The sequence below is a fragment of the Geotrypetes seraphini genome, chromosome 10 (genome assembly GCF_902459505.1).
Source record: "Geotrypetes seraphini chromosome 10, aGeoSer1.1, whole genome shotgun sequence".
Taxonomy (NCBI): domain Eukaryota; kingdom Metazoa; phylum Chordata; class Amphibia; order Gymnophiona; family Dermophiidae; genus Geotrypetes; species Geotrypetes seraphini.
The window spans coordinates 15216162-16199423 of record NC_047093.1 but is presented as its reverse complement, the minus strand read 5'-3'; the positions used below and the strand labels follow the sequence as shown (position 1 = coordinate 16199423).

The following is a 983262-nucleotide window of genomic DNA, read 5'->3' as shown; positions in this document are numbered from 1 at the left end:
CTCTGACTTTAACCTTATCTTTCAGTTTTCCTCCATTTATTTTTCTGCATCTCTATCTGCTTCTATTTCTCCAGTTGTTTGTTTTTTGGGGAGTTTTTTGGGTTGTTGTTTTTTTGTTTGTTTGTTTTTGCTAACTCCTCCCTTCCAGCATCTTATCTTTCTCTCTCTTCCCCCTTTATTTTCAGTCTTCTAACCAGTATCTGTCTTGCTCCCTCCATCCAGCATATCCTCTCCCCTCTTTCCTCCAACACCTCATCTCTCTCTCTGCCCATCACCTTTTACTCTTTGCTTCTTCCAATGGAGTCACGAGTCAGGCCTGACATATAAAGCTGGAAGTCGATTCCTCCATGTTGTTTGCCGGCCGCTGGAAGGAGGGGGGAGGGTGTCAGGTCAAAAGCGCGCCGGGACAAAGGCGCAGCCAGACAATAGAGCGCAGCGCGGAGGCGCGCGCCGGGTTCCCCAACAACCCCCCCCCCCCGTCGGAGCCCCTAAAAACTGTAATTTTCTTCAGCGCGCGCCTCCGTCTTGCGCTCAGTTGTCGGTGCGCGCCTTTGTGAGCAGCCCTGCCTTCGGTCCTGTCTCGGTCCCACTAAACCGGCTGGCAATAACGAAGCCAGACATCACGGGGGCTTTCCCTCTTGCTAAATCGCTATAGGCTTTTCCAGTCTCGATCCCGCCCCTCAAAATCAGGAAGTAACTTCAGAGATGGACAGGATCGAGACCGGCAAAGCCTTTAGCAATTTGGCAAAAGGGAAGAACCCATGGCATCTGGCTTTGTTATTGGCAGCCGGTTTAACAGGGACAGGACTGAAGGCAGGACTGGTGAGGAGCAGAGGCTGGAGTCGGGCAAAGGAGGAGACTTACGTTTGAGGGACGGCAGGACTCCGCGTTCACTCCCTCTGTGACGGTTCGTCTTCTGACAGTGACATAGTAAGCACGCATGCGCACTCGTGCGGCCATATCCCGACAGAAAAGGGATCGGGGAACACGCTTGTCGCGAGTGCGTATGCGCGGGCTAGCATTTTATTATATAGATGACCAATCATACATGCTTTTTGAAAAAGAATACATCTTTCATGTCCAAAAACCCCACAAGCTGCTGCCTTACCAAACAACACCCCTTTTGGAGATTCCATAATGAGAAGGAAATAGTTCAATAGAATATAATACAAATACGGTAGATTTCATTTCAAATAGATTCACAATTATGATATTTTCATACATATTTCTATCATTCCTCCAAAATATATTTCCATAACACCCATATCAACTCCCCCTATCACCCCACCTCCCTTCCCCCACTTCCCCCTCTCCTTCCCCCCCCCTCCTATCACATTGTATTGAAGTAATTAATGAAATTATAATAAAATATCACATTTATCATTCCTTCAATATACATTTCTATATGACCTATTTCATCCTACCCCTGCAGCCCCCCTATTCAAACCCCCCCCCCCCCCGAATGGAAGATGACACATATTACCAGGTATTGCAAAGTTATATATGTTTCCAAAGCTTCAGTGTAAAATATTAATAATCATACTTCATGTTCTAGAGGAAAGATTTTGAATATATGGATCCCAAATTATCAAAAAGAAACTTGTACGTCTTGGAAACTTACAAACATCCCTAACCTCAAACAAAATGAAACGATGGAGTTGGTTCCTCCAATGCCAAAAACTAGGAGGATCTTTCTGTAATCAATATTGCAAAATACATTTGTGACCAATCATGCACGCCTTTTGAAATAAAATGCATCTACCGTATCCATATACGCCACAAGCAGCAGCTTGTCATTCTGGTCTGCCATCCTATTATATATAGGTTCATTATGGGATAGTCCATTGGTGGAATTCCCAAGGGGGGTGTTATTTGGTAAAGCTGCATTCGTTTAAATATTGCCATCCGCCGTGAACTGTAGCAGAAAGAGACTTGGGAGTGATTGTCAGGGAAGACATGAAGTCGGCAAACCAAGTGGAGCAAGCTTCCTCCAAAGCAAGGCAAATCATAGGTTGCATACGCAGGAGTTTCATCAGCCGTAAACCTGAAGTCATTATGCCACTATATAGATCCATGGTGAGACCGCACCTGGAGTACTGTGTGCAATTCTGGAGGCCGCATTACCGCAAGGATGTGCTGAGACTGGAGTCGGTCCAGAGGATGGCCACCAGGACGGTCTCGGGACTCAGGGAGCTCCCGTACGAGGAGCGGTTGGGGAATTTGCAGCTCTACTCACTCGAGGAGCGTCGAGAGAGGGGAGATATGATCGAGACATTCAAATATCTCACGGGCCGCATCGAGGTGGAAGAAGACATCTTCTTCTTCAAGGGTCCCGCGGCAACAAGGGGGCATTCGTGGAAAATCAGGGGCGGGAAACTGCACAGTGACACTAGGAAGTTCTTCTTCACTGAAAGGGTGGTTGATCGCTGGAATAGTCTTCCACTTCGGGTTATTGAGGCCACCAGTGTGGCGGATTTTAAGGCCAGATGGGATAGACATGTGGGATCTAATCACAGAGAAAGGTAGGGGAGGGTCATTGGGGTGGGCAGACTAGATGGGCCGTGGCCCTTATCTGCCGTCTATTTCTATGTTTCTATGTTTACCCAGTCTTTGCCCCTGGATTCTATGAACTTATGGGCCCAACGTTATGCTTACGGTGTAAAAGCTGTTTGCAAAAAGATCTCGTGCAAATTGCATGGGAAATCCTGAAAACCCGACGACGACAACAACAAGAATACTAGCCGATATTATCCAGGGATGCAGCATTGTCCTAGTGCTTGGCAAATAGATCCCAAGGCGTATTGCGCAACGATGCGCTATCGAAACTGAAACCGATCAAATACGGTGTTCCGCAAGGGGGCTCTACTATACCCCCTAGACGGTGTCAGGTCAAAAGCGCGCCGGGACAAAGACACGCCCAGACAATTGAGCGCAGCGCGGAGCTGCGTGCCGCTCTAAATTACTATTTTTAGGGCTCCGACGGGGGTGTGTGGGGGGGGAACCCCCCCACTTTACTTAATAGACATCGCGCCGTGTTGTGGGGGGTGTGGGGGGTTGTAACCCCCACACATTTTACTGAAAACTTAACTTTTTCCCTGTTTTTAGGGAAAAAGTTCAGTTTACAGTAAAATGTGGAGGGTTACAACCCCCCAAACCCCCCATAACGCTGGCGCGATATCTATTAAGTAAACTGGGGGGGTTCCCCAACAAAACCCCCCGTCGGAGCCCCTAAAAACTGTAATTTTGTGTGGCGCGCACCTCTGCGCTGCGCTCAATTGTCGGCGCGCGCTTTTGTATTTCGCGCCGTTGTCTATGGACCCCCCCCTAGACATAGCCCACAAATACCAAATACAGATTCGCTCCTTCGTGGATGGCATCCAACTATACCTACCGCTAGGAGAAAACCGTGGTGCCCAAATCAAGAAACTCCTAAACTGCCTATCAGAAATAGAAATCTGGATATCCGTCAACGAGTTGTGACTAAACGCCTCCAAAACGGAACTCCTTTCGATCCGCAAAGAACCATGCAACCATGCCCGTCCCTGCCTATGCTAGGACTCGACTACTATAACTGCAAAACACCAAGCGTGCAGCCTAGGACTCCAACCTATCGCATCCCAACCATATCTCTCAGGTGGTATCTTCCTCATTTTACTACCTGCGACAGCTCCAGAAAATAAGGAACTATTTTTCTGAATCTGACTTCATCGAACTGATGCTATCATTCAAATCCTATTGTATACACTTCCCCCTCCGTATTCGCGGTAGTGAGAGGCAAAGCCGGCCCGCGAATATTAAAAAAACGCAAATAATATTCGGGCTGGTTCTGCTCCTAACCACCGCTTCCCTTGGCTATTTTAAGCCCTGAAAGCCCCCCCTTAAGCCTTATCTGGTGGTCTAGCAGGTTTTCAGGCAGGAGCGATCTTCCCACACTCCTGCCCCGTGCAGATCGCTCACAGGAAATGGCTGCCTTGAGCTCCCGTAGTCTCTCGAGCCATTTCCTGTGAGCGATCTGCAGGGGGCAGGAGCGTGGGAAGATCGCTCCTGCCCTGAAAACCTGCTAGGCCACCAGGTAAGACTTAAAGGGGGGGGGGCTTACAGGGGTTTAAATAGCCCCAAAAAATGAAAAAGCATTTTTTTGTTTTAAAACCGCGAATAATCGAATCCATAGATATAGAAACCGCAAATATGGAGGGGGGAGTGTATAGGGGAAACCCAAAAAGCTTGGTACTCTACTAAAAAGAGTGATTAATGGAGAGCATGTGAAAATCTAATAGAATCACTCCAAAAGGTGAAGTGAGAAATATGCTCAGAGACACAGAGGTGAAAACAAGTAGCCGAAGCCCCAAGAATATCGCCTCACCCCCCAATCATCGCACATTGTGAAGTCAAGTGAAAAAAATCCAGATGCATTGCTGCAATCTAGCACAAAAAGTTTTGCTCATACTTTAAACTTTTTCAAGCGTAACACTTAGGGCTCCTTTTACGAAGGTGCGCTAAGCGTTTTAAGCGCACGCACCGGATTAGTGCGCGCTAGCCGAAAATCTACCGCCTGCTCAAAAGGAGGCGGTAGCGACTAGTGCGCGCTATTCCCTAACACGCCTTCGTAAAAGGAGCCCTTAGCTTGCTCAGAGGTTCCGACAGGGGCCCGTTTCGATCCCGCGTCAGGGAGCCGAATGGAGCGCTCAATAAGGTCGTAAAGGTGGTGGTGTCTCGAAAATTTTAAATGAAATTCTAACACACGAGCCTCCTCCTCCTCAAATACAATCACCTTTTGGAGTGATTCTATCTGATTTCCTCAGCTTTCAAATCCTTGCATGATACGACGCCAGGCTGCGTGACGGCCAAGCGTCCTCAATACATGCCAAACAGGTCCCTCTGCTCCCAAGATGAAATACGCCTCAAAACGCCCCCTGGTCATGCCCTGCAACTGCAAACGATGTTCTTACTCCCGCTTCATACCGAGCCACTGGAATCGACTGCACCTGCAGATCAGATCATATACCTGGGAGCCTATATAAACACCATCAAACGTTTAAGAATAGTTCAAAATGCTGCTGTCCGCCTCATTTTCGGCCTCAAAAAATATGACCACGTTAGCCCCTACTACACTAAACTCCACTGGCTGCCGGTGGAGGCAAGAATCATCTTTAAATTCGCTTGCCTCTGCTTCAAAACCTTAGCTGGCTCTTTACCAATTTACCTATCTGTTCTTTGCAGTTGAATTCATGGTAAAAACATTGTTTAATTGTGCTCAAAAATGTTATAAATTAATTGTGCTCAATCAAAACTCCTATAATTCTAAACAAAATCTATGAATAAGTCCTGTTTAAAAATGTATTTTGAAGGAATGATAAACATTTATTAGAAGTTAATATGGTCAATTTAAATGTAATGACTATTTTACTGTGTTATATTATTATGTATTTCTTCAATAAAAATGTTATAAAGTACCTATCTGAGCACCTTGAAATTGCTGGCCCCTCTCGTACACGAAACACTTACCTGTTTTCCTTTCCCTCCCTGAAGGACTGCCTCTACAAGAAATTCCTCGACAGATCCCTAGCATTCCAAGCGGGCAAATGGAACAAATGCCTCTCAACTCTCATCTCCAATTCCCCCCCCCCCTACCAAACATTCAGGAAGTCAATCAAAACCTACCTTTTTGATAAATTCCTCTAATGTATCCACCCTCTTCCTTGCCTCCTCCTCTGACCTCGACTCACCCCCCAGACTCATCACCGCCGTATTTGTAACACCGCTGTACGTAACTTACAGCAAATGTAACTACTCTATATATGTAACCTAGCTTCAAAAAATAACTTCACCGTAAATTTATCGTCTAAAATGTAAATGTAACATGACTGAAAATGTATAGTCTATTATGTAAATGTAACATTAACGAAACTGTAATTTCGCTGTAATGTACAGTCTCTTCATCTGTTAACTGCATAGAACTTCCATGGTAATGCGGTATACAAGAATAAAGTTATTATTATTATCCCTTGAAAGACTCCTCAGTTTGAGGAAAGCAATAAAAACATACCTCTTCACCTAACTCTCCCGCCACGACCGATGGAGCAAAAGAAATGTACTGTATGTTGGTACTGGATCCTCGGTATATGTCACATTAGGGATAAAACTTTTCTTGAAAAATCTTGAACTGTAACGATGGCAAAAATTCAGCCTGTAAATTATATACACTTCTCCCTCTGTATTCGCAGTTTCTGCACTCACGGTTTCGCTTATTCGCAATATGTCGCATGCTGACTCCGCCCCCCCCCCCCCCCCCATAAATTATGTCACGAGTAAAGTTCCTTTTCTTTTACTGTACCAATAAAAAGGTTTAGCGCTCCACGTCAGTTCTGGTTCTTCCCGTCCCTATGCTCTGGCGGTGGGGAGCAGGTGTGGAGAGGGGGATCTGGGTTGTGGTTTTTGTTTTGGGGGTTTTTTGGGGGGGAGAGGGTGTTTAGCCCCACTGACTGTCCTGGGGTCATCAGAGTCCAGACCCTGGGGGAATCGTGTGATCTTTTGTTCCCTTTTTGGGACTGCATCTCAAGGGACCCTCGGCCACAAGAGGGCACCCGCTCAAACTCAGGGGCGGAAAATTTCATGGCGACACCAGAAAGTATTTCTTCACAGAGAGAGTGGTTGATCATTGGAACAAGCTTCCAGTGCAGGTGATCGAGGCAGACAGCGTGCCAGACTTTAAGAATAAATGGGATACCCATGTGGGATCCCTACGAGGGTCAAGATAAGGAAATTGGGTCATTAGGGCATAGACAGGGGGTGGGTAAGCAGAGTGGGCAGACTTGATGGGCTGTAGCCCTTTTCTGCCGTCATCTTCTATGTTTCTATGATGGGTCATTTGGCCTTTATCTGCCATCATGTTTCTATGTTTCTATAATCAGAAAGTTCTATGACATCACAATGCAGGTGTAAAGAGCCTTAGCCTATAGGAAGAGGAGATGCAAATGTTAAGAGCCTTAGCCAATAGGGAGAGGAGGAGAGAGTGGCTGCTGCAGACACCAGAAAGTATTTCTTCACAGAGAGAGTGGTTGATCATTGGAACAAGCTTCCAGTGCAGGTGATCGAGGCAGACAGCGTGCCAGACTTTAAGAATAAATGGGATACCCATGTGGGATCCCTATGAGGATCAAGATAAGGAAATTGGGTCATTAGGGCATAGACAGGGGGTGGGTAAGCAGAGTGGGCAGACTTGATGGGCTGTAGCCCTTTTCTGCCGTCATCTTCTATGTTTCTATGTTTATATGCATCCCTCTCCCTGCTTGTAGGGTAAATGGGGGGTGGGGGATGGACAGGTGATTTGGAAGAGATTTCTGGGGTTTATGGGTGGGTATAAATGACACATGATTTTGTACTGTTCTGAGTTGTTCTAGCAGATATCCCGCCTCTGTTTGCTGTGTTTTGTATGCAACTGTTTTCCTTTGGTTCCACCTGTTTTCTGCCAATAAAAAATTGTTTACAATCAAAAAAAGTTTAGCGCTTACCAACATTCACTCTGAAAATCGCTGCTTCCATGCTTTCTCCCACAAAATCGCCGCTTCCCAGCTTCCCAGTGTGCACCAATAAAAGCGCTGCTTCCCAGCATCCATAAAACGCTGCTCCCCAGCATGCATGAAGAAAATCGCTATTACCCTAAAAATCGCTGGAAATCGCTGGGAATCGCTGCTTGCCTGCTATCAGCCTGAAAAGTTATTCGCAGTTTGAATAGTAAAAGCACTGGCTGTTACAAAAAAACCCCGCAAATAACATATAAAAAGTTATTTGCGGTTTTTCCATATTCACGTCTATGTTGCGCCCGTATCCACTGCAAATACGGAGAGAGAAGTATATTATGTATTGGTATTAGATCCCTAGTATGTATCAAGTTAGGATAAAAACTTGTATCGTAACTTTAGTAAACTATAACCTGTTAATTGTACGGTGCTCCCCCGTGAATTCACGGTCTGCAGTTCGCGGTCCCAGTCATTCGCGGTATTTTCTGACCGTGAAGGGGAGGCAGGAAAGGGAAGCTGGAGAGGCAGGAGAGGGCCGCCTCTTCCTGTGCTAAAGTCGGGCCTCACCAATCAGGAGCTGTGTGTCAAAGCAGTGATTTCCTTCACTCGCTGGCACTTCAGCTGCCCTTTCCTGCCTCTCCAGCTGCCCTCTCCTGTCTCCACTGCTTAAAAACCATATTCGCGTTTTTTTGACATTTGCAGGGGATCCTGGAACGGAACCCCCGCGTATATCAGGGGAGTACTGTATATTATGTCTGTTAACCTGTAACCCCTCCTGAGCTCTTTGGGGAAAACAAATTAAATAAATATTACTGCTCCACGCCAAGATCTCTCAGGCCTTGCCCACCTCTGAGAATAAGGTTAGTTGCATGCATAAATTAACAACGAACTACTGCTACTAATAATTATTTCTATAGCGCTACCAGGCATACATAGCACAGATAATTGGTTATTAATGAGCATCAAAAGACTACAGCTGACTGCAACCCAGTCACATTTTCAGGATTTCCCCAATGAATATGCATGAGATCTATTTGCATGAAATGCCTCCATTCTGTGCAAATAGATCTCATGCATATTCATTGGGGACATCCTGAAAACCGGATGGATGGTTGTAGCCTCGTACAGCTTGTGATAACAATAATAATAATAATAAATATATATCGGGGGAGGGAAGTTACAAGATGCAAGTGAAATTACGGTTTTTCAGGTGCTGGACAGGTAGTAACTCCAAACGCTTCGTGCCAAGTTCTCTCACACCTTGCCCACCCCTGTATATAAGGTTAGTGCATCTATATAATAAAACCGTAGGCGACGCATGCGCAGTCTTATCGGCGTGCTTCCGTGATCAGTATGTCCGTGGCCGCCAAGACTGCAGCATGCCCCGCGCTTACTACGGCCCCACGCGAAGCTGACAAATTCCAACTACCCCCTCCTCTCCCGCAACAAACGCTAACGCTCATGCTCTCCTGCAGGAAAAATAAAAACTCACTGCTTGCTCTCCTCGACACGGCGCTTTACCCGGCAGACATTCAACAAAAAAGGTTGCCTACCCCTGCCGCTCTGGCAGCCTGCACGTCGCCGACTCCAACCCACCCCCTCCTCTCCCGCAACAACCACTACCGCTCATACTCTCCTGCAGGAAAAAAAAAACTCACTGCTTGCTCACACATTCAAAACAAAATTGACTACGGCGCTGCAGAAGTCAGCTCTTTGCAACGGCCCCACACTCGCGGTCTCGCTGGGGTTTTTCGCGGTGGCGGCTCCTCTTGCGTCCGGCCCTGTGTACTTACTAGACTCCCCCCTTCCCGCAAAAAACGTTACCGCTCCTGTTCAAAGCGGCCTGCTGAGGTTCGCGGCCGGCTGTAACGAACCTCGCAGGCCGCTCTCCACATGGTAGCACGTTCCCTCTGACGTAATCGCGTCTGAGGGAACATGCTACCAAGTTGGAGAGCGGCCTGCGAGGTTCGTTACAGCCGGCCGCGAACCTCAGCAGGCCGCTTTGAACAGGAGGAACTGCCACCATGGGGATCGTGAGAAGAGCCGCCGAAAAAAAACCTTCAGCCACAGCAGGCCAGCACGCTGGAAAGGAAGTGGGAGGGGCCGAACGGAGCAGGGCAGCTCACGGTAAGAGAAGGGAATGGGGTGTGGGGGAAAATGCTTCTACTGCTTCAGCAGGGACCTGGAGGGGAAGGGAAATACCGCTGCTGCTTCTGCAAAGGAAAGTGGGGGAGGGGGGGGAAGAGAAGGGAATGGGGTGGTGGTGGGGGGAAATGCTGCTACTACTACACAGGGATTTGGAGGGGAAGGGAAATATCACTGCTGCTTCTGCAAAGGAAAGTGGGGGGGGGGAGGGGAGAGACAGAAAAAAATACAGACAGACAAAGGAGACTAGGGAAAAATTGCAGGAGGGAGAGAGACAGAAAGAAAGGAAGAAAGAGACAGGAGCAGGGAGAGAGACATAAATAAAGACAGACAGCCAGTCATATATTCTAGGACCCCGTTAATGTAACGGGCTTAAACACTAGTAAATTAATAATGAGCTGATAATTGTGGTCAATGAGCAATAATAGCCTACAATTGCCCTTAATTAGGGCTCACTGGCACCAATTAGCAGTTATATATGCAACCGCCGATAGTCAGGATTTTCACATGCATGTTATACAATACCATCATGAGCACCTAATAGGGTGTATGGACCTGGGCGGGGCAGGTGGGGAATGCTCAAAGTGGGCAGACTGAGCCCCCTAGCGGGGAAAAGGGGAATTAGCGGGAGCTCTATCTTGCCTCTCAGCACCGTGGGACGCCTCAGGCCAACCTTCAGTCACGATTGGTTTATTAGGAATTACGGTATCTCCATCATCGCCCCCTCCTGTACAAAATGCATTATTGCGCTGCATTCGTTTACATATTGCAATCTGCAATTAAGCACACATATAATAGAATACTGTAGTTAGACAGATGCACTTACACCAGCCTTCGATGTGGCATAAGCACTTGCACCTAAAGCTGGCCGTGTATATGCAACACCTAAGGTTGGCCGTGTATATGCAACACCTAAGGTTGGCCGTGTATATGCAACACCTAAAGCTGGCCGTGTATATGCAACACCTAAGGTTGGCCGTGTATATGCAACACCTAAGGTTGGCCGTGTATATGCAACACCTAAAGCTGGCCGTGTATATGCAACACCTAAAGCTGGCCGTGTATATGCAACACCTAAGGTTGGCCGTGTATATGCAACACCTAAGGTTGGCCGTGTATATGCAACACCTAAGGTTGGCCGTGTATATGCAACACCTAAAGCTGGCCGTGTATATGCAACACCTAAGGTTGGCCGTGTATATGCAACACCTAAGGTTGGCCGTGTATATGCAACACCTAAGGTTGGCCGTGTATATGCAACACCTAAAGCTGGCCGTGTATATGCAACACCTAAGGTTGGCCGTGTATATGCAACACCTAAGGTTGGCCGTGTATATGCAACACCTAAGGTTGGCCGTGTATATGCAACACCTAAGGTTGGCCGTGTATATGCAACATCTAAAGCTGGCCGTGTATATGCAACACCTAAGGTTGGCCGTGTATATGCAACACCTAAGGTTGGCTGTGTATATGCAACACCTAAGGTTGGCCGTGTATATGCAACACCTAAAGCTGGCCGTGTATATGCAACACCTAAGGTTGGCCGTGTATATGCAACACCTAAGGTTGGCCGTGTATATGCAACACCTAAAGCTGGCCGTGTATATGCAACACCTAAAGCTGGCCGTGTATATGCAGACCCACACTAGTATTCTATACTGGCAATTCATTACAGAATTCACATTCTGCACACTGTATCCCCAGTTGTGTAGTAAGGCGGGGCTGGGAGCGGTCTGCCCTGGGTGCCACATTGGCGGGGGCGCTGGCACTCCTCCTCCTTTCCAACCCTCCCGGCCTCTTCCGCCTCCTCCCTTCCCCCATACCTTTAGTTCACCACCGTGAGCAACAGCGTGCTCCTTGCAACTGCATCATCTCTCCCGCCGATGTCACGTCTGGGTGCCGCACACAGTAAGTGACATCAGAGGGAGAGCCAAGGGGGGTCGCGAGGAGCCTGTTGAAGTTCTCATTGCTTGCGGCGGCGAAGAGGTACGGGGGAAGGGAAGGGGGTGTGCATGCAGCGGGGGGGGGGGGGGGGGCGGGGGGGGGAGATGAGGGCGGGGGAGGGCGCCTTTCACCCTCGCTATCCCAGTGCCTAATTTAAGGCCCCTTTTCTTCAATCTACCCCTAAGTGACTCTCAGGAATCTCTTTGGCTTTGACCGCTGCTTCCACCCTAGGCAGGCCTTCTCAGCGGAGTGGGTGTCCTCCAGTAGGGGGGTGGTGTGTTTTCAATGGCTTTGGACAGGCAGAACTCGCCTCTCTCACAATTGAAAATGTGATACTAAAACAGCACCTTCCACGGTTCACAGTCGTAAGCGCGTGAGACAAACGTGTGCCGACATTTGAGAGCGGACAATTGAGTGCAAGACTTCAGCGCGCTGCTCTAAAAGCTTATTTTAAAGGGCTCCGACGGGGGGGGGGGGGCTTGGGGGGGGAACCCCTCACTTTACTTAATAATGTTGGCGCTGCCATTGGGGGTGGTTTTGGGGGGTTGTAACCCCCCCCCCCCATTATACAGAAAGCAACTTTTCCCTGAAAAAATAGGGAAAAAGTTGTTTTCTATATAATGTGGGGAGTTACACACCCCAACACGGCAGCCAACCCCTCTTGACACCAAAACCCCACTAGACATCAACAAACATAACTACCCCATACAGCCCACCATTAAAATACTGGGTGTAACTCTGGACCAATGCCTCACCATGAAAGATCAGGTGGACTCCCTAATCAAAAAGAGTTTTTTCACCCTCTGGAAACTTAAATCCATTAAAGCATACTTTGATAACTCTGCCTTCAGAATCTTGGTACAATCCCTCGTATTAAGTCAACTCGACTACTGTAACATCGCCTACTTAGCAATCCCCCCAAAGAATATGCGACAATTACAACTAATGCAAAACACTGCGGTCAGACTAATCTTCGGTCTAAAGAAGTTTGATCACGTGACGCCATACTTCAAACAGCTACACTGGCTGCCGATGGAAGCTCGTGTAAAGTTTAAGTTCACCTGCCTCTGTTTTAAAGTTTTCTACGGTCTAACCCCTAAATACATCACTGACCTCTTCTCCTTCTCAGCCAACAAACACAAGAGAAGCTCCCACTTCGTTTCTCCCCCGGTTAGAGGATGCAAACTAAAAAAACACCATGAGCATCTTCTCTCACATCAGGCTGCTCTATGGGGTAAAGACCTAGAACAACTCCTGTTGCCCACCACTTATGAGGTATTCAGGAAACGCCTCAAAACTCACCTATTCCTGAAATACCTAGACAGCTGACCCACTTCCCTCCTTCCCCTCTCTTGCCCTTTCTCCCCATTGTTCCCACATCCCTTAAGTTAACTCAACTTGTACGTCAACTCAACTTGTACCCCACTAATCTTCTGTAAACCGCATAGAACTTAACGGTATTGCGGTATATAAACTGTTATTATTATTATTATTATTAAGTAAAGTGGGAGTTTCCCCTCCCACACCCCCCATCAGAGCCCTTTAAAATAAGCTTTTAGAGCGGCGCGCTGAAGTCTTGCGCTCAATTGTCCGCTCTCAAATGTCGGCGCGCGCTTTTGTCCCGTCACCCCGCCCACGGCAGCAGCCCCTCCCCCCTCGTCTCCGCCCCCCCCCACACTCCTTCCACAATCCCCTCTGCCTTACGCGCACCCCCTTCCTCTAGTTTGCCGCGAACAACAACAACTTCAACGAACTCCTCCCGACCCTGTCATCTCTCCCGCCGATGTCACTTCACGTGCGCGGCACCCGGAAATGACGTCAGCGGGAGAGACGACGTGGCGGCGAGGAGCACGTTAAAGTTGTTGCTCGCGGCGGTGAACAACTAGAGGTGCGGGGGAAGGGAAGGAGGGGCGTGCGCGTGTCGCGGGGAGGAGTGGGAAGGGGCGGAGAGCAGGAGGGGTGCCAACACCCCACCAACATGGTGCCCGGGTTAGACCCCCCCCCCCGCTCCCCTTTACTACGCCACCGACTGGCAAGACTTTAGGTGTAGGAGTTGCAGTCTCAAAGCCCAGTGGGCTGAGACCCGGGAGAGCCCGATTCCATTCTCTCCACGGCTCATTGTGACATCGGGCAAAGACAATTCTATAAGGCATTCGTGGCCTAAGCAAAGGTGCCGATTTGCATGCCAAATAAATAGAACAGCTGCACTTAAGCATCTGATTGGTGACAGAAATGAGCAGTTACATGTGCAAATTCTATATAGGACACCTAGTCATGGCTAAATTCAGGATCCACCACTAACTTTTTTAAAAAAAAAATTGGCTTAATTGGTGTGGTAATTGACCACGCTGGTTTTCAGCCAATCAGTTAATCAATTTAAGAGTTTGGCGCCAAACTCTTAGGAAGCCTAGTGGCGCCCTTATGGAGGTGCCCTCCCATGCCTAATGGCACCTAATCACGCCTATCTGAAAAAGTAGGGAAAAGCTGGCCTAATGGTGTTTAATGTCTAGAACGTGTAACGTTTATGAATTTATTCAATTTTATATACTGTTCTCCCAGGAAAGCTCAGAAGGGTTTACTGTATTTAGGTGCTCTAGCATTTTTCCCTGTCTGTCCCGACGGGTTCACAATGTGTCTAATGTACCTGGGGCAACAAGAGGATTAAGTGACTTGCCAAGTAAAGGACAATCCAGCCATTGTGACATCACTGATGAGGTTGGCTCTTAGGCATTGGTGGAATGAGGCATTATGACATCACAATACCAGCTCTGGTGATCAGAGGCTAAAACTTTTCACACTATTTATTAATCCTCCCAAGGGAGCTCAGTTTCCATGAATTTATTCAGGTACTCAAGCGTTTTTCCCTGTCTGTCCTGGAGGGCTCACAATCAATCAAATGTACCTGGGGGCAATGGGGGAATTAAGTGACTTGCCCAGGGTCACAAGGAGCAGCGTGGGTTTTGAACCCACAACCCCAGGGTGCTGAGGCTGAAGCTTTAACCACTGCACCACGCTAGAAAACATAATGTAGTAAAAGTGATCCAAGCGTAGGACAATCCAGCCATTGTGACATCACTGATGAGGTTGGCTCTTAGGCATTGGTGGAATGAGGCATTATGACATCACAATACCTGCTCTGGTGATCAGAGGCTGAAACTTTTCACTTATTGAGCTTTCTATACCGCTCTCCCAGAGGAGCTCAGGATGGTTTACTTTATCTAGGGGCTCCAGCATTTTTCCCTGTCTGTGCCAGCGGGCTCGCAATCTCTCTAATGTACCTGGGGCAAGTCTGACAAAGATGGCAAAACAAAGTTTACAAAGCTGGGTAAAAATAAAATGCCCAAGTTTGCGTAGGCGCCGCCAAGTGTGATTCTATAAATGGCACCTACCGGTTGGTTGACAACCACACAGAACAGCACCTAAATGTAAGCGCCAGTGGGCACCGTTTATTCGGCCCTTGGTGCACATGTCACTTACCCTCAGATTCCATATATAGCGATCAAAATTGTGCATGCAAATTTGAGCGTATGTCTAATTTCTGTGCCCAATGTAATTAACAAGTCAATTAGCACCAGTTATTGGTGCTAATTGGCTACCGTTCGGATTTTACTTGCACATCATGCTAAGGACCATTCTATAAAGATGCGTATGTAAATCTACAGGAGATGTTAAAACCAACCTTCAGTTACATATACCTTATCGGTGATTTTGCAAAGTCCAAAATCAAGTCCTTTAAACAGGGCAGTTTAGAACGTCTCTAGTTAATACAGAATACAGCGGCCAAACTTATTTTTGGAAAGAGAAAGTACGACCGTGTTTCCCCATTGCTGAGAAAACTCCATTGGCTTCCGGCCCATCATAGGATACAGTTTAAGGGCTCCTTTTACAAAGGTGCGTTAGGGCCTTAACGCGTGGAATAGCACACGCTAAAATGCCCCGCGCGCTAGCCGCTACCGCCTCCTTTTAAGCAGGCAGTAATTTTTCGGCTAGCGCGCGCGCAAGATTATAGCACACGCTAGCCGAAAAATTACCGCCTGCTTAAAAGGAGGTGGTAACGGCTAATGCGCGGGGCATTTTAACGCGCGCTATTCCGTGCGTTAAGGCCCTAACGCACCTTTGTAAAAGGAGCCCTAAGTGTGCATGTGCGGTTTTCAAACTCCTTTATGGGATATTTGACTCTTTGATGCCCCTTAATGGGAATTCCTTTAGATCTTGCTATTCAAAAATTATAACAATTCACAAATTAGCATTTCCTTCTCTGAAAGGAATTAAAAGCACTGGGAAGCTAAGTAAATCTTTTACTTTTAAATTGGTGAGAATCTAGAATGGACTTCCAGGTTCTCTAAGACTGGTAGATCAATTATTTCAATTTCGAAAAAGTTTAAAAACCTGGTTGTTTTCACAATCGTTAATTTGATTTTAGCTGTCGTATAGTAATTTTAAGCAATTCAACATATTTTTTCTAACTTTTCCCATCCATCTAATCTAACCAATCTCTGATTATTTCCAGGCTAGACTATTGCAATACATTATATCATGGCATAACACAGAAAGAAATAAGAAGATTACAAATCATACAAAATACTGGAATAAAGATTATTACTCATTCCAAAAAATACGACCATGTTACACCTCTTCTGCGAAATGCACATTGGCTACCGATTTCATATAGAATAACATACAAAATTGCGCTACTTATATTTAAAATTCAGAAAACTAATACCCCAATATTTTTATATCGGTACTTAATACCCTATTCCCCTGCCAGATCTCTTCGATCAGCAGAACAAAATTTAATAACCATTCCAACGCTAAAAATAATAGGCACTAGAAGAAATACAACTTTTTCTATTTTTGGACCTCAGCTCTGGAACAAACTTCCTATCTTTCTACGCGCTGAAATCTCTCTAGAAAAATTTAAAAAGAACTTAAAAAGTTACCTTTATAGAGATGCATTTGATTCTTAAATTAGATAATCTTTTCTTTTTTTTCCCTTTTCTTCCCCTATCCATACCTTTCCTGATGTTGTTCTTCCCTAAAAATGTTGGTTTGACAAGGTGCCCCATGAACGCTTACTGAAGAAACTGTGGAGTCACGGGGTGGAAGGGGACGTGTACAGATGGATCAAAAATTGGCTGGCGGGCAGGAAACAGAGGGTAGGAATAAAGGGGCACTACTCTGACTGGATAGGGGTCACAAGTGGTGTTCCGCAAGGGTCAGTGCTGGGACCATTGCTGTTCAATATATTTATTAATGATCTAGAAACGGGGACAAAGTGCGAAGTTATCAAGTTCGCGGATGACACAAAACTCTCCAGCAGGGCCAGAACTGTTGAAGAATGCAAAGAATTGCAAAACGACCTGAACAAACTGAGTGAGTGGGCAAAAAAATGGCAGATGAGCTTCAATGTGGAGAAATGTAAGGTCTTGCACATAGGGAAGGGGAACTCCAGGTACAGCTATACGATGGGAGGGAGGGTACTCGGGGAAGGCAGCCAAGAAAAAGATCTGGGGGTATTGGTAGATAACACAATGAAGCCGGCGGCACAATGTGCAGCGGCCTCAAAAAAAGCGAACAGAATGTTGGGCATTATCAAAAAAGGTATCACTACCAGAACAAAAGAAGTTATCCTGCCACTGTATCGAGCAATGGTGCGCCCACATCTGGAATACTGCGTCCAATACTGGTCGCCATACCTCAAGAAGGACATGGCAATACTCGAAAGGGTCCAGAGGAGGGCAACGAGGATGATAAAGGGTATGGAGAACCTTTCATATGCCGAACGGTTAGACAGGCTGGGGCTCTTTACCCTGGAAAAGCGGAGACTGAGAGGGGACATGATAGAAACTTATAAAATCATGAAAGGCATAGAGAAGGTGGAGAGGGACAGATTCTTTAGACTAGCAGGGACAACTAAAACAAGAGGTCATTCAGAAAAACTGAGAGGAGACAGATTCACAACGAATGCAAGGCGGTTCTTCTTCACTCAGAGGGTGGTGGACACCTGGAACGCGCTTCCCGGAGAGGTAATAAGACAGAGTACAATTCTGGGGTTCAAAAAGGGACTGGATGACTTCCTGGAAGCAAAGGGGATAACAGGGTACAGATAAAGGTTTACCGTACATTGAGCGAATAGGGTATGGATATTTTAGGTTAGGTAGGGAACACTTTCAGGTCGTGGACCTGGGGGGCCGCCGCGGGAGCGGACTGCCGGGCACGATGGACCCCTGGTCTGACCCGGCAGAGGCAACACTTATGTTCTTATGTTCTTATGTAATTTTATCCTAGTAATCCTTATGTATTTTTTATTGTCTGTGGATATGTCTTTATGTCTATTGTTTAAATAATTTATTTCCCCAAATTTTAATTTTTGTAATACGCATTGAAAATATTTGATATTGCGTGTAAATCAAAATCTTAATAAACTTGAAACTTGAAACTTTTTATCCCACAGTTTTTACTTGTTATGTTTCATTTTTTAACGAACTGTAAACCAAGTCGAGCTCCTTAGGGAGTAGATTTGGTCTATAAAATGAAGATTAGATTAGAGATTAACATAGAAAATGAATATGGTCCCTACTCGGATCCAAGTTTTGGCGGCTGTGTCACCTTCCTCAGGGAACAATAAAGGGCTTGTGACGCACTGCGAAAATTGCACAGTTACACGTTTTCCGCACAAGAGATGCCGACGTATAACCGCGCAATTTTAGCAGAGCATCACAAGTCCTTTGTTGTCCCCTGAGGAAGGCGACACAGTTGCTGAAACTCGAATCCGAATTGGGACCACATTCTTTATGTATGTTAAGGACTTGATTTTGGACTTTGAAAAATCACCAGTAAGGTATATGTAACCAAAGGCTGGTTTTAACATCTCCCGTGCCTCTTTCGTTGTTCTGTTCTAACCTGAGGCTTGGTACTAGAGGTCTAAACGGGAACGGGGATCGCGGGAATCCCCCCTAACCCACAGGACTCCCACGGTGACCCCCCTCTGGCCCACCGGACTCCCACGAGGACCTCCCTCTAGCCAACGGGACTCCCACGGAGATGGAAGGCTTTGGAAGCAGGGTTTGTCCATATAATATAATGGACATGTCAGCCTTAGTAAAAGAGGGGGTTTATAAGTTAATTACCTGAACAGAAAACAAAAAAAGGGTTCCACCAAAGAGATTCCACAAGGAAAACAGCAACGCAAACACAAAAGAAACTGTGGAATTGATGATCCTGTCAGAAGTAATTGCTGCTTTTTATGGGGACGGGCGGGGATGGAGGTAATTCCTTGCGGGGATGGGTGGGGACGGAGAGGATCCTGACGGGGACGGGTGGGGGTGGGGACAGAGAGGATCTTGGCGGGGATGGGTGGGATTTCTGTCCCCGTGCAACTCTCTACTTGGTACCTTCTTTTCTGCTGTATGTAAATCTGTTAGCGTGCAATGGAATGCAGAGTGCGACCTTGGGAGTAGCGTGGCAGGCCAAGGGCGTTTCACTCAAAATGTGTGCACTCATAGAGTTTGTGACCGATTTATGCACAAGGAGTTACAGCTAGTGTAAATCCTCGTGCCCAAAGTTGGATGCCAGTTCCAGCGCTGCACGCTATTCTCTACGCAGTGCCCATCTCGGAGCGCTTTTCATAAAATAGCGCTCATTTTCTCAGCTCCCAAATGTCATCACCATTTACAGATTCCGGGCCTTTCCATGAAATCACAAGTGGGCCAGGTCGTGATTATTGCAACACTGAGGGGCATTTTCGACAGTGCCTCTAAGTCCGACTTTGGACGTTTCCCACAAGGCGTCCAAAAGTCAGGGCGGGGGAATATCCATTTTCAAAACTGCTAGATGTTCTTTTCTCTTTTTAATTACCTATTTGGATGTCTTTGGCCATCAGGACGTCCAACCTTAGGACCCCTAACTCTGTTCACCATTTTCGAACATGGGCTTTGTGTATTAATGCCTTTCTCTCACTCTGCATATACAGAGGATAAATTTTTAGTAAATCAGGTCTCAACCATTTTCAATTGTCTTTTATTTGGCAAAGATACACACAAGCAAGAGATTTCTGAATAAATATATTTGGGGCATACTTTTAATTCTCAGAGTGAAATGCAAAGGAGGTGAGATTAGCCCACGGAGTTTAGAGTTTAAATGAGGGGAAATCTCTGAGTGTGTGGAATATGACCCTGATCATTCCAATAAATGTCAAACGATCCTTTAACATAAAATAGAGCCTTACCTCATGGCATTGCACTCTTCTGGAGCTGTGTTTAATTCAAGCCAAGATTTTTGGCAGGAGTTGCTTTCCTTCATTATTAAGTTCCAGCCTCATGCTAGAAGAAATGCAGAAATAATGGATGTTCCTTTCTTTCCACCTTCACAGATACAATTTACAATAGTCCTCCTGTAGTTCAGATAAATCACTTTTTTTTTTTTGTATTCCCAGTTACTGAATGCTGGAAATAGTTCGATTTCACCGAGGCAGAGATTCACTGAGGGGCTGATGCAATAAAGTTCACGTGGCTTTCTGCACGGGTTAGCTTGATTAGAGCAACCACATTTTTGTGGGCGCACAATGCAAAAATGAGTTTTGCACACAAGCTAACTGGGTGCAGAGCCTCAGCTGATCATTAGCACATGGCAGATTTAAACCCGCGGTAATGAAGCTATTAGCTATTCAGCGAGATGCAGAGAAGCACGTTGGGGTTTTAATGCACTCTAACTAGGGCAAATTGGAACCTATAAACTGTATATTACACCGGATAACAAAGTTTTTGTTTCTTCAACACTTTTGGGTATATCTTACAGATTTTTGACTGCTGATCATGAAAATCTAAACTAAATTATAACTTGGCTTTATATACCGGGTCATCAACCTGAGGAAGCTCGAATCGGTTAACAATAATTTAAAAAGATACACTAAAGGAAAACAACAAGAATTAAGGGAGGATTCATTTCCAAAATGTTTAGCGAATAAACCAGTTTTTAAAGATTTTCGGAAGAGTAGGAAAGGGCTAGGGCATCTCAAAGCTTAAGGGAGTTTGTTCCATAATTGAGAAAATTTAAAAACCAAAGAAAGGCTGAAGTTCTTGATTCGTTTAATCCCTCTTTTAGATGGAAGAGAAAGTTTGAATTGTTGAGTACCTCTAGCATAGGAAAATCTGGAAATGCTCCATAGCAGAGGGACAAGAGGAGTGAAAATACCAAGTAGAACTTTGAAGGTAATGCACTCAACAAAAAAGCAGTATACAAGTCCTCATTCCCTTTCCCTTTCATCAAGCCCTGTATCCTTTGGCCAACCGAGGTCACAAGTACCAGAAAAAATCCTAAAGAGTAGCAACATTCCAGAGCTGAGATTGCGATGTCATAATGCCTCATTCCACCAATGCCTAAGAGCCAACCTCATCAGTGATGTCACAATGGCTGGATTGTCCTATACTTGGCTCACATAAGAACATAAGAATTACCACTCTGGGACAGACTGAAAGTGTGGCTAACTGGTAGAGCTGCTGCCTCGGCACCTAGAGGTTGTGAGATCAAATCCTGCTTCTACTCCTTGTGACCCTGGGCAAGTTAATCCTCCTGTGCCCACTTCTTTGATGTGATAAAAAGGTGGTAGATAAGTCCCCATTCCCTTTCCCTCAATCTGTAAAAATTGTGCATGTAATTTAATTGAATAACAAACAAATTAGTACCGATAATTGGCATTTTAACAAGCAATTATTGGTGCTAATTAGAAATCAATTACAAGTTACATGCATAACCATAGGCATGGGGTCTGCACCATCCAGGAAGTCAACAAGGAAGAACTCTGCATTGAACTGGATTGCATCCATCACATTTTGCCACCTGGGAAGCACTCTCCACTCACCATAATGCCAAGCTGAAGGGCACCGTGAGGGAGTGATGGGTACTCTCTCACTGGTACTGCAATTACACCACTGGACAGCAAGATTTTGCCATCCCTGAGCCTGTGAACTAATCAAGAGTGTTGTTGCACCTTTCGAGTGTGTCTGACTGTGTGCGCGCAGGCTTAAAGTCCGCTCAGGCTAGTACGGGCACTTTTCAGAATGTGTGGGAAGTACTGAGGATTCTTTTTGTGCTTCCGGGCACCATCGCAAGCCGTGAGTACAGCTCCTCAAAGTTCAGGCTCATCAAAGTATGTTTGCTCGATGGGAATGAAAGACTGCTGTGACTGGTTATTCGTATTGAATAAAAATGCTACTGCCTGGCCCGCCATCTTGCCATCAGGCCCTGGGCCCGATTTGAGCCATTCCCGCTCCTTCCTGCCACTTTTGGTTGCCATATCAGTGCTGTTTTTGAGCACAAATTTGTCCATAGACCTGAGAGCAGCAGTGGTCTAGCCCTTGGGTAAATCCACTCATAGAATTTAGTTCAAAAGGGCTGATTTGGAGGGAGAACTTTACTCTGTTATGTTATGTGTATACTGGTTTGCTCAATAAAGAAATATTATATATAAAAAAAAAAAAAATGCTACTGACCTGTCTTGGAGTTTGTAAGAGCAAAGGCTAGAAGAGCAACCGGCTGACCTAAAAGACTAGAAACATAGAAACATAGAAATAGACGGCAGATAAGGGCCCACGGCCCATCTAGTCTGCCCACCTTAATGTCCCTCCCCTACCTTTGCCCTGTGAAGAGATCCCATGTGCCGATCCCATTTGGCCTTAAAATCAGGCACGCTGCTGGCCTCAATCACCTGTAGTGGAAGACTATTCCAGCGATCAACCACTCTTTCAGTGAAAAAGAATTTCCTGGTGTCACCTCGTAGTTTCCCGCCCCTGATTTTCAACGGATGCCCTCTTGTTGTCGTGGGACTCTTGAAAAAGAAGATATCTTCCTCCGCCTCGATGCGGCCCGTAAGATACTTGAACGTCTCGATCATGTCCCCCCTCTCTCTGCGCTCCTCGAGCGAGTATAGCTGTAATTTGTCAAGCCGTTTTTCGTATGGTAGATCCTTGAGTCCCGAGACCATCCGGGTGGCCATTCTTTGCACTAGGATTTACATTTTATGTTCTGAAGATTACTAAACATTGTTCCACCCTGTGCTACCCAAAGGCTGCTAAGTTATTCTTAAAATTAAAGAAGCATCAGCTTGGCCTGGTGCCTCAGTTGTTGTTCGGTGCATTGCAATGCAGGTGGTTCCTAGTTTAATTCCAGAATTAGACCTTCTGAATTCTAGTTTAAGGGAAAGGGGGTTATACAATCACGCTCAAAGCTAGCACGAGCAACTTCTGCTTGTTGCTCGCACCAGCCCGGTTCCCCTCTGAATCACTTCTGGGTCATGGGGCCAGGAAGTGATGTCAGAGGGAATCCAATGCTGGTGTGAGGAGCATGCTTGCAGAAGCCACTCACGCTGGCGAAGATTACGAGGGAAGGAGGGGAGGGAGAGCGCAAGTGTGGAATGGGGGGCGCGGAAGGAGTGGGGGGGGTGCGGAGAGGAGGGCGCAGTGAGCGCAAGGGGGTGCCACCATCCTAGGCACCTTATATCCTTACTGCGCCACTGCATTAAAGCCTACGAGGGGCCACTGAAAAGTTCTCAGGCCAACCAACAAAGCTGGGGAGGTCTCCACTGAGGGCTCTACATTTAGCCCAGCAATTTTCCACTTTTTTCTTTCCGTATTTTTCTGACGGAAGGAAAAAAGTGGGAAATCACCGGACTTGCCCCCTGTTTTACTAAGGTGCGCTATGAATTTTAACGTGCGCAAACTGCTAACGTGTCCACAGACTAACATGCACGCCTTAGCATTTAGCGCATGGTTAGCACGCGCTAAAATGCTTAGTGCACCTTTGTAAAAGGAGCACTACATGTATAGCCCTCAATGGAGACTGTCCCGGATTTGTTGGTTGAGCTGTGAGCATTTCAACGGCCCCGCGTAAATTTCATAGTGCACAATTCAAAATGGGTGTAGCTATAGGAGGAGTGTGAGCAGATCAAGGGATGTTCCAAAAAGTTGGCCTCGCCATTACACCAGGCTCCATTAATCTCAAGACTTGCATGTGCCCTGTGCAGAATATTAGTTTCACCACCGATCTTTTCGGCACTTAAATCTGGGTGCCATCTATTGAATCCAGCCCTATTTGCATACAATGCAATGCCGTCCCTGTTCCTCTCAAATTATACCCCTGTGAATGCCTATGCACAGATTGCATGCAAGCAGACCGTATCGGTGTCAGGTCAAAAGCGCGCCGGGACAAAGGCGCGCCCAGACAATTGAACGCAGTGCGCGCCGCCGCGCCGCTCTAAATTACTGTTTTTAGTGCTCCGACGGGGGTGTGTGGAGGGGGAACCCCCCCCACTTTACTTAATAGATATCGCGCCGTGTTGTGGGGGCGTTGTGGGGGGTTGTAACCCCCCACATTTTACTAAAAACTTAACTTTTTCCCTGTTTTTAGGGAAAAAGTTCAGTTTACAGTAAAATGTGGAGGGTTACAACCCCCCAAACCCCTCATAATGCCGGCGTGATGTCTATTAAGTAAAGTGGGGGGGTTCCCCAACAAAACCCCCCGTCGGAGCCCCTAAAAACTGTAATTTAGAGCGGCGCGGCGGCGCGCGCTGCGCTCAATTGTCGGCGTGCGCTTTTGTCTTTCGCGCCGTTGTATATGAACCGACTGTATCATGCTCCCTGTACGGTCTCTTAAGAGCCACTTTCTGCATGTAAAGTATGTTTTATGGTTGAAAGTTTTATATAAAATTACACTCAGGAGAGATGCTATAAAAATGCACAGGGGAATATGTATTCTTGCTGAAAGATAGCACGAACTTTCATGGTAAATGTGCATAAAAGTTTCCAGGGGTATCGTCTGGATGGAGCAGAGTCAGAGTTGCAATGGTGCACTTTTTAAAAAATAGATCTTTGAAGCAGATATAAATTTGTATGAGAGATTTATCTGCAACTGAGTTTGGTTCTGGATGCCTAAGTTGCTTTATAAAATAGACTTGAAACAGATGCCTTTGTGGGTTCCATCCTCGAGTTGGGGGGGTTCTGGCTGGAGGGATTGGGCACCCTCCTGCCGGTGATCTTCGGGGGGTGGAGGGTGTTCTAAGCAGGAGGGATTGTGCATCCTTCCTGCCGCGTTTGTTTGCGGGGGAGGGACTGGGAGCTGCAGCTGCAGCCGCTAAACTTATCGCGGCAGGGAGATTCCTTGCTGCGATAAGCTTAGCAGCCGCGTCTACAATAACCCAATAACATGGACGTCGGCTAGAGAATCGGGTTTACTTTAGGCGGCCTTAGGCCCAATTCTATATCGGAGACCCGTCGGCTTCTGGGACCGGGCCTCCTATACAGAAACCCGGCCTCAATGCTCAAATATATTCATTGCACTAAGATTTAAACATCCACCTCCTCCGTAGCCTTTATATAATCTTTCAACCCTTTAAGCATAAATAATTTTTAGCATCAGCGATTTACAAATGCAAGTGACTTTGCAAACAAAGCTTGACTTAATTCAAACTTATCTCAAAGATTTTTTTTTGTCCAGGGGATGCATGTCCTGTCATCCCAACAGCATAGTCTTCCAGCTCAAAAAAGGAAAAAAAAAAAATGTTTCTCTGTACTTAGATTTGTTTATTGACAGTCTGCCAAGAACCAATGCAGCGCCAAACAAGCCCGGTACTATTAATATTTCACTTTATTTACTGTAAGCTGCTCCGATGTGAGGCGTGAGCATTCTATCTTTCTTGATATGAATGCAAAGTGAGCAGCCCGTCCTGTGCGCAGCAGCACGGAGGGGCTGCAGATTACACCTTAATGGGTGCTTATTACAGGTCCTTGGGAGAGATTGCGATCTGTATGACGAAGCAGAAACACTTTCAACCACTTGAGTACTATAATCACAATAAACGGATCGTGCTGAACTGCTTATTGTTTGCATCAATTCATGCCTGAGCATTTTGTGTGGCAGGTCCTCGGCTGGGGAATGCTCTTCCAAAATCGGCTCGTCAACTGAGCTTGTTGTTTTACTTTTTCGTAAGCGTTGAAGCCACGTAATTTAAGTGAAGCTTTTTGGAGTTTTTTTTAAAAACTATTTTGTGACATTCCAATATTAGGGTTTGATGGAAGCAATTTCAAAGGAGTGTTGTGAAGGGTGTATGTTTTGATGTAATCTGTGTAAGTCGTGTGGGTTTTGGTGCAACCCGCTCAGATTTTAAGATGTGCGGGATATAAATGTTTTAAATAAATGAATTAATGTCCAATAATTTTTATTGAGTTTTAAAAATAAATATACATAGCAAAAATCTATCATCTCAACTCAGTTAATACCAGGGGTCTCAAAGTCCCTCCTTGAGGGCTGCAATCCAGTCGGGTTTTCAAAATTTCCCCAATGAATATGCATGAGATCTATTAGCATACAATGAAAGTAGTGCATGCACACAGATCTCATGCATATTCATTGGGGAAATCCTGAAAACCCGACTGGATTGCGGCCCTCAAGGAGGGACTTTAAGATCCCTGGTTAATACATTGTAGATATATAAATTTTTTAAAAAAATCAACAATCTTATCATTACAATACAGACACGATAAAGTACCTCCCAATACTCCCTCCTCCCTCCTCCCTTCCCATCCCCCATCCCATTTCCAAATATTACTAATAAATGAATTAAATAGATAAAATCAAATTGCAGAAGGTGATGCGTTTCAAACACCCCCGTGTACATCCTGGATAGGTCTGGTATGCCCAAAGTCATCAATTTTAGTCAAGGCTCTTTGAATGGCTCTTAGACCCAGATTCTGTAAACGGCGCCACTCAGCGCAGTTCTCAAACAAACAGCACCGTTTGTAGAATCATGCCTAGCGGTGCCTAAGCGGACTTAGACGTTGCTCGGTGACCTAGACATAGACGGCTGCTCCATTAGGCCAGTTTTTCACTCTCCTAATGTGGCGGCGCCTATGTCGGTCGCCCAACCACGCCTAAGTCAACCACAGCTATTCTCCACCCATAACCACACTTACTTTGTAACATAGGCATCGGTGGAGCTCCCTACCAAAGAAATTACAACTAGAAAAAGATACCAACAAATTCAAGAAAGGAATGAAGACCTTCCTTTTCTCAGATTAAAATCAGAATCATCAATGGTGGGGGAAGGAGGTTAGAAATATGGTGGAAATAGCTCACTGCTTCACAGTTCATACTTGAAAAGGTGAAGCAGGAATACTAAGGAAGTTTAAATTAAGATACATTTAAATGGCAACCAAAAGTTTAGTATCTATATTTATAGAGGTATAAGATATAAATAGTATAATAAATGGATACAGAAACCTAGAAACATGATGGCAGATAAAGGCCAAATGGCCCATCTGTAGCATCCGCTATCTCCTCCTCTACCTATTGGCTAAGGCTCTTAACATTTGCATCTCCTCTTCCTATAGGCTAAGGTTCTTTACACCTGCATTGTGAGGTCATAGAGCTTTATGGTTATAGAAACATAGACATATAGATCAAATACTTCCCACTTTTATGAAAAAGTGCATAGCATACTATTTCTACAGGAGGAGGCCTCAGTAATGGAGCCTATGCGTAGTCTTATTCAATGACTTTTATTGTGGAAGTTTTCCCACTAGGGAACCTCAGTTTAGTGTGTTAACTATAGAAACATAGAAACATGATAGCAGATAAAGGCCAAATGGCCCATCCGCAGCATCCACTATCTCCTCCTCTCCCTATTGGCTAAGGCTCTTTACACCTGCATTGTGATGTCATAGAACTTTATGGTTATAGAAACATAGAAACGTGATGGCAGATAAAGGCCAAATGGCCCATCCACAGCATCTACTATCTCCTCCTCTCCCTATTGGTTAAGGCTCTTAACATTTGCATCTCCTCTTCCTATAGGCTAAGGCTATTTACACCCGCATTGTGAGGTCATAGAGTAACCGCTCTCTCTTCCTCTCTTTGAGATCCCACATGCCTATCCCAGGCCCTCTTGAATTCAGACACAGGCTCTGTCTCCACCACCTCTTCCGGGATACTGTTCCACGCATCTACCACCCTTTCCGTAAAAAAAAGTATTTCCTTAGATTACTCCTGAGCCTATCACCTCTTAACTTCATCCTATGCCCTCTCATTCCAGAGCTTCCTTTCAAATGAAAGCGACGCGACTCATGCGCATTTACGCCACATAGGTATTTAAACATCTCTATCATATCTCCCCTCTCCCGCCTTTCATCCAAAGTCTACAGATTGAGATCTTTAAGTCTGTCCCTATACTCTTTATCATGAAGACCACACACCATTTTAGTAGTCTTCCTCTGGACTGACTCCATCCTTTTTATAGGGTTATAGTATTCTTTATTGTTGAGTCACTCAAGGAATGATTAAGAGAAATGATTTGTGTATATAAACTGTATGTATATTGGACATCGCAGAAACAATCTAATTCTATATGTTACATCATTTCTAGGCTTTTTCTATTATCGTAACTCCTTATCTATAGTTCACATATTGTGTAGCTCGAGCTGTACCATCATTACTGGAGTTAATGTTCATATTTCCATCTTAGCTGCTCATACAAACTGCTCTGAATTGACTTCATAGTCATTAGTAGCGGGATAGAAGCTTTAAATAAACAATAATTCCTAGCATCTTGTTTGCTTTTTTGGGCAGAAGGGTTTAGCATATTGTCTACAATGACACCCAGATGCTTTTCTTTGGCGCTAACCCCCAAGGTAGACCCTAGCATCTGGTAACTGTGATTCAGGTTATTCTTCCCAAAGTGCATCACTGTGCGTTTGTCCACATTAAATTTCATCTGCCACTTGGATGCCCAGTCTTCCAATTTCCTAAGGTCTGCTTACAATTTTTCACAATCTGCATGCGTTTCAACAACGTTGAACAGTTTACTGTCATCTGCAAATTTAATCACCTCACTTGCCATTCCAGTTTCCAGATCATATATAAATAAGTTAAATAGCACTGGTCCCAGTACAGACTCCTGTGGCACTCTACTGTTTACTCTCCTCCATTAAGAAGAATGATCATTTAACCCTACCTCTGTTTTCTATCTGATAACCAATTCCTAATCCACAACTGAACTTTGCCACCTATCCCATGACACTTTAATTTTCTTAGGAGCCTCTCATGAGAAACTTTGTCAAAAGCTTTCCGAAAATGTATATCAACCGGCACACCTTAATCCATGTTTATTCACACCTTCAAAGAAGTCAAGCAAATTAGTGAGGCAAAATCTCCCATGGCTGAACCAGTGCTGATTCTTACCCATTAAATCATGTTTGTCTACGTGTTCCATAATTTTATTTTTTATAATTGTTTCCACTATTTTGCCCGGCACTGAAGTCAGACTTATTGGTTTTTAATTTACCAAATCTCCCCTAGAACCCTTTTTAAAAATCGGCGTAACATAGGCCACCCTCCAATCTTCAGGTACTACAGACGATTTTGGCAACAGGTTACAGATCACTAATAGCAGGTCAGCAATTTCATGTTTGAGTTTTAGTACCCTCGGATGTATACCATCCAGTCCAGGTGATTTATCAATTTTTAATTTATCAATTTGGCTTAGTACATCTTCCAGATTCACCGAGATTTCTTTCAGTTCCTCCATATCATCACCCTTGAAAACCATTAATGGTTCAGGTAGATCTCTTACATCTTCTTCCACAAAGACCGAAGCAAAAAATTATTCATTCTCTCCACTATGGCCTTATCCTCCCTGAGCGCCCCTTTTTCTGCTTGATCATTCAATGGTCTCATGGATTCCCTCACAGGTTTTCTACTTCTGATGCACCTAAAAAAAATTGTTTCTATGAGTTTTTGCTTCTTTGTCAAGTTTCTCTTCATACTCTTTCTTAGCATTCTTTATCAACGCTTTGCATCTAACTTGCCAGTGCTTATGTCTCTTATTATTTTCTTTATATAGATTCTTTTTCCATTCTTTAAAGGATGGGGCTTTTTTTTTTGTCTCTGATAGCCTCTTTCACTTCACCTTTTAACCATGCTGGCTCTTGCTTGCTCTTCATTCCAACTTTGTTAATACATGGAATGCATCTAGTCTGGGCTTCCACGATGGTATTTTTAAATTACACCAATTTATGTCCACTACTGTAGAGGAGTGAAGCACAAGATAGGATATGTGTTTCTAAATGGAGAAAAGACCTCAGTTTCTTCCAGGGAAAGAAAACATTCACCTGGAGGATCTCTATGTCTGCCGTATACAACTTAAAGCAGCATAGGAAAAAACATCCCTGGTCAAAAACTCCATTATCAAATAATATCTGAAAAAACTGTTAGCATACAGTCCATAACATCACAAATCACTTATCTTTTAGATTCATTGTGGACATAAATTGGAATAATTTTTGTGAACTTTAAATATATTCCTCTTGCTATTTTTTGAACTATTTTTAAATTACATCCATGTCTGATTTACAGTCCTAACCTTTGCCACCAATCCTTTTAGCTTCTTTCCAACCATTTTCCTCATTTTATCATAGTCATCCTTTTGAAAATTAAATGCCACTATAGTAGATTTCTTTAGTGATATCACTAAAGAAATCTACTGTAGTGGCATAAATAAAACTTTATTCCATATAATATTTCTCAAATAGAAGGGATTTCAACTACTTTCTAAAGCATATAAAGCTCATTTACATACTTAATTGAAAAGGAAGTGAATTGCAAAGCTCTGGGCTAATACTAATTACAAGTCTTTTATACCAAGTTTTCAATCTGAAAGATTTAGCAGAATGTACACCTGGTAATCATCTTCAGATCTTATCTTAAACTTCTAGTTGGAACATACCATGTTATCCACTTCTCCAGAATCTTGAACTTACCGGTAAATAGAAGCACCTGAAAATCTATTCTTCTCCAAATGGCTAACCAATGAAGTAACATCAGATTTGGAGTTAAGGGACTGGAGGAGTTGCCGTACAGTGAGAGATTGGAGAAACTGGGCCTCTTCTCCCTTGAAAAGAGGAGATTGAGAGGAGACATGATCGAAACATTCAAGATAATGAAGGGAATAGACTTAGTAGAGAAAGATAAACTGTTCACCCTCTCCAAGGTAAAGAGAACGAGAGGACACTCTCTAAAGTTAAAAGGGGATAGATTCCGTACAAACGTAAGGAAGTTCTTCTTCACCCAGAGAGTGGTAGAAAACTGGAACGCTCATCCGGAGTCTGTCATAGGGGAAAACACCCTCCAGGGATTCAAGACAAAGTTAGACAAGTTCCTGTTGAACCAAAATGTACGCAGGTAAGGCTAGACTCATTTAGGGCACTGGTCTTTGACCTGAGGGCTGCCCCGTGAGCGGACTGCTGGGCGCGATGAACCACTGGTCTGATCCAGCAGCGGCAATTCTTATGTTCTCATATTTGGATTTACCCTGTGGAAACTTCTACTGTTGTGGAGTCGGCGAGAAGATGACCAACGGATACCTTCACATTTTGTACAGCAGCAGCTTCTCTGCCACTGGATTCAGGCAGAAGCTCTTTTCCTGTGTACTCTTCAGGTGCCACTTTTCAAGATCCCGTGTCCTTGGTTAGGTAGCGTTTAAGAAAGGTTCAAGTATTTATTTCAAGTTGTTTCTCCCCTCCTGCACATACTCATTGCTCTCGTAACCTATAACAACAAGATCAACAACCCGAGGATAAAGAAAAACAAGCTCCTTGAACAGTAAAAGCATCCAGAAGAGGATGTAGCCTATCTCACCCTCTTCCTTATTCCCCTCTGCCATATTTCATGTTCCACCGTTCCTTCACCTTGGCCAGAGAAAGCACCAGAGAATGCGTCTTTCCTTGGTTTTAATTTTCTGTTCTGTAAATAAGTTATGATTTTGTTAGTTTCAGCGTGAACTGATTTGTTGTATGTGACACATAGTTGTTTATGATTGCTGTCATTAATGTATGTGTAGTGTGAAGGAGGGATGTGACTAAAGGACCCGGGAGAATCTCCCCTGGATATATTATTCTGAGTGTAAAGATATAACTCTATTTAGTACTGCTGTGTAATGTCATAAAAAGCCTTTGTGGGTGAGTCATGTTTCCTAATGCATTCTGGAAATCTTATAAGGATATTTGAATTTCATTCAGCCTCTGTGCTCGTCAACACATCTGTTATTTTAAAAAATGTTGTACCGTATGGACTATAGCGTCAAGAAGCCAAAATTAAGACATTTTTCCTGCTTATAAAGACAGTAACAGATTGGACATGGGATGTGCATTACCTAAAGAGAGAACAAAGAGCAAATGAAACCACAGTCATCCATAAAGACATGTGTCCTACTGTAATCACAACCTCTGATCATTTTAATCCTCACCATGCATATTTGAAAAAGCATTGCAGATTATTTGAATAAATACTATACAATCCCCAGTGCTCTAAAGCCATATTTGTGATTCTTTCCAAAGCAGGATTACTCTGCTCTGTAATTAAAATACAAGCTGGGCATCGCTTAGAAATCTGTCAATGTTTATGTTTAATAATGTATAGCGTGCATGTCCTGGGACTGTCTCGGAATGACAGTCTAACGATTTTCCTCATCTCCAAGGAGAATGAATTTACAGTTTCAGGGATTTGAACCTACACGTACTCACTAATGGCGACAATCTTAGAGATCAATGTTAGCATTTTTTTTTTTTTTAAATTGTTACAATGATGATGATTAAGTGCTGTCAAGCTGAAGCCAACTCCTGGCGACCATATAAATTGACTTTCTTCAGAATGTCCTGTTTCTGTGGAAAGGCCTTTTAATGGAGCCTTTGTTTTTGTTTTTTATTTTTATTTTTTTTAAATTTATTCATTTGTTACAAATTATATATATAATAAACTCAGGAAAATCTACAAGTATCATCATAAACATTTACAAAAAGGAAAATAAAATCATTCGACGATCTAGCCCACATTATCTGGCCGACAGTACCTTCCTTATAGCAACATAAATTTAGGGATCCTTTTACGAAGCCGCATTAACGGCTTTATCGCACGCAACATTTTAGTGTGCGCTAACCCCTGCGCAATCCGAAAAACTACCGCCTGCTCAAGAGGAGGTGGTAGCGGCTAGCACGGCTGGCAAATTATCACACGCTATTACGCGTGTTATACCGTTAATGCGGCTTCGTAAAAGGAGCCTTTAGTAAAGGAAAAACAACTAAGTAAGCAGAATGTGGCATCTATTTCTATACATTTCTTCAATTATCCAACCTTTCCTAGCGTAATTGCTTCTTCTAGGGCAGGGGTGGGCAATTCCGGTCCTCGAGAGCCACAGGCAGGTCAGGCTTTCAGGATCTCCACAATGAGTACATAGGATTTGCACGCACTGCCTCCTTGAGATGCAAATCTATCTCTTGCATGTTTATTCTGGATATCCTGAAAACCTGACCTGCCTGTGGCTCTCGAGGACCGGAATTGCCTATCTGGGATCCTACAAAACAATACTTGGAAGATTAAGATAAATTCAAAATACAGCAGTTCGCTTAATCTTCGGGCTGAGAAAACAAGAACATGTCAGCCCTTATTACCAGCAACTGCACTGGTTACCTGTTGAAGCTAGAATATGATTCAAATTTGCCTGCATTTGTTATAAACTGTTGTTTGGATTATCTCAGGTTACCTTATTTCTCATTTTGAATTGTGTAGATTGGCCAAGTTTACTCGTTGTACCAGCTTATTTATATTTCCAAATCCAAAAAACTGCCATTATGAAAAGTTCTTTGATAGAGCCTTGGCCTTTCAAGCAGGTAAAGCTCAATCTTAGCTAGATAGCTTGGTCCGTTAAACTGAATCATACTGTTCTTTCAGGAAACTAGTAAAGACCTATTTCGCGACCTTAGAATTACATGGTTCTAACTGTACCAAAATTCATCCTCGCACTTAGAACCTTGTAATCCCATGCATAGACTAATTTCTGTACATAGAACCATGTAATTTCTTATGAAATGAAGGAACAGTTAAGTTGCAATAAATCCTCGTGAGAACCCGGAAGTCATCGGACTTAAAAATACTGAAAATTGTCATTTAAAATCCTGTAATTCTAAGGTCGCAATTTGTTTTAAGAAATTCTTATCTGTCTAAGAACTCACTTAATTATATCTGAGTGGAGTAGAACGGGTACAAGTGGATCGATTTTTCACTCCGTCAAAAATTACAAAGACTAGGGGACACTCGATGAAGTTACAGGAAATATTTTTTTCATTCAGAGAATAGTTAAGCTCTGGAATGCATTGCCAGAGGTTGTGGTATGAGCGGATAGTGTAGCTGGTTTTAAGAAAGGTTTGGACAAGTTTATTGAGGAAAAGTCCATAGTCTGTTATTGAGAAAGACATGGGGGAAGCCACTGCTTGCCTTGGATCGGTAGCATAGAATGTGGCTACTATTTGGGATTCTAGAATCTTGTTACTCTCTGGAATTCTATAATCTTGCTATTCCTTGGGATTCTGTATGGAATGTGGCTACTCTTTGGGATTCTAGAATCTTGCTGTTCCTTGAGATTCTGTACGGAATGTTGCTACTCTTTGGGATTCTAAAATCTTGTTACTCTCTGGGATTCCAGAATCTTGAGATTCTGTATGGAATGTTGCTGTTCTTTGGGATTCTAGAATCTTGTTACTCTCTGGGATTCCGGAATCTTGCTGTTCTTTGAGATTCTGTATGGAATGTTGCTACTCCTTGGGTTTTGGCAGGTAGTAGGGACATGGATTGGCCACCATGAGAACGGGCTACTGGGCTTGATGGACCATTGGTCTGACCCAGTAAGGATATTCTTATGTTCTTTTGCTCACTGTATTTTTATCACTGATTGTCCAGTTTTTCTTATCTGTGTTGGTGGTATAGAAAATAAAGTTATTATTACCCCTGTTCTAGGGGTTCAAGCTGTTGCATAATATTGGGGAGAGTAAAAGGAAAGCTACCTACACACAATAGCATAGTAAGGAGTGGGGGCAGTCCATCCCGGGAACCATGTTGGTGGGGGCACTGGCAACCCTCCTCCTTCTGCCCCCCCTTTTCCCGTACCTATAGTTGTTCACCACCACGAGTAACAACGTCAACGTGGTCCTCGTGGCTACGTTATCTCATCCACTGACATCACTTCCAGGTGCCACGCATAGGAAGTGATGTCAGAAGGAGAGTTGACAGTGTTGCGAGGAGTAGAGAATGACACGGGGAAAAATTCTGTCCCCGTCACCGCCCCGTCCCTGGACCACCATCCTCTGCACCGCCCCATCCCCGCTGTCCCTTTCACTGCCCCGTCCCCATCCCCGCCCCGCTGACTCTTTCACCGCCCCGTTCCCGTCCTCATCTTCAGCGTCTTCTCCTCTCCATCCCCCCACCCCCAGCACCCTTCACGCGGTCCAGGAGCTCCCTCCCGCCTGCCAGCCATGCATTTCCCTCCTTTTCCCTTACCTTTTCTTCTTAAAATGGCGATTTCTATAAGGCTGTATTAGCTGTATTACAGCCGGAGCCCAAGTCACGTCGGGTTGTCTGCTAGAAGTCTCCTCTGATGCAAAAAGAAACAGGAAGTTGCGTCAGAGGAGACTTTTACCAGCAGGCAACGCAACGTGGCATCAAGGCTCCAGCTGTAATACAGCTCGTGGCCTTATAGAAATCACCATTTTAAGAAGAAAAGGTAAGGGAAAAGGAGGGAGGGAGATACATGGACGGCCAGCAGGAGAGAGTGGGCTGCCGGTTCGAACGCTCGGTCACTGTGCATTCAAGATTGTTCACCACCCCGTGCTACCATTCACCGTTCCACGGGGCGGTGAATGGCCTTGTCCCCGAACTTGCGGTGATCATTTTTTTTGGTTACCATTTTGGCGGGTTACCCGCGGCTAAACGCGGCTAGCTGCGGGTAACCGACACCGTGTCATTCTCTAGCGAGGAGCACGTTGAAGTTTTTGTTGCTAGCGGCAGTGAACAACTAGAGGTATGGGGGAAGGAATGGGGGCGCGCGCGTGGCAGGGGGGATCGGGGAGGGTGGAGGTGAGGGTGGGGGAGGGGCGCCACCATCCCTGGTGACTCTCACCCTCGCTACGCCACTGCCTACAGTACCCCATTTCTTCTCTGCTGCTACTACTACTACTATTTATCATTTCTATAATACAAAGATTTACACAGTGCTGTATATTAAACATTCATGACACAATCCCTGCTCTGTAGAGCTTACAATCAAATCAAGTAGATAAACAGGACAAGTAGAGGGTTAGGGAGTTTCTCAGAGAGGGAATGATAAAAGAGACATGGTTAGACATGGTTTGGGAGCCCCTCTCCAGCAGGGCACCTGGCCTCTGCTCCACCCCTCCCCCGATCCAGCAGGGGAGAAAACTTTAAAAAGAAGCAGCGTTTCAGCACTCGAGGCCAGTATCGGGAGCCCCTCTCCAGCAGGGCACCTGACCTCTGCTCCACCCCTCCCCCGATCCAGCAGGGGAAAAAACTTTAAAAAGAAGCAGCTCTAACGGTGCACAGCCGTTTGGCGCGCCGGCGAAGGCAGTGCGCCTTTGTGAAGCAACTGCCGGGAAGCCGACCGACCTGCTACAGACCAGATAGCTACCACTTCGCAGCGTATTTCGTCCCCCAGAAGCGGCTGGGAACCCTTACAACCACAGCAGCCAGAGCCGACCACCAGTTCCTACCCGCCTGCCTACTCCCACCAACAACAGAGACCTACTAAGATTTTTACCTAAGTTCCTCTGCAGGGCAGTCGGTCCTGCTACCTGCCCCCCACCCGCTCCAGCGCCCCATGCCGAGTCCAACAACTTCAGGGCTCCCAAGCCACCTCCCTCCTTACTAGGCCGGGCATGTGAGCATGTTCCACTCCCCCAGAAGCGACCCGGGTACCCTAATCCTGCAGCAGCTAGAGCTGACCACCTGCTACCACCCTCCTGCCTACTACTACCATTACCAACAGCCAGCTAAGATTTTCACCACCAGAGCAAGCTCCATTGCTATCGGGAGCTGCCCCAGCTAACCTCAACAGCGGCAGCTGCAAGGGAGGGAGTTGGAACTGGTGTGGGAGACGAACTCCGCCCCCCAACAGCCCTTGCGGCGTGAATTTTTCAAAGATCTCCATCTTCAAGGCAGCTCCACTGCCATCGGGAGCTGCCCCAGCTAACCTCAACGGCGGCAGCCGCAAGGGAGGGAGTTGGAGCCGGGGTGGGAGACGAACTCCGCCCCCAACAGCCCTTGCGGTGCGACTTTCCAAAGATTTTCACCACCAGGGCAGCTTCATTGCTATCGGGATCTGCCCCAGCTAACCTCAACAGCGGCAGCCGCAAGGGAGGGAGTTGGAGCCGGCATGGGAGACGAACTCCGCCCCCAACAGCCCTTGTGGCGCGACTTTCCAAAGATTTTCACCACCAGGGCAGCTCCATTGCTATCGGGAGCTGCCCAAGCTGACTTCATCGGCGACAGCCGCAAGGGAGGGAGTTGGATCTGGCGTGGGAGACGAACTCCGCCCCCCCCAACAGTCCTCGCAGTGTAAATTTTCAACAACTCCCTCCATGGACCGGGAGCACACAAGGACAAACACAATACACAATCAACTACTGAAAACCACACAGCCTCTATCATCTGCTCCCACTTTCATAATGAAGCTAATTCCACAAACAAACACCCAGATCATCCTATTAATGGCCAGTAGGAAAAAGGAGGTATTGATGCCCCCGTATAAGACTCTGGTGAGCCCTCATTTAGAATATTGTGTATAATTCTGGAGACCGCACCTTCAAAAAGATATAAAAAGGATGGAGTCGGTGCAGAGGAAGGCTACTAAAATGGTGTGTGGTCTTCATCATAAGGCGTATGGGGACAGATTTAGAGATCTCACTCTGTATACTTTGGAGGAAAGTGCAAAAGAAGAATTCTTCTAATTCCTCTCGGTCAACGCCATTAAAGGAACATACAACATTCTACTGGGAGACATAAATGTACACCTAGAACAAGTGGAAAAACCGGAAGTGATTGAAATCGACACATTCCTAACTACCCTGGGCTTCGAAATACCAGACAAAGAGGAAACACACGAAAAGGGACACCAACTGGACATCATCACTTTTTCCCACAAAGACCTCCCTACATCAAAGATTCAATACCACATAGGAAACTGGGAAAAATGCATTTGGACAGATCATTATATTTACAATTTCGAACTACGTTGGCAAAAGAAATACCCAATTGCAAAACACAAAAACAAAGCCAGACAGAAAAATATTGTCACCCGCAGAAGCATCATCAATCCAACAGAATTCTGGACCCACCACGAATCACACCCCAAACCAGAGGAAGAACAAGATTTCCCCACCAGATGGGAAAAATTTACCAAAGATATATTAAACCAAATAGCTCCTGTTCAAACTTATAAAAAGAACACAAGGGCATCAAAAGAATGGTATGATGCCGAATTACTAGCCCTCAAAAAAGAACTCAGAAAACTAGAAAGATTATGGCTAAAAACTGACAATGAGGGAGACAAATTCAATTGGAAACAAAAAATGAAAAACTACAAAAACTTGATAAAAGAAAAGCGTTACAATTGCTATGCACAGAAAATAGGAGCAGTCAATACAAACAGTAGAGAACTGTTCAAACTAGTGAACAAACTAACAGATTCTACACAGATCCTAAAAAATCACAACGAACTGATACCAGCGGTCAACACCCTCACCAACCACTTCAGCAAAAAAAATCATAGATTTAAGAGCAATACCTTCTCTTTCATCCAACTTCAAATTCCACTTCAAACCACAGGAAAAAGAGTCCAATGTCGACACGATCTGGAATCAATTCGAGCCCCCTGCTTGGAACAACTTCCTCACATTATTCAATAAATACGCCAAATCAAACTGTCTACTAGACGAATGCCCATCTCAGATCATGCAAGTTGCAGTTCCCGAATTTAAAAGGGATCTATTTAACTGGGCAACATCCACTCTTAAAAGTGGAATATACCAGGAAAATATGGGACACATTCTAATCACACCCATCCCCAAAGACCAGAAGACCTCACTCACACTGACGTCCAACTATAGACCCATCGCGAGCATCCCCTTCTTCACCAAAATGCTGGAAGGGTTGGTTAATCTGGAACTAGTAAACCACTTAGATAAATTCAATCTCTTAAATGATCACCAATCAGGCTTTAGAAAAGGATTCATTACCGAAACAGTCCTAGGCTCTCTCCTTAATCACCTATATGATCTCTTCAGTCAAGGCACCAGCGCCCTGATCTTACAATTAGACTTCAGTTGCGCTTTTGATCTAGTGGACCATGAAATAATGCTTACATGCCTAGACGCAATGGGACTATCGGGAAGAGTATTGACCTGGTTACAAGGCTTCTTAACTAAACGATCTTATCAAGTGGTCAATGACGGGAATTACTCTGAAACATGGAAAAGCCCCTCGGGAGTTCCTCAAGGTTCCCCCCTATCTCCCACCTTGTTTAACATATATATCACCCCCCTAGGTCACCTTCTACAAAAGTTAAACCTAATATATTACATATACGCAGATGACATCTCCATATTAATTCCAATAACAAATGTGACCAATTCCACCACCAAATACATCTCCTACATCATAACTGAAATCGAAGAATGGACTACAAATTTTAAACTGAAACTAAACTCAGAAAAGACAAAAATTTTCCTGGCAAGCCCAAAGGAAAAAATCACTACAACAACAATACATATTAAAGGTCACGATCACCCAATACTAAAAACTATAAGAATACTAGGAATCACCCTAGATACCCAATTGACCCTGACCAATCACACAAACTCGGTGACAAAAAAATGCTTCTCCACCCTATGGAAACTGAAAACCATAAAAAAATATTTCGACCCTCTATCTTTCAGATTATTGGTACAGTCATTGATTCTATCCACCCTGGACTACTGCAACATCATTTACTTGGGGGACACCTAAAAAAACCGTAAGAAAATTGAGATTAGTTCAAAACACGGCCGTCCACTTAATATTCGGACTAAAGAAAAATGATCATGTTAGTCCCTTCTACAGAATACTGCACTGGTTACCAATTGAGGAAAGAATTCTATTCAAATTCTCCTGCTTTTGCTACAAACTAATCTGGGGAATGGCCCCCAAGTACCTCCTACCCCACTTCGAATTCTACTCCTCCACTAGGTCTACCAGAAACCGCAACCTTTTTGCATACCCAAAAATCGCAGGCTGCAGATATCAAACCTTCCTGGACAGAACCTTCAAATTTCAAGCTGCCAGACAGCAATCTTGGCTAGGTTATTTCATGGATGTAGCTAGGCTGACCTACAGCGTCTTCCGGAAAGAATTAAAGACCACTTTGTTTAAGAAATTCATGTCCTAGCCAGAATTTCTGCCCGCAAACAAAACTACCACACCTTACCCTGAATTTCTTCCTTATATTAGGTATCCTATATTCTGTTTGTTAAAAATTTCATATTAGGTATCCTTTATTCTTTGTTTATTAAAAATTTCCTCTCCACAATTGTTATCCAGCTACTTGCTGGTGTCCGACCATTTCCAATGTAATATGTATAATAGTTAATTCTTATACTGCAACCTATGTTTAGTTTTTCTTCTAACCACCTTGCACCTGTAATCACTGATCGCTCAGTGACCTTTTATCTATTTATTTACTGTAATTCGCTGATTGTACAGCTATTCTTCATTGTGAACTGCCTAGAAGTCGCAAGATTGTGGCGGTATAGAAAAATAAAGTTATTATTATTATTATAGAGACGTTTAAAACTAACAAAATGAGTCGAGTCTCTCTCATTTGAAAGGAAACTCTGCAATAAGAGGGTATAGGATGAAATTAAGAGGCCCCGGAGTAATCTGAGGAAATACTTTTTTACAGAAAGGGTGGTAGATGCATGGAACAGTCTCCTGGAAGAGGTGGTGGAGACAGAGAGTGTGTCTCAATTCAAGAGGGCCTGGGACAGGCATGTGGGATCTCTTAGAGAGAGGAAGAGATAATGGTTACTGCGGATGGGCAGACTAGATAGGCCATTTGGCTTTTATCTACCATCATGTTACAATGTTTCTATAACCTTAAAGTTCTATGACATCACAATGCCAGTGTAAAGAGCCTTAGCCAATAGGAAGAGGAGATGCAAATGTTAAGAGCCTTAGCCAATAGGGAGAGGAGGAGATAGTGGATGCTGCGGATGGGCCATTTGGCCTTTATCTGCCATCATATTTCTATGTTTCTATAACCATAAAGCTCTATGACCTCACAATGCAGGTGTAAAGAGCCTTAGCCTATAGGAAGAGGAGGAGGTAGCGGATGCTGTGAATGGGCCATTTGGCCTTTATCTGCCATCATGTTTCTATGTTTGTACTGACTTACCCTTTCCAAAATGTAAGTCCATGCTCATCTTTTCATCCTGGCCTTTGGATTGAAGCAGTTGTATGCAGGGTTCTGGCAGGACCTGCTTTTCTGGCTTATTTGTCTCATTTTTTTCTTGCTCTAAGTGTGTATATCCATTTTTCTTATTTATTGATCATGTTTCTTTTCCACACTGTCTTTTATATTTTGTCATATTTATAAATCATATTGAGATGGTCTAATAAAGATGATATATCAACCCTCAATAAACCTTATGGCCAAGAGGAGAGGAAAATGTGAGATCACTGAATCATTTAGAAGCCTTGAATTCCTCAACTGAAAGTGTGAAAATGTGTAGCAAAATATTTTTGTTTGTGTGTGGGGGCTGCGCCCCAAGGCTTGCATATTCCAACTTTGTAACGTGTCTGATTTACAACAACCCTGTTCTTCTGTGCTAATGTAGAGTCATGAAATGGTTAACTGTTGTTTAAAATATTGCTCTGGCCTACATAGCTGAAAACAGTGTACAATCTACTGACCTCATCTGCCTAAAATGTATGTCACTACTTTACCACATTGTAAGCTGAATAGATAAGAGTTTGAACCATGATGTGCCCTGCCCTTCTGTACATGTAGCATTTAGACCTGTAAGATTTAGATAAGCAGAGAAATGAGCTAGTTTCCTATAGGACTATAAGTTGTACCCCTGAACCTATCATAAGTGCTGGCTTAGGACCAATAATAATTGTAGAAAGTTATAGAAGTAACAAATGAAAATTGTAGTTTTTGCATATATTAGTTTGCGAAAAGGGCATAAAAGTCCGTGTATTTCCTGTTTCTGACACTCTAGTAGGCAGGCTATTAACTGCACTAGAGTCCCGGCATGCTGTGAATAAAACTCTTGTACTGTACTTTCTTCACGCCTCTGACTTTGTGTATCCAAGTGACTTTTCACTTCTACTCTCTGCAGAGCCTCCAGTTGAATTCAGGTCTCTGATTGTGGACAAAAAACATCTCGATGCAAACAGATAAATGGTAATAGGATTTATACTGTAAGATCACCAGGCTATGGGGGCCTAGTAAGGAGAGGTATTTAATAACGTGGTGCGTGGCTGGCTGCAGGGCCTCAACAAGTGTAGCATACACATGCACAGGTCGAAAGTCAAAACACTTTTATTTATGGACATACAAGGAGAATAACTTGTCTAACTTTGTCTTGAATCCCTGGAGGGTGTTTTCCCCTATAACAGCCTCCAGAAGAGTGTTCCAGATTTCTACCACTCTCTGGGTGAAGAACTTCCTTACGTTTGTACAGAATCTATCCCCTTTCAACTTTAGAGAGGGCCCTCTCGTTCTCCCTACTGGTGTCAGGTCAAAACCGCGGAAGACAAAGGCGCGCGCCGACAACTGAGCGCAGCGCGGAGGCGTGCGCCGAAGAAAATAACTGTTTTTAGGGGCTCCGACGGGGGTGTGTGTGGGGGAACCCCCCCACTTTACTTTATACAGATTGCGCCGCATTGAGAGGGCGTTGTGGGGGGTTTGGGGGGTTGTAACCCCCCACATTTTACTGAAAATTTCACTTTTTCCCTAAAAACAGGGAAAAGGTTAAGTTTACAGTATAATGAGGGGGGTTACAACCCCCCAAACCACCCACAACGCCGCCGCAATCTGTATTAAGTAAAGTGGGGGGGCTCCCCAACAAAACCCCCCGTCGGAGCCCCTAAAAACTGTCATTTTCTTCGGCGCGCGCCTCCGTCTTGCGCTCAGTTGTCGGCACGCGCCTTTGTCTTCCGCGGTTTTCTCTATGAACCCTCCCTACCTTGGAGAGGGTGAACAACCTGTTTTTATCTGCTAAGTCTATTCCCTTCATTATCTTGAATGTTTCGATCATGTCCCCTCTCAGTCTCCTCTTTTCAAGGGAGAAGAGGCCCAGTTTCTCTAATCTGTCATTGTACGGCAACTCCTCCAGCCCCTTAATCATTTTAGTCACTCTTTTCTGGACCCTTTCGAGTAATACCGTGTCCTTCTTCATGTAAGGTGACCAGTGCTGGACGCAGTATTCCGGGTTGAGGGGGCGGGTCTGAGGGTGGGGCTGGGACAGGGATGGACTGGGGGTGGTACAGAGCGTGAGTTAGGTAGAACAGGACGTGACTCGGGTGGGGCAGGCCTGGGGGCGGGGCCATGGGTCCGGATTTTCATTCCTTTACCATATGTATGTTTCATTTTATGTAAACCGCTGAGGGTTAGACAATATAGAAATTTTAAAAATGAATAAATAATAAATAACCACAGTTCCAATAGCCAAAGGGATAATTAGCCTATCTTGGCAGTCTTCAGGCACCTCACTTGTGATCACGCAGTCCTGGAGGCAGAGACTTAAGGCTTCTTTTCACACAGGAGTGCAAAGTAGAGAATGACATGGGGACAAATTTTTCCCCATCCCCATGGGAACTCATTTTCCCATCCCGTCCTGTCCCTGTGAGTTCTTTCCCTGTTCTGCCCCATCCCTGCAAGCTCTGTCCTCATCTGCCCAAGCCTCAGACGCTTTAAAATCATAAGTAGCAATATTCTAGAGTTCAGACTGTGATGTCATAATGCCTCATTCCAGCAATGCCTAAGCTCCGTCCTCATCTGCCCAAGCCTCAGACGCTTTAAAATCATAAGTAGCAACATTCTAGAGTTCAGACTGTGATGTCATAATGCCTCATTCCAGCAATGCCTAAGCTCCGTCCTCATCTGCACAAGCCTCAGATGCTTTAAAATCATAAGTAGCAACATTCTAGAGCTCAGATTGTGATGTCATAATGCCTCATTCCACCAATGCCTAAGCTCCGTCCTCATCTACACAAACCTCGAATGCTTTAAAATCATAAGTATTCGAGGCTTGTGCGGTTAAGGCAGAGCTTACAGGAATGGGACAGGGACAGCGACAAAGCTCACGGAGAAGGGACGGGGAAATTGAGTTCCTGCGGGGACAGGGACAAATCTGTCCCAATGTCATTCTCTAATGCAAGGGTCTGAGCTAGGTTCACTCCTCTTCCCTGGGACTTCCTTCAGGTACTGCAGTTAAGCCAGAACTCCTCGGGAGGATCTTTGTTCAGGGCTCCCTCTGGAGACCTCTTCCCTTGGGAGCCACTCTGATCCACTCTGCTCCAGGGCATTTAACTACCTCCCAGTCTGAGCCACACCCCTCTGACTCAGCCTCTGACATGGCAGGCTAGTGCCATCCAGTGGCATACCTAGGGTATGCGACATCCGGGGCTGATGATTTTTTTTTTAATACCCACCCTATAAAAAGGGATCGGAAGAGCACCTCCTAGGAGCTGCACCTGGGACAGACAGCCCCTCCCCCCCTACTTTTGTACCCCACTGCCTGAGAAATGGGATTTTGGTCTCCAAAAGTTAGTTTTAAAAAGTATTAAAATTTGTCCAATAAAAAGATTATCTTATTTCCATTTTCTAGTTATAAGTTATAAGTTTTTATCAATACAGCTACAATACTACTTTATTCTAAAGCAACAAAATACATTTTTTTGCTACCTTTTGTCATCTCTGGTTTCTGCTTTCCTCATCTTCTCTTCACTCTCCATTCCATTCAGCGTCGTCTTCTTTCTCTGTCCCTTCCATTTTTCTCTTTCTGCCTCCACTCCTTTCCCCATGCTCTGGTATCTCTCTCTTCTCCTTTTAGTCCCTCCTTCCTACTCTAACTCACCCCATGGTCTGGCATCTGCTCCTCTTCCCCTATGCCCTGGAATCTCTCTCCTCTCTTCTCCTTCCATGTCTCCTTTTCCCTCCATTCTCTGGCATCTCCTTTCCATCCCTCCCTTCCTTCCCAATATTCTGGCATATCAGTCTCCTTCCCTTTCCTCCCCCATGCCCTGGCATCTCTCTCCTCTCCTTCCCTTCCATCTCTCCCTCCTCCTTCATGCTCTAGTATCTCCTCTCTTTCCTTTTCCTCCCTTCCTACTTTGTCCCTGGTCTGGGATTTCTGTCTCCTTCCCTTCCCATCACGCTTGCCCTGGCATCTCTTCTTCCCCCTCCATGATCTGGCATCTTCTTTCCTTCCTTCCTTTCCCTTCCTATCTTCCTTCCCCGTGGTCTGGCATCTCTCTTTCCTCTCATCTCTCTTCCCTGGTCTTCCTTCTCTCTCCCCTATTAGGTGAAGCATTTCTCTCCCCATCCCTCCTTCTATTTGTCACCCTTCAGAACTCACTGCTCTTACTGGCGTTGGGCCTTCCTCTCTGCCTGTCCTGCCTACTTCCTGTTTCCACAAAGGCAGGACCCGGCAGAGAGAAAGGCCTGATGCCAGCAGAGCAGCAAATTGTGAATGCTGCTGCTGCTGGAAGAAGTTCCCGGAGTCGGACCATGACGCCGGCCCTCTCGGAGCACCCTCTTATGGGCTGCCTGCACCTGGGACAGGCTGCCCCCCCTGCTTCCCCCCCCCCCCCTTGGTATGCCACTGGTGGTTAAACTACAACCTCAATGAGGGAGTGATCTTAGGGAAACTTGCTTTAACATTCACACCTTCACAAACCCCTTTTCCGAAGCAAGCCAGTAATATAAGTTACAGTATTTCCACCAAAACAGAACACGTTTTTCTGCTATGGCGTGTTCTGAGCTGGAAGCCTTGAAAAACATGAACTTTGCCTTGTCACTGTCTGTTTTCCAGTGATTCAGCAATTGTTTGCACAGAACATAACATCTGTTCTAGCATCTGTACTAAATTATCTCTGTCAAATGTGATATCTCAAGTGTCACCTGAGACGTAAGCAGTACAAGAATTGACAAACCAAAGCATATAGACCTGTTTAATATAAATATGACAGCTGCATTGCTAAGGTTAGGAATAGTTGAACTGCATAGATCTGGTTCTTGGTGAGTCATTTTAAGAAGGAAAAGCTCAGAACCACTGCGGAAAATATTTTCTCGCTGAGGAAGCCTGCCTGAAACAGGTTTCCAACAGAAGACACAGGAGCCAAAGCAATGGTAAAAATTCAAGTGTGCCTGGGAAATTCTAAAACTGGCAGCTAATATATGATGCCAGTAGATGCCCTACGGATGCCTAAATGAATTGAAAAATGCTGTTAGAAATAGCAAAACATGGCAAAGTTGCGCCGATCAGCACTTAAATAAAGGATGACGGAATTGCGCCTACCTAGGGCATTTTTTTTAAATGCTATATGTGTGATGATTTCGGATTGTTATGCTTTAGCGTTTGTGTTTTTTATGTATGTTATTTTGGAAACCGCTGAGACTTTTGGCGGGACAGAAATTTTGTAAATAAATAAAACTAGGCACTTTAGGCCACTGAACGCCAGAGTAGGTGTGGCCAGTGCTAGCAGCGGTGCCAGGCAAACTAAAGCGCTTGCGTTGCCAAACGACAGGCGCCAGAAATGTAGGCCCAGAAAACCCTGGCCTGCGTTTCTGGCGCCTATCTTTGCTGGGGGATCCAGACAGTAGCTTGCAGCCTGCCAACAGCTGATTGAGGCAGAGGAATCCCTGATCAGCGGGTTCCGCAGGACTCCCTGAAACTGCGGTTTCGGGGAATCCAGCCAACTCAGCTGATCTGGGATTCCCCAGCCAGCAAAGAATGCAGCAGCGGGCAGAAGACCCCCTCCCCCCAATTAGCAACAGGGATGCCCACTCCAGCCTGCCTGAACAACCCCCCCTGACTCTCCCACCCGAAATCAGCAGGAGAGATACCCATCCCTCCTGCCTGAACAATACCCACCCACCCCCATCCACCGGAAATTGACAGAAGGATTGCCCACTCCCTCCTGTCTGAATGATCCCCCCCATACCTTTCCTGGAAGACTGACAAGAGGGATGCCTACTCCCTCCTGCCGACAGGCCTGTCTCTTCAAAATGGTGGGCCTTCCCCTTCCTGATGCATCCTGGGATGCACTGGGCAGGGCCTAAGGCCCTGATTGGCTCAGGTGCCTAAAGCCTCATTACCTGTGTAAGAAGGGTTGATGGTGAGTAGTGGTTAGATTTCAGTGTTAGAGTTAAGATGAATTTTGATTGGTTGATGTTAAAATAAAGCTGTTTTAGGAAATTAGAATGGTTCCCTCCCCCCCCCCGCGGAGTTTTGAGTTGAGCCGGTCCACTAGGGGGTGGAGCGTGTCTCCCTTTGCTGCAGGATTGAGCTAGCGTTGGAGAGAGAATCTATGATGTTAGAAGGGTGGACCCATTGGGAATAGGAGGATTACTTTCAACTGGAGTGAGGGGGCTGGGGAGTGTTCCATAAGGTTTAAACACTCTTGCTTTTATTTGCAGTGTAATTGCAGTGTAACTGCACTGCGGAGAACCAGCTTTTGATCCGTACTGCTTTGGGAGATGCCCCTGATGAAGGACGCGAAACTGGGCTTTGTAGGGCAATCAGCTGGCACCCCACATGAAAAAACAAAACAGCGGTTTGCAGATAAGTTCCTGTTTTTCAGCCAAATTTATTAAGGGTTTAAAATTCACCAGGATTTATACTTCTCGGGAGCTTTTCACCAATGTCATTTAAAAGTGTTGTTGAATTGAATCCTATTTAAATTCAATTCTCCACACTATATAGACACCAGGGCTTTTGGGCAATTGATAACAATTCTTGCATTAATTTATAGCTTAAAGAGAAAAAGCAAAAAAGCAGATAAAAAAAAATTTTTGCACTACGAATTATAGATTTTTAGATTAGACCACAGAGTGTTTTAAAATGATGTGAGTGGGTAATGTCTGCCAAGCACGTTTGTGCATTTGGCGGTGTTGAACCCTGGTGAACTCGGACAAAACCTTTCACACGAGTTCCCACTTACTGATGTAACACTCTGCTTGTAACATCCAAACCAATATTTGGCATAAGGGGTTCAGTTAGCCCGAAACCCTTCAGGTGTCTGGAGAATAGAGAGCTGGTCTGGTTTTTGGAGTTTAAAATAAAGCTGTGACCAGGTTTTGGTCCGCGTTTGCAAGTTCGGGCGAGCATGTAAGCGAATGTGAGTGCCAGTGGTAGAGCTGAAGTCAGCACTTAACCACTTCAGTTAAGAGGCCAAATTGGACCACATACAACACAGTCCTATTGTTATGCAGTGTTGCTTAGGCGGTTAAGTGCAGTGGCACAGCGAGGGTCAGCAGCGCCCGGGGCGATGGTGCCCTTCCCCCTCCCGCTGCACGCACACCTCTTTCCTTCCCCTGTACCTTTTTAACTTGGGCGTGAGCAGCCACCAACTTACTGCCCGCGTTGGCTTCAGCTCTCTCTCTCTGACATCACTTCCTAGGTGCGGAACCCGGAAGTGATGCCACAGGGAGCGCCGAAGCCGACGCGAGCGGTAAATTGGTGGCTGCTCGCGCCCAAGTTAAAAAGGTACAGGGGAAGGAAAGAGGTGTGCGTGCAGCAGAGGGAGGCGTGGGAGGGGGCACTATGAGAAAGATGGTGCCTGGGGCAGACTGCCCCCCTCACCCCCCCCCACCCCCCTTTCTACGCCACTGGTTAAGTGCATAAGAAATAGCTGACTACAATTAATCCAAAATACCGCAATAAAAATCATAACAAACTCAATAAAATAGGATCATGTAAGACCACTTTTTAAAAACGCACACTGGCTCCCAAAGTCCCACCGTTTAACGTACAAAATTGCTTTATTATCATTCAAGATCCACCAGTCTAATCTTCCCACTTTCATAGATAGCGGATAGTGTAGCTGGTTTTAAGAAAGTTTTGGACAAGTTTCTAGAAGAAAAGTCCACAGTCTGTTATTGAGAAAGACATGGGGGGAAGCCACTGCTTGCCCTGGATCGGTAGCATGGAATGCTTCTACTCTTTGGGATTCTAGAACCTTGTTACTCTCTGGGATTCCGGAATCTTGCTATTCTTTGGGATTCTATATGGAATGTTGCTACTCTTTGGGGTTCTAGAATCTTGTTACACTCTGGGATTCTGGAATCTTGCTATTCTTTGAACATAAGAACATAAGAACATAAGAGTTGCCTCCACTGGGTCAGACCAGAGGTCCATCCCGCCCAGCGGTCCACTCCCGCGGTGGCCCATCAGGTCCGCGACCTATGAAGTGATTTCTGACCACTTCTATAACCTACCTCAAGTTCTATCTGTACCCCTCTATCCCTTTGTCTTCCAGGAACCTATCCAAACCCTCCTTGAACCCCTGTACAGAGTTCTGGACTATCACATCCTCCGGAAGCGCGTTCCATGTGTCCACCACCCTCTGGGTAAAAAAGAATTTTCTAGCATTTGTTCTAAACCTGTCCCCTTTCAATTTCTCCGAGTGACCCCTAGTGCTTGTGGCTCCCCACAGTTTGAAGAATCTGTCCTTATTCACTTTCTCTATGCCCTTTAGGATTTTGAAGGTTTCTATCATGTCCCCTCTAATTCTCCTCTTCTCCAGGGAGAACAGCCCCAGCATTTTTAACCTGTCAGCGTATGAAAAATTTTCCATACCTTTTATCAGCTTAGTCGCCCTCCTCTGCACTCCCTCGAGTACCGCCATGTCCTTCTTGAGGTACGGCGACCAGTATTCAACACAGTACTCCAGGTGCGGGCGCACCATTGCGCGATACAACGGCATGATGACTTCCTTCGTCCGGGTTGTGATACCCTTTTTGATGATGCCCAGCATTCTGTTTGCTTTCTTTGAGGCTGTTGCACATTGCGCCAATGGTTTCAGTGATGTGTCGACCATCACCCCCAGGTCCCTTTCCAGGTTACTCACCCCTAGCAGTGTTCCCCCCATTTTGTAGCTGAACATCGGGTTCTTTTTCCCTACATGCATGACCTTGCATTTCTCTACGTTAAAACTCATTTGCCACTTTTTTGCCCAGTCTTCCAGTCTCGTTAGGTCCCTTTGCAGGTCTTCACAGTCTTCCGTGTTTCTAACCCTGCTGCAGAGTTTGGTGTCATCAGCAAATTTGATAACCTCACATTTTGTCCCCGTCTCCAGATCGTTAATAAATATATTGAACAGTAGAGGTCCCAGCACCGACCCCTGTGGAACTCCACTCGTGACCCATTGCCAGTCTGAGTATTGGCCCTTTACACCAACCCTCTGTTTCCTGCCTGCCAACCAGTGTTTGATCCATCGGTAGATATCCCCTTGCACCCCGTGGTTCCACAGCTTTTTTAGTAGCCGTTCGTGAGGTACCTTGTCGAAGGCTTTTTGGAAGTCAAGGTAAATGATGTCTATGGATTCCCCCTTATCCATCTGGCTGTTTATTCCCTCAAAGAAGTACAGCAAGTTCGTGAGGCACGACCTTCCCTTGCAGAAGCCATGCTGGCTCGCCTTCAGTTGTCCATTGTTTTCTATGTGTTCGCAGAATGTGTCCTTTACCATTGCTTCCATCATCTTTCCTGGAACCGAGGTCAAGCTCACAGGCCTGTAGTTCCCCGGGTTACCCCTTGATCCCTTCTTAAAGATGGGTGTGACATTTGCTATTTTCCAGTCCTCTGGGATCTCCCCAGTTGTTAGGGAGAGGTTACATATTTGGCGAAGTGTCTCTGCTATTTCGTTTCTCAGTTCTTTTAGTACCCTTGGGTGGATGCCGTCCGGGCCTGGTGATTTGTCGCTCTTCAGTCTGTCTATCTGTCTGAGGACATCCTCTTTGCTTACCTCTAGTTGTGTCAGCCTTTCGTCGTGTTCTCCGTTTATAATCACCTCGGGTTCCGGGATATTGGATGTGTCCTCTCTGGTGAAGACTGACGAGAAGAATTTGTTTAACCTTTCAGCTATCTCTTTTTCCTCCTTTATCGCTCCTTTCCTGTCTCCGTCGTCCAGTGGTCCCACTTCCTCTCTGGCTGGTTGTTTCCCTTTCACATACCTGAAGAAGGGTTTGAAGTTTCTTGCTTCTCCTGCCAGTCTTTCCTCATATTCTCTCTTTGCCTTCCTGACTTCTTGATGGCATTCTTTCTGGTGTCTTTTGTGCTCTTCCTGGTTTTCCTTTGTTGGTTCCTTTTTCCATTTCTTGAAGGATGATTTCTTGTTGCTTATCGCCTTATTTACTGCAGTTGTTATCCATGCTGGGTTTCTAGTTCGATTTTTTTTGCACCCTTTCCTGAACCTTGGGACGCACAGGTCTTGTGCCTCGAGCAGTGTCCAGGCTTCCTTTACAGTCTTCACCTTCCCTGAGCTGCTGCTGAGCTTTTTTCCTACCATTTTCCTCATGTCCTTGTAGTTTCCTTTTCTGAAGTTGAGTGCTGTCGTTGTGGTTCTTTTCACCTTTGATGTTCCCATGTTTAATTTGTACTGTATCATGTTGTGATCGCTGTTTCCTAATGGTGCTAGTACCACCAGTTCCTTTGCGGGTCCCTCCAGCCCGTTGAGGATTAGGTCTAGAGTGGCCTCCCCTCGCGTTGGTTCCGTGACCAGCTGCTCCATGAAACAGTCCCTTACCGCCTCTAGGAATTTAGTTTCTTTCGTGCAATTTGAGTGTCCAATGTCCCAGTCTATTCCCGGATAGTTGAAATCCCCCATAACCACCACCCTTCCACTTTTGCACACCTGCCTCAGTTCGGCCTCCAGGTGCAGGTCGTTTGCTTCTGGCTGTCCTGGTGGGCGATAATACAGTCCCAATTTGATGTCAGCTCCTTCCCCTCCTGTCAGCTTAACCCATAATGACTCCAGACTTTCTGCCCTTATTGTTGTTTCTGTTCTGGATGAAGGAATGGAGTCTTTTATATACAGTGCTATTCCTCCCCCCTTCTTGTGTGCCCTGTCCCTCCTGTAGAGTTTGTACCCTGGCAGGGCCACATCCCATTTGTTGTCCTCTGACCACCATGTCTCTGTGATTCCTATTATGTCTAGGTCCTTACTTCTGGCTATAACTTCTAGCTCCCCCATTTTAGTCCTTAGGCTCCTAGCATTTGTATATAGGCAATTTAAGTCCTGGTTAGTTACCTTTCCTTTTGGGTCTACTCTTGATTTGATGCTCCTGCTGGTCTCCTCACGGGCTGCCTCCTGTGGTGTGTCTATCCCGTCCTCTGCCCGTTTCTTTGTTCTTTGATAGCCCTCTGGTTCCGGCTGTGTCCTCCTTGTCTTGCTCTTTAGCTCTAAATGCCTCTCTGGTCCCTGTACTGCATCAAAGGGTCGTGGACACTTGGAATGCGCTACCGGAGGAAGTGATCAGGCAGAGTACGGTACAGGGATTCAAACAGGGATTGGACGGATTCCTGAGGGATAAAGGGATCGTGGGATACTGAGAGAGGTGCTGGGATGTAACACAGGTATAGAAAGCTAACCAGGTAATAAGTATAGAAACCCAACAGGTCGTGCATGTGCAAGACCGGAGGGTTAGGACTACGATGGGAAGATAGGACTTCAATGAAAAACCAAGGTGGCAAGGGAGCCCCTTCTGGTGATTCAGACAGGTCGTGACCTGTTTGGGCCGCCGCGGGAGCGGACTGCTGGGCAGGATGGACCTATGGTCTGACCCGGCAGAGGCACTGCTTATGTTCTTATGTTCTTATGACCATAAAGTGTCCATTTTGTCTCTAGTCCACTATCTCCATTTCCTGTTTCAGTATCCTTGCTTGATACTGTGGTCCGATGTGTCGAGGTCAGATCGACTCTCGGCTTTCCCCTTGTTATCAGTTTAAAGTCATGTCTATGCAGGTCTGGATGTTACGTGCCAGCATCCTCGTCCCAGCCGTGCTCAAATGCAGTCCGTCTCTCCTGTAGAGCTTGTTTTTCCCCAGGAAGGTTGACCAGTTCCGTACAAAGAGGAAACCCTCCTCATCACACCATCGCCTCAGCCATCCATTTGTTGCTTGCAGCTCGGTCCGCCTCCTCACATCTGCCCTTGGTACTGGCAGGATCTCTGAAAAGGCTATCTTCCCTGTCCTCAGCTTCAGCTTTCTCCCCAGGATCTTGAACTGCTCGGTCAGTGTAGTCATGTTGAAATTCCTTCTGCTGACGTCATTGGTTCCGACGTGGATTATCACTGCTGTTTCCTCTGTCTCAGCTCCCTCCATGATTCTCTCGATTCTGTCGGAGATGTCCTTTGTCCTCGCCCCTGAGAGACATGTCACCAGGCGATCCGTTCTGCCTCCCGCTATGTGACTGTCCACCTCTCTCAGGATTGAGTCTCCCACCACGATAGCAGATTTTCCTCTCCTCAGCTTCCTCCTGGGTCTCAGGTCTGTGTCGATGATTGGGTCCTCCAATCCTTCTTTCTCCTGATTGGTTCCTCCGCAAGGTTCCTCTCCCTCGGCTCCTGGTGGGTCCCGGTGGCTCCTAGCGGGTCCTGTCCTCCATCTGTTTGTTCCCTTCTGAGGAGCGGGTGATCCTGTGTTTCTACCATCTTGCAGGCCTCCTCGATGAATCTTTCGAGCTCTCTGACCTGTTCGTTGATGTGGTATTCTCTGGTGGTGTCCTCAGTTGGTTCATATTCCCTTGGTTCCTCTATGGAGCGGAGTCCTTCTAGCTCTTGTACTTTGATCTGCAGTCTCCCGACCTCCTTCTTAAGACTAGCCAGTTCCTGACATCAACTGCATATGTAGGCCTGCCTCCCGGAAGGGAGGTAGTCATACATGTGACAATCAATGCAGTATACTGGAAAGCTTCGCTGGCCTTCTGCTGCCTCCATTATTCCTTCCTTGTGATTTAAAGTTCCTTGGTGTGCTGGAGTGTGCCTGACGTGTAGCTAGGTGGAGAAATAGAGAGAGAAAAAAAATAATGAGTATAGAAGAAAGGATTTTTTTTTTTTTTTTTAGAAGTTATTTAAGAAGATTGAAGATTGAATTTGCTGCTGAGCAGCCTGAACTCCTGGCTCCTTCTCTCGGCTCCTTCGCAAAGGCGCCCTCGCTAAGGCGAGCACCTTTGCCGTTCGCCGAACGGCCGCGCGCCGTTGGCTCGCCCCCTTTTAAGGGGGAGCCTGGGCACTGAAGCGACCTCTGACGCGGTGGGGGTGGACGGAGCTATCTCTCGCCGCTACCCCGATCAGCCTTCCTCCCTTCCTGGCTGCCCTTGCGTCTCTCCTCCCAGCCTTCTCAGCCCTGGCTTCCTCCCTTCTGCCTCCCGATCCTGCCCTGTAAGTACAAGAAAAAAAACAAGTAAGAGCAAGTTTGAACGCCGCCGCGGTCTGCCTCGTGAGATTCTGTATGGAATGTTGTTACTCTTTGGGATTCTAGAATCTTGCTATTCTTTGAGATTCTGTATGGAATGTTGCTACTCTTTTGGATTCTAGAATCTTGTTACTCTCTGGGATTCCGGAATCTTGCTATTCTTTGAGATTCTGTATGGAATGTTGCTGCTCTTTGGGTTTTGGCCAGGTACTAGTGACCTGGATTGGCCACCGTGAGAACGGGCTACTGGGCTTGATGTACCATTGGTCTGACCCAGTAAGACTAGTCTTATGTTCACCCTCTCCCGATGCCTGCGTTCATCTGATCAAAATCTCCTCTCTGTACCTTCCATAAAGATTATCAGCACGAGACGGGCCGATGTTTTTTCGGTCGTCGCTCCACATTTGTGGAAATCACTCCCTGGATGAATTAGAGAAGAATCTATACTAGTCAGGTTTAAAAGTTCATTAAAAACCTCTCTTTACAAAGATGCCTTTGATAACTAAATCTTTTTGTCTTTGATAACATTACGGCAGATATCCTTTGGATTTATTGATTTCAAACGTTCTATTCTTTTTTTCTTCCTCGACCTAGTGATTGGTTTGCGAGCCCCTTGCGACCCGATTTCCCTCCTGCAGTATTCACTAACCTGTTTTGCGATCCGATTCCGATCCGCACATGCAAATGAGGGGAACTGCATGCAAAGTAGACAGGGACGCGATTCACTGAACAAATTTGCCGATTCAACCCAAAAAGCGACTGCTGAGGACCAGTCGCTGAAGCCCTTTCCGACTGCCTTCTGCCGCCCTGCTCTCAGCCCTGTCGGCCCCGATCTCCTGCTTCTCCAATCTTCCTGCCTGCCCCGACTCTCCCGCCCTGCCCCGCAGTGTAAGCCTGTGGTTTTAACCCACAGGCTTTAAGCGGGTTAAAACCACGGGCTGTAAAAAAAGAAAGAAAATAAAAAGTGCCGGGCCGGAGATCCAGCGCATGCATAGGGATCGCTATAGAGCGATCCGTGCTGGCAGATGGGGGCGTTCCTCTGATCACCCCCATCTGCATGTTACAGTTTGGTGAATTTGTCGGACCTGGTCGGGCAGGTTAGTGAATCTAGCCCTATTTTATCCTTCATTGTTGCTTTTTCTAAAAGATTGTCGTTCTACCCTTTTTCCTTCTGTCTCTGTATGTCTGTCCTCAGAATTTGTCCTCGTACATATAATTCTGTGTCTTTTCTTACCCTGAATTCGCTTTGAAACTAATATTGTAAGCGTTTGCATCAAACTTTAATAAACATGAAACATAAACCCAGGTATTCAATGCTGATGTCTGCACATGCAGTGGCGGGGGGCACCAACACCCTCCTCCTCCCTGCCCCCGCCTCTTCCTATTTCCCCCTCCACACATGCCCCCCCTTCCCCCGTACCTCTAGTTGAAGTTGTTCATGGCGGTCAACAGCGTGCTCTTTGCCATCCCGTCGGCCCTCCCGCTGACATCACTTCCGGGTGCTGCGCGTAGCAAGTGACGTCAGAGGGAGAGCCGACGGGGTCATGAGGAGCGCGCCGTTGATTGCCGCGAGCAGCAACTTCAGCTAAAGGTAGGGGGGGAAGGGAAGGGGTGCGCATGGCGAGCGGGAGAGGGACACCAGCGCCCCGGGAGCCTCTCACCCTCGCTACGCCACTGGGTTCATGATCTGGCATTGAACGTCTGGAAATAATGCCAGCAACAGCTACAAAAAAATGCTAACCGTCGCTGGCTTTTTATCTACTTCTTTCTACTGTTAGAATCCAATTTTAATTGTCATCCCGGTGCTTTCCTCCTGCTCTTTTTGACTTCCACTGCAATAACAATCCGCGTTCTCTCTGCAGCTATAAAATCATAAAAGCCTTCCCCCTCTGTTTTATTTCCCACACAAAGAAAAGCCCGGAACTGTCTGGCTTTTCTACAAGCTACAAAGAACCAAAGAATGACTCATCCTTAGTGCTTGTCCTTGTTGATCAAACTTTTTTTTTTTTTTTTTTTTTTAATCTTATCTTCTGTTTACTTTGACTGCAGCTAGTTAATCTTTAGATAGACCACCTCTAATACCCTTCTCAGAGCAGAATCACTCGACCCTGGATTCTTTCTATAGGTAAAAGGTTTGTACAGGGCCCGTGATGTCATACTTTGTGTTACTCTGCGGAATTTCTTTCCTACACGGTGTCGTTGCAACAGCAGGTGAGTTAAATTAAACCGCACTAAGCTCAAGCTTGAATTTATAGAGCGTATCGTCTATACAAAAATAAAGCTCGACTCGGTTCACAGTAAGAAATGTAAGGGAAGAGACAGCAAAGAGGAAAAATTTACAGTTTGGTGAATAATAATAATAATTTTATTCTTATATACCACCATACCGAAAAAGTTCTAGGCAGTTCACAACAAGGTGAGCTAATACAGGGGATACTGATAAAATACAAATTAGAATAATAGACTTAAAAACGGATAAAGACAGAAAGCATTTACAATATAATGGCAAGGAAAGAAGAACAGATAAAATACATCAAGTTGAATATAAGGAACTTGATTGAAAAAACAAAGCAGAATGCATTAAGAAACCAGCCTATCAAAGAGCTGAGTCTTTAACAATTTTCTAAAATCAAGATAGGAAGAGACCTCGAACATCATTTTTCTAAGCCATACATTCAATTTAGCGGCTTGAAATGAGAGGGTTCTCTCGAGGAACTTCTTATAACGACAGGTTTTTATGGAGGGATATGAAAACAAATGCACGCTACGTGGGGTCTTTTTGGCGTGACTCGAAGAAAAATGAAACACAAGATAACCTGGTAATAAACCCGAAACTGATTTATAACAAATACAAGAAAATTTGAACAGAATAACCAAAGGGTCCTTTTACTAAGGCACGTTAGCCATTTTTGCACGCCTTAGTAAAAGGACCCCCAAGTTTTTAAGTGTTTATGGAAGATTTGATGTACAAAGGGATAATCCATAGCGCAGTTAATTTCAAGAAAAGAGACTTCCCCAATAGAAACTATGGGCTCCTTTTACAAAGGTGCGCTAGGGCCTTAACGTGTGGAATAGCGCGTGCTAAATTGCCACGCACGCTAGGCGCCACCGCCGCCTTTTGAGCAGGCGGTAGATTTTCAGTTAGCGCGCGCTAATCCGGTGCGTGCGATAAAACCGCTAGCGCACCTTTGTAAAAGGAGCCCTATGCCTTTCAGAGACGGAAAGGATCATTTAAGTCAGGGGTAGGCCATTCCGGTCCTCGAGAGCCGGAGCCAGGTCAGGTTTTCAAGATATCCCCAATAAATATGCATGAGATAGATTTGCCTCTCAAGGAGGCAGTGCGTGCAAATCCATCTCGTACACATTCATGGTGGAGATCCTGAAAACCTGACCTGGCTCCGGCTCTCGAGGACCGGAATTGCCTACCCCTGATTCAAGTTTTTGCATAGTTAATAACCAGCCCATAGTTTTTGGAGCTCCAAGGACAGATGCCGAGTAAGATTTTAAAGGCGAGACAAGGACATTTGTAATGTATTCTGAGGAATACAAACCAGAAGTTTCCAAACATCTGATATGCATTTTGAAAAGATCAGGCACCTTTTACACTGCTAAAAACAGAGTTAATGCTTCTAAATCAACATGTTCCAAGTTATTGAAGCTTGAACTGCCTGAAAGCCAGCTGGTGCTACTATTCATTATTTCTAGCAAGCTACCAGATGTATGCAGAGAACATAAGAACGTAAGAATTTTCGCTGCTGAGTCAGACTAGTGGTCCATCGTGCCCAGCAGTCCTCTCCCGCAGCGGCCCTTAAGTCAAAGACCGGTGCCCTAACTGAGACTGGCCTCACCTGCGTACGTTCCACTTTAGCAGGAACTTGTCCAACTTTGTCTTGAATCCCTGGAGGGCATTTTCCCCTATAACAGCCTCCGGGAGAGCGTTCCAGTTTTCTATCACTCTCTTGGTGAAGAAGAACTTCCTTGCGTTCATATGGAATCTATCCCCTTTCAACTTTAGAGAGTGCCCTCTCGTTCTCTCTACCTTGGAGAGGGTGAACAACCTGTCTTTATCTACTAAGTCTATTCACTTCATTATCTTGAATGTTTCGATCGTGTCCCCTCTCAGTCTCCTCTTTTCAAGGGAGAAGAGGCCCAGTTTCTCTAATCTCTCACTGTACGGCAACTCCTCTAGTCCCTTAACCATTTTAGTCGCTCTTCTCTGGACCCTCTCAAGAAGTACCGTGTCCTTCTTCATGTACAACACCAGTGCTAGACGCAGTATTCCAGGTGGGGGCGTACAGATTCACAAATGAGACGGTCCCTCTTTGAGAGAGCTTACATTAAGAACATAAGAACATAAGCAATGCCTCTGCTGGGTCAGACCTGAGGTCCATCATGCCCAGCAGTCCGCTCACGCGGCGGCCCAACAGGTCCAGGACCTGTGCAGTAATCCTCTATTTATACCCCTCTATCCCCTTTTCCAGCAGGAAATTGTCCAATCCTTTCTTAAACCCCTGTACTGTACTCTGCCCTATTACTCCCTCTGGAAGCGCATTCCAGGTGTCCACCACTCGTTGGGTAAAGAAGAACTTCCTAGCATTCGTTTTAAATCTGTCCCCTTTCAACTTTTCCAAGTGTCCTCTTGTTCTTTTATTTTTCGAAAGTTTGAAGAATCTGTCCTTCTCTACTCTCTCTATGCCCTTCATGATCTTATAAGTCTCTATCATATCCCCTCTAAGTCTCCTCTTCTCCAGGGAAAAGAGACCCAGTTTCTCCAATCTCTCAGCGTATGAGAGGTTTTCCATCCCTTTTATCAAGCGTGTCGCTCTCCTCTGAACCCTCTCGAGTAACGCCATATCCTTCCTAAGGTACGGAGACCAATATTGGACGCAGTATTCCAGATGCGGGCGCACCATCGCCCGATACAATGGCAGGATAACTTCTTTTGTCCTTGTTGTAATACCCTTCTTGATTATGCCTAGCATTCTATTTGCTTTCTTAGCGGCTGTTGCGCACTGTGCCGTCGGCTTCATTGTCATGTCCACCATTACCCCCAAGTCCCTTTCTTGGTTGCTCTCATTCAATAATATCCCTCCCATCGTATAGTTGTACCTCGGGTTTCTGTTTCCAACATGCAATACTTTACATTTCTCAACGTTGAACTTCATCTGCCATCTCGCCGCCCATTCCCCCAATTTGTTCAAGTTCCTTTGCAATTCTTCGCATTCCTCTTTAGTCCCAGCTCCACTAAATAGTTTTGTATCGTCCGCAAATTTTATTATCTCACACTTCGTGCCTGTTTCTAGATCATTTATGAATATATTAAATAGCAGCGGCCCGAGCACTGAGCCCTGCGGAACACCACTCGTGACCCCCATCCAGTCCGAGTAGTGGCCCTTCACCCCTACCCTCTGTTTCCTACCCGCCAACCAGTTTCTGATCCATCTATGTACGTCTCCGTCCACTCCATGGTTCTTCAGTTTCCGGAGTAGACGTTCGTGAGGCACCTTGTCAAAGGCTTTTTGGAAATCAAGGTATATGATGTCTATGGGGTCTCCTCTGTCCATCCGTTTGTTAATTCCTTCGAAGAAGTGCAATAAGTTCGTTAGGCACGATCTCCCCCTGCAGAAACCATGTTGGGTTGTTTTCAAAAGTTCGTTTCTTTCCAGATGTTCATCGATGTGTTCTTTAATCAGTGCTTCCGTCAGTTTCCCCGGAACCGAAGTCAAACTCACTGGTCTGTAGTTTCCCGGGTCACCTCTTGATCCCTTTTTAAAGATGGGCGTGACATTGGCTATCTTCCAATCCTCCGGGATCATGCCTGTTTTCAAGGATAGGTTGCAAATTTGCTGCATTAGTTCCGCTATCTCCTCCTTTAATTCCTTCAGAACCCTGGGATGGATTCCGTCCGGACCCGGGGATTTGTCAGTTTTAAGTTTTTCTATCTGCCTGTGTACATCATCAAGGCTCACTTCCATGGATGTTAATTTTTCTGCTTGATTTCCATTGAATATTTGTTCAGGTTCCGGTATGTTGGTTGTGTCTTCGTTTGTAAATACAGACGAGAAGAACATGTTGAGTCTTTCTGCGACTTCTTTCTCCTCCTTCACCGCTCCCTTCCTGTCTCCTTCGTCCAGCGGTCCTACCTCCTCCCTAGCTGGCTGTTTCCCTTTAACATATCTGAAGAACGGTTTGAAATTTCGTGCCTCCCTGGCTAGCCTCTCTTCATACTCTCTTTTGGCTTTTCGAACCACACGGTGACATTCTTTTTGATACTTCCTGTGCTCCTTCTGGTTCCCTTCAGTTTTGTCCTTTTTCCATTCCCTGAATGAATTTTTCTTATTGCCTATCGCTTCCTTCACTATTTTAGTCATCCATACTGGGTCTTTTGTTCGACCCTTTTTGCACCCCTTTCTGAATCTGGGGATGTGCAGATTTTGTGCCTCGCTCACTGTGTCTTTGAAAAAAGACCAGGCATGTTCTACTGTTTGCCATTTTTTGGAAGTGTTCCTAAGTTTCTTCCTTACCATTTCCCTCATTGCTTCATAGTTTCCTTTCCTGAAGTTGAAAGATGTCACTATGGTTCTCTTTCCGTTCGGTATGCCTACTTCAACCTTGAACTTGATCATATTATGATCACTGTTTCCCAACGGTCCCACTACTTCCACTTCCTTTGCAGGTCCCCTTAGTCCATTTAGGATTAAATCCAGAGTGGCATTTCCTCTCGTCGGTTCTCTAACAAGCTGCTCCATGAAGCAATCTTGTATAGCCTCCAGGAATTCTGTCTCCCTAGCGCATCTTGAGCTTCCAAGACTCCAGTCTATCCCAGGATAGTTGAAGTCTCCCATAACAACTGTGTAACCACTTTTGCATTCTCGCTTCATCTCGGCATCCATTTCTTTATCGCTATCTCCGGTTTGCCCGGGTGGACGATAGTATAGGCCCATCTTTATTTCATGCCCTTTCCTACCCGGTATTTTAACCCATAGCGATTCCAGTTTGTTGATCATCTCCGCTGTGTCCATTCTTGTCGATTGTATGCTTTCTTTTACGTATAGGGCTATTCCTCCTCCTTTCTGACCTGACCTATCCCGGCGATAGAGCTTGTACCCCGGCAGTGCTGTATCCCATTTGTTTTCCTCATTCCACCACGTTTCAGAGATTCCAATGATGTCTATGTCCTCTGCATTGGCCATGGCTTCTAGCTCCCCCATTTTGTTTCTTAAACTCCTTGCATTAGTATATATGCAGTTTAGATCCTGGCATTTTGTCGTCTTCATTTCTTTTCCCTGTGCTTCAGTCTTTGGTGTCTTCTCTTTTGCTACAATCTTTCTAACCTCCTCTTCTGGGTTAGTTGACTCCTGTAATTTGTCTCTTGTTTCTTCCCTGCCTTTTTTCCCCTTAGTATCTTCACGGGATACCTTCTTCCGAATCATCGACGCTAGGTCGACTGTCGGCTTTCCCCTTTCTCTTAGTTTAAAGCCTGTTCTATTCCTCTCTTGACGTTGTTTGCTAGAAGTCTTGTTCCCGCCACGCTCAGGTGCAGTCCATCTCTCCTGTAGAGCTTGCTCTTGCCCCAGAACGTTGTCCAGTTCCTCACGAAGTGGAACCCTTCTTCCTCACACCATCTCCTCATCCATGCATTTATTGATTGTAGTTCTTCCTGCCTTTTCACATCTGCCCTCGGTACCGGTAGGATCTCTGAGAATGCTATCTTCTGGGTCCTCATCTTCAGTTTCCTTCCTAGAATCTTGAACTGTTCTATCAGCGTGCCTCTTCTGTAGTCTCTCCTGCTGACATCATTCGTCCCGATGTGGATCATTACTGCGGTCTCTTCCGTCTCTGCTCCTTCCAAGACCTTCTCAATTTTGTCCACGATGTCCTTGGTTCTCGCTCCTGGGAGGCAGGTCACCAGTCGATCCTCTCTTCCTCCTGCTATGTAGCTGTCTACATGCCTCAATATCGAGTCTCCCACCAGGATCGCTGACTTTCCCTTCTTCAATTTTCTTATCGGTCTCAGGTCAATGTCCTCGGTGTGCTTAGCTCTCTCTTCTTCTGGGCATCGACTAGCCAATTCTTCCCCCTCGTGTGGTATTCTTCTGTGGGTGTCTTCTTTGAGGTCATCTGCTTCTTGCTCCCCCTTCCAAGTTGGTGTTGCATCATCTCTCATCTGGAGTTCGTTCTCTTCCACCCTCCTCCCATTCTAAACAGACAAACAGGATGCCGGGTTGGGGGATACTGTTAGGGGATTGGTTAATCTGCTGGCTAGGATGGTGAAAAGTGGGCAATTGGGAGTAGGGTTATGAATTGAAGGTAGGTTTTCAGTCTGCATAGCAGGTAAATAACTCCCATTGCATAAAATGGAACCTGTAAAATACTACTAGTGAATGCATGTTTGTGGGAAGTAATTTGGCACCAAGTTATAGTAATCTAGTCCTAAGCCTCTCTGTGGAATTTAAAAAGAATTTGCGTATTACATAGAAACATGATGGCAGATAAAGGCCAAATGGCCCATTCAGTCTGCCCTTCCGCAGCATCCACTATCTCCTCCTCTCCCTATTGGTTAAGACTCTTTACACTTGCATTGTGATGTCATAGAACTTTATGGTTATAGAAACATGATGGCAGATAAAGGCCAAATGGCCCACCCAGTCTGCCCTTCCGCAGCATCAACTATCTCATCCTCTCCCTATTGGCTAAGGCTCTTTACACCTGCATTGTGATGTGATAGAGCTTTATGGTTATAGAAATATGACAGTAGATAAAGGCCAAATGGGCCATCTGCAGCATCCACTATCTCCTCCTCTCTCTATTGGTTAAAGCTCTTTATACCTGCATTGTGAGATGATGCGGTATATAAACTTAAGGTTTAGATTAGATTGTGATGTCATAGAGCTTTATGGTTATAGAAACATGATGGCAGATAAAGGCCAAATGGCCCACCCAGTCTGCCCTTCCGCAGCATCAACTATCTCATCCTCTCCCTATTGGCTAAGGCTCTTTACACCTGCATTGTGATGTCATAGAGCTTTACGGTTATAGAAATATGACGGTAGATAAAGGCCAAATGGGCCATCTGCAGCATCCACTATCTCCTCCTCTCTCTATTGGTTAAAGCTCTTTATACCTGCATTGTGAGGTCATAGAGCTTTATGGTTATAGAAATATGACGGTAGATAAAGGCCAAATGGGCCATCCAGTCTGCCCATTCACTATCTCCTCCTTTCCCTAAGAGATCCCAAGTACCTGTCCCACGCTTTCTGGAATTTAGACAAAATGTCTTCACCACCTCTATCGGGAGACTATTCCACATTTCTACCCACCCTTTCTGTAAAAAAAATATTTCCTTAGATTACTCCTGAGCCTGTCACCTCTATAAGAATAAAATTATTATTATTAACTTCATCCTATGCCCTCTCATGATGGAGCTTTCTTTCAAATGAAAGAGACTCGCATATTTATGCTACTTGGGTCTCTGTCATATCCCCTTTCTCCCGCCTTTCTTCCAGAGTGTACATATTGTATTGAAGGTTAATTGTGCTATGTAATTACAGTATATTCATACTTACAATAGCGTTGCAGTCCAATTTTCAAACACAAAATATGCAGGTCTCTTGCACTGAAAAACGGATTTATTTTTCTGCCAGCGTAGAAGTATTCACAGACTGTTGCGTTCTCCTAGGACAAGCAGGATGAGTCAGCCACATATGGACTATCCTGCTGTCCACGGAGAACCTACGTTACAGGTAAGTAACTACACTGTTAGGAATCCGATTGAAAATGTATTCTTATGTTGTACTGGTTTCATTTCATGTAAAAAAGAAAAGGGTTGGGAATGATCTGTCTTGGTTCTTGTGTGATTTATAGGGGCAGCATTGTAAAAGCACAAATCCAGAGGTTGAAATTTTGTGTGACAAAACAATTTGGTCGACCCCTTTACACCTGTTGCTGCACTTCCCAATGGTCGTACCAACCTTTGGACACAGCAGATGATTCTTTCTCTTTAAAGCTCCTACATTTCACTCTGAGATGTAATTAGGAACCAACGTGCAAAAGACCAGTGATTGTACGAGATGATCTTAAGGTGGCCAAACGGGTTGAAAAGGTGACGGCGAAAGCTAGAGGGAGGCTAGGTTGCTTAGGGAGAGGTATGGCCAGTAGGAAAAAGGAGGTGTTACTGGGAAGGGGTAAAACACGGACCTCGCAGATCTAAAACCGCACGTCCTTAAAAATCTGAGGTCCGTGTCTGTGCCACTTGTAGTTTCTGTCTCTTACAGACCTCGATGACATTTTAGCGCTGACGGATCCGTCTCAGCATAGGGAGGGAAAAGTATTAGGATCCGTCAGCGCTAAAATGTCATCGAGGTCTGTCAGAGCCAGAGACTAGTGCTGGAGTGGCTCTAAAATGAATCCTTTAAAGCGGTTTCCTAAAATCTGAGGTCCGCGCCACTTTTAGGCTCTGGCTAAAAGTGAATTGCAGAAACCATACTTTACGCATATGTTATATGATGAGGTGGTTGTGGTTTTTTTTTAACGTAGGCACAGACATGTCAAGACTCCCACTTTTGCAGGTTATCTCCCGCACTCCTGCAGGGAAGCTGGAATCTCCCGCTGACTGGCTGCCCTGTCCAGCGGCAGCAGGAAACGCCTTCCTAAAACATCATTTCCTGCTACTGCTGGACAGGGTGGCCGCTTCTTTTGCCGCTGGCCATATATCGGCTGTACCAGGGGTGGAGCAATGGGCAGGGCTGGGCAGAGATGTGGATGGGCAGGGCTGTGAGCAGAGTGGGTGGGCTGGGGGTGAGCCCTAAATCTCCCACTGGGTGGGTCAGCCCTCTTAGCAGCTCTGTAAGCATAACATTTGTGCACGTCATAGGAGTGGGCATGCTATATGTGTAAAAATATGGTATAGAGCACACACACACACATTTGGGGGGGTCCATGCATTGGTATTTGCAAGCTATTAAACCTGGCTCATAAGCACCTAAGTTGCCTTTATAAAACAGACTTCAAATAAGAGGCTTTTTACCGTTTGGACATAGCTGTTCTGTTATGAAATTATCGGCCTGCTTTTCCATCCTATATTCATGGAGTCATCCAGCCTTGTGGTTTATTGAACGAATGCCATCTATAACATTGTACAATTGCAGCAGGAGCGTCATTAACGGCAACCGAAGCAGAGCAATTAAAGAACAAACGTTTATAGCATCTAATGCAAATCTCTTGCTCTTGATGCTGCAGTGTGCCCTGGGCCACCTCGAGTGGAGTTCGCTTCAGTTCAGCTTGAAAAAAGAGTGTATGAACCCGGAGAGGAAGTGACGTATGCATGCCAGCCTGGATACATACATGCCAGTGGTAGCAGGAGAGCGGTCTGCACTAATTCTGGCCGGTGGAGCGGCGTAGCATTCAGATGTATATGTGAGTATAGTCATATAATAATAATAATAACTTTATTTTTGTATACCGCAATACCACAAAACAGTTCAGAGCGGTTTACAGGAGAAGAGACTGAGTCAGATTAACCAGGGTAAAGTAACCAGTAACAATAACAATTAAAATTAAAAAGTAAGATAGGTATTTAGAAATTCCCTTACTGTCCCGAAGGCTCACAATCTAACTAAAGTACCTGGAGAATAACAAAGAAGTGAAAAATAGAGATAGAGGAAAAATAAGAAATAAACATTCAGACTTTATCCAGGCGCTGTTCCTTACAGATTGCACAAATAAAGTTTCATGATTTTGTATGCCTTACTTAAGATGATGCAGGACTGATAACGTTGCATTTTACAGATTTCATAAATAACGTTAACAATTTTGTATGTCTTGATAGGGATAAACCTCAGATCCTGTATTAGGGTACCCTAAAGGAATGCCTATGTTAAGGCAGGAGTTCATCAAGGGATGCTAACTAATTTAGTGCATGCTAACGATTAAGACTATAATGAGCATCATAGTGTGTAGTGTACGTTAACATGGCTAGAGCGTGTTAAATCAATTAGTGCCCCTTGATAAATTCCCCCGTAAGGGCTAGATTCACTAAGGGCACGGATTGGATCCGATCTGTGAGGGATCCGATCTGTGTCCGGGGGGCTGATTCACGAATTGCCCTCATGCAAATGAGGGTGATCAGAATCACGCCCCCAACTTTAAGCCCGCGGGTTAAAACCATGGGTTTGCACTGCAGAGAAGGGTGGGAGAGTCGGGGCAGGCAGGAGATCAGGGCAGGCGGGAGAGTCTGAAAGCAGGAAGCAGGGTTGAAAGCAGGAGTTTGGGGCAGAGATCAGGGCGGCAGAAGGCAAGTCGTCAGCAGTCGCTTATTTGTGATCGGCCAGCCCAGTCAGTGTTGCAGGGTTTTGGTTAGTGAATCGCTGCCTGCCATCACTTGAATGCCGTTCCCCCCGCATTTTCATGCGCGGATCGGAGGATGGTCGGGACACAGGTTGGTGAATCGGGTCGGAGGGAAATCGGGTCGCAAAGTGCTCGCAAACCGATCGGTTTCCTTAGTGAATCCAGCCCTTAGTCATCTAATGGTTAGATATATCATATATTTAAATGTAAAAAGAAAAGAAACAAAATACAAAATGATTACCGTCAATGGATCTATGAAAAAACAACCACTGCACAAAATGCAGCAGGAACATCATGTCGCCTCGTTTGATCTGCCCCCCAAAATGCTGATTCACGGTCCAACCAGCCAACTTTCTAAATTCTGAGCGTTATTTCGCCTCTGTAGCTGAAAAGAGTATCTTACCACCCTCTTCTACAAAGGTGCGCTAAATATCGTGTGCTAAACATAGAGTTTGACGGAAGAAAAGGGCCGGCAGCCCAACGAGTCTGCCCACACAATAACCCTCCCTCCCACAAGTCTACTCAAGACGAACCCTCCCTCCTTGAGGTATCCATCTTTTAAGTAAAACCCTGTCTTTTGTGTTTCATTGGTACTGAATATTTGGATGGAGGACCCGGGAGGGGGGGGGGGTTGTTTGGGTTTGTTTAGGGGTGGGGGGGGTTGTTTGGGGGGCATGCGATCTGTGGGATTTGGGTTTTGACTTCCTAAAATGTTGAGCTGTCTTGTCTTTTGTATCATTGCTTTGTTGCAGTTTTTGTTTGCTCAATCAAATATATTTGAATATTAAGTAAAACCCTGTGGTACCCCCACCTGTTGGTCCCATCGACACTTGAAGTCAAGCACGCTACAGGCCTCGACCACCTGGCGAGGAAGACCATTCCATCGATCGATCATCCGTGCGGTGAAGAAGTATTTCCTGGTGTCGCCATGAAATCTTCCCCCTTTAAGTTTTAACGGATGCCCTCGTGTCGCTCTGGGACCCTTCAGAAGAAAGATTTCTTCCTCCCCTTCAATGCGACCCGTGATGTATTTGAATGAACAAAATAAACTTGAACCCTCTTCTCTTGAACCCTCAGCCTCCTGTTACTAATAATAATAATAACTTTATTTTTCTATACCGCCACAATCTTGCGACTTCTAGGCAGTTTACATTCAAGAGAGCTGGACATTTAGCGAGTTACAATATGCAGATAGTTAGAAGAAATACAGAGTACATCAACTTTAAGAATGCGAAAGTATAAAGTGTACGGTACGCAAAGACATTTTCAAGAGGACCTGTTAGGAAAAAGGTCGCGAATTATAAAAATACATTGAAAAATTACAATATACTGTTTAGGAAATTTTCAGAGGGGAATATTAGAAGATATGTCCCAAATTGCAAAATACTAACCCAGCACTCAACCCTTGAGCCAGCCAGGCTTTCACTAAACGCTAACGCGTGCATGTTATCCTAAGGATGCGTTAGCGGTTAGCGCACGCATTGATTCAGCGCGCGCTAAAACGCCTAGCGCGCCTTTGTAAAAGAGGGCCTTAGCTTGTCAAGTGGCAATTTGTAGAAAAAAAAAAAATCCCGGGGTCCTTTTTATTAAGGCGCGCTAAAGACTGGCGCACGCGAAATGCTAAAGCGTCCATTATAGTCTAACGGGCGCCTTAGGATTTAGCGCGCGCTCATCTTTAGCGCGCGCTAAATCGGTTAGCGCGCCTTAATGAAAGGAGCCGTCTATGCTTTGACATGGTTTCAGATCATTCATTGAACCATAACCGCGTCCGTCTCGTCTTGGTTGGGCCGAGGACTTTTCAGCACCCCCTTCGTGTTATTGCCACCGTTTAAAAAAAACAAAAAACAATCTGACTTCTGCCACCTCCTATATGCGGTTCATAGACAGTAACGCGGAAGAAAAAGGTGCGCGCCGACAACTGAGCGCAAGACGGAGGCACGCGCCCAAGAAAAAGACTGTTTTTAGGGGCTGCGATGGGGGGTTTTGTTGGGGAGCCCCCCCCACTTTACTTAATACATATCGCGGCGGCGTTGTTGGGGGTTTGGGGGGTTGTAACCCCCACATTTTAGTGAAAACGTAACTTTTTCCCTAAAAACAGGGAAAAAGTTAAGTTTTCAGTAAAATGTGGGGGGTTACAACCCCCCACAACGCCCCCACAATGCGGCGCGATCTGTATTAAGTAAAGTGGGGGGTTCCCCCACACACACACCCCGTCGTAACCCCTAAAAACAGTCTTTTACTTCGGCGCGCGCCTCCGCGCTGCGCTCAGTTGTCTGCTTGCGCCTTTGTCCCGGCGCGCTTTTGACCTGACACCCCTATATGCGATTGGCAGATGACATTAAAAAAACGCTGGGTTTTAATATGTGATTTATTTAATGGTTGTTTATTAAATGTTACATTTTTGTACATCTTTTGCTGCTGTTTTTCCATTTGTGCTTTCTCGGCTAATAAACCTCCAGCCTCTCTTTGTTATTTATTTTGAAATGTATGCATAATAAAGCATTATTATTTATCTTTTCTGTCTGCAAAACACAGTAAAAACATGCACCTACCCTGGACCGCTTCATAATGGAGAAATATATCACACAGAGCTAACGTACCAAAGCGTTATAAGCTTCTCTTGCAATGAAGGGTAAGGTATCATTATGAGATATGTAAAGCGTCAGAGAATGGCATGGTAGATGCATGGAATAGTCTCCCTGTAGGGGTGACAAAGACTGTATCTAAATTTAAGATAGCGTGGGGCAAGTATGTGGGATTTCTTAGGGAGAGGAGGAGATAGTGAATGGGCAGACTGAACGGGCCATTTGGCCTTTATCTGCCATCATGTTTCTATGATTCTTTTCATTGACCGAGCTGGGAATTTGCTTATTGAGATATTTTGCAATGCAATAGGTTAGAGAGAACGTCCCAGAAAGTGAATCGTAAAGTCCTCCAGATGAACTAAGCAAGCTCGGTGAAAGATACAGCCTTTGGTTTGTGCTTTTGCAAGAATAAGCATTTAAAACCGGGATAAAATCAAAGGAAGCCCCCGATATATCTCATCACTTATCTCCCCTTATATTGCCACCGCCCCCCTCCCCGTAAAATCTATTCACCAGGTAAGTCCCTATTATCTGTACCCCTCTCCTCCACCATCAACTCCAAACTCTGTCCTTTCTTTCTTGCCACACCAAAAGCTTGGAACAGGCTGCCAGAGTCAATAGGTCATGCCTCCATCGACGGCCAATGCAGCAGTCGGTAGTAAGGTGTTGCATGATTGAACTTCTTCAGCCCGAAAATCAGTTTGACTGCTGCATTTTGCACCAGTTGTAATCGTCACATATTCTTTTGGAAAATTGCCCTATAGGCGATATTAGAGTAATCAAGTTGACTCAGTACGAGGGATTGTAGCAGGATTCTAAATGCTGACATGTCAAAATATGATCTAATGAACCGAAGCTTCCAGAGAGTGAAAAATCCCTTTCTGATAGGAGTCTACCTGGTCTTTCATGGTTAGGCTCCGGTCCAATGTTACACCCTAAACCTTCATAGTAGATTGAATAGGATAACTAAGTTTATTGATGCATAGTGATGTTTTGGCGAAAGACGTAAGAAGACTTGAGGCGGTCCAGAGGAGGGCGACGAAAATGATAGGAGGCTTGCGCCAGAAGACGTATGAGGAGAGACTGGAAGCCCTGAATACGTATACCCTAGAGGAAAGGAGAGACAGGGGAGATATGATTCAGACGTTCAAATACTTAAAGGGTATTAACGTAGAACAAAATCTTTTCCAGAGAAAGGAAAATGGTAAAACCAGAGGACATAATTTGAGGTTGAGGGGTGGTAGATTCAGGGGCAATGTTAGGAAATTCTACTTTACGGAGAGGGTGGTGGATGCCTGGAATGCGCTCCCGAGAGAGGTGGTGGAGAGTAAAACTGTGACTGAGTTCAAAGAAGCGTGGGATGAACACAGAAGATTTAGAATCAGAAAATAATATTAAATATTGAACTAGGCCAGTTACTGGGCAGACTTGTACGGTCTGTGTCTGTGTATGGCCGTTTGGTGGAGGATGGGCAGGGGAGGGCTTCAATGGCTGGGAGGGTGTAGATGGGCTGGAGTAAGTCTTAACAGAGATTTCGGCAGTTGGAACCCAAGCACAGTACCCGGTAAAGCTTTGGATTCTCGCCCAGAAATAGCTAAGAAGAAAAAAAAATAATAATAATTTAAATTGAATCAGATTGGGCAGACTGGATGGACCATTCGGGTCTTTATCTGCTGTCATCTACTATGTTACTATATTTGGTATCGAGTGAGTGTGGCGAAGCTACAAAAAATTTGTTTTTCCTGAACAAAAAATGTTGTTTTTTCTGAATTTTGTTTTTTTTTTCTGAATTAGTAAAAGAGGACCTTACTGTGTGGGAGTCACTAAGGCCTGGATTCTCTAAGCGGTGCCGATATCGGTGGCCGCCTTAAAAGCGGCCACCAATCACGTGTTAATCACGCCATGACACCCGTTTAGAGAATCACGCCTTCAGGAAAGATAGGCGTCAGACATGTAGGCCAGGGATTTCAAGGCCTACACTTCCTGGCGCTTATCTTTGCTGTGAATCGCACCTGTGTAGATATAGGGTTACCAGACGCCTGGATTTAGCCGGACATGTCCTCTTTCTAGAGGACGGCCCAGGCGTGGATGGCTTTTCAAAACCCGGCACTCTGTAAAGGTTTTAAAAAGCTCTGATTTTGGGGCCGCATCTGGAGGGCAACTGCGCATGGGCGGATGCAACACGGTGATCTCGCATGCATGCACGCGTGTCTGTGACGTCATCGCATCACATCTGCTCGTGCTCAGAGTCCCTCCAAACGCAGCTCTGAACTCGAGGAGAAGAGGTTCAGGGAGTGAGGCTGGGGCGGAAAAAGGGTGGGGTTGGGTGGACATGGGGGCGGGACCACGTGTCCGGATTTTTCAATCGTAAAATCTGGTAACCCTATGTAGGTGCTTTATGGTGCCTAACACCACGTCCAGCGTTAGCCACTCCTATAGTGGTGATAGGCACCTCCCGAGGTGCGATTCCGGCACCTTTTGTTCAGGTGCCAGTAAGACGCTTTATATTTAACGTCATTTGCCATTTCAAACATAAGAATTGCCATATTGGGTCAGAGCAAAGATCCATCAAGCCGAGGATTCTGTTCCCAACAGGAGCTAACCCAGGTCCCAAGTACTGGCAAACACCCAAACAGTAGCAACATTCCAAAGCTGAGATCGTGATGTCATAATGCCTCATTCCACCAATGCCTAAGAGCCAACCTCAGTGATGTCACAATGGCTGGATTGTCCCATCCTCGGCTCACAAAAGGACATAAGAATTGCTGTACTGGGACAGACCGAAGGTCCATCAAGCTCAGCATCCTTTTGCGAACCCAGGTCACAAGATCCCAAGGAGTAAATCAGAGTCTGACCCAAAGTCTCCGGGCCCAAAATTCCTGATAAAAGTCCTCCAGAGGGTTCACAATATTTTCCCCTGGTACTGCAGGCTGCAGCTACTTTTCTCTAGCACTGGGCTGGCAGTACCAAGAGGAGGGCAGAACCTCTCTTTCGACTGCGCTTCCAAATTGACTTAGGCGCCGTTTATAGACTTTCCCTCTAAGTGCTCCCGTTTATGCCTGTGTTATCCAGTTAACGATGCTAATGCAAACGCCCATTCTTCACCCATGACATGTCCCATGTTAAAAATACTCATATTTATAAAAAAAATATGTAGCCTGTGCTTTAGCATATGCAAACAAGCAAATTACTGTGAAAGGCTTTAACAAATTTTGTGGCATGCCTTACCCCCCCATCAGTGGTGCAGTAAGGGGGGAAGGGGCGGTGTGCCCCGGGCGCTGTCTTCGTAGGGTTGCATCACCAATCCTCCTCACCATCCCCCCCCCGACTCCCTCCCCCCCCCCCCCCCACTGCCATGCACATGCGCTGTTTCCCTTCCGTCCGTGCCTGGCGTGAACAACAACCCCCAACCTGCTGTCGCACCTTCTTCTGATACCACCTCCTGGACCCACACCTAGGAACTGCTATCAGAGAGAGAGCCCACACAGGTGCGACAGCAGGCTGGGGGTTGCTGTTTGCGCCAGGAATGTTCCAGAAGTACGGGGGAAGGGAAATGGCATGCGCACACGGCAGTAGGGGATGCGGGGAAGGAGTGTGTAGGGGTGGGGGGCGGAGAAGAGGGAGGGGAAAGGGTTCCACCGGCCCAGGCGCCTTTCACCCTCGCTACGCCACTGTCTCCCATGTTAAGCCCAAGTTAGGGTTTAGCGCGCTTTAGTGAAAGAGCCCCTAAGTCAGGAGGGCTATTTTTTGGGTGTCCTAAATTTATCTGAGAAGCTATTTCCATAAAACTGAACACTATGGTGGAATGTCCATGCTCCGCCCCTTATCTGCCTTTGCTCCGCCCCCATCGCTATCCCAATAGTGCTGGCGTAGACTGTAAGAACTGTCATGGCACTATCCGTATAGTAAAAGTTTGCTTTAGGATCTGGATAGCAGCTTCCACTCTCCAGATAAATGTTTTTGAATACTAGGCCACATAAAAATTAAACAAATTATTCCTCCCTCTCCTCAAGGACTCTCAAAGTAGGGTAACAACAAATATCAGCAACATAATCAATCATAGTTTACATGGCATGACTCTAAAATGATTGTGAAATTAGATTAAAGTCATAGCAGGATTAAAATTATTATGCAGAAAATGACTAGCAGGAAAGGCATAAATCAAATGAATTTAGTCTTAGGAAACAAGGCGTCTGGTGTCGCAAAGGGGACACATTTCAGGTTGGAAAATTTGGAAATGTCTTCAAAATTATGTCATGCCAGGGTAGAGAAAAAAATAGCTCTTGTTGCACAGGTTCAGTGGCATAGAGAGGGTGAGGGGCACCCCTCCCCCGCCCCCCCCCCCCCCCCCCCCCCCCCCCCGCTTCTTCCACGATCACCCCCTGCTGCACGTGCGCCCCCCTTCCCCGTACCTCTAGTTCAGTGATTCCCAACCCTGTCCTGGAGGAACACCAGGCCAATCGGGTTTTCAGGCTAGCCCTAATGAATATGCATGAGAGAGATTTGCATATGATGGAAGTGATAGGCATGCAAATTTGCTTCATGCATATTCATTAGGGCTAGCCTGAAAACCCAATTGGCCTGGTGTTCCTCCAGGACAGGGTTGGGAACCACTGCTCTAGTTGGTTCACTGCTGCAAGCAGAAAGAACGCCAACGTTCTCCTCACCACCCCATTGTCTCTCCCACTGACGTCACTTCCTACGCGCGGCCTCCGGAAGTGATGTCAGCAGAAGTGACGACGCGGTCGCAAGGAGCATGTTAAAGTTGTTGCTTGCAGCAGTGAAAAACTAGAGCAGGAGTAGGGAACTCTGGTCCTCGAGAGCCGTATTCCAGTCGGGTTTTCAGGATTTCCCCAATGAATGTGTATTGAAAGCAGTGCATGCAAATAGACCTCATGCATATTCATTGGGGAAATCCTGAAAACACGACTGGAATACGGCTCTCGAGGACCGGAGTTCCCTACCCCTGAACTAGAGGAACGGGGGGAAGAGAAGGGTGTGTGCCCTTGGCGAGGGGAGGAGTGGGAAGGGGCGGGGCAGATGAGGTATGCCGGCGCCCCCACTAATATGGCGCCTAGGGCGGACCGCCCACGCCCCCTTACTACGCCACTGCACAGGCTTGTGGGTATGAAAACTGTTCTACGATGATCCGCAATGGCTTGAGAGCCAAGGTACGTTGTCGTTCACATATATGGCCTAGGTCTATAAATCACACAAAAAAAATTGCACGTGCTCAATTTCTGTGTGCAATTAAATTGAACAAACCAATTAGTGCAATAACTAAAATTTACACGTGCATTTTTAGGTGCTGGGATCCACTCATAAATTTTCCACGTGGTTCCCAAAAAGGGGGCGTGGCCAACGCAAGGTCAGGGGAAGATCAGGGGCGTTCCTGCAATTTATGCGTGCTAAGGAGGATCCATGCCTAATTTAAGCGACAGGATTTACACCAAGGTTTAGTTGATATAAATCCTCACACCTAAAGTTAGGCGTGGATCCTCGTGCTGTTATTCTATAAATGGCGCCTAAATTTGAGTGTTGTGTATAGAAAAGTGCTTCATGCATTTTTTTTTTTGCATAGGAGCCAACTTTTCAAAATGATTGGGGGCACTAAACCCAATGCAAAATTACCCATCCCTTGACACAGTGAAAGAGTTTGCTTAATATTGGGGTTGCTCAAATCCCCTCAGCACTCACAGGGCTAGCTCCTCGTACCTGTTGTATTTGTGACTTCTTGTCACGATCACAGTCCTTATTCTGCTGTTTAAAACAAACCGGAAAAATATATTTCTTTCTCAATGTGTGATTAAACTCTGGAATTCATTACCGGAGAATGTACTCAAATCAGTTATCATAGCAGGGTTTAAAAAAAAAGAGAACCCCATAATCCATTATTGAGATGGCTTGGGGAAATCCACTGCTTACTCCTAGGATAAGCAGCATAAAATCTATTTTACTCCATGGGATCTAGTTAGATACTTCGGACCTGGGTTGGCAACAGTTGGAAGATGGATACTGGGCTTGATGGACCTTCGATCTGTCCCAGTATGGCAATTCTTATGTGAGCCAAGTATAGGACAATCCAGCCATTGTGACATCACTGATGAGGTTGGCTCTTAGCCATTGGTGGAATGAGGCATTATGACATCACAATCTCAGCTCTGGAATGTTGCTACTCTTTGGGTTTCTGCCTGGTACTTGGGACCTGGGTTAGAAACCGGATGCTGGGCTTGATGGACCTTTTGGTCCGTCGCAGTATGGCAGTTCTTGTGTTCTTATTCTTTGAGTCTTTTTATGGTCCTTGGATGGTTCTTTTCGTGGGTGGGAATTTTGTGAACGATGACATTTTTACATCAGCCTTAGGAGTTTTTGGAACAGGAAACAAACCTTGGCCAGGCTGTCAAAATGAGGAGACTGTAGTCTCAGTAGGCAGAAAATACCTGAATGCTTTCCAGTTCTTGCATAAGACAGTGAGGATTACAGTGTTGGTGGGCTAGCCGCTGTTTGATGAACTGTCACAGTCAGCTGTTAAAGCTGTTCTGATTAGAGGTCTGCATGGGAACGGGGATTGCGGGAATCCCATAGGAATCCCCCCTAACCCACGGGACTCCCACGGGAACCCCCCTCTAGCCAACGGGACTCCCACGGGGATGGAAGGCTTTGGAAGCAGGGTTCATCCATATAATATAATGGACACGTCAGCCTTAGTAAAAGAGGGGGTTTATAAGTTAATTACCTGAACAGAAAACAAAAAAAGGGTTCCACCAAAGAGATTCCACAAGGAAAACAGCAGCGCAAACACAAAAGAAACTGTGGAATTGATGATCCTGTCAGAAGGAATTGCTGCTTTTTATGGGGATGGGTGGGGACGGAGAGGATCCTGATGGGGCCGGGTGGGGACAGAGCGGATCTTGGCGGGGACGGGTGGGGAAGGAGAGGATCCTGGCGAGGACGGGTGGGGACGGAGAGGATCCTGGCAGGGACGGGTGGGGACGGAGAGGATCCTGGTGGGGATGGGTGGGGATGGAGAGGATCCTGATGGGGCCGGGTGGGGGTGGGAACAGAGCGGATCTTGGCGGGGACGGGTGGGGAAGGAGAGGATCCTGACGAGGACGGGTGGGGACGGAGAGGATCCTGGCAGGGACGGGTGGGGACGGAGAGGATCCTGGTGGGGATGGAGAGGATCCTGATGGGGCCGGGTGGGGGTGGGGACAGAGCGGATCTTGGCGGGGACGGGTGGGGAAGGAGAGGATCCTGGCGGGGATGGGTGGGGACGGAGAGGATCCTGGCGAGGACGGGTGGGGATGGAGAGGATCCTGGCAGGGACGGGTGGGGATGGAGAGGATCCTGGTGGGGATGGAGAGGATCCTGATGGGGCCGGGTGGGGGTGGGGACAGAGCGGATCTTGGCGGGGACGGGTGGGGACGGAGAGGATCCTGGTGGGGATGGGTGGGGATGGAGAGGATCCTGATGGGGCCGGGTGGGGGTGGGGACAGAGCGGATCTTGGCGGGGACGGGTGGGGAAGGAGAGGATCTTGACGAGGATGGGTGGGGACGGAGAGGATCCTGGCAGGGACGGGTGGGGACGGAGAGGATCCTGGTGGGGATGGAGAGGATCCTGATGGGGCCGGGTGGGGGTGGGGACAGAGCGGATCTTGGCGGGGACGGGTGGGGACGGAGAGGATCCTGGCGGGGACGGGTGGGGACGGAGAGGATCCTGGCGGGGATGGGTGGGGACGGAGAGGATCCTGATGGGGATGGGTGGGGACATAGAGGATCCTGGGGGGGGGGGGATGGGTGGGATTTCTGTTCCCGTGCAACTCTCTAGTTCTGATCTGTCCCTGAGCAGGTATATTCTGAAAGGAGCCGACAGCAGTCAGTGCACTGAGAGGGCAGAATGGACCGAAGAGCTCCCTGTCTGTGAACGTACGTATGTACAGTATGCATACAGGATGATTATTGTAATTTCGCTGTACCGACTAGCTTACGAGGCCGATTGTGACAGGAGTGGAAGAGTAGCCTCACGGTTACTACAGTGAGCTGAGACCCTGGAGAACTGGCTTTAACTGCCGCCGCAACTCCTTGTGATTCTGGGCAAGGCACTTAACCCTCCATCGGTGGCGTAGTAAGGCGGGGCGCCATCTTGGTGAGGGTACAGGCAACTGCCCTCCTCTCCGCTCCTTCCCCCTCCCCCACTGCCATGCGCGCACGACACTTCCCTTACCCCATGTGTGTAAATAAATGCAATACTGACATTTACCTCCATTCTTAGCATATAATAATAATAATAATTTTATTTTTATATACCGCCAAAGCCATAATAGTTCGAGGCAGTTTACAACAAGAAGAGTTGGACAGTCAGCGAAAGAAATATAAACCTAGGCGACTCCTTAGGGAATTATCTAATAATGTGGATTCATTTATAATAGAGAATGACACAGGGACAAATTTTCCCCCGTCCCTGTGGGAACTCATTTTCCCATCCTGTCCCCGTGAGTTCTTTTCCTGTCCCTGCCTCATTCCTGCAAGCTCCGTCCTCATCTGCACAAGCCTCAGACACTTTAAAATCAGAAGTAGCAACATTCTAGAGCTGAGATTGTGATGTCATAATGCCTCATTCCATCAATGCCTAAGCTCCGTCCTTATCTGCACAAGCCTCAGACACTTTAAAATCAGAAGTAGCAACATTCTAGAGCTCAGATTGTGATGTCATAATGCCTCATTCCACCAATGCCTATGCTCTGTCCTCATAGCTTACAGGAATGGGGCAGGGACATGGACAGCAACAAACTCGCGGGGGACGAGATGGGAAAATTGAGTTCCTGCGGGGATGGGGACAAATCTGTGCCCGTGTCATTTTCTAATTTATAACACGATCAATGGGCCCCAACATCTGTGTTTTATAGGATCTGCAGTGTATATTACATTATATTTCATATCAATATATGGGTAATCTTATTGACGAGTGATCAATGCTGTTTTTATCTTGCTATCTGGTATCATAGCCACAGGGAGGGGGGCCTCAGGACTCCTCTGTCTTCATGACTGGCAGAGATGCCAAGCCTCACCAGCCAAAGACACTACCTACTTGAATTGTACATGCACCAGCCTCTTAATTCACTCAGGTGCATTTTGGCCACTGCTAGCTCTCTCACGCATGCTCAGTTCAGGTTTGAGTATCGAGAAAGACATGGGGGAAGCCACTGCTTGACCTGGATTGGTGGCATGGAATGTTGCTACTCTTTGAGATTCTAGAATCTTGTTACTCTCTGGGATTCCAGAATCTTGCTATTCTTTGAGATTCTGTATGGAATGTTGCTACTCCTTGGGTTTTGGACAGGTACTAGTGACCTGGATTGGCCACCATGAGAGCAGGCTTCTGGGCTTGATGGACCATTGTTCTGACCCAGTAAGGCGGTTCTTATGCACCAGAGAGCCGGCATTAGCAGCCAAAGCACGCTTGAGTAAAATGCTGCTGCAGACATGTCCCAACCCCACCAGCAAAGGTAATATTGCGGTGGATGGCATATGGGACCCCCAGTCCATTTCTGGAAACCCCGCAAAATGCACTTCTGGATATGCTCCTATTTCTAACTGGTGTGGGTTAGAGTTCGTTCTTATTCTGTTGCACCCTTCGTGAATGCAGTAGGAGACATTTCCTACAGATCAGTCGGAGCATCTCTGCTTTGTAGTCACCAGGACTGACAATGTTCTGTTTCTCCAGCTGTGACTTGTCCATTTCCCCCTGTTCCTGAATCTGGAGAAATCATCTTCCATCTGCCAAGGAAAGGAAACCTGTCCATCTTCCAAGATGTGGTTAGATATGCATGTCTGCCAAATTACGCCTTGTTTGGAAATGAAACAGTTAGCTGCTTGGCGAATGGAAACTGGAGTGATTTTCCAGAATGCAAGGGTGAGTAATACATTAGAAAACACACAGTGGTAAAGTTTCTGTTCCCTTTGTTATATGCCACCTTTTTATTTCCCAAAAGGGGGTCCACAGTATTTATATTAAAAATGATATATATTGATTCTATCTAATATAATAAAGCCCTAAGCGCGCATGCGCACTCCCACCTGCATGCTCCTGTTTTCCGTGCGCTGTAGGGACCTGCAGGTAGGAGTGCGCATGTGTGCAGCGGCGTGGAGCCTGTCGGCCATGGTGACTCTTGCCGTCTGAAGGATAAAGCTAATTCCTGGCTCCCAGGCTTCTCCTCCTGCTCTGGCTGGGCCCGCGTAAAAAAAACCAAAAACCCCAGAGCTCGCTTCGGGTCCGGCAAGGGCTGCGGGTCCTGAAACCTTTCAATTCAAGCAGCGTCTGCAGCACTCTACACACGCTGCTTCGGGGCCTTCTACTGCCCTGATTTGCTGGGCAGCGTGTATAGAGTGCTGCAGATGCTGCTGGAATCGGAAGGTTTGTCGGGACCGCGGAAAGGGAAGGGGGGGCGATAAGGGACTAAGGGAGCTGTCCAGACCGCGGTAAGGGAAGGGGGGTAGGGGAAATGCTGATGCTGCACAGGGAAGTGGTGTGGGGGGAGGGAAATGGAGGGGGAGGGATGCTGCTGTGGCTGCTGCATAGGGAAGTGGTGGGAGAGAAATGCTGCTGCATAGGAGGCAGGGAGAGAGACAGATAGATAGAAAGAAAAGAAGAAAGACACAGGGGCAGAGAGAGAAACAGAAAGACAGACAGACAAAGGGGGCCAGGGAGAGAGACAGCGGGAGGGAGAGAGAGACAGAAATAAAGACACACAGACATATATTCTAGCACCTGTTAATGTAACGGGCTAAAATACTAGTTTAAATATATTACAATAAACAATACATTCAGCAATCAATTATCCTCATAAGAATGACACGGTTACTTAGAGGCAGGTTTTACTAAGTCGCAGTGCTACCGCAGCTTACAATGGCATACTGGGGACGTGCTTAGGCAAGGGTGCTCAAAAGGTCGATCACGATCAACTAGTACCTCACAAAGGCAATGCGAGTCGGTCGTGGAGCCCATCTCGAGCTCCGCGATAGACTCGCATTGCCTTTACATTCTGTTCTCCCTGCTTCCCCAACGCCAGGCCAGGTGAATACAAGCATTAGGCCCACAGCCTTCCCCCCCCCAAATGTCAATTCTGACGTCGGAAAGGAAAATCCGGGATAGCCAATTGCTGCCTGGCTGGATCAGAACTTCCTCTCTGATGTCAGAATTGACATCGGGGGAAGGTTGTGGGCCCCACGCTTGTACGCGCCTGACCTGGTGTCGGGGAAGCAGGGAGAAAATGGCGGCAGTGGTTTGGGAGGGTCAGGGAGAGAGAAAGACAGACAGAAAGAAAGAAAGGAAAGGGGCAGGGAGAAAGAAAAAGAAAGAAAGGGAGGGGGGAATTTGGGGTTGGATAGCATTGCCTTATATTGAAGAGTACCAGTATGACTGTTTATGTTTTGGGGTGGAGATTTGACTATCTGGTGTATTTGCCATTGTGAAAATTCAATAAAATTTGTCAAAATTAAAAAGAAAGAAAGAAGGGGGAGGGGGCAGGGAGAGAAAGAAAGGGGAGGGGCAGGGGGAGAGGAAGAAAAAGTTGGTCTCATGGAGGGACAGAGAGAGATGTTGGTTGGGGAATGGGATGAGGTCTGGAGGCAGAAAGAAAGAAATATTGGATTTACAGTCAGAAGAAGGAAGTGCAACCAGAGACTCACCAAATCACCAGACAGCAAAGGTAGGAAAAATGATTTTATTTTAAATTTAGTGATCAAAATGTGTCTGAATTTATATCTGCTGTCTATATTTTGCACTATGGCCCCCTTTTACTAAACCGCAATAGCAGTTTTTAGCGCAGGGAGCCTATGAGCGTCTGGTGCAGCGCAGGGCATTTAGCGCAGCTTCCTGTGCTAAAAACCGCTATCGCAATTTAGGGCTACCGATGGAAGCACGCGTAAAGTTTAAGTTCCCCTGCTTCTGCTTTAAAGTACTGTACGGACTTGCCCCTAAATACATAACTGACCTTTTCTCCTTCTCAGCCAACAGACACAAGAGAAGCTCACATTCCAACTTTGTTTCCCCCCCAGTTAGAGGTTGTAAACTTAAAAAACACTATGAACACCTTCTCTAACATCAAGCAGCATTATGGGGTAAAGATCTAGAACAATTGCTTTTGCTCGCTACTTATGAGGAATTCAGGAAGCGTCTAAAAACATACCTGTTCCTAAAGTATCTAGACAACTGACCCTTTCTTCTCTTTCTCCTCAATAATGGTTTTCTTGTCCTATTAATCACTCTCTTCCACCTCTCTTATGTTCAATCAATTTGTTCCTTCGTTTAATCTTTTATAAACCGCATAGAACTTCACGGTATTGCAGTATATAAACTGTTATTATTATTATTATTATTATTATTAAAAGGGGAGGGGGTATATTTGTCTATTTTTGTATAGTTGTTACTGAGGTGACATTGCATATTTTAAAGTCATCTGCCTTGACCTCTTTGAAAAAATCCCCGGAATATAAATGATAATGAACATTTTCTCTGCGTACAGTGTGCTTTATGTTTATTTTTTAATTTTATTGTTGGTAGATCATTTTGACTTGGTCATTTTAAAAGTAGCTCGCAAGCCCAAAAAGTTTGGGCACCCCTGGTCTAGGCATCATACAGTAATTCCAAATCTGAACACGCTAAAAAAAATAGTTTTAACATTTTTCTCGGAGGGGCTTGTCTAGGGCAGTGGTTCCCAACCCTGCCCTGGAGGACCACCAGGCCAATTGGGTTTTCAGGCTAGCCCTGATGAATATGCATGAGAGAAATTTGCATATAGTGGAAGTGACAGGCATGCAAATCTGCTCCATGCATATTCATTAGGGCTAGCCTGAAAACCCGATTGGCCTGGTGGACCTCCAGGACAGGGTTGGGAACCACTGGTCTAGGGGCAGACAGTAGGCATTCCTGCACGGTATTAGTACATGCCAATTAACGCAGGATTATCACATGAGCGACCTGCAAAATAACCCCCCCCCTTTTCAAAACCGCGATAGCGTTTTTTTAGTGCAGGCTGGTGCGTTGAATGCTCTGCGCTGCTCCCGATGCTCATAGAATTCCTGTGAGAATCGGGAGCTGCAGAGCATCCAGCGATCAAGCTTCTTACAGTGTCTTAGGGCTCCTTTTACTAAGCTGCGTGAGGGCATTAACGCGGGGAACAGCGTGCACTGAATTGCCACGCGCGCTAGACCTTAACGCCGGCATTGAGCCGGCGTTAGTTCTAGCCGCGCAGCGCGCGGTAATATCCTGCGTGCGCTAAAAACGCTAGCGCACCTTAGTAAAAGGAGCCCCTTGTTACCATCGATTGGTTGTGTTTTTTAAGATAAGATACATACGCGATGGTGGCCAACCAGATTTCATGAACAGGCGTCTAAGCCCTTGCTCTCCTCAAAGCTCTCTTCGGTCCGTTTTCATAAGAACATAAGAGCATAAGCAATGCCTCTGCTGGGTCAGACCTGAGGTCCATCTTGCCCAGCAATCCGCTCACGCAGCGGCCCAACAGGTCCAGGACCTGAGCAATAATCCTCTATTTATACCCTTCTATCCCCTTTTCCAGCAGGAAATTGTCCAATCCTTTCTTAAATCCCAGTACTGTATTCTGCCCTATAACATCCTCTGAAAGCGCATTCCAGGTGTCCACCACACGTTGGGTAAAGAAGAACTTCCTAGCATTCGTTTTGAATCTGTCCCCTTTCAACTTTTCCGAATGCCCTCTTGTTCTTTTATTTTTTGAAAGTTTGAAGAATCTGTCCCTCTCTACGCTCCTCATGATCTTATACGTCTCTATCATATCCCCTCTAAGTCTCCTCTTCTCCAGGGAAAAGAGCCCCAGTTTCTCCAATCTTTCTCTATCTCTCTCTCTCTCTCTATTTCTCTCTGTCTCCTTTTCTCTCTCTCTTTCTGTCCCTCTCTACTCTCTCTATGCCCTTCATGATCTTAAAAGTCTCTATCATATCCCCTCTAAGTCTCCTCTTCTCCAGGGAAAAGAGACCCAGTTTCTCCAATCTTTCTCTCTCTCTCTCTCTGTCTCCTTTTCTCTCTCTTTCTGTCCCTCTCTACTCTCTCTATGCCCTTCATGATCTTAAAAGTCTCTATCATATCCCCTCTAAGTCTCCTCTTCTCCAGGGAAAAGAGACCCAGTTTCTCCAATCTTTCTCTCTCTCTCTCTCTGTCTCCTTTTCTCTCTCTCTTTCTGTCCCTCTCTACTCTCTCTATGCCCCTCATGATCTTATAAGTCTCTATCATATCCCCTCTAAGTCTCCTCTTCTCCAGGGAAAAGAGACCCAGTTTCTCCAATCTCTCAGCGTATGAAAGGTTTTCTATCCCTTTTACCAGATGTGTCGCTCTTCTCTGAACTCTCTCAAGTAACGCCATATCCTTCTTAAGGTACGGCGACCAATATTGGACGCAGTATTCCAGATGCGGGCGCACCATCGCCCGATACAGCGGCAGGATAACTTCTTTCGTCCTGGTTGTAATACCCTTCTTGATTATACCTAGCATTCTATTCGCTCTCTTAGCACCGCTGCGCACTGTGCCGTCGGGCTTCATTGACCTGTCCACCATTACCCCCAAACCAAAACTTACTTTCAATTCCTTCACTGAAGTACATGAACACGATGCGTTCTTGTATCTTTTCTGTAACAGCCCCTCCCCCCCCACCTTTTGCCATTCTGCACCAAATTTTCTAAGAGAGGAAAATATTAGTATTAGTAAGACGAAGATTATCATCTTTCCAGTAAGAGAAGGCCATTCTTTACCTGCCCCAATTTCCGTTTCATCAATTCCCATGCAAACAGTCCCAACACTAAGGGCTCCTTTTAAGAAGGTACCCAAGAGGAGGTGGTAGCGGCTAGCATGCGCAATTCCACGCATTAAGGCCCTAACGTGCCTTCGTAAAAGCTCTAAAACAAGGTTGGATAAGTTCCTACTGGAACAGAACATACGCAAGTAAGTCTAGACTCAAATAGGGCATTGGTCTTTGACCAAACGACTGCCGCGTGAGCGGACTGCTGGGCACGATGGACCCCTGGTCTGACCCAGCAGTGGCAAATCTTATGTTCTAGGTGTCACATTCGACGCAAAACTAAGCTATCACAGCCAAATTAGCACGGTAGTTTGAAGTTTTTTTCCAAAGACTATGTATGATACATTCACTTTACAGATTACTCGATCCAGTATCCATCAATCATTCACTGATAATTTCACGCCTGGATTACTGCAATTCCCTCTATAAAAGGAATAACTCAGAAGGAAATAAAACACTTACAAATTGCACAAAATACCGCAATCAAAGTAAGAGCAATTTGAAAACCTTTTTCTTCAAAGATGCCTTTGGACTGTGATCGTCCTTTTAAGGGCGCTTCATTCTTTTTGGTGACATTTTAATCTTGTTTCACGTTCAGCTGCGTTGTTTACCCTCCCCTTTTGTTGCGCCCTTCTCCCATCTTTTCAAAATATTGTAATTCTTCCATTATCCTTAAGTTTCATATTTGTTTGATTTATTTTTGTCTATTGTTACTCATTTTTTTGTCTTTTGGGGGGGCACTTTTGTATTAAGATATGTTACCTTATTTTATCTTTGTAAACCCCCTTGTATGCTGATTTGACAGTATATCAAACTTGAAATACTTCATTGGCAACAAGACCCCTGAGTCAGTCCTCATGGCCGAAACACATACGTGTCGGTTCTTAGCAGTGAATAAACAGATTGAGCTTCACAGGTCAAGTTTCAAGTTTAATAAAATTTTGATATACTGCCTTATCAGAATTCAAAGCGGTTTTACTGAATTTAAAATGACAAACTACAGGGCAATAGCCATTAAACGAAGACAAACGAATAGACATGACTTACTGGAATGAGAGGAGATGTGGAAGAAATAACATATACAACCTTATAGCCAACCAAGGGACCCGACACGGTCCGTGTTTCGGGTAACGTGCCTTCTTCAGGGGTCCAATAACGATCAGATGGAGTCAAGCAAGTCTTTTTTGTCACTGTGCAAGACTTGCTTGACCTCATTTGATCGTTATTAGTGTGTGTTTATCTTTTATGCAGTTTGCTTTATACCTTAACCTCCATGGACCAATGTTATACCCAGGGGGTAATCAGCATAATACGTGACATGTCTCCTCAAGTCTGCTTATCTGACCTCCGTGTCCTGAGGGTTACCTTGACAACACCAAAAGGACACCTCCTGGCTTCCTTTGCCAACATGTCGCTTGGATAGCATCAAAGAGACAGCAAACTGCAACACCTGCTTGCTTATCTGACATCCTGACCTCATTGATCTTCAAAGGACAGTAAAACCAGATGATCATCAGTAAAGACAGATGGGAAACTACATCAAAAAGAAAGGGACAGTGACAAGTATCTGCTGTCTTGACCTTTTTGACCTAGGAGTTGCCAAAACAAATAACAAAGGACCAGTACCAGCTGTCTTACTAAGAGGCAAGCAGTTTTCCCAGCTTTTCACCCAATATAAAAGACGGGACTTGCCTCTAACCTTAGAATCCATGACGTTTGGAGGGAGAATCCACGTCTCAAGGGACAGTCCTTTGGTCCACCCATCTATCTATTGCAGGGATTCCCAATGATGAAGATGGTTGTTATATGGGGTCAAGGTGATGCTATTTTATATTTAATTCTTATATATGTATAATAAAGTGTTATTGTTTATGCTTTATATTGTCTGTGTGCTTTTCTGAGTGTCACTGATCATCCCACTTGGTTGGCAGAAATAAGTGGCGGAACAACCTCTGAGGAAGGCGCGTTATCTGAAACACGGACCGTGTCGGGCCCCTTGGTTGGCTATAAGGTTGTATATGTTACTGAATTTATTAACAAACTACGCCTGCATCTTGTACATTATCTGCAGTCTGTTCGTTGTTTTCCTGCTTACTGTTGTTCACTGCAGACCACGTTGGATTTTCTTTCTCCCTGATGTGGAAGAAGTACAATATTTGGATAGTAAAGAACAAATAAAGGGAAAAACAAAAGGAGGGGAAAATGAAGAGAGGCCAAAATGACCAAACTAGCATGAACTAAAAGCATCCTTAAAAGGACAGTCAAATATATTTGTCTTCTTTTGTTCTACCTTGAGGAGGTAGAATCTCCTGTGTAACGTTAGCGCTTGGCCATTAATTCAAAAACGAGAAAATCGGCAATTTTACTGCTGCAGTAAGTGACTTTAGTGCACGGGAGAAACCTGCGCAAGGCCACACTAAGGCCACATTTTGCCACAGCTTAGTAAAAGGGCGCCAGAGTTATGTGCCTTACTTCTATGCACTATATAGAAATGCCATGTAAATGTGGTGACCCGTCAAATGCGCGCAGGACATTGGCGAGCCTACAATTCTGCCCTGACATTTGCACGCAGGACAAATGAGCGCCGCCCAAAACCTTCACGTTTCCGCTCTAAGTGGGGGGGGGGTTTGGAGGGGATACTCGTGCTCTCGTTGAGGAGGGTTGTTGGGGGTGTGGGGTGTGAACCCCCGCTACACTTACTACTTCCGCTCTCCTCGCACTCTGACCACTTAGAACTCGCTCTGCTGCCTATTGCCTTCCTGTTTCCGCTCTGAGGGGAGGAACCCCCCCTACACTCACGCTCTTGTCAGGGGGGCTCTCATTTCAAACATTGCCGCAACCCCCCCACTACACTTACAATTGCACCTTGAAAATCCCGCTCCCTTCGTGCACGCACTTGTCAGTGCGCACATTTGTCGGAGAGGAATTGTTAGGGTGCAATTGTCCTACGCACTATTGACGGTGTACCCTAAATGTACAAAATGAAACATAACTGTATAAAAAAGACAGGCATCAAAATAATTCAGCTATAATTTTTATTTCATGTTTAATTTAACTTGGTTTTATTTTTTTCTAGCCTGTCATTCCGGGAGTAATCCTCAGTTCCAAGCTTCATTTGATCTCCTTTTAAAATCTTTATTGTATCTCCATGTTTCTTGTTCTTCAGATGTACAATGTCCACGTCCAACTGGAATAGAGAATGGATTCATGAATTTTCACCTGAAAAAGTCATTCCACTACATGGAAAAAGTCTCCTATGGCTGTTCGCCCAATTATGTGCTGGATGGGCCCCGAGATTCAAGATGTGAAAAGACAGGAAACTGGTCCATCAAGCCATCTTGCAAAGGTACAGAGTAGACCTTCATATCTAGGAAACCAACGCCCTTTTATCATTTCTCAAAGCAGAACTGGGTACTAAGAACATAAGAATAGCCTTACTGGGTCAGACCAATGGTAGATTTACACACACATTAGATGCATAACTATTTAGAACATTAACATAAACGCTTGAATGGGGGTATATATGCCCATATATGCTAATATTTCACTTAAGCATTATTCTGTAAATAGAAATATGATGGCAGATAAAGGCCAAATGGCCCATCTAGTCTGCCCATCCACAGTAACCATTATCTTTTCCTCTCTCCGAGAGATCTCACGTGTCTGTCCCACGCTTTCTTGAATTCAGACACAGTCTCTGTCTCCACCACCTCTTCTGGGAGACTGTTCCATGCATCTAATACCCTTTCTGTAAAAAAGCATTTCCTTAGATTACTCTGGATTACACCTCTTAACTTCATCCTATGCCCTCTCATTGCAGAGTTTCCTTTCAAATTAAAGAGACTCGACTCATGCGCATTTACATTACGTAGGTATTTAAACGTCTCTATCATATCCCCCCTCCCCATTCGCATGCACAATTTATTCCATCTACATTTCTGCCGGTGTGGGTTGGGGGAGGGTGCTGTTTCACTATCACATTTTCAGTAGTAAGGGACATACAACTCTGCAGGAATCCAGAGAACCTGCCTGTCCCTAGTTATTGAAAATATTACATTACATTACATTTGTGATTTCTATTCCGCCTGTGCCTTGCGGTTCTAAGCGGATTACAGTTAAAAGAGATCAGGACATTACCGAGAGAATTACATTACAACAATTTAAGTAAATTACATGTTGTGGTATAGAAATACAAGTATAAGATATCTGGATTTATCGATAGAATAACTTGACAGGGTTCAAGTAGTTACAAGGTTCAGTGGGGAAAACAATATAGACAACTGAAGAAAGATACCTAACTTTGAAGGAATCAGTTAAGTGGATACCTAAGGGAGATGCTTTTTTAGGAGAAGGTTAAATGGATACCTAAGGGAGATGCTTATTTAAGGAGTTTGGATATTTTTGGTAAATGAGGTTCAAGGGGATGACTAGTGTGTTATTTGCTGGGGAGAGTGCAATATTGAAGCACGCCCCCCCCCCCCCCCATTGGGGGCAATGCAGTTGGTAGACTTCTGCTCAGCTTAGATCAGGGGTCTCAAAGTCCCTCCTTGAGGGCCGCAATCCAGTCAGGTTTTCAGGATTTCCCCAATGAATATGCATGAGATCTGTTAGCATACAATGAAAGCAGCGCATGGAAATAGATCTCATGCATATTCATTGGGGAAATTCTGAAAACCCGACTGGATTGCGGCCCTCAAGGAGGGACTTTGAGATCCCTGACTTAGAGGGAACAGTTCTCCAACTTAAACACTACTCTTTGGATTTCTGCCTGGTACTTGTGACCTGGGCTAGCCACTGTTGGAAACAGGATAATGAGCTTGATGGACCTTTGGTCTGCCCCAGTGCGGCACTTTTTATGTTCTGAATATTGTAACGTTCATTGCTGCCACTTTAGGCACTCATGTTTATATCAGATCTATGGCTGGCATAGGTGCAGGCATACAGATGTTCGGCACACCCATTACAACTATGCGGGAGTGAAGGTGTCTAGGTTCCATTTTAGGCTTCTGCAGTGCAGCCTTGGGGTAACTAAATAAAGCACCAAGTTATTGTGTATTGTGAGCTTCTATGCTGCTACTAATGACTGGGATGCCATTTCAGAGTGGTTTGCATGAGCTTCTGTAAAGGTGTTACAATACATGGGCTCTAAACAGAGTTACAGGGGCTTCTGTAGTGGGGTTACAATACAGAGTTATTAATACCAGCATGATTATGCCATAATCAGTCATCCTTCTGTGACATCACTGATGAGGTTGGCTCTTAGGCATTGGTGGAATGAGGCATTATGACATCACAATCTCAGCTCTGGAATGTTGCTACTCTTTGGGTTTCTGTCAGGTACTTGGGACCTGGGTTGGCCACTGTTGAAAACAGGATCCTGGGCTTGATGGACCTTTGGTCTGTCCCAGTATGGCAATTCTTATGTTTTTATGTGAGCCAAGTATAGGACTATCAAGCTATTGTGATATCACTGATGAGGTTGGCTCTTAGGCATTGGTGAAATGAGGCATTATGACATCACAATCTCAGCTCTGGAATTTTGCTACTCTTTGGGTTTCTGCCAGGTACTTGGGACCTGGGTTGGCCACTGTTGGAAACAGGATACTGGGCTTGATGGACCTTTGATCTGTCCCAGTATGGGAGCTCTTATGTTCTTATGTGAGAAAAGTATAGGATAATGTTTATGTTTATTGAGAGCTTCTATACCGCCACTAATGACTGGGGAGTCAATTCAGAGCGGTTTACATGAGCTTCTATAAAGGTGTTACAATATATGGACTCTATACAGAGTTACAGGGGCTTCTGTAGCAGTGTTACAATACAGAGTTATTAAGACAGGTACTTGGTAATTATGCCATAATTAGGCTGAATTTCATTTTAGTTTGATGCACTGTAAACCGCTTAGGTCAATAAAATGCAGGAGCGGCATATCATATCTAAAATAAACATAAACATAATCAGTCATCCTACTTATGTTACCAGCACGTTGATCATCCTACTTATTTGCATAAGTTCATATCAAATCAATCGTCCTACACGTCTAATATTAGGTTTACTATTGTAGCTAAGTACACTATGGGCTCCTTTTACGAAGTCACATTAGTGGCTTCAGCGCACGTGACTTTTCATCCCGCGCTAACCCCCGCGCTAGCCTAAAAACTACCGCCTGCTCAAGAGGAGGCGGTAGCGGCTAGCATGGCCAGCGGTTTAGCTCACGCTATTACGCACGTTAAACCGCTACCGTGCCTTCGTAAAAGGAGCCCATAGTCTATATACAGTACTCCCCCGAAATTCGCAGGTGTTCCTCCACCTGCAAATTTTGAAAAACCGCATATGCAGGTTTGTGCCTGTCAAAAGGCAGGAGAGGGCAGCAGGGGCTCCGGCGAGTGCACAAAATCATTCGCGGTATGCTCCGACTGCCTCTTCCTGTTACTAAAGTCAAGCTACACCAATCAGGAGCTGCTTTGACACGCAGCTCCTGATTGGTGTAGCCTGACTTTAGTACAGGAAGAGGCGGTCGGAGCATACCGCAAATTAGAGAGTCTGCGATTCGCGATCCGCGAATTCGCAGGGGAACACTGTATCTGTATCTTGTTTTATGTTTATCTTTAAGTATTATATTCCTCAGAGCAGTGACATAACAAGTGGGGGGCGGGGGCGGCGGATGGCCCCAGGTGCACACCCTAGGAGGGTGCATAGCCATCCGGGTCCGGAACATCCTGCCATACTGTTGAAAAAGACCTGCACCTCAGCGCAACCGCTGATGCACCCCCTCCGATGTACTTGCTCTGGACCAGGTCGGCAGCCACGCTGAGGTGCAGGAAGGTCCCGCGATGAGTACGTCTGACGGCTCTGCTCCGGAAGAAGTAAGTTACGTCAGAGAGGGTGGACCTGGCAGACACAGTCATTGTGGGACCTTGCCGCAACTCCCTGTGTCTGCTGGGTCCACCCCTTCCAACGTAACTTACTTCTTCTGGAGCAGAGCCGGCAGACGTACTCATCGCGGGACCTTTCTGCACCTCAGCACGGCTGCCGACTCTGCTCCAGAGCAAGTACGTCGGTGTGGGGTGGACCGACAGCCGGCAGCTATAGTCATCGCGGGATCTTGCTGCATGAAGGGAGAGAAGGGAGCAGGACTTCTGATATGGAAGAGTGGTGAAGGGAAAGAAAGGGGGTAGGGTGGTATGGAAGGGTGGTACTGATGGAATTGGTGTGCAGGGAAAGGGGAGAGAGGCATAAGGGGAAAGGATACTGGTTGGAATTGGATTGGAGGGAAAGAAAGGGGCTAGATGCTAATTGAAGAGGGGTGGATGGAGAGAGAAAGGGCAGATATTGGATGGTAGTGGGGAGGGTAGAGGGGGAGCCTATGCTGGATGGAAGTGCAGATGGGAGAGATAAGGGAGCAAATGCGGGGAGAAAATGCAGGAGAGAAATAGGGGAACAGATGCTGGATAGAAGTGAACAGAGAGAGGAGAAGGTACTATATGGAAGTGGTAGAGAAAGAAGGCACATGATGGAATGAGGGGATAAATAAAAGAAGGGCACATGATGGGGAAAAGGATTGAGTTAGTGAAATACTGGAGGAGGTGAGGGAAAGAGGTGGCGAACTGTAGGTAGACAGTAAAAACGGAAATTATTGAGAGGGTAGACAGATGCAGATAATAAATTGAAAAGGAAAATGAGGGAAAAAAGGGAAAGGGATTGCAGAGGAGAGGTATGGGAGAGGGAAGGAGAGGAGAGAGATGCCAGACCAAAGGGGGATGGAAGGAAGAGAATAACAAGAAGATGAGGAAAGCAGAAACAAGAGAAGACAAAGGTAGAATTTTCTATTTATTTATTGGTTTAGGAGACATGTGTCACTGTTTCTGTGGTGTTGCATTGTATGCAGAGTCCAGCTTCTTGGTGGTTCAATTTAACCTTTGTCTATGTACAGTATTTCTATTTCATCCCCCTTTTACAAAACTGTGGAGCGTTTTTTAGCGCCAGCCGTGATGGTAGCCACTCTGATGCTCAGAATTCTATGAGCGTCAGAGCTGTTACCACCATGGCTAAAAACCACACTACAGTTTTGTAAAAGGGGGCGGGGTTAGTTTGTGATGACATATTCCATACTAGGCGAAAGTGTTTTCTGTGTTCTGTGTGTTCGAAAGACATGGTTTTCTGTTAGGATTGATGGTGTAGGATTGATCTGTACTAGTCTGGAATGTTTAGTTTTACAATGGGTGTATTGCAGTATGTAAGATGCTGCCTTTTCCTAGGTACACTCTTGTGTGACATTACTAAAAATCATGTTTTTCATACAGATGGGGGGAGGGGGGTCAAAAAAACGATGGGCCCCGGGTGCCACATACGCTAGGTACGCCACTGCCTCAGAGTCTAGTTTTCTGGGCTTCAGCCCTTGGTTTATAGAGCTATCCTTTTCATGTGCGACTCTTCCATGGCCATGAGACACAACTTGTCAAATTTATTCCACCCCACCCCCCTTACAGCGCCTTGTTCCATAAGTGTTAAAAGAGCAGAAGTCCTATACTATGGGCGGAGAGTGAAACTGCAGGATATGGCTGAAAGACTCTTACAGCACGCCGAGATCATGGCTTTCTTCTGCAAAAATGATGAAAGAAAATGTGGTTATCCGGTGCGAACCCAGTGTATAAACGGAGTGTTTACAATCCCTGAATGTTTCAAGGGTAAGAAATGAAGGCTTCTATTTTACAGCTGAACCTGGGATAGTCTAGTTTGAAGGAATAAGTACACAGGTTCAGGACAGTCTAGTTCATGGGTGTCCAACCTTTTGGCTTCCCTGGGCCGCATTGGCCGAAAAAAAAATTTCTGGGGCCGCACAAACGCTGCAGCAAGACAAAGGAGAGAGCCGGCAAGATAGTAAACACCCAGGGGTAGCAGAGGAAAACACAGCATCGCCCTTGACCGGGGCCGCACAAAATACTTCAGAGGGCCGCATGCGGCCCTCAGGCTGCAGGTTGGACACCCCTGGTCTAGTTTGAAAGGATAAGTGCACAGGTTAGGATACTTTATTTTGAAGCCTTTTTGGGCCAATTACATCGCTTTGAATATCACACCAGTTGATTACAAAACAGGCTAATTTACATGCTTATTTAAATAAGCTATTTCTGCTGCTTACAGTAGGTGCAAAAACATAGAACATGAACCCACTAGAGACAAAGTACCTGCATATACCCTCCCCCCTTTTATAAAACTGTGATAGCGTTTTTTTTAGTGCAGGACGTTGGGGGGGGGAAGCGCTGCTGCTGCTGGCAACTAGGGCTTATTTTGGGGGTATGTCTTATTTTCGGAGAAACACAATAACTGCATCCAAACTAATTCTTAAGTACCATCGTTTTTCAATTTAATAACCCATTTTTTCAATAAAGACATTACTTAACAACTGTTATATATTCACTTTAAAAAAAAAAAAAAGGCAGTGCAGATCTGCTGACAAGCAGTAAACAAAACTCACCAAGGAACGCCTAGTGGACCTAAAAAAACCTATAGAATCATTTAACACAGTTTGGGGCAAATTCTATAAGAAGCCCCCAAAAGATAGGCGCTGATATAGGTGCAAATCACAAAAAATTGGCCGCTCTTTATTGAATTGCACTAAGCGGCGCTGAATTAATTATAAAACGGCTATATTAGATTAGCGTGCTTAAGCAGCTATTTTGTAGGCACTCATAGGCATGCTTTAGTGAATCATCAAGATAGGCGCTCTACAGAGTGCATAGTGATGTCAGCGCGCCTGATGTCATGATGTCATCAGCGCAGAGACAGAAGCTGTAGCAATTTTCTCTGGCTGATTCAACACTCAATAAAGAGGTCAGCCTCTTTATTGAGAAAGACCACCACAGTGGAGAATGACACAGGGACAAATTTGTCCCCGCAGGAACTCAATTTCCACGTACCGTCCAGGTGGGTTTTGTCGCTATCCCTGTCCCATTCCTGTAAGCTCTTTCTTAACCACAGAAGCCTCGAATACTTATGATTTTAAAGCGTTCGAGGCTTGTGCAGATGAGGACGGAACTTAGGCATTGGTGGAATGAGGCATTATGACATCACAATCTGAGCTCTAGAATGTTGCTACTTATGATTTTAAAGCGTTTGAGGCTTGTGCAGATGAGGACAGAGCTTAGGCATTGGTGGAATAAGGCATTATGACATCACAATCTGAGCTCTAGAATGTTGCTACTTATGATTTTAAAGCGTTTGAGGCTTGTGCAGATGAGGACAGAGCTTAGGCATTGGTGGAATGAGGCATTATGACATCACAATCTGAGCTCTAGAATGTTGCTACTTATGATTTTAAAGTGTTTGAGGCTTGTGCAGATGAGGACAGAGCTTAGGCATTGGTGGAATGAGGCATTATGATATCACAATCTGAGCAGATGAGGACGGAGCTTGCAGGAATGGGGCAGAGACAGGAAAAGAACTCACCAGGACGGGACGAGAAAATAAGTTCACACGGGGACGGGGGAAAATTTGTCCTCGTGTCATTCTCTATACTACAGTGCAACATTTAGGTGTTTTCATTTTCACCTGCCATAGACATGGTGTAAGTGGGTGGGGCTTAAATGTTAGTGCGTAAATATGACTGACACTAGCATTTTACAATGGAATACGGGCTCCCAGATCTTGTTATAGAATTCATGTTTAGTGCAGAGCAATTTTGTCACCTAATATTTGAACCCCTTTACTGAATTTCCCTCTCTATGTCGCAAAAGACATAAGAGCTGCCATACTGGGACAGAGACAGATTGCAGGGCGATCAAGCCCAGTACCCTGTTTCCAATAGTGGCTCATCAAGGTCACAAGCACCTGGCAAGATCCCAAAGAGTAAAACAGATTTTAAGCTGCTTATCCAAGAACTAAGCAGTGGATTTTCCCAAATCCATCTTAATAATGGCTTATGGATTTCTCTTTTAGGAAGTTATCCAAACCTTTTTTAAAACCCTGCTAAGCTATCTGCTTTCACCACATTCTCCAGTAGCAAGCGGCTCAAGTAAATGTTGGTAATTTGCTTCTTTTTCAGAGTATAACAGCTTCACAGCGCTTTTTGTAACCGAAGCGTCCTCCATGAAAGAGTGCATAGCAATGCATTAATTCGCACCCATAGCACCTGCCACGACTAATGTACCAGTGGAGACCAACTCTGCAAAAACAGTGTGGCTGAACAGTATTTTGTTAAATTATACATATATTTGGCTTTATTTTCTGTGTTATTTTAAAAACATCAAGTTAATCCATTGCATAAGTTTTACCCTTTTTGAAACATCTGACTCTGTTACCTACATTAATGTTCAAATTCTCAAAGGCACATGCACACCACTGTGTTATGTTACATTATGTAGCCTTTGGAAATAAAAAAAATCATTTGAATGTTTTAGGTTAATTCTTTTTGTAATTTTGGGAGATGTTTTAGGATTTTTAAACTTTTTTTTTTTTTTTAAAGTTTTTGCTGGATTTGTGTCTTCCATCTTGCCAGATCGACGAGGCAGAAGCTCTCAGAATGCGGGTGTTGAACAGAGCTGTGTCAGGTGCTTGTTACCAATTAATCAGACTTTTTCATTTTGGACTGATCTGCTTTTTGGTTGGCTCCTCAATTTGTGGCAAATCTTTGCCTCTGGTTTGTGTGTTCTTCAAAACAATGTCATACATACATTATAATCTAGAAATCACTGGAACTGGGTGTCAGAAAAGGCCTTAATTGCTTTACAAGTTTTAAATGATTTTCCTTTACACTAGCGGTGGCTGGTTTGTACTGGCCTAAAAAATAATGTATAGAGTCTACAATGGTGGCAAAGTCTGTTCGTACTGGTTGTAAAGAAGCCTGTTGTGGAAAGGGAAGCATAGCAAACCAGCAAGGATTAGCAGAAAAGCAGCAAAGAACTCCAAGCTTCTAATCTAATCTTCCATTTGTGAGTCGCCAATACCTATACAGGTTCAAGGCGACAGATCAAAGAGGAAGGGGAAGTAGTGGGGGAAGGGGGCATGGAGAAGAAGAGGAGGGACCTAGAAGTAGGAGGTTCTATATAGAATTGAAGAAAGTTAATTGTCAAAGAGGTGAGTCTTCAGGTTTTTTCTGAAGGTGGTGTAGTTTGTTTCTTTCCTGATAGCTTCTCGTAGGTCATTCCAGGTTTTTACACCCAGATAAGTTAACATAGAGTGGAAAATTCACTTGTGAAGGTATTTTGTGGATGGCAGGTTAGTTGGATTCTGTTAAGGATTCTTTTTGATATCGACCAAGCAGTAGAGAATAATTGAATAAGAGGGGCTGCTGAGTTTCCATATAGAATCTGGTGTAGGATACATGATGATTTGAAAATTATCCGGGATGAAATTGGGAGCCAATGTAGTTGCCTGATGAAGGTTGTGATTGAGTCAAATTTCTTTAATTTGTAGATTAGTCTATCGGCTCTGTTCTGGATGAGAGTAGTGTTGAAGCCAAGGTAGGCAGAGTTGCAATAGTCCAGTGGAGGTAGGACCATCATCTGGATGATCAGAGCAAAATAGTGTGGGTGGAAGTATGGTCTTGTGAGTCTCAGTTGACGCATAGTGTAGATGGTCTTTTTCCGAAGGTTAGAAATTTGTGGTTCCATTGTGAGAGTATCGTCTAAGATGCATCCTAGTACAGGGGTGTCAAAGTCCCTCCTCGAGGGCCGGAATCCAGTCGGGTTTTCAGGATTTCCCCAATTAATATGCATGAGATCTATTTGCATGCACTGCTTTCATTGTATGCAAATAGATCTCATGCATATTAATTGGGGAAATCCTGAAAACCCGACTGGATTCCGGGCCTCGAGGAGGGACTTTGACACCCCTGTCTTAGTACATAAGAACATAAGCATTGCCTCTGCCGGGTCAGACCAGGGGTCCATCATGCCCAGCAGTCCGCTCCTGCGGCGGCCCCCCCCAGGTCCATGACCTGTAAGTGATCCTTTACCTAAACCTTTTATTCCCTAATCATTTATTATTCTGTATAGTAACCCTCTATCTATACCTTTCAATCCCCTTCTCCTTCAGGAAATCATCCAATCCCTTTTTGAAACCCAATATCGTACTCTGTCCTACCACCTCCTCTGGAATCGCATTCCAGGTGTCCATCACCCTCTGTGTGAAGAAGAACTTCCTAGCATTTGTTCTTAATCTGTCTCCTTTCAATTTTTCTGAGTGCCCTCTTGTTTTTGTTTTCCCCTTGGTGGATTTTTCCATGATGAGAGTGAGGCCTGCTGGAAGAGTGTGGTTAGAAATGACATTCTGTTGTGCGGTGCGGAAACCAATGGCTTTGGTCTTAGTGGTGTTCAGTTTCAGCTTGTTGTTCGTTGCCCAGGTTTGAATTTTATCTATATTGTTTGAGATTTTTTCGGCAATATTAGGATAGTTTTTGGTTATGGGGATGAGGAGGAGAATGTCATCGGCATAAGATAGTACAGTTCATCTTCCATTTTGATGTGTCCCAATGAGCTCATGAATACATTGAATAGGATTGGGGATAATGGGGAGCCTTGTGGGACGCCACAGAATGCCTTCAAAGGGTTGGAGTATGATTTTTGTCTCCCGCACTATGGGCAACCCTTCTAGGCGGCTTGACAATCTGAAAAAAGGAAAGGGAAATATTGTTTTGGTAGGGTTGCCAGATTTTCCAAACAAACAAAGTGCCGGGTTTTGAAAAGCCGTCTGGACTCCTGGACATGTCCGGGGAAATCCGAACATCTCGTAACCCTAGTTTTCGTGATTGGAGACAAACATGAAAGTGAGGTTAGGGGGTTGAACAGGAAAGAAGGGAAGGACCCATAATGCCCTGCTCCCTTCTCACTGTCCTGTTAATTTTTTACTTGCTTATGGAAAGCCGAGTTTCCATACAGCTTCCCACCCACGTCTGCCTTCAAATAACTTCTCCCCCTCCTTTCTCAATACCTAACAGCCTCTCTCTCCTCCGAGACTTTTATAAAAAGATCTCGATGGGCAACCAACTCAGGCAGACTTGATGGGCTCTAGCCCTTTTCTGCCGTCATCTTCTATGTTTCTATTGTTAATGGCGCCCATTGAGACCAGCTCTCGGGCTTTGTATTTCTGCAGCCTGTTGAGTCAAAAGGCAGAAAACTTAATTAAATAATAAGCCTTTCCAGTTTGTCTGTCTTGACTAGATTGTAAGCTCTTCTGAGCAGGGACTGTCTTCTGTGTTTTGATGTACAGCGCTTTGCATGTCTAGTAGCGCTATAGACATGATTAGTAGTAGTAGCATGGAATGTTGCTGCTCTTTGGGGATTCCAAATAATAGCAACATTCCAGAACCTGAAAGAACAATAACATTCTGGAATCTTGACTCAATATTGATTATTCAGATCCAGACTCAAAGCCCACTTCTTTGAAGCTGCTTCAATTCCAAACTCCAACCCACCTGCTAAGCCCCAATATCTGTCTTATCATTCCCCCTCCTAAGCACAGTGTATTGACACACCTTCTTGTCCAGTTTGTCTGTCTTGACTAGAATGTAAGCTCTTTTGAGTAGGGACTGTCTCTTCTCTGCCTATGTCTAGTAGCACTATAGAAATGATTAGTGGTAATAGTAGTAGGACAACTTTGTGTTTCTATCAGGCTCATCCATAATTGAAAACAGAGGAAAAGGCACCAAGACTCATCCATTAGATCAGGGGAAGGCAATTCCAGTCCTGGAGAGCCACAGGCAGATCAGGTTTTCAGGATATCCACAATGAATTTGTATGAGATGGATTTGAACGCACTGCCTCCTTGAGATGCAAATCTATCTCATGCATATTTATTGTGGATACCCTGAAAACCTGACCTGCCTATGGCTCTCGAGATGCAAATCCATCTCATGCATATTTATTGTGGATATCCCTGAAAACCTGACCTGCCTATGGCTCTCGAGATGCAAATCCATCTCATGCATATTTATTGTGGATATCCCTGAAAACCTGACCTGCCTATGGCTCTCGAGATGCAAATCCATCTCATGCATATTTATTGTGGATATCCCTGAAAACCTGACCTGCCTATGGCTCTCGAGATGCAAATCCATCTCATGCATATTTATTGTGGATATCCCTGAAAACCTGACCTGCCTATGGCTCTCGAGATACAAATCTATCTCATGCATATTTATTGTGGATATCCCTGAAAACCTGACCTGCCTATGGCTCTCGAGATACAAATCTATCTCATGCATATTTATTGTGGATATCCCTGAAAACCTGACCTGCCTATGGCTCTCGAGATACAAATCTATCTCATGCATATTTATTGTGGATATCCCTGAAAACCTGACCTGCCTACCCCCTGCATTAGATAGAAGACGAGAGGAGTGGTACTCCAACAGAGATTATAAGTAGGCATCTTTGAAAAGCAAGGTTCTTCAGGTCGGATTAGAAATGCTCCAAGGGTGTTTGATGTCAAGGAGAATTCCATAGTTGCGGGCCATGTACTGAGAATATTGCGAGAGCCTTCAGCCTCAGCATCATCCTTCTGTGTGAAACTCAAGTAACACTGTAGGGATTATATTTTACCACTGATGGCAGATGTTAAGTGCTGGTCCATGTCCAGGCACTGGAACTCAACATCCGGGTTTATGCAACCGGCTACCTCTGATGCAGTTATGTACAATGTGTAGCACTTAACCACCTAAGCCACGCTGCATTAAGATAGGGCTGTGTTTTACGCGGTCCGATATGTTTGTATAACTTAGATGGTGAAGTGCCTTGTCGGCACTTAACTGCATAGGTGCCGACTCTGCTCCTGGATAGGGTTACCAGATGTTCACGAAAACCCGGACATGTCCTCTTTTTAGAAAGCTCCGAGCTCCGGCCGCATCTGGAGGGCCTTCAAGCATGCGTGGATGATGTCGCACGCATCCGCGCAAGCTGGAGGCCCTCTAGACGCGACCCGGAGGTTGGGAAAGAAGGGAGAGGCTTTGTGGGGGCAGAGCTGGGGGCAAAACGGGGCAGGGATTGAGGCAGAATGGGGTGAGACTGGGGGCAGAACGGGGTGTGGCCATGCATCTGGGATTTTACAATGATAAATATGGTAACCCAACCCCTGGCACAAACCAAAGGAAATTGACCCTAAGAGATCCACAGAGATGAAAATCCAAGACAAACAAAAAAAAAAACGCTGGAGGAGGAGCGTGTGGCGCGGTGGTTGGAGCTACAGCCTCAGCACCCTGGGGGTGTGGGTTCAAATCCCACGCTGCTCCTTGTGACCCTGGGCAAGTCACTTAATCCTCCATAGCCCCAGGTACGTTAGATAGATTGTAAGCCCACCGGGACAGAGAGGGAAAATGCTTGAGTATCTGATTGTAAAACCGCTTAGATAACCTTGATAGGCGGTATATAAACACCTAATGAAGTCCAGAAGTCCTTTGGAGAGACGATGATCCTGAAATGGACTTTAATGACAGTCAAAGTTCCAAATCTACATTGAAAAACCAATTTCCAAATAAACAAAAATAATCCACCTAAAAAAGAAAATCCGCATACAAATCGAAAGGACCTAGTGAGCTAATGGAGCAGGACCCAACATGGCCCGCGTTTCGACAAGATGGACCCCTGGACCACCACAAAAAAGCTGGCTTTCGCTGAGCAGTCTGTGGTAATATTCAGTGGCACTAATCTGTTAACACGCCACTTCATATCAGCAGACATGATTTAACCAGCCAAGAGCCATTTCTGTCTGGTTCAATCACTTTCAATACTGACCCTGGCTTCATAAAATTGGACTCCAAATTGGACTTTTTTGCCTAAAGACACAACATGGGAGATAGACTTCTGTAGATCTGTCCAGACAGGCTTTAAAAACATACACAAGAAGTCTTAGCTGAAAATCCCTCCCCCTCCCCCCATTCTTCCCTTCCCTTGCTAATTGCAGTCTGTCTCGCCTCTGAGCTCTGTCATCCAGGATCTCCCAGTCGGACCTGCCCAAGACTCCAGCCAGCTCTGAAGTCTCCTCTTGCGCAGCAGGTAAACATAATAATTACACGTGGCAGCCTGAGTAACTGCGTACAGGAGCGGCTCTCAACAAAAGACCCCAAAGTGCCTGCACGCTGAGAGCAGACGCAAAATCTCTGGAGCGCAGTGCTTCCCTTCACTGGTCTCTGCGAGATGCTGTAACCATGGTGATGCAGGCCACTCTCTCAAAGGCGCAGTGACCCCTGCTGTTTGGAAGCCGGGCCTGCATCGTCCGTGCCAGTAATGAGGAGGCCAGTAAATAATTTAAGAAAATATTCTGAAGAACTCCAAAGAACGAAGCTGATCTTTTAAAGCGCAGTTCTGCGCAATTAATGAAACGATCAGTTATGGTTATCCAGTTCTTGTGGTTGTTCTTTAGATTAAAAATTAAAAAGTCAACTTTCTAGACACCACTGTTTACATCAATAATGGATATATCCAAACATCTATATACAGAAAACCTGCAGACCGATGCAGCTTTCTCCACAACTCCAGTTTCCATCCCTCACATCCGAAAAAATCCATCATACACAGCCAGGCTACACGAAACCACCATAATCTGCTCTGTCCCAAAAGACAGAGATAAACACCTCAAAACCCTGACTGATGCTTTTAAATAGAGAATGACACGGTGACAAAATTCATCACCATTCCCGTCCCCATTCCCGTCCCCGCGGATAACCGCGGGAAATAAACCCATGTAATTTTCTATTGTCTATTTCATCCTCTGTCCTTCTACACCAGTATTATTCAAAGCAAAGCTTGCGGGTCAGTGGTTGTGGCCATTCATACTCTGATTCTTATGTGAGCCAAGGATAATGAAGCCATTGTGACATCACTGATGTGATTGGCTCTTAGGCACTGGTGGAATGAGGCATTATGACATCATAATATCTGCTCTGGATACCAGAGACTGTCATTCTGTAGTGTCTGTTTCAACCTCAGTCCTTCTACACCAGCATTCTTCAAAGCAAAGCTTGCGGGTCAGTGGTTGTGGCCATTCATACTCTGATTCTTATGTGAGCCAAGGATAATGAAGCCATTGTGACATCACTGATGTGATTGGCTCTTAGGCACTGGTAGAATGAGGCATTATGACATCACAATATCTGCTCTGGATACCAGAGACTGTCATTCTGTAGTGTCTATCTCAACCTCAGTCCTTCTACACTAGCATTCTTCAAAGCAAAGCTTGAGGGTCAGTGGTTGTGGCCATTCATACTCTGATTCTTTCCTCTTTCCTTAAAGAATGACATGAAGATGGTTTCCCGCGGTTATCCACGGGGACGGGAACGGTGATGAATTTTGTCACCATGTCATTCCCTACTTTTAAACTAAAACTCCAAAATCATCTCCAAGAAAATTGCCTCCTCCCTTGTAAAACCCAGAGAAAACCTATTGCATGTACAAAGGCATGAAGACCACAGAGAGACCCCCCTGCTCTCCGATCGGGACATACAACCCACAGCTGGAAAAACGGAAGAAAATCGTAAAAGATCTGCAGCTACTACTTCAGGGGAACGAATTACTAAAAGACTGATTCCCAGCCCCTCCCATGTTGGCTTTCTGACAACCACCTAGTCTGAAGCAGAAACTGGTGAAAGACACACTCCCGAAACACAAGGAAGAGAATGGCACACTTCCCTGCCACCGAACTAGCTGCAAACTATGCCAGCTTATTTCACAAGACCCAACAGTCACCCACATGGGGAAAAAAAAACATTCAGCATAAGGGGATCCTTCACATGCTCATCTTCAAATGTAGTTTAGGTCATTCAATGCAAAAGGTGTAGAGAAGGATGAAATATCGGAGAAACAAGCCAGATGCTAACGACTAGGATTAATTTATGCAGATATCATATTAAAAATTGCAAGGACAACCAGGATATCACTTCCTTGGAACTCGGTTTCCCCGTCCTTGTGAGTTTTGTCGCTGTTCCTGTCCCTGCCCCATTCCTGCAAGATCTACCTTAACCGCAAAAGCCTCGAACACTTATTATTTTAAAGTGTTTGAGGCTTGTGCAGATGAGGACGGAGCTTAGACATTGGTGGAATGAGGCATTATGACATCACAATCTAAGTTCTAGAATGTTGCTACTTAGGATTTTAAAGCGTTTGAGGCTTGTGCAGATGAGGACGGAGCTTAGGCATTGGTGGAATGAGGCATTATGACATCACAATCTGAGTTCTACAATGTTGCTACTTAGGATTTTAAAGCGTTTGAGGCTTGTGCAGATGAGGACAGAACTTGCAGGGACAAGAAAAGAACTTGCGGGGATGGGATGGGAAAATGAGAGCCCGCGGGGACGGGGAAAAATTGGTCCCCGTGTCTTTCTCTACTGCTGCGGTCAGTCTTTGCTCCATTTGTCTTTAACAATTTTGCCAACAATATTGTACGAGGGAAAGGTTTGAATCTTTGGGGATGATACCAAAATCTTGAGTAGGGTAGACACCCTGGAAGGTGTGAATTGCACAGATCTGCCAAGTCTCCCACTTTTGCGGGTCTTCTCCCGCCCTCCCGCCAGTGGGCCAGATTCTCCTGCTGAGTTGACTCTCTGTACGCTGCATCAAGAAAGGCCTTCACTAAAGGTCGTGGCATGAGGTGGCAACTCTTTTTGCCTCTTGCTGCCAATCAGCTAGGCCAGGGATAGAGCCATAGGGCTGGACGGAGCAATGGACGTGATGGGTGCGGGATGTTGCAGTGGCATGGTAAGGGGAGGCAAGGGAGTGGTCCGCTGGCACCCATCCTCCTCTCCGCCCCTTCCCACTCTTTCCCTCGCCATGGACGTGTCCCCCTTGTCTTCTAGTTGTTCCCTGCCACGAGCAGTAACTTCAACGTGTTCCTTGCGACCGTGTCAGCTCTCCCGCTGATGTCACTTCCGGGTACCGCGCAAAGGAAGTGACATCAGAGGGAGAACTGCCGACGTCACAAGAAGCACGAGAAGTTGTTACTGGCAGTGGTGAACAACTAGAGGAGAAGGGAAGGGGGGGTGCGCATGGCAGGGGGTATCGGGGAAGGAGCGGGGGCGAAGATGAGGGCTGGGAGGGGCGCCTCAGCCCCAGGTGCCTCTCACTCTCATTACGCCACTGGGGTGTTGGATGGGTTGGGGCAGAGCGATATGTTGGTCTGGGCAGAGTGAGAGATATGACAGGGTAGGCTGGGGGCTGACCCTGAACCCCCCCCCTTGGCATCTCTAAAGATATGAGGGGTGATCTAGTGAAGCTTGAGGAATAATCAAGAGCAGGGGTGAGCAATTAGGAGATTTTCAAGATTTCCACCACGAATATGCATGAGGTCTATTTGCATACAATGGAAGCAAAAAATCAATCTCATGCATATTCGTTATGGAAATTTTGAAAACCTAACTGAGTTGTGGCCCACGAGGACGAAAATGAATCCCAGGGACATGGGCAGTGGGGTAGGGAGAGCAAGCAGTGCCTGGGACGGCGGCACCCCTGCCGAGTGCACATGCTCCTTCCCCATACCTTTGTAAGTTCAGCACCATCAGTCACCAACATACTGCCTGCGTTGATTTCGGTGTTCCCTCTGATGTCACTTCCTAGGTGCGGGTTCCGGAAGTGACGTCAGAGAGAGCGCAAAGCTGACGCGGGCAGTAAGTTGGTAGCTTCTTGAAGTTAAAAAGGTACGGGGGAAGGGGCGAGGCTGTGGCAGGGGAAAGAGTGGGAAGGGGGAGGGTTGCTGGCACCCTGAGGAAGATGGCGCCCAGGGCAGACCTCCCCCCTTACTACGCTACTGGACATGGGACAAGCACAGAGGAGCCTTGAGTGAGAGAAAGGGATTGTAGGGACTAGTAGTTGCTATGGGTGGATAGAATGTATGGTCTTAATGAGCTTTAATTTTCTCTATCTATATGAGATTACATAAGAATAGCCTTACTGGGTCAGACCAATGGTCCATCAAACCCAGTAGCCCGTTCTCATGGTGGCCAATCCAGGTCCCTAGTACGTGGCCAAAACCCAAGGAGCAGCAACATTCCATACAGAATCTCAAAGAATAGCAAGATTCCGGAATCCCAGAGAGTAACAAGATTCTAGAATCCCAAAGAGTAGCAACATTCCATACAGAATCTCAAAGAATAGCAAGATTCCGGAATCCCAGAGAGTAACAAGATTCTAGAATCCCAAAGAGTAGCAACATTCCATACAGAATCTCAAAGAATAGCAAGATTCCGGAATCCCAGAAAGTAAAAAGATTCTAGAATCCCAAAGAGTAGCAACATTCCATACAGAATCTCAAAGAATAACAAGATTCCGGAATCCCAGAGAGTAACAAGATTCTAGAATCCCAAAGAGTAGCAACATTCCATACAGAATCTCAAAGAATAGCAAGATTCCGGAATCCCAGAGAGTAACAAGATTCTAGAATCCCAAAGAGTAGCAACATTCCATACAGAATCTCAAAGAATAGCAAGATTCCGGAATCCCAGAGAGTAACAAGATTCTAGAATCCCAAAGAGTAGCAACATTCCATACAGAATCTCAAAGAATAGCAAGATTCCGGAATCCCAGAAAGTAAAAAGATTCTAGAATCCCAAAGAGTAGCAACATTCCATACAGAATCTCAAAGAATAGCAAGATTCCGGAATCCCAGAGAGTAACAAGATTCTAGAATCCCAAAGAGTAGCAACATTCCATACAGAATCTCAAAGAATAGCAAGATTCCGGAATCCCAGAAAGTAAAAAGATTCTAGAATCCCAAAGAGTAGCAACATTCCATACAGAATCTCAAAGAATAGCAAGATTCCGGAATCCCAGAGAGTAACAAAATTCTAGAATCCCTAAGAGTAGCAATATTCCATGCTACCAATCCAAGGCAAGCAGTGGCTTCCCCTGTGTCTTTCTTAATAACAGACTATGGACCTTTTCTCCAAGAACTTGTCCAAACCTTTCTTAAAACCAGCTACGTAATCCGCTCTTACCACAACCTCTGAGTGAAAGAAAATGTCCTCCTATTGATTTTAAAAGTATTTTCCTGTAACGTCATCGAGTGTCCCCTAGTCTTTGTAATTTTTGACGGAGTGAAAAATCGATCCACTTGTACCGGTTCTACTCCACTCAGGATTTTGTAGGCTTCAGTCATATCTCCCTTCAGCCATCTCTTTTCCAAGCTGAAGAGCCCTAACTAATCCAGAATACTGGCCAGGAATCCCTTGGTTCCTATCAAAATAGCTCACAGTATGAGAAAAGGAACAAAATGTACATGTTGTGACATTTTTTTTTTTATAAGCTGATTTAACTAGCCTCATCGTGGGCTCATTTGATGCCTATAATTAGTGCAGCAAACATCAAATAAGTCTTTTTCCACTGGAGTGTAACTTTGTCATACAGGTTCCCCGTGAGTCATGAAACAAAAATAATAATTAGCATATAAAAAGCACTTGTCGTCCAAGCAAAAGGACGTTTATAATTTTAGCCCCATAGAAACCTGCCTGAGCTTGCACCCAGTGACCTCCAGAGCTGATAGCGCTGCAACGGATTTCATTGGCTGAGCCCTGCGTGGCACCTTCAAAACTGAACAGGCCAGAAGAAGCAATGTTAGACTCTGTTCTAATTCTATTTGGTTAAACTATGGGCTAGATGCACTAAAGTCTCCGATCGCCTAACGATCGTCGTCGCTAAACCGGTTTGACTGGTTTAGCAACCGATCGAATTTGATGACCAGATGCACAAAGCAGCTCACCGTGCCATCGCACATTCTCCGATTCTGGCATGCAAAAGAGGTCATTAATATTAAAACCAGCCATCCGATCAGTGGCCTAACATTGCATGCCAGAATCGGATCGGAACTACTGACCTAAAAAAATTGACAGGTCTACCTCTTTTTTAAATTCTTTTCTATAGGCACAGATGTGTGTATGTAACACACACAGTATCTGGCCCATAAAATAATGCCGTGCCATGCCATGCCAACCCCCCTAGCCAGCCCCCCCCCCCCAATGACCCCCAGAACTAAATTAGAGGCAAAAGGAATGCCCACTCCCTCCTGCCAATGCAAATCCCCTGCACCAGCCAAATTGCCCCCCCCATACATCAATAAAAATCAGCAGGAGGGATGCCCACACCCTTCTGCCACCAGACATCCTATCTTCCTACCCCCCCCCCACACCAAAACTCCCCTGTACCTGGTCATGAAATCAACAGCAGGAGGGATGCCCAGTTCCTCCTGCTTGCAGGCCTGCCACTCCAAAATGGCGGGCCTTCCCCTTCCTGGTGCATGGGGAAGGGCCTAAGGCCCTGATTGGCTCAGCTCTATGCTTTTGTAAAATGTGTGTGTGTGTGTGTGTGGGGGTGGGGGGGTGGATTAATTATTCATTGCCCCAGGTACAAAATAAGCATCTGTATACATATAAATCTCTTTGAATGTGTAACCACAAAACCAACAGTATACAAGTCTCATCCCCTTTCACCTAATCAAGTCAAATTTCTTAAACAGTTTCTCCTTTAAATGTAGGAGAGACATAGTAACAATGCAGTTAAACGTCCAATAGTGAGGGGGATTTGCTGTTTCTAATAAAGAACAATGGATTTCTTGGGCTGTTTTGTTTCTATCTAGCACAGCTCTTCATCCCTCCCTGTCCACTTTCCCCAGCTCCCTCCGGTCCTGGTTGAGCTGCCTGTCTCCTGGCTCGCTGGTAGTATATCATTGCTCAGTGAATATCTGCCACCTGCTGGCTCTGCTCAGTACAGGCAGTCCCTGGGTTATGAGCGAGTTACGTTTTTAAAGCTGTTCTTAAGTCGGATTCGTATGTAACTCGGAACTTGTAGATTTTAAGATTCTTGCTGCTCACCTCTGCTCCCAGCTGACAAAAGGTGACAAAGTGTTCCCTCTAAGGTACAGCATGCGCAACCACACACTGTTCTTAATGTGGCCATGCATCATTCCTGGATCTGCTGCAGGAGAAGTGGAGGAGTCTGGGGCTGGGCCCTACTGGAAATACTGCTCAGTGCAAATCAAATGAAGCCACAACTGGGCTCTTAAGTAGCAACATTCCAAAGCTGAGATTGTGATGTCATAATGCCTCAACTTCATTAGTGATATCATAATGGCTTGATTAGTCCTATACAGGCAGTCCCTGGGTTAAGAATGAGTTATTTTCTTTAAAGCTGTTCTTAAGTCTAATTTGTTTGCCACTCAGAACTTGTAGATTTTCAGATTCTTGCTGCTCACCTCTGCTCCCAGCTGACAAAAGGACCAACCTCTGCTCCCAGCTGACAAAAAGGACCAACTGTCAGTGTTCCCTCTAAGGTACAGCATACATAACCACACACTGTTCTTAATGTGGCCCTGCATCGTTCCTGGATCTGCTGCAGGAGAAGTGGAGGAGACTATGTCACTGGAAATACTGCTCAGTGAAATCAAATGAAGCTGTGACCACGTTCTTAAGTATGAGTCATACTTAAGTTGGGTCCACCTCGTTCCGCCCCTGGGTCTGTCCCTTTCCGCCCCCAGCCCCGCCCCGTTCCACCTCCCCAACCCAGCCCTGCACATTCCTCGTCTCTTCGGGCCGGGGCATGCGCACGTGCACTCCAGCCCAGGCCCCGATCTCACCAGCTTTTCAAAACCAGGAAATCTGGATGTCTGGTAATCCTACCTTTGGCACATAATATAGAATTAGGGGGCTAATTTCTTGGGGGGGGGGGGGGAAACAGGGGATACAGTTCCCTCAGTCCTTTTCCTAGCAGAATGGTATCTATATTTAGATTCATGGTAAAGGAACGAACTGGTTGATATTCAATGCGGTTTAACTGGCCAGAAATAGCCGCTGACCAGTTAAGTCGCTTGGTCGGGGCCATCGACTAAGTTTCAGCGGCACTTAACTGGTTATGGATGCTGAAAATTAGCGGTTAGCACTTAAGAGAAAACCAGCTATTTGGGGGGCATTCCAGGGGTGAGGTCAGCACTTGGCTAGTTAGTTGAGTGCTGATATTTAGCAGTTGACCGGTCAGGGTGACCACATGTCTTTATGGTCAACCAGTGGCTGATTAAGTGCCGAATAGAGACATAACTGGCTATTTTTATAGCTGGCTCCACATAAACTGGATATTCAACACTGAAGTCCAGACCCAGCTGGACATTGAATATTCAGGAATAATGCCAGTGGCGGTCAGCAAAACACTCATCTCTGCCAGCTTAAAATCGGCCCTGATATTCTTTATTTGCACTCTGCCTCTCAAAATATCTGCGTCCTTTTCCTTTTGTTTTCTCATAAGATGGGCATAGCTTGAAAGAAGCCTCATTACCAGCTTTTCAGTATCCCAAAGTCATCTCTTAGGATCCCTGGCTCAGGCCTGGGCCGCATTATGTGCCAGATTTTACTCTTGTAAAATCTGGACCCATAGCCCCGCCTCGAGGCCTGCCCAGTCCCATCCAACCCCGTTCCCTTTTGCCCAAGCCACGCCCCATTCCCACCCAGCCCCGCCCCCTCAACCTGACCTCGCCCACGGGACTGCGTCGGCAGGTCATCTAGGCATACGCGGACGCAGCACAGAGATGTCACACGCGTGTGCACGACGTCACCACATCGCATCCGTGCACGTGCAGATGCCCTCCTGACGCGGTCTCGAGGCGGAAGCTTTCCCAAAACCCGGACAAGGTGCCGGGTTTTGAAAAGCCATCCGGATGCCCGGACACTGTCCTCCAAAAAGAGGCCATGTCCAGGAAAATCCAGACCGGAAAATCCAGACCAGTAGTGCAATGAAGCCCGCAGTACATTGGCAGTTTCTCTTCTGTCGGTGAATCAGCTCTCTTCTGTAATTGCGCAGATCAGTACTATAAATTCAGATATGACTTGGTTTCTCAGGCCTGTATAACTGTGAACCGAGTTATCATGTTAGGTCTGTAAATTCACATTTTAATTAAACCCTTGACTCCTCGTAAAGCCTGACATATTGCTGTTACTGTGTTCTACCCTGGCATGTCTAAGTGCCAGTTCAGTACTAAGTTGAATTTCAAACAGCTGCAGTTATAACACGAAAATATAAACTAATGCTAATTTGGGGAACGTACTATTAATGGACCAAACTTTAACCACCTCTCTTCCTGCCCCGGTCTTTCCCTTTCCTCCCCCCTCAATCCAATGTACTTCCTTTCCCCCGGCTTCTCCTTCCCCTCTCGGTACTCTCCTGTAACTGAAACTGATTACCATTATACCTGACAATTAATTATCTGTATCTTCGCTGTGTATGTACAGTCTCTTGCATTGTGAACCGCTCTGAACTGTTTGTGGTATTGCGGTATACAAAAATAAAGTTATTATTATTATTACAAGCCAGCACTGTACAATATTTCAGTGTTGATAACCAATTAAATGATGCTGAAACTAAGCTGATAGCCCCGACCAAGCGATTTAACTGGTTGGCGGCTGTTTCTGGGTAGAGAATGAGACAGGGAAAAAAAAATCTGTCCCCGTCACTGCCCCATCCCTGAACCCGCTGTCCCCTTCACTGCCCTGTCCCCGCAGCATCCACCCTTTCCTCGCCACCTCACCGCCCTTCAGCGGCCTGAAAATCTCCCGCCCTCCCCCTTACCTTCACGGCGTAAAGAAACTTAAGGGAGAGAAGGCGTGCGGTCCCTTCCCTCCCTCCGGCCAAATCTATCTCCCTCCCTCCCTCTTTCCTTCGTGGCGCTTTAGGAAAGAAACTGACGCTGGCGAAGCCTGTCTGTGCCGCCCTGCAATCACGTGTGTGTGGGCGGAAGCTTCTCCTCTGACAATTGTCATTTTATAAACACAAATAAAACAGAACAAGGTTCAACAAAGCCCGTCTCCCCTCCCTTTCACAAATATCCCCTTCACTATTGTGAAAATTGAACAAATCAAATTACTACAGAATGCTACATAGAAAAATCAAGGTAACAGAATACTTTAGTCACACATGGCAGGAATTGTGTTAGGGGACAGCAACTAGGGCAACGGCCCCCTGGTCAGAGAGAGAGCCCTAAGCCAGCTGGAAGCTAAAGAAGCACAGCCTGGGCTTTGCGGTTCCTAGTTATGTCTAATACCAGCTCTAGTAGGATACATATTTCAAATCTGAAATATTCTAATCACAAAATATAAAATAAGTTTGTTTTTTTTTTCTTTTTGTTGTCTGGTAATTTTATTCTTCAAATCACATTGGTCTCAGGCTTTGGTTTTAGGTTCCTTCTGTCTTCATCGTGGCATGGCTGGCTCCTGAAGGAAAAATAAGCACAAGAGGAGCTGGGGAGAAGATGCCGAGTCTGACAAGGGTGCAATTTTTTTTACCACAGGAGTAAGACTTTTCACCGCTCCCACGGGGCGATAAAAGGTCTTGTCCCCATTCCTGCGGTAAACCAGTTGCAAATGTCTCTATTCCTGTGGATTTACTGCGGTGACCCGCAGTTTACCGCGGTAAACGGTCCCCGTGTCATTCTCTATTTCTGGGCAGTTAAATTGTGTTGAATATCAACCAGTTTGTTCCTTTACAATGAATCTAAACATTGATACTGCTCTACTAGGAAAAGGACTGGGACGTTGCCTACTGCCTAACTACCTAACTGCTCAGTTCTTATTCTCATCGCCAAGCCGCTCCACACGTTCCCGATAATTTTTTACCTTCCCTTCAGTCAAAGGCTGTACTCAGAAAAAATGAATTAACTGATTCTCATCATACCAAGCTGAAAAGCTTCTAGCTGGGGATCGTGTCGGATGGCATCACGGCAGCCATTTTGGATGAGAGATCTGCACGGGGCAGGAACGTAGGAAGATCGCTCCTGCCCCGAAAGACCGCTAGCCCAACAGGTAAGGTCCGGTGCACTTGGCTGTAGATTTGGGTATTAATCAACTTAAGGAGGGAGGCGGGGGGTAGTCAGAACCAGTCCAAAAGTTATTTCCAAATTTTCAGTATTTGTGGGCCGGCTCTGCCCCTAACCCCCTGCGAATATTGAGGGATGAGTGTATATAAATAAAAATTTATGTTATGTTGCTAGATGCCAGATAAGTGTAGTTTCTGGTTGCTTGAGAGTTACTATTAAAAATAGGCCAAACTAATACTATACCCCCATACTGTGCCATACCATAAACCGTTCCAGATAATTTTGGACATATGGTACACAAAGCGTGGGCGTACTCAGGTGTGGCGTGCCAAGTTTACATTTAAATTTCTGCCAGAAATTGATTTTATTTTCATTTTTATTTAAAGTATTACAATATTTCTTAGATTTTTTTTGCTGGTTGCTTGAGTTCTGGTTCATTGAGTTCCGATTAACAGAGATTGTACTGTAGAATCTTATTCTACAGAGCAAGTTTATTTACAACTAGTGTTTAAGCCTGTTACATTAATGGGTGCTAGAATATATGTCTGTCTGTCTTTCTTTCTTTCTGTGTCTCTCCCTGCCCCTTCTTTCTCTTCCTTTCTCCCTCCCGCTGTCTGTCCTTCTTTCTTTCTGGTTCTCTCTCTGGCACCCTGTCTGTCTTTCTTTCTGTCTCTCTCCCTGCCCGCTGTCTTTCTGTGTGTCTGTCTTTTGTTCTAATGCGCTGCCTGCCTGCCTGTCTTTCTGTCTCTCCATGGCCCCCTTCTGTCTCCCCTCCCCCAAAGCAAACCAAGATTGCTCCCAGGCTCCCTTTCCCTCTCCGTCCCCTCCACTTCCCTGTGCAGCAACAGCATTTCCCTCCCACCCTTCCCTGTGCAGCAGCAGCATTTCCCCTCCCCACACACATTTCCCTGTGCAGCAGCAGCATTTCCCGGCCTTCCCTGTGCAGAAGCAGCATTTCCCCCCCCCACACACACACTTCCCTGTGCAGCAGCAGCATTTCTCCCCACACACACACACACACACTTCCCTGTGCAGCAGCAGCATTTCCCACCCTTCCCTGTGCAGAAGCAGCATTTCCCCCCACACATACACTTCCCTGTGCAGCAGCAGCATTTCCCTCCCACCCTTCCCTGTGCAGCAGCAGCATTTCCCCCCCACACTTCCCTGTGCAGCAGCAGCATTTCTCACCCTTCCTTGTGCAGCAACAGCATTTCCCACCCTTCCCTGTGCAGAAGCAGCATTTCCCTCCCCACACACACACACACTTCCCTGTGCAGCAGCAGCATTTCCCAGCCTTCCCTGTGCAGAAGCAGCATTCCCCCCCATACACACACTTCCCTGTGTAGCAGCAGCATTTCCCCCCCCCCCCACACACACACTACCTTGTGCAGCAGCAGCATTTACCAGCCTTCCCTGTGCAGCAGCAGCAGCATTTCTCGGCCTTCCCTGTGCAGCAGCAGCATTTCCCGTAGCCCCCTTCCCAGCCGCCGCGTTTAAATTCACAGAAAAGCGCTGCGCCGCGCTACCGCTGTCTTCGGCATCTTCTATCCACTGCGACCAACCCTAGCGGAAACAGGAACTATCAGAGAGGGTGGGCCGCAGTGGACAGAAGACGGCGAGGCCAGCTGTAGCGCGGTGCAGTGCTTTTCTCTGAATTTAAACGCGGGTGAGCCGGCAAGAAGGAGGAGGCTTAAAAGTAGCTGGTTTTGGCGGTGAGTGAGGGTGGGAGGGGGGAGTCACCGGCTGTGCTGTGTCTCTCCGTGTTCAAATTCGAAAATGGAATTCGGGACGGAAGGACACAGCACTTGTCAGGTACCCACAGCCTCTTAAGTGCGCATACGCGCTTTAGAGGATTATTATTATAGATAATATGCAGGCAATGCAATAATTTTAGCTATCAATTTAGGGGTCTTTAAACAAAGAGAATGTGCTACACGATAAACTATTGTTAGAGAGAAACACTGATTAATCACGCTCGAAGAAAGTAACACTCTGGTAATGGAGGTCTTGTATCTGCAGACGATAGCTTGAGGAGATGATGGTCCCTTGCTGAAAGAAAGGCTCTTCAGGTGCAGAATGGCTGGGAGCGGAACATGGAGACTTAGATGCAAAAGAGATGTCCAGCAAGGTGTGTTTGAAGTCCAGCAGCGATCCCAAGAGGAAGGGTGCTTAGGTGAATCTTACCTTTTATAGACTAGCAGCAGGAAGTAATGTGGTATGTAGCAGTCCAATCATAATTCAGAAGTTTAATTCAAAATTGAGTTGGTGATATCATCTGGTTTGGCTGGTCACATGCTTCATAGCTGGGCAGAGCCCTGATTAGATTTCAAGAGGGTCATTGTCTGGAAATATCCTGTGGCTTTTCTCTCATCCCAACCTCTGATTGCTAAGTATTGTCCATGGGGATTAGAGGTCGTTAATGCTTCTGCACCGTTGATTGTTGTGCATATTTTGGAGGATGAAAGTCTGTTGCAGGGGCTGATGTCCTTTTGTTGTGCATGTCTTGGAGGGTAGAATTCTGTTTGACACTGGTACACCAAACACCCCGCCATCCTTTGCCATCTATAGATTAGCCTAAAACAAAAGGTGTTAATTGCCCAGAGTCTTTCAGAGGTCAGTTTAAGGAATACCTTAATATAATTCTTAAATTCAGATATCCAGCCATACTTTTATAATTCTTAGATTATTTCAGAATTCAGTGCAAGAAATACATTTTATAATCTTTATATCCAGAGTTCAAGCCATTCTTTTCTAATTCTTAGATCCAGCTTCTACGTGGCTTTAAGGTATAAAATGATTTCTTAAGCTATTTTACCACAGGTCTCATTATGCAAAAACCTAGTTAGCCCACATTGATAACGTTGCCTCTTAGAAAATAAATGTCTTTGAAATCACTGCTTTATGTAATGAAAGTGAGCCGCATATAGGACAATCAAACCATTGTGACATCATCACCGATGAGGCTGGCTCTTAGGCACTGGTGAAATGAAGCATTATGACATCACAATACTGGCTTTAGCTACTAGAGACTGAAACTTTTCACACTAAGGGGGGAAGTTATCAATGTGGGATACAGTTAAGCTGGGTTATTTTATCATGAACTCGTGCTGTTTTGGAACAGGTGGGACAATCGTGCATGGACAAATGAGCTGAGACAATTGCGCACAGGACGTCAGTGCACCGGATTAAAAGTTAAATTTAAAGTGCTCCAAGTGGTGGTTTTGGGGGGGGAACCCCCCAGTTTACTTGGAAGTGTTGGTGCTGCCATTGGGGAGTTTGGGGGAAACCCCCCAATACAGTTTCCTCTGTAAGAGTGTGTGTGTGGGGGGGGGAGGGGGGGTTCCCTGATATATCCAGTCATTCAGTCAATAAGAAGATCCTACACAGAGAAATAATATGGTTTCATAAGATTTAAACTTAATGACATTTCACCATGAATTAGCTTTGGGGACAAAAAGGAATGTGCTGAATGATGGGTTGTTTCATGAGAAATAAATTTCAGACTAGGTAGGATTAACCGTTTAAAGTCAATACAGCATAATAAACAGGTTGACATGTAACGTATAATCAAACATGATGAATATAAAGGTTCATCAGCATAGTAAAAACTTTATGGGGTGCAATGAGAAGTTTGAACCAAATTTGATAGTTAATCGGAAGCCAGTGAAGATGGATGAATAATAGAGTAATATGATCAAGTTTTCTTGCTCTGCTGAGTAATCTGGTAGCAGTATTATGTAGGGTTTGTAAGCACTGTATTTGTGATTTGGGCAAACCAGTATAAATAACATTGTAATAGTTGACATGAGGGTTTTCAGGATTTCCCCAATGAATATGCATTGAAAACAGTGCATGCACATAGATCTCATGCATATTCATTGGGGAAATCCTGAAAACCTGACTGGATTCCGGCCCTTGAGGACTGGAGTTGCCCACCCCTGCTCTAGAGCAGTGGTTCCCAACCCTGTCCTGGAGGACCACCAGGCCAATCGGGTTTTCAGGATAGCCCTAATGAATATGCATGAGTGAGATTTGCATATAATGGAAGTGGCATGCATGCAAATCTGTTCCATGCATATTCAGTAAGGCTATCCTGAAAACCCGATTGGCCTGGTGGTCCTCCAGGACAGGGTTGGGAACCACTGCTCTAGAGCAGTGTTTTTCAACCTTTTTTGGGCAAAGGCACACTTGTTTCATGAAAAAAATCACGAGGCACACCACCATTAGAAAATGTTAAAAAATTTAACTCTGTGCCTATATTGACTATATATAAAGTAATTCTCTTGAATAGGAATCAAATAAACACAAAGAAAGTATTTTATAATGCTGCCACCGCCAACAACACCGTTGGCGGCGGTGGCACTCAAGTGGCTAAAGAGCCGCAGTTTGCCGGCCTAGGGACAACACTGGAGGGTGGCCAGCTGTGCACCCCCTTGGGACGTAAACCCGGGGTGGGGCAGACCGCCCCCCCCCCCCAACCTGGTATGCCACTATCTGTACCTCACTCCCTCCCTATGACCAAAAATTCTCCTTTCTTCTATTCCCCGTGTACACAACCATCTCTTTCCCTCCCTTCCTCTCTCCAAAGTCCATGCCTTCTGTGTCCAAACACTCATTCCCTCCCTTCCTCTCTCCCAAGTCCATTTCTTCTGTGTCCAAAAACGCATTCCCTCCCCCACCTCAGCATCTCTTTCCCTCCCTTCCTCTCTCCCAAGTTCATGCCTTGTGTCCAAAACGCACTCCCTCCCCCCTTTTGTGTTCCGTGTTTGCCTCCCAGCCCATCTTTGCAACTTTCTCAGCAAAACGAAGCTCAAGCCGCAAGGCTTGTCTTCTGCTTCCTGCCTGCCCTGCCGCGCACAAATAGCCGAACGGAAGTATTCTCCGACGTCAGCGCTGACGTCGGAGGGCAGGCTTTGCTTAAGCCCTCCCTCCGACGTCAGCGCTGACATTGGGGAACGCTTGCGATCGGCTATATGTTAGCTGCAGGGCAGGCAGGAACAGAAGACGAGCCTCGCGGCTCGAGATGTATTGAACTCCGCGGGTCCCCCGTCCAGCTCTCTCCTGTCCACGTGGGGCGGATCGCCCCTCTCCCTAGACTGGTGGTACTGCCCTGATGGCGGCCCTGACCGTACGGCACACCAGGCAACATCTCGCGGCACACTAGTGTGCCGCGGAACAGCGGTTGAAAAACACTGCTCTAGAGGCTCCAGTGGGAAAAAAGTGAGGATACTAACCCTCTTGATCCTCCCCTCTCTCTTTGCCAATACTTGAGTCTCTTCTAGTTCTCTATCCTCACACATTTACTGTAATTGTTTCCCTACCTCCTCATCTCACTTGTCAATAGGCATAGTATGGGGGGTATATTATTTTAATAAGAACTAGACCAGGGGTGGGAAACTCCGGTCCTCGAGGGCTGGAATCCAGTCGGGTTTTCCCCAATGAATATGCATTGAAAGCAGTGCATGCAAATAGATCGCATGCATATTCATTGAGGAAATCCTGAAAACACGACTGGATTCTGGCCCTCGAGGATCAGAGTTGCCCACCCCTGAACTAGAATATTGTTCAAGATGTTTTGCAAAGGGGCAACACCAGGACTGGATTAGTTGATTGTTCTCATAGAAGTGCCTGGGATTCAGTGGTATACCAAGGGGGGGAGGTCCGCCCCGGGTGCACGCTCCAAGGGGGTGCACAGCTGGCTGGTTCCGGAACCTCTGGCGCTGCTCCAAACTGCACCTCAGCGTGGCTGCCGTACTTATAACAGAGCAGAGTCAGCAGCCGCGCTGAAGCGAACAAAGGTCCCGCGATAACTGCGCCGTCTACCGCCTCTGTTCCGGAAGAGGTAAGTGACATCGAGGAGGGGTGGGGGGTGGACTGGCAGCTTCAGTCATCACGGGATCTTGCCGCAACTCCCTGCGTCTGCCGGCCCAGCCCCCTCCGACGTCACTTACCTCATCGCGGGACCTTGCTGATTTGGGGTGGAGAAAGAAAGGAGCATAATAGGGTGGTGAAGGGAGAGAAAGGAGGTCAGCGTGTTATGGAAGAGTGTGGAGGGTGTGAAAGGGGAGTCAGGGTGGTATGGAATCATGATGAAGGGTGAGAAAGAGGGTTAGGGTGGTATGGAAGGGTGAGGAGAGTGAGAAAGGGGGGTCAGGGTGGTATGGAAACATGGTGAAGGGTGAGAAAGGGGGTCAGGTTGATATGGAAACATGGTGAAGGGTGAGAAAGGGGGTCAGTGTGGTATGGAAGCGTGGTGGAGGGAGAGAAAGGGGCAGATGCTGATGGAATTGCGGGGAAAGAGACATAAGGGGGACGGATACTGCATGGAATTGGGTTGGAGGGAGAGAAAGGGGGCAGATGCTGATGGAATTGCGGGGAAAGAGACATAAGGGGGACGGATACTGCATGGAATTGGGTTGGAGGGAGAGAAAGGGGGCAGATGCTGATGGAAGTGGGGGGAAGGGAGAGGAGAGAGTGAAATGCCAGACCATGTGGGTGTGGGAGAGGGAAGGGAAGAAGAGGAGAGGATAGATGCCAGACCATTGGAGGAGGGAAGGGAAGAAGATGGATGCCAAACTAATGGGGGTGAAGGGAGAAATGGAAGGGGGATGTGCCAACGAAAATTAAATAATAGAGGAATTATTCCACTTATCGGTACTCCAATGGTGGCCAGCGTTTCACAAATTCATGCTGCCTCAGGGTGTATCCAGACCGATCAGGTTTCAGAACAGGACATCAAACCGCCTCTTGCTCCTAATTTTCGTTGGCACATTACAGCACAGCATAAGACTTTATCACATAATGAAGGTTTTTTGCCAGTGAGGTGAACGCTCGACCACCTCTTTGAGACGTTTTGGTGAGGTGGGAGGGCCCTTTCTGAGGCTTTTTCCTTCATTTTTTTGGATTGGAAATGGGATACACATGTGGTATCTCTAGGGGGGTAAATTCAAGGGGGTGGGGTCGTTAGAGTGGGCAGACTTGATGGGCTATGGCCCTTTTCTGCCGTCATCTTCTATGTTTCTATGAGTTAGGTCTAGGCTGTTCCTGGCTTACATTTTTGGACATCTTCACATTCAGTGTTGAAAGTGTTTACTCTAACATATGCTAGGTACACCACTCTGCTGGGATTGCCTTTCTTCCTAGTCCAGGAGGGAGACTTTTTGGCTAGCTGCTCTTGCATTTTTGCCAACTTCGTCCTGTTGCATTATGGAATCGTTACTTCTACAGCGCTACCAGATGCACACAGCACTGTACATACAAAGCAAGAGACGGTGCATACAGTCGAATTATTATGACAGCCATACCGAGTCATAGATTCCAAATGCTGTGCCAAAAGGTCTCCCTCGGCACCAGCTCTTGCCTCTAGTGCCCGGCGCTTCCATTAATCGCCGGAGCCTCGCTTGCAGTACCCCGTCCGACCGAGGCCGCCACGGGAGGCGCTGCTCCAGCGGCCAAGTGCGAAGCAGAAGCCAAGTAGAACTCCTCTTCCTCGGCGGTTGCCGCGGCAACCCCCGACGCCCGAGCGGCCGTTCCGGAAGCCGGAAGTGCGTCACTCTGTCAAGCCAGAGGGTGGAAGTTTAAACGGTTTGCAGGCGGGGCTGGGGCTCGGTTACTTCTTTATTTCTCGCTCTCTCCCTCTTTGACTCTCTCTATGCAGACTGGGGGGGGGTCGTGCCTGCTTTTCTTCTACGTGCAAATAAATGACCCATTGAAACCCGGAAGCCGACGCTCGAGCAGCCCCCAAGACTGAGCAAACGCCTTGTCTGCGGCCAGAGAGAGGTAATGGATGTCGGTCTTCCCCATAACGGTGTCCATGACATCCTGTTTGTCTGAGTAGACCAGGGGTGGGCCGGATTCCGATTGGGTTTTCGGGATTTCCCCAGTGAATATGCATTGAAAGCAGTGCATGCAAATAGATCTCATGCATATTCATTGAGGAAATCCTGAAAAACCAGGGACTATCTTCTTTTTTATGACTCTATTGCCCAGTGTACATCTGGTAACGCTATAGAAATAGTTCATAGTAGTAGTGTGAAGAGTTTCAGGCTTTGGGAAGCAGAGCTGAGATTGTGATGTCATAATGCCTCGTTCCACCAATAAGAGCCAACCTCATCAGTGATGTCTCAATGGCTTGATTGTCCTGCACTTCCCTCTGCCCTCCAACCCAGCCAGCTGATTAACTGTTCCCCTTAACTGTATCCATGACATCCTGTTTGTCTTCTCTGTTTAGATTGTAAGCTCTTTGGAGCAGGAACTGTCTTCTTTGTGTCTCTGTACAGTGCTGTGTGTGTCTTGTAGCGCTATAGAAATAATTCATAGTATTGTGAAGAGTTTCAGTTTGGGAAGCAGAGCTGAACTTGTGATATCATAATGCCTCATTCCACCAATAAGAGCCAACCTCGTCAGTGATGTCACAATGGCTTGATTGTCCTGGACTCCGCTCTGCCCTCCAACCCAGCCAGCAGATTAACCCTTCCCCTTAACTGTATCCATGACATCCTGTTTCTCTGTCTTGACTGTTTAGATTGTAAGCTCTCTCGAGCAGAGACTGTTTTCTTCTTCTTTGTGACTCTGTACAGTGCTATGTGCATCTGGTAACACTATAGAAATAATTTATAGTAGTAGTGTGAAGGGTTTCAGTCTTTGGGAAGCAGAGCTGAGATTGTGATGTCATAATGCCTCGTTCCACCAATAAGAGCCAACCTCATCAGTGATGTCACAATGGCTTGATTGCCCTGTACTCCCCTCTGCCCTCCAACCCAGCCAGCAGATTAACCCTTTCCCTAAACTGTATCCATGACATCCTGTTTGTCTGTCTTGGCTGTTTAGATTGTAAGCTCTTTTGAGCAGAGACTGTTTTCTTATTCTTTCTGACTCTGTGCAGCGCTGTGTACATCTGGTAGCGCTATAGAAATAATTAATAGTAGTAGTAGGGCTTAGCCCATCCATTCACTTGGAAAAATTGGCTCCTAAGGACTGAATTACAAAGTTGCAACTGGAGACATTAGCTGCAAAGGGGACTGGTCTGGGATATCAAGTGGTCCCAGACTCCAGCTGCCCCAGTGAAAGCTGTTCAAATGCACTTAAATTGTTGGAGAACCTGCCTGTAGCGAGGTTTGAATAGCTGCACTTGCTGTTCTCTTTTCTTGGCAGTATTCAAATCCAGGCTAAAAGCCCACTTTTTTGAAATTGCTTTTAATGCTTAACTCCCACTTGCTTGTAAAGCACCAATGTCTATTTTGCCATTCCTTCTCTGAGAAACTCCCTAACCTCCTACTTGTCCTGTTTGTTGGAGTAGGGACTATCTCTTGACTGTTTTAATGTACAACGTCTAGTAGCACTATAGAAATGATGATTGTAGTAGTAGTAGTAGTACATTGATCCTTGCTGCTGTCCAAAGCAAAGATGAAAAGTTTGATTGATGTGCAGAATTAATTCAGGAGTTATGCTCATTGACTTTGCAAAGCTTCCAGAGATCAACAGTCAAATAAATATAAGCATAACTATAACAGATCCTAGCGGAGACCATTTTGAGTCTGGGTATGCCTTTTAACCTTCTTCTGATAGGTTTTACAATTACATGACAATACTGGTCTGATCTGCACAATGTAAAGCACAGAGACAAAGTCCCAATGCTAGGGAACTTACCTTGTAAAGGCTGAATATATCCAGATAAATGGTTAATTTTATAGCCACACAGGAAGGTGGGACTGAATGTTAAGTCTGTAAGTCTGCTGGTAGCTTCTGTTGCAGTAAGCGTGGGAAGGACAGTTTTCAAAGCCCAGGGTAAGTTATCTGTTTGAAAGTTACCCTTCCTTAATGTGGTTAAAAGTACATGCATTGTTCTGCATCTTATATACTTTTTGCTGCATTTGGGTGAAGCATTCCTGGAGATGGAAGATAACGGACATGAATTTCATTTTCAAGTCTGCATGTTATTTTCTAAAAAAGAAAAAAAAAAAGTACCTGCAGAAAAGCATGTTTTGCCTTTCAAAATTAGTGCAAGATCTGTAGTAAAAACTACCAATGTGGGCAGTTAGAAAATTGCTGCCAAAGTGGTTGTCAGCCCTAAGAGATGAAGTTACTAGTAAATGTAAATTTTGGATATAGATTGAAATCCATCACTATTTCTACAAGTAACTAAAATATTATGACGTGATTATGATCTAAAACCTTTTCCGTTACTTGTATACTTTCTGTGGGGTTTAGGGAATTTTGATCCAAGATACAGAAAAACTGGGAAAAATTTAAAATGACCCCAATAATTTGCTTCTGGTGATTTCATGTAATTCATAGTATATATGTATTTCTGTGGCAAAGGAGAGCTATATGCCAAATTTCTATTCACGGGTACATTATTTTCTTCTTCTGTTTTGTTTTTCTTTTCTTTTAAAGTATCATAATGAGTACCTCGGAGGAAACGTGGGAAAAGTTGGATGCAGAGTTTGATCATTATCTGGTGGACATGAAACCATACGTTCTCAAACTGTCAAATAAACCAGGTAAGATTCTAATCATTCAAAGCAACCTTGTGCAAACCATTTTTCTTAACGGCTGCTATATTTTCTGAGGTGCAGAAAAATATTGTTAAATATTTTTGACACCTTTTAAGTATTTTTGCATTGTTTTATATATGAGGATGTGTACGATGAGGAAATAAGAGGATGTTTCTTCCTTATATCCAAGTGCATTTTTTCTTTATAAAATCAAATAGTTTCAATTTATTTATTTGGATTTATTAACTGCCTTCCCCCCCCCCCTTTTACAAATCGGCAAAAGTGGTTTTTAGCGCAAGCTGGCACACCGAATGTTCTGCGCTGCTCCCAATGCTCATAGAGTTCTGTGAGTGTCGGGAGCAGCGCAGAGCATTCAGCTCGCCAGCCTGTGCTAAAAACCACTCTTGTGATTTTATAAATGGGGGGGTGGGGTGGGGTTATATGAAGAAATTCAACCATACTCCAATAAAGCACAGTTACTTACCGTAACAGGTGTTATCCAGGGACAGCAGGCAGATATTCTCACATGTGGGTGACGTCATCCACGGAGCCCCAGCGCGGACAGCTTTTCAAGCAAACTTGATTGAAGTTTCAAGTTTGCACACTGCACCACGCATGTGTGTGCCTTCCTGATCCACTAGAGGGCGCATACCCTCCTCATGGTCCTCAGTTCAGATAGCTAGCAAAGAAGCCAACCTCGGGGAGGCGGGCGGGTTGTGAGAATATCTGCCTGCTGTCCCTGGATAACACCTGTTACGGTAAGTAACTGTGCTTTATCCCAGGACAAGCAGGCAGCATATTCTCACATGTGGGTGACCTCCAAGCTAACCAAAAAAGGGATGGAGGGAAGTTGGCAATTCAAGAAAACAGATTACTCAAAACCGACTGGCCAAACCGGCCATCGCTCCTGGACAGAGTATCCAGGCAGTAGTGGGAGGTGAAAGTATGAACCGAAGACCAAGGGGCAGCCTTGCAAATCTCCTCGATAGGCGTCGACCTGAGGAAAGCTACAGAAGCCGCCATCGCTCGGACATATGTCCCGCAACTTGACCATGCAGCTCGAGACCAGCCTGAGCGTAGCAAAAGGAAATACAAGCAGCCAACCAATTGGACAAGTTGCGCTTGGAACTGGGCGTCCCAACCGATTAGGGTCGAGGGACAAAAACAATTGAGGAACCGTCTGAGGAGACTGAGCGCGTTGAAGATAAAAAGTCAACGCCCTCTTACAGTCAAGTGTGTAAAGCGCCACCTCGCCCGGAGGCGAGTGGGGCTACAGGAAAGAGACCAGAAGAACAATGAAATGAGGGAGCGGAAAGCCCGAAACCACCTTGGGCAAGAACTGGGGTTGAGTACACAGAACCACCGTGCATGAAAAAATACAGGAAAAGACGGGTCTGCAAGCAAAGCTTGTAGCTCACTGACTCGCGAGCAGACGTGAGAGCAACCAGGAATACCACCTGCCTGGTGAAATAATTCAAAGAGCTCTAGCAATGGAATCAATAGAGGTAGCACCAATTGAGTCAGGACACACAAAGATCCCAAACCACCGGAGGGGCTTTGAGCGGAGGATGTACATTGAAGAGATCCTTCATAAAGCGGGGAACCGTCGGATGGACGGAGAGAAGCGTCCCATCAAGCGGCCGATGACCGGCAGCAAAAGCACAGAGGTGGGCTCGAATAGATGTCAATTCGAGACCAGACCGAGACAAGAGAAACAGATAAACCAGCACTGAAGGCAAGGAGACAGAGAGCGGATCCATGCGGTGCTCAGCACACCACGCAGCAAATCAGGACCATTTCCGGGAATAGCATTGCCGAGTGGAGATCTTTCGAGAGGCCTCGAAAACACCCCCACCGACTTGAAACAGAAGGAGGGAGGCACGTTGCGAGGAACGAAGCTGATAAGAGTAGAGACTGCAGAATGGAATGCAATAGAAACCTCAACTCTGAGACAGCAGAGAAGTGAGCAGAGGTAGGAACAGAGGCTCCCTGACATGCTGGAGGAGCCGGGAGAACCGCAGCTGCCAGGGCCACCGAGGAGCCATCAAGTCATGGTGGCGCAGACCGACAGGAGGAGTAACAAAGTAAGGGAAGGGAACCCATAGGGGAACCTGCCCATCCAATCGAGAAGGAAAGCATCCACCTCGATGCGAACCCTGGGAGACCATCCTCGAGCAAGATTGAGGCCACCAGTAAGTGAGGGGCAAAGCGAACAGAACTACCTGTGGGGTTCCCCACCAGGCAACCACATGCCGCAGAGTCTGAGAATGGAACGACCATTCATGCGGCTAAAAAGGGGTGACGCAACGTGTCCACCAGACAATGCTGCACGCCCCGAAAACACACCGCCCAAAGAAAGAAGTAGCGGGGTGACGCCCCCTGCCAAAGACGAAGGGCTCGCCTGCAAAGTAACAGGGAACCTTGTCCACCCTGGCTTGGTCACAGGATACATCGCCCCCGGGATGACGGGACTCACCAGGACCCCGCAATCCATTGACCAATAACGAAAATCCGTCCCGGCATTGAAAATGGCCCGGAGCTGCAGCAGATTGATGCAGCTGCGACGGTCCGCACCCGACCAAAGAATCCGATCCAAGCGCTGGGAAGCGGGATCCCTATCCTGCCATCACTGAAATGCTCGGGTGCAGTGGGGAACACGAAGAGGAAACCAGGCGAACATCGGGACATGAACCGTGGAGACCCAAGATCCCAAAGCATCAGCTCGGCCGAGGTCGAAAACCGCTGAGTCACCAGCTGACTCAGGCGCAGACAGGCGGCCTGCCGAGGCAGTGGCCGAAAAGACCGGAGGCGGACCGAGGACAGAGGGACCATCGTCTGGTATAAACAGACAAGGCCCTCTCCATGAGGTCGAGACAAGAAGGAGCGCAGACAAACTGGGTCCAGGTCCGCCCAGACGGACTCCAGAGACCGGGGCGGACAGAGACTGAAACGCTCCCAGATCAGAAACTAGTGCAGGTCCCAAAGGGCCCGGACCAGACGTAGCCCGGAGGATGGGAAAGCCCAACCGACAGAGGCGAGGCTAAACTCCCAGTGCGGAGACACGGTGACACCCCTCCCGAAGGGAGGGGAGAAATCCCCAGAAGAGAGCAGCCCGGAGGCTATGCGAGAATAGTCCAAAAGACGGCCAAGAGTCGCCGAAGCCGGCTGGACCCCAACCCGAAGCCGCTGCAGCTATAGCGACTGCCGCGCAGGAGGCCGAGATAACCCAAGAAAGGTATCCGGAGGGCCCCTCCGGAGAAAGAGTCAAAATCACCAAGTAAGAAGGGATTCAGCTGAAGGCGTCCCGATAGGCGAAGGACCGGTCGCGGTCTGAAAGGTGGTTAGTGGCATCGGCAAGAGAGGCCTCAAGGAACGCAGTACTCACGCAAGGGAAGGTGGTGAGACGAACCTGGAGGGTCCACAGCCCCACTCTGCCCCAAGCGAGATGACGCATGGCGGGAGCAATAGAGCGGGAGCAGGGAGAGAGTCTCCACCAGGAAACCAAACTCCGCACCACAACCAAATAGGAGCCGGAGACGCCGAGGCACAGAGCCACAGACGAAGTCGAGGCACGAAGCCCCTGTCGAAACCGGGGCGCAAGCCTCAGGTGACGTCGAGGCAGAAAGCCTCAGTCGACGGCGAGGCACAAAGCCTCAGTCGACCTCGAGGCACAAGCCTCAGGCGACGTCAAGGCCGAAAGCCTCAGTCGACGGCGAGGCACAAAACCTCAGTCGACCTCGAGGCACAAGCCTCCGGCGACGTCAAGGCAGAAAGCCTCAGTCGACGTCGAGGCACAAAGCCTCAGTCGACGGCGAGGCACAAGCCTCAGACGACGTCGGGGCACAAAGCCTCAGACAACGTCGGGGCACAAAACCTCAGACGACGTCGGGGCACAAAGCCTCCGTCGACGTCGAGGCACACAGCCTCAGACGACGTCGAGGCAGAAAGCCTCAGTCGACGTCGAGGCACAAAGCCTCAGTCGACCTCGAGGCACAAGCCTCAGGCGACGTCAAGGCCGAAAGCCTCAGTCGACGGCGAGGCACAAAACCTCAGTCGACCTCGAGGCACAAGCCTCCGGCGACGTCAAGGCAGAAAGCCTCAGTCGACGTCGAGGCACAAAGCCTCAGTCGACCTCGAGGCACAAGCCTCCGGCGACGTCAAGGCAGAAAGCCTCAGTCGACGGCGAGGCACAAGCCTCAGTCGACGTCGAGGCACAAAGCCCCCGTCGACGTCGAGGCACAAAGCCTCCGTCGACGTCGAGGCACAAAGCCTCCGTCGACGTCGAGGCACAAAGCCTCCGTCGACGTCGAGGCACAAAGCCTCCGTCGAGGCACAAAGCCTCCGTCGACGTACAAAGCCTCCGTCGACGTCGAGGCACAAAGCCTCGGTCGACGTCGAGGCACCAAACCTCAGTCGACGTCGAGGCACAAAGCCTCCGTCGACGAACGCAGCCTCAGTCGACGTCGAGGCACGAAGCCCCAGTCGACGTCGAGGCACACCGAAGTCGAGGTTCAGAAGTCGGCACCGTACCAATGAAACTGGTAAGAAAGGTGCAGCAGTACGCTCCATAAGGGCAACCTCGTGAAGAGTATTCCCATGAAAGGAGGCACGCATCGGAGGTCTCGTCGAGGCGGGCACGATCGCACTCGATGCCTGGAATGCCTGAGACTCAGCCGGTGGCGTTACCAAGGTAACGCACCTAGAAGAAGGAAAGAAAGAAAAACTTACCGGGGATCGAAGCTGCACAGTCCGATTCCAACGAAGGAAGAGGGTCCCGGCCATTCTGCTCACCCAAGGTGAGCCCAGAGAGAGGCCAGGGAAGAAGAAAATACAGCTGCAGGCAAATGAGGCCTAGCCGCATGGCTGAGGCCCCAGAAAGGCCTGCCGGAGGAAAAACACAATAAAAAGTCCTTTTTTTTTTTTTAAAACAAAGAAATACACGATCAATTAACAAACGCACAGCGACTCCTTAACAAAATAAAGAAGCCGCGGTGCCAGAAAGGCACTTAGAAGAACGCAGAGAAGAGAGACAGGGTCTTTCTGGCTCAGCGGAAAACTAAGAACTGAGGACCATGAGGAGGGTATGCGCCCTCTAGTGGATCAGGAAGGCACACACATGCGTGGTGCAGTGTGCAAACTTGAAACTTCAATCAAGTTTGCTTGAAAAGCTGTCCGCGCTGGGGCTCCGTGGATGACGTCACCCACATGTGAGAATATGCTGCCTGCTTGTCCTGGGATAATAAAATAATAATAATAACTTTTATTTTGTATACCGCCATACCCAGAGAGTTCTAGGCGGTTCACATCAGTTAAACAAAGTTACAAATGAAGAAGTCGTGGAAGTTAGGAAGTCAGTTAAACAGAGTTAGCTGACCGGAAGTCAGTTAAACAGAAGTTACAAACAATGAAGTCATTGGAGTTCAGAGAGTACAGTAAGAAGGAGTAGGTAGGGATTCCAGTACAAGGTGGGGGGGGGAGGTGGCGGAAGGTGTTAAGGGTTCTGTTCATGGAATAGGTGTGTTTTTAGTTGTTTTCTGAAGACAAGGTAGGTGGGGGCCTCGAGTATAATTTGAGCTAGCCAAGGGTTAAGTTTGGCTGCCTGGAAGGAGAAAGTTTTGTCAAGGAACCTTTTGAAGTGACATGATTTTAGAGAGGGAAAGGTGAACAAGTGAATTCTGCGGGAGTTCTTGTTGTTGTAATTTAAATTGAAGTGAGGGTTGAGGTAGCTTGGTGATATGCCAAATACTGTTTTGTAGCAAAAGCATGCAAACTTGAATAGGACTCTGGGTTCAAGTGGCAGCCAATGCAATTTGTGGTAGAAGGGGGGTGATGTGTTCCCATTTATTCAAGCCAAAGATAAGGCGGACTGCGGTGTTCTGGATCAGTTTCAGGCTCTTGATGGTTTTTCTTCGTGGAGCCCAGGTAGATGATGTTGCAGTAGTCCAGGATGCTGAGAATGGAGGTCTGAACTAACAGGCGAAAGGAGGTGTCGTCAAAGTATTTTTTTATTGTGCGGAGTTTCCAGAGCACCGAGATGCTTTTCTTAACTATGAGGTCTGTGTGTTTTTCGAGGGACAGATGTTTGTCTAAGGTGACTCCCAAAATTTTTAAGGTTTGTTCTAGGGGGAAATCCGATCCATTCACTTGTATTGTGGTGTCTTTGAGTTTGTCATTGGGGGTAACTAGGAAGTATTTAGTTTTTTCGGAGTTTAATTTTAATCTGTAGGATAGCATCAAGAGTTCTATCTGATTGAGTAAGTTTGATAGAGAGTTAGTCAGTTCTGGTGTGAAACTGGTTAGTGGGAGGACAATTATAATGTCATCTGCGTAGATGAAGAATTTGAGCTTAAGATTTTGTAGGAGGTTTCCTAATGATACGAGATAAATGTTGAATAGGGTGGGGGACAGGGGGGAGCCCTGTGGACTCCACAGGAGTTGGCCCAGCTGTAGGAGAGAGCATCGTTCTTGAACACCGAGTATGATCTATTTCTCAGGAATCCGCGGAACCAGTTAAGAACTTGGCCTGAGATGCCGATGTTAGCCAGGCAGTCTAGGAGAATAGTGTGGTCGACAAGGTCGAATGCACTGCTCAGGTCGAGTTGTAGGATCAGGGCGCTGGAGCCCTGGCTGAAGAGTGAGTGCAGGTGATCAAGTAGGGAGGCTATGATGGTTTCAGTGGTTGGAGCGAAAGCCCGATTGGTTGTCGTGTAGGATATTGAATTTTTCCAGATATGTAGAGTTCAGCATTTACCATCCCTTCTGCTATTTTGGTGACTAGCAGGATGTTGGCAATGGGTCTGTAATTAGATGGGGCGTTAGATGGTTCTTTTGTGTTTTTTATGATAGGAGTTATCATGATCTGGCCTTGCTCTACTGGGAAATTTCTTGTGGATAGTAAAAAGTTTATCCATGTCAACAATTTGGCTTTGAAGAGGAGCGGGGCAATTTTCATGAGGTTTGTTGTAGTATTTTTTAAAAGTTTGCCAGTCTGTGGTTGTGAAGTGGTTCCAATTTAGATCGGTTCTGGTTCCTAGGTCGGGTTTAGATATGTCGGTGTCGAGGAGAATTGGAAAGTGCCCGTGGGGGTTGGCCGGGGGGGGGGGGGGGGTTATCGATGCTTTTAGTTTTTGTATCTTGGAGTTAAAGAAATCTGCTAGGGCGGTTAGTGTAGATTCTTCTCGGACGTTGGTGAGTGTTTCGAGATTGTATAGGTCGTTGACTAGTTTAAAAAGGCTACTACTGTTGGTAGAGATGTTTCCAATTTTTTGAGCGTAGAATTTTTTTCGCTTTTCATTGGTGAGGTTTTTGTAATTTTTTACTTTTGTTCTCCAGGCAATTCTGTGTTCTTGAGTACCATATTTAATCCAGAGCCTTTCTGATTTTCTTAGGTCTCTCTTTACCAGCAGCAGTTCTGAGTCGAACCATCCCTCTAGGTTTGCAGTTCTTATTCTGCGGGTTTTAATGGGGGCTATTTCATTTAGAATGTTTGTGCTGTCTTTAGTCCAAGAGGTCATGAATTGATCCGTTTCTTTGTTTTGGTTTGCGATAGTCTCATAGTGGGACCAGAATTCGACCGGGTCAATTTTGCCTCTGGTCGTGTGAGATTTGTTGTTTCTTGTTTTATAATTTATGTTGGTCTTTTGTTGGCAGTTGATAGTAAAGTTACATAGTCTGTGATCAGACCATAGGGAGTCTGTCCAGTTGTCTTGTTCCCAGCAGAATTTGGGATTGGTTGGTTCTTTGGAGGAGAATGTTACCAGGTCTAACTGATGGCCTTTTTGATGGGTTATGACTGGAGGGGGTGTGAAATAGCCTAGTTGTGAGATAAGTAGCCAGAAATCTGATGTTTCTGGTTGGTCTGTTTGCTCTAGGTGAATGTTGATATCTCCGCATAGTAGGTTGTATGTGCTTGCTAATGAGCTAGTGAGTACTTATTCAGCAAAGTCTTCTTTGGCTAGGCTCCATTTTTTTGGTGGGACATAAAACAAGGTAGTTGTTAGGAAGGCGGATAGGGACTTTGCAGATATAGATAGTGATAGCAAGTCTAGGTTGGGGGAAGATTTGGTGTTTAGTATGGAGCAGTTTAGGGAGTCTCTAAAGATAATTGCTAATCTTCCCCCCTTACCCCAGGTTCTGGCTAGGGAGAGTATCTTGAAGCCTATGGGAAGACAGTCTTTGATGATAATGTCGTTGTCTGATAGCAGCCAGGTTTCTGTGAGTAAAACGAAATCGGGGTTAATTTCAGTCAGCCAATCTTTGATCAGTATGGATTTGTTTCTCATTGATCTTATGTTTAGGTAGAAACCTTGAAGGGTCTGGAATGGAGCATGGTCAGCTGGATAGTAATGGGAGTAGGCTAGTTTTTTTAGTGATTGTTGTTTTTTAGTGTGGAGCTGGGTTGATTTGTGGGGGGGGCGGTGGGGGTGGGCCCGGGAGAGGGCCAACCTCTGGGTAGTTGTATGGTGAATGGGGTGGGAAGGTTGGGTATTTGGTCTTTATCGTTCGGTATGAGGATATGGCAATACTTGAGAGGGTCCAGAGGAGAGCGACACGAATGATTAAGGGCACGGAAAACCTTTCATACACTGAAAGATTGGAGAGACTGGGGCTCTTCTCCCTGGAAAAGCGGAGACTCAGAGGAGACATGATAGAGACCTACAAGATCATGAAGGGCATAGAGAGAGTAGAGAGGGACAGATTCTTCAAACTTTCAAAACATAAAAGAACAAGAGGGCATTCGGAAAAATTGAAAGGCAGGGAAGTTTTTCTTTACCCAGCGTGTGGTGGACACCTGGAATGCGCTTCCAGAGGACGTAATAGGGCAGAGTACGGTACTGGGGTTTAAGAAAGGATTGGACAATTTCCTGCTGGAAAAGGGGATAGAGGGGTATAGATAGAGGATTACTGCGCAGGTCCTGGACCTGTTGGGCCGCCGCGTGAGCGGACTGCTGGGCACGATGGACCTCGGGTCTGACCCAGTGGAGGCATTGCTTATGTTCTTATGAGTAGTGAATAGGGATTGGAGCAGAATGTAGTGAGCTGATGGTGCAGATTCTGATGCAGATAAGGTAGAGTAGGAGTAGAAGTGCGCATCGATGAGAATTTGGCAGGTCCATGAAGCTATCAGGGGGGTTTGGAGGTGTTGAAGAGTATTTATGGTGCTCTGGGGGGGGGGGGTTAGTGGGGGAGGCAGAGAAATCATGCAAATCAGGCTTAGTGATGCTTAGTAGTGCTTAGCAATTCTTAACAATGCTTGATGGTGCTTATCAATGCTTATTAGTCTTGTCAGGCAGCACACCAGGCTGACAGACTACTAGACAGGTTATGCAATATTTCGCAGAGCTACACAGAATTGCTTATCGGATTTTACAATACTTAGCAGATTGGTCTGTAGGACCAGATCCGCAGTGCCGAGTGTGCTACTGCTTGAGGTGACCAAACTGCATCAAGACCAGTTTGTGAGGACTGGTCCTGCCGTGAGAGGTAGTCGCTAGTGGGGGAGTTAGAGGGTTTTGGATCCAGTCTGAGGTCTTTTGCGCAAAGTGACCAGTCTGCGTCCGGACCGGTCTGTGTGGTCTGGTTCTGCTGTGGATATTGGTCTCTGCTGTTTAGGGTCCCAGTGCTTCATGCAGACGCTTCACAAAAGCACGTGCTAAGGCGCACGCGCCTTTGTCGGCACACCGAACGGCAGCACGCCGTTGGTGCAGTGTCTTTTAAATTGTAGGTCTCCGGCTGGTTCAGGAGAGGGGCGGAGCAGTGCTCCCACGCTCCTCTCCTCTTGGGAGACGACGAGGGGCTCGGCAACCCGCAAGTATCAATGCGGGGGTCAAGGGAAAAAGGCCGCACTCCGCCGGTGCAGTGTCTTTTAAATTGTAGGTCTCCGGCTGGTTCAGGAGAGGGGCGGAGCAGTGCTCCCACGCTCCTCTCCTCTTGGGAGACGATGAGGGCTCGGCAACCCGCAAATATCAATGCGGGGGCCAAGAGAAAAAGGCCGCACTCTGCAGGTGCAGTGTCTTTTAAATTGTAGGTCTCCGGCTGGTTCGGGAGGGGGCGGAGCAGTGCTCCCACGCTCCTCTCCTCTCCTCTTGGGAGACGACGAGGGCTCGGCAACCCGCAAATATCAATGCGGGGGCCAAGAGAAAAGGCCGCACTCTGCAGGTGCAGTGTCTTTTAAATTGTAGGTCTCCGGCTGGTTCAGGAGAGGGGCGGAGCAGTGCTCCCACGCTCCTCTCCTCTCCTCTTGGGAGATGACGAGGGCTCGGCAACCCACAAATATCAATGCGGGGGCCAAGAGAAAAAGGCCGCACTCCGCAGGTGCAGTGTCTTTTAAATTGTAGGTCTCCGGCTGGTTCGGGAGGGGGCGGAGCAGTGCTCCCACGCTCCTCTCCTCTCCTCTTGGGAGACGACGAGGGCTCGGCAACCCGCAAGTATCAATGCGGGGGTCAAGGGAAAAAGGCCGCACTCCGCCGGTGCAGTGTCTTTTAAATTGTAGGTCTCCGGCTGGTTCGGGAGGGGGCGGAGCAGTGCTACCACGCTCCTCTCCTCTTGGGAGACGACGAGGGCTCGGCAACCCGCAAATATCAATGCGGGGGCCAAGAGAAAAAGGCCGCACTCCGCAGGTGCAATGTCTTTTAAATTGTAGATCTCCGGCTGGTTCGGGAGGGGGCGGAGCAGTGCTCCCACGCTCCTCTCCTCTCCTCTTGGGAGACGACGAGAGCTCGGCAACCCGCAAATATCAATGCGGGGGCCAAGAGAAAAAGGCCACACTCCGCAGGTGCAGTGTCTTTTAAATTGTAGGTCTCCGGCTGGTTCAGGAGAGGGGCGGAGCAGTGCTCCCACGCTCCTCTCCTCTCCTCTTGGGAGATGACGAGGGCTCGGCAACCCACAAATATCAATGCGGGGGCCAAGAGAAAAAGGCCGCACTCCGCAGGTGCAATGTCTTTTAAATTGTAGGTCTCCGGCTGGTTCAGGAGGGGGCGGAGCAGTGCTCCCACGCTCCTCTCCTCTCCTCTTGGGAGACGACGAGGGCTCGGCAACCCACAAATATCAATGCGGGGGCCAAGAGAAAAAGGCCACACTCCGCAGGTGCAGTGTCTTTTAAATTGTAGGTCTCCGGCTGGTTCGGGAGGGGGCGGAGCAGTGCTCCCACGCTCCTCTCCTCTCCTCTTGGGAGACGACGAGGGCTCGGCAACCCGCAAGTATCAATGCGGGGGTCAAGGGAAAAAGGCCGCACTCCGCCGGTGCAGTGTCTTTTAAATTGTAGGTCTCCGGCTGGTTCGGGAGGGGGCGGAGCAGTGCTCCCACGCTCCTCTCCTCTTGGGAGACGACGAGGGCTCGGCAACCCGCAAATATCAATGCGGGGGCCAAGAGAAAAAGGCCGCACTCCGCAGGTGCAGTGTCTTTTAAATTGTAGGTCTCCGGCTGGTTCAGGAGGGGGCGGAGCAGTGCTCCCATGCTCCTCTCCTCTCCTCTTCTCTTGGGAGACGACGAGGGCTCGGCAACCCACAAATATCAATGCGGGGGCCAAGAGAAAAAGGCCGCACTCCGCAGGTGCAGTGTCTTTTAAATTGTAGGTCTCCGGCTTGTTCGGGAGGGGGCGGAGCAGTGCTCCCACGCTCCTCTCCTCTCCTCTTGGGAGACGACGAGGGCTCGGCAACCCACAAATATCAATGCGGGGGCCAAGAGAAAAAGGCCGCACTCCGCAGGTGCAGTGTCTTTTAAATTGTAGGTCTCCGGCTGGTTCGGGAGGGGGCGGAGCAGTGCTCCCACGCTCCTCTCCTCTCCTCTTGGGAGACGACGAGGGCTCGGCAACCCGCAAGTATCAATGCGGGGGTCAAAGGAAAAAGGCCGCACTCCGCCGGTGCAGTGTCTTTTAAATTGTAGGTCTCCGGCTGGTTCGGGAGGGGGCGGAGCAGTGCTCCCACGCTCCTCTCCTCTCCTCTTGGGAGACGACGAGAGCTCGGCAACCCGCAAATATCAATGCGGGGGCCAAGAGAAAAGGCCGCACTCTGCAGGTGCAGTGTCTTTTAAATTGTAGGTCTCCGGCTGGTTCAGGAGAGGGGCGGAGCAGTGCTCCCACGCTCCTCTCCTCTCCTCTTGGGAGATGACGAGGGCTCGGCAACCCACAAATATCAATGCGGGGGCCAAGAGAAAAAGGCCGCACTCCGCAGGTGCAATGTCTTTTAAATTGTAGGTCTCCGGCTGGTTCAGGAGGGGGCGGAGCAGTGCTCCCACGCTCCTCTCCTCTCCTCTTGGGAGACGACGAGGGCTCGGCAACCCACAAATATCAATGCGGGGGCCAAGAGAAAAAGGCCGCACTCCGCAGGTGCAGTGTCTTTTAAATTGTAGGTCTCCGGCTGGTTCGGGAGGGGGCGGAGCAGTGCTCCCACGCTCCTCTCCTCTCCTCTTGGGAGACGACGAGGGCTCGGCAACCCGCAAGTATCAATGCGGGGGTCAAGGGAAAAAGGCCGCACTCCACCGGTGCAGTGTCTTTTAAATTGTAGGTCTCCGGCTGGTTCGGGAGGGGGCGGAGCAGTGCTCCCACGCTCCTCTCCTCTTGGGAGACGACGAGGGCTCGGCAACCCGCAAATATCAATGGGGGGCCAAGAGAAAAAGGCCGCACTCCGCAGGTGCAGTGTCTTTTAAATTGTAGGTCTCCGGCTGGTTCAGGAGGGGGCGGAGCAGTGCTCCCATGCTCCTCTCCTCTCCTCTTCTCTTGGGAGACGACGAGGGCTCGGCAACCCACAAATATCAATGCGGGGGCCAAGAGAAAAAGGCCGCACTCCGCAGGTGCAGTGTCTTTTAAATTGTAGGTCTCCGGCTTGTTCGGGAGGGGGCGGAGCAGTGCTCCCACGCTCCTCTCCTCTTGGGAGACGACGAGGGCTCGGCAACCCGCAAATATCAATGCGGGGGCCAAGAGAAAAAGGCCGCACTCCGCAGGTGCAGTGTCTTTTAAATTGTAGGTCTCCGGCTGGTTCAGGAGGGGGCGGAGCAGTGCTCCCATGCTCCTCTCCTCTCCTCTTGGGAGACGACGAGGGCTCGGCAACCCACAAATATCAATGCGGGGGCCAAGAGAAAAAGGCCGCACTCCGCAGGTGCAGTGTCTTTTAAATTGTAGGTCTCCGGCTTGTTCGGGAGGGGGCGGAGCAGTGCTCCCACGCTCCTCTCCTCTCCTCTTGGGAGACGACGAGGGCTCGGCAACCCACAAATATCAATGCGGGGGCCAAGAGAAAAAGGCCGCACTCCGCAGGTGCAATGTCTTTTAAATTGTAGGTCTCCGGCTGGTTCGGGAGGGGGTGGAGCAGTGCTCCCACGCTCCTCTCCTCTCCTCTCCTCTTGGGAGACGACAAGGGGCTCGGCAACCCGCAAGTATCAATGCGGGGGCCAAGAGAAAAAAAAGCAAACAGTGCCCAGTTTTTCATGTGGCTATAACAGAAGCAAAAGGGTATTTCCAGATGGCATTATGTAAATGAAGAAAGAAATATGGTTGTATAAATTCTCTTTGACCTCAACAATGTAAATAAAAAATCCAAACCTTTTGCTAAATTGGGCCTGGACTTTGTTTGACTATTGGCTTCATCTGGTTCACTTTCCCCTGGTTTTCCACTCAACTGACATTCATTTTTATATTCCATCAAGACCTTTAAAAGCCAGCCTTCTGGTAGTACCACCATCCAGGGTGTTGAGGTTTGCAGGCTTTTGCAGTTACTGATTTTATTATCTTGCCCTCACACTCTGGAATTCTATAGTAGATACTGTGATCTGAGAGTTTTGAATCAAGATTTAAAGCTGGCATTAAGATTTTTGTATTGATTTGTTTCTTTTTATATTGATATTTCTAATAAGTTCCAATTTAGGACAAAAACTTATTCTCCTTTAAACTTATGTTTGCCAACTAATTTGTTAGTAATATAGTGTGTTTTTTTAAACTAAAGATTAGCTCATGTTTTCTATCAAAGGATCCCTTTTATTCCTACCATGTACCATATTGTTAGTAAAAGACCCCCATAGTTTGTGCTACTCATTTTCCTTTCTTTGCTTATGATATATTTTTTGTTGTTTTGTTTTTTGGAAGCTTGATTAGTTTAGTTTTGCCATGCATTAAAATCCTGCGTTATAACACATTAAGCCCAAAATTTGATGTATTTTAGTAGAAAGGCCTCTTAATATCCAGGATCTCGAAGGGAAGGGATGATAGATGGTATTAATGTGCAAGGTGGATAGGTCCTATGGTCTCTACCTACCTTCGTTTACTATATTTCTATGTTTAATATGTTTGTTAGCACATAATGACCTCATGAAGTCGATTTTACAATAGAGTGCCTAGCTTAATGGGCAAGAACGTGCCTGTTTTTAGCCCCTTCTATAAAAACACATGGGCAACTAACTGTGGGGTCCTTTTATTAAGACGCGCGCTAAATGCTAAAGCATCCATTATATTCTATGGGCACCTTAGCATTTAGCAAGTGCTAAACCAGTTGGCATGCCTTAATAAAAGGACCTATATATGTTTTTATTAAATACTAGCACAAAACCCTGCAGAAATCACACCTGCATTGAAGATATGGACATTTGCACCCGCTCAGGAGCAGGCATAAATCTTAGTATTTTACAACAAACTAGTCTTTAAGCCCGTTACATTAACGGATGCTAGAATATATGTCTGTCTGTCTTTCTTTCTTTCTGTCTCTCTCTCTCTCTCTCTCCCGCTGTCTCTCTCTCTCCTTGGCTCCCTTTTTCTGTCTGTCTTTCTGTCCCTCTCCTGCCCCTGTGTCTTTCTTCCTTTCTGTCAGTCTCCCTCCCTCCTGGTGTCATTCTTTCCCTCCATTTCCCTGTGCAGTAGTATTTCCACCCCACTTCCCTGTAACAGCATTTCCCTCCCCCCTCCCCCACCGACTTCCCTGTGCAGCAGCAGCGGTATTTGTCTTCCCCTCCAGGTCCCTTTGCAGCAGTTGCAGCATTTCCCCCACCGTGTTCTGGCCTGCTGCGATCTGGCTGCTCCGTTTGGCTCCTCGTGGTTGGAGTCCTCTTCTTTGTCGGCCCCCCCTTCCCTTCCCTTCCATTCCCGTGGTCTTGAGCTTCGGTCTGGTCTGGCCTGCTCGCCTTGCCGTATTTTTTTTTTTAGTTGAAAGATGCGGCAGTGACTCCTCTCATGATCCCCACCTGCGTCGGAAGTCCGACGCAGGTGGGGATCGTGAGAGGAGCCACTGCTGCGTCTTTCAACTAAAAAATGCAATACGGCAGGGAGCAGGCCAGACCGAAAAACAGAACCATAAGCCGCGCATGCGCACTTCATATGGGTCGCTACAGCCCACGGAAAACCGGCGCACGCATAGGAAGTGCGCATGTGCGGCTTACCGTTTTATTATATTATAGATGTGCATTAAGTATGACTTTGCCCAGACTCCTTCCCTGAGCAGCACCATATGTACTTTTAATCTTGGCCTAATTTTGTAAGAGGCTTTTTACATGTGGAAATCAGCTTTCTAACCCCCCCCTCTATAAAACTTGAGAATGGTTTGTAGCACTGGTTGCAGCGGTAACAGCTCCGCTGCTCGTAGAATTCCTGTGAGCGTTGGAGCTGTTACCACCATGACTGGCACTAAACACCTCACTACAGTTTTGTAAAAGGCGGGGGGGAGGGGGGTGGTAAATGTGAAAAAAGGTTTTTAAACTTACCCTCTAAAACTGTGTTTTTTTTTTTGGGGTAATTGGCACCACTTATATGTATAAAATTTGGCCATGTAAGTTGCTGTTTGGACAGTTATTCTTTTTAAATTGAGGTGGGATTCGGGACATTTTGGAAACATCTTAATGTTTTATATAGAGTGGCAAAATTCAGCTGGCGTCTGTCTGAATTCAGGAATAGCTTTAAATGGATAATTTATCCATGTCAAGTTATGCGTTTGGTTAAGCTGCTGAATATTAATGTCCAAGTTAACCTGCGTTCGGTTGTTTAACAATTCCATAACAAGCTGATGTGGCATTTGTCGCCCTCAGAACGCCAGAGATGTGCACTTTGGATTAAAAAGTTGTGTGATCCTTCTGGAGCAGGCACAGGAATCATGGGAAGGAAAAATCGGAACATGCATTCTAAACTTCTGCTGCACATGCTGAAACGAGGGGTCCTGGATGGCCCTTTTACCCAGAGACCCGAAGCTGGGGTTCTTAAAACGTTACCTTCATACATGGTATGTATAAAGTTTATCATGAGGTCAATAGTTAGCATATAAAGGTAAATAGATGACTTTCACTTGTGGGGTTGTTTTCTGGACCTATTCATTAAGGGTTCAAACTGAAATGGATGCTGTCCATACATGTTAAAAAGCTACTGGTGTGGTCCTACTTAAAGGGATAATTTAATTCAGATAGCCTCCTTCCTCCTAAGTGCCCTGAATTTTGAAAAAAGAAAGTGTGATGTGTTTTTTTTTTTTTGTTGTTATTTTTTTTAATGCAGAATTGAAGTAGCAGTTTGCAAGTTTGTAAAATATATAATAATAATAATACAGTAGTACCTCGGTTTACGAGTGCACCGGTTTGCGAGTGTTTTGCAAGACGAGCAAAACATTTGCAAAATCGGTACCTCGGAAACCGAGCATGGCTCGATTTACGAGCACCCCCCCCCCCCCCCCCGCAATCCGGCACCCCTCCCCTGCCTCGAACCGGCACCCCCCCCGCCACAATCCGACCCCCCCTGACACGATTGGGCACCCCCCCGACACAATTGGGCATCTCCCCCCGCCGCTTCTTACCCTCATCTGGGCACTCTTGAAGATCGGCCCTCATCTGCTGGGCCTTGAGCATCTGAGCATGCTCAAGGCCTGCGAGTTCACATTCTGAACGTGAACGTGAATTCGCAGGCCTTGAGCATGCTCAGATGCTCAAGGCCCAGCAGACGAGGAGTCCGATCTTCTAGAGTGCCCAGATGAGGGTAAGAAGCGGCAGGGGGGTGCCCAATTGTGTCGGGGGGGATGTCAGATCGTGTCAGGGGGGTGCCCAATCGTGTTGGGGGGGGTCGGATCGTGTCGGGGGGGTGCCCAATCATGTTGGGGGGGTTCGGTTCGAGGCGGGGGGGTGCTGGTTCGAGGCAGGGGTGGTGCCGGATTGCAGGGGGGGTGCCTGATCGCAGGGGGGGGGGCCTTCGAGGGGAGCAATGCCGGTTCTCGGGGGGGGGGGGGGAACGCATCAAAGCGAGTTTCCATTATTTCCTATGGGGAAACTCGCTTTGATAAACGAGCATTTTGGATTACGAGCATGCTCCTGGAACGGATTATACTCGTAATCCAAGGTACTACTGTAATTTTATTTTTCTATACCGCCAATACCCAAAAGGTTCTAGGCGGTTCACAGAATAAAGAGGACTAGACATTGCAGTGATGATACAAAGCACACAGAAAAGCAGTACAATATTTCAATAGTGAAAAATACAATAAGAAACTATGATATAGTCATCAATTAAGTACCAATTTTTTAAACAAATAGCTCTTAACCAATTTTCTAATGGTGCAACAAGATGCAGATTGTTGAATCAGGCCGTCTAACCATACTTGAACTTTACCTGCTTGATAAGCCAAAGATCGATCAAAATATTTTTTATAACGGCAATTTTTGGGATTAGGAAAAGTAAATAAACCAGTAGCCCTAGTCGAACAGTACCATTCAAAATGCGAGAGGAGATATAGCGGAGCTAATCCAAATAACATCTTATAGCAAATCCAAGCAAATTTGAAAAGTACTCTTGCTTCCATTGGCAACCAGTGTTCCTCAACTGGTTAAAAGCCTTCACCTTTGCTTTGGAACAGCTTGTCTCTAAGTTTTGATACTTGCTTATTCCTGTACTGTGGTCTCCTTGTTTTCATTTCATTTTCTTACTTGCCATCTGTATGCATGACTCAGAGTGCTTCTCTAATGGGCAAGTAACCAGTTTTATAGATAAAATAAATAAGTGTGGCTCTTGTGGTTTCAGAGTACTTTCAGCAGCACTTCAACATCCTATGCCTTCCCATTCCAGAGTTTCCTTTCAATTGAAAGAGATTTGCCTCGTGCACATTTATGCTACGTAGGTATTTAAACATCTCTATCATATTTCCCCTCTCCCGTCTTTCCTCCAATTATGAGATCTTTTAATCTGTTCTCGTACGCCTTGTGACGAAGACCACTGACCATTTTAACAGCCTTCCTCTGGACCGCCTCCATCCTTTTAACGAAGTTCATTTTTTAAATAACGCACACTATTTTAAAAAATGTACATGTTTTATTTTTTTGCAAGTATTTCTTTGGTGTCAGGTTAAAAGCACGCCGGGACAAAGGTGCGCGCAGACAACTGAGCGCAATGTGGAGGCGCGCACCGAAGAAAATGACTGTTTTTTTTGTTTGTTTGTTTTTCAATGACTTCACATTTTATTTATACAAAATGACTTAGCTGGACACAGAAGCCAGGCGAATGTAAGTCTAGCGTGAGCCAATCCTAGCACTGTCGATCTACGATTTGGCCTGCTTTGCCATGTTTGCTTGCATTTTCTTCAACCCCTTCTTGTTGTGTTTCTTGGCAAAACGCATATTCCTCAGAAATTTGGGATCAACCCCCTTAAGAGACTCATTATCTCTGGGATCTCGGTTTCTTGATGCCATTTCTGTGCCATTTGCGGGATTGATTATGAGTAGTATGGTTCTTAGACTGCCATGGTCACACCTGCCGAGTCGACGGAAGCGGCGGCCTCTCTGAAAGCAGGATGGCGACCGATTCCCCTTCGCCCTTCCCAAAAAGCATGACTTTTAAAGGGCTCCGACAGGGGGTGTGGGGGGGAACCCCCACTTTACTTTATACAGATCGCGCCGCATTGTGGGGGCGTTGTGGGGGGTTGTAACCCCTCACATTTTACTGAAAACTTCACTTTTTCCCTAAAAAACAGGGAAATAGTTAAGTTTCCAGTATAATGAGGGCGGTTACAACCCCCCAAACCCCCCACAACACCGCCGCGATCTGTATTAAGTAAAGTGTGTGGGGGGGGGTTCCCCAACAAAACCTCCCGTCGGAGCCCCTAAAAACACTCTTTTTCTTCGGCGCATGCTTCCGTCTTGCGCTCAGTTGTCGGTGCGCGCCTTTGTCTTCGCCAGTTTTGTCTATGAACCATTTCTTTACAGTCTTTCAATATAGTCTCCCTGCTTTGCAATGACATGAGAGTCCCAACGTCCGGGAAGCTTCATTATTCCATCCAAGACACTGTTTTTGTTCAGTTGCCAAATGGCTCAGGTACCGGCGGAAAAAAGCTCTTCCCAAGATGCAAAACGATGTCCACGCATAGATTGTTTCACCTTTGGAAAAAGGTTGAAGTCTGGGGAACTCATGTCTGGACTGTAGGGAGCTTGAAGTGACACCTCCCAGCTGTATTTGCGTAGTTTTTCAATGATGACGTCCCCTATGTGCGGGCGAGTGTTGTCGTGAAGAATGAGTGGCCCAGCCAAGAGCAACTGAGGTTGGGTTTTGTGCATTTTTTGCAAAAAATCACAATAATACACTGCTGTGACACTTCACATTCATAAGCAAAAATCATCGTTTGTTTGACTTTTGATTGAGCTTGTCCAAATTTTTTTTGTTGTGGGGAAGATGGAGCTCTCCACTCGTCATTGAAAAACTACACAAATACAGCTGGAGGTGTTACCTCGTGCTCCCTACAGTCCAGACATGAGTCCACCAGACATTGACCTTTTTCCAAAGTTGAAACAACCTATGCGTGGACATTGTTTTGCATCTCTGGAAGAGCTTTCTTCCACCGGTACCGAGCCATTTGGCAACTGAACAAAAATGGTGTCTTGGATGGAATAATGAAGCTTCCTGGACGTTGGGACTCAGTCATTGCAAAGCAGGGAGACTATATTGAAGGTTTGTAAAGAAATACTTGAAAAAAAAAAATAAATAAAACATGTAAATTAAAAAAAAAAATAGTGTGCATTATTTATGAAATGACCCTCGCATATCTTTCTGAAGTTGCAGCCTCCAGAATTGCACACAATATTCTAAATCAGGTCTCACCAGTCAAATGGGGGAATTATCACCTCTCTTTTTCCTACTGGCCATTCCTCTCTCTGCATCTAGGCATCCTTCTAGCTTTTTTAGCTGTTACATTTTTACCCGTTTAATCATCACATATGATCATACACAATTTCCACTCTTCTTTCTTGGCCTCCTAAACTGTAACTTTCCATCGTGTTTTTGCAGCACAAAAGCATGATCTTGAATTGTTTAGCATTAAATCTTAGCTGCCAAATTCTGTCATTCTTCAATCTTTGTTAGATCCTTCCTCATGTTGTCCACACCATTGGAGGTGTCTACTCTATTGCAGGTTTTAGTATCATCCACAAAAAGGCAAACTTTACCAGGCAGTTCTTCAGCAATATTACCGACAAAAGTGTTAAAAAGAAGTGGCAAAACAGAGAACCAAAGAAAAATACTGCAGAGACGATGTACTTGATGCCAAGTCTTTATTTCATGTATCAAAAGTATGTCTAGATTTTATTATGGTGTTCAATTCTTGATAACCTGACGCCTCAGCCCCACCACTCCGCCGCAATGTTCAATTCAAAAAAGCGGGAAGTTTAATGTGGGAGCCTCATCATTGGCTGTCGGGTTTATAATGATTTTTACTTATTTGTTTTTTATTTACTTTTTCAATTCTATTAAATTTTAAGAACCTTTAAAGGATAAATATTATAAGACTCTTCAATTCTTAATTTTCATAGTGAGAGTAAATACTAACTTTTAATTTACTAGAGATTGGAGGGAGAGGTTATACAATTGTATGTGACAACTTTCTCTTTTTTATACTCGACAGGGAGACCCTTGATAAAACACATCTGTGTGAAACATGTCGGGTCTGACTCCCTGGGTTTATGCTGAGATGAGTATTTAAACAACTTTTAGAGTTTATACTATGAAAATTAAGAATTGAAGAGTCTTATAATATTTATCCTTTAAAGGTTCTTAAAATTTAATAGAATTGAAAAAGTAAATAAAAAACAAATAAGTAAAAATCATTATAAACCCGACAGCCAATGATGAGGCTCCCACATTAAACTTCCCGCTTTTTTGAATTGAACATTGCGGCGGAGTGGTGGGGCTGAGGCGTCAGGTTATCAAGAATTGAACACCATAATAAAATCTAGACATACTTTTGATACATTGAATACTATCAGTCTGGGTTACATCATATAACCATCTTTTTGCCACACGGTTTGTAAGCTGTAAGTCTTTATTTCAGACAGTAAACATTGGTGTTTCGATGTGGTCAGAATCGACAGCAGTTCAATTCTTGCAAGGTACACGCGTTCCTTGTCATTGAGCTCATTTGCCAATCAATAGTAATTTCAAAGTAGAACTCGATTTATGCTCACTGATTCATCGAACAGAAAATAATGTCACATTAACCATTAACGTCCTTTTGTCATGATTGATGCCATTTTCCTAATATTTCTATATTTAATATGTAAGATAAGGGTGGGGTGGGGGGAGGGTTTCTATTACATGTAAAATAAAAATTACTAAAAGGATTTCAGGATGGGAGAGGGAGGGTTATATTTACAACTATAAGTTATAATGATAAGATGTACAAGTGGTTAAATCTATGTTATTGTGTTGCAATTTTTGTACACTTGATGAAAGTTTTAAAATGAATAAAGAATTATAAAAAAAAAAAAAGAAAATAATGTCACACACTATATCACAGGCGTTGATTGCTTGGGACATTTCCTAATAATTCCTTTCCAGTCAGCTTTCAGACTCCTGAGGCAGGCGCTTTTGGCTGAAACACAATCGTGTCGAATCATATTATACAAGAAAGCGACTGAGCACCAAAGGTCACCTTCGTTGTTGTTTCTTGTTATACAACAGAATCATTGTGGACATTACTCCACCCATCAAGACTTAAGTTAACAATTTTACCCTCTAGACCTGTTGCCCATTACTCCAGCAGAGAGTGGTAGAAAACTGGAACGCTCTATAGGGGAAAACACCCTCCAGGGATTCAAGACAAAGTAAGACAAGTTCCTGCTGAACCGTACGCAGGTAAGGTTAATCTCAGTTAGGGCACTGGTCTTTAACCTGAGGGCCGCCGCTTGAGTGGACTCCTGGGCACAATGGACCTAGCAGCGGCAGTGCTTATGTTCTCTGCTGTGCCGGATGGACTGTATCCTGGTTTTGGTGACTGAAACATATTAATGAAGTGGTGGGTTTTCAATCAGATGGAAACAATTTTTTCAACAATTACCTCTTTTTTTTTTTCCTGCTGGTTTTTATCATAAACTTATCTTTGATGGTTCCTGGATGGTTGGATTTTTTTTTTTCTTTCTTTCTTTCTTTCTTTTAGGTGCCAAGTTTCTTCACTGTTTGATATATTCCGACCATTGACAACTATCTGGTCGGTTTACAATGCTAAAATTAGGTTAAAAATAAAACCCCCAAAAGGGGACTAATTATAAATAACATAGGTATTAGACGAGACGGACAAATTGTGATGTTGTCACACCCCCGGTACTAGGTTGTCAGAATGGCTACCGGGCAGTGTGCAAAATAATAGTCCCGAGCGTGCCTTCTTAATGTAGAAGGGTCCTGCTGGCATTAATAACAGTGCAATGAACATTCACCAAAACACCAAAAACAAACCAAGTGTTCTGAATGAGAGCAAGCTTCAATAAGGCAGCGTCATTGAATTAGCAGTGCTGCCAGAACAGATACTGCTTCTCAAAACAGGCTTGCTAACAAACCCAAAATGGGAGGCCTTGCAAAAGGCAGGCCTCTGCCTTTCCACAGGTAAGTGCAAAGACCCGGTTCATGAATAAATTCACAGTCCTTGCTTCACAGTTCAAAACAAAACTATAGCAATATTGAGAATCAATCTTTCACAGTCTTTAAATTCAGCTTGTCAAAAGAGTTCCTCTATTTCAGTCCAGAACACTGGACTCGCCTGGCCTGCAACAGGCTTTCCACACCAGCTCTATAAGCAGGTGGGGGAGGGGTGCAGCTGAGTCCACACAATTAACATTTGCCAAACTGGCCCCACAAACCCAACCCAAAGATCTTCGGGGACTCACCCCACACTACCCTCAGTTAAGTTCCAAGTCTCCTGCAAGCAGTAGCAAAAGAAAACATCAATGCTCTGGAAAGTTTAAAAAACACCAAAAATGCTGAGCTTCAGTAGCAAGCCCAGCCCTGCTCACTTATTGGCAGCAGCAAATCCAAACTGGCAAGAGAGAAAAACAACACTTAACTCTCGTCCATAAGTTCCTCAGCAGGTTCCATAGAAGTGTCCATATCTTCTGTAGAAGGAAGGCTGGATAATTGGCTTGCTCCAGGGAAGGTTTCTAGTTCTTCCATCTCAATCTCATTCTCCAGGTGAGAGGGAGGAGAACTGGCTCTGAAGACCTCCTCTTCCCTTGGCTCAGGAGCTACTAATTTAAGCTTCCTGGATTGCTGGGCTTTCTCCTGAGCCCTAATTAGTTTCAGCAGCTGAGCAATTCCAGCATTAGGCTGCCTTCTGGGCTGTTCCTTCCTACCGGCTATCTCAGGTTCTTTGAGGCTGTTCCTATGACATTCCCCCTCCCCCCTGAGTCCCTGCACAAAGTCAGACTTTTTATGCTCAGCAACTTTGGGGCTAACAGAACTACTGCACTGATCTGCTCTTTTTAGCTGCAGTCTAGTAGTTTGGGGATTCCTACCTGGGGCAAGCCTAGCTCTAGGGCTGGGGTTGTTACAATGTATATGGTATGACTGAAACTAGAGGTCCCCCTGGCTTTTCAAAACCTGGCACTTTGTCCAGGTTTTGAAAAGCTGTGTCGGGCAGAGAGGAAGTCCGTGCATGCATGGCCGTCACTTGATGACGTGTGCATGCGCGGACTTCCTTTCTGCCTGACAAGAGCGGGGGTGGGGGCGCGTCCGGATTTTCTGGAAGGAAAATCTGGCATCCCTAACAGAAGCACTAACTTGGACTGATAATTCTTAACCTGTAAAACAGGAGATGGGGGCGACAAGATTCCCCTAAACAAAAAAAGTCAATGCTGCTGCTGTGTTGTTTTTTTTTTTTTTTTAATTCTTTATTCATTTTTAAACTCATCAAGTGTACAAAAATTCATAATAAACACAATTAATTTAACTACTTGAACATCTTATCATTATGACCTATAAACACAAATGTAACCCCCCATCCTCCCTCAAAGCCCATAATCATAAGATCATATACTTGAAATCCTCCCCCCACCCAATACTAAGTGGTGTATAATTAATAGAAAAATGGCATTTTAATCATGACAAAAAGATGTTAATGGCTCCCATATTTTAATAAAATTTTTATAATTTCCCTTCTGTACCGCTAATGATCTTTCCATTCTATGTATGTGACATAATGAATTCCACCAAAAATTAAAATTAAGCCTCCTATAATCTTTCTAATTATTAGTACAGTGGTACCTTGGATTACGAGCATAATCCGTTCCAGGAGCATGCTTGTAATCCAAAATGTTCGTTTATCAAAGCGAGTTTCCCCATAGGAAATAATGGAAACTCACTTTGATAGGTTCCCCTCCCCCCCGAGGCCAGCAGTGCTGCCCCCCCCCCCCACGAGAACCGGCATTGCTCCCCCCGAAGGCCCCCCTGCAAACCGGCACCCTTCCCCCCCGCGATCTGCAACCCCACCCCCCCGCCACCGGGGGGGGGGGGGGGCGCTGGCAAATCGAAGCGTGCTCGGTTTCCGAGGTGCCGATTTTGCGAATGTTTTGCTCATCTTGCAAAACACTCGCAAACCGGTGCACTCGTAAACCGAGGTACCACTGTAATATGTTGGATGACAACTCCAGTCATGATCAATAAAAGTTTATTATTACACGATGATATCTGACTTTTTCCTCATAGACATTCCAAATATCACAGTATCATAAGATAACGCTACAAGGTTTTCCAATAAACAATTTATTTGATCCCAGATTGAGTACCAAAAGGCTAAGATATGGGGACAATAAAACAAAAGATGATCCAAAGTCCCTACATCTAGATTACAATGCCAGCATCTATTAGACAAGGAACTATTTAATTTTTGTAATCTATGTAACAAAAAAAACCAAGTTTGTCTGTAATCTATGTAACAAAAAAAAACCAAGTTTGTCTCATAGACGCTGACATCGTACATCTCATTCTCCAAGACCAAATTTGCTGCTATTTTATTGTTGATACCTTTTCTGTTTATTTGGTATTATTCAACATATTCATGGCCACTCAGTACTGCCCCCCAAAAGGAAAATTTGCTTGTTTCAACTTCTTTGTTTCTTCGTAACAACTGTATCAAAATGACGGCAATGCAGTAATAATAATAAATGTATTTTTGCTGAAATATGACAGTTCAATTCAATTTAAATTTTTTAAATAGCTAAGAAGAAAAAATTAAAAAATTTAAATTGAATCAGGTTGGGCAGACTGGATGGACCATTCGGGTCTTTATCTGCCGTCATCTACATTCAAAATTCAACAATCACATGAGCCGTTATTTCTGGACAGACTACTAATACCTTACTCTTCACTTAGGACGCTAAGATCGTCGCAACAAAACTTATTAACTATTCCTTCTTTGAAAATAATTGGGACTAGAAGAGCAACCATGTTTTCAGTACAAACACCCCAACAGTGGAATAATTTACCAATCTATTTACGTAACGAACCATCATTAGACAAATTCTTGAACGCGGCTTGAAAAGCATTCTTTATAAAGATGCATTCAATACATAGATAGAACATTCCAATAAACGCAGTAGCTAATCCCCAAAGAATTAAATGACTAGGACATCAATTTGAAATTATAAGTGCTTTTATAATCTTAATCTTCCTACTTTTCTCTTCTTTTAAAAGGTCATTAATATTAATCTTAGTCTTCTTACTTTTTTCATGTAAAAGGCCATTTACATTTAAACTAATCAATCATTCTTAACATTATCTCATATTTTGAATTATTTCAAAATAATTAAAGCTTTTTTAATAAATTCTTTTTATATTCTTTTTCAAATGACCCTGTCCTTATGTGCAAACCTTAAATGTTCCTTTTTTTTAATTTAATTTTATTTTATAAATTGTATTTCTACCCTTTACCTATTTGTTCCAGTTTGTATCAATAGAATATAATGATTAGTCTGTATAATTTTGTCTGTATAATTTTGTCTCATTTGTATTTGTCATCCCTGGCTTTTATTGTATATTAGAATTATGTAATACGCATTGAAATATTTGTAATTGCGTAAAATCAAAATTTATTAAACTTGAAACTTAGCTCCTCAAGGCAGTCAAGAAATACGATGAAATCAAAACATTTTCTAACCTGAAGGTCCTACCTCTTCAAACATGTTCCTTTTGTCATCTTCATCAAAGCACTTGCCATGTTTAATTTGGGTCACCAGGCCTAGGTTACCAGATGGCCAGGAAAACCCAGACATGTCCTCCTTTTAAGAGGACTGTCTGGGTGCTTTGGAGGTATTTCCAAAACTTGGCAGGTTGCCTGGGTTTTGGAATGCCCTGAGCTTGTAACCGTGTTTTGGAGGGCCTCCGTGCATGCACGGATTCTGCTCAAAAGGTTTCACTTTCATTTTTATTGGTTGGCCCTGCTTTACAAAGCCACGCTAGCGTTTTTAGCGCCTTCCGCTGCGGTAAGAACTCTGATGCTCATGAGTTTTTGAAGTTCTTACTGCCTCGGCCGGCACTAAAAATCCTAACGTGGCTTTGTAAAGGAGGGGGTTAGCTTCTTGTGCAGACATATAAACTTAGCACTTAAGAGGTAAGGGGTTTATTCTGTTTACATTGATTTGCAAAGAAACAATGGAGCTAAGATCTTTTTCTCAGCTCTGTATATTTGATATGTGTCATCTTCACATCAAAAATGTTATCCCTGCAGACACAAATTCACAGTTTTGAGAAATACAAAACTAAGAATCTGTGATAATATCTTCTAGATAGAAAAATTGTCTGTGACATTATGAATTCAGTTTCCAAAAGATTTAAACATTGCATGAATATACAACCTCATGCTACCTAATTAAAAACTAATCTTTATTTCATGATGAATAACCTTTGCACTGTAATGAATCTTAAATAATCTTTAGATAGATTTTCTTTTCTCAAAAAAGCTTTTTATTAAAAAAAAATCAGATTTTTTTTATTTTAAACATTGATTTTTATACACCCTGCATTTTACCTAAAATGTATGTTTTCTAGTGGCTTTTATGCTGTGTGGATTTCTTAAAAACTAATTGTATGTGGATGTTCTTTTTAAATTTAGTCTATCTACTTTGATGAACCTCCTTCAAAAGTGTGCAGCCCTAGCCCTGAGGGATTACCTGACTGGGTGTTGGGGGAATTGAGGTCAGGAGACCTGAAAGCAGAAGAATTATGGAGACTGTGCGAAGTTCCTGCAGTCGAGTTACCAATGCGCACTCACAGGTATATCCTTTGCATGGATGGTATAGTATGCATTATCTTGAGAAGAAATGTCTATGATAGGCAGAGTGTAGCATTGCTTTCTTTGCTGGGTCGGATAACAGCATTAATAATATGTCCCTAGTATTAACAACAGTGATAATATGTCCCTAGTACTTGGAAAACTGTAAAGGCAGTATTTCTGCCTGTGAGACGTGCCAGTATAATCTGCTGAGAGAGATGCTTGTAGGCGTACCAAAGGGTGGGGGGGGGTGGTCCACCCCGGGTGCCAGCCATGAGGGGGGTGTTCCCGGCCTGGGAGTCATGGTCCAGAAACTTCCATTCTCATGGCCTAGCATATTCCCAGCTTTCTCTCCCTTTACCTTCTGTGAAGCTGAAAAAACTACTGGCCTTGGCAGTGATTCAGCTACGTCGCCCGCGGCTGACCTTCCTGCTTTCCGTGTCCTCCTCTGCAATCCGCCTGGGCGGAAACAGGAAGTTGAGTCATTGGCAGGCATGGAAAGCAGGAAGGGGAGCCGCGGGCGACGTAGCTGAATCACTGTCGAGGCCGGCAGTTTTTTCAGCTTCACGGAAGGTAAAGGGAGAGAAGGCTGGGAACGTGCTGGGCCTCGGGGACTATCTAGAGCCTTGGCACCAGGCCGTGAGAAGGGAAGTTCCCGGACCATGACTCCTAGGCTGGGAACACTCCCTCATGGCTGGCACCTGGGGGGAACATTACTAAAAATATTTTTTTACATTGGGGGGTGTAAAAAAAAACCAATGGGCCCCGGGTGTCACATACCCTAGGTACGCCTCTGCTTGTAGTACTTTTGACTATATGTGCTCCATACTCTAATCTAGGTGCAGTACAGAAGTGAAGTACTGAAAAGTAAAGTTGCCGCTGCCAACTGATTATAGTCTTGGTCCAGTGAGTAGTCCTACTTAAACAGGAATGCATGTTCTAAAAACATCCTGATCGATGGCCCATTTGTCCCTTGTATGATATGAAAATTCTCTAAATAGCCACACAGAAGGGGTATTTAAGAAAATTTCAGGATGTTTGGGAGCCTTTAACAAATTATTGTAATGATTGAATACTATTTTTCCCCTTAATTATGCATGTCCAAGGTTGGGGAAGGGGGGGGGGGGGGTTAGATTTTGGTCTTTGTATAAATGTAAGGAATGTGCGAATGGGGACTATTATATATTTTTCTGTGTTCAAAGATTGTTATTGATTGGGGGGGAGATAAGTTCTAAACTGGATTATTGCAGAATATTAAGGACTCCTGTTACGAAGCTGCGGTAGCGTTTTTTTTTTTTTTTTGTTGTTGTTTTTTTGCTTTCTACCCTTTGGAAAGAAAAACAGCTCTTTTCCAAAGCTGATTTCTTTTATAATTTCTTTATTCATTTTTAAACTTATATCAAGTGTACAGTAAATATCAACCAAATATAATACAACATCACTTGAAAAATTTTCAATATCATACACCAAGAAGATTTAACCCCCATCCCCCTCCCAAATTCATATACAACTAATATATACCACATGAAAATAATATCTTACGACAATCATCTAAATATTCTTAATGGAAAAACAAGAATCCCTCCCCCCCGCAAATCCACATGTGCATTAAGATTGGGAAAAGTGTAACTTATTCATTACTATAATTTAATAAAGGTCCCCACACATCCTTAAATTTATTATAATATCCTTTTTGAACAGCCAACGCTCTTTCCATTTTATACACATGACAAACTGAAGACCACCAAAAACAATAATTCAGTCTTCTACAGTCTTTCCAATTATGTGTTATTTGTTGGATGGCAACTCCTGTTAATATCAATAAAAGCTTGTTATTATTAGCAGATATTTGACATTTAGCTCTCATAGACATGCCAAATAAAATTGCGGTAGTGGCTTTAACGCGTGCGACTTTTAATCACGCGCTAACCCCTGCGCTAGCCGAAAAACTACCGCCTGCTGAAGAGGAGGCGGTAGCGGCTAGCGTGGCCAGCAGTTTAGCTCATGCTATTACGTGCGTTAAACCGCTACCGCGGCTTTGAAAAGGAGCCCTAAGCGTTGTATCTAAGATAAAAATGTTTTTATTTGCTGATATACTTATTGTAAGTTTTTAAAAAATGAATAAAGAATTAAAAAAAAAAAATAAAATTCTCTCTGCCTGACAGTGTCGGGCCAGTCGTAATTAGCTCAGGACAATGGGCTGGCTATTCAAAACACCTGTTATCTGAATAGTGCTGGGTTTTACTAAATGCACTGGCGAGGTAAATGCTCCGACATTCATAGGAATTGCGTTAAAAACCTCGAGTGCCGTTAGTAAAAGTGCCTTATTGAGGAAATTTCAGCAGCATTGTCCTGCTGAAAGTTTCTTAACAGATCGCACCAGTGCTGTCCAGTTAGTGTCCGCTTAGAGCATGGATGTTCTGCCTAACTTTGAATAACCGGACAATATTCAGCCACTCTTCAGATAGCTATGCGTGGATGAAACTAGGACAGCAAACAGGCTTTATCCTTGAAGCCATCTGCACAATGTGCTACGGCGGCAGAAAGGGCGAACGGCGGTGAAATGTGCTACGGCAGCGAAAAGGGTGAACAGAGTGCTAGGAATGATCAAGAAGGGGATCACGAACAGATCCGAAAAGGTTATCATGCCGCTGTACTGGGCCATGGTGCGCCCTCACCTAGAGTACTGCGTCCAGCACTGGTCGCCGTACATGAAGAAGGACACGGTACTTCGCGAAAGGATCCAGAGAAGAGCGACTAAGATGGTTAAGGGGCTGGAGGAGCTGCCGTACAGCGAGAGATTAGAGAAACTGGGCCTCTTCTCCCTTGAAAAGAGGAGACTGAGAGGAGACATGATCGAAACATTCAAGATAATGAAGGGAATAGATTTAGCAGATAGACAGATTGTTCACCCTCTCCAAGGTAGAGAGAACGAGAGGGCACTCTCTAAAGTTGAAAGGGGATAGATTCCGTACAAACGTAACGAAGTTCTTCTTCACCCCGAGAGTGGTAGAAAAATGGAACGCTCTTCCGGAGGCTGTTATAGGAGAAAACACCCTCCAGGGATTCAAGACAAAGTTGTACAAGTTCATGGAAAACTGGTGAGACTGGACTCATTTGGAGCACTGGTCTTGACCTTGGGGCCGCCGCGTGAGCGGACTTCTGGGCAGGATAGACCATTGGTCTGACCCAGCAGCGGCAATTCTTATGTTCTTATGTTCTAGTTCTCAGGAGAGTGGCTGTTGACCTCTGAATGCATATATTTAATAATAATAATAATAATAACTTTATTCTTCTATACCGCCATAATCTTGCGACTTCTAGGCGGTTTACAACTGAAGAGAGCTGGACAATCAGTGATTTACAGTATGCAGATAGAGAAATTATAGTATACAGACTCTTAGAAATGCAGCAATTATAATTTAGCACTGCTGCTTCTGCAGATAGTGGCACTGAATATACGCAGAAAATATAAACACCATAGCTGATGTATAAAATCTGACTGCGGTGTTTAGGATGTTATTTTTACTACTGACCCCCCCCCCCCCCCGAGTTAAAATATGATGTAATATTTAGCAATACTATGTATCGTGCTATATGCAAAGAACCCATTGTTTCTTGAACTGGTGATGGGTGACAGAAAGGTGGGGAACATACTTTAGAGAGAGGAAGAATTGGGGAGAAGGATGCTTTTAAGAAGAAGTAATAATGGCTCAGCATGGTGTAGGATGGGAGAAGAGAAGTGGAAGTTCAGGGCAAATGAGTGCTTCGGCTGGGTTGGGCTGTGTGATGCTTGGAGAAGGCAGGAAGGGGCACTCGGGATTGTCAGGGCCTTGTATTGTGCTGTTTTCCAGCAGCTCACAGATTTTGCCCCCTTATCTGTGGAAGGAGGGTCATGTATATACTTGTGTGGAGGAGTGTGTGGCGCTGTTGTTGGCGCTGCAGTCTCAGCACCCTGAGGTTGTGGGTTCAAAACCCCACACTGCTCCTTGTGACCCTGGGCAAGTCACTTAATCCTCCACTGCCCCGGGTACATTAGACAGATTGTGAGCCCTCTGGGATAGAAAGAGAAAATGCCTGAAATACCTATATGTAAACCACTTTGAGTACAGTTGTAAAACTACAAAAAGGTGGTATACGAGTCCTAACCTCTTTCCCTGATGTCATAATGCCTGGCAGAAACCCAAATAGTAGTAACATTCCAGAGCTCATATTGTGATGTCATAATGCCTCATTCCACCAATGCCTAAGGGCCAACCTCATCAGTGATGTCACAATAATAATAATAATAATAATAACAACAACTTTATTTTTGTATACCGCCATACCCAGGGAGTTCTAGGCGGTTCACATCAGTTAATCGAAAGTTATAAACAGTGAGGTCTTTAGTTAACAGGATAGGAAGGAGCAAGTCCTTGAAGTTAACAAGTTAGGAATGTAAAATAAGAAGGAGTAGGTGGAGATTCCAGATCATTGGTGGGAGGGGTGGGAGGAGTAGAAGAAGGTGTGTTAAGGGTTCTATCTGTGAAATAAGTGTGTTTTTGAGTTGTTCTATTCTTGGCTCACTTCTGATATTGCATTGTAAGAGTATGTGGCACTGTAGTGAGAGCTGCAGCCTCAGCACCCTGTGATGCTCCTTGTGACCCTGGGCAAGTCACTTAATCCTCCAATGCCCCAGGTACATTAGATAAATTATGAGCCACTGAGACAGATAGGGAACCCTAATAGAAATAGTAGTAACATTCCAGAGCTCATATTGTGATGTCATGCTGCCTCATTCCACCAATGCCTAAGGGCCAACCTCATCAGTGATGTCACAATGGCATCATTGTTCTATACTTGGCTCACTTTTGATATTGCATTGTAGGAGTATGTGGTGCTGTAGTTAGAGTTGCAACCTCAGCACCCTGTGATGCTCCTTGTGACCCTGGGCAAGTCACTTAATCCTCCAATGCCCCAGGTACTTTTAGATAGATTATGAGCCACTGAGACAGATAGGGAAAATGCTTGCGTACCTTATTGTAAAACCGCTTAGATAACCTTGATAGGCGGTATCTAAAATCCTAATAAACTTGCAGCTGGATAGATAACGTTACGTGCTACGGGCTCGAATGCTGATAAGGTGACGCAGATATTCAACTGTCCAAGGTAGGTGAAATGAGAATCAATTGAACACTTTTCCGAAGCTCACTCGCACTTTTTTTGGGTCTGTTTTGATCTGTAGGAATTTTGCTCATCAAGGCAAGTTTCATTTACTGTGGCTTATTCCTGTGCCAAAACGCATGGACTTAGTAAATGTTGGCACAGGAATAAGCCGCAGTAAATGAATTTTGTTCATCAAGGCAGGATTTATCGCATAGGTCAAACCTGACAAACAAAGGGACTGAGTGAGTTTTGAAAAAGTGGTCTTCAGTTGTAATTGACTAGTAATAGTTGTAAACTAGTTTTGTAAAGGGTTTTGGACAAAAATGTCGTGTTAGAACAGTATTGTAATACCAGAGAATTAGAAGTGTATTTATAGTTACATATAGAAGTATTGACTATGAGGGCATGTGAGTACAACAGTGTCTAGATCAGGGGTAGGGAACTCCAGTCCTCGAGAGCTGTATTCCAGTCGGGTTTTCAGGATTTCCCCAATGAATATGCATGAGATCTATTTGCATGCACTGCTTTCAATGCATATTCATTGGGGAAATCCTGAAAATCCAACTGGAATACAGCTCTCAAGGACCGGAGTTCCCTACCCCTGATCTAGATTGTCCCGTTTACTTCTTGGTGCATTAGTTAATTTCTGGCTTCCCCTTGCTTCATCACAGCTAAGAACCCACTGTTCTTATCACAGGCTTTCTTGAATATCATTAATATTTAGGCTGCCACTATCTCCACTGGAAGTCATTCGCGGTCATTTTCTAACCACGAATAACCGGGCAGGAGATGGCAGCTGGAGAGGCAGGAGAGGACAGCTGGAGCGCCGGCGAGTGAAGGAAATCACTCGCTGTATGCTCCGACCGCCTCTTCCTGTGCTAAAGTCGGGCCTTACCAGTCAGGAGCTGCGTGTCAAAGCATCGGTGATTGGTGAGGTCTGACTTCAGTACAGGAAGAGGCGGTCGGAGCATACAGCGAGTGATTTCCTTCACTCACCTGCGCTCCGGCTGCCCTCTCCTGTCTCCCCTGCCTAAAAACTGTATTTGCGGTTTTTCGAAATTCGCGGGGGTTCCTGGAACAGAACCCCTATGAATTTCAGGGGAGTACTGTATACCGATTCTACTAAACATGTTCAATTTCCTGTCATCGCATAATCCTGGTTGTATCTTTTCAGACGACAGATACAGTGGCGTCAAGAAAAAGACGGTGACAGGGAGCGAGGCAGAGCCGAGGAAGAGTTATTTCAATTCACAGGGAAAGCAGAGAGTGAACTGGAGAGGCAGAGAAGGAAAAGGTGAAATTAAACTAAGATCTCCATCACCATTTTATTTCTTACACTCTTCTGCAAGTAAAAGAGCTCCAAGCGAGTTCAAGCAGATTAGAAACCACAATGAGGTACTTTTATTCAACAAAACAATAAGGTTAATATCTGAAAAAGCCAGTGGTATGGTGATGAAAAACCTCTGAGCAAGGGGTACAGTGAGGAAAGGGAATGAGATAGTTTGGCTGTTTTGTAAGGGCTTGGAAGCGCAGCTTGAGAGCTGGGTTTTGTTTCTAGTCTGGACGCTGCTTCAGAGAGTCTTGATCCTACTAGTTTTCTGAAGACTAGCAGGCTGATGCCAAATGGAAGTGAACTCCCGAGGGCTGGAACTGACCCTATGAAGGTTTTCTCTTCGGTGCTCCTGAGGCATTGTTCCTCAGGTGTTGGCACCAGTAGGCAGGCGTGTAATAAGGCATGAGAAACTCGGATAAAATAATGTAGCAAAGGGAAATATTTTGAGGTGGAAAATGAATTTTACCTGTCATGGTTTAGAATTGATTCAGGAGTAATGTTAGGGGGCCTTTTTTTCACAACAAAGACAGATGATAGATGACAATATTGAAGTTCAAGTGAAAAAAAAAAGGGGCAGAGGATCTTTGACAGTGGGTAAGCAAGCTACTGACCAAGACAACCGACTAGAAAACTTTCAGGAAAGAACGGAAAACTATCCTTTTCAAAAAATTTGTCAATTGATCTAACCAAAACCTTATAAACCCTTCCCCAGATCCCATCGCTCAAGCTAGTCATCAATTCTTGTAAGCTCATTCTATCAACTTTGTAAGCTCCCTGGGAATGCCCAGACCAATTCTGTTTATAAACTGCCTAGAACTGAAAGGTATTGGCAGGATAGAAAACACGAATGGAATGGAGTAGGTGTACAAAGGTGAGATGGCAGAGACATCTTTGAAGGCCTTATGGTTCAGCACCATGATTGGATTGGGCTCAAATGAGTATATTGGAAGCCAGTGCAGGGATTTTAGGATAGAGGTGATCCATTTGAATGTCCTTGCACAGCAGTGTTCGAGTTGTGGTGTATTGAAAGAGCATCTTGGTGTATAATGATTTGCAGCAATTCGGGGGGGGGGGGGGGGGGTGTGAAGCTTGTCTGGATGGCTGGCAAAGGCAGTGACATTAAAGAAGGGATGGAGATGGCACAGGCAGTGGGAAGCAGAAGAATGCCAATTTAGCTATAGCTTTCACAGTGAGCTTGGGATTTAGTATAAATTATAAGCTACATTTCTGATGGTTGGAAGGCTTGGATGTTCCTTTTGAGCATAAACCTTGGCTAGAGTGAGCTTGGACGGCAACTTCAGCATTTGGAACCTAGGACAATACCAGACTTTACAGTCTATGACCAAGAAATATCAAAGAAGAGACGAGTTAATTTAATCATATATTTTTTAATGAATATAACTTATGGGCAGACTGGATGGACCGTTCAGGTAAAATAAAGTTTAGACAAATTCCTGGAAGAAAAGTCCATAAACTGTTATTAACAAGCTAGACGTGGAGAAAGCTACTGGCTATCTCTGTGGGGTAAGTCATATGGAATCTCTCATTTTGGGGATCGCGTCAGGTATCTGTGGCTTGGACTGACCATTATTGGAAACCGTGCTGGTCTTGATGGTTCTTAGACTTATCATTATGGCAGCTCTTAGCTATCACTTGTGACCTGGATTGGACCCTGCTGGAAATGGGATACTGGGCTTGATGGATCTGTGGTCTGTTCCAGTATGGCGGCTCTCTTATTCTTAGTAAATCTCCATTGGCTAGTGCCTGGTCCAGTGTCATTATACAAAACGTAGGTTCTTTGGCTAGTCACTTGACTGCTTGTTCTGTCACTTGGCATGCTTCATTTGTATGTTTAGATCCAAATTAATTATACTTCGCTTCTAGCAATGATTTTTCTCCGTCTGCTCTTCACATCGATTTTCTTTCATATGCATTTAGCGAAAATTCAGCATAAATATCTAAAGAAGACCTTGGTGGCTACACTTGAACTTATTTCATTTTAGTTCAAGTTCACTGTAGCAAGTCTCCTCATTGGTCTATCCCATGAGTAGGCAATTCCGGTCCTCGAGAGCCGGAACCAGGTCAGGTTTTCAGGATGTCCACAATAAATATGCATGAGATAGATTTGCATCTCAAGGAGGCAGTGCATGCAAATCCATCTCATACATATTATTTATGGATACCCTGAAAACCTGACCTGGCTCCAGCTCTCGAGGACTGGAATTGCCTACCCCTGGTCTATCCAAAATTATTAAGCAAACTTTATTATATAGTCAAGACACTTATCTTGATTTTCATGCTGTTTGGGGCTCCGACATGAATTCACGTTTCGCTAGCTCAGTTTCATTCTAAATTGCTAGACGTGAAGTATAATTAATTTGGGTCTATACAACTGCTTCACTTGATTTTTTTTAAGAATAGCCATTAAAAGAGTGGTATTCGTTTGTATGTTTGACACATGTATGTTTTTATACTGACTTATTTATTTTCGCTTAGGTCTTAAATTTCATGCTGCCTCATAAATGTTACAACCTCTTCAGGTTGCCCTTTGGAAAACCCCTTTTGATCTTGAAAGATTTTTCCCCACAGTGTTCGATTAATTTGTAAAATCTTTCCGTACTTAATTCTATTTTAAGTTATGCTGTTTGTGCATTTTGGGGCGGATTCTATAAAAGACGCCTAAATCAGTTGGCACCAAGAAAAATGGCCAAAAGATGTGAAAAATGTGTTAACCATGCAACTACAGATCCTCACAAGGTTAACTAAATTGTTCAATGCCTAAAGTGAAGGAAAAGATCTCAGATGACCACCTCAAGGATCACATGACCATTCTCCTTTGGTGGTTCGGTGGTAGAGGTTATCTTTCATAGATCCAAAACCTTCACAATTAAATGACTGTATAATTTAAACAGTCTTATTTAAATTATCTTTTCTACTCACACAATCAAAATTTTTGTTTTTTTAAATTCTTACACCACCAATAGTGTGTGCCTCTATCCATATTTTTAGTTTAAAGACACAGAAAGCACAAAAACTTCACTTATCTTGTGCTTGAAGTTGCAGTGTGTAGGGCCAGAACTGCATGCACCGTCTAATCAAAACTGCTTATAGCCTTTACGGTTGGACAGCCTGTAATTGGGACAGTGTAATTCCCATTGGACAGCCTGTATGGACGTCGGCAGCTGGTGTGTGTTTGCTAAAATGCCGTAGGCTTCCGGGAACAGCTTTAGTAACTATTTGGCAGTGGTGATGTACGCTGTGCCTTTCAAATGTTTATCCTGGTGCAAGTTGCTCATAATGTTTATCCGAATATGGTAGCCTGAAGTTTTTTGGATATTATCTCTACCAGGCTATCAGATTTATTTTTTGGATGAGTGAGAGTGGAGTTTTTTTTCCTCAAATCCCATGAAGCTTAACTGAGGTTTTTTTCTCCTCTCCTCATTCTATTTTTGTTTTTTATTTTTTCGATTTTTCCTGTTTGGATGACTGGCATTTGATGCACGCAACTTTTGGAGCAGGCTTTCTGTCTTATAGTGATTATCGTGCTCTTTTCAACCAACGAAAAGATAAAAGAAAAGTCAATTCATGTGAGCAGGCAGGAATATAATATTGAACAATCTATAAAAATACGGGGCGTAACTTTCGATAAATATCTGACTCTGGAAAAACATATAGACCTACTGTATAAGAAAAGTATTTCGGTTTTATGGAAGCTTCGCACCATCAAGAAGTTTTTTGATGAACCTTCTTTTCGTTTGTTGGTGCAGACATTCATTCTGAGTATTTTAGACTATTGTAATATTATATATTTAGGGGCTTACAAAAAAATACTCAAAAAATTGAGACTGATGTAGAACACTGCGGTTCGCCTCATTTTTGGACTAAAATAAATGGGAACATATTACCCCCTTTTATCAAAAACTTCACTGGTTGCCAGTAGAGTCCAGAGTTCTGTTCAAGTTTTCCTGTATTTGTTACAAAGCAGTTTTTGGGATGCTACCAGATTATCTTGCTTCTCATCTTTCTTTCAACTATTCTAATAAGAGTACACGTAGAATAAATCTATTTAATTATCCTTCTATAAAATCCTGTCAATCTAAGAAGTTTTTTGACAGAATTTTCTGTATCTTACTGTAAACATCCTGTAACTGTCCTCTTGTTGCTATCTTGTACCCTTTGTAAACACCCCAGTACCCTGTACTTCATTGTAAACATACTGTAACTGTTTATCGTGTTAATATTTCGTACCTTATTGTATCACCCAGTACCTGCACACTTTGTATTATCCTGTATCCTTCTGTTAACACTGTACTCTCTCTAGACACGACTTCACTGTAAACCGCTTCGAACTTAGGGTATAGCGGTATATAAGAAATAAAATTATTATTATTATTATTTCAGGCCACTAAATTGAATACATGGCTTGGAAAACCAATATTAGAGGCTACTTCTTATTCTGATTTTAGAAAATCGTTAAAGACACGCCTGTTTGACATGTTTACATGTTTACATCTTAGTTGTGGAATTGTTTAACTTATCCTGCTTTTTAATTGATGTATTCCAATTTTAATTGATTGTTTTAATACGTATTTTATCTATACTGACTGTATGTATTTTTCCCTTTCTTGTGAACCGCTTTGAACCTTTGGTATAGCGGTATACAAAAATAAATTATTATTATTATTAAAGTGATTTCAATTACCCCAACATTGACTGGTTAAATGTTACATCAGGGAATGCTAGGGAGGTAAAATTCCTAGATGTCATAAATGATTGCTTCTTGGAGCAACTGGTCCAGGAACCAACAAGAGGAGATGCTATTTTAGATTTGGTCTTTAGTGGAATGCAAACATAGTACAGGAGTTAACTGTGTTGGGTCCGCTGGGAAACAGTGATCATAATGTAATCAAATTTGAGCTGATACCTGAAGTGACATCGCAAAAGAAATCTACTGTAGAGGCATTTAATTTTCAAAAGGGCAACTATTATAAAAGGAAAATTGTTAAAAAGAAGCTAAAAGGATCAGTTGCAAAGGATAAGATTGTAAACCAGGCATGGAAACCATTGAGGAGGCCCATACTAGATGTATTCCACGTATTATCAAAGGTGGAAAGACAAGGAAATGAGAGCCAGTGTGGTTAAAAGGTGATGTGAAAGAGGCTATTAAAGCCAAAAAAAAAAATCCAAGAATGGAAAAAGGATCTGAATGAAGAAAATAAGAAGAAACACAAGCACTGGCAAGTTAGATGCAAAGCATTGTTAAAGACATCTAAGAAAGAATATGAAGAGAAACTTGTAAAAGAGGCAAAAACTCATAACAATTTTTTTAGGTACATCAGAAGCAGAAAACCTGTGAGGGAATCTGTGGGACCGTTGGATGATCAAGGAGCAAAAGGATAAGGCCATAGCGGAGAGACTGAATGAATGAATTCTTTGCTTTGGACTTTATGGAAGAAGATGCAAGAGATCTACCTGAACCGGAAATGGTTTTCAAGGGTGGTGATGCAGAGGAACTGCAAGAAATTTCTGTGAATCTGGAAGATGTACAAAGCCAAATCGACAAGTTAAAAAGTGATAAATCACCTGGACCGGATAGTACTAAAAGATCTCAAACATGAAATTGCTACCTGCCATTAGTGATCTGTAATCTTTTGCTAAAATCGTCTGTAGTACCTGAAGGGTGGCCAATGTTATGCCGATTTTTAAAAAGGGTTCCAGGGGAGATCCAAGACATTAGACCGGTAAGCCTGACTTCAGTGCCTGACAAAATGGCGGAAGCAATTATAAAAAATAAAATAGTGGAACACTTAGACAAACATGATTTAATGAGACGGAGTCAGCATGGGTTCAGCCGAGGGAGATCTTGCCTCACCAATTTGCTTGACTTCTTTGAAGGTGTGAATAAACATGTGGATAAAGGTGAACCGACTGATGTAGTATATCTAGATTTTCAGAAAGCTTTTTATAAAGTTCCTCATGAGAGGCTCCTGAGAAAATTAAAGAGTCATGGGATAGGTGACAAAGTTCAGTTCTGAATTAAGAATTAGTTATCGGATAGAAAACAGAGGGTAGGGTTAAATGATCATTTTTCTCAATGGAGGAGAATAAACAGTGGGATGCCGCAGGGATCTGAACTGGGACCGGTGCTGTTTAACTTATTTATAAATGATATGGAAAATGGAACGAGGAGTGAGGTGATTAAATTTGCAGACGACAGTAAACTGTTCAAAGTTGTTAAAACGCATGCAGATTGTGAAAAATTGCAGACAGACCTTAGGAAATTGGAAGATTGGGCGACCGAATGGCAGATGAAATTTAATGTGGACAAATGCAAAGTGAAGCACATTGGGAAGAATAACCCAAATCACAGTTACTGGCTGCTAGGGTCCACCTTGGGGGGGTTAGTGCCCAAGAAAAGGATCTGGTTGTCATTGTAGACAATACGATGAAACATTCTGCCCAATGTGTGGCGGTGGCCAAAAAATGCAAACAGGATGCTAGGAATTATTAAAAAAAGGATGGTTAACAAGACTAAGAATGTTATAATACCCCTGTATCGTTCCATGGTACGACCTCATCTGGAGTATTGTGTTCAATTCTGGTCTCCTTATCTCAAGAAAGATATAGTGGCGTTAGAAAAGGTTCAAAGAAGAGCGACCGAGATGGTAAAGGGGATGGAACTCCTCTCATATTAGGAAAGACTAAAACGGTTAGGGCTCTTCAGCTTGGAAAAGAGACGACTGAAGGGAGATAGGATTGAAGTCTACAAAATCCTGAATGGAGTAGAACGGGTACAAGTGGATCAATTTTTCACTCTGTCAAAATTTACAAAGACTAGGGGACACTGGATGAAGTTTCAGGGAAATTCTTTTAAAACCAATAGGAGGAAATATTTTTTTCACTCAGTGAATAGTTAAGCTCTGGAATGCATTGCCAGAGGTTATGGTAAGAGCGGATAGTGTAGCTGGTTTTAAGAACGGGTTTGGACAATTTTGTGGAGGAGAAAATAAGAAGATTAACCCTACTCACAGTGGCTGTGGCTCAGAGCAAGTGGACATGTTTGACACATAAACTTGACATCATTGTGACATCATCAATATACACCTAGATGGCAGATTTGTCACAAAAAAATCCAGGAGTATGTGCTGGATTACCTGACCATCCTAGGCATTTGAACCCACCATCTTGGGAAGTTAGAAGAAGTGCCTTTAACCACTGAGCCACATCAGCTCTGGACCCCGGAAATGACGGAGTGCAAATGTAAATGCCAAAATCCTCTCTTATGACATCAAAAAGAGGATGTGAAAGTACCAGGCGGTTTTGCTCTGGATTTGAAATCACCAAGGCTCGCTCTGAACATTTTTGTTGGAGTCATATAGCATCAGGAGACTCACAGGGCAGAAAGCCGATGTGGCTCAATGGTTAAAGAACTCTCACGGCAGCCAATCAGCTAGCGGCTGTGCACGGGTAGGAGTGAAGGTAGGTCACTCTTGCCATGGTTTACCGCTGGACCATCAGGGATTCTAAAGGTACGTGGGGGAGGTAAAAAAATTCTTAGAATTGGCTGGGACAGGAGGTGGGAGGGAATCCCTCCGAGGGATCACTGATGTTATAATGCCTGGCTCTGCCCAACTCTACCTCTGGACTGCCCTGGCACTGCCTAGATAGTGCCAAAGCAGTCAGAGGATAATTCAGCAACTGTACCCAGTTAAGTGCCATTTAATATCCCCTCCTGACCCGCTCAGCACGATTTAACTGGGCAGAAGATTCCTCCTTGGTTAAAACCATCTTGAATATTAAGAGGAAATTATGGGAGAGCTTTCAGGGAAGAGAGAGCGAGACAGCTTCCATCTTGGATTGACCTGTCTGAACTAATAAGTGCCTGTTTCTACACAGAAATGGTTTCTTTTATGTGCAAAAGAGGCTTGCGAAGTTGCCTTACTGTTCACCAGATTGCACACCTTTAATATCACACTCACAAAAATCTTACTCCGTTTTTGTGGGTTTATAGTACAGGTTTCCAGGAAAGCACTGCAAGAGCAGAGCCCTCCATCAGTGACTTTACAGTGAGAATGCTAGAAGGAAATTTAAAGAAATTAAGACACTTTTGAAGTTTAGAACATAAGAATGCCTTACTGGGTCAGACCAATGGTCCATCAAGTCCAGTAGCCCATTCTCACTGTGGCCAATCCAGGTCCCTAGTACCAGGCCAAAGCACAAGGAGTAGCAATATTCCATGCTACCGATCCAGGGCAAGCAGTGGCGTCCCACACATGTCTTTCTCAGTAACAGACTATGAACTTTTCCAAACCTTTCTTAAAACCAGTTTAAAATGATGAAATTTTTTGACACCCACCAGAAAGGACTTAATGAAGATTTGGGTTTCTTATTGCATTATAAACCATACAATTACACTGTCTGTCACCATCTCATCACCCATCCGCCTTTCCATTTTTCTCCCTCCTACCCCCAACCTTTCACCCATGACTGTCATCGGAATGCACTTATATATTCTGATATTTGTCATTTGCTCATTTCAGGTATTGCTTTGAAAGCTCATAAAAAATGTATTATTAGTTCAATAAAAAGGCGTCATCTTAATTCTTTTTTTGTTCTGTTTCTATTTATTACATTTAAAAGTGGACTAGCACAGCTGCCCCACCATTTTATCCAAGAAAATCCTGAAGATTAATTCCCAACAGGTCTTTTTTCATCGTGCTAAATTGTAGTAAAGTAGTGTCGGTTTACTCACACCCAATATGTGTGCTGCAGTTGACTTAACATCACATAGAAGTCAAAACGGGAAAAAACTATATGATGGCCTCCTAGCCACACAAGCAGCAAAACTCGACAACCAGATCTCCAATCTACTAATTATGACCCCAGACTACAAAAGAAATAGTCTCTACTCTTCAAGAAATTCCTGCAAACGACTTAATACCGCTAGCTCCTTCCCAATTCCCCAAAGCAACCTCATCTAATAATAATAATAATAATTTTATTTCTTATATACCGCTAAACCATAAGTTCAAAGCGGTTTACAACAAGTTACATACAACGAGAGTAACAGATGTTTACAAGATACATACAATGAGTGTATGAGATGTAAGGGGAACAGAAAAAGTACTTTCTGGGATACAAATTGGAAATGGAAGAGAACCAAGATGGTTTGAATCAAAAGGAAGTATCTAGTCAGAGATTGGGATGCAGGGGAAAACAATTTGGGTGGAATACCTTTACAAATGGGAAGAAGGATGAGTTAATCTAAAATCAAGAGAATTGGGGAATGGAATGAGGATAACTCCGTATCTCCTCTAGAAATTACCAGATATCTTCTTCATGTAATACGTTTTTTTGTAATTCTTTTGTAATCCGTCTTGAACTGCAAGGCAATGGCAGAATAGAAATCTCTAATGTAATATAATACAACTTGTTTACTGAAACTGACAGTAGATGGCGATCTTGTATTGCTGAACAGTGAAAGGGCTCAAATGGGGATTCGAGTACAAGCTTGCAGTTTGAGCAGTGGCACCATTTCTTTGGTTTAGAAAATATGAACAGGGATGAAGTTTGGAAAAGGTCAAGAGGCAGCACTACTAACTGTAACTGTATTTATTCTTTCAGTGCATTATTTCCTTCGCTTATTCTATCAGTAAATGGACACGGTTAAATTTAGTAGCTGGAGATCTATTGTATATGGACATCTATGAGCCCTTTTTACTAACAAGCATTAAGCACTTCATGCGCGAATTAACATGTGCTAACTTTAGCACTGGGATGTGCTGACAGTTACCACGCTGCTTTGACATTTAAATGGCAGTTCTATAACTGGGCACCCGTGTCACCTGAGCATGTAAATGTACAGAATACCTCTCACATTAACAGATAAGTATATATTTACAGTGTAGCTACGGGCTGTTCTGTAAGAGCATGTGTAAGTGACACACTGTAAATACGAGGGGGCTTTGACAAAGACATACAGTACCTCTCAGTTCCGTGCATAAATTACAAGATATTGTAAGTTACACGTGCTTGCAGTCAGAGGCGTACCTAGGGTATGGGACACCCGAGGCCCATTGTTTTTTAACACCCCCCTGCCATCATTTTTGACACCCCCCAATGTAAAAAAATATTTTTAGTAATGTTCCCCCCCATAATGTTCCCCCCCAGGTGCCAGCCATGAGGGGGGTGTTTCCAGCCTGGGAGTCATGGTCTGGGAACTTCCTTTCTCACGGCCTGGCGCCAAGGCTCTGGATCGTCCCCGTGGCCCAGCACGTTCCCAGCCTTCTCTCCCTTGACCTTCTGTGAAGCTGAAAATACTGCCGGCCTCGGCAGTGATTCAGCTACGTCGCCCGCAGCTCCCCTTCTTGCTTTCCGTGTCTGCCTCTGCAATCCACCCGGGCGGAAACAGGAAGTTGCGTCATTGGCAGACGCGGAAAGCAGGAAGGGGAGCCGCGGACGACGGAGCTGAATCACTGCCGAAGCCGGCAGTTTTTTCAGCTTCACGGAAGGTAAAGGGAGAGAAGGCTGGGAACATGCTGGGCCACGGGGACTATCCAGAGCCTTGGCACCGGGCCGTGAGAAGGGAAGTTCCCGGACCATTACTCCCAGGCCGGGAACACCCCCCTCATGGCTGGCACCCGGGGCAGACCGCCCCCCCCCACCCTCCCCCTTGGTACGCCACTGCTTACAGTTAAACCTGTGGGTGCTTTAGGTTTTAGGTATGAAGATGCTGGATTATGCTAGTATTCTAATGGGATCTGGGCACCCAGGTGCATTATAGAATCAATCGACTGGCACCTTGCTGCCCACTTATGCAGTTGCCCCTTAGTTAAATGACATAATGTGTAAATGTTACTACCTGCATATGCTTTAATGCAATGGATTTTTTTATTTAGATGATATGGTTTTTGAAGAGCCAAAGTGTTCATTTTTTTATTGAACATGTATGTAATGTCCAATTTTATGTACGAGGGTCATTTCATAAATAATGCACAAGTTGGATGATGCAATTGCAGGAAATCTTGTTTCACTTTCACTTCAGTGCTTGAAGCAGCAGGACGTGTGCTTAGGAGCTCTGTAGTGGCTGTGAAAAGTGTGGGAAATGGAGGCTGCAGGTGTCTCGGGTACTGTGTCTGTTGACGATCAGAGTTCGTACATTAAGATTGAAACTCTACATGGCAAAAAACCAACAGAAATCCACAGTGCGTTACGTGAAGTTTGTGGTGAGTTAACAGTGGACCGTAGTACAGTTTCTCGGTGGCCAACTCGTTTTCATAGTGGTCATGTGAGCATAGATGATGATGCAAGACCAGGAAGGCCGAAATCAACAACTGATGAACAATGTGTGAAACAAATGATGATTTTTGCTTATGATCATGAAGGCATCATCATTACAGATAAAGTTCCATGTGGAAGAAGTGTCTGGACTGTAGGGAGCATGAGGTAACACCTCCCAGCCGTATTCGCGTAGTTTTTCAATGACGAGTGGAGAGTTCCATCTTTCCCACGACCAAAAATATTTTGACAAGCTCAATCAAAAGTCAAATAAATGATGATTTTTGCTTATGATCATGAAGGCATCATCATTACAGATAAAGTTCCATGTGGAAGAAGTGACGTGATGTTTTCCAAAAAATGCGCAGAAAAATGCACAAAACCCGGCCTCAGTTGGTCTTGGCTGGGCCACTCATTCTTCACAACGACGCTCGCCCGCACATAGGGAATGTCATCATTGAAAAACTACGCGAATACGGCTGGGAGGTGTTACCTCATGCTCCCTACAGTCCAGACATGAGTCTACCAGACTTCAACCTTTTTCCAAAGTTGAAACAACCTATGCGTGGACATCGTTTTGCATTTCTGGAAGAGATTTCTTCTGCCGGTACCCGAGCCATTTGGCAACTGAACAAAAATTGTGTATTGGATGGAATAATGAAGCTTCCCGGATGTTGGGACTCTAATGTCATTGCAAAGCAGGGAGACTATATTGAAGGTTTGTAAAGAACTACTTGAAAAAAACAACAACATGTAAATTGGGAACAACAGTGTGCATTATTTATGAAATGACCCTCATATGTTCTTATGTAAACCATATAGGCCTTATATGGTATATAATTTTTAAAAACTAAATAAATGCATTGCTTGGCATGGGGTGGGGGAATGCATGGTGGAACTGGCTATGTGTTATAGCTTAATATGAGCAGATGGCCGCAGCTAAGAAAGGTTCTATGACCATTTTCCATTCTACCGGCAGCCCTTTGAGGGACTATTGCGATGCATTATGATCCGGACTGGTCTAATTGTTTAGCTTGCAACAATTACTTCAGGTCTTTAGGCTGCTTTGTTGATAAATGATGATACATGGTTGAAGTCAATTTATACTACTGTTTTTACATTGCTGAACTTGTTATTTTCTGTTGTTTCGTTGTTATAAAAATACAAGCTTTTTAATTGGAAAAAAAACATTTACAAAGACTAGGGGACCCCCCCATGAAGTTACAGGGAAGTGCTTTTTAGAACTAATAGGATGAAATATTTTTTCACTCAAAGAATAGTTAAGCTCTGGAACGCATTGCCAGAGGATGTGGTAAGAGCGGTTAACGTAGCTGGATTTTTGGACAAGTTCCTGGAGGAAAAGACAGACATGGTATTGAGACAGACATGGGGGAAGCCACTGCTTGCCCTCGATTGGTAGCATGGAATGCTGCTACTCTTTGGGATTCTGCCTGGGCCACTAGGGAAACAGGATACTGGGCTAGATCCAGTATGGTTATTATGCTCCTATTCAGTAAATAGCGCTCAATTTAGGCACCGTAAAGCTCCGTGCTAAACTTGTATTCTATAATACCACGTCACCCCCGCCTATGTAGACTCTCCCTGGCTTCCGATAAAAGCAAGAACTCAATTCCAACTCTACTGCTTACTTTTCAAAGTAACCCATGGTATGGCCCCCAAATACCTGAACAACCGTCTTTGCCGCTACCGACTACCCAGATCAAGAAGAACTCAGAATCTTTTCACCTTCCCCCCTCATCATGGTACCCGACGTAAGAAACTTTACGACAGCCTTCTAGCAACTCAGGCAGCGAAAATGGACCCCACCATCACCAAACTGATGATCAAAACAACAGACATCAAAGTGTTTCTGAAAGAAATCAAAACATTTCTTTTCAAAAAACACGTCCTTACTTAATGTTCCCCTCCCCAATCGCACATGCACTCTCCCCAGCAAATAACACACTAGTCATCCCCTTGAACCTCATTTACCAAAAATATCCAAACTCCTAAATAAGCATCTCCCTTAGGCATCCACTTAACTGATTCCTTCAAAGTTAGGTATCTTTCTTCAGTTGTCTATATTGTTTTCCCCACTGAACCTTGTAACTACTTGAACCCTGTCAAGTTATTCTATCGATAAATCCAGATATCTTATACTTGTATTTCTATACCACAACATGTAATTTACTTAAATCGTTGTAATGTAATTCTCTCGGTAATGTCCTGATCTCTTTTAACTGTAATCCGCTTAGAACCGCAAGGCACAGGCGGAATAGAAATCACAAATGCAATGTAATGTAATGTAATGTAAAGGGTACTTCATGCCACGTGCCCTTTAGAGAATAGCATTTAGCACTGATTCCTGTACCCAGCCTCGGGCATGAGGACTTAATGCCTGCTGAAACCTAGTATAGCTACTGACACACAATTGTTGGGTATGGAAATTCAAATATTTTGTAACATTGCATCTAATTTCTGGGAACACCCCGAACCCACCTGTGGCCATGTCCTGTTTTGGGTTGTGTGCCAGTACCTTCGGTGCACCGCATTTTAGAATAGCATGTAGGTTAACGCCAGTGATTGCTGACAGCATGCCCAAATCTGGGGGTTAACATGCAGTCAGTTTTCTTCTGCGGTCACTGTAGGTGAAGATGTTGGGTATGCCCCCAACATTTAGTGCATATTAAATTTATACAAGTACAGTGGTACCTCGGTTTACGAGTGCACCGGTTTGCGAGTGTTTTGCAAGACGAGCAAAACATTTGCAAAATTGGTGCCTCGGAAACCGAGCATGGCTCGATTTACGAGCGCACCCCCCCTGCGATCCGGCACCCCACCTGCCTCGAACCAGCACCCCCCCGCCACGAACCGACCCCCGACACGATTGGGCACCCCCCACCGCTTCTTACCCTCATCTGGGCACTCTTGAAGATCAGCCCTCGTCTGCTGGGCCTTGAGCATCTGAGCATGCTCAAGGCCTGCGAGTTCACGTTCTGAACGTGAACGTGAACTCGCAGGCCTTGAGCATGCTCAGATGCTCAAGGCCCAGCAGACGAGGAGTCCGATCTTCTAGAGTGCCCAGATGAGGGTAAGAAGCGGCGGGGGCGTGCCCAATTGTGTCGGGGGGGGATGTCGGATCGTGTCGGGGGGGGTCAGATCATGGCGGGGGGGTGCCGGTTCGAGGCAGGGGGGGTGCCGGATCACAGGGGGGGTGCCTGATCGCAGGGGGGGGCCTTCGAGGGGAGCAATGCCGGTTCTCGGGGGGGGGGGGAATGCATCAAAGCGAGTTTCCATTATTTCCTATGGGGAAACTCGCTTTGATAAACGAGCATTTTGGATTATGAGCATGCTCCTGGAACGGATTATACTCGTAATCCAAGGTACCACTGTAATAGATTATCAAATGGCCCCTATGTCACTTAACATCTTTCAGAAATCCTCTTAGCTGGTCTAATATTTGGGTCTGTTGGCGCTGGCAGGATTTGCCATTTGGGAAATGGCTTCTGCTGGTCTGAGAACAGTGCTGAGAAGCTCACCCTTAGAGGAGACTGTCTTCCACGTCCAGCTGATCTACTACTACCTATCACTTCTATAGCGCTCAAAGGCGTACGCAGCGCTGTACATTTTGATATTTAATAGATGGCCCCTGCTCAGAAGAGCTTACAATCTAACTTGGACATACAGACATGTCATAGAGCAGTGGCTCCCAACCCTGTCCTGGAGGACCACCAGGCTAGTCGGGTTTTCAGGATAGCCCTAATGGAATATGCATGAGAGAGATCTTCATATAATGAAGGTGCCAGTCATGCAAATCTGCTCCATGCATATTCATTAGGGTTATCCTGAAAACCCGACTGGCCTGGTGGTCCTTCAGGACAGGTTTGGGAACCATTGTCATAGAGGGTAGGGGATGCAGAACCCAAGGTGAGAGGAGTTAGGAGTCAAAAGCACTCTCAAAGAGGTGGGCTTTTAAATGGGCCTGGAACACTGATCAAGGGACTTTTACGAGTTGTACGGGCAATTGTCCTGAGAGAGAGGCAAATTGAAAATGAACATAATTGTAACAGCAAGCAAAGTTATACTACAGATCCTTATGCTAATTAAAACGGCAAGCGTGACTTTACTTCTCCCTCCGTATCCATCAGGGTTAGGGGCAGAGCCGGCCCGCGAATATTAAAAAACCGCAAATAATATTCGGGCTGGTTCTGCCCCTAACCCCCGCATCCCCCAGGCTATTTTAAGCCCTGTAAGCCCCCCTGAAACCTTACCTGGTGGTCTAGCGGGTTTTCGGGGCAGGAGCGATCTTCCCACGCTCCTGCCCCGTGCAGATCACTCACAGGAAATGGCTGCCTTGAGTTCCCGTAGTCTCTCGAGCCATTTCCTGTGAGCGATCTGCACGAGGCAGGAGCGTGGGAAGATTGCTCCTGCCCCAAAAACCCACTAGACCACCAGGTAAGACTTAAGGGAGGCTTACAGGGCTTAAAACAGCCCAAAAAATTAAAATGGTTTTTTGGGTTTAAAACCACGAATAACTGAATCCGCGGGTTCGGAAGGGGAAATGTATACTGTAGAACTGTATTAGAATTTCGGTCATAGTCTGGCGAAACTTCTTATTTTCATGTGCTTTTTCTAGTAAACTTTTTTTTCTATCTTGACTGATTTGACTTAGAATCAGAAGCTGAAGCCCTATGTTTCATCCACAGCAGGAGCAGAGCCAGCACTGCATGAAGAAGTGTCTGTTGACTTCAGTTTTACTTGGGAGGGACCAATGTATAAATTGAGAGAGTTTAGTTCTTTTGATGTGCCAGTATGGAATCAGTTTATTTGTATATTAAAAAAAATTCTTAACCTCTTAACCATAAGCAGCTTACAAAATACGGTCATAAATAAGGTATCATTACATTAGGGATTTCTATTCCGCCATTACCTTGCAGTTCAAGGTGGATTACAAAAGAATTATCCAAGATGTATCACAACAAGAACTTACCAAAAAAAAAAAAAAAAAATTGGTCATTTTCAAAGAGAGTAAGAAATGGGTAAGGTTAATTGTTTGGGGTAGTTGGCTTTAGTGAGAGGTGGAGTTTTAAACTTTCAGTATTATTTCTTTTTTCTGAGTTTTCTTGAAGAGTATGGTCTTTATTTCTTTTCTAAAAGTCTTGTAGTCGAGGGATGCAGTCAGTAGATTGGCGATTTGGTTGTCTAGTTTGGCTGCTTGAGTGGCCAGGAGGCCATCATATAGTTTTTTTCCGTTTGACCTCCTTAATTGGGGGGTATGAGAATGGGGTGTGAGTTTTCCTATGTCTGGTTGCGGTGTTGTGGATGAGGCGGTTATTCAGGTAGTTTGGACTGTCTCCATATAAAGTCTTAAATAGTAGGCAGTAGAATTTAAATTGTATTCTTGCTGGGATCGGAAGCCAGTGCGATTGGAGATATGCTTCTGTAATGTGATCATGTTTCTTTAATGAGTAGATGAGTCTTAGTGCTGTGTTTTTGATAGTTTGTAGTTGTTTTGTTATGGTTGTAGGGCATGGGAGGTAGAGGATATTACAGTAGTCAAGTAGGCCTAGTATTAAGGACTGAACTATGAGCTGGAATTGTGTTTTCTCGAAGAATTTCCGAACTTGTCTTAAGTTTCTCATGACTAAGAATGACTTTTGTATTGTTTTATTGATTTGCGGTTGCATGGTGCAGCATCTGTCGATAGTTATTCCTAATAGTTTTAGGGTGGTTTGTATTCTCCAGGAATATCACCTACTTATTCATAAATAAATTTATCTTGAGTATCTTCTTGAAATTTTGCATATCCGAAAGTAATCTTAAGAATCCTTTCAGATTGTTCCATAAAGATGTCCCTACTATCGAGACCACAAATGTTCTTGTATTTTCGTAATGGATATGCAAGAACTCATTTGTAGATAATTGCATCATCCCGTCTGACCTGAAAGGTCTAGACGTTTGATACAATTTCATCACTTGCGATTCACTATAGTGATTCTATAGTGAATCACTTTGAAAACCAATACGAAGGTTTTGAAGACAATGCGGCATTTCCCAGGCAACCAGTGAAGTTTTTTAAGTAATGGTGTGATAGGGTCGAATTTATTTCTACCATATATCAAACGTGCCGCAGCATTTTGAATTGTTTGTAAGGCTTTGCGTCGTTTATGCTGCCAACTATCCAAATAATTAGAATCTCATACCAGTTCTGTTTTAAGTCTGTTTTTAGGTCAGACCCAGAAGTGTAAATGCATTTTTCCTTTATCAAATGCCACCTTCAGTATGAAGACTGGGAACTATGTTCTCTCTTTGATAGTGGGATATGTTTACCACAATAAAATCCAATCCAGTGGTCCAGATGAGTGGGGAAAAGATAGCTCACGTTTTATTATGTTTGTAAAGTTAGTCTTCAGTATGTTTTGTAAGGTTCAGTTTTTTGTTAGTTTTGTTTGTCCCCCCAATTTTGTAATTTTATTGATTTGTTCTTCGTTTAGAATTTTGAATAAGCGATTAATCAAATTTTATAATAAACTTGAAAGTAATAAACATTTGTAAGTAGGATCCAGACTAGTAGAGAGTTAAACTAGCACACATTTAAGATACTGAAGGGAATAGACTTAGCAGATAAAGACAGGTTGTTCACCCTCTCCAAGGTAGGGAGAACGAGAGGGCACTCTCTAAAGTTAAAAGGGGATAGATTCCGTACGAACGTAAGGAAGTTCTTCTTCACCCAGAGAGTGGTAGAAAGCTAGAACGCTCTTCCGGAGGCTGTTATAGGGAAAAACACCCTCCAGGGTTTCAAGACAAAGTTGGACAGGTTCCTGCTGAACCAGAACGTACGCAGGTGAAGCTGGACTCATTTAGAGCACTGGTCTTTGACCTGGGGGCCGCCGCATGAGCAGACTGCTGGGCAGGATGGAGCACTGGTCTGACCCAGCAGCGGCAGTTGTTATGTTCTTATGTACACAGCACATTTGAAAATAAATTCCCTTTCTGGGTACACCATAAGCCTATCTCTGCATATTTTTCTTTGCAGAGCAAAGGGGAGCCATATCTAAGGCATGACATGTTTTAGCCAAAAGAAATATAAAGTTAGCTTAAATCAGTGTCTTCTCTACTGGGTCTTACCCAAATATTAAAAGGAAATAATATTGTTCTTTATAGACTTTTAGGCCAAATTACATTCAGTTCTCTGAAGCAACAGTAAATCTGTAACTTAATCTTTTCTATTTACAATTCTCACTCTTATGTTTATTAAGTGCGGTTTCTCTCTCTCATGTGGTTTGGTGACAGGCAAAGATATGCATTCAGATCGCAGTCCTCAAGTCCCATTCGGCGCTTCGATGAAGAGAACCTCGCTACTCATCAGGTAAAATGGGGTTCAGCGGAGAATCCGCAAATTTTTCAAGAGCAGGGCCAGTGGGGTATCCCGCTTGAAATTTGCTGAGCAAGGTGGGGGAGGGGGGAGGTGTCGATCTATCCAGGAGTTTTCTATCATGTCTTTTTGTCTTCTTTGGCTGGCGGTTCTTCATCAGTCTTGCTGTTTTGTTACCATATGTGATAAAAGGAAACTTCTTTGTAGGCTGCATTCAGCCATAAACAGGAAAAGTGAGTTCAATGGGCCACAGTTTAAGAACATAAGAATCGCCATAAAGTATGCTGTACCCAGCTAGATCCCAAGTAGTATAACAGATTTTATGCTGCTTCTCCTAGTAATAAGCAGTGGGTTTCCCCAAGCCATCTCAATAATTGGCAATGGACTTCCCTTTTAGGATATCCAAACCTTTTCTTAAACCCCGCTAAGCTAACTGATTTCACCACATTCTCCGGCAATGAATTCCAGAGTTTAATTACACGCGTAATTTTTAAATCGGGCTGCATGTACAACAAAGTTGCCTTTAGCCAGGCTCCGTTTTACTTGGTTGCCTCATTTTCCATTGCCTCTCACAAGAATATTAGAAGATCTCGTGCCCTTTTTATATTTCCATCTGTTAAGGGCTGCAAAAGTAAAAAATATCATGATCGTACTCTTGCTTTTCAGGCAGCTTTTTATGATAAGGATTTTCAACCACTTCTATCGTCGTCTCATTTTTATCCACATTTTAGAAAACAATTAAAAACATTTCTTTTTTCTAGGTTTATAGCCAAATACATCTCACTTACATGATGTCCTCTTAATTTGTTTTTCTTTTATTAATCTTTGGTAAACCGCGTTGAACTTAATGACTATGCGGTTTAGAAAGCCTATGTTATGTTAGGTTGTGTGAAGAAATATTTTCTCCGATCTGTTTTAAATCTACTACTTAGTAGCTTCATGGCATGTCCCCTAGTCCTAGTATTTTTGGAAAGAGTGAACAAGCGTCTCGCATCTACCCTTTCCACTCCACTCAGTATTTTATAGACCTCTGTCATATCACCCCTGAGCTGTCTCTTTTCAAGTTTCAAGTTTAATCTTTATTTGATGAATCGCTTATAACAATATCTAAGCGATGTACAGTATAAAAACCATCAGAATGTGGTAATACATTTAGTTTACAGAAGTCAATTAAAAGACATACAATGTTGGACAAAACAGGAAGGGGTGGGAAGGAAGGGGAAAAGTTACAATTTTGTTATATGTTAGAAATTGACATCAAAAGGAAAGCACATTGGGTAGTAAAGGGTTAAGATGATATAAGAAAGATGTGAAAACCTAAAATGTTATGTTTTATGAATCAAATGCGTCTTGAAATAGATATGTTTTTAAAATTTTCTTAAACGCGACGAGGTCTGTTTCGTTTTTAATATAATTTGGAAGGGAGTTCCACAATGTAGGGGCTTTCACAGAGAACATATCATTACGTCTTGTGCCTATGATTCTTAGCGAAGGGATTGAGAGTAATTGTAATGAAGAGGATCTTAAAGAACGAGAGGAGTTAAAAAGAGACCTAGCTGCTTTAGCCTCTCATTTTCGTCACCCTTCTCTGTATCTTTTCTAATTCTGCTATATCTTTTTGAAATACGGTGACCAGAACTGCACTCGGTACAGTATTTAAGTTATAGATGTACTATGAAGTGATACAAAGCCCTGAGTTACAGTAAGAAAAATAAATATGCATGTACCGTATTTTCACGCATATAACGCGTGCGTTATACACGATTTTTACAAACCGAGTATAACCATGCGTGTTATATTCGTGAGCGCGTTATCCCCCTTTTTTTTTTTTACATAGTTCCCCCCCCCCGACGTCCGATTCACCCCGCAGGACCGCTCGCACCCCCACCCCAAAGGACCGCTCGCGCTCGAACACGCACCCGCACCCCCTGAAAGCCTGATGCCCCCCCCCCGACATCCGATTCACTCCCCCGCAGGACCGCTCGCACCCACACCCCGAAGGACCGCTCGCGCTCGCACACGCACCCCCACCCCGAAGGACCGCTCGCACCCCCACAGCGTCCCCACCCCCCCATCATGTAGAAGCTGCCTACCTTCGTCCTGCTGCTTCCTCTGCCGGCGGTCCTGCCCCTTTTCTTAGCCCTGCGTCTACGCTGCTTCCTCTTCCAGCGGTCCCGCCCTTTCTCTGACATCAGAGAAAGGGCAGGACCGCCAGAAGAGGAAGCAGCGTAGACCCAGGGCTAAGAGAAAGGGCAGGACCGCTGGCAGAGGAAGCAGCAGCACGATGGTAGGTAGCTTCTTCATGATGGGGGGGGTGGGGAGGCTGTGGGGGTGCGAGCGGTCCTTCGGGGTGGGGGTGCGTGTGCGAGCGCGAGCGGTCCTTCGGGGTGTGGGTGCGAGCGGTCCTGCGGGGGAGTGAATCGGACGTCGGGGGGGGGGGGCATCAGGCTTTCAGGGTGGGGACAGGACTTCAAGGGGGGACAGGACTTCAAGGGGGAGAGGAGAGTCGGGGTGGGCGAAAGGAGAGTCGGGCAGCGACGGGAGAGTTGGGGCGGCATGCGCGGTAAATAAAAATTTATTTACATAAATTACAGTTTCCCGCGCGCTATACCCGTTTTACACGGTTTTACACGGGTGCGCGGTATATGAGTGAAAATACGGTAAGTAACTTGGCTAAAGTTGGTAGCCCATCTCGGGGAGCTGTCCCTTTAAATTGGTGATAGAATTCTGATTTGGAGCCATAAAGTTCCCAAATCCATTAACTCACAAAGCATTTTATTTATTTACTGACATTGACCTTGAATGGTGAAATCCAACTTCAATCTGACTGCATGCTTATGTCTGTATTTTGTAGCTAGACTGAAAGCTTGTTCTCCTTTTCAGAGATTATAAATGACTTTTGCCTTTAGTGTGAACTGGTATTTCTTACTACATAAATTTCATTTGTGAGCTGAATCAGTTCAAAGGCCTTAGGCAGTGTTTATGCTCTTTTCTTTCCAAATTCTGAAATATTGTTTAGGTTGCAGCTGAAATCATGTCTCGGTAATAACTGGCCTTGGGAAACATTAGAGGTGTTTTAAGGCTGGCATTATTTTCATGGACTGATTTAGATAGATTTTTTTTTTTTTACTCACTTAGTAAATCATTTGATGTGAACAAAGCAAATAGCCTCATTTCATATCAGAACAGCATTTCCACAAACATCCTTAAAGGCCTCTGAATTTTATTTTCATGTAGAATTACTTACCCTTTGCACAATAATCCAGCATATTTTGGCTCTTGGGATGGTTAAAAGACCCATTTTTAATTGTAGTTTGAAGTTAATGCTCTGATTTTCTTTCCCCTAGCCTTTGCATATAATTTGGTTTGACTTTTGCGTACAATTTGGTTTGCCACCGTGGGCATCCTGTGTTTAAAATAAGTCCTCCGTTGAAATTATAAATAAATTAAAAAAAATAAAAATAAAATAAGTCCTCCGTACACTTACTGGGGACATGAAGTCACACTCTTTAAAAAGCACAAATTCACCAAGCTCCAGATCTATGTACAGTATATGGGGGTCAATATTCAAAGCAATTTAACTAGCCAGAAATGGCTCATGAGAGTTATATTGATCGTGCAGAACTATCTATTGATATTCAGTGGGCACAGACGGCTAAATGCAAAGTTTTTTAAAACATATTTATCAATGACCTAGAGGTGGGAATAGCTAGCGAGATAATTAAATTTGATGATGACACAAAGTTGTTCAATCGCAAGAGGATTGTGAAAAATTGCAAGAGGACCTTGGGAGTCTGGGCGTCAAAGTGCCAGATGACGTTTGATGTGAGCAAGAGCAAAGTGACGCATGTGTGAAAGAGGAACCCGAACTATAGCTACGTGATGCTGGGTTCTGTGTTTGGAGTCACCGCCCTGGAAAAGGATCTAGGTGTCATCGTTGAGGATACGTTGAAACCCTCAGCTCAATGTGCGGCGGTGGCTAAGAAATAGAATGTTAGGAATTATCAGGAAAGGAATGGAAAACAAAGATGAAAATGTTATAATGCTCTACGGTACGGCCGCACAATTCTGGTCGCAGCTCAACCTACCTGAACAACCGCCTCATCCAAACTACCTCAACCAGGCATAGAAAAATTCACACCCCATTCACACCCCCCCCTAATCAAAGAAGTTAAACGGAAAAAACTATATGACGGACTCCTTGCCACTCACGCAGCAAAACTAGATAATCAAATCTCCAATCTACTGATAACAACCCCAGACTACAAAACGTTCAGAAAAGAAATAAAGACTATACTCTTCAAGAAATCCCTGAAAAAATCTTAACACTATGAATACCTTCCTTCCTCCCATCTTCTTGACCCCCCCGAATCTTTACTTGCTCTGGAAATGACCAGAGATCTTCTTTTGTAACCCACCTTCTATATCTCTTTTGTAATCCGCCTTCAACTGCAAGGTAATGGTGGAAAAGAAATCTCTAATGTAATGTATCTCAGAAAAATATATAGCTGAATTAGGAAAGGTACAAAGAAGGGCGACGAAAATGATAAGAGATGGAGCAACTTCCCTATGAGGAAAGGCTAAAGCGGTTAGGGCTCTTCAGCTTGGAGAAGAGACGGCTCAGGGGTGATATGATAGAGGTCAATAAAATACTGGGTGAAGTGGAAAGGGTAGATGTTAAACACTTGTTCACTCTTTTTCCAAAAATACTAGGACTAGGGGGCACGTGATGAAGCTGCTAAATAGTAGATTTAAAACAGACCGGAGAAATATTTTTTCACACAATGTGTAATTAAACCCTGGAATTTGTTGCCAGAGAATGTGTTGAAATCAGTTAGCTTAGCAGGATTTAAAAAAGGTTTGGATAAATTCCAGGAACCCCTGCGAATATAAAAAAACAGCGAATAAGGTTTTTCATGGGGGAGCCTGAAGAGGGCAGCGGGAGAGGGTAGCAGGAAAGCAGCCAGAGCGCCGCGAGTGCAGGAAATCACTCACGGTACGCTCCGACCGCCTCTTCCTGCACTAAGTTGGGCCTTATCCAATCAGGAGCCGATTGTATAAGGGAACACTATATTGAGATGGCTTGGAGAAATCCACTGCTTATTCCTAGGATACGAGTAAAATAGCATAACTACTTGGAAGCTAGCTAGATACTTGGGACCTAGGTTGGCCATTGTTGGAAACAGGAGACTGGACTTGATGGACCAGTTGTCTGTGCCAGAATGGCAATTCTTTTGTTCTTATGTGAGCCAAGTATATGACAGTCAAGCCACTGTGACATCACTGATGAGGTTGGCTCTTAGGCACTGGTGGAATGAGGCATTATGACATCACAGTCTCAGCTCTGGATTGCTGCTACTCTTTGGGATTCTGCAAGGTACTTGTGACTTGGATTGGCCTCCGTGAAGATGGGATACTGGGCTAGATGGACCTTTAGTCTGTCCCAGTGTGGCAATTCTTATGTTCTTATGTGAGCCGAGTATAGGACAATCAAGCCATTGTGACATCACTGATGAGGCTGGCTCTTAGGCACTGGTGGAATGAGGCATTATGACATCACAGTCTCAGCGCTGGAATGTTTCTACTCTTTGGGTTTCTGCCTGGTACTTGTGACTTGGATTGGCCTTCGTGAAGACGGGATACTGGGCTAGATGGACCTTCAGTCTGTCCCAGTATGGCAGCTCTTATGTTCTTTCCGTATTCTGTGGACAGTTTGGGGAGAGGAGTTGGCACTTAAACAGAAAAGTGCTGATTTTAAGCATTTAACTGTCTAAGTTGAGCAGTTAAATAGGACTGACTTTTATGTGGTCCAATCTTCACGTGGCATCACTTAGGGTAGTTAAGAGTTGAATATTAACATTTCTATCATATCCCAGGCCCATTCCACCAATCTTCAGGCTTTTTCCAATGGCCTTTTAAGGGAAGGAGTGTGGCTGCTGGACCCACGAGGAGTGGGGGGGGGGGAGGTGCTGCTGCTGCATTCGTGATCGCAAGAGAGGCTGCTGACCTGGAGAGGTTGGTGGGAAGGAAGGCAACATGTGGCAAATCCTTTACTGTCGGGGCAAAGCCATTCACCACTAAATGGGGCGGTGAATGGCCTTGTCCCAGTACCTGCGGCAACCAGTTGATTTTATTTTTTTCCCCCGTTCCGGCGGGTTACACTTGGGTAACAGTCACCATGTCAGTCTCTACTCTGATCCTTCTCCCCCGCAGAACACCAAAACATTGGTACTTGTATGCAGGCATGAAAAGCCTAGGAGTAGGGTTGCCACATGGCTTCAGCAAAAAAAGAGGATGGATTAAAATATCCGGGTTTTATTTCTATTGATTGGGCGGTTCGCATTAATAAGACCTAATAAGGGAGAGGTATCTGTTTGTGTTTTTCTTTTTTTTTAATTTTTTTATCCACCATGATATGCTACAATTATATCTACTGTAAAATATCTTTACAAAGTTAGTATAGCCTAAGGGATAAGTCTAGAACAATTTAAACAGCTTAAAATATATTTGTTTGATGTTTGGAAAAATTGCAGTAGCTGCTGTTGTGAAAGACTCTCATAGCCTTGAGGAAGAGTATGGAAAGCATCTTTCCCTGGGCCAGCCTGAGTTCATTAAGCCCAATTACAGATAACATCAAAATGCAAAGCATTTAACCCAAAGTGAAAAGTAAGAAGACATGTAAAGGGCAGCTTTGCACGTCATACCTTTTGCAAATATCATGCGAGTGCCAGAATACCGTATTTTCACGCATATAACGCGCGCGTTATACACGGTTTTTACAAACCGTGCATAACCTTGCACTTTATACGCCTGAGCGCGTTGTACAATTTTTTTTCAATCCGATCGGCATCCCCCCTGCGAACCGGCATCCTCCCCCCCCCGCTTGCATCACCCCCCTCCCCCGCAATCCTACATCCCCCCCAGCACCACAAAACATGTCTTACCCAATTGGGCACCGGCACCAGCACCAATGCACAGGATGTGCCAGTGCCAGTGCCCGAAGATCCTCCCTCGTTGGTTTGGGTTGGTTTGGGCTGGGCTGGGCGGTGCGGTGCAGGAGAGATCCTCCTTCTTCCTGCGCCGGGCTGGACTAGGCTTTGAGCATTTGCGCATGCTCAAAGCCTTCTGGTCTCACTCTCTCGGAGATTAAGATTATCTCGGAGAGAGCGAGACCAGAAGGCTTTGAGCATGCGCAAATGCTCAAAGCCTAGTCCAGCCCGGCGCAGGAAGAAGGAGGATCTCTCCTGCACCGCACCGCCCAGCCCAGCCCAGCCCAACCCAAACCAACGAGGGAGGATCTTCGGGCACTGGCACTGGCACATCCTGTGCATTGGTGCTGGTGCCGGTGCCCAATCGGGTAAGACATGTTTTGCGGTGCTGGGGGGGATGTAGGATCGCGGGGGAGGGGGGGTGATGCGAGCGGGGGAGGGGAGAATGCCGGTTCGTAGGGGGGATGCCGGATCGGATTGAAAAAAAAAAGTTGTAAAACGCGGGTAAGCGAGCGGGGGGGGGGAGGATGCCGGTTCGGAGTAGGCGGGAGGAGGTTTTAGCATGCGCGGTATACATGTGTGCGCGCTATATTAAAATTTTTTTACATAGATTTGTGTTCCCCGCGCGCTATACCCGTGTGCGCGTTTTATACGGGTGCGCGTTATCTACGTGAAAATACGGTAGTCTTCATTTTCACACTTTACTGTTATGTTTGCCTTCTTTCTGGATGTTAAGTGCAGTGTATATTTATGGCTGTGTTGTAACTACAATAGTTTCCTTTTGGTTTTTTTTTATGATGGCATGAAAACTTTCCTGTTACAGTGCACATTTCTAAGAAAATGCATTTGAAAAAAATGCATGAAAGAAAGGGATCTTTTTTCTTTTTTACAAAATGGTTTATGCGTTTCCTGCTTTTATTTGGTCTCTAAGTCATGCTCCCAGACTAAAAGCTTCAGTCTCGGGAAATGATTCATTGCAATAGGCCTGTTCGTTTTAAATGAAAAGATCTCCCCTGCGGTGCATCCCTGTAACCAGGAAACCAGGGAGTGATTTACAGCCCCAGTGAACTTGTGGTACCGCACCACTCGGTGGACTGCATTTAAAGCAGTTTTGAAACTATGCTTTTCTTTTTTTGTTTTGGTTATTAAACTTGGTAACTGTGGGACTGGCCCCTTACTTCAGCCGTCCCACTGTGGTATATGAGCCTCCTGCCGGGCGAGAATGCAGCTTGGAGACTGTGTTCTCAGGCTCCAGGAGGGGAGGCGGTTGTTTGCTAATGACTCGGCTCCCGCTGCCACAAGTGATGTTACGAGTTTTAGTTTCATAGGAGCGGTGCCCTCTTGTCCTTGACCAGCGAGGGAGCCTGAGTCACCTGGGTCAGTTGTCTAGAGAAGAGCAAATCTGTCAGAAAGATTGTGGGGGAAGGGGAAGGCCAAAAAGTAAGCCCTGGATATTGGTTTGCTGGGTATTCATTTTGAAGGTCATTTTAAAAGTGATGTATGTGGATAAACCAAGTGGTTACAAAATTGCCTGGAGAATATGTCTAAAAATCTGCCCTGAACATCCTTTTACATTCCCAAGGGCGCTGTTATACTTGAGACGAGATTCAATTGGATTTTCAAAAGAAAGCAGTTACATTTTCCTGAACATTTTATTTGTACTCGATATAAACGCCTGATGTGGTAATTTTCAAAGCATGCACTAGCTTTTTCTTTGAAATTTGCTGCTGCTTGTGTGCATTACGTGCTGCAAAGGTTAGGTGATCTCTTGTGCATTATACTTTAAAAATAGAACAAAACATAAAACCCCCCCTCATCAGTACTGGGCAAGTTTCTCAAGTAATATCTTCATATAACATTTAAAGGTTTTTAAATATTGAAATGTGCTCATAAGCTCTTCAGCAAGGCACCACAGCAGCGGTACAACGTCGCTGGAAAGGTGCTTGAATTTTAATCATAACACATTGCCTGGAACAAGGAATCTTGCTTCTACTGGAGTGGCAAATGTTATGGCTCTACAAAAGTTGTTTAACAGTAGACCACTTATCTGAAAAGGTCAGTTCACGGCTCCAACACAGTCTGTGTTTCGCTACGCTACATCAGGAAGCTGGAAGGATGAGCTTTTTATATTGATTTTATTTGCAGTGTGCAGTGCCTGAGTCCTTTGGTCTACACCAGGGGTGCCCAATAGGTCGATCGCGATTGACCTGTAGCTCGCCAAAGCAAAGTGAGTCGATCGCCCAGGACTCACTTTGCCTTGGCGATCTCTTGGGCCGTTCAGTCTTCCTCTCCCCAACATCAATTCTGCCGTCGGAGAGGAAGTTCGGGCCAGCCAGTCGCTGCCTGGCTGGGCGGAATTTCCTCTCCGACGGCAGAATTGACGTCGGGGAGAGGAATGCTGGTCGGCCCGAAGCAGGGAGAGCTTGGGGTGGCGTCGGCTTTGGGGCCTGTTATCCATTGGTGGCAGATTGGGTCCTGTTCCCCGATGGCAGTGGCAGTGGCTTGGGGAAGGGCAGGGAGAAAGAAAGAAAGGGGCGCAGGCATGGAGACAGAAGGAAAGAAGAGAAACAGGAAAGAAAGAAAGGGGGCATGAAGAGAGAAAGAAAGAAAGAAAGAAAGGGCAGGGAGAGAGGAAGAAAAAGTTGAGGGAGGGAATGAGGTTTGGAGGAGAGGAAGCATACAGGCTGAAAGAAAGATTGGATGCACAGTCAGAAGATGAAAGTGCAACCAGAGACTCATGAATTCACCAGACAAGGTAGGAAAAATGATTTTATTTTAAATTTAGTGATCAAAATGTGTCTGAATTTATATCTGCTGTCTATATTTTACAATAAGGTCCCCTTTTACTAAACCGCAATAGCAGTTTGTAGCGCAGGGAGCCTATGAGCGTCGAGAGAGCGCTGGGCATTCAGCGCAGCTCCTTGCGCTAAAAACTGCTATTGTGGTTTAGTAAAAAGGGAGGGGGGTGGGTTTTGTCTATTTTTGTATGGTTGTTACTGAGGTGACATTGCATAGAGTCATCTGCTTTGACCTCTTTGAAAAACCCCCGGAATAGGAATGATAATTAACATTTTCTATGCGTACGGTGTGCGTTGTGTTTTTTTAAAATTTTATTGTTGGTAGATCATTTTGACTTGGTCATTTTAAAAGTAGCTCGCGAGTCAAAAAAGTGTGGGCACCCCTGGTCTACACACTTGATGTTGAAAAAAGACGCTCGGGAAAGAGAAAAAAATACCTAGATTTAAACTAGAATAACTTTCTGTTTCTGGTGGGAATCATTATGCCAGATTTATAAGTTTGAAAACATTAAGGGCTCCTTTTATGGTTAGCGGTTTTAGCACGCGCTAAACCCGCGCTACGCGGTTGGAACTAACGCCAGCTCAATGCTGGCGTTAGCTTCTAGCACGGCCGGCAGTTTAGCGCGCGCTATTACACGCGTTAAACCGCTAACGTGGCTTCGTAAAAGGAGCCCTAATTCTTCGCAGAGGGGATACCATAGCAAATTCAAGGAAATTCGGGGCCCGGTAACAAATTATTGTAAGTTATGAATGTGACTTATTAATATTATTATTAACATTATTTCCCTTTGATTCATGAAAGATTGTTATACACATCCAGGTGGGGTGGGGGGGGTTAGGTTGGGGGGGGGTTAAACAGCTATATATTATTTGTCGGAATAGAGTGCAGTACGTTATATTATTTGATCGTTCATATGCTTGCACTATGTATTTGATGTCAAAAACGAATAAAGAAAAAAAAATAAGAATGCACGTACATTTTCCTGAACATTTTATTTGTACTCGATATAAATGCGTGATGTGGTAATTTTCAAAGTATGCGCTAGCTTTTTCTTTGAAATTTGCTGCTGCTTGTGTGAATTACGTGCTGCAAAGGTTAGGTGATCTCTTTTTTTTAAATTACATTACATTACATTACATTAGGGACTTCTATTCCGCCTATACCTTGCAGTTCAAGGCGGATTACAAAAGAGCTAACTGGACATTTCCAGTGAAGTTACAACAGTTTTGGGTTTGTTTGTTTTTTTGTTACAAGGGAGGAGAGGTACCTGGATTAATTCTGGAAGAACTTGCAAATTGGATATTAAATTGACTGTATGTTACTGTGTGATATAACAAATAGATTACAGTTTTATAATTCTTTATTCATTTTTGACTCTTGCAATAAGTGTACAATATTCAATCAGATAATTTGTACAAATCACTTGACATTCTTAACAATTATTATCCATTACATATAAAAACAAAGACTCCCCTCCCCCCACCCAACCCAATCATCAATAATAAATTCATTAAATCACATAACATACCTCCCCATCCCCACACTAATTATATTCCTATGTAATAACAAGGTGTCCAAAGTGTCTAATCATTAGAATATGCAATCAATGGCCCCCAAATCTTTTTGAATCTATTATAACTTCCTTGCTGAAGAGCAAGCACTCTCTCCATTTTATAAATATGGTGGTTAGGTGATCTCTTGCTAAATCCTGTTCATGTGAAAGACCCAATGCCTGCTCTATACTTTAATTGTAACCTGTCTATAGAGGTGATCGGCTGAAAAACCTCCCTATGGTAAGAGTTCACCCTCCAGTCGTTGCAACTCAAAGACTTTGATGAATAGCTTAACTTGATATTAGTAATTCAAAACTAAAAATAGTAGTAATATCTTCTCTCTCTTCTCGTATCAATCGTGCGATCATCCCTGCAATTCACTTAGCTTGTAAATGGGGTTCACGGGGTCCCAACTTGGCCCCGTTTCGATCCCTGCTTCAGGAGACCCGAGTTGTACCTATTCAAAAGAGTTCCTGAATGCTGTTGACGGTGATACCTAATAACTTCGTGACATTCGATCAGTCAATTCCAACCGCCAGCTGTTCCCTTCAGAGTTTCATTTTATAAACATTTTTTTGATCACCCTCTATAGATAGGTTACCTTTAGAGGTCAATTCGCTTTATTTGTATTGAAACTTCTTTCTGACCTTGATCTTATATTTAGTACCCCTGAATTCTCTAAAGGAAACAAATTTGCTCTATATTCTAAGCAGAAATATCAGGAAAGAGAAAAAAATACCTAGATTTAAAATAGAGTAACTTTCTGGCCAGGAATAAGAAACGACATCCGTGTATCACTTCATTCTTAATGAGTCCAGTAGATAACCTTGAATTTTCACTTCAGTACTTTGTTTATTTACTGGTAAATTCTATATAGTCTGCCTAATTTTATTGGTTATTAGGCTTAATTGGCGCTGATGGCACTTAACCCCTCTAATTGCCGTTAATTGGACTTAATTGAAAGTTAGGTGCCTAACGCAAAAAATGTGATTCTATAAACAGTAGGCGCTTAGTCCAAAGTACAGTGGTACCTTGGTTTACGAGCATAATTTGTTCCAGAAGCATGCTCGTAATCCAAAGCAACTTTCCCCATGGGGGATAATGGAAACGCAAATGATTCGTTTCACAACCCACCTTGATGATGAAAAAGCACTAGCAGCCCACACTGTCTCTGTGTCCTCATCTTTCACTGGCAAGCCCGCACATCCTCGCGGGTTGGAGCACCCTGCCAGGCCCACTCCCGGGGCCCACAAGACGGCAATAACAGCAGGAAGCCACGTATAGGACCGTAAAGGCAGCCGACATGGACGCCGAAGCAGCAGGAGAGAAAGTGGCTCATGGGCCCAACCTCCTTCTCCTATGACCCGCACAGGATTGTCTTGCGAGCCTCTTGTCGCCCACCGGCGCAGCTCACTCCCCCTGTACGCGCGTCACCCTCCCGCTTAACTTGGAGTGCCACTTTCAATCTGCGCCGCCGTCTGGTACGCCTTGACTGCGCATGCACCCGCAGAGCCAACATCCAGGGACAGGCGCCGACTCTCGCTCTCCACCAATTGGAGGCTTCCGAACAGAAGAACGCGAGAATTTGGTGGTAGGTTTTGAAGGGAGGATGATGGGAAAGTTTTCTTTTGCAGATCATTATCTTTCGTGGTTTCTTTGGTTACGAGTTGACCATGTTGGGGAAATTCGGCGCATGCGTTTTTCAGAGAAGCTGTTCAGGTAGCCCTTGTAATGGTGGTTTGGAGGACTCGTGTATCGAGTCAACACTCGTCTTGCGAGTCACAGTTTGCTCGATTGTTTTGCTCGTCTTGCAAAACACTCGCACAACGCGTTATTCGCAAACCGAGGTTTGACTGTATTTAGTTAAAAGTGGGTATGAATTATGGGCGTGTTTTCGAGTTTGGCGCTGTTGCACGCCTAACTTAAGTATACGTATTTAGGCCAAAGAAATCCTAAATAAGGTGCACCTAAAAATTAGGACGTCTAGGTCTGCTTAGGCAGCGCCAAGCACGATTCTACACAGTGCGCCTAACTAATAGAATCGTGATTACTTTTTTAGATTAGCTATATAGAATCGGGCCATTACTTTTTTGCCTTTTGGGGGATAACATAATATAGATGAAAGTAATAAATCAATGGAGTAGCGAGGGGCATTTAGCGCGGTTTAGTAAAATAGGGCCAAAATAGAATAAAACAGACTCCACTCATGAGGAAAGTTAAGTGGACAGTTTGAAATTTTACAAAAATGTTCCTCCTAGATTCTCAAATTTTATTAAAATGTTGATATAACATCCAATAGAAGTAGTTTGCAGGGAGCAAACATTTTCAAATGGCAAATTTCATGGCTCAAGAGTTTAAATCCTATGCATGTCATTGTAGATCGCGGCATTGTGACACCGACCAGGGATTCAGGAGGCGGTGGGGGGATGTATGGGAAGTGGCCTAGTCTCGGCAAGGCTGCGGATTAGTCTTTGTCTTCCGAATGAAGACTAATGGTTAAGAGCCCTCGGCTATAGTATTGGGCAAAGCATCTGGAGGCAGCACCCGCGGGCAAGCCTCTTTTAGAAAGTAGAGAAGTCTTGTCATTGACTATTTTCTTTTAGCGAATTGTAATTGAATCCTCTGGTATCAGAAGTCAGTACTTCTTGACTTGGAATATAACACTTCAGATAAAAGGATCTAGACAATGTGAACGACTTGCTTTTATGGGTGAAATAGTTTGGCGACAGTGTGGTACAGTTTCATTTAATTACGGTCGTTTCAGGGCTGATACGGCAGTGGGCTAGAACCAATACAGCATAAAACTACTACTGCCACTACTATTAATTATTTCTATAGCGCTACCGGGCGTACGCAACACTGTACAGAGTCGCAAAGATGACAGTCCCTGCTCCAAAGAGCTTACAATATAAACAGACAAACAGGATGTCATGGATACAGTTAAGGGGAAGGGTTAATCTGCTGGCTGGGTTGGAGGACAGAGGGGACTACAGGACAATCAAGCCATTATGACATCACTGATGAGGTTGGCTCTTATTGGTGGAATGAGGCATTATGACATTACAATCTCAGCTCTGCTTCCCAAAGACTGAATCTCTTCACACAATTATTTCTATAGGGCTACCAGACGCACGCAGCACTGTACAGAGTCACAAAGAAGACAGTCCCTGCTCAAAAGAGCTTACAATCTAAACAGACAAACAGGATGCCATGGATACAGTTAAGGGGAACTGTTAATCTACTGGCTGGGTTGGAGGGCAGAGGGGAGTACAGGACAATGAAGCCATTATGACATCACTGATGAGGTTGGCTCTTATTGGTGGAATGAGGCATTATGATGTCACAAGCTCAACTCTGCTTCCCAAAGACTGAAACTCTTCACACTACTATTGCTACTATGAATTATTTCTATAGCGTTACCAGAGGCACATAGCACTGTACAGAGTCACAAAGAAGACAGTCCCTGCTCCAAAGAGATTACAATCTAAACACAAACAGGATGGATACAGTTAAGGGGATCAGTTAATCTGGTGGCTGGGTTGGTGGGCAATGGGGTGTAGGGTTATGGATTTGAAGGCTATATCAATCTGCTTTTAAACAAGGGAAGGGGCTTAGCATACCAACTTAAGTAATTTATTCCAGGCAGAGAGGACAGCTAGATGAAAAAGAAAGTGATTCTAAGATTGCCTTTCAAACTCATCTTCCAGGAGGACCATCGTAAAAGAGGTGCTGCTGTTTTGGATGACAGTGACATAGAAGTACGTCTCAACAGCTGGAACCTTGGGGTAAGGTAAACAAACTTAAAAAATGTGTTTATATCTTTTTTTTGGCCACAAGTTGAAAGCAGTCAGGCTATCATTTGCTTTGCCATTCGGTATGTGGAGGCCTCTTGCTGTTTTCCCAGGGTTGCGATAGCTGGCTACTTTTTAAGTACTTGGCATCTTAGAGGAATTTCATATGGGTTTTAAGTGTAAGCTCTTCAAATTTCTAAATGGGAAAGCAACTGGCCAAGAGCATATCTTTTTCAGAAGTAGGAGCGCAAAGTTTGTTTGTTTTTTCCATGCAGAAAAAAAAAAAATCTGAATAAAGTTTAACTTTTCCAGGGGGGGAAAAAAAAAGAAATTATGCACCTGAGAGATGATGAGAGCGTTTAGGATTATATGCAAAGGGGTACACTGAAAAAAATGGGATCACCTAACAATGAGGAATGTGTCTAGTGGTTCTGAACGCTAGGGTTTTGCATCTGAACCTGCAAGTTGCTTGCAGGGTGCTGTCTGTCATCTTTAGAACTCCGCCTCCTTCCCAGGGAGTTGCTTCTGCCCCCTCAGGTGGGTTTTTTTTTTGTTGTTGTTTTATTGCTATAAGCAAGTTGCTCAGAAGTGTTTGTACTCTGCTCATCGGTTTTATTATTTTCAGGTATTTTTTTTTTTCTAAGTGCTTGGTTGGAGGACCTCTGCCTGAGAGGAGACACAGACTCGCGCTTCAGGATCAGCCCTCGGGGACACTTAGCTAGTCAGCTTGCTGTTGTATTCTTTTGAGTTTAGGGGCCAACCCTTGCATAGCTGCTTGCATCCGTGATTTATCAGGAGCTTGAGTGCAGGCTGTTTGGCTCCTTCCTGGATTGGCTGGGATAAATTGTAGACCATCTGTGTGGTCCCCTCTCCTTTCGCAGCATGAGGTTTTCTAGGGGTTGAGGCTCAGTCTAACCTCAGTCCGACTGGCAACCTGAGGACCAAAATCTTCCAGCGAACTTGTGAGGCTGGTGTTCTCTATTTATTCCAGCTGCATTCCTGAACATCCACGTGGGATCCCTACGAAGGTCGAGCTAAGGAACTAAGTCATATGCACTCAGACTTAATGGGGTGGGTCAGTAGAGTGGGCAGACTTGATGGGCTGTAGCCCTTTTCTGCCGTCATCTTTCTATGTTTCTATGTTTCTATGAACTGAAGCTGGTAGGCACAGTGTATAAAGCTATTATAGCCTATGGGGAAAAATTGGGAGTGGGAGAGGTCTCCAAAAGTGAATTTTGAAGGTTTCTGCAGCCAGAGCCAAGGTCCCACACCTCTAAAACCCCTTTCCTTGTATTTTATGTTCTTCAGGGAAGTCTCCATGGGCCGTTTTTGGCATAATTTTACTGGAAGCAGCCATCTTGGATTTTAAACAAATTTTTTTCTAAAGCTTCCATCTGCCTCAAAACCCCTCGGTTTTACTTAAAATTGACAGGGTTGGACTCCTCAGACCTTCCTACCCCTATATCATGCCAGGTTTGCGCTGGATGGCTAGCCAAGGAGCGTCCATACCCGCATGCAACGGAGTGCATGGGAGAGAGGCGGAAGCCTTGGCCTCAGCCTACTTCGAGTCCTTCAGGGCTGGGAATGCACAGGAGGCACGTTTCCAAGGTGAGAGACCCTTTCCAGAGCCCCCTGAAGGTGTATTGGCCAAGTGCATATGTGTGGTGGCTGTGGCTCAGGAGGACCAGCAGGGTGACCCTGCTGTGGTCCTCGAGACCCCCGGTACTAAAGAATGACATGGGGACAAATTTTTCCACATCCCCACGGGAAGTCATTTTCCCATCCCATCCCCGCGAGTTCTTTTCCTGTCTCTGCCCCATTCTTGCATACTCTGTCCTCATCTATACAAGCCTCAAACACTTTAAAATCATAAGTGTTTGAGGCTTGTGCGGTTAAGGCAGAACTTACAGGAATGGGGCAGGGACAGCGACAAAACTTGTGGGGATGGGACGGGGAAATGAAGTTCTGCAGGGACGGGGAAAAATTTGTCCCCTTGTCATTCTCTACCCAGTGCAAAGTTTCAGCCCCAGATTTTGTGATAGAAACATGATGGCAGATAAAGGCCAAATGGCCCATCTAGTCTGCCCATCCACATTAACAATTATCTCTTTTTTGAATTCAGACACAGTTGAATGCATATTTGAACTGCTGAGGGTCCTCAGTGTCTATGTTCAGCGCGATGGAGGCAGTGGTGCAGGGATCTCCCCTCAACATGTGTCCCAACCAGACCAGGAGGTTCAGTCATAGACAAGAAGAGCAGATATGGTGGAACTCTCTACCACAACATATCACAAACGAAAGAGATCGTCATTCTTTTAAAAAAATTTTGAAAACTCACCTTTTTAAAGATGTAATGTAATGTAATTTATTTCTTATATACCGCTACATCCGTTAGGTTCTAAGCGGTTTACAGAAAATATACATTAAGATTAGAAATAAGAAAGGTACTTGAAAAATTCCCTTACTGTCCCGAAGGCTCACAATCTAACTAAAGTACCTGGAGGGTAATAGAGAAGTGAAAAGTAGAGTTAGAGGAAAAATAAAAATAAAATAAACATTTTAACAAGACAGCATTGATCTAAATACTTTGGAAGGTAGAAGAGAGGAGAGAAAGGAATAGAAGCAGAAGGGGGAGCCGTTGAACAGTAGAATTCTGCAGCATCCACTATCTCCTCCTCTCCCTATTGGCTAAGGCTCTTAACATTTGCATATCTTCTTCCCATTGGCTAAGGCTCTTTGCCTGCATTGTGATGTCATAGAGCTTTATGGTTATAGAAACCTAGAAACATGATGGCAGATGAAGGCCAAATGGTCCATGTAATGTAATGTAATGTAATTTATTTCTTATATACCGCTACATCCGTTAGGTTCTAAGCGGTTTACAGAAAATATACATTAAGATTAGAAATAAGAAAGGTACTTGAAAAATTCCCTTACTGTCCCGAAGGCTCACAATCTAACTAAAGTACCTGGAGGGTAATAGAGAAGTGAAAAGTAGAGTTAGAGGAAAAATAAAAATAAAATAAACATTTTAACAAGACAGCATTGATCTAAATACTTTGGAAGGTAGAAGAGAGGAGAGAAAGGAATAGAAGCAGAAGGGGGAGCCGTTGAATAGTAGAATTCTGGAGAAATTTTAATGATAGAAATAGAACAAAACAAAGACAAAAGGCAAAACAATAGATAAGATTAAAGATAAATCTTAAGCTGGAAAGAAAAATAAAATAAAACTTTGTCTTCAATCCACGGTTTCAGCGTCAGTGTTTTTAATACTCATTATTACAATTTTTTTTAATTTTTAATCTTTTACTTATCCCTGTTCCCTTATGTTTTTTTTCCCCGTATTTGTTTTTCTATATACAACAGATGCAATCTTTCCCCCATTTTTCCTCCCAATTCAAGTTTGTCTTGTCTTAAAACTGTTGTTACTGAGTTTTAATTTGTATCTTTATATTTTATTCTTTTACTTACGTACATCGCTTTGTGAACAGATTCAGCGATAAATCAAATATTAATAAACCTTGAACCTTGGAAAGTCCAATTCTAAGCCACTATTATCTCAAGATGCAGTTTCTCTGGCAGAATCTGGTTCTCTGCATGAGAGAAGCAGTCAAGAAGCAGTAATTGCCCTGGACTAGGGGGAAGATCCTATGGAACGCTGGCTGTTCAAAGCCTCTGCACTCTCAGGCATTATTTCTACTTTGCTATGAGAATTGAAGCTGAAAGTTCTTCCAGCCCCCTCGTCACAGTGCTCATTTAGGTGCGTCTCAGTTGCTCCAACTGCATTCTTTCCCTCGCATCTGGACATCACAAAGCTGGTCATGGATCACTGGGAGTCACCAGAAGGGTCCCTGAGAGTGGCTATGGCCGAGCTTTACCTGATGGTTGCGGATTTCCAGCAGCTGTTTGCTCAACTGAAGGTGGATTCCCTGGTGGTGCAGTTCACTAAATGAACCTCCTTGCCTAGTGAAGGAGGTGTGATGTTATAGGATACTTAGGACCATACAGTGGATGAGGTCCTCAAGCGGCAATTTGAAGCTTTGGCCCTAGGGATTAAGATGGCAGCTGAAGCTTCCTTTGTGGCACATGTTTACCACACCCGTCTGTCTTGAGTTCCGGCCTCAGAAGACAATGAAGATCCCCCAAATGCTCTTATCTGTGGTTGATTATAGTGCAGATGCTCTATATGATATCATCAGAATCAGAGTTATGAGCAAGATGTCTGACTGTGCTATCTCCACTTGGATGAAGCTCTGAATCAGACAGTGAGCAGGAGATTCAGCCTCTAAAGCCACTCTGAGCAGGCTTCCCTTTCAAGGGCAGATGCTATTTGGCATGAGTTTGGATGACCTGATGACCAGCATTAAGGACTGTCGCCTTAAGGCATGGTTGGACAGCAGATCCCAGATGACTCAGGGTACAGCATGGGAATTTTCAAGGCTCTTGAAGATTCCATCCTTATGCAGGAGGCCAAGTGACACAGAGGTCCTTTCAGGGGTCACAGCAGAGGCTCAGTTGGGATAGGAGACAGCAAGCCTCTGGCTCTCAACCTTCCTAACTTCCAAGAAAGTACACAAGAAGAGTGATCAAAGCCTCAGCTATGGGGCAGGCTGTCAACCTTTTGATCGGTCTGGGCCCAGATAGATGCAGACTGTTGAATCCTAGAAGTTGTTCAAGAAGGTTACAAAATCAACTTTTGTGCCCCCTTTCTAGATCTCTTTGTAGGTTCTCCAGCTTGTTGGCCTGCTGGAGAGAGCCCTCAGAATCCAGGTAATGATACAAAGGCTACTGGATCTTTGTGCCTTAGAACTGGTACCGGATGAAGAATGAGGTTCGGTCAGATACTCCATGTACTTAATTGTACCAAAGAAAGGCTCAGACGACTGGATGCCAGTTCTGGACCTCAAGTAGGTCAATGCTGCACTGAAGTCACATTTCCATATGGGGATCATTCAATTAGTCATAGTGGCAGTGGTGCCAGGGAAGTTTCTTGCCTCTCTCGATTTGATGGAGGCCTATCACATCCCATTTTTCTGGCCAATAGGAGATACTTAAGGTTTCATGTGCTGGAACAGCATTTCCAGTTCACAGTGCTCCCCTTCGACCCCGGGACAACACCTCGCACTTTTACCAAGATGATGGTGGTTGGATGATTTGGCTAATCAGAGCCCCATCCAAGAAGAAATGTGAACTGGAAGTTTCAAGAGTGGTTCAACTTCTCCAGGACTTGGGATGGATTGTCAACTTCAAGAAGAGCCAGCTGAAGCTGACTCAGCACCTGGAATACCTTAGAGTTTTGTTTGACATATCTTTGGTACAGGTTTTTCTTCCGGAGCCACACAGACTGAAGCTCTGGAAGCAAATTTTGAATCTTCTACAGAGTCTGACTCCCAAATCATGGCATCTGATTGATGGCGGCAGCCCCTTAGGCAAAGAGTTCACATGAGTCCTCACCAAGACTCTTCTCTCTCAATGGGTCTCCTCAGATGGACTCGCTTTAGCAACCGCCTCCTTGGGTATCATAAGCGACGAGCAGTCTGTGGTGGTGGCTGTAGCTGGCTGCTCTCTTGATGGGCATGCCTCTTCGAACATCCTCCTGGGAGATTCTAATGACCAAAGCCAACCTCTACGTTTTTTTTGTGTGTGTGTGTGTGTGTGGGGGGGGGAAATGTCTTTGCAACAGGCACTGGACACTGGCTCAGCAAAAGTGGTCCATAAATGAGCTAGAATTTGGAGCCATTCAACTAGCGCTTTAGGCATTGGAGATGCAGGGTTCTGAAGCTCCACCCTCTGTGTGCTTCACATACTTTCTGCCTTAAGATCAGTCCAAATTTGGAGAATTCTTTGTCTCTCATCTGAACTGAGAGGATATATTAAAAAAAAAAAAAAAAGAAAAATACATAAGAGCGTAAAGTTTGGGTTAAGTCTCTGCTTGATAGCAGGACATGCGAGTAGCTAGGAGCTCTATAAGATTAGTGCTGGTTGCACTGAGTATTTGTACCTGCTTTGATCAGTTACTTAAATGATATAATGTTAATGGATGTGTTTGTTACAGAGCAGAATAGAATTGTAGTGTCGGGGATTTTACCCCATTTCCCTCCTTCCGGTTATGTCTGTCATTTCAGTGCTACTTGATTGCTTTTGTACAAAATGAGGGGACAGGAGCAGCTCCCTGGGAAGGAGGCAGAGTTCAAAAGATGATTGACCACATTCTGTAAGCAACTTGCGGGTTCAGATGGAAAACCCTAGTGTTCAGGACCACTAGACACATCTACAACTCTGTGCAAGGTATACCAACTGACAAGATGCTTGAGGTCTGAAGATACAATGAGATTGACCTCAAGGAAGGAGAATACTGTTTGGTATGTTAAATCAAGAATAGCAATGGTATCCGTGGCAGGAGTAATACTATATAATCTCCTCCCTGGCATCTTGAGGACCTATTCGAATATTAAAAGAATGTTAAAAACACAATTTTATGTAGAGGCTTTCCTTTGAAGATAGGTGGAAGGGAGACACCTAAAGAGGAATTTGAATTATGACCTGGTGAGATCTCATTTAGAATATTGTGTACAATTCTGGAGGCTGCACCTTCAAAATAAAAAGGATGGAGTCAGTCCAGAGGAAGGCGACTAAAATGGTGTATGGTCTTCATGATAAGGTGTATGGGGACAGACTTAAAGATCTCAATCTGTAGACTTTGAAGGAAGAGGGGAGATATGATAGAGACGTTTACTGTAAATACCTGCGTAATAGAAATGTGCATGAGTCGAGTCTCATTTGAAAGGAAACTCTGCAATGAGAGGACATAGGATGAAGTTAAGAGGTGATAGGCTCAGGAGTAATCTGAGGAAATACTTTTGTACAGAAAGGGTGGTAGATGCGTGGAACAGTCTCCCAGAAGAGGTGGTGGAAACAGAGACTGTGTCTGAATTCAAGAGGGCCTGGGATAGGCACGTGGGGTCTCTTGGAGAGAGAAAGAGTTAATGGTTACTGCGGATGGGCAGACTAGATGGGCCATTTGGCCTTTATCTGTCATCAGGTTTTCTGCTATCTTTAGTGGGCTAAATGTATGTACTGAAAGCATTGTTATGTATGTTGTCCTCTGAGCCATTGTGAATGTTTTACATTGTAAGCCGCTTAGTTATAGGCAGTCAAGAAATTTTAGAAATAATAATAATAAAAAAATAATACAAGAAAGAAGATTATCGAGGTAAGAACTTAATCTTTCTTTTTTCACCTGTCAACTGATGTGAAAATAAAACATGTATGGATATCTCTAACATACAGAAGTGGTTCAGCTACTCATTATCCAACTTTTCTGTGTACTGCAGTGGTGAATTAGGCTTTTTATGTACTTTTTTTGTGTGGCTATACCTCCTAGACCTGTGCAATAACAGATTCTTATTAAAGATATAACTAACTTCTCCCCATGCAAATAATATCAAATGGAATACCATATTTCCCCATGTATAGGCAGTGGGTGTGGCTCCCTTATATGGGGCGGCCTTTCTAAAGGCATCGTAGATAAGCTGCCCCATTAGAAGATCAGCTGCGGAGCCCCCTTACCTGTAGCTCCCTCCTTGGATGGCTGGCTGCTTCCTGAAATGTCAGGGTCAGCGGTGCAGGGCAGAATCGATCTTTTCAGCATCCAGCCAGCCCGGCACTGCTTCCTCAATGAATACCTACATCAGTTCTCACGGGACTCGCGAGTCCTGACGCAGGCATTGAGGAAGCAGTGCCGGGCCAGCTGGATGCTGAAAAGATCACTCCTACCCTGCACCGCGGCTGTGACATGGCAGGAGGCAGCTGACGGAGGTATTTATAGGGGGGGGGGGGAGAGGGATGTATAGGTTGCCCCATTGTATAGGCTGTTTTAGGTTTTAAAACTCTTTGATAAGCCGCGGCTAGTAACATGGGACGGCTTATCTTAAGAATTTTAAAACCTAAAACGGCATTTCTTGCGGCCTATACATGGGGAAATATGGTAAAAGGAGGCAGGATGGGCAACTTTTTTGCTAACTGCTTAGTCCAGATTTCCACAGAAAGACTCATTATCTTGTAACATAGTAACATAGTAGATGACGGCAGATAAAGACCCGAATGGTCCATCCAGTCTGCCCAACCTGATTCAATTTAAATTTTTTTTTTTTGTGAACCCTTTTAGGAAGCTACAGCAAAAAGTGGCCTTAACGTGGGATTTTCCTGAGCATGAAGGCCATTTTTGTGCAGCTGTAAAGTGGCTAATTTTTCCTTTTTTGTATTAATGGCCATGTGCTAATGTTAACCCACACTGAAAAAAAGCCTCTCTTACCAAAGAAATACAAAATATCACAGCTGATTAAGGCTGGGGACAAAATACCTTGTAACGTACAGCTATCGGACTCAAAAAATTGTGTCAATTTAAATGTAACAAGTTAAAGAATACAATCATAAGAACATAAGAATTGCCGCTGTTCCTGAAGTATTTAGAAACTAACCTGTTCAATCCGGTGACGGGTCAATTGAGCGCAAGACAAACGCGCGCAGACAATTCAGCGCAAAGACTATAGCGCGCCAGACAATTATGTGCAAGGATAACTCAGCGCCAGACAATTGAGCGCAACGATAACTCAGCGCAATGACAATTCAGTGCGCGTCTAGATGGCGCCTGCCGAACGAAGGCCACGCGCACGTTCAGCACGTTAACACGTGATGACGTCACCACGTTGTCAGTATGGTTCCCTTGACTTTTTGCGTTTTCAATATAAGTCACGTGAATGCATTTTCGTTACTATGGTTACGTTTCCTCTTTATATATGTGCTCCGAACAGCCCGCCTTCTTTTCGCTGCCTGACTTTGTCCGTTATAGGTAAAGATCTGGTTTTGCTAGTACTTCATCTATAACGAATATTTGTCTTGCGCGGATTTTTATCACCTCTGGTGAGAGCGAACGTACTTCCCCATTTCTTCATTTACAGGTATGTTTATATTTTCGGTTCACGCGCACGCAGATCCCCTTTGCAAGCGATACAAGATGCGTGCTACACAATCGCAAGAAAAGCGAGGGTATAATAATAATAAAACTGAGCGCAATTAACTATGAACCGTTTATATTGGGTATGTTTATATTTGCGGTTTGCACGCGCACGCGGACCGTATTTGTTAATGTCGCTCTCTTTGCCAGCGATACAAGATGCGTGCTACATAATTGCAAGAAAAGCGAGGGTATAATAATAATAACTGATCTCTAGCGCTATTAATAACTAGCTTCTAACTTTGTTAATTCTACTTAATTTGTAACATCTTTTAACCATTGTAAACCGCATAGAACTTCACGGTCCTGCGATATATAAACTGTTATTATTATTATTATCGTGCCCAGCAGTCTGCTCACGCGGCGGCCCTTAGGTCAAAGACCAGTGCCCTAACTGAGTCTAGCCTTACCTGCATACGTTCTGGTTCAGCAGGAACTTGTCTAACTTTGTGTTGAATCCCTGGAAGGTGTTTTCCCCTATAACAGCCTCTGGAAGAGCGTTCCAGTTTTCCACCACTCTCTGGGTAAAGAAGAACTTCCTTACGTTTGTAAAAAATCTATCCCCTTTCAACTTTAGAGAGTGCCATCTTGTTCTCCCTACCTTGGAGAGGGTGAACAATCTCTTTATCTGCTAAGTCTATTCCCTTCAGAATTTTGAATGTTTCGATCATGTCCCCTCTCAGTCTCCTCTTTTCAAGGGAGAAGAGGCCCAATTTTTCTAATCAGAGTTAAGAGGAGGAAAAGACGTCAAGAGCTCATAGAGGCAGCACTTTAAAGCGTAATAGCTTTCATGTACTGCTCACATATATCGAGCCATCATTAGTCGGAAAAACCTCCTCGTCTTACAGTCATTGGAATTGGTATTGATTAAACAGAGGTTCATTTATCCTTATTTTCCTTTTTATATTTATTTTTTTCACGTTTCTCTTTACTCAATTACTATTTCTATGTCCGTTGAATGTCCTCTGGCTTCCACTTATTTCACAGACAGTCATACAATGCAGTCCATATATTTAATCTGACTAAAGTTCCCAAAAACCATTGAAAAAAACTCCAACTTAGCTTAATGTTGATCCAAAACTGGAAAAGCAATTCAATAAATACAGCGGCGTAATACACTCTATGGAGCTTCTCCGTTTCGCTGTAAAGAAACAGCTTTTTCAGGAGCAAAACTACTTTTCATCTTTAGATGACCGGACTTTCTGATAGCAAAGTCGGGCCGATATTCTTCTGCACCCAAAATCGATTGCGCTGTCCAGAAAGGAATTTACACTCTCCGTGCCGCTGAAGAAAAACATCCACATGCTAATGTTCATCCACATGCTAATGTTCATTCACGTGCTAATATTGCCATTGGCGCTCAGCCATGACAAATAATTACCATATGAGCCCTAACAACGACCCGTTTTGTAGGCAGTAAAGGCCCGATTTTATAAACAGCACTTAAAAATTTGGCATTGAGAAGTGTGGCGCTTAAGTGTGATTCTATAAAAGTTAACAAGTTGCTCACTCTCTCTTGATCACATCAGTCTTATTAATAAAGGTAATTTCTTTTTTTTTATAATTCTTTATTCATTTTCATATTTTACATGAAGTGTACAAAATATTGAGTTACAACTAATGAATACACAATATCACTTTTATATCTATTACATAATATTCTGAACAAATTTTTTTTATCCCCTCTCCCACCCCCCACCCTTCAAGTACTTTCCAATCACCTTATACATATTGTATACCATATTATAACATGTTATGTAAAATTATTTTCACTACCCCCCCTCCATGTGTGCCATAAAGAAGACAAGAAAAAGAAGAAAAGAAGAAGATAAATCCTATTATTCATTCAGTACAATACTTTGTCAATGGCCCCCATATTTTTATAAATTTAGGATATGTCCCTCTTTGTATTGCTATTACTCTTTCCATTTTGAATATATGACAAATTGTATTCCACCAAAATGTATAATTAAGGTTACTATGATTCTTCCAGTTATTGGTTATATGCTGAATGGCAACCCCTGTCATGACTAGTAAAAGCTTGTTATTTTCTGGTGAAATTTGACTTTTTTTTCTCATCATCATTCCAAATAACACTGTATCATATGATATTGCTACATGATTTTCCATCAATTTATTAATTTGTGGCCAAATTGCATTCCAAAAACTTTTAATAACAGCAGAGTAGCGTAATTCCAGCTGGCTGGACTCGTCGTTGTTTTGCAGTGAATCACTTCTAGCTTTCACCGTCACCTGTTCAACCTGTTGGGCCACCTTAATATCATCACATACGATCACACCCAAGTCCTGCTCTTCTGTCGTGCACATAAGCTCTTCACTCCCTAAACTACCTTCCCCTCGTGTTTTTTGAAGCCCAAATGGTTGACCTTGCATTTCTTAGCATTAAATTTTAGCTGCCAAATCTCAGACCATTCTTCAAGCTTCGCCAGGTCTTTCTTCATGTTATTCACACCATCCGGCGTGTCTACTCTATTGCAGATTTTCGTATCATCCGCAAAGAGGCAAATCTTACCCGACAGCCCTTCAGCAATATCGTTTTTAAACATGTTAAAAAAAATCAGGCCCAAGAGCTCTTATTTTGTGCAATGTATCATAATAGATTCTGAATAAGTTAATGATTTAAGATCTGTTACTTAGCTTTGCAATGCCACCTCTTCCAATGAGATATCGATTTCCATCACTTTCATCCGGGTCGAGGCGAATTAAAAAAATAACGTGCCTTTAGCACTGCTCGGTTTATTCGTTAGTTGCAAAGTCTGCCAGCTAAATGTAGTTGCATATGCTTATTGCAGTTCTCCCCACTTCCCCTATGTATAAGTCTGTAATATTTGTGTGTTTGTTGTAGTTAGTAATAGAGATTGACACGGTGACAAAATTCATCACCGTTCCCGTCCCCGTGGATAACCGCGGGAAATAATCCCATGTCATTTTTTAGTGTCTATTTCAACCTCAGTCCTTCTACACCAACATTCTTCAAAGCAAAGCTTGCGGGTCAGTGGTTGTGGCCATTCATACTCTGATTCTTATGTGAGCCAAGGAAATTAAGCCATTGTGACATCACTGATGAGGTTGGCTCTTAGGCACTGGTGGAATGAGGCATTATGACATCACAATATCTGCTCTGGATACCAGAGACTGTCATTCTGTAGTGTCTGTTTCAACCTCAGTCCTTCTACACCAGCATTCTTCAGAGCAAAGCTTGCGGGTCAGTGGTTGTGGCCATTCATACTCTGATTCTTATGTGAGCCAAGGATAATGAAGCCATTGTGACATCACTGATGTGATTGGCTCTTAGGCACTGGTGGAATGAGGCATTATGACATCACAATATCTGCTCTGGATACCAGAGACTGTCATTCTTCAGTGTCTATCTCAACCTCAGTCCTTCTACACCAGCATTCTTCAAAGCAAAGCTTGCGGGTCAGTGGTTGTGGCCATTCATACTCTGATTCTTATGTGAGCCAAGGATAATGAAGCCATTGTGACATCACTGATGTGATTGGCTCTTAGGCACTGGTGGAATGAGGCATTATGACATCACAATATCTGCTCTGGATACCAGAGACTGTCATTCTGTAGTGTCTGTTTCAACCTCAGTCCTTCTACACCAGCATTCTTCAAAGCAAAGCTTGCGGGTCAGTGGTTGTGGCCATTCATATTCTGATTCTTATGGGAGCCAAGGATAATGAAGCCATTGTGACATCACTGATGTGATTGGCTCTTAGGCACTGGTGGAATGAGGCATTATGACATCACAATATCTGCTCTGGATACCAGAGACTGTCATTCTGTAGTGTCTGTTTCAACCTCAGTCCTTCTACACCAGCATTCTTCAGAGCAAAGCTTGCGGGTCAGTGGTTGTGGCCATTCATACTCTGATTCTTATGGGAGCCAAGGATAATGAAGCCATTGTGACATCACTGATGTGATTGGCTCTTAGGCCCTGGTGGAATGAGGCATTATGACATCACAATATCTGCTCTGGATACCAGAGACTATCATTCTGTAGTGTCTGTTTCAACCTCAGTCCTTCTACACCAGCATTCTTCAATGCAAAGCTTTAGGGTCAGTGGTTGTGGCCATTCATACTCTGATTCTTATGTGAGCCAAGGATAATGAAGCCATTATGACATCACTGATGTGATTGGCTCTTAGACACTGGTGGAATGAGGCATTATGAAATCACAATATCTGCTCTGGATACCAGAGACTGTCATTCTTCAGTGTCTATCTCAACCTCAGTCCTTCTACACCAGCATTCTTCAAAGCAAAGCTTGAGGGCCAGTGGCTGTGGCCATTCATACTCTGATTCTTCCCTCTCTCCTTAAAGAATGACATGAAGATGGTTTCCCGCGGGGACGGGAACGGTGATGAATTTTGTCACCATGTCATTCTCTAGTTAATAACCGAGACCCTGTTTTTAATTGTAAATCGCTTTGAATTTATGATATTGCGATCCATCAGAATTTTAATAAAACTTGAAACTTAAAGTTAGGCCCACTTTATAGAATCACGTGAAGGTGGGCTTAGGCGTCGATAGGCGTCCTAACCTTAGGTGCACCCCATTTCTGCCAGTGTTTTCTTGGCCTAAATGAGTGTGCCTAAGTCTAGAGCAGAGCAGAGCCCCTAACTAGGCGCCTACCATCCAATTAAGTGCAATTTACATCAGTTATGAGGTATGATAAGATTGGCTGCAGATCTTATCATCAGCCCATAATAAAGACCTCGTGACAGTTACAATAAGATAGGTTTATTCGCAGTAAGCAAAAGGCAACTCACATGAAATAGCAATACAACAAATAACATACAATTGGAAAACATATGACAGGTTAAATTATAATTTTTGGTGGAATTCTGTATGTCATATATACAAAATGGAGCTCACAATAGCAACGCAAAAAGGTTATATTAGTAAATTTCAGAAAATCTGGGGACCGTTAACAGATTTTTGTAATGAATGATTAACTTTTCCCATGTTAAGGTATTTGATTAGGGGGGAAAAGGGTGGGTTTTACTTGTTATTATATAATACATGATTTCACAGTAAGAATAATTTTATGATTTATTGTTATTATATAATACAATAATTTCACAGTAAGAATAATTTTATGATTTATTGAATAGGGAGGGAGGGGGAGGGACTATTAGATTCAATAAGGATGATATAAATGTTAGATTTCTTTCATAGTATTTAAAATATTATAGAATTTAAATTTGTAATGAAATGTTAAATTTGATGCTTATATGAGAGTTAATCAAGTGTGTATCTTTAAGTTTTAAATGAGTTTATTTGCTACACTTATTGTAACAAACAAAAATGAATAAAGAATTAAAAAAAATAAAAAATTAAATAGCAAAGTACAGCATATTGGCTATAAGGATAACATACATACGAAATAGCAATCTGATGTTCTTTTGGGTCTGACTCCTCTCTCTTCTCTATCTGTTCTACCCGTCGGCGTAATATTTATAGCAGCCTAGGGAACCACCTAGTTACAGATTCCATCACATTCATCATTTTTATTGGCTATATGGTGTATACACTTATCAGGGAGCCATACTGAAACGTGACGTCTCCTGGTGCCAAAACTGACCTTTCTATATTTCCCTGACAAATGCATTCCCAATACCAAGGCTAATAACTTCCGAGAGTAAGCCCCCACCTTCCTGAGTTACACTGTCCTTCACTAGTACTTCTTAGGAGGACCTCTTATCATGTATTGGACTGTTCTGAAAAATCCCAAAACATTGATGTCACAGTCAGAAGATCTGACTGCTGGTTTCTGGAGCAAAGGTGAATCTAGCAGAGAGGAAAATGACTGCTTAGAAGTTTGAAGTTTGAAATCATTTGCACAATGTCTCTCTTAGAAAGACAGTGATATCTTGGAATCCGAACTTAATCCATTCCAGAACCCCGTTTGAGTTCCAAGACAATTTTTCCCATTGAAAATAATAGAAACGGGATTAATCTGTTCCTGGGTTCCATAAACTCAAATTTTAACAGGAAATACACTGGATTTTAAGGTAAAATATTAATAAATATTCCAAAGCAGCATTCAGATTCTGGGGCACAAACACACACATACAATGTGCAGGGTGTTCGGATTCCAAGACGAAATTTACCACAAAAAAAAGTCATTCGAGTTTTGGGGCGTTCAGATTCCGAGGTACCACTGTATAACTATTTGGGGTTCTCAGGGGTCTTCGCCTACAATATATGCAGGTCTTATGCTTGCGTCTTCTTCCGCCTACATTTTCATGCAGGTCTTATTCCTGATTCTCCCCTGATTCGTCCTCAAGTGGTAATTAATTATTAGTGCTAATTAAGTATATTAAAGAATTAAGTTAGATGCCTACATGGCTAGGTGCACCAATGTAGACATCAATTATAGAATCGGATCATAAAGGCTCATGTGGTAAGCCTGATGTAATAAAAGTTTCTTTTATTTGGGAGAGGGTGTCAGGATGGCTATAGTGTAGCTAAAACTGGCTAGCACAGGATTACCACATGAGCCTTTATGATCCGATTCTAAAATTGATGTCTATATCGGTGCACCTAGCCATGTAGGCATCTAACTTAATTCTTTAATATACGTAATTAGCACTAATAATTAATTACCACTTGAGGACGAATCAGGGGAGAATCAGGAATAAGACCTGCATGAACATGTAGGCGGAAGAAGACGCAAGCATAAGACCTGCATATATTGTAGGCGAAGACCCCTGAGAACCCCAAATAGTTATACAGTGGTACCTCGGAATCTGAACGCCCCAGAACTCGAATGACTTTTTTTTGTGGTAAATTTCGTCTTGGAATCCGAACACCCTGCACATTGTATGTGTGTGTTTGTGCCCCAGAATCTGAATCAGTGGATCAGTGCGCACTTAAAAGACACTTAAAAGAGACAGATACAGCATATAAAACCGTAGAAGCTAAAATAAATAAAAATTGGATTCTGTTAAAGGAACTTTTTTCCTTTCAAATAATAGACAATGCTTTGAAAAAATGTTGGAAGCTATTGAAAGTGTTTTTTTGGTGTTTTTTTTTTTTTTTTTAAAAGTAGCAGCAACTGCAAACAAAAAAAAAATCCTGGAAACCCTTAAAAGGCAGTTTCTTAAAAATATAGGCATGCACCTGCTCTTGTCAAAAAGTTGGAAGCCTTTAAAAAGCTTTTTGGGGGAGAATAACAAAAGTTTTAGCATAAATAACACTTCTTAAGTTGAAGTTTTGTAGTTTGGTTCTTGGTCAGCTGCGGTTGAGAGTTGGAATTAAAGGGCTTAAAAAGTGTTCTGCACGGAGTTACATTTATTGATTTATTCAATTTTCTATACTGTTCTCCCAAGGGAGCTCAGAACAGTTTCCATGAATTTATTCAGGTACTCAAGCGTTTTCCCCTGGGAAGGGGTAAAACGCGGACCTCACGGACCTGACGGACCTCGCAGATCTAAACCACTACGGCCTTAAAAATCTGAGGTCCGTGTCGGTCCGTGTCCGTGTCACTTGTAGTTTCTGTCGCTGACAGACCTTGATGAGCTTTTAGCGCTGACGGATCCGTCTCAGCATAGGGAGGGAAAAGTGTTAGGATCTGTCAGCGCTAAAAATCTCTTTGAGGTCTGTCAGAGCCAGAGACTAGTGCTGGAGTTTGGAGACTTCTTTTCCATAATGCACGTCCAAAATCTATGTCCCCGCTCTCTTGGCTTCTGCTCTGCCGCTCCAGCACGAGTCTCTGGCTCTGACAGACCTCGAAGAGATTTTAGCGCTGACGGATCCGTCTCAGCAGAGGGAGGGAAAAGTGTTAGGATCCGTCAGCGCTAAAAATCTCTTTGAGGTCTGTCAGAGCCAGAGACTAGTGCTGGAGTTTGGAGACTTCTTTTCCATAATGCACGTCCAAAATCTATGTCCCCGCTCTCTTGGCTTCTGCTCTGCCGCTCCAGCACGAGTCTCTGGCTCTGACAGACCTCGAAGAGATTTTAGCGCTGACGGATCCGTCTCAGCAGAGGGAGGGAAAAGTGTTAGGATCCGTCAGCGCTAAAAATCTCTTCGAGGTCTGTCAGAGCCAGAGGCTAGTGCTGGAGCGGCAGAGCAGAAGCCAAGAGAGCGGGGACATAGGTATCGGAAAAGAGGTCTCCAAACTCCAGCACTAGCCTTTGGCTCTGACAGACCTCGAAGAGATTTTTAGCGCTGACGGATCCTAACACTTTTCCCTCCCTATGCTGAGACTGATCCGTCAGCGCTAAAAGCTCATCAAGGTCTGTCAGCGACAGAAACTACAAGTAACACGGACACGGACCAACACGGACCTCAGATTTTTAAGGCCGTAGTGGTTTAGATCCGCGAGGTCTGTCAGGTCCGTGAGGTCCGCGTTTTACCCCTTCCCTTTTCCCCTGTCTGTCCTGGTGGGCTCACAATCAATCTAATGTACCTGGGGCAATGGGGGGATTAAGTGACTTGCCCAGGGTCACAAGGAGCACTGTGGGTTTGAACCCAAAATCCCAGGGGGCTGAAGCTGTAGCTTTAACCACTGCGCCACACTCCTCCAAATCATGTTTTAATCCTTTATTTTTGCTTTATAAACTTGTGCTCATCTTAAATAGTGGTGTTACTGGCACATGTCTAGATGCACCCATTTGCCCATTAAATGAGAAAACCAGTAGTAGGATTTTTATAAAGTACAGCAGACAGTGACATGAGCAGGGGGCATAATTCTAAACATCAGGGGTGCCCAATACGTCGATCGGGAAGGCAACTGGAGTTTTTTGTAAACCGCTTAGGTATATAAGAATTAGATTAAATTAAAATTAAATTAAATTGATCGCGGAACCCATCCCAGGCTCTGTGACAGACTCGCGTTACCTTCGCGATCTACCAGGCCGATCAGCCTTCCTCTCCCTGATGTCAATTCTGCCGTCGGAGAGGAAGTTCCGGGCCAGCCAATCTCTGCCTGGCTGGACTGGAACTTCTGACGGCAGAATTGACGTCAGGGAGAGGAATGCGGGTCGGCCCGACGCTTCTAATCTGCAGGGAGAGCTTGGGGCAGTGGTGGCTTGGGGGCCTGTTCCCCGATGGCGGCGGCAGTGGCTTGGGGAAGGGCAGGGAGAAAGAAAGGGGAGGGGGCAGGGAGAGATGAAGAAAAAGTTGGGGGAGGGAATGAGGTCTGGACAAGAGGAAGCATACAGGAGGCTGAAAGAAGGGAAAAAATATTGGATGCACAGTCAGAAGAAGAAAGTGCAACCAGAGACTCATGAAATCACCAGGCAAAGGTAGAAAAAAAGATTTTTTTTTTTTTTTAAATTTAGTGATCACAATGTGTCCATTTTGAGAATTTATATCTGCTGTCTATATTTTTGCTCTATGGCTCCCTTTTACTAAACCGCAGTAGCGGTTTTTAGCGCAGGGAGCCTATGAGCGTCGAGAGCAGTGCAGGGCATTCAGCGCAGCTCCCTGCACTAAAAACTGCTATCGCGGTTTAGTAAAAAGGGAGAGGGTATATTTGTCTATTTTTGTATAGCTGTTACTGAGGTGAAATTACATATTTTAAAGTCATCTGCCTTGACCTCTGATAAAAACCCCGAATACAAATGATAATTCACATTTTCTCTGTGTACAATGTGCTTTGTGTTTTTTTTTTTAAATTTTATTGTTGGTAGATCATTTTGACTTGGTCATTTTAAAAGTAGCTCGCAAGCCCAAAAAGTGTGGGCATATTCTATGTGACCAATGTAATAAGATAGACTAAGAAGCTTTGCCATGTTTACACACAGAATTGCTGTGAGATGCTCAAATTGAGCAGGGGTGTGATTTGAGGAGTCAGCAAATATAATGGTTAGTGCAGTGAGCTGAGAGCTGAATATTTTTTTTAAATTAATCATTATTTAATTACATATTTCAAATTAAATAAAGTAAATGAATGTACATAGTCCACATTCAATGAGAAGAAACCACAAGAAATTACTTAACCAAACATTAAGTATATGGACCAGCACTACCTTATGTATTTAACACATCCCATATATCCCCTATATGCATTACAGAAACTTATTTTTCAATCAACAATCTCTCAAGCTGAGAAGGGTCAAAATAAATATATCTAATAGATTGTAAAGTTATTACACATTTACAAGGAAATTGAAGGAAAAAAGTACCTCCTTCAATTTCAGAAATTCCTCACGAAGTAGTTGTGTAGACTTAGCCACATCCAGAAAAATCCGGATGGGCTGGCCACAAAACTGAGAATGTTTAATTCCGGAAATAATTTTTTAAAAACATCAACTTTCTCCTGTTCTGTTGAAAAGATTGTAAGGAAGGTTGCTCTAGTAGTAATTTCCTCCTGAGAGGATTCAAGGAAATCTGATAAACTGATCAATTCTTTTGGTCCCTTCTTCACATTTCCCTCAACAGCCTCAGCTTTTGACACAGAAACATACTGAATATACAGTGGTACCTCGGTTTACGAGTGCACCGGTTTGCGAGTGTTTTGCAAGACAAGCAAAACATTTGCAAAATCGGTGCCTCAGAAACCGAGCATGGCTCGATTTACGAGCACCCCCCCGCAATCCGGCACCCCCCCACCACGATCCGACCCCCCCCGACACGATTGGGCACCCCCCCGACATGATCCGACATCCCCCCCCCGACACAATTGTGCACCCCCTCGCCGCTTCTTACCCTCATCTGGGCTCTTGAAGATCGGCCTACTCGTCTGCTGGGCCTTGAGCATCTGAGCATGCTCAAGGCCTGCGAGTTCACGTTCTAAACGTGAACGTGAACTCGCAGGCCTTGAGCATGCTCAGATGCTCAAGGCCCAGCAGACGAGTAGGCCTATTTTCAAGAGTGCCCAGATGAGGGTAAGAAGCGGCGGGGGGGTGCCCAATTGTGTCGGGGGGGATGTCGGATCGTGTTGGGAGGGGTGCCCAATTGTGTCGGGGGGGGGTCGGATCATGGCGGGGGGGGGTGCCGGTTAGAGGCAGGGGGGTGCCTGATCGCAGGGGGGGCCTTCGAGGGGAGCAATGCCGGTTCTCGGGGGGGGGGGGGGGACGCATCAAAGCGAGTTTCCATCATTTCCTATGGGGAAACTCGCTTTGATAAACGAGCATTTTGGATTACGAGCATGATCCTGGAACGGATTATGCTCATAATCCAAGGTACCACTGTACTTAATTCTTCAACTTTATCCCAAAGCAATACTTCTTTCAAATATTTGCGTAACAGAATCTCAGGGAACAGTAGATAACAAATAGGAAAATTCAATAAACATAATGTTTTAGCTCTCATTCGATTTTCAAGACATTCTAATTGCCTATGTTTAATCAGACTGTCTTTAACAAAAGCTGAAGTAGCCAATTGGTCATTAGACGCATTTGACGGCATCTGAGACAGTCTGGTATCCAATTGGCCAATTTTAGTATCAACTTCATGAAATTTTTTTTACTGCTTCCTGAGAAAAAGTACACAACTGTGGTATAGTAGACTTTACGCATTCTTCAGTTCTAACAACCACATGTCAAATATCCTTCAGGATAATTTTATGAGGTTGGTCCAAATTTTTAACCAAATTGTGTCAAATTACTGCTACTGGAAAATTACCATTAGCATTAGGTTGTACCTACCAGGGATCTAATACCAATGGGGCGGTGGCTGACATTGTCCCCCCCACCCCACTGTTTCGGCAGGTTACCTGCGGCTAGCCGTGGGTAAATTTTTTTGTTTGCGTTTATCTATTGGCCTTAGGCAGGGGAGTTAGGTGAAGAGGTGCAGTGTGTTTTTATTGCTTTCTTTTTTACAGTCTGGATTTTCTTCCAATACTTCCCAGGCATTCACATTTTCTTTTGCTGCTTGTCAGTGTTTACAGCTAGATTTTCAAAAATTGTTTGCCTGGAGGGGGTTTTAGTTCCTGCTTCAAATTGCCACTGTGAATAATTTTTATGTTATCTAATATAATAAAACGGTAAGCCGGGCATGCGCACTTCCTATGTGTGCGTCTGTTTTCCATGAGCTGTAGCTAGGAAGTGCGCATGCGCGGCTTACGGTCTGCCCTTCCCTGCTCTCCACCTGCGGAGCGGCGGCTGCCGGCTGTTATCACCCCCTGCCCTCTCCGTCACCTGGCTCCCTTGCTGGGGTTTTTGCGGTGGCGGCTCCTCTTGCGTCCGGCCCTGTGTACTCTGCCGTTGCCGAAATTTGACCCACCGTTCCTTCCCTTCCTCCATCAGGTACAATTCAGCTCCGCCTATGTTAAAAGGAGCTGCTTTGAAATTGGAGTCCTGCCGCCACCGTAACACGTTCCCTATGTCCCATATGTCAGAGAAGGGGCGGGACCAAGGCAGAGGAGAAAGTGCTACGGCAGTGGCAGGCCTCCGATTTCGACGCGACTACTTTTAACATTGGTGGATTCACTGCACCTGATGGAGGGAGGGAAGGAAAGGTGGTTGTGCGCTGTTGAGCCCCTCTTTGCCCTCAGACCCTCTCCTAACTGCTACCTCCTGTCTCAGACCACTGGGGGGAGGTGCCTGTCTTCAGCTGCAGGGATGGAGGGAGGGAAGAAGAAAGAAGGGGCCCTGGCAAGCCAGTTATCAAAAGCCAACCATAGCTTGGGACCCCTACATGATATGAATAATGACCAGACAACAAAAGGTAAGGAAAATAATTTTATTTTGTTTTGTGATTACAATATGTCAGATTTGAAATGTGTCTTGAGGGGGAGGGGCTGCCACTGCGAAGGGCTTTGGTGGGGGAGCCAGCCAGACTGCGAGTGTGGGGCCGTTGTAAGCGCGGATTGGTCAAGGAGCCGCCCGCAAACAGCTTTGCTCTGGGGGGGAAGACAGAAGAGGGTCATGGAGAGACATTTGGGGGGGAGGTGGGTGCTAGGGGCAGACAGCTTTGCTCGGGGGGGGGGAGGGGGAGACAGAAGGATACAGACAGCGGCCAAGGAGAGAGAGATAAAGAAACTCAGACAGACAAACACATCTATTCTAGCACCCGTTAATGTATAGGGCTTAAAGACTAGTTTATAATAATGTACATTTATAGAAACATTCACACTACTAGTTTAATAAAAGCATTGGAAATGGGGAAATTTGGGGATAGTTTGAATCCTGCAAGCCAATATTCAGAGGGGAACTCCACAGTGAGTTTCCTTTTGAAAATCAGGCTGGCTGTGGTAATGTAGCATTTGCATGTGAATTTGTGTCCATGTTATAGGTTCTTTTGGAACTCTCAAAGTAAAATCCCCCCCTTTTTTTGGGGGGGGGGAAGGGTAGGGTTTTGGGGCTTTTTTTTTTCTTTTTTTGTAAGTGAATCCATGTTTTACCTATGGAAGCCCCTTTTGAAAACCGACCTCCTAGTGAATCTAAAGTACGCCTTCTGATTTTTGTTTTTGCTTTAAGAAGATTTTTTTTTTTTTTAATAAATTATTTATTCATTTTCAAAATTACATTAAATGAATATATATATTCAAACACATTAACAATAAATATATCATTTTACCTTCTTTCATTTGTACAGTACATACATTTTTATCCCTCCCCCTTCCCACCCCTCCCTACCATATATATTTTTTTATGTTGTTTTGTTCACCAGTTTTATAAGCAGCTCTCTTGGCCATAGAAAGTCCCCAGAGACACATGGCCCCTCTCTCCAGGCCTGACTCTTCCTGACAGGGGTCACGTGTAAGTGGGACGATGCTCATTAAAATGTGCATGTAGGTTGTGCATGCAAGTCAGGGTTGGACATGTTTGTCCAAACAGAGAACCGCTGTTCTCTTCTCTCAAGGCTAGTTTATCTGTATGCATAATAAACCATGTCTATACTGAGATGTTAACGTTCTCATACCATAACATGTAATGTCAAGATTATACCACCAGATATGGCCAATCTTCTCTCCAGCCCATATTCCATAATCATATACCTTTCTAGTGCGACAGACACATTATTCCTGAACCTATGGTCACAGTCTTCCAAGCCATCAGTGAAGCTTGCTCTGGAGATAACCACGCTTCCAGTGGAATGTACCTATATAGATATAAGCGGTTGCTTCCCACTTCAATATAGACTGAAGAAATGACCATATGGATCCATCTTGAAATGGCTTTGAAGCTGGTCGACCTGTATGTGTAGCACCCATCAGTATAAAGAAATGATCGACAGTCAAGATTAAGAGAAAGTGGAGAGGGACAGATTCTTCAAACTTTCGAAAACTACAAGAACGAAAGGGCATTCGGAAAAATTAAAAGGGGACAGATTCAAGACCAATGCTAGGAAGTTCTTCTTCACCAGAGGGTGGTGGACACCTGGAATGCGTTTCCAGAGGGCGTGATAGGACAGAGTACAGTTTTGGGGTTCAAGAAGGGATTGGATGATTTCCTGAAGGAAAAAGGGATAGATAGAGGATTACTATACAGGTCCTGGACTAGAGAGTTGCGCGGGGACAGAAATCCCACCCGTCCCCGCCAAAATCCCACCCATCCCCACCCGTCCCCGTGAGGAATCCCTCCGTCCCCACCCGTCCCCGTGAGGAATCCCTCCGTCCCCACCCGTCCCCGCGAGGAATCCCCTCCGTCCCCACCCGTCCCCGCGAGGAATCCCCTCCGTCCCCACCCGTCCCCGCGAGGAATCCCCTCCGTCACCATCCTTCCCTATAAACTTCAGAAATAGTTATTTTATTTAATTATGCTACTGAATTAAAGGCTCTGGTAGAGACCCATTTACAAATAAGCAAAGAGACTATTAATTTGGAAATATTAATTGGGAAGAATACATACTTTGTAAATGGGTTTCTACCAGAACCTCTAATGTAAATATAAATACTCAGCTGATGAGAACCCACAAACTGTCAGCTGAGGACTTCCTTTGCAGTTGGCCTGGGGTCCCTTTTGCCAAGCTTGGCAGGCAGCAGTAGCGTCCCTGAGTCACAGATGCTGGCACCTCAGTGGCTCATGGATGCTGCCAGCGACTGCTGCGCTTGGTGGAGGGGAGTTCTGACCATCTCTAGAGGAGGTCCTCTGCTGGCGGTGCTTGGGGATCCCCACCAGTCACAGCAAGGGCCAACAAGTACTTCAACACTGTAGAAATAAAACCAGAAATGCATTTCCTTTTCTTTTGAACACAAAACAAAGATATCTGCCATATACATTTCCCAAGGCAGATGACTCTATGCAATGTCACCTCGGTAACAAAATACAAAAATAGACAAATACACCCCCTCCCTTTTACTAAACCGCAATATTGTTTTTTAGCACAGGGAGTTACGCTGAATGCCTCGCGCTGCTCTCAATGCTCATAGGCTCCCTGCGCTAAAAAACAATATTGCGGTTTAGTAAAAGGGAGCCATAGTGCAAAATATAGACAGCAGATATAAATTCTCAAAACAGACACATTTTGATCACTAAATTGAAAATAAAATCATTTTTCCTATCTTTGCTGTTTGGTGATTTCATGAGTCTCTGGTTGCACTTTCTTCTTCTGACTGTGCATCCAATCTTTCTTCCTTTCTTTCAGCCTCCTGTATGTTTCCTCTCCTCCAGACCTCATTCTCTCCCCCAACTTTTTCTTTCTGTCTCCCTGTTCCCCCTTCTTTCTGTCTCTCTGTCTGCCCCCTTTCTTTCTTTCTCCGTGCCCTCCCCCAAGCCACTCGGTTTGCTGCCACCGCCATCGGGGAATAGTCCCCAAGCCACCGCTGTCCCAAGCTTTCCCTGCAGAAGCGTCGCGCTGACCAGCATTCCGCTCCCTGACGTCAATTCTGACGTAGGAGAGGAAGTTCCGGGCCAACAAGGCATTTCTCCTCATTCCATCCAGCCTGAGCCCCATCTCTCCTTGATCCAGCATTTCCCTTCTGTGTCTGTCAGAATTACCATTCCACCTATTTTCCAGCATCACCCTTCTTTGTGTCCATCTCACCTATATCCCTATCTCACCACTTTTTCAGAATCTTCATTTGTCTCTGTCCTTGTCTTTACCCCATATTCACCATTTGCCCTTTCAATGTCTTTATCTCCCCCCCCACACACACACTTTTTCAGCATTACTTCTATGTCTCTATTTCACCTCCTCTTCATGTCCCCTCTGTATCTCTATCCTTATTCAGAAGGTCCTGCTTACCCTTTCTCTTCTTTGTGTCACTATCTCCATTTTCAGCTTTCCCCCCTTTTCCTTTGTTACTGCACCCTGTAGCCAGAATCTTTCCACCCTCTCTCCACTCCGGCCCAGCCCAGTATGAAATATTTCCTTTTGTTTCTCTCCCCTCTCTCTTCTCCTCCCTCACCCACGAGTCCTGCATCTGGCCCTCTCCCTTCTACCTGCACCTGGCAACACCCCCCTGCTCCGCGGCTCTCTTAAGCAACTCGTCAGCAGCGGTGATCAAGACAAGCTGCCGACATCGAGGCCTTCCCTCTACGAGTCCCACCTTTGTGGAAAAAGGAAGTTGAAACAAGCGGGACTCGCAGAGGGTAGGCCCCGACGCCAGAAGCTTGTGTCGATCGTTGCTGCTGAGTTGCCGAAGAGAGCCACAGGTAGAAGGGAGAGGGAGATAGGAAGGCTGTAGAAGCTCCGGAGCATGACACCGAACCCGGCCAGGATGATTTCTTTTTCAGGCTGCTGCTGCCGCTGCCATCCCCCACCCGAAATGACAAAAAACAGCCTAATGCCCGCGTCGGGAAATAGCCATGCTGAGCAGTGAGCTCAGCACGTACACAGATGAAAGCCTTGCTTGCTGATTGGTCCGGCGGCACGGTGGGGCGGGGCCGCCGGACCAATCAGCAAGCAAGGCTTTCATCTGTGTACGTGCTGAGCTCACTGCTCAACATGGCTATTTCCCGACGCGACGCCAGACTTGTAAGCTGCATGCTTGCATCGCCAGAATTTAGGTAGGTTGTTTTCATCCCCGTGGGAGTCCCGTGGGCAAGGGGGCGTCCCCGTGGGAGTCCCGTGGGTCAGGGGGGCATCCCCGTGGGAGTCCCGTGGGCCAGGGGGCGTCCCCGTGGGAGTCCCGTGGGCCAGGGGGGGAACCCGCGGGATCCCCGCGGGACCCGCGGGATCCCCGCGATCCCCGTTCCCGTGCAGACCTCTATCCTGGACTTGATGGGCCGCCGCGTGAACGGACTGCTGGGCATGAGGCATGATGGACCTCTGGTCTGACCCAGCAGAGGCATTACTTATGTACTTATGATCTTATGTTCGTAACTTCCAGATACTGCAGTAAACACTCTGTGCACATCTCACAATTTCAGCACTTTGTCACTCTTCCTGGATCCTGAGTGCATGAAGACAGGCAAGCTCACTTCCTAAGTGACCTGAAAATTGGAGACTATTTTTGGTAAGAAAGATAGTACTGTATTAAGTACTACACCCGAATCTAAAATTCTGAGGAAGGGATCACTGCATGCCAATGCCTGCACTTCCGACACAAATCAAGTTGAGTGATCATCACCAAAAACACCATTTTAACTGAAAGATCCATCAGTGAAGTTTTCTTTAGAGGTTCATAGGGTACTCTAGGACCAGATGAAGACTCCATTCCGGGAAAAAGCTGTTATAACAGAGGACATAGGCCCAAAGCGCTCTTCAAAAACTTGGTCACATCTGTATGTGCTTTTATTAAACTTAGGCCCCAAACCCAAGGAATCTGAGGATAGCCTAGAGAGATGGGATGTGGAACAAAAGAACCAGAGATTCAGGAATAATGTGTCTGTCCACTAGAAAAAAGGTTACCGAGGTAAGAGCCTAATCTTTCCACACAAATATAAACCGAGAAATCTATGTCATGAACCCTATAAGACAAACCAGAAACTGCAGTCTATTTGCATACCCAAGCATTACCGGCTGTAAATACAAAACCTTTCTGGATAGAAGTTTTATGTACCAAGCAAACAAACGACAACACTGGCTGGACAACTGCATTAACGGAGCTAGATCAGGGGTCTCAAAGTCCCTCCTTGAGGGCCGCAATCCAGTCGGGTTTTCAGGATTTCCCCAATGAATATGCATGAGATCTATGTGCATGCACTGCTTTCAATGCATATTCATTGGGGAAATCCTGAAAACCCGACTGGATTGCGGCCCTCAAGGAGGGACTTTGAGATCCCTGAGCTAGACTGACCTACGTCGCTTTTAGAAAAGTCATAAAAACTGCCTTATTCGACAGATATATCACCTAAACAGTAACTACACCAAACACTAAATCCAATTCTATTATTTCTAATATGTCCCCTCTGAAAATTTTTAATAAACTGTATCTTGTAATTCGCTGCATTTTAAGATTTTGCATTCTGTAATTTCACTGACTGTCTGCATATTGTAACTCGCTGATTGTACAGCTCTCTTCAATGTGAACCGCCTAGAAGTCGCACGATTATGGCGGTATAGAAGAATAAAGTTATTATTAGTATTAGTGAAATAATGCAAATCCTGGACATGGCCAGGCTTTTCTTAATTGTAAATTGCATTGAATTCCTTCTGGGGCATATTAGTGATCCATAAATACTCATGCAATATATTGTATAAGACTCCAGTGAGATCTCATGTAGAAGATTGTGTATAATTCTGGACTCCGCATCTTAAAAAGATATAAACAGGATGGAGTTGGTCCAGAGGAAGGCTACTAAAATGGTCAGTGATCTTCATCATAACCGGTATGGAGACAGACTTAAAGATATAAATCTGCATACTTTGGAGGAAAGATGGGAGAGGGGAGATATGATAGAGACGTTTAAATACCTACGTGGCATAAATACGGGCGAGTCAAGTCTCATTTACAAGGAAGATCTGGAATTAGAGGGCATAGGATGACGTTAAGAGGTGATAGGTTTAGGAATAATCTGATGATATACTTTTTTACAGAAAGGGCTGTAGATGTGTGGAATAAGCTTCTGGTAGAGGTGGTGGAAACAAAGACTGTGTCTGAATTCAAGAAAGCATGGGACAGGCACGTAGGATCTCTTAGGGAGAGGAGGAGATAGTGGATGGGCAGACTGGATGGGCCATTTGACCTTTATCTGCCATCATATTTTTGTTTCTATAATGCAATGAATGCAGACTTCTTGGAAGCTGAAAATAACACAAGTTTAGACAGTGCTTTTCGCCACCCCAGGCATTTATTATAAATACAGTGGTAACTTGGATTACAAGCATAATCCGTTCCAGGAGCATGCTCGTAATCCAAAATGCTCGTTTATCAAAGCGAGTTTCCCCATAGGAAATAATGTAAACTCGTTCTGCTGGGCCTTGAGCAGAAGAGGAGGCCGATCTTCGGGCACCGGCACCAAGCACAGGACATGCCGGTGCCGGTGCCCAGATGAAGGTAAGAAGCGGCGTGGGGGTGCCCAATCGCGGCGGGAGGGGTGCCCAATCACGTCGGGGGGGGGGGGTGCCGGATCATGTCGGGGACGGTACCGGATCGCGGGGGGGAGGGTGCCGGATTGCGGAGGGGGGGCGCTCATAAATCGAGCTATGCTCGGTTTTTGAGGCAGCGATTTTGCAAATGTTTTGCTCGTCTTGCAAAACACTCGCAACCGGTGCACTCGTAAACCGAGGTACCACTGTATATATATATATATATATATACGATACAAAGCATTGACCTATCTTGTAAGACCATGCTTCACTCCTGTTAACATTCTACTCAACCAACTCTCTGATAATACGTGTTGCAGCCTACAATGTGCTCAAGTGGTCTCTTCTTTTGAGATGGAGGCTGGTTCTCATTCTACAAATGCTGCCAGTGTTGCTTTTTGCCCACTTCAGTCCTACACCTGCCTCTTGCTTCCTGCCCACAGACGTGGTGTTATTTAAGCTTCACCAACACCCACGCAAGCTTAAGGTGCAAGAGGCTAGGATGCAAATCAGCTCTGTTAGCCAGTTTGACAGCATGAAGTACAGACCGCTAAACCACAAAGTTGGCCCCAGGATAAGTGGTTTTTATTATTTTACTTTCAAACTAAACTCTTCCAGAAGGCATTTCAGCACATTCCACTCGGAATGGCATTTCCAGCTTTCAAAAATGCTTATTCCCACCATTTCAGAAGTAATATTAAACTGTGTATTCATGCACATTCTGATGGTAGATTAAAAAAAAAAAATCCCATCCTAGCACATTGCTCTTGACACTTCACAGAAGTATTTTCTGTATTAAAATAAGCTGAATCAGTTTGTTAGATCGAAACAAGATTATGGAATGAAGCAAAACCCAGTAAAGCTGTTTAACCCTCTCCAAATCTTAAAGGTGGTTTTTGCTTATTTCTTTTCTTAATCCATGTTTTGAAAACAAGTAGCCATTTCTCTTTGAAAAGCTTCCTGTTTCACTTGTGCAAATAATTTCCTGTATTCCAACACAAAACCAGTTCTGGAGTGTATTTAGTAAGCCATGTAAGCTGTTGATGTCAAAACATGTGCTAACATGTAGCCTGGTGCTTTAGTGGTTGGGGCAGAAATGACTGCACCCACAGAAAGGAAGTATGTCAAATCCCTGACCCTTTGTTAACAGCTAATGCAGAATGGGGTGGGGGCTGCACCTTACTGTTAATATTAGGTACAATGTAGAGAATGACACGGTGGTTGTTACCCACAGGTAACCCGCCAAAATTAGTGGTTGCTGCAGGGACGGGGACAAGGCCATTCACCGCCCCGTGGAGTGGTGAATGATCTTGTCTCCGCAGTGAAGCCAGCACAGATCACGCGGTCCAGCATCTCCACCCGATTGCCGCATCCCACATCCTCCATCTCACCTTAGGTGCCAAGTCTGACTTTAATTGTTCTTCTCCCCCCAGTCGCACGCTTTCAATAAGCCGCGCGTGCGCAGCTGCTTGAATTGTTGAATCTTCTCCTCTGATGCAACTGGAAACAGGAAGTTGGGTCAGAGGAGAAGATTCAACAGCTCAAGCAGCCGTGCGCGTGGCTTATCGAAAGCGTGCGGCTTTTTTTAAAATTTATGGGAAGGATGAGAAAAATGGAGCATCTTTTAAGACTTCACAGAGAAGCCACTAACGTGCCTTACCGCTAGTGCTTTAAGGTGTCATCTCGGTAGTTCTTTTGGATTTTCTTTTTAATACATAAGAGTTCAATGCACTTTTATCTGTCTTATGAAGGTTACATGACACCAGTAGCAGAAACCAAATAGTACAGCAGCATTTAGGGCAGGGGTGGGCAATCGCAGTCTTCAAGGATTCCAATCCAGTAGTGGACATGGGGGAAGCCACTGCTTGCCCTGGATCAGTAGCATGGAATATTGCTACACCTTCGGTTTTGGCCAGGCACTAATGACCTGGATTGGCCACCATGAGAATGGGCTACTGGGCTTGATGGACCATTGGTCTGACCCAATAAGACTGTTCTTATGTTCTTATTACTTCTGATCGTTTTAGATCTGCATATACTGAAAATACCAAGCTCATGCATATTCATTGTGTCCAGGTGTGTCCCAAGGACGGGGTTGAGAACCACTGTTGTAGCATCAAGTCTTTTCAATAGAGATGGGTAGGATTAAGCCATAAGCAAAGTAGGCACCTGTCTAGGGCCCTCATAGATGTGCTAGTTCAGGGGCTTCCAAGACAGATAATTTGCCATGGTAAGCCAGCTGCTGGCAGAAAGATGATTGGGGAGAACCAGAAGGTTGTCTGTCCTTTCTTCCTCCTTTGCATTAACCTCACAGTAGACAGGTGGGGTTAGCAGCACTTCTTACCATGTATTTGTATTACAGTCAAATGTACAGTAGTGTTTTCAAGATTTCCACAATGAATATGAATGAGATTGTTTCCATTGTATGCAAATAGATCTCGTGCATATTCATTGTGGAAATCTTAAAACCTCGACTGGGTTGTGGTCTTCAAGCACTGTGGTTCAGTGCTGGAAACATTATCCTGTGGAATTTTCACCCACAGCTCTATGAAACCCTCCGACCATCCTGTAACATTTTGTTAGCAAAAGCAATCACATGTTGAAAATTTTTTCTTCTCCTGAAGATGGACATCTCAGGTCTTTTGATTCATCTGTACTTCAACAGTCGGTGTTTACATTTATTCATTTACTACCCCCCCTTTTTCTTTTCTTTTTTTTTTTTTTTTTACAAAAGTGCAGAAGAGGTTCTTAGTAGAGAATGACATGGTGACAAAATTCATCACCGTTCCCGTCCCCGTGGATAACCGCGGGAAATAATCCCATGTCATTTTCTAGTTTCTATTTCAACCTCAGTCCTTCTACATCAGCATTCTTCAAAGCAAAGCTTGCGGGTCAGTGGTTGTGGCCATTCATACTCTGATTCTTATGGGAGCCAAGGATAATGAAGCCATTGTGACATCACTGATGTGATTGGCTCTTAGGCACTGGTGGAATGAGGCATTATGACATCACAATATCTGCTCTGGATACCAGAGACTGTCATTCTGTAGTGTCTGTTTCAACCTCGGTCCTTCTACACCAGCATTCTTCAAAGCAAAGCTTGTGGGTCAGTGGTTGTGGCCATTTATACTCTGATTCTTCCCTCTCTCCTTAAAGAATGACATGAAGATGGTTTCCTGCGGTTATCCACGGGGACGGGAACGGTGATGAATTTTGTCACCGTGTCATTCTCTAGTTCTTAGCGCTGGCCATGTGCTGCTCCGACAGTCATAGAGTTCCTATGAGCATCAGAGCAGCGTTGGCTGGTGGCTAAAAACTTCTTCTGCGCTTTTGTAAAAAGGGGGGGTTAATTTGTTTTTTTTTTAATCTAATTCTCCCCAACGAGCTCAGAATGAGTTATGGGTTAGCATGCATAATATACAGTCAATTTATAAATATAGCCAAAATATAAACTTATTTAAGGCTATGAAGCCACCTTGTATGTAATTTTCAAAAATATTTTTTTAGAATTTTTTACCAATTTTTTACCCGACCCTCAGTGGCACCACTCAGGACTCAAACTTCTCATTGTCCTAAGCTTTATGTGTCTACTCGTCATCGGGACATTTTTCATAGAGCTTTCCGCTATTTATATTTCTATTAATGCTTTTCTTATAAAGATACTTTCTTATAAAGATAAATACTTAGCTTAAAATATGGCTAAGTCTTCTTGGTTAGAGATGTCAGCACTAATAAGGGATGTCAAAGCCGACATGTTTCGCCTCGCTTGCTTTTTCAAGGCTCAATCCCCTTAGCCATCTACCTCCGCTGTAAAGGTAAAGGATAGATTGTTACAGCGGAGGTAGATGGCTAAGGGGATTGAGCCTTGAAAAAGCAAGCGAGGCGAAACATGTCGGCTTTGACATCCCTTATTAGTGCTGACATCTCTAACCAAGAAGACTTAGCCATATTTTAAGCTAAGTATTTATCTTTATAAGAAAGTATCTTTATAAGAAAAGCATTAATAGAAATATAAATAGCGGAAAGCTCTATGAAAAATGTCCCGATGACGAGTAGACACATAAAGCTTAGGACAATGAGAAGTTTGAGTCCTGAGTGGTGCCACTGAGGGTCGGGTAAAAAATTGGTAAAAAATTCTAAAAAAATATTTTTGAAAATTACATACAAGGTGGCTTCATAGCCTTAAATAAGTTTATATTTTGGCTATATTTATAAATTGAATGTTCTGGCACCTTGAGAATAATTTCAATATTTGTGCGTGGATTTGATTAATATACAGTCAAGACAGGTTACAATTTGATAGACGGACAGTACAATGTGTGCATCTTGACTCTCTTTTTTTCTCTCTCTCTCTATATCTATCTATCTATCTATCTGTCTATATTTATTTTTTAATAATGTCTGTATTGAAACCATCCCAGGAAACGCAAACTCCTGTATTGTAACACCTTTACAGAAGCTCATGTATTGTAACACCATTTCATAGCTCATATAAACCGCTCTTAATTGACTTCCCTTGTTCTTAGAAGCTTGCATAAAACATCCATACATACAGAGGATCTAATTCCAATATTCATTTCTTATTTTTCTCAAGACTGGTTACAATGTTTATTGAAAGCTTCTATACCGTTGCTAACGACGGGGGGAGTCAATTCAGAGCAGTTTTATGAGCTTCTGTAATGGTGTTACAATACAGAGTTAGCGTTTTCTGAATTGGTTCTCAATAAAGCCCTCTTAAGCCATAATCAATCCTCTTTCTTATTTCCACCTATAATATATAATTAATCTACCTGCTTATACATACCTACTTGTACATACCAATATAAAATATAATTTATTCATTATACCTTCCTATACACACAAACAAAGATATATATATATATATATATATATATATATATATATATATATTTAGTATCGTGTATTGTGTTCATACTATACTTCTCCCTCCGTATCCATGGGGGTTAGAGGCAGAGCTGGCCCGCAAATATTAAAAAAACTGCGAATAATATTCGGGCTGATTCTGCCCCTAACCCCCCCGCTTCCTTCTGGCTATTTTACACCGTGTAAGCCGCCCCCTAAGCCTTACCTGGTGGTCTAGTGGGTTTTCGGGGCAGGAGCAATCTTCCCACGCTACTGCTCCGTGCAGACCGTTCACAGGAAATGGCTCGAGAGACTACGGGAGCTGAAGGCAGCCATTTCCTATGAGCAATCTGCACGAGGCAGGAGCGTGGGAAGATCGCTCCTGCCCCCCAAAACCCACTAGACCATCAGGTAAGGCTTAAGGGGGGGCATACAGGGCTTAAAATAGCCCGAAAAATGAAAGTGATGCTTTTGTTTTAAAATCGCAAATAACTGAATCTGCGGATGCTGAAACCATGGATTCGGAGGGGGAAGTGTACTCCTATTTCAAGTCATGCTTAGTGTCTTTATTGTGATCTATGTTCACCTTGGAAGTACTAACTTCCTGATAAATCTGGTTATCTGCGCTATGTTTATCTTATCCTCTGTCCCTACTGTGTTTACCCTATAGAATAGATGTTCCTAGTAGGGACTTGCCAACTATCTCCTCTTTGTTGCATTATTGGCTATAATATTCTGTGACGAGGATGGTCTTCATCCCTTTCTTGAACTTTCCGGTGTCCTTTTCTAGTTTTAGCTTCTTAGGAAGGGTGTTCCACCACCTTGGAACCATCACTGAGAACATTTTTTCTGACGCTTCTGTATTTGATGTCTCTGAAGGAAGGTATTCCCAGCAGGTGATTTTGGCTCAAGTGTAGTGCGCATGCTTGTGTGTGGTGATGTACGGTAGTCTGTCTGCTAGTTATTGTGGACATAAGATGCACACATTGTAATTGTACCTAGCTCAACCTATACAGAGGAACTAGTTGCAATATACATTTCTTTTATTTTTCTCATACAGCAATGAGCAAGAGTTTACTTGAAGAGATAAGATTTGTATTGCTTTTCCGAAATTTAAGAGTCCTTCAAGGGATTATTGTTTCAATAAAAATATATAAAAAAAAATCCAAAACAAAAAGAAGAAGTGAAGTTCCAGAGAGCTGTAGTATGAAGGGAAAAAGGATGCTTGTAATTAATAAACCATTTACTTCCACTTGGATTGGTCTGCTCCCTGGGGTTGCAGCTTGTGCCTCTTTGACGATCATTACAAAGAGTAGGAGACACTCAATGAAGTTACAGGGAAATACTTTTAAAACCAATTGGAGGAAATTTTTTTTCACTCGGAGATAGTTAAGCTCTGGAACGCGTTGCCAGAGGTTGTGGTAAGAGCAGATAGCCCAGCTGGTTTTAAGAAAGGTTTGGACAAGTTCCTGGAGGAAAAGTCCATAGTCTGTTATTGAGAAAGACATGGGGGAAGCCACTGCTTGCCCTGGATCGGTAGCATGGAATATTGCTACACCTTCGGTTTTGGCCAGGCACTAATGACCTGGATTGGCCACCATGAGAATGGGCTACTGGGCTTGATGGACCATTGGTCTGACCCAATAAGGCTGTTCTTATGTTCTTATTACTTCTGATCGTTTTAGATCTGCATATACTGAAAATACCAAGCTCATGCGTATTCATTGTGTCCAGGTGTGTCCCAAGGACGGGGTTGAGAACCACTGCTGTAGCATCAAGTCTTTTCAATAGAGATGGGTAGGATTAAGCCATAAGCAAAGTAGGCACCTGTCTAGGGCCCTCATAGATGTGCTAGTTCAGGGGCTTCCAAGACAGATAATTTGCCACGGTAAGCCAGCTGCTGGCCGAAAGATGATTGGGGAGAACCAGAAGGTTGTCTGTCCTTTCTACCTCCTTTGCATTAACCTCCCAGTAGACAGGTGGGGTTAGCAGCACTTCTTACCATGTATTTGTATTACAGTCAAATGTCCAATATACTCATTTGCCTAGGGCCTACTAAAGGGTTAATGCCGCTTTGGGCAGAATAATCTTCACTTGGTGAGTTAATTGGATTGTAATTAGCAATCACAAGAATATGGATTCAGTGAGTCAGTCTGGATAAAGTTACAGTACACATATGCAGCCTATATACAGGTGTCTCTTTATATGTAATTTAATAAAAACCTGTTTCTGCAAATAAAACAGCTTTAGCCACACACATACTTTTGAAAATTACCCAGTTGTTGTCTCTATTGATGGCTCTTTACATCCTAGAAGTAATTGTCTCTTTCTTTTAGCTTAAATGATATCTTAACATGACAGCCCTTGGAAGGCTATTCTCTAGTGCTAGAATCTGATGCCTTATATTTCCCAAGAGCTATATACTCCATAATGGGAGTGGATTAATGGAAAAGATGCCAGTGGCCAAAACAGTATTTAGGAATGCTAGAGGGAATGGGAGCACGGAAAGCGTCTGGTGGGCAAGGTTAGGGAAAGCTAGAGATGGAGGATTATCTGTAGTGCGAAGGAGAGGATACTGTAGGTGGGCTTGATGACTTTTTTATTTTTTAAATCTGGCATTGATTTCTGTTTTCAGATTAATTGAAACCATATGTGATTATTAATCCCCATTGAGAAGTAAATTGCACTATTTATTTTACATTTCTGTACAAAGCATCTTGGTAAATGAATATATTTTGAAAACCAAACACTGCTAATAAAAATAATTGAGGTTATTTGTCATTAGGAGAGTTTCCAGAACGTTAAAAAAAAACCCAACCAACTCTCAGGTTAGCAGACATCTCTCTACTCCTTGGATTGTGCAGGCTTTAGAAAACAGACACCAGGAAAATCATGGGAAGTTTGGGAAAATGCTGGAAATGGTGAAAAATGGCAAAATAATAGTTTCCATGACTTCTGTGACAAACACGCTGTTTTAATTAGAGCCAACTTCATCAGAGTAAGAAAAGGAGGACTCTGGCAGCAGTGTTACTGTTAAACCAGAGAGTCAGAGACACCAAAATCATTCCCTTTCAGACCAGCCAGTACAAACAGCAAAGTCCACGAAAGTCAACTTGAAACAAGCTTTTTTTGGACAGATCATCTTATTTTTGATACAGTGTTACAAATATTTCTCCTTTTGGATGAGCAAGGCTACTACATGGCATCCTACCGTGTTTCCCCCATTATAGGACCTCCTCCTTTAGTAAGACACCCCCCTTTTTTTCCCCACCTGGGAAATATAAGGGCCCCCCCCCCCTGAAAATAAGGCACTATTTGGCAAGCATGTCTTGGCGATCCAGAGTACTGGTACAGTACCATATGCGTGGTCAAACAACTTCCTGCTTCCGCTGTCCAGGAAAACAAGCCCAGGAACAGCCTCTGTACACCGAGGCCCTGATTCTCCAAAAGTGCGTCCCGATTTTAGGCAGCTGTAGACGTCCTACAGCTGTCTAATCAGCCAATCGGGATGCACGTTTTTTAAAAAAAAATGCTCCCCAGGCAGGCCGCCCGGGAGAGGCGTCCTATACTAAACGCCGATTCTGTAACCGGCGTCTTTAGAGAATCGGGTTAAATTAGACGCGGCCGCTATACTTATGGCAGCAAGGGATCTCCCTGCTGCAATATGTATAGCGTCCGCGGTTGTTGCGGCTGCCTGTCCCATCACCGACAGAAGAATGCCTAACTCCTCCTGTCGGAACCCCGAGCCCCCTCCCCCCCAAACTCGTAATCGCCGACAGGAGGATGCCCAACTCCTTCTGTCAGAACCCCGGAACCCCCTCCCCCCCCAAACTCGTAATCGCCGACAGGAGGATGCCCAACTCCTCCTGCCGGAAAGCCCAACGACCCCCCGCCCCAACTAATCTCCCTCCCCCAACTAACCTTTCAATGTTGGTCAGCTGGACGGGTCTTGCTGCCGTTCAGCCGACGGGTCTGCCTCGTGGAAATGAGATGGCACGCCCCTTCCCGGCCCATCCCCGCTAAATCTAAGGCCTGATTGGCCCAGGCTGTAGAAGCCTGGACCAATCAGGCCTTAGGCATAGCGGGTCCGCCCATCCCCACTAATCCTAAGGCCTGATTGGCCAAGGTGCCTAGCCTGGGCCAATCAGGCCTTAGATTTAGCGGGGATGGGCCGGGAAGGGGCGTGCCGTCTCATTTCCACGAGGCAGACCCGTCGGCTGGACGGCAGCAAGACCCGTCCAGCTGACCAACATTGAAAGGTTAGTTGGGGGAGGGAGATTAGTTGGGGCGGGGGGTCGTTGGGCTTTCCGGCAGGAGGAGTTGGGCATCCTCCTGTCGGCGATTACGAGTTTGGGGGGGAGGGGGTTCCGGGGTTCCGACAGAAGGAGTTGGGCATCCTCCTGTCGGCGATTACGAGTTTGGGGGGGGGAGGGGGTTCCGGGGTTCCGACAGGAGGAGTTGGGCATCCTCCTGTCGGCGATTATGAGTTTGGGGGGGGGGAGGGGGGTCCGGGGTTCCGATAGGAGGAGTTGGGCATCCTCCTGTCGGCGATTACGAGTTTGGGGGGGAGGAGGCTCGGGGTTCCGACAGGAGGAGTTAGGCATTCTTCTGTCGGTGATGGGACAGGCAGCCGCAACAACCGCGGACGCTATACATATTGCAGCAGGGAGATCCCTTGCTGCCATAAGTATAGCGGCCGCGTCTAATTTAACCCGATTCTCTAAAGACGCCGGTTACAGAATCGGCGTTTAGTATAGGACGCCTCTCCCGGGCGGCCTGCCTGGGGAGCATTTTTTTTTAAAAAACGTGCATCCCGATTGGCTGATTAGACAGCTGTAGGATGTCTACAGCTGCCTAAAATCGGGATGCACTTTTGGAGAATCAGGGCCTTAAATGTTTTTCTAGTTTGTGATACAGCTTTTCTGGTTTGTGATGACCTGTACCATATACAGGTAATAAATGTCTTTTTTTCAGCAATAAATGTGTACTGTATTTTTCTTCATGGAAAAATAAGACATCCCCCTGAAAATAAGACCTTGTGCATATTTTGGAGTTTTTAAAAACATAAGACAGTGTCATATATTCGGGGAAACAGGGTACAAGATTATGAACCATTTTTTTTGAATGATGTGCTCGTTCTAAATGATACACTGAACATGGAGAGCGAAATCACTAGCGGAATCAATAGCTTCAAGTTGTTGTTATAAAAATATACAGAAGAACATGCATTGGTATATTCCTAAATGTTTCTTTTACTACTAACGTATGCACCGTCAATTTCATAGGGTCCTAATTAGAGTTCAATTTCAGAATTTTCCTTATGAAAAAGAATTTGCATAGATTCACTAAGCAAACCAATTGTGTACCGATCGATTTGCGACCCGATTTCCCTCTGACCTGATTCACTAACCTCTCCTGCGATCCGCTTCCGATCCGTGCATGCAAATTAGGGGAAATGGCATGCAAAATAGGCAGGGACGTGATTCACTAAACAGAAGAAGGAAGACCAATTGGGCTTGCCGATCCGAAGTGAAGCGACTGCTGAGGACCAGTCGCTTCACTTCTTACCGACTTTCTTGCCCTTTAAAACCACAGGCTGGCAATGCGCTTTTGCAGAATACATAAAAAAGGAATTCTTCCTTTTTTATATTTTTTGTAAAATACATTGCTATCCCCCCCCCCCGCACTTATCCCTGCATGCACCAATGCCCCCCGCACTGATGCCCACCCACGCCGATTCCCCGCCGAAGAACAAAGGCAGGAGGGATGCCAACTCCCTCCTGCCATCTCAAACCCATCCTGGCCGGGCACAGCCCACCTCCCTCCCTGTAGCTTAAGCTAGGCTTGGCCCACCTCCTCCCCGTAACATTAAAATTGTTGAGAGCAGGAGGGGTACTCAGTTCCCCTTGTTCCTCCAGCCTCCTATGCAGCAATGACGGCCTTAGGCCATGCCCCTATGCATCATCTGATGCACGGGGAGGGGCCTAAGGTCCTGATTGGCAGAGGCACCTCGGGCTTCTCCGCCAATCAGGGACTTCCTTAGGGAGGAGTCTAAGGAAGTCTCTGATTGGCTAAAAACAATTGCCAATCAGGGACTTCCTTAGACTCCTCCCTAAGGAAGTCCCTGATTGGCTGAGGCGCCCCAGGCCCCTCCCAAGGGTTAGTGAATCTAGATCTTTGCCTTGGAATCTGCTACTCAGCAACTAATAGATGAACATCAGGTCCCAGAGACCTCCTGAAAACGCTCATCTCCCTCGAAAGGTGCTGGATTTAATAGCACTGAATTTTGGTGTCTAGACTTATTGCTACATCCAACTTTTCAACACAACACTAATTGCTTTTCCCAAGACACAGTGAGGGAGTTTGCTTAATATTGGGGTACTCAATGCCTGTTGCACCCACAGAGCTGGCAGCTATGACTCCAGTGAAACCAAGTACATTGCAACACCGTTGTGAATATCTGCTGAAGTCGTGAACCCACAAATTCATTCAGTTGAATGTGTAAAAAGTAGTTGACAGTGAGCGAGGCTTGTTGACTAGTCCAGATTCAGCCCTCGTTCAGGTTGAGATACAAAGCAAATAAACGTCATGATAAGAAAAAAATGTACCTAAAAGCCGTATTTATCATTCCACAGCTGGTACTTTCACAACTTCTTACATATGCATTCTGATTGTTTCATTTGCATGTTTTGCTGAAATGTGCATGCTTTCTTTTTGTTTTTGGAAAGGGGGGGAGGGAGTCGGGCTTTATTGTGGGATTGCTTCTTTATTGTGGCTTTATTAAGAGAACAAGACGTTTTGTAGAAGACCAGCATGAAAGAAAAATATGTTAAGACATTTTAAATGTTTACAGACCAGAAGAAGTGGATGTTACTTGTTGTGGATTACAAAGTGGGAACATTGAGCTTCAAAGCACATCTGGCTGCTGTTAGAGAATCAACAAACACATGACTAAGGGCCTCATAAAATAGCAAAGCTTCATTTCCTCCCTTAAAAAAAAATGTATCTCACATTGAACACAAGCTAAATTCGCTTTTGAATGAAACCAGTTCTGTGGAATTAAGGTTTTTTCCTAAACCAACAAAAAAATGTAGTTGGGTTGGCCCTTTACTTTCAGGCGAAACTGCTACACATTTTGTCTGTTTTCAGAAGGCAAAGAAGAAGCCTGTGTGTTTTGTATGGGTGTCCTGCTAATAGCTTCTGTGCTTAGTGTCCTATCCACATCAAATTTTGAGATGCCAGGTGGTAGGGGTAGAGGTTCAAGGACTGGCAGAGTCTGTATTTGTATTTCTATATGGAGATCTGCAGAGACCAGGTTTGAAGGACCACTGATCTGTCCCAAGAAGAAAAGGGAAAACTGTGCACTCCCACATAAGCCAAAAGCACTCAAAAACTATTTCTCTGAACCGGACTTTACACAACTTCTCTATGCCTTTGTCCTCTCCCACATGGACTACTGCAACTCATTATTCAATGGCTTGACCCAGAGAGTGGTGGAAAACTGGAACGCTCTTCCAGAGGCTATTATAGGGGAAAACACCCTCCAGGGATTCAAGACAAAGTTAGACAAGTTCCTGCTGAACCAGAACGTACGCAGGTAAAGCTAGACTCATTTAGGGCACTGGTCTTTGACCTAAGGGCTGCCGCGGGAGCGGACTGCTGGGCATGATGGACCAATGGTCTGACCCAGCAGCGGCAATTCTTATGTTCTTATATTAAGGAGCTGGAGGAGTTGCCGTACAATGACAGATTAGAGAAACTGGGCCTCTTCTCCCTTGAAAAGAGGAGACTGAGAGGGGACATGATCGAAACATTCAAGATACTGAAGGGAATAGACTTAGTAGATAAGGACAGATTGTTCACCCTCTCCAAGGTAGGGAGAACGAGAGGGCACTCTCTAAAGTTGAAAGGGGACAGATTCCGTACAAACGTAAGGAAGTTCTTCTTCACCCAGAGAGTGGTGGAGAACTGGAATGCTCTTCTGGAGGCTGTTATAGGGGAAAACATCCTCCAGGAATTCAAGACAAAGTTAGACAAGTTCCTGCTAAACTGGAATGTATGCAGGTGAGGATAGACTCATTTAGAAAAGTGGTTCCCAACCCTGTCCTGGAGGGCCACCAGGCCAATCGGGTTTTCAGGCTAGCCCCAATGAATATGCATGAAAGAGATTTGCATATAATGGAAGTGACAGGCATGCAAATCTGCTCCATGCATATTCATTAGGGCTAGCCTGAAAACTCGATTGCCCTGGTGGTTCTCCAGGACAGGGTTGGGAACCACTGATTTAGAGCACTGGTCTTTGACCCGAGGGCCACCGCGCGAGCAGACTACTGGGCATGATGGACCACTGGTCTGACCCATCAGCGGCAATTCTTATGTTCTTGACAGCAAAAAATATTAATCATCTCCAATGTGTACAAAACACAGCAATCGGACCACTGAAGAACCTTTGCACCCACAATTCACTATCCCAAGCACTAGCATCAGCCCACTGACTACCCGTAGCCAACCGCTGCATCTTCAAAGTTTTAGTACTTGCGCTCGAGTCCTTACACAGCATGGCGTCCAGCTACATATCAGCCAAACTCCCACCTTATGTCCCAAACAGACCCCTCCGCTCCCAGAAGGAAACACGTCTTCAATTATGCCCTAGTCGCAGCCTCCAACTAGAAAGTGCCAGATGAAGCTCATACTCTCACTTCTTACCAAAGTACTGGAATTGGCTGCCTCTTAACTAGAGAATGACATGGGGACAAATTTTTCCTCGTCCCCGCAGGAACTCAATTTCCCCAGCCCGTGTCCGTGAGTTTTGTCACTGCCCCTGCCCCGCCTTAATCGCACAAGCCTTGAACACTTATGATTTTAAAGTAGTTGAGGTTTGTGCAGATGAGGATGGAGCTTGCAGGAATGGGGCAGGGACAGGAAAAGAATTCGCGGAGATGGGACGGGAAAATGAGTTCCCGCGGGGACGGGGAAAAATTTGTCCCTGTGTCATTCTTTACTCCTAACTAGAGAATGACACGGTGACAAAATTCATCACCGTTCCCGTCCCCACGGATAACCGCGGGAAACCATCTTCATGTCATTCTTTAAGGAGAGAGGGAAGAATCAGAGTATGAATGGTCACAACCACTGACCCGCAAGCTTTGCTTTGAAGAATGCTGGTGTAGAAGGACCGAGGTTGAAACAGACACTACAGAATGACAGTCTCTGGTATCCAGAGCAGATATTGTGATGTCATAATGCCTCATTCCACCAGTGCCTAAGAGCCAATCACATCAGTGATGTCACAATGGCTTCATTATCCTTGGCTCACATAAGAATCAGAGTATGAATGGCCACAACCACTGACCCGCAAGCTTTGCTTTGAAGAATGCTGGTGTAGAAGGACCGAGGTTGAAACAGACACTACAGAATGACAGTCTCTGGTATCCAGAGCAGATATTGTGATGTCATAATGCCTCATTCCACCAGTGCCTAAGAGCCAATCACATCAGTGATGTCAGAATGGCTTCATTATCCTTGGCTCACATAAGAATCAGAGTATGAATGGCCACAACCACTGACCCGCAAGCTTTGCTTTGAAGAATGCTGGTGTAGAAGGACTGAGGTTGAAATAGACACTAGAAAATGACAAGGGATTATTTCCCGCGGTAATTCGCGGGGACGGGGACGGTGATGAATTTTGTCACCGTGTCATTCTCTACTCTTAACATCAAATCCCTTGATGGACTTCTGAGCTTTAGAAAAGCAATAAAAACCTACCTCTTCACCTGACTCCTCAGGACAAGCTAGCATTCAGGCTGTTACTCCCAAACCACTGGACGCTTAATATAGTCGACTCCACCTAAGTGCATGTCGGTTAAGTGCACGCTTCGGTTACCGCACCCTACCACCAAGGTCCCATTTTTTTTTTCCATTAAAGTCAACGGACATAAACTCCGGATATTTGCACTTCTGATAAGCGCACAATCCGCTTATGCGCACTGACGTCATAGGTCCCGCCTCTATTCTTTCACGTTAACTTCACTCCGGTTAAATGCAATCACGGGTCCTCTGTATTTATTGCACCGCATTTACTATCTCCCCACCCCCCCCTCCCCGGAACGTCACAGCATCGTGAGCCGTTCTAGGCAGCAAGTAGACGGGAGACTTGCGCCAGCGCGCCAAACACTCACCAGCACCGCTTGCTGTTGCCGCCATCACCCCAGGTAGCTGCCGATACCGACTAAACAACCACCTGACTAAAAAGTGGTACTCCTATTAAGCGCACGTGGCGGACTGGACCGGAGGCCTTGCACTTAAATGGAGTCGACCGTAGATGTAATAGTAACATAGTAACATAGTAGATGACGGCAGATAAAGACCCGAATGGTCCATCCAGTCTGCCCAACCTGATTCAATTTAAAATTTTTTTTTTTTTTTTTTTAAATTTAATTTAATTTTTTTTCTTCTTAGCTATTTCTGGGCAAGAATCCAAAGCTTTACCCGGTACTATGCTTGGGTTCCAACTGCCGAAATCTCTGTTAAGACTTACTCCAGCCCATCTACACCCTCCCAGCCATTGAAGCCCTCCCCTGCCCATCCTCCACCAAACGGCCATACACAGACACAGACCGTACAAGTCTGCCCAGTAACTGGCCTAGTTCAATCTTTAATATTATTTTCTGATTCTAAATCTTCTGTGTTCATCCCACGCTTCTTTGAACTCAGTCACCGTTTTCCTCTCCACCACCTCTCTCGGGAGCGCATTCCAGGCATCCACCACCCTCTCCGTAAAGTAGAATTTCCTAACATTGCCCCTGAATCTACCACCCCTCAACCTCAAATTATGTCCTCTGGTTTTACCATTTTCCTTTCTCTGGAAAAGATTTTGTTCTACATTAATACCCTTTAAGTATTTGAACGTCTGAATCATATCTCCCCTGTCTCTCCTTTCCTCTAGGGTATACATATTCAGGGCTTCCAGTCTCTCCTCATACGTCTTCTGGCGCAAACCTCCTATCATTTTCGTCGCCCTCCTCTGGACCGCCTCAAGTCTTCTTATGTCTTTCGCTAGATACGGTCTCCAAAACTGAACACAATACTCCAAGTGGGGCCTCACCAATGACCTGTACAGGGGCATCAACACCTTCTTCCTTCTACTGACTAAGCCTCTCTTTATACAGCCCAGAATCCTTCTGGCAGCAGCCACTGCCTTGTCACACTGTTTTTTCGCCTTTAGATCTTCGGACTATCACCCCAAGGTCCCTCTCCCCGTCCGTGCATATCAGCTTCTCTCCTCCCAGCATGTTCAACTGACTCTCTCCCTGTGCGTGCTTCAGGCTTCATGCGTCTGCCAATCCAAAACAATTGAACTAGACGCATCTCCCTGTACCCCTATTGTCTTGGTCATCTGTGCCTTGTTAATTCTTCTGTACCTTGTTTGCTAACTGTTGTGTTTGTTACCATGTAACCCATTCTGAGCTCCTTGAGGAGGACGGGATATAAATCAAATCAAATCAAATTAAATTTATTTATTATTTAAAAAATTTATATAAGGCCTATATGGTTTACATAAACACGAACATAAGATTGGCCATTACATACATGTTCAATTAAAAGGAAAACTTTGCTCTTCAAAAACCACCTCACGCAAATCAAAAAAATCTGTTGCATTAAAGCATAAGCCGATAGTAATATTTACACATGATCTCATCATAAGAAAGCATTTACAAACAGTTGCATTTTCAACAGTTTCTCAAAACCTAACCTAACTGCACATAAGCGCAGAGCTCCCGGCAAAGTATTCCAAAGCTTTGCACCCCCTACTGACAACATAGGGCTCCTTTTACTAAGGTGTGCTAGCGTTTTTAGCGCACGTAGGATTTTAGCCCACGCTAAACCCGTGCTACGCTTCTAGAACTAATGCTCAATGCTGGCGTTAATGTCTAGTGCGCGGAGCAATTTAGTGCGCGCAATTCTGCGTGTTAAGGCCCTAACGCACCTTAGTAAAAGGAGCCCATAGTGTCGCCAATTCAGGAATAAATAAATAAAAGTTTGCAGGAGTGACCAACACAATGGATTGACTTCTGTCTTTCAAAGGCATCTTCTTCCTGGCTAAAGGATTTGTCGTGATCAGTTCTGGATCATTGTGTTGGTCATTTCTGCTGACTTTTGTGTGCCTCTGACCTGTCCCAACATGGCACTTATTTTCTCATGCGTGTGCATAATAATAATAATAACTTTATTTTTCTATACCACCATAGTCAGACGACTTCTAGCGGTTCACATCAAAAGAAGGCTGGACATTCAGCGAATTACAAATGCATGAGGGGAAAGTTACGGAAGAAAAAAGGGTTGTAAGGGGAGAGAAAGTGAGAGGTGTTGGAATTGCCTGAGAGATTGCTTCGGGTTTGTAGGGGGGAAATGCGTAGTGAGCGAAGGTCGGATTGTTTAGGTGATGAATTTGTCAAACAGAGCGGTTTTGATTGATTTTCGGAATGCGTTGTAGGAACACGAGGATACCGACAGAGGTGGGTTTTCGTGAATCCCTGCATTTATATCTTGGAATATAGAATTTGTTTAGTTTGGAATGGAAAATTTTGGGTTTTATTTCAAAATATAGTTCTAGCAAGAATCATCTTCAGAGGATTATTTATAAAAACCTTCTATTTTCTCTTGGCAGTGCTAAAATTGCACAAAAGGTTAATCAATAGAGCAAAAAACATCAAAATTTGATGATATTAATCAAAATGAAGGAAAAAGATCTCAGACTTGCCACTCCCAGGATCATAATAATATCATCCAAAAAGGAATTGTGGCGTGGATATCTTTCATTGATCAAAAAACCTTCATATTTTATATTATTAATATTTGACTTAATTTGTCAGTATTAAATGAATGTATTTTTATATATTTCTTAAACCCACTCCACATATAATTAATTTTTTGTAATTTTCTTTTTTTTAAAGTATAAATAAGTTATTTTTTAATTTTTTAATTCTAAGGACTGTGCAAACAAGCATGTAACAAAACTGTGCAAATAACAGTTGTCAAAATGGCTAGTACATTAGCTAGCCTGATGGTGCAAAAAAGCTATGCAATAAAGCCAAATACTAGCACTTATCTTTTGGCTTGATTAATCTTTTGGCGTGATGCCCGAAGATCTGCCTCCTGTGCTGGGCCTTGAGCATGCACACATGCTCAAGACCCAGCACAGGAGGCAGATGTTCGGGCACCGGCAGGACATGCTGGTGCCGGTGCGGAGGCTACACTGAAGTAAGAAGAGGGTTCGGGTGGGTTGGGGGACCTCAGGTCGTGGCGGAAGGGTGCCCGATGGCGGCGGGGGGGGGGGGTGCCGGATCGCGGGGGGGGGCCTTCGAGGGGAGAAATGCCAGTTCTCGTGGGGGGGAAGCAGTGCTGCTGGCCTCGGAGGGGGGTGGAGGGTGGGAACCTATCAAAGCGAGTTTCCATTATTTCCTATGGGGAAACTCGTTTTGATAAATGAGCATTTTGGATGCTCCTGGAACGGATTATGCTCGTAATCCAAGGTACCACTGTACAGTAAAACCTTGGTTTGCGAGCATAATTCGTTCCAGAAGCATGCTTGTAATCCAAAGCACTCGCATATCAAAGCAAATTTCCTCATAAGAAATAATGGAAACTCAGACGATTCATTCCACAACCCAAAAACTTTAATACAAAATACCATACGTACTTGTATTGCAAGACTGCGCTCGTTTAGAACAGTCACTACAATCCCGCAACGTCAGAGAGAGAAGAACCATCGGCTCAGTTGTGATGATGCGACGCATGTATACTGTATATACTCGTATTGCAAGACATTGCTTGTATATCAAGTTAAAAATTTAATCAAATGTTTCGCTTGTCTTGCAAAATACTTGCAATCCAAGGTTTTACTGTATTGGGTTTTTTTTCTGTTAAACATAATCTCAGTATGTGAGCTTTCCAGTACAAGAGCAAATCAAAAATTAAAGGCAATTGTTAAATTACATGATAACCGGAACAGAGCTAGCGAAATGCAACATATGCACTCGTGCATTGCGTTTTGGATAGTTTGTCCACGTATAGTGCAGCGCTTGGCCTTTAGTCATATGGCAACCATGAGGTCAGAAATATGGACACTCCATTGCAAGATTCCACCATCAAAGTAAAATCAGGGGGGGAGGGTAAGTGAAAATAAATATTTATTTAACATATAGGCTCCTTTTACAAAGCCACGCTAGGGCCTTAACGCGCGGAATAGCGCGCTATCCACTACCGCCTCCTTTTGAGCAGGCGATAGATTTTCGGCTAGCGCACGCTATTCCGGTGCGTGTGCTAAAACGCTTAGCGCACCTTCATAAAAGGAGCCCTGTGTCTATGTTCACTATAAAATCTAAGGGCTCCTTTTAGAAAGCTGCGGTAGCGATTCCCGGTGCGGCAAATGCGACGAGATCCATAGGAATTGAATGACCGTCATGGCGTTTGCCATGTGAGAATCACTACCGCAGCTTTGTAAAAGGAGCCCCAAGCAAGTTTACAACAAACAGCCATCAAAGTCAAGACATACTAGCACACCCGCCATCTATCTAAAAGTCATTTAAAATAAATATATAGGAAGATAAATGGACCCTCCTCCAGCATACACTGCCTTTTAAACAGACATTTATAAAGATTCTGTAAATCACAGTCAAAATGCTGATACGCAATGGAGTTAGAAAAATGACCTGCCCGATCGGTAAATCTGTCTTGTCGATGCTGGTGCCACTGGAGTTTTGTTCTACTGTCACCCCTTTGGAGAAGGCTCTTGCACTTGGTGTATGTTTTGTACTTTCAGTGCACAAGTCCTGCATGAGAAAGGAGAATGTGGTGCAGTGGTTAAAGCTACAGCCTCAGCACCCTGAGGTTGTGGGTTTGAACCCACGCTGCTCCTTGTGACCCTGGGCAAGTCACTTAATCCCCCCCCCCCCATTGCCCCAGATACATTAGTTAGATTGTGAGTCCGACAAGACAGACAGGGAAAAATGCTTCTGATCAATCCTGGGAGAACACTATAGAAAATTGAATAAATAAAGAGTATGAAAAGTTTCAGCCTCTGAAAACAAGAGCTAGTATTGTGATGTCATAATGCCTCATTCCACCAATGCCTAAGAGCCAACCTCGTCAGTGATGTCACAATGGCTTGATTGTCCTACACTTGGATCACTTTTACTACCTTTCAATTTCTAGAGAGGTGCAATGGTTCAAGCTACGGCCTCAGTACCCCAAGGTTGTGCTCCTTGTGACCCTGGGCAAGTCACTTAATCCCCCCATTGCCCCAGGTACATTAGATAGATTGTGAGCCCACCATGACAGACAGGGAAACATGCTTGAGAACCTGAATAAATCCATGTAAACCGTTCTGAGCTTCCCTGGCAGAACAGTATAGAAAATTGAATAAATAAATAGTGTGAAAAGTTTCAGCCTCTGATAACCAGAGCAGGTTTTGTGATGTCATAATGCCTCATTCCACCAATAAGAGTCAACCTCATCAATGATGTCACAAAAGCTGGATTGTCCTACACTTGGATCACTTTTGCTATATTTCAATTTCTAGAGTGGTGCAGTGGTTAAAGCTACAGCCTTAGCACCCTGAGGTTGTGGGTTCAAACTCACGTTGCTTATTGTGACCCTGGGCAAGTCACTTAATCCCCCCCATTGCCTCAGGTACATTAGATAGATTGTGAGCTCACCAGCACACACAGGGAACAATGCTTGAATACCTGAATAAATTCATGTCAACTGTTCTGAGCTCCCCTGGGAGAACGGTCTAGAAAATTGAATGACTGAATGAATACTTACGCAAAAAACTTACACTTACAGACTTTAAGTCAAAACTAAAGACATTTCTCTTTCTCGACGCGTTTTGACTCCTAATTGTCCTTTTAAGGACTACCCAGTATTTAGAAGGAATCTTAATACCTGTTCCCCTTCCTATTGTTCTTCTCCCTTTCATGTTCTCTTTTCTTTACATATTGTAGTTCCAGCCCTCCTTTCCCGCTTGTCTCTGTTTGTTAATTTTTTTGTTAGTTTATTAGTCCTTAAAAGCTAGCATTTACCCTAAGTGTTGTTGTGTGTTTTTTAAAACTGTATTTTAGTCAGTAGATGGTTTTTAACATTTTTGTACACTGCCTAGAACAGGGGTGTCCAATGTCGGTCCTCGAGGGCCGCAATCCAGTCGGGTTTTCAGGATTTCCCCAATGAATATGCATGATATCTATGTGCATGCACTGCTTTCAATGCATATTCATTGGGGAAATCCTGAAAACCCGACTGGATTGCGGCCCTCGAGGACCGACATTGGACACCCCTGGCCTAGAATAAGGATCTTAAAGTCCCTCCTTGAGGGCCGCAATCCAGTCGGGTTTTCAGGATTTCCCCAATGAATATGCATTGAAAGCAGATCATGCACATAGATCTCATGCATATTCATTGGGGAAATCCTGAAAACCCGACTGGATTGCGGCCCTCAAGGAGGGACTTTGAGACCCCTGAGTTTGATTAGGCGGTATAAGAAATTTTAAATAAACTTGAAACTTGAACTTGAAACTCAAATTATCTTTCAGATGAAGGGTAGTGTTGAATAATCTTAGAGAGAGGCCTTTTGGTCCTTGTTGCCATATTCTATGCTCATGGTTGAACTACATGGCGTGGTATAGGAAATACCAAAAGGCTAGATTTTTAAGAAACATATCTTTATATTTCAATATTTCAACACAAATCAGGGCTAATGCAAGAATGGCACACCGTTTTTTAATGCACTGCACAACATACAAAAGAGCATTATGTATAACCACTAACAAACATACAAACTAAAACCTCTCTCCCCACTCCATTGCTTTTATTTCAGCCCTTGCCAGGTTGGGTTTTGAGGATTTTCCCAAATTAATATGCATGAGCTGCATCTGCATACAATGGAAGAATTGGGGAAATCTTCTGTTGCAACCCTTGAGGACATTGAACAACCCTGCTCTATATGATACCAAGAAAAGGGAGAGCCACCCAAACCAGCCTTGTTGCAGGAGAAAGTCAATAGTGTGTCAGATCGACATCCACTTACAAATGGCTCCCAAACTTTCAGGAAGGTTGCCATTTGTATTACAGTGTTCCCCCGGTCATTCGCGGTATTTTCCAACCGCCGACCAAGAGAGGACAGCTGAAGAGGCAGGAGAGAGCAGCCGGAGCGCTGGCGAGTGAAGGAAATCACTCGCTGTATGCTCCAACCTCCTCTTCCTGAACTAAAGTTGGGCCTCACCAATCAGGAGCTGCTTTGACACGTAGCTCCTGACTGGTAAGGCCCGACTTTAGTACAGGAAGAGGCGGTCGGAGCATACAGCGAGTGATTTCCTTCACTCGCCGGCGCTCCTGCTGCTCTCTCCTGCTGCCCTCTCCAGTCTCCCCCACTAAAAACCGTATTTGCGGTTTTTCAAGATTCATGGGGGTTCCTGGAACAGAACCCCCCGCGAATATCGGGGGAGTACTGTATGCCTCTGGGCTGTCAATCTAGTCATCAAATATGATCCGGTCTGGTACGAATCTCATGCGGTTTCCTGTGTGCCACTAGAGCAGGGGTGTCAAAGTCCCTCCTCGAGGGCCGCAATCCAGTTGGGTTTTCAGGATTTCCCCAATGAATTTGCACGAGATCTATTAGCATACAATGAAAGTAATGCATGCAAATAGATCTCATGCATATTCATTGGGGAAATCCAGAAAACCCAACTGGATTGCGGCCCTCGAGGAGGGACTTTGACACCCCTGGCTGCACTAGGGCAAGTCTATTGGCCGTTACTACAGCAGCTTTCAGCTTCTGTTGTTTTGCTTAGAATCCTGGACTTCAACAGTTAAAAGCAAACACTTCATGCGTTTGTGATTGAGGGGTCCAGTATGTCTGAAATTAAACCAGTAATATTAGTCCAGTAAGCCTGCACTACTGTGCAATGTCACCAGATATCTTGGATTGGATTTGCCACCAAACCTTCAATCTGAAAATTCCTTAAATAAATTTAAGATATTCCTTTTCAAAGAAGCTTATCAAAACTCCAACTGAATCCCCAAACAAATATGGAAATATAAAAACACTTCTAGGAAGCGATATCCCATCCTTTCCTTCTGTTTTACCCTCCCCCTCTCCCCAAAATTTTATTTTTTATTTTCACATTGTAACTTACAAATCTTCCCTTCCCTCTCTTTGTATCCTACGTAATCAAGTCTTTGTCCTGACCCCCTTCCCCCTACTTTCATAAAGATTTTTTTTTTATATTTAGATTCAACTTTTATTAAAAAAAAAATTTTACAAAAATTTTTTATCTTCTTAATATTGTAAACCGACCAGATACATGTGATGGTCAGTATATCAAAATTCTAATAAACTTGAAATACCGCTTGAACATGAGTATTTAGTGGTTTACAATCCTAATGCATTAGAAATGAGGATTACATTTTCAATCATTAAAAAATTTTCCCTCTCTGGCCCAGCGGGCTCGCAATCTAATTATAGTATCTATGTAAGAAGTATTTAAATACATGCTAGAGAAATATGAAGAGAAGAAAGAGGTGTACTGCGAATTGGACAATTTCCTGCTGGAAAAGGAGATAGAGAGGATTACTGCAGACGTCCTGGACCTGTTGGCCGCCGCGTGAGCGGACTGCTGGGTACGATGGACCTCAGGTCTGACCCAGCTGAGGCATTGCTTATGTTCTTATGTACTAGAGGCCTACAAATAGGCAACATACGAGAAAACCTCAAAATTTCAGGGCTTCTTTTACTAAGCCACGTTAGGGCTTTAACGCGCGGAATAGCGCATGCTAAATTGCCGCCCGCGCTAGACCTTAATGCCAGCATTGAGCTGGTGTTAGTTCTAGCCACGTAGCGCGGATTTAGCACGCGCTAAAAACGCTAACAAGGCTTAGTCAAAGGAACCCTCAGTATCAAAGCGGAAAGAAAAGCCAGCAAGAAAAAAAAAAAAAAATAGCAAAATGAAGCAAACCCAGTAACAAAAAAAAAAAAAAAGAAAATTGGAAAACCGGCTTGGTATGGTAAAAGTCTTTCATGAATCTGGACACCAAGGGATGTTTAGATCATGGTTTCTTTTTCCAGAGGAGTATGAAAAGCCCTAATAGCACAGAGATGAAGCTTTGAGACCAGAGTTAGAAAAGTGCAGAAGAAATAGTCTTGAACCGATGGGACAGGAGACGTGATTAGGTCCAGGGAGTGGCGAGTACATCGATGTGTGAAGCGGGTCCTTTTGAAACGGTAGCAGTGCTGTGTAGAACCTCACCAGCATAGCTCTGACCCCAACCCATACATCTACTATAACATAAGAACATAAGAATTGCTGCTGCTGGGTCAGACTAGCGGTCCATCGTGTCCAGCAGTCCGCTCATGCAGCGGCCCTCTGGTCAAAGACCAGCGCCCTAACAGCGTACGTCCTTGTTCAGCAGGAACTTGTCTAACTTTGCCTTGAATCCCTGGAGGGTGTTTTCCCCTATGACAGACTCCGGAAGAGCGTTCCAGTTTTCCACCACTCTCTGGGTGAAGAAGAACTTCCTTATGTTTGTACGAAGTCTATCCCCTTTTAACTTTAGAGAGTGCCCTCTCGTTCGCTCTACCTTGGAGAGGGTAAACAACCTGTCTTTAGCTACTAAGTCTATCCCTTTCAGTACCTTGAATGTTTCGATCATGTCCCCTCTCAATCTCCTCTGTTCAAGGGAGAAGAGGCCCAGTTTCTCTAATCTTTCGCTGTACGGCAGCTCCTCCAACCCCTTAACCATCTTAGTCACTCTTCTCTGGACCCTTTCATGTAGTACCGTGCCCTTCTTCATGTATGGCGACCAGTGCTGTACGCAGTACTCCAGGTGAGGGCGCACCATGGCCCGCTACAGAGGCATGATAACCTTCTCCGATCTGTTCAGGAATGTAGCAGCGCTTCAGTAGGATGCTAGCAATTGATATGTTCAGTAAACCCCCGGAGTATATGGTCACATTGCCACACTCTCTCCCGTTGTGCTTGAAATGGTGACATATAAACACGAGATACTACTACTTATCATTTCTATAGCGCTGAAATGCGTACACAATGCTGTACATTTAAACATGCAATAGACGGTCCCTGCTCGGAAGAGCTTACAGTCTAATTTGGGCAGACATGCAAGACATCTCTGGGTTGGGGCCATTCTAGCAGAAGGAGTGATACAGTGGGTAAAGGTAACTGATGGTGAGTGAGTTAAGAGTTGAAAGCAGGTTCAAAAAAGTGGGCTTTTAGTTTGGATTTGAATATCGCTAGATACAGAGCATGACGTATTGATTCTGGCAGCCTGTTCCAGGCTTACAGCACGGCAAGAAAGAAGGGACAGAGTCTGAAGTTGGCAGTGGAGGAGAAGGGTACAGATAAGAGGGATTTACCTGACAAACGGAGTTTATTGGGGGGAGATAAGTGAGGAGGATATTGAGGGGCCACAGAACATAAGAATTGCTGCTGCTGGGTCAGAGCAGTGGTCCATCCTGCCTAGCAGTCCGCTGACGTGGCAGCCTCCAGGCTAAAGACCAGTGCTCTAAATGAGTCCAGCCTCACCTGTGTATGTCCCAGTTTAGCAGGAACTTGTCCAGAGATACATTCTGGAGACTGTCAAAGCTGTTTCAAAGGGAATCTTGTCCAGCACAAGTTCCCAAAATCTGCTCTTTGCATATAAGAGAACTCACGCTGGGGCAGTCCAGACTCTTCCATGAGCCTACTTCATCTTCTCCTAGTTGGGCCAATGTGTGTCACCCTTCCCTAACCCAGGATCTTTAGACTGTATTGGACTGCCTGGGCAAAAACCCCTGGGAGAACTGTATTGGAGTAGATGAGAAGAAGTTTGTTCCCCCACCAGTGTGAGCGCAAGATTAGAAAATGCGCGGAGAGGAATTCATTTGGGAAAATTTTGAAGACTCAACTATTTGTTGACGCATTTTTCTGAGCAATTGATTTTATGTAAGACTGAACTTGTCTGTTTTATTTTTTCTTTTGTATAGACTTTTAATATTTTATGTATGTAACTCCTTGTAAACTGGGAAAAAATGGTATAGAAATTTTAAAAATAAATAAATACTCTGAATCGAGTGTACCTCCTTTTCCAGGGCCCACAATACTGCCCATCCTAATTATCAACTTTTATTCCACAGTTTGGGAAAGTTACAATACTGTAAAGTAGAATACAGGTCCTTGTTGACTTACGACCGCAATTGGTTCCACAAGTCTTTCTGGACGTAAGTCGGCCTATACTAACTGCAGTATTTTTTTACCCCTCCCCACGTACCTTTTCCCTGGTGGTCCAGTGGTGAGGGGTAAAAAATAGTTAGTATGGGCTGAGATGGGGGAAACGCGTCGTAAAGTCGAACTGTCGTAAGTTGCATAGGTTCTAAGTCGACGAGGACCTGTACTTACTAAACTGCACTACAGTGTACCGTATTTTCTCGCATATAACGCGCGTGTTATACGTGGTTTTTACAAACCGCGCATACCCTTGCGTGTTATACGCGTGAGCGCGTTGTACAAAATTTTTTTTACATAGTTTCCCCCCCCACCGACGCCCGATTCATCACCCGGAAGGAGCGCTCGCACTCCCACCCCGAAGGACCGCTCGCACCCCCACCCGAAGAACCGCTCGCACCCCCACAGCCTTCCCCCCTCCCCCATGGAGAAGCTGTCTACCTTGTTTCCGGATGCCAGCCCAGCTGCTTCCTCTGCCGGTGGTCCTGCCCCTTCTCAGAGCCCTGTGCTGCGCTGCTTCCTCTTCAGGCGGTCCCGCCCTTTCTCTGATGTCAGAGAAAGGGCGGGACCGCCGGAAGAAAAAGCAGCACAGCAGGGCTCAGAGAAGGGGCGGGACCGTCGGCAGAGGAAACAGCTGGGCTCGCTGGCATCCGGAAACAAGGTAGACAGCTTCTCCATGGGGGAGGGGGGTGAGGCTGTGGGGGTGCGAGCGGTTCTTCGGGTGGGGGTGCGAGCGGTCCTTCGGGGTGGGAGTGCGAGCGCTCCTTCGGGGTGGGGGTGCGAGCGGTCCTTCAGGGTGGGGGTGCGGGTGCGTTCGAGCGGTCCTGCGGGGGGGTGAATCGTACGTCGGGAGGGGGCATCAGGCTTTCAGGGTAGGGACAGGACTTCAAGGAGGAAAGGAGAGTCGGGGCGGGCGAAAACAGAGTCAGGGTCTCCAGAGGAGAGTCGGGGCGGGCGAAAGGAGAGTCGGGCAGCATGCGCGGTATACGGGTGTGCGCGGTATATAAAAATTTATGTACATAAATATGTGTTTTTTGCGCGCTATACCCGTGTGCGCGTTTTACACGGGTGCGCGTTATCTATGTGAAAATACGGTAGTCCTTTTTTGGCAAGTGGTAGTACTCAAAACTACCACTGGGATCAAAGCTGCCATTTTGAATCTCAGCAGCAATGGGACAGCAGTGGAGGGGGGACTACAAGGGATAACTTGAGTAAAGCAAGGAACATGAAAATTGCCATGCTGGGACAGACTAAAGTTCCACCAAACCCAGTATCCTGTTTCCAACAGTGGCTAACCCAGGTCCCAAGTAGTAAAGCAGATTTTATGCTGCTTATCCTAGGACTTCTCATTTAGGAAATCATCCAAACCTTTTTTAAACCCGCTAAGTTAGCTGCTTTCATCACATATTCTGTCGGTGGATTCCAGAGTTTAATTACACATTGTGTGAAGCAATATTTTCTCTGGTTTGTTTTAAAGCTACTACTTAGTAGCTTCATCACATGCCCCCTAGTTCTAGTATTTTTAGCAAGAGTCAACAAGGAAGGGGGGAGGCCTCTTGAATTTTGGTGAAGGGGGTTGATTCTGGGGGGATCACACAAGGGGTCTTATTGACAGGTGCTTATCTTTGGGGAGCCTGAATTGGGTTTCAGTGTTCATATGGGAATGTTTTGCCAATGCATGTAATGCAGCCCCTTTGCAGTAAGTGTCTGTGCTGTGTGGTACATGTAGGACAGATAGGTTGTAGATGGGCTGGAGTAGATTTTGACGGAGATTTCGGCAGTTGGAACCCAAACACAGTACTGGGTAGAGCTTTGGATTCTTGCCCAGAAATAGCTAAGAAGCAAAAATTTAAATAGAATCGGTTTGGGCAGACTGGATGGACCATTCGGGTCTTTATCTGCCGTCATTTACATAAGAACATAAGCAGTGTCTCTGCTGGGTCAGCCCAAAGGTCCATCACGCCCAGCAGTCCGCTCACGCGGCGGCCCATCAGGTCCAGGCCTGTATAGTAATCCTCTATCTATTCCCTTCTATCCCCTTTTCCTTCAGGAAATCATCCAATCCCTTTTTGAACCCCAAAACCGTACTCTGTCCTATCACACCCTCTGGAAGCGCGTTCCAGGTGTCCACCACCCTTTGGGTGAAGAAGAACTTCCTAGCTTTGGTTCTGAATGTGTCCCCTCTTAATTTTTCCAAATGCCCTCTCGTTCTTGTAGTTTTCAAACGTTTGAAGAGTCTGTCCCTCTCCACTTTCTCCTTGCCCTTCATGATTTTGTAAGTCTCTATCATGTCCCCTCTAAGTCTCCGCTTCTCCAGGGAAAAGAGCCCCAGTTTCTCTAATCTTTCAGCCTATGAAAGGTTTTCCATACCTTTTGTCAATCGTGTCGCTCTTTTCTGAACCCTCTCGAGTATCGCCTTATCCTTCTATCTACTATGTTACTTTGTTATATGTTACTTACTGCACTTTAGTAAAGAGGCCCAAAAAAATAAATTTTGGGAGTAGTTTACTATTTTTGAGGAGGATAATAACATGGATATATATAAGTGACATGTTAAGCAATAAATTACCTTTAAAGCTGGAGATATTTCTCAGTTTTTGCTCTCTGACAACTTTGACAATGAAAACCTCGCCGTAATCAAGGAAAAAGGGGATGGATCTTTATACCGTCTTTCTATGGTTACAATCAAAGCAGTTTACATATATACAGATACTTATTTTGTACCTGGGGCAGTGGAGGGTTAAGTGACTTAGAATCACAAGGCCCTGGAGTGGGCATCAAACCCAGGTCCCCTAGAGGAGCCTGTAAAAAAATTAATAACTTTTCTCTCATAATCTTCCTGTGCAAGTGTCCCCCGGGGGGGGGGTCTTTTAAGGCAAACATTGGACTTAGGAGCAATCTAAACGTTAAATCAACAACTCAGCCTTAATTACTTGAGGCATGTCTAAATTTGTCCCCTTGAGCCTGTAACTGTTTTTAAAGAGAAATAACTCCCCGTACATTTTCATGCAACTATATAATTATGTATTTAAGGTTATTAACTGCCTTTATGAAGAGATTCACTTGAGGCAGTGTACAGCGAGTAAAGCTTGACATAAACAAGTTACATTATAATAACATCATAACCAAATGGAAGCATAATACAACTAATAGAACATTTAATCACGCAAGCCAGAAACCTAATGCCTCGTCAATGGAGGCGTTAGGGACTAGCGCGGCAGGTGGTTTAACGCGCGGTATTCTGCGCATTAAACCCCCTACCGCGGCTTTGTAAAAGGACCCCTTAGAAATGCTAGTAATCTTGTTCTAGAATCAGATATTCCCGTAACATATGAAGCCATAATTTGTGGTACTATGTTACACATTAAACCTCCCCTTGATAAATATAAAAGCCGTCTTCTCCTGGTTTTGACCGGAATGGCTGTTCAATTGATCACACAAAACTGGAAAAGCCATGATAGGTTAAACTACACATTTTGGTGGACGAACGTATGTACCACATACAAATTTGAAAGAATGAATGCAGAATGTTTAGGGTCCAGTGTTTCATTTAACAAAATGTGGGGGTCCATTGACTTTATTTGCTGCCTCGCATTAATGATTTATGTATCTTTCTTCTAAGTTATCCTTCCACATCCAGGATGATGGGGGGGGGGGGGGGAGGGAATTGTATTTGGGAAATTGATATTCATTCTTCATAAAAATGTAATCACTGAAGATGTCTTATATTATGAATAATTGAGAGGTGGGTGGGTGAAATGATGGTACTACAGTGGAACCTCGGTTTGCGAGTAACCCGGTTTGCGAGTGTTTTGCAAGACGAGCAAAACACTCAGCAAACTTTTGCCTCGCAAACCGAGCATGTTCTGGTGTACGAGCACCTCCCCCCGCTCTAACCAGCATCGCACCCTCCTCCCCCCTCCCGCGAGAACCGCAAAGCACCCCCGTGCTGAAATCGGCATCCGCCCGCCCTTCCTCCCAAGCATGGTCCTTACCCCTTCTGCTCGTTGTAAGGGTGAATGTGAACGAGATCTCCGAGAGAACGAGAGCCAGAAGGCCTTGAGCATGCGCAGATGCTCAAGGCCCAGCCCAGGCAAGAAGCGGGAGCTCGCATTCACCCTTACAATGAGCAGAAGGGGTAAGGACCGTGCTTGGGAGGAAGGGCGGGCGGATGCCGCTTTCAGCACGGGGGTGCTTTGCGGTTCTCGCGGGGGGGGGGCGTTCGCGGGGGTGGGGGGTGGTTGCGATGCCAGTTGGGGGGGTGCGATGCCGGTTAGAGCGGGGGGGAGGGGATGATGGAGCAGCGCCGGTAGCCTCGGGGGGGGGGGGGTTGGTGGAACGAATTGTTCAAGTTTCCATTATCTTCTATGGGGAAAGTTGCTTTGATATACGAGTGTTTTGGTTTAAGAGCATGCTTCTGGAACGAATTACGCTCTTAAACCAAGGTACCACTGTATATACTAATTATATAAAAATAGTGCAATCTCTGTAATATTTTTTTGTGTTTTGACTAAATGTATTACACTGTTTTAGTTTGTAAAACAATAAAATTTTTTAAAAATAAAAAAGAAATGCTAGTACTTTAGCAATATTTTGATAGGAGTGTTAATAATGTGTGTATTAAAACAGCACAGTAGAACGTCCACATCACCGAAATATGATGCAATGTCAGCATGATAGAACATTTATAGAAAGTCAATAGAGCATGGTGTTGGCACCTTGATGATTAGGTTTGTTTGTTTGAAGACTTGCTACTGCCTTTGCTGACATGCTCATCAAAGCAGTTTTACAGTTGGGACATCCAGACAATCCAACCAAAACAAGATCTGGTCCAAACTGCCGAAGATGCCAAATCATCTCTATATCCCAACATGCACTTGTACGGATGAAAAGACTTAGCCATGGCGAGAAAATCAGTGTAAATCTAGTTTCACTCACATTCTTAGGTTCCATGTTCTCTTTTATTGATCTAATCACTGAAACATTTTTCTTTAACTAACTACTGTGACTAATGTGCTTTTTTTTTAATATACCGTATTTTCACTCATATACTGCGCACACGGGTATAGCACGCGGGAAACTGTAATTTATGTAAAGAAATTTTTATATACCGCGCACACCCGTATACCGCGCATGCTGCCCCGACTCTCCCGTCACCACCCGACTCTCCTTTCGCCCACCCCGACTCTCCTCTGGCCACCCCGACTCTCCTTTCGCCCACCCCGACTCTCCTCTGGCCCTCCCCGACTCTCCTCTCCCCCTTGAAGTCCTGTCCCCACCCTGAAAGCCTGATGCCCCCCCCCCGACGTCCGATTCACCCCGCAGGACCGCTCGCACCCCCCCCCGACGTCCAATTCACCCCCCACCCCCGTAGGACTGCTCGCACCCCCACAGCCTCCCCACCCCCCCCCATCATGGAGAAGCTCCTACCGTTCTCCTGCTGCTTCCTCTGCTGGCGGTCCCGGCCCTTCTGTGAGCCCTGCGTCTGCGCTGCTTCCTCTTCCGGCGGTCCCGCCCTTTCTCTGACGTCAGAGCGGTCCTGCGGGGGGGGGGGGGGGTGAATCGGACGTCAGGGGGGTGGGGGTGCGAGCGGTCCTGCGGGGTGATTCGGACGTCAGGGGGGGGGGAACTATGTAAAAAAAACGTTGTAAAACGCGCTTACGCATATAACGCGCAAGGTTATGCACGGTTTGTAAAAATCGTGTATAACGTGCGCGTTATATGCATGAAAATACGGTAATTGATATTGACTTATCTCGTAAGGTCTGCACTTCTCACAGCCCAATGTGGACGGTTTCATCATACATACGTGGTTTCCTCAGGGGATTCACAAACGTGCTGCAATCGGTGCATTCATCTACAAGAGATATAGCTGCTTAAAAAATAATTCAGCATCCCTAAACATTAGTTTCTGACATTACACAGAAGCTTAGCTGACTTCAGCAGTCTCACATTTAGCTTCCTGCATGCTGACAGCCAAAGCGCAAAATGGCACTATTTATATAAAATGCCAGTGCATGTGTGAAATGTAGTGACATGCTCAAACTAGTGCTACCTATTGCAACACATGCATTCTTTATTGCCACAACAACCTTCATGCTTATTCTTCTCAAGTAATGTTTCCTGTGCAAACAGCTTATGGGAGTGGAACCCAGGATGCACCAGGAAGGGGAAGACCCACCATTTCAAAGAGGCGGGCCTGCAGACAAGAGGGACTGGGCATCCTTCCTGCTGCCATCTTTTTAAGGTATAGGGCAGGGCAGGAATGAGTGAGCATCCCTCATGCTGAGCATCTTCACGGGGGGGGAGGGGGGCTGGCTGCGATCTTAGCTGGGGGGAGGTTGCCTGGGTTGTGCAATTTTGGTGGAGGGGCCCCGTTTGCCGAGGCAGGAGAGAATGGGCATCCCTCCTGCTGAGAATTTTTGAAGGAGTGTGTGTGAGAGTGAGAGGGCCCGGATGGCTGAGGCAGGAGGGAGTTGGGCATCCCTCCTGCTTCTCTTTATTTTTGTTCCAGGGCATCATTGGGAGGTAGCCATCACCAATGGGACTGGCACGACTTTTTTTATGGGACAAATATTGTGCATGTGTAACACACACACAACATCTGTACCCATCAAAGAAAAAAAAAAGAAAAAGTATGGCAGACCTATTGGTAATCTCAGGCCCTTAGCAGCCATCGCTAGATTAAGGCATACGGGCATCGATCGGAAGGCTCATTTTAATATGAGTGACCTCATTTTAATACTAATGAGGTCATTTGCATGGCAGTGTCAGAGAATGTACAAACGCACGGAAAAGTACACAGTGAGCTATTGTGTACATCGGGTCGGCAAATTAGGACATCGCTAAACCAGTCAAACTGGTTTAGTGACGATTGTTAGGCAATCGGAAAATTTGGTGCATCCGGACCTAAGTCCTATGTGGGTAATTCTGTAAAGTGGCGCTGACTTCCTACCACCAAAAGTACTAGCACAGCTGTTTTGTCTTTGTGCCGTTAGTTGACATTTTGTACTTGTGTCTGATTAATGCTGCGGATTACAGAGAATCTCCATTACATGAGGTCAGCATCCATAATAGGCTCAGAAAAGGTTAGGATCATTATATATAGTAACATGGTAAATGATTATTTGGGAGTTTCTGTGGCATAAGCCAAACCAAGTATAGAGACAGTAACTTTTTATGTTTAAACGTTTATTCAAAAGAACAAGTCAAGAACAGGTACACTGGTACAAAATTTTACAATAACAGTGAAACTAAAACCCCAAGAAATACAACAGCATGAGCCCAGGTGTTGGTTCTTCAACCCTGACTTGGCCAACAAGAAAGCACCCCACAACCAGTCAACCCCTCCCACCCCACCAGCCCACTCTCCCTCTCAAGGATTAACAGCAGGCAAGGATGTTACTGCTGGCTTCTGCAGTCTGTTTATAATTTGATTCTTTACAGTGGGGGTTAGAGTATCTAGATAAGGGGACTAAACTGACAAAAAGACTTTACTCCGGCTTCTAGAGAAATGAGCTGACATAGATTCCCAAACTATTAAGAGGTGAAATTTATTTATCCAATACCAGATAGTGGGCAGTCCCATAACCAATAATTTAGAATGCATTTCTTCCCCAGGATATAACCTTTACTAAAGAGCAAATTATCCCCAGCAGAATGTTCCCTCCCCCCAATAACCCCTGGCCAGAAAAATAATCCCCTCAAAGTGACATGGGAAGGCACAGCCAACTACACTTCCCCCTCCGTATTTCCGGGGGTTAGGGGCAGAGCCAGCCCGCGAATATGGAAAAACCGCGAATAATATTCAGGCCGGTTCTGCCCTTATCCCCCGCTTTCTCCAGCTATTTTTAGCCCTGTGAGCCCCCCCCCCCCCCTTAAGCCTTACCTGGTGGTCTAGCGGGTTTTCAGGCAGGAGTGATCTTCCCACGCTCCTGCCCCGTGCAGATGCTCACAGGAAATGACTGTCTTGAGCTCCCGTAGTCTCGAGCCATTTCCTGTGAGCGATCTGCACGGAGCAGGAGCGTGGGAAGATCGCTCCTGCCCTGAAAACCCACTAGACCACCAGGTAAAGCTTAAGGAGGGCTTACAGGGCTTAAAATAGTCCGAAAAATGAAAGGAATTTTTTTGTTTAAAACCGCAAATAAGCGAATCCTTGGATTCGGAATTCGCGAATACGGAGGGGGAAGTATAGGGATTGGAGATACATACGTACTTCTTACTAAAAGGCACTGATCTTCAGACAGGACCATCGGCTATGTACTAGGGAGTTATCTAATCTGGTACACTTGATACATGAGACAGTAACTTTTTAATATTAATTTACTCCCTTTAAGGGTCTTCAGCCTTATCCTTGCCATGAAATTTTACTGTAGGTGGCTTCTCAGTGCTAATATGATTTCAATCATACTTTAAAATATATTCAGAAAGATCAAAACTAATTTTAAATGCCTTACTATATAATCTTTTGTGATGGTCTATCCATTTAGAGAACAGAGGTTTTAATCCAAACAAACGTTAAGAAATGCTTCAATGTTATTTTATATATATATAGGAAATGATTGTGGAAAAGTTTGTGTCACAATGATCAATAAGGTTTTATTGTGCTGTTTTGTTTTCAGATAGAAAACCCAAGGTATTTGCGAGAGAAACCTATCCCTCTGTCTCCGGTAGGTGTTAAATTCCCCTAGATGGGTCTTTGGATGCAAACCATAGACTGCCTTTCATAACTAAAGCAGTACCTTTAGATTTGAAAGGGATTCCTTGTGAAGTTGCTGCTCTGATCACTAAACCTCATCTTTCCTATTCAATAGATTTCCCCCAAAACAAGCCTGGGAAAAAGCTCCTTCCATGATGACCAAGCCCTGTTTCGCATACATGAAAAGGAGGTAAGGTGAAGAAGAGAGAGAGCCAAAATGTTGAGAATATGATATATACAAGTACAGATAACTAGAATTATCAGGGGTATATAAATCTAGGGTGAACATAAAACACGATACAGGTATTATGCATGTCTTGAGGGCTTGGAGCATGCGCGGATGTAGGTGACATCATCCACACAAGCTCAGAGGCCTTCCATATGCGGCCAGAGTTCATTGGGGCTTTCCAAAACCACGATCTCAGGCTGCTTTGAAGAGGAGCAGGTCAGAAGACGCCGGTTTGGAGGGAGGGTAAGAATGGGAACAATACAGGGGGAGAGGGAAAGTGGGCTGCTTTGGGGGGAGGGGTGTGCTGGGGACAAACAGCTTTGCTCTGGGGGAAGACAGAAGGGGCCATGGAGAGACAGTTAGGGAGAGGGAAAGGGGGCTGCTTTGGGGGGAGAGATGTGCTGGGGGCAGACAGCTTTGCTCTGGGGGAGAAGACAAGGGGTCATGGAGAGACAGTTAGGGAGAGGGAAAGGGGGCTACTTTGGGGGGAGGGGTGTACTGGGGGGGAGACAGAAGGGGCCATGGAGAGATAGGGAGAGGGAAAAGGGGCTGCTTTGGGGGGGGAGGTGTGCTGGAGACAGACAGTTTTGCTCTGGGGGGAAGACAGAAGGGGCCATGGAGAGACAGGGAGAGGGAAAGGGGGCTGCTTTGGGGGGAGAGATGTGCTGGGGACAGACAGCTTTGCTCTGGGGGAGAAGACAGAAGGGGTCATGAAGAGACAGGGAGAGGGAAAGGGGGCTGCTTTGGAGGGGGAGGTGTGCTGGGGACAGACAGCTTTGCTCTGGGGGGAATACAGAAGGGGGGCCAAGGAGAGACAGTCAGGGAGAGGGAAAGGGGGCTGCTTTGGGGGAGGGGTGTGCTGGGGGCAGACAGCTTTGCTGGGTGGGGGGGGGGAAGACAGAAGGACACAGACAGCGGCCAAGGAGAGAGAGAGAAAGAAACACAGACAGACAGACACATCTATTCTAGCACCCGTTAATGTAACGGGCTTAAAGACTAGTATGATATATATATAAGTATAGATAACTAGAATTATCAGGGGTATGTAAATCTAGGGTGAACATAAAACACAATACAGGTATTATGCATGTAAGTAAGTAGGTTTTAGAATGAATATAGGAAATGATATTAGTGTTATGTGTGTACATATGCATAGGATTAGGGTTATCATATTTTACAAAGGAAAACCTTGGACACATAACCCTGCTCTGTGCTGCCTCCAGCTCCGCCCAGTTCTGTCTCCAGTCCCACCCCTAGCCACGCCCCCGGCCAGCCTCTTCTCTTCTGTGATGAGCTTCATGTCTTGAGGGCCTGGAGCATGCGCGGATGTAGGTGACATCATGCGTCCAGAGTTCATTGGGGCTTTCCAAAACCTGGACAAATGCTGGGTTTTGAAAAGCCCATCCGGGAGCTTGGACAGTTCTCTAAAAAGAGGACATGTCTGGCGTTTCCCGGACGTGTGGTAACCCTACATAGGACGAGTGCATTAACCATCACTGGGACACTTAATCTTTGTTACAGAAGCTCATGTAATCCGCTCTGAATTGACCCTCCATTCATTAGTAGCGGTATAGAAGCTTTCAATAAACTAGATAAGTAATTCTTAACTGATGAAGTGCTGCTCATGTACTGATGCAAAGGATGGATGACATCTTACAAGAACCTTGAGCTAATATTAAGTGGAGCACAAGAGATTTAAGCTACGTGTTATTTGTTATAAAGTAAAGGGCAGATGAAGGCAGAAACTTCACCTTCACAGCAGCATGCTCTAATAGCCTAATCAGGAACGACTGATCGTGGCTTTTCAGAATAACTTATCCTTGCTTTTGCCAATGCTTCAGAAGTCATTTACATGTACATTCTAAATCTTTACATAACATAACAAATTCACGTATATACCACAGTAACCTCTCAGTTCAACACAGTTAACAACAATCAAAAGACTGTACAAGGCCAGTGTAATATAATCACATTTAAAAGAATTTGTTAAATAAGTAGGTCTTTAGCATTTTTCTAAAGGAAAAGATAGGAGTTGGAGTTTATCAGGACATAAAACGGTTTATCCCATGATCCAGCTTGAAAAGATAAAATTCTATGGAAAAATCTTTTGTATATGCAACCTATTATAAGACATTCTATAGACAAATCACATTCTATAGACATTCTATACACAAATCTCATGAATAAATACAGGATGTCCGGGGTGTTACTTGGAGAGATCTCCCAGGAAAGAGACTTGGGAGTTATGATCGACAAGTCGATGAAGCCGTCCACGCAATGTGCGGCGGCGGTGAAAAGGGCGAACAGAATGCTAGGAATGATAAAGAAGGGGATCTCGAACAGATCGGAGAAGGTTATCATGCCGCTGTACCGGGCCACGGTGCACCCTCACCTGGAGTACTGCATCCAGCACTGGTCACCGTACATGAAGAAGGACACGGCACTACTTAAAAGGGTCTAGAGAAGAGCGACTAAGATAGTTAAGGGGCTGGAGGAGGTGCTGTACAGAGAAAGATTAGAGAAACTGGGCCTCTTCTCCCTCGAGCAGCGAAGATTGAGAGGGGACATGATCGGAACATTCAAGGTACTGAAAGGAATAGACTTAGTAGATAAGGACAGGTTGTTCACCCTCTCCAAGGTAGGGAGAACGAGAGGGCACTTTCTAAAATTGAAAGGGGATAGATTCCGTACGAACATAAGGAAGTTCTTCTTCACCCAGAGAGTGGTAGAAAATTGGAATGCTCTTCCGGAGTCTGTCATAGGGGGAGGGGAAAACACCCTCCAGAGATTCAAGAGAAAGTTAGACAAGTTCCTGCTGAACCAGAACATACGCAGGTAGGGCTAGTCTCAGTTAGGGTGCTGGTCTTTGACCAGAGGGCTGCCGTGTGATCAGTTTGCTGGGCACGATGGACCACTGGTCTGACTCAGCGTAGGTAACTCTTATGTTCTTTCATTTTTTTTTATTTTTTTTTTAAATCTTTATTCATTTTTATATTTCCAACAAGTGTTTCATAATACAATACAATCATACAAACTTTAATATCTTATGTTCTTATGGCTGCTCTTTTCTGTGGAGATATATTCAGGGCTAGTAGAACATGGTAAGCATGATAGGAGGGTGCTGACTTTTAGGGGTGCCATGCTTACCTAGTGTACCATGGTGCTAGGTCCACACTCCAGCACTATATGTCTCATTCCTTCAGAAGGAGCGGGATGCAGCACTCGAATTGTGAAGGTAGGCCTTGGTCAGTGCTGTGGTGCAGACCAGAGAATGTCACGGGGACAAATTTTTCCCCGTTTCTGTGGGAAATCATTTTCCCGTCCCGTTCCTGAGAGTTCTTTTCCTGCTCCTGCCCCATTCCTGTAAGCTCTGTCTCATCTGCACAAGCCTCAAACACTTTAAAATCCTAAGTAGCAACATTCTAGAGCTCAGATTGTGATGTCATAATGCCTCATTCCACCAATGCCTAAGCTCCGTCCTCATCTGCACAAGCCTCAGACACTTTAAAATCCTAAGTAGCAACATTCTAGAGCTCAGATTGTGATGTCATAATGCCTCATTCCACCAATGCCTAAGCTCCGTCCTCATCTGCACAAGCCTCAAACACTTTAAAATCCTAAGTAGCAACATTCGAGAGCTCAGATTGTGATGTCATAATGCCTCATTCCACCAATGCCTAAGCTCCGTCCTCATCGGCACAAGCCTCAAACACTTTAAAATCATAAGTGTTCGAGGCTTGTGCAGTTAAGGCAGAGCTTGCAGGAATGGAGCAGGGACAGCGACAAAACTCATGGGGAAATTGAGTTCCTGCAGGGACGGGGACAAATTTGTCCCCATATCATTCTCTAGTGCAGACCCAGGAGAGAGGATTGTGGTAATGGTAGTGGCAGCAGCTAGGGGGAGGGTGATGAATGTGGCATCAGCATCAACAGTAGACCCAGTGGGGGGCAGTGCTGGGGTATAGTTGCACGGGGCTTTAGCAACCCTAACTCCATCCCTGTATCTCACCACATAGAAGGGCAGCCACCGTGATTTATCCTGTGTTGATATTATGAATGAGTTTCACTCCGTTTGCTTGCTGCGATTATTGGAGTGGAGGAGGGGCCTAGTGGTCAGAGCATCTGCCTCAACACCCTGAGGTTGTGAGTTCAATTCCCACTGCAGCTCCTTGTGACTCTGGGCAAGTCACTAAAACAGCTGACTAAAATACTCATATATAGACTCTCTTGACTGTGTAGCCACCTAGAAAAAGAGGTATATTGAGCCACATCTCCTTTACCCCTGTCATATAATTACTGATGCTCAACATTTTGATGTTATCCACCAAAGTTTGGGGTTTTCTTGAAGATTGGCAGGCTAGAAGATTTTCTAAATAAATATATTGGTATCGGCAGCACGCACAATTTATTACTTATGGGTTTTCAATCATACACTCTTTTATTGATTTTTCTTCTGTATCTTTTTTCTTATTGTCTTGATGGTGAGTTTAGAGTAAATTCCCTTGTTGAGCCAAGGAAGTCTCTTCTTCGCCTATAGATAAAGTGCCCTCTTTGGAACCAGGTCTCTCCTCTGTGATATTCAGCACTTCCTGCTTGGTATCTGTTAAGGGATTTGCTAATTCTGCAGTGAGTTCTCCTTGTGACCATCATTCTCTGCACCCAGATAAATTCTAGACTAGCATGTGGCGTTGAAAATGGGCCCAATTTTCTTTTTAGAACTGGGTTTTGTTTTCAGAGCACTTCAGAGTTCACCACAATTTATAAAAAGGAAAAATGCTATATTTGAAAGTCGTAATGGTAGGTCTTCTGTGACCAATCCTCCACCTTTTACAATTCTGGCTTGAATCGACTGTGTTGTTTTTTGCCTTTGTTGTCAAGTCCTTTTCCAGTTTATTCCCAGTTAGTCATTTCTGTTATTTTATCCTGTTTTACAGGAAACAATTAAAAGGACATTGTGGCTTTTGATGTCTTTGTCTTGTATGAAATAAAACATTTATTTTAAAAGATGAGAGAGAAGCAAGAGATCTTCAAGTTAATTATTGCTAGATTTATTAAAAGGCATTACCGCGTCTCCTTGTGTTAAAACACATTTAATGGACTGCCGGGCTCATTTTATGCAGTGGATCCTTTTTACTAATAGTTTGCATTGAGTGCATTAAACTAAACTAAACTAAAGCTTAATTTTGTCTACCGAGTCATCACTCTGAGAAGGCTCGACTCGGTTTACAGCAATTAAATAAACAGGGAATGATTTACAAATGACAAATAGAAGATAATAGCAAAATTTCAAAAGAATTAATTTTCAAAATGTTTGGCAAATAGAGTAGTTTTGAAAGATTTACGGAAAAATTGAAACGAACTGGAACTCCTTAAAAAAAAAAAGGGGAGATCATTCCAGAGTTGAGAGAGTTTAAAGACCAAAGATTGACTGAAGATCTCGACTCCTTTAATCTCGAGAGTTTAAATTGTTGGATACCTCTTGCAAAGGAGAATCGGTAAATGTTCCAAAATAAAAGAATAAGAGGATTAAAGATGCCATGTAGTACACTTCAGTAACCCCCTCTTCTACGAAACTGCGATAGCAGTTTCTAGCGCAGAGAGCCGCGCTGAATGGCCCGTGCTGCTCCCGATGCTCATTGAGTTCCTATGAGCGTCGGGAATTCCTATGAGCGTCGGGAGCGCTTCATTTGTGAAGTAGAGACGCCAACACGTTTGATACTGTCCCCTGAGGAAGGTGATGCTGTCGCCGAAACTTGGATCGTAGTCGGGACTTTCTTTGTTTTTACATATTTTAATTGTTTATTTTCAAATAAAAGACTCGTGACCATGGGTTGGCTGTTACATCTCCAGTGCCTCTTTTGTTCTCTTCACAATAATCCAAGGCTTTGTCTCTTCTTTTTTTTTTCTTCTCCAGTGTGTATATATGAAAAATGAATGGAAAAAATGGTGTTACAATTAGTACTATTATGGGGCGGAGATGGGCGGGGTCTGGCCCACGACTTAGCCTGTGTTTTGGATTTCGGCCCCTACACATTTTACATGGGGTCCAATGGTTAGGTACATGTGTCTCTCTCTGATCCTTTGTCTGAAGTTTCATGGGTGGAGGGATTGATTCTACAACTGGGCTACATGAATGCTGCTTTGTTTATTTATTTATTTATTTAATTTTACATCCCGTTCTCCCCAACAAACTCAGAATGGTTTACAGGATAGGATAGATCAAATTTAGACAACTGGGCTACAGCCTTCTTCACCGATTGCATGGCAGATCATAAGAGCCAGTCGGGGAAGAGATCAGTTGTGTAGCGATGCGCCTATGCTGGTAGAGAGATTGAACGAATGATGAGTAATATCAGCGGACAGGGATGAGGCAGTCACCTTGTGTGCAGTTGACTGTGTCTTACAGTAGCATGTGTACTAGAACACGTCATGTCTGAAGTTAGGCGCCTCAGTGCTGCCCGATCAACAGCAGTTCTATGACAGTATCTTGGCAGAAGCATCAGAAAAATAGTGAATGTCTTAATGGCGGGGTGGGGGAGGGGGTGTCAGTGATCACTGGGGCAGTGTGTTTAGGGGTCTGTACTTTGTCCCTGCAGTGGTTATCTGGTCACTTTGGATACCTTCTTGTGACTTAGACCTGGTTTTAGATGGCCTAAGTCACAACGTCCAAGTTCTGTCTAGTCAGTGTTGTTAAACTTTTGGTTATGCATGCAGTACGACTAAGTCATATAAACATAGAAAAGTGACGGCAGAAAAGGGCCAAGGCCCATCAAGTCTGCCCACTCTATTGACCCACCCACCCTCCTAACTACCCTGTGAGAGATCACACTCTGATGTCCCATTCCCTCTTAGAGATCCAACATGAGCATCCCATCTGTTCTTAAAATCTGGCACGCTACTGGCCTCGATAACCTGTGCTGGAAGCTCATTCCAATTGCCAACCACTCTTTCGGTGAAGAAGTACTTCCTGGTATCGCAATGAAACTTCCCGCTCTTTAATTTCAGCGGGTGCCCTCTTGTGGCCGAAGGTCCTCTCAGAAAGAAAATATCATCTTCTACCTCAGTACGACCAGTGATATACTTAAACGTCTCAATCATGTCTCCCCTCTCCCTACGTTCTTCGAGAGAGTATAGCCGCAATTTGTTTAGCCTTTCTTCGTACGATAGATCTTTGAGTCCCGAGACCATCCTGGTGGCCATTCGCTGAACCGACTCAACCTTCAGCACATCCTTACGGTAAATGTGGCCTCCAGAATTGTACGCAGTACTCCAGATGAGTCCTCACCATGGTTCTGTACAATGGCATTATGACATTGGGCTTCCGACTAACAAAGCTTCTCCAGATACAACCCAGCATTTGCCTGGCCTTGGATGAAGCCTTCTCCACTTGATTGGCAGCCCACGTCCCGCCCAAATCCCACCTCATCCTAAAACGCCCCTTTTTGCTCTGGGCGTACTGTGAAGGCCTAAGTCATTTTTAGATACGCCTAAAACCCGGTTCGATTATCAGCATTTGGTCGACTTGTCTCACTGATGGTCTAAGTGCCGATTTAGGCCAGTTTTTAGACGGATTTCCGTTTCGATTATGAGTCCCTTTATTTTTATGTATGACTTTTTATTCTTGTTATTACAATTTTTATATTTTGAAAATTTGAATTAATAAATAAAACTAAAAATAGCTGAATTTTTCTTGGTAATGCACATCCCTGAAACTCATCCTATGGTAGAAGAATGAATCTCAGTAGTCCTACAAAAACATTGGCCTTATTTATCCAAAATTTTTTCCTTAAACACAAAGGGTGTCTTTTACAAAGCATGATAGCAATGCTACTGAGGCAATTCCTATGGGCTTCAGTTCATTTACTGCGGCTTTGTATAAAGAGTCCAAAGTGGGATAAGAATGCCGAGGCAATTATGCATAGAAGGCCCAAAAGGGAGCAGTTTGAAAATGTGTAAGATAAAATGAGTTGATTTTTTTTTAGCTGTTGAGCCAGGTGGATATAATCTGACCATCCTACAGCAGCTGCAGAGTTTTATTTTTAGTCAATTTAATTACCAGAAGACAAATTTGAAAGGAAACATAGCACCATAGCTTCCCTTTTGACGCCGAAAGTCTTCTCTGGTAAGCTAAAGCAGTCAGAAAATGTTAAAGGAGAAGTAACTTAATAAATGAACAGCATAATTTCGAAGTTTCTTAGTTATAGAAATGTTTTGGCTTCTCAGTAATGAAATTGGGAGGACAAACAGATTAACTGTAGTTCCCTGTTCTTAACCTTTAGTCATTAGTCTATAAAACATTCTTGCACCTGTTTCGACTCTAGTGCCAAATTCACAACCAGTTTCAGTTGTAACCACATCACAGAGCTCAGCGAGTAGCCAAATCATCAGACAGTGGTTTTGAAGCTTCTATTCAGAGCTTGGGACATAGAGTAAACCACTCGGGAAACTGTCGTCATTGAAGAATCTTGGGTTCAAAAGAGGAAGAGGCATCAAAACAAGGGCAGATCAGTTTTCAGCAGTTCCTAACAATTGCAAACAGATGGTAGAAGAAATGACACTGCATGCTTTGAACTTCACCTCCACCCATCCAAAATGCCACCCACCCATAACCCAACAAAAGAGAATCAAGTTATTTATGTTTTTCAGAAATGCCAACCAACGTTTGTTTAAAGATTTTTTTTTTCCCCTCAGCTTGGAATGTAGAAAATAATAATTAAAACCATATTGGCTGTTCTAACACATTTGAACTTGTAGATCGGTATAAAATTCTTCATTTTAGACAATATTTGCTTTTTTTATACAGTTTTTCCGAACACAGACTCTCCTTTCAGTTTTACTGTGGAATAAGTTCTCACTTTTTGGACACTTCCCCGTCTTTATGCTTTTTATAGTACCATTTCAGTAAGATTTCATTTCTTTTTTTTTTTTTTTTACATTATAAAGCAGGGGTAAGGAACTCCGGTCCTCGAGAGCCATATTCCAGTCGGGTTTTCAGAATTTCCCCAATTAATATTCATGAGATCTATTTGCATGCACTGGTTTCAATGCATATTCATTGGGGAAAGCCTGAAAACCCGACTGGAATACGGCTCTCGAGGACCAGAGTTCCCTACCCCTGTTATAAAGCCAAGTTCTCCCCAGTTTTAACTCCCAGTAGCTTTCTTTTTTTTAAAATTTATTTATTAGATTTTCAATTTAACTCCCAGTAACTTTCTATTTACTGAAAGTACTTACGGATTATCCCAAGATGATAATGGGTTTAATTATTCTGCCATATATACTACTACTATTAATTATTTATTTTTATTTATTCTTTTTATTTATAAGATTCTCAATTTTACAAGCATGATATAACACTTGAATACAGATCAAGTAAATACAATTAAGCAAACAAAGCAGTAAGAAAATAAACTCTTATTTAGTCCACGATATGGGAGATCAAGAAAAGAAATTCACTTCAGTGGAAATTATCAAATAACTAATGCAATAGATACACCATCCTATTAATTATTTCGAGCTGTACAGAGTCACAAAGAAGACATTTCCTGCTCCAAAGAACTTGTATAAGAACATAAGAATTGCCGCTGCTGGGTCAGACCAGTGGTCCGTCGTGCCCAGCAGTCCGCTAACGCGGTGGCCCTTAGGTCAAAGACCAGTGCCCTATTTGAATCTAGCCTTACTTGCGTATGTTCTGTTCCAGTAGGAACTTATCCAACCTTGTCTTGAATCCCTGAAGGGTGTTTCCCCCTATAAGAGAAGAGCGTTCCAGATTTCTACCACTCTGGGTGAAGAAGAACTTCCTTACATTTGTACGGAATCTTTTCCCTTCTAACTTTAGCGAGTGTCCTCTCATTCTCTTCATCTTGGAGAGAGTGAACAGTCTCTCTTTCTCTACTAAGTTAATTCCCTTCAATATCTTGAATGTTTCGGTCATGTCCCCTCTCAGTCTTCTCTTCTCAAGGGAGAAGAGGCCCAGTTTCTCTAGCCTCTCGTTGTATGGCAACTCCCCCAGTCCCTTAATCATTATTGTCGCTTTTCTCTGGACCCTTTTTCATGTACGGCGACCAGTGTTGGATGCAGTATTCCAGGTGGGGGTGTACCATGGCCCGGATGTCATGGATACAGTTAAGGAGAATGGTTAATCTCCTGGCTGTGTTGGTGGGCAATGAGGAGTAGGGTTATGTTTTCCATTCCTTTCCTGATAATTCCTAACATCAAAAAGGTGGGTTTTCATTCTACTTTTAAACAAGGAAAGGGAAGGGGCTTAGCGGACAAACTCGGGTAATTTATTTCTGGCATGGGGGCAGAAGGATGAAAGTAACAAAGTCTGCAATTGGCAGTGGAGGAGAAGGGTACAACTAAGAGTGGCTTATCTGAGGAATGGAGTTCTCTGGGAGGTGTATAAGGAGAGAGAAGAGAGGAGAGATATTGAGGGGCAGCAGAGTGAACACACTTGTAGGTCAGCAATAGGAGCTTGCACTGTATGCAAAGGCAGATAGGAAGCCAATGAAGTGATTTAAGGAGAGTGGTGACATGACTGTAGCGAGGTTGGTAGAAGATGAGTCGTGCAGAAGAGTTTTGCACTGTTTGCAGGGGGGAGAAGCGGCACTGTGTGAGACCAGTTAGAAGTAGATTGCAGTAATATAAACGTGAGGTTACGAGAGTGTGGACAAGGGTCCGGGTAGTGTGCTCAGAGAGGAAGGGGTGAATTTTTGTGATGTAGAGACAGGCCTTAGCAGTTTGTTGGATGTGTGTAGAAAATGAGAGATCAGAATTGAAGACGACTCCAGCAGAGGAGTCTGGAATGATGACTATTATTTACAGAGATGGAGAAAGGAGGAAGAGGAACCGAGGGTTGAGGAGGAAAGAGGAGCAGCTCAGTCTTGGGACATGTTTAGTTTCAGATGACGGCAGGACATCCAGACAGCAATGTCACCCAAACAGGCAAAGACTTTTTCTTGGACTTTAGGTGACATTTCGGGTATAGAAAGGTAGATCTGGGAGTTATCAGCATATAGGTGATATACTGGAAGCCATGGAAGGAGATCAGGACACTGAGGGAAGAGGTGTAAAGAAAGAGAATCTCAAATGATCCATTGTTGGATGAGGGATAGGTGGAATGTGAAGGAGGTTAAAAAAAAGAAAAGAGGAGTATTTGTAAGACTTATAAAAACAGGAGGACTACGGTATAGACATAACTTTAAAAATGTGTGGTTTTGTGCCTTTCGATCACATTGGGCTCCTTTTACAAAGGTGCGCTAGCGTTTTTAGTGCACGCACAAGATTAGCGCACGCTAGCCGAAAAACTACCGCCTGCTTAAAAGGAGGCGGTAGCGGCTAGCGCGCGGGGCATTTTAGCGCGTGCTAAGTGAACGCTAAAACCGCTAGCGCACCTTTGTAAAAGGAGCCCATTGTATTTTTCTAGAATCTATTAAGCCACTCTAGTTGCCGATTGTAATCTGTTTCTCTCTCAAATACAGCGTGTACTCCTGTGGTTTAATTGGTGCCGCCAGAGGTGCTGATTGAATTTTGAATATCAAGCCACGTGATTTTGCTTGGTCATTTTTCCATCGGTATAGTACTCCTGGGGGAATTCTATTCAAAATTGGTTGTACAGTATTTAAAAATTCTGCATATTTTGTATAATTTTCTTGTGCAGATTTCCCCCTTTAAAAGGGCTGACATCTCCCCCTAAATACACACGTTCCCCAAACATCTTTTTCTAGCCCTCTACCTCATGACACACACTACTCCATTCACTTTGTTTCAGCGCCCTCCCCCCAACTCAAGCCCCGTCAAACACATATATGCACACTCCATCCACCTTTTTCCAGTCTGTTGATCTACCATTTAATTTTGTTCTCCCACAGATCTACATATTTAGGCTTTTCCAGTAAATTACATAGTAAATGACAGTAGATAAAGACCTGAACGGTCTATGCAGTTTGCCCTATAATTACATGCACTACAATTTCATGATTACATTGAAGTGTCTTTTTTCTTTGTTATTTCTGGGCCATAGACCTTAGAAGTCCGCCAGGTACTGTCCTTAGGTTCCAACTACTGGCGTTGCCATTGAAGCTCGCTCCATCCTATCCAAATCATCTCATCGTTTGCGGGATTCAGACTGTGAAAATCTGCCTAGCACCATCCTCATGTTCAAAATTGCTGGGGTTATCCCAGGACAAGCAGGCAGCATATTCTTTACGCATGGGTGACGTCACCGACGGAGCCCACGGTACGGACCTTTTTACTAGAAAGTTCTAGTTGGCCGCACCGCGCGTGCGCGAGTGCCTTCCCGCCCGACGGAGGAGTGCGTGGTCCCCAGTTTCTTCGTTTCCGCGGAGCGAAGAAGACGTGTGTTTTTCAACGTCGTTGAAATACTCCTTTTGCCTTCCCGCTCGCGTTCTTTTTTCGATTTTTTCACCTTCGGGTGCTTTTTTCTTTCTATTTAAAAAAAAAATCTACTTTTCGGTACCGGCCCGACTATGGATTCGACCTCTTCATCTGCGGCACCGTCGAAATCGACACCGACCACTTCGACACCGCCTGAGTCGACATCGGCGCCCCCGGCGCCAGGTAAGCCGGCTAAGAAGCCTTCCACCCTTGAGCGCCCTCCCACTTCGGGGACGACACCAGTCCTTTCGGCTCCACGCCGAGCCAAAAAACGCTCCACTCCGATTTCGGTGAGTGCCTCGTCATCGGCCCCCTCATCGCCGGAGTGTAGAGCGGCACCCATGGAACCAAAGAAGAAAAAAGTGGTTCCGGTGCCTCCCCTGGATGACCGCATTGCGGCCATCCTCCAGGACAAGTTGCAGGAACAACTCCACAAGCAACTTAAGCAGCTCTTACCCTCTATCTTGGCACCGCTGCTCTCGGTACCAGACCGGCCCGAGCCCCATACCGTCCAACCGGTATCCACTCCCTCGGTACCTATGGACTCCTCCATGCCCATTCTCTCGGCACCGCATCTCCATTCCCATGCCGAGGCTATGGCCTTGACGACGACCGATCCTCCTCGGGACCGGGCAGGGCACCGGTCTCCCCACGACTCTGACCGGCACCGTACTTCTCGGGACCGAGACAGACACAGGTCTACATCACCCGGTAATGTCTCGGTACGCTCAGGCAAGTCTTTGTCTAAAACTCACCATGCCGAGCCTTCCACTCCAGTCTCTCGACACGCACATACCGATGTCAGAGACCCGGACCTATGGGAACAATCCCCTACCGGTACCGAGGAGGATGCATCGTCGTCGGATGAAGAGCCTTCGGCACCCGATACCGCATCTAAACCTGAACAATCTTCCTTCTCAAAATTCCTCAGGGAGTTGTCGGGTGCTTTGTCTTTGCCTCTGGAATCTGACTCTAAGAAGTCACAAGCTTTCCTGGAGGCATTAGATTTCGATCAACCTCCCAAAGAGTTCCTAAAGTTGCCCGTGCATGATATCTTACGGGAAACTTTTTATAAAAATTGGGAGAACCCGCTGACTGTTCCTGGGGCCCCCCCGTAAATTGGACAGCCTCTATAGGGTTATACCAATCCCAGGATTTGATAAACCCCAACTCCCTCATGAGTCTCTCCTGGTAGAGTCCACTTTAAAAAAGACTCAGGGCTCCAGTGTCTATGCCTCCACCCCTCCTGGCAGAGAGGGCAAAACTATGGACAAGTTTGGCAAGCGGCTCTATCAGAATGCCATGCTTGCCAACAGGGCAAACAACTACTCGTTCCATTTTTCATTCTACCTCAAACATCTGGTAATGCAACTCTCCGCCATGCAAAAGTACATGCCAGAGCATAAGGTTCCACTTTTCCAACAGCACGTCTCTAGCCTGCTTCAACTTAGAAAATTTATGGTGCGCTCTATCTATGACTCTTTTGAGCTCACCTCCCGTGCATCTGCCATCGCCGTGGCCATGCGCCGCCTGGCCTGGCTCAGGGTCTCTGATCTGGACGTCAACCATCAAGACCGATTAGCCAACGCCCCATGCCTTGGTGATGAATTATTCGGAGAGTCCCTGGATACCACCACGCAAAAAACTCTCTGCCCATGAGACCAGATGGGACACTCTCATAAAACCTAAGAAAAAGGCTCCACCTGCTCGTCCTTACAGGCCACAAACCTCATATCAACGCAGGTTCTCCGCTAGGCCGCTCAATCCACCTCCACAGCAACCTAGGCGGGCCCGCCAACACCAGCACACCCAGGCTCGTGCCCAGTCTAATCAACCGGCCAAGGCTCTTCCTCCTGCCAAACCATCTCAGCCCTTTTGACTCCTCTCTCCAGGGCTTAGCCAGTCTTCCACCCTCATTGCCTCTTCCTCAGCCGATCGGAGGCAGGCTCCACATCTTCATCAGCCGTTGGGAGGTCATCACATCGGACCAGTGGGTCCTAAACATCATCCGCCACGGCTACTCTCTCAACTTCCAGACTCTTCCACCAGACAATCCTCCCGTAGAGTCTGCTTCTCTTTCAACTCAAACCCCCCTCCTCCTGAGGGAGGTCCAATCCCTCCTTCTACTCAATGCCATCGAAGAAGTACCTCTGGAACAAAGGGGCCGGGGATTCTACTCCCGTTACTTTCTAGTTCCAAAAAAGACAGGAGACCTACGTCCCATTCTCGACCTCCGGGACCTCAACAAGTGTCTCGTCAAGGAGAAGTTCAGAATGCTCTCCCTTGCCACGCTGTACCCTCATCTCTCTCGGAACGACTGGCTATGTTCCCTGGACCTCAAGGAGGCCTACACTCACATCCCAATCAATCCATCCTCACGTCGCTACCTACGATTCCAGGTGCACCATCGCCATTATCAGTACAAGGTGCTACCTTTTGGCCTGGCATCATCTCCCAGAGTGTTCACCAAATGCCTCATTGTGGCGGCGGCCTTCCTCAGGTCTCACAACCTCCTGGTGTTTCCCTACTTGGACGATTGGTTAGTGAAAGCACCTACGTCTCCACTTGTGCTACAAGCCACTCATCATACCATCTCTCTCCTCCATCTTCTGGGGTTCGAGATCAACTACCCCAAGTCGCATCTGTTTCCCACACAGCGACTTCAGTTCATCGGAGCGGTTCTCGACACCACACTAATGAGGGCGTTTCTCCCCTCCGATCGTCAGCGAACTCTGCTCCGCCTGTGTCGCCAGGTGCTCCTTCATCACTCCATTTCTGCCAGAAAAATGATGGTCCTCTTGGGCCACATGGCCTCGACGGTACATGTGCTTCCCCTGGCACGACTCCACCTCAGAACACCTCAATGGACTCTGGCCAACCAGTGGTCACAGACCTCGAATCTTCTTTCTCATCCCATCTCTGTGACATCGTCTCTTCAGCGATCTCTACAATGGTGGTTGGACTCCTCAAATCTTTCCAGGGGCCTTCTTTTTCATCTGCCCCCGCATTCCATGATCATCACCACGGATGCCTCCCCTTATGCATGGGGAGCTCACCTGGGAGACCTACGCACCCAAGGTCTTTGGACCCCGCAGGAGCGTCTCCATCACATCAATTTCCTGGAACTACGAGCCATGTTCTATGCTCTCAAGGCCTTCCAGCACCTTCTTTGCCCTCAGGTTCTGCTTCTGTGCACGGACAACCAAGTTGCCATGTACTACATCAACAAACAGGGCGGCACCGGATCTCGCCTCCTTTGTCAGGAGGCTCTTCGCATTTGGACCTGGGCCACGGCCCGCAGTCTCTTCCTCAAGGCTGTCTACATCCAGGGCGAACAGAACTCCCTGGCCGACAATCTCAGCCGCATCCTTCAACCTCACGAGTGGACTTTGGATCCTCCCACGCTCCACTCCATCTTTGCTCGCTGGGGCACTCCGCAGATGGACCTATTCGCAGCTCCTCACAACCATCAGCTGCCCCAGTTCTGCTCCAGACTCTTCTCTCCTCATCGTCTGGCCCCGGATGCATTCCTTCTCGACTGGACGGATCGGTTCCTCTATGCCTTTCCTCCTCTACCTCTGATGTTGCGGACTTTATCCAAACTCCGCAGGGACGGAGCCACCATGATCCTCATAGCTCCCCGGTGGCCTCGTCAACACTGGTTCTCCCTTCTACTTCAACTCAGCTCCAGGGAGCCCATTCCTCTACCTGTGTTTCCTACTCTACTTACACAGCAACATCAGTCTCTACTACATCCCAATCTGTCTTCCCTCCACCTGACAGCTTGGTTTCTCTCGGGCTGACCTCTTCAGGAAATCTGTCTCAGCCTGTCCGTCTCATTTTGGACGCCTCCAGGAAACCGGCCACCCTCCAATGTTACCATCAGAAGTGGACCAGGTTCTCCTCTTGGTGCCTCCGTCATCATCACAATCCCACCTCCTTAGCGGTGGAAACTGTTCTGGACTACTTACTCTCCCTGTCCAACGCAGGCCTCAAGTCTACCTCAATCAGAGTCCATCTCAGTGCCATCACGGCATTTCATGAGCCTGTCCTAGGAAAACCTCTCACGGCCCACCCTCTGGTTTCCTGATTCATGAGGGGCCTCTTCAACATCAAACCACCTCTGAAGCCTCCTCCGGTCGTCTGGGACCTGAATGTGGTTTTGTCTGCCCTCATGAAACCTCCCTTTGAGCCACTTGCCACAACTTCGCTCAAATTTCTGACATGGAACGTTCTTTTCCTCATTGCCATCACCTCTGCCAGGAGGGTTAGTGAGCTTCATGCACTGGTTGCCGATCCACCGTTCACTATTTTTCACCATGACAAGGTGGTTCTGCGCACCCATCCAAAGTTCCTTCCAAAGGTGGTCTCAGCCTTTCACCTCAACCAGTCCATTGTTTTGCCTGTGTTCTTCCCGAAACCTCATTCACATCCCGGAGAACAGGCATTGCACAGTCTTGACTGCAAGCGTGCCCTGGCTTACTATCTCGATCGTACAAGGGCTCACCGCTTGTCCCCTCAGCTCTTCCTGACCTTCGACCCGAATCGTTTGGGTCGACCGGTCTCTAAAAGGACGCTATCCAACTGGCTTGCAGCTTGCATCGCGTTCTGTTACGCTCGGGCCGGTCTGTCACTAGACGGTGCTGTCACGGCCCACAGGGTAAGAGCTATGGCCGCTTCTGTTGCTTTCCTCCGTTCCACACCCATTGAGGAAATCTGCAAGGCGGCCACCTGGTCCTCAGTTCACACATTCACTACTCACTACTGTCTGGATGCTTTCTCCAGACGGGATGGGCACTTCGGCCAATCTGTACTTCAGAATTTATTTGCATAATGGCCAACCATCCCTCCTCCCTCTGTGTTAGCTTGGAGGTCACCCATGCGTAAAGAATATGCTGCCTGCTTGTCCTGGGATAAAGCACAGTTACTTACCGTAACAGGTGTTATCCAGGGACAGCAGGCAGATATTCTTACGTCCCACCCTCCTCCCCGGGTTGGCTTCTTAGCTGGCTTATACTAACTGGGGACCACGCACTCCTCCGTCGGGCGGGAAGGCACTCGCGCACGCGCGGTGCGGCCAACTAGAACTTTCTAGTAAAAAGGTCCGTACCGTGGGCTCCGTCGGTGACGTCACCCATGCGTAAAGAATATCTGCCTGCTGTCCCTGGATAACACCTGTTACGGTAAGTAACTGTGCTTTCTCGTCGAAGCCCACCCTAGCTCATCCTAAACCAAATTACTATATACGGGACACAGCTTTAGTTCTTCAATTTTTACCATTCATTTTCTGATTCGAGATTCTCTGTGTTCATCCCACGCTTTTCTAAAAATTCTGTCACTGTATTCCTCTCTACCACCTCCCTCGGGAGGGCATTCCAGGCATCCACCACTCTCCCCAAGAAAAATAATTTCCTAACATTACTCCTAAGTCCCTGTAACCTGAATTTATGCCCTCTAGTTTGACCAATTTCCCTTCTCTGGAAAAGATTTGATTCTATTTTAACACCTTTCAAGTACTTAAATGTCTGTATCATATCACCTCTGTCCCTCCTCTCCTCTAGAGCAGGGGTAGGCAGCTCTGGTCCTCGAGAGCCGGAGTCAGGTCAGGTTTTCAGGATATCCACAATAAATATGCATGAGATAGATTTGCATCTCAAGGAGGCAGTGCACCTGTAAACTTGACCTGGCTCCGGCTTTTGAGGACCGGAATTGTGCCTGTCCCTGCTCTAGAGTATACATGTTCAGGTCTTCCAGTCTCTTGTACATCTTTTGGCGCAGACCCCCTATCATTTTTGTCACCTACCTCTGAAGCTTCAAGTCTTTTTATATCCTTAGCCTCAAATGACCTCCAAAACTGAACACAATGACCTGTACAGGGGCATCATCACCTCCTTTCTTCTGCTGGTTATGCCTCTCTCTGTACAGCCTAGCATCCTCCTATCTACAACCACCGCCTTGTCACACTATTTTGTCACCTTCAGATCCTCAGACACTATCATTCCATGGTCCCTCTCCCTCTCCATACATATCAGAATCTTGTCTCCTAGCACATACATCTCCCTTGGATTTCTACTCCCCAAATGCATCACTCTGCACTTCTTTGCATTGAATTCTAGTTGCCAGACATTAGACCATTCTTCCAACTTTTGCAGATCCTTTTTTATGTTTTCCACTCCCTCCGGAGTGTCCATTCTGTTACAAAGTCAAACCTTACCTCCTAACCCTTTGACAAAGTCTTTCACAAACATATTGAACAGAATCAGCCCCAGCACCAGTCCTTGAGGCACCTTTCCTTCTGAGCAAATTCCATTAACCACGACCCTCTGACATCTGTCTGTCAACCAATTTCTAATCCAGTTCACTACTTTGGGTCCTAGCTTCAGCCTGTTGAGTTTGTTCAAGAGCCTCCTATGAGGAACCATGTCAAAGGCTTTGCTAAAATCTAGCACACATCTTCAATCCAATTCTCTAGTCACCCAGTTAAAGAATTCAATCGGATTTGTTTAGCATGATTTACCAAGTTGTCTTGGATCTTGTAGAATCTGTTAGATTCTAGGAAATTCACTATCCTTTCCTTCAGTAGCGCTTACTGGCCTATAATTTCCCACTTCATCTCTGTGACCACTTTTGTGAAGAGCGATTACATCTTCTATTAGACAATCCCATGGAACCTCTCCCGTCTCCAGGGATTTATTGAACAAATCTTTAAGTGGACCCTCCAGAACCTCTTTAAGCTCCCTCTGTATCCTGGGATGGATCCTGTCCGGTCCCATGGCTTTGTCCACCTTTAATTTTTCTAGTTGTTCATAAACACTTTCTTCTGTGAACAGTGCGGTATCCACTCCATTCTCACATGTAGCTTTGCCAGCCAATTGCAGTCCTCCAGGATTTTCTTCCGTGAGCATAGAACAGAAGTATTTGTTTAACACATTGACTTTTTTCTCATTACTCTCTACATAACGGGTTCATAGTTTTTTTCAGTCTGGCAATTCCATTTTTCATCTTCATTCTATCACTAATATGCCTGAAAAAATTTTTGTCTCTTGAGCTACAGACCAATCGCCAACTCTCCATCCAAATCAAACTGGATTCAAAGCGCACAATTCAACGGAACATTCCCTCATTGGCCTTACTACAACAATCCTATACCATCTAGATCAGTGGTCTCAAACTCAAACCCTTAGTGGGGCCACATTTGTAGGCAGCGATTGGCTGGCCCGGAACTTCCTCCCCGACGTTAGAATTGACGTTGGGTGGCGAGAATTGGTTGGCTCCGAGCTGGGGAAGATATGCAGGGAGAGCTAAGACCTCGGGCGCTGACCTGTTTTCTGATTGCGGTGGCTTGGGGGAGGGCACTGGGAAGGGAAGCAGATCGGGGACCCCTGCTTTAGGCGAGGACAGATCGGGGGCCGCATGTGGCCTGTGGGCCACCTGTTTGAGACCGCTGATCTAGCTCAATGGTTCCCAACCCTGTCCTGGAGGACCACCAGCCAATCAGGTTTTCAGGATAGCCCTAATGAATATGCATGGGGCAGATCTGCATGCCTGCCACCTCCATTATATGCAAATCTCTCTCATGCATATTCATTAGGTCTATCCTGAAAACCTGACTGGCTGGTGGTCCTCCAGGACAGGGTTGGGAACCACTGATCTAGATCACCACAAACCTGTCATTCTAATATCAGATCTTTCTGCAGCATTTGATACAATAGACCACTCACTCCTTCTTAATAGATTAGCTACCATAGGCATTAATGATCAAGTACCCAGCTGGTTCAATTCATATTTCTCTGAATGCACTGCTAAGGTTAGCTTTAATAATTCTATATCGGATGCTGTCCCTTATAATTATGGAATTCCACAGGAATCCATACTCTCGCCATTTTTTTTCAACATTTTCCTTGCTCCATTAATAACACTGGCCCAATCTATTGGATTCACCCCATATGCTTATGCGGATGATATCCAACTTCTACATCCACTTAACACCGAGGATCCAAACGGAATTCATGATATAAATGGTAAATTAGACCAAATTAATCAATGGCTGAAGCTAAATATGTTAGCCCTAAATGTTACCAAGTCCAAGATTATCTTTTTCCCCTGGAAGGAAGATCAGAAACTACAAGAGCCAATTAAGATCAACAATATTCCCCTACAACAGGTTACAAGCATTAAAATTCTCGGGGTTATTATAGATTGCAAATTAATATACCAAGACCACATAACACAAACAGTGAAAAACTGTTTTTACAAATTGCGCATGATCAGGTCATTAGCAGAAGTGTTAGAACCATCAGCACTCAATATACTTATCCACTCTCTGGTTATTTTGAAACTCGATTATTGTAATTCTCTGCTAAAAGGCATCACCCAAAAACAAATAAGGAGACTTCAACTTAGCGAAAACATGGCAATAAAAATCATAACAAATTCAAAAAAGTGTGACCAAGTAACACCTCTTTTAAAAAATGCACATTGGTTGCCAATACCCCATCGTATTACCTATAAAATAGCATTACTTTCATTATTTTAATTCAATCTAATCTGCCTACCTTTTTGGACAGGTTACTGATCCCGTATACTCCATCCAGAACTTTGCAGTCCTCTGACCAAAACCTTTTTTCAGTCCCATCTCAAGTTATCGGCACGAGACGGGCAGAAATATTTTCAATACCTGCGCCTCAATTATGAAATTCTTTGACTGGATATATTGGAGGAGAATCCGCTCTAGATAAGTTTAAAAGTTTTTTGAAAACGTTTCTTTTTAAAGATGCTTTCGAAAATTAAAATTCACCAATCAAACTTATTGTAGGTCTTTTTAATCATTTTTTGCTTCTGTTCTTAGCCCCTCCACATTGTTTGACCCGTCATTGTCATCTTTATCAAAAAAAATTTTGGGGAGTTCCACCCCCTCTCCCATTGTTGTCTGTAAATCTGTCTATTCTTGTTAACATATGTGTGAAAATGTTCTTATTACCCCTTTTATATTTGTAATTCGCTTTGAAACTATGTTATAAGCATTTGCATCAAATTTTAATAAACATGAAACATGAAGGAGACCAGAATTTAACGCAATACTCCAGATGAGGTCACAGCATGAAGCGATACAAGGGCATTATAATAATAATGTATGGGAGAGTCTTAGATTGACATTTCACAAGTGTCTTATAGTAAACTAGTCTTATAGCCCGTTACATTAACGGGTGCTAGAATATATGTGTGTGTCTGTCTTTATTTCTTTCTCTCTCTCTCTCTCTCTCTCTCAGCCGCTTTCTGCATTTCTATCTTTCTGTCTTTCTTTCTTTCTGTCTTTTTTTTTCCTTGGCTGTCCACCACCACCCCTTCACTGCTCCCTTTATCCAGCAGCAGCCCATCTCCCTTTGTTTTACCTCCCCCTGTCCATCATCACCTGTTTCCTGCTCCCCCTGTCCAGCAGTAGGCCTCCCTTCCTTTTTCTTTCCCCCCTGTCCATCAGCACCTCTTCCCCTGTCCATCAACCCCTCTTTCCTGCTCCTCCTGTCCAGCAGTACCCTCCTTTCCTTTTTCTACCCCCCCTGTCCATCAGCACCTCTTCCCCTGTCCATCCCTGCTCCCCCTGTCCAGCAGTATGCCTCCCTTCCTTTTTCTGCCCCCCCTGTCCATCCCTGCTCCCCCTGTCCAGCAGTACGCCTCCCTTCCTTTTTCTGCCTCCCCTGTCCATCAGCACCCCTTACCTCCTTTCCTCACCTGCGCCGCTCCGTGAAGCCTCGGCACAAGGGGGAAAGGGCTTGGTGTGGGGGCGGGGTCTCTGTAACCCGTTAGAGCATTTAGAAGCGGCAGGAGGCCCCTGTTCCAGCAGGCAGTCCCCACAGGTGACAGCTACGGTGGCTTTCTGAGTCCCCAATTGCCGACACAAAGCGAACCAGTACCGAGCCGGAGACTCCAGGCAGCAGCGGTGAGTGTCTGCCGCAGGCTTGGGCAGAGGTGGAGCGAGCTGCACTTGTTTAGGGTTAGACGGGACGGTCTGGCTATCGCGGCCGGCAATCGGGACAGTGAGTACGTGGCTCAGGAGACCGGGAAGGCGTTAGCATCTGCCCTCCCCCAACAGTCGCCTCAAGCAGCCGCAGCCTGCAGGCGCCTCAAGCCACTGTGGCCTGCAGGCGCCTCAAGCCGCGGCGGCCTCCTACCGGCAGCCGTCGCTCCGCACCGCCTTTCATGCGCCTTAGCATGCATGCGCACTCTGCCGGCCACAGCCCGACAGATCAGGACTCAGGGAACACGGGATAAGAGTGCGCATGCGCGCTTAGCATATTATTATTATAGATAATAATAATAATTTTATTTTTATATACCGCCCTACCACATAGTTCTAGGTGGTTCACATACAATGCTAAAATTATACAATCAATGAATAAAAAAACAATATAGCATTCTTATTCTTATTAACCATCCCTTTTTAAATAATTCCTAACATCCTGTTTGCTTTTTTGGCCGCCGCCACACATTGGGCAGAAGGTTTCATCATATTGTATAAGATGACACCCAGATCCTTTTCTTGGGCGCTAATCCCCAAGGTGGACCCTAGCAGCCGGTAACTGTGATTTGGGTTATTCTTCCCAATTGCATCACTTTGCATTTGACAACATTAAATTTCCTCTGCCACTTGGACGCTCAGTCTTCCAATTTCCTAAGGGGGTGCTTTTCTTCTCGAGTTGCCTTCACTGGATCTAGTTCCTTCCCAATACTCTTTTCTTGAGCATCGCAGGGCACTAATGGATCTTCTACCTTCCAAAGTATTTAGATCAATGCTGTCTTGTTAAAATGTTTATTTTATTTTTATTTTTCCTCTAACTCTACTTTTCACTTCTCTATTACCCTCCAGGTACTTTAGTTAGATTGTGAGCCTTCGGGACAGTAAGGGAATTTTTCAAGTACCTTTCTTATTTCTAATCTTAATGTATATTTTCTGTAAACCGCTTAGAACCTAACGGATGTAGCGGTATATAAGAAATAAATTACATTACATTACATTACATTACATATCAAAAGAATTCTGTAGGGGCAACAATTGTGAGGGTGGATGCTTTTGTGTCACAGGTTGCAGTCTACCTGAGCCTACTGTGGTCCATTTATTCCTAGATTGCTATTCTTTGAGGCAGTGGTGGTAAATTGGTATGATTTTACGGAGTGATGGAAGCCACTTTGCCTCCAATTCCTGCTTAAGTTTACAAAGGTCCTGCTTTTTTTTTTTTTTATAATTCTTTATTCATTTTCATATTTTACATAAAGTGTACAAAATATTGAATTACAACTAAAGAATACACAATATCACTTTTATGTCTAGTACATAATATTCTAAACATATTTTTATCCCTTCCCCCACCCCCCACCCTTCAAGTACTTTTCAATCACCTTATACCTATTGTATACCATATTATAATATGTTGTGTAAAATTATTTTCACTACCCCCCCCCCTCTATATGTGTCATAAAGAAGACATCGAATAGAAGAAAAGAAGAAGAGAAATCTTACTATTCATTCACTACAATAAAGGTCCTACTTAATACCAGAAAGCTGAAGACAGATGGGGCGAACCTTAGTCCTCCAGATGGTGTACCTTGGAACTAAAGTATCACAATGATTGCACTGAATAAAAGTCATTCTGATTGGTTGATATGGGAATTGATTATTGGGTTGTCTATATATCAGTCGCAAACCCGTAGGTGGGGTGTGGGGTGGGACTATAAATCCCTAATTCAGCAGAGAACCAAGCAGAAGAAAGGGAAAAGGATTGGGACTTGGAAACCATACTCAAAGCGGTTGACATACAGGTACTTCAAGCATTTTCCCTGTCTGTCCCAGTGGCTCATAATCTATCTAATGTACCTGGGGCATTGGAGGATTAAGTGACTTGCCCAGGTTTGAACCCATAGCCTCAGGATGCTAAGTCTGAAGCTCTAACCACTATGCCACACACTCCAGAACATAAGAATTGCCGCAGCTGGGTCAGACCAGTGGTCCATCTTGCCCAGCAGTCTGCTCCCGTGGCGGCCCTTAGGTCAAAGACCAGTGCCCTAACTGAGACTTACCTGTGTATGTTCTGGTTCAGCAGGGACTTGTCTAACTTTGTCTTGAATCCCTGGAGGGTGTTTTCCCCTACAACAGACTCCGGAAGAGCATTTCAGTTTTCCACCATTCTCTGGGTGAAGAAGAACTTCCTTACATTGAATCCCTGGAGGGTGTTTTCCCCTATAACAGCCTCCAGGAGAGCATTCCAGTTTTCTACCACTCTCTGGGTGAAGAAGAACTTCCTTACATTGAATCCCTGGAGGGTGCTTTCCCCTACAACAGACTCCGGAAGAGCATTTCAGTTTTCCACCATTCTCTGGGTGAAGAAGAACTTCCTTACATTGAATCCCTGGAGGGTGTTTTCCCCTATAACAGCCTCCTGGAGAGCATTCCAGTTTTCTACCACTCTCTGGGTGAAGAAGAACTTCCTTACGTTTGTACGGAATCTATCCCCTTTCAACTTTAGAGAGTGCCCTCTCGTTCTCTCTACCTAAACTTTCCAAAATAGTAAAGGAACAGATTTTTTTTTTTTTTTTTTAAACCAGTGTAGAAGACTGAAGGGGACAAGGGAAAGTATAAGATTCTATGCCCAAAACAAAATCAGAGATATACAATTCAGGATTGCTTAGCTCTTAGAGATTTTCAGTGCTATAAGCACAAACCAGCAATATAAAAGGTTTGAATTGGGTCTACAACTGTTTTTCAATTTAAGCCATATAGGAGGAGTTTTCAGCATTTCAAACATCCTCCCATTTCATTCATTTTTTTCCCGGCATAGCCCTCCCCTCTGTCTTCACAAGCACTACTAACATCATGGCAAGACAGAGGCACTACACAATAGGCTGCTTTTTCCACCTCTGCCATCTGGGGGCCTGACAGTTCCTTTGAGAACCAGGGGCTTCCATAAAGCTGTGTGGCTTAAAGGAACAGCCAGGGACCAAGGCAGCAGAAAAGACGGAGCAGTCTGCTGTGCACCTTCCCCGTCTTGTCACACCTGTGTAAGTAGGCAGGGAGGGAAGGAGCCAGCTAGAAACAGAGGACAGAATTCCTCCAGGAGTAATATAACTGAGGAAAGGAACTTTCTGCAGCCTCAAGAAGTTCAGATTGTTTGCCTGGACCATATTAATTGCTGATACAAATAAATGGTGCCCTACATGCCTAGGGTCCATTCACAATTGCTTGAAATGCCATCTAGAGTACTTGGTGACCATGAGATTCAATCTATGTGCATGGGCGCTAGAGTCACTGACCTACATGAACCCAAGAGGTGTCCTTGCATTGAGAGGACATTGCTAATCTAATCTAAACCTTAAGTTTATATACCACATCCTCTCCATAGTTATAGAGCTTGGCACGATTTACAAGAGCTTAATAAAGGAAGGAACAACTTAATGAGGTTGGAAGATGAGTAGGGGGGAAAAGAGCATTACATTTTTGTGAATAGCCTAGTTTTCAGGTGCTTTCGGAATAGTTGGAAGGAGCCCAGATTCCGAAGGGGGACGGTAAGGTTATTCCACAGTTCAGTGATTCCGAGGAAGAGAGATTTCTGTAATTTTCCCGCATAGAGGATACCTTTTAGCGAGGGGAAGGATAGTTTAAGTTTTTGGGAGTATCTGGAGGTAGCAGGACTCAAGGAATTCCAAGAAAGTGGGATTAGGGGAGGGAGGATGCTGTGTAGGATCTTAAAAGCTAGGCAGTCGCATTTAAAATGGACCCTGGAAATTACTGGAAGCCAGTGAAGTTTGGACAGAAGTGGGGAAACATGATCAAATTTGCTTTTTGCGAAGATCATCTTGGCCGCGGTGTTCTGAATCCGCTGAAGTCTTTGAAGACTTTTGTTGCTGACCCTTGAGACTGTTGTGACCATCTGTTGATGAAGTCCCTTTCAAAGAAGTGGTGGGATTCTCACTTTTTTTTTTTTTAGCATTGAGGGATTCTGATGCTGTGCAACACACAGAGGCTAAGAAGCTTTGACATCAGTTTTTGTTAGAGTACAATGCCAGAAGCATGGAGATATTGGCAATTGCCAAAACTCTATCCAAGCATCTTAAGGAAGCACTATGATATATGTGTAACATTTTATAATTTGTGACTGAGTGTCCTTGGATATTAGCAGTTTTGTGTTTCCTATTCCTTGAATAGTACAATAATGACAGAAAGGTACACTTCCCCCTCTGTATTCGTGAATTCCCTCTACTCCCTCTAGATCACTTAGATCTATTGACCAGCATCTTTTGACAGTTCCTTCTCTTAAATCTATAAATACACGGCGACATTCTATTTTTTCTGTTACAGTCCCTCAAACGTGGATTCTACTTCCAATTTATATACGAGAAGAATCAGGTTTGGAGAGATTTAAGAGCAAACTAAAATGCTTTCTTTTTAAAGATGCATTTGATAGCTAATATAACTAGAATGTAGGACTAGATTAGGGTTTTCTACTAAGCCCTACGCTTTAAACTTTCTGTTTTTTATTTCTTCCCCCTCCCTAATGTTGTTTTGCCCTTATATGTTTCCTTTACTATTTTTTAAAATGGAATTTCTTTACCTACTCCCTTCCTTCTGTATCATTAATTTGTCTTGTCAGTCGTACTTACATTGTCTGTTTCCCTTCAACTATTGTAATTTAATATTTTATACTTTGTTCATCGCTTAGAATGTTAATAAGCGATTAATCAAATATTTAATAAACTTGGAAACTTTACTTGGAAACTTATTCACAGTTTTAAACAAAAAAAAAATCACTTTCATTTTTTGGGCTATTTTAAGCCCCCCCTTAAGCCTTATCTGATGGTCTAGCGGGTTTTCGGGGCAGGAGCGATCTTCCCACGCTCCTGCCCCGTGCAGATCGCTCACAGGTAATGGCTCGAGAGACTACGGGAGCTCAAGGCAGCCATTTCCTGTGAGCGATCTGCACGGGGCAGGCGCGTGGGAAGATCGCTCCTGCCTGAAAACCCGCTAGACCATCAGGTAAGGCTTAAGGGGGGGCTTTCAGGGCTTAAAATAGCCAGGGCAGAACCAGCCCGAATATTATTCACGTTTTTTTACTATTTGCGGGCCAGCTCTGCCCCGAACCCCCGCAAATACGGAGGGGGGGAGTGTATTGATACCCAGCATGTTATAGAACATGTTTGATTTGCTTGTATTATTTTGCTGAGAATCAGTGTATATGTAGATTTTTCTTTTTTGCCAAGCCAGATACAAAATGAGTCCATGTCTTCAGCTCCTCTTATATTATATATAGTGGTTTGTGGGAATACGGAGCTAGAGCTAATCCGTTTCAACCTTTGGAAGGAATGTAGTGCTTGCCCAAATGAAACATATTCCATGTTGCCTTGAATAGAAATCTAGACTCATCCCAAGGAAGTCTCCAACCTCTGTAACAGGTGCATTAACCAATAAAAGTGCTGGTGACCAGTTGCTTGGAGCCATCAGAGCACTTGAGAAGTGATAAAGCTTGACCTTAGCAATCCTTTTCATCACTGGAAGCCTTCAGCTGTGACTCCTCAAGAGAGAATCCTTTTGTAATAAAGAAATCTTCTATTTCCTGAGTTGCTGAATTGTTTGGCCAGTGAAGGGTTGCTTTGGGATAGCCAGCCATTTCTCTGCTTTTCTGACTAATGCATACTCCACATATTCCCTAAATGAGTTCTAGAAATAAGTATTCCGGAAAGATCTTTGAAGATGTTGCTGGTTAGATTTCATGCACAAAGAATTTCCCCGAGGACAAACTTCATGATGCATCATCTGCTCTTAAAGTGCCTTTTGTAATTTTTCTACTCCTTTTTACTTGTTGACTTATGCTACTGATTTAAACTCTCTTAGTCTAAATGCATGTCAGGATTACTTTGTAATCTTACGAAACAATATAACCTTGTGGTCACTTATTTCTGCCTTGGGTGCAAAATCTTCAGCTTCTGTTGATCCAGACAATACCATGTGTCTTTATACCTGACAGCCTTCCTTATACATTGGATTCCAATGCACTTTTCTAAGTTGCTGTTTCTTTTGTGAGGAACAGACTTTAGATCAAAATTGCCATGGGGATATAGTCACAAGGGGTGCTGAGCTGCTTTGGCTTCTTTCAGGGAAGGATTTCAGGCAAAAAGCATAAGTTATGATAGAATAGCACAACTTGACATTTGCCATTTCACTTCAGAAGTTCTGTAAATACTGGGAATTTGAAAGATTTCTACTGGTGTGACTTTAAATCTCAATACCAGTAGTATAAAGGGTGCATTAAATCTTGCTGAAATGCTAATTATAACCTAATGTCGTTAGGCAAAAGTCCTTGTTCTATTGCTTGCAGGTAGAAAGCAAACTGAGGCTGCACATGCCAATATTCTGAGCGTGTGATGGTATCCAATGTTCATGGTACTTCCTCAGGGCCTCATTTACTAAGCTTTGGCTCCTGGACTCACTGGCCCAGATTCTATAAGTGGCGCTGTTGTCCACCTAAAAAGCAGCTGCCGATTGCCTTGCAATCACACAACAGCGTAGTGTAAAGAAGCGTGGCTTCATGAAAGGTAGGTGACGGAAATGTAGGCTAGGGTTTTCAAGGCCTACCTTTCACGTGAATGACAGCTACAGAGGCACTGTACAATGCTTAATGCCACTTCCAGCATTAGCCATGCCTAAGTGGCGTTATGCATCGTAAAACACCTCTGTAGCCGTGATGCAGGCATCTACATTTTTTTTTTTAAACGCTGTTCTTTTTTTAAAGCACATTTCCACTTAAGTTAGGGGCTGGTAGGGCTTTTATGGAATATAGGTCACTAAAGAAAAGCACCTTCATAAATCAGGCTCTAAGGGCCAGATTCTATAAATGGTGCCCTATTCGCGGACGCCTAGCAATACCTAACTAAAATCCGTATGCAACTCAAATTGTTAATTAGCTTAAATGGTGTGGTAATTGACCACTCAAAGCAAAAAAAAAAAGTGCATTTCTGTTTTACTTTTCAATAGAAGCTTCTTTGGACTACCAGAGGTGTACAGATCCGGAAGTATTACTGCTTGACCCTTAAGTTCTTCATCAGTTCATCAAAATTTTCTTACTTTTATTAGAAAATCGACTTCATTTTAATTTAAATCTACTCGTATATGATTACTCTAATTTTTGCAGTTAACTTCTTAAGAAAAATACAAAAAATGCAAAAATATTTTTCAAGATTTACTGAGGCAGCATAAATATTTATCCTTGTTTACATCACACATACCTCACCACTGGCTCCCTCAAGCTGCATTTGTTGTGTTTACTGAAAATATGGCAACAACATTTTTAAAAAAACCTTCTCAATGTCATAATCACATGCAGGTTCTGTCCAATGATCTCAAACAGCTCAGACAAGCGCCATCCATTCTATCTCCCTGTTTAACCTGTAAGACTCAACTGCTTTCAATTTAAATATCCAATACTAGTTTTTTAGCCCATTACATTAACGGGTGCTAGAATAGATGTGTAGACTTGGGCATTTCTTTCTCTTTTGTCTTTCTCTCTCCCTGCCCCCTTTCTTTCTTTATGTCTGTCATTATTTCTGTCTCTCTCACTGGCCCCATGTCTGTCTGTATTTATTTATTTCTGTCTCTCCCCCCCCCTGTCCAGTAGGAACCCTTCCCTGCTCCCCCTGTCCAGCAGTAGCCCTTCTCCCTTCCTTGTAGCTCCCCCCTGTCCAGCAGCACCCCTTCCCTGCTCCAATTATCTAGCAGTAGCCCTTCTCCCTTCCTTTGACCTCCTCCCCTGTCCAGCAGTAGCCCTTCTCCCTTCCTTTGACCTCCCCCCTGTCCAGCAGTAGCCCTTCTCCCTTTCTTTTACCTCCCCCTGTTCATCAGCACCACTTCCCTGCTCCCCCTGTCCAGCAGTAGCCCTTCTCCCTTTCTTTTAGCTCCCCCCTGTGCAACAACAGCATTTTTCTTTCCCCCCCCCGTCCCTGGTCTTCCTTCTCCCTCATTCCCTCTGTCTCCCCAAAAGGTGCTGCTGCAGCATTCCCCCCACGGTCTCACACAGCCATCGGCAGCGTTTCTCATTCCACCCCTCCCCCGGGTCTCGCACAGCCATCGGCAGCGCAGCATTCAGAACTCGCTGCTCCTGCTTGCTTCGGTCCTTCGTCGCTGCCGTGTCCCACCTACTTTCTGTTTCCGCGAAGGCAGGACCCGTCAACGAGGAAGGCCCAAAGCAAGCAGGAGTAGCGAGTTGAAGCCTCCCTCCCTGCCCTATCTTTCTTCAACGCCACCTAGCCAGAAAGCAACTTCGGGCATGCTCCGGGGGCTCTAACACTGTGCTTGCCGGCTTCGCTTCTCCTCCCTCCCCCTGTCTCCGGTTTCGGAGGAACAGGGTCGGGAAGCACAGCGTAATCAAAAGTCAGCAGGCATCGGAGATCAGGAAATCAGCTGAGGCAGGCACTGCGCAAACATGGGCACGGCGCCATGGGTCATGGACCCACCAACTTTGAAGTGCGCATGCATGCTAAGGGAATTATTATAGCGGATTGTTCTTTAAAATTCAATTTGTTCTGTAAATCGCCTCCCACCCTCATACTTTCCACTACTTTTAAGATTCACCATCTCAAATCATTTAATGTATTGGCTTCAGTTAGCCAATATTGTACCATGGACCTTCTCCACTTTTGGTATGGTTATTAGATTTATGTTCAGTAAGTCTCACTTTTATGGCTCTACTACATCTCCCGGCTCTACTACAGACGGCCCGTCCACTTTGACTGTTCCTGTAATAAGCAAGCCTCCATTAGTGTCCCTCCCTGACGAAGAGACGAAATCCGGGTCGGAGGGACGGGAATTTAATCAGATAAGAAAAAACGATTAGTATTTAAGTTAAGCACTTTACACTTATTTTTTATTTTTATTTTTCATTGTTATTTCAATAAGTCACCAATGAGAGGCAACATCGTTAATTGCTCCCCAAAATAGATCAGCACCATAAATTGGATGCACTCACCAGATAGGCTCTACATAGGCCTTAAGATATAGGGAGGGCTGGGGACTGGTGAAGGCGATGATGGTCCCCTTGAAAACCTCATTGTAGTGACATCACTATTATATGGGTTTCTTGGTCTGAGCACTTCACAAATAATTTATAAACATATATTTTGTTTAATTATAAAAGAAAAAGAAAAATTTCTAATTAGAATATAGCTGTGATTACAAGAATATATATCTACTACATCTCCCAACATTTATGTCATGACATGGATATTGGATGGCATCCACAACATTTTCAGTAGTGCAGCTTGCTGATTTATTAATCCAAATCCTAAATCCAGTCTGTGGATCTCTCCATTCTGTTCCCGTTATAGTTGTAGGCAGTGGTGTAGTAGGCGAGAGGCACTTCCTGTAGGCAGTCAGCCAGCGCCAGCTCTTTTCTCTCCGCGCATCTTCCCTTTCAACAACTCCCACTGGCAACTCAGGGCCCGTCTGGAGGGCCTTCGCGCATGCCCGGATGTTGACGTGATGATGTCATACATGCGCATGATGTCATCGCGTCAATGCCCGTACATTTCTGGATGCCTAGAGCCCTGGCCACCTCATTTGGTGTGCTGCGGCTTGACAAAGTTTGTGAGACACTGCACTAAGGGGCTCTTTTCCTATGGGCTGCATGGCGTGTAGCACATGCTAATCATTAGCGTACGCTAAATCTGTTAGCCCACCTTAGTAAAAGGTGCGCTAGTGTTTTTAGTGCACGCAAGATATTACTGCACGCTACACCGTGCACTACGCGGCTAGAACTAATGCCAGCTCAGTGCTGGCATTAAGGTCTAGCGCGTGCTATTCCGCGCATTAATGCCCTAATGCAGCTTAGTAAAAGGAGCCCTAAATGTATCAAGATTCCAAAAAACATTTTATATACAGTGATACCTTGGATTACGAGCATAATCCATTCCAGGAGCATGCTCATAATCCAAAATGCTCGTTTATCAAAGTGAGTTTCCCCATAGAAAATAATGGAAACTCGCTTTGATATGTTCCCCCCCCCACGAGAACCGGCATTGCTCCCCCCAAAGGCCCCACTGCGATCCGGCACCCCTCCATGATTCGACACCTCCCCCACCACGATCCGGCATCCCCCCCACGCAATTGGGCACCCCCCCGCCACGATCCGGCACCCCCCGACGCTTCTTACACTCATCTGGGCACCGGCACCGGCATCGGCATGTCCTGTGCTTGGTGCCGGTGCCCGAAGATCGGCCTCCTCTTCTGCTAGGCCTTGAGCATCTGAGCATGCTCAAGGCCTGCGAGTTCACGTCCTAAACGTCTTGCCTATGATCCGGTGAGTCTTCCCCGCTATCTTCCTGCACAGTATTTTAAAAATTTCTATACTGCTTATAACCTAACTTACAGTATTCACACTCTAATGATCCAAACATTGACATTCAAGGTCACTCACTGAGTGCTAGATAAGGAAACAATCTATCTGCTGTATTAGAGCAGCTTTGTTATTGTCCTGAAGAAGGGGACCTGCGATGTCTCAGAAGCCCATGTTTGGCTGATCCAATAAGAGAGATTACAGTGCAGAAACTTCCCGGACCACTGCACTAACTGCCCCTTTTACGAAACTACGTTAGGCTTTTTTATCACCAGCCGCAGCAATATTAGCTCCGAGGCTCATAGAATTCCTGAGTATTGAGTGGTATTAGAATTGTGTAAATGTTTACCACATCTTAAATTTGTACTTTTTTATTAAAAGAATAATGAGATGCTTATTTTCAAAGCAGATAGATGCCTCAAAATACCTAGAAAAAAGGTCCAACTGCTAAAAACGTTCAAATTTCAATTTTGGAATGTCAAAATTGAGACATTTCACACTGCAGTTCATCCAAAGAGCGAGGGGATGTGTTGTGGGTGTGTTTTGGACAAGATTAGGGAGGGCCCAAAATAGGACATCCAATAGGGATTTTTGAATGGGAAGAAATGTCTAGACCTGTTTCAGTCATATCCATATTTTAAAAAGATGCTCTGACTGAGTAGCAGAGGAAAGGCTCTGGCAGTGCCTCTGTTTGTGGACCGCTGCTTTAGCTTTGGGAGAGTCCGCTTGTAAGAGATACCGGTTCTACACAGTGAGGGAGATCAGTCAGAGGCCAGGCCCGCACGGGGGAGGGAGGAGGATTGTCAGGTCAGGAGTAGGACGACAGGGAGATGCCATGGGGGGGAGGAGGAGGGCAGTCAGATAATGAGAGGGCAAACCTGCAGAAAATGGAGGGGAGATTGATGGTAGACTGCAGATGTGGGTGTGGAAAGGTTTGGGGTTTTTTTTTTTTGGGGGGGGAGAGAGATGCTGGACCCATAAGGGGGGGGGGAAGAAAATGACTCAGACTAGAAAGGAGTGTGGGAAGGGAGGAAAAGATGTGAGCAAGAGAGGGAGTGGAGTGGGGGTGAGGGGACATGGATGCTACAAGTAGGGGGGGGGTATGATAGAAAGAGGAAGAGACTCAGACCAGAAAGGAGTAGTGAGAAGGGAGGAAGAGATCCTTGGTCGTGGAGAGAGGGTGTGGGGGGATGGTAGAGAGAGGAAGAGTGTGACCCAGATCAGAAAGGGGGTGGGAAGGGAGGAAGAGATTCTTAGCTAGTGACAAGAGGGAGAGAGGGGTACCACACCATGGGGACCAGGGAGGGGATTCAGGGTGTAAGTGAGAGAGAGATGGGATTTAGAAGGAGACAAAACTGCAGTTGGAGTGAGAGAACAGAGGAGGCTGGAACCTAAGAAAGGAAAAAGTAGGAAGGAATTTCAGGCCTTAAGATAGGGGAATTCTATGCAAAACACTACAAATAAACTTTGCAGAATTTTGCACAGAATTTTCAAATATTGTGCGTGGAATTTTCAAAAATTTTCCACAGAATTTTCCATTTTTTTTGTGCAGAATTCCACTAGGAGTAACCCCTTCGCAGAATATTCTTAGATATCTTTTTCCAAAATATATTTCTTTTTTTCTATCGCCATGTAAACTTGGAAAATCCTGCTTCAGTTTATGCTCAAATTTACGTGCCCAGTGTATAGAACAGGATCAGTTGTGCGTGCCGCTTAATTTAATAATTGGCTGTGACTTGGCTTAAATTGGTGTTAATAAGTGCTATTTTATAAATTTTGTGCATCTCTTCAGGGGGATGTAAATGTGGGAGGGGCAGGTCAGGGTTGTGCCTCGGAGTTAAGCGTGCATGTCATAGAACACTAGGACTTATGCACATGACGGCCAATAGTCAAGTGCAAGCCTTTGACATGGCGTAAGTGATTGAACCTACAAAGGCGCGACACTAGTATTCTACATATAAACGCAGTTCCATGTGCAGTTGCTGATAAAGGAATCGTATGTATTTGAGTTTGCCTGAATTTTGTCACACTTTGAATGTACCCTATGTTGTTGTAAACCCAGGGCCAGTAATGTGAAGGTTTGATTATGAGAAAATCAATGCACTAAACTGAAATCAAGTATCTGACAGCATACAGTACTGGCTTCATTTGTAGTTCCTTCTATGGGCTAGAATTGACGGGAGCAAAAGTTTTTCTTTGCATGCAACAAATTTCAGTCATATTACTCTGTCAGCTCTACATACCACAGAAAAATTAAAATAGGAAGAGGTAGACTTTATTAATGCATTTCTGCTTCTACATCAGTGATGTGCATTTCCTAAAGCTCAAAATTATATAAGGAAAAACAACATAAGAACTTAAGAATTGCTGCTGCTGGGTCAGACCAGTGGTCCATTGTGCCCAGCAGTCCACTCATGTGGTGGCCCTCTGGTCAAAGACCAGTGCCCTAACTGAGACTAGCCCTACCTGCATACGTTCTGGTTCTTTGTCTTGAATCCCTGGAGGGTGTTTCCCCCTATAACAGCCTCTGGAAGAGCGTTCCAGTTTTCCACCATTCTCTTGGTGAAGAAGAACTTCCTTACATTCGTATAGAATCTATCCCCTTTTAACTTTAGAGAGTGCCCTCTTGTTCTCCCTACCTTGGAGAGGGTGAACAACCTGTCCTTATCTACTAAGTCTTTCCCCCTAAGGTGATGTTGTATAAACTCATAAAAAATAATCACCTTTTTCTCTTTCAACGATATACAACAAACTTATATGTGCATGTGAAAAGCTCAGACCCACAACCAAACCTCTAGTGATAAACTAAATTAAATTAAATTAAATCTTGGGTTTATATACCGCACCATCTCCACATTTGTGGAGCTCGGCACGGTTTACAAGAATTGTAATGAGAAAGGAACTCCGAGGGAGGGATGGGTGAGGATCAGAGGGCAGGGAGATCAGAAGAGGAGGGAGTGTTAGGTTTTTGAGAAAAGCCAGGTTTTCAGATGTTTACGGAAGGGTTTGAGGGTGCTCAGGTTCCGAAGAGGGGAGGCAAGGCTATTCCAGAGCTCAATGAATCTGAAGAGGAGGGAGGTCCCCAGTTTTCCTGGGTGGGAGATGTCTTTTAGTGAGGGGAAGGATAATTTTAGTTTTTGGGTGGGTCTGATGGTATTGAGATTTGAGAAATTCCAGGAGAGTGGAATTAATGGAGGAAGGGTGCCGTGGAGGATCTTGAAGGTTAGGCAGATGCATTTGAAGTGAACTCTGGAAATTATCGGGAGCTGGTTGTTAACTATCTCAAACCACCAACAGAGTTTAAACACTGCAAACATAATGCTGTTATATATATATTCAGTTCTTATCTGTACGGTGGACAAGCTGGGGCCCTTCTTTACCTGCTCCGTTTTATAGTGCTACGTGCTGTGCTTCTAAAAATGCTGTCTCAAACATCCCTCGACCTCCTCCCCCCAACTCGAGTTTCATAAATTGGAGCTTCTTCAGGAGGGGACACCGTTTGCGGTACTCCACCACCCGAACCTGCAGAGAGCACAAGCAACCGACGAATCCCAGGTGCAATGCGGTTCCTCTTCTGCCAGCAATGTGCTGACGTACAAACAGAACGTGGACTAAGCCCTCAAACTCTCCAACATTTCCTAAAGCTGACATATTCCAATTAATAAATTCAAAATAAATTGTATTCTTTTGTTGTATCACTGTTTTCTCTTCACTTTCCTCGGTCCTCTTCTTCAGTCCAGCATCTCCTCCTCTGCTCCTTCCTTCTACAGTTCATTCACCCCCTTGTTTTGCCCAGCACCTTCTTCTCCCCCTCCCCCCATGATACAGCATGTCCTCTATCAACCCTTATCTTTCATACAGTCTTAACAGCAACCAGGCCTTCTCTGTCCCCTCTCATACCCCCAATAATCTGCATATTTTTCTTCCCCCAAACATCTCTGACCTTCTTTTCTTCCATCATCTACCCTTAGTTCAGCATTTCTTCCTCTCTCTTTTGTAGTCCAATATCTCACTAACCCTCTCCAGCATTTCCCTATCCTCTCTCTTCCCCATACCATGGTCCAGCATCTCTTGATCCCCCCTCCTCCTCCTGTCTGATATCTCACCTTTTTCCTCCTCTAATTCCCCTGTACTGTGGCAGGTGCAACAAAGCGTCCTTTCCTGCTATGGGACAGCTGACCTGGGCTTGGAGTTTATCTCTGTGTCCATACTGGAGGCCTGCTGTATCCTTGCCCACTGCAAGAAGTTAGCATCAGAGTGGGAGGAGACATGACAGGTCTCACATGTGTGCATACAGATAAGCTCAGAGCCTAGATGCAGGCATCTTACCACAATGGCAGCACACAGCAGGAAAGAACAGAAGGGGGCAGTGGTGGCCTATGTGCCGTGTAAGAATATTGAGAAGTAAGGAAGTACAGAACTCCCCCGAAATACGCAGGGGTTCTGTCCAGGAACCCCTGCGAATTTCGAGAAACCGCAATTAGGTATTTCGCTTGTCAAGAGGCAGGAGAGGGCAGCTGGGGCGCCGATGGGTGCAGAAAATCACTCACAGTATGCTCCAACTGCCACTTCCTTGTACTAAAGCCATGGTTGTTACACCAGTCAGGAGTTGCTTTGACACGCCAGATAGTGTATCAAAGCAGCTCCTGATTGGTGTAACCATGACTTTAGTACAAGGAAGTGGTGGTCAGAAAATACCGCAAATTACTGAGTCCGCAATTCACGAACTGCAAATCCGCGGGGGTTTAGTGTATATGCCTATGCACTTACTCAACTTAGTTCCATTAGAACAAGAAGAAAAAATTTAAAAAATTTAAATTGAATCAAGTTGGGCAGACTGGATAGACCATTTGGGTCTTTATCTGCCGTCATCTACTATGTTGTGTTATGTTACTATCATAGCATTCTTTTATGGTAGAACCCAGGAGCAAAGTCTGACAAAACTCTCAAGACAGTGGTTTCCAAGTAAAATAGCAAGGCATCTTGGCAATCCTAACTCAATGTGAAAGATCTGTCCTTTGCAGTCTGGTTCCCTTTTTACGGGCGCTGCATAAGAAGTGAAAGGAAGATAATCTCGTTCATTTGCTGCACTGCATTTTGCATGCTTCATACCAGAACCATGACCTTTGATCATGGATTGATGTGGTCTAGATCAGTGTTTTTCAACCTTTTTACACCTATGGACAGGCAGAAATAAAATAATTATTCTGTGGACCGGCATCGGTCCGTGGACCGGCGGTTGAAGAACACTGGGCTAAGTCGTGAGCCAGACCCTGCCCCCATAATAGTACTAATTGTAACACTATTTTTTCCATTCATTTTTCACAGGTATACAATATAATATTATTAACAACACATAATGGTTAACCACAAAATTAAACTATATAAAGCACACTGACAGCAGATGTAAATTCTCAAAATTGACATAATTCAATCAATAAATTCAAAAATAAAATCATTCCCCCCTATCTTTGTTATCTCCCTCCCTCCATGCTATGCCTTACCTTCTGGCCTGTTCCTGCCTGGCCATTTTATGCCGCCCCCGGTATTATCTTCAGGCTGGCTCCCTCTTCCTCCCTGACGCAGTGCACAAAGCTGCGGGCAGCAGCTCCTTGCGCGTCCCATGCCTCATCTGGAAGCCTTCCCTCTGACGTTGCAACGTCAGAAAGAAGGCTTCCAGTTCAGGCGCAGGATGCGCGTAGGAGCCACTGCCTGTGGCTTTGTGCACTGAATCAGTGAGGAAGAGGGAGCTGGCTCGAAGATAACGCTGCATCAATCGCACCGTGGACCGGCGGTTGAAGAACACTGTTTTGGGTCTGATGCACGTGCTGGCCCTGTGGACCGGCAGAAAATTTCTGTGGACTGGCACCGGTCCATGGACAGGTGGTTGAAGAACACTGGTCTAGATGGACGGCGTATGACTGCTTAGGGACCTGGCCTTGAAAAAGCTCTTTCCAGCGAAACATGTTGGCAAAAAGAGTTCCTGTAAAATAGAGACCACAAACTGAAAGATAAGTGAAATAGTTTACACAAAATAATTATTTATTTATTAAGTTAAGAAAAAGAGAAATACAATATAAAATACTTATGATACAATATAGGATCCGGTGAAGACTTATGCACGTTAAGCTTAGCGTTATGAAATCTATTTGAACGTGGAGTGGTGCATCTGAGGATCGAGTCGACAATCTTGTTCAGTCTGTTTCAGAGGGGGAACAGTCTCGTTGTTTTGAATCATACCAGAACAAGGCATTTATTTTTAGAATTGCAATGGGATATCGTATTGATTGTGTTATAGTGAGATAACGCACATCCCATCTTGCTGATTGCTGACTGTTACCCTCCTGCGTCCCCCTGCTCAGCACATATGATCTCATGCCTACCACAAGCTTTGACATGTCCTGCAGCTTAATCTGTAATGAAGCACAGTGTACAGACCTCTTTCTAGATGAAATCCTAAAGAAAGTATCAATCTTTGAACTTTTAGTCATCTCTGTGTGATTAAATAATAATAACAGTTTATATACCGCAGGATCGTGAAGTTCTATGCGGTTTACAATGATTAAAAGGTATTACAGATCGAGTGGAATAAACAAAGTTCAGAGTTAGTGAATAAGAGTTCTAAAGATCATTTGTTGAGGACTAAGATTGTATAGGTCAGTTACCTAAGTGATTAAATGGAACATTGAGGTGTTAATATGATATCTGGCATCAATAGAATTGAATAGTATTTCAGTTTATAAGGCAGCATTTCATTGGTCTTTTAATGTGTAATTAATTAATTTTTGTGGATGCAGTAAATACGGTGACAATCACAGGTTCACGAGGAGGCAGGCTGCCCAACTTGTCGAAAAGAAATGCACATAAAATGATATTACTTTATGAATTCGCTTGTCCACACACTCATTTTCTCAGTGGTCAGTGCGAAAGCTGGACATTATGGAAACAAGATAGAGAGAAGACCGACTCATTTGAGCTTCGGTGCTAGAGAAGGATTTTAGCAAATTGATTCTGGAATGCCAAATGATAAAACTTACGACTGTCTTATTCTGGTCACACCATCAGAAGAGAGAGATCACTGGAGAAGGACATCATGTTTGGGAAGATCGAAGGAACCGGGCGAAGAGGGTGACCTGCAGTCAGGTGGCTGGACACATTGAAAGCAACCATGGGGATAAAGCTGGAGGACCTTTCCGGACTAGCGCAGAACCAATTCTTTTTAGATCCGCAATTCATTAAGTCGCTAGGACTCGAGCACGAGTCGATGGCACCTAACAACACAAATTTGCTCATCAATATGGAAGTCTGATATGCCCTGAAGAAGCGGCTGTATTACCGTGAAACGTTGGCTTCTAAATATATGGACTAAAGTTTAGCTGTAGTTCAGGGGTGTCAGTCCCTCCTCAAGGGCTGCAATCTAGTCGGGTTTTTGGGATTTCCCCAATGAATATGCATGAGATCTATTTGCATGCATTGCTTTCAATGCATATTCATTGGGGAAATCCTGAAAACCCGAATGGATTGCAGTCCTCGAGGAGGGACTTTGACACCTCTGCTGTAATTAGAAGTGATTTTTTTAAAATTCCCTCTTTTTGCTGTTGCCTTGATGCTCACCATTCAGACGAAAGGTTTTTTAATGCTGTTTTGGTGATTGGTAGAGCTTGTTTACACTCATCGGCAACCTGAGGCATTTTCTTTCGTCTAGGATAGGGTAGCTTGACTTGCGTGTCTTTTTTAGTTTAAGTAGAGAGTAGTAGTTTCGTGGACTGTTATGGTTCCCTCCACTCCTCGCTTTTTGTGATTTTGTTTAAAAAAAAGAATTCATGCATAAATGCAGTGGTAAAATTATTTCCCCTCCCCAGAAGCTGTTGCACAGCTATATGTGCTTTGAGGAATGCACTTCTTTTCTTGTTTAATAATAATAATAATTTATTCTTATATACCGCCATACCGAAAAAGTTCTAGGCGGTTCACAACAAGGTGAGCTAATCAATGGGATACAGATAAAATACAAATTAGAATAATGGCCTTAAAAACAGATAAAGACAGAAAGCATTTAATGCAGAAAATACCAGCATGGCAGGAAAAGAAGTAATACATAGAACAGATCAAATACATCAAGTTGAATATAAGGAACTTGATTGAAAAAATGAAGCAGAATGCATTAAGATGCCAGCCTATCAAGATTCCGGAATCCCAGAGAGTAACAAGATTCTAGAATCCCAAAGAGTAGCAACATTCCATACAGAATCTCAAAGAATAGCAAGATTCCAGAATCCCAGAGAGTAACAAGATTCTAGAATCCCAAAGAGTAGCAACATTCCATACAGAATCTCAAAGAATAGCAAGATTCCATAATCCCAGAGAGTAACAAGATTCTAGAATCCCAGAGTAGCAACATTCCATACAGAATCTCAAAGAATAGCAAGATTCCAGAATCCCAGAGAGTAACAAGATTCTAGAATCCCAAAGAGTAGCAACATTCCATACAGAATCTCAAAGAATTGCAAGATTCCATAATCCCAGAGAGTAACAAGATTCTAGAATCCCAGAGTAGCAACATTCCATACAGAATCTCAAAGAATAGCAAGATTCCAGAATCCCAGAGAGTAACAAGATTCTAGAATCCCAAAGAGTAGCAACATTCCATACAGAATCTCAAAGAATAGCAAGATTCCAGAATCCCAGAGAGTAACAAGATTCTAGAATCCCAAAGAGTAGCAACATTCCATACAGAATCTCAAAGAATAGCAAGATTCCATAATTCCAGAGAGTAACAAGATTCTAGAATCCCAAAGAGTAGTAACATTCCATACAGAATCTCAAAGAATAGCAAGATTCCATAATTCCAGAGAGTAACAAGATTCTAGAATCCCAAAGAGTAGCAACATTCCATACAGAATCTCAAAGAATAGCAAGATTCCAGAATCCCAGAGAGTAACAAGATTCTAGAATCCCAGAGAGTAGCAACATTCCATACAGAATCTCAAAGGATAATAATAATTTTATTCTTATAAACCGCCATACTGGAAAAGTTCTAGGCGGTTCACAACAAGGTGAGCTAATACATGGGATACAGATAAAATACAAATTAGAATAATGGACTTAAAAACAGATAAAGACAGAAAGCATTTACAATATAATGCAGAAAATACCGGCCTGGCAGGGAAAGAAGTAATACATAGAATAGATGAAATACATCAAGTTGACTATAAGGAACTTGATTGAAAAACATGAAGCAGAATGCATTACGATACCAGCCTATCAAAGAGTTTATTTCATGAATGCCTATTTCTGTGCATAGAACACTGTCTTTTTTATATTGTAAAATGGCTTACAAAGCTACTCCATTTTGTATGATCTGTATGTGTTTTATATTGGCTTTGAGAACATAAGAATAGCCATACTGGGTCAGACCAATGGTCCATCCAGCCCAGTATCCTGTTTCCACAGTGGCCAATCCAGGCCAAAAGTACCTGGGAGAATCCCAAAGTTTAGCAAGATTCAGGAATCCCAAAGATTAACAAAATTCCATGCTACCGATTCCAGGGCAAGCAGTGGCTTTTTCTCAATAGCATACTATGGACTTTAACTCCAGGAACTTGTCCAAACCCTTTTAAAATTTATCCACATTAACCGCTGTTAGCACATCCTCTGGCACAGAAATCTTTCGCAGTTATGAGAAATTTAAGACAAGTATGAAAATTCTTCGAAAGACCACAATTCCAGCTCATAGTTCAATCCCTTATACTAGGCCTACTGGACTACTGCAACATCCTCTACCTCCCCTGCCCTGCAGGAATGACTAAACAACTACAAACAATCCAAAATACAGCTCTGAGACTCATCTACTCACTGAAGAAATACGACCATATTACAGAAGCATACATTGACTCACACTGGCTACCAATTGAAGAAAGAATACTATTTAAATTCTACTGCATGCTATTTAAATCGTTAAACGGAGACAGCCCAATCTACCTAAACAACCACCTCTACCAAACTACATCTCCCAGACATAAAAAAACACACACCCTTTTCACACACCCTCCAATCAAAGAAGTCAAACGGAAAAAACTGTATGACGGCCTCCTAGCAACACAAGCAGCAAAACTGGATAACCAAATCTCCAACCTACTGATAACCACCCCCGAATACAAGATCTTCAGAAAAGAAATAAAAACGATACTCTTCAAGAAATCACTGAAACACTCTTAACATATCAATTACCTTCCATCATCCTGCCGTTACCCTGCCCCACAGATACTACCAGTTCTTCTCAACTTCTCTTGAATTCACCAATGATCTTCTACTGTAACTCACCATTTATATCTCTTCTGTAATCCGCCTTCTCAACTTCTCTTGAATTCACCAATGATCCTATATTGTAACCCACCATTTATAACTCTTTTGTAATCCGCCTTGAACCGCAAGGTAATGGCGGAATAAATATCTCTAATGTAATATTATCTTTTTTGACTTGACCCTCATTTAAAGGAGACTGGCTTCACAGACACAGAAGAGGGCAGATCATAGCTGCACAAGCACTTTGGCCCTGATTCTATAAAGTCCACTTAAAGCATTGATTGTATAACTCTTAGGTGCCCATTATAGAATCACACTCAGTGTCCTAATATTTAGGCGTATCTAAAGTTAGGCACTGATATCAGACCCTAACGGCAAATGATTCACAAAGAAGCACCTAACTCAAAGAAACGCCCATAATTCGCCCTTAATCACTCCCACTTTTAGTGGTAGGCGCTTTGATCTGGGGCGCCTACTTTTGATAGAATCAAGGTTTTCAAGTTAGGCACCTAACTTTCAAGTAAGACCAATTAAAACCTATTCTAAGTTTCAAGTTTTATTAAAATTTTGATGTATCGCAATATCATTAATTCAAAGTGATTTACAATTAAAACAGGGTCTTAATTATTAACTATTAACATAAGAACATAGGAACATAAACATCGCCTCTGCCGAGTCAGACCATAGTCCATCATGCCCAGCAGTCCGCTCCCGCGGTGGCCCCCCCAGGTCAATGACCTGTAAGTGATCTATTACTCTAAAGCATTTTGTACTGTATAGTAACCCTCTAATTGTACTCTAAGGTGTTTAATGCCAATTTCAATACCAATTAAGCCTATGTATCAATTAAGTTAAGTGCTGCCGTTGGTGCCTAACCTTTGGCGGCCTTTATAGAATCAGGGCCTTTCTACCCACAGTCTAGAAAGTTGATTGCAAAGGGAAGTGTTCTGCCAAGCTGCCCTTCAAAAATTCATTGCCAGTACTTTGACACCATAACGCATGGGGATTTCACAAATCAGATCCTCGTACACTCTTTTATTTCCTCCGCTCAGCAGAGCAGGGATGATACTGGATGCCTTCAGAAAATGTCCAGGACGCAAGACTAGTTTAGGCTTGTGCCAGAAGACGTATGAGGAGAGACTGGAAGCCCTGAATATGTATACCCTAGAGGAAAGGAGGGACAGGAGGGATATGATTCAGACGTTCAAATACTTGAAGGGTATTAACGTAGAACATAATCTTTTCCAGAGAAAGGAAAATGGTAAAACCAGAGGACATAATTTGAGGTTGAGGGGTGGTAGATTCAGGGGCAATGTTAGGAAATTCTACTTTACGGAGAGGGTGGTGGATGCCTGGAATGCGCTCCCGAGAGAGGTGGTGGAGAGGAAAACGGTGACTGAGTTCAAAGAAGCGTGGGATGAACACAGATGATTTAGAATCAGAAAATAATATTAAATATTGAACTAAGGCCAGTACTGGGCAGACTTGCACAGTAAAGCTAGACTCAGGGCATTGGTCTTTGACCTAAGGGCCACCGCGGGAGCGGGCTGCTGGGCATGATGGACCACTGGTATGACCCAGCAGCAGCAATTCTTATGTTCTTATGTCTGTGTCTGTATATGGCCATTTGGTGGAGGATGGGCTGGGGAGGGCTTCAGTGGCTGGGAGGGTGTAGATGGGCTGGAGTAGGTTTTAATGGAGATTTCGGCAGTAGGAACCCAAGCACAGTACCGGGTAGAGCTCTGGATTCTTGCCCAGAAATAGCTAAGAAGAAAAAATTAAGAAAAATTAAAATTAAATCAGGTTGGGCAGACTGGATGGACCATTCGGGTCTTTATCTGCCGTCATCTACTATGTTACTATGTTAGGATGTTCTTGTCCAGACATCTTCATTCTGGATACGGCACGATCCAAAATACAGTGAAAATAAAGGTTTCTAAGAAGTTTATCTTGAAAGCAAAAACGCTTAGGACATTAGGTTGGAAATTTAATACTCAAATCGTGAGGATTGTGATTTCTACCATGCTTTACAAATGCCCACTGAATGTGAAACTTTTTCTAAAATATATATAGTGCATCACCGAAATACATGTGCTATTTTAGACATGAAGAGGAAACATGCATTGTAGAAAAATCCACATGTAGAAAAATAGTGCCATCACTTAGGGCCCTTTTACTAAAGTATGGCACATGTATAAATAACTAATACCGCACTGTTCTAACTTTTATTATTACATAAGCATTCATTCAATAGAAGCCTTACACAGACCCAATCCCCCTCAGAATCAAGCCAACTGAATGCTAACTTTGATCCTCAGATGCACCACGCCACGTTCAAAACAATTTCATCACACTAAGCTTGATAAATACTTCTTTTAACTTTATAAATATTATTTCTTACTTAATGTGTTCTAATTTATAAGTACTTAGCTTTATTTTTGTGGTCAATGTTAGGGACTGCTTTTGCCAACATGTTTTGCGACAAACGCTTTTTCAAGGCTGGGTCCCTATAAGGAAACAGCTGAATTAATAGGGCACACTCAGTAAATTACTCCACCCACGAGGAGGACCTGTTATACATTAACTCAGCTCAGAGACATAAAACTCTGAAGAGGGGGAGGTAACCCCCTCTTGGGGCAAGAGTTTACCATCCAATCATAGCTTAATCAATGATAAAAGCGGGTCCAACTCAAAGGTGTAAAATTAATTGTATATATATCTTAATTGAAATACTATATTCAATGATTTCAAAAACTTTTGATTGCACGTTGCACGGACCTCTTTCACATTTTTGACCGATCACTATTTTTGAACTTAATATGGTGTGACTCCTTAGCAGAATTGATCTTTCAGTTGGCGGGGTCTCCTGAAGCAGACACCGAAACGGGGCCGCGTTGGGACCCTGATGAGCTTCCCCTGAAACTAAGTTAAATGAGGCTTTTTTAAGTTTCCAGTGTCAACCTGAGTGCAAAAGTTTTTGAAATCAAAAGTTTTTGAAATCATTGAATATAGTATTTCAATTAAGATATATATACAATTAATTTTACACCTTTGAGTTGGACCCGCTTTTATCATTGATTAAGCTATGATTGGATGGTAAACCCTTGCCCCAAGAGGGGGTTACCTCCCCCTCTTCAGAGTTTTATGTCTCTGAGCTGAGTTACTGTATAACGGGTCCTCCTCGTGGGTGGAGTAATATACTGAGTCTCTTATTTATAGCCAAGCGTCTTTTCTGACTCCTTTGATACATTGTCCCTGCTGTATTGGAAGCAGAATTAATAGGGCATACATAAAAACCTATAAAGCATGCATAGAAAACTCTTTTTTGTACCATATAAATATTATATCACCTAGAGAATGACACGGGGAAAAAATCTGTCCCCGTCACCGGCCCACCATCCTCTGCACCGCCCCGTCACCGCCGTTCCCTTCACCGCCCCGTCACCGTCACCGCCATCCCTTTCACCGCCCCGTCACCGCCACTGTCATCCCATTCACCGCCCCGTCACCGTCCCCGCTGCATCCATATAAGCCTTAGTACTGTAATATTTAGCTTATTCCTTTCTTATAAATCAAAGTTCCTGCTGCTGAACTAGAGAAAGAGATGTTCAGCTGGCAGGGCTTTGTTTATAAATTTTTATCAACACAACTAATATACTATTTTATCCTAAAGCAAAAAATAAATAAATAAATATAATTTTTTTTTCTACCTTTGTTGTCTGGTTTCTGCTTTCCACATCTTCTCATTGAATTCCTTCCATCCACTGTGTGTCTTCTCTCTGCGTCTTCCATTTGCTGTTACTGTGCCTCTCCCTTAACCCCCCCCCCCCAATTGGTCTAGCACCCATCTTCTTCCCTCCACTCCCGCATAGTCTGGCATCTGTCTTCTTCCCACTCTGTCTTCCACATTTCCCTTGGGGGTCTGTTCCTCTCCACCCTCCTTCAATGTCTGTTCTATTCCTTTCCACCACCACCCTTCCCTCCCTCCTTTACCATCTGTTCCTTTCTACTACCCTTCAGCTCCTCTCGCGTGGCCTATCTACCTTCCTTCCTCTTATTTTCATGGCACGTTACAATGTAATTTGTGCAAGCCACTGGAGCCTGCAAGCTCGGTCCCTGTCCCATCCCCACAAACCATCTCGCTTCTGTGCTCCTATTTTCTCCATTTCTAATATCTCCCCTATGTATCTGTCATTGCCCCCCCTGTGTCCATATACCATCCCCATGGCATGTCCCCTTTATGTCTCTGTCCCTATGCCCCATGCACATAATTTCCCCTCTTTCTGTTACCTTCCTGTGTCCAGATTTCCCCTATCTTCCTCTTCCATACCAGTGTGTCTCTTCTTTTCAACCCCATCTAGCTTTTTTCCCTCTTTCTTCCCCCCCCCCTGCTTCTAGCATCTGGCTCACCTGCCAGTCCTTCCCTTTCTTTCCTGCTGTGGGTTTTTCTTTCCGACTTCATCCCCTTGGCCCAGAATCCTTTTCCCTTTCACTCCCTCCTTCCAATTTGAGCCGGGAACACTAGCGATCGCACGGTCCCCGCAGCCACTACCTGCCTGCCCAATCGATCCTAGTGTTTAGCCAGCTCTCTCCCTTCTCCTCACCTTAGTTTATAGGTTTTCTTTTTCGGCGACCTGCACGCTTTCCCAAAGAGCCGCGCACGCGCGGCTGCTCAGTGTTCAATCTTCTGCAACTTCCTGTTTCCGGTTGCGTCAGAGCAGAAGATCGAAACTGAGCAGCAGCGGGTGCGCGGCTCTCTGATAGCGTGCGGGTCGCCGAAAAAGAAAATCTACAAACTAAGGTGAGGAGAAGGGAGAGAGCTGGCTAAACACTAGAATCGATTGGGCAGGCGGGTGTGAGCTGCGGGGACCGCGCGATCCTTCATGCCTCACTGCGGGGACAAGACCATTCACCGCCCCGCGGGCGGTGAATGGCCTTGTCCCCGTCGCCGCAGCGACTGCTAGTTTTCTTCCCCGTTTTCGGCGGGTGACCCGCGGCTAAAATGCGGTGGCCGCGGGTAAACCGCCACCGTGTCATTCTCTAATATCACCTACTATCACCTAATATCGAGGGGTGACCCCGGGAACTACAGGCCAGTGAGCCTGACTTCAATTATAGGGAAGATGGTGGAAGCTATGATCAAGGACGGCATTTGCGAGCACTTCGAGAAGAATGACCTATTGAGAACAAGCCAGCACGGATTCTGTAAGGGAAGGTCGTGCCTAACGAACCTTCTGTACTTCTTTGAGGGAATAAGCAGTCGGGTGGACAATGGGGAACCCATAGACATCATTTACCTCGATTTTCAAAAGGCTTTCGACAAGGTGCCACATGAAAGGCTGCTTAAGAAGCTGTGGAACCACAGGGTGGGAGGGGATGTGCACAGATGGATCAAGCACTGGTTGTCGGGCAGACTGCAGAGGGTCGGAGTAAAGGGTCAATATTCTGACTGGCGGGGAGTCACAAGCGGTGTACCACAGGGGTCGGTGCTGGGGCCGTTACTCTTTAACATATTTATCAATGACCTGGAAAAGGAGGCAAAGTGCGAGATTATAAAATTTGCAGACGATACCAAACTGTGCGGCAGAGTTAGGACCAGGGAGGAGTGTGAGGACCTACAAAGAGACCTGGACAAGCTAGAAGACTGGGCAAACAAATGGCAAATGCGCTTTAACGTGGACAAATGCAAGGTCATGCATATAGGGAAAAAGAACCCGTTGTTCAACTACAAATTGGGGGGGGGGGGTATTGTTGGGAGACAGCAGACTTGAGAGAGACTTGGGTGTGCTGGTGGATGCATCACTGAAGCCATCTGCACAGTGCGCAGCAGCCTCGAAAAAAGCCAACAGGATGCTTGGCATCATAAAGAAGGGCATAACAACCAGAACACGGGAAATCATCATGCCATTATATCGAGCGATGGTGCGTCCACATCTGGAATACTGCGTTCAGTATTGGTCGCCGCACCTCAAGAAGGACATGGCGGTACTTGAGAGAGTCCAAAGGAGAGCAACGAAAATGGTAAAAGGGCTGGAACACTGCCCATACGCCGAGAGGTTGGATAGGCTGGGGCTCTTCTCTCTGGAAAAGAGGAGGCTCAGGGGAGATATGATAGAGACCTTCAAGATCATGAGGGGCATAGAGAGGGTGGATAGGGACAGATTCTTCAGACTGAAGGGGACAACAGGTACGAGGGGGCATTCGGAGAAACTGAAGGGAGATAGGTTCAAAACAAACGCAAGGAAGTTTTTTTTCACCCAAAGGGTCGTGGACACTTGGAATGCGCTACCGGAGGAAGTGATCAGGCAGAGTACGGTACAGGGATTCAAACAGGGATTGGACGGATTCCTGAAGGATAAAGGGATCATGGGATACTGAGGGAGGAGCTGGGATGTAACACAAGTATAGAAAGCTAACCAGGTAATGAGTATAGAAACCAAACCAGGTCGTGCATGTGCAAGACCGGAGGGTTAGGACTTCGATAGGAAGACAGGACTTAAATGAGAAACCAAGGTGGCAAGGGAGCCTCTTCTGGTGATACAGACAGGTCGTGACCTGTTTGGGCCGCCGCGGGAGCGGACTGCTGGGCAGGATGGACCTGTGGTCTGACCCGGCAGAGGCACTGCTTATGTTCTTATGTTCTACCTAGTAGTGAAACGCCATCAGTCTTGACCATAACTGTACACAAGTAAAGATGGCGGCAGTTTGAAACAATTCCCTTTTAACACCCCACCCCTAAATAGGGTCTGTGTGAGTCATGTGTAAATAGCACAGCACAAAAATAACCTTCTTAATCCTATAAACTAAATTCTTTGTTCCATGAGGTGATCCAGAAAATTGCCGGACTAGTACCCAATGATTTACTTCCCAAATTCTATCCAGCAGCTTTGGATACTGGAAGTGGTAAAAATGCCAGTTCTTGAAATGAGGCTTTAACTACAGTTGGATTGGAGTTGACTTTGGTTATTATGATTTCTTGGAAATGTTACACTACTTATTTTTTTTAATTCTTACATCCAGATATTAGCCGCTGGGGAAAAAAATCATTTAAAAACAGATATGTCAAATAATTGGTGGCAGATGGCTATATTGAATGTGAAAATAACGGCAACCTCTTTCTCTCAAAGTTGGACATGAAAGCAAAATTGCTGGAGACCAAATTCCACGAAGAAAAGCTGATGCTACAACAGAAGCATGATACAGAGGTACAAAAGGTACAAAACCCTGTCGTGTGCTTTGCCTATGAAAGATCCCTTGTGATGAATGGATATATGCATGCTATCGTTAATCGAGGATTTCGAGAATCCAGGCTTTTATTTTTCTCTGCGGGGAGGGGCTTAGGGATTGGAGGAGCGGGGTTAATCAGATCAGGTTTTACACATTAATTTGTGCCATTTTTTTCATTGTTTCTTAAAATGTGATATACCATAACGCCTCCCATCATTGTTTGGCAAAGTCTCCTGTATTTTCAGTAATTCTTGTACTTTTCCTCTAGCCTTTTTACTTAGAGGCCCTTTTACAAAGGTGGGTTAACTGATTTAGCGTGCGCTAAATGCTAACACGCCCATAGAATATAGTGGGCGTGTTAGCATTCAGTGTGTGCTAAATCAGTTAACACGCCTTTGTAAAACTATCTATGTTCTGATAATCACTGCAGGTTCTCAGTGGATTCCTTATCTATATTGATAACTGGAACATCAAGATATCTAATCTAATCTAAACCTTAGGTTTGTATACCGCATCATCTCTACATTCGTAAAGCTCGACACAGTTAACAAGAGTTAGGGTAGAAAGGAACTCCAGTGGAGGGAAGAGGCAAAATGAAGAGAAAATTTAGAGGACTAGAATAACCAGAGAGGGAGGAGGAGTTACATTTTTAAGAATAACCAGGTTTTCAGATGTTTACGGAAGAGTTGGAGGAAGCTCAGATTCCTAAGAGGTTGTTCCAGAGCATATTACTCCATACCTTCGACAAGTACACTGGTTGCCAGTTGCATTTCAAATTCAATACAAAGCAATTGTGCAATGTCATCAATTCCTATATGGTACGATGCCTGAAATTTTAAAGAATATGATGTCTCGTTATTTATTTATTTATTTAGATTTTTATCCCGTCCTCCCAGTAGCTCAGAACGGTTTACAAGTAAACATTCACAATGGAGTGAATTGGACATACAAGATTATACAGTAGATTGAAATACTTGGACATAACAGACTGTGCAGCAGTTTAAGAATAGGGACTACACAGCAAATTAAGAACAGTAGTTTAAAAATAAGTAGTTTGGTTTAGATACAAGTTATTTGAGAGTGGACTATACAGAAATTTAGGCAGAAGATTAGAATGGAGAAAGAAAGGTAGAGGTGGGGTTAAAGGGGTTGGGTGTAGACTGAGGGTGACCTTTAGTTGAAGAGGAGGGTCTTTACCATTTCACGGAATGTCATTAGTAAGTTCTGTATTCTGAGTTGAGGGGGGAGTTGGTTCCAGAGTTGGGGAATGAAGTGGCTGTAGGAGTGTTTGCGGGCGGTTTCTGAGAGGAGGGACCTTCCGGGGGGAATGCATAGGTGTATCTCCGTTTCTGAGCGGAGGGTGCGGGTGGGGATGTAGATGGGTAGCTTGGATTTTATGTAGGAGGGGGTGGTGGCATAAATTCTTTTGTGTGCTATTGCCAGGGCCTTGAATGCACAGCGTTGGCTAATTGGGAGCCAGTGTTCAGTTATCAACCACAAAGATCCCTGCGTTCTGAAGGTGCCTCATTGCTGAAAACAAAGGCTAACCCTAAACATGTAGATACGAATGCCATGACTTTCACATGTGCAGGAGTCAAGCTATGGATGGCCTTGTTGGCCAGATATGAAAATGGGTAGAGAGGAATTCATTTAGGAAAATGTTGAAGAATCAACTATTTGTTGATGCATTTTTCTGAGCAATTGATTTTATATAAGACTGAATATGTCTGTTTTATTTTCTTATTTTGTATAGATTTTTAACATTTTATGTATGTAACTCCTTGTAAAATATATAACGTCAAGTGGAACATGAACAGTACTGCTTAGATTTAAATATGATGTGCCATTAAAAAAAATGGAGGAAAAAGCCTCAGACTGAGACCCTCCCACCTCCACAAAGGTGGTTAACAGGTGGTTAGGTGATAACCTCACTGGCAAAAAACCTCCATTGCACTCCCAAACGTCAAATCGTGCACTCAGCACTTGGTGCTCTACCCCCTGTCATGAAAACAAAGACAATACACAAGCGTTTTCAACTAGTGTGGGATTTTATTAGGCCGCAGCCATAACAGCACTATTACATCACAACTGTCATCAGCTGAGCAGAATAACTAATCAGGTATACCCACCACATGATCAGGTGCACAGCATATGCCTCGCCATCCTCTCCGAATGTGGGTTGCCGTAACAGCTTCCCCTGCTCGCTGGACCTATCCCGTTCAAGGATGTGTCCTCTCATCAGCAGTACGTTGCTGTGAAGATCATGGCCTGGCCTCCCTGCCGTCCAAGCAAGGTGACATGCCCAATTTCCTAAGCAATGTAAAGGTGTATGTCGTTGACTCATATGCTGTGCTTACCCTCCACTACCCGGGATAGCGAAACCTCGCTTATCGCGGGTTCCCCCCAAGTGCTGTAGCTGCGGCCTTATATGCAACCCACTGCATGGGTCTGCTAAAGTACTGATAACTTCATCGCCCCACTGCACGGGTAATGCGCACTAAATATATAAGCCAAAGTACTGATATCTGTCTCACCTCAGTGTACTGAATCGCCTCAGTGTACTGAAAATATACTGAAAATATATATATGCAACCCAATGCACGGGTACTGCGCTCCATAAACCAAGGTACAGATATATATGCCAAGGTACAGATAACTTCATCGTCTCAGCGTAATGAAAATAAATATATGCAACCCACTGCCAGGGTACAGCGCACTAAATATATATATATATATATATATATATATATATATATATATATATATATATATATATATATATATATATATATATATATATATAGCCTAGCCAAGTACAGAGGAGCATATCCAATGTACGGATGAGCCTAGCAATGTACAGAGAAGCATATCCAATGTACGGATGAGCCTAGCAATGTACAGAGGAGCATATCCAATGTACTGATGAGCCTAGCCCATGTACAGAGGAGCATATCCAATGTACTGATGAGCACAGGCCATGTACAGAGGAGCATATCCAATGTAATGATGAGCCTAGCAAAGTACAGAGGAGCATATCCAATGTACTGATGAGCCTAGCAATTATCTAATGTACTGATGAGCCTAGCAATGTACAGAGGAGCATTTTCAATGTACGGATGGGCCTAGCAATGAACAGAGGAGCATATCCAATGTACTGATGAGAGTAGCAATATACAGAGGAGCATATCCTAGCAATGTACAGAGGAGCCTATCCAATGTACTGGTGAGCCTAGCAATGTACAGAGGAGTATATCCAATGTACTGATAAGCCTAGCCAATGTAGTGATGAGCCTAGCTCATGTACAGAGGAGCATATCCAATGTACTGATGATCCTAGGCCATGAGGAGCATATCCCATGTATTGATGAGCCTATCCAATGTAATGCTGAGCAATTCAATGTGAGGAGCATATCAAATGTACTGATGAGTCTATCCAATGTAGTGAGGAGCATATCTGGATCAGTGTGTACCTATTACCCTACTTATCCCATGTTCCACATAATCCAAGAATGTGAGACCATTAAATATTCGGTCATAATATGTGTGTATAGTAGTTCTGGAAGGAATGTAAACCGTAAGGGAAGAGTCGGGCATAATGTCCCGTAGACGCTGTTGAGGTAAAGGAAACCCTCATTATGAAGGTCTTATAAAACCCCAATGGATAAAGCGAAAGTAGCCCTTTAAGGTAAAATAATATATTTTGTGAATTTATGAATTTATGTATTTATTTTTTTTTTTTTGTTATACATCCTTGACCTCAATGTAAAGCCCAAATCTAGCCAGCTTCCTTGTCAATATAGGACCCAGCTTCTAGTCTACATCCATTTACAACTTTCATGTAACCAGAGTAAAACTTGTTTCTAGCCACTATCTGTAGCCGATATATGAACACGCCGATTCCATCTATGTCCCTCTAAAGCCCTGTAAGGCTACGATTATAGACCCATGTATCGCATTTACCTCCCAGATGCTGATTATCGTACTGCCGATGCTTGTGAGTACAGGATTCCACAAGTCAGCTGTAGTGGGCTTGGTCTCTGGTAATGAGGTCGAAAGCAAGATGGTACATGATATCAATAGACTGTGTGGGAAAGAAAACCGTTAATACATGAGGTGTGCAGGAAGTGAGGTTAATCGAACTGGTGTGGTCAATGGAGCTCACATAGCATCCCCCGTATAAGGGGCCGGTAAGGTCAAGAAACAACATCAAGGAAGCTCAGTCGGATAACCCTGTCGACGGGCGATCTGGTCCCATCGGTTGTAGGGTTCGTGGAAGAGGACACCACCTGACGACCTGTGCTCTCGTATGGAGCAAGTGTTGTTCAGTAGTATGCATCGTACTCGTGAATCGAAGTCTAAGGGCAGGACCTGTAAATAGAAGTCCCCCCCGAGCTACCGAAGTCGTGAGGCATTTCCCCTAAGATGTGAATGCAGCCCAAATCTCGGGCGATCCTAGCCAGGGCTAAGCCACTGGACCATCTCATTGCCGAGCCTGATCATTTGCCCTCCTGATTAGTGGGGTTAAAGAGCGAGGGCAGTGATAATGCAGCTAAATTACTTCATAGCTGGAGTAATTACTTATGTGCTGGAAGAGTTTAGAACATAAGAAGTGAAGCATGTCAATAACAAATTTGATGCACGAGTATAGGATGTCAGTACTAGGAGAGACATCCCTAAGAGAGACTTGTGTATCGGCCACAAAGAGGGGAAATCAGATTGCTAGATCAAGGGGATCCGGAAGGTTAGCTTGCGGCTGTGGCAGGAGTCGGGTGTGTAGGGTCTGTTGTAGCTTGCCAGTAGCTTCTGGGGCGGGTGAAGACCCCGCTAATAAGCGTTGGGTCAGTGCGTGAACCGAGCATGGCTATCTGCTGTTGTACCACAGTCATGACGTCGGTGAGCTCCAGCTGAGCAGAGCGGCCGTAGCAGCCGCGGTAGTAGCGCGTGTGCAGAGGTGCTGGCAGCTTGGATGGCATGGCTACGAGAAATACTACAAGAATGAGACTGTAAGTACAGGCCTAAGTAGGGTGGAACACAATAAGCCTGTCATGTAAAAGAAAACCGAGCGGCCTCCACTTGTGGCTTCAGTGATTTATGAGGTTAAGTTCTATAGCAGAAAATGAATAAGGAAACCCAAATATTCTCCATCATTAAGTTGGTGAGGTCCTGCTGAGGCTGTGCGGCCGTAGAAGCCGCGGTAGTGCGTGTGCTGGCCGCAGGCTTCTTCAGCGCTGGCGGCTTGTATCGTGACTTGCGCTGTGATGGTATGGCAACGAGAAATACTAAGAGAATGAGACTGTAAGTGGTCATAAGTAGGGTGGAACATGATTGTTTATAAGCATGTCATGTAAAAGAAAAACCGAGCGGCCTCCAACTTGTGTCTTCTTTGTTTTATAAGGTTAAGTTATATAGCAGAAACTTAATAAGGAAAACACAGATAATGCAATCTGTCCCAATTGGTAATGCATAAAATGCTAATCCAGTTGAGGCTATTCCCATCCTGATCCTGATGTTTGAGATTTTGAAGATCTCAAAGCCAGATGCTCAAAAATTATTGCAAGTTATAGTTAAAGAAAATTCACGGAAATAAGAAATTTATAGATAAAGATAATTCCCGGAAATAAGAAAGTTATAGTTAAAGAAATTAATGGAAATAAGAAATGTGATGAATCCAGTGTCATAGCATAACTGGAAAGATAAATGCTGATCTAATTTGTAGCAATTGTAGCAATATTTCACATCCCGCGGATAAGAATTATAGGATCATTAAACATAGCTGATTGGACAGATGGCCAGACCAGAAATAACACAGTGAAGCATAACATACCCGTCTAACACAGCTCTGAAGGCAAGTTCCTATATTTTGTCCAGCACATTGTAGCAGAGAATTAGACTCAGATAGCAATAGGGAAATTACAAAATGCAGAGAATTAGACTCAGATAGTAATAGGGAAAGAACAGATTGTTCAGTGTGCTGAGTGCCTACCCTGCAAAATGCCACTGTATGGAGGCTGGGACAGCAACATGGAAGGTACCGGCTTAGCGGCCACGTGGGCGCTGTACCCTCACCCAGCAGCATGGCCCGCACTCTCCCGGCGACCCTCAACTTGCTAGCGAAAGAGGCAGCCGGGGCCGTCCCCATACACGAACCAGCAGTGCTGGCTAGGCGCCGAGACATGCGGCCGCGACTGGCAGCCCCCTGGGTGCCTGGAGCGCTATCTGGGTCGCTGGCCGCGTGAGGTAGGGGTAGGGCAGCCGGGAGACTGAGAGGGGGCTTTGGGCGGAGGCCATGGCGCGTGCCCGCCCGCCCCCCCCCTCATGCAGCGGAAGGGAATGCCGCGTGGCCTAGTGCGGCCGCGTGGAGTCGCAGGCCGCTATGGTGCCTGGTTCGGGGTAGAGGAGACGGCGATGGGCCATGTCGGAGGCCGCGGCCCGCTGCCGCGTGGCCGCTACAGCTCGGAGACCCAATTCCCTCTTCCCCCACCGCCGGATTGCTCACGCTGAGCGGGTGAGACGGCGCGGACAACCGCTGCCTCGTCGCGGCAGGAGATAGGCGCCTGGTTCGGGGTAGGAGTAGGGGGGCTGGGAGACAGTGATGGGCCCTGTTGGAGGACGCGGCCCGCTACCGCGTGGCCGCTAGAGGTCGGAGACACAAATCCCTCCTCCCCCACCGCCGGATTGCTCACGCTGAGCAGGTGAGACAGCGCTGACCATCGCTGCTGCGGCGCAGCAGGATGGGTGCTGGACGCGTTGGGGCAAGTAGTTGGCTGCCGCTGTAGCCGAAGACTACCCCCAATCTGCTCCCACGCGCCTGCGTCGGCTCGAGCCAGCGTTGCCTCCGTTGCAGCGTGCCTCGACCGAGAGAGTGCACGCTGCAACGGAGGCAATTTTTGGGATGGGCGCTCCCGGCCACAGCGGTTTGCGGCACAGACGGGCCAGCAACGCTCATAGGCTGCCTGTGCAGTGTTTAAGCCCCCCCAGCGCTGAGAAGCCGGCCCCCGGACAGAAGCCGGGCCTGGTCCACCAAGGGCACCCGGTCGGGATGGCCTCTCGCGTCGTCGGCATCGGAGGCAGAACGGCGGCCAAGCTGATCGCTCGTGCGCCACGTGGCCGATGGTGACCTGCCTCCCCGCTTCCCGGTCGGCACATGCTCACCAGTTGTACAGCCAAGCTCTGCAGGGGAACAGGAGCGCTCCAGCGCTACCCTGCCGGCGCCTCTGCAGGCCGGAGGAACATGAGCAATCCAGGATGCAGCAGCAAGGCTGTCCCCAAGAAGTCAGCATCGGGACTGGGCCAGCCACTGCTGTCCCACGTGGGGCGCACATGTAGGAAGCAACAGGAGAGCCGCTCCAGCCGCCGGAAAAACCCAAAGCCGGTAAGGGAAATTTGGTAAGGAAAAAAAAATTGGTGAGCAGAAGGGAAGCCGCGTCCACCTCGTGTGAAGCCGGATCCAAAGGGGCGACCTCCCCTCCGCTCACCCCTAATCTATCCTACCCCTCCCCCCCCCCTTACAGCTAGCCGATTGGCCCCAAGACTTCGGCCGATTTGTCATCGCTCCTCCCTATGTGGTTCGGAGCTTGTTCTAAAAACCTTAAACAGGGCTGTTAGTGCTGAACAATAAGAGAAATAACTTTCAACTTATCTTCTGTTGATCGGTACACCGACGGTGGCCAGCGTTTCACAAGTCTGCTGCCTCAGGGTGTAACATATCCGATCAAACTTCAAACGCATCTCCTATATCCTATATCCTTTGTGGAGTTGGGAGAGTCTCAGTTTGAGGCTTTTTCCTCCATTTTTTTAATGGCACATCACATTTAAACCTAAGCAATACTGTTCATGTTCCACTTGACATTATATATTTTTCTTTCTTTTTTTAAATAATTCTTTATTCATTTTCACAAATTACATTAAGTGTTAATATTTTCATTCACAGTAACAATAAATACATCACTTATAAACAATCATTGGTATATTACATATATTCTTATCCCTATCCCTCGCCCATCCCCCCAACCATATACTCCATTATTGTATGATATATGTAATAATAAAATACCCCCCTCCCTACCTCATAAACTAATAAACATAAGGGAAATAATTTTACTTAATCCTGACAATATTTTGTTAATGGTTTCCATACATCCTGAAATTTCTTAAAATATCCCTTTTGTAACGCAGTAAATCTTTCCATTTTATAGATATGGCATAAAGAATTCCACCAAAAGTTATAATTTAATCTCCTCCAGTCTTTCCAATTATATGTGATTTGTTGAATGGCAACCCCTGTCATTATAAGTAGCAATTTATTGTTGTTCGCAGAAATCTGACTTTTTGCTCTCATTTCCATACCAAATATCACAGTATCATAAGATAATGCCGCTGGGTTATCTAATAAATTATTAATTTGGTCCCAAATTGATTTCCAAAAATTCATAATATATGGGCAATGAAACAATAAATGATCTAAAGTTCCTGCTTCTAAATGACAATGCCAGCATCTATTAGACAAAGAACTATCTATTCTTTGCAACCTAACAGGGGTCCATAACGCTCTATGTAACAGAAAAAACCAAGTTTGTCTCATAGATGCAGACACCGTACATTTCATCCTCCAAGACCAAATTCGTGGCCATTGAGATGCAGTAATTTCATGCTTAATCTCAATGCTCCAAATATCTCTTAAACCAGTTTTTAATTTCTTCTTAGTAAATCCATTTAATAATTTATACCACTGGGCGGCCTGGTGACCCAAGAAGTCTGTCTGAAAACAAAGAAACTCCATACTATAATGATTATTAAGGTTTTTCCAATCAGGGAACCCCGCCTGATTGGCATGCTTCAGTTGCATCCATCTAAAACTTTCTGATTTATTAACTTATGTTGCAACTGTGAAAATTCAAGCATAGCACCATTAGAAATAACATTTTTCTTGTGAAAGTGTATTTTGGATATTACTTAGTTTTTCACAAAATCTGGGTTTCTTCAGCTGTAACTCCTTGTAAGCCATTTTGGGAAAAAAACGGTATAGAAATTTTAAAAATAAATAAATAAATTATACAAAGAGTAGTCCATTTTTAAGCAGATTTCATGTCTTAGGCTACTTTTTGAGTTCACGAAAAGTAAGATAATTCAAAATTCCCCTTTCCATAAAATACCTATAAGTATTACAGAGAATAAATGTATTTTTCCTGACTTTCACTAAACTTTTCCTGATTTGCATTTTCACTGAGTTTACTAGTTTTTCCCAAAGTTTTGTAAGAACTTAACAGGTCTCTCCTGTCAGAAACCGCACGCAAATGCTCCTACAGCCACTTCATCCCCCAACTCTGGAACCAACTCCCCCCACAAATCAGATTACAGAACTCATTAACGACCTTCAGGAAAGCCTTAAAGACCCTCCTCTTCAACTAAAATTACAACTGCAATCTACCCCTTCACCCCCTTAAATTCCTACCTTCCTTCTACCCTCTCTTCTCCATTCTTAACCTGTACTTAAACTACTGTATAGCCTTTGTATTCCACTGTGAATGTTTGCTTGTAGGCCGTTCTGAGCTACTGGGAGGATGGGATAGAAATCAAATGAAATAAATAAATAATAAATAAATAAGTAATTAAGTGCAGAAACACGAATGACTTACGAAAACCCATCTGCAATGCCTATTACCAATCTGGATTTATTTAGCACCTTTGATCCACACACACATCTTAAGGTATTTTCGGCCTCAGCACTTGCGGTCATACTTTTCTTGTTAAGAAAACAGGATTTGAAGCCCCAGAATTCTTTGTGATGAGAGACTTTAAAAAGGAGCGAGTCCTCATACTCGTGGTCATGTATGGGCCCATCCGACAACGCTAGGCAGCATTCTTTCATCCTCTTCTCTGCTACTCGCAAGCTGTGCACTTTGTAAGAAGACAGTCATAGAAACTTCTCCTTTCCTCTGCTTCTCAATAAAACTGTTTGTCATCTAAGGCTAGAAACGAAGTGCTTCGTCAAGCCATTCCAACCTAAAAGCAACCACATGGGCTCTTAGGATTCAAAGATTTGGCAATGCATCTCTTAACCAGAGGTGTCCAACCTTTTAGCTTCCCTGGGCTGCATTGGCAGAAAAAAATGTTTCTGGGGCCGCACAAACATGCAAACGCTGCCACAAGACAGAGAAGGGAGCCGGCAAGACGGTAAACACTTAGGGGCAGCAGAGGAAAACACTGCATCGCCCTCGACCGGGGCCGCACAAAATACTTCACGGGGCCACAGGTTGGACACCCCTGTCTTAGACATTTCTGGAGAAGAGGAAGGATGAGTAACAGTATTACTATTATCTTAATGCCAACAAATAAAATGAAATCAAAAGGTCTTGTCCAAAGGTCACACAGAGAATAGTCTTGGCAGAGGGGAATTTGAAGGAATATTTGAAGTGCACTGTCAGATGGAGCCATACGTTCCACTGTTCTCAGACCTAATTATTTTCCCCAATATTCTCAGAACCTTCTACAGGGCTGCAGTAAGCTCTAGCATGTGCTTACCACCGCTTACTATGACATACCGCAGGACAAATGCCAAATTAGTTCACACCCCAAAATATTATTTTTTTGTGCGGAGGGGGCATGTGTTAGAGGCAAATGGTAGATGTTTCTGCACTAAACGGTAAGTACAGCCATATTACCACACGTTAACTGATTTGCGCAGGATTACCACATGAGCCCGTAGGGCCAGATTCTGTAATTGGTGCCTAAAAAAAGATAAAATAAGATACCTGAAGCTAGGTGCTTCATGCATGTCAGTCACACTTAGGCGCCCATTACAGAATCACGCTTGGCGCCTAACTTAAAACGTAGCTAATGTAAGCCAGGGTTTTAAAGGTCTGCATGAATCAGCACATCTACGTTAGCACACGCCGTCTGATTAGTGCAGGATTACTGCGTGAGCCTTTACCGCCTAGAAAATAGGTGGCAGTATGAGCTTGCGCGGTCCTTTTTTTTAATAGCAATATTACTGCATGGACATTAATACAAATAAACAGAAATTTGGCCAGGGCAAGATTAACCAATAGGCCACGTAGGCACGTGCCTAGGGCCCGAAATGGTCTGGGGGGCCCGATGAAGGAGGGCATCAACATTGTTTTTTCCAAACGGTGATGGGCCCATCCAGAATCGATCGCCAACATGGGCCCCCCACCCCGATCGGCAACACGGCCCCCCCCCATCGACGGAAAGTAAGACAAGCAAGCAACGCAGATAAGAAAGGCAACGGGAACTGTAATTGTGCAAGCGGTGCTGCTTGCCCAAAGCTTCCCTCTGACACAGGTTCCTGTTTCCGCCTGGGTGCATGGTGGGGTGGGGCAGGGCAGGGGGCCCAGTGTACTTGTGTGCCTAGGGGCCCTCGATGAATTAATCCTGCCCTGAATTTGGCCATTTTGCTTCTGCAATGAAAATGGCTTTAGCACTTGGGAAAGACCTACATAAGGTGCCCTAAGGCCACTTTCTACTGCAGCTTAGTGAAAGGACCCCTTTCTGTTTATTTTATAAAGTCAAAAGAGTCTCCTATGCTCCCAGATTTACCCACAATGTTTTACCTACTCCCAGGCAAATCAGAATGCGTGCACCCACTTGTACTTTAGAAAATAGGCATCTGCATTGTAACACCGCCTCTGCTCTGCCCAAACTACTCCCCTGGGAATGCCATCATACCACTCGTGTATACCATATTTCCACATATATAGGTCACCCCATTGTATAAGCCGCAGAAAATGCCAATTTTCATTTTAAAACTCCTAGATAAGCCACCCCATTAGATAAGTCACGGTAGCTGAACTTTTTTAAAATCTTCCCCCCCCCTGGTACCTTTTTAAAATCCCCCTTAAATGCCTCCCTTGCTGGATGGCTGCCGGCTGCCTCCTCCAATTTCGCGGCCAGCGGTGCAGGGCAGAAGTGATCTTTTCGGCATCCAGCCTGACCCCATGCCACTTTCTGAATGGCGCTTCCTGAATCGTGAGAACTGACGGCAGCCATTCAGAAAGTGGCGCGGGGCCAGGCTGGATTCTGAAAAGATCGCTCCTGCTCTGCATCGCTGGCCGCGAGATTGGAGGAGGCAGTCATCCAGCGAGGGAGGTATTTAAGGGGGATTTAAAAAAGGTACGGGGGGGGATGATTTTAAAAGATTTAGATAGGCCGCCCCATTTAAGTAAGCCGCACCCCATAAGCAAGTTTGTAAAACCCATGTATAAGCTTCGGCCTATATATGGGGAAATACGGTAAATAGGTAAGCAAATGACTACACAATTTTATTCAAGCATTTTCCTGCTGTAAAACAACCCCTTAGGCAGGGGTAGGGAACTCCGGTCCTCGAGAGCCATATTCCAGTCGGGTTTTCAGGATTTCCTCAATGAATATGCATTGAAAGCAGTGCATGCAAATAGATCTCATTGGGGAAATCCTGAAAACCCGACTGGAATACATTTCTTGAGGACCGGAGTTCCCTACCCCTTCCTTAGGGGTAAAATGTGTTTCACCTGCATAAATCTCTTGTCTTCAAGTTGTCCCCAAAAGCAGTAGAACACTGAAGGCATTTTCAGGACAGGTTGATGTCGAGAAGAAGACTGTGTGCATAGTTTTGCTCGAAAGAAATAGCCACATGAAAGTGGATCCTTTTTCTAATGGTGATTTTACCCGCACACTCTCGTTTTCGTGGTGATGATGATTACAAATTACCTGTGAATTTTGCAACAGTGCATCCTGTTTTCTTTATCAGAAAGTGCTGTCACGACTTGGCATGGCATTTGCAAGACAAGATGAAGCAGAATTCGCCACAGAAGAGAAACAGTACTTAGATGCGATTCTTGTAGGAGTCTGATAAAGTGAATTTTTCATTGAGTTAAGCCTGATCATGTGATCTGAGCTCCTTTTTATTTAGATTAGCTTTTGAATATTCAGGTCTGTTATATTGCTTAGTTTATTTTGCTTTTCAGTGGACCGACTTGCGTTGATTGTACTGCTCTCTTCAACACTGCCATATGACTGTAAATGGTTACAAAAAGATTCTTCTTCGTGTGACCATATGGCTCCAGAAAAAAGGGGACGGATTGAGACATCCGGGTTTTACTTCCATTGAAAGCAACCAAGATGTCTCAATCTGTTCTCCTTACTTCCATTGCTTTCAATGGAAGTAAAACCCGGATGTCTCAATCCGTCCCCTTTTTTCTGGAGCCATATGGTCACACTATTATCTTGGGCCACGTTTCTATCCTGTGGTGTGTTGCTACAACACATGACAGCTTAATATAGACTCAGATATTACTGGCTGCTTCAGTTTTCATTTCCCAGACTGAATCACAGACAGGGAGGAAGTTGACACCACAGCATGACACATCAAAGGCTCGAGCAAAGGATGTTAATATTTGGTCAGGTGCGTATGTAACTCATCTGGTCACAACATATCCCCGTATCCCATCTCTGACAGAGATGGGAGCCTTAAGGGAACATCTTAGGAAAAATCAGAATTAGGTTAAAAAAAACCCCTTGGTTGTGCCTTCCGTTCTGCCAGCCAACATCTGTTAGCTGTCCCAACTTATCTCCAGATTCATTTACGTTCAGCTAAACCTTCTTGTTTTAGAAACATAGAAACATGAGGGCAGATAAAGGCCAAATGGCCCGTCTAGTCTGCCCATCCGCAGTAACCACTATCTCTTTCTCTCTCCAAGAGATCCCACGTGCCTATCCCTAGAAATATGAGGGCAGCTAAAAGATCTTGGTTCCGCACTCTCCAAAAAGTTTAAAACTTTCCTTAAAACATACGTTTTCTCCCCAGCACTTCCCAACTATTTCAAGTTTTGACCCCTGACACTGCCCTTGTGCAGCAGCTTCACTTGTATATGAGAACTTTTAATTCCTGCTTCTCCTTTTGTGTCCCAGATGTTAATAATCTCCCTGGAGAAAGTTGAGACTCGGGTGGCGGCTTCTCAAATCTGCCCTGGCCACTTGTGCTAAGGACAGCTCGATGATTCATTTGCAAATGGAATCATTAGAAAATGCCTCCAGGATTCTGATGTTATACAGCTATACGATGGGAGGGAGGGTACTCGGGGGAAGCAGCCAAGAAAAAGATCTGGGGGTATTGGTGGATAACACAATGAAGCAGGCGGCACAATGTGCAGCGGCCTCAAAAAAAGCGAACAGAATGTTGGGCATTATCAAAAAAGGTATCACTACCAGAACAAAAGAAGTTATCCTGCCACTGTATCGAGCAATGGTGCGCCCACATCTGGAATACTGCGTCCAATACTGGTCGCCATACCTCAAGAAGGACATGGCAATACTCGAGAGGGTCCAGAGGAGGGCAACGAGGATGATAAAGGGTATGGAGAACCTTTCATATGCCGAACGGTTGGACAGGCTGGGGCTCTTTACCCTGGAGAAGCGGAGACTGAGAGGGGACATGATAGAAACTTATAAAATCATGAAAGGCATAGAGAAGGTGGAGAGGGACAGATTCTTTAGACTAGCAGGGACAACTAAAACAAGAGGTCATTCAGAAAAACTGAGAGGAGACAAATTCATAACGAATGCAAGGAGGTTCTTCTTCACTCAGAGGGTGGTGGACACCTGGAACGCGCTTCCCGGAGAGGTGATAGGACAGAGTACAATTCTGGGGTTCAAAAAGGGACTGGATGATTTCCTGGAAGCAAAGGGAATAACAGGGTACAGATAGAGTTTTACCTTACAGGACATTGAGCGAATAGGGTATGGATATTTTAGGTTAGGTAGGGAACACTTTCAGGTCATGGACCTGGGGGGCCGCCGCGGGAGCGGACTGCCGGGCACGATGGACCCCTGGTCTGACCCGGCAGAGGCAACGCTTATGTTCTTATGTTCTTAAGATTATATTGAATTGTCCCGTTACTCATCTTTTGTCACCTATGGAATTCTTTAAAATTTATCTTGACAGTGATTAAGAGATTTCCATTTGTATATTATGTCCCTAGAGGAGTTAGACATGAAAATCAAGTGGGTGAACTGGTTAATTTGAATTCTTCAGGTAGTTCAGATCTCACTAAGTTCTTCGAATCCTCTCAAGAGAATATTGTTGAGGGCTACTTTTAAGTCTCTCTCAACAAATAAGAAAAGATGTTGATATTAAAAACTTGCTTTAAGAAGAAAAATGTACCTTTCTGTGGTCAATCTAATTTTGTGTTTCTTGGTGTCTCCAGACCAACTCAATTACGTCAAAAGGCCGCCTTATTGCTTAAGCCTAAGGTTTTGGCAATTGGGGGATCATTTTTTTCTCGTTTCCCTGTAAGTGTCTGGTCATATGGAGAAAATTCATATATTTTCTTAGATCCGCGGAGGGGCATAATCAAAAGAAACATCTAAGTCTGCTTTGGCCTAACTCACAAGTTGTCCAAAGTTGGACATAGGAAAAGGTCCATTTTCAAAAAATACGTCCAGCATATATATATATATTTTTTTTTTCTAAAATCGTCCAGCTGTACGTCCAGCCGTCTGATCGTCCAGACCGCTAGCTAAGTTGTCCATCTTTATACCCCATTTTCATCCAAAAATTCATCCAAGTCAAAAACGCCTAGAAAAAGACCTTTTGGACATGGGAGGGGGAAGAAAAGTAAGGGACTGGACACCCAGACATGGCAACAGAGTAGTGGGGCACCTTTCAGGGCACTGCTGTGAACTTTACAAAAAGGGTGCCACATAAACATCTCATAACAGCTCCCTTATAGCCCCTAAAACACCCCCAGAATCTACTAGACCCACCTATATACCACCCCAATAGCCCTTATGGCTGCAGGAGCCACTTATATGGCAGTGCAAAAGGGTTTGGGTTTTTTTTTTTTTTTTTAGGGGGTGCACATGTTTATCCATGAATGCAGTGATTAGAGTGGCTTATGGGCCTAGATCCTCCTCTCCAAGGTTCATTAACCCACTCCCAAGACCACTTAATCCACCTCTGTGCAGCTCTACTAGGCTTTCCTATGCCAGACTGCCAGGTGCTGATGTTCTGGAGGCAGATATGTAAAGTTGTTATTATGTTTTTTAGGGGGGGGGTCAGTGATCACTGGGGCAGTGTGTGGGGGTCTGTACTTTGTGTCTGCAGTGTTTATCTGGCCACTTTGGATACCTTTTGTGGACTTAGACCTGGTTTTAAATTGCCTAAGTCACAATGTCCAAGTTCCGTCTAGGCAGTGTTGCAAAACCTTTGCTTATACATGCAGTACAACTAAGTCTAGGACAGCCCACGTCCCGCCCAAATCCCGCCCTCACCGCTCCTCCTGAAACGCCCCTTTTAGCTCTGGTCGTTCAGCAGCGCTGTGAAGGCCTAAGTCGTTTTAAATCCGTCTAAAACCCTGTTCGATTATCAGCACTTGGACGTTTTTTGTTACGATGTAGTCCGATATTTAGACATTTTTCTGTTTCGATTATGAGCCCCATTACATTTAGAAAATTTTCTGACCGACAAGCTTTCAGTTTCAAAATAATATTCTATTGCAGGTTTATTAGGGTTTTATATTAGTTTGAACTCAACTCTATGAATCTGAATATTTTCTATTTCATTTTTCTGAGACTTGGTATCTCTCGATGACTTTATCCTTAATGTGGACTTGATACTGAATTTGCTTTTTCTTTCTAGATTGATATTTGTATTATGTTGTATTTCTTAATTTCTCTATTGATATCCTATCTCTTTATCTTATCTCTAGCTTTCCTATCTCTGATGGAATTCCTTTTCTAATTTGTCTATATTTTACTGTAAACCGCTTAGATCTGTAATATGCTTAAGTGGTATATAAAATGTTAATAAAACATAATTTTAAAAAAATCACCCTTCCTGCATCTCTTATTATATACTAGATATCATATAGTATCTTTAGGAAAGAACAAAAAACCACCTTGTTTAAGAAATTTATAACCTAACCAGACTTCTCCCCTAAAATCGGAGCCTCCTCCCATCCCAAGGAGTCCGTCTACCCTCTTCTGCCAAAATTTCTATCTTTAATTGTTACCAGTTTTTCCCACTGGTGCCCGTCCTTCGTTCAAATGTACCAAGTTAACAACTTACTTCTCATCAACATCTTATGTTATCTTTTGCACCTTTGTAACTCAAAGCGCAATCTCCTTTCTCTTCTCCTACTTATGCTCTGAATATCGTCGACTGTATAATGCTACTCATTGTGAAACCGTGTAATACACAGACCCTGTAACTCTCCTGTTACTATCACTAGATGTTCAATGCTATACTCTGTAATTCGCTGTCTGTACAGTTTCTCTTCATTGTAAACCGCCTAGAAGTCGCAAGATTGTTGGCGGTATATAAGAATAAAGTTATTATTATTATTATTAGTCTTTAAGCCCGTTACATAAACGGGTGCTAGAGATGTCTGTCTGTCTGGGTCTCCCCCCCCCTGTCTGCACCTCTCATAGTCCAGCATCTGCCTCCTCTCTTTCCCCTTTGGTCCAGACCTTTCTGTGTTTCTTCTGCTTACAACCCCCACCCCTTCTTTGCCTCTCTCTCCTTCCTTCCTCCCTATGTCCCCCTTACTGTCTTTCAGCATTTGTCCCACCCCTCCCCTGAAGCCAGCCTGCCTTCGTCCCTCCTGCGCCGAAGCCTGGCCTACCTGCTGGCGATACTTCCTCCCCCCGGTCCACTGCCACTCGCCACCCTTGACCGCCTTCCCGCCTCCTCCCAAGCAGACGTTGCCTCCGGCGTCACCCCGCCCTCTGGCGAGAAATCGACGGCTCGTTGATCGACCGCCGCGAGACTCGAGCCCTCTGCCATTTTAGGCGGGGACGTCAGGGGGCGGTGCTTGGGCAAAGTTAACTCTTGATCTGTCCGCGCGGAGCCTGCTTACGGAAGCCCTTTTATTTATTTTTCTAAGCGGCAGACATGGCCACACCACAGCGCTCGCGCCAGCTGAGAGGCCAAGGCGGGAAGATGCAGCCCGTCGCGAGCGCTGAATCCCTCTGTAGAGATGAAACTTTTTTGTCCTTCTCGCCTTGGGAGGACAGTTGAGCCGGGAGGAAGGAGGCACTGGCACACGCGCCTCAAGCTAGCGCAGGCGCTGTGAGGACTGGCACAGAAGCATACCTCATGGCGCCAGGAATCACGAAGTTTGAACAGCGCATGCGCGCTCTAGGGTTTTATTATTATAGATTGTAATTGTAAGTTGGACCCTTTTGTATTTTCCTCTGTTACCCTTTTATTTAATATTTTTTAGTTAATCCACTGCACCTTCTGTCTTAGTAATCTTTTTAAAACGTATCATAACCTGCAAAATAGAAAGCAGACATCCTTACTCCACACAGGACTTGTCTCCTAAATTGTGTTTGCTGTTTAGTGCATGAGAATACAAGAACTGGCAAAGTGGGTCAGAGCAAAAGTCCAGCAAGCCCCGTATCCTGTGTAGCCCCCACGTTTGCTGAATCCTTACATCAGCTCCCATTGTTATCATCAGTGGCCACATTTAGCCTCTTTTGATGTCGATCCTCAAACCGTCCGGCTTCACTTTCTAGTCTTACATCAAAAGAATATGCCAGATCATGGAGATAAGAAACAAATCCATTGAGTCCCACTGACATACATCATTATATGGAAGAAGCATGTGACGGGTAAAGCAGCTGCTCTTTAAACGGAAGCTCTCGTTGTTCACTTAGCAGAAATTACATCCTGAAAGTAAATAACATTTGTCCAGTGCTACAGAGCTTTGAGCACAGCTCCCGTGATGAGAGGGTTATTTTCTAACAGGAAAGGCACATAAGTACATCTAGTGCCTAGATTTTTTTTAGAATTTAGCTCATGCCTTTCCAGTGGCAGTTCATGGTGAATTAAATCCAGATATCCCCAGAGGGCCAGCAGTTTATGGGGTCCTTTTACTATACTTTTTTAAATAAGTCCACACGTAGAGTTTCTTTACATTTCCTTCTATTAAATTATGTTGTTATAAAAGATTTCTTGAGAGAACTCTCTCTTTTCAGGCTGCTACATTGAATGGTTGGTTTGGAAAAATTATGCTAGGAGCTTCCTCCTATCTTGATTTTAGAAAATTATTTCATAAATTTGTATCCTAATTGTATTCTGTCGTCTTTTTAAAATTTTATGCATTTCTTAGGTTTTATTATCTGATGTATTTCCATTTTAAATTGTATTCTTCAGTTTTTATTTGTTGTGAACCACCTAGAACCATTCCTGGTTAGGCGGTATCTAAAAAATAAAATTATTATTATTATTATCACTAAGCTATAGTAAGTACTAGTGTGCATTAACGCAACTTACAATACTTATCGCAGGATGCACTCAGGTGTCCTGTAGTAAGATCCAAACCGGTGCTAAAATGTTTGTTGGAGGCAGTGGCATACCTAGGATATGTAGCCGCTGGTAACCCAGATGTGATGAAAAACCAATGTATGATAGAGTAAACACTTTCAACACTGAATGTGAAGATGTCCAAAAATGTAAGCCAGGAACAGCCTAGACCAGGGGTCTCAAAGTCCCTCCTTGAGGGCCGCAATCCAGTCGGGTTTTCAGGATTTCCCCAATGAATATGCATGAGATCTATGTGCATGCCCTGCTTTCAATGCATATTCATTGGGGAAATCCTGAAAACCCGACTGGATTGCGGCCCTTAAGGAGGGACTTTGAGATCCCTGGTCTAGAACAGACATGGACAATTCCGGACCGGCTGGAATCCAGTCGGGTTTTCAGGATTTCCCCAATGAATATGCATGAGATCTATGTGCATGCACTGCTTTCAATGCATATTCATTGGGGGAAATCCTGAAAACCCGACTGGATTGCGGCCCTCAAGGAGGGACTTTGAGATCCCTGGCCTAGACCTAACTCAATCCAAAAAATGAAGGAAAAAGCCTCAGAAAGGGCCCTCCCACCTCACCAAAACGTCTCAAAGAGGTGGTCGAGCGTTCACCTCACTGGCAAAAAACCTTCATTATGTGATAAAGTCTTATGCTGTGCTGTAATGTGCCAACGAAAATTAAATAATAGAGGAATTATTCCACTTATCTTCACTGATCGGTACAGCAACGGTGGCCAGCATTTCACAAATTCATGTTGCCTCAGGATGTATCCCGACCGATCAGGTTTCATTCAGAACAGGACGCCAAACCGCCTCTTGCCAGTGAGGTGAACGCTCGACCACCTCTTTGAGCCGTTTTGGTGAGGTGGAAGGGTCCTTTATGAGGCTTTTTCCTTCATTTTTTGGATTGAGTTAGGTCTATGCTGTTCCTGGCTTACATTTTTGGACATTTTCACATTCAATGTTGAAAGTGTTTACTCTATCACACTCAAGGTCAACCATTTTTTAACATCCCCCCTCCCCCCCGATATAAAAAAATATTTTTTGTGATTTTATTTATTTATTTTTATAACCGGTCCTCCCCAAAGAGCTCGGAATGGGTTACAGTTTAACATCCACAGTATTACAATATAACATTACATAGGATTCCAAGCATACAGCGTAGCAAGGCTGAAAGGGCGGAGTCTGGAGTTGGCGGTTGAACAGATCACTGCGTTGCTGCCATTCCTAGAACACATTGTAATTAACTTTGCTGGGTATTAGCTGAATAGCAAAATGTCGGGACTCTTCCTAAGAGTTCAGTTGCCAACCCCTGGACTAATAATAATATTTATTTTTATATATCGCCATACTCAGGAGTTCTAGGCGGTTCACAACAATGGGATAAGATACAAACAGTACAAGTTATTTAAAAAGACAGCAATTGAAGGCAGCTGAAGAAAGAAATACATAATTTATGAAAAGCGTACTGGTTTATTTACTTTTCCTAATCCCAAAAATTGCCGTTATAAAAAATATTTTGATCGATCTTTGGCTTATCAAGCAGGTAAAGTTCAAGTATGGTTAGACGGCCTGATTCAACAATCGGCATCTTGTTGCACCTTTAGAAAATTGATTAAGACCTATTTGTTTAAAAAATTGGTACTTGATTGATGACTATATCATAGTTTCTTATTGTATTTTTCACTATTGAAATATTGTACTGCTTTTCTGTGTGCTTTGTATCATCACTGAAATGCCTAGTCCTCTTTATTCTGTGAACCGCCTAGAACCTTTTGGGTGCTGGCGGTATAGAAAAATAAAGTTGTTATTATTATTCATGCATTAATTCTGGCTGCTAATCTGCTTTGGTAAATCAGCTCCAAAGCTAAACTAAAGCATTAGCCATGTTCTTGTTGAAAAATTGTGTTTATATTATACTGAAGATTCAGCACAAGTTTTGCATTAACAAAATTAACAGTCTTCTAATTTCAGTTGATTCAGAACTGTTCAAGGTGTTACTTTGATATTCCATTTTATTTCTAATATTATCCTTCCTCTAATAATGGCTCATCCCTCCCCCTGTTTCAGCCTCAAAAACCCTGTAAATTTCATCTTCAAAACCAAATTTAGATTCCTCCAATAACAGACCATTTCCCAGAATTCACAGTAACTGACATGGTTCTCCTCTTCCTTCCCCACCCTCTCCCAACCCATGATGATCAGACTTCTCTTCTTTTTTTTTTTAAATTTATTTATCATTTTAATACATCCTATGGACAAAGATGTTTAAAGGCAAATACAGAAATATAATACTCTCTTAGTCATAACACAAACTAAGAACTAAAAATTAAACATACATAATAAGTCGTCTAATACAGTCCACAACCTGAAGAGAGGAGACAAGATGAAATAAAGCCCCTCGGGAAAGGGGACATATACAAAGGAAAATGAGAATATTAAAAAATAGAGCAGCTAGATCTTATCCTATCCAAAAAATTAAATACCGCATAAGTAACCTGTATCATTTGGAATGTATAGAGATTCCTTTACCTTCAAGGAAAAAGCCTAATGGGCAGGTTCAAAGAAAATATATTTACTCCCCTGATAGGAGACAAAACATTTACAAGGAAATCTCAACTGAAAACCTGCCCCCAAAGCAATCACCTTTGATCTATAAGACAAAAATTCTTTCCTCCTGGATTGCGTTCACCTCGAAACATCAGGAAATATATATACCCTTTCCCCCAAATAGGTAATTGCTTTAAATTAAAATATAATTTCAGCAACATCTCTTTATCTTGGAGAAATACCAACGAGACCAACAGTGTTGCTCTTCCCAGACTTCTCTTCTTACCTTTACTCATGTTTCTGGCGCTGAGCTACTGTGGGGCACAGACTCCACACTGGACCAGCGCCATAACCATGAGGAGAGCTGAGAAGAGAGATCCAGTCATCTTCAGGGGGAGTGTAGAGGAGAGCAGTGCCAGTTACCATGGGGAGCAGGGTGGAGGAAAGACTTGGTGATCTTTGAGGGGGGAGGAGAGAAATGGTTCCTCCATTAATGGCCCACCCTAGACTTCAGAAAAGTAGTTGAAACAATACAGTAGCTTTCTTTAAAATGTAGCTAGCTTTCAACGCAAGCTGTTTGCGCATGGGGCGTGCATGCTTATACGCTTTCAATTCTTCTTACAGATCTTGGACAGAAAAAATAATGAGATTGAGGAACTGAAGACCATGCACAGAAGTAAACAGAATGAATCGGGGGAGGTAATCCGGAAGCTTGAAAAAAAAGGTGACAAATGGATTTTTTTTTTTTTTTTTAAATAATGAAAATGTGCTGTGTACAACTGCTACAATTTGATGAGAGCCTAACTTACAAAAACAATGTGAAGGTTTAAACCCAATAGTATTAGAAATCGAAAACTTAAAACCTGTTTAAGAGTCATCGTATCCCAATGGTTAGGGCACAAAGTGACTTTGAAATCCAGCAAATTTTTCGAGATCACTGCAAGTTTTGGCGTCTCATAGTAAGGGCCAGATTCAGTAAACAGTGCTCAGATTTAGGCTCCTGGGAAAATCTGTGCAAAGCGCTATCTTATAAAGCAGGATCTGCCCGAGCACTAGTGCGGCTTTCTGCCTCCTGAAACCTGATGTAAATCCTGGCGTACAAGTTGGCCCTGTCACCTCAGTATTCTAAATTCTGACCTTGAGCTGTTCATGTCCCTCTTATGGCCACTCCCCCTGTTGGGTTGCACACGAGACAATTTAGGCGTACATAGATCTAAATTAGTGCCACGACATCAGTAATTGATTGCTGACACTTGCTTAACTCATTAATTTGTGTGCACATATGCCCTGTGTGCTCACCTATATAGAATCTGGGGACAAATATATTTTAACACAGATAATTATTTGTTAGAACTATGGGGTGGGGCTAATTTTATAAGTGATGCATTAGTAAAAAAGTGATTACATGCTGTCTGATATCAAATGCAAATAATGCATAATTTGCTCATCTATTTTGTTTTTAAAAATGACACTGAGGGCTTGATTCTCTAAAGGATGCCAATCTCGGCGGCCGTGCGTGTCAATCACACATTGGTGTCCTTTAGAGAATCGCGCCTTTTTTTTTTTTTTTCTAACAGCCGCCTTAAAAATAAAGGCCAGCATTTTATAGGCCTTCATTTAAGGCGTCTATCTCGTGCCTACGGAGACACATAGGGGTGCTTACGGACGCGCAAGGCCACTTCCGGTGGAAGCCACGTCCACGCCAGCTTTGGGTGTCAGTAGGCATGCCTAGACACATCCATAGGGGTGAGTCAGATGCCTGTATTGTAGGTGTCCTTTGCCGCATGGATTAAAAAAAATAAAACATGCATCCTGATTGGCTGGTGAGACAGCTTTAGGACATCTACCACCATCTACAATCATGACGCTGTTTGTAGAACCATTCCCTGATAGTATTTGGGCCAGGTTAAGGGCAGGACAGAGGCAGCCCTAAAAATTATTCAGTAGTGACAATATTCAGCCACTGTTTGGATAAGTTCATCTACCATGAGCTCTAAATTTCTCCTGGAATCTTCCAGTCTAACAATTGTAACTTGATACATTCCTGATTCTATGTACTGTAATATTCCTGAAATTGTCCAGTCTCTTAATTTGTAATCCGCTTAGAACCGCAAGGCACAAGCGGAATAGAAATCTGTAATGTAAATATAATGTAAATGTAAGTTCTCAGTTTTGTTTAGGCCTGTGGAATATTGGCTCAAAACTAGGTGGATAGTACCACACTATACGTATATTTGAGGCTGCTGTATGTATATATATATATATATATATATACACACTAAGGTAAGCACTGGTTTTGGCACTTAACTTGGTGACCTGTCATTCCCGCGACAATCACACGCAGGACTTAAAACAGTTACTGTTAGGGGTGTGTGTGGAGGAATCCCCCCAGTAAACTTACAAGTATTCGTGCTCCTGAGTGGGGAACCCCCCCCCCCCCCACTACACAAAAAACTGCCAAATACCCAAAAAACTAAGCAAAAAGGCAGTTTTCAGTGTAGGGGGAGGGATTCCAACTTCCCCAACGAAAGCACAAACACTTGTAAGTTTACAGGGGGGGTTCGCCCCCCACCCCCCTCACAGCGCTAACAGTAACTGTTTTAAGCCGGAGCACATAATTCCTGGGCGGGATTGTCGGCGTGCTTTTGTCCGGCGCGTTTCTGTTACGGTACCCTTAACTTTGTATGATCGCTGGGCAGTTCAATATGGACCCCAATTTCTGCTGTCCATGGACTTCTGCTGGATTTTCAAAGTAAAACTCTGTGCTTAATTTGAAAATTATCCTGGGAAAAATACCCCCACCCATGTAATACCCGCTGATTCAAGTGCATGCATGATTTGAAAGTCTGCAGGTGGTTCTAAATGCTTCCCTGGCGCCTCTTCCCAGGAAAATCTCCCCCTTTAGCAGGCAGAAGAACGCCTGTACTGTTAACCTGCACATAAAGAGGGTCTTTGTGAGACATCCAAAAAGAGGTACCTTTTGTCAAATAGGCAACCAGAACTAATTCACAAGGGCCCACACACAAAATTTATACCTGCTCTGAAAAAGGATTTACATATAAGGTAGACAAGCTCTCCCATACACTTGCATGGAAAACTATTAAACCTAAAAATAGGTTCTTACATGTTCCAGCTTAGGGGCCACCATATGTTCCAGTTTCTTTCATCTACATCTGCCCCTGAGATCACGTAAAAGCAGTTGCGCCCTTTCCATGCATCTGCTTTGAATGTGATTATGCATTGGGCAGTTTTATACAAGCCATTTCTTCATGTAAAAGAGGCTCTACATAGGCAACTTTATAAAGACCAGTTTCAGGCCAGTAAGGTGCTCTTTTATCCATGGTAATGACCCTTTGTAAGCAAATTTATATAGCAATTGCCAGTTTTAACAATTTTCTGTTATCTGGCTATTGCTATAGCCGGGCATAGCCTTTGTTTATTTGTAAGATAAGTTCTTCCATTGTCAACATTTCTCTTGTTGAGTTCATATTAATTATACTTTTTGTTACTGGCAGTGATTTAGGAAATCTTGTATGTAATTGTGTATTTTACCTGCTTCTATTTCCCTTATGTTTCAAGATCATTTCAGTTGATTGATCTTAGAGCTTCTGCTGATTTTACTAAATTTTTAGCAGAGAATTGCCTTGGCCTTTTTAGCCCATTTGAATATGTAAAAATGAGTCTATAAACAAATTGAAGATTATATCTTTTTATTGGACATATTTAATACATCTACAGTAAGCTTTTGGAAAGCTTCTCAGATATTTTAGTCCTGTAAAAAGATTTCACCTAATGTTGGTTGACCATTGTTATTGGTTTCACTAAAATTTATTAATTCTATTGAATTTGAATCCAACTTTGAAAAGTGAGAAAGAAAAATGTATTTGTATTGCAGCCAACTAGACCTGAAATAGCTGTTGTATAGAAAAATGTGAAGGCAAAAGGACTCTTTTTTTAATGTTTTGTTTTTGACCTCACAGTTTCTCACCACTCCTTTTGAGTTTTCAGCTCAGACAGCATAGACCTGTGGTGAGCTACAGTGTCACGAGCTTTCATTTGCAGTTCCCCAAGGTTTGGCCCATTTTCTGTCCTCGACCCAGTCTAATATTTGTAACAAATATCTTCAGCCAGGTATCCTAAATCATGGCTCCCTCCAGAATCTAGTTAATGTGGATCTTGAGTATGACCACTAGGTGCTGCTCTTGTGCAATGACAGAGACGCTTGATCTCCTGTGGTTCTGAACAGTGCCTCCTGTGGCTTCCCCAGCCATCCCAGAGAGTAGGGTTCTGATCCAGTAATTGAACTTAGGTTTTCTGCTCAACCACCATGTCAATTCCCCAGCATCTGGAATCTTCCGAAAAGTACAAATGTAACTTGAGCAGAAGATGGGCGTCTTTTTTCATGGCATCAAGTTTCATATACTTGATTCTGTTTAAGGCAAAATAACGAAGCCCATTTGCTCCAAACAGAGTGTGGTATGAATAGAAGCAAAAATGGTCTATGACACTGGAAGGAAAGGGCCAGATTTAATACTGGGGTTGTCTGAATATTTCACTAACACTGAAAGACTTCCTAGGGCACCCTGTTTCATTTTCTCATTCTGTGACAGTTCAGACCCTTGTACGAGAGTCGCAAGTGATCAGAGAGAGTAAAGAAAAGCAGATTTCAGAGTTAAAGAAGTTGTGTGATCAAAGCACAGATTCCCTCAAGAATGAGTGGGAGAAAAAGGTAAAAGAAAACACCTCATCTGATTTTGTCTTTGAAATAAAGCTTAATAAATAAGAGCAAAAACAAGAATATAAACTGGACTAACGTCATAACCTGTTTTTTTTTGTTTTTTTTTAATTAACATTCAGGAGCTGAATAGACTTCAATGCTGTTTCTAATTCCTTTAATGATATAGTGATTTGGTTAAAAAAAAGCCTAAAAATACTCTTAGGGATATTTGGAGCATTGATATTTCAGCATCTCAATGGCCACAAATTTGGTCTTGGAGAATGAGATGTACAATGTCGGCGTCTATGAAACAAACTTGTTTTTTTTTTGTTACATAGAGCTTTTTGGACTCCAGTTAGATTGCAAAAGTTAAATAGTTCTTTGTCTAATAGATGCTGGCATTGTAATCTGGATGTAGGGACTTTGGATCATCTTTTGTTTTATTGTCCCCATATCTTAGCCTTTTGGAACTCAATCTGGGATCAAGTAAATTGTTTATTGGAAAACCTTGTAGCGTTATCTTATGATACTGTGATATTTGGAATGTCTATGAGGAAAAAGAGTCAGATATCATTGTGTAATAATAAACTTTTATTGATTTTGACTGGAGTTGCCATCCAACATATTACTAATAACTGGAAAGATCATAGTAGGCTCAATTTTAAATTTTGGTGGAATTCAGTATGTCACATATATAGAATGGAAAGATCAATAGCGGTACAGAATGGAAATTATAAAAATTTTATTAAAATTTGGGAGCCATTAACGTCCTTTTGTCATGATTGATGCCATTTTTCTAATATTTTTCTATTAATTATGTAAGATTTAGGGTTGGGTGGGGGGTGGGTTACCATTATATGAAAATAAAATAAAATAAGTAGAGAGATTCGAGGGTGGGAGGGGGAGGGTTATATTTATAATTATAAGATATAATGATAAGATGCACAAGTGCTTAGATGTATTTTATTTATTATAAATTTTTGTACACTTGATGAAAGTTTTAAAATGAATAAAGAACTTTTAATAAAAAAAACCAAAAAAACATTCAGGAGCTGAAAGCCCTTTTCCTCAGGTCAGGATTTTTCATTGCAGAATAAAGTTACAAATAATTGCGCAAAGCCGTGCGTAAATTGGAATCTTGACCAAGCCAGCAGTTTGGAAAACGTTAGACCATTGGACATATTTTCAGATTGCAGCAGAATAATACAGAGTGATTTAAGTTCACTTTTTACAATATACGTCTCCATACCAGAAAGTCTCGTCATTGGCACATCTGATTCCCCTCCCTTGTCTTCTTAGAAGACGTACCATAACTTGATAACTGATTTTACAAGATAATCTCAGGTGTGCTCCAGCCCGCTGGAACAAACCTGTAACACATTCAGTGAAAATCCCAGAGAACCAAGTATTAATCTTTTATGGAATTCTGGAGACTGGGAAAGTTGCTATTGCCGATGGTAATGTGGCTTTTATCAAAGTAATAGTGAAAACAGGAGAGTAAAAGGATATGAGACACCCAGCATGATTTCAAAAAGTATATCTTTCCTCTCTTTTTTGGGGCTACCTATATTCTTGGCTTCACTATAAAAACTAATTTGACTGTCCTCACGCATAGCAAAATAGAAATTATTATCCTTATCACAAAACTCCTCCACAGACTTTTGGCCAATTTTTATTCCTATGAGGGTCTCACATCAAACTAGAGAGGAGGCTGGAACTAGTCTGGAACGGTTTGCATCGTTGCTAGACTTCAAGTCATGGGAAGCAAAGCTGCCAAGTTTATATTTGTTGGGTTATGAGCTTGAGAAGTTGAATTATACTGCGTTTTATCTATGCAGATGATATTACAGTGTTGATATCGTTTTCAGATCATTTAGAGCACAGGTGTCAAAGTCGATCCTCGAGGGCCGCAATTCAGTCAGGTTTTCAGGATTTCCCCAATGAACATGCATGAGATCTATTAACATACAATGAAAGCAGTGCATGCAAATAGATCTCATGCATATTCATTGGGGAAATTCTGAAAACCCGACTGAATTGTGGCCCTCGAGGACCGACTTTGACACCCCTGATTTAGAGCATGTGAGGTTCAAAGCGAGTCATTGTATAAATTTAATTGAGTAGTGGATGGTTGAGTTGGTTGAAATTAAATAGAGAAAACCAAAATTATTAATGGTAAACCATCCAAATTTAGGATCCTATGAAAGTTCCTTAAAGATCGATAATGTATAGATTATACAGTGAATTCAGTTATTAGGATCTTGGGGGTGCATCTTGACATTAATTTGTCATTGGCTCCACATGTCACAAAGTTGATGTAAAAAATCCATTGGGCTATTGTGGAGAATTAAGAATTATTTTGATCATTATCAATTTTGATTATTAGTTCAATCATTGTTTTTATCACTAATAGATTATTGCAATATCACTTTTTTGGAGCGTCCTAAAATAATATTGCGCAAATTACAAATGTTGAAAAATACAGCTATTAGGCTGATATTTGGGTTGATAAAAAGTGACAGAATTATACCATATACATTAGAGCTGCCCTGGCTCCCTGTTGAAGCTTTTCTGTATGGTGTTATATAAACTACCCCCTATTGCTGTGTTATTCAGATACAAGCAAAGTGGAGCACAAGTCTCTGGATGTCCAGGAAATCTTGTTTATTCAAATAGTCAGATTAAAGCCCAACTAAAATCAACTTCAGGATGTATTTAGATTCAAAATGTGTCACCTAGAACTGCAAGGTTAAGGCAGAATAAAAGTCACTAATGTAATGTAATGCTCACAAAAGTGAGACTGGGACCCTACATGGTCCATGTTTCGGCAAATTCTCAGCCTTCCTCAGGGGTCCTTAAAAATAAATTGACATTTAAAATAAGAAAAAAAATTAAGATAAAACTGATTATAAGATAGGAATAATAATAATAAAAGTGAAAATGCTAAAAAGATAAAGAGAGTGGTAAAACAAAACCTGAGGTGTGAAGAGTGAAAATGAACGAAAGAAAGTGAATGAAGGATAGTTGGTGGGTGCTATTTTGTGATGCGCTTATGGGGAAATTCTGAAACCCTAGTAAAATACTCAAAGAACTGTGATACATGGTGCACCGGGGAGGGGAAGTGCTGGGCCTCGGAGCTGGAGAGACTGTGCTTCCCTCCAGCTCTCAATGTCTACCAAAGGTACAGGGAGTTTAGGGAGTGGGGGTGGGGTTCGGGGGGAGCGTTCAGTGGCAGGAGGTAGTAGGCAATTTAGAGAATGACACGGTGACAAAATTCATCACCGTTCCCGTCCCCGTCCCCGCGGATAACCGCGGGAAATAATCCCATGTCATTTTCTAGTGTCTATTTCAACCTCGGTCTTTCTGCACCAGCATTCTTCAAAGCAAAGCTTGCGGGTCAGTGGTTGTGCCCAATTATACTCTGATTCTTCCCTCTCTCCTTAAAGAATGACATGAAGATGGTTTCCCGCGGTTATCCGCGGGGACGGGAACGGTGATGAATTTTGTCACCGTGTCATTCTCTAGTAGGCATCCCTTTTTTTTTTCCCGGGAGGAATGGGGGAGGGGAAGGGATGGGGGGGGGCGATGGTGTGTGGGAGGGGGGCATGGCACAGGGGTATTTGGCCAGGCAGGAGGGAGTAGGCATCCCTCCTGCTATTTCTGCTGCCATGGGGAGGGGGGGTCATTTGGGAGGGCCGTCATTGGCGGTTGGGGGACTTTTATTTTCTTTTTTTTAATGGGACAGATATTTTGCATGTGTAACACATGCAAAATATCTGTGCCATTGAAAAACCCGAAAAAAAAACAAACAGGCGGTCGTTTTTTTTTTAATAACTTAAACCCCTGTTTTTTTGCACAGCCAAGCGATGTTAGTGCATCAATTGCTTGGCTACTTTGCATGGCCAGATCGGAAAATGGGCGATGGAGGGGAAAAACACGCGGTGAGCCGTTTTATGCATCGGGTCGGTAAAAGCAATCATTGCTAAAGCTGTGAAAACAGGTTTAGCAACGATCACTATCTTTAGTGCATCTAGCCCTTTGAAGGGACAACACATCCATGTCGTGTCTGGTGCAATAGTCCTAGAAGTATGGCACTTTGAACCCAGATCCACATAGGCTGAACCACAGAGCTAGCCTAAAGAGTGTCATTTGATACTACTTGGTCCAGAAAATCCTGCAACTCCAATAACTCAAAAAGAAGCTATTCAATCCGTTCATTAAAGACCAAAATCGATATAATGTATTAACACTCAAAAGCTTCACATTTCATTTCACACCCCAATTTTGAACATTTCATAACAAAACATAAATAGTGTCCCCAAAAAACACCACAAAACTCATTCTCATTTATTAAAAAATAAAATAGGAAGAGATAATGGTTACTGTGGATGGGCAGACTGGATGGGCCATTTGGCCTTTATCTGCCATCATGTTTCTTTGTTTCTATAAAGAAATGGAAGGGCCTGACATTGTGTATTGCAATATAATACTATTTTAGTACTGTGAAATGTTAACAGTGATATCTGTTATACATGTGATATCTGTTGTAATATTATGCGTGCTTTTTATGGAAACTGCTTAGATTTACGCAGTTGATAAATTTTAAAAATAAATAAATCTCTCTAAATAACCTTTATACACCATTTTTGTCATCCACTCAACCTTTTTGCTGTATCAAACATACTTAAACTTGTAATTTATTATTAAATTGCACTTCTCTTCTGTTGCTTCCAATTGCGGCAGAGTTTATTAAACTATTTTTAAAGGGAGAGAACGCTTCCCCTTTTTTTTTGTAGATGCTGCCGCCATTTTCGGCTCAAAGAAAATAGGGGAGGATGGCGAATATGGCACAAAAGGATAAAGTTTAAAGGAATGGACAGGGTTACTTGAATAAGTTAATGCTTTTAGAAAGGATATACGACATTAGTAGTATTAATGTATTAAACAGCTTTTTTATGCTTCCAGGGCGTTGTCTTTGATAAAACCGGTATGAGCGAAACATGTGGCATATCGGACACTTTTGATTCCTCCTGGCCATTGGAAGCAACAAAAGAGAAGTGCAATTTAATAATAAATTCAAATAAGTTTACGTGTGTTTGATACAACAAAAAGGTTGAGTGAACTGATAATGGAGATGGTGTGTAAAGCGTAGGGCTACGAGAGATATTTGAGCCCTGAGTGACACCGCTGAAGTCCATAAGAGATTTGAGAAGAATGTATTGAATCCAGAGTTATATTTATCAGTGCCTATAATTATTAACACAACAAAGAAAAATGGGGAAACCCAATGATCCACAGTGAAAACAATCCACTGATGAAAACAAAAACAAAAAACTGTGGATACAGATGTTCTGGAGATAATTTATTATACACTAACATGTAAAAACATGAAAATTCAATGAAAAAGTACAATGATAAAATATATAGTGGTAAAAATCCAACTGGACTCTACATGGTCCATGTTTCGGAGAACATGCCTTCTTCAGGGGTCCAATTGTTTGCAAACTCACATATAAAGAATTGGACTGAAAACAATCTATTGCAGCGGTCTCAAACACGCGGCCCCTCCAGGGACTATTTTGCGGCCCACAATCTGTCCTCTCCACTTCACAAGTTTTCCGATTGTGGAGAGGACAATCGCGTACAGACCGCGACTGCGGCTCGCCTAAAACAGGGGTCCCCAATCTGCTTCCCTTCCCTTCTCACTGCCCTCCCTCAAGCCACCGCAATTGGGGAACAGGCCAGCGCCGAGGTCTTAGTCCGGAATTTCCTCTCCGACATTAGAATTGACGTTGGGTGGTGAGAATTGGTCGGCCCCACGCTAGGGAAGATAAGCAGGGAGAGCTAAGACCGCTGCGCTGGCCTGTTCCCAGATTGCGGCGGTGGCGGCCTGTTCCCCAATGGTGGTGGCTTGGGGGAGAGCAGGGAGAAATAAAGAAAGAAAGGGGAGGACAGGGAGACAGAAAGAAGGGAGATGGGACACAGACAGAAAGGGGCATGGAGAGAGAAAGAGAAAGAAAGGGGCATGAAGAAAGAAAGGGGGCACAGAGAGAGAGAGAAAGACAGACATATAGAAAGAAAGGGGGCATGGAGAGAGAGAAAGAAAGAAGGGGGCAGGGTGAAAAATAAAAAGTTGGGGGAGGGAAGGAGACAGATGCCAGACCAGGGGAAATAAAGAAGGAAGTAGGGAGGGAGAGAAAGGAAAGAAAGAAATGTCAGACCATGGAAATAGGAACGGAAGAAGAGAGAGATAGAAGGGAAGGTAAGACATGGAAATGTAGATTTTGAAAAGAAAGCAGAAAAATTTAATATTAAGTTAATGCCAAAGATGGATGCAAGGCAGAAAGTGAAGACGAAGAGAAAAACAGTCAAAGGATAAGAAGGTCCTGGAAACATAGTTAAAAGCACAGAAAAATAAAGTCACCAGCCAACAAAGGTAAGGAAAATGATTTTATTTTCAATATAGTGATTGAAATGTGTCAGATTTGAGAAAGGAAAGATATTAAACTTTAAATGTGAGGGCTGCAGAAAAAAAAAAGGGTACTTGGAGGGCCACAGAAAAAATATTTAATGATAATTTTGCATAAGGTAAAACTCTTTATAGTTTATAAATCTTTCCTTTAACTGTTAAAGGAAAGATTTATAAACTATAGTTTTACCTCATGCAAAGTTGTCATTTCTTTAATAAGACAGTAACTATTTTTTCTGCGGCCCTCCAAGTACCTACAAATCCAAAATGTGGCCCCACTAAGAGTTTGAGTTTGAGACCACTGGCCTATTGTTCTTTGTGAGAAAAGAACACTGCAGACAAGCTGAAGTAGCAAAAAAAGCCCACTATAGCTATAGTGCTGATTTTTTTTTGGCACCTAATTTTGAGTGACTATAAGATATTACATTATAATCGTGTAATGGTACGGAACACCTGTAGATGGAGACATTGTTGCCATATACGATATCCCATTCTAATCCAGGAATGCTATAGCTATAGCATTTTTTTGCTACTTCAGCTTGTCTGCGGTGTTCTTTGCTCACATGTTTAAAAACAATAGACTGTTTTCAGTCCAATTCTTTATATGTGAGGTTGCAATCCATTGGACCCCTGAGGAAGGCGTGTTCGCTGAAATACGGACCATGTAGGACCGGTTGGATTTTTAACACTGTATTTTTTTATCATTGTACTTTTTTCATTGAATTTTCATGTTTTTATATGTCAGTGTATAATAAATTATCTCCAGAACATCTGTATCCACAGTTTTTTGTTCCTATAACTATTAAGACATTTTAGCAGCAAAATATGTTGATCTTGTTCCATTTGCATTGTAAGATAGAAATAATGATTTATAATGAATAATGTTCTTGTGCACCTTCATCTTCCTGGGACAGTGACGGTGACCTGGTGTGCCGATCACTATTATAATTGTAGTTCTATATAATGCTTTCAGTGTTTTACTGAGATTGCTTGATCTGCGTTATGTATCCTAGCTCCACAGTGCAGTTGCAGACATGGAACAGGAAAAATTTGAGCTTCAGAAAAAGCACACGGAAAACATCCAGGAACTGCTGGATGACACAAATACGCGCCTTCTAAAAATGGAAGCGGAGTACGTATCGCAGACAAAAGCAACTGTAAGTGTTTAAATGTAGAATTGTACTGTTACCACTTTGGAGTTTTCCTGGGGAATATCATTTATTTTATTTTATTTCTTCCGTTTGTGCGTCGCGCAAACCTGTACAAGCTCTAGGCGACATTACAGAGGAAGGGGTTAGAAGAGGGTAGGGAGAACTATGGAGGGCAGAAAGGAGTGGAGAGGAGAGAAGCATGTCGAATATTTCATAGAAATTCCTAACTTTACAGATAGGAGCATCTAAATGAATTAAAGGAATGTGTAAAAAGGAATAGAAGGGCAAAACCGTTAAACAATAGAATTCAGTTAATAAAATAAAAAGAATAGGGGTAAAAACAATGGAATAAAATTTAAAATAATTCATAAACCGTGGTAAAAAAGAAATATCAAATACCGTATATGCTCGAATATAAGTTGAGACCTCCTTTTCCCCCCCAAAAGGAGGAAAAATGGTTGACTTGAATATAAGTCGGGGGCTTAATAGTCAAGTGCCCTGCCCTGTCAGGCTCTGCACCCAGCTCCCTTTCTGCCAGGCACTGCACCCAGCAGCCTTCCCTCCCTCCCCTGTCAGGCATTTCACCCAGCCCCCCATCTTTCCTTCCCTCCCTCCCCTTTCAGACTCTGCACCCAGTACCCTTCCTTCCTTCCTTTCCTCTCTCCCTCCCTCCTCTGTCAGGCTCTGCACCCAGCACCCTTCCTTCCCTTCCTCATTCCCCTGTCAGGCACTGCACCCAGCTCCCTTCCTGTCAGGCACTTCAACCAGCTCCCTTCCCTTCCTCCTCTGTCAGGCTCTGCACCCAGCACCCTTCCTTCCCTCCATTGTCAGACTCTGCATCCTCCCTCCCAGACTCTGTACCCTGCCGCCCTCCCTGTCCAAGCCTCATACCTCTACCTGATTGTCGGTGGAGGTGCAGCGGGCAGGAGCAAACTTTCCAAGTTCCTGTCCTGCTGTTAACTGGCTGCCGTGAGTTTCAAGTTTCAAGTTTCAAGTTTATTTACATAGGCAAATAGAATGTTGGGCATGATAAAGAAAGGAATCTCGAGTAGATCGGAGAAAGTTATAATGCCGCTTTATAGGGCAATGGTCAGACCACACTTGGAATACTGCGTCCAACATTGGTCTCCCTACCTAAAGAAGGATATAAAACTGCTGGAGAAAAGGAGACTGCGTGGGGATATGATCGAGACCTTCAAAATACTGAAAGGAATCGACAAAATAGAGCAGAGAAGATTATTTACATTGTCCAATTTGACACGGACAAGAGGACATAAAATGAAGCTAAGGGGGGGCAAGTTCAGGACTAATATCAGGAAGTTCTGCTTCACACAGAGAGTGGTTGACATCTGGAATACTCTCCCAGGGGAGATTATTGCAGAATCGACAGTCCTAGGCTTCAAGGGCAAACTAGATGCATATCTCCTTGAGAGAGGCATATAGAGATATGGTTGGCTATAGGGTAAGCCAGGTGTATACCTGGCAGGGCCTCCGCGTGTGCGGATCACCGGACTTGATGGACCGAAGGTCTGATCCGGAGATGGCGCTTCTTATGTTCTTATGTTCTTATGATGTATCGCTTATTACAAATTTCTAAGCGATGTACAATTTAAAAACCAGCAGATTGTGGTAATACATACAATTTTACTAATTTGGACAGTTGACAAAACAAATTTAGACAAACATGATTGAGAAGGAAGGAAGGGGAAAGTTACAGTTGCATTATTTGTTAAAATTTACATAGAGGGGAGAGTACAATAGGTATAAATAAGGGGTATAAATAAGAAAAAAATAGGAGAAGAGAATCTTAAAAACATATGAGTTTATAAAAAAGATCATTTCATAAGTCAAATGCATCTTGAAACAAGTAAGTTTTTAACAATTTTTTAAAAGAGACAAGATCTTTTTCATTTTTAATAAAGTTTGGGAGAGAGTTCCATAATGAGGGGGCCACCACTGAAAACATATCTTTACGTCTAGTGCCAATAATTCTTAATGAAGGGACTGAAAGTTGGTTAGATAAAGATGATCTTAAGGATCGCGGAGGATTATACGGAACTATCATTTTTGATATAAAGAGGGGTTCGTTTGATATTAAAGTTTTATAAACTAGGAATAAAGTTTTAAAGGTGATTCGGTGAGAGATTGGAAGCCAGTGAGATTTGATGAGTAAGGGGGTGACATGATCGTATTTCTTAGCTTTATGAATTAATTTAATGGCGGTATTTTGTATGATTTGTAGTCGTCTCCTTTCTTTCTGAGATATGTGAGTGTCTTTGGCCGCTGAGAAGCACGAGCAGGTGCGCGATTTGGCACTGCTGTTCAGTGCTGAGTGGCTTTCTTAATGGCTCCTGCGAATTCTCCATTAAGGAAGCCGCTTAGCAATGAGCAGCAGTGCCAAATTGTGCACCTGCTCGTGCTTCTCAGCAGCCGAAGACACTCACTGCAGCCAGTTAACAGCGGGGCAGGAACTTGGAAAGTTCGCTCATGCCCGCTGCACCTCCACCGACGATCGGCAGTAGAGGTATGAGGCTAAGTCGGGGAGAGCGGCAGGGTGCAGAGCCTGGTAGCGCCCTGCAATAATTTTGGAAGGTGGTGTATTGGCTCGAATATAAACCGGGACAAATCCCGGTTTATATTTGAGTATATACAGTAAGTCTGACAGAAGTCCAATTTCCTGAAGCAGCTCTGTTGCCTCAGCATATTTTAAATAATCCCAATGGCAAAAATCTAGACGGGACAGATATCAGTTCACATCAATGCAAACTATAAATAAATACCTTCTTCTCTTATTATTTCAAGGAAGTCATTTAGTAGCAAGTGTAAAAGAACTATAAACCATGATCCAGCATATTCTAGTTACTTACTTGGGTTAAAGCACATTAACTATACTGGATGCAGTTACACACATTAAGCAAATCACAAAGTGGCTCACATTTATGCATCAGTAAACAAGCTTGCAATATATCTTCACCCAGAGAGTGGTGGAAAACTGGAACGCTCTTCCAGAGTCTGTTATAGGGGAAAACACCCTCCAGGGTTTCAAGACAAAGTTGGACAAGTTCATGCTAAACTGGTGAGACTGGACTCATTTGGAGCACTGGTCTTGACCTAGGGGCTGCTGTGTGAGTGGACTGCTGGGCAGGATGGACTATTGGTCTGACCCAGCGGCGGCAATTCTTATGTTCTTATTTAACTGATTATGTTGCTGAGGTTTGATATTATCTAATAGTGCAATAAAATAGTTCTCATGTCAAAATGCTCATAATGCTTTACTGACGGACATCTTAAAGAGTGCCTCATTTGAATCTTATTAACTTCAGCTGTTAATATGTACCTCAAAGTGAGCATTCAAACTACATGCTCACTTTGGGGTAGTTTAGTCAATTACTCGCGGATTGGCAGCCATATGAGTACCGTGTACACTTGAATACAAACCAAGATTTTTGGGCTAAAAAAATGGTCCAAAAATTTGAATCTCGGTTTATATTTGAGTCTGCTGGTCTGCAGCCACCCCTCCACCCCCCGCTCAGACCTGTTGTGGGCTTGCCTTAAGCCCTGGTAGTCCAGCGGTGAGCCGGGACCGGAGCGATCCATCTCGCGTCCTACTCCATCCCACTTCCCGGATCCTGGGAACTCATGAGACTACCGCGGAAATTTATGGCAGCCATTTTTGATCATGAGGCAGGAGCACAGGTAGATCACTCCTGCCCCACTTCATTGCTAAACCACCAGGGTTTTAAAGGTAAGGTGTGAAGGGGTTTGGGAGGTGGGGTGGTTCAGAGTTGGCCGATACAGGAATCAGGAGGGATTGCTCCTGCCCCAGCTCATCGCTGGACCACCAGGGCTTAAGGCAAGCTTGCAATGGGGATTGTGAGCTGGTGCAGAGCTGGGAAGGAAGGAAGAAAGGAGGGAGAGAGGGAGAGAAGGAGGGCTGAGTACCAGGCAGGGCATTTCAATATAAACTCCTTGGTTTATTTTCGAGGCAACTATTTTCCACCCTATTTGGGGGAGAAAAAGGTTACCTTGGTTTATATCTGGATAGGTATATATTCAAGTACTAGTCTTTATGCCTGTTACATTGACGGGTGCTAGAATAGATGTGTCTGTCTGTCTTTCTTTCTGTCTCTCTCTCTCCCCCCTTGGCCACTGTCTGTCTGTCTTTTTTTCTTTGTCTCTCTCTCTCTCTCTCTCTTTGACTGCTGTCTGTCTGTCTGTCTCTCTGGCCCCCTGCCTGTCTGTCTTTCTTTCTTTCTTGCTCCTTGGCCGCTGTCTGTCTGTCTGTCTCTCTGGCTTCCTGTCTGTTTGTCATTCTTTCTGTCTGTGTCTCTCCCTGGCCCCCCTGCCTGCCTATCTCTCTCTGTTGCGTCTCTCCGTGGCCCCCTTCTGTCTCCCCCCCCCCCAAGCAAACCAAGATTGCTGCCTGCCCCCCAGCATACCCCTCCCCCCAAAGCAGCCCCCTTTCCCTCTCCCCCTCCATTTCCCTGTGCAGCAGCAGCAGTCGGACGCCTCGCAGCGCCCGCAGCCTGTCCGCTTCATCCAGTCCAAAGGACACCCTCCTGACTTTGCTCAAACCACCGCACGCGCCGCAAGCCAACACACGCCGCATGCAACGCAAATCGAACATGGCCACGGAGTCAGGGATCACTGCGTTATAAGTGCGCATGCACGCTTAGGGTTTTATTATAGAGGATATATGGTAAATGTGAGTAAAATACTGACCAGTGCCAAAGTACGCATGTGGGTGGAGATAGGGCAGAGCATGCAAGTATGTACATATGTATCCTTTTACAAAGCCCACTAAATACCAAACGACTCATACTATTCTTATGGGCAACTCAGCATTTAGCATGTGCTGCTCGGAAGCACGACTTTGTTAAACCCGCCATAGATTCTACAATATTATAATTTATGCATGTATTTGACAAATACTGGTGTACACATTTTCACCGGGTCTGCTGTAAATATCTGTTCCTGCCACCTACCGGTCTTTATAATTAGGCTCAAGATCAGGACCACCTTACGAATGTGCCCTGTCGCTGTCAGCAGAGGTAAACTGAAGACTCATCCAGGCCAATTAGACCTGCTAAGCAGCTACTGATTTAATTAAACCTGGCTTAAGATGAAAGACTAGACCGTCACTGAAAATTTGCTTCTCTTTATGAACCTTTCAAATGGCTTTTCCTTTTTTTAATGCCATTTCAAGCTGTCACTTCCTGTGAACGAGAATGAGCTGAAAGCTTTGCCTTTTGTGTGGATTACTGGCAGTGATTTTATTTTTATACTTGAAACAGAAAATAGTGTAGTGCGGTGACCACCACAGTTTGGAAACTCATTTGATTTATCGATTGTATTCATAAGTCATTAATATGCCAATTGTTTACTGACTCTGGAATATGTTTGCTAAAATAATCCCCTTTCATGTTGCTGTATAAAGAGAACAGCTGGTTTTATTTATTTATGTTTTCCTGCCCAGTATGAAATGTATTTTGCTACTAATAGACATACAGACCCATGCTCATATTTTTAGAATTACCGTATTTTCACGCATATAACGCGCACCCGTGTAAAACGCGCACACGGGTATAGCGCGCGGGGAACACAAATTTATGTTTAAAAAATTTAATATAGCGCGCACACGCGTATACCGCGCATGCTAAAACCTCCTCCCGCTTACTCTGAACCGGCATCCTCCCCCCCCCGCTCGCTTACCCGCGTTTTACAACTTTTTTTTTTCAATCCGATCCGGCATCCCCCCTGCGAACCGGCATCCTCCCCCCTCGCTCGCGTCACCCCCCCTCCCCCGCGATCCTACATCCCCCCAGCACCAAACATCTCTTACCCGATTGGGCACCGGCACCAGCACCAATGCACAGGACGTGCCAGTGCCCAAAGATCCTCCCTCGTTGGTTTGGGCTGGGCTGGGCTGGGCGGTGCGATGCAGGAGAGATAATCCTTCTTCCTGCGCCGGGCTGGACTAGGCTTTGAGCATTTGCGCATGTTCAAAGCCTTCTGGTCTCGCTCTCTCCGAGATCGAGAATCTCGGAGAGAGCGAGACCAGAAGGCTTTGAGCATGCGCAAATGCTCAAAGCCTAGTCCAGCCCGGCGCAGGAAGAAGGATTATCTCTCCTGCATCGCACCGCCCAGCCCAGCCCAAACCAACGAGGGAGGATCTTCGGGCACTGGCACGTCCTGTGCATTGGTGCTGGTGCCGGTGCCCAATCGGGTAAGAGATGTTTGGTGCTGGGGGGATGTAGGATCGCGGGGGAGGGGGGTTGATGCGAGCGGGGGGGGGGGGGGGGATGCCGGTGCGCAGGGGGGATGCCGATCGGATTGGAAAAAAAAAGTTGTAAAACGCGCTCACGCGTATAACGCGCAAGGTTATGCACGGTTTGTAAAATCGTGTATAACGCGCGCGTTATATGCGTGAAAATACGGTAGGTTTAAGTTAGAAGCCTGAATGGGCCTAGATACAAATTTGTGCTATATATTTTTTCTCCCTATCATTCTCCTAATACTCACCTTCCTTGCCCAGATGGTATGTTCCAGTGAAGAAAGGAGCCCCTCCCTGGCCCAGGGGTAGAGGGGTACCTCCTCCATGTAGCACCCTGGTCTAGCCAGCCCTGATGGAGAGTGTAAGCCTGGATCTCCCCGCTGCTTTGCTTTAGTCTCTCCCATAAGAACATAAGCAATGCCTCTGCTGGGTCAGACCTGAGGTCCATCGTGCCCAGCAGTCCGCTCATGCGGCAGCCCAACAGGTCCAGGACCTGTGCAGTAATCCTCTATCTATACCCCCCTATCCCCTTTTCCAGCAGGAAATTGTCCAATCCTTTCTTAAACCCCAGTACCGTACTCTGCCCTATTACGCCCTCTGGAAGTGCATTCCAGGTGTCCACCACACGCTGGGTAAAGAAGAACTTCCTAGCATTCGTTTTGAATCTGTCCCCTTTCAACTTTTCCGAATGCCCTCTTGTTCTCTTATTTTTTTGAAAGTTTGAAGAATCTGTCCCTCTCTACTCTCTCTATGCTCTTCATGATCTTGTAAGTCTCTATCATATCCCCTCTAAGTCTCCTCTTCTCCAGGGAAAAGAGACCCAGTTTCTCCAGTCTCTCAGCGTATGAAAGACGCGTCGCTCTCCTCTGAACCCTCTCGAGTAACGCCATGTCCTTCTTAAGGTACGGTGACCAATATTGGACGCAGTACTCCAGATGCGGATGCACCATCGTCCGATACAATGGCAGGATAACTTCTTTCGTTCTGGTTGTAATACCCTTCTTGATTATGCCTAGCATTCTATTTGCTTTCTTAGCGGCCGCTGCGCACTGTGCTCTCGGCTTCATTGTCATATCCACCATTACCCCCAAGTCCCTTTCTTGGGTACTCTCATTCAATAACATCCCTCCCATCGTATAGTTGTACCTCGGGTTTCTGTTTCCCACATGTAATACTTTACATTTCTCAACGTTGAACTTCATCTGCCATCTCGTCGCCCATATAAGTCCATGGGCCTGGTGCCAGTTCTGTGGTTGCTAACAGGAAATGATGTCCGTGCAGAACAGTTTCAGGCCTACTGGAGGTTCTTCAGAAGAGCAGAGCGGCCGCAGCAACAGCAGGTAGCGCTACCGGATGAAAGGAAAACCCCAAGGGTTCCCAAAATCTAGATGCTAAGCTAGTTCTCTACAACAGCGAATTTGTGTACCTGTTAAAGAATATTAACAACACTAAAGAATTGGCTAAGACGTCTGATGAAGTGAGACAAGCTTTTAAATAATGGACATATGATACTATATTATTTGGTACAGCAATGAGAACTCAGAGTCCGATTTCAGCAAAAAATAACAAACTATTATTAATATTGACAGGGGTCGCCATGCAACAAATAACTCAAAATTGGAAGGATTATACCAAATTAAACTATACATTTTGGTGGAATTCAGTCTGTCATATCTACAAAATGGAAAAAACAATAGCATTACAACAGGGAAATATTCACAATTTTAAGAAAATTTGGGAACCATTGACTCGTTATTCCAATGATCAGATTTCATAGCACATTAGTAATGGTTATATTAGAATGGGGAGGGGAGGGGAATGTATATTATATGGATTTAAGAAATGAAAAAAGGGGAGGGTTATATTTTATGTGATAAGATGAAATATTTGTAATCACAATTTTTCATGTATTAATTGAAGTTTATGTAAAATTAAATTATTGTAAGAATGAAAAATTTATAAATAAAATATTAAAAAAAAAAAAAAAAATAATGGGCATCAGTATGAGCCCTTGATGAATCATCGTGAACCTCTGGCTCAGGCGATATCTCAAAAGGAGTCTAAATGAGAATTGCCTCATACATCATATAGTCCATAAAGAAATTAATAAGTGTGTAAATCAAATCACACTCCCAATGAAGAATCAGACTTATATACCATGGAAAAGGGGTGGTAAAGGCACTCGACAGAGCTCCGTTTCGCTACTTCGTCAGGAGCAGAGATTATTTGAGAAAAAATAAAGAGGATGAAAAGAACCGGCATCAACTACTAGGTCTGTCGGTAAAAATCTCAAAGTTCCACAGCGTACTGCAGTCAAAAACGCTGGAACCAAAAAAATAGAACATGGCGCCTTCAGGATTTAAAGACGCCCTGGAGACCCTGCCTTTTCCTTGGTATATAAGTCTGATTCTTCATTGGGAGTGTGATTTGATTTACACACTTATTAATTTCTTTATGGACTATATGATGTATGAGGCAATTCTCATTTAGACTCCTTTTGAGATATCGCCTGAGCCAGAGGTTCACTATGATTCATCAAGGGCTCATACTGATATCCATTATTTAAAAGCTTGTCTCACTTCATCAGACGTGTTAGCCAATTCTTTAGTGTTGTTATATTTAGGATAATATTGGCTATTATCCAAAAGGGTTACATTATTGTGCTGTTTTGGTAAAGAATATTAACACCATTTAAAATGTCAAAAAAATGCAAAGTGATAATATGTGCCGGAATCACATCTACGGAGGCACTTTAAGCTGCTTAATGCCACTGTGGGCATGGCTAACGCCGGAAATGGCTTTAGGTGGCTTTAGATAACGAACCAGAACATCAGCCCCCTTTATAATACCACAACACACCCAAATCATTAAATTATAAACCCCAACCCAATCACCAACCATGAACACTATATTCAATTTAAGGAACATTTCTAATCATGTGTAAGCAGCACGGCACACAAACTGCTGTTAATATTTATTAATGTTGGAACTACCAGATGTACAATGTTATACCCTTTAATCCGCTGTATGTACAGTCTCTCTTTATTGTAACTACAGTTTATCTATATTGTAACTACAGTTTCTCTATATTGTAAACCACTTCTCTTTATTGTAAACCGCCTAGAAGTCGCAAGATAGTTGGCGGTATATAAAAATAAAGTTATTATTATTATTATTATTATTATAAAGTGCCTAATTAGGCTTGACTCAAGACAAAAATAGGCGTGGGTAATGTAGGCCTGGAAAACCTTGGCCTATATTTCCGGTGCCTGTCTTTTGCAGAGATGCCATTCTCTATAGGGTGCCGTTGCGTGTTTGACGTGCGATTGGTGGCTGCTGATATTGGCGGCCTAATGTAATGTAATGTAATTTATTTCTTATATACCGCTACATCCGTTAGGTTCTAAGCGGTTTGAAGAAAATATACATTAAGATTATAAATGAGAAGTAAGAAGGTACTTAAAAAATTCCCTTACTGTCCCGAAGGCTCACAATCTAACTAAAGTACCTGGAAATTAATAAAGAAGAGAAAATAAAGATGGTTGAAAAAAGAAAAATTCTATGTGAACTTATAGGATGGAAATTAAACTGACAGTGAAGAACTGTATGAAAAATACATATGGAATGCAGTTAGAGAGGGTAGGTTACAATCTATTTATGGTATTTGTTTAATTGGAAGGTGTTAAGGTGGGTAATTTGGGGGAAGGTTATCTGAAGGTAGGTGAATCTTCTGGAGGTAAAAGAGGAGGGGTTAAGATATTTGGATGAATTTTTTGAAAAGCAGGGTTTTGATTTCTTTTCTGAATGTTTTGAAGTTGTCTGATATTGTCATAAGATTGGAGATGGAATGGTTGATTTTTGCTGCTTGTGTTGCCAGAAGGTTGTCAAACATTTTCTTGCGTTGTGTGCCTTTGAGTGGGGGGGAAGGCGAAAGGGTTCGAGGTTCTTCTGTGTCTTGAGGTGGAGATTTAAGTACCTAAAATGAAGTGCGACTGCTTATTCTTGCCCTATGGCAGCAGGTGTCGATGTGACTTAACTGACAGTATTCGGTAAAGCCTGTGCTTACATGGTTGGAACATCCGTGCCCCCCCTCACCCACGGGCACACCCCCCCCTCCCCCGGCAGTTATTCCTGCCCTCGCAGAGCCATTAGCTGATTGGCTGCCACAAGTTCTCGCAGGACTGCGAGAAGCCACAGCAGCCAATCGCCTCATCCCCACTGCTGTCTCTCTAATTTAATCTAAGGCTTGGCTTTATATACCGAGACGTCAGTCCAAGAAAGCTCGACTCGGTTTACAATAGTTAACTTAACAAATAAAAACCATGAAGGATAAGACTAAGAGCTCCTTTTACGAAGGTGCGCTAAGCGTTTTAGCGCACGCACCGGATTAGTGCGCGCTAGCCGAAAATCTACCGCCTGCTCAAAAGTGGTTTTGGAAGATTAATTTTCAAAATGTTTGGAAAATAAACCTGGTTTTTTAAAGATTTACGAAAAAGTTGAAGTGAACCGGAACTCCTTAAAAGGAGGGGAAGATCATTCCGGACTTGAGAAAGCTTAAAAATCATAGATTGAGTGAAAATCTTGACTCCATTTATCCCTTTCTTGGAAGGAAGAGATAATTTGAATTGTTGATTACCTCTTGCAAAGGAGAATCTGTAAACATTCCAAGATAAAGGAAGGAGAAGAGTAAAGATACCATATAGGATTTTAAAAACAACGCAAGCATATTTGAATTGAACTCTAAAATAAACCGGGAGCCAATGGAGACTCTTTTCCACCTGAACCCTCTCGCTCTCTATTTCTCTCCGGGAGCCAATGGAGACTCTCTTCCACCTGAACCCTACCACGCTCTCTCTTTCTCTCCCTGTCTCCCTTTCTCTTTCTTTCCCACCCACAAGACTTTCTCTGTTGCTGTTTCTATTTCTGGCCACTTACAGGTTGCATTTTTTCATGCATCACAAGCATGAATATATTTCCTATTACAACACACACTGCATATTATTATATAGAGTAATACAGCCTGGTACTTTAGGAAAGTTGTTTGTTTGGTTTTGGGGGTTTTTTTGCTAAAATTTCTGACTCAGTAATAGTTAAAAGTATTTTTGGGTAAAAGAAATTATTGTTTGGCATCAAACAAAAACCAAAACAAAACTAGATTTTCTTTGTTGTATTAGTGAGAATAGGATTGTCTTCAAACGGGGTTTGTTGCTGGTAAATGTTTATTGTTAATAGAAACCGAATGTCGCAGTATATTTTTGCAAGCTTTGTTCTGTTAGAGAATTTGCCATCATGACTAATGCAACTTTGCTTTTATCGTTTTCCTCTAGCCCACCAGAGATTTCCAGTAGCTTTAGGCAGTGTAAGAACAATAGAAGTGAGCATTTGTTTATTAGCTGTATTTCTTAACAATGACCTGTTTTCACAGAGCCAGATGGTCCGAGATTTGGAAACTCGTGTCCAGCAGTTGACTCTGGAGGCAGAGAACAGTAATTTACTACGCCAAAAACTTTCTCAAGAAAAAGCAGAAGTGGAAAAGTATTATCAGACAACCTGTGCTGAACTGCAGGAATCTAGGACAAGGTGCAGTACGGTCCTAATTACACACCACCTCCTCCTTTGCTAGTTAAACCACTTTAGTAAATATACATAAAAGAAATCACTGTTTATTTTTTGAGGACTTGTCCAATAAAAGTACTTTATTTTTATAATGTTGACTTTCAACAGATTTTTAAGCACACCAAAGTATATGTAGATAACTCTAAAGGTGGAGGCATTGGCGGATGAAAGCTTTTGTGATCTGAAAACAGTTTCTTCTGCAAGTTTGGTTTACAATCTACTATAATAAAACCCTAAGCGCGCATATGCACTTCAAACTTCGTGATCCCTGCGTCCGTGATCCGTAGCTCTGTGCCAGTAAAATGAGCCTGTGGCGGTTTTCTGGCTCCTACTGCGCATGCGGAGTTTGAAATGGCGACCACGGACGCAAGGAGGCGGAGAGCATGCCAGCAGCTCCCCCCTCTCACCATCACTCACTCTAAAAGGAACACACAACGGAAGCAGCCGTGGTTTGGGAGCAGGGAAGAGGTGCTGCTGGACGGGGGGAGGTAAAACGAAGGGATAAGGGCTGCTGCTGGACAGGGGGAGCAGTGAAAGGGTGTTGCTGGACAGGTATTGATGGACAGGGGGAGCAGGGAAGAGGTGATGCTGGACAGCGGGGAGGTGAAATGAAGGGAGAAGGGCTGCTGCTGGACAGAGGGAGCAGGGAAGGGGTGCTGCTGGACAGTGGAAAGGTAAAAGGAAGGGAGAAGGGCTGCTGCTGGACAGGGGGAGCAGTGAAGGGGTGCTGCTGGACAGGGGTGAGGTAAAAGGAAGGGAGAAGGGCTACTGCTGGACAGGGGGAGCAGGGAAGGGGTGGTGGTGGACAGCCGAGGAAAGAGAGAAAGAAAGAAAGACAGACAGCGGCCAAGGAGAGAGAGAAAGAAAGACACACATCTGTTCTAGCACCCATTAAAGTAACGGGCTTAAAGATTAGTGAAGTATAACCATGCTGGAATCTCATTTGAAAACTATCAGTTGTCTCAATTTTATACCAAGAAAGTAATAATTGAACTCAAATATAAACGAACCCTTCAAATCATCCAATATTCAAAATTTATCAGACTAGTGTATGTTCACATTTAAGACCTCAGCAGTGTAACCCAGGACTGCTAAATTCAGCATTCAGTAGAAATGTCCATACTCCTCCGTCTTCATCTGTCTTATTTTAATTTCAAAAGTGCTTGAATTTTCTCCTTTACTTAAATATACTGACTCTTCTTTAATAAAAATTAGTTATATATGAAAAGAATAATATTAGAACTTAGCTTGATTTATGTCGGCAGGGACTTCATCCGACATATTTCACCATCAGGCTTTTCAAGAAAATGTCCCCTTACTTAATCCAACCATCATCTTGACCGCATAATCTCTAAAGCCATTTGCAGTTTTTGTGATATGTCAATGATATTATAGGCTTTAGTGTTTAATAAGTGCTTTACAAAATACAATCAAATCGAAACAAATAAAAGAACTCCATTGTTAAATAGAATAGACCTAACCCATACAAACAACAGGCACACAGGATAACATTCACTCCTAAAAAAACCCAATAATATAATATTAAGATTTCACAGGACTGCTGACTGAGGACCCCAAAATTCATTTAAAAGCCATGAGTTAGTTCAGATTGGATTGAATCTTGTCCAAATATGCCTTGACTATACATTTCCCTCTCCGTATTCGCGGTTTCGTTAACCGTGGTTTCGGTTAATCACGGTTTTTTTCCCCAGGCTCTGCCCCCAAATTTACATCACAGGAAATCGCTGCTCCCAGCGTTTCACAGAGAAAATTGATGCTCCTAGCATTGTACGGAGAAAATCACTACACTTGCAGGTCACGTTATTTGCGGTTTTGTGTCTTTTTTAGGGTTTTTTACTGAAAAACCGCAAATAACATACGAAAAGTTATTCGCTACCATGCTGTTCCCCTATCACCGTGAATGCGGAGGGGGAAGTGTACTGTGTATGTACTCCTGTAACCCGTTCTGGACTCTTTTGGGAGGACGGGCTAAACAAATGAATAAAAAAATAGTTAAACTCATATCTATAGGAAGCTGATGGTAATAAATAAATAAAGGTGTCATATGGTCCTTCCTATATGCCTTCCCTAGCAAAATAAGTGGCTGTAAAGTTTGTAATATTTTCATATTGGACCTGGTAATACCATCATATGTCACATCACCATAATCTATTTTTTTTTCCAAATCTTTATTCATTTTTATATCTCACAAGTGAACAATAATAAAACAATTGGTTCATACAAATCACTTGAAAATCTTTTCTATTATCATTGTAAATACATAAATTTAAGTCCCTCTCCCACCCTCCCCTTCCACCAATAATATAATTCAAGCATGAGATAGCATCAAACTGATCAAGGTATGTAGTGCTTCATCATGAAAAAGAGTCTAACTGATCAAAGCGCTCATAAGACAAAAAAAACCCTCAACTTTTCACTACAATAGAAATCTGTTCTGTGTAGAAAAGTTGAAAATCAACCACAATACCTAGGTATCTAAAAACATCTATCACTCTCACTGAAGTACCCTAGAGTACTGGAATCAAAGAAGTGTGAGTCAGCCAAACGCCCAGTAATCCATCAGGCATATTCAAGACAAATAAGAACATAAGAGCTGCCTTACTGGGACAGACCGAAGGCTCATCAAGTTTCCAATAGTGGCCAACCCAGGTCCCAAGTACCTTTCAGAAACTCAAATGGTAGCAACATTCCAGAGCTGAGATTGTGATGTCATAATGCCTCATTCCACCAATGCCTAAGAGCCAACCTCATCAGTGACGTCACAATGGCTTGACTTTCCTATAATTGGCTCACATAAGAACATAAGAATTGCCATACTGGGACAGACTGAAGGTCCATCAAGCCCAGCATCCTGTTTCCAACAGTGGCCAACCCAAGTCCCAAGTACCTGGCAATAACATTCCAGAGCTTCCAGAGCTGACTGTGATGTCATAAAGCCTTATCAGTGATGTCACAATACTTGGCTCACATAAGAATTTCTGTACTGGGACAGACTGAAAGTCCATCTAGCCCAGTATCCTGTTTCCAGCAGTGGCCAATCCAGGTCACAAGTACCTGGCAGAAACTCAGCTAGCAGTAACATTCCAGAGCTGATTGTGATGTCATAAAGCCTCATTCCACCAATGCCTAAGAGCCAGCCTCATCAGTGATGTCACAATACTTGGCTCACATAAGAACATAAGAATTTTTGTACTGGGACAGACTGAAGGCTCATGAAGCTCAGCATCCTGTTTCCAACAGTGGCCAACCCAGGTCCCAAGTACCTGGCAGTAACATTCCAGAGCTGATTGTGATGTCATAAAGCCTCATTCCACCAGTGCCTAAGAACCAGCCTCATCGGTGATGTCACAATACTTGGCTCACATAAGAATTTCTGTACTGGGACAGACTGAAGGTCCATCTAGCCCAGTATCCTGTTTCCAGCAGTGCCCAACCCAAGTATTAAAACAGATTTTATGCTGTTTATCCTAGGAATAAGCAGTGGATATCCCCAAGCCATCTCAATAATGGCCCATGGACTTTTCTTTTAGGAAATCATTCAAACCTTTTTAAAACCCTGCTAAGCTAACTGATTTCACCACATTATCTGGCAATGAATTCCAGAGTTTAATTACACGTGTGAAGAAATATTTTCTCTGGTTTGTTTTAAATCTACTACTTAGTAGCTTCATCGCATGTCCCCTGGTCCTAGTATTATTGTAAAGTGTGAACAAGCGATTCACATCTACCCTTTCCACTCCACTCGTTATTTTGTAGACCTCTATCATATCACCCCGAGCCATCTCTTCTCCAAGCTGAAGAGTCCTAGCCGCTTTAGCCAGTCCTCACAGGGAAGTTGTCCCATCCCTTTTATCATTTTCATCGCCCTTCTCTGTACCTTTTCTATTTCTGCTATAACTTTTTAGAGATACGGTGATCAGAATTGCACACAATATTCGAGGTGAAGTCGTACTATAGAGCGATACAAGGGCATTATAACATTTTTATCTTTGTTTTCCATTCCTTTCCTGATAATTCCTAACATTCTATTTGCTTTCTTAGCCGCCGCCGCACATTGAGCTGAGGATTTCAACATATCCTCAACAATGACACCCAGATCCATTTCCTGGGCAGCGACTCATAACATAGAACATAAGAACATAAGCAGTGCCTCTGTCGGGTCAGACCACAGGTCCATCCTGCCCAGCAGTCCGCTCCCGCGGTGGCCCAAAAACAGGTCAAGACCTGTCTGAATCATCAGAAGGGGCTCCCCTGCCACCTTGGTTTCCCATTTAAGTCCTGCCTTCCTATCGAAGTCCTAGCCCTCCGGTCTACACATGCACGACCAGTTTGGTTTACTCATTTCCTGGTTAACTTCCTACACCCGTGTTACATCCCAGCTCCTCTCTCAGTATCCCACGATCCCTCTATCCCTCAGGAATCCATCTAATCCCTGCTTGAATCCCTGTACCGTACTCTGCCTGATCACTTCCTCCGGTAGCGCATTCCAAGTGTCCACGACCCTTTGGGTGAAAAAAAACTTCCTTGCATTTGTTTTGAACCTGTCTCCCTTCAGTTTCTCAGAATGCCCCCTCGTATTTGCTGTCCCCTTCAGTCTGAAGAATCTGTCCCTATCCACCCTCTCTATGCCCCTCATGATCTTGAAGGTCTCTATCATATCTCCCCTGAGTCTCCTTTTCTCCAGAGAGAAGAGCCCCAGCCTATCCAGCCTCTCGGCGTATGAGCAGTGTTCCAGCCCTTTTACCATTTTCGTTGCTCTCCTTTGGACTCTCTCAAGTACCGCCATAGAACCCAGCTTCACTTAGGTATAGTCTGGGTTCACTAAACCAATTGGACACAGTTTATTTGAAGGTCTAAGATTTAATGTAGGTATTGAAACCTTTGTTGCCAATAAAATATGATCATGGCATAAGCACCCAAAATTTTGAATCACACACAGTGAAGAACTCAATAAGGCTGACCCTTGAGGGACACCATCTCTCAACCTCTATGTTTTTGACATACCTAGATTAAACTATGAGTGATCAGTTGGAGAGGAATGGTATAAACTAGTCCAATGCAGTAACACAAAGACCTTTTGATTGAAGATGAGACAAAAGAGGTTGATGGTTTACTAAGTCAAATGCAGGCAGCGTGTTCTGGGCTGCAGGATAGGGGCTGACAGGGCAGAGAGCAGGGCGGCAGAAGGCAGGCCAGCCCAGTCAGTGTTGCAGGGTTTTGTTTTGTGAATCACGTCCCTGCCTACTTTGCATGCCGTTGCCCTCATTTGCATGCGCGGATAGGAGGATGGTCAGAAGAGAGGTAAGTGAATCGGGCCGGGGTCGCTAAGGGGTCGCAACGATCGGTACACAATCGGTTTGCTTTGTGAATCTAGCCCATGATGTTCTCTTGAGAAGAGTTCATTATTGCACATTAAATACTAGATAATGCAATACAGATAGATACGGCTAGTATTAATTGCACCACATTAACATTTAAAATGCAGTAACTTATAACTTGCTAATTGTAAGGTGTACCGTATTTTCACGCATATAACGCGCACACGGGTATAGCACACGGGAACAAGGCATTTCTGTAAGAAAATTTTCTTATAGCGCGCCCACGCGTATACCGCGCTCCTCTCCCCTCCTCCATGTCCTGCCTGCTGCGGGGGCTGAGGCGAAGGGAGTCAGAGGAGCGGCGGTGGAGGCGGCTGAAGCCCGAATGTGCTGCCCAGCGCTGCCATAGGGGAAGGAAGGGAGGGAGGAGAGCAGGAGGCTGGAACTAGCCGCTGCTGCCACTGTTGCCTTGCCATAGCTGCTAACTCTCTTGTCAGGGCCGCCATGCCGGGACTCTCAGCAGCTTCCGGTTCCAAAGGCTGCTGCTTGTGTCCGGCCCGCGGGAAAGATGATGTTCGTGTGGGAAGCAGGACTCGCTGTCTCCAGCTCCGTAGCAGCAGAGCGGCACGCAAGGCTGCCTGCCTGGTTGGCTGACGTGGCTGCCTCTTCCCTTCTCTAGCGACAGAGTGGCAATGTAAAAAAAAAAATGTATAACGCGCTCATGGATATAACGCACATGGTTATTCCGTGTTTGTAAAATCTTGTATAGCGCGCGCGTTATATGCCTAAAAATACGGTAGTCCCCTCTGTCTGTTATCTATTCTCGACCTATTCCCCACCACAGTCCATGTTAGCTGTTAACGCAAAAAGTATCAGATGCTAAATGCTGTGCTACCTCTTTGCTTTCTACGTTAAATAAACTCCTTACTAAATTGCACAGGTAATGATGTCTATTGAAGATAATTCAGATTTATGTTCAATCATGTGTAATGAATGAGTTTTCTTTGCATGTAACAAGGTATTGAGCAACTAAGATGTGTTTACTTTATGACTGGCCTGCAGATGCAACTCAGTCCAGAAGGAGAAGGATCATTCCATACAAGACTATGAGAAGAAGCTTTATCACTTGCAAAAGAAATATGATTCAGACGTGAATTTTGTTAAGCAGGAACATGCATTGTCAGCAACTAAGGTACTGCATCTTTCCTAGCCAGCAAGTAATGGTACTCATGGTTCAGTAAAACATTTTCCGGTGTAATAGGTGAGACATTCTAGACCAGGGCTGTCAAAGTCCCTCCTCGAGGGCCGCAATCCAGTCGGGTTTTCAGGATTTCCCCAATGAATATGCACGAGATCTATTAGCATACAAATAGATCTTATGCATATTCATTAGGGAAATCCTGAAAACCCGACTGGACTACGGCCCTCGAGGAGGGACTTTGGGTTATTTCCCTATAGCCGTGTGCTGCTGCAAAAGGAATCCACTCCACATTTTTCACTCTGCTTCTGTTATACTTCACTGGGCTCTCTAGCTCCACCTTCAGTTCTTTCCTTCTGCACGCATGACTGCAGATGTGTTCTGCTCTCAGCAAACAAAAACAAAAACTGCAGAGATGATGTACAAAATACCAAGTCTTTAATCTTGATCAATAAAGTTTCAAGTTTTATTCAAATTTTGATGTATCGCAATATCATTGATTCAAAGCGATTTACAATTAAAAACAGGGTCTTAATTATTAACTACAACAGAAACACACGAACATGACATGCTGATACATAAGGGAAGTAGGGAGAACTACAATAAGCTTAGTAAAGGACACATGAAAGGAAAGTACAAAAGGAGGGTGAAAAAAATTGAAAAGAAAATTAAGAACTTTTTTAAAATAAAATTTCTCAAGTTTATTAAAAAATTTTATATACTGCCCAATCGGCCTTCTAGGCGGTGAACATTATTTTAAAAAAAATATGGAATAACTATACATCCTTTAAAACAATAATCATTATTAAAAACATTTAAAAACAATATAAAAACAAACAGAAACAAAAAAGGGAAGAAGGGTAGAACTACAATTTATCAAGTAAAAAGAGAGAACATATAGGGAAAAAACAAAAGGGAGGGTGTTTAAAAGTAGAATAAGACTATATGTAGCCCTAAAAAGGGCATTTAGATCTTGAAAGCATCAAGAAAAAGAAATGTTTTTAAATTCGTCTTAAAATGGTGAAGAGTTGATTCTTCCCGTAAGTGGACCGGAATATTATTCCAAAGAGATGGAGCGCTGACAGTGAAAATAGTAGACCTCATTGTGTTGATAAACTTCAGAGATGGAATAGATAAAAGATTTTTGGAAGAAGATCTTAGAGTCTTAGAACTATAGGGAATAAGAAGATTATTGATAATTCTGGTTGACTATTTTGTCTAGTTTTAAAGGTTAGTAAAAGAATTTTGTATGTGATTCTATATTCTACCGGCAACCAATGAGCTAAGACAGAGGACATGTGAGTTTATGCAGAGAATGGGATCAAAAGAGACTCCGATAATTAGGTCTCAAAAGCATCCTTGTACAACCAGCATTTTAACAGTCCTTTAAATTTACTTAGTGATTTTTCTTCCTTAATAAATGATGGTAAGGAGTTCCATATTCTGGGCGCTGTAACCGCAAAGATCGTATCTTGTCTTATATGTATTATACTAAGTGGTGGAATTACTAGAAGGTTTTTGTCTCTGATCTCAAACTTCTAGTAGGAATATATGGAATAATGTACCTTTCTAGGAATGATGGAGCTTTAGTTGTTAATAAACAGTTTGTATCCCCAAAATATAGTCCACTTTGGGCCCGTGTTTCGAAAAACACTTCACGTTTGAGTTAGGCTGCCTGGCACGTGTGCAAAGGTGAAGACTACAGTCAAAGGAGGGTATCGTGAAACCTGAGGGCTTTTTTGTAGATATTATAATAGAAATGTAAGATATTCTTCACAGTTCATTCAGGTGGTGGGAGAATTGCCCCAATACGAGTGAAAGAAGTTGCTAAAATGCTAAAATCAAGCTTTAGGAAAGAGAACCCCATACTGTTTAAATAATACAAACATCCTGTCTTTCTTCATTCCCTTCAGGCATCTAATGTGATTGAAGAACTGGAACAGTGTGCTGCCCAATTAAAACAGAAGCTACAAGAAACAGATCATCAAAGACTGCAACAGCTGAGGGTGAGGCCTGAATTCCTTTCGCAAGGAAAGTCCTTTCAACCTCTTTCCCGTGATTTATGCGAGGGAGCTCTCCTTGCTCAGCACACTTTGGATTTATTAGGAGAGGCTCTGTCCTGAAGGGCTCCCGTTTCCTGAGGGGGGCTTGTCCAGCTTAGCAAGCAGGGCTCTACACTTGTTGAAAAAGTTGCTCTGCCCTGCCCTAATATAATCTCTGGCTAAATTGTGCACATTTGTGATAGCTTCCTTCTATAGTATGTCCCAACCACTGCACAGTGGTAATGCTAATATGGTAGGCAAAGAAGACTAGGAGTTAGGCACTTGGAAGATCCACACTAAACTAGTATGTTCTGCAAAGGGCACTACTACTATTCATTATTTCTATAGCGCTGCCAGACTCCGCAGCACTGTACAGAGTCACAAAGAGTAAGAAAACAGTCCCTGCTCGAAAGAGCTTACAGTCTAAACAGGCAAGACAGACAAACAGGATGTCATGGATACAGTTAAAGGGAACGGTTAATCTGCTGGCTGGGTTGGAGGGCAGAGGGGAGTAAGGGCAATTAAGCCATTGTGACATCACTGACGAGGTTGGCTCTTATTGGTAGAATGAGGCATTATGATGTCACAATCTCAGCTCTGCTTCCCAAAGACTGAAACTCTTCACACTACTACTACTAATATGAATTATTTCTATAGGGCTACCAGACGCACGCAGCGCTGTACAGAGTCACAAAGAGTAAGAAAATAGTCCCTGTTCGAAAGAGCTTACAATCTAAACAGGCAAGACAGACAAACAAGATGTCATGGATACAATTAAGGGGAACGGTTAATCAGCTGGTTGGGTTGGAGGGCAGAGGAGTCGGGTTAAGGATTGAAACTATATCAAAAAGGTGGGTTTTCAGTCTTCTTTTAAACAAGGGAAGGGAAGGGGCTTGGAGGACAAACTCAGGTGATTTATTCCAGGCATAGGGGGCAGCGAGATGAAAGGAACGAAGTCTGGAATTGGCAGTGAAGGAGAAGGGTATAGCTAAGAGCGGCTTATCTGAGGTACGGAGTTCTCTGGGAAGTGTATAAGGCGAGAGAAGCGAAAAGAGATATTGAGGGGCAGCAGAGCACTCTTTATATAGAATACTATATGTACTGTATATATAGAATCTATATATAGAATACTAGTTTATTGTGGATCTTGCGTCTTGCTTTGGCCGTCACACTTACACCTGCTGAAATCTGGTGTACATGCTGGCATGCAGCTGATGACAGTTGAGCCTGTAAATGTCACCATTCTAGCTCCCCCCAGACATTCGAGCTTTAGAAGACCTACTATCTTTCCAAAGAGCAGTAAAAACCATCTTGCTCCCAAATCATGGGACTCCTGCACTGAAACCTTAGGGAATAAACCCTAACGCTAACCCAATAGCACACTACCAGGAACAAGGTGCTGATCGCTACGAATGCCTTCTATCCTCCTCACGTCAGTCCAATACGGACATTCCCTCTCCCCCTATAGCCATTGGCCTAAACTCATGGACCTGGCCTCGATGCTATCAACCGAGTACATGACATGACGTAAGTCCAGTCAGGATTAAATACCATGGCTACCTCCACTACTGCCCGAGCATCCTTGCTTCAAACCCAATGCCCCCAGCCAAGAGTGTGTGCTCAGCCCAACCCTCCCCCTGCAACATTTGATGTACAGTAAACTCCCGTGAATTTGCGGTTCGCAAATCACGGACTCAGTAATTTTGCAGTAGTTTCCGACCGCCTCTTCCTGGTACTAAAGTCATGGTTACATCAATCAGGAGCTGCTTTGACACGCTATCTGGCATATGAAAACAGCTCCCGATTGGTGTAACCCTGACTTTAGTACCAGGAAGAGGCGGTTGGAAAATGTGGCCGGCTTCGTAAGTACAATTTAAGCACCTGCCGGCACCCCAGCTGCCTTCTCATGCCTTCGATCAGCTGAAAAACTGTATTCACGTTTTTTTGACATTGGCAGGTGTTCCTGGAATGGAACTCCCGTAAATTTTGTGGGAGTACTGTATACACCCGATGCTTTACCCTTATACTGTAAATGTCCTCTCCCATCCCAGCAGTCCACTATACGCACATAAGAACATAAGCAATGCCTCTGCCGGGTCAGACCTGAGGTCCATCGTGCCCAGCAGTCCGCTCACGCGGCGGCCCAACAGGTCCAGGACCTGTGCAGTAATCCTCTATCTATACCCCTCTATCCCCTTTTCCAACAGGAAATTGTCCAATCCTTTCTTAAACCCCAGTACCGTACTCTGCCCTATTACGTCCTCTGGAAGCGCATTCCAGGTGTCCACCACCCGCTGAGTAAAGAAAAACTTCCTAGCATTTGTTTTGAAATATCCCCTTCCAATTTTTCCGAATGCCCTCTTGTTCTTTTATGTTTTGAAAATTTGAAGAATCTATCTCTCTCTACTTTCTCTATGCCCTTCATGATCTTGTAGGTTTCTATCATGTCTCCTCTGAGTCTCCGCTTTTCCAGGGAGAAGAGCTCCCGCCTCTCCAATCTTTCAGTGTATGAAAGGTTTTCCATGCCCTTAATCATTCGTGTCGCTCTCCTCTGGACCCTCTCAAGTATTGCCATATCCTTCTTAAGGTACAGTGACCAATACTGAACACAGTACTCCAGGTGCGGGCGCACCATTGCCCGATACAACAGCAGGATGACTTCTTTTGTTCTGGTTGAAATACCATTTTTAATAATACCCAACATTCTGTTTGCCTTCTTCGCGGCTGCTGCACATTGCGCATTACCTCTAAAACGTTAAGATTGTATTGTTTCTACCCTACAATATAGGATGTGCCGCTGCTCCTGTACCCCAAACACTGTGAATGCACTACTGTGACCCGTTCTGAGCTCCTGGGTAGGACAAGAACTGAAAATAAATAAATATTCCATAACATCGTATCTAATTTCTGGGAATGCCCCCTGACCCAGACCCTGCCCCTCCTATGGCCACGCCTCCTTTGGAATTGCCCGATATAAAATATTGGTGCACATTTTATAGACCAGGGGCAGGACAAATCTGCACACAAACCCAAATGTGTCAGTCAATACGGATTATTGATTGTTAATGACTCATTAACTAATTTGTTCGTGCATGGATATGCGATTTGTACCCAATTTTCCATACCCAACTTTGGGCAACCTACCTGGAATCCAGGGGATCATTTGCAAAGCCAAAAGTAAAACCATCCTCCTCTTCGTGAACAGGAGGAGTAACTGGGAAGCAGACTATCTCAGTGCTTGTTTTTGAAAGAGGATCTCATGGCTTTTATTGTAGGATTAACAGCAGGATTTCCAGGGTCGTTCTAAAGGTTTCTGTATGCAGGGGATCTGACTTTAGTTCCTGAGCGTGGGCCATAATGTTCACCAGCACCAGAAGAAGGAGTCTGACCTGTCCAGCATCAGTGATTTCCAGACTAAGGCAGCACGTGCGTGGAGTTGATGCCATTGGCTGCGCGTTCTATAAAATGGGGAGGGTTAAAAAACTGGGACAATACTCCTTGTGGTCATTATGTTGTAATTCCCCTCAATCAGAATCTGCTTTTATTTAGCTGAAATATCAAAGGAGTGGGAGGAAACTGCCTGTCCATAAGAAAAAGTTAATTTCTTCACCTGAAACAGAATCTCCTTGAGTTAAAACCCATTTCCTCTTTGCTATCCTTTTGGAAGCCAGTGTTTCTAGAAGTGTAAAGAAGACTAAACTAAACCTTAGGTTTGTATACCGCACCATCTCCGCAAGCGCAGAGCTCGGCACGGTTTACAGAAGTTAAGAGGAAAAGGAACTACAATGAAGGGATATGGGAGAGGGCTAAGAAGATAGAGAGGGACAGGGTACTAGAGAGCTATTTACATTATCTGCTGTGACATGAGTTACATATTCCGGCATCTCACATCCTGCATCTGATTGGGCTATATTTTGTTGCATTTGCAAATGATCTCTCTGATATCCCATAGGACTACACGAAAGGAGGTTGGCCCATGTTTAGAACTTGTAAGCAGACGTCAACCGTAGTTGTTCTGTGTTCATTCGTACCTTCCTGAGGCAGTCATTACAGAACGTTTTGTCTCAAGTGGACAGTGTGTCATCCATTTGCTTGTTCCATAGCCCCTTTTTTTTGACTTTTATGTTTTTATATTTAAGACAGCCAAGGACCAGCAGGCTAGCCCTAATGAATATGCATGGAGCAGATTTGCATGCCTGCCATGTCCATTACATGCAAATCTCTCTCATGCATTTTCATTAGGGCTAGCCTGAAAACCTGATTGGCCCGGGGGTCCTCCAGGACAGGGTTGGGTCCACTGCTATAGAAGATCCCTGAGGAAAGCATTTTTATTTTGCCGAAACACAGCCTATTTTGGGTCATTTTTATTGTATACATTATTTGGTTTCTGTCCTTCGGGTCATTTGTGGCTGTAGTGGATTTTTTATTTATTTATTTGGACGCTTCTTAAACTACGAACTGGTACATCCCATCTTCTGTTCCACAGGCGTTTTGTTGATTTCCAGTTACATTTTGTACATGATCTTCGCTGGACAAATTTCCTATATGTCTGCATGTGTAGGGGGAAAACTTTTACTACCTTTAATTTTACTTGATTTTATTTTTGTTCCATTGAATTTAAACATGTTGCTTCATTTTATTGCATATTTTTAAAATTTACACCTGAAATGAAACAAAACTGCACACCCTAGTCACTAGCACGATTTCTCTGAAGTGTTGGGCAAAACGAAAGATTTGCTTGGAGCAAATACAATAGACTGGCTGGATTTGAAATTGATCAGACTTGAATACTGATGTGGATTATATTCAGTGTGTTTAGAAAAGGTGCGGCTAATAGAAATAACATGTCTTTTTGTAGGATCAAGAAAATAAATTTCAGCAGCAGATTCTTCATCTAGAGCGTGCTCAGGAAAAAAAGGTAATGTTACAAAGGCAGCTTTCAGCTATATAGATTATTACCTACACTTTGAAATTGAACCGTTCTTGTTGAGATTTACAAATGACGGCAGAGAAAGACCTGAATGCTCCATCCAGTCTGCATTAGAAATGTATGATTAAATTGTCTTATATTTCTGGACTATATACTGTAGAAGTCTGCCCGATATAGTTTTTAGATTCAAACTACTGGAGTTGCCGTTGAAGCTCCCTCCAGCCTATCTAAACCAGGGCTGCCCAAGTCCAGTCCTCGAGATCTACTGGCAGGCCAGGTTTTCAGGATATCCACAATGAGTATGCATGAGAAAGATTTGCCTGCACTGCCTTCTTGGTATGCAAATCTCTCTCATGCATATTCATTGTGGATATCCTGAAAACCTGGCCTGCCAGTAGATCTCGAGGACTGGACTTGGGCAGCCCTGATCTAAACCATCTCAAATTACTGGAAGTCCCAAAGCCCTTCCCAGCCCATCCTAAGCTGATTATCCATATACAGGACATGGACCGTGTAAATCGGCCCTAGTTCTTCAATTTTTACCCTTCACTTTCTGATTAGAGATCCTCTGTGTTCGTCCAAAGTTGGTTTTTTTTTTTTTTTTAAATTCAATCCCCGTTTTGCTCTGCACCACCTCTCTAAGGAAGGCATTCCAGGCATCCACCATCCTTTCCGGGAAAAAGAATATCCTAACATTACTCTGGAGTCTACCACCCCACAATCTCAATTCATGCCCGCTGGTTCTACCCTTTCCCCTTCTCTGGAAAAGATTTGGTTCTGTATTAATAAAATATAAGTAGAAGATGGTTATTTAAATCCACAAGAATGAGAATTTAGCCATGTGAAAAGGTATTTATAACATAATAATAACTTTATTCTTCTATACCGCCACAGTCGAATGACTTCTAGGCGGCTCACATCGAAGAAGGCTGGATAATCAGCGAATTACAGAATGCAAGAAGTGAGGGTACAACTTATTACATAAGAAGTAGATAAAAGGACAGCATATTACACCGAGATTAACAGAGGGAAAACTAACATTGTAAGTGGTGAGGCTTCTGTTTAGGAGATGAATTTATCAAACAGTACGGTTTTGATTGATTTCCGGAATGCGCCGTAGGTCAGTCTGGCTCCATTGATGTAATTGCCCAGCCAGGACTGCTGTTTGTTTGCCTGGAACATGAAGGATCTGTCCAAAAAGGATCTGTATTTGCATCCTGTGATTTTTGAATATGTAAATATGTTTTGGTTTCTGGTTGGTCGTGTGGGATTGTGTAGTATGAAATGTGGTTGTAGGTAAGAAGGCACTAATCTCCAGACCTGCTTGTAACAAATACAGGCAAACTTGAACAGTACTCGCGCTTCCATTGGTAACCAGTGCAACCTTCTGTAGTAAGGGCTAATGTGGTCGTTTTTCCTCAATCCGAAGATCAAGCGAACTGCAGTGTTTTGCACTATTCTTTGGGATGCCTAGATAAACATGATAATAGGCAAATGACATCTATCACAAATAATTTTATAGAAAAATGGAAGATGCTGTTTATTTTGCCAAGCCATGTAAGTCTTAATAAGTATCTAAGATGGAAGATATTTTTGCTGTATCGTGTTAGCGGAAATACAGCAGTGACGTTTTATTTGTTGCTAGTTAATCTATAATAGGGTTTAATTTTTGGGAGAAAAGCAGTTATAGTCTGATTAGCTGCATATGTTGTTCAGCAGATTTTGCAAATCTGCTTAATGTTTAGTTTGGTTGGAAAAAAAAAAAAAAAAAAGACTGAGGCTATTGTTTGGGATCTAACAGATGCAGTGCCAGTGAGGACTGATTGAATGGAAAGGTGTGAAAGGAGTTACTTTTTCTTTCTAGAAAGGGAAAGAGGAGGGGCCTTAAGCAACCTGAGCCAATCAGAGCCCTAGGCCCCTTTCCGGCGCATCCCAGGATGCACTGGGGAGGGGAAAGCCCGCCATTTTGAAAAGGTGGGCCTGCTGGCTGGAGGGGTAGGCATCTCTCTAGCCAGACTTTGTACAAAAGGTAAGGGGGTGGTAGGTTGTTGGAGGCATGGGAGATTGTTAGGGACATGACGGCGTCGGGAGGGAGTGGGCATCTCTCCCGCTGCCAGGGGGTTGCATGGAGGTGGGAGGGAATGGGCATCTCTCAAAAGGCTGGGGGGAGGGGGGTGTTGGGGGGATGTTGCATGGCGCCAGGATTCAAGACAGGGTTGGACATGTTCCTGCTGAACCAGAACGAACACAGGTAGGACTGGTCTCGGTTAGGGCACTGGTCTTTGACTTGGGGGCCGCCGCGTGAGCGGACTGCTGGGCGCGATGGACCACTGGTCTGACCCATCAGCGACAAATTCTTATGTTCTTATGGCTGCTTGGGGGGGGTTGCTTGCCGTCGGTGACAGGTGGATGTGGTCATGCATCCCTCCTGCCGATCTTCGATTTGGGGTCTCTTTTTTATGCACGTGTTTATTCTGCACATGTGCCAATCGCTATTACATGCGATCGGCATATGCAAATTTAGCGAACCTCATTTGCATGCACGTTTTTAAAAGAATGACTCGTTACAGTAGCGTCCGAGACAGCTGCCCGACGGATTTTACCGCAAACATTTGAGAATCTTCCCCTGAGTATTTTGTAAAGTCAAGTCTGTGTCTACGTGACTCTTGCAACATGGGCTTGTAAAAATGCATGCGAAGACACAACGTTCGAAAATTACCCTCTTCAAATGCATTAGATTAGTACTTCTTCCTCACTTATGTCCCTTTGTTCTAGTAGATCAAAGTGATAGAAAGAGAGATGTTTAATTCATGAATTCATTGCAACATTTTATTGTTTTCTTTCATAATAAGTTCTTCCCACATTTGTTTGCTTTCCTTCCTTTCCATGTAGAGGACTTACAGCCATAATGTTCTCTGCAGACAACATTGGCTAGGAATTGAAGTAAACAGTATGCGTGGTATTACAAATTTCAAAATATGCCAAATGAAAAATGTCTGTGTGTGCAATGTTAAAAATAAGGCTATAAATATATATTAAATATGCTCAGTCAGAAAACAGCCACCTCACTCCAGCTGCTGGTGTTAATCAGAACTTCACGGCACCCACCTGCCTACCAATCGTCTGATGTTGGCATCCATGGCTAGTAAATATACTTCTTGAGAACATTCCAAGAAATCTTAAAGATAAGGTTGAAACGCTTATCTTTCAAATGATCAGCTGATCACCTTCCAAACTTTCATCCAGGCTGACGGGCGTATGGTGAGCCGTTATTGAATGAAACGCTGCCGGGATAATGTTTGTGTCAAATCAAATGTCCAATACCAAAAAACATGATGAAAAAACAGAAATATGTGCAATCATAAAAATGCCAAAATCGCTCCCTCAAGTCCGATTGCGTTTCTCATGACTTACTTCTTTAGGAGGAAGACTTGATATCTTCTGGGCTCAGACTGGATCGAAAACAAAAACGCGGGTCCTGACTAGAGAGTTGCACGGGGACAGAAATCCCACCCATCCCCGCCCATCCCCGCAAGGATCCTCTCCGTCCCCACCCGTCCCCATAAAAAGCAGCAATTACTTCTGACAGGATCATCAATTCCACAGTTTCTTTTGCTGTTTTCCTTGTGGAATCTCTTTGGTGGAACCCTTTTTTTGTTTTCTGTTCAGGTAATTAACTTATAAACCCCCTCTTTTACTAAGGCTGATGTGTCCATTATATTATATGGATGAACCCTGCTTCCAAAGCCTTCCATCCCCGTGGGAGTCCCGTTGGCTAGAGGGGGGTCCCCGTGGGAGTCCCGTGGGCCAGAGGAGGGTCTCTGTGGGAGTCCCATGGGTTAGGGGGGGATTCCCGCAATCCCCGTTCCCGTGCAAACCTCTAGTCCTGATATCTCCGTACACACCTGCCCCATAGTACAAATTTCAAAACTTACAGGAAAATGGGTAGCTCTTCCTACTTCAGAAAGCTTAAACTCTACTGAGAATCAAAGTGACATTCTCAGGTTTTACAGTTTAGCTTTCTAGCCATCATGCAGTACTTCTGGTCCTTATGGGAAAGTGCAACTGAAATTGCAAAGCACGTGCCACCGCTCTGGCACTCTTGAAATCAGCAGCGCGGCAGGTGCTTGAGTTTGCCGTCAGCTTTCTGAGTAGAAAACAAACGTTTCTTATTCTGTATGAGGAAAGACTAAAGCGGCTGGGGCTCTTCAGCTTGGAAAAGAGAAGGCTCAGGGGGGATATGATGGAGGTCTATAAAGTACTGATAGGAGCGGAAAGGGTAGATGTGGATCGCTTCTTCCCTCTTTCCAAAAATAGTAGGACTAGAGGGCATGTGATGAAGGTACAAAGTAGTAGATTTAAAACAGATCTGAAAAAATATTTCTTCACACAACGTGAAATTAAACTCTGGAATTCATTGCCAGAGAATGTGGTGAAATCAGTTAGCTTAGCAGGGTTTAAAAAAGGTTTGGATAATTTCCTAAAAGATAAGTCCATAGGCCATTATTGACATGGCTTGGGGAAATCCACTGCTTATTTCTAAAAGCAGCATAAAATCTGTTTTACTACTTGGGATCTAACTAGGTACTTGGGACCAGAGTTTGCCACTGTTGGAAACAGGATACTGGTCTTGATGGACCTTTTGGTCTGTCCCAGTATGGCAATTCTTATGTTCTTATAATCCTTAAATGTACTCATTAACACTTTTAAAAAAAAATTTTTTTTAGAGAGCTTTATTGAAATCTTAATCAAAAAATACAAGCTCAAAAGAAAGAATTATGAGATAATTACAATAACAAAGAGAACAATGAGAGCATGGGATTAAACTAGATATAACATAAGCAAATGCAAATTTTTATCAATTAAACAAGTTTTTAACCAGAATTCTAATAGCCCTTCCCCTCTCAAGTAGGAATCAAGTATCAAGATAAAAAAGTCTGTCCATGAATGCCGATACAGGTCCAAAAAAGGGAAACTCTTCAGTTGTCAAAAACAATTCTCCCCCCCAACCAAACAATTAATGGTAACACTTTAAAGAAATTGACATTTTTAACTATTATTTAAAGTTTCAAGTTTATATAACCCTAATACCACCAGATCCTCCCAGAAATTAAAACTATCCTTCCCCTCGCTAAAAGGCATTTCCCACACAGGAAAGCTAGGGACCTCCCTCCACTTCAAAATCACTGAGCTCTGGAACAACATTACCTCCCCTCTTCGGAACTTGAGCTCTCTCCAAGTTTTCCGCAAACATCTGAAAACCTGGCTTTTCTCAAAAAATGTAAGTCTCCCTCCAATTTAGGAATCAAAGAAACTCTTATATCTTGGCATCCCAAGTCCTCTAAATTTTCTTCACACTTCTACCTCTAACCCTCTGTTGTAGTTCCTTCCTATTTCTCCTACTGTAAACCGCGTCGAGCTCAACGAACGTGGAGATGATGCGGTATACAAACCTAAGGATTAGATTAGATTAGATTTAAAATGACTTATACCGCCCAATCAGTCTTCTAGGCGGTGTTCAAATTTGTAAAAAGAAAGGACAAACTTTAGCTAAAATAAAAGTTTGAAGTGTCACTACGTCACCAAACTATAACTATAAAAACTTTTAAAAACTATTAAAAACACAGACAAATAAGAACATAGGGTAAAAGGCAAGAACTACATTAGGCAAAGTTAAAGAAAACAATTAAGGGAAAAACAAGAGGAAGGGCTGCTGTAAGCTCAGTCAAATTGCCCTTAAAAGGACAGGTAGGCCTGGGTAATCATTTAAAAAATATTCCAGTGTTTGCCTACTTTAAGATAATTGGGCATCAACGCAGTCCTGTAAGGCAAAATGATCAAAGCTTCAGTGATTCGATTCTTATACATTATATACCGCCCTTTACACAAGATTTGAGAGCGGTTTACAATCACTCATTCTCTTAGAACAAAATTCACATACGATCAATGGTAAAGAAAAAACAAATACAAATAAGACTTAGGGCTCCCTTTACTAAGCTGCGCTAGCGTTTTTAGCGCGTGCTATATTGCCCCGTGCTGCAGGCCAAAAACTAACGCCAGCTCAATGGTGGCATTAGCGTCTAGCGCGTGCGGCAATGCAGCACGCGCTAGGCTCTAATGCCACCGTTGAGCTGGCGTTAGTTTTTGGCCTGTAGCGCGGGGTTAACGCGCGCTAAAAACGCTAGCGCACCTTAGTAAAAGGAGCCCTTAACCTTTTCCTATCGTGGTTCCCAGCTTACAGGACATTCCAAAAATGTCGTTGCCATCGTATGTCCCATGGCATGGGACATACAGTACACGACAGGAACACAAAATATTTCAATTTACAGACTTATGACTTATTTACATTATGTTTACAATAGCCGTAAATGATAACGGTGAATAATACAAAACTTTGCTAAAATATTTACGATTGGAACCAGCGTAACGTAAAATTTATTACGATAGGAAAAGGTTAAAATCCTAAGTAGCAACATTCTAGAGCTCAGACTGTGATGTCATAATGCCTCATTCCACCAATGCCTAAGCTCCGTCCTCATATACACAAGCCTCAGACACTTTAAAATCCTAAGTAGCAACATTCTGGAGCTCAGATTGTGATGTCATAATGCCTCATTCCAACAATGCCTAAGCTCCGTCCTCATATACACAAGCCTCAAACACTTTAAAATCCTGAGTAACAACATTCTAGAGCTCAGATTATGATGTCATAATGCCTCATTCCACCAATGCCTAAGCTCCATCCTCATCTGCACAAGCCTCAAACACTTTAAAATCCTAAGTAGCAACATTCTAGAGCTCAGATTGTGATGTCATAATGCCTCATTCCGCCAATGCCTAAGCTCCATCCTCATCTGCACAAGCCTCAAACACTAACCTTTTCCTATCGTGTGTCCCGGCTGACGGAACATTCCAAAAATGTTGTTGCCATCGTATGTCCCATGGCATGGGACATACAGTACACGACAGGAACACAAAATATTTGACTTTACAGACTTATGACTTATTTACATTATGTTTACAATAGCCGCAAATGATAACGGTGAATAATACAAAACTTTGCTAAAATAATTACGATTGGAACCAGCGTAACGTAAAATTTATTACGATAGGAAAAGGTTAATGATTGGTAGTATTAAATACTGAAGAAAAAAGCCAGGTTTTCATCATCTTTCGAAAAGTGAGACTTCCTAATGGATCAGAAATTACCAATGGCGCAAAAATGGGCCCTTTTCCTATTGGCTGTCAAGTGATTACTCTGTAATGAAGGAAGCTCGAACAAGCTGTATTGAGAAGATGGTAACACCTGACCCCGATTGAATTCCTTCAACGTCTCCCTGAGATCAGCTGGCTGTCGAAACCAAAATGCTTTGAAAACAAGACACAGTCATTTGAAAGCTATCCTTTCCTGAACTGGAAGCCGATGCAAATCTTTCAAAACGTGATCCGTCTTCGTCTTGAACGTAATGAATCTTGCCGCTGTGCTTGGGCTTAACTGAAGCCTTTTAAGATCGACCTCTGGAAGGCCAACGTACAATACATTCCAGTCGTCGAATCGACAAATTCCAAATGCAAAGATTAACTTAGCCAAATTCTCTGTTGTCAGGAGAGATTGTAACTGGCGACTGTTAACGCAGTTGAAAATAGCACGATTTAACTACCCCATTAAGTTGTTTCTCCAATTTTAGCTCTGAATCACAATGAACCCCCCCAGTGTAATCATTTTTGATTTTAAAAGTGGATACTGCTTTCTACATATCCAGAGGACTGACTACTTGTCTGTATTAAGAAATAAATCACGCTCATGAAACCAGGTCCCCGGTAAATCTGAACGACTCTTGATAAATACATGGTAATGCCTGCAGTGCTTTCTTCTTTCTAGTTGATTTTATCTTCCTTTATTTAGAGCCTCTAAAAATTAATCTAGTCCACCTGTTAAATTACCAGCCAATAAATCTTCAAAAGCAAACCTGCTGAAGACATCCTGGTAAGTTATTTTGAAGAGCTGCCTTTATAACACGAAAACAGTTCAGGTGTGTATAGAGTCACCACCACTGCGACATAAAAATGCATCTGAATTCTGTTATTGAAAGAGGCCGATGAAAGCGCGAGGAGGGTGCTGTGGCCGATCGTTCAAGTGAAGGAAATTGGCAGCATCAGTTAAACACATAAGAATGATCTAATAGCTTGTATAGATTTGCAGCGACTGTTCCCTGTCATTAAGAGCCTTCAACATCAAACAAATAATAGGTAATAAACCTAGATGTCACTGTTTGATGAAGTGGCTAATCTATTAAATCAGGAATCGGTTAGGCTAAATGGTTTTACTAGCAGAGAAAACACCTGCTTGGCACTGATAAGCTAGGAAAAGCGGCAGCACAGTTTCCAGAGAGTTGCCTTCAACACAGCTTGGCCGACATCTTGCTTAGAACATGACTGTAACAGACCACCTGGAGTGGCCGGCTGGCCTGTATTTTTAGGAGGGTCCACACACAAACAGACTTTTATTCTGGTTAGTTTGCCTCTTGAACCCCAATACTGTACTCTGCCCTATTACTCCCTCTGGAAGCGCATTCCAGGTGTCCACCACACGTTGGGTAAGAAAGAACTTCCTGGCATTTGTTTTGAACCTGTCCCCTTTCAACTTTTCCGAATGCCCTCTTGTTCTTTTATTTTTTGAAAGTTTGAAGAATCTGTCCCTCTCTACTCTCTCTATGCCCTTCATGATCTTATACGTCTCTATCATATCCCCTCTAAGTCTCCTTTTCTCCAGGGAAAAGAGCCCCAGTTTCTCCAATCTTTCTCTATCTCTCTCTCTCTCTCTTTCTCTTTCTCTCTCTCCCTTTCTCTCTCTCTTTCTTTCTCTCTCTGTCTCTCTCTCTCTCTATTTCTGTCTCTCTCCCTTTCTCTCTATCTCTTTCTATCCCTCTCCACTCTCTCTATGCCCTTCATGATCTTGTACGTCTCTATCATATCCCCTCTAAGTCTCCTTTTCTCCAGGGAAAAGAGACCCAGTTTCTCCAATCTCTCAGCATATGAAAGGTTTTCCATCCCCTTTATCAGACGCGTCGCTCTCCTCTGAACCCTCTCGAGTAACGCCATGCCCAATATTGGATGCAGTACTCCAGATGCGGATGCACCATCGCCCGATACAACGGCAGGATAACTTCTTTCGTTCTGCTTGTAATACCCTTCTTGATTATGCCTAGCATTCTATTTGCCTTCTTAGCGGCCGCTGCGCACTGTGCCATCGGCTTCATTGTCATGTCCACCATTACCCCCAAGTCCCTTTCTTGGGTACTCTCATTCAATAACATCCCTCCCATCGTATGGTTGTACCTCGGGTTTCTGTTTCCCACATGTAATACTTTACATTTCTCAACGTATTACATGTGGGAAACAGAAACCCGAGTTACAACCATACGATGGGAGGGATGTTATTGAATGAGAGTACCCAAGAAAGGGACTTGGGGGTAATGGTGGACATGACAATGAAGCCGACGGCACAGTGCTTACCTCGGCCAAATTGTGTCTACCTCAGACCTCTCCTTTCTCCTGGGACCTCTCTCCAACTGAGTTAAGCCTGGTCAGAAATACTCCTCCCTGAGACCCTTCTGACTCGGCACAGAGCCAAGCAGTACAGGGCACTCTGGGACCTGTAGTCCTTTTGCTGCCCAGTGACATAACAGCAGTCCCAGAGAGGGAAAATCCCTCAGTCTGCCACAGTGACACAATTGGAATACGTTTCCTTATCAAGCTTAGAGGGAAAGAAGTCCAAACCAAATAACTATGGAGTTTCAAAATATGAAAGAATTAGGGTAGATATGTTCCAAAGACATGAATTTCCTCCTAAAAGGTGATGGTTTTTATTTAGTTTGTTTATTAAACCATTTGGTATACCACCTACCATTTTCAGTATCCAGCGGTTTACAATCTACAATAACAGAAACAGAAATAAGAACTCCAAATTTATATCTAGAAGAGGCCTAAGGTCTCCCATGCCAGCCCACAAGGGCCATTTACTATCCCTTCACTGCAATTGTTTCCCAAAGGACATCTAGTGAATCCTACCATCCTGGGTTACATCAGCTCATTTGAGGCAGTAATAGAAATCATTTTTCTGGCTTTCGTGCCATCTATTCACTATAGATCCCTTGGCACCTGAAGAAACAAAACCCAGCTAGTCCTGAAGAGAGTAGCATCGTCTGTCTTGAGGCTCTGTATGACAGCTTCTCGAATGAAGAAGATGCCACTTGGAATGAGACATGATGTGCTCCCCCTCACCTCCCTCTCCCTCTTGGATCTCCATATCTACACCCGTACTGAGATCCTACCTCTGCCCATCCCTTGAGTTCTCCTTCCATTCTCCACTTGCTTTGTTCCTGACTCCGACCTTACCATGGTCCTTTGTTTTTTCCTATGTCACTTGTAATTGCATACTTATCTCTTAGGTACGATCTCTTCAGTTAGCTCCTGTTAACCGCATAGAACTTCACGGTGTATAAATAAAAATTTGTTATGTTAGAAATATGAGAGAGGCTAAAGGTGACCATAACCTTAGGAATGATCTGATATGGCAGTGTTTTTGGCAGATATGCTTGTGTCAGGCGTCTGAAAGATCTTTTTAAAGAAAGCAAAGCCTAGCAGAATGCGTTAATCAAAAGGATATTTAGGTGGAGACCACCCAATAAGGGAAAAATTCTCTTATATGGCAGTACATTCCAGGATGCAATGTGCTCATCCATTTTTCAAGATGGCGATGACCGAGGCAGGAGCAAGTTGACCTCGCTCCTGCCTCTTTTAAGGTACACCTCAGGGAGGCTTGGGGGAGGGATCGGGCAGATAGATGCACTAGACATCATTTGTTAATAATTGGTGGGAAAGATGAGGGAGATGTGAGGGATGCACTAAACACCCAGGGAAAGTTTTTTTGTTGTTGTTCTTGTTGTAGGTTTCCAGGTCTCACTGCGTCTTTGTCAGATAGAAACCGACATTTCTGCCATCATGCTGTGGCTTTCTTCAGGGTATGCTCTGAAGTCTGCAGTGTGACTTTGTAAACAGTGAGTTCGCTGACCCGATTGTGAACAGGGCAGTCCACCATTTTGAATTTTTGCGGGAAAGTCAGTTGGTCAGAAATTTGAATTTTGTTGTGAAAGTCCATAGAATGGAAAAAGCCTCTTGTAGGTTTAAAAATGTTCTCCCTGTGGAGCTGGGTTAGATGTTCTCTCTGGGTTTCCGCAGCTGGCATTGTGCTTGTTGCAGGTTTCCGGGTCTCGCTGCATCTTTGTCAGGTTGTTGCCTTTTTAAAAAATCATCGAGTGCAGAGAGGATGGTCCAGATAGGGGAGGTGTTTTGTCAGGGCATTAGTTTGGGAGGAGGCAATGAGGAATGCTTTTTGTTGCCTGCAACTTTCTTTGTTTATTTAAATGTCATATTACCTGTCAGTGCGTGAGCTGGTTCTTGTTCACGCACTGACAAGCAGGGTGGCATTTTGCAATGAGCTGTGGATCTGCTGCAGTAATTTGCAGGCCTGTGGCTTATATTTTGTGGCAAGGCTTTCTGCCCTCCACTCCTGCTGCCACTGCCAAAAAGGAGAGACTACATGCTCAGCAAACTCACTGAGGGCTCTCTCCCTAGTCCTTCCACTCAGCAGATTCTGAGGTGAGCGCCCAGTGAAGCCTTCTCACTGATCTGAAGTGTATAGTGTGGCCTGCCACTCACAAAATCTCTGCTATTTCATGGTGGATAGATTCTCTAATGAATTTCTCTATTTTTGCTTCAGATTGTTGAGGGGGTGGATGGGTTCTCATGTAATATGAAATAACAAGAAGAGAGGACACATTCATTTGGTTTTATAGATCTAATATAGAACAGCAAGCAGATCTTCATTGTTTGAATATCTTGACATTTTTGCCCTTGTTTGAACCTAAATCTATTTCACACCAGATTTACATACTTTCCCATTTGTCAATTTTTGGGAACATTAACCTTTTCCTATCGTAATAAATTTTACGTTACGCTGGTTCCAATCGTAATTATTTTAGCAAAGTTTTGTATTATTCACCGTTATCATTTACGGCTATTGTAAACATAATGTAAATAAGTCATAAGTCTGTAAATTCAAATACTTTGTGTTCCTGGCTCTTTATTAGTCCATACAGACTGCTTATCCACGATGGCAACACCATTTTTGGAATGTCCCGTCATCCGGGACACACGAAAGGAAAAGATTAAGGGCTCCTTTTATGAAGCCGTGGTAGCGGTTTAACGCACGTAATAGCGTGCGCTAAACTGCCGGCCGCGCTAGCCGCTACCGCCTCCTCTTGAGCAGGCGGTAGTTTTTCGGCTAGCGTGGGGGTTAGCGCGTTAAAGCCGTTACCGTGGCTTCATAAAAGAGCCCTAAATTTTGATATAACGATGTTTCGTGTTTATTAAAATTTGATGTAAACGCTAATAATGTAGTTTCAAAGCGAATCACAAATATAAAAAGGGGTAACAGGAACATTTTCACACATATTTAAAAAAATAGACAGACTTACAGACAATGGGAGAGGGGGTGGAACTCTAAAATTTTTTTAATAGATAACAATGAAGGGTCACATAAAAGGGAGGGGCTAAAAGTAGAAACAAAAATGTTTAAAAAACAAAAGATCTACAAAAATAAATTTGATTGGTGAATTTTAATTTTTGAAAGCATCTTTAAAAAGAAATCCCCTTTGGAGGTTTGCTGTTTATAGACTTGGGCCGTGATTCTCAAACCTATCCTGGGGCCTCCACAGCCTGTGAGGTTTTCAGGATATCCACAATGAATATTCATGAGAGAGATTTGCATGCACTGCCACCCCTGCATGCAAATTTTTCTCATGAATCTTCATTATGGATATCTTGAAAACCTGATTGGCTGGGGAGTCCCCAGGATAGGTTTGGGAGCCATTGGGCTAAGGTGTAGATCAGTCTGCGCAATTGCTAATTTGTGCTAATTAGAACTTGTTAAAGCCAATTAGTTTCCAGGCATAACTGTCCCTGCTCTTATAGGGGACAGATTCAGAACCAAGGCTAGGAAGTTCTTCACCCAACGGGTGGTGGACACCTTTAACGCGCTTCCAGAGGGAGTGATAGGACAGGGTACGGTATTGGAATTCAAGAAGGGATTGGACAATTTTCTGAAGGAAAAGGGGATAGAAGGGGATAGATACAGGGCTCTAGTATACAGATCCTGGACCTGATGGGCCGCCACGTGAGCGGACTGCTGGGCATGATGGACCTCAGGTCTGACCCAGCAGAGGCACGGCTTATGTTCTTTTTCATCTGCACCAGAAAAGTGTTTTGAAATAAGGGAAAAGATGATGTATGGGGCAGGGTTTATTTTGATCTTCGGTCTGGTGCTAGTCACCCATGAATACCTGCCCGGGGCTTTTGGTGATTCGAAGGGATAATTGAGCCCGTACTGAAATCCCCTTATTTGGATGTTTTAAATTTTAAATTTAAACTGCAGGTGTTATCCTTCGTTGGGAGTCAAAGGTTTTTTTTTTAAATCTATAAAAGGTACACACACCTTGTAGAATCGCTCTAAGTGCCATTATAGTCCGCACCAATTTTTTTGGGTGCTAAATATCAAATCAAGCCCTAAAGGCGATTCTATAAAAGTTATGTGCACTGTATGAAATTATACTTAGTGCAGCCATGTTTATGCCGGGGTTTTCTTCACCTAAATTCTTGCATCTAATTCAAAAAGAGGTGCCTAACTCAAAAACAAACCTATGATCTTCCCCTAACCATGCCCACTTTCAGATAGGTGCTTTGGACTGGGCGCCTACTTTCTATAGAATCACGATTTTCGAGTTACGTGCCTAAATTTCAATTAAGGCCAATTTATCTTCCCAGGCCAGTATGTGGAACATCACCTTAAGTGGTCTATTTGTGAACTCACTATCATACCAGATGAAATCTTACATGTATGATCAGCCATACAAATAACATAATTCGGAATGTATTCGTTTTGACAAATCTGTTTAAGAACTTCAGCCATGCAATTAATTTAATCTAATATGTAATTCATCTGCGTCTGGCAGATCTTGCTGTAACTGTCAAGGTATAGCGGGATATAATAAATTTGAATTTAGTGGCGATTATGAGGTATTAAAGGGCAAATTCTGTAAGAAGCGCCCAAAAGTTAGGTGCCTAATTAGGCCCTGTTCAGCGCGATTCAAGTCAAATCGGGCGCTGATTAATGAATCACGCTGAGCGGAACCTATTTTGGAGGCGCCCAATAAATAGGCCGGTTCTAGGCACAACTAAAAGTTAGGCGCTTAGCTGAGCGCCTAACATGCAGCCACGCCCACGCCTAACATGCATAGCGCCTAAATTTTTAGAGGCGCTTTGTTACAGAATCGCGCTTTCTTGATAGGCGCCTAGGTTTCAATCAGTGCTGATTAAAAAGCTTAATCGAGCTTGTCGTTCAATTTAGATAGGCGCCTACCTAGTTGGGCGCCTCCGAAATAGGTGCCTAGCTTTAGACGCTGGTTACAGAATTTGGGCCTAAGTGCCAGTTATTAGCACTGATTAAACCTATTGTTCAATTAAGTTTGGCGCTAATATCAGGTGCGCCGATGTAGCTGCCTATCTTTAAGGCAGGCTATATAGAATATGCCAGTGAGTGCCTAACACACTTTAGCACATTTGTACAGGGCAGCAAATTTCTTTAATTGTTAATTTCCAGTTGAATATTTTGTATATACAGTGGAACCTTGGTTCCAGAAGCATGCTCGTAAATCAAGCTACTCGTATATCAAAGCGAGTTTCCCCATAGGAACGAATGGAAACTCGCTTTGATTTGTTTTACCAACCCCCCCCCAACCGAGGCCACCGGCGCTGCTCCATCACCCCCTCACCCCCGCTCTAACCGGCATCGCACTGGCATCGCAACCCCCCCCCGTGAATGCCCCCCCCTCGTGAGAACCGCATCGCACCCCCGTGCTGAAAGCGGCATCCGCCCGCCCTTCCTCTCAAACACGCTCCTTACCCCTTCTGCTGGTTGTGAGAGTGAAAGCAAGCTCCCGCCTCTTGCCTGGGCCGGGCCTTGAGCATCTGCGCATGCTCAAGGCCTTCTGGCTCTCGAGAGAACGATGCCGGTTCGGGGGGTGCGATGCCGGTTAGAGCAGGGGGGGAGGGGCTCGCATATCGGAACATGCTCGGTGTGCGAGGCAAAAGTTTGCTGAGTGTTTTGCTCGTCTTGCAAAACCCTCGCAAACCGGGTTACTCGCAAACCGAGGTTCCACTGTATCATGTTTTTCTTGATATGTTGTAAATGTAAACTGTCTAATACCTTTCAAAGGGGCAGTATATTAAAGAAATAAATGGAACTGGAATGGTAAGTCTACAGTAACTGCCCCCTGTTACCTAAACAACCGCCTATACCGCTACCGCTCATCCAGATCAAGAAGAACTCAAAACCTATTCACCTTCCCACCTAATAATGGAACCCGTCTTAAGAAACTATACGACAGCCTTCTAGCGACACAGGCAGCAAAAATTGACCCCACAATCACCAAACTAATAATCAATACAACAGACATCAAAGTATTTCGAAAAGAAATCAAAACATTTCTATTCAGAAAACACGTCATTACCAACTAATATCCTCCCTTTATGCACAAGCTCTCCCTCGATAGAATAACACATTAATCAATTCTTAGAACCTTTCCTATCATACATACTCTGATTCCTATATAAACATTTTCCACACTATCCAATAAACTTCTTATGTCATTATTAGGTAACTTCCAATCTGTAAACCGTATATACTGATATTCTCCACTATATTCTCTTATCACCTGATTCCCTGATATGTAATTTTCATAATTGAATCCTCTACCACACCATGTAATGTACATGAATCACTGTTATGTAATTTATCTAGATAATCTTTATTACGCAATTCTTTTGGTAATGTCCAAATCTCCTATAATTTGTATTCCGACTTGAACAATATATAATGTATAATGTATTCAAAATTAATTTTCCTATGAACTGTTTTCCTACCTTCTTCTACTCTGTTTATAACCTAACTAATTTATTTTTCTCAAGTACTTTAGCAAGAATGTGAGCCTTTGGGACAGTCAGGGAACTCTAAGTACTTTCTCTTCATCTTAATTAATCTTACTTATTGCATTTCTTCTGTTTCTACTGTAAACCGCTTAGAACTTCACGGTACAGCGGTATATAAGAAATAAAATTATTATTATTACAGGTATCTCCTAAACTGTGAAATGTTTCCTTAAAATCACAGATACACGTACTGCAGAGTGAACTGGAGCAAGCGAAAGGCAATACTCAGAAGAAGATTCAGAAGCTAGAAGAAGTGTTCGTGTAAGTTACTAAATTAAATTCAGAGCTACTAGCTTTGGCTTTCCTTGGTCCATAGCCCCTACCACCTGTGTACCAGGGGCGTTAGAATGTGGGTTTAAACCGTTTTAACATCGGACTTTGCTGCACGCTAAGCTCATTTCTAGCACTGCAACATGTTAGACATTTTTCAATTATTTCTTTGCAGTCGTGCGCTAATGTTTGCAATAACCGTGTGAGCCGGGTTAATTCTGCGTGAACCAGTTAGCACGTGCTAATGCGAAAGGGCTAACTGGATAATACGTCCACGTCCATTATCTGCCCATGATATGCCCTTTCCTGAAAAAATTGCAAACAAAAACACACAATGTGAGCCGATAGGCAAAGTACCACAAAATGCCTTTTTTGCCCCACTCTAAGAGGCTTTTTACTAAGGGCTCCTTTTACGAAGGCACGTTAGCGGTTTAACGTGTGTAATAGCGTGCGCTGCGCTAGCCGCTATCGCTCCTCTTGAGCAGCGGTAGTTTTTCGGCTAACGCGGGGCTTAGCACATGATTAAAAGTCGCGCGCACTAAAGCCGCTAATGCGGCTTTGTAAAAGGAGCCCTAAATCTTAGAATGTACTAACGGACATTGGCATGTGCTCTAAATGCCAGGTGGCCCAGGTATAAAATGGGATGCGCAGCATTTAGCGTGCTAATGTCCGTAAGCTTTAGTAAAAGAGCCTGAAAGTGTGCGTTAATGCTTAACGTGGTTTTGTAAAAGTGCCCCTAAATTAACATCACAAATAAGAGCCCTAGTGTTAAAAAAAAAAAAGAAAAAGATACGTATTTGATTAATTCTGTCCATCAGCATGAAGCATAGTTCCAAGATTGCCAGTTAGCACCAAAGGAAAGGATTGCGAACATCTGCAAAGTGACATAATCAGGCTCGAGGAATGGGCATCGACATGGCAGATGAGGATCAACGTGGATAGGTGTAAAGTGATGCATGTTGGTAACAAAAATTTCATGCACGAATACAGGATGTCCGGGGTGGTACTTGGAGAGACCTACCAGGAAAGAGACTTGGAAGTTCTGATCGATAAGTCGATGAAACCGTCTGCGCAATGCGTGGCGGCGGCAAAAAGGGCGAACAGAATGCTAGGAATGATAAAGAAGGGGATCACGAACAGATCGGAGAAGGTTATCATGGCGCTGTACGGGGCCATGGTGCGCCCTCACCTGGAGTACTGCGTCCAGCACTGGTCGCCGTACATGAAGAAGGACACGGTACTACTCAAAAGGGTCCAGAGAAGAGCGACTAAGATGGTTAAGGGGCTGGAGGAGTTGCCGTACAGCGAGAGATTAGAGAAACTGGGCCTCTTCTCCCTTGAGCGGAGGAGATTGAGACGGGACATGATAGAAACATTCAAGGTACTAAAGGGAATAGACGTAGTAGATAAGGACAGGTTATTCACTCTCTCCAAGGTAGGGAGAACGAGAGGGCACTCTCTAAAATTGAAAGGGGATAGATTCCGTACAAATGTAAGGAAGTTCTTTTTCACCCAGAGAGTGGTAGAAAACTGGAACGCTTTTCCAGAGGCTGTTATAGGGAAAGCACCCTCCAGGGATTCAAGACAAAGTTAGACAAGTTCCTGCTGAACCGGAACGTATACAGGTAAGGCTGGACTCGGGGCACTGGTCTTTGACCAGAGGGCCACTGTGTGAGCGGACTGCTGGGCACGATGGACCACTAGTCTGACCCAGCAGCGGCAAATCTTATGTTCTTATGAGTATCTGACTGCCTGTGAAACGTTCACACATGAGCAAAAGAAGTAAATTAACCAGAACTAGCAGCGACGTCCACAAGCAAAACCTTTTTTTAAAAAAAATCTCAATCTCAGCATTAATTCATTTGTGCTGTATCACCTGTTTTTCCAATGAATTTGAAACCAAAAGATAATCAATTCTTGAAAAAGATTTATGAACTTGTGAAAAAAAAGAAAATTCCTGAACATATTACTAATAACTGGAAAGATCATAGTAGGCTCAATTTTAAGTTTTGGTGGAATTCAGTCTGTCACATATATAGAATGGAAAGATCAATAGCGATACAGAATGGAAATTATAAAAATTTTATTAAAATTTGGGAGCCATTAACGTCCTTTTGTCATGATTGATGCCATTTTTCTAATATTTTTCTATTAATTATGTAAGATTTAGGGTTAGGTGGGGGGTGGGTTTCCATTATATGAAAATAAAATAAGTACCGTGTTTGCCGGCATATAAGACGACTGGGCGTATAAGACGACCCCCCAACTTTTACAGTTAAAATATAGAGTTTGTTATATACTCGCCGTATAAGACTACCCCTTCTTCCGATTCGCGACCCCCCCCCCCCAAGCCGGCAAAAACAGCTTTGCACCGCAGGCCCAGCTGCCCAAGACGAGTTGGAGGCCCCTACCCGCCGCATCCTGCACGTGGGCAGACTCAGCACAAACGCTGCTGATGGCCCCAATCGACACGCTGACCTCCCCGCGCACGCTGACCATCTTCTCTCTGCCTGCACTTTCCCCGCGGCCCTCTTCGGCGACTCAGCAGGGGCAGCGATCAAGACAGGCTGCAAACGTCGGGACCTTCCCTCTCTGAGTCCCGCCTATTTTGTTTCAACTTCCTGTTTCCGCATAGGCGAGACTCACAGAGGGAATGACCGCCTGTCTTGATCGCCCGAGGCTGGGAGGAACAGAAGATTTCTGCAAACACCATCGGGGCAGAAAATTTAACGGGTCCATCTCGCCGGTCCTGTGCGGACCGGCAGGAATTTTCTGCGGACCGGCGGTTGAAGAACTGTGATGTAAACAGTACCCCGGCGTATAAGACGACCCCCGACTTTGGGGAGGATTTTAAGGTACTGAAAAGTCGTCTTATACGCCGGCAAATACGGTAGAGGGATTCGAGGGTGGGAGGGGGAGGGTTATATTTATAATTATAAGATATAATGATAAGATGCACAAGTGCTTAGATGTATTTTATTGATTATAAATTTTTGTACACTTGATGAAAGTTTTAAAATGAATAAAGAATTTAAAAAAAAAAAATTCATTTGTGCTGTAAAGCTAAGAGGGAAAGTGGTTTTGATGGGTTGACATTTGAATGTACAATGCTAAAGAATCCTTTTAAACAATGATGCAGGGCTTCCTTCGGGTTTTTGGTTTTTGACATTGTAATGAACAGGCAATAGCTGTTGCTTTGGAGTAACCCATGAGTTTTTATTTTTTAATAAATTATGACTGTCTCTGGCAAACATGACTGAAATGAGGTTGGAGCAAGTCACTTAATACTCCACTGCCTCAGGTACAAAACTAGATTGTTAACCCTCCGGGGACAGGGAAATACTTAAAGCCTCTTTTACAAAGCCGCGGGCTTCGGGGTCGTTACCACAGCAGCCGACGCTAAATGGCTTCGTAAAAGAGGCCCTTAGTGTGTCTGAGCGTAACTTACCTTGAGCTACTATTGAAAAGGGGGTGAGCAAAATCCCAATTCAAAAAGAATTAGAATAATAATAATGAATTCTATTAGAGCAAACAGTTTGTAATGCAAAACAGTCCTAACCCCATCCTTTTATGGGAGAAAATAAAAAAGTAATAGAAGTTGAAACGTGACCACTTTTGGACCCTAGACATAAAAATCGTCCCTTCTCAATATTTTGGATCACGACTTCAGTCATGTTTTCCCAGAGAGAGTCTCATTTAGGTGTAGCTGACAGAAATCCTGATCAATTGCTCGTGATGCTTCACATTGTGCTATAGCTTCCATGATGAGACATTTCGAAAGCTTTTCTCCTTTAGGACTAGATTTACTAAAGATAGCGACTCAATCGCCAATCAGGGATTTCCTTAGGCTCCTTCCAAAGGAAGTCCCTGATTGGCTCAGATGCCTCAGGCCCCTCCCAAGGGAGGAGCCCAAGGTGTCTGAGCCAATCAGGGCCTTAGGCCCCTCCCCATGCATCACATGATGCACCTGGGAGGGGCCTAAGGCCCAGTGTCATCGTGGAGGAGCAGGAGGTGTATTAAGTGCCTCCTGCTCCCAACATCAAGGTACGGGGGCATAGGGGCTGGGAGGGGGGCCTCTTGTGGCAGGAGTGAGTGGGCATCCCTCCTGCCTTTTTCTTCGGGGGGAGGTCTTTCCAGGCAGGAGGGAGTGGGCATCCCTCCTGCCGTTTTTTTGGAGGAGGGGGGAAAGTTGGGGGTGGAGTGAGCATGTGCCTTCATGGAAGGAGGAAGTGAACATTCCTCCTGCCTTTTTTGGGGGTCAGGGTAAGGGGGCAGTCCTTCATGGCAGGAAGGAGTAGGCATCCCTCATACCATTTGTTTTAGGTTAGGATGAGTTGCCGCAATTGGAGGGGGGTGCGCACAATTGTCGGGGGTTGTTGGGGAGGGCCGACAGTGGCAGTGGTTTTTTTTTTAAATTTTGCGTGTGTAATGTATGTAAAATATCAGTGCCATTGAAAAAAAAAAGAAACCCCAGGCAGACCTGGATCTCACAGAGGCATACTTGCACATTCCCATTTTCTGGCTCACTGCAAATTTTTATGGTTTCATGTTCTAGAACAGCATTACCAGTTCTTGGCTGTGCCCTTTGGGCTGGCGACAGCACCCCGGACCTTCACGAAGGTGATGGTGGTAGTGGTGGCTTACCTGTGGAAGATGGGTTTTCAGGTTCATCCTTACTTGGACGACTGGCTGATCAGAGCTCCCTCATTGGCCGAGGGATGGCACATGGTGGTGTGGGTGCTCCAGGTGCTGGAGTACCTGGACTGGATTGCCAACTTCAGGAAGAGCCATCTGACGCCCACACAATCGCTGGAATATCCAGGAGTCCATTTTAACACAGTGGTGGGCTGTATCTATCTTCCAGAAGCCTACAGGCAGAAACTGTGTGCCCAGATTTCTTCTTTTCTATAGCAGCTGGCTCCTTCGGCATGGGACTATCTTCAAGGTCTAGGCTCTGTGGTTGCCACACTGGATGTGGTTCCATGGGCGAGGGCACTCTTGCGTCCTCTTCAGCATGCTTTGTTCTCTTGCTAGGCTCCATACAGGGATGCTTTGCAGGCCTGTCTACCTTGAACTCTGGAAGAACAAGCAAGCATGGACTTGTGGCTTCTCCCGCAATCGCTCTGCAGGAACGTAATGCTACACATTACCTCCTGAATCGTGGTGATGACAGATGCCAACCTTCGGGACAGGGGAGCCCATTGCAATTATTGTTCTGTTCAGGGATGTTGGACGCCCTCTCAGCGAAAATGGTCAATCAACCGGTTGGAGCTCAGAGCCATATAACTAGCTCTGCCGAGACTGCAGAGGACTCTGGAGGGCCAAGTGGTCAGGATCTTCTCTGCCAAGGGTTTGTCAGATCACTGAAAGTGAAGATAGCAGGCCTTTCCTGTTTCCAAGCCCAGGGGGAAAGAGGCTCTATGGCCTCTCACCCAGTTGTCACCCAGTGCGTCTCCCATTCCCATCCTAGAAGCTTAACATCATATTGCAAGGTCTAAGTAGAGCTCTATGTGAGCCCTTACGAAAGACTTCCCTTCTGGATCTTATGATCAAGATGGTGTGGCAAATATATCGGAAGACGAGTTTCTGCATTATAAGTTTTGTCCTCTAGGAAGCCGTTTCTTAAGATTACAGAAGCAGGGCTTTCCTTAGATACGGTTCTGTCCTTACTAAAAGTAGTTTCTGCCTTTCACTTCAGTCAGGAAGTCCGTTTGCCCGCTTTTCATTCTGCGGGGTCTAAGAAATAAGATAAAGTATTGCGTTTACTGGATGTCAAGCGACTGCTTGTCTGGTACCTCGAAGTTACCAATGAGTTTTGCATATCGAATCTCCTTTTTGTTCTGACCAGTCATGCTACAATTTCCAGATGTATTAAAATGGCCATTACCTTCACGCAAGTGGGCTGCAATAAGCAGCCGCCGATTGTATTGAAAGCGCACTCCATCAGAGAAGTTGCTATACCATGGACAGATTTGCCCAAGGAAATCTGTAGAGCAGCTACATGGTCTACCCTTCATATCTTTACCAGGTTCTTTAGAGTAGACATAGCAGCCAGGAAAGATGTCGTTTTTAGGTCTTCTATTTTGAAGGCAGTCTCAGTAGGCCTGTCCTAGACTCAGGGGACTTCTTTGGTACATCCCTAGTATTCAGGACTACTAGACACATTACACTAGAAAGAAAGATTAGGTTCTTTCGTCAATATTCTTCTTTCTTGTAGATGTGGCTAGTGGTTCTGAAGCCCCGCCTTGTAAGTGGGCTTCGCCTGCCTTCTGCTTTGGGATCAATCTGCTTTGGAGACTTCTCTGTCTCTCAAGTAAGCTAAAAAAAAAAAAAAAAAACCCCAAACAAACCACAACATGCAAGAAAGTAAAGTCTGGTCCAAGTCTCTGCCTGACAGCAGGACATGCGAGTAGTTCTGAACTCTATATAATATTAGTGCCGGTTGCACATAGTTTTAATATCTGGTTTGATTAGTTAGTTGAATGTTATCTGAAAACCTGGCTTTTCTCAAAAATGTAAGCCTCTCTCCAACTTTGGTATCCCAAGTCCTCAAAAAACTCTTCATATCTGGCATCCCAAGTCCTCTAAATATTCTTCATACTTCGTCCTCTAACCCTTTATTGTAGTTCCTATCTCATCTCCTGTAAACCGTGCCGAGCTCTATGAACGTGGAGAAGCTGCGGTATACAAACCTAAGGATTAGATTAGATTAGATTAGGTTATAATGTTAATTGATATGTTTGTTATGAAGCAGCCATCCTTTACATACGTTTCGTGAAAAAACAAAACAAAAAGTGAACAACTAAACTTAAATACAAAAAGTGAGTGAAAAGCTCACGAGGTGGGGTGTCAGATATGACCAATCCAAGCAATAGTGCTTTCAGAGGTCTAGCAGTTCTTCATTCATCCCCCTCTGTCCTCATATATATAGAGTAATTTTTTTGAGTTTTTATATTCATATGTGTCTTCTTTTATATAACGATTTTTTATATATATATATATTCATGTGTGTATTCAAAAAGGTCTATCTTATAAGAACTTATCTTCAATTCATGATAGGCATTGATAGAGCATGTCTTATGTTCCGACATTCACTTAGTGCTCCCCTCTGCCGACGCGTTTCGCGGAGCTTTGTCAAGGCAGGGGCACTACAAGAAAACAATAAGACAAAACAGCCCATTAGAGAAAGAAGACCAGTCTTATACATAAGCAGAAATAAAACTATAAGAAGTACTAACCTGCATAATTGAAAATATCCTAAATGTATTGAAGAGCGGCTTCTGAAAAATGGCCGCGGCGTCTGATTTCACTCACTAATAAAGGTTACCCCCCCTGACGTCATGCCTAAAGGTTAGAAACTGAGGTCAACCTGCGCTAACCAATTTTTTCTGCTTATGTATAAGACTGGTCTTCTTTCTCTAATGGGCTGTTTTGTCTTATTGTTTTCTTGTAGTGCCCCTGCCTTGACAAAGCTCCGCGAAACGCGTCGGCAGAGGGGAGCACTAAGTGAATGTCGGAACATAAGACATGCTCTATCAATGCCTATCATGAATTGAAGATAAGTTCTTATAAGATAGACCTTTTTGAATACACACATGAATATATATATATATAAAAAATCGTTATATAAAAGAAGACACATATGAATATAAAAACTCAAAAAAATTACTCTATATATATGAGGACAGAGGGGGATGAATGAAGAACTGCTAGACCTCTGAAAGCACTATTGCTTGGATTGGTCATATCTGACACCCCACCTCGTGAGCTTTTCACTCACTTTTTGTATTTAAGTTTAGTTGTTCACTTTTTGTTATGAAGCAGAACAGAATCGTAGTGTCGGGGATTTTTTCCCTGTTTCCCTCCTTCCAGTTATGTCTGTTATTACAGTTCTCCTTGATTGCTGTTGTACAAACTGAGGGGGCAAGAGCAGCTGCCTGGGAAGGAGACAGAATTCAGAGATGATTGACAGCATTCTGCAAGCAACTTGCGGGTTCAGATACATAACCCTAGCATTCAGGATCACTAGACACGTCTACAAGAAAGAAGATTATTGAGGTAAGAACCTAATCTTTCTATATTGGAAACTTGGAGGACCTTGCCAATGTTCAGAACCCCATGGGTATTACCCATTTTAACCTCCATTTAATCCAGACCTTTGCAACAAAGTTAAGCAGAAGCGGAAACCAGCTATAATTGCTTAGCTATCATTGAAGAATGCTCTATAACAAATTCTATAAACCTTGCCAAGACATAACATGTCCTGTATTTGCAGAGAAATGAACAATTTACATTTACCAGATGGAAGTAAAACAAGGTTTGCCTTTTCCTTTTTTGATTATGAGGAATTGTAGAAAGTAGTTCCATATGATTTGGCCATGTTTATTTAGCTTTATAGCCATTTTAAAGTTCCAGAGAGAGATCTTGCTTTGAAAAGCTGAGGCTAACTCAAAAACAAGACAAGGAATATTTACTAAAAACTCGGACAAATGAGAGAGTCATTTCTCTAGATCAGTGGTTCTTAAACCTGTCCTGGGGGACCCCTAGACAGTCGGGTTTTCAAGATATCACTAATGAATATGCATGTGTGAGATTTTCCTATAAAGTTAGGCATACAAATTTCTCTCATGCATATTCATTAGGGACATCTTGAAAACCCGACCGGCGGGGGGGGGGAGGGGGGGAGGTGGTCATTCAGGACAGGTTTAAGGACCACTGCAGGACATTTGTGGCATTGAATCTCTGCTTTAATACAGGAAAAGAGCAGTTTGTTTATTCTGCATTTGACATATTGACGGCAGTTTCAAAGTTAAATTTATTAGTATGGCATTTCATTTCTCACAGGTGTTATTTAAAGCAGTGTTTCTCAACTCGGTTCTGGAGTTCCCCCCTTGCCGGTCAGGTTTTCAGGATATCCACAATGAATATGCATGAAAGATATTTGCATATAATGGAGGCAGTGTATGAATATTCATTGTGGATATCCTGAAAACCTGACCGGCAAGGGGGGAACTCCAGGACCGAGCTGAGAAACACTGATTTAAAGCTTATTTACTAAAGTGTGAGTGAGGAGCTACTTTCTCCCAGGGCAAACAATATGGCAATCACAAATGTGGGTGACATTGTCCAATGGGGCCAACATGAAGCATCTTCCGGATGTCATCCGGAAAAGCTTAAACTGTAGGAGCCAATTCTGAGGGAGACCGTGGGTGCTGAGGATCTCCTCTATTCAGCAAGCTCCTTCATCATGTTCAGGGAGGGGTAGTTTGCATTGTGTGTGGCACCCCCAATCCTTTTGACGTATCGGTGCCTATGGCTTAACAAATAAATATTTTCCAAGCGTGCATAGAATATCCGGCGAAGCCCGCTCAGTCTGTTTTTGTCTTTGATAGCTTTTGGATGCATCTTTTCTCTCTTTGCCATAGACCCCCCTCCTCTCTCCTTGCCATGAACTCGTCCTCTTGTTTTTTTCGGTTGGTCAGGCTTCCCCTGTCACCTTATTCTTCTACTGCTAAGATGCCGCTTTAAATGTTTACAGTTCATGCAGTTTAGTAAACAGGGGCCTTTGTCCCACCCAGGCAACCACTTGGGGCAGGAGAGGGTAATTTTAGAAACAGCATCTTAAGTTGAAAGTCCAAGAAGGAGCTTGTTTTATCACTGTTTAGGCAACATAAACTCTGGAATGCGTTGCCAGAGGATGTGGTAAGAGCGGGTAGCGTAGCTGGTTTTAAGAAAGGTTTGGACAAGTTCCTGGAGGAAAGGTCCATAGTCTGCTATTGAGAAAGACTGCTTGCCCTGGATTGGTAGCATGGAATGTTGCTACTCTTTGGGATTCTAGAATCTTGTTACTCTCTGGGATTACGGAATCTTGTCATTCTTTGAGATTCTGTATGGAATGTTGCTACTCTTGGGATTCTAGAATCTTGTTACTCTCTGGGATTCTGGAATTTTGCTATTGTTTGAGATTCTGTATGGAATGTTGCTACTCTTTGGGATTCTAGAATCTTGTTACTCTCTGGGATTCCGGAATCTTGCTATTCTTTGAGATTCTATATGGAATGTTGCTACTCCTTGGGTTTTGGCCAGGTACTAGGGACCTGGATTGGCCACCGTGAGAACAGGCTACTGGACGTGATGGACCATTGGTCTGGCCCAGTAAAGCTATTCTTATGTTCACCTAAGGGCTTTTATCAAATAGACAAGCAGATTCGGCTTCTGTAGAATGCAAATTCAAATGCCCAAATTTACACTTGCTACAATCATGGAGAAAATGTGTGCAAACCACACTGGGCGCACATCAGTCCTAAAATGACTGCTATTTTCATGAAAAACCAGCAGTGTGTGTGGGGGTGGGGGAAGGATGGAGAGTGCGCTGAAGAACAGTTGAGGTCAGCTAAGCAGAAGCTGTGGACACCAGTGGAGGGGTCACCACCTTGGGTGAATCTCTTCATAAAAGCGATTAAGAAATCCCAATAAATAGATCAACAAACAAGGATATCAAAAGGCAGAAAAAGTGACTTGTATGAGGAGGTATTGAGAAAGAGGTTGAGACAAGGGCACAGGCCTAGGAGGGGGGCACATGATGTGAGGAAATGTGGCCTGACTTACCTTTTTCATTGTGAAGGAAGAAGAAAAGAATGCAAGTCATGTGACGTGTCACTTCCTGTCCCCTGCGTGACGATTCATCACTGACATTTTCCCCCCACTCTCCCTTCCTCTTGCAAAATGACTTCATTGCAGTGGATAGGAGGGTACATCTCCTAAGATGGGTACATTTTGCTCCTGGGAACTGTCGCCCCCAACATTCACTGCGGACTAAATTGCAATATTATAATCATTAAGCATTACCATTTTGGTTGGCCTTGCTCATTTGAATATGCCATGGACTATGCCACTCAAGTACATTTTTTATGGCTACACAGCTTTAATTGTGTACATTTAAAAATTGCAGTATTTTTTGACCCACAATGAAATTTTATTTCATTTTTCATCCAAAAGTCTGAAATCAAATAACAAAATTGTAAAAGTAAAAAAATACATCGTCGAGGGTTTAGGACAGTTTCACTGCGGCTGTTTCAGCGTGATGAACAGTCCACAATGAATGATTCTCCTCCCTGCCCTCCCCATTGCAGCAATGCTCCCCACACCCCTCAAGATATAAAAAAAAAATAAATTTAAGAACATAAGAATAGCCTTACTGGGTCAGACCAATGGTCCATCAAGCCCAGTAGACCGTTCTCACGGTGGCCAATCCAGGTCACTAGTACCTGGCCAAAACCCAAGGAGTAGCAACATTCCACGCTACCGATCCAGGGCAAGCAGTGGCTTCCCCCATGTCTTTTTCAATAACAGACTATGGATTTTTCCTCCAGGAACTTGTCCAAACCTTTCTTAAAATCAGCTATGCTATCCACTCTTACTACATCCTCTGGCAACGCGTTCCAGAGCTTAACTATTCTCTGAGTGATGGGTGGTCAGTGCCCCCCCAAACTCCCAAGATATGAAAAATAAAATGTCATTGTGATGGGGGGGGGGCAAAGCCCCTCCCCCAATATATAAAAAATAAAATTTCATTGTGATTGGGGGGGGGGGGGTGCAATGCTCCCTAAACCCCCAAGATGTGAGAAATAGCATTTCATTGTGGTCTTATGAATGTGTCAAAAATTATAGGTCAAGTGAACAAAGATTATAATGACATATTCAGTTGAACCAAAATTTGCAAAATGAGAGGTCAATGCTAGGTAAGTAATGATTATGATATTACAATTTAGTACAGCGGGTAAAATTGAGGGGGGGTGTCCTTTTAGTGAAAGTAAACCTGGAAACCCATAGTAGGGAATTTGCCTCTCATTACTACGTCTGCCTTTAGAGGACCTACAAGGATGGAAGTTATTTCTGTACAACACTTAAAGGAAATGACCTACATATTCCAGTTGAATCGCTGAGCAGACGTATAATGTGTCTTTTCAGTGTTATTAAATATACTTGCAACACTAGACCAGCTGCTTGAATTCTGGCTTTCGGATACACTTTACTTGATGGTTTCCTGGAGCTTCGTTTCTGCTGCTTTCAAAGTGTGAGCTGGGAGCTTAAGTGTTTATCCATTAGTGCTTTTACCTAAGTACTCAAACCTGTCACTAAACTGATTTTGTTGAGGAATGCTATCCCTAGCCCAGATTGTCAGAGACTGAGAGGTGACATGATCGAAACATTCAAGATAATGACGGGAATAGACTTAGTAGAGAAAGAGAGATTGTTCACCCTCTCCAAGGTAGAGAGAACGAGAGGGCACTCTCTAAAGTTGAAAGGGGATAGATTCCGTATAGAATGACATGGTGACAAAATTCATCACCGTTCCCGTCCCCGCGGATAACCGCGGGAAATAATCCCATGTCATTTTCTAGTGTCTATTTCAACCTCTGTCCTTCTACATCAGCATTCTTCAAAGCAAAGCTTGCGGGTCAGTGGTTGTGGCCATTCATACTCTGATTCTTATGTGAGCCAAGGATAATGAAGCCATTGTGACATCACTGATGTGATTGGCTCTTAGGCACTGGTGGAATGAGGCATTATGACATCACAATATCTGCTCTGGATACCAGAGACTGTCATTCTTCAGTGTCTATCTCAACCTCAGTCCTTCTACACCAGCATTCTTCAAAGCAAAGCTTGCGGGTCAGTGGTTGTGCCCAATTATACTCTGATTTTTCCCACTCTCCTTAAAGAATGACATGAAGATCGTTTCCCGCGGTTATCCACGGGGACGGGGACGGTGATGAATTTTGTCACCGTGTCATTCTCTAATTCCGTACAAACGTAAGGAAGTTCTTCTTCACCCAGAGAGTGGTAGAAAACTGGAACGCTGTTCCGGAGTCTGTTGTAGGGGAAAACACCCTCCAGAGATTCAAGACAAAACTAGACAAGTTCCTGCTGAACCAGAACATACGCAGGTAAGGCTAGTCTCAGTCAGGGCACTGGTCTTTGACCTAAGGGCTGCTGCGGGAGCAGACTGCTGGGCACAATGGACCACTGGTGTTCTTCCAAATTATCTAGTGTATCTAAGAGAAATCTATAATATTTAAAAAAACTGAGTTTTTCCTGGAGGGAGTGTTGTAATTGACAATTCTAATCCATGGCTCATTCAGCCATTTCCCTTTTCTTCACACATGCTCCCAATTTATTTAGTCTGAAAAGCAAGCATGATATACGTGTGGCCTCCAAATAGCATGCCAGACCCTGGCTTTAGCGTAAGTGTTTAAACAGTTATCATCAACTAGAGTTGTAGGATGCGAAACATATCCTAACGCCATCTGCTATTGATATCAAAATGAGTAATTGTATTGGAAACAAGGTAATTGTCTAGTAGTCTTGTACTCGTAATTAGTGGGGATGCTGTCATTTGATCCCCTGAAAAGGACAATGATCCCCACACCAGACACCACCCGCAGTTTGCTGGCATATCTGCTAGAAGCGACTGAATGGTAAAAGCACAACCTGTTCTCTTTCATTAGTTTTATTTTAAGGTCAATTACAACTGCTCATACCTCTGTTCATCGAAAGCCAGTAATGCTCCAGGGTGGTTATAGTCCCACACTGGCTAACTTTTTTGGGGTTTTAAATAAATATTGAATATGACAGACAAAAGACCACTTGGGTCCACCCAGTTCACTTGATATACTTCCACAAATTATGCCCTTCTTTTCCCGCGTTTCTTCTTTAGTGCCGTAAGTCATATACGTAATGTAGGTCGCTCATGACACTTAGCAATCGAACTACTAGAGTATCCGTCTGATGATTTTCAGGTCACCCCTAGTGCAAGACTTGACCAGGCCAATAGTATTTAATGCAGTTTCCTGTTGAATTCTGGGGATGTCAGGAAATTCTCTTTGAAGAAAAGCATTTACTTATCTCTTTGCCAAATGATATCATATTTTTTATTCGCTCTGTAGATCTGATTTATGTAAGACCTTGCAAGTTCTGAGGCTGTTGCCTTCATTCAAAAGACTGCGGTTGAGTGATTCAGAGCTTGGAAGAGTAAACTGAAAAAACTAAAGCCTTGGAACTTCACCGCCTTGGTTATTCAGTTCAGTAATCTTCTTTTAGAGTCTGAGGAATGGTTATGTGAAGGTCTTCCAGCCTTTTTGAAATGGATTGACTTGGATAAATATTTTTGTAAGAACATAGAAGACAATTTTTGATCAGCTTCAGTTAAAATGGCCTTTAACTAGGGTAGGGGTGTTGGTCTGGATAAAATGACGCTTTAAAATCCTAAAAATTATAAAGGCTGCCTCTGAAATATAGAGATGAAGGGTCTTAAATGATAAGAGGCATTTAGATATACAGTATTTTAAAAATATCATACTGAAGTCTCAGCATACTGAGAAAATGATCACAAACACCAAATACTGAATTAAGAATGCTTTAGTCTTTTGAGATGCCGTTCAGTAGATTCCAGTAAAGCATCTTTCTAAGACTTTAAGATGAAGGTTAAGGTGATCTGTCTTTGTAGTTGTTTTAGATTCTGGAGAAGGATAGAAACATAGAAAATGATGGCAGAAAAAGGCCACGGCCCAACTAGTCTGCCCACACTAATGACTCACCCCCTAACTTCCTCGATGAAGGATGGGGGATGAGTGTCAAGAAGTTATGCTTAGATCAATGGGTGTTCCAGCAGTAGACTTCTACAGAAGGTGATGGTAGGATTAATAAATCAGAGGGAGAACTAGCTTAGAAGAGAAGGGAATAGGATTGGGGGCAGAATAATGGAGACTTTCTGTAGGGAGAGGTGGATTAGGGATTTCAAGGTGAGTTACATTCAGACAGAGTAGGTATTTCCATTTTTCCAGAAGGTTTACAATCTAACTTTGTACTTGAGAGGTAGGGGTAGATGTCTTTCCCAAAGTCACAAGGAGAATACAGCTCGTGTTCAACCCGTGGTAGCTTTCCGCAATGGCCTCTTATTGTGCCATGGTGAGACCTCATCTGGAATATTGTGTTCAATTCTGGAGACCACATTATCAAAAAGATGTGCGGAGAATTGAGTCGGTTCAACAAATGGCCACCAAGATGGTCTCGGGACTCAAGAACCTCCCATATAAGGAAAGACTGAATAAATTGCAGCTATACTCGCTCGAGGAACGTAGAGAGAGGGGGGACATGATTGAGACGTTTAAATATATCACGGGCCGCATCGAGGTAGAAGACGATATCTTCTTTCTTAAAGGACCTTCGACCACAAGAGGACATCCGTTGAAAATCAAGGGCGGGCAATTTCATGGCAACGCCAGGAAGTATTTCTTCACCGAAAGGGTGGTCGATCATTGGAATGAACTTCCACTGCAAGTGATTAAGGCCAGCAGCGTGCTAGATTTTAAAAAGAAATGGGATATGCATGTGGGATATCTAGCAGGTTGAAGTTCGGAGGGTGGGCCATTAGCGTGGGCAGAATTGATGGGCTATGGCCCTTTTCTGCCGTCATATTCTATGTTTCTATGAGTTGGACCAGGCACCTCCTTAGCATGGCCTCTTGTCCGGGTTTTCGGCCAAGAAGTATGTAGTATAACGTAGCAAACTTATAGAAAAGTAGCTTTATTATATTTTTGGCAAAATACAGACTGACTCAATCAATATAGCCAACATATGAGGAGGACAAGCACTGCTATCTTCAGAGCTCAGAGACTTGTAACTCTGAAGAGGGGAAATAAATCCTCTCTTAAGGTAAGAGTTTTTCATCCAATCATAGCTAGACATGCAGTAAGCAGGTCCAACTCAAGAAGGCAATAGGTTTGTGATGTTTGCAATACTAATATCTGAGATAATTCTTTGTTCAATTATTCTTTTTCAAAAATTGGAAGATTGCATTCAGGTTGTACAGAAAATGAACTTATCTTGTAAGCATAAAGCTATATTCAGGGTCCCGACGCGGCCCCGTTTCGGCGTCTGCTTCAGGAGACCCCGCCACACACACAAAATGCTTGCAAAAAAGACACACTGATAATGGAGTTCAAACTGCGGTCTGAAATACAAAAACCAAAAGGCAAAATGAAATGCTACAGATACAGCCTCTGACTCTCAAAAAGCTACTGGACCTGTGCAATTTTCATAAAAGTAAACGGCTGAAGTACATGAAAGGCACATAAAACATACATACCAGTCAAACAATAGAAAACTTCTGTGCAACAAGGAACGCCACCTCCCGCTCCAGTATTTAAAAGCAGGAGGGGGAGGGGTACCCCGTGCGCACGAACGTGATGACGTCATCGAATCACAGCTGATACAAAAGAGAACTGTCAAACGTACTTTTTTTGGACTTTTTTTGGACAATTCAGCGTTCCTAGACAAATGGAACGCGATACTTAATAAATGTTCCCTGGACCTGATGCTCCTTATCATAGAAACAACTAAAACAGAGCTAGATTCCTATCAGGAGGAATATCAATTAGCAAAAACTGCTTTACAGCAAGGTGTTAACCATGATGAATACACCAAATCATTACAAGAATTAAATCTTAAAATTGATGCATTTAAGGCAGACTTGAGGAAGACCAAAATCAAGAAGTTACGTAGAGATGAGACAGATTACACAAAAGGTTTTGTTTACATTTGGATGGACAAAGCTCGCAGTATCAAACGTCAGAAACGCCCCACTTACACCCATACATCGTCCGATTCTTCGGAGGATAATCAGAAAACACAGCAGGGTCCTGGTTCAAACCCAGCTCATAATGTCCATTTTCAAGGGGGCACCAAAATCACCAGCAAAAGACCAGTAAGGGCCCGACCCACGAAAGCACCTCCATAATTTCCAATATTTTCAATTTATCCCATCGTCCGTTGTCTCTTGTTGAGACTTCAGTATTAAATAAAGGCTTATCTTTTGTACCTACAAGTCTGTACGTTCCGTTTGATACCAGAGTAGCTCTGTTCAAATTCATTCGCTCCTGCAAACTCAAAAAATATTTTTACACAGATGAAGGTACACCTTCACAGCCTTATGACAGCTCACATACCCTACAGATTAAATCTTCTTGGTGCCCTCCAGGCACTGTTGACCCACACATTCAAACATTCGAAGATTTGGTTTTGAGGGATATTAGTACTTTGGAGCAGATGCCCCCATCTACCCGGTTCAACTTATCTAAACAACAATTTTTGGCAGTCTCTGCACTCGCTACGGATGCAAGTATAGTTATACGTTCAGCTGATAAGGGAGGGGGGGTGGTCATTCAAGATACTCAGGATTATGTTGTTGAAGCACAGCGTCAACTTAGTGACCCCACATATTATGAACTTTTACAGCAGGATCCAACACAATCCATACAGGATATCATTTCTCAGCTATTGTTGCAAGCATTAGAAACTGGGGTAATTACGGAGAGAGAATTCAGATTTTTGAGCTGTCCTCACCCTAGGATACCAGTAATCTATTTCGTCCCAAAAATTCACAAATCTGTGTCCCATCCTCCTGGTAGACCCATTGTTTCTGGCATTGGGTCTCTTCTTGAACCTTTATCTGCTTTTATAGATTTTCATCTCAAAGAAAGGGTGCCTCTGGCTCCCTCCTATGTTTTGGATTCCACCAGCATGATCCAGTTTTTGTCAGCTTTTCAGGATGTGCCTCATGATGCTGTATTACTTACCTTTGATATAGCAGCTCTTTACACCAACATTCCACAACGAGAAGCCATTGAAGTAATCCGTGCAGAGCTACAGCAGATGGATTTTTCAGCATCCAGGATTTCATTCTTGCTTGATGTGGCGCATGTGGCACTAAGTTTTAATTATTTCCAATTTGACCAGGATTTTTACAAACAGGTCAAAGGCACTGCTATGGGGTCAAAAATGGCTCCTTCCATAGCATGTTTGTATGTGTCACAATTTAAACATCGTTTTTTGTACCCTTCAGAGCATTGGCAGCACCCGTTATTGTGGAAAAGGTACATCGATGACATCTTTGCGGTTTGGACTGGTACAGAGCTTGAATTATCATCTTTTGTTGATTGGCTTAACAAATGTGACTCGAATCTCCAGTTCACTATGACCAGGGACTGTTTTCAGGTTGCTTTTTTGGATATTACTGTCACCCTACATCAGGGTATTTTTCAGACATCTATCTACCGTAAACCTACGGACAGAAACAATTTACTACAGTATGACAGTTTCCATCCTAAGCACTTAAGAGACAACATTCCCACTGGACAGTTCTTGCGTCTTAGGAGATTATGCTCATCAGTGGAAGAATATGTGTACAGGGCTGAGGAAGTAAGGAACAGATTTTTTCAGAAGGGTTATCCATCATCAGTCCTTAAGAAGGCCTACAAGCGAGGTTTATACGCCAACCGTTCTCTACTGTTACAGTCGCATCCTGCTCCTATATCACGTCCTTTGGTGTGTGTCTTACCATATTCTATACATGCGTTCCATATTAAAAAGATTATCAAAAGTCATTGGCCCATTTTGCAGTTTCATGATGCCTTTCATGAGATTCCCATGTTTGCATTTTCTAAAACCATGAACCTTAAACAGAGATTGACCCATTCTCAATTTTTGAGTCAACCCTCCCAGCTATCTCCTCTGGGACATCACTCTCCGTGTGGACATTGCAAGGTTTGTTTGTTCAGTGTACCAATTCATCAAATGTCATTACCTCCTCAATTGAAGTACACTCGTCTCAGCACTAATTGTAATTCACACCATGTAGTGTATGCAATTTCATGTCCGTGTCATCTGGTGTATGTGGGATGTACCACACGTCAACTGAAATTACGGATTGGGGAGCATATGAGTCGCATTCGTACAGGGGTGCAGGAAGCCCCTCTGGTTCAACACTGGCAACAAGCACACCATGTATTGGAAGATCTGACTTTTACAGTTTTGGACAGCATGGAGTGTCCTAGGGGTGGTGACATTGCTCGACTGTTGTGGAGGAGAGAACAGAAGTGGATCTTCAATCTAAATACGTTGCACCCTCATGGCCTTAATGGCGAAATCGAATGGGCTGCTTTTCTTTGACTTCAGCTGCCCGTGCAGTACGTTTGACAGTTCTCTTTTGTATCAGCTGTGATTCGATGACGTCATCACGTTCGTGCGCACGGGGTACCCCTCCCCCTCCTGCTTTTAAATACTGGAGCGGGAGGTGGCGTTCCTTGTTGCACAGAAGTTTTCTATTGTTTGACTGGTATGTATGTTTTATGTGCCTTTCATGTACTTCAGCCGTTTACTTTTATGAAAATTGCACAGGTCCAGTAGCTTTTTGAGAGTCAGAGGCTGTATCTGTAGCATTTCATTTTGCCTTTTGGTTTTTGTATTTCAGACCGCAGTTTGAACTCCATTATCAGTGTGTCTTTTTTGCAAGCATTTTGTGTGTGTGGCGGGGTCTCCTGAAGCAGACGCCGAAACGGGGCCGCGTCGGGACCCTGAATATAGCTTTATGCTTACAAGATAAGTTCATTTTCTGTACAACCTGAATGCAATCTTCCAATTTTTGAAAAAGAATAATTGAACAAAGAATTATCTCAGATATTAGTATTGCAAACATCACAAACCTATTGCCTTCTTGAGTTGGACCTGCTTACTGCATGTCTAGCTATGATTGGATGAAAAACTCTTACCTTAAGAGAGGATTTATTTCCCCTCTTCAGAGTTACAAGTCTCTGAGCTCTGAAGATAGCAGTGCTTGTCCTCCTCATATGTTGGCTATATTGATTGAGTCAGTCTGTATTTTGCCATTTAACACTTTTTCTGACTCTATTGTTACACAGTCCCTGCTATTGTGGAAACATTATTATATTTTTGGCCTATCTGCATACCAATCCTGCCTTTGACCATAGTTGTGCTGATTTGTTCTTGTAGAACAAGTTTGGGAACTACTTGGGGTACTGTATACTTTGAATTAAAATTTTTGAGGGATTAGGGACCTGTAAAATGTAATAGATCTACAGTCCACAGAGATAGGTCCTCCAAAATCTGAAGCCCTGAACAGGTGCCAGAAGACAACAAGCTTTTGTGAAATATTCTGAGTAGATAGATATGTCTAGAATAGATAAATGATGCCCTAATGCAGCTCATACTCTGTTCTTCCTCCATTGAAACAGAGACATGACGGCAGATGAAGGCCAAATGGCCCATCCAGCCCGCCCATCCGCAGCATCCACTATCTCCCCCTGATTCATTACATTACATTATTGACTTATATTCCGCCTTTACCTTGCAGTTCTAAGTGGATTACAGTGTAAGACAGCTGGACATATCCAGGAAGTTACAATTCAAGGGATGTATACAGATCAGGCGTAGAATAGAGGGGGATAGCTGGGGTTTTCTAGGAAGTTATAATTGGATGATGCTTATATAATAGATGCCGTAAATTACAATTTAGGAGAAGGGTTTAGGCTTGGTTCCTTGTTAGGTTCGGTTGGGAGGTTGTATAGTTTTTTTGAAAAGTAGGGTTTTGATTTCCTTTCGGAATGATTTAAAGTCGATAGTTGTTGACAGCAAATTGGAGATAAAGGGGTCCAGTTTTGCCGCCTGCGTTGCTAGGAGGCCATCATACATCTTCTTTCGCTGAGTTCCCTTGAGTGGGGGATAGGCGAATAGGTTCTTGGTTCTTCTTGTTCTGGGTGAGCAGTTGAAATTAAGGCGGTTGTTAAGGTAGGTGGGTGCGGATCCGTTTATTGCTTTGTAGAGTAGACAATAAAATTTGAATTGGATTCGGGCAAACTAGAGTTTGTGCAAAGACCTTTCTGTAGCTGTCATGTAAAGAAAATCACCCGATATAAAGAGTTTTACTTTTCATTATAAACGTTCTTGCATTTTGCAAACACCCCACAAGTTCAGTGTAGATTGCAGAGAAGTAAACCAGGCAATCTCTGAGAAGTAACAATTCAAATTTACCAAGAAAGCAACCAAAATATACAGATTACATGTGAGTGCTTTCCAACATTATCCCTAAGCATATGCGTCTACACATTAAGGGCTAGATTTACTAAAATTCAATTTGCAAGCATGTGCTAATACACCAAAGACTTGTTATTTGGGACTTGTGGTAAAAAGTACATGTTATTTCCGGCACTTGGACGCATATGACTTAATGAAACCCAGTCAACATGGATTCAGGAAAGGGAAATCATGTTTGACTAATTTACTCCAATTTTTTGAGACCGTGAACGAGCAAATCGATAGTGGGAAGCCGGTGGACATAATATATTTGGACTTCCAGAAAGCGTTTGACAAAGTTCCACACGAAAGACTTCTCAGGAAACTACATAGCCATGGCATAGAGGGGGATATACAAAGATGGATAGGCAAATGGCTGGAAAACCGAAAGCAGAGAGTGGGCATAAATGGGAAGTTCTCCGACTGGGAGAAAGTGACTAGTGGTGTGCCCCAGGGCTCGGTACTTGGGCCGATCCTTTTTAATATTTATATCAATGACCTAGAGGAAGGAACATCCAGTGAGATCATCAAGTTTGCAGACGATACAAAACTATGCCGGGCAATCAGATCGCAGGATGATAGAGAGAAACTCCAGAGCGACTTGTGTCAGTTAGAAACATGGGCGGAGAAATGGCAGATGAAATTCAATGTGGAGAAATGCAAGGTAATGCATTTAGGCAATAAAAATAAGGAATACGAGTATACAATGTCAGGTGCAACTCTGGGGAAGAGTGAACAAGAAAAGGACCTGGGTGTGCTGATAGACAGAACCCTGAAGCCGTCGGCACAATGCGCGGCAGCGGCAAAGAAGGCAAATAGAATGTTGGGCATGATAAAGAAAGGAATCTCGAGTAGATCGGAGAAAGTTATAATGCCGCTTTATAGGGCAATGGTCAGACCACACTTGGAATACTGCGTCCAACATTGGTCTCCCTACCTAAAGAAGGATATAAAACTGCTGGAGAGGGTGCAGAGACGAGCAACAAAACTGGTGAAGGGTATGGAGAAACTGGAATACGAGGACAGACTTATAACACTAGGATTGTTCTCCCTTGAGAAAAGGAGACTGCGTGGGGATATGATCGAGACCTTCAAAATACTGAAAGGAATCGACAAAATAGAGCAGAGAAGATTATTTACATTGTCCAATTTGACACGGACTAGAGGACATGTAATGAAGCTAAGGGGGGACAGGTTCAGGACTAATGTCAGGAAGTTCTGCTTCACTCAGAGAGTGGTTGACACCTGGAATGCTCTCCCAGAGGAGATTATTGCGGAATCTACCGTCCTATGCTTCAAGAGCAAACTAGATGCATATCTCCTTAAGAGAGGCATATAAGGATATGGTTGAATATAAATTACGCCAGGTGTACACCTGGCAGGGCCTCCGCGTGTGCGGATCGCCGGACTTGATGGACCGAAGGTCTGATCCGGAGAAGGCAGTTCTTATGTTCTTATTTAGTAACTGTTCAGTAGCCATTCTTTAAAGATTTCCAATTGTAACTTTTCTAATGTATGCATCAGATTTAAAAGTCCTACAACTTATGTCATATTCATTGGAAAAAAAAAAAAAAGAAGTTTAAAACTTTAAGCTGCTTCTTAATTCTGCATCTTGATAGTCTTCACATTTGGCTCTTCTGCTTGCAACCTCATTACCTCTGCTTCTGTGGATGGGGAGCAGGTCTCAGCAATATTAAGGAGCAATGTTTGCTGGACTGGGTCAATACAGAACCAATAAAATCTGCACATAAAACATCAGTCCAGAGAATGGCCACCCGGATGGTCTCGGGACTCAAGGATCTCCCGTACGAGGAACGGCTGGATAAGTTGCAGCTGTACTCACTCGAGGAATGCAGAGAGAGGGGTGGCATGATCGAGACATTCAAGTATCTCATGGGCTGCATCAAGGTGGAAGAAGATATCTTCTTTTTCAAGGGTCCCGCGGCAACAAGGGGGTATCCGTGGAAAATCAGGGGCGGGAAACTGCACGGGGACACCAGGAAATTCTTTTTCACTGAAAGGGTGGTTGATCGCTGGAATAGTCTTCCACTTCAGGTGATTGAGGCCTGCAGCGTGCCTGATTTTAAGGCCAAATGGGATAGACACGTGGGATCTATTCACAGAGAAAGGTAGGGGAGGGTCATTGGGGTGGGCAGACTAGATGGGCCGTGGCCCTTATCTGCCGTCTATTTCTATGTTTCTATGAGCTATGACACTTATCTTTCACTACAGCCTGCTGCAGAGAGGCTCTCAGCTCTAGAGGAAGTGGTCCCTGCAGGCCGGATCTGAGGTTGTTGGACCCTTCAGCTGTTGGACTTGAAGCTGGAATGCTTGGCAGAGGGAGGATTTCTGCTTGCTGGTCCTTGAACTTTCTGAAGAACACTTTTTTGTTTTCACCTGCTTGAAAAATGCAGCTGCAGCTTTGCTACAGTATAAAAAGTCAGCTTGTCTGTGAAATTATACACTGATGAAACCTAAAGGGTCCTGTTTGTTCCTCCAATACTCAGAGTAGAATAAGTGTATTAGCAGAAGCGATTATCGTATTGCTGGTCTGCAGTTCTTTGTAAAGTAATCACATTTTCGATATCCATTACCTATTGACATAAGTATTGTACACTTCTCCCTCCATGTCCACGGTGGTTAGGGGCAGAGCCGGCCTGCGAATATTTAAAAAAACTGCAAATAATATTCGGGCCGGTTCTGCCCCTAATCCCCGCTTTCCCCCCGGCTGTTTTAAGCCCTGTAAGCTCCCCCTTAAGCCTTACCTGGTGGTCTAGTGGGTTTTCGGGCAGGAACGATCTTCCCACGCTCCTGCCCCGTGCAGATCGCTCACAGGAAATGGCTGCCTTAAGCTCCCGTCGTCTCTCAAGACTACGACGGGAGCTCAAGGCAGCCATTTCCTGAGAGCAATCTGCACGGGGCAGGAGCGTGGGAAGATCGCTCCTGCCCCGAAAACCCGCTAGATCACCAGGGGGGGCTTACAGGACTTAAAATAGCTCGAAAAGTGAAAACGCATTTTTTGGTTTAAAATCGCGAATAAGCGAATCCGTAGATACGGAAACCGCGAATACAGAGGGAGAAGTGTATTGCTAGCTGTCACCATTCATCGTTGTGCACAGAGAAAGGTAATAAAAACGAACAAAGGGATGGATCCGCCTCCCTTATGAAGAAAGGCTCTTTGACTTGGAAAAGAGATGACTGAGAGGAGATATGACAGAAGTTTATAAAATCGTGGATGGGGTGAAATGGTTGTTTAAACTTTCAAATCGTCCTATAACAAGATAATACCCCATGAAGCTAATGACCAGCAGATTGAAAATACATCGTAGAAGATGTTTTCTAAGTCGTGCCTAATTAAGCTGTGGAATCTATGGCTGGAAGACATTGTCCGGGCAACTAACATAGTAGAGATTTTAAAAAGTTTGAACGTGTTTGAGGAAAAGTCCTTAAAAGAATTATGAGCCACATAGAAAGAGCTAAGAGAAAAAAAAAAATTTGCTCTATGAGATCTGCTACTACTAAAGTACTATAAATTATTTCCATAGCGCTACCAGACATACGCAGCGCTGCACAGAATCACAAAGAAGAAGAAAACAGTCCCTGCTCGAAAGAGCTTACAATCTAGACAGCCAAACAGGATGGCATGGATGCAGTTAAAGGGAAGGGTTAATCTGCTGGCTGGGTTGGAGAGCAGAAGGGAGTACAGGACAATCAAGCCATTGTGACATCACTGACGAGGTTGGCTCTTATTGGTGGAATGAGGCATTATGACATCACAAGCTCAGCTCTGCTTCCCAAAGACTGAAACTCTTCATACTACTACTACTATGAATTATTTCTATAGCGTTACCAGATGCACATAGCGCTGTACAGATTCACAAAGAAAACAGTCCCTGCTCAAAAGAGCTTACAATCTAAACAGGCAAGACAGACAAACAGGATGTCACAGATACAGTTAAGGGGAATGGTTAATCAGCTGGCTGGGTTGGAGGGCAGAGGAGTAGGGTTAAGGATTGAAAGCTATATCAAAAAGGTGGGTTTTCAGTCTGCTTTTAAACAAGGGAAGGGGCTTGACGGACAAACTCAGGCAATTTATTCTAGGCTTAAGGGGCAGCTAGATGAAAGGAACAAAGTCTGGAATTGGCAGTGGAGGAGAAGGGTAACGCTAAGAGCAGCTTATCTGAGGTACAGAGTTCTCTGGGAGGTGTATAAGGAGAGAGAAGAGAGGAGAGATATTGAGGGGCAGCAGAATGAACCCACTTGTAGGTCAGCAATAGGAGCTTGAATTGTCTGCGATTTAAGGAGAGGGGTGACATGAGCTTAGCGAGGTTGGTAAAAGATGAGTCGCGCAGCGGATTTTGCCTGGTAATTATAACTTAGACTGGATGCCGAGTTTGATGGACCTTAATGTGACTTAACATGGTTTTCTTATGTTCTTAACATATGCAGAAGCTTTGGTAAAAGGGGATTTTGCATACTAAAACGCACAAAGACACTGAATTATATTTTAGTTTGCAAAGCCCATTGTGCAAAAGTTTCTGCTGTTTTACACATCAGCTTCATAGTATGAATTTGTTGCTTCACTGTTAAGAAAATATTGTCTTAATAGATGAAGACAACTTGGTTCTGGCATGTCAGTTTTGAAAAAGTCAGTGCTACAAATAGCTATAGGCATTGAACCAGGATGAAGGAAGGGAGCCACACAGGTCCTGGCCCCACCTTGCAAGCTGGCAGATAGAAGGTGGAATCTGGGGCTTGAAGATGGCTCTGATAGAGGGAGTGGGAGCTGATGCAAAAGGGGGACTGATACTGGCAGATGGTGGGGATTGATGCAGGGGGCAGGTGGCAGAAGGGTCCTCAGACCTAACACAGGGACGGGGGACAGGAGAAAGACAGAGCTAAGAGTTGGAGAAAGGATCTCATTGAGCCTTGGAGCAGGGGCTGGGGCTGATAAAGGGCCCATGATGCCTTCAAATACAAAAAGCAATTAACGTACAAATTATCACAAGATACAAACTCCTTCCACACCTATACAAAAAGCAATTAATAACAACTGGATAAATACCACAAAGCCCCTTAATGCAGTTTTAAGCAGGCGTAGTGTGCTAAACGGCTCGTAAACTCCCAAATTCTATAAATAGCACCAACATTTGTGTGTAATCTTGAGATCTGCGTGCAAATAAATTAGTGTTAATAATCAGTAATGGGCTGTTAGCAATCAACTATTCACATTAAGTGGCTCTAATTCCGATTTGCCCGCAGATCTAGCTCAGTGATTCTGTAAAGATCCATGCCTGAATCCTCTCATGGCATTGCCATAGAAGGCATTCACACTAAAGATGGCACTATTTAACTTAGTTTCATTAATGGTTGGGAGTTATACAACACAAGTCTCCAATACTTCACCCAACCTCCACAATATCCAACATCCCTCTCCACAAAATTACAAGTTGTTCCACATGCTCTCATATAGTTCAAATCTGGCAAAATGCGGCCTAAGGTACATCTCCTCCACCCTTAGTAATGTTCAATAGAGGTAGGGATACCGGTGTTTTTATTCCTCATTGGCCCACATTCTTTTATTGCAGTTATTTAGGTAAACTTTTTAACTTTTTTATCCACCATAATCTTTTTAGAAGTTTCCTTGAGATTATTCTATTTAAACATATTCAAATAAATTGTATACTTAGCTTAGTATGCTACTGGATTACATGATCCGACATGTTTCGCAACAATTTGCTTTATCAAGGATCCACCAGAGCCATTATGTCCACCATCTTACTCAGAGGTTTTTTTTTTTTTTTGCAAAAAATAGGATCATGTAACCCAAAACACCAACCAAGTATTCAGATCCCTGAAATATAACGTAATCTTATTTGTACTCTAACTGTAATCTATTTGTTATATCACACAGTAACGTACAGTCAATTTAATATCCAATTTGCAAGTTCTTCCGGAATTAATCCAGGTACCTCTCCTCCCTTGTAACCAAAAAACAAACAAACCCCAAAACTGTTGTAACTTCACTGGAAATGTCCAGTTAGCTCTTTTGTAATCCGCCTTGAACTGCAAGGTATAGGCGGAATAGAAGTCCCTAATGTAATGTAATGTAATGTATCCCTATCTCTATTGAACATTACTAAGGGTGGAGGAGGTGTACCTGAGGCCACATTTTGCCAGATTTGAAGTTTCAAGTTTCAAGTTTTATTAGTGCTTGATAAATCGCTTATTGAATATCTAAGCGATGTACAATTCAAGTAAAATAGAGATACAAATACACTGACTTTAAATAAAAACATACTGGGTTAACATACATGAATCGTGAGGATTAATAATAATAATAATAATTTTATTCATATACCGCCATACCCAGCGAGTTCTAGGCAGTTTACATTAATTAGATTAAGATCCGCATAGACATGTAGATTTACAACAAATTTATCGGATTTACAACAAATTTAGCCAAACTTGGCAGATGAGGAAGGAAGAGGGTAGAAGAAGGGGAGGATAGGAGCTATCATGAAGGAGGAGATGAGCCGAGCAAGGGGCCCGGAGATTATCGGAAGGGTCGGTTAAGGGTCTTGTTTGCTGAAAAGGTAGGTTTTGAGTAATTTTCTGAAGCCGAGGTAGGTGGGGGCCTCGAGTATCATTTGGGCTAGCCATGGGTTCAGCTTGGCTGCTTGGAAGGCGAGGGTTTTATCTAGGAATCTTTTGAGATGACAAAGCTTTAGCGAAGGGAAGGCGAATTAAAGGGGAAGGCGATTAAAGGGGAAAGTTACAATATGTTTGTAGAAGAAGAAATACATTAAAGGGAAAAATAACTCGAGGAAGGGAGAGATTAAAAAAAGATGTAGGATGTCAAGCCTAGGGACAAAAAATTATAAGTCTGGGAGTCATATATTAAAAGAATCCTTGTAAAGATAAGTTTTTAAAGCTCTTTTAAAAGAAAAGAGGTCCTTTATGTCTCTAATGTACTGGGGCATAGAGTTCCACAAAATAGGGGCAATAATTGAAAACATGTCTTGTCTTCTAGTTCCAATTATTTTCAGGGATGGAACTGTTAATAGATTGTTTGAAGCTGATCGGAGGGTCCGTGAAACGTTGTATGGAATGAGCATTCTAGTAATGAACTGGGGTTCATTATAGGTCATAGATTTGAAAACTAGCAGTAATATTTTGAATGAAATTCGATGTGCAATAGGAAGCCATATATGAGAGCATGTGGAACAACTTGTAATTTTGTGGAGAGGGATGTTGGATATTGTGGAGGTTGGGTGAAGTATTGGATAATTGCTATAGAAGGGGCATGGTTGGGTCAGGAGCATGCCAGAGAATTATGTGCAGCGTTATAAAATTTGGAGGCTGCACGCACTAGGCTTTAGCTGATGCAAATTCTCATGCCCAAAATTGGGCACCGCAATAAACATAGTAACAGTAAATGAGAGCAGATAAAGACCTGAACGAACCATCCAGTTTGCCCAATATTTACACTCGTGCATTCAGGTTTAAATTGTCTTCTGGGCAACAGACCATAGAAGTCCGCCAGGTACCGTCTTTAGGTTCCAACTAGAGAATGACACGGGGACAAATTTTTCCCCGTCCTCGCTGGAACTCGTTTTCCTGTCCCATCCCTGCGAGTTCTTCTCCTGTCCCTGCCCCATTCCTGCAAGCTCTGTCCTCGCCTACACAAGCCTCAAACACTTTCAAATCATAAGTGTTTGAGGCTTGTGTGGTTAAGGCAGAGCTTACAGGAATGGAGCATAGACAAGGACAGCGACAAAACTCACAGGGATGGGGAAATTAAGTTCCTGCTGGGACGGAGACAAATTTGTCCCCGTGCCATTCTCTAGTTCTAACTGCTGGAGCTGCCATCGAAGCCCACTCCAGCCTATCCTGACCATCCTGCCACTGAAGCTTAGAACATAAGAGCATAAGCAGTGCCTCCGCCGGGTCAGACCATAGGTCCATCCTGCCCGGCAGTCCGCTCCCGCGGCGGCCCAAACAGGTCACGACCTGTCTGAATCACCAGAAGGGGCTCCCTTGCCACCTTGGTTTCACATTGAAGTCCTATCTTCCCATCAAAGTCCTAACCCTCCGGTCTTGCACATGCACGACCTGGTTGGGTTTCTATACTTATTACCTGGTTAGCTTTCTATACTTGTGTTACATCCCAGCTCCTCCCTCAGTATCCCACGATCCCTTTATCCCTCAGGAATCCGTCCAATCCCTGTTTGAATCCCTGTATCGTACTCTGCCTGATCACTTCCTCCGGTAGCGCATTCCAAGTGTCCACGACCCTTTGGGTGAAAAAAAACTTCCTTGCATTTGTTTTGAACCTATCTCCCTTCAGTTTCTCCGAATGCCCCCTCGTACTTGTTGTCCCCTTCAGTCTGAAGAATCTGTCCCTATCCACCCTCTCTATGCCCCTCATGATCTTGAAGGTCTCTATCATATCTCCCCTGAGCCTCCTTTTTTCCAGAGAGAAGAGCCCCAGCCTATCCAACCTCTCGTCGTATGGGCAGTGTTCCAGCCCTTTTACCATTTTCGTTGCTCTCCTTTGGACTCTCTCAAGTACCGCCATGTCCTTCTTGAGGTGCGGCGACCAATACTGAACGCAGTATTCCAGATGTGGATGCACCATCGCTCGATACAATGGCTTCTATCAAAGCCCTCCCCAGCTCATCCTAAACCAAATTACCATATACGGGACGCCCAGTACCGGTCTTAGTGTGTTTTAAACCATTTATTTTCTAATTAGAGATCCTCTGGGTTTATCCCACGCTTTTTTGAATCTCTACCACCTCCCTCAGGAGGGCATTCCAGGCATCTATCACCTTCTCCGTGAAAAAGAAATTGCTAACGTTACTCCTAAGTCTGCCACCCCACAACCTCAATACCATTTTCCTTTCTCTGGAAAAGATTTGTTTCTATATTAATACCGCTGCTATTCTATAAAGATCTTTCATCCTGTAGCGCCGTTTACCGAATAGCGCCGAGCGCAAATTTTTCACAGTGTCTGCTTTTCGGCCCCCCATTTACTGAATCCAGCCCTAAGGCCCTGATTCTATAAAGTCCACCTAAGGTTAGGTGCTGAAAGTGGCAGTGATTCTATAAAACGTAGGCAGCACTCGGCATCCTAATATTTAGGTGTTCCCAATTTATGCCAGAGTTTTTTTAGGCCTAAAGTTAGACGCTGATATCAGAGCCTAAAGATACTTGATTCACAAAGAAGCGCCTAACTCGAAAACAAACCTATGATCTGTCCCACACCCACTTTTAGTGTAGGCGCTTTGGGCTAGTCACCTACTTTTTATAGAATCGAGGCTTTCGAGTTAGGCATCCAACTTTCAGTGAAGTCCAATTCAAGCCAATTGAGTGGTGGTGAGTGCCAGTACCGGCACTGATTTAAGCCTATTGTTCAATTGACGCCTAAATTTAGGCAGACTTTATAGAATCAGGGCCTAAGTGCTTAACACAGTTTAGTAATTGTTTTAACAGATGTATAGTTACCCCATACATAAGAACATAAGAATTGCCGCTGCTGGGTCAGACCAGTGGTCCATCGTGCCCAGCAGTCCGCTCTCACGGCGGCCACTAGGTCAAAGACCAGTGCCCTAACCGAGACTAGCCCTACCAGCACCCATTCTTGTTCAACAGGAACTTGTCTAACTTTGTCTTGAATCCCTGGAGGGTGTTTTCCCCTATAACAGACTCCAGAAGAGCGTTCCAGCTTTCTACCACTCTCTGAGTGAAGAAGAACTTCCTTACGTTTGTACGGAATCTATCCCCTTTCAACTTTAGGGAGTGCCCTCTCGTTCTCTCTACCTTGGAGAGGGTGAACAACCTGCCTTTATCTACTAAGTCTATTCCCTTCAGTATCTTGAATGTTTCTATCATGTCCTCTCTCAATCTTCTCGGTTCTAGGGAGAAGAGGCCCAGTTTCTCTAATTTTTCGCTGTACGGTAGCTCCTCCAACCCCTTAACCATCTTAGTCGCTCTTCTCTGGACCCTTTCGAGTAGTACCGTGTCCTTCATGTACATGTTTTTAACGTAATGTTTACCGCCTAGAAGACCGATTGGGTGGTTTATAAAATTCCTAAATAAACTTGAAATTTGAAACCTTCATTTTATGAAATCTTATAAGGAAGTGCCACTATTTACAGATACAAAAATTGTTCTTTGTTGTTGTTTGTTCCCATTGTACATACTCGGATGCAAAAGTCCAACAGGAAGAAGACCCACAAGAAAAGATTCAATGAAGAAAGTGGGGTTGCATAATGGACTTCTGATGAGAGTTCTCTTTGGAAGTACATTGCTCAACCCCTTTGTGCATACTGTCAAATATATATATTTTCAGGCTTTATATGGATTTTACTAAAGGTTTCATGTTCACATTGCAAATTTCAATCATCTCGACTTTTCTGACCTAGACACCCTATGCAAAATTGGGCTGCATGCTTCTACATTTTTTTCATTGGCTTTCTTCCCCATCCTGGAGGGACAGGAAATGATAAAGCCTCGTGTGAATGATGTGCTGTTTCAAAGTTGTGCAAGCACGTTGACTTACAGGCACTTCGCACTTTGTTGGCCTTTTGGCAAAAAACTTAAGTCTGGCTTATTTTGCAGCTGCTGCTACAGGTGCAATTTTTTCAGCCACACTCTGTCAGAGAGAGAATGAGAGCTAGAGACTGTGTTTGAGTGATCTGATTCTTAAAGCCTCATGCACAACATTTGTCTCGTGTGTTACCTGCCTAGAGAGCCAAGTCAAGGCATTTTGACTTGCAGCTACAATGGAATAAATGTCCACCAGCTGCTTCCTTTATATTCACTCTATAAAATTGTTTGTTTATGCAAGAAAATAGCAACACCTCTCTTTTCTATCACCCATCCATCTAGCTCTGATGATCCCATCTGAAGGCGAGGGCTTTATTTAATCTCATTGTAGTTTTGGCTGTTCCATAAAGAAACCTACGGCTTGTTCCTGGTTTATGACTTTGTAATCTGTACAGCACTGTGTACAGTTATCCTGTTTCTGCTGAGAACCAGCATATGAAAATGAAGTTAGAATTATTGTCTTTTAATCTTGTTTTCTTTCTCAGCTTTAATTTTGGAGAAAAAATCCTGGGGGAATGTCTCAGACCATTCATGGTGCAGCTAGGGTAGAATGGGTCCACAGCAGAAAAATTAAGACGGGAGGGTTGGAAACAGGTCCCCTAAGGTAGACTGTTCAAGGGGGATTTGGAAATTGAGGGGGTATCTCTTCTCTCCTATCCAATATCCCTCATATCCAGTATCTCTATCCCCCTTCCACACCATCCCTTGTGGCCAACTTCTCTCCCTTTCTGTTCCTTCCCTCCCTCCATCCCATTGTCCACCATCTCTCTCCCTTTCCTCTGTTTTTAGACCCATTATTTCTTCCCCTCCCTCCTCCCCTTCAGTCCAGCATATGCACATCTCTTTGGACCCCTCCCTCTGTGTACTTCTACACCAGCCCCCCCCCCCAAAAAAAGTCTGCAAGTTTCCCTCGTCTCTCTAGTGTCCTCCGGCTTCACCCCCTGGCTTCCCGGTCTCACATTCAAAGCTAATTACGGCAGCCTATAGAGGACCGCCGGTGCTGTAGTGATCTTAACAGGCTGCCGTCAGCCTCCGCTGCACGTTCCCACCCCTGATGTTAGAGGAGGGGCGGGAGCGCAGCAGAGGGAACGTGCTGTGGAGGCCGATGGCAGCCTGTTAAGATCACTACAGCACCGGCGATCCTGTGCAGGCTGCCATAATTAGCTTTGAAGGTGAGAACGGGTGGTCAGGGGAGGAAGCTGGAGGATGCTAGAAAGAAGGGGGAAACATGTCGGCCTTTAGGGGGGGGCCCTAAATCCATGGAGCCGAGGGTACCCAACGCTGGTGCTTATGCATCACTTCCTGACTGACGCTCCCCCCTCGCACCCCTAAAGCAGGAGCAGCAATGATAGTGGATGGCCAGCAAGAGACAGCACTTAAGACAGGCTGTTCGCTGCCACTCCTGCTTTAGGAGGCCCAAAGGTACAGGGGAGGAAGGCTGGTCACCGAATCGGTGAGCATGATTTTTTTTAGAAAACAAATCAGTTCGAATTGATTCACCAAAGTGAATCAATGAATTGGGCAGCAGTAGTGGAGGGGAGAGCAGAAGGAGTGAAGTGTAGAAAGGGTGCAAGACTGGTCTATAGTAGAGGGGAGATGTCCTAGTCTACAGGGAGGAGTTGGGGGATGCCAAGAAGGATTCAGAGACGATTCCTCACTTCTTCCCCCTTCCCATGGGGCATAGGAAATATTTCTAAAAGTTGGAAGGAGGCGAGCACAGCACACACACTGTTTTTACCTCTATCCGTGCTGCTGCACTGCTTTCCGGACAATCATCAATTTCTCCATACAGCTGGGCACCTGATAAAGCCCTTTAACTCAGGCTTCTGTTAGGTTAATTCTCACTGTGTGAGCCACAAGATCTCACATTTTTTTATTGTGAGATTTTTGCACTACAGTTTTAGTATTTTACATGCTGCCCCGTTGCATGGGGATGAGTTTAAAGACTGATCAAAAGGTGGCCTGACAGCACAGCTTGAGGTAAAAGAATGGATGTTGTCCTTACCTGCCTCCCGCACTGCTATTGCTCAAGAGTGGCTCAAGGCAAAAGGAATGAGATGTGCCTCACCCCCGAGGCATCCAAAAGAAGTAGCAAAGAGGAGGAACCTCGTTTAAAACACTAGTCAGGTGGTTGCACCCCCCCATGAAAAAAAGAATGCAACTCTATGCAAAGAGTTATTGTATACTAGTGTTTAAGCCCATTACATTTGTTACAGTAATGGGTGCTAGAATAGCCCCACCTATATCCTGAAGCCACCCATGCCCCGCCTGTACCATAGCTGGATTGTGCCTCCCACTGATCTCAGTCCCACCACCTCACCTTTCACCATTTCCTTAGTCCTCTGTACCCTTTAGACCCTCATCATGCCCTTTCCCTCTCTCACACCCTCTACCATCTCTCTGACCCTGTTTCACCCCTTTTGCCATCTTTTCCCTTCAGGTCCCCTTTGTCCTTCCCCAAGGCCATATGTCTTTCTTCTGCAGCAGCAGCATTTCTCTCCCCACATTTCCCTGTGCAGCAATTGCAGCAGCATTCCCTCCCCCTCCATTTCCTTGTGCAGCAGCAGCATTTCACTCCCTCCACTTCCCTGTGCAGTAGCCGCAGCAGCATTCCCTCCCCCTCCATTTTTATGTGCAGCAGCATTTCCCTCCCCCCACCCCACTTCCCTGTGCAGAAGCCGCAGCAGCATTCCCTCCCCCTCCATTTCCCTGTGCAGCAGCAGCATTTCCCTCCCTCCACTTCCCTGTGCAGCAGCCGCAGCAGCATTCCCTCCCCTTCCATTTTTATGTGCAGCAGCATTTCCCTCCCCCCACCCCACTTCCCTGTGCAGCAGCCGCAGCAGCATTCCCTCCCCCTCCATTTTTATGTGCAGCGGCATTTCCCTCCCCCCACCCCACTTCCCTGTGCAGCAACAGCAGTTCCCTCCCTCCACTTCCCTTTAGAACAGCAGCCGCAGCAGCATTCACTCCCCGTCCATTTCCCTCCTCCCACACCACTTCCCTGTGCAGCAACAGCAGCAGTATTTCCCTCCCCCTGCACTTCTCTGTACAGCAGCATTTTCCCCTACCCCCCTTTCCCTTCCCGCGGTCCTGACAAACTTTCCGACTCCAGCAGCAGCCACAGCACTCTAAACAAGCTGCTTCACGACCTTCTACTGCCCTGATTTACTTTGGCAAGTCCCTGATGACATCATCAGAGATGTGGCAGAGCAAATCAGGGCAATAGAAAGCCACAAAGCAGCGTGTTTAGAGTGCTGCGGCCGCTGCTGAAGTCGGGAGGTTTGTCGGGACCCAGGGAAGGGAAGGGGGGAGTGCAGCAAGGGACTACGAGAGCCAGCCAGACCGTGGGAAGGGAGGGTTGGATGGGAGGGTCAGACTGCGGTGGGAGGGTTGGATGGGTTCGTTGGAGTAATTTGTGGGGCCGTTGTAAGCGCGGGAGTACTGTGTGAGGCCGCGATCCACTTTGGGTTCAGCTGCCAGGGCATTTCGCGCGTTGGAGTACTGTGTGGGGCCATTGTAAGCACGCATGCGCACTTGTGACTGCCATGGACATACGGATCACGGAACACGCAGGTAGGAGTGCGCATATACGCTTAGCGTTTTATTATAGTAGATTCAACAAAAATTGTTTAATTTACTCTGGAATTCATATATATTGTAACCGGCAGCCTCAAGGCAATGGGTCTTGGGCCACCGGTAAAAGAAAAACCTCTTGTGAGCCGCTGCGGGCAGCACAAGGAAAAATAATAAAGCGTTTAGATTAAGGACAACACCGCACCAGGTAAGTTTTTCTCCAAAATAAACTTGCACTTTATTCCTCAAAGTAAAAAATAAACGGAAAGCTTGTCAGGACTCAATGTTATATGGCAAACTGAATAAGTCCCTAGTCTCTGTGGGTGTATCGCAATAAAAATAGTCCCAAAACATCCAACAGGAATATTTCCCCAACAGAGTTGAGTTCACATTAGTTCACAGTTCAAAAGCATGTATAACAAAAGAAAGAAAAACTCCAAAACTCAAAACAAACAAACTTCAGGATTACACCAATTCAGCACAAGTCAGTGCAACGGCAACGGCTTCTTCAGCAACGGCGTGCTGGGCAGAGTGTGCTCCGTGTGGTATTATTCTGCCAAAATTGGCCCTCTATCCCACCACATGAACATGGGGCAAACCCCACTGTCTGGGACTGAAAACAGTTCATTTTCCCCCACAAGGGAAAACAACAAACTTCCAAAAAGAAAAAAAAAAACAGTATCAAAAATACAATTCTTGCACAGTTCAAAAGAAAACTTCTTTACTCTTCAGCTGGCTTAGAAATATCCAGCACTTGCAAGCAATTAGAAAAACAAACTTTCAGTACTCACTACAACAGAGTCAGTCACTTGGCTTTCATACAGCATACCTCCATAGGTTGGGCTTCACTAGGCAAATCAGCATTTGTCTTAGGGTTTACTTCCAGCTCCATGTCATGTGGTTCTTCCAGCAAACCAAGAGGCATGTCTTCACCAGCCTCTATCAACTCCATGGCCTCTGGAATTGGGCTGACATTTAGAGCTCTCAGCCCTGAGTGCTGTGGCCTGTCCTGCCTGAGTTCCTGCTGCTTCTGATTCTCAAGTAGCTTGGCTCACAAGGATAGCAGTCTACAGCCCCGCCCCAAACCCTCAGGTGGAGATGATTTCTGGTCAATCACCCTAGGCTTCAGTGGGGGATGGGAATTCTGCATTCCTGCTCTCCCGCTCCCTCTACAGGACAAAGAAGGTAAGTCAGGAATTGACTGAAATTGTGCTTTAAAAGGGGAAATTTGAGTGGAGCCTGAAATGGACTTGTGCACTGCTCTAGGGACACTCCTAGCAGGCATAGTCTGCATACCACAATATAAAAAAACACTGACTTCTGACCTTGCACCCTTATGGTGTTAAATGGCACCATAGTAGATGACGGCAGATAAAGGCTTGTACGGCCCATTCAGTCTGCTCAACAAGATAAATTCATAAACTTGATTTGTCCATGCTATTTTCGACTGCTGGAGTTGCCCTCAAAGCTAACTCCAGCCTATCCTGATCTGTCTTGCCCTATACTGGACACAAACATATATTCTTTATCCACAGAGGCTGTCCTCAAGCAACAATGGTTTGGCGCGAAAAACGACATTCAGCTCTTAACTGCATACGATAATTCATAAATTGAGTCGCAAAGAAAGCTGTTATATCTTTATGTGTTTAAGTATCGAATATTTCAGTTATTGTGCAAGTACTATCTGGCCACATATGCCTGGATCTTCATTGCCAGTGCCCAGATATGACCCAGCATTGAATATTTGGGAAGAAGATTTTAGCGACAGGTTCTCTTAGTACCCTTGAAGGTCTTTTGAACTTTAGAAAAGCAATAAAAACCTACCTCTTCACCTGACTCCTCAGGACAAGCTAACATTCAGGCTGTTACTCCCAAACCACTGGACGCTTAATATAGTCGACTCCACCTAAGTGCACGTCGGTTAAGCGCATGCTCTGGTTATCCGCACCCTACCACCAAGGTCCCGTTTTTTTCCCCATTAAAGTCAACGGACATAAACTCCGGATATTTGCACTTCTGATAAGCACACAATCCGCTTATGCGCACTGACGTCATAGGTCCCACCTCTATTCTTTCACGTTAACTTCACTCCGGTTAAATGCAATCACGGGTCCTCTGTATTTATTGCACCGCATTTTCTATCCCCCCCTCCCCGTAATGTCACAGCATCACGAGCCATCCTAGGCAGCAAGTAGATGGGAGACCTACACCAGCGCGCCGAGCACTCACCAGCTCCTTCCTCTCAGCACTGCTTGCTGTTGCCGCCATTACCCCAGGGAGCTGCCGATAATGACTAAACGACCGCCTGACTAAAAAGTGGTACTCCTGTTAAGCACACACTCCGCTTAAGCGCACATGGCGGTCCGGACCAGAGGCCTTGCACTTAAGCGAAGTCGACTGTAGATGTTCAACTGACTCTCTCCCTGTGCGTGCTTCAGGCTTCAAGTGTCTGCTAATCCAAAACAATTGAACTAGATGCATCTCCCTGTACCCATATTGCCTTGGTCTTCTGTGCCTTGTTAATTCTTCTGTACCTTGTTTGCTAACTGTTATGTATGTTAGTCTGTAACCCAGTGGTTCCCAACCCTGTCCTGGAGGCCAATCAGATTTTCAGGCTAGCTCTAATAAATATGGATGAGAGAGATTTGCATGTATTGGAAGTGACAGGCATGCAAATCTGCTCCATGCATATTCATTAGGGCTAGCCTGAAAACCCGATTGGCCTGGGGGTCCTCCAGGACAGGATTGGGAACCACTGATGTAACTCGTTCTGAGCTCCTCGGGGAGGACGGGATATAAATCAAATTAAATATCTAACTAAATAAAATGCTGGCAACAGCTAAAAAAATGCTGACTGCGGCCAGCTGAATATTGGCTGGACTGTCTTTCTATATCTATTGATCTTTCCTTTTTTGAGGATAGTTTATTCAGAAGGCTTGGGGAAATGATAAATTGCTTAGAAAAGTTTGTTTTGTGTTTTGTTGGTTGTTTTATAATTGCATATGCTACTTCATTCTGGTAGATTATAAATAATAAAATAGTGATTTCAGCATACGAGAAAGCATGAATTTTGAGTTGTAATTTTTTTTCCCCAAAGGACCTGTCGATAGGGTGGGGTTACTTTGTTACCATTTTTCTCTACAGTATCCAAGGAAATCATTTGCTTATGCAGGAATTCCTGTAGGAATGGAAAACCAATTATGACTTTTAAAGCAGGAAATCATTAAAGAAATATGATAGGATGCACCATCTTGAATGCAGCAATAAAGAACTTTACTGTATTGTACCATGATGATTTTGCCTTTGCTCTAGAACAATCTCCCTACCCCCACCCCCCATTTTCTTGCTTCGCTGCAGTAAACATTTGTGTTATTTTGTACAAAGTAATCCTTTTGTTTTTAAACATACTCTGGTGAATTGAAGTGACTGAGAAGTTTGAATTAATTTTATCTTTACAAGCATAGTTTTTGGAGTTTCAGTGTAAAACATAGCAGCTGTTCCCCACTTTATGCTCAGCTGGGCATCTGAAACCATTTAGAGTACTCACAGTCAAAGTTTCCATTATGTTGTAAACATTCCTTTAGCTCCATTGAATACGCTGACTTAACCCTCATTCTAGGGGGCATAATGTAAAGTAGGAGCAGAGGACAGAAAATGTGCAATAAATTTAGTTCCTGGTCTCTGGGAGATTAATAAGTGCTTCCTTATATGCTGCTGGTTGACTACGATTTTCTCACATTCATTCCCTTCCGTTTTTCCCTCCTTCCCATCTCCTCTGTCTTCCCCCACCCTGAGCAGAATGGTTTAATGGTTTTGCATTGAAACAAATAGGTACATTTTCTCATGGTCAGACAGTTGTATAAGGCTAGATTTCTCATTAAGGGATCCTGATGACATTATATTCTTTTATAAGGTCTATGAATTAAAGATATAGCCTGTTTTTGTTGAACGGATTTCACCTATCTTGTGGATAAGACAAGAAGATGTGGAGCCTGAATTTGTTTAGTGTCTGGAGTGCCGCAGGGTTCGGTGCTCGGGCCTGTGCTCTTCAACATATTTATAAACGACCTACAAATTGGCACGAAGAGTGAGGTGATTAAATTTGCGGACGATGCAAAGTTATTCAGAGTAGTGAGGACACAGAAGGATTGCGAAGACCTACAAAGAGACATAAATACGCTTGAGGAATGGGCCGCAAAATGGCAATTGAAGTTCAACGTGGATAAATGCAAGGTGATGCATATTGGTAACAAAAATCATATGCACGAATGCAAGAGGTCCGGTACTATACTCGGAGAGAGCCCCCAGGAAAGAGACTTGGGAGTACTTGTAGACAAGTCAATGAAACCGTCCGCGCAATGTGCGGCGGCGGGTGAAAAGGGCAAACAGAATGTTAGGAATGATTAAGAAGGGGATCACAAACAGATCTGAAAAGGTTATCATACCGTTATACTGGGCCATGGTATGCATCCAACACTGGTCGCCGTACATGAAAAAGGACATAGTACTACTTGAAAGGGTCCAGAGAAGAGTGACAAAATTGATTAAGGGACTGGGGGAGTAGCCGTACAATGAGAGGCTAGAGAAACTGGGCCTCTTCTCCCTTGAAAAGAGAAGACTGAGAGGGGACATGATCGAAACATTCAAGATATTGAAGGGAATTGACTTAGTAGAGAAAGAGAGATTGTTCACCCTCTCCAAGGTGAAGAGAACGAGAGGGCACTCGCTAAAGTTAGAAGGGAAAAGATTCCGTACAAACGTAAGGAAGTTCTTCTTCACCCAGAGAGTGGTAGAAATCTGGAACGCTCTTCTGGAGGCTGTTATAGGGGAAAGCACCCTCTAGGGATTCAAGACAAGGTTGGATAAGTTCCTACTGGAACAACATACACAAGTAAGGCTAAACTCAAATAGGGCACGATGGACCACTGGTCTGACCCAGCAGCGGCAAATTTTATGTTCTTATGTGTAAGTCAAGACATTCCAAAATTTGCAATCTATTTTACAAAAGGCTTACTGAATGCAGAGCCTTTTGTAAAATACATATAAGGTTATGGGGAAAATATGTGCATTTTGGTGCCTGTATAGCAGACATTTTGTAACAAAATTATATTTAAAAGAAACAATACTATATCACTTGGAGCTTTGTGGGCCTAATTTTATAACTGGTCACTTATGTGAAAAGATTCCTAAAATAAGAATAACATAGGCCCTACGGGCCAGATTCTGTAAACAGCACCTAAATCGGCAGCTGCCTACAGAAATAGCAATGGCCACATGTCAGTCATGCTTAGGTGCCATTTAAAGAATCGTGACTAATGGAACCTAACGCAAAATGTAGGTGTCCGCAATGTAGGCCAGTATTTTACTGGTCTACATTGCAGACTCCTAAGTCTAACGGCGCCCAAAGTCATCTCCATCTCTAACCACGCTTACTTTGACCTTAGGTTCCATTAGGCAGCTTGCTGTAGATGTGATTACAACGCCTACATTTTTAAAGAGTTTTTAATTGTTTTTTAATGGCACGGTCAATTACCGCCGCCTAACTTACAGCGCTATTTACAGAATCTGGCCCTATGGGGCTCATTTTCAAAAAAGGAAAATATCCAAAAAGTGATTATAATAGGGTAGGTAGATGTTTTTCTCACCATACCCTTCCAATTTGCTCTTTTCAAAACCCATTTTCTAGACTTATTTCTATGCTGTTCATCAATAGTGTGTCTAAAAATCTCAAGGGTGAGTGTTAGAGGTATGGTGTGGACGGGACTAGGGCGGACTTATGATTTGGATATTTTTCTGCAATAATCAAATGTTTTAGAACAGTGGTTCTCAACTCTGTCCTGGAGAACCACCAGGCCAGTTGTTTTTTTCAGGATCGCCCTAATGAATATGCATGAGAGAGATTTGCATATAATGGAAGTCACAGGCATGCAAATCTGCTTCATGCATATTCATTAGGACGATCCTGATCCTAAAAACCCGATTGGCCGGGTGGTCCTCCAGGACAGGGTTGGGAACCACTGTTTTAGAATATGTCCAGGGCACAGTTTGGACATTTGAGGCTAGACCAGGATTGGGCAACTCCGGTCCTCGAGGGCCGGAATCCAGTCGGGTTTTCAGACTTTCCCCAATGAGTATGTATGAGATCTATTTGCATGCATTGCTTTCAATGCATATTAATTGGGGAATCCTGAAAACCCGACTGGATTCCGGCCTTCGCGGACCAGAGTTGCCCACCCCTGGGCTAGACCTATTTTAACAATGAAAAAGTTCCAAAAAGTTACCCAGATGACAACTGGAGAACTAACCCCCCCCCCCTCCCCATGCTCCCTCAGTGGTCACTGATCACATCCTACTCTTACACAAACAGGGAAGAATGGTATTATAATTATCCCAGGACAAGCAGGCAGGTATTCTCACTAGTGGGTGATGTCATCCGACAGAGCCCCGATACGGACATCTTGCAAGCATGTCTTGCTTGAAGAAACTCAGAAGTTTCGAGATGCCCGCACCGCGCATGCGCCAGTGCCTTCCCGCCCGATGTACCGGGCGCGTCTCCTCAGTTCTTTTCTTTCCGCGGAGCTGAGAAGTTCTCTTCAATTCTGCGCTGACTGAAATTTCAGTATTTTGCCTTCTTTCCCCGCGTTTTATTGTTTTACTTACTTTCTTTGACTTTTATTTCTATTTAAAAAAAAAAAAAAAAAAAAAGTTACAATTATTTCGTCCGGCGGTTCGGCCGGGCCGGCCTCGTGGCTGCGACCTAGCTCCTTCGACCTAGCAACGTCACTTTTCCGGCCTATGTCCCGGCCTATCACCGGTTTTAAAAAGTGCAGCAAGTGCCAGCGTGCGATTTCGTTGACGGACCCACACCGGCGCTGTCTTCAGTGTCTTGGTCCAGAACACGTTCCGAAATCGTGCCGGCCTTGTTCCACGCTCACAGCGCGCTCTTTTAAACGGCGCTGCTTACTTTGGGAGTCCATGTTTAAGATGGAGTCTTCTAAGGAGCCATCTGCTTCGACCTCGACAGATGTTTCACCGGTCTGTTCGAAGCCTGCATCTGCGACTCATGCATCGAGCATCGTGAAGCCAGCATCGTTCACACCGGCTTCTGCATCGAGTTCAGCATCGGTTCCTGCTCCCGTCTCCTCGGTTCAGGTACCGCCTTCCACTGTTCCTCCCGTGGTCATAAAAGTGCCCAAAGCTACCAAGCAGAAGCACTCGACCACGAAGGAACGCGATGACCGTGCAGGAGGACCCCCTTTCGGTGCGGATCCCTCCATATCGGCATCGCTTAAATCCCTGCTCGAAGCTCAATTTGTTGAGCTCATGCGGACGATGGGACCGAGGCTTATCGCTAATATTCAGGGCGATACTACGGTCCCGGTCCCGGAGAGCGGTCCGCCCCCTCCTCCTCCTCCTCGTCGTTCGATTTCCCTGCTCGACGAGGGGGAGCGGCGGAGGGCGGCGGAACCCACTAGGCGGGCTTCCCTTTCTGACATGCCGCCTTTAGAGCCCATTACACCTCCACGTCACCAGGGTACTACATCGGCCCCTGATAATCGGAGTCCTGGGCATACTGCATCGCAGGAGGAGTTCTTTCGCACTCCATACCAGACTTGGGTGGCACTGCGTGAGTCGGCATCGTTGCCTCCCATGCGCTCCACTGCATCGAGTCCAATCCATTCCTTCGAGGCTTCAAGGGATCGATCGATGCATCGAAGATCACGTTCCCCATCCCGGCATCGGGAGGGGCATCGATCTCGACATTCTTCTAGACACTCCTCGCGTCATTCAGAGGTGTCTCCACAGAAGAAAATGCAGCGTATGGGATACTCATCCTCAGATTTATCCCAGCCAGAGGGACCGGAGTATGAAGAACCATCTATCTCATACTCTCCATGCCGCTCCCAGCTCTCCCTGGAACCGGAGGCTTCCACGTCTTCTAGTCCGTCTCGCCGGCCGGCCTTGGCGGACCAACTTTCCTTTTCATCCTTTCTCAGACAGATGGCGGATGACTTGGATGTGACCTTAGATACTGGGTCGAAGTACTCTAAGGAGTATCTGGACACCATGCATTTACCTCATCCTCCGGCGGAGACACTTCGGCTTCCCCTGCATAAGTTACTTGACCAGACTCTCATGCGGTGTTTGGAGACACCGTATTCCATACCTGCGGTACCTAGCAAGTTGGATGCTCGATACCGCATCGTGCACCACAAGGGGTTTGAGGGAGCTCAACTCTCTCATCAGTCCCTCCTAGTCGAGTCTTCCCTTAAACGTTCGCACCCCTCCCAAGTCTACGCTTCCGTGCCTCCTGGCAGGGAAGGGAGAACGATGGATAAGTTTGGTAGACGTATCTATCAAAATTCAATGATGGCGACTCGAGTGCTCAATTACAATTTTTTCTTCTCGTCCTATTTGGATTTTTTCTTGCCGGTACTCCGCAAGTTCACACCTTTCATCGATGCTGAGGCTCGGTTTGAGTTTGAGGAGGTGGTGGCGACCCTGTCCCAGTTGCGCCTCCAATTGATGCAATCCTCCTATGATGCTTTCGAGCTCTCGGCTCGTGCTGCGGCCTGCTCGGTCGCCATGCGTCGACTGGCTTGGCTTCGCACCATTGATATGGATCCGAATCTCCAAGACAGACTTGCAAATGTGCCTTGTGCGGGAGCGGATCTGTTCGATGAGTCTGTCGAGACTGTTACTAAAAAACTGTCAGACCACGAAAAATCTTTCCAGTCTATCATGAGGCCTAAGCCTAAACCACAACAGTCTCGTCCTTCTAGACCGCCTATAATCTACCAAAGGCGTTATCAACCGAGGCAGGCCCCTCCTGCGAGACAGCCTGCAAAGCGACAGCCGCCTCAGAAGACTCAGCAAAAGCCTCAGATGCCGGCTGCTCCCAAGGCTACTCAGCCTTTTTGACTCTCCTCCAGGGAGCATAACCGATCTCGTTCTGTCTACCCCATATTTTCCCATAGGGGGTCGCCTCCATCATTTTTGTCATCGATGGGAGGCGATCACCACGGACCTCTGGGTCCTCTCCATCGTAAGAGAGGGATACTCTCTTCATTTCCAACGGGTCCCCCCGGACCATCCTCCAAGAGAGTATCCTTCCAACTCCACACAGACCGCTCTTCTTCTCCAGGAAGCTCAGGCTTTGCTCCGGCTTCGGGCCGTCGAGCCGGTACCGGTGGATCAACAAAACCAGGGGTTTTACTCCCGGTACTTCCTGGTCCCGAAGAAGACGGGCGATCTGCGTCCCATTTTGGACCTTCGGGTCCTCAACAAGTTTTTGGTCAGGGAACGGTTCCGCATGCTGACCCTTGCCTCTCTTTATCCCCTAATCGAGCAGAACGATTGGTTATGCTCTCTGGATCTCAAGGAGGCCTACACTCACATCCCGATTCATCCGGCCTCCCGCAAGTTCCTCAGATTCCGGGTGGGACATCTGCATCTGCAGTATCGAGTGCTTCCCTTCGGCCTATCTTCGTCGCCCAGAGTCTTCACGAAGTGTCTGGTAGTGGTGGCCGCTGCACTCCGGAACATGGGTCTCCAGGTGTTCCCATACCTCGACGACTGGCTCATCAAGGCCCCGTCCGCTCCCAAGGTCATTTCGGCGACCTTGACTACCATTTGTTTTCTGCAGAGCTTGGGCTTCGAGATCAACTTTCCAAAGTCCCATCTTCAGCCCACCCAGTCTCTCCCCTTCATAGGGGCTGTCCTGGATACCATTCAACTTCGAGCATTCCTTCCTCCTCCACGCTTACATGCTCTCCTTCTACTCTGCCAGTCAGTGTCTTCTCGCCAATCCATCTCAGCGAGACACATGATGGTCCTTTTAGGCCACATGGCATCTACAGTTCATGTGACGCCTTTTGCCAGACTACATCTCAGGATCCCTCAATGGACTCTGGCATCTCAGTGGACTCAGGTGTCCGACCCGTTATCTCGTCACATTGTGGTCACTCCTGCTCTACGGCAGTCTCTTCTCTGGTGGATGACCTCTTCGAATCTATCCAGAGGTTTGCTGTTTCATTCTCCTCCCCATCAGAAAGTTCTAACGACCGATTCATCGAACTATGCATGGGGGGCCCATCTGGATGGTCTTCGCACTCAGGGGTTCTGGACCAGTGCGGAACGACTCCATCAAATCAATCTTCTGGAGCTCAGGGCCATCTTCAATGCTCTCCAAGCTTTTCAACATCTGCTTCACGACATGGTGGTCCTTATTCGCACAGACAATCAGGTCGCCATGTATTATGTCAACAAACAAGGGGGCACGGGCTCGGCCCCTCTTTGTCAGGAAGCTCTTCGAGTCTGGGATTGGGCGGTTCGCCACAACACCTTCCTCAGAGCAGTCTACATTCAGGGGAAGGACAACGTCTTGGCAGACAAATTGAGTCGTCTACTTCAACCTCACGAATGGACGCTCCACTCCGACCCCCTTCATCAGATCTTTGCTCAGTGGGGGACACCTCAGATAGACCTCTTTGCAGCCCCCCACAACTTCAAGCTGCCTCAATTTTGCTCCAGGATCTACACTCCTCATCGCCTAGAGGCAGATGCTTTTCTGCTGGATTGGAGCAAACGTTTCCTATATGCGTTTCCTCCTTTTCCTCTCATTCAAAAGACTCTAGTCAAATTGAGATTAGACCATGCCACCATGATTCTGATTGCTCCTCGGTGGCCCAGACAACCTTGGTTCTCCCTTCTACTTCAACTCAGCAACAGGGAGCCAGTACTTCTTCCAGTGTTTCCTTCACTACTCACTCAACATCAAGGTTCACTACTTCATCCCAATCTGCAGTCCCTCCACCTGACAGCTTGGTTCCTTTCAACATAACTCCTCACCAGTTCTCTCAAGCAGTGAGGGAGGTCTTGGAGGCTTCCAGGAAGCCTGCTACTCGACAATGCTATTCCCAAAAATGGACTAGATTCTCTTCCTGGTGTATTTCCAATGCCACGGAACCTCAGCGAGCTTCCCTATCTTCTGTATTGGATTATCTTCTACACCTGTCCCAGTCTGGCCTCAAGTCTACCTCTATACGAGTCCACCTGAGTGCTATTGCGGCTTTCCATCAGCCTCTACAAGGGAAACCTTTGTCTGCTCATCCTGTGGTTTCCAAATTTATGAAAGGACTTTTTCATGTCAACCCTCCTCTCAAACCTCCTCCTGTGGTTTGGGATCTCAATGTTGTCCTGTCTCATCTTATGAAGCCTCCGTTTGAACCTCTCAACACGGCTCCACTCAAGTATCTCACCTGGAAGGTGGTTTTTCTAGTGGCCCTCACGTCAGCTCGTCGGGTCAGTGAGCTTCAGGCCCTAGTGGCGGATCCACCGTTCACCGTATTCCATCATGACAAGGTGGTTCTCCGTACTCATCCAAAATTCTTACCTAAAGTGGTCTCTGAATTTCACATCAACCAATCCATCGTGCTTCCGGTGTTCTTTCCAAAGCCTCATTCTCATCCTGGGGAATCTGCTTTGCACACTCTGGACTGTAAACGTGCTCTAGCTTTCTACTTGGATCGCACAAAGCCACACAGAACTGCTCCTCAACTTTTCGTCTCCTTTGATCCAAACAAGTTGGGACGACCGGTATCGAAGCGCACCATCTCCAACTGGATGGCGGCTTGTATCTCTTCCTGCTATGCCCAGGCTGGATTATCCCTTCCCTGTAAGGTCACAGCCCATAAGGTCAGAGCAATGGCAGCCTCTGTAGCCTTCCTCAGATCGACACCGATTGAGGAGATTTGTAAGGCTGCCACTTGGTCCTCGGTTCATACATTCACCTCTCATTATTGTCTGGATACTTTCTCCAGACGGGATGGACAGTTTGGCCAAACAGTGTTACAAAATTTGTTCTCTTAAGTTGCCAACTCTCCCACCATCCCATTGGGGTTAGCTTGGAGGTCACCCACTAGTGAGAATACCTGCCTGCTTGTCCTGGGATAAAGCAATGTTACTTACCGTAACAGTTGTTATCCAGGGACAGCAGGCAGCTATTCTCACGTCCCACCCACCTCCCCTGGGTTGGCTTCTCAGGCTAGCTACCTGAACTGAGGAGACGCGCCCGGTACATCGGGCGGGAAGGCACTGGCGCATGCGCGGTGCGGGCATCTCGAAACTTCTGAGTTTCTTCAAGCAAGACATGCTTGCAAGATGTCCGTATCGGGGCTCTGTCGGATGACATCACCCACTAGTGAGAATAGCTGCCTGCTGTCCCTGGATAACAACTGTTACGGTAAGTAACATTGCTTTTTGAATAGTCCTATTCATTGTCTATACCTGATTAAAAATCCAACAGTGAGGTAAACTGACATTTTACTCCCTATCAAACTAGGTGACTAGGACACAAAAAACCACACACTTGTTCTTGATCTGTTCCTGCTATCCTTGGGTCACAGTCCATAGAACTCTGTCCTATATTGGTTCTACTTCCCAATCATTGCGGTTGTCATTATAGTCTAACCTGCCTATCCATAATCAGGACACAGTAAAAGTATGTTCTGTTTTGTCATATTTGGAAACAGATTTTAGAAAACTGCCCAGTACTGGTCTTACTTTCTGTAACAGCACAAGCAGGGGTTGGAATTTTGGGGTTGTAAACACACAGCCAGACACGACCAACAATATTGCAGAAAATTCTTTATTGACTAAAAAGAACAAAACTCCCTGAATCCTGTTGCTTCACAGAATCGGGCACACAGAAAACAGTCTCTTGATTTGACAAACAAAAGTCCTGAGCTGAGCCTGGAGCTGGTACTACGATGCCCCAAACACAGACTCCCAAAAGTCTTGTTCAGAGCAGATAGCAAGGTCTAGTCCTAGCCAGACCTTAGAACAAATCTCACATAAGAACATAAGAATTTCTGCTGCTGGGTCAGACCAGTGGTCCATCATGCCCAGCAGTCCGCTCATGCGGCGGCCCTCTGGTCAAAGACCAGCACCCTAACTGATTCTAGCCCTACCTGCGTATGTTCTGGTTCAGCAGGAACTTGTCTAACTTCATATTGAATCCCTGGAGGGTGTTTTCCCCTATGACAGATTCCGGAAGAGCGTACCAGTTTTCTGCCACTCTCTGGGTGAAGAAAAACTTCCTTACGTTTCTTACCTGGATGTTGAAGTCAAGGAGTATGCTGGGGCCACTTCTTCCTCCTACTCTCCTGGGCCTTCTCAACCTAGTTCTGGCCTTGCCTTATACTTCCTGGTAGTTGCTTCCCTGACTCCTCCTGCCCATGTCACTTCCCTCTAAGGAGGAGCTACCTATATTAAGGCAGTGCTGACATTGTGAGGGAATATCTAAAGGGGGAGTGGTAGCGTCCTGTAGACTCCTTCACTCTTCCCTACTACTGAAATTGCTATCTATGCACCAGCAAGTTTTGTTTTGATTCCATCATTTTTCTGTATAAGGATTTTTGAATTCTGTTACTCCAGAGCTGGCTTAGCCTAAGGATCTGGTGAGGTCTTGGCCCAGAGTGCCAAAATCCCAGTCCGAGTTACCTTCAAACTTCTAGAGGGATAGATGCAAGACTGGCACCCTTTATCGTCAGTGCCCTCAGCCAGTGCCTCATCTGGTCCAGCAGAAAAGTGAGACTTGAGAGAGAGGGAACGATACTCGATCACAGATGGGGTGGAGGGGGAAAGGAGAGAGATACCAGATTGAAGAGGTGGGGGTGAGGCAGGAACACCAATGCAAAAGTTGGCTGAGGGTGCCACAGTCCCTTGAACTGGCCTTGTGCCACTCCAAAATTGATGTAAATGTGTACATTTATCCATGACCCTTTATAAAATATACATATTCATTGTAATTGTTCCACCCAAGCTACAGTCCCAGACATATATACAATGCATATCTGAACATACATTACCTTGTCCTACAGCTGTAGAAGGTGTGAACCAAATAAATAAAAGTCAATATGAATCTTTCTAATATCATGAAAACCAGCCTAATTAGAACCTGCTCCTTTAAGGTGATGTTTTCCTCCCTATTACTGTATATACTCGAATATAAGTCGATCAGAATATAAGTCGAGACCCATTTTTCCCCCAAAAAGGAGGAACAATGGTTGACTTGAATATAAGTCAGGCGGCTTAATATTCAAGTGTCCTGCCCTGTCAAGCTCTGCACCCAGCCCCCTTCCCTCCATCCCTCCCCTGTCAGGAACTGCACCCAGCACCCTTCCTTCCTCCCCTTCCCTGTCAGGCTCTGCACACAGCACCCTTCCTTCCTCCCCTTCCCTGTCAGACTCTGTGCCCAGCACCCTTCCTTCTTCCCTTCCCCTGTCAGGCTCTGTATCCAGCACCCTTCCATCCTCCCCTACCCTGTCAGGCTCTGCTCCCAGCACCCTTCTTTCCTTCCCCTGTCAGGCTCTGCACCCAGCACCCTTCCTTCTTTCCCCCTGTCAGATTCTGCCCTCTCCCTCCCAGGCATAGTGCCCGCAAACTGGAAGTTGGTGGTCATCAGACCAATTTTGAAAAATTCCACGCTCGACTCTAATGTACCCGGCAACTTTAGACCTGTCTCCAACCTACCCTTCGTCTCCAAGATCCTTCAAAAAAACAGTGTTAACTCACCTTCCAAAATCGGGATTCAGGAAATTCCATAGTACTGAAACCGCCTTTCTTGACATCATCGACGATTGCTGGAAATTCATGGATAAGGGTAACGATGTCCTTCTGATGCTGCTGGATCTCGGCATGGCTTTTGACACTATTGATCATTGTCTCCTCATTGAGCGGCTCTCTGAAATCGGAATCCGAGACATTTGCGCTATGATGGTTCTCCTCTTTCCTCAATAACAGATCTCAGCATTCTGCTTAACAATGGGCTCTATAAACCAAAACCGATCAAATACGGTGTTTTGCAGGGGGCTCTGTTACCCCTCCCCCCATTATGCAATTTCTACGTTAGACCTGTCCTACACATAGCCAACAAATATCAAATACAGATTCACTCCTTCGTGGGTGACATCCAACTGTACCTACCGCTGGGAGAAACCCATGATGCCCAGATTGCGAAACTCCAAAACTGCTTCTCGGAAATAAAAAACTTGATGTCCGTCAACAAATTATAACTAAACGCCTCCAAGACGGAACGCCTTTAGATCTGCAAAGAACGGTGTCTCCCTTGCTGCATTGGAATCTGACTACTATAACTGCAAAATATCAAGTTTGCAGCCTAGGAATACTCCTCGATTGCAAACTCTCGCTTTTCGACCATATCTCTCAGGTGATATCTTCCTCATTTTACTACATGCGACAACTCCAAAAATCAGAGCCTGACTTTGCCCAACTACTCTATGCCTTAGTACTCTCCCGCATGGATTACTGCAATGAGCTATTCAAGGTCTCATGGCGAAGAATGTATGACATCTCCAGCGTGTTCAAAATGCAGCAATCAGGCTTCTAAAAACCCTCAGTGCCCGTGACCCTGACTCCCAGGATCTAGCATTGGCTCACTGACATGCCACTGTACCGGGCCATGGTGCACCCTCACCTGGAGTACTGCGTCCAGCACTGGTCGCTGTACATGAAGAAGGACACGATACTACTCGAAAGGGTCCAGAGAAGAGCGACTAAGATGGTTAAGGGGCTGGAGGAGTTGTCGTACAGTGAGAGATTAGAGAAACTGGGCCTTTTCTCCCTCGAACAGAGCAGATTGAGAGGGGACATGATCGATAAAGACAGATTGTTCACCCTCTCCAAGGCAGAGAGAACGAGAGGGCACTCTCTAAAATTGAAAGGGGATAGATTCCGTATAAATGTAAGGAAGTTCTTCTTCACCCAGAGAGTGATAGAGAACTGGAACGCTCTTCCAGAGTCTGTTGTAGGGGAAAATACCCTCCAGAGATTCAAGACAAAACTAGACAAGTTCCTGCTGAACCAGAACATACGCAGGTAAGGCTAGTCTCAGTTAGGGCACTGGTCTTTGACCTAAGGGCCGCCGCATGAGCAGACTGCTGGGCACGATGGACCACGGGTCTGACCCAGCAGCGGCAATTCTTATGTTCTTAAATGTTGTGTCTTCAAGGGCCTGATGCTAGTGTTCAAATCCTTGCATGACATGGTGCTGGGCTACATGACAGCTAAGCTTCCTCCATATGTGCCGAACTGGTCCCTCTGCTCCTAGGACGAAATACGCCTTGAAATACCCCCTTTGACTGCAAACCTCCAAGTGACGGTCCTACTCCCACTTCGTACCGAGCCACTGAAATCAACTGTCCCCGCAGATCAGATATCCCTTGAAGGACTCCTCAGCTTTAGGAAAGTAATAAAAACATACCTCTTCACCTAAACCTCTGCCCTTGACCAATAGACTGCAAAGAAATGTATATTGGTACCAGAACTTGTATTGTAAAATCTTGTACTGTAACTAAGGCAAATTTAACTTGTCCAACCTTTTGCCTTCCCTGGGCTGCATTGGCTGAAAAATTGTTTCTGGGGCCACACAAACGCTGCAGCAAGACAGGAAGGAGTCGGCAAGACAGTAAAGACCCGGGGGCAGCAGAGGAAAACACTGCATCGCCCTCGACCAGAGCTGCACAAAATACTTCACGGGGCCGCAGGTTGGACACCCCTGCTTGTAAACTATCTGTGTGCCAAATTAGGATAAAACTTGTACTGTAAAACTTGTACTTTTTTTGCTGGAGAAGCGGAGACTTAGAGGGGATATGATAGAGACTTACAAGATCATGAAGGGCATAGAGAGAGTAGAGAGGGACAGAAAGAGAGAAAGGGAGACAGAGAGAGATAGAAAGAGAGAGAGAAAGGGAGACAGAGAGAAATATATAGAGAGAAAGGGAGAGAAAGAGAGAGAGATAGAGAAAGATTGGAGAAACTGGGGCTCTTTTCCCTGGAGAAGAGGAGACTTAGAGGGGAAATGATAGAGACTTACAAGATCATGAGGGGCATAGAGAGAGTAGAGAGGGACAGAAAGAAAGGGAGACAGAGAGAAATAGAGAGAGAGAGAGAGAAAGAAAGAGAGAGAGAGAGATAGAGAAAGATTGGAGAAACTGGGACTCTTTTCCCTGGAGAAGAGGAGACTTAGAGGGGAAATGATAGAGACTTACAAGATCATGAGGGGCATAGAGAGAGTAGAGAGGGACAGAAAGAGAGAGAGAAAGGGAGACAGAGAGAAATAGAGAGAGAGAGAGAGAGAGAAAGAAAGAGAGAGAGAGAGATAGAGAAAGATTGGAGAAACTGGGACTCTTTTCCCTGGAGAAGAGGAGACTTAGAGGGGATATGATAGAGACAAGATCATGAAGGGCATAGAGAGAGTGGAGAGGGACAGATTCTTCAAACTTTCGACAACTACAAGAACGAAAAGGCATTCGGAAAAATTAAAAGGGGACAGATTCAGAACCAATGCTAAGAAGTTCTTCTTCACCCAACGGGTGCTGGACACCTGAATTGCGCTTCCAGAGGGCGTGATAGGGCAGAGTACGCTATTGGAGTTCAAGAAGGAATTGGACAATTTTCTGAAGGATAAGGGGATAGAAGGGTATAGATAGAGGGCTACTATACAGGTCCTGGACCTGATGGGCCGCTGCGTGAGCGGACTGCTGGGCATGATGGACCTCTGGTCTGACCCAGCAGAGGCACGGCTTATGTTCTTATGTAAGGATAACTATGGCAAATTGTAACCAGTAAACTGTATATTAATATTAGACCCTATTATGTATCAAGTTAGGACCTGTAACCCGTTCTGAGCTCTTTGGGGACAATGGAATAGAAAACAAAATAAATTCCATTTTGGGGTCCTTTTACTAAGGTACGCTAGCCATTTTAGCGTGCGCTAAATCGGCTAGGGCACCTTAGTAAAAGGACCCCTATGCTCAGTTTCATTCCAGGTAAAAGGCTCTAGTAGTCCCTAGTAGGCCTTTGGCTTTCTCTTCACAGGAGTCAAGCATCGTGGGTTTGGAATACCATCTTCCTGTGGTATAGCCAAAGTGGTTGACATATATTATATTTATTTGTTTAGATTTATATCCCGTCCTCCCCTAAGAGCTCAGAACGGGTTACAATTCACATTTACAGTGTTAAATCTGCTTAACTTATATTGTAGCCGGGCTCACAATCTAAGTAAAATGAGAGAAAACCATCAATTAGATAAAGATAAATAGAAAAGAAGGAAGAAGCCCCCCCCCCCACCGAGAAACTTAAAACATTGTTAACAAGGAACCCAGAAAATCCAAGAAGAATGAAGCGATGTGGGTAGAGTAATAAATCTAACAAAATAAATATAAATACAATATCAAGCAGAAATTAAACTGAGAAAGATAAAACAAGTTAAAATTAAAATAAATTTCAGGCTGTTTATAGATCCAGGTGTCGTTCCGGTCCAATGGAACATCACATCCACCTCATCTTCACCCATGGATGGCCAGCAGGGCAAGGAAGGATCCAAGGTAGAAGAGCCCAGTTGGAGGCTTAGGTGACTTGCCCAGGGTCACAAGGGGCTGGTTTCCCAGGTTCTCATCCTGCTGTTCCTCCACTCTTTGCAACTAAGGATCTTCTGTGCTGATTTCATGCTTGCTTCAATTCTGCTATGCTTTTCTGATCTTTAGCACTTCTACTGGGAAGCCATTCCATGCATCTACCACTCATCAGATTGCATTTTGAAACTCCTACAACTTTTCGGTCTAGTTTCATGTATCTCATGGATTCAGATGGTTTGAGGGGAGCTTGACATCTTGCAGGTTCTCTGTTTTAAAGAATGTGTTGAATTAAGGTTAATAATGAGATTATTTTTTGATGAACTACAGGTTAAAAAAAAAGCATCCACATTAAAATGTGTTTGTATTTTACTGTAGAAAAACCACAGCTCCCTGGGTGTGTTATATTTGCTTTGTACTCTTAACTACCCTGAAAGTGTGGTGGTTCCTGTTATCTCTGTGTGTTATATTTTAGTTATGCAATGTTTTTGTTCACAATTGCCATCTCCCAAAATAGGCGTAAGAATGACTGCTCTTTGTACTGTAATATTTACCCACATTGAGATTCTCATTAGCCAATCAGATTATTTTGTTTATTCAAGCTATTGTATAGATATCTTCCCTTCTCCTTCTTCCTCCTCCTCCTCCAATATAAATATGAAATACACAATAGTTTTTACATTAGACAAGGTTTATTCTTGTTGCTCACAAGTGTGAAAAGGGGCCAAAACGTATGAAAGGCCAAGTTGACTGTTCTCACCAAATTTATCAAAGACCCGTTAGTGTCATCACCATCTTTCATCTGTTTTAATGAATAAACAAAGTGTACGTGGGCTGACTGAAGCCTATGTATATATACATTAAAGAGAGCTTGAATCTGCAAGGCACAGAGTAGGAAACATTTCTTGCCCCACCAGTTTTTATTTAGTTGAAAAGATTATGGACTCCTTTTACAAAGGTGCGTCAGGGCCTTAACGCGCGCTATATTGCCCCGCGCGCAAGCAGGCGATAATTTTTCGGCTAGCGTGCACTAATCCGGTGTGTGCGCTAAAAAACGCTAGCGCACCTTTGTAAAAGGAGCTCAATGAGTTGATCTATAACAGATAATACTGATTTTCTGAGAACAAGCAGGATATACCGTCCTCATAAATGGGTAATTTCATTGGATGGAATTCAGGATAAAACAGTAATTCTGAGAAAGAGATGGCAAATGGAGAGGGGGGGGGGTAGACTGACTGCAACAGGGTGTGCGTTTGCCTTCAGGTGTAGCTGCTGATTGGGGGATGGTGTCTTTCCTCATTTGTTGTAGGCAACCAAGGGAAGAAGATGAACCCTGCTGGCCTTATCTAGATAGTAAGAGCTTGCCTTCTTTATTTGATACTGCAGCTAAAAAAAACCTGAAGCCCTCTAAGAATGTGAAAGGGAGTGGAGTCTCTCCTTTCCCCTCCTCTAGCTCAGTATCTCAGTTTCCTCCCTCCTAACTTTACTTCTCACATTTGTGTTAGTGGGGAAAGATGGAACTAGACAGCCTTTTTCTTTCTAAGAGAGAGTTCAGCTCATCAGCGCCAAAGAAGAGGGAGACAGGGCAGCTTCCCATGGAATCTGCTACTCAAGAGTGTTTGAGCACACTAGCAATGAGGTGGCTTTTAAAAAATCGACAGGCCACCACTACTGTCATACATTGCAACCTCAGTGCTGCCAAAGGATTTTCTGTCTATTATCCCCCTCTTTCTTCTTCAATTGCAGGTTGGGCTCCATTACACTGCTTAGCTCCCTGGCTATACTGCCAAGGGAAGTTGCTCCTGCTCTGGCTACCTCTGTGCTGCACTGTTGCAGTGTCGGGGGAAGAGATGCTACAGAATGTTCCCCTAGTGCAGCATGTGCAGTCTGGGTGAAAATTCAAAGGAAATAACATAGTAACATAGTAAATGACTGCAGAGAAAGACCTGAATGGTCCATCCAGTTTGCCCAAGCATACACTCTCTATAATAATTTAATGCTTTAATTTAAATTGTTCTTTTTCTTAGATATTTCTTGGCCAGAAACCAAGAGCTCTGCCTGGAACTGTGCATCTACTAAAGTCTCCGTCAAAGCTTTCTCCAGCTCATCTAAACCATCCCAGGCCATCCTCAACTGAATGGCCATATACTGACCTTAGTTCTTCAATGTACTCGTATACCCATTATTTTCTGACTAGAGATGCTCTGTGTTCATCCCACGCTTTTTTGAACTCTGTCACCACCTCCCTCAGGAGCGCATTCCAGGCATTAACCACCCTCTCCGTAAAGAAGAATTTCCTAACATTACTCTTGAGTCTACCACTCCTCAACCTCAGATTATGCCCTCCGCTCTGGTGTTTTCTGAGAACTGGTATGAGGAAATTATGCTCATCTGGATAAAGAAAGAGTGGTTTTGGGAAGGGAACAATCTCAATAATAGCTGGAGGAGGCACTTGATTGCTAGGGTTGGATGAAGGAGAAGCGGCTGAATTATCACCATTGCCTTCTAGCAGTATTGAACAGTTGAATGAAAGAGCCTTGCCAGCTTTGTTTGCCAACTCGTGCTCTAAAGCTTCCAGAGCTCTCTGATATGCTTCATTGATGATGGGCAGGAAGTCTTATATCAGTCTTCACATGAGACCCTTCATAGGTTGCCTTTATCTACAGAGCTCGTTCTTCATTGAAATAAGACATAAGAATTGTCATACTGGACCAGATTAAATGTCCATGTAGCCCAGTATCCTGATATTAACAGTAGCTAAGTACACACAGGAAATCTAATATAGTAGAATTTAACTTTGAAAAAGGAGGCTATAATAACCTGAGGAGAATGGTAAAAAAAGAAACTTAGAGGAACAGTTTCAAAGGTCAAAAATTTAAATCAGGCATGGATACTATTCAAAAAGACTATTCTGGAAGCCCAGATTAGATATATTCCATGTATTAAAAAAGAAGGAAGGAAGAGCAAATGTAGCCGGTGTGGTTAACAAGTGAGGTGAAGGAAGCTATTAGAGCTGAAAGAAAATCTTTCAGAAAATGAAAGAAGGATCAGACTCAAAATAATAGGAAACAACACAAGGAATGGCAAGTCACTGATAAGGAAGGCAGAGACTTTGAAAAGAAGATTGTGTTGCAGGCAAAAACACATAGGAGTTCTTTTATCAAGGCGTGGTAGGGGTTTAACATGCGGAATACCGCGTGTTAAGCCGCCTGCCGCGCTAGTCGCTAACGCCTCTATTGGCGAGGCGTTAGTATTTTGGCTTGCCACGGGGGTTAGCGCGTGATGAAATGTCCGACGCGCTAACCTTGATAAAAGGAGCCCATAGTAAAACTTTTAGGTATATTACAAGCAAGAAGTTGGAAAAAGAATAATTTGGACCACTAGATGACCAAGGAGTAAAAAGGACACTCAAGGAAGACAAGGCCATAGCAGAGAGATTAAATAAAATATTTGCTTTGATCTTCACCGAGGAAGATGTGGGGGAGCTACTGATGCCAGAAATGGTACTCAATGCTGATGAGTCATAGAAACTGAAACAAATCTCTGTAACACTGGAAGATGTAATAGGGAAATTTGACAAACTGAAGAGTAGCAAATCACCTGGACTTGAAGGTATATATCCCAGAGTACTTATAGAATTGAAAAATGAACTTGCGGAGCTATTGTTAATAATTAGTAATCTGTCTTTAAAATCCAGCATACTAAAGGAAGACTTGCAAGTAACCAACATAAAGCCAATTTTAAAAAGGGTTCCAGAGGGGATCTGGGAAATTAAAGACTGGTGAATCTGATGTCGGTACTGGGCAAAATGGTAGAGACTATTATAAAGATGCTTATCTATCGCATCTATCCTTATGTTGCTTGTCAGCTAAAGCTATTGAGAAATTAAATGCCCCCATTTCTGGTATAGAAATACAAAGAACTATATCACATTTAAAATGACATAAAGTTCCGGGTTCTGATAGTTTTAGTGGGGAGATTTTTTTAACTTCTGAAATCCTACCTAACAGGACCTTTGGAGGCCTATTATACCTTAACTATTGCAAGTGGAAAATTCCCAGACTTACAGAATCAAGCTCTTATAACTTGAAGGGCTGAAGTTAGGACCCAAAGTGGTGAACTGGGTCAGAAACTGGCTGTCGGACAGACGCCAGAGGGTGGTGGTTAATGGAAGTCGCTCGAAGGAAGGAAAGGTGACTAGTGGAGTCCCTCAGGGTTCGGTGCTGGGGCCAATCCTGTTCAATATGTATGTAAGTGACATTGCTGAAGGGTTAGAAGGAAAAGTGTGCCTTTTTGCAGATGATACCAAGATTTGTAACAGAGTAGAGGGAGTGGAAAATATGAAAAAGGATCTGCAAAAGTTAGAGGAATGGTCTAATGCCTGGCAACTAAAATTCAATGCAAAGAAATGCAGAGTAATGCATTTGGGGATTAATAATAGGAAGGAACCGTATATGCTGGGAGGAGAGAAGCTGATATGCACGGAAGGGGAGAGGGACCTTGGGGTGATAGTGTCCGAAGATCTAAAGGCGAAAAAACAGTGTGACAAGGCAGTGGCTGCTGCCAGAAGGATTCTGGGCTGTATAAAGAGAGGCGTAGTCAGTAGAAGAAAGAAGGTGTTGATGCCCCTGTACAGGTCATTGGTGAGGCCCCACTTGGAGTATTGTGTTCAGTTTTGGAGACCGTATCTGGCGAAAGACGTAAGAAGACTTGAGGCGGTCCAGAGGAGGGCGACGAAAATGATAGGAGGCTTGCACCAGAAGACATATGAGGAGAGACTGGAAGCCCTGAATATGTATACCCTAGAGGAAAGGAGAGACAGGGGAGATATGATTCAGACGTTCAAATACTTAAAGGGTATTAACGTAGAACAAAATCTTTTCCAGAGAAAGGAAAATGGTAAAACCAGAGGACATAATTTGAGGTTGAGGGGTGGTAGATTCAGGGGCAATGTTAGGAAATTCTACTTTACGGAGAGGGTGGTGGATGCCTGGAATGCGCTCCCGAGAGAGGTGGTGGAGAGTAAAACTGTGACTGAGTTCAAAGAAGCGTGGGATGAACACAGAAGATTTAGAATCAGAAAATAATATTAAAGATTGAACTAGGCCAGTTACTGGGCAGACTTGTACGGTCTGTGTCTGTGTATGGCCGTTTGGAGGAGGATGGGCAGGGGAGGGCTTCAATGGCTGGGAGGGTGTAGATGGGCTGGAGTAAGTCTTAACAGAGATTTCGGCAGTTGGAACCCAAGCACAGTACCGGGTAAAGCTTTGGATTCTCGCCCAGAAATAGCTAAGAAGAAAAAAAAAAAAAAAAAATTTTTAAATTGAATCAGGTTGGGCAGACTGGATGGACCATTCGGGTCTTTATCTGCCGTCATCTACTATGTTACTATGTTAACTAAACCAGGGATGGACCCTTATACCTATAATCTTATCAGCCCATCTCTGTTTTGCGAGGAGTTGCCACTAAAGGAGGTGCATGGGGTGGTTAGACATTTGGGAGCCAATGTGCCTGTTGCTCTGAACAATCTTTATGATATTAATGTCAAGCCATTACTTTATGTGACTTTGGACAAGTTGGGCACATGGGAGAAGTTACCCACCTCCCCGTCCGGGAGGATATTTCTCTATACTATTTTAATAGTACCAAGATGGCTCTATCTATACCAGACAGTATTTAAGAACATAAGAACATAAGAAGTGCCTCTGCTGGGTCAGACCAGAGGTTCATTGTGCCCAGTAGTCCGCTCATGCGGCAGCCCATCAGGTCCAGGACCTGTATAGTAATGCTCTATCTATACCCTTCTATCCCCTTTTCCTTCAGGAAATCATCCAATCCCTTCTTGAACCCCGATACCTTACTCTGTCCTATCACATCCTCTGGAAGCGCATTCCAGGTGTCCACCACCCTTTGAGTGAAGAAGAACTTCCTAACATTGGTTCTGAATTTGTCCCCTCTTAATTTTTCCGAATGCCCTTTCGTTCTTGTAGTTTTCGAAAGTTTGAAGAATCTGTCCCTCTCCACTTTCTCTATGCCCTTCATGATCTTGTAATTCTCTATCATGTCCCCTCTAAGTCTCCGCTTCTCCAGGGAAAAGAGCCCCAGTTTCTCTAATCTTTCAGCAAATGAAAGGTTTCCCATCTCTTTTATCAATTGCATCGCTGTTTCCTGAATCCTCTCGAGTATCGCCATATCCTTCTTAAGGTACGGCGACCAATACTGGACGCAGTATTCCAGATGCGGGCGCACCATCGCCCAATACAGCGGCAGGATAACTTCTTTGTTGATCTCAAGAAAAATACTAGTCAGCAAATACTGCATATGGAACCATGAGGAGGTTTTTGTGGAAGGGGAAGAAACCCAGGATTATTAGACCTGGTCAGATATAACTTAGCTTGTGGAGTCAGACATCTTAGTGATTGGGCCTGTGGGAATGATGTGTTCACTTCTCTGGCCTTTGATTCTGCAGTGCTGTTCCCATTATCAGGTTTCTATCTTTAACTCATTATAAAAACACGTTGTGTGAAAATACATGGCAGTGGGTGTGGCGACAGCTAAATGAGTGTGTGGTGATTTTACCTATTCACCCCTATTACCAATAGTGGGAAATCAGTGGGACATCCACTTTTGTCAAATAGGGGCAGGGAATCAGGCTTAATTTTCATAGGAGATTTTCTTGATGCTTAATCTTGGCCACTTTCATTTACAGCTCTTCAAGATACCCATTATATGGACTTTGCAGATGTTTATACCCACGCTCAGATAGTGGCATTATATATCTAGCTTGCTGGGGGACTCTATAACAGCAGAGTAGGGCACAGAAGATAGATGGATGTTTACAGGTGAGACAGGAGGACAGACTCCAGCTAAAATTTTTATTCTTTCTTGGGAGATAGGCTAGAGGAGCTTTCATATGTAGAAATGGCTTAAGCCTGAGGGACAGATCTCTCTTGTGATACTGAGCCAGAGATTATTAGTAACGGCATACTTTCTATTTTCCAAATTTCTGTTAATGCGCTTATCTAAGAGCTTGAATATAAATTCATGCTTAGAATACACATTCCACCTTGGAGAGCATATAAAGCACATTTTTGCATTAGCAGGTGAATGTCTTAAATGCCAAGAAATGAGGATGACTTTTGCCCACATGCTTTCGGAACTGCCCACCAATACTGCTTGTTTGGCAGAGGCTAATACGATTTTTGAAAAAGCTGGGGTTTGCTACACTGATGTTTCATCCTCTAGACCAGTGATTCCCAACCCTGTCCTGGAGGAACACCAGGCCAATTGGGTTTTCAGGCTAGCCCTAATGAATATGCATGAAGCAAATTTGCATGCCTATCACTTCCATCATATGCAAATCTCTCTCATGCATATTCATTAGGGCTAGCCTGAAAACCCGATTGGCCTGGTGTTCCTCCAGGACAGGGTTGGGAATCACTGCTCTAGACCAGGGCTGCCCAAGTCCGGTCCTCAAGATCTACTGGCAGGCCAGGTTTTCTGGATATCCACAATGAATATGCATGAGAGAGATTTGCCCGCACTGCCTTCTTGGTATGCAAATCTCTCTCACGCGTGTTCATTGTGGATATCCAGAAAACCTGGCCTGCCAGTAGATCTCGAGGACCGGACTTGGGCAGCCCTACTCTAGACATACTCAAGCCTGCTGAGGGGAGTGAACTATTCCTATCTAAGGCCATCCTGCTAGGGAAGAACACTATTCTGATATGGTGGAAGAGCAAACAGGCACCTAATATATCACTCTCACATGGCCAGATGTTTAATTTACTTATTTTTGAGTGCAGGGGTGCAGGAGTTTCTGATAAGAACATAAGAATAGCCTTACTGGATCAGACTAATGTTCCATCTAGCCCAGTATCGCGTCATCACAGAGGCCAATCCAAGTCACAAGTACCTAGCAAAAACCCAAATAATAGCAACATTCCAGAGCTGAGATTGTGATGTCATAATGCCTCATTCCACCAATGCTTAAGAGCCAACCTCATCAATGATGTCACAATTGTTCTATACTTGGCTCACATAAGAACGTAAGAATAGCCTTACTGGATCAGACTAATGGTCCATCAAGCCCAGTATCCCGTCTTCACAGAGGCCAATCTAAGTCACAAATACCTAGATCAGTGTCTCTCAAACTTTTTTTTTTTAGCTCCGGCACACTAAACGAAGCAAATGTTTTATGTGGCACCCTAAATGGAGCAAAAGGTTTTGCTGCCCATTGTAATTGAAATTATAAAATTGCAAAACCAACAAAAAAATTAAATTTGAGAGTTATTTATTTAAAGTTCTTTAAGCTATGTATGGGTAATTGTAACAACGGTGAAACTAAAGTAGATAAAATAGAATTGCTAATTGATGCGATGGATGTGCTTATTTTTGAGTGTAAATTAACTCAAAACGCGACTCGATAGTTGACAAGCACCATCCACCATCTGCAGTTGTTCCCTTTTTTTTCAATTTCATTTCTGTAAGAGCTGAAAATCCAAGTTCACAAAGATAAGAAGATCCAAATGATAACAAAGCCTTGATTGCTTTGTTGTTCAAGTTAAAATAACTACTGCAGAAAAAATAAAACTAAAATTACTTTGTCGTTAGTTTTCAAGGACCTATCACGTCAAAGAATGATGCTTATCCGTACGCACACAGACACTCATAACATTGACAGACTCTTGTGTACACAACGTCCATGTCATCTATTTTAGGGAAGTTTTAAAAATAAAGTAAAATTCTGGAATCTCTTGTGGCACACCCAGAATATCTTTGGGACACACCATTGTGTCATGGCACACAGTTTGAGAGACACTGACCTCGATGGACCTCTTTTCGATTGATATGGGAATCATACTGGTCCTCTCTTACCCACAAACAGCGAAGCCTAGTTGTGATTAGGTGAACTATAGTTGCACTTTTGGGAGGGAGGTTGGGGAAGGGGAAGAGAAGGGAGGATTGGGGGGGGTAGGCTTAGAGGGTTTGGAAAGAGTTAGTGGGGATTAAAATAATAAAATGGAGTCTTTTTTGTGAGTAGCATGTCCATGAGAACCCAACAGATATTATTGTTGCTTATTCTGGCGTTCTTTTCTAGAAAATATGTTCCCATATTGCGGATGAGTTAAATGTGAGGCTGGGGGTGTAGATGGGAATCCACTTACCTCAGCCTCTTTGTGTTTATTCTTGCCTTCTCCTTGACTGGAGGGGGCAATATATGTCTATGCCTTCCTATATTCTGTTTAGAATGGGCTGGGGAGGGCTTCGATGGAAACCCCAGTAATTTGGACGATAAGGATAGCAAATGACAGTCCCGCAAATGACAAGATGGTTTGGATAGGCTGGAGTGGGCTTTGGCAACTCCAGTAGTTGGAACCTGAGGATGTTACTTCTATGATCTGTGTCCCAGAAATATCAAAGACAAAATTCAATTTAATCATGAATTTCTATGCGTGTGACTACTGGCCAGACTGGATCATTCAGGTCTTTATCTGCTGTCATTTACTGTGTTACCATGTTACTATATGTGTTTCTATCTGATCATTTACAGCATGATGATATGTATATAAATTTTTACTTGACTGAATTCTGACACAGATGTTCTCTCGTTTAATATGTATAATTGATTGTGTTGGATTGGATTGTGCTTATTTGTTTAATGCCTACCGTATATACTCGAATATAAACCGGGATTTTGGGGCCAAAAAATTGGCCCAAAAATGGGGGTCCCGGTTTATATTCGGGCCATCCCCCAGTGACCGGACTTCCTGCAGGTCTGCCTTAGGCCTGGACAGGAGGGATTCCTCCTGTCTCCTGCCCCAGCCGACACTAATAATTACCACCCTCCCTCGCGTACCTGTTCCGTGGTGGTCCAGTGTGTATCCCACGCTGAAATACTCCCGAAGATTGTAAATGTAGTAGCCAGCGGCGCACCTGGGCAGGCACGCAGCAGCGAGCTTTTCATGCTACCGGCTGGCCCTGCACCGCTCCTTGATAGGCTGCCGCGAGAACTGCGAATCCTGTGAGAACTTATGGCAGCCTATCAAGAAGCGGTGCAGGGCCGGCCGGCAATACGAAAAGCTCGCTGCTGCATACCAGCCCGGGTGCACCGCAGGCTACTACATTTACAATCTTTGGGAGGATTTCAGTGCGGGATACATGCTGGACCACCAGAGAACAGGTACGCGAGGGAGGGAGGGAAGGAGGGAGGGTGGTAATTATTAGTGTCAGCTGGGGCAAGAGATGGGAGGGATCCCTCCTATCCCGGCCTACCACTAGGTGGTTTAAGTTAAGGGGAAGGGTTAATCTGCTGGCTGGGTTAGAGGGCAGAGGGGAGTATGGACAATCAAGCCATTGTGACATCACTGATGAGGTTGGTTCTTTTTAGGGGGAAGAGGGTACAGGGAAGGAAAGTGGGATAGTGTTCAGAGCCTGGCAGGGAGAGGGGCTTGATAGGGAATGGGACTGAGCGCAGGGCAGGGCAGGGAGGGAAGGGGGCTGGGTACAGAACTTGGCAGGGAGGGGGACTGAGTGCAGAACCTGACAGGGAAGGACACTTGAATATTAAGCTGCCCGATTTATATTCAAGTCAACCATTTTTCCTCCTTTTTGGGGGGAAAATTGGGGTCTCGGCTTATATTCGGATCAACTTATATTCGAGTATATATGGTATCTGGTAGAATGGTGCCAATTCAAAAGTAAATAAATACATCAAAGAATAACAAGACTCGTTCTGTTCCAGCCTAATGAAGGGAGTGTTAGCTCCTGAGAGCCAGCCGTGAAATGTTAGTCCGATAAAAGGGTTTCACGATAAATCTTTTTGTTTTGTTTTTGTTAACCTTTCTGTGCATTCAAGTGGACTGACATAGCAACCACACTACTGTATCCAAGAATATGAAATAAAATGTCAGTTCAATAGTCTACCCCTGAGCAATATTTATATAAAATTCTACCCATTTCCAGAGAGATGATCAAAGCCTAATACAACAATGGCACAATTCCAATACAGTAAAAAAATCAACAACAAACCATACTCCCCTCAATTCCCTTCTTCTCCAGTCTTTCCTAAAAAGCCCTGCATAGCAGCAGAGTCGATTCCCCTCATACAGATGCTCTCCCTATTTCAGGAAAAAGTTAGGTCTTTTACTATCTATGGCTTAGCCCATAATTTCATTTCTATCACAACTTCTCTGTTAAATTATTCCACAGCACTAGGACCATCCCTGAGAAAGCCTTTGCTCTCATCTTCCCTTGTCGAAACTGCTTAAATGATAGCACCGTGAGATTTGCTTCTGGACTAAATCATAAATACCTGTCAGGTATGCACCAGATCAGCTTAACCCAATAAGTATCCTGGGCCTTCTCCTCATAGGCATTTGAATGCCAGAGGCAGTAATTTAAAACAAATCCTTCTCAAAATCCATCTTGGTTACTTTGGAATTACTCTGGCTGCTTCATGCCGAAACACCTGCAGATGTGGAATCAAGCCATCCTGACAAGTTCTCATACATTGATACCAATGTAGACATCGAAGAAAGGAGAAGACACTACAGATGTACAAACGAGAGGAAATGTAGGATAAAGGGGATAGGACTTGATATACCCCTTTTTCTGTGTGGTTATAATCAAAGTGGTTTGCATATTTTAGACAGGTACTTTTGTACCTGGAACATTAAGTGATTTGCCCAGAGTGACAAGGAGCTGTAGTGAGAATGGCCACCAGGATGGTCTCAGGACTCAAGGATCTCCCGTATGAGGCACGACTGGGTAAGTTGCAGCTGTACTCACTCGAGGAACGCAGAGAGAGGGGAGACATGATCGAGACGTTCAAATATGTCACGGGCCGTATCGAGGTGGAAGAGGATCTCTTTTTCCTTAAAGGACCCACGGCAACAAGAGGGCATCCGTTGAAAATCAGGGGTGGGAAATTTCAAGGCGACACCAGAAAATATTTCTTCACCGAAAGGGTGGTTGATCGCTGGAATAATCTTCCACAGCAGGTAATTGAGGCCAGCAGCGTGCCAGATTTTAAGAAAAGATGGGATTGGCATGTGGGATCTCTTCATGGAGGTAGTTAGGGGGTGGGCCATTAGTGTGGGCAGACTGGATGGGCCGTGGCCCTTTTCTGCCGTCATGTTCTATGTTTCTATTTGGCATGTGGGATCTCTTCATGGAGGTAGTTAGGGGGTGGGCCATTAGTGTGGGCAGACTAGATGGGCCGTGGACCTTTTCCGCCGTCATGTTCTATGTTTCTAACCTCAGAGTGCTGAGGTAGCTGCTCTAACCACAAAATTAAGGGGGGCAGTTATCAAGCAGAGTTTAATAAGGAAGCATAAACAGTCCGATCTGGGGCAAAAGACCGTTCTGAAGCCATCCCCGCTATTCCCATCTCCTCACACCACTGAAACAGCTCACACTCAACCATGAATAGCACTTTAGAAAATGAGAGTGGGCAGTAAATATTACATGACAATAATTTGAGGTTGTGCCTTTCCTTATTTAGTGCTCCTTTTTACAACACTGCAGTACGTGGTAACGCAGACTTAACATAGCTTAAAAAGGCTTACCTTTGAGGCATCCTGCGGAAAAAGCCCAATGTGTGAATGCAAACCATGCGCTAAAACTTTTCCTTGATTTTTCCTGGAGTGGGAGTGTCCGGAGGGGGGGTTGGAGAGTGGACATTACAGAGTAAATTAATTAGCGGAGCCATTTGACCGGGCACTAACTGATTAGCGTGGGACTAGGTGGTGGTAAGAGCTCATGTGCTAATTTTCATTAATGGCCATATGCGAATGGCAACATTAGCGCATGGCCATTGATTCAGAAAATGGAAAATCAGCCATTTTCTAGTTGCGACAAGAATCCTTAGCACACGGGAAACATCCAAGTAAAGGCGCATTAAAGCCACTTTTTGCCGTAGCTTAGTAAAAGAACTCCTTAACATTCAATTGACATAAAATATAAAAATTTAGAACACACATTAAGCTCTTTTTGAATAGAAGTGTTATAAATAACACTCGGAGAAATTGAAAGGGGAAAGGTTTAGAACAAACGCCAGGAAGTTCTTTTTCACCCAGAGGGTGGTGGATACATGGAACGCGCTGCCGGAGGATGTGATAAGCAGAAGCACTCTACAGGGCTTCAAAGAAGGTCTGGACAGGTACCTGGAGGACAAAGGGATTGAGGGGTACAGATAGGAGTAGAGGTAGGTAATAGGGACAGGATTAGAGGTAAATTATAAAATTAGTCAGAGACCACTGTTCAGGCAGTGGGCCTGATGGCCGCCGCGGGAGCGGACCGCTGGGCAGGATGGACCTCTGGTCTGCCCCAGCGGAGGCAACTTCTTATGTTCTTCTTAGTGGAAAGAAATTAGTGCATTCTATGAGGGCTGATTCAAAAGTAATGAGACTGCCGCTGGTTTTCTTTCCAAGCAGTAGCCGTGTCAGCGCTGTGCTGGTTCTTATGAAGCTCATACATCGACTTTTCTGATCCTGCAGTTGGACTGCCCTGGTCTTCCTTGTTGGGCCACAGTGAGAGGGAGAACTTTGTACATTTCATCAAGGAAGATGCATCTGTGAGAGTACGCCAGAGGTGTGCGATTGAATTTTGTGTTAAACTTGGAAAGAGTGGTAATGAAACACTTGAAATGTTACCGCAGGCATATGGAACTGCACAGAAAGATGGTCTCTTCGGACGATGACGTGAAAAACGCCACAGCCTCAGCACTAACAGTGATGTCACAAAATGTCACGTCTCCAAATTGGTTTTGAAACACTGCAAAAAAAATGTATGGAATATGAAGGACGCAACTATGAAAAAGAAAAAATGTTCAGATCCTGTGGAGTCATCTGATTCTAAACAAAAAAACAACAACCCAGTCTCATTACTTTTCACTCAGCCCTCGTAGAATATTATCATAGCACATTTAGTAGAATAGAAATACTGCTACTCTTTCACGTAGACAAGCATTTATTATATTTAGTTTCATTGAATAACAATAAAATTGTTGTCTATTTAAATCCTGATTTATTTATCGGCCCTGATAAATTCTAACAAGAACACAGCTTGGAAATATTGAACTCCCCAGAGATAGGACAGGGATGATGTTTTGAAGGTAATAAATATTTCAGCTTCACATTTCAGCCTTTCTTCTCTGCTCCTTTGATCTGGATTTGGTTTACTTATCATTCTGCATGAATGACTTCAAACCGTCTTTCTTACCCTGCACACCAAACAGAGGTGGCTGGGTGCGCGTTCCATATGCTCGGACTTTACCATTGTGGAAAGATGGCCCCAGTTTCCCTCACTCTTTTGTGGGAGTTGCTGGTTTGAAAATAGTATCTTTTTTTTTGATGCATTTAAGAGGCACTCACTTTGTGTTTTGGTTCCAGTATATAAAAGTCAATCTTAAATAATGCATTCCTATACTATAACAAAAACAGACCCTAATATGTGGGCCTGTTTATTTATTCAATTTTTTATACTGTTCTTCCAGGGGCGCTCAGAATGGTTTACATGAATATATTCAGGTACTCAAGCATTTTTCCCTGTCTAATGTACCTGGGGCAATGGGGGGATTAAGTGACTTGCCCAGGGTCACTAGGAGCAGCGTCGGTTTGAACCCACAACCTGAGGATGCCTGAGGCTATAGCTTTAACTTCTGCTCCACACTCTCAGTGAGCGCTAAGTGTCGGTCGCAGAATCGCGGCCATGTGTAAAGTAGGTGCCGGAAATGTAGGCCAGATTTTAAGAGCTTTTCTTTCTTTTTTAATGGCATTTTAAACTTTAGTGAGATGCGGATAGGGTGCCTACCAGTGCCTAGGGTGCTGTTTGTGTCTGTATATGGCCGTTTGGTGGAGGATGGGCTGGGGAGGGCTTCAATGGCTGGGAGGGTGTAGATGGGCTGGAGTAAGTCTTAACAGAGATTTCGGCGGTTGGAACCCAAGCACAGTACCGGGTAAAGCTTTGGATTCTTGCCCAGAAATAGCTAAGAAGAAAAAATTAAAAAATTAAAATTGAATCAGGTTGGGCAGACTGGATGTACCATTCGGGTCTTTATCTGCCGTCATCTACTATGTTATAGAATCCGGGCCTTGGTGGACATTAAGCAAGGTTTGCCGTACTGTGCTCACCATGCTACGTCTCACCATACCATGTTTTGTCGTATTATGTTTTACCATGCTTTGCTACCTGTTTTGCCATCTCTGCCAGACAATGTTTGCCATGCTATCTTCTACCATACAACGTCTGAAAATATGGCTCAGGCATTCATGACCGCAGAAGGACTTTGGATCTTGGACTACTGTCTCAAAGCACTTCACTAGCCTGATGCAGGCCGGTGTGGCCGAAACATGTACATGTCAAGTCATTGAGCTATTGAATGAATAAAAGAGAGCCGTGAAACAGTGGACATCTCCACTGTTTGTGTGACTCTCCTGTTTTGCACGCAGGGGTTGGGGCTACAGGTGCATTAGATAGATTGGGAGCACAATGGGACAGACAGGGAAAAAATACTTGAATACCTATATAAATCCATGTAAACTGTTCTGAGCTCCCCTGAGAGAACAGTATAGAATAAATAAAAGGCCCTTTGTCTTTTATAGATAGAATTAAAAATAAAAATGTGGTTTTAGTAGTATTTGCTAACACAAGTTGTGTTTCTTAGCATGATTTAAATGGGAATATGTGATAAATTGTTAATGGTAATGTACACAAATATGGAAATTAGGGGGGGGAGAAGGAATTTAAAAATAGCTTACTAATTATTATCCTAGCACAAATGCAGATCCTTTAATACTGATAAATAACCAAAACTCTAGAGTTAATTAAGTATGAAAGAATTTTATCACTTCTGCCCTTCCTTTAAGGGAATTAAATCCGCTGGGAAGCTCAGTCGATCTTTTGTTTTCAAGTTTGTAGAGATCTGGAATGAATTTCCTGACTCCATTAGGCTTTTAGGCCAGCTGCAATTATTTTGTAAATTCCTGAAAACGTTGTTGTTCTCGCAGTTTTTAAATGGGTTAACTACATCCTCAATGGAATGATAATAACCCCAGACTACAAGACGTTCAGAAAATAAATACACTTCCCCCTCCCCATTCGCGGTTTCCCTACTCGCGATTTCACATAATTGCAATTTGGGGGGGGAGGAGGAAACCCCCCCCCCCCATATTTTTGTCTTTCCCTCGGCATCCCGGCCTTACCTGGCTGTGTCGTGCAAGATAGCTGGGTGAGTCATTTGGGCTTTGTGTTCCATTTTGTGCAGGCCTCATTGTTTGGGACAGTCGCTCCGCTGTAGACACAGAGGCATCGGCAGCACGGGGAACTAGGGAGCAATTGTTTTCTGGCCGTTTGAGTTCGGGCATCGGGAGTGCGCCTATTCGTGGTAGTGCTCAGGAGCTGAATTCCGGCCTGCAGGATAGTGCGCTTTGCTGGTTGCGAGTGCTGATTTTCGGGGCAGGAGCGATCTTCCTACGCTCCTGCCCCGTGCAGATAGCCATTAGGAAATGGCTGTGGGGAGTTCTCGTAGTCTCTCGAGAGACTACGGAAACTCCCCACAGCCATTTCCTAATGGCTATCTGCACGGGGCAGGAGCGTAGGAAGATCGCTCCTGCCCCGAAAACCAACTAGACCACCAGGTAAGGCCGGGATGCCGGGGGAAGGCGGAAGGGAGGCGGGGGTGGGTCAGAGCTGGATATTCGCGGTTTTTCGCCATTCGCGGTCCAACTCTTCCCGTATCCCCCGCGAATAAGGAGGGAGAAGTGTAAAGACTATACTCTTCAAGAAATCCCGGAAAAAGTCTTAACACTACACGTACCTTCCTTCCTCCCATCCCAAAGTGATGCATTTAGGCAGAAAAAATAAAGATCACAAGTATAGTATGTCAGGTGTATCTCTGGGAAAGACCGAACAGGAAAAGGACCTGGGTGTACTGATAGATAGGACCCTGAAACCGTCGGCGCAATGTGCGGCAGCAGCGAAGAAAGCAAATAGAATGCTAGGCATGATAAAGAAGGGAATTACAAGTAGATCAGAGAAAGTTATATACCTCTCTACAGAGCCATGGTCAGACCACACCTGGAATACCGCGTCTAGCATTGGTCTCCATACCTAAAGAAGGATATAAAACTGCTAGAGAGGGTGCAGAGACGAGCAACGAAGCTAGTGAAAGGTATGGAGAACTTGGACTATGAGGAACGACTTAGGAGCCTGGGGTTGTTCTCCCTTGAGAAGAGGAGACTGCGAGGGGATCTGATCAAGACTTTCAAAATACTGAAAGGATTCGACAAAATGGAGCAGGGAAAGCAGTTATTTACAATGTCCAGTGTGACACGGACAAGAGGACATAGACTGAAGCTGAGGGGGGACAGGTCCAGGACGAATATCAGGAAGTTCTGTTTCACGCAGCGAGTGGTGGACACCTGGAATGCTCTCCCAGAGGAAGTAATTGCAGAATCCACCGTTCTAGGATTTAAGGGTAAACTAGATGCATCTCCTTAAGAGGCATACAGTGATATGGGGACTAAAACTATGCCAGGGTACACCTGGGGGGGCCTCCGCGTGTGCGGATCACCGGATTTGATGGACCCAGGGTCTGATCCGGAGATGGCAATTCTTATGTTTTTATGTTCTTCCTGACCCCTCCCCGAATCAACCTGATCTACTCTTTACTCGCTCTGGAAATGACCAGAGATCTTCTTTTGTAACCCACCTTCTATAATCTCTTTTGTAATCTGCCTTGAACTGCAAGGTAATGGCAGAATAGAAATCTCTAATGTAATGTAATAATATTGTAGTTTTTTTTCTTATGCTTTTCTTATGTACTTTAGTTTTTAATTAGTTCTTCCTTCACCTATGTTTTCTGCTATGTACTCTAGTCTTAATTATATGTGAACTGAGTTGAGCTCCACTGGGAGATGACCCGGTATATAAACCAAAGATTAGATTAGAATTGTATATGACATCTCTTCTGCATTGATGAGTAAGTTGTTAAAAAGCTCCTACATCTACTACTGCTGTTTCAAGACCACTATTAGATGTACGAAGTGTTCTATAAATTCATAGAAGAAGCTGTCTCTGTTCTGTAGATTTTAAAAGCCATTAAAGGTAAACAGGACAAATAAACATGAGCTTGAAATGACAGTATGTGTACCAATAATCAGCATTAAAATACGGTTGGGTTTCAAGCGCAAGTTGGATATACACCTTCTTGCAAATCATATTGGGGGATACGGTAATTTCAGGTCTCCAAAATGGAGAACCTAAATGGGCCGCCGCGTGAGCGGATCGCCGGACTTGATGGACCTCGGTCTGATCTGGTGAAGGCATTTCTTATGTTCAAAACCATTTATCTGGATAAATGGTTTAGTTGGGCCTTTCTCTGGATATTCAGAAGCAAATACTGCCTCTGACCATCCTTACAGACCAACTCGGCACTCTCTGGATAGTTCTGGGGTGATCTGGCATCAGAACCTGGACAGAGTTAGGAGTTATCCGGATAGTGATGATATACTAAGATTTGTAACAGAGTGGACACCCTGGAGGGAATGGAAAACATGAAAAGAAGATCCGAAAAAATTAAGTCTAATGTTTGTCATCTAAAATTCAATGCGAAGAAGTGCAGAGTAATGCTCTTGGGAAGTAGAAATCCGAGGAAACCGTATGTGCTGAGAGGCTGATATGCACGGATGAGGAGAGGGACCTTGGGGTGATAGGTCTGAAGATCTAAAGGCAACGAAACAGGTGGCTGTAACCAAAAGGATGCTGGGCTGTATGAAAAGAGGGCATAACCAGCAGAAGAAAGGAGGTTTTGATGCCCCTGTACAGGTCATAGGTGAGGCTCCACCTGGAGTACTGTGTTTAGTTTTGGAGGCCATAACTGGCTAAGGATGTAAAGAAACTTGAAGCGGTCCAGAGAAAAGCACTGAAAATGGTATGGGGCTTAGTTTTAACGCTAAAAAATGCAAGGCCATGCACCTTGGCAACAATAATCCGTGCAGAACGTACACATTGAATGAAGAAACCTTGGCAAGGACTGAAGCAGAACGAGATTTGGGAGTAATCATTAGCGAAGACATGAAAACTGCCAATCAAGTGGAGAAGGCTTCTTCCAAGGCCAGGCAAATGCTGGGTTGTATCTGGAGAAGCTTTGTTAGTCGGAAACCCAATGTCATAATGCCATTGTACAGAACCATGGTGAGGCCTCATTTGGAGTACTGCGTACAGTTTTGGAGGCCACATTACCGTAAGGATGTGCTGAAGGTTGAGTCAGTTCAGCGAATGGCCACCAGGATGGTCTTGGGACTCAAAGATCTATCGTACGAAGAAAGGCTAAACAAATTGCGGCTATACTCTCTCGAAGAACGTAGGGAGAGGGGAGACATGATTGAGACGTTTAAGTATATCACTGGTCGTACTGAGGTTGAAGATGATATTTTCTTTCTGAGAGGACCTTCGGCCACAAGAGGGCACCCGCTGAAAATAAAAGGCGGGCAGTTCCATGGCGATACCAGGAAGTACTTCTTCACCGAAAGAGTGGTTGGTAATTGGAATGAGCTTCCAGCACAGGTTATCGAGGCCAGTAGCGTGCCAGATTTTAAGAACAGATGGGATGCTCACATTGGATCTCTAAGAGGGAATGGGACATCAGAGTGTGATCTCTCACAGGGTAGTTAGGATGGTGGGTGGGTCAATAGAGTGGGCAGACTTGATGAGCCTTGGCCCTTTTCTGCCGTCACTTTTCTATGTTTCTATGTTTCTAAGAAGAAATTGGAAGACCTGAATTTGTATACTCTAGAGGAGGGACAGGGGAGATATGATACAGACATTTATATACTTGAAAAATATTAATATAGAAACAGCTCTTTTCCAGAGAAAGGAAAATGGTAAAACTAGAGGGCGTGAATTGAGGTTGCGGGGTGGCAGGCTTAGGAATAATGTTAGGAAATTCTTTTTCACGGAGAGGGTGGTGGGTGCCTGGAATGCCCTCCCGAGGGAGGTGGTAGAGATTCAAAAAAGCATGGGATGAAGACAGAGGATCTCTCATAAGAAAATTAATGGAATAAATCAAACTAAGGCTGGTACTGGGAAATCCTGGACAGTCTGTGTCCCATTTATAGTGATTTGGTTTAGAATGAGCTTTGACACGCAGCTCCTGATTGGTGAGGCCCGACTTTAGTGCAGGAAGAGGTGGTCGGGGCATACCGTGAGTGATTTCCTTCACTCGCGGACACTCCGGCTGCTCTCTCCTGCCTCTCCGGCTGCCCTCTCCCACCTGGTCATTCGTGGTCGGAAAATACCGCAAATGACTGGGACCGCGAATCGCCGACCGCGAATGACCGGGGGAGCACTGTATTGCCTCAGACTGTATGTATAATTTAATAACAGTTTGATAACTTTATGTAGCATGCAGAATTCTTTGCTACATATTTAACTCTATACAAAATTCTGTGTAACGATATGTTGCCTGTAACCTGCCTAAAACTCTAATTAATGAGAATTCGATGAGATATAAAATTGAACATAACATCCTGACCTCCACTAGATAGATGGATATTTCCAGTGACCAGTGTATTCTGCGTCTACACAGTCTTTTATAAAATGCATGTTTCTCTATTTGATTTATTTATTGATTAATTAGGATTTATTCACTGCCTTTTTGAAGAAATTTACCCAAGGTGATGTAGAGCAAGAACAATCTAGCAATGAATAAGAACAATCTTGCAATAAACATAAGAACATAAGCAGTGCCTCTGCCGGGTCAGACCAGAGGTCCATCCCGCCCAGCAGTCCGCCCCCGCGGCGGCCCAACAGGTCATGACCTGCCTTAATCACCAGAAGGGGCCCCCTTGCCCCCTAGGTTTCTCATCGAAGTCCTATCTTCCCATCAATGTCCTAACCCTCCGGCCTTGCACCTGCACGACCTGGTGAGCTGTCTATACTTATGCAACACCCCAGCACCTCCCTCAGTACCCCACGATCCCCTTTTCCCTCAGGAATCTGTCCAATCCCTGTTTGAATCCCTGTACTGTACTGTAATGAACAAATACTTGAGAAAACACCAGAATGTCTATGTTCTTTTGTTTCTTTTGACGTCAGTGAACCTGGGATTGCCATAGCCAAGTACACAAGGGGTAACTCTTAACCCTTTCAGGACCATAAGGATCGTAGGCCAATTTTTGTGGTTTTGACGACATTTGTATGGTAAAAAGGGCTTGCAGATGCCAAAAAATTGATTTTTTTCGTGAAATATCATTATTTTTATTTAAAAAAATCACACTTCTGGCTTATGGACAGTGTGGCAAGTGAATCTTCTCGTCAATCTAGCAACGACGCTAATGAATGAATGTCGGAACCAGTTTGTTTACATAAAGGCAGTATCATATGGAATCCGTACATATCAAATTTAGAACTGTAGACTATCCCAATCAAAATTTATAGGATTTTAAAGTTATGGGACAAATATGTCCCTTGGTCCTGAAAGGGCTACAAGGAACTGCCTGCTTTTAGGCAGCAGGGGCACATGAAAACGGCTTCAATATATTATAACCCATTAATGGAAAGTTACGCACCATATTTTGATGGCGCGTACTTTGCCAGTGGGCATGTGCATGAGCAGAATTTCATCATAGCAAGGGAGGAGCATTTAATTACACTTCCAAATTGTAGTATTCTACAATTTTCACATGTAGGGCTGATATAATGCACGGTATATAATGATGATGTGCACGGAAACAGCGGGACGGGAGTCTTGTGTCGGACCCAGTTACATCGGAAACAGAACATGATGACTTTCAATATCGAGTGGCTGTCATCCGGATCTCTTCCATGAAGAAGCTCTTTATTAAAAGACAATGTATTATTTTATTTTCTTTCCCTACTTATTTATGAATTACCTTTAATCTTACTTATTGTTATGCCTTTTTTCTTCGTTTTGTAACATTTCTGTCATTTTAAATTTCGCCAGAATTCCATTGTTTAACGGTTTCCCCTTATGCATTAACTCTTTGATCCTCTCTCTTCTATCTACCAAAAAAAAAAAAAAAAAAATTTAATTCAATGCTGTCTTGTTAAAATGTTTATTTCTATTCCCTCTTCTATCTTTATTTTAATTAATTTATTAATCCACAGGTACTTTAGTTAGATTGTGAGCCTTCGGGACAGAAAGGGAATTTTTTTAAGTACCTTTATTATTTTCATATCTTTAATTTTAATGTATATTTTCTGTAAACCGCTTAGAACTTAACGGATGTAGCGGTATATAAGAAATAAATTACATTACATTACATATAAGTGCTCATATCTTAATTGTAAGCACCTTTCCTGCCACTTGTGCCAGTGGATGCCCACTTTTGTTGAGTAAGCTTGAACTAGGCCCCTGTTTCACTTCTTATCCTAATCGGATAATAGATCACATTTCTTTTGCTTATACTCAAGCAGGCTTGACCCTGGAAGTAGAGAATGACACAGGGACAAATTTTTTCCCATCCCCGGAGGAGCTCAATTTCACCGTCGCTGTTCCTGTCTCTGCCCCAATCCTGTAAGCTCTACCTTAACTGCACAAGCCTCGAACACTTATTATTTTAAAGTGGTTGAGGTTTGTTCAGATGAGGATAGAGTTTGCAGGAATGGGGCAGGGACAGAAAAAGAACCTGCAGGGATGGGAAAATGAGTTCCCACGGGGACGGGGAAAAACTTGTCCTCATGTCATTCTCTATCTGGAAGGACATGTATCAAGTATCATAGTATCAAGGCCTTGGCATCAGAAAAGTAGTTTTGGTCAATTTGTCCTACGGCATTACTTTGAACTTTAGGATCCAACCCCACCGCCCTCTCCCCAAACTCGTTTTTATTATTTCTAGATTGTCTTTGTTTTAAAAAAAAAAATTATATAAAGAGCTGGATATTCAAAGATGTTTGCATTTAGAGGATCTTGCGCTGCCATCCCATAATAAGATCAAATAAAAATACAGCGGTAGAATACAATGCAAGTTCCCCCAGTTCATCCATCACAACCCTCTTCTCCAAACATGATAATACCCCCACATTGGAAGAAAAGATACCAAGGGGTGTGCTAGCGTTTTTAGCGCACGCACAAAATTACTACGTGCTAAACCGCGTGGTACGCTTCTAGAATAACGCCTGCTCAATGCTGGCGTTAAGGCCCTGACGCACCTTTGTAAAAGGAGCTCCAAGTAATAAGGACCAGAAAATCTGGAACCAACGAAGAGAAAGGCCATAGTACTTTCAAACTCCAAATTCCAAAAGAGATTTGTATTCTGCAAGGGTTCCATAGTTGTACTACTGATTTTTGATGAAGGCCTGCGTTAAACTCTGACAGGTTAATATTCAGCTGACAGAGTGTTATTAACAAGAAGGTGCAGGAGTGTGTGGCGCAGTGGTTGTGGGTTGTGGGTTCAAACCCTGCGCTGCTCCTTGTGATCCTGGGCAAGGCACTTAATCTTCCATAGCCCCAGGTACATTAGATAGATTGTGAGCCCACCGGGACAGAGAGGGAAAATGCTTGAGTACCTTGATTGTAAAACCGCTTAGATAATCTTGATAAGCGGTATATAAAATCCTAATAAAACTTGAAACTTAATAAATCACAAAGTTTTAGGTGGCTGCAACTGAAGCAGGCCATTCAGGTAGGGTTCCCTGAATGGAAAAATCTGGAATTTCTATGCTTTCAGGCGGACTTTCTGGGACACCAGGCCGCTCAGTGGTATAAAATTATAAGTGAATCTGTTAAAAAGAAAAAAGATAACTGAGAGGGGATGTGACGGTAAAATGGAAATAGAGAAACTTGATGGCAAGTGACCCATCCAGTCTGCCCATTTGCAGCATCCCCTATCTCCTCCTCTTCCTATTGACTAAGGCTCTTTACACCTGCATTGTGAGGTCATAAAGCTTTATGGTTATAGAAACACAGAAGCATGATGGCAGATAAAGGCCAAATGGCCCATCCACAGTATCCTCTACCTCCTCCTCTCCCTATAGGCTAAGGCTCTTAACATTTGCATTGTGAGGTTATAGAGCTTTATGGTTATAGAAACATAGAATCTATTTTTGCTTAATTAATTTATGCATCAAAATAAAATAATAACATTAAAGCTAAGTACTTCTAACTATAATGGGAGAGTAATGCATAAGAAATTCAGATTACTAGATCACTAAATCATTTTAAAAAAGTATAAAAAGTAAAAAATTTATAAACAAATGTTACAGAGAGTGTACGGGACCGATGATAGCTCACTGTATAGTTACTAGCCTTGAGAAAAACATCGGGCTTTTAGCTGTGAGCGCTTGAGACCCCTAGTTCCTCTCTATACTACCTATTTTGGGTGGTTATAGACTGGTTCATAGACAACCCCGCGAAAGACAAAGGCGCGCGCCGACAACTGAGTGCAAGACGGAGGTGCGCGCTGAAGAAAATTACAGTTTTTAGGGGATCCGAGGGGGGGTTTTGTTGGGGAGCCCCCCCAGTTTACTTAATAGAGATCGCGCCGGCGTTATGGGGGGTTTGGGGGGTTGTAACTGTCCACATTTTACTGTAAACTTAACTTTTTCCCTAAAAACAGGGAAAAAGTGAAGTTTTCAGTAAAATGTGGGGGGCTACAACCCCCCAAACCCCCCACGCCCCCTCCCCCCCCGTCGGAGCCCTAAAAACAGTAATTTTCTGCGGTGTGCACCCCCGCGCTGCGCTCAATTGTCTGGGCGCGCCTTTGTCCTGGCGCGCTTTTGACCTGACACCTATAGACGTGTGGTAGCCAAGTCTTAAGGATTTCAGTATGAGGAAAAAGAGCCAAATATCATCACATAACAAACTTTTATTGATAATGACAGGAGTCGCCATTCAGCATATCATAAATAATTGGAAAAACTACAGTAGACTCAATTACAGTTTCTGGTGGAACTCATTATGTCACATATATAAAATGGAAAGAGCAATAGCTATACAACAAGGAAGCTATAAGAAATTTAATAAAATTTGGGAGCCATTAACTTCTTATTGTAATGAGTAAACACCATTTTCTATTGTAATATACACCGTCTAATGATTGGGGGGAGGGGGAGGTATATTTTACTTTTTTCTTATTGGGGAAATAATAGAGGAATGATGGGAGGGGAGGGTGGTAATTTGATGTATTGTAAGATAAATCAGAAAGATTGTCAAGTGATGTGTTTAATTGTATTGTTTTATTGTTTGGGCCACTTGATGTAAGATTGAAAACGAATAAAGAATTTGAAAAAAAAAAACCACCTTGAAACTTTGAAAGCTTGTCAAAAATGTATCATTAGTCTAATAAAAAAAAAGTATCACCTTTTTGCTTTTATTCCCTTTAGCATAGTATTTCATCATGTTACCGTACTTTAGGCTTTCACCCTGGGACTGTGGCTCACTAAGCCCTTGTTTCAAACTGGGCTTGTCACATTTTAATTAAAACAGTTTATACCCAGACAAACTATTCTAAACATCAGCAAGACATTTCTGTAACTCATTTTTAAAAAAAAACTTAGGGCTTCTTTTACAAAGATGCAAACGCTAACGCATGCATGTTAGTCTGTGGCCGCATTAGCAGTTAGCGTGCTAAAACGCATAGCGCACCTTATTAAAACGGGGGGGGGGGGGAAGTAAAACAGTTTAAATTTGACCCACCATGTCTTTAGCATCAAAGCTTTGTTTTTGGTGCTGCTTTGATGTGAGTTGCCGTCTTTTTTTTCAGACACCTCAGTGTAATTTCTAGACCACGAGAAAATAACACTGTCCATTCCGGCCAGAGGTTTGTTATTTCATGGTACCTATTTGTAAGCAGTCTCTAAAGATCTTTTTTAAAGGAAATTTTGCATAGCTGGGACAGGAAATTGAAGCTGGGAAACTGTTAAATTGACGGGGTTAAAGACCCTTTTCTTTTTACTGCGTGTTTGATTTTATGCTCGAGCTCTGAAGAATTTCTCTGCCTTTCTAGGGAGAAGGAGGAGCAGCTGACTCGGGTGGCAGAGATACAGAGACTTCAGGCCCAGCAGGCCGACGCTACCCTGGAGCAGTTTAAGCGGCAGGTGGAGCTGAGCTCAGAAAAAGCCTACTCTGAAATGAAACATCAGGTGAGGGAGGTCACAGTGCCAGCCTTTTAATGACTCTCTCGCTGATCTCGTAATGCCAGAAGCGCAGCTTTCAAACCTTTCCCGGGTAATAGCAATTCTCGAGTCAGAACAAGTTGTCAGTAGTTGATACATCTTGACTCGCCTTTAGATGGGACGGTCAGAACTGCATATAATAAAGGATACAACGGAACTAGAAGAGTTCAGAGAAGAACAGAAATGATAAAGGAGGTGGAACACCTCCCTTATGAGGAAAGGCTAAACAGGCTAGAGTCCCTCAGCTTGGAAAAAAGATAACTGAGAGGGGATGTGACGGTAAAATAGAAATAGAGAAACATGATGGCAAGTGGCCCATCCAGTCTGCCCATTTGCAGCATCCCCTATCTCCTCCTCTTCCTATTGGCTAAGGCTCTTTACACCTGCATTGTGAGGTCATAGAGCTTTGGGTTATAGAAACACGATGGCAGATAAAGGCCAAAGGGTCCATCCAGTCTGCCCATCCACAGCATCCAGTATCTCTTCCTCTCCCTATTGGCTAAGGTTCTTTGCACCTGCATTGTGAGGTCATAGAGCTTTTGGTTATAGAAACACGATGGTAGATAAATGGTCCATCCAGTCTGCCCATCCGCAGCATCCAGTATCTCCTCCTCTCCCTATTGGCTAAGGCTCTTTCCACCTGCATTGTGAGGCCATAGAGCTTTTGGTTATAGAAACACGATGGCAGATAAAGGCCAAATGGTCCATCCGCAGCATCCAGTATCTCCTCCTCTCCCTATTGGCTAAGGCTCTTTGCACCTGCATTGTGAGGTCATAGAGCGTTATTGTTATAAGCTTAAGGCTCTTTACACCTGCATTGTGAGGTCATAAAGCTTTTTGGTTATAGAAACACAGAAGCATGATGGCAGATAAAGGCCAAATGGCCCATCCACAGCATCCTCTACCTCCTCCTCTCCCTATAGGCTAAGGCTCTTAACGCTTGCATTGTGAGGTTATGGAGCTTTATGCTTATAGAAACATAGAATCTATTTTTGCTTAATTAATTTAGGTCTCAAAATAAAATAATAATTTATTCTTATATACTGCCAAACCAAAATATTTGAAAAATATATCTTAATGTGTCTTAATTTGTGTATTGTGCTCAGTACACCTCCACCCAGGTCATAAAGTAAAACTTGGACCATGAATTGGAATGAAGGGAACCATCATTGCAGAATATTGTTCCCACTTGATACAGATCCAGCAATATCCTGTGTTCTATGAGTGCTATTCGTAACCAAGCATTTCTGCTTATCTGAATTGCTTGGTTACGAATTGCAGTCCAATTCACGTCCTTGAATCATGCGCTTATCCCCCAATGTGTGTAAAAATATATGATAACAAAAATTTTCCTGTGATCAGCTCCCGGTTACACCGTGTATATTCACTCACTGTTCTCCTACTCCAGAGGAGTTTCGCTAACGTCTTCAAGGAGAAGAAGTGTGTACCGGAACTGTACACAAAATAAGCACTTTACCAATTCCTCACTTTTATGGGTATAAAATTGCTTAACAAAATTTGTAACTTTAAACAAAATTCTTCCCTAAGAACTTACCCATTAATCACTTCTGTGACTGCGTGCCTCTCTCAGGTAAGTTTCTAGGGAAGAATTTTGTTTAAAGTTACTTAGGGCTCCTTTTACTAAGCTGCGCTAGCGTTTTTAGCGCGTGCTGCAGATTAGTGTGCGCTAACCCTGTGCTGTGCGCCAAAAACGAACGCCAGCTCAATGGTGGCGTTAGTGTCTAGTACGCGCGCTAAAACCGCTAGCCAGCTTAGTAAAAGGAGCCCCTACTGCGATGATGGTTCCCTTCGTTCCAATTCATGGTCCAAGTTTTATTTTATGACCTGGGTGGAGGTGTACTGAGCACAATACACAAATTAAGACACATTAAGATATATTTTTCAAATATTTTATTTTGTGACATATTTTAATTAGGAAAAAATAGATTTGCATAAACAGAATTAAATAAAATAAAAAAATAACAGAATAAAATAAAAACTAAACTGCATTTAAATATAAATTTCACTAGTAGTTGAATGCTGATATATTCAGTTGTATTTATTCCGAGTGTTTGACTTATAGAAACATGATGGCAGATAAAGGCCAAATGGCCCATCTACAGCATCCACTATCTCATAGAAACATAGAATATGACGGCAGAAAAGGGCTGTAGCCCATCAAGTCTGCCCACGCTAATGACCCACCCCCAGACTTCACCCGGCTAGAGATCCCACATACATATCCCATTTCTTTTTGAAATCGAGCACGCTGCTGGCATTAATCACCTGCAATGGAAGTTCATTCCAATGATCGACTACCCTTTTGGTGAAGAAATACTTCCTGGCGTCGCCATGAAATTGCCCGCCTTTGATTTTCAGCGGATGACCTCTTGTGGTTGAAGGTCCTTTAAGAAAGAAGATATTGTCTTCCACCTCGATGCGGCCCGTGATATATTTAAACGTCTCAATCATGTCCCCCCTCTCTCTACGTTCCTCGAGCGAGTATAGTTGCAGTTTATTCAGTCTTTCCTCATATGGGAGGTTCTTGAGTCCCGAGACCATCCTGGTGGTCATTCGCTGAACCGACTCGATTCTCCGCACATCTTTTTGATAATGTGGTCTCCAGAATTGAACACAATATTCAAGAAGAGGTCTCACCATGGATCTGTACAGGGGCATTATGACTTCGGGCCTCCGGCTGACGAAACCTCTACGGATGCATCCCACCATATGTCTAGCCTCCTCTCCCTATTGGCTAAGGCTCTTTTCAACAGCATTGTGATGTCATAGACCTTTATGGTTATAGAAACATAGAATATATAAATAAATAGGAGAAAATATATAAATCTATTCACCGACTTAATAATATAACAAATAAAGTGAATTAAATTATTAAATTATGATTTAATTATGATTTAATTATGATATGATACTGAAAATAATTATAGAGTGTTCATCAATCAATCAATCAATATCTTCTAAATTCAGCTAAGTATTCATTTATATATATTCACCACTATATATCTGCTTGAACAGTTCATATCCAACAAAATATTTAGGGCTGGTAGGTAGGTGAGTGCAATGATGCAATGTTAATACATCTTTATTCTATTAACCTGCTGGTTTTGAATAAGATATCACACTGAGCACTCTATAATTATTTTCAGTATCATATCATGCATTTTATATAATTAAATAATTTAATTCACTTTATTTGTTATATAGAAACATAGAAACATGATGGCAGAAAAAGGCCAAATGGCCCATCCAGTCTGCCCATCCGCAACACCCACTATCTCCTCCTCTCCCTATTGGCTAAGGCTCTTAACATTTGCATCTCCTCTTCCTATAGGCTAAGGCTTTTCACATTTGCATTGTGAGTTCATAGAGCTTTATGGTTATAGAAACATAGAAACATGATGGCAGATAAAGGCCAAATGGCCCATCCAGTCTGCCCATCCGCAACATCCACTATCTCCTCCTCTCCCTATTGGCTAAGGCTCTTAACATTTGCATCTCCTCTTCCTATAGGCTAAGGCTTTTCACATTTGCATTGTGAGTTCATAGAGCTTTATGGTTCTAGAAACATGGAAACATGATGGCAGATAAAGGCCAAATGGCCCATCCAGTCTTCCCATCCGCAGCATCCACTATCTCCTACTGTCCCTATGAGTTCCCATGTGCCTGTCTCACACTGTTTAACTTTACAAACAACACAAAAACAAGAGGACCCGCCATGCAACAAATAATCTGAGGATAAAAACCAAAACCTTATAAAACATCTTTTCAAGCAGCATATAATTAAGCTGTGGAATCTGCTGCCAGAGAATGCGGTCAAGGCAACTAGACAGGTTCCTGGAGGAAAAGCCCTAAAAAATGATTAGCCAGGTACGGCTATTGCTTATCCCATGAAATGAGCCAGGAGAAATGTGATCCATGTTTTAGAATCTGCTGGGCCCTTGTGACCTACTCTGGCTACTGTTGCAGACTGTTGTTGGACTTGATTACCTTTGGCCTGACTGAGCACAGCTCTTAAAGCTAAAAGTGCAATTGTCATTCTACTGTCTGCATTTAATTATAACATACTGGAATCGCAGTTGACATGGTTAGTGTATATTCTAACAAATCCTATGCAATTTCAAGTCTCCTTTTCATGCTCATACTTTGTTTCTTTTAGAGACCTATTTTCAGTGTGAATAAATAAAAATACCCTAGCGTAAACTCTCTGAATGTTGCTGTCCCTAGTCCCCCTCAAGGCACACGTAAAGGCAATTTCACACGAACGTGGCTTCTTATGAAATAGCGGCTGGAGTAAAATTACAGTTTGGATGTGATGGTGCATAGTTTGCCAGAGTTTGGGCGGAGCAATCCCGCACTTACGTCAATTATAAAATGCGCTTGTAATTTCTGTTAATAATTGACTTGCAGAAAGAGCAAGACCAAAGCAAGCAGTCTGAAAATTGCCTTCGTAATGATCATTCCTCTTTCGTATATAAATAGTTGTGAAAAACATTTTATTACCTGAGCTGGAATACTCTCAGTGTAATTAATTGTGGACCAAAGAAACTTTTGAGGCTGTCTCTTTTAAAAGGTTATCTTGAAACAGCTTGCTTCTACCTGTCTGTTCCCTTCCATTGACTTAAAGAAAACTAGAATGTTTAGGGGCCTTTGTGGCTTTTGAATAAGCACATACGAATATTTGATCATGTAAAATAATTTCTGCTGCTAGCCATATTTTTGTTGTCTTTTAGTTTCTTGTGTTTCTCTAGTCATGTATTTTTCCACCAGAAACATCAAGATATTAGTGTTCAGGTTTTTTTTTTAATTTCATTTTTGCGACTGTATTAACAACCCTCTCTCTAGACCCAGTTGGCCATATTGTATGTAGAATTAACTCGTATGAACCAAATTCCCCTTTTGAAAACCCACTGTAGATACAATTTTGGGAATGATCTTTTAAAGTTCTTAGTTTAGATATCCAGCACTTCTTGTGAAGTAGCGGTGGGTGAAACTTGGCAGATAATTCTTCTGTACTCATATGGATTTGCAATTCCAGAACACTGCATGGATTGAAAATCAGAACTGGGGCCACAACAGTTTTCTCCTGCTTCTTTCAGTTTCTAATTCAATTGGACCTGGCTGCCATTGTGTCTTCATTCACAACTACTGGAATTTGAGTCCTTATTTTATATCCTCTTACAATTCATATAGCGCAGTCATTGTATTGATACCCTCTGTTGGATTCTTGCATTGAAACTGAAACTTCTCCCCCCAACTCAAAGCGTCAACCATTCTCTGTCCCCTGTCTCCCTCTGTTCCAGTCTCAAAATTACTGCCATGATTTCCAGAGGCAGTCTTGTGGCAGCCATTTTGAATGTACAGCTGGCATGAGTTTGGTGTCGAGTGTGATGTTACTCAGAAAGGCGAATAATAGAGTGCCCCTGGAGAAGAGAGAAGGGATGGGTTATAATTAAAATGATTTATTTCTCCATTTCTTTTAAAGAGTATCTATCATTGGCTTCCTGTCTTATGCATAAGGCTTTATAGCTTTTAAAGTGTTACAGTGAGGTAATTGGGGAAATTATTAGTTCCATATAGGCCAACTTGTAATTTGCGCTCAGTATCCGCTCACCAATTAACTTTATCTTCGATTCATTTAGTTTATTTGGCTTCAATTCATAATTCTGCCTTCTTTTGCCTCTGTTCCTAGCTTATGGAATTTTCTTCAGATTGAAATTCATTCTGAACTTTCTTACCCAAGATTTAGGTCTCTTGTGAAGACACATCTTTTTGGTTTAGCTTTCTGAGGCAACTATTAGACTACTGTATTTTTCACTCCATAAGATGTACTTTTTTCCCACCCAAATGTGGGTGGAAATGTCAGTGCATCTTATGCAGCAAACATTTCCACCCACCCTGTTGTACCTTTTATTAATGTCCCGTTTGTTGGGGATGCACGGACTGACTGCCGCACGCCCCTGCCGCTGCTCCCCGCTTGCCTGCCTGCCACTGCTGCTCACTGCTCGCCACCGTTGTGCCGCAACTCCAGGAAGGTAAGGTAAGGGTCAGCGCGCAGCAATTGCACGCCACCAGCCCACAAACCTTCTCTTGACATCAGGATGTTGGAGAGATGGTCTGGGCTATCCAATCGGCTGGCCCGGACCTTCTCTCCAATGTCCTGACATCGCTGGAAGGCTTGTGGGCTACCGGTGTGCAATCGCTGCACACTGGCCCTTCCCTTACCTTCCTGAAGTTGCAGTGAGCGACAGCGGACCGGGGACAAAGGATGAGGAATAACTGTTGCAAAGGAGAAAACGTTGAGCCAGGGGTGTGTGTGTGTGCCTAGGCACTGTGATTGACTCAGGCTGTCCGGGGACCAGGGGTAGTCTCATCTCACCGCTGAGCACACAAAAATCAGAATGGCTGCTCCTCGGAAAGTTTGTATAGTGGGCTCAGGAAACTGGTAGGTAACACTGGCCTAACTCGGAACAGATCGAGGATCGGGGACTGTGGGCTGGGACTGTCTTAAGTTTACGCAGCACCAAAGCTGATCCAGGAAGCAGCATCCAGAGTCAGCGATTTCTGTGCAGCGATTTTCAATAGTGCAGCGATTTTCACTTGCAGAGAAAAATCAACGAGGAAAAAAGTGGCATCTCTTTCAGAGGTGTATAACAATGTGGGTTGAGACTTAGGGAAGCTGAGGTTCAAATTCTGCTTCTCCCATTGATGCTTCTTGTGACCTCGGGCAAGTCACTTAACCCTCACGCTTTCCTTTCTGTGCCATTGCTGCTGCAGCTAGTGCTGCTGCACGCTGGCCCTTACCTTACCTTCCTGGCAAGCAGTGAGCAGCGGTGGCAGGCAGGCAAGCGGAGAGCAATGGCAGGGGGCGTGCGGCAGTCAGCCCGTGCATCCCCAACAACAGCTGAAAGGAAGGGCAGGACCGCCATACCACCGGAGGAACTAAAATAAGGTATGGGGGGCCTGGGGCCCTTCCTGCCTGCCTGCTTGCCTCGGGGTGGGGGCCTGTCTGCCTGCCACTAGGCCTGCCTGCCCTGTGCCCTGTCCTGGCCTACCACTAGACCATCAGAGGGGGACAGGGTACAGAGCCTGACAAGGAGTGTGAGGTTGGGTGCAGAGGCTGGCAGGGAGAATTTTGTTCAGAATGTTTTTTCTTGTTTTCCTCCTCTAAATCTAGGGTGCGTCTTATGGTCAGGTGTGTCTTATGGAGCGAAAACTACAGTACTTGAATAATTTTTTTATTTTATTTTCGTTTTTAATGGAATTCCTTTCTTTTTAAATATTTGTAAACCTTGCTGATGCTAAAATAAAGTGCAGTCAAAAAAAACTTCAATAAACATAAACATTTACATATTATATACAGGGGCAATAGAGCGTTATGTGACTTGCCCAGAGTCACAAGGAGCTAGAATCAAAGCCAGTTCCTTGGGTTCTCGGGGATATCTTTTGTGGCCAATTATGTTCAAAATTGTTTATTCAAAGCTTCTATACGCTACTAATGACTGGGAAGTCAATTCAGAGCGGTTTTACATGAACTTCTGTAATGGTGTTAACAATATAGAGTGTTTCTGTGATGGTTTTCAGTACAGCTTCATATAGTACCCACTGATGGTTTTGGTTTAGGCGTCATATTATGGTGCCTTTACATATCTTTAACTTTTAGGTTTTTTGACTGAGTATACAGTATTTACATACTATCTTCATCCTTATATACACCAGAGAATACTATATTCACCGTATATATATATATATCACATCTTACATTCACCCTATGTATATATAATACTATATTCACCCTATATATATATATATAATTTTTTCTTACATATTTATACCATATTACACTCATCCTATATATATACATGCACATAATACTAGTATCATGTACTATGTTCTTTATAAATCCTACGTATTTACACACATAATACCACTATCATGTACTATGCTCATCCTAGATTTACATACATCCTGGTAATTCTAATTATCTGTACTTTATTTATCACTAGCTGATTACCTGGCATTGCCCAGATATTTATTTATCCCAATCTTCCGGTATTAGATTGTTTATTTCGTGGACATCTTCATTTTTAGCAGCAAGAATGGCCCTCTGTATGGGGCTGAACTTGGATTTAAATGTCATTGGGAGTGTCAGCATTAATCTCAGAGAGCCCGAAAACTATGGATTATACACTAATATCTGTCGTTTTCAATTATTTTTCCATGTCACCCCCACATGTCCCACCCCCACATGTCCCCTCCCCCCATGTCCCTCCCCAACATGTCCCTGCCCTCACATGCCCCACCCCCCACATGTCCCACAGGAATGTCCCTCTCTATGCGCTGAACTTGGACTTAAATGGCATCAGAAGTGTCAGTATTTATCTCAGTAAGCCCGAAAACTATAGATTAAACACTAATATCTATCGTTTTAGATAATGTTTAAATGTCACCCCCTTCTCACCCGCACAGTATTTTTCCCCAGATAGTAAGTCATATGTGTACCAAGTTTGGTTGAAATCTATCCATGCATTTTAGAGTTATGCTGAGTATTCATCCCAGTGAGCCCGAAAACTATGGGGTAGACACCAAAATCTGTCATTTTTGAGAATTTTTCCATGTCACCCCCCACATGTCCCACCCCTCCCATGTCCCACATGTCCTTCCTCCCACCATGTCCCACATGCCTCACCCACCCCCCACCCCCCACACACAAACAGGGATGTCCCTCTCTATGGGGCTGAACTTGGACTTAAACATCATCAGAAGTGTCAGTATTCACCTCAGCAAACCTGAAAACTATGGATTACATTACATTACATTAGAGATTTCTATTCCGCCGTTGCCTTGCAGTTCAAGACGGATTACAAAAGAATTACAAAAAAGTATTACAAAAAGAAGATATCTGGTAATTTCTAGAGGAGATAAAGAGTAGATAAGGTTGCTTCGGGGAATCGGGAAGGTATTGGAAAGTGGTATTGGAAAGTGGGAAGGAGCTGGCGGTATTAAGTCGTTTGCAGGAATTTCTTGAAGAGTAGAGTCTTTTTCTTTTCTGAACGTTTTGTAGTCTGGGGTCATAATTATTAGATTGGAGATTTGGTTGTCGAGTTTTGCTACTTGTGTGGCTAGGAGGCCATTATATAGTTTTTTCCGTTTGACTTCTTTGATTGGAGGTTGCATGAATGGAGTATGAGTTTTCCTTTGTCTAGTAGATGTGGCTTGGATGAGGCGATTGTTCAGGTAGGTTGGGCTGTCGCCATTTATGGTTTTAAATAGTAAACAGTAGAATTTGAATAGTATTCTTGCCGGAATTAGAAGCCAGTGTGAGTTGAGGTATGCCTCTGTGATGTGGTCGTGTTTCCTTAATGAATAGATAAGTTTCAGTGCTGTGTTTTGGATTGTTTGTAGTTGTTTTATCATTGTTGCTGGGCAGGGGAGGTAGAGAATGTTGCAATAGTCTAAAAGACATAGGACTAGGGATTGCACTAAGAGCCAGAATTGTGTTCTATCGAAGAATTTTCAAAATTGTCTTAAATTTCTCATAACTGCAAATGATTTCTGTATTGTTTTATTGATTTGTGGTTGCATGGTGCAACATCTGTCTATCGTCATTCCTAGTAGTTTTAGGGTGGGTTGAATGGGGTAATTGATTGAGTTAATTTCTATATTGGTTATGGTTGGGACTTTGTTATTTTTGAGGAGAATGAATTTTGTTTTGTCTGGGTTCAGCTTCAGTTTATGATCTTTCATCCATGTTACTACTGTTTCTAGTGTTTGGTGTAGTGTGTCTGTCATGGAGGGCTTGGGTTGATCAAAAGATATGAGAATGGTGATATCATCTGCAAAGCTATATGAGGTTAGGCCTAGTTTGTCCAGGCAGGCGCCGAGGGAGGCAGTATAGAGATTGAAGAGAGTAGGGGATAGTGGGGATCCTTGGAGTACGCCGCAGGGGTTAGACCAAGGTTCTGATTTTTCTTTATCCGACTTTACTCTGTAGGTTCTGGATTTTAGGAATCCTTCAAACCATGAGTATATCTTATCAGTGATACCTATTGTGTCCAAAATTAGCAGTAGGTTGTTATGGTCTACCACAGTGTTTTTCAACCTTTTTACACCTATGGACCGGCTGAAATAAAATAATTATTCTGTGGACCGCCCCCATAATAGTACTAATTGCACCTTGCATGTCCCGTGCCTCATCTGGAAGCCTTCCCTTTGACGTTGCAACGTCAGAGAGAAGGCTTCCGGTTCAGGCGCAGGATGCCCGTAGGAGCCACTGCCTGTGGCTTTGTGCACTGAATCAGTTAGGAAGAGGGAGCTGGCTTGAAGATAACGCCGCATTGATCGCACCGTGGACTGGTGGTTGAAGAACACTGTTTTGGGCCTGATGCACGTGCTGGCCCTGTGGACCGGCAGGAATTTTCTGTGGACCGGCACTGGTCCATGGACCGGTGGTTGAAGAACACTGGTCTACCAGATCAAATGCTGCGGTCAGATCCAGTTGTATGAGCAGCATTTTTTTTTGCCTGTGCTGAGGACACTAATATCTGTTGTTTTTGATCATTTTTAAATGTCACCCCCTTCCCACCCACACAGAGTTTGTTGCCGGATAGTAAGTGCTATGTATAGCAAGTTTGGTTGAAATCTCTCCATGCGTTTCAGAGTTCTGCTGGAACATACACACATCCATCCATCCATGCGATTTTATATACGTATATAGATAGATAAGAAAGGATTTGAAAATAAGCTCAGCACAAGAATTGGCCGAGCCAAGAATGAGGTCTGCTGATATATTTGAGATCTCAGGTTGTACATCCATTTTTAGAGAAGAAGCATCATCAGAAATAGAAAAGAAAAAGAATTTCTACAATGAGATGCTTCTTTTTTATAACCTACTCGGTTTTGTTCTTCCTTAAACTTCCTCTGCTTATTGGTAGGAAAATCTTCTAATTGTTTTTCATTTAATGACAAACAGAATTGCAATTTTGGATCTCGTTGTACCCCTCCAGTCTGTAAACATGGGCCTGCATAATTTGGCAGGAGAAGAAACACCAGACTCTGAAATGATTCTTTCTAAAATCAGCATTATGCATGAAATGTGAACCAGATAACCATAGCAACCAAAGGTGCTGGAAACTCGCTTATGAATTCTGTCTGAAATGTGAAATCTTTCAACTTGCTCTGCAATCTGTATTATTTAACACTTGGTCCTTTTTCTGTTATGAACTGCTGGTTTGCTTCAGAACATATAAGAGCAGTAAAGCTAGAGGGTCTCCTTTTTGGATTTGGAAATCTTCTATATAGACAGCAGATCATTGAGTTTTTAAGCCTAAACCCAGATCATCCGATATGAAAGCGAGGCTCACCTGGACAGTAGCCCCCTAAGATTTCAAAGACATCTGCTGGCATTTTCTCTGCTTGGAGCCTTATTGGTAGCTTGTCAAAGACTTAGTTAAAATAACGATAGTCTTCTCTGTCTCCTACAGAAACATGAGCTCTATAGTATCTGGCGTATTGCTTTTTTCAGCAGGTCTATTGATGACAGTAAACTCTGTAGAAGCATCGCAAAGAGTCATAATGCAATGTCAGTTTATTGCATGTCAGTTTATTGCATGCCTTTTTGCGGGCTGTCAGTGTGATACACCATGAATTATTTACCATGGCAGCTTCCTTGCCTCTTTATTTACTGCATTGTTATAAGCACATAAGCATTGCCTCTGCCGAGTCAGACCATAGGTCCATCATGCCCAGCCGTCCGCTCCCGTGGCGGCCCCCCAGGTCAATGACCTGTAGTGATCTATTACTCAAGAGCATTTTGTCTTGTATAGTAACCCTCTAATTGTACCCCTGGATTCCCTTACCCTTCAGGAACTCGTCCAATTCCTTTTTGAAACCCAAAACCGTACTCTGCTCAACTACCCCCCTCTGGAATCGCATTCCAGGTGTCCACCACCCTCTGGGTGAAGAAGAACTTCCTAGCATTTGTTCTGAACCTATCTCCCTTCAATTTTTTTGAGTGTCCTCTAGTTTTTGTTGCCCCCGCCAGTCTGAAGAATCTGTCTCTCTCTACCTTCACTATACCCTTCATGATCTTATAAGTTTCTATCATATCCCCTCTAAGTCTCCGCTTTTCCAGGGAAAAGAGCCCCAGCTTCTCTAGCCTCTCAGCATACGAGAGGTTTTCCATGCCCTTTATCATTTTTGTTGCTCTTCTCTGGACCCTCTCGAGTATCACCATATCTTTCTTTAGGTACGGCGACCAGTACTGGACGCAGTACTCCAGATGCGGTCGCACCATTGCCCTGTACAGCGGGAGGATAACTTCCTTGGTTCTGGTAGTGATACCTTTTTTGATAATGCCCAACATTCTGTTCGCCTTTTTTGAGGCCGCTGCGCATTGTGCTGCTGGTTTCATTGTTTTATTGATAGATTTAATATGGCCTAAGGTAAGTTGCTTGAGAAGATGCCCAAAATACCACGCTGCCCCCCCCTATCCAAATACAGAAAAATAAACAAAACTTCATAGGCTCAGAGTGACACCAACTTTTCCTGGGTTTGCTGTCCATTATTTGTTCTCAAGACAGGACAAGGCTGAAAGACTCCAAAAGACGTTTTATGGGTGCTCATAGATTAACCCCCACCCCACCACCCCACCACCAGCACCACAGTTTAAGGCTTTTTGGGATGTCCAGGCTGTGAGATCTTGCTAAAGAGGGAACAGAGAAGTTGGTGAGAATGGAATAAGATAAAGAGGAATTTGTAAGATCTCCACTGCACGGGCAGTATAATTTGGATAGGCATTATAAGAAAAAATGTTTGCTGCTCCATGGCTTCCAGGCTATGTTTCTTCTTGTACATTTGCCTTACCATTTTGCCAAGTCGTGCCATGCTTTGCAATACTAACCCCCTCTTCTATTAAACTGCGCTAGCAGTTTTTAACGCAGAGAGCCATGCTGAATGGCCCGCGCTGCTCCCGATGCTCATAGGAACTCTTTGAGGGTTGGGAGCAGCGTGGGCCATTCAGCGCAGCTCCCTGCGCTAAAAACTGCTAGCTCGGTTTAATAAAAGAGGCCCTATGTTTGCCAACCTATACTGACCATGCTTTGTCTCACCATATCATTTTTTTTTACCATACTTTGTTAGCTGTGTTTTGCCATCTTTGTCTAATACTTGCCATTCTGTCTTTTACCATACTATGTCTGAAAATGCAGCACCGTGGTTGCCCCGGGATAGATTGTGAGCCCACCGGGACAGACAGGGAATTATGCTTGAGTACCTGAATAAATTTGTGTAAACCATTCTGAGCTCCTCTGAGAGAATGGGAATAGAAAACCGAATAAATAAATAATGGAGACTACAACAGGGGCAAGCAGTGGGATATGATTTACAGGATCCTGCTTAAAGTCTCAGTAGTGAAAATGGGTATATGTCACTGATATTACATGCCAGAAGAGGATTTACGGAGCACAGTCCAGTTTGCTGGCATGGTTGTGGACATCCTAAGACCTTTAAGTTCAGGTTTTCTGGAATGGCATAGCATTGTATTGTTTATTGTATTTATTGAATTTGATATACCACTTGTGTAATAATAATAATAATGTTTATTTTTCTATACTGCCAACACCCAAAGAGTTCTAGGTGGTTCACAAAATAAGAAAACTGAACAATTCAGTGATGAAATACAAAACATATGATAAGCAACAGTGCAATATAGAGTTTTATACTACTATAATATTAAGCGGTTTACAAAGCTAATAATATAAGAGGCACACAAGCAAAATTAAGGCCCAGATTCACTAAAAATAGCGACTCAATCCCTGTTGGCCGATTCTCTGGCCGATTTTCAAACAGCGATTGATTCACTATCAAGTTTGCAAGCAAATGATTTGTACGGAGGTGCAAATCATTTGCATGCAAACTCACCGACTCAGTCACTCAGGGAGCCCTGACAGTAGTGACAGAAGAAGCAGCTTCCTGTCACTGCTGTCAGGGCTTCTGCCGGGCTTATTTAATTTTTTTTTTTAAATGGCACAGATATTTTGCGTGTATTTACACACGCAAAATATCTGCCCAATAAAAAAATAGGGAAAAAAAGCACACACACCCCGACAAAGCACCCCTCCCAACCTCCCCAAACCCAAAAAAATGGCAGGAGGGATGCCCATTCCCTCCTGCCACCAGACACTACCCATGAAGATCCCCCCATCCCCCCCGCACGAATATGGCAGGAGGGATGCCCACTCCCCCCCAGTGTGAATATGGCAGGAGGGATGCCCAAGCCCTCCTGCTGTTGGATTGGGTCGCTCCCCACCACCCCCGTAACTTTAAGTTGGGAGCAGGAGGGGTGCTCAGTCTCTCATGCTCCTCTGCCGGCCGCCGTCAACAATGCGGGCCTTAGGCCCTGCCCCGGTGCATCATGTCATGCACAGGAAGGGGCCTAAGGTCCTGATTGGCTCAGGTGCCTCAGCCAATCAGGGACTTCCTTAGGGAGGAGCCTAAGGAAGTCTCTGATTGGCCATTGTAGTTGTACTTAACAGGTTGGTTCCTAACTACTCATGTACATGATATGTTGCTTTGTTAATTGTTCTTTGTTCTATTGCATAAGTTTCAGAGCAGAACAGACGAAGCTCCCCTGTGCCCCTCCTCCTCTTTTTTTCTCTTTTGGTAGAGTTCGATTGCTTTGGTACCAACTGAAGAGGGGAGCTGTTCTCCACTGCAGAAGGGGAAGATTTCAAGATCTAAAAGTGACACCCTTCTGCAGATTTGCGGTTAGTGGGAATCAACAGCTAAAGTATGGACTTTTGTGTGCATTAAAAGGAACAAGCTTATCGAGGTAAGAACTTAATCTTTTAATTGAAGATTCGAAGAAGACATACTTCACCGATTGGAACTTTTTAACACACTTGCAGGGGAATTTGAACAGGAAAGTAGCACCCAGTTGTAAAACCTCTAGATGCAACCTCTTCATCTCTCTTGACTACCTAGATAGATTTGTACCTTATAATAAAGAAACAACTTTTGTCTATGCTTAAAATATCCTATCAACTATGGATTTCCTTTCTTCTTTTCTAAAGGACAGGATATCAAATTATAATAAATTTGCAAGGACAGCTCAAGATCAAGTAGGCATATGTTATCATTATCAAATACCAGGAGTTTATCTTGCTGGGCAAACTGGATGGATCTGCCATCATCTACTAAAATTTTAGCTCTCAAGTCCAACTGTTTCACCATACCAGGCAAACTTTGAACTGGAGGAACCAGCACTTTGCTTAAGGCCACTGTCACTTCCCATTTGTTGTCCATCGTGATAGAGGCCAAGTAAGAAATCAAAAATTTAGGTAATTGTATCTCATCAGCTCCAGGGCTTACAGTCATTGATTCTGACTCGGCAGCACCAACTACTTGTGATGATTAAGAACATAACATAAGAATTGCCATACTCGGATAGACCGTAGGTCCATCAAGCCCAGTATCCTGTTCCAACAGTGGCCAACCCAGGTCCCAAGTACTTGGCAAAAACTGAAAGAGTAGCAACATTCCAGTGCTGAGACTGTGATGTCATAATGCCTAAGAGCCAACCTCCTCAGTGATGTCACAATGGCTTGATTGTCCTATACTTGGTTCACATAGGAACATAAGAGCTGCCTTACTAAAGGTCCATCAAGCCCAGTATCCTGTTCCAACAGTGGCCAACCCAGGTCCCAAGTACCTGGCAAAAACTGAAAGAGTGGCAACATTCCAGTGCTGAGACTGTGATGTCATAATGCCTAAGAGCCAACCTCCTCAGTGATGTCACAATGGCTTGATTGTCCTATACTTGGTTCACATAGGAACATAAGAGCTGCCTTACTAAAGGTCCATCAAGCCCAGCATCCTGTTTCCAAGAGTGGCCAACCCAGGTCCCAAGTACCTGGCAAAAACTGAAAGAGTAGCAACATTCCAGAGCTGAGACTGTGATGTCATAATGTCTCATTCCACCAATGCCTAAGAGCTAACCTCCTCAGTGATGTCACAATGGCTTGATTGTCCTATACTTGGTTCACATAGGAACATAAGAGCTGCCTTACTGAAGGCCCATCAAGCCCAGCATCCTGTTTCCAAGACAGGTCACAGGTTCCCGGCAAGATCCCAAGGAGTCAAACAGATTTTATGTTGGAACACTATTAAGTCCTTCACTGAGATTGTAGCACCCAATTCTTCCTCTTTGCAGGCTTCTTCACCACTGGCTCCTGAGAGCCCCTCCAGTAACATTGTGGGTTCAGAGGCTGACTGACCGCTCTGCAGTGATTACTTAGAGGTGCTTGAAGATCTGGGTTGAGAGTGTTTGTGTCCATGGGAGCCACTGAGAACTCACTTTCAAATCTAAGCATTTTTAGCAGCCAATGCTTCGCAGATTCTGATATACTCACCTGCTCTGATTTCCAGACTTCTTTTTATATTCTTTCTCTGTATGTTGGTCTTGAGCTAGAAATCAGTTTTTGAACTAAAACACTGCTATCGTTTACTCTTTTCCTATTGCACCCCCTTTCCTCACCATGCAGCTTATAGTCCTCTGTTAGCCTTTGTTAGATGAATTTGTAACATTGCGATGCCTCATAATGCAATGAAAGCCAGGATGAATCTAAGCCATCTATAAATTAAAATAACAGGCAGACATTGCCAGAAGCCTGAAATGATGTTGCAGAGTGAGAGAAGATTAAAACACAGGGGCAGTGATGTTGGAACGCTTTTTATTTATCTACAAATTGTATTTTAATTTAAAACAAGAAATTGCTCAAGGAAATCTTTACCGTTGTTGATACGGAGAAAGGTACATTTCCTTGCATCATATTAGAGAAGCAAAATAAAAGCAAAGGAGCATTAATGCAAACCATATGTGACTCTCCTTTTCTGAGAAACATTATCATTGAAATGGTAAGAAATTGTGGACAGAGGCATTGAAAACATGTTTATTTGAAGATTGGATTTCTCAAAGTGCTTCATTAAATTGTTGATTTTGAAGATGTCCCTGCTGCACATATGTGCTCTTACATCTGGAGTGTGTCTCTGTGAGGGGAGTGACATGAATTAATCGGGGTGAAGTGGAAAAAAAAAAAAAAATCTGCTCAACTGTTTCAAAGAGTTGCAAAGCAATTCATAAAAAGTTGCAAGACAGCAGGGAAATTATGAATGCCATGGTGATGACTGTGTTATGAATATTGTGCAGTATCCATTTAGAACATAGCATCAATAGATTTAAATAGTATAGAATGTTCTATTTCATAGGTTGACATTGGCGAATAAGATAACCACTGTTGACAAAATGAACATTTCAATTAAAGCTAAAGCAGAGCGCAGAAACTTCAAAAAGTGTTCCCTCATGAACATAACTCAAGGTTATAATTTGAGTTTCTTCAATTATGAAAATGTTTCCTCCATTGTGTTTTTTCTCGAGGAAAGTCAAGTTTACAAGAAAATACCTTATTACTTTGCCTGCATACAGGATGGTAATACGCATTGAAATATTTGATATTGCGTAAAATCAAAATTTAATAAACTTGAAACTTGATAGGCTGGAGTGAGCTTGGACGGCAACTTCAGCATTTGGAACCTAAGACAATACCAGGTGGACTTTACAGTCTATGACCCAGAAATAGCAAAGAAGAGACAAGTTAATTTAATCATGTATTTGTAATGGGTATAACTAATGGGCAGACTGGATGGACCGTTCGGGTTTTTATCTGCCGTCATTTATTATGTTAATATGTTACCTGGCAGAAACCCAAAGAGTAGCAACATTCCAGAGCTTAGACTGTGATGTCATAATGCCTCATTCCACCAATGCCTAAGAGCCAACCTCAGCAGTGATGTCACAATGGCTTGATTAGATGGCAACTTCAGTATTTGGAACCTAAGACAATATCAGGTGGACTTTACAGTCTATGACCCAGAAATAGCAAAGAAGAGACAAGTTAATTTAATCATGTATTTGTAATGGGTATAACTAATGGGCAGACTGGATGGACCGTTTGGGTCTTTACCTGCCGTCATTTACTATGTTACCTGGCAGAAACCCAAAGAGTAGCAACATTCCAGAGCTGAGATTGTGATGTCATAATGCCTCATTCCACCAGAGCTTAAGAGCCAGCCTCATTAGTGATGTCACAATGGCTGGATTGTCCTATATTGTCCTATACTTAGCTCACAAAAGAACATATGAGCTACCATACTGGGACAGACCAAAGGTCCATCAAGCCCTGGATCCTGTTTCCAACAGTGACCAACCCAGGTCCCAAGTATCTGGTACAAACCCAAAAAGTAGCAACATTCCAGAGCTCAGATTGTGATGTCATAATGCCTCATTCCACCAATGCCTAAGAGCCAACCTCAGCAGTGATGTCACAATGGCTTGATTAGATGGCAACTTCAGCATTTGGAACCTAAGACAATACCAGGTGGACTTTACAGTCTATGACCCAGAAATAGCAAAGAAGAGACAAGTTAATTTAATCATGTATTTGTAATGGGTATAACTAATGGGCAGACTGGATGGACCGTTCAGGTCTTTATCTGCCGTCATTTACTATGTTACTATAAGATAGCAGTAAAACACACAAGAAATTATTGTAGTAAAGGTCAGCTGTGATCAAAGGACCACTGTATAAGCTTATTCGAATATCACTGAAAAGCTTATGCAAAAAAATAGTAAAGAAAAAAAGAGACCTCAGATAACTAATTCACTCCTCATCTCAGTACATCACAGTCATTGGTCTTTCAAAAATACTCCACAAAAACCACCATCCTAGATATTGTTTCAAAACTTAATCAAACTGAGTAAAAATACAGCCAGGTACTTATCTTCATTGTTGTCCAAGATGATTAATCACTGGTGTACATGAAACTTCCTCAGTTCTGTTGCTTCAATCCTCTAACAAACTCGAAAAGAAACGCAAGAAGAGAAACTTCAGCCAGGTCCGACAGCGGCCCTGTTTCACGCCAAGCTATTTCAAGAGCCTGGCCTTTTTCTCAAAACATATAGTGACCAACATCTTAGGCCATGTCCGGTACCGGTGAGTCTTATATGCACTAAGTAAATGAATGGCAGATCTTAAGAACCCAACTTTTACTCCAAAAAACTAAGATTAATTTTCAGCTGTAAACTTAGGCTCTTAAGTTTGCCCAAATATGAGGCACAAATTTAGAAAGGTAATGAAGGGGCCTAAATTTAGGAGCTCAATATCAGGCCCTTAATATTCTTAAGTTTTCTTAATATTCTTAAGTTTTCAATATCAGGCCCTTAATATTCATACAGCTTCCCTGATAGAATCCCTTTATCCCAAATTTAAAATGTGTAAGTCTCGTACCCACTAAATCCATTTCTCTTTATAGAGGGCGAGGCAAAAAAGTAACCCTCTGTTTTCTCAGCAACTGTTTATGTTAGTATTTTATAAAGGCAGCACAACAAAGAAAAATGGGGGGACCCGATGATCCACAGTGAAAACAATCCACCGATGAAAACAAAAACTGTGGGTACAGATGTTCTGGAGATAATTTATTAAACACTGACCTATAAAACCATGAAAATTCAATTCAAAAAGTACAATGCTAAAAAATATAGTGATAAAATTCCACCCGGACCCTACACGTCCGTGTTTCGGCAAACACGCCTTCCTCGGGAGTCCAATGGTTTGCAAACTCACATATAAAGAATTGGACTGAAAACAGTCTATTGTCTTTAAACATGTGAGCGTTCTTTTTGCTACTTCAGCTTGTCTGCGGTGTTCTTTGCTCACATGTTTAAAGACAATAGATTGTTTTCAGTCCAATTCTTTATATGTGAGTTTGCAAACCATTGGACCCTGAGTAAGGCGTGTTCGCCGAAACACGGACCGTGTAGGATCCGGGAGGATTTTTAACACTATATTTTTTAGCATTGTACTTTTTTCATTGAATTTTCATGGTTTTATATGTCAATGTTTAATAAATTATCTCCAGAACATCTGTATCCACAGTTTTTGTTTTTGTTTTCATCGATGGATTGTTTTCACTGTGGATCATCGGGTCTCCTCATTTTTCTTTGTTGTGCTGCCTTTATAAAATACTAGCATAAATCCTACAGAGATACAATGCAGCTTCTTATACCCTGCAAACTTCAACATGGAATCATTGCGGCTTACAGCAAGTTGAGTTACATTTGCCTGTCTTGCAGAGGCAGGTATTGTGGCTGTCCGAGAGCAGGTGTAAATTTTTGTTTATAATCAATGAAGCACACAAGGAAATGAAAATATTTTAATAATCAATGTGTGTACATCATAACGCTGCTTGTGCTCTGCCATGCAGTAAAAGCCATTGTATGTATTTTTACGCCTGGCACAATTTTATAAGCGGGGATTGACGGCCTAACCTTATTGAAGGACCTGACACGGGCCCTGTTATGGTGGAATACCTGCATCTGAGGTCATCACTGTCAATAATACAGTCTGGATAATATCCTCTGTTCTTGCAATATCAGCAGGCAATATCACCACATATGAAGGTAAGAGAAATGTAGCTAATTCTGTAAATGTGAGGACAAAAACACTGCCAGGGCTCTCTACTGAGGCGATAGAGCTTTACGTGAGTTGTTTACCTCACCTAATGTTCTGTTGCCTCAATAGAGCGCCCTGGCAACATCTCACATTTAGAGAATTAACTACATCGCTCTTACTTTTATGTGTGACATTGACAACCTCTGATGCACAAAGCAACAAAGCCAATGGGAGAAGGGAGTTCCAACTTTGTCTGCAGTAAAAAAAACAACCAGGAACAAACAAACCAAAACTGCAGATATGTACAACGGTGTAGGCAAAATTTATTGTGACAACCAAATTATATCTAAAAACCTTTTTACCAAACAGGGGACCCAACACGGTCCGTGTTTCGGACAACCTTCATCAGGGGTCCATGGTAGAAAAGGGAAGAAAAATATGTCACAAAAAAATATATAGTAGAAAAAACGGATTATATAAATCGCCAAGGGTCACTGGATATTGCCGAAGCAGAGCCTATATTGGGTCCTTCAATAAAGTTAGCTAGCAACACATTCTTGGCGGCCCATCGTGCTCTTTTGCTAAGTTTTGTTTTCTGTGGTTGGATGTATCGTCGTCAACCTTCTCCTCTTTTTATCTGCCTCTAGACTCCCACGCCCTCCGGTACTTCAGCAGCTCTTGGGATCTTGGTGTTATAGCAGGATCCTGTACCGCTAATCCCCACCACACCTTGTGCTCCTCCTTCTACCTTCCCACGAGCCTGCGGCTGCGTGTCCTTCTCTAGTTTACCTAACAACTGCTGAGGCTGGTGGAGGTGGATACTATTGACTCGCCGATCGGGGCTCAGCTCGGGCGGCTAACTGGAATTTCACTGGCTCAGCTAGGGCACAATGGACCAATCAGAAACGACCACAGAGTTCCTAAGGTCTAGTACTACTATTAATTATTTCTATAGCGCTACCAGACGCACGCAGCGCTGTACAGAGTCACAAAGAGGAAGAAAACAGTTCCTGCTCGAAAGAGCTTACAATCTAAACAGGCAAGACAGACAAACAGGATGTCATGGATACAGTTAAAGGGAACGGTTAATCAGATCGTTTGTGATTGGCTCATTGTGCTGCAGCTGAATCAATGAAAAAAACCCCCAATAACTCAGCAATAGGAGGTCCGGAACCGTCACACCCCCAAAATAGCCCATTTGCCTCGAAAAGTAGCCCAAAAACCCTCCACCCCCCCGAAGCCCTTTATTTCCTGCCGAGGGCCTTAAAAAGTAGCCCAATTGGGTGGGAAAACTGCCCAACTGGCAACACTGGATGGATGTTCCCTATAATTTTATAAGAGTCATTTTACACCCACATATTGCAATATGCATATGAAAATGACGTCATAAAACTGCCTCCAGTGAGCCGTAGTGACAGTTTAAGGGTTAAGGTTAAATCAGAGAGATGAGTTGATAATAAAACTGTTTTCAGCAAAACATTATCGTAACAAGCTCTCGAGTACTTCAAAGACCTAACTGACACACTATTTGCCTTCCCTTTCTGTTACTGTTTTGGCAACTCATGATCTTTGGGGTCCCATATGTTCCTTTGAAGACCAGATGACCCAGGACTGGAGGAAATGCCTTTCTGGCTCCCAGTTGGATGGATGGAATGCGGAATGATCCACTGACATCATGAAAGCAGAACCTCTGGTTGTCATGGCAACCCTGCATTATCTACTCGCAAACCCCGATGACTTCCATTCTGTTTTCAATGTAACTTGAAACTAAAGGAAGTAAACCATGGAATGGACGCTCATATTTCCCGTTAGTATTGTGAATATGACATTTCTAAACTTGCATCCTTTGTGTTTTGCAATGCGGCTCCTGTTTAAGCTTATGGGTATTAGAAGCCAACTCACATGCTAAATGTGTAACAGATGCACCATAAGCATTGGTGCCGCACTTTTCAGCGACATGTGGGTGGGTCAGCAGAGTGGGCAGACTTGATGGGCTGTAGCCCTTTTCTGCCGTCATCTTCTATGTTTCTATGTTTCTATGTCTTGTGTATTCTGTTTGCTTGAAATGCTGCTTTAAATAATAGCGATAGTAGTATGTTTACCTATGTAAACGTTTGAAAATGCACGGCGTATTGAGAAGTGCAGACACGATGTCTCTATAATTATCCATCTAAATAAACGAGAAACAAGGCCTGGGCTTCCAGTGGTAGGTAGACTTTGCAAGCTGTTTGGAGTTGTTTTTTTTGTATGTATGTATGTCACATTGCATATATTTCTATGTGTTGGGTGGAATTGTGAAGAATCAAAAAGTGATTTAAACAGTTAGGAGAGGCTCCTGGCCGTTTAATAATAATAACTTTATTATATACTGCCAGACCATAACGGTTCTAGGCGGTTCACAATAGAGAATGACACGGTGAGAAAATTCATCACCGTTCCGTCCCCACGGATAACCGCGGGGAACCATCTCCATGTCATTCTTTAAGGAGAGAGGGAAGAATCAGAGTATGAATGGGCCCAGCCACTGGCCCTCAAGCCTTGCATTGAAGAACGCTGGTGTAGAAGGATTGAGTTTGAGATGGATACTAAAGAACGGCATGGAATGCTTTCCCACGGTTATCCGCGGGGACGGGAACGGTGATGAATTTTCTCACCGTGTCATTCTCTAGTTCACAACAAAGTAAGGCTGGTCATTCAGCAAATATGTACAAGTCATAAAAGATACATTAATTTTTTGACAAGTCATAAGACATATTAGTCTTCAATTCGTGTAAGCTCACTCTATCTATCAACTCTGTAAGCTCCCTGGGAATGCCCAGGCCAACTCTTTTTGTAAACTGCCTAGAACTGAAAGGTATTGGCGGGATGGAAAACACTAATGTAATAATTATAATTGAAAGACAGTAAAAAAAACTTAAGTTACGAATTTATCAAATAGCTGTGTCTTTACTAATTTCCTAAAGGAATAAAAAGATGAGACACCTGGCATAATTTTACCAAACCAGTCATTCATTTTGGCTGCCTGAAAAGAGAGAGTTTTCTCAAGAAATCTCTTAAAACGACAAGATTTTATGGTAGGATATCTCTACCATAAAAAAGGTGAACTCTGCGTGTAGGCTTATTAGAGTAGTTCAAGGAGAAATGAGAAACAAGGTAACCTTGAGACATGCCGAAGATTGATTTAAAATAGATACATGCAAATTTGAATAAAACTCTGGCCTCCATTGGCAGCCAATGTAGTTTTTGGTAATAGGGGCTAATATGCTCCCATTTTTTCAGGCCAAAGATCAACCAAACTGCAGTGTTTTGTACCACTCTTAATTTTTTAAAGATGTACTTTTAGGCGCCCAAGTAAATTATGTTACAGTAGTCAAGAATACTTAATATAGATGACTGAATAAATTTAATGATGTACATATGTATTTTGGTATATATTGTTTAAATGGGTTGCCCAGGATTAATGGCAGATTTTCAGCAGTGCTTAACTGGTTACTATTGCTTTAATATCCACAGTTGGGGCTAAATTATATATAAGGTGCCCAAAAAAGCACTATTCCATAAGTTATGCTTAGGCACAGTTTATAGAATAGCGCTTATTACATTACATTACATTAGTGATGTCTATTCCGCCATTACCTTGCAGTTCAAGGCGGATTACATAAGAATTGTCATGAAATTAGGTAATACATAATGGGTAATTTGAACATTTTAGATTTGATAAGGAGTAGATAGTATAGCAGTCGAAGCTTGGGATCTGGTTATGTTAAATAGGTTTTATGTATTTTTTGAAGAGTAGGGTTTTTGTTTCTTTTTTGAAGGTTTTGCAATCTGTGATCGAAGACAGCAGATTGGTGAGTTGTCTGTCTGGTTTTGCTGCTCTGGTGGCCATTAGGTTGTCATATAGTTTTCTTCGTTTGACGTTTTTGGTTGGCGGGTGTGTGAATAGTGAGTGGGTTCTCCTGTTGTGGTTGAGGTGGATTGAGTTAGTCGGTTGTTCCAGTAGGTTGGGCTGTCTATGTTTTGTTTTGTTTTTTTCAAAAACCTTTTATTAAATAGCCAAGTAAAAACCAAGACAGCAGCAGATATAACATTTTCAAAATACAACAAAATACAGTGCACAAAACACCAAACAGGCGAAGACAATCCGAGCCCAGGTTGGGTTCTTATACTCGGACTCAGCAAAACCCCACCCCACAGAATGCCCCCCCCCCCCGCCCACCCATCTACCCCCCGACCCACCCTTAACCCACTGGGACCACTGGCTTCCGCAGCCGGTTGAGTACTTGGCTTTTAATCAACGGGGGTAAAGTGTCCAATAAGATGCCCAAATGGACAAGAAGAGCTTACTAAGATGACAAGAAAACCGAGTGGACAAGGATTCCCAGACCATTAATTGATGGAATTTGTTACGCCAATACCAAATGGTGGGTGGGGAGTCCTGGAGCCAATGATTTAAGATACATTTCTTACCTATTATATAACCCTTGCTGATAAGTAAAGAATCACCAGCAGAGAGCCCACCCCAAAAAACCTTAGCTAAAAAGAGAATCCCCTCAACCAGAGATGGAAGAGCATAGCCCAACAGGGTCTGCAAGAAACAACGGACCTCTGACCAAAAGGTAGCAATAGTCGGACAAGACCAAAGACCATGCACCAGAGAATTATTCACCCGGTGGCATTTCAAACAGATAGGGGTAGAAACACACCCAAAATGAAAAGCCTGTGTCTGAGAAACATAACCCCCGATGAAGGACCCGAAACTGACATTCCTGAAGCTCAGCACTCTGCACCACCCGAGGGATCTGCTGCACCAGAGGAGACAGGGATGCCACCCGAAGGCAGCAGCCCAAGTCCCGAGTCCTCAGAGACAGAAGCTGAGAATAATCCCGCCTCGGCTGCAGAGCCACCAGCCGGCGATGACATTTAGACACCGCTGTACTTTTTGAATTGCACGGTGTTCTACTAACAGGCCCACTTGGAAATTTCTTCCAATCTGTATACCTTATCCTCTCGCTCAGCAAATTGTATATCTATAATTTTGCTTCCTTAATGTTTCTGCACTCTGTATTTCCTCTGACTATTTGCACATTGTAACTCGCTGAATGTCCAGCTCTCTTGATTGTAAACCGCCTAGAAGTCGCAAGATTGTGGCGGTATAGAAGAATAAAGTTATTATTATTATTATTATCCCAAGCAGCATCAAAAAAGAAATCTGGGCTGTCTCTGTTTATAGCTTTAAATAGTAGGCAGTAGAATTTGAAGTGTACTCTTGCTTGTATTGGGAGCCAGTGTGAGTAGTGGTATGCCTCTGTGATGTGGTCGCTTATGTCCAGGAAACGTGACTAAGTTTAGGTGCAGCCATTTGCGTAATTTAAAGGAACATCCCTGATTCGCCCATTTCCATGACTCCCTTTTCAGACTTGCCCGTAAAATTTAGATGCGGACCCCATGCCTAAATTTACGGGCGTAACAGTTAATTGATTCTTAAATGCCAGTAATTGTTTCTTCAAATGCCCATCAGCGCTAATTAGCTTGTTATTCAATTAAATTGCATGCGCAGTTTGGGTGCGTGACTAAAATTGTGTGCAGAATTTTTAACACTTTTTATAGAATTAGGGGGTTAGGAGCAAATTCTCAAAATGGCACCTACCAACTGCCTAACTTAATTGTTTTAATTGGTTCAATTGACGCAGCAATTGCATTGGTTAAAAAGCAATTATAATGTCATTTAAAAAAAATGGAGGCGCCCTTGTTTCAACTAAAGAGGCACCTAAGGATGCCTACAGCCACTGTAAGCGTGATTAATGCCGAAAGTGGCCTTAGGTGCCTCTGTCAATGTGATTCTTGTGGCAATCTAGGCCTTTAAAATTCTGGCCTACATTTACAGCGCCTACCTGCGATTCTCCAAACGGCGCCGTTGTACCTTTAGGGGCTGATTCTGTAAGTTGCGCCTGACGTGTGTCTGTCATGGCCAGGCGCTGCTTTCAGAATCTGTTTTCTTACGAAATAGATGAGTTTTTAACTTTTTCCTACATTTTTCCTAATTGATTTTTGATCATTAACATCCTTGGCAATGAATTCCATACTTAAAAACCATGTGATATGAAAATAAAAAATGAAATATATATCTTTTTGAATAAGTTTAATGATGTACATGTGTATTTGGTATATATTTGTTTTATTCCTGAGTTTTTAAATGACCAGCTAAAGGATTTTTCCATTATGTACTACACCCTATCTAAAGATTTAATGGCACTTTTTGAGCATGTCTGATGCTTTGGTTAATATTAGCAAAATTTCTTGAATGTTAGCTACCACAATGACAAATAGGAAGAGACAAAATTGGGCTCATAATGTGCTTCTGAGTTCACCATATAATTAAGAACATCATGTACCTCTTTTTGATCTGCATTCTGTAGCTAAATTTCTCAAGAGTAGTTTTGCACATTACCGCAAACTAGAGCTTTTACCTGGTTATGGTAATGTGCACAGAGTTTTAAAAACATATCTCTGTTTTGCATGGAGATCAAGGATTTAAAAGTCCTTCATGGCGGAGACCCTCTCACCTGCTGCCCAGGGGGTCTTCAGTCCCTCGTAGTGAAGCAGTCCCCTGTCAGGTGCCCAATCCTGACTTGGGGCATAAATGTTTGAAAAGTCATCCCAATCCCCCAAGTGATGGAGTAGCGTCTTAAACCCCCTTTTTCTGAGTTTTAATGTTACAAGAACCTCTGCTGTTAACCCCCCTCCCCTCTTAAGATAGTCAAAAACTGAGGATCAGCCCTGACTTCCCTTGTGACCCCACCTCACTTGAAGGGTCTGGAGTAGAGAATGACACAGGGACCGTTTACCGCGGTAAACCGCGGGTCACCGCAGTAAATCCACAGGAATGGGGACAAGACCTTTCACCGCCCCGTGGGAATGGGGAAAAGACCTTTTTACCGCCCCATGGGAGTGGTGAATAGTCTTACTCCTGTTGTAAAAAAAATTGCGCCCATGTCAGACTCGGCATCTTCTCCCCAGCTCCTCTTACGCCTATTTTACCTTCAGGAGCCAGCCATGCCACAATGAAGACAGAAGGAACGTAAAACCAAAGCCTGAGACCAATGTGATTTGAAGAATAAAATTACCAGACAACAAAAAGAAAAATAAATTTATTTTATATTTTGTGATTAGAATATTTCAAATTTGAAATATGTATCCTGCTAGAGCTGGTATTAGACATAACTGGGGACCGCAAAGTCCAGGCGGTACTTCTTTAGCTTCCAGCTGGCTTAGGGCTCTCTCTCTGACCAGGGGGCAGTTGCCTTAGTTGCACTCCCCTAACATTATTCTTGCCATGTGTTACTAAAGTATTCTGTTAGCTTGATTTTTCTATGTAGCATTCTGTAGTAATTTGATTTGTTCAATTTTCACAATAGTGAAGGGGATATTTGTGAAAGGGAGGGGAGACGGGTTTTGTTGATCCTTGCTCTGTATTATTTGTGTTTATAAAATGACAATTGTCAGAGGAGAAGCTTCCGCCCACACACATGCGACTGCAGGGCGGCACAGGCAGGCAGGCAGGCTTCGCTGGCATCAGTTTCTTTTCTAAAGCGCCGCGAAGGTAAGGGGGAGGGAGATAGATTTGGCCGGAGGGATGGAAGGGGCCGTGCGCATGATCGGTGACCGCGCGCCTTCCCTCCCTTAAGTTTCTTTAAGCTGCAAAGGTAAAGGGGAGGGAGATTCTTGGGCCGCTGAAGGGCGGTGAGGTAGCGAGAGGGAAGGGTGGATGCTGCGGTGAAGGGGACGGTGGGTTCAGGGACGGGGCAGTGAAGGTGATGGCGGAGACGGGGCGGTGAGGGGGACGGTGGTCCGGTGACAGGGCAATGACGGGGACAGATTTTTTCCCCGTGTCATTCTCTAGTCTGGAGGACATCAGGGGCAAGAGTGATCCTGTTTCAGCCGTTTCCATGGTCAAAATGGCACTGTCTAATCCACAGTAGCTGCAAATACTACACAGTAATTGTCAGGGGTCATTCCTGCACATGAAGATGGCAGCCGTGACTCTAATGATAGGTACTGGTGCGACCATGTATTAAACAGCATGGCTGCTAATACTGAATATGCTTTATCTGCTGGGTTAGAAGTTAATATACAAGGCTCCTTTTACGAAGGCGCGCTACGGGTTTTACCCCACGCACCAATTAGCGCACGCTAGCCAAAAATCTACCGCCTGCTCAAAAGGAGGCGGTAGCGGCTCGCGCACAAGGCATTATAGCGTGCGCTATTCTGCGCGTTCAGGCCCTAGCGCAGCTTTGTAAAAGGAGCTCTAACTGCAGTACATACTCCCTGCCGCTTCGGTACCCCCTAATAGGAAATCCATGTTTGGGACCCTGTTTCCTAAAGCTCAGCAATGTTTTGTATTGATTTGTATTATTTTTAGTTTTTGCTATTTTGATTATACTGATTTACTTATTTCCCCTCCCCCTTTTAATGTATTTATAACTGCTTAGATTTTTAATATGTTGGCAGTATATCAAAGAAAAGGAATCTGCACCTTGTGCAGTTGCCAAGTGGTATCCGTATGCTTGGAAAATAAGCAGCATTTTGCAGCAAATCATGTACTGAATGGAATTTGTTTTTAGGTTGTACCATTTATTGTAGATCTTCCACAGCTAGAGCCATCTTCAAGGCCTGGACCATATTTCAGAAATGAACTCTTCTTTTTACTTGATCTTGCAGATGGAAAAAGTTGAGGCAGATCTACTCAAATCAAAGGTTCTTCGTGAGAAGCAGTCCAAAGAATTTTCATTACAAATTGAGGAACTCAGACAAAGATATGAGCAGCAGGTCAGTTCAGGTGCTTATTGGCAGAGTATCCTTGTCTTATTGGGCTCCTTTCATTAATGCATTTCGTCTTTGTATCATATTTCTGTTTTTCTGAATGTTCTACACTAGGATTTAATTTGTTTATTCCCAAGTTTACTTCCTTGTTCTAATTGTTTTACATGGATATATGGATTGTATATATGTGGATATACACTCCCCCCTCCGAATCCGCAGGTTTAGTACCCGCAAATTCAGTTATTTGCCCCGGACCACCCCCTAGTTTTTAAAGGCTGGATCACTGCGTCCCGGACCTCCTCAGACCTTACCTGGTGGTCTAGTGGTGACGCAGCGTACAAGCAATCTTCCTACACTCCTGTCCCGTGCAGAGCCGTCATCAAAAATGGCTGCTGTGAGTTTCCATGGTCTCACGAGATTAATAATAATAATAATAACAACTTTATTTTTGTATACCGCAATACCACAAACAGTTCAGAGCGGTTTACAATGTAAGAGAGACTGTACATACACAGCGAAGATACAATGCAAGGGAATGTAATATGCAGTTGAGCGCAGTTTACAATGCAGGGGATTGTACATATTCAGTATGGGTGTTTATACAGCGAAGAACAATGCAGATTTACAATGCAAGATTTACAATGGGAACTCACTGCAGCCATTTTTGATGATGGCTCTGCATGGGGCAGGAGTGTAGGAAAATCGCTTCTGCCCCGCGTCACCACTAGACCACCAGTTAAGGTCTGGGGAGGTCCAGGACGCAGGAGGGAGGCAGGGGTGGGTCAGAGTCAGCCCTAAAAATTACCTGTGATTTTTCCATATTCGCGGGTCGGCTCTGCCCCTAACCCTTGCGGATTCAGAGGGAGAAGTGTATGATATTCAGCACTTCATCAGCCAAGATAACCACATAAATAGGACCACAGAAAAGTCAATCCTATCTTTATGCAGCAACCCATAGTTGAATATTGCTCTTAACTATCTATGGTGTAACCAATTCTGGAAATTGAATGCCAAAGCCTGGACATGGCCCAGCATTGAATTTCTAGACATAACACCAGCAGCAGTCAGCAAAACGCTGAGTGCTGCCAGCTGAATATCAGCCTAATTGTTGATAAAACTTACAGGTACACCTGCGGGAGTCTGGTTAAAAGACAGAAAACAGAGCGTAGGGTTAAATTCTCAGTATTCTCAATGGAAAGGGTAGATAGATAATGGGGGGTCTTCAGGATCTGTACTTGGATCATCTCTTTTTAACATATTTTATAAATGGGATTAACTAGTAAGGTAATTAAATTTGTTGAAGACACAAAAGTTATGTATTCAAAGTTGCTAAATCACAAGAGCATTGAGAAAAACAGCAAGAGGACCTTACGAGGCTGGGCATCCAAACGGCAGAGTAAGTGCAAAGTGATGAATGTAGGAAAAAGGAACCTAAACTATAACTTCGTGATTCAAGGTTCCATATTAGGAGTCATTGCCCAGGAAAAAGGTTTAGGTATCATCGTTTATCGTGTGTAGTGGTGATTAAGAAATCAAACCTGATAATATTTTAATGACTTTTGTATCATGCCATTGTGCGACCACACTTCAAATATTGTGTATAGTTTTGGTCACTGCACTCAAAAGAGATGTAGCAGAATTAGAAAACGTACACAGAAGGGCAATGAAAATGATAAGAACATAAGCATAGCCATACTGGGTCAAACAGTTTCCTGTTCCCAGCAGTGGCCAAACCAGGTCACAGTACTGGCAGAAATGATAAAGGGGATGAAAGGCTAAAGAGTCTAGAGCATTTCAGCTTGGAGAAAAGATGGCTCAGGGGAGATACGCTATAGGCCTATAAAATACTGAGTGGCTTGGTTCTAGTAGACTTGAATCACTTGTTTACTCTTTCCAAAAATATAAGAATTAGGGATCATGCAATGAAGCTACTAAGTAGTAAATTTAAAACAAATTGAAGAAAACATTTCTTCTCTCAGCATGTAATTAATTCGTGAAATTTGTTTCCAGAGAATATGGTAAAAGCAGTTAGCTTAGCAGGGTTTAAAAAAGGTTTGCCCAATTTTCTAAAAGCATTATTAAGATGGACTTGAAAAAATCCACTGTTTATTTCTGGGATAAACAGCATAAAATCTGTATTACTCTTTTGGGATCTTGCCAGGTACTTGTGACCTGGAATGGCTACTGCTAGAAACAGGATACTGGACTGTATGGATCTTTGGTCTGACTCAGTATAGAAGCTCTTATGTTCTAAAAATTGGCCTGAAAGATAGTCTCTCTCTGTACATTTCTTGTAATAAGGAATGAAAGGAACTGAAAACACCAAATGCCCAAAAAAGGACAAAAATTTCTGAAATTCATAAGAACATAAGAAGTTGCCTCCGCTGAGGCAGACCAGAGGTCCATCTTGCCCAGCAGTCCGCTCCCGTGGCGGCCCATCAGGCCTATTGCCTGAGCAGTGGTCCCTGACTATTCCTATAACCTACCTCTACTCCTATCTGTACCCCTCAATCCCTTTGTCCTCTAGGAACCTATCCAAACCTTCTTTGAAGCCCTGTAACGTGCTCCTGCCTACCACAGCCTCCGGAAGCGCATTCCATGTATCCACCACCCTCTGGGTGAAAAAGAACTTCCTAGCGTTTGTTCTAAACTTGTCCCCTTTCAATTTCTCCGAGTGCCCCCTTGTACTTGTGGTTCCCCATAATTTGAAAAATCTGTCCCTGTCTCCTTTTTCTATGCCCTTCATTAGAAAACAAACAAATGTATTCTACTAACAGTAGATTTTTTGACTAGTTTGGAAGCTAAAGTCTTAGATCAGGACAGAATTTTGTAGTTTTGTAGAACGGTACTTGTGAAAGTTTATTGTTAAAATTTAAAGGTAACCCAGAACTTTGATCATGATTATTGGCCCCCAGGAGATGTTGAAGGAGAGTTGTTGGCATGTACAGAAATTCTTAACAACCCTTTTCCATGTAGATGCAGTAGTATCTAAATTGGCAAAAGATTTCTTGGAAATTATAAAAAAACATTGGATTATTGCCAATTCCTATGTGGCCTAACACATAATGCAAAGCACACATTTGTTGTTCTTTTTCCATATAGAAGATGATGGGAAAGGTGCCGGGAGGAGCGATTAGTGGAAGCTGGTCACAAAGGAGGGGGGTGAGGACTCGCTGGAAACCAGGAGGAAATAAGAAGGGAGCGTGAGCAGAAAGGAAATGGGGTAGGGCAGGTCTGCGAGCCAGAGGGAAGGGGCTCAAGGGTCCATTAGGAAGAGGCAGGAAGGGTGTGTCACGGCCATTTTCCAAGGCACACCCGCCCGCCTTTATAGCCGGCTGCCCCGGGGCAGCTTTAACAGATTGTCATGGTAGGCAAAAAGGGGCGACCCAGGAGACCACAAGGGGGGAGCCATGTTAAGGAAGGGGTTAGTGGGGTACCACTCTAAAGTAAGGGCTCCTACCCCACAATTGTAACTGGGTAACCTCTCTTGAACTGAGGAGTTGGCCTGAGCCAAGAGCAACGGTGCCTTCTTGCTTGGACAGTGAGGACGGAGGCAGACAACAGAGTCCAGGAAGCTTGTATGGCAACTCGGGCCGACCTGCTTGTACGGCGGTGTTTACCTCTCTGTGGATTCAGGGGCACATTGATTGATGAATAAATGTTATGTTCACACTGGCCCCAACCCCCTAGTATGATCGTGGCTCCGGGGATACAGATCATTAGAGTTATTAGTAATGCATAGGTAGATGTGTATTCAGTGGCTTAGCAAGGGTGGGAGGCGCTCGGGTCTTTTTGTGCCAACCCCCGTGCCCTCCTCTCTTCCCCCTGCCACGCTCGCACCATCTCTTTCCACCCCTGTTCCTCTAAATCTTTGCAATTGTGAGCAGCTTCTCTGCCATTTTCCTCATGACATCACTTCCTGGCCCCTTGACCCAGAAGTGATTTCAGAGGGAGCCAGGCCTGTGCGAGCAACAGGCTAGAGTGGTTGCTCGAGCTAGTAAAGATTTTAAAGAGATATGGGGAGGGGACAGGGAAGGAAGGATGCAAGCGTGGCATGGGGGTGGGGGTAGAGAGGTGCCGGCATGCCCTCCAAGACAGCGACTGCAGCGGAAACACCCCACCCCCAAAACTACGCAAATGTATATATTTTATAAACATAAGAACATAAGCGATGCCTTCACTGGGTCAGACCTGAGGTCCATCGTGCCCAACAATCCGCCCACGCAGTGGCCCAACAGGTCCATGACCTGTGCAGTAGCCCTCTATCTATACCCCTCTATCCCTTTTTCCAGCAGGAAATTGTCCAATCCTTTCTTGAACCCCAGTACCGCACTCTGCCCTATTACGCCCTCTGGAAGCGCATTCCAGGTGTCCATCACACGCTGGGTAAAGAAAAACTTCCTAGCATTCGTTTTGAATCTGTCCCCTTTCAACTTTTCCGAATGCCCTCTTGTTCTTTTATGTTCTGAAAGTTTGAAGAATCTGTCCCTCTCTACTCTCTCTATGTCCTCCATGATCTTGTAGGTTTCTATCACGTCTCCTCTGAGTCTCCGCTTTTCCAGGGAGAAGAGCCCCAGTCTCTCCAATCTTTCAGTGCATGAAAGGTTTTCCATGCCCTTAATCATTCGTGTCGCTCTCCTCTGGACCCTCTCAAGTATTGCCATATCCTTCTTAAGGTACGGTGACAAATACTGGACACAGTACTCCAGGTGCGGGTGCACCATTGCCCGATACAATCATAAGTGCATATTCTCCATCTCTGGGAGCATCTAGGTGTGCATTTCACTAAAGTAGGTGCTATGTATTCTGGAATACCAGCAAAACCCAACCCCAGCAATTCTACCAGCCATAAAACTGTGGGCATGTAAATGCAGCAAGGATGCATGCAGTGTACTATGGGCAGGATTCACTAAAGTCCCGAAATCTATCCGATTCGTGTCCTATCCGTTTCCGAGTCATTGTAGCCGAACGATTCAGTAAAGCTTGTCCATGCAAATGATCCATTCGTAAACACGCCGCTATTAGCGCCGAAACATCGAACGATGCACGTGTGCATTGTATCCTTGTTGGTTTTGAAGCTCATAACGCATGCGCTAGCCCTTTAGGACTTCACTGCGTAGAAATTGGGCGTGGTTTAATGGCGGACGTCATTAGCGGGCTCCGAATGCGCCTACCGCAAAGCTTTGTTGTCGTAAAAAAGGAAATATAAGGAAGTTTTCTTACCAACCATTATTTTTCTGAAGTACTATTGCAAGCTGTACAAGCTGTGACCGTAGGCAGGGAAGTGCTCGCCTTCTCGTTTCTCTAGCTGTAGCCTCATCTTCCTCGGCATACTCGTGTTCCAAAAGAAGCAGATAGTGTAGCCGACGAGCACCGTCCATTTCTCTCTGGAAAACTACTGTTAAGTTGCTAGAAGGCACAACAGTTAACAGCTGTTGAATGCGCTGGGATCAGGCGCTGTTATATACAGCCTACAAATCCCAGGAGGCTGTGTGGCTCTAACTGCCATGAAGCACGTAGCAACCACTAACAACACCCTGACGTCACATGCACACGACAATCCAGCTGGAAGGGAGGGGGGAGGGATGGCTGGCCCATAAAAGTTTTATTTGATTTTGGATTTTTTTTTGTTATTTGGCATTGATATTTGAAATGTACAATGCGCAAGGAGAGTACAGGGTTAATCCGTGATTTTCTCGCCATGCGCATTCCAAATCCGATATTCACTCCCGCTATGCGCATTCCAAAAAAATTAAAAAATATTTCTAATGCTTAGGTACATGAAAGTTTACATATATTTAAAAGTTTTGATATATTTTGGATTTTTGGAGGGGTAGATATATATTTTTAATGGGGTACTTAATATGCACGCATCAGTTGCTAGGCAGAAATAGTCGGCGAGGATGTAAACGACTGGTCCTTAGCACTCGTAACTTTTTGGACAGGAAAGACCAGTCGGTTTGGACAAAATGGTTTCATGAATTGACGCGTTAAGAAATTTGCATGCCTTTTTGCTCATTTGCATGTGCAGATCGGATCGGGTGCGGATGGGGTCTGGAGGAAGGTTAGTGAATCGAGCCGGAGTCGGAAAGTGAGCACTAACCGATCGGTACACGATCGGTTTGCTTAGTGAATCTAGCCCTATATTCTGTAAGTGGTGCTGCTTTGCTACCACTTGCGTATATACTTACCTGCAAAAGTGCCAGCGTTTCATACATTAATGTGGTCGCTCAGTTCTAAAATTACTTGTTCTCTGTGCTGAAGTTGCTTATTCAAAATGCTGTGCCATGTCGTGTCTTTGTACCCCAATGAACCAGAGCCTTCAAGAAAGAACCATATGGCGCCATCTTCTTAAGCCAATCTGAAGTTTCTGATCATAATTGAGCTGGCGCAACAGTGCTGGTAATTCACATCCAATGGGATTCACGCCTGAAGAAATGAGTACTATAGCTTTAAGATAAGGTAGTCTGGGCTCTTTCCTTGCACAAACAAGATCGATTTTGAGCAGGCTCCTACTGTTAGCTTTTTCATCTTCTAGGAATAATTCTCACGCTTAAAATAGACCAACGTTTTCTTGCTAAACAGCGTGGGGTGTTTTTTCACGTTCCCAAAATCCACCAAAACTGAAGAAAAATCCAAGTGACTGTTCTTAGCAGCTGTGTGGCCCGGAGTTCACTGGGGGAAGCTGGCTTCCTGCGGTCTCTATTCAGTACCTGCTTCAAAGGCAGCCTAGCTTGCTATAGTTTGCAGGCCAGGTAGGGTGCCATTGTGCTCAGTCTGTGAGGATTAGTATCAAAGCTGCAGCAACCAGGCCCTTGGTCTCCGGCAGCCATTCAGTCCTAGCGGGAAGAGGCTAAAACTGGCCAAGGTCACAGTATCCAGTGTGGTGGGGACTGGGAAAGGTTCCTGAGAATTGAATGCTTTTTATGAAATCATGGCGCTAGCTTTCAGCCCAGCGGGTTTTCTCCTGGAACACGTACATCTGTTTATGTTGGTGTATCGCAGCTGGCAACAAGAGAATTCGGCTTTGGTTTTATGTAATTATATTTTTAAGAAAAGGACAACTGTACGTCACATAATACAGATGAGTACTGAGTTTTTGTTTCAGAGTTTATAAAGCAACGTTAAATTGAGATCATTGATGCCTTTTTTCTTCCATTTCTAGACATAAGCGAAGAGGAGATTAGACCGACTATATTAACCATTTGCAATCCTTACTGCTGCTGATTAACAGCCGCAGTATTCTTTGGGAAAATAGATAATGAATAATTCTTGGGGTTTAGATATTACGGAGAAATTGGTGAAGGAGGTGCAAAATTTGCTTAGCGTTTGTTTTTTTTTTTTTTAATGATGTAATTGGTTAGGGTAAATATATTTCAATATAGCGTTAATATTAGAAAAAAGATGAGGTAGCAATGACGTAAAAACGTCGGCAATCTAATCGAACTAATGTGAAAAAATTAAGCTGTGGATGAGTTGTCATGACGACAGGGATGTTCAAATTGATGAACTGTACTTCCTTCATTGTCCAATCAGATGGTGGAGCAGAAGCTGGAGCATGAACAGGAGAAGACATACCTCTTCCAGCAGCACAATACGGAGAAGGACAACCTAGTCCGAGACCATGAACGAGAAATTGAGAAACTGGACAAGCAGTTCCGCATTGCCATGGAGGAGAATGAAAATAAAGCTAAGGCTTGGAAAAAACAAGATTCCCAGGTAATTTCAACATCGTCTTGTAAGAATCATAGTTCCATTAAAAAATATATATATATATGAATATACACACACACATATAGAGATAATGTATTTTTTTAAAAAACATTTATTATGACTTGTTGATGTTCGCTGTTTCGTCGGTTGCAAAACTCATATAAATGCAACATTTTTTTCTTGCCTTTGCCCTCCCGTCATAGGACTGACTGAGGCTTATGCTGCAAAAGCCGCAGGTAGCCAGATTAAAAATCCCATGGTGCGCTATAACTTGGCCTCTTATTTTTAACCTTGTCTCATTCTCTTTCATGATGGATTTGTTAAAGAAAAAAGGTATTTCCCATGTTCCCCTCCCCCCACCACACACACACACACACACACATAATATATATACATTTTGCAGTTCTCTATGGAGCATATCTATTCATTTATCTTTATTTGCTATTAAAGCTCTGCAGGTGGCCACAAATTACTGCTCTTTCATCTCTCATCTTATTTTTCTCTCGCTGACTCTTTGGTCTTCATTAGTTCTGGATAAGAGCCATTTAATTTTATTTTCTTTTGCACATTCACAGATGTATTTTTATATACGCACAGATCTATCCGCCCCTCTCATCCTTTAAGTCTATGGTCACTGTTGAAAGCCATTTGGCAGAATAACCCCCAGCTGTGGTGGTATTTAATTCTTCAGACTTGCGGACGAAATGCATTTTGTCAGCATGGAAAATGATCTTTATTGGTTTATAGTTTGGAAAACACTCTGCTGCTGTCTTCTTTCTCTTCCCACTTGTGTATGATTGAGTGCTTGCCTGGGAAGGTGGAACAGCTACATGTGGCCTGCAATAAATCCACTTCAAAATGGTTGTCGCTGCTAAAATTATAAACATCATACAGATCTTATGTGAAGAAGCAAAGCAAAAGTCTCCTTGTTGGTGCTGATCCCCTCTAGAGTATTCCAAGACACACACGTTATGTCTGTAGGGAGGCATTTTTTGTCTCAAGACTGTGGGTTTTCTCGCCACGTTCTTTCTTAATGCATCTTACCCATTTTTGTTAAATTTAAGCTTAGCTATGTGGTGATGCCAGCAGAAGCTATGAATTCATTTCTGATCATTATCGCATTTTTATTCTAGCATAGCACAGACGAGACAAAAACTGACAAATGTCTATTAGAGTCAATTATGTCAAAAACCAGATTAGCGCTTTAATCAAGCTGTACGCTGTTATTTCCTAGAAAAGAATCTATTCATCACTGGGCATACTCCATTTGAAAGATCCCAGTCAGTTGCCATCGAAGTAAATTTCACGTTCTTGACTTGCATCGGTGGATCAAAAAGCTACCGTATCATCTGCTGTGGAATAAAATTCCAGATTGGTTAACTGAGAGGGAGGAGCAAGGATGAAATATGTATATATTGCTTTTATGTGTAGAGAATATATCATCCTGATTTGATTGATATTCCACTCCATGCTATAGGCATCTGTTTTAAGAACATAAGAATTACCACTGCTGGGTCAGACCAGTGGTCCATCATGCCCAGCAGTCTGCTCCCACGGCGGCCCTTAGGTCAAAGACCAGTGCCCTAACTGAGATTAGCCCTGCCAGCATACGTCCTTGTTCGGCAGGAAATGGTCTAACTTTGTCTTGAATCCCTGGAGGGTGTCTTCCCCTATGACAGACTCCGGAAGAGCGTTCCAGTTTTCTGCCAGTCTCTGGGTGAAGAAGAACTTCCTTACGTTTGTACGGAATCTATCCCCTTTTAACTTTACAGAGTGCCCTCTCATTCTCTCTACCTTGGAGAGGGTCAACAAACTGTCTTTATCCACTAAATGTTTCGATCATGTCCCCTCTCAGTCTCCTCTTTTCAAGGGAGAAGAGGCCCAGTTTCTCTAATCTCTCGCTGTACGGCAACTCCTTCAGCTCCTTAACCATTTTAGTCGCTCTTCTCTGACCCTTTCGAGTAGTACCGTGTCCTTCTTCATGTACGGCAATCAGTGCTAGACGCAGTATTCCAGGTGAGGGTGCACCATGGCCCGGTACAGCGGCAAGATAACCTTCTCCGATCTGTTCGTGATCCCCTTCTTAATCATTGCTAGCATTCTGTTCGCCCTTTTCACCGCCGCCTAAATTTGAATAAAACTTTCAATTATTCTCAGTAAATGTGTTCATGGTTTCAACATTATGTCATCTGGTCCTTCTACAATTAAAAACCTCCTTCTATTTACGGTGTCATCATCTCAGTTATGGTTGACGGTTTCAGCAAAGGAATTATTAAAGTTTATGTATTCTTCAGAAGGGATTTCTTCATCTTCATCTGGAGAAATAAAGGTGGGAAGCTTTCAACTAAGAGAGGAGGGCAATATTCAGACTGCAAGCATTTGTGAAACTCCATGGATATATCCAATAGGCCTTGCACCACTAATCACAGCAAATCTATTTCAGTCGTTTTGCTTTGTAGTCCCTGGAAAGAGTAAATGAGAGATCTGAATCCACTTTTAAATGTGGATATTTTTCAGGTTCAAATAATGTATACCGTTTTGAAAATCCAAACCTGCCCACCTGGTTGCTGCTGCCTCCTCCTCATGTAAGCCAATTTACCAAACACCTGCAGACAGTTTGGACAAAATGGCATGTGTCGTAGAACTCGGGGGCTCTGAGAGAGCATCGTGATAGGCTGTCAGTGTGACGCATTCTTTGGACAGATAGACAAGGAGGCTTGAGTGGTTGATGAAGGGGCAAGGAGGCATTGCAGCTGAAAATTTTACATGCGTCCTAGAGTCCTCCAGATCTGGGGCTACTTTTTTGCTTAGATATCCTTGCAAATGTATCTAATATAATAAAATGGTAAGCCGCGCACGCGCACTTCCTATGCGTGCGCCGCTTTTCCGTGAGCTGTAGCGACCCATAGGAAGTGCGCATGTGCGGCTTACGGTTCTGTTTTTCGGTCTGGCCTGCTCCCTGCCGTATTGCATTTTTTAGTTGAAAGATGCAGCGGTGGCTCCTCTCATGATCCCCGCCTGCGTTGGACTTCCGATGCAGGTGGGGATCGTGAGAGGAGCCACCGCCGCGTCTTTCAACTAAAAAAAAAAAATACGGCAAGGCGAGCAGGCCAGACCAGACCGAAGCTCAAGACCGCGGGAAGGGAAGGGAAGGGAAGGGAAGGGAAGGGAAGGGGGGGCCGACAAAGAAGAGGACTCCAGCCGCGAGGATTCGAACAGAGCAGCCAGATCGCGGTAAGAGAAGGGAAGGGGTGGGGGAAATGCTGCAACTGCTGCACAGGGACCTGGAGGGGAAGACAAATACCGCTGCTGCTGCACAGGGAAGTCGGGGGGGGGGAGGGAAATACTGTTCCAGGGAAGTGGGGTGGAAATACTACTGCACAGGGAAATGGAGGGAAAGAATGACAGACAGACAGCAGGAGGGAGGGAGACAGACAGACAGACAGACATATATTCTAGCACCTGTTAATGTAACGGGCTTAAAGACTAGTTATAAAATATAAGGATAAGAAATATGTTTGTTTTTAAAAAATAGCTTTCAATTATCTCTGTTTCTTGCCGACATGGTCCCCTTAGCTATATCAACTCCCCAGGCCTCCTCTTGACCCTAGATCGATATGTTCAGGATCTGCTGTTCATTAGTTAAGTAATCAGAAATCTGCCATCTCTTTTTTTCTCTGTTTATGGGAATGTTTGGATGTATTTGTAGTGCCTAATTTAATTTAATTATAATTTAATTATATTATGATTACTTAGAGTATTCAGTCATGTCTCACTTTCTTTAACAAGACGTATCTTGTAGCATATTTTAAATTACATAAATTAAAAATTTTACATGTACATTCATCAATGGTTGATGAATCTCAGTTTGCCAGAGTGGATGGGCCACGTTAGCCATCGTCTGCCATTATTAATGTATTCAAATTCTGCCCATATTGAGGACAGGCAGTTTTCAAAGAGCATATACGAAAATGAACACAGTTTAACCAGTGGAAAAGGCTTTGAAATATGTCCTCAAACTGCATATTCCTATCAATTTATTTACAGTATGCTTTGTGGTCTTAACAGTTTTGATTCAGTCCTCTTCCGGTTTCTGGAAAGGAGGGGAGCAATGCATATTGCTAAGAAGAAGTAAATGGTTAAAATGAGTCAGAAGACCATAAGCCCCTCATTCTATAACTTGGTGCCCAAATTTCAACGCCATTTACACTCTTTTTAAAAAAATTTTTATTAAGTTTTCAAAGCTAACAAAAAGTGCAAAACAATATACATACATATAGTAATAATCATAATAAGCCCTTATAATCCATCAGTAACAATACAGAAAGAATAAAAGCTCCTCTCCCATCCAACATTTTCAATCAGGGAATAAAACCAATCAAAAGAGCTACCCTCCACCCTCCCCTGGATGTGTGTTAAAACAATGGAAAATAAAGATAAAAGACGTCAATGAACCCCAAACTAATTTGAATACCTTATTACGCCCCAGCATGTCGGCATTCATCTTCTCCAACTTATAAGCATAAATTCGCCCACCAAAAAGCAAAACTAAGGCGATCCCAATTTTTCCAATTGCGAGTAACCATTTGCATGGCTACCCCGGTCATAATAAAGAAAAGCCGATATTTATATCGGTCCAATGGGGGTTTAATATGCGATATCATCCCACATATGACTACATTACATTACATTAGGGATTCTATTCCGCCATTACCTTGCAGTTCAAGGCGGATTACAAATGGATTGTCCGGAGATTAGAAGTATTTAGGGAGTAGTTTGTACATTTCTTTGAGTTGCAAAGGATTACATCTGAGTTATCATGATATTGGTAATAGATATGTTGTCATGGTATTGGAAGTACATATGGAGTAGTTGCAGGTGATGCTTGGGACATTCTTGATTGTGTTAGTTCGGTTTTATGTGTTTTTTGAATGGAAGGGTTTTTAGTTCTTTTCTGAAGGTTTTGTTGTCTGTGCTCGTGGTCAGTAGGATGTAGAGTTGTGGGTCAAGTGTTGCAGCTCAAGTGGCTAGGAGGTGGTCGTACAGTTTTTTTTCTTTTGACATTTTTGGTTGGATGGTGTGTGAATGGCGCGTGGGTTCTCCTATGTCTGGTTGAGGTGGATTGAACTAGTCGATTATTCCAATAGGCTGGGCTGTCTCCATTTATTGCTTTAAATAGTAGGCAGTAAAATTTGAAGTGTATTCCCCACATTGAGCCATTTACACTCTTAAATTTATAGAATACTAGCATTTGCACAGGTGAAGTGTACACATGAGTGCATAAGTGGTAGATCAGTGCTCAGCATTCTTCTATAAATGACATGTGTAACTTGCTTAAGGCTGGATTCTGTATCTGATGCCCGTATGATTGCTGCCGCTGGCGGCCTCGAAGACAAGTTTGAAGGTGCTTTCTATGACGGATTAGGTGGGCTTTATTTCTAGTTCACCGTATTAAGGACCCCTGAGGAAGGCAACTTCTTTGCCAAAACACGGACCATGTAGGGTCTGCTGCTTTGATATACAGTGTCTGCTGATTTTTTTTATATAGCACTGTTTTTGTTTGGTGCACTGTTGGCATTAGCCAGAATTGCAAAATGTGTTTTTTTGATAATGAATTTTATGATACACCAATAAACATTGATTTTTACTCCTGCTAGTCTAGGATTTGGTTCCACTTTTTGCTTCTTTCACTAGTTATCCTTATGGTACCAAGGTCCTTCGTTGTGTGTCGTTGGACCACCGTTTTTTGGTGGGTACCACCCCACAGCGTTTTTGTGGTTCTTCGTTGACAGTGCTGGTTACAGCATCGCTCCTCCGGGAACGGTAGGTGCTGGAAATGTAGGGCCAGGGTTTTCCAGGCCTACATTTCTGGCGCCTACTTTTGGTGTGAATCGCGCCTCCATAGGCGCTGTAGGCTGCCTAATGCCACTTCCGGCGTTAGCCATGCCCACAGTGACTTTAGGTAGCCTAAAGTGCCTACAGAAGCATGATTCCAGCGCCGAGTTTTCAGGCACCTTGAAACTCATTTAAAAATGTTTATTAAACTACGTTTTGTTTTTTGGTAAGCTTGGACGCCTAAAAAAATGGCGCCATTTAGAGAATCCATGCCTTGGTGTGTAAATGCAAGGGTGTTTCCAGGGGAGGAGTCTTGGCAGAGCATGGACAGGAATATTTGCACATGTAACGTACAGTGTACTGCAAGTTACGCACTAAGGTACCACATCTCTGCACGCATGTTTATGCCTGCTATTGACATGGTGCAAATGGACACCTCTCAATATAGGCAGGTTGATGCCAAAATGGGTTAATATTTGATAATGGAATCTTGGTGCCCAGATGTAGTTATAGAATTAGTAATTGGCGGGGGAGGGGGGGCAATGCAGAAAAGGACTGGGCTGCAGCGTGCAGATAACGAGCTCGTTCTGGGCTGCTTGATGCAGGTAGGGCATTAGTGGCAAAATTAACTCACGCGGTAGCTATCAGAGCACAGCATATTAAAATGCGTTAAAATGCATGGCAAATGGACAATTAGCTAATCCACAGCAATGCAAAAAAGCTAGCAGTGTGGAAAATTAGCCACTCGGTGAAAAATTTACCACCCTGCTGCTACATTATTCCCTGGTAGTTTAGTGCCTGTCTCTCCACCTCCAAACCAATACAACTCCTTCCCAGGTCCCCCAGCAACATAATCGAAATGTCCTAGTAGTCTAGTGAACCTCCTGCCCCCATCATTGCAAGCCCTGGTGTTGAGAATCTGACGAGACTTAGGGGGGGTCAGGATAGGAGACTAAGAGGGGGCCACTGGACACCAGGGATTGTAATATTGGGAGGTGGGAGGAGGGGGGTCAGTATTTATAAGTCAGGAGGAGTCAGTTGGTTCTTTCAGCGGGTGGGGGTGGACTGGGGCCTGGTGCCGGTCACTTTTGAGGGAGGCACTAGACATTAGGATTCTGTTCAGTTGGAAACGTGGTCAAGCTGAGTTACGCAGGAGTGGAGGAAGATCAGGGCTGATGCAGATTGCCACCATTTTTTTTATGTCACCCTTCTTGTCAGTGTTGCATTAATTTATGTATCAAAGAAGGTCTACAGAGCTCTGTGGTGTTTCTGTTTTTGATATTATGTGATGTTGCGGCCCTCTAGAGCAGTGGTCTCAAACTCGCGGCTCGGGGGCCACATGCAGCCCTTCAGGTACTATTTTGCAGCCCGCGGTCTGTACTAGTGCTACCCGCTCTTTGCAGCGCCCTCCGGCTTCCCCCCTGGCCTCCAGCTGTTACCTTCAGATAATTACAGTAGCATCATGCTCCCTCTGCTGCGATCCTGCCCCTGACGTTAAAGGAGGAGCAGGACCGCGGCAGAGGGAACATGCGAAGGCCGATGGCAGCCTGCAAGGAATGTTACAGCACCGGCGATCCTCTCTGCAGGCATGGTAATTAGCTGAAACTAAGACCGGAAGGCCAGGGGAGAAGCTGGGGGATGCTGCAAAGAAGGGGGGAACATGCAGGCCTTTGGGGGGGGGGAGATTTATCTAATATAATAAAACGCTAGCCGCGCATGCGCACGTCCATCTGCGTGTTCCGTTTTCCATGCACTGTAGGGCACCACAGGTAGGAGTGCGCATGCGCGCAAAGCTCTCTCTCCCCCCCCCCGAGGCGGATGTCGGCCGCCGCGGCTGTCGGCGGCCCAAGGCGGATGTTGGCGGTTGCAGGCCACGGCGGCTGAGCCCGGACGGCATTTCAAAATAAAACAGGCAAGTTTTTAAAGTCCTGAAAAGCCATCGGCCATGAAGTATGCAGGCGGCATACTTCACGGCCGATGGCTTTTCAACCCCCCCCTTGCACCACCGCTGTACGTTTTAAAACCCTCTACCCCTCCCCCCCCAGCTTTGTGGTTAAGGCCTGGCTTCTTCGGGCAGCAGCAGCGTTTAAAATTCGCTGCTGTTGCCAGCTTCAGGCCTTCCTCTCTGCCGGGTCCTGCCTACTTCATGTTTTCATGAAGACAGGACCCGCCAGAGAGGAAGACCTGAAGCCGGCAACAGCAATTAATTATAAATGCTGCTGCTGCTTCTGCCCGATGAAGTTGAAGGAGGAAAGGGAGCAGAGGGGGAGAGAATGGTAGGGCATGGAGGTAAGGAGGAATGTATGGGGGGGGGGGAGGAAAATGCTGCACAGGGAAGTGGGGTGGGAGGGAAATGCTGCAGCACAGGGAAAAGGAGGGACAGAAAAAGGAAGGGAGGTGTATTGCTGGGCAGGGGGAGCAGGAAAAAGGGGTTGATGGACAGGGGAAGAGGTGCTGATGGACAGAGGGGGGCAGAAAAATGAAGGGAGGCCTACTGCTGGACAGGGGGAGCAGGAAGGAGGTGATGATGGACAGGGGGGAGGTAAGGTGAGCAGTGATGGGGTGGTGGAGGACATGGGAGGTAAAAGGAAGAGAGAATGGATAGGGGGAGCAGGCAAGGGGTGGTGGTGAACAGCCAAGAAAAAAAAAGAAAGAAAGAAAGAAAGACAGAAATACAGAAAGCGGCTAAGGAGAGAGAAAAAAAATAAAGACAGACACACACACATATATTCTAGCACCCGTTAATGTAACGGGCTATAAGACTAGTAAACTATAAAGAGTTTTACCTCATGCAAAATTGTCATTTCTTTAATAAGACATTAACTATTTTTTTCTGAGGCCCTCCAAGTACCTACAAATCCAAAATGTGGCCCTGCAAAGGATTTGAGTTTGAGACCACTGCTCTAGAGGTAGTGCTCACATTCATGTGGTCTTCTCTGTTTAAAGGTTGCCCACCTTTGGCTTAGTGTAAAGATCAAAATCCCCAGATAAAAATTCAGAGAAGTTGACAGCACCAGTATGAATTAAGCCAAAATATGTGAAAAGATTAATTATATATATATATATACCGTGAAAATAAGACCTACCCCAAAAAACAAGCCCTAGCATGATTTTGAGGGTAGGTCTTAATATAAGCCCTACCCCAAAAATAAACCCTAGTCCTGGGATTCACGGGCAGCAACTCTTCAACCCGTCCCCGCCACCGCGCAGCGGAACCCCTGCTGACCCTCCATCCTTCTCTCCCCGCCGACCGCGAGCGAGCCCTACCTTCAACTGAAGCAGCGTCGGGCTGGCAGCACTCTAAACAGGCTGCTTCGGCCTTGTCTGTCGGAGAATTCACTCTGCTGCGTTACTGATGATGTCATCATTAACATGGCAGAGTGAATTCCCCCAACGGACAAGACTGAAGCAGCCAGAGTGCTGTCGGCCCGACGCTGCTTTGGATGAAGGTAGGGCTCACTCGCGGTTGGCAGGGAGGGAGGGAAGGATGGAGTGTCAGCGGGTGTTCAGTTGCGGGGCGGGGGAGTGCTCAAGGGTTCTGCACAAGGGATGGGAGGGTGGGAAGGATAGAAGCTGGGCAAGGGTTATGTTGCACATGGGAGGGAAGGAAGGAAAGATGCTGCACATGTGGGGGAGAGAAAGGAAAGTGGAAGAATTGGGGTGAAGGAGAGATTATCATGTGCATACCCTGAAAATAAGACCTAGTGCGTTTTTTGGGCCCAAAATTAAGACACTGTCTTATTTTCAGGGAAATACGGTATATATATATATATATATATACTAGTTTTTTAGCCCGTTACATTAACAGGTGCTAGTAAAGCCTACTTCCCTCACATGTCCCCTATGGAATTGGCAGTGGAGGAAAAGGGTAAATCTAAGAGTAGCTGGTTTTTGGCCTGAAAATGTATTTTGGTAGGGCAGTTTTGGAGGGGCCATCTCGACGGCAGGACTCTGCGATCGCTCCCTCTGCCACCATCCGTGTCTTCTTCAGACCGTCCTGGCCCGGCGTCTGCCCTCCGCCTCGCCTCGAAGCCCTCCTCAGGCAACCACCGCCAGCACCGCTCCTATAAGCCCTCCTCCTGTAGCACATGTGCACTCTTGCCGCCACATCCCGACAGATCAAGGATCAGGGAACACACGGCACGAGTGCACATGCGTGCTTAGCGTTTTATTATTATAGATATATATATGTAGCCTCAGTGCAATCATCAAAGCTAATGGAGACTTGGCGAATCTTATGTTCTTATGGTCTGGAATTGATAATAATAATAACTTTATTTTTATATACTGCAATATCACAAACAGTTCAGAGCGGTTTACAGAGGACGAGACCGTATACAGACAACAATATTACAAAAAATTTTCTAAATTACATTAGCATACTAAGATTAATCAAATTTTTCCTGGAAGTGTTTTAGAAGTACATCACGCCCCCAATGTCAATCTTTTAGTGACGTCGCAGCGAATCAAATGCGGCTGATGGTATTCACTGTCTTCCCCATCAATAGTAACGAAACGTGCACAACCTGGGAGACGACATTGATTAACATTTACCGTAATCAGTTTGTACTTGTACTTTGCTATTCTTGTTGTACGTTGTATGCCATAATATAACAATGATTTCAAATGTCGTGATTTTTGCTTCTCCCCTACCAGAGACCACCGCACTCATCTCTCATCTGGTGGCAACATTAAGAAGTACATGCCACACTCTTTCAAACGTATATACACTTCTCCCTCTGTATCCACGGTTTCTATATCTGCGGATTCGCTTATTTGTGATTTCTGGCTGCTGACTCCGCCCCCTAATTTTCGTCATTGAACCCGGCGTTTCACATTGGAAATCGCTGCTCCCGGCATTGTATGGTGCAAATCGCAAGTCGGGTTATTCACGGTTTATTATCTTTTTCAGGTCTATTTTACCGAAAACCCGCGAATAACATGCAAAAAGTTAATCACGGTTTTTCGGTATTCACGGCTATGCTCTGCCCGCATCCCCCGCGAATACGGAGGGAGAAGTGTATTAGATTTCCAGTGTTGGCGCTTTTTCAAGAGAAAAAAAAATGGTTGCCATGACTTATGCATCAACCCTTGTGTAGAAGTAAGGCTCTTGGTGCATTAGTATAACAGAAACTGCAAATAGGGTTAGTAGAGTGTCTCGACTCCTGTAAGGAGAGCAGTTGTTCGTAAAATCATACAAGATGGCATCCCCATTCTCGACTCAGACAAGTCTGACAAAAGGAGCTTCCAAATAATATGCTTTCTATTGAAGAACGGTAGCCAAGATAGTGGTTCTTTTCCAAACTTATCCATCACTTTCTTTTATTCTTTTAAAAATAAATTGATAAGTTTAGTTAAGGACAGGAAGTTAAAACAGTGGCATAGGTGCTTTAAACAGCCATTAAAATCTAATGGAAATAAGCTGATTTGAAAGAATGTGTCAGCCGACATACAAAGAAAGTGAGTTTCTTTGAAAAAAGATGCTCCAGTTCAATGAAAATAGTGAAATGGTCGTTTCTATGGAAACTACAGTTGCAGAATTCTGGCCTCTAGATTTGCTCCTAACTCGTAATATATTATCGTGTTTCTCCTCTCATTGTATGTTTCTTTTGGATGCTACCTTGGAAACAAAACGTGACCCTTTTTAATTAATCCTCTATAAGAGTAAGTAAATAAAAGATTCTTCGACACAAGGAGGTGAATAGGCTTTAGGTTAAGTAAAAAGAGGTGGGATGCATTAATGAACTTGCAACTAGGAAGAAATTCTCCTGGGGTTGAACTGCCCTTTCTGTGTGATCTGAGCAAGTCATTTGACGGAGGGGGGGGAACAAGTCAATACTCTGCAGCACAATTTAGATGCTGAGGGGCCGATGCTGAAAGCCTTGTGGTAGAGCCCATGGCTCGGCTATAAAACTACAGCTCGCTCCAAAAACCTTGTGGTGTGCTCTACGCCAAAGGTGGAAATTTCACACAATTGCAAATACTCAACGGGGAATATCAACATTAATGTAAAGATCAAAATCGCCAGATAAAAATTCAGAGAAGTTGGCAGCACCAGAATGAATTAAGCCAAAATATGTCAAAAGATTAATTATATAGATATATATGTAGCCTCAGCGCAATCATCAAAGCTAACGGAGCACTGGCGAACCAGTGTTCCAGGCTCCAACTGGCAGTTAACAGCGCCATGGGTGGAACTCATTAGTTGCCATTTGAACAACGCTGCAAAGGGCTATGAAATGAACCGAAGATAAGTACTGAGAAACACGCCGGTTTTGAGCAGTAATTCTGATTCGTTGACAGCACATTTATTGTGTTTGCACATATCTGAAACTTTTCACTGTATTTGGTTCACATTTATGAGTTAGTGCACGCATATATATGCCCATGATGGCAAAAATAGCCTGGAACATACAGTTGAAGCCTGGAACACTGGATTGTCACTGCTGGGTCAGACCAGTGGTCCATCATGCCAAGCAGTCCGCTCCTGCGGTGGCCCTTAGGTCAAAGACCAGTGCCCTAACTGAGACTAGCCTTACCTGCGTACGTTCTGGTTCAGCAGGAACTTGTCTAACTTTGCCTTGAAATCCTGGAGGGTGTTTTCCCATATAACAGCCTCTGGAAGAGCATTCCAGTTTTCCACCACCCTCTGGGTGAAGAAGAACTTTCTTACATTTGTACGGAATCTATCCCCTTTTAGCTTTAGAGAGTACCCTCTTGTTCTCCCTACCTTGGAGAGGGTGAACAACCTGTCTATATCCACTAAGTCTATTCCCTTCATTATCTTGAATGTTTCAATCGTGTTCCCTCTCAGTCTCCTCTTTTCAAGGGAGAAGAGGCCCAGTTTCTCTAATCTCTCACTGTACGACAACTCCTCCAGCCCCTTAACCATTTTAGTCGCTCTTCTTTGGACCCTTTCGAGTAGTACCATGTCCTTGTTTAAGTACGGCGACCAGTGCTGGACTCAGTATTCCAGGTGAGGTCGCACCATGGCCTGGTACAGGGGCATGATGACCTTCTACGATCTGTTCATGATCCCCTTCTTAATCATTCCTAGCATTCTATTCGCCCTTTTCACTGCCGCCGCACATTGCACGGATGGCTTCATCGACTTGTCAACCAGTACTCCCAGGTCTCTTTCCTTGGGGATCTCTCCAAGTACTGCCCCGGACATCGTGTATAAGATTTTTGTTACCGACATGCATCACCTTACACTTATCTACGTTAAACTTCATTTGCCATGTTGCAGCCCATTTCTCGAGCATGTTTATGTCATGTTGCAGTTCTTCTCAATCCTCCTGCGTCCTCACTACTCTGAATAACTTTGTATCGTCTGCAAATTTAATCACCTCACTCGTCGTTCCAGTTTCCAGGTCGTTTATAAATATGTTAAAGAGCACGGATCTAAGCACCGAACCCTGCGGCACTCCACTTGTGACGCCATTCCAGTCCTAATATAGTCCATTTACCCCCACTCTGTTTCCTATCCGCCAACCAGTTTTTAATTCACATGAGTATTTCACCCTCAATTCCACTACACTCATCTCTCATCTAATGACAACATTAAGGAGTTCGCGTCATAAACGTTCAAACATATATTAGATTTCCAGTCTTGGCTTATTTTCGAGGGGAAAAAATAGTTGCTAAGACTTATGAATCAACCCTTGGTAGTTCTAATCTAATCTAATTTTCAGTTTATATACCGGATCATTTCCCGAAGGAACTCAATTCGGTTTACAGTTCATTAAAAAATAGATAACATACTAATAGGCCATATAGAATTAATACGATTAGTTAAGATTAGATAGATATTAAAAGGGTTAAAAAGAACTCTTGCTTTCCAGGCAGGCAAATGGAATGATTGGCTTAGTAACGTCTTCGCACTCTCATCATCCTACTCCAATTTTAGAAAACTGGTAAAAACGAATTTGTTCAATCGATTTGTAAACTAAGAATCAACTCAGCTCTGCCTATTCAACCAGTAACCCTAAGATCTATATAGCTTTCATATTCATTCATTATGTAAGATTGTATTGCTGACTTTGATTGTAACCTCTTCGCTGATTGTCCAGCGCTTCTTGCTGTAAACCGCCTCTAACTTCTATGGCTTTGGCGGTATATAAGAATAAAATTATTATTATTACTAGTCTTTAAGCCCGTTACATTAACGGGTGCTAGAATATATGTATGTCTGTCTTTCATTCTTTCTTTCTCTCTCTCTCCCTTTGGCCGCTTTCTGTCTCTCTCTTTCCTCGGCTGTCAACCATCACCCCTTGCCTGTTCCACCTGTCCAGCAGTAGACCTTCTCCCTTCCTTTTACCTCCCCCTGTCCAGCATCACTCCTTATCTGCTCCCCCTGTCCAGCAGCACTTCTTCCCTGCTCCCCAGTCACTCTTCCCTGCTCCCCTTGTCCAGCAGCACTTCTTCCCTACTCCCCTGTTTCTCTTCCCTGCTCCCCTGTTCCTCTTCCCTGCTCCCCCTGTCCAGCAGCACTCCTTATCTGCTCCTATCAGCATTCCCTCCACCTCCATTTCCTTGTGCATCAGCATTTCCCCCTCCCTACTTCCCTGTGCAGCATTTTCCTCCCTCCCCACTTCCCTGTACTGCAGCTGCTGCAGCATTTCTTCCCCTGTCCATTTTCCTGTGAGAGCCGGGTGAGAGCTGCTATCTTCAGCTGTTTTGTTTTGTTTTTTTGTAGTTGAAAGCCGCCGCTGCAATTAGGGTTCGCCGGCCGCCAGCGCTCAGCTGCACCCTGAGAGCCGGGTGAGAGCGGCAACCTGCAGTTGTGTATTTTTTTTTTTTTAGTTGAAAGCCGCCGCCTCAGCTTCTCTCTCGATCGTGGCGTGCCATGGTGCAAGAGGAACAGAGATCGTTGGCGGCGCGAGGTGGAGAGCAAGTGACGTAAAACCCGCGCATGCGCACTCGTGTTTCCGCGACGGGATCAGGGAACACGATTTTTGACTGCGCATGCGCGGCCTATCATTTTATTATATTAGATTATTATTAGTTACTTAGTCTTGTGCAAATACAGTCAAACCTTGGATAGCAAGTAATGTGGTTTGCAATAAATGAGTGTTGTCTGGCAGTATGAGCACATATTACGCATCACGTCATCAGAACCCACAGTTGAAGCGCGCACATCTTACGCTGAGCACAGATGAACGTAATAAAAGTGTCGCGCCTAATTTACCCACAGTTCAAACGCTCACAGCATACAGTATTTTGTATTAAAGTTTTTGGGTTGTGGAACGAATCGTCTTGAGTTTCCATTATTTCCTATGGGGAAATTTGACATACAAGTGCTTTGGATTACGAGCATGCTTCCGGAAGGAATTATGCTTACAAACCAAGGTTTTACTGTATAAAAGTAAATGCACCACTCAAAAGAAACGCACAGATGGGGCAAATAAGAATCATGAGTCAGTTTTCTAGGGCCCCCCTTTCCTGTTCCTTGTGCAAAATTTAAGATGTGTAGCTAGAATGATGCTGATGCCAGTGCAGAGTCTCACAGCGGCTTGGCTCACCCGTTTGTCAGAGTTATGAATGGCCTCTAAGTTGGAAGCAAAGTTCATCTAGATTGGCAGTTCAGTGAATGTAAGTAGAGAAGTATTGGTTTAGAGCACTGGTCTGAGAACCAAGGTTGCTGGTGCTCCTCTTGGACCTAACCCCCTTAGATTGTAAGCCCTCTAGGGACAGTAAAATACCCGTGTACCTGAATGTAACTCACCTTGAGCTAATACTGACTGTGTCCTGAGGACTGGATCAAGAACCCCTGGACAGAGTTGGAAATACAGTGGTACCTTGGTTTGCGAGCATAATTCGTTCCGGAAGCATGCTCACAATCCAAAGCGCTTGCATGTCAAAGCAAATTTCCCCATAGGAAATAATGGAAACTCGGACGATTTGTTCCACATCCCAAAAACTTTACTAGAAAATACGGTACTATACGTACTGGTATTGTAAGATCTTACTCGTTTCGAACAGTCACTACCCTGCGTGTGTGATGCTTTTATTACGTTCAGCTGCGCTCAGCATGAGATGTGCGTATATTGTGCGCGCTTGAACTGCGGTGCATGTATTACGTTCAGACGCGATCCGTGATGCAACGCGCATATATTGTGCATATTTGACGTGACGCGCGTAAATGTGCTCGTACTGCAAGACAACGCTGGTTTATCGAGTTAAAATTTAAGAAAATGTTTTGCTCGTCTTGCAAAACACTCGTAAACCCAGGACAAGCAGGCAGCGTATTCTCAACATGTGGGTGACGTCACCGACGGAGCCCCCTAGCGAACTCGCTATCCAAGGTTTGACTGTACTCATCTTGCTGCTTTGCAAAGCTGGTGGCAGTAAATAGTGTGTTTTGGAAATAATAAAACAGAGGCCTACAGTGGTAGCAGACAGCCTAATGGCCCTAATCTGTTGATCAGAAATTGTTCAGAAGGTACTGATCCATGAATCGCGTTGTAGACACAATGAAAGACTCAGGAGCTGTGTTTTTGTCTTGGCATAAGTCTCTTCTCTCAAAAATTACATCTAATGCCAGAGTTTTGTAGTAAATTTTTTTAGTCACATTAGCCCTGTTTGTCCTACTCTTTCTCTCTGTTTTGCTTGGGCAACTATGATTAGCTTTGCAGTCACAGTACTTCTTTATCTCTTAACAAACTTTTTACTTCTGTAAGAATTTCACAATTATCGTTTTATACTTAAAGACTTCTAGCCTTGACAGAGAACAAAGGGGCCCTTTTATGAAAGCTTATCATGTGCTTAGGAAGAAAATCTAGAAATGGCGTCTATATATAGACACCTGAGTTAAGTAACAAATGCCGTTTAAAACGGCAGAATATTGGACCATTAAAGCATCTACCAGCGCCTAAATAATAAACGCCGGAAGTGATGCTAGGTGCAATTCACAACAAAGATACGTGCCGGAAATGTAGGCCTGGACAACTCTGGCATACATTTCCAGCACCTATCTTTTACGGACATGTGATTCTTTGTAGGGTGCCGTTGCGTGACTGACACGCGATCAGCAGCCGCTTTTTAGGTGCCCGTCGATATCAGCGCCCTGTAGAGAATCCAGGCCTAAGCGCCATGTGTAAGGTGACCATACGTCCCGTTTTCAATGGGACAGTCCCGTTTTCGGACCGACCATCCCGTTGTCCCGACCCACCGCTTCGGGACACTGAAATGTCCCGTTTGACATTTTCTCTGCGTATAGTGTGCTTTGTAGTTTTTTTTAATTTTACGATTACCATTATGAATTAATATGAAGATATTATGTGTACATGAAAAATGAATGGAAGAGAATGGGGGCAGGGCTAGGGCGGGGTTGAGGCGGGGCTAGGGTGGGATTGGGGCGGGGCTAGGGCGGGATTGACAATTAATAGATGTCCCCTTTTGATGAAAAAAATAAATGGTCACCTTAGCCATGTGGCCCATATAATAGATATAAAATTGAACATTCTCTAGCATTTAGCCATTTTGGGGCCCTTTTTCTAAAGCTCAGTGCACGTGAAATGCACTGTATCCTATCTATATTTCAAAGAGCAATAATAGCCATCAAATAGGAAAAATTGCTGCATTCTATATTTGGAGCTTTATTTTACTGAAAAAGACGTAGTTAGGTGGGCTGGTAAAGAATTAAGATGCCCTTTTACTAAGGTGAGCTAACTGATATAGTGCATGCCAACGAGTAGTGTGTGCTAAATGCTAAGATGTCCTTAGGAATATAACAGATGTCTTAATAGTAAACTTGCTAATTGTTAGTAAAAGGACCCCTAAATGATTACGGGCTAGATTCACTAAATGCCCCGATTGTCTGCCAACCAGTTTGCGGGCATTCTCCGACCCCGATCCGATTCACTAACCTTCTGCCCAATCCGATCCGCCCATGCAGGCATGCAAAGTAGGAAGGCCTCGATTCACTAAAGAGAAGAAGGAATACCAATTGGGCTGGCCGATCCAAACTGAAGCGACTGCTGAGGACCAGTCGCTCTTGTCCTTGCCGACTGTCCTGCTCTCTGCAGAACAGTAACTATCCAAATTAAGCATTTCCTTTGTGCTAAAAGCGCCCTGCTCTCTGCCTCTCTTATCTTCCACCCTGCCTCTCTGCGAACCCGTGTTTTTAACCCGCGGTTTTCCGGGGCTGCACTACGGCATTGTTCCAGTCTGATTTAAATGATTCTCGTGCAGCCACCCCCCCCCCCCCTTTTGTTTTGACCTCAAGCTTTGCAAACGCATGCGCGGATCGCATCTCCAGGAAGAGAGGATGGTCTGCGCATGCATATGGATTGCTCTGCAGCTTATGGGCGTGTGTCCGATCAGATCATTTACACGGGGATTGTGAATCGGTCGCCCGAAAAGACTCGGCCACGAATCACCCAGATCGGTGAGTTTAGTGAATCTGGTAAGCAAATTTCAGTGTCTTCTCTCCCATTCTTTCTGTCACTGTGACAGAAGGCAATTAGCTTTCGTGGGAATGCCATTTATAATAATAAAATGAAGAAAAACAGGTTCATAAAAATAACAAAAGAAGCATCATGAGCAAAGCGGGTGTAGCTCAAAGCCATTTTCTCAACTCAGTCTTTGGGGCACACCCAGTCAGTTGGGTTTTCAGGATATTCACAATGAATACATATATGCAAATCTATTTCATTCATATGCATTGTGCACATCCTGCAAACCTGTCTGGCTAGGTGTGCCCAGAGGACAGGGTTGAGAAGTCCTACACTAGGGTCCCAAAAAGTACCATATATATACAGTTGAGTATATTTTTGTGCAGAATGATACGGAGTGGGACATGATTATGACTTTTTCCAGATAACGGGAGTTTATTATAAAATAATTTCAGACAATGAGCATTTTTCTGGCTAATGGATCGCTTGAATGGAACCAATTTTCAGGTAACAGAAAGTTTTTATAAAAAAACAGATCAAGTTGCATGGATTACAATTTTTCTTTGACAGAGCTTTCAACTAATGCAGTGGTCTCAAACTCAAACCCTTTGCGGGGCCACATTTTGGATTTGTAGGTACTTGGAGGGCCGCAGAAAAAATAGTTAATGTCTTATTAAAGAAATGACAATTTTGCATGAGGTAAAACTATAGTTTATAAAACTTTCCTTTAACAGTTAAAAGGAAAGATATATAAACTATAAAGAGTTTTACCTCATGCAAAATTGTCATTTCTTTAATAAGACATTAACTATGTTTTCTGCGGCCCTCCAAGTACTCTATTTTTTTCTGCAGCACTCACATTTAAAGTTCAATATCTTTTCTTTCTCAAAACTGGCACATTTCAATCACTAAATTGAAAATAAAATAATTTTCCTACCTTTGTTTGGTAATTTCATTAGTCTCTGGTTGCACTTTATTCTGCTGACTGTGCATCCTATACTTCTTCCCTTCTTTCAGCCTCCTGTGAGCAATGGAGCATTTACCTCGCTGGCCCGTGCTAAAAACCTCTAGCACCATTTAGTAAAACCCAGCGTTAATTTCATCAGTAGCCCAACATTTCAGATCCTTACTAGAACATAACATAAAAATTTATATATGAATCACAATATCTTTCAGTTCAGTGATATGTAAAAAAAAATAAAAATATATCTTTAGGGATACAGGGTGGGCCACGGAAAAGTAGCCCACCTCCGGCGATAGTATGACAAGATGAACGAGCAAGTGGATTGTTTTTATTCACTTACCCACAAGTTACAACAGATGGTGAAAGTGGTCCCCGTTCACGCCTCTGCACCTTTGGGCACGTCGGATCACGTTGGCTTATACTGCTTGCACCTTTTCAACAGTGATGCTATGGATAGCGTTCCTGATGTTCTCCTTGAGTTCATCCAGGATGTGTGAATTGTTGGTGTACATTTTCTGTTTTAAATTTCCCCATAGATAAAAATCGCAAGTGGTCAAGTCCGGGGAACGTGGTGGCCCAACCCCCTTTTTCACAGTTCATGAACCCATGCCAGTGAGCCGCGTGACGTGTGGCATGTTGCCCCATCTTGTTGGAAAAAGCAGTACATTTTTTCTTCTACATAGAAACATAGAAACATAGAAATAGACGGCAGATAAGGGCCACGGCCCATCCAGTCTGCCCACCCTAATGACCCTCCCCTGCCTTTACCTTGTGAATAGATCCCACGTGTCGATCCTATTTGACCTTAAAATCAGGCACACAGCTGGCCTCAATCACCTGAAGTGGAAGACTATTCCAGCGATCAACTACCCTTTCAGTAAAAAAGAACTTCCTGGTGTCACCTCGCAGTTTCCCGCCCCTGATTTTCCACGGATGCCCTCTTGTTGCCGAGGGACCCTTGAAAAAGAAGACATCTTCCTCTGCCTCGATGCGGCCCGTGAGATATTTGAACGTCTCGATCATGTCTCCCCTCTCTCTGCGCTCCTCGAGTGAGTATAGCTGCAATTTTTCTAACCGTTCCTCGTACGGGAGATCCTTGAGTCCCGAGACCATCCAGGTGGTCATTCTCTGGACCGACTCCATTCTCAGCACATCCTTGCGATAATGCGGCCTCCAGAATTGCACACAGTATTCCAGGTGGGGCCTCACCATGGATTTATACAATGGCATAATGACCTCCGGCTTACGGCTGACGAAACCCCTGCGTATGCAACCCATGATTTGTCTTGCCTTGGATGAAGCTTTCTCCACCTGATTGGCAGCCTTCATGTCCTCACTGATGATCACCCCTAAGTCTCGCTCTGCTACCATTCTTGTAAGGATCTCACCATTAAGGGTATAAGTCCTGCATGGATTTTGGCTAGCCAGGTGCAACTAACTTTGTTAGTTGGTCGTAAAATTGTTCAAAGATGTCCAGGTAAACCACGGTATTCACAGTTGATTCGAAGAAAATTGGGCCCATTATTCGTGTTCCTGACACTGCGCACAAAACATCAATTTTCTGGTCGTGAAGTGGTGTTTCGTGAGTTAAGTGGGGGTTTTCAGCAGACCAGTACCTCATATTCTGGGAATTTACGTGACCTGATAAATGAAACCAAGCTTCGTCCGTCATGAAGTACAGCGATGGGTCCAAATGTCCATCAGCAATCAGAGTCAGCAGCCATGTACAGTAATTTACGTGTTTTGCTTTGTCGGTTCCTGTCACTAGTGTCATTCCCAGAAATTCAGTGCTGGGTCATTTCTAGGTTCCATCATTGAGTTTCCGGTTATATGGGAGTGGTGAAAGTGTAGTTGGTAATGTGCGATATTCAGTACTTAACCAGCTATGGCAGACTACATAAATATAAGACTGACGTTTATGTAGAGTCGCTACATCTCCACTTCGACTCAGACTCCTTTATTTATGTATCTGTATAGGCGTTGTACTAAGCTCAAGATATGGCTTCTTGGGATTTTGGTTTAAGTTTCTCATTTAGGTTCAGGTATTATGGATTTGGCATTTGTGTTCTGTGTGTGTGACTGAGGTATTCTGTTGTTACGATTTTTCTATGCAGCATAACAACATAAGAATAGCCTTACTGGGCCAGACCAATGGTCCATCAAGCCCAGTAGCCCATTCTCACGCTGACCAATCCAGGTCACTAGTACCTGGCCAAAACCCAAGGAGTAGCACCATTCCATACAGAATCCCAAAGAATAGCAAGATTCCGGAATCCCAGAGAGTAACAAGATTCTAAAATCCCAAAGAGTAGCATCATTCCATACAGAATCCCAAAGAATAGCAAGATTCCGGAATCCCAGAGAGTAACAAGATTCTAGAATCCCAAAGAGTAGCAACATTCCATACAGAATCCCAAAGAATAGCAAGATTCCGGAATCCCAGAGAGTAACAAGATTCTAGAATCCCAAAGAGTAGCAACATTCCATAGAGAATCTCAAAGAATAGCAAGATTCCGGAATCCCAGAGAGTAACAAGATTCTAAAATCCCAAAGAGTAGCAACATTCCATACAGAATCCCAAAGAATAGCAAGATTCCGGAATCCCAGAGAATAACAAGATTCTAGAATCCCAAAGAGTAGCAACATTCCATGTTGCTGATCCAGGGCAAGCAATGGCTTCCTCCATGTCTTTCTCAATAACAGACTATGGACTTTTCCTCCAGAAACTTGTCCAACCTTTCTTAAAACCAGCTACGCTATCTGCTCTTACCACAACCTCTGGCAACATGTTCCAGAGCTTAAATATTCTCTAAGTGAAAAAAAATTTCTTCCTATTGGTTTTAAAAGTATTTCCCTGTAACTTCATCGAGCATCCCCCCCCCCCCCCCGTCTTTGTAATTTTTGACGGAGTGGAAAATCGATCCACTTGTACCCGTTCTACTCCAGTTATTTATCGTGTTCAGTTGTCTCGATAGTGGAGGGGATATTTGTGAGGGGGAGGGGAGGCAGGGATTTTGTTGATCCTTGTTCTGTATTTGTGATTTATAAAATGACAGTTGCACTGGATATTGTTTGTTTTTATACTTTAATAAAATGATTTCAGTATCAAATCATAACTCTTCAAGGCTTGTGTGAATGGGATCAGACAGAGTTCACGGGAACGGAGACAGAGTTTGCAGGGATCAGGCGGGGATGGGAGCAAATTTTATCCCTGTGTCATTCTCTAGTTGCCACTTTCACCAATATAAATATCATAAAATATATTACATTTTGTAATCATCAAAGAACTTGATATCAAAATATATTCTAAAAGTAAAACATATCCTGAAAAAAAATGGGTTGATCAAATTATTATCTGTAAAATAACGCCCCCCCCACTCCCCACTCCTTTTAAGATGCCACGTTAGTGTTTTTCATCGACAGAATTCTATGAGCGTCAGAGCTTTTCCTCTTGCAGCCGGTGATAAAAAATGCTAACACGGCTTCGTAAAAGGGGGGGTAGGGGTTAAGAAATTTAGGGCTCCTTTTACGAAGCCGTGTTAGGCTTTTTTATCGCGGTATTAGCTTCAACGCTCATAGAGTTCCTATGAGCGTTTTACTAATACTGACGTGGCTGGTGATTAGAAAAAGCCTAATGCGGTTTCGTAAAAAAAAAAAAAAAAGGGGGGGGGGCTGTTTAAGCATTATAATACTTGCATGACATACACTTTAGCTCTATTAGGAGTCGGAGTTGGAATTGGCACATTTTTACTGACGCCAACTCCAGTAACCCAAGAATTGCATCTGATTCTGAGTCTGACTCTGCAGCCTTGGTCGTATCTATGCAGTTTTCTTAGCCGGTCAAGTGCTGAATTTCGGTACTTAATTGACCAAATGCTGACTCTGCTCTTGGAACGTTCCCAAAATAGCCATTCATAGCTTGGGCGCTATCTGGTTAAATGCCATCGACTAAGTCCAATTAGCTCTGGACAGATGATTTAAACCAGTGTTTTTCAACCACCGGTCCATGGACCAGTGCCGGTCCACAGAAATTTCCTGCCAGTCCACAGGGCCAGCACGTGTATCAGGCCCAAAACAGTGTTCTTCAACCGCCGGTCCACTGTGCGATCGATGAGGCGTTATCTTCGAGCCAGCTCCCTCTTCCTAACTGATTCAGTGCACAAAGCCATGGGCAGTGGCTCCTACAGGCATTCTGCACCTGAACCGGAAGCCTTCTCTCACACCAAGCAGCATCATGGGGTAAAGACCTAGAACAATTACTTTCACCCTCTACTTATGAGGAATTTAGGAAACGTCTAAAAACACACCTGTTCCTAAAACATCTTGACAACTGATCCACTTATCTCTTTCCTCTCAATAGGACCTACTGTCCTTTTGATCACTTTTCTCCTCAACAATGAATTTCCTGTCTAATTACTTCTCTTTCTTCTTCCCCTCTTGAAGTCAGTCAATTTGTACCTTTGCTTAATCTTTTGTAAACCGCATAGAACTTCACGGTATTGCGGTATATAAGCTGTTATTATTATTATTATTATTATTCTCAACGTCAGAGGGAAGGCTTCCAGATGAGGCACGGGACGTGCAAGGTGCAATTAGTACTATTATGGGGGCGGGGTCTGGGGTGGAGATTGGGTAGAGCTGGGCAGGGTCTGGCCCATGACTTAGCCCCGTGTTCCTCAACCGCCGGTCCACGGACCGATGCCGGTCCACAGAATAATTCTTTTATTTCTGCCGGTCCATAGGTGTAAAAAGGTTGAAAAACACTGATTTAAACAGTCAGGAACCTCTCCTGACCATCTAAATCATTTTAAATATCGGGCCCACTATGTATATAATTGAAGACTATTTTTGGTATTACTCCTTTAACTTATGAGAACACAAGATAAGTGAGGTGTAGTGTAAAGTTAATCATTCATTTTAAAAACTTATAGGCCACTACATCTGCCAGTTCTGTGCGGGGTACAATTAAAACACACTCAATTACATGACATTACATGTTTTGTAAGTTAAGAGCTTGGTAGAGCTTGATGAGAGACGTTTTAAAGAAATAATTAGTTTTATAGGAGAGATCTTGGAATGTCTTCATGCTTATAAAAGTTTATGTCTTTAGATCTTCTTTGTAATAGAAAGTAAAGGCTCAGAGCTTATAAACATTGAAATGGTGAGAGTAGATAGCTTAAAAGGTTGAGATGACTTTGCCAGATATGCCGTTGTTCGTTTGAAAAAAAAACAACAACAAAAAACTCTGGTATTCTCAGTCTCAGCACAGATGGATTCCTCTACTACACATTAGACTCAACGTCCAGGTAATAGTAATTTGAGGAAGTTATTTCAAGAGTTTTCACAGTTTTTCAACAAAATGTTCACCTGGCTAAGAGTACCGTATTTCCCTATGTATAGGCCTAGGCCTATACATGGGTTTTACAATCCTGTGTAGTGGATGCGGCTTCCTTATATGGGGCAGCCTATCTAAAGACATCATAGATAAGCCGCACCATTAGTACCGGTAGATCAGCAGCGAAGTCCCCTGTACCTGTAGCGCTCTCGCTGGATGGCTGCCAGCTGCCTTCTGCAATGCCGCAGCCAGCGGTGAAAGGCAGCAGCGATCTTTTCAGCATCCAGGCGGCCCCGCACTGCTTCCTCAATGCCTGCCGTCAGTTCTCGCATGTCCTGCGAGAACTGACGGCAGGCATTGAGGAAGCAGCGCAGGGCCAGGCTGGATGCTGAAAAGATCGCTCCTGCCCTGCACCACTGGCCGCAACATTGCAGGAGGCAGCCGGCGGAGGCTTTTACCGGGGGAGGGGGGGAGAGGGGATGATGTATAGGCTGCCCCATTGTATAGGCCAATTTAGGTTTTAAAACTCGTAACATGGGGTGGCTTATCTAAGAGTTTTAAAACTTAAATCGACATTTCCTGTGACCTATACATGGGGGCAGCCTATATAAAGGGGCGGCCTATACATGGGGAAATACGGTAATCCTGTTAAAATTTACTATGGATTTTGGACTGGATTTTGAAAAATGACATCTAGAGGGAAAGCCAAAAAAGACATATTAGGCAACATTGATTCCTATGTGCCTTTACAAAGTAGATAGAGTATATACTCAAATATAAACTGAGATTTGTGGACCAAAAATGGGGGTTTGGTTTACATTCGGGTTCTCTGGTCTGCTTCACCCCGACCCGGACCTGTTGCAGGCGTCCCATGGTCCAGCAGTGAGCCGGGACAGGAGCCTTCCTTCCCGCGTCCTGTTCTAGCTGACTTTAAACTACCCAGCCCCCAGTAGACCTTACCTTTTAAAGCCAGGGTGGTCTAGCAGTGAAGCAGGGCAGGAGCGATCTTCCTACAATCTTGCCACATGAGTGCCGCGATCAAAAATGCCTGCCACAAGTTCCTGTTGCAGTCTCGTGAGATCACAGGAACTCGTGAGACTACAATGGGAACTTGCAGCAGGCATTTTTGATCACAGCTGTCAAGAGGCAGGAACGTAGGAAGATCGCTCCTGCCTCACTTTACCATTAGACCACCAGGGCTTTAAAGGTAAGTCTGCAGGGGTCAGGGAGGTGGGATTGTGTAGAGTTGGCCGAGACAGAATGTGGAAAGGATCACTCTTGTCCTGGCTCACCACCGCACCACCAGTGCTTCAGGAAGGTCTGTTGTGGGCATCAGGGGCAGAGAAGGAAGGAGGAAGGAAAGGAAGGCTGGGTGCAAGGCAGGGCACTTGATTACATACCCTCGGTTTATATTCGAGTCAACCTTTTTACCTCCTTTTTAATGGGAAAGGGTTACCTCGGTTTATATTTGGGTCACTTTATATTCAAGTATATACGGTACTCAGAATCAACCCCACTACTGTGCGTTTAAACCTGCTCCAAGATATGTGTAAATATGTCCATGTACTCTGTAGCCTTAATTCTATAAACCAGCACACATAAATTATACAATAGTGTCAGTTACACACATAACAATATCATTAGCTACATTATATTACATTACATTAGTGATTTCTATTCCGCCATTACCTTGCGGTTCAAGGCGGATTGCATAAGGAGTTATCTGGACATTTCCCGTGGTATTATGGAGTGGAGTTGGTTGCTATTGGGGATTGAGATGATTCTTGCTGTGCTAGTTTGTCTTTTAGGATTTCTTGAATAGCCGGGTTTATATTTCTTTTCTGAAGGTTTTGTAGTCTGGGGTCGTGATCATTAAATTGGAGAATTGGTAGTCTAGTTTGGCTGCTTGAGTGGCCAGGAGGCCATCGTACATTTTTTTTCGTTTATGTTTCCTCAACCAGACATAGGAGAACCCACGCACTATTCACACACCCTCCAACCAAAAACGTCAAAAGAAAAAATTGAACAACAACCTCCTAGCCACCCGAGCTGCAACACTCGACCTCCAACTCTACAACCTATTGACCTCGGCCACAGACTATAAAACCTTCACAAAAGAAATAAAAACCCTTCTATTCAAAAAACACATAAAACTGAACTAACTCAATCAGAAATGTCCCACGCATCACCTGTAACCAGCGTTCCCGCTAAGCTGCGCTGGGGTGCGCTGGCGCTCAAAATATTACCTCGCAGCGCACAAGTTTCTCGTCACAGCGCACACAGTGTAGAGCACAGTTCTTCAACCGCCGGTCCGCAAACAAAATCTTGCCGGTCCGCGAAGGATTCGGTCCCCGCCGCAACGAAAGGCTGGCGTCAGCTGACTTGCAACTTCCTGTTGCAGTCGCTGTGCCGGGACTCCTGCCTTCCACCGCGTTTGCCTCCTGCCTTGTCTCCACACCTCCAGACCAGCAGCGGCAGCTGTGTATGCTTTTAACTTCGGCACAGAGCTGCCCCTAATCAATAGTTTAGCGCGGTTTCATAAGGCAGCCTCGGGGCCTTTGCTAGGCCGGCCCACATCGCATCATCGAAGCGGGCCGGCTATCAAAGGCCCCGAGGCTGCCTCATGAAACCGCGCTAAACTATTGATTAGGGGCAGCTCTGTGCCGAAGTTAAAAGCATACAGAGCTGCCGCTGCTGGTCTGAACTCTTGGGCCGCTGAAGGAGGGCAAAAAGCAGCTGTCCTGGAGGTTTCCCTTCCTCTCGCCTTTACAGGTTCCTTTTTTCCACCTTTTTTTTTTTCCTTCAAACGGCAACGGGCCCCAGCATCGACATCAATCAAGTAAGTTCCACTGTCAATCAAGCGGTTCTGCTCGGCCAAAGCTTCCCCTGTGACATGAGCCACCCTCAGGGGAAAGAAAGTGACCCACAAAGGTGAGGGGAAGGGGGGCAGATGATGGAAGTTGGGGGGGGGGGAGAGAGAGAGAGAGAGAGAAGGGGCAGATGATGGAATGGAGGAGATGAGAGAGAGAGAGAAGGGGACAGATGATGGAAGTGAGAAGAAGGGAGAGAGAGCAGAAGGCAGATGGATGTCAGTTGAGAAGGGAGAGCAGATGCTGAATGGAAGTGGGGAAAGAACACATACTGGATGGAAGGAGGAGATAAATAAAGGGGGAAGAAAATAGTAAGATAATGGAGGGGTGAGGGAAAGGGGTGACAAGCTGTGTGTAGACACAGTGAAAAGAGGGAAATGGGACTAAATAGTAAGAAAGAATTTAATTTAGATGGAGGCAGAAAATAGAGAAGGAAGACCAGAGAAGAAAAGGGAAGAGAGAGCAGAGAATGATCAGATCTGAGTGGAGGAAATGAGAAGAGAGATATGCTAAAAACCACAGGGGGGAGGGAAGGATAGAGATGCCAGACCATGAGGGGAACAGAAGGAAGATGATGGATGCTAGACCAAATTGGGGGGTGGGGGGGGGCAGGAGGAGAGATGGCAGGGAAAGACAGACAGTGAATGGAAGGGGCAGATGCTGGACTGAAGAGACAGAGAAGGTTATCATGCTGCTGTACCGGGCCATGGTACGCCCTCACCTGGAGTACTGCGTCCAGCACTGGTACTTTAAGAAGGACACGGTACTACTCGAAAGGATCCAGAGAAGAGCAACTAAAATGGTTAGGGGGCTGGAGGAGTTGCCGTACAGCGAAAGATTAGAGAAACTGGGCCTCTTCTCCCTTGAGCAGAGGAGATTGAGAGGGGACATGATAGAAACATTCAAGGTACTGAAGGGAATAGACTTAGTAGCTAAGGCAGGGAGAACGAGAGGGCACTCTCTAAAGTTGAAAGGGGATAGATTCCATACAAACGTAAGGAAGTTCTGTGGTAGAAAGCAACATATTTATTTGGCTCATAACTTGCTGGCGCCCGATATTTTTAGCTCACAGTGAAAAAAGTTTGCTCACAACACCCGCCCGCTTAGAGGGAACACTGCCTGTAACTACTCCATATGTACTTCTAATACCATGACAATTCAAATGTAATCCTTAGCAACTCAAAGAAATGTACAAACTACTCCCTAAATACTTTTAATGTTCTGACAAACCACTTGTAATCGCAAGGTAATGGCAGAATACAAATCCCTAATGTAATGTAATGTAATGTTTCTGATTGGAGGGCGCGTGAATGGAGTGTGGGTTCTCCTATGTCTGGTTGTGGTTGTTTGGATTAGTCGGTTGTTCAAGTAGGCTGGGCAGTCTCCGTTTATGGTCTTAAATAGTAGACAGTAGAATTTGAAACATATTCTTGCTTGTATTGGGAGCCAGTGTGAATCGAGGTCAGCCGCTATGATGTGGTCATGTTTCCTCAGTGAGCAGATAAGTCTCAGAGCTGTGTTTTGTACTGTTTGTAGTTATTTTATCATGGTTGTGGGGCAGGGGAGACAGAGGATGTTGCAGTAGTCTAGAAGACCCAGGACTAGGGACTGGACCATGAGCTGGAATTGTTTTCTGTCCAATAATTTTCGAACTTGCCTTAGGTTTCTCAAGACTGCAAATGATTTCTGTATTATTTTGGTGATTTGTGGCTGCATGGTACAGCCTCTGTCTATCAGCATTCCCAGAAGTTTTAGAGTGGGTTGAATGGGGTATGTGATTGAGTTTATTACTAGGTTTGTGATGGTTGGGGTTTTGTTATTTTCGAGGAGGATGAATTTTGTTTTGTCAGGATTCAGTTTCAGTTTGTGCTCTTTCATCCATGTTGCTTGTGTTTCTAGAGTTCTGTGTAGTGTGTCTTGTCATGAAGGGCACTGGTTGATCAAAAGGAAAGAGAATGGTGATATCGTCTGCATAGCTATAGGAGGTTAGGCCTAATTTGTCTAGGCAGGTGCTGAGGGATGCAATGTCGAGGTTGAAGAGTGTGGGAGATAAAGGTGATCCTTGGGGTACGCCGCAGGGGTTGGACCATGGTTCTGATTTTTCTTTGTTTGACTTTACTCTGTAAGTCCTGGATTGTAGGAATCCTTGAAACCATATGCGTACCTTACCTGTGATTCCTATTGAGTCTAGTATTTGTAGCAGGATGTCCTGGTCTACCAGGTCAAAAACTGCGGTGAGATCTAGTTGTATAATCAGTATTTTTCTGCCTGTGCTGAGGTGTTGTCTAGTTGTGTCCAGGAGGGATCCCAGTAGTGTCTCTGTGCTGTAATTGGCCAGTTGGCTAGAATTGCTATTAATTGACATTAATTAGCAGTTACACTCATAACTGTCCTTAGCTGGAATTCTTCAAATTACGTTCACAAAATCCATCATGCACGGTTCATAGTCTAAAGCGCGCGAGGACAAAGGCGCGCAGACAACTGAGCGCAGGACTTCATCGCGCCAAAGAAAAACCGTATTTTAAAGGGTTCCGACGGAAGGGGGTTGGTGGGGAACCCCCCCCACTTTACTTAATAGAGATCGCGCTGGCGTTGGGGGAGGGTGGGGGGGTGTAACCCCCCTCATTATATTTGAAACTTAACTTTTTCCCTGTTTTTTAGTTTTTAGTATAATGTGGGGGGTTACACCCCCCCACCCCCCAACATGGCAGCGTGAGGCAGCACGATCCCTATTAAGTAGAGTGGAGGGGTTCCCCCATACCCCCCGTCAGAGCCCTTTAAAATACAGGTTTCTTCGGCGCGATTAAGCCCTGCGCTCAGTTGTCTGCGCTCGGTTGTCGGCACGCCTTTGTCCTCGTGCGCTTTTGACCCGTCACCATCATGCACAGCTGTGGATCTGGGAGGGACATGCATCTCATTATTTAATTGCATACAGTAGTGCAATTATAGAAAACCCCTTTCTAAAATGACCTTCTTTGTATATTTCTTTAACAGAACTGTTGTACTCATGTAATTCATTTTATTGCTTCTTCATGTATCTTGAGCTCGGGATAGCTACGCCTAATGAAAAATCCGATCTTCTGGAGCTGTCAGGTTGGCTATTGATTTTCTGTCACCTAGTAAGTGCAAGAGGGCTCTGATCACGCGCTGCTTTCTCCCACTTCAAAGTACAAGAGAGAAATATTCAGGCCAGCAGCAAAATGCATATGGCAGCCAGCAGTTAAATCATGCAGGCCTTGGTCACAAGTAGACGGTGTCCTAGAAACATCAGAACTGCAGTTAAAAAAAATACACACATGTTGTTTGCATGAGTTTTGTAACATGGATATCTGTTAAACAAAATGAAAAAGCAGCTGAATAGAACAAAAAGCCAAATGTTTTTCCAGGCAGATCCCACTTTCTAGTATTAAATTCATCTTACTGGTACTTTATGCTGTTTTCTTCATATGAAGTATTCCATGGAGGTGTCTCGGTTGAATAATAGCAATGTCCACACAGCAGGCGTTTGATATAGTCGTGGCTTCAGCTTCCCCTACACCCGAGCTTCCAGCCATTTGGAACATGCTCAAATCTCGCTTATTGGCATGTAATGGTGAAAGGGGAGCCAAAGCTGAGGCACAATGGCTTTTCATTTGTGGCTACCAGGGAGTAACCGGCTTCTTTCTATATTTCCATCATATTGATAAAATTCACAGAATGTGAATGATCTGTTAATTCAAATCTGATCTATGGACCATGATAGAGAAGGACCTTAAGGGTCTTCGTAGATGTGGACAATGCTCTATATGTACCATCACTTTAGAGGGGAGAGAGTTTCAAGATTTTTGTACTCTTTAAAACATTCTACTTAAGTGATATGTTTAATTTATTGATCCTGTTTACATTTGTATATTGGACAAACTTCTTGAGCCTTCAAAACCCAGATGATTGAACAAAGGCATTGCATATGCCATTGTAAAATGGAGGATCTTGTATAACACTGTTTAGAATACACCCATATGTTTAATAGTTTACATAGTAGCATAGTAACATAGTAGATGACGGCAGATAAAGACCCAAATGGTCCATCCAGTCTGCCCAACCTGATTCAATTTAAATTTTTTTTTTTTTTAAATTTTTCTTCTTAGCTATTTCTGGGCAAGAATCCAAAGCTTTACCCGGTACTGTGCTTGGGTTCCAACTGCCAAAATCTCTGTTAAGACTTACTCCAGCCCATCTACCAGCCATACATAAGAACATAAGCAGTGCCTCTGCCGGGTCAGACCAGAGGTCCATCCCGCCCAGCAGTCCACCCCCGCGGCGGCCCAACAGGTCATGACCTGCCTTAATCACCAGAAGGGGCCCCCTTGCCCCCTAGGTTTCTCATCGAAGTCCTATCTTCCCATCAATGTCCTAACCCTCCGGCCTTGCACCTGCACGACCTGGTGAGCTGTCTATACTTATGCAACACCCCAGCACCTCCCTCAGTACCCCACGATCCCCTTTTCCCTCAGGAATCTGTCCAATCCCTGTTTGAATCCCTGTACTGTACTCTGCCGGATCACTTCCTCCGGGAGCGCATTCCATTTGTCCACGACCCTTTGGGTGAAGAAAAACTTCCTTGCATTTGATTTGAACCTATCTCCCTTCAGTTTCTCTGAGTGCCCCCTCGTACCTGTCGTCCCTTTTAGTCTGAAGAACCTGTCCCTGTCCACCCTCTCTATGCCCCTAAGTATTTTGAAGGTCTCTATCATATCCCCCCTGAGCCTCCTCTTTTCCAGAGAGAAGAGCCCCAGTTTATCCAGCCTCTCAGCATATGGGCAGTTTTCCAGCCCTCTTACCAGTTTCGTTGCCCTCCTTTGGACTCTCTCAAGATGCATTGTGATTGATCACATTTCTTTAGATAGGTGTTACGGAGACGCGAAAAGAAAACTTTGGATTTTAAATTAAATACAGTGGAATCTGTGAGTTTGAATACTTTCTTGGAATGGAAGGTTTTTTATTGAGATTATTATCCTCGGGCAGCTTTAGTTTTGATTTTCTGTGATATTACTGAGCTTTGTGACTAAAATTACGCCAGGTGTACACCTGGCTGGGCCTCCGCATGTGCGGATCGCCGGACTTGATGGACCGAAGGTCTGATCCGGAGATGGCGGTTCTTATGTAACTTATATTGGTGGATTTGAATCTGGGCATATTAGATAAGAAGTGATTACTCCTATCGTTTTCTTCTAGTATACCTACTACTATCTCCTAAAGTAAGGCCAACTTTAGATTAAGCAGATCCTTACCTAATCATATCAAGGGTAAGGACTATTTGATCTCAAGTGCCCGCAAGTGATTAGGTAAGGATCTGCTTAATCTAAAGTTAGCCTTACGTTAGGAGATAGTAGTAGATAAGAAGTGATAACATGTTTGAAGTTTTCTTAAGAAAGTAGATCGTGTCCCTGATTCAGCCTTGGTGAATCAAGTGGCATCTGTTGGGTTTATGAGGGCCTACCTATGTACCAATATTGGAAATCAACTGGATAAATCAAATAGGTCAATGACCCTTACTTATAATTCCACATATGTTGATAAGCTGCTGGCTGGACAATTCGCATTCTAACGCACTTTATGTTGGTGTGTGTTTAGATGCTGATGGCTTTTTTCTCCATTAATTTATGTGTGGCAGACCAATGACCTTTTACGAAGCCGCATCAGCGGCTTTATCTCACGCACCTTTTTAGCGCGCTAACCCCCATGCTTGCCGAAAAACTACCGGCTGCTCAAGAGAAGGCGATATGGGCTAGCGTGGACGGCAAATTAGCATATGCTATTACGCGCGGTAAACCGCTAAAGCGGCTTTGTAAAAGGAGCCCTAAATAATTGAACCCCTTTGCTAGGAATTTACTTTCTGTTAGGAACATTTAGCACTGAGGTCAGGATATATATTATATATATATCCTATATAATAAAACCCTAAGCGCGCATGCGCACTTAGGGTTTCGTGTTCCCTGTCGCTGTGGTGTGTGATCCGTGGCCGTGTTCCATTTTAGAACCCGGCAGCAGGGAATATTCTGGTCACTTACCTCCTCCCGCCCTCACTCACCATTTGGAAGCCAGGCAAGCTCTCTCCCTGCCCGCATCCTCGGCAGGGAACACACCTCCCGCCCTCACTCGCCGCTGCCGCCGCCGCCGCCACCGCTGATCCTCCTCTTTACAGCAGCCTGTCCCGCCCTCACTCGCCGCTGCTGCTGCCGCCGCTGCTGCTGATCCTCCTCTACAGAGCAGCCTGTGATGGTGGCCGGCTTTAAAGAACCTCGCAGGCTGCTTTCCAACCTCAGTAGCACGTTCCCTCTGACGCACGGGATCGCGTCAGAGGGAACGTGCTACTGAGTTGGAGAGCGGCCTGCGAGGTTCGCTAAAGCTGGCCACCACGATCGCAGGCTGCTTTGAAGAGGAGCAGGCCAGAAGACGCCGGGATGGAGGGAGGGTAAGAAGTGGATCAATACCAGGGGCCGGGGGAGAGGGAAAGGGGTCTGCTTTGGGGGGGGAGGGGTGTGCTGGGGGGAGACAGAAGGGGCCATGGAGAGATAGGGAGAGGGAAAGGGGGCTGCTTTGGGGGGGGAGGTGTGCTGGGGACAGAAAGCTTTGCTCTGGGGAGGAAGACAGAAGGGGCCATGGAGAGATAGGGAGAGGGAAAGGGGGCTGCTTTGGGAGGGAGGTGTGCTGGGGACAGACAGCTTTGCTCTGGGGGGAAGACAGAAGAGGGCCATGGAGAGACAGTTAGGGAGAGGGAAAGGGAGCTTTTATACAGCTCATGCTTTAACCAACATCTAGTGCACTACAGTATGTAGAATATTTGGTTGATTCTGTAGTTGGAATGAGTCAATTCTGCTGCCTTTATATTTAATGGATTTTGGCAACTGAAACCACCCAGTACTATAGTGTTGTCCAATTTTCTCTAAATTCTGTTAACATTTTATCATCTGTTTCAAGTAGTTATAATTATACATTTGATAAATCTCAATGGCACTGCAGAAATTCATGGATCGGGTAGGGGAGAGAGAAAAGTTGCATCATATTTGAGACATTCAAGCCAAACTACAATATCAAATTATTTATTTAAGTTCTTTCTATACTGCCTATCAATGGAGGTTGTCTAAGTGGTTTGCATTCAGATACTCAAGCAGTTTTCCCTATCTGTCCTGGTGAGCTCACAATCTATCTAACGTACCTGGGGCATTGGAGGATTAAGTGACTTGACCAAGGTCACAAGGAGCAGCGCAGGGCTTGAACCCACAACCTTAAAGTGCTGAGACTGGAGCTCTAACCACTACTTCCTCCATATGATATCATTGTCATATCTCTTATTGCTCCAGGGACTTAAAAAAGGTCTTCATCAGTTTTCCTATTAGTGAATAGTATTCTTTAATAGTCAAAGAATGTGCATATCATGGCTATATTGTGAATTGTCTAGTTGAGTGTCTCTTGTCTGAAAGTGAGACTTTATTGGTGAACATTTCTAAATAGTTTTCTCTGTGGGATTGGAAGAGTACCCCCTATAATGAAAGTGCATACTTGAGCATAATCTATTATGTTTCAAGAGTTTTCCCTAATGACTTTAAAGCTCATTATTCAAGTTGGCAACCAATTATTTTCCATGGAGAGGTGTTGACATCAGAGCTTTCCCTTCATGTCTTCAGGGCATCGGGTTTTGTATCTCCGTAGTGATTGACATCATTGATATCTTCAGTTATAGATTCGGAACGCTTTTCTTGGTGAAATGAAGAGAACGCCAACATGCAAGCAATGATTGGTGAAGTGATGATACATCACACGTTCAAAGAATTGGCAAATTGAAGCTTATTGAGGTGACATTTTGCTGTCTATTGTGCACTAATTGGACACATGCCTGGTTGTACAGTGCCAAAGATATCGAACGTCTGAATGCTTACCATTTACAAAACGAGAGCAGTGAATGTCTGGAAACCCTACTGTTTCAAGGAAGAAACAATGCACTTTAAGATGAAGTAGCCTTTTAAAAAATTATTTTCTAGAGGAACGTAGAAATATAAAAGCACTTTCTGAAATGTTTTCATAGAACTTAAAAATTTTTATTTTCTTTAAAAGGAAGAAAAAGAATTTCAGCTGATCGCAATCACTACTTTTGAAGTTTCAGAATAAGCTTTATCGGGTTTAGGAAAACAGCTCCATTTAGCTCTGAACCTGGCGTGATGTTTTCATTCGAAACAGGTTTGAAAATTCCCTGATAAGCAAACGCCATGCTTTCTCTTGATGAAGCGGTTCTTTCAACTTTTCTCTGACAACTTGCTTTCATTTGTTCTGTGTGCTTGCCACCGTGCTGGCCTCTGTTAAAAGAAAGATAGGAAATGCTTAAGAAAGGCAGCTCAAGCCTCCATTGGTAGATTTGATAACAGATGTACAGCGTTTTGCCTATTGGGGTCTGCAGCCGCTAGGCACATACCAGCTTTAACTGTCTGCCAGTTTCAGAGAGCAAAACGCATTCTATTGCTCAGTAGCTGTAAAAAGGTACATGGAAAAGATAAAGCAGGTACCATGAATTCTTGCCAGATTAATTTAAAAGTTTATATCTTATTCATTTATATCCCATTTTATACAAAGCAGGTTCCAAAACGTACATCCATAATATTATCACATCACATACAATTAACAAATCTAACAAACAAAACGTTTCAGTGACCAGCGCTTACAAATATATTAAAGCTTCAATTCCCATATTTCATCTTACAAACAATACTTTTTCAGTCATTTCTTAAAATTGCATAAATTTGTCTGCTCCTGGATTTATAGAGGGATCTCATTCCATACCTGTGGGCCTCTACAGAAACACAAAAATCAGGGGAATAACAAAACCACAAGCAAAAGTGCCAAAAATGAAAAGAATGGAATTGTCCAAAGATGAATGATGTGCATAAAAATAGTGTCCACAAACTTACATAGTAACATAGTAGATGACGGCAGATAAAGACCCGAATGGTCCATCCAGTCTGCCCAACCTGATTCAATTTAAATTTTTTTTTTTTATTTTTAAATTTTTCTTCTTAGCTATTTCTGGGCAAGAATCCAAAGCTTTACCCGGTACTGTGCTTGGGTTCCAACTGCCAAAATCTCTGTTAAGACTTACTCCAGCCCATCTACACCCTTCCAGCCATTGAAGCCCTCCCCTGCCCATCCTCCACCAAACGGTCATACACAGACACAGACCGTGCAAGTGTAAATATGCAAATCTTTATTCTTCAAATATCGGCATAGTCCAATCAATGATTCAATGACTCGACATGTACATGTTTCGGCCAACAGGCCTGCCTCAGGAGTCTTGAGAATCACAGAAAAATTAAATGCTGCGTAAAACATAGACGCTGTTAATATTCCAATAAGATCTGGAAAAATCTGAAATGAAGCCTCCTCAGATCTAAAAAGCAACTCTTGGTGTCTCACGTGCATAATTGATACATCCATAATATTATCAAATCACATACAATTAAATCTAACAAACAAAACGTTTCAGTGACCAGCGCCTACAAATATATTAAAGCTTCAATTCCCATATTTCATCTTACAAAACAATACTTTTCAGTCATTTCTTAAAATTGCATAAATTTCCCTGCTCCTGGATGTATAGAGGGATCTCATTCCATGCCTGTGGGCCTCTACACGAAAACATACCTGCCCTTGACATCTGCAAACGCAAGTGTTTAACAGGCGGAGCAAACAAATTATCATGTTCCACAGAGTGAAGATTTGGGAAAGGGAACATATGGCAGACTACTATCCATCAGATACCTTGGTGCTAACCCATGTATACACAAGTACACTTCCCCCTCCATATTCACGAATTCCTTATCTATGGATTCGCTTATTCGCGATTTTAAACCACAAAATTCATTTTAATTTTTCAGGCTATTTTAAGCCCTGTAAGCACCCCCCCCCCCCCACTTAAACCTTACCTGGTGGTCTAGCGGGTTTTAGGGGCAGGAGCGATTTTCCCACGCTCCTGCTCTGTGCAGATCGCTCATAGGTAATGGCTCGAGAGACTACAGGAGCTCAAGGCAGCCATTTCCTGTGAGCGATCTGCACGGGGCAGGAGCGTGGGAAGATTGCTCCTACCCCGAAAACCCGCTAGACCACCAGGTAGGATTAAGAGGGGGGGCTTTCAGGGCTTAAAATAGCCGGGGGAAGCAGGGGTTAGGGGCAGAACCGGCCCGAATATTATTTGCAGTTTTTTCATATTCACGGGCTGGCTCTGCCCCGAACCCCCGCAAATACGGATGGGGAACCAGTAACTTTTAACATACGTTAGAATCAAAGTAGCATTTGGGAAAGCAGATACAATGTTAGGTTTACACATTGAGGGCCCAATTCTATATATGCTACCTAAATAAATCAGGGCTGCCTAGTGTGGAGCTAGGTGCACTGTATAGAATCTTGCTCTACGCACCTAAGCCGCGTTAGGTGTTGCTATGTGTACTAACTTTGAGGTTCACCCAAGGTTTTCTTGGCTTAAAAACATGCGCCTCAGTAGTGCACCCAACAATGCCCGAGTCAAAAACAAGCATGAAAACATGCCCACTGTTAGGTGGACGCTTTGAACTAGGCGCATACCACTTTGGGCTCTGGGCCTACCAAGTCGTGCGCCTAACTTTTGATTAAGTCCAATTAACATCAATTAAGAGTGGATTGTCAGTTAACATAGCCAGTTAAGTCTAGTAATAATTAAGGGCTCCTTTTACTAAACCATGGAAGAGCTTCTTACCGCAGGTCAGCAAGGTAGATACTCCAACGCACATTAAATTCCTGTGAGCATCAGAGCACTTACTTTACGATGTATTTTAAACAACCTCTCCCTCCCCTACTATCCTTTTGTCTCATGTATGTTAATTTAAATTTGTCCAGTATTTTTAACATTTGATAAACTACCGTTTTTATTTGCTTCCTTTAATTGTTTTTATAATTTTTTATAATGTACACCGTCTAGACATGTATTTTTATAGACGGTATATCAAAAATAAAGAATCTTGAATCTCCTCAGCCCACAGTAAGAAGCTCTACCACGATATAGTAAAACCCAGCGTACATTAGGTGCCTAACTTTAGGCAGACTTTGTAGAATTTAGGAGTGAGCTGAGAAAAATTATGGCAGAAATTCTATAACTTATCATCTCATTTTAGGTTCCACAAAGGGGCGTGCTTAGCACTAGTTCTATAACTGCTTACATATACTCCTGAGCCATTATGGAATACTAACACAAAGCTGCATTGGTGTGCTAAAAGTCAGGCACGCCTATTGCAACGTCAGTGGGACCATCTAAATTTGCCTTGCAATATGCAGAGCTGATAGTATTGTATAAGTTGCATATAAGAGGTGTGATCAAAAAATAGGGTGAATGTTTAAATAAAAAAAAACCATTATTACAGTAAGAGACACATTGCCATTAACCCCCTTGCTTTAAACACACTTATCCTATCGTTCTTGCCACTTTCTGAAGCAGTTTTGGAAGTCCTCTTTCATGAGAGCCTTCAGATACGCTGTCATGGCTGTCTCAGTGTCCTGAAGCGATTCAAAAACGTTTACCTTTCATGGTCATTTTGACTTTGGAGAAGAGTCAGAAGTCGCATGGTGCCAGATCTGGTGAATCAGGTGGATGAGGACACAACGTAATGTTTTTATTTGATGGAAATTGCTGTAATAGAAGCGATGTGTGACACGGAGCGTTGTCATGATGGAGGATGAAACCGTTTGCCCATTTCTCAGGTCGCACTCACTCGCCTAATGTTCAAATCTGTTGATAAAATGTTTTGAATGGAACCATAAGAGATGTGCGGATCCTCAGAAATTTCCCTAATAGTCAATCGCCTGTTTGATCGAATCATTTCACTTACTATTTCAACATTCTCTTAGGTTTTTGATGTTGAAGGACATCCTGATTTCTCCTCATCTTCAACTGATTTGCAACTATCATGAAATCGCTCGAACCACTTATAAACCGTTTTCAATGGTCATTGCAGCATCACCATCAACTAATTCTAACTTTTTGTATGTTTTTTTAGCACTGTTTTATAGTTTGAAACAAAATTTCATATTGTTTGTGATCCATGATTTATGGCACACTTTAAAATGCACCTTCTCTCAATTTTAGCTCACAACCGACTAACTGCACTGAACAAGTTGTCACACATTGGGTTTTTGTTTTTTAAAAAAATATCTTTATTAGCAATTGCAAAGGAACATACAACCAAAAAGGAAAGCAGATAAAAGCAAGGCAAAACAACCAAGTAATTCAACAAGCGAAAGAACATGCTCTGATTCATCTAGGGGCGGTTGACGCTCCTTTCTTTCTCTCCTGGGTAGATGCACACATGAGTGTTTCGTTGTTTGGGGGGTATGACTGTTGGGATGCCTGGTGAGTGATTGTTGTGACTTGATGAGACTGGCTGTGTGGGGTTTGCCTGAGTTTGTCTGGGGTTTTTCTATTACTCAAAATGTTAATTGTGTTGGGCATCCAATTGAGGGGACTTCGTACTTTGTCTCATTGTTACCATGTTCTTTCGCTAGTTGTCACACACTGTTAACTAAGTTTCCAAGTTTATTTAATATTTGATATACCATTTATCAAAAACATACCTATGATTAAATATGATTAAAAATAAATATGATTAAAAATAAAATAAAAAGTTAAAAATAAAAAAATAGAGGGGGCGACAAAACATGCAGACTTACTGGTACCAAAAGGCTTAAGTGGGAAATGGTAAGAGATTAAATACAATGAGAAAATAAAATCATAAAAGGGAGGGAAGAGAGGGAGGGGCTTAGTACACTAGGATAGGGGTCGCTTCGAAAGAAGCATTTCGATTCTGTAATGCCGACCGCATAGAAGCTGTTAGGGCTCTTATTGAAAAGAAGAAAGTCAGAATGAGTAGGCGTCTTTAAAGAGAAATGTTTTTAGTTTAGATTTGAACTTTTCAAGGGATGTTTCTAGCCTAAGATCCGACGGTAGTTGAAGACGGCAAATTTCCTTTTGTGTAATGCCTCGATACAAGGCATTGCAGTAGTCAATGTTAGAGATAACAAAGGAATGAATCAAGATGTTGATGGAGGGGGGGGTCTAATAGGGAAAGGATAGAGCAGATGAGTCTTAGTTTGTAAAAACACTTCTGAGTGACATTGCTGATTTGATGATGAAAGTTAAGATCTTCGTCAATAATAACTCCTAGGAGTTTGATTTTATTGTCAAGTTGGATAGGGTAGGAATCAATGCTAATTGGATGGTTCAAAGTTACTTTTGGAAAAGTAGAGACAAATATGCCCTTGGATTTGAAATGTTCAGGGAAAGCTTGTTTTGTCGAAGCCAAGAGCTACTTCCCCTTTATCATTTTCATTGCCCTTCTCTGTACTTTTCTTTTTTTGAAATGGGTGACCAGAATTGCACAGAGTGTTTGAGGCGCGGTTGCACCATGGAGCAATACAAAGGCATTTTTATAAGCTCAGTTTTGTTATCCATTTCTTCCTAATAATTCCTAACATTCCATTTGGGGTTTTTAGCTACCACTGTACTCTGAGCAGAGGATTTCAATGTGACATTGGGGCTCATTTTCAAAAGAGAAAAAAAATCCAAAAAGTGGCATTTAGATGTTTGGTTTGCTAAAACATCCAAATTACGCTGTTTGTTTGAAGTGCGTCTAAATCTCAAGGGGGGCAGGATTAGTATGGACATGGTTTGGGTGCTTTTGCACAATAATGGAACATTGCAGAAAATGTCCAGAGCAAAACTTGGATTTTTGAAGCCAGACCTGTTTCAGTAATGAATAAATGCCAAAACGGTGGCCAAACTGATCATTTGACCTCTGGAGGCACGAAGATATGGCCCCCCCTTACTCCCACCCACCCCAGTATGTGATTGAAACAGTACATATCAGTCTATCAGATGTTATTCTCAATCCTATTAGAGCAACAAGCAGGTCTCTGGAGTAGCCTGGTGGCCAGTGCAGTAGATTGAAGAGAGGGGGACCCTTGCCCATATCCCACTCTAACTAGTACAGTTGTGGTAGAAAGTGTGAGTCCACCAAAAACCTACTCTACTGACATATAAGTGACACCTGCAGGCATAAGGGCTACTGGGAACATAAGAATAGCCATACTGGGACAGACCGAAGGTCCATCAAGCCTAGTATCCTGTTTCCAACAGTGGTCAACCCAAGTCCCAAGTACCTGGCAGAAACTCAAATAGTAGCAACATTCCAGAGCTGAGATTGTGATGTCATAATGCCTCATTCCACCAATGCCTAAGAGCCAACCTCATCAGTGATGTCACAATGGCTTGACTATCCTAAAATTGGCTCACATAAGAACATAAGAATAGCCATACTGGGACAGACCGAAGGTCCATCAAGCCTAGTATCCTGTTTCCAACAGTAGTCCACCCAGGTTCCAAGTACCTATCTAGATCCCAAGTAGTAAAACAGATATGCAGTATACAGTTGGGTACAGTAGGTTCTAGGTGAGTTTTGGAGGGCTCACCATACAATTTAAAAGGGGTTTTGATAAGATGTGTACCTGGGACTTTTTATGTGAACTTTACTGCTCTGCTGGGATGTCATGCTGACCCTTCCTATGTCCAAATGGTTGGGTTTTGTGTGTTTTCAGTTGGATGATTTTTTTTTTTTTTTTTTTCAAAAATGGTTCAAAAAGATAGATGGAGTGAGGACAAACACATCTAGGAAATGACAATTTTTTTGGGGGGAAAAGACTTTTTTTCTGGTTTGAAAATGGACATTTTCTCTACTGGATTTTGGACGTCATATTGAAAATGCTCCTCCATGACACCTAGATCCATTTCCTGGGCAGTGATTCCTAACGAGTCTCTTGAAGATCTCATATTGCCATCTTATATTGCTGATGGAACTTAGGAAGCTCTGGAAGAGATGCTGAAGTGCCCAAAGTGTTTCCAGTAAAGCTTCCAAGATTCACATCCATATAATTATGTGGACAGTATTACTGCCTGGTACACTTTGATCTTTAGTGGATAGTCTCCGCCCCTACCCTCTCACTTTCCATAGACAATGACGGAGTCTGCCAAAGGAAGAGCTTACCTTGACAAGGCTTTGTAGAATCTCATTGTCAATACTGGCATGAGTAGAAAAGACTACACCCAAGATAACAGAATTTGTCAGTTGCATTCATTCAGTTAAGTAACTTCAGCGACAAATGTACACACTTTAGTGATAGAGAAAAAGCATTAACTCAGTCACTGAAATCAATCACTAAATTTAAAATAAGAACATAAGAATAGCCTTACTGGATCAGACCAATGGTCCATCAAACCCAGTAGCCCATTCTCACGCTGACCAATCCAGATCACTAGTACCTGGCCAAAACCCAAAGAGTAGCAACATTCCATATAGAATCTCAAAGAATAGCAAGATTCCGGAATCCCAGATAGTAACAAGATTCTAGAATTCCAAAGAGTAGCAACATTCCATATAGAATCTCAAAGAATAGCAAGATCCCGGAATCCCAGAGAGTAACAAGATTCTGGAATTCCAAAGAGTAGCAACATTCCATATAGAATCTCAAAGAATAGCAAGATCCCGAAATCCCAGAGAGTAACAAGATTCTAGAATTCCAAAGAGTAGCAACATTCCATATAGAATCTCAAAGAATAGCAAGATTCCGGAATCCCAGAGAGTAACAAGATTCTAGAATCCCAAAGAGTAGCAACATTCCATACAGAATCTCAAAGAATAGCAAGATTCCGGAATCCCAGAGAGTAACAAGATTCTAGAACCCCAAAGAGTAGCAACATTCCATGCTATCGATCCAGGGCAAATACAATCCAAATATGAGTTTCTTGCCATAATGTAGAGAGTAGCCAATACACAAATATAGCAAATTTATTTATTTAATTCATTTTCTATCCCGTTCTCCCCAAAGCGCTCAGAATGGGTTACAGGTTAAACACACATAACATGCAATATACGGGTTACAATTTGTCATAGTTACGATATAAGTTTTTATTCTAATTCGATTCGTACTAGGGATCTAATACCAATATATATATCTATAATAATAATATGCTAAGCGCACATGCGCACTCTCGCCGCGTGTTCCTGAGATCTGGTCTGTCAGGATGTGCCAAGGCGAGAGTGCGCATGCGCGCTGGCAGCATGGCCCCGATCCCCCTGCGCCCGCTCACCGCCCCACTGCCGAGCTCTGGAGCGAAGAAGCCGCGGTCCGGCCCAGCCCGTTGAGAGGGAGAGCGGCGCTGGCACCAGGGAAGGGGGGACACACATGAGGGCTCTGCCGCCCGCTCAGTTCGGCCGCTCCGTCTCTGCCGGGGCTAACAGCAGCAGCCCCCGAAGCTCCTCACCAGCCTGTCCCGCCCCCTCGAGAAGGGTTGAAAAGCTGGCCTCTTGCGCTCTGCAATCAACTGCCGCTCGCCTACCCGTGCCAGGGTGATACGCAGGCGCGAGGGCTCCAGCAGTGTCCGGAAGCGGCGATGGCAGCGCTGCTCCCGCTACTGTGCGCGAGCGACGCACCGGAGCTGGACCCAGCCTGTCGGCAGCGGCTCGACGAGATGGCGAACGGCAGTGGCTGACAGGAGGAGACAGAGGGGAGATGCTTGATTGATGGGAGATAGAGAGAAGGGATATGCTGGACTGTTGGGGGGATAGAGAAAGGGGAGATGCTGGACTGATGGGGGGATAGACAGGGGAGATTCTGGTCTGGTGGGGGGGGGGGAGGAAGGGAGGCCTAATGCTGGACAGGGGGAGCAGGCTGATGGACAGGGGGGAAAAAAAGGAAGGGAGGCCTACTGCTGGACAGGGGGAGCAGGAAGAGGTGCTGATGGACAGGGGGGGGGGAAAAGGAAGGAGGCCTACTCCTGGACAGGGGGAGCAGGAAGAGGTGCTGATGGACAGGGGGGGAAAAAGGAAGGAAGGCCTACTGCTGGATAGGGGGAGCAAGAAGAGTTGCTGATGAACAGGGGGGAGGTAAAACAAAAGGAGAAGGGCTGCTGCTGGATAAGGGGAGCAGTGAAGGGGGGGGGGGGGTGGACACAGGGGAGGTAAAAGGAAGGGAGAATGGACAGGGGGAGCAGGCAAGGGGTGGTGGTGGATAGCCAAGGAAAAAGAAAGACAGAAATACAGAAAGCGGCTGAGAGCGAGAGAAAGCAATAAAGACAGACACACACACATATATTCTAGCGCCCGTTAATGTAACGGGCTATAAAGCTAGTATATATATAATATGCAAGTTACAGGTTAGGTTTGCCTTAGTTACAGTGTAAGATTTATATATATTTAAATTTTTATTTAGTACTTTTACACCGCCTTTTTTTAAAAAAAAATGAGATCCAAAGTAGTTTACGGACTCTAAGAAAATACAAAACAAAATCCCTTGTATAAGTTTTTCCAACTTTATCTTTCAGTTCTTACTGTCTCACTTGTTCAAATACATAACACTGCATGAGTGGCCCTTAAATTTCTAGAAAAATGAAAAATAAGTGAAATAAAAGTAGATTTTATTTGACTTTGTTCATGGTGCATACCAATGCTATAACACACTAGGACTACTAAATATGTAATGTCCCGAATATCATCGTTCCACCAAGTTACGAGCCATAAGAATATTGTTAGGGAATTCGCACAGAAAAGCATGTTTTATTCTTACCTGACTCTAAAGGAATGTGGAATTATACAAATATGTGCACAATGCAGTCCTAATCAGGTGCTGTTAATCAGAAAATAGTGCTGAAAGTAGCAAATTAAAAACATAAGGATATGTCTGAGAGGGTTTTCAGTCTTTAAAAAAAAACAAAAAACTGCTTCACTTCTCAGCAAACTATTTAATGACAAATTCTTGCTCAGTGCTCCGATGTCTTCAAAGGCTCTGACATCTGTTGGCCTTTGAACTACCTTTAAAAAATATTATCCTATTTCCATTCTTTTATGCCCATTTTTTTTAATTATAGCCCTCCTTTCAAGTTAGGAACATGTTTGGTTTTAAATGATGCTGTCCTTTTCGTTTTCAGCCACCCAGCTGCGGTTTGAATAAATTGATGTAGAATCAAAGGCGGGACTTTAAAGGGAGAAGGCTTGATGGACTTGGACTCCGAACCAGATGAGGCTTTATGATGAAAAGGGTTTAATCCCAGGCACAGGCATTGGTTCTATCAGTAGAACAGTACAAAGTGATTTCATGCATATAGGTTCACGAGAAATGATCTTTAAAAAAAAAAACAACACGCAGCATAGATCTCTTCAGGACTTGCAAATGTGGCATTAGCTAATATTCAGAGAGCTGATTTCTTTTCATCCGCCAGAAGCTTATGATTATAGCACAGTCCTCGAATTGGAAATGAGACCTGCAACCCAGACTTAAAGCCACGCCGTCTGATTTGTATTCAGGATACATGTCACTGCGGGACAAGCTAGTCGAGACCGAATTGGTTTAACAACAATGTCAAAAAAAAAAAGAAAAGAAACAATTTCATTGTTTTAAGGTTTCAACTCCTTATCCATCATATAAGCATGTACCGGTGAAGATCACCTTCTGGTTAGCCAAGGTTCCTGGTAAGGTTGTGACTGGCTAGTTTTACTAAAATCACACCCTTGTTGGATTGTGAAATAAGAAAAAACAAGGAAGGCAACCAAGTCACATCAAGGTCTGTGAGGGGGAAGCTCAAAGTGCCTAACTTGGCTCACAACTTGCAAACCAAATATAGTGTAATATGTCAAAGAACATGTCACATTATATGATGTTATAGGGCGCTCTCAGTGTGAACCCTCAGTGATAGGAGCACAGCTCCGACACTTCACTTCTGGGCCAAGGCCATAAGCCTCCACCCGCACACCATCATCGAGCGCCCTGTGTGTGCAGAAATCAAACCAATCAACAATCAAAGTGAGTAAATAAAACTCAACACAAGCAACCTGAGCGACCCCCACACAAACCCTGCCAGCCAAACCCCCTCAAAAAACTCACACAAAATCACAAACAAAGTCAAAAACCATACCAAAAAGTGAAAAACGTGTCCAAAAGAAACAATACTTATCCAAAACTGTCACACAAACGGAAAAACCGCGCCAGGAGGAGAGGTTCAACCGCGCTGGTTTCGGGAGGAGCCCTTCTTCAGGAACCTGGCCTCCAACAGAACACAAGCAGAGAGGAAGGCTGGAGGGCGCCCTCCAGCCTTCCTCTCTGCTTGTGTTCTGTTGGAGGCCAGGTTCCTGAAGAAGGGCTCCTCCCGAAACCAGCGCGGTTGAACCTCTCCTCCTGGCGCGGTTTTTCCGTTTGTGTGACAGTTTTGGATAAGTATTGTTTCTTTTGGACATGTTTTTCACTTTTTGGTATGGTTTTTGACTTTGTTTGTGATTTTGTGTGAGTTTTTTGAGGGGGTTTGGCTGGCAGGGTTTGTGTGGGGGTCGCTCAGGTTGCTTGTGTTGAGTTTTATTTACTCACTTTGATTGTTGATTGGTTTGATTTCTGCACACACAGGGCGCTCGATGATGGTGTGCGGGTGGAGGCTTATGGCCTTGGCCCAGAAGTGAAGTGTCGGAGCTGTGCTCCTATCACTGAGGGTTCACACTGAGAGCGCCCTATAACATCATATAATGTGACATGTTCTTTGACATATTACACTATATTTGGTTTGCAAGTTGTGAGCCAAGTTAGGCACTTTGAGCTTCCCCCTCACAGACCTTGATGTGACTTGGTTGCCTTCCTTGTTTTTTCTAGTTTAGGATTTGTTTGGCAAATTAGGAGTGTGTTGTTGTTGGGGATTGTGAAATAAGGCATCAGTGACACTGAGATCCCTATGAGGGTCAAGATAAGGAAATTGGGTCATTAGGGCATAGACAGGGGGTGGGTAAGCAGAGTGGGCAGACTTGATGGGCTGTAGCCCTTTTCTGCCGTCATCTTCTATGAGATGTATTTGGTTGTGATACGCTGTGTTTCTGTAGCAAGTTGGGAAAAATATTTTGATGTGCTAATTCATATAATGAACTACTTTCTTCCCATACACTAATAAACTGAGCTGATGTAGTCTAAACAAATTCTGGATAATGGTTGCCTGTTGGCCCAAACTTTTAAAAATGTTTATGAGAGGGAGATTATTTTAGCTATCATCACTTTCATTGTTTTTGCTTCTCTGTATGTGGGCCAGTGAATACCTAATTGTAGTATTTGAAAAGTAATATGGCATTATCGGATCGTTTAATTTGCTAAACTGCCTGATATTATTCATATAAATGTGGGGAGAGAGCACTTAAGGCAGCCCTAAAAAGTTTCTGGATAGCAATAATATTTAAATGCTAATCAAATAAATTATCTGTTTAGTTTAGATCAGGGCTTAATTTGTAGGGGAATGGCCTGGAAAGCAGTTCCACTGCTTCATTTCTAAATCCAATGCCACAGGGGCATTCTGCTGTAGTCCCTCCCATCCAAGCAGCCGGCAGGGAAGAGGAGGGTAGGTTGTGAGATGGAGCAAAGCAGAGAACGGCTATTGTAATCCCTAATTCATCCCATTTTCTCCTATTGCTCCTGCACCACTCAAGCCTTTCCCTGCTCCACAGTTCCACTTTCTTTTTATCTGCAAATTGGGCCCTGGTTTAGGGCTGCACCAAGCAACCATGCAACTTCAAATCAGCAAAACGGTTCAGAAGGCATTCGTAACCATGCGCAACTTAAGACAAGTCCGAAAATACTTCAACAATGAACAATTCAAACTCATAGTACAAGTGCTAATCCTAGGACTCCTAGACTACTGTAACATACTTTATCTGCCTTGCCCTGCCAACGTGCTAAAACAATTACGAGCAGTCCAAAATACAGCCCTAAGACTGATATACTCGCTGAAAAAATACGACCACATTACCTCAGCTTTCCAAGACTCACACTGGCTCCCAGTCCAAGCACGCATACAACACAAATTCTACTGCACCCCATTCAAAGCCCTAAATGGAAATGGACCAAGCTATCTGAACAACCGCCTAATCTGGAAAAACGCATCCAGATCAAGCACACTTTACCCACCCCCCAATCAAAGGCATGCAAAGCAAAAAAATACATGACGGTCTACTAGCCACCAGAGCAGCGAAAATAGACCACCACCTCTCAAATCTGTTGACCACGACGCCCAACTACAAAGCATTCAGGAAAGAACTGAAAACCCTACTATTCAAGAAATTTGTCAAATGATCTAACCAAACCGTATCGACCCTTCCCAGATCCCGACGCATACTATAGCTATCAACCTTGTGATCTCCCTGAGAATGCCCAGGCTAATTTCTTGTTGTAAACCGCCTAGAACTGAAAGGTATTGGCGGTATAGAAGACATTAATGTAATGTAATGTTTAGACCCAATGAAGAGCAGGCCAGCGTGATCAACAGCTGGTATATGCGTTCAGCACTGCTGCCCATACAAAGCAGCATGGAATATATGGATTCCGTTAAATGCTGGCCGTAAGAACGTGTATAAGTTCATGCACATTCACTCACCAACTTTACCCATTCAAAGATTGTGCATGAAATCAATTTTATGAGTGTAAGACCTCCAAATGAGTGCACATAAAGTTGATTAATGTATGTACCTTTAATTTGGTGCTCATCCACCAAATTGGTAAGAGTTTCTGAAATTCATTTGAAAGTAAGCTCAATAATTTGTATGCACATCTGTAAACTATATGGATTTATGGAAATTACATTATATTACATTAGGGACTTCTATTCCGCCTATACCTTGCAGTTCAAGGCGGATTAAGATTGAGAGAGAGAGTCATCTTTTGGTTAATTATGAGCCATCACAGGATCTCCAAACCACAGCGGCCAATCAAATAATGATTCCTTCTGTGAAATTAGTCAAATTGCAGTCTCTCAATGTCTCCCTTTTTTGTAGCAGGTTCTGTAATTCAAAATAAGCGTCTGATGGTTCTCAGAACAGAAACAGATACTAAGCGATTTGGAAAGAATTTTAAGACTTTTCCTTTAGTTCAGGCTTTGGTAGAGCACAACTGAATTATTTTTATTGAAGTTGATTTTATTCTGTTGGCCGAATTATGGTTTTTATGTTTTTGGTTTTGGTTTCACTTTTTGGTGATGTTTTGTAGTAGACTATGGCATGTTGGGGGCATGTTGTCCAGATTTTGGAAAGCCTTGAGCTTGGAGCCACGTCTGGCGGACCTACGAGCATGCGTGCGTGAGCTTGGAGCCACGTCTGGCGGGCCTATGAGCATGCGTGCAACGTCATGGAGTCGCATCTGCACATGCTCAGAGGCATTCCAGACATGGCCCCAAGCTCAGGGAAGGTTTGTGTGGGGGTGGGGCTGGGGGTATGACTGGGGGGCAGAATGGGGTGGGGGGGGCCATACGTCCTCCTTGTTTAACGAGGAAATCTGGTAACCCTAATTCTTCTAAAATGACAGGTATGCCCATGTATGTGCCCGCACATACCCGCATATTCGGACATGCCAACATACAGGTGAACGTTGCCAATTGCAAAATAAGTGCTGCTTCCACACGTATCTGGCACATTCAGATCCACTCCTGCAAGTGTTTGGGAAAGGCTCTGCGTTGGTATAAATGAATAGTTTCTGCTCTATTTTCCTTAAGTTGAAAAGTCTTTCATTCAAAATGGTGGAACGGCTTGCTTTGTGATGCAAATCAGCTCTTCGGGGATTTCTCAGAACATCAGTTAAATGACTTTCAGATTTCTTATTGAAGAGAGAGAGAAAAGGATATGAAAGCGGAATAGACTTTCTTTCTCAGGCATTAAGAAGCATTTTAATGTAGTCATCTTGTGTAGGGATACCAGACGTTCGGATTTCCCCAAACATGTCCTCCTGTCCGGACGGCTTTTCAAAACCCGGCACTTTGTCCAGGTTTTGAAAAGCTTCCAGCTAGCAGCGACGTCGGGACGGCATCTGTGCATGCACGGATGCAACGCGGTGACGTCACGTGCATGCGTGTGACATCATCGCGTCATACCAGTGCATGGGCGGATGCTCTTCCGACAAACAAACAGGTTGAGGGGGTGGGGCTGGGGGGTGGAACAGGGTGTGACTCAAGTGGGGCGGGCTATGTGGAACTGGGCGGGCCCAGGGCGGGGCCATGGGCCTAGATTTTCATTCCAGAAAATCTGATAACCCTAATCTTGTGTACAACTTTCACAACGTGTACCTTCAAAATGCATCCTGTATTCTCAGTTTGCTAAAAGTTGTTTTCAGAACTAACATGAATGATAAAAATAAACCCGGTCAATTCTGATCTGGTAGCAGGCAGTATTTCTTTAAATGCTGTTCATCTCCAGTTAATTTAGACCAGGGTGCCATCGCCGAATATCCAGGTCTTTGGCAGTGCCTGGAAGTTATGCGGGTATGATTGATAGTCAGTGCCGTGACTGCACTGCTAATTGGGCAAAGTTAGGATGGTCATATTTACAGTCCCACATGACTGGTTAGCTGAATTTCACCAATGGTCCATCAAACCCAGTAGCCCGTTCTCAGGGTGGCCAATCTAGGTCCCTAGTACCTGGTTAAAACCCAAGGAGTAGCAACATTCCATACAGAATCTCAAAGAATAGCAAGATTCCGGAATCCCAGAGAATAAGAAGATTGTAGAATCCCAAAGAGTAGCACCATTCCATACAGAATCTCAAAGAATAGCAAGATTCCGGAATCCAGAGAGTAAGAAGATTCTAGAATACCAAAGAGTAGCACCATTCCATACAGAATCTCAAAGAATAGCAAGATTCCGGAATCCCAGAGAGTAAGAAGATTCTAGAATCCCAAAGAGTAGCACCATTCCATACAGAATCTCAAAGAATAGCAAGAATCCGGAATCCAGAGAGTAAGAAGATTCTAGAATCCCAAAGAGTAGCAACATTCCATACAGAATCCCAAAGAATAGCAAGATTCCGGAATCCCAGAGATGAACAAGATTCTAGAATCCCAAAGAGTAGCAACATTCCATGCTGCCGATCCAGGGAAAGCAGTGGCTTCTTCCACATATGTCTCAATAACAGACGATGGACTTTTCCTCCAGGAAATTGTCCAAACCTTTCTTAAAACCAGCTACACTATCTGCTCTTACCACAACCTCTGGCAACGCGTTCCAGAGCTTAACTATTCTCTGAGTAAAAAAAATATTTCCTCCTATTGGTTTTAAAAGTATTTCCCTGGAACTTCACCACTGCTTGCATAACTCCTGGCTCCTCCTTGAATCTGCCTTTGGACCACCCTGGCACTAACCGCTGACTGCCACAAGGGTCAGAGCCAATATTCACCAAGACTGTCCTGGTAAGTGCTGCTGAATACCACTTCTGGGATGCCCAGCACAATCAGAACTGCTTTGAATATCAACTTCAAACACTATTATTTCTCCATCATGCATAAAAAAAAAGAAAGGAAAGTGTTTATCTAAGAAGTAGGCCTTATGGAAACGTTTTCTCCGGAAGTATATAATGTAAAAAAGTATTTAAAAAAAAAAAAAAAAAATAAGGCTCAGTGTTTCTTACTGGAAAAGAATAAACATAGCTTAGTTGTTTTGATATAGATTGAGTCCACATTGTTTGAGATGAAGAAAAGCAAAAGAGCTTTTCTCTTGTCCAGACACTACACTTGTAGGGTTTTCCTGTATCAGGTGCATAATGAAACTAGGGTTACCATATTTTTCTCCAAGAAACCCCACCCTGTTCCACCTCCAGCCCCGTCCAAGGCTGCCTCCAGCCCCGCCCTGTTCTACTCCCAGTCCCACCCCCACAAAGCCTCCTCTCCTCTTCTGTATGGCCTCCAGCCACTTCTGGAGGGTCTGGAGCATATGCGGATGTGTGTGGCATCATTTGCGCATGCTCAGAGGCCCTCCAGATGTGGCTGGAGCTTGTCGGGGCTTTCCAAAACCCAGACAAAGTCCATCCAGGACCTCGGACAGTCCTCTAAAAAGAGGACATGTCCAGATTTTCCTGGACGTCCGGTAACTCTTAAATGAAACCAACTAGAGTTCACGGTTTCACCAAGATTACACAGAGTAATGAATGGTTTGTCGTACTCGATCCATCTATATTTAGTTTGTTGAAGTAACCCCAGTTCTGCATGTTTGACTTGCTGACTCTTGTTGGAAAGTGATTCAAGCATTCAGCAGTGTTTCTGTCTGAAAGTTTATGAATTCATTGTGTTGGTTTTTAATGTGTAGCCAACTCAGTGAATAAAAATCTTCTGGAAGGCAAATACCGTATAAACTCGAATATAAACCGGGATTTGGGGGCCAGAAAATTGGCCCAAAAATGGGGGTCCAGGTTTATATTTGGGCCAGGAGAATTCACGGGAGCCAGTCAAGAAGCCGCTCGGTGCTGAGCAGCAGTGCCAAAGCATGCTCCTGCTTGGTGCTCCTCAGCAGCTGAAGAAACCCGATCTCACGGCAGCCACCACCGACCAGATTAGCAGTGGGGCAGGAGCGCAGAAAGCTCGCTCCTGCCCACTGCACCTCTGGACAACCAGGGATCGGCAGAGGAGATATGAGGACAGGGCAGGGAAGGGGGACAGGGTGCGGAGCCTGGAAGGGAGGGGGGCTGGGTGCAGAGTCTGATAGGAGAGGGAGGGAAGGCGGCTGGGTGCAGAGCCTGACAGGGAGGGAGGGAAGGGGGCTGTGTGCAGTGCCTGACAGGGGAGGGAGGGATGGGGGCTGGGTGCAGTGCCTGACAGGAAGGGGGCTGGGTGCAGTGCCCGACATGGAGGGAGGGAAGGGGGCTTGGTGCAATGCCTGGAGGGAGGGGGCTGGGTGCAGATCCTGGCAGGGCAGGGTACTTGAATATTAAGCCAGCCGACTTATATTTTTCCTTCTTTTTTTGGGGGGGGGGGAATGGGGGCCTCGACTTATATTCGTATCGACTTATAAAACCCCCCAAAATATTAGTGACTTTTATTTTGCCATTATCTTGCAGTTCAAGGCGGATTATATAAGAGGTTATCTGGACATTTCCAGAAGAGTTACAGAGTTGAATGGGTTACTTTGGGGGACTGAAGTGCTTCCTGCGGTATTGGTTTGTTTGATGGATTTCTTGAATAGCAGGGTTTTTATTTCTTTTCTTAAAGTTTTATAGTCTGGTGTCGTGATCAGTAGATTGGATAGTTGGCGGTCAAGTTTCGCTGCCTGCGTGGCCAGTAGGCCATCGTATATTTTTCTGCGTTTGACGCTTCTGATTGAGGGGGTGCTTGAATGGTGTCTGGGTTCTCCTTTGCCTGGTTGTGGTAGTTCGGATAAGGCGGTTGTTCATATAAGTTGGGCTGTCTCCATTCATGGCTTTAAATAATAGACAGTAAAATTTGAATCGTATTCTTGCTTGTATTGGGAGCCAGTGTGAGTCGAGGTATGTGGTGGTGGTGTGGTCATATTTCTTATATTCGAGTACATAGGGTAATATTGAAATGCTTTTATGATATCTGAAGTTTTAAGGAATTAGCAGATTGCATCTTTCAGTTAATATGTGCTAATTACTTAAAAAAATTTACATAGCAAAGTTGCACATTGGGGACTGAATTCTATATATTGGGCCTAAAAAAATCAGCACTGAAAAAACTCAGCCTAAGCTCTATTCTAGAAAGTTAGGCATGGTTTATAGAATGATACTTGCGCTTGTGAGCCATACTTATCTTTAGGCGTGACCTTTTGCACCAGTGGATACCCCTTATTCCAAAATTGTGAGTAACATAGTAGATGACGGCAGATAAAGACCCGAATGGTCCACCCAGTCTGCCCAACCTGATTCAATTTAAATTTTTTAATTTTTTTCTTCTTAGCTATTTCTGGGCAAGAATCCAAAGCTCTACCTGGTACTGTTCTTGGGTTCCAACTGCTGAAATCTCCGTTAAAACCTACTCCAGCCCATCTATACCCTCCAGCCACTGAAGCCCTACCCCAGCCCATCCCCCACCAAACGGCCATATACAGACACAGACCGTGCAAGTCTGCCCAGTACTGGCCTTAGTTCAATTTTTAATATTATTTTCTGATTCTAGATCCTCTGTGTTCATCCCACACTTCTTGAACTCCGTCACCGTTTTCCTCTCCACCACCTCTCTCGGGAGCGCATTCCAGGTATCCACCACCCTCTCCGTAAAGTAGAATTTCCTAACATTGCCTTTGAATCTACCACCCCTCAACCTCAAATTATATCCTCTGGTTTTACCATTTTCCTTTCTCTGGAAAAGATCTTGTTCTACATTAATATCTGTCAAGTATTTGAATGTCTGAATCATATCTCCCCTGTCCCTCCTTTCCTCTAGGGTATACATATTCAGGGCTTCCAGTCTCTTCTCATACGTCTTCTGGCGCAAGCCTCCTATCATTTTCGTTGCCCTCCTCTGGACCGCCTCAAGTCTTCCTACGTCCTTCGCCAGATATGGTCTCCAAAACTGAACACCAGATACGGTCTCTTTGAGGAATGCCCTCCCCCCCATATCCGCTCTTGATTCTTCCATTTCCATGCCCCCCTTTGTGGCATCATGTGTAAATTTTAGGTGTAGATCTCATGCTTGAATTTATGCACATAAATTTAAATTAAAACCAGTTAATGTTAATAATTGCATGTTAAGAAGCCAATTATCAGTACTAATTCGCTCCTTATTCAATTAAATTGCATGCACAAGTTATGCAACTGAAAACACCATTTATAGATTTTGAGGGCTGATACCCAGTTACTGTATTTTTTTACCTTGTATTTTTCTTAGCCTCCTTTGGACTTCAACCTCAGTCAGATCCAAGGCTGGGGTCTGCCAGCAGGGAGCCTTGATTCAGTGCTAAAACCTTTCCCCTGTTCAATATCCCTCACGAACCTTTTAGTCCAATCATTCATTGCAATGGCTTCTCTCAGCATGCACTATTTTGGAAACACTGCAATCAAAGGCTCTAAATCTGGCCACTAGGTGTCACCATTACAATGTATCTGGCTCCCTCCCCCATCGCCAGAAACTGTGTAAGCTCCACATCATTTCCCAGTGACGGGACAAAAGCGCGCGAGACATCAGCGCGCCGACAATTTGGCGCAAGACACCAGCGCGCCGGTGAAATACTTACTTTTAAAGAGCTCCGACCGGGGGGTGTGAGTGGGGAACCCCCCTCCCACTTTACTTCATACTCTTCGCACTGCCGTGGGGGGGGGGGGTGTAGGGGGTGCAACCCCCCACATTATAGAGAAAACAACTTTTTTCTGAAAAAATCAGGAAAAAGTTAAGTTTTCTCTATAATGGAAGGTTCCAACACCCCAACCCTCCCCCCCCAACGGCTGCGCGAAGACTATGAAGTAAACTGGAGGGGGGGTTCCCCACTCACACCCCGCATCGGAGCTCTTTAAAAGTAAGTTTTTCGCCGGCACGCAGGTGTCTTGCACCGAATTGTCAGCGCTGCAATGTCGGCGTGCTGATGTCTCACACACGAATGACTATGAACCTCATTTCCCAGCCCCACCCAAACACATCTCCCTCCAATGCTGTGAGACTACTGCTAGAAGTTGCAATTTTACAGCCAGAGCTTCCAGGGGTAGGAGTGAGTGGAGTTTGATCCTGCCCCAATAACTAGGGTTACCAGATGTCCAGTAGAGAATGACACGGTGACAAAATTCATCACCGTTCCCGTCCCCATCTTCATGTCATTCTTTAAGGAGAGAGGGAAGAATCAGAGTATGAATGGCCACAACCACTGACCCACAAGCTTTGCTTTGAAGAATGCTGGTGTAGAAGGACTGAGGTTGAGATAGACACTGAAGAATGACAGTCTCTGGTATCCAGAGCAGATATTGTGATGTCATAATGCCTCATTCCACCAGTGCCTAAGAGCCAATCATATCAGTGATGTCACAGTGGCTTCATTATCCTTGGCTCACATAAGAATCAGAGTATGAATGGCCACAACCACTGACCCGCAAGCTTTGCTTTGAAGAATGCTGGTGTAGAAGGATTGAGGTTGAAATAGACACTAGAAAATGACATGGGATTATTTCCCGCGGTTATCCGCGGGGACGGGAACGGTGATGACTGTCCAGGAAAGCCCAGACATGTCCTCTTTTTAGAGGGCTGTCTGGGTGCCCAGAGGGATTTCCAAAACCCAGCAGTTTGTCCTGGTTTTGGAAGACCCCGAGCTCAGGGCCTTGTCTGGAGGGCCTCTGCCTAGAAGGTGACATGATGATATCACACACATGTGCATGACATCATCGTGCTGATGGTTGCACATGCGCAGAGGTCCTCCAGACGCAGCCCCAAGCTCGGGGAAGGAGACAAGAAGTTCGTGTAGAGTGGAATGGGGCGGGGCCAGGTGTCCTCTTTTTTTTAAGAGAAAATAACCCTTCCATTAACCCATCAGACCACTAGGGGATTGTAAAATAGTCTGGGGGCCAATTGGGATGTAGGGAAGGGACTTGTCATGTTGGGAAGATTGGGAGGGGAATCAGAATTTGCTGGGGGCTTGTTACGTTAGGAGAGGTCTGGGAGGGGGAACTGGAATGAGGGTTGAAAGGACTGACGTCCCCTTATGTGAGTCGCTGCTGATATTCAGTGGGGACCCATATAAGTGTGTTTTGCAGTTTCCAGCTGAATATCAGGCAGGACCTGCATATAGGTAAGGTAAGCAACCCACATAAATTATCGTATTTTTTTTTTTTCTTTATTCATTTAATAACTTACATCAAGTGTACAGTAAATCTCAAACAATTATAGTACAACATCACTTGAAAATCTACAATATCCTACAACAAGAAGATTTAACCCCCACCCCCCTCCCAAATTCATATACAACTAAAATATACCACATGAAAATAATATCTTATGTCATTCATATATATATTAATATTGTAAAACCAAGAATCCCCCCCCAATCCACATGTGTATTAAAATTGGGAAAAGTGTAAATTATTCATTATAATAGTTTAATAATGGTCCCCACACATCCTTAAATTTATTATAATAACCTTTTTGAACTGCCAACGCTCTCTCCATTTTATACACGTGACAAACTGAATTCCACCAGAAACAATAATTCAGCCTTTTACAATCCTTCCAATTACATGTTATTTGTTGGATGGCAACTCCTGTCAATATCATCAAAAGCTTGTTATTATCGTATTTTATCATTTGTACTCAAATTGAGACTCTTTTTTCCCTTGTCTTTACTGGTTGGCTTTGCAACTCGTAAACTAAGAGAGAAGGGTTTATTATATTCAGCATGGTTAACGTGACCATTTTTTTTTTTCTCACTAAAACGGGATATCTACTGATTTTCAGTCCCACCCCCAATCCCCGCCCTGCCCCCAATTTCTTCCTTTCATTTTTCATGTACACACAATATCTTATTAATTCATAATGGTAACCATAAAATTTTAAAAACCACAAAACACACTGTATGCAGAGAAAATGTTGATTATCATTTATATTCGGGGTTTTTTCAAAGAGGTCAAGACAGATGACTTTAAAAAATGCAATATCATCTCAGTAACAACTATAGAAAAATAGACAAATACAGCAAACCCTCAATATTCGTGGGGGTTAAGAGCAGAGCTGGCCCGCGAATATGGAAAAATCACAAATAATTTTGGGGGCCGGCTCTGACCAACCCCCGCCTACCTCCTGCATCCCCGACCTTACCTGGTCGTCTAGCAGTGAAACAGGGCTGGAGCGATCTTCCTACGCTCCAGCCCCATGCAGAACCATCATCAAAATGGCTGCCGCGAGTTTCCGTTGTAGTCTCGAGATTACAACGGGAGCTCACAGCAGCCATTTTGATGATGGCTCTGCACAGGACAGGAGCAATGGAAGATCGCCCCTGCCCCGTGTCACCGCTAGACCACTAGGTAAGGTCTGGGGGATGTCCGGGGCAGCATTTCGCAATTAAAAAACATGGGGGAAAAATCGTGAATAACCGAATTTGCAAATGGGGAAACCGTGAATCGGGAGGGGGAGCTGTATAGTGCAAAATATAGACAGCAGATATAAATTCTAAAAACTGACACATTTTGATCACTAAATTGAAAATAAAATCATTTTTCCTACCTTTGTTGTTTGGTGATTTCCTGAGTTTGTTAATTTCTCACCCGCCCTTATCCAGGGCAAATTACATATTAACATACAAAATAAAAAATGTACACTTCCTTCTGACTGTACATCCGTTCTTTTTTTCTTTCTCTCTCTGTGCCCCCTTCTTTCTTTCTCCCTGCCCCCCCCCCCCAAGCCACTGCTGCCACACTCCCCTAACTTTTTCTTTCTTTCTTTCTCTCTCCCTGCCTCCCCCCATGCTGCCGCCGCAAATTTTCCCTGCTTCCCTGCCGCCGACGCAGCAACAGGGTGAGGCGAGCGCAACGACTGCACAATGGCCAGCCCAGAAGCCTTCCCCCAACGTCAATTCTGATGTCGGAGAGGACGTTCTGGGCCAGCCAATTACTGCCTGGCTGGCCCGGAACTTCCTCTCCACCATTAGAATTGACGTCGGGGAGAAGGCTTCTGGGCCGGCCGTTGTGCAATCGCTGCACTCGCCTCACCTGGCCCTGTTGCTGCGTTGGCGGTGGGGAAGCAGGGAGAGAGCCCAGGCTCCGCGATCGCCTATCCCGTTGTCCCCACGCACAGCTTCGGGACGCTCTCTCTGAAAACGGGACATTTCGGCGTCCCAGAGCTGTGCATGGGGACAACGGGACAGGGGATCTAAAGACACATTAAGCATGGTGGAAATGGCATATGGGCATTGGTAAGGACTTCAAACAGATTCCACATTATCCCTCCCCCCTTTCCTGCAAGGTTCTTAAGTAATGCAATTCATCTCAGTTTTTCCAGCCTCCTTGTAGGAATTAAGATTTATCGCACTGGTCTAGCATCAGTGTGCTAGACTGGGATGGTGCCTACACCCTCAGCTGACCGGAACTAAGAAGGTGTTGAGTTAGTATTGTAGTATGGAGGTGTGACGGGTGACGGGACTAAATCGCGCGAGACAACGGCGCATGAGCGCAAGGTTGATGGCGCGCCGAAGAAAAGCACTATTTTAAAGGGCTCCGACGGGGGTTGTGGGGGGGAACCCCCCCACTTTACTTAACAGACATTGCGCTGACGTGGGGGGTTTGAGGGGTTGTAACCCCCCACATTATACTTAAAACTGAACTTTTTCCCTAAAAAACAGGCAAAAAGTTCGGTTTCAAGTATAATGAGGGGGGTTACAACCCCCCAACCCCCCCACAACGTCAGCGCAATGTCTGTTAAGTAAACACCTCCCGTCGGAACCCTTTAAAATAGTGCTTTTCTTCGGCGCGCCGTCAACCTTAGTCCTTACTCCCCGCATACACTCCAACCCACCCCCACCCCCACCTTCCTCTCCCCCCCCTCTCCTGGTTTCCCACTCCCTCCTTTTTATCTCCTAACCCAACTATGATAAACCTGTGCTAAAACTACTTTGCCTCCTTCCGCGCTACCTGCAATTCCGACAAAATTTTTGTAAATCCGTGTTCAGACCGGATCCTAATGTAACGGATGTGAACCGCCTAGAACTCTTTGGGTATGGCGGGATATAAGAACCTAATAATAATAATAATAATAACCTTGCGCTCAGTTGTCAGCGCGCCGTTGTCTCGCGCGATTTTGTCTATGAACCGAGGTGGCGTGTACGCTGGGCTGTGCAAGAGGGTTTGATAATATCCTTTTAAACATGAAGAATGTTGCAGAAAACAAACAGATACAAATAGCTGCATTTGAAAGCATAATCTGGAATAATTTATCCCAGCTAGAACGAGCTGACCGATATAACCTTTGGAATTTACGTTGCATAATCTGCAGCTTGAACAAGAAAGGATTTGTCCAGTTCTGCAGGAAGCAATAACCAGAAAAGTATGGCAACAAGACAGTCCTGTGTAATAACAATGCTCTGAAGTGAGTGTTGCTAACATTAATCTATCCAGACAGATGATCAGGGACATGCCAGGATCCTGACTCAGTTATCAGCTTTAGCCAGGAGATTGTCAACTACTAGACTGGTGGGGAATAATTAGGCGTTTCCTTTTTCTTTCAAAGATGGCAGAAGATAACATAGGACTAGATTCACTAAGCTTTGCGAGCCTTCTCCGACCCCGACCCGATTCACTAACTTCCTGGCCGATCAACGTCCCACCCGATCCGATCCGCCACACAAATGATTGGAAATGGCATGCAAAGTAGGAAGGCAGCGATTCACTAAACCAGTGGTAGGCAAACTCATTAGTCGAAAGAGCCAAAGATCAGCAGTACAACGATTAAGATTTCTTTTGAGAGCCATACCCCGCGCCCGCTTGCGCTACGATGGCTACGTCAACCCGACTGACACCCTGCTCGCCCGCATGTAGTCGAAATCGATTCCTTGGCAGAGCCTAGAGAATGACACGGGGAAAAATTTGTCTCCCTCCCGTCCCCGCCTCCCCCATCACCTCTTTAAAATCTTCGCCAGCGCAAGCAACTACTCTAGCCTGTTGCTCCCTCTAAAATCACTTCCAGGTCGCGGGGCCAGGAAGTGACGTCAGAGGGAAAGCCAGTGTGGACAGCAGACCGGAGAAGCTGCTCGCGCTGGTGAAGATTTGAAGAGGTACGGGCATGAGTGCGGCGGAGAAGGTTAGCGTCGAGGAAGTGGGAAGGCACCACAGCCCCGGGTGCCTCCTACCCTCACGATGCCACTGGATACAACACTACTGTGTCTCAAGGAACACTGCTGTCTTCACCCTGAATATACGGTATATACTATGCAGTAATAATACGTGACATAACTAATAATGCCCTGGTTGTGACCACCCAAGACAACCAGGCCATTAAGAACAAATTATATCCAAATCTGTCATAATTCTCCCGCCAGAATCTTTATGTGAACACAAAACTAGAATAAAGTATTATTTTAATTTGCAGGACACTTCACAGCAACTACAGTAAACATTTTGGCCCGGATTCTATAAACGGTGCTGCCGGCCACCTAAAAAAATGGACGCCAATCACATGTCAGTCACGTAATGGCGCCATTTATACAATCATGCTTTCGGGAAAGGTAAGCGCTGGAAATGTAGGCCAGGGTTTTCAAGACCTACATTTCTGGTGCCTACCTTTCACATGAATCACTGCTACGGAGGCGTTTTACGATGCATAATACCACTTCCGGCATTAGCCACACCTACAGTGGCATTAGGCATCGTAAAGCACCTTTGTAGCTGAAAAGAAGGCACTGGATTTTAAGGTGTCGATAGGCACCTATATTTTTTTAAACAATATTAATTGGTTTTAAACAGCATTTTCCACTTAAATTAGGCGCCTAATGTAAGGGGCCATTTGTAGAATATGGGCCTCTGTAAGTTAGAAGTTCTTTAAGTGAGATAACGAATTTCTTAGTAAACCATATGGGTTGCCGTCCATTCTTAATGCAACAATTCTACCCCATCATACTAAGCTAAGATTTTGATGTTTATAAATTGTTTATTACCGTATTTTTCACTCCATAAGACGCACCTGACCATAAGACGCACCCTAGATTTAGAGGAGGAAAACAAGAAAAAAAACATTCTGACCCAAATTCTCCCATGCCAGGCTCTGCACCCTGTCCCCAGCCCCTCTGGTGGTCTAGTGGTAGGCCAAAACAGGGCACAGAGCAGGCAGGCCTAGTGGCAGGCAGCCCCATACCCCTTAGGTACCCCCCAGTACCTTAAAACATCCCCCCATACCCCCATGTGCCCCCAGTACCTTAAATTATCCCCCCATACAACCACATGCCCTCAGTACCTTAAATCATCCCCATATGCCTCGCAGTACCTTAAATTATCCCCCATACACCACGTGCCCCCAGTACCTTAAATCAACCCCCCATACAACCAGATGCCCCCCAATACCTTAAATCATCCCCATACCCCCACATGCCCCCAGTACTTTAAATCATCCCCCCATGTGCCCTCCAGTATCTTAAATTATCCCCATACAACCATGTGCCCCCAGTACCTTAAATCATCCCCCACGTACCACCCCAGTACCTTTTTCAATCATCCCCCCATACCTTTAATCATATCCCTTCGGTACCTTTTTAAACTTTTCCCTCCTTAGATGGCTCTCATTTTTTCCAGCCAGTAGGCGCACAAGCCAGAAGCGCAGAGATCAGGAGCAAGCCCTCCATGCTCCTGCCTGGGCCCACGCCGATCTCCGAATGGCTGCAGTCAGTTCTTGCGACTCTGTGCGCCACTGGCTGGGAAATACACTGGACCACCAGGTGCGTTGGCAGCGGGTAGGCGGGTTTTAAAGATGCAGCAGTGGCAGGGTTTAAAAAAAATGTGGCGGTGGGTGTTTAAAAGATGCGGCAGTGGCAGGGGGTGTTTAAAAGATGCGGCAGCTTCAGGGGGGATTTAAAAATATGCGGCGGTGGCTGCAGGGGGGGTTTAAAAATATGCGACGGCAGAGGGAGTTTAAAAGATGCAGCGGCGGCAGGGGGGTTTAAAAGCTATGGTGGCAGCGGGCTTAATTTGTATCTTTGTGTCATAAGACACACTTACATTTCCACCCCCGTTTTGGGGGTGGAAAAAGTGCGTCTTATGGAGTGAAAAATACGGCAGTTGTCTCAGTGTCTCTCAAACTGTGTGCCCTGAGAGATTCCAGAATTTTACTTTATTTTAAAAAATTCCCTTCATAAGTATACTCTAGACCAGTGTTTCTCAACTCGGTCCTGGTTTACCCCTTTGCCAGTCAGGTTTTCAGAATATCCACAATGAATATGCATTACCTTGATTTGTAAATACTGCCTCCATTATATGCAAATTTCTTTCATGCATATTCATTGGGATATCCTGAAGACCTGACTGGCAAGGGGGTACACCAGGATCGAGTTGATAAACCCTGCTCTAGAATAGATGACATGTAGATTGTGAGCCTTCGGGACAGTAAGGGAATTTTCCAAGTACCTTTCTTATTTCTAATCTTAATGTATATTTTCTGTAAACCGCTTAGAACCTAACGGATGTAGCGGTATATAAGAAATAAATTACATTACATTACATTACATTACATGTACGCTGCATATGCAAGAGTCTGTCAATGTTATGAGCGTCTGTGTGCGTAAGGATGCAACTGCCCAGACAAGCATCATCCTTTGACGTGATTGGTCCTTGAAAACTAACGGCAAGTCATTTTAGTTTTCTTTTTTTATGCAGTCGTTATCCTAACTTGAGCAACAAAGCATTCAAGACTTTGTTACCGTTTGAATCTTCTTATCTTTGCAAATTTAGGGCTCCTTTTACGAAGATGCGCTAGCGGTTTTATCATGCGCTAAAATGCCGCACACACTAGCCGCTACTGCCTCCTTTTAAGCCGGTGGTAATTTTCGGCTAGCGCACGCTAATCTTGTGCGTGCACTAAAAACCTTAGTGCACCTGTGTAAAAGGAGCCCTTAGATTTTCAGCTCTGACAGACATTTAATTTTTTTAAAAAAAGAGAACGACTGCAGATGGTGGATGATGAAATGTGTGTTTGCTTGTCAACTATCGAGCCGCATTTTGAGTTAATTTGCACTCAAAAACAAGCACATCTATCGCATTGATTAGCAATTCTATTCTATCTACTTTAGTTTCACCGTTGTTACAATTACCCATAAATAGCTTAAAGAACTTTAAATAAATACCTCTCAAATTTAATTTTTTGTTGGTTTTGCAATTTTATAAGTTCAATTATAATGTGCCGCACAAAACATTTGCTCTGTTTAGTGTGCTGGAGGTAAATAAGTTTGAGAGATGCTGGTTTCTCTCATCTTTAACAATAACTATAGCTGCCAGCAGCCTCGGCTTGGACTTTCAACATCTCAATAAAAGTCTTGGAAGCTCTCTATCTATTTGGAACTAGAAGAAAGTAAAGGGTAGAATGATACAGCTGGGATAGCAATTCTTGTATTGGAGAAGCCTAAATTGCATTATGCACAGAAGAGAATATGTGAAACAGAGAAAGGAAATGAAAGCAACAGGTAAAGTGTAGGCAAAAAGATTGCAGGACAGGAAGAAAAGATAGGAAGTAGAAGAAAAAGAAGAAAAGAAAAAAGAAAGGACAGAGAAAACCAAAATCAAGATTGTGAAGTGGAAAGAGAAATGACAAATCAGTAAATGGATAGCTCAACATCAAAGGAAGGGAGATGGAAGTCTATGAAACAATCGCTAGAGCAAGACACAAGGTAAAAGCGATAACCCCCCCCCCCCAAAACCCTTCAATTTGCAATTGAAAATTAATCGTAATTTAGGAGTTTAAAGGGCTCATTTTCAAAACAGAAAACCATCTAAAAATGGCAAAGTGGCAGATAGACATTTTTTCAAAAACATCCAAATTGCTATACGAAGCTTATTTTAAGACATTTTTCTCCGCAGACCGTCTGTATCTCAAGGGGAGGTATGTTTTGGGCGGGACTTAGGCGAGCTAAGAAGGGAATGTGACATACAAGGGCAGTTTGAAAAGTTTGGTTAAAAAACAAGTTAAATACCTATTTTTCCTACGGGATGGAAAAAGTGGACACTCGCCAGACTTTGTTGAAAAATATAACTGATTTTTGTTTTGTTTTTTTAATATTTAACTTGTTTTTTTACCAAACGTTTCAAACCACCTTCATACTAGGCTCTATAACAGCTGTAGATATAATGGGCATTCATGACAGAGCCGCAAGCAGGTTCCCGGAATAGCCTAGAGGTCTTTGTAGGGGACTGTCGACAGTGGTGACACCAGGAAGTATTTCTTCACAGAAAGGGTGGTAGATCACTGGAACAAACTTCCGGTGCAGGTGATCGAGGCCACCAGCGTGCTCGACTTTAAGAAAAAATGGGACATCCACGTGGGATCGAGGGTCGAGTTAAGGAACTAAGTCATTAGCACTCAGAATTAATGGGGTGGGTCAGTAGAGTGGGCAGACTTGATGGGCTGTAGCCCTTTTCTGCCGTCATCTTTCTATGTTTCTATGTTTCTATGCTAGACTTTTTCCGTTATTCCTGGGAGTATGTCCTGCTTTTCTTGGATTTGTAAAGTGCTTAGAACTATATTTATTTATTTAAAAATTTATATATCGCATATAACTATGCGTTGTACAAGCTACATACTCAATATCTTGAGCTCCCTACGATCCCTTCAAGTGTAACACAGATGACTGTAGCAGTGTACAAGTACCATTATTATGTTATGTTTTCCTTAATGGTAACTGTTACCCATAAGAACATAAGAATTGCCGCTGCTGGGTCAGACCAGTGGTCTATCCTGCCCAGCAGTCCACTCACGCGGTGGCCCCCCAGGTCAAAGACCAGTGCTCTAAATGAGTCCAGCCTCACCTGCGTACGTACCAGTTTAGCAGGAACTTGTCCAACTTTGTCCTGAAACCTTGGAGGTCCCATCTTTCTTTTCAAAACGGCTAGCCATTCCACCCGAACACTCACTCACATCTGAAACAGCCCGGAAATGCTCTTATTCCGACTTCTTAACCAGATCGTTAAACAGTCTATGGAACTTCAGGAAGGCCTTGAAAACCTTCCTCTTTACAAACCCAGCTTCTTAGCTTACATATACATCACTGACTGACCCTTACATCAGACCAAAAACCCACCATACTTCAATGACGCACAAACGTAACCTTATGTTAGGCTATGTCCATATGGAAAATGATATCATTTAAGCCACCACAGGCTATGTCTTTTCAGAAAATGCTGCAATTTTAAAACATCCTATGTCCACTAAGTCTATATTTCCAAATCTATATGTTATGACTATACTGTAAAAGCTGAAATTTATACCTCTTTGTCCACCAAGTTTGTTTTTCCCACCAAAGTTTGTCCTGCTTATACTGTGAATATACTCTTGTAACCTGTTCTGGGCTCCTTTGGGAAGAAGGGCTAAATAAATGACTAAAGAAAGAAATATACAGCACAAATAATAGCAAAAAAATTATTTTTTTCTTTCTGAATAATATATTTATGAAGTTGGCATCCTTATGAATTTGAAAGAGTGATATTCTGTTGGTGTTGTTTATCTTTCAGCCATAAGAACATAAGCATCGCCTCTGCCGAGTCAGACCACAGGTCCATCATGCCCAGCAGTCCGCTCCCGCGGCGGCCCCCCAGGTCAATGACCTGTAGTGGTCTATTACTCAAGGGCGTTTTGTATTGTAGAGTAACCCTCTTAATTATACCCCTGGATCCCCTTTCCCTTCAGGAACTCGTCCAATCCCCTTTTGAATCCCAAAGTCGTACTTTGCTCTACCACCTCCTCTGGAAGCACATTCCAGGTGTCCACCACCCTCTGGGTGAAGAAGAACTTCCTAGCATTTGTTCTGAATCTGTCTCCCCTCAATTTCTTTGAGTGCCCTCTAGTTTTTATTGCCCCCGCCAGTCTGAAGAATCTGTCTCTCTCTACCTTCACTATACCCTTCATTATAAGTTTCTATCATATCCCCTCTAAGTCTCCGCTTTTCCAGGGAAAAGAGCCCCAGCCTCTCAGCATATGAGAGGTTTTCCATGCCCTTTATCATTTTTGTTGCTCTTCTCTGGACCCTCTCGAGTATCGCCATATATTTCTTTAGATACGACGACCAGTACTGGACGCAGTATTCCAGATGCGGTCGCACCATTGCCCTGTACAGCGGGAGGATAACTTCCTTGGTTCTGGTAGTGATACCTTTTTTGATAATGCCCAACATTCTGTTCGCCTTTTTTGAGGCCGCTGCGCATTGTGCTGCCGGTTTCATTGTTTTATCCACCAAAACCCCCAAGTCCTTTTCTAGGTTGCCTTTTCCTAATGTCATAGCCCCATTGTGTAATTATACATCGGGTTCCCTTTCCCTATGTGCATATTCCTTCATATATTTTTTGGATCCTTATATTATCTTTTATCATGGAGACTTTGATAGCTATGTATGTGCCCTTGTTCTAGAGCAGTATCTCCCAAACGTTTTCGAGCCAGGGCACACTAAACCTAGTGTCCCTGGCGCAAGACACCTGGAAGTGCGCTGGCGTCAGCGTGATGATGTCATACGCATGCGTGACATCAGCGTGCCCGCGCATGCGCAAAGGCCCTTCAAACGGGTCTTGCGCCAAGAGAAGAATCTGTGCTCGAGAGTAGGGCCGGCAGAGAGAAGAGGTGCCGGCGTCGGGAGATTGCTTACAGGACGTGCCTCTCTTCGCGGTGCCGACATCTCTCCTCTTCCCCAGTGTACCGCAGTACACCTGAAATCTCAGGAGGCACACAGTTTGCGATACACTGTTCTTGAGGCTTCTACAGTGATCTAATCAATTTGGTAATCACTAAAACAAAAAAAATAAAAAAAATGTAGAAGATATAAAGTGAGGTAAATTGGAAATCTCCGCAATCCAAAATACCCTCACTCATCAGGGTTAAATCACCAAATCTTTAAAATTCTTATTCAGTCTGTAGATAACTTTCTTCTTTATAATTCAAAAGCCATAAAAACAATCCACAGCTCATAAGTCATTTTTTACTGCACCTGCCCCGCAAACGAGAGGATGCCAAAAATAAGTGCTCCCTACTGGAACCCATGAGGAAGCCTGTTTAGGCGAAACACGTCCCGTCGGGCATACAATTGTTGGGGCAAGCAAATTATACTACAACTAGTCATTAAGCCCGTTACATTAACGGGTGCTAGAATACTGTTCACCCTCTATGTTGTCCCTTCCATTAACTGCCCTCTCTCTCTCTGTCCCATATGGCCTCTCTCCATTTCCTCTTTCCTTTTCCCTTGGTCTGGCATACCTTCCTCCTTCCCTCCAAGCCATTCTCTCCCCCTCTGCTCACTTATATAATAAGACCCCAGCTTTTTTATTTAGGTTACTTATCCCTTATTCTGCAAAGAGAATTTTACGATCTAGCGAACAGAATCTTTTATCTATTCCCTCACTAAAAATTATTAATACGAGGAGACAATTTATCTTCTCTTGTACAGCACCGCAGACTTGGAACGCCCTCCCTATGTTTTTACGGGAGGAGAAGGAGTTTGCAAAATTTAAAAATGAGTTAAAAACTTTTCTTTTTAAAGATGCATTCGCAAATTAATCTTTTATCTTATTGCTTTGGTTTATTTTATTCCCCTCATATGTCTTATTACCCTTTTGTATTTTCCCTTGATCTCTCTCCTTTTCTTTACGAATTGTATTTCATCCCTCCTTACCTATTGTTTAGCAATGTTAATTTTTAGTATATTAAGCTTATTTATTAATTGTATGGACTGTTTTGTTCCCTAACATATGTAAATTTTAAGTGTACACTGCTTAGAAACTTGGATTAAGCGGTTAATCAAGTCATCTAATAAACTTGAAACTTAAACTTGAACTTTCCTCCTTCAACTACTTCATCGGGCAACAGCAGCATTCATTATTCATTGCTGTTGCTGGCTTCAGGTCTTCCTCTCTGGCGAGTCCTGTGTTCATGAAAACAGGAAGTAGGCAGGACCGGCCAGAGAGGAAGGCCTGAAGCCGCAACAGCAGCGAATTGTAAACGCTGCTGCTGCCTGAAGCGCCCGAGGCAGAGGCTTCTCTCCCCTCCCAGCCCAACCCCCGCTGACTCTGGGACCCTCCCGGCGAGATGACTTAAATAACAAACCTCCCTCCAGCGTTGGCAGCCGCAGCACGCTAAACAGGCTGGTTCACGGCTTTCTTCTGCCGTTGAGTCTCTGTGTCGCGTCATTGATGACATCATTAGTGACGCGGCAGAGGGACTCAACTGCAGGAGAAAGTCGTGAAGCAGCCTGTTTTAACGTCCTGCGGCTGCCAATGCTGGAGGGAGGTTTGTTATTTAAGTTATCTCGCCGGGAGGATATGTGCAGAAGCTCTCCCCCTCCAGTACCTGTGCAGCACTTTGTCTGTGTCAATGCCGTCTCTGAGTGGAGTCTGTTTCTCCCGCTTTGTCTAGCCGCCGCATACGCACTCTGGCCACGGACCTACAGATCAGGGATTACAGATCACGCAGGTCTGAGTGCGCATGCGCGGCTAGCGTTTTATTATATAGGATAAAGGATAAGTAAAAAATGACTTATGAGCTGTGGATTGTTTTTATGGCTTTTGAATTATAAAGAAGAAAGTTATCTACAGACTGAATAAGAATTTTACAGATTTGGTGCTTCTACAGTGATCCTCAGTAGCAAACACATTCTCTCACACAGATTTACGCCTATGCCAAAGAAGGCATAAATATGTTTGTCCTTTTCCAGTTGTAAAATATGCTTTTCAAGAAATCCCTGCAAACGACTTAATAACGCTAGCTCCTTCCCACTCCAAATACCCCAAAGCAGCCTCATCTACTCTTTATCTCCTCTAGAAATTGCCAGATATCTTCTTCTTGTAATATGTTTTTAGTAATTCTTTTGTAATCCGGTTTGAACCGCAAGGCAAGGGCGGAATGGAAATCTCTAATGTAATGTAAATACTTTATAAAATCAGCCCCATTGTGTCCAGCAGTTCGTATTAATTTTCCTTCACATTCTTTCACACCATCATTGTGCTATACACAACTCGGTATAACAGACTATTTCATATTTATGGCCTATTAAATTAACCTGCTGACCTGTAGGATCCTGCTGTGCAGTCTGGCAAGAAAACTGGGAGTTACGTTTTGGGGAAATCACGAACTGTTCAAAGGTGAAGAGAGAGATGAAGCTTTTCCCGCGGCTGTATGCATCACCCATCTGTCACCGAGAATGTTCATAACCTGCCTCTCGGTCCAGAAGACAAGGAGGTTAATATTTCAAAAGGGCTAACACAGCAAACAATTTACCCCACTCCCATAGCTGGATTTTGTGTCCAGGCAAACTGTTGCCTCCTTAAAAAGAGGAAAAACTGTGAGTGTGTACAGGGTATGTCTAAACCTAATTGGTCAGCGCCGGCTGGTTAATGAGAGTCTGGTTGTAAAAATCGCTCTCCTAACGGGAACAAATAATTTTATGTAGATATTTTCAGCAGCATTTACCCAGAAAACTACCATTGACTAACCCAAGAAAGAGACTTAAGGTCTTTAAATGTTAACTTCCGCAATTTATACAGATTGGAGCACGGTTTATCCTTATAGGAAGCTCTCATCAGGTCCTGCCTGAATTTTCTGTGTCACGTACCTGGATAGTAACAAGCAAAAAACAAAAGGAATTGACCCCAAAATATCCACAAGAAGAAAATCCAGAGAAAACCAAAAAAACTCTGTGGAGTGACGATGTTCCTAAATGGACTTTATTTGAAAATGTCAAAGTTCCAAAGGTACACTGAAATCATCCACATAAAATAATTTCATCCACATAAAAATAAATCATCCTCTTAAAAGCCTTAAAGGACCTAGTCCGCTAGGGATACAGGACCCAACACGGTCCGCGTTTCGACAAAAAGTCTTCTTCAGGGGTCCTATAAAGGTGAGTACGTGGGAAACAATTGTGTGGTGAGCCGTGTTGGGTCCTGTATCCCTAGCAGACTAGGTCCTTTAAGGCTGTTATGTGGATGATTTATTTTTATGTGGATGGAATTATTTTATGTGGATGATTTCAGTGTTCCTTTGGAACTTTGACACTTTCAAATAAAGTCCATTTAGGAACATCGTCACTCCACAGAGGTTTTTTTTTGGTTTTTGGTTTGTTTGTTTTTGTTTTCTACGTACCTGGATAGTGCCACTGAAAATCCAGCTGGCCCACCTCGGCAGGGCGGGCTGATGGCAGAGTCCTGGCTAGCCAGATAAAGTCAGGGGAGCAAAAGGGCACTCCCACAGTGATCTGGGGACCAGTCCAAATATCGCCAGTACTTGGACAAGCACCAGCAGCTGCATTATATCAGCTCTGGTATCTGTGGACAGTCTGCTTCTGAATGCCCTCAGTGAGAGCAACTTATTAGGAAATTGATAGCCCGGTACTGCCCACATCCTCATGAGATGTTGGTCCATCCCTGGATTTCCTTAAATGCATAGCACTGGGCTGCATTAAACCCAGACATAAATGCAAAATTACAGTGACCTGAAATTAAGTTGGGATTGACCCTTTTTCAGGTGAAGCTGGAAACATTCCAACAAGAGACCTTTTGTCTTATGTGACTCATTTGGTCTGTTAAAAAAATAACAAGTTAACTCTTTTAAACACTGATAATTAAGCCACCTTGGTTGTTGTATTATAACTGATGTCTTTTGAGAATCAGCTCTTTTCAATCAACACTGAGCATAAGTGGAAAATATATTCTAGAGCATTCCAAAAATATCAGACTTTGAACAGATGTGTCCTCAAGAGCCACATTTTTGTGGCATAGGGCGGAGCTTTATGTCCCCCCAGCTTGCTTTTGCTTTGTTAATGCAGTAAACCCAGATTTCTGGCCGCTCGCCTTGCAAACCCCGCCATGCTTCCTGCTTTCTCCATCCTAAGACTGTCTGTGACTCTGCCCTGTTTTTACGGTCTTCGTTTGAACATCACCACTGCAGAGTACGCTAGAAGCCCGCCTCTGGGAGAAGGATTTTTTTTAAGGAGGTCGAGGTGGTTTTGCATTTGGTGTTGGTGGTACTTGGCAATCCCAGTGGTGTACAGCACGCATCATTCACAAATTTCCTTCTCAAGACAGAGCTTTTGCTAGGCACATCATTATATTTGCAGAGAATGTGGTCTACCCGCTGCAACTGTCACTTGTTAATGGCTTTAATTATGGGATGATGATATACAGAGAGGCACATTCCTTGGATTGTGCAGAAAGAATCATTTTTAAGCCTTAACTTCACTAGTAAAATCAGATGAGATGAAAACCTTCTGCAGACTCTTCCCAGTTTCAACATACAAGGAGAGTATTCAAACTTCTAACTTTTCAAGGCTAGCATTCGGTTTATTATTTAATGCACAATACCTGAGACAAGTAATGTAGGATTAGAATATATATAAACCATATTGGTTGTTTGGCACTCTAAAAATAAATATTTTAGTCCATCAACAAATGAGGCTGGAGAGAGGAGATGTACAAGCGAACAGTAAACAAGCGTCTCCACACAGCTATGCTGTTTCAGTGCATTTTTCTAGAGAATGACACGGGGACAAATTTTACCCCGTCCCCGCAGGAACTCATTTTCCCGGTCTGTCCCGTCAAGTTCTTTTCCTGTCCCTGCCTCATTCCTGCCTCATTCCGTCCTCATCTGCACAAGCCTCAGACACTTTAAAATCCTAAGTAGCAACATTCTAGAGCTCAGATTGTGATGTCATAATGCCTCATTCCATCAATGCCTAAGCTCCACCCTCATCTGCACAAGCCTCAGACACTTTAAAATCCTAAGTAGCAACATTCTAGAGCTCAGATTGTGATGTCATAATGCCTCATTCCATCAATGCCTAAGCTCCACCCTCATCTGCACAAGCCTCAGACACTTTAAAATCCTAAGTAGCAACATTCTAGAGCTCAGATTGTGATGTCATAATGCCTCATTCCATCAATGCCTAAGCTCCACCCTCATCTGCACAAGCCTCAGACACTTTAAAATCCTAAGTAGCAACATTCTAGAACTCAAATTGTGATGTCATAATGCCTCATTCCACCAATGCCTAAGATCCGTCCTTTAAAATCCTAAGTAGGAACATTCTAGAGCTCAGATTGTGATGTCATAATGCCTCATTCCACCAATGCCTAAGCTCTGTCCTCATCTGCACAAGCCTCAGACACTTTAAAATCCTAAGTAGCAACATTCTAGAGCTCAGATTGTGATGTCATAATGCCTCATTCCACCAATGCCTAAGCTCCGTCCTTTAAAATCCTAAGTAGCAACATTCTAGAGCTCAGATTGTGATGTCATAATGCCTCATTCCACCAATGCCTAAGCTCCGTCCTTTAAAATCCTAAGTAGCAACATTCTAGAGCTCAGATTGTGATGTCATAATGCCTCATTCCACCAATGCTTAAGCTCCGTCCTTTAAAATCCTAAGTAGCAACATTCTAGAGCTCAGATTGTGATGTCATAATGCCTCATTCCACCAATGCCTAAGCTCCGTCCTTTAAAATCCTAAGTAGCAACATTCTAGAGCTCAGATTGTGATGTCATAATGCCTCATTCCACCAATGCCTAAGCTCCGTCCTTTAAAATCCTAAGTAGCAACATTCTAGAGCTCAGATTGTGATGTCATAATGCCTCATTTCACCAATGCCTGAGCTCTGTCCTCATCTGCACAAGCCTCAAACGCTTTAAAATCATAAGTGTTTGAGGCTTGTACGGTTAAGGCAGAGCTTACAGGAATGGGACAGGAACAGGGACAGGGACGAAACTCGTGGGAATGGGATGGAGAAATTGAGTTCCTGTGGGGACAGAGATAGATTTGCCCCCGTGTCATTCTCTAATTTCCAAGGCCGAGACGTGTGTTAAAGAATGCAATGGTTTGACATTGTGGAAAAGCATTGGCTAGGGAAGCAGCCGTTCAAGTTTCAGATCATCTCTAATGATTACTCAAGAGCGAGAATTGTGTCCATATTGTTTAATTTACTGTGGTATCTTATATACTGCTAAATCACGCAAAGGATTCGAAGTGGTATACAAAACAATTAAATTGACTTAAGTAATGGTACTTTGAATTTCCCTCACAATCTGACTATAGTACCTATGAAAGAAATAATTACTTGCATTTACCTATTATCTCTATTTTATTTATTTATTTTCTACCCCTGTTCTCCCCAAAGAGCTCAGAATGGGTTACAGGAGATCAATTGTTTTAAAATTCCAGTGTCGATTAATACTATGGGCTCGATTCACTAACCTTCCTCCAGACCCCCATCCGCACCCGATCCGATCTGCGCATGCAAATGAGTAAAAAGGCGTGTAAATTTCTTAAGGCCTAACCGACTGGCCTTTCCGTTCCAAAAAGTTTTGACTGCTGAGGACCAGTCGTTTACATCCTCGCCGACTATTCCTGCCTAGCAACTGCTGCGTGCATGTTAAGAACCCCATTAAACGTATATATATCTACCCCACAAAAAAATCCAAAATATATCTAAACTTTAAATATATGTAAACTTTCATGTACATAAGTGTTAGAAATATTTTTTTGATTTTGATTTTTTTGGAATGCGCATCGTGAGCGTGGGAATGAATCTCGGATTTCTAATGCGCATGTCATATTATATTTTTACCATGCTTTTGGTTTGCCATCTTTGTCAGACAGTATTTTCCATGCTATCGTATACCATACTATGTCTGAAAATGTGGTGTCAGGTCAAAAGCGCGCCAGGACAAAGGCGCGCGCAAACAACTGAGCGCAAGATGGAGCTGCGCACCGAAGAAAATGACTGTTTTAAAGGGCTCCGATGAGGGGCGTGGGGGGGAACCCCCCACTTTACTTTATACAGATCGCGCCGCATTGTGGGGGCATTGTGGGAGGTTTGGGGGGTTGTAACCCCCCACATTTTACTGAAAACTTCACTTTTTCCCTAAAAAACAGGGAAACAGTTAAGTTTCCAGTATAATGAGAGGGATTACAACCCCCCAAGCCCCCCACAACGCCGCCGCGATCTGTATTAAGTAAAGTGGGGGGGGGGTGTTCCCCAACAGAACCCCGCGTCGGAGCCCCTAAAAAGATTTTTTCTTCGGCGCGCGCTTCCGTCTTGCGCTCAGTTGTCGGCGCGCACCTTTGTCTTCGGCAGTTTTGTCTATGAACCGAAAATGTGGCAATGTTAGAACTGCAGGTTGTAGATTCCAACCAGAGAATGACACAGTGACAAAATTCATCACCGTTCCCGTCCCCGCGGATAACCGCGGGAAATAATTCCATGTCATTTTCTAGTGCCCATTTCAACCTCAGTCCTTCTACACCGGCATTCTTCAAAGCAAAGCTTGCGGGTCAGTGGTTGTGCCCAATTATACTCTGATTCTCCCCCTCTCCTTAAAGAATGACATGAAGATGGTTTCCCGCGGTTATCCGTGGGGACGGGAACGGTGATGAATTTTGTCACCGTGTCATTCTCTAATTCCAACCCACACTGTTCCTTGTGACCCTGGGCAAGTCACTTAATCTCCCCCATTGCCCCAGGTACATTAGAGAGATTGTGTGCTCAACGGGACAGACAGGGAAAAATGCTTGAGTACCTGAATAAATTCACGTAAACTGTTCTGAGCTCCCCTGGGAGAATGGTATAGAAAATTACACTTCTCCCTCTGTATCCGCGGTTTCCGTATCTGCAAATTTGCTTATTTGTGATTTTTCGGCTGCTGACTCCGCTCCCCCCTAATTTTCATCACTGAACCCGGCGTTTCACATTGGAAATCGCTGCTCCCGGCGTTGTACGGAGCAAATTGCAGATCGGGTTATTCATGGTTTATTATCTTTTTCAGGTCTATTTTACCGAAAAACCGCGAATAACATGCAAAAAGTTATTCGCAGTTTTTCGGTATTTACAGCTATGATCTGCCCACATCCCCTGCGAATACGGAGGGAGAAGTGTAAATGAATAAAGAAATAAATTGCATGGTAACTGCTTACCACACTTCAGTAAATAGGCTCCTCAATGTGTATTAGCTTGATAAAGTCATGGCTTTAGGGCAGTGGTCTGAAACTTGCGGCCCGGGGGCCGCATGTGGCCCACCAGATACTATTTTGTGGCCCACGGTCTGTACTAGTGCTGACTGCTCTTTGCAGCGTCCTACGGCTTCCCCCCTCCTGGCCTCCCGCTCTTACCTTCAGATGTTCCCCCCTTCTTTGCAGCATCCTCCAGCTTCCTCCCCGGCCTCCCAGTCTTAGTTCAGCTAATTACCGCTGCCTGCAGAGAGGATCGCCGGTTCTGTAGTGATCCTTGCAGGCTGCCGTCATCTCAGCAGCACATTCCCTCTGCTTCGATCTTGCCCCTGATGTCAGAGGAAGGGTGGGACCGCGACAGAGGGAACGTGCTGCTGAGACTGATGGCAGTCTGCAAGGAACGCTGCAGCACCGGCGATCCTCTCTGCAGGCTGCGGTAATTAGCTGAACTAAGACCGGGAGGCCGGGGAGGATGCTGCAAAGAAGGGGGGAACATTCAGGCCTTCGTTGGGGGGGGGAGATTTATAAACTATAAAGAGTTTTACCTCATACAAAATTGTCATTTCTTTAATAAGAAATTAACAATTTTTTCTGCGGCCCTCCAAGTACCGACAAATTGAAAATGTGGCCCTGCAAAGGGTTTGAGTTTGAGACCACTGCTCTAGGGTGAAGAAAGATGATATCATTTGGACGATGTTTCCATTTTGTTTTAGACTATCAGTGAATTGGAGAAGCAAGTCCAAATCCTAAAAGAAGAGCTGATACAAATGAACTCTCAACGAAAGCAACAGTTGGTGGAACTAGGCCTTTTGAGAGAAGACGAGAAGCAGAAAATTGCTCGGGATCACGAAGTTGCTATCAGCAAGATCAAGTCTGAGATGGAAAAGACAAAGCTAGACTTGCAGAAGACATATGCGTCAGAAACCGATATAGCAGTGGACAAGGTAGGTTGATTGCAAGGATGTCTTATGGTACCCTGCACCAGGCAATTCCAGTACTATGGGCTCCTTTTACTAAGGTGCGCTAGCGTTTTTAGCATGCGCTAACCCCCGCGCTATGCGTAAAATACTAACGCCAGCTTAGTAAAAGGAGCCCTATGTCTCTGGATGTAGAACTATATAATGTTTTGCAAACTGGAGTTTGGCCTTGAAGTCTGAGACTCCAGATGGTTTGATCTATGCTAGGAGAGTGCCTGCCTCTTTCTCCTTTGGCACGTTCTCTGGGATTTCTTTTGACTCTTTCTTCAGGTTTGTGGGTTCGGGACATCCACGGTCTGTTGTAACCTATTTCTTTGCTATCTTCCTTCAATTTTGCAAACTTGATTTTTATGGGACAGATCTGGAAGCTCATTAGTCATTTCTGTTCCTGTGCATGTGAGCTGTGTCTCTGTCAACTTGCCCATCCCTTTAAAATTTGGCTAAAAAAATTAAAACCATATAGTGAAAAGAGATAACAGGGCTTTCATTGGCTCGGATGTTTTTTTTTTTTTTTTTTTAATAACATAAGGATTTTATGAAAATGAGAACACCATCCATCTGGTGAAATTTTTCAAAAACCTAATAAAAAAGTACAATACATAACCACATAACTCTTTGTCAACATTTACGACAATCATTATCATCCCAACCTCCTTCCCTGTAACATTCTCCCTCTCCCCCCCCCCTTATTCATTCTTCTCCTGCTCTCTTCCTCCTTATTGCCCAACTCCTTCCCTTTCCCTGTTTTTTTCAGGAAAAAGTTTGCTCTTTCCATTGGACAATTAGCTGCTCTAGCAATGAAGGCTCTGTTATAGTATCTGGAAAAGATAATTAGTGATGCTTCTTGTTAAGCTATATAGCTACAGAGATCAACATTTAGCAGAATCTAGGCCTGAACAAATAATTCTAATGCCGTCTTCCTTAGAGGGGATAATTGGCCAAAACTCTATAAACATCTCTCTGGTGACTGTGACATGAAGAAACTTGAACAGGGGGAATGGCTGCCGGTTCATAGACAACAACGCGGAAGACAAAGGCGCGCGCCGACAACTGAGCGCAAGACGGAGGCGCGCGCCGAAGAAAATTACTGTTTTTAGGGGCTCCGACGGGGGTTTTTGTTGGGGAGCACCCCCAGTTTACTTAATACAAATTGCGCCGGCGTTGTGGGGGGTTTGGGGGGTTGTAACCCCCCACATTTTACTGTAAACTTAACTTTTTCCCTAAAAACAGGGAAAAAGTGAAGTTTTCAGTAAAATGTGGGGGGTTACAACCCCCCCACCCCCCCAAACCCCCCACAACGCCGCGCGATCTATATTAAGTAAAGTGGGGGGTTCCCCCCACACCCCCCCCTGTCGGAGCCCTAAAAACAGTCATTTTCTTTAGCGCGCGCCTCCACGCTGCGCTCAATTGTCTGCTCGCGCCTTTGTCCCGGTGCGCTTTTGACCTGACACCATGGCTGACGCTCCTCACTATTGCCTTTTCCACTATATGCCTAATAACCCCACAACCCCAATGTGAATATTGCATAACTTCGTCTCTTGAAGGAGGTTTGACCAACTCACGCCAACCACGTCCTCTTGTCATGCCATGTCATGTGGTGCTAGTTACTCTTTAAAAAGTAATTAATTACAGTTATTGGGATAGTGAATAAGTAGTTAACTATTTTATGGATTACTGCAAGAAAATATTTAACTGCAGTGACTACTGGTAAGTCAATATCTTGCAACGCTTTTTGTAACTTACAAGAGTAGATTCAGCTGGATAAGAGTGGTCTTATCCAGCCGAATCTGTTGCAAAGATAACAGGTCCGAAGGATCGTTTTGCCGCACTGAGGTGCCAAAAGGAGTCTGGGCATGAGGCCTTGCTGCAGGCAGAAATTACCCTTGGCTCGGACCCGTGGAGTCTGCTGTCAATGCCAGCGATCAAGGGCCAGATGTAGGAAGGTTCCCTTGTCTTCCGAGTGGCGAGAAGCTGGCCCTGCTGGTCACGTAGTCTCTCCAGATTTAGCTGTCCCATGGGAAGCAGCTCTTCCATCTGACGGTGTTTCACTGGCAATGGATGATGGTGGAGAGGGATTGCAGCAGAAGATTTCCCCCTTGGCCCTCATAGATCCATGTAAGCTGGATATTCATAAACCAAAGTTGATTACCTTAGATTCCCTCTGGGAACTTATGATAAAAATGAAGTGCTCCTTTACTCAAAAACTTGATTCTCTGTCCACTCAACTTAATGATTATTCTAATAAATTTATTGTTTTGGAACAGTTGCCTTCTATTAAAAAGAAGCTTGAGTGTATAGAGGCAGAGACTAAAAAAATCTTTGGAATTTCAAACAAATTTGATTAGAAGGGATTATTTAATGAATAGGAAAACTCAAAATTGTGAGAAATGTCCTAAGGTAGAAGACTTTCGGCTTCTTTTACAAAGCTGCGCTAATGGCCCCGAAGCCCATAGAGATTTAAAGGGCTTCAGGGCTGTTGCCGTGCGGCAGCCACTAGCGTGGCTTTGTAAAAGAGGCCGTTTGAGACTTCTGTGGCTTTCCTGATTACATTTAAATGTTACCTTTCTGAAATTTTAAGTGTGCTGGAAGAATCATATCGACCAATTTCACGTATTTGCTATTTATCTTCTGGTAGAATTGGACATTTCTTTTGATATGTTAAATCTAACTCAATGTTGACTATAAATTTTGTATCATGACTGTATTTTAAGTTAATTTTCATCATGGAAATGTTTTGTTTCTAAATAATAAGATGTGCCCATGCCATGCAGAAGAGACGGCAGCAATTTCTTAAGCTTAGGCTGAGGATTCAGCAATTGAGGGGGTTTTATTCTGGTTGAACCATAATATTTGATTCAGTTTTTGGATTCTAAAGCTTCTGTATTTTCCACTCCGCCTTTACCTATGCCAGTCATGTCTACTGTGTAATGAGAAGTTTAGCTGCTTTTTTTGTTGTTGTTTTGCTTTTTTCTGTATTTGTTGCAATTATTTTATAGAATTGTATCTGGTCTCCCTCCCTAACTTGAGGACTTTAAGAAGGAGTACAGTTGGTCCTCTGTATCCACAGGGATTGGTTCCAGGTCCACAATCCACGGATGCTCAAGTCTCTTAATTCTCTCACTCTTCCTCCTCTCCTGCTCCCCCCCCCCCCCCCCCCAGTGGTCTGGCATCTTGCAGCTCACTCTCAGGTCCTCTGTACCTTTCCTTCCAGTCTTCGACCCTGAATCAAGAGCAACAGCTGGATTGTTGCCTCTTCCGCTACTCCTAAATGTTTATCTGTACCTTCTTGATCAAGTTTCTTTTCCTTTTTTTTAATTTTCAAAAATTTCAAAAATAATTCAAAGAACTCTTTATACAGCGAAAAAAGGAAGTAACGTATGACTAATAATAAAAATAAGACAGGAAAAATCCCCTATCAGGGAAGTAATTACAGTCAGCCCTCCATATCCGCAGACTCAACCTACCACGGATCCGACTGCAACTCTCTCTCAGGTCCCCCGCATCCAGTGTACCTTTGTATACAGTCTTTGCCCCCCTCCCCCCCGCAAGAGCAGCAGCCGTACTCAAGGGCTGTGGCCTGCACTGGGCCTTTTCCTCTGACCCAGCCTACCCAGGAAGTTGCACTTCTGCAGCCACAGAGCTGGTGTAAGTGTTGGAGCCTAAGTACTCATTCCAATATAATAGGATCTGGATTCGTTCAAAATTCTCACTATATAATCTGCATCTTCAAGGACGCCTCAGCCCCACCACTCCACCGCTGTAATAGTTTGCTACTGCGGGAAGAATGATGTGGTGCTTCATCATTACCATATTAAGTAACGATATTTAAAGGGGCAGCCAATGATGAAGCACCACATAATTTGTCCCGCATTAGCAAACTATTACAGCGGCGGAGTGGTGGGCCTGAGGCGTCCTTGAAGATGCAGATTATATCGTGAGAATTTTGAACGAACCCAGATCCTATTATATTTGAATGAAGACTGATATTGAGGCGGATGCAAATATTGAAAGATAAAATCTGCCAGTTTGTTAAGCTTTTAGTGGAGCCTAAGTACTGGCATCTAACTTTTACCCACATATTTAAGCGGGCAGGCTATAAAGGAAAATAGGCACCAGTTCCTAGCAGGTGCCCTATGGGTGCTTAATTATAGGCAATTAATTATAGAATTGACCTCTATGTAACATCCCTGTGACCCACTGGAGAAGATACTAAGATAATGGCCCAATATTGACTTTTCCAATAATCATTCTTCTTTTATAACTTAGCAGGTCAGACCCTTTCCTACTACTGCTGCTTATCATATTTATAGTGCTGCTAGGCAGACACAGCGCTGCACATTAGAACATTCAAGAGACAGTCCCTTCTCAGAAGAGCTTCTAATCTAATCAACAAACAAACATGACAAGTAGGGGGTTGGGGAGTTGATTAGGCATGAATGCCCTACAGAGAGTGGGATTAGGAATTACAAGCAACCTCAAAGAAGTGGGCCTTGAGCCTGGATTTGAATACGGCCAGGGACGGAGTTTGATGTGATCCAGGGAGCCTGTTCCAGGCATAAGGTGCAGCAAGGGAGAAGGAATGGAGTCTGAAATTGGCATTAGTGGAGAAGGGTACTGATAGGAGAGATTTACCCGATGAACGGAGTTCCCGGGAAGGATGAGAGAGGAGAGATATCGAGGAGCTTCAGAATAAATTCATTTGTAAGTCAGTAAGAGGAATTTGAATTGTATGCAGCAATGGATCATATGGGGTATAGCGACTCTGGCAGAATATGTCATGCAGTGGAATTTTGGACAGATTAAAAGGGAAAAGTGTAGTTACTTACCTGTAACGTAGGTTCTCCGTGGACAGCAGGATAGTCAGCCACATATGGGTGTTGTCCCAACACCTCCCAATTTGCGGATAAGCTCTCCAATAGCTCAGAGAGATTTTTTTTTTTTTTTTTTCTCTGAGCACGTGCAGTGCCCGGGCCCCACTGGGCATGCCCGAGCCCTACCCATTTCCCCCTGCTTCCCCCTAATCCCCAGGATGTTCCTAGCTGTGGCCGGGTCGGCCGTATGGGGAGGCGGGTGGGTTGTGTGGCTGACTATCCTGCTGTCCACGGAGAACCTACATTACAGGTAAGTAACTACACTTTCTCCTAGGACAAGCAGGATGAGTCAGCCACATATGGGTGACTCCCTAGCCGAGGGATATACCGACTGGACCTGCGCCTTAGCGCTTTGTGCATCCCTCGCCTGGCTGTGGAGGCCGAGCCGGGCAGGGTAATCAGGCAAAGCAGGTAAGGTTGTGGAAACAAGGTTTTAGATAAAGTGCTGTGTTAACTGAGCAATAATACTCACAGAACAGTGAACTGGTCAATGACAATCAATGAACAGTGAGAGACCAACTGGTCCAAAGTGACAATTCGTACTTGCATGTGAGAATTCATACTTGCCTATTCCACATTCAGTCTAGACAGGAGTGCTGGAAGACCTACTTAACTCACAGAACAGCGAAACTGGTCAATGACAATCAATGAACAGTGAGAAAACCAACTGGTCAACAGTGACAATTCTTAACTGGTCAACAGTGACAATTCGTACTTGCATATGAGAATTCATACTTGCCTATTCCACATTCAGACTAGACAGGAGTGCTGGAAGACCTACTTAACTCACAGAACGGCGAAAACTGGTCAATGACAATGAATGAACAGTGAGAAAACCAACTGGTCAACGGTGACCATTCATAACTGGTCAATAGTGACAATTCGTACTTGCATATGAGAATTCATACTTGCCTATTCCACCTTCAGACTAGACAGGATTGCTGGAAGACCTACTTAACTCACAGAACAGTGAAATTGGTCAATGACAATCAATGAACAGTGAGAAACCAACTGGTCAACAGTGACAAATCGTACTTGCATGTGAGAATTCATACTTGCCTATTCCACATTCAGTCTAGAAGGAGTGCTGGAAGACCTACTTAATCAATATCTATAACACCCTACTTGAACAGTGTTTGTCGATATTTATAACACCCTACTTGATCAGTGTTTGTCAAGGCTGTGCTAGTGGTTGCTGTCCCTCCTGGGAGGGAACCTGTGCTTGGTGAAGGTGTGCATGGAGGACCAAGTGGCTGCATCGCAGATGTCCCCTATTGGTGTGTGGTGCAGATGTGCCGTTGTGTTGGCTATGGTTCTGCGCTGGTGGGCGTTGGCTCCCACCTGCAGTTGATGCTGCGCTTTTCTATAGGTGAAGGGGATGCACTCTTATATCCAGCGCGCGCGCCTGCGTTTGGTGGCTGGAAGTCCCGGTCTGTTTTGGTCGTAGGAGACGAACAATTGAGGCTTGTCTAATCTGCTGCATAGTCAGGGCCCGCACACAGTCCAGGAGGTGTTGCTGAGGTGGCAGTGTGCCTCCCTGTGGGGAGATGTAGAGTGCCGGGGGGCCCGTTGAAGCCGCCTTCGGCAAGAATCGGTGATGGGTACTGGGTACCACCCTGTTCTCATGAGGAAGTGTGTCGGTAGACACGATGATCAGGGTTTTCCCAGCCAGGAATACGGGATCTGCCTCCCCCAAAGGTTTGAAGGGGTCGAGGTGAGATGATGCGGCACCAAGTTGAGGTCCCATCCGGGCGGTGGTGGTCTGACCGGTGGGTGCAGATTGGACAGTCCCTTCATGAAATTTTGTGATTACTGGATGCCTCGACACTGGTTTGCTGTCTAGGCCAGCGTGGTATGCCGTGATTGCACTTAGGTGGACCTTGATGGAAGTGGGTTTTAGGTCCCCCTGAGATAAGCTCAGTATGTACTGCAGGATGTCCGGTATGGGGCAGTTGTAGGGGTCTCGCTGCGTGTCTGTGCACTGATAGCGGAACCTTCTCCCTTTCAACCCATAGCGTTTTCTGGTTGAAGGTCTTCTGGCTGCCATAAGAGTGTGCTCCACGTCTTGTGGTAGGTTCATCCTCTCATCATCCATGCGGTCAGGGCTAAGGAACGCAGGTCGTGGTGGAGGGGGCAATGAGAACTGCACTGATCTGGAGCAGGGAGAGGTTGGTGAACCGCTATCCCTTGCCAGAACGGGAACCATGGTTGCAGGAGCCCGATCAGGGCAATCATGATCACCGTTGCTCTGTCCTGAAGAATCTTCTGCAGGACTTAGGGTGTTCAAACTCACAGACAGACCGTCGGGGCTGAGACGGCGATGGGTTGATCTCTTTGCGCAGAAGGTCGAGTATTTTGAGTTTGGTTCAGTTGCAAACAGGTCGATGCTCGGTGTGCCCCAGGTGCTGAAGATCTTCTTAATCGCCGCTGGGTTGAGACACCACTCATCGGGATCCAGCTGGTGGCTGAGTCTTTCTGCCAGGTCGTTCTGCTCCCACAGGAGGTAAGTTGCCTGGATGGTGCATTGAATGGAGTTGGAGAACTCCCACATGTGGCAAGCTTCCTTGCATAGCGAGGTTGACCCTGTCCCTCCCTGTTTGCTGATATAGTGTGAGGCCACCTGGTTTTCTGTTTGGGTGAGGACTGCCCTGCCTGTTTGAAGGTTTCGAGGGCATTCCCTAAGGCCCTGAGCTCCAGTGGGTGGGTGGTCAGAGGTTGGGTACACTGGTCTCAGTGATGTCTGAGGTGCCCTTTCAGGGATCACATGAGTAGTCTGGTGTGCTGCACAACAAAGACCGGAGCGTGCTGACGATGAGCTGCTGGCAGGGAAGCACTGGGCCAGGGATGTCATGGCGTCGATCTGGTAGTCCCGTAGGACGGCCTTGGTCTGCGTGGTGTCGATGACTGCCCAGATGAACGATATCCCCTGGGTGGGTATCAGGTTGGGCTTCATGTAGTTGATGAGGAACCCCAGTTCTTGGAGGAGGGTTATGGTGGTTAATGGGGCTGCCAGCTGTCGAGATAAGATAGGACGCGCACCCCTTGAAGGCGAGGATGTGCCACTGCCACGCACTTTGTGAACGCTCTTGGAGCCGTTGAGAGTCCAAGGGGCAGGACCTTGTACTGGAGGCGTCTGTATTGGCTTTAGAAGCGACGATGCCTCCTGTGGGCTGGGTGCATGGGATACTAGCCAATACTCGGGCTGTAACAGGGCCAAGACTGTACCCCGAGAGTGCATCTGGACCTTGTGTATGTATCTGTTGAGCTTACAGAGATCCAGGGACGAGCGTTGTCCTTGTCCATGGTGACGCGGGGGTTCCCGGTGTAGAAACCCCTTGGTGATCTCCTCTGTTCGTCACCGCATCTATTGATTCTGCCGAAGCAGGTCCTCTCCTTGCTGCAGGAAAGTTGGGTCGTCAGATGGAGGGTGCCCCGCCCACTTGGGGGGGGGGGGCGGGAGTGGAGACGAATTCGGAATCCCTGCTTGATGATGCTGAGGGCCCACTGGTCGATGGTGATCCTGGGCCAAGCCTTCGCAGACAATCTGATCCTGCTGGGCCGGAGGGTGGTCAAGGTTCTATTTTTGTCTTGGGGAGAGGGCTGCCCTTGGATGCCCCTGCCCCTCGGGCGGTGCTTGTTTGCGTAGCAGTTATGTTACTGTTGCGAGTGCTGGGGCACAGACTGCTGTCAGTGTGGACTGGCTCAGTTGTGAGCTGGAGTCTCTATTTTATTTTATTTATTTATTTCCTCTCACTGGCCTCCTGATAAAGCCGCATCTGGAACTGGAGTGCAGCAATTCGTGCGCTCAGCATTGCGCCCTCGAAGGTCTTTTTCCCCGTGGAAACCAGGGTTTTTCAGGTCCTTCCCTGACGGGGGTTGGAGGGGGGGGGGGGGTTCGTGCTGCCCTGTTTCTCTTAAGCTACCGCAATGTCCATGTATGGCTGCTGCGGGTTGTCGAATCCCTGGGCTGGAAAGATCTGGTACTTCAATCCCAGTCTCCTTGATGTTGGTTGCCCTGAGGAGGGAGTCAGCCAAATCTTGTCTCTGCAGTCCAGGAGGTTCTTGTGGACTGGAATCGCCACTGCCTGCGTGAAGTACTGGTACTGGTAGTTCAGGCCTTGTAGTACTCTGTCTTGGGTACTTGTTGTCCCCCCACGTGGATTTTTTAGTAAATATTTATTTATTTTTGTGGGTGGTGACTCGGGGCGTGGCTGGAGGCTGGTGTGTAGCTTGTTCCTCCGTTGCTTGGGTGCATGGCCTTCCGCTGAACCGCGCCATGTTGTTGTGCGTGGCTCCCTCTAAAGGGGGGCATAGTGGGGAGTGTAGCCCGCTGAGAGAGGAGTGGGTCAGCAGGAGGATTAACTGTGGCTGCTGGTCCCACCCCTGGTGGTTCGCAGGTTCATGTGCTGCTCCACTTGACTGGTTGGGTGGCTCCATGTACCCCACCACCCTTCTCTGTCCTTCTTGAGAGGGGGGGAGAGCCTGCAGAGAGGGGGCAGGATGCACCCCTTCATCTGTGCCAGTGCTCCTGGCTGCGTTTCCCACTGTGCCTGGAGGCAGAGAAAGAGGAGTGATAATGCCTCTTGAGTGGGCTTCTGCTGCTGTACTGCCTATTGTATATTAAACTGTACAGCGCTGCATATGCCTTTCAGTGCTATAGAAATCATGAGTAGTACAGAGTCCCTCATGCTAGCTGGAAAAACACTCTGCCTAGGTTTTATGAAGAGCAAACAGCTTTTAGACTGAGGAGTTTCAAACCCCCACCCTTGGAGAGGCATGGTCTGACATGCCGCATCTCTGAAGATATCAGCACCCTGCTGAGAAAGGCAGACTCCTCTTCCCAACCTGAGAGGGGGAGGGGGAAAGGTGTGAATTGTAGACTCTGCAGGACCCCAAGAGGGAAAGAAACATCGAGTTGTTTTTTTTTTTTTTTTTTTTTTTCAGCATGTCCTTTATAAGCTGAACTCTGGGGCAGCATGTCTCCTACTGGGGGGAGAGGTCTGCAGGTCCCCTCCAAGGGAAAGAAGCATGGGAGATTCTTTCTCCTTAAATTCAGATTGGGAGGAGGGTGGGGCAGAGCCCTCGGGGCTGCAACAGATTATCAGAGGTTTTCCCAAAAACAAGCAGATAGGACTTACCTTTGAACCCCAATCGGCTCCCTTCAGAGGCCGGCTGTAAGAGGCAGCATGCCGTCTGGAGAGTGAAAGCCCCGATCTGTTGCTTGCAGAGGCTGTGGATTTACGCAGCAGCATGCAAGACTCCTGTCGGCTGCCCTGCAGAGGATGGCTGCGTGGCAACATGCAAGGATTCCTGGAGAGATCTCTCGGTCTGGCGAGACTCCTATCGGCTGCCCTGCAGAGGTTGGTTCTAAGCGGCAACATGCAGGGACTCCGGGAGATATTTCTCTACCGGGCCAAGTGCAGGCGGGGGGATTAGCTGAGCCAGGGCATCCTGGAGGCTCCTTGCCACTGTAGCATGTGGATCCCCCGCTGCTGCATTCTGATGAGGATGGCTGCTGGAGGAAGATTCTCGGGCCTCACTTCTCTTCATGCCTGGCTGTAAGCAGCAACATGCAGGAACTCCTGGAGAGATCTCTCGGTCTGGTGAGACTCCTATCGGCTTCCTGCAGGGGCCGACGGCTAGCGACAGCATGCAGGACTTCCGGGAGAGATTTCTCGACCGGGCAAGTTGCAGTCGGGGGGGTTGACTGAGCCAGGACGTCCTGGAGGCTCCTCACCGGATTCGTCTGTGGATCCCCCGCTGCTATGCTCCGATGAGGATGGCTGCTGGAGGGAGATTCTCGGGCCTCACTTCTCTTCATGAAGTCTCTCAGTGCCCTCTTCCTTAGCTTGCGTGCACGTGGTGACATGTGCGCACAATGCAAGCCACACGGAAACCTCGAGCGCCGGATCCAATCAGTGGGCGCACAATTCATGAGGATCCAGTGTATTCATCCTCCTCCTGCATCCCAGTTGTTTCTTTAGATGATTCAGGCATCTTCAAGTTGATGAGTAGAAAAGTTGTAATGGAGAGCTGTAGAAAATCCGACCGATGGGAACGGGCAGAAACTAAAGACTGGGGATTAGGGGGAAGCAGGGGGAAATGGGTAGGGCTCGGGCATGCCCAGTGGGGCCCGGGCACTGCACGTGCTCAGAGAAAAAAAAAAAAAAAAAAATCTCTCTGAGCTATTGGAGAGCTTATCCGCAAATTGGGAGGTGTTGGGACAACACCCATATGTGGCTGACTCATCCTGCTTGTCCTAGGAGAAAAGGTGGTTACAAGGAAGATCTGTGAGAAACAAGTTGGTTGTCAAAGCGAGGTGATAAGGACGTGGATGTGCTCAGAGAGGAGGGGTCAGATTTTTCATCTAGTACAGTGTCTCGCAAACTTTATGGCTGGTGGCACATTAAATCCAGTGGCCCACCCGGAAGCGCGCAGAGAACCATCTGGCTGGGATCCGCCAGTGGAGGGATCCGGGGGGTTCGGGGAGAGGAGGACAACACCGGCCAGGAGGAGAGTCATCTGCGCCGGCTGACTCCCTACAAGACGTGCCTCTCGCCTGTAGGAAGTCAGTCGGCATGGACGACTCTCCTCCTCGCTAGTGTGTCGTGGCACACCAGAAATCTCTGGAGGCACACAGTTTGCAATACAGTAGAATCTGTGTCCTAGTGCTCCCTGTTAGTGACACCAATGCAATAGCAGTGCTGGCACGTTAATGCTACGTGTTTGGGTTTTCTGGCTTCCATGTTATGGGTCTGATCTCCTGACTGACAAATCGCTCTGCTATCTCAAGCATAGACTATAACACCGACTTTGTTGGCAGATCGTATAATGCTTGGACTCTCAAATCAAAGCCAGATTCCTAATCTCTTTTGCCAGCACATAGCCATGGGAGTCTAATGTATAGACATGTACCATTTAGTATTTATTGATTTTATTTCTCCCAGAGGAGTTCAGAATGGTTTACATTAATTTATTCAGGTTCTGAAGCATTTTTCCTGTCTGTCCTGGTGGGTTCACAATCTATCGAATGTACCTGGGGCAATGGGGGGGGGGATTAAGTGACTTGCCCAGGGTCACAAGGAAAAGCGTGGGTTTGAACCCACAACCTCAGGATGCTGAGGCTGTAGCTTTAACCACTGCGCCACACTCTCCCCATGTATGTAAGTGTAAGCGACGGTATTGTTTAATCTAAGAAATTCACTCTGGCTACAGTTTTCATTAGAAGAGAGAAGACCCAACAAAACATATAGTATATTTATTTTGTAAGCTGGTTATAGGGCAGAGTTATTGGCCATGGAACCCCAAATTTCTAGTCTCCGAAAGAAATCCCTCTACATCCTGAGACAATTAAGATTAATCAGACCTTACTTTCACCAATACCACTTTGCCTTAATCGTAGAACTGATGATCCTACCACAACTGGATTACTGTAACTCCATCTACATGAATTAACACTGCTCTAATTCACAAACTGCAACTCATCTAAAACACTACCATAACAACTTGAGAAAATACGACTCAGTCACAACCTTCATCAAACAAATGCACTGGCTACCCATCCCATCACGAATAACATTCAAAATATCTTGCATCATTCACCACATACTTTATGGAAACTCTGCGGCCCCACTCATCCAACTCTTTTCAATAGCATGGTCCACATCCCAAAAACTTTAATAGAAAATTCAGTACTGTACATAGTTGTATTGCAAGATCTCACTCGTTTCGAACGGTCACTCCATTGCCCGCAATGCTTTTATTACGTTCAGCCACGCTCAGCGTGAGAGGTGCGTATGTTGTGCGCGCTTGAACTGCGGGTGCATGTATTAGGTTCAGACGCGCATATATGGTGCGTATTTGACCTGACGCACGTATATGTGCGTTTATCGAGTTAAAATTTAAGAAAATGTTTTGCTCGTCTTGCCACGTTACTCGCTATGCAAGGTTTGACTGTATTTGGCACTCATGACACGGCCTAAGCACGTCCCGCATTACTCCATTTTAAGCTGCGTTATGCGGTGTCAGGTCAAAAGCGCGCCGGGACAAAGGTGCGTGCAGACAATTGAGCGCAGCGCGGAGGTGCGCGCCACACAAAATTACTGTTTTTACGGCTCCGACGGGGGGCGTGGGGGGGAACCCCCCACTTTACTTAATAGAGATTGCGCCGCGTTGTGGGGGCATTGTGGAGGGTGTGGGGGGTTGTAACCCCCCACATTTTACCGAAAACTTCACTTTTTCCCTGTTTTTAGGGAAAAAGTTAAGTTTACAGTAAAATGTGGAGGGTTACAACCCCCCAAACCCTCCACAACGCTGGCACGATCTCTATTAAGTAAACTGGGGGGCTCCACAACAAAACCCCCCGTCGGAGCCCCTAAAAACTGTAATTTTCTTCGGCGCGCCCTCCATCTTGCGCTCAGTTGTCGGCGCGCGCCTTTGTCTTTCGCCGAGTTGTCTATGAACCGCATTATGCACATGTTAGCATGTAATGCAGCTTAGCAAAAGGGCCTCTATGTTGCCTTTGGAACACTGGAGAGGGTGTGATAAGTGCAGCTTTTATATATTTTGACAGCTATGAACACTGATATTCTTTAACAAAAAGAAATAATAAAATATAGTCCATAACAACATACACATGTTGTCTGAACAGTTTAGATGAAATTGGCATGACATTTACCTGCACTCGACTCCTGTAATTTTAAGCAGCATTCTAAGAATTATGTTGGCGGTCTTCCAAATCGAAACCATTAAGTGGCTTATGATCAACAGTTCTGCATTCAAACACCTCCACTTGGCATAATTATTTAAAGCCAAGGTCAAAGAAACTGCTTAAAGCTTTGAAATTCATAATTAAAGGTTTAATATTAACTTGTGAAGAAATATTATTATTATTTTTTTTTTTTTTTTGCAAAAAGAAGCAGAACTTGACTCTTATGTGATGGGGTTTCTTTCTACATTTATACCAGAAAACATGTTTTGCATCTATGGAAGAAAAGTTGCATATCCAGGAAAGCAGTTCTGGGATCGTTTTTTCCTTGCAGAACACAAACTCTGTGAGCAATGTGGATTCTGGAATCTGAGGGTTCCTTATTCAGCGGGACTTATCCAGGTAGGAATGGCTCCTAGCTGGATAAATCTCACTAAAAGGTCCATTTCAGTGGCACTGTCCGGATAATGCCACTGAAAAGCCAAGGCAGTCCAGGGGAAGAGCCAGTTGCCATTTATCTGATTAGGAGCAATACACAGTCTACCAAATGGTTATTTGCCTTATTATTTATAGAACTTGAAATAAAGCTGAGCGATTTACAGATAGAAGCTCAAGACAGAGCTGACAAGGAGAAAGGCAGAAGAGAATTCCACAGTTTGGATATAGCGGAATTAGAAAAGGGCGGCAAAAATTATAAAAGGGATGGGTTGACTTCCTATGAGGAGTGGCTAAAGTGGCTAGGGCTTTTCAACTTGGAGAAGAGACGGCTCAGGGGTGATATGTTATAGGTTTATAAAATAATATGTGGAGTGGAAAAGGTAGACATGAATCGCTTGTTTACTCTTTCCAAAAATACTAGGACTAGGGGACATGCAATAAAGCTACTAAATAGTAGATTTAAAACAAACCAGAGAAACTTTTTCTTCACACAACATGTAATTAAACTCTGGAATTCATTGCTGGAGAATGTGGTGAAATCAGTTAGCTTAGCGGGGTTTAAAAAAGGATTGGATAATTTCCTAAACGAGAAGTCCATAGGCCATTATTTAGATGGCTTGGGGAAATCCAATGCTTAGTCCTAGGATAAGCAGCATAAAATCTGTTTTACTACTTGGGATCTAGCTTGGTACTTGGGGCCTGTGTTGGCCACTGTTGGAAAGAGGATACTGGGCTTGATGGACCTTCGGTTTGTCCCAGGATGGCAATTCTTATGTTCACATATGAAAATGCAGTTTCTCGCGTAACTTCTAGTCTTATGTGGTATGGTAGGGGAAACTATAAAAGGACTTGTGATGTGTAGCCTGCAGGTGGTGGTGAACGGGCAGAGTAAAGTCGAAATGTAGTTAGGGGCAGAAGGTTATAAATCTTTGTATACAAGAATGATTAATTTGTATAGTATGCATGCTGATACAAAAGAAAACTTTCAGATCTTGGTTTATTTCTATACCATTTATAGCCTAAGTCAGTGTTTTTCAACCTTTTTACACCTATGGACCGGCAGAAATAAAAGAATTATTCTGTGGACCGGCATCTGTCCGTGGACCGGTGGCTTAGTCGTGGGCCAGACCCCGCCCATCTCTACCCAATCTCCACCCCAGACCCCGCCCCCATAATAGTACTAATTGCACCTTGCATGTCCCGTGCCTCATCTGGAAGCCTTCCCTCTGACGTTGCAACGTCAGAGAGAAGGCTTCCGGTTCAGGCGCAGGATGCCCGTAGGAGTCGCTGCCCATGGCTTTGTGCACTGAATCAGTTAGGAAGAGGGAGCTGGCTCAAAGATAACGCCGCATCGATCGCACCGTGGACTGGCGGTTGAAGAACACTGGGCTAAGTCGTGGGCCAAACTCCGCCAATCTCTACCCAATCTCCACCCCAGACCCCGCCCCCATAATAGTACTAATTGCACCTTGCACATCCCGTGCCTCATCTGGAAATCTTCCCTCTGACGTTGCAACGTCAGTGAGAAGGCTTCCGGTTCAGGCGCAGGATGCCCGTAGGAGCCGCTGCCCATGGCTTTGTGCACTGAATCAGTGAGTAAGAGGGAGCTGGCTCGAAGATAACGCCACATCGATCGCACCGTGGACTGGCGGTTGAAGAACAATGTTTTGGGCCTAATGCACGTGCTAGCCCTGTGGACCGGCAGGAAATTTCTGTGGACCGGCACTGGTCCATGGACTGGTGGTTGAAGAACACTGGCCTAAGTGGTTCACATGCACTCTGAGGATAAGGGTGTTAATAGTGGTGTGCTGCAAGGATTAAACCTTGGTCGGAAAGCTTTGTCTTTTGGTGGATGGTACCAAAATCTGCAACGGAGCAGACACCTGGAAGGCGTGGCAAAGACGAGGAGGGATCTAGTGAGCTAGAGGTGCAGTCTAGAGTTTGGTAGCTAAGATTTAAAGCTAAAAAACAACGCAGGGCCATGCATTTAGGGGCCGATTCTCAAAATGCCTGTAGATGGTCTGCGCATGCTCTCCTCGCAAGGAAGCCCCGCCGTGTAGTCTGGTTTTGCCTAAGAAGACCGTTGCCGGCAGCGCTCGCTCTCCCCGTCCCCCTTCACCGTTTTACTTAACATATCGGCAATAGATTCAAGTTTCAAGTTTATTAATTTTTAATATACCGACCATCTACGGGAATCTAGCCGGTTTACAAGAAAATATTAAAAGAAGAATAAAAATAATACTAGTAGGGAATAAGTTTAAAGAGAGCAAGGGAAGTGTACATTGAAGACATTGACAAGACGAAATGGAAAGTGATGATAAAGAAAAGAAAGGAGGGGGATAAAGTTACATTATTAGAAGTTAAAAACAAAAAAAAAAGGGATAAAACATTGGGGATGGGATCGCTTCTTAAAAGCTGTTGGCTGATTTGAAGATGAGAAGGATCAAGAGCAGTAGACTGCATCTTGAAATAAGAATGTTTTTAAATTTGTCTTGAATTTATCGATTAATTTTTCGTGGCGAAGTTGAGATGGCAGAGCATTCCATAAAGTTGGAGCTACTACTGAGAAATTAGATTTTCTGGTATAGAAAAATTCCTTTATAGAAGGAATAGAAAGTAAGTTCTGATCAGCTGATCTAAGAGACCGTGAAGGGCGAAAAGGGGTGAGAAGCTTATCAAGAAAAGAAGGTTGATGGGAATGTTTGATTTTGAAGACTAACATAACAGTTTTGTAGGTAATGCGATGTGTAATGGGTAACCAGTGAGCTTCTTTCCGAAGAGGGGTGACATGATCATATTTCCCTAACTTATAGATAAGTTTTATTGCCTGTCCTGCTGATTTCAAACATCTTGCCCCAGATCCCTGGAGAAAACATCTTTGCCATAGTGCAGCCCTGCTTTTAACCCGCGGGTTAAAAGCACGGGCTCACAAAGGGGGCTTCTGAGCAGGCAGCGGGGAGTTTGGTCGCCAGAGAGAATCCTGCACTATTAACGGAGCAGGGCAGCAGAAAACTGGGGAAGCAGAGAGCAGGGCGCTTTTGATTGGGTTTTTTTCAGGGCGGCACAGAGCAGGACAGTTGGCAAGTAGGTGAGCGACTGGTCCTCAGCAGTTGCTCACGTTTGGATCGGCCGGTGTCAGATCAAAAGCGCGCCGGGACAAAGGCGCGCGCAAACAATTGAGCGCAGCGCGGAGGCGCACGCCGCAGAAAATTACAGTTTTTGCGGCTCCGACAGGGGGGGGGGAGGCAACCCCCCACTTTACTTAATAGAGATCGCGCCACGTTGTGGGGGGTGTGGGGGGTTGTAACCCCCCACATTTTACTGAAAACTTCACTTTTTCTCTGTTTTTAGGGAAAAAGTTAAGTTTACAGTAAAATGTGGAGGGTTACAACCCCCTAAACCCTCCACAATGTCGGCGCGATCTCTATTAAGTAAACTGGGGGGGCTCCCCAACAAAACCCCCCGTCGGAGCCCCTAAAAACTGTAATTTTTTCGGCGCGCGCCTCCGTCTTGCGCTCAGTTGTCGGCGCGCGCCCTTGTCTTTCGCGGAGTTGTCTATGAACCGGATCGGCCAGCCCAATCGGTTTGTGTAGTGAATCGCTGCCGGATGCATTTCCCCTCATTTGCATGTGTGGATCGGATCGGGTGCGGACAGGATCGGCCAGAAGGTTAGTGATTCGGGTAGGGGTCGGGACACAATCGGTCAGCTTAGTGAATCTGGCCCAATGTATGTTCAAATGCAAGATAAAGGGAAGAAGTGTTTGGCAGAAAGTATTTGCTGTAATGTGAAGAACTTTACTGATGTGTCATTTCAAAGTTAGTTTAGAATCAAAGAGGACACCTAGAAATCTTATTTTTTCACTATAGGCAAGTGTAACTGGACAATGAACAGGAGGAAGTGGGACAACACAGAAAGGATTGGTCAAAAGAATAGATTCCAATTTGGTAGCATTGAAAGTCTTTGATCTCCGAGCCAAGATGAAACCTGATCTAAACGAGAGTTGAGTGGATAAGTTGTCAGAATTGGAAGAAAGAGAAAGTGTTTAGATTTCATTTGTGTAACAGTAAGGTCTGCAGCCACACGATTGAATAAAGGAAAGATAAAAAGATTTAAAGAGGATGTGGGCAAGAATGAGGAACACCTGAGTTGCAAAAGTACTGGTAAACAGAGTTCACTCTGAGGATAGGGGTGTGCTGCAAGGATTAGACCTTGGTCCAGTTCTTTTTCAACATTTGTGTAAGTATCATTGCAGAAGAGCCGTCGGGAAAGTGTGGATGATACTAAAATCTGCAACATAGCAGACACCTGGAAGGCGTGACAAACACGAGGAGGGATCTAGTGAGCTTGAGGTGCAGCCTAGAGTTTGGTAGCTAAGATTTAAAGCTAATAAAAGGCAGGACCTGATTCTCGAAATGCGTGTCCTGATTGCAGGCACCTGGCAGCCAATCGGGACACATATTTTTAGAAAAAATTGCGCGAGGAGGGATGCCTGCATTGTAGACGTCTAGCGCATCTAAGGAAACACGTAGAGACGCTTAAGCATGCCCAAGTTAAGCATGCCCAAGGCAGGGCGTGGGTGTGGTTGCACCTGGAAGTGATCTTGGGTGGGCTTAAGCGTCCCTATGTGTCTCTGTAGGCACGAGACAGATGCCTTAAAATGTAGGCCTGCAAAATACGTCTGTTCAGTGATGTAGATGCGATTCTCTTTAGGACGCCGATGCAAGATGCCGTCTCTTAGGTGTCTGCCGAGATTGGCGTCATATAGAGAATCAGTCCCTTGGTCTGTAAAAGCTAAGGAGCAGTACCATAAAGGGAGTAAACTTCTTCTGTGGATGAAAGGAAAGTTGGACCTGCTCATTTTATTAATGCAGCCAAACAGGTAGCTAAGGTAATAATAATTTTTTTAAAAACGGATATTTGGGTGTGTTGATAGAGGTCTAAGATGGTTAAGGGGCTGGAGGAGTTGCCGTACAGTGAAAGATTAGAGAAACTGGGCCTTTTCTCCCTCAAACAGAGGAGATTGAGAGGGGACATGATCGAAACATTCAAAGTACTGAAGGGAATAGACTTATTAGATAAGGACAGGTTGTTCACCCTCTCCAAGGTAGAGAGAACGAGAGGGCACTCTCTAAAGCTGAAAGGGGATAGATTCCGTACAAACATAAGGAAGTTCTTCTTCACCCAGAGAGTGGTGGAAAACCGGAGTCTGTCATAGGAGAAAACACCCTCCAGGGATTCAAATAGGGGAAAACACCCTCCAGGGATTCAAGACAAAGGTAGACAAGTTCCTGCTGAACCGGAACGTACCCAGGTAGGGCTAGTCTCAGTTAGGGCGCTGGTCTTTGACCAGAGGGCTGCTTCGTGAGCGGACTGCTGGGCACGATGGACCATGGGTCTGACCCAGCAGCGCCAATTCTTATATTCTTAAGTCTAGCAATCAGGTAAAAGGAGGTGAGAATATATCTGTACAAGTCTAAAGTGAGACCTAAGGAAATAGAACATTTCAAAAATACAGACTGGATGGAGTTGATCCAGAAGACATCCTCTAAAAAACATCTGGGGACTGAGTGCAGAATGCACAAAGCCATTTCAGCACAAATAGGCAAATCATCTGCATGCTATTTGGGTTGAGCACAAGATCTAAGCAGTAGGCACAACTCTTTTGAGCAGGCCCAGTCCAGTTTCCGATCTCGGGAGCTCCAGAGCATTTTGGTTTGTTTTCATTTCGGCTCCAATATGGACACAGCTGTTGTATATCTGTTATGTGAGTGTGTGTCCCTTGCTTAATAGCTGCGTTCTGACCATAGGCGTGAGACATCCACTCACACAACAGATGCACAAACAGCTACTGACAGCTCCAGACCTACTGGAAACTTTTGCCCAGTAAGAGGTGGGCATTCCAAGGAGTGCTCATTTTAATACCAAACAGACTAAGGACTTTTCCTCCAAACTTGTCTTAAACTTAGGGCTCCTTTTACTAAGGTGCGCTAGGGCTTTAACGAGCAGAATAGCGCGCGTTAGTTCTAGAAGCATAGCGTGCGGTAATTTCCTGTGTGTGCTAAAAACGCTAGCGCACCTTAGTAGAAAGAGCCCTTAGCTATGCTCACTACTGTAACCACCTCTTCTGGCAAGGAGTTCCAGAGCTTAACTATTCTTTGAGTAAAAAAAAAAATCTCTTATTTGTTTTACAAGTATTCCCATGTAATTTCATTGAGTGTCTCCTGGTTTTTGTACTTTTGGAAAGGGTGAAAAATCGATTTACTCTTACCCATTCTACACCACTCAGGACTTTATAGACCTGAATCGTATTTCCCCTTAACCATCTCTTTTCCAAGTTGAAGAGCCCCCAACCTCATTCTTGCAGCCACATCCACTCTGCAAACTTAGCAAAGACATGTAGAGTGGACCAAGTCACTGCCCTACAAACCTCCACAGGGGAGTCTGCCCTAGCTTCAGCCCACGATGAAGCTGCACTTCTGGTAGAATGTACCTTAACGGAAACAGGGAACTGTTCCCTAAACACAATATATGCTGACGAAATGACCCTACGGATCCATCTGGAAATTGTGGCTTTGGAAGCTGGCGCACCTCACCTACCTGGATTGGTCAGCACAAAAAGTTGGTCAGAGAGCCTAAACTCGTATGGTGACCTTGGGATATTGAAGCTTGGGATATTTTCACATCCAGCTTCTTCAGAATCCAGTCCTGCTTCCTGGAAACCGTGGACTGGAACGCTGGCAATCTGGCTTCCTGACTGATGTGAAATGCCGAAACCACCTTTGTCAGAAAAGAAGGAATGGTACGTAACGAGACTCTAGTCTTGGTGATCCTAAGGAAAATAGGAAAAAGCCTGGAGCTCTGAGACCCATCCTGCCGAGGTTACAATCACTAGAAAAACTGTCTTGAGCATCAGATCTATCAGATGCTTCCTTCAGTGGCTCATAAGGAGCCTGGCTGAGGCCTTGTAAAACCACATTAAAATCCCACGAAGGGAAAGAAGGTTTCACTGAAGGCCTGATACATAGAACTTCCTTCAGAAATCAGTGTAGATCTACGGTATCGAGCTCTGAAACAACAGAGACTTGCCACTTGGACTTGAAGAAAAGCCACTATAAGTCCTTTGTCTTGGCCTGCTCAAGAGGAAAGCCAACACCACAAAAACCATTGAAAAATCTCCCATGCTTTCTTCATACAAGAGAAGTTTCATCTTCTATATCATTTTGGCTGTTCTTCTTTGAACCTTTTCTAATTCCATTCTATCTTTTTTGATATGGTGATCAAAACTGTGCGCAATAATGAAGGTGAGGACACATCATGGAGCGATACAGAGACCTTATAATATTAGCTGTCCCTTTCCTAATAATTCCTAGCATTCTTCATCACCTCTGAAATGAGGATAGCATTAGAATTCAATAAAGTATGGGACAAGCACCAAGGATCCCTGAGGGAGAAACAAGGGTCATAGAGAGAGGCAGGCATGGACTTCTTCTGCCGCCATTTTCTATATATCCATGTTACAGGGGACAAACTTTCTTTTGATTAAGGTCTAGCCTGGCCCCAATGGAAGTGGGGTTGGAATCACAATTAACCACAGTATCAGGGTGAAGGTATTTGCAATATTCAAGGGTGTGTAAGCAGATATAATTCAAGGTGATTCTACACCATCCAGCTTCCATGAGAATGATAAGAAATAGCTTAAAAATGTGTGAAATCCAAGAGTACCTATATTAATGTGTACTGGTTCACAGATTTAGGAAAATATTTAACAGACAACACTAGAAAAACTACTCTCAATATAAAATTGCTGCATTTTAACTCAGTCATACACAGTTCTCACTTAGCATCCCTAATGGTGTCTTATATTTATTCATTCAATTTTCTATACTATTCTCTAAGGGGAGCTCAGAACGGTTTACATGAATTTATTCAGGAACTGTGCGTCCTGGCAGGCTCACAATCTATCTAATGTACCTAGGGCAATGGGGGGGGGGGGATTAAGTGACTTGTCCAGGGTCACGAGCAGTGTGGGTTTGAACCCACAACCTCAGGGTGCTGAGGCTGTAGCTTTAACCATCGTGCTACAAAGCAGTTTACAAAAGATTCATTTTTTCATCTAAAACACCCTTTGAGTTCTGAGATAGATGACAGGAGCCTATGGGAGAATTTTACAGGTTGTGAGACCTATTCCTGCATTTTGCTGAAGTTGCTGAAGTCATGGGCTTGTGCAAACTGGTTTCAGTTCAGTTGCCGAGATGCTAATGTGTGGCATGTGAGTGTGTGGATTTCTTGCTGTGAAGTTTCTCAAGGACACCAACCAGTGCTGGAAAGACAATGAGCTATTTAACAGTGCTGAAAGAAAATGCTAGTCAGCAAGACACTCCATCATCCGGGAACCTAAGAACTGATAAAGTGATGCCAGGCTAATGCACTCAGGCACTGATACTGATGTACCCGTGTGAAGAATGGAAACTTCAAGAAGAAGATAGTTCTAGAAGCTATGCCTGTCCAAGGCCCCCCAGGGAAGAATGGAGGCATGGACTAGGAGAGGGTTAGATAGGCATTTGGTCTCTCCAATAGGGTGATACATATTCCCAGCCAGGGGAATTGTCTAAGACTATGACACCTTCTGTATAAAACCCCCATGCTCTGGCAGAGTTTCTTTAGAGAAGCTGTGCCATACTTACAGAAATATGTTGGCACTGATTATATGAGGTTTTTTATCTCTCCGTTGTATATGTCCAAACTGATTTATTTTTGATTTGACAAATGCTGCTATAATACTTATTACTAGAATAAAAAATTATTTGCTTTGGAATATACAATGTAATCTTGTGGGTTTTATTTTTATTTTGGGTTTTTTTTCCCCTTCACGACGGATCCCCAGTGAGGTAAAGTAAGCAGCCTTTTACTTCAGTTCTTAGGGCTACACATCTAGAACAGCCTACCTGCAATCTGCGGCAACTTACCACATACTCCCACTTCAGGAAAAAGCTAAAGACATACCTTATCCCCTTGTAATTACTAAATGCTTTTCAAATACAGTGGTACCTTGGTTTACAAGCATAATTCGTAAACCAAGGTAGCATGCTCGTAAACCAAAATACTCGTATATCAAAGCGAGTTTCCCCATAGGAACTAAGGGAAACTCGCTTGATACGTTCCCACCCACCCCCCGAGGCCAGCGGCGCTGCTCTACCCCCCCCCCCCCCGAGAACCGGCATTGCTCCCCCCGAATGCCCATCCCCGCGTAATCCGGCAACCTTCCACCTGCGATCCGGCACCCTCCCTCCCCCCCTCCCCCGGCGATCCGGCACCCCCCTGCCACGATCTGAAATCCCCAAGACCCACCCGAACATGCTTCTTACTTCCATCTGGCCACCGGCACCGGCATATCCTGTGCATTGGTGTCGATGCCTGAAGATCTGCCTCCTCTTCTTTGCTGGGTCTTGAGCATCTGCGCATGTTCAAGGCCTGCGAGTTCACACTCACTCTGAGATTCTCGGAGATCTGGGTCTGAGGGATTTCAGATCGCAGCGGAGGGTGCCGGATCGCGGGGGGGTGCCGCTCGCAAATAGAGGCAAGCTCGGTTTCCGAGGCGCCGATTTTGCGAATGTTTTGCTCGTCTTGCAAAACACTCGCAAACCGGTGCACTCGTAAACCGAGGTACCACTGTACTTCATCCCCAACCCATCAATGTTATCTCAAACCTTAGGTATCCATGTTAGATTCGCTTATCTCTAACCTAGAGTCACTAATGTGAAACCCTGTTGCTGTGAGCCATGTTGATTCTATGTCGAAAACTGTATTGGGTTGTATACCTTATTTTAGTGTTCAGTGTTCATTCTGCTCAATTACTGTAACCGTAAAGCTTACGTCAACCTGTGCAAAGACCATTGGCCTGTCTATATGTATCCTGTTATTGAATCCGTAAAACTTACCGTATTTTTTGCTCCATAAGACGCACTTTTTCCCCCCCAAAAAGTGGGTGGGAAAAAGGGTGCATCCTATGGAGTGAATACCCCCCCCCCCGCCTGTTACCTTATTTAGACCGCAGACCGCCCCTCGCCCGCTGCTGCTACTGGTTGCTCACTGCTGCTGCAAGAAGATGAAGGGAAAGGCCAGGCGAGTGCAGCGATTGCACGCCGCCGGTTCAGAAGCCTTACCTCCGACGTCAATTCGGACAGAATTGACGTCGGGAATAGGTTTCTGGGCCGGCGGCGTTTTAGGGCTCATTATTTATAGTTTAACAGCTGAAAGACCAACCTCCTATGGTTCAATCTATTATTGGGAAAGCCCGCCTCCTGTTCCAAAACGCCACCGCCATCTTATAATTAAAACTGAACGTGTGGGTTGGATGATAGCAGCTAAGGTAAGGAGAAGGTGGTTGAGATGGGTATGGTTTTTTGTATGATGGTAATACGATATACGGAAAAGATTATAATTATCGTGGCATTTATTGTAGAGTAGATCCCTGACGAAACTACGCTGAAACATGTCGGGTCCAACCGCTTAATCTACTGAAATGTAAAGAAACAGTCGATTATTACCAAGATAAGTAAAACTATAACAATAACATTTAAAAAGTAAGAGGTTTAAATAAAAGGAAGTAAATTGTTAAAATGGAGCCTAGACCGGTGAGGAGCTAACACAAGAATCTCCCCGTAGAATGACACCTAGAGTGGGATGGAGGAGTGGTGTTTCTGAGGTCTTGGGGCTAAGCATTGCATGTACTATCTAAAGGAGGAAGGAGAAAGGAATGAAGAGTGCAAGAGTACCTTAGAAAAAGTGGATTCAAGTGATGTGTGGATAGTTCTCAGCTTTAAAATAGTAGCCATTAACGACTGGAATTAAAAATAATGCAAGCACATTTGAATTGTACCGGTAACAAGTGTAGATCGCATAGTACAGGAGTTATTCTGTCAAATTGTTTTAGCCCACTAATTAGTCTGGCTGCCTTATAATGTAAGAGCTGAATTCTATACTGAAGTTTCGTTGTGATGCCCTCATATAGTGAATTACAATAGTCAGTTAGAGGCAACAATATAGCTTCAGCTAATGTGATCTAAAGATGTTTTAATACTTCTTAACAGGTGCAAGTTATGGAAAACCTTCCTAAGAAGGAAATCTACCTGATTCTTCAGAGCTAGTCCCGAGTCTAGTAGAACACCTAATGCTTTAAAACCAAATACAACTAAAATGCTCCAAATGATTCTGTTATGGAATAAACTCTCCCCCCCTCCCCTCATACTCCCCTTACATTCAGTTACTGGACATTAGCGTTTTATAACTTCAGATATCTGAGCACCTTTGCTGGCTGTTGTTTATTTATTTATTTTTTTTTTTCAATTATCTTTATTAACAATTGCAAAGGGACCATACAACCAGGAGCAGAGTAAGCATAAAAACAGATCAACCAGAAAAACAGCACTGGAAAACTAGTACAGTGGTGCCTCACACAACGAACTTAATTCGTTCCAGGAGCAAGTTTGTTATGCGAAAAGTTCGTTGTGTGAAACGCGTTTTCCCATAAGAATACATGTAAAACAAAATAATTCGTTCTGCAGCCCTACATTTCCCTCCCTCCACCTCACCTTATATGCAGAGTTTGCCAGCTTTCTTTTTCACCCAGCCGCACGATTTCAAAAAGCTGTGCACGCGCAGCTGCTGGAGTTGATCAATGTTCTCCTCTCCTGCAACTTCCGGTTTCCGGTTGCGTCAGAGGAGAAGATTGAACAACAGAGCATGCGCGCATGTGCTGCTCTTTGAAAGTGTGTGGCTGGCCGAAAAAGAAAGCCGGAAAACTCGGTATCTAAGGTAAGGTGGAGGGAGATGATGGAACACTGCATTCAGACAGGAGGGTGCTGCTGTTCCCGGCTCACATTAGGAAGCGGCGAGAGTAGTTCCGCCCCCCCCCCGGGCCCCTCGGGCGACTTCGTTGTGTGAAACGAAGTTCGTTATAGGGAGCAAGACAAAAAGTTTGTTATGCGCAGCGTTCGCTGTGCGAGGCGTCCGTTATGCGAGGCACCACTGTACATCAAAAAGTGCACCGTACAAGAACCCAATGGGAGTATGCCCTTCACAAGTGACATTTTGAAATATCCAATCCCCCAATCAAAACCACCCAGACCTCAAGCATACGGCAGCAAATCCCAACTAACAGACAACAAACACTCCACAAGCTTACCTCCAGACAGCCAACCACCCAAAGACTCACACCCGCACACACACCAGTGCAGCCACCCTGTGGAAAAGCAAAAACCAAAAGAAAAAGAGCCAAAGGAGCGCAACAGCCCTATCAAGAAGAAATATCAGGGTAGGGACTCCGTAGCTACCGGCTACAAGCCGGAACAAACAGTTAACACCCGTTTCCACAAGGCTTGATAGCAGCGGAGGACCAGAGTCCCGGACCTAGGGATGCGTTGAAGCTCATACCGCCCCCACCTCAGCAAAACGAGCAAGCCACTGTGGAAAAGAGGCCACTGAGTCAGCCACCCAATGCTGCAACAAGAGCTTTTTTACCACCAAGACAGCCATGTAAAGAACCCTGCGCCTGGGAAGCGTAAGCCCTCCCTCAATCAAAGCACGTTGATCTCCCAAGAGCAAGAAACCATAAGACCGGGGCACATCTTGTTGAAGAATGCGCTCCAAAAATGGAAGGACTTGCAGCCACAAGTCAGAAGAAGGACATTCCAAAAAATGATGCGTGAGGGTACCTAAGAAACGATTGCATTTAGTGCAAACTGCTCCCTCCCAGAGAACCATATGAGCCCCCTGAGCCCAAGAAATATAGGCCCGATGCAGAATATTAAATTACATTTCCTTAAAGTCCGTGGAACCCCCCCAAGGCGTGCACATTGGCAAACAGATCAAGGAATGCCTTACGATCCAGGAGAGTGCCAAGCTCTGATTGCCACTGGGAAGCCAATCAATTAATAGATCCCATGTCCGAAGCACATGCTTAGAACTGCATTAAACAACAGCCAGCATTTAACAAATTAGCTACCTGGTATCGGATTCTGAAGAATGCTGGCTGTTGTTTAATGCAGTTCTAAGCATGTGCTTTTTGTGTGTGTGTGTGTGTATAGTAAGAAAAATACACTTCCTGGAAACCCTCATTATCAGGCGGTCAGACTGAACCCTATAAATCACATCGTAAAGAAATGCATAATGAAAGCTGCAGGAAAAATTACAGAACTTTCCATGGCCCCAGCTGATCTTTTTATTCCCAGTTCTGCTGTTTGAAAAACAAATTAATCAGATGTGGTAAAACCATTTTAAGGGGATTTCTCAATGGCTTTGAAACAAAGAATATTGTAAACAAGCAAAGAGAAGAGACATTGATCGATGCTGTCCACTTTCTTTCTCCATAGGCAAGCATGTGAAGTGTCAGTGGTTTTCCTTTTTCAATAACCTTTTTGCCAAACCCTGGAACTGTGGGAAGATGGTATCAACCAACTGCAGTGATCCTCTGCTGGCCAATGAGGAGAAGGGACGCCCAGCAGCGCCAGTGCTGACAAGATTAGAGAATGGCACGGGGACAAATTTGTCCCCGCGGGTTCTCAGTTTCCCTTCCAGTCCCTGTGGGCTCTGTCCCTGCTCCGTCCCTGCAAGCTCTCTCCTCTGCACAAGTTTCGAACACTTTACATTCCTAAGTGTTCAAGGCTTGTGCAGTTAAGGCAGAGCTACACAACAAAGAAAAATGGGGAGACCCAATGATCCACAGTGAAAACAATCCACCGATGAAAACAAAAACAAAAAACTGTGGATACAGATGTTCTGGAGATAATTTATAATACACAGACATATAAAAACATGAAAATTCAATGAAAACATACAATGATATCAATGAAAACATACAATGATAAAAAATACAGTGGTAAAAATCCAACCGGACCCTACATGGTCTGTGTTTTGGCGAACACGCCTTCCTCAGGGGTCCAATGGTTTGCAAACTCACATATAAAGAATTGGACTGAAAACAGTCTATTGTCTTTAAACATATGAGCAAAGAACACCACAGACAAGCTGAAGTAGCAAAAAAAAACAAAAACGCTATAGCTATAGTGCTGATTTTTTTGGGCACCTAATTTTTAGTGACTATAAGATATTACATTATAATCGTGTAATGGTACGGAACACCTGTAGATGGAGACATTGTTGTCATATACGATATCCCATTCTAACCCAGGAATGCTATAGCTATAGCGTTTTTTTGCTTCTTCAGCTTGTCTGTGTTGTTCTTTGCTCACATGTTTAAAGACAATAGACTGTTTTCAGTCCAATTCTTTATATGTGAGGTTGCAAACCATTGGACCCCTGAGGAAGGCGTGTTCGCCGAAACACGGACCGTGTAGGGTCCGGTTGGATTTTTAACACTATTTTTTAGCATTGTACTTTTTTCATTGAATTTTCATGGTTTTATATGTCAGTGTTTAATAAATTATCTCCAGAACATCTGTATCCACAGTTTTTGTTTTCATCGGTGGATTGTTTTCACTGTGGATCATTGGGTCTCTCCATTTTTCTTTGTTAGGCAGACTAGATGAGCCATTTGGCCTTTATCTGCCATCATGTTACAATGTTTCTATAACCATAAAGCCCTATGACCTCACAATGCAGGTGTAAAGAGCCTTAGCCTATAGGAAGAGGAGATGCAAATGTTAAGAGCCTTAGCCAATAAGGAGAGAGATAATGGTTACTGCAGCTGGGCATTTTTTTGCTTCTTCAGCTTGTCTGTGGTGTTCTTTGCTCACATGTTTAAAGACAATAGACTGTTTTTAGTTCAATTCTTTATATGTGAGGTTGCAATCCATTGGACCCCTGAGGAAGGCGTGTTCGCCGAAACACGGACCGTGTAGGGTCCGGTTGGATTTTTACCACTGTATTTTTTAGCATTGTACTTTTTTCATTGAATTTTCATGGTTTTATATGTCAGTGTTTAATAAATTATCTCCAGAACATCTGTATCCACAGTTTTTTGTTTTTGTTAAGGCAGAGCTTACAGGGCAGGAATAGAACGCGCGGGGACGGGACGGGGATACAGAGATCTTGTTTCTCCTTTGCTGTTTTCTATTTGTCTGACATGATCGAGACATTCAAGTATCTCAAAGGCCGCATCGAGGTGAAAGAAGATATCTTCTTTTTCAAGGGTCCCATGGCAACAAGGGGGCATCCGTGGAAAATCAGGGGCGGGAAACTGCACGGGGACACCAGGAAATTCTTTTTCACTGAAAGGGTGGTTGATCGCTGGAATAGTCTTCCAATTCAGGTTATTGAGGCCAGCAGCGTGCCTGATTTTAAGGCCAAATGGGATAGACACATGGGATCTATTCACAGAGAAAGGTAGGGGAGGGTCATTGGGGTGGGCAGACTAGATGGGCCGTGGCCCTTATCTGCCGTCTATTTCTATGTTTCTATGTATTTAGTGTGATTTTTTTGTTCCTCGCTTAGATTTGTGGATAAGCAGGTTAGAAATCATTTTAAATCCTATATAATAAAAGACTAAGCGCACATGCGCACTTAGGATTTCGTGTTGCCTGCCGCTGTGGTGTGTGATCCGTGGCAGCCAACCCAGCGGCAGGGAACATTCTGGCCACTCCCCTCCTCCCGCCCTCACTCACCGTGGAAGCCAGGCAAGCTCTCTCCCTGCCCGCGTCCTAGGCAGGGAACACACCTCGGCCCTCACTCGCCGCCGCTGCCGCCGCTGCTGATCCTCCTGTAAAGAGCAGCCTGCGATGGTGGCCGGCTTTAGCGAACCTCACAGGCCGCTCTCCAACTCGGTAGCACGTTCCCTCTGACGCGATCCCGTGCGTCAGAGGGAACGTGCTACCGAGGATGGAGAGTGGCCTGCGAGGTTCGCTAAAGCCGGCCACCATCGCAGGCTGTTCTTTACAGGAGGATCAGCAGCTGAGAGGAGCCGCTGCTGGCACTTTTAAAAACTTAAAACGAAATCTTCGGCCGCAGCAGGCCAGCCCACAGGAAGGGAAGGGTGAGGGGCCGAACGGAGCAGGCCAGATCACAGGGAGGGGCTGAAACGGAGCAGGACAGCTCAGGTAAGAGAAGGGAATTGCTTCAGCAGGGACCTGGAGGGGAAGGGAAATACGCTTCTGCTTCTGCAAAGGAAAGTGGGGGGGGAGAGAAGGGAATGGGGGGTGGGGGAAAATGCTGCTACTACTTCACAGGGACCTGGAGGGGAAAGGAAATACGCTGCTGCTTCTGCAAAGGAAAGTGGGGGGGGGAAATGCTGCTACTACTTCACAGGATCTGGAGGGGAAGGGAAATATCACTGCTGCTTCTGCAAAAGAAAGTGGGGGGGAGAGAAGGGAATGGGGGGGTGGGGGAAAATATTGCTACTATTTCACAGGGAGCTGGAGGGGAAGGGAAATACCACTGCTGCTTCTGCAAAGGAAAGTGTGTGGGGGGGGGAGAGACAGAAAGAAATACAGACAGACAAAAGAAGGCCAGGGAGAGAGACAGACAGAAAAAAAGACAGACAGGGAACCAGAGAGACAGACAGAAAGAAAGACAGACAGAGACAAAGGGTGCCGGGGAGAGAGAGAGAAAAATAGCAGGAGGGAGAGAGACAGAAAGAAAGGAAGAAAGAGACAGGAGCAGGGAGAGAGACATAAATAAAGAAAGACAGACAGGCATATATTCTAGCACCCGTTAATGTAACAGGCTTAAACACTAATAAATAAATAAAATGGGAACATTTGTCTCCATGTCAAGGAGGGTGTCAGTGACCACTGGGGAAGTGTGAGAAGGGTCATGCCTTCATCCTTCCAATAGTCATTTGGTCAGCTTAAGTGCCTTTTAGGCCCTTATTCGCTTTGAAAATAGGTCTAGCTCCAAATGTCTAAATCAGTGGTTCCCAACCCTGTCCTGGAGGACCATCAGCCAGTCAGGTTTTTAGAATAACCCTAATGAATATGCATGGAGCAGATATGCATGTCTGTCACCTCCATTATATGCAAATATCTCTCATACATATTCATTAGAGTTATCCCAAAAACCCAACTGGCTGGTGGTCCTCCAGGACAGGGTTGGGAACCACTGGTCTAAATGGTGTCCTAGACATCTTGGTAAATGTGTGATTATGGCTGCAAAATATCCAAATGCTAAGCACACCCTAAGCCCCCCCCCATAACACTCCTCCAACACCCCCCCTTTTAACTTTGGATGTAGTACAGGCAAAAAGCCTAGAGAGACATCTAGAACAGGCGTCTCAAAGTCCCTCCTTGAGGGCCGCAATCCAGTTGGGTTTTCAGGATTTCCCCAAAGAATATGCATGAGATTTATGTGCATGCACTGCTTTCAATGCATATTCATTGGGGAAATCCTGAAAACCCGACTGGATTCTGGCCCTTGAGGACCGGAGTTGCCCATCCCTGACATACACACTCTAATCCAGGAGTCTCAAAGTCCCTCTTTGAGGACCGTAATCCAGTCGGGTTTTCAGGATTTCCCCAATGAATATGCATGAGATCTATGTGCATGCACTGCTTTCAATGCATATTCATTAGGGAAATCCTGAAAACCCGACTGGATTGCAGCCCTCAAGGAGGGACTTTGAGATCCCTGGTCTAGAAAGTCTGTTTCAAAAATGACTGCCTGGATGTCTTGTCCAGAAAAACGTCCAAGTGACACTTTATGCCATTTTTCAAATGTCTTTTTTTTTTTTTTTTCCAGCCCCATAACCCCTAGGGTTGCTTTAAAATATAATTTCCCCTCGTCTTCTAAATTTAAGTGTCGTTTACCTACATAAGTGCACACAGGGGAGGTACATGGCATAGGCAGGGTGAACATTTACACATTTTCTTTACAAAATACTGTAATTTATGTGCATAAATGTCACATAGGCAATCGCCTATGTCACAAATTCAAGTGTCTAAATGTAGGCACATTGATCTGGGTTTATGCTAGTATTCTTTGAGGGCGCTTTGTTCTGTATTTATTTAATCCATTTGATATACCGCAAAAGCTCTTTCCAAGGTTTCTAAGCAGTTTACAGATAAAAAAATTGAAGGATTAAAGAAGGAAAGAAAAAAAAAGTAGGATAAAAGGGACATGAGCACAGGGGAAGGAAAGGGTGAGAGAAAGAACTGAATTATTGCTAAGGCTGAAGGTCTCAGGGAATAGGTGAGTTTTGAATTGTTTCTTAAATACAAAGATGGAGGGTTGGCTCCTTAAATGAGAAGGGGGAGATCTTTCGTTTCACCTGAGATCGTTAAGTGTAAGGTTGAGAGGGATGGAAGTGAAAGGAGGTTATTGTCTGCTGAGTGGAGGGAAGAAGGAGGTTATAGAGGTAGGAGGGAGCTGCAGGGGAAACAACATTTGAAAACTCTTGTGCGAATTGCACAGTACGCCACAGCCTCAAGGAAGGCAAACAGAATGTTGGGCATCATTAAGAAGGGTATCACGACCAGGATGAAGGAAGTCATCCTGCCACTGTATCGTGAAATGGTGCGCCCGCACCTGGAGTACTGTGTCCAGTACTGGTCGCCGTACCTCAGGAAGGACATGGCGGTACTTGAGAGAGTCCAGAAAAGAGCAAGTAAGCTAATAAAGGGTATGGAAGACCTCTCATATAATGACAGACTGAAGAAGCTGGGGCTTTTCTCCCTGGAAAAGCGGAGACTTAGAGGAGACATGATAGAAACCTTCAAGATCCTGAAGGGCATAGAAAGAGTAAACAGGGACAGATTTTTCAAATTACGGGGAACCACAAGTACAAGGGGGCACTCAGAGAAATTGAAAGGGGAAAGGTTTAGAACAAACGCCAGAAGTTCTTTTTCACTCAGAGGGTGGTGGATACATGGAACGCGCTACCGGAGGATGTGATAAACAGGAGCACGCTACAGGGCTTCAAAGAAGGTTTGGATAGGTACCTGGAAGACACAGGGATTGAGGGGTACAGATAGGAGTAGAGGCAGGTTATAGGGATAGGATTAGAGGATCAGAGGCAGTTACAAAATTAGTCAGGGACACTGTTCAGGCAATTAGATCTGATGGGCCGCCGCGGGAGCGGACCGCTGGGCAAGATGGACCTCTGGTCTGCCTCAGCGGAGGCAACTTCTTATGTTCTTAATTTTGTATTTGATTCGAGTGATCACCGGAAGCCAGAGAATAGGCTTGCCACCTTCCCCCCCTCCCCCCATGCAGAAAGAAGGCTCCAAGATTTTGGTGACCTGTTGTATAATTGCGTGAACATTCTTTATAAAATGGCCTCCTTTTATAGCTCAGGCTGGCTGTGACATGTCAACTCTACCCATGTACTCAGCACCAGCTGCTGTCCATATGGGTCTAGGAGGATTCAGTGCAACTGATTCAGCATGGCAATCCGATTGATTTTTGGGTTAAAAAAATGGGAACACCTACTCTCAAAAGCTCCACTGGCTGCCCCTCGAAGCGAGAGTGGTGTTCAAATTTGCCAGCCTCTGTTTTAAATCCATTCTAGGCTCGGTCCCCATATACTTGGTTCCCCACTTCAACTTAGAACGCCCATCCAGACCCACACGCAGACTACGCCTATTTAACCACCCAACACTAAAGGCCTACCGTTACAAAAGATACCTGAACAGAACACTCGCCTTCAGAAAACTTGTAAAAACAAACTTTTTAACCAATTTGTAACCAAGTCCTCTCAAGCCTTTCCTCTCCAACCCTAACCGAATTGTTCCCAAAATCGGAGATGCGGAAGAGGAAATTAGGCCAGTAGAAGACCGCGAAGCAGCATGTTTACTGTGCTTGGGACGCTGCTGGAGCTGCAAGGTTTGTTGGCCATCTAGCGGTGGGAGGGTCGGCTGGGAGGGACAAGAGGGGTTTCGGGTGTGCCGGTTAGGGTCGGCACGGGGAGGGGGGGGGGTTAAAAACATGCTGCTCAGGGGGATGGGAGGCAGGCAGGCTGGCATTGGGGGGGGGGTTCAATGGAAACATGCTGCTCAGGGGGATGGGAGGCTGGCAGGCTGGCATTGGGGGTGGGGGGGGACAAAGTCTGGAAGATAATGATGGGGACATAGGAAGGAGGCACTGGGGGCACTAAGGACATAGAAAGGGGCACTAAGGACACAGAAAGGGACACTAAGGACATAGGATGCACTGAGGGCACTAAGCAGGACAGAGGCACTGGGGGCACTAAGGACACGGGAAGGAGGCGCTGGTGGAACTAAGGACATAGGAAGGAGGCACTGGGGCATTAAGGACACTGACACTGGGGCACTAAGGACACAGTACAGAGGCACTAAGGACATGGGAAGGAGGCACTGGGGGCATTATGAACACAGGAAGGAGGTACTGGGGGCACTAAGGACATAGGAAGGAGGCACTGAGGGCACTATGGACATAGGGAAAGACACAGACAGAAAAAATGACTGACAGGCAGGGTGCAAGGAGAGAGAGACAAAGAAAAAACAAACCAGACAGACAGACATCTACTCTAGCACCCGTTAATGTAACGGGCTTAAAGACTAGTTAAAGAATAAATAGATAAAAATATCTGGATAACTGGATCGCTTTTTTGCTTTCCCATACGAACGCCTCCGCTTGGCCTGACTTAAATAGCACACACTGTGGAGTCCCGCAAATACTTTTAGCTGGGTAAAGGATTGGCTTTACGTGGACAGCTGGCTTTTGAAAATTGCCCTATAAATAACTTATTCTGAAGCCATATTGTTTAACTGCTGCAGTCCTTAGAAATGAAGGTTTGTTTGTAGAGTTATTTATTCTCGTCATTCTTCCCTTCCTCTAAAGCCAACCACAGGGGCCCACCTTCCTCAAAAAGAAGTTGCAACCCACGTTGGAACAGCTGATGTCAGCTGTCTAGCAAAGAGCTGTAATCCTCAATAGACCAGATTTTCAGGTGAAGCAACAAGATTGTGATTTAATTCTGCTCAGCTTTGTTTACAGGGATGTTTATTCAATCCACCGATAAGACCTTTTAGTTTAAGTATTTTCTGATCCAAGCTCTCAAGGAGCTAAGGTAATTTGTTCCCAGGGTTTGTTAGGTTTCATGGTAAAACACCTGTTTTTCTATCCTGAATCCCTTTGAAAGCTGTCAGAGGAATGAAGCCAAGTTAATTTTTTTTTCTAGGGTGAATAGAATAGAGGAGGAAGAAACATCCTGTAACTTGTAGACTTCCAGCTCAACTTGAGCCAGCCTTGGCCCTTAGCCCCATTCATTGCTGTGATGGGCGGAGGCTTCTGCTGCCCTGCCAAGTACCCAGCATCTACCTGCAGTTCAGACGTCACAATGCCAGTGCTGCAGCCAAGAGGCACGGATCACGATTCCTTGTGCAGCCAGCTTTTTTGGCATGCCTGCATAAATAGTTTACTGAAATCTTGCTTGTCAGGTACTGGCAGGAACGTGGGAGACCGACAAGGAAATAAGCATCCAACTAACTGTTCATAGGATCTAAGCAAATACCCTCCAGATTTGAGGTGGAATCCAAATAAATCAGCTGACTGCAGCTCTTTGCCATATGCCATACTTCGCTAAAAGTAAATTTGACCATGTCTCCCGCTCCTGGCCAAGCTCCACTGGCTTCTAATAATCGCCAGGGTCCACTATAAATGCGCCTGTTTAACTTTCAAAATCCTATATGGTATCCTCCCTCCCTTTATCCCTCTTTCTTGGAATTCCTCAAACCCTAATACCACCAGATCCTCCCACAAATTAAAACTATCCTTCCCCTCGCTAAAAGGCATTTCCCACACAGGAAAGCTAGGGACCTCCCTCCACTTCAAAATCACTGAGCTCTGGAACAACCTTACCTCCCCTCTTCGGAACTTGAGCTCTCTCCAAGTTTTCCGCAAACATCTGAAAACCTGGCTTTTCTCAAAAAAATGTAAGTCTCCCTCCAACTTAGGAATCAAGGAAACTCTTATATCTTGGCATCCCAAGTCCTCTAAATTTTCTTCACACTTCTACCTCTAACCCTCTGTTGTAGTTCCTTCCTATTTCTCCTACTGTAAACCGCGTCGAGCTCTACGAACGTGGAGATGATGCGGTATACAAACCTAAGGATTAGATTAGATCCAGATACCAGGAAACAATGGAGCCAAAGGCCCTGCGGATACTGGTCCAGGCGCTGTAGAACCACTATAGGACATCGGTGTGTTGGCCGTAGCTTAAAAACTATAGGAGAACGGTGCAGGAAAGTCTAGAATGCTTTTGTGTCACTGAGGAACATAAGAATTTACCAAATTAAACGTCCATAACAAATTTAGGATTAAACTAAAAACATTCCTATTCAAAGAAGCTTACCATAGCATTTAAATATTTCCTCTCCAACAGCTAGCAAACTAAATGCGAACCGCTTTTAAGAAGCGATCCCCTTTCCTGATGTTATATTCTTCCCCTCTCTTCCTCTTCTTTTGTTTTTTTTTAACGATATAATTATTAACTTTCCCTTCCCCCTTTACCCCCAAGCTCACGTTCGTTCTTGTAATTTGTCCATTTAATGTTTACACTTCCCCTCCCCTCATAATAATTTAATTTTAACTTTTTATTTTTTATCTTTTTAACATTGTAAACCGGCCAGCTGTCCTTCGATGGTCGGTATATTAAATTAATAAACTTGAACTTGAACTCAAACTCAATCAAGGGCAGTGTCTCTGTTGGCCATGGAAGGGACTCCTGTGAGAGTCTACAGTCTGCCGTTGAGAAGGGTGGTTCATAGACAAAACCGCGGAAGACAAAGGTGCGCGCCGACAACTGAGCGCAAGATGGAGGCGCGCGCCGAAGAAAATGACAGTTTTTAGGGGCTCCGACGGGGGATTTTGTTGGGAAGCCCCCCCACTTTACTTAATACAGATCGCGCCGCGTTGTGGGGGGTTTGGGGGGTTGTAACCCCCCTCATTATACTGTAAACTTAACTTTTTCCCTGTTTTTAGGAAAAAAGTGAAGTTTTCAGTAAATTGTGGGGGGTTACAACCCCCCAAACCCCCCACAATGCCCCCACAATGCGGCACGATCTGTATAAAGTAAAGTGGGGGGTTCCCCCCTCACACCCCCCAGTCGGAGCCCCTAAAAACAGTTATTTTCTTTGGCGTGCGCCTCTGTGCTGCGCTCAGTTGTCGGCGCGCGCCTTTGTCTTCCGCGGTTTTGACTTGACACCAAGAAGGGTTCCACTTTTATAGGTTCAGGAGACCTGTGACTCTCCTGGAGAGTCTCCTAGCCCCCTTGCCTTCGAGGTTGCCATTTTAATACTTCTGGTTCTGACCTTTCTGAACTTTCAAAGAATAGCATTTTACAGCGGCTCTCTGTTGCAGTGTTTTATAATTCTCAAGATATGTTTAACTCATTCAGTTCATGGTATCCACATTGAAAAGGCCAGCTGAGACCTTGAAACACATTAGTACCAAACCAGTTTAGTTAAGAGCGACAAAAAATCAGTAGGTATACAAGTCCCCATTCCCTTTGCAAAGCAAGTTTTAGGGAAATCTTAGCTTCTTCAGCATGGTGGCCATAAGATCAAATGGAAGGAAAGGTGTGCCATCGGCTCTGCCAGTCTGCCAGTGGATACTTCTGGACTCAAGGTGTGAATCATAAGCTTCGATGAATGGAAAACAATATGTATTTGGGTTTTGGCCAGGAGAACGGGCTATTGAACTTGATGGGCCATTGGTCTGGCCCAGTAAGGCTATTCTTATGTTCTTATTCTTCACTGAATCCTTTTGGAAACTGGAACACATCTTTCAAGTGAAGAACACTTTCCCAAAACTCACCCAGTCCATTTTCCCCCTGATTCTGTAAAAAGTGCTGAAAATCACACACAGAAATTTGAGCTTATACCAAATTTGTGCATGCAAATTATTTGAATAACAAGCTAATTAACACCCATAATTGGCATTTCAACAAGCAATTATTGCCACTAATTAAAATTAAATATAAATTATGTAACTAAATTTAGGTGTGAGTCAAAAAGAGAGCACAGAAATGGAGGAGTCATGGACATATCGGAGGTGGTCCTTTAAGTTACGTATGTGGTTATAGAATAAGTATCTGCGCCATGGAGCGGTTCCTGGGCGTAAGCAATTTGCATGCTAAGGAGGAAGTGCATGCCAGTCTATCTCATGAATATTCATGTGGAGATCCTGAAAACCTGATGGGATTTAATGGCCCAAAGGACTGGGCTGAGAATTGCTCTATGCAAAACTGACTCAATCCAAAAGCTGCTCCCTATTTTCCTCAAAACTGCTGCTGGTGGACTAAGTGAGTTTTGGGAAAATTGCCCTTCCGAAGGACTTACAGATCCTGTATTGTAAACGGTGGTAAAGATAGAACAGAGTTGTCTATCCGTCCTCGAGGGCCACAATCTAATCAGGTTTTCAGGATTTCCCCAATGAATTTGCATGAGATCTATTTGCATGCACTGCTTCCATTGTATGCAAATAGATCTCATGTATATTCATTTAAGAAATCCTGAAAACCCGACCTGGCGAGGGCCGAGGTTGGACACCCCTGATATAGAATAGTAGTATTGTGCAAACATTTTGTTTTGAATAGTTCAATTGACAGTTAAAACCATATTTAATTACTGAAAACATTGCCTTTAGATCTTTGAAAATTCCTATCTTCTAGTGCTCTGGATTTAAGTAGATTGGTACATGGGATATGCCACTTAAGTCATTTGATGCCATGTTGACACAGCAGTATATACAGTAAATAATGGTATTTTGAGAGATGCATAGAGTGCCTTTACATCTTCATGGAAGACCTCAAAGATGTTGACAGTCTTCATTGTTGAGCATACGTTAAAACCCTCAGCTCAGTGTGTGGCGGCGGCTAAGAAAGCAAATAGAATGTTAGGAATTATCAGAAAAATATTATAATGCCCTTGTATCGTTCTGTGGTATGGCTGCACCTTGAATACTGTGTGCAGATCTGGTCGCCATATCTTAAAAAAGATATAGTAGAATTAGAAAAGTACAGAGAAGGGCGAATGGAGTGGAAAGAGTAGATGTGAATGAGTGTGTGGTGCAGTGGTTAGAGCTACAGCCTAGGCACCCTGAGGTTGTGGGTTTGAATCCCACACTGTTCCTTGTGACCCTGGGCAAGTCCCATTGCCTCAGGTACATTAGATAGAGTGGTTGCCCGCCGGGACAGTTAGGGAAAATGCTTGAATACCTGAATAATTTGTAATCCGCATAGAATTGTGGGATATGCGGAATATAAATTATAAAAGTAGTAGATTTAAAACAAACCAGAGAAAATATTTCTTCACACAACGTGTAATTAAACTCTGGAACGTGTAATTAAACGTGTAATTTGTTGCCGGAGAATGTGGTGAGAAATCAGTTAGCTTAGCGGGGTTTAAAAAAGGATTGGGTAATTTCATAAGAACATAAGAATTGCCGCTGCTGGGTCAGACCAGTGGTCCATCCTGCCCAGCAGTCCGCTCACGCGGCGGCCCCAAGGTCAAGACCAGTTCTCCAAATGAGTCCAGTCTCACCAGTTTAGCATGAACTTGTCCAACTTTGTCTTGAAACCCTGGAGGTTGTTTTCCCCTATAACAGACTCCGGAAGAGCATTCCAATTTTCTACCACTCTCTGGGTGAAGAAGAATTTCCTTACGTTTGTACGGAATCTATCCCCTTTCAACTTTAGAGAGTGCCCTCTCGTTCTCCCTATCTTGGAGAGGGTGAACAACCTATCTTTCTCTACTAAGTCTATTCCCTTCAGTATTTTGAATGTTTCGATCATGTCCCCTCGCAGTCTCCTCTTTTCAAGGGAGAACAGGCCATGGGCCATTATTGTGATGGTTTGGGGAAATCCACTGCTTATTCCTAGGAGAAGCAGCATAAAATCTGTTTTACTACTTAGGATCTAGGTAGGTACTTGGGACCTGGGTTGGCCACTGTTGGAAACAGGATACTGGACTTGATGGACCTTTGGTCTGTCCCTGTATGGCAAGTCTTAGGTTCTTATAATAATAAGAATATGATTATTTTTATGATTGGTAAATGACAATGAGATATATTAAGGCAAAAAAAAATGAATAAATTGTCTGAGATGACGGTCTGCAGCAGATCCAACCTGCAGGTTTTGTCTGTACTGGTTTTATATCATATCCCATAGCAGCCATCTTCTACCCTTCTGTACACTTCCCCGGCTTTCAGGGCAGAAGCGATCTTCCTACGCTCCTGCCCCTTGTAGATCGCCAATACAAAATGGCTGTGGGGAGTTCCCGTCGTAGTCTCGAGAGACTACGGGAACTCACGGCAGCCATTTCCTATCCCCGAAAGCCCGCTAGACCACCAGGTAAGGCCAGGATGCCAGGGGGAAGGCGGGAGGGAGGCGAGGGTGGGTCAGAGCAGGACCAGAAGATATTCGCGGTATTTCACCATTCACGGTCCGGCTCTGCCCCTATACCCCGTGAATCCGGAGGGAAGTGTATTCTTATACTATTAAATTTGGTAAATTATACTGTGGCTCTTTAGTTTTGATGGGGAGAAAATCTTTAAGAATCACTAATAATAAAACCCTAAGCACGCATGCGCACTCCTACCTGCGTGATCCATGATCCGTAGCTCCGTGGCCGTCAGAATGTTAAAGAAGGCGCACGTGATAACATAGAGGAAGGTCAAGAATTCCTCGAGGCTAAAGATTTTGGGCGAAAAGTAGGCGCATCCAACAGGACCCCCCCTCCAAAAAAATCCCCATCGCAGACATTCTCTAATAATGAGAATGAGAAGGATCGAGGAAGAGGAGAGAGAAAAAGAGACCAAGAATAACCAAGACTCTCACGGGACTCACACACAATCTGCCACTACAACAGCCACAGCCTTTCCCTTCCCAGAGCCAACCAAAGCCGTGCGTCTACTTCCAGCCGCTCACGTCACGCTTGTGTCCCACATCTGGGAGGAGGTAGCTAGGCGCTCGCCACAGGCTGAGGGGGAGGCGTCATTCTGGCCGCAAGCGAATGGCTGGAGGAGCAGAGGACGACAGTTTGAGGTGAGGACGGATGAAATGGGGGAAGGAGTGGGCGGGGCTTAGGGACTGTTTCTTAGTTGGTGTTCTTGGTTTCCAGACAGATCACTTGATCCTAAGGATGTAGGTAAATTGTAATGGCATAAGTTCTAATACTGGACCATGCTCCCCCCCAAGTAACTAATATATAATCTACTATTTAGGCCACCATTGTTGGAATCAAGAAAGGAAATTAAATTTCATTAAATTAACACAATAAAGAGACAGAAAGACACACAGACAGTGGCCAAGGAGAGAGAGAGAGCCAGACAGACAGGCAGCAGCCAACGAGAGAGAGAGAAAGAGACAGAAAGACAGACAGCAGCCAAGGAGAGAGAGACACACACACAGAAAGACAGACACACACAGAGAGCAACAGAGGGAGACAGAAAGATAGACAGCGGCCAAGGAGAGAGAGAGACAGAAAGACAGACAGCGGCCCAAGGAGAGAAAGAGACAGAAAGAAAGATAGACAGGCACATCTATTCTAGCACCTGTTAATGTAACAGGCTTAAAGACTAGTTTGAAATAATTTTCTTGCAGTTGTAGTAAATGTTTCAGGTCTGAATAAATCTTTTCTTACAGATGGTTTTTGAAGTTCTTGGGATCTCCCAGTAAATTATTTTATTCTTTATGATAATATGACTTACAAATGCGTCATTTATGAGCTGTATATAGTGATTCCAAAACAGGGCTTTTCTCTATCACTGCAGTAGGAAATTCAGCCAGCTAGAAATACAGTAAATCACATTATATTTTGAAATGCATTGAAAAGAACAATAAATTTGGGAAGCAAGATCAAAGTCATTTCCCAATCATGTCTAAGTGCATGTGTTGTCGAAAATTGTTCCAGCTCTGTGAGAATGTGAAATTGAATGACGTCCATGTAAAAGAAGAAAAGTTTTCCTTTGGCTTTAATTTTTTAATGCCAATTTCACTTAGAAACGTGTAATGGAGGGCAGAAAACGAATAAGCCGTTGAGTATCCCAAAATCTAACACATTTCTGCATCAAACTATTTGTATGGTTTTTGTGTCATGGTTCCTTATTCTCAGGACCGAAGAAGCTACGAGTATCAGGGCAGTTCTGTAACTGGGCACCTGCAGTTTATATGCACCTGAAACAATTGTCACTTAACAGACGGAAATGCATTAGGTGCTATTCTGTAAAGTAGTACATAAGTGCGTTATTGCAGTGCTTCTTATAAGAATAGCCTTCCTGGGTCAGACCAATGGTCCATCAAGCCCAGTAGCCCGTTCTCACGGTGGCCAATCGAGGTCACTAGTACCTGCCCAAAACCCAGAGAGTAGCAACATTCCATTCAGAATCTCAAAGAATAGCCAGATTCCGGAATCCCAGAGAGTAACAAGATTCTAGAATCCCAAAGAGTAGCAACATTCCATACAGATCTCAAAGAATAGCAAAATTCCGGAATCCCAGAGAGTAACAAGATTCTAGAATCCCAAAGAGTAGCAACATTCCATACAGATCTCAAAGAATAGCAAAATTCCGGAATCCCAGAGAGTAACAAGATTCTAGAATCCCAAAGAGTAGCAACATTCCATGCTACCGATCCAGGGCTTCCCCCATGTCTTTCTCAAAAACAGACTATGGACTTTTCCTCCAGGAAATTGTCCAAACCTTTCTTAAAACCAGCTACGCTATCCGCTCTTACCACAACCTCTGGCAAAGTATTCCAGAACTTAACTATTCTCTGAGTGAAAAAAAAATTCCTCCTATTGGTTTTAAAAAGTATTTCCCTGTAACTTCATCGAGTGTCTCCTAGTCTTTGTCATTTTTGACGGAGTGAAAAATCAATCCGCTTGTACCCGTTCTACTCCACTCAGGATTTTGTAGACTTCAATCATATCTCCCCTCAGCCGTCTTTTTTCCAAACTGAAGAGCCCTAACATAAGAATTGCCGCTGCTGGGTCAGACTAGCGGTCCATCCTGCCCAGCAGTCCGCTCACGCGGCGGCCCTCAGGTCAAAGACCAGTGCTCTAAATGAGTCCAGCCTCACCTACGTGCATTCCAGTTTAGCAGGAACTTGTCCAACTTTGACTTGAATCCCTGGAGGGTGTTTTCCCCTATAACAGACTCCGGAAGAGCGTTCCAGTTGTCTACCACTCTCTGGGTGAAGAAGAACTTCCTCACGTTTGTACTGAATCTATCCCCTTTCAGCTTTAGAGAGTGCCCTCTCATTCTCCCTACCTTGGAGAAGGTGAACAACCTGTCTTTATCTACTAAGTCCTTTTTAGTCTTTCCTCATGCGAGGAGTTCCATCCCCTTTATCATTTTGGTCGCTCTTCTTGTCATATTGTTTGCATTCTGTAAAGTAATGCATAAGTGCGTTATCGCAGGGCTTCTCAACCTTCTCATAATGTTTGATGCATCAGTTTTTAGAAGCACAAGTATTTATGCAGTGGAGATAATTCCCAACATATAGTTGTGACCCCTGATGTAGCCTGTTTTGGCAGAACGTGGCCAGGTCTGGTCATCTGATCAGTAAATTTGGGGACTTTTGTATTTGGATGTCTAGTTTCTTCTTTTGGGGGTTGGGTGTTTTTTTGGTCTTCTGATGATTGTGAGCAAGAACCAAGAACCAGTCGTTTTCACCTCTTGATCCTTTCACTTCACCTATTTGACAAAACATCTTATAAGACGATATTCTTTGCAAGGTGTGATATTGACTTGCAGTTTCCCAGGAGAACATATTGTTACCTCTCTCATGTTATTTGAAAAGTTTCCTTTCAGATCATTTGCAGTAATGTCTACTCCACAAAGATCAAGTTTTACTGGGCTTTGAAATGTACTTTGAACTTCTGTGGATCTCATCTATATCTTAGAACATTCCAAATAATAAAGCTTTCTTTGAGATACTTTGTTTTCCTGAAGAGTCATTGGCAGAAAACCAGAGAACATGGAGATAGGGGTCAACTTTAAACATATTGAGCAATGAACAGAAAAATTGAGCTTTAAAGATAGAACATACAAAGGGAGTAATCCTATAAACTGGCATGCAGAGGCAGATGCTACTAATGTGCGTCAAAGATGTTGTTAAATGATAGGCACCCATGTGAACTAGGCATGATTCTACAGGATGGCACCTAAATGTTATAATACCTAAATGCAAGGGGGGGGGTCTACATATGGATGGGGCATGGGCATACATTCCAGTTAGGTGCATAGTTTATAGAATACTATAAGCTCCACATGTCACTTGGCGCAACAAGGTATGCCAGATTTGACATGGCATAAGAGGGCACACCTACAATTGGGAACTCCAATGCCCACCTGTGACAGGGTGAGGATCCTGTCACTGTCCAGCAGAGGGAAGCCTCAGCAGTAGGAATGGAACTCATATGCATAGAGATCCTGCAAAGGCACCTGGGAGCTGTCCACTCACTCTAAATGGGAAAGGGTGCTGAAAAGAACAGTTCCAGCATAGAGAGCTGAAGAAAGGAAGGGGAGGAATGCTGGCTTCAGCCTAACCCTTGTTAAGCTTGATTTAGACCGGCCTATCTGGTAGAGCTTGGAGTGCAGAGAGAGGGCTCAAGCTTGACAATCGGCAGAGGGCCTGATGGAGAGAAGAAGTCTGAGTGACAAAGAGGTCCTCAGGGAAAGTGAATGACTACAAGAGTCCTCACAGAGAGCATCTGAGTGTCCAGAAGAGTCCTCAGGGCATGTGTCCAGGAGAAGACGACTGAGCAACTGGGAGAGTCCTCAGGGCGTGTGTCCAGGAGAAGATGACTGAGTGACTGGGAGAGTTCTCAGGGCATGTGAAGACTGAGCAACTGGGAGAATCCTCGGGGAGTAGTGTCATTAGAGCTTGGAATGACCGTAGAGTAGCTGGCTGTGATCAGTGGAGAGTCTGGCTGAAGGTGACTGGCAAGTAATCGTCAGAGGGAATGGAGGAAGTGGCCAGAAGACCCAGAGAGAAGCAGCTAGAGGAGTCCGGGTTCTAGGCTAATGGGGACTGGCAAGTGACCAGCAGAGGGAGTGGCGGATCCAGTGGAGATCAGTGGAGAGACTGGTAATGATATGAGGAGCTGCTAGAAGACCCAGAAGGAAGCAGCCTGTAGAACCAGAGAGCACTGGCCAAAGGTGATTTGTGAGGGACTGGTGGGGCCGGTGGCAACCAGCTGAGACTGGAATGGTACTGGAAGCAGTCCGAAGACCCAGAGAGCCAATGAGGATTGGAGAAGACCCAGTGAAGCGTGAGAAAACCTGGACTGATAGTGCCTGGTGAAAGGACTGACAGGGCCAGTGGCAGCCAGCGGAGAGACTAGTAATGGAAGCTGCCCAAAAACCAAGAAGTCAATGTCTCCCTCCTCTCCTCAGTACATGGAATTTATGCCTTCCCTTATAGAATTTAAGGGGTAGTTTTGTTTATTATGTTCTACATAACTTTTGGTGTGTTTAAAGAAGTCTGTTCATTAATTTTTGTGTCTTTGTGCATTTCCTACATATCTGTGGTTGATGAGGATAAGCAGTCACATAATGATAAAGAGAATTGCTTGAACTCAATGACAGAAGAGGGATTAGAAAAGAGTCACAGAGAGGTAAAGTGGCTTCCATGAAGTCACGCCCAATGTTAGCTATGTTATGTTAAGGAGGGATTTATATCCCTTGGTAACCATCCATCTTTCATTGAGTGATCTAACACATTCTTTGCTGTCCTTTCGGTGCTATTAGATGAATGAGAAACTTTCTCGGTTGAAATATCGAAATAAATGCTAGACCTCTCTATAGCTGTATGTCCAAATACTGTAACATAACATAACTTTATTCTTCTATATCGCCACAATCAAATGAATTCTAGGCGGTTTACACAAAAGAGAAACTGGACAATCAGCAAAATACAAAATATTAATGGAGTAAATACAACATGTTAGCTAAAAAAAGACAGCAAAATTTTTAAGTTATGAATAAAACTTCAAATTAGGAGATAAATTTATCAAATAGTATAGTCTTGATTTCTTTTCGCAAATACAGCTGGGAGGTGTCACCTCAAGCTCCCTACAGTCCAGACATGAGTCCACCAGACTTTGACCTTTTTCCAGAGTTGAAACAACCTATGCGTTGACATCCTTTTGCATCTCTGGAAGAGCTTTCTTCCGCCGTTACCCGAGCCATTCGGCAACTGAACAAAAATGGTGTCTTGGATGGAATAATGAAGCTTCCCGGACGTTGGGACTCAGGTCATTGTAAAGCAGGGAGACTATATTGAAAGACTGTAAAGAAATGGTTCATAGACAAAACCGGCGAAGACAAAGGCGCGCACCGACAACTGAGCGCAAGACGGAAGCGTGCGCCGAAGAAAAAGAGTGTTTTTAGGGGCTCCGACGGGAGGTTTTGTTGGGGAACCCCCCCCACACACACTTTACTTAATACAGATCGCGGCGGTGTTGTGGGGGGTTTGGGGGGTTGTAACCGCCCTCATTATACTGGAAACTTAACTATTTCCCTGTTTTTTAGGGAAAAAGTGAAGTTTTCAGTAAAATGTGAGGGGTTACAACCCCCCACAACGCCCCCACAATGCGGCGCAATCTGTATAAAGTAAAGTGGGGGTTCCCCCCCACACCCCCTGTCGGAGCCCTTTAAAACAGTCATGCTTTTTGGGAAGGGCGAAGGGGAATCGGTCGCCATCCTGCTTTCAGAGAGGCCGCCGCTTCCGTCGACTCGGCAGGTGTGACCATGGCAAAGTCTAAGAACCATACTACTCATAATCAATCCCGCAAATGGCACAGAAATGGCATCAAGAAACCGAGATCCCAGAGATAACGAGTCTCTTAAGGGGGTTGATCCCAAATTTCTGAGGAATATGCGTTTTGCCAAGAAACACAACAAGAAGGGGTTGAAGAAAATGCAAGCAAACATGGCAAAGCAGGCCAAATCGTAGATCGACAGTGCTAGGATTGGCTCACGCTAGACTTACATTCGCCTGGCTTCTGTGTCCAGCTAAGTCATTTTGTATAAATAAAATGTGAAGTCACTGAAAAACAAACAAGCAAAAAAACAGTCATTTTCTTCGGCACGCACCTCCACGTTGCGCTCAGTTGTCTGCGCGCGCCTTTGTCCCGGCGTGCTTTTAACCTGACACCAAAGAAATACTTGAAAAAAAATAAAACATGCAAATTTTTTAAAAAATAGTGTGCATTATTTATGAAATGACCCTCGTATAACCAGTAAATTGTATAGTATATTAGTATTAGACCCTACATACGTGTCTAGTTATAAAAAAAAAAACTTGTTTCGGAAACAAGTACTAAAGGTATGGCTAATCTAGTGTAAATTGTAACCTGTTAACTATATACTATATATGTTACACCTGTAACCCATTCTGGGCTCTTTGGGGACAACGGGATAGAAATCGAAACAAATAAATTCTGAGTTAAGGAAGCAAAGAAGTTCCCCGAGCACATCATAAGACTTCCTCATGCATGCCCGCGTTTAACAAAATAGTGCTCTGACTGTTTATTTAATAAGGGAAAACTGCTAACCGTAGCTGTTCTCAACATCTGTCAGATTACACAACGTTCAATTCTGATGGAGAGTGAAACGCTGTCATCAGAGCCTTAGCAGTGCGCCTAAAAGTGGAGTCATGAGTAACATTGACATTAGCTGTTTGATGTTATACTCTGCACTCAACATCAGAGAAAAAAGTTCCTTTCCCTGCAGCTAGTTAAATATTTTTGTACTTGCTCGCCTGCCTGGCTAATTAGCAAATATCAGATGGCATGAAGAGTTGTCCACTGCTTCTCGGTGGCTATGGTTGTTTTTTTCAATCTGATTAACTTTCTTCGTTGCTTCGCCACATCCGCTTGACACCAAATCACCACTATGTATCAATCATCTTAATGACCCTATCCAACCTACCATAAAGATACTAGTGCCTAACCATGAGAGACCAGGTGGACTCCTTGATCAGAAAGGGATTTTTCACTCTTTGGAAACTCAGATCCATTAAAGCTTATTTCGATACATCGGCTTTCAGAACCCTAGTCCAATCCCTCGTACTGAGTCTACTTGACTACTGCAACATCGCCTATTTAGCAATTTCCCAAAAGAGCATGCAACGTTTACAATTGATGCAAAATGCAGTGGTCAAACTGATCTTTGGGATGAGCAAGTTTGACCACGTGACACCCTACTACTGGCGGCTGCATTGGCTGCCAATGGAGGCGCGCGTAAAGTTTAAATTTGCCTGCTTCTGCTTCAAAGCACTACACGGACTTGCCCCTAAATATATAACTGACCTTTTCGTCTTCTCAGCCAACAGACACAAGAGAAGCTCGCATTCCAACTTCGTTTCCCCCCCCCAGTGAGAGGTGGTAAACTGAAAAAACACCATGAACATCTTCTCTCGCACCAAGCAGCATCATGGGGTAAAGACCTAGAACAATTGCTTTCGCCCACTACTTATGAGGAATTTAGGAAACGTCTGAAAACACGCCTGTTCCTAAAGTATCTAGACAACTGATCCTCTCTTCTCTCTCCCCTCTATAGCGATTAACTTGTTCAATTGATCACTCTCTCCTCAAAAATGGATTTCCTGTCCTATTAACCCTCTTTCTTCCTCCCCTCTTAGAGTCAATCAATTTGTACCTTTGCTTAATCTTTGTAAACCGCATAGAACTTCACGGTATTGCGGTATATAAGCTGTTATTATTATTATTATTACTATTATTATTATTAGCTCTTATTTGGCAGATGGTTCCTCAATCCATGGAATGTTTTCTTGACTATACCTATTCTTTTTGAGGACAATTTAATAACAGGCAAGTACACACCTACTTGGGTCTATTTTTATAAAGGCATCATAGGCGTCTAAGCACTTTATTTAAAAAAATAGCCTCAGAAGCCTTGCAGAAATCCTTAAAGCTGATTGTCAGTAGATGCGAATGTACAGATAATGTATTTATTGTGTTTTATTAATGGCACACTTACTTTGTGATTCTGCCCATGTTCTGCCTAATGTGCTTACCCTTGGGGTGTGTAAAATTACACAATTCCTTGTCATTACACATATTTTACATGTGGACTAATTTCATAAGAGGCTTTTTTTCTCATGAAAATTCCTTTAGGTCCATATGTGCTGTGAGACTTGTCTTTTGCAACAGACTTCATATCAGGGGAGATACAGCTTTCTGGTTGCTGTATTGGACTTGGACGAATAGGTTACATAGAAAATGATGGCGAAAACCATACAGCCTGTCTACGAGAGAATGACACGGAGACAAATTTGTCCCCATCCCTGCAAACTCTGCCATAACCGCACAAGTCTCGAACACTTATGATTTTAAAGTGTTTGAGGCTTGTTGTGCAGATGAGGACGGAGCTTAGGCATTGGTGGAATGAGGCATTATGACATCATAATCTGAGCTCTAGAATGTTGCTACTTAGGATTCTAAAGTGTTTGAGGCTTGTGCAGATGAGGACGGAGCTTAGGCATTGGTGGAATGAGGCATTATGACATCATAATCTGAGCTCTAGAATGTTGCTACTTAGGATTTTAAAGTGTTTGAGGCTTGTGCAGATGAGGACAGAGCTTAGGCATTGGTGGAATGAGGCATTATGACATCACAATTTGAGCTCTCGAATGTTGCTACTTAGGATTTTAAAGTGTTTGAGGCTTGTGCAGATGAGGACGGAGCTTAGGCATTGGTGGAATGAGGCATTATGACATCACAATTTGAGCTCTCGAATGTTGCTACTTAGGATTTTAAAGTGTTTGAGGCTTATGCAGATGAGGACTAAGCGTGCAGGAATGGGGCAGGGGAAGGGACAGGAAAAGAACTCACAGGGATGGGACGGGAAAATTAGTTCCCAAGGGGGCGGGGAAAAATTTGTCCCTGTGTCATTCTCTAGTGTCTATTCTGCCCATTTATACTAACTACTAAGCTCTATAATCCCTTCCTCTCCTCCAGAGTTTCTCTGTGTTCTTCCTAAGCTTTATTGAATTCAGATACATTTCTCTATTGCATGCATCTACCCTCTCTGTAAAGAAATATCTCCTTCGATTACTCCTGAGCCTGTCCCCTTTCACCTTTATCCTATGACCCTCTTTCCGGAACTTCCTTTCAAATAACAGGCCTGCCTCCTGTTCATTTACACCAGAGATATATTTAAATGTCTCTCTCATATCTCTATTTTGCCCCCCCCCCGTGCTTTATTCTGTTTGTATCTTTTTGAAGGTTCAATCTCTACATAGAAACATAGAAATAGACGGCAGATAAGGGCCCACGGCCCATCTAGTCTGCCCACCTTAATGTCCCTCCCCTACCTTTGCTCTGTGAATAGATCCCATGTGCCTATCCCATTTGGCCTTAAAATCAGGCACGCTGCTGGCCTCAATCACCTGTAGTGGAAGACTATTCCAGCGATCAACCACTCTTTCAGTGAAAAAGAATTTCCTGGTGTCACCTCGTAGTTTCCCGCCCCTGATTTTCAACGGATGCCCTCTTGTTGTCGTGGGACCCTTGAAAAAGAAGATATCTTCCTCCGCCTCGATGCGGCCCGTAAGATACTTGAACGTCTCGATCATGTCCCCCCTCTCTCTGCGCTCCTCGAGCGAGTATAGCTGTAATTTGTCAAGCCGTTTTTCGTATGGTAGATCCTTGAGTCCCGAGATCATCCGGGTGGCCATTCTTTGCACCGACTCCAGTCTCAGCACATCCTTGCGATAATGCGGCCTCCAGAATTGCACACAGTATTCCAGGTGGGGCCTCACCATGGATCTATACAATGGCATAATGACTTCCGCCTTACGACTGACGAAACCCCTTCGTATGCAGCCCATGATTTGTCTTGCCTTGGACGAAGCCTGCTCCACTTGATTGGCAGACTTCATGTCCTCACTGACGATTACCCCCAAGTCTCGTTCTGCTACCGTTTTTGCTAGGATCTCGCCATTAAGGGTATAAGACTTGCATGGATTCTGGCTGCCCAGGTGCATAACTTTGCATTTTTTGGCATTGAAGTTGAGTTGCCATGTCCTAGACCATCGCTCCAGTAGGAGTAGGTCGTGCATCATGTTGTCGGGCACTGAATCTTCGTCTGTTGTGCATTTGCCCACTACATTACTCAGTTTGGCGTCATCGGCGAATAATGTTATTTTACCTCGAAGCCCTTCTGCCAAGTCTCTTATAAAGATGTTGAATAGGATTGGGCCCAAGACTGAGCCCTGTGGTACTCCACTAATCACCTCCGTCATTTCGGAGGGGGTGCCATTCACCACCACCCTTTGGAGCCTACCTCCAAACCAGCTCCCAACCCATTTCGTCAATGTGTCACCTATTCCTATAGAACTCATCTTGCTCAGTAACCTGCGGTGTGGTACGCTATCGAATGCTTTGCTAAAGTCCAGGTACACGATGTCCAGGGACTCCCCAATATCCAGCTTCCCCGTTACCCAGTCAAAGAAGCTGATCAGGTTGGATTGGCAGGATCTCCCCTTAGTAAATCCATGTTGTCGGGGATCCCGTAGATTCTCCTCATCCAGGATCTTATCTAATTGGTGTTTGATTAGAGTTTCCATTAGTTTGCTCACTATCGATGTTAGACTCACTGGTCTGTAGTTTGCTGTCTCCATCTTTGAGCCTTTCTTGTGGAGTGGAATGACGTTAGCCGTCCTCCAGTCCAACGGGACGCTGCCTGTACTAAGGGAGAGGTTGAAGAGCGTGGACAGTGGCTCCGCCAAGACATCACTCAGCTCCCTAAGCACCCTGGGGTGCAGGTTGTCCGGCCCCATTGCTTTGTTAACCTTGAGCTTTGACAGCTCACCGTAGACACTGCTGGGCGTAAACTCAAAGTTACTAAACGGGTCAACTGAGCCAACCCTTGTCTGTAGCTGAGGGCCGAGCCCTGGCGCTTCTCGGGTGAAGACTGAGCAGAAGTATTCATTTAATAGTTGGGCTTTTTCTGAATCCTTTTCCACATAGTCTCCGTCTGGTTTCCTAAGACGTACAATCCCGCCTGAGTTTTTTCTTCTATCACTGATATACCTGAAGAAGGATTTATCTCCCTTCTGGATGTTCTTTGCTAGAGACTCCTCCATGAGGAATTTAGCCTCCCTGACTGCTGTTTTGACGGCTTTTGATTTGGCCAGGTAGTCTGCTCTAGAGTCCTGCTTCCCTGATTGTTTGTAAGAGATGAATGCTTTTTTCTTCTCCTTGATCAGGTCTGAGATCTCCGCAGTAAACCACTGTGGCTTATTGTTCCTTCGCCGTTTACTTACTGATTTTACATAGCGGTTTGTTGCTTCTTGTATGGTTGCTTTCAAAGTCGACCACATGTCTTCCACGTTATCGGTTTCTTCTTGGCTTTGTAGCGCCTGGTGAACGAAGTCTCCCATTTCTTTGAAATTTGTGTCCTTGAATTTGAGGACTTTGGTTAGTGTAGTAGATTTAGAGAAACCTTTCCTGATATTGAACCATACCATGTTGTGGTCACTGGAGGCCAATGTGTCGCCCACCGAGACCTCTGTGACACTTTCTCCATTGGTAAGTATCAGGTCCAGTATTGCCTGATCCCTTGTCGGTTCCAACACCAGTTGCCTGAAGCTTGCTCCTTTCATAGAGTTTAATAGCCTCCTGCTGCTGCCGGAAGCAGAGGTAAGTGTAACCCAATCCACATCAGGCATGTTGAAGTCACCTAGCAATACTGTGTCCCCACGCAAGGTGATATTTTCTATATCTTCGATTATTTCCATATCCAGGTCATCCTGTTGTCTTGGGGGTCTGTAAATTACGCCAAGATACAAGCATTTGTCCTTCCCTCTGGCCAAATTAACCCAAAGGGATTCCCCAGTATACTGGACATCTGAGATTCTCGTGACCTTAATGTCATCTTTAGTATATAATGCTACACCCCCTCCCTTCCTACCCTCTCTGTCCCGGCGAAGCAAGTTGTAACCCGGTATGACCATGTCCCACCCGTGGGAGTCTGTGAGCCAGGTTTTGGATATCGCCACCACATCCAGGTCGGCATTCCTTATTTCTGTTTCCAATTCCAGGATCTTGTTTCCTAAACTGTGTGCGTTGACGTACATAGCCCTCCATGTTATATTTTTGTTATGTCTCAGTGGGGATATTCCTGTTTGAGCTATTTGAACACCTTTAGCATTGTTTGTGTTATTTGTGCTTTCCTGAGGCTCAAAACCACAATGTGTACTCCCCATATACCCAGAACTACAGTGTGTACTCCCCCTAGACCCGGAATTACAATGTGACCCATAAATATGATGTGACCCTACTCCCGACTCAAAAGTGTGTGCACTCACCCCTGACCCAGAATTTTGGTGTCTACTTTCCTCAGCCTCATAAATGTATTGGCATTTTAGTTCGCCTGGTATGTTGTTTGTGCCTGTACCCTCCCCCGACTTACCTAGTTTAAAGCCCTGTGGAGTAGGCGGGCTAGGCGGTGTCCAAGGACATTCTTCCCTCTTCTGGTTAGGTGTAGCCCGTCGTGTCCCTGTAGTCCTTGCAATGCTTCTCCATGGTGCAGAAACCCGAAGTTCATCTCCTTGCACCATCTCCAACACTGCTTTTCAGGATCGCAATATAGTTTGACTTTCAGTGATAGTCGCTTTATATTTTTTGCCTTCACACCTCAGAGCAGTTATAGTGCAAACATCAGAGATTGTTCAGTGCTTCTACATTAACACTCAGCCCTGTTGATACACACAAACTAGCTTGCAGTAGTTTAAATGGTAAATCTGTGCTAATAAGGTAATGAGATGCAAAAATATGTAAAATAGCTCATTACCAAAGAACACAGCAAAATAATGTGTCTTAAAAGGTGCAAAAGTCACAAAGGGATAACGACAACCACAAAATAGAAAACCATCGAAATGAAAGTGGAAGAAAGCCACAGGAGTGTGTTAAAAATAGTCAAATGTTTATTAAAACTATATGAAATACAACCACAAGTCACAGTTGGAATGATATCACTTCTTCAACACTTTCGGGTGTATCTTATTGATTTTTGGCTGCTGATCATGAAAATCATGTTTAAAATTATGTAGCGCGTTTGTTTTAACAAAAAAGTGCATGTTTACAATTTCTTGTTATACTTTCAGGCTAATGCAATTAATTCTTAGCCTAATTCTTAATATAGGCCTATTGCTCACGTTATACCTTGCTGGATATAGTGTAGGTATGTCCAGGCGTGCATTCAGGGAAGGCTGCATAACGTCCATGAAAATGATGCAGAACATGGGCTTGATGGAAGGGCCTGAAAAGCATATTAAAGCATATCCAGTACATCTGGAACATCTGCGTTGATCTCAAGGTAGAAGCCCTGCTACTTGGAATGCACCTTGGATATACCAAGTACTGTTGTTTTATTTCTGAATGGGACAGCCGTGTTAAGGAGTTGCATTGCATTCAAAAGAACGGTTCACGGAAGTTTCGCCCCCCACATTTCGCCCCCAGCAATTCGCCCCTCACATTTCGCCCCCGCACATTTCGCCCCCCGGATGTTTCGCCCCCACACATTTCGCCCCCCGCACATTTCGCCCCCCGGATGTTTCGCCCCCACACATTTCGCCCCCGCACATTTCGCCCCTGAGTGTCAGACTATTCCTCTCGCAGGCGATTTCTTTGCCGACACGACGGCAGGCTACAAATTCAAAGTGCACAGCTGGCTGTTCTCACTGCCTCTAATGTCGGCCCTGCAGCTCCGGACTTCCCCACACCTGCTCTCTCCCCCCCCCCCCCGATCACTATTATTTTAAATGTTATTGCAGCCACGGCGCTGTATCCATCGGAGGAGACTTCTAACCTCGGCCATGAAGTTGCTGTTGCAGGAAGAGTTCCGGGGCAGGCCGAGGTTAGAAGTCTCCTCCGATGGATACAGCGCCGTGGCTGCCATAACATTTAAAATAATAGTGATCGGGGGGGGGGGGGGAGAGAGCAGGTGTGGGGAAGTCCGGAGCTGCAGGGCCGCCAGCTGTGCACTTTGAATTTGTAGCGGTTTTTTTTTTTAAGGAGTCAGGGAGTATGCTGATGCGCCCCCGAACGCCGGCGCCACCCCCCAGCGCGAAGAGAGTCGCTCGGCGCCGCGAGCCGCCAGCCCAAACGCGGCCCGCGCAGAGGCGCGGCCCCCCCCCCAACGACCAGCCGACCCCGAACGCCACCGCGAGCAGACAACCCCAACGCGGCCCGCGGCCCGGCAGTAGGGGAGCGCCGGTCCGCTGCGGTCGGCGCCGCCAGCCGCTACAGGGGGAGCGCCGGCACGCGCGTTCTGCGCCGCGAGCTGCTGGCCCTAACGCGGCTCGCGGCCTGGGAGGAAGGGAGCGCCGGTCTAATGCGTTTTTTGCCGCGGGCCGCTGGCTCCTACGCGGCTCGCGGCCTGGGAGGAAGGAAGCGCCGGTCTGGTGCGGTCGGCCATTGGTGCCGGAGGGGGAGAAGGAGCCCCCAAGCGGCCCGGCCGGGAGGAGGGGAGCGCCGGTACGGTGCGTTTTTGCGCCGCGGGCCGCTGGCTCCAACGCGGCCCGCGGTATGAGAGGAGGGAAGACTACCGGCTAAGGGCAGGAATCCGATCCGACGCTCCCGGGCAGGCGGACCAGCCCGCACGTGTGGGGCGACCCGCCCCGCTCATATAGTTGCCAGGAAGAGAGTTGTTCGGTGCCGCGAGCCGCTAGCTCACACGCGGCACGCGGCCTGGGCAGAGGTGCCGCCCCCCCCCAACGATTAGCCGACCCCGAACGGCAAAGCAACCTGCGGCCAGGGAGGAGGGAGTCGGCGGCCCTGAAAGCCGGCGCGGCCGACGCCCCGACTCCTTGCAAGCCGCACCCCCCCTCCTGCACCAGCTCCATGCGGGGAGAGCCGGCAACAAGTTTAAAAAACGCCGAGGGCAGAAAGCCGATCGGCAAGAAGGCGCAGCGCTCTAAGGCGGGCGGACCCGCACGCAAGTTCCGGGCGGGCCGCCCCCACCGTCCTCTCCCTCATCGAGAGCGCCGTCGTGTCGGCAAAGAAATCGCCTGCGAGAGGAATAGTCTGACACTCAGGGGCGAAATGTGCGGGGGCGAAATGTGTGGGGGCGAAACATCCGGGGGGCGAAATGTGCGGGGGCGAAATGTGTGGGGGCGAAATGTGTCTGGGGGCGAAATGTGGGGGGCGAAATGTGAGGGGTGAATTGCTGGGGGCGAAATGTGGGGGGCGAACCTTCCGGATCCCCAAAAGAACTGGCTACTCCATAAGAATTTGATTCCAGGACAGAAAAATGTGGTAAATGAACCACTTGTTGACCTGACAAAGATATTTTTGTCTCCTCTTCACATAAAACTTGGACTGATGAAAAATTTTGTGAAAGCGATGAACAAGGAAGGTTTTCTTTATCTAAGACAGATGTTTCCGAGAATAACTGACGCCAAGATTAAGGAAGGCATTTTTGTCGGTCCACAGATCAGACACTTCATCAATGATGAGAGAGTTGAAGATCTGTTAGTCGGGCCAAAGAAAATCACCTGGAAAGCATTCAAGGATGTCACTGAGAATTTTCTTGGCAGTTGCAGAGCACCCAACTAGATTCAACTGGTTGACAAACTTCTTAGAGCGTGCAAAACCATGAAGTGCGACATGTCACTGAAGATGCCCTTTCTACATACACCTTGGCCGTCTTCCCCGCAAATCTCGGTGCGGTCAGCAACGAACATGGCGAAAGGTTTCACCGAGGCATTGCCACTATGGAAAAAAAGATATCGGGGCCACTGGAATCCATCAATGCTGGGCACTGCAACGAGATGCACTGAGTACAAACGAAAATCATCAGGAAAACACTTTTAGCCATGACGAACTATCAAAGCGTATCAGAAACTTTGTGCATTAAAACATGTTATAGGCAATTAAAGATACCATCGTGTTTCTCAAAATTCCTATGTGATACAGTCAGTGGGAAATTATATTTGTCTTTATTCTGAAGGGACCTATCATAATCACCGGTTTGTTTTAAGGAAGCAAAACATTTGGAAACATTTGTTGTTCATTGTATTTATCAGGATTATTTTATTTTTTAGTATTTATATACCACTTATAGCCTAAATGTTTTTACATTCAGGTACTCAATCATGTTTCCTTATCTGTCCCAATGAGCTCATACTCTATTTAATGTACCTGGGGCAATGGGAAATTAAGTGAGTTGCCCAGGGTCACAAGGAGCACCGTGAGATTTGAACCCACAATCTCAGGGTGCTGAGGCTGTAGCTCTAACCACTGTGCCACACACTTCCCACATGGTCCGTGTTTCGGCCATAATAGGGTGGCCTAAGGGATCTGACCAATCGGAATGTTAAGCCACTCCCAGTGCATCCCAGAATGCACTGCAAGAGAGGCCTAAGATTCTGGTTGGCCCAGGTGCCTAAGACCCCTCCTATGGGAGGTGCCTTAAGTGCCTGGGCTAATCAGGGTCTTAGGCCCTACCCTGGTGCATCCCATGATGCACCAGGAAGGGGAAGGCCTACCATTCAGTAGAGGCGGGCCTGCTGGCCAGAAGGAGTAAGCATCCCTTTGGCCGGCCAACTCAATAAGGTACTTGGGGGAGGGCATCCCTCCTCTAGAGGGTGTATCAGAGGGGTGGGGTTTTTTCCAGCTGGAGGGACTGGCCGATCAAGAGAAGAAGCGACTGCTGGGGACCAGTCGCACATGTCTCTGCCAACTCTCCTGCTCTATTGCCACCCTGCACTCTTCCCTGATCTTGCTGTCTGATGCCTGATCTTAGCTGTCACTCGGGCTTTTTTTTCTCTGCACACAACAAAATGGAAGCCTGTCCAGTCCCGATCTTCCAGCCCTGCTTTCTCCCCCATGTCCTCTCTGCTCCGAGCCCTGGATCTCTACCACCTTCCCTACAGTGCGAGCCCACAGTTTAAAAGTGGAGCTGCACGGCGCAGTGCAACCTCGCTTTAAACCCACGGGCTCGCACTGCAGGGAAGGTGGCAGAGAGCAGGGCATGCCCATCTGACAGTGTCGGCAAAAGGGAAGAGGCTGTTGCTACCGGGGAGAGCAGGAGAGTCATGGGCTTCACTCAGCGCTGGGACAGCCGGGAAAGTGAGTGCTTCACTTCCACTCAAGCTGTAGGGCAGAGCTTTCTTGCACTTTAGGCTCCAGCAGCCCATGCACCATATTTAAACTGAGCCGGCTTAACTACAGCCTCCCCCAACTCCTATTAAGTGCACACTCCGTTTAAGCGCACGTGGCGACCTGGTGCAAAGGCTGTACACTTAAGTGGAGTCGACTGTATGTGTTTTTGCGTGCTAATGAAAACACAAATGGACTCACTGTTCAAAACCTTTCCTCTTCATCCTTCTTAATATAAAAATCTTAACATTTTATTGTTATTGACAATTTCTCTAATCCCTTATTACAGGGGTGTCCAATGTCGGTCCTCGAGGGCCGCAGTCCAGTCGGGTTTTCAGGATTTCCCCAATGAATATGCATGAGATCTATTTTCATGCACTGCTTTCAATGCATATTCATTGAGGAAATCCTGAAAACCCGACTGGAATACGGCTCTCGAGGACCGGAGTTCCCTACCCCTGGTTTAGTAAAAGAGGGAGGGGGAAGTGTGTTGGCTTCTAGAGCAGGGGTAGGGAACTCCGGTCCTCGAGAGCCGTATTCCAGTCGGGTTTTCAGGATTTCCCCAAAGAATATGCATGAGATCTATGTGCATGCACTGCTTTCAATGCATATTCATTGGAAAAATCCTGAAAACCCAACTGGATTGCGGCCCTCAAGGAGGGACTTTGAGATCCCTGATCAAGAGGGTTAGTATCCTCACTTTTTTCCTCTAGAGCAGGGGTGGGCAACTCCGGTCCTTGAGGTCCGGAATCCAGTCGGGTTTTCAGGATTTCCCCAATGAATATGCATGAGATCTATGTGCGTGCACTGCTTTCAATGCATATTCATTGGGGAAATCCTGAAAACCCGACTGGACTGCGGCCCTCGAGGACCGACATTGGACACCCCTGCCTTATTACTATCAAATGAAAAAACTACCCCTGCACCTCCCAATATAGGCTCTATTCTGACATTATAGATAATGCCAAATTTTTAGGCCTGATTCTATAAATGACATCTAGAATGTCGTCGCTTAGGACTTTTTAGCTTCCATATTGAAAATTACAGAAGTGAATATACCACTTTTGCAAAAGATTTATTATTTGAAAAAGACAATAAAAGAGATTGATACAACTACTGAACAAGATTTATCAGCACTTTTGGAATCATCAAAGCTTGAATTGTCTGCTCGAGCTCCATTAATAGTATCTTTAGTATTCCATCAGGACTAAGAAATGATTTTGAGATTGTACTATAGTTTGAAACAAATTTTCTTTTTGGGGAGAAAGAATATATATATACCTGGATGTTTCAAAGTGGACTCAGTCAAGAAGGAAAGAATTTCTTACATATCGGGACAAAGTTGTTTCATTAGGTGCCTCTTTTCAGTTAAGATTTCCCTGTAAATGTTTCGTTGTATTTCAAAATAATAGGTATATTTTTTATGATTCAGACCAATTACGTTTCTTTTTAGAAGGGAAAGGAGTTTCATTTGCACCATAGTGATTTCCAGAATAATTCAAGTCCATCGTTGAACCATCAATTTCACTTTAATTTCCTGTTATTAATGATAATATGTGTTCGTCCCTGGAAGAATTTCCTTCTTTATTTTCCTCCTCTACTTTGCTTGAGGACTTTGTTTAAGTTAAATAATACTTTTTGATTTATTCTGTTTAAACCAATAGAAAATTGGATTTATTAATTTGTATTATTACCTTTTTGATTTATTTTGTTTATTCCAATAATTTATTGGATGTATCAATATCGGAATATTTCCTGTTAAGCACAATTCTGTACTTAAATAAAAATTAAATAAAGAGGGTGTAATAGGGCAGAGTACGGTACTGGGGTTCAAGAAAGGATTGGACAAGTTCCTGTTGGAAAAGGGATATAGATAGAGGATTACTGCACAGGTCCTGGACCTGTTGGGCCGCCGCGAGAGCGGACTGCTGGGCATGATGGACCTTAGGTCTGACCCAGCAGAGGCATTGCTTATATTCTTATGGGAGAGGAGGAGATAGTGGATGCTGCGGATGGGCCATTTGGCCTTTATCTGCCATCATGTTTTCTATGTTTCTATAACCATAAAACTCTGTGACCTCACAATGCAGGTGTAAAGAGCCTTAGCCTATAGGAACATGAGATGCAAATGTTAAGAGCCTTAGCCAATAGGGAGAGGAGGAGATAGTGGATGGGCCATTTGGCCTTTAACTGCCATCAGGTTTCTATGACCTCACAATGCAGGTGTAAAGAGCCTTAGCCTATAGGAAGAGGAGATGCAAATGTTAAGAGCCTTAGCCAATGCGCTTCCAGAGGACGTAATAGGGCAGAGTACGGTACTGGGGTTTAAGAAAGGATTGGACAATTTCCTGCTGGAAAAGGGGATAGAGGGGTATAGATAGAGGATTACTGCACAGGTCCTGGACCTGTTTGGCCGCCGCGAGAGCGGACTGCTGGGCATGATGGACCTTAGGTCTGACCCGGCGGAGGCATTGCTTATGTTCTTTTTTGCTTATTTTAGATGATCACTTTTCTGAAGAGGTAGTAAAAAAGTTTGCCTTCTGATAAATCTCCCATGGAGATCATTGTAACTTAGCATTAAATATTGCAGAAAATATATTTAACTTTATACCATGTAGAAGTTGTGTCAGCTTCTGTTCTGCTGGGGGGGGGGGAGGGGTTTCAGCATTTTTTAGGACCAGATCACTGCATCGATGACCTTATGGTCAGAATACTAAGAAGAAATTATGAAACAATCCAGGAACATAAGACTTTGGAAGTTCAAATGATAAAATACTTTGACACCAAGAAAAAGGGACTTAAAGATCTAGGCTTCTTATCACAGTATAAACCATAAAATTATACTGCTTTTCACCTTCTGATCACCCTCGATTTCACACCCCGCCCCCATGTTGAGATTATCATTGGAATGCTTTCATGTTTCACTTATTCTGATAGTGTTATCTTTTGCTCACGCTGTCCTAACTTGAGGAAGAAGGTTCTAGCCTTTGAGAGCTAGCCAAAAATGCATTGTTAGATAAAATGATACCATTTTATTGGACATGTTTTGGGGCATATATTAACCTTTAAAGTAGACTAACAGGACAACCACACCACTTTATCAAAGCTTTTCTGTTCCGATGGAAAGTCATTGTACACTTTGATCTAAACTTTTGCACAGAAATGCACGTGTTTGTACTGCATTGTGTATACGTAGTAACTCTTCAGAAATCAGTATCAGTTGCAGTGTCACATTAGGATAAAAACTTGTAATACAAAGTCTTGCACTGTAACTAAGGCACATTGTAACCTGTTAACTGTATATTTTGTATATTGGTATTAGATCCCTTGTATGTGTCATAAGAACTGCCGTTGGGTCAGACCAGTGGTCCATCTTGCCCAGCAGTCCACTCACGCGGCAGCCCTCTGGTCAAAGACCAGCGCCCTAACTGAGACTAGCCCTACCTGAATACGTTCTGGTTCAGCAGGAACTTGTCTAACTTTGTCTTGAATCCCTGGAAGGTGTTTTCCCCTATTTGAATCCCTGGAGGGTGTTTTCCCCTATTTCAATCCCTTGATGGTGTTTTCCCCTATAACAGCCTCCGGAAGAGCGTTCCAGTTTTCCACCGCTCTCTGGATGAAGAAGAACTTCCTTACATTGAATCCCTGGAGGGTGTTTTCCCCTATAACAGACTCCAGAAGAGCGTTCCAGTTTTCCACCACTTTCTGGGTGAAGAAGAACTTCCTTACATTGAATCTCTGGAGGGTGCTTTCCCCTATAACAGCCTCCGGAAGAGCGTTCCAGTTTTCCACCACTTTCTGGGTGAAGAAGAACTTCCTTACATTGAATCTCTGGAGGGTGCTTTCCCCTATAACAGACTCCAGAAGAGCTTTCCAGTTTTCCACCACTTTCTGGGTGAAGAAGAACTTCCTTACATTGAATCCCTGGAGGGTGTTTCCCCCTATTTGAATCCCTGGAGGGTGTTTTCTCCTATAACAGACTCCGGAAGAACGTTCCAGTTTTCTACCACTCTCTGGGTGAAGAAAAACTTCCTTATGTTTGTACGGAATCTATCCCCTTTTAACTTCAGAGAGTGTCCTCTCGTTCTCCCTACCTTGGAGAAGGTGAACAACCTGTCCTTATCTACCAAGTCTATTCCCTTCAGTACCTTGAATGTTTCGATCATGTCCCCTCTCAATCTCCTCTGTTCACGGGAGAAAAGGCCCAGTTTTTCTAATCTTTCAAATTAGGATAAAAACTTGTATTGGAAAAACTTGTACTGTAGCTATGGCAAATCGTAACTTGTACACTGTATATTATATATGTTAACCTGCAACCCATTCTGAACTCGGGGAGAATGGGATAGAAAACAAATAAAATAAAATAAATTCATTCAGGCTAAATTCGCTATATGGTGCCAATGTATAAGCACCAAGAAAACATGAGCACCAGGCACTGTTCTATAAAAGATGCTCTTGAGTTAGGCACCATTTATAAAACAGCCCAGTGTCTCTCAAACTATTTGCCACGGCACAACGGTGTGTCCCGAAGAGATTCCAGAATTTTACTTTAGTTTTCAAAATTCCCTTCATAAGTATACACTAGAATAGATGACATGTACGTCGTGTATGCAAGAATCAGTCAATGTTATGAGCGTCTGTGTGCGTAAGGAGACAACCGCCTAGACCAGTGTTCTTCAACCACCGGTCCACGGACCAGTGCCGGTCCACAGAAATTTCCTACCAGTCCACAGGGCCAGCACGTGCATCAAGCCCAAAACAGTGTTCTTCAACCACTGGTCGACGGTGCGATCGATGCGGCGTTATCTTCGAGCCAGCTCCCTCTTCCTAACTGATTCAGTGCACAAAGCCAAGGGCAGTGACTCCTACGAGCATCCTGCGCCTGAACCAGAAGCCTTCTCTCTGACGTTGTAATGTCAGAGGGAAGGCTTCCAGATGAGGCACGGGACGTGCAAGGTGCAATTTGTACTATTATGGGGGCGGGGTCTGGGGTGGAGATTGGGTAGAGATGGGCGGGGTCTGGCCCACGACTTAGCCCCGTGTTCTTCAACCGCCGGTCCACGGACCGATGCCGGTCCACAGAATAATTCTTTTATTTCTGCCTGTCCACAGGGCCAGCACGTGCATCAAGCCCAAAATAGTGTTATTCAACCGCCGGTCCACGGTGCGATCGATGCGGCGTTATCTTCGAGCCAGCTCCCTCTTCCTAACTGATTCAGTGCACAAAGCCACGGGCAGCGGCTCCTATGGGCATCCTGCGCCTGAACCGGAAGCCTTCTCTCTGATGTTGCAACGTCAGAGGGAAGGCTTTCAGATGAGGCACAGGACGTGCAAGATGCAATTAGTACTATTATGGGGGCGAGGTCTGGGGTGGACATTGGGTAGAGATGGGCAGGGTCTGGCCCACGACCTAGCCCTGTGTTCTTCAACCACCGGTGCAAGGACCAATGCCGGTCCACAGAATAATTCTTTTATTTCTGCTGGTCCATGGGTGTAAAAAGGTTGAAAAACACTGGCCTAGACAAGCATCATTCTTTGACGTGATTGGTCCTTGAAAAACTAACGGCAAGTTATTTAAGTTTTATTTTTTTATGACGTAGTTATCCTAACTTGAGCAACAAAGCAATCGAGGCTTTGTTACCATTTGGATCTTATCTTTGGATTTTCAGCTTTGACAGAAATTAAATCGAAAAGAAAAGAATGACTGCAGATGGTGGATGTTGAAATGTGTGTTTGCTTGTCAACTATCGAGCCGCGTTCTGAGTTAATTTGCACTCAAAAACAAGCTCATCCGTCACATTGATTAGCAATTCTATTCTATCTACTTTAGTTTTCACCTTTGTTACGATTACCCTTACATAGCTTAAAGGACAATAAATAAATAACTCTAAAATTTTAATTTTTTGTTGGTTTTGCAACTTTATAATTTCAATTGTAATGTGCTGCGAAAAAATTTACTCCATTTACTATGCCGTGAAAAACATTTGCTCTGTTTCGTGTGCCAGAGCTAAAAAAGTTTGAAAGACACTGGAATAGCACAAAAGTTTAGGCATAAAGTTTTGCACCAAGTGAAATCCTTTCTGTAGTCGCCCCAACCCTTTGGAACTCAGCACCGAACTCATTAAGAAAGATAACAAACCTCGAGAAATTCAAGTCATCTCTTAAGACATTTCTCTTTAAAGATGCTTTCCAAGTTTGAGTGTCCTTTTAAGGATTTTTAAACTTTTTTAGTCCATCTACATTGGACCATCTTGTCATAGCCCCACGCTCATGTTCTTTTCCTTCTATCTTTCCTTTTCTTTAACATTATTGTAGTTCTTCCCCCCTTTTCCATTTGTACCTGTTTGTCCAGTGGTGTGTATTGTTTTTTGTTCGTTTATGTTAATGGGTTTTTATGATGTATTATCTGTATTATCCTAATTTTTATTGTACAACCACCTTGATATAAATGATAAGGTGGTATATCAAATCAATAATAAGCTTGGAAACTTGGTGGGGGGGTGGCCAAGATGGTGGTGAGTGTTAGTCCAGAGCATTTTCCTCTCTGCAACGCTACCAGCTTTCCTCTGACGATGACTCACACTAAGCGCAAAGGTGCAGTCTGGTTGGGACCCTCACCGGCGGATGCTGCGACGCTCTTGCGCCAGATGACACTGGACTCCTATGATTGCCGGAGAGCGAGGCTCGTTAGCGCTGGCGCCTGGGGCCATGGCAGCCGCGCTGGAGCCGGAAGTTTCTCTGTCGCCTCCGGATCCGAATGCTCCTCCGTGTCCCGTGAGTGAGACGCCCGATTTGCAAAGTGAACCCGATGCCGAGGTGGCTGCGGGGAAGGCCTTTTCTGAAGGAGGTCGAGCAGACTTAGATCTCGCGGAGAAGGTGAAATCAGCTGGGGTGGCAGGTTCTGCTACAAACAAGATGAAGCATCTGGAAAATGCTCTACAAAATGGACAGAACAGTTCAAAAGTCTGCCCAAGAAACAGCGGATTTGGTAAGGAAAGTAGATTCTCTGTCTAAGATTGTTGAAGACTCTAACGGCCTTTTTAACAAAGCCGGCCCTGAAGCCCATAGAGATTTAAAGGGCTTCGGGGCTGTTGCTTTGACACGCAGCTCCTGATTGGTGAGGCTCGACTTTAGTACAGGAAGAGGCGGAGCATACTGCGAGTGATTTCCTTCACTCGCTGGCGCTCCAGCTGCCCTCTCCTGCCTCTCCAGCTGCCCTCTCCTGCCTGGTCATTAGTGGTCAGAAAATACCGCGAATGACCGGGACTGCGAACTGCCGACCATGAATTTGCGGGGGAGCAATGTACTTCTGAAAATCACAAATTTCGTTTTTGGGGCAACAAATATGGATATTCCCTGGCGTGAACAAAGAAACTCAGGAAAGAAAGAAACTTTTCCTTGTAATGAGGCAAGAAACCAAAGATATTGGAGCGGCCTTTCAATTGATGTACCCCTGTAAACGCCTTTTTATATATGCAGGATAACTGGAAGTAATAGTCGATAGTAGGAGCCACCATTAAGCCTTTAGTTTTTTTTGGTACCTTTTTTCTTTTTCTTCTTAATAAATTTGGTCCCTTGTTTGTGACCACTCCCTCCACAGACTGTTGAGGTCTAGGAAGGATAGAATTTGTTTTCTTATGTTTTATTAATCTTGAGATAGTTAATTAATAACTGTTTTCCTTTCCGTTTTTCCTGTTCAAGTTGTAATACTTGTATGTTATTTCAAACTCAATAAATAAAGATTAAAAAAACAAACTTGGAAACTTGGTATAAATCCTGGCAAGTATAATAAATTAGGCACGGATCAACTTTATGTGGTATAAAATCAGCCTTTTTTCAACTGCGGATCCTAACAAAGATAAAACCTATGCTATCTGGCCCTGATTTTCAATCTGTAATGCAGAGCCTGGTAATTTCTAGGATCGATTTTTATAATGCGCCATTGTTGGGTGTGACAAAAACAAGAATACGGGCGCTGCAGATAGTTCAAAATACAACTACAAGATTAATCACAGGGACATCGCAATATGAGCATACTAGTTGTTTAGCCCGTTACATTAACAGGTGCTAGCAGCCCTTCTCCCTTACTTTTACCTCCTCCCTGTCCAGCAGCACCTCCACCCATTCCCTGCTCCCCCTATATAGCAGTAGCCCTTCTCCTTTTATCTCCCCCTGTTCAGCATCACCCCATTTCCAGCTCCCCATATCCAGCAGTAGCTCTTCTCCTTTGCAGGAGCCCTTCTCCCTTCCTTTTACCTTCCCCCAACCCCCCGTCTAGCAGCACCTCTTCCCTGCTTCCCCTATCCAGCAGTAGGCCTCCCTTCCTGTTACCTCCCCCCCTGTCCAGAATCACCTCTTCCCTGCTCCTCCTGTACTGCAGCACCCCCTTACCTGCTCCCCCTGTCCAGTCCGGTGATCTCCAGCCATCAGGCTGGCTCCTGCAGGGTGTCTAGTTCCTGTCCGGTCCCCGCCAGGCGTGCGAGCCTGCTCCGCCCCCTCCCGACCTGCCGGGAGTATTTGAATTAGACCCGACGGTTCCTGTTGAGGGAAGCACTCCTCACCAGACTCAGCGGTGAACTCCAGCCATCGGGCCGACATCCGCCTTGTTTTTTTTTTTTTTTTTAGTTGAAAGACGCGGCGGTGGCTCCTCTCATGATCCCCGCCTGCGTCGGAAGTCCGACGCAGGCGGGGATTGTGAGAGGAGCCACCGCCGTGTCTTTCAAAGAATCGTAAGCCGCGCATGCGCACTTCCTATGTGTCGCTACAGCTCACGGAAAACCGGCACACACTTAGGAAGTGCGCATGCACGGCTTACCATTTTATTATATTAGATTACTCCTGTATTAAAGCAATTACATTGGCTTTCAGTGTTTATATATAGATTTATATTATATATATTTATATACATATTTATATTTATTGACTTCTATTCCGCCTTAACCCTTCAGTTCTAGGCAGATAACAGTAAGAAATGTCCGGCCATTTCCAGAGAATCACACTAAAATACCTAATGTTAACACGCTTTGTTTAAGAGTAATAACAATCAGAATTCCCTTCACGAAGACGATAGATCTCAAGTGTCTGCAGCTAAACCTCGGAGCTAATCATAAGGAATAACCCATATGCAGGCTATCATTGATCGTATTTGTCTCAAGGGGACTGTTGTATTAAGAAATTTTTATGATTGTTGCCCTATATAGATTTATTTCTCATCGTCCATTGATATTAAATGAAAGCGATACTTAGCTTGGGTGAAGATTCTCTACCCAGCCAACTCAATCCAAGTACAACGTTACGACTGAAGATCTCCATTTCGCCCAAGAATCATTACATCGGGCTTTATTATTATAGATAATATCCCCCCCCCCCCCTTTTACAAAACCACAATAGCATTGGGAAGGGAGCAGCGCAGAGCATTCAACGCACTGGCCTACACTAAAAAACACTTTCACAGTTTTGTAAAAGGGGGGGGGGAGATTGTGCGCAAATTCCATTGAACACTCCTGACCCACCCATAGCCATTCTCCCTTTTGAGATCTGCACAGAAAATTTACATATGAATTTTTATAGAATAGCAACTATAGAGATGTGTGCATATAATTTCAATTATGGCTAATTAGCACCAATAATTGATAGCCAATTATTAATAATAATAACTTTATTTTCTATACCGCCAATACCCGAAGAGTTCTAGGCAGTTCACAAAGTAAAAAGACTGAACAATTCAGTGATGAAACAAAGCAAATAAGAGGAGAGGGGAGGGGGGATGAGAAACGCTACTGATGGCTAGCCTACTACAGGACAGGGGGAGCAGGGAAGAGATGCTGCTGGACTGGAGGATGTAAAAGGAAGGGAAAAGGGCTACTGTAGGACAGGGAGAACGGAATGGGTGCTGCTGAATAGGGAGGAGGTAAAAGGAAGGGAGAAGAGCTACTGCAGGACTGGAGGAGCAGGCAAGGGGGGGTGCACAGGGAACGGGGGAGAATGCTGCTGCTACACAGGGAAGGGGGGGCAATGCTGCTGCTGCACAGGAAAGGGAGGAATGCTGCTGCTGCTGCTGCTGCTGCACAGGGAAATGGGGGGGGAAGAGGGAAAGGGGACGAGGGAGCAATCTTGGTTTGCTTTGGGGAGTGAGACAGAAGGGGGCCATAGAGAAAGACAGAAAGACAGGCAGGCAGCGCACAAGAATGAAAGACATCCACCCAGAAAGACAGCGGGCAAGGAGAGAGACAGAAAGAAAGAAAGACAGACAGACAAAGGGGGCCAGGGACAGAGAGAGATAGAAAGAAAGACAGATAGCGAGAGGGAGAGAAATAGAAAGAAAGATAGACAGCGGCAGGGGGCGAGAAAGGAAGAAAGAGGCAGGGGCAGGGAAAGACAAAGAAAGAAAGAAAGATAGACATATATTCTAGCACCTGTTAATGTAACGGGCTTAAACACTAGTGGGTCTATAATTTGTTTTAATAGATATAGGTTCTTTATGATTTTTTATAATAGGCTTAGCCAGAGTATGACCCAGCTCATTCAGAAATAGACCATTTATCAAAGAAAAACTAATCCATTTTAACAAATCTGCCTTAAAAGTAATTGGGGCTTTCTTCATAATTGTCAGGGAACCCATGTCGAATAAACAGCTCGTTTGTTGGTGCTAATTGGCGCTAATTGGCTCATTAAGCAATTAAATCATGCACGCAGTTTTGAGCACCATATATAGAATTAGGGGGTTGCTGCAGAATTTTATTGCTTACCAATTTTGAAATGTTAACAGAGTTCAGCGTACATAGAGTTTCTACCAGACTTTCCAACTTCTTATTGCTTTCAAAGAAGTATTGCCAGCATTGTGAAATGGATGTTCCAGTACATTTTCTACTAAATAAAAAAAAAACCTCACATCAGAAAGCAACAGATTCTTAATCAGTTTTTCTTAAGCAATCACTGGCATATCTTTAATTCTTGGTCATCTTTGCATGACCTACCATTTGTTTGGTTAAAACAAACATAAGTTCTATTCTGGTGTGTGCAGAGACCAATGTGAAGTGAAATGCTCCAATTTTACTGCCTCTGCAAGTTTCCAGAACTTACATGTGAGTGGTAGGTTTATGTGTCAAGTTAGCCTGTTGGCTGCCTTATTGGCATCATAAATGGGAATTTGTGTATGCGGGCACCGGGCCATCAAAAATTACAAAGACTAGGGGACTCTCCATGAAATTGCAGAGAAATACTTTTAAAACCAATAGGAGGAAATATTTTTTCACTCGGAGAATAGTTAAGCTGCCAGAGGTTGTGGTAAGAGCGGATAGCGTAGCTGGCTTTAAGAAAAGTTTGGACAAATTCCTGGAGCAAAAGTCCATAGTCTGTTACTAAGACATGGGGGAAGCCTCTGCTTGCCCTTGACTGGTAGCATGGAATGTTGCAACTCTTTGGGATTCTAGAATCTTGTTACTCTTTGGGATTCTGGAATCTTGCTATTCTATGAGATTTTGTATGGAATGTTGCTACTGTTTGGGTTTTGGCCAGGTACTAGTGACCTGGATTGGCCACCATGAGAACGGGCTACTGGGCTTGATGGACCATTGGTCTGACTCAATAAAGTTATTCTTATGTTACTTTAGGTATTGAATTCTTGGTAAATTGTTTAGGGCATAATGAACCCAACATCCCTTGGCATAAGAGTCAAGTTCATTCGCCACTCTTCTGCCATTTTAATTAGATCGTTTTTTGATTACTTTTGCTTATACCTTGACAGGAATGAACCTCTATCCTGATGCCCAGAGTATGTTGATGATTATCTCAGGCTCTCAAATTCATTGTTGATCCTTGCCTCAATACTTATTCCTTCTGCAGTCCATAAGATATAATATCCAAGTTTCAAGTTTATTAGGATTTTTATATACCGCCTATCAAGGTTATCTAAGCGGTTTTTACAATCAGGTACTCAAGCATTTTTCCCTATCTGTCCCGGCGGGCTCACAATCTATCTAATGTACCTGGGGCTCTGGAGGATTAAGTGACTTGCCCAGGGTCACAAGGAGCAGCGCGGGGTTTGAACCCACAACCCCAGGGTGCTGAGGCTGTAGCTTCAACCAAAATACACTTGAAAATTCTTTGTAATCCAGCCTGTAATACCCAATACAATTGGGGTAATGTGTCTGTATCATCTTTGTGGAAGGATGGTTTTCCTTTGTGGAAGGTTGGCTGCAGATAGTCAGCAATAAAAGCTTCTTTGTGGTAGTGGGTGGGGCTTTGACCTGAGCCACCTCTACCATGGTCCATTGAGGAACGTAAAGGTGAATTAGGAGTCTGTACCTTAAGAAACAAGTCAGTCCACTGGAAAAAGGAATTTGAAGACCTAGGTTTCTTTTCTTTCCTTTCCTGCATGGTCTCATCCTTATATGATACAGATTTTGGATTTAGGCCTTAGACGATATAGAAATTCTTAAAATAAATAATTAAATACTCAACTTTCCAAACCCAGGTTACAAATTCAGGCACCTTAGGCATTTCTCTTAAACTAAGCTAAACTAAAACTTAGTTTTATACACCGGGTCATCAACCAATTTGGGTCTCGACTTGGTTAACATTAAGAATAGAGTAATACAAAAGAACAGAACAAAGAAATCTAATTTGGAAAAAGTAGAATAATTAATTTCCAAAATGTTTGGCAAACAAGATTGTCTTCAGAGCCTTCTTGAAAGATAAGAAGGGGCCTAAGCTTCTTAGCGAAAGTGGCAAGTTATTCCAAAGCTTGGTTAGTTGAATAGAGGTTGCATTCCATGGGCTATATTTACTAGTTTGGTTTAATACGAGTACATTAAGGCATGATACTTACATTTAACTTAATTAATTTTGATGAATGCATGTTAATAATAGGCCCACTGATAATATGTATTTACAGTATATAACAAGAAACTACAAATTAAATGGTTTTCTATAGATTAAATATATATATCTCGGGAACCATTAAAAAAGTCAAAATGAACTGTAGAACATATTAATTTAAATTTTTAAATTTAACATATTGAATTAATAATATGTTCTACAGTTTAATTAATATGTTCTACAGTTCATTTTGACTTTTTTAATGGTTTACAGTATATAAGACACATCACCAACATACTAGGCCAAATCTGTTTGACTTTATATATTTAAATCTTTTTATTAAACAGTGACAACAGCAGGTACAACGAAAGCATAAGACAAGGTTTACAAGAGCAACCAGCTACTGTGGAGGACTGATATCCTCCACGATCATGATCAATACCCCTACCCCCTAGAAAGAACACCACCCTCCCTCCCCCACCAAGAGAAATACAACAGTACACAAATGGGGGTGGGGGTGGGGGGGATGGTTAGATGTCAAACAGGTATACCTGATTACATTTGGAGTCTATTCAGGATATGGCTATGACTCGCAGGGGACAAAATGTTCAAGTATGGAGTCCAAGTGTTGACAAAGTCTCTGCTCCAGCGACGAGAAGAACAGGCCAAACGGGCCTCCCAGCCCATAAGCTCATGAAGCCGATTCCTCCAAAGCCAAAAGGAGGGGGGTCAGAAGAGAGCCAACAACATAAGATACTTTTCTTCCCCAAAATGAAACATTTACTAAGAAATAGTTTTTCTGAAGAAGTATACACAGAGAGTAAGGAAAAATGAGCAAATAACACAGACAGCACCGATACAGGCATGGGAACCTGCAACAGGTCCTGCAAGAAGGAAGAAGGCGCCTTCCAAAAGGCCTGTATTCCCTCACAACTCCAGAGACCATGAAAATAAGAGTTAACCTCCACGCAGAGTTGAGTGTCAATACAGCCCATATAATAAGCCTGACTTTGGGAAACATATGCCCGCAGGACTGTACGATAGTGACATTCTCGCAATTCAGCACTATAGACCAGACCCACTGTACGTTTCAATACCTTTAACAAAAAATTCCCCCCCCCCCCCCAAGTCACACTGCCAAGCTTCCAAAACCCCAGGAAATGTGACTTTGCTTTTCAAAGGATATATTCTACTTTATGAAAAAAAATGTTTACTATATAGGCCATGGCACACTGCTAACACTCCTCCACAAACTAGTTGATAATTTAGCTCTTTCAGATGTGTTTAAATATTTTTTTAATACAGAGCCTGACGGTAAGACCTGGGAAGGGAAGTTGAGTGTTGGATGAAATGTGGGAATGTGTATGTTTGTCTGTCAAAAATGACATTGAAATAAAACAACAAACACTGCCTCGGATCCGAAGCAGTCACGTTCCTCTGGCTGGCAGATGGGATATATCTTTAGCAGCACGGTCCAGGAGAATAACTGAGCAGACTAAATAGGCCCAATTGAGTGTTATTTGCCAACAGCTACTTTGTAAAATCATTAGGATTTTGGAATAATATAAACTTGCCAATAATTCCATGTGTTTATAGACATAGATAGGGTCTTATTTCCTAAGACTTTTCCCATTCTGTATCCATGGAGAAAGTTTAGTAATTCCTGCTCCTCAGAGGGCAGGTTTACAACAGGGCACCGCGCGTTAAGGCCCTAACGCACCTTTGTAAAAGGAGACCTAAGTGTTTTTTTAATAAAATGATCATGGGGAAAATAGGTGCATATTATTCCACCTGCTCCGAGGCAGGTATATTATGCATGTTTGTGCTGGTAAGTGTTGCTACGTATTTACACATTTTACATGCTATGTTCATAAATGTCACTCCCTTCCCTCCACCACCTATATTCTGCTTCACACGGCATCACTTGGAAGTAGATACTATAACTTCCATGAAGAGAATGGCACGGGGACAAATTTTTCCTCGTCTCCATGGGAACTCATTTCCCTTCCCGTCCCGGCAAGTTCTTTTCCTGTCCCTGCCCCTGCCCCATTTCCGCAAGCTCCGTCCTCATCCGCACAAGCCTCAGCCACTTTAAAATCCTAAGTAGCAACATTCGAGAGCTCAGATTGTGATGTCATAATGCCTCATTCCACCAATGCCTGAGCTCTGTCCTCATCTGCACAAGCCTCAAACGCTTTAAAATCAAAAGTGTTCGAGGCTTGTGTGGTTAAGGCAGAGCTTACAGGAATGTGGCAGGGACAGAGAAATTGAGTTCCTGCAGGGATAGGGACAAATTTGTCCCCATGTCATTCTCTACCTCCATGTACCTACTGTTCACACGTATGTACATTGAGCAATTTTGAGTGTATGAACTGCTTTTGACAAACATTTGAGTTACCATATATACTCAAATATAAACCAAGATTTTTGGGCCAAAATAATGGCCCAAAAATGGGGGGTCTTGATTTATATTCGGGTCAGCGCTGACCCGCCTCCCTCCCAAACCTGTTGCAGACCTCTGCTGGGCCTGCCATGAGACCTGGGGGACCAGTGGTGAGCCGGGATAGGAAGGATCCCTTCTATCTCCTGTCCCAGCTGACTCTAATAACTTTTACCTCCCTCCCCCTCTCCGGCATACCTTTTAAATCCCTGGTAGTCCAACGGTGAGCTGAGAGAGCAAGGATCCCTCCCACCTCCTGTCCCAGCCGATTCTAAGAATTTTTATTTTCCTCCCACTTCCCCCGTGTACCTTTAAATCCATGATGGTCCAGTGAGAACTCGTGGCAGCCAATCAGCTAGCAGTTCTGCACAGGCAGGAGTGAAGTAACATAGTAACATAGTAGATGACGGCAGATAAAGACCCGAATGGTCCATCCAGTCTGCCCAACCTGATTCAATTTAAATTTTTTTTTTTCTTCTTCTTAGCTATTTCTGGGCGAGAATCCAAAGCTTTACCCGGTACTGTGCTTGGGTTCCAACTGCCGAATTCTCTGTTAAGACTTACTCCAGCCCATCTACACCCTCCCAGCCATTGAAGCCCTCCCCTGCCCATCCTCCTCCAAACGGCCATGCACAGACACAGACCGTACAAGTCTGCCCAGTAACTGGCCTAGTTCAACCTTTAATATTATTTTCTGATTCTAAATCTTCTGTGTTCATCCCACGCTTCTTTGAACTCAGTCACAGTTTTACTCTCCACCACCTCTCTCGGGAGCGCATTCCAGGCATCCACCACCCTCTCCGTAAAGTAGAATTTCCTAACATTGCCCCTGAATCTACCACCCCTCAACCTCAAATTATGTCCTCTAGTTTTACCATTTTCCTTTCTCTGGAAAAGATTTTGTTCTACGTTAATACCCTTTAAGTATTTGAACGTCTGAATCATATCTCCCCTGTCTCTCCTTTCCTCTAGGGTATACATATTCAGGGCTTCCAGTCTCTCCTCATACGTCTTCTGGCGCAAGCCTCCTATCATTTTCGTTGCCCTCCTCCAAAACTGAACACAATACTCCAAGTGGGGCCTCACCAATGACCTGTACAGGGGCATCAATACCTTCTTCCTTCTACTGACTACGCCTCTCTTTATACAGCCCAGAATCCTTCTGGCAGCAGCCACTGCCTTGTCACACTGTTTTTTCGCCTTTAGATCTTCGGACACTATCACCCCAAGGTCCCTCTCCCCGTCCGTGCATATCAGCTTCTCTCCTCCCAGCATATACGGTTCCTTCCTATTATTAATCCCCAAATGCATTACTCTGCATTTCTTTGCATTGAATTTTAGTTGCCAGGCATTAGACCATTCCTCTAACTTTTGCAGATCCTTTTTCATATTTTCCACTCCCTCTTCGGTGTCTACTCTGTTACAAATCTTGGTATCATCTGCAAAAAGGCACACTTTTCCTTCTAACCCTTCAGCAATGTCACTTACATACATATTGAACAGGATTGGCCCCAGCACCGAACCCTGAGGGACTCCACTAGTCACCTTTCCTTCCTTCGAGCGACTTCCATTAACCACCACCCTCTGGCGTCTGTCCGACAGCCAGTTTCTGACCCAGTTCACCACTTTGGGTCCTAACTTCAGCCCTTCAAGTTTGTTCAACAGCCTCCTATGAGGAACTGTATCAAAGGCTTTGCTGAAATCCAAGTAAATTACATCTAGCATATGTCCTCGATCCAGCTCTCTGGTCACCCAATCAAAAAATTCAATCAGGTTCGTTTGGCACGATTTACCTTTTGTAAAGCCATGTTGCCTCGGATCCTGTAACCCATTAGATTCAAGGAAATACACTATCCTTTCTTTCAGCAACACTTCCATTATTTTTCCAACAACTGAAGTGAGGCTCACTGGCCTGTAGTTTCCTGCTTCATCCCTGTGACCACTTTTATGAATAGGGACCACATCCGCTCTCCTCCAATCCCCAGGAATCACTCCCGTCTCCAGAGATTTGTTGAACAAGTCTTTAATAGGACTCGCCAGAACCTCTCTGAGCTCCCTTAGTATCCTGGGATGGATCCCGTCTGGTCCCATCGCTTTGTCCACCTTCAGTTTTTCAAGTTGCTCATAAACACCCTCCTCCGTGAACGGCGCAGAATCTACTCCATTTTCTCGTGTAACTTTGCCAGACAATCTCGGTCCTTCTCCAGGATTTTCTTCTGTGAACACAGAACAGAAGTATTTGTTTAGCACATTTGCTTTCTCCTCATCACTCTCCACATATTTGTTCCCAGCATCTTTTAGCCTAGCAATTCCATTTTTTATCTTCCTCCTTTCACTAATATATCTGAAAAAATTTTTATCTCCCTTTTTTACATTAAGGTTGCTCCTGCCACATTTCACTGCTGGACTACCAGGGATTCTAAAGGTACACGGCGGAGGCGGGAGGGAGGTAAAAATTCTTCAGCTGGGACAGGAAGCGGGAGGGATCCCTACTGTCCCGACCCACCGCTGGACCACCAGGACTTATGGCAGGCCTGGTGGAGGCCTGCAAGGCATAGAGAGGGATGGGGACAGGGTACAGAACCTGGGAGTGAGGAGGGCTGCGTGCAGAGACTGGTAGGGCAGGGGAAAGAGTGAATGAGGGGGCTGGAAGCAGTGCCAGGGAGGGAGTGGGAATAGGGTGCAGAGCCAGGCAAGGCACTGCACTTGAATATTAACCTCCCCAGTTTATATTCGAGTCAACCTTTTCTCCTCCTTTTTTTGGGGAAAAAAGGTTATCTCTGTTTATATTCGAGTATATATGGTATGTGGTAATGCTGTCATTCTCCTGGATTCTGTAGAGGTCGCCCAAATTTGGGTGTGGATCCCAGATCCATATATAAATTATGCAGTCAAGTAGGAGTCAATTCATGGAGTTAATTAGCACTAATTTGGAGTTATGCGCAGATCTGCCCTACACTCTATTGATAACACGTGCACCTAAATTTGATAGCACACAACTCCAAAAAGGGTGTGGCCATAGAAATACATTTCTCCCTCCGTATCCATGGTGATTAAGGGCAGAGCAGGCTCGTGAATATTTAAAAAATCGCGAATAATATTTGGGCTATTTCTGCCCCTAACCCCCACTTCCCCCCAGCTATTTTAAGCCCTGTAAGCCCCCCCCCCCCTTAAGCCTTACTTGGTGGTCTGGCGGGTATTCAGGCAGGAGCGATCTTCCCACGCTCCTGCCCCATGCAGATCACTCACAGGAAATGGCTGCCTTGAGCTCCCGTTGTCTCTCGAGACTATGACGGGAGCTCAAGGCAGCCATTTCCTGTGAGCGATCTGCACGGGGCAGGAGCGTGGGAAGATCGCTCCTTCCCGAAAACCCGCTAGACCACCAGGGAAGGCTTAAGGGGGGGGGGGCTCACAGGGCTTAAAATAGCTCGAAAAATGAAAATGATGTTTTTGGCATAAAATCGTGAATAATCGAAACCGTAGATACGGAAACCGCGAATATGGAGGGGGAAGTGTAGCATGGTCGAGTCAGGGGCATTCCCAGAAATTAGGTGCAATGTTACAGAATACAAGCATATGTGCACTAAACTGCCATTAGTTGGGTTCCCTTTCCATAAGCTTTTCACGATTCTCAGAGGGCTATAGAATCCCTTGGTTCGTGTGAATTCTATCACAGAACCCAATTGTCATAGGATCAATAGTTTATGTACTTTTTTAGTTTATAAATTAGTCATATTTTATTTATATATCAAAGCTATTTAAAACTTTTTCCTTAGTATTATACTTAGCTTGGTATTAGTAGCCAGTGTTAGGGAGCGCCTCTACCAACATGCACATGTTTCAAGTTAAACTTTTCATCAGGGCTCCCGTAGTTAATCTAGAACAATCAAAAATATCAAAAATATATTATCCTAAGCCATATGAGAATATCAAAATTCAATTCTAACAAAAATACCATACTAACAAGGACCTGTCTGCAGTTATTTTACTGTTATTGTTTAAAACTTACTATCGTGCTTTTTCAAGAACCGCTTCTCTCCATAAGGTATCATAGTTTTGGCGACATCAGTTCCGGTTTATACAAAAATTCAAACCGAAACTAAACGACCTTTCACCCTCACTACACCATTGGCCCCTCTTTTATCTCACTTAAACTATGGTACTTTGGTCCAACAATAAAGTTTTTCCCAAATTCCAGAGGGCCCTTGATGCTTTTTTTGTTCGTTTGTCTTGACCAAATGACCAAAGTTTTATGAAAGGAAGTTGCAAACTTTGCAGAATACTGCCCCCTTCAGATGGTTAGGCGTGCACAGAGGACTGATCCCATAACTCCACTTATGGCTTCTGATAATCTTCCTTCAACCTTTTGGGGCCTAAGATGGTTGTATGCGCCTGGGCAGCAAGTGAGGTTCGATTGGTTCTGCTGCCCTCTTGCCCCGAAGGCTAATGGGCCTCCGTATTTGCTGTGATAAGGGATTAACAGAACCGCGAATACAGAAAAACCGCAAATAACTTTTCATGTTATTCGCTGTTTTCTGTTAAAAACCATCGTGAATATGGTGAAACCGCGAATAACATGGTGGGAGACCTGGCCTGTTCCTGAAGGAGAGGCAAAACACGATGAAGAAAGTGCTGGGAATCGGCGATTTTCTCTGTAAACGCTTGGAATCAGCGATTTCTCTATGCGAGCTGATGTAATTGGGGGGGAGGAGTCAGCAAGCTAAAATCTGTGAATAATCTAAACCACAATTGCTGAAACCGCAAATACGGAGGGAGAAGTGTACTGCTTTTCTTAAATTTTGTGTTGTACACTACTGAAAGTCAAATTTTAAATAAACTATAAACGGGTTTAGAGTTGTCCCCTTACTGTTCAATAATTTGGGCCCTTACCATGTGGCAAGTGCAAAACCATGTTTCACTTTAGTAAAATGCCTCCTGATTACCCAGTAGCTATTTTCTATAAAGTGTCAAGAGCAGTAAAGGCCTCAGTTGTGGCTTGTTTTATTTCATAACTTTGCCTCATATTCAGAGGGAAAAATGAATTGAGGCTGGAGGAGCCAGGGGTGGGGAGAGGATACAGGCCTCAAAGGGACCTTGCAACATTGCTGAGTTTCAAAAATAAGGATGATAAGATTTTCACAAAAGGAAACTGCATACCAGCTGCTCCACGAAATTCATATACTGCCTCTATCACGCTGTACCCTCTTGGCCTTCAGTGAAGCATGCAGAGTTCCTTTTCCCTTTTCTTTGACTTAACTTAGGTGAAGTCATCCTGATAAACCTCTCTCTCTCTCTCTTTCTCTTTAATGCACAGAGGCCTTTATGTTTTTCCAATAATTGGCAGCAGAGGTAGAATTTTTTTCCCCCCTTTCAAGTGATGAATAGTTGGCAGGGGATCAAAGCTAAGCCCTTGTGCTTTTCTGGCTGCTACTAAAGGGCGTCGGAATTGGCACAGATCCCAGCTGCTTAGCAATAGGCATGCAGATGAGGTGCCAAGCGCAGGGGTCAGTGGCAAAGTGTCTGTACACGTTCTTCATCTCTGCTAATCTAGTTTTGTTTTCTCTCTTGTGTGTATATTTGTGTGTCTGTTTTTCCAGGCCAACAGTAGAATGAAGCTGGTGGAGAAGGAATACAGTCAGAAGCTCTCGAAATCCTCAGTGGTAAGACAATGCTAAAATCCTGCAAAAGTACCTTCATGTGCACATAAATTCTTTTTTTTTTTTTTTGTACTGTGGGCATGGAGCATATCTTGCCCGTGTGTATAAATATTTATACTTGTATAATCTGTCTGCTGCTATGACATGTCACCACCCTATACAGCTGGGAATTAAAAATCCCTATTGCCTGGAACCAAATGATCAACATTCCATCGGGGACCGTTCAGCATCCATCTTGGCAAAGCAATAGGTTGAGAGAAAAATCCAATTTCATGTGATTCCATTTTTACCAGGTTTTCTTTAAAATAAGTTTCATGGGTTTATATTTTCCTCATTTTTTTAAAGATGGATTTGATCCATTTTAGAGAGGTACGGCCATTTGAAATGAAACGATCCATTAGACCAGGGGTGTCAAAGTCCCTCCTCGAGGGTCACAATCCAGTCAGGTTTTCAGGATTTCCCCAATGAATATGCATGAGATCTATTTGCATGCACTGCTTTCCTTGTGTGCTGATAGATCTCATGAATATTCATTGGGGAAATCCTGAAAACCCGACTGGATTGAGGCCCTCGAGGAGGGACCTTGACACCCCTGCATTAGACAAAAGAAAAGAAAGTACAATTAGTTTTTCAGTCATTAAAACAAACAAACAAACAAAAAAAAAACCTCCTAAGTACTGCCAAAAGTATACACACACGTGCTCCTCTCCCTCAAAACAAAAGAAATCAGAAAAAATGGCCCTACGAAATATACAAAAGGAGGGATGGAAAACCAACAACTCTTAGGGAATGACCCCCAGTTACCTTCTACCTCACCTCAAATTCTATTCCCCCATTAGATCTACCAGAAACCACAACCTGTTTGCATACCCGAAAATCGCTGGCTGCAGATATCGAACCTTCCTGGACAGAACTTTCAAGTTTCAAGCTGGTAGACAGCAATCATGGCTAGGCTATTTCATCGATACCGCAAGGCTGACCTACAGCATCTTCCGGAAAGAATTAAAGACCACTTTGTTTAAGAAATTCTTGTCCTAGCCAGACACTCTCCCGCGAACATAACTTCCACACCTTACCCTGAATTTCTTCCTCACACTAGGTATCCACCTTCCCTGTCTGCTAAAATTCCCTCTTCATAATTGTATCCTGATATTCACTGGTGTTTGACTATTTTCAATTGTAAGATGTAAAATAGTTAATTTCTTATAATTCAACCTATGTATAATTTTCCTTTCAACCACCTTGTATTCATCTACTGTAATTTGCTGATTGTACAGCTCTTCTTCTTTGTGAACCGCCTAGAAGTCGCAAGATTGTGGCGGTATAGAAAAATAAAGTTGTTATTATTATTAAATGTCTAGATACAAAGGTTTATTGCAGCATACCAATTGGATCCAACACGGTCCATGGTTTGGCTTAAGAACGGCTGCCAGCCTAAATATTGTTTTTTTAGCACCCACCGCCGCCCCTGCAGCCCTCTCCCACCTCTGATCCGCTCCTTATCCGCATTCATGGGTGCTCCTGGAACCCCCGTGAATTTCGGGGGAGTACTGTATTGCTTTCCTAACATTTATGCAACTCTAATAGGGGTGTGCAGGCACATATATTTATTTATTCCATTTTCTAAACCGTTCTACCAAGGGAGCAAAATTTCCTCCTGCCGACCCTGATGACGCAGTGATAATGAATTGTCTGTAACGCTTTTTTTTAGTTTTGCTGCTGACAACATTATCCTAAACTGTGTGGCTTCTATGAACCTTTGTTTCCAACACCCGCATGGGGAAGATGTTCGGGGAAAATTCTGCCTCTGAGGTTTATACAAAATAAACAATTAGCTGTGTTCTCTGGAAATTACAGTCCCGAGCAGTCTGTCATCATAAGAACATACTGGGACAGACTGAAGGTCCATCAAGCCCAGTGTCTTGTCATCCCACGTTAAGGATCAACAGTCTCATTTCTTAAAGCTTTGTAAGGACTCGATTTCTGAATACAGTGAACCTCAGAAAGAGACATTCAATGCATGTAAAGTCAGGATCGCAGAAAATAACTTAGACAAGAAGAAAATGCATTTCTGCTATATTTCAGCACTACTGTTTTTCCAACCAAATTAGAAAGGCTGTTTACTTGCATTGTGCTTTCTGACTTCCTCCTTTTCTTCCCCCTTATAGTTCTAAACTTTTTAAGAACTCTTATTATTCTAGAAGAATGTAGAAATTTGTTTTCCATACAAGAGCACATGAAGAATGCATTTCAACTCAGATGTTGGCTTGGCCTCTACTTGCATTTCTGTGATAGAATCCTGATGCTGAAATATCCCAACATGCCTCTTGGTACACAGCTGGAGGAATTAGCGATGCCCCCGTGTAACAATGCCCAGATGCTCCTTTCATTGGGTTTGCTCTAGGGAAAGCCACAGGAAGATACGCGCTGCTTGACAAGTTGGTGTGTTGCAGGAAAACCGTAAGTCAGGCCAGGTGCAAAGGAAGCAAGAGCTCCCCTCGTTGCCAGCAAGCTCCTTGTTCCAGCCAGCCGGGAGATGTGCCGCTCTCCAGTTTATGGGAAAGTGGAAGAAAATAGAAGCCTGCGTGCGAATGGAATCCATCCAGTTTCTGCATGCTGCAGAAGGATTCTCACTGGCAGTCCTGGGGTTCTGTTCTGACATAACACTTTGATTTAAGCTCTGTTCCTACTAAGAGCAAAACATGTGGCCCCATTACTACCATGAATTCATATATCGTATGAAGTACTAGTTCTATTGAAAAAGTCTGTATTAAACGCGGTTCATAGACAACGGCGCGAAAGACAAAAGCGCGCGCCGACAATTGAGCGCAGTGCGGAGGTGCGCACCTCACAAAATTACAGTTTTTAGGGGCTCCGACAGGGGGTTTTGTTGGGGAACCCCCCCAGTTTACTTAATAGACATCGCGCCGGCGTTATGGGGGGTTGTAACCCTCCACATTTTACTGTAAACTGAACTTTTTCCCTAAAAACAGGGAAAAAGTGAAGTTTTCAGTAAAATGTGGGGGGTTACAATCCCCCACACCACCCACAACGCCCCCACAACGCGGCGCGATGTCTATTAAGTAAAGTGGGGGGGTTCCCCCCCACGCCCTCCCGTCGGAGCCCTAAAAACAGTAATTTAGAGCGGCGCGTGCCTCCGCGCTGCGCTCAATTGTCTGGGCGCGCCTTTGTCGCGGCGCGCTTTTGACCTGACACCATTAAACGCTCAAGGTTTGTGTATTATACTTCCCCCCTTCCTTCTCTAAACTGCCCTGGCTGGGATTCCAGGGTTCTGCTCTCTCCTGGTTTTCTTCCTATCTCTCCCATTGCACCTTCAGTGTACACAATGGTGGTTCCTCCTTGCAATCTCGGAGTCATCTTTGATTCCTCTCTCTCCTCCACCCAAAAACAACACACCGCTAAAACCTGCTGCTTCTTCCTCTTTAACAGGGGTGTCAAAGTCCATCCTCGAGGGCCGCAATCCAGTCGGGTTTTCAGGATTTCCCCAATGAATTTGCATGAGATCTATTAGCATACAACGAAAGCAGTGCATGCAAATAGATCTCATGCATATTCATTGAGAAAATCCTGAAAACCCGACTGGATTGTTGCCCTCGAGTCGGGACTTTGACACCCCTGCTCTATAATAATACCAAAATATGACCCCTCCTCTCCGAGCATAATACCAAAACCCTTATCCATACCCTCGTCACCTTGTGCTTAGATTACTGCAACTCTTAGGTCTTCCACTCAGACATTGTTCTCCCTTTCAATCTGTTCAAAATTCAGTTGCACAACTTATATTCCGCGAGAGCCGCTGTGCTCATGTTAGACCTCTCCTAAAGTCACTTCATTGGCTCCCCATCCATTTTCAAATACAATTCAAACTCATCTTACTGACCTACAAATGCATTAACACGGCAGCCCCTCATTATCTCCCTTTGCTTATCTCCTCCTATGTCCCCCCCCAGCCCCCATGAGCTCTATTCAGCTGGTAGGCCCCTTCTATCTGTGCCCTTCTCCACTGCCAACTCCAGACTCCGTCCCTTCAGTCTTGCTGCGTTGTATGCCCGGAACAAACTACCCGAATCCCTATGGTGGGATCCATCTCTGGCGGTGTTCAAATCCTAGTGCCCAACTCTTTGAGACTGTTTTCAACTCCTAACTCCTCCTACCCTATATGTCATGTCTTTCCAAGTTAGACTGTAAGCTCTTATGAGCAGGGACCATCTATTAAATGCCTTTCAGCGCTATAGAAGTGATAAATAGTAGTAGTAAGCTCCCTATTTTCCTTTTTTTCTGTTCCCCATGAATGGTACTAATAATAATAATAATTTATTTCTTATATACCGCCAAAGCTGTAGAAGTTCGAGGCGGTTTACAATAAAGAAGGGCTGGACAATCAGCGAATAGGTACAATCAGAGAAAGGGTACAATCAGCAAATACAATTGGTGAATGGGAACAATCCGCAAAATAGATACAAGTAGTAAATGTGAGCAGGGGAGCTGGTACAATATAAGGAGTTAGGAGTAGGTGAACGGGAAGGAAGTAGAAAAGGAGATCTAGGGGGCAAGGGTAGGGTAGGGGTCTTGGGCTACAAATCGGTTAAATAGATTAGTTTTTAATAATTTTCTGCAGTTTAGGTAGGATGAGGAGCGCGAGAAAATATTGCTCAGCCAGTCATTTAGATGACCTGCTTGGAAGGCTAGAGTTTTGTTACATAGTAACATAGTAGATGACGGCAGATAAAGACCCAAATGGTCCATCCAGTCTGCCCAACCTGATTCAATTTAAATTTTTTTATTTTTTCTTCTTAGCTATTTCTGGACAAGCATCAAAAGCTCTACCCGGTATTGTGCTTGGGTTCCAACTGGCGAAATCTCCGTTAAAAACTACTCCAGCCCATCTACACCCTCCCAACCATTGAAGCCCTCCCCAGCCCATCCCCCACCAAACGGCCATACACAGACACAGACCGTGCAAGTCTGCCCAGTACTGGCCTTAGTTCAATTTTTACTATTATTTTCTGATTCTAGATCCTCTGTGTTCATCCCACGCTTCTTTGAACTCAGTCACAGATTTACTCTCCACCACCTCTCTCTCTCTCTCTCTTTCTTTGTCTTTCTCTCTCTCTCTTTGTCTTTCTTTCTCTCTCTTTGTCTTTCTCTCTCTTTCTTTGTCTTTCTCTCTCTCTCTTTCTCTCTCTCTTTTTCTCTTTCTCTCTCTGTCTTTCTTTCTCTCTCTCTCTTTCTTTCTCTTTCTTTGTCTTTCTCTCTCTCTTTCGCTCTCTTTTTCTCTTTGTCTTTCTCTCTTTCTCTCTCTGTCTTTCTCTCTTTCTCTTTCTGTCTTTCTCTCTTTTTCTCTTTCTCTCTCTGTATTTCTTTCTCTCTCTTTGTCTTTCTCTCTCTCTCTGTCTTTCTTTCTCTTTCCCTTTCTCTCTCTCTCTTTCTTTGTCTTTCTCTCTCTCTTTCTCTCTCTTTGTCTTTCTTTCTCTCTCTCTGTTTCTCTCTTTCATAGTAACATAGTAGATGACAGCAGATAAAGACCCGAATGGTCCATCCAGTCTGCCCAACCTGATTCAATTTAAATTTTTTAATTTTTTCTTCTTAGCTATTTCTGGACAAGCATCCAAAGCTCTACCCGGTATTGTGCTTGGGTTCCAACTGGCGAAATCTCTGTTAAGACTTACTCCAGCCCATCTACACCCTCCCAGCCATTGAAGCCCTCCCCAGCCCATCCCCCACCAAACGGCCATACACAGACACAGACCGTGCAAGTCTGCTCAGTACTGGCCTTAGTTCAATTTTTATTATTTTCTGATTCTAGATCCTCTGTGTTCATCCCACGCTTCTTTGAACTCAGTCACAGATTTACTCTCCACCACCTCTCTCTCTCTCTCTTTCTTTGTCTTTCTCTCTCTCTCTTTGTCTTTCTTTCTCTCTCTTTGTCTTTCTCTCTCTTTCTTTGTCTTTCTCTCTCTCTCTTTCTCTCTCTCTCTTTTTCTCTTTCTCTCTCTGTCTTTCTTTCTCTCTCTCTCTTTCTTTCTCTTTCTTTGTCTTTCTCTCTCTCTCTCTTTCGCTCTCTTTTTCTCTCTTTGTCTTTCTCTCTTTCTCTCTCTGTCTTTCTCTCTTTCTCTTTCTGTCTTTCTCTCTTTTTCTCTTTCTCTCTCTGTATTTCTTTCTCTCTCTTTTTTTCTTTCTCTCTCTTTGTCTTTCTCTCTCTCTGTCTTTCTTTCTCTTTCCCTTTCTCTCTCTCTCTTTCTTTGTCTTTCTCTCTCTCTTTCTCTTTCTTTCTCTCTCTCTCTTTCTCTCTTTCATAGTAACATAGTAGATGACAGCAGATAAAGACCCGAATGGTCCATCCAGTCTGCCCAACCTGATTCAATTTAAATTTTTTAATTTTTTCTTCTTAGCTATTTCTGGACAAGCATCCAAAGCTCTACCCGGTATTGTGCTTGGGTTCCAACTGGCGAAATCTCTGTTAAGACTTACTCCAGCCCATCTACACCCTCCCAGCCATTGAAGCCCTCCCCAGCCCATCCTCCACCAAACGGCCATAGACAGACACAGACCGTGCAAGTCTGCCCAGTACTGGCCTTAGTTCAATTTTTACTATTATTTTCTGATTCTAGATCCTCTGTGTTCATCCCACGCTTCTTTGAACTCAGTCACAGATTTACTCTCCACCACCTCTCTCGGGAGCGCATTCCAGGCATCCACCACCCTCTCCGTTCAGGTGTCTTTTGTAACGGCAGGCCTTTAGAGTCGGATGGCTGAGGAGATGAGCTTTGTGAGTGGGCCTGGATGGACGATCCATGGTAAAGTGGGGGACCATGTATAAGGGGGCCAAACCATGGATGGATTGGTAGCCGAGGCAGGCAAACGAACAGCACTCTTGCTTCCAGGGATAGCCTGTGGAGTTTTTGGTAGTAGGGAGTAATATGTTCCCATTTTTTCAGCCCAACTAGACATGACAGACCCGATCTTCAGACCCCTAAATTTGTGCCCTATTCAGCTAATCTTAGGAGCATAACTTTTTAGCTGAAAATGTATCTTAATTTAAAAGCTTAAAGGTTCTGCTCATAAATTTAGTCCTCTTATTCATTTCCCTAGGATTTAAGAGCCTAATTTACGAGGCTAGTGTTGAAAATCAGTGCTAAGCTCCTAACTTTGTTCTACTCCCTAAATCCGCCCTTGTTCCCATCCACTGTTATGATCCTAAATTAAACAGCTTAGTGAAATTTTGAGTTAAAATGTTAACACTCAGTCCAATCGCCTATCTGGCAATTTCCCAGAAGAATATGCGGCAATTACAATTGGTGCAAAATGCGACAATCAAGCTAATTTTTGAGTTGAAGAAGTTCGATCGTGTAACACCTTCCTAACGACTTCTACATTGGCTACCGATGGAGGCACGCGTGAAGTTTAAGTTGGGATGCTTTTGCTTTAAGGCACTATTCGGTTTAATCCCTAAATATATAACTGTCCTCTTCTCTTTCTCAACCAACAGACATAAGAGAAGCTCACGCTCGAATTTTGTTTCCCCACCGGTTAAAGGATGTAGATTTAAAAAACACCATCAACATCTTCTCTCACATCAAGCGGCATTATGGGGCAAAGATCTGGAACAATTGCTCACGCCTACTACTTATGGGGAATTTAGGAAACACCTAAAAACATACCTGTTCCTGAAGTATTTAGGCAACTAACCTGTACAATCCTACTTCACAATAACTGATCTCTAGCGCTGTTAATAACTAGTTTCTAACCTTGTTAATTCTACTTAATTTGTAATATCTTTTAACCATTGTAAACCACATAGAACTTCACGGTCCTGCGGTATATAAACTGTTGTTATTATTAGTAGTAGGTTTTCGAAGAGGCCAATTTATGAGCATAACTCAAAAGGTTATGAGTGTTGAATATCTGGTCGGACACATTGTCTTAGATGAAGGCTGCACAGTTGGGTAAGCTACCTCCGATTTGGGAATCATTGAGTCTGGAATCGAATTCCATGTCTATGCTTTGCCGCCCTAAGGTTTGAGCACTTACGATTGAATAGCATAGAATGGGTCAGACAACATTCTTGGACTCGCTGCAATATCAGGAGCCCGTCTTTGCCAGGTGGTAAGAGAATAAAGACATACTGTGACAAAAAATTTTTTTTGAAAAACCCCCAAGGTCGAGCAAAGGACTATTCCACAAGCAACTAAAAACCTGGCTCTTCTCTAACATGTAATCTCTTTTCCCTTACTTCTCCACTCAATTTACAAACTTATGTAAACCTTTTCCTACCCTTTCTCATTTTAAGCTCTTGTAAACCGTGCCGAGCTCTACTTCCGTGGGGATGATGCGGTATATAAACTTAAGGTTTAGTTTAGTTTAGTTTAGAATCCAAAATCAACTCGCACTTTTTTGACTGTTCTCTGATCCTAAAACTAGTTCAGTGATTTCCATCTCATCCACAGAACAGAAAAGGACTTCAAGAGAATGGGGTTGGTTGAATTAGCGGCCTGCTTGAAGTGCCACTGTGGGGAGGGGACCTCTTTCATTGTTTTCTAACTTTCATAAGGATTTCAGGGTTTTGGAACGAGTTTCAAGTTTATTTTATTTGATATACCGCTTCTAAAGCCTAAGGGGCTCATAATAATAATAAAAAAAAAACAACAAACATTCAAAACGTGGCCTAAATCGGTACTTGGACGATCAGAAAGACAGATCGTCCAAGTACCGATAATCAAAGCTGATTTAGACGTATCTAAAACCAGCTTAGGCCTTTACCCTGCCTCTGAACACCTAGAGCGAAAAGAGGCGTTTTTAAAGGAGGGGAAAGGGCAGGAGGTGGGCCGACCTACACTTAGTAGTGCGCAAGTGTAACCAAAAGTCTAGGGAGATTGCCCAGTTGGAACTTATGTGATTTGACCTAGATCAAGTCAAAACAGGTCCGAATAGGGACCGCCGAACTGATTACGGCTGCCACGATCAGCTCAGCAACCTGACCACTCCCCACTGCAACGATTGTGTCAGGAGAGATGCCTAATCTCTCCTGCCGCAATCTCTATCCCCCCCCCCCGAATGGCCCCGAACCAGCAGGAGGGATCTCAAGCGGGTGGGGGTAGGCACTCCGACATAGAACTATGTTTCGCCCGTGAGGGCTTTTTCAAGGAAATCCCCCTAGCTAAAACGGATGAACGCGGGAAGCATGAGTCTGTTGCTCTAAGGGGGATTGCCTTGAAAAGGCCCTCACGGGCGAAACATAGTTCTATGTCGGAGTGCCTACCCCCACCCGCGTAGAGGAAGATGAGTATTTCATTAATTAAAAAATCTAAAAATCTAATTAATGTTTATAAGATATTTACATGAGACCGTATGACGATTTGGGTGCCACTACTCTGTATGTTTAAAAGTTTGGATACATGCAGAAGGTACCGCTGAGGTCTCTAAGATTCTCTATATGAAGATCTTTTGACTCTTTACATATAAGTTTATACCCATAAGACTCTGTTGTGTGTCTGTGATTCTATAAAAGGCATTTAACTTCCAGATGCTATTCGGTGTGTTTGTCATTTGTCCTCTAGGGGTGCTGTTTATAGAATCACACCTAGATGGTACCTAAGTGTTCTTAGACACCGGTAGGTGTTGAATGCATAATCACACTGCCTTTTAATGGCGCTTCCAATTGTCGGCATTGAATGAGCCAATTAAAAAATTATGTTAGGTGCCTAGATTGGCCAAATGTAGAAAGAGCAGTCAACTAGGAGCACCCTTTATAGAATGACGCAGACACGGAACATGATTTTTCTTTCCCAGCACCTAATTTTCAGTACCATGGGATTCTACGGGTAGGTTGAGGGGAGTGGGATCCCCCATTCTCTGCGCAAGTGTTATATACGATAGATCTGGGATTTGTTTGTTTGTGTTTTTCAGCTCATTACTGAACTTCAGTCCTCCATTTCCGCTCTCAGAGAGGAGAGCTCTCTGCAGCAACTCACTGCCGAAAAGCAGCAACATGATTCAACGCACAAGTTTGAAGAGGAGAAGAGATTGTTGATCAAAGATAACGACAGGGCAATTAAGGTGAGTGAGGATTTTGGTCATAACAGCGAACACATGAATGTAGGTAGGGAATTTGGATTTGCTTCATGCTTTTTCAGCGGTAGCTCAAAACGAGTTACACTAAAGAACGGGAAATAGTCGCCTGTCCCCAGAAGGGGCCATTTCACTAAAAGGGCACCAAGTGCTTAATGCAGCATGTGTGTGGGAAAATAGACTGCTGCCAAAATTGTTAAAGCGTTTTGTGGTGATTTGCTTGCTTTGGTGCGCTAAGGGCCAGATTCTGTAATAGGCGCCTATTACATTTCCATTTCTAGACCACAAATACCTTTCAGTTCATTACGGTGTACAGTGCTCCCCTGGTCATTCGCGGTCGGCAATTTGCGGTATTTTCCAACCGCGAATGACTGGGCAGGAGAGGGCAGCCGGAGAGCCAGTGAGTGAAGGAAATCACTCGCGGTATGCTCCGACTGCCTCTTCCTGCACTAAAGTCGGGCCTCACCAATCAGGAGCTGCATGTCAAAGCAGCTTCTGATTGGTGAGGCCCGACTCTAGTGCAGGAAGAGGCGGTCGGAACATACCGTGAGTGATTTCCTTCACTCGCCGGCGCTCCAGCTGCTCTCTCCTGCCTCTTCAGCTGCCCTCTCCTGTCTCCCCCGCTAAAAACTGTATTCGCGGTTTTTCAAGATTTGCAGGGGTTCCTGGAACGAAACCCCCGTGAATATTGGGGGAGTACTGTACAAAGAAATGAAGAGAGTGTAAAACAACGGTGACTTACAAACAAAATTTGCAGAAAACTATTTGTAGTTAAAATAGCAAGAGTTTTTAGTTATAGAATAAAAATTTACTGGATTTTCAATTACCAATAAATTTAGCAAACAATGATGATTTCAATAGCTTTCTAAATTGCAAATATGAAGATGACAATGATAGCAACGTACGAAATTCAGCGTCCCAACTAGCGGCCTAAAAAGAAATCAATCGATGTAGGAACCTCTTATAAATACATCCTCTTACCGATGGAAAAGTAAATAGAGAAGTAATCCGTAAAGAGCGATTTGTATTTTTTCAAAAACCCTGAATTGGGCCGTTCAGGGCTCCTTTTACAAAGCGTTTTTAACGCACACACCGGATTAGCGCATGCTATAGCGCGCGCTGGCCAAAAATCTACCGCCTGCTCAAAAGGAGGCAGTAGCGGCTAGCGCAGGCAGAAATGTAGCACCCGCTATTCCGCACGTTAAGGCCCTAGCGTGCCTTTGTAAAAGGAGCCCTAAGTATCCTGGAATTTGTCCCTGAAGAGATTTAGAACATAAAGTTCCAAATTTAAACATAACCCTTGCCGCTAAAGGAAGCCAGTGAAGATCTCTATAATATTGTGATGGATGGTCAGACGAACAGCAGCATTTTGGATTCTTTGTCAATCAAACTTAGGCAACCATTACAGAATCGTATTTAGGTGCCTATAATGTATTCCTTTAAAACCCTGGCCCACATTACAGGCGTCCAGGTCCTTTATCATATCAAGCTGCCATATGGGGTAAAGACCTAGAAAAACTAATTGCACACACAAACAACTATGAAGAATTCAGAAAACACCTAAAAACTTACCTATTCTTGAAATACCTAGGTAACGAACCGGAACATCAACCCCCCTCGTAACATCACCACCAGTGTTCCCTCTAAGCGGGCGGGTGTTGTGAGCAAACTTTTTTCACCGTGAGCCAAAAATATCGGGCGCCAGCAAGTTATGAGCCAACTCGCCCGATTCTCCTCTCGCCGCCCTGCCATCTGCCGTACGCCTCTTCCGATCGTGCGCTGTGACGAGAAACGTGTGCGCTGCGATGTAATATTTTGTGCGCCAGCGCACGCCAGCGCAGCTTAGCGGGAACACTGGTTCAAATGGTTTTATTTATTTCCCCAAATTTATTTTTGTTATACGCATTGAAAATATTTGATATTGCGTTTAAATCAAAATCTCAATAAACTTGAAACGAGTGCCCGTGAGATTGTGGGAGGGTTAAATACTCAAAACTTAGAAGTTTTTGCTACGCCAGCTTTCTGGTATCTTTACATACAGTGGCGTACCTAGCATATGTAACATCCGGGGCCCATCATTTTTTGGCACCCCCCCCATCTGTAAGAAAAACATGATTTTTAGTAACAAACCACACGTCACACATGAGTACCTAGGAAAAGGCAGCATCTTACATATTGCAGTGAGCAGTACATCAATACACCCATTGTAAAACTAAACAAGCCAGACCAGCACAGATCAATCCTACACCGTCAATCCTAACAGAAAACCATGTCTTTCGAACACACAGAACACAGAAAACACCTTCGCCTAGTAAGGAATATGTAATCACAAACTAACCCCTCCCTCTTTTACAAAACTGTAGTGTGGATTTTAGCTACGGAGGTAACAGCTCTGATGCTCATAAAATTCTGAGCATCAGAGCTGCTACCACCAAGGCTGGTGCTAAAAACGCTTCACAGTTTTGTAAAAGGGGGGATAAAATAAAAATACATAGACAAAGGTTAAATTGAACCAGCAAGAAGCTGGACTCTGCATACAATGCTTCACAGAAACAGTGACACATGTCTCCTAAAGCAATAAATAAATAGAAATTTTTTTCTACCTTTGTCTTCTGTGGTTTCTCCTTTCCTCATCTTCTTGTAACTCTCTTCCTTCCATCCACTGTCTGCCGTCTCTCTTCCCCTATATGGCATCTTCTCTCCTTCTATGCCCCTTCCAGAAACTGTATGCCTCCCCCTTCCATCTCTCCTTTCACCCCATTGGTCTGGCATCTCTCTCCTCGCCTTCCCTCTCCCACACCTCTCCTCATAGTCTGGTATCTCCCCTTCCCTGATTCTCTGGCATCTCTCTCCTTTCCTTTTCTTCCATCTTTCGCTCCCCCTCCCTGCTCTCACATCTCCCCCTTCCTTTTCCCTTAGACTGGCATACCTTCCTCCTACGCTCCAAGCCCTGGCATCTCCTTTAATTCCCTCCCTCATCTTCCTTCTCCCTCCAGCTGGGTACCGCAACACTCTTCCCTGCAGCTCTGCACTTCCCCACAATTGCCATGCTTCGGTTCCTCTTCTTCCTTCCTTCCTTCCTCCCCCCCCCCCCCCCCGCGGGACCCTGCGGCACCATCAACTCTTACTCCCTCTAATGTCGGCCCTGCAGCTCCAGACTTCCTCGCACCTTCTCCCCTCCCCCTTTGGATCGCTATTATTTTAAATGTTATAGCCGCGGAGCTGTATCCATCAGTGGAGATGTCTAACCTCGGCCTGCCCCGGAACTCTTACTGCAACAGTGACTTCCTGTTCCTGCCTAGACGGGCGTCTGCTGCAGTAAGAGTTCCGGGGCAGGCCGAGGTTAGACATCTCCACTGATGGATACAGCTCCGCGGCTATAACATTTAAAATAATAGCGATCCAAAGGGGGAGGGGAGAAGGTGCGAGGAAGTCTGGAGCTGCAGGGCCGACATTAGAGGGAGTAAGAGTTGATGGTGCCGCAGGGTCCCGCGGGGGGGGGGGGGGAGGAAGGAAGGAAGAAGAGGAACCGAAGCATGGCAATTGTGGGGAAGTGCAATCCCCCCAATGCGTCCCCTTACCTTACCGACGCGTGTGTGCGCTGTGAAGAGAAACTTTGCGCTGCGATGTAATATTTTGTGCGCGAGCGCAGGCCAACGCAGCTTAGCGGGAACACTGATCACCACACACCTGAATTTGCAACTGTTAACCCCAAACCCCCCTAATCACTAAACATGAACACTATACGAACCTACGGAATATTTCTACTTCTGTCTAAACAACTTGGCGCTTCCTGACACAAACTGACATTAACATTACTAATGTCATCAGATGTACAATGCTATACTCTTTAAGTAGTTGTACAAGAGATACACTGCCATACTCTCTAATTCGCTGTATGTAAAACTTCTCTTGATTGTATTTACAGTTTCTTTATTGTAAACCGCTATACTCTCTAACTCGCTGTATGTAAAACTTCTCTTGATTGTATTTACAGTTTAGTTTATTGTAAACCGCCTAGAAGTCGCAAGATTACAGGCGGGATATAAGAATAAAGTTATTATTATTATTATTACAGGATCGTGCTTAGCAGTGCCTAAGTCTTTCTCCACCCCTAAACACGCCTACCTTAAAGTTAGACGCCCCTAGGTACCATGCGATAGGCGCCTGTCTTTTGTGGAATCACACCTAAGAAGATAGGGCCCGATTCACTAAGCAAACCAATCGTGTACCGCTCAGTTTGCGCTCACTTTCCGACTACGGCTCGATTCACTAACCTTCCTCCAGACCCCATCCGTACCCGATCCGATCTGCGCATGCAAATGAGTAAAAAGGCGTGTCAATTTCTTAAGGCATCGATTCATGAAACCATTTCGTCCAAACCGACTGGCCTTTCCTTTCCAAAAAGTTTCGATTGCTGAGGACCAGTCGTTTACATCCTCGCCGACTATTCCTGCCTAGCAACTGCCGCGTGCTTATTAAGAACCCCATTAAAAATATATATCTACCCCACCAAAAAATCCAAAATATATCTAAACTTTAAATATATGTAAACTTTCAAGTGTTAGAAATATATATATATTTTTTTTGTAATGCGCATAGCGAGCGCGGGAGTGAATCTCAGATTTGAAGTGCGCATAGCGAGAAAATCGCAGATTAACCCGTGCTCTCTTTGCGCATTGTACATTTGATATATCAATGCCAAATTTAAAAAAAAATCCAAAATAACTTTTAAGGGCCAGCTAGATTGTCGCGTGTATCTGACGTCACGCAGTCGCCTTTGGTTGTTTCGTGCTTCACGGCAAGAAAGAACCGCACAGCCTCCTGGGATTCGTAGGCTGTATATAACAGTGTGTGATCCCAGCGCATTCAACTGCTGTTAACTGTTGTGCCTTCTAGCAACTTAACAGTTCTTTTCCTGAGAGAAATGTTAAGCTGTTCGGAAGCGGGCAATAAACTTCGAGATCGATCAGTAAAAAAAGGACAAACTTGAAGAATTCCACAGCTCGCTCACAAACCTCCGATGCTATTTCTCCTTAAACCTCTCCAACAAATTTTTCAAAAAGCAACGGTCACAGCTTAAACAGCTTGCAACAGCACTTAAGAAAAAAAAGAGAGGTTGCTAAAAACTACAGTTCTTATACTGCATTTTTTACGACAACAATGCTTTGCGGTAGGCGCATTTGGAGCCCACCAATGACGTCCGTGATTAAACCCCGCCCCATTTCTACGCAGTGAAGTCCTAAAGAGCTAGCACATGCGTTATGTGCTTCAAAACCAACAAGGAGACAGTGCGCACGCACAGTCGATCGATGTTACAGCGAGACATGTGGGCGTGTTTACGATTTGATCGTTTGCATGGACAAGCTTTACTTGAATCGATCAACTTTATTCTTCTATACCGCCATAATTGTGCGACTTCTAGGCGGTTCACAACTGAAGAGAGCTGGACAATCAGCGAGTTACAATATGCAGATAGTCAGTAAAATTACAGTATGCAGAATCTTAAAATTACAGCAAATTACAATATACAGTTTGTTTAAAGGGCCTTTTTAGAAAAAGTGGCGAATTACATAATACAATTTGTTAAGGATTTCAGGGAGGACATATTAGGAAAAAGAAATGGAAATTAGTGTTTGGTGTAGTTAATGTTTAGGTGATAAATCTGTCAAATAAGGCAGTTTTTATGACTTTTCTAAAGGCGTTATAGATCAGTCTAGCTCCGTTAATGCAGTTGTCCAGCCAGTGTTGTTCTTTGTTTGCTTGGTACATAAAAGTTCTATCCAGAAAGGTTTTGTATTTACAGCTGGTAATGCTTGGATATGCAAATAGATTGCAATTTCTGGTTTGCCTCATGGGACTGTATAATACAAAGTGTGATAACAAGTATGTAAGAGCCAGTCCCCAAACCAGCTTGAAGCATATGCAAGAGAACTTGAATATTATTCGTGCCTCGTCAGATCCAATTGAGTGCCAGTGTATTGTGTATTTCATCATTCACGTTTTTTAAGACTACCCGAGGCAGGCCTGAGGGCCGAAACATGTACATGTCGAGTCATTGAGTCGTTGAATGTGTTATTTTGATGTTTGAACAATAAAGACCTTCATATCACCAGACATATTGGAAGACATATTTTCCAGTGCACATCTTTCTTATTTGGACAATTCCACTCTGGTTTTTACATATCAGAAACGGATAGGATAATGATTAATGTTAATTTATTATTCTTTTTCCTTATATGATAATTGAAAGAATGGGTGGATGGGGGATGGGTGGGTTATGATAATTTAATATATATGTGCATAATTTAATTGATTAATATACATAGGAATTATATTATTCATGTATAGATATGAGATGGGGGTGGGATATAAATCTTTTAGTTATATATTGTTATGGAATTATCAAGTGATAATGTAATATGTTGTGTTCATATTTTAATGTACACTCGATGTATATGTTAAAATGAATAAAGATTTGGAAGAAAAAAAAAAGAAACGGATAGGACACGAATAGGATCGATTTGTGGACTTTAGTGAATCTAGCCCTTAGGTGCCTATCTCCCAATTAATTTATATAGTTTTTCAATTATGAGCTTGTTAAAGCTTATAATTGAAGCCAGTTTAATTAAGTTAGGGGCCTCTCATTAGGCACATCTTATAGAATTTCCCCCTAACTGTGCATTAACTTTTTTTTAAAGTATTTTTGTGGTGGGAGTGTGTTTGTGTGCTTAAAGTAAGAGCACTTTGCACCTCCGAAATTGGAGGCTGTAATAAGTGTTCCCACATTAATTTTTTGCAGATTTCACACCGTAATGGCAACATTAGCACACAACCTGCAAATAAAAAGACCTCAAAAGGGTCATCTTTAAATCTGAGCTTAGTGAATGGAAAAGTCCCCTGTTAAAATGCATTAGGCTCAGATTTCAACACCCCGTTAGTCAAAGGGCCCCTAAATTTGTACCTGAGGCCACAGAAGATTAAGTGAGCGGCAGTGAGATTTAATCCTGGCTTCCCTGGTTCACAGCTCGCTGCTCCTCCAGGCAGTTCAATGGTTTCATTCAGTGGACCTTGGCTTTGATATATTCAGTCATTCGTTCTATCATGCAACACAAATCAAATGCCTTTAAGGATTAATGTCCAAATACAGAGCAGTTTACAACAAACACTAGACAAATGCTTAAAAGAAGAGGAAATGCAGAGGGAGAATAGAAAAGAGTTATTTTTGCAAGTTAGAGCCACCCATGTTGGAGAGAGAGAGATTCAGAAGAATTAGTTCTTCGTTTCTCTTTGCAACCTGGTTTTGGATAGTTTTAAAAATAGAATTTCATGTCATAAGAATTTCTTTCAGTAAAATTCTGCTCATGTACAAAAAGAGATTGGGGGCCACTATAGCATTTCCTGGGCCACTTTTGTGTTACTGAAATATTGTATGACAGTGAAAAAAAAATCTTAAATATTTCCGTCGATCTCCGTTTTCAAAGCCAGGTTTGTCAATTTGGATCTTGGTTTTTAAAATAACCCCAATGTACTTTCTTTGTGAAACAGGGAAGCCTGGAATTATAAACAAAAATGAGTAGTTGTATCATGCTACAAGATTGACACTGCAGTTAAATCGTAAAAATAAATAATAATGATAAATTCCCACCAAGTCACCAAGGTTCTTGGTGGGTAATAGTTAAATATTCTTTCTAATCCATTGAATTCGTACCATACACCCAGGCAGTTATTTCTTATGTCCAAAGTTTATCTCCTGTCTTAAGGTAGAAAAAGGCCTCAGATCTAGAGCGTATACACCAGGGGTGCCCAATAGGTTGATCGCGATCAACTGGTAGACCGCCAAGGCAAAGTGAGTCGATCATGGAGCCTATCCCGGGCTCCGTGATAGACTCGCATTGCCTTCACAATCTACCAGGCCGATCAGCCTTCCTCTCCCCGACATCAATTCTGCCGTTGAAGAGGAAGTTCCGGGCCAGCCAGGCAACGATTGGCTAGCCTGGCAGAATTGACGTCGGGGAGAGGAATGCTGTTCGGCCCGACACAGGGAAGCAGGGAGAGCTTGGGCAGCGGTGGCTTTGGGGCCTGTTCCCCGATGGCGGCAGCAGCTTGGGGGCCTGTTCCCCGATGACGGGGGCAGTGGCTTGGGGGAGGGCAAAGAGAAAGAAAGAAAGGGGGCAGGCAGGGAGACAGAAGGAAATAAGGGAAACAGAAAGAAAGAAAGGTGGCATGAAGAGAGAAAAAAGGAAAGGGAGGCAGGGAGAAAGAAAGGGCAAGGAGAGAGGAAGAAAAAGTTGGGGGAGGAAATGAGATCTGGAGGAGAGGAAGCATACAGGCTGAAAGAAGGGAAGAAAGATTGAATGCACAGTCAGAAGAAGAAAGTGCAACCAGAGACTCATTAACTCACCAGACAACAAAGGTAGGAAAAATTATTTTATTTTCAATTTAGTGATCAAAATGTGTCCGTTTTGAGAATTTATATCTGCTGTCTATATTTTGCACTATGGCCCCCTTTTACTAAACCGCAATAGTGGTTTTTAGCGCAGGGAGCCTATGAGCGTCAAGAGCAGCACTGGGCATTCAGCGCAGCTCCCTGCGCTAAAAACTGCTATCGTGGTTTAGCAAAAAGGGAGGGATATATTTGTCTATTTTTGTATGGTTGTTACTGAGGTGACAGTGCATAGAGTCATCTGCCTTGACCTCTTTGAAAACCCGTGGAATATAAATGATAATTAGCATTTTCTCTGCGTACAGTGTGCTTTGTGTTTTTTTAAATTTTATTGTTTGTAGATCATTTTCACTTGGTCATTTTAAAAGTAGCTCACAAGCCAAAAAAAAGTGTGGGCACTCCTGGTATACCATCCGGTGTTAGTAGCCGAATGCAGTCGCTCTTGATTTTAATCATCGGCCAAAACCACCATCCTACCTATTATCTTTTTTTCATATAGTATTCATTTTTTTGCTCTTTACTTTCTATTTTCTCTTTTTTCCCTTGGATTGCAAGTAACTTGGCATGCAAGTATTTTGCAAGACAAGCAAAACATTTTATTAAATTTTAACTTGATAAACAAGCAAGGTCTTGCAATACAAGTACATACAGCATACATAATAGCCAATGGTTCTTCTCTCTCTGATGCTACGGGAGTGTAGTGACTGTTCTAAACGAGCGAAGTCTTGCAATACGAGTACATACAGTATACACGCGTCACATCATCACAACTGAGCTGATGGTTCTTCTCTCTCTGACGCTGCAGGAGCATAGTGGCTGTTCTAAACGAGCGAGGTCTTGCGATACGAGTACATACAGTATACACGCGTCACAACATCACAATTGAGCCGATGGTTCTTCTCTCTCTGACGCTGCAGGAGTGTAGTGGCTGTTCTAAACGAGCGAGGTCTTGCGATACGAGTACATACAGTATACACGCGTCACATCATCACAACTGAGCCGATGGTTCTCTCTCTGACGCTGCGGGAGTGTAGTGACTGTTCTAAATGAGTGAGGTCTTGCCATACTAGTACATATGACGTGTACATGTGTACATATGTGAAATACGGTACAGTTTATCATTTATATAGTGCTGAAAGGCAAAGGCAGTGCTGTACATTCAACAAGTAATAGGTGGTCCCTGCTCAGAAGAGCTTACACTCTATAGAACAAATGGAACAGATAAGGATTGGAGAGTTTCTTTCAGAGAGAATGATAAGATGGACATAGGTGTCTTATGGTGAGTGGGAGTTAGGAGTTGAAAGCAGCCTCAAAAAAGTGTACACTTCTCCCTCCCTATTCGCGGGGGTTAGGGGCAGAGCCAGCCCGCGAATAGAGAAAATTCACGAATAACTTTTGGGCTGGCTCTGACCCACCCCCGGCCCTTATCTGGTGGTCTAGCAATGACGCGTGGCAGGAGCGATCTTCCTACACTCCTGCCCCGTGCAGAGCCGTGCTGTGAGTTCCCGTGGTCTCATGAGACTACAACAGGAACTCCAATTGTGAGACCACAGGAACTCACAGTAAGGCTCTGCACGGGGCAGGAATGTAGAAAGATCGCTCCTGCCCCGCGTCACCGCTAGACCACCAAGTAAGGTCCGTGCTCCTGGGGCGGCTGCTGAATTCCTCTGCCTCCGATCGCCTCCCTCCGCCTCGATCGCCTCCCTCTGTCTCCGATCACCCCCTCCTCCTCTGATCGCTCCTTCCGATCACCTCCCTCCTCACCCGACCGCCTCCCTCCGCCTCCGATCGCCCCCTCCACCTCCGATCGCCTCCCTCCACCTCCAATCGCCTCCCTCCGCCTCCAATCGCCTCCCTCCGCCTCCGATTGCCTCCCTCCGCCTCCGATTGCCTTCCTCCGCCTCCAATCGCCCCCATCCTCCTCCAATCGCCCCCATTCACCTCCGATCACCTCCCTCCTCCAATCGCCTCCCTCTGCCTCCAATCACCGTCCTCCTCCTCCAATCGCCTCCCTCCGCCTCCAATCACCTCCAATCACCCCCTCCTCCTCTGATTTCCCCTTCCGATCGCCTCCCTCCTCATCCGACCACCTCCCTCCGCCTCCGATCGCCTCCCTCCGCCTCCGATCACCCCCCTCCGCCTCCGATTGCCTCCCTCCGCCTCCAATCGCCTTCCTCCGCCTCCGATCGCCCCCCTCCGCCTCCGATCACCTCCCTCCTCCAATCGCCTCCCTCTGCCTCCAATCACCGTCCTCCTCATCCAATCGCCTCCCTCCGCCTCCGATTACCTCCAATCACCCCCTCCTCCTCTGATCACCCCTTCCGATCGCCTCCCTCCTCACCCCAATCGCCTCCCTCCGCCTCCGATCGCCTCCGTCCGCCTCCAATCACCCCCTCCTCCTCTGATTGCCCCTTCAGATCGCCTCCCTCCTCACCCCGACTGCCTCCCTCTGCCTCCAATCGCCGCCCTCCTCATCCAATCGCCCCCCTCCACTTCCGATCGCCTCCCTCCTCGCCCCGATCCAAGTCCCAGGACCATTTTTTTTTCGATGCGGGCAGCCAACGAGCGATTCTCGGGGGGGGGGGGGCTGGGGGAAAAAAAATCACGATTAATCAAAACCGCAAACGTCGAAACCGCGAATAGGGAGGGGGAAGTGTAATTGACATGCTAGAACCTATGTTATAGATTTATCCCCGATTTGTCGTGGGTCCTGGAAAGAGATTAAACAGATCAGAAAGAGGCCCAGAATAAAGCCTCACAGCATCAGCTAATTGGGTGCATATTTGCACTGAAGAAACGGATGTCTTTTTCCTTCCTTCCTGGTACCTTCATTTCTGGGCTCTCCCACAAAGGTTGAAACATCCTCTTTGATCTCATTCGCACAAATCTCACATAAAGCAGAAATGTTTCATCCTGTTCTTGTAATGCAATTTGTCTACTATTTCACAATTTAGATTTACCAGCGCTTTAGAAGAGGCTCATGAATAATCATTTCAGTAAATGACGATGTGAAAAAATACCCCTTTTGGATTATCATTGTTCAGACCATTTTGGATGAAATGCTCTATATGAACCCAAAAGCTGTGTTGCTATTATTTTGGTTCTGCAGGGCAGCTCAGCACGGTTTTTCTCAGGAGAGAATGTCAGCTTTTGTTCTAAGTGACCTTGGGCCAGATAAGAAATGCTTCGAAAGGCACATGGTAGAGGGAGGCCTGTGGTGGCACTTACATTTTCCTTTGAGTTACTATAGACAGTGTTGGTGGAGAGTTTACAGGAAATAGGAAAAGAATCCCAGAAAGAAAAGAAAGAGAATTCTTGTCAAAGCTTCAATAAGCTAGCTGGCCACCTGGAGAGATGTCGATGTATAAAAGCTTAAGGTAAATATTTTGTTATTTTATATTTATTTATTGAGATTTGATTTATTTATTTGGTTGCTTTGATATCCCATCCTAAGAACATAAGAATTGGCACTGCTGGGTCAGACCTGTGGTCCATCGTGCCCGGCAGTCCGTTCACACGGCGGCCCTCTGGTCAAAGCCCAGTGCCGTAACTGAGACTAACCCTACCTGCATACATTCTGGCTCAGTAGGAACTTGTCTAACTTTGTCTTGAATCCCTGGAGGGTGTTTTCCCCTATGACAGACTCCTGAAGAGCGTTCCAGTTTTCCACCACTCTCTGGGTGAAGAAGAACTTCCTTACGTTTGTACGGACTCTATCCCCTTTCAACTTTAGAGAGTGCCCTCTCGTTCTCCCTACCTTGAAGAGGGTGAACAACCTGTCTTTATCTACTAAGTCTGTCCCCTTCAGTACATTGAATGTTTCAATCATGTCCCCTCTCAATTTCCTCTGTTCGAGGGAGAAGAGGCCCAGTTTCTCTAATCTCTCACTGTACGGCAACTCCTCCATCCCCTTAACCATCTTAGTCGCTTTTCTCTGGACCCTTTCGAGTAGTACCATGTCCTTCTTCATGTACGGCGACCAGTGCTGGATGCAGTACTCCAGGTGAGGGCGCACCATGGCCCTGTACAGCGGCATGATAACCCTCTCCGATCTGTTCGTGATCCTTTCTTTATCATTCCTAGCATTCTGTTTGCCCTTTTTGCCGCCACCGCACATTGTGCAGACGGCTTCATCGACTTGTCGATCAGAACTCCCAAGTCCCTTTCCTGGGGGGTCTCTCCAAGTACCGCCCCGGACATCCTGTATTCGTGCATGAGATTTTTGTTACCGACATGCATCACTTTACAAACTCAGAACGGGTAACAAGGTTTATGAATTTACATTAGATCTACGGCGAGTCAATTATTATCAACCTTTATGAATAGGTTCACCCAAGGCGGTGTACAGGAAGTACAGTTTAACTTAAAACCTACCTTCTCTTCCCTTCCCGTTCCTGCTGTCACCCACTGATCAGAACCAGGAAGATGAAGGGTGGCAGTATGTCAAGAGATGTCTGCTCAGAACCTCGGTTGTACTTTGACCTACAGTATTAATTTATTTATTTATTCAATTTTCTATACCGTTCTCCCAGGAGAGGTCAGATCAGTTTACATGCAGTTATTCAGGTACTCAAGCAGTTTTTCCCTCGGGCTCTCAATCGATCTAATGTACCTGGGGCAACAATAGGATTAAGTGGCTTGCCAAGTAAAGGACAATCCAGCCTTTGTGACATCACTGATGAGGTTGGCTCTTAGGCATTGGTAGAATGAGGCATTATGACATCACAATACCAGCTCTGGTGATCAGAAGCTGGAACTTTTCACACTTTATTAATCCTTCCAAGGGAGCTCAAAACAGTTTACATGAATTTATTCAGGTTACTCAAGCGTTTTTCCCTGTCTGTCCTGGAGGGCTCACATTCTATCTAATGTACCTGGGGCAATGGGGGGATTTGCCCAGGGTCACAAGGAGCAGTGTGGGTTTGAACCCACAACCTCATGGTGCTAAGGCTGTAGCTTTAACCACTGCACCACTCTAGAAACAATAATATAGAAAATGTGAGCCAAGTATAGGACAATCAAACCATTGTGACATCACTGATGAGGTTGGCTCTTATTACTGGAATGAGGCATTATGATGTCACAATACCAGCTCTGGTTATCAGAGGCAGAAGCTTTTCACACTATTTATTTATTCAATTTTCTATAGTGTCTCAGAACGGTTTACATGCTTCAAGCATTTTCCTGTCTGTCCCGGCGAGCTCACAATCTCTCTAATGTACCTGGGGCAATGGAGGGATTAAGTGACTTGGCCAGGGTCACAAGGAGCAGCGTGGGTTTGAACCCACAACCTCAGGGTGCTGAGGCTGTAGCTTTAACCACTGCGCCACACTCCTGGCTCAGAGCATAACACCCCATTTCCAGGTGGTTGAAGCTACCATTGCTATCCTCTTGTCAGTTCTGATTGATGGCTGTAGTAGCTGAGTCACTTCACTGGCTCCCCAGCCATTTCCGAAAACAGTTCAGACTCCTCTTACTGGCCTAAAAGTGCACTCATTCTGCAGCCCTTCGATATCTTTCCACACTTCTCTCCCCCTATCCTTCTCCTCCACTGCCTCCTCCAGACTCCATCCCTTCTAGCTTGCTGCGCCCTGAGTCATTACCTCAGGCACCGACTCTGGCAGTATTCAAATCCAAGCTAAAAGCCCCCTTTTTGAAGCTGCCTTCAACTCCTAACTCCCCGACCCCTGTCTTTCCTTTCTGTCTGTCCAATTAGATGGTAAGCTCTTCTGAGAAGGGACCATCTATTGTGTGTTGATTGTACAACACTGTGTATGCTTTTCAGCGCTATAGAAACTATGATCAATAGTATTTATTTCTTTATTTTTATACCACTTATAATCTAAGCCCCTCTTCTACGAAACCGCGCTAGCGTTTTTTAGCGCAGAGAGCCGCACTGAATGGCCCGCGCTGCTCCCGACGCTCATTGAGTTCTTATGAGCGTCGGGAGCAGCGCAGGCCATTCCTAGAAACTGCTAGCGCGGTTTCGTAGAAGAGGGGGGGTTAGTGTTTTTTATATTCAGATACTCAAGTATTTTTCCCTGTCTGTCCCAGTGGGCTCACACTCTGCCTAATGTACCTGGGGCATTGGGGGATTAAGTGACTTGTCCATGGTCACATACCAGTAGAAGGATGGTCATCCAGGAGACATGGGAGGCAGAAGGTTTTCAGGCTCCTGAGAGCTAACCTCTATGACAAAGTGCTTTATAATTCTGCCTATTTTATTGGGAAAAAAATAAGAGCCATATTAGGCCACTGTCGGATGGGAGAATGAAAGAAGTCTGAGCTGACCTGGCACTAGCAAACGAAACTACGGTACGTGGTCATCTTATCCCACCACGGCCAGGACGAAGGAAGTCATCATGCAGCTGTATCGTGCAATGGTGCGCCCGCATCTGGAGTACTGTGTCCAGTACTGCTCGCCATACCTCAAGAAGGACATGGCAGTACTTGAGGGGGGTCCAGAGAAGAGCGACTAAACTGATAAAGGGTATGGAAAACTTCTCATTTGCGGACAGGTTGAAAAAGCTGGGGCTATTCTCCCTGGAAAAGTGGAGACTTAGAGGAGACATGATAGAAACCTTCAAAATCCTGAAGGGCATAGAAAAGGTAGACAGGGACAGATTCTTCACACTATGGGGAACCACAAGTACAAGGGGGCACTCGGAGAAATTAAAAGGGGGCAGGTTTAGAACAAATGCTAGGAAGTTCTTTTTTACCCAGAGGGTGGTGGACACGTGGAACGCGCTTCCGGAGGCCATGATAGGCCAGAGCACGTTACAGGGCTTCAAAAAAGGTTTGGATAGGTTCCTAGAGGATAAGGGGATTGAGGGGTACAGATAGGAGTTGAGGTAGGTTATAGGAATAGTCAGGGACCACTGCACAGGTGATAGGCCTGAAGGGCCGCCGCGGAAGCGGACCGCTGGGCGGGATAGACCTCTGGTCTGACCCAGCGGAGGCAAATTCTTATGTTCTTATGAAGAAACTTTCTCTCAGACCATCCATTCCACACAGTTTGGGCTAGATTCAACAAATGGCGTGCAGAAATCAGCACCGAAAGAAAATCGGAGCCCAGTGCTGTTCTGCAATGGGCACTCGCATTTGGAACACGCCTGACCCGCCCATGCACTTCCCATGGCCAGTTCCCCTTTTGGGTTGCACGCTATGGCAATTGGGCACACATTGTTATGGCATAGCACATAGCAAAATGTATGCAGAAATTTAAATTACTGACGATTAGCACACAATTCTTGGCACTAATTGGCTCATTAGCCAATTGAGTTGGACGCCCATCATGGATCGGCACCCAATTTTGGGTACCATATATAGAATCGGGGAGGGGGGGCCATATTCTGTAAACAGTGCCTAAATCAGTAGCCACCTACAAAAATGGTGCCAGCCACGTGTCAATGGCACCTTCCACCAAATTTAGACACCTGCAACGTGGTCCAGGGTCTACACCTAAGCTCTTTTGAGAAGCCCGTCTAATGGTGCCTAAGGTCATCTCCTCCCCAAACCACGCCTACTTTGACCGTAAGCATCTACTTTATTTTCTAATGACTTTTTAATTGGTTTTTAACAGCGCAGTCAATTACCACGCTGATTAAAATCAATTAAAAAATTAAGTTAGGCATCGGTACGGCACCGTTTCTAAAATCAGGCCCAAATTGTATTTCCATCGCATCGAGTGCACTTGAGAGATCAATTGAATTCATCAAGTCCATACTATGGGGTGAAGTAAATGTTTCTGTCTCCAGCTAAGGAAGCTTCTTTCATTTCATCGTAAAATCTAATATGTATGAAAGCATTTCCCCATAAATCTAGAAAGGAAAAAGACCTACCTCTAGGAGGTATAAACCTCTTGTTGCATTTTAGTTCCTGTCATTCGCGCCATATTCAGTTAAAGCTCCCTCGGCACCTGTATAAATATTTATAGGTCATGCAACGTCTCATTAGTAAATTGTGATCTGATGTTTCAGACTCATATTCTGCATTTCACCCTCATTTAATACTAAAATTGCATATTGCTAATGTCCCAGTCTCCAGGCTGTTCTTAGAAACGGTCTTTATTATGGTATTATTTTGGGGAAAATAAATTTTTTTTAATATATTAAATGTAAGCAGCAGCACAGGGAGAAAATTATATTGGAAAAAATCAAAACAGAATGTACTTAAGAACATAAGAATAGCCTTAGTGTATCAGACCAATGGTCCATCAAGCCCAGTAGGCCATTTTCACCGTGGCCAATCCAGGTCACTAGTACCTGGCCAAAACCTAAGGAGTAGCAACATTCCATACAGAATCTCAAAGAATAGCAAGATTCCGGAATCCCAGAGAGAAACAAGATTCTAGAATCCCAAAGAGTAGCAACACTCCATACAAAATCTCAAAGAATAGCAAGATTCCGGAATCCCAGAGAGTAAAAAGATTCTAGAATCCCAAAGAGTAGCAACATTCCATTCAGAATCTCAAAGAATAGCAAGATTCCGGAATCCCAGAGACTAACAAGATTCTAGAATCCCAAAGAGTAGCAACATTCCATTCAGAATCTCAAAGAATATCAAGATTCCGGAATCCCAGAGACTAACAAGATTCTAGAATTCCAAAGAGTAGCAGCATTCCATGCTACTGATCCAGTTGGAATTTAGCTGTATTTTTTTTTCAATATCAACATTTGGGCCCTGATTCTATAAATGGCGTCTAATTCCCAAGTGCCGTTCAGCATGGTTGTCAATCAACACTTAAGTGCCATTTATAGAATCATGCCTAGCATTGCCTAAATGGTCTTAGGTGCTGGTAGGCGTTAAATACTTAGTCACACTGAGTGTAGGAGTGGTCTAGTGGTTAGGGCTTACAGTCTCCGCACCCTGGGGTTGCAGGTTCAAGTCCAGCGCTGCTCCTTGTGACCCTGGGCAAGTCGCTTATCACTCCATTGCCCCAGATTGTGAGCCCACCAGGACAGATAGGGAAAAACACATGAGTACCTGAATGTGAATCAGTTAGGGCTCCTTTTATCAAGTCGCTCTAGCGGGGTTAATGTGCGTGACTTTTCATCACGCACTAACCCCTGCACTGGCCATAAACTACCACCTGCTCAAGAGGAGGCGGAAGCAGCTAGCGCGGCCAGCGGTATAACAAGCGCTATTACACGTGTTAAACCGCTAGCACGGCTTGATAAAAGGAGCCCTTAGGATGTAAGTCATCTGTATATACCAAAGTAACCCCCTCCCCCCTTTTTTACAAAACTGCGTGGTTTTTATTGCTGGCCATGGTGGTAACAGCTCTGGTGCTCATAGGATTCTTATGATTGTTGGAGCTCTTAACGCCATGGCCGGCACTAAAAAACAGCACTATGGTTTTGTAAAGGGGGGATAAATAAATATTTAGGCCAGTGTTTTTTTGGCCTAAATGAGTGCACCTATTTTAGGCACCTATTGGCGCCTAAGTCAAGCCACGCCCAGAATCAACCCCCTAACCACGCCTACTTGCTGTGCAGGTGCCAGTAGGCACCTTGGTCTAGATGTCTCACTCAAAGTTACTGAGTTAGGCGCCTACGGGCAAATTAAATTTTTTAATTGGTTTTTAATGGCGTTCAACTATCCGTGCTGATTAAGCCAATTAAAAAACTTAAGTAAGACGCCTAAATCGGCAAGATGCGCCGAAGTAGGCACCTAATTGTAAGTGTCTTTTCTAGAATCAGGGCCTTTGTTAGTTCACCTTAACCACAACCCTACTAGGCCTAAATGACAAGACAGCCTGGAAGTCCTGCTGAAGCGATCGCTTAGTGATTTCATTCCGATACTAGGGCCAGAAGTTTGAAACTGCATCAGAGAAATTCCATGGGAATACATGACGTCTTTAGGAGTCTCCATAAGTTCTGAGGCCAGATTTTGACGTTATATTCTAGCAAACATCACTTGAAGTTGATCAAAATTGTACACTTCTCCCTCCAAATCTGCGGTTTCAGTATCCGTGGATTCGGTTATTCGTGATTTTTTTTTTTATACAGGAAAAGCTGCATTACGGACCTTCCCGGACCTTACCTGGTGGTCTAGCGGGCTTTCGGGGCAGGAGCGATCTTCCTACGCTCCTGCCCCGTGCAGATCACTGAGACAAAATGGCTGCGGGGAGTTCCACGTCGTAGTCTCAAGACACTATGGGAACTCCCCGCAGCCATTGTGTCTCAGTGATCTGCACGGGGCAGGAGCATAGGAAGATCGCTCCTGCCCCGAAAGCCCGTAAGACCACCAGGTAAGGTCCAGGAAGGTGGGGGGTGATTCAGAGCCGGCCAAATGGATATTTGCGAATTTTCAACATTCCCGGGCCGTCTCTGCCCATAACCCTCGCGAATATTGAGGAAGAAGTGTAACAAGCTTCAAGTTGATTTGAGTCAGGTAGGTGTAGAGAAAGGGTCATGGATTTGATTTACTGCCTTTCTACAGTCCAATCAAAGTGGCTTGCATCTATTATATACCGGTGCTTTCTCTGTCCCTAGTGGGCTCACAATCTATGTTTTGTACCTGGGTCAGTGGAAGGTTAAGTCAGTTGTCCAGGGTCACAAGGAGCTGGGGTGGGAATCGAGCCCAATTCCTCAGGTTCTCGGTTCTCTACAGTAGCCATTAGGCTTAGGGATACCAGACGTCCAGATTTCCCTGAACATGGCCTCCTTTTCGAGGACATGTCTGGGGGTTTGGACGGCTTTTCAAAACCCGGCACTTTGTCTGGGTTTTGAAAAGCTTCCAGCTAGCAGCGATGTCGGGACGGCATCTGCGCATGCGTGGATGCGACATGGTGACGTCATGTGCATGCATGTGACGTCAGCCCATCATACCATCACAATCGCAGATGCCCTTCCGACAAGCAAACAGGTTGAGGTGAGAGGCTGGGGTGGAACGGGGCAGGGGCAGGGCCATGGGTCTGGATTTTAGTTCTGGGAAATCGGGTAAACCTAGGCTACTGCTCCACAGATGGTCTGAATCAAGCAAGTTCACCCATCTTGCTTTTCATTAGCTGTTGCAGGTGCCATGTTTGTTGCTCTGGTATCTTTTCTCTAAGGATACATTTGTTCCATAACTAGTCTTTAAGCCCGTTACATTAATGGGTGCTAGAATAGATGTGTGTGTCTTTCTTTCTTTCTTTCTCTCTCTTTCCTCGGCTGTCCACCACCACCCCTTGCCTGCTCCCCCCTGTAGAGCAGTATCCCTTCTCCCTTCTCCCTTCCTTGTATCTCCCCCGTGTCCAGCAGCACCCTTTCACTTATCCCCCTGTCCAGCAGAAGCCCTTCTCCCTTCCTTTTACCTCCCCCCTGTCCAGGAGCACCTCTTCCCTGCTCCCCCTGTCCAGCAGTAGGCCTTCACCCTAACTTTGACCTCCCCCATCCAGCAACACCTCTTCCCTGCTCCCCCTGTCCAGCAGCAGCCGTTCTTCCTTCCTTTGACCTCCCCTCTGTCCAGAAGCACCTCTTCCCTGCTCCCCCTGTCCAGCAGTAGGCCTTCACCCTAACTTTGACCTCCCCCCCATCCAGCAGCACCTCTTCCCTGCTCCCCCTGTCCAGCAGCAGCCGTTCTCCCTTCCTTTTACCTCCCCCCTGTCCAGCAGCACCTCTTCCCTGCTCCCCCTGTCCAGGCAGTAGCCCTTTTCCCTTCCTTGTACCTCCCCCGTATCCAGCAGCACCCCTTCCCTGCTCCCCCTGTCCAGCAGTAGGCCTTCTCAAACCGCCACCGCCACTGAAATGACTGCCCGCGCTGACAGCCTGCGCAAGCGCCTCAAGCTGCCGCACGCCGCAAATAGAATATGGCCACGGAAGGACACAGCACGCTGTCACGGATCAGAGTCTCCTAAGTGCGCATGCGCGCTTAAGGTTTTATTATTGAGGATGTAATTCTATGTAGCCCAAAGACTTCTCTTCTCTTGAATTAGAGAGATTTATATCATAGAGACTAATATCTTGTACATTTAGGCCAGCCGCTTCTCCATCCTATTTGTTGTGCCTCAGTTTGTTACCTGTACGGTCCTAAGCTCACACACAGCACAGACCTGTCATACAAGACTCTTTGAAACAGAGAATGCGGCAAAATGTCAGTCTTTTTACAGATCCAGCAAAGCTGCCAAACATTGGACAGAGTCCCTGACAGTCTAGTAAATCAGAAAGCATATACCGTGCCGTCTTCAGTACACATCAGACAAGAATACAGCTAATGGCCAGCAGTTTTCCTTTCCTTTCCTGCTGTGTGTTCTTAGACTGGGAGACGCAAAGAAAGATACCTCTTGAAACCTGATATTTGAGTCACATCTATCTCTACCTAATGCTGTTTGCTTTTGTGTGCTGGCATTTCATCTTCTTTTCAGCGCCAGGACCCCTGCAATGTTCTTTAATAAACTTAATATTTTGGTCTCCCCAGGAAATGGCAAATTGTGCTCTGCTGGGATGCAGAAGAAAGCAAACCTGCGCTTCTGTTATCTCTGACATGCTTTGTGAGACACAGAGGCGAGTTCTCTTTTCTTCTTCCTGGAACATGCTATGCACTCAGCTGGCATCTCTCATCCTCCTTATGGTTAAGAGTAGAATTGGACCACAGCTTGTAGAAAAGGCACAAAATTAGAAGGGAAATGCTGACTTCCAGGTGCTCTGAGGGCGATCACTGCAATTTTAGTTGACATTAGTTTGCTTTTAAACTCGCTTGTTTCTAAAATGATCAGGTTTTAGGGGCATAGATAGGATTCCGTTTGGGGGACGGGGGCCCAAGGGCGGAACTGGGGTCCATGCATTTTTGTCTCTACTCAATCCCCTCATCTCATTGATGATTTTACCTTTGCTGGTGGGGATGTCCAATTCCCCACCAACCAACGAGATCTGCTGCGCAGAACTGCCCCAGCGCTGCCTCAGCAGCGAAGACATCGGTGGCTTCCTTTCCAAACACCAACCCTGGTGCTCTGTGCCACAGGTAGTAGAGGCCCCTTGTTCCTTGGCTTTTCATTTAGGCAAAGAGGACTGTTTGGTTTAGTGGTGGTCTCAGTGAGGTCAAAGCAAATGATATGGTCAAAAAGTAGTTTTTAAAATGCCCTGCCATTGGACAGTGGTTATTACCGTAAGCAAATATATTAATTTAATTTATTTCTTCAGTTTTCTATACCGTTCTCCCCAGGAAGCTCAGAATGGTTTACATGAATTTATTCAGGTACTCGAGCATTTTTCCCTGTCTGTCCTGGCGGGCTCACAATCTCTCTAATGTACCTGGGGCAATGGGGTGTTTGCCCAGGGTCACAAGGAGCAGCGTGGGTTTGAACCCACAACCTCAGGGTGCTGAGGCTGTAGCTTTAACCACTGCGCCACTCTAGAAATTAAAGTATAGTCAAAGTGATCCAAGTGTAGGACAATCCAGTCTTGTGACATCACTGATGAGATTGGCTCTTAGGCACTGGTGGAATGAAGCATTATGACATCACAATACCTGCTCTGGTTATCAGAGGCTGAAAATATTCACACTATTTATTATTCAGTTTTCTATACTGTTCGCCCAGGGGAGCTCAGAACAGTTTACATGAATTTATTCAGGGAACATAAGAACATAAGCAATGCCTCCGTTGGGTCAGACCTGAGGTCCATCATGCCCAGCAGTCCGCTCATGCGGCGGCCTAACAGGTCCAGGACCTGTGCAGTAATCCTCTATCTATACCCCTTTATCCCCTTTTCCATCAGGAAATTGTCCAATTCTTTCTTAAACCCCAGTACCGTACTCTGCCTTATTACGCCCTCTGGAAGCGCATTCCAGGTGTCTACCACGCATTGGGTAAAGAAGAACTTCGTAGCATTTGTTTTGAATCTGTCCCCTTTCAACTTTCCCAAATGCCCTCTTGTTCTTTTATTATTCGAAAGTTTGAAGAATCTGTCCCTCTCTACTCTCTCTATGCCCTTCATGATCTTATAAGTCTCTATAATATCCCCTCTAAGTCTCCTCTTCTCCAGGGAAAAGAGACCCAGTTTCTCCAATCTCTCAGCGTATGAAAGGTTTTCCATCCCCTTTGTCAGACGCGTCGCTCTCCTCTGAACCCAAGCATTTTTCCCTGTCTGTCCCGGTGAGCTCACAATCTATCTAATGAATCTGATAGATTGCACCAGACTTGAAAACATGAAGTCTTCATGTTTTCAGTTTTGATGGTATGTTGCTATTATAGAGCCAATACGCTAAGTACTAGTGCAACTACTTATCATTTCTGTAGCGCTATGCATTAAGACATACAAGAGACAGTCCCTGCTCAGTACAGCTTAGAATCTAATTAACAGATGAACAGGATGAGTAGGGGGCTAGGGGCTTTCTTAGGCATTTGTGCATAACAAGGGAGTGGGGCTAGGAGTGAAAAGCAACCTTAACCTGACATACTGACTTGGGCAGTTTTTTCCGGGCAACAAGAGAGAAGTTACGTTGTCTGGAGTTGGCAGTAGAGGAGAAGGGTACAGTTAAAATGAACAGAGTTCCCGGGAACACGTGCAGGAAACAATAAGAGAGGAGAGAGATTGAGGAGCCTGCAGAGTGAATGCACTTGTAGATTAGTAAGAGGAGTTTGAACCGTATGTGAAAGCAGATAGGGAACCAGTGAAGTGATTTGAGAAGAGGCGAGGTATAGCGACATTGATGGAATATGAGGCATGCAGCAGGGTTCCGAACAGATTGAAGAGATGGTTAAGTGGAGAGAGATGGTTAAGTGGAAGGCCAGTGGTAAAACAGGGGGGACAAGACATTTTGTTTAGATATATCAATGATAAGAAGTGCTTTGGAAAGGAGGGGGGGAAATTCACAAAGATAAAAAGATCCTGAAAAGAATTAGGTCCCAATTCCTGCCCCACACTCTTTCTCTGTCTGTCATTTGCAAGACAGATGCATCTGGGGACATATCTTAGAGGCAAGTAATTATCTCCCAAACATGTCCGCTTTATTGTCAGCTTTACATCCCTTTTATATCATTTTACATGAATCAGTGTTGTCAGCATGTGATGTAAACACAAACCATATATGGACACAGGTCACATGAAACTTTAAAGAAATAACAAGCATTTTACTATCTAAAGACTGAAATCCAAAGGGTGCCTTGGTCAGCAGAGCCTCTTATCTAAAGCTGCTTGCAAATACAGCTATGAAAACAATTGAATTCACTTCACAACAAGATAACACACATCTTCTCAAACATAAAATGGCCTTGTAGTATTTCAGCAAGAGAAGGCTAACAGTGTCTGGATTTACAGCTTCAAACATAGCCTAAGGAAAACTGCAAGACGTGTCCCTTCAGATCCAAAGGATGACAAAGCCTCGATTGCTTGGTTGCTCAAATTGCTGCATAAAACTAAAATCACTTGCTGTTAGTTTTCAAGGACCAATCATGTCAAAGAATGCGGTTTGTCTCCTTACGTACACAGATGCCCATAACACTGACAGAGTCTTGCGGACGTGACGTACATGTCATCTTTTCTAGTGTATCTTATGAAGGGAATTTTTAAAAATAAAGTAAAATTCTGGATTTTCTTCATGGCACACAGTTTGAGACTGCTTTAGAGAATTGCGCCTAATAGCACCTAAGTCCTTCTCCGCCTCTAAACATGCCTACTTTGCAGGTAGGCACTGCCAAGTGCCACGCGATAGGTACCTATCTTTTGTAGAATCACGCCTAAGAAGATAGGCGCCGATCTCCCAATTAAATATTATTTTTTAAGTTATGAGTTTGTTAAAGCTCAGAATTGAAGCCAATTTACTAATTAATGCAGGGCTGCCCAAGTCCGGTCCTCGAGATCTAATGGCAGGCCAGGTTTTTTGGATACCCACAATTTGCATACCAAGAAGGCAGTGCAGGCAAATCTCTCTCATGCATGTTCATTGCAGATATCTAGAAAACCTGGCCTGCCAGTAGATCTCAAGGACTGGACTTGGGCAGCCCTGAATTAATGGATCCTTTTACTAAGGTATGCTAGGCATTTTAACGCACACTAAACGCAAACACGTCCATTATATTCTATGGACGTGTTAGCATTTAGCATGCGCTAAAACGGCTATCACGCCTTAATAAAAGAGGGGATAAGTTAGGCACCTATTTATCTAGGCTGCTAGTTGAAGTGAGAATATTGTTGAAGTTTCGTTGTATATGTTTTAAGTCTTTACAAGTCTTGACCGCTTTGAATTTGATAATAGAAAATGCCCTACACGGGGTTCGTGAATATTTGACTTTTCATCTATTAAGGAATGTGTTTATCATCCCACTTCCTGATTTTTCCATATCTTCAGGGATTCTTGAATAATGTTTAATTGTGATGATAATAAGAAACTGCATTGTTCAGATTTCATTGTACTTTTCAGATTGTGTAGCACTGTTAACTACAGTGGTACCTTGGTTTACGAGCATAATTCATTCCAGAAGCATGCTCGTAAACCAAAATACTCGTATATCAAAGCGAGTTTCCCCATAGGAACTAAGGGAAACTCGCTTGATACGTTCCCACCCACCCCCCAAGGCCAGCGGCACTGCTCTACCACCTCCCCCCCTGAGAACCGGCATTGCTCCCCCTGAAGCCTCCCCCCCCGCATGATCCGGCACCCCCTGCTCGTGTCGCCCCCCCCCCCCCCCCGCTGCGATCTGAAATCCCCCAGATCCACCTGAACTTGCTTCTTACCCCCATCTGGCCACCGGCACCGGCATGATGCTCAAGGCCCAGCAAAAAGGATAGCAGATCTTCAGGCACCGGCACCAGCATGTCCTATACATTGGTGCCAGTGCCGGGTGCCAGATGGAGGGTAAGCGATGTGTTCGGGTGGGTGGATGGATGCGTGGGGGATGCCGGATCACGGCGGGGGTGGGGGTGCCGGATCGCAGGGGGGGGTGTGCTGGGTCGCAGGGGGAGGTGCTCGTACATCGAGGCAAGCTCGGTTTCCCAGGCACCAATTTTGCGAATGTTTTGCTCGTCTTGCAAAACACTCGCAAACCGGTGCACTCGTAAACCAAGGTACCACTGTAATTGAAATTTTAATTTTAAAAAAAGAAAATTGTTAAAAACATACTTCTTTGGTAACTTTTTTAACTAATGGCTTGTAATTCACTGTGAATCTCCAGTATCTTTACTCTGTAAACCGCACAGAACTGAGAGGTAGCTGCGCTATGCAAGCATATTGTTAGGTTTTCTTTAGGTGCCTCTTATGGAATTTTCCCCTTAGAGCCAGATGTAAATCCTAGCACGTGCGTTGGGCGTGCAACCCCCAGCATTCTAGAACACTGTGCCTAAATTTTCAGAATGTCATTGCCTCTCCCTTGGCTGCGCCTCCTTTTGGTTTGCGCGCTAGGGATTTCCGCGCCCAGTGTTATAAAATTGCTTGCAAGTAGATGCGTACACAACTCCTACTAGGGGCCAATTAATGTCAGTAATTGCTTGTTAATGGCTTGTTAACCAATTCTGTTCCATAATTTGCGCGGTCTTTATAGAATCTGGGAGATAATGCTGATTTACCGTACATATACAAATTCATTATTTATAATTATAAAAAATGGCAGAGCCTTCTAAAATTCACTCTTAAATATGCGTGGCAAAAACTGATGCCCTTCAGAGCCCTCTTATACCACAAGGCTGGCAAGAATGGGAGAGGCAAAATGCTGCTATCATGGGGGACTAGGGTTCTTATTAGGTGAGCGTGGAAGACTCTGCTGAAAATCGTATCTTATGAAAAAGCAACTTAGTAGAAACTGGAAATGTAAGTCCTATATAAGAACATAAGACTAGCCATACTGGTCAGACCAAATGGTCCATCCAGTCCAGTCTGCTGTTTTTTCAACAGTGGCCAATCCAGGCCATATGTACCTGACAGAAATTCAAAAAGTAGCAACATTCCATGCTTCCGATCCCAGGGCAAGTAGTGGCCTCCCCCATGACTATGGACTTTTCCTCCAAGAATTTGTCCATGTGTTTTTTTGAATGCAGCTATACTAACCGCTGTAATTACCTCCTCTGGCAATGAGTTCCAGAGCTTGACTATTATTTAAGTGAAAAAATATTTTCTCCTACTTGTTTCATGTAATTTTATTTCATGTCCCCTTGTCTTCTTATTTCTTGAAAAAGTACAAAATCAATTCACTTTTATCCATTCTATACCTCTCAGGATTTTGTAGACCTTAATCATATCTCATCAGCTGCCTCCTTTTCAAGTTAAAAAGTGCTCATCTCTGTATCCTTTCCTCATATGAAAGGAGTTCATCCCCTTGATCATTTTAATTATCATTTAAAAGCAATCCAGGAAAGTTAAGAACGTTACGTTGGATAGGTAAGGAGAAATCGGGAAAGGGTAGAAACATAGAAACATAGAATATGACGGCAGAAAAGGGCTATAGCCCATCAAGTCTGCCCACTCCAATGACCCACCCCCCTGACTTTACTCCCTTAGAGATCCCACGTGAATGTCCCATTTTCTCTTAAAATCTGACACGCTGCTGGCCTCAGTCACCTGCAGAGGTAGACTGTTCCAATGATCGACCACCCTTTCTATGAAGAAGTATTTCCTGGAATCACCACGAAATTTCCCTCCCCTGATTTTCAGCGGATGCCCTCTGGTGGTCGAAGGACCTATAGGACAGAAGATATCATCTTCCACCTCGATACAGCCCGTAACGTATTTGAACGACTCAATCATGTCCCCCCCTCTCTCTTCGTTCCTCTAGTGAGTACAGCTGCAATTTATTTAGCCTTTCTTCATACTTGAGATCCCTGAGCCCTGAGCCCATCCTGGTGGCCATTCGCTGAACCGACTCAATTCGCTGCACATCTTTCCGGTAGTGTGGTCTCCAGAATTGAACACAATACTCCAAATGAGGTCTCACCATGGATCTGTACAGTGGCATTATCACTTCAGGTCTCCTGCTGACAAAACCCCTACGGATACAACCCATCATTTGCCTTGCCTTGGAGGAAGCCGTAAAACACGGACCTAACGGACCTCGCGGATCTAAACCCGCAAGGCCTTAAAAATCTGAGGTCCGTGTCCATGCCACTTGTAGTTTCTGTCTCTGACAGACCTCGATGAGATTTTAGCGTTGACGGGTCCGTCTCAGCATAGGGAGGGAAAAGTATTAGGATCCATCAGCGCTAAAATCTCATTGAGGTCTTGAGGCCCGCGTTTTACCCCTTCTCCAAGAAAGGCAGAGCAGAGGGGTACATGGAGCAATTCAGAGGAAGGAAAGCAGCCGAGGCTCTGCCTCATGCCTACAATCCTCAGACTGAACCCCGGCAGCACTCAGCAACGTTTGGAGACTTCTTTTCCATAACGCATGTCCGAAACGTATGTCCCCGCTCTTTTGGCTTCTGCTCTGCCGCTCCAGCACTAGTCCCTGGCTCTGACAGACCTCGATGAGATTTTAGCGCTGACAGATCCTAATACTTTTCCCTCCCTATGCTGAGACAGATCCGTCAGCGCTAAAATCTCATCGAGGTCTGTCAGAGACAGAAACTACAAGTGGCACGGACACGGACCTCAGATTTTTAAAGCCGTGCGGTTTTAGATCCGCGAGGTCCGTCAGGTCTGTGAGGTCCACGTTTTACCCCTTCCCGGAGAAATCATTTCAGACAAATTCAGTCTCTTGGTGTATAGTTTACCAGATAACATAATATAACAATCAGCTTATATACCGCAGGGCCGTGAAGTTCTATGCGGTTTACAAAAGATAGGATGTGCAATTACGTAAAAATTAAGGCCCTCTTTTACTAACCCCCTCTTCTACTAAACCGCGCTAGCGGTTTTAGCGTGGGGAGCTGCGCTGAATTGCCCGCGCTGCTCCCGACGCTCATTGAGTTCTTATGAGCGTCAGGAGCCGGGCAGGTAATTCAGCACAGCTACCCGCACTAAAAGTAGAAGAGGCCCTAAGGTGCGCTAACCGATTAGCGCGTGCATGTTAGTCTATGGACGTGTTAGCGTTTAGCGCACGCTAATCAGTTCGCGCACCTAAACTAAACTAAAGCTTAACTTTGTCTACCGAGTCATCATTCTGAGAAGGCTCGACTCGGTTTACAGCAATTAAATAAACAGGGAATGATTTACAAATGATAAATAGGGGAGATCATTCCAGAGTTGAGAGAATTTAAAGACCAAAGATTGACTGAAGATCTTTTTTTTTTTTTTTAATTCTTTATTCATTTTAAATCTTGTAACAAGTGTACAGTAATATATCATTATAACAAATGAAAACACTTGAAAATCTTTCTAATAATATCATACATACTTGAATTTTTACCCATTCCCACCCACCCTACTTCAATTAATTCAATTAAACATATCTAAAAGAATATAATGACGTAAACATTTAATAAAAATTCCAAAACAGCCCCCCACCCCCCTAATTATACACATATTATCTAAGGAAAATGATGTCTACTCATTACAATAATTTTCCAACGGTCCCCAGATCTTCAAAAATTTATTGTAAGACCCTTTCTGCAAAGCAATTGCTCTTTCCATCTTATAAATCTTATAATCCCTTTTTTTAGAAGGAAGCGAGAGTTTAAATTGTTGGATACCTCTTGCAAAGGAGAATCGGTAAACATTCCAAAATAAAGGAATAAAAGGATTAAAGATACCATGTAGAATTTTAAAAGAAATACAAGCGCATTTCAATTGTTTTCTAAAATAAACCGGGAGCCAATGAAGAATCTGAAGCAAAGGGGTCACATTTACGTTTTCCAAAGATCATCTTCGCAGCAGTATTCTGGATTAATTGTAATCTATGAAGACAAATTTTTGTAATGCCGAGGTAGATAGCGTTACAGTAATCAAGACGAGATAATAGAATTGATTGAACTAAGATAGAAAAATGAGGGTGATGAAAAAGATGTCTAACCTTCCTCAGCATTTCTTGACCAAGGAATTTATTTGGTCCTTAAAGGAAAGAGAGGAATCAAAAAGGACTCCCAATATCTTGGCAGAGAACTCAATTGGTAAGGAGGACCCAGATATCAGAGCTACAGTAGGAGGAAGACAGTCCAATCTTGGACCTAACCACAAAAGCTTAGTTTTAGTTGTATTAAGCTTCATCCAAACAGATAAAGCCCAGGCTTGAAGTTTGGAAATGCAAAGATTTACCAATGCAATTTCCGAAAAGAAGGCGTTATATGAAGAAATATAACCATATAACACCTATTTTTTGGAAACTGCATTGGTTGCCGGTGGAAGCACGGGTGAAGTTCAAATTTGGTTGTTTTTGTTTTAAGATTTTGTTTGGTCTTACCTCTAAATACGTAATCGATCTTTTTTCCTTTGCAACTAAGAAACACTGGAGAAGTTCGCATTTGAATTTCGTCAGCATAATGTACTGTGTAGTAGGCATCAACTCTGTCATCACTGTGAGGCTTTATTTTCGTTTATTGGAGTTCTTGGAAGGGAACATTCTTTTCTTGCATTGGTTTAATTTTCAGTATTATTCAAGCATTTTTAAAACAGGAACTCAGTGTTTTAAGAGCTTTCCCTTCTGTGATTTTAAACCAGATTTAGCTTAGGGATAGTTATTTTTTTAATTAGATTACTTGCACACATTTCTTAAGATCTTGCCAGAGTTAATCACCGCAAACAAACTACCATGTAACCACTGTCCAACACTAAAAATGTTAATTTCACAAATTACAGTTTATGTGTAGGTCATTCTTCATCTCGAAGAGAACTTGCCTGTGATTTGAGGTTCTTGAAAGCTCATAATTTTCTGTCATGAAAATAGATTACCTTGTGCTGGGGGGGATCACAAAAAAGTATGCTTTAAACCAAGGGGTATCTGAAAAGTTCATTTTAGAAAACAGAGAATGCCGGCCTATAAATTTCCTTGAGTATTCAGGAACTGGTTGTACCATCTTCTCTTTGTGCTCATCGTCATCATGAGCTGAGTTTTGGGAAATCCAAAATATGCCTAGAGCAGGTCAAAAACAAGGTGCGGAGGAAGTGGAGGAGAATTCTGATCCCAATTCAAATCCCACTGCATCTCCTGGTGACACTCCATTGCCTCAGGTACAAGCACAGTGGTGTAGTAAGGGGGGAGTGGTTCGCCCTGGGCGCCATCTTGGTGAGGGCACAGGTACTCGTCCTCCTCTCTGCCACCCCACCCCCACTCCTTCCCTGCCCACCGCTTCCCTTCCCATCGGCTCTTCCTCTGATGTCACTTCCTGGACCCATTCCTAGGAAGTGATGTCAAAGGAAGAGCTGACGCTGGTGCAACAGCAGCTTGGGGGTGGTGCGCATGGCAGTAGGGGGCGGGGAAGGAGCATATGAAGGTGGGGCGGGGGAGGGGTTCCATGGCCCCGGGCGTCTCTCACCCTCGCTATGCCACTGCTCCAGGGACAGAAAAATATCAACTGTCTGCATGCATATTTGATAAAATATTGTATAACTAGCACTCTTATAGTAGGGAGTTATTCCATACAATCAATGTAATAACCCTTAAAATATAACGCCCTTCAGAAGTTTCACCGATCCTCAGAAACACCACTTTGGGCTCCTTTTACTAAGGTTTTTAGCTCGCGTTAAAGATTAGCATGTGCAAACCACGCGCTAAATGAAAAATACTAACGCAAGCTCTATGGAGGCGTTAGCGTTTAGCGCGTGCGGCATTGTAGCACAAAAGCTTTATGTGTTGCATCGTCATTGGATCAAAAGTTGTCAATAAATATTTTTGATATATTTTGTTTGTGTTTTTTGTCTTTAGATATAAATATTTCTTTCTCATTCGTTATTATAAGAAGTATTAGCTATTACTTAGCTTTTCTCTGTGGTCTAAGTCAGGGACACTATTTCACCGACCTGTTTCGCATTATTGCTTTCTCAAGGTGAAGTCCCTTATAGTCTTCTAGGATATAGTGGTCTATGAGGAAGGTGACAAGACTATGAGGGACTTCACCTTGAGAAAGCAATAATGCGAAACAGGTCGGTGAAATAGTGTCCCTGACTTAGACCACAGAGAAAAGCTAAGTAATAGCTAATACTTCTTATAATAACGAATGAGAAAGAAATATTTATATCTAAAGACAAAAAACACAAACAAAATATATCAAAAATATTTATTGACAACTTTTGATCCAATGACGATGCAACACATAAAGCTTTTGTGTAATGGATGAAAGTAGCCTAGCGAAGAACTTAGGGGTACTGGTGGACAAAACAATGAAGCCGTCGGCACAGTGCGCAGTAGCCTCTAAGAAGGTGAACAGAATGCTAGGCGTTATCAAGAAGGGTATTACAACCAGAACGAAGGAAGTTATGCTGCTGTTGTATCGGGCGATGGTGCGCCCGTTTCTGGAGTACTGCGTCCAATATTGGTCGCCGTACCTTAAAAAGGATATGGCGATACTCGAGAGGGTTCAGAAAAGAGCGACACGATTGATAAAAGGTATGGAAAACCTTTCATATGCTGAAAGATTAGAGAAACTGGGGCTCTTTTCCCTGGAAAAGCGGAGACTCAGAGGGGACATGATAGAGACTTACAAGATCATGAAAGGCATGGAGAAAGTTGAGAGGGACAGATTCTTCAAACTTTCGAAAACTACAAGAACGAGAGGGCATTCGGAAAAATTAAGAGGGGACAGGTTCAGAACCAATGCTAGGAAGTTCTTCTTCATCCAAAGGGTGGTGGACACCTGGAATGCGCTTCCAGAGGATGTGATAGGACAGAGTACGGTATCGGGGTTCAAGAAGGGATTAGATGATTGCCTGAAGGAAAAGGGGTTAGAGGATTACTATACAGGTCCTGGACCTGATGGGCCACCGCGTGAACGGACTGCTGGGCATGATGGACTTCTGGTCTGACCCAGCAGAGGCAATGCTTTTGTGTAACGAAAATTTATTGAACACAAAGTGGTGTTTCTGATGATTGTAGAAATTTCTGAAGGGCATTATATTTTAAGGGTTATTACAAGAGAATATTTTATAAAACATACACATATATTGTAACTTCATCCCAGGTTCACCAAAACTAGGGGCTCCTTTTTCTAAGGTGCGCTGCATTGCCGCGCGCTTGCCCCACGCTACCCGCCAAGAACTAACGCCAGCTCAGTGCTGGCATTAGGGTCTAGCGTGCACGGCAATTCAGCACGCGCTAAGTGCACGCTAAGACCGCTATCGTAGTATAGTAAAAGGAGCCCGAGGTCTTAGGAGATGTTAGATGTAGATCTGATGAAAATAGGCACAATCTTCTGCTTTGCTTGCTTTTCATGTATGTATACGCTTGCTCAGTTTAATGGGAGACATTTTCTTCGTACGTTATTCATGGAAAAGTTTTATAAAATTACACTCTCTAATTTCAAAAGCAGGATTTCCAAGTTGCCTCTAAAAAAACACTCCTTGCGGGCGATCACAGGTACATATATGCTGGGTTAATTACCCCTTTTGTTATAGGGGAGCTCCTGCATGGTTTTAAATGTGGTCATGATCAGGGCTGTAGAGTCAGAGTCGAGGAGTCGGAGTTGGAGTAAATTTCGGGTACCTGGAGTCGGAGTCGGAGTCAGAAGTACAAAAAACTGAGGAGTCGGAGTCGGAACATTTATCTACCGACTCCATTTTTGAACTTGGCATACCAATCACGAGCGATTCTTTCAGCTATAGCACCCACTATATACACAGCACAAATGTTGCGAGCAGCTTCTGCGGCCTTAGAACCTTGATTAAAAGCAAAAAGAAGGTGGTGTCGAAAATGCTCATTTCTCTCAACTGGACATTCCATTTTAACGATCTGAAAATTAACCAGTGCTGTGGAGTCGGAGTCGAGGAGTCGGAGTCGGAGGAAATTTCGGGTACCTGGAGTCGGAGTCGGAGTCAGAAGTACAAAAAACTGAGGAGTCGGAGTCGGAACATTTATCTACCGACTCCACAGCCCTGGTCATGATGGCGTGGCTGCATAAGAGGGTGTTTAGTGTTGTCGCCTGTGCTTTGCCGGTCACAGCTGTTTGCTATTCCAGCAAAGATATACAAACTGTTCATCTGGCCGATTCAAGGTGGCCTGTGATAATTCAGTAGCTCTCATTCAGCAGGTTGAGCTTGATTTGGTTCTGTTCCCTCTTTTCAGTTTGCAAGCTAACAGGAAGTTTTCGGGGGTTTATTCCTCTGTGAATCTTGAATGGAAATATGTCGCTTTTGCAATTGCATATTTATAGTTTCCATCTTATATAGAACCCATCCTACTTTAGTACATTGATTTAGATGTACGCCATTCCCAGTTTGTGTCTAGTTCTTGAAGAGGCTGATCTGTGTTTCGTTGAAATTCGGTTGATATTTATTAACAGTATAGGCAGGAAGTCTTATTAATCCCACTGTCAAAGTATGCTCAGTCCAGGTTCAGACTTCTGCTTGCACCGTTGTTGCTAGGTTACTCAACAGGGAACTTCTTTTCATTGACCCAACACGAGCCATGTTTCAGCGTACAACGCCTGCATCAGGGGTCGGCCAATAAGCAACCAAACTTCAGGGATCAAAATGATTCCCAAAGCCCGAGCACAGAGAACAATCTCTTAGTCCTGTGTTGCTTCACTTCTCGTGTTGGGTCAATAAGAACATAAGAATTGCCGCTGCTGGGCCAGACCAGTGGTCCATCGTGCCCAGCAGTCCGCTCCCGGGGTGGCCCCTAAGTCAAGGACCTGAGCCCTAACTGAGTCTAGCCTTACCTGCGTACGTTCTGGTCTAGCAGGAACTTGTCTAACTTTGTCTTGAATCCCTGGAGGGTGTTTTCCCCTACGACAGCCTCCGGAAGAGCGCTCCAGTTTTCTACCACTCTCTGGGTGAAAAAGAGCTTCCTTACGTTCGTACGGAATCTAGCCCCTTTTAACTTTAGAGAGTTCCCTCTCGTTCTCCCTATCTTGGAGAGGATGAACAACTTGTCTTTATCTACTAAGTCTATTCCCTTCATTATCTTGAATGTTTCAATCATGTCCCCTCATTGTGGCCCTTGGTGCTTTTTTTGCTGTATTGTATTTGGTATGCTCTGTTCCTCTCTGTGCTGGTCGTCGCTAGGTCACTGGCATAAATAAAGTTGCATTCATCCAAATGACTTGCTTGGCTCTTCAAGAAGGAGCAGTGCCACTATACTTCCTTACAGTAAGCCATTCCATTTTTGGTGACAATAGCTGTGACAAAGATACAATATTATTGGTATTTGGATCATATGGACTAGGTAATGGTTCTTTATCATGCCAACCTTCTGAAGCAGCATCAGTGGTTGACAGTGTCATATGTCTTTGAGATTTTGACAAAAGCAAAGCTAGTGATTTGGGATTTCTCAGTCATTCTTCATTCCCAGGTGAGATTCAGTACCTGGCCAGGGAATTACCTCCATCTTCAAAAGCTGGCTGGTTCAGGGATGAGCTGTGTTTCCAACACGGATGGGATCTAATGCAAGATGAAGCATTGAAGAAGTTTGTAGAGGCAGCAAAGCCAGGAAATTGACTAATGCTCTATGGATCCAAGGGGTCAGGGCAGCATACCTCCGTCGTCTCCAGCTAGTGGGCGCAAGAAATTGAGCCGTTTCAGAGGCCAGTCCTTTGTTGCTGATTTCAATCTTTTTAATTTGTTCTGGGTGAATGTCATCAGAAACTGCAGCCTTTCATTACAGTTTTCAATTTATCTGAGTTTGATATACTGCTATTAAGTGATACTGGCATAGCAATTTACATGGAATATAACAAAATATATGAAAATAACAGAAGATTGTATTCAGAGCTGAATAGAGAGATTTTGTTACATATCTTCAGCCTCTTGTTACTGGGTTTAAGAACATAAGAATTTGCCTCCGCTGGGTCAGACCAGAGGTCCATCGCACCCAGCAGTCCGCACCCGCGGCGGCCCATCAGGTCCATGACCTGTCATGTTTACTTGATTTAGCCCTATACCCCTTTGTTTTTATCTTTACTCTTTCCATACTCTTATCTACCCTTATCTGTATCCCTCAATCCCCCTATCCTTCAGGAATCCATCCAATCCCTCTTTGAATCCCTCTTTATTTTATTTTGTTTCATTGCAGTTTCCATTCGTGAGTTTTGTTTGAGGACTTGTTTTATTCCAAATGTATAAGGCTATAAAGTATTAAAATGCTAGGTTTAGAAAACACAAAATGCAAAATAGTGAGGACAAAACCTGTATCAAGTGAATTTTTTTGCTAGACCTCAAACACCCAAGGCACTACTTTTTGACTTTATTCGTGTCTTTACTGGGGTGTTGTTCTCATCATTGGTCTTAGCAAGTGACATATGCGAAAAATTATTTTGTGTAAATTAATTTCAAACAGGCTCTTATATAAATTATACAGTGCTGTAAAGGAAAGGCACTTATCTGTATGCCCTATCCAGTCGAGGTTTAGAAAACAGCCATGAAAGAAATCAAAAGCGAAAGCATGAACTGTGAAATAGGTAAGTTGCTATAGGAAATATTCTCTTTTCTGCCGCTTTTCTAAAACAGTAAGAGATCGGAGTCCAGGCATTGTCATGTTTTCTGAAACTGTCCATTTGTACCATAGTGGAAAGCTTTTTCCACCTGTAAAACCTGTTTACCTGTAAAAAAGGAGTAAAAAAAAATTGTGATCATATATGCTAGTATAATTATTTGTGCTAAGATGGTACCTACTTACATGCGCAAATTCCCATGCAGAATTGTGAGACATATATGTTAAAACATATGAGGACATGTATTCGTTTACATCGGTCTTAGACCAGGTGCAAATTTATGCCTGTGAATTTGGGAATAGTTCTGGATAGCTATTTCTATAAAGGCACATGGACGTCCAACAAAACCCCCACCAACCCCCAAAATTGTAGAAATTAACCATCTCGAATAGCAAGTTTGAACAGTGTAGCAAACAATTCAGTCTGACCCAGTGGCGTAGCAAGGGTGAGAAGCGCCCCTCCCCCACCCTCTTCTCCGCCCCTCCACATGCTCCTTCCCCACCCCCTCCCGCCGTGTGTGCGCTGCTTCCCTTCCCCCGTACCTCTGTAACGTTCCCAGAGTGAGCAGCAAGCCCCAAGCTGCTGTCGCGCCAGTATCAACGCGCCTCTGACATCACTTCCTAGGTGCGGGTCCAGGAAGTGGCGTCAGGAGAAGAGCTGACACTGGCGCGACCTCGCGTCAGGACCATTACAGAGGTATGGGGGAAGGGAAGCAGTGCACATGCACGGAGGGGGGGGCTTGGAAGGCGCAGGGGGCGGACAGGAGGACGGGTGCCTGCACCCTCACCAAGATGGCGTTGGGCGGACCACCCCCATCCCCTCACCCCCTTACTATGCCACTGGTCTGACCACATATAACAACGTATACAGCATAGAAACCTAAAAATGGCGCCGGCCGCATGTCAATCACATTAAGGCACCATTTACAGAATCGCAGCTAGCAGTGCCTATGTAAAAACGGAGGCACCTGAAATGTAGCTGAGGATTTTAAAAGCCTACATTTCGAGCGCCTAAGTTTTTGGCGAATCCTGCTTCGCAGTGCCTCAATCATGCTCTGCTCATACAAGTGTCCGATTACTGTTGGCATTAGATACTGCTAAGTGCCAAGCAATTGGCATCTATCTTTTAGAGAATCGGAGAGGCGCCTTTCACACAATTACATTTTTTAAAAACAATTATTGAGGCTATTAAGGGTAGTTTGCCCATTAAGTTAGGCGTCCTTTATAGAACCAGCCCCAACATGTTTTCATTTCTCACTTAATAATAATCATCAGTCCTGATGGTTGAAAAATCTGTTTTTTGTCATTTTCTTAAGATAAGTCGGTATATTGGGAGCAAGTTTTTGAGTATGTAAGCAGATTAATTCAGATCCCACTTAAGCGGAACCCTGAAAGGGCATTGTTGGGAGTAAGAAAAGAAGGTTTAACATTTTCTCAATCTAAACTTTTGGACTTGGCTTTTATAGATGCCAGATTGACATTAGCTCAGCATTGTCGTATGTTAAATGTACCTACTTTGAAAGATGTGAGGGAACGCTTAGGAAAAATGTGCGAAATCTATAGACTTTCGGCCCTTTTAACTAATCAATGGGCAAAATTTAATGATATATGGGAGACTTATATTGAATTAGAAAAAGAAGCTTTATGAAGAACTATCTTACTCATATGGTTTTGGAACCAGGTCTCCTGGGAGGGGGGGATGGGCGAGATAGGGAATTGGGACTGTTTAATTGCAGTATTGATAAGATGTGCTATTCTTATTAGCTTATTAAGTTTATGAATTATATTCAATGCTAATTGTGCCTTGCATTGAGTTTATTGTATTAAAATTATTAAATAAATAAATTTTTTTTTTTTTAAAAGATAAGTCGGTATAAGCATGATGCGATCAGTCTTGAGCAAATTCTCTCGAAAATGAAGTAAATACAAATGATTCCAAGCCCATGCTTGCATCACCTGTTACAAGATCAGTGAACATCATCGGTCCCTTCATTATCCTCAGGCCACGTGGTATCATCTGTTTCCTGCAGTACTCTAGAAGGAATGCGTGATGTAAATCTAGTCTAATGACTTCTTTATTGAGTGCGACAATATCCTTCCACTGTTCTAAAAGGGTAGGTGCATTTTCATCAGCTTCTATCGGGGGTAAATCCCTAAAAAGGTTCTGTAATCATTCCTCTGGGAAGCTGAGTATGTGGTCCCACGTCTTCACCTTTATAGGATCCCCAGGGACCCCCTGAAGAAGACTTTTTGTCGAAACGCAGACCATGCTGGGTCCTGTATCCCTAGCGGACTAGGTCCTTTAAGGCTTTTATGTGGATAACCTATTTTTATGTGGATGAATTTATGTGGATGAAATTATTTTAAGTGGATGATTTTGGTGTATCTTTGGAACTTTGACTCTTCAAATAAAGTCCATTTAGGAACATCGTCACTCCACAGAGTTTTTTTGGTTATCACCTGTTACAAAACAGGTGCTTTTTTGGACTTTCCACATGGCATCTTGTTATCTATATGTATATATAATCGGATGTATCTGTGTGTGTATGTATGTATGTTCCAGCATAACTTTGAAACACATGGACAGATTTCAACCAAACTTAGTATACATATGACTTACTATCTAGGAAAAAATACTGCGGGGGTGGAAAATGGGTGACATGTAAAAATCGATCCAATACTGGAAGATTGGGATAAATAAATATCCAGGCATGCTGGGTGTTCAGCTAGTATGTTATAAGGGAAAGGGGGTGGGACTTGATGTATCATCTGAAGGAATTAAAACTGGAAAAGGACACAGGATTGTATAAGAAAAGGATAAAGACCATCCTTTTCACAGACTACTTTAACTAATAATGCAGCAGTCAGGGGGAGCAGCCACATAGAAGAACAGCTGGCTACATCCAACTAAGAACGCAATAGAGTGAACACAAAGATAAATAAAGGGCAGAGAATGAAAATGAACGGGATCTGCTATAAAGTAACATGAGTCTAGTAAGATATATAGACATAAGATGGATGAGCATATAAGGTGAATATGGTTATATGGGATGGGGAAAGTATGTATATATTGTATACTAAAAAAACCCCAACAACCTATAATCCAGCACTGTACTGTAGCACCTTTACAGAAGCTCCTGCATGAAAAACAATCACAGAAACCGCCAAACTCCGAATTGTAACACCATTACAGAAGCTCATGTAAACCACTCTGAATTGACCCTCCAGTCATATAGAAGCTGTCGATAAACAAATCTTTCTATGGTTACAATCAAAGTAGTATAAGGTACTTATTTTGTACCTGAGTAATGGGGGTTATAATACACCTGAAGAAAAGGCCAAATGGGAACCATTCCGATGGAAACACCAGAGCAAACAAAAGAGTCTTAAGACAGACGTCCACAGCCAAAGTCCGGTTCAACCAAAACAGACTGTTTATTTTGCAAACCTTGGCATAGAAAGCTAGACCATGACCATCAACATATTGCATGACCATCAAATGATAATGAATTTTATTTATCACAAGTATAAAATGAATTTGAACCAGCTGCCTAAAAGGGAAACAGTTTGCTTTTCTATGCTCAGGCACCGTCATCTTTCCTTATTCCCTAACTCTTTGTATTGCAACATCACAAAGAAAGGACTTCAGAGGTTGCTGCTACTCCAGAACATAGCGGCTAGTCTGGTTTTCCATAAGGCCCAATTTGAGAGGGCCAGATCGCTGCTGATAGAACTACAATGGCTGCCACTCAAGTCTAGAATTCAATTTAAAATTGCATGTATAGTTCACAGGGCTATATACTGTATGGAGAAAGCTCGACTGAGCTAACTTCAGCCATCCAAGTTGCACGCTCCTTCTATAACTCAAGAATGACTCAACGCTATAAATTACCTCTTCCCTCTCCATGAAAAGTTTGGAGGAAATCACTCTTCGAATCCACCTTCAAGTTCCAAGGCCTCAACATTTGGAACTGCCTTCCGACCTCCTCCTATCTTCAATTAAGGAAGGTTCTAAAAATGCATCTCTTTTCATTATAGTCTTGCTTTGATTCGTAATGTCTGTGTTGCTAACCTTATTAATCTTATGTAAGCCGCAATGATTCCCAGTTGACATTTGCGAGGTAGAAGAAACAATATGATATGGTGTGGTAAAAACAATGGCAATCCTTCATCAGGCTTATTTCTTTGAATGTTGGAGTTGGAAGTAATTATGAATAGGTGCAAGGAAATTTTTATTAAAATAAGTGGTAGGTGAAATTATTTTGTTCAACTAACTGAATGCATCTATGACTAACTTTCGAGAGCTATGCTTTTGAAAGCTAGTCCAAGAGAAAAATACCACCTACACTTAGTCATTGACAACCTACCTAAACCTACCAACCTACCTAAATGACCGCCTCATCTAAACCACCTCTACCAGGCATAGAAAACCGCACACCCCATTCACTTACCCCCCAATCAAAGAAGTAAAACGGAAAAAACTATACAACGGACTACTGGCCACTCAGGCAGTGAAGATAGACAACCAAGTCTCCAACCTATTGACAACAACCCCAGACTACAAGATGTTCAGAAAGGAAATAAAAACTATACTCTTCAAGAAATCCCTTAATAAAGCTTAATACCATGATAAAGCTTAACCCCCCTCTTACCATCCCCTCCCTAACCCCAGATCCTACTTTTCCCTCTCTTAGAAACCTTCTCTGATCTAACATTGTAATCCTTCTTCCATAACTCTTTTTGTAATCCGCTTTGAACCGAAAGGTAATGGCGGAATAGAAATATGTAATGTAATGTAACAATTGTTTATTTAAATGTTAACTTTCAGTACAATCAAGTACCCAAAACAGGAATTAACAAGCCCACATCAATAGGGAGAGAAAGAGAATTAAGAGAACAATCCATAAAAATCTGGCAACAAATTTTTAAGGTCATTCCTACTTAAATATGTTCAAGCTGTGTTGGATTAAAAAAGACATAATTAACATCGGGAAATGTATTCAAACACTTGCAGGGAAATTTCAGAAAGAAACTCGCTCCCAGTGCAAGTTGAAATAATTTCCTTTGCAATTGTGTAGATTATGACATAACAGGAAATGCTTCTATTTTTTAAACCACAAAACAAAAGATCTTTTTTATGAAAATAAGATTTTACCATGGCCAGTTTATCCTGTTCCAGAGAAGAAGTAAACGGGAGTTGAAGCACATGAGATGTTGTTCTATGTATCTCAAGGAATTTTGTTAAATGAAAGGAATCAGGAATACACTTCTCCCTCCGTAGTCGCGGTTTCAAGCGTTCGGGGTTTCGATTATTCACGGTTTTTAACTTGCTGACTCCTCCTCCCAAATTGCATCAGCTTGCATAGAGAAAATCGCCGATTCCCAGCACTTTCTTCACCATGTTTTGCCTCTCCTTTAGGAACAGGCCAGGACTCCCACCATATTATTCACCATATTCACGATGGTTTTTAATAGAAAACAGCGATAACATATGAAAAAGTTATTTGCGGTTTTTCTGTATTTGCGGTTCTGTTAATCCCCTATCACAGCGAATACGGAGGGAGAAGTGTATAGCACAGCCTCTTTATTTTCCTTTCTAATAATGAGACAAATAAGAACACAAATTTGGATCACAACAACACTGCTATGAAGTACTTTCTCTGCAATATTTCTGGAGACAGAAATGAAAAAAATGGAAATGTAAAAAAATCTTTTTTTTTTTTTGTATAAACTGTTTATTCACAAGAGAAGAAAAAGACACGCATGACAGAGGAATCACATGTTTCCAATACAAAACAAATATCAAACACCCAACAAGAGACCCTAGAAAACAGTGAGAGGCCAGGCCTGTGTTCTGATAGCCTGGACCCCTCCAGATCAAATCCCAAAATCAACCCGCCCACCCACCCCAACCCAAGACCCCCCAACCCCCGAAACCCCTCCCTCAACCCACTGGCAATACGGGAACTACTGGCTTCCGCAATCGATTGACCACCTGGCTTTGTATCATAGGGGGCAAAGTGTCCAAATAGGAGGCCCAAATGGACAGAAAAAGCTTACTCCGAGATCTAGAAAACCGAGCGGACATGGACTCCCAGACCATTAAAAGATGAAATTTATTGCGCCAATACCAGATGGTGGGTGGGGAGTCCTGAAGCCAATGATTAAGAATACATTGGTTCTTCAAAGGACTTCAATTGACTATGGAGAACCAAACTATCTTTCTCAAAGCGGAAACAGCGACAGCAGTGGCAAACTGAAACAGATTGGCTCTGGAACCACTTTCTCTGATGTCACTTCTTCCAGGGCGGAGCCAACAGCCGTGGATGTGTATGGAAAGGTCCGACCGCCCAGTCTGCCGCTGCTGCTTTAGGAAAGTAAAGGATAGGAATGATCACAAAGTTCTATGAGAGAGGAAGTATCAGAGCCTGGTAGAGAAGTCCCAGGAGTATCACTCTTCGTAACAACATGTCTGTCCATGAGATCATGCAAAAAGCAACCACCAACAATTCACCAGATACATCAATTAACACAACATTATAATATTGCTTCTGTGCTCAGAGATACATTAGATTCTACTGTCTACTATTTAAAACCATAAACGGTGAAAGCCCAACCTACCTGAACAACCGCCTCATCCAAACTACATCAATTAGACACAGGAAAACCCACACTCCATTCACGCACCCTCCTATCAAAGAAGTCAAAGAGAAAAAACTATCTGATGGCCTCCTAGCCACACAAGCAGCAAAACTCGACAACCGAATCTCCAATCTACTACTTAAGGACCCTAGACTACAAAACATTCAGAAAAGAAGTAAAGACGCTACTTTTCAAGAAATTCCTGCAAATGACTTAATACCGCCAGCTCCTTCCCACTTCCCAATACTTTCCCGATTCCCGAAAGCAACCTCATCTACTCTTTATCTCCTCTAGAAATTACCAGATATCTTCTTCTTGTAATACGTTTTTTGTAATTCTTTTGTAATCCGCCTTGAACCGCAAGGCAATGGCGGACTAGAAATCTCTAATGTAATGTAATGTTAAGAGAGCAAAACCCACTGTAATAACAACTCATGTTCTCAATCATTGCACACGTAAATTTCTTTTGGGTTTTTTCCTTTTTGGCTTTTTTTGGTGCTTAATAAGAAGTACTCAAATACAGTAGATATGAAACGGTATGTGCTCAAATTGGTGGTACTTAAAAATCCAAACGCGGGTCGAGTTGTAGTTGGTCTTAGCTTTTCTATTACCCTATCTTTAAGCACAGTTCGTACAAGAAAGAAAAATCCATTAGAGCATAGATCAAACAGAATTTCCTGGCTTCACCTGGGCTCCAAAGAGGCCAGGCTTGAACTTATTCTCCAGCATTAGCCCAGTTAGATGGTGCTGGCTGGCAGACACATGCTGCAGACACCTCCATTTACCTCCTGTACCACCAGCCAGGTACTGTTTTTCTCATTCTTTTTTCCAAATTTCCCCAGACAGGGGGCCAACCCTGGAGAATAAGATCATGCCCATCGATGAATGACATCAACAGCCGACGTTTGCTTCAACAGCTCCACCTTCCCATGCAGGTGCTGCTGTTCTCCCTGACCATTATTTTAAAGTATCCTATTCAAAATGGAAGATACTGAGTGACTTACTACCTTTTATTAACAATGGGGTAGATATTCAGCGGAATTTAACTGGATGAAAAGGCTCCTATATGGTTAAATCCCAATGGCCGGCTCTGCCACTAATATTCATAGCAACATAGTAGATGACGGCAGATAACGACCCGAATGGTCCATCTAGTCTGCCAGTGGCACTTAAATGAATAGTATGCATCAGTGAAATATAGTGCGTAAAAGTAACTTCGTATGCGAACGTTTGAACGCAAGGGAAGTTTAAAAGCCTTTTAGGTGAGACTTTGCTTCTTGTTTAATACATCGTAAGAGGAGGCACATAACATCATAGACCCCTGACGCAGGCTTTAGGCCGAAACATGGGCCGTGTAAGTCTCCTTTCCTAGTTCTGCAGGCCACTTATGTTTTTTCTGTTGCATGCTTTATAGTATTATATGTTTGGTTATCCCTTTTTTTTTTTTTTTTTTATTATGCTTTTGAATACTTTACAATATCCAATATTTCCAAAGGGAAAAAGGAAAAAATCACACAAAGCAATACATAATCAAATCATACATACATAATTCCTTTTAAGCCCACATCAATGGGGAGAACATGTTACTATTTCTAATCAAATAAATTTAAGAAAACTAAAGGACAATAATTCTCGGTTTGTACTAGCCCACCTTGAATCATTCCTTACTATGGGATATTAATTTAATTACTCCTCTTATTCTCAGCTAGGTGAAACAAACTCATTTCTATTCTCTTGCAACTAGAAATTGTTGTAGTTGTATAGGATCCCAAAAAGCATACTCAATATCTTGCAACTTAATTAAACATTTACAAGGAAATTTCAGGTAAAAAGATGCCTCTAGGGCCAAAACTCTATCCTTCAATTTCAGAAATTCTTTATGTTTGGTTATCCCTTACGTTGTTCTCTTGTCTAAAGTGAATAGTGCCGTGGAATATCAGCACAGACTGCCATGGCACGATCTGGTTAATTATGCTCAAATTAAGCCCCCGACTCAAGTTTTGTGGCCTTCATCAGGAGAGGAAACTATAACAAATAAATAAATCAACAGTCCTTTACTAACAATTCTCAAAATCATGTAATATTACTTCTAAATATAAGATCTAACATACCTTACTGCGGCTGCACTAACCAGATGAGCTGGCAAGGTGAAGACTGTAAGAGTGCGTTTGCAAACTGGCTCGCTGACCCTACCTATAAAAGGGCTCTAAAAACTGACATAATCCCCAAGCTTTCTACTTGGAGACTACTGCTGGAAGCATTTCAAATCCATATTGAGACTTAGGGATGTTAATGTCTGCCATTTAAATATAAATCTTTGTTCTTTTATAAGTAAAATTTGAGATACATCAACCGTACATTGCTTGATGTGACATAAAACAGTATATCTAAGATCTTCTAAAGCAGTGTTTTTCAACTTTTTTACACCTATGGACTGGCAGAAATAAAAGAATGATTTTGTGGACCGGCATCGGTCTGTGGACCGGTGGTTGAAGAACACTGGGCTAAGTTGTGGGCCAGACCCTGCCCATCTCTACCCAATCTCCACCCCAGACCCCACCCCCATAATAGTACTAATTGCACCTTGCACGTCCTGTGCCTCATCTGGAAGCCTTCCCTCTGACGTTGCAACGTCAGAGAGAAGGCTTCCGGTTCAGGCGCAAGATGCCCGTAGGAGCCGCTGCCCGTGGCTTTGTGCACTGAATCAGTTAGGAAGAGGGAGCTGGCTCAAAGATAACGCCGCATCGATCGCACCGTGGACCGGCGGTTGAAGAACACTGTTTTGGGCCTGATGCACGTGCTGGCCCTGTGGACCGGCAGGAAATTTCTGTGGACTGGCACTGGCCCATGGACCGGTGGTTGAAGAATGACCCTGTTCACTCCAATGAGCAACTAACGAGGCTTGAATACGGTTTCTACGAATGTTGCTTAAGTGTTCCGCAATGGACCTAACTGTATGCCCAAAGTAATATTTATCACATGGGCAGAGTGTGCAATAAACTACTGCCTGTGATTCACATGTTGTATTAATTTTTAATGTAAATAACCGTCCACGCCGTCTCTACCTTGCCAGCTCGTGCAGACATTTACATGTGTTCCAGGACAGGTGTAAATCACTACATCTTCAAGGCAGGCACAATTTCTACTCATATGCCAGTATTTTATAAAGACATACCCTAGAGGAAAGGAGAGACAGGGGAGATATGATTCAGATGTTCAAATACTTGAAGGGTTTTAACGTAGAACATAATCTTTTCCAGAGAAAGGAAAATGGTAAAACCAGAGGACATAATTTGAGGTTGAGGGGTGGTAGATTCAGGGGCAATGTTAGGAAATTCTACTTTACGGAGAGGGTGGTGGATGCCTGGAATGCGCTCCCGAGAGAGGTGGTGGAGAGTAAAACTGTGACTGAGTTCAAAGAAGCGTGGGATGAACACAGAGGATTTAGAATCAGAAAATAAGATTAAATATTGAACTAAGGCCAGTACTGGGCAGACTTGCACGGTCTGTGTCTGTGTATGGCCGTTTGGTGGAGGATGGGCAGGGGAGGACTTCAATGGCTGGGAGGGTGTAGATGGGCTGGAGTAGGTTTTAACGGAGATTTCAGCAGTAGGAACCCAAGCACAGTTCCAAGTAGAGCTTTGGATTCTTGCCCAGAAATAGCTAAGAAGAAAAAAATTTAAATTGAATCGGGTTGGGCAGACTGGATGGACCATTCGGGTCTTTATCTGCCATCATCTACTATGTTACAGGTGGAGGGGCATTTTTGATATAACGTCTAAAACATCTCAGTCCATAACTGAACCAGAAAAATGTCTAAATTTCTGGTTTGATTATGGCTTTGAGCTAGATGTTTTCAGACCAAACACATCCATCTGTAAGTACCATTTTCAAAAAAAAAAAAAAAGGCATCTCAAGAAAAAATGTAGAAAAGCAAGCCATAGGGACATCTGTCTGGCATCATTCGTAGTGAACTGGCTACACAGACTTCCCAACAGTGCAGAGGGACAGCCTAGTGGTCTGTGTAGTGGAGTTCACATAAAGGAACCCAGGTGCAAATCCCACCTAAACCCATTCGTAGAGTATGGTGAACCCTCCAGGAACACCTGAAAACCTAATGTTTCTCAAAGGCACCACTACACTATTTATTTATTCAATTTTCTATACTGTTTTCCCAGGGGAGCTCAGAACGGTTTACAAGAATTTATTCAGGTACTCAAGCATTTTCCCCTTGTGTCTATCTAATGTACCTGTGGCAATGGGGGGGATTAAGTGACTTGCCCAGGGTCACTAGGAGCAGTGTGGGTTGGAACCCACAACCTCAAGGTGCTGAGGCTGTAGCTTTAACCAGTGCACCACTCTAGAAATCAGAATGTAGTAAAAGTGATCCAAGTGTAGGACAATCCAGCCATTGTGACATCACTGATGAGGTTGGCTCTTATTGGTGGAATGAGGCATTATGACATCACAATACCAGCTTTGGTTATCAGAGGCTGTATCTTTTCACACTATTTATTTATTTATTACATTTTCTATACTGTTCTCCCAGGGGAACTCAGAACAGTTTACATGAATTTATTCAGGTACTCCAGCATTTTTCCCTGTGTGTGCTGGTGAGCTCACAATCTATCTAATGTACATGAGGCAATGAGGGGGATTAAGTGACTTGCCCAGGGTCACAAGGAGCAGCGTGGGTTTGAACCCACAACCTCAGAATGCTGAGGCTGCGGTTTTAGCCACTGTGCCACACTCACACCCCCCCCCCCCCATCTCCCTTCAGGCTTACAAGGCACATTTTGTATATTTAGGTATAGGAGATATTTTAATGTTCTAGGAGAGCTCACATATTTCTACTGAGATGAAAGAATTAACGTGGGAATTGAACCTGGCCCATTGTACAGACTACCAGGCTGCCCCTTCCACTTGCTTGCTGCTTTCTTAGGAATGGCCATAATATCTGGAGCTGTCATAGAGCCTGAGATTTACTGTCACAGATTTAGGAGGTGGGATGGAATCAGTGACCAGTGGGACAATAAGGGGGGGGGGGAGTCATGCCTTCATCTCTTCAGTGGTCAGCTGGTTGGTTAGGGCACTTTTCCTGACTTAGGCAAAGATGCACTAAAGCCAGCGATCGTCGCTAAACTTGTTTTAACAGCTTTAGCGATGATTTTATTTGCTGACTCGATGCAAAAAAACGGCTCACCACCTGGTTTTTGCACAATCGTTCATTCCCCAATCCGACCATGCAAATAATCTGATTAATATGCAAATAAACTGATTAATATGCCATTTAAACTAGTAGAACGATTGATGTTTTAAAATGGCTTCCCGATTCACTAAAAAAAGTGATCGCTTTTAGCGATACAAAAAAAGCAACTGGTCAAGACCAGTTGCTTACCTATCTAACCTCCACTTGGGGCCTTAGTTGTCTGGCCAATCAGAGCCTTAGGCCCCTCCCCTTGCATCACATGATGCACTGAGAAGGGAAATGCCTGCCATTTTGGACTGGCGTACCTATGAGCGGGTGGACTGAGCTTCCCTCCTGCTCCAACTTCTCTGAAAAGGTATGGGGGGTTTGGAGGGTGGGGTTTCAGGGGACCTCTGTTGGCAGGAGGGCGTGGGCATCCCTCCTGCCTTTTTTTCGGGGGGGAGGGAAGGGGAGGATGGGGATGTTTGGGGAAGCTTCTGGTGTGGGCCTTCAGTGGCAGGAGAGAGTGGGCATCTCTCTTGCTATTTTGCTGCTGTGGAGGTGGGGGTAGTCACCAGGCAGTTGAGAGCAGGCATCCCTTCTGCCATTTTTTCTCATGTGGGGGAGAGAGGTTCGACATAGCAGGCGGAAGTGGGCATTTCTCTTGCTATTTTGCTGCTGTGGTGGTGGGGGTAGTCACCAGGCAGTTGAGAGCAGGCATCCCTTCTGCCATTTTTTCTCATGTGGGGGAGAGAGGTTCGACATAGCAGGCGGAAGTGGGCATTTCTCTTGCAGTTTTGCTGCCGCTGTGGGGGGGGGGGGATAGGAGGGAGTGGGCATCCTTCCTGCCATTTGTGTCTTGTGGGGTGTGGGGCACGAATGGCAGTAGAGAATGGCCATCCCTCATGCCAATTTTCACTAGTGCAAGGGGGATTCCCAGTGTCATGTTCGTCGGGGGTCATTGGGGAGGGCCATAATCAGCAGGAGTGGGGGCTTTTTTTAATGGGGCAGATATTGTGCGTGTGCCCATTAAAAAAAAGAAAAAATGTTTCCTGCCCCAAACAGCTCACCCCCTTTTCTACGAAACTGCCGCGCTGAATGGCCCACGCAACTCCCGACGCTCATAGGAACTCAATGAGGATCGGGAGCAGCGCTGGCCATTCAGTGCGGTTCCCCGTGCGTAAAAGGAGGCCTCAGTGGCAGGAGACATTCTCCTGCCTCTCAGCTGTTTGGGCTTCCCCTGCCGGCTCTGCGCATGTGTGAGAGTCACTCTTACAGCGATCCATCGGATCGGAGAGCCATGGATTACGGCGAACATCTGCGTGAATCATTTGCATGCAAACTTTTTAGTGCATCAATAGCTCTTTCTGAATTGGCCAAAAGATCAGATCGGTGCAGACCGATCCTCTTAGTTCATCTAGCCTTAGTCGTGACTGAAACAGGTCTAGAGAAAAACGCACTTCTTTTCTGCTATGGACCTTTTTTTTTAAACCTGCCTATGTCCTGCCCAAAATACACCTCCAAGGTGCTTCCTTGCTATTTGGACAAAGTGAGTGAAAAGCATCCTAATTCTGTCTTTGAAAATTGCAATTTAAAAGTTTTGGTGAGAAAATATCCAGCTTGCGTTTTGTGCCACTTTTGAGAGGTTTTTCTCTTTTGAAAATTAGTACCACAGACATGTAGGTGCCCACTTGTTCTGGTAAATTTGGTAATCCTCAAAATTTTTGTGAAACACACTAAATACTTGTGAAATTGGCTAAAACACAAGACAAAATATCCAAACTGGATGTGTAGGAGAAATACTATAAGGATCTCAAGCGCTCACAGCTAAAAGCCCGATATATTTTTCAAGCTGATAACCATAGGGTGAGCTATCATTGGTCCTATGAATTCTCCTATTTATTTAATTTTTTATCAAAACATTTTTATATATTTTAAATGTATTAAATATGGTACAAAACCTATTTTGCTTCATAGGTTTTGCAAAATAGGTTTTGTACCATATTTAATACATTTAAAATATATAAAAATGTTTTGATAAAAAATTAAATAAATAGGAGAATTCATAGGACCAATGATAGCTCACCCTATGGTTATCAGTTTGAAAAATATATCGGGCTTTTAGCTGTGAGCGCTTGAGATCCTTATAGTATTTCTCCTACACATCCAGTTTGGATATTTTGTCTTGTGTTTTAGCCAATTTCACAAGTATCTGGTAAATTTGGTGCCTTTGCTTTCACATTGAGGCTTGACATTGGGGTTTTAAATACAGTGTAAAATGCAAATAGGATCTTTCTTCACTATAAAAGGATGAAAATTCCTGGAGGATTTCAAAAGACCATAAGGAAAAGGGAGATAAAAGATGATGCCACCACATTCTTGCCATTTCTCTACGTCTGTGGTTTTCAGAAGAAAGGGGCTTTCCAAAGTACAGTGCAACCGTTGTAAGACTAGGGTTTGGGAAGACTTTCATCTGTGCGATGTGCAGATCAGATAACAAAGTCACCCAGACAACCTCGCAGAGATTCCATTTTTGCTTTGCTGATCAAGGCCACAGTGGTGCAAGCAGCAACCATCCTCACGAAATGGGTCGGATCGCCACGTGCCGTGTCTCACAAATAACTTAATCAGGCAGTGACGATCCTTTTGTCTTCTAAATGTGCAAGTGCAGAAACAGCTGTAGAAGAGATTTACTTTCCCAAATGATTGCATTGTGTATAATTAATTAAAAATATTTTATTCTTTATAATAGGAGTGTGGAATAATTTTATGCCAACAGTCAAAACTGGTGCTTTTGTATTAAACAGCCATTTTCATAAGTACATGTTTTTTCAGTTTATTTCACACATTTGAATAGTGATTTTTTTTGGGGGGGGGGCTTGGGTGAGACTAGGGGGGGTGCATGTTTATCCTCATCATTCTGATTATCGGAAAGTCTAGGTTTTACGAAACTGGTCACATTGGGTATTACTCTACAGAAAGAATTAAGGGAGGTTGCCCCCTTAATCCTCTTGTCTTCCCTGCCCCTCCCCCCCAGTTGTTTCTACCAAATGATTGTGGGCTCTGTTCTTAATTGAGTATATATTTGTACGTTGCCATGTTGGCTCCCTTGATAGTTTAGACATTAGTTCTACTAGACATACGCAATGCTGTACATCAAAACATAGAAGAGACAGTCCCTGCTCAGAAGAGCTTACACTCTAGATATTGACACTGAGCAGTGGAGGAGTAGCCTAATGGTTCAAGCAGTGTTCTGAGAACCTTGTGAGTCTGGTCAAGTCACTTAACCCTCCCTTGCCTGAGGTAGAAAATAAAGGCCTAGATATAATATATAAACCGCGCTGATCATGCTTTTTCGTTGTTCCGAGAATTACACTTCAGCCAGAATAGATTTTTAGTTTTAAGATTTTATGTGGGCTCTGTCCTAGTTATTTGACAGACTTGATAATTGTATGCAAATCAACAAGAGAATTACGTTCCTCAGAAGAACTGCGGTTAGCGATACCATCCATTAAAGACTGTAGATTATTTTCCTCTAGAAAAAAAACTGCTGGGTAGAGCTGCAGAGCTATGAAACGTTTTACCCAATGCAATTAGAGTTGTTTAGAAAGACAATAAAGACATGGTTATTTCAGAAACCTTGATTGATTAAGATTGTTGTTAATGATCTTTTAAATGTATACTATCTGCTGGGTGGGCCTGTGCCCACCTGTGGCTATACCACTGACACTTACTCGTCTATTCCACTCTATCTTCCTTCTTTTCATATCAGGGAAGGGTTTTCTAGCTTGACGGGGTCTTACTGGACTTCAACGAAATGCCATTGGACTGTGTGGTGCACCTTTTCAGATGAGAGGAGCTCAGTACAATCTGGAGCGATTCGGTCACGATGCAAATGTAAATTACATTGATGTGCCGATGACTGTCTTCTGAGAGCTAGGAATGCATTATGAATTAGATGAGAGAGCGCGAAATAAAAGGAGGTGAGCCGCTAGATGACATCATGTACGACATTCTCATCTCCTCCTGGAATTTATTTATGCAACATTTTTACTAACCTATCAATCAAAAAGGTTTCATTTGTCCAAGGCTAGAAGTTGAATTATTTCCCAGACGAGTGGCTGTGACGAGTGTCCACGGCAAATTATAATGATACTAGTCTTTAAGCCCGTTACATTAACGGGTGCTAGAATAGATGTGTGTGTCTTTATTTCTTTCTTTTCCTCTCTCTCCTCTTGACCGCTTTCTGTCTCTCTCTTTCCTCGGCTGTCAACCATCACCCCTTGCCTGTTCCACCTGTTCAGCAGTAGACCTTCTCCCTTCCTTTTACCTCCCCCTGTCCAGCAGCACTCCTTACCTGCTCCCCCTGTCCCTCTTCCCTGCTCCCCCTGTCCAGCAGCACTTCTTCCCTGCTCCGCAGTCATTATTCCCTGCTCACCCTGTCCAGCAGCACTTCTTACCTGCTCCCCTGTCCCTCTTCCCTGCTCTGTCTGTCCAGCAGCACTCCTTCTTTTCTCCCCCTGACCCTCTTCCCTGCTCCCCCTGCCCAGCAGCACTCCTTACCTGCTCCCCCTGTCCCTCTTCCCTGCTCCCCCTGTCCAGCAGTACTTCTTCCCTGCTCCGCAATCATTATTCCCTGCTCCCCCTGTCCAGCAGCACTTCTTCCCTGCTCCCCTGTTCCTCTTCCCTGCTCCCCTGTTCCTCTTCCCTGCTCTGTCTGTCCAGCAGCACTCCTTCTTTTCTCCCCCTGACCCTCTTCTCTGCTCCCCCTGCCCAGCAGCACTCCTTACCTGTGTCTCTCTTTCTCCTTAGTGTTTTGTTATTTTTTTTCAATCTGTCTCTTTAGCCTCCTGTCCTTCTGTGAGTGTCTGTGTGTCTCTGTCGTTGTGCACTGTTGTTTGTTTGTTTTTTTAAATCTATGTTTAGTTCCTGATCCCCTCTGTTTCCATGGCAAGCATGTTCGCGGATGTGAGGGCCGTTTTGTGGTGCCGGATCTGGCGGCGCTGTGTAGGTCGGAAGACCGGCCTCAGCGTTTTGTAGGTCCGGGTCTGGCGTTGCCGTGTAGGGCGGAAGCGGGAGGCGGGGCCTCAGCACCGGCCGGGCGGCTCGCGCCGCCGGCCCCCAGTAGCTCGAGGCCGGCGGCGGACAAGGCTTGCGTTGCATGGTGGAGGAGGAACATTGGTGACGTACAACCCGTGCATGCGCACTAAAAAAAACGCGACAGATCAGGGAACACGATTTTTTTAGTGCGCATGCGCGTCCTACCATTTTATTATATTAGATACGTTTAAAAAAGAAAAACGAAATGAACAGTGTGAAAGAAAATGAGATGACCTGGCCTGGAATGAATCTCATCATCAGAGAGCCTCTTCAAGCCCATCGGATTTTGATCCTTTTCATTTGAGTAGAAATCGCGAAGTCCAGAGAACCAGATCACGGCACTTCAGCAGTCACTTGTAAAGGCGCTGGCCGGCTGTCCTCACTTAAAGCAGGTCACAGTCAAGAAAAGAGAGAGAGCGTGACCTTTACAGCCTGACACTCCAAAGCCAGAGCCTGAAGGTTGCAAAATGAAGCATTTTGGAACATTTGAATGTCGTAGAAAAGAGCAGGGCAAACTGCATATAGATTGGCCGCCTGCCGGAGCCTTTACAAGCAGTTAGGCATTCATGAGGCTATTTACAGGAGATGACGTGAGCATAATAGGAAGAAAAAAAAGCAGGACAGTGACGCTCTCTAAATAACAGAGGCATATCCTTATAGGACTTTATATTTAGAACCCTTATGCTTTTCTTTCTAAAGTTAATGTAATTCATATCCTTTATGGTTCTCCCTCCAATTCACTACAGCTGGAACTGTAATTACAGAAGGCTACACAGTGATTTGAAGTGTATCAGCAGGTTCTAATTGTCTGCATACCTGATAACACCCTTGACCATCGCTATCTGCCAACAACCCAGCTTAGCTAAGATCTCATATTACGCATTTCCTTAGCACTACCAGAAGCCACAATTTGCCACATGTACTTTACCCCACCTAGGCATAAAGCTTGGAAACCAATATAGATATATGCACACGAAGATTGCGCTATTTTTCTCTCAATACTGCGCCAACACTGGATATCTAATACAGCATATACGTTTGAAAGAAGCAGACCAGTGATCCATTGTGCCCAGCAGTCCGCTCCCGCGGTGACCCCCAGGTCAAAGACCAGTGCCCTGAGTCTAGCCTTGCCTGCGTACGTTCTGGTTCAGCAGGAACTTATCTAACTTTGTCTTGAATCCCTGGAGGGTGTTTTCCCCTATTTGAATCCATTGAGGGTGTTTTCCCCTACAACAGCCTCCAGAAGAGCATTCCAGATTCCCACCATTCTCTGGGTGAAGAAGAACTTCCTTACGTTTGTACGGAATCTATCCCCTTTCAACTTTAGAGAGTGCCCTCTCGTTCTCCCTACCTTGGAGAGGGTGAACAACCTGTCCTTATCTACTAAGTCTATTCCCTTCATTATCTTGACATGTACTTCTTAATGTTGCCACCAGATGAGAGATAAGTGCAGGAGTTTCTGGTAGGGGAGAAGCAAAAAACATGACATTTGAAATCATTGTTTTATTATGGCATACAATGTACAACATGAACAGCAAAGTACAAGTACAAACTGTTTAACTGCACTAGATGTAGTGTATTTAGAGTTTAGCAAAGCCTTTGACAGAGTGCCGTTGGGATGGGTCCCAAAGTGGGTCAGGAACTGATTGAATGGAAGGCGACAGAGGGTAGTGGTCAATGGAGATCGCTCTGAGGAAAAGGATGTTACCAGCGGTGTGCCTCAAGGTTCTGTACTTGGGCCTCTTCTTTTTAACATTTTTATATGAGATATTGCTAAAGGGCTCTCGGGTAAGATTTGACTCTTTGCGGTTGATACCAAAATCTGCTATAGAGTAGACACGCCGGATGGCGTGAATAACATGAAGAAAGACCTGGCGAAGCTTAAAGAATGGTCTGAAATTTGGCAGCTAAAATTTAATGCTAAGAAATACAAGGCCATGCATTTGGGCTGCAAAACTCCCGAGGGAATGGTGCAGTTTAGGGGGTGAAGAACTTACGTGCATGATGGAAGAGCGGGTCTTGGGTGTGATTGTATGTGATAATCTTAAGGTGGCCAGACAGGTTAAGTTGAAACAGTTTTTATTGCTGACAAAAGACCAACAATAGCAGCGTAAGCAGAAAGGTACAGTCAAGGCATCAATTTTCCCCCTTGTTCCAAACTAGGAGAGAAACCCCCCTCCTCCTCCAACACATGTCTAGCCCGCATCCAAATAGCCACCAGCAAGAAAAAGGGACCAGACAAGAAAGAACTAAAGAGAACATCAAATTCCCCCCAGTACTCCCCACCTCAGTCTACAAAGGAAAAAGAACAAGAGACACAGTTCACTTATCTTCATCGATGTCCACAATTAGCATTTCATGCTCAGTCAGCGAATTGATCTTCCTGCTGTAGCAAACTTAACGTTGGAATGAAGATGTTTAAATACCTACATGGCATAAATGCGCAAGAGTCAAGTCTCTTTCATTTGAAAGGAAGCTCTGGAATGAGAGGATATAGGATGACGTTAAGAGGTGATAGGCTCAGGAGTAATCTAAAGAAATACTTTTTTACAGAAAGGGTGGTAGATGCGTGGAACAGTCTCCCGGAAGAGGTGGTGCAAACAGAGACTGTGTCTGAATCTGAATTTAAGAAAGCGTGGGACAGGAGTAGATAGTGGATAGTGTGGATGGGGAGACTGGGTGGGCCATTTGGCCTTTACTTGCCATCATGTTTCCATCTATGTTTCTATCCTTGAAAGTAGTCTCCCAGGTTGTCTTCTGTGTCATCCACTTTGTGAGGGACGCAGTGGACCGGATTCTGTAAACAGTGCCATTGGTGGTAGCCGCCTAAAAAACAGCCACTGATCACATGTCAATCATCCCATCCCGGGCTCCGTGATAGACTCACGTTGCCTTCCATTCTACCTGTTTCCTGACCCTGTAAAGAGGACACTGAAGCGCCGGGCTGACCAATGTTCCTCTCCGACGTTAGAATTGATGTCGGGTGGGGAAGGTTGGTCGGCCCGGTGCTTCAATGTCCTCTTTATAGTGTCGGCCTGTTCCCCGATGGCGGTGGCAGCCTGTTCCCTGATTGCAGCGGCGGTGGCTTGGGGGAGGGCAGGGAGACAGAAAAGGGGCATGGAGAGAGAAAGACAGGGAGACAGAAAGAAAGAAAGGGGGCATGGAGAGAGAAAGACAGACATACAGAAATAAAGACGGAGAGAACGAAAGAAAGGGAAGGAGGGCAGGGAGAGAGGAAGAAAAAGTTGGGGGAGGGAATGAGGTCTAGAGGAGAGAAAGCATACAGGAGGCTGAAAGAAGGGAAGAAAGATTGGATGCACAGTCAGAAGAAGACAGTGCAACCAGAGACTTATGAAATCACCAGACACCAAAGTAGGAAAAATGATTTTATTTTCAATTTAGTGATCAAAACGTGTCCGTTTTGAGAATTTATATCTATCTATATTTTGCACTATGGCCCACTTTTACTAAACCGCAAAAGCGGATTTTAGCGCAGGGAGCCTATGAGCATCGAGAGCAGTGCAGGGCATTCACCACAGCTCCCTGCGCTAAAAACCGCTATCACTGTTTAGTATAAAGGGAGGGGTATATTTGTCTATTTTTGTATAGTTGTTCCTGAGGTGACATTGCATAAAGTCAGCTGCCTTGACCTCTTTGAAAACCCGCGGAATATAAATGATAATTCACATTTTCTCTGCGTGCAGTATACTTTGTGTTTTTAAAAATTTTTTATTGTTGGTAGGTCATTTTGACTTGGTCATGTTAAAAGTAGCTCGCAAGCCCAAAAAGTGTGGCCACCCCTGATATACAATTTACAGGTTACAATTTGTCATAGTTACTATGCAAGGTTTTTCAATACAAGTTTTAGTGACTCTAGGTTAGAGATAAGCGAATCTAACATGGATACCTCAGGTTTGAGATACCATTGAGGGGTTGGGGATGAAGTATTTGAAAAGCATTTAGCAATTACAAGGGGAAAAGGTATGTCTTTAGTTTTTTCCTGAAAAGACAGTAGCTGGTGAGTTGCCGCAGATATGCAGGCAGACTGTTCCAAATGTGTGGTCCCAGGAACTCAAAGGGCTTTTTAGATGAAAAGATGTAATCTTTTGTAAACTGCTTTGAATCCAGTAGGGGAGAGTGTGGAGTGAAAGCTGGGATAGGCACATCCAAATGTCATTAATATTTGCATATTGTAAAGGGTTGGGGCAGGGTAAACAAAGAGATGTGCTTTCTCCATTTCAAAAGGGTTGCATGTTTGGCTGCCAACTCCCACCTTGGGATTTACATCTGCTCCGGAGGACTTCTATGTTATACAAAGCTAGTTATTTTGAGACCTTTTACAAAAGCTTAGCACACATTAAGGTCCATATTCTCTAAATGGTACCGTAAGTTAGGCGCTGATAGGTGCCTTGATCATGCGTACCGGCGACTAACTGAATTGCTTTAATTGGCACGGTAATTGACTGCATTGTTTGAAAAAATGTAGGTGCTTGCTGGGGTAGGCGCCCAAGGTCAAATAGGTGTGGTTAGGGGCAGAGATGACCTTAGGCGCCACTAGGCCAGATTCTCCCAAAAACCTAGGCCTGATTCTCCCAAAAACGTAGGCCTTTCAACCCTGCATTACAGGTGCCTAGGTTTTCTCTTAGGTGCTGGTAGCCATGAACCTAAGCATGATACATTTACAGAATCTGGGCATAAATGCTAAGAAACCCATTTTATACTTGTAGGCTTCTTATCCCATGCTAAGCTTTAGTAAAAGGACTCTTTTGTGCATTACTCTACTGGAGAGATAAGGGTTATAGGGCACTGGCACAATATGTCCTAGGATAAGCAGCATAAAATCTGTTTTCCTCCTTGGGATCTGGCTAGGTACCTGTGACCTGGGTTGGAAACAGGATACTAAGCTTGATGGGCATTTGGTCTGTCCCAGGGTGGCAGCTCATATGTTCTTTTGTGAGCCAAGTATAAGACAGTGAAGCCATTGTGACATCACTGCTGAGGTTGGCTCTTAGGCATTGGTGGAATGAGGCATTATGACATCACAATCTCAGCTCTGGAATGTTGCTATTTTTGGGGTTTGTACTAGGTACTTGGGACCTGGGTTGGCCACCGTTGGAAACAGGCTCCTGGGCTTGATGGACCTTCAGTCTGTCCCAGTATGGCAATTCTAATGTTCTTAAGTGAGCCAAGTTTAGGACAATCAAGCCATTGTGACATCACTGATGAGGTTGGCTCAGGTATTGGTGGAATGAGGCATTATGACATCACAATCTCAGCTCTGGAATGTTGCTACTCTTTGGGCTTCTGCCAGGTACTTGGGACCTGGGTTGGCCACTGTTGGAAACAGGTTCCTGGGCTTGATGGACCTTTGGTCTGTCCCAGTGTGGCAGCTCATATGTTCTTTTGTGAGCTAAGTATAAGACAGTGAAGCCATTGTGACATCACTGATGAGGTTGGCTCAGGTATTGGTGGAATGAGGCATTATGACATCACGATCTGAGCTCTGGAATGTTGCTACTCTTTGGGTTTCTGCCAGGTACTTGGGACCTGTTGGAAACAGGAGACTGGGCTTGATGGACATTCGGTCTGTCCCAGTATGGCATTTCTTTTGTAGGTATGTTCAGAAATACTAACATACACCTGAATGTGCTGTCACTTACAGATTTATGTTGCCAACTTGTAAAATGGATGCTCCCACGGCCTATGACTGGTGCATACATGTTCCTTCCAGGATGTATTTTGACACAAGCTCGACTTCAGCAGAAATTGTTCTAAAACATTGACACATCTTGAGCTGGACATCTCAAATCTGATTTTTGCATTCTCTCTAACATGTGTCTTAATATTTCATTTTTAAAAATCTGTTTTTCCATTTCAGGTACTATAAAGAAAGACATATTATTCATGCATTGTAAGACTTCCTTCGACAGGGATTTTTGCCATAGGCAAAGGAAGAAGAATTTCACTCCATTAAACCAATAAAGAACAACTTCCTATACACATACTAAGTTCTTTGTATCAGGTTTTAGTTCAGTTGCTCAGTAAGTGATATTTTTCCACTGCTGGGTCATTCTAGTGTTACGGAAGTACTATTTTCATTTGATCAGCAAGTGGCATGCCAATAACTTCTGTCACTCTAGAGAAGCATTATCAACAAGAGACACTATCAAGGGTAGCTGATAATTTATTTCCCCGTGCCAACAAGTTACACCAAGTGTATGTGCCCAATTCTCATCCTGAAGTTTGGTGACCTTTAACTTTCATTAACAATTCTGCACTGAAATTTTATTTTTAACTTACCATGGGGACAGACTTAAAGATCTCACTATGTATACTTTGGAGGAAAGACAGGACATGGGAGATATGATAGAGATGTTTAGATACCTACAAGCTCTGGAATGAGAGGACATAGGATGAAGTTAAGAGGTGATAGGCTCAGGAGTAATCTAAGGAAATATTTTTTTTTACAGAAATAGTGGTAGATGTGTGGAATAGTCTCCCGGTAGAGGTGGTGGAAACAATGTCTGTGTCTGAGTTCAAAAAAGCGTGGAACAAGCATTTCGGATCTCTTAGGAAGAGGAGACAGTGGATGCTGCAGATGGGCAGACTGGATGGGCCATTTGGCCTTTATCTGCTGTCATGTTTCTATCCTATAATGAAAAGCTAGGCACTAAATATAATCAATTTGAATGAAGAATATTCTCATATAACAGCCAGCTTCAGTAAGATGTTATCTCACTGATTTACCAAACTTCATTCTGCATGACTTCACAGTATTTTAAGGTCCTCAGCGGGCCACCACACACTCAAACCATCTCATTGTGTGGGGCTTATGCTCCCACTCGTCATTGCACCCATCTATATTTTTTTTGTGCATGTATCGCAAATATTAATTTTTAGAGAAATTTTTGTATATATAAATATATGCTAAAAGTATTTAGCTTGTGGATTTGACGCTAATCGGGAGGGTAGAAACATCAATCACCCAACATGTTTCGCCCATGCAATTCAAGGGCTTTATCAAGGCTCCCTCTCCTTGCCAAAGTCCTACAGCCCTATATTGCAACCGCCACCACTGCCTGGGATGCCTCGTTGCTTGGTTCAAGCACCGGAACCAAGCAACGAGGCATCCCAGGCAGTGGTGGCGGTTGCAATATAGGGCTGTAGGACTTTGGCAAGGAGAGGGAGCCTTGATAAAGCCCTTGAATTGCATGGGTGAAACATGTTGGGTGATTGATGTTTCTACCCTCCCGATTAGCGTCGAATCCACAAGCTAAGTACTTTTAGCATATATTTATATATACAAAAATTTCTCTAAAAATTAATATTTGCGATACATGCACAAAAAAAATATAGATGGGTCCAATGACGAGTGGGAGCATAAGCCCCACACAATGAGATGGTTTGAGTGTGTGGTGGCCCGCTGAGGACCTTAAAATACTGTGAAGTCATGCAGAATGAAGTTTGGTAAATCAGTGAGATAACATCTTACTGAAGCTGGATGTTTCTATCTTAGCCATCTTGCTCCCTTCCAATCCGTCCAGAATTCGGCTATATGACTCATATTCCGGGAGAGCCGCTTTACTCACGTTACCCCTCTCCTAAAGTCACTTCATTGGCTTCCCATCCGTTTCTGAATACAATTCAGACTTCTCTTACTGACATACAAATGCACTCACTCATCTGCCCCTCACTATCTCTCTTCACTTATCTCCTCCTATAATACACCCCCCCCCCCCGTGAGCTCCACTCAACAGGCAAGTCCCTCCTATCCATGCCCTTTTCTTTAACTGCCAACTCCAGACTCCATCCCTTTTATCTTGCTGTGCCGTATGCTTGGCACAAGCTTCCCGAATCCCTATGGCAGGCTCCGTCTCTGGCAGTGTTCAAGGCCCGGTTAAAAGCCCACCTCTTCGAGAGTGCTTTCGACTGCTTACTCCTCTCACCTTGGGTTCTGCATCCCCAACCCTAAATGTCATGTCTGTCTGTCCAAGTTAGATTGTAAGCTCTTCCAAGCAGGGACTGTCTTTAAATGTCAAAATGTATAGCGCTCTGTACGCCTTTCAGCGTTACATAAGTGATAAGGTGTAGTAGTATGTTTCTAAAGCTCTATGACTTCACAATGCAAGTGTTAAGAACAGGTTGAGCTGCTGCCTCTGCACCGAGAACATGTGAGATCAAGTCCCGGTGCTACCCCGGGCAAATCACTTAGGGCGCTAAACGAAAAATACTAATGCAAGCTCTATGGTGGCGTCAGCGCCTAGCACACATGGCATTCTAGGGCATGCTAAGCGTGCGCTAAAACCGCTAGCACACCTTAGTAAAAGGAGCCCTTAAACCTCCAGTGTCCACCGCTTTGAAATGCCAAAGTGCCAAAAAGGCATTGTACAAGTCCACCATTCTCTTTTCCCTTAGCTTATAACCATAAAGCCAATAGGAAGAGAAGATGCAAATATTAAGAGCCTTAGCCAATAGGGAGAAGAAGAGATAGTGGATGCTGCGGATGGGCCATTTGGCCTTTATCTGCCATCATGTTTCTATAACCATAAAGCTCTATGACATCACAATGCAGGTGTTAAGAGCCTTAGCCAATAGGGAGAAGAGGAGATAGTGGATGCTGCGGATGGGCCATTTGGCCTTTATCTGCCATCATGTTTCTATAACCATAAAGCTCTATGACATCACAATGCAGGTGTTAAGAGCCTTAGCCAATAGGGAGAAGAGGAGATAGTGGATGCTGCAGATGGGCCATTTGGCCTTTATCTGCCATCATGTTTCTATAACCATAAAGGTCTATGACATCACAATGCAGGTGTTAAGAGCCTTAGCCAATAGGGAGAAGAGGAGATAGTGAGTGCTGCAGATGGGCCATTTGGCCTTTATCTGCCATCATGTTTCTATAACCATAAAGGTCTATGACATCACAATGCAGGTGTTAAGAGCCTTAGCCAATAGGGAGAAGAGGAGATAGTGGATGCTGCAGATGGGCCATTTGGCCTTTATCTGCCATCATGTTTCTATGGTTCTATAACCATAAAGGTCTATGACATCACAATGCAGGTGCTAAGAGCCTTAGCCAATAGGGAGAGGAGGAGATAGTGGATGTTGCGGATGGGCAGACTGGATGGGCCATTTGGCCTTTATCTGCCATCATGTTTCTATAACCATAAAGGTCTATGACATCACAATGCAGGTGTTAAGAGCCTTAGCCAATAGGGAGAAGAGGAGATAGTGGATGCTGCAGATGGGCCATTTGGCCTTTATCTGCCATCTTGTTTCTATGTTTCTGTGGTACCAGATACACCAGTAGCACAAGCTGACTTATACCTAGGTAGTGCAGGATTTCACCGGACTTGTAGCTTGCTCTTCTGCTCTTCCAATTAAGAATTAGGTATTAAAGCAGGTACAAATAGCAGGAAAGATAGATACCAAAAGTGGAAATTTTCACTCTAGCTAATAATTTTGAAGCGTTGAGAAAGTATTTTAGTGTGTGTGTGTGTGTACCTTCAATCTGATTTCTTACTCTGCAGTTGGAGTTTTCATAACAAGGCAGGAGTTAAAGAGCTTTCAAAGACAGCGTGATAAATGTTTCTGACAAAGCGCCAGCTCAGCATTAGGTGGAATTTTGGAAAAGCCTCTTTCAAGTGGCTTTGATGGGAAGTTTTGAACTTTTTCTCTGTAAGTCGATGCTACAGTTGTCTTGGTATTTGGGGTGGGGGAGGGAAGATTAGGAAAGGATAGGCTTGTCATACCAGATCCTCGCTTTTTGACCTTTCTAGTTGTGGGCAGAGACAGTGTTATTGTAGAGCTTGAAAATCAATTGCTATAATAAGTGTGCCGGGGCTGCTTTTGATCATCATTCATTGTATACTGGTAGCTATTAGACATACCAGGTAAATGAAATAAAAATGTATAGGTTTGGCAAGAATCTTTAAATAATTATAAAACATTGAGCTAGATTCACTAACCCCCGATTCCATGTCCGATCCATTCTGCAGGCCGACGAATTCACAAAAGGTCTGATGCAAATGGTGACGATCATTGACACGCCCCCCTCCCACGGCACGGATCACTAGAGAGCGATCCTTGAGCATACGCAGACCCTGACAGGAGTGACAGGAGAAGCAGCCTCCTGTCACTGCTGTCAGGGCTTCTGCTGGCTTTTTAAAATTTTTTTTGTAATCGGGCAGATATTTTGCTATAGGTACAGGGAGGGAGGTGGGCCGGGTTTGCGATGGCAGGAGGGAGTTGGCATCCCTCCTGCCATATTCTTTCGCACGTGGGGTGGGTAGTTGCAGCGGGTATCAGTGCGGGGGGGATTTTTTTTTTGGCTCAGGGAGGGGGGGGGCAGTGTCAGGTTAAAACCACAGGCAACCAATGCATTTTGCACAATATATAAAAAAGGAAATCCAAAAACACAGAGCACAGAGAGACACCGGAGCCATACACCTATAGGAACACTGGGAGTGTTTTTGGATTTTACATGTATTTTTGGCTGCATGTCGTGCTGCTACTTTCCTCCTTATAGATAGGCAAAAGTCTGCCTGCTGTATTACATTATGTAGATAATATTTTGTGAATTTTTGCATTCGTACGGCATGCATGCTTCTTGCCTTGTTAACATTTATTGTACTTCATCTACTAAACTCAATAAAATTTTGTGAACTGAAAAAAAAAAAAAAAAAAGGAAAAATTCCTTTTTTATATATTCTGCTAAAAGCATTGCGAGCCCATGGTTTTAAAGGCCCGGAGAGTCGGCAAGGATAGAAACGACTGGTCTTCAGCAGTCGCTTCTTTTCTGATTGGAAAGCCCAATCGATGTTGGGGAAATTGTTTAGTGAATCGCTGCCTTCCAAAATTTGCATGCCATTTGCCTCATTTGCATGCGCGGATCGGATCGGGTGGTAATCTGATCGGGAGGAAGGTTAATGAATCGGGTCGGGGAACAATCGGGTCGCAAACCGATGAGTACACGATCGGTTTGCTTAGTGAATCTAGCCCATTCTGTTATATTCCGATTATCAGTGATGTGCACTTTGGACTAAGCGCCTACTATATATAGAATCACGTTTAGCGAGTTAGATGCTTAAGTTTCAATTAAGTCCAATTAATGACTATTAGGAGGTGTTAAGTGCCAATTAAGCCTTTTAACCAATTGACCCCCTATTTTGCTAAGCCTGATAGTGTGGCCGATGTGTTAAATGCTCCGACACCCGTAGGGATTGAATGGATGTCTGTGCATGTGCCGCGCAGCATTCGCTCCCGTGGCTTAGTAAAAGGGGGCACAATAAAGAAAAATGGGGAGACCCAATGATCCACTGATGAAAACAAAAACTGTGGATACAGATGTTCTGGAGATAATTTATTATACACTGACATATAAAAACACGAAAGTACAATGATAAAACAGTGGTAAAAATCCAACCGGACCCTACACGGTCCGTGTTTCGGCGAACACGCCTTCCTCAGGGGTCCAATGGTTTGCAAACTCACATATAAAGAATTGGACTGAAAACAGTCTATTGTCTTTAAACATGTGAGCAAAGAACACCACAGACAAGCTGAAGAAGCAAAAAAATGCCCATCTGCAGTAACCATTATCTCTCTCCTTATTGGTTAAGGCTCTTAACATTTGCATCTCCTCTTCCTATAGGCTAAGCTCTTTATACCTGCATTGTGAGGTCATAGGACTTTATGGTTATAGAAACATTGTAACATGATGACAGATAAAGGCCAAATGGCTCATCTAGTCTGTCCGACAAAGAAAAATAGGGAACCCAATAATCCACAGTGAAAACAATCCACAGTGAAAACAAAAAACTGTGGATACAGATGTTCTGGAGATAATTTATTATACACTGACATATAAAAACATGAAAATACAATGATAAAAAAATACAGTGATAAAAATCCAACCAGACACTACACGATCCATGTTTCGGCAAACACGCCTTACTCAGGGTCCAATGGTTTGCAAACTCACATATAAAGAATTGGACTGAAAACAGTCTATTGTCTTTAAACATGTGAGCAAAGAACACCGCAGACAAGCTGAAGTAGCAAAAAGAACACTCACATGTTTAAAGACAATAGACTGTTTTCAGTCCAATTCTTTATATGTGAGTTTGCAAACCATAGGATCCTTGAGGAAGACATGTTCGCCGAAACACGGACCATGTAGGGTCCGGGTGAATTTTTATCACTATATTTTTAAGCATTGTACTTTTTTAATTCAATTTTCATGGTTTTATATGTCAGTGTTTAATAAATTATCTCCAGAACATCTGTATCCACAGTTTTTTGTTTTCATCAGTGGATTGTTTTCACTGTGGATCATTGGGTCTCCCCATTTTTCTTTGTTGGGCAGACTAGATGAGCCATTTGGCCTTTATCTGCCATCATGTTTCTATGTTTCTATAACCATAAAGTTCTATGACATAACAATGCAGGTGTAAAGAGCCTTAGCCTATAGGAAGAGGAGATGCAAATGTTAAGAGCCTTAGCCAATAGGGAGAGAAGGAGATAGTGGATGCTGCGGATGGGCCATTTGGCCTTTATCTGCCATCATGTTTCTATGTTTCTATAACCATAAAGCTCTATGACCTCACAATGCAGGTATAAAGAGCCTTAGCCTATAGGAAGAGGAGATGCAAATGTTAAGAGCCTTAGCCAATAAGGAGAGAGATAATGGTTACTGCAGATGGGCATTTTTTTTGCTTCTTCAGCTTGTCTGCGGTGTTCTTTGCTCACATGTTTAAAGACAATAGACTGTTTTCAGTTCAATTCTTTATATGTGAGTTTGCAAACCATTGGACCCCTGAGGAAGACGTGTTCGCTGAAACATGGACCGTGTAGGGTCCGGTTGGATTTTTATCACAGTAGTTTTTATCATTGTACCTTTTTAATTGAATTTTCATGGTTTTATATGTCACTGTTTAATAAATTATCTCCAGAACATCTGTATCCACAGTTTTTGTTTTCATTAGTAAAAGGGGGCCCAAATTAGGCAACTTTCTATATCGGCTAGGCACACTGATGTAAGCCCCTAACTTTAGGGGCACTTTATAGAATTCAGGAGTAAAGCTGTAACAGTGTCTTTGCACCCAGATTCCATTTTAAAATACTAGCGTAAGTTGGCATCTGTGCCCAATTATGCCATATCGGTAGCAGCCGTAAATGCGTCATGTTATCATATAGCTTACAGCAGAGGTGTCCACCCTTCTTGGGCTTGCGAGCTACTTTTAAAATGACCAAGTCAAAATGATCTACCAACAATAAAATTTAAAAAAAACACAAAGCACACTGTACGCATAGAAAATGTTAATTATCATTCCTATTCCAGGATTTTTTTAGAGGTCAAAGCAGATGACTCTATGCACTGTCACCTCAGTAACAACCATACAAAAATAGACAAATACCCCCCTCCCTTTTTACTAAACCACGATAGCAGTTTTTAGCGCAGGGAGCTGCGCTGAATGCCCAGTGCTGCTCTCGAAGCTCATAGGCTCCCTGCGCTAAAAACCGCTATTGCGGTTTAGTAAAAGTGGACCATAGTGTAAAATATAGACAGCAGATATAAATTCAGACACATTTTGATCACTAAATTTAAAATAAAATCATTTTTCCTACCTTTGTTGTCTGGTGATTTCATGAGTCTCTGGTTGCACTTTCTTCTGACTGTGCATCCAATCTTTCTTCCCTTCTTTCAGCCTGTATGCTTCCTCTCCTCCAGACCTTATTCCCTCCCCCAACTTTTTCTTCCTCTCTCCCTGCCTCCCTTTCTTTTTTTCTCTCTTCGTGCCCCCTTTCTTTTTTTGTGTTTTTCTTCTTTCCTTCTGTCTCCCTGCCTGCCCTCTTTCTTTCTTCCTGCCCTCCCCCAAGCCACTGCCGCTGCCATCGTGGAACAGGTCCCCAAGCCGCCATCCAATAACAGGCCCCAAAGCCTGTAAAACATGGTCTAAGTCACAAAAACCCACCTAAACTCACCAGATAAGCACTTCAAACACATAACACAAACCCCCCACACACTACCCCAGTGATCACCAACCCCCCCCCCCACATAAAATTTTATTCACAACTTTAAATTTCAGCGTCCAGACCATCATCACCTGGCCGCTTGGAATAGGAAAGCCTAGTCGTCCAGCCCAGAGGTAGCTTAAGTCGTCTTGGGGGTGGGTTAGGGATCCATAGAGAAGAGGACCCATGCCCATAAGCCCCTGTAATCACTGCATTGATACTTAAACATGTGCACTCCCCTATATACCCCAAAACCCTTTTTTACTGGCATATAAGTGGCTCCTGCAGCCATAAGGGCTGTTGGAGTGGTAGATAAATGTGTCTAGGGGATTCTGGAGGTGGTTTGGGGGGCTCACCATGACCTATAAGGGAGCTGTAGTGAGGAGATGCCATGGCACCCTTTTTGTGAAGTTCACAGCAGTGCCCTGTAAGGTACCCCACTATTTAGGTGGCATGTCTGGGATTTCAATCCATCATTTTGCAAACCCCTCCCACGTCCAACAGGGCTTGTTCTAGGTGTTTTGGACTTGGACGGAAAGTTGGACGGAAATGTGGTATAAAGATGGACGATTTAGCGGCTTGGACAATCAGATCGGCAGGACGTATAATTAGACGATTTTCGAAAGTAAAAAAAAGTTGGACGTCTCTTTCGAAAATGTGTCTTAGGCTCTTTTTAACTTTGGACGTCTTGCGAGATAGACGTCAACGGACTTAGACGTCCCTTTCGATTATGCCCCTCCATGGCTCTTAACATTTGCATCTCCTCTTCCTATAGGCTAAGGCTCTTTACACCTGCATTGTGAGGTCTTAGAGCATTGTTGGTATAAGCCAAGGTTCATAACACTTGCATGGTGGTCATAGAGTTTTATGGTTATAGAAACATGATGGCAAATAAAGGCCAAATGGCCCATCTAGTCTGCCCATCTGCAGCATCCACTATCTCCTCCTCGCTCTGAGAGATCCCAAATGCTTGCCCCACGCTTTTTTGAATTCGGACACAGTCTTTGTTTCTACCACCTCTACCGGGAGACTATTCCATGCATCTACCATCCTTTGTGTAAAAAAGAATTTCCATGCAGTTATTTAAATGTCTATCATATCTCCCCTCTACAACTACTACTACTACTTATCACTTATATAGCGCAGCACTGTACATTTTGACATTTGTAGACGGTCCCTGCTCGGAAGAGCTTACAATCTAACTTGGACAGACATGGCATAGAGGGTAGGGGATGTGGAACCCAAGGTAAGAGGAGATATGAGTCAAAAGCACTCTCAAAGAGGAGGGCTTTTAATCGAGCCTTGAACATTGCCAGAGATGGAGCCCGCTGTAGGGATTCAGGCAGCTTGTTCCTCTCCTGCCTGTCCCCATATGCCTTTTGACGAAGACCATTTTAGTAGCTTTCCTCTGGACTGACTCCATCCCGTTTATATTTTTATGAAGGTTTGGTCTCCACAATTATACACAATATTCTAAATAAGGTTTTGCCAGAATCCTATCCAGGGGCATCAATACCTGCTTTTTCCTACTGGCCATACCTCTCCCTATAAACCCTAGAATCCTTGTAGCTTTTGCCGTCACCTTTTCAAATTATGGGACATGTTTAGAATATGGATTTTGGTGGAGGTTTTTTTGTCATAATTTTGCTCACATCTTTTTAATTCAAGGTGAGTTATATTTAGATACACTAAGTATTTCCCTGTCCCTAGAGGTGGAGAATGGCACAGGGACAAAATTTGTCTCTGTCCCCATGAATTCTGTCGCTGTCCCTGCCCCATCCCTGCAAACTGTTCTCATCTGCACAAGCCTCGAGGCAGGGGCAGGAACAGAACCCGTGGGGATGGAGATAGATCCCACAAAGACAGAGACAAATTTGTCCCCATGTCATTCTCTAGAGTTGAGCGACCTGCCCAAGGATACAAGAAGCACTAGTGGGATTTAGACCATGGCTTCACTGTGTCTCAACCCACTGCTCTAACCATCGGGGTACTCCTCCACCCTCTATACACTGAGTAGAGGTGGGATTCCTGAGAATTTAACCTTTAACTGAAGTCTGTGTGGCCATCCAAGATGTAATTTAATCATTGGTTTTATTATTTACAGTTGGGGTATATTATATACAATCTCACAATCTCTCTAAGAACAGTGTAAAGCATAGATTTAGTAAATTTCTATATTGTTTATGGCTATTGATTAATTAGAAAGATGCTTTTTGAGGATATGGTGACAAGGATATAGGCCAGGTATCAATAATTTGTGATGGGAACTTCATATTATATTGTTTGGTAGAATGACAATGGCCAATGGACATAGCTGAAGAAACCTTAATGCACTTGAGGAAAAAAACCCTCATTTCCGGGACACAAACCACAGAAAAGTCTCCTTTTAGACTGCATTAGTGGACGCTACATCAAAGCATAATTTCTCATATACATATGGTGTGTTGCAAGAGCAAGTACAGATGAAATTCCCACCAACAGGGAATTTTGCCATATGTGAACAGAAAGCATATGGATTAGGTTAAAACCGTAAGATTTCCTTCTCTATACACTGAAAGCAAGAGTGAAATGGCATGGAGTTTAAAGAAATAGCAAGGCCTAATCTCAGTCAAAATCATGGCAAGAGTCTCTGTAGCAACATTACTTTTAGCGTTTCGTTTATATTTATGATGTAAATTTCAAATTTGTTAACCAATTGTAGACTTAAACGTGATCCAGATAAATCAGCATCTATAACTTTCACTCCTTATGATCATGTTACTCTGCCGATACAGATTCAGTTAAACAATGTACCAATCCCTTTGGTTGCCACTACTAAGATTCTTGGGGTCATATTAGTGGTTTTAGCGTGCACGCTAGATGCTACCATCAGCATTGAGCTTGCGTTAGTTCTTGGCACGAAGCGTAGCGTGGGGTTACCGCGCACGCTAAAAATGCTAGCTCACCTTAGTAAAAGGAGCCCTAAGTTATCTTAGAACATAAGAACATAAGAAGCGCCATCTCCGGATCAGACCTTCGGTCCATCAAGTCCGGCGATCCGCACACGCGGAGGCCCTGCCAGGTGTACACCTGGCGTAATTTATAGTCCATCAAATCCTTATATGCCTCTCTCCAGGAGATATGCATCTAGTTTGCTTTTGAAGCCTAGGACTGTCGATTCCGCAATAATCTCCCCTGGGAGAGTATTCCAGATGTCAACCACTCTCTGTGTGAAGCAGAACTTCCTGACATTAGTCCTGAACTTGCCCCCCCTTAGCTTCATTTCATGTCCTCTTGTCCGTGTCAAATTGGACAATGTAAATAGTTTTTTCTGCTCTATTTTGTCGATTCCTTTCAGTATTTTGAAGGTTTCGATCATATCCCCATGCAGTCTCCTTTTCTCAAGGGAGAACAATCCCAGTGTTTTAAGTCGATCCTCATATTCCAGTTTCTCCATACCCTTCACTAGTTTAGTTGCTCGTCTCTGCACCCTCTCCAGCAGTTTTATATCCTTCTTTAAGTAGGGAGACCAATGTTGGACGCAGTATTCCAAGTGGGGTCTGACCATTGCCCTATAAAGCGGCATTATAACTTTCTCCGATCTACTCGAGATTCCTTTCTTTATCATGCCCAACATTTTATTTGCCTTATTTGCCGCTGCCGCGCATTGTGCCGACGGCTTCAGGGTCCTATCTATCAGTACACCCAGATCCCTTTCTTGTTCACTTTTTCCCAGAGTTGCACCTGACATTCTGTACTCGTATTCCTTATTTTTACTGCCTAAATGCATTACCTTGCATTTCTCCACGTCTTATCAATCACAAATTTCCCAGGTGGTTAAATGATCCTTTTTTTAAATTCCTTCTTATTAGATCTGTTCGTTCTTTGCTCTTCCCAGAGGCTCTGAATATTTTGGTACATTCATTAGTAATCCAGCAACTCGATTATTTGTAATGCTCTTGATGTCAGTGTGCATCAAAAAGATATTCAGAGACTTCAGACTATACAAAATACAGCTATTCGGTTAATACAATATATCCATAAAGGATATATGGTAAAACCAGAGGACATAATTTGAGGTTGAGGGGTGGTAGATTCAAAAGCAATGTTAGGAAATTCTACTTTACGGAGAGGGTGGTGGATGCCTGGAATTCGCTCCCGAGAGAGGTGGTGGAGAGGGAAACGGTGACTGAGTTCAAAGAAGCGTGGGATGAACACAGAGGATCTAGAATCAGAAAATAATATTAAATATTGAACTAAGGCCAGTACTGGGCAGACTTGCACGGTCTGTGTCTGTATATGGCCGTTTGGGGGAGGATGGGCTGGGGAGGGCTTCAATGGCTGGGAGGGTGTAGATGGGCTGGAGTAGATTTTAACGGAGATTTCGGCAGTAGGAATCCAAGCACAGTACCGGGGAGAGCTTTGGATTCTTGCCCAGAAATAGCTAAGAAAAATTTAAATTGAATCAGCTTGGGCAGACTGGATGGACCTTTCAGGTCTTTATCTGCCGTCATCTACTATGTTACCCCATTTTTGAGCGTCGGAGCTAGTACCACGTTAAAAATGCCTAACGCGGCTTCATAAAAGACTCTTACTGACTTGTAACGTATTAATGATGGGTTAGCCTCCCTATCTTGTACGTTTCTTGAACCCATGTACACCTTTGAGAGCTCTCAGATCAGAAAAATCAAAATCGTCTTATAATTCCATCATATTGAGAAATTGTTCATGGACATATTATGGCCGTTACTTTTTCCGTCAATGGTCCACAACTTTGGAATTCCTTACCTTTAGCTCTTGTTTATTCAGACCTATCGATAAGTTCAAAGCAGATTTTAAAACATTTCTCTTTTCAGATGCGTAGCTTTCTGCTAGATACAAAAAATGTTTTAATATTTGTAGTTCTCCCTTTAAACCCTACTTATATGTCGTGTGTGATTTTATGGTACCATTTTTAGTTTGACTTTGACTTTAGATTGTAAGTCACCCAGAAGGCTTTGCCCTTGGGGTAGGATAGTAAGATTTGCATAAACTTGGATATACAGTAAAACCTTGGTTTGCCAGCATAATTCATTCCAGAAGCATGCTTGTAATCCAAAGCATTCGTGTATCAAAGCAAATTTCCCCCATAGGAAATAATGGAAATTCAGACGATTCGTTCCACAACCCAAAAACTTTAATACAAAATACTATACGTACTCATATGGCAAGACCTCTGAGAGAGAAGAACCATCGGCTCAGTTGTAACGTGTGTATATTATATATACTTATATTGCAAGACATTGCTTGTATATCAAGTTAAAATTGAATCAAATGTTTTGCTTGTCTTGCAAACCAAGTTACTGGCAATCCAAGGTTTTACTGTATGTGTTTTAATACAAATATGGAATGTTGTAACACCTGAGATCATTTTGATAACTGGTTTAGCTTCTGTTTGTAAATCTGAGCTACACCCCCGTCCCCCCCCCCGTCCCCTCCACAACCAGCACCAAGGGTTGGCTCGCAGCTTAAGGCTTTCTCCCCCCCCCCCCCCCTTTCCCTATTTGGGAGTCCCAGGGCTCATCAAAGGGTTAATCCTACCCTTTGGGTATCCCAGCAATTTTTATTTTAAGAGTGCTTTAATCCTCCCTGGATTCTAACAGCATAAAATTTGTGGGTGGGGAGGGAACTTGTAGAAGAGGTGAAAGTTCTCTTGGAAAAAGCTCATACTGGCCCTCCACTTCTGAAATTAAAACATCCAAAACTACCCCTTTTAAGTTGCTGACAGTGCTTTTCTGTGTAGTACATGTTCAAATGTATTCAGGTGCTATCCTTGCTACCAAATTCAAACCCCTAACCTTAAAAATCTGAAGCTATATTCTTTACCAGAACTAGAAATTAATGTACCTTAAAGCAGGAAGCTAAGAGCTACAGAATGATGTTTCTGCCTGAAGTCACGTTATCAGCAGCAAAATCTTCTCTACGGGTGGTGCGCCCGAGATAGATTTTGTATTGTTTGCATTCTAACTTTAAAAACAGGAGCATTTTGATTTTAAATCTGTATCAATTGGGCTAGGGATTCTGTTTTGGTTTGTTTGCATCTCTCAAAATCAAATTCAAATGAACCTTGCCTTTCAGTTCTCATTGGTTCCTCAGACCTTATCACCTCATTTACATTTTTAAGTGCTTTTCAAAGTGTAGGATATCTCCGCTGGAAAAGCATAGCGTATCATTCCTTTGTTCTCCAGCCAAGACAAAGCTTTCCCAAGGTCAGGTATGGTGTAGACTTTCAACTGTACGCTTGTTTACAGGGCCAGCTTGAGCAAAGGGGAAAAGAACCTTTGCTGCAGTCATGCGTTCATTCAGCAAAGCTGAGCAAACCGAGCTAAAGATGCCCCATGAAAATATTGCTCAAATTTAAGGAGCATTGGTGGCATCTACAAAAAACTGGCTTGCCCTGCTTTTCTATGTGGTTATGTTAGGTCTAATTTTTTTCCTGGCATCATGCTTAGAGAATGACACGGTGACAAAATTCATCACCGTTCCTGTCCCCGCGGATAACCACGGGAAACCATTTTCATGTCATTCTTTAAGGAAAGAGGGAAGAATCAGAGTATGAATGGCCACAACCACTGACCCACAAGCTTTGCTTTGAAGAATGCTGGTGTAGAAGGACTGAGGTTGAAACAGACACTACAGAATGACAGTCTCTGGTATCCAGAGCAGATATTGTGATGTCATAATGCCTCATTCCACCAGTGCCTAAGAGCCAATCACATCAGTGATGTCACAATGGCTTCATTATCCTTGGCTCCCATAAGAATCAGAGTATGAATGGCCACAACCACTGACCCGCAAGCTTTGCTTTGAAGAATGCTGGTGTAGAAGGACCGAGGTTGAAATAGACACTAGAAAATGACATGGGATTATTTCCCGCGGTTATCTGCGGGGATGGGAACGGTGATGAATTTTGTCACTGTGTCATTCTCTAATCATGCTTTTTAACAGAACCATAAATCCAGCTGACTGACTCTATGAAAATTGGTAGAAAAAATATCACCTTTATACTTGTGGAATTATCATCTACATACAGGTTTTGAGGTGAATTTAGAAATATTCAATATTTGCACATGTGTAAATCGGCATCTACTGTATGTGTAAGTAGTGATTTTTAAACTGGTGCTACTTATGCGTTCTTTCCTGTCAGATACTTTCCAGCGCTCTTCCCTCATTTCTATTCAGTTTTCTGTCTGCCTTGCAATCTTCCTCAAACCGGGGCACACTAAACCTAGCGTCCCTGGCTCAAGACACCCGGAAATGCACGATGTTGACGTGATGATGTCATGTGCGCGCGTGACATCACGTCGACATCCGTGCATGCGCAAAGGCCCGTCAAACTGCGAGGAGAAGGGCAGCTGGAGAGAAGGCGAGGCGCTGGCAAGGGCTGATTGTTTATAAGAAGTGCTTCTCTTTGCGAGAGGTACGTCCTGTAGGCAGCCGCCAGCACCTCTCCTCCTCCCCAGCGGTTTAGGGGCAGGTGCACTCTCATGACTGCCACACAGCAAATTCTGCAGAAGGCATTTGGAGGGCTTGCTTTACTGGCCACGTCCTCCCAGATGTTTCAGCTAAGCCTGGGCTAGTCATCCACTGCCTGAGGGTCCTTCACTAAAATCTCACTCTTCCTCGCTCTGTAGATTTATGAGTGAGCCAATAACCGACACATCTAGTTCTTTTTCCCTCACTGTTCTCTTCTTACTGTCCATCTTCCCAAGTTTCAAGTTTAATAAAATTTTTGATGAATCGCTTAATCATATTTCTAAGCGATGAACATTTTAAAAAATTACAGTATTTGGGGGACAATACAATACTTAACAATATTTTACATCCGAGCGGACTAAAAGACATACTTAATAAACAGCAAACACAAGGAAAACGGAGAATGAAATACAAAATCATTAAAGAAAAGTAAGACAATCAGGGTAAAAAAACGAAAGGCAGGGAAAACAAAAGTCATAATATTAGACAATAGAAATAAAAATTTAACCAGCGGACTGTTAACTAATTATCTAAAGCATCCTTAAAAAGAAAAGTTTTTAAATTACTCTTAAATTTCTCCAGATTGCGTTCTTCCCTTAAGTAAATAGGGAGAGAATTCCAAATTTGAGGTGCAGTAACAGAAAAAATAAATTGCCGTCTTGTATTAATGACCCTAAGAGAAGGGATCGTCAATAGATTTTGTTCATTGGATCTCAGTGTTCTATTTGGAATATACGGGATTAATAATTTATAAATGAATGCTGGAGTTTTATAAAACAGGGATTTAAAAGTAAGTATGCATAATTTATATGTTATCTGGTGAGATATAGGAAGATTCTGATTGGCCACATATAACTGGTTTGTGCTAATTTTCATTTTTGCAAAGCTTGTTTAAGTCACATGTACTATATATGTTCTACTATCACATTATTTTAGCATTCTTAGTATATGCTGACTAAAAATACATACAGATATCTTAGTCATATAAAGTTATATGTTGCTACAAGTCCTTTACCCTTTATAAGCCGAACTAGTATTTTAGCCCGTTACATTAACGGGTGCTAGCTGTCTCACACTTGCCTGTGAAGCAGTATTTCCCGGCCTTCCCTGTGCAGCATCAGCATTTTCCGCCGCCCCCTTCCCAGCCGCCGCGTTGAAATTAATAGAAAAGCGCTGCACCGCGCTACCGCTGGCTTCGGCATCTTCTATCTACTGCGGCCAACCCTAGCAGAAACAGGAAGTAGTCAGAGAGGGCGGGCCACAGTGGACAGAAGGCGGCGAGGCCAGTGTTAGCGCGGTGCGGCGCTTTTCTCTTAATTTAAAGGCGGGTGAGCCGGCCAGAAGGAGGAGGCTTTGGCGGTGGTGGTTTGGGCAGTGAGTGAGGGCGGGAGGGGGGAGTCGGCGGCTGTGCTGTTTCTCCGAGTTGTCTGGCCGCCACATCCGCACTCCTGTTTGCCACGGACCTACTGATCACAGATCAGAGATCACGGAAGCACGCAGGTAAGTGCGCATGCGCAGCTATGGTTTTATTATATAGGATGGTCCCTCAGGATATGATGAGTATCTGTTCAGATAAAACATCTTGAGGGATGGGATTTTGTACTGTGAGCATGCAGTGAATAACCATGTTATTTCTGAATGATTTTTTTAGAAAGCTAATTCATTTTTTATGGCATTTCTGCTTAAAACTAGTCATTAAGCCCGTTACATTAACGGGTACTAGAATATATGTCTGTCTGTCTTTATGTCTCTCTCTCTCCCTGGCCCCCTTTCTCTGTCTTTCTGACCATCTCCCTTCCCCTCCAGGTCCCTGTGCTGCAGTAGCAGCATTTTCACCCACCCCCCCTTCCCTACTCTTACCAGATGTGGCCTGCTCCTTTTGGCCCCTCCCCCTTCCCTCCCGCGGTCTAGCCTGCTCAAAGGGCCCCCCCTTTCCTTATCAAGTTTCCCGCAGGCAAGCCAAGCTTCTTACCTTTTTTTTTTTTAGTCTGTTTCCCTCCCTCGCATGGCTCGCGGCTGGAGTCTCTTTGGCGCGTTCCTGCCCGGCCCGCAGTCTGGCCTAATCCGGGCGAGTATCGGTGCGGCTCCTCACGATCCCCACCAGCGTCGGAAGTCTTCTCCGACGCTGGTGCGGCTCATGAGAGGAGCCGACACCGCTGGTGCGGCTCATGAGGGAGTCCAACGCTGGCGGCCATTCCTTTCTAGGTAAGTGCTGGGGACCTGCGCATGCGCACTCCTGCGGCCACAGAACTACATCTCACAGATCAGAGATCATGGAAGCATGCAGTATGAGTGCGCATGCACGGCTAGCTTTTTATTATATAGGATGTTTGCTTTTGAGATTTTCGTGAGGGCAATTTAATAAACTGGCACCGAGAGGTTTGCATCCATTCAAACACGCAGAGGGACAGATTTTGCAACTGGCGCCGGTATGAGCCGGCGTCTCCAGAACTGGCACCATTTGCGTTTTACTCAGGCCCTGGTGCTGCTTACTGAATCACGGCCATATCCAACATAGGTGCCAGGGTTTTGAAAGCCTACATTCCAGCGTCTATGGAAACGCCTACCAGTGTCCAAGGTCATTTCTGGCAGGCACCAGTAGGCATCTCCTTAGATGAGATTCTGGCGCCTATCTTTTTTTAATGCAATTTTCATTGCTTTTAAATGACGTGGTCAATTATCGCATCGCTTAAAGGCAATTAGACCAATTAAGTTAGGCAGTGGTAGGGTGCCTACTGCCACCTATTTTCTGGCCCCGCTTCCGGAATCAGGGCCATAGCGCTTAATGGTTCATAGACAACGGCGCGAAAGACAAAAGCGCGTGCCGACAATTGAGCGCAGCGCGCGCCGCCGCACCACTCTAAATTACAGTTTTTAGGGGCTCCAACAGGGGGTTTTGTTGGGGAACCCCCCCAGTTTACTTAATAGACATCGCGCCGGCGTTATGGGGGGTTTGGGGGTTGTAACCCTCCACATTTTACTGTAAACTGAACTTTTTCCCTAAAAAACAGGGAAAAAGTTCAGTTTTCAGTAAAATGTGGGGGGTTACAACCCCCCCCACCCCCCACAACGCCCCCACAACGCGGCGCGATGTCTATTAAGTAAAGTGAGGGGGTTCCCCCCATGCCCCCCCCCCCGTCGGAGCGCTAAAAACAGTAATTTAGAGTGTCTTGGCGGCACACGCTGCGCTCAATTGTCTGGGCGCGCCTTTGTCCCGGCGCACTTTTGACCTGACACCGCGCTTAATGCTCCCAGTCAATGGCAAAACCCCCCCCCAAAAAAAACCTTCCCATAAAAGCTATAATTCCTCACTCTTATATACCAACACATTTGTATTACACAATTCAACAGTCAGAAACATTTCCACTGACTTGCAATTCTTTGATCCTGCTCCAACAATGGTCAGTTTTCACAATTGCTTTAAACTCCGCTGCTTCAGGAAGTAACTCAGATCATAAACAACTGTAAAGAGATCAAAAAATAAGTTAAAGCAACATCCAAAAATTTCATACCAATCTAGAATATACAAGAACTATTTATACATTTATTTATCAAGGGGTCGATATTTAACCAGCAGCGGTGAGTGTTTTGCTCACTGGGCTTTGGCTTTGAATATTTGGATATTTTTGAATTGGCTAATGCGTAGCTGCTTAAGTCAATATTCAGCACTTAAGCAGCCCACGGGTTAGCACGTAAAGATAGGACAGACTTTTATGTGGTCGCATTTAAGCGCTAAACCTGACTGCTTAAGGACTGAATCTTAGCACTTAAGTGATCAAGTAATAACTCTGCCTCCAGAATACTTCCAGCATAGCTGGCATTGAGTTAGGCGCTAACCGCAGATTTCTTCAGCACTTTGCCGGTTAAGTGCTGCTGAAAATTAGCGGCTGTCCCCAACCAAGCGATTTAACCGGTCACCAGCCAACTAAATCACTTTGAATATCGGCCAGCAAATTTATATACCCCATTATGAGACCTATCTAAGTGGTTTAGAAAAAAGCATAACATAATCATAAAAATATGCAAAATATAATTACTAAAAAGAAAAAATCACAGCATAACATACAAAATCATTACGTTTTGCAAAATGACAGCATACATTTGGCTGTCCACTTCTTTCAATTCTTTAGTATTTGCGATAAGTGTTAAGTGAAGTTTTTTTGTGTTTGATGCCTAGAAATATGAGCTAGAGAATGACATGAGGACAAATTTGTCCCTGTCCCCGCAACAACTCAATTTCCCCGTCCCTGCGAGTTTTATTGCTGTCCCTGCCCCATTCCTGTAAGCTCTGCTTTAACTGCACAAGCCTAAAACACTTATAATTTTAAAGTGTCAGGCTTGTGCAGATGAGAACGGAGCTTAGTTATTGGAGGAATGAGGCATTATGACATCACAATCTGAGCTCTCGAATTTTGCTACTTAGGATTTTCAAGTGTTTGAGGCTTGTGCAGATGAGAACGGAGCTTAGTTATTGGAGGAATGAGGCATTATGACATCACAATCTGAGCTCTCGAATGTTGCTACTTAGGATTTTAAAGTGTTTGAGGCTTGTGCAGATGAGGACGGAGCTTAGGCATTGGTAGAATGAGGCATTATGACATCACAATCTGAGTTCTAGAATGTTGCTACTTATGATTTTGAAGTGTTTGAGACTTGTGCAGATGAGGAGGGAGCTTAGGCATTGGTGGATTGAGGCATTATGACATCACAATCTGAGCTCTAGAATGTTGCTACTTATGATTTTAAAGTGTTTGAGGCTTGTGCCGATGAGGATGGAGCTTAGGTATTGGTGGAATGAGGCATTATGACATCACAATCTGAGCTCTAGAATGTTGGACAGAGGATAGAGCTTGCAGGAATGGGGCAGGGACAGGAAAAGAACTCATGGGGACAGGAAGGGAAAATGAGTTCCTGCAGGGACGGGGAAAATTTTGTCCCCATGTCATTCTCTAATATGTATAATATTTGAAAATCCCCACAGTCAAATAATTGGTAATTAAAAGATCCAAAATGTATATCAAAGGTGCCATGAATTGACAGGTACCTAGGTGCTCCAGGATCTATTCTATAAGGTAGACCCTAAGAGCTCCTTTTACTAAGGTGTGTTAGGGCCTTAACACGTGGAATAGACCTTAACGCCAGCATTGAGCTGTGTAGTGCGCGGTAATTTCGTGCGTGCGCTAAAAACGCTAGCGCACCTTAATAAAAGGAGCCCTAAGTCAAGTTTCAAGTTTATTTAAGTTTTAATATACCGCTCATTATAAAAGTGGGGAAAAAGAAAAATTACATAAAATGGAGGAGTTCACACATTGTAATAATAGACATAAGATACGATAGGATAAAAAGTTAAAGGGGCGGGAGAAGAAGTACAATATCTTGATGGGAAAGAAAGTGAGGGAGAATTACAAGAGGGAAAAGGGTAGGAAGTTTTGTAAATAGATCCTTGATCAAATTGAGATTAAATATTTCATGATGATATGCCTTAATATAGGTGTCATTGAATAGAAAAGTTTTATGACTAGACTTAAATTTAATTAAAAAGGCTTCATGACGGAGGTGCGATGGAAGAACATTCCAGAGAGTGGGAGCAGTTTCTGAAAATATGGTCTTACGGGTGGGGCATGGGCGCATCTTCTAGATACAAGTATCGTTTGTCGCTTGGGTACTTAGGTATTTCAACATAGGCATGCCAAAATACGTCTGCCATTGACGTGGAATAAGAGCGCATGCCTAAATATGAGTGCGCCAATACTGGCCGACACTAATGTTCTTTAACAAAATCTTGGTGCAAGACGCCATTCTAGAACTGTCACGGTGTTGAGGTGCCAGTTTATAGACTTGCTGCCCTGGTCTTTTAAAGTCATGCGAATGTGGTTAGAATTTGGATACATGAAAAGCTGGATAGAGTGGAATCTGGAAGTGGGGTTTCCAGCTACTGTTTCCAGCCAAAGCATTGCTACAGTGGAATTACGAGAAAATGAGCCTAGGCCTGGCGATACGGCGTATGAAAAGCAAAGCTTTCGGAAAGTTAGCAAAGGTTCAAATAAGATGAGGATAGGAAAGTCTTATCCCAGGCCCCTTTCCAAAACAGCTAGAAGTGGCAAGAATTTGCAGTTTCTACATTTTATTTTGCTGTTGGAAATTGAGGGTCTGTTGTAAGATCTTCAGATTAGAGAATGGCACGGTGACAAAATTCATCACCGTTCCCGTCCCCGCGGATAACTGCGGGAAATAATCCCATGTCATTTTTTAGTGTCTATCTCAACCTCAGTCCTTCTACACCAGCATTCTTCAAAGCAAAGCTTGTGGGTCAGTGGTTGTGGCCATTCATCCTCTGATTCTTCCCTCTCTCCTTAAAGAATGACATGAAGATGGTTTCCCGCGGTTATCCGCGGGGACGGGAACGGTGATGAATTTTGTCACCGTGTCATTCTCTACTTCAGATTTCTTTTGTGCGTGTGTGTTTATTTTGTGTCGATTGGTATCATTGCAGATTTTGCAAGATGAAATTGAAAGCTGTTGCAACCAGGTCCGGTGTCTGGAGAAGAAGCTACAGCATAAGGAGCTGGAGGTACAGGAACAGGTGAGGAGGGCTGGGCCCACTGCGTTTCCTGGCCTGGGCAAAGGAGCTCATCACTGTCTCTCATTCTGAAAGTAACAGCTTAAGAACACAAAAGGGTACAATTTTCTATTGGCTTTCTAGCTTACCTTCCTCCTGCCCCCTTTTTTGGGTTAATAATAGAAAACGTACTGTCTGAACAGGTCTTTGAGCTGTAGAATATCCTCCCACATTGATCAGGTGAAAAGAAAGACACATCAACACGCAGGATGAACTGCATCGTTTTTTAAAGCCTAAAAATGGCTCTTCCAACAAAAGGTTCCCCTTAAGAGCTGCTGTTCAAACATTTGACACTCCTCGATGCATAGAACCAGTGGTGATTTTAAAAGAAGCTACTGGGCGATTTGGTGCCCGACTTTTTCTCTCAGATTTTCTTTCCTCCCCTCTGATCCAACCCACGAAGGATCAAATAAGAGCAAAAGCAATTTTATAACATCTCACCTAGATTAAGAGGGTCTTATAGAAACACAAGGGGGTAAACTGGCTGAAACTGCAATTAGATTCAAGCTCAGAATCTAGTAGAAATGTATGTTCGACCTGCGTAACCAGTGGGGGGGGCCAGTGGCGTAGTAAGAGTGAGCGACACGTGGGACGGAGGCGCCCCAACCCCCCGGCTCCGCCCCTTCCCCGTACCTTTTTAACTTCTACAGCATGAGCAGTATGCCCACGTCGGTGTCTGCTCGCCCTTGACGTCACTTCATAGGTGCAGGTCCTGGAAGTGACGTCAGAGAGAGCGCCGATGCTACGCAGACAGCATCCTCGCTAGAGAGTTGTGCGGGGACAGAAATCTCATTCATCCCCGCCTGGATCCTCTCCGTCCCCGCCCGTCCCCGTCAGGATCCTCTCCGTCCCCACCCGTCCCCGCCAGGATCCTCTCTGTCTCCACCAGGATCCTCTCCGTCCCCACCCATCCCCGCCAGGATCCTCTCCGTCCCCACCAGGATCCTCTCCGTCCCCACCCGTCCCCGTCAGGATCTTTTCCGTCCCCACCCATCCCCGCCAGGATCCTCTCCGTCCCCGCCCGTCCCTGCCAGGATCCTCTCCGTCCCCACCCATCCCCGCAAGGAATTACCTCCATCCCCGCCCATCCCCATAAAAAGCAGCAATTACTTCTGACAGGATCATCAATTCCACAGTTTCTTTTGTGTTTGCGCTGCTGTTTTCCTTGTGGAATCTCTTTGGTGGAACCCTTTTTTGTTTTCTGTTCAGGTAATTAACTTATTAACCCCCTCTTTTACTAAGGCTGATGAGTCCATTATATTATATGGACGAAACCTGCTTCCAAAGCCTTCCATCCCCGCGGGAGTCCCGTTGATCCTTCGCGGGGGGTCCCCGTGGGCCAGAGGGGGGTCTCCGTGGGAGTCCCGTGGGCCAGAGGGGGGTCCCTGTGGGAGTCCCGTGGGTTAGGGGGGATTCCCGTGGGACTCCCGCGAAACCCGTTCCCGTGCAGACCTCTAATCCTCACGCCAGGGAAGGCAAGGGACGTGCATGGCAAGGAGAGGAGTGGGGGGGAGTGGAGAGGAGAAGGGGTGCCATGCCCTTAGGAAGACCACGTACCCTGAACCCCCCCTTACTACGTCACTGCCTGGGGCGGAAGGAAGATGGTACCTGGCATCCCCCTCCACTCAGCAATGGGGAGGACTCTCTTAGCTGCACTTCCCCTCATACCTTTTATTTCCTTCTGTTCTTCACCAGCAGCGAGCAAAGATTCCTACTCTGGCGTAATTCCTTGGTCCCACGAACAGGAAGTTATGTCTTTGGAAGGGCTCGGGGCCAGCGTGAGTAGTAGTAGGTAAACGTTCTGGTGAAGAATAGAAGGCATTAAAAGGTACCCGGTGGGGGAAGTGCAGTTAAAAGATACATCATTGCAGAGGATGGGGGGGGAGAGGCGAGATGCTGGGAGAGCCCTGCCAACTGTATTACTGCTGGGTGGCACTCCTGCCCCGTTACTATGCCGGTGTGCACAACTGCAAGTATTTTATAAAGAATGCATGTGGGCTCCATCTGTACAAAACGCAAGAGCAGGCCTATGTGTGCATCGTGTAAATATACATGCTCTTTTGCTATCGTGTGTACTTCTGTGCATATATCAGGGATGATTTTATTAAAACCCTTTGCTTGAAAAAAGTATATAAAATGACTAAACTAAACTAAATCTTAGGTTTGTATACTGCATCATCCCCACATTCGTAAAGCTCGGCACGGTTTACAGGAGATGGGATAGAAAGGAACTACAATGAGGGGTAGAGGTCCAGGTATGAAGAGTTTTTAGAGGGCTTAGAATGCCAGAGATGGAATAAGTATCAGATTTTTTAGAATAGCCAGGTCTTCAGATGTTTGCGGAAAAGCTGAAGAGAGCTCAGGTTCCGAAGAGGGGAGGAATTGTTGTTCCAGAGCTCAGTGATTTTGAAGGGAAGGGAGGTCCCTAATTTTCCTTTATGGGAAATGCCTCTTAATGAGGATAATTATTTAAACTTTTTTGTGTGTAAATGGGCTTCTATAGAATTTGGTCACATCTAATTTATACAGTGGTGCCTCACACAACGAACTTAATCCGTTCCAGGAGCAAGTTTGTTATGTGAAACGTTCGTTGTGTGAAACGCGTTTTCCCATAAGAATACCTGTAAAACAAAATAATTCGTTCTGCAGCCCTACATTTCCCTCCCTCCACCTCACCTCACATGCAGAGCCTGCCAGCCTTCTCCCTCACCCAGCCGCACGATCTCAAAAAGCTGTGCACGCGCAGCTGCTGGAGTTGATCAATGTTCTCTCTCCTGCAACTTCCGGTTTCCGGTTGCGTCAGAGGAGAAGATTGAACAACAGAGCATGCGCGGGCATGTGCTGCTCCCTGAAAGCGTGTGGCTGGCCGAAAAAGAAAGCCAGAAAACTCGGCATCCGAGGTAAGGTGAGGGTGCTGCTCACATTAGGAAGCGGCGAGAGTAGTTCCGCCCCCCCCCCCCGGGCCCCTCGGGCGACTTCGTTGTGTGAAACGAAGTTCGTTATAGGGAGCAAGACAAAAAGTTCGTTATGCGCAGCGTTCGCTGTACGAGGCGTCCGTTATGCGAGGCACCACTGTATGTGATGTAAGCCAGTGCATACTTGTATAGTGGCCACATTGAGAGGCAGCAGGGGCTCAGTATGGTGGGTTATCCACCGGAGAGCAAATGGCTTGGCCAACAATACACTACTTTTAGCACAGAGAGATTTTTGGGAACTTGGGGAGGGGGTAAAACCTTTTGTAAAGGCTGTAGCTCTTTTTGGAACTACTGCCTACTTATGGAAAGATTACAAAATACTGAGAACTTCAATAGGTGGTTCAAAGCCTGGTGTCATCAAGAAGGCTTCAGGTACATAGAAGGATGGGGAAATACATGGAAAAACAAGAGACTATATTGTAATGATGGGCTGCATCTTACAAGGGCAGGAACTAGAATCCTTAATGAGAAGTTCAGGCAATATGTTCTAGGCATTTTAACTAAAGGGTGGGGTTGCATATGTAAACAGAACACTTAAGATGGCCACCCAAAGCAAATGACAAGATATGTTGATAGTAAAGATAGCAACACTTTTTAGCAAGGCAACAGGAAATGTGACTAAACAAAATAACGATACAAAAAATGAAATTGCCACTGAAAGGTAGCTGGAAAGCAATGACCACAAATGCTCACAGTCTAAGCAACCAAAGCCATGACCTGCAAGCCCTGATGTTAGAGGCAGACTTGGATAGCGTTGCTATCACAGAGACACGGTTCAGTGATTCCCATGGATGGGACGCAAACATACCAGGCTTTAAACTTTTTAGGAAGCACAGAGATAGTGGAAAAGGTGGAGGAGTAGCTCTCTATGTAAGGAACAATATCCAAGCGACTGAAATGCAGGGGGCCTGGAGAAAGGAAGAAGCAATATGGCTCGCCTTGAAAAGAGAAGAAGGAACTTCTGTCTACCTGGATGTTGTTCACAGATCTCCAACACATTCAGAGGAACTTGATAAAGATCTGGTTGCAGATATCCAAAAGTTGGGAAAGAAAGGGGAGGTGCTGTTGCTGGGTGATTTCAACCAGCCAGATGTGGATTGGAAAATTTCATCTGTGAACATAAGAACATAAGAATTGCCGCTGCTGGGTCAGACCAGTGGTCCATCGTGCCCAGCAATCCGCTCACGCGGCAGCCCTCTGGTCAAAGACCATCGCCCTAATTGAGAAACAGAAGTAGAGTGATCATGGATGCCTTTGAAAGTGCTACAGGGCTTCAAAGAAGGTTTGGATAGGTACCTGGAAGACCAAGGGATTGAGGGGTATAGATAAGAGTACAGGTAGGTTATAGGGATAGGATTAGAGACAGTACAGAATTAGTCAGGGACACTGTTCAGGCAATTAGGCCTGATGGGCCGCCGCGGGAGCGGACCGCTGAGCAAGATGGACCTCTGGTCTGACTCGGCGGAGGCAATTTCTTATGTTCTTATGCTCTTCTTAGTTGAATGATGAGAGAACCCATGAGGGAAGGAGCAATGCTGAATCTGATGCTCACACATGGGGAAATTGTCTGTAATGTCTAGCGGGTGCCCACCTGGTAGTGATCACCAAACAATTTGGTTTGATATAACAGCTAAAGTGGAGGCCAGCCACATAAAACTCAAAGTCCTGGATTTCAAACATGTGGGCTTTAGTAAAATGGGGGAGTACCTGAAGAAAGAAGCTGATAAGATGGGAGAACATATGAGAAATGGGAGAAACAGTGGTCCAGGCTGAAAGGAGCAATACAAATGACTACCAACCTTTGTTGTTAGGTGCCATCGACTCGTGCTCAAGAACTAGTGACTTGATGAATTGCAGATCTAAAGAGAAATCAGTTTTGTGCTAATCCGGAAAGGTCCTCCAGCGCCATCACCGTAGTTGTTTTCAACGTGTCCATCCATCTGACTGCAGGACTCCCTCTTCTCCTGGTTCCTTCAATCTTCCCAAACATGATGTCCTTCTCCAGTGATATCACTCTTCTGATGGTATGACCAAAATAAGACCTTTATGTGGGGAAAATAAATAAAAGAAAAAGGAAACCAATATGGTTCTCCAAACAAGTGGCAGAAAAAATAACGGAAAAAGAGTTGGCCTTCGTTAGAATAGTTTAAATTTAGTTTTACTGAAAGTCTAGCTAGGACTAAAACCTAAGTGGTATAGTTATTCTCAATTCTACTTATTCAGCGTTTGCTTTTTGGTTCCTACTTTTGCTATTTCTTTAGCTGTAACTTATAAAATTGAATTAAACACATGGCTGACATCATAGGAGCCTTCTGATTCCCCATAAAGTCTGGAGGGTTGGGAGTTGCAAAGTAATCGGAGCTGACATTAGGAAGGGGGAAAGGCGAACAGAAAGGAGACCCCTTAGTGTAGCTGAATGATATGACTCAGGTATATGGCAATGACTGAACCTATTCTTTAGATTTTGTCCTAGACCCAAGTGTGTCTAATCCTAACACTCCATTACATTACACTGGTGTCGTCTATCCCGTCAACACCTTACAGTTCTAGGTTGTTTACAACAAGAAATTAGCCTGGGCATTCCCAGGGACATTACAAGATTGCATCGGGATCTGGGAAGGGTCGATACGGTTTGGTTAGATCATTTGACAAATTTCTTCAATAGTAGGGTTTTCAGTTCTTTCCTGAATGTTTTGTAGTTGGGCGTCGTGGTCAGCAGATTTGAGAGGTGGAAGTCTATTTTCGCTGCTCTGGTAGCTAGTAGACCGCCATGTATTTTTTTTTTGCTTTGGATGCCTTTGATTGGGGGGGGGGTAACGTGTGCTTGAGTTCTCCTTGATCTGGATGTGTTTTTCCCGATTAGGCGGTTGTTCAGATCGCTTGGTCCATTTCCATTTAGGGCTTTGAATGGGGTGCAGTAGAATTTGTGTTGTATGCGTGCTTGGACTGGGAGCCAGTGTGAGTCTTGGAAAGCTGAGGTAATGTGGTCGTATTTTTTCAGTGAGTATATCAGTCTTAGGGCTGTATTTTGGACAGTTTGTAACCCTTTCATTGACCAGCTATATTTAACAAGTTCGTCTGAGGCTTTTAAACAAAACAGAAGAAAATGAAATAGCCTTTTCGATATGCTGTTTATTTGCTTCTGTTATCACCGAGGTTCTAGTCTACCGAGATGGCGGCCTTCCTCTCCCCCCTTGTCATTCCTTGGCTGGACTGCCTGGAAACTCACTTTAATCAAGGCACTGCTGACAACAGTAGCGAGTCTCGGATCAGACACTCAATACTAGATCTGCAGGGCAGCTACTTTGAACTCTTTTGGCAACTGAACAAGCGCCATTCGGGGCCTTCAGTTGCCTTTTGCTTGCGTTGTGTTATGTTTCTTTGTTGTTGGTTTTAACTTCTGTTTTTCATTAAGAAAACATAACTTTTGGTTTCATTCGATAAAAAAAAAAAAAAAAAAAAGAATTGAATAGAAACTCCTTCTTTCTTGTGTTTTTCTGGGGGGAGGGGTTTAACTGGTTTTCATTACCGTTTGGATGGCAAAGGGACCCTTTCACATTATAAACAGGCTTTTACTTACATCGAAAAAAGGTGTTACTCTCTGTGAACCATAGGGGTGCACAGTGGAAAATGCTTGTTTTTGTCAACTTCTATGTCTGGGCTATTAATAGAAACAATGGGCTCTATGGAATCTAGGATAGGCAAAATGTATATAATGATGGGTTCAAAGCCAGCACATTACCAGTAATCTGTGACTTAAAAATACAACTGGCTGTTATCCCAATGCTGTCGCAGGCATCTGGTTTCTTTTGCCAATTTAGCATTGGAGGGCGGGGACAGAAACTACATCTTTTTTGAATGTGGGTTGTTTTTTGGGGGTTTTTTTGTAAATGGCTGTTTACGCTTTATGTGTGATCAATTATGTGTTCAGTGAGCCTTTTGTAAAATACACGGCAAACTGTGAATGTCCCAGTTTGGACATCCTTTTTCCAACCTAGATGACACTAGGTAAAATCAGGCTTTACATGTTATCATTTGGGTAGTAATATAACAAAAGTATACTTGAGGAAGTTCCAACCACATATACTTCATCTAATTAGTGTTGCAACTAATTTGCATTTATGAAAAACAGAAAGGAAAAAGTCTCAGAAGTTGATAATTGGCACTGATGTGCAGTGCTCTTATATGCTCTCAATCATATTTTCTGTCTCCATTTCCACTGCCCGGGATCTCTCCCTGCCTGCCCCCTCACTGAAGCCACTCCCCCCGTTGCCGTAGATTTCTCCCTGCCTCCCCACCCCTGAATCTGACCCTGCCATGCTCCATTCTCCCACCGCCAATGATGCAGCAACAGAGACTGGCCAGGTGCGTGCAGAATTGACGTCAGGGGGAAGGCTTGTGGGCCGGCCGCTTGTGCAGTCACTGCATGTACCTGTTCCGTCTCTGTTGCTGCATCGGCGATGGCGGCGGGGGAATGGAGCGTGGCAAGGTCAGCTTCAAGGGTTGGGAGGCAGGGAGAAATCTGCGGCAGCAGCGGGGGAGGGGTGGCAGGCAGGGAGAGATCCCATGCAGCGGCCAGCCCACGTACCCCCAACAGGCATCCCGCGTACCCCCTAGGGTACGCGTACTGCGTGTTGAGAAACACTGTTCTAGGTGACTGCTCTAATAAACGATAGCATTTATTTTAGTGTTCAAATGGCTGTGTCTATGCTCATAAAATCAAGTCTAACAGTGGCCAACATTTCTCAGAGTCGTCCCCAAACACATTTAACTGCTTCCAATTATATGGACACCGTATTCATTATTATACCCACTAGATGGATGCTAATTGTATAAATTGGCATTGAAATTTAGGGGTCACAATGGATGCATCTAAGCCTTTAAAGAATAATCCACTTAGGTGCGATGAAAGCTAGGGGTGTCAACTCATACCATGTCAATTGAAACATAGAAACATAGAAATAGACGGCAGATAAGTGTGCAAGCAATGCATACAACTGATAACATTCTACAAGTTGTGTACATTACTTGGCAACTCGCCCATGACAAACCCATCCTCCACCCACATGTATGCCCCTGTATAGTTGTGTGCTTACCCCAAATTTGAGCATGAATCAGAGATGCACATACAACTTAATTGGTTAATAAGCCATTAGCTCATAATAATTGGGCACGAACAAGTAATTCTTGATGTTAATTGGCACCAATTAGGGTTCACACAAGCATCTGCCAAGTGCGCTATTCTATAATGATGGGCACCCAACTTTCATAGCGCTTATCTCAAAAGGGGGTGCTGCCATCGGAGAGATATGAGCAGGTCAGGGCCATTCTGAATATTAGGGCATAATATTATAGCATATGGGGGATGAGTACCCAACTTGCGCTCAGTTAGGCGCTGGAGTCTACACTAAGCGTTATTCTGTAAAGAGCACTGAGCCTGGAGTGGCATTTAATGAATCTGGCCCTAAGCAAGTACACATTCCAGTTGCAGAATAGCACGTAACGCCTGCGCAAATTCTTTTTCATTATTGGCATCAATTATGCACAAAAGTACTAGAATTCTGTAACGTACAGACACTGTTAGAGCCTAACTTTAGGGCCCAGCTTATAGAATTGCCTTTATGGTACTTTAGAATTCAGCTAAGGATCCGTTATTCAGCTGGTGGCTATCAGTGGAGTTTTGTTTTTTTGTATTTCATGAAATTTTATTGAGATTCAAACATATCATTCAGCACTCTCTAGCGATAACCGCCTCTGTGTTTCTCTGTGGCGGGCATTTAAGTGACTGACTCCATTGCCTCGCTGTGACTCTGCTTTGCAGGATCCTAGGGGCTCGATACTGATTGCCTACTCTCAAGCCGGTATGATTGGTGTGCGCATGGGGTATTTGTCAGGGGTCTATTTGGTGTGGTCAGTGTGGTATGCTTGATTGGATATTACTTGATGGGATGGTAATGAGTGTGAGTGAGGAATTGGGTTTCCTATTTCAAAAATGACTATTGCAGCCCTGGTTAGTTCTCCAGGAGGGTGTATTACTATACTGTACTCCTATTGTAGGAGGTTATTTCTACTGCGGTGAAAGCTTTCTGATGTACTCCTAAATCCTTTGGGCCGTGCATTTTTTGGTATTTTCTCGCTGATGCTCTGTTGTTGTGCTTGCTGTATATTCTGTAACCCTTCCTGGATTGTTTGCATTGTTGTTGGATTTTCTTGTGACATGACTTGTTATGGTATTGGCTGCATTTTCAATAAAAATTCTTTCAAAAAAAAAAAAAGAAAAAATTAATTAAGAATTTACAATACATCAAAAATACCACAGAATTCAAGAAATTGATATAACATAACAATTGAAAAATATCTTAGGGAGTTTCAGTAATAACGTCTGATCATCAAGCTGGCAACAATCGGTGTTATGCTGACCCAGGCGCTGGATTTCTGAGTGTCTGCAGATGGCTAATGCATAGCCAGTAAATGCAATATGCAGCACTTAACCGGCTATGGGTGACTTTTATTTAGTCCTGTTTATGCAGTTAACTTGGCTAGTTAAGTGCTGGCTCTGCCCTCAGAACGCCCCCAAAATAGATGGCTGGGCCAATGCCATTGAAAATTAGCGGTTAGCTGGCCAGTTAAATCACTTTGAATAGCGACCCCTGCATTTTTTATTTTTTAGTTTTAGTTTTTCATATTTGTAATTTTATAGAATAGAATATATGTAAGTTAAAGGAGTTCACTTACATTATCCTCCCCTGCCCCTCCCACCCACTTTTACAAAGGCGTGGAAAAGGTTTTTAGTGCCAGCTGGCGTGCTGAATGCTCTGCGCTGCTCTGACGGTCATAGAGTTCCTATGAGCGTCGGTGCAGCACAGAGCAGTCGGCGCACCAGCCAGCGCTAAAAACTTCTTCCACGCTTTTGTAAAAAGGGGGCCTATTTTTAAATACCGTTTTTTAATTTTTGATCATTTTTGCTGTAACAGTTCTAAAAATGAAAGAGCAGGCTAAAATATAATTAGAAATAGATAATGAAAATGATAAGAACATAAGAACATAAGCAGTGCCTCTGCCGGGTCAGACCACAGGTCCATCCTGCCCAGCAGTCCGCTCACGCGGTGGCCAAAAACAGGTCAAGGCCTGTCTGAATCATCAGAAGGGGCTCCCCTGCCACCTTGGTTTCCCATTTAAGTTCTGCCCTCCTATCGAAGTCCTAGCCCTCCGGTCTTGCACATGCACGACCAGGTTGGTTTACTCAGTACCCCACGATCCCTCTATCCCTCAGGAATCCATCCAATCCCTGCTTGAATCCCTGTACCGTACTCTGCCTGATCACTTCCTCCGGTAGCGCATTCCAAGTGTCCACGACCCTTTGGGTGAAAAAGAACTTCCTTGCATTTGTTTTGAACCTGTCTCCCTTCAGCTTCTCAGAATGCCCCCTCGTATTTGCTGTCCCCTTCAGTCTGAAGAATCTGTCCCTATCCACCCTCTCTATGCCCCTCATGATCTTGAAGGTCTCTATCATATCTCCCCTGAGTCTCCTTTTCTCCAGAGAGAAGAGCCCCAGCCTATCCAGCCTCTCGGCATTCTGAGTTTAGCTGGCGAGTTTGAAATTTAAATTGAAAGATATTTTCAAGAGGTTTGTCCCTTGGATCCAGAAAGGGAGAGAAGCTTTTAATATACAGGCCCAATTAAAAAGGACATACCAGAGCAGCCTGCACGAAAATCTATTCTCTGTTCTATGAAAATAGAAACAAGCCTTTATCCAGAGTCTGTCATTTGTCCTGGGTATCAGTTCACCACACTACATGCCATCGAAATGAATGGGGGAACACCACAAAACCACTAATCTCTGTGTAGAGCGACGCTGGAATTTCACTAATTCTAACATTCTAATGAGCGAGTGACTTCAGCCCAGTGAGAATAGTTTGATAATTACACTGCCTGGGTCTTTCAATCATAGAAACATAGAAACATAGAAATAGACGGCAGATAAGGGCCGCGGCCCATCCAGTCTGCCCACCCTAATGACCCTCCCCTACCTTTACCTTGTGAATAGATCCCACGTGTCGATCCCATTTGGCCTTAAAATCAGGCACACAGCTGGCCTCAATCACCTGAAGTGGAAGACTATTCCAGCGATCAACTACCCTTTCAGTAAAAAAGAACTTCCTGGTGTCACCTCGCAGTTTCCCGCCTCACTCAAGTTGCTCAGCTCTGTATAAATGCACAGTGTAGACAGAGGGCAGGTTGGAGAAGGAGCTAGCCAGCTAACCCCCAGGTGAAACGTCATAGCAGAAGACGGGGCCCATCTCTCAGTTGATGATTTGAAAGACGTACATCGTTTTCCTCTCCCCCTCGCCAAACCCCACTGGCTGCAGAGTAGGATTAACCCTTTGGCAGATCCTGGGCAAAAAAACAAAAGCACGTCGTTAATATTATTGCAATATTATTGATTGGGGATTTAGTGTTAACATTTATAAACCGCTTAATATCAAACATACGTAATTCTAAAAACAATCAACAAAATAACAAGTAATTACAGAAATTCGGGAGTATTTGTAATTGGGGCTAGTCACGTTTCAATAAAATACTTTCACAAATGTAAATCATGCCTCGTCAACCTTTCTCTACCATTAATCCCCCCTCTTTTGCTATGCTTTTTAGTGCGCATTAATCACGGGCTAAACGCTAACGCATGCATGTTATCCTATGGACGCATTAGCGGTTAGCGCACGTGTGGATTTAGCGCGAGCTAAAACGCTTAACGCACCTTTGTAAAAGAGGGCCTAAAACTGGAAACCACCCAAACCGGAGAATCAAATCCCACTAGATTTTACAAAAAAGCATCTCTAAATAGTTGTGTTTTTAAGAGTTTCTTCAAAGTCTTACGAGTCTTACATACTCTCAAAGCTCCAAGAAGGGAGTTTCATAATTTTTCCCCAGCTATAGAAAACATAGCCATCTTTGATCTAACATAGGGGGTGCCTTTGTATTAAGGCATGCTAATCGATTTAGAGCAGTGTTTTTCAACCTTTTTACACCTATGGACCGGCAGAAATAAAAGAATTATTCTGTGGACCGGCATCGGCCTGTGGACCGGCAGTTGAGGAACACGGGCTAAGTCATGGCCAGACCCCGCCCATCTCTACCTAATCTCCACCCTAGACCCCACCCCCATAATTGCACCTTGCACGTCCCGTGCCTCATCTGGAAGCCTTCCCTCTGACATTGCAACGTCAGAGAGAAGGCTTCCGTTTCAGGCGCAGGATGCCCGTAGGAGCCGCTGCCCGTGGCTTTGTGCACTGAATCAGTTAGGAAGAGGGAGCTGGCTCGAAGATAACGCCGCATCGATCGCACCGTGGACCGGCGGTTGAAGAACACTGTTTTGGGCCTGATGCACGTGCTGGCCCTGTGGACCGGCAGGAAATTTCTGTGGACCGGCACTGGTCCATGGACCGGTGGTTGAAGAACACTGATTTAGAGCATGCTATAATGCTAAGGTGCCCATAGAATAGGTTATAGCCAGAGAGGGTCCATAATTCTTATTCCCTATTTTCCCTATTGTGAGTTACCTTTTCGGTACTCTTTCCTCATATTTTGTAGTTCTCCCAATTTTTCCCATTGTTTTATGCTGGTCAAGTATTGTCCTGTGGGTATCTACCTGTTTGTCTCCCCCTTTTTAAATATGAATTGTAAAACGCTTACAAGCCTTGATTTGCGTTTTATCAGAATTTTGAATAAACTTGAAACTTAGCATTTAGCACGCACTAAATCATTTAGCGTGCCATAATAAAAGGACCCCATAATGAACCCCATCTTCCTTCATGCTAATCAATCGCATCCGTCCCTCAGATCTCAATTTTCTCGCTGGTCAGTAAAGCTCCCAGAGTTTTCGAAAGCATAAAGGAGCAGATGAATATAATACTTGGTAGTATATCCGCTGCCGTACTTGTATCCAACTTCAAAGCCGGAGTAATATGTTCAGTCCTGCGTTTTCATGAAGAGATTCATCCAAAGCAGTTTACAATACATTACATAATAATCAGGTACTTTTAAGTACTGTATTTTCCCTGAGCCCCAGATTCTGTTAAGAACATAAAAATAGCTTTACTGGGTCAGACCAAAGGTCCATCAAGCCCAGTAGCCCATCCTCACAGTGGTCAATGCGGGTCACTAGTACCTGGCCAAAACTCAAAGAGTAGCAACATTCCTAAGAATAGCAAGATTCCGGAACCCTGAAGAGGAGCAACATTCCAGAATCCTAAGAATAGCAAGATTCCAGAACCCTGAAGAGGAGCAACATTCCATGTTACTAATCCAGGGCAAGCAGTGGCTTCCCCCATGTCTTTCTGAATAACAGACTATGGACTTTTCCTCCAGTTACCCTACCTACGGATCTAGCATAACTGTAGGCACCTACAAACAGTGCCCCGCATGGTTCTGACTGCAGAAAATATGGAGGAAGCCACAGATAGAATTCTGCTTTCTGACGCCTCCTGCCCAATGGAAAGCAATATGCATGGGCATCTATAGTCTCATCTATGTTTCTGCTTGCAGCCGATTTACCAGGGCAGAAATCTGCCTTGAGAGCCATTGAAGTGACATCTCTGAGGGGACCCTGCTAAACTTTGTGCCCTTAGCAGATGCTTAATTTTGCTGTGCCTTATCCCTGCCCTGATCCTGCAGAAGTAACAGAGGCATGGTGCACGAGTACCTTTCTGCCTGTGTATATATTAGTAATTTTTAAAAGGGAAATACTTGGTCAGTTTCCCTTTGAAAATCCCCTTAAGGTACGAGTGCCAAAATATTCATGTACTTTGTCTCCTCCCCTCCCCCATAATGTACATGCAAATGCATACTCAAATTTGAAAATTCAGTACAGATTTTATTCCATATCATATAATGTCTTGTGCTCTGCAAATTTCAACTGGGATTCTATGCAGTTTACAATAAGCTCTCAGAAGTTACATTACATTTTTGGTTAAGAATTGAAGTAGATAAGAAGTAGATATTGTGTTCAGTTTTGGAGACCGTATCTGGCGAAAGACGTAAGAAGACTTGAGGCGGTCCAGAGGAGGGCGACGAAAATGATAGGAGGCTTGCGCCAGAAGACGTATGAGGAGAGACTGGAAGCCCTGAATATGTATACCCTAGAGGAAAGGAGAGACAGGGGAGATATGATTCAGACGTTCAAATACTTGAAGGGTATTAACGTAGAACAAAATCTTTTCCAGAGAAAGGAAAATGGTAAAACCAGAGGACATAATTTGAGGTTGAGGGGTGGTAGATTCAGGGGCAATGTTAGGAAATTCTACTTTACGGAGAGGGTAGTGGATGCCTGGAATGCGCTCCCGAGAGAGGTGGTGGAGAGTAAAACTGTGACTGAGTTCAAAGAAGCGTGGGATGAACACAGAAGATTTAGAATCAGAAAATAATATTAAATATTGAACTAGGCCAGTTACTGGGCAGACTTGCACGGTCTGTGTCTGTGTATGGCCGTTTGGTGGAGGATGGGCAGGGGAGGGCTTCAATGGCTGGGAGGGTGTAGATGGGCTAGAGTAAGTCTTAACAGAGATTTCGGCAGTTGGAACCCAAGCACAGTACCGGGTAAAGCTTTGGATTCTTGCCCAGAAATAGCTAAGAAGAAAAAATTAAAAAAAGAAAAAAAAATTAAATTGAATCAGGTTGGGCAGACTGGATGGACCATTCGGGTCTTTATCTGCCGTCATATACTATGTTACTATGCTTTGGATGTCACTGGGTGAAGATATATGTTTTTAGCTCTTTCCTGACCCGGTACTATGAAGGGATCTGAAGCACGCATTGTGGCAGGCTATTCCAGACCTTGGGTTCTTGGATTTCAAAGGTGGACTTGAATAGTTTCTTCCAGCGAATTTTGTAGAGGAGATGGAAAGGTCATGTTACCTTAATATCAAATATTAGTCCCTGAGAGTATTCTCCATATATGTAGTCCATAGAAGCAGCCTTAAACAGTGTTTCTTTTCTTTTTTTTTTTTTTTAGTTCTTGCAGCAGCGGACTGGCCTGTTCAAATCAGTTTAATCAAAAGATAGACTGACTGCAGGGTTCTGGAGCAGTTGTAAATCATTTTAATTCCTTCTTTGTGATACCGGAATCCAGAGAGTTGCAATAGTCCAGATATGGGAGTAGGACAGCCTGTGTAACAGTCCTGAAACTATTCTGGCTTAAAACTTGTCTTATCAATCTAAGCTGTCTTAGCCTGAAGAAGAACGTTCTATCTATGGAGTCAATCTGGTCTCCGAAAGTCAGATATGAGTCCGGAATAACAAGAACTTTGGATGATTTCTCTATTTTTAGTTTCTCTCCTAAGATTAACATCAGGTCTGTATGAGGAAGGGAATTGTACTCCCCAAACCAAAGGACCTTGATCTTCATTTTATATAGTTTCAGGAAGTTTCTCTGCATTGTAGCCGGCAAGCTCCAGGCAAGGTGTCTGGGCTCACCGGTACATACGAACTCTTATGAGCCGCTGAGGGCTGCACAAGGAGGTAATAATATTGCGTATAATGTAAGAGACACCATCAAATGTAATAGGCCCAGCTTCAATAAAAGCAGGAATTTTAATCTGCACAAAATAAACAGCTTCTTTGTCAGGGATAAATCTGTAGGAGCCTACTGGCTTCCAATACACATTTCAAAACTATCTCAAAACAAAATAGTCTCTGTGAGAGAAAACCAAAGAGTCCAAAATTACATAGCAGAATCTTTTCTTCACAGAGTTAAGTTTCCTTTCAGTTTATAGTCCAACAAGATTCCATAACAAAAGAAAAGAAAACTTCAAAACAAAAGCAATACTTTCTGATCTGTAACCATCCAGCTCCAAGCTAGTACCACTGTACTGACTTCTTCAGCAAGGAGCGCTGGAAATACAGTGTGCGCCGTGTGGTCTTTAAATTGCCAATAATTAGGCCCACTATCCCACCATGAAACAAGGGGCAAACCCCACTGCCTTTAATTATCACAGTTCAAAATAAAGTCTGCCCAGTTCAACAACAGCGAAAATTCACTCATTGCAGTATTCTTTAGCAAACCTTTAGTTGCTTGCTTTCAGGAGACAAACTTTCATGGGTGTTGCTTCAGGAGTCAACTCAGCACTGGTATCAGGGCTCATCTCAAGTTCCATGGCAAGCGGTTCCTCCATCGGACTGTGTGGTACTTCTGCCCCAGCCTCTGTTAACTCCATAGCCTCAGGAGTTTGGCTGCTATCAGGAGCTCCCAGCCCTGAGCACTGTGACCTGTCCTGCTGCTGTTCCTTCACCCTCTGATTCTCCAGAAGCCTAGTTCTCAGGGACAGCAGCTTGCAGCCCCGCCCCCAATCTTGTAGAATCAGGGTCTTATTGCAAACTGAGTGTGTGTTTAAGTAGAGGCATTCTGTTAGCTTGTATTCCTCCACTGAGGGTGTTTCCGTATTGCATCTGTTGTGTTTTAGGGTTTTGCCTTCCCTATAGCAATGAGACACTGAGGAATAAGCCCATGTGTTATTTGTAATCACTTTTGGCACCTCTAGCATATCGGTATCATGATCCGGTGTGGATTCTTGCTTATATCTAACTAGTCTTTAAGTCTGTTACATTAACGGGTGCTAGAATAGATGTGTCTGTCTGTCTTTCTTTCTCTCTGTCTCCTTAGCTGCTGTCTGTCTGTCTTTCTTTCTTTCTCTCTCTCTCTCTCCTTGGCCGCTTTCTGTCTGTCTGTCTGTCTTTCTTTCTGTCTCTCTCTCTCTCATTGGCCGCTGTCTATCTTTTTTTCTATGTCTCTCTTTGGCTGCTGGCTGCCTTTCTGTCTGTTTCTCTGACCCCCTTTCTCTCTGTAATTCTTTCTGTCTGTGTCTCTCCCTGGCCCCTTATCTGTCTGTCTTTCTTTCTTTCTCTCTCCTTGGCCGCTGTCTGTCTGTCTCTCTGGCCCCCTGTCTGTTTGTCATTCTTTCTGTCTGTGTCTCTCCCTGGCCCCTTGTCTGACTGTCTTTCTGTCTTGCTCCCTGGCCCCCTGCCTATCTCTCTCTGGCCCCCTGAGCAAACCAAGATTGCTGCCTGCCCCCCAGCACACCCCTCCCCCAATAGCAGCCCCTTTTCCCTCTCCCCCTCCACTTCCCTGTGCAGCAGTAGCAGCTGGACGCCTCACAGCACCTTGAAGGACACCCTCCTGCCATTGCTCTCACCGCCGCACGCACCGCAAGCTGCAAATCGAACATGGCCACTGAGTAACAAATCACACTTTGAGGGATCACACCGTTGTAAGTGCACATGCGCGCTTAGGGTTTTATTATAGAGGATTCCATCTCGACTTTTGAGACGGCATTCTCTGCTGTAGTAGAGCTGCATGTTGCCTGCTAGTATGTTGCTTGGGGCAAGATATGGTGAGTCCCATCAGCCCGTTCAGACCCAAATAAGAGTAAATATATCAAGGTTAAATAAAGGAGCAGTAGCCACTTCATGTGTATGTCTTTGTGACTGACCCGGCTGGTCACTTCCGGATACTTTGGTCACTTCAGTCACTCCTGATCACTTTCGGTTAGACCAGGGGTAGGCAAATCCGGTCCTCGAGATCCGGAGCCAGATTTTCAGGATCTCCACCATGAATATGTGTGAGATGGATTTGCATGCACTGCCTCCTGACCTGGCTCCGGCTCTCGAGGACCGGAATTGCCTATCCCTGGTTTAGATTAACCTGCAGTTTCCTCCTGCCTGGGCTTGTCTGTCTCTCTCAGCTGCCTCTGCTCAGCTTCTCGTCCTCTTGCACAGACTTTCCTTTCCATGTAGCATAGAAACATGGTCTCTTCTGCCTTCTCTCATCTTTCTGTATGCAGCAGATTTCTAGTACATTTGCATATGTGATTCTGAGAGAAAGTTGAACTTAATCCGGACTCATGTCTAGTTAAGAGAAATATCTTCCGATGCCTTCATCCCTGTCTCTGATTCTGAGGGATTACCGTATTTTCACGCATATAACACGTGCGTTATACACGATTTTACAAACCATGCATAACCATGCGCGTTATACGCGTGAGCGCGTTGTACAAATTTTTTTTTACATAGTTCCCCCCCCGATGTCCGATTCATCACCCTGAAGGACCGCTCACACCCCCACAGCCTCCCCCCCTCCCGCATGGAGAAGCTGCCTACCGTTGTTTCCGGATGCCAGTGAGCCCAACTGCTTCCTCTTCCGGCGGTCCCGCCCTTTCTCTGACATCAGAGAAAGGGCGGGACCGCCGGAAGAGGAAGCAGCGTAGCGCAGGGCTCAGAGAAGGGGCAGGACCGCCGGCAGAGGAAGCAGCTGGGCTCACTGGCATCCGGAAACAATGGTAGGCAGCTTCTCCATGCAGGAGTTGGAAGGGGGGTGCGAGCGGTCCTTCGGGTGGGGGTGCAAGCGGTCCTTCGGAAAGGAGAGTCGGGGCGGGCGAAAGGAGAGTCGGGGCGGCAAGAGGAGAGTCGGGGCGGCGAATGGAGAGTCGGGGCGGTGAGAGGAGAGTCGGGGCGGCGAGAGGAGAGTCGGGGCGGCATGCGCGGTATACGCGTGTGCGCACTATAGTAAAATTTTTTTACATAAATTTCTGTTCCCCGCGCACTATACCCGTGTGCACGTTTTACACGGGTGCGCGGTATATGGGTGAAAATACGGTAGTTTAAATCAGAAAGCTCAAGAACAGGTTCCCCAACAAAAAGGCCAGATTTTGGCCATATCTGTCACTGTTCACGAAGCATCTTCATTTTCAGTTTCAAAGCATGCAGAATCCAAGCCAGGCTGCTGATGATGTGAAAAACCTGAGTCACATCTGAAAGGGGTCAGGGGAATACAGTCTGAAAGTAGAGCAGCAAGCCAGCTGGCTTCCCCATCCCATAAGCTCTTTTTTTCCATGCCAAAAAGGTCATCCAAATGGTTCCTAAAAGGAGGAAAAATCTTTGTAACTGAGAAGCAGGGATTCTGCCAGGGCAGATCTTGTAAAGCAGCTCCCACAGAGTACCATTAGCAGTAACACGTATCTTCCAGGCTTAGCTATGTTAGCGATACCTGAGCCAGGAAACAGAGAGAGAATATTTTAAAATGACAAATGTTGACGAGTGCTGGAATTGCATATGGAGAGGCCCAGGAGCCTGCGTTGTATTGCATGAATTCTTTCTCAGTGATATGGGGCCCCTTTTACTAAAATGCATTAAGATTGGGGCTTTCCATTGCAAACGCAAGCAGTGTCTCACTTCCGGCTCACCACACAATTGTTTCCCACATATTCACCTTTATAGGACCCCCAGGGACCCCTGAAGAAGACTTTTTGTCGAAACGCGGACCGTGTTGGGTCCTGTATCCCTAGCGGACTAGGTCCTTTGAGGCTCTTATGTGGATGATTTATTTTTATGTGGATTATTTCAGTGGACCTTTGGAACTTTTGACACTTTCAAATAAAGTCCATTTGGGAACATCGTCACTCCACAGAGTTTTTTTGGTTTTCTCTGGATTTTCTTCTTTGTGGATATTTTGGGGTCAGTTCCTTTTGATTTTTGCTACTTAGGATTTTAAAGTGTCTGAGGCTTGCGCAGATGAGGACGGAGCTTAGGCACTGGTGGAATGAGGCATTATGACATCACAGTCTGAGCTCTAGAATGTTGCTACTTAGGATTTTAAAGCGTTCGAGGCTTGTGCAGATGAGGACGGAACTTAGGCATTGGTGGAATGAGGCATTATGACATCACAGTCTGAGCTCTAGAATGTTGCAAACACAAGCAGTGTCTCACTTCCGGCTCACCACACAATTGTTTCCCACGTATTCACCTTTATAGGACCCCCCAGGGACCCCTGAAGAAGACTTTTTGTCGAAACGCGGACCGTGTTGGGTCCTGTATCCCTAGTGGACTAGGTCCTTTGAGGCTCTTATGTGGATGATTTATTTTTATGTGGATGAAATTATTTTATGTGGATGATTTCAGTGGACCTTTGGAACTTTGATACTTTCAAATAAAGTCCATTTGGGAACATCGTCACTCCACAGAGTTTTTTTTGGTTTTCTCTGGATTTTCTTCTTTGTGGATATTTCAGGGGTCAATTCCTTTTGGTTTTTCCTTAATGTACTATTATGCAGGATTTAAACATGCACTAAGCCCAAAACTAATACTGTGTCAAGAAGGAGCGTTCCCACTCATTTTTTATTGCATGTCGTGGATTAGCATTCAGATTAATGCACGGTACCTGACTAATACGGAAGCACTTAGGCCCAAATTCTGGAACATAAGAACATAAGAACATAAACCTATTTTGGAGGCGCCCAACTAGGCAGGCGCCTATCTAAATTGAACGACAAGCTCGATTAAGCTTTTTAGTCAGCACTGATTGAAACCTAGGCGCCTATCAAGAAAGCGCGAATCTGTAACAAGGCGCCTCTAAAAATTTAGGCAACCTTCAAAAAAATAGGCGCTATGCATATTAGGCGTGGGCGTGGCTACGTGTTAGGCGCCTTGTTGCAGAATCTCTGCTCTTAAGCGTCCTTGTGCGCTCAGCTAAGCGCCTAACGTTTAGTTGTGCCTAGAGCCGGCCTATTTCTCGGGCGCCTCCAAAATAGGTTCCGCTCAGCGTGATTCATTAAATAGCACCCAATTTTACTTGAATCGCGCTGAACGGGGCCTAATTAGGCGCCTAACGTTTGGGCACTTCTTATAAAATTTGACCTTTGGAGGCTAATTCTGTAAGTGGCGCCTGATAAAGATCCTAAGCGCCGGAAACGTAGACCAGGGTTTTACAGGCCTACATTTCTACATTTAAGGTCTTTGTAGAATTGCGATCAGTGACGTGTAGTGACACTGAAGTCCAGCGCCACCCACTTCCAAGCTTCAGTGTCACTAAGCGCCGATTCTGGAGGGTGCGTCGCGGCACCTAATTTTATTTGTAAATCCATTTTTACATAGTTACATAGTAAATGACGGCAGATAAAGACCCGAGTGGTCCAACCATACATGCTCCATAAATTAATTTAGTTTAAATGCTCTTTTTTCTTAGATATTTCTGGGCTAGAAACCCAGAGCCCTACCCATTAGTGTGCTTAGGTTCCATCTACTCCATCAAAGCTCACTCCAGCCCATCTTAACCATCCCAGCCATTGAAATCCTCCCCAGCCCATCCTCAACTGAATGTCCATATACGGGACACAGGCCGTGCAAGCCTGCCCAGTACTGCCCTTAGTTCCTTCAATGTGTACCCATTGTTATCTGATTAGAGATCCTCTGTGTTCATCCCACGCTTATTTGAACTCCGTCACCGTTTTCTTCTCCACCACCTTCCTTGGGAGCGCATTCCAGGCATCAACCATTCTCTCCGTAAAGAAGAATTTCCTAACATTACTTTTGAATCTACCACCCCTCAACCTCAAATTAAGTCCTCTGGTTTTATCATTTTCCTTTCTCTGGGATAGATTTTGTTCTACCTTAATATCTTTCAAGTATTTGAACGTCTGAATCATATCTCCCCTGTCCTTCCTTTTCTCTAGGGCAGGGGTGCCCAACTTCGGCCCTAGCCAGGCCAGGTTTTCAGGATTTCCCAAATGAATATGCATGAGATCAGTATGCATACAATGGAAGCAGTGCAGGCAAATAGATCTCATGCAAATTCACTGGGGAAAACCTGATTGGATTTGGCCCTCGAGGGCCGGAGTTGTGCATCCCTGCTCTAGGGTATACATATTCAGGGCTTCCAGTCTCTCCTCATACGTCTTCTGGCATAAACCTCCTACATTTTCGTCGCCTTCCTCTTGATCGCTTCAAGTCTTTTTATGTCCTTCGCCAGATAAGGTCTCCAAAATTGAACACAATACTCCAAGTGGGGCCTCGCCATCGACCTGTACTAGGACATCAACACCTTCTTTCTTCTACTGGTTACGCCTCGCTCTATACAGCCCAGCATCCTTCTGGCAATAGTCACCGCCTTGTCACACTGTTTCTTTGCCTTTAGATCTTCGGACACTATCACCCCAAGGTCCCTCTCCCCGTCCGTGCATATCAGCCTCTCCCCTCCTAGCATATACGGCTCCTTCCGATTTCTGATCCCCAAATGCATTACTCTGCATTTCTTTGAATTTTAGTTGCCAGGCATTAGACCATTCCCCTAACTTTCGCAGATCCTTTTTCATGTTTTCCACGCCCTCCTCGGTGTCTACTCTATTACAAATCTTGGTATCATCCACAAAAAGGCAAACTTTTCCTTCTAACCCTTCAGCAATGTCACTCACAAACATATTGAACAGGATCGGCACCAGCAATTATCACACCACTTAAAGCCAATTAAAGACACTTAAGTTAATTGTCAGCAGGCGTGATCTAGGCACCTGCCGGCACCTAAATTGCAGAGGCTTTTTGAGAATCCAGACCTTAGAGGTAATAGGTGGTTCCAGGTTAACTCTGCTTTATCCATTAGCACAGGGGTGCCCACACTTTTTGGGCTTGCGAGCTACTTTTAAAATGACCAAGTTAAAATGATCTACCGACAATGAAATTAAAAAAAAAACAACTCAAAGCACACTGAAAGGCAGAGAAAATGTTAATTATCATTCATATTCTGGGGTTTTTTCAAAGAGGTCACGGCAGATGACTCTATACAATGTCACCTCAGTAACAACTATACAAAAATAGACAAATATACCCCCTCCCTTTTTACTAAACCGCAATAGCACAGGGAGTTACGCTGAATTCTGCTCTTGATGCTCATAGGCTCCCTGTGCTAAAAAACGCTATTGCGGTTTAGTAAAAGGGAGCCATAGTGCAAAATATAGGCAGCAGATATAAATTCTCAGAAAGGACACATTTTGATCACTAAATTGAAAATAAAATCATTTTTCCTACTTTTGTTGTTTGGTGATTTCATGAGTCTCTGGTTGCACTTTCTTCTTCTGACTGTGCATCCAATCTTTCTTCCCTTCTTTCAGCCTCCTGTATGTTTCCTCTCCTCCAGACCTCATTCTCTCCCCCAACTTTTTCTTTATGTCTCCCTGTTCCCCCTTCTTTCTGTCTCTCTGTCTGCCCCCTTTCTTTCTTTCTCCCTGCCCTCCCCAAGCCACTCGGTTTGCTGCCGCCGCCATCAGGGAACAGCCCCCAAGCCACCGCCGCCCCAAGCTTTCCCTGTAGAAGCGTCACGCTGACCAGCATTCCGCTCCCCGACGTCAATTCTGACATAGGAGAGAAAGTTCCAGGCCATCCAGGCATTTCTCCCCATTCCATCCAGCCTGAGCCCCATCTCTCCTTGATCCAGCATTTCCCTTCTGTGTCTATCAGAATTACCATTCCACCTATTTTCCAGCATCGTCCTTCTTTGTGTCCATCTCACCTAGATCCCTATCTCACCACTTTTTCAGAATCTTCATTTGTCTCTGTTCTTGTCTTTACCCCAAGTTCACTATTTGCCCTTTCAATGTCTTTATCTCCCCCCCCCACACACACACGTTTTTAGCATTACTTCTATGTCTCTATTTCACCTCCTCTTCATGTCCCCTCTGTATCTCTATCCTTATTCAGTAGGTCCTGCTTACCCTTTCTCTTCTTTGTGTCACTATCTCCATTTTCAGCTTTCCCCCCTTTTCCTTTGTTACTGCACCCTGTAGCCAGAATCTTTCCACCCTCCCTCTACTCTGGCCCAGCCCAGTATGAAATATTTCCTTTTGTTTCCCTCCCCTCTCTCTCTCTTTCTCTCTCTCTCTTCTCCTCCCTCACCCACGAGTCCTGCCTCTGGCCCTTTCCCTTCCACCTGGATCCAGCCACACACCCTGCCCTGCGGCCCTCTTCAGCAACTCGTCAGCAACGGTGATCAAGACAGGCTGCCGACATCGATGCCTTCCCTCTGCGAGTCCCGCCTTTGTGGAAAAAGGAAGTTGAAACAAGCGGGACTCCCAGAGGGTAGACCCCGACGTCAGAAGCTTGTGTCAATTGCTGCTGCTGACGAGTTGCCAAAGAGAGCCGCGGAGCAGGGGGTGTGGCCGGATGCAGGGAGAAGGGAGAGGGCCAGATAGGAAGGCTGCTGGAAGAGGTAGAAGCTCCTGAGCATGACACCGACCCCGGTCAGGATGATTTCTTTTTCAGGCTGCTGCCGCCGCCACACCCCTACCCCCCACCGAAATGACAAAAAAAACAGACTAAAGTGGATGCCCGGCGTCAGCGTCTTTGACATCGGGGAGAGAAAGGCTGATAGGCCCGGTAGATGGGGACAGCAACACAAGTCTTTCTCGGAGCCCGGGATGGGCTCCGCGATCGACTCATGTTGCCTTCCCGATCTACCGGTCGATCGCGATCGACGTATTGGGCACCCCTGTATTAGCACATAATAAATGTAACATGCTAGTTGGCTAACATTGCCACGCCCCTCTGTGCCCATGCCACGCCCATTTACAGAAAAAGTCTAAAAAAATGAGGTCATGGGTGCTTTATTTAGTTATTTAATTCATTTTCTATCTCATTCTCCCCAAAGAGCTCAGAATGGGTTACAGATTAAACATACATATTATACAGTTAACAGGTTACGATTTGCCATAATTGTAGTACAAGTTTTATGATACAAATTTTTATCCTAATTTGACCATCCTAGAGGTCTAATACCAATATATAAGTTAGAATTTGCCATAGTTGCAGTGCAAGATTTTTCAATCCAAGTTTTTATCCTAGAGTGACACATACATTTCTTTGTAATCCTTCGGTCACGGGCAGGGGAGTTAGGTGAAAAGGTAGGTTGTTAATGCACGAAATCAGGCAAACTACCACAAAATCACTTAGGGCTAGATGCACAAAGCAAACCGATTGTGTACCGATCAGTTTGCGACCCTGGCCCGATTCACGTACCTTCACTTACTTGTCCTCCGATCCGCGCATGCAAATGAGGGCAAGGTCATGCAAATGTAGGCAGGGACGCCATTCACAAAACTTTTTTCCAATCCGACTGTGCTCGCAAAAAGCGACTGCTCAGGACCAGTTGCTGAAGCCCTTTGCGACTTCTCTGCCTTCTGCAGCCCTGCTCTCTGCCCTGTCAGCCCCGACCTCTTGCTGCCCCGAATGCCTCCTGCAGCCCAGAACGTGCCTGCCTGCCTGCCCCAATTCTCCCACCCTTCCCCGCGCTGCAAGCCCGTGGTTTTAACCCATGGGCTTAAGCGGGTTAAAACCACAGGCTCCCAAAAGTTCCTCGATCACCCCAAAAAAAAAAAATCTATTGCCGGCCCTGAGGTCCAGCAATAGCATTTTTATAGGCTTTCTTGCGGCCCTGGCTGCGCTAAGAAGAAGAAGGAAAAAAAACAACCCACAACTCAACTGGCACAGAGGTTCCACGCATGCTCAGACCATCTACAGATGGTCTACACATTCGCGGGGATCGCTATAGCGTGATCCGTGCCTGCAGATGGGGCGTTCCTCCGACCGCCCTCATCTGCATGTTAAAGTTTACTGAATTAGTCGGACCTGCCCTGATCTGGCAGGTTAGTGAATCCTGCTCTTAATGTAGTCGTGCAATAGCTTGTTTCTGCGCATTAACCACACATCAAAGGCCCCTTAACTGTTTAATTACTCTAGTAATTAGTAAACATCAAAGATTTCAATGCAGGTAGACGCTTGGGTAGTGTAGAGGTGATGCCACCTGTGAGTGACCCCCTGGAAGGTAGTTTGGGGTGGGTTAATAGAGTGGGCAGACTTGATGGGCCATGGCCCTTTTCTGCCGTCATCTTTCTATGTTTCTATGTAAATGCTTATATCAGTAGCAGTAAAGTAAATAAAAAGTCCAATCCAGTCCATTGAGGGTCTTGATCAGCGTGCTCAGAAAGGAAGGGTCTGATTTCAGCAATATTGTAGAGAAAGAAATGGCAGGTTTTGGCAGTCTGTTGAGTATGTAAAGAGAAGGAAAGAGATCAGTCAAAGATTACCCAAGGCTGCGAGTCAACGAGACAGGAAGGATGCGGGTGTTGTTCATAGAAATAGAGAACAGGGGAAGAGGAGACAGGTTTAGGTGAAAAGATAAGGAGCTCAGTCTTGGCGAGACATCCAGGTAGCGATATCCTGAAATCCTGACTGGCAAAACACTGGACTGCTGACTAGATGGGAGTGACTGGCTAGCTGAGTCAGTTAATGGTGAGTGGCTAGTGAAAGGTGGTTAAGAATTGAGGCCTAAGTGGGGAAGGGGGGGGGAGGGAGAAGAGAAGATGGTCATCTAGTTGGAAGGTGGCTAGTAGGGTGACGGGACAAAAGCGCGCGAGACTTCGGCGCACTGACATTGCAGTGCAGACAATTCGGCGCAGGACCCCAGTGCGCCGCCTAAAAAGTTACTTTTAAAGAGCTCCGACGCGGGGTGTGTGTGGGGGGGGAACCCCCAATTTACTTCATACTCTACGTGCTGCCGTTGAGAGGGTGTGTGGGGTGCAACCCCCCCCCCCCATTATAGAAAAAACTTAACTTGTTCCTAAAACATCGGGAAAAAGTTAAGTTTACTCTATAATGGAGGGTTCCAACCCCCCACCCAACGGCAGCGTGAAGAGTATGAAGTAAACTGGGGGTTCCCTCCCCCCACACCCCACGTCGGAGCGCTTTAAAAGTAACTTTTTAGGCGGCACGCTGGGGTCTTGCGCCGAATTGTCTGCGCGCAAATGACTGAACCGCTAGTAGCATGGAGGGGTGACAGGGGTGAGGATGACTGATGACTGGGAGATGATGGTGATACTGGGGTGAGGGTTAAAACTGTTAGGGATGAAGCCGTTTGAGAAAGAATGACTTGGTGAAGGGACTGAGAGAGAGAGTGGAGGAGAAAAAGGGGTCGCTGATTCATGATGCATTCAGGGCCTGATTTATTCATGGAATCGAAAAATATGTCTTAAAGGGGCTGCAGCAGGCTTCAGAAGGGATCTCTCCACCTCCCCCATCCCACTCTTTAAATTTAGTTGGATTAATGCAGGGGGGTCTCGGCCACTGGCTCCTGCATTTTTGAGCTGACCCCTACATTCAAAGAAAGTCTCTGAAGGCCTGATCAAATTTCACTGTAAGAAATCTGTTGTGTAATTAATATGTGAGATTCCCACTTATTTGTTAAACGGTTTTGCCCCTCTATTAATAGACCTGCTAATACCTCTGTGCAGGAAGCTGGATGTTTCCAACACACATTTCCAGTGCTGGAAATAGATCAGCAGGGTAAAGTAATACATGAAATCTTAATCTAAGAAGCATGTGCGCGATCAAAACAAACCTGAACAACCACCAGATGGGTCGACAGCTTAAAAAAAATTCCAGCACAAGGAGGCAGTCGGTGGCTTTCTTCTTATCAGTCAGGATGCCAGGGAGTCCAAATACCTGGAAATGTCATTATATTCCACCTGAATTGTAAGAATGTGGGTAGAGAAAGGTAGCCCTGTCTCAATAGGGGGCATGATCCATTATTTAGGGGATAGTTATTTAGGCATGGTGTGGTTAAAACACTTGGCAAATGGCAGTAATGTGTTATATTACTGTAACACAGATTAATAATAGTTACTATATAATCAATAATAATAAAATGTTAAGCGCGTACGCGCACTCACGCCGCGTGTTCCCTGTTCCGTCGCGACGGCACGAGTGCGCATGCGCGCTTATACGTCACAGTCTCCTTTTTTTACAACCCGGCTCGCTGAGAGGGAGAGCGTTGCTGGCACCGGGGAGGGGTGGGGGACGCCAGTTCAGCTCGGCCGCTCCGTCTCTGCCGTCTCAGCAGCCCCCGAAGCTCCTCAGCAGCCTGTCCCGCTCCCTCGAGAAGGGCTCCCGATGGCAGCACTGCTGCTGGTGGCGCTGCTCCCGCTGCTGTGCGCGAGCGACGCGCCGGAGCTGGACCCCGCGAACGGCAGAGAGAGGTGAGGATGGATTGATGGGAGATGCTGGACTGTTGGGGGGATAGACAGAGGGGAGATTCTGCTTTGGTGGGGGTTGGGGAAAGGAAAGGAGGCCTACTGCTGCACAAGGGGAGCAGGAAGAGGTGCTAATAGACAGGGGGAAAAAGGAAGGAAAGCCTACTGCTGGACAGGGGGATCAGGAAGAGGTGCTGATGGACAGGGGGTGGGGGGAAAGGAAGGAAGGGAGGCCTACTGCTGGACAGGGGGATCAGGAAGAGGTTCTGATGGACAGGGGGGGAAAAGGAAGGGAGGCCTACTGCTGGACAGGGGGAGTAGGGGGAGCAGGAAGAGGTGCTGATGGATGGGGGGGAAAAAAAGGAGGCCTACTGCTGGACAGGGGGAGCAGGAAGAGGTGCTGATGGATGGGGGGGAAGGAAGGGAGGTGTACTGCTGGACAGGGGGGAGGTAAACAAGGGAGAAGGGCTGCTGCTGGATAAGGGGAGGTAAAAGGAAGGGAGAATGGACAGGGGGAGCACGCAAGGGGTGGTGATGGACAACCAAAACAAAGAAAGACAGAAATACAGAAAGCGGCTAAGGAGACAGAGAGAGAAAAAAATAAAGACAGACACACACATACATTATAGCACCCGTTAATGTAACGGGCTATAAAGCTAGTGTATAATAATGCGATGCGAACAATGCAAATGCATAGGGTTACCGGATGTCCGGGAAAACCTCGTAAATGTCCTCGTTTTAAAGGAGTGTCCGGGTGCCCAGAGGGATATCCAAAACCTGGCAGTTTATCTGGATTTTGGAAGGCTCCAAGCTCGGGGAAGGAGACACGCGATTCATGTGGCGGTGGGGCGTGGCTGGGGGGCAGAATGGGATGGGGTCTGGTGTCCACTTTTTCTTTTTTTAAAGAGAAAGTCTGTTAACCCTAGAAATGCATGCAGAACACCTCACTTCTATGTAAGTCAAATGATGCAGCTTGCATGAGGGTAGGGGGCTCTGATTCAGAGGCCCTTGGGAAAGGTCATTGGTGGCTCGTGTGGAGGCGGAACTGGGGGGTGGAGCAGCGAGGGACTGGGGCAGAATGGGGTGGGGTCTGGTGTCCACTTTATTTTTTTTTTAAAGAGAAAGTCTGTTAACCCTACAAATGCATGCAAAACACCTCACTTCTATGTAAGTCAAATGATGCAGCTTGCAAGAGGGTAGGGGGGCTCTGATTCAGAGGCCCTTTTTGTGGGGGGGGGGTGATTAGGGGAAGGCCTTTGTGCTGAAGGTCTGGGGGATTCAGGGGTATGCTGGGGGGAAAAGAGAGATTAATAATTAGTGCCCAGCCTCTTCAAGATGCAGCCCTGTAGAATAGTGGCCCAGTGCTCGCAGGTAGTATAAATAATACTGTTTATGAAATTGATCGCAGGCCGTGTTCTTCATGTATTTTAAGAGTCATTAAGTTACTGCAGGTTAGTGTGAATTAAGGTGGACTCAAATCCCATCTTTTACCAGTGGAACCTTTTCTTCTGCAGGAGCTTAACGGGCTCATAATCGAAAGAGAAAAATGTCCAAAAATCAGCCTAAGTCGGCACTTGGATGAACATTGTCAAAATATGTCCAAGTGCCGATAATGAAAACGGGTTTTGAACGTATTTCTAAACGACCTAGGCCTTCATAGTGACCTCATTTAGAATATTGTTACACTTCTGGAGATCGCACCTTCAAAAAGATATAAACAGGATGGAGTCGGTCCAAGGGGTGACTACTAAAATGGTCAGTGATCTTCGTCACAAAGCTGTTTTAATAAATGTGAACTGTTTAGGAAAGGCAGAGATGGTAAAAATGGTGTCTTCTATCCCACCAATACCTTTCAATTCTAGGCGGTTTATAACAAGAAATTAGCCTGGGCATTCTCAGGGAGATCACAAGGTTGATAGCTATAGTATGCGTCGGGATCTGGGAAGGGTCGATATGTTTTGTTAGATCATTTGACAAATTTCTTGAATAGTAGGGTTTTCAGTTCTTTCCTGAATGTTTTGTAGTTGGGTGTCGTGGTCAGCAGATTTGAGAGGTGGTGGTCTATTTTCGCTGCTCTGGTGGCTAGTAGACCGTCATGTATTTTTTTGCTTTGCATGCCTTTGATTGGAGGGGTGGGTAACGTGTGCTTGAGTTCTCCTTGGTCTGGATGTGTTTTTCCAGATTAGGCGGTTGTTCAGATCGCTTGGTCCATTTCCATTTAGGGCTTTGAATGGGGTGCAGTAGAATTTGGGTTGTATGCGTGCTTGGACTGGGAGCCAGTGTGAGTCTTGGAGAGCTGAGGTCATGTGGTCGTATTTTTTCAGCGAGTATATCAGTCTTAGGGCTGTATTTTGGACTGTTTGTAAACAGACAAGACAGACAAATAGGATGTCATGGATACAGTTAAGAGGAACGGTTAATCTAAATTTAGAATAAGATAATTCAGAACGAATTTCAAGTGGAAGGGAGTTCCATAAAAACAGGACTGAAGCAAAAAAAAAGGCAGAATTACGAGTAGATGACAATTGATGAGCATTGGATGATCTTCTGGACTGGATGATACGGAACCAAAGGTTTTGTCAAGTAACAAGGTTGGCCTGAACTTATAGCCTTAAATGCTAAAGTTAGAGCCTAATGATCAGTCTAAATTTAACTGGAAGCCAATGATGTTTCTTAAATAGGGGACTAATATGGTCATATCTACGCGCATTAGTAAGAACTCTAATAGCAGTATTTTGCACAGTTTGTCATTTTTGAATTACTGCTGCTGGAAGCCCAGTGTAGACAATAATAATAATAACAATAACTTTATTTTTGTATACCGCAGTACCACAACAGTTCTGAGCGGTTTACAGAGGAAGAGACTGTACACAGACAGCGATGTTACATACAAGATTAGCTTAGCAAGTCGGGATTAGTCAGGTATATCCAGAGGCATATCAGAGATACAAGGCAGGGAGTGAATCAGATAAATTTATCAAAGAGATAGGTTTTAATTGATTTCCTGAAAGTTTGGTAGGAGGGTGAATTTGAAATGAGGGTGGTTAGACATTTGTTCCATTTGCCTGCTTGGAATGACAGAGATCTATCAAGGAATCTCTTGTAGATACAGCCCTTTAAGGACGGGAAGGCAAACAGGTAGGTATTACGTGTGCGGGAGGGGCCTGAGAATTCAAAATTTCCGACAGGTAGATTGGGGAAGAGCCTGTTAAGGTTTTGAAGCAGAGGCAAACAAACTTGAAGATGATCCTTGCCTCCATCGGCAGCCAGTGCAGTTTTCTGTAATAAGGGCTTACATGATCTGATTTTTTTTTTGAGATCGTAGATGAGGCAAACGGCAGCATTCTGTACGATTCTCAAGCGTTTGATGGTTTTCTTAAAGGATCCCAGGAATATAATGTTGCAGTAATCTAAGCTGCTTAAGATTAGTGATTGGACCAGCAGTCGAAAGGAGAGGAAGTCGAAATAGTGTTTGATGGTGCGAAGTTTCCAGAGGGTACAAAAGCATTTTTTAACCTGAGCATTGGTATGGACTTTGAAAGTCAGGCATCGGTCCAGGATGACTCCAAGGATTTTGATAGTAGGGTTAATTGGGTAGTTTAACCCGTTTAATTTCAAAGAGGTATTTGTTAACTTGCCAAGAAAATCTTGGGTTTTTCTGGGTTCAGTTTTAATATGAATAGTATGGTCCATTGTTCTATCTTGGTGAGGACGGATGAGGTGAATTGTTCCGTCTCTTGTGTCAGAGAGGTTATGGGAATGATAATTGTGATGTCATCTGCGTGTATATATATGATTTCAGTTTTAAGTCAGATAACATATGACCCAATGAAGCCATGTAGATGTTGAATAGAGAGGGGGATAGAGGGGAGCCCTGTGGAACTCCGCAGGGATTGCACCAGGATTGGGAGAAGGTTCCGTTACAATGAACCTGGTAAGTGCGGTTTTTTAAGAAGCCTGTGAAACAGTTTACTACCTGTCCAGTGATGCCAATGGAGTCGAGGCATCTGAGCAAAATGTCATGGTCAACCAGGTCAAAGGCACTGCTCAAGTAACCAGGGCGTTTTTTCCCAGTGAAAACAAATGGAAGAGGTAATTAGTCAGTGAAGCTAAGACAGTTTCTGTGCTATGATTTGTACGAAAACCAGACTGGGAGTCGTGAAGAATGTTGAACTTCTCTAGGTATTTCATGAGGTAATGATTAACTAGACCTTCCATAAGTTTTGGAAGAGTGGTATATTGGCAATGGGTCTGTAGTTGGAAGCCAAAGAGATTGGTTCCAGTGTTACAGTAATCTAACTTAGAAGTGACCAAGACATAGACTCAAAGCAAGGTTTATCGATAAAACTCTGGATGGATCTTATTTTACGAAGAGAATAAAACCAAGATCTAACAACCAAAGTTATCAGAGGATGCAAAGTTAAATGCAAAATCTAACTGTACTCCAAGATATCTCATAGTATTTAATAACTGAATGGGCTGCAAATGTAAGAGAGATGCAATAGATGGAGAGTTAGCAGATCCTGTAATCCACATCCCTGTAGTTTTCTGCAGGTTCAAAACCAATTTATTTTGAAGTGCCCATTCTTCAATCATTTCAAGACGTTGAAATAAACCTAAATTAGGATTTGTCAAATTTTGGGGGAAAACCAATGAAATGTCAGCATAAAAATAATATTTAATCTGAAACTCCTGAATCCTTAAAGCAAGTGGATTAAAAAAAAATTTAAATAATAAAGGGGAAAGCACCGAGCCTTGTGGTACCCTGCATGTGAGCTCACAAGGAGGCCAAAAAGCAGAAGAAAAGGACACTTTAAATGTCCTGTCTGACAAAAAAGATTTAAACCAGTTAAGAACAGTACCTGTAATTCCTAATGATTGTAAACGAGATATGAGTGAAGAATGGATCCCTAATAAATGCTGATATTAACATTTGTGTTAATCATTCTCTCTTGTAGACATTGAGCAAAAGAAACGGCAATCAGTGTTCCAGTTAAATATGGCTGTGGCATTTTTAGAGAAAATGTTTCTAGATAGATTTGTGACTAGGATATTTGTAAAAAGAAATCTTACCTAGAAATAAAGAAAAAACTATGGCAAGAGAAATGATTTCCGATTAATGCCTGCAAAGACCTTGCCAGCAAATTTCAGTCCACTGCAGAAAGTGAAACTTCAGGGGCTCAAAAGTTTCAAGAAAGAAGGTAAAATTGTAATGGATGAAGCAGATCTAGTCATACCATGAGTAACAGGATCTAGTTGAATAATCTGCCGCCATTCTTCCTCAAAAAGCTTTTATAGAACTTAAAATCTAGAGATATAAATTTTTTTTTTTCTAAAAGTGAATGATTTTGCTGTTTCCCTTCCAACAAAGTGCAGGGTTAAGAGAGAATGTTTTGATTTATATCTAATGGAGAGACACTTCTACGATGGTCGGATGTAAGTTGTCTACAGATGGAATGAAGACGAGTGCAGGTTCAATGTAGAAATCAACGGAGGAAAAAGCCTCAGACAAGGGCCCTCCCACCTCCACAATGGTGGAATAGCGGTGGTAAGGCGTTCACCTCATTGGCTAAAAAAACCTCCTGAAATCTTTTTGGATGCTTGAGGTGCTTTTGCGTCCGTTTCTAAGTTTTGATCGGAGACGTTACACCCTGAGGTAGCTGTAGAGTGAAACACTGGCCACCGTCGGTGTACCTATCATTTAAAGCTAAGTAGTGATAAGATATATTTTTTATCTATCATTCAGTATTTCTATTTAAGAACGTTTTAATAGTGCAGAGTTCTTGTTATTTCAGGAGGTTTTTTAGCCAATGAGGTGAACGCCTTACCACCGCTATTCCACCATTGTGGAGGTGGGAGGGCCCTTGTCTGAGGCTTTTTCCTCCGTTGATTTCTACATTAAACCTGCACTTGTCTTCATTCCATCTGTAGATAACTTACATCCGACCATCGTAGAAGTGTCTCTCCATTACAATTGTGTTTCTACTATATCTGTATTTTGTGGCTATTGATTTATATCTAACACATGCAGTTTACATAATTCAAAGAATATTATCCCGGAAAACCTATATGACAAATATTCTTTAAAGAAGTCAGAATATAATCTCAGCTAGGATAGGAGTGGATACGTATGTGCAGCCAGTGTCTCTCCGTGTCTGTCTGTGACTAGTTATTTTTTTCCATTAAAAGCCGGGGGGGGGTGGGGAGTGTATGTGTGTGTGTGTGTGTATATATTACAGTGTGCCGCAAACTTTTTAAAGCCACAGTACACTAAACGTAAGGCTGCGGCTGGAGGCTGGAGGGAATCTGGAAGTGCACAGACATCGACGTGATGATGGCATGTGCACGTGTGATGTCATCATGTAGACATCCACATATGCACGGATGTGCTCCCGCTGCAGCCCTGAGACTCCTATTGGCACCGGTACTGGGGGTTCTGGAGAGGTGCAGAGAGCAGGAGAGGCACCGGCGCCAGCTGACTGCCTATAGCAGGGATGTCAAAGTCCCTCCTCGAGGGCCGCAATCCAGTCGGGGTTTCGGGATTTTCCCCAATGAATATGCATTGAAAGCAGTGCATGCACATAGATCTCATGCAGATTCATTGGGGAAATCCTGAAAACCCGATTGGATTCCGGCCGGTCCGGAATTGCCCATGTCTGTTCTAGACCAGGGATCTCAAAGTCCCTCCTTGAGGGCCGCCATCCAGTCGGGTTTTCAGGTTTTCCCCAATGAATATGCATTGAAAGCAGTGCATGCGCACTGATCTCATGCAGATTCATTGGGGAAATCCTGAAACCCGATTGCATTCCGGCCTATAGGCACGTCCTGTAAGCAGTCAGCCGGCATCTCTCCTCCTTGGGCTTCTCGCGGCACACCGTTTGCGTTACACTGATATATTATGTGCCCTACCATTTACAGCAGCTCATGATCAGACATAAATCTTTGCAGCTTCAATCTAGCCAGAGTTTCTGCCACTTTACTCCGTAGTGTGGCTATGGGGTTATTTTCGAAGCCTCTCCACATGTGCAGATTGCATCCACGTGTAATTGGCAGTTTCAAGAAAGCATGTCGGTGGGACCAAGATCTATGGGTTTCATTTACTAAAGTGCACTAATGCACCTCTTAACTTCATCCTATGTCCTCAAATTCCAGAGCTTCCTTTCAAATGAAAGAGACTCGCCTCATGCGCATTTACACCACGTAGGCATTTAAACGTCTCTATCATATCTCCCCTCTCCCACCTTTCCTCCAAAGTATACAGATTAAGATCTTTAAGTCTATCCCCATATGCCTTATGACGAAGACCACACACCATTTTGGTAGTCTTCCTCTAGACCAGTGGTCTCAAACTCAAACCCTTTGCAGGGCCACATTTTGGATTTGTAGGTACTTGGGAGGGCATCAGAAAAAAATAGTTAATGTCTTATTAAAGAAATGAGAATTTTGCATGAGGTAAAACTCTTTATAGTTTATAAATCTTTCCTTTTGGCTAAGTCTTAATAATAATATTATAGCTAAAGAGACAGATGATCAAGAAACTTTTATTTTACTTTTGTGATTATGATAAACAGACCGAGGGCCTCAAAATAGTACCTGGCGGACTGCGGGTTTGAGACCACTGCTATAGGCTAAGGCTCTTTATACCTGCATTGTGATGTCATAGAACTTTATGGCAGATAAAGGTCAAATGGCCTATCCACTATCTCTTCCTCTCCCTATTGGCTAAGGCTCTAACATTTGCATCTCCTCTCCCTATTGGCTAAGGCTCTTTACACCTACATTGTGATATCATAGAACTTTATGATTATAGAAACATGATGGCAGATAAAGGCCAAATGGCTCATCCAGAGCATCCACTTTCTCCTCCTCTCCCTATTGGCTAAGGCTCTTAACATTTGCATCTCCTCTTCCTATAGGCCAGTGGTCTCAAACTCAAACCCTCTGCAGGGCCACATTTGGGATTTGTAGGTACTTGGAGGGCCGCAGAAAAAAAATAGTTAATGTCTTATTAAAGAAATGACAATTTTGCAGGAGGTAAAACTCTTTCTAGTTTTGGCTAAGTCTTAATAATAATATTGTCATTTCTAGCTAAAGAGACATATGATCAAGAAACTGTTTTATTTTACTTTTGTGATTAGGATAAACATACCCAGGGCCTCAAAATAGGGCCTGGCGGGCCGCGAGTGTGAGACCACTGCTCCAGACTGACTCCATCCTTTTTATATCTTTTTGAAGGTGCGGCCTCCAGAATTGTACACAATATTCTAAATGAGGTCTCACCAGAGTCTTATTCAGGGGCATCAAAACCTCCTTTTCCCTACCGACCATCCTTCTAGCATTTGCCGTCACCTTTTCAACCTGTTTGGCCACCCTAAGATCATCACATACAATCACACCCGAGTCCCGCTCTTTTGTCGTGCACATAAGTTCTTCACCTCCTAAACTCTACCATTCCCTTGGGTTTTGCCCTCTTTACCCTGGTGGCCTGTTATAAGATTACCCTTTGTGAAATTAGGCTGGGTTTTATTTATTTTTGCACTATAAGCACTTCAGAACTCACATTGCTCTTTTTGTCAGCGCAAGTGACAAGATCACAGATACCATCATATTTTAAGAAGGGAATGAGAAATTATCTAGATGTTATTCATGTTGTGGAGTTAAATGGAGCAAGAGGGAAAGGTTCTCTGTTTTCTTTGGTTTTTAAAGTCTTATTACAACCCAGCGGTTTGAAATTAAGAATTATTATGGCAGATTCTGGGCCCTGTTTTTTTTACAGGGCTTGTCTTGTCCAGTGTCTATAGTACAAAATCTTTGAAAGCAGCACCCTTTTCTATCTCACTTCCAGACCCAGGTAACTTGAAAACAGATGTTCCTTCTCTGTGATTCCAGATATTTTCCCCAGAATTACTCTATCTACACAGATGCCATCAGGTTTTAATAATATCATGAAGACAATCGGAGACATCAGGGGACGTCTTTCTCTACTTTCATAAGCCAGACTGCATGATGCATCTGAGACTATTTAGTTCAGGGGTGCCCACACTTTTTGGGCTTGCGAGCTACTTTTAAAACGACCAAGTCAAAATGATCTACCAACAATAAAACTTTAAAAAACACAAAGCACACTGTACGCAGAGAAAATGTTAATTATCATTTGTATTCGGGGTTTTTTCAGAGGTCAGGGCAGATGACTTTAAAATATGCAATGTCACCTCAGTAACAACTATACAAAAATAGACAAATATACCCCCTCCCCTTTTACTAAACCGTGATAGTGGTTTTTAGCACAGGGAGCTGCGCTGAATGCCCCTCGCAGCTCCCGCCGCTCATAGGCTCCCTGCGCTTAAAACCACTATCGTGGTTTAATAAAAGGGGACCATAGTGCAAAATATAGACAGCAGATATAAATTCTCAAAATGGACACACTTTGATCACTAAATTGAAAATAAAATCATTTTTCCTACCTTTTGTCTGGTGATTTCATGAGTCTCTAGTTGCACTTCCTTCTTCTGTAAATCCAATATTTCTTTCTTTCTGCCCCCTCTTTATTTCTGTCTTTCTTTCTCCCCCGCCTACCTGTCTTTCATTCTCCCCTGCCCCCTCTTTATTTCTGTCTTTTTCTCTCCCCCTGCCTGCCTGTCTTTCTCTCTCCCCCTGGCCCTCCCAATCCACCACACCGATTTCTCCCTGCTTCCCCGAACCAGGCCTGATGCATACAAGTGCCGGACCCACAAGCCTTCACCTCCGATGTCAATTCTGACGTCGGAGGTGAAGGCTTGTGGGTCCGGTGCTTGTACACACCTGGCTTGACTCGGGGAGGCAGGAAGAACAAGATTGAAAGGCAACGCGATCGACTCGCGTTGCCTTTGCGATCTACTGGTCAATCGCGATCGACCATTTGGGCACCCCTGGTTTTGGTGGTACCTCTTCTACCTTACTATTGTTTATTAGACTTGATATACCTCCTTTGATGCAGAGCAAATCAAGGCAGTTCACAATATTTAATTAAAATTAAAAAAAGAAATTGAATTCCATTAAAAAAATAGGACAGAGACATGCAGTCATACAAAGATTTTGGGCATCTACTGTAAGGGGTTGATTCTGTAAGCGATGCTTCTGTTGCAGGTGCCTACAAATGGGCACCTGTTGCGTATCGATTACCAGGTGCCGCTTCCTGAATCGCAGCTTCACAGGACCCTAGGCGCCAGAAACATAGGCCAGGGTTTCACAGGATTACATTTCCAGCCCCTTGGTTCCCAGTAGACTCACAGCCAGCGCACATAGGGCTCCTCTTACTAAGCCGCGTTAGGGTATTAACGCGTGGAGTAGCGCGCGCTACAATGCCATGCACGCTAGACGCCAACGCCAGCAATGAGCTGGCGTTAGTTCTAGCTGCGTAGCGTGGGGTTAGCGCACGCTAATCTGCATGTGCTAAAAACGCTAAAGCGCCTTAGTAAAAGGAGCCCATAGTGATGCCGAAGTCTGGCGCCGACTCTAACCACACCCACTTCAAGGCTTTGGCGCTGGTCTCGGAGGCCACAGAGCGATGCCTTTTTAAAAAATTACTTTCTAATTGGTTTTAAATGACCTGGTCGATTACCTCATCATTTAGCAATTAAAACCATTAAGTTAGGTGGCAGTAAAACGCCAACCATCGGTGTCCCGATGAGAATCCAGGCCTAAGTTTTTGTGGCCTTCATAGAAGTGAAACACGACGTCTTCAGCTCATCCAAAACACTGCAATAAAACTTATATATAAACTAGGGAAATATGACCACACGTCACTCCTCTTCTGAAAGAAGCGCATTGGCTACCTATTACACATCGTATCACTTACAAAACTCTTATGTTGGTCTTTAAAATCAAATCTTCCCATCAACCATCCTTTCTTGACAAACTTCTTATTCCATTTTGCCCTTCACGGACCGTTAGATCTGCTGACCAAAATTTACTATCTGTTCCCTCTATAAAGGAATTCTTCTATACTAGGAAAACCAATTTTTCTGTAGTAGCTCCTACTTTATGGAACGCCCTGCCATCCCAACTTCGTCAGGAAAAACTCATTGATTAATTCAAGACTAATCTGAAAACCTTCTTATTTCAAGACGCATTTTATTACTCATGATTCTTCCTTCACCATTCACCTAACCGCTTTAAAGAAGCGCCCTCCCTCCCTCTGTTCCTTCCCTCCCCCTCCCTCTCATATTCAAACCTTTTTTTTTTTTCATCACTATAATGTAACTTTCCCCCCTCCTCTCTTGTTAACCTCACTTTTATGTCTGTCATTGTCAAATGTCCTTAATGTTCACTTCCCCCTTTATTCTTTTTTTTTTTTAATTAATTTTATAATCTATAATTATAATTTTACCTTGATTTTAACTTTTATTGTAAACCGGCTAGATACTTGTTGATGGTCGGTATATTAAAAATCAATAAAATTGAAACTTGAAACCCCCCCCCCACTTTACTTCAGACTGTTTGCGCTGCCGTTGGGGTGTGTGTGAGGAGTACAACCCCCCACATTATAGAGAAAACTTAACTTTTTCCTAAAAAATCAGGAAAAAGTTAAGTTTACTCTATAATGGAGGGTTCCAACCCCCCAACCTTCCCCCCAACGGCAGCGCGAAGAGTATGAAGTAAACTGGGGGGGTTCCCCACTCACAACCCCTGTCGGAGCTCTTTAAAAGTCACTTTTTAGGCGGTGCTTTGGTATCTTGCGCCGAATTGTCGGCGCTGCAATGTCAGCGCGCTGAAGTCTCGCGCGCATGACTGTGAACCAGTTCCCAGTGTCTTTAACTTGTTTTTGTTTTGTTTTTCACATGGCATACAATGGTGTTTTATTGTATAAAACATTTCTAATATGTTTTGCCTATATACTTAGGGCTCCTTTTACTAAGGTACGCTAGCGTTTTTAGCGCACGCAGGAAATTACTGCGTGCTACGCTTCCAGAACTGACGCCAGCTCAATGCTGGCGTTAAGGTCTAGCGCATGCTTTTCCGTGCGTTAAAGCCCTTAAATTCTGATATTGTGTGCATTCGGGCTTTAATGATTTTTTACGCTGAGTCAGCAGTCCGTTTAGTGGAAGAGTTTGGTTGTATTCATTTTAATAGTCCCAAACCTGTTTAGCTTCTGCAATTCTTAGAAGATGGCCTCTGATTTCTTCCTGTTCCGACGCGTCTTGCCATTTTTGCGGTTTTCTACGTAAATCATTTCCCATACTTGTAATCCCTAGTTGGCCATGTGGGTAATCAGTGGCTCTTTTACCCGACTTCCAGTTGATAAATTCAGCTTTTAATTGATTCTTGTGACATTAAAGTCAAAGAATGGTGGAATTTCAAAACCTAAGATGCCAGTGGTAAACTTGAGTAAACAAAACCAGTGTGACAGGGTAATTTTTAAAATCAACAAAGCCCTCGCAGGAGGCCCCGGGATTAAATCAACTCATGAAAATGAAGGAGACAAAAAAGGCTTTTCTCAAAGCCGAAGGAATGCTGGCACAACAGCAAGTGAAACTCAGCTACATCATCGAGCAAAGTATAAAGCCCTCCTGGGGCAGAGGAATGCAATTTAAGGTACCGTATTTGCTAGCGTATAAGACGCACCCCCTTTTTTATACACATTTTAAAGAAAAAAAAATCATTTTCTACATTTTTTCATACCTTTCCATAATTTTTTACTGTACTGATTTTATAGTTATTTATGTCTATAAAAAATGTAACTAGGGAACACTGTAGTTAGGTACCTTTTAATCTTCATCCTCAAAACCCAGAAACAATGTGACGGGTGTGTACAGTGCGTACTTGTGAGACCTTGCGACGTCCGAGAGAGAGCAGAAACAACGTGACGCGTGTGTACAGTGCGTACTTGTGAGACCTTGCGGTGTCATAGAGAGAGCAGAAACAACGTGACGCGTGTGAACAGTGCTTACTTGTGAGACCTTGAGGCGTCCGAGAGAGAGCAGAAACAACGTGACGCGTGTGAACAGTGCGTACTTGTGAGACCTTGTAGCGTCCAAGAGAGAGCAGAAACAACGTGACGCGTGTGTGCAGTGTGTACTTGTGAGACCTTGCAGTGTCCAAGAGAGAGCAGAAACAACGTGACGCTTGTGTATAGTGCGTACTTGTGAGACCTTGCGGCGTCCGAGAAAGAGTAGAAACAACTTGACACATGTGTACAGTGTGTACTTGTGAGACCTCGCGGCTTCCGAGAGAGAGCAGAAACAACGTGACGCGTGTGAACAGTGCATACTTGTGAGACCTTGTAGCGTCCAAGAGAGAGCAGAAACAACGTGACGCGTGTGTACAGTACGTACGTGTGAGACCTCGCAGCATCGAGAGAGAGAGCAGAAACAACGTGACGTGTGTGTACAGTGTGTACTTGTGAGACCTCACGGCGTCCGAGAGAGAGCAGAAACAACGTGACGCGTGTGTATAGTGCGTACTTGTGAGACCTTGCGGCGTCCGAAAGAGAGCAGAAACAACGTGACGTGTGTGTACAGTGTGTACTTGTGAGACCTTGCGGCGTCCGAGAGAGAGCAGAAACAACGTGACGCGTGTGTATAGTGCGTACTTGTGAGACCTTGCGGCGTCCGAGAGAGAGCAGAAACAACGTGGCGCGTGTGTACAGAGCGTACTTGTGAGACCTTGCGGTGTCCGAGAGAGAGCAGAAACAACGTGATGCGTGTGTACAGTGCATACTTGTGAGATCTTGCGGCATCGGGAGAGAGCAGAAACAACGTGACGCGTGTGTACAGTGCGTACTTGTGAGACCTCGCAGCGTCCGAGAGACAGCAGAAACAACGTGACAGTATATTAATATAAATTTGAAGTTTTAGACTGACTGAAATTTCAATTCATAATTTTGATTTCCGGCGCATAAGATGCACCCCATATTTTAAGCGTATTATGAGGGGGGAAAAGTGCGTCCTATATGCCAGCAAATGCGGTATTTCTAAGAAGCTGCAAAGGGGCTGCAATTTGTGGGCAGTGGGTAACCGATGTCAATTCTGCAAAGCAACTCCAAGGTCTTTCAGATCATAGACTGTGAATTAAAAGCTTCTCAAGTGTAAAAAAAAAAAAAAAATAGAACCATGCCCCTTCTCTAGTGGTTTATAGCAACAGGGAACATTCTGCCACCACAGCCTTTAACGCTTTACCTAAAAATCTAAGAATGAATTGAAGCAGTTAGGAGCAATACTTCCTCTAAGGATTAATAATAATAATAACTTTATTCTTATATACCGCCAACAATCTTGCGACTTCTAGGCGGTTTACAATAAAAGAAACTGTAAATACAATCAAGTGAAGCTTTACGAACAGCTAATTAAAGAATGTAGCAGTGTATATTTCGTACAACGAATTGGAGAATATAGCAATGTGCATCTGATGACGTTAATGATGTTAACGTCAGTTTGTGTGTTGCAAGGCCAGGAAGTGCCAAGTTGTTTACACAGAAGTAGAAATATTCCGTAAGTTCATAGAGTGTTCATATTTAGCGAATAGGGGTTGGGGTTAGCAGTTTGCACGTTCAGGTATGTGGTGATGTTACGAGGGGGGTTGATGTTCCGGTTCGTTACCTAGGTATTTCAGGAATAGGTAAGTTTTTAGGTGTTTCCTGAATTCTTCATAGTTGTTTGTGTGCATAATTAATTTTTCTAGGTCTTTACCCCATATGGCTGCTTGATATGATAGCAGTTGTTGATGGTGTCTCTTATATTTGCACCCTCTAGCCGGTGGGGAGACAAATTTCATGTGTGTTTTTCTTTCATGTCTGTTGGTTGGGAATGAGAAGAGGTCTGTAATGTATTTTGGGGCTAGACCATTTAATACTTTGAAGCAGAGACATCCTAGCTTGAACTTCGTGCACGCCTCCATCGGCAGCCAGTGTAGGAGTCGGTAGGAAGGGGTTATGTGATCGGACTTCTTCAGCCCGAAAATCATCCTGACTGCTGCATTTTGTATCAGTTGTAGTCTTTGCCTTTGCTTCTGGGGGATTGTCAGATGGGTGATGTTGCAATAGTCCAGGTGGTTTAGTATTAGGGATTGTACTAGCATTCTGAAAGCGGAAGTGTGGAAGTACGCCTTAATGGACTTAAGTTTCCAGAGAGTGAAAAACCCTCTTTTGATTAAGGAGTCTATGTGGTCTTTCATGGTTAGTCCTTGGTCTAGTATTACTCCTAGAATCTTCATCGTTGGTTGAATGGGGTAGTTTAGATTGTTAATGTGTAATGGTATTGTCGTATTCTGTGCGTGTGGCGAGGCTATGAAGAATTTAGTTTTTTCTGAATTGAGCTTCAGTTTGAAATCTGTGGTCCATTGATCCATCGTGTTTAGCGCTTCAGTTGCTGTGGGGGTGATTTCAGAGGGGGATGTTGTAAACGGGATTATGATTGTGAAGTCGTCTGCATAACTGAATACTTTTATGCCTCGCTGGGTTAGCTTCGTTCCTAGTGAAGCTATATAGACGTTGAAGAGTAGTGGGGATAGTGGGGACCCCTATGGAACGCCTGATGGGTTTCTCCATGTTTTAGAGAGGTTGCAATTGAAGCGAACTTGATAGGTGCGGGTCGTAAGGAAACCTCGGAACCAGTCCAGCACTTCGCCTCCTATGCCGATTGAATCTAGACATTGTAGTAGTTTTTTGTGATCTACCAAGTCGAAGGCTGAGCTCATGTCGAATTGCATCACTAAGGCTTTGTGGCCCTTACTAAATAATTTACGTAGCTAATCTAAGATTGCTGCTATCACCGTCTCAGTACTGAACAGAGGTCTGAAGCCTGACTGGGTTTCATGTAGCAGTGAGAACCGATCTAGGATTGGCCAGTTGCATGCAAAGTTTTCCTCATGCAACATATTCTAAAAATTATTTTTCATGTCTGCAACAAGGTCTGGAAGCCAACAATTTTCCAGATTTTCAAGTATTTTTGTGAGTGACCCAGTAAAATCTATGAGTGACACCCCTAGAATGTATGAGCAGCTGCTCAAGGAACAGCTTAGAGCATCCCTATCCTCTTGTTTTAACTATTTCCAATAAACTTGTCATTTTGCTTGAAGTTAGAGCAGCTCCTCTATCTTTTGGACACGCTTTTTAATACCTTTGCAAAGCTTCCAAGGTTCTCTGAAAAGAAATAATAGGGAGTTTAGGAAATCTGAAGTGCAAGAAGGGAGCAAGCTATCTCCTGAACCAAAATAGTGGACAAAAGGTTCTGTAATTATGTTTGAGCGAATAGTCAAATGCCTTTGAAAAGCCCTGTGAGAATTCTGAAGAATGTGTAATTGAAAATAATGCACAGTAAGGATTATGATGAAAATCTTGCAAGATATGAAGCAACATGTTTTCCAAACTATCAAGTGTGAGCTGCTCAGTGAATTTTGTTTGCTTAGATACATAAAAACCTGCTGATAGTTTGGACTTAACTAAATTCCTAGAGAGATCGGATGCTGAGGCTCAAGTTTCTGCAACATTACTTCTATAGTTTGCCATAGATTCCGATAGGGATTGGATGTTAAAATTGTTCTTTAAATATGGAGATGTACCCTTTATGTCATGTAAAGTAAGAATGTACCCTGATATCATTAAATATATTTTATTGAGCAAATACAATCAAAATCAAAAACAAAGAACAACAAAGTAGCTCAAAATTGTATACAAAAACCATCGAACCCACCCTACCAACCCAACCAATCACCCCACCCTCCCCCTCTCACTGATGCTAAACAAAATGAGGTAAATAAAAGAATAATACCCTAGCAGTTCAAAAGGCGGCTACGAGCCACCGGAGATAATGTAGACCAAAAAGGCTCCCAAATTCGTTGGAAGGCCCGTCCAGGCAAGGAAGAAATGTCTTGAACACCTCTCCGCTCCCAAGAAAGCAACGTAATCATATGACTACGCCAAAGGAAATAGTCAGGAGCCTCCGCTTCCATCCACTTAAGCAAGATGCACTTGATAGCAACCGCAGCCATCCAGCGAAGAAATGCAGAGGCCCCAGGTCTACGAGGATGAAAATGCAAAGAGGCTCCAAATAACACCAAGGCTGATCTCTGAACTGTAATGTTCCAGATGTCATCCACAAAAAGAAAAACAGCGTCCCAATAGGTCTGTATGGATGAACAGGACCAAAACATGTGGCCAAGACCAGCATCCGGAGCACCACAACGCCGGCAGTCCGCAGTCAAACAGAGCCCCGCCAAAAAAGCTCTCCGAGGAGAAATATATAGGCGGAGAGTCAATTTGAAGTGTTGTTCCCAAAAAATAGCATATTTACTATACAAAGGCAATTTTTTAATAGCATTCAAAATTACTTCATTGGAAAATTCCATATTCAAATCTCTCACCCAAGCATCCTGTAATTTCAGACAATCAAGCATAGGGGATTCGTCTTTCAGATGTCTATGGTAAAATTTCAACGGAACAGGCTGTTGGGAACCAAATGTAAAGGCCTCCATCAATAGTTCTCGACAAGAGGCCAAAAGATGAGTATTTGACAAAGAAGAAATGTAGTGGCAAATCTGAAGATAGGCATAGACATCTGTACGAGGTAGAGAAAATTCCTCACAAAGCAGGTCAAAAGAATATAAACCAAAAATGGGGTCCCGGTTTATATTTGGGTCACCACCTCTACCCCCTTCCAAAATTATTTGTATTCTGCCGCTCTCCCTGTCCTAGCCTCGGGCTCATACCTCTACTGATGATCGTCGGTGGACTTGCAGCGGGCAGGAGCAAACTTTCCAAGTTCCTGCCCCGCTGTTAACTGGCTGCCTGTGAGTATCTTTGGCCGCTGAGAAGAAGCACGAGCAGGCGTGCAATTTTGCGCTTCTGCTCAGTGCTGAGCGGCTTCCATAATGGCTCCTGCGAAGGATAATAGATATGTTTTCTACGAACCGCAGCAGCTTTCTAAATTTATAACTACTAAACTTTAGAGTTCCTCTGCTATGAGAAGTGCGATCAAGTAATACCGTTTTGAGAAGTTTGTTTTGGGACTGTCAAGCTGCGTCTTTATTTTCCTCTTTTTTTTATTTCGAATTGATGATTTCAGCCTAATATATCAGCTCCGTCTCCAGTTATTGAGGACTAAAATATACTTAGGATTGGACTTTATTTTCCTTTTATTAATGAGAAGCAAGGATAATTAATCCTTACTAAATAGAATTTTTCTCTCCCTTTTGTATTATTTGCTTTTTGACTGTTCTCTTGTCAAATGTTTGAAAATGCATAAATAAAGAATTTTAAAAGAAGATGCACTCTGAATATTAAGGCTTTACTGAGTGTAGGATGTCAGGAGGATGTTAACGCTTGACTACCGAGTCTCCCCTGAAGATGGTCTCTCAATAGCAGAGTCAAAGAAACTGCACCAGTGATTCCCAGTGGTGATTCACCTTTTCTTAAGGCAACCCATAGCAATGACCTCAGGTTCACAAGCCAACAATGGGCTCGATTTATGAAACTTGCACAAGCCAGTTGTGAAATTGACATTGACCTTCAAGTATGTGGTGACGCTCGTAGTGTGCCAACACGATCAAAGCCTTTTTTGTGAGGCTGGTGTTGGTACAAGACTTCTTATGATCCTGTCGGTTCAGTGAGCGCTTACCCCATTCAAGTGTGGGCACAATGAGGTCTGTCAAAGAATTATCACAGTGTCTGGCACCGCAGTCCTTTGATCTGGCCCTGCCACTTCAGATCAGGTGGTAAAGCCAGCACAAATCCACAGAATACCCACTGGCAGGAAAAGTCTTACCACTAATAGACAGATCATGTAGCATGTTCTGCAGTCATTTCCGACACTGCTGCCAAAAATCTATGTGTGTAGTCTTCATAAGGAGAGCTAGGAAGTACAGTGGTGCCTCGCATAACGGCCGCCTCGCACAGCGAACGCTGCGCACAACGAACTTTATGTCTTGATTCGTACAACGGACTTCGTTTCACACAATGAAGTCGCCCGAGCTGCATCCTTCCGGGGTTCCTGCGGGGTTGGATCGCAGCGGGGTTGGTCGAGCCGCGAGGGTAGTCTCCTTCTCCTTACCTGCCCTGTCGCAGCACACAGCCGAACGGAAATCTTCCCGATGTCAGCGCTGACGTCGGAGGGAGGGCTTAAGCAAAGCCCTCCCTTCCTCCGACGTCAGCGCTGACATCAGGAAGACTTCCGGTCGGCTGTGTGCGGCTGCGGCAGGGCAGGTAGGAAGAAGGCAATGGCGAACGAAAGAGGGGGGAGGGGGCGGTCCGCCCCGAAGAATGTGCACAGCTGGTCAGGTCCCCCGATCGACCGACAACAGGCCCGGCCGACAAACCTCCCTGCCCTGTAGCCGCGAATCTAAATTACCTCTTACAGCAGCTTCAATAATCCAGCTGCTGTAAGAAGGTAATTTAGATTCGCGGCTACAGGACAGGGAGATTTGTCCGACCGGGCCTGTTCTGTTGTCGGTCGGGTGCAAAAGCGCCACAAAGGTGGAGGCAGGGAGGGAGGAAAGGTGGAGTGGAGAAGAAAAGACGCTTAAGGGGGGAGAAGGCCGCTGAAAGCACATGTTGGAGCAGGGGATGAGAGGGAGGGAGAGAAGGGGAAATATTGGACAAGGGCAGAAGGGATGCTAAATCATAGGGTGACAGGCAGAGAGAACAACAGGAAAAAGAGTGGAAGCAATCTTGAACCCTGAGGGTGAGGGAAGAGAGAGGTGGTGAGATGATTGATCATGGGGAGAGGGACAAAAGGGAATAGAGATGGGATAGGAAGATAGTGGAAGTAAAAGGACAGGGAGATGTATGTTTTTAGATGTATCTAAATAAAAATAATAACAAAAAATTTATCTTTTTTTATGTCATCTTAGCATATTTTATGCTACAGAACGAATTATTTTTTTTAACATGTATTGTTATGGGAAAACGCGTTTCACATAACGAACTTTTCGCATAACAAACTTGCTCCTGGAACCAATTAAGTTCGTTGTGTGAGGCACCACTGTACAGGGATACCCAGGCGCTTCGTTTTGGGTGTCTGTCTGAATTTATTTTGTGTTTTGATTGCACCCAACATGTACAAATGCACCTGTACCTATCCATAGGTCTCCATCGTGTCACACCCAAGGGTTCTGCATTGTAATGCAACCTGTAGATTGTTCAACTCCGGAAAAATCCATCCTGGGCAGTCCAGACTTTGGCAAAGTTCCTGAAATGTTCACTATCATTCACAAGTACTCAAATACACCTCCGGCTTAGTTTATTTCAGAATAAACGAAGCCGTGACCATCCGTGACAAATCCCTTTCCTTTTCATCAGGCGCCACAGCTTTCGGAAGTAATCTCAAAGCCCTCGTGTTAGTTGTACCACACTATCGACGCAATTTGTAATCTGTTAGGAAACGAGGCGATTTTATTTCACTTTTTTCTTAGTGTACTGATTACTTGTGCTCTCTTGGGGATCCTTTTATTGGGTACACCGACAAATGAGCGCAGGACAATTGCGCCCCGTCAAATGCACGCGCCAACAAGTTCACGCAGGACAATGACGGCCCGTCAATTACGCTAGTGTTAGGGTAAGGTTTAAATGAGGATTAAATCCTCATCTAAACCTTACCCTAACACTAGATACCAAGTGAATATTTTAAGTGTAATTGGGGGGGGGGGGGGGTTTCCCGTAACCCACAAAAAGACAAAATAGTATCCATGGCACCATTGTCCTGCGTGCACTTGTTGGTGCACACGTTTGTCAGGCCACGTTTTGTTAAGGCGCTCTAACCGATTTAGCGTGCACATATTCTATGTGCACCTTAGCATTTAGCATGCACTAAATCAGTTAGTGCACCTTAATATAAAGGACCCCTTAGAACATAAGAGGGTCAGACCAGTGGTCCATCGTGCCCAGCAATCCGCTCACGCATTGGCCCTTAGGTCAAAGACCAGTGCTCTATTAGAGTCTAGCCTTACCTGCATACGCTCTGGTTCAGCAGGAACTTGTCCAACTTTGTCTTGAATCCCTGGAGGGTGTTTTCCCCTATTTGAATCCCTGAAGGGTGCTTTCCCCTATAACAGCCTCCGGAAGAGCGTTCCAGATTTCTACCACTGTGGGTGAAGAAGAACTTCCTTACATTTGTACGGAATCTTTTCCCTTCTAACTTTAGCGAGTGCCCTCTCGTTCTCTTCATCTTGGAGAAGGTGAACAATCTCTCTTTCTCTACTAAGTCAATTCCCTTCAATATCTTGAATGTTTTGATCATGTCCTCTCTCGATCATGTCCTCTCTTGAAGGGACAAGAGGCCTAGTTTCTCTAGCCTCTCATTGTACGGCAACTCCTCCAGTCCCTTAACCATTTTTGTCATTCTTCTCTGGACCCTTTCGAGTAATAACTCTTTTGTGTAACAGTACATTTGTAAGCATAAAGACTAAAACACAATGGGATATTTGAATTCTGGTATATCTATATTATTTTGACAGACTAGTTTTATTTTTTGGATCAGACTGTTCCTCTTTTCTCCTCTCGCTGCCAGTACAATAAGAAATCATTTTAAACATCGGCCCCAAGCTATCTGTCAGCTGTCAGTAAATCATATTTTTTCTGTTTCTCAGTAGCATAAATGCTTCTTCAGGCATTAGACTTAGTAACAGTATTCATATTTCTGCTTACTTTTCAAGCATTCTTTAAGTTGGAAGGGGCAGTCTTTTTTAATACTTTCATTCTGATATATATAAGTTTGGGAAAAGAAAAGAAGGTACCAAGCCTCGAAGCAAAGCAAAACCAACAAAGAGGCACTGGAGATGTGAAATCCAACCTGTGGTCACAAATTCTTTATTTGCAGTTTGTATCAAAGTTTTATAGGAACCTATCTAAACCTTCCTTGAACCCCTGTAGCATGCTCTGGCCTATCACAACCTCCGGAAGTGTGTTCCATGTGTCCACCACCCTCTGGGTAAAAAAGAACTTCCTAGCGTTTGTTCTAAACCTGTCCCCTTTCAATTTCTCCGAGTGCCCCCTTGTACTTGTGGTTCCCCACAGTCTGAAGAATCTGTCCTTGTCTACCTTCTCTAAACCTTCAAAATCCTGAAGGGCATAGAGAAGGTAGACAGGAAAAGATTCTTCAGACTGTGGGGAACCACAAGTACAAGGGGGCACTCGGAGAAATTGAAAGGGGACAGGTTTAGAACAAACGCTAGGAAGTTCTTTTTTACCCAGAGGGTAGTGGACACATGGAACACACTTCCGGAGGTTGTGATAGGCCAGAGCACAGGGGTTCAAGGAAGGTTTAGATAGGTTCCTAAAGGATAAGGGGATTGAGGGGTACAGATAGAAGTAGAGGTAGGTTATAGGAATAGTCAGGGACCACTTCACAGGTCATAGGCCTGATGGGCCGCCGTGGGAGCAGATCGCTGGGCGCGATGGACCTCTGGTCTGACCCAGTGGAGGCAACTTCTTATGTTCTTATGTTCTTAAGCAAAATTCCAAAAGACAAAGTCCCAACTAGGATCCAAGTTTCGGCAATACCATCGCCTTCCTCAGGGGACAGTTATGAACTTGCAAAGTGCTGCAAACTGTGCGTGTGAACGCGTCGGCGTCTCTTCGTCCAAAAAGAAGCGCCAAAAACTATATAAGTTTTGCACATTACAGGGAAGAGAATGTGAATAATAGATATATTTAAGGGATGGGGTGAAAGAAGGACCATCAAACCATTCAGTTTAGGAGAGTTCTGGACCTGAATTGGATTTAATTTTTGTACTCGGAGGGAAGGGGTAGAGGTCTACAAAATCCTAGGAGAAGTGGAATGGGTAAAAGCGAATTGATTGTTTACTCTTTCAAGAAGTACAAAGACTAGGGAGCATGCCATGAAGTTACATGGTAATACGTATAAAACAAACCTACTTTTAAGTTCTGGAGCATATGATGAAAGCAGTTAGCATAACTGGGTTTAAGAAAGGTTTGGATAACTTCCTAAAGAGAAAAGCTCTTAAACTGTTTTTTAAGGAAAACCTGGGATCTGAAGCATGGAATCTTGTTTTTCTTTGGGGTTCCAGAATCTTGCTACTTGTTGGGATCCTTTTGGAAGCAGGATGCTGGGCTAGATGGACCTTTGGTCTGACCCAGTATGGCCTTTCTTATGTCCAAAGCCACAAAACAAAAGTGGGATGGGGCAATGGTCTTTCCAAATGAAAAGGTAAATAAAAGGATCATTAAAATCATACGTTTACTATGTCCATCCACAAAGAAGTAGACCCAACCCAGCACTGTGTTTCAGCGTTTGGCACACCTGCCTCAGGAGTCAAACATGCACTAAAATATAAAACGGACAGAGAGCAAATATATCAATCACGCATCTTTTGTAAAACTAATACTCATAAAGATAAAAATATACATTAAAACAAATAAATATAAGTGTCATCTAAAGACCATTGCCTCATCCCACTTTTGCTTTGTGGTTTTGCTAATTTCATGGGACTGATTGCTGTTGGACTCCCTTTGTGATTTCTTATGTCCAAGCAATTTTTCCTTAGTAATTTCATTACAACATAATCTCAAGAAAAGACATTAAAGGGGCAATTCTATAACTAGGTACCACAATATAGGCGTCTCGAAGCTGTGCACTGAGCACTAATTCGAGGTCGTATTGAGGTAGAAGATGATATTTTCCTTCTTAAAGGACCCTCCGCCAAAGGACACCTGCTGAAAATAAAGGGCGGGAAGTTTCATGGCGACACCAGGAAATACTTCTTCACCGAAAGAGTGGTTGACAGCTGGAATAAGCTCCCAGTACAAGTGAGCGAGGCCAGCAGCGTGCCAGATTTTAAGAACAGATGGGATGCTCATGTCAGATCTCTACGAGGGAAAAGGTCATCAGAGAGCGATTAACTAGGGGGGTGGGTCAATGGAGTGGGCAGACTCGATGGGCCTCGGCCTTTTTCTGCCGTCACTTTCTATGTTTCTATGTAATTCTGTAACTGCATATAGACGCCAAGAGGTACATAATCGAAACATAAATACGTCTAAAAACCCACCAAAAAGACAGGTCGTCCAAGTGGCGATAATCAAAATGGGTTTTAAACATATCTAAAAATGGCTTAGGCCTTTTCAGTGCTGCTGTACGCCCAGAGTGAAAAGGGGCGTTTTTGAAGGAGTGGTTAGGGCGGGAGGTGGGCGGGATGTGGGCCGACCTAGACTTAGGGCCAGTTTTACAAAGCCGTGCAGCAACGGCCCCGAAGCCCTTTAAATCTCTATGGGCTTCAGGGCTGTTACCGTGCTGCAGCCGCTAGCGCGGCTTTGTAAAACAGGCCTTTAGTCTTCCTGCAACGAAATTGAAAGTTCAACGAGACTTCCTAGACCCCCATCTGGAATACTGTGTACAATTCTGGAGGCCACATTATCAAAAAGATGTGCGGAGAGTTGAGTCGGTTCAGCGAATGGCCACTAGGATGGTCTCAGGACTCAAGGATCTCCCGTATGAGGAACGACTGGGTAAGTTGCAGCTGTACTCACTCGAGGAACGCAGAGAGAGGGGAGACATGATCGAGACGTTCAAATATGTCACGGGCCGTATCGAGGTGGAAGAGGATCTCTTTTTCCTTAAAGGACCCACGGCAACAAGAGGGCATCCGTTGAAAATCAGGGGTGGGAAATTTCAAGGCGACACCAGAAAATATTTTTTCACCGAAAGGGTGGTTGATCGCTGGAATAATCTTCCACAGCAGGTAATTGAGGCCAGCAGCGTGCCAGATTTTAAGAAAAGATGGGATTGGCATGTGGGATCTCTTCATGGAGGTAGTTAGGGGGTGGGCCATTAGTGTGGGCAGACTGGATGGGCCGTGGCCCTTTTCTGCCGTCATGTTCTATGTTTCTATTTGGCATGTGGGATCTCTTCATGGAGGTAGTTAGGGGGTGGGCCATTAGGGTGGGCAGACTGGATGGGCCGTGGCCCTTTTCTGCCGTCATGTTCTATGTTTCTATGAACTTATACGTTGTGACTTAGGCGATCTAAAAACAGGTATAAGTGCTCAGAAGGTATGAAAAGAGACCAGATTACAACTACAGGGACAAAATATAGACCCCCCTCCCTCCCCACCCAGTGATCACCTCTTAATTTTTTTTATTTCTAATCAGCTAAGTAGTCCATCTCAATACCATCTTCTAGAAGCCAGTGAAGACCTGGCACACTAAGTAGAAGGAAACTGTGGAAGCTACAGTTCTCTGCTCACAGACAGTGTATTCAAGCGATTATGGTGAACTTACAGGGCAGCATTTTGCCACTTTTTAAATCAGCTGCTTTGTTGGCTTTTAGAGAATGACACGGTGACAAAATTCATCACCGTCCCCGTCCCTGTGGATAACCGCGGGAAACCATCTTCATGCTATTCTTTAAGGAGAGAGGGAAGAATCAGAGTATGAATGGCCACAACCACTGACCCTCAAGCTTTGCTTTGAAGAATGCTGGTGTAGAAGGACTGAGGTTGAGATAGACACTGAAGAATGACAGTCTCTGGTATCCAGAGCAGATATTGTGATGTCATAATGCCTCATTCCACCAGTGCCTAAGAGCCAATCACATCAGTGATGTCACAATGGCTTCATTATCCTTGGCTCCCATAAGAATCAGAGTATGAATGGCCACAACCACTGACCCGCAAGCTTTGCTTTGAAGAATGCTGGTGTAGAAGGACCGAGGTTGAAATAGACACTAGAAAATGACATGGGATTATTTCCCGCGGTTATCCACGGGGACAGGAACGGTGATGAATTTTGTCACCGTGCCATTCTCTATTGGCTTTCCTTTGACTAGGAGGCAGCTTTGATCACTAGGACTCGTTTTGCCCAAATGATCAACTGACTCCAAAACTAGTTTTCATTTACGAATGAAGCAGTCCTTGAAATCATGGCAGAATCTTCCGACTGTATAGAATTCATTTCAGCTGCTGATCTGTCATTTCACAGGGATCTTTTTCGGTCTTATAATCTTCAAACTGAGGTGGGAAACTTTTCATAGAAATCCAAAGTCAAGAGTTTAATTGTTAATTTAGAATCTAATGGTGTATTTTAGCCTGCTTTTTTCTTTTCCTGCCACAGGGTATGTTGTGGCTGATTCATTAGGAAGATGCTTCATTTCCTAGAGAGCGTCTCATAGTTGCTGTGGTAACAAACAAGATAGATTTTTCTTGAACGAGCAATTCACGAGAAGCTTAACTTTGCTTTAATGTGTATCTATCTGTATGTGTATGTACGATTAATGATTTTGAGCCAGGAGGATAACATAACAAATGCCCTTGGCGCACATACACACATGTACCTTAGACTTAAAATGAGCTTTTAGAATTAGCTCACAAGAATCTTTGAAAGTTAAAACTTCTTTAAAATCCTATTGTGCACTTGAATCCCCAGCTGGGTCCTGGAGAAAAGAGAGAAAATGCCAAGAAGGAAGCGGTAGCATTTGGTCGATGAATGAGTCTTCAGATTGTTCGAAAAGTGATTAATCTTCCGGCAGCAAGTTCTTCCTCTGATGCAAAATAATACTTCTGCAGCTGAGCTCTCTAGAATTTTTATACAACAGAGGAAAAGATAGGGGTGATAGGAGCACTGTAGCCTGCTTTCATACAATCCCTCTGCTGTGGTTCTGATCCAGAAGAACATCTAAGATAAGACCTGATTAAACAAAAGGCCATGTGATAGACCTCTGTCATGGTTATTTAACAATCCCATTTCCGTCCACCTGATATATTTCAAAGATTGGAGTTCTGTCCTCTTCTGCTTAGTTGATTCAAACATATAGGGTCAAAGGGTAAAGGGTCACACTCTTAGGAGTGCCATAAGAAAGCTGTTCCAAGGGCGAACCCTTCACTGCTGCTCACTAGCATGGTGTCACTGGCTGGATATTGACCAGACACTTTTCAGCCTGCAGACTCTTCAGAATTTTCAAAGTAAAATGCCACGCGTTCTTTCACATTTACATCTGCAGTGATCTCAACGTCCCTCCTTGAGGGCCGCAATCCAGTTGGGTTTTTAGGATTTCCCCAATGAAATATGCATGAGATCTATTTGCTGCACTGCTTTCAATGCATATTCATTGGGGAAATCCTGAAAACCCGACTGGATTGCGGCCCTCAAGGAGGGACTTTGAGATTCCTATGCTAAAGTGTACGGGGCATCGGCTAACTGAAAATTTGGGAAGATTCAAGAGTATGCACATAGCTCCAAATACTGCCTCAAACCTGCCCCAGGAACTGCATCCCCTAAGGTTTAAAGTGCAGACGTAAAGACCACTTTTATATTGGGGTGCCTGGTTTAGCAGGGTAGGTAGGGGTTTATTTGGGCCCTATTTGATAAAGTCTTTATAAAATACTAACGTGAGTGGTAGTGTTTGCTCTGAATGACTACATGAACATTTAGGACCAGATACTATAAACGGCGTCCTGATTGTAGGTGGCGGTAAGCATCCTACCACTGTCTAACCAGCCAATTGGGACACATGTTTTCTAAAAAAAAAAAAAACAAAATCCCAAGGCAGGCTGCCTACACTGTAGGCGTTTGTCGTGGTTGAGGGAGAGTGTTCCCGCTAAGCTGCGCTGGCGTGCGCTGGCGCACAAAATATTAGGTCGCAGCGCACAAGTTTCTCGTCACAGCGCAGGACCGGCAAGATTGACTCATTTGAACTTCTGCAAGATCAGCATCGGAAGCGTGCGCTGGGCCGGAGAGATCTTGGGGAGCCTCCGACAGTGGCTTTCTCCCCTCTCTGCAGCTCTCCTTTACTTCCCAGCGCAGCGATTCACGAAGGCAGCCTCGGGGCTTTTGCTGAGTCGCGGCTGCCTCTGATGATGCAACTTCCTCTTTCCTCAGAGGCGGCGCGACACAACAAAGGACCCGAGGCTGCCTTCGTGAATCGCTGCGCTGGGAAGTAAGAAGAGCTGCTGGGAGGGGAGAAAACCACTATCAGTCTGGGAAGCTGCTGGGCAGGGGAAAAAAGGGACAGCTGCTACTGGAAAGGGAGAAGGAGAGATGCTTCTGGGAGGGGAGGAGGGAAAGGAATCTGGGAAGCTGCTGGGCCAGGAAAAAAAAAGGGACAGCTGCTACTGGAGAGGGAGAAGGAGAAGGAGAGATGCATCTGGGAGGGGAGGAGGGAAAGGAATCTGGGAAGCTGCTGGGCCAGGAAAAAAAAGGACAGCTGCTACTGGAGAGGGAGAAGAAGGAGAGATGCTTCTGGGAGGGGAGGAGGGAAAGGAATCTTGGAAGCTGCTGGGCAAGGAAAAAAAGGGACAGCTGCTACTGGATAAGGAGAAGAAGGAGAGATGCTTCTGGGAGGGGAGGAGGGAAAGGAATCTGGGAAGCTGCTGGGCTAGGAAAAAAAGGGACAGCTGCTACTGGAGAGGGAGAAGGAGACGGAGAGATGCTTCTGGGAGGGGAGGAGGGAAAGGAATCTGGGAAGCTGCTGGGCTAGGAAAAAAAGGGACAGCTGCTACTGGAGAGGGAGAAGGAGACGGAGAGATGCTTCTGGGAGGGGAGGAGGGAAAGGAATCTGGGAAGCTGCTGGGCCAGGAAAAAAAAGGACAGCTGCTACTGGAGAGGGAGAAGAAGGAGAGATGCTTCTGGGAGGGGAGGAGGGAAAGGAATCTGGGAAGCTGCTGGGCAAGGAAAAAAAAGGGACAGCTGCTACTGGAGAGGGAGACGGAGAGATGCTGCTGGGAGGGGAGGAAGGGAAGAGAGTTACTGCTGGACAGGAGGCTGGGAGAAAGAAAGAAAGGGGGCAGGCAGGGAAACAGAAGGAAAGAAGAGAAACAGAAAAAAAGAAAGAAAGGTCAGGGAGAGAGGAAGAAAAAGTTGGGGGAGGGAATGAGGTGTGGAGGAGAGAAAGCATACAGGCTGATAGAAGGGAAGAAAGATTGGATGCACAGTCAGAAGAAGAAAGTGCAACCAGAAATCACCAGACAAGGTAGGAAAAATGATTTTATTTTAAATTTAGCAAAGTGGAGGCAGTATTACCACAGTTTTCAAAGGAATTTGCCCAAATAACTTAATAGTTAACTGGGTAAATTCCCAGAGATGAAAACTTCCCTTCACTTACTATGCACAGTTCTGAATTTATATCTGCTGTCTATATTTTACAATATGGTCCCCTTTTACTAAACCGCAATAGTGGTTTTTAGCGCAGGGAGCCTATGAGCGTCAAGAGCAGTGCTGGGCATTCAGCGCAGCTCCCTGCGCTAAAAACTGCTATTGTGGTTTAATAAAAAGGATGGAGGGTATATTTGTCTATTTTTGTATGCTATAAAAACCAAATACAGAGAGAGACTGAGAGCTGTTGACGAAGAGCTACGTGTGTGTCTTTCTTCCATTCCAGCCAGAATATCAGCTTTGTGTTCAGCCAAACAGGCCCAGGTTTCGCACTGAATAAAGTATTTTATAATTTTTATTTCATAATAAAGTAATTATAAAATACTTTCTTTGTGTTTATTTGATTCCTATTCAAGAGAATTACTTTATATATAGTCAATATAGGCAGAGAGTTAAATTTTTTAACATTTTCTAATGGTGGTGTGCCTCGTGATTTTTTTCATGAAACAAGTGTGCCTTTGCCCAAAAAAGGTTGAAAAACACTGGTCTAGAAATTGAAAGCATCAAACGTATTGTCTTCTGGACTGTTTTTAATTTACAGTTTACACATATGGATGTAACAGACATAACTACATTTGTTGTAAAACATTTATTAAGATATCATTTCATCCCTACAATTTCTGTGTTCTTAAAAATATTATTTAACGTTATTTAATTTAGCGTGTAGGCCTAAAATTCCTTTGAATACCTCGTCCTCATGTATCAGCAACTTTGACAACATATTTATTTGGCTCATAACTTGCTGGCGCCCGATATTTTTAGCTCACAGTGAAAAAAGTTTGCTCACAACACCCGCCCGCTTAGAGGGAACACTAGACATGTCAGGACACTTAAGCTCACACAAGGCTGGGCATGGGCGTGGTTTCACCCGGAAGTGGCCTTGGGTGAGCTTAAGTAGCCCTAGGCGTCTCCCTAGGGCCATAACAGAAGCCTGAAATATAGGCCAGCAAAATGTTCAGGCATCTAAGCCAATCAGAGCCTTAGGCCCCCTCCCCAATGCATCCCAGAATGCACCGGGAAGGGGAAGGCCCACCATTTTGGTGTATACCAGTGGTCTCAAACATGCGGCCCGTGGACCACATGCGGCCCACCAGGTACTATTTTGAGGCCCACGGTATGTTTATCATAATCACAAAAGTTAAATAAAACAGTTTCTTGATCATATGTCTCTTTAGCTATAAATTACAATATTATTATTAAGACTTAGCTAAAAGGAAAGATTTATAAACTATAAAGAGTTTTACCTCATGCAAAATTGTCATTTCTTTAATAAGACATTAACTATTTTTTCTGAGGCCTTCCAAGTACCTACAAATCCCAAATGTGGCCCTGCAAAGGATTTGAGTTTGAGACCACTGGTGTATACTATATAGAGGGGCCTTAGCTGTGTATCATAGATATAGATATATACCAAAATAGAATATATACCAAAATAGAAAAGGAAGATAATCTATAAAGTATATAAAGTAATCAAATCATCAAAACTAACGCCATTCAAGAAAGCCACTATGGCATCTAATATAAGAAATCTAAATCTAAATGTTATTATAAATGTTCAAGATATAATTAAGTCATGATCCTAATTGAGTATTTGGATGTTTAAAGAAAACTGTGGTGGACATATCATAAAATATACAGACTTCAATCTTTGGAACCTCTTATGATGTATACCATTCCAAGTTCCTGTCTTGAATCATTTATGTCCACCACGAGATGATGCGGTATATAAACTTAAGGTTTAGTTTAGTTAGATTTCTTATATTAGATGCCATAGTGGCTTTTTTGAATGGTGGTGTTTTGATGATTTGATTACTGTATATACTTTATAGATTATCTTCCCTTTTTCTATTTTGGCCACCATTTTGGTGTGGCAGGCCTGCCGGCTGGAGGGTGTAAGCATCCCTCTGGCCTGACAAAGAGGTATGGGGGGTGGGGGGCTTTGGGGTGGGGAGTCTAGAAGCTGGGGGAAAGTGGGGGGGGGGGCCTGAAGGGAGGTTGCCGGCTGGGGGAGGTCGTCAGTTGGGGGTTCTGGAGGGAGTGGGCATCCCCACTGCCGGGGGTATCCGGGGGGGGGGGGTTTCAGGGGTTACGGCAGGAGGGAGTTCACTGCCACAGCCACTCATCTGATCACGGCAAAGGGGATTCTCTCGCTTCGATCAGCTGATGGCAAAGGGATTCTCTAACCAGTGCCTGTGACATGGGCACCAGTTAGGCAGGGTTAAGTGTCTGTCTGTTAAGGCAGACAATATTCTGTATAGGACACCAGTCTGTGATTCTCAGCCGCTTCTTAGGTGGCTGTTGAGACCAGCGTCCTATACAGAATTTCTCCTTTGCAGCGGTTGTACTTATAAGCTGCATGTATACATGTGAACTGTATCTCTACATGCCTCCCAGCAAAATATACTCCGTCATGTCATGGTGTCTAAAAATCCGTTTATGCACATATGTAACCACAAAATGCAATATCAAACTACATGCAAACAACTCAAAAAGAGCTTTCCTACTACAGAGAACGCCTAAAAAAGCTCTCCATCTATTCAAAATTTCAATAGTTCAAAATACTTAATACAGTCTTCTGGTTACATAAAGCAAAAACAGAGGGTATATAGAAAAATTAAACAATCCTTCAAGGCTCCCTTCCAGTCATTGGCATAACAACCTACCCTCTGCTGCTTATTTTCAATTTCTATTTAAATCACACTGAGTGTTTAAGCGGACTTGAGCACTCAGTGTGATTTAAGCAGAAATTAATCTCGTAACTACCAGAGAGGGTAGGTTGTTATGCCAATGACTTGAAGAGGGAGCCTTGAAGGATCGTTTGATTTTTCTATATGACTCCCGTATAATTTCTGAGGCTTTTCCTACCCTCTGTTTTTTTGCTTTATGTAACTAGAGTACACTTCTCCCTCCGTATCCACGGGGGTTAGGGGCAGAGCTGGCCCGCAAATTTTAAAATACCGCGAATAATATTCGGGCCGGCTCTGACCTTCCCCCTGGCATCTCTTAAGCCTTACCTGGTGGTCTAGCGGATTTTCGGGGCAGGAGCGATCTTCCTACGCTCATGCTCCGTGCAGATCACTCATAGGAAATGGCTGCCGTGCACTCCCGTCGTAGTCTCGAGAGACCCGCTAGACCAGTGTTCTTCAACCACCGGTCCATGGACCAGTGCTGGTCCACAGAAATTTCCTGCCAGTCCACAGGGCCAGGCCCAAAACAGTGTTGTTCAACCACCGGTCCACGGTGCGATCGATGTGGCGTTATCTTCGAGCCAGCTCCCTCTTCCTAACTGATTCAGTGCACAAAGCCACGGGCAGTGGCTCCTACGGGCATCCTGCGCCTGAACCGGAAGCCTTCTCTCTGACGTTGCATCGTCAGAGGGAAGGTTTCCAGGTGAGGCAAGGGATGTGCAAGGTGCAATTAGTACTATTATGGGGGCGGGGTCTGGGGTGGAGATAGGCGGAGTTTGGCCCACAACTTAGCCCCGTGTTCTTCAGCCGCCGGTCCACGGACCGATGCCGATCCACAGAATAATTTTTTTATTTCTGCCGGTCCCATTGGTGTAAAAAGGTTGAAAAACACTGCGCTAGACCACCAGGTAAGGCTTAAGGGGGGGTCTAAGAGGGTTTAAAAATAGCCCAAAAAATGAAAACGTATCTAAAATAAATTGCGATGCTGAAACATAGAAACATAGAAAAAAGCGGCAGAAAAGGGCTATAGCCCACCAAGTCTGCCCATTCCAAGTATCCCTCCCCCCTGAGTTTACTCCCTTAACGATCCCACATGAGTATCCCATTTTCTCTTAAAATCCGTCACGATGCTGGCCTCTATCACCTGGAGTTGGAGTCTGTTCCAATGATCCACCACTCTTTCGGTGAAGAAGTACTTCCTGGAGTCTCCATGAAACTTCCCTCCCCTGACTTTCAGTGGATGCCCTCTGGTGGTCGAGGGTCCCATGAGCCAGAAGATATCCTCTTCTGTCTCGATGCGTCCCGTGATGTACTTATACGTTTCAATCATATCTCCCCGTTCTCTTCTTTCCTCAAGTGAGTACAGCCGCAATTTCTTTAGTCTTTCTTCATACGTGAGATCCCTGAGCCCCAAGACCATCCTGGTGACCGCTCGCTGCACCGACTCGATCCTCAGCACATCCACCACGGATTCGGAGGGAGTAGTGTAGTGAATAAAGTATTTTGAATAGTTGGAGAGCTTTTTTAGGCGTTCTCTATAGTAGGTAAGCTCTTTTTGAGTTGTGTGCATGTTAGTCATATGTGGCCACCTATAGTCCACATAAAATTGACTGTATAAAATTGTGCACAGTTCTTTAGAAGCCCATTTCCATGGACAAAGCACTAATTAACCACAGCAGTGACTTTGATAATTATCCTCTGGGCTTTCAGATGGAGCCAGCCTTTATGTCACGCTGTTCAACTATAGATACATCAAAGTGCTATGTGCAAACACAAGATGATTTCATTACTTATAAAAAAAAAGTGCTTTTATTTCACCTGGATTTTGGAAGCACTGCTATCCCCTCATTTGTTAAACTGTTAGGCACATCGGCAACAATGTTCTAACCCGTCTTTTGCTTGAGACCTTTCAGACACGTCTCTCTTTTCCGTTAAATTCCAAACAGATGTTAACAAAAGCCAGAAGCCCTAGTTCATAGAAATGAAAATCTTTCATTGATTTTAGTGCTCCAGAAAAATTTTTGCCAACCAGCATCCAAACAGTAAATTTGCTATCATTAAATCTTTTCACCCGTGAAATAATACTTCGATTGGCATGCTGTGTTCAATTCTGATTGTCTTCTCTCAAAAATGATATAGCAGAATTAGAAAAGGTTCAAAGAAGAGCAACCAAGATGATAAAGGAGATGGAACTCCTCTCGTATGAGGAAAAACTAAAGAGGTTAGGGTACTTAAGCTTGGAAAAGAGACAGGTGAGGGGAGATAGGATTGAAGTCTACAAAATCCTGAATGGAGTAGAACGGGTACAAGTGGATCAATTTTTCAAAAATTACAAAGACTAGGGAACACTCGATGAAGTTACAGAGAAATACTTTCAAAACCAATAGGAGGAAATATTTTTCATTCAGAGAATAGTTAAGCTCTGGAATGCGTTGCCAGAGGATGTGGTAACAGCGGTTAAACTAGCAGTTTTTAATAAAGGTTTGGACAAGTTCCTGGAGGAAAAGTCCATAGTCTGCTATTGAGACAGACATGGGGAAAGCAACTACTTTCCCTGGATTGGTAGCATGGATTGTTACTACTATGTATTGGGGGTTTTGACAGGTCCTAGTGGACTGGATTGGCCGCCGTGAAGACAGGATACTGGGGTAGATGGACAACTGGTGTGTTCTTCTGTTCATCCTGTCTGTGCAGTGGCAAGGGCCTGTACAGATATAAGGGCGGTGTGTACTCTTTTCAAAGGCATTTCTTCGGTGACTCTGGAATTCGAGTGATTTTTTTTTTGTTATGTATTTGACAAGGAATATAAGAGGCCTGTTGATCAGTCAGCCAATAACACACCAAACAGTAAGGGGAGAATTCCTCTAGGGGCACTACTCTGTTAACATGCACTAATCGTGTTGGCACGCACTAAACGCGAAAGATGGCCATAGGAATAAAATGGGTGTCTTTAGCATTTAGCACGTGCCAACGCAGTAACACCTTTTGATGAATTCCCCCCCCCCCAGGGGCCAATTCTATAAGGGACGCTAAAGGTTAGGTACCCAAATTCTAGGTGCTAAGCTGGCGTTCTGTAATAGCACATTTGTGCGTCTAGTGCATTACAGAATATTAGTTAAGTTAGCAATTAAGGGCCTAAATTTAGCTCCTCTTATGCCTTCTCTAGGGCCAACGTAATAAACGCAAGTGAATAAACGTAAGAGTAGGTGTCTAACTGACAATATTCAGTAAAGCACAGGCTGAAGTAGAACAGCCATGCTGCGCTCATGTCAATGCCCTCTTTGCAATTACGCTCTAGAACACTTAGGCGCCAAGCTATAAAATCTCAACTAAGTGTACTTAGGTGCCTAACTCCCATGTTGTTGCTTAATTACCATTAGGAGACTAATTGGTGCATAATTTAGCCCCCAAGGGAGCAGTTCTTTAACTGGACGCTTCAATTTGTGGTGGTTGTTATTAGGTCCCATCGACTCGTGCTTGAGTCCTAGCGACTTGAAGAATTGCGGATCTAAAAAAGAAATCAGTTTTGTGCTAGTCCGGAAAGGTCCTCCAGCCCCATGGTTGTTTTCAACGTGTTCTGCCATCTGGTTGCAGGTCGCCCTCTTCGGCCGGTTCCTTCGATCTTCCCAACCATGATGTCCTTCTCCAGCGATCTCTCTCTTCTGACGGTGTGACCAAAATAAGACAGTCGTAACGTCATCATTTGGGCTTCGAGTGACATAGCCGGTTTGATCTCTTCCACAATCGATTTGTTAGGTCTCCTGCTGGTCCACGGCCTAAACTCCTTCTCCAGCACCAAAGCTCAAATGAATCAATCGTCTTTCTGCCTTGTTTCCGTAGTATCCACCTTTCGCATAAGTAACTGGCCACTGAGAAATTGAGTGCGTGGACAAGTCTTCACTTGTTTTGAGTCTCTTCTAAAAGGTCACTTAAGTGGAAAAGTACTCTCTAAGTCAGAATCAGCAAGCCCACATTTAGATGTGCACGCCGATGCCATGTCAATAGCAGATGTAAATGTACGTACCTAAGTGCAACAGTTCCGCACATATCTTACAGTATTCTGAAAGTTGAGCATGTAACCTTTGACCCCTTATATACTTCATCCCCTTATAAATGTTGTGTGTGTAAGCTATGGAGTACCACTGAAAGTGCAGCTAGCAGGAGTAAGAGGATAATTATATATGACGTTGCCTAGGTTTAAAGGTTAGGAAGGTGCCTATTTTTAGCTTACATAGGCACTAGCTGAAATCATGGCTGGGAGGCAGATCGTTTTGCTTAGGGGGGAAGACAGAAGGGGGGCCACGGAGAGACAGTCAGGGAGGAACTGGAGGGGGAGAGGGAAAGGGGGCTGCTTTGGGGGAGGGGTATGCTGGGAGGCAGACAGCTTTGCTTGGGAGGGGAGACAGAAGGGGGGGGCATGGAGAGACAGGGAGGAACTGGAGGGGGGAGAGGGAAAGGGGGCTGCTTTCTAGCACCCGTTAATGTAACGGGCTTAAACACTAGTCATTTCATAAAAGCCCTTATACCCACATCAAAAAGGTTTATGATATGCCCATGTTCCCTCTCCCCCATAGGCAAAGATTGGGTATAAAGCTTTAGTGAATCGCTCCATTTTGTTTTTTCAGTAAGTGCTTTCCAATTTCTCTGATCCTAATAAGAGTAGTATTAATTTCAGAACCACAAAACAATATGGAAATTCTAAACAGGAATCTCAAGGGTACATTGTTTCTACGTTTATGAGTTGGCAAACAGAACGGGCACGATGAGCAGAAACATCTACGTGATGTTTGATCCTATCAATCATCCCAAGCATTTGTTTGAACTGACTCTAAATGTGAAATACAAATAAACGTACTTCATAAGAAAAAGGAACTATGATAGGATCCATAATTAATCAACCGGTGGCATGGAACCAAGACATGTAAATATGAATGGTTCTTGGCAGTGGTTACTGGTTTCAGGTGCATGTTAATGTATTTCTTTTCCACTGTTCACGTTTGGACCCCTGCCTCCTACACCCACAGCCCTTTACGATGTACTGTATGAAATTACACTCGTGGCGAGTATAGTTTCAAGTTTTTATTGAAATTTGATACTATCTCTTATCCAACTTCTAAGTGAGTTATAGATAAGGTAGGGAGAACGAGAGGGCACTCTCTAAAGTTGAAAGGGGATAGATTCCGTACGAATGTAAGGAAGTTCTTCTTCACCCAGAGAGTGGTAGAAAACTGGAACGCTCTTCTGGAGTCTGTCATAGGGGAAAACACCCTCCAGGGATTCAAGACAAAGTTGGACAAGTTCCTGCTAAACTGGAACGTACGCGGGTGAGGCTGGACTCATTTAGAGCACTGGTCTTTGACCTGGGGGCCGCCACGTGAGCGGACTGCTGGGCACGATGGACCACTGGTCAGACCCAGCAGTGGAAATCCTTATGTTCTTATAATCGGGAATACAAAATAAAAAACGCCAGTAACAATACAAATTAAAAAAGAGATTAAAAAAACTTAAGCAAATGGAGTACCACAAATAGGACAAATTGAACTAAACTAACCTGATACAGAAGGAAGATGGGGAAGAAATACAATTGATATTGGATAGAAAACAATTACGGAAAGGACAGAAAGAAGAGGAATGCTGTGATCTGATTCTTTTGAAAGGAGAACTTGTGTGACCTAGAGGAAGATTTAAATATTAAAGCAATCTTTGAATAAATGGGCCTTAAGAAGGCCTTTAAAGCGGTCTAAGTTATTTTATTCTTTTACTGGGGCTGGAAGAGTATTTCCAAGCTGCGGTGGGGGGGGGGGGCAACTACTGAAAAGATATCTTGACACTTGGTACCTATTATACGTAAAGAGGGGGTGGTTAGTAATTTGCGATCTGAAGTTCTGAGGAGACGGGATGGCTCGTAAGGAATAAAAAAATTTTCAATAAATTGAGGAGATTTTGTTTGCATCGTTTTAAAAGTTATTAATGAAATTTTATAGGGAATTCTGTTTAATAGGCAACCGACGAGCTTTACGTAACAAAGGGGTCACGTGATCAAACTTAGGTGGAGAAGCCAAGGGAGTTGTTTTATACAGATGCACAAAATACGAGCACAAATCCAGTAGAAATAGCTGCTCTCATAACATTTGTACGTTCACACCAGGGTTGGAGCTGGTGTTCCATAAAGAAAACCATTTTTCATCTTTAATTCTGCAAAATAAATTCTAGGTAACAGAAATGCTTTTAGCTTTATGGTTTTCTATTCATTTGTCACCGGGTAAAAAGAAAAATTGTTGTAAATTAATTACAGACTGTTCAAAATCCATTGGCATCAAAATGCTGGAATTATGTAACGCAACTTGATTGGTTCCCTTCCAGGTAAATCAACTTCGACAAGTGTATGAATTGAAGCTCAAAGGTCTAATGCCGATGTCCTTAAGAAAGGAACTGGAAGATACTATTTCTTCGTTAAAATCTCAGGTAATGTATTGAAGTCATAATGAATATATAGGGGTCTTTTACTAAGCTGCATTAACCCGCACTGTTTTCTGTGCTAAAAAGTAGCCAGCATGGTAAAATCCCATGTTCGCTGCTTAAAACTGGAGTGGGTGAAGCTGAAGGTGACATGGGTGGTGAAAGGGCGGCCAACTGCGATAGCTAGTGAGCGGATCAGTACCATACGGTGTCACAGTTGAACTTACCACCTTGCAGGACATGCAGCTGCACTACCAGCAGTCCAGCATAGCTGACACGGCAGCACTTGTTAAGCACATGTGGTTCACCCTTCCCCACATGACCTATATATCAGCTCACCCTTCTGAAATCACCCTCTTACACTTCATATCTCGCTCCCTTCATCATCCCATGCACAAACCCCCTACATCATTCTAATATATCCAGACACTGCCAACCTTGTCCCCAATATATCCCTCCTTGCCCCCCAATAGGCAAAGCACCCTTTGATCCCCATCCAAAATCTTACTCCCAGTCTCCCCTGAGACCTATGCAGGGGTGTCTATAGTACTGGGATCCAAAATAGCCATCATGACCCCTATCAGTCATCTCAATAGGGGTCATTCCTGCCATTGTGTCTCCAAGTGGCATCCCGGGCAGCAGCAGAGGAGCTCAACTGTCACACAGCCACCACTGGCCCACCATGGGCACTCTCGGGTAATTCCTGCAAGGGACTGTTGGTGGGGGTGGGATCAAGGTCTTGGGGGGGGGGCCGCAAGATTTTGGACTGGGGAATTTGACGGTCGGAGAGGTCAGAAGGAGGGACATGGGGGTGACTGGACATGTCATGGTCACATTGAGATGATTGGACGTATTGGGCATATTGGGATCATGGGGGGGGGGGAATTGGACACGTCGAAGTGATGTGATATCTGAGGGTGATTTCAGGAGAGAGCGCAATATGTGGGTCGTGGGAGGGCATCTGATATATGGGTTGATGTTGGAGGGTGAACTGATGTGGGGGGAGGGGAGTGCCACCACAGTAATAGCAGTTTTTAAATTTTATTTTTGTGGGCCCGCACCTCAAATAGCATGTGTGCTCCTTTATTGTCTGCCACTGCATGTGCTCTGTGCAGTAAACATGGGGAAAATGCAGAGCTATTTACCCCTCCCCATTTACCTCAAAGGCTTTGCACTCACTGTACCTTAACAGCAACAAATGTGCTTTTATAAAGCAGTACCCCAGTGCACAAGCACAAATGTACCTCCGAGACACGCCTTCACGGTTCATAGTCAGTGGCGCACAAGACGCCAGCGTGCCGACAATTCGGCGCAAGACAGAAGCGCGCAGGGGAAAAAGTAATTTTTAAAGAGCTCCGACGGGGGGTTGGGGTAGCAACCCCCCACTTTATTGGTTAGTGTTCGCGCTGCTGTTGGAGGGGGGTTCGGGGAGTTGGAAACCTCCATTATAGAGAAAACGGAACTTTTTCTGATTTTGGGGGGGGAAAAGTTCAGTTTTCTCTATAATGTGGGGGGTTTCACCCCCCGCAACGGCAGCGCGAACACTAACCAATAAAGTGGGGGGGTTGCCACCCCAAACCCCCAGTCGGAGCTCTTTAAAAATTATTTTTTCCCCCGCGCGCTTCTGTCTTGCGCCGAATTGTCGGCACGCTGGCATCTGGCGCGTGATTATCCCGTCACCGAAGTGACATCTGTTGGGCTGTAGCACCACAAGCCTTCAATCACAATTACCCAAAGGGAGGGGCCGCATACCTTTGCTCCTTCTAGAACCCAATTAATGTAAACCTTAAGTTTTTCCAGCAATTGGCGCCATTGAATGGTTTACTCTCCCTCTCCTTCCCCCCCAAGGGACTTGAAACACTTACTCTGCAGCTTTCTGGCTCTAGCCAGGCCAGGGAGCAGAAGCTAAGTTCAGGAACTGCGTGTTATTAGGTAGCACTTGTCACTGAGCCACCGAGCCACCAGTCTGGCTCTATATTTGCTTATTTAATCTGTGTGTTTATCTTATACCAGTTGCAAAAAGCCTTGTGGCAATGTACAAAACAGGATCAACAGCATACGGTAATCCCTAACAAGGGAAAACAATGGAAAATACAAAGAGAACCAGCAGAGGAGAAGCCAAAAGAATAAATTAAATTAAACAGTAAAGAAAAGAAATGGTTAGCCTTGGCTGTAATGATGCCAGCATCCTGCAGTTACCGTTTAATAATTCTTAAGGGCTCTGTGCTTTTGAAGTCCAAATAGTACTGCCCTGTCTTTACTTTATAATTGTAAATTAATCCCCTGAAGGATAATTTCGTAGCAGGTCTCCTCAGCAGGAAGTCAGGATAGGTGCCTGTTTTATAGAGACAACTTAGGGGCAGATTTTAGAAAAGACAGCCAAGTCAGTACGTTGCACATGGGACCTCCATTTCTCCTGTATCTTAGGAAAAAAATTGGCCGCATTACATAGAAACATAGAAAGATGACGGCAGAAAAGGGCTATAGCCCATCAAGTCTGCCCACTCTACTGACCCACCCCATTAAGTCTGAGTACTAATGACCTAGTTCCTTAACTCGACCCTCGTAAGGATCCTACTAGGGCATCCCATTTATTCTTAAAGTCAATAACGCTGGTGGCCTTGATCACCTGCTCTGGAAGCTTGTTCCAGTGATCTACAACCCTTTCTGTGAAGAAATACTTCCTTATGTCACTATCGAATTTCCCTCCTCTGAGTTTGAATGGATGCCCCCTTGTGACCGAGGGTCCCCTGAGAAAGAAGATGTCTTCTTCCACCTCGACACGTCCCGTGATGTATTTAAATGTCTCAATCATGTCCCCCCTCTCCCTGCGCTCCTCTAGAGTGTAGAGCTGCAATTTGTTTAGTCTTTCTTCGTACGAGAGACCCTTGAGCCCTGAGATCATCCTGGTGGCCATCCGCTGAACCGACTCAACTCTAAGCACGTCTTTTCGGTAATGTGGCCTCCAGAATTGCACACAGTACTCCAGATAAGGTCTCACCATGGTTCTGTACAGTGGCATTATGACTTCAGATTTGCGGCTAACGAAGCTTCTATTGATACATCCCATAAGTTGCCTTGCTTTGGATGAGGCCTTCTCTACTTGTTTGGCGGCCTTCATGTCCGCACTGATGATTATTCCCAAGTCTCTTTCTTCTGAAGTCCTAGCTAGTGTTTCTCCATTTAAGGTGTAAGGTTTGCATGGATTTCTGCTACCAAGATGCATAACCTTACATTTCTTAGCGTTGAAGCCCAGCTGCCATGTCGAGGACCAGTTTTCCAACGTAAGCAGATCCTGCGTCATACTATCCTGCAGATTGCTTTCACTTACTATATTACATAGTTTGGCGTCATCAGCGAATAGAGTTACTTTACCCTGAAGCCCTTGGGTCAAGGTCCCACATGAACGACTACTTCGAAAATTTGCGAGCCATGGGATCGAGGGTGGAATACTCACGTAGATTAAAAACTAGTTGGCAGATAGGAAACAGAGAGTGGGAGTAAATGGAACATACTCACACTGGAAAAGAGTCACGAGTGGAGTGCCGCAGGGTTCGGTGCTTGGACCCGTGCTCTTCAACATATTTATAAACGACCTGGAAATTGGTACAACGAGGGAGGTGATTAAATTTGCAGATGATACAAAGTTATTCAGGGTAGTAAAAGCACGGGAGGATTGTAAAAACCTCCAAAGTGACATAAACACACTCGAGAAATGGGCTGCCACATGGCAAATGAGGTTTAACGTGAATAAGTGTAAGGTGATGCATGTCGGTAACAAAAATCTTATAAACGAATACAGGATGTCCAGTGTGGTACTTGGAGAGACCCCCGAAGAAAGAGGCTTGGGAGTACTGGTCGTCAAGTCAATGAAGCCGTCTGCGCAATGTGCGGCGGTGGCAAAAAGGGCAAACAGAATGCTAGGAATGATTAAGAAGGGGATCACAAACAGATCAGAGAAGGTTATCATGTCGCTGTACCAGGCCATGGTACGCCCCCACCTGGAATACTGCGTCCTGCACTGGTCACCATACATGAAGAAGGACACGGTACTACTCGAGAGGGTCCAGAGAAGAGCGACTAAAATGATTAAGGGACTGGAGGAGTTGCCATACAGTGAGAGATTGGAGAAACGGGGCCTCTTCTCCCTCAAACAGAGGAGATTGAGAGGGAACATTCAAGATACTGAAGGGAATAGACTTAGTAGATAAAGACAGGTTGTTCACCCTGTCCAAGGTAGAGCGAACGAGAGGGCATTCTCTAAAGTTAAAAGGGGATAGATTCCGTACAAATGTAAGGAAGTTCTTCACCCAGAGATTGGTAGAAAACTGGAACGCTCTTCCGGAGTCTGTCATAGGGGAAAACACCCTTCAGGGATTCAAGACAAAAGTTAGACAAGTTCCTGCTGAACCAGAATGTACGCAGGTAAAGCTAGACTCAGGGCACTGGTCTTTGACCTGGGGGCCGCCGCATGAGTGGACTGCTGGGCACGATGGACCACTGGTCTAAACCCAGCAGCAGCAATTCTTATGTTCCTATTCTGTTCTTATGTTCAAAATATGTATATGAAAAAGAGATGTCCAAGTGCTGGTTTTGTCCTGTATGAACATCCATGTTAAAAACCAAAACATCCAAACTATGAATGGTGTAAAATAAGGGGCATGGACATTAGCATAGGAACGTCAATTCATGTGGGGGAGTAGCAAACTGCTGCGACTTCCCTTACTCCTTCCCGTGGAGAACTGCTCAGTCAGAGCACCTTTCTGTAAAATGGACATGCCAAGTACTACCACTACTATCCGTTCAGTCGTGTCCGATCCTTGGATACTCTGTAGGCCACTCCTCGCCATGCTTCCCTGTTTTCCACGGCTTCTTTCAATTGCTTGATGTTCGTTCCCATGTCATTCTTGATGGTATCCAGTCAACGGGCCTTTGGTCTCCCCCTGTTTCCTTTTTCCACTGACCATTCCAAGTAGCACCTCTTTTTCTAGTGTATTTGCCCTCATCACAAATCTGAATATGGAGGTCCATCTTTTTCAACATGGCCGTCTCTTCCCTTTATGCGATTAGACTTGGACGCCCATCTTTTGATCCCTTCCTAGCCCTGCCCAAACTACATTTCCTTACCACATGGACATACTGCAGTTTTAGACATCAGTATCCTGGCATTATAAAATCAGAATTTGGGCACCATGCAATATGGATGTCTAAAAGCCTATTTTCAGCTATCCGAAGCACAAACAGAGCTCCTAAAATAAGAGCCCATAGGGTACCTAGGTATCTTCATAAAATAGCTGCACCAAATCTGCAATGATTGCAGATATCTCTTCCATTGGGAGCTGGTATAGATGTATGTATATTTTATATAACTAATAAAAGGAAAATATGTATGTGGGCAATGTGTAATAAATGTTTGAATTTAGAATTTGTTTATATAATGTGCTCAGTAACTCACAAGTGCCACATATCAAATGAAGGAGAAAGCAGCTTGTAACACATCACAACACATTAGATCAGAATGTAAGCTCAGGTAGACTGGGACCACCGTTTCAAATATCACCTCCCTTGCCTTTTTTTCTATGACTGTCCACCTCAGGTAGACTGAAATCCAAATTAACGCCAGTAATTGATTGTAAGGGCCCAATTTTTTGCACTAGTTGACCCGTTAATTAAACCTTCCTCCCTCCCTTTTTTTTTTTTTTTTTTTACATTAGATCTTAGATTTTTTTTACATTAGATCTCAGAAATTCATACTATCATTCCCCTCTTTAAAAGGCATTTCCCATACAGGTAAACTTGGAACATCCCTCCTCTTCAAGATCACCGAGCTGTGGAACAGCTTATCCGCCCCTCTCCGGAGTGCGACCTCCCTCCAACACTTCAGAAAACATTTGAAAACTTGGCTTTTCTCCAAAATGTAACCACTCCCTCCCTCTCCTCTACACTTAATCCCTTCTCTCTCCCCTTATTACCAAGCTCTTCTTCTTCCCATTGTAACTCCTTTCTTTTGTAATTCCTGTAAACCGTGTCGAGCTCTACTTCTGTGGAGATGATGCGGTATACAAACTTAAGGTTTAGTTTAGTTAGTTTAGTTTAGTTTAGTTTACAAAACCGTAGCATGGATTTGAGCAGCGGCCAAAGCAGTAACAGAGCTCCTACGCTCATAGAATTCCTATGAGCGTCGTAGCTGTTACCACTGCGGCCGGCGCTAAAAACCACTCTATGGCTTTGTAAAAGTGCGATTTAGGCGCGCACTCAGATTTGCGTACACAGCTGTGGGTACCATACATGGATTCCAGGTGTTAATGTCTTATCGAGTTCAGGGTTTTCAAACATGTTGAGGTTCCAAGGATATCCTCATGGGGTGTTTTATTTAAAACAGACACATATATGAATATGGAAACACAAATATTCTGTAAGGTAAGCTCCATTAGTTCTGCATGGAACGACTCATTTAGTCTCAGTGTTTTGTAGATTGATTTTAATGCTTATCCCTCAATAAAATCCTGTTATTATAAAAAGTTCCTTGAAAGAACCTTTTCTTTTCAGGCAGCCAAACTGAATTTATGGCTTGCCAAAACTGTGTTGGAAGCCTCCTCCTATCTTGATTTTAGAAAACAGATAAAAACTCAGTTATTCAATAGACTGGGTTCTTAATGTTTCTTATTATTTAACTTAACATTTTTTATTCCATTTTAAAATTGTCTGTATTTGTCTTACATTGTATTTATTTCTTCCCATATCGTATGCATTTAACTTGCCAAATCTCAAATGATTTGTATTGTATGTACCATGCTTAATTGTTGTGAACCACCTAGAACTTTCGGGTATGGCAATATATAAAAATAAATTATTATTAACATAGTAACATAGTAGATGATGGCAGATAAACACCCGAATGGTCCATCCAGTCTGCCCAACCTGATTCAATTTAAATTTTTTCTTCTTAGCTATTTCTGGGCAAGAATCCAAAGCTTTACCCGGTACTGTGCTTGGGTTCCAACTGCCGAAATCTCTGTTAATACTTACTCTAGCCCATCTACACCCTCCCAGCCATTGAAGCCCTCCCCAGCCCATCCTCCACCAAACGGCCATATACAGACACAGACCGTGCAAGTCTCCCCAGTACTGGCCTTAGTTCAATATTTAATCTTATTTTCTGATTCTAGATCCTTTGTGTTCATCCCACGCTTCTTTGAACTCAGTCACCGTTTTACTCTCCACCACCTCTCTCGGGAGCGCATTCCAGGCATCCACTACCCTCTCCGTAAAGTAGAATTTCCTAACATTGCCTTTGAATCTACCACCCCTCAACCTCAAATTATGTCCTCTGGTTTTACCATTTTCCTTTCTCTGGAAAAGATTTTGTTCTACGTTAATACCCTTCAAGTATTTGAACGTCTGAATCATATCTCCCCTGTCTCTCCTTTCCTCTAGGGTATACATATTCAGGCCTTCCAGTCTCTCCTCATACGTTTTCTGGCGCAAGCCTCCTATCATTTTCGTCGCCCTCCTCTGGACCGCCTCAAGTCTTCTTACGTCCTTCGCCAGATACGGTCTCCAAAATTGAACACAATACTCCAAGTGGGGCCTCACCAATGACCTGTACAGGGGCATCAACACCTTCTTCCTTCTACTGACTACGCCTCTCTTTATACAGCCCAGCAGCCACTGCCTTGTCACACTGTTTTTTCACCTTTAGATCTTCGGACACTATCACCCCAAGGTCCCTCTCCCCATCCGTGCATATCAGCTTCTCTCCTCCTTCTCTCCAGCATATACGGTTCCTTCCTATTATTAATCCCCAAATGCATTACTCTGCATTTCTTTGCATTGAATTTTAGTTGCCAGGCATTAGACCATTCTTCTAACTTTTGCAGATCCTTTTTCATATTTTCCACTCCCTCTTCGGTGTCTACTCTGTTACAAATCTTGGTATCATCTGCAAAAAGGCACACTTTTCCTTCTATCCCTTCAGCAATGTCACACACAATCATATTGAACAGGATTGGCCCCAGCACTGATTATTAAAATGTTTGATAGTTCTTGTTGCTGTATTGCTCCTTATCTGAATTTCACGCAGATATCCACTAATGAATTTATAACATGGATATAGCATAAGGAACTTGTATGAACTTAGGAAAGGAGACTATTTAAAAATAAAAGAGAACATATTTATTATAAAAGTTGAAGTCTAGTCTAAAGAGTAACATAAGAGATACAATTGTGTGCATTAATGGACAATAAAGAGACATCAAGAAATAATATGATTAGATAAGGTCAAAAGGTGATGATGATTTCAAAATCCAACTTGTACCATTCTCTCTCATTTTTTCTCTGTTGTCTTTTCATATATTGCCATTATTTGCTTATAATACAAAATGGCTACCTTACCATTTTGATTCTTTAAGACTGAATTATATATTCCTAGCCATTAGATTCAAACAGTTTTTATTGAAGCAAACAACATCAAGGCGCTTAGTACAACAATGATGCATCAAATATAATAATATAATATACATAATAAAATAAACATATATAAATAGAACATAACAGCAAACTAATTCTCTCCTCCCTTCTACAATACTTGATGAGTAAAAGGAGAGAAGGCATCCCCAGGCCCCTTCCAGTAAACCCCAGTTAATCTATATATGACAATGTGTTTGAACCTTTCAGTAACCTCTACCTCCCCTCCCCAAACCCCCTTCCTCTCCCCACCCAATGGTACACTCTACCCCACATCATCAAGACACACCATTACTATCTCAATCCTACTAAATGAAAGCCCAATTAGGATACCCATCTTAAAACTGCACTACGGCCTTTAGGATGTAAAGCCTGCAAATATGAATCCCAGATTTGCATAAACAACATCTTTTGCTTCCTAGATTGTAATAGCTAGATAGCACTTCTCACTCCTGTCAGAAACTGGCCGGTGTGGGCAGAAGAAGAATTAAACAGTTATCAGTGAGATTTAATTTCAGTTTAAGGTGCAGCGGTGTTTTTGGAAGAGTAATTTACCCAATCAGTTTAAGAAGAAAGCATTCTGTGAAGGTCAAAAGTAGAATCCAGCACCCTGACTTGAATTGGAGGGGGGGGGGAGGAACCCCCAAAACAGATGTGCAAACCCACCTTCCTTTAGCTGCAGCTTGCAAAACTGGGACTCTGCCCAGAGCCAGACACCTGCTGGCTGTGTTTGTGCCACGTTACTTTCCAGTGCAATTGGCAGGCAGGGTGCGGTGGCAGCCCAGCCTTCCTCAGCGAGTGAGGCTCGGGTTTTGAAGCACAGGTGTTACTTCACCGTTGTAAAATAGCTGAAATTCCTGGGTAAGAACATCAGTCAGAAAAGTCAGAGGAGTCCTCAAACTTGTTGGAATTATTAATTGTTTCAGGCAGTGATGGAAGAGAAGCGGAGAGGGATTAGTCAGTGTGTATGTTGTGGTGGTGGTGGGTTGAGATTTTCTTGTCTGTAGCAATCAAAATGGTTGACCTGTCAGTCCACAGACTTCTGTTTTAGGAGGGCGACAAAAATGATAGGAGGCTTGCGCCAGAAGACGTATGAGGAGAGACTGGAAGCCCTGAATATGTATACCCTAGAGGAAAGGAGGGACAGGGGAAATATGATTCAGACGTTCAAATACTTGACAGATATTAATGTAGAACAAGATCTTTTCCAGAGAAAGGAAAATGGTAAAACCAGAGGACATAATTTGAGGTTGAGGGGTGATAGATTCAAGAGCAATGTTAGGAAATTCTACTTTACGGAGAAGGTGCTCCTGAGAGAGGTGATGGAGAGGAAAACGGTGACTGAGTTCAAAGAAGCGTGGGATGAAAACAGAGGATCTAGAATCAGAAAATAATATTAAATATTGAACTAAGGCCAGTACTGGGCAGACTTGCACGGTCTGTGTCTGTATATGGCCGTTTGGTGGGGGATGGGCTGGGGAGGGCTTCAATGGCTGGGAGGGTTTAGATGGGATGGAGTAGGTTTTGATGGAGATTTTGGCAGATGGAACCCAAGCACAGTACTGGGTAGAGCTTTGGATTCTTGCCCAGAAATAGCTAAGAAGAAAAAATTTAAAAAATTTAAGTTGAATCAGGTTGGGCAGACTGGATGGACCATTCAGGTCTTTATCTGCCGTCATCTACTATGTTACTATGTTATGGTAAGTTAGGTCATTGCCAGTCAGAGTGGCAGTACTTTGGGCTCTTTCGACCAGGGTTTAATCAGGTGATACCTTGAATGGACTCTCAAGTCGGGTCTTTTTTCTGTGTCTGGGCCTGCTTTATGGATCTCACTCCCTTTAAAGCTATTTTATCCATTAAGGCACATCTTTTAAGCAGACCTTGCTGTTGGCACCCTGAGATCCATGTGTTCTTTATAATTTGTCTGTTTTGAATACTTCTTATGCTTTTTTGTAATTAGTTTAGGACTGCATATAAGTGGATGGCTCAGTATTCAGTCTTTGGTGGTCTGTGTGTTTTTTAAACACTGAATGTTGTTCTTTATTGAATCACAGCTCTTTATTATGTTTTTAGCTATCAAGCCAATATATTAAAATCAAACATCTATCATTCCCAACAAAATGATGATTCAGTTTCCAATAACGCTGCAACTAATCATATGATTAGATAGTATATCGCAATGTCTAAAAGATCCGACCATTTTTTATCGTACCCATGGTGGAACAAGAATAAAAGTCAATAGCAGCGTCAATGGATTGTGCAAAAGTACAAACTGTGCAAATAATTTTTTATGTAATGTGCTGAAGTGCTCTTAAAGTGCTAGATAAAGTGCCAAGTGCTTTTTACTTCAATGCCTGTCCCCCCGACCCAGGTTTCGTTTTCTTCGTCAGGAGGGGTCTAGGTAAAAACAGACTAACATTAAAAACATTACAGCAATCAATCAAATACACATTCAATATTATAACTGAATCTCACCAATCATCTATCAAATATCAAGACTTCTCTATTATCAATGTAATGGTTGTTAAACATACCTTCTCAGGCAAACTACATCGGGGAACGACACCGGAAGAGGAACTGGCTAAAGTCGCTCTAACTTCCGGGTTTAAATACATACGCACACTAATACATCCGGCAGATTGGGATGCTGCAATTTAAGCAGCGGAAATGGCGTAATATCCGAGGGCACCACACATACGCCTACATGTTTAACCACTCAATTTCTGAATTTAAACCATCAGGAGATAAGGTATTCCAATTATAAATGAAACGCTGTTCTTTCTGCAATAAAAGTTTACATATATCTCCTTCATATTGATCAATGTGGATAAGCACTGTATATTTAAGATCTTGTAACGAATGATCCTCCCTCAACCAGTGATCCACCAGGGGGGCGGACTCTCTGCCCCTGCGGATGTTGCTAAGATGTTCAACAATACGAGTTTTAATTTTTCTGCTGGTTTGACCAATATACAATAAACCGCAGGGGCAGATCACGCAGTACACAACTCCCTGGGAATCACAGTTGGTGCCCGTAGTGAGATCAAACTTCTTACCCCGTGAATTTGGAATAAATATAAAGGGTTGACCCCATATAAAGTTACAGGTGCTACAATGACCACAAGGTTTGTGAGCTGACAATCTTTGTCTGCAATAAGGTCGCCTCCTGCGTCTAAGCTTTTCACCCAAGTTACTGGCCCTGGTAAAGGCAAATTTAGGAGTATCCCTAAATAAAGAATGGTATTGGACAATGGGCCAATATTTTAAGATTATTTTCATGTAATTGGCTAAGGGCTTCTCTTTGATAATCCATATAGTCCTGAATGACAATCCCACCCCCTTTGTCGGCCCTATGTATAATTATAGTTTGATCATTTTGTAAATCCTGAATGATCTTAATCTGATCTGAAGAAATATTAGAGTGTGTGTTTTACCATTTACCAGTAAGAGTAATGCTATCAAGAAAATAATCTTAAAATATTGGCCCATTGTCCAATACCATTCTTTATTTAGGGATACTCCTAAATTTGCCTTTACCAGGGCCAGTAACTTGGGTGAAAAGCTTAGACGCAGGAGGCGACCTTATTGCAGACAAAGATTGTCAGCTCACAAACCTTGTGGTCATTGTAGCACCTGTAACTTTATATGGGGTCAACCCTTTATATTTATTCCAAATTCACGGGGTAAGAAGTTTGATCTCACTACGGGCACCAACTGTGATTCCCAGGGAGTTGTGTACTGCGTGATCTGCCCCTGCGGTTTATTGTATATTGGTCAAACCAGCAGAAAAATTAAAACTCGTATTGTTGAACATCTTAGCAACATCCGCAGGGGCAGAGAGTCCGCCCCCCTGGTGGATCACTGGTTGAGGGAGGATCATTCTTTACAAGATCTTAAATATACAGTGCTTATCCACATTGATCAATATGAAGGAGATATATGTAAACTTTTATTGCAGAAAGAACAGCGTTTCATTTATAATTGGAATACCTTATCTCCTGATGGTTTAAATTCAGAAATTGAGTGGTTAAACATGTAGGCGTATGTGTGGTGCCCTCGGATATTACGCCATTTCCGCTGCTTAAATTGCAGCATCCCAATCTGCCGGATGTATTAGTGTGCGTATGTATTTAAACCCGGAAGTTAGAGCGACTTTAGCCAGTTCCTCTTCCGGTGTCGTTCCCCGATGTAGTTTGCCTGAGAAGGTATGTTTAACAACCATTACATTGATAATAGAGAAGTCTTGATATTTGATAGATGATTGGTGAGATTCAGTTATAATATTGAATGTGTATTTGATTGATTGCTGTAATGTTTTTAATGTTAGTCTGTTTTTACCTAGACCCCTCCTGACGAAGAAAACGAAACCTGGGTCGGGGGGACAGGCATTGAAGTAAAAAGCACTTGGCACTTTATCTAGCACTTTAAGAGCACTTCAGCACATTACATAAAAAATTATTTGCACAGTTTGTACTTTTGCACAATCCATTGACGCTGCTATTGACTTTTATTCTTGTTCCACCATGGGTACGATAAAAAATGGTCGGATCTTTTAGACATTGCGATATACTATCTAATCATATGATTAGTTGCAGCGTTATTGGAAACTGAATCATCATTTTGTTGGGAATGATAGATGTTTGATTTTAATATATTGGCTTGATAGCTAAAAACATAATAAAGAGCTGTGATTCAATAAAGAACACTATTATTTTCATCACATAATCTTAGTGATTTTCTCCCTACTAGTAAATTTTTAAACACTGAATGCCATGCACTTTTAATATCCTGACATTCAGCAACAAGCCATGCCTGGATACCAGTGTTAAATATCTGGGATTAATGCAGCAGCATGTCAGTTACCAGTGATATTCAGACTGGACCCCGGATTCCCGACAGGCTTTTGCTCTCTTAACTTTATTTGGATGGTTAACTGGTTAGCAGATTAAATTTTGCCACAAAATGTCTAAGTCATGGCCAGTGGTGGGGACCACTCTGGACGCCATCTTAGTGGGGGCATTGGCACTTCTCCACCCCTCCATGCCACGCTAGTGCTCTTTTTATCCCACCCCACCTCTTCAAATCTTCGCCAGTGCAAGCAACTTTCCCAGCCTGTTGCTAGCACTGGCCTGGCTACCCTCTGAAATCACTTCTTAGTCGTGGAGCCAGGAAGTGACATCAGAAGGAAAGCCAACACCAGCCCGAGCAGCAGGCTGGCAAAGCTGCTCACGCTGGTGAAATTTAAAGAGATAAGGGGGGAAGGGAGGGGGGACGAGTGTGGCGTAGGGGGCAGGAGAGGAGGGCGTGGGGGGAGTGCCTCCTCCTCTCCCTAAACCAGTGTTCATGGCTCCACTTTAACGCCAAAGAAGAACACAATAGCAAAACTCTCACAAGGAATAAATATAGTCCTGTGTGATATATGAAATATAACTAAATTATTAAATTGGTGGATCCTCAGCAGCCAACAAGCTCTTTTGCTCCAAAATAAGGGCACAGTAATGATAGTGGAGTCATTTACAACCACTGTGGGCTAAACACCGTCATCAGAGTCCACCTTTGTGTAATACACTTCTCCCTCCGTATTCGCTGTGATAGGGGATTAACAGAACCGCAAATACAGAAAAACCGTGAATAACTTTTTCATATGTTATTTGCTGTTTTCTATTAAAAACCATCGTGAATATAGTGAAACTGCGAATAACATGATGGGAGACCTGGCCTGTTTCTGAAGGAGAGGCAAAACATGGTGAAGAAAGTGCCGAGAATCAGAGATTTTCTCTGAAAACGCTTGGAATCAGCGATTTCTCTATACAAGTTGATGTCATTTGGGGGGGAGGAGCCAGCAAGCTAAAAACCGTGAATAATCGAAACCGCGAATGCTGAAACCACGAATACGGAGTGAGAAGTGTAAAATGAATTGGCAGTGAATGGCCAAGAAATCCAAAAAGTATATACCTAGTTAAACTATAAGTAAATCAAAAGTGATATTGGAATAAATAGCTACATTGCACGAGAGTGTCGTTCACTTCGGGGAATTGCTTAGGGGGGGTGTTCTTTTAAGGGGAGGGTTCTTTTGAGTGGGCAGACGTGTTGGGCCGATGGCCCTTTTCTGCCATCATACTCTATGTTTCTATGTTCTATGTTTCTATCGTTCCATCAAACACTGTGGAGAAGCTCAGTGTAATATTAATATCAGATAGCGTACAGACAGTTCGCCAGGAAGTCTGTAATTTCGGCTAAATAAAGAACTTGCACCATTGGTCTTCAAGTCCTACAGAGCTCAGTTTCAGGGACGCAAAACCCTTTCTTCAGGTTCTTCCAGAACCAAACTGTAAAATATAAATAACACCATCGCTGCCCGCAATCTAGCAGCTTCCACCACTAGACCGCCCTGGCACTGCCGAATGGCGCCATGGCAGTGTGACTAGATTTTCAGCAACACTATCCAGTGAGTGGCCTTGAAAATCCAGATTTATTTATTTGCTCATTTATTTAGCCCAGAACGGGTTACAAAGTACATCCACAATATAATCGAGATAGGACACAGAAGACATAATTTACAATATATGTTAGCCTTTGGCACTAATTTAACCAGCTTAGATGAAGAACTATCGCCTTCACCAGACGCTATGGTCGGTTTGAATGATTAAAAGTAGGGAGTGGTAGCCTTGAAAAAGCCCTTTAAATGTCACGAGTGAAACATGTTGGTGATTCTACCCCCGCATGAAGCGTCTTTGCACAGCTAAGTACTTTTAGTACATATCTATTTAAGATTTATACAAAATTGTAAACGCATAAATATTTAAATAATTTAATAGAACCCGATGATCCGATGACGATTGGGAGAATAAAGCCCGGCACTGTGAAAGAAGTTGAGTGCCTGGTGGCCCGCTGAGGATCAATAAGACAGCTTGTATTATGATGAATGAAGTGCTCCACAAATGTTAGATTAGTTCTGACATTTTTTGACTGATAATTTACAATATAGACATGACAATAAGCAGAATCTGGTGAGAGTAGGTGGCGTAGGTGCATTGACTCTGAATGGCGTTTCTGGGTGCACGCCCTTAAGGCGCTGGGTTTGTGAAGAGGAAGGTTATCACAGCCTTCCTGAAGCTCCAAAGTCCATCTAGTGTTCTAACAGATGGGGGGATGGTGTGCCATAGCCTGGATATGAAATGTGAATAGGAGCGTTTGCGGGCTGTTTCAGTTTTGAGGGAGTGGCCGGGAGGTATGGGACCTCAGTGGTTGCTTTGGGAAGTAGATTTGTAGTTTAGTTGTCATGTAGTGTGGAATCGTTTCGTGGAAGGTTTTGAAAGCGAGCATCGGGGCTTTGAAGGCGCATTGTTTTTAAATGGGCAGCCAGTGCGTGGAAGATAATGCAGGGGTAACGTGATCGCGAATGCCAAGGTTTTTCAGGAGGCGGATTGCAGCATTTTGCACCCTTTGGAGGCGGGAGAGAGTTTTGGTAGGCAGGCCCACTAGTAGGGTGTTGCAATAGTCTAAGAGGGATAGTACAAAAGCGTACAGTAGTTGGGCGAATTCGGGTTCTGAGAAGTATGCACGTATAGTTTTTAGCTAGCGGAGGTAGGAGGAGGAGGAGGATACTAGTTTGGATATGTGATCCCGTGATCTGGCCTCGTCAGCAGGAATTATCTGGGAAGATGCCGCTCAGCGTGCATTTTTTTCCAGTGGCGAAATGTGAGCGTCATTTACTGACTCTAGTGTAGATGTCCCTGGACTGTAGTTTGAGCACAATGAGAGAAAATTGTGTTTCTCGTTTATTAAAAATTCAAGTTTCAAGTTTTATTAAAAATTTGATTCATTCGCTTATCATAATTTTACAAAAAAATAATCAAATGCCAATTATTAAAAGACAAAAGGACATATTTACATTGAGAGACATTGAACAAGTCAACTGGAACAGAAGGTAAAAAAGGGGTGGAAATGCAATCTTTATAGGAAAGGGAACATGTATGGGAAACACAAAATGTTGAGGGTCGGAATAGAAGGTGTGTGTGTAGAATGCATCCGCAAGTTTACACCAGCTTCAAAGCAGGTGTGAACGAATACATTAGTGGTCTCAGACGATTCCTCGTGGCCAGTTACTCATGGCCGTTTCAGTGCGATGAACTGGCCGTGGTGATCGTCCAATTCTGGGTTTTTATGATTCAGCATTTGGGAGGGCAAAGCCCCCCCAAAAAAATTATGCCCTCCTCCTCTCCTCCCCCATCCGAGCCCCTTCCAGGCATTGGTACCCTCGCCTCCCATTGCCTCGGCTCATCAGACAGGCGTTTGGGGCATCTCCTGTCCGCCGTTCTGCTCTGGTGTAGGGCCAGATGGGGCCGGGTACTCAACAGACCATTTGCACCCAGTGTGGTATGCTGCAGTGCACTCTCCACACCGGCCCTGGGACTGCCAACCCCACCCGCCAATGACTCTGGGACTCCCAGTGATTGGGGCTTTGTGTGGTGCCGAGTGCCTGCCGGGTCTCCCCACTCTCTGGACACGTGGAATTGAGACAATTCAACGCAGAAAACAACAAAAGGAATTGACCTCAAAATATCCACAAAGAAGAAAATCCAGAGAAAACCAAAAAAAAAACTGTGGCGTGACAATGTTCCTAAATGGACTTTATTTGAAAGTGTCAAAGTTCCAAAGGTACATTGAAATCATCCACATAAAATAATTCCATCCACATAAAAATAAATCATCCACATAAGAACCTTAAAGGACCTAGTCCGCTAGGGATACAGGACCCAACACGGTCCGCGTTTCGACAAAAAGTCTTCTTCAGGGGTCCCTGGGGGTCCTATAAAGGTGAGTACGTGGGAAACAATTGTGTGGTGAGCCGGAAGTGAGACACTGCTTGCCCTTTCTATTGCAAACGCAAGCAGAGTCTCACTTCCGGCTCACCACACAATTGTCTCCCACGTAGTCACCTTTATAGGACCCCCAGGGACCCCTGAAGAAGACTTTTTGTCAAACGCGGACCGTGTTGGGTCCTGTATCCCTAGCGGACTAGGTCCTTTAAGGCTCTTATGTGGATGATTTACTTTTATGTGGATGGAATTATTTTAGGTGGATGATTTCAGTGTACCTTTGGAACTGTGACACTTTCAAATAAAGTCCATTTAGGAACATCGTCACTCCACAGAGGTTTTTTTTTGGTTTTCTCACAATTCAACACAGCCCATGATGAAACAGCTGTGATGACTCGTCCCATTCCGTCTGTGTACTACTGGAGTTGGATCTGGGAGCCTATCTTATAAAGACACAGAGACACCAATGTTGCCTTGCTGGAATAATCTTCCAATAGACACTTTTTTGGTAAATCGACAAGATTTGGTTTTACCATAGTTTGATGGTCCATCAAATTCTAAATAAAGGTAAAACTAAACCCTTTTGAACTTCTCACATAAGCCTCTTGAGATAAAATCAGATGCTTATGTGAGAAGTCGAAAAGGATTTATAAAATATAAAACCAGGCCCCAAGTACTTGAACTTTGGCTGTGAACACTGGTTAGGTGAAAATCCTTGGCCCATGGTGCTAAAACACATTTCTAAAAAAGTGGTTCAGAATCTCGCTTGACTAGTTTAAATTGCACTCCCCCTAATTGTATTCATCTGTTTCATGAAAGAGCTTTTAACTTCCCAGAGGGCTGTGATTGCAAATTTTCAGCAAATATGCTTTTGAAATTGGGGCTCTGACAAAAACTAAAGGGCAAATTCTATAAGAAGCGCCAAAAAGTTAGGCGCCAATATAGACACCGTTCAGCGTGATCCAAGCACAGTTGGGTGCTGTTTAGTGAATCACGCTGAGCGGCGTCTGTTTTGGAGGCGCCCATTAAATAGGCCAGCTCTAAGCACAACTAAAAGTTAGGCGCCCATGCAAGCGCTTAGGCACGCTTAAGAGCAGTGATTCTGTAAGAAGGCGCCAAACACATAGCCACGCCCACGCCGAACATTCATAGCGCCTATTTGTTTGAAGGCCGCCTAAATTGCTAGAGGCGCCTTGTTACAGAATCGCGCTTTCTTGATAGGCGCCTAGGTTTCAATCAGTGCTGAATAAAAAGCTTAATTGAGCTTGTCCTTCAATTTAGATAGGTGGCTATCTAGTTGGGCACCTCCGAAATAGGTGCCTAACTTTAGGCGCTGGTTCCAGAATTTGGGCCTAAGTCTTTAGTTGTTGTCAACCCATTTGTCGGGACACACCCAGTCAGTCAGATTTTTAGGGTGCGCACAAAGTTCCAGATTCTATGGCTGCCGATCATGTGTCAAGTCACGCAGTGGCGCCATTTAGAGGAATCACGCCTCCAGCAAAGGTAGGCACTGGAAATGAAGGCCAGGGTTTTCAAGGCCTAAGTTTCCGGCACCTACCTTTGACCTGAATCACGCCTCCAGAAGCATCTACTGGCACCTACCACCATTTCTGGAATTAACCACATCTACAGGGGCATTAAGCTCTGGAGGTGTGATTCCAGTGCTGTTTTTTTGATATAAATTTAACAAATATGGTCAAAGGATAATTTGAAATGACTTATATAATTCTACAGTATAACCATCACCACCTGGAGTGGATCCAACTCTAAGAGACTTCAATGCTATTTCTAATTCTTTTAGAGATATAGGTTCTTCTAAACTTCCTTTTATATGCTCAGGAATTTTTGGTCCATTAATTCAATTTAAAAATACTAAACCATCTTGTTCTTTGGTTCCTATAAGTCTCAGAAGAATATAGGTCCTTATAGAAAGTAAGAAACTGTTGTAAAATATGCTCAATTTTAGTATGTAGTTTTCCTTTATTATCTTTTATTGCAATAATTTTTGTTTTCTTCTTTTTTGCTTTAATTTGCTAATAATTTTCCTGCCTTGTTTGAATTTCCATAATACTGAGTTTGCTGATAAAACAAATCATTCCTTACTAATTTAGAAGATAATTCATTATACTTGGCTTTTGCTTTTAATAAAATTTGTAAGGTACTCGGTTCCTATCTATGAACTAATTTATTTTCCAATATTTTAATTTCTTTTTCCAAATCATAAAATTGTTTTTTAAGTTGTTTTCTAGTATATGCCGAATATGAAATAATATGCCCTCTCATGGTTGCTTTAAATGAAGTGGGTGCCTTGTAATTGCTCTTAAGTCGGCTTTTAAATGGCCATTTGGACTTAAGCGCCAGTAGGGAGCCTACCGATGCCCAAGTTAAGGCGCCATTCATAGAATATTTGCCAGTCTGTGTGCATAAGTTAGATTTGCCTACAAGGGAGGTAATAAAGGCATATCTGCATATTCCTGGTGCATATTATGAAGCTTGGACCGTTGGATGTGTCCCCTAGACTGGGCTGACAATGCCTGCTTTAATCCAAGCTGACAGCTCAAAGAAATAGATGGTTTACGACGTGGTCCTCCTGTAGCACGCTCTTCTGGTGCTGGGCAGCATCTTTAGTGTTCTTTATAGAGTATGTTCAGTGTACAGCTTCCAGCGGTGTAAGAGAGTGTGGCGCGGTGGTTAGAGCTACAGCCTCAACACCATGAGGTTCTGGGTTCAAATCATGCTGCTCCTTGTGACCCTGGGCAAGTCACTTATTCCCCCCATTACCCCAGGTACATTAGATAGGCTGTGAGCCCTCCAAGACAGACAGGAAGAAATGCTTGAGTACCTAAACAAATTCATGTACCGTATTTTCACTCATATACCGCGCACCCGTGTAAAACGCGCACACGGGTATAGCGCGCGGGAAACTGTAATTTATGTAAATAAATTTTTATATACCGTGCACACCCGCATACCGCGCATGCCGCCCTGACTCTCCCGTCGCCGCCCGACTCTCCTTTCACCCGCCCCGACTCTCCTTTCGCCCGTCCCGACTCTCCTCTCACCCTTGAAGCCCTGTCCCCACCCTGAAAGCCTGATGCCCCCCCCCCGACGTCCGATTCACCCCCCTGCAGGACCGCTCGCACCCCCACTCCGAAGTACCGCTCGCACGCACTTGCACACGCAGAGAAAGGGCGGGACCGCCGGAAGAGGAAGCAGCGCAGACGCAGGGCTCACAGAAGGGCCGGGACCTCCGGCAGAGGAAGCAGCAGGACAACGATAGGAGCTTCTACATGATGGGGGGGGTCGGGAGGCTGTGGGGGTGCGAGCGGTCCTTCGGGGTGGGGGTGCGGGTGCGAGTGCGTGCGAGCGGTCCTTCGGGGTGGGGGTGCGGGTGCGAGTGCGTGCGAGTGGTCCTTCGGGGTGGGGGTGCGAGCGGTCCTGCGGGGGGGTGAATCGGACGTCGGGGGGAGGGAACTATATAAAAAAAAAAGTTGTAAAACGCGCTCACACGTATAACGCGCATGGTTATGCACAGTTTGTAAAAATCGTGTATAACGCGCGCGTTATATGCGTGAAAATACGGTAAATCATTCTGAACTCCCCTGGGAGAACAGTATAGAAAGTTGAATATAAAAAAAGGTTATGTAGTTTCCTTTCCAAAGAACAATTTGAACATTTATTTTATTTTTTTATTCATTCTGTGCCTGGAGTATTAACTGATTGTCTCAACCTTCAGTTCCCACCTGAAGACTGATTTCTTCCTTGAGACAGTGGTGTAGCGAGGGGGTGGACTGCCCCGGCACCTCTCCTGCTTTCTGCCCTCCCACCAAAATCTACAGCGACAGTAAGCAGAATCTCTTAGCTGCTGCTTGAATTGGCCTCAGGTCGCATAGAAACATGGCGGCAGATGAAGGCCAAATGGCCCATCTAGTCTGCCCATCCCCAGTAACCATTAATTCTTTTTCTCTCCGAGAGATCCCACATGCCTATCCTTTTGATGTCACTTCCTGGTCGCAGGACAAGAAAGTGAGGTCAGCGGGAGAGCTGAGGCTAGCATGGTACACAGTGAAGTGATGCCAGGAGCCTCCTTCCTCCGCTACGCCACCGCCAGGAGACATTCCCTAAGTTCAGCATTTCAAGCGCCTCTCTAAAAGCTGTTTGAGGCAGGAAATTCCTTATTGTATTACATCCACATATATTAATCATTCATTTTGTCCTTGTATTAAGAATTGCCATACTGGGACAGACTGAAGGTCCATCAAGCCCAGGTCCCAAGTACCTAGCTAGATCCCAAGTAGTAAAACAGATTTTATGCTGCTTATCCTAGGAATAAGCAGTGGATTTCTGGGGCCATCTCAATAATAGCCTATGGACTTCTCTATTAGGAAATTATTCAAACTTTTTTTAAACCCTGCTAAGCTAACTGATTTCAGCACATTCTCCAGTAATGAATTCTTAGCATGTAAGACATTGTCAGTACTCTATGAAAATCAGAAAACATGAACACAGATTGCATCTTGGTACTCTGAATTTTATAGCTCTATGTCCTATCCACAAGCCTAAGGAATCTATTCCTAGAAACACGGGACGTTAGATATATGACTTCAAAGCATCTTACAGCACACCCAGTAACTGACATCTGCTGGGGTCTATTTTGCAGGTATGTTTTCTGCAGAAGAGAGCAGCTGTCCTCCAAGAAAACCTTGATTCTTACCAAAGCAGAAGGTAAGGTCGTCATCCATCATATCATCAGGTCATCCTGTACCATATTACACCTGTTCCTCTAAGAAGTCATTGATGTTTTAAACCTTAATTAAGACACTTCAACCCCGTGGCTTGTATATGAAAAGCAGTGTATTTTTAGTAAGCAGCATCACTGACATGGGCCCAACTATTCTAACCACAATACTTACTCGGTGCCCTTTCCAAGCCAGATGGGGGAGTTCTGCAGGTGCACTACAAGTCCAGGCCTCACCTCACTGTTCATGATGAAACAAGGCCTTCTGCCACAGCTGCTAATTTGTGTCTGTATCTAGTCTTTCAAGGCGTATGATGATGCAAGCATTACTTCTGCGGATCATAACTTCAAAGTAAAGAATCTTCACAAACTTTATCTTTGTTCCAAAACATTCCCACAGTCCAAAATAAATTACAGTATTAAGAATATTGTGCAAAACAAGACAAAAAAAACCCCAACCTTCAGTGCCCTGGGTATAAATGATTCATAAAGACCATATGTTAGAAGAGAACTGCGACATGTGGGCGGCTGAGTTTTCCTCATCGTCATCATTAATTATGGCAAACATCAAATACACCAATCAAAGAATTCCAGTTTTAGCAATGGTTTTTTCTTATCCTTTCCTGGGACAGCTTTGAAGCTCCAGGGTGCAAGGGATGCCAGTAAGTGATATTTCTCATGCACTTTGGAGGCAGCAGCTTTCCGGTTTCTAAACGAAAAGGAATGAAAATTCCATCCTGAAACTTTTCAGCAGTTTGATTTTAAAATAGGAGATTTCTCCTAGAAAGTATGGGAAGCGATGCCAGGTCATCAAGACGGTGAACGTCGATGCCAAGCCACTAACGCCTGGATTCTATATATGGAGCCCAGGTTTGAGGGCATTTCCTAAAATGCGTGAACAATTTAGGAGCTGTCAATGAGCAATAATTGGATGCTATCATCGAATTATTGATGTTAATTGGCACCAATCAGGATTTGCCTGCTGTTTTATAATGTCCTAAATCTTATAGCGCACACTCCGTGGTCATGGGAGGGCGAGCAGACATGGACAGCTCAGGGGCGTTCCAAAAAGTTGCCCACAGTGTTATAGAAATTATTCCCCGTGCCCAACTTGGGCAGCAGGATTTGCACCACGTGTCAGCAGGCGTACATCTGGCACCCAGAATTGGCGTACGAATAGCACTTAGGCCCTGATTCTATAAACAGCGCCTAACTCCTGGGCACTGTTGAGCGCATTTGTCAATCATCCGCTAAGTACCATTTATAGAATCTTAGGCATTGAATCCATGGTGGCACGTCAAAAGCGCATCGGACATTGGTGTGCCGACAATCATGCGCCGAAATCTGCGCGCAGGATGAATGTGCGCCGCTGGTTCTGCCACTTTTACGCCTTATGTTAGCATTCTGAAGGGGGAGAACCCCCCCACTACACTTATAACTGCTCACGCTCAGAGTAGGATTAATTTGTCGAGGGCCCCTAGGCACACAAGTACACTGGGCCCCTGCCCCGCCCTACCCCACCATGCGCCTAGGCGGAAACAGGAAGCTGCGTCAGAGGGAAGCTTTGGGCAAGCAGCACCGCTTACACAATTACAGTTCCCGTTGCCTTTGTTACCCGGGTTGCTTGCTTGTCTTACTTTCTCTCGATTGGGGGGGGGCTGCGTTGCCAATCGGGGTGGGGCCCGTGTTGCTGATCGGGGGGGGCCCATGTTGCCGATCAATACTGGAGGGGCCCATCACCGTTTGGAAAAAACAATGTTGATGCCCTCTTTCATCGGGGCCCCCCCTGACCATTTCGGGCCCTAGGCACGTGCCTACTTAGCCTATTGGTTAATCCTGCCCTGCTCACGCTCCTGCTGGGGGGAGTGTGGGGGGCCCACTACACTGAAAACTCCCGAACAGCGAGAGAACGGAAGTTTCCAGTGTACTGGGGAAGGTTTCCCCTCCCAAACCTCCCCCCCATGGGAGTGCAGACCAGTTCTAAGTATACTAGGGAGGGGGGGTTTCCCTCCCCTCCCTTCAGAATGCTAACGGTAAGATGTGAAAGCGTCGGAACCAGCGGTGCACACTTGTCCTGAATGCAGATGTCGGCGCGCCAATGTTCTGCGCTCTTTTGGCGGTGTACCAAATCCATAGACGTACTTCCATTTAGGCCAGGGTTCCTCTCCTAACCATGTTTGCTGGTAGGCACTTCACTGTAGATGCCTACCTTGAAGTGGTACGTGCCTACCAGCTAATTCATTTTTAAATGAATTTTTAATAGTGCTTTCAATATATATATGTATATATTAGGTAATAGAGAATGATACGGTAACAAAATTCATCACCATTCCCGTCGCCGCAGATAACCGAGGAAAACCATTGCATGTCATTCTTTAGTATTTAATCTCAACTTCAGTCCTTCCACACCAGCTTTCTTCAGTGCAAGGCTTGAGGGTCAGTGGTTGGTCCAATTCATACTCTGATTCCTCCCTCTCTCCTTAAAGAATGATATGGAGATGGATGACTTCCTGGAAGCGAAGGGGATTGCAGGGTATAGATAGAAGGTTACTCTACAGGACAAAAGCGAAAAGCGTATGTGAGTTTTAGGGTAGGAGCACTATCAGGTCCTGGATCTGAGGGGCCGCCGCGTGAGCGGACTGCCGGGCACGATGGACCACCGGTCTGACCCGACAGAGGCAATTCTTATGTTATGTTCTTATGGTTTCCCGCGGTTATTCACGGGGACGGGAACGGTGATGAATTTTATCACCGTGTCATTCTCTATTAGGTAATATTCTGATATTATTAGATGCAAGAATCTGAAATTATTGAATGATATTTATGTTACCTGAACAGAAATTAGTGTAATGTATGTAATATCTACCGTATTTTCATGCATATAACGCTCGCGTTATACACGGTTTTTACAAACCGTGCATAACCTTGCGCGTTATACACATGAGCGCTTTTTACAATTTTTTTTTTACATAGTTCCCCCCCCCCGACGTCCGATTCACCCCCCCCCCCCCCGCAGGACCGCTCGCACCCCTACCCCGAAGGACCGCTAGCACACACCCCCACCCCGAAGGACCGCTCGCACGCACTCCCACCCGCACCCGCACCCCCACCCTGAAGGACCGATCGCACCCCCACAGCCTCCCGACCTCCCCCCCTCATCATGTAGAAGCTCCTACCGGTGTCCTGCTGCTTCCTCTTGGCGGTACCGGCCCTTCTGTGAGCCCTGCGTCTGCGCTGCTTCGTCTTCCGGCGGTCCCGCCCTTTCTCTGACATATATGTCGGTTTCCCACGCGCTATACCCGTGTGCGCATTTTACACGGGTGCGCGTTATCTACGTGAAAATACGGTACTGTTTTTTTATTTGTATGACACTGTTTTTGATTAAAAATCAATAAAAAAAATTAAAATAGTGCTTTCATTTATCAGCACCAATAAAGAAAATTAAGTTAGGTGCCTAAATCGACGAAGAACGCCTAACTTCAGGCGTCATTTATAGAATCTGGGCCTTAGGCCCTGATTCTGGAAGCAGCGCCAGAAGATAGAGGCGCCCTAGCGCTGCCTAACTTAATTGGCCTAATTGTCTTTTTTTTAAAAAAATGTATTTATTATATTTTGAAATACAAAGCAAGCCTACACCTTTTACCTACATGTTTCAATTTGTATTAATAGAACATAATGATTAGTCTGTATTTTGTCTTATTTGTATTTGTCATCCCGTATTACAATTATGTAATACGCATTGAAATATTTGATATTGCGTAAAATCAAAATTTAATAAACTTGAAACTTGAAAGGAAACAAAAATATGAGGAAATACATTTTTACCAATTAGACATCAATAACTTCTTCTTAGACCCCAATGAAAATTCTACGGGGAAGTGGCGCCAAACAAAAAGGACTTATACTAAACAGGAAAACCATGGGAAGGGGTAAAACACGGACCTTGCGGATCTTTCAGATAATTATCTTTCAGATAATAAAAAAAACAAGAGGGCATTCGGAAAAGTTGAAAGGGGACAGATTCAAAACGAATGCTAGGAAGTTCTTCTTTACCCAACGTGTGGTGGACATCTGGAATTCGCTTCCAGAGGGCGTAATAGGGCAGAGTACGGTACTGGGGTTCAAGAAAGGATTGGACAATTTCCTGCTGGAAAAGGGGATAGAGGAGTATAGATAGAGGATTACTGCACAGGTCCTGGACCTGTTGGGCCGCCGCGTGAGCGGACTGCTGGGCACGATGGACCACAGGTCTGACCCAGCGGAGGCATTGCTTATATTCTTATGGGAGAGGAGGAGATAGTGGATGCTGCGGATGGGCCATTTGGCTTTTATCTGCCATCATGTTTTCTATGTTTCTATAACCATAAAACTCTGTGACCTCACAATGCAGGTGTAAAGAGCCTTAGCCTATAGGAACATGAGATGCAAATGTTAAGAGCCTTAGCCAATAGGGAGAGGAGGAGATAGTGGATGGGCCATTTGGCCTTTATCTGCCATCAGGTTTCTATGACCTCACAATGCAGGTGTAAAGAGCCTTAGCCTATAGGAAGAGGAGATGCAAATGTTAAGAGCCTTAGCCAATGCGCTTCCAGAGGACGTAATAGGGCAGAGAACGGTACTGGGGTTTAAGAAAGGATTGGACAATTTCCTGCTGGAAAAGGGGATAGAGGGGTATAGATAGAGGATTAATGCACAGGTCCTGGACCTGGTGGGCCGCCGCGTGAGCGGACTGCTGGGTGTGATGGACCTCAGGTCTGACCCAGCAGAGGCATTTCTTATGTTCTTATCTAAACCCGCACGTCCTTAAAAATCTGAGGTCCGTGCCGCCTGTAGTTAGTTTATGGCTCTGACAGACCTCGGTGACAATTTAGTGCTGACGGATCCGTCTCAGCATAGGGAGGGGAAAGTATTAGGATCCGTCAGCGCTAAAATGTCACCGAGGTCTGTCGGAGCCAGAGACTAGTGCTAGTGCTGGAGCGGCTCCAAAACAAATCATTTAAACTGGTTTCCTGCAGCCCCAGTAAATCGGCTCTGACAGACCTCGACGACATTTTAGCGCTGACGGATCCTAATACTTTCCCCTCCCTATGCTGAGACGGATCTGTCAGCACTAAATTGTCACCGAGGTCTGTCAGAGCCATAAACTAACTACAGGCGGCACGGACCTCAGATTTTTAAGGCCGTGCGGGTTTAGGTCCGTGAGGTCCACGTTTTACCCCTTCCCGAAAATCATTTGTAACATGGCCATTAACGGGAATACTCCTCTATATCAACTTAAGGACCAATTCAACCCTTGGTGATCTTCTTTAAGTCCAGAAACGTCCGCAAATGGTCTGGAACAAAGGAAGTGTACTTCAAACCAACATATTTAATGAGGCATTTACATGGGTTTGCTAGCTGAGAAGTTGCTCCCAGATCCTTCACTTCTTGCCTCATGTTAAGGAAAAGTTTTCTCCTCTCTTGGGTTTCTTTGTTAACATCAGGGCAAATTCAAACCCGTTGTCCCATATTGCCTTTAATTGATGCAGAAATTGACCGCGTTGTTTAAAAGCAATTAAAATTGCATGAAAAAAAAAACAAAACCAGGTGCCCGAATCTCATCGATGGAAGCGCCTAAGGTTGACGGAGGCGTGGTTAACACTGGAATTGACCTTAGGCGTCTCTGTAGATGCAGTTCAGGTCAAGCAGAGGCATCGGAAACGCAGGCCTTCAAAAGCCTGGCCGAAATTCTTTAACCGGCACCAGTGCTCGATTGACGTGCAACCGGCACCGGTTTTGGAGGCACCCGGTTGCCGAATCTGGCCCCAGTGCCCATGTTTTGGCATGCCATGTGTAGAATGCTTCCTGTGGAATGCTAATGGGTCAATATTCAACCACCGCGGTTAGCATTGTTTTTAAATGCCAGCCACGGTAGATAAAATTAAAATACACACATTTGGCACCAGTGTCCTGATTATAGCCCTGCATTGCAGCCCATTCCGGTACCATCCAGGTAGCGACAACATGGAGTCCGCTATCCAAATATCTTAACACGCTGACCATGAATTATCTCAGCATTATCCAGACAGAGCCAAGATGGTCTGTGAGGATGTTCAGTGGCAGTTAAATATCCAGCTAATATTGACCTTTAAATGTTTTACATGCCCTCAGCAACAAAAATGTGTTTAAAATCATAAGGAACAAGCATTTCTACTACACTGTAACTGTTTCTCTCTCCTAGTTGTGACTTCGCATCTCTGGCGCACAGAAGGCCACATGTAGACATGTCTTCCTGATAAACACATTGAAAAGTGAGGCTCTCTGAGATTCCCTATTTGCATTGACCTCCTGCCTGTCTTGTCTCTACGCGGTGTTGTTGAATGCAGTGTTTTAAATTGCAGGTAACCTTTGGATCATTGGACTTGGACAAAATGACGTTCTTGCAAAGTAGGTGTGAAGCTTCTACCTTGTGAATGAAACTGTGAGACTAATGGCGCTTCTGTTAATAAAAGCCTTAAGACTGAAAAAAAAAACCCCGGCAAATTCTTATTTCCTGGCAGTATTGGTTTACCTTGTGTGTGTTTTTCTTGTATTTTGTTACTTTTGCTCTGCATTTACATTTTGACCCCTCATTGTTTGTACGTGCAATCCATCTATTTATTGAGAAGATGTAGGTCTCTCGGCCAGTGTGTATTTTGTTAAAGACTAAATTGAACCAGTTTCTAAGAACTCCGAATCATGTTTGGTGATATATTATATTGTCCACAATGTGTTTGCACTTTTTTTTATATCGCTTTCATGTTCATATTCATATGCCTGCACAACATTAAAATATTTTTATACATTTTAGTTTTTCTGTGTGTGTTTTGTGCCAACATGTGTTTTTACCTTTTAAGTCACAAATCATAAAACTAGTAAGGACCCCTATCTTCATAATATGCTTTTTCAGTCTCTACTTATGGTAAATGTTATTTGTTTAAAGAAAAGACCAAAGTTTGATGCCTAAATCAGTGGTTCGTAACCCAATCCTCGGAGCAACTCCAGCCAGTCGGGTTTTCAGGATATAATGATCTCATCTAATCTAATACACAACTTATTATCTGCACTATACCAAAAAGGTTCAAGGCAATTTACATTCAAAGAGGCCATAAAATCTACAAGAAAATACAAAGACAATAATTAAAATATCATCATAACATGAATATTACAACAAGTCATATAAGAAAGTTTTCAAATTTTTACGAAACCTTACCCTACCACCTTCTTCCCCTCCCCCACTCAGACCTCAAAGTCTAACTTCTGAATAATTAAAAAAAAAAAAAAAAATGGCTGCCTGTAGAAAAAGTACAATGAAGTCCATTGTTCCATAGAGTATAAATCTCTGAGGAGGAAGTGATTTAAGGCTTTTGGATAGGAGACAACTCTCAAAAGGATTTCAAACAATATCAGTAAATACTCACTAAAACAATCCCTATATGAATATATATAAAAAAACACAATAAATAATAATGAATATAGTACTCAGTCACATTAATAACAATTAGTGCCAGCAACAGTGAATCTAATAAGGTGTTGTTAGATACATCCTAGCATTCCCTTCCTGCTTCCCTTATGTGTAAAGCAAGTCGCTTAAAAAGAAAAAAAGAACACTTATCTTGCTAAGATCTCGTCTGTATAAATCAGTAGGAGTGCACGCTTCGTGAGGGTAGTGCTAGCGTCATAAGTGGCTGATTCCGTTGTGGGAGCTCACTGAAAAGTGAAGCTCAGTGTGGACTTTTCGGTGAGCTCCGACAATGGAATCAGCTGCTTATGATTCTGGTTCTTATATATATTCATATAGGGATTGTTTTAGTGAATATTCACTTATATAATACCCATATGTAATTTATATTAGCTAGAACTCTACTGGAAGTCAATTTTGTATCACTCTGAGCATCATTTATAACTCAATGGTTTTCTTATGATAGCTTTTTGTGCCATCGTAAATATGGAACAAGAATAGGGACTTGTCACGGATTCTTTAGTAGGCTGTGATATTATTATTTCGCTATTTAGGAGCTCTCTTACTAAAAGGTGCTAAAATTTGCTGTAATGTGGCTTTGCGGTCAAAAGTAACGTGGAATGACAGCAAAATTAGCATGCCAATGTGAAGGGATGTTCCCAATATGTTAGCTATTCAGTCACCCACTAATATTCCAGTTAGCCAGTTAGAACTGTGTTAACATCAAATATGGCAATTAGTGTATGGTATGTCTTGCGTGTTACCACCCACGCCTCACCCACTTGGGTGCTATCCCTTTAATATACGAATTAGTGCACAGAGGAATTAATTCTATATATGTTGCTGCGTCTATGTATTTTAATTTTAAGTAGATAGTGATGATGGAGGGTTTTTTATTACTATGTTATTAATTATGGATGTTAAAGAGTAATGTGTGGTTTCGTTATTTTGTGATTGTTATTGTAATGCTATCTATTTTATTATTTATTTCTTTAATTTTACATCCCATCCTCCCTAAAGAGCTCAGAATGGGTTATAGTTTCCATTCATAGTGTTACAATATATATATATATATATCATTACATAAGGCTACTTTCTAGATATTGCAAAGTTTTAGAGGCATCTTGGTTATCTAAATCAGTGGTTCCCAGTGGTGGAGGACCACCAGGCCAGTCGGGTTTTGGGGGCAGATTTGCATGCCTATCACCTCTATTAGATGCAAATCTCTCTCATGCATATTCATTAGGGCTATCCCAAAAATCCCGACTGGCCTGGTGGTCCTCCAGCACAGGGTTGGGAGCCACTGGTCTAGACAAGGGGTAGGCAATTCCTGTCCTCGAGAGCCGGAGCCAGGTCAGGTTTTCAGGATATCCACAATAAATATGCATGAGATAGATTTGAATCTCAAGGAGGCAGTGCATGCAAATCCATCTCATACATATTCATGGTGGAGATCCTGAAAACCTGACCTGGCTCCGGATCTTGAGGACCGGAATTGCCAACCTCTGGTCTAGACTAAAACACTTTTTATATCAGGGATCTCAAAGTCCCTCCTTGAGGTACGCAATCCAGTCGGGTTTTCAAGATTTCTCCAATGAATATGCATTGAAAGCAGTGCATGCACATAGATCTCATGCATATTCATTAGGGAAATCCTGAAAACCCGACTGGATTGTTGCCCTCAAGGAGGGACTTTGAGACCCCTGTTTTATATAAAGAGACCAAGATGTGAGGAACTCCTAAGGCAGGGGTGTCAAAGTCCCTCCTCGAGGGCCGCAATCCAGTCGGGTTCTCAGGATTTCCCCAATGAATATGCATGAGATCTGTTAGCATACAATGAAAGCAGTGCATGGAAATAGATCTCATGCATATTCATTGGGGAAATCCTGAAAACTCGACTGGATTGCGGCCCTCAAAAAGGGACTTTGACACCCCTGCTTTAAAGGCTTCACTATTGTCTAAACCAGGGGTTGGCAACTCCAGTCCTCGAGGGCCGGAATCCAGTCAGGTTTTCAGGATCACAAAAGGGGTGGTACATAAACATCTCACCACAACCCCCTTATAGGTCATGGTGAGCCCCCCCCAAACACCCCAAAACCTACTATACCTACCTGTCTACCACCCCAATAGCCCTTATGGCTGCAGGTGGCACCTATATGGCAGTACAATAGGGTTGGGGGGGTTGGTGGGTGCACATTTCACCATAAATGCAGTGGTTAGAGTGGCTTATGGGCCTGGGTTCTCCTCACTAGCCCACCCCCAGACTACTTAAGCCACCTCTGTACAGCTCTACTAGGCTTTCCTATGCCAGGTGCTGATGTTTTGCAGGCAGGTATGTACGTTTTTATTCTCATTTTTATGGCAGTGTGGGGGATCATTGATCACTGGGGGAGTGTGTGGGGATCTGTATTTTGTGTCTACAGTGATTATCTGGTCGCTATGGATACCTTTGGGAGATTTAGACCTGTTTTTAGATTGCCTAAGTCATTAAGTATAAGCTTCATCTAAGGAGTTTCGTTAAACTTTCGGTTGTACTTGCAGTACGACATAGTCTAGGTTGGCCAACATCCCACCTACCTCCCGCCCTAACCACTCCTTCAAAAACGCCCCTTTTCACTCTGGGTGTACAGCACCACTGAAAAGGCCTAAGCTGTTTTTAAATACGTCTAAAACCCTTTTCGATTATTGGCACTTGGACTACCTGTCTTTTTGATCGTCCAAGTACCGATTTAAGTGGGTTTTTAGACGTTTTTATTTTTGGACTATGAGCCCCTAAGCCTCCAAATTATTTGATGATTTCATGAAAACTGCAGTACATATTCCTCTTAAATATGGACATCATTGTATTTAGAGTGGAAAGCATTTAGAAAAAGAAACGTTGAATTTGATGGTTCAATAGTTAGATGGCCTAAAGTACATCCAGAAAAATTTGCAGTATATTGTGGTGATAAGGGAAGTCAATTTCAACTGGCCCCTATGTAATGATAAAAAGAGCAGTAACCACAGCCATCTGAGGGGTGAAGGTGCTCAGCACTGGACTAGAGCCTTTCACCTCTACCTGACACAGTTCTTGAAGCAATATGTACCTTCTAGAAGTTTGAGATTTCAATTCGCATTGAAGTTATTGACTGATGCATTAGGTGAAATGCATTATAGAAGAACACAAATAACAGCCGTTTCGGTCATTGGTCCACATTTATGGAACACTTTGCCAGGGTGCTTGAGATTATGCAAAGAGAAAATGTTATTTAAGAAGCAATTAAAAACCTTTTCATGTGCCAAAGCTTTTTGTTAGCTTAGTATAATACTGCATTTTATGGTTCATGGAGGATGAACATTTTTACGAGCATTATGCTAGTTTTAACGATTATATGTGGAAGAATAAGATAAGATGCATATATTATAGCATGTTTGAGTGTGTCCTGAGTATGTATGTTTTCTACTGTTCACACAAAAAACAGTGGGAACGGTCAAAGAACACTCCACAAGAAATCAAAAATGTAAAAACTGACTTGTTGATTCCAAAACAAAGGGACAAACATCAACTGTGGACCTGACACAGTACTGTGTTTCGGCGAATAAACGCCTACATCAGGGGTCACTGTAATATTGTAATACACAGGTGAACAAGTCCTTTGTTGATACAAGGTTTGGTCAATCACATACACACAAAAACCCAAAAGCTAGCAAGCTCGAGATTTTGTGTGTATGTGATTGACCAAACCTTGTATCAACAAAGGACTTGTTCACCTGTGTATTACAATATTACAGTGACCCCTGATGTAGGCGTTTATTCGCCGAAACACACTACTGTGTCAGGTCCACAATTGATGTTTGTCCTTTTGTTTTGGAATCAACAAGTCAGTTTTTACATTTTTGATTTTTTGTCCATTCCCACTGTTTTTTTGTGTGATTTTAAACTCGTGGGATTTTTGATTTTTGGTTCGATTGATTTTTGGTTTAAAAAAAGAACGATAGAATACACGGATAAAAATAGGAAGAAGGCCAATGATTGGAGTCAGGGAGCAGCACAACCACGCCGAATATCTCAGTCTGTGAATACGACTGTGCGTGGGCTCCGTTACTGAGGCCTCTTCCTACACACACATTTTCTAGTATATAAGTGATATACACTTTTTCATATATATATGGGAATATTGTGAGTAATAATATTTTGTGATAACCTTTCCCATTAGGGGACTGTATTTGAGTGTAGTAATATTTTTTTAAAAAAGAACGACCATATTAGTCCATATTATCGTTTATTTCATTGCTTGCATTTTATTTCATTGGTTGCCTTTGGAGGCAAGAGTATTATTCAAATTCTCCTGTATCTGCTTTAAGCTGATATCGGGATTGTCTCCAGCTTACCTTTTTCCTCATTTTGTGTTGCATAGACCATCAAGAGAAACTAGAAACTTCTACTTATTTGCTTATCCAAAAATTAACAGGTGTAGATATAAGACCTTAGATAGGACCCTAGCAACAATCTTGGTCAGGTAAATGTATTCAGCAAGCTATGTTTCCCTATCGCTGTTTTCGGAAATTAATTAAGACCACTTTGTTCGATAAGTTTATTACTTAGTGAGTTTTATTATTGAAATTCTATTTTACAAATATTTGTATTTTTTACTGTATTATTGTATTTCACTGATTGTCCAGCTCTGTTTAGTATAAAAAGCCTAGAACTTTTGGTTATGGCGGTATAAAAGGATAAAGTTATTATTATTATTGTCCTGTTGGACTTTTGCTTTTTGCTTTCTACTGTTACCCGCTTAGATGTTAAGCAGAGAAGAAATTTTTAAAATAAATAGATATCATAAATTTGTCACACTTCATTACATGAAGGCATCAAGTGTGATCCTTCATTGTAGCTGGTTGGAAATCAGGTGTTAACCCCAGGAAACAAGCTGTTTTAGGCTGTAACCTTCGTGAGAAAATTGCCTTTGGGCCTACAGCATCTAACAAAGCAGTTGTCAAAGTCTAGATGAGGACAGTTTCACTCCCTGGCTTGCAAAAAACAGTCAACCCACAACACCACTAATTCAGAAAACAAGACATATAATAATGGCATATAATAATCTAGCATTTTTCATGATGAGGATTCCCGTGTTTTACTACCCCAGAGGATTTGAGGTATGTTAGCATGTTCAAAGAGGCCTCATGGGGCATAATAGAAGTTGCGTACCATTAGAAAATATTTTGATTTTATATCATTTAAAATTCTGGTTCAATCGTCAATTCTTTCAATATTAGACTATTGCAATGTTATTTATTTGGGGGCTCATAAAAAAAACAACCAGTCGATTAAGATTAATTCAAATTACAGCAATTCGTCTGATTTTTAATTTTAAAAAACATGATCACATCAGCTCATATTATCAAAAACTTCTCTGGCTGCCGTTCGAGGCTAGAGTGTTGTTTAAATTTGGATGCATTTGCTATAAAGTTTTATTTGGGTTAGCTCCATCTTGTTGCTCATTTTAGATTTTTTATATGTAAAAAAAATATACGTAGAACAGGTTGGTTTTATTTTCCTTCAGCAAAAGCGTGCCGTTTTAAGAAAATTTTAGATAGGACTCTGGCGTTTCAAGCTGGAGTAATGAATTCATGTTTGAATGCTCTTATTACTCCAGCCCTCACTTACCATCAATTTCAGAAAGATCTTAAAACTTAACTATTTAAATAATACAATATTTAAAGGATTTCAAAATTATTATGATAGGCGGATTTTTTTTATTATTTTTATTGAGTAAGGTTTACAGTTGCTTATCTATTTTAGTATAAATCTGTATTGTGTATATTTTATTTTGAATAAGTTAGGGTTGTACTTTGTTAGTCAGTATCTTTTATTGAATTGTGTTATTTCCTTTATAAGACATTGTTATTTGGATCTGTATTTTGATTACTTCTTGTAATTATTATTATGTAAACCGCCAAGAACTGATGGTTTGGCGGTATATTAAAAAAAAACTATTATTACTATTATAAAAAGAAGGATAAAAACTTGTACTGTAACCGTGGCTCATTGTAACCTGTTAACTGTAACCCTTTCTGAGCTCTTTGGAGAGGATGGCGTAGAAAACGAAATACATATGGAGGTGCTGAAGGAGTTTGGTCCTTTCCAGCTCCAGGTGGGACCCTGTATCATCACTGGCAAAATCCAGTAAAGGTGAGAGGGAGACAAAAGAAGAAACTCCGGAAAGTAATTATTAAGTGGGCCTTTTTTTGTGATGAATTTGTCAGTTCTCAGGGGAAATAGATTTGAAGTATATGAGAACTTCTGGTACCTGTATTATAGCTTAGAATACATCAAGTGGATTCTGTTCTTACTTTCCTCCTAAATCTTTGATCTGGTATCACTAAAATATAGATAAAGTTTACATGGCTGAAAGTTTGTTACATGAGAAAATTTTAAAAACATGAGGGCTTGTCATAACAAAAAGAACACATTTTCTGTTCCAAAGTTCAAGGAAGTTGTAAGAAATGCACTAACTTTGAAAAAGGAAGAAGAGGAGACCTGGGAAAAGAAGAATCCTCAAAACTTTGGCAAGGTATTATATTTTGGGACAAGGCCATACTTGTGCTTGGAAAGAACAATTCATGGCAGCCTCATTTTGAATGTTCCGATGATGGGTTTGTTCTTAGCTGGGTTGTATTCATGCTACTAACCATGAAAATTGAATTTTTGAAATGCCAGCTACTAGTAAGGTGCTTTCGTTACCTCCCTGCCTCTTTTGGTGTTTCTCTCCCAGAATTCCTTTGGTACTTTGGTTCTCTTCCACTGATATCAAAGAGAAGCAGACCTGTCAGTGGAAAGTCACAAAGCGAAAGGAGAAGCGGAAGCCATGGAAAGGCAGCTGGGATAAGATGTTTTTAGGGAAGTAGACACTGGATTGGTCTGATGAAAACACCTTGGAGACTAGTTAAAAATCTTCTTCTTCCCTTGTACAGCAAAATGTGTCTGCCACAGGCGTTACTGACAAATGATGGGCAGAAATTCTGCTAGGAAGGAGCCCTTAGCAGGCCACTGCATTAGCCTTTAGGCTATTCCACGCCAACAATGTTAGAGCCGGTCATTGATGTTGCCGCTGTTTGTGATCGAGGCCAGGCTATGCTGGGCCGGAGGCCGTTTGGAGGCTGTAGCACTTCTTTCAGGGCTGGGGGTGTATGGGTTAACCACAATAGGATGCAGCTTGTCTTTACCGACTGAGATTAAGATGCTGATAAAGTGATGAGGGATATAGTCCGGGCAATATTCAGCTGGCACTGGTCATTGTTTTTAGGTCCAGTGCCAACTGTATTCCCACTTGTATGTTGGCCATTAAATCCTATGTAGTTAAGTGCAGTAATCATCCCTTAACTGTATAAACCGAACGACATGAAGATCTGACTGCTCTTTTGCATTCCAATTTATGCGGTGATCTTAGGTGGTTGTGGGCTGGACATTGGCAATTAACTGCAGAAGCGCCAACTCCACCCCTGGAAAGCCCACAGAAGGGCCGGTTTCAGCTCAGGTGCCAACCCCTGAATATTCGTGCTTAGCCAAGGACATGTTTAAATGGCCAGGAGTTTCTCTGGGCCGTTTAAATTGCTTTGAATATTGGGTGGACTGTTTTCTCATCCAAGGACTCAGCGATAGCTTTAATTCATAGTGCAAGAGTTAGGGATGAGAAATTACATTGACGTTTTAGAAGCCAAGGCCATGATTTCTTTATAATAAAACGAGGTGTGTTTTCTCTGCTATGATATTTTTGGGAAGGTAATTTCTTTTAAGTGTAATCCTTAAGAATTGTTCTTTGAAGTCTGGCATTAAGTAGACAATAATATAAAGATCGCCAAATGTTAGGCGTGAACATGCATGTGCAAATTGCTAATTCAATAACAGTATCTGGGTAGTCAGATTGTGTTCTATGATACTAGCATAAGTTGGCGTTTACACATCGACATGTAAACACGCCCACTTGTACCATGTCAATAGCAGGTGTAAATGTGTGTAGAAAAGGGGGCGGGGACAAACTTTGTCCCTTTGTCATTCTCTAAAAACTTGAGACTAGTATTAACATGTAAAACTTAACACAACTGCTTTTGGATTTTAATGAACTACTGTTAAATAACATCATTTGTGTTTTGTCTGCCATTTGAAATGTCCTTCCATCATGTGCCCAGCTGCTCAAGCATCTTACTGTTACTGCAACAGATTCATCCATCGTTGCTGGCATCAAGGAGCATTTTCTAACATTTAATAGATGCTTATTTTCCTGTTCATCAACTACACAGTTTAGGTTCTCTTCTACACACGTCTGAAAGACAATCCAATTACCTTCCCAGATGATGTAAAAACAAGCAGCTGAATTTTTGGGAAGGTTGTTCCAAAACCACATTGACATGGAAGGCTCTATTTGTGATTTATAAACAGTTGTACAGAATATTGACCCTTTTTATAAAAAGATTGAAATGTACTCGTAAAATCATAAGTGTTTGAAGCTTGTGCAAATGAGGATAGAGTCCAAGGGAGGCAGTGCAGGGACAGGGACAGAGCCTGCGGGGATGGAGAAGGGCTGGGGTCAGTGCTCGCAGGGACAGGGTCAAACTTTGTCCCCATGTCATTCTCTATGTATACCTAAATGTGACCTGCCTATGTCACGCCCACTTACGCTCTCTGTGCACGCCCTCTTTTCATTTACGCATAAGAGCCTTATTCTATAAACAGCGCCTAAGTCGTAGGTGTCATTAGGTGCAGCTGTCAATCATCAACTAGGCGCTGTTTATACAATCACGCCTAGTGGCGCTTAAGCATTCTTAGGCACCGGTAGGCGTTGAATCCTTAGGCGCACTACCATTTAGACCAGAGTTTTCGTGACCTAAATGAGTGCACCTAAGGTAGGCGTCTACCAGTGCCTGTCAATCCATGCCTAAACTCCAACCCAAATCTGCCTCTAACCACGCCTACATGCTGGTAGGTGCCTTGGTGTACACGCCTACCTCAAAGTGGTGGCATCTACCGAAATAGGCAGTGGAGGAGAGTGTGATGCAGTGGTTAGAGCTACAGCTTCAGCACCCTGAGGTTGTGGGTTCAACTCCTGTGCTGCTCCCTGTGACCCTGGGCAAATCGCTTAATCCTCCACTGCCCCAGGTACATTAGATAGATTGTGAGCTCATTGGGACAGATAGGGAAAATGCTTGAAGTACCTGTATGTAAACCACTTTGAGTGTGGTTGTAAAATTATAAAAAGGCGGTATAGAAGTTCCAACCCCTTTCCCTGATGTCATAATGCCTGGCATTATGACATCAGTAAATAGTAGCAACATTCCAGAGCTCAGATTGTGATGTCATAATGCCTAAGAGCCAACCTCACCAGTGATGTCACAATGGCTTCATTGTTCTATACTTGGCTCACTTCTGATATTGTATTGGAGGAGAGCGTGGCACAGTGAACATAAGAACATAAGAAGTTGCCTCCGCTGAGGCAGACCCTAGGTCCATCCTGCTCAGCGGTCCGCTCCCGCGGCGGCCCACCATGCCCATTGCCTGAGCAATGGTCTATACCTATCTATACCCCTCAATCCCTTTTTCTTCCAGGAATCTATCCAAACCTTCTTTGAAACCATTTAATGTTTTCTTGTCTACAACAGCCTCTGGAAGCGCGTTCCATGTATCCACCACCCTCTGAGTGAAAAAGAACTTTCTAGCATTTGTTCTAAACCTGTCCCCTTTCAATTTCTCCGAGTGCCCCCTTGTACTTGTGGCGCCCCTTAATTTGAAAAATCTGCCCCTGTCTACTTTTTCTATGCCCTTCAGGATCTTGAAGGTTTCTATCATGTCTCCTCTAAGTCTTCGCTTCTCCAGGGAGAAAAGTCCCAACTGCTTCAATCTTTCAGTATATGGGAGATTTTCCATTCCTTTTATCAGTCTAGTTGCTCTTCTTTGTACTCCCTCAAGTACCGCCATGTCTTTCTTGAGGTACGGTGACCAGTACTGGACGCAGTACTCCAGATGCGGCCGCACCATTGCACGATACAGCGGCATGATGACTTCTTTCGTCCTGGTTGTAATACCCTTCTTAATGATACCCAACATTCTGTTTGCTTTCCTTGAGGCCGTGGCGCATTGGGCCGATGCCTTCAGTGTTGCATCTACCATCACTCCCAGGTCTCTCTCCAGGTTACTGACCCCTAGTGGTGTTCCCCCCATTTTGTATGTGAACATCGGGTTCTTTTTCCCCACGTGCATGACCTTGCATTTCCCCACGTTGAAGCTCATCTGCCATTTTTCGGCCCACTTTTCCAGCTGTGTTAGATCCTTTTGAAGATCTTCGCAGTCTTCCCTGGTTTGAGCCCTGCTGTATAGTTTGGTGTCATCTGCAAATTTAATGACCTCACACTTGGTTCCCGCCTCTAGGTTGTTTATGAAGTGGTTAGAGTTACAGCCTCAACATCCTGAGGTTGTGGGTTCAAACCCCCTGCTGCTCCCTGTGACCCTGGTACATTAGATAGAATGCAAACCCACCAGGAGAAATAGGGAAAATACTTGAAGTGCCTGTATGTAAACTGCTTTGAGTGTGGTTGTAAAATTATAAAAAGGCGGTATAGAAGTCCCAACCCCTTTCCCTGATGTCATAATGCCTGGCATTATGACATCAGTAAATAGTAGCAACATTCCAGAGCTCAGATTGTGATGTCATAATGCCTAAGAGCCAACCTCACCAGTGATGTCACAATGGCTTCATTGTTCTATACTTGGCTCACTTCTGATATTGTATTGGAGGAGAGCGTGGCACAGTGGTTAGAGTTACAACCTCAACATCCTGAGGTTGTGGGTTCAAACCCCCTGCTGCTCCCTGTGACCCTGGTACATTAGATAGAATGCAAACCCACCAGGAGAAATAGGGAAAATACTTGAAGTGCCTGTATGTAAACTGCTTTGAGTGTGGTTGTAAAATTATAAAAAGGCGGTATAGAAGTCCCAACCCCTTTTCCTGATGTCATAATGCCTGGCATTATGACATCAGTAAATAGTAGCAACATTCCAGAGCTCAGATTGTGATGTCATAATGCCTAAGAGCCAACCTCACCAGTGATGTCACAATGGCTTCATTGTTCTATACTTGGCTCACTTCTGATATTGTATTGGAGGAGAGCGTGGCACAGTGGTTAGAGTTACAGCCTCAACATCCTGAGGTTGTGGGTTCAAACCCCCTGCTGCTCCCTGTGACCCTGGTACATTAGATAGAATGCAAACCCACCAGGAGAAATAGGGAAAATACTTGAAGTGCCTGTATGTAAACTGCTTTGAGTGTGGTTATAAAACTGCAAAAAGGCGGTATATAAATCCCTTTCCCTAATTTTAAATTGTTTATAATGGCCCTTTCAATTATCAGCGCTGATTAAGCCAATTAAAATAATTGTTAGGCGCCTAGACACAGTGACCCGGGTGCCTAACTTGAGGTGTCTTTTAGAGAATCAGAGCCTAAGACCTTCTTTTACAAGGATGTGCTTACCGCAGCTTAAAAGGGCTTACCACAGGATGCGCTAAGGTGTCCCGTGTAAGTTCTGCAAGCCACATGCTAAAAAATGTAAATTTTTCTTGGAGAGAGCTTATCTAGGGGGTGGAGAAGGGATGTTTCTGTGCTAATCAGCGCATCGACCTTGCTGCATGCAGGGAAAGGGCATCAGCCCTTACCAGCTTCCAAATAAGCAGTAGTAATGGCCTTGCGCCAATGGCAGCATTAGTGCGTGCACATTAATTCGGCAATAGAAAGCTGTCCATTTTCTGGCAGTAGTAAAATGGACTTAGGGTAAGGCCCACACCAGGTCCACTTTCTACTGCAGCTTTGTAAAAGGTTTGAGGGGAATATGATTGAGGTTTACAAAATCCTGAGTGGTGTAGAATGGATGAAAGTGAGTTGATTTTTCTCTCTTTCAAAGGTCCGGATTCTCTAACCAGCACCATTGGCGGCCACCAATTGCGCTTCTGGCAAAGGTAGGTGCCAGAAATGTAGGCCAGGGCTTTTCAGGCCTGCATTTCTGATACCTACTTTTGAAGTGACTCGTGCCTCCGTTGGCATTTTACGAGGCCTAATGCCATTTCTGGCACCAGTTTTATAGGCGCTGATAGTTGCCTTGTAAATCAGTTTAAAACATCGTTTAAACGGCATTTTTCACTAAGCTTGGGTACCTAGAAAACCAGGGCTGTTTAGAGAATTCAGGCCTCAATGAAATTACATGGAAATACTTTTAAAACAAAAAAGAAGAAAGACTTTTTCACTGAGAGAATAATTAAGCTCTGGAACTCGTTACTGGAGGAAGTGATAACAGTGGGTTTAAAAAAGGGACAAGTTCCTGGAGGAAACATCCATAATCTGCTATTTTGATAGATAATGGGGGTAGCATGGAATGTTGAAACTCTTTTGGATTCCGGAATGTTGCTACTCTTTGGGTTTCTGCCAACCTGAATTGGCCACTGTTGGAAACAGAATATTGGGCTAGATGGACCATTGATTTGACCCAGTATGGCCAGTCATATGTTCTTATGTGAGCCAAGTATAGAATAACTAAGCCATTGTGGCATCACTGATGAGGTTGGCTCTGAGGCATTGGTGGAATGAGGCATTATGACATCACAATCTCAGCTCTTTGGGTTTCTGCCTGGTACTTGGGGCCTGAGTTGGCCACTGTTAGAAACAGGAAGCTGGGCTTGATGGACCTTTGGTCTGTCCCAGTATAGCAATTCTTATGTTAGCCATTGTGACATCACTGATGAGGTTGGCTCTTAGGCATTGGTGAAATGAGGCATTATGATATCACAATCTGAGCTTTGGAATGTTGCTACTCTTTGGGTTTCTGCCAGGTACTTATGACCTTGATTGACCACTGTTGAAAACAGAATACTGGGCTTGATGGACCGTGGTCTGACCTGAGTGACGTGCACTAAAGTTATAGAAAAAAACTTAGCACGCAAGCAGGGTGTACGTGTGTAACTGCAAATATTCTATAACTCATCATTTCGAATTCTAGTACAATCCCTTATTCTGAGTCAACTCGATTATTGTAACATCGCCTACTTGGCACTCCACCCAGAAGTACATGCGGCGATTGCAACTAGTTCAAAATACAGCGGTTAGACTACTTTGTGGACTGAAGAAGTTTGATCATGTCACACCTTCCTATCGACTCTTACACTGGCTACCGATGGAGGCACGTGTGAAATTCAAGTTTGGTTGTTTTTGCTTCAAGGTACTCTATGGCTTAGCCCCTAAATACATAACAGACCTTTTCTCTTTCTCAACCAACAGACACAAGCGAAGCTCACACCTGAACTTCGTTTCTCCACCGGTTAGAGGTTGTAAATTTAAAAGTCATCACCAACATCTTTTCGCACATCAAGCAGCTTTATGGGGTAAAGACCTTGAACAATTGCTTGTGCCTACTACCTATGGAGAATTCAGGAAACGCCTGAAAACACATCTATTCCTGAAATACTTAGGAAACCAACCTATTCAATCTTAGTCCTTAACAACCGAGCGCAAGAACCACCTGTCGCTAAATCTGTACTTTGTTTATTCATTCAATCTGTAACATTTCTAATCATTGTAAACCGCATAGAACTTCACGGTCCTGCGGTATATAAACTGTTATTATTATTATTATAACTCGGTGTGCGATTGCAAGTTAGTAGAACTAAAATAATCAAATTTAAGTCAGGTCACTGAAACCCTCTTCTTTAATAAGATCCACTAGAAATGGAAAAACAAAGATAATGAGAAAATCATATGTTTTAATCAGAATATTTTCTGTGGTTTTTTTGGTTTATTTACGGTACTCGATCTATCACCTTTAGTCCAAACATCAAGGGCTTTTTTGTTAGGTAAATATTAAATCTAATGTTTGATGCGCTTTTTCACTGTGGATTTATAGAAATCGTGGAACTCTACTGCTGAAAACGAACAGAAGGTGCAAAAACCCAGCTAGCACTCAACAGCAAAGAGCTCTGGAGGAATGAGTTTTTGCATTTCCCTGCACAAATCTTTGAGACCCCTCGCTGGAGTACCTACAAACGAGGCCTTTTCTTCTTATCGCAAAAACTAATCCACAGTCTGCTGCTGTCTTCCAAAACAGATATAGTTGGCGAATAATGGAAAACTTCAACAGACAGTCCAGAACACAGTAGATTGTTAAACAGGGAAGCACAGAGAATCCTCTTCTAATACAGGCTTCCCACTGTTTCTCTGAAGCTCCTCTCCTTTGAACTCCAGGAAAACAGCAGAAGTACTTCTTTGTTCCTTTGAAATATTCATAGTCAATAGGAACCCTACTAAGCCAGCCTGGATCCTCTGGCTCCCTTCACCTTTCTGTGAAGCTGCTCCCTGAAAGGTTCAGGTTTTTTTCTGAAGGCCTCAGGCTGGGCACAAGTCCTTTGGTTGCCCTCTGCCACTCCTCTGTCTCTGTGGTCACTGACTCATCCAGTTGGAGACAGGAATGGGGAGAAGTGAGGGCATGAGTGTCACATCGGGGGGCAGAGAAGGAACAGTGGAGTGGAGAGATGAGCGTGGAAAAGCGACATCACCCGGGCACCTCCTCCTCTCACTACGCCACTGCCTGCAACACGCATGATGCCAGCTGCGGAAACCCTGAGAGAATAGCTAATATAGAGGTCCTTTTACAAAGTTAAGGTAAAAAGTGGTTATAGCCTGCTCTTTCGTGGGTCTTTCCCATGTGCTAAGACCATTAGAGGTATTCAAGCTTTAGGCAGGCTTTCACACTCTATGGCTTATGCCTTGGTAAAAATCTGGAATGACCTCCCTTCAGAAATTATTCCTTTCCGCTTTGACATGTTTTAGAAAAACTCTGAAGACGTATTTGTTTAATAAATTTTTAGCTTCAGAGTCTTCATTGGCTCCCGGTTTATTTTAGAATTCAATTGAAATGCGCTTGTATTTCTTTTAAAATTCTACATGGTATCCTTAATCCTCTTATTCCTTTATTTTGGAACGTTTACCGATTCTCCTTTGCAAGAGGTATCCAACAATTTAAACTCTCGCTTCCTTCTAAAAAAAAGGGATTAAAGGAGTCGAGATCTTCAGTCAATATTTGGTCTTTAAACTCAACTCTGGAATGATCTCCCCTTTTTTTCAGGAGCTCCAGTTTTAATTTTTCCGTAAATCTTTAAAAACTACTCTATTTGCCAAATATTTTGAAAATTAATTCTTTTGAAATTTTGCTATTTATCGTTTGTAAATTATTCCCTGTTTATTTAATTGCTATAAACCGAGTCGAGCTTTCTCAGAATGATGACTCTATATACAAAGTTAAGCTTTAGTTTAGTTTTAGTTTAGCTGACAAATAAGGGATTGTAGTATATGATCTTCCTGTCCAATTATTGTTTTTCTATGTACTTTTGAGCTAATTTTTGTTAACTGGTTCGAGTCCCATTTGGGAATGACCCGGTATATAAGACTAAGGATTGGATTGGATTTTTACCACAACAGTAAAATGGCCTATTTTCGGAATGAATGATCATGTGCAACTGTTGCCTTTAGCGTGTGAACCCTTACCCCACGCTAATACCGAGGTAATAAGGACCGGATTCTGAAAGCGGCGCCATAATTTGACAGGTGCCTGAAAAAACGGCGCTGGTCACACGTCACTCCAACTACAGCGAATGTGTAGTGTTGTTGGGATTTGTGTTTAATTTAAAATGGAGTTGAATTAACTAATTGGCGTGCTATATATGAGCGGACTCCAACTACAGCGCCATTTTTGGAATTGTGGCCTATGTCTAAGGTAGATGTCGGAAATGTAGGTCATACTTTTGCCTCTACATTTCCAGCACCTGACTTCAATGTAGAATCACGCTTAGTGGCGCAGAACATCAATCCCACCCATAACCATCTTTTGACATGCAGCGCCACTAAGTGTTTGTGTAGATGTAATTCCGGCACCATGTTTTGTAGGTACCGCTCAACACCTACGTTTTTTTTTCTTTTAATTGTTTTATAACGATGCGGTTAATTACCTCGCTGTTAATAGTCAAAACAATTAACTTAGGCGCCACTTGCAGAATCCGGGCCATGATAACATAGATTACTATATAATCTTTATTTATATACCACCAATACCTCATGGAAGTTCACAGCGGTTTACATAAAATAAATGATTACAACATTATGAACTGACTAAAGATATCTTTTTAAGTACCAATTCATCAAACATGCCAGTAAAATCTCTCAGATCAGAAGAAAAATCCTTGCTGGTAATTCCCTCTAAAAATTATTTACTCAAAGAGGGATATGATCTTTTCAGTCACAGCTCCCCAAATTTGGAACTCTCTTCCTCTCAATATAAGAGAAGAAAAATTACATACTAAATTCAAGTTTCAAGTTTAATGGAGATTTGATTAATCGCTTAATCATAATTCTAAGCGATGTACATAATAATAAAATTACAAAATGTGGGGAACAATACAATAAATAACAAAAATCAGGTCTGACAAGACTATTGACAAATGTAACAAAACTAAGAACATAAGGGAAGAGAGGGATAAGAACTACAAATTATTTAAAAGTTAAAGAGACATATAAGGGAGATACAGAAGGAAAGGGAAGTTAAAAATTACTTCAATAAAATTAGAGAGAAAAAGTAAAATTGGTTGGAAAACTAAATGGCTAATTTTCAAAGGCGTTTTTAAAAATTCAAAGGCCTACTAAAAAGCTGGCTGTTCAGGGATGCCTTTAACTGATCTTTCTTAATCACATTACTTCTTTCTTTGAACTTATCTGGACCAGGAACACTGGTTAAGTAGAGATTAAGATGGTACTTTCCCCTACCCTTCTGTTTCCTTACCCATCCTTTCATTTATTTTTATATTGTATTTAATCCATTTTTTTTTCTCCCCTCATTTTCTTTAGTGTTTTTATGTCATAATTGTTTTTTATGCCCTGTTTGTTGAAAAATTTTCTCTATTTTTTATTTTACCTACTTTTAATTTTGTTAATCGCATTGGATTTGGATACTGCGATTATATCAAATACCACAATAAACTTGAAACAGGCCATTAGGTCTTTTTTTAAAAACTTTTAAAGTTATTTTGGTGATTAATCATGGTAGGTAAAGTTTTCCATAGTTTAGTCGCTTGATAAGCCCAGGTTGAATTGCAAAAGGAATTTGTAAAAGAAATCATTGCAGAGACTGGAGGGGAGGATGAAATGTCCAGAACCAGCAAGTGAGATCAGGACAGTCTATTTTCGTCTCTTCATGTGCCATCACTCACCTGTCCTTCAAGCAAATGACTTTAAAAACCTCGGTGGGATATTTGCCTATATATGTTTTACTAATAGCTACTAAGTGATAACTGATTTCTGCAACAGATTAGGAACTTACCACAGGACGACTGACCAGGTCCTACGGTAAGTTTTTATTTTATTTTTTTTAGTGTTTAATAATTTTTATTGAGTTTTAAAAATACAAAGAATCTCATCTCAACTCAGTTAATACATTGTAGATACATAAATTCAAAAAATCAACAATCAGTTATCACCACAATACAAACCTCCCAATACTCCTTCCCCACTTCCCATCCCTCCCTTCCCCCCATGCTGTTTGTGTTTTTCTTGGATCAATTATTTCTAGAATCGTGGTTCCTTCCCCCAGATGGTATTATTTCTTCAATGGGACAGGATTTTTAAAAAAGGGGTTAGGGAATTATTTCAAAAATCCTTTATTACAGGTCAAAAATGTATTTTACAACATTGGTTGGAAGAAAGTCCACCCTGATTTTGGCATTGGAGGACAGCATTTCATGCTCTTATGATTAAGGAAGCTAGGGCGACCTCCCCATCGTATAAAAAAGAGTAAATTTGGGATGACCTGGGAACCTTATATACAGCAATTATCAGTCAGCACTATTTACGGTAAGTCCTTTTAAACTGTGGTAAGCAAGCATTAGAACTTACCGTAGCTTAGTAAAAGGAGCCCACAGTAAATTCAATTTTTACATAGCATATAATACACAAGGATAAAATTAAGAGTTTATTATACAGGCTGAATCACATTCTGTACTCTCATTAAGGGATAAGGCAGGTTACAGTGGGAAATAGAAAGGGGCTCTTTTAGGGGGAAAGGGGGGGAGGGATTGGAACTTGTATACCGCCTTTTTTGTAGTTATACAACCATACTCAAAGCAGATTACATATAGGTACTTCAAGCATTTTTGCCATCTGTCCTGGTGGGCTCACAATCTTATCTAATGTACCTGGGACAGTGGAGGATTAAGCGACTTGCCCAGGATCACAAGGAGCAGGGCAGGGTTTGAACCCACAACCTCAGGGTGCTAAGGCTGTAGCTCTAGCCACTATACCACACTCTACTAAAATATGGAAAAGGTTGGGCTTAACACGTTTCAGTGCAGACTTTCCTGCACGCTAAGCCCATGCGTAATGCAGTTCTAATGGGGTAGGAGGGGTTAAAATAGTTTACCGCTACTCGTAATGCTTTACCTCCACCAACTCTACACCCACTTTAAAAAAAAAACTTGATAATGCGCTGGTTAGCATATGCAAATGGGCAAAATACTGCAATACTTTTTTGCAGTAGCCTGTTCCTGCACGCTAACTGTGCCTTAAGGATTTAACCCCTTGTAGTAAAAGGATCCCAAAGATAACAGTAAAAATAGTTTCTAAAGACAAAAAAATATAAATAAACAGCCCACCCTATAGCATCATACTTTTCGGGGATAAACTGACAGTGGTCTGGCCTCCCAGGCAATGAGGGTCATAATCCTCTAACCACCTTTCAAAAGTGATTAAATGTCCCCTACTGCTGTGGGCCCTCGGGCACTACCCTATTTTCATAATGGTCAGTCCACTCCTGATACTACCTGTGAGCCACCCACCAACTCTAGGTAACTATCATAACTCAGTCACGTCACTGAAAAAAGCAACCCTCTAATAGCAGTTAAAGATTGTAAGGCCCATCTCGTCCCTCCAGTTTGCCCTCTTATGCAATGTCAAAGATCCCAGTTAGGGTTACCAGATTTTGAGTTAAAAAAAGAGGATGTGTGGCCACGCCCCATTCTGCCCACAGCCCCACCCACAGCCCGCCCCATTCCGCCCACAGCCCTGCCCCATTCTTCCCTCCAACCCCAGCCCCACACAAACCTCATCTCTTCAGGGCTGCATCTGGAGAGTCTTTGAGCATGCGTGAATGTGATTCGATGATGTCACATGCATGTGTACGACATCATTGTGTCGTATTCATGCAAGCACAGAGGCCTTCCAAACACAGCCCCAAAGAGATGAGGTTCTCATAACCCATCCAGACACTCGGATACTCTTCTAAAATGAGGACATGACTGGGTAAATCCTGTCATCTGGTACCCCTAATCCCAGTAGATCTCTGGTTTTCCCTTTACTCATTCAGAGCTAGGATTCTTCTCTGCTCATTCTGTCACTTCCTGAATTCTGTTATTCTTGTCTCAGCCACCTCACGTGGGCAGCTATTTTATACATCCACTATTCTTTCCATGAAGAAATTTTTGACAATGCTTTTCCTGAGTCTCGCATAATGATCTCTTGTTCTAGAATTTGCTTTCTTTGAAGGTTTGCTTCCTTATTTATATTTTGAGGTAATTATCTATTTATTAAAGCTTATAAATCACTTCCTCAGGCTACAGTACAAAACTCTACAATTCAAACAAAACCATAAAACATACATCAGTCAAATTGCGTCCAACCCCAAAGGCGAAACAAATAATGCTAGCAGAGATGGGCCTCAGGACCTGACTGGCCTTCACTTTCTTCTGGAAAATCAACTACTGTAGTCGGTTTCCCAACCAATCTCTACCAGCAAGCAACAATCAAAAAAGTCCTGGCCTGAAGCACCTTCTTAAGGGGGGACTTCTAAGATAAAACGCTGGCTGGACTCCAGCTCCCCTAGAAGAAGACCATTGTAAATTACCCACTAGAACAGAGATGGTTAATCCTGTCCTGGAGTCACACCTAAACAGTTGGGTTTTCAGGAGACCATATCTGCCTCACGGATATTCCTTGTGATAATCTTGAAAAATTGATTGGCAAGGTGCACAGAGAACGTTCCTCAGATAAGTTCCTTTCATCAAGCTGCCCCCTATGCCTGGAATAAATTACCTGAGTTTGTCCTCCAAGCCCCTTCAATTGTTTAAAAACAGACTGAAAACCCACCTTTTTGATATAGCCTTCAATCCTTAGCCCTACTCCTCTGCCCTGCAACCCAGCCAGCAGATTAACCGTTCCCTTTAACTGTATCCATGACATCCTGTTTGTGTTTAGAATGTAAGCTCTTTGGAGCAGGGACTGTCTTCTTTGTGACTGTACAGCGCTGCGTACGCCTGGTAGTGCTATAGAAATCATTCATAGTAGTAGTAGTAGTAGTGTGAAGAGTTTCAGTCTCTGGTAACCAGAGCTATGATTGTGATGTCATAATGCCTCATTCCACCAATAAGAGCCAACCTCATCAGTGATGTCACAATGGCTTGATTGTCCTGTACTCCCCTCTGCCCTCCAACCCAGCCAGCAGATTAACCATTCCTCTTAACTGTATCTATGACAACCTGTGTGTCTGTCTTGCCTATTTAGATTGTAAGCTCTTTTGAGCAGGGACTGTCTTCTTTGTGACTCTGTACAGTGCTGCGTACATCTGGTAGTGCTATAAAAATAATTAATAGTAGTAATTAATGGTAGTGGTAGAAGCACTGCAGTAGGAAATGAAACTGTCTTTGAGGTGATACTCAGCTAAAACCAGCAACAGTCCTAAATAAGCAGCCAATAGATTGAAGTATCTCTAACATATCCACCCTGTCTCTAAGGATATATGTAGACCCTTATGGGTTTTGGTGCAAACTAGGGCCCCGTTTCAGTAGCTGTTCTATGAACCGTCTCCATTCTCTCTCTATCTTTTTAAAAAGGTATAGCCTCTACAGCTGGATCCAATATTCCAGTTGATATCTCACCAACATCTTTATAGAGGTATTTTTTTATGCCCTTTCATATACAACCTCACCTTGAGTATTGTGTTCAGTTCTGGTCACCATATCTAAAAAAAAAAAATATATATATATATATATATATAGTGGAATTAGAAAACGTTCAAAAAAGAGCAACTAAAATGATATGAGGAAAGGCATGAACATAAGAATTGCCACTGCTGGGACAGACCAGTCTGCTCCTGCAGCGGCCCCTTAGGTCAAAAACCAGTGTCCTAATTGAGACTAGCCTTACCTGCTTCTTGAATCCCTGGAGGGTGTTTTCCCCTATAACAGCCTCCGGAAGAGCGTTCCATTTTTCTACCACTCTCTGGGTGAAGAAGAACTTCCTTACTTTCGTACGGAATCTATCCCCTTTTAACTTTACAGAGTGCCCTTTCGTTCTCCCTACCTTGGAGAGGGTAAAGAACCTGTCTTTATCTACTAAGTCTATTCCCTTCATTATCTTGAATGTTTCGATCATGTCCCCTCTCAGTCTCCTCTTTTCAAGGGAGAAGAGGCCCAGTTTCTCTAATCTCTTGCTGTGCAGAAATTTCTCCAGCCCCTTAACCATTTTAATCGCTCCTCTCTGAACCCTTTCGAGTAGTACTGTGTCCTTCATGTACGGCAACAATGCTGGACGCAGTATTCCAGGTGGTGTAACTAACCATGGCCCGGTACAGCGGCATGATAACCACCTCCGATCTGTTCGTGATCCCCTTCTTAATCATTCCTAGCATTCTGTTTGCCCTTTTTGCCGCCACCACACATTGCACGGACGGCTTCATTGACTTGTTGACTAGTACTCCCAAGTTTCTTTCCTGAGGGATCTCTCCGAGTACTGCACTGGACATCCTGTATTCGTGTATAAGATTTTTTTACTGACATGCATCACCTTACACTTATCCACGTTGAACCTCATTTGACTTGTCGCGGCCCATTTCTCGAGCATGTTTATGTCATGTTGCAGGTCTTCGCAATCCTTCTGTGTCTTCATTACTCTGAATAACTTCATATCATCTGCAAATTTAATCACCTCGCTAGTCATACCAATTTCCAGGTTGTTTATAAATATGTTGAAGAGCACGGGTCCAAGCACCAAACCCTGCGGCACTCCATTCGTGACACTTTTCCAGTTAGGGCTCTTGAGCGTGGAAAAGAGACGGCTGAGGAGAGATATGATTGAGGGCAACAAAATTCTTAGTGGTGTAGAACAGGTAAAAGTGATCTGATTTTTCACTTTTTTTAAAAAATGCAAAGACAAGGGGACACAATGAAATTGCAGGGAAATATTTTTAAAATAGATAATATTTTTCACTCAACAAATAGTTAAGCTCTGGAACTCATTGCCAGAAGATATGGTAACAGTGGTTAACATATTTGTGTTAAAAAAAAAATGTATGGTCGAGTTCCTGGTGGAAAAGTCCATAGTCTTCTATTTTAGGCAGACATGGGAGAAGCTGAAAACTTGCCCGGGATTGATAGCATAGAATATTACTACTATTTGAATTTCTGCCAGGTACTTGTGACTTGAATTGGTCACTGGTGGAAATAGGATACAGCTAGATAGATCATTGGTCTGAACCATTATGGCTGTTCTTACGTAATTCTATAAAAATGTGAGTGACACAAAGGGGCTCATGTAACACAAATTCTATAAGGCTATTAGGGCATGCCTAACCTGTTAGAGAATATTAGAGCACAACAACCTAGGACATAACAATGAACCAACGATGACCTACTTCAACTTGTAACTATGTATTTGTAACTATGACCTAACTATATTAATAACTGGACTGATCTACCTGTACTAGCAACCGTATTGAATGTCAACGTCAAACTGTCCATTGTAACTTCCTGGGTAACTGACCCAACCTCTTGTAATGTAATCCGACCTTGAACTGAATAGGTAAAGGCAGAATAAATTTTAAGTTTTTATTAAAATTTGATTCTATCGCTTACCCAACTTCTAGGCGAGATACAGATAAAATATAATGGGGAAAACAAGTAAGAATTAAAAAAAACACCAGTAACAGGACAAATTAAAAAGAAGTAAAAAAACATCGAGCAAATGATGTAACTAACATAGAACATCTTACTTGAAACAAAAGGAACTACAATTTGTATAGGAAAGAAAACCGAAAAAAGGGAAAAACGAGAGGAGGGTGAACACTGCGACTTGTTTCTTTAGAGAATTTGACTGGAGGGTACTAAAAGAGGGCATTAAATATTAAAAGATTTTTTTGAATAAATGGCTCTTAAGTAGGCCCTTGAAACGGTTTAAGTTACTTTCTCTCTTATAAGAGCTGGAAGGGTATCCAATAGTTGTGTGGCCATCACTGAAAAAATGTTGTGTCTTTTCAAACCTATTATTCGTAGGGATGGAACTGTGAGCAATTTGCAATTGGACGATCCAAGAAGGCGGAATGGCTCGTATGGAATCTTTGTTGTTGTTTTGGCTGTGTTTTGCTTTCTATATTTGCAAAGATAGCCATGGGAATTATTCAGGCTATGAATTCTTTTTTCTGATTAGGGCTGGCCCAACCACTCGTACAAAGGACTAGGCAGTTGCCCAGAACAGCAGCTTCGAGGGTGGGGTGGGGGAGGGACAGCTCCAAAAATGAGCTGCACTCAAAGGAAAGCATTATGTCCTGATCACAAAAATGATAAGAAACAACAGCAGGCAAGGTGGGTAATTTTCAAGTAGACACTGAATCGGAACAGGCCTCAACGAGAAGACGAGAGCACACAGCGAAGGAGTCGTGAGGACAAGATGTCAAAGGATCAGCCAAGAATATATAGTTCAAATAGTCACTTTATCGATAAGAATGCCACAATGGGTTTTTACCAGTGATCTTCAGTTTTACTTCGGACACTAGTATCTACTTTGTTTTTACTGACATCTTTACAGTGCATCTACATGAGTGTATGTATGCACTGTGCCACATTCAAGACAGACTCTTGATAAAGGCACAGTTGCCGAAACACTGCCAGTGTTGAGTCTTTGAGCCATTGCGGCATTCTTATCAATAAACATAATAACATAGTAACATACATAGTAACATAGGAGATGACAGCAGATAAAGATCCAAATGGTCCATCCAGTCTACCCAACCTGATTCAATTTAAATTTTTTTCTTCTGGTCAAGAATCCAAAACTCTACCCAGTATTGTGCTTGGGTTCCAACTGCTGAAGTCTCCGTAAAAACTCACACCAGCCCATCTACATCTTCCCAGCCATTGAAGTCCTCCCCAGCCCATCCTCCACCAAACGGCCATGTACTGTACAGACACAGACTGTGCAAGTCTGCCCAGTACTGGCCTTAGTTCTTCAATATTTACTATTATTTTCTGATTCTAGATCCTCTGTATTAATCCCACACTTCTTTGACTGTTTGAACTATATATCCTTGGCTGATCCTTTGACATCTTGTTCTCACGACTCCTTCGTTGTATAATTTTCAAGTAGTCCATTTATACCTCCAGGATGGTCCCTTCAGCTGGAGAGTGCCAGTAGGCGAGTCTACTCCCAATTCCTACAGTGACTTTGGAATCAAACAGTATCATCCATGAGATCTTTAGAAGGATGACTGAAATTCAGAAAAGCAGTGAAAACACACCTTTTTTACAAGAATATGACTGCAAAGATTATTTGACTGTCAAATGGGACAACCAAAGTTGTCTACAACTCTGTAATCAAAAATTAACATTATCCTAGGTAAGGTTATCAGTCTGTCCTACCGAGTTGCTTAATTATACTGTGTAAGTTTATTTGTAACCTGTTCTGGGCTCTCTTGGGAAGATGAGATAAAAAAACCAAACAAACCCTCAAATAAACAGATAATCAGTCCTGAGAAGGGACTAGATGGGCCTTACAGTTCTTATAAGGGTTGCACTTTACAGAATGACCATATGACTGAGCTATGATACTTATTTAGGGTTGGCGGGTGGGTCAGAGATATTATGATCGTGATTGTGGAGAGGTCGAGGGGAAAGGCTACAGGTCTGCCTGGGGTTCCCAGCCAACACAGGCTTTGTTTCTGATAAAGGTAGTTGAACTGTAGAGCAGGATGGTTATTGAAGCAATGATGTGGTCTAACAGGAGGTCATAGAGAAGGGCAGGGGCTAGAGACCGAGTCAGTAAAATAGTTTTTGACAGTGCTTTAATGTCAGTAAATTTGTGTCTTAATATAACCAGCCAGATGATGCAACAGTTGTTTCTTAATAGCTCAAAACTTCAAACAGTTTTCATGGGTATCTCATTTAAGCCTCTTAATTTGCAACAGAGCCAGGACAGATGTGGTTTATTGAAATTACAGCAACTCATTATTGCTCATCAGTCCCATTTTTCATCTGATGCTAGAGCCCTTTCCAGTAAGTGCTTGATTTCGAACAGGTGGGTAGTTTGGGGTATGTGTTCAAGTTTAAAGGCTTCCCTTTTTTTTCTTGTGTGGAAAGTCTCAACCCTCTTGTGGCAACTTTTCTCCAGCTGGAGCCACGGGTATCCAGACTGTCTCCAACACGCAGACCTTTAAGTATCTGTTGTAACAGTCAAAATTCTGCTGACACAAATGAAAAAGTTTGAACTCACCCTTGTCAGGAGGATGCACACCATATCAACCTAATCATACTGTCATTGATAGATTCATCTGCACTACTGGGAACAGACACGGATGGAATTTCATATCCTATGTGGCATGTGTTGTGACTTTGATGCCAAACTGTCAGCCCCCTTGAATGCCCAGGATTTGCCAATGAGAAGGAACATTATTAAAATGTAATATTAAATCATTTTGGGGCTCTTTTGCTAAACCTTGGCAGACATTAGCACGCACAAGGGGGGAGGGCAACATGGCTCTGGCTCATGCAAAGTGCCGCTGACGCTAGCTTTGGGAAGTTTCCAGTCAAAGGAAGAGGAATGCTTTTGCTGGCAGAGCTCGGGAATCCATGCCAGCCACAGCAACAGTGCTGCAATTTGGGGGCAGTGAGGCTAAAGTGGGGGCCCCTTGTGGCTACATCACTGCTGCGGATCGCAATCGTTGAGTGAATCACTCTAGCACAGGGGTCTCCAAAAATAGGGCCCGCGGGCCACACGCAGCCCACGATATGATTTTATCCAGCCCGCGAAAGAATTGTGTGGACATGCGCCAATTGGACTAAATTTCCAAAGAGAATCCGCAAAAAAACCAAAAACACAGGTTATTGATAGATTTCAAATGCATAAATTAAAATTGTGTTCAAAATATACTGATATTTCATATTATGTAGCTCTGGCGCTGTGACTAATCTTTAAATTGAATCTGGAATTTCGTTACTAGCCATTACGGTTAATTGTCCATAAGAATAATAATAATAACTTTATTTTTGTATACCGCAAATACCACAAGCAGTTCAGAGCGGTTTACAGAGGAAGAGACTGTACACAGACAGCGATGTCACAGAAAATATTTTCAAATTACATTGATAAGTCGGGAGGGTTAGGTATATCCGGAAGAATAACATGGATACAACAATACTTGCAGTGGTGCAGTGGAATACTAAATTTGTAATTGCATAAGTATATATTTAAAGGTACTTATTCACATTAATGGTTTTATTATAATTTGTGATAAAAATATGAGAATTTGCTGGTCATTTTCGTCATCATTAATATACGATAATCTCACATACTCTAATTAGTTTATAAAATTTTCTGCTTTCAATAAAACTCATATATCTAGAATTATTTGTCTTTTTTTTTTTTTTTTTTACTACGGCCTGCTGAAAAGTGCTGAAGTACCCAATGTGGCCCTCGTGACAAAACGTTTGGAGACCCCTGCTCTAGCAGATAGATCCACAGGACACGTCAAGCTTGAATGTAGACAAAAAAGTTAGTTTTGTTTATTGAAGTCCAGTAACTGTGATGCAAGGACCGATCACAAGTTTGTGGGCCCCTAGACCATCTAGCACTTAGGGGCCACTCCTCCTTCCTGGCCACATTGCCAAATACATAGTTTGCTATCCATCACCAAGAAACACAATATAGATACATACAACTGTGTAAATATTTTCCACTGACGTATGAGGCGGTCATATGTGGAGCGTTATTACATGTTGAACCCCCTATGGATTGTTATAAATGCCACCTTTTTCTTGTCATGACCGGGTTAGCCATGCAGATGGTAACCCAAAATTGGAAGAACTATGACGCCTATATTTTCCTTTCTGGTGGGCAAATTTGTGCTCCAGCTGTAGATATGAAAAAATGATGCCGATAGTATGGGGCACAGTAATTTATTTAAGTTGGTTTGGGGGCCGATGACATCATATATTACCTCACTATAGTAGGCCTTTGATTATGAGTCAGTTTTGGTTTATTTTCGTACACATCCAGGAAAGGGTGGGGGTGGGGGGGTATTTCTGTCCTAATTTGACTTCGAGTATGTCCACCTGGGGTGGGAGGAGGGTGGGAGGATATTTTTAATCTGAATAGGGTAAGGTTATTGGGATATGAGCTCCTTTTACAAAGGTGCGTTAGGGCCTTAATGTGCGGAATAGCACGTGCGTTAGCCGCTACCGCCTCCTCTTGAGCAGGCGGTAGTTTTTCGGGTAGCGTGCGCAAAAAAACGCTAGCACACCTTTGTAAAAGGAGCCCTATGTTTCTGGGTTTTATTGAATAATCATTGGGTGGGGGGGAAGAAAATGGTTGGTTATGCATATTTGTAAGTTGAATGTGCTTTTACTTATTATATGATATTATATGATTATTACATGATATATATTTGTGTATTGCACTTTTGAAGTTTAGAAAATCAATAAAGAATTTTAAAAAAACCCAGCAACTGTGTAAATATTTTAAATTTACATAAGTACATGTATAACATCAGGTTACTGCTTGTGTTATAGTATATTGACACAAGCATCAATAAATGGTAAACTTCAGGATTTCAGCAGTTTATAAATAGATTTATCAAGTTCCTGGAAAACACAGGCTGCCATGCAATGCCCACCTGGATAATGAGAAGCCCCCCCTCCCCCCCAGACCTTTGGGCCCAGTAGGCCCTTGTGGGGGATCTGTCCCTGGTCCTGGCTAAGCTGCGGCGAGGCCCAGGGAGCAGAGCTGATTTACCCAACCTTAGGAAATGCACAGATTTTTAGACTGAGCGCACTCGGGAATTTTTGTGCATTCTAAATTCTGCTGCTTTCCCAGCCACGAGTTACGGACAGTTGCTTTCCTCATACTTTGTGTGTGTGGGGGGGGGGGGGGGTTTAGCTCACTGTTTCCAATTGATCGTTCCCACAGTCTGTTTCCTACCTTCTCAATTTTATGGTTATGAGGTTTAATTTTTTACTGAAAAGGGAACTAGTTACTTTTACTACATATTATTTACCAGGTCCAGGGCAACACCTTGGACACACAATAAAGTTCTTGCTTTTTAATATTTAACTTGCATTAAAGTTGCAAGCCGTATCCTTTTGGCTCATTCAAAAGAGCTTCTCCCATTGTGTCTCTGTGGGAAAAATGTTTTTGTAAGTTCAATCGTTAACGGTATATTAGAATCCCTTCAATTCTGGTGCACATTTCTCTGTTTCTTTTGCCAGCAGAACCAAACCCTAGATTTAAATATTTCCCTATTCTGAATCTGAGCTCTAGACAAATTACAATCAGGCAGATGAGTTATTTCCTTGTCCCGAGAGAGCCTACGATCTATGGGACACAAGCTCTGTGACTCTCACTGGGATCTGGTCACTAATAGCTCACGTTACGTGCAAGTGAATGCATGTTAATACATTAGTAATGCAAGAGGAAATATTTTATCACTCAACATATCAGGTAGAGAATGACACGGGGACACATTTTTCCATGTCCCCGCAGGAACTCATTTTCCCGTCCCTGTGAGTTCTTTTCCTGTTCCTGCCCAATTCCTACAAGCTCTGTCCTCACTTTAAAATCATAAGTGTTTGAGGTTTGTGTGGTTAATGCAGAGCTTACAGGAATGGGGCAGGGACAGCGCCAAAACTCACGGGGACGGGACGGGGAAATTGAGTTCCTGCGGGGATGGGAACAAATTTGTCCCCGTGTTATTCTCTAATATCAGGGCTTTAAAAAGGTTTGGACAAGTTTCTGGAGGAAAAGTTCATAGTCTGCTATTCCGGTAGATATGGCGGAAGTCACTGGGATCGGTAGCATGGAATGTTGCCACTCTTTGGGTTTCTACCAGGTACTTATGACCTGGATTGGCCACTATTGGAAGCGGGATTGAGCTAGATAGACCATTGGTCTGACTCAGTAAAACATATTAAGAAACCGAACTCTGAGTTTGTACTACTGGCAATGGCAACTGAAGAATTGGTTGCATTCCTGATGGTCACACGGAGCATTGGTAGCTGCAAGATTTGAACCCTCTTACCACTAGGCTACTCCTCCACTAACATAAGATGAGCCATATTGGATTAGACTGAGCATAGAAATATCATGGCACATAAAGGCCAAAATGGCCCATCCAGTCTGACCATCCGCAGTATCCACCCTCCTCTCCCTATTGGCTAAGGCTCTTTACACCTGCATTGTGATGTCATAGAACTTTATGGTTATTGAAACATTGTAGAAACTACAAAAAGGCAGCAATAGTCAAGGTTCAGAGAGTGGTCACTCAGGGTAGAAACCCCACACACCTTACAACACTGACGAAAAGATGATATCATATAATATAGGGTGCCCTCAGTGTGGGGAAACAGCGACGGGAGACAAGGCTCCAACGCTTAGCAACACCAGGTGAAGGTAATATACCCACACCCGCACACCATCATCGGGCACCCAGAAGTGTGCAATAAATCAAAAGTGCTAAACACAACTTAGAAAAAACACAAATCAATCAAAGTGTGTATGCAGAGTAAACCACTGAGCGACCACTCACTGCACCCCCCAGCCAACTCCCCAACAAAAATAAAAAATAAAAACGCGGACTTAGCTGAAGGATAGAGACAGCCCTGGGGCAGAAGAATCAGGACCTCACAGGCTACCAGGTTCAACCAGCATGGTTTCGGGATCAAACCCTTCTTCAGGAACCCATGAAAAAAACAATGGGAGTCTGAGTCAGCTAGAGGGTGGGTGGAGCTTCTGGGTGCCCGATGATGGTGTGCGGGTGTGGGTATATTACCTTCACCTGGTGTTGCTAAGCGTTGGAGCCTTGTCTTCCTTCGCTGTTTCCCCACACTGAGGGCACCCTATATTATATTATACTAGCTGATGCCCCGGCGTTGCACGGGTATTTAATTATAGCAATAACACTGTAAATGGATTCAAATAAAGATACTTTATAGTGGTGAATGAAAGTATTTTTTTACAGCTTAATAAAAAGTACAATATTCAAATAATAATGTGAAATATTTGACAAAATGAATACAATACAACTAACGCAAAACGTGATTATAAACAACAATTTTAGTTTCACCTCCTGGAGCAGCCGTTTGTGAATTACTGTGAGAATGGCAGCTTTTTACATATTTTCCATTGACATGAATGGGTGAAATCTGATTTTCTGTTTGTAGCTCCGCCCACGTGTGCAGGTGGGCCGCGAGACCCCCAGAACATATCACCCCAGGTAGTGAGGGATCTGCATACCAAGTTTCGTTCAAATCGGTCAAGCCGTTTTTGAATTACAGTGAGAATGGCAGCTTTTTACATATTTTCCATTGACATGAATGGGTGAAATCTGATTTTCTGTTTGTAGCTCCGCCCACGTGTGCAGGTGGGCCGCGAGACCCCCAGAACATATCACCCCAGGTAGTGAGGGATCTGCATACCAAGTTTCGTTCAAATCGGTCAAGCCGTTTTTGAATTACAGTGAGAATGGCAGCTTTTTACATATTTTCCATTGACATGAATGGGTGAAATCTGATTTTCTGTTTGTAGCTCCGCCCACGTGTGCAGGTGGGCTGCGAGACCCCCAGAACATATCACCCCAGGTAGTGAGGGATCTGCATACCAAGTTTCGTTCAAATCGGTCAAGCCGTTTTTGAATTACTGTGAGAATGGCAGCTCTTTACATTTTTTCCATTGACATGAATGGGTGAAATATGATTTTCTGTTTGTAGCTCCGCCCACATGTGCAGGTGGGCCGCGAGACCCCCAGAACATATCACCCCAGGTAGTGAGGGATCTGCATATCAAGTTTCGTTCAAATCGGTCAAGCCGTTTTTGCGTGATCGCGGCACATACACACACACATACATACATACATACATACACACATACATACCTCCGATTTTATATATATATAGATGATATCATCTTTTCTTCAGTGTTGTTAGGTGTGTGGGGTTTCTACCCTGAGTGACCACTCTCTGAACCTTGACTATTGCTGCCTTTTTGTAGTTTCTAGTATAGATCTTTGGCAGCATTTTTGGAGTTTCTGTTTGGGGTATTGAAACATTGTAACATGATGGCAGATAAAGACCAAATGGCCCGTCTAGTCTGCCCATCCGCAGTAACCATTATCTCCTCCTCTCCCTATTGGCTAAGGCTCTTAACATTTGCATCTCCTCTTCCTATAGGCTAAGGCTCTGTGCACCTGCATTGTGAGGTCATAGAGCTGCCCATCCGCAGTAACCATTATCTCTTTCTTTCTCCGAGAGATCCCACGTGCCTATCCCAGGCCCTCTTGAATTTAAACACAGTCTCTGTCTCCATCACCTCTTCCGGGAGACTGTTGCACGCATCTAGCACCCTAGAACTTTACGGCATCTTCCATCCCATAGAACTTTCCTGCCTTGCGGTATATAAACTGATTATTATTATTATTTCTGTAAAAAAAGTATTTCCTGAGATTACTCCAGGGCCTATCATCTCTTAACTTGACTCTATGCCCTCTCATTCCAGAGCTTCCTTTCAAATGAAAGAGAATTGACTCATGTGCATTTACACCACATAGGTATTTAAACGTCTCTATCATATCTCCCCGCTCCCGCCTTTCCTACAAAGTCTACAGATTGAGATCTTTAAGTCTGTCCCCATACGCATTATGATAAAGACCACGCACCATTTTAGTAGCCTTCCTCTGGACTGACTGACTCCATCAAAGCCTGCATCATGCCAGTCACAAATTTCCAGTGGGATCCCTAAGGGCATTCACTTCCATAACTCTGAAGCAGCAACACCGTGCTTACCCCCCACCCCCACCAAGTATGAGCGATTGATAGTTGCAGCCCAGGACAGCAGATTACAAATGAGATGGTTTATAACAGGGATCTCAAAGTCCCTCCTTGAGGGCCGCAATCCAGTCGGGTTTTCAGGATTTCCCCAATGAATATGCATTGAACGCAGTGCATGCACATAGATCTCATGCATATTCATTGGGGAAATCCTGAAAACCCGACTGGATTGCGGCCCTCAAGGAGGGACTTTGAGACCTCTGGTTTATAACAACTACAGAAAAAAAAAAATGGTGCAATAGGCATCTAGATTCAGCCAATGGCAGCATGTTTACTTCACTCACGCTGACCGCGGCCCAAAGAGTGTAGTGCTGGAAACCAAAAAGGGTAAAAAAGTGCCAAATCCCGGTGTGGAGGTGGAATGACATTCTGCACAGGCTCCGCAGGCCGCACCAGAAGTCTCGGAGGGCCACCATTGGCTCGCAGGCCTTGCAATGAAGACCACTGCTCTATGACCTCACAATGCAGGAGGAGGTGGTGGATGCTGCGGATGGGCAGACTGGATGGGCCATTTGGCCTTTATCTGCTGTCATGTTACTACTCTTTCAGATTTTTGCACCCCCACCTGCATAATATTGCACTTTTTTTTTGCATTGGAAAATGTTACCCAGGCAGAAGGAGTGGTTCCATGTGCAAGCTGTCTTCAGTTTGAATTTAGAACCCTACTCCCCTCTACCCTCCCCAGCCAGCTGATTAACCGCTCCCCTTAACTGTATCCATGACATCCTGTTTGTCTGTCTTGTCTGTTTAGATTGTAAGCTCTTTGGAACAGGGACTGTCTTCTTTGAAGGCCCAGGACTGGAATGGCCACAGCCTTTGGCTTTCTACTTCTGAATTCTTTGCCATTAAAGTCGACGCCCTAAGCGGATGCATTTGAAGCTGTGTTTACAATACAACACCAGGTCTGATGCTCTCTGTATCTTTTCCTTTTAGGGTGAACTGCCCAGAGGTATGTTTGGGAATGTAAATGGGTGAAGGTAGTGAATAATACCCATAAAACACCCCCGGTATTTCTTATTTAAACATGAATGAGTGCGGCAACAGAACCAGATTTTCTATACTTGGAACTGCTTAGCCATCATTAATGGATTTGAAAGTCTAAACCCCCCCCCCCCCCCGGTATCTTTTTTCCCACCTATTTTATTTATATGCTTCAATTTATCAGACAGAAAGCAAGTTGCTATTTACCCTAGAGCAGGGGTGTCAAAAGTCCCTCCTCGAGGGCTGCAATCCAGTTGGGTTTTCAGGATTTCCCCAATGAATATGCATGAGATCTATTAGCATACAATGAAAGCAGTGCATGCAAATAGATCTCATATATATTCATTGCGGAAATCCTGAAAACCCGACTGGATTGCGGCCCTCTAAGAGGGACTTTTGACACCCCTGCCCTAGAGCTAGTAAACCTGGAATTACTAATATTTCTTTTTTTCTATAGCGCTGAAAGGCGTACGCAGTGCTGTACGTTTTAACATATAATAGACAGTCCCTGCTCAGAAGAGCTTACAATCTAATTTAGACAGGACATTTCAGGGTTGAGGAGATTATAGTGGGTCTAGATATCTGACAGCAGTGAGGGGGAGTTAAGAGTTGAAAACAGAGTCAAGAAAAGTGGGCTTTTAGCTTGGATTTGAACGCTGCCAGGGACGGAACACGACGTATTGAGTCAGGCAGCCTGTTCCAGGCATATGGCGCTTCAAGAAAAAAGAGACAGAGTCTTGAGTTGGCAGTGGAAGAGAAGGGTACAGATAAGAAGGGCTTGCCTGACGAACGGAGATCACAGGGGGGGGAGGGGAGCTTAGGGGGAGATAAGTGAGGAAAGATTTTGGGGGGCTTCAGAGCGAACTCACTTCTAAGTCAACAAGAGGAGTTTAAACTGTAATCTTGCGTAGTGTTTCATAATTGAACCGGTGCACGCAGGCAGGGATTCCGTAACCTTAAAAGCAGCCACCGATCGCATGTCAATCACACGACGGCAAAGGTAAGCAACGCTTTTCCAGGCCTATATTTCCGGCGCCTACCTAAGATGTGAATCGCACCTCCGTAGGTACCTTGGGCCGTCCAATGCTACTTCCGGCGTTAGCCACTCCCACAGTGGCGTTAGGCAGCCTAAAGTGTCTACGGATGCGGGATTCTGGTGCCAAATTTTTAGGCGCTGGTAGGCACCGTGAAACTCAGTTAAAAACGGCATTTAAATGGTGTTTTTTGAATGCGCTCGGGCAGTGGCATAGCACCCTTCCCCCGCTCTCTTCTCCGCCCCATCCTTCCCGATCCCCCCTGCCGTGCACGCGCCCCCTTCCCCTGTACCTTTTAAATTTTCCTAACATGAGCAGCATCACGAACTTGCCGCTCACATCGTGTCGGCTCTCCCTCTGACGTCGTATCCTAGCCACAGGACCCGGAAGTGACCTTAGATCACCGAGCTGTGGAACAGCTTATCTGCCCCTCTTCGAAGTTCGTCCTCCCTCCAACGCTTCAGAAAACATTTGAAAACTTGGCTTTTCTCTAAAATGTAACAACTCCCTCCCTCTCAACTCTACTTAGTCCCCTCCTTCTTTCCTTTTTACCAAGCCCTTCTTCTTCCCATTGGAGTTCCTTTCTTTAGTAATTCCTGTAAACCGTGTCGAGCTCTACTTCCGTGGAGATGACGCGGTATATAAACTTAAGGTTTAGTTTAGTTTAGAGAGAGCTGACACTGAACGCGGGCGGCAAGTTCTCGATGCTGCTTGTGCTGGGAAAATCAAAGAGGTACGAGGGAAAGGGAGGGAAGGGAAGAAGCGGGGTGGGGGCGAGTGCCAGTGCCCCCACCAAGACGCTGCCCGGGGCGGTTCGCTCCCCCATACTATGCCACTGAGCTATGCCACCTAAAAACATTGGCGCCGGTTAGAGAATCCGGGCCTCAGTGCCAAATACAATGTCCCAGAAAATCAGGCATGAACTTGGTAGGCAACAATCTTGGTATTCAGCAAGCTATGTTACCCTATCGCTGTTTTCGGAAATTAATGAAGACCACTTTGTTCGGTAAGTTTATTACTTAGTGAGTTTTATTATTGAAATTCTATTTTACAAATATTTGCTTTTTTTTTTTTACTGTATTATTGTATTTCGCTGATTGTCCAGCTCTTTTTAGCGTAAACCGCCTAGAACTTTTGGTTATGGCGGTATAAAAGAATAAAGTTATTATTATTATTGACGCAGCCCAACGTAGAAGAGCTGAAAGAAATTGCAAAAAAAGGTTTCTAAGCAGTTTATCTCTCTGAGCGTGACGGGCATAGCTCCTATGGAAATATCAGAGGTGGGAGCTGGGAAGTAACGCACACCCTCACTCACATGGATACCTAAATTGAGGGCCCCTTTTACTAAGCTGCGATAGCGTTTTTAGCGCGTGCAGAATTGCCGCACGCGCTAAACCCGCGCTACGCGGACAGAACTAACACCGGCTCAATGCTGGCGTTAGCGTCTAGCGCGCACGGCAATTTAGCACGCGTTAAAACCGCTATCGCAACTTAGTAAAATTAGCCCTAAAATGCCATTTGTGGGAGTGGATTGGCCACAGGTAGGCCTGAGTGGGCACAGGTCCACCCAGCATTGGCACAGCCGTTCACGTGCTTTGTTTTGAAAATGAGTGTATTTTGAATTCATCTACTAACATTTGGGCATGTGCCTTCCTGTCTCTTTTAAAAGAAATATCACACCCCTATGCAATCACATTGGTAAGTTATTTGACCTTTTTTCAGGATCTTCAGAGTTGTGCACAGCAATCGTTCATAGGGCTAGATTCACTAAGCGACCCCAACACGATTCAATAAACTTCTGGCTGATCCTGTCCGCACCCGGGAAATGGCATGCAAATCTAGGAAGGCAGCGATTCACCAACATTTTTCAGGCCCACCGACTGGGGCTGGCCGATCCGAAACCAAGCGACTGATGAGGTCCAGTCACTCACTCATTTCCTGCGCTGAAATACCAGCCCTGTAGCCCTGAAAAAACCTCTACTCTCCGCCGCCCTGCCTGTCTCCTGTGTTCAAGCAGCAAGCCTGCTTCTCCGTCCGCTAAACCATTGAGTCTGTGGAGGAAAATGCCGCCCCCGACTCTCCTGCTCTCTGCCGCCCTTCCCTGCAGTGCAGCCCCGCTTTAAAACCACGGGCTTGCACTGCGGGGAAGGCCGGCAGAGAGCAGGAGAGTTGGGGCGGGTTTCGTGTTCAGTTCCATAGTCTGGCAGTTCCTTCCCCCTCGGCTTTTTTAAAAGAGGCTGCAGTGATTACGGTTGGCCCAGGCACTTTAGGCCCCACCTTTGGGAGGGGTTTGAGCCACCTGGGCTAATCAGGCCCTAAGGCCAGCCATTCATGGGATGGCTGGCCTGCCGGACGGATGGGCTTGGCACCCATCTGTCCGGACATTGTTTACGGGTACGGGGAGGGGGATTGGGGGTGGGTGGGTTGAGGGGTCGGCGAAGGGGGTCTCACGGGTCGGCAGGGGGGGCCAATCAGGGGTTCAGGGGGGTGATCGTGGGAGGGGGGTGCGTCGAGGGCAGGAGGGCCTGGGATCCCTCCTGCCCATATCTTAGGGGAGTGGGAGGTAGGGGGTTTGATCGTCCAGAACGCCAGTACGTCTATCTTTATACCATATTCTCATCCAAATATTTGTCCAACTCCCAAATGCCCAGAAGAAGACCTTTTGGACGTGGGAGGGGCCAGTAATGTGATGGACTGGCCACCCAGACGTAGCAAGAGAGCAGTGGGGCACCTTACAGGGCACTGCTATGAACGTCACAAAAAGATTACCACATAAACATCTCACCAGAACTCCCTTATAGGTCATGGTGAGCCCCCCCAAAACCTACTATACCCACCTGTCTACAACCCCAATAGCCCTTATGGCTGCAGCTGGCACCACTATGGCAGTACAGTAGGGTTTTGGGGGGGCTAACATTTTCCATCATGAATGTAGTGCTTAGAGTGGCTTTTTGGCCAGGGTCTTCCTCTCTATGGTTCACTAGCCCGCCCTCCAGACCACTTAAGCCACCTCTGTGCAGCTCTACTAGGCTTTCCTATGCCAGGTGCTGATGTTCTGGAGTCAGGTATGTACGTTTTTATTCCAATTTTTATGGCAATGTGGGGGAATCATTGATCACTGGGGGAGTGTGTGGGGGTCTGTACTTTGGCCCTGCAGTGGTTACCTTCTGGGCGCTTAGACCTGGTTTTAGAAGGTCTAAGTCACAATGTATAAGTTCCGTCCAGGCAGCCTCGTCAAACTTTCGATTATCCCTGCAGGACGACTAAGTCTAGGTCGGCCCACATCCCGCCCTAACCACTCCTCCAAAAATACCCATTTCTGCTCTGGGCACACAGCGGGATTCAGAGGCCTAAAAACCTGTTTCAATTATTGGCACTTGGATGAGTTGGGATGGAACTAAGGGGAGGTTATGCAAATGAAGGAAGGGAGAGAAAGTGGAGGTCTCTAGCACACATTCCATCCAGAATCTCAGTCTGTGGTGTAATTTAGTACAGATCGAAGACCTTTTTCCACACAAATTCCATTATAGAATAGAGATGTAAACCCACAATTATGTGCACAAAGAGAGATATGATCACTTAGACTAGGTCAATGGCAGGCATGAATGGCACAGTTAGGGCTCTTCAGCTTGGAAAAGAGACAACTGAGGGGAGATCTGATTGAAGTCTACAAAATCCTGAGTGGAGTAGAACGGGTACAAGTGGATCGATTTTTCGCTCCGTCAAAAATAACAAAGACTAGGGGGCACTCGATGAAGTTACAGGGAAATACTTTTTAAAACCAATAGGAGGAAATTTTTTTCACTCAGAGAATAATTAAGCTCTAGAACGCGTTGCCAGAGGATGTGGTAAGAGCGGAAAGCGTAGCTGGTTTTAAGAAAGGTTTGGGCAAGTTCCAGGAGTAAAAGTCCATAGTCTGTTTTTGGGAAAGACACAGGGGAAGTCACTGCTTGCTATTCCGGAATCTTGCTATTGTTTGAGATTCTGAATGGAATGTTGCTACTCTTTGGGGTTTTAGAATCTTGTTACTCTCTGGGATTCTGAAATCTTGCTATTCTTTGAGATTCTGTATGGAATGTTGCTACTCTTTGGGATTCTAGAATCTTGTTACTCTCTGGGATTCCGGAATCTTGCTATTCTTTGAGATTCTGTGTGGAATGTTGCTACTCTTTGGGATTCTAGAATCTTGTTACTCTCTGGGATTCCGGAATCTTGCTATTCTTTGAGATTCTGTATGGAATGTTGCTACTCTTTGGGATTCTAGAATCTTGTTACTCTCTGGGATTCCGGAATCTTGCTATTCTTTGAGATTCTGTATGGAATGTTGCTACTCCTTGGGTTTTGGCCAGGTACTAGTGACCTGGATTGGCCACCGTGAGAACGGGCTACTGGGCTTGATGGACCATTGGTCTGACCCAGTAAGGCTAGTCTTATGTTCTTATGTGTTGATGGTCTCGTAATACTTTTTTATTTAAGAGTCCTTTTCAGCATATATTGATTCACCATTTTTGTCCAGATTGTAAGCTGTTTCGAGCAGGGACCATCTAGTAGCGTTATAGCAGTGTCTCACAAATTTATTAATGACCACATGCCACAGCTTCTCTTTTCTTTTTTCTTTCAATGCTTCCTTTAAATCGACACAGCAAGTTACAGTAGTATTCTGCATTAATTCTTCAGCTCCTTGGAAGATACCGTGTTTCCCTGAAAATAAGACAGGGGCCCAAATAGGTCTTATTTTCATGGTATGCACATGATCATCTCTCCCTCCCTCTCCTTCACCCCAATTCTTCCTCTTTCCTTTCTCTTCCCCACATGTGTAACATCTTTCCTCTCCTCCCTCCCTCCCATCCCCCTGTGCAGCAGAAGTTTGCCCAGCTTCTATCCTTCCCTCCCTCGCATCCCATATGCAGCAGAATCCTTTCCCAGCTTCTATCCATCCTTCGCTCCCTCCCATCCCTTGTGCAGCAGAATCCTTGAACACCCCCCTCCCCCACAGCCGAACCCCTGCTGACCCTCCATCCTTCCCTCCCCGCCGACCACAAGCGAGCCCTACCTTCATCCGAAGCAGCGTCGGGCCGGCAGCACTCTAAACAGGCTGCTTGGCCTTGTCCGTCGAGGATTTCATCAGTAATGCGGAAGAGTGAAATCCCCACTGACTTTTGAGTCTTAAATTTCCTTGGCCTTGGAGAGCCTGAGTGCCGCCATTGCAAGGACTGTTGTTTTGTCTCAGGATCATAGTGGTGGGCCCATGTTTCATCAACAGTAACTAGTTGTTCCAAAATGTTGGCACCAGCTTGCTGAAAATACTGCAAAATCAACTTGGAAGTGTCCATTCGACGTAGTTTCTCATCAACATTCACACATTTGGGTATTCACTTGACTGACAGCTTCTGCTCATGGAACATACGCCCAACCTATTCCCTGGATATCTGTAGTGTCTCAGCAATTGTCTTAGACAATATTTGCCAATCTGCCAAAACAAGGTCATGGATTTGGTCAACAGTTTCAGGAGCTGACACCGTTTGAGGCCTACCAGATCTTGCTGCATCTTTGGCTTCACAATCTTCACGCTGAAAGTTTGCCCACCAACTTCATGATGGCTCAGAGTTCCACACTTGAAAATTCGGTGTCAGGTCAAAAGTGCGCTGGGACAAAGGCACGCGCAGACAATTGAGCGCAGTGCGGAGGCGCGCGCCACAGAAAATTACTGTTTTTAGGGCTCCGACGGGGGGGCGTGGGGGGTACCCCCTACTTTACTTAATAGAGATCGCGTCGCGTTGTGGGGGGTTTGGGGGGTTGTAGACCCCACATTATACTGAAAACTTCACTTTTTCCCTGTGTTTAGGAAAAAAGTTAAGTTTACAGTAAAATGTGGAGGGTTACAACCCCCCAAACCCTCCACAACGCCGGCGCAATCTCTATTAAGTAAACTGGGGGGGGGGGGCTCCCCAACAAAAACCCCCGTCGGAGCCCCTAAAAACTGTAATTTTCTTCGGTGCGCGCCTCCGTCTTGCGCTCAGTTGTCGGCGCGCGCCTTTGTCTTTCGCGGGGTTGTCTATGAACCGAAAATTCCACACTTTTCGTTGACATGGTTCAATCAATGATCTGAAGCAATGTCAAAACATAGCATTATGATTCCTCAAATTGAAACTTTGCAAAATAAAATAGCATTCTTTTCAGCTACAGTGGCAAAATAATACTCAGAATTTAGAAAGTTGGCTGGACTGAGAACTTTTAAACACCCCATCAAATATTCCAAGCGTCCACCACCCTCTCCATGAAGAATTATTTCCTGATGTTGGAACCCAAGCACAGTACTGGGTAAAGCTAAGAAGAAAAAATAAAAAAATTGAAATTGAATCAGGTTGGGCAGACTGGATGGACCATTCGGGTCTTTATCTGCCGTCATCTACTATGTTACTATGTTACTCTTAAGTCTACCACCCTACAACTTCATCTGGTTCTACACTTCCCCCTTTCTGGAAAAGATTTGGCTATATATCAATATATCCTCACTCTATCACATTCTTTTGCATTAATGAGCTGCATCGCATGATTTTGCATCACAACAACTGGTTAATGCAAGATTTATATAAACATATGCATAGCGGACTTTTACCAAGAAGGGTACTTTTGAAAAGTGACTGTGCTTTTGTATATAGAACCCTTTGTCTCAGGAGAAGTATAAAAATGAAAATAAAAAATGTTTTGCTATGTAGTCTGATATTTAAACCTTTTTATTAAGGAATGCTCTCACCATAAAAAGATAAGAATATCCATCCTGTGTCAAACCAATGGTCCATCTAGTCCAGCAACCTGTCTCCAAAGTGGCCAATCCAAGTCACGAAAACGGGCTACCTGGCCAAAACCCAAATAGTAGCAAGATTCCATGCTACCGATCCCAGGGCAAGCAGTGGTCTCAATAGCAGACTATAGACTTTTCCTCCAGGAACTTGTCCAAACTGTTTTTTTAAGCCAGCTACTTTAACCATTCTTATCACTTACTCTGGCAAAACATTCCAGAGCTTAACTATTCTCTTAGTGAAAAAATGTTTCCTCCTATTGGTTTTAAGAGTATTTCCCTAAAACTTCATCAAGTGTCCCCTAGTCTTTGTCATTTTTGACGGAATGAAAATCCGATCCACTTGTACCCGTTCTACTCCACTCAGGATTTTGTAGACTTCAATCCTATCTCCCCCCTCAGCCGTCTCTTTTCCAAGCTGAAGAGCCCTAACCGTTTTAGTCTTTCCTCATACGCGAGGAGTTCCATCCCCTTCACCATCTTGGTCGCTCTTCTTTGAACCTTTTCTAATTCTATGGAGCTATACAGAGACAGTATAACATGCTCAGTCTTATTTACTATCTCTTTTCTACTAATTTCTTGCATCTTGGTCCCTTTATTGGCCGCCACCGCACACTGGGCGGACGCTTTCAGTGTGTTGTCTACAATGACTCCCAGATCTTTTTCTTGGGCGCTGACCCCCATGGTGGACCTAACTGTGATTTGGGTTATTCTACCCAATGTGCATCACTTTGCATTTGTCCACTTGAAATTCCATCCGCCATTTAGACACCTAGGGCTCCTTTTTACTAAGCTGCGTTAGGGCTTTAACGCGCTCTAGACCTTAACGCCAGCATTGAGCTGGCGTTAGTTCTCGCTGCGTAGCGCGCGGTAATTTCCTGCATGCGTTAAAAACATTAGCGCACCTTAGTAAAAGGAGCCCCTAGTCTTCCAGTCCCCTAAGGTCTTCCTGCAATTTTTCACAGTCTGCATTTGTTTCATCAACTTTGAACAGTTTCGTGTCATCTGCAGGTTGAACCACCTCACTTATAGCTGGCTCGATCTGGGTTGCTGGTCCAGCGTTTGTGAAAACAAAGGACCACGGCGGAACGCGACCTAGGGGTGATCATTAGCGAGGACATGAAGGTTGCCAATCAAGTGGAGAAGGCTTCCTCCAGGGCAAGACAAACGATGGGGTGTATCCGCAGAGGTTTCGCCAGCAGGAGACCTGACGTTATGATGCCGTTGTACAGAGACATGGTGAGGCCTCACTTGGAGTACTGTGTTCAGTTTTGGAGACCACACTACCGAAAGGACGTGCTGAGGATCGAGTCGGTTCAGCGAACGGCCACCAGGATGGTCTTGGGGCTCAAGGATCTCACGTATGAAGAAAGATTAAAAAAATTGCGGCTGTACTCACTTGAGGAAAGAAGAGAACGGGGAGATATGTTTGAAACATATAAGTACATCACGGGACGCGTCGAGTCAGAAGATGATATCTTCTGGCTCATGGGACCCTCGACCACCAGAGGGCATCCGCTGAAGATCAGGGGAGGGAAGTTTCATGGCGACTCCAGGAAGTACTTCTTCACCGAAAGAGTAGTGGATCATTGGAACAGACTCCCACTCCAGGTGATAAAGGCCAGCAGCGTGACGGATTTTAAGAGAAAATGGGATACTCACGTGGGATCTTTAAGGGAGTAAATTCAGGGGAGGGGATACTTGGAATGGGCAGACTTGGTGGGCTATAGCCCTTTTCTGCTGCTTTTTTCTATGTTTCTAAGGTTGGCAAACAGAGTGCCTGTTTAGGTCAGTGCAAATCTTATGAAAGGAGTGTGTCTCTGGAAAGCCAGTCAAAACTTTATCCAATACAAAGGCCTCGCCCGCCATTTGCTCATTGACCTCTGTCAGAGGGCAACACATTTACTTCATTCCCTTTCGTCCATTGCTCCTCCAAAGAGGCTCTTGAAAAGATTCTTCCCGCTGAGTTATTCACACACCTCAAATAAGGAAAAGAGGTTAATAAAACAGGCCCAGGAAAATAAGATTAGACACTGGTATTTTGGTGTGAGGCCTTTTCTCAGACTTCAGGGGAGCAAAAATAGGGTAAGGTTATTATTATTTTTTCCCCTCCAGAGCTCAAAGAGAGACATACTTGATATATCAAGTCTAATTCAGCATTACACTTCTGATAATAGTGTTAAATATTTTATTTTGCACAGACATTGATATAAGCGTTAGCTCAGTTTACTTTCTTAAGAAATCAATTAGAATTCTAGTGAACCTTCACCTCTCCTCTTCGCTTAAGATTTTTGCTCCATCTAATATAATAAAATGGTAAGCCGCGCATGCGTACTTCCTAAGTGTGTGCCGGTTTTCCGTGAGCTGTAGCGACACATAGGAAGTGCGCATGCGCGGCTTACGATTCTTTGAAAGACGCGGTGGTGGCTACTCTCACGATCCCCGCCTGCGTCGGACTTCCGACGCAGGTGGGGATCATGAGAGGAGCCACCGCCGCGTCTTTCAGCTAAAAAAATAATAAAACAAGGCGGATGTCGGCCTGATGGCTGGAGTTCACCGCTGAGTCCGGTGAGGAGTGGTTCCCTCAACAGGAACCGTCGGGTCTAATTCAAATACTCCTGGCAGGTCGAGAGGGGGTGGAGCAGGCTCGCACGCCTGGCAGGGACCGGACAGGAACTAGACTCCCTGCAGGAGCCAGCCTGATGGCTGGAGATCACCGGACTGGACAGGGGGAGCAGGTAAGGGGGTGCTGCAGTACAGGAGCAGGGAAGAGGTGATTCTGGACAGGGGGGGAGGTAACAGGAAGGGAGGCCTACTGCTGGATAGGGGAAGCAGGGAAGAGGTGCTGCTAGATGTGGGGGGGGAGGGGGAGGTAAAAGGAAGGGAGAAGGGCTCCTGCAAAGGAGAAGAGCTACTGCTGGATATGGGGAGCTGGAAATGGGGTGATGCTGAACAGGGGGAGATAAAAGGAGAAGGGCTACTGCTATATAGGGGGAGCAGGGAATGGGTGGAGGTGCTGCTGGACAGGGAGGAGGTAAAAGTAAGGGAGAAGGGCTGGTAGCACCCGTTAATGTAACGGGCTAAACAACTAGTATACAAATAAATAACAGACATTTGAGCTGAGTATTTCGTACTAAGATACTAACGAACTGTTGCAATTCAAGAACAAGGGGTCTTTTTACTAAGCTGTGGTAAACACTAATGCGCACACAGGCATCCCATGATCATTTCACGATCTGTAGGTGCTACCTGTGTGCTAAATAATACAATTTATTTATTAGCGCAGGGGGCATATTTTGGAGCAGAGAGGTGCTAATGGTGAAATTAGTGCATGGCCTTATAGAAACATGACGACAGATAAAGATCAAATGGCCCATCCAGTCTGCCCATCTGCAGCATCCTCCATCTCCTCCTCTTCCTATTAGCCAAGGCTCTTTACACCTACATTGTGAGGTCATAGAGCTTTATGGTTATAGAAACATGATGGCAGATAAAGGCCAAATGGCCCATCCGCAGCATCCACTATCTCCTCCTCTCCCTATTGGCTAAGGCTCTTAACATTTGCATTTCTTCTTCCTATAGGCTAAGGCTCTTTACTCTTACATTGTGAGGTCATAGAGCTTTATGGTTATAGAAACAGAAATTTGATGGCAGATAAAGGCCAAATGGCCCATTCGCAGCATCCACTATCTCCTCCTCTCCCTATTGGCTAAGGCTCTTAACATTTGCATTTCTTCTTCCTATAGGCTAAGGCTCTTTACTCTTGCATTGTGAGGTCATAGAGCTTTATAGTTATAGAAACAGAAATTTGATGGCAGATAAAGGCCAAATGGCCCATTCGCAGCATCCACTATCTCCTCCTCTCCCTATTGGCTAAAGCTCTTAACATTTGCATTTCTTCTTCCTATAGGCTAAGGCTCTTTACTCTTGCATTGTGAGGTCATAGAGCTTTATGGTTATAGAAACATGATGGCAGATAAAGGCCAAATGGCCCATCCACAGCATCCACTATCTCCTCCTCTCCCTATTGGCTAAGGCTCTTAACATTTGCATCTCCTCTTCCTATAGGCTAAGGCTCTTAACACTTGCATTATGAAGTCATAGAGCTTTAGGGTTACAGAAACATAGAATTTGCTAATCATCCAATCACCAGGTTTTTATATAAATTTCATAAAATATTAATTAAAATTGTGATAAAAATGCTCAGTACCCACTCTCCCGCTTTGGAGCAACCTGAAGATTGTTAGGGACCATCACTGGGCTTTTAAACCCCCCCCCAGTAAACTGATAATTTTATCAATAATCCATTTTTGACAATAACAGTTCTTTTACAGATTAACTTTTAATAGGTTGGAGAGGCACTCATCTCATCTCATAAATGATGTTTTCTTTTATTCAAGCCCCATAATTTATTCTCCAATACGGCTCCGTGGGAATCCTTCACTGTGTGATCATTTTTGAAACAGTGTTACGTTTTTCTTTTTTTTTTCTTCTCCTCCTCCGTGTCGATGTCTGCGCTTGTGTGACGTCATCACGTCAATGTCTACACTTGCGCAGAGGCTGTCCAGACAGGCCCTGATCCGCCAGTGGGAGGTGCCAGCAGGGAAAATGGACGGAGAGAACAAAGGGCACTGGCGCCAGCTGATTGCCTACGGTATGGACCTCTCGCTGGCACTGGCATCTCTCCTCCTCAGTGTCTCATGGCACACCTGAAATTTTAGGTATACATTTGTATACCACAGTTTCCGATACACTGTGGTATACAAATGTAATGTTATGTTTTTAAAAGTTTCTTTCAATGCTGAATCATTTGGAGCTGGCGCTTTGTAGTCAGACCTGGTCAAGAAGGCCCACATTTTTTGCTAGCAGGTATATCAGAAGGTGCAGCCTGGGCAGAGCACTTGCTGAGCTCATGATTGTGTGCACTAATTTTAAAATAATATATGCAATGCGATGGAAGCAGCAGAGACAAAACCAGTGACGGAATTCAATAATGTGTGGCACAAGCACCGAAAATCACGATATAGAAGCAGGATGAAATCAAAACCAAATCTTAGTGGTGTTTAGATGTCAGCTCCAGTAGTTGGGAAGTAAGGCCAGGGCCAGATTTGTAGCCCAAAAGGCAAGACAGGTCGGAATGGGATTTGATGGCAACTCTAGACCTTGGAAGGTACTAATCGTGTGGTCTTCTGTGGTCTGGGTCTGAAAATGACCAAGACAAATCAGGATGAAGGAGGCGGGGGTTCGGCTGCGCAGGGGGAGGGGGGATAGAGAGATGCTGTGAGTTTGTGAATGGGCATTGTTTCTCCGAAAATAAGACCTAGTGGGTTTTTTGGGCCCCAAATTAATATGGCAGTGTCTTATTTTTGGGGAAACACGGTAGAAGGCACAAACAAATAAGCGACCAGCGCTTACACCATCACAAATGCCTTATTTCATGTTACAGAATAGATATCTTTTCAGTAACTTTTTAAAAAACATCAAAATTACTCTGCTTTTGAATGTACAAAGGTAACCGATTCCATTCCTGGAACCGATTGTAACCTGCATGGAGTGATGTGGGGCTCTGGCCACCTTGTAGGGCTGACTAGATGGAACTATGCAGGTTTGTACCATTATTTACCAAGTTATTGTGTCACCACATTACTATTAGGGGCATTTCCAAAACACTAAGATGTCCAGAAAAAACGGACATCCTAATCGCCAGAAGTCCATGTGCCGATTTTCAAAACCATTTTCCGGATGTCTTGTGAGGCGTCCTAGCCACTGTGCATGCAGAACTAAAGGGAGCATATTGGCGCATGTTCTGGGCGACTTTTGTGCGGGCTTAGACTTGGACGGTTTGCAGTAATAATCGAATCCCAAAAAGTCCTGGATGGAACTTAGACATTGTGAGCTAGACCTGTTTTAAAAGCATCTAAGTGCCACAAAGATACCCAAACTGACCAGATGACTACTGGAGAGATTAAATTATGACCCTCCTCACTCCCCCCCGTGGTCATTAACCCCCCCCCCTCTCACCCCCTCCAAAATCTGAATGAAATAGTACATACGTATCTCTAGGACAGCAGCACCTGGCATGGGAAGGCTTAGTAGAACTGAACACAGATGTCTTAAGTGGGCTAGTGTTTGATTTGTGTGTATAGGTATATTGATTGATTTTATTTTTATGACTCTTGACAAAGGCAGAATTGCCAAAACACTGTCAGTGTTGAGTCTCTGCTGCTGACAAAATAAAATTTGCTTTAGATTGCCCACTGCTGTATGGTTGACATCTTTTCCTCGGTACACTGTCGAAAGTGCGCCGGACTTTGGCGCGCCGACAACCCTGCGGTGACATTTGCATGCAGGACCTATGCGCACCGCTGCTTCCACCGCTTTTAAGGCTTTCCTGTAGCTCTGTGAGAGGGGCGTGGGTGGAACCCCGCCCACTACATTTACAAGTCCTCGTGCTCCCGTTGGGGGGGAGGGTTGGGGGGAACCCCCCAAGTACACTGAAAACTCCCGTTTTCCTTTCTGTTTTCGCTTTTGGGGAGTTTTCAGTGTAGTGGGGGTTCCCCCCACTTCCTCCCCAATGGGAGCGTGAGGACTTGTAAATGTAGTGGGGGGTTCCCCCCCCACACCCTTCCTTCCAGCGCTAATGGAAAGCCTTAAAAGCGGCGGAAGCGGTGGCGTGCAAATGTCACCGTGGGATTGTCGGAGCGCCAAAGTCCGGTGCGCTTTTGATGGGTCACTCTATTCCTCACAACTCTTGTATCTGGGAGGACTACTGCAGTGTTTCTCAACTTGGTCCTGGAGTACCCTCTTGCCAGTCAGGTTTTCAGGATATCCACGTTGAATTTGTATAAACTTGATTTGCATACATTGCCCCCATTATATGCAAATTTCTTTCATGCATATTCATTGTGGATATCTTGAAAACCTGACTGGCAAGGCGGTACTCCAGGACCAAGTTCAGAAACACTGGACTAGTGAACCATAGAGAGGAAGACCCGGGCTCATAAGCCACGTTTCTGGTAGAAATTATGAGGCCACCAAAACCCTGCTATATAGGTTCCACCTGCAACCATAAGGTCTATTGGGGTGGTAGATAGGTGACTATAGTTGATTTGGGGGCTCAGCAAAAATGATAAGGGGTATATATGGTGAGATGTACATCTGGCACTCTTTTATATGAAGTTCACAGGAATGCCCTTTAAGGTGCCCAACTGATTTGTTGGGATGTCTATTTGACCAGTCCATTACAATGCTGGCCCCTCCCATGTACAAATGGCCTGGATTAGGATGTTGTGAAGTTGGATGTTTTTGTGGATACATCAATCCCCACTTTAACCTTTACTGCACCAACAAGAAATCCCGCAGAATTCAGCTGTTCGCCTTCCCTTCGCTAAAGCTTTGTCATCTCAAAAGATTCCTAGACAAAACCTTCGCCTTCCAAGCAGCCAAGCTAAACCCATGGCTAGCCCAAATGATACTCGAGGCCCCCACTTACCTCGGCTTCAGAAAATTACTCAAAACTTACCTATTCAGCAAACAAGACCCTTAACCGTCCCCCCCTTCCTGCAATAACTCCTGGCCCCTCGCTCTGCTCTTCTCCTCCTTCATGATAGCTTCTATCTTCCCTTTCCTCTACTCTCTTTCCTCTTCATCTGTCAAGTTCGGTTAAATTTGTTGTAAATCTGATAAATTGTTGTAAATCTGCATGTCAACGCGGATCCTAATCTAATTGATGTGAACCGCCTAGAACTCACTGGGTATGGCGGTATATAAGAATCAAATGATTATTATTATTATTATTATTATTGAAAATGGTGAACAAAGTTGGGGGTCCTAAGGTTGGATGTCCTGGAGACTAAGACATCTAAGTAGGTGATTAAAAAAATTGGGGGGGGGGCACGTCTAGTGGTTTTGCCAGTTTCGAAAATAGTCATTTCTCCACCTTTGACTTTGGATGTCTTGCGGGAAACATCAAAGTCAGACTTAGAAGTCCTATGAAAAATGTCCCTCCACATTTCCCCATCAGCAAAGAGTCCTTCACTAGTTTGGCCAGCAGGGGTCACCTCAGTAGCTGCTGCTTCCCTCCCTTGAATTCAGCCAGGGGCCTTGCTAGGCATGACTCCCTCTCTTCCCCCCCCCACCCCCAACACTATTGGACAAAGCCAGGAATTACAAACAGCAGAGGTCAGCTGGAGATCATCAGGAAGAAGTTGGTAGCAGAAAGTATAATGAGGAAGTTTTTGATATTATTTGGCAATGTAGTGTTTTACAGAGACATATGAAAGATGGGACCTCTCTTTAGAGCCTTTTCCTCCTGCAACAGTAAGAAGAGAGAGGCGAGAGCGGAGAGCAGGACTGACCTCGACATTTAGGGCTCCTTTTACGAAGGTGCGCTAGCGTTTTTAATGCGCACACTGGATAGAGCGCGCAAGACGAAAAACTACTGCCTGCTCAAGAGGAGGCGGCAGCAGCTAGCGTGTGGGGCATTTTAGCGCGTGCTATTCCGCGCTTTAAGGCCCTAGGGCGCCTTCGTAAAAGGAGCCCTTAGCTCCAGAGATTAACTTGACAGCTGTATTTTGAATCAGCTGCGGTCTTCTAACGTCACTTAGACAAAAACCTTTAGGGCATTACAATAATTCAAGTGTCCTAGCACTAAGGTATTAAGCAAAATTCAAAGTATCTTTTGCTTGAAAAAGGACCTGACAGAATGTATTTTCTTTGACTGTGAAAAATATTTTCAAACAGCTGAAGAAATAATGTGATTGAAAAGTTAAGCCATCATCAATGATTACCCAAGAACTTTTTCAGAATCAGCTATCTGGATATTCACTTCCGCCATCAAAAGAGGGCTTTGCAATATAACTTCTGATTTATGTGGGGGGAAAAATAAAACCTAAGGCCCTGGTCTTGACAGGGTTGAGTTTTGATTTGTGCGAGCTTAGCTAATCTGCAATTGTTTCAAGCTTTTTATTTAAAGATGAGCTAGCACAAGGGACCGTATGATCTAGATTGTAGAAGACATCATAATTGAATATCTTCTACATAAAAGAAAGGGGTTCTCTCTAATGTTTGAATGTTGCTAGGGGAGAGAGAAAATTGTTAAATGACCTTGGTGCTATAACGGATCCCTGAGATGCTCCACATGAATGGGAAATGGATGAGGTGAAGACTTTTTCCGTAGCAATATATATTGTCCATTCATCAGAACTATGTGACAGCTATACCTGATATACCGATATTCCGAAGTCTCTCGATTAAGAGGGCATGCTCTAATCTAAACTAATCTGGTATTTGTGTATGCGTCGCCCAATACCTATAAAGGCGCAAGGCGACTTACATCATAGAAACATAGACATAGAAACATAGAAATAGACGGCAGATAAGGGCCCACGGCCCATCTAGTCTGCCCACCTTAATGTCCCTCCCCTACCTTTGCCCTGTGAATAGATCCCATGTGCCGATCCCATTTTGCCTTAAAATCAGGCACGCTGCTGGCCTCAATCACCTGTAGTGGAAGACTATTCCAGCGATCAACCACTCTTTCAGTGAAAAAGAATTTCCTGGTGTCACCTCGTAGTTTCCCACCCCTGATTTTCAACGGATGCCCTCTTGTTGTCGTGGGACCCTTGAAAAAGAAGATATCTTCCTCCGCCTCGATGCGGCCCGTAAGATACTTGAACGTCTCGATCATGTCTCCCCTCTCTCTGCGCTCCTCGAGCGAGTATAGCTGTAATTTGTCAAGCCGTTTTTCGTATGGTAAATCCTTGAGTCCCGAGACCATCCGGGTGGCCATTCTTTGCACCGACTCCAGTCTCAGCACATCCTTGCGATAATGCGGCCTCCAGAATTGCACACAGTATTCCAGGTGGGGCCTCACCATGGATCTATACAATGGCATAATGACTTCCGCCTTACGACTGACAAAACCCCTTCGTATGCAGCCCATGATTTGTCTTGCCTTGGACGAAGCCTGCTCCACTTGATTGGCAGACTTCATGTCCTCACTGACGATTACCCCCAAGTCTCGTTCTGCTACCGTTTTTGCTAGGATCTTGCCATTAAGGGTATAAGACTTGCATGGATTCTGGCTGCCCAGGTGCATAACTTTGCATTTTTTGGCATTGAAGTTGAGTTGCCATGTCCTAGACCATCGCTCCAGTAGGAGTAGGTCGTGCATCATGTTGTCGGGCACTGAATATTCGTCTGTTGTGCATTTGCCCACTACATTACTCAGTTTGGTGTCATCGGCGAATAATGTTATTTTACCTCGAAGCCCTTCTGCCAAGTCTCTTATAAAGATGTTGAATAGGATTGGGCCCAAGACTGAGCCCTGTGGTACTCCACTAATCACCTCCGTCATTTCGGAGGGGGTGCCGTTCACCACCACCCTTTGGAGCCTACATCCAAGCCAGCTCCCAACCCATTTCATCAATGTGTTACCTAATCCTATAGAACTCATCTTGCTCAGTAACCTGCGGTGTGGTACGCTATCGAATGCTTTGCTAAAGTCCATGTACACGATGTCCAGGGACTCCCCAATATCCAGCTTCCCCGTCACCCAGTCAAAGAAGCTGATCAGGTTGGATTGGCAGGATCTCCCCTTAGTAAATCCATGTTGTCGGGGATCCCGTAGATTCTCCTCATCCAGGATCTTATCTAATTGGTGTTTGATTAGAGTTTCCATTAGTTTGCTCACTATCGATGTTAGACTTACTGGTCTGTAGTTTGCTGTCTCCATCTTTGAGCCTTTCTTGTGGAGTGGAATGACGTTAGCCGTCCTCCAGTCCAACGGGACGCTGCCTGTACTAAGGGAGAGGTTGAAGAGCGCGGACAGTGGCTCCGCCAAGACATCACTCAGCTCCCTAAGCACCCTGGGGTGCAAGTTGTCCGGCCCCATTGCTTTGTTAACCTTGAGCTTTGACAGCTCACCGTAGACACTGCTGGGTGTAAACTCAAAGTTACTAAACGGGTCAACTGAGCCAACCCTTGTCTGTAGCTGAGGGCCGAGCCCTGGCACTTCTCGGGTGAAGACTGAGCAGAAGTATTCATTTAATAGTTGGGCTTTTTCCGAATCCTTTTCCACATAGTCTCCGTCTGGTTTCCTAAGACGTACAATCCCGCCTGAGTTTTTTCTTCTATCACCGATATACCTGAAGAAGGATTTATCTCCCTTCTGGATGTTCTTTGCTAGAGACTCCTCCATGAGGAATTTAGCCTCCCAGACAGCATACCTGAAGACTTCAGGGCCCTGGGGGAGAAGCTGAGGAGGATGGATGCGCAGGTAGTCTTCTCCTCGATTCTCCCAGTGAGGGGCAAGGGCAGAGCCAGAGAGGATCGAATACAGAGGGCGAATGACTGGCTGCGAGGATGGTGCAAGGAGATGAACTTCGGGTTTCTGCACCATGGAGAAGCATTACAAGGACTACAGGGACACGACGGGCTACTAAATCTACTACACTACTACACTAACCAAAGTCCTCAAATTCAAGGACACAAATTTCAAAGAAATGGGAGACTTCGTTCACCAGGCGCTACAAATCCAAGAAGAAACCGATAACGTGGAAGACATGTGGTCGACTTTGAAAGCAACCATACAAGAAGCAACAAACCGCTATGTAAAATCAGTAAGTAAACGGCGAAGGAACAATAAGCCACAGTGGTTTACTGCGGAGATCTCAGACCTGATCAAGGAGAAGAAAAAAGCATTCATCTCTTACAAACAATCAGGGAAGCAGGACTCTAGAGCAGACTACCTGGCCAAATCAAAAGCCGTCAAAACAGCAGTCAGGGAGGCTAAATTCCTCATGGAGGAGTCTCTAGCAAAGAACATCCAGAAGGGAGATAAATCCTTCTTCAGGTATATCGGTGATAGAAGAAAAAACTCAGGCGGGATTGTACGTCTTAGGAAACCAGACGGAGACTATGTGGAAAAGGATCAAGGAGGGTAAAGTGGAGGGATTTAGCGGGAGATTGCGATTAGGACAATACTTAGACATTACAGTTTGAAGATTCTTAATAATAGGGAACCATTTCTATGTAGGGGAGTATTACTTAAGTCAAAGATCTTTGGTCCGAGTGGAGATGGAAGCGTTGTACATGTTGAGATCTTTATTAGTTGTTGAGTAGCGGCGTGGTTGATGAAGGGATTGAGGTAACTGGATTCGTGTAGAGTTCAGGTATCAAAAAGAAGAGTTTTCAGTTTCTTCCGAAATGTGGTGTAGTTAGGTTCTGTCAAATACAAGTTTCAAGTTTCAAGTTTATTGATTTTTGATATCCCGATCATAAAACAAATATCTGACCGGTTAACAATATAAAAAAAAATTTAAAATAGGAGAGTAAGAACTAGTTAATGGGGTGTTTGAGAAATATGCGAAAACATATTAGACATATACTGACAAACATGACCGTGAGGAGAGATGGGAAGGAAGGGAAAAGTTACATAATATTAGAGGAAATGAAATAGAAGGAAGGGATAGAACATGAAGGACAGGGGTGCATGGTATAAAAGATATGCGCTGAAATAAAGGGGAGCTTTTAGGACAATGATGAGTAAGTAAGTGAATAAAGTGGTTAGGGGTTGTTAAAAGCATCCTTGAATAGGAAAGTTTTTAGATTAGTTTTGAATTTAGATAAATGAGTTTCATCCCGAAGAAATTGAGGAAGAGAGTTCCATAAAGTAGGAGCTGTTATAGCAAAATTGGTTTTCCTTGTATAATAAGATTCTTTTAGAGAAGGGATGAAAAGGAGTTTTTGGTCCGTAGAACGTAAGGTACGGGGAGAACTTTGAGGAATTAGTAATTTGTCTAAAAATAAGGGCAAATGGGAGAGTTTGATTTTAAATGAGAGCAGTAGAATTTTATAAACTATACGGTGTGTGACTGGGAGCCAATGAGCCTCCTTAAGAAGCGGGGTAACGTGTTCGAATTTTCCTATTTTGTAAATGAGTTTGATTGCGGTATTTTGTATAATCTGCAAACGGCGAAGTTCTTTTTGGGGTAGTCCATTTAATAATGAGTTACAGTAGTCTAGGTGAGAAATAACTAAAGAATGAATGAGGATATTGATAGAGTCGGTATTTAGGATGGAGATGAGTGAGCGAATGATACGAAGTTTAAAGAAACAAGTTTTTACTACAGTGCTTATATGATCATGGAAAGTGAGATCTGTGTCTAGAGTAACGCCCAGTAGTTTTATTTTGGTATCCATAAGTAAGGGTGTGGATTTGATGTAGATAGTTCCTGGTAAGGTTTCAGATTTTTTAATGGGAAGGAGTAAGCCACAAGATTTAGCAACATTGAGTGAAAGTTTATTAGAGAACAGCCAATCACTTATGATATCTAATTTAGAGTTGAGATCATTAATATCTGAGAAGTTTGAGGTATTGATGGGGTAGAGCAGCTGAATATCGTCAGCGTAGGCGAAAATTGAGAATCCTAGTGATTGGGCCAGAGAAAGAAGAGGAGATAGAAAAATGTTGAATAGGAGTGGGGATAAGATTGAGCCCTGAGGAACTCCAAAAGATTGAGTTACAGAAGGAGAAGTTTGGTTTTTTATATGAACTTTAAAGTTGCGTTGATGAAAGTACAGATGAAAGGTCTAGTGAGATCAAGCCTACTGTTTTATCTCGATCAATCTGAGTCTGAATAAACATAATACTCCTCCTGAGTGTAGTCTCTGCACAGAAATTCTTCTGAAAACACATTTTTCATGGATTCAACGAATTGGCTGATCAAAAAAATATGATAGTTGGTTAGATGCCACATATTCAGAAAGTTGAGATAGAACTGGTAGATTGATAGTTGGATACCCCTGACACTCTCTTCATGTTATTTTCTACCGTAGGACAAATGTAGGCTGATTTCCAAAGCTTGGGAATGGTTAGGGTTACCATATGGCTCTAGAAAAAGGAGGACGGATTGAGACATCCGTTGAAAGCAATGGAAGTAAGGAGGACATATTGAGACCTCTGAGTTATACTTCCATTGAAAGCAAGAGAAGTAAAGCCCAGATATCTCAATCCGTCCTCCTTTTTCTGGAGCCATATGGCAACCCTAGGTATGGTACCAGGTTCTAAGCATGAAGTAAGATTATGCAGGTTGCGGAAGAATAAGGTGTCAAAATCCTTAACCAGAACAGATGTGATGGAATCATGTGGAGCGGTAGTAATCATAATAGTTGGGGTTTTTTTTATTTTTAGAATTTTATGAATTGTGGTTATGGAAGGAATATTAACCCTTTAACTGACAGATGGTGAAATGGCTGCTTTACGTAACTTGAACAAAAGCAACAGTGCCAAGTAACAGGCATTTGGAGATGTAGATCTCCCATAAGAGCCACAGAAGACACATTTTGCTTCTGAGCAACCAGGCCAAATAAAGGGTTAAGGGAACAGAGTCTAGTGCATTGAGATTTAGCATCTGTGGGGACGTCTGAACATACAGATGAAGAGGCTACACTAGAGGACTGGAACTTAGGTTATTTCTCAATAAGGATATTGATGTTGATCCCTGTGTAGAAGATCTCGTATTAGGAAGAGCAAATGCAAGATGTGTGACTAAGTTATCAGCTAATGGTAAAAGAGGAGATATAGATTAGAGAATGACACAGGGACAAATTTTTCTTGTCCCTGCCCCATTCCTGCAAGCTCCGTATGCACAAGCCTCAAACACTTTAAAATCCTAAGTATCAACATTCTAGAGCTCAGATTGTGATGTCATAATGCCTCATTCCACCAATGCCTAAGCTCCGTCCTCATCTGCACAAGCCTCAAACACTTTAAAATCCTAAGTATCAACATTCTAGAGCTCAGATTGTGATGTCGTAATGCCTCATTCCACCAATGCCTAAGCTCCGTCCTCATCTGCACAAGCCTCAAACACTTTAAAATCCTAAGTATCAACATTCTAGAGCTCAGATTGTGATGTCATAATGCCTCATTCCACCAATGCCTAAGCTCCGTCCTCATCTGCACAAGCCTCAAACACTTTAAAATCCTAAGTATCAACATTCTAGAGCTCAGATTGTGATGTCGTAATGCCTCATTCCACCAATGCCTAAGCTCCGTCCTCATCTACACAAGCTTCAAACACTTTACAATCAGAAGTGTCCGAGGCTTGTGCGGTTAAGGCAGAGCTTACAGGAATGGGGCAGGGACAGTGACAAAGCTTGACGGGACAGGGAAAATGTGTCCCTGTGTCATTCTCTACACTGCACCACTCTAGAAATCAAAGTGTAGTAAAAGTGAGCCAAGTGTAGGACAATCTAACCATTGTGACATCACTGATGAGATTGGCTCTTATTGGTGGAATAAGGCATTATGACATCACAATACCTGCTCTGGTTATCAGAGGCTGAAACTTTTCACACTATTTATTTATTCAATTTTCTATGCTGCTCTCCGAAGTGCAGAATGGCATGGGGACAAATTTTTCCCAGGGAGCTCATTTCCCCGCCCCCATCGCCACGAGTTTTGTTGCTGTTGCTGTTGCTGTTGCTGTCGCTGTCCCTTCCCCATTTCCACAAGCTCTCTCCTCATCTGCACAAGCCTCAAACACTTTAAAATCATAAGTGCTCGCGGCTTGTGTGGTTAAGGCAGAGCTTGCAGGAATGGAGCAGGGACAGGGACAGTGACAGAACTAGAGAGTTACGCAGGGACAGAAATCCCACCCATCCCCGCCCGTCCCCGCCAGGATCCTCTCTGTCCCTACCCATCCTCACCAGGATCCTCTCCGTCCCCACCCGTCCCCGCAAGGAATTACCTCCATCCCCGCCCGTCCCCATATAAAGCAGCAATTACTTCTGACAGGATCATCAATTCCACAGTTTCTTTTGCTGTTTTCCTTGTGGAATCTCTTTGGTGGAACCCTTTTTTGGTTTTCTGTTCAGGTAATTAACTTATAAACCCCCTCTTTTACTAAGGGTGACGTGTCCATTATATTATATGGATGAACCCTGCTTCCAAAGCCTTCCGTCCCCGTGGGAGTCCCATGGGCCAGAGGGGGGGTCCCTGTGGGAGTCCCGTGGGTTAGGGGGGGATTCCCACGGGACTCCCGCGGGACCCGCGGGATTCCTGCGATCCCCGTTCCCGTGCAGACCTCTAGACAGAACTCGTGGTGACGGGACGGGAAAACTGAGTTCCTGCAGGGACAGGGATAAATTTGGCCCCGTGTCATTCTCTAATATAAATCTGTCTGACCATGATCATGAAATATGAACAAGTTTAGCAGAGTTGGGAGTTGTGGCAATTTCTTTTGAGAATTAGGCTCATCTAGTGGCCTGGGGTGTCGATTATTTTTAGATTCAAGGCATTTGTTTGTAGGGCCAACAGATTACCTGTTGCATGATTTTTTTTTTCCCTCCATTTCTGCTCTTTATGACGTATCTGGATTTTAATTCATGCTTTCTTTCTCCTGATACTATGATCTGTAAGTTTTACTTGGGCAGCCTTATATAGAGCTGAGGACAAAAAGGAGTTCCACAAGATAGCTTTATTCTCTAGTTCAGGGGTAGGCAATTCCGGTCCTCGAGAGCCGGAACCAGGTCAGGTTTTCAGGATATCCATAATAAATATGCATGAGATAGATTTGCATCTCAAGGAGGCAGTGCATACAAATCCATCTCATACATATTCATTCTGGATATCCTGAAAACCTGACCTGGCTCCGGCTCTCGAGGACCGGAATTGTCTACCCCTGCTCTAGTTGAAGGGCTGAGAACTTTTCACTCTTTTTCAAAATATGCATCAAATATTTCTAGAGTTGGACAACCATCTACCCTTTTATGAAAAGTTTGGTTTTTGAGTAGCAACTTCCTGTGATTTGATAAATCAAGAGAAATGTAATAAACTAATGGTTCTCCTCCGCTCTGGATACCCTTGTGCCCTCACGACCTGTAAGACACGACAAACCCCAGCCCTGGCTAACCTCCAAGATCCGCCGCTTCTGTTCCTGTTCCCGGTCTGTGGAACGCCACTGGCCGAAATCCCGCACTCATGCTGACTTCGTACACTTCAAATTCATGCCGACCTCCTTCCAAGCTGCCTTCTCGCATATTCTGTATACTCTGCAGTTACTTTATTATACTGCAACGTCTACATTTAGTTAGAGTGAGGCTACGTTAATAAAGTAACTGCAGAATATACACCCTGAAGGTTTATTTAAAACATTATTTAATTGAACATTTTTGATATGAATATTTTAATATGGACTTTTAGGGTTTAACTTAGGGAGAAAAAAGAAAAAAAGTTTACAAAAATTAATATTTAGTTAGAAAAAAACTTTATAGACTCCAGGTTTTTTGGCCTATGACTGGAGCGTGGAGTGCTTTACTACGCTGACAGTTCAGTCCATGATAGGACTACGCGTAGGCTCCAATTCTGAGGCCTTTTCCTGGATTAGGATTTAAGTTTGTGTTGCACTTTCCATATTTAGTGGGTTATATCCTTTATATGATTATTCCTACTTATGCATGCCATTTCCCCAGGCCAGGATTAATTCGTCGAGGGCCCCTAGGCATACAAGTACACTGGGCCCCCTGCCCTGCCCCACCCCACCATGCGCCCAGGCGGAAACAGGAAGCTGCGTCAGAGGGAAGCTTTGGGCAAGCAGTACCGCTTGCATAATTACAGTTCCCATTGCCTTTTTTACCTGCGTTGCTTGCTTGTCTTACTTTCTGTCGAGGGGGGGGGGCCGCGTTGCCGATCGATGCTGGAGGGGCCCATCGCCGTTTGGAAAAACCAATGTTGATGCCCTCCTTCATTGGGCCCCCCTGACCATTTTGGACCCTAGGCATGTGCCTATTTGGCCTATTGGCTAATCCTGCCCTGCATTTCTCCTCATTTGCATGAGTGGATCGGATCGGGTGGGAGATTGATCGGGCAGAAGGTTAGTGAATCGCGTCGGGGAACGATCAGTGCGTTTAGTGAATCTAGCCCTATCATAACTGGAAGGATTTTTTTTTTCCTCCTGGGACTTTGCTGTTTGAAAAAAAGGAGGTGGGTAGGGGAGTAGTTATTTCTTGTATATTTTATGTATAACAATTTTTATTGAAAGAATCAAATAATCAGTACAATAGGATAATACAAAAATACATTCAATACAATAAGAATCACAATAATATTTCAGACAAATTTAAATCATTCTTTCAAATTTAATTTCCATATGAATTAATTCAATCTTATCTACACCTCTTGTATATTTTAATCTATTTTCTGGACAACCGTTCACAATTGGATTAAAGTCCCCAAATAGAAACAAACATGCGTTAATACGCTGTGTTTTAGGGTTCATAGACAACAACGCGGAAGACAAAGGCGTGCGCCGACAACTGAGCGCAAGACGGAGGCGCGTGCCAAAGAAAATTACTGTTTTTAGGGGCTCCGATGGGGGGTTTTGTTGGGGAGCACCCCCAGTTTACTTAATACAAATCGCGCCGACGTTGTGGGGGGTTTGGGGGGTTGTAACTCCCCACATTTTACTGTAAACTTAACTTTTTCCCTAAAAACAGGGAAAAAGTGAAGTTTTCAGTAAAATGTGGGGGGTTACAACCCCCCACACCCACCACAACGTGGCGCGATCTCTATTAAGTAAAGTGAGGGGGTTCCTCCCCCCCCACACACACCCCCTGTCGGAGCCCTAAAAACAGTCATTTTCTTCGGCGCGCACCTCCGCGCTGCGCTCAATTGTCTGCTCGCGCCTTTGTCCCAGTGCGCTTTTGACCTGACACCGTGTTTTAGGCCGGCTATAGGGTACCTAGCTCCTGAACTTTAAAAGCCCCTTTCTCCGTCACACAAAAAAAGGCTGCATTTGATTGACTTTCTTCAGTGGATGGAGTTGACAAATTAGGGGTTTGTCCCTTTAGGGAACAAATCTCTCTCAATGAATGGAGGCGCCTTCCTTTAGAAAGAAAAACTTACAACAATGTTACCTACCAGAACCAACATCAAAGCCCTAATTACAATCTTTTTTTTTTTTAATGCTTAATTGCTTTCCAATCCTCTCCCTCAGCCTTTGATGAGTCCTGCACCCCTGTCCTTTCCAGTTACCTTAACATTTCCTTTGATTTATTTCTTTTAGTTCGATTTTAGCATCTATGCAAAAAGTTCTAGCCGGGTTTTTTTTTTCCCCCTGGTTCTCCTATCACAGGAAAACCCCCCCCCCCCTCACTACCACCTTTTCCATCCCCAAAACAAGAAGGGCCTGCAGTTAAGGATTCTCACCTCCTTTCTTCCCGACCTTCCAAGGGGATATCATTTATTATAGCCTTTAAATTCTTCAAGCCGGTCATAGATAAAAGGATAAATCACTTCAAAGAGAAGTGTTAAAAGAGTTTAACCCTCCAAGCTAAAACAAGTGGACAAGACGATAATTGAGGGGTAATAAGTGATCACAGGGCTTTCTCTCAAAGGAGCTGCCAAGTCCCCCCCTTTTCAGATGGGTTTAATTTTATTAGCATTTTGTTCTAGCTCTGGATGGGTTGGAAATCATTAAAAAAATACACACACACACAAAACTTCAAAGATGGGTAACACACCGGTGCTAGGGGAAATAAAGCTCTTTTCCATCTGATAGTGTGTCAGTGGTAGATCAGACTAACCGTGGAGATTGAACATCAAATTACTACCGGCGTTTATTGGGACATGAGATGAAAGTATGCAGTAACTTCCAGGATCTCCTTTGATTTGAAACCCGCATCTATCCTTGGAGCTTCCTTTCCCTTCTTTCTGGGACAGCTGAACGGGCCTAGATTCACGAAACGCACCTTTCTGATCCGTGGCCGAGTCTTTTCGGGCGACCGATCCACTAAACAGTCCTCATGCAAATTATTTGATCGGAGGCACGCCCCACGCCGACCGCACGGATCGCTGCAGAGCGATCCAGACGCCTGCGCAGTGAGATCAAAACACAGGGGGTGGGGGTGGGGGTGGCTGCAGTTTTGAACGGCCAGAACACGCTTTAGCCAGAACACGCAGCAGCCAAATGGAACAGAACACGCTGCAGATGGAACAGAACACGCTTTTGACCAGCGGGTTAAAACCGCAGGTTAAAACCATGGGCTGGCACTGCAGGGAAGGGCGGCAGAGAGCAGGAAAGTCGGCAGAGTTTGCCTTCTTGTCCTTTTTGCACCAGGGGAGATGTGTTTAAAATGTTTTATTTTTGTTTTGATACTGGGATTTCAGGACGGCGGAGAGCAGGACAGTCGGCAAGGCCGTGAGTGACCGGTCCTCAGTGGTCGCTTCTTTTTGGATCGACCAGCTCATTCGGTGTTCCTTCTTCTGTTTAGTGAATCGCTGCCTTCCTACTTTGCATTTCCCCTCATTTGCAGACGCAGATCGGATTGGGTGGGAGGTTGATCGGCCAGGAGGTCAGTGAATCGGGTCGGGGGTCGGAGAAGGCTCGCAAAGCTTAGTGAATCTAGCCCTATATACTGGTGGTTTTAACCCTTTGGTTGTCCCCCTGCAAACCCTCCCTCTGTGTCATGGCAATCAGCCATGGACAGTGCCTATGCCCCTGTGGAACTGGAGTAATAATTTAACCCATCAATCAGAGGTCAAGGAAACACCCCTGATAATTCACCAATAGAGCCAAATCTCAGAAGGAGCAGGAGAATGTGGAGCATGAGTCCCCTGGAAATTATCTTGATCAAAGTGAAGTCATTTTCGGCAGTATCAAATTTGAAAACCACATCTCACAGAAAGAATGTAATAAGATGGGGGTCAGACCCAGACCCCCAAAAGATAAGAACATAAACCCTGTACAGTACTCCCCCAAAATTCGCAGGGGTTACGTTTCAGGAGCACCCGCGCATTTTGGAAAACCGTGAATATTGGAGGCGGGGGATCGGAGGCGGGGGCGGCCACTTTGCTGCTTTTCGGGTGCGATCTCGCCGGAGGTGCTCCTAACGACAACCTCTCGCTCTGGCAGCCCTCTCACTCTCTTTCATCACTCCCCGCATTGTTTTAGTGGATGGGGCAGTTTGAATTGGTGCAGTAGGTTCAGGGGGGGGGGGGCGGCCGGAGGATGCGCGCAGCGGGGGGTCCCGAGTTGCAGAATAGGCGGACAAAAAAAGCCTGCGAATGACTGGGGCCGCCAACTCGGAACCGCGAGTTTGTGGGGGAGTACTGTATTGGGTCAGACCAAAGGTCCAGCAAGCCCAGTAGTTGTAGAAACCAATTTAAAAAAAAAAAAAAAACCAAATTCTTGGCTGCCCATCCCTATTAGTAAGAACATCAGAAAATATTTCTTTATGGAGAGGATGCTGGATGGAAGGAATGTCTAACCAGGCCAGAAGGTGAAGAAGAAAACAGTGACGGAATTCAAGAAAGCTTGAGATAAATGCAGGGAATCCCTAATTGTCAAACATAACACTTGCCATACTGGGACAGACCAAAGGTCCATCAAGTCCAGTATCCTGTTTCCTGCAGTCAACCCAGGTTCCATGTACTAAGCTAGATTTTATGCTGCTTATCTTAGGAATAAGCAGTGGATTTCCCCAAGTCATCTTAAGCCTATGGACTTCTCTTTTAGGAAATTATCCAAACCTTGTTTAAACCCTGCTAAGCTAACTGATTTCACCACATTCTCTGGCAACAAATTCCAGAGTTTAACTACACGTTGTGTAAAGAAATATTTTCTCTGGTTTGTTTTAAATCTACTACTTAGTAGCTTCATTGCATGTCCCCTAGTCCTAGTATTTTTGGAAAGAATAAACAAATGATTCATATCTACCCTTTCTGTACCACTCAGTATTTTAGACCTCTGTCACATCACCCCTGAGCCGTCTCTTCTCCAAGCTGAAAAGCCCTAGCCACTTTAGCTTTTCCTCATAGGGAAGTCGTCCCATCCCTTTTATGACTTTTGTCACCCTTCTCTGTACCTTTTCTAATTCCACGATATCTTTTTTGAGATACGGTGACCGGAATTGCACATAGTATTCGAGGTGAGGCCGTACCATAGAGCAGGGGTGTCAAAGTCCCTTCTTGAGGGCCGCAATCCGGTCAGGTTTTCAGGATTTCCCCAATGAATATGCATGAGATCTATTTGCATGCACTGCTTTCATTGTATGCTAATAGATCTCAGGCACATTCATTGGGGAAATCCTGAAAACCCGACTGGATTGCGGCCCTCGAGGAGGGACTTTGACACGCCTGCCATAGAGCGATACAAAGGCATTATAACATTTTCATCCTTGTTTTCCATTCTACTTGCTTTCTTAGCCACCGCTGCACATTGAGCTGAGGGTTTCAACGTATCCTCAATGATGACACCTAGGGCTGGATTCTCAAAACTTACCATGCCCTTAACGATGGTCGCTAAACCGGTTCCAGCCGGTTTAGTGGGCCAGTGTTTTACCAGTCCTTCACATTTTTCTGAGAGATCTCTGAAGGTAATGAATTGTATCCAACATCAGAGAGATGAGCCATGTTCTAGGATGTGTTTGCTGCAGAAAAATGACATTTCATTACTGAAACGGCTTTGGGGGGTGCTATTTGCAAATCAGCCTTTTGTTTTCAGCTTTTCATCATTAAACTTTGGTAAATGTATCTATATCCATAAAGTGCCTCAAGACAATGATAAAGTCATCAGGAAAATGCTTGCAAATGCTAATTTGTTGGGGGGTTTTTTACAGCTTGGATGGGGATTGGGTGGCACATTCCAGTACATCTTTGGCCTTTATTTGCAAATGAAATGAGCAGCTTATGCACCAGGCATCCCCTCCAGAATATCACAAAAACTGCAAAAACCCATGTGGGACAATTTTTAAGTGTCCTCAATTTAGGAAACCTCCAGAAACTGAAAATTTGCATCAGTCCTGATCCCCGTCAGCTGAGGGCCACGATGTGCCTAGGTTTGTGAATTTGCCGGAGCAATCGGTCTCATCACTGCAAAAGCCTGACCTATTTTCGCTGGACCACAATGAGATGCAGGCGAAACGATAGGGCCGCGCTCAGAGAGCTCTCGTGTCCTGGAGTGCTACGCATGAGTACGGGTTCCAAGACTTCTAGGGCGAAAATCAGCTTTTGCATGTGGCAGCTCAGAGATATTGTTAATGAATGTGGTTAACCCTTTCAGGACCAAGGGACATATTTGTCCCATAACTTTAAAATCCTATCAATTTTGATTGGGATAGTCTACAGTTCTAAATTTGATATGTACAGATTCCATATGATACTGCCTTTATGTAAACAAACTGGTTCCGACATTCATTCATTAGCATCGTTGCCAGATTGACGAGAAGATTCACTTGCCACACTGTCCATACGCCAGAAGTTTGATTAAAAAAAAAATAAATAATGATATTTCACAAAAAAAATCAATTTTTTGGCATCTGCAAGCCCTTTTTACCATAAAAATGTCGTCAAAACCACAAAAATTGGCCTACGATCCTTATGGTCCTGAAAGGGTTAAAAAGTGATTATTTCTTCACAAACTGGAAGAAGGAGCAGAATGCAAATAGGGAACAGCGTGAGGAATGGTAAGTCAAGTGCATGGTGCAGATAAGCAAGGCAAACAGAGACTATGAAAAGAAGATGAAATCGCATAATAAAAAGCTTCGTAGATACTTTCAGCGCAAGGAACCTGCTACGAGAATTAGAGCCAGATTATCTGGGTTCATAGACAGCCCCGCGAAAGACAAAGGCGCGCGCCGACAACTGAGCGCAAGACGGAGGCACGCGCTGAAGAAAATTACAGTTTGTAGGGGCTCCGACGGGGGTTTTTGTTGGAGAGCCCCCCCAGTTTACTTAATAGAGATTGCGCCGGCGTTGTGGGGGTTTTGGGGGGTTGTAACCCTCCACATTTTACTGTAAACTTAACTTTTTCCCTAAAAACCCCAAACCCCCCACAACGCCCCCACAATGCGGCACGATCTCTATTAAGTAAAGTGGGGGGTTCCCCCCATGCCCCCCATCGGAGCCCTAAAAACAGTAATTTTCTGCGGCGCGCGCCTCCATACTTAGCTCAATTGTCTGCGCGCGCCTTTGTCCCGGCGCGCTTTTGACCTGACACCACTCCAGAGACCTATTTGCTACTCTACCAGGACTGGCCATAACATCTGAAGCTGCCATTCAGTCTGGTATATACTATTTCATTCACATCTTTGAGGGGTGGGAGAGGGTCATTGACCACTGGAGCAGTAAAGGGGGGGGGGGGAATCAGGTCTTCATGACTCCAGTGGTCATCTGCCCAGTTTGGGCACCTTTTTGGCACTTATTCATTACTGAAGCAGGTCTAGCCTTAAACGTCCACGTTTTGCCCTGGATGTTTTCTGCAATGTTCCATTATCATAAATCCACCCTAATCCCACCCAAAACATGCACCTGACATGCCCCCCCCTGAGATCTAGGCGCACTGTAGTCAAATAGCATAGAAAACTGTCTACAAAAAAAAAAGTGTTTTGAAAATGGCAATTTGGATGTTTCAGCATTTAAAATGTCCAAATGCCATTTTAGGGCATTTTTTTTTTCTTTTGAAAATGAGCCCCATAGTGGAATTAGAAAAGGTATAGAGAAGGGCGACAAAAATGATAAAGGGGATGGGACGACTTCCCCGTGAGGAAAGGCTAAAGCAGCTAGGGCTCTTCAGCTTGGAGAAGAGATGGCTCAGGGGAGATACGTTAGAGGTCTATAAAATCCTGAATGGAGTGGAGCCGGTTGACGTGAATCACTACAGGGGATGCAATGAAGCCAAGCAGTAAATTTAAAACAAATTGGAGAAAATATTTCTTCACTGAATGTGTAATTGAACTTGAACTTATTGCAGTTAGCTTACCAGGGTTTAAAAAAAAAGTTTCGCTAATTTCCTTAAAGAAAATACCATAATACCTAAAGTATCTAGACAACTGATCCTCTCTTCTCTCTCCCCTCTATAGCGATTAACTTGTTCTATTGATCACTCTCTCCTCAAAAATGGATTTCCTGTCCTATTAACCCTCTTTCTTCCTCCCCTCTTAAAGTCAATCAATTTGTACCTTTGCTTAATCTTTGTAAACCGCATAGAACTACACGGTATTGCGGTATATAAGCTGTTATTATTATTATTATAAGACATTATTAAGAGGGAACTGGGAAAATCCACTGCTTATTTCTAGGATAAGCAGCGTGAAATCTGTTTATTCTTTTGGGATCTTGCCAAGTGCTTGGATTGGCCACTGCTAGGAACAGGATACTGGGCTTGATGGACCTCCCGTCTGTCACTTTTGCAAACCAGATGAGAACATATCAAAAGAAAGTCACATGATACCTTAAGCAGTCTAGGTAACTGGACTAATGCTGTAATTAACAAGTTGTGTTAAGATTTCATGGAGCCCTGGGTAGCAGAAGATCTTTATAGTTGGCGGGGCCAGTCCTCTCCCACATTTTCTAGTTGTTGATGCCGTATTGAGAGAAATAGTAATAGGGCCATTGCCATGCCACTGTCTATGATAGGGCCTGGTTTTTGCTATGTTATTGTAGATATTTGCATATGTTTGTCAGTAAAACAAGGATAAGTCAGCTTTCAAACCACTTGATATCTGCCCGTGGCAGGGTGGCTTTAGAAATGATTGATTTCACTGTGTGTCTTTTTGTTCCTGAGATTACATGGCGGTCAGATCAGCACGTGCTCGGTTCCGAGCACGTGCGGACTTGCTGGCATCCGTAGCTGAAGCCCCGCCTCCCTGTCGGCAGCGTGGGTGGGGGCTTGGCCAGTGAATCTCTTCGGCTGCAGGGACTTGGAGGGGGAAGCGGGCAGAGCTAGGGAGTGGAGGGAGAGAAGAGCTGAAAGGAAATGCTTGCCCCCCCTCCCATCCACCCCTGGGCTTCCTCAAAATTGAACTTCTGGTCAAGCCCCTAATGCAAATGAAGGAGCCACCCATGCACCTTTCCCTGTACATAACCCCTTGCATTTATACACTAAGCGAGTGAGACAGCTGCTACTGAGGTATTTGAGGCTGCCTCAAAATTTGCCACTCGGCTGAGGACTCACCGGAGGCTGGCGTGAGCGGCAGGTCGGAGATACTGCTCGCATTCCTGAAGATCCCCAAAAGGTTAATCTACCGAAAACTATAGACCATTAAATATAATGGTAGTTTTACAAATGAAGGAAAGATCTCAGAGTTGCCACTCCCAGGATAATATTGTTATTGTCCAGAAGGGAATTGTGGCTTGTGGTATCTTTCATTGATCAACCTTCATTGTTAATTTGTAGTGATATAATTATTCTTTAAATCTACTTTAAAAATTATTAAATATTACCACTCTAAACTATTTTCTTATTTTCTTTAGAGAGTATTTATCCTATATATTTTTTCTTAGTTTTTTCTTATTTTTTGTGCAAAAATGCAAATATTTCCTAAAGTGACTAGTGCACATCTAGCTTATTTATCTAAATATGCTGTGCAAAATAGCAAAATAGCAAAGATAGAGCATCATGAGAGAGGCCTAAAACTGGTACTTATCTGTTAAACATGATGTATCAGAAAAACGGCACATTCATCTGGCCGTAAGAAACCCATGTATCCCAACCAACGGGAACCCGTTTCGCCGCACTCGAGCGGCTTCCTCAGGGTAATATAAGGCAAACGGGTTATATCACATAGCAATCTGACAACAGCCCGGATTGCTATGTGATATAACCCGTTTGCCTTATATTACCCTGAGGAAGCCGCTCGAGTGCGGCGAAACGGGTTCCCGTTGGTTGGGATACACGGGTTTCTTACGGCCAGATGAATGTGCCGTTTTTCTGATACATCATGTTTAACAGATAAGTGCCAGTTTTAGGCCTCTCTCATGATGCTCTATCTTTGCTATTTTGCACAGCATATTTAGATAAATAAGCTAGATGTGCACTAGTCACTTTAGGAAATATTTGCATTTTTGCACAAAAAATAAGAAAAACTAAGAAAAAATATATAGGATAAATACTCTCTAAAGAAAATAAGGAAATAGTTTAGAGTGGTAATATTTAATAATTTTTAAAGTAGATTTAAAGAATAATTATATCACTACAAATTAACAATGAAGGTTGATCAATGAAAGATACCACAAGCCACAATTCCCTTCTGGACAATAACAATATTATCCTGGGAGTGGCAACTCTGAGATCTTTCCTTCATTTGTAAAACTACCATTATATTTAATGGTCTATAGTTTTCGGTAGATTAACCTTTTGGGGATCTTGTTAATAGTGGTTAATCTGTTCTCTTGCCCTATACTACTCGCATTCCTGAAGAGCCAAAGAGGTATGAGGGGGGGGGGGGGCGGAGAGGTGCCCAGGATGGCCCACCCCCCTCACCGCCCCTTCTTACACCACTGGTTCTTATGTTCGTAAGAGAAGAGGTCACGGTATGAAGATCCACGGAGGCACGCCGAGGACGCATTCCCGTAACATTTCTCCAAGGAAAGAGGAGTGGATCTATGGGAACGGCATCCCGGGAAAGATGGTGGAGACAAAAACCGTAGCACAAGCCAAGAAACACGGTGAAAAGCGCAGAAGATTCCTAGTTACAAAGTGCAGGAACAGTCACAGATCACTTGGGGCTCCGTTTACGAAGGCGCACTAGCGGTTTTAGCGCACGCCAAAATGCGCACGCTAGCCGCTACCACCCCCTTTTCAGCAGGCAGTCATTTTTGTGCGTGCGCTAAAAACGCTAGCGCACCTTATCAAAAGGAGCCCTTGGAGTCTCTGGCACTTTAGATTAAGCAGTATAATCAGGGAGTCCATTTAAATATTGGTCGCCGTACCTTAAGAAGGACATGGCGTTACTCGAGAGAGTTCAGAGGAGAGCGACACGTCTGATTAAAGGGATGGAAAACCTTTCATACCCTGAGAGATTAGAGAAACTGGGTCTCTTTTCCCTGGAGAAGAGGAGACTTAGAGGGGATAAGATAGAGACTTACAAGATCATGAAGGGCATAGAGAGAGTAGAGAGGGACAGAAAGAGAGAAAGGGAGATAGAGAGAGAGAGAGAAAGAGAGATAGAAAGAGAGAGAGAAAGGGAGACAGAGAGAAATATATAGAGAGAAAGGGAGAGAAAGAGAGAGAGATAGAGAAAGATTGGAGAAACTGGGGCTCTTTTCCCTGGAGAAGAGGAGACTTAGAGGGGATATGATAGAGACAAGATCATGAAGGGCATAGAGAGAGTGGAGAGGGACAGATTCTTCAAACTTTCAAATAATAAAAGTACAAGAGGGCATTCAGAAAAATTGAAAGGTGACAGATTCAAAACAAATGCTAGGAAGTTCTTCTTTACCCAACGAGTGGTGGACATCTGGAATGCGCTTCCAGAAGATGTAATAGGACAGAGTACGGTACCGGGGTTTAAGAAAGGATTAGACAATTTCCTGCTGAAAAAGGGGATAGAAGGGTATAGATAGAGGATTACTACACAGGTCCTGGACCTGTTGGGCCGCCGCGTGAGCGGGCTGCTGGGCACGATGGACCTCAGGTCTGACCCAGCGGAGGCATTGCTTATGTTCTTATGTTAATCACAGGATAACAATTATTTATAATATGAAAACTATTGAAATAATGTGACGGGAAGTGCTCAGATGACCAACCAAAGTGCCCGTAGGTTGCCATGGGGACCATCATCGCTCCCACTGTCCCAATCCGCCAAACAACATTTTTTCATCCTTTAAAGCAGGGGTGTCCAACCTGCGGCCTGATGCGGCCCCGGTCGAGGGCGATGCAGTGTTTTCCTCTGCTGCCCCCGGGTGTTTACCGTCTTGCCGGCTCCCTCCTCTCTCTTGCCGCAGCGTTTGCGCGGCCCCGGAAACATTTTTTTTTCGGCCAATGCGGCCCAGGGAAGCCAAAAGGTTGGACACCCCCGCTTTAAACAATCTTATATCAAAGAATCTTAAACACTTATCTTTACGGACTCTTCACTCGGAGGGTTTTTTGGCTCCCTTTTAAGTTATACATTCACTCCCGAAGCAAACCGGCAAATTCTATAAAGTTCCCCTAAAGCAGGGGTCTCAAAGTCCCTCCTCGAGGGCCGCAATCCAGTCGGGTTTTCAGGATCTCCCCAATGAATATGCATTGAAAGCAGTGCATGCAAATAGATTTCATGCATATTCATTGGGGAAATCCTGAAAACCCGACTGGATTGCGGCCCTCGAGGAGGGACTTTGAGATCCCTGCCCTAAAGTTAGGCGCCTGGCCGATGCAGAAGCCTAACTTAATTGGTTGATAGGCTTAGTCAGCGCCGATAATTGGCCCTTAATACCTCATAATTGCCATTAATTGGAATTAATGGAGAGCTAGGCGCCCGGCTCGAAACACACGCTTCTATAAAAAGTAAGCGCCTACCTAACAGCGGGCATGGTTAGGGGGCAGATCGTAGGCATGTTTTCGAGTTAGCTGCCCCTTCTTGAATTAGACATAAGAGGCGCAGGGATTTAGGCGAAGAAAATCCTGGCATAAATACCGTGCGCCTAAGGATAGGATGACTAGCAACGCCTAATGTCACTGAGCGTGATACTAGACAGTGCAACCCACTTTTATAGAACCGGGCTTAACACTACACTAGTTGGCGCTAATTTTTTAGGTGACCTATATCCAGTAGATTCTGGCCCATGATGAAAATAAATAAATGAGGCCAACCTGTCATCAGCTTCTGTATTTCTAATCTAATCTGCAGTTTTTGGGTCGCTCTATGCCTAACAAGGTTCAAGATGACTTCCAATTCACAGGATTGGCAATGTGGTGAGGAGTACATACGGGCAAATAACACACAGAGTGCCAAGCACTGGAGAACTGGGGAGTGGGTTATTGCAAGGAAAATAAAGAGAGGAACCCGTACACAGAACAGAGTCTTTGTTTGCAATTCTGTGTAGGCAGAAAAGTAGGTCTGTTTAGTGATCTGCTTATTTTTCATCGTCTAGGGAGTACAATTCCTCAGAGATGAGTTTTTAGCATCTTTTAAAATCTAAGGTAGGAATATGTCTGCCCTGTTACTTTTAAAATGCCCCTATCAAGTGTCAATGCTCCTTCGCAATCACTTAAAAACACAGCTTTGAAGATGCTGGAGTTGATGCCTATGCTTCTTTCTGATTGGCTAAAGCAATATCATTTATAACATCATAGCTAGCATGGACCAAGACACCCCGTGCATGTGCGGTTTGTGACACTCTTTCAAGTACAGTAAAACCTTGGATTGCAAGTAACTTGGTTTGCAAGTGTTTTGCAAGACAAGCAAAACATTCTATTAAATTTTAACTTGATAAACAAGCAACTTGCAATACAAGTACATACAGCATACATAATAGCCGATGGTTCTTCTCTCTCTGACGCTGCGGGAGTATAGTGACTTTTAAATGAGCAAGGTCTTGCAATACGAGTACATACAGTATACATGTGTCACATCACAACTGAGCCGATGGTTCTTCTCTCTGACGCTACGGGAGTGTAGTGACTGTTCTAAACGAGCGAAGTCTTGCAATACGAGTATATACAGTATACACGCGTCACATCATCACAACTGAGCCGATGGTTCTTCTCTCTCTGACACTGCGGGAGTGTAGTGACTGTTCTAAATGAGCGAGTCTTGCAATACACGTACATATAGTATTTTGTATTAAAGTTTTTCAGTTGTGGAACGAATCGTCTTGAGTTTCCATTATTTCCTATGGGGAAATTCGCTTTGGTACACGAGTGCTTTTGGATTACAAGCATATTTCTGGAACGCATTATGCTCGCAAACCAAGGTTTAACTGTATTTATTTATTAAGGAATTTTGCCCTTTTTCCAAGATGAGTTACATTCAGGAACTGTAGGCATTGTCCCTGTCCTAGGGGGTTCACAATTTAAGAGGCTCTTTTATTAAGGTGTGCTAGAACCTGGGCTTAAAGTGGGTTTTTTTAATGCAGGATTTTGCCAGGCGCTAAGCCCAGATAGAGCGTGGCATCTTTTGGAGACGCATCCCTATCTTTTATTGCAGGTAATGAGTTAACTTGCTGAGAATTTGTGTGCGAATGCCTTAATGTGTTTGTGCGGTAGCCTGTTCCTATCCACTGATTGCATGTTAAGGGCTTAATACCCTTTAGCAAAAGAGGCCCTAAGTTTGTACCCAAGGTGCAGAAGGGTTAAGTGATTTGTACAAGGTCACAAGGAGCCACAGTGGGATTTGAACCTGATACACCCCAAATTCTGGAGAACAGGATGGGCATAGAGCAGTGGTCTCCAACCGTGTCCCGACAAATGCACGCAGGACAATAGCGCCCCGTCAAATGCGCGCCCCGACAAGTGTGCGCAGGACCAGGTACCCCGGATACTATTTTGTCTTTTTTGAGGGGAGAAACCCCCCCCCACTTAAAATATTCACTTTGTATCTAGTGTTAGGGTAAAGTTCAGATGAGAATTTAATCCTTATCTAAACCTTACCCTAACGCTAGCGCAATTAACAGGGCGCCATTGTCCTGCACGCACTTGTCGGTGCACGCATTTGATGGGGCACAATTGTCCTGCACGCATTTGTCAGTGCACGCATTTGATGGGGCGCAATTGTCCTGCACGCGCTTGTTGGTGCACGCATTTGATGGGGCGCAATTGTCCTGCACGCGCTTGTCAGTGCACGCATTTGATGGGGCGCAATTGTCCTGCACGCACTTGTTGGTGCACGCATTTGATAGGGTGCAATAGTCCTGCACACGCTTGTCAGTGCACGCATTTGATGGGGTGCAATTGTACTGCACGCGCTTGTCGGTGCACGCATTTGATGGGGCGCAATTGTCCTGCACGCACTTGTCGGTGCACGCATTTGATGGGGCGCAATTGCCTTGCACGCATTTATCGGTGCACGCATTTGATGGGGCGCAATTGTCCTGCACGCACTTGTTGGTGCACGGATTTGATGGGGCGCAATTGTCCTGCACGCACTTGTCGGTGCACGCATATGATGGGGCGCAATTGTCCTGCACGCATTTGTCGGTGCACGCATTTGATGGGGCGCAATTGTCTTGCACGCACTTGTCGGTGCACGCATTTGATGGGGCGCCATTGTCCTGCACGCACTTGTCGGTGCACGCATTTGATGTGGCGCAATTGTCCTGCACGCACTTGTCGGTGCACGCATTTGATGGGGTGTAATTGTCCTGCATGCACTTGTCGATGCACGCATTTGATGGAGTGCAATTGTCCTGCACGCACTTGTCGGTGCACGCATTTGATGGGGCGCAATTGTCCTCCACGCATTTGTCGGTGCACGTATTTGATGGGGCGCAATTGTCCTGTACGCATTTGTCGGTGCATGCATTTGATGTGGCGCAATTGTCCTGCACGCATTTGTCAGTGCACACATTTGATGGGGCGCAATTGTCCTGCACGCGCTTGTCGGTGAACGCATTTGATGGGGGCGCAACTGTCCTGCACGCATTTGTCGGTGTACCGTCTCCAACGCGTGGCTCTCACAGTCCATTTTTGCGGCCCATATGTCCAGTGACACCCCCCTGCTGCTACTGCGGGTAAAGGCCTCATGAAGCTCCACTGGATCGTGAGCGCTTGCACGGTGACATCGATGCGCAGGTGTACGCACCCACATCCCAGCTGACTCACCTCTCCCCATGTGTGTGTCAATGTGATCATGCAGTCACACACGTGCGGCGGTGGCACCCCTCCCCCCACTCCTTCCTGACTCCTCCCTGCCATGCGCCGCTTCCTGTCCCCTGTACTGCTTTAATTTTCCCGGCACGAGCAGCATCACAAACTTGCTGCCCGTGTCATGCCTGCTCGATGACCCATCCAATGCACGCAGGACAAACGCATGCTGACAATTGCGCCCTGACATTAGCGTGCACTAAATTCATGCACTGAATGGGAGGTCCGTCCCGACAGGATACTATTTTGTCTTTTTGAGGGTTACAAAGTAACCCTCTCTTTTGAGGGGGGTGGGGTTGGGGGAACAACCACCCCCCCGCCCACTACACTTAAAAGAGTCACTTCCTATCTAGTGTTATGGTTAAGTTACAGCAAGATTATGGGAACCCTTTTACTGGGCATTTGGAATACCTGGGCATTTGCTGAGACTCCTCAGGCCCAGCCCCTTGGGAGGGGCTTGAGGCGCCTCAAGCCCCTTCCAAGAGGTGGGGCCTGAGGAGTCTCAGCAAATTAGGGCCTTCCAGATATCCTTCACGGGCCGCAATTGTCCTGCGCGCACTTATCCGTGCACGCACTTGTCAAGGCGTATTTGTCTGAGCGGAACTGTCCTGCGTGGAATTGTCGGTGCACCGTCTGATCTCCCTCTGACATCACTTCCTAGGTGCGGGACCCAGAAGTGACGTCAGAGAGAGCCGACACCGACGCGGGCAGCAAGTTCGTTATGCTGCTTGCGCCGGGGGGGGGGGGAATTTAAGAGGTATGAGGGAAGGGGAGCGGGCGGCGTGGGAGGACTCAGGAAGGAGTGTGGGATGGAGAAGAGGACAGGTGCCGGCACCCGGCGTGGACTGCCCCTCCCCCCTTACGACGCTACTGCACATACGACCCAGCACAGCTTTACAGAACCTTTTCTCGATCCGCAATAGTAGCAAAACCTCTGCTCCAGCTCACCATGAAAATCTCAGCAGAGTTACAGGTTTATTGGCTGCTGGTGAATAAACCGCTCCAATTTTATTTTATTTATTCATTCAATTTTCTATACCGTTCTCCCAGGGGAGCTCAGAATGGTTTACATGAATTTATTCAGGTACTCCAGCATTTTTCCCTGCCTGTCCCGGTGGGCTCACAATCTATCTAATGTACCTGGAGCAATGAGGGGATTAAGTGACTTGCTCAGGGTCACAAGGAGAAGCGTGGGTTTGAACCCACAACCTCAGGGTGGTGAGGCTGTAGCTTTAACCACTGCAGCACTCTAGAAATCAGAATGTAGCAAAATGATCCAAGTGTAGGACAATCCAGCCATTGTGACATCACTGATGAGGTTGGCTCTTATTGGTGGAATGAGGCATTATGACATCACAACACCTGCTCTGGTTATCAGAGGCTGAAGTTTTTCACACTATTTATTTATACCCTCAGGGGATCTCAGAACAGTTTACATGAATTTATTCAGGCACTCAAGCATTTTTCCCTGTCTGTCCTGGTGGGCTCACATTCTATCTAATGTACCGGGGGCAATTTGTAATCATAAAGTGAAGCTCTATATATTATTTATTAGTAATATTTGGAAATGGGATAGGTGTAGGGGGGAAGGGGGGATGGAAAGGGGAGAGGGAGTGTTGGGAGGTACTTTATCGTGTTTGTATTGTGGTGATAATTGATTGTTGATTCCTTTGAATTTATATATCTTCAATGAGTTGAGATGAGATTCTTTGTAAGATTTTTCTTATGTATATTTTATTTTTAAAACTCAATAAAGATTACTGAACATTAAATTCATGTAAACTGTTCGGAGCTCCCCTGGAAGAACGGCCTAGAAAATGGAATAAATAAATGATGTTGCACGGACTGATGCCAGCGTGCTCGCAGAATCAAAACGTTAGTATTTAAAATTACATTTTGTGAGCCTAAACTTTTTGGGTGGCCCCCAGAGCTTTCTCGTTTCCACTTTGCAGTCCTTTTTATGGAAAAGGTTGGAGACCACTGGCATAGAAGGTAAATTAATTATGCTTTTATGCAACATTAATAATATATATATATATATATATATATATTTTTTCCATCCAACAAATAACATACAATTGGAAGAATTATAAAAGATTGAACTATTGTTTCTGGTGGAAATCAGTATGTCAAGTGTATAAAAAGGTTATTCTAACAAATTTAAAGATGTGTGGGGGCCATTATTAAATTATTATAATGAATAATTAACATTTTTCCCAATTATGATTTACTTGTGGTTTGGGGTGGGGGATGGGCATATGGATGTTTTACTAATTGTATATATGATCAAAAAATAAGATATTATATTCATGGGGTGTATTCGGTTATTGATGAAGTCGGGTGGGGGGGGGTAGGGCTTTTAACTTTCTAGGTATATATTATTATAGAATGTCAAGTGATGCTATTTTAAATTGGTTGTTATTTCATTGTACACTTGTAGTTTATGTCAAAATGAATAAAGAATTATAAAAATAATAATAATTTTTTAATGACTGTGGGCCACTGGAAATCACATGGGTAGGGGAAAAAAATTCAAGGCAGCTTGCTGCAAATTGTCCTTAATTACTATTTACTGTCCTACGAGTCTATTACTAGGTTGCTTAGCTTCCGATTTGAAAAGTGGTCTCAAAATTAAGTGCAGTCAGAGCAATCACTGGACAAAGGGATGCCCTGGGCAAGACCTGCTTTCTGTGGCTTAGTGCCCAGGTGGTTGTGACTGTCTTGCCTGAGGTTTTCCTATCTAGGTTCACCATAACTTGTCTTTGTGTTATCATTTCTCAGCAGTACCTAATATGGATAAACTGGACTAGAATTGTTGGAGCAGGGACTGTCTTCTTTGTGACTCTGTACAGCGCTAGACGCAGGGGTAGGGCACTCCGGTCCTCGAGAGCCGTATTCCAGTCGGGTTTTCAGGATTTCCCCAATCAATATACATGCACTGCTTGTGCATGCATATTCACTGGGGAAATCCTGAAAACCCGACTGGAATACGGCTCTCGAGGACCGGAGTTCCCTACCCCTGCGCTAGAGAAATAATTGTAGCAGTTATTGAAAGCTCTTATACCACTAGTAATGACTGGGGAGTCGATTCAGAGCGGTTTTACATGAGCTTCTGTAAAGGTGTTACAATACAGAGGGCCAGATTCTCAAAACTTTAACGCCGTCGCTAAACTGTCTTCCGGCGGTTTAGCCTGCACGCCTTTTAGTGGCGGATTATCAAAACGGATTATCTCTGTCTTTAGCGAGGTTTCTAGCCGTCTCCGACAGTGGCATGCAAATGGGCTCTTTAACGTTGAAATGAGCCCTCCGGTGGAATCTTAAAAATCGCCGAGGCATTTTCGAAGAGCGGCGTCGGCTTTTGACGACAAAAAAGCAGCGACTGGTCCGGGGGTGCCGTTACAATGCCAGCACTTGTATTTTGACTGTGGCTTCTGGAAAAAAAAAAAAAAAAAAAGCGTATCTATATATTTTTAGTGGAGGGTAGTAAAATCAAGCTTCTTTTGAGTTATTGTGAGAGACAGGCATGCTTCATGGGCGCTTGTTAAAAGCTGACGTTTTTTCGTGAGCGCATGTACGATACCCTTGTCTTGTGTGTTTCTGGCTGTGGGTCTTGATTAAATGTTACATTAAAAACAAATTATTAGATTTACCTGAATTATACACTTCTCCCTCCGAATCCGCGGTTTCAGTATCCGCGGATTCAGTTATTCACGATTTTTTTAAGCCATCCAAGCCTCCCCAGAACCTTACCTAGTGGTCTAGCGGTAAAGCGGGGCAGGAGTGATCTTCCTATGCTCTGTCCCGTGCAGAGACATCATCAGAATGGCTGCCGGGAATTCCCGTTGTAATCTCGCGATTATAACGGGAACTCACGACAGCCATTCTGATAACGGCTCTGCACGGGGCAGGAACATAGGAAGATCGCTCCCATCCCGCTTTACCGCTAGATCACTAGGTAAGGTTCCGGAGACGCAGGAGGCAGGCAGGGGTGGGTCAGAGCCGGCCGAGAAGTTATTTGCGATTTTTCATACTTCGCGGTCCGGCTCTGCACCCAACCCCCGTGGATACGGAGGGAGAAGAGTAGTAGTTTTTTTTTTAAGAGAAAGGCATGTTTCAGGCGCGCTTCTTTAAAGCTAACGTTTCTTCTTGAGCGCTTGTATGATTACCCTTGTCTCGTGTGTTTCTGGCTGTGGGTCTTGATTAAATTTTACATTAAAAGCAAATTACAAGATTTACCTGAAAAGTTTTTTGGAGAGAAAGGCACGTTTTACGCGCAATCGAAAAAAGTCGATGCTGCTTCTTCGCTCCTCTCCCTTCCATTCCTCCAATAGTGCAGCAGGAGAGTGTGTTTTTTTTTGGTGGGGGGGTTTACGCTGTTTTTCTGCGCATGTGCCCATCAGCGATGGACACATGCAAACGTAGGAAATCTTTGCTGCTGTCCGCTGACCTTATTTGCATGCGCAATTTTTTTTTAAAAAAAACGTCTCGGGTTTTTAGATTCGGTATCAAAACAGCTGCGGTCGCTTTTTAACACGGATTTTTGAAAATCCTGGCCTTGGTTAGCTGTTTTCCGAAATGGTTTTCAATATAGACCAGGGGTCTCAAAGTCCCCGCAATCCAGTCAGGTTTTCAAGATTTCCCCAATGACTATGCATGAGATCTATGTGCATGCACTGCTTTCAATGCATATTCATTGGGGAAATCCTGAAAACCCGACTGGACTGCGGCCCTCAAGGAGGGACTTTGAGATCCCTGATATAGACACATTTATACCCAGGGGTAGGGAACTCCGGTCCTCGAGAGCCGTATTCCAGTCGGGTTTTCAGGATTTCCCCAATGAATATGCATTGAAAGCCATGCATGCAAATAGATCTCCTGCATATTCATTGGGGAAATCCTGAAAACCGGACTGGAATAGGGCTCTCGGGGACCGGAGTTCCCTACCCCTGCCATAATCAATCATCAGAAAGTTAATTATTTTGGGACCACATTGTGTACAGAATGTGTTCTTACTTTGCACTTCTGGACAAAAACTTGGAAATGCCACCTCTCCAGCAAGCAAGCTCCAAGCTGTGACGTGCAGCTAGAAACGGAGAAAGCTGGGGGTTCGAATCCCAGCAGTTTGAAGGCTAGGCAGGAGAGCTCGGGGCGGCGAAGGGGTTAAGGAGCGAAAGGCGCTGTCTCTTTAAGGCTCGGCGGCCTAACGCGATTGGGGCGGCAGGATCACTTACATCTGACGCTCCAAAGCCTCGGGGAGTTGGCAGCCGATCGCTTCCCTTTGATAAGGTCCTGGCACTTGAGTAGAAAGCCCCTGTGCCCGATGCACCCTGCAAGGAGCCTGGAGGAGAGCCCTCCCCTCCCCCCCCCCCCGGGATCAATGACTGCAAAAAGTCAGTGCAGCCAGCCAAGTCACGTTGCAAGCTTTTCCCGGCTTGGGATAGAGGGGAGGTGGGGACCGGGGGAGGGCAGATTTGGGAAGTGGGGGGAGGGGGATATCATGCACTTCTAATTCCCCTTGCAGGACCCTCGTGTCGGCTGCCGCCTTTGATGTTCACTGTTAAACCCACAGCTCAGTTTTTGTTGGAATAGCCTGGAGGACATTTGGTGCATGGAATGACTGCTTGAAACAAGACCTGGGTGGAAAGGGGGAAGGAGGGAGGGAATCGGATCTTTTGTAGGAGAGGGAGAAATCACGTTCAGCTCCCCTTTGATCGTCTCTCTCCCCCCCCCCCTCGTCCCCGAACCCTCTACCCGATGGAGCCGCTGCAGCCGGAGGAGCCGGCAGCCGTGTAAGGGGCAAGGGAGGGAGCCGGGTCCCCCCCCGACCCAGATGAATGGTAAGTTGCTGGCGAGCCTCTGATGGCCCCTCTCTGGCTCGCTTTGATGTGCTCTTGGCTGGCTTTGAAGTTTGGGGCTTTTTTTTTTTTTGCTGGCTTTGAAGGGGGGGAAAAAAGCAGAATTTGCAGAAATCAGCTGCTTTCGGGGTCGGGGGCCGAATCCTGCCTTGTTGCTGGGGAGGAGGGGGTTTTGAGGGGGGGGGGGGGGTTGCACTGGAAGGTGAGATGTGTGCTGAGACTCCCCCTCTCCTGCTTTCTCCCCTCCTGGTCGCCCCCTCTTCTCTTTCCTCCTCCCCCCTTCTCTCTCCTCCCCCCCCCATCAGCACGCCCAGTGAACTCAAAAGAGGCGCTGCAGGCTTAGTTAGGGGTCAGTTGTTGCAGGAGACTCGGAGAGGGAAGCGAGTGGCTCGGGACTTTTTTTTGTGTGTCACCCCTCACTTGAAACCCGAGATTTCTCTCCCCCCCCCCCCCCAGCCTATCGCCATTGCTGCGGCGTTTGAAGGATTATCGTGTCGGTCTTTTGGCGCCTGCTGGATTGCTATTATTTTTGTTTTGGGGTGGGGGGGCGGGCTTCATTTTTAGGAAGGGGGGCGGCGGTGGTGTATGTTCCCGGTTTTTTGCCGGGGGGAGGGGGTCCCCCTTTTCCGATCACCCTCCTCCCCTCGCGGCTGCGCGGGGCTTGCGGGGCAGCTTCCAGCCGACTCCTTTGAAATCGGAGATGAGAGAGAATGGCCCGGTCGGCGGTGCGTTAAGGTAAGGCGGCCCTTTTAGCGATTCTGTCACCTCGCTTGCTCTCCCTTAAGTGCAAAATGAGCCCCTTATTTTGCCCCCCCCCCCTCCCCTTTTGTGCCACTTCTGGCTTGTCTAAAACGTGCCACCAAACTTGTTTGTCTGTAACAATACAGTCACGGAAACCCCAGGATATTTTTTTTTTTTTTTTTTGGGGGGGGGGGCGGTTAATTCCTTTTGCATCGCATTTTCAGCAGATTTTTATATCTTCTTTATATCAGTCTAAAGCTCAGAGCTGCAGCTTGTGCTGTGCCGAAAGGTTTTCTGGTAACCTTAATGCTAACCTGATGGCAAACGAAATGGGATGGGGGGGGGGCAGATTTTACATTCAAGTTTATGGTGTGAGGAGGGGCTGCTTGCCAAAAAAGGAGACATGTTTAACCTACAAACAGCCCGGCAGCTATGTTTGACGTGCGAGCGAATGATCTTTATAATAGATATACAATAAAATTGATGAGTGCACTATAATAAGTGCTTGCATGTGACCCTTTTGTATTTATTTTCTTCTCCCAGTTATTAAATGTAGCTTGGGAGTTTAGATTGCACCTTTAAAAAATAATCATAAAAAAAGTAGATCTGCAACTTTTGATTGCACTGGAGAGAGTTGGGCTGCCTTATTTGATTTGAAACGCCTGTTTACTTTTTTTGCCTTTGATGTTGGGCGGATCTGGTTTTGATTAGATCAATGCCTTTTTTTTTTCTTTCTCTCTCTCCCTCTCCTCTCTCTCTCTCTCCTTGCTTTTCAGAGGGAAGACGGCTCAGAGGATCCCCTGCTGACTCGGGAACCAGAGAGCTGATTGCTGCGGACCCTCCCCACCTCCCCCAGATCGCCGAGCGGAGAAGAGCCATGAGCAGGGCCGTCCTGCTGCCCCCCCTCCCGGATCCCAGCGGCAGCTTCAGAGAGGACGCCCCGCGCCCCCCGGTGCCAGGGGAAGAGGGCGAAGCGCCATGCCAGCCTCCGGGCCCCCTCCCCAAACCGCCAGCCTCCAAGGCCATGGCGCTTTCTGGGCCCCCCCGGAGGAATGAGGATGGCCTGGGAGAGCCGGAAGGCAGTGCCACCCCCGATTCTCCCCTGGCCCGATGGACCAAATCTCTGCATTCCTTGCTGGGCGACCAGGACGGAGCTTATCTGTTCAGGACATTCCTGGAAAGGGAGAAATGTGTGGATACCTTGGACTTTTGGTTTGCCTGCAACGGGTTCAGGCAGATGGACCTTAAGGATGCCAAAACTTTGAGAGTGGCCAAAGCCATCTACAAGAGGTACGTCGAAAGCCACGGCATCGTCTCCAGACAGCTGAAGCCCGCCACCAAAACCTACATAAGGGATGGCATGAAGAAGCAGCAGATCGATTCGGTGATGTTCGATCAAGCCCAGACGGAGATCCAGACTGTGATGGAGACCAACGCTTACCAAATGTTCTTGACTTCTGACATATACCTCGAGTACGTGAGGAGTGGCGGAGAGAACCCTGCCTATCTGAGCGCCCACGGTGGGCTCAGGAGCCTCAAAGTCGTCTGTGGCTATCTCCCGACTTTGAACGAGGAGGAGGAGCTGAGCAGCGCCGACCTGCAGAGCAAAATGCTGGCACTCTCCAGCAAGGCTCTGAGGGCCACGGCAGCGCCCGACCCTGGCTACAGGTAGGTCCGGTCTGGAGACCTGGTCTTGGCTTATTAAAAAAAAAAAAAAAAAATGCAGATTGCCTTGGGGCCAGTGCAAACTTGACAGCTGTAAAGAAAAGGGGCCACTTAAAAATGCCTAGAGGACACTGTTAGGCATCTGCTTTATGGTGTTGTTGTAAGCTCTTCGGAGTAGGGACCGTCTGTTGAATATTAAGCCTGCGCCTTTCAGCGCTATAGAAATGGTGCATAGTAGTAGTTGTACATTTAAAGGGATCATTTTCAAAGTACTATGGCACTTTGTGTGTCTAAGTGCTTTGAAAATGAGCCCCTTAGTAGCCTAAGATAGACGTGGAAGGTGACGGAGTGGAGCTGCTGTGGGCTCGTTTCGGGCTCCACGTGTTAGCTTGTCCGGTTTGTGTACATAATGGTTTCAGTAGAGTCGGGACCTTTCCTGCCCATGTGGCCATTAACCCATCGTTTGCCACCTGGTTTCAGGTAGGCTTCTTTTGGTCGCCTGAGTTTCTGCTTTTATTTATTTTATTTTTTTTGCATAGGAGCCAGATCTGTGGCTGCTGAAGAACCCGGTCAATGCTGGAGGGGGGGGGGGGGGTGCTAATCCGTGTCATTTGCATTGTGATGGGCATCCCCCGGGCTTGTTTGTGCCCCCCCCCTCCCCCGCTCTGTTACATACTCGGTTGTTAGTTAGCCCTGAGCTGGGCTCATCTGCCTTCCATTAAATCCTCTGTTTCAACATCAGTGAGAGCGGCCTCTCTCTTTAAGTAGGTTGGGGGGCTAACAGATGGCCCTCTGTTGGCTGAAAGAGCTTCCTGTCCTTTGAAAGAACTCGCTGATGGATTTCATTTGCTGCAAAGTTATTGGAACCGAGTTTGGCTTCAATTATCAAAGCCTGGAGTTTCTGCTCCGCGGTTCCAGGTTTTTTTTTTTTTTTTGCAAATTGTGGTTTAACATTCTTAGCAAAAAAAAAAAAGGTTTTAGCACCCAATTGTCCAATGTCATTTTCATTTCAAAACAAAGGGTTTCTTTTGCCTTATGAGATGTGTTCTTGTAGAGTACGAATCTTGCCAGAGGTTTTCTTTAGGAAATGCTTAATTTGAGCGAGTAACAAAATCTATGGGGCGGGGGGGGGGGGGGATGAAGGGAAGACCAGACGGTCTGATGTTACTTTTCAAGTGGCTTTTGACTTGATGTGGGATAGTTCTGCCAGGATGCGCAGAAACGGAAAATGTCTTGCTATAATAACAGATGAAGTGCTCCAATGCTACCTGGCAGCTGAACATAAGTGTGTGGTGGTGATGATGGGGGGGGGGGGGGGAAGGATGTATTTATTATTGTTTTGTGGTGTTGGTGATGGGGGGGGATAGAGTTCTCATACACACTTTCCATGCAAAGCAGATTTGGAGAAATTACAGTACTTAGTCCAGCGCTTTTTTTTTTTTGTCTTTAAGTAACCCTAGGTAAACGGCCTTGATCCGCTTTCACTGGTGGTCATTTCAGTGGCACTGGCGACCTTGCCACATTCCATCGCCTCTGTAATCTAACCAGCGGGTTTGTCAATTATTTTTGGTGTGTTTGGTAGGGTAAGGAATTTAGGATAAGTCAAAGGGATAGATAAAACTGACTTGGTTGTAAAAAAAAAAGCCTTCATTGTTAACATGCTGAATTTTGATAACACTTTAGTGGCTTCCTCGCTGGCATAAAGCGAGCGAAAGATACTTATGCACTTAAAAAGCAAATGCAGAGCTGTGTTGCATGTAGGCAATGAGGATCTTGAAACCAAATAGTGTACTCCGGCAGACTTGGGAGCAAGGCTGGGGCCTGGGTTTTCTAAAGCCGAGCATGGTGATTTTTAAAAAAGCAAAGGAGTGGTTCTGCAGAGTGCTAGCTCACAGTGATGGAAGGGATGTCACGGGGACCTCCTGGAAGATGATTTCACATTCCCCCCCCCTCCCTCCCAGCTCTTTTGTGATGTAATCCTCTTTCATCTAAAGCATGTGGAACTAATTTCTGCTGCAACTTATGCTATCTCGCATTTTTGTGCGTTTAGGGGTTGTTGTTTTTTTTTTTTTTTGGGTGGGGGGGAGGTTGTTTTTGATCTTCCCACTGAAATTACTGAGCATGCCTTCTGAAAGAAAAATGTAATTCCCAGCTGTGTCAAATACCTGACTCTGCGTAGGCCAACTGAGAACTGAGGCCTAAAACTTTAGTCATGCTGCCTTTGTGGTAGCAGGCCTCTCATATCGAAGAGGCCCAGCTCCCCCCCCCCCCCACCTTCCTCTCCTTTAAGCCTGTGCTAAGAGCTCAGGTTTTCTTCCTCCGTGAAGAACAGTGGAATGCAACGCAGCAGGGGAGCAGGCAAACTTTGTTTGCCAGAGCAAGGGAGTAAAGACTGCTCAAGAGGTGGAAAGTGGATAACCAGGGGCCGGGAAAACAAAGAGAGTAGCGATATCAGAGGCAGGGGTGGGGGGGGGGGGGAGTGCTGCTTTCCATTAAGACAGCTGTGCTGCTCACTTAAATCAAAACTTCAGTCACCTCGTAAGACCTGCAAGTGTTTTCATGGGTGGGGGAGGGGATCTTGAAAGGCCCATAAGAAGCCCTGCTGTCCCATCGCCGGGAATGGGGGAGCAAGTTTCTCTCGTAAGTCGGGCCTGGCGATCCAAATCGGTAGAGCCTGGCTGAAGAATGAAAGGCTTCACCTTTTTGTGGCAGCCGCCTTCCGGAGCTTATGGAAAAGCCTGGAAAACGAGAGGTTTTGTTTTGGGAATGCTTAATTTGACTGTGAAGTTGATGGGGGGGAAACCTATAGTAAGTCCTGTGACATTTATAAGGTGGGAATTTAAGTCATTTGATAAACAGAGCACGTTCGGGGGGGGGGGGGTTCTTCAGTTAGGTACAAAGTCACTATGCAATATTCCCGCAAATTTTGACAAACCACGAATGCAGTTTTTCGCCTGTCAAGAAGCAGAGGAGGCAGGAGAGGGCAGCTGAAGCGCCGGCAGGTGAAGAAAACCACTCGCGGTCTGCTCCGACCGCCTCTTCCCGTAGTAAAGTCGGGCTACCCCAATCAGGAGCTGCTTTGACACACGGCTCCTGATTGGTGTAGTCCAACTTTATTACAGGAAGAGGCGGTTGGAGCAGACCACGAATGAGCGAGTCTGCAATTTGAGAATTCAAGGGGGAACACTGTACTACTTTGAGGGGGAATTCTATAAATAGCACTCAAAAATGGATGTGCCTCTTTATAAAATACCTCATAACTCCTATTTGCATGCCTAACCTTGGGTGCCGGACTGAGTATAAGATGAAGTACCCCTTTTCCCCTCCAAAAAGGAGGAAAAAATGGTTGCCTCGAATATAAGCCGGGTGGGGGGATTATATTCATGTGCCCTGCCCCCACCCTCACTCTCTCCCCTGCCAGGCTCTGCACCCTGTCCCACCTCCCTGCTCTCTACCCTGTCCCACCTCTCTCCCGATGTCCTGCAGGTCTCCAGTAAGCCTGCCGTATGACTTGGCAATTTTTTTACCTCCCTTCCACCTCCCCCCGCATATCTTTTTGAATCTCTGGTGGTCCAGCGGTGTACCAGGCAGAAGTGATCTTTCCGCATTCCTGCCCCACGCTGAGCCCCTCCCTAAACGGCCACCTCGAGTTCTCATGGCCCAGCAATGTACAGGGCATGAGCGAGCTTTCATGCTCCCATCCGGCACTGAGTCCCTTCCTGAATAGCCACCTCAAGTTCTCGCGGCCCAGCGGTGTACCGGGCATAAGCGCTCCTGTCCAGCGCTGAGTCGCTCCCTGAATGGTTGCCGCGAGTTCTTATGAGTCCTATGAGAACTCATGGCAGCCATTCAGCGAGTGGCTCGGCGCCGGGCAGGAAGGAGCATGAAAACTCGCTCATGCCCTGTACATCGTTGGGCCGTAAGAACTCAAGGTGGCCATTTAGGGAGGGGCTCAGCGTGGGACAGGAATGCGGAAAGCTCACTCCTGCCCGGTACACCGCTGGACCACCAGGGATTCAAAAGATACGCGGTGGGGGGGAGGTGGGTGGGAGGTAAAAATAATTGTCAGAGTTGGCTGGGACAGGAGATGGGAGGGATCCCTCCTGCCCCGGCCTACCCCACGAGATCATACTGTAGGCCCAACGGAGGCCAGCAACAAGTCCGTGATGGGGGGGGGGGGGCGCTGACTCAAATATAAGCTGAGACCCCCCCATTTTTGGGCTGGTTTTTATGGCGCCAAAACCTAGGCTTATATTCGAGTATGGAAGTTATATTCGGCACTATGGGAGTTATAGTAGCCAGAGGTGCAGGAAAATTTAAATGAATGTCAGTTGCCATTGTTAATTAGTGGTTGGCACCCAGTTATTGATGGTTAAGTGCGCATTAAGCAATTGATTCTATAAAATCTGCCTAAAGTTAGGCACCTACATTTGGCGTGCAATTAGCGCCTCGTAATTGGCGTTAATTGCACTTAATTGGCTATTAGGCACTTAACTTAGTAAACATCTATCACTTTGAGGCGGGCGCCTACCATAAAGTAGGCGTGGCCACAGGGCAAATCATGGGTGTGTTTCGTATATAGGTGCCTGTTTTGAACTTGGGCGTCTGACTTAGTTGCGGGTATTTAGGATAAGAAAACTCTGGCCTAAATACAGGACGCCTAAAGCCACTTAGGGCTAGATCGACCCCTCCCCCCCCTTTGCGCCCTGATTTCCCTCCGGTCCCGATTCACTTACCTCTCTGCCGACCATCCTCCGATCCGCGCATTCAAACGAGGGCAACGGCGATTCACTAACCCAAACCCTGCAACACCGACTGGGCTGGCCGATCGCAAACGAGCGACTGCTGAGGACCAGTCACTCAAGCCCTTTCCGACCGCCCTGCTCTCTGCCCTGTCAGCCCCGATCTCCTGCCCCAAACACCTTCTGCAGCCCCAACTCTCTAGCTGCCCCAGATCGCCTGCCTGCCCCCGGCTCTCTCGCTCTTCCCCGCAGTGCAAGCCCGTGGTTTTAACCCGCGGGCCTAAGCGGGTTAAAACCACGGGCTGGGGGGCCCAGATCTCTCTATAGCGATCCCAGTGCATGCGCAGACCATCTGTAATTGGTCTGCACATGCACTGGATCTCTGGGCCTAGCAGAGATTTTTTTTTTTTCCTTTTAACTTTTTTGAAGCCCGTGGTTTTAACCCGCTTAGGCCCACGGGTTAAAACCACGGGCTTGCACTGTGGGGAAGAGTTCCTCCAAGCGCCCCCATCTGCATACTCTAGTTTGGGGAATCCATCGGGCCTGCCCGGATCGGACACGGATCGGTCCCGATTGGGCAGGTTCGTCAATCTATCCCTTAGGCGGCATTAAGTGTGATTCTGTAAAGTGCGACTAACTTTTATAGCTCCCCACTAAAATGTAAGTGCCATATATTGAATCCGGGAGTACGTGATAAATGATCGTGTCTCCCAGTGGCGACAACCGGTTAACCTCTTGCCTCCGTGGTTTGGTTTCAGAGGCAAATATATGCAGCGAAAATGAAAACCAAACCTTCCTGTCCAAACAACCTTCTGTGTCCATTGGGCTGGGATTTTCTGAGGGAGGGTTCAGTAGGTTGCATCCGGCCGAAAACGCTGCCGGAATGAAGTGGCGCTCTGCATTAGATAATGAGCTGGTGGACGTCACGCTGGCACGTTATTTTGCATCGGGATTCACACACCTTAGATAGGTTCAGCTCCCCTAGGCTGTGATGAAATTGCTCACATGCTTCTTCTCTCTTGTCAGGTGTTACAAAAGAAACGATGCGGCTAATCCATACCATGTGAATTCGGGCTATATTTTTGCACCTGCAACCAGTGCCAATGACAGCGAAATATCCAGCGATGCTCTGACAGACGATTCGCTCTCCGTGACGGACAGTAGTGTGTAAGTATTTCAATTTGGAGATCCGTTTATCCACGATGCAAGAGGTGTGCTCTTTTTGTCTTATCTGCAAGAGAAAATGTTGCGCTTGGGTCTCTTCTCTGAAGAACCTGTAACCAGTTAGAGCCCAGAGAAACTGAGTGAACTTAACCAAAAGCCCACAAAAGCGAGCAACGGGGGTGAAATTTATGGCTGCAGTCACTTTTTGATCACTAGGGCCAGAGATAGGTGACTTGTTCTGCAAAAACCAAACCATGTTTCCTGGCCTTAAGAGTTCTCCGAATTTGCATATGTTGGATGGTCTGTTTTGATCTCCTTCATACTTAGGCCAAAGTTTCAGGCCCATGGAGGGTCTGCTGAACCCAGTATCTCGTCGGAAAAGTTTAAAAGCACCACACAGCGAGCTGGTAATTGCAGTGGCCTTATTCCAGAGAGTCACAAAGTGTGAGGCCTGCATCACCCATTTAGCAGTGAGGGTGATCTTTGGAAATTTTGCTGAGTTAAAGTTTTCTGATTTGTACATCTGGACAAAACCGTTTTTGAAACTGGGCCGGAATAACATTGTAAGTGGAGACTGCAAACATTTGACACCTCCTTGCTCTTTCGCAGGCCTTCATCAACTGATGCCATGGCATCAAAATTGCTATTTTGTATGGTCCTCTACTGAACTATCCTACTGGAATTAAAGCACCAAAGTAGAAAAGTGTAATTCTCTCTCTCTCCAGTAACCTGTAGTCTCATTCAAATCTAATTTAACAAATTGTGCATAACTTGGAGAAGTGTTTAGACCACGTGCACTCTCTTTGAAGAGGCCAAAAAAACGTATCTGGGGAACAGAGTCTTTCTGCTCCTGCTGAAAATGAGGTTTTCCGCTCAGGGATTGAAAAGTGTGGTAAATACACCCATGAATTTGCCAGCCCACACTGTAACTGCATCTGTCATCAGCACAGCAAGGAACGAGGCCGTGTATTTTATCTCTGTCCTGTGTGTCTCTGATTGTCAACAATCATTGCATGGTTAAACCCTCCGAATGCCAGATGTAAATATATTTAAAATGACACCCATAGCTCTCTCTTTCATTAGCGTGTGTGTGTGTGTTTTGGACTCTCTGGCTCTTTTGAGCAATATTACTGGTTGTTAAATTAAAGAGAATCGGGTCATACAGAGACGCCTTTCTTTCCCCCCTCTGCCCCTGCTTGTGTATATGGGATCATGCGTCAGTGGATCATTCATTTGGGTTAGTCATTTTTTGAACCAGAGTCGGGGTCACCAGGGATTTGCAGGGTTGGGATTATCGGCTTCTCTTCACAGCAGTGCCAGTGCAGATGAGAGCGCTGATTGAGAAATAAAGGCCCTTTGGTGGATGAAGGGCTTGACTGAATCGCTTTCAGCCTATTGTTAGTCTAGGGGAGCTTAGAGGGGATAAGAACGTACCAGGCTGCTTTGAAATTTACTTGAACAAGTGAATGGGAGATGCCCCATATAGCAGCTATGAAAGGACGGGGACTGTTTTTTCCTGCCAACAACAATAGGCAGGCAGGCTATGAGTTGCTGGGGAGGCTTGGCTGATTAAGCTCCAGGGAGCTTCAGGTTTGAGGAGGTGGGGGAGGGGGATAGCAAAAGGGTGTTTGCAGGACAGGGAAGGGAGTTCTTCACTTTGTGCTGCAGCCAGACCTCCATAAAATATACTGCTGCACTGCTGCAGGAATTGCAGAGCAAGGTAAACATTGATGGAGGGGTGCATATGTAGTGCTGCTCCCAGCTGAGTTCCCCTAGTGGTGGTTTTATAGTATTACATTATGAACAGTACGTTATGCATTAAGTTACTGAAAACTTCACTTTTTCCCTAAAAAACAGGGAAATAGTTAAGTTTCCAGTATAATGAGGGGGGTTACAAGCCCCCCACAACGCCGCTGCGATCTGTATTAAGTAAAGTGGGGGGGTTCCCCAACAAAACCCCCCGTCGGAGCCCCTAAAAACACTCTTTTTCTTCGGCGCGCGCTTCCGTCTTGCCCTCAGTTGTCGGCGCGCGCCTTTGTCTTCCGCGGTTTTGTCTATGAACCAGTATGGTCACTACATTTTGTTATTATTTTAAAAAACATTGTTGAGGCTTAAGACTTAAAAGAAAAATTTTCTGCAATGTCCTTGAATTGTTTTTTTCTTCCCTTTTTAACATTCTGGAGAATCAGACTCTCATGATTCAGCTGCCTATTGTAGCGTCTCCGGCCCCCCCCCCTCCTGCTCCCCCTCCCATTTTCCCTTGAAATGGAATACATGCGGTGAGTTTCATGCCTTTGTTGTGTGAATGCCTTTGATTTCCTCTGTTAACACTGAGCAGAAATATCATGCTGTTGCACGTGATCACTTAGTTTGGGGCTTGTTCCTTCATGACGCTTCATGGGGATGAAAAGGATTTTTTTTGTTTTTAAGGGGGTAGATCAGGGGCTATCAAAACTTGCAATGCTGGAGGGCCACAAACTAGTTAGGTTTTCAGGCTATCCCTCTTAAATATTCGTAAGAGATTTGCATGCACTCTCGCCTCTCTATGCAAATATATCTCGCACATATTCATTATTTATTTATTTATTCATTTTTCTATACTGTTCTCCTAGGAGAGCTCAAGAACGGTTTTCATGAATTTATTCAGGTACTTGAGTGTTTTTCCCCGTCTGTCCCGGTGGGCTCACAATTTGTCTAATGTACCTGGAGCAATGAGAGGATTAAGTGACTTGCCCAGGGTCACAAGGAGCAGCGTGGGTTTGAACCCACAACCTCAGGGTGCTGAGGCTGTAGCTTTAACCACTGCACCACTCTAGAAATCAAAATGTAGCAAAAGTGATCCAAGTATAGGACAATCCAGCCATTGTGACATCACTGATGAGGTTGGCTCTTATTGGTTGAATGAGGCATTATGACATCACAATACCAGCTCTGCTTATCAGAGCCTGTAACTTTTCACACTATTTATTTATACCCTCAGGGGAGCTCAGAACAGTTTACATGAATTTATTCAGGCACTCAAGCATTTTTCCCTGTCTGTCCTGGTGGGCTCACATTCTATCTAATGTACCTGGGGCAATGGGGGGATTAAGTGACTTGCCCAGGGTCACAAGGAGCAGTGAGGATTTGAACCCCCAACCTCAGGGTGCTGAGGCTGTAGTTTTAACCACTGCGCCACTCTAGAAATTGAAATATAGCAAAAGTGATCCAAGTGTAGGACAATCCAGCCATTGTGACATCACTGATGAGGTTGGCTCTTAGGCATTGGTGGAATGAGGCATTGTGACATCACAATATCTGCTCTGGTAATCACAGGCTGTACTTTTTCACACTATTTATTTATTCAGTTTTCTCTACTGTTCTCCCTGGGGAGCTCAGAACAGTTGACATTAATTTATTCAGATACTAAAGCATTTTTTCCTGGCTGTCCCAGCGGGTTCACAATCTATCTAATGTACCTGGGACAATGGGGGGGGGGGGGTGTTAAAGTGACTTGCCCAGGGTCTCCCTGCACATTAGATAGACTGGTTTTACAGCCCACCAGAATTGCACTTTTAGAGCCCTGGCCTAGGGGATAAAGTTCTGAAGTGTCGGAAATGATATTGTAAAATGGTCTTTGAAATTTTGCCTAGGACTTAGGATTAAGATCGGCAGAGTACCAAAAATGAAAGAACTGACATGATGTTGCTTTCGGAACTCATCCTCGGTATCTTCAAATCCTTCTGGACTCCTTTTCTTTTGGCTTCACTGGTGATGTTTCCTGATGCTATTGGGTTCTGGTTTTTTTTTTCTTCTTTTTCTGGAGCTCTTTTGATTTGTATAATTTTTTTTTTTTTTGCCAAGTGCCCCTAATGCGTGTTGGAAGTGCAATTTCCATTTCTTGACAAAGAGGGAAGGATTTTTTTGTACTCCTTATTTATGGATGTATTTTGGACACAGGGGAATGCTGCTGAGTGAACTTCAAACAGCGCCTTATCTTACAAACCAGGCTTTTGATGTTGCCAAGATTAGAGCCTTGTTTCTCAGCTTTTGCCAAAATAAAATTGGGAGTAAACCCATGCGTGCGTGCATCTGATCTTCCCAAAGCAGAAGCACAGTTATTTTCAGGTTAGGCTGGGCATATCTGAGCTTCCCAGCGCCGCTTTAAATGGCAGGAGGACTGGACCAGAGCAGACTTCAAATCGTTGTTCCCCTAGAAAGGACTTGGCTTCCTGCTAAAATGGTAAGCTAAACTCTTCATAGTTACAATCTAAGCTATTCCATGCCCAGGTTCAGGAGCTTTTCCCTAAAACCACAGTATTCCATTTTTCCTCTAAGGAAGAGGTTTTCAACCAGCCAGCCAGGCAGGTTTTCAGGATTTCTTCAGTGAATATCCATGAGAAAGATTTGCCTGTACTATCTCTAGTTACCATTGCAGAAAAAGCTTTTAACGGCGACCCAAAATGGATTATTCCCATTAGAGAATGACACGGGGACAAATTTTTTTCCCCATCCCCACGGGAACTCATCTTCCCGTCCCCACAAGTTCTTTTCCTGCCCCTGCCCCATTCCTGCAAGCTCCGTCCTCATCTGCACAAGCCTCAAACGCTTGAAAATCATAAGTGTTTGAGGCTTGTGCGGTTAAGGCAGTGCTTGCAGGAATGGGACAGCGACAAAGCTCATGGGAATGGGGAAAATTTGTCCCCGTGTCATTTTCTAATTCCCATTCCATTTATATGAGAGTCCAGCAGAATTCGAGATCATTTGGATAAGGCATTTTCAGTATGTTTAACTTGAGAGTTTGTATCCTTCAGACTGTTTGTTTAACTTTGATGAGGACTTTATATTTAAAATAGTGTAAAAGGCTTTAAAAAGGAGAGTGCATGGTATATGATAGAAACATGATGGCAGATAAAGGCCAAATGGCCCATCCGCAGCATCCACTATCTCCTTCTCTCCCTATTGGCTAAGGCTTTTAACATTTGCATCTCCTCTTCCTATAGGCTAAGGCTCTTTACACCTGCATTGTTATGTCATAGAACTTTATGGTTATAGAAACATAGAAACATGATGGCAGATAAAGGCCAAATGGCCCATCCGCAGCATCCACTATCTCCTTCTCTCCCTATTGGCTAAGGCTTTTAACATTTGCATCTCCTCTTCCTATAGGCTAAGGCTCTTTGCACCTGCATTGTGATGTCATAGAGCTTTTTGGTTAAAGAAGCATAGAAACTTGATGGCAGATAAAGGCCAAATGGCCCATCCAGAGCATCCACTATCTCCTCCTCTCCCTATTGGCTAAGGCTCTTAACATTTGCATCTCCTCTTCCTATAGGCTAAGGCTCTTTGCACCTGCATTGTGAGGTCATAGAAACCTGATGGCAGATAAAGGCCAAATGGCCCATCCACTATCTCCTCCTCTCCCTATTGGCTAAGGCTCTTAACATTTGCATCTCCTCTTCCTATAGGCTAAGGCTCTTTGCACCTGCATTGTGAGGTCATAGAAACCTGATGGCAGATAAAGGCCAAATGGCCCATCCACTATCTCCTCCTCTCCCTATTGGCTAAGGCTCTTAACATTTGCATCTCCTCTTCCTATAGGCTAAGGCTCTTTGCACCTGCATTGTGATATCATAGAGCTTTATGGTTATAGAAACCTGATGGCAGATAAAGGCCAAATGGCCCATCCGGTTATAAATGTTATTAAATGCTTATTGGTCTTAACATTTTTGCCTTCTGCAAACAGGACCCTAAACTTTGAGGCATGTTTGGTTTTCATTTGGAACTTCCAAATCTTAAAAGTGCAACTTCTGTGGATCTCGTTTTAAATGTGAGCATTATTAGTCTGCTGGAAGGCACAGCAATGGATAGGGCATACAATATAGTCTTATGCTGTTAGCTTTCAAATATGATTAAGAGCCACCGGGGGGCGCTGCTAGCAATCCCACAGCAGCTGACCTTTTTTGCAGTTTGCCACTTCCCTGGGATCATTCACTGGGAAACCACAATTAAGATGCAAACGAAGAAAAAGTATTTCTGGAAATGCTCAGAGACGCACGAAAGAACAACACTCCCTGGATCCGGCATTACACATCAAGTTAATTTATAAGGAAGCTTATTAATCTGTGGTGTTCAGGGCACCGTTATAATCATTCTTGCTTCCGGTTTCTATCTTTGCAAACTATATATTTTCCACATGGCAATAAACATCACGCTTGTGGGAATTCTTAATCTTTGATGTCATGTCAGAAGTTGAATGGAGCTTGGGCATCCAGTTCAGAATTTAAAGAGGTCGCGGAGCTACAGAGCAATCGGTCTTGTAATGGAATGATGCAAATTCACTGTGAAAAATAAACCACAGCATTCGGAACAAACCAGAATTGCTAATGGCCCCTCCTGTATCGGTGAAAATTCTTCTGGCAGAATCAGAGAGACTTATTCCTCTCGTGCATATTCATTAGGGATGCCCAGCAATCTTCTCTGTGGCCCTCGGAGCCTGTCGGTGAACAACAGTGCTCTGTAGAAGTTGGGTTTTGACCCGTCCATAGGACACCCCAAGCGGGTCATGTTTTCAGGGTGTCCGCGATGAATGAGGTTGGCATGCAAATATCTCTGACGTATTCATTCTGGATGTCTTTAAAACATGACTGATGTGGAACAGCATTATTTTATTAAATTCTGTGTTGATCTAATATCAGCTTCATCTCGGTCCAAATTTTTTATTTGATTGTTGCAATTGTCCAGATCTTGCCAGCCGAGGAAGTCTAAAAGAACAAAGTTTTTTTTTGTTTGTTTATTTAAATCCAGAAGCTGAACAGGGAGACAGCGACTCTATAACAACTGAACTTACTGGTGGTCATGGTTGTGGTAAGAGCGGATAGCGTAGCTGGTTTTAAGAAAGGTTTGGACAAATTCCTGGAGGAAAAGTCCATAGTCTGTTATTGAGAAAGACATGGGGGGAAGCCACTGCTTGCTCTGGATCGGGAGGATGGAATGTTGCTACTCTTTGGGATTCTAGAATCTTGTTACTCTCTGGGATTCCGGAATCTGGCTATTCTTTGAGATTCTGTATGGAATGTTGCTACTCTTTGGGATTCTAGAATCTTGTTACTCTCTGGGATTCCGGAATCTGGCTATTCTTTGAGATTCTGAATGGAATGTTGCTACTCTTTGGGATTCCGGAATCTTGCTATTCTTTGAGATTCTGTATGGAATGTTGCTACTCTTTGGGATTCTAGAATCTTGTCACTCCTGGGATTCCGTAATCTTGCTATTCTTTGAGATTCTGAATGGAATGTTGCTACTCTTTGGGATTCTAGAATCTTGTCACTCTCTGGGATTCCGGAATCTTGCTATTCTTTGAGATTCTGTATGGAATGTTGCTACTCTTTGGGATTCTAAAATCTTGTTACTCTCTGGGATTCCGGAATCTTGCTATTCTTTGAGATTCTGAATGGAATGTTGCTACTCTTTGGGATTCCGGAATCTTGCTATTCTTTGAGATTCTGTATGGAATGTTGCTACTCTTTGGGATTCTAGAATCTTGTCACTCTCTGGGATTCCGTAATCTTGCTATTCTTTGAGATTCTGAATGGAATGTTGCTACTCTTTGGGATTCTAGAATCTTGTCACTCTCTGGGATTCCGTAATCTTGCTATTCTTTGAGATTCTGTATGGAATGTTGCTACTCTTTGGGATTCTAAAATCTTGTTACTCTCTGGGATTCCGGAATCTTGCTATTCTTTGAGATTCTGAATGGAATGTTACTACTCTTTGGGATTCCGTAATCTTGCTATTCTTTGAGATTCTGTATGGAATGTTGCTACTCCTTGGGTTTTGGCCAGGTACTAGGGATGTGGATTGGCCACTGTGAGAACGGGTTTCTGAGTTTGATGGATCATCGTTGTGACCCAGTGAGGCTATTCTTATGTTCTTATGGTACGTTTGTAAAAGAATATTCAAATGATAAAGCTCACATTCGATGAAACCTGACCCCCCCTCCCCCAAATAATAAAAGAAAGCAGAAAATGAATACATCCTGCATCAGACGATGGCCAGAGAAACAACAGACAGGTTACACATAGTGCTGAATTAGAGGGAGCTCAGAAGTTGACCAATGCCAGAGCTCCTACTGCCCAGCAGCTGGTTCAGTGGGTGAAAAGAACAGGCATTGGGTTAAGTTCCTAACTCTGACAACTTAAGCCAGTCTTGTTAGCCCACCCTCATTTATTTCATCATGTCAGTTGCCTTAAGGTCACCATAGCCCAGCTGCGGCATACAGAACGGAGGAAGGGAAGATCTCTCTTCAACCAGATCATCTGGAATGAGAGATTCTTATGGAGAACGGAGAACGTTGCACGCTACCAATCAGAATCTCGTTGGAGAATATATTTCAGGCTAAATTATAGTTCATTAATTCTTCTTGGGTGTTCGGTTTTGGCTTTGCTTTGAATTTCACAAGCCCAGGCATGATATTCTTTTCAGCACGGGATACTTCTGGTTGTGGGGTTTATTTGTTTGAGCTTATAATGCTAATATTTGGGTTCTCCACCTACCCATAAGAACATAAGAATTGCCATATAGGGACAGATCGAAGGTCCATCAAGTCCAGTCTCCTGTTTCCAACAGTGGCCAACCCAGGTCCCAAGTACTTGGCAGAAATCCAAAGAGTAGCAACATTCCAGAGCTGAGATTGTGATGTCATAATGCCTCATTCCTCCAATGCCTAAGAGTCAACCTCAGCAGTGATGTCACAATGGCTTGATTGTCCTATACTTGGCTCACATAAGAATTGCCACACTGGGACAGACCGAAGGTCCATCAAGCCCAGGATCCTGTTTCCATCAGTGGCCAACCCAGGTCACAGGTACCTGGCAAGATCCCAATTAGGAATAAGCAGTGGATTTCCCAAGCCATCTCAATCATGGCCTATGGACTTCTCTTTTACAAAATTAGCCAAATCTTTTTTTTTTTTTAAACCCCGCTGAATTCACCACATTCTCCAGCAGTGAATTCCAGAGTTTTTAATTACACATTGTGTGAAGAAATATTTTCTCCAGTTTGTTTTAAATCTACTACTTAGTAACGTCATCCCATGCCCCCCTAGTCCTAGTATTATTGGGAAGAGTTAACAAGCGATTCACATCTACCCTTTCCAGTCCACTCTTTTTATAGACCTCTAACATATCACTCTCTTCTCCAAGCTGAAGAGCCCTAGTCGTTTTAGCCTTTCTTCATAGGGAAGTCGTCCCATCCCTTGTATCGTTTTGTCGCCCTTCTCTGTACCTTTTTAAATTCTGCTATATCTTTTTTTTGAGGTACGGTGACCAGAACCGCGCACAGTATTCAAGGTGCAGCCGTACCATAGAGCGCTATAAGGGCATTATAATATTTTAATCTTTGCGTTCCATTCCTTTCCTGATAATTCCTAACATTCTATTTCTTAGCCACCGCCGCACATTGAGCTGAGGGTTTCAATGTATCGTCAACGATGACACCTAGATCCTTTTCCTGGGCAGCGACTCATAACATAGAACCCAGCTTCACTTAGGTATAGTTCGGGTTCCTCTTTCCCACATGCGTCACTTTGCTCATGCTCACATTAAACGTCATCTGGCACTTTGACGCCCAGACTCACAACGTCCTCTTGCAATTTTTCACAATCCTCTTGCCATTGAACAACTTTGTATCGTCAGCAAATTTAATTATCTCACTAGTTATTCCCATCTCTAGGTCATTGATTTAAATGTGTTAAAAAGCAATGGTCCCACCAGAGACCCCTGGTGAACCCCATTATTTACCCTTCTCCATTGAGAATATTGACCGTTTAAACCCACTCTCATTCAACTAAGGGCAGTGTCTCCAAATGAGTTGATTAGATGTATACTGTGACCCTAATGAACCTTGCACCCTGAGGCAAGGTGTGCGAGTGTGATCTCTGTTTTAAGATGCTCTTTTAGAGCTTACACTTCCCCCTCCGTATTCGCGGTGGTTAGGGGCAGAGACGGCCCGCGAATATAAAAAAAAAAAACCCGTGAATAATATTCGGGCCGGTTCTGCCTGGCTATTTTAAGCCCTGTAAGCCCCCCCTTAAGCCTTACCTGGTGGTCTAGCGGGTTTTCAGGCAGGAGCTATCTTCCCACGCTCCTGCCCCGTGCAGATCGCTCACAGGAAATGGCTGCCTTGAGCTCCCGTAGTCTGTCGAGCCATTACCTGTGAGCGATCTGCACGGGGAAGGAGCGTGGGAAGATCGCTCCTGCCCTGAAAACCCGCTAGACCACCAGGTAAGGCTTAAGGAGGGGCTTACAGGGCTTAAAATAGCCTGAAAAAAGAAAAAGGAATTTTAGGTTTAAAATCGCGAATAAGTGAATCCGTAGATACGGAAACCGCGAATACGGAGGGGGGAAGTGTATTCTAGTGTTTGCATCTTGTTCTAGAGTGCTTCCTTCTAGAGTTTCTTGACAAAGCATGTACAGGCAGCCATATTTGATAGGTCTTCGAGGGTGAGCGTAACCAGAAGATATAAGCAAATACTTATCGCCATACTATTGAATTTGATAGACCTGTGCCTCAGTTATGGCTCTGCCTTGTCTTTACGATAACCAGCACTTAGCCTTAAACTGTAAAAAGTTTAATTTTCTTAGTTCAGCTATTCTTATTCATTCTGTGCTGAGAATTTCATGCATCTGGAGGAGGAAAGGTGCCTTACTCCTTTTAAGCAGTAGCTTCTCTCTCTAATATTGTGTTTTCCGTGGTGGTTTAAAACTGATTTGCTCGTTAGTTTTCAAAGTAGGAAGCCATATTGCATTGTTTCAGCAAAGCTTTCTTGAGAAATCGCCATAGTCTGCCCATCAAGTCTGCCCACTCTACTGACCCACCCCATTAAGTCTGAGTGCTAATGACCTAGTTCCTTAACTCGACCCTCGTAGGGATCCCACGTGGATGTCCCATTTTTTCTTAGTCGAGCACGCTGGTGGCCTTGATCACCTGCACCGGAAGTTTGTTCCAGTGATCTACCACCCTTTCTGTGAAGAAATACTTCCTGGTGTCGCCACTAAATTTCCCTCCTCTGAGTTTGAGCGTTGATGATGAGAAACAGTGACGGCGAAAAATAATTTGGCTGCCTCTGTTAGTGCCTACCTCGGTCGCCAGGTGAAATTGCCATTTCTGCTTTTCCTGAAGGGTCTTCCAGTTTTTATGTTGTAAATATCCTACCCCCAGTTTGAAGACACCAAGTCCCTTGTGTTTTTGGCAGCTGCTTTCAAATCGGGCATTATTGGCTAAGAAAGTTCCATTCGTTGCTCTGCCAGGAATGTGCCGTCATCCTGCCCCTCTCCACTATTCTCTCTGAAGTCTCAAGAAAGCAACCCCGGTCATGTAACCACTCCACCTTATGTGTCATGCAAGATAGACCAGGGTAATGTGAAACCACGGGCGAACCAATCTTGTTGCTCATATGGAGACTTTTAGCCCAGTTTGGAATTGTGAAATGTTTGTTGCTATCAACATTCATTTTCTTTGCCTGGTCATTCTCTGTTTCCCATCTGTTTACAGCTCATCGAGAACAGATTTTTGGCCCAAGCAAATGATTTGGCATGATGAAATATGAGGTGGAAAGAATGTTTGGAATGCAAGGCCAACTTTATTGTGGGCTGATGTAGTGTGAAGACAGTTTTGGAAGGGGTGTCTTGGTTTGTTGTAGAAGAATTTGGAAGTAGAGTTTTTGGTTGATTGCCGATGTCTTGTTCAATGTTTGCAGAGATGGGGTCCCTCCGTATCGACTTGGGAGCAAGAAGCAGCTACAGAGAGAGATGCATCGTAGTGTGAAAGCCAATGGACAAGTTTCTCTACCTCATTTTCCAGTAAGTGTAAAAGGTGGTGTAGACCATGAAGTGGGAACTCGCTTTAACCAATGAAATGTATCTCCAATAAGAAGGAATGTTCCAACTCTAGAATGATACATGAGACATATTTAGGGAGGGCCAAGAGGGATGGAGGGAGGTTTTAGCTGAGGCTTCATCTTGATCCCACTCCTTTGGGTACCAGGGGTTCTAATGGTAGTATTAGCTATGCTTTTTTCCTTACCCCAAACTCGATTGCCACTCTACTATTGCAAACTGTGTGCCGCGGCAAGATTTCGGGAGTGCTGCGAGACGCTGGTGAGGAGGAGAGGTGCCAGTGCTGGCTCACTGCTTACAAGACGAGCCTCTTGGCGGCAAGAGGCAGGTCCTGTCGGCAGTCAGCTGGCACCTGTCCTCCTCGCAGCACTCCCGGAATCTCGCCGCGGCACACAGTTTGCAATACTAGAGTGGCAATTGAGTTTGGGGTAAGGAAAATAAAACCGGCGTGGTAGTTGCAGACTTGGGGCTTGTCTGGAGGGCCTCAGCGCATGCATGCGACATCATCGTGTCGCCGTTCATGCGTTTCCGGATGTCCTCCTGCCGCGGCCCTGAGTTTAGTGCGCCGTGGCTTTAAAAGGTTTGCGGAGCACTGCTCTAGATCAGTGGTTCTCTGTCCTGGAGGGTCAGTCGGGTTTTTGGGATGGCCCTAATGAATATGCATGAGAGAGATTTGCATATAATGGAGACGACAGGTCATGCAACTCTTCCCCACACGTATTCATTAGGGCTATCCCAAAGACCCGACTGGCCTGGTGGTCCTCCAGGACAGGGAAGGGAACCACTGCTCTGGGAGTTTGGCCGAGTTATGGGGCTGTAGTTTTAGAAGCCACTGAGGCAAATCTATAAGCTTGCGCCAAGAACTAGATGCAACTTACGCGCATCAAAGGTACCTTTTTAAATTGCCATTTTCACGTGTGAGGCAAATCTATAAGCTGGCGCCAAGAACTAGATGCAACTTACGCGCATCAAAGGTACCTTTTTAAATTGCCATTTTCACGTGTGAGACAAATCTATAAGCTGGCGCCAAGAGCTAGATGCAACTTACGCGCATCAAAGGTACCTTTTTAAATTGCCATTTTCACGTGTGAGGCAAATCTATAAGCTGGCGCCAAGAACTAGATGCAACTTACGCGCATCAAAGGTACCTTTTTAAATTGCCATTTTCACGTGTGAGACAAATCTATAAGCTGGCGCCAAGAACTAGATGCAACTTACGCGCATCAAAGGTACCTTTTTAAATTGCCATTTTCACGTGTGAGACAAAATCTATAAGCTGGCGCCAAGAACTAGATGCAACTTACGCGCATCAAAGGTACCTTTTTAAATTGCCATTTTCACGTGTGAGACAAAATCTATAAGCTGGCGCCAAGAACTAGATGCAACTTACGCGCATCAAAGGTACCTTTTTAAATTGCCATTTTCACGTGTGAGACAAAATCTATAAGCTGGCGCCAAGAGCTAGATGCAACTTACGCGCATCAAAGGTACCTTTTTAAATTGCCATTTTCACGTGTGAGGCAAATCTATAAGCTGGCGCCAAGAACTAGATGCAACTTACGCGCATCAAAGGTACCTTTTTAAATTGCCATTTTCACGTGTGAGGCAAATCTATAAGCTGGCGCCAAGAACTAGATGCAACTTACGCGCATCAAAGGTACCTTTTTAAATTGCCATTTTCACGTGTGAGACAAATCTATAAGCTGGCGCCAAGAACTAGATGCAACTTACGCGCATCAAAGGTACCTTTTTAAATTGCCATTTTCACGTGTGAGGCAAATCTATAAGCTGGCGCCAAGAACTAGATGCAACTTACGCGCATCAAAGGTACCTTTTTAAATTGCCATTTTCACGTGTGAGACAAATCTATAAGCTGGCGCCAAGAACTAGATGCAACTTACGCGCATCAAAGGTACCTTTTTAAATTGCCATTTTCACGTGTGAGACAAATCTATAAGCTGGCGCCAAGAACTAGATGCAACTTACGCGCATCAAAGGTACCTTTTTAAATTGCCATTTTCACGTGTGAGGCAAATCTATAAGCTGGCGCCAAGAACTAGATGCAACTTACGCGCATCAAAGGTACCTTTTTAAATTGCCATTTTCACGTGTGAGGCAAATCTATAAGCTGGCGCCAAGAACTAGATGCAACTTACGCGCATCAAAGGTACCTTTTTAAATTGCCATTTTCACGTGTGAGGCAAATCTATAAGCTGGCGCTAAGAGCTAGATGCAACTTACGCGCATCAAAGGTACCTTTTTAAATTGCCATTTTCACGTGTGAGGCAAATCTATAAGCTGGCGCTAAGAGCTAGATGCAACTTACGCGCATCAAAGGTACCTTTTTAAATTGCCATTTTCACGTGTGAGACAAAATCTATAAGCTGGCGCCAAGAGCTAGATGCAACTTACGCGCATCAAAGGTACCTTTTTAAATTGCCATTTTCACGTGTAAGTGATTTATGCTGCTGCTACTATTTTAATTATTTCTATAACATTACTAGGCGAACTCAGCGCTGTACACATGATATGCAGGTACTATCTCTGTCCCTAGTGGGCTTACAATCTAACCCCCTTTTTTACTAAGGTGCGGTAAATGCGATGCGTTCATAGAGTAACGGGCATTTAGCGCACCTTAGTAAAAGAGGACACAAGTTTGTTGTTTTTTTGTTTGTTTGTTTGTTTTTGTACCCAGGGCAATGGAGTGTCAAGCGACCTATGCCCACGGTCACAAGGAGGCCACAGGGGGTGCTTTAGGGCAAAGGGGTTATGAGTTAAAAGCAACCTCGAAATGGTGGACTTATAGTCTGGACTTTGAATACTGTAATGTAGCGCCCAAGTGCTAGGGCAGAGATCTCAAAGTCCCTCCTCGAGGGCCGCCATCCAGTCGGGTTTTCAGGATTTCCCCAGTGAATATGCATTGAAAGCAGTGCATGCAAATGAATCTCATGCATAGTCATTCGGGAAATCCTGAAAAACCCGACTGGATTCCGGCCCTCGAGGACCGGAGTTGCCCACCCCTGTTCTAGGCCATTCCCCCTCCCCCCCCCCAATTAAGCACTGTCAAGAGGGTACCTTTCCCTTCCCCTTTCTATACACTTCATGATTTCTTACGATACAGAGTGAGAGAGGTGCCAGTTCCCTTACGACAGGGGTCTCAAAGTCCCTCCTCGAGGGCTGCCATCCAGTTGGGTTTTCAGGATTTCCCCAGTGAATATGCATTGAAAGCAGTGCATGTAAATGGATCTCCTGCAGATTCATTGGTTTACCACACACTGAACAATTTCGGGATTTATAATATCAATTCAATAGCTCTACTATATTAAAATATATTTTCTAAATACAAAGAGCTATATTTGTTACAAATTTATAAACTAAAATTCCACACATTCATGAATTACTTCTATTTATTTTATACTTTTTAAAAAAAAAAAAATATTTTTTCACCCCCACACACGTGTTAATACTTCATATCATATAAATATATACATAAATAACTTACTAAAACCTTCACAACCTAACCAACCAACCAAGTAATTCATGAATGTGTGGAATTTTAAGTTATAAATCTGTAACAAATATAGCTCTTTGTGTTTAGAAAATCTATGCATATTCATTGGGGAAATCCTGAAAACCCGACTGGATTGCGGCCCTCGAGGAGGGACTTTGAGACCTCTGTGCTAGAGTGCGCAGCTCCGAGGTGGATTGAAACATGGGAGGCCCATAACTTATAGAATGCTCTTGGCTCTGCGTGCTATTGGCATATTTAGGTGTGATTATTTACAACTGCCTTTGAAATGTCTAAGGTTGGACGTGCCAGTTCGGGTGTGCCCAAGTGCCATTCTAGAATTGGCGCTAAGTGCACCCCGTTATAGTTCCTAAATTAAGGCGCCAAGTCGGAGAACTGCCTCCATATGTTTACATAGGGCCAGATTCGGCATAGTGCAATCGAAGCTGCACGCACGGATCTGTGCACGTTGCCGATTTGCGGGCAAAACTTAATGAATTAGTGAGCCAAGCAAATACGTTCATTGGCCTTAGTTAGAATGTGCACACACAGCTTTCTGAGAGTGGTCTATGAAACTCTGCGTGCAAATTCTAGTGTGTAGATCTCAGAAGGGGGTGTGGCCAGGGGAGGAGCATAGGCAGATTGTGATCTTTTCCTGAAAGTTAGGCGCACTGTTTTTTGAATATGCCCAATCCATGCACAACTTAGGAATGAATAGGGGTTACCAGTTTTTCACAAATGTAAAATCCGGACCCCTCTAGACCTGCCCCCAGGCCCGCCCGGTTCTACCCATCCCCGTTACCACGCTCCAGCCTTGCCCCGCCCTCTTCAGCCTGCTCGTCTTGGTCAGGAGGGCATCCGTGCATGCACGGATTCTCCTCCCGACGCAATTTGCTTTTCAGAACCCGGACAAAGTACCGGGCTTTGAAAAGCCGTCCGGACATGCCCTCTTCAAAGAGGACGTGCCCGAGTAAATCTTGATATCCTGTAACCTTAGGAACGGGTATTTAGGCCTCATTTTCAAATGTGGTTAGTCAAACGCACGGGTGCTATGTGTGATTCTGTAAACTGCGACTAACTTTGGAGGCATTTTATAGAATCATGATAAGCGCTGTCCTTTAGGCTTCATATATAGAATATGGCCCACAGATCTCGAGGGCTCTTGAGAAGGCCTGAGGCCTCTACTGTATATTGGGCAAAAATTTAATCTTGAATCATATTTGCTATCTAAGCTACATCGCCCCCGCCTCACTCCTTTTCGGTACACCGTCCATAGCGCGCAGGGCATTGACACGCTGACAATTCCGCTCCATTAAATGCGCGCAGCGGCAGGAATTGTCGAGGCAGAATTGTAAGTGTAGTCGGGGGGGGGGGATTGCGGCAATGTTGTAATTCGGCAGCATGAGTTGTAAGTGTAGTGGGGGTTCCCCCACACTCGACGAGAGCGCGAGTGTTTATGGGGTTCCCCCCCACACCTCCCTCAAAGTGCGAGTTGTAAGTGTAGTTGAGGAGTTACCCCCCCACACCCCCTTAACAAGAGCGTGAGTGTTCCCCCCCACAACCCCCTCTCAGAGCGCACACGGGAAGGCGTAAGGGTGGCGCGCAAATGTCGGGGTGGAATTGTCGGCGGGCCAGTGTCCTGCGTGCATTTGATGGGTCACCCTCCTTATCCTATCTCCCTTGCTGAGTCTAGTTCAGGCTCTCTTATGAGGCTTGGTCGAATCGGTGGTTTGAGGGAAACTTTGCATACTGTCACGTACATGCTCTTAACATTTAAAAAAAAAAAAATTTCTTTTTATCCATTAATTGAAGACGAGATCTTGGATGATATTTTGTGATTTTTGCGTGTGCAGTGTTTCTTTTCTTTGGGAAAAGAAAATTCAAAAGTTTTTGAGCTTGTAAATTAGATTATGTTGGCCTGGGGCGTGCAAATCGACTTTCTCCACCAGACAGCGCTTTGATCAAGCCCTGAATAGAGCCAGCTTGTGTAAAAGTGACAACTTCCAGCGGCGTGGCCTTTTTTTTTTTTTTTTCTCCCCCCGCATCATTTCTGGAGTTAAATGGTTGCCGTGGCAAAGGGCCCTACCTCATTTTGCAGGCAGGATGCTAGGGAAGGGGCTGATTACGCTGTTCGCTTTGGGGGGAGGGAGCCAAAATAAATACAAACAAATTTTTAGTGTGGGGGGGGGAAGAGGTTAATGGCAGATGACATGAAGAGGAGAGAGAGAGGGAAGAAGTCAGTGGGGGTTTCGTGTGGCTCCTTGCACTGGCAGATGCAATATTTTATTTTTTTTTTTTTTTGGGGGGGGGGGTCTTTTTATGTTTCTGTTCTCTGGTTGGAGACATCCTCTTTTTCCCTTGATGGATCTGCTTCAGGCAGGCGAAATCCCAGCAATACTCCACCGGTAGCCCAGAGCAGTTTTTTTTTATTCCAAGCTCTGTACAAAGAGAGTTGGGGAGAGGGAGAGGTAGGAGGGAAAAGATCAGGGACACTGAGACAACACTACCTCAAAGGTGCCCAGTGTGTAGCCAAGAAATAAATTACCACATCTTCTCTGATCTGGAGCCGTTTCACTTCTTTTTGTCCTCTTCCCTCCCTCCCCCCCCCCCCCCAGTTTTCAACTCCTTTCTGTTTATATGCTACTTTCCTTCTTCAAGTAAAAGTCTCTCTCCCTCCCTCCCTCCCTCCTCCTGAGTTTGGGATTTTTTTTTTTTTTTTGATGTTTGACAACAGTCTTTGAAGATTTTTCTGCTTCAGAGTAGCTACTGATGGGCTGGTTGTACTACAGAGAGAGCAAGCAGGGGCTCCTCGGAGCGCAACCAACTGGTCCAGCCGTAGGCAAACGCTGACGGGAAGGATGTCGCTCCATGAGGCCGCAGCGCTGGCTCATAAAAATCCTAAGCCGACCGTACCTGCTCACGGTTCTCCTTTCATCCCGACACGGAAGCATTGCGACGCTCGCGCTAAGCATTTGCCCTGTGCGCCGTCCGAGCTAAACCATGGCCCATCACGCCTCTCCTTCTCTGCCCTCTGTAGAGAACGCACCGTCTTCCTAAGGAGATGACCCCAGTGGAACCAGCCGCCTTTGCCGCCGAGCTCATCTCCAGGCTGGAAAAACTGAAGCAGGAGCAGGAAACCATGAATGACCTGGAGGAGAGGCTGCAACAGATGAAAGAGGTAGAGGGGGGTGTTTAACGCCTCATGTGCCCCTGGGAAGATTTGGGGATGCTGTGGGGGGGGGGGAGGGGTTCACCTGTGTGTTAATTTGCAGCTGCTGTGTCTGGGAGGGAGAGTCAAGGTTTGAGATGATCATATAATTTTGCTATAACATAAACAGAATTGATTTCTCTCTCTTTCTTCCTCTCCCCCACCTCCCCCCTCCCTCCCGGCTTGGACCCGTTTCTATCTCTGATGTTGCTTTTCAGTGTCTTCTCATTATGTTTTGTAAAGGATGAAGAGAGAGAGGAATTGGAGCTTTCTGTCGGTCCACCATCCAGTCAGGAGACGGCAGCTGTTCAGCATCCACTGACCCTCCTGCCGTCGGGCACCTGCGAAGATGACCCTCAAGCGATCCTGGATGAGCATTTGTCACGCGTACTAAAGACCCCCGGCTGCCAGTCCCCCGGCGCAGGGAGGTACAGCCCTCGCGCCCGATCCCCCGACCCGTTCCGTACGGGGAAGATGCCGCCGTTGCTGGCGCCCCCGCCCTCTTGCGTGCAGCTCAACAACAGATTCATCACCAAACAGACGACCAAGCACGTGCACCATCACTACATCCATCACCACACTGCTCCCAAGACGAAAGAGCAGATCGAAGTGGAGGCGGCTCAGAGAGTGCAGTGTTACTGCGCCAGCGGTAGCGATTACTGCTGCTTCCTAAAGAGCAGGTTTCCTTCGAAAGCTTCGGACTTGCCTCCCGGCCAGCTGGAATCGTTTGGGTAAGCTGCTGAATCTCTTTATTTTTCTCACTTACAAATAGGGGGGCCCTAGATAAATGGATTTCAGGCTGCACGGCTTCCGTTGTATAGCGGTTTGTATTTCCCGTATTTTGGCTGGTTAATAAACCCATTTTGCAGCAAGCATATGTGTGTGGAAGCATAGACACTTCTCCCGCCGTATTCGCTGTGATAGGGGATTAACAGAACCGCAAATGTAGGAAAACCGTGAATAACTTTTTCATATGTTATTCGCTGTTTTCTGTTAAAAGCCATCGCGAATATAACGAAACTGCGAATAACATGGTGGGAGGCCTGGCCTGTTCCTGAAGGAGAGGCAAAACACGGTGAAGAAAGTGCTGGGAATCGGCGATTTCTCTATGCAAGTTGATGTAATTTGGGGAGGAGAATTCAGCAAGCTAAAAACCGTGAATAATCGAAACCGCGAATACGGAGGGAGAAGTGTGCGTGTAGATAGCATTGTCTTCAAAAGAACAGTGCAATGTCTCGTCTGCCAATGACGCGGCTGAGTATGTGCGCTGAGAGCCTGAGATGGGATTTAAAAGAAGGCGTCAAAAGCTATAGGCGGTTGCCTCCTAGGGCTGTATCGGCAGCAACAGGCGTATTAGAACAGAACAGCCATTCTGTTGGCAGGTTACTCAGCTGCGTATGTGGCTTTTTTTTTTTTTTTTTTTCCCCTGTAGAAGCAGAAACGGCACATTGGGTAGGAGGAACAGCAGGAGTTTAACGGACAGTCCGATATTCGCAAGTAGCGAAGGAGGCGTATCCCAGCTCCCGGGCGACGAAACGGATCGCTTGCAGAACGTCAGGCAGTGGATAATGGAGAGTGACCGTCAAAACAAGCACAAGCCCCACAGGTAAAGAGAGCCTAATGGCGATTCCGTTACACTCTGCAAAAAGCAAGCAGCGTTGCGCTTCCAGTGGGCTGAGCTCAGGGTTATGTCTGGCAGAAGTTCACCTTCTTATTGTAAGGTTTTGTTTTTTTTTTTGCAAATGACTTTTTTTTTGTGTGGGATTTTGGGAAAAGTCTGCATTGATTCTGCATTTGGTGATAGGGGTTTGACTGAGTTGCCTGGGGTGTGCAAATAAAAAGGTGCCTGCCCCAAAGAGCTTAGACTGAACCGTAGTGAACCGATAGGCTATTGAATCTTGGGACTCTTTCTGTGAACAAAATTTAGGGTTGGTTTGCCTGCCTTCCTCTGGAACAGCATCTGTTCTGTCCTGAGAGTGTGACGTAGTGGTTAGAGCTACAGCCTCAGCACCCCGAGGTTGTGGGTTCAAATCCTGTGCTGCTCTTTGTGACCCTGGAAAAGTCTCTTAATGCTCCACTGGCCCAGGTACATTAGATTGTGAGACCACTGGGACAGATAGGGAAAATGCTTAAAATACCTGCATGTAAACCACTTTGGGTGTGGTTGTATAACTTCAAAAAGATGGAATACAAGTCCCAACCCCTTTCCCTGATGTCATAATGCGTGTCAGAAACCCAAATAGTAGCAACATTCCAGAGCTCATATTGTGATGTCATAATGCCTCATTCCACCAATGCCTAAGAGCCAACCTCATCAGTGATGTCACAATGGCTTCATTGTTCTATACTTGGCTCACTTCTGATATTGTATCAGAGGAGAGTGTGGTGCAGTGGTTAGAGCTAGAGCCTTGGCACCCTGAGGTGGTGGGTTCAAACCCCATGCTGCTCCTTGTGACCCTGGGCAAGATAGACTGTGAGCTCACAGGGTCAGATAGGGAAATATTCTTGCGTACCTGATTGTAAACGCTTAATACACCTTGTCCAAGCAGTATATAAAAATCCCATTCCCTTCTAAAAGGGGGATCAGAGGCTGGTTTATTGACCCTAGGGGCAGGGGTTAGATGGGAGTTTCCTTGCTTCCACTTGGTGACCCAACATTTCCTTTCTGTCTCCTTGTGTTTGCAGTGCCCAGAGCGCAAAGAAGGTCTGTACGTCAGAGTGTGTGAGAGGGCCAGCCACAGAGCGCGCAGGACGCCATCACCAGTGGGGTGCAAGTGGGCTCCCTCGAACCATAAAGCCAGCTCATCCCTTCATTCAGGACCCTGCCATGCCACCTCTAACACCTCCCAATACGCTTGCCCAGTTGGAGGAGGCTTGCCGGAGGCTAACGGAAGTCTCCAAGCCCCAGAAGCAACGGTAGAGTTTATAAATTAGCATTACCAAAATAATGTGATATTTAATCTAATCTAATGTTCCATTTGTGTGTTAAGAGGGGTTTAGAGGGGGAGCTTAAGGAGGAGGGCCTTGACAGTGAGGGAGAAGAAGGGAGCGAAGAAAAACTCGATTTGGGGGTGGTTGGGTAGTGTACGATTGCCAGTTTTCTGAAATTGGACACCTCGTGTTGTAGAAGTTCACTAGCCTAGGGCATAAATTTCCTTAGGCGTTCACTGCGGCATCTTTAGCGTCCCTTCTCGATGCTGGTACTTTGGCTGCTGAAGAGGTAGAAAGGAGCTACCGCATAGCGCTCTTGGGCCAAGTGGCCTTATGGTCACTATATCAGAGTAGTAGAACCCCGTTATCAAAACTTCATCTTAAGATCTTTTAATGTATTGAGGCTATTTTTACTGTAACGATGACAACTGCAAAAAAAAAAAAAAAAAAAGAGGTAAATAAGACGTGAATGTAACTTTCTGTCGAGGCTCATTTTCAAAAAAAAAAAAAAAAGATAGACGTCCAAAAGACAGCGAAATCCAGCACTTGGACGTCGTACTAGTCAAATCGTCCAGGTGGGCGTTCTCAAAACAGGCTTTCTAGATGTCGTTCTGGTTGTTTTGTCTCCAGTGCGTCCAAATCTTAAGGGAGCGTGTTAGAGGCGTGTTTTGGGCAGGCTTAGGATGGGCTTAGGACTTGCACGCTCGTCAGGCATAATCAAACCTTTAACAAAAAGTCCTGGGCTGCTTTTTTTTTTTTTTTTTAAATAGACGTTTGGGGCTAGACCTGTTTTAAAAGTGTCTAAATGCTAAAAAGGTGCCCAAACTGACTAGATGACCACTGGAGGGATTAAGGCATGACCCCCCCTTTAAGGCATGAATCCCACCCCCCACACTTACTCCCCCTGTGCTCACCAACCCCCTCCCACTACCCAAGATGTTAAAAAAAACAAACAAACCCCAAAACTCCCCAGTACATTCTAGCCTGTATTACGAGGGGGTGCTGAGAAGTTCTCAGACCAAACAGCTTCAGATGTTAACACAGACATTTGAGCCCAGAGAGCAGAGAGATTGTAGGAATTTCACCTTAAAAAGTCCCAGGTACAGATGTCATTATCTTGCTTATCTTGCTTATAGTGTACAGTGGTGCCTCACACAACGAACTTAATTGGTTCCAGGAGCAAGTTTGTTATGTGAAACGTTCGTTATGTGAAACGCGTTTTCCCATAGGAATACATGTAAAAAAAAATAATTCGTTCTGCAGCATAAAATATGCTAAGATGACATAAAAAAGATAAATTTTTTGTTATTATTTTTATTTAGGTACATCTAAAAACATACATCTCCCTGTCCTTTTACTTCCACTATCTTCCTATCCCATCTCTATTCCCTTTTGTCCCTCTCCCCATGATCAATCATCTCACCACCTCTCTCTGCCCTCACCCTCAGGGTTCAAGATTGCTTCCACTCTTTTTCCTGTTGTTCTCTCTGCCTGTCACCCTATGATTTAGCATCCCTTCTGCCCTTGTCCAATATTTCCCCTTCTCTCCCTCCCTCTCATCCCCTGCTCCAACATGTGCTTTCAGCGGCCTTCTCCCCCCTTAAGCGTCTTTTCTTCTCCACTCCACCTTTCCTCCCTCCCTGCCTCCACCTTTGTGGCGCTTTTGCACCCGACCGACAACAGAACAGGCCCGGTCGGACAAATCTCCCTGTCCTGTAGCCGCGAATCTAAATTACCTTCTTACAGCAGCTGGATTATTGAAGCTGCTGTAAGAGGTAATTTAGATTCGCGGCTACAGGGCAGGGAGGTTTGTCGGCCGGGCCTGTTGTCGGTCGATCGGGGGACCTGACCAGCTGTGCACATTCTTCGGGGCGGACCGCCCCCTCCCCCCTCTTTCGTTCGCCATTGCCTTCTTCCTACCTGCCCTGCCGCAGCCGCACACAGCCGAACGGAAGTCTTCCTGATGTCAGCGCTGACGTCGGAGGAAGGGAGGGCTTTGCTTAAGCCCTCCCTCCGACGTCAGCGCTGACATCGGGAAGATTTCCGTTCGGCTGTGTGCTGCGACAGGGCAGGTAAGGAGAAGGAGACTACCCTTGCGGCTCGACCAACCCCGCTGCGATCCAACCCCGCAGGAACCCCGGACTTCGTTGTGTGAAACGAAGTCCGTTGTACGAATCAAGACATAAAGTTCGTTGTGCGCAGCGTTCGCTGTGCGAGGCGTTCGCTGTGCGAGGCACCACTGTATTGCTTGAGTAATCTGAACATCAGAGCACGGAGCATTTGGTGCAGGATGGCTTAGGTTAGTAAATCCTGAAACTCCTTCTTGAATGGGAAACTGGCGAGGCCTTGTGTCTCTGGGTCGGCGCTGTGTACTGCCATGGGAAGGCCCCTTAACGAATCCCCGATTTTGGGTTGGCTGTAGCTGGAGATGCTGCTTGGTTGGTGGTCATTGTTTAAGGGTGACACCTGCTGGCTGGATTTAGGACTCAAAATTAATTACACAGTAACACGCTAAATAATGGCAAAGGCCTGGCATGGTCATGCCAGTTTGCCTGACAAGGCGGCCACTGCCGCAGTCACCACTCTGTGCCAGTTACTCCTTCATGACTGAATACTGGCATCACAACCAGGACACGTGGCAATTTATTACTTTTAGGCAGTTCTATATGTTGCCACAGTATCGCCAACACCATACTGAGAGAGAACATAATACCCGTACTCACAGATGATTTAAATGCGATATAAAATACAGTTAATTGATCCTGACCTGTCTTTGCCATTTTTGAAGTTAAGGGTTCAGGAAGTAGGCCCTATTTCTGCATGAGCTCCGTATGCCCAAGACCATCTTAGACTGTTACTTGGAAACGGATATAAAAAAGGAAAAAAATCCCAAATACAGTAGTTGCAAATGAAGGTTTAGGAGCCAGACCCCAGGAGGAAAATTTGCGTCATTAAAGAATGCACCATATATACTCGAATATAAGTCGAGACTTCCCATTTTTCCCTCCCAAAAGGAGGAAAAATGGTTGACTCGAATATAAGTTGGGCGGCTTAATATTCAAGTGCCCTGCCCTGCTAGGATCTGCACCCAGCCCCCTTTTCCTCCCTCCCAGGCTCGCCACCCTGTCTATCGTACCTCTTCTGCTGCTGGACTCCCTGGTGGTCCAGAGGTGTAGTGGTATCGCTCAGTGGCTGAAGCCGGAACTTGCGGCAGCGACTGACCAGATTAGCAGTGGGGCAGGAGCGTGGAAAGCTCACTCCTGCCCTCTACACCTCTGGACCACCAGGGATTCCAGCGGGGGGAAACAGGGTGCAAAGCCTGGAGGCCCGCAATAAGTCTGAGAGGGGATTGGGTGGGCGCTGCATGCTGGCCCGAATATAAAGTGGGAAGGGTCCCAAAATCCCAGTTTATATTTGAGTATATACGGTATGAAATCTATGCTTTTTGTATCTGAAGAAATTGATTTTGAGGGATGAGGTTGGTTTTTTTTTTTTTTTGATGCATGATTTTAGTGCCAGTTCAAAAATGATGAAGTAAATCTGGCACCTCTTCCCAAAGATAGCTTAATGAATAGCATTGTCAACTCAACGAACCATTTGATAATGGTCTTCAGTGAGTTTGTTGGTAGAAAGTTCAGAGTGTAAAATTGCGACTTTACAAGAGTGAGAAATCCATTTCTGTTCAGTTTGGCCATTGGCTGGAGAGGTTCTAGCCTGGAACGATGTCTTCACCTGAATGTGGATGCCGAGGTGGCATCGCCACTTACTTGCGAGAGCTTGACTTAGGAAGATGACATCAACATTGCTCTTCTTGTTTTTCAACCTTCAGATCTTCAACGTCAACGTCAAATCAACAGCGAGATAGAAATCACTTTACCACTGCCCAGATAGCAAATACGTCTTTCACCACTTCCAGTCCAATAACAGAAGAGTGAGTATACTTTCTGAGCATAATTTAATTCTGACTAGTTCTTCATTACCTAGGATTTTTCTAGAACTAAAGTTTTGGGACAGTGCAGGAGATGTAAGTAGACATTTTCCACATCGTGTCTCTCTTTTAGATGGGGCTGTTGATTGATGCATCTTAATTTTTAGCATGATTAATCATCGGCTTAGGCCAGCGCACTTTGGTTTTATGGTTTATTAATCTACTAGCTGATGCCCCGGCGTTGCACGGGTATTTAATTATAGCAATAACACTGTAAATGGATTCAAATAAAGATACTTTATAGTGGTGAATGAAATTATTTTTTTACAGCTTTATAAAAAGTACAATATTCAAATTATTTGACAAAATGAATACAATACAACTAACACAAAACTTGATTATAAACAACATTTTTAGTTTCACCTCCAGGAGCAAGAACATATAAATTCTTGGGTGAACCCACCCTTGAGCAAGCAACATAGAGTTGTCCATGGGAAAAACAGGGGGATCTTAAATCCACTCCACAGTATGTAATAGTCTGTCCCTGTGATTTGTTGATTGTGATAGAGAATGCAAGTCTCACTGGAATTTGCAATCTCTTAAACTGAAAAGGAAGATCTGTTGGAATAAGTGGCATCCAAAAGTTCCAGTATTGATTTAAACAACTCAATATGTGGAAACTCAGGTTGAAAAGAAACTCCATGCAGTTTGTTCCCGGTTCTGAATGGAACCTGTGTTCCTAGTTCAGGATATGTGAGTACTCATGTAATGTAATAACATTATGAACTGGGGTGCATGAAGAAAACAGTTACAAACACAGTTAGAACATACAAACTCTATATGTATGGTGTCCGTGGTAGAATAGAAACGATGTCCCTAGTGGTTATAGTGTCATAGAAAGTGTTTTATAGTTGGAATTACTGTGAGAATGGCAGCTTTTTACATCCTTTCCATTGACATGAATGGGTGAAATCTCATTTTCTGTTTGTAGCTCCGCCCACGTGTGCAGGAGGGCCGCGAGACCCCCAGAACATATCGCCCCAGGTAGTGAGGGATCTGCATACCAAGTTTCGTTCAATTCGGTCAAGCCGTATTTGAAGTAATGTGAGAATGGCAGCTTTTTACAATTTTACCATTGACATGAATGGGTGAAATCTGATGTTCTGTTTGTAGCTCCGCCCATGTGTGCAGGTGGGCCACGAGACCCCCAGAACATATCACCCCAGGTAGTTGGAATTACTGTGAGAATGGCAGATTTTTACATTTTTTCCACTGACATGAATGGGTGAAATCTGATTTTATGTTTGTAGCTCCGCCCACGTGTGCAGGTGGGCCGCGAGACCCCCAGAACATATCATCCCAGGTAGTGAGGGATCTGCATACCAAGTTTCGTTCAAATCGGGCAAGCCGTTTTTGCGTGATCGCGGCACATACATACATACACACATACATACCTCCTATTTTATATATATATAGATAGGTACCGTCTTTTTATAAGTAGTGACAAACAATTAATAGGGAAAACAGAAAGGAACTACAAATTATGCATAGGGAAGCAATAGAATAGAAGAAAGTCGGGAAGCTAGAGGTTTAACAACAAAAAATAGTAGGTCCTGAGTCAGGGGTTAGATGCTGGTCTTAAAGGGATTAAACTGAGGGCTGATGAAAATGCAAATCAGGCATTGAAGGTTGCAGCAAACAGATGGGTCTTTAGGACTGATTTAAATTTGGGGTAAACCAGCTCAAGACGCAAGCGTTTGGGAAGGGAGTTCCAAAGGGATGGTTCAAAATAAAGACAGAAGAGGAGCATGTAGAGGCATGGCGTACTTGTGATGGTGCTGGAAGAAGAAGCTGACGATTGTGTGCAGTGTGTAAGATACGCAATGGAGTATAGGGTAGAGAATGACACGGGGAGAAATTTTTCACCGTCCCCACCGGAACTCATTTTCCCATTCCTGCAAGCTCCATCCTCACCTGCACAAGCCTCGAACGCTTTAAAATCCTAAGTAGCAACATTCTAGAGCTCAGATTGTGATGTCAAACACTTGTGCAGCTGAGGACGGAGCTTAGGCATTGGTGGAATGAGGCATTATGACATCATAATCTGAGCTCTAGAATGTTGTTACTCAGGATTTTAAAGTGTTTGAGGCTTGTGCAGATGAGGACGGAGCTTAGGCATTGGTGGAATGAGGCATTATGACATCATAATCTGAGCTCTAGAATGTTGTTACTCAGGATTTTAAAGTATTTGAGGCTTGTGTATATGAGGACAGAGCTTAGGCATTGGTGGAATGAGGCATTATGACATCATAATCTGAGCTCTAGAATGTTGCTACTTATGATGTTAAAGTGTTTGAGGCTTGTGCAAATGAGGACGGAGCTTAGGCATTGGTGGAATGAGGCATTATGACATCATAATCTGAGCTCTAGAATGTTGCTATTTAGGATTTTAAAGTGTCTGAGGCTTCTGCAGATGAGTAGAGAGCTTGCAGGAATGGGGCAAGGACAGGAAAAGAACTTGCAGGGATGGAAAAATGAGTTCCCATGTCATACTCTCTGTCCAGCTCTCCCCCTCCAGTTATTTTTTAACTTACCTGTGCTGCGGTCAGCCATCTACAATGCTAGCAGGCTTCCTCCACCGGCTCCGAGAGCCTCCCTGAAGCTGCAGCTTACACCACTTTGGAAACAGGAAGTTGCATCACAGAAGGCAGGAAGCAGCTGCTGGAAGGCTCTTGGGATTGGTGGAGGAAGCCTGCTAGCATTGCAGTTGCTGCACGCGGCACAGGCAAAGTTAAAAAAATAACTGAAGGGAGAGAGAGAGAACTTCCAAACCACTGGGATGGGGTTGGGGGAGGGGTGGCCAGCAGTACAGTTAACGCAAGACTAATTTTGAAATTTTTTATTTATTTATTTATTTTTTTTTTGTAACCTTGAGATTAATCAGGATTAAACATTTTAAAATAACAGCTCTTACTGTTTGACTGGAAAAAGAGAGAGAAATTTGGCCTATGCTAATTACAGAATTGATTCGTTCGTTTAAAAATATATTCTTTCAGTAAGGCCTAAAATTGACTAAATGATTCATATTTTCATGCCCGACCTCCTTCATCCTAAGCAGTGGGTTATTTTTGAAGCCACCTGAATAGAATATTTCCATTTTAATTGGCCGACCTTATATCCACCAGCTGTCTTTGGAAGATGCGGGGTTTTTTTTTTTGTTTTTTTTAATGAAACCTCTCTACAAAGACTTGGAAGAAAATATGGAGCATAGCACTGGGTGATCCCTTGCCATGGAAATGATAACTTTCTTCAGAAGTAGCTCTTGATTTGGTCGCATTTCTCATTCTCTTCCATCCCCTTCAGTAGGACTTTTTCTGTAATTCTCTATATTTTGATTTAGCTCATGACTTTCAACAGTAGAATGAGTTGGTTTTATTTTTTTTTTTTTTTAAATATTCAGGGTACAGGGGATATTTCTCTGTCTCCAGGAATTCTTCTTTTCCATAAGAATTTGTGGCATTCTCCCAAAGAGTCTCTTCTGGGATTGTGCAGTCTGGTGGGCACAGAAAAAAATCAACCAGGCCATTAATCCTTGTATTAAGGAGTACTGCGAATTCAAGGGTACTTGATTGTGGGAATCTTTTTTCAAAGACCTTACATTCCTATAGTACAATGCTTCGCAAACTGTGTGCCTCGGCGAGATTCCTGGTGCGCCGCAAGATATAGGCGTCTGTGCCCCCTGGGGTACCGGAATTTTAGGGTTACCAGATGGAGGGATTTCCAAAACCCAGCAGTTTGTCCGGGTTTTGGAAGGCCCCCTGAGCTCAGGGCCGCGCCTACGAGGGCCTCCAGATGTTGACATGATGGTGTCATGCTTGTGATGTCATCAGTCGACGACTGCACACGCTTGGAGACACTTTAGACATGGCCCCCGAGTTTAGCGTGCTGTGGCTGAAAAGGGTTTACGAGACGCTGATGTAGTGCCTGGTCTGTTTGGGTTTCAGTCCTGTTTTAGCAGATCCAGGGGTCCTGTCATGAGCTAAGCTTTAATAAAAGGCTCCTTAGAGAGGCAGACGAACTATCCAGCATCGCCTGGTATTTCAAGGGGTGCTATAGTGGGGTTCTGGTGCAGATAAGGGATAAATGCTTGGATACGCAGCTCCTGATTGGTAAGGCCCGACTTTAGTGCAGGAAGAAGTTGTCGGAGCATACAGCGAGTGATTTCCTTCACTCGCCGGCTGCTCTCTCCTGGTCGGCGGTTCGCGGTCAGGAAAATACCGCGAATGAACATAAGAACATAAGAAGTGCCTCTGCTGGGTCAGACCAGAGGTCCATCGTGCCCAGCAGTCCGCTCGCGCGGCGGCCCATCAGGTCTAGGACCTGTGTAGTAGTCCTCTATCTATACCCCTCTATCCCCTTTTCCTTCAGAAAATTGTCCAATCCCTTCTTGAACCCTAATACCGTACTCTGTCCTATCACGCCCTCTGGAAGCACATTCCAGGTGTCCACCACCCGTTGGGTGAAGAAAAACTTCCTAGCATTGGTTTTGAATCTGTCCCCTTTCAACTTTTCCAAATGCCTTCTCGTTCTTGTAGTTTTCGAAAGTTTGATGAATCTGTCCCTCTCCACTTTCTCTATACCTTTCATGATCTTGTAAGTCTCTATCATATCCCCTCTAAGTCTCCTCTTCTCCAGGGAAAAGAGCCCCAGTTTCTCCAGTCTCTCAGTGTATGAAAGGTTTTCCATACCCTTTATCAAACGTATCGCTCTCCTCTGAACCCTCTCGAGTAATTCCATATCCTTCTTAAGGTACGGCGACCAATATTGGATGCAGTACTCCAGATGCGGACGCACCATTGCCCGATACAATGGCAGGATAACTTCTTTCGTTCTGCCTCGTAATACCCTTCTTGATTATACCTAGCATTCTATTCGCTCTCTTAGCGGCTGCTGCGCACTGCGCCGACTGCTTCATTGTAAGGATTAAAGTTGACTACCGTGTTTCCCCAAAATTAAGCCCTAGTCGTAGGCAGCTATGCTTCCCACCGAACCCCTGCTGACCCTCCATTCTTCCCTCCTGACCAGTCCCCGCCGACTGCCACCTTGCTGCAGAGGAGCGTTGGGCCAGAAGCACTCACAGGCTGGTTCGCGGCCTTCTCGCTGGGGCCGTCTGTGTACTGATGATGTCATAAGTACACAGAAGGCTCCAGCTAGAAGGAGGGCACAAGGGGGTGGGTGAGAGGGGAGGAAAGATGTTGCACATGGGGGGGGGGGGAAGCAAAGAGGAAAAATTGGGGTGAAGGGGAAAAAAATAAGCCCTACCTGACAATAAGACCTAGTGCCTTTTTTGGCCCCCAAATGACTATAAGGTGCTGTCTTATTTTCGGGGAAACACGGAATTTGTACTCTTGAGTGTTCTAGGTCAGTGTTCTTCAACCTTTTTACACCCGTGGACCGGCAGAAAAAAAAGAATTATTTTGTGGACCGGCAAACTACTAGGACTAAAATTTAAAAACCCCATTTCCGTCCCATCTCCGCGAGCTCGGTCCCCACAAATCATCTGATCCCATCCACACAAGCCTCAGTTATGATTTTATATTGAATGTATTTTCTTAAAGTATAAAAAGAAACAATATTCTGTACAATTGTCATTTTATAAATACAAATAATTCAGAGCAGGATCAACAAAACCCCTGTCTCCCCTCCTCTTCACATATATCCCCTCTACTATCAAGAAAACTGAACAAGCCAAATTATTACAGAATGCTACACAGAAATATCATGCTAACAGAATACTGCAGTCACACATGACAGGAATAGTTTTAGGGGAGTGCAACTAGGGCAACTGCCCCCTGGTTAGAGAGCGCCCTAAGCCAGCTGGAAGCTAAAGAAGCACTGCCTGGTTTTTGCAGTCCCCAGTTATGTCTAGCACCAGCTCTAGCAGGATATATATTTCAAATCTGATATATTCTAATCACAAAATAGAAATGAAATTATTTTTTTCTACCTTTTGTCGTCTCTGGTTTCTGCTTTCAATCTTCTTTTCACACTCTTCCTTCCAGCGTCTGCCCTCTCTGTCTCTTCAATCCAGCATCTGCCCCTTCCATCCACTCTGTCTGTCCTCTCCCCCTTCCATATGGTATCTGTCTTCTTTCTATGCCCCTCTCCCCTTTCCATCCAGCTTGTGCCCCCTCTCTCCTTTTTACATGATTCATTCCAGCTTCACTGCTCTTCATTTTTATCTCTCCTACACCAGATCTATCATCGTTGTCCCTCTCTGCTTATTTTTCTGCTGACTCCTTCCTATCATCAATCTCTCTACTTTCTCGTGCCTGTGTCTCCCCTTCCCCTCCTCTAATCTCTCTGCCAGCTGTTTCCTTCCTTTTTTCATTCTCCCTTCCCTCCTCCTCCTGTCCAGCAGTAACTCTCTTCCCTTTCTCCCCTCCCAGCAGCATCTCTCCTTCTCCCTCTCCAGTAGCAGCTGTCCCTTTTTTTCCCTTGCCCAGGAGCTTCCCAGATTCCTTTCCCTCCTCCCCTCCCAGAAGCATCTCTCCTTCTCCTTCTCCCTCTGCAGTAGCAGCTGTCCCTTTTTTTTCCCTGCCCAGCAGCTTCCCAGATTCCTTTCCCTCCTCCCCTCCCAGTAGCATCTCTCTTTCTCCCTCTCCAGTAGCAGCTGTCCCTTTTTCCCCCCTGCCCAGCAGCTTCCCAGACTCTGATAGTGGTTTTCTCCCCTCCCAGCAGCTCTTTTTACTTCCCAGCGCAGCGATTCACGAAGGCAGCCTCGGGTCCTTTGTTGTGTCGTGCCGCCTCTGAGGAAAGAGGAAGTTGCATCATCAGAGGCAGCCGCGACTCAGCAAAAGCCCCGCGGCTGCCTTCATGAATCGCGCTGGGAAGTAAAGGAGAGCTGCAGAGAGGGGAGAAAACCACTGTCGGAGGCTCCCCAAGATCTCTCCGTCCCAGCGCAGACTTCGGATGTTGATCTTGCCGGCCCTGCGCGGACCGGCAGGAAGTTGAAGTCAGTCAGTCTTGCCGGCCCTGTGCGGACCGGCAAAAATTTCCTGCGCACCGGCACCGGTCCGCGGACCGGCGGTTGAAGAACTGTGTTCTAGGTGATTTGGGAGCTTTGTAGCCGCCCCAAAGCCCTTCATTGCGCCAACCCTTTTACTTTTACTAAGGGGTCCTTTTACTAAGGCGTGCTAACGATTAGCGCACGCTAAATGCTAACGTGTCCATAGAATTTTGTGCTAAAGAGGGTTTTAGTGTGATCTCAAACAGGTCGCATGACAAATTGCACACAAAATATTTATAAAGCGTTTCTATGATTGCTTGCTTCTGATTGGTCATTGACACGACGCGGACAACAAAGACGGCTCAAACCACTTTAGATGTCGTCTTGATGATTCTGTAATGGCAGAATGGAACATAAATGTAGTATTCTGTAACTACCTAACACTCCCGGAGGCAACCGTGCCCTTATGAGAGCCAAGTCCCCTTTGAAGTTGTGTGCCCTGGAATGTTAGCTCGCGGGCCCATATTCTATAAACGGCGCTGGTATGCACCAAAATGCCTTTTAGAAGACCCTTTTTAAAATGATTTTCAAGGCACTGAAATCGCACCTACAGAAGTGGCGTGAGGCGCAGTCCAGCGCCGCCGTGGGCGCGATTCACCTCAAAGTCAGGCGCCGGAAATGTAGGCCTTGGAAAACCCTGGCCTTTGTTTCCAGCGCCTACCGTTGCCGACAGCACAAATTCTATAAACGGCGCCATCGCTTGATGGCCGCGCGATTATTGCGGATCATCTAATCTAAGACTTAGATTTATACACTGTATCTTGTATAAACAGGAGCACGCTACAGGGGTTCAAAGAAGCTTTGGATAGGTACTTGGAAGACAAAGGGATTGAGGGGTACAGATAAGAGTAGAGGTAGATTATAGGGATGGGATTAGAGGTAAGTTATAAAATTAATCAGGGATCACTGTTCAGGCACTAGGCCTGATGGGCCGCCGCGGGAGCGGACCCGCTGAGCAGGATGGACCTCTGGTCTGACTCAGCCGGGGGCAACTTCTTATGTTCTTAAGAGGAGCTCGACTCGGTTAGCAAAAAAGGGTTCGGTCAAGGTAGATGTTATATCGATTAGATAGTAAATAATAAGTGAAGATTAAATAATAAATAACGTCTAATCTAATTATCCATTTCTATACCGCATAACCCAAAAAGTTCAATGCGGTTTACAAAAATTTAAGAGCCATACCAAAGAATCAGAATTCATTAATTACCAAACAGATAAGCCTTCAGTTGCTTTCTAAAATGATCAAGACTCCAGAACTTAGTAACGGGGGTTTCAATTCCCCCCATCCCAAAGAACCGCCTAGTTACAGAACAAACGGTGGTGATATTTTTTTTTTGTAACAACATCCTTTGATGTAAAATTGAAAAGGCCACAAGTATTTTGCGAATGTTTAGATTGAACAGTGGAAAATGATTCAAGTGGGTGTCGTGCCAAAGAGAACATTGGCGCAAAAACACCCAGACTTAAATTTTAAACATGTGCCTCAATTGGCAACCAGTGTGCTCTATAAAAGGGGCTTACATGATCGTACTTCCTCAAGCAATAAATCAAACGAACTGCAGCATTCTGGACTATTTGCAACCTAGAAAAATTTCTTTTGTGAGCCTGCCAAAAATGCTATGTTGCAATAGTCCAGTTGACTCAGCACCAACCATTGAAACGGCAATTTTAAAGATGTGACATCAAAGTAGGATCTTATGCTATGTTAATGACTAAACTAATAGCCAAAATAATTAACATTCTCTGGAACAGTTACCTAAGTACTGTTGGAAAAGCAATGTTTTCATAGACTTATGAAAAAGTCTGAAGGGAAAATGAAATTCTAGTACATGATAGAACTTCATTCCAGAAGGCTTGACCGTATTTCCCCTTGTATAGGCCACAGCTTGCTTATCTGAGGCAGCCTATCTAAAGATAACCCTCCCCCCCCCGTACCTTTTTAAATCCCCCTTAAATAGCTGCCGGCTGCCTCCTCCAATCTTGCGGCCAGCGGTGCAGGGCAGGAGCGATCTTTTCGGCATCCAGCCTAGCCCCGCGCCGCTTCCTGAATGGCTGCAAGAACTGACGGCAGCCATTCAGGAAGCGGCGCGGGACCGGGCTGGATGCCAGAAAGATCGCTCCTGCCCTGCACCGCTGGCCGCGAGATTGGAGGAGGACATTGAGGGAGGTATTTAAGGAGGATTAAAAAAGGTATTGGGGGGGGGGAAATGATTTAAAAAAAAAAAAAAAAGTTCAGCTACTCTAGATAAGCCGCGGCCCACCTCATTTCGACTAGTAACTGTTAGATAAGCCGCGGCTAGTAACATGGGACGGCTTAGATCTAACAGTTAACGTAATTCAGCATTTTCGGCGGCACAATGGGGCGGCCTATAGTTGGGGAAATACGGTAAATCTATATATAAAAGATCGAGAGATCTTACCAACTGATTTTGTTCCCTTAACCCTTTCAGGACCATAAGGATCGTAGGCCAATTTTTGTGGTTTTGACGACATTTTTATGGTAAAAAGGGCTTGCAGATGCCAAAAAATTGATTTTTTTTTGTGAAATATCATTATTTTTATTTAAAAAATCAAACTTCTGGCTTATGGACAGTGTGGCAAGTGAATCTTCTCGTCAATCTGGCAACGACGCTAATGAATGAATGTCGGAACCAGTTTGTTTACATAAAGGCAGTATCATATGGAATCCGTACATATCAAATTTAGAACTGTAGACTATCCCAATCAAAATTTATAGGATTTTAAAGTTATGGGACAAATATGTCCCTTGGTCCTGAAAGGGTTAAAGGATGGAAAGGAGATAATATAGATAGACATTTCCTGCAGTATATCACCTTGGACAAATCTCTTTGTAGAGAAGGTTAATACATTCCATTAAATAAATGTACTTTCTTCTTTTTTTTTTTTTAGGCACAGAGATCCAAAGAAGCCAGCGGCGGGTCACACGCCCCACTCCAGCGAGCTGGTGGTCACTTATTTTTTCTGTGGGGAAGAAATTCCCTACAGGAGGATGCTCAAATCCCAGAGCCTGACACTTGGACACTTCAAAGAGCAACTGAGCAAAAAAGGGAATTACAGGTACGAGTTCCTTGTCTCCTTCTAATAAATGTAGTTCTTCCCCCCCCCCCAAAAAAAAAAAATTAATTTCTGTTGCATCGTGACCCTGTTTATTGACCAGCTTTGCAGAGTTTTACTGGAACTCTGGCTTTCTAGCAGGGCTTTGATGAAATGGGTTTGAATCTGGCTTGGCTCTGGTTCATATTTTTGCCATATGAATGGCAGGAAGATGGTCTTTTGAGCTTTAACCAGCCATGCTACCTATAGGCATTATTAATATGTAGGAGACAATGTCTTTATCTCCAGAAAATACTCTGCTTCCCATTTTTTGTTGTATTTTTCATTGTAAAAGGTCATTTGTTTTGCTGTTTTGTCTCCCATAAAGTTATGAGACATTGTTTGATTCTCACTTCTGTCCAGGGCCTGTGGAGTGTCCCTCTTTATCCATAATGTACAGCCTTTGGGATCTGGCAGGACCTTATGAAGGTGCTACTGTAAACGTGGACAAATCCGATAGGTATATTGATGAAAATATTTAAACCAGATCTTCAAAAATTGCTCCTATGAATTATAAGAACATAAGAATAGCCTTACTGGGTCAGACCAATGGTCCATCAGGCCCGGTAGCCCGTTCTCACGGTGGCCAATCCAGATTCCTAGTACCTGGACAAAACCCAAAGAGTAGCAACATTCCATACAGAATCTCAAAGAATAGCAAGATTCCGGAATCCCAAAGAGTAACAAGATTCTAGAACCCCAGAGAGTAGCAACATACCATGCTACCGATCTAGGGCAAGCAGAGGCTGCCTCCATGTTTTTCTTAATAAGACTATAGACTTTTCCTCCAGGAAATTGTCCAAACCTTTCTTAAAACCAGCTACACTATCCGCTCTTACCACATCCTCTGACAATACGTTCCAGAGCTTAACTATTCTCTGGGTGAAAAAAATATTTCCTCTTGGTTTTAAAAGTATTTCCCTGTATCTTCATCGAGTGTCCCCTAGTCTTTGTAATTTTTGACAGAGTAAAAAATTGATCCACTTGTACCTTAACTGTATCCTGCAAGCTAAGCGCACCAGTCTGTTATTGAGAAAGACATGGGGGAAGCCACTGCTTGCCCTGGATCAGTAGCAAGGAATGTTGCTACTCTTGGGGATTCTAGAATCTTGTTACTCTCTGGGATTCCGGAATCTTGCTGTTCTTTGAGATTCTGTATGGTATAGTTAAGCTCCGGAACATGTTACCAGGTTGCAGTAAAAGTGGATAGTGTAGCTGGTTTTAAGAAATGTTTGGACAAGTTCCTGGAGGAAAAGTCCATAGTCTGTTATTGAGAAAGACACGGGGGAAGCTACTGCTTGCCCTGGATTGGTAGCTTGGAATGTTGCTACTCTTTGGGATTCTAGAATCTTGTTACTCTCTGGGATTCCAGAATCTTGCTATTCTTTGAGATTCTGTATGGAATGTTGCTACTCTTTGGGGTTCTAGAATCTTGTTACTCTCTGGGATTCTGGAATCTTGCTATTCTTTGAGATTCTGTATGGAATGTTGCTACTCTTTGGGGTTCTAGAATCTTGTTACTCTCTGGGATTCTGGAATCTTGCTATTCTTTGGGATTCTGTATGGAATGTTGCTACTCTCTGGGATTCTGGAATCTTGCTATTCTTTAGGATTCTGTATGGAATGTTGCTACTCCTTGGGTTTTGGCCAGGTACTAGGGACCTGGATTGGCTACTGTGAGAACGGGCTACTAGACTTAATGCACGAGAGAGATTTGCATGCTAAGGCAGTGCGCGCAAATCTCTCTCGTGCATATTCATTGTGAATCTCCTGAAAACCGACCTGCCTGCGGACCTCGAGGACCAGAATTTGAGTAGCCCTGATGCAAGAGTGTGAATCAGTGGCTTCTGGGAACATTCACCACAGTTTGTCCTGAATGGGCACCGATGTGGCTACCTCTAAGGGCTCTGTTTCATCTGCGGTTTCACTGTTGCGGCTGGACTTTGAGTAGAGTTTCAGGTGGACCTTCGGAGGCGGCGGGGCTGTCCTTGCCAGTCACAGGCAATGGGAAGGCTGCAACCAGTCAGTTTTTGGGTCACATCTGGCCTTCATTTCTCTTTAAGGCACACAATAAGCAGACCTTTGAAGCCTCTATCTTTCATTTAGTGCTCAATTGACAGACTTTTGGATTCTTTACTAATTGCATCAGTCTACGGCCCGGGTACTCCGAGCTTCTTTCGCTTACTTTTAGCTTTGCAAATTTCTCTGCGGAGAATGTCCTGCCCACTGGATAGGTCTTACCTGCAGCCATTCAGTTGTTCAAATTGTAACTTGCTTTTTTTTCTCTCTCCCCCCCCCCATCCCCAGCGGTAGAGGTTATACACACACATATGTGTGCATACACGCATGCACCGTGCCTGCCCAAACATATTGATACCAGATGCTGTCGAAAGCAGCTCTTGCCACTTAAAACATGTTTCAGTGGAAAACTCTGTTTGTGCGAGTGCAGCTCGATTGAAGAGGCTGTGGGGGAGGATCTTGTCTTTCCTTTCTGAGGAAAATAAGGTTGTAATTATATTAAAGGTCACTGTGTGTGTTGGGGTTTTTTTTTTTTTCTTTTTTCCTCCCTCAAAGATGTAGAAAGCTCCAACAAAACCTAGATGCCAACAGAGACAACACTCAGGAAGGAAGTAACTGGTGAAGGAGGTCTCTGTAAACTATTGGGTGGGGACTGGCAGATCGGCAGTTCAGAGAGTTTCCCTCCCCCCCCACTCCCTCTTCTGCATCCCAGTGTGCTGTGGTTGTGGTATGTCTTGGCCTGCAAACCCTGAAAGCGTTAGGATGGGACTTGGGGGGGGGAGGGGGCGGGGAAGCAGGCCTGGACCAAAATCGCCCGACGGCCTGAGCCTGCTGAAACTGAACAGCACGGGCTAGAACCGTATTAGAGTGGACGTGCAAAAGTGGGGGAATGGACCCAGCTCTGGGGGAGGACTTGACATTGGGGTTCTTCACCTTTTCAATAAAGATATTTATATCCGATTATAATAATAATAATAATAACTTTATTTTTTTCTATACCGCCAACACCCAGAGTTCTAGGCGGTTCACAAAACAAGAAAACTGAACAATTCAGTGATGAAATACAAAACATGAGAAGCAACGATTAAAATATACAGTTTTATACTATTACTAATCTTTAATCCCGTTAATGGGTGCTAGAAGAGATGTGTGTGTCTGCCTTTCTTTCTCTCTCCTTGGCCGCTGTCTGCCTGTCTGTCTTTCTGCCTGTCTCTCAAAGACCATCTTTGAGCGAGATTGGTGGTGAAGGTGAAGCATTTCCCTAGGGCTATAATGCAGAGAAAAAAAACTTTTTTTAAAGAAAAATTACTCGCTGAAGTTTAAGGCTCTGCATCAAAAATGTGTTGAGTGCTATATTCTAATAATTTACCCCTTCCCACATCCCCTCCTTTTAGGGACCCTTTTACTTAAAGGGTGTTAAGCCCTAACGCCCACTTAGCGTAAGAAGAAGCTACTGCATGCATTAACTATTTAAAAAAAATAAAAATTATTATTTAAAGATGGGGCATGTCATGAGTGGAGAGTGAGTGATTCCATGTTATCCATCTAGATCACTGGTCTCCAACTTAAACCCTTTGCAGGGCCACATTTTGGATTTGTAGGTACTTGGAGGGCCTCGGCAAAAAATAGTTAATGTCTTATTAAAGAAATGACAATTTTGCATGAGGTAAAACTCTTTCTAGTTTTGGCTAAGTCTTAATAATAAAATTGTCATTTATAGCTAAAGAGACATTTGGTCAAGAAACTCTTTTATTTTACTTTTGTGATTAGGATAAACATACCCAGGGCCTCAAAATAAGACCTGGCGGGCTGCGAGTTTGAGACCACTGAATTAAGGGGAACAGCTAATCTACTGGCTGGGTGGGAGGACAAAGGGGAGAACAGGACAATCAAGCCATTGTGACATCACTGATGAGGCTGGCTCTTATTGGTAGAATGAGGCATTATGACATCACAATCTCAGCTCTGCTTCCCAAAGACAAACAGGATGTCATGGATACAGTTAAGCCAGTGGTCTCCAACTCCAACCCTTTGCAGGGCCACATTTGGGATTTGTGGGTACTTGGAGGGCCTCAGAAAAAAATAGTTAATGTCTTATTAAAGAAATGACAATTTTGCATGAGGTAAAACTCTTTCTAGTTTTGGCTAAGTCTTAATAATAATATTGTCATTTATAGCTAAAGAGACATTTGGTCAAGAAACTCTTTTATTTTACTTTTGGGATTAGGATAAACATACCCAGGGCCTCAAAATAGGACCTGGCGGGCCGCGAGTTTGAGACCACGGAGATAGAGCAAGTTTATCAAGTGTTTATATACCGCCTATCAAGGTTTATCTAAGCGTTTTTTATAATCGGGTACTCGAGCAGTTTCCCTATCTGTCCCTATCTAACGTACCTGGGGCTATGGAGGACAGAGTGACTTGCCCAGGGTCACAAGAAGCAGTGCAGGGTTTGAACCCACAACCCCAGGGTGCTGAGGCTCTTGCGCCAACCACTACACTATGCAGTGTGTCGCAAGCTTTTTAAGCTGTGGCACACTAATTCTTGGGGCTGCGGATGTCCTCCAGCAGCGGCCCTGAACCTCCTATTACCGCCAGTGGGGGGAAGGGGGGGGTGCTGCAGAAGAAGAGGCGAGGAGAAGGAGCTGGGGCGCAGGAGCCGGCTGACTACAGGACGTGCTTCTCGCCGCGAGAGGCACGTCCTGTGAGCAGTCAGCCGGCGCATCTCCTTTTTGCCGGTTTCTCACGGCACACCGGAAATCTGCCGGGGCACCCGGTTTGCGATAACGCTGAACTGGATCATTCGTATTGGCGCGCGCTAACTGGATAACGCAGTAAGGCCCCGATTCAATAAAGACCATCTAAAGATAGGCTCCGATATCGGAGCCTAACAGCTCGTAGCTCACAGAGAGGTGCGTAACTCGAAAACACACCCATGATCCGCCTCCCCCCCCACTACGCCCTCTTTTAGGGTGCTTTAGGTTAGGCGCCTACTTTTCATAGACTCACGTTTTTCGGGTTAGGCGCCTGGCTTTTAATAGAGTGCAATTAAAACCAATTGTGAGGTGTTTGAGTGCCAATATCGGCACTGATTAAGCCTATTAAGTAAAGATCTAGAACAATTGCTTACGCCTACTACTTATGGGGAATTCAGGAAACGCCTAAAAACATATCTGTTCCTGAAATATCTAGGCAGCTGACCCGTACGACTCTTTCTCCTCAATAACTGATCCCTTGAGCTGTGTTAATCGCTAGCTTTCACCTCTCTGTTAAGTTCAATCAATTTGTACCATCTTTTAATCTTTGTAAACCGCATAGAACTTCACGGTCCTGCGGTATATAAACTGTTTATTATTATTTTTAAGTTAGGCGCCGATAACCGGTGGCAAACTGTAGGAGGACTTTATAGAATCAGTGCCTAAGCGCATAATTTTAACGCCGCGGAAAATCTGGACTTGGGCATGTGGGAAAGTACCACGTTAGAATATGCTAGACCCAGATTGCACCACACCTTACTCGAAGGACTCTTAATTATACGACTGTTCCAATAAACTAGTCCTAAGTCGTAAAGTAAGTCTCCCGGGTTTTTATTATTTTTGATTGTATTTTGAATATTACACTAAAGCACGGACTTTGCCAGGCTTGTTCCACCTGGAGTGGACGAGTGACCTAGTGGCTAGAACCACTGCCTCAGCACCCTGAGGTCACGGGTTTGATTCCTGTGTTGCGCCTTGTGACCCTGTGTAGGTCAGTTAACACTTTGTTGCCCCAGGTACCGTCAGATAGAGGACCTGGATGTAAAAAAAAAAAAATCATCTTGATGGCCTTGCAAGGGGCTGAATATAAGGACCTCATAAACCTAACCTCTGTCCCAGCAAGAGCTATTTTTCTGGCTCTTGGGAGGCTTGGTCAATTCTCGTGGCACGTACAACAGGATTCCTGCTTCCCCACCCCAATTTGGCTTTGTATAAGGTTGAGCCAGACAATGCCAGAAGTTTGGATTGGTGTTGTGGTTTCAAGTCTCTTGAGACTTCCAGGCTTGCTGAGAGCTTTGTCGGGGTGGGGAAGCTGGAATCCCGCTGCTTGTTCTACGGCTGAAGCCAGGTGGGGGGAACGTAGGGAGAGGTGAGACATGATCGAAACATTTAAGTATCTCACGGGACGTGTCAAAGTGGAAGATGATATTTTCTTTCTCAAGGGACCCTCGGCCACAAGAGGGCACCCGCTCAAACTCGGGGGCGGAAAATTTAATGGCGACACCAGAAAGTATTTCTTCACAGAGAGAGTGGTTGATCATTGGAACAAGCTTCCAGTGCAGGTGATCGAGGCAGACAGCGTGCCAGACTTTAAGAAGAAATGGGATACCCATGTGGGATCCCTACGAGGGTCAAGATAAGGAAATTGGGTCATTAGGGCATAGACAGGGGGTGGGTAAGCAGAGTGGGCAGACTTGATGGGCTGTAGCCCTTTTCTGCCGTCATCTTCTATGTTTCTATATATGAAAGAGAGAGAGACTAGATGAAGGCTGGGGAGGGGGAGGTAAGATAGAGAGGGAGGGTAAAAGCTGGGGAAGGGATAACACGTCAAGTTTCAAGTTTATTAAATAATTTGTTATCCCGCATTTTTATATTACAAAGTGGCTTTACAATAAATAAAAAAACAGAAAACAGGGTAGTACAGACCCACATTAAAATGAGTAACTAATTTTTATCCAATAAAAACATCTACAAAGTCTCACAAATCAAACTTGCACGAGAGGAAAAAGGGGAGAACTATAAGAAGCAGAAAGAAAAGAACAGTTAAGGAAAAAACGGAACGGAAGCGGTAAAAATTTAAACTGTATTGCTATAATTGTCACAGAAGCGGGACTAGAAATCAATTTAAATGGCCTTAAAAGGACAGTCATAGACATCATTGTATTTTGACACGGCTAAAATATGATGGGGCATATCTTGGATCTGTCAATGTTGCACAATATAAAATGTGGTCCCCCCCCTTCCACCTAATAGAAAAAGGTTGGACAAGCCTGGACCATACTAATAGTTGACATAGTCACGTGATATGTAGCCTGCGCTGTTTCCTGCGTTTAACCGCATAGTGGAAAATAGTCTTGGACGACTCCTGGCCGTTAATGCACCGTAACTTAATGCAGCGCAACGGTTAACAACATAGCAGATCACTTTTCGCCATCCTGTCTCTCATGCACTTAACGTGCTTATTAACTGCGTGCGCAGATGCTGGGCGCACCCCAAACGTAATGCAGAAGCCTTGCTGTTGCTGAGCTGTAATTTGGGGCAAATACAATGCAGAAAATTCAAGACTTTCAGGTAGCTTTGTAAAAAGGTGCCTGGATTTTTCTTAAAAACATTAACTTCAAGCAAATAGAATACGGCAAAATTGTAGAATGTAATATATCCAGTCCAATCTTATAAGTATGAAAATGTAATATGTCTGGATAATGAACTTATTGTTGTTTTTCAAAGCGACGCCTCAGCCCCACCACTCCACCGCATATATTATTTCATACCGCGGGAAGCATATTGTGGTGCCTCATCATTGGCTGTCGATTTATGAAAAATATGTGTTTAATTTTTAAAATTTTCTTTTTATATACTTGTTTGTGTAAGTTCTTTAGAAATGAATATTTAAAAACAGTTTAAACTTATTTCCCATCATCTTATAAGCTTTAAAAGTAGATAGTACTTATCCTCAGCCAAAAACCCAGGGAGTCTCAGACCCGACATGTTTCACACGTACTGGTGTTTTTTCAAGGGTCTCCCTGAAAGATGAACAGAAGAGCTGTTACATACAGTAATGTCCCGCCCTTCATAAATTTATATTCTTTGTATCCAAAAATATTTCAAAGCGTGCTTACCAAGGGTGCCGCTGTCATCCGACTCCTATCGTTTGTGAGAAAAAGATGGCGGCGGCGTCCTCCGGTCCCGATTTAAATACTCCCTTTAAAAGAAAACTCCGCCCCCTGCGATTGATTGGTCCTGGCTAGAATTACAGTGTCCCCCATTCAATCTCGCTGTTAAGTCCACGCGGTTCAACAGTGTCCAGCATAAAAATGAATCTTTGTTCACTTTCGTTTAATTTAATCGGATCTCCCTCTCCAGCCCACCCTGTCACTTTTTTTATATATGTCGCTTTGAAAAACAACAATAAGTTCATTATCCAGACATATTACATTTTCATACTTAATGGATTTTTCTTAAGGCAGCACTTTAGATCTCTGAAAATAGCGAGCAGCTGTGAGCACTAGGGTACTTTTAAAAGAAAGGGCGCCAAAAGTTAGATGCAAAAAAAATGGAGCGCTAAGCAGGTGTTCTATAAAGGCAAATTTTTTCCAGCAGTGGACAATCCAGGTCACAAGTTCTTGGCAGAGACCCAAAGAGTAGCAACGTTCCAGAATCTCTTAAGAATAAGCAAGATTCTAGAACCCCAAATTTTTAGCAACGTTTCAGAATCTCAGAGTAAGCAAGATTCCAGAATCCCAAATTGTAGCAACACTCCATGCTACCAATCCAGGGAAAGTAGTGGCTTCCCCCATGCCTGTCTCAATAGCAGACCATGGACTTTTCCTCCAGGAACTTTTTTTTTTCAAACCCAGCTACGTGAACCGCTGTTACCAAATCCTCTGGCAACGCGTTCCAGAGCTTAACTATTCTCTGTAGGGAAAAAAAAATGTTTCCTCCTATTGGTTTCAAAAGTATTTCCCTGTAACTTTGTGTGTCCCCTGGTCTTTGTAATTTTTGATGGCGTAAAAACTCCATCCAAGGTTCTCCTTATGTGTCTTGTTTGGTGGGTGGCCTATAACAGTTCCCCTGTGATCCCTGTGTCTCACCCACTGCTTGCCCCATTTTTCTTCTCTCAGTGTTATTCGGGCACAGAAGAACCAAATCAAACTTTTTGGGGTTTGAAACTGAATTCTTATTTTGTTAGAAAGGTAGAATGTAAACTGCCTTCTACACCAGGCCCAGACAGTTCAGTCACGTTTCGCAGACTTCAGAACTGAATTTGCTGATACGGTGCCTTTTAAGCCCCCCCCCGCCTCCCCAAATTCACTAACTTCTGACACGATAATTTGGTTAGGGAGGAAGAGGGGTACTGCTTCCTCCTTCTGAATTCTTCCTGCCCAAATTATGTGATCTTTAACCCTAGGGATCCTTTTGTTGACTGGAAATTACAAAAAAATGGTGGTGGGGGGGGCTTTTAATCTTAGTAGATGGGGATTTGAGGAGCTGGCAGTGGGGATGGTAGAAGTGCTTTTAAGTCACTAAGCAGCAACGAGGAGGTGTGTGTGGGGGAGAGGCAGACGCGCAGGCACCCGAAATGCTAACCTTCTGAATGGAAGCCCTTCATTTGGTCATATGCAATTAAGCAGTCTTAGAAGGCCGAAAGCTTGAGAGGGATGAAAGGAACCTTTAATCAAGAAGCGGAACGGTCTAATTCAGGATAATGGTGAGGTCCTTGCTGTTTGACACAGTGGGGGTGGGGGCTTTGGTGCCGTCTCTTCGTGATCTGCTGACCCCAGAGCCCGAGAAAGGTCAACCGGTTGCATCTTGCATTCCTTTCGCTGTCAGTTGGTTGCACACTAAACCCTGTTTTTTGGTTGTTTTTTTTTTTTTTTTTGCTCGCTTCCTACTGGTCAAAGGGAAAAGGGAAATACAACTGTATCTTTTTGCATTAAATCGTGCATTTTATTTTGCGCTATCAAGATTTTGGCATTGTGCTTGCCTAAGAAATATAATTCTATATTTAGATTGTAGGATTGTGGAGAAGTGTGAAGTTTCAGGTTCGAAAATGTGCCCCAAGCTGCTCGATGCATTTTTCCTCCCCCCCGGGTTTTTTTTTTCTGATAAAATTGAAGTTAGATGCAGTATGTCTCGCAATCAAAATTGTTGACGTTGACCCCAGAAAAAACAGGATGTCTCTTATATTAATGACTAGTCTTTAAGCCCGTTACATTAACGGGTGCTAGAATATATGTCTGTCTGTCTTTCTTTCTTTCTGTCTTTCTCTCTCTCCCGCTGTCTCTCTCTCTCTCTCTCTCCTTGGCTCCCTTTTTCTGTCTGTCTTTCTGTCCCTCTCCCTGCCCCTGTGTCTTTCTTCCTTTCTGTCTGTCTCCCTCCCTCCTGCTGTCTGTCTGTCTGTCATTCTTTCCCTCCATTTCCCTGTGTAGTAGTATTTCCACCCCACTTCCCTGTGGAGCAGCAACAGCTACAGCATTTCCCTCCCCCCCCCCCGACTTCCCTGTGCAGCAGCAGCGGTATTTGTCTTCCCCTCCAGGTCCCTGTGCAGCAGTTGCAGCATTTCCCCCACCCCTTCCCTTCTCTTACCGCGATCTTGCCTGCTCCGTTCGGCCCCTCCCCCGCGTTCTGGCCTGCTGCGATCTGGCTGCTCCATTCGGCTCCTCGCGGCTGGAGTCCTCTTCTTTGTTGGCCCCCCCCTTCCCTTCCTGCGGTCTTGAGCTTCGGTCTGGTCTGGCCTGCTCGCCTTGCCGTATTTTTTTTTTTTAGTTGAAAGACGCGGCGGTGGCTCCTCTCATGATCCCCACCTGCGTCGGAAGTCCGACGCAGGCAGGGATCGTGAGAGGAGCCACCGCTGCGTCTTTCAACTAAAAAATGCAATACGGCAGGGAGCAGGCCAGACCGAAAAACAGAACCGTAAGCCGCGCATGCGCACTCCTACCTGCGGGTCGCTACAGCTCACGGAAAACCAGCGCACGCATAGGAAGTGCGCATGCGCGGCTTATCGTTTTATTATATTAGATGCGGCAAAATGCTAAAAGAATAGTTGCCATTGGTAATTTCTGTTTTTCCGCATTCAAGAGTTTTTTTCTTGGATGCAAATTGATAATGAATAATAAAGATTAATTCAAAGAGAAAATGTTTATAAAGTCTCTGACTTGGCGTTCTTTCTCTCTCTCGCCTTCTGCAGGACAACTAACATATTATTACTGTATTTCCCCATGTATAGGCCGAAGGAAACGCCTATTCTCGTTTTAAAACTCCTAAATAAGCCGCGGCGCTACTGGAGTATCCCGTACCTTTTTAAAATAGCTCCCTCGCTGGACAGCTGCCGACTGCCTCCTCCAACGCCGTGGCCAGCAGTGCAGGGCCGGAGCGATCTTTTCAGCATCCAGCCTGGCCCCGCGCTGCTTCCTCAATCCCGGACGTCAGTTCTCGCGGGACTCGCGAGAACTGACGACAGACGTTGAGGAAGCAGCGCGGGGCCAGGCTGGATGCCGAAAAGATCGCTCCGGCCCTGCACTTCTGTCCGCAACGTTTTCAAAGGTACAAGGGACTCCAGTAGCGTGGTGGCTTATCTACGTTGTCTTTAGATAGGCCGCCCATATAAGGAAGCCGCACCCACTGCATTGGTTTGTAAAACCCATTTATAAGCCGCGACCTATACATGGGGAAATGTGGTAAATGCTTAAGTCAGTTTTTGTTTTTCTTGTTCGCTGTACAGCGATGGCCAAGGACATAAGCACTGGTACCCAGCGATTAGGAATTGGCTCAATTTGCTGTTTTAAGTTTTGAATGGGGGGGGGGGCTGTGATATCAAGTTCGCCCTGAAATGGGAAGTGAGCTTGGAAACTGGACCTTGGGTTTTAAGGTTTAGTCCTATGAGTTCGAGGCTAGGAAAATGGGGCGCGGTATCTGAAATCTGTCCTGGGGCTTTCGGGATACCCCCAATAAGGATCCATAATATAAATTTGCATATGCTGGGCTTCCAGTGTACCCAGATCTATCTAACGCAGGGGTAGGGAACTCCGGTCCTCGAGAGCCATTTTCCAGTCGGGTTTTCAGGATTTCCCAATGAATATGCATGAATCTATTTGCATGCACTGCTTTCAATGCATATTCATTAGGGAAATCCTGAAAACCCGACTGGAATACGGCTCTCGAGGACCGGAGTTCCCTACCCCTGATCTAACACATATTCATTATGAATATCCTGCAATTTTGAGTGGCTCGGAACAGATTTGAGAAGACCTAATGAAGGAATTTGCTTTGGTGACAAATAGAGGACATGTATTTAGAGCACCTCCTATTTCTTTTTGGGATCTGGAAACTGAAATATCTCATTCTGGAGATGGGTGTGCCAGGGAGCAAAATTTGAATTATAGTTGTATACACTAGAGAATGAAACGGTGGCAGTTACCCGTAGCTAGGCGCAGGTAACCCGCCAAAACGGTGGAGGGGGGGAGGGAGAAGTGCTCACTGCGGGCACGGGGACAAGGCCATTCACTGCCCTGTGGAGCGGTGAATGGCCTTGTCCCCGCAGTTAAGGGAGGGAAGGCGCGCGGTCACCTCCCTCCCTACGGCCAAATCTATCTCCCTCCCCTTTACCTTCATGGCGCTTTAGTAAAGAAACTTACTGAAGCCGGCGAAGCCTGCCTACCTGCAGTCGCGTGTGTGTGGGCGGAAGCTTCTCCTCTGACGCAACTTCCGGTTGCGTCGGAGGAGAAGCTTCCGCCCACACTCGCACGACTGCAGGCACAGGCAGGCAGTCTCCGCCGGCTTCAGTAAGTTTCTTTACGAACGCGCTGCGAAGGTAAGGGGGAGGGAGGGAGATTCTTGGGCCGCTGAAGGGCGGTGAGGTGGCGAAAGGAAAGGGTGGATGCTACGGCGATGGGTGGGCGTGGCAGTGACGGGGACAGATTTTTTTTTCCCCATTTCATTCTCTAGTATACACCCATGTTGACAAAAAAAGACCTGCGTTACCAGAGCCTAAATAGAAATCAGCTCTACCTTTCTGATGTTAATAAATTGTTTTCACGTATTGGCTAAAGGACATTTTAAATTTCTTGTATTGGTTTTTGACGGAATTATGTATTTCACTGATCAAACTCCATGTTTTGTTTTTGTTTTTTTGTCGTTTCTAGGTATTACTTCAAAAAAGCCAGTGACGAGTTTGAGTGTGGGGCAATTTTTGAAGAGATCTGGGCCGATGACACCGTTTTGCCCATGTACGAAGGACGGATACTAGGGAAAGTGGAAAGGATTGATTAGTGTAGTGAATAAAAGATGGACGTGGAAGCTAAAGACGATTTGAGGACAAAATGCCTCCTGAAGGAATCTGAACCAATGAAGAAGATGGAGACGGTCCCCAAGAATCCTCGTGGCCTCGAAGGAAAGGCATTCTTCATTGTTCATAGACTACAAAAGATGAGGAAGGCCCTTGAACTATTTATTAAAACTATGACCAATGTCAACTCTTGAAGATGTAGACTTACGTTGAAGAGACTTCGATCCATGGCAGGATTTCCTGGCAATCTGAAATCTGTCTTGCTATGAGCAAAATGAGAGCTATATCCTACTTTTAAAAACCGTAATCATTTTATTGATATTTATTAAACATTCTAGTTCCCTAAAAAAAAGTCCAGTTAATGGACGTGCTGCTTTTTTTTTACAACTTAAGAGGAAAGAGTGCAAGGGTGGGGTGGGGTGGGGTGGGGCAGTTCATGGTCTTAGATTCCCTCATTTCAATGGGTTTGACAACGGAATGTGCCAGATGCTTGTGGCATATACCCTGTTTTTGTTTTTAAGATGTTTTTCCGCCTAGCTGTCCAGTGCTTTTTTTTTTTGTTTGTTTTTTTTTTTTTTTAAATCTGTGCTGCTGTATTTTTATTTTGCATATCATTATTTACTGGTTAACGAGTTGGATGCCTCGATTCAGTAGCAAAGCCTTCTTGCTTTCGGGCCCACATCACAAGCTACCCTGCGTTTCTATATATGGCGTTCGGTTGCGCGCACAAATTTGGATGTATGCCCAATTTGCGCATGCCGGTAATAGGGCGCTAACGGTCAAATTTGGATTGCCGTACGCATCTTGCTAGCCGCTATTGTGTAAAGATTTGCATGCGACACGCAAATTGGAAAGGGGCGTAGGGGTGTTGACTAAAAATGCACGCTCTACTTTAAAAGAGTTCAGGGAATCCGCGCCTAATTTACGCAGGAGGACTTACACCGGGTTTCATGTGGCATAAATCCTCACAAAAATGGCAAAAGTAAAAAGAATGGAATTGTCCAAATTATGCACGTGAGACGCCAAGATTTGCTTTTTAGATCTGAGGAGGCTTCATATCAGATTTTTCCAGATCTTATTGGAATATTAATAGCGTCTACGTTTTACGCAGCAATTAATTTTTTCTGTGATTCTCAAGACTCCTGAGGCAGGCCTGTTGGCCGAAACATGTACATGTCGAGTCATTGAATCATTGATTGGACTATACCGATATTTGAATAATAAAGATTTGCATATTCACAGATAAGTTTGTGGACACTATTTTTTATGCACATCATTCAACTTTGGACAATTCCATTCTTTTGTCATTTTTGCTTGTGATTTTGTTGTTCCCCCTGATTTTTGTGTATAAATCCTCGCGTCCATAGTTGGGGCGTACATCCCAGCGCTGTGGGCCATTCTATAGAATAACGCTCCGAGTCTGGTCCACGCTTAAATGTCTCAACAATGAAAGCAATTACTTCCGTCTTAATATAACAAAGGCAAGCTTTTTGCTCGTCTCTCAAAATGGTTAAGAAGGTGATCGTGTCCGCGGGGAGGGGGAGGGGGGGGGGAGGGAGACTTATGCCCTGAATGGCTATCAGTATGTGGAATTGGTTATCAGTATTTGAATTGAACCTAAGAATTTGGCTAATTTGGTAACTTTTCCTATGAAACAGTCTTAAGGATGTTAACCATTGGGAAATGGCTGTGGTTTATTGTGGGGACGAAGATTACCAGAGCGGTTCAGTATTTTATTGTCGTTGATTTAGGAAGGGGCCGAATTTGTCATAAATTAACATCCCCTTGACCAGTAAAGCATGTTTTAATAATCCATCCTGTCAGAGAGTGAGTGAGTGTGTGTGTATGTTTTAGGGGTTTTTTTTAAAGCATTTTATGCCATTTTGAGCTCCTTTTACGAAGCCGCGTTAGCGGCTTTATCGCTCGTGACTTTTAATCACGCGCTAACCCCCGCACTAGCCGGAAAACTACCGCCTGCTCAAGAGGAGGCGGTAGCGGCTTGCGCGGCCGGCATATTAGCACGCGTTAAACCGCTAACGCGGTTTCGTAAAAGGAGCCCTTTGTGTCCATACCTGTCTCTCTCCGGCCAAGCTTTGTGCAGTGCAATTTTCAACACACATCCCAGATTAGGAAGAAAGGTTGCGAGATAAGCTAGACCAAGTCCCCGTTTCCCATATTTATGCAACTGACAAATTTGAAAGGCAGGTTGAAGCCTAGCGAGCCGAGACAACGCGCTTTTTTTTTTTTTCTTTCTCGACCCATTTCCTTCTGCAAAAAGTGTCCTGCCAGTCCCTACCTCCTTCCCCAAAGACCTTGAATTTCTCCGTTTGGGATTGTGTTTTAAAGTTTCTCTGTGCATTCTCTCTGCTCTGGTGTGCAGGAAGTCTGTATATATTGTAAGAAGCGTATATTGAAAGACGAAGAAAACACGGTCTCCGGTGTTTTAAGTTTTACGAAGTGCAGTACCTGTGCCTGCGTGGTCCTAATTCGCCATGCCTTGCCCTATATTCAGGGTTCCAGCTCTCCCTTGGTTTTTTAAGGGGTTTATGTATAAATATTCTTTATGCCTTTTGTTAAAAGTCTTGTACTTATGACTTGCCATGGCATTTTGTTCTACTTATTACTGTAAATTATACATTATAAAGAGTTTCATTTAAAGAAAATTACTTGGTACAATAATTATTGTAATTAAGAGATGTAGCCTTTATTAAAATTTTATATTTTTCAAATTAATATGTTGTCTGCTCTGTTTTGGGGGGGGGTTTGGGGGAGGGTGTGATAAAAAAAACTGTGGGGTAACTGTGTAACTAAGCGTTACCATTTAGGCGCCTAGATGAAAGCACAATAAGGCCTAGATTCTATAAGAGGCATCTAGATTAGTGGTGCCTAGCTGATTTTCTGTGCGGAACCTAAATACCTCCGTTTAAGAGCGCACCGGTTTGCGAGTGTTTTGCAAGGCGAGCAAAACACTCAGCAAACTTTTGTCTCGCAAACCGAGCACTGCCCCGATAAACAAGCTTTGTTTGCAATGGTGGCCCAGGGGTGAGTACCTGCCTACGGGTGCTGCAGTGCTTCCAAAGTGGTGGCTTCCTTCCCTCAGGGTCCCCATGCGGCTGCCATCCCGCTTCGGCCAATGCCTCTGCCGTCCGTCAGTGCCTCCCGGCTCCCGATCCAAGCCGGCCGCCATCCTGAACGAGCATGCGCGCGGCCTCACTTCTCTCCTAAGTCAGCCGCTGCCCCGACAACACGCTCGCCACATACAAGCACGCAGGACGTCCTGCGTGCTTGTACATGGCGAGCATGTTGTCAGGGCAGCGGCTGACAGAGGAGAGGAGAAGTGAGGCCGCGCGCATGCTCGTTCAGGATGGCGGCCAGCTTGAATAAGAAGCGGGAGGCGCTGGTGGACGGCAGCCGCAGTGAAGGGCAGCCGCACGGGGACCCCGAGGGAAGGAAGCCACCACTTTGGAAGCGCTGCAGTACCCGCAGGCAGGTATTCACCCCTGGGCCACCATTGCGAACTTTGGTTGTGGAACGAATCTTCTGAGTTTGCATTAAGACCTATGGGGAACTTTGCTTTGATAAACGAGCGTTTTGGATTACGAGCATGATCCTGGAACGGATTATGCTCGTAAACCAAGGTACCACTGTCTATATATATTTTTAATTGACTTAAATGGTGTGATTGAGAAACCCAATTTTTAAAAAAAAATGATTAAAATTTCACATGGAAATTATCACAGCACCTACTGGTGCTTACGTGAAGTGGGTGTGGCCAGAGGGGGCGGAGTTTGGGCTTAGAATGGCTTGGGCGTTGGTAGATTTTAGGTGTCGACTTAAATTAGAAAACAACAAGAAAAAAACTGCAGACAGTGTATAAGATGTAGGCTATGTTTATTATACCAGATATTTAATGCGGTTACTAATGTCACCTTTTTACAAACCAGGGGACCCGACATGGTCCGTGTTTCGGAAAACACGCCTTCCTCAGGGGTCCTAATAAATATGAATAAGATACCTAAGAATATACACCAATGGTGTGCATAAGTGACAAAGTAATGACTTATGTAAGATAATGAGGAAATGATCTAAGTGATAACATAAGAATAGCCTAACTGGATCAGACCTTAGGTCCATCTAGCCCAGTATCCCGTCTTTACAGAGGCCAATCCAAGTCACTAGTACCTGGCAAAAACCCAAATAGCAGCAGCGTTCCATGTCACCGATCTAGGACGAGCAGTGGCTTCTCCCATGTGTGTCTCAACAGCAGTTTATGGACTTTTCCTCCAGGAACTTGTCCAAACCTATTTTCAAACCAGCTACATTACCCGCTATTACCACATCCTCTGGCAATGCATTCTAGAACATAACATAAGAATTGCCATCTCCAGATCAGACCCTGGGTCCATCAAGTCTGGCGATCCGCACACGCGGAGGCCCCGCCAGGTATACCCTGGCCTAGTTTTAGTCCCCATATCACTATGCTTATAAGGAGATGTGCATCTAAGTTTACCCTTAAATTCTAGAACGGTGGATTCCGCAATTACCTCTTCTGGGAGAGCATTCCAGGTGTCCACCACTCGCTGCGTGAAACAGAACCTCCTGATATACGTCCTGGACCTGCCCCCCCTCAGCTTCGGTCCATGCCCTCTTGTCTGTGTCATATTGGACTTTGTAAATAACTGTTTTTCCTGCTCTATTTTGCCGATTCAGTATTTTGAAAGTCTCGATCAGATCCCCTCGCAGTCTCCTCTTCCCAAGGGAGAACAAGACCCAGTCTCTTAAGTCGTTCCTCGGAATCCAGGTTCTCCATACCTTTCACTAGCTTTGTTGCTCGTCTCTTTGGGGACATGTAAGTGCTTAAATAAATTAAATAAATGTGAGATTAAATAAATAAAACAAAATGAAGAAAACAAATGTGACAAAGGAATACATGAATAAGAATACAGAAGTGAAAAATGATTGTAAATATAACATAGGAAAGAAAAAATGTATAAAGCCATGGGGCAATAGAGACCAGTGAAAGTGCAACGTGCTTAAAATAAAGGAACCTACCATGGTTGATAAGGTTTAAAACGACCCACAATTAAAATTGGTAATGAATTAAAGTAAGAAATAAAAATATAAGAATAAAACATTCATGCAACGTAAAATGGAAGTATACAAAAAAAGTTAAGGGAACCATATTTATTAAAAATTCATATAATCATCCTTTATTAAAAAGTTCATATGAAAAAATGGTCAGTGCTGCAAAAGCTATCTATGATAAACCAGGTATAAAAGACCTATTGGAGTAAAATAATGTTTTTGTGTTTTTTTTAAATTCTTTATTCATTTTCAAAATTACATTAAATGTATATATATATTCAATCACATTAACAATAAATATATCATTTTACATTCTATCATTTGTACAGTACATACATTTTTATCCCTCCCCCTTCCCACCCCTCCCTACCATATATTCCATAATCATATAAAAAAACATATTAATAAAATATCCCTCACCCTACTCAAATTACTGCTGTAAATGTACAGTCTCCTGCATGTTAAATCTACATTGTTCTTCGCTGTATAAACTCCTTTTACTAAATTATGTACAGTCCTCATTGTATCTTCGCTGTAAATGTACAGTCTCTTACACTGAAAACCGCTCTGAACTGTTTGTGGTACTGCGGTATATAAAATAAAGTTATTATTATTATTATTATTATTAATTGATACATTAAAGGGAAACATTTTCAACTAATCCTTATAAAATTTTGCTAATGGTTTCCACACATCCTGAAATTTCTTGAAATATCCTCTTTGTACTGCAATAAATCTTTCCATTTTATAGATATGGCACAAAGAGTTCCACCAAAAACTGTAATTTAGTCTCCTCCAATCCTTCCAATTATATGTAATTTGCTGAATGGAAACCCCAGTCATTATAAGTAACAATTTATTGTTGTTCGCAGAAATCTGACTTTTTGCTCTCATTTCCATACCAAAAATCACAGTATCATAGGATAATGCCACTGGGTTAGCTAATAAATTATTAATTTGGTCCCAAATTGATTTCCAAAAATTCATAATATATGGGCAATGAAACAATAAATGTTTTATGAGGGCGCCGATGAAAAATTAACCATCATACAGATATAAATATTAAAAAACTTTATAAAAAGAACGGGGATGGCCCTTTACGATACAACGTGGTGACTTCTCAAAACAGACCACTGAGCATACCAAAGGAAGCCAGCCAGGAAACGAACCAATAAGCATAGCAAAAAGTTTACTCAACCTTTACAAATGGGAGATAAGTAAAACTGAACAGAATAAAAGTCAGATTAAATTAGGCCAGGAAGGCTGTAGCCCAGGGGTGTCCAACCTGCGGCCCCTGACGTATTTTGTGTGGCCCCAGTCGAGGGCGATGCAGTGTTTTCCTCTTCTGCCCCCGGGTATGTGCCGTTTATAGAATCGGTGCCTAAGAGTCAGATTCTAAATATTGCACTAAAAAAATGAGCGCCGGGAAAGATTGGCGTGATTATAGAGACGTGGCAGAGCAAATCAGGGCAGTAGAAGGGCCCGAAGGAGCGTGTGAAGACTGCTGCACACGCTGCTTCAATCACCGGGTTCGTAGTCTGGTCCGCAGGAAGGGAAGGGGGGTGGCCGGCAAAGGACTCGGACTCCTCTGGTCTGTCGCGGAGGGCAGCCCGGCTCCATTTCTCGTTTCGTCCTGGAGAGGGGGGGGCAGGAGGCGCTCTTTGTGGAAACTTCTGGAGGCGATCGTCAACTGGCTGGGAGCGGGCTTGTGGAGGCGTTCGTCGGCTGGTGATGTACGCGCCTGCGCACTCATGCTGCCACACCCCGACAGAGCAGGGATCAGGGAACACGCGGCGCGAGTGCGCATGCGCGGCTAGCATTTTATTATTATAGATATCTAGGTTCGTGCTTTGGGCTGACTCCAGCACCCAAACTTTAAGCGCCAGGCTTACGCCTTCTGAAAGCAGGTGTAAATGCTGACGCTCAAGTTTGAACATGCTGAGCCAGTATTCTATAACTACACACGCAACTCGGTGGAACGCTCTCGACTAGGGTTACCCGATTGTCCTTTGTGAAAATCCGTAACCTATGGCCATGCCCCCAGGACCGCCCAGTTCTGCCTCTGTCACGCCATGTTGCGCCCCCAGCCCCCATCCACGCAGGCGTGGACGCGATGCAATAACGTCACCATGTTGCATCTGGGTATGCGCGGATGCACCTCCCCTATGCGATTTTTGTCGGGAAGCTTTTCAAAACCCGGACAAAGGGCCAGGTTTTGAAAAGCCATCCGGACCCCCAGACATGTCCAGGGAAATCCGGACGTCTGGTAGCCCTACTCTCAAAGCTCATGGCCCCACCCCTTTTGAGATGCATGCTACTGGAATTAGGCACCCTGCCTTATTAAAAGAGCGCACAGACAGATGCTTGCGCAAGTTTTAAGAGGTGCCAATTAACTTCAGTAGCTGGGCACCCAATCATGATGGGTTTTGAGCTCATTATTCAATTAATTTTCATATGCGTCTGAGGTGCACACAAATTTGAGTGCGCAAATCTGGGTGGCAAATATAGAATTGGGGTGTGAATTCTATAATGTCTTCTGGGCACTGGGCTATTGGAGAATACCAGCATAAGTTGGCATTGCGTAGCTACGTTTAGGCATGCCCACGTACGTCATATCAATAGCAGGTATTAGAGACTGGCATGGGGGACAGCTTTTCCTCGTCCCCGTGGGAACTCATTTTCCCGCCCCGTCCCCACGAGTTCTTTTCCTGTCCCCGCCCCATCCCTGCAAGCTCCGTCCTCATCTGCACAAGCCTCAAACACTTTAAAATCCTAAGTAGCAACATTCGAGAGCTCAGATTGTGATGTCATAATGCCTCATTCCACCAATGCCTAAGCTCCGTCCTCATCTGCACAAGCCTCAAACACTTTAAAATCCTAAGTAGCAACATTCGAGAGCTCAGATTGTGATGTCATAATGCCTCATTCCACCAATGCCTAAGCTCCGTCCTCATCTGCACAAGCCTCAAACACTTTAAAATCCTAAGTAGCAACATTCGAGAGCTCAGATTGTGATGTCATAATGCCTCATCCCACCAATGCCTAAGCTCCGTCCTCATCTGCACAAGCCTCAAACACTTTAAAATCCTAAGTAGCAACATTCGAGAGCTCAGATTGTGATGTCATAATGCCTCATTCCACCAATGCCTAAGCTCCGTCCTCATCTGCACAAGCCTCAAACACTTTAAAATCCTAAGTAGCAACATTCGAGAGCTCAGATTGTGATGTCATAATGCCTC

At 44.3% G+C, this 983262-nt stretch overlaps 3 protein-coding genes and 1 long non-coding RNA gene across 15 annotated transcripts; 3 read left to right on the top strand and 1 right to left on the bottom strand.

The window, feature by feature from the left end:
• Window positions 1-56065: 56065 nt before the first annotated feature.
• On the top strand, window positions 56066-95096 carry APOH (apolipoprotein H). Of its 2 annotated transcripts, XM_033962223.1 has the most exons (8): window positions 56066-56161; window positions 65189-65365; window positions 68831-68927; window positions 76730-76806; window positions 78605-78793; window positions 86875-87054; window positions 92198-92395; window positions 94750-95096. In XM_033962223.1, the coding sequence occupies exons 1-8, from the start codon at window positions 56101-56103 to the stop codon at window positions 94818-94820; spliced, it is 1050 nt and encodes a 349-aa protein (XP_033818114.1). In that variant the 5' UTR covers window positions 56066-56100; the 3' UTR covers window positions 94821-95096. The 2 variants fall into 2 exon arrangements, with proteins under 2 accessions (XP_033818114.1, XP_033818115.1); XM_033962224.1 differs by lacking the exon at window positions 92198-92395.
• LOC117368498 lies at window positions 86730-107931 on the bottom strand. Its single transcript, XR_004540963.1, has 2 exons — window positions 107871-107931; window positions 86730-86895 (listed from the first exon to the last, which is right to left on the bottom strand). It is a non-coding gene; the product is annotated as an uncharacterized LOC117368498 (long non-coding RNA).
• Window positions 107932-108238: 307 nt separating this feature from the next.
• CEP112 (centrosomal protein 112) lies at window positions 108239-837854 on the top strand. 9 transcript variants are annotated; one of them, XM_033961726.1, is made up of 31 exons: window positions 108239-108284; window positions 111285-111459; window positions 113493-113601; window positions 121869-121975; window positions 137969-138159; window positions 149272-149432; window positions 155750-155869; window positions 174479-174554; window positions 189609-189686; window positions 252804-252851; window positions 252996-253070; window positions 303307-303393; window positions 325891-325990; window positions 329877-329995; window positions 337466-337609; window positions 349303-349457; window positions 355895-356024; window positions 357944-358036; window positions 362931-362990; window positions 379291-379370; window positions 458905-459040; window positions 488320-488427; window positions 495958-496140; window positions 572716-572946; window positions 651898-651960; window positions 661885-662034; window positions 742847-742936; window positions 808905-809006; window positions 830949-831013; window positions 837247-837316; window positions 837407-837854. In XM_033961726.1, the coding sequence occupies exons 3-30, from the start codon at window positions 113579-113581 to the stop codon at window positions 837299-837301; spliced, it is 3030 nt and encodes a 1009-aa protein (XP_033817617.1). In that variant the 5' UTR covers window positions 108239-108284; window positions 111285-111459; window positions 113493-113578; the 3' UTR covers window positions 837302-837316; window positions 837407-837854. The 9 variants fall into 9 exon arrangements, with proteins under 9 accessions (XP_033817617.1, XP_033817618.1, XP_033817619.1 ...); XM_033961727.1 differs by having other exon boundaries at window positions 837392-837854; XM_033961728.1 differs by having other exon boundaries at window positions 303307-303384; window positions 837247-837854.
• A 79805-nt stretch (window positions 837855-917659) lies between these two features.
• On the top strand, window positions 917660-975343 carry AXIN2 (axin 2). Of its 3 annotated transcripts, XM_033961923.1 has the most exons (12): window positions 917660-917915; window positions 919451-920342; window positions 926108-926248; window positions 937983-938085; window positions 944667-944807; window positions 945081-945568; window positions 946270-946443; window positions 947523-947753; window positions 951598-951699; window positions 961676-961843; window positions 962243-962339; window positions 974796-974921. In XM_033961923.1, exons 1-11 carry the CDS (start codon window positions 917909-917911, stop codon window positions 962304-962306), a joined length of 2511 nt encoding a protein of 836 aa, XP_033817814.1. In that variant the 5' UTR covers window positions 917660-917908; the 3' UTR covers window positions 962307-962339; window positions 974796-974921. The 3 variants fall into 3 exon arrangements, with proteins under 3 accessions (XP_033817814.1, XP_033817813.1, XP_033817815.1); XM_033961922.1 differs by lacking the exon at window positions 962243-962339 and having other exon boundaries at window positions 917661-917915; window positions 974796-975343; XM_033961924.1 differs by lacking the exons at window positions 917660-917915; window positions 962243-962339 and adding an exon at window positions 918349-918668 and having other exon boundaries at window positions 974796-975343.
• The last annotated feature ends 7919 nt before the right edge of the window (window positions 975344-983262 follow it).

Bases quoted from the DNA above. Each gene is read 5' to 3' on its own strand.
- APOH (XM_033962223.1), top strand. From the start codon at position 56,101: ATGTCATACTTTGTGTTACTCTGCGGAATTTCTTTCCTACACGGTGTC. The intron at 65,366-68,830 runs GTGAGTATAGTC...TGCAAAACACAG, and splicing joins CGTAGCATTCAGATGTATAT to TAAAAACATGCACCTACCCT. The intron at 76,807-78,604 runs GTACGTATGTAC...CTGTTTCTCCAG, and splicing joins AGAGCTCCCTGTCTGTGAAC to CTGTGACTTGTCCATTTCCC.
- CEP112 (XM_033961726.1), top strand. From the start codon at position 113,579: ATGCAAAAGAGATGTCCAGCAAG. The intron at 174,555-189,608 runs GTAAAATGGGGT...CTCATCTTCCAG, and splicing joins AGAACCTCGCTACTCATCAG to GAGGACCATCGTAAAAGAGG. The intron at 325,991-329,876 runs GTGACAAATGGA...ATTCTGTGACAG, and splicing joins CCGGAAGCTTGAAAAAAAAG to TTCAGACCCTTGTACGAGAG.
- AXIN2 (XM_033961922.1), top strand. The intron at 920,343-926,107 runs GTAGGTCCGGTC...CTCTCTTGTCAG, and splicing joins GCGCCCGACCCTGGCTACAG to GTGTTACAAAAGAAACGATG. The intron at 926,249-937,982 runs GTAAGTATTTCA...CAATGTTTGCAG, and splicing joins TCCGTGACGGACAGTAGTGT to AGATGGGGTCCCTCCGTATC.